Source organism: Lepus europaeus, chromosome 13 (genome assembly GCF_033115175.1).
Source record: "Lepus europaeus isolate LE1 chromosome 13, mLepTim1.pri, whole genome shotgun sequence".
NCBI classification, from domain to species: Eukaryota; Metazoa; Chordata; class Mammalia; order Lagomorpha; family Leporidae; genus Lepus; species Lepus europaeus.
Genome location: NC_084839.1, coordinates 24245362 through 25398794, shown reverse-complemented (window position 1 = coordinate 25398794; position 1153433 = coordinate 24245362). Strand labels below are relative to the sequence as shown.

Sequence of the window (1153433 nt, the reverse complement as noted above, 5' to 3'; positions counted from 1 at the left end):
GAAAAACAGTGTTTTGGAAAAACCAAAGCATAAAGTCTGGCTTTGACAGAAATAGATTCTTGGGTTAGAATGCAAATATAGGACCATAAGCTATTAGTGTATAATATATGGTGGGATATCATCAATGTAATTATTACAAGATCTTTAAGTACAGCAGAATTATTACAATATATTTATTTGAACAGCAGAGTTAGAGAGGGGGAAGAGAGTGAGTGAGCTTCCATCTGCTGGTTTATTCCCCCAAACAACTGCAATGGCTATGGCAGATCACACTGAAGCCAGGTGCCTGGACCTCCATCCTGGGTCTCCCATGTGGGTGCAGGGCCCAAGGACTTGGGCCATCTTCTGCTTTCCCAAGTGCGTTAATAGGGAGCTGGATTGGAAGTGGAGCACTGAGACTTGAACCAGCAGCAGTGAGGACTGGGCCAGGCCAAAACCAGGAGCCAGGAACTCGCCTCGGTCTCCCCCGTGGTGGCAGTTGAACTGTCACTTGCCACCCTCCTGGGTATGCATTAGCAGGAAGCTGGAATCGGGACTGGAGTCGGCACTCTAATTTGGGAGGGGATGTTCCACACAGCATCTGCCCCAAACTCATGCTTACAATCCATTTTCTGTGTACTTTTGGATGTCCCTCTCATATAATTCATAAATAAATGTCTATTGGGGCACCTGTGCTAATATTCTGTATTGGCACACATTCATAAAAAGCACCAGTCCCTATAGTGGACTGGGAAACCCTGAGAGGTGGGCCTGGTCTTCCCCCTTGGTGTTTCCCAGGGGTCTGCCCAGGGTCTGTGAGATGGACTCTCAGCTCTGCCTGCTGGTCGACTGAAGGAAAGGAGCCCCAGGATGGCACGGGGTGTCTGTCACAGGAGCAACATAGCAGCTCACGGGCGAAAAACACGGAATAAACAAAAGTCTGGCAGAGGCACAGAGCAATCAAATGCGATATAAAAACAGGCGCTTTGCAAGCTGTATGCCAATTGTAGATAAAGCTAGTGCTTGCTAGGTGCCAGGCAGTGCATAGTGAGGTCCCCACCCGGGCGCCATCCCCCCAAATGCACACGACAGCCTTACAAGGCCCGAGTCGGGTTGGGGTAGCCCCGGGTTGGTTCCTGAGTGTCTGTGACGCCTTCTGGAAGGAGGGTGCCCTGGGGATGTGGCTTTCCAGGGACTCTCAGACCCAGGGAGGTCCTCGCCCTGGGCCTCGCTGTGTGAAATGATTTACAAAAGTAGAATCAGAAAAGAGGCCAGAATCGAGCCTGCAAACATGACATTCTCGTCCATCTGCTGGTCCCAGGCGATGTGCTTGGAGCTGTTTTCCCAGCAGCTGGAAAAAACCAAACTGCCCTGCAGGTCCTTCCTGGACAGGCACCCTGACCTCTGCCCTGTGGCCCCTCCCTCTCTGGGTGAGCCTCCTTTTTCTTGCCCATGGAGGCCACAGATTTCTCTGGCACACAACGGTGTAGGCAGGGCTGGCTTCGTGGCTGAGGGCGTGGGGGTCACACAGCATCTCTGTCAGAAGGCGCCACGTGCTTGGTTTAATGCTCTGCTGTTGCTGCTTTAAAGTTCTCAGTGTTTGACAAAGGGCCCAGGGTTTTAATTTTCCCCTGGACCATTGCCAATTATGTAGCTAGTCCTGGGTGTAGGCAGGGGACCCCGGGTCCGTTGCCACCTTTGAAATCAAGGCTAGACCTAAACTTCAGGCCAGACTTTGGTGGTTTTATGAGGTACCCCGGCACAGAGGGCAGTGGCCTCCCTGGCTGATTTGGGGCTGGGCGTGAAAGGCTGCACTCCCTTTATTCCTGGGCCTGGACGTGCTGCCCAAGGTTAGGCCCATCCAAGTGCTAGTATGTTGAGGCTGCACTATCAGCATCTTCCATTGGCCTTGTGGGACAAAATAATTCAACAGTGAATTAATTTTTTAAAAAAAATTTATTTCAAAGGCAGAGTTAGAGGTCTTTCATGCGCTGGTTCACTCCCCAAGTGGTCACAATGGCTGCAGCTGGGCCAGGCCAAAGCCAAGAGCTTCTTCCAAGTCTGCCATGTGGGTACAGGGGCCCAAGGACTTGGACCATCTTCTGCTTTTCCAGGCCATAGCAGAGAGCTGGATCAGAAGTGGAGCAGCTGGGACTAGAACCGGCGCCCATGTGGGATGCAGGCACTGCAGGTAGCAGCTTTACTTCACCAAAATGCCGGCCCCCAGATTTAAGTTATTCTAATTATGGGGTATGGTGTGACAATTCAATATGGGTCAGTGTGTGAGGTTCACAACAACTAATCAGTTAGCATTTCCCTTTCTCTCTGAGAGGCCGAGAGGGCCCTCCCATCTCCTGGTTCACTCTCCAAATGCCCATAGCAGCCAGCACTGAGCCAGGAAGTATGGAACTCCATCTGGGTCTCCTGCGTTAGGGCAGGGACCCAAGGGCTTGAGCCATCACCTGCTGCCTCCTAGGGTATGCATTGGCAGGAAGTTGGAGTGGAGAGAAGAGCTGGAACTTGAACCTAGGCACTCTGATACAGGATGTGGGTGTCCCAAGTAGTGTCTGAACTTCTAGGCCACACACCAGTCCCAGCATTTCCACCTCTTCAGTGTTAAAGTTTTTGAATACTTAATAATTGTACAGTGTGATATTTCAATAAATGTCTATAATGTGCATTGATAAAATCAGCGTAGCTAATGTTTCCCTCTCCTTATCATTACTTGGGAGTTTCAAGTTTCCCTCTTCTGTGTATTCATAAAATATATAACAGCTTATCAGGTATTATATTCCCCATGGTGCTGGGGAAACCCGAACATATTCCTTTTGTCTGTGTTTTGGTACCCATTTCCCAAACTTCCTTCATTCTCCTTCCCAGCTTCCAGTACTCAATCTTCTTAGTTCAGATTTAAAAAAACAAAAAACAAAAAAACTTATTAGACAGGAATGGGTGGCGTTTGTCTTTCTGTGTCTGGCTTGTTTCGTGTAACACAGTGACCTCCAGTCACATTCATTTTTCTGCGGATGTCAGGATTTCATTCCTTTTTGTCGCTGAATCATAGCCCCTCGTGTGTGTGCGCCACATCCTCTTTATCTGTTGATGGACATCCGGGTCGAGTCCGTGCCTTGGCGGTTATGGGTAGTGCTGCCGTGAACGTGGAGTGCATGGAATTCTCACTTGCCGATTTCAGTTTCTTTGGCTAGGTACCCAGAAGTGGGATCAGTGGGTCGTGTGGTAGATCTAGTTTTAGTTTTCTGGGGGAGCCTCCATGCTGTTCTCCATAAGGGCTGTACTAATTTTCCACTACTATCAGTAGTGGAAAAATGTTCCCTTACTCCATATCTGTGCCAGCATTTTTTTTTTTCTCAGTGTAATAGCCATTCTGACTGACGATACTTCATCATGGTTTTGAATTGTATTTCCCTAAAGGCTGGTGATATTGAGCATTTTTGCATATTTTGTTGGCCATTTGTATCCCTTTTAAGAAATATCTATGTAGATCTTTGCCCATTTAACTGTATTGCTTTTTTTTTTTAAGATTTATTTATTTATTTGAAAGTCAGAGTTACACAGAGAAGGAGAAGCAGAGAGAGGCGGCGGCGGCAGCAGCAGCAGCGGAGGGAGGGGGTGGTGGTGGTGGTCTTCCATCTGCTGGTTCACTCCCCAGTTGGCTGCAATGGCCGGAGCTGTGCTGATCTGAAGCCAGGAGCTTGGGTTTCTTTGATATTCTGGTTGTTAATCCTTTGTCCTACAAATAGCATTCTGTCAGATGTCTTTTTCCTCTGTTGATGGCTTCTTTTGCTATGTGGAGGTTTCTTAGTTGGATGTAATCTCATGTCTGGTTGTTTGCTTTTGCTGCCTGTACTTTAGGGTCTTAACCAAAAGATTGTTGCCTATACCAATGTCTTGAGGAGTTTCTAGTAGGAAGCTCATTGTTCTCAGTATTCCATGTAGATCTCAAATGCATTTTGAGTTGGTTTTTGTGTAGGGTGAGAGGGAGCAAGTTTCAATCTTTCACACATGAATATGCAGTTTTCCTGTACTCCTTATTGAAGAGACTATCCTCTCTCAAGTGTGTGTTTTGGTGCCTTTGTCAAAGATCAGTTGGCTGTGGCTGCCTGGATTCCTTATTCTAAGGTCTCTGTTCCATTGATCTGTGTGTCTCTCTTTTTCTGATTTCAAAAAAAAAAAAAAAAAGTATTGGAAAGGCAGAGTTATACAGAGGGAGGAAGAGACAGATTGGTTTTTCCATCCACTGACTGACTACCCAGAAGGACACAATGGCCAGATCTGGGCCAGGCCAAAGCAGGGAACCTGGAACTCCATTCTTATCTCCCACATAGGTGGTAGGGGCCCAAGCCTGTAGGCTGTCTTCTGCCACTTTTGCCAAGCCCATTAGCAGGGAGTTGGCTTGGAAGTGGAGCAGCTGGGACTTGAACTCGTGCCTGTATGGAAGGCTGACATTGCAGGTGGCTGCCTAACTCTGTGCCACAATGCTGACCCCATGTGTTTGTTTTTATGCCAGTACCATGCTGCCTTGCTTAAATGGCTCTGTAATATGTCCTGAAATCTGGTATTGTGATGCCTCCAGCTATAGCCTTTTTGGTCAAGATTGCTTTGGCTATTCAGGGGCTTTTGTGCCTCCATATGAATTTTTGGGTTGTTCCTTCCAGTTCCGTAAAGAATGTCCTTGGCATTTTGGTGGGGATTGTATTGAGTCTGTAAATCACTTTGGGCAGTGTGCACATTTTAATATTTCATATTTGTGAATGAGGGGGTGCTTCCTTATTTGGTGCCTTCTTCCATTTCTTTCATTAATGTCTTTGTCTTTTTTTTACAGGCAGAGTTAGACAGTGAGAGAAAGGTCTTCCTTCCATTGGTTCACCCCCTTCAAATGGCCACTATGGCTCGTGCACTGCACCAATTTGAAGCCAGGAGCCAGGTGCTTCTCCTGGTCTCCCATGTAGGTGCAGGGCCCAAGCACTTGGGCCATCCTCCACTGCCTTCCTGGGCCATAGCAGAGAGCTAGACTAGAAGAGGAGCAACTGAAACAGAACTGGCGCCCCAACTGGGACTAGAACCTGGAGTGCTGCACCGCAGGCTGAGCATTAGCCTAGTGAACCATGGCGCTGGCCTCATTAATGTCTTGTAATTTACATTGTAGATATCTTCCGTATCTTTGTTTAAATTTATTCTAGAGTACTTTTTGTAGCTATTGTGCACGAGGTTGGTCTTATTTCTTGTGAGTTCATTCTTGGTGTGTAAAATTGCCACTGATGTTTGTATGTTGATTTGTGTGTGTGTGTGCTGTTTGTTTGTTTTTAGGAAGGCTTTTATTTAATGACTACAAATTTTATAGGTACAGCTCTTAGGAATATAGTGGTTCTTCTCCCCCATTCCCACCCTCCCACCCCCTCTCCCATCCCACCTCCTGCTCTTCTCCCATCCCATTTTCATTAATTTTTAATTATCTTTACATACAGAAGACCAACTCTATACTAAGATTTCATGTTTGCACCCACATAGACACACAAAGTATAAAGTACAGTTTGAGGACAAGTTTTACCATTAATTCTCATAGTACAATTCATTAAGGACAGAGGTTCTACATGGGGAGTAAGTGTCCAGTGACTCCTGTTGTTGATTTAACAATTGACACTCTTATTTATGATGTCTGTAATCACCCGAGGCTCTTGACATGAGCTGCCAGGGCTATGAAAGCCTTTTGAGTCCACAGACTCTGTCAGTATTTAGACAAGGCCACAAGCCAAGTGGAAGTTCTCTCCTCCCTTCAGAGAAAGGTACCTCCTTCTTTGATGGCCCCTTCATTCCACTGGGGTCTCACTCAGAGATTGTTCATGCAGATCATTTTTTTTTTTTTTTGCCACAGTGTCTTGGCTTTCCATGCCTGAAATGCTCTTATGGGCTTTTCAGCCAGATCCAAATGACTTAGGGGCTGATTCTGAGGCCAGAGAGCTATTTAGGATGTTTGTTGTTCTATGAGTCTGCTGTATGAACTGCTCTCCATGTTGGAACATTCTCTCCTTTTCAATTCAATCTATTATTACCAGATACTTGGTCTTATTTATGTGGCACTCCCCCATTTTTTTCCAGAATTTTTTCCCTAAATTTCATAGGTACAGCTTTAGGAATATAGTGGCTCTTCCCCCCAATACTTGCCTTCCACCCCCGCTCCTGTCCCACCTCCTACTTCCTCTCCCATCCCATTCTTCATTAAGATTCATTTATTATTATCTTTATATACAGAAAACCAACTCTATACTTAGTGCAAACTCTTGAAATCTTTACTAACACAGACACACAAAGTATAAAGTACTATTTGAAGACAATTTTACCATTAATTCTCATAGTACAACTCATTAAGGACAGAAGTCCTACATGGGGAGCAAGTGCCCAGTGACTCCTGTTGTTGATTTAACAACTGACACTTGTATTTATGACATTTGTGACCACCTGACGCTCTCGTCATGAGCTGCCAAGGCTATGGAAGCCTTTTGAGTCCACAGACTCTACCAGTATTTAGACAGGGCCATAAGCAAAGTGGAAGTTTTATCCTCCCTTCAGATAAGGAGCCATCAAAGAAGGAGGTACCTTTTCCTCTGGGGTTTTATTCACAGAGATCCTTCATGTAGGGGTCATTTTTGCTACAGTGTCTTGGCTTTCCATGCCTGAAATGCTCTCAAGGGCTTTTTAGCCAGATATGTGATTACTTTGACACTTAATCCTATCTATATGATCAATTCCACACTTAATATGATCACTTTATCATGTAAGATGGGATTAGTACCACCAAGCTTAATAGGATTTGGAGTCCCATGGCAAGTTTTTGGCTTTACCCTTAGGGGTAGATATATGGGAATGTGTGCTGAACTGTACAGCTCCTTCCTCTCTCATTCCCACTCTTATTTTTAACTGGGATCTGTTTTCAATTGACTTAATACACCTATGATTAATTCTATGTTCAGAGTAACCAATGGTATTATAAAAAAAGAAATGAAATAATAAACTGTTCCTCGACAGTAAAGACAAGGGCTGTTCAAGTCATTGCTTCTTGTAGTATCAGTTTCACTTCTACAGGTTACCTTTTAGGTGCTCTGTTAGCTATCACAGTTCAGGGAGAACATATGGTATTTGTCCCATTAGGACTGGCTTATTTCACTAAGTATGATGTTTTCCATATTCATCCATTTTGTTGCAAATGACCGGATTTCATTTTTTAAAACTGCTGTGTAGTATTCCATAGAGTACATATCCTAGTTTCCTTATCCAGTCGTCTTTGACAGGCATTTAAGTTGATTCCATGTCTTAGCTATTGTTAATTGAGCTGCAATAAACTTGGAGGTGCAAATAACTTTTATTTGCTGATTTCATTTCCCTTGGGTAAATTCTGAGGAGTGGGATGGCTGGGTCATATGGTAGGACTAGATTCAGATTTCTGAGGTATCTCCAAACTGTCTTCCGTAATGGTTTTACCAGTTTGCATTCCCATCAACAGTGGATTGGGGTACCTTTTCCCCCACATTTTCACCAGCATTTGTTTGTTGAGTTCTGTATGAAAGCCATTCTAACAGGGATGAGGTGAAACCTCTTTGTGGTTTTGATTTACATTTCCCTGACAGCTAGTGATCCTGAGCAATTTTCATGTGTCTGTTGGCCATTTGGATTTCCTCTTTTGAGAAAATTTCTGTTTAAGTCCTTTGTCCATTTCTTGACTGGGTTGTTTGTTTTGTTATTGAATTTCTTTTTTTTGTTTATTATTTGATAGGTAGAGTTATAGACAGTGAGAGAGAGACAGAGAAAGGTTTTCCTTCCGTTGGTTCACTCCCCAAATGGCCGCTACGGCTGGTGCTGCGCCGATCTGAAGCCAGGAGCCAGGTGCTTCCTCTTCCTCCTGGTCTCCCATGGGGTGCAGGTGCCCAAGCACTTGGGCCATCCTCCACTGCCCTCCCAGGCCACAGCAGAGAGCAACCAGGCCTAGAACCCAGTGCCCATAGGGGATGCTTGAGCTGCAGGCAGAGGATTAACCAAGTGAGCCACGGTGCCAGGCCCTATTGAATTTCTTGAGCTCTTCATATACTCTGGTTAGTAATCCTTTATCAGTTACATAGTTCTCAAATAATTTCTCCCAATATGTCGGTTGCCTCTTCACTTTCCTGTTTCTTTTGCAGTACAGAAGCTTCTCAATCTGATATAATCTCATTTGTTAATTTTCGCTTTAATACCTGTGCTTCTGGGGTCTTTTCCAGGAACTCTTTGCCCATGCCAATGTCTTGCAGGGTTTTCCAAATGCTCTCTAGTAATTTGACGGTATAGGATCATAGATTTAGGTCTTTAATCCATTTTGAATGGATTTTTGTGTAAGGTAGGGGTCCTGCTTCATACTTCTGCATGTGGAAATCCAGTTTTTCCAGCACCATTTGTTGAAGAGAGTGTCCTTGTTCCAGAGAATGGTTTTAGCTCCTTGGTCAAATATAAGTTGGTTGTAGATGTTTGGATTGATTTCTGGCATTTCTATTATGTTCTGTTGGTCTAGCCATCTGTTTTTGTATAAGTACCAGGCTGTTTTGATTATAACTGCCTTGTATTATGTCTTGAAATCTGGTATTATGATGCTTCCAGCTTTGTTTTTGTTGTATAAAATTGCTTTAGCTATTCATGGTCTCCTGTGTTTCCAAGTGAATTTAAGCAGCATCTTTTTCTAGATCTGAGAAGAATGTCTTTGGTATTTTGATACTGCATTGAATCTGTAAATTACTTTCAGAAGAATAGACATTTTGATGATAGTGATTCTTACAATCCATGAACATGGAAATTTTTTCTATTTTTTTGTGTCTTCTATTGCTTTAATGTTTTATAATTATCACAGTAGAGATCTTTGACATCCTTGGATAAATTTATTCCAAGTTTTTTGTTTTGTTTTGTTTTGCTATCGTGAATGGGATTGAGGTTAGAAATTCTTTCTCAGCTGTGGTATTGCCTGTGTGTATACAAAGGCTGTTGATTTTTGTGTATTGATTTTATATCCTGCTATTTTACCAAACTCTTCTATGAGTTTCAGTAGTCTCCTAGTAGAGTCTTTTGGGTTCTCTCTATATAGAATCATCATCTGCAGATAGGGATAATTTGACTTCATCTTTACCGATTTGAATCCCTTTTACTTCTGTTTCTTGCTTGATGGCTCTGGCTAAAACTTCTAGGACTATATTGAATAGCAGTGGTGAGAGTGGGCATCTTTGTCTGGTTCTGGATCTCAGTGGGAATGCTTCCAACTTTTCCCATTATTAGACACTGGCCATGGGTCTGTCGTATTGCCTTGATTGTGTTGAGGAATGTTCCTTCTAAACCCAGTTTGCTTAGAGTTTTCATCATGAAAGGGTGTTGTATTTTGTCAAATGGTTTCTCTGCATCTATTGAGATAACCATATGGTTTTTGTTCTTCAATTTGTTAATGTGACATTTCACATTGATTGCAAATGTTGACCCATCTCTGCATACCAGGGATAAATCTCACTTGATCTGGATGGAGGACCTTTCTGATCTGTTGTTGGATTATATTGGCCAGAATTTTGAGGATTTTTGTGTCTATGTTCATCAGGAAAATTGGTCTGTAGTTTTTTCTCTGTTGCATCTTTTCTGGATTTAGGGATTAAGGTGATGCTGGCTGTATAGAAAGAATTTGAGGGGATTCACTCCCTTTCAAATATTTTGAATAACTTGAAGAATTGGAGTTCTTATTTAAATGTCTGGTAGAACTCACCAGTGAGGCCATCCAGTCCTGGGCTTTTCTTTGTTGGGAGGGCATATCCTGATTCAATTTCTGTCTTGGTTATGGGTCTGTTTAGGCTTTCTATTTCTTCATGGCCCAGTTTAGTTAGGTTGCATGTGTCTCAGAATCTATCCAATCCTTCTAGGTTCCCAGTTTGCTGGCATACAGCTCTTTGTAGTAATTTCTGATGATTCTTTTTATTTCTGTGGTGTCTGTTTTATTTCCTTTTTCATCTCTAATTTTATTGGAGTCTTCTCTCTCCTCTTTTTGGTTAGTTGAGCCAATGGTGTGTCAATTTTGTTTATTTTTTCAAAAAACCCAGCTCTTCATTTTGCTGATCATTTGTATTTTTTTTTGTTTGTTTTGATTTTGTTTATTCTCTAATTTTAATTCTTTGCTCCTACTAGTTTTGGGTTTGGTTTGCTGCTGTTTTTCTAGGTCCTTGAGATGCTTTAATAGCTCATCTATTTGGTGCCTTTCCAATTTCTTGGTGAAGGCAACAATTGCTATTAACTTTCCTCTTAACACCACTTTTGCTATATCCCACAAATTTTGGTATGTTATGTTGTCTTCATTTGTTTCCAGAAATTTTTTGATTTTTTTTCTTCTATCACCCACTGTTCATTCAGGAACATGTTGCTCATTCTCCATGTGTTTACATATGATGTAGAGCTTCCTGAGTTGTTGATTTCCAGCTTCATTGGATTGTGGTCTGAGAAGATGCAAGGTATGATTTCAATTTTATGAATTTTCTGAGACTTGCTTTATGGCCTAACATGTGGCCAATCCTAAAGAAAGTTCCATGCACTGGAGAGAAAAATGTGTACTCTGTGGCTGTAGGGATGAAGGTTTTGTAGATATCTGGTCTATTTGGTCTACGGTGTTGATTAACTCTGTTTCCTGGCTGATTTTTCTGTTTAGTTGATCTGTCCATTGCTGGAAGTGGGATATTAAAATCCCCCATCATTATTGTATTTGAGTCTATATCTCCTTTTAGATTCCTTAACATTTCTTCTAGATAGCCAGGTGCCCTATAAATTGATACATATACATTTATAAAGTCACTTCTTATTCTTGAATTGATCCTTTTAATTATTTTGTAGTGTCCTTGTCTGTTTAACAGTTCTCGTGTTAAAGTCTATTTTGCCTGAGATTAGAATGGCCACACCGGCTCATTTTTCATTTGTTAGCATGAATTATCTTTTTCCATCCTTCACTGTAATTCTGCATGCATCTTTGTTGGTAAGACGTCTCCTGTAGGCAGCAAATAGATGAGTTTTCTTTATTAATCCATTCAGCCAGCCTGTCTCTTAACTGGGCAGATGAGACCATTTACATTTACTGTAACTATTGTCAAGTACTGACTTTGCCCTGCCATGTTTCCATAAATAGTCCTGTTGATGTATTTTGGATTTTATTTGTGCTTTTGCTGGGTTGTTTCCTGCATTCGTCTACTTTTGTGGTGATGTTCCTGTTTCTGTGTGTAGCACATCATCCTTGAGCATCTTTTGTAAGGCTGGGTGAGTAGTTACAATTTTTTTCAATTTGTTTGTTGTGAAAAATCCTTATTTCTCCTTCATTCATAAATGAGTTTTTCAGAGTACAGTATTCTGAGTTGACAGTTTTTTTCTCTTAGGACTTGGAATATGTCTCTCCATTCTCTCCTTGCCTGTAGAGTTTATGATGAGAAGTCTGGATTGAGTCTAAGTGGGTTTCCTCTGAATGTGATTTGTTGTTTCTCTCCTGCACATTTTAAGATCTTTTATTTATGTTTTACTGAGGAGAGTTTTGCTACAACATGTTGCGGTGAAGATCTTTTCTGGTCGTGCCTGGTGAGAATTCTGTGCACTTCCTATACTTGGATGTCTCTTTCTCCAGATTGGGGAAGTTCTCTGTTATTTCATTAAAAAGGCCTTCTAATCCTTTCTCTCTTTCCATACCTTCCAGAATTCCTAGGGTCCATATGTTTGCTGGTTGATAGAATCTTGTAGATCTCCAGCTGTGTATTTTAATTTTCTAATTTCTTCTTTTATTTGGTCTGACTGTATTTCCAGAAATTTGTCTTCTGGTTCTGATATTCTTTCTTCTGTCTCACTCTATTCTTTTGTTAAGGCTTTCCACTGCGTTTTTTATTTGATCTATTGAATTTTCATTTCTAGTATTTCATTCTTTTTTTTTTTAAAAAAAAGATTTATTTGAAAGTCAGAGTTACACAGAGAGAGGAGAGGCAGGGAGAGAGACAGACAGAGAAGTCTTCCATCCGATGGTTCACTCCCCAATTGGCCACAACAGCCAGAGCTGCGCCAATCCGAAGCCAGGAGCCAGGAGCTTCTTCCAGGTCTCCCACATGAAGATGACCCAAGTCCTTGGGCCCCTGCACCCTACTGCTTTCTCAGGCTATAGCAGAGAGCTGGATCAGAAGTGGAGCAGTCGAGCCTCAAACCCGCACCCGTATGGGATGCCGGCACTTCAGGCCAGGGCGTTAACCCACTGTGCCACAGCGCTGTCCCCTAGTATTTCATTCTGACTTCTCTTCAGTATCTTAATTTATTGGGAGCACTTTTCATTCATTCATTTTTTTTTTTCAAAGAAGACATCACAAGAATTTTTTTTTTTTTTTTTTTGACAGGCAGAGTGGATAGTGAGAGAGAGAGAGACAGAGAGAAAGGTCTTCCTTTTGCCGTTGGTTCACCCTCCAATGGCCGCTGTGGCCGGCTCATCGCGCTGATCTGAAGCCAGGAGCCAGGTGCTTCTCCTGGTCTCCCATGCGGGTGCAGGGCCCAAGGACTTGGGCCATCCTCCACTGCACTCCCAGGCCACAGCAGAGAGCTGGCCTGGAAGAGGGGCAACCGGGATAGAATCCGGCGCCCCAACCGGGATTAGAACCCGGTGTGCCGGCGCCGCAAGGCGGAGGATTAGCCTGTTAAGCCATGGCGCCGGCCCACAAGAATTTTTTTTAAAAAAACTTTTATTTAATAAATATAAATTTTGAAAGTACAACTTTTGGATTATAGCGGTTTTTTCCCCCCCATAACCACACTCCCACCCACAAACCATCCCATCTCCTACTCCCTCTCCCATCCCATTCTTTGTTAAAATTCATTTTTAATTATCTTTATATACAGAAGATCAACTTAATATATACTAAGTAAAGATTACAACAGATTACACCCACACAGACACTCAAAGTATAAAGTACTGTTTGAACACTAGTTATAGCATTAATTCACATTGTACAACACATTAAGGACAAAGATCCTACATGGGGAGTATGTGCACAGTGACTCCTGTTGATTTAACAATTGACACTCTTATTTATGACATAGGTAATCACCCGAGGCTCTTGCCATGAGATGCCAAGGCTATGGAAGCTTCTTGAGTTCACAAACTCCGACTTTATTTAGACAAGGCCATAGTCTAAGTGGAAGTTCTCTCCTCCCTTCAGAGAAAGGTACTTCCTTATTTGATGGCCCGTTCTTTCCATTGGGATCTCATTCACAGTTATCTTTCATTTAGGTCATTTTTTGCCACAGTGTCTTGGCTTTCCATGCCTGAGAAACTCTCATGGGCTTTTTAGCCAGATCTGAATGCCTTACGGGCTGATTCTGAGGCCAGAGTGCTGTTCAGGATATTTGCCATTCTATGAGTCTGCTGTGTATCCTGATTCCCATGTTGGATTATTCTCCTTTTTTAATTCTATTAATTATTATTAGCAGACACTGGTCTTATTTATGTGATCCCTTTGACACTTAATCCTATCTTTATGATCAATTATGAACTTAAACTGATCACTTTAACTAGTAAGATGGCATTGGTACATGCCAATTTAATGGGATTTGGAGTCCCATGGCACATTTCTAGCTCTACCATTAGGGGTAAGTCTGAGTGAGCATGTGCCAAACTGTATATCTCCTCCCTCTCTTATTTCCACTCTTATTTTTAACAGGGATCAATTTTCAGTTAAATTTATACACCTAAGACTAATTGTGTATTAAAGAGTTCAACCAATGTTATTAAATAGAAAAATAAAATCTAAAAAGAATAAAATAGTAAGCTGTTCCTTGATAGGACAGGGCTGATTAATTCATTGTTTCTCATAGTGTCAGTTTCACTTCTACAGTTTTCCTTTTAGGTGCTCAGTTAGTTGTCACAGATCAGGGAGAACATATGATATTTGTCCCTTTGGGACTGGCTTATTTCACTCAGCATGATGTTTTCCAGATTCCTCCATTTTGTTGCAAATGACCAGATTTCTTTTTTTTTTTTTTTTAAAAACCACTGTGTAGTATTCTATAGAGTACATATCCCATAATTTCTTTATCCAGTCTTCTGTTGATGGACATTTAGGTTGATTCCATGCCTTAGCTATTGTGAATTGAGCTGCAATAAACATGGAGGTGCAGATAGCTGTTTTATTTGCCAATTTAGTTTCTCTTGAGTAAATTCCAAGGAGTGGGATGGCTGGGTCGTGTGGTAGAGCTATATTCAGCTTTCTGAGGAATCTCCAGACTGACTTCCATAGTGGCTTTACCAGTTTGCATTCCCACCAACAGTGGATTAGTGTGCCTTTTCCCCCACATCCTTGCCAGCATTTGTTAGTTGATTTCTGTATGAGGGCCATTCTAACTGGGGTGAGGTGAAACTTCATTGTGGTTTTGATTTGCATTTCCCTGATTGCTAGTTATCCTGAGCATTTTTTCATGTTGTCAGCCATTTGATTTTCCTCTTTTGAAAAATGTCTATTGAGGTCCTTGGTCCATCTCTTAAGTGGGTTGTTTTGTTGTTGAGTTTCTTGATCTCTTTGTAGATTCTGGTTATTAATCCTTTATCAGTTGCATACTTTGCAAATATTTTTCTCCCATTCTGTCAGTTGCCTCTTCACTTTCCTGACTGTTTCTTTTGCAGTACAGAAACTTCTCAATTTAACGTCATCCCAATTGTTAATTTTGGCTTTGACTGCCTGTGCCTCTGGGGTCTTTTCCAAGAAGTCTTTGCCTGTGCCTATATCTTGCAGGGTTTCTCCGATGTCCTCTAATAATTTGATGGTGTCGGGTCACAGATTTAGATCTTTAATCCATGTTGAGTGGATTTTTGTGTAAGGTGTAAGGTAGGGTTCTTGTGTCATACTTCTGCATGTGGAAATCCAGTTTTCCCAGCACCATTTGTTGAATAGACTGTCCTTGCTCCAGGAATTGGTTTTAGCTGCTTGATCAAATATAAGTTGGTTGCACTTTTAATTTAGATCATGAATCTGATTATTAATTTTCTGAAATCCTTTTCTGGCATATCCTTGATCTCTTCTTCAGCTTCTATTATTGAAGAGTTGGTAGTGCTCCTTTGGTGGGCTCATAGTGTCTTCCTTATTCTTATTTAGGATTTTTCCTTTGCTTTCTGGCATTTCTGGTTGCTTTTCCTCTTTGTGTCTTTGTGCTTGTGGTGAGATTTCCCTGTGCTATGTGTCTGTGCATTGCAAGTGGAAGCCACAGCCCCACCTCCTGGAGTCCTGCTCACTTCTTGATGGTGATGGGGGTGGGTACGAGAGCTCTGGTGCACTAAGCCCCACCTACTGGGGCCAGGCTCCTTTCTTACTGGTGTGTGAAATGAGCTCAAGTTTTCTATATTTAGGACTTCTTCTTGTACAGCTCACGTGGTGGGGAGGAAATTACTCTGAAATGTTGTGATCCTCATTCCCTGGTGGGGGTTGTTGTGAAGTGGCCCCCACAATTGATGGGCATGTGCATGGGCGGCAAATGTGGTAGCCCCTTGCTTCCTTTCAAAAATGTGAACAATCAATATGGCTTCTCCCAGCCAGCTGCAGGTCCAGGTTGGGGAAGGAGGGAGATGTAGATGGACAGGGGTGTGCCCGACCTCTCCGTTTGTTCCCCTAAACCTTCTCTCTTCCAGTTGGAATTTCAAACGCAGTTCACCAGGCTCCCCTGCCTGTTGCTATCTGCAGCTCCATCTCACCTGGTCCTCTGGGGCGCGCGGGGGGGGGGGGTGCCAGTCTCCCTGTTGGCATCTCCACCGTGCCCCCGCCACTTTTCTGCTTCCTTAGCGTGGACCTGCCCAGTCTCTGTTGGACTTCTGGGCTTCTCTGCATGAATTTCTCATGGCTCTTTCACTGGCTTGTATCCCCTCTCCTTATTAACTATCTATTTTGCCCCATGTGACTTGGAATATCCTGTTGCTATACCACCATCTTGGCCCCTCAGAAATTTTAAATTGCTGATTTAATATCACTGCTCACTATTGGTCTGTTCAGGTTGCCTCTCTTCATGGTTCAATTTTGATTAGTTATATGGATCCAGAAATTTATCCAATTTGTTGACATGTAATTGTTCATGAAAGTCCCTACTTATCCTTTGTATTTTTTTAAGATTTATTTATTTATTTGAAAGAGAGAGAGAATTAGAGATGTCTTCCTTTTATTGGTTCACTCCCCAATTGGCTTCAACGGCTGGAGCTGCGCGGATCCAAAGTCAGGAGCCAGGAGTTTCTTCTGGGTCTCCCATGTGGGTGCAGGGGTTCAAGGACTTGGGCCATCTTCCACTGCTTTCCCAGGCCATAGCAGAGAGCTGGATCGGAAGTGGAGCAGCAGGGACTCAAGCTGGCACCCATACGGGATGCCAGCACTGCAGGTGGTGGCTTTACCTGCTACACCACTGTGCTGGCTCCTGTATTTGTTTTTTAAAACTTTGAGGGACAGAGAGTAGAGGCAGAGAGAGTAGAGGCAGAGAGAGTAGAGGCAGGGAGGGAGGGAGGGAGAGGGGGAGAAAAGGAGAGAGAGAGAGAATATGAGAATGAGAGTTCCTAAATGCTGGCAGTGGGACTGGGCTGGGCTGAAGCTGGGAACCAGGAACTCGCTGCAGATCTCCTGTGTGAGCAGTGGAAACCCCCTTACTTGAGCTGTCACCATTGTCTCCCAAGGTCTGCATTAGAGAGTTGGAGTCAGGAGCCAGACCTGGGCATTGAACCCAAGCACTCTGATAGGGATGATTGGATGTCCCAATGGTATCTCAACCACCAGGCAGAGGCTGGTACCTGTGGCCCCTTGTATGTTTATGATACCAATTCTATTTTTTTTTTTTTAATTTGACAGGTAGAGTTATAGATAGAGACAGAGAGAAAGGTCTTCCTTCCATTGGTTCACTCCCCAAATGGCCGCTATGGCCGGCGCTGTGCTGATCTGAAGCCAAGAGCCAGGCACTTCTTCCTGGTTTCCCACATGAGTGCAGGGGCCCAAGCACTTGGGCCATCTTCCACTGCCTTTCTGGGCCACAGCAGAGAGCTGGACTGGAAGAGAAGCAACCGGGACTAGAACCCAGTGCCCATGTGGGATGCTGGCGCCACAGGCGGAGGATTAACCAAGTGAGCCACAGCGTTGGCCCCGTATTCACTTCTTTTTATAATTTTGATTCCTCTGTTTTTCCCCAGAAATCTAGCTAAGGGTTTGTTGATTTTTCTCTTTTCAGAAAATTAACTCTTCATAGATGTGTGTGCGTGTGTGTGTGTTTAAAGTTTCTATTTCACTTATTTGTGCTCTGATCTTTTATTATTTCTATCCTCCTAATAACTTTGGGGCAGGTTTTTTCTTGTTTTTCTAGACCCTTGAGAGGTATTGTTTGATTACTTATTTGATATCTATTTTTGATACAGGTGCTTATTTCAGTAAACTTCTCTTCTAGAACTAAGTTTGCTGTATCCCATATATTTTTGAGTGTTTCCATTTTCATTAATTTCAAGGAATTTAAAATTCAAGGAATTTAAAAATTTTGATTTCTTCAATAACCCATTGTCCATTCAGGAGTCTCTATTTTCTTCAGCCTCATTGAGTCTGTTCTTAAAAGGCTTTCCATGGTATTTTTTTATTCTATTGAATTCTTCATTTCCAGCATTTCGATTTCTCTTTAAAATCTCAATTTCATGGGAAAAATTTTCATATCATGTATGAATTTTTTTTCTTTTTTTTTTTCTTTTTAAAATTTTTTTGACAGGCAGAGTTAGTGAGAGAGAGAGACAGAGAGAAAGGTCTTCCTTTTCCGTTGGTTCACCCCCCAAATGGCTGCCACGGCCGGCGCGCTGCACTGATCTGAAGTCAGGAGCCAGGTGCTTCCTCCTGGTCTCCCATGCAGGTGCAGGGCCCAAGCACTTGGGCCATCCTCCACTGCCTTTCTGGGCCACCGCAGAGAGCTGGACTGGAAGAAGAGCAACTGGGACAGAATCCGGAGCCCCAACCGGGACTAGAACCCGGAGTGCCAGTGCCACAGGCGGAGGATTAGCCTAGTGAGCCACAGTACTGGTCATGTATGAATTTCCTTGATGAATTTACTTCTGATTATTTCTAAGTAATCTTTTTTTTGAATTCTATTTCTGGCATTTCATTGATCTCTTCATCTTTCCATTCTAGTATTGAAGTATTTTATTTTTTTAAGATTTGTTTATTTGAAATCAGTTACAGAGAGAAGGGGAGGCAGGGGGAGGGAGAGAGATCTTCCATCCACTGGTTCACTCCCCAATTGGCCGCGATGGCTGCAGCTGCGCCAATTCGAAGCCAGGAGCTTCTCTGGGTCTTCCCAAGCAGGTTCAGGGGCCCAAGTACTTGGGCCATCTTCTGCTTTCCTAGGCCATAGCAGAGAGCTGGATCAGAAGTGGAACAGCTGGGTCTTGAACTGGTGCCCATGTGGGATGCCAGCACTGCAGGTGGCAGCTTTACCCACTATGCCAAAGCATCAGCTCCAAAGTGTTATGTTCTTTTGAGAGCATCATGTTGTCTTCTTTATTCTTGTTTCTTGAATTTTTGTTGCACTTATTATTAAGCATTTGTGGTGATACTTGTTTTTTTCCCCCTTGTGATGGCTTTTATCTTTGGACTACTCCTCTGTGGCTTAGTGGAGTGTCTGCTCTTTCAGTGAATACCCAGAAGCATGTGCTGGGAGTGTGGAAGGAGCTCTGCTCAGTGCTCCAGGGTGAAGGGAGTGTCCAAGGTGACACCCAAGTTGGGCATGCTAAATCTCCTCTTTAATTATTACTATTATTTATTTATTTTTTTTTTTGACAGGCAGAGTAGACAGTGAGAGAGAGAGACAGAGAGAAAGGTCTTCCTTTGCCATTGGTTCACCCTCCAATGGCCGGCACGCTGTGGCCGGCGCACCGCGCTGATCTGATGGCAGGAGCCAGGTGCCTATACTGGTCTCCCATGGGGTGCAGGGCCCAGAGACTTGGGCCATCCTCCACTGCACTCCCTGGCCACAGCAGAGAGCTGGACTGGAAGAGGGGCAACCGGGACAGAATCCGCTGCCCCGACTGGGACTAGAACCCGGTGTGCCGGCGCCGCAAGGCGGAGGATTAGCCTAGTGATTACTATTTCTTTTAAAGATTTATTTGAAAGTCAGAGTTAGAAGAGAGGCAGAGAGAGAGGTTTTCCATCCGATGGTTCACTCCCTAGGTGGCTGTAACAGCCAGAGCTGTGTCGATCCAGAGCCAGGAGCTTCTCTGGGTCTTCCAAAGTGGGTGTAGGGACCCAAGGACTTGGGCCATCTTCCACTGCTTTCCCAAGCTATAGCAGAGAGCTGGATTGGAAGTGCAGCAGCTGGGTCTTGAACCAGTGCCCATATAGGATGCTGGTGCTTCAGGCCAGGGCATAAACCTGCTGTACCACAGTACCAATCCCTTATTATTACTATTTTTTAATCAGAGGGGAGGTTTGTTCTGCTCTGTTGGCATATTCTCATGCTCACTTCCTCTCCTCAAAGGAGACCAATGCCTGACGCTAGCCCCAGTGGGTATAATTATCATCTGCACTGCCAGAAGAACCACACAAAAGATCTATGCAGTCCTCGGTGTGAATTCAGATCCTGCAGCAATGACCTTCACCAGGGAATCGGCGAGTCCTGAGCACGTGCAGCTGCCTGCAGTGACTGCCCAATGTCCCAGCCACATCCTGCGCCCTCCCACACAGCCACAGTATTTTCATAGTCCCAGCACACAAGGCTCCCACAGTCATGAGCTCCCAGCCCCCTGCCAATTCTCTCAGCCAGACTCGGGTGTCTCCTTTCAGCTGGTTGCTGGGCCTGCAGACAATATCCAAAATGGCGCCTGGCCTCTCTCATCTAGTTATAGATGCTGGTGCCACATGGTCGGGGAGAGAGAAATAGACCCCCTTTTTTCCCTCTAGGTTGGCAAGCGCACTTTCCCCCACAGAGCTCCAAGCTGGGCCCACGCCGGGCTCTTCTCTCAGCTTTACCACCAGGGTTTGGGCTGCTGCAGCCTGGTCTCGCCTCACTCCAAAGCAGAGGCTCTCGGCTGCTGGGGTCCTGAGCTGGGCACATCCATCCCCTCCACGTCGTTCTGCAGAGGTCCCCCCCCCCCCCAGTTTGTGTGGAGTTTCCTCTGCCATTCTCCCTAATCCTTCCCTGAGATTGCACTCTCCCACTCTTTAATCTTTCCTTCCCTAGACTAGAGCAGTAAGATGGTATGCCACCATCTTGAACTTCTTTATCCCTTTTAATGTATTTATTTATGTGAAAAAGTTAGAGAAAAGGAGAGACAGAGAAATCTTCCTGCTGGTTCACCCCCCAGATGGCTGCAAGGGCCCAGCACAAGTCAGGAGCTTCATCCAGGACTCCTATATGGGTCAGGGGCCCAATCATGTGGGCCATCTTCTGCTTTTCCTAGTCCACAGCTAGGAGCTGGATTGCAAATGGAGCATCCGGGACACAAACCAATGCCCATTCAGGATGGCAGCATCAAAGGTGGTGGCTTTATCTACTATGTCTCAGCGCTGGCCCCTTTAATTTTTAATTTTTTCTTTTTCGCTATCCTTCCTCGTATCCATAGATAGGACTCCCTTACCTATCTTTCTGGTAAGGCTGGTCTGGTGGTGGTGAATTCCCTGAGCTTTTGCTCGTCTTGGAAAACAGTCCTCTCTCATTTGTGAAAGACAACTTTCAAGGTTAAAGTAATCTTGGTTGGCAGGTTTTGCTCTATTTTTCCTTTCAGAACTTGGGATATATCATTCTATTCCCTCCTAACCGGTAAGGTTTCTGTTGGAAAATTGGCTGTTAATCTAGTGGGGTTGATTTCAAAGTGACGGCACTTCTTGCAGATCTTAGAATTCTTCCTTTGTGTTATACTTTTGAGTTTGACTGTAACGTGATATGGAAAGGCTCCGTTGTGGTCACATCCATGTGGGCTCTGTGGGACTTCTGTCCTTGGGTGTCTAGAAACTTCCTCAATCTGGAGAAAGATACAGATATCATTTCATTTGAATATGTTATCTATGGCCTTACCCTTTCCTTCTTTCTCTCAGGAGTTCCCAACTTTTGAATATTTAACAGTATCCCAAAGGTGTCAGGTGCTATACTGTCCTAATTTTTATGTCTATAATTTTTTATCTGGGATATTTCAATAGATATCTTCCAATTCAGATGTCCTTCCTTGGCATGATTTAGAATGTTGAGATTTTCAATGGTGTTTGTTTGACTTACTGAGTTCTTCATTTCTGAGGTTTCTTTTGGGTTCCTTTTCAAGATCTCTAATGAATTTCTCATTTATATCATACATTGATTCCCTAATTTCATTTATAATTCATTTATTATGCATCTCTGAGCATCCTTATAATCGCTTTTGTGAACCCTTTATCAGACACTTGCAGTCAGATACTACAGAGTTGTGGGGCTCCTGGGGGTGTCGTCCTGCCTTGCCCTTTCACACTTCTTGTGTCTCTAAGCTGATATTTGCACATCTGACGATCAGTGATTGCTATTGCTTTTTAAAAGGAGCTTTTGTGGATTGAAGGCTTTGTTTAGTTTGGTAAGCAACTTTGGTTTTAGTTCCACACTGAAGTGGGTTCTCCCCGCATCTTCTTCCACTGTGCCTGGTGGCAGCAGCAGCAGGAGTACGGGGGCCTCCTCTGGGGTCCAGCAGAGGTGTGTGGGACTTGGGGTAGCCGGAATCATGGCAATACTGGGCTCAAGTCCAGTACGGGTGGTCATGTGTCCCTGCCTGTGCCCACCAAATCTAATGTAGGCTCAGGCAGGGTGCCAAAGCAGGGTCTGGCATCTGAATCTGGTGTGTACCCCACATCTGCAGAGGCAAGTACCCCCACTTCTAAGGTCCTAGGAGCAGTTCCTACCTTGCTACGCTAACCCACTGGTCCTGTGTCATGCAGGCCACTACCTGGCGTCGCTGTTGCTGTTGGGTCAAGCTGGGCTTGTGAGGCTGCAGTCCCTTCTGCTGGTGGGGCAGTCTGTGGGGTCCCAAAGACAGGGACGTTTGGCTTCTGTCCCCTAGAGCAGGAGGGATTCCAACGGTGACCCTTTCCTCAAGGTGGCGGTGCACTGCTGCGGCCTGGGCTCCGGCGGAGACAAAGTAAGCTCCTTCTCCAACACAAAGCCGCCGTGGACGCCCCAGGACGCTCCCCTTCTGGGCTCCGAGCCCGTGATGGCCGTGGCTCCCCACTGAGTGCTGACGTCCAGCGTCCCTGGAGACAGGGTCTTCTGGGGCTCTCCTGTTCGCCCCTCCCCTGCAGCGGGGATTCTGCCTGACCATGGAGTTGGGGTCATTGCCACCGGTGCCCTTTGTCCCTCTCTTCATGCTGTCATCACGGGTCTCCAGCCCGTGAGGCCCCTGGGGCTCCCTTGCTGGGTCCCAGTGTTCTCCTGCCTCACAATGCTGGTAGTTACTTCCTGTTTGGGTTCTCCTCTGTTGAGGATGTGAACGCTGAGCACGTCTATCTGGCCATCAAAATGGATTTCAAAATGGAATTTTAATAATGCTCAAAGGTCGGCGCCGTGGCTCGCTAGGCTAATCCTCCGGGTTCTAGTCCCGGTCGGGGCGCTGGATTCTGTCCTGGTTGCTCCTCTTCCAGTCCAGCTCTCTGCTGTGGCCCGAGGAAGGCAGTGGAGGATGGCTCAAGTGCTTGGGCTCTGCACCCGCGTGGGAGACCAGGAGAAGCACCTGGCTCCTGGCTTCGGATCGGCACAGTGTACAGGCCTCAGCGCACCAGCCGTAGTGGCCATTTGGGGGGTGAACCAACGGAAGGAAGACCTTTCTCTCTGTCTCTCTCTCACTGTCTAAATCTGCCTGTTAAAAAAAAGGAAAAAAAGAAAAAGGAAAAAGAAAAAGAAAGAAAAAGAAAAAGAAAAAAACAAACAAACAAAAAAAGTTGGAGGCGTGCCCTGTGGCCACCCAGCCCACCCAGGGGGCTGCCTCTGTTGATCCACCCAATGGAGGGGCTTCCCTGAAGGGCACCAGGGTGAGGCTGGGCCTTTGCTAGAAACAGAGAAGTTGAAAATGGAGAGCCAGGCTGGGCCAAGTGGTATGGGGGGCAGGAGAGCAGGACAGACACACACCCAGGCTGCACTAGGGATGGGACTAAGTACATAGCACCTGCTCCGGGCCAGGCCCTGCAGACATTTTATCATTTAATCCACAAACAGCCTTTCTGGGTAGGGATTCCAGCATTCCATTGCAAAGAGATAAGATCAGAGATAAGGACACTCCTGACAACTCAGGATCAAAGTGGCTTTTTGCTCCTGTGGAATCCCCAGCCCCCTACTCCCTGGGGACTGTGGACTCCATCAGGGAGCCTGGTTGTGCTGAGGTTGCAAATGATCTTGAGGAATGGCATTCAGACGCCTAAAGCACTGTCGGTGTGGAATGTACTTAGGGGGCGCCTGCTCCTTCTCTGCTCTCCTCCTCGGGTACCCCCCTTTTCTGTGCCTGCTCCCCCGCATTGCTTGAAATTGCTCTGAGAGCAGCATGCTTGTTGCTGGATGACACAGCCATGCCCAATAGTGGTGGACTCTGGGCCGGTCCAGCAGGGCGAAGAGGCCCTGGTTCCGGGTTGGCTGCCATGCCAGCTGACAGAGCAATGGGGCAAGCTAGGGAGAGCCTTGGGAACATGGCACCAAGATGCAGCTGGTCCGCATTTGAGTGGCCTCCATTTGCTGAATCCTGGCACACTGAGCTGCTTTTGCTAATAGGTACAAAACTGGGAAATGTCCCATAGGCCATACAACGGTGACCTTGAGGTTATCTGCGTACAAATCCAGAAATCCACAGGTCAATATAGTCAATATAGTTACTTGGTGGAAATCAAATAATAAAAAAGCAAATCAAACAGGTGCATCCTAGGTAGTTATTTCTTAGATGAGCTTGCCAACAACATTGATGGGACATGGAGGCACAATTTGTGCAACTCTGGGATACTTGTCCTAAACAATACTGTGCATTTATAAGCTTGTGATGTGGGTCAAGTGAGAATGTGTTAAAGTGCTTTGTGAACTGTAAACTGCCAAATATATTTCAATTATTATTTTACAAAATCTCCAAACCACACATTGGAATCAATACTAACATGGGAAGGAGGGAGGGGGAGCTAAGTACTGATGACCTCTTTTTAAGCTACTGTTTTGATATCATTTAATTCATACAAAAAGACTGAAAAGGCAAACTCCACTTCAGGTCTTCTGTAAGCTCAGGCTGATAATCCTGTCTGCTTCACTGAGCTGTTGTTAATTTGGGAGTAATACACACTTGCTGCAACACTGCCTGGTACACAGCAAGACGTGTGGGTTCTCTAAGTGACCAACCTGCTGTTGGAACACACTTGTGGAAGCTTATTTTCTTTAATAAGAATGTTTCTCTTTCGAAAAAATATTTATGTATTTGAAAGGTAGAAAGAGACTGAGCGAGAGTGAGCAAGCGATATCTTCCATCTAATGGTCCACTCCCCGAAATGGCCACAATAGCCAGGTTTAGGTGAGTCTGAAACTAGGCTCCCGCCGTGGGTGCAGGGGCCTGAGTACTTGGGCCATCTTCTGCTGCCTTCCCAGATGCATTAGCAGGGAGCTGGACCAGAAGTGGAGTAGCTGGGACTTGAACTGGCACTGATAAGGGATGCCAGCATCACAAGTGGAAGCTTAGCCACAGTGCCAGCCCCCAATAATTCAGAATAGGTTTCATTTCTGGAAGTTCTACTTGGTTCACAGTTCTTTCAACCCCCCCCCCCCCTTTTAAATAATGTCTTGTTCTTGTCTCATGTTTTAAGTTCATCTTTAATCTTTCTAAACATATGCAGAGTCTTCAAAGAAAGTTCATAGAAATGCACATTGTAAGAAATCTACCCATGGATTTCAAAATGTTTTGGCACTGAAATCTTTTAATTCCAGTTCTCCACAAACCTTCTTGAAGTTCCGTTATTTTTACTTATGGTCTTTCTTCATTGCTGCCGTGCAGAATATTATGGGTCCAATTTTGCCAATAGAGATGTCTGATTCTCTGATTTTTTTAAATTAAAAGATTAACTGTAGTAACTTCACATATTTTCATATTAGCAAAATATCTTTGTCCTCCAGTTAACTTTAAAATCACGGATCACTGACTAGCCATGGGCCCACAGAAGCAGAGGGATGATGGGGCATCTCATCCGTGTGTGAAGATCATGTCCCTTCTCCAGATTTCAATTTCATGCCCCTGTTATATGCAATTTGGCCCACCTCATTGTTGGAATCAGTTGTTCGTTTATAATTTTTAGTTACTCCCTACCCTGATACTAGGGGTTATTTTGATCAACCTGCTGTTGTGTAATCAAAGTGTCACTCTGAGTCTTGGCGCCCCTCTTTGTGCAAAGGGGATGCCAGGGTGCCTGTCCTAGTGCAAGCCTTGTCAACTTGTATCAGTATTTTTCTTCATTCTAATCTTTTCCCAATAATATTTCCAAATCAAAGTAGCCTGAGATGACATCACAACCATCATAAGCATGGAATCACTGGTAACTCCTTGCCATTTCTGTAATGTGCCCCTAATGTCTGACCACCCGACTCCTCCATCCTCACTTTTTTCCCCTTTCTTGTTGTCCTTAGCCCCTACCATGGTCATTCCTCTGTGTATTTAGTTCCTTTCGACTTTGACCAAATCACCTCCCCATCTTTGGAGCTCAGAGAAAGTTCCATGTCCTTTCTGAAGGTGTTGGACCAAGTGCAATGCAGCCTCCACTGTTTCTGAATTTGAGCAAGTCCTTATGGGGCGTGGGGCTTCCTCAGGACTTGGTGGCTTCGTTCATGGCATGGCTGCGGCGCCACCCTCATTAGGCTGTTTCTCTAGAGGGAAAGAACGTGGCACATATCCAGGGCTGAGTATGCCGTATTTGAAATGCTTGAGATCAGAAGGGTTTTGGACTTCAGATTTTTGGAATGCTTGCATCTACACAATGAGATCTTAAGGATGGAACTCAAGTCAAACAATTCATTTGTTTCACATACAACTTATGAAGCTAGCCTTATGTCGTATGACACAAGAGATCTTCAAATATGGGAAATTCTGAAAAGAAAAATGCCAGGGTTTCAGCTTTTTGTACTTAAGTACATTTATCTTTTGATGTCATCAATCTTCCATGAGCTTTTGGAAGCACTTTGGGTTTTTTGTGCACCTGCATCTTGACAGGTGTAGATTTTTCCACTGTGTCTCCTGTCGGTGCTCATAAAGCTTCCGATTGGAGTTCGCAGATTCGGGGTGCTCAACATATATGACACCACCTGTCTCAAGTAGGCACGTCTCGGCGCTTTTAGCCCTTGGCTCTTTCGTGTTTATTTGGGATTTTGGGGCCTGGTCAGGGTCAGGTCCTTCCAGTGAGGATTTCTCTGTTTCTACCAAGTGGTCTTTGGTTCATTTCAGCCTGGATCACTCTGGTAGTTGTAAATTCCAACCCCCAGCCCAAGGGAGGGGAGGCTGTGGCTATGAACCCCAGGCAGGCGTATTTGAGATGGGAGCTATGGGAAGAATGGAAAGTTGCAGGAGTCGGGACAGGGGACAGGGTGTGGTTTAGAACTCTTGGATTTAGTGGGTTATCGTTGCGCTGCTGTAAACCAGGAGGCCGAGCTGGAATGTGACTTAGTCGCCATGTTTTTCAGCCCCCAGGAGGAAGTGGGAGAAGACATGCTGTGCTCATGGGACAGGAAACGAGTTTGAAGCCCCGAGGAACACTGGGTCCTCTGGGGAGTCTTCTCTTTGGCCAGAAAGATGTGATGATGAACCCCCATGAGAGGGGGCAGGCGGTCTTCACCCGAGAATTATGGTCGCATTTCTCCATACCCATCTTTGGGCTGTCTTCCTCCCCAACAGCCCGGGCTCTCTCCCAACTCTATTTTTAAAGGCTGATTTATTTGAAAGGTGGAGTTAGGAAGGGACAGAGAGAAAGGGAGATCTGTCCACTGGTTCACTCCCCAAATGGCTACAATGGCTAGGGCTGGGCCAAGCCGAAGCCAGGAGCCAGGAGCTCCATCCACCTGTCCCAAGTCTTCATGGAAGACACACACTCTCATTTGTGCAATATTTTAGAATCACAGAGCACTTATATGCACAACTTTTTTTTTTCCTTTTCTTTTTAATAGCAGTGCTGTAAGAATGGGTGCTCTCATTGCAATATTTTCAAATAGGGAATCTGAGAAAAGGACTCGGAGCAGGTGTGTGCTCCAGGGCCAAGCATGCCAGGGGTGCATGTGGGATTCAAACTCAAGCTCTTTGTCCTCCATGGTTTTGTGGTGGGAGAGATGCTAAGGGGCAGAGGCCCACGTTTGCCTCCTTGATGTGTCATTGAGGCCCCCGGCAGGGCCCCCAGGACGGGCAGCCTGTGTCCTTGGACCCTCTCCAGTTTCCCTTGGCAAGCCGGCGATGCAGAAATAGCTGCTCATTCCCAGACCTGGTGCCTTGACAGAAGCAGGTTGAGGATGCAGGAGGTACTTATGTCCCCACTGCTTTTTCCAAGTGACGATGTCCAAATTCTCCTCTTCCAGGAAACTCTGCCTAAGGAACCCCTGTTTTCTAAGGCAGTCAGACGTATTTAGCTACTGACTCCCAGCACATCATTCCACAGTCGTTCCAGCTGCACGGCTCCAGCCACCACCTGGCAGCCTTCCCAATCTCCCAGAAAGTGTGGTTTGGGTGAGTGTGGTGCTGAGATGGGCCTGGCAGGGCCAGGCTGGGTGCTGGCCCACCATCCCTGGACCTAACAGCCCCTCCTCCCACACATACACCTGCATGTGTAACCCAGAACATGAGTGTCACAGGCAGGCTCACTCAGGAATAGAACATGTTTGGTTTTTTATTTAAGTTTGCCAATCCCAGGAGCATCAGCCAGGAAGAAGCTGAGGCCCCAGGAAGTCCTGACTGTCCCTTTGGCTGCGGTGTCTCGGGTGTGGAAGCAGGCTCTGCCCGTGGTGGCCACAGGTGGCTGAGGTAGAAGGGCCAGGTTGGAGTGTGGCCGGGACCTTCGGGTGAGGACCACACACAGGGGCCTAGAGGCCTGTGGTCAGGCTCATCGGGGGGTCCTCCCTCGGGTGACGTCGCATGCCTCTCCATGCCACCATGGCAATGATGCCGATGAGAAGGCCGGCTCCTGCTGCCACCGGCACTGCCCAGTAGAGCACCGTGGGGTCTGCCTCAGCCTGGTCAGGGAGTAGCCGGCTGTTCCGGAGGGTGTAGAGGTACGGGCTCTCCTGGAGGGCACGAGAGGAGGGTCAGGGGCTCAGGGCCTCTGTCACTGCTCCCCTGCTGGTGCAGCTCCCTCTGTGCCAACCTCTGTGGGAAGACGGTGGCCCCAGCTGGGACTGCCCTTTGGTTTTTCACCAGCACCCCACCCTGAACTTGACCTTGACAGTGGCAGCTGACAGTGATCGCTGGAAGAGGGTCCTTGGGAAGCTGGCGGAGCTCCCAGCTGTTTCCTCCAGGTCACTGCTGGACAACACTGCCCATCCTCCCATCCCCCCATCCCCCCACTTCCCAGGGCTTCGGGAAAGGCGAAGCTAAAGAACTGACGATGACTCTGTGTCTGGCCCCCTCCTCTCTGGTGTCAGTGATCCCTACTGTGTGCCTGCTGCACCAGGCCCCAGGCTAGCTCTGATGAGGATCTTCTCTTTGCCCAGCAGGGAGATGAGACCACGTGCAGACACAATCGTGTTATAAGGGAGGATGGGGCCGTGGGTCGGAGAGGCTCAGACAGGAGAGAGCCACCCGGGTGTGTCTAAGAGCAGCCAGGACTGAGTCTGGGGCTGCAGGGAGGCGACCGTTTTCATTGGCAGAGGTGGGGAATGAGCCTCCAGGAGGGCGGGACCTGAGCAGTCATGGGGCATTCGAGGAACGTGACGTGAACAAGAGGGCAGTCAGCCTCCCTCCTGGACTCTGGCTAATGGGCAGTGGGGGCCAGGCCTGGACAAGACTGAGTCACTCCCAAGAGGGCTGAGTGGTATCTGGCAGTGAGTGTAAGAGTGATGGAGAGGAGGGGCCAGGAGGGTACTGGGCATGCAAGGGGTCATGGGCTCTGGGAACAGACCCCGCATCTCATTTCTCTCTGCCTCCCTATCCCCAGCTCCTGCTATCCTACTCAGAGTCCCCAGAAGTGATGGGTGCCTCAGGCCCTCCGGCCAGCACTTGCTGGTCTTGCCTCCCTAAGCCACTCACACCTGCGGGGAAGCTGTGGGATTCTCCCTGCGCCCTCTGCCTGCCCGCACCCCGAGCCGCCGGTGAGGAGCGGCGAGGGGTGATGAGGATGGGAGGGAGTGAAGGTGCCTGTGCTAACCCCACGGGACTCCCCTGTGCCTCCAGGTGGCAGACAGAGAGGGCATTTACTCACGGGGGAGGGGCACTTGAGTTTGGTCCGGCTGTAGGTGAAGTTGTTGGAGGTCGTCTTGTGGCCCACTGGCTCCAGCTAGAGAGAGAAAAGAACACCTTGGTTCTCACCAAAGCTGCAGGGTGGGGTGGGGGGGGGTGGGGGGGTGGGGGGGTGAGCAGTGAGACCCATGGTCCCAGGCTGGAACTCGCTTCAGAGCAGGACAGGACCCTGAATCTGTGGCCCTGGATTCACCCAGAAGGATGCCAAGGCCCAGGAGAGCCTGCCAGTCCCAAGTCCACAGGCTGTAGGAGGGCCGGGGCGGGGCCCGGGTGGGGATAGCTGTGGGTGCAGGCGCTGTGTTTCCAACTCTATAAAATGGTGATGATCATACTTACTGGCTCCTCCAAGTGCGTGGGCACAGCCAACCTCAAACAAACCTTGCAAACGCATGGGTCACTATGTCATCATCACTATGCGTGGCTTGGCAACCTTAAGAAATGGGAGTCTGCTTGCTTGGTGCTGCTTTGTGTGTTTTTCACACGGATAGAGCAATGTACTTGAACCCTGATTTGAGGTGCTGCCGAACGCTTTCCATCTTGGGACTGGCAGAGAATGAACTGGAAGCTGCTGCATCTTTAGCCAGTAGCCTGCCCTGGCCGTGGCCAGAGCCAAGAGGCAGGGGCCCCAGCACTTTGGTGAACATCCCAGCCAGCAGGGACCACCAGGAAGGGAAGTGGCTGCCCTGCCCCCCCCCGCCCCCCCCGGTCTCGCTTTGGTGTCGTGAGGTTTTTACACCCGTTTCTTAGGAACACCATGAGAGGAGGAAGGGTGGCCTTGGCCCTGCGAGGGACACCATGGTGACTGCCACACACGGCACAGCCTGGGCAGGTCGCCGGGGTCCCGGCTCTGCCTGTAATGACTGAGCGGTACTGAGCGGCCACTGAACTTCCCCAGGGCCGGGGGCTGGTGTTAAATCCACAGCTGGTTGTGGCGGGCGTCAAATGAGAGAACAGGAGGTGTGTAACACCCGGGGGTGCTTACACATGCGAGGTGAGGCATTCTGCCAGGTCAGAGCGGAGGAAACTCCAGCTGACAGGAAGGGAGCTCCCTAGTGGCAGAACAGGTGCCACAGGCCGGCGGACTCCCAGCGATGTTCCAGGAGCTAAGAGGCACAGGAGGGTCACGGCCACACGTCTGTCTGAAGCGCCTTCCCCCAGGCATGTAGCCTGCTGCTCGCTTGCTCTCCTGCCAGCCCCGGCTCTGCCTCCCCACAGCTTCCTGGGGTCGCCGGGGGTCATGGCTGCACTGCCCATCCCAGCCGATCTGCAGTTCCATCACTCAGTGGATGCTCTGGCCAAGAACACCCCTGGGCTCTGCATGGCCAGACCCAGCTGTCACTCTGTGTCCTGCCTTGCTTCTCTGCAGCGTTGGTCAAAGTCTTGTGCCTCTCTTGTGACCTGGGCTTCCCCTGGCTCCCCGGACACCACGCCCTTCTCCTTTGCTCGTTGCATGGCCTCAGAAGCTGAGATGAGGGCCCGGAGTGTGGCAGCTGACCGTCGGCTCTTTCCTTCCTACCTGCTCTTGTAGGAGCACTCGGGCTGCGGCGGGGAAGACCACAGCTGCCCTACTCGCATTTCCCGGGTCTCCAGCCTGACCTCTGACCTCACACTTCTATATTTAACTGGATTCCCCGAAGGCGGCTCATTCACGCTGAGCGTGTCCTAGAGAGAACTCTGGATTTTTCGCTGCCAGCCCCCCTTCCACCCAGTTTCTTAGACCCCAGATGGTGAGACCCTTCTCTTCCCTCTTTTCCCTTATCCATCAGCTGAGCCTGAACCCGTCCTAACTCCAACCACTTCTCTCCCCCGCTGCTTCATTTCTGCCCTGGATGCCAGCGGCCACCTCTGGTCTTTCCCATTCCACCCTGGCTTCCTTCCAGGCCACAGCAGGTCACTCCCCTGCTTACACCCCTCCAGGGACCTGGCCTCACCTGTCGCTTGGACCTGGTCACACTGACTTTTACTTTCCAACCCTTCAAGCTCCTTGACTGGGGCCGCTGTGGGTCTACTCCGTGCCTGGAGCACTCTGGCCCTGGACCTGTCTGACACTCGGTTCTCGAGCCACTGCTTTAGGGAGGCCATTACTCCCATAAGCCCTGAATGTGGACAGCCAGGCCCTTGTTGACTTATTTGTCTACTTCTTATCTACCTTTTCCCCACTCCGCTGAAATGCCACAAGAGCAGGGACAGCTTTCTCCCTGCTGGATCCGCGGCACCTGCACACGGACGGTTGATGATAAATGGGTGCACGGATCCGATGGCCAAGACCTAAGGGGAGAAGGCCCGGGGCTGGCACTGTGGATATCAATGAGGTAGCAAATGACAGGACCAGGCAGGGTGCAATGGAGCGTGGTGGCCCCTGCCTGCCTGGGCATTTGGAAGAGGCTCCTCCAGGAGCTGGAGCCTAGGCTAAGTGGTGAGGGGCAAAGAGGGCAGAGGGCCCTTGGAGATAAGGGGAAAAGCAAGAGCAAGTGCCAAAAACCACAGGACCTGCTCGCTGGATTGCAAAGTGCATGGCAGAGGCGGCCAGAGGGGCGACTGGAGGCCCAGTCCCTGCAGACCTCGTGTGCTATGCATGGGAGTGACAGGGGCATGTGCTTGTTTACGCACAGTATGTAGTGGCCCTGAGGCGAACATACCAAGGCAGCGGTTCCTAAAGCCTGCACACTGAAGTCATCTGAGAACTAAGAAAACCGCCTGAGTCCAAGTCCCACTCGAGACCCCTTACGTGAGGATCTGTGTGGATAAGCCAGCCAGGTACTAGCATTTTTTTTAAAGTAGACTTATTTTTAAAAGACTTCCTAGGACACTTCACTCCCCGAATGCCCACCATGGCCAGGGCTGGGCCAGGCTGCAGCTGGGAACTTATCCAGTTCTCCCACATGGATGGCAGAGACCTCATCATTTGAACCGGTGCTTGGGCCTCTGACTCTGAGCAGGAAGCTGGAATTGGGGGTGGAGCTGGGACTTGCATCCGGGCTCTCCAGTGTGGGATGTGGTGGCCCAGGCACCTCTTAAGTAAACTTAGTGAACACCTGGGGACAAGTCACAGCAGCTGATGGATCTTGATGACCACATACCCCATCCAGATAGAGAAATGGGGCACCACGCCCTTGAAGCCCCTTCCCACTTTTCCCAGTACCATCATGCTCCTATTGCTTGCTGTAGAAGTTGCTTTATTCTCACTGAGTAAGGCATACCTTGGAAAAAACATCCCACAGCTTATTCTTGCCACTATTGGTGGACATTGGCAGTGTCGATTTTGAGGCTATTAGGAATGCTGGTATGTGAGAGCGAGGGCGAGGTGTGTGTTGCCCCAGGGTAACCTGGGAACATTCACCAGGGCCTACAGACGCTGCGTCACAGGACTCCAAATATGAGACAGGAAGTCACCGCTTATACATGTGCTTATCAGGTTGGCAGCAGCAGGGGAAGGGTGAGGGTGTGGCCACCACAGCCGGGATGGGGATATGGAAAACGCGGGCTTTAGTTCCCACCGTGCTGCTAACCTGCTGGCTCTGGTTCTACCAGCAGCCTACTGTTTGTCACTGCAGGCTAAAACTCCAGTAAGATAATCTGAAACGTTAGCACGATGCCGGCTACAGCTTTAAGTCTGAAGCAGTGCTGGATGAAACGTTAATGATGTCCCCCAAGTTCCATGGAGCAGGATAAACTCTCAGTGATTTCCGCTTTGTTATTGGAAATCTGGGGGCGGCTGGGGAGCCGTGGACTGGCCGGCTCCGGCAGCGCTCACGCCCTTTGTTCCCCCATCTCTGCCCTTCCCTTGTCTTTATGAAGTAAAAGTCTCTCGCTTGGGTGAATGGGAAAAGCCACTGAGCTGTTTGGAAGAAAAGACCAGAACATTGTCAATTCACGCAGAAGGAGACCAACGGGGCGTGTCAGGTGTGAGTCACCCTCATCCCTGCAGGCGCCCGGGAGGTGCCCAGTGGGGAGAAAACACGGCCTGGGCTTGGCTTCCCCGGGAGTCTGGGGTGGGAGGTCGGGATGAGGAATGGCTACACAGTCCGGTAAAAGAAATGAAGGCAGGGGACAGTGACCTCTGCGGCCAAATCCATGACTTGCAGGAGTCACATGGCTCAAACTCTGATTTAAAAACTTCTGGCAGGGTTGGGGGCAGGGGGGTGCATGCACGCATGTGTTGGGGAGGGAGGAGCTCAAAGATGCCTTCAGTGCAGTCCAGAGTCTGGTGGGACGGAAGTGTTAGGAGTGGCCAGGTACGTGATGTCACTGGGAGGGAACACCCAGGACACCAAATGTACCGGAAGCCGAGTGAGTGTGCGAGTCAAGAGGCTGTGGGGAAAACCTGTCATGTAGGAGGAAATCAACGTTGAGGGAGGAAGGGGCTGGACACGTGGGGTGACTGACAGGCGTGGGGGTGTCTGTGCCACGGGCCTGGAACCGCACCCACACAAGGCAGCAGCTGCTGTGTGGGGAAGGCACACGTGCGCTCTGTGCAAGGGGACACAGCCCATGGCAGGTCAGGCTCTGATGGTTGGCGCCGAGTGGCGGGGCTCTGTGCTCATCTCCCTAAGACCCCTTGCCCTTCAGAAAGGGCTGGAATAGGTGGCAGCCTGGGAGAGCAGGCAGTTTACTTAGCTGTAAAGAATCAGCTGGGACGGCGCAGAAAACGGAGCGCTGGGGTGTTGAGGGCCAGTTATGTGCCTGGTGCTGTGCACACACTGATGCAAGTTCTGAAATCTGGGTCAGTTTCACTGGTTTGCAAACGATTTTTTTTTTTTTAAATGGCTAGTGAGATCATTTGCCCCAGGTCACACAGGAAGGGGTTGAAGCTGCCATTTGCATCCAGTCTGATCCCTTCGAAGCCCTTCGGAGCTGCTGGAGAACAAGGTGGGTGGATGGAGGAGGGTGCAGCAAGCAGCTTACAGAGAACAGCGATTAGAAGACAACCTCAGGGCTGGCGTTGGGCACGGTGGTTAAGATGCTGTTCAAGTTCTGGTTCTGCTCAAGTTTCATTGTCCTGCTAATGCTCACCTTGGGAGGCAGCAGCTGATGGCTCAAGTAGTTGGGTCCCTGCCATTTATGTGGGAGACTGGAATGGAGTCTCTCCTGGCCCCAGGAATTTGAGTGAATTAGCAAGTAGTGCTCTTAATTTTTTTTGATAGGCAGAGCGACAGAGAGGGAGAAAATGATCTTCATCTGCTGGCCACTCCCCCGGTGGCCCAGGCTGAAGCCAGGAGCCTGGAACTCCATCCTGGCCTCCCATAGGGGCGTCAGGGCCCTGAGCACTTGGGCCATGTGCTGCTGCTGTCTCAGGGGCATCAGCAGGAGATGGTACTCTAACATGGGAGGCTAGCATCACAGACATTGGCCTTAACCTGCCTCACCACAGTGTAAAGCCCCCAGGTGACTTTATTTGGCAAAAGCAGTTTTTTCAAATGATATCACATTTCTGTGAACTTTTTGGAGAGCCCTTATATACGCCTTTGTGTGCACAGGAAGAAGGTATGCTGCCATTTGGAACTTTGTCACCATGGGACTCGGCAGCCCTATCCTTGGATCGCCCCCTTGCCCCAGCCCACCAGGCTGTCGGCCACTCACCATGTTGTTCCAGAGGGCGATGGCCATCTCGGCGTGACCGCGCTCTGAGAAGTGGAAGCAGTCGTCAGAGAAGAAGGTGAGGTCAGTGTCTCCTCTCTGCAAACGAAGGCATGGGGCTCAGCACCCTGGGCCAAGGATGCAGCTACCTGCACCCGCCCCACCCCAGCAGGTGCACGGACTTTCTTCTCATCCTCCAACTCCCAGCACTGGTCCGTGGATTCCCTTCTATCCCCATGCAGCAGCTAGCAGGGCCATGCCCCGGGGGACTTGGTCACTGCTGAGTCCCTCCTTTTCTTTGCAAGTGCATCTAAGTTCCAATCATATTTTTGAAGAAAAAAAAAAAAAACACCCTGGGGAGCCCTTAGGAAAAAAAAAAGTAAAAGGCCATTTAGATAAGGAAGCCTCAAAATGTTCATGGAAAAACTGAATTAAAAGATAAGCTTATTTTAGTGCCAAAAATTGAAATCCAGGCATTTCTCCCCAGTATGCATCTTCCAACGGCTCCATTCCCTGAGGCATGCTCCCCCCACCCCCCGGCTCACCTCGTTCAATGGGACAAGAGTGTTCTGGAAGAAAGGCTGCACGACAACAGCGAAGTCCTCACGCTGCACGTACTGGTGTGAGTAGGAGAGCCTGGAGAGGCCGCTCTGGGGAGGGAAGGAGCTTGCTCAAGCATCCAGGCAGGGCGGGGGCCACTCCTGCCGGCTTGTGGGTTGAGATGGAGTCAAACCATTAACGAATGGTGACTGAAGAGGGCTGGCTTGCTAATGTGACCCATGTATGCCTTCGTGAGCAGCTGCATTTGGAGGCCCTGTGCTGGTTCTCAGGGGGCACGGCGGGGTTGGCCCCCGAGATCCTTGGTGGAAGCAACTCCCCACCTGCATGGCTCCTGGACCAGAGGGCTGCCCTGCTTCCTCACAGCATGAAGAGGTCAGGTCAAATCCAGGCTCCAGATCAGCTCCAATGAGGATGAATTCAACACACCCATGAACTTGGGGGGTGACAGTCCATGGTCATTGGATTAAATGCCAAAAACACAGGCTGTAAAGGGAACCCACTAGAAGTACTTGTCCTCAAGGGACCTGTCATCCACAGAGGAGGAGACGAGATGCAAACACCCGAGAACCATCTATGGCTCTGGAGTCCAGTGAGTCCAGACCAACTTTGAGCTGGGAGCTGTCTTGCTTTGTAAGTGAAGATAGGCTCATTTGCAGAGGGACTTGGGTGGATATGGCGGGATGTGAACAGCAGGGGGGTGGGGAGAGGAAGAAGAACTGGGCTAGAAGTGAGGACGAGGGGCTGAGCCTTAAAGAGGGAGGCAGAGCAGGGACTGCCACGCCTTTCCTGAGCTGGGGCCCATAACCCAGGGTCCTGGTTGGAGGATGGACCCCAGCCCGGAGAGTTTCCTCTGGGAGCTAAGTGCTGTTCAGGCTGGCCTGGGGCTGGAGGGGTGGGGTTCTCCTGGCTTCCTCTTTGGGATCTCTCGCTCCCCTCCCTGATCTCAAGTTGCCTGTATAACCATCCCAGCAGTGTGACCTGACTTTCAGGGGGGTGGTATGCTCTCGGCCAACCCCTGCTGCACGCATGACTTCCGAGTTCCCACCTGGGGCAGAGAAGGGAGGGCTACAGGGCGTACCTGGAGGTTCCAGTTCACTTTCTTCAGTTCTTGCATCTCCAGTGAGCTCTGAGAGTATTTGAAGCAGGTGCAGTGGCTCCTGTGAGACAAGAACTCATGCGTGAGCTTCAGTTCCCTGGGCTCGGCCCTCCCAGGAGGCTGACTCTGCCATACACAGGAAGTGGCCTCCCACAGTGCCCTGCAGCGTGACCCAGAGCATCAGACGGCAGGTGTGGGGTCTGCAAGGCACTTGTTCAGAGAGAAGGGGGGGGGGGGGAAATCAGTGGTGGATGCCCCTCCCCTCTGGCCTTTCTCCAGAGAAGGACTGGGTAGAGAGGAGGCCAGAGTTCTGGAAGGTGGCAACAATGGCTCTGTCCCCACACTACTTAAACCTCTGAGCTCTGCCAGTGGTTGAGCAGCCTCTCAGGGCTTTAACAAGAAGGAACACATCATCCATAGACCCAGTCCAAGCCCAGTCCTTGGCCGGGCCACCTGAGGGCCCAGCACCTAGCAAGAGGGGGAACCAGCTGGTCACCTGCACACCAAACCCATTCACTCCAAATTGGACTCCTCCCCTGGCAGCATCAGTCACACACACACTCCGAAAGCCCCTCTGGCCTTAGCAGGTGCCAATTTCTGGCCAGGGTCCCACTGAGGTTAAATGAGCTGGGGGTCCCAACAGGGCTTCCAGTCCCTCGGCACCTGGCCTCCAAGCCCAGAATAAAACTAGAGCTTCCTGGGAGGCTGTCCCAGGTGCCCTATGTGCGTTTCCTTTCAACCCCCTGTCTACCTTGCAAGAAAGGTGCAGGTGTTGTCCTCACGTTCCGGGACAGATGTCCTGCACAGTAGGATGGGAGGCTGGATGCAAGCCCACCCCCCTGGACTCCTTGACAGGGAGCAGCTCACTGAGGCCGGGCATCAGTGGAGCTAGGTCAGGGAGGCCTAAGGGGCCATTTGGTCCTGGTCTCCCTTTACAGGAAAACAAACAGGTGCAGAGCACTGCAGGGACTTGCGTGTAGTAGGGCTGCAAGGATGGACGGGTGCTTCCATGTCATTCTCTGGCCCAGTGCTTCCCTCTGCTCCGGTCTCCTCCTCGGGTGTCTGAGTCCTGCCCTCCCCAGGGTCCACACCCTTGGGACCCTGACCCGTCCACTTACTGAGCTGCCAGCAGTGTGGCACATCTCCCACCTTGGTCCTGGTGCAGGCCAGCCAGCTCCATGACCTCCACGACGTTGACAAAAGTCCTCGGAAGCTGCAGAGAGCCAGGAGGGGGCTGCGTGAGTCCCCTGGCACTTGGGTGGGAGATGTGGGCACTGCTGGAAGGGAGGGTGGGGGGATGTCTGCCCCAATTTTACCACTGAAGAAACTGAAGCCCAGGACCTCATGGCAGGGTGGTGACTTGTACGATTTCACTAAATTGTCTTCAGTGCCCCCCCACCCCACCCCGCACCATTCAGGTGCCACCCACGGAGCGGGGAGGTCTCTGCTCAGGGAGCAGCTCCTTGAACACAGCTTGTCTGGATGCACCCAGGGAGAGAGCCCCCAGCGCGTAATAGGCAGGCAGGTTGCCTGCAGGCCCCAATCTTTCCTACCTCCTCGTACAGGATATCCAGGGCCTGCTGGATGTGCCGGACGTACTCCCCCTCGGAGCTGGCCTCCTGAGAAGAGAAAAGCGGCTCTCTCCAGTCCCTGGAGTCCCCTGAGAGAGGAACCCACAGCACAGGAGGGCTCCTGGGGCCCAGGCTGAGAGGCGTGGCAGGGCTGGGAAGCCCAGTCCTGGTTGCTGGTTGGCACAGATTCACCCACAGGGAGCCCTGTCGGGACACCTGCCAGGCCCCAGGAGTGACCACACCCACCACACGGGTCACCATGGCACTCTGTCCTGCAGGCATGGGCACGACTTGGAGCTATTTGATTTCCACCATCCCTCATGACCCAGCCGGGGTGGGGGGGTTGAGGTACACAGCAGGTGCTCAGTGAATGCTTGCAGACCAAATCCCGTGTTTGGCTTTATACTATGAGGAAGGGACTTTGGGATAGGGCTTAGAAGGTACCAGAATAGGAGACTGATACAGAGGGTGGCAGTGACTCGAAGCACTCATACTAAACATGGAAGAACACATGTGTAGGTGGGGCTCACACTGAACATGGAAGCAGCATTCTCCCTTGGGCAGGAGTGGAGCTCTAGCAGTCTGTGACACCTGCATCCCATATGGACGCCGGTTCAAGTCCCGACTGCTCCAGCTCCCAGCTAATGGCCTGGGAAAAGCAGTGGAAGACAGCCCAAGTGCTTGGGCCCCTGTATGAGACCCAGATGGAGTTGCAGGCTCCTGGCTTTGGCCTGGACCAGCCCTGACTTGGCAACCATGTGGAATAGTGAACCTGTGGGTGGAAGATTTCTCTCCCTGCTTGTCAAATCTTTTCATAACTTTTAAAGTTAACAGAAAAGTTTTTAAAAGTAGTCATGGAAAATATTTTAGATTTTCTGCAAACCCTGATAAGACTTAGACCCTTGCTTGGGAATACAGGAGCCAATGCAGCTGTTCTCCCAGGGGCCTCTCTGAGCATGCGTGAGCAAGCAGCACCTGGGAGACCAGGCAAGTGTGACCCTCGAGAGGGTGGGGAGGCAGGCTCAGGGCCTGCACAAGGATACGACAGAGCTCAGCATCTCTCCCCTCCGGTCCCTGGAGGGTTGGGGGCCTACCGGATTCTCGCAGAAGTGACACAGGTCATTGCCCCCCACGAAGAGTGTGACCAGCTTCCAGTCCTTCTCCAGGTCGATCTCCTGAGGGCACAGACATCCCAGGTGAGGCACACCCTCTGCCTTTCACCCTCTGTATCACAGCTGAGCAAAGATGTCTTTGGGCCGCCCTCCAGGGGGACTGGCTGTGTCGGGGCATTTGCTCAGACGTAGGGGAGGGCCCACTTCCCCACTTCCTCGGGCCAGTGGAAGGCTGAGTGGATTAACACTCCGGAAATGTGAGCTGAGGGCCAAAGCTGCAGCTAGAAGCCAAGGCCCAGGGCTGCCCTGGGAAGAGCTCCTTGAGCCTCTCTCTGGGCAGGGGGCACTGGAGGAAGAGCCCAGTGTGGCCCGAGCAGTCAGGCAGGGGCTGGCAGGCCCTCAGAGGAGCTGCCCCCTGAGCCCCCACCCTAACAGGAATCCTGCCAGCCGCTGGATTCCAAGGCGAAGGTACGCAGTGTTGCAAGCAAAGTGGCGGTTTGAAGTTCTGATGGGGCCAGGGGAGCGAGGAGGAGGAAGAATTGGAATGAGAAGCCTATTTTTAGGACCTTGTGTTTGAATAGTGGGCTGGGGTAAGGTGGGAGCTGCCAGAGGCCAGGATCTCGGCCAGCTCTGGCCCTGGCCCTCCCGCAGCTGCTCCAGGCCGTGCCCGTGGGAAAGCCTGCTTCCGTGGATCCTGCGGCTCCTCTTAAGGGCAGGCCAGTAGCAGGAGCCACTGCGGTCCAGAGGGGGTCCTGGAGGGACTGCTGTAGCCTCCTCAGCTTTTCTGGCGTAGGCCAGCAGACTGTACTCACGGGGCTGTTTTTCATTCGCTCCACCAGGTCCCGGGCTTGGGCTGGCATGTCCCTAGGATGGAGAGGAGACGGTGGCATTAGAGTCGCTTAGGAGCAGGGTAGACCTAGGAAGACGAAGGCCAGCCCAGGTTACTGCTTCACAACGTAGGAAAAGCCTCCCATTCTTAACACATCTCAGCCTGGTTATAGTCCAAGAGTTGGCCATGGGCTTCGGAGCCTGCCGCTGGGGTGGCTTCTGGTCAACCTCCACCAGGGTTTCCTCTTACTGCACTGGGCTTTTTCATTGACTGTGGAGCCTGGTCATTTCGTATCGAGTTGCCTGTTTTAAAAATACCTTTCGTGTACTTAAAGTTGTCACTGCCCTGAGTGATGCCTCGGCTTCCTCCTTGCCTGGCTGAAGGACACCTTGACCTTGACTTCCAGGCCCCAGCCTCGCTCCTTCCACCCTTTATGCTTCCCTTCTCTGTGGGCGACTCCCTCGTCCCCTCGCAACAACCCAGGATGGGGGAGTTGAGTACAGGCACGATTATTCTCCTTCAGTCCTGTCTGCCATAAATAAAACGCCAAACGACAGGTATCTGGGTCCGCGGTATAGTAGCCAGCAACAAAACTGAGTAGATGCTTTGTAGACCCAACACTGTGGATGAAGCTCCTGGCTTTGGATCAGCGCACCAGCGCATGGCGGACCTATTTCTGTAACTCTGCCTTTCAAATAAACACACAAAAAGAGGATGTGCTCTGTACTCACAAAGTTCTAGAATATTCAAACGAACCTACACGATGGAAAGTAGGTTAGTGGTTACCTGGAGAGACAGGAAGGGGTGGGAGGCAGCTGAGGGGTTGAGCATGTTTGTCATCTTGACAGTGATGATGGCTTCACAGGTGAAGATGACAAAATTTATCAAATCCTATACTTTTAAGTTGTAAAGTTTATTGCATGTCAATTATACCTCAATAAAGCTGTTTCTCTCTATAGATACATAGCTAGCTATATATCTATATAGTGTATGTGTGTGTGTAAGAGGGCAGTAAAGGGCATGGAACCAAACTATTGTGCAAGAAGTCACAAAAGCAGTAGCTGGCACCGGCTGGGCCCCTTCCAATCTTTGCATGTCCACAGGCAGCTGGGCCCGTGGCCAAGCACACACAGTCCCACCCTGCCCTTGTACTCACTGAGGTGACTCTACACATCTCAGATCACATCTCTACCTTATAGCTAGTGATGGGCCCATCAGAACGCCAGGAGGAAAGCCTGCCTGGTTAAAGGTGACCACAGAAGTGCCCGTCACTTTCTATAGGCTCACGATGTGCCCCAGAGGATTCCTGGGTGGTAAGCCCTCGTGGGTCGCAGGGGAAGGAAGGCAGGCTGGCCCACAGCTGCCTCCCGCCTCGCTCCAGGCCTGAATCGAGTCCTGCTGCCCACAAAGCTTTCCTCTGAGCCCGTTCACATCCCCTCTACCTCCTTTTTAAGTCCTGGGACCAGGGCTTCCACCTGCAGCTCTGCTGTTACTTGCTGTGGGCGCTGCTTGCATGAGCGCCTGAATCCTGCTAGGGCCGACTCCATCTTTAAGGGAAGAGGTTGCACTGGAGGTTGACGGGGTCTGCCTCTGTGTTTAGAGGGCCCAGCTGCTACTCGATACTGCTCTGTTCTCTTAGCTGTGCTCTGTGACCAAGCACGGGTGGCTTCGGGCGGCGAGTCTTCACACACAATGCTGCCTTTTTTTCCAGAAGCGATTTCCCTGTGGCTCACTCTCCTCAACTAGACCGCGAGCTCTCCACGTGCAGGGAACTCGCCTCTTGGGGTCTGCCTCGGGCCCAGTCCTTGAATCCTTGTTCATCGATGAAGGTTAGACCTGGAATAAAACTTTGATTTTCTAATAACACCAGCACTTCTTCGTGCTTGCATATTCTGTGCTATGCTAAAAGGACTATTTAATCTCAATTTCTTCCATGCCTGTGCTGAGGGGGTACTTTTGTTATCTCCATTTACAGATGATATAACGAAGACTCAGGCCAGGAAACTTGCCCACATTCCCACAGCTGGCAAGCCTTAGAGCTGGGATGTAGACACAGCCGCTCTAAACCCCTAGACCTCATCATCTTAGGTGCCGGGATGTGCAGTTTATCTCTGTCCGCAGGTGAACTCGGTCTCGTCCACGGTGTTGTAAATGACAGTGGCGATAAAGTCCCCGAACAATTCCACAACCTTGCTTCAGTCAAGGGCTCGCTCTCCTTTCGCTAAGGCTGGACATCAGCTGCTGCAGTCCCCAGCTCCTCTGGCAGCGAGGCTCAGCAGCACAGGACAGACAAGGACAAAAGGGAGAGAGAAGGGGGGAGGGCTTCAGCGCCCGCAGACCGACTCACAAACCCCTGCTTCTCGAAGCCTGCGCTATGGAAATAACGACAGCAGTGATTCGACGTTGGCACCGTGGCTCCACAAAGCCCAGTATTTTTGCAGAAAAATAACTTCTTCCTGCTTGTGACGTTGAGGAACTGACAACGCTTCCTGTGGCTCAGAGACTTACAAACCGAGCCGAGGGCCCAGGTGAGGGCTGCTGCGTGGAGCAGGGAGCGTTCCCTGTAAACAGTGAGTCACGCAGCCGCGTTTCCCTGGTGACCTCAGCGCAGCAGTCCTCCTACAAAGCAAATACCCAGCACGCTCCCTGCAGAAAATCAATGAGCTGGGTCAGGCGCCTCGGCTTTCAGGATCTGGATTGTCGTCAACAACAAAAATCCCGGTGAAAACAAGCCCCAGGCTGTCGGAGGGGCCCTGACACCTACCCGCCCTGAGTCCAGGCACAAAGGCAGTTCTGAGGCCAGCGGGGAGGAGAGGCATGGGGGCCCCTACAGAGCCCGAGCTGAGCTCTGTTCTTGGGTGTGGAGATCCTCCCTGCAGGACTGACCTGAGGCCCTGCAGGGCCCTGGCCAGCAACGTGCGCTGCCTGCTGCCCTGCAGAGGCAGCGACAGCACCACGGGCAGTGCAAAGGCCCTAGATGTAGCCAGGATCTGATCCTGGCTCCTGGGTGGCTGTGGCTGCTCAGGAAGCTTTCTGAGCCCCTGTCCTCATGGTGCCCCTGTCCAAGGCTGGGAGGCGCACAGGAGACAACCCTCGCACAGGTTCACATGCAGAAAGTGCTCCGTGCACAGCTGTCAAGTCCACTTGGGCCCGGGCTCCCAGACACCATCCATCTCCCACCTCCATCTCTAGGCCCTGCCCACCCTTCTCCCTCCCTGGTGGCGTCTACTCACTGAGCTCTGGCCCCTTGCACTGCTACGTTGAGTCCCATGGTTCCCTCCAAGGTTCCAGTAGAAAACCCCAGGATGGAAGGGTTGAACTTCTTCAGAATGTCTGTGAAGAGAGACGGGGCAGAGCGCCCCCATGGCACCTGAGCACGGGGTTCAGGTCTTTCCAGAATCGGCTGACTTTCTCCCTTGCAGACAACCTCCCCTGCCCCAGGGGGAAGGCCATGGCCACAGGGTGGCTCTTCCCCTGCTCCTACTTACTGGGCAGTGTGGTGTGAGTCTCCAAGGCCCCGTCCCCGCCAATGCTGGGGAGGAGGAAGGATGTTTGTTAGAACCACTCAGACCTGCTGTTGTGTGTACTGTCACATGGACAGGTCGGAACCGGGAACTCTGAGCCCAGGGCATGGGGTCGGCACTGGGCCGTGGGGTGCAGACCTCATCCTTGTGAGGCGGCGTGGAGAAGCACAGCACGCACACCTCTTTCGGGGAGAGCTGGCAACAGAGTAAGTCAAGTGCATCCTCACCTCCAGGAGAGGCCCCTCCAGAACATGGGTGGGTCACTGGAGTTGCTTGGTCGAGCGCCCATGGCCAGCTGTGAAAGGCAAAGGGGAGGTTCCAGGCCCTGCTCCTCTGAGCGCATCTTTCTCCTCACCTCCCCTGGCTCTGACCCTTCAGCAAATCCAAGCCAAGCCCCTGCGCCAGGGTTCCAAGCATACCACACCTGGCTTCCACACCATCTGCACCTTCCAGCTATACCATCAGGTCTAAGCAAATGGATCCCTCTCCAGTGCCAGAGCACGAGGGTCTTGGGCCAGGCTGTCCCATTACCCACACCCTGCCCCTTCCTGGAACATTGAACTCCCTCCTTCCAAGTTGCTTAAACCCCCAATTCATTCTCCAAGGCCCATCAGTTCCCATCTCCTGTAAAAATTTTCTCTAATTTCCTGTCTTAAAACAGGGGGAGCACTGCCTGCAGGGCCAGCATCCCATAGGAGCACCAGTTCAAGTCTTGACTGCCCTGCTTCCACTCCAACTCCCTGTCAATGGCAGTAGAAGACGGCCCAAGTGCTTGGGGCCCTGGCACCCACATGGGGGACCCAGATGGAGCTCCTGGCTTTGGCCTGGCCCAGCCCTGCTCAGTGTGGTCACTGGGAGAGTGAACTTTTGGATGGAAGATCTTGAGCTCTCCTCCTGTCTGCCACTCTTTCAAATAAATGAAAATAAAAACTTTTTCAAAAAGAATTGTCTCTTTGAAATTTACAAAAGTAACGCATAGCTATCTCAACTGTTGAAATAACACAAGGACTTTAAACAATGAATCACCTACCCCCACCTTAGGAACCCTGGCCCCTGAGTCACATACACACAGCACCAAGGCTAACTCCTGCCTCTCGCCTGGTGTGTGCCCTTCCACAGATCTGCATTCAGACCAAGACGAAGACTCATCCGCACCCCCGGGGTGGTGGTGGCTTCTACAGAAGTGAGTACACTCTTTGGAAAGTCCTGGGAGTTGCCCGTACCCATCTCCTCCCACGGAACTTGTTTTCCTAGCTGCAGGGTCTCTGGAGGGCCAGGATGGGGTCTCACACTCTCTCTGACTCGGAACTGCCAGCAGAGCACGGAGCACATGGTGGTTGCTAAGCTGTTGGCTGATGCGGTTCATCTGGGGGCACTCTGCTATGTGCAGGGAGTTGGGTTCCCTCTGCCCCAAACAACAGGCCCTTCAGTGGGTGGAGAAGTCTTTCCTCTCCAGATCTGGGGGGACGGAGAGGAGCTCCCTGACCATGGAGGCAGACTTGGACAACGTGCCTGGGAACAGTGGGGAAAGGGGACTACTACTCCTTGACGCCGGAGGGGCAGCCGCAAGAAGAGGTAATGTCTGAGCCGGACTAAACGAGACGGAAGGCAGGGCGTATACGGCGCCTGATGTGGGCAGGCGGTCAGTCTGGGGCCCATGTCAAGGAGGACCCGATCCTGCACAGGCCCTGGCTGGGCATGAGGGGCCCCCCTGGCCCCCAGCTCAGTACTCACCGTCAGCGAGTCACCCAGGGCAGCCACTACTTTGATGTCTCCTGGTTGGAGCTCATGGACTAGGGGAGACGAGATGGTGGGGGTGAGGGGCATTGCCTCTTCAAGCAGAAGCATACCAGGGTCTGTGAGTCTGCCCTGGTCCCCTGGTCCCCAAGGCACTCATTTCCAGCCTCAGGCTTTAGCAATTTTGCCTCTTCCATTCATTTGGAGCAACCGAGGCACTGAAGGTTCCAGGCTTAGGGCCGTCGTCCACCCGAGAGGAGCCCAGTTCTCACGGGGTGGTCCAGCAAAGCCCCCATTACAGACATGCAGGACCCAGTTCTGGGCAGGGAGGCTGGAGGGGCTACCACTGGGACCACAAGGAGACTAGAAGTGTGATTCGGTGGAGGGGATTGTGCCCCTTCACCTCTGGGGGCCTCCCTGGGTCCTGCTCTGCATCGCACAGAACCGGCTAGACTGCAAGCTTCCAAGCTCGGGGCTCCGGGTGCATCTGCAGGGCCTCACCCCACCCTGCCCCACCCCACCCCACCCTGACCGAACACAACGCAAGGCTCCCTGCTGCAGCAGGGGGCGGCGTTTTCACTCACCTGAGTTCGGAACATCCCTGGAAGGATTCCACCCTGTGCACAGGAAGTCACTGCCCCAGTTCTAAATCAACCAGAGGAGAGACAATGCCAACACTCACTGTGCAGGAAGGTGAGCTTCAGCCCAGGAAGTTTTGGAGGGGGCTAGAGATCCAGGAGAGCATGGGAGGGTAGGGCTGCCAGCAATGGGTGGGCTGAGAGAGAACTCAGAGGGGAGGCTCAGTTGCCTGCCTGCACAACACACGGTGCACATGCACACGGCCCATGCACATGGCACGTCCCATCCCAACTTAGCCACACCCTCAAGCGGAGCCAGCAGCTGCCCCCAAGCAGGGGAGGCTACAAGAACCCATACAACAGGTGGTCTTCCTAAGGAACACAGATTCAGATCCTCACACCGGAGAGTATAGGTGTGTTTTGGTTGTGTTTAGCAGTGAGCCCAATTGACAGCAATGATAGCGCAAGAGCACAATCATCAAAACACTTTCAGGAAAACATGGAACTTTCAGAGTTGCAAAGCTCCCAGGTTTCCCGTGTCCTCCTCCTGCGTGATTTTTAGCATGTGCTGGTTAACTTCTGAGCTACCGCGTCCTCGCATGAGTACACACCAAAGCTTGCCACGTTGGGTTCTTTCAGTCACCTTTCCTTGTCTCTGGGGCACAGAGCACAGATTCCAGGTGGGGAGCAGAGGGCACAGAATGGACTGGTTCTAGAAAGCTGGGGAGGAGGACATCTCTTCCTACAGCCTCAGGTACCTGCCTGCCGGGGGCACAGCCAGGCTCCACCGACTGACTGCCTGGGCTCTGAAGGCCCACCTGCTCTGCCAGTCACATGACGAGGAAGTCAGATCTCGTCAAAACCTCCTTATAGTGACGGAGCTTCGGCCACACTTCCTCTAAGTAGCACTGCCTTAACCCAGGGGACTTGACTTGGCTCCAAGGGATTGCGTCATTCCTCACCCCGACGGAGTTCTGTCTGTCTGGAAGTTTTACTGCAATCAAGGACATGCTTGTATGCAGAGGACACAAGTCCTCGGGGGGAAATGCGATTTAATAACTATATTAAAAAACAGGATTAAAAACCTATGCAGCCCTCTGCAGATGACACAGCTCAGGCAGACCGTGCGCTGCAGGTGGCTCGTACGGGGTGCACCGACAGACACGGCCTGGGACTTGGACATGCTCATCTCTCACAAGGGAAGACCCACGTGCTGCATCCTACGCCGGGACACCGGAGCTCCTTAAACGCAGTCTGGGGTGGGGCCCAGGACTCTGCATTCTAAGCAAGCTTCCGGGGAGCGTTGATGTAGGCAGAGAGCTGTGGAAACACGCACTCTCCTAGCCCTGGGCTTTCTCAACTTTTCCAACAGCAGAAGCAAAGACTTGTAACCCAAGAGGGCAGGTGCATACCTCTGTCCACTGCCCCTGTTCCACCTGGGCATCCAATAAATACGTGGGAAGTCAATGAACAAATGCCTGATGGACAAGACGCAGCAGATATTTCTAATAGGATGCAACTTGGTCACCAGGTCAACAGGCACAGCTTCCATTGGGCTGCTGTGAGCTGAGAGAACCCAGAGTGGAGGGAAACCTGCAGCCCGGAAGTTCTCACCGCTCTTCAGAAATCCCATGGAGGTCTTTCCCCAACCACTCCCACTGGTCTCCACCCCCCCATCTGGGAGATCTTTTAAAGATCTGAGCCAGACCATGTCACCATGCCCTAAAACCACCAAGGCCTTTCCATCTGTCTCCACTTGAAATCCAGCCTTCTGACTCAGGGGTTCAGGCTTGGGGTGATCCGGCCCCCAGGAGCCCCTCGGACCTCGTCTTCCTTGCTCTCCACTGTTTATGTTCCCCAGCCACTCTGACGTCCTGTCTCTTCCTCCGATAACCATACCGCGGACTCAGCCCATGCCAGAGCCTTTGCACTCCCTGGGACTCTGTTTCTGGCTTCCTATGGGGCTAGCATCTTTCTGTCATGCGCATCTCAGTTCAGGCCTCAGAGAGGCCTGGCTTGGCCTGCACAGTATGCCTGAGCTCGCTGTCCCCCTCCCCCACCCCTGCACAGCACTGCAAGCTTCCAGAGGCCTGGGACTTCCCTGGTTTCCTCCCCCTCTCCTGGGGACAGTGCCTCGCATAGTAGATGCACAGCGAGCAGCTGGGAGTCTAAAACTGCCCCAGGTCAGAAGCTTGTCTGATACTTCTCAGGACCCCCTCTAGCTCCTAGCATAAGGCTGGACCCACCATAGATGTGAAGCTTAGCTGGGGGTTGAGCCCCTTCTTGGTGGCTTCCTGCAGGGTTTAACAAGGTCCCGGATTCCGCAGGCCATCTTTGGAGTGGCAGTCCCTAAAGCGATGGGCTGTGAATCCTCAGAGCTAGAATGGCTAACTCGAGCCCAGCAATGCCTAGGGGTCCACAGGGACAAGCTGCAGCTTCCTGTGGGGCCAGCCCCCAGGACTGAGGCTCCTTCACAGCTGGCTTCCACCTTCCAGGGAGCCCACGACACCTCATACCCACTGCTCCCCTCACTCCTTCCCAAAAGGCTGTGCGGCCCCATCAGTGCGGTGAGCACAGGACGCAAAGCTCAGAGAAAACTGGCCCAGGGCACTTCCCCCAACCTGAGAACGTGTTAAATGGCCCTGGGCTTCGTGCCTGCGCCTTACGTTCCCACTCCCTGTATGTCAGAAGGGGACATCCTGCTGGAGCCTGCACCACGCCCCGGGTCCCTGGCCGCTGCAGGTGGTGTGTGTCGGAGAGGCAGTTGGGAGCCAGGCGTTACCTCAACAGCTGGCCTGCTGGGGTACGTGTAGTCACTGTTCCGGAAGGTTCTCAGGAAGGGCTCGTTCTGAGAGAGAAAAGAAACCACACAAGGAGGTGAGCTGGCAGCCCAGAAGACATCGGTGCAGACTAGCTTGTGCTCCTGCATTTAAACCGGAGGATGGTCCAAACAGCATTTCCTTCATTCCCGAGGGTTTTTACATAACAGGATTGGCACTGGCTTAAAAGGGATTCCATACATTCTCCAGTCCCGCTCACTCCCTGCTTTTGTTTTCACCTTAGCAACGGGAACTCCGCCTCCCCAGTCCAGACCTACACATTCGCTTTGCTTTGCGATTTCTCTAGCAAGGGCTTCACGGTTCAGCACTTTTTTTCTCTTCCAAGAAATGTTCTGGTTCTGAACATATTTTAATATCTGCTATGTATTCTCTTCTCTCTCTTGAACATCCCCTTCAGTCTGCCTTCCTATATTTTGGTCCTTTGTGTGTTCTTGGGACAAGACCACCTCTACCTCACAACCAGGTTTGCTACAAGCCCAGCCAGGAATCCAAGTCCACTGATTGTCGGTGATGAGTTCATCGAAGGAGGAAGTAGACAAGGGAGAAACAGAGAAAAGCAAGTGAACAAGAAACTGAAAATGAAAACAAAACAAGACCAGTGAGTGAGATGCCAATCAGGACGCGAGCGGGCCCAGGGCTGGGAAGCCGCTCATAAAATGTGCTCATGGAGCAGAAAGGCCGTGGTCTGAGGACTTGGGAAAAGGGAATAAGGAAGGAAAACCATCATGCTGAAGAAGGGGAATTAAAGATTCTGGGGCCAGCACTGTGGCACACCGCCTATGATGCCGGCATCTCATATGGGTCATATGGGCACCGGTTCGAGTCCCAACTGCTCCACTTCTGATCCAGCTCCCTGCTAATGTGCCTGGGAAAGCAGGGGAAAACAGCCACATAGGAGACCTGGAAGCAGCTCCTGGTTCCCAGCTCCTGCCTGGCCCAGCTGCAGCCCCAGCCATGGCAGCCATCTGGGGAGTGAACCAACAGATGGGCGTTCTCTGCCACTCTTTTAAATAATGTTATTGTCTTTAAAGACCAGCTCCAGGGGTTGGAAATTGACTATGCACAGCCTGAATCCAGCCAGGAGACACTTTGTTTTGTTGTTCTTTATTTTGGCCCATCTGGTGGCCCAGGAAGGGGAGGAAGAGGATCTTCAGGCTCTCAGGAGGGCCGTACTCGGCTCAGTTCTGGCCGTAACCACTTCCTCTTGTCTCATACTAACCCTGTGCACACATTCAGGCTCCTGTCTGGCATTGCAGACATCTGACTCCGCAACCCCTAGACCCTCCCATTTTACAGATAGCCACGAGTAGGGAAAGGATGGGTTTCAGGTTAGAGAGCGAGTAAGCAGCTCAGAGCTGGGGCCAGACCCCACCTGACAAGTTCACACCAGGGTCCGGCCCACAAAAGACCCTGTTGGGAGGGCGAGGAGGAAGGGGCTCTCCAGAGGTCTAGGGGGCACAGCCTCACACGTAAACCTCTCAGCCCAGACCCTTTCTCCTGCATGCCAGTGTTCCTTGCACAGGAAGCAGGCCCTGCACTAACAGCACAAGATAGCGAGAGCTTGGGACGCCTGCCACCGTCGCCAACTGTGCTGGCTCCAACCACAATGGCTTAGCAGGGCCAGAAGGGTCACCTCCACCGAGGGCATGCTGGGAGCAGCTTGACAGTGACCGACCTGTGTCTGTTGAGCAGCCCTTGCCTGCATAGCACTGTTCAGGAGCCGGCATGAGGGGAGGGCTCCCAGGCTCACCCACAGCCTGGTAGGGGGCAGCTGACAACTGTCCTCCCCCGACCTTCAAAGGAGCCCTAACTGGACCTAGGGGTCTAGGGCTGAAGCAAGTCCCAGAGTGACGGGCACAGGAGGAAGCAAAGGACAAGGACTAACCCTACCCTTTCAGGAGCGCTGCCAGGAACTCCAGAGTCTATTGGGTCATAGCTGATCATGGAACCCATGGGGGAAACAGTGCTACAGGGGTCGGGGTCAAGGTCAAGGCCACCTGGAATGTGGTAGAGAGGGCAGGAGCAAGGAGAACAGGCCCCGGGCAATGAGCCGGGGTGCTCAGGCCTTGTTTTTGTTGACTGTGGCTCTTGTGTGAGTGGCAATGGTTTGAAGGCCTGGACTCAAACAGGTTTCACAAGAAGAGGAATTCGATCCAGTCCGATTGGCTCTCGGGGGCTGGGTTTGGAGCACCCAGAAAATCAGTCAAAAGTGAAGGCGGCTTGATGGCAGGTGGAGTGGGGTTCCCACCCGGGGCCTGCTGGGCAGGCAGAGCCCGGCCAAGCCCTGATGGGAGCCAGCATTGGGGCGAGTCTGCGGGGACTGGGGGCCGGCCTCCTGGCTGCGTGGCAAGGGTCAGACCTCCCTGGGAAGGAGCAGGGCCTTCCTCTGTGCTGGCTGCACCAAGCCAGAGGGTGCAGTTGCCGGCTGGAAGGTGACCCCGTTCCGAGAGAGGGAGCTCCAGGAGCCAGGCTTTGGGCGGCAAGGTGAAGAAGAGGGGGAGTAAAGAGGGGGGACATAGAAGCAGTCCTTGGAGAGCCCCGTCCTGTCCTGTCTTCTATCCCACCCCATTCCAGCATGCTGGTCCTTTACCACGCTGATGTCACAGCCTATAAAAGGGGGGCCACCTGGAGAGCACGCCTGGGGAGGACATAGGTGTTTCATCACAGGCTAAAGTGATGCCTGGGGGGAGACACGTGTCAGAATCCAGGGATGCCAGGAGAGCCTGCATTGGGAGGACTCCAAGGCCCTCCAGTGAGACCCAGGGCCATGGCGCCAGTCTCTGTGATTTGACAGGGCAGCAGGGTGAGCTGACCTCTCGCACACACACCGACCACGTCTGAGCCGGGTGGCTGTGGACATGCCGGGGCGGGGGGTGGGCAGGTGGCGGCACCAGAAGGATCCTATCCCCTAGGGTGCTCGACGACGTGTCCTGCCCACAGAGCTTGAAAATCCCCATAACAATGACAGAAACAGGGGTGTCTGGAGGAGCAGAGACTTCCGGAAAACAAATATCTCACTACTGTCTAGTCGCTCTTGGAGGAGGTGGTGGGCTGGGCGCAGGATGGGGTTTAGAAGCTCTGAGGATTCAGAAGATAACCGTGTCGCTCCTATGCAAGGCAGGATCGAGGCTCTGCTAAACAGGGAAGAGTGAGGGAATCCCACACACTTTTGCTTTTTCTCTTGATAAAAGGTGAAATAGATGACATTATTTCAGCTCCTCTCCCCTGCCTACCCTCCCTCTTCCCTGGCTTCTCTGGTCATATTGAGACAGGAGGCAGAGCTAGCAGTCAGCCACCTGGGTATAGTTCTTATCACTGCAACACCTATGGGATATGGATTTGTTTCCTCCTGTTCTGGAGATACACACCCCCCTGCCTGGACCACGCTCCTACCAGCTCAGGGGACCAAAGTGACCTACAGCTCATTATATTGGCATGCAAAACGACACACCTACCAGCCACCATGATAGGAGACATCAGACCATATAAGGAGCCAAAAGGGATGGCAGCTAGATTCCAGGAAGTCTCCACCTATTTCCAGAAAACTGTGACTATTCCTACCTTTTATTAGAATGCACCGCCCCCGTCATTAAACAACCCATACACTGTTACCCGCGGTCCAGATAACAGCAGGCCCCCTCCCAGCAGGCCTGTGGAGCATGCATCTTTGCTGCTCACTATTTGCTATTCTCCCGAATTCCTTCTGGAAGCAAAGACAAGGAACTGGATACAGGGCAGCCCTCGCTGTCCAGTGCCAATATATTTAGCCTGCCTTTTGGGTAACCTTACACCTTATAGGGCATCCAAGGGGAAAGCTATTTTAAGGGTTGGAAACATAGGATTGGAGTTTGAGAAAGAAGAAATGAAGACACTGAATGAGAGAATGAAGAATCCAGTGCAAAGACATCTACCAGGAAATCCTGGAGACAGAAAAGTCTCCAAGGGAGGGGATGTGCAGAGAGAGAGAGACTGGTGCATCAGAGTTGGAGAACGGTTGAGGTTGAGAAGGTCAATAGAAGAGATAAAAGGGGAAGAAAACTGAAAAATGGACAAATCAAGGTGCCTTAGCGTCCACACACCCAAAGGGCAGGTGGTTAACTTGGACGTGCACTTCAGAGAGGTCCCAAAAGAACAAAAGCTGAGGAAGCACACAGCTGCTCTTCTAGGAGTTTCAGCCAGCTGCCCCGGGGTTGGGGAAGGGGTGGGCACTGGCGCCCACCAAGGAAGGGAGGGAAGAAGAGACGCAGCCAGTCAAAGGTTGGCTGTCAGTAAGTTGTCCAAGCTGAGGACACAACGGATAACCTGTGAACTTGCGCCCCCTGGCCGTGCCAAATATCCCAGCAGCCCGACTGGGGCTGGGGGCGGGGAGTGGTGGAGGCCCAGAAACCAAGCCCGGAGGCTCCCACCCAGCTGAGTCTCCTCTCCCGGTGACCTGCCTGTCACCTGTGTTTGCCAGTGGTACAGCTGAGCTGGCTGACCGATGGACCCTTGGGGAACAGGCTCCAGGGGTGCCTAGCAGCAGCCTCTGGGCGTCCACTGGTTCCAGGAGGCTGGGTTTGCCCTCTGCTCAGCACCGGCTCTGTTGGCTCTGTCCAGCAGGGAGGAGCTGGAGCCGAGCCCGCTGAGCCTGAAGTGCTGGGAGGGGAGCGCACCAGACTTTGGGGCAGAGATGGGCAGAAGGTGCCTTGAACGCCCACAGTGACAGGGCTGCGTCTGGCCCGGCGCCCAGGCTTTGCACCAAGGGCAAGCGGTGGCTGCCTGGGTGAGGCTGGCAGCTTGGAGAGGGCCTTTGGGGACTGACAGTCACACCTTATGGCCAGGTGGGTTGTTTGAAACATTGAAATACTCACACTATTGGTTGATACCCATTGCTCCAAGTCCCCAAGTACCCTTTACCACCCAAGTTGCCTGATCACCCTCCTGTTACCCCTGGGGTGCGCTCGGGACCTAGCACTCAGATGATTATGGCTGGCACAGCAGAGGCCTGGCCCTGGCCCTCTGGCTGGCACTTGGCCCTTTTGCCCTGGAGGCATCTGTGCCACTACCTGCACTTCCCATCCCTCTTCCTGCTGGTCTCGCTCCCCTGGTGCAGCTGATGGTACACAAGGCAGAGCCAGGCCCGGGCAGGGGTGCCCACTCTCGGGAGCCCCAGCAGACACATGGGGGAGCTGCAGGTCCATCCCCGCTGCTGCTCAGCTGGAAGAGGGGGAGAGGGTTGTGCGGCCCCACCCAGGAGCAAGACCCAGCCTCCCAGACTGGGTCAGGCCGTCTGCTTTTATTGCCACTGCAAGCTCTCTGGCCTTGGCCTTATTTGGTTAAAAAGGCAAAAGACAGGCCCTGGAAAGTGGAACTGAAGGCAATGGCAACACAAACCTGCCCCCACCCGTAGCCTGAAATCAAGTTTAACAACCACTTACATATTCCTCCTTACAAGGAACCCAGGCTGCTCTCGCCAGCCCTCCCAGCCCCCTGCACACGGCCCCCGGCTCCCCTCTGATCCTCTCCTCGCTGGAAACTCCCAGTCCTGGCTCCACTCTCCAGCCATCACTCCTGAGCCCCCCTGGACCTCGCTTGGCCCCACAGCCTGCAGTCAGACCACAAGAACGCCCGGCCGCACACCAAGGACCCTTTCCCCTCTCTCTGCTTGGGCCCAGCCACGTCTCCCACTCCCAGAGCAAAAACTGCTCTGCGCTCTTGTCTGCCCTGTCCATCCTCAGCCTCCAGCTCAGACCCACCCCAGGCCAGGGGAAAGCGGGGCTGGTGGCAGCCAAGCGCCAGGCCCAGGCTGAGCTCTGGTTGCCGAGAGGAGCAAGGCCGGCCCTCTCTGGTTACCTGAGTGGGGCAGGTGAGGGTGATGGCCGCCGTCAGGTCCAGGGTGTCCGTTTTCCCCCCCAGGGGCTCCAGCTGATCAGGGAAGGAGAGAGACACAGGTGCACTAACCGAATTCTGCAGAAACAAACCCGCCCTGGCACCTCCTGCGGTGGGGAGAGCTCAGAAGTCAGTTTCAGGGGGCTTGGCTTCCACTCCAGCCCTGGCCAGCTGCTGGCGGTGGGATCCTGGGCAAGCGGCTTTGCTTCGCTGGGGTTCACTTCCTTAGAAACATCCTACTGCTTGGGCAGGGCCGCAGAGGGCTCAAACGGGCTGATGCGGCTTAAACTGCCCGGCATGGCTGCGGGCACGTGGAAAATGCCTCATCACAGTCGCCAGCGTGGGGGAGGGGGTGCGGCCATAGCTGGGCCACGCAGCCCTTTGAGGACCCTGATCTGCAATTTGATGGATTTCCACCGAGGCGCCCACCCTGCTCAGCTGTCCCTGGCCTGGAGGGAGCCCACGGTTTCAGGAGGTTGGTGCTTTGCCGTCTCCTGGAACCCAGGGCCCCAGGGACGCCCTGCTCTTCTTACCATATTGTGCCAGAGGGCTCTGGAGAGCTGGGAGTGGAACTTCTGACTTGGGTGGACGCAGTCTGGGGCAAAGAGGGACGTGTCCGGGCGCCCATCCTGGGGGAGATGAGAGACTTCCTCAGGCTCCTGCTGGCCGGCCCTGCCCCTGGGACTGACCGTGCCACCCGCCCCCTCTCTGGGTCACCATGAGAGGGAGAGCAGAGCACTCTCACAGGTGAATAGCTTTGGGTGACCGCAGACCCACCCCCACTTCTTGCCCCACAATTCCTTATTATTTAGTTTAAAAAATAAAGTGCTTTGTCTCTCTGTCTGTGGGCTCATTTGTCTATAACCTTAGCATCAGCGGGACCAAGCGCCCAGACTCAGAGGGAGTCGGGCCGCTCAGCTGGCAAATACCACCGCTGATCAGCCCCAGATGGGTTTTCGCAGTCCTGGTGGGGCGCGCAGAGCCCATGGGGCGGAGTGACTTGATGCTGGCTCCTCTGTCTCGGGGCAGCTGGGGTCACAAAGCTGCCCTCTAGTCAGGCCAGAGCCTCAGCACGGACACCCAGGTCCACTCGTTGGCCTCTGAGTGGCAGTGCCCAGCAGAAGCACGGGCAGAGTGGAAAGAGGTGACACCCAGAAGAGCCACGTGCTGGAGAGACCACACAGCGGGGACTTAGTGCTCTGGAGCGGGTGCCTTCAGATCTGCTGTGACAAGGACGACTGGGACCTCCCGTGGTGTCTGCAGAGCCGGCGGTGTGGGTCCTGCCTGGCGTACGTGCCGTAGAAGCACTTGCTGCTTCTCTCTCCAGCGGCCCCCCAGCTGGGTGCAGGGCAGCAGGGACCATACCTGCAGCACGGGGAGCTGGATGCTGTGGAAGAAGGGCTGTAGCACCACGGAGAAGTCCTCCCGCGTGTCGTAGCGGCCGGACTCCACCAGCTCCCGCAAGCTGCTCTGGGGACACACACACGGGACGTCAGCACAGGCCCAGCACTGCCAAGTGCTCAGTGGCAGGAGGGCCGAGGGCCAGCTGTGGGGCTGTGTCCCCGCCGCCTTCTCTCTGAGCGGGGGATGGTAAATTTGCAGACAGTTTGGAACGCCTTTGTTGGGGTTCTAAGTGGACTAAAACCTCTGCGTGCTGGGGAGTCACAGACGCCTCCTGGCCGCCCCCTTCCTTGTGGCTCGCCTGTGAGGGCAGGTGGGAGGGCGGGGCTTGAGGTTGTCCGCTGGGGTGGGGGTGCAGCTCTGCAGGGGGCTCAAGGCACCCAGGGCTAGTGGCCCAGACATGGGGGTAAGTCCCCTGGGGGCAGCTCAGCCAGCAACACTGAGTCCTCTCCAACCACCTGAGACACCCCAGCCAGGGAGAAGAAGGGCCCCAGGGTAGGTGATGGCTCCACTCAGGCCCTTAGCATTTCTTCCCTGTCCTGGGTGCCTGCCCTGGTGGGTCTGAGAGTGGGCGGGGAGAGAACGCGAGACGGTGGCCTTCTTGGTCTCACCTGGTAGGCTTGCGCGAGGGCCTCCAACCGGGCCAGCTCATAAGAGTTCTCCAGGGGGCTCAAGACGCAGTTACACAGGGCGCTGCACGGGGAAAAAACGACCCAGCGTGAACCCGAGCTCAGGCGTGGGTCCTTGAGGCCTGAGGTGCACTCAGGGGCAGTTTGAGGCCAGACATAGGTGATGGAAGAAATCCCCTGAGACCCTCTCATAAAACAGAGGACACAGAGTGGACAGCAGGTGCCGGGCCTGCCACAAATTATGCTGAGCAGAGGATACCAGGCAAAGAAAACGCCATGTGGGATTAACAAAACTAAAGGGCTTCCTTGCTGCCTCGGAGCTGGTACTTGGGGGCCTGATGCCACGGCCTCAGTCACCGCCTGTGATCCCATCAGGGCCTCACGTGGATCACTCGCCCACAGCGTGCACTGAGCGCTAAAGGGTTCTCTGCCCAGGGCCCAGAGCCGTGCCTGGTGCACAGTAAGTTCCCAGAGATGCGTGCAATAAATCAACCCTCGTGGCAGGTTTGCTGAACACAAAACCGCACCCCCACCACCACCACCCCACCCCCCCACCCCCACCCCCGCTTTCAGCAACAAAACACTCCCTCTGTGAACTTGCCCTGCGTCCCCTCCCGGTTTCCTTTGTCCCCATGAAGGTCACTGAATTCTGAGTCCTTCCCTTGCTACCTGTTAGCGATCTGGCCACGTGCACATTGAGAGGGCACTTCAAAAAGTTCGTGGAAAAATGGGGTCAAGAGATAAGTTTATTCTAGTGCAAACGTTTTTAAAAATCTATATAATTTTTTCTTGATAATAAGCGTTTTCCACAAACTTTCTGAAGGCCTGTCGTTCAAAGACCCTCCCCCCACACACACACACATGCTACCCCCTTCCCCGGTCAAGGTTACATTGTCATCAGGATTCTAGCCCTTGTGTTTCTCCAGGGTCACCAGCTTAGCAGCTTTTTAAAAAGAATTTTGTTTTCATTTCATTCAAAAGCCAGAGCCAGAGACAGAGGAAACCTTGGTTCACCTTCCAATGCCCACCACGGCCAGGGCTGAGCCAGGTCAAAACCCAGGAACTTGAAACTCAACCCAGGACTCTCACATGGGTGGCAGGGACCCAAGCACTCGAACCATCCTCTGCCGCCTCTTAGGGCGCACATCAGCAGGAGGCGGAGGCAAGACTCAAACCCAGGCTTTCCACCGTGTCCTTGGCCAGCCCGGGGTGAAGGTGTCTCCAGCCTGAGGGGAGTCAGCACCTGCCTACCTGGCCTGCTGCACTGGGCACTTGTCGGGGTTCCCCAGGAACACCTGTCGTGTGACACTTGGGTTCATGAAGTCCACGAGGTTGACCAGAGCTCTGGGCACCTAAGGGCAAGGCTGTAGGTGAGAGAGGCTCCAGAGGCTCCTTCCTGGGGGCCCCGAGAAGTGAGAATTGGCCAGATGGTCTCCTTAGAATTGCTGGGATGGCAACTGGCCAGACGGGATTGCCAGAGTCCCTTTAGAATTGCTCAAACGGCCCCTGGAGTGGCGTCTGGGGAGATCTCTCTACAGGGCAGGTGCACAGGGCCCCAGAGGCCATGCAGCTCACAACTCCTCCTGGGGTGGGGATGCCACCCACACAGGCTGTGGCACGAACGGCACCTCCTGGAGGCAGGGACAGCTCCGCTCAGCCATCATTTCATGAGCCCGAATAACTGGCCTCACATCTGGTGAGACTGGACACCTCCTTGCCAGGTCCTGAGCCCCGTCCAGTTCCCTCCAGCCTCATCTGCTAATTGCTGGGTGGGTAGGTAGGAGGCTGCAGCCACCCAGCAGGGCATCTGGGGCTCAGAGCACTCTCTCAGGAGCAGTCCATCTGTGCTGCCAACTCGGGCATGCGCCCTGCTGCGTGCGGGCCCTGACTTGCTCAAGGCACACCCTGTAGCTCAGCACACAGTCCTCAGCCTGGGGGCCACCTGGCTGCAGCCAACAAGAATGTCCCAGGTAGTGGTAAGAGGACAAACGGACAGCACATTGCCTTCCCTGCTTCAAACCCAAGACCCTCCAAGGCAGATTCCAAATGGAAAGACTTCCATGGGGATAGACCCCAACCTCTGGAGAGGGAAGGAGACCCTGCCCTTGACCCTGACCTTGAGAGGAGGGGCTATTCCAGCATTCTTTCCCCCAGCCCACCTGCACCCCAATCAGCTTGTGGCAGCCCCACCTACCTCTCTGTGGAGGGCGTCCAAGGCGTCGCGGAGATGGTCATAAAAGTTGGCTGCAGAATACAGGTTCTGGGGGAGGAGGAGCTGGGTAAGGTGGGGAGGCAGTGGGGGCACAGCGGAAGGGTCTCCTGCCGCTGCAGCCCCGAGGGCTTGTGCTCCCTCTGGCCTCGGCTATGACCAGCTCCTGGTGTCACAGTCTGAGATGAACAGCTGTCACAGGTAGGCCAGCGGGAACCCTGGAGCCTTCGGGCAGGGCTTGAGTCAGGAGTAGGCAATAAAAAGGGGTCTGCTTGGCCTCGGGCCCTGTGCACCAGCCCTGTCGAGAGACCTCCCCAGATGCCACTGCTTGGGGTCCACGGTCTCTGTTCTTTCTGAATTTTTAGGAGATACAAGTGAGAGGACTAGAACCACTATGTACCTGCCCCCTGCCGTCTCACCATCTTGGATGTGCAGATGGTGCCAGGAACCTGAGGGGCGCAGGGTCGTCAGTGAGGGAGGGAGAGAGCGAGAGCAGGGGACACGCCTGTGTGCACACATAGGTGGTATAGTCAGATAATCAGGGCTGACTCTAAGCACTGTTTTTAGGGAGGGTCCCCAAGGCCTACTGGTCAAGGTCAGGGGCCTGGGCCCCACCCCCATTACCGAATCCGTGCAGTAGTCACACAAGTCACTGGCTCCGATCTGCACCGTGATGACCTTCCAGTCTTCTTGGAAATTTACCCTCTACACGGAGGGAGGAAAATGCTTGATGATTTCCGAGAAACAAAAAGGCTACAGCTATGTAAACCCACATGACCCCCACAGCCTCCTTGCCTGCGGGTAAGGATCTCTGAGCAGAAGGAATCTTGGAGGTTTATTTATAGCCCACAGAGGTCAGGGTGACCAGCAACACATTTCTCTCTGTTCCCATAATCTCCTCGCCGGGCTGGGCCTCTGGCAGGGGGCTGTCCCAGCACTGCCTGCACGCCTCTAGGGATAGGGCGCTCGCTGCTTCCCTTGGAGACCGTACCATCTGGGGACAGCTATGCTAGGTTAGACAACGATGTTTATAAAGAACCATCAATCCGACTCACATGGTCGTCCTTCATCCTCTGAACCAGAGTCTGCACTTGGCTCATGAGATCCCTGAGAAAGAGAAAATCAGTCCTGGTGAGCCACAGCGCCCATACTTTTCCTCCTATAGGACCTGAACTAGAAGTTTCCATGGCCTCCCCGCCCCCTCCCCACTGCATGAGCTGCCGGAGACCCCGAGACTCGGAGTCAAGCAGCGGCTCGCCTCTCCTGGAGAGAGAGAGAGAGAACAGCCTTTGGAAATCTCACTATGTGCTTGTTCCAAAGCTGCCGTCCAAGGTCCCGCCCATTCCACTGCCTGCTCGCTCTACCCTCTCCAGGACTCATTCCGGATTCCATGCTAGGAAACCACTTGTCTCTTTTCAAGACGAGCACAGGTCCTGAAATTCGACCTGACTGCCAGGAAGCTGAAAGTGCGATACTCAAACAAGTGCCCTACACACGCTCACATACACACATCGACTCCACCTCGTTTCCCTCGGCGACCAAGCCTTTTCTCCATGGTGCACGTGTTATTCTTCCTAAGCTCGTCTGCACGCTTCTTTCAGAAGGCGGTGAGGAAGAAATTTGCCTTCTCTACCTGCCTGGGATAACTCACGGAGGATCGGAGCCTCCAGCACCCAAGCTCTCTGCTCACTCAGCCCCCGTCACGGGCCTGGGGGAGACGGATCCACAGCACGGTGCCCCCCTGACATGGGAGGGGGAGCAGCTGTCAGAGCGATGTCTGTTACCAGGAAGTGTCTTCCCTTTGCAGGCTGAGAGGCCTGGTCTGGGGCCACGCCCAGGAAGGGTGGGCATGAGGGTGTGGCCGAGCCTGGAGAGGACAGCATGGCAGAGGCTCAGGCTGTTGGGCCAGGCGCTGCATGGAGCAGGGTGAGTGCCCCCTTGGGCGACCACCCTGGGAGGCCGGGCAGTTCTGCTTCCACTGCTTCTGGGATTCTCCATTTCATTTCTTGTGGGCTCCATCTCAGAGCTGGGTGGCAGCAGGACTGGCTGCCCGCACGGCTCCAAGACTGGACGTTGTAACTCGTGCACCCACTTGGCTGGCGCCCCTCATCTGTTTGGGCATTGCCACATGTGACACTCTGGGGAAAGTGGATCCTTCCAGCACCCTTGTGCTAGGGTCAGTGTTAAGAGTTGGAGGAGGGGCCGGTGCTGTGGCATAGTGGGTAAAGCCGGTGCAAGTCCCGGCTGCTCCACTTCTAATCCAGCTCTCCGTTATGGCCTGGGAAAGCAGTAGAAGATGGCCCAAGTCCTTGGGCCCCTGTACCCACGTGGGAGTCCCAGAAGAAGCTCCTGGCTTTGGATCAGCCCAGCTCTGGCCATTGCAGCCATCTGGGGAGCGAACCAGTGGATGAAGACCTCTCTCCCTCTGCCTCTGCTTCTCTCTAACTATGCCTTTCAAATAAAAAAATAAATAAATCTTTTAAAAAAATGTTGGATGAAGGGGGTCAGTAGGTGCAGTTATGAGGACAAGCTGCACACAAGAGCAAGGTCCCGGGGCACTGGCGTGGGGACGTCGCTGCTCAATGAGGCCCTCCTCTCCCACCCTTCCCGGACCCCCACTACAGCCTCAGACATGGGGGCAGCCTGAGCCTGCCCGGTCACTGCTGCAGATGGAGAGTGCTGGCGCACACAGGGTCAGCACTGGGGTCTCCAAGGGGACTTTGTGCTCCCGTCCCCTACCCCACAGGCCCACGCACCCCCAGATGTCGTACCTCGCCTTTGCTCCGGGAACAGCCTGGTTGAGGAAAGCATTGGTGCCACTGGCGTCCCCGGTGCCCACGGCGAAGCCCGTGAGGTTGCTGTTGAACTGCCGGAGGATATCTGGAAGAGGAGGGGAGCGTGGTGGTGCGCTCGGGGCGAGGCCAGGCAGGGCGTCTGCTCTGGCACTGCGGGGCCTGGGTCCCCACACTTCCTGCACAGAGCCACGGGGTGTGCCCGCCATCACTGAATTCAGTGACCCCAGGACAGGCCGGGCCAGAGCAGCAAGAGGCTCTCACCTAACAAAAATATTTCGATGGACCTGGTGTTGTGGTGCAGCGAGCTAAGCTTCTGCCTACGACACCAGCAGCCTGTATCGGAACATGGGTTCGAGTCCCAGTTGCTGCTACTGATCTAGCTCCCTGCTAATGTGCCTGAGAGGCAGTGGGAAGATGGCCCAAGTGCTTGGGCCCCCGCCGCCCACATGGGAGTCCCAGATGGCGTTCCAGGTTCCTAGCCTCCTTCTAGCCCAGCCCCGGCCGCTGTGTCCACTTTGGGAGTGAACCAGTGGATGAAGATGTCTCTATCTCTCAGCTTCCCCCATCCCTCTGCCTTTCAAATAAATATAGAAACAATGAATACAATTTGCAGTGAATAGTCACCATCCAATCTGTCTCTGCACCCCCCAGGCCAGTTCAAAATACCAGAGGTTCAGACTGTTCCCTAACTTGTCCTAGGTCAGCCCACAAGCACAGAGAGAGGCAGGGCTCGAACTCAGGTTTCCAGGCTCCAAATCCAGCATTTAGGGCAGTCTTCGGCTGCCTGTCCACAGCCTCCACTCCTATCTTGGTGGTGATCGGGAAGGTTCCTCCGTTACCTGGGAGGCACTCTCAAGGGGCCTCGGGCTCAGAGGGAATGAGGGACACAGCCAAGTCCCCGAGGGTTACTTACTGGGCAAGGTGGTCACGTTGTCCAGGGAGCCGTCCCCTCCTGAACTGCATGGAGGGGGCAAGAGAGAGACTAAATCAGTACATACACCTGACACAGGGAGCCCACCCTTCTTCATGCACGTCGGCACCTGCCAGGTACACCAGACCCATCTCTGTGTTTGAGGAATCTGAGATGTGTTCAGTTCCCTGGTGGATCTGTTCCCTGCAAATCCAGGATTTGAAGACAGGAGGGAGCCATTTTCTTCACCAGATCCAGAGGGAGAGCACTGAGCTGGGTGCACACAGTGTGCCAGCTGCACTCCAGGTCTGTCACCTCATGTCTCCCACCACTCTTAGGAGGGCGCTGTGACAATCTCCCTCTCACCAAGTAGGACACAGAGGTACACAGAGGGAACTAAAACCTGGACTGAGCAGGAAACCTGTAGGAAATAGAGTGGCTTCTCTCTGCCCAGCAGGCAGGCGAGCTGCCCTGGTGGGTTAGGGGCAGCCTCTCACTGCCTTCCGGTGCTCCTATCGGATGTCATCCACTCCAACCTCAGGACACACAGGGGATGCCATGTGCTGAAACCGAGCATGGCTTCGGGAGGCAAGGAGAGAAGCGTCCCCACTTTCACAAAAGCTGTGCCTTGAACAGCATTGACCGCGACTGTCCCTCCATGCCCCTTCCCTCAATCCCAGCATGTTGGTCCTGGCTAAGAAATTTTAGTAACACATCCTCAGGAGCAGCGTCTGGCCCAGTGGGTGAGACTCTTGCTAAGATGCCCACGTTCCACAATGGAGTGCCTGGGTTTGATATCCGGCTCTGGCTCTGGCTCTGGCTCCTGGCTCCAGCTCCCTGCTAGTGCAGACCCTGGGAGGCAGCGTGATGGCTCAAGCAATTGGATACCTGCCACCCACAACGTGGTCTCTGGATTGAGCTCTTGGATTTGGCACAGCGCAGGGCTGTTCTGAGTACCTGCGGAGTGACCCAGCCTGTGGGAGCTTTCTCTCACTGCCTCTCAGATTTAAAAACAGAAACACAGACACCATGTAAACACACACACATGCTGCACTGTACTTTCTATGTTAAATGTATCTTTGTTCTAAAACCACCATGGCAATTGACCAACAACATATGGAAATCTCTCCCTGACATTTTGGAGCACACATTTCTGAGAGAAGAGGATTACACAGATACATATGGAGGAATGAAATTATGCGAGCCTTCATTCTGATCAGGCCAACATGAAGTACAGAGGACTTAGACCCCGGCCGGACAGCTGGTCTACCTTAGAGCCCTCAATGAATGAGATTTAGATTACATCAGGAGCTCAGTACTCGGGCTTTGTTCATCTGTTGTCATCCAGGTTATACAGATGCTGAATACCCTTGGTGGAAGGAGTTCCTGTGATAAGACATCAAACTCCTCCTAATTAATAAAGAAATGCATTTCTTGGTAAGCCAATTTTATTTGGGTCCTTTCAGTGATCCCAAACAAGCTTACTTCAGTGGAGGCAAGGGCTCTCGAGAGCTGGTTGAGCCGCCGAGGCCGGAACCTGCGTCCCACCTGTGACCTCACCGTCAGGGCCCTGGCAGTGCTCACAGCCAAAGCGGCTCAGCAACTCCTGCCCACGGTCACTGCCCCCCAAGAATTTGGGGCCCCTGTGCCCCCAACTCCATGAGGTTGTCTCCTGCAGGGGGAAGAACCTCAGGCTGCATTCTGAATTGACCTAGTCTCAGGAACTGCCCAGAACTTGCAACCTGGAGGCTTCCACGCCTCCAGAAAACTGCTCTGCTCTGATGGCGGTACTCCGTGTCACCTCCTAGGGGTGACAACTGGCATTACAAAGAGCTGTGGGAGGAAGGGAAGTGCTGGGTTGAACACAGTTTAAAGATTTCTGCACTGCACGGCTTCTCAGAGCCTTGCATATATTCACACGCGTGTCAAGTCCCCAGAGGAAGGACACAGGTGTTCACGTGGCCCCAGAAAGCACAAAGCACGCTCCCTTCTGCCAGAGCTCCTGCTCCAGGGTGCACCTGGAGCAGCTCAGGTGGGGGCAACCTGCCAGGTGTCCTGCGGGCTCCCTGACCCCGACCTGGAGCATCCTGTCTTGAACTCCTGAGCATTTAAGACTTGGGACAGACCAAGGGCATAAAGGGAGAGACGCCATGGGACGTGAAGCCCTGGAGCGTCCGACCACAGGGCCTAGCAGACTCTGCCTGGAGAAGACTCAGAGAACGGCTGTGTCTCCATCCACAGAGCCACGCTCTGGCCAGAGGTCGGCCCAGCTGTCAGTCCCTGGGGGGCTGGCCAGCTGAGGCACCTGGAAGCGGACATATCGCCCTGTGGACCCACGTGGCTCCAAAGGGCCACGCTGTGTGGCTTGTCACCTCTGTCCCTGCACCCTGCAGTGGGGGGATCACTGTGTCCCTTGGTGAAGGCCAGGGGCAGCCGTCTCCCCGTCCTGCATTTTCTCGCTCAGAGTAAGCTCTGCTGTTTCTCTCCCTCGGGACTTTCTCGCAGCCTCAGGGACAGAGTGGTGAGTTAGTGAGGCTCTGCTTCGTCCCACGCAGTCTGTTACAGACTGAGCACACGTGGAAACTTGGGGACCGCAGAACCGGGGGACATTTACCTCCGCTCGGGGAGGGGCTGTGTCCTCCCTGGAGGTGGAGACGCCTCTCTTGCATCCTTGGAAGGGACCCTGCAGGACCCTCCTGGGCCTGCCACAGTCCTGACCACCAGACCCTGTGCCCTCTCACTTTCTCAGTGCCGTCCAAGGAATTCTGAGTGACAGGCGGGCAGGGGGGGCGGGCAGGCAGGGAGCGGGTGGGCGGTTCTGGCGCTGCAGCGGCTCAGCAGCACTCTGCCCCCTCGTGGCTGCCTTCCTTCTGGTTGCTCTCCCAGGCAACACAGCCCCAGCTCCTTGCCAATCACTTGGAAGCGGAGCCAACCATGAGCTTTATTAGGAAAGAAACTTGAGAACACGCCCACCCAGCTACTCACGGGAGCTGTTCAAGGCTCAGCTGGGCACCCCCTGTCCGGGAAGCCCTCCCATCCCTGCCGATCGGGCCCTCCTCTCTACCCCGTAGCGCTCAGATGCCTGATGTTTAAACAGCATCGTCGGTTGAGCACGTGCTTCCCCTCTGCTGCCCTCATCTCCTAACACACAGGGAGAGCTGGGGGACGCCCGCCGGCTCGTGGTTTTGTGTCCATCGTCTCCTCCCAGGGTATGTGTTGGGTTTCCGAGCTGTCTGTAAACAGGTGTGTACACACACAGACGTGCAGGCAGAAGACACGAAGACACACAGATGGTAAACTGAGGCACAGGAGCACGGACAGGGCCCCGGGCCATGCAAGCGGGCAGGTGACGTCTTAGGGATTTGGTGCTTTTTGAGTGCATGACGTGTTGGATTTGCTGCCCTGGGAGTCTGAGGAGAACCTCGGTTTACCTTCTCTGCACAATTGAAAAAAAAAAAGGAGGTTAGCAGGAAGATATCCTGTCCACATGCTGCAGAAGCGGAGAGGGTTTCCTCCTGCCCCTTCCAGACCTCGTCCTTGCTCCTCAGGTTGGAAGCACTTGCAGGAGACGAGCCTCCAGCCTGTCTCTGGAGGTGAGCCTGTAGGTGACATTACCTATATGACAGTCCCCGATACTGAGTGGTGACATCTGAGAGGTCATTTGGTTTGGAGCCAATTCCATTGCCAGCCTGTGAAAACATCCGGTCCACAGGAAAATCAGCAAGTTGGAGAAAAGGGAGGCTGTGAACGCACAGGGCTTCCCCAGTGCCCTCGATTATGGAGACAGCGCAGGGGGCAGAGGGCAGAGCACGGGCCCAGGGCCAGGAGCTGCCTTCCCGGCTGGGTGTGTCTTCTCCGCCTCGACTGCCATCTCCTTGCTGTACCAAGCACAAGCCCTGCTCTTCTCTTAGGGGGTTGTGGGGGACCAACTTGGTCACAGTGGCAAAAACTGTTTCTGAAAACTCTCGAAGGGCTGGCATGGCGGTGCAGAGGGCTAAGCCGCCAGCTGCAATACTGGCATCCCATGTGGGTACCAGTTTGAATCCCAGCTGCTCTACTTGTACTTCAACTTGCTGCTAATGGCCTGGGAAAGCAGCGGAGGATGGCCCAAGAGCTTGAGCCCTTGCACCCATGTCAGAGATCTAGAAGAAGCTCCTGGCTCCAGCCTGGCCTAGCCATGGCTGTTGTAGCTGTTTGGAGGGTGAACCAGCAGATGGAAGACCTCTCTATCACTCTGTCTTCCAAGTAAATAAATCTCAAATAAAAAAGGGAACACTATGAAGTTTAAAAAAATCCAAATTCTCGAGTGCTCATGGATGAGAGACTGCTGATAACATCATGACCAGCATCATGCCCTCCATTCCTTATTTATTTTTATTTTTGACAGGCAGAGTGGACAGTGAGAGAGAGAGAGAGAGAGAGAAAGGTCTTCCTTTACCGTTGGTTCACCCTCCAATGGCCAGTGCGGCCGGCGCACCACACCAATCTGAAGCCAGGAGCCAGGTGCTTCTCCTGGTCTCCCATGTGGGTGCAGGGCCCAAGGACTTGGGCCATCCTCCACTGCACTCCTGGGCCACAGCAGAGAGCTGGACAGGAAGAGGAGCAACCGGGACAGAATCCGGTGCCCCGACCGGGACTAGAACCCGGTGTGCTGGCGCCGCAAGGCGGAGGATTAGCCTATTGAGCCACGGCGCCGGCCCATTCCTTATGCACACAAAGCAGCTCAGAGATCTGAGCGACTGTGGTGGACAGGGTCCTCACCAAATTCCCACCTCTCCTCTCTCCCTGCACAGCCTCCCATGAGGCATTCTGAAGGTCTTGGAGGTGTGGCCCGAGATTGGCGCTGGGGATAGCGAAATAGCCCCATTTCTTAGGGGTTAGGAGCAGAGCTTTATCCGCAACTAAGGAGCTTATGCCATGCAGGTGCAAAGAGGAAGCAGGTGTGAGGCTCTGAGCTGACTCTAAAGCTTCATCTAAAAGGAAGACAGCACCCACACTGACAGGCTTAGATTTTGAGTCAGATGGCAAAGCTTTGCACGCACTCGTTAAGTGCCACTGGGCAGCCACGATCTCCGTTATGTGAGACAGTTCAGTTTGCTCTGGGAAAAGAGTTCCTTGGCACACACCTGCTTGAGAACGTGCCGCAAAACCAAATCATTGCTGTGCTCTTGGGTTGGAGAGCTAGGATAGAGGGGCAAGAGAACACGAGGACAGAGGTGCAGGCCCGCGGGTCAGGATAGGGTCCTGGAATTAGCCTGGCTGTGCCCAACCCACCCGGGGCCCAGGGGTCCTTACAGTTAGAGAATCTCCCAGAGCAGCCACAACCTGGATATCTGCGGGTCTCAGGGCGTGCACTAGAAGACAAGCGGACGTGCTCAAGTCAGGTGGAGGAAGCGGCTGGCAGAACCTAGCGTTTCTTGCTTCCAGTGAGACCAGAATTAACATGCATGTGTGTTTGGGCCATGCAGGACTGGGAGTGCACAGTGCCACAGAGACACAGGTTATACGAGGAGACTTTAACAAACGCACAAACAGAAGAGATGTGTTTATTTCGATAGTAAACAAATTGTGAAATCCCTTCCTAGTGTTTGCATTGTCCATGAACTTGGTGAAGATCCCTTGCGTGAAGACACTTTCCCCATCAGAGGCACGGACGGCAGTCCCGGACTTACAGGGAGAGGAGCAGCAGCAGGAAATGGAGAGAGGGTAGGGGGATCCTGTCAGTCTAGCACAGTGGTCACCCAAGATGCCGTGGCCGGGGCCATCTGGGATGAGGTGCAGGGCCTGATGCTCAGCCCACTGAGAGCTGGGGTCTGGATTTCTTCCAAGGTCTGAGAAGTAATCTTCCTGGGTTTTTCCCTGCCCCCCAGGTCTTGTCTGAAGATCCCAGGGAAACTTCTAGGCCCTTCTACAGAGATTGCAGAGCCCAGGGCCACCAGGAGCCCTCCCCCCCCCCCCCCGCATACACACCCAGCAAGAGCCTCCTGGGGATCCCCTGGCCCACTCCCCACCTCTGGGCTCCCCAAGGGCTGTGCCACCCACGCAGGAGCCCACAGGTGCCTCCCCTTGGGCTCCCTCTAGACACTGAAGCAGGAGGTCCTGAAGCAAACAGTTCCTGGGCCCAGATGCCATGGGACCTGCTGGGCCTCACATCACCAGGAGCCAGGGCAGGTCAGAGCAGAGACTGATCCCAGGTAGCCGCCCAAGAGAGGAAGTAGCAGTGGTCAAAACCGTGGTGAGCTGTTGGCCTGAAAAGTCCTGGCAGGGTACTCCCTAGCCCGGAAATCCTTGTTGTGGGGTCGTGGGTTGGGGGCTTACCTGAGGTGGGGGGCGAGGCAGACGGGGATCTGTCTCTGCACGGCAGCCAGGTCCCCAAACCCTAAGGACATAGAATGAATCCCAAGATCTCAGGGCTGAAAGGGGCCCGAGAGGCTGGCTGGGCACCAGACTCGCCGGAGAGCTTTGAGAAACACAGGTTCCTGGGTCCTTCCCTGGGGCGGGGCCCCTAGAAGGCATTTGAGGGTGACTTCCCAGATGGTTGTATCAGCCAGGGGTGAGGTCTGTTCATTTCACACAGATCCCTCCTCCATCCAATACTGGACTAGGGGGTCAATAAAGTGGTCCCAACCTGTGCCCATCCCACCCCAACTCTGCTCCAGCCTCGTGAGGCTATTAGGTCTACACGGAGCTGTGTGATGCCACGGGATGGAGGGGTGCACAGCCAGCTGCTAGCCATGTGGTTTCCTCTGCCAGCTGCCTCGCCTGAAGGTGGGGACAGGCCGGTGATCTTCGTAAGAGCGTGAACCCCCTAGGCTGTCCATCCACGACATTTGCCCACCAGGCCAATCCCAGCCCAGAAGTCACCCCCCACACACACACCGCCTGGTGAGCCAAAAGGAAGCAGTAGGCAGATACCTGCATGCTGTTCTTGTAGGTGCTCAGAAACGGCCAGACCTGGGAGAAGATGGCATGAGCAATGGCAGCAACGTTGGCTCGCTTCTGTGCGGGCCAACCCCCAACAGGTACCCACCTGGGCACATGCACCTCTGGCCTCCCCTGCTCCTCCTTCCCTAGCCCAGCCCCTCCCTCACAGGAGTACCTGGGCCTTGGCTGCAACCCAAGCCCAGCACCAGAACGCCGGATCAACCCTGAAGGGGCTCCCAGGAGTGCGCACGTCCTCCCCCACCACCCACTCTGCTGGCCGCGGAAGGCCGTGTGGCCTCTCTCGCCACTCCAGCCCCTCTCGACAGCATACCTCTTCTCACTAGGAAGAGCCATGACTGCACCCCTAGGCTCCTCTGCCACCCATGCCCACCCCTGCAGCTCCCTGAGCGCCTTCCCTGCCCGGAGGAGAAGTCAGACCATTTTGGTCCTTGTAAGCCTGCACAGTGGCTCCCTTCAGTTCAGGGACAATGGCAGCAGCTGTGAGTTAAAACAGGGTCGTGCCCAGCTTTGCCTTGCTGGTGAACACCTGCTTCCCTCACTCCAGCTTCCGGTTTGCCACAGCATCCTCCACCCAACTCAACACCATCCTTGGTCTCAGTCCCTCACTCGGGAGGCTGCAGCTACGTGAAGACAGAGTCTCTGTCCGTCCCATCTGCCCTCGGGTTTCCCCCACCCCCGGGAGCTGGAGGCGGGCGCCATGCTTCTCTTGTTGGCCTGAAAGACCCGACAGGGCTCCCTGCTACTGCGGCGGGCAAGGAGTGTGCCAGGGCCTTGGGTCACTGGGGGTAGCTGTCCTATAGGCCAGCCCAATGGTTATGTGGTTAACCTGGCCTAAGGCATGGGGCGGGCAGGTGGTCAGGGGTGAAAAGAACCGAAATGCCTACTGAGGGGCGGAGCCTGGGACACAGGGCTTTAGACAGAGGCGTTGCAAGGACGGCCTTTTCACCCTACCTGGTTTGGACAGGTGATGTTGACCGCTTCTTCAAAATCATTGTGTGTTGTCTTCTGGCCAACAGGTTCCAGCTAAGCCAAGAAGCAGGAGAACGGGGAGTAAGGTGGCAGTGGGCAGGATGGGAAGGTTGGGGGGACAGGGAGGGCAGGACCAGGCCCCCGGGGGCACCCCACAGCCCTGGGGTGGCTTCCGAGGCCAGCGCGCATCTCTCACCACCAGGAGGAGGATGGTTCTCTCACCCCAGCCTCTCACCATGTTGTTCCAGAGGGCACTGGCTGCGCGCGCATGGGCCTTGCTGCTGAAGTGGAAGCAGTCAGGCGCGAAGAAAGAGTTGTCGGGTAGCCCGTCCTAGCCAGAGACCGGCATGCCCAGTTAGAGGGACGGCGCTCGCACGCACACCCCGAAACAGAAGCGTGCTATTGGCACCAGCCCTCCACCTGCCGCCAGCCGCTCGCTCTCCTCACCTGGGTCTTCGGCATGTTCACTTTTTCAAAGAACGGCTGCAAAACCACCGTGAAGTCGTCCCTCGTGTCGTATCGCCCGCTGTCAATCAGCTGCTGGGTCCTCTCCTGCAAGAGGACAAGGGCACAGGCGTCGGGTGGACCTGGTCCTCTGTACCTGCTCAGCCCAAGTTCCTTCCCATGCTCGGGCACGGGAGCAAGCAGGGTCTGACTGCTGAGCGAACTCGGGCTTCAGCAAAATTGCAGCTGGCCGGGAGCCAGCTGTCACTTCTCAGGTCAGCCGCAGTCTCAACAGCTGGCCCCAACCTCTGCTGCAACCACTTACGCTTGACCCAGGCTGTCACAGAGGGAAGGAAACACCTGACCCTGTCAGCTTGACCCCAGGGTAACGGAGCCATAGCCATCACAGCTTCTGCCATGTTCAGTTCCAGAAAAACCAGTTCCTCCGGATCTGGTGCCCACTCCGACCAGGCCGGACCACTTCACCACTCAACAGGGTCTCGAGCACTTGGGGCCAGCTTTCTGGCTACAAAGGGAAGTCAGGCGTACCCATCGGGGAGCATTAATTGGGTCAGTGCAGAGACACAGATATGGCTCTTCCCAGGGTCAGCCAGAAAGAGAGCCCTTCCACCTGGGATGCCTCGTGTGCGGCTGTCCTCGCTGGTCTCCTCCAGGCACAGAGGCCTGAGCAAGGCATGCAGGGTAGGGAGGGAGGCCAGGGCCTCTCCAGAGAGAAGAGGAAGGCACAACGCTATTAGCTCGCTGTGTGACCGCCAGCAAGCAGTGGCCCTCTCTGGGCAGGGCCTGCATCACGTTGCCAGCCCCTTCCAATGCTCCCAGTTACCTTGGGGTGGTGGGGAGCAGCCAGGAGGGCTCACGGTGGAACCACACACGGTTGGGAGGAGTGGCGAGTGAGGCTGCTGGCTCATGGTAAGTGCTACGTTAACGACTACAGTTATGAACGGTGGGAGCCACCTCTGGGAGAGCGAGGGGAGCCATGGCTTCTGCAGGAAGCAGATGATTCATTGGGGACATGATGGCTTCACGTGGCCACGAGCAAGGGAGTGTCTCCAGGACACCGGATCGGGGCCTCCGTGGTGAGCGAGATTGGGTCTGGGAACGGCTGGCGTGTCTACAGCGGTCCAGAAAGGCACTTGGGGGTTGGTGCCAGGACCCCCTGCGCATACCAGGGTCTGTGGGTGCTCGAGTCCCTGACACAAGATGGCATGGCGCCTGCACAGAACCTGCACACACTTCCTGTACACTTGCAGCCACCTCGCCACCGCCTATGACGCCCAGCACGGTGCAAATGCCACGGAGGCAGACGTGGCACTGCGGCGGGCGGGAAAAGTCTGCACGCGCTCACTACAGGTGCACCCTTTTCTTCCTGCATGTTCCTGACCTACGGATGCTCGCATCCATGAACTTGGAGGTGGACTGTGGCTTCCTTCTCCTTGGCTCCTCAGCCCCGGGATCCACTTCCTGTTTGAAGTCGCCCTATGTATGGGGAGCAGCCTGTTTTCCACGGGAGAAGCTGAGGAGGACGGAGGCTCCACCCCGGCTCGTTTGCTGCTAAGGGAGGGTCCCCGACTGAGGGACAGTCTCAGCGCAGAATCCCAGCTCCCAGCCGCAGTGGGACGGCAGTGTCCGTGATGGCTTGCCTGGACTTGGTCTGCAGCCTGGTATGTACTGATCCTTAGGGCATGGCCCACAGAACGCCATGAACACTGGTGGCTTGGCCTCTGACCTCAGCTCTACCAGAAATCCTGCTTAAAGACATCTTAAGTCTGCTTAGATTAGCCCAGGAGTGCCGGAGCTTTCGTTGTTGTACCCAAGAACCCTATGGGAAATAGGGCTGCTCTCTTGGCCATACCCTCCGTGCCTTCCCTGTCCTGGTGCGGGGCGTGCACAGACGCACTGCAGCCACTGGTGTCTGCTCATGACAGAGGTGCAGAGGGGGAGCCCTCTGGAGGACAGGCGGTGGTGACAGGGTCTGCCAAATGCAGCGGCCTCACTCTGAGCCCCCCACACGCCCAGCAGGCACGGCTGCCCCCGCGGAGTCTGCAGGAAGTGGTTCTACAGCTCTTTAAAGGCGTGTTCACGCTGCTGGCATCCACAGCCCACTCTGGAAGGAAGGCTACCATTGCCCTCAGGATGGGGGACACTGGGGACACTAGAGAGGGCCGAGGGAGGCAGCCGTCCTGGTCGAGGCTTGACGGAGAAAGGACTAAAATGAGCATCCCGTGCGAGAGAGGCCCACTGCTCACATTCTTTCTCCTCCTGCACCCCATGACACCTGTTGCCACGGGCAGGGAGGGTGGAGGAACACAAGTAAGGGAGGGGGCCTCAGCCTCTATATCTCACCCAGGAGTTGAGAGCTCAGACAAGTCTCATGGCCTACTGGCCCAAGGTCACACGACAGGTGTGCACTCGTTCTAGACACAGCCACCATGAAGCTTCTTGGCATGATATTCATGGTCAAAGGCCAGGGCTGGGCCAGGCTGAAGCCAGGAGCCAGGAGCTTCTTTTGGGTCTCCCCTGTGGGTGCAGGGGCCCTAGGACTTGGTCCATCCTCTGCTGCTTTCTCAGATGCATTACCAGGGAGCTGGATTGGAAGTAGAGCAGCCAGGACTCGAACTGATGCCTGTATGGATCCCAGCACTGTGGGCGGCATTTGCTCCTGTGTAAAGGCCAGGAACTGAGACTAGGTGAGGGCTTTAGGGACTTTGCTCTGTAGCTTGATTCAGATACATGAAGCCACACCCCTTGCTGCTTCCTTGGGGTGTCTTTAAATTGGTAACCTAGGGGTGGGCCTTTGGCACAGTGGATAAGCCACTTGGGATGCCCGCTTTCCACATCAGGGTGCCTGGCTAGAATCTGAGCTACTCTGCTTCTGATCCAGCTTCCTGTTGGGAGGCAGTGGGTGATGGTCCAAGTACTTAGGTCCCTGGCACCCATGTGGCAGAGCTGCATTGAGTTCAGGGCTCTTGGCTTCAGCCTGGTCCATGCCTGGGATGTGGACCAGAGATAGAAGCTCTCTCTTTCTCTGTGATGTTTAAATAAAATGAGAATAAATTAAAAATCAACTTTTTTTTTAAACTGGCAAACAATTCAGTGCTGATTGCCTGCCCAGTGGGGGTCAAAATTGCCTCAGTCTGCACACAGGGCAATCACTTCAGACAGCAGCCCCACATGGTCACAGAGCACAGGCCGGCTTACCTGATACTCCTTGATCATTTCCATGAGGGAGGCAATTTCTGTGGAGTTGTCATCGAACTTCAGGACACAGGGACACAGAGACCTGCGAACGACACCGGGAAGCCCCCGCCCCAAGTCCCCTCCTGAGCAAGCAGGGCAGAGGCTTTGGCCTCGGGATCTGGCCCTTCTAACTCGGAGGGACCCCGAATCTGCGCTGGGGCCAGTGTGGCAGTGCAGCGGGTTAGGCTGCCGCCTGCCTGTCAGCATCCCACATCAGAGCGTGGCTTCGAGTCCCGGCAGCTCCGCTTCCAATCCTGCTCCCTGCTACTGCTCCTGGGAAGGCAGTGGAAGATGGCCCAAGTGTTTGGGCCCCTGTGCCTGGATGGGAGACCCTCAATGAGGTTCCAGGCTCCTGGCTTCAGCCTCATCCAGCCCCTGCTGTTGCGGTCATTTGGGAAGTGAACCAGCAGATGGTCTCTGCTCCCTCTCTTACTCCGTCACTCTGCCTTTCAAATAAATAAATCTTTAATTTTTTAAAGATTTTTTTTAAAGATTTATTTATTTGAGAGGCAGAGGCAGAAAGAGAAGTCTTCCATTTGCTGGTTCACTCCCCGGATGGCCACAACAGCTGGAGCTGGGGCAGTCCGAAGCCAGGAGCTTCTTCTGGGTCTCCTACATGGGTGCAGAGGCCCAAGCACTTGGCCTATTTTCCACTGTTTTCCCAGGAGTAGTAACAGGGAGCAGGATTGGAAGTGGAGCAGTCAGGACTTGAACTGGTACCCACATGGGATGCTTGTACTGTAGGTAGTGGCTTTAGCTGCTATGCCACAGTGCTGGCCCTAATAAATAAATCCTAATAAACTAACATCTGTGCTAATGGAGGACCTGGCTGGCTAACCAGTTCACTGAACCAAATGAAACAGACAAGGTCGCAGGTCTGGATTTGCGCTTGGGAATGAAACAGGTGTTTCTCCTGACATCCGCAGGAGGGGCTTACTGAGCAGTCGCCTGAGGCTGTTGGAAGGCAGAGTGGTGCAGGTGGAGCACGGCTCCTTCTAAATCATAACCACAACCACCATGCCGCAAATGGCATTAATGTTACCTGTGCTGAGCGCCGGGACGAGGGCTTTCCAGGTATTAACCTGTGTGGCCCTCCCGGCCAGCCCAGAAGCTGTGTCATCACGACCTCTGTTTTATGATGAGAACACTGAGGCACTTTCTCAAGGCCACATGGAAGCTGAGTGCGGAGCCAGCGCCTACACCTGCTCCTGCGCAGCCTGTGGCTCCGAGCAGTTGGACATCTGGCAAATACGGGCTTCGGATGCAGGGGGTGAGGGGATAACAGTAGACGGCTCAGTGGGGACTCAGCACTGCCGTGGAGGGGGAGCGCAGAGCAGCGCAGGGGGCCAGGGCAGGGTGACCCTGACGTTCGGGCACTTGGCCACTTCAGATCCGTGAACGGACCTGGCAAATGCCTCTTCCACTTTAAAGGTCTAAGAACCCCTGCTGTGGTCAGCAGCAAAGCCTCTTTGGAGAGGGGCTCTGAGCTGCTGCAGCCTGCACAGCCCAGGACCTGGAGAAGGTGGGGATGAGGGGCGAGTCAGCGGTTGAAAATAGCACAGCTGGAAGTGGCTGCGTTGACAGACACCTGTCACCCGCAGCCATCCTGTCTGCTCACAGTGCCCCAAGGCCTTCTCCAGGGCACCTGGGCAGTCTGGACCCCTCCCCCAGGGAAGCTTGGGCGTGGATCTTCAGGGGGAGCAGCCAGTGTACCCCTTAATTTCCCAGAGCATGAGTTATTCATTCAGTCATTCTGCAGACAGCTGCTGAGTCCCTGCGCTGTGCCGGCCATGGCTCAGCACTTACTAGAGGGCAAGGTGGGCAGCAGCATGTGATGACCCTGTGATGTGCTCAGGGCAATGGAGGGGCCATTCAGAGCCACAGGGGTGGGGGCAGGGGGAGGGCAGCTGTGAGATGGGTCACAGCAGAGGGGCTCTGAGGGATGAAGCCACCTCTTGGGGTCTTCTCGGGACCTTCTGTCCTCTGGACTCTGCCGATCCCGATTTGCCATCTCTCCCTCTAGCAGGTGACTGTGGCCCTAGATTTGCGAATGCACAGCCTGGAGCCCCCATGCCAAGCTGGGCCTCCAGGCAGGGGTGGGGACGCTCTGGCAGCTGTCCAGGATGTCTCTGCGGTGGCCTGAGCAACCCTTGAGCCATCCTCTTCCCTCCCGGAGGACTGAAGGCATCCCATGGCTGCCATGGCAACAGTGGCATGCGGGGAGTAGGGGAGCAGTGGAGGTCCACACTGGGGTGGAAACCCTGGGATGTCCCCCTGTAGACCTTTTCAGGTTATAAAATGGGGTGGGGAGACTCCCAGTGCTCCTCACGGCCCTACCCTCTGGTTTCCTTCTTCTAGGAACGGGGGGCGGGGGGGGGCAGTTTCCATCTCACCTGAGGATCATCCTGGGGCAGCTCACTTTAGTCTCCTGGTACAGCTCTCTCAGCTTGGAGATCTCAAGCACCTTCACCAGGTTCACAAAGGCCCGGGGAATCTGTGGAAAGGCCAGGTCTGGGGCTTCTGCTCAGGGACCCCCAGCTGGCCCCAGGCACCTGCTTTGCTACTCTCTCCTCCCCACCCCACCCCCCGACACCTGTGCATTTGGGTTGCTCAGGAGCTGGTGAAGGTGCCCCGCCAGGGTAAGAGCTGGAGGAGCCAGTGTACCTCGGCGTGGAGGATGTCCAGGGCTGTCGCGATATTGTCTGTGAAGTTCTGGGGGGAATAGCGCACCTGCAGGGAGAAGGCCGTCTCTAGAGCACCACCCACCACCGCCGCCCAGCCGCTGCAGACCCGGCTGCGTCCCCCCCCCAGGTCAGAGCGGGTGATACCAAGATAGGCTTGACCTGGGGGCTCCAGATGCATCCCCTGGGCTTGTCACAGCTGTGACTCTCAGGAAAGTATGCTTCCTCTCCCCTGGGTCTGCTGGGGAGCAGCCAGATGCGTGCATCCCACTGCCACACGCTAAGCTCTCCTGCGACTTTATCATCTCCGCTCCCAGGGCCTCGTTGATCCTACTTGGGTCCTGAACTGTCTGGGGCGCCAGACCTTCCCCAACCCCTCAAGGAGGTAATGGCGGGGAGGGCCTTGTGAGGCCCAAGTGCACCCCAAGAGTAAACACATCTCCAGTTATTCCTCCAGATAATATTTTGGGTTTTTAAAGTTTTTTGTGTGTGTGAAGCCAGGAAACTCTTTCTCTGAGGGCAATGGAACCCGGATCCCTGCTCTACAACACAGAGCAGAGTGGCGTCACCGCGGGGAGCAGAGGGAGGCCCATGGCCCCAGCTCCTCCTCTGCTCCCAGTGGTCCCGAGGCCTCCTGTGGGTCCTTCCGATCCTAGCTCCAGGAGCCCTGACCTTTGGCAGGCCATGAAGGGTCCTGGGGACAGGTCACAACTCCAGCAAGGCCACTTCCTGCCCCTCACTCTGCTGGTCCCCTCCTCCTGACGAAGGCACTGGTGTTCAAGCCACAGGTAGGAAGTCTCCCGCTCCGCCCCCACCCGGCTGCACAGTGACTCTGACTTTAGGCTGGCTTCCCGGGGCAGCCCTGGTGCCTGGCCCACGCTGCAGCATCTGTGTCTTGGGGGGAGGGGGGCGTTCCTTGAGGACAGAGCCTGTGCCGCATCTGGGTGGGATACAAGGCAGCAGCCTATGGGCTCTTGTTTCAGCTCAGAGACCTGGGTGTTCCGGCGAAGCACAGCCCCCACAGAGCAGCAGCCTTGAACTTGTGCTTCCCCTCAGCCCATGGACGTGGCTCTGAACCTGGCCTAAATGCCGTCACAGGACATTCACTTCCCCACACAGGTGGGCCTGCAAAGGCCAGCGAATACCGGAGAAAGGAGAGACTCTTCTAGGTCACTGGGATACAACCAGGCTCCCTTCGTAGGAAACGCGGGATCAGTCCTGCTTGTCCTGTTCATGTCCCCCAGCACTGAACGTGCTCTTGGTCTCAGGGTTACTCCCAGGCTGGGTCCCAGCAGCCATGGAAAAATCCTTCCCCTGGGGAGGGTCTGGAGCGATGGCCCAGGAGGACATACCGGATCATTGCAGAAATCACAGAGGTCATTGCCTCCAATGAATACGGTTATTATCTTCCAATCCTCCTGAAAATTTATCCTCTGGAACAAATAGGAAACAAACAAGTAAGTGCCTGTCTCAGGGTCAAGTCCAGGAAAACAGTGTCGAGCGAAGGGCTGGGTCCCCGCACATCCTAGCAGGTGTCTGCGTTTTCCGCTCTTTGGTTCTAGGGTCCTGACTCCTAGGTACTATATGGCGCTCTTCTCTGGGGTGCAGTCACTGGATTTCCACTCAGCTGTGTCCACACACAGTCAACCACACCTCACACTTTTCATGTGTCCTGGGGAGCAGGCACAGAATTCTGAGCTTTGGTCCTACTTCTGTGTCTAGACAGTAGGCGGGGACTAGGGAAGCTGGCCCTGGCTGTGGGAAAGGAACGTTTGTTCTAGGATCTTCTAGAAATCCGGAATTCTAATGTCAAGTTAAGGGAGAAAAGACTGCCTTTCATCGAGCAGAAGTTCTCCAAACCCACATCGCTGCACAAGTCAAAGCTGCCCACGAACAAACTGAGCTGCTGAGGCTGGTTAGAGCCGGTGGCAGCCATCAGCTCAGGCTCTGGTAGGATTCTGTCTCCTCCAAGAGGGACTGGGAGACCCCCGGGCATTTGGGGTTGCAGGGCTGGGTGGGAGGGGGCAGCCACACACACAAGCTGTGGCCCCAGGACACCTGGAACCCTCATAGCCTTTTAAATTGTCCCAGGCCTACATAGCTTTGCTTCTCTGACCTGTGCTTTCAAAAGGCAGTGGATGGCCGGCGCCATGGCTCACTAGGCTAATCCTCCACCTGGGGCGCTGGCACCCCGGGTTCTAGTCCCGGTTGGGGTGCCAGATTCTGTCCCAGTTGCTCCTCTTCCAGTCCAGCTTTCTGCTGTGGCCCAGGAGTGCAGTGGAGGATGGCCCAAGTGCTTGGGTCCTGCACCCGCATGGGAGACCAGGAGGAAGCACCTGGCTCCTGGCTTCGGATCGGTGCAGTGCACCAGCCGTAGTGGCCATTGGGGGGTGAACCAATGGAAAAAGAAGACCTATCTCTTTGTCTCTCTCTCACTAACTCTGCCTGTCAGAAAAAACAAACAAACAAACAAAAAAACACAACAACAAAAGGGAGTGGAAGGTAGAAACAACAACTCAAAATCACCCTCTTGGCTATTATCCACCCAGAAACAGCTCCAAAAACACCCTCACCTCTGTCTTTCAGAAGGAGGCTCAGCCATCTGCTCACACCTGTCCCCAGCAGGTGGCCTGCTCCTTCCCCCAGACCCTACTTTCCCAGACTGACTGCGTTCCCAGCCCCAGGCCGGACTCAGGATAAAAGTGGAATTTGACAGCTGACTGACAGGACGATATGAATGAGCAGATGGACGGGAAGCCCCTGTTCAGAGGGGTGGAGCTTCAGGCCAGGCTCCCACCCACCATTTACCCTCCCCCTGCCCCCTGCCAGCCTCATCTGTGTCGGGATCTCTCTTGCCCACTTCCTGTGCCCGAGCCGCCGCCCCCACCCCGGCACTCACCGTGTCATTCTTCATCAGGGCCACCAGCCTCTGGGCCTGGGGAATTAACCCACTGTGGGAACACACAGGAGGGAGTCATGTGAGGAGCCGGGATGGGCGAACTTGGAACGGGAATCAGAATCATAACTGGGAGGGGCCCAGGGTGGGCCTCCTGCAGGAAAGTGGGGCTCACGGCCCTGGCCCGCCCCCCTGCCCTGTTCAGGCTCTGCTGGGTGCAAGGGTGGGGAGAGGGGTGGCGCGTGGGAAGGGCAGAGCCTGTCCACCCAAGGGGGTGCCCCATGGGCTGACTGTCCTCCAAGGCGTGTGTCTGGTGATGGACTTTTCTTTCTGTCCTGGGGTGGGCTGTGCGGGGCAGAGGGTTGCCTGCCTGTGAGTGTCTACGTCCTATGGGGCTCAGCGTACGCCCGTCTCGGCTCCCTCATTGTCTCACTGTCAAGGTGACCTGATTGAGTCAGGGGCACCTGGGCTGACACTTATGGCCTCTGCTTAATTGTGGGAACATGAAGTAAGTTCTCAGCTTAAAAGCCCTGCAAAATAGATACACCCCCATCACAGAGGGCCACTGGGAGCAGAGACCGAGGTGGGCAGAGCACCCCTGGGGCTACACAGCACGGGCTGACCCCTGCTCCTACCGCTTGGCTCTGGGACCTCAGCCAAGCACTTCACCCTTGCAAACCTCGTCTTTCCCTCTGTATAATGGGCACAGGGAGCAGCGCCTTCTTCACGCGGCTGTGGGAGACCTAACCAACGAGCCACACTGAGAACTTAGAACAGGGCATGGCCCACGACAAGTTACGGCCACTGAGTGTACCGTCACCCCCACTGTCACCATCAGCGAAGCCCCTGCCCTGGTGTCCAGTAGGAAATCGTAGCTGTCACCCTCTTCCCCTCTGCGCTGTCACTCTCGCTGGCCTGGTGTGGTCATCATGCACCCAGCCGGGACGAGCTCTCCTGGGTGGGGCTGGGTGGGGGCTGTGGGGAAGGCTCCCCCCCTCCCCCAGCCCGTTTTCTCATCTGCAAACCTGCAGCTGTCAGGGCAGGAGCGTTCCCGGCCCTCGGCTGTATCCATCTCAGGGTGATGCACGAGCATTGCACCCTGCTGCCCTGTGAGAGGAACGGAGACCCGGCTTGGAAGAAAGTGTGCAGGGCACAGCGGGCGCAGGCTGTGTGGTCAAGCCGCTGCTCTTGCCTGGGCCCTGCAGCTCCGTCATCCGTGACATGGGAATCGTTATCCATGGTACCCCCCTACCCCATCCCCTGGATCGTGCTGGGTTCGCTCGTGTCACAGAGCACCCAGGCCTCGGGCAAAGCAGAGACAGAAATCTGGGGCCAGATCAATCACACGCTTCTGGTCACTTTCATGCTTTCAATTCTCCGACTTCATTCTAGCTGTCCCCTGACCTGGTCATGCCTACAACTGCCTCTGAACACACACTGCCAGCCAGTGCATGCGTGGAAAAGGCAAAACCATGGTGCTACTGAACCACGCTGACCGGCCCACTCCCGGGGAGCAGCCAATCGGGGCGTATGGATGGAGACATGGTGGTCTCCGTGCTCACTGCAGTGGACCACAGGGACCCCCATCTGGACCCCACGTGTGTGTTTTCTTTAAAGCTCCCCTGAGCTTACACCCACCATGGTGTCTGCACCTCCCAGCCACCCCATGGGAGAGAGCTAAGGGGGAAGCTGGGACACATAGCCGGGACTCGCGGCACTGTAAGGATACAGAGCCCAGAGGCTGGGAAGGCCGCGCAAGGGAGGCGGCACCGTGGGACAGCAGCAGGCACCTGGGGGCCCCTCGCCCTGGCCCTGTCTCCCGTGGGCGTGAGATCCACACACAGGACTCCCAGGACTCACTCAAAGCGCCTGCCCAGCTTCAGAGTCACTGTGACTAGTTTCTGCCTGAGTGGGAACAGGACAAAGGACACCCGTGACAGAGCCCAGGCCAAGCTTCAGCCACAGGCCCTGGCCTGGGCCAGGCCCTCCTCTACTCACTCGGCTCGGGCGCCCGCCACTGCCTGGTTGAAGAAGGCTTGGGAAGTGGTCTCTTTCCCGGTGCCGACGGAGAAGCCCTGCAGGGAAGGGTTGAATTCCCGGAGGATGTCTGGCGAGACAAGAAAGGAGATGCTCCGTGACCACTCCGAGTGACAAGTGACGTTTCGGGGACCGAAGGGGGCCTGGGAAAGCAAAGTCGCCCCTGCCCCACTTCCTCACCCCCAGCCCAGAGGCAGGAGGTTGAAGTAGGCCGATGCTTGGCCACAGGTACAGCATGCACTAGCTGCTTAATGAGTGAAGTGTTTTTCTCCTGCATTTTCCTTTTTTCCAAATACACAAGCTGTCTTCAAAACGTTCATGGAAAATGCACATTACGAGAAATTACAAATGAATTTTAATTTTTTTTTGCACTAAAATAAACTTAGCTTCGAATTCCACTTTCCATGAACTTTTTGAAGTACCTTTGTACTTATCCTTCCATTCTGCTTCCTTGACAGATAATTCACATACCACACAAGTCGCCAAGGTACAGGTGTGTTCATGGCGTGAGGCAACTCTCACCACAATCAACTCAAACGTTCGCCCGGCCCCTCAGACCGTGCCTGTGCCCCTCAGCCATCCCCACCCCGCAAGCACAGCTCCGTCTCTGCAGGCTTCTGTATTCTAGATGCCTCACCTAAGTGAAATCATGCAACACTTTTGTGCCTGGCTTCTTTCACTTAGCGCAACTCCTCCCACATTCACCCACGTGGTGACGCACGTTAGAACTTCCCCCTTTTCCTCGCTGAATAGTATTCCAGCGTGTGGCTTTACCATACTTCATGTATCCGCTCTTCAGCTGTTGCATTGGGGTTGTTTCCACTTTTTGTCTATGGTAAATAATACTGCGGTGAACATTTGTGTACAAATATTTATGTGGATTTTTCTTGTATACAGTCTTAAGAATGGAATTTCTGGGGCTGGCACTGTGGTGTAGCAGGTTAAGCTGCCACTTGCGATGGCTGGCATCCCACAGGGGCCGTGGTTTGAGTCCCAGATGCTCCGTTTCCCATCCAGCTCCCTGCTAATGCACCTGGGAAATCAGGGTGCTTGGGCCCCTGCACCCACATGGGAGGCATGGAGGAAGCTCCTGGCTTTAGCTTCGCCCAGCCCCTGCCAGCCATAGTGGTCATTTGGGGAGTGAACCAGGGGATGGAAGACACCTCCCTTCCTCCTTCCTCCTCCTTCTGGAACTCTGCTTTTCAAATAAATAAAAATATGAAGAATTTTTTTTTTGACAGGCAGAGTGGATAGTGAGAGAGAGAGACAGAGAGAAAGGTCTTCCTTTTTGCCATTGGTTCACCCTCCAATGGCCGCTGTGGCCTGCACATCTCGTTGATCCGAAGCCAGGAGCCAGGTGCTTCTCCTGGTCTCCCATGCGGGTGCAGGGCCCAAGGACTTGGGCCATCCTCCACTGCCTTCCCGGGCCATAGCAGAGAGCTGGCCTGGAAGAGGGGCAACCGGGATAGAATCCAGCGCCCCGACCGGGACTAGAACCCAGTGTGCCGGCACCGCAAGGCGGAGGATTAGCCTGTTAAGCCACGGTGCTGGCGAAAATTTTTTAAAAGGTGGAATTTCTGTATCTGTATCGTATGGCAACTCTATTTAACTTTTTGAGGACGTGACAGGCCTCTTGCTCAAAAGTGCACCATTTACATTCCATGCCCAGCGGACTCAGAGCAAGGCTCAGCTCCCCACAGCCTCACCAGCGCTTGTGACCTCATCACCCTGAGGGTGACGGCGGTATCTCACTGTGGTTCTGACTGGCACCGAGAGTTACTGAAGTTGAGCCTTTTTTCTTATGGGCCATTTGTTTATCTTCAATGGAGAAATGACTGTTCACATCCTTTGTCCAGTTTTGTTTTTAATTATTGAGTTGTAGAAGTTCTTTCTAATTTCTAGATTCAAGTTTTTCATTACGTAAATCACTGGTACGTGTTTTCTCCTACCCTTTGGGTTGTCCTCACTTCCTTGCGAGCATTCTTTGAAACATAACTTTTTCTTTTTTCCCTTTTGCCACTTCTGTTTTTGGTAGCAAATCTAAGGAGACGTTAATAACCCCAGGTCATGGAGATTGCTCCTGTAGTTTCTCCTCAGCGTTAGGCTCGGCTCTTACACTTGGGTCGATGATCAGTGTTGGGTGACTCTCGGGAAAGGGTGCGAGGAACAAGTCCAGCTTCCACGCGATGGCCCCGGCACCATTTGTCGCAAAGATGGTTCTTTCCTTGCTGGATGGATGGCTTTGGAACCCTTGTTGAAAACGGGTTCAGCATAAATCGGAGGGTCTGATGCTCAGCGCCACTGTTCTCTGTGTCTGTCCTCACACCAGGACCACGCTGTCCTGATTGCTGGAACCTTCGCCGGAGTTTTGAAATTAAGGAGTAGGAGTCCTCTAAATGTGTCCGTCCTTGACAAGACTGCTTTGGCTATTTTGGGCCCTTAGGTTTCCACATGAGTTTTAGGATCTGCCTGCCACCTTCTGCCAAGAAGCCAGCTGGCATTTTGATAGGATTACACTGAATCTTTAGATTCATTTAGGAAAGTATTGCTATCCTAACAAAAGTAAATCAGAGCCACAAATATGGGATGTCTTCATTTTTTAAGCAGTGTTTGATGATCTTAAAAGTATGAGACACATTTACTTCAGTAAGTTCATTCAGTAAGTTTCATTCTTTTTGGTTCTGCTGTATTTAATTTCATTTTCAGATTAATTGCGTGTACAACATAAATACAATTGTTTTTTGTATATTAACTTTTACCCTGCAACTTGGCCACATCCATTTATTAATTGTAATAATTGTAATAGATTATTTAGGACTTTTTTTTTTAAAGGTTTATTTCAAAGGCAGAGTGATGGGGGGGTAGGAGAGGGAGAGGAAGATGTTCTACCTACTGGTTCACATCTCACATGGCCGCAATACCCAAGGTCAAAGCCAGGGTCCAGGAACTTCATCCGGGTCTCCCACGTGGGTGGCAGGGCCCCAAGAACTCTGGCCATCATTTGCTGCCTTCCCAGGTGCGCTAGCAGGGAGCTGGATCAGAAGCAGAGCGGCTGGAACTCAGACTGGTGCTCTGATACGCAACGCTGGCATGGCAAGCGGTAGCTTCAAGCACCGCGACCCAGTGCCAGCCCCCTTAGGGCTTTCTATGCACCAGGTCGTGTCATCTTCAGAGAAACAGTTTAATTTCATTTCCAATCTTGATGTGTTTTTTCTTTCATTTTCTCGTCCAGCTGCTAGGACTGGAATCTCTGGTATGATGCTGAACACCAGCGGCAGAGCATACAACCTTGTCTCAGCCCCAGGCCTGGGGGCAAGGCAGCAGCCATCTCTCTGTGAGCCGCCAGCTTGTAGGACACACCTTCATCAGGCCAGGCATCCTTCTCCCAGCTTGGTCTATGTTTTTGTGGGAAAGAGCTGTTGGATTTTGTGAAAACGCCTCTTCTCATCCATTTAGATGACTGTGTGGTTCTTGTACTTTATTGTATTGGTATGGTGTATTACATTAATTGATTTTAGAGGGTTTTAAATGTTGCTGGATTGGATTGCTAGTGCTCTGTTGGGAAGTTGTGTCCACATCCATGAGAGATATTGGGCGGCAGTTTTCTTGCCTTGTGATGTCTTTACCTTATTTTGGTATCGGAGTAAAACCCACCGAGCTCGTTGGGAAGTGTCCCCTCCGCTATTTTTGGGAGGAGTTTGTAAAGAATTGCTGGCCTCAGTTACTAATGTTTGACAGAATTCACCAGTGACAGTAGGAAAGCCCCGGCTTTTTGTTGGTGGAAAGTTTTTAAATTAAAATTTAAAAGCTAATTTATTTGCTTGTTATTAAACCTATTCTGATTTTCTATTATTCAGTTTCAGCTTGTGGCTTTCTAGGAATTTGTCCATTTCTTCTATAAGTCACCTGATTTACCGACATGTTCTCACAATCGTATTTTCACAAGGCCAGTGGCATCTCCTCTCTCTCCTGGTTCTGAGCCACCTCCCCTCACCCCATCCATCTGAGTTAAGACTTCGCTAGTTGGCTTGATTTTTCTTCCCGTCTCATATGTTTTCATGTCTTTCCTACACTGGATATACAGTTGACTTTTCACTTTCTACTTCCCCAAGTTAGCTACGAACTCCGGAGAGCAAAGTCTGTAGGTGCATCAGGGCCTCATAAAACGGTCAATGTTTATGGACTGAAAAAAACAAAGTTCAGACAGGTTAGGAAAACTGTTCACAGCCACACAGCCGCCGAGAACAGAAGCTCAGGCTAGAGCGCTGGGCGCGGAGCTCCAGCCCGGGGCCTCCCCCGTGCCTGTCTGCTGGGACCAGCGGGAGGAGAGAGCCGGGCGGCGGGCAGGACTGCAGGGGTCTCTGTCATCCATCAGCGCGTTCCCAGACCCCAGCACCGCAGCAGGTCTTCTCCATACAGCCGCCCTGGACATGCCCTGTGGCTCTGGGGGCACTGGGCCGATGGAATCACGCCACCCCAACAGCAGGAGGGGCTTTGAAATCGGCAGGGCTGCCTGCAAATGGGGTCTCTGGACCCGGGAGGTGGTGGGTGCCCGTTCCCGGCGGCTCCAGCATCAGCCCGCACCGGGGCTGGCCGAGAACTTGCTGGGCACCCGGCCATCTCTGCTGTAGCCACTCCATCCTGTTTCCTTGCCTGGTGTGGTCTGTTCTTTTCCGAGAGCAGAGTTGGCGGCCTTCTCGTTTCCCCCTAAACTTTGTGAGTGGCTGTAACGATCGGTTCTCACGTCTGCCTCTAAGGAGACAAATTCCCAAAGAGACGTGGTGGTGTCATTGGCACCTCGCTCTACTTCCATCGTGGAGGCTCTGTCCCAACCTTCTGTCCTAAGCTTTCTAACACATTTTCCTGTGGTTTTCCCCGCTGCATTATCCAGCCCTACAAACTGTTTTCACATCTTGCTAGGAAAAATCTGATCAAGCAACACCCATTTCCAGGAGCTACCCCCAGGACCCAGCCCCCCGCATGCCACAGGTGCCCCGATCCGGGCCTCCCAGACCCGGCTCTGCTTCGGGCAAGCAAAGCAGGTGGGCGCGTCCGCCTCCTCCCTTTGGACTTGGCTAGAATTTGGCCCAAGCTCTCTCTTCCTCTCTTCTGTCCTTGAACAAAAGGTAATTTCTTGCCGGCGCCCCTTGGCCCTGGCTGAGGCTTCCCAAGGCACGGCAGCCTTGGGACAGCAGCGCCCCCTGCCGCCCAGGGCTGAGCCCCACCGCCCGCTCCCCCGCCGCCTCCAGGGGGCGCTGCGGCAGCGCCCGCCGCGAGGCGTACTCACTGGCCAGGGTGGTGACGGTGCTGATGTTCTGGTCGCCCCCGACACTGCGTGGAAGGGAGAGACAGACAAGGTTTCAGAGGCCGGCAACCCTCCCGCGTCCACGAAGCAGCAGCCCCGGGGCTCGCAGCGAGCCCTTCCCCCTCGCAGACCCCTCCCCTCGCCCGCGCTCGGGATCACCCCCAGACTGGCACCAGCACCGATGATTTTGTTGCACTCCAGCTAAACTTGGAGCCCCACGTAGGGGCGGACACTGAAATGGACCCTGGCGCCGCCCAGGGAAGGCAGCCGCCCTGGGCGACCCCTGCAGCTGTGCATTGAACGTTATTACTCAAAACACAGAAAAAGAAAAAAAACCCTGCCCCATCTTTCCCTTCCTGTTGGCCGCAGTACTGTTTTTAAAAGGGGCGACCTGAGGAGCGTGAGCCCTCTCCCAAGCCAGTTCTAAAGAGCAGATCAAAGCGAGACGACATTCCAGAGCTGTCTGGACTCCCTGCTTTGCCAAGCACGCCTGCAATACCTAACAGGCTCTTGAAACCCTGGGCCCAACCGCGCAGCAACGCCAGGCTGGATGCCGGGGATTCGGCGCTTGGGCTGAAGCTGGGGTCAGATGCAGAGGCTGCGGCCAGGCTGCAGAACCCCCAGATGTGCCCCGCCCAGCCTCTCGGGGCCCGGAAGTAGGGTCGGAGCCTCGCTCCTGGAAGCCGGGATGATGCTGGCTTGGGGTCACAGAGCACCTGCTGCGATTCTGGCGCTCTTCCGGCCCTGGACTGGCTGTTGTCCCTGTTGTCCCTCTCCCCACCCCCAGCCTTGCTTCTCCCACTGTGAGGTGAAGGGCCCTTCTATGAGGCCAGTGCCGAGTGGTGAAATTCCCTCTCAGCCTCAAGGTGTTACTATTTCTGCATCCAAGGCAGGTGCCCCGCCCAGAGGGGACGCACAGAGCTGGCAGCTGGGCTCCAGGTCCAGCTGCAGGGCCTGACGAGGCCGCCTTCTCGGATGACATCACAGGGGACACGTGGAAGATGGAGAAGCATTTCCCACCCAGACCCTCATGTGAGCTTCTCCCCTGAGCCCTCCGCGCCTCGGATCCCGGCTCCTGTTTGGGAGAGCTGACAGATGCCTTCCTCAAACCGAACACAGAAATCTGTCTTGGAAAAGCACTAGCTGGCCCATCCCCTGCTGGAGCAATGGTTTTCTAGAATGTTCCTGGCCACGCCCCCTGCTCACCTCCAGGAGAGGCCTCGGTACTGAGTAAAGACATCCAGGATGTTCCCGGGCTGGGACCCGGCCCCGTTGCCTGCCTGGAAGGGACAAGAAGGGTGAGTTTTCCTGCTTTCCCCTCCCTGGCCCCCTGACTGCCCACTGCGGCAGGGTCTGTGCATTTATCCTGGCTGGGACCGCCGGGGGGTGAGGTCCCTAGAACCTGGAGTCCAGACAGTGCCAGCTCAGCACGCACCCCTCCTTTCCATGGGGGCACCCACAGTACTGCCTCCTTCCACAAAACCTGCCCTGGGGTCCAGTGAGGCCAGCACCAGTGCTCTGGGGCTAGCGTGCCGAGGACGTGTTTCAGGGTCCTGTCTTCCTGGTTTTGCTTTTTAAGTTGTGAAACGTACCCTAAAACAAAGCAACATAATCCTCTTGTTCCCATACATGTCACACATGTGCCTCTTAAACATGAGTAATGACATGAAATCCCACAGGCAAGGGCTACAGCTGGGTAGGAGCAATAATTTTTGTTCTGCAGCACAAAATAATAATTATGGTCAACAATAATTGACTATTTCACATGGGCTAGTAGAGAGGATTTTGAGTGTTCCCAACACGAGGAAGTAGTAAATCTCTTAGGCGATAAACACGCCAAATACCTCATTGTTACGGTATTCACATATTGACATGGGTGCCCTGTAATATGTACTAATACCACGTGTCCATTCAAATAAAAAGCAAAACAAAATGGCGCATGGACTCCCACTTACTACCAGCCAGCTGAAGAGGGAACGAGGGCTTTAAAACCACCACGTGCACGCACTCCACAGGTGCATGTTCGTGCCTTGCCTGAAGTGTGTTGTCTCTGGGCGGAGCTGCGCGCCGAGGGCAGGCTGGAGGCAGGCCCCCTGGCAGCCGGGCCAAGGCTGACCTCCAAGGGCTGCGGTCTCCATGCCCTGGGACCCAATTCCTCTGCCAGCTTTGTCAAAGTGCTGCCTCCCCCACGAAGTCCCGAGCTGCTGGGCTGATTCTTGATAGCTCCTTATCCTTAGGACATCTTCAGGCAGAACAGGAGGCTGGGAGAGGGGGTCTGAGAGCCCACCGGGCAGGAAGGGATTGGGACGAATGGTATGTGAAGGTGCTAAGGAGCGTCAGTCCCTGGACAGTTATGAGCAGCAGGGCTCTGGCGTTAGGAGCCACTGAAGCACCGTGGAGAGGGCCACCAGAGGACAGGGTCCCTGCATGGTGGTCCTGGCCCCGGCGCTTACAGCCTGTGTGGCCTGGGCACTCCCTTCTCCTCGCCTGGCCTCACCTTCCTCACAGGTTGCATTTAGGGAAAGCCACAGTGGCCAGGGTTTCATCACAGGGTTACTGAACAAAATACGTTGTAAGAGGCCCCAGACGTGCCAGGTGCCAGCTGGTCCCTGGGGGATGTTCAGCTGGAGACTAGGGACCAGCAGCTGAACTCCATTTGGGTCTGGGGACCTCCCAGGCTCCCAAGGGCCCGACCCTACTTGCCATGGGTATCTTTGCGGGGTCTGGGGCTTCACTGTGGGGCAGCTGCCGAGGCGTCACCTTTGGTACCCCTGCCTCCTCCACTGGCTCCCCTTTTCTCACCCCTCCACCCCTAGCACTTGTTCCCGTGTTATCCTCTCCACACCTCGCTCCTTGGTACTTGCCCTTGGCTTTCCTACTGGATCTCTGAAGGTGTTCTAGACCATGCCCAGGAGACCCGGCCCCCCCCAAGCTGCCCAGTGCTGACAGGCTGTGCGACCTCGGGACAGGTCACTTCTGTCATCCCTGCTCCCTCTGGGCCCCACCACTTCCTGCCATCTCCTTTACTCTAGCACTGGGAGAGAGCAGCAGGGAAGGAACGCTGGGTGGGAGTTGGGGGGGGGGGGGGGACGGGAGTTCAGGTCCAGCGCTGGGAGACCTTCTGCACCTACTTCCCCCTCCAGGTCTCAGGTTGGTCATCTCTCCTCTCCCACCCCTTCCTCCTACACCCAGGTAACTCACCGTGAGGGAGTCGCCCATGGCGCCTATGACCTTGATGTCGGCAGGCTTCAGCCTGTGAACTGAACAGACGAGCGAGAGTGAACAGACCAGGAGATTTTCCCAGAAGGCACGGGACCCATCACCCCTGCAGACAAATGAACGCTTTCCGGGAGCCAGGCGAGGAAGCCAGCTTCTGATCGTCACACCCACCCCTTGGACAAAGCATCGGACAAGCCTGGCCTCGAACATGGGGTCGGCAAGACCAGGCACAGAGCCCAGCGGGGGCAGGCACAGAAAGGGGCACCCGGATTTACAGGGGGATGCACCTGCGAGCATTTGGTGAGACCCTGATGCAACGGGGTGAGCAGGTGAGGGCGCAAGGAAGGAATGGTGGTGGGGACATAATTCACAGGCTACTCAAGGACCCCGGGGTTTTGGGACACAAAGTTCCTCCACAGGGAAGAGGGAAATACTGTTATACCACTGAATACTTTTTAAATTGGGGCAAAATTTGCATAATATAAACTTAACTGCCTGGAAATGAGCACTTTGGTGGCATTTAGTGCATTGCAATGTCTTGCCATCATCTTCTCCATCTGGTTCCAAAAGATTTTTAGTTCCTCAAAAGGAAGCTCTGTCCCCATTAAGTACCTGCCACTCCCCCACCGCCTGGGTCCCTGGTAACCAGTGATCAGCTTTCTGCCTCTGGATTTACTTCATCAGTGTGTTATATACATAGAGCCCTATGCTACGTGACCACACATCTCTAGTTTCTTCTGCTTTGCTTCCTGTTATCAAGGCTCAACCATGTTGTGGCATGGATCACTAATTCACTCCCTTTTTATGGTTGAATAACATTCTACCATGCGGAAATACCATAGTTTGTTTATCTACTCATCTGTTGATAGGCATTTGCTGCCATGAACATTTGTATGCATTTGATTGAAGGCTACCTCTTAGTTGGGTACATGCCTAGGAGTGGAACTGGGGGAGTCATCTGACAGCCCTATGACACCCCACCTTTAACTTCTTGAGACTCTTTTTTTAAAGTTCTTGAGTACAGGTGCAGGCTGTGGTGTGGGGAAGGAGCTACAAGCTCTTGTGACCAGCACACCGAACAGGCAGTGGCTGTTCAGAAATGGAGAATGCCTTCCTGAAGCCGCAGGGCCAAGGAGAAGATGGGAAGCAGCCTAAAGATAATCACTCATAAAGAGAAGTCATGGTGAGAAGTCTCAGATGATACAAAGGTGCATGGGTGCACGGCTGCACGAGGCTCCCCCCGTGGAGGTGTGGCGAGTGTGGGAGCAGGCTCCCTGGGGCAGGGGCATTTGGATTAAGCCCAGGAAGTGGAAAGATGAGGCAGGGCAGGGGAGAAAAACAAAGGCTGACCCATGCAGTGGGGAAGCCCTGACGTCTGTCCAGCAGAGCGAGTCCCACATTTGGCTTTCGGATACATGGAGGTGACTCTGGAGGTCCCACTGGAAAGGCAGGTTAGGGTGCAAGCCTTCCATGCCTGGCTAGCCAGCGAGGAGACTAACACGGACGGCTGCTTTCTGAGCTTAGCTCATTGCTTGCATACACACCCTGGCGCTGCACCCATCCCTTCCACACCTGGGAATCCATATGCCCTAGGCAGGAACTTCAAAAAATTGGAGGAAACATAATGAAAAGGTGAAATTATTTTGATGCAAAAATTTTCAACTCCATGCAGAGTTTTCCATATTATATACTTTTCCTGAACTTTTGGAAGCTCTCTCATATTCATGGATTTCATTTTTTTGTATCAAAATAAATTTTGTATTTTAATTCCATTTTACACCAGCTCTGTGAAGGACCCTTCCATGCAGCTCACCGCCCCCAATGATCTCATTCCCAAGGGCGCCCGGACTCGGCCAGGGCTCCAGCTGTGCTCCCAGATGTACCTGCTGTCGCCACAGGCAGGGCAATGCTGCCGCTGCACCGCATTGTGCAAACAGCCCTCATGGACCACAGAGAAGCCCCGCTCTTGCAGGCGGCCTTCTCGACAGCCTACAAACCCCGCAGTGAGAGGACGAGCTGCTTTCCACACAGCTGGACTACCTCTGATCTCCAGCACCCACCAGCACCCAAAGCCCGACCGTGTAAGGAGCCCCGTGCCAGAAGCTGTGGCAGCGCTCAGCAGGAGGATGCTCAGAGGGGTCACCTCTTCCACCTTCTCTGGCCCACCGACGGAGAACTGCCGCTCGCTCTGAGGATGCGCTCCCAACGGGAAAGTGCCTGCACCTTTCTACGACAGGGTGCAAACCAACGCATGCGCAGTTGTGAACATGTGTACAAAACATAAAAGGGACCAGTCATCAAGCTAGGGCTGGCCTCAGCTGGGGCACTTGCTAGCCCACGATGGCTGGGTGCCACCCTCTCATTCAGTAGACCTGGGGCGAGCCCAAGGACGGGCATTTTCAATGCATTCCCATGCAAAGCCGATACTGCCATGTGCCAGGGTTCCACTCTGAGAACTACTACCACACTTCTCTTGTACAATCTTGGCAGCCATCCCCTTCTGCATTTGCAGCTCAAAGGGAAGAACCACTTTTCCTGCACGTACGCAGAAACTTCCTCTTGGCCGGCACTGCTGTTGCAAAGCCGGAAGGCAGGTCTGCAGCTCTGCCTCTTAGTCTCCAGCTCCACTTCGGAGGCCCCCCTCTCCTTGCTCACCATGTCGGGAATGCCCCCTTCCACATGACCACAGCCCGCTCGGCCCTGCCCGTCCTTCCACAGCTATGCTATGCGGTTACAAGAACAATATCAAATCACAAAGCCAGCTGCACACATTAGCACATGTCCACAGGGCTGAGCGTGAGAACTTGAAAATGACCTCTTCTTAAAGAAATCAGGCTATGGGCAAAAAAGGCTACAGAACAGAAAATAAAACCCCCTCCCCTCAACTCTAGAGTGGTTTATTTTTTGCTCCTGCTAATGATCGCCAATCACTACATTCTTGCTGCCATAATGCATAATCGACTTGAATTCTATGAACACTCGTTAGCGTGCAAAGGTTAGGAGAAGTCTTTGAGGCTGGTAAAATGTGGAAGCATTATTACTACCGATTGCTAAAGACACAACTGAAATGGACTCCATCTTTGAAATGTGTCGTGGGCAGAAAGGAAACACACACGTACGTGTGTGTGTGTGTGTACGGATGGATAGAGGGGTGGATCGACTGACTGTTGGAGGAGGGAGTCCTCCAATTAATCTTCACAAGGATTCTTAGCAAGAGACAATAAACCAAATGAGTGCAGCAAGCCTCCGTGGGGAGAATTGACCTATCTGAGATTTGTTAAGATAGAGCCCAACTCACTTCACTGGTTTAATATTTTGCAGACCTCCATTTGAGGTTTGTTAATGTCATCATCTACAACAAAAACACAGCCTAGAAATACAGCAAAGCACTTGAGCAGTGGTTCTCCTTGGCAAAAAAAAAAAAATTAAGAGATAAGATTAAACTTGCGTGGGCCAATTGGCTAAGCATTATCTGGTACAGACTGTCCACCACCTTGAAAGAAATTGATAAACACATCATTAACTCATCACGATTTCTACAGAGCAGCCTCTTATCGAAGGCCATCCAAGCTCTGATTAAGTATCACGATTAGCAAGGAAACTGTCCACTATCCCCAGCAAACTGCACTCAGGAGAAAGGCCGGGCACACTGGTGCTTGCTCTTATGTAACCCAACAAACTAAACTGCCTGGGACCACAATCTGAACAAACTAGATTTCAGTTGTCAGCTAGGGCTTCGCTGCCCATGTGCTCTCTGATCTTAGGGACTGTGCAAACACTTCCACGGCTGGGGCACCCTGCTGGCACGAGACAGGAGCCATGCTTCTGCCCTTGGAGTCTTCGGTATGAATTTTTACGTGTACCTTGCACGCAGTAGGAGCTCAAGAAATGTGTGAACTTGAATGAAAACTAAATGACTCCAGGACAGCGACTTTATAGCTCTTAAAGCTTTAAAACATGAAGCCCCGTGGTCAGGGGAGCATTTACCCCCGTGTGTCGCAGCTGAACGTGAACGTGTTCCGTTCACTTGGTCATACCTGTAGCCAAGCAGGCCGTCACTCCCTGGGGGACCTCACTGCTTCAGGGTAACCATAGAAACAGCCTCAGGTCACCCAGTGCATGTTGGCTCATGATGAGGTAAAACCTCTGAGGAATATGGCATTGAGTGCTACAATCTGGGAATTTTTAAATATCAGCTTTTGAAGAACTCTTTTCAGCTAAATGGGCCAAACAGATGACGTCACAGGCTTTAAAGGAATCAGTGGCTCAGAATCAATGAATGGGCCATGTGGCTCACTCCCTCGGTGACAGCAGCACACAATTAGCTTTGTGGATCCCCATTTTCAGAGACTGTCCATGGATCTGCAAGCTTGACCTCAAGATGGCCAACCTCAACAGCCAGCCAAGTCACCCCCGCTGACTCCCGTCACCCCTCCATCTGCATCAACTCACTCCCTTTCTCACCGGGAAAACCTGAAGTCCGCTCCTAGGCCTGATACGTATTTCCTAGGGAGCGGGCCATGGCGTAGCAGACAATGACACGACCTGTCTGGTGCGGAGGTGGCAGCACACAGACTGCACGTGTGCACTGATGACCGCCAGCTTTTTATAGGGGCTACCAAATGCCAATTCCTTATCTCAGGCCAATTCCTTACCTCTTTTTTTTTTTTGTGTGTGTGGAAAAAAAAAAGATTTGAAAGGCAGAGATACATACAGAGAGACGGGGTGAAGGGGAGCTTCTGTCTACTGGTTCACTACACAAATGGCTGCAATGGCTGGGGCTGGGGCTGGGCCAGGCCAAAGGCAGGGGCCTGGAATATTCTCCAGGTCTCCCACGTGGGTTGGCAGAAACCCAAGCACTTGGGTCATCTTCAGCTGTGTTCCCAGGCGCATTAGCAGGGAGCTGGATCAGAAATGGAGCAGTCAGGACTCAAACCAGTGCTCATATGGGATGCCATGTCACAGCTCACCATGCTTGTATCTTTTCCCAAAGTTCCATAGATCCATGGGTGAGATTCACCAGCCGGGAGCTCCAAGTGCTGTGAGGACCACAGCCTGGTCGCATCAGGCAGTACTCGATTGTGAAACCTCACTCTTGGTGATGTTCACATGCATGCATCTTTGTGGACTGAGAGAAACACCGGGGAAGAAGACTACAACAAACATTTTTTTTAAATAACTCTGAAAGCAGAATAGTTAAGATAATTTTAGTGAATACTGTTTTTAGTGGAAGATGCTTTGGTCTGGTTAATTTAAAAAATCCTTTCCAACCCTGAGAACTGTTGATCTGCTGAGTTAGAAATACTCAATCATCTAGACTGGTTCAACATCCCTGGGCTGTCAGTGCTGCTCCACTTCCTAGCTAGCTTCCTGCTAACGCACCCTGGGAGGCAGCAAACACCGGGTAGCTCAAGTGCGCCAACCCCAGTGGAGTTCCAGGCTCCTGGCCTCAGCTTGGTCTAGAGTCCGCTGTTGCGGGGGCGGGGGGGGGGGGGGTGAGCCAGCAGATGGAAGATCTCTCTTTCTCTCTCTCTGCCTTTCACGTAGACGGAAAATAAATATTTAAAAAACAGTGTATCAAGGGGCCTTCATTTCCATTAGAAATTGCAAACATGACGTCCAGCATGAATGATCCTCCCCCAAGACACAATAATTACCAAGGGAAGGTCCAGTGTGGCTCTGAGCTGTGACACTGCCAGACGCGTGGCGAGGATGTGCAATCACCGCACAGTGGCACAATCACACATGCATTTTCATGACCGTGCAGTCACTTGTGGCCATTTTTCTCCATGACACGTTCCCGGCAGGACCCAGAAGTGCAGGCCAGCACTCACCTAGGCGGCCCCGGGGTGGAGAGAGTGAGAGGCTGGGTACAGGTCCCAGGCCTCTATCTATCTATCTGTTCATGCAAAGGACGCCTGTCACCACATTATCTCAGGTCGGGAGGGCTCCAGATTTCTTGCTTCTACATCTTCAAGCGCTGATAAGCACAGGGACAGGAACAAGCAGAGATCCACATTTTATCTGGCGCTTAGCTGTGTTCTAATGGAGGAGTCATCGTTGCCATGATAGCAATGTAATCTAGACAGATTACAAAATGCTTTCTAGGTCATTTTTTTTTTTTCTGAGTGATAAGATTAAAAAGAGATTTTTTTTTTCCTCTGAAGAGTATGACTATCAAAACATTCAGATTGATAGCATCTCTATCTAGACACACACATATCTGCACCTAAATCTTTGAGTAGGGGTTTTTGTTGCTTGGTTTTTTACTGGAGGAGGGCCTATATATGAAGCAGGTTACCACTCGCAGGGGAACAAGGGAGAGGCTAACGGTGTGAGTTGTCAGAGCCGCAGCGCTGCTCTGGTTTGATAAGGTTTATCCTGCAAAGGCTCCAGTGCTGGGGCCCGGGCCCCCATGCAATCGTGTTGAGGTGAGAGAACCTTTGCAAGGTGTGGCTCAGCCCGATGCTGCTGGGGTGCTGCCCCAGGAGGGGCTAATGGTGGTCTCAAGGAGCAAGTGAGTTCTCACGAGAACGGGTTGGTATAAAGCAAGGCTGCCCCACACACTTGCCCCTGTGCACACACAGCCAGTTCCCTTCCTGCTTTTCCACCACCCTGGGACCCAGCCAAGGAGGACCTCACCACAGCCTGAACAGAAATTAGACTTTCAGCTCCAAAACTGGGAGCTCCATAAACCTCTTTCCTGTGTAAGCCCCGAGCCGCAGGTACTTTGTTGTCACAACAGAAAAGGGACTATTACAATCACTGATTCCCATTGTTCTACAACTTAGAACAGGGATCTGTTCTATTTCCAGGTTGTGGCAAGAAGATTTTTAAATTGACGTTGGCCTCATTTGAGTGTGCAAAGCTCAGACAAGCATGGAAGGCAGACTAAGTCACAGTATTTATCTGCTCAACTAACGGAGAGAAAGAGAAAAATCTGACCACAAAGACTTGCATCTCTGGAAGATTCCTTCTAGGCCCTGTAACGGTTTCACTTAATGATAACCTTGAAGCCATGAGCAGATCAACTAGAACGTAAACTTCTGGAAGGCTCATGGGAGGCCTCGACAAGGCTCTAATCGATGGATGGACATATCCAGGCACCCTGCTGGACCAAACATGGGACCAACACAAGCACAGGTGGCCCTGGGTCACCACAGGGCCCTCCCAGAACTTCCCAAGTTCATGTGCACAAAGCTGTCACTCCCAGGCTGCCTCGCCCAGAAGCAGAAGTACAGTCCTTAGATTGCCCCCTTTTTTGGGCTGGCTGCTGACAACTGCCTAGAACATTCCATTCTCATTTTCAGGGCCCAGCAACAGATGTTTTAGAAGTGCCAAGAGACAGGGGAAAAGGTGCACGTGTGAGACGGCACGCTTCCCCATCCTGTGGTGCTCGAACGTAGTCCGCGTTACCCCACAGGGACCATGGACTGGCCACGTTTGCTTTCAGACTGAGGGCAGTTTTGCTTTTCTTTTTCTGCAGAACAAATTCACCCATCGAGGCTTCAGGGCAGGGACAGTGGCAGGACATCAACGTGCTCCGCTAACGCTGCGCTGTTTGCAGAACATGGGCCAGCAGCGGGCCGATGCTCACAAAAGGCTCTCTGACAGGATGCTATCCTGCTCCCAAAGACCACACACACACACACACACACACACAGCCGTCTGACACCCCTGCAACCGGCTCAGGGAAGCCCCTGTGTTCAGGAGGCCTCGAGGCCGTGTGAGCCCCACTGGCCTCACGCTGCGTACCTGAGGTGGGAACCGAGTCGGAGGGGTCCTTGTCGGGACAGTGGATTTCCGTCCCTTCTCTCACCTGCAACGAGACACACAGGGCAGTGAGAGGAAGTGGGTATTGCTGTGTGGGGAGGGAGGCTTCGCCTTGGGAACATCTCTCTTAAGGTAAAATAAAATCTTGGTGTCTTAGGATTTCTGTTTCCTTCAGCCTGGACATCCACCTGTCCACACACGATGTTCCCTGGTGCTAGCCAGGCTCCCTCCCTCAGCCTGAGGCCGGGCCTTTGTTTCTTGCAGGTGCATTGTGGCCCTGGCTCACTCCCCAGCCCCAGTCCGTTTCCCCAATCCCTTCCAGGCGCTCTTTCTCAACACCACCCAGCCCTATGACTCCCTGCGCCCCCATCTCAGGGAGGGCCTGGAGTTTGGTCCCCGTCATCCATTTACTGGGTCCCCGGAGCCTAGAACTGTGTGTGGTACCATAGATACTCAGCAAACACCTACTGCTTAGATACACAAAGTACCCCGCTGCCTTCAGTTCGGCTTGAGGGCCCTTCTCCCCAGCAGGCCAAACAGGCCTCGGACACCCTAAAGTTCCTGTCTTGGGAAAGTCTCTGTACTCTCCCAGGCTCCAAGTCCTTAAAAAAGTATTTATTTGAAAAGGTGGGTGGGAGAGATTGATTTCCTAGCCAGTGGTATACTTTCCAAATGCTTGTAACAGAATTCAAGCCAGGCCTCCCATGTAAGTGGCAGGAACCCAAGCATCGGGGCCATCATCTGCTGCCCCCTAGGGCACATCAGCAGGAGCTGGGTCAGACGCAGAGGCAGGGCTTGATCCCAGGGACTCCCATATGCCACATGGGCATCACAAGAGCCATTTAACTGCAGCACAGTGCACCTGCCCTGACTCCATGCCTTGCCTGAGCAGGTGCCTCTCCCCTCCTTGGCCCTGTCCTTCTTCAAGCTGGGGTTATGGGTGCTCTTTGGAAAGCCTTCTGGAACTTTCTCTCATCTAAGTGTCTCTTCCTCCACTTCAAAAAGTTCATGGGAAATGGAATGAAAAGATCTTGACACAAAACCTTTGAAATTCATGTTTTTTATAATACATATTTGTCATGAAAGTTTAAGATTCCCTCACATAGAAGGATTTCAAAATTATTGTATCAATAAACTCATATTTAATTCCATTTTCCATAAACTCTTTGAAGAACATTCATAGGTTTCTAGAACACCCCAGGAAAGCTTGACTTACCACACTTGCTGCATTGTGCTATAATTTCTGTTTAACTTACCTGTTTCTATACCAGACTGAGTCCCCTAGCATGATTTATTTATATTTGTAGATCCCATGCCTGGTCTCCATCTAGCCATCCATTTATTCATTCAACACGTAATTGTTGGGTACCCACCCTCAGTTCCTGCCTTCACTGAACTTGCATGTAGGGGTACACAGCAGGCATTCAATAAATGTATCCTGAAGGAATGTATTGCTGCCAGACTACAACAATAGCAACAATACAAAATCCAGCGTGCTACATCGTGTAGTGCTTTACACTTTTTAAGCGATTGTAGTTGAGTATGAGGCCAGACTATTACTGTCACTATTTCCCAGAATGAAAGCCAAGGCCCAAGGGGATAGTGTGATGGCTTGTGACACTGACATCAACGTCCCACATTGAGCGCCAACTGAAGTCCCAGACGCTCCATTTCTGATCCAGCTTCCTGCTTGTGTGCCTGGGAAAGCAGAATGTGGCCCGGGTACCCGGGTCCCTGCCACCCACATGGGCCACCTGGATGGAGTTCCTGCCTCCAGGTTTTGGCCTGGCACAGACCTGGCTGTGGAGGTCATTTGGGGAGGGAACCAGTAGATGGAAGAGGGTTTTCTTTCTCTTTGTCACTCTGCCTTTCAAATAAATCAATCTTAAGTAAATAGACAAAATAAGGTCTAGAGAGGTTAAGCACCTGCTCAATGACTTAGGCAGGGGTGGGGAACGCCCAGCCTACTGGCCACATAAGGTCCACAAAATCCTTTGGTCCGGCCCTGCCAGGGCAACCACAGGTGGGGCTTAAAATTCACTAACTCCATAGCAGGCTCACTTCGACGCTGATAACTGTGAATGGTCCGCAGTGCTAGAGATCCAAGTGGTCCTTGGTGGGAAAAAGGTCCGCACCCCTGCCTTGGAGTCAGTCTGAGCCCAGGACCGGCGTCTTCCCCCGCTGTGCAGGACGTGTGTGCGACAAGCGCGGAGGGGACGCCCACTCGCTGAGAACAAAGGCGTCACCCTGGGTGTTTCTCAGCTCCCCAGAGCAGCGCTGTGTCCCGTCTCACCTCCCGGGGAGCGTGGCAAAGGGACTGCAGAGGAGAGCCCTGGGCAGGGAGGTGGAGCCTGCGGTGGCCTCGCGGCTGGGTTTTGGACTTCGCCACTTTTCTCTGCATTTCCTCTTCGAAGAGGAGCGCAAGTTCAAGGGAAATTGCAACAGACTGAGAGCAGGCAGGGCCAGCGCCCCCACAAGGCTGGGGGAGACCTGCTTCGGGCACCACAAGAGCAGACGCACACATGATCCTTCTGCCTGCCCTGCCAGCCTTGCAGATGTTTGTGGCAGCCTCTGGCACCCAGCATCCCTCAGGGTACCCAGAGGCAGATGGAGTTCCAGGCCCTAAAGAACCACGCAGAAAGTTCCAAAGGCTCAGCAAGGGGCCCAGGTGCTGCCCTGTTGGCTTGTGGGCTGTCAGTCCCAGAAAACCTCCGCTTACCTCGAGCTTCCCCTGGGGTTGTGACACCCTGGTCAGCTGGCCGCTGTTCCTGTAGGTGAATAGGTAGGGGCTCTCCTGCAGAGAAAATACATTGTGACCATGACCCAGGGCTCATTGCCCAGCGATACCTTCGGCCAGTTTGGAACGCTATGGTCACCTTTTGGTGACGGCCAGAGCGTTCGCTGGCTCTTTTCTGGACTGCCCATTCATGCTCTGATAGGTCCAATTTGCAAGACCAAACATCTGCTCTCTATCCCAGAGGTCTGTGATACTGGGCTGAGTACACGCATCTCAAGGACAAGAGAATTTAAGCTTCCTGACAGCCAACGCAAAGAGGGAAATGGGATGAATGAAACGCTTCTCATTGCCTAGTAACAAAAACCCAACCCACTGAGAAAGTCAAACATTTCCACAGCACAGCGGGGAGGCTGTGGTTCTTAACAAGGGATTACAAACTGTCTAAGGACCCGGGAGAGAAGTACTGGCAGGCGCCAGACTGAAGGTGAGGTAAGGAAGTGGAAGGGCCAGTTGTCTGATTTGACTCATTTACGTGTGAATGGAAATATCGCACTGCATCCATAAAAACGCACGTTAACCACAAATTTTTAAAAATAGAAAAATTCTCAAAGTCCGTCAAAACGCTAACTAGCATCAAACGACAGAGGGGCTCTCATTCGTTTACCCACAGTATTTCTCACACACTGGCTCAGTAACCAGGTTCCTCTCAATTAGGCAAATGAGCAATAACCCTCGCGCAGGCGCTCCTCAGCCCTGCCTCCCCCTCCACTCCGGGGCAGAGGGAGGCCCAGGAAGAGGCGGGGGGCCCGAGAGCAGCGTCGCGGGTGTGCAGGAGCTCACTTCTGCCCAAAGCGCTCTCGTGGCCCCCAGGAGCTGGCCTCTGCACACCCACCTGACACGCTGTGCTCACGTCCAGGAGGACAGAGCCAAGACTCGGGACGGGGGCACGGACGGCTCAGTCAGGTAAGACCCCACGGCCCAGCGAAGCCCACCAGCCGCCCCTGCCTTCCCCGGGGTTCAGCAGGAGCCCCCTCCCCTCGTGTCGCCCTACCTGCGAGGGGCACCTCAGCGGCTTCCTCTCCTTCTCACTGAAGGGCTCTTCCTTCCGCCCTACGGGCTCCATCTGGAGAGGAAGAGCGCTTTAGAAGAGAACGGTCCAGCCCAGGGACCAGCCTCCGGGGCTCCTCCGAGGAACTCGGTGGACCAGCACCTCTCAGTGTCAGTTGCCCCAGGCCTCACCATCCACCCCCCGCCCCTCCGACCCCCTTGCAAAACACACACAAACTTCCAGGACCTGCTGACTCCGGAACTCTGGGTTGAGACAGCCGCCTGTGTGTCAGTGAGCCCTCCATCCACAGCCAGGTTTGGTTTGGGAGCTGCTGCCTGTGAGGACTCCCTACCATCCCAGCCCACCTGCTCCCTGACATTTCACGAGAGAAACCAAATGCCAGAGAGGCCAAGGCGGGTCCAGCTAGCCAGGGCAGCCCCAGGCTCCAGCAGGTGCCAGGCACCACGGGCACCTTTGTCCCTCACCTCCCCTTCCATGGACTCTGGTAAGGGATGCAGAAGACTGGTGGATGGGGCACCGGCCTAGCTCCGTCCCAGATTCTCAGTGCTATCTTATCCCAGGATCTGTGCCCCGAGAGGCAAGCAGCCAGGGGAGAACTTTACCCTTCTTGGGCTCTTAACCAAATGGCAGGAGAGCCTGATAAGCAGGTGCAATTTGCGTTTGGCAAAGGAATGGCGAGTCTTTAGCATAAGGGCTGGGGAGGAGTGGGCCCTCATGTCTCTTTCAGTTTTGTTCTCGCAGTGGCTGCTCCTAGGGATAGGAGGTCCCACCCTGGACATTCAGGGCTGCTCTCAAAGGCAGGTTCCTTGAGCCTGGGTGAGTGGCCAGGTGTGGATCCACTTTGCCTTCTTTCTCTTCCCCCATCTTTAAAGAAATTAATCCATAATAGAATCAGGAAAGAAACCTCGAGGGAGGTAAAGGATTCTGGGAGAATGGACAGCAGAGTCTATATTTTAAGGATCTCAGAGAATGACAATTCAGAGGTCTTCTCAATAATCCCATTGTCATGAAGAACTCTGTCCTAGGGGTGGGTGTCCGGCACATAGGTGCTGTGGGGTTCAAGTCCCAGTTCCACCCTGAATTCTGGCTTCCTAACGTGCACCCTGGAGGTAGCTGGCAATGGCTCAAGTGCCTCCGTCCCTGCCACCATGCAGGAGACCTGGATTGAGTTTCTGGCTCTAGGTTTCCATGGCCCTGGCCATTGCGGGCACTTGGGCATTGAACAGGTAGCTGGGAGATCTCGGTCTCTTAACAAAGTCTTTCTTTAAATTCTGGAAAAGAACTTTTGCCTGTCTCTTGTTGCCACCTGTCTCCTTCCAGCTGCTTCAAACCACACAGCCGAGAGCCCTGTTGTCCGCTGCCCCCGTGCTGGGCACAGAGGCACACACACTGCTGCTTTCCCCAGGGATGCGCAGTGCAGGGCCGTGGGTTTACTCCACTCTCTGATCCTTTCATTGCTTGCACGTCCTCAGCACTGCTTTCCCATCACCAGGAAACGAACTGAGTGTGGGAGGGATGGGGAATGGCTTTAAAAGCCCCATGAGTGATTCCTTGGTTCCTCGCAGGGCTTGACATAAGGAAGGGTTGGTACGTGGGATCAGTGATGGCTGAAGGGGTCTGGGACCCAAGTTCCCTAGATGTGGTCCCTTCAGCACTCACTCAGAGCATCACCAGCAGACCGGCCCTTTCCCTTCGCTGGCTCTGGGAGTCTGCACCCCGCCTTGGGCTTGGTCAGCAAGGGCAGGGATGGATGTGGTCCAGCACAGCACTTGCGGCTCTGTGGGCTACAAAGCAGAGTCCCCCTCTGCCTGCTGTGCCCTGGCTGTGGTCACAGTGGCGACTCTGCTCCACCATGGGAGGGCAGCCCTCATGTGGGCTGCATGTGGCTGTGACTGTGGGCGTAAGGCAGGCACAGCCAGCTTTTCCACTGGTGACACCCAGCACAGCAGACTTGGCCCTCTGTGGACCCCAGGGTGTGCAGGTGCCCGATTGCTTGCGAGCCCTCTGAGCTGTCTGAGGATCACCATGCCCCTTAGCAAGGTGGAGAAAATGTAGGCCCAGAGACCACAGGACCTGCCTTAGGTAACAACCGAGAGTGAGACTGGAGCCAGAGCCCGGGTGCTCCGATCCGGTGCCCTTTGCCTTGTGCTGTTGTTGCATTGCTAACGTCTCAGGATTGAGCCTGGTCTGTGGGCCCAGCCGAGCACATGGCCTCTTTGCGTGCCTGGGGATATCAGCACCCCAGGGAAGGTTAGCACCCTGCTGAAGCTGACACCAGGGACAATCAACAGCAAGCTGCAAGGAGCAAGAAAATCCCCCAGCCCTGCCCCCAGCCCTGCCCTCTCCACTGCTGTTCCAGGGCTCCCCTTGTCCCCAGGCTCCTTCCTGTCTCCAGGCCCTCTGCTCACAAAGGCCCTCACCTGCTTGGGAGCTCCTTCTCCAACTTCCTCCAACAGTGCTTCCAAGCCACTTCCAATCCTAGCCATGTGGCCTGTCTGGCCTTGTGCGTATCGTGTTTGGGGGCGCAGCCGGGCACACCCTCACTGCTCGGGTGCCTGTGTCCTCCTGTCCCTTTGCTCACCTGACCCTCCCCAGCCAGATCTCAATCCCCACAAAGACAGAGGCCACACTGGGCACAGAACGTGGCATGTGGTAGGGGTGCCCTCTTGTCAGTTGGGAGAGAGAGGGTGGCAGGAAGGGTCAGGTTCCATTCTCTGCCCCACGTGGGAGATCAGCAGCAAAGGGGTGTGGGGGGAGAGTCCCAACCAAGACCAGCCCTGTAAAGAAGTCAAAGGCCTTCTCTAAAGGAGAGTGAGACTCCACAGAGAGGGGCTGTCCCTCCTCGCCCCGCTCTGCCTTACACGAGCGGGCTAATTAACGTGAGGCCATGTGCAGCAGCTCGAGGCACTCGGCACAGCACATCAACCGAGGAGACGGAGAGAGGGTTTGCTAATCCAAAGCAGAGGAAAAGTTCATTTCTGGCACTGGGATTCTAAAAATAGGACTACAGACCACCTGGGTGGGAGAAGCAAATGACCAACAAAGTCCCTATTGCCCTGAAAAGGCTCCAAGGCTGGAGGTTGCATTCCAGCCACTGACCAACCCCTGCCCCCGACCCCCAGGGGAGTCCTGGGAGCTGGGGAGGGACTGTCATTATCATAGTGGAACGGACAGGTGTAGGCGGCCCTGTGGCCTGGGGTCAGCGGTTACCATCTGGGTTTGCAGAAAGGGAGTTGAGGCCCTGAATCCAGAGGGGTGAGAAGTGGGGCTAGGACTGGACCCCGACCTGAAGTTCATGTCGGTCCCAGGCACCACCCAGGACTGCAAACCTGCAGACGTCGCCTACATGTGAGCAGAGGCTGAGCAGGGATGGCCGGGAGCCGGGTGCTGCCTAGGGTCAGGAGGCAAGACTCCCAGTGGGAGGGGTGAGAAACATCTGTTCTCACCCCGGAGCCCCTCCTCGGCAGGCGCAGACCCCAGCACGCCACTCACCATTCTGTTCCAGAGACTCAGGGCCAGTGTGGTGGGGTCCTGGAATGGGGGCTCCACCTGGAAGAGAAGCCAGTAAGAAAAGAGCTGCTCTGTGCCCCTAAGGATGCAATGGCCCCACCACCGCCGCCGCCCTGGCATGGAGACAGCGGCCCTGATCCATCTGGACTCTCTCCGTCAGCCCCTGCCCCCTTCAGCAAGTGCAGGCATTTGCAGGCCTGCTGTCTGGGGTCAGGGCTCCGAGGTCAGGGTCAGTGTCTGGTCCTCCAGGTTGCCAGGGTTCCCCGTAACTGATCTGAGTGGCAGAGGGGCCAGTAACAGGGAAGCAACTTGGGTGCAGTCCGAGTAGGCGGAGCTAATACTCCCGCTCCTCTTAAATCATTGCTTTGAACATCGAGTCAGTCCTGGCTCTGCCATAAGGATGCCCACAGGCAGGAGCCGGGGCCCTAAGGGATTAACAGTGCCCAGGCCCTGCCCTGAAGCCTCAGGGGCTACAGAAACCTTGATCATCATGTGGGCTAGCCAACACCCCCCCACACACACACACACACAGTGCTGCCCATCTAGCTAGTCCTTTACTCAGTGACCTGGGGGAGGGGCAGCTCCGACTCCGCCCCCACGCACTCCAGGGATGGATATGGAGGAGCATGGGGGGGGGGGTGCAGAGCGATAGCTGGGGGCCTAGCAATTGTCTCCTGGATAAACACAGTGGCCAGGAGATACCACGGGCTTCCTAAGCCCTGCTCTGGTCTTACTGGGCACTCAGGGGCCACACGCCTTGCCCAGGTGGCACAGCTGGGGATCCCAGCTCTGCCCAATGAGGGGGGACCAGGTCCCCTGTGGGGAGGAGCGTGGAGCAGCTGTGCGGCCCTCACTCACCAACAGCGCCGACAGCGAGCTCTCGTAGAAGAAAGGCTGGAAGACCACCGCGAAGGACTCCCGCGTGTTGTACTTGCTGGATGCCAGGAGGCTGTCCCAGGCCTCCTGCAGGAGGGGGCAGAGGCGAGCACATCAGGCAGCAGCCCCCCCCCCAGGGAGTCCCCAGAGCCCCCAGTCACCGTCACCCATCGCCCTGAGCAAGCGCTCCTCACAAGCTCCTCCGTCTCCCACCCCAGGGCTCTCGGATGAACCCAGCCAAGGTCTGCTTCTCTTCCAAGGCCCCAGCGTCAGGGAACACCAGTGTAGGCCTCAAGCATACCCTTTGGAAGCCAGAGGTGCCAGCCAGCAAGCACACCACTGGGCCCCAGGTTCCCTCCCGGGCCACGTGCTGCAGAGGCACGTACATGCCATAAACCACGCAAGAAACATCCCGTGGGCAGGCGTGGGCCTAGGGGTTAGGACACCTACATCCCACTGGAGATTCGCTCCCCAGCTCTGGCTCCTGCCTCCAGCTTCCTGCGAACGCAGACCCTGGGAGGCAGCAGCAATGGCTCAAGCGATTGGGGTCCTGCCACCCACGTGGGAGACCCGGACTGACTTTCCAGCTTCTAGCTTCTCCTGGCCCAGCCCCGGCCGTTGTAGGCTCATGGGCAGTGAACCCATGGGTGGGAGCTCTCTCTGTGTCTGTTGATCTCTCTGTGCTGCTTTTATTTGTTTACACGCTGTCACTTCTTGAGTAAGAGGTGTGCCCTTCAACTTGAAAAACAGCTTTCTTCTTAGACACACAAGGGTGGAACTGTGTGCTGAGCTGTTGCCTGAGGAGTGTTACAGCTGTCACCAGGCCCCTCACACTTGCCCGCGGCCTCCTCTGGTCAGTAGAACACACGTCTGTAGGAGCCCTGGCTGACCGTGGGCTGCACTCTGAGGCACAGGCTGACCACAGACCTTCTAGAAGGAATTTGCAAAGTTCTTCACTATCTCCCCACCCACCCTGGCAGCACCCCCACGATCCCAGACTCCAACTCCCGCGGCCACCCTGCTGGTGTTGCTGACCCCAGGTCACACCCAGGCATGGGGCAGTGACCCAGGGTGTTGACTTTGGTCCTCACGGTGCTGAATACAGCCAGAGAAGTCCCAAGCCAGCAAATGTAACTTGTTCCTCCCATCCCAGCTCCTCCAAGACCACCCGCCCCCGGGGCCCAAAGCCCAGGCTCCCAAGTGGGCTCACCAGGTAGGACCACTGCGTCAGGACCTTGGTCAGCTGGGAGGTCTCCCTTAAGCAACTGCAGGGCTCGGCTGCTGGGCTGCAGGTAGCAACAAAGGGGAAATGAGAGCTGGAGTAGTGGGGGCGGGGCTGCTGCTGGGGCCTGGGGGTCACACAAGGGGGGGAAGGAGAAGCTGGAGTTTTAGAGGGTGCAGGAGAAGGGGAGAGGCAGAGTTAGGGGGAACAAAGGACAGGGTGCCCTACGGAGCCCCGGTCCCCAGCTGTCCCTTCTGGTGAGCAGTGAGAGGACACAGGGCTGCTCTTCCTCCCCCCTCCATCTCCACCCCCTTCGGTTCCTTTCACTTCCCACTCCTCCTCCCCCTGGCCTTCGCCCCTCTCCCCTCCCTTCCTCTCCCCCCACCCCCTGTCTCCTTTCTCTGATTCTCCTTGCCCCAACTCTTTCATGTGAACAACTTCTCTGGCTTCAAAGCCAGAATTCGTAGGATTTGGGTCCAAAAGGTTTAAATTCTCTGAAACTTTTCAGGAACACTTGGATACCAAGTTCCATGAAGTTAAATGTATTTCAACCCCATCCTCTTCTGGCCCCTTTGCAGAAGTCACGCGTCTCAGCTTAGCGATGCTTTGTCAAGCCTTTCTCATGACTCTCACGTCACCCTGGTGGGGTTAGCGCCTCTGGAGTGACATCGTCCACACTGACTGTTGCTGCACCCTATACGTCAGTCCCCAGAACAATAGCTGGTGGGGGGCCCGCTCCACCCGCGCGTGGGCTCAGACAAGCGCCTGGCCCCTCAGCCTTCATCTCTAGGCTCTCTCGTTGGGTTGATGCACCTGCAGTGCCCACCCAGCAGGTGTGGCTCCCTGCCCACCTCCCCTTTACCTGAGCTGAGCCCCCTGACGCCAGTGAGAGAATGCTGCCAACTCCGAGAGGTCCACCAGGTTGACGAACGCTTTGGGGACCTAGGGGGACACACAGGGGAAGAAGGTGAGTGTTGGCCGAGTCACTGTGGCTGCCCAGGGGGTCTCTCCAGGGGCCCAGGTTTGGGCCCACTGCAGGTCTAGAGGAGAGGGTGGGCTTGGTGAACACAGGCACAAGTCCTTCGGGGAGATGCTTGGGTGGGGTGGGTCCAAAGCTGTCAACCCAGAAACATACCCTTAGCCATCACTTGGTGGCCAGGGCACCTCGCCCCACAGGGTAAGCCGGGGAACTACTGCAGGGAGGTGAACGTCACCAGAGCCCCCCCAGGTCTTAGCACTGACCGTGTCATCACGCTCATGCTAGGGTCCCCCGCCCCTCTTGCCCACCATTGTCCAGACTCTGAAAGAGCAGGGCCTCCAAGTGGCCAGGGAGGAGCCGAGTGACTCTGAAAAGGGGGTGCTCTACCAGTACCTGTGCTGCCGGCTCTTGGGCAAGAACCCCAGCTCCTTGTCCCGAGGGTCTCACTCCTCCTCATCCTTGCAGGAGGCCACGCCCCCACCTTGGGGGTAAACCAGGACCCACCCCACAGGTCCTCAGCAGGGCGGCTTCCTGGAGCTATGGGAGACCCAGGCGAGGTCTCCCCAGGCCAGCAGCCCATCTTACCTCCTGCTGCAAGTAGTCCAGGGTCTTTTTCAGCTTGTCCATGACCCCTGGCACGAGCCCCTTCTGTGAGAAGACAGCTGCGCTAAGCAGGAGTGGGGGGGGGGGAGCCACGGGGCCAGGGCACCCAGACTTACATGGGCCAGCCCTGCTCCCCCTACCCCACCCCACCAGGCCAGATCACGGGCAAAGGACCCATCCAAACACCATCGCGGAAGTAAGCGTGAATACCCAGAGCACCCCCAACCCAACATCCCCCTGGGGATTCTCCCCCCCCACACACCAGAAGTTCTTTATGGAGGGGCAGACTCAGCTGCAGCAGAGTGAGTGAGACCCCCACGTGCACTGAGGCGCAGCCTGGGAGGCCGCTCCCTCCCCACAGCTGATGGACTCGCTCCCAGGTCTGCGGGGACACGACTGACCCTGGGCTTAAGGCTCCAGATGGCCTGGGGACTTCCACGTGGGGCCACACTAGCTCCAGGGAAGGGAGGGGCTCCCAGAGGAAGCAGAGAGGCCCCTGTCCCCCAAGGGTCCACGCATCTCCTACCTGGCACACACCCCACCCCTTCCTGCGGGGAGCGAAAACAAATCAAACATCGACCTTGGCCTACCCTTCCCAAGTGACGAATAAGATGTACAAGACAAGACCCTGCTCTGCCTGCAACTGGCTGTCCCCTGAGGGGACGTGGCTTAGACAGGAGGACAAGGCAGGCCGGGGGGCGGTTCTGTTTCCTGCGGCGACACAGGCAGCGACTCTGGAGACAGCTGCCAATCACGGGTGCCCGCCGTGGGAGGAATGGCATGGCTCCAGCTCTCCACTGCCTGTCCCTGCTTTGGCCCGGGCCTGCCCCTGGGAAGCTGGTTCAGCCCTGTCTGTGGCCAGGGCAGCAAGGGCTGCTCTCTGGTTTCCTTCCACGTCTCTTTGAGGTGGACGTTCAGCTCTGTCTGGAACTAGCCCGGCAGCCACCTGCACCACACTTAGGACATTCAATCCTGTAGGAAGCCGGGGGTTCTCGCTGGAGAGCAAACCCCGCTTTAGACACCCGAGCCGCTTGCTTGTAGCTGCCGACGAAACTGGGGCCACACCATCATTCCAGGCTCTGAATGGATGCCACTTGGGCCACCAGCTGGTCCTACTCCTTAGTGGATGCCTTCATGTTCCTGTAACAAGTTCCCCTTCTACACAACCTCCATGACAAACTCCTCCCTGAGCCCAAGCCAGGAACAACCTTGTTTGTCAAAGGGACGGGTGCTTTTCCATTGATATCTTGCCGCAAGATTCAGAAGAATGTGGTCAAACACGTGCCCGAGAGCAAACTTGACTTTTTCTACTAAGTTATTTAGGGTTATTCAATCAGAAGACAGGAACAATTTTGGGTCCCCTGAACCACGGTCACACTGCAGGTGCACCCTCCAAAATGCTGACACAGCTTTCTAATGGCATTGGCAATGAATAAATATGGATGAGGGACCCCCAAATGTCCAGGGAAAACTAGAACTAAGAGGCAAGTTTATTTTGGTGCAAAAATTTTAAGATCCATACAAACTTGTAAAAAATTCCACGTATGCTTTCTCCCTCCTTCTGATTCCTTTTTAAAGGCTTACTTGCTAATACAACTAGGCTTTAACTCGAGAGCAGCGAACAGCACGCAATTACTAAAAGTATTGTGCTCCTGGAAGAGCTGGGTACCATCAACCTCTGGAGCACCTGTCTTAGAACAGCTAATATCATCTTCGAACAGCTAAAAGGCCACATAACTGCCTAACAGACAGTTCCTGATTTTACTCTTTTGGCTTTGGTCTTAAACCACTGAAGAGCGAATGTGGACACAAGCTCTTGTCAGTTTCTCACTAAAGGAATCCAGGTAGTTTAACATCTCCTGTTAATACGGAGCATCTTTTGTAGGAATCTTGTGACACGACCAATAAAGGAAGAGCTGCTCTTTGAATCTGGGTGGGGCTTGGAGCCACCTTCTTAGTCTCTGTCCTCAGAGACACCCCAGCACCCCTAGTGCACTGTGACAACCACTGAGGGGAGATCTTACTGGGACGTGCTTTGAGCAATAGAAAAATGCTATAGAGGGCATTTGTAATGAATGAACGCATAGGGATTTCTCAATGGGGAGGTAGCTTAAAGAGGGAGGCACAGCTGGAGGTACCACCAGGTACCTGGTGGAGGTACCACCAGGAAGACTAGGGACGGAGTCCAGGTCTGGTTATAGAAGCGTAGAACGAGGAGCCAACAGAATGGTCCGAGGGGGCCAAGAGAGTCAGACATTGGGCTCATAAGGTCCTTGGGGGGTAAATGGGATGGAGTAGGGTTTGTTCTAGGATCCAAAGCCTTTGGTGTCTTTGTACAAAGGGAAAGTCAAGGGCGAGTGCTTGGCCTAGTGGTTGAGACAGGGTTTAGGACATCTGCTTCCTACATTGCAATGGCCCAGTCTGACATTCTGCTGCAGCTCCCGACTCCGGCTTCCTGCCAGTGCACACCCTGGGAGGCAGCGGGTGATGCTCAAATAGCTGGGTCCCTGCCACCCACATGGGAGACCCGGATTGAGGTCTAGCCCGGTCCCAGCCATTGTGGGCACTTGGAGAGTGAACTAGAGCATGGGAATATTCGCATGTGTGTTCTAACAAAAAAAAAAAAAAAAAAAAGAGAGAGAGAGAAGCTTAAAAAAGGAAAAGCAAAAAGAAAAATGCAATCAGAGGGTGTCTGGGCATCTGCTAGCAAGCATTGCTACACTGAGCTAAATTTATGGAGATTAAGTCAGTGGTTTGTAGCCATTTAAACTAAGAGTGAGGCATGGCTACTTTCGTCACATGTTTGCAACCAATTACAAGTGTGAGGTTCTAAGTGTGAAGAAACTTAATCCTTGGATATCAACATGACGAGATCTTGAGGGAGTTTCACATCTTAACGAAAATCATTGAGCTTGATGACAACCAATGTCGGAAGCACTATTCGAATAGGGGCTCTTGCCCACTGGTGGGATATAAATGAGTCCAGCTACTGCTGAGAGCAACTGGGCAAACTTTATTAAAAACTAAAGTACACATATCTGAGGCCCAGCAATTCTGTGTTTAAGAACCTGGTAGGCATTTTTCTTCACTATCCACAGAACAAGAACCAGACATTTTCAAGGGGGCCTGGGTTGTGGTGCAGTGGGTTAAGCTGAAGCCTGAGATGCCAGCGTCCCATACTGGAACTCTGGTTCAAGTTCTGGCTGCTCTGCACCTGCACCAAGAAGGCACCAGAAGATGGCCAGAGTGCCAGGGCCCCTGCTGTCTATGTGGAGAACCAGGATGGATTGCCTGGCTCCTGGCTTCGGTCTAGCCCAGCCTCATCTCTTGCAGCCATCTGGGGAGTGAACCAGTAATGAAAGCTCTTTCCTCTCCTTGCCCTTTGTTATTCTGTCTTTAAAATAAGCAAATAAAATTCTTAAAACAATTTTTGTCATGAACCACGTTTACTTAATTACATACATTTAACTCAAAAGCTTTGTCGTTTATTATATTCTATTCTAACTTTTGGTTAAGTGCTTCAAGGTGAATCTGTGCACACAGGAATGCATTGTGCATTGACAGCAGAATGCTTGGGAGTGAGCACTGATGCAGGGCTTGGGACGCCTGTATCCCATACTGAAGTCCAAACCTAGCTCTGCTTTTGATTCCGCCTTCCTGCTAATGCAGATCCTGGGAGGCAGCAGGTGATGGCTCAAGTACTTGGATCTCTACTACCTACATGGGAGACCAAACTGAGCTCCCAGCTCCTGGTTTCAGCCTGACCCAGCCCTGGCTATGTAGCCGTTTGTGGAGTGAACCAGCAGATGTAAGCCCTCTGTCTCAGTCTCTCTGCATTTCAAATAAAATAGATAAAAATTTTAAAAAATGCTTGAAGAAGTACCTGAAATAATACAAGAATTCATGTGGGAATTCTTGCATACAAGATAGGGTATATGTTGGCTGGCGCTGCGGCTCACTAGGCTAATCCTCCGCCTGTGGCGCCGGCACCCCGGTTCTAGTCCCGGTCAGAGCGCCGGATTCTGTCCCAGTTGCTCCTCTTCCAGTCCAGCTCTCTGCTGTGGCCCGGGAAGGCAGTGGAGGATGGCCCAGGTCCTTGGGCCCTGCACCCACATGGGAGACCAGGAGAAGCAACTGGCTCCTGGCTTCAGATCGGTGCAGCACACAAGCCGCAATGTGCCAGCCCTAGCGGCCACTTGGGGGGTGAACCAATGGAAAAAGGAAGACCTTTCTGTCTCTAACTCTGCCTGTCCCCAAAAAAAAAAAAAAAAAAGAAAAAAGATAGGGTATATGAAAGAAATCATGAAATCATGAATGAGTGTAAGGATCCATGAATGTATAACCATTATTTTAAAATCACAGGGTTGGCTTTGTCGCATAGCAGGTAAAGCCGCCACCTGCAACGCCAGCATCCCACGTGGGTGCCAATTTGTATCCCGGCTGCTCCACTTCCAATCCAGCTTCTTGCTGATGGCCTGGGAAAAGCAGTGGAAGATGGCCCAAGTACTTGGCCCTTGTCATCCATATAGGAAACCCAGATGAAAGTGCTGGCTTTGGCTTGGCCTAGCCCTGGTCGTTGGGGCCATCTGGGGAGTGAACCAGTGGATGGAGACTCTCCCTCTCTGTAACTCTTTCAGATAAATAAATAAATATTTAAAAATATATATCAAATGCTAGCATGAACAAACTCAGATACAACAGCATGTCTCTGTAGGTAAGAAGAGAGTGAATTTATACAGACTATGCTACTTTACAGATGGAGGACTCTGTGAGTGGTTATTTAGAGAAATGCAGCAGTGCCTAAGTGCTGGCATGCATGCATTCCTGAATTAATGTTTGTTTGCATGATGTCTAAAAAGAGGTATGTGGCCAAGAACAAACAGGCCACGTTAAATATCACTTGACCTTGAAGAAAAGAGTGAACTGGAATGGTAAATCATTTTCTATATGCTGTGGCCCAGCAGACCTGCAGGAATAGGGGTCTGTGGAGCTGGACAGGGAGGGGGTATTTCCACAAGCATCCTCGCAAGACCCAGCACCTCTATAGGATGGGGGGTTTTGGTGGTGGGCCAGGAGTCAGGTGGAGCATAGGGCATTTGAAGGCAGGCAGGAGCCAGGTTTTTGCAGAGGGACATAAAGGGGGGACATACAGAGGACAGAGCATCAAGAAACAGCCATGCCTATGCTGCAGCCTGGGGCAGTCCAGGGAGCAGACCACAGGGCTGCCCAAAGCGTCAAGACCAGCTTGACAGCAAGCAGGCTTCCCGCTGCTGAAGAGCCAGGCGCCACTTCTGTCACTGGGGCTGTCGTTGGCTGGACACTCCCTTCAACTTTCAACTGACCTTAACCTGGATGATCTTCAATAAAGCCTCCCATCACCACGTCCACGGTCAGCTACCTGCCTAAATGATAAAGGCAGCCACGTGCTTCGTGCTCGGTTCCCAGGAAAGCCGAGGAGCCTGGGACATGCTGTCCACAGTCCCTCAGCTCAGCAGCAACCTCTCCACTACCAGCAGGATGCAGGGGCAAAGGGGTGACCACAGGGCTTGCTTTATTTCCTAAGTTAGAGACTTGCGTGAAATCGAAATTAGAAGAGGCCAAATAAATTTTAACTAGGAAGCCGATTATCCCGGGTTGCATGTCAACCATTGGACTCCGCTTATCTACGCCTCTAGTTCTGTTTCCCGAGGTGAGGGATGGGCAGTGATAATCAGCCGCTGCCTGTGCCGGCTGACGCACGGCTCCGCGCACGCCATCGTGAGCATGTGTGTCACCACCGGGCTTACACGTACAATGCCGAGAAGACCAGCCTTGCGCCACGTGAACTTAACAACAGAAACAAACAGACTATACTAACACCTATCTGCGTTTAAGGGTACTTCAAAAAGCTCATGGAAAGTGGAGTTAAGATTTTTTAAAATTTAAATTCACACATAGCTTTCAAAATAATTTCCATGAACTTTTTGAAAACCCCTCATATGCCCAGATTTCAAATTTTTTGCACCAAAATAAACTTTTATTTCCATTTTCTATGAACTTTTTGAAATAGGCTGTTTCCTTGAGTATCCATCCATCCACCCACCCATCCATCCAATCATCCCCCACCCATCCATTCACCCACCCATGCACTCACCCCCACCCAGCCACCCATCCACTCACCCATCTACTCATCCACTATCCATCTACCCACTGGAATTCTGATGGGTGGCATCAGCCCCTGTCTGACAAGTGTGGATCTGGCAGGATTTGTTCACACCCCCACCCAAGCATTTTTAACCTTCCCAGCCTCCCAACGTCCAGTTTACCTGTTGAGCAGAGGGACATGGGAAACACTGGCTTATGTTACTGAAGAACACGTTGATGAGCTTCCAGTCATGTTCAAAGTCAAGTTGCTAAAGAAAAGGACAACAGCATGAAAGAGACAGCAGTAAGATCGGAAGCCAAAAGGACTTCCTCCTTGTCTCGTCTTTTAATCTCACACACCCACCCACTTAAAATCACATTTATGGTTTTTTTTTTTTTTTTTTTTTTGTCAAAAGAAGTATGTGGTAAGAGTTTAAAGTAGCAGAATTGCTCTAGGAAGCAATTTGGCAAACTACCCAAGAACCATTTTTTATAAAAGGGTTTACTTTTTAATTCAATAATTCTATTTCCCAAAAATGTAGTTTAAGCAAATCATGAAAGATTTAGCTACAGTGATGAAGCCTTGTGCATAAGAATGAAAAACTGGAAACATAAATGCTGAAAACATTAACGTGCACATCGTGGGACGCTCATGAGATGAGATACTACGCAGTTATTAAAATGAAGCTGAAGTTATTAAATTGTCACAGGAAGTAATATATCCCAAAAAGTGGGTTATCAAATTAGCTGTATCCAGGAACATGCCTGCTTTATAAAATAGACGCAGAGCCACGTGCTTAGAGAAAACACGGCAGAACCACACAAGCTGTTGGCAGTTATCACTGCACAGTGGGTTTAAGGATGCTTTACTATTTGTTCGTGTTGCCCGATTTTTCTATAAAAAACATGTGTTACCCATGTATCAAAAACCAAGTGTTTTTTTAAGGAGGCAGCAGGGGTAGCTGAGGAACTTTGCACTGCTAACGAGGCATTTCCGATTTTAGCTGTAAGCAGCCGTGTCGCCTTGGATGGGCCATTTGACTTCTTGGAACCTCAGTTGCCTCATCTGTAAGTCTGCTGGGCTGGATTCAGGACCTCCCAGCTATTTTGCAGAATCACATTATTCCTGTTGTTTCAGAAATTCTGGAAGTCCCCTGTTAGGGGGAACCAAGTGTTCCTGGAGCAGTTCCTGCGTTTGTCGGCCCCGGATGATGAGGAAGGACCATGCTTGCTTCGGTCAGCTATTTAACACCTGTAAGGTGGAGACAGCAGCGTCCCCAGGCTCCGCATGGTGGCCAGCTCGCCTTGGTGGGATGCTCGCCCGGAAGGACAGCACGAAAGGTCAGGGGACACGTCCGTGGCTCCTGAACTGCTAGGAGAGTGGGAGCAGGGCACCCAGCAGGTGCACTACAGCGGCCCCGCCGCGAGAGGGAAATCGCAGGTGGTAATCGCCAACAGCAGTCGTCACCACTCCAACCATAATGACTGCTTTGGTCTGTGAGCCTCGACTCTGCCAGGCAAATCCAATGCCTCATTTAATCCTGATTCCTACAGTTTGACTCTTATCACCCCAGTTCATGACCTGAAGCTTGGGGAGGTTCAGTATCCAACCCAGCATCACACAGCTAACAGGTGGAGGCTCAGGATTCAAACTCAAACCGCTCCTACTCGGGGACCCAAGCTCTCGGCCACCCATCTACATGAGATGGCCGACCCTCGGTAGAACCACATAGAAAGCCATACTGAACAAAAGGATTGGTCCTTTTTAAACATGACCTCCAGAGCAGCACCAGAGGAAGGGCACGGATGCAGGGCCCTGGCATTGCTAGTCACCATGTTCACGGCCACCCAACCCGGTACGTTTGGCCCTAGCCAATGCCGGCAGCCCAATCGCACCAGCATTACTTGACTTCTTACCGGGTTCTCTCTCATGCTTCTCACCAGCTCTGTAGCCTGCATCCACAAGTCTCTGCAAAAAGGAAAGGAAACAGAGAGAAAAATCAGCTCAATATTATTGTATTGAGGCCAGAAGCGTGGCCCTCAGCCCAGACCAGGAGCCTGGCTCTGAGCCTGAGGCTACACACGACCAGCCCTGGTTCTAGGGGCAGACAGTGACCTGGATTTTTAAAATTAGACCCATCAGACCAGCTGACATTAGCACGGGAGAGGCATCCTAATGTACACCTCTATTTTTAAGCCTCTGACTTTGCCAGCTCCGGCGAATCCTCCCACGTGCGTGCCCCAGGCCTGCAGGAACACACACCCGGAGGGAGACAGCAGAGGAACTTACTCAGCACCTCCACGAGGTACAAGTCTCGTCTCAGGACACAGCGGCATCAGAGCGGAAGGATTGAAACGGCCGATGATGTCTGAAAGGACTGGAGAGGGCACCAGGTTGAGGCCCTGGGCTCGGCATCTGGGCATCCCCTGGGGGGCGGGGGTGGAGACCCCCATTCCACGGCACGACCATCACACCCTGCCTTTGGCCGTGGGGTTAACCTCGAGCATCCATCAAGGGCTCGGCCAGGCCACACGTGGAGCGCTCTCCTTGCATTTCACTCACCTCACCCCCAGGAACGAGCCCCTGGCAGAATGACTTCCTATAACATTAGGGGAAACTGAGGCCGAGAGATGCCCTGTAGGCTGCCCCCATCACCCGAACGGCTCAACTTCTAACCGCTTGGGCTGCTTTCCCGCCCTCCTCTCTCCTCCTGAGAGCGACAGCAGGGCGGGACAGCTCCGGGGAACACACAGAGAACATGTCCCAGAGCTGACAGCCTGGGGACTGCTAAAAATAGTGCTGTCAGCAGCAGTTAAGTGGCATCCTGTTCCTGAGAGAGGAGAGGGCAGAGTGGGGAGGGGGTCACGGGAGGGAGATGCTGCCTCCCTCTCCACAGCCCCTCTTCCCTCCTGCCCCCACCCATCAGGGCCTCGGGGCCCCCGGGAGCGGGATCTAGAAGGTGGCCTCACACAGGCTCCCAGGGAAGGTTGCCAACACCGTGCAGAGGAAGCAGGCAGGAGAGCTGGGTACAAGCCAGGAGCTCATTACCTGGCTTTGTGATTTCCGACAGCCACCCAACACGTGTGTGACTCAGTTTCCCCCATCCTTAATCCAAAAGGGCGAGCTTCACTCTCTAACCCCTGACCAGCTGCAGAAGGAACCTGTCTCCCATACGTGATGGGCAAACAGGAAGCTCTGAGCCAAGTCAGAGGTGACAGGGACAGCATGTGTGCGTGCACTGCTGGAGGGGACGGGCCACTGTCCCTGTCACAGGAGCACAAAGCACAGCTCTCCGGTGCTGGGTAGCAGGAAGATATTTGCCTGCCAGGTTAAAGGTATCTGTATTCTAATGTTCCTTTACAATCAAAGAAGACCTCAGATCTTTGCACGTAAACTTGATTAACCCTGCGGTGTGCCTGGCTCTGTCCTCACACTGCCCATCTGGGATCCCTGGAGGCAGTGGGATCAGAACAAAGAGAGCAGGCTGTGGGCTGGACCACACAGGTTCTCACGGCCTCGGTCACTTACTGCCCAAGTGACCTCGGAGGTCTGTTTACCCCTCTAACACTCAGTTTTTCTATCTGCAAGCCGGCCACGAGCAAGGCACGGCTGGTGCCGGAGCTCACCACGGTCAGGTCCTGAAGGCCAGGAGGGCCAGGTCCACCCAGTCCCTGAGCCCCCAAAGGGGCCCGGGTATCCCAAGAACACTTTCCTGGGCACCTGCTGGGCACCCAGGTGTGGCACACACACTCCGCCCCCCTCTCTCTCCAGGCATGCTCACGTCATCAGCATCTGCTTCAAGTCCTGCCTCTGATTGGCCCTCCCACTGCCTTCTGCAGCCAGCTGGGGGCCCTGGCCATGCTGCACTCGAAGCCGGGTGGCCTGACTCGCTACAGGGCTGGGGAGGGAAGAACGAGGCACACGGAGAAGTCAGGCGAAAGGGCCGCTGCCACGCGGCTTCAGGACCCAGGCTGCACGGCTCTCCCCAGATGCCCCCAGTGTGTCGCTTCATTTTTCTTTTCCTACCTCTTAGAGGTAAACAGGCTCAGGCCCAGCGACCAAGCAGCGATGGGCTTCCTTGTGGCAAACGCATTGCCCACCCGTCCCCTCTCGCCTGTCAGTCAGATCCTGGAGGGCGGATCTTGAGTTCTGAAGGCGGCACCAGTCCTGTTCATCCCCGTCCTTCCTGGAGCCCAGTGCTCGCAGGCTCTTGGTGTCAACTCGCTGGCTGGATTGACAGGGCCCCAGCTGCCGCCCCGGGTGTCAGCTCTGCCGAGCGCTTGCCTCGCAGTCTAGGTCTGCTCGCCTTATGTGGAGCCCTAGGTGCTCCCCCGCCCTCCATCCGTGAGCACAGGCATAGGAGACTGCAGCTTTCCACGGGGCTACCTCGGCTGGGGTCTTAGGATAACTTAATGGAGGCACGGAGCACCTCCCACGGTAGACGTATTAGCTGCCCGAGTGACAGACGCACAGGCGCACGCGTGGACAGAAAGGCCAGAGCGTTAGCAACAATGACCTCCTAAGAGTGGGGTTACGCTTGACCTTTATTTTCTTCATTTCATTGCCCTGAACCCAAGTGACAGATTTATTTTACAAGCAAGAGAGAGATGGCCAAGTGAAGTGGGCTGGTCCAGCCCCGGGGACCTGACGGCCCAGCTGGCTCTGGACCCCTCTCCTATGTCCCTTAATTTTCACCCACAGCCTCCTGGCTTCTCTCTGCCCAGAAACCCTGGGAGGCGCTCCTCACACCCTCCAGTCACCCTGGCTCCTTTATAGGTCCCCTCAGAACACCTCCCCTTTTCCCAGGTAGCCGATCGGCAGCAATGTTGCTATGTCGGGAGGGATGGGGGCAACGTAGCATCTGGCCGTGAAACCCGGAAAGGCCCTACTCACCAGTCACCACGCCCATGCACGCCTGCTCTGGCCTCTTCTCCATCCTGCAAGAAGCAGAAAGCACGTGGGTGCCTCCCTGAGCCCGTCCTTGCCAACAGCCCTTTCCCTCGGCCGCTCTGGTCTGTTTCACAGAAGCTTTGTCCCTGCTTTGCTCTGGTCCTGGGAGGCATCCCTCAGATGGCAACAGGGTGGCTGGAATGGGGCTGACAGCTCCTTTTGGGTCTCCTCCCTTCCTTCCCAGCTCTCTGGTCTGGCCCAAAGCAGAGCAACCCTGGCCTTGCCTCTGTGTGAGCCCCTCCAAGCAGAGGCAGGAGCGCCAGCACTCCCTGTCTGCCTTCCCTCTCTGCTCGCTCTGGAGAGCCGCAGGGACTCATGGGCCCTGGGAGTGTCAGGCTGGGAGGCAGGAGGCTGGGTACCGGGCCCGCGGTGCCTTCAGCTCAGCTCTGAGGGTGCCTTGAGCCCACCCCTGTGTCCTTAGCCCTTGGTTTGCCCCGTCAATGAAGCAGGGCGCATCCCTGCTCCAGGATCCCGGGATGCTTACCTGTCTTGCTCCTCTAGGTCGTTCACCCCCGAGTCTGGAGCCTGGAAAAGACACAAGGGGTTGACACCAGCATCTCCTGGAGCCCCACACACCTATCACAGCAGCCCGTCTTCCCCAGGAGGAGGGAGTCTCTGGTCCCAGGGAAGGGCAGACCCTCCCACGTGTGCTTTCTGGGGAGGGAAGAGCATCAGCCAGACTGGAGCACCGGAGTGCAAGTGCTCTGCTCGGGGCTTCAGTGTTCCCTGGACTCCTAGCAGCTTCTGTGCAGGCACGAGAGCCTGCCGACTGTGGCCTTCTGGAAGCCAGAACATAGCTTCACCGATCGCTTCCCTGGCTGTAGTGTAGAGGCCATGAGGGAGGGGCTCCGACTGTTCTACCCTCGACTGTGTCACCCTCGACTGTGTTCCCTGGGCCTGCAACAGTGCCTGCCGTGTTGTCAATGCAATCGTCCCCTAGGGTCCACAGGGAGGTGGCCCTAGCACCCTCTACAGATACCTGGATGTGGGGGTGCTCTAGCTCCTTATATCAAACAGTGTAGTATTTGCACAGAACCTACCCTCATCCTCTTGTATTTAAAATTGCTTACAATACCTAACACAACATAGATGTTTCGTAAGTTGTGCTTGAAATGCATGTGTCATTTGTAATACATCAGCTTGGGAATAAGGAGAAAAAAGTCCATCCAATTATAGTGCACACACAATGTTTGGTGAATTTTTCAACAAATCCTGGCACAGAACTGACAGATGCAGGGGACTGACTGTAATCAACGAATATCTAGTTTTATCTAATATTTAATAATTATATTTATCTTGAAGGAACAAAATAAGCTTCCGAGTTTCCCCTTGGGACAATGCCAGATGACCCAGGTGCTTCCTGCGGGAGAAGTTCCCTAAGCTTGGCTACAGGTCAGACTTGGGAACCTCCCTTCGCCCAGCCCCGGCCTGGGAGTCACATCCTTGGCAGCTCCCAAGATGGCTGGACTCGTGCCCAGGGCCAGAACCTGCTCAGCAAGCCCAGCTGTGGCTGGCTGCATCGTCTCCAGTTTTCGACACCAGTTCTTCCCCTTAGGATCCCTAGAGGACAGTACGCCCAGGTCTGTGGTGATGGCGATGGCCCCACATCGCCGGCCCCCAGCCCACTGCCGCCTAGTGTTAAACAGCCAGGCTGGGAACCTCAGTGGGGCGGGCAGGCTGGCCACGAGAGCCCTCTGACCAGGGACATGCTCCTTTGTATCATGACACTAAACACAAAAGTCCCACCAAGACCCAAGTCAGGGACCATGAACAGTCTAGGCGATGAGGGAAACTGCAAAGGGGACAGAAACTCAAAGAAAAAGCAGGAGCATCTGGGGCTTTTTTTTTTCTTGTGTTCTCTGTCTCCCACTGTTTTTCTCTGCTCTGTTTCTATGATGCAGAAGCCGGGCTGAGTGGTCAGTGGCCCTGTCTGTCCAGGCAGGGGCTGGATAGCTACAGGGAGCTGTGATTTCAGGGCTGACCCTGAATGCCACGGTGCCCAGCGTAGGCTGGTAATGACTGTGGAGCTGGAGAGCAGCCTAGGCTGAGCTGTACCCAGTCTCAGGAGGCCATGGGCTCACCCAGGGAGATGGGCATCTTGGGGGGCAGCAGAACTGTCAGACCCAGAGATGGAACCAAAGGCAGAAGTCACAGGCAGGCTTTGCTTTATTTTTTCCAAACGTAGTTGGTCTATCAGCTAGAGAGACAGACATCTTCCATCTGATGGTTCATTCCCCAAATGCCTGCACCAGCTGAGGCTGGGCTGGGCCAGGAACTCAGTCCAGGTCTCCCACATGAGTGGCAGGAACCCAAGTACTCGAGCCAACACCTGCTGCCTCCCAGGGTGCACATCAGCAGGCAGCCGGGAGAGGAACTGGGGCCCACACCTAGCTACTCCAAGACGGGATGCAGCAGCTGTCCCAAGTAGCATCTTAACCACTGCATTAAACCCTAACAGGTTTAACTTTAGAATCCTGACTTTGGGTGGGCGAATCCTGCTCACAGTGGGCGAATCTGAGCCAGCCGTACCTCGCAGACCCTGGAGCATCAGGATCCCTCCGTGTGGATACAGACACTCAGCAGCGTCAGCTGCTATGGAGGATGCTAGACCTCATCTCTCATTTATTTCCATCTCCCCGGGGCAAACTCCTCCCTGACTCCTATCAACACGGGTATGGTCACACAGGCCTGGATGGAATCGGGCCAGGAGGGGAGGCCCTGCCTGCCAGGTTCCGCTGGGTCCCGATCAGCCTCCCAAGGCTACGGCTCTGTGCGGAGGTGCAGTAGGGCCCAGGGCATGGCAGAGACCTGGGAAGAAGTGCTCTATTCCAGGTTCGGTGGAGAGCAGGCAGGCGACGGGGAGAAAGGATGGAGCGGAGGCCTGCTGCTCTCCGCCTCTTCTCGCCAGGAGCCTCGTTCTCTGCTCACCCCTCTCTTTTCATGTTTTCCTTTTTATGGCTTTCTTTCTCCCTTACTCAAGGCACATACCCTTTGCGGTAGGGGCTTGGTGTAGCGATTAATGTGCTGAGGGGGACCACAGCCCGTACTGGAGTGCCCAGGCTCTGCTGCTGGCCCAGCTGCCTGCTGTGGAGCACCCCGGGAGGCAGCGGGCGAGGGCTCACACAGTGGGGTCCTTGCCGCCCGCATGGAGTCCTGCATGGAGTTCCTGGCTCCTGTCTTGGGCCCAGCCTGGCCTAGCCTTGGCCATTGCAGGCATTTGGGGAATAAGACGACAGATGGGACTTGTCTGTCTTTGTGTGCGTCTCTGCCTTTCAAGTAAAATAGATATTTTAAAAAATGATTAAGATACATTTTATGCTACAATTAAAAATAATTTTTATATTTGCAAAGCAGATAATTTCTCTTATGTAGAAAGTTTAGAAGATCTTTTAAGAATTTTATTGATTTATCAAGGGATTTAATTAAAACTAGGAGTTTTTTCACCCTGATGTACAGTTAGTCATGCATTTGGTTGGGGAAAAACAGGAAAGGGATGGGATGACCAGACCCTCAGAGATTTTAGAATTTCTTCAACTCCTATGATGTTGTCTCCTAAAATGAAGCATTGGCCTAGTGACCAGGAGCCCTGTCTCCTACCGCAGGTGACTTTAAATACTCACAGTTTCCACATTGCCAATGGCTGCCACAAATTTAATGTCAGAAGGCCTCAGAGAGTGAACTGTGAAGACAGGAAACCAGGTAGGAGGTCACATTTACATCCCCACAGTGCAGGCCAAGGTTGTCACATGGGGACAGACCCAAACCCCCCCGCCCTGGAGCAGCGGCTGAGGCCAAGACCGTTGGCTATGGGGAGCAGGAAGCTTAAGACCACGCTCGGCAGGAACTCTGGGAACCCTGCTCGAAAGAGGCTCGTTCTCGCTGGCACCATGGCTCACTAGGCAAATCCTCCGCCTGCAGCACCAGCACCCCAGGTTCTAGTCCCGGTTGGGGCGCTGGTTCTGTCCCGGTTGCCCCTCTTCCAGGCCAGCTCTCTGCTGTGGCCCGGGAGTGCAGTGGAGGATGGCCCAAGTGCTTGGGCTCTGCACCCACAGGGGAGACCAGGAGGAAGTACCTGGCTCCTGGCTTTGGATTGGCGCAACGCACCGGCCATAATGGCCATTTTGGGGGGTGAACCAACAGAAGGAAGACCTTTCTCTGTCTCTCTCTCTCACTGTCTAACTCTGCTTGGCAAAAACAAACAAAACAAAACAAAACAAAACAAAACAAAACAAAAGCCAGAGGCTCGTTCTCCTGGAGGCCCCCATGCTAGCTGGACTCAGGTGCCCCAAACGCATGTCCCATGGACAATCCCTTAGGGGCTGAATTTTCCCATCACACCTGGCCCTCTCTGCCTCTTACCCCCCCCCATCCCTTGGCTCCACGTTACTGGGCCACCATTAATAAGTAAGAGGGCAACACATTAAGTAAAAATCACTTGGGTACCCAAAGGATATCTTTAGCTTGGAGTTTGCCAGAGAACAGCAAAGTCTATGAATGCACACAAACATCTGATGCAAATTACATGCAAATGCCACACAGGGAAATCTCCCTAGAAACCATCGGCCTTGCTCTGCTGGTTATGGTGAAGAGGCCATTTCCTAACAAGTGCACCCATTTCTTTTTCTATCTAAATCCTTATCTAACAGAATTGGAAGCACAGCATGCTGACCTGGAAACCCTGATCAAGTTAGGACCACGCAAACACTAAACTATGAAACCCAGTTTATAGCACAGCCACTTGATACGAGAGAGCCAGGGAAGATGACCAGCTCAAGAGCAGCTTCATCACATTGGACAAACCCGGCTCGTTCATCAGAGGGGAAATGGGGTGCAGTGGCCCCTGTGGCTACATTACAGGAAGAAGGAAGGCACGGGAGCAGCCAGCCCCCAACCCACACCTCCCACAACACTGTCCACCCACAGGGAGGAGAGATGCTGGAGGTCACCCTTGTCCAGGGAAGCCACCTGGGGACAGATGGGTTTTATTACCAAGTGGTGTGTCAGGCTACGTCCCCTCCATATGAACCACTGAGGGGCGGAACAGGGCGGGTGTGAGGGCTGGAGGATGAGGAAGAGGGAGACCCAAATGGCCAAGAAGCCTGGGGGAGCAAGGCTGGAGGCTCTGCTCCAGAGAGAGGGTGCTGGGCTTTTCCTGTCCATGGCCTTGAACCGCATACCTGACTCAGAGGGCAGGCTCTCTGCTAACTTCTTTGGGTCGCATGGGAATGGAAAAGTCTTCAGGCTCTGGAATCAAAAGTAAACATCAGAAACATCCACTCCTCCTAGGAAAATATCACAGCCCCTGAAAACTTGGCATGGAAATGGCCGCATGCTTGTTCTTTCTGGGCTCTAAACCCTGGGGGCAGGGATTGTCCGGTCAAGGGCTCCCAACTTGGCTCCTGGTGAAGGGGCACGTGCCCGGGTGTCCATAGCAGGTGACGAAGCAAGAAGTCTCAGAACAGTGGGATGGAGCAGGGAAGATGGTGGAGGAGAATAAAAATCAATTATCTGGGGGCTGGGACTGTTGTGTAGCAGGCTAAGCCTCTGCCTGTGGCATCCCACATGGCTGCTGGTTTGTAATCTGGCTGCTCCACTTCCGATCCAGCTCTCTGCTATGGCCTGGGAAAGCAGTGGAAGATGGCCCAAGTGCTTGAGTCCTACACACACATGGGAGACCCGGAAGAAGCTCTTGGCTTCAGATCTGCCCAGCTCCAGCTGTTGCAGCCATCTGGGGAGTGAACCAGCAGATGGAAGACCTTTCTCTCTGTCTCTCCCTCTAACTGCAACTCTGCCTCTCAAATAGATAAATCATTAAAAAACAATTATCTGGATGAGAAAGTTCTGGGGATGGACAGTAGTGCAACTTCCACAGTATGAACATAATTAATTCCACTGAATACACATCGAGCAGCTAAAATGTTAACTCGTATGTTCTGTGTGTTTTACCACAATAAGAAAAGGAATCAAAGAGACCCAGTACCCTTAGCCTAAAAGAAGTTTAACTCCATGTTATTTTTAGTTGTGTTGGCTCTGTTCCTTTTCACAAGCGCAAGCACACGTGGGTACTACGTCTATTTGCTGCTGAAAACCAGGTTAACTTAAAAGTAGGAGACTCACATCTTCACCCGAGCCCAGATGGTCCGAGAGCAGACGAGGGACACACTGACCCCTGCTCAGGTGCCCAAGACCACTTGGGGCCCTCGGAGCAGCTTTCTCTGTGGATAGCATGGAAGACTGGGAAGAGAGAGGCCCCGTCTTCTCTCCAAAATTCAAAGTGGACGGGAAAATGCTACGTGCAGTCAGCAGGGCGCTTGACCACATCCTTGCTCGCAGGACGCAGGTTAATTTCTCTGGAATGTCCGATTACAGTAAGAGATCTGCGTTTACTCTCAACTCTTATCTCGTGGATGTTCTGGGAAGACCTCACCCGGATGTCTTCAGATAACTCCGAAGGGCTGCTTCAAGGGTCACGCAGATAACAAGTGCATTTGGAACCTGCTCGGACACTTCTGGGAAACACCCACTCAGTCTGCAGGGACCAAAGCCCCAAAGCCCTGGAGACATAGCTACGCTCTGACAGCCCGTTTCCCAGGGGGCCTCGGGGAGGGGCGTGCCAACCTCCAGCCATGCTTGGATTCACCCATTAGAAGACGCCCCCCCCCCCCCCTCGCTCCCCCTGCCACTCCCACTCTGCAAAGCCCTCACCTCTGGCCAGAGTTGCCCTTCCAACGTGTTCTTTCCAGAAGAGGTTTGGATCTGATCTGCCCCTAAAAAAAAAAAAAAAAAGGTCCTGATTATTTTGCTGGGATTAATTCCACCCTAAATTGCAGCCTCCACGGCCTCTCCACATGCCCCGCTCAGTCCTGTGCCTCGTGTTAGGAAAGCTCACATTCCGTTCCTCCAGCCTTCAGGACTCTGTGCTTCCATAGGGCAGAACCCCCAGGCTGAACACAGAAATGTTACCAGAGAGCTATCAGCAATCACGCTGCGCCGTGCACGCGTCTGTTATAGGGTTCACAAAGGGCAGAATCCGCCAGGAAGGGTGGGGGGGGTTGGTCGGTTGTTGTTGTTTGGGGACCATGACTAAGCAGGGAAGAAGGCAAAGGACATTCCAGAATAGTCTGAAGGGAGCATGACCTTAAGAAAGGTGGGCATGGGGCTCCTAGCAGCCATCACGGTACAAAGTACGGAGCGTGTCCAGAGGACTCGCCCAATAGGGGGAAAAGGCAGGGACAGAGAAGGCAAAGACACTCCCCTTGTTCCAATTTACTCTGGACCGGTCTTTTACATTTTTTTTTTTCAAGTTTTAGCAGTCAAGTGTTCCCATAAAACATCAAGTTAAAAAAATAGTAATAGCAGCAGCACTCTAATAAAGGAAGCAAGGCAACAATTACCCCCAAGGCTGCTTCTACCATCACATGCGATATCGTTGGCTCACATTCCAGCGCCCACAGTCAGGCTGACTGCCCGTTCTGTTGTAACCGTGTCCCCCATACGCGTGCGACTGGGTATCTACCCTCAGTGTCTCGCCATGAGCTTTCTTCATGCGTTATACAATCTGGATCCTTAATTCAGCAGCTACATGGAGATGTTCACAGACAATGGGATTAAACGGTGTTTATCTTGGTGCAAAATGTTTTAAGCCATGCCTTGTTTTTTTTCCCCTAATAAGCAGTTTTTTTCATGAACTGTCTTGTTTATGATAGTGGTATTTAATCAGAGACATAGGCTCCTTGCTTTCTCTGACTTCTCCCTACCTGGTTCTCTGCCCAGGGTACGCACTCCTGCTGAGAGCAGACAATGCGAGAAGCCCCAGAGAGCATGAGGTCACGCAAGGGGAAGCCTCACTCGAGGGCAAGGCCGCAGTCTCTCTGCCACCCCGGCCTTCCTCTGCAGCTTTCCTTTTGGATCCTGGAAATTGCTGCTCGAGATCCACAAGGAGCATCCGTGTCTCTCCACTTCCTGCCCACGGCGAGATCAGGCCCCAAATTCCATGGTGAGGAACAACAGCTGTAACTTGCCTCCCGATCTGTGACCCTTTCGAAGTTCCCAGAAGCAAGCTTTCTGGGCAGACAGTCACATGATGGGCAGGTGGAGAGGTGTGGACCAGCTAGCTCGGAGTGCCGGCGAAGGCTGGGGCACGGCATTTGGAACTAGTGGGCAGGGCAGAAGAGGCCACACGGACTGACAGGAGCCAGGCTGTGCAGCCGCACAGGCCGGGCGGTGGAGGGGTGGACGATGAGCAGGACAGGTTTAAGACTGCTTTGGCGGTGTTCACTCTAAGCGGGGATTAAAGTGGAAAGGGCAGTCAACAGCACTCACGGCTGTTCTCGGCACTTCCACAGAATGACTCATTCAGTCCTCGAAGCTCTGACATAAATCACATCATCCCCACTTTACAGATCGGAGAACGAGATAGACACACGGATGCTCCTTGTGAATCTCAAGGGTTGAGTGGCATTTTCAAGGTGACACAGCTAGCCAAGGGCGACGGCTGTACCCAAAGAAGGGTGCTCTGGCTCCTTGGCCTGTGCTTGTGCCAAACAAGCCGAGTGTGAGGTGAGCCACGTGCCAAAATCTAGACCAGGGCCAGTGGACTTCGCTTGCGAAAAGCCCAAAGACTCTGTATTTTAGGGTTTGCCGGCTAACGAAGCTCAGTTGTAACTGCTCAGTTCTGTGGCCGAGGTGTGAAAGTAGTTGCGGAGGAGATGTAAACAAGCTATCTTTATTGACACAGGCCAAAATTCGAATTCATGCGTTTTCCACGACAAAATATTCCTATTCTTTTGGTTCTCCTAACTGTCTAGCAATGTGGAAACCCTTGTGTTTATCAACAAGCAGATTCTAAAGTTTGCATGGAGATAAAGGACCCAGCATAATCAATACAGTCTCGGAGGAGAACAAAGTCAGAGGACTGGCCCTATCTGGCTCCAACTCATGACTAAGCTACAGTCCCCAGGACAGCGTGCTATTGGCAAAATGTAGACAAACAGATCAGTGGAACAGAAGAGAGGACCAGGAAATACGTCCACATACAGGAAGTCAGCTGATCTCTGACAAAGAAGCAAATGCAGGCAGTGGGGCTGGGCATTTGGTCTAGGGGTCAAGACGCCTGCATCCCATATCCAAGTGCCTGGGTTCAAGTCTCAGCTCCTCTCTCGGTTCCACTTTCCCACTAATGCACATCCCAGGAGGCAGCAGTTCTTGGGTCCCTGCCTCCCATGTCACAGACCCAGATTGAGCCCCTGGCTCCTGGCTCTGGCTTGGCCCAGCCTCAGCTGTCGTGGGCATCTGGGGGAGTGAACCCGTGGGTAGGTTCTCTGTTGCTCTCACATACTTGACTCTGTCCTCTGTCTCCCTGCCTTTCAAAACAACAATAAACAAAACAGGCAGCAGGCTGACTTTGGCCCACAGGCTCCAGTTTGCCAACTGACCCCCAGTCCAGACTAGTACTAAGAGACTGTCAAGGTGAATGGGAGAGGGCAGGCAGGGTGGGACAGAGCTGAAGGAGTAAGGAAAGTTAACCCAAAGGCGGCAAGCAAGGTGAGGGAGAGAGCATAGAACGGGTGTGTAAGAGTCAGCTGTCTCATTTTTTATTTATTTGACAGAGTTAGAGAGAGAGAGACAGAGAAAGGTCTTCCTTCCATTGGTTCACCCCCCAAATAGCTGCTATGGCCAGAGTTACGCTGATCCAAAGCCAGGAGCCAGGAGCTTCCTCCTGGTCTCCCATGCGGGTGCAGGGGCCCAAGCACTTGGGCCATCCTCCACTGCACTCCCGGGCCACAGCAGAGAGCTGGACTGGAAGAGGAGCAACCGGGACTGGAACCCGGTGCCCATATGGGATGCTGGTGCTGCAGGAGGAGGATTAACCAAGTGAGCCACGGCGCCAGCCCCAGCTGTCGCATTTAAGCACAGCGGGAAGACCAGTACAGAGGGCTTACGAGGACTTCCTTCACTATCAGAAGTGCTCGAGCCCAGGGCCGCTGGCCCTGTTCCATGTGACCTATACCCAAGACTAGAACAGGGGCAAGTCGGTGGCCCTTGGGAGAAGAGCTGGCACTACCTAACCAAGAATGGACTGCCCAGGGCACTGGTCCAAGCAAAGGCTGGGGGTCACGGTGGACTCACACCCACATGCCAAGCAGAAGTTGAGAGCTGGATCCCTTGGTCTGCCAGCCTCTCCAAGGCTCAGTGTCCTTGCAAGGTGAAGTTGCTAACGCCTGCCTCACACAGTTGCTCTGAGGATTAAATGCATATAAACCTGCAGCAAGGGCAGGTGCTCTGGCACAGCAGGTTAAGGTGCCACCCATGCTGTTGGCATCTGATAGTGGAGCGCTAGTTCGTGTCTTAGCTGCTCCACTTCTGCTCCAGCTCCCTACTTATGCACCTAGGAAAGCAGCAGATATATCGTACTCGAGCCTCTGTCACCCAAATAGGAGACCTGCATGGATAAAGATCCTGGCTCTGGCCTGGCCCAGCGCTGGCCAATGTGGCTATTTGGGGAGCAAATCAGTAGATGGATGGTCTCTATCTCACTTCTCTGTCACTCTGTTTTTCAAATAAATAAATAGATCTTTAAAAATAACAACCAGGGGATGGTGCTGTGGTATGGTAGGTTAAGCCTCTGCCTCTAGCACTGGCATCTTATATGGGTGCTGGTTCGAGTCCTGGCTGACCCACTTCCGATCCAGCTCCCTGCTGGTGGCCTGGGAAAGTAGAAGATGGCCCAAGTGCTTGGGCCCCTGTACCTGCATGAGAGACCCAGAAGGAGCTCCTGGCTTCAGATCGGCCCAGCTCTGTTCATTGCAGCCATTTGAGGAGTGAACTATTGGATGAAAGACCTCTATCCTACTTCTCAAATCTTTAAAAACAAACAAGGCCAGCGCTGCAGCTCACTAGGCTAATCCTCCGCCTTGCGGCGCCGGCACACGGGGTTCTAGTCCCAGTTGGGGCGCCGGATTCTGTCCCAGTTGCTCCTCTTCCAGGCCAGCTCTCTGCTGTGGCCAGGGAGGGCAGTGGAGGATGGCCCAAGTGCTTGGGCCCTGCACCCCATGGGAGACCAGGAAAAGCACCTGGCTCCTGCCATCGGATCGGCGCGGTGCGCCGGCCACAGTGCACCAGCCGCGGCAGCCATTGGAGGGTGAACCAACGGCAAAAGGAAGACCTTTCTCTCTCTCTCACTATCCACTCTGCCTGTCAAAAATAAAAAATAAAAAACAAACAAACAAAAAAACAACCAGAAATACAGCACAGTGTCTGATGCGTGGTCAGGGTGCAGGAACCACTGGTTACAATGACGACAGTTTTATTACCAGAGTGATAGATGGCACGGGCCCTCTTTCGGATACTTTCAGTTTCAGTACTCTGGGATTTCCATGTCTACCCAAACGCTTGAGAGTTTACGGTTTTAACTTGATGTGAGTTATTCATGCGCTCTGGGGTGTCACACCAAGGGCTGTGCCTGGAACCTAAACACTAAGTGTCCACACCTGAGAACCTGATGGACGCGTGAGGCCCTGCCATCCTTTGTCCCCAAGTCTTGGGGGTACCTGGGTCCCACTTCCTGTCTCTGCCTCCTACCAGGTACATAAAAGAAAAATCCTGGCCCTGTTCCTCCCCAAGGCCATGGAATAGTTACCAAAGTCCCTGTGACACTCCTGAACCCCAGTCACAGAATCCCCAGGGAACTTCCCAGTGGGAAAGTTGGTTGGACAATATCAAGCTCCTGGATCCTGAAAGGCTTTGAGCTCCCTGAAGACTCCCACTTCAGTAAGGTCAGCAAAGGAACAAAAACACGTATTTTTCCACCTTGATGAGACTGAAAGGGAAACAACTTTGCACGCTCACAGCAACAGATTTGGCCAAGATCAGTCAGCCAAGCTGGACACAGCCACAACCTCCGAGCTCCGGAGTGACGGGCTGTCAGCATACCAGCCCTCGGCTGGTTCAGTCCCAGGCTCCTGCCTTCTGGAATCACCTTCTGAAATGCAATCTGCTCTCTGCCCCTGGCCCCCACGTGCGGATTCATGTTGGACCTGCGTGGGTGGGACCAGGGGACACTGGGTGGCAGCACGTTTTAGAAGCCCCTTGGGTGGTACTCATGTCCTTCCAAGGTTAAGAGGTCAACTCTGCAAGGAAACCCCCAGCGTGTCAGCCCATCAGCTGGCCAGAGGCAGGTGGAGTGCTCCCCAAAGCAAAGATGAAACCACGCATGCTCTGAATGTACGGGTCTCTGAGACGCTTGTCCATTTACGTTGCATCTGGAGCAGAACGTGCCCCCTGTCCCCATCCCTTCTTCGAGGGAAAAACAGCCACTTGGTGGCCTTGATCAAATGTTTAATCTCTGAAACCCGACTTCCTCAACCATAAAATAGGAGTAAGACTCGCTTCCCTACCTCCTTCTTGGGGCTGTCATGCGGATCAAAGAACAGGAGGGGAGGGCGGGGCACTGGCAGACGCTGGTCTCCCTTACAAAAGGAAGGGGCCTCCTGGGCGTTGTCAGGGGCAACGCGCACGTGGATCTGAGGTCACGCCTGGGCTTGTGTTACTTCCTCAGGCCCTTTGAAGAGCTGTGTCCTCACAGGAACCCTGGAGGCATTTTTATGGGCTCGGAGAGGCCATAGCTCCTACAGAGCACATGGGCCAGGGGAGGACAGGCCTCGGGTCAGCACTGCCATCCAGCGAAATCTGTGCTGGAAGGCTGGGACGCAGCAGGGGTTGGAGCTGGCCGGCGCTGTCCCATGCACCATCTGGGGCTGTGGGCAGGTCTCCGAGCGGCTGTCAGCTGTCTTCCCAGGCAGCACGGAGTCCTGCTTGCACTCAGGGCTTGGCAGACACTGCTGTGCACCTGCACGCAGGCATGGTCTGTGGCTGGCTGCGAGAAGCGTCAGAGAACCGTGAGTCATGCCTGGCTGCTGCTCCAGGCGCTCAGAAGGGCACGGGTGTTAGCACGGTGTCCTCTGGCCAGCGTGATGCTCGCCACGGCCAGTGGAAGGTGACACCAAGCACCAGAGAACCTTCTGGCAGTAGCCAAGTTGGCCTCGGGATGTTTGTCGCAGAATTCTAGCATGGTTGAAATGAGACCACCTCATTTACTAGCCCAGGGGACGGAGACCCAGAGAGGTTAGAAACCCACCAAAGCGAGCTCGGCGAGTCCTAAGAGGGACGTGGAATTCGGGGCTCTATCATCAGGGCTGGCACGCTTTCCTGGGAGCAGAGTCTGTTTCGGAAGCCCATAATAAATCTGGGCCTGTGTACTGGCTCTGCCCTGAGCTCCCAGCTACGGAACTTTCTTTTGCTATAGCTACAAGACCAGTTGTTAGCGGACTTGACCCACAGGCCATTTAGGTACACCATGAGGACGGCCACAGGATGCTGTAGGAGGGGCAGATGAACCCCTATCTGACCAGGCTACAGAAGGCACTACAGATGGTTTGAAAAGTCTCAACCACCACTCCCTGATGGTCACGGGGGCACACCAGCAAGGGCAACAGACTGGTGCACCCTCCTGTCTCCAGGCCCTGATGTCTACCCAACACTCACGTCACATACTCTGTGCTGGAAGACAGAAGAGTTTCAGGGCCCAGCCCTGGCCATGTGGCCATTTGGGGAGAGAATCAGAGAGAACCAGATCTCACTCTCCCAGCTCCTGCCCCTCATCAATCTGTCTTTCACATAAAATAAATCTTTAAGAGAGAGAGAGAGAGAGATGATGCCCAAGTCAAGAGCAGGGCTCCCACCATACCCAGAGCCTTGCCCACCCTCTGCCCCAGCCAGGGGCCTCGGCCACCTCAGGACCTTTCACATCTGAAGCTGCAGGCTCATCGCACCTCCCGCCCTCCCCACTCCCAACAGCAAATCAGATTCTGGGCTTGCTGCGTGACCTTGAGCAAGGCCTTCAACTTGAGGGGCTCCGGTTTTGTAAACGTAAAAGTCAGAGATTTGGATTCCACACTTCAGAAGTCTCTTTAAGCCAAATGGCACCGAGATAATCAAAAAAATGGTTCTCCTTCTCCTGGGATTCCCAGGTCCTTTTGTATCCAGTTCTTCCTTCCCCTAACTCCCAGCCCACATCCCCGCTCAGCCCACCCTGCTCCCCGTTCCTGGTCCCACGGAGGAAGCCCCTGTCCCCCAGGGCCCTGCCATGCGGCCCTCTCTGCTTATCTCGGCCCCTCCCCCTCACAGCAGTCTAGAGCCTCATCTCCCACGGGAGGCGTCTGCAGCCCACGCCTCTCCAAGCTCTCCGAATCCTGGTATTACAGCTACTTGCACCTGTGCTGGTCCTTAATTCTTCCCCCCGATTTTATGCAGTCTCTCTCTCCCTGGAGGGTTCCTTACACTTGGTTTGGTGCCGCCAGCCAGAGTCAGCCCACCCTGGCTTCTTGGAAGGCTGCTCAGACAGTTAATTGACAGCAGCAAAAACCTGGGGAAAACGATGATTGACAATGAAGTCCTAAAAACCTGCAAGGCACAGACGACACTCCAAAAGAGCCGAACTCCTGAGCCCCCCCAGAGAAAATTCCCATACCTGAGCTCGCTGTTCCAAGCAGGCAGGCTGGGGACGAGTAGGAAACTGAGGCAGCGCTACGTGGAGGAGACAGTGCGACATCAGAGTCCCCGAGATGGCTGGGATCTGACCTGGTCCCCTCCAATCAGCAGCTGGAAGGACTGGGGCCCCCACATAAGTATTCTAATGTCCCTTTCCGCTTTCCCTTTGAAAGACAGCTTTTCCAGCAGGCTGGAAGGCACCTCCTCCAGGAAGGACCTGGGGTTCCTGTGAGCAAATGCTGAGCGGCTCTCCCCACTTCCACACCTCGTTCCTCTGCTCTCACCTTTGGCTTTGCACTGACAGACCTGTCATGGGTGTGTCACCAAGGCAACAGAGGTTTAAGTTCACGGGCATGACAGCCTCCTGGGGAATGTCTGACCCACTGGGAGAAACTGGAATTCCAGCAGAAATTGTATCTTATCCGCTACAGGGGTGTCTTGCTGGCTGGCTTTTGCGCATTGCGATTTTGAGATTGGGATATTTCAGGAGCCTGTCTCCATGTGCATCAAGCCCATTTCAAAGACCTAATCGGGTTTGGCTCCGGGCTCAGACTCGGGTCTGAATTCAGGTTCCTGACCTTATCACCTGGACGGCCTCGGCACATCATTTAACGTCCGTTTTCTCATCACTAAAATGCAAATGACGACACATGCACAGGCCGTCTTAAAGGCCAGCTGTTGTGTACAGTCAGCCCTCTGTGCCTGTACTTGGCTGGTGAGTTCAACCAACTGTGGAGACAAAATTTCTGAAAAAATTTTTACATCTATTAAAAAAAAAAAAAAAAAAAAAAAAAAAACAAAAAACAAACCTGTGCGTGTTCAGACATTTGAGTCCCAGCTCCACTCCCGATCTAGCTTCCTTCAAATGGGCGCCCTTGGGGGCAGCAGGTAATGGGTCAAGTACTTGGGTTCCTGCCACTCACATGGGAGATCAATTGGGGTGCTGGGTTCCTGGCTTTGGCCTGGTCTAGCCCCAGCTGATGTGGGCATTTGGGGAGTGAATCAGCAGATGGAAGATCTGTCTCTCTGACTTAAATTCAAGTGTAGGGGAGGTTCTACACAAATACCATGCCATTTTACGTAAGGGACGTGAGCACCTGCAGAGGTTGTATTCGCAGAGGGTGCTGTAACCCATGCATGGCTGTACAGACAGGGTTTAGCGGGGGGCTTGGCTCTTGTAGGGAGGCTCTCAGAATGAATTCAGTTGGAAGGGATCTTGGGTGGTGATGTCGCCAGTGCCTGCGAGAACAACACACACTTGTATCTTCTCTGAAGAAGTCACTTTCATCCTAGGCTTCAAACAATCAAGCTGTTCAAGGATGCAACCTCAAGAGTTTCAGCGCACAATAAAAAGATGACCAACTCCACGAGCGAGCAAGGTGCCATGGGCAAGAGTCAACAGAGCAGAGCAGAGCAAAAATGGGCCAGAAAAGCTGCATACCGAGACATCTGAGGGAATTACAGAGCTGCTATGTTTGGAAAATAAGACTGGAGGTTTTTGTAGGATCCCAAAGTTATTCTTTTAAAGTTGCAAATTTGGTAAAGAATAAAAAATTAATGCTTTTGTTTTGCAGATTTATAAAGTCCTCAGTGACTGGCTGTAACGGCAAAGTGGACACTACTGAAGGAGGATGGATAAAGCAGGAGATGTGTCATGATTTAGAGTGGTGCAGTACAGGAAGAAGACAAAAAGGTGGTAAAGTTGGGAGAGTGGCAGAGGGGTGAGAGATGAAGTGAGAACAGCAAACGAACATCTCATGGCCCTCCAGAAGAAGACAGAAATAACGGAGCAGAGGCAACATGGCAACGGACATTGGCTGAACTTTGATCAATTTAAAAATTATATCAAGAACAGACTCAGGACATGCTACAAATACCAAATCAGAGAAGTTCAGGGAAATCAATCAATGAGAAACCGAACACACAGCGTAGATGGTGGAGTACTCTTCCCAAAGACAGCCACGGCACGTCCTCCCATCCTGCAGGTTCTCCTAATTGACATTCGTCACTCCTCCCATCAAGATGGGAGTCTTTTTCCTTCCCCCTTGAATCTAGGCTGGTCCTGACGCCCGCATGGACCCACAGAAGCAGCAGAAACAACTTCCAGCCCTCGGCATTAGAAGGCCTGTGGCTTCTGCTTGTGTTTTGGCGACTTGAGTCATGAGGTCATCTCAACTGTTCCACTTCTCATCCAGCTCTCTGCTATGGCCTGGGAAAGTAGAAGATGGCCCAAGTCCTTGGGCCCCTGCACCCGTGTGGGAGACCCAGAAGAAGCTCCTGGCTCCGGATTGGTGCAGCTCTGGCCGTTGCAGCCAATTGAGGACTGAACCAGTGGATGGAAGACCACTGCCTCCCCTTCCCTCTCTGTGTAACTCTGACTTTCAAACAAATAGATCTTTAAAAAATTAAAATGGGATTAATCTGACTCTAGCTATAAACAATTTTCCTGAGTCCAAATTGATGTGTGCCTGCACGCGCAGTCACATGCGTGCCTGAGTATTTCAAGGACTCGAAATAAAAAGGCTAAAACTGCTCTAGATTAAAGCGACTGGAGAGACAGGACAAATAAACGCATCATGCCGTCTTCCATGAAGCCATGGAGTAATGACTGATCAAAGAACACATCAGCAGTTAATTCACTTCATCAGCAGATTAAAGGAATAAGTCATACAATCTCATCTCAATAAGGGCAGGAAAGCATTCAGTAAAATTCAACATTCACTCATGATTTTAGATAACCTTTTGGCAAATTAGGAATAAGTTAGAATTTTCTTAGTCTCACTATTAAAAAAAAAAAACACCTCTGTAGTAGCAAACACCATCCTTGGTGATCAAAACTTGAAACACTTTCCTTTTGATCTTGGGACTAAGGTAAATGTTTGTCCAGCCAGGTCTGTGAAAATTGCAGTACAAGCACCAGGTAGCCATCAGATGAGCAAATGTAGATTGGAAAGGAAGCAATAATGCTGTCACTATTGTTAGAACTGTGCATACATAGAAAATCCAAAGACTATACGGGTAAGTTACTAGTATTTATAAGAATTCAGTAGGATTTGACGTCAACACATAGAGATCAATTTTATTTCTATAAACTGATAAACATTTTCTAAATAAAAATTTTAGGAGCTACTCGCTATACAACAAAAATGTCATAACTAGAAATAGATTCAATAAAAACGTGTACGAGACCTCAAAGACCCAAGTTCATGGTCATGGTTTGGAAGACTCATCATTGCAAAGACATCCCATCCCCCCACTTGAGTGATAGAATTTAAATCTACCTCTATCAAAATAATGACATATTTTCTTCAGTGTAAATTAACAAGCTAATAACATTTGTAAGGAATTTCCAAGTCCAGAGTGGACAGTGAGAGAGAGAGACAGAGAGAAAGTCTTCCTTTTGCCGTTGGTTCACCCTCCAATGGCCGCCGTGGTTGGCGCACTGCGGCCGGCGCACCGCACTGATCCGATGGCAGGAGCCAGGTGCTTATCCTGGTCTCCCATGGGGTGCAGGGCCCAAGCACTTGGGCCATCCTCCACTGCCCTCCCTGGCCACAGCAGAGAGCTGGCCTGGAAGAGGGGCAACCGGGACAGAATCCGGCACCCCAACCGGGACTAGAACCCGGTGTGCCGGCGCTGCAAAGCGGAGGATTAGCCTAGTGAGCCGCGGCGCTGGCCCAGATGCTTCTTAAGAAAGCGTAAGAAAGCCGCCTGTGCAGCTATAGGATGAAGACAACGTGTTATTTGCACAATTAGTCACATGGACAGTGGAACCAAAGTGGGTTCTCTGGGGAAGACCATCCATGGATCCTCAGCACGTAGGCAGAAGTGGGTCTTCAGAGCCACGGGAAAACAGTTGACTTTCAAAAAAAAAAAAAAAATGGTGCTGAGCTCACTGGATATCTGCATACTACATGTAACTGGGTCCTCTCCTACACTAGTCACACAACTCAATTGTAGACGATTGGGATTGACCAAAATGAGAAAGCTTGGAGAAGGAAGTGCAGGTCTCTTCATGACCTCAGGGTTGGAGGGGGGTTCTTAAGGCACAAAGAACACAAGCCCTAAAGGAAAAGTGGAGGAACAGAGAACCCAGGTGCCCCCAGATCCATGGGGATACATCTCAAGACCCCCAGGGCATGCCCGGCACCATGGCTAGTGCCAAACTATTCATATATGGTGTCCTGTTTCCTCCTCTACCTAAATACCTCTGGTAAAGTTTAGTTCACAAATTCGGAAGAGTAAGAGATCAATACTAACTGATAAAATGCAAGTTACAAAGATATACCGTAATAAAAATTATTAAAACCTATAAGTTATTTGGTTCTAGACTTTTCCATGTAGTAATTTTGGAACTTGATCGACTGTGGAGAACTGAAACCACAGAAAGGGAAGTGGTAGATAAGGGGACTCCTGTACAGAGATGGACAGTGGCCAGCCCGCGTATGCTGAACTGTGACCCACCGTCCGCAGCGCCCAGCACTGGAAGCCCTACCGCAAGTGCAGTGGCACTCAGCCCAGCCTGGTCAGGAACAGGTTAACCACTATCTTCTCTATTTTATGCCCCTGCTTTCAACTCAGCAGCAACCTGAGAGAGCCAACCATGCTCCTCCAATGAATCACTGAAGATACCCCAGCCACCCCATGCCAAAAACCTCCAACCTGAGCCGACCCCAAACCTTCCCTTTTTCCTTATAAAGCCTCCCTCTCCCCGGCTGCCTTTGAGGCTCTGCTTGCCGTCCCCAGCTCTGAACACACAGCCTCCGTTTGCCTCATCTCGGGGGCTTTCACTTAGGGTGGGGTCTTCAAAAAGCTCACGAATACGAGTACTCCAGAAAAAGCATGCCTGATTTCAAGTTGTTTTGCCCCAAAATAAACTCACCTTTTAATTCTCTTTTCCATTCCTTTTTGAACTATCCCATATTTCTATGAAATTAAGAATTTTGTTAATCCAAAGTCTCCATAAAGACGAGCTTTGGAGTGAGGAAAGGTATTTGCCATGCATAGAAGGAGACGCAAAATAGCTCATGGAAGAGGAACGTAAAAGACAGGCTTATTGGCCGGCGCCGTGGCTCACTAGGCTAATCCTCCGCCTTGCGGTGCCGGCACACCGGGTTCTAGTCCCGGTTGCCCCTCTTCCAGGCCAGCTCTCTGCTATGGCCAGGAAGTGCAGTGGAGGATGGCCCAAGTGCTTGGGCCCTGCACCCCATGGGAGACCAGGATAAGCACCTGGCTCCTGCCATCGGATCAGTGCGGTGCGCTGGCCGCAGTGCGCCAACCGCGGCGGCCATTGGAGGGTGAACCAACGGCAAAAGGAAGACCTTTCTCTCTGTCTCTCTCTCACTGTCCACTCTGCCTGTCAAAAAAAAAAAAAAAAAAAAAAGATAGGCTTATTTTAGCACTAAAAAACCAACCAACCAGATGCAGAAAGTCATGAAGAGAGATCATCCACACATTCCTGAAAAACGTGATTAAAAAGCTATGCAGGCCAGTGCCGCGGCTCACTAGGCTAATCCTCTGCCTTGTGGCGCCGGCACACTGGGTTCTAGTCCCGGTCGGGGCGCCGGATTCTGTCCCGGTTGCTCCTCTTCCAGGCCAGCTCTCTGCTGTGGCCAGGGAGTGCAGTGGAGGATGGCCCAAGTGCTTGGGCCCTGCACCCCATGGGAGACCAGGATAAGCACCTGGCTCCTGCCATCGGATCAGTGCGGTGCGCTGGCCGCAGTGCGCCAACCGCGGCGGCCATTGGAGGGTGAACCAACGGCAAAAGGAAGACCTTTCTCTCTGTCTCTCTCTCTCACTGTCCACTCTGCCTGTCAAAAAAAAAAAAAAAAGATAGGCTTATTTTAGCACTAAAAAACCAACCAACCAGATGCAGAAAGTCATGAAGAGAGATCATCCACACATTCCTGAAAAACGTGATTAAAAAGCTATGCAGGCCAGTGCCGCGGCTCACTAGGCTAATCCTCTGCCTTGTGGCGCCGGCACACTGGGTTCTAGTCCCGGTCGGGGCGCCGGATTCTGTCCCGGTTGCTCCTCTTCCAGGCCAGCTCTCTGCTGTGGCCAGGGAGTGCAGTGGAGGATGGCCCAAGTGCTTGGGCCCTGCACCCCATGGGAGACCAGGAGAAGCACCTGGCTCCTGGCTTCGGATCAGCGAGATGCGCCGGCTGCAGCACACCAGCCGCAGTGGCCATTGGAGGGTGAACCAATGGAAAAAGGAAGACCTTTCTCTCCGTCTCTCTCACTGTCCACTCTGCTTGTCAAAATAAATTAAAAAAAAAAAAAAAAGAGCTATGCAGAGCATATACAGGCAACTCCTAAAAGCCAACAGGGAGAAACAAGCGCCTCACAAAACAGAACCTGAGCCATCTGGAGCCACGAAAACAACTCGGCCTTATTAGTAATCAAGAAAATGCAAATGCCCTGTGTGGCAGGCATAGCAGGTGTTGTCCGTGCCCGCCGTGGCTCAGCAGGTGATTGACCCCAGGTGAGCCAGGCGCCATCCCACCCCTCATTTCCCTGGGGAGACTCCAGGGTCAGCACCTGTGTGCCCCAGGCCCAAGCCCCCAAGCACCTGGAGAGAGTCTGCGTTCAGCTTTCGGGCCCCTTTCAGTCTAAAAGGTCCTGCTTTCCTAAACAAGGGCAGAATGGGGGTGAGGGGATCCGGAGCAGGGAGGGGCCGAGGCAGAGGCCCATCGCGGCCACGGCCATCAGCACCAGGGGACTGCAGAGCTGGCGCTGGAAGCCCACTCAGCCCATGTGGCTCAGCAAACAACACGCAGGCTTTGCAGATCCCTCAATCTGCCTCCCTCTGTCCTTGCAGCAAAAATCCAAAAACCCATAAATCGTCATAGCGACAGCCAGATGTGCTTAGCCGGAGTAGTATTTCCATCTGAAGGATGAGAAAGTCCAGGGTCCAGAGAGGCAGACAGACTTACCCAAGGCCACACGGCACAAAGAACCGGAATCCAGCTTTGGAGACTCTACTCCATGGCTTTCTTCCCCACCAAGGTGCTGCTGCCTGAGGACACCTTTCCCCTCTCCCAAGAGCGGCCTCAACCCTCAGCCAGGCTGTGGGCATCTTCTGCCGTCCAGCACGAGGCAGACCAGCCCTCCCATGTCTGAGCTGCACCTTCTGGGCTCCATCTCACCAAAAGGACACCTTCCTCTCCCGAGCACCTGGCCCCCGCAACACGGGCCGAGCCAGCGGTTGTCCTCCCAGCAGAGGCCACACTTACCTCGCGCCAGGAGCGGCAGCAGCCCCAGGAGGAAGACGCTGGGCCACAGAGCCATGCCCGGACGCTGCGGGAGCCTCGGGCCTCGGGACAACCGCCTGCGTAGACGATGGGCGAGCACGCTTTCTCCTGCTTTTATGCGCCTCTGGGCTGATAGCGCACCTGTCATAAATCTTGCCGTGTTCACCTTTGAAAGGGGGCCGTGGCTGGCTGTAAATGATAAATATTAACATTTAGGCAGAAGAGTTCTTTAGGCAGATGAGTCAACGATGGACAGCATGTCCCGGTCACAGACCCTGGAACACCAGGACCACACACAGCTGCCTTCTCACAGTCTTCCATGGCGGTGGGCGCCCAGAGACTCCAGCCTTCTGGGCAGAGAGCAGGCCTGGGAATCCCAGGTGCGGGGCTCAAATTGCAAACCCACCACAGCTGTGGGAACTTGGGCGCAGCCCTTCACTCAGCCTCAGTGCTCTCAGCTGGGGGCCAGGAGATTTAAAAAAAAAAAAATAGGAAGAAAAGTCATTTTGTAATAACTTTAAGCTATAAAGCCACCTACCCATGGGGGTTCTCTTCTTCGTAGCCTGAAAGGCGTCCCCCACCATGTCTCAGGAGCACCAAAGAGGTCCCTGGTGGGCCTGATACAGACAGGGTTGCTTCTGTCCCCCACCCCCCTCCAAGCCCATGGTGGCCACAGGTGGGGCTGGCGTGCCCACTGCACATTTTTGATCTTCATGTCAAATTGAGAGGTGTGAGGCAGAGAGGTGAGCTGGGGAACCAAATGTCTTGGGCAGGATCAGCAATTTCCTTTGGGCAAATGAAGTTGGCAATGCTGGACAAGGCCTCAGCAGGGCAGACAGAGCTGGGATTTAAAATCCAAGTGACAAAATACCCTTGAGGGTAATATTTACATTTTTCCTTCCAATATCAAAAAGCAATTGCCTTGGTTAATACACACATACTTCAAAAAGTTCGTGGAAAATGGAATTAAGTTTATTCTGGTGCCACAAAAATTTGAAATCTGCATATATGAGGGGTCTTTAAAAAGTCCATGTAATGGGGGCTGGCGCTGTAGCACGGGTTAAGCCAGCACCTGCAGTGCCAGCACCGCATATGGACAAAGTCCTGGCTGTTCCTCTTCCAATCCAGCTCCCTGCTAATGTGCTTGGGAAAGCAGCAGAGAATGGCCCAAGTGCTTGGGGCCCTGCACCCACATGGGAGACAGGAAGAAGCTCCTGGCTCCTGGCTTTGGGTTGTCCCAGCCCTGGCCATTGCTGCCATGTGGGGAATGACCCAGCAGAAGGAAGATCTCTTTCTCTTTCACTCCGCTTTTCTAATAAACAAATAAATAAATCTATTTTTTTAAAAAAGTTCATGTAAGTATATAAGAAAAAAAACCTGTTTGAATTTCAAATTCTTTTTGTACCAAAACAAACTCATCTTTCAATTCCACTTCCATGAGCTTTTTGAAATAGCCTCATTTGGACAAATAAATATATTGAAATGGTCCTAGAATTTAGCTACCCTTTGGACAGCAAAGCTGAGCGCCTGGAGCTCATTTTCACTATCCAGTCTCAGCTCTTGCTCTCCCGGCTGATCTGAACATTTTTCTCATATTTTTAACATCACATGGGACCAACACTGTGGCACAGCAGGTCAAGCTGTTGCTTGTGATGTGGACATCCCATATTGAGTCCTAACAGCTTCCTGCTAATGAGCCTAGGAAGGCAGCAAAGATGGCCCCAAGGGCTTGGGCCCCGGCCACCCTTGTGGGAGACAAGGATGGAGCTCCTGGCTCCTGGCCTTGGCCTGACCCAGCCCTGGCTGTTGCGGCCATGTGGGGACTGAACCAGCGATTGGCTCATGCTCTTGTTCTTTCTCTCTTTCTCCCTCCATCTCACTCTGCCTTTCAAATAAATGAATAAGTCCTTTTTTTAAAAATAAAATAAAATCATAGCTATAGCTTTGCAGTCTTGAGTCTAAAGTGAAGACTAAATAGGCTTTCCTTTGTTCCTGGCTCCCTAATTTTGGGGTGTGCCTTCTTTCTCAAAGGTTCAGAAAAATGTGACATGTGGATGACCCCGATTTAGCAATGCCAAAGGCTTAGCTCAGTGCCAGGACTGCACAGGGGCCTTAGGGCACACCTGAAGTGTACGGGCATTGACACACTCACCTCTCCACTGGCCAGAAGAGAGAGAACACACAGCAAAGGAAGGAGACGATATGCCCAAGGCCACGGCCTACAGGGCTGTTTGAGCATAGATGCCCCTGGACATTCATCATCCTCACTAAACTGCCCCCAAGTTCAATGAGGACCCCAAGGTGCTGGTCCACCGCTGAGGACAGCAGGAGGCCACTGCCCTGCTCTGAGCTCTCAGCATTGCAAAACCTGGTCCCTGCCATGCTCAGCCCAGCTAGAGGTGAGGCAGGAGGCCCGGGAGGCATGAGGGTGGCCTGGGTCTACTCTCCAGGTATTCACTCCCACCCTTGTATCTCTGCACAACCACCATGGCCCAGCTGGGCTGGCCCACACACCCTCCTCTGATGGCTTTTACGGTTAGAAACATTGATAAATGACTTTAAAAATCTCCAATCTCAGGGAGGAATTTCCTTGTAGACTGGAGATGAGTGAGCCCCATCCATGCATCACGGACTCCTCACAGCTACGAGGTGGAGGGGTTGCAACCTTTCCTGGGCACTCATACCAGCCACTGTGGTGCCCTCTTCACATGTGTTGGCTTAGCTGGCACCTGCTATCTGGGCACTGTCTGAACAGCTGTGAAAACAAGGGGGGAGCTCAGCATCTAAAGATCGAGACAAGCTCCACCGCCTGCTTTTAAACTTTGCTGTCCACTTGTGCAGACGGGACGTGTCTTGGAGGAGGAGAGATGCTCCACTTCAGATTTTAGCGACAATCAGCAGCTGTTCCTTTTGGGACAGGCACAGGCCCATATGTCATATCTGTTAGAGATGATAGCAACACCTTGCTCAGAAAGCTCAGCGACTGAAAAAGCTGAGCATTTGCTACTGTTCAAGAATCCACAAGGGGGTGCTAGACCAAGCCTCGGGCCCAGGGTCCGTGAGCACTAAAGCATTCTGGCCTAGTCCTCTGTAAGACCAAGGCATTTACATCCAAGGTGTCCTTCAATGCTTGCTAGTATGGCCAAAATAGGGATTTATTTTGGTCACTCTCACTGGCATGGGATAACCACTCCCTTTCTTGGGTTAGCTACTTCCTTTACTTCTCAAATTCTTTGAACACCTTGACTTTTTTTTTTTTTTTTTTTTTGACAGGCAGAGTGGATAGTGAGAGACAGACAGAGAGGAAGGTCTTCCTTTTTGCCGTTGGTTCACCCTCCAATGGCCGCTGCAGCCGGCGCATCTCGCTGATCTGAAGGCAGGAGCCAGGCGCTTCTCCTGGTCTCCCATGCGGGTGCAGGGCCCAAGGACCTGGGCCATCCTCCACTGCCTTCCCAGGCCATAGCAGAGAGCTGGCCTGGAAGAGGGGCAACCGGGACAGAATCCGGCGCCCCGACCGGGACTAGAACCCGGTATGCTGGCCCCGCAAGGCGGAGGATTAGCCTAGCGAGCCACGGTGCCGGCCAAACACCTTGACTTTTTAAAAAAAATGACTAACATGTAGCAACATTGCAATGGAAAAGAGAAAAGGAACTGCTTCTCAACCCCTTCCCCAGTACTTACAACCTTCATCCCCCACTGTCTTAATTTCTGGGCTGTAGTGTGGCCCCTGTGGATCTTAAACTCTTTGCCACCTCCACTGTCGCAGTAATCCAACTGTAACTGACAGCGGCTACCTTCTTTGGGCCACTGATCAAACTCATACGGTACTAATCCAGCCCAACCTGGGGAGACCAGGCCAGGTCTGCATGGAGCTGGTGAGCTAAGTTTAGCTTTTGTGTGTGTACATCAGTGATGCGTAACTTCTGCAATATTTATTCTAAATGCATGAAGAAATCCAAGTAAAGACTTCCTGAAACAAACAAAATGTATTCAGAAAGCGAGATCATAATTCATTATTATTACATGAACTTATTTGGTAAATAATCAGCCCATTTAAAAGAAAATTGAATATAAAATAATTAAAAGCATTGCATACAGTAATGGTAAGTATTGTACTGGGGAAACATGTTTCCATTATGTGTAGTGATGTAACATGTGTTTCCTAATGTGAGTCAGAGTTAGCAAAAATTGAGGGACAGATATTTGGTGCCAGGGATAAGGTGCAACTTGGGACATCTGCATCCCATATCAGAGTACCTGAGTTGGAGTCCTGGCTCTACTTCTGATTCCAGCTTCCTGCTAATGCACACCCTGGGAGGCAGCAGTTAATGGCTCAAGTACTTGGGTCCTGACCACCTACATGGAAGACCTGGATTAAGTTCTAGGCTCCTGGATTCAGCCTGGCCCGGTCACAGCTGTTAGAACATTTGGCAATTGAACCACCAGGCGGTAGATCTTTCTTCTCTTGTCTCTCACTCTCTACATTTCAAATAAAAATAATTTTTTTAAATTAAAAATCACTACATGGGAGAGGAGTAGATCCACAAGGAAACCCCTACACTTTGAGAAACATACAAGAAAGTTTTTATCTTCTGGTTAGAGAGACAGCTAGACCCGATTCTCTTGCTCTAGGGACTAGCTGGAAGCAATGCCTGGGACAGGCTCTGGGCCTTGGGAAGAAGGGTAAGTCAAGTCCAGCCCTTTAACGATTGTGAGCAGAGGGTAAGTCCAGTTGTCCTCTTCTTTCAACCAGGAGAACCCAGTCCCTGGCACCCAGAGGGCTCTGAGAGTATGACAGGAATTATGCACCAGTGGTAGCCTGTCTCCTTGGACAGGTGCCTACTGGCACCCAGCTGGAAGAGAGGGCATGTGCCAGGGCTAAGGGAGGGCTGGAGCCAGCGTGCTACCTGGGAGTTGTCTGCCCCAAGTTTCAGCGTTCCCCAAATACCCGCTGGCCCCTACCTTTTGTTGCTCTCTCAGTCTGCAGGTAGAGTCCTGTGCTCCTGATGGGCTTCCTGTGGGGGAGCCTGGGCCTTTCTCTTCCTGCCGTCTCGCTGCCCTCAAACTGCTCCCCCTGGAGCAACAGTCCCCGGGTGCTGCCCTGAGCAGCTGCTCAGGGAATCTCCTCGCATGGGCTGAGTGTCCCCCCAGGGGCACGGAGGCAAGCTGCACTCATCAGACCCGTGCATTCCAGGGCCCGTCCCAGCCACAGCAGTCAAAGAGGCTGGGATTGGGCCCTGCTGACCTGGTATGTCAGCCAGGTCAGCCAGGTCAGCCAGCTGCCAGCGCACCCCTGGGTTTCCAACCCCAGACTTGGATGCACCAGGAGGCAAATGACGCTCAGTGCAGGTAACTGGGCTGACTTAGCTCCCAGGGACAGAGGCTTTGTTTAAAATCGGGACACTGAAGACACAAAGAACTTAATTAGAGTGAAGAAGGAAGAGAGAAAGTGGAGACTAGGCCAGAAATCCATTCCTTGGCGGGGGGCGGGGGGCATAAAAACACTTTTCAAACGTCACCATCTTCTTAATAAAAGAGAAAGGTGGACAGGTGCACCCTGGCAGAACATGCACCCCATGCAGAGGGTCTGGCTTGCTTTGTCCTGGGCGAGAGCCCCAACAGTGGGCCAGCACAGGCAGAGCTGGCAGCTCTTACACATCAGGCAAAGGAAGAAGTGGACGAGAGTCAGAATGAGAGAGACCAAGACTACTGCAAAGAGATCAGCTCGATGGAAGAGAGTAGGAAAGACCAGAGGGACACAAGCCATGCCTGAGGACAGAGGACCGAGGTAAGCCCCCAGGCCCTGAAGCATGTTGGGAGAAGTGACTTTGAAGTTCAGGGCTCACGCCTCTTGCCCACGGTCGCACTGTTATTCTCTCCTGAACTGGTTCTCGACCCAGACTACACATGGAACCACCTGGGGAGTTCTTCCTCTAAGCCCCTGTGCCTGGGTTCAGCCGCTGAAATTCTGATGTAAGTGGTCGAGGGTGGGGCTGGGACGGGCCCTTGCTCAGGTTCACCAGATTATGACGAGCAGCGGGGGCTGAGAACTGCTGCTCCAGGGAACAGAGACCTCCGGGACCTGCTGGGCACCCCATGCCGCAACACCAGGACAAGCCATAGTCCTCTGGCTGTGGTCCAGCACCAGGATAGGCTCCTGCTGGCTGACCCGAGGCCTGTATGAAGAGGGAGCCTTGGGAATACGTGGGACGAGGTGTGAGGACTTATTTCTCAGAGGTCAAGGGGCGCATGGGGAAGGGACTTTATTCTGATACCTGGAGACGCCCGAGCGCCAGGCGCCAGGCTGTGCGGGCTGAAGTCCCAGGTGTGCCCTGACACCCCTCCCCACCTGCAGTCGCCTCCTCTTGCCCATGCCTGCTCTCCTCCAGTTCTCCTCCATGCAGTGAGCACCAAGAGCAGGGGAGAAGGGTGAGCAGAGCCTCCCCATACTAGTGCCAACCACTGGCTCAGAGCAGGGCACCCTCGCTGGCTGATCACCCTTTACAGAGGCAGGGGCAGGAGGTCCCCGCAGCTCGAGCCCTGCCTTCTCTGAGTCGCTCGGCCTCTCTGCCTGGGGGCGCCTCCTCTCTCCTGTCCCCACTTCTCCAGATTCTGAGGGCCCTTCAGACACCCCGGGAGCCCTGCTGGGGCTGACTGTGAGTTTTATTAGAGCTGTGCTTTCCAACCTGTCTTCCTGGCAGAACGCGAAGGTGGGGAGAACTGTGCGGCCTGGGGCGGGGCCAAGCAGAACAGGCTTACCTGAGGTGCTCAGCTGGAGGCTTTGCAGAACCCCCAGCCCGCCCCCCCCCCCCCGTGGCCCTGAAAGTACCCCAGGGGTGCACTTTTATCCAGGTTCAGATTCAAATTGCATTGATTGAGCACCTGCTAGGTGCCAGGTATCTTGCGTATTCGTATTTATTTACTACATTCCACACGAGGTTAAAAGTCTCCATAAGGTCACCCAACTGGTAAGCTTAAAGGAGGGTCTAGCTTCACATCCACTCACTTCTCCCCAGCATGACTCAGAGCTGTGCCTGGTGAGATGGCTTTAACCTGCCCTTCAGGAGGGAAACCCAGGGGTGCACTTGACTCTGAGCTGGTGGGAGGCAGCCCTCAGCTGCAGGGGGGCCTGGCAGGGGGACCTCCCCCTGGATGCTGAGTCTGAGTGGGCCATTTGGCACCGACACCACACAGCCATGGCACTGGGGCACTCACACAGCTGGGGAGGAGGCACCACTTCTGCTGGTATCCCAGAGGTGGATGTCTTCCTCGTTACCGTCTCACGAGGACCAGAGAACCAAACATAATCCTCTGATGCATGGCAGCTGGAGGGGTGCTCAACTCCATCCCCCTTCCCTCTTCTTGGGGAGAATCCCAGAAACCCAGTACCAGGAAAGCAGCAGAGGGGCTGGCGCTGTGGCGCAAGTGGGTTCAGCCACCATCTGCAGTGCTGGCATCCCTTGTGGGCGCCGGTTCACATCCCAGCTGCTCCACTTCCAATTCAGCTCCCTGCTAATGCACCTGGGAAAGCAGCGGAAGATGGCCCAAGTGCTTGGGCCCGTGCCACCCACGGGAGACCTCTGGCTTCAGCTTGGCCTAGCCCTGGCTGTTGTGGCAATTTGAGGAGTGGACCAATGGATGGAAGATCTCTTTCTCCCTCTCTCTCTGTAACTCTGACTTTCAAATTCATAAAATAAAAATTTTTGAAGCAATAGAGACTAGATCAGAACTGCTCAGAGAGCACCTGGACCTGAGCAGTCACCTGATCGATCCCCCTGCCCCCTGCCCCCTACGCCCTGCCCCCACTGAACGGGGTGGGGGAGGGGAATGGAGGCAAAGAACAAGGCAGGGCCAGTCCGTGACTCAGGGCCTGACCTGCTTTTGAACTCCCTTACCCAAGTCCAGTGTCTTTCCCCACTCACCACACAGGGCCAAGTCGCCATGGCCACTTGTAGTGATGGTATGTTTCAGTCCAGTTTTATAGAGAAGAAACTTAAAACTCAGAGAGGATTAGTAACTTACCCAAGGTTGCCTAGCTCCTGAGAGCAGAGCTCTTGCATCATCACAACCTAAGAACTGGAGATGAGCACGGGCTCTGGGCTAGCAGAGAGCACCCACCCCATCTCCGTCCCTGGGAGCCGGGCTGGTACGGCTGGGGGAAGCTCCTCCCTGGATCTCCCGGAGCGGAACTGCCCGGGCTGGGGAGGGCTCTGGGGCAGCAGGGATGAGATGTGAGTGCTCAGCCACCAGGGAGCCCTGCAGGAGCTCTGCTTGGAAGCACATTGTCCCCCCACTCATCTCTGTCTGGGAGCTAGGGCCCATCTTTCTGATCCAGCAGGCATAACCAAAGACCCCAGAATGCACTGGGAGGCTCTTGGCTCCCACAGCCCCAAGCACCCTGTCCTGATGCCGGCCTCCCTGGCCTCCTTGCACAGCTGAGCACCTGTCCAAGAAAGCACCTGCCTGGGATAGGCAGAGAAGCTCGCTGGCCCTGGCCGGGGCAGCTTACCCACCGGGACGTCCCTCCGCCTGCAGTGCACGGCTGCTTCTGAGCGTGGCCTCTGGGCCTTTGGCTGTAGGGTAGGTGATTTGTGTGGTATGATGTCATCAGTGTGGCACCAGGGCTGAGCTGCCAACGCCACGGGCGCAGTGGGTGTTAATAACCTTAGCGATGAGATGCGAGCTTGTTTGTGCAGCCAGCTCCTTTGCAGGCCCACTGTTTACCTTTGATGGCACAGACAGTGGGCGGGGAGAGGGTGAGGCTGGGCTCCTGTCCCCAGGGCCTTGATGTACAGTGGCCCTGGGACCTGGCCAGGCAGACACTGAGCTGCAGCCACTGGGACATCCCCACTGGAATGGACGCAACGCTGAGCACCTGGCCGCCCCTGGTCCCGTTTCTCAGGGAGAGACAGCCCACGCCCTCTGCCTCCAGGCCCTGCCGCTGACACCACCCCTTTCTTGTTCCCCATTCGCAAGGGGAAGGTTAGCACCAGAGGATGCCTGCAGTTTCCTGCCAGAACGTCTCTGGAAAGCAGAGAAACGCTACAGCCAGACAGACAATCCCGGCTTCTCTGCTCCAAGGGCCAGGTCTCTTAGCCCAACCCCCAATGCTTCCTCCCTTGTGATCACTTGGGTTGGCTCCTTAATCCACACTCGGGGCCTAGGAACACACAGACGGTAGCTGGAATCTCAGCGTGGCTTCTGCAGCAACCCTGGGAGCCTCCTTCTAACCCCGCTCGCTGCCTTCTGGGCTTCTGGGACGCAGCCACCCTTGGCCATCTCCAGCAGGTCCCCACTGCTGACACTGAGATCCGGGCTTGCTCGGCACGCTCCAGCCAGGCACGTTAATGCCCCACGCCTGGCTTTACTGCCCCAAAAGCCTGGCTTTCCCTAACTGCTCTCCCTTGGGCTCTTCCCCCCACCCCCCTACCTTTCACTCACTTGTCCCTGTCCTCAGTGTGCCTCCCCCTTCCACCACGCCACCAGAAGGGCTCTAAGATCCACAGCGTGTCCAACCCTCAGCCCTCGTCTTAGCCGACGTCTCAGCAGCAATCCAGCGCTGACCTCTCCCCCTGCCCCTGGCCCCCATGCCTCCGGCTTCCCGGTTTTTTCCTCGCTGGCTGTTCTATCTCAGCCTCCGCCGCCAGCTCCTCCTAGGCTGCTGGAATTTCTCAGGGACTCTGGCCTGGCTCCTCCCCTCTAGGCCCGCCTCTCACGGCTTCATTAACAATCCATGCGTCCACCCCAACCCCCAACCCCCACTTCTGCTTCCCCCGACCTCTGCTTGGAGCCGCACACCCCATAAACTCATTCACTGACTCAGCATCTCCACTTTGATGGTTCACGGGCACCGCAGTAGAGAGGGGGACGCCTTCCTTCACGCCTTTGGGTCCCTTTAAGGAAACTGCACGGCAGGTGCAGCCAAGGCCAGGAATGATCCTTGCCAATTCCCTTTGAGGGTTTCCCAGTGCCGTTTGGACAGAGCCCACAGGCTCAGGAGGGCTCACACAGTCTGGTGCCCACCTCTGCAGCCCCGAGCCTCGCTCTCCCCATCTCCTCCTGCCCCAGGCTCACTGGAGCTCCCTCTTGCCCCTGCCTATAGCGTCCATTCTGGCCTCTCTCGGAGCCTTAGCACATGCTGATCCCTCTGCCTGGAACTCTCAGGCCACACCAGTTCCCTCCCCACCCCTGGGTCTCCCGAATTCCCCCAGAGGCCCCAGTTGAAGTGCTTCCTCCCGTGATCGGCCTTCTGGGTCCGGTCAAGGAAAGGCTCTCTGTCGCATCGCACCCTCCAGGTCCCCCTCTGACCCTCGTTCTTGCCTCTTCAAGCTCCGTCCCGTCGGCCTCTGAGCTCCGGGAAAGGAAGGACCGTGTTGTTCCCTGCTGAGTCCCCAGCACCTAGTGCAGAGCACGGCCCCAGCCAGGGCTCCCTAACTGCTGCATCCGTGAGTAAAATCCACACGCACTCCGGGCACTCCAGGGTGTGGGAAACAGGATGTTCTGCCTCCCTCCTGCTCTCGCTGCCAGTTTGCTTAGCTCCATTGCATTTTGTTTGCCTCATCGGGGAGCCAAAAGATGGCTAACTGGGGCCAAACCCTTCGCTGGAAAGGCTGGAGCCCACATTTCATTCATCTTTGCAACTCCCTGTGGTGTCCCTAACACAGCAGCTCTGCACACAGTAGGGAACCATGCCCCAGGGACTATACTCTTGGGACTAAGAACAGCACCTTGCTGTACAAGGGAAGAGACCCCTCTTGGCTCCTGCCTGGCCCAAACAGCACCCTACTACCCCCAGCGTTAGGGAATCTCCTGGAGGCTGGTGCCGTGGCACCGCAGGTTAAGCCACCAGAGACGTCAGCATGCTATACGAGCACTGGTTCCAGTCCCAGCTGCTCCACTTCCTACCTAGCTCCTTGCTGATGCACCTGGGGAAGTAGCAGAAGATGGCCCAAGTGCATGGGCCCCGGCATCCATACAGGAGAACCAGATGGAGTCCAGTTTCAGTCTGTACCAGCCCAGCCATTGAGGCCATTTAGGGAGTGAACTAACAGAAGGAAGATAGATCTCTCTCTCTCTCTCTCTCTCTCTCTCTCTCTCTCTCCTTTTCCCTCCCTTTCTCTAACTCTGACTTTCAAACAAATAAATCTTTAAAAGCAATAAATGCACCTTTTCTTTAGGAAAATAAAACATTCTTCCTGAAAACAAGGAAACCAGAAGACTTCCCCAGGTATGCTGGGTGCTGAGCCAATCAGGAAAGCTAACTGTTCTCAAAGGTCAGCAAGGCCCCCCGCCCCTAAGCTCCTGCCCTCACCCCGGGCGTGCCAGCCAGAGCCAGCTCGGGTTTTCTCCTTTTCTTCCTCTGTCCTCAGACAGCTCTGAATCCCTGCTGGAACAGCAGTGCCTGCAGGTGGTTCCCTGGGAGCTACGGTGTATAAATAAACAGCTCTTGCTAATTTTGTCCTGGGTTTGGTTTTATTTTTGACTATAACCTTGGTGCTCTGACTCAAATCTGGCCTGACCTGCTTGTCACTTACGGACCCTGGCTCTTGACCAGGTGTGGAGGCCCCAGAGCCTTTGAGCCTCTCTGCTCATGGAACACCTGCCCATGTCAATAGCAATTCTGTGCGGGGCCCCAACCCCCACTCTCTTGGCATTGAGTCCTTGGCTATTTTATTTAGCTGTTAAATCTGGGTATTTCTATTCGGTTCTTCTAAATCTTGGTATCTCTGTGTCCTGGGTGATTTGCTTCCACCTGTCCCTTCCTTCTGCCTTGTGTCCTTAAGTGTTATTTTGCCATGAGGAGAAGGATCACGGAGTAGTGCACAGGCATGACCCCGGAAGTCGACTGCCTGCATGGGCCAGGGGACTGGAGAGCTGTCCAATCTCTCTTGGCCAGCACCCCCTGAGGACAAGCTTTGCTGGGGGTCACCCACCAAACCAGACGGGCTCGGCCCCTCCTCCTGGCACTTTGTCCTGACAGCAAGGTTTTGATCTGGAGGCACTGATCTGTCTGACAGAGTCCACCTGCTGGGGATTCTGCTGGCTGGGTCTATACTGGGAGGCAGCTGACCACCAGCAGCTAAGGAGCCCAGGACACAAAGCTACACAAGCACCTTCAACTGGCAGTAGCGGGAGCTTTCCCAGCGTAGCCTTCTCCCTGCGTCCTGCAGGCAGTCACATCCCCACTGGAACTCACCTCTCCCTGAACGGCAGGATTTCACAAGGATGCTTAGGCCTTCAAGGAAACACAATTCCCTGGAACTACCCTTGGAACGCAAACAGAAGAAAATTCTTTGGGCCCAGCGAGCAACATTTTTTGGATGAGTACATTAACAATTCTAAATGCAAACCTACTTCTAACATTACTTCTTTACAGAATTGCTCAGTCAAGGCGAACAAAGAATTTGATGAGTTGAAGTGTAAAGCTGTCTCTGATAAAAACTTCTTCCCCTGTTAAGTCTGCACCCACCAGGGCCCCTTCCTCTTAGTACATCCTGCTCTCCCACGTGAATCTGACCCCAACCCCTCTGTCTTCCACCTGTTTCTCTGCCTGTCTGGACCCCTCACCTTTCCATAAGATACTCCAGAGTATCAACTCCCTTTACAATGACACCATGTTCAATGGCCCTGAACAGCCATAACACTCTTGTATAAAGAAGAACAAAGCCAGAGAACTTGTACTTCCTTATTTCAAAACTTTCTACAAAGCTAACGTAGTCAAAACAGTGTGGCACTGGTATAAAGTCAGACCTATAGGTCAGTGGAATAGAATAGAGAGCCCAGAAACAGACCCTCACATATATGGTCAAATGGCTTTCAACAAGGGTATCAGGACCGTTCCATTAAATGGGGGGAAAGATGGGCTTTTTGACAAACAGTGCTGAGAATCTGGAAATCCACAGTGGTACCTAACACCACTGACAAACATGAACTGAAATCAATCCAAAGCCCGAATGTAAGGCCAAAAACTCTAACAGTTTTAGAAGAAAGAACATGGTAAAAGCTTTTTTTTTTTTTTTTTTTTTTTTTTGGACAGGCAGAGTGGACAGTGAGAGAGAGACAGAGAGAAAGGTCTTCCTTTGCCGTTGGTTCACCCTCCAATGGCTGCTGCGGTAGGCGCGCTGCGGCCAGCGCACCGCGCTGATCCGAAGCCAGGAGCCAGGTACTTCTCCTGGTCTCCCATGGGGTGCAGGGCCCAAGGACTTGGGCCATCCTCCACTGCACTCCGTGGCCACAGCAGAGAGCTGGCCTGGAAGAGGGGCAACCGGGACAGGATCGGTGCCCCAACCGGGACTAGAACCCGGTGTGCCGGCGCCGCAAGGCGGAGGATTAGCCTAGTGAGTGCCGGCTGGTAAAAGCTTTATGACATTAGATCTGGCTGTGATTTCTTGGCTATGACACCCAAGGCATAGCCAACAAGGGAAAATAGACAAATTGTTATCATTTAAACATGATGAACTCCAGAGTCCTAGGTTGATGGATTAAGGATGGAAGCTGGGTCCAATTATGGTATCTGCAGGTGGGAACCTGGGAAGTCACTGGGTTGGATTAGGTTGTTGGGTACAGCCCCATGACCATGGCTTTATAAGAGACCACACAGATGCAGAAAACAAGTGTGTTCCCTGCCTCTTCTTTCCTGGCCCAACATCTGATCCTCCTTCCCCAAATGTTTCACCATCCACTTCCCTCTTCAGACACTCCTCTAATGGGGCTGTCTAATCTTAGACTGTGAACTGCCAAAACTGTAAGCCCAAATCAACCTTCCTTCATAAGTTTGAGGTGTTTGTTACAACAATGCAAAACTAACCAATACATGGACTTCATGAGAATTAAAAAAATTTTTTTTGTGCATCAAGAGATACTATCAACAGAAAAGAAAAGCAACCCACAAAATGGGAGAAAATATTTGCAAATCATATATCTGATAAGAGGTTGATTTCCAGATTATATAGAGATCTCCTAAATCTCAACAACAACAAAAAATAAATAACCCAATTCAAAAATGGGCAAAGACTTGAATGGACACTTTTCCAAAGAAAATATACAAATGCCAATAAGCATATGCAAAGAAACTCCAACATCACTAATAACTAGAGAAATACATGTCAAATTGTAATAAGATATAATCTCATATCTATTAGGACAACTACTATCAAAAAGATGGAAAATGACAAATGTTGGTGAAAATATGGAGAGACTGGGACCCTTGTGCACTATTGGTAGGAAAGTAAATGGCATAGCTCCCATAACACAACACAGTGATTCCACAGAAAGTTAAAAATAGAATTATCATGTGATCTAGCAATTCCACTTTTTTGTATGTACCCCAAAGTATTAGAATCAGGGTCTTAAAGAGATATTTGTACCCCTATGTTCATAGCAGCCTTATTCACAATAGCTAAGAGGTGGAAGAAACCCAAGTGGCCATGGATAGATGAATGCATAAGAAAATGTGGTCCATACATACAATGGAAAATTATTCAGTCTTGGAAGGAAATTCTTGCATAGGCCACAATATGGATGAAACTTGATGACATTATGTTAAGTGAGACAAGGCAGTCATAAAAGGACAGAGACTGTATGATTCCACTTCCATGAAGTGCTTAGAGGAAGTAGGGCTATGGTTGCCAGGGGCTGGAGGGTGGAGGGACTGGGGGGGTGTTGTTTGGTGGAAGCAGAGTTTCAGTTTTACAGGATGAAAACCGTTATGAAGGTGGGTGATGGTGACACAACTGATACACGCATCTAATACCCCGAACTGCACACTTAAGATTCGCTAAGATGATAGAGCGCATATCGCTTGTATTTTTTTAAATTTTTTTTTAATTTTTGACAGGCAGAGTGGACAGTGAAAGAGAGACAGAGAGAAAGGTCTTCCTTTTGCCGTTGGTTCACCCTCCAATGGCCGCCACGGTAGGTGCACTGCAGCCGGCGCACCGCGCTGATCCGATGGCAGGAGCCAGGGGCTTATCCTGGTCTCCCATGGGGTGCAAGGCCCAAGCACTTGGGCCATCCTCCACTGCACTCCCTGGCCACAGCAGAGAGCTGGCCTGGAAGAGGGGCAACTGGGACAGAATCCAGCACCCCAACCGGGACTAGAACCCGGTGTGCCGGCGCCGCAAGGCGGAGGATTAGCCTAGCGAGCCGTGGCGCTGGCCATATTGCTTCTATTTTTAACACAACAACAATTTTTAAAATCCTATCTTCTTAGAGAATCAGACAAGCCTTCTGCCATAGAGTTTAAGCCCTGGTCCAAGAGTTACATATTGTTAAAGACGTCCCCAAGCCCTGACAAATCCCTCTTAAATTCAGATACCTCTTAAATTCAGAATCTCCCAGGGGCCTATCATCCAAGCTAGCCAGACTTCTCCCAATGAAATCACATGTTCACAGGAACACCAAGATGCTAAATTATCAAATTACCAATGGAAAAGCAGAATAGAGTAACCCAGAGTCAGATTTAAGGGATCCCAGCTTGACTAGAGCCCAGGAAATAGGTCAAAATTTATCAAAATTATTTTTTGAGGCCTTCTCTGTAAAACCGAATTGGACTTTGATTCACTTTTGTAAGCAAAGATGAACCAATAGGAGATTTTAGGGACAGACGTCACCTTCCAATTAGACGCAGGAGTCCATCTCAGCAACCAAGCAGAAGCCCTCCCATGTCACGCGGTAAATGGGGTTCAACCTGAAATTGAGCTCTGGTTGGCAAGCAGAATGTGGAATGGGAGACAACCCCGCGGTCTGAGCCACACCTACAGGAATCTGCACAGGATGTTGCCAAGCTGATTTGGATGCAAAACTCAAGATAAATGTCTGACTCGGCAGATAAAACAACATGGTGATCCTAATTCTGCCTATTGGCAAAGCTGCCTATAGATATTGTAAACAGAAGAGACCTTGGGACAAAGACTGGGTTTATGCCACCTTGTCTTGTTTGGGGACATCTCCTTCCTGGTAGCTAATGTGGCTGCCTAGGGGGCAACCTCTCCCCAAGTGACAGCTGCCTACCTTGGATTCTCTGCAGCTCAGCTCAGACGACCTGACCAGAATCTGCCACCTTCTCTTAACCTTCCCAGGGGCCAACTGTGGCCTAAATTATGAGGAGACACAGCACCCCCCGGAGGCTGGGCCTCACCAGCCCTGCCAATCTCCTGCCACTCTCTTCTGGGCTTGCTACACCCATGACCAGGGCCAAACCACTGTGCCTCCCCAGCTACCCTGCACTGTCCCAGGGAATCATCCTGTCTTGCACCTGAGCCCTTAGGCACACTCTACCTATAAAACCCCCTGCTCAGCATTGGTTGGCCAGTGGTCAGTATGGAAACAGGATGGTCACAAGGAAATTAGAATTACACAGAGCTTAGAGGATCTAGTCTTCTACCCAAAACATGCTTCAGGAGCAGCAACACTGGTAGCATCTGGCAGCTTGTTAGAAGTGTAGGGTCTCAGGGCTGGCACTGTGGCATCCCATAGGAGCACCAGTTTGATTCCCTGCTGCTCCACTTCTGGTCCAGCCCCCCTGCTAATGCACCTGTGAAAGCAGCAGAGAATGGTGCAAGAGCTTGGACCCCTGCATCCATGTGGGAGACCTGGAAGAAGCTCCTGGCTCCTGGCTATTGCAACCAGTTGTTTTGGGTGCACACCCAAGTTTGAGAAGTCCTAGCCTGCAACAGATCACACTAAAATTGCCTGGGGTGCTTTCAAACACTCCTGATCAAAGAGTCCCTATCCCAGCCCCTCTGAGTCAGAACCTCTAGGAGAGGGCCCAGGCCCTGGCTTGGTGGTGGCAATTTTTTCGTTTATTCAGAGCGCCCCGGGGGATTCAGATGAGCACTGGGACGAGAAGAACCAATGACCTCACAACCCCTTTTGCTTCAAAGAAAGAGAAACTGAGGCAAGCGGCTCAGTTTCTGCACCAGTCCACCCAGGGCCCCCCCCAACTTCTCGTGTGGAACCTGCCCCCCCACCTGACCCTGCCTCACTCACAGGTGCATCTCCCCAGAGACCCACTTCTACACCAGCCCCCGCCAGCGTAGAATCCCGCCACCCCTTTAAAAATGCATGTGTTGTCTGAAAAATTGGAAATAATTTAGTTGTTCACGCATAAGGCGTGGCTAAATAAGAATATCCACATGGTGGAAAACCATAGTAACGAAAAGGAATGCAGTGGATTTACACTTATTAACAAAGCTTTTCAGGGAATAAAGCTGAATGAAGACAGGTTTGTACAGTGAAATACCTTTTTTTGTAAAAAGAACAATGCAAATAGCAACAACAACAACAACAAAACCAGCCAATAAAACACTGATCTTTCTCACGGGAGACTACCTCTGCACAGCAGTCCCCTCTCACTTGTGGGAGAGATGTTAGGAGACCCCGAGCGGATGCCTGAAACCAGAGATAGTACTAAATCCTACAGCTGCTCTGCCTGTTCCCAAGTGGACATGCCTGTACTAAAGCATAATTCATAAACGAGGCAAGTAAGAGATGAACAATACTGATAATAAAATACAGCAATTATCACATCCACAGGTCAAGGTGTGACAGCAAAACAAGTACAAATATAGTTTTCCTTTCTCACAATTTCACAGATAGACAGTTGTCCTTACCACGGGTCTCAGGAACCTCAGCCTATGATTTTTTTTCTTTCTTTGGACAATCAAGAACTTTCTCCTTTTCACTTAGAGGGAGCACTTCACAGCTTCTCATGGGGATCTCCAAATTGAAGGATTCCTACTCTTCTGCTCTGGGGATACTGTTGAGTACAATAAGGGTGCACAAGTGCTGGGATACCGTGACAGCCCATCTGATAAACAAGACGGCTACTGGGGGCTAGCAACCCAGATGGCTACGAAGTGACAAGCAGGCGGGTAGCATTTACACCATGGACACGCTGGACAGAGGGATAGCTCACATCCTGGACGGGGTGGAGATTCCATCAGGCTACTCAGATCACCAAGCTACTCACAACTTATGAGTTGTTTCTACCTGAAAATTTTCCTTTAATGTTGTCAGACCACTGTTGAGCGTGGGTGACAAGCAAAACCACAGATAATGGGTGACTACTGTAGACATATATGTGAGTGTGGGCGTGTGTAATAAATACAGAGGAAAAGTCTTAACAAATCATGTGATGGTTAGCAGATTACCCTGCCTGGGGATTGGGGAGTTCCAGGAGTGTTCAGCCTTATCATTAACGTTTCTTATTTTTAATTGGGAGAACATATTCCAGTATTACTCGTGTAACTAAAGTTTTTTTTTTTTTTTTTTTTTTTTAAGGAGGAAAGAGAACCAGAAGGATCTGCTAGGCAGTGAGGTGATATGCTGATTGCCTTGGCTGATACCCAGTTCTGCCACTTATACTATGAGTCATCTGCCTTGGGGAGCTTCAGTTTTCTCCTCTCTAACACGGGACTAACACCCTCCCCCCAGCATTGTTGGAACACTCAAGGTGATGATGTGAGACCACCCTTCACAGGACCAAGGGGTCCTGTAAATACCTGGTCGGTGTCCTCTGGGGGGCTTCCATCCGTCCTCTTCCCGATTCTGCCTGCTCCCCAGTGCTCTGAATGCTGACCCTGGACTTGCCTTTCTGTCCGGCCCCATCTCTTCTACACATCCCTGTCTCCTGTGACATCCCCAAAACATCAGGATGACGGTACCTCTGGCTGTGTCTTGGCATCTGAGCAGAGCCCCCAGCGGCCTAAAGCAATCCCATAGTTGCCTCCTGCATTGGGGTGCTGGGTCCTGTGCTGTGAGAAGAAGTCCAGTAGCTAATTCTGCAAACTCAGCTAGGTCTCATGGGTCCATTGCCCACCTCCCATTCCTGGGGAGATGACAGTGGTACCTGTGAGGGTTTCTCTGAAGGGAAGCGGTTGGTGGACTGTAGGGGATCTCAGAGAATTTGATGGGTAGCCCCAGGAACCAGAGGAGCACGGGAACTGGTGTCCTTCCATCCCTTGCAAAGGAGCTGTGTGCAAGGGACCAGCTGGGTGAGGAGGCCTGTCTTGGGAGAGCTGTCCTGCCAGGGTCTGCTGGACCAAGGCTGGGTGTGAGGGCGGTTATGGAACCAGCAGAAGATGCTGGGGGTGAGCTGAGGACGGGTGGGAGCCTGACATCCTGCGAGGCCAGGCCCAGGAGGCACACACGTGTAAGGCGGTGGATCAAAGGACCTGAGATGAGAGAGGAGCCAGAGAAACTGCAGGAGCCCCCCCCCCCAGGGGGGGTAGAACCTCACTCTGTAATCTGCCACCCCGAGGGCACTAACGCCAGCAGCAGCAGCACTAAGTCCACCCAGGAGCTTTGATCTCCTGGCAGGGGGAAGGGGAGGTGAAGAGAGAGGTGAGAGAAGTCCACCTTTCTCCTCCCTGCCTGCAGCTGCCCCAGTCTGAACCGGGCAGGACGGGATGGGTGGGGGGATGCATTTTTCAGCAGGTGGAACTTGCAGTTCTGACCTCCCATGGCCCCGACCAGAAAAGCCACAGGGCTGCCTGGGGCTTCACTGCAGGTGAGAATGGACACAGACCGGGTTTGCTGGTGCTGCTGTCTGCTTGCGTCCTGTGTGTGGTTCCTTCGGGAGGGTGGTTACCTGTGTCTTCACCTGCATAGGTGGGTTAGCATCCTATGCTTGGACAGACATGAGGCGAGCCTCTGCCAGGTGCCGAGCCTGGGGCCTCTCTTTATCTCTCTCAGTTTCATGCTGCAGCCCAGCTTGTCTGATCTGGAACTTTCCCTTGCCCCACTAGAAGATTTCAGAACACAGGGATCACAAAAGCTTTTCCTCGGAGCCCCAAATCAGCCTGGTGCCAGCTCCCATGTGCCAGCCCCACCTAGGTTCCCGGCTAACCTGGAATACCAACAGGTGGCTAGAGACCTCCCTTGGGGGCTCAAAGATCTCCCACCCCAGCTATGCTGTACCTCATTGGTCCCTCTTGGCTTCTGCCAGCAAGACAGAATGGCTGTCAGAGAAGCTACGAGTCTCCCTGCTGTTGTCCCGGGAAGTGGGCATCTTGAAAAAGGTGGGGTCCCAAATGCATGGTAGTCACTTAAAGAGAATAGAAGGGCAGCTGGGGACAGAGCCCCAAGGGGCCTCTCCTGCCCCTCACACCCATCCTTTCTCATAGAACAGGAAATGAAACAGTTCTTCCCCCAGCACAAGGCTGGGTCCCCAACACATTGTCTCTCCCCCTGCCACCTTCTCCTCCTAGAGCCTCGTGCTCCAAGCCCTCCCAGGCCTCTGATGCTGCGCTCCAGGCTCTCTGATCTCACCCAGTGCGCGGGGACAGCCTGTACCTGCTCTGCACAGCTTTGGTGGCTGAACCCAAAGATGTCCTCCCCGAGAGGGAGGAGCCAGGTGTGGCCCCTGATCCCACGGAGCTTCTATCTAAGCGTTCATTAAACAGTTTCGTGAATGTAAAATGACAGTATGAAAATACATTGCCTCTCCTGGGCTCACTTCCCAGCCCCACGAGGAGCAGGGAAGTCTTGGGGAAAGGCCAGGGGAGATGCAGGCAGGGTGCCGAGAGGCTGAGGCAGGGAGGGCTGGCAGGGGCTCCCCCGGCTTTGGTAACAGCTGGGCCTAAGAGAAACAAGAAGGGGCCGGCGCTGTGGCACAGTAGGTAAAGCCACCGCCTGCAATGCAGGCATCTCATAAGGGCACTGGTTCGAGTCCCAGCTGCTCTGCTTCCAATCCAGCTCCCTGCTAATGGCCTGGAAAAAGCAGCAGAGGATGGCCCAAGTGCTTGGGTCCCTGCACCCACATGGGAGACCCGGATGAAGCTCCTGGCTTCAGGCTGGCCAGCCCTGGCCATTGCCGCCATTTGGAGAGTGAACTAGAAGATGGAAGATTCTCTCTCTCTACCTCTGCCTTTCAAATAATTGAGAGAGAGAGAGAGAAAGGCAAGTGGGCAAGGGGCAGGACCTGCTTCTTGTTTTTGAAAGCTGCCTGCTGGCTGAGTAGCATGGACGGTGGGGAGGGACGGACAGGAGCCAGGAGCCAGGCGCTGTTACCCACAAGCAAGCGGAGGGAAGAGGGCAGGAGATGTTCGGGAAGAAGACAGACGGATCGATTCTGTATGGAGGGAGAGGAAGGACTCTGGCCTGGGTGCCGGCACGGCTGGTGGCTCACGCCCTGAGGAGGGATCACTGAAATGGCAGGGGGTGGGGGGCAGAGTAGAAATTCAGGTTCGGACCCACTGAGTGGGCAGCACCGTTAGAGACACACTCAAGAGATGTCCCACAGGCATGTGGACACATGTGTCAGAAACTCCGGGAGGTTCTGGGCCAGAGCTCCTTGGGTGTTGGGAAGCTGTGGTGTGGATGCAACTGCCTAGGAAGAGGGAGAGGAGGAGGAGGAGAAAACTTCAACAATTGCAAAGAAACCCCCGACCAAGCAGGCAGCGGGGGAGGGGCGAGTGAAATCGGAGGTTTGTGCCCAGAGAAAGATGGCTTCCAAAAAGGGGCCACAGCTGAGAAGCCAAGATCTGAAGCCTGGGTTTTGGTGAAAGACGGCACTGCTGACCCAGGTGGGGCTCCCCAGCTCACCTGTTCCCCACCTAGGACTTCTGCTTGCCCTCCAGGCTGTCACCACAGCCCTGAGATCAAGGCAGAGATGTGTCCCAGCCTTTGAGTCGCCCCACACTCTGGGTGTGTCCCAGAGCATGGAGCCCATGGCGGGGTAGAAGGGAATCCCCTCTCATCCAACACTCTAGGAATGCTGGGCCTTCTGCAGGTGGAACCATTTTCAGATAGGAGACAAAGCAACATACAAGTCATGGTCCTGACCCCCAGAGACCTTGCCATCTGCCCACGGAGACAAGATAAACACGCACAGAAAATCAGAAAGCCAGAACGTGGACGCGCATCCAGGTCCAAGTGCAGAGCACCCGAGGGAAAGCTGCTGGGAGGAGGCGAACTCCGAGCCAAGTTTCCAGGCAGCGAGGTGTTCTGCTGGGAGGAGCGTGAGCAGACATGGGTTTCAGCCATGGCAGATAGATACGGGTTGACTTGGCAGGTCTGACCGGGTAGAGATGGAGACTCCCAGAGCTGGGGCGATGTGGGTGAGGCTGTCTCCTTCTATGCCCAAAGATGTGGGCCTAGGAGATGGCAAGCACCCAGGTCCATCGCCGTATGGGACGGAGATTACTCCGCAGAACTTGTGCCCCCAAGAGGGTCACCTGGGCCCTGGCCAAGACGCACCTGCGCCCACAGCCCGGCTGTGCCTCACAGCCTAGCGCGGGCCAGTTCTCAGCAGACCCTGTGCTCTGCATCTCCCCGTCCACGCCGATAGAGGGCTGCTCCTCACCTTGACCGGCCACGAGTCCCTCGCTTCCTCTTCCCCGAGACCTCTGAGCCGGCCTCGTGCTCTCTTCCTGGGGACCTGCCTGTTGCACCTGCAGCCCAGGACTGGCTTCTCTGGGCGGTTCTCCCTCTAGAACGCACCCACATGAGAGAGGCCCACATGAGAGAGGCCCCGCCCGCACCCTCCACCCATCCCCCCACCCCCACCACACTTCCCGCACCCTCTCCCTTGGCTTCTTCCCTTCTCTGGCATCCCTGCCACCTTGCTTCAGCTTGGGGCTTCTCCCCAGGGCTGCCAAGTGGGGCCTCTTCCCTCCTTCCATGATACCTGCAGCCCTGGAAGGGGCACAAGCCCCTCCCCCGACCCCCATGGCCTCCCACAGTGAGCCCCAACTTCCACTCCTGGCCTTGCCTTAGAAGACCCTCACTGAGCTAACCGCCCAGGTCTGGGACCACCCCATCTCTGCGTCTCCAGCTGCCCCTCCCTCCCGCCCTTCAGGTCACCCCCGCCCCTCACCTGTCTCAGGCAGCCACAAAGCAAGGTGAGGTCAAGGACTACTGCGGGCAGTCCCTGCCTGGCCTCTTTCCAGTGTGCACACCTGGACACATCACTTGCTGTCCGCTGAGCCTGTTTGCCGCGTAGAAAGGGGAGGTGAGGATAAACTGAGATCAGGCGTCTGGAGTGCTCAGCCTAGCTCTGGCTCCTGGTGGCCTCTGGAACTTCCTGGGGGCCGGGGAGGCGGGCACCGTGGGCCTTGTCTCCAGCCCCCTCTCACCAACAGGAGTAGGCGCTCCTTGGAAGCTTGGGGAAGAGTTGGACCTGGGGTGGCCCCGACATGGGCCATCTGTGAGGAGCAGCGGAGCCCGCCCAAGCAGGGACTGACTCTTTGTGCTCAAACGCTGGCCCTGCATGGAAGGTGCTTGTTGAATGGAAAGGAGGAGTGCCCTGTACCAGGAAGGACAGACACCTGCCCTGTGCCTGGAGATGCTCCCAAGCCAGCACCTGACGTCCGGCCGAGACCCGCTCAGTACCTCGCCCTGTCCTCGTGCCGCTGCGTTCCACCACTGTGACCTCTTTCCGGCTCCTCCTGCCCCTCTAGCACAATGCCCTTGGCGTGGATGCACCTGGCTGGACAGAGAGGACCCCTTAAAACGGCCAAAGCAGCAGCTGTGCGCCACACAACCAGCAAGTCAGGCCTCGCCGGCTCAGCCCCGCCACCTGCCCAAGCCCGTGTGCCGTGAACTTTAAATAGTGCCCGAAGCCCATGGGGCAGACGGACACACACGGCAACAGGCCAGGGAGCCTAAGGGTCCACGGCCGAGATCGTGAGCCTGTCTGTAAGTGATGAACAGCAAAACGAAACCCACCCAACCCAAGCGCTATCTGTATTTCTTCACCCACAGAGCAAAACCTCTGCAAGGCTCTCCTCCCACTGCTAAAGCAGCTATCCCCGGAAAGCAGAACGAGGAGAGCCAAGGGGGTACTTTTCTTGCTTTCTAGAATCCTGCGTTATTTACATTTTTTCAAAGGGATGTAATGTGTTTTGAAAAAATGTAAAGAAAAAAACCAGAGCCAATAAAGAAACCAATGGCTTTAGCTTAGACTCTCTAGGAATTTGTTCCTCCATGAACCCAGCCTCCCCCTTGGGACACAATATAAAGGGTCCACGGTCATCATCCCATATGGGCACCAGTTCGAGTCCCAGCTGCTCCACTTCCGATCCAGCTCTCTGCTGTGGCCTGGGATAGCAGTAGAAGATGGCCCAGGACCTTGGTCCCCTGCACCTGCATGGGAGACCAGGAGACCAGGAGAAAGCTCTTGGCTCCTGGCTTTGGATCGGCACAGCTCTGGCCATTGCGGCCATCTGGGGAGTGAACCAGCAGATGGAAGATCTCTCTCTCTCTCCTCCCAGCCCCGCCTCTGCTTCAGTGTAACTTTGCCTTTCAAATAAAAAATAAGTATAAAAAAAGAAAAAAGAACACTGGACAGTGGGCCCCTGGGAGAAGCTATGAAGTCAGACTCGGGGCCATCCCTGCTGCCTGCTGTCCTTGTGACCACACCTGCTGTCTGCCCGGCTGCCCCCCCTCCCCAGCAAAGACCAAGAAGGAAGAGGAGCCCCGGCCTCCAGCACACTCGGTCACCCTGAGCCTGGGCCACGCCAAGGGCCCTGCGTCAGCCCCTCCCACGCTCAGCTGCCTTCCCAGGGCCCCTGCCGTCCCCTCCCACCCACTGAGCTCAGATGCGGCTGCCTCCACCCATTCCACACGCTAGCATGCGTGGTTCCCTAGGAGCAGAACAGGGGCTCGGAGGCAGCTCAGGGACACCGTGCGGCTGTCAGCTCTGCCTACGAAGGCTCATATGAGGACGGTCCCCAGGTGGCCCGCCACACCTGTCCTTCCCCTATGAAAGCTAGGGACTATCACAGGTGTCCACACAACTCACAGCAAAAAGAAACTGCTCAGCGGGGTGAGCAGTTTCCCCGACCCAGGCCCTCCCTCTAGGTTGAGAGACTCCATGAGGGGAGTGACCAGGTGAAATCCACACACTGCGGTCAGGGTGAGCCACCCTCCCACAGGGCCCTCTTGGAAGCTCAGCGGCTGGGGGCAGGGGTGGGGTTACATTTGTCCAGCAGCCTCCACAAGCTAGAGGAGTCCCCAAAGCCCCAGGACAAATGCAAAGGACGTCCCAAGCCTCACCTGCCAGCCCCCTTGTGCCCATCACCCGCATGGCACCCCAGTGCTACCAAATACTCCAAGCGTTCTCATCTGTGAGCCTCTGTGTGGGATGTTGCCCCATCAGACACCACCCCCTTCCCCTCTCCTTCCCCACCTGGAAAATACCTCGTGGGATGTTTTCCCAGCAGACACCTGCCCCTCCTCCCTCCCTCCCCACCTGGGTGACACTGAGTAGGGTGTTCCCCCAGCAGACACCTGCCCCTCCTCCCTCCCTTCCCACCTGGGTAACACTGAGTGGGGTGTTCCCCCAGCAGACACCTGCCCCTCCTCCCTCCCTCCCCACCTGGGTAACACTGAGTGGGGTGTTCCCCCAGCAGACACCTGCCCCTCCTCCCTCCCTCCCCACCTGGGTAACACTGAGTGGGGTGTTCCCCCAGCAGACACCTGCCCCTCCTCCCTCCCTCCCCACCTGGGTAACACTGAGTGGGGTGTTTTCCCAGCAGACACCTGCCCCTCCTCCCTCCCTCCCTCCCTCCCCACCTGGGTAACACTGAGTGGGGTGTTTCCCCAGCAGACACCTGCCCCTCCTCCCTCCCTCCCTCCCCACCTGGGTAACACTGAGTGGGGTGTTCCCCCAGCAGACACCTGCCCCTCCTCCCTCCCTCCCCACCTGGGTAACACTGAGTGGGATGTTTTCCCAGCAGACACCTGCCCCTCCTCCCTCCCTCCCCACCTGGGTGACACTGAGTAGGGTGTTCCCCCAGCAGACACCTGCCCCTCCTCCCTCCCTCCCTCCCCACCTGGGTAACACTGAGTGGGGTGTTCCCCCAGCAGACACCTGCCCCTCCTCCCTCCCTCCCCACCTGGGTAACACTGAGTGGGGTGTTCCCCCAGCAGAACACCTGCCCCTCCTCCCTCCCTCCCCACCTGGGTAACACTGAGTGGGGTGTTCCCCCAGCAGACACCTGCCCCTCCTCCCTCCCTCCCCACCTGGGTAACACTGAGTGGGATGTTTCCCCAGCAGACACCTGCCCCTCCTCCCTCCCTCCCTCCCCACCTGGGTAACACTGAGTGGGGTGTTCCCCCAGCAGACACCTGCCCCTCCCTCCCTCCCCACCTGGGTAACACTGAGTGGGATGTTTTCCCAGCAGACACCTGCCCCTCCTCTCTCCCTCCCCACCTGGGTAACACTGAGTGGGATGTTTTCCCAGTAGACACCTGCCCCTCCTCCCTCCCTCCCCACCTGGGTGACACTGAGTAGGGTGTTCCCCCAGCAGACACCTGCCCCTCCTCCCTCCCTCCCTCCCCACCTGGGTAACACTGAGTAGGGTGTTCCCCCAGCAGACACCTGCCCCTCGTCCCTCCCTCCCCACCTGGGTAACACTGAGTGGGGTGTTCCCCCAGCAGACACCTGCCCCTCCTCCCTCCCTCCCCACCTGGGTAACACTGAGTGGGATGTTTTCCCAGCAGACACCTGCCCCTCCTCCCTCCCTCCCCACCTGGGTGACACTGAGTGGGGTGTTCCCCCAGCAGAACACCTGCCCCTCCTCCCTCCCTCCCTCCCCACCTGGGTAACACTGAGTGGGGTGTTCCCCCAGCAGACACCTGCCCCTCCTCCCTCCCTCCCCACCTGGGTAACACTGAGTGGGTGTTCCCCCAGCAGAACACCTGCCCCTCCTCCCTCCCTCCCTCCCCACCTGGGTAACACTGAGTGGGGTGTTCCCCCAGCAGACACCTGCCCCTCCTCCCTCCCTCCCCACCTGGGTAACACTGAGTGGGATGTTTCCCCAGCAGACACCTGCCCCTCCTCCCTCCCTCCCTCCCCACCTGGGTAACACTGAGTGGGGTGTTCCCCCAGCAGACACCTGCCCCTCGTCCCTCCCTCCCCACCTGGGTAACACTGAGTGGGGTGTTCCCCCAGCAGACACCTGCCCCTCCCTCCCTCCCCACCTGGGTAACACTGAGTGGGGTGTTCCCCCAGCAGACACCTGCCCCTCCTCCCTCCCTCCCTCCCTCCCCACCTGGGTAACACTGAGTGGGGTGTTTCCCCAGCAGACACCTGCCCCTCCTCCCTCCCTCCCTCCCCACCTGGGTAACACTGAGTGGGGTGTTCCCCCAGCAGACACCTGCCCCTCCTCCCTCCCTCCCCACCTGGGTAACACTGAGTGGGGTGTTTTCCCAGCAGACACCTGCCCCTCCTCCCTCCCTCCCTCCCTCCCCACCTGGGTAACACTGAGTGGGGTGTTCCCCCAGCAGACACCTGCCCCTCCTCCCTCCCTCCCCACCTGGGTGACACTGAGTGGGGTGTTTTCCCAGCAGACACCTGCCCCTCCTCCCTCCCTCCCTCCCTCCCCACCTGGGTAACACTGAGTGGGGTGTTCCCCCAGCAGACACCTGCCCCCTCCTCCCTCCCTCCCCACCTGGGTAACACTGAGTGGGGTGTTCCCCCAGCAGACACCTGCCCCTCCTCCCTCCCTCCCCACCTGGGTAACACTGAGTGGGGTGTTCCCCCAGCAGACACCTGCCCCTCCTCCCTCCCTCCCCACCTGGGTAACACTGAGTGGGGTGTTCCCCCAGCAGACGCCTCCCCCCACCTGCCTCACCCGGATAACGCTGCACCCCTGAGAAAGCACCTGCCACTTCCCTACCCTCCTGCACCCCTCACCCTCAGAACAGCCAGCACTCCTCTCTGGTCTTTGATCACAGGCCTGACTCAGCACAGACAGAGCTCACCAAGGTCTTTGCCCCGTGATGGCCCCATTGCCAGCACATCCTGGCACATAGTAGGTGCTCGGCAAGACTGTGTTGAAAGAAACAAAGCCATGGGCCGTCATTGGAATACGGTTTGGTCCCTACCACTCTGCCCCAAACTCATGGAACAGCTGGATCTTCAAAACCCTCTGGAGAGGCGTGAAGAGGGCGGAAAGTTGATGCCCCATGGCATTTAGAGGTGGGGCCGTGGGGAGTGATAAGGATCAGATGAAGTTGAATGGTGACTCCCAGTGGCTTTATAAGGTGGGAGAGAGAAACTACAGATACAGTCACATGTGCTCCCCTGTCCCTTGCCATGTGATGCTTGGGGCCACCACCTTAGGACTTTGCCCAGCAAAGGCCACAACCAGATGAGATCCTTGGCAGCTGCAGAGCTGTGCACCCAAACAAACCCCTTTGCTTTAAGGCAGCCCGCCCCAGGCACTTCATGATGGCGCTAGCAGACAAGTAAAATGTAGTCTGAGACCGAGAGCTGAGACTGCCCCTGGGGAGAGGAAGAAGGCAGCAGCTTCCTCTCCCAAATCCATCTGAGGGTCTCGGTTCTCATCTTCCAGGCCCCGCATCTCCATCGCCGGGCTCCTCCCCTTCCTGCCTTTCTCCTCCACAGAGCAGTTCTGAGCAGAAGGCCCTTACCGCCTGTGCCCTCCCCCCCTGCACTTGATCGGTCCTGCTTTAGGTCTCTCCAACCGGGACCATGCACTCCAAAAAGCAGCCCACCGGGGCCTGGCTCCCTTGCATCCAGCAAGGAAGAGGTGCAGGGTGTGGGTCGAAGTAAATGAGGAGGAGGAAGGAGGCGACTGACTGTGGCTTCACTTCCCAGCAGGGGTCTGTGGGCTCCAGGGGGCCCCTCGTGCCTCCTCCAGGCAGGTGGCACACGTCAGAGCCTCCCCTCTCCCTCAGCGTGCACTGGGCCCTGGTGCCCCACTTCCTCACGCCTTCCGAGCGCCCACGGCTCCCGCTCCAGGTACCCTTGTTTTTGTCACGTCCCCAGCGTAGGAGACAGAACTTAGGAGCTGAGTGTGGGAGCCCAATGTCACAACAGCTCTGGCGTCCACTTGCTGGGAGGCCTGGCTAAATACGCCCCGCCTGGCCGGCGCCGCGGCTCAATAGGCTAATCCTCCGCCTTGCGGCACCGGCACACCGGGTTCTAGTCCCGGTCGGGGCACCGATCCTGTCCCGGTTGCCCCTCTTCCAGGCCAGCTCTCTGCTGTGGCTAGGGAGTGCAGTGGAGGATGACCCAAGTCCTTGGGCCCTGCACCCCATGGGAGACCAGGAGAAGCACCTGGCTCCTGCCATCGGAACAACGCGGTGCGCCGGCCGCAGCGCGCTACCGCGGCGGCCATTGGAGGGTGAACCAACGGCAAAAGGAAGACCTTTCTCTCTGTCTCTCTCTCTCACTATCCACTCTGCCTGTCAAAAAAAATAAATAAATAAATAAATAAATAAATAAATAAATAAAAATAAATAAAAATAAATACGCCCCGCCTTTCTGTGCCGACGTGGTTTCTCCTTCTTCGTCCCCTTATCATTACCATAAAACACAGGTGTCTGCCCAGCATGTAAAAGGTGTTCTCTACTGTCTGCTTTCCCTCATAGTTACAAAATGGCTGCCAAGCACCCACTGTGATCTAACAGTGACAACAGTGTCCAAAATCAGGGAGAAAATACAGGGTCCCTCCCTCATACCCCCCCCCCATGGATATCTTTCTCTTTTTAGCAGAAAAGAAATCTTTCCTGGAAGTGGACTTCCCCTCAGATCTCATTGGGCAGAACTGAATCACATGACTACTCCTTAACCAATCACTGGCAAAGGAGGTGGGATTTCCTTCAGTCCCTTAGATGCCACTTGACTCAGCTCCTGGACGGGCCCCTCCTGAACGGCCCCTCCTGCCCGGAGCACACTGCTGAGTGACAGCTGAACACCCTTGGGATCTGCTTACCAGGCAGAAGGACGCAATGACTGATGGCAAGGCAGCCAGCCATGTCTCCCCCACGGCTCACCTCTCGTGCCAGACAGACTTCATCCAACTTGGAGGAGAATCAACCCTGCTCATGGGGACCAGGCGGCGTGAGAGATGCATTCTGTAAACCTTGCCCATTTTAAAGCGCCCATAAATGAAGATGACCCTGACAGTGCCTGATGGTGCTTTCTGATATACATCTGAGCTTGTATCGCCAAGCTCCAATAACGTGGACTGCTGGTAGCTCATCTGGCCTTCAAGATTTTAAATTATGCAATATGTAAAGAATTTCTACCACTTATGGGGACTTATGTTAGTTCACCTGGTGCCCATAATTGAGGCTTCATTCATATTTTGAAACAAAACCATATTTTAAAAATTATTAGTAGTTTATGGGAATCTTCTAATGTGCTCGTGGGTGAGTAGGGGGGAGGCGGTGAGGGGCAGCTGTGACTGATTTTGCCAACGCGCTGGGAAAATCACCTGAATTAGTAGAGAAGCCAGTGAAGCAGTGGAGAAAAATGCAAATTACCCTCTGCCTCAGTTTACCTCCTTTGTCCAGCTAGCTGGACTGGAGTCTGCAGTCACTCAGGGAGCCGGAGGCTGGGGAGAGACACAGCTTCCTCCTCCTCCTCCCAGCAGGTGGACTCCCTCCAGAGCCGACTCCCATGCAGTAGTCCAGGTCCAGTGGCTCTGTGTACCTGCCAGGAGGGCACAGTGTGAGATGCAGGCAGCATCCCCCTGGCTCTTCAGACAACGTAGCTGGTCCCCAGATTTGGCCCTGGCTGCCACAGTGATCAGACACCTGAGTAAAAGCAGGGCGCGCTGTCACAGGTGCCACCCACATGGGCCTCCCAGCTCCGCAGGGACAGAGCAGAGCCCTCCAAGGAGATCTCAGCGTCGCTGCATGTTCCTTTAGCCTGGACACTGGACCCACATGATGTTTCAAGAAAGCTGTGAATTAGTTGGCATTTTTTATTTCTTTGAAAGGCACAGTCACAGAGGAGAGGGAGAGACAGAGAGAAACAGAGATCCTGCATGTGCTAGTTCACTCCAGCAGCCAGGTCTGGGCAGGCCAAAAGCCTGGAACTCCATCCAAGTCGCCCATGTGGGTGGCAGGGGCCCCAGCACTTGCTGCTTTCTCAGGTGCATTAGCAGGGAGCTGGATCAGAAGTGGAGCAGTGGGACTAGAACTGTGCTCGTGTGGGACAGCGGCGTCGCAGGCGGCTTCATAAACCTGCTGCACCACACACAGCTCCTATGGCATTTCTAAATGGGATTATTCTGTATTTTAAAATGTAGGTTTCTGGCTTCTTTCAAAAATACGGACAAGCTAGAAAGAGCACTTGGCTGTGATTGGCTTGAGCAGAGTAAATGGTCCTGCCCTTAGGTGAGGCAGGTTCCCCAAGCCCGAGCCTGCCACAGGCCCCACCTCTCCCTCTTGGCTCCAGATAGAGACGCTGAGGGTTTCCCAGCCCCTGAAGCTCTTCACGTCTGAGACTCCCCAGTACAGCCAGGGGGTGCTCGGCTGCCTGCGCTCTCCCTCCTTCTGCAGGCCCGACTTCTTCCTAAAAGCGTGTAGAGTACCCCAGGGGAGCGCGGTCCGGAGTGGCAACCCTGCCACTGCCCCTTGCCTCCCTCTGCCTGCTCTGACATGGCCCATTCATAACCCCGGGCAGGGGTCTGAGCCGCCTGGCACCCAGCTCCTGGGGGGTGACAGTCTCCCCCTGCTTTGCTCTCACAGGCAGAGACTGGACACCACAGAGGCACAGCTAAGGGGGCAGTCCTGGCAAGCGATCCTTAGGCCTCACTCACCCATGACACGCCATGACCCAAAGAGCTGGGACGGAGTGTGGGTACAGGAGGTCAGGCAGGGTGCCCCACAGCGCCTGCCTGCTCCTCCCTGGGGACAGACGCCCTGCGATCCTCAGCTGTGGGTGAGGCTTCTGCAGCCCTCTGCTGCAGACCAACCCACTGGGGCTGATCGGCTTACCTGGAGAGAGTGAGGTTTTTCAAACGACAGGTTAGAACCCATTAGGGGGTGATGTCATCAGTTTACCTGGCTGTAACTACCATTAAAAAAAAAAAAGAAACTATCAGAGCACATCCCAGGTAATTAAAGCACAAACTGCTTCATTATGCTTTATATTGATGCGGTGTGGCTATAAAAAAGGTCATCAAAAGGTTCGCGAAAATGTGAATTATGAATGAACTGCGCATGCCTTTTGAAATTACTTTGCGCCAAAATCAGCTTATCTTTTCATTTTGTTTTTTCACAAACTTTTGCCAGGACCGTCACGTGCACTGTATTGGTGCGTGCACTGAGCCATGATGACATACTGGGGAAAAGAACGTTGGAAAGCCGCAGGATCAGAGCCGTGGTGGGAGGAGCCTGCTGTGTGGGTCAAGTCCTGGCCTGGGGCAGCCTCTGGTGGGCTCTGTTCCCAGGTGGAGGAGGCACAGGAAGATCCCATCGATCCTGGCTGGAATGTACAAGGCGTGTCCCTCGGGGCCACACCTTGGGGATGATGGCCACCACCCTGACCCCTTGGTACTGAGCACGCTCCTCACCAAGGTGAAGTTGAGGCTGCTGCGCGCCCAGGTCTGTCCCCTGGATCCTCTGCCTCAGCCCGAGGACCTCTCCCCGGGCCTCACCTGAGGGCCCGGGGAACGGCAGGAGAGGGGGCAGAGCCCCTCCAGACTCCTCAGCTCTGGCACAGGATCCTTGAGCAGGATCTGCCGACCACAGGGACTGACGGAATCGGCGCAGCAGCTGGGGTGAGGGAGGCGCTGAGGCTCCCTCTGTCCTGGGCTAAGCTCCTGGACTGCCCCCGTCCGTACTCCTCACTGGTTCTCCCTCAGGTGTCCCCTCCTCTGAAATACAGTGTAACTCCCCCAGTGTCAAAACCCAAGGTTTCTCTTGCCTTCCCATCTCTATCCAGCTCCAACCCTACTTTCCTACTCTTGTTGATGTTAAAATTCTTCAAGGGGCTAGCGCTGTGCTGCAGCAAGTAAAGCTGCTACCTGCAGTGCCAGCATCCCATGTGTGTGCTGGTTTGAGTCCCAGCTGCTCCTCTTCCCATCCAGCTCTCTGCTATGGCCTGAGAAAGCAGTGGAAGGTGGCCCAAGTCCTTGGGCCCCTGCACCTGCGTGGAAGACCCAGAAGAAGCTCCTGGCTCCTGGCTTTGGATCGGCACAGCTCGGGCCATTGCAGCCATCTGGGGAGTGAACCAGCAGATGGAAGACCGACCGATTGATCAATTGATCTATCTAAAATCTATCTATCTATCTATCTATGTATCTGCCTCTGTCTCTCTGTAACTCTGCCTTTTAAATAAATAAATAAATCTTTAAAATTCTTTGAAAGATTTCTCCATACTCCTGGACTCAATTCTACTCAGTTCTTTTTTTTTTTTTTTCATTTTCAATTCTCTTTATATACAGAAGACCAATTTAGTATAAAGATTTCAACAGTTTGCACCCACATAGAAACACAAAGTGAAACATACTGTTTGAGTACTAGTTATAGCATTAAATCAAAATGTACAGCACAATTCTACTCAGTTCTATGTCCAGGGCACCACAGCAAGCTCCTCTTTGTACAAACCCTGCAGATGACAGCTACAGACTCTGAACAAAACATGAAACTCCCGGAGGCCCTGGAGAGCGCAGGAGGAGACAGTCTCCAGGGGGGACTTACCGCTGGGACAAATGGAATGCATGGAATGAGCGCCTCATTTTTTAATGGCTGCTAGCCTGCAGGCAGGCCACCCTGGGGTCACCCGGGCAGATGCCATGAGGAGGGACACCTGCAGTCCCAGGCTGAAGGATCAAAAGACAAGCTCTGAGACAGACACAGCTATTGCCACGTAGGGGGTGGGGTTGGGAGTCCCTGAAAATCAAGACCCAGAGAAGAGGAACCACAGGTTCTGTGCATAGACGTGGCCCACGCTTGGGGCTGGTTCCCCAGGCCATGCTGATAAGAACAAACAAACTGAGCTGTGATGGGAGCTGTTACCTAAGAGACAGTTTAGTTTGATCCTACCAAGTTAATTGCCTGCTACCGCAAAACACAACAAGAAATTTTGGCAGCATTTTGAGGGCGCTGCCTCACAGCACCCAGAGTGACCGCAATGCGGATGCAGGCATGGTTTGAAGTGTGAACCATTCCCAAGAGAAAAGACAACCAGGAGAGAGTCCAGAGACAGTCCGGGAGTGGGAACGCGCGGCTCAGCATTTGAAAGAGGAGGGAGTCACACACTCTAGCAAATGGAAAGATAGGCAGACTCAGCGGGGAAACCAACTCCATCTGATAGAAAACGAAATAGAAGTTTAGAAAAAAATGTACGATTTGAAATTTAAAAAAATTCACCATATTGGCTTCAGAACAGAGGGAGGAAACGGCAGGAAGAGCCAGTGACCCTGGATTAGACCCATACAGAGGATTCCGTCTGGAGGAGAGAGGGAGAAAAGACAGAGAGAAACGGATTGGAGCCTGTCGAACACCTGCAATTGTAATCCCGGAAGAAAGGGGAGAAAGCTCAGGACAGGCAAAAAAGTATTTGGAGAAATAATGTTGAGAATGTTTTCTAATTTAATGAAAGACATACATTTACAGATTCAAGAAAGGTAGCAGGACTGGCACTATGGCATAGCAGGTTAAGCCGCCGCTGGCATCCCATACAGGTGCCAGTTCGAGTCCCGGCTGCTCTGCTTCTGATCCAGCTCTCTTCTATGGCCTGGGAAAGCAGTAGAAGATGACCCAAGTGCTTGGGCCCCTGCACCTGTGTGGGAGACCTGGAAGAAGCTCCTGGCTCAGCTCCAGCCATTGCAGTCATTTGAGGAGTGAACCAGTGGATGGAAGACTTTCTCTCTCTCTCTCTCTCTCTCTCTCCCTCCCTCCCTCCCTCCCTCCCCATAACTCTGCCTTCCAAATAAAGAAATAAATCTTAAAAAAAAAAAAAAAAAAAGAGGCCGGCACCGCGGCTCACTAGGCTAATCCTCTGCCTTGCGGCGCCGGCACACCGGGTTCTAGTCCCGGTCGGGGCACCGATCCTGTCCCGGTTGCCCCTCTTCCAGGCCAGCTCTCTGCTGTGGCCAGGGAGTGCAGTGGAGGATGGCCCAAGTCCTTGGGCCCTGCACCCCATGGGAGACCAGGAGAAGCACCTGGCTCCTGCCATCAGAACAGCGCGGTACGCCAGCTGCAGCGCGCCTACCGCGGCAGCCATTGGAGGGTGAACCGACGGCAAAAGAAGACCTTTCTCTCTCTCTCACTGTCCGCTCTGCCTGTCAAAAAGAAAAAAAGAAAAGAAAAAAAAAAAAAAGAAAGAAAAGAAATGTAGTATGCCCCAAGCAGGGTAAATTCAAAGAAAACTTTCCTTAGCCACATCAAAATCAAATTGGTGAGAAGCGAGGATGAAGATGGAGAGAGAAAACACATAGAATACAGGGGCGAGGCAGGTGAATCACAGGCCACTTCTCATCAGAAACAGTGCAGGCCGGAGCCAGGACCCAGGAATTTCAAAGAACGCAAGGTCCAGGGTCCTTCAGCCAGCAAAAATACCCCCAGAGACGAAGGCGAAATGAAGACACTTGGAGAGAAACAGGGGAACTGAAAGCAGAGCTCACTAAAGGAAAGCTAACGAAGATCCCTGGGCTGAGAGAGACTCGCGCAGGAGAACAGGATTGTAAAACCAAATAAAGAGCAGGGGAAACGGGAAATGGCGAAGTAAAAACAAAACCAAAACACTGATCGCCACCTACACCTGCTTTCCTCCTAGGCACGCTTATCTCCATGATGGAAACGCCGTCCTCACGTCGCCCACGCAGGGAGCCATGCATTCATTCGCCCCCTCTCACACCCAGCCAGGATCTTTGGCTCTGCCTTCACATCAAAACACTTCTATCTACCTCCACCTGCCTTCCTGGTGCACGCCCGGCTTCCTGTGATTGCCTATTAACCGATCGGCTTACCTCCACCGTGGATTTTCCACAGAGCTCAAAGGGAACTTCCACTAACCTGCGTGAGTCCTGTCACTCTCCTGCTCAATGTTACGCATCCCCTGTCTGGCTTTAGTTTCCTTCCTGACATTCACTGACTTTCTTTGAACTACATCTTTGTTGAATGAATGAATGACACCCGTATCTACAATGCAGTGCTCCAAGTTCAGGTAGCTGGAGGGAAGGAGTCTATTCCGTGATGGGCAGTCCGCATACCCCTGTGCGGTTGCTCATATCCTATTATTTCATCTGCATTTGCCATCCTGTTGAGTAATTCATTGCCATTTGTTATAAGGAGATGCTTTCGTCGTTTGCCAAGCTCACGTAACTAGTAAATGACGGCAGCATAATTCAGACATTGACTTAGCAGTTCCATGTCCATATTCATTGCATCACACTGCATCCAAGACTCCACCTGGCTCAGGTGAGGGATGAAAGGGGGGTATCTGGGAAGACATTCTGGAGAAGGTGGTGTTTTTAGTTCACGACAAATAAGATGTAAAGCTGGAGTCATTGTAATCTCTGACTTCAAAACATACTACAAAGCTATAGTCATCAAAACAGCATGAGGGAGTGGGGGCAGGGGGCTGATGCTATGGCACAGTGGGTTAAAGCCCTGGCCTGCAGCACCAGAGTCCCATACGGGCACTGGTTAGAGTCCCGGCTGCTCCACTTCCAATCCAGCTCCCTGCTAATGTGCCTGGGAAAGCAGCAGAGGGTGGCCCAAATCCTTGGGCCCCTGTGCCCATATAGGAGACACAGAAGAAGCTCCTGGCTCTGGATCAGCTCAGCTCTGGTTGTTACAGCCATTTGGGGACTAAACCAGTGGATGGAAGACCTCTTTCTTTGTCTCTACCTCTCTCTGTAACTCTGTCTTCCAAATAAATAAAATAAATATTTAAAAAAAAACAGCATTGGATTGACATAAAAACAGACATGTGGGCCAATGGGACAGAATAGCAAATCTAGAAACTGATTCATATATTTAAAATCAGCAGCTTTTTGATGAAGGCACCAAGAACCTGCATTGACAGTCTCTTCAACGAATGGTGCTGGAGAAACTGGGTACACACATGCAGAATGAGCCTAGAACCCTCCCACCACCAGCTCCTCTCACCATATATAAAAGCCAACTCAAAATGGATCAAGGGCCTAAATATAAGACCTGATAATATGGAACTACTAGAAGAAACCACAGGAGAAATACTCTCAGATATTAGGATATGGGCTGGCACTATGGCATACCAAGTAAAGCCCCTGCCTGAGATGCTAATATCCCATATGGGCGCCAGTTTTAGTACTGGCTGCCCTGGTTCTGATCCAGCTCCCTGCTAATGGCCTGGAAAAAGCAGAGGAAAATGGTCCAAGTGTTTGGGCCTCTGCCACCCACGAGGGGGACCTGGAAGAAGCTCTTGGCTCCGGGCTTCAGCCTGGCCCAGCCCCAGCTGTTGTGGCTATCTGTGGAGTAAACCAGCAGATGGAAGATCTCTCTCTCTCTCTCTCTCTCTCTCTCCCTAAATTTCATTTTCAAATAAATAAATAAATCTTTTTTAAAAACTATATTAAAGGGCCGGTACTGTGTTGCAGCAGATTAAAACGCCAGCATCCTATATGGGCTCCAGTTCGGGACTCAGCTGCTCTACTTCCAATCCAGCTCTCTGCTATGGCCTGGGAAAGCAGCAGAAGATGGCCCAAGTCCTTGGGTCCCTGCACCCGTGTGGGAGACCCAGAAGAAGCTCCTCGCTCTTGGCTTTGGATCGGTGCATCTCCGGCCGTTGCAGCCAATTGGGGAGTGAACCATCAGATGGAAAACCTCTCTCTCTCTCTCTGCCTCTCCTCTCTCTGTGTAACTCTGCCTTTCAAATAAATAAATAAATCTTTAAAAAATGATATTAAGACAACAAAAGCTAGACAAGTAGGATTACATCAAGCTAAGAAAATTCTGCTCAGCAAAGAAAACAATAAACACAAGAGACAACCTACAGGGTAGAAGAAAATTTTTGCAAACTATGCATCAGACAAGGGGTTAATATCAGGAACATAAAGGAACTCGAACAACTTAACAGCAAAAACTACAAATAATCCCATTTTAAAATGAACAAATGACCTGAATGGGCATTTCTCAAAAGAAGATATATAAATGGCCAACAGGTATATGAGATAATGTTGGCTGTCACTCATCGCCAGATAAATGCCAATCAAAACTACAATGAGGTATCATCTCATTCCAGTGAGAATGGCTGTTATCCTGACAGGAAATGGCAAAGATCCAGAGCTAGAGGGTCCTTTCTCATGGCTGGAGTGACGTCAGTTAGTACAGAGATTATGGAAAACAGTGTGAAGATTCCTCAAAAGGCTGGCAATAGAACTATCACATGATCCAGCAAGATGTACAAGATGTACAAGACGTCTCCAAAAAACTCATGGAAATGTGCTCCACTTCTGATCCATCTCCCTGCTAATGTCCTGGGAAGCCAATCAATGATGGCCCAAGTCCTTGGGCCTCTGCACCCACGTGGGAGACCCGGAAGAATCTCCTGGCTCCTGGCTTCGGATCGGCGCAGCTCCAGCCATTGCAGCCAATTGGGGAGTGAACCAGCAGATGGAAGACCTCTCTCTCTCTCTCTCTCTCTCTCTCTCTCTCTCTCTCTCTGCCTCTCCTCTCTGTGTAACTCTGACTTTCAAATAAATAAATTTAAAAATCTTTAAAAAATTTTAAAAAAGATCATCCTCTCTTAAAAAAGCCAGACACAGACGGACAAATGCAGTACATGGCCACTCATGTGCCACTAAAAACGCTGATCACAGGGAAGTCCAGGGTGGAACAGAGCTCGCCAGAGGCCTGGACAGAAGGAGCAGAACAAGAGACAGAGGGGGGTGGGTGATGGTTATCAACACGCAGCTGAAGGGGGCAAGCCGTTTTCAGGCTCTACAGCTCCACGGAGCGACTCTGGTCTGCAGCAATGGATCACACATTTGTGAAGTAGAAGGGAGAGTTGGGAGGTTCCAGGCAGATTAGAAGTGGTAACATCTGAGGAGATGGGAATGCTGATCTTGTACATTTCATCATTGCAGAGTATGCATGTATCAAATGACAATACGGTGCCCCATAAATATTTGGACTTCCAAATATTGTACGTCATGTTATAAACAGAAATGGGCAGGAGGTTAACACTGGCCAAGACAGCAAGGGGTTGGGATGAAGTATGGAGTTGCTAAAAGGAGAGGGACACACCAAAATATATGAGGGACTTCAAAAAAATCTGTGGAAAATGGCATTAAGTTACTTAATTGGCACAAAAAATTTGGAAACTCATCCATAGCATTTTCATAATAGGCATTTTTCATGACCTTTTAAGTTTATTTATTTGAGAGACAGAAAAAGAGAGAAACAAAGGACGTTATCTGACCCACCAGTTTACTCCCCAGATGCCCCCAGCAGCAGCCAAACCGAGACACCAGGAACTGCGTTCAGATCTCCCATGTGGGCGGTAGGAACCCAACCACCTGAGCCACTGCTGCTGGCTCTCAGGGTCAGGGTACACACTGGCAGGAGGCTGGAATCTGGAGTAGGACCTGGACTCGAACCCAGGCACCCAGACCAGGGGGCATGGGTGTGAGCCCCGTGAACTTGTAAGAGGAGAGATGACACCAAGAACAACCTTTGCCACAGTTCTGCCTGAACTTGTCAACAATGTGAGCTGGCCCCAAGTGGAGTGAATAACCTGGGGAGGCAACAAGAATGATAAACAGTGATGACCTCTTATCTGTGCTGTGTGTACAGGGTTTACACAGGGCTCTCACATGCTTATCTCATGGATAAGGTAATTGTTCTTCCCCCATTTTCCATATCAGTCATCAGGTGCCAAGACAGGTCAGTGTCCTTTCAAGGCATGAGCTCTCCATCCACGAAGGGCTCAGTGACAGCTCCAAAGCAGGCTGGTGGCAAGAGACAGCATGGCCTTAACCTTTTTAAAAATATTTTTATTGTAGTCAAATATACACACCATAAAACTTACTGTTTTAGCCATTAAATTTTTAAAATTTATGTATTTGTAGGAGAGATAGAGAGAGAGAGAGAGAGAGAGAGAGATGTGAGGGAGAGGGAGAGGCAGAGTGGGCTCCCACCCACTGGTTCCATCCCCAAATACCTGCAGTGGATGGGACTGGGCCAAGGCTAAAGCCAGGAGCCAGGTACTTGATCTAGGTCTCTCGTGTGGGTAGCAGGGACCGAGTTACCCAAGCCATCACCACGGCTTCCTGTTGTCTGCATTGGCAGGATGATGGTCAGCAGCTGGAATTGGGAGTCGAACCCAGGCACTTGACATGGGACAGGGGCGTATTAGCCACCAGGCTAAATACCATTTCTAAGAGGTGTGAAATGCCACAACACACAGAGTTGTACAACCATCACCACCACCCCCCCTCGGAACTTTCCCATCACTTCAAATGTTTCGATTTGGCGATGATGTGCCAGCAGTGCGGGTTCAGTGGAAACTGCCCTAGGAGTCTGGAGTGTTGGTCTTTTCCAGGGCTAGTGATGTGGAGTGTAATGCCCTCTGTGATGCTGGGTGGCAGTAGTGAGCCACAGCTCCGGGTTCTCAGGTCAGCCCCAGGAAAACCCCGGGCCGGGCAGGCGGATGGGGTGCACTTCTGACCTAGTCTGTTCTCAAGTTAGGATGAGTTTGTTAGGGGTCACCCCCAGGTAAGGTGAAGGCTATCTACAGTTTTGGTTTATATACACAAACTTGACATCCTAGGCTTTTCATATAATGGAGCCATATCATATTTGTCTTTTTGTGACTTGTTTATTTTCCACAGTAGAAGGTCCTCCAGGTGGATACATTGTAGCGTGTGTCAGAATATTATTCCTTTTTTAGGATGTATAATATTCCATTGTATGGATAGACCACATTGGTTTATCCATCTGTCACTATGGTTCAGTCCTTTTTTTTTTTAAAGATTTATTTATTCATTTGAGAGGTAGAATTACAGAGAGAGGGAGAGACAGAGAGAGAGGGAGGTCTTCCATCCTCTGGTTCACTCCCCAAATGGCCACAAACGGGGCCAATCCGAAGCCAGGAGCCAGGAGCTCCTTCCGGGTCTCCCACGTGGGTGCAGGGGCCCAAGCACTTGGGCCATCCTCTGCTGCTTTCCCAGAACATAGCAGAGAGCTGGATTGGAAGAGGAGCAGCCGGGATGGGGACCGGTGCCCATATGGGATGCAGGCGCCGCAGGTGGAGGCTTAGCCTACTGTACCACAGTGCCAGCCCTCTATGGTTCAGTCTCGCTGATAAAAGGCAACAGCCTCCTTTACCAGAGCCACGTCTCCCTTTAGGCCACCTGCCCCAGGGCCGGGACACCCAGCACCTTTCTCCTGTCTCCCTACTTGAGAGCAGCTTCCTCCTAGTCTTCTAGGGGACAACACCGTGGGAGAGGGGCCAGCGCTGCGGCACAGCAAGTAAAGCCACCGCTTGTGATGCCGGCGAGTCTTTGTCAATGTGAGTTCAAGTTTTGCATGCTCCACTTCTGATCCAGCTCCCTGCTAGTGCACCTGGGAAAGCAGCGGGAGATGACCCACATGCTTGAGCCCCTGCACCCACGTGTGAGATCTGGATGGAGTTCTGGTTCCTGATTTTGGCCTGGTCCAGCTCTAGCCATTGTGATCATTTGCAAAATAAACCAGTGGATGGAAGATCTCTCTCTCTCTCTCTCTCTCTCTCTCTCTCTCACACACACACACACACACACACACATCCTGTCTCTTAACTCTGCCTTTCAAATAAACAACTCTTTTAAAAACATATCATACCGTACATGAAAAATATGTACAATTATTTAAAAAACAAATCCTGTGTGAGAGCCAGGCCCTGGAGCTCCTCTTTGCTTGAAGAACAGGAATTATAAAGGTCCCCTCCCTTCCCCAAGCTGGAAAACATGGCTCAGCTGCCCTCATGGCTTGGGGGAAGGTGAGAGAGAAGAAGCCAGCCGGGAACAGCTCCACTTCCAGCTTCCTGTTCACAGTGCCCCAAGGGCCCCATGGGTCACCCAGCCAGGGCCTGTAAAAGCAGAACAAGGTGCTGTGGCCACCTGTTGGGAACCTGGGGTAGTGCAGCCTGAGGCCCACCACCAGCCAGCCACACCTGCCCCCTCCCCACCTTGGGAAACGAAGAGGCAGACAAGTGAGAGAAAAGCCCATCACTCCTCAGTCACTCAATCAATGAAAAGCGAAAGAAAACAAAAGGATCCTCTCTGCGTGGGCACTTGGTGCTACTCGGGACACCCACAACCCACGGCGGCTTGCCTGGGTCTGAGCCCCAGCTCTGCTCCCAACTCCGGGCTCCTGTTAATGCATGCCCTGGGAGGCAACCCATGATGGCTCAAGTGGTTGGGTCCCTGTCACCTATGATGGAGACCTGGATGGATTTCCTGGCTCCTGACTTTGGCCTGGGCCAGCCCTGTCTGTTGTGGGCAACCGGGGAGTAAACCAGAGGCACGTTTAACCTTTAACCTCTGTCCCTTTAACCTCCCCAATGAGAAGCAGCCCTACCCCTGAACTGTGGTTTGGATATGGTTTATTCCCCCACAGGCCCGTGTACTGGGACTGTCCCCAGGGTGGGGCTTTTAAGGGGTGTGGCTGGTGCAAGATGATTGAGGGGTTGGGGGTGCTGCCTTGCAAAGGAGCTCTAGGGGACCCCGCTGGTTCTCGTGAGAGCGGGATGTTCTAGAATGAGGCTGCTCCCTGCACAGCCCCTTCTGTGCACAGTCGGCTCGCTCCCGGCTTCTCCCCTGTGTTGTGAGGCAGCTGGGAGCCCTGGCCAGCAGAACATGAACCAAATCAACCTCTTTGCGAGGTCCCCAGCCTCGGGGGTGGTGTGAGAGGCCCAGAAAACAGACTGTGGCTCCCAGTGGAGTTTTAGATACGGCAGAACCTTGAGGGAAAGGAGCCAGCTGCAAAGACTATGCTTGTGGGCGTTCTGGAAAAGACAGCGCTATGGAGAGCAGGGTCGCCAGGGCCCAGGCGTGGGAGGGGTGAATGGACAGGGGACTGAGGATCTTTAGGGCAGTGAGACTCCTAACACCACCACAGTGGACACCAGTCACCACGCTTCTGTTAAACCCCATGGGCGGGCGGTGGCGGGGGCACCCCTCTGTGAACCTCAGACGCACCAGTACTGGCTCATTGGCTGTAACCAATGCACCACGCACGGGGCAGAAGCTGCACGGGGCCACAGCATTTGGTGCTTGATTTTGTTATGAAGCTAAAACTGCCCCTAAAAATAAAGAGGAATTCCTCATGCCTCACTTGGCTTTACAGCCGCCAAGGCCAGGGGAGACTGCGTGCTGGGGAGACTGGCCCTTAGAGGAGAGCCTCCCCCCAGACACCCCCAGAGAGCCCCTCCCCCAGCCCCTCCAGACAGCCCTCCTGCCCCCAGAAGGTCTGCCCCCCGAGGGCAGTGATCTCCTGCTCTGTCGCTTTCTGGAGCCCGGGTGACTAGAACAGTGCCTGGTGCACGGGAACCTCAATAAATAGCTACGGGGCGAGTTGGAAGAGCAGCGCATGCGCAGCGCTTGCACATGTGCGCATCCATTCTTGGCTAGGTGCCCCGTGGTGTGCAAACCGCGGTAATGACTCCTGCGCTGGGGAGCCCTGTGCAAGGTGTCTGTCCTTGCATCATCCCATCTGATGCTCATGACAACCCCATGAGATAAGTCCCATTAAGTGCTATTATCCCCAATTTACAGATGAGATAACCGGGGCTGCCCAAGGTCACAGAGCTGGGAAATGGCAGGGCCTCATCTCAAACCCAGGCCTTTCCCACCGCAGAGCTGGTGTGTGTGAGAGAGACAGAGACGGTTGTGGCTGTGCAGAGCTCTGAGCGTGAGCAGGAGCCTCAGGTTAGAGCCAGGGTCTATCGTGTATGACGGCGGCTCCCTGCGCTCGGGGCAGCAGGAGCTGAGTGAGAGGCCAAGCCAGATCCCCTCTGCCCCAGCCGTGCCCGGGTTGACCCCGCGGGAGGAGCCTCTGCAAGACCGCACGCACTCACGCAGGCGCCGCCCCCTCAGGCCCAGACACGCGCGGCCCCAAGCGGGTCCTTCACGGGGCACGGATGCCAAGGGTGTAGGCAAACTGGTTTGAGAAACACAAAGCGCCACTCACTCAAAGCCTTCTCCGCTTTCCTGGCCCGGGCGCGGGTCCTGCTACCATGGTGTGCGCCCGGCGCCCAAGACTCTCGTCACTCGTGTCCTCACCCACGCACGCAGATGCCCCCCCCCCCGACTCCTCCCCACGAGGGCCAGCCCTGCACCGCCCCCTGCAGGCTCCGCTTTCTGCACCCAGCGGCCTGTCCTGCGCCCTCCGCCCTGACTCTGGCCACTGCCCACTCCCGCCAGACCCATCTGCAGGTGGGCCGGCTCCCCCGCAGCTGCCACCTCTCCACGGATAGAGCTCAAGTCCCCGGGCCGGGCCCACCCGGAGCAGGCAGAGGTCACGGGCGCTGGCCACCTCGCAGGGACCAGGGCGGCAGAGAGCCCCAGGGGGTCAGCCGTAAGGGGGGGAAGGAAATGCAGGGCCGAGTGGGGGCGCAGACCAGGCAGGTGGCGGCCCCCGCACTCGCGTGTCAGGCACTGGGGCGCCAGCGGAGCCCGGGGCATCCCTGCAGAGTGTGCGGGGTCCCGGACAAAGGCACGGGGTCGGCACATTGGCGGTTGCCACCATGCGGAGCTAGCAGTGTCCTTGGCCATCTGCGCTCCCAGGCCCCTGCAGAGCCCATCCCGTGTGTTATCACATTCACCGCCCACGGTGAGGAGAGGTCGCGTCCTCATGGACAAGGGGGAACACGAACCCGGCTTCCCTGGGACAATCCCTGTAATGTCTGTGGTCCCTGCAGCATTGCCAGGAGCGCCCCCTGGTGCTCAGGTGTGTCCTGGTTTGTCCTGGCTCAGGGAGGGCCCCGGGAGGGCAATTGGGCTGTGAGATGCGGACACTAGAGGGCGCCAGTGAGCTGCACCTTGCTGACTCTGTGGCGGGGTAGTGCCCGTGGTACCAGCTGCAGCAGGAGGCAGGTGTAGACAGCAAGGGGGGAGGACCCACCCCACCCCTCACAGAACTCTGGCTGAGCCCCATCCCCACTGAGACTCGGCTCTGGCCACCTCCTCTCACCTGGCTCATCCACCCAGCACAGAGGGCCTGGCCAGGCATGGGTTGAGGGGGCCTGTCCAGCCCTTCCCTCTCCTACATGTCAGCCGTACCCAGCCCCTGCCAATCTCTGCCCTGGGCTCTCCAGTGGGGCACTGTGAGGCATGACCGTGGGCATTTACCTCTCAACGCTTCAGAGGGACTCATCTGGAAAAGGAGAGGATAATGAGTGTGGACATCACCAGGCCGCGTGAGGACCAACTGCCATGAAGCACAGCCCAGGCGAGCAGCTGTCAGGGAGCAGGGTCCCAGCCCCGCCTCTCCCTCCACGTGGGAGACCCTGTCTGCAAGACCTGAATACAGATGGAAGCTACAAGGCAACCTGGGCAGCACCAAAGGCACAGATGAGCCTTCTGCCTGGCAGTGACCCACAGATGCAGGAAGCCAGGGATGCCTCGGCACCACCACCCCAGCGGGTTAGGGAGCACGCATTCATTCATTTGTCCAGCGGTCCCCCGTGCCTAGGATGGGCAGCAGGGAGGGTTCCAGAGTACAGATGTGGTCCTCATGTCCTCACTCCCAGCCTCCCTACACATTGTGTGTCCCAGCTGGGATAGTAAAGTGTGCAGTTACCTCCCTCCTGGGCACCTACCACTGCCAGGCCCCACTGCAAGACAGATGTCACCCAGCCCTCCCCTCCAGCTCCCACCGTCCAGGGAGGGGATGGACAAGGGGATGGCTGGCATGCGGTGGGAGGAGGTGGGCTGGACACATCGCTGCGTGGCCCTCAAGTACCTCCGAGGGACACCCTTCGGTTGATCTGCCCTTCTGGGGTTTGTTGACTTGTATTTATTTGCAAAACAACTTTTCGGTGTGAGCACACCATGCATCCCCCTCCTGCTGCATCCTGCACTGGAACATTCTGGTTCCTGCCTCAGATGCTACCTTTTCTTCAGAGTGTGATATTTCTTCAGGAACCACTCACATCCCATCTGTTCTCATCACAATCTTAGAAATGTCCATTTTCCCAGAGGCAGCATCCCAATGTAGGTCTCTGTTCCCAGGGGAAAGTGCAGGGCATGAAATGGTACAGATGGAGAAACCCCTGTGGCCAGGCCAGGAGAGGAGGCACTTGGGGAGGGGACGCGGCGAGGGAGGCAGCGGTGCCTCTGGGGCCGGCTGGGCCATGGCAGTTAGGTTGGGAGAGGAAGGGGCCGTCCCAGGGGACAGCCAAGTTGGGACAGGAACCACCCTCCCCAACGAAGCCAGAAGCAGGGGTGCCTGGGAGGTGCAGGCTGGGAGAGACCGGGTCTTCACCACATCCCGCACCTGCTGTCCTTGGTCCAGGCCTCCTCCATCAAACACCTACCTCCTCCCTCAGCCGCATCCTGCCAGGTCCCGACTTGGTTAACTCAGAGCATCTGGGACAGCAGAGTCTGAGGTCCGACCCAAAAGGCCCCGTGGGAGTCCAAGCTGGGGACCCAGCTCCTGGTCCTGAGTCACCACGTGAGCCCCCAGCGCCCCCCAGCACGTGGGGACCTCGCCATACGTAGATGTGCAGCGGGGAGAAAAGGAGGGGGGGTTTAAGCAGAAGGCAGGGGCAAAAGGAGAAGGAAGAAGGAGGTTGGGGCGATTCTGAGAATCAGGGGTGACAATGACCTCATCAGGGCAGGGCTCCACGTGGGTCAGTGGGTGGGGGCGGGGCCAAGGCTCATTCTGGGAGCAGGGCCCTGCATCCAGGCACCCAGGAGGAGGCAGCCATTTAGTAAGCCAGCAATGGCCCCATCACTCGTGTATGTAGCTGCTATGTTCAGACCCCGGCCCAGGCCTCCTGGAGACCAAAACCACTGCCAGGGCTTGGGAGTTCCTGGCCCACGGCGAAAGATCGTGGCATTGTGGAGCGTGTGGGGGCAGGGGACAGAGAGGTGTGACAGAGGCCCACGCATGGTACACAGACAGGCAGGCTCGGTGGCGAGGGAGTGGCCAGGCGTGACTCCCCTGGGAGGGGCGGGCGAGAGCCAGAACTGGGTGGCGGTAAGGAGAGCTGAGCATGCCGGAGGGCACGGAGCTGGTAGGCAGCTTTGAGGAACTGGAAGTTGTCCCTGAGGCCGGGGGAAGGGGATGGGGGCAGTGAAAAGGGACGTGGAAGAGGCAAGGAGATCCCGGGGGAGGCGAGAGCTGTGCTCCATCCAACCCAAGCCTGCGCTGTATCCTGTCCCCCACAGATGGAACCCGAGTGAGGATGGGCAAGTTGGACACAGATGACAGGGCCAGGCTCGCCCCACGGGACGCAGGTCCGGCTTGTGCTGCCTGCCTCATCACACTTCACCTCATCTCACCCCACCCCACCCCCACCCACCCTCTCACCCATGCCCCGTCTGATCCTATCACAGCTCTCAAGTCAGGGGCTTGGGGGGGGGGGGGGCCGCCATGGGATCCCCACTCTCTTTACCTCTCCCAAACCTCCACGTCTCCAAAGAAGCTACTGGGCACCCTACTAGGACAGCTCCTGCTGGTCAGAGCAGCCCAGCATGGCGAGGGCTCTGCGAGGGACCCTCACCCCAGAATTCTCTTTTTCGAACAAGAGCTCCAAGTGACAATCAGGACGACGGGCACTGATGTTCAAGAGGTTGCTCCTGCATGGACAAGAGCGTGAGCATCACCCAGCCCCCCCCCCCCCCCCCCAGCGCACACGGACAAGGAGAGACCACTTCCACTTGGCCTCGGGGGCCCACATAGCCCGCACATCTTTGCTAGTGATAACTTCCCCGACGTATTTTGGCTTCTCCCTCTCACGTCTAACCTTGGGTCTATTTCAAGGGAAACGCGAGTCTGCCTGCTTCTGATTCATACCCGCTGAGCTCATCAAAACCAGAATGATTTGGTAATCGCTGCTGGGTTTACTGGATGCCCTCTGGGATCAGTAAAAATCTGTGTTCCGCAGAAACAGGAAGTTTCAACAAGAGGGAGGAGGCTGGTTGCAAAAATCAAAATTCAAATCTCCTCTGCCTATCTGAGAGTCCTTCCCAGGCACGTCCTTCCCTCAGCCAGCCAACGATTTGGATTCGACCCGGAGCGATTCTTACAGGGGACCTGTAGCCATTGCCTAGGGCTGGCATCACACAGTTCCATGCATGGGGTGGCTTCCACACAGCAATTTCTTTGCTGATAGTTCTGGAGGCTGGAAGGCTGAGAGGTGTCAGCAGGATGGCCACATCTCCCTACACCTGCACACGCCCCCACCCCCACCGCAGGTCTGTGTCCAGATTGCTCCCTTTTGCAAGGATGCCAGTCCCGTTGGTTCAGAACCCACCCCAGCAACCTCGAGTTAACTTAATCACCTCTCGAGCGGCCCTGTCTCCAAATGCAGTCACATTCTGAACTACTGTGGCTTGGGACCTCAACGTGCGAACTGGGGGGAAGGGCTAAAGGGGGCACCGTTCAGCCCATCGCACACAGCCTCTGGTCTCAGAAGTCATTGTCTCTGCCCTGCTTTGTCGTTGGTCACCACCTAGGCCAGCGCCTGGGATGAGATGGTCTAGGGAGCTTCTCCTGTGCTGTGGGAGACTCTCCAAGGCAGGGTGGATCCATGAAACTGACCGCCACACATCTCGGTCTGGATTCGCACTCCACTCCCTTCCCTCGCCAGCCTGGGGAAGCAGCCCAAGCCACACAGCCCCTGGAGCCTCAGCATCCTACACACCAACCACATTTGCCTCACAGGGAAGTTCTGTGAAGACCACAGACGCGCTTCGGGGCAGGCATGTGGTACAGCGGTGAAGTGGCTGCTGTCAGCGCCGGCATCCCATAATGCAGGGCCGGGTTCCGGTCCCAGCACCTCTGCTCCTGAGCCAGTTTCCAGCTGAGGCACCTTGGAGGCAGCAGGTGACCCTCAAGTGCTTGGGCCCCTGCCATCCATGTGGGAGACCTAGATGGAGTTCCGGGCTCCTGGCTGTCATGGCCCTTTGTGGGATGTGCCAGCAGGTGGAAGGTCTCTCTGTGTCCTCTCCCTCTTCCTGCCTTTCAAATAAACACTTGAAAATAAAAGAATTAAAAAGGGTTTAACCAGTAAAAATACAAGAATTAAAATTTTAAAAAGAAAAGAAAAAGGAAACCCGTGTCCAATGCACCACCTTGCTAGGCCCGGAGACATTTCCTGAGGTGGCGTGCCTCTCCCAGCTCTGCTCCCTGTGGGGCTTCCTTGTCCAGGGCACCAAGGATGCTCCCAGTGGGTCTCTGGGGAGGAGGGGACTGGGAGACAAGGGAAGGCTCCCAGTTAAGATGCCAGGGCCCTCGGCCAATCCACTGCTGCAATGCCTGACCCACTGGGCTTGGGCCGGCAGGATGGCTGGTCCCCGCTCTCGGTCCCCCACAGCCTCTCACCGCCTCCCCTCTGCTCACGGCCCTCCTGGCTTTGCCACCTCACCTCCCACTGCCTTGTCAAAGGGTCTGGCCTGAAGGCAGCCAGAGCTCCTGGGCAGGAGGAAGGGACAATGACCCAGCGCTGCCCCTGAGCCAGGGGTCCCTGCCGCGGAGACCCTGGGAGGGCACGCTGTGGGATAATTGCAGGGCCCGGCCTGAGCGCAGCTGTGGAACCTCATCTAGGGGAGAAAAGGAGACCAAGGGCCAGCCGCACCGGGCTTCCAGGGGCGCTCACGGCCCGGAGCTGCAGGTGCACTGTTTCCCGGTGAGGGGGCACCAGGGCACCAGCCACCCAGGCTACAAAGCTGAGACAGCACCTCTGACCTGCTCCCTGGCGGGATCAGCCAGGATCAGCTTCATTACAAGTCACAGTGGTGCCCCGTGGGCCTCCCTCCTCCGAGCCAGCCCAATTTCCCAACCACCTGTGGGTGAGTGATGGGAGGGCTCCTTGTTGCTTTGGCTTCCAATGTCCTTAAACTGCCAGCATCACATTCATACACACACACACACACACACTCACACACACTCATGCACACTCACACACACAACTCACACACACTCATACAGTCTCACATACACACACACACACACTCACATACACTCACACTCCTACCCACCACCACCCCCAGCCCCCAACTAGAATCCCCTCCCCCGCCCTCCCTGAATTAGTCACTCCTGGAAACGCGACTGATGACTTCGGGGTGAGTAAGAGGCCCGTGCGCGTCACAGCCCGACTGCCGAGGGTGACCGGGTTCAGGGCTCCTTGGAGCAAGGCCACGTGGGCCTGCACCAGGAGTTGAGGCCACAGGACCCAGCGGGGAGCGAGGCTTGGTTTTTGAAATGGATTGCAAGTTCTGACCTCTTCCTCCCAGCGCCCGCACCCCCCCAGGGGGGGAAGGTGGTTTTCCCAGGGAGGAGCCACAGCCCCCGCACCTGCCTCGGGGAACACGGGAGCTCACTGAGCTCTGGGGGGCTGTGCTCCTCTGACCCAGGCACCCCTGGCCTCAGCCCAGCCCAGCCTTGGCTGCTGTGGAAGGGCCCAGTCCTGGGGCTCACCCTGCAGAGTGTGTGTGCACAGTGGGGGGTGTTAATGCTCTCACAGACACCCCAGCCACAGCACCAGGCAGGCAAACATTTTGGGTCTGTTTTCCCTTTTCCGTGTGGCTGTGAGATCACAGCCCAGGAATATGTCATCGCAATGCATTGTGAAACGTCGCTCTTTTACATTCTTGGAGTTACGGTGCAGGCTGAACGTGCTAATCTAAGCAAAACAACGCGCACAAGAGACTTTCCTGGCACTTGACAAACAGGGCTGCAGCCTCAGCTTCCCCATACCTGGCATGGGCGTAGGCAGGACACGGCACAGCATGGAAAATAACCCCGGGACCGTGAACACGGGCAGCCCCACCCCCACGTTCTCTGCAGCGAGCACGAGCCTGTGTCAGCTATGGGAAATGGGGCTCACCCCACCCCCACCCCCCAGAGCTCTCCTCCTGAGGCGTCAGCTGCTCAGCACAGGGCAGCGTGTAGACTGGAAGGACTCCATTCAAGTAGTTCAGGACAGAGATACACGGAGTGAGGATGAGCGGTTTGCTAGTGTTTGCTATCCCACGCACAGGGCTGGAAGCTGTGTGAGGCAGGCAAGCCTGCTCCTGGGGTGGGGCTGTCCTGATTGCTCCCCTCCCATCAGAAGGCATGGGTGCTACACCGCATGCTAATACTCACCACGAGCATTAGCTTAATCACATAAATGTGGTTCCTTAGACGTTCTACATAAAATGAGGAGAAACCTTCAGCAACGGACAGGCGGTTCAGGAGAGATGACTTTCTTTCCAGTGCCGTGGCTCAGCTGTTGCACCTCGCTGCCCAACTGGTGGGAAGTTAAAGGGGCCACTCAGGAGCCCCTGTCCACTTTTCTGGTGTTAGCACAATTTTCTAGAAGGTTCGCAGAGAGCCTGGGCATCGGGTGACTTTCCTCAGCACTCCCTCCACGTAGGCTTCTGTTGGGATGGCCACTGTCCTGTCCATGGTCCTGTCAGGGCCATGCGGGGGCCCAGGATTCCTTCTCCTGGGCCCTCCACGGACAGCGGAGCTCTGCCAGCCTGCTCCAGCCCCTCCCTGGGGAACTGCTGCTTCCCGAGACCCCCAACCCAACATAAAGTGGGGTACAGCTGCTCTCCGGTTTCTCCCAGATCCTCTCTTGCTGCTCAGGTAGAAGGATTGTTGGCCAGAGGTGGGAGGGGCAGCTGCTCTCTACCACGCTGTCCCCCAAACTTCGCATCTCTGCTCCCCAAAGCACTTGGGCTTTCATAACCAAAGCCAGGAAGGCCCCCATTCTGTGCTCCCTGCATCCCACTGCCTGAGGGGAGGAAAGGACAGAGTGCACATGGTGGGCACAGAGTTGGGTTCAAAGGTACGTGACCTGTTGGAGGATTTGGGACTTGCTGCAAAGCTATCGAACCATGGCAACATGCTACTGGCGTAAGAAGAGACACTGGGATCCAGGTGACAGAACATTCTAGAAGTTGACCCAAACACATGCCCTCACTTGATCCTCATCAAAGGTACCAAGGTGTCTCAGCAGAGAAAGAAAATCTTGATGAAATTTAAATGGTGTTAGAACAACTGGGTATTTAAAAATGAACATGGGCCCTTACTCTACCTCATACTCAAAAGTTATTTGTAGGCCGGCGCCGCGGCTCTCTAGGCTAACCCTCCGCCTTGTGGCGCCGGCACACCGGGTTCTAGTCCCGGTCGGGGCACCGATCCTGTCCCGGTTGCCCCTCTTCCAGGCCAGCTCTCTGCTATGGCCCGGGAAGGCAGTGGAGGATGGCCCAAGTGCTTGGGCCCTGCACCCCATGGGAGACCAGGAGAAGCACCTGGCTCCTGCCATCGGATCAGCGCGGTGCGCCGGCCGCAGCGCGCTACCGCGGCAGCCATTGGAGGGTGAACCAACGGCAAAAGGAAGACCTTTCTCTCTGTCTCTCTCTCACTGTCCACTCTGCCTGTCAAAAAAAAAAAAAAAGTTATTTGTAGACAGATTAGAGACCTACACCATAAACCTGAAACTCTAAAGCTTCTACAGGCAATGCAGGGGAGAATCCTCATACTTTTGCTGAAGACAAAGGTTTTTTAAATAGGTCAGGAAAAAAGAAAATCACAAACCATTACAAAACAGAATTGATACATTGGATTTTGATGTTTTTCTTAATCAAATGGGATTGTTAAGAAAATAGGCAAGGGACCGGCACTATGGCATGTAGTGGGTTAAGCCACCACCTGCAATGCCAACATCCCACATGGGTGCTGCTTCAAGTCCTGGCCGCTCCACTTCTCATCCAGCTCCCTGCTAATGTGCCTGGGAAAAGCAGTGGAAGATGGCCCAAGTGCTTGGGCCCCTGTACCCACAAGGGAGACCAGAAGAAAACAGGCAAGACAGTTTGCAAATAATAATATTCACAACACACATATCTGGCAAGGTTCTCATATCTAGAATATATAGACACCAACAAAGTGATAATAAGAAAAAGCCCAGGGGCCGGCATTGTGGTGTGGCAGGTTAAGCTACCACCCGCAGCGCTGGAATCTCATATGGGCACTGGCTCAGGTCCTGGCTACTCCACTTCCAACCCAGCTCCCTGCTAATGCATCTGGGAAAAGCAGTGGAAGATGGCCCAGGTGCTTGGGCCTCTGAACCCACTTGTGAGACCTGAAAGAAGCTCCTGGCTCCTGGCTCCTGGCTTTAGCCTGGCCCAGCTCCAGCTGTTGCTGCCATTTGGGAAGTAAACCAGCAGATGGAAGACCTCTCTCTCTCTCTGTCTCTCCATCTCTCTCTCTGTAAGATCTACCTCTCAAATGATTAAAACAAATCTAATTAAAAAAAAAAAAAAGCCCAATGAACAAGAGAGCAAGAGACTTGAACAGACATGTCACAAAAGATTACAAATGGCCATAAACAAAAAAAAAGATTGCCCAACCTCATTGCGTTAATCAGCAGATGCAAATTAAAACCGCAGTGCAATAACATGTCACACCCACTAGAATGGCTAAACTTAAAAAGACTAACAATATCAACCGCTGGTGAGGACATGGAACAACTGTAACTCATCTGTTGCTGGTGGGGGTGTGACACAGGACAACCATTTTGGGAAACTGGCAATTTCTTCTACAGTTAAACAGATGTCTACCCCTTGATTCGCCGGTTCCACTCCTAAGTATTTATCCAAGAGAAACGAAAGCATGTTTTACAAAAAATTAACTGTTTAAAAAATCCATAGTATTTTTATTGGTAATAGCAAACTATTGGAAACAATTCGCCAGTAGATGAATACATTGTAGTATCTTCCTACTACAGAGTGAAACTAGCAATAAAAATAAAGAAGCAGCTGACAGATACAACAGGAACCCAATGTTACCTGGGAGCCAAGAAGCCAGCCCAGAAGAGCACCTAGGACACGATTCTGATTCTGTGAAATTCTGGAGCAGGCAAAACCCATCTGCGGTGATAGAAATCAGAACATTTCTTGCCTTGGAGTGGGCGCAGCAGGTTGACCGAGGGAGAAAGGCAACTTTGCAGGCTCGTGGGACTAGGCAAGGTCGCCTGGAGCCGTGGTTACACGGCGCGTGTACTGGCCAAAACTCACCGAATTTGGCACTCAAGGCCTTCATACCTCCCGGTGTGTAGATTAGACCTTAATAAAAAACAAAAACAGTTGCAGAGGGCTGGGGAGAGGGTAGAGCTTCGGTTATGCAAGAAGCTATACAAATTCGTGGGCGCTTATTGCACGACAATGTAAATACACTGAAGAGCGTCCATTTTATGTTATATGTATCTTACCACAATTTTCTAAAATGAGAAGAAACAAAATAGGCTACCACATAAAACCTAACAAATCTTCATGGCTATTCAAAACACAAGCAACTGGATTTCGTAATACAAGACTGACGTAGTTTCTGCAAAGAGGCAAGGCAAGTGTTATACTGTTCCATGATAAAGAAAAACAAAGGAAACCTGTGTTCCCACCTCTCTAGCACCTGTGCCCTGGCTCCATCCTGACTGCTGGCACTTAGGGTCCCCACACGGCACCATCACACGTTTTGTAGAGGGGCAGTGGCCCAATGCCTCCTCCTTGTGCTACTTAGTGGACGAAAGAAGTTGATCACTGGGGCTGGCACTGTGACACCGAGGGTTAGGCTGCAGTCCGCAGTGCTGACATCCCATATGGGCGCCAGTTTGAGTCCCTGCTGCTCTGCTTCCAATCCAGCTCCCCGCTAATGCACCTGGGAAAGCAGTGGAAGATGGCCCAAGTCCTTGGGCCCCTTCGCCCACTTGGGAGATTTGGAAGAAGCTCCTGGCCCAACCCTGGCTGTGCCGGCCATTTGGGGAACAAACCAGCAGATGGAAGATCTGCCTCTCCCTCTCTCTGTATAATTCTTTCAAATAAATAAATAAATACATATTTCTTAAAAAAAATGTTGATAATGAATCCTACCCCCTCCCCACCAAGAGCCCAGTTTCCTGTTTCTCCACATTGGCTTGTTTGCATCCTGGCCCACCCCTATTCCCAACCAATACACCCTGGGGCCCAAACACCAGCCTGGAGATAACAGGTGCTTACTGAGGTGATGGGGCCCTGGGCCCTGCTAAGTGACCCCTGAAGTAGTGTGGCCCTGCTTGCCCGGATACAAAGTCCTCAGGTGTGGACCATCTCCCTTGTGTCCCAGGCAGAGAACAAGGCCTACTGTGCACCAGCTACAGTGCCCAGCATCCTGCACATGGTGCAGCCCACTCAGAAGAAAGAGGAATCGAAGGAGGGACGGGGTAGGGTGGGGTGGAGGCGGCATGCACTCTCTACTTGAGTTGCTGCCTCCCTGTGCACTCAGCCTGCCCCTGCCCCACCCCGTAGCACCCCCAGCCACTGTCCCGGCAATGACTTATTAAGCAGCGGGGATGGAGGATGGTGTTGGTGGCGGTGGAGAAGTGAGAGCTGACATGGCCATGGCATAGCCCCAGCCTCTTCATAGGGCTGCCTGGTTCTTGGGGTGACAAACATCACGGTCTCTGTGAGCTTTCAACAGTCTCCACCCACCCTAGCCTTCCCGTAGAAGCTGGAAGCTTCGGGAGACCTCACCCATGAACCTGTGTTCTGAGAGCCTGGCCCCACGCAGCCCCGCAGTGCCCAGGAGGTGTGTAGCACAGGGAGGAGCCCTCCCTGCTGCCCCAGGGGCTCTGCCCAGGGTGGGCGCTGGACTTTGGGGAGGAGGGAGCAAGGGCAAGAAGCAGGGGAGGGGAGTGCAGTGAGCCCCAGCCCCGGAAGCCTCAGCCCACCAGCTGGACTCCCACAGGACCTGCTGTAGCCCTGGCCAAGCCTGTCATCCACTACACCGACACGGGGCTGGGGGAGCGGCCGGCTCAGGGTTCTCTCTGAGTGCCTCAGCTCTCCTTGTCCCGCTGGCTCTGCCCATCCAGGACCCACAAGTGGACCTCAAGGTGTGACCCGCAGCAGTGGGGTGATGTGGGCGGTGGGATGTGGGCGGCAGCTGATGGCCATGGTACTGATAGTTTATTAACACCAGTCTACACACACACACCCGGCCCCCACTGAGTCGTCCACCACCTCCCTGTGGGTCCCAGGAGTGCCCGAAGGAATTCAATGCTCGGGACACACACACTGCCTCACGGACAAGGGAAGAACAGTGACACGGATGAAGCACCTCCCGTGCATCCCGTCTTCCCGGTGCCCTGATAAGTGGGGCTCATAATTCCCATTTTGTAGACGGAGAAGTTAAGGTTTAGAATGGGGAGTGCAGGGACCGGCGTTGTGGTGCAGTGGGTTAAGCTGCCGCTTGCGACACCAGCATCCCCTAGGAGAGTGGCGGTTCAAGATGTGGCTGCTCCACCTCCCATCCAGCTCCCTGCTAATGCACCTGGAAAGGCAGTGGAAGATGGCCCAAGACCCGGATGGAGTTCCTGGCTGTTGGCTTCTGCCGGCCCCATCCAGCTGTTGTGACCACCTGGGGAGTGAAGCAACAGATCCCTCTGTCTCTCCTCTATCTGCTGCTCTGCCTTTCAAATATATCATCTTAAAAAGAATGGCGGGTGGACTTGCGCAAGTTCTCACAATGAGTGAGGCACAGTCTTGGCTCTCTTCTTTCACTGCCTCCATCACCACATGCCATCCGCTCACTTGCAAGTCCAAAACGATGTTTAGATTTGCTGCTCTGACCCCTGCCTTAACAACACTCCCTCCAGCTCCTTCCAACATCCCGGCACTGAGTCAGACTTTAAGGGCACGGCAGAAGAGTGTTCTCCGGAAGAGGGAAGGTAGGATTCCAATCGGCCTGGAATCCATTGGCGAAATGGGGACAAGACAGTGCACGGCAGAAGCAGCTGGAAGAAGGCCCGAGAGCATGGCGGGGGCTCTTGGGTCTGGGGTTTGGGGGGGGGGACAGTGAAGAGGTGCGCTTTTGCTCCCAGCATCTCTCCAGTAAGGAGGTGCTGGCACTGCTGCCCCGCAGACTGGACTGGGGGTGCCAGCTGGGCAGAGCCTGGGGCTCTGAGGAGAGATCTGGGAGTGGGAAGCTGCATGCACAAGAGATCCCCCAGCAGGCCTGGTCCTTAGCTACCCACTGCATCTCCCACAGGGAACTCAAGCCGGCGATGGAGGCAATGACCGCGTGGGTTTTAGCAGATGTCCGCCCTGTGGCCTGAGGGACGGTGACCAGCCCCAGCCCAGGTCCCTCTCCACGCTGCAGGCCCGCCCTCCCAAACCCTCACTCTACAGTGCTAGCCCTGACAGTGGGAATGCTTCCTCAACCTCAGATTCCCTCTCAGGCCTACCTGCCCACATCTGTCCCATCTCGGCCTCAGACGACCACAAGCCGACGTGTCTACACTGGCAGCCTCAGGCTGACCACAAGGCCCCAGGGGCACACGGCGCCGTACTGGGACTGGCTCACCCCCAGGTGCCAGCCACAGTAAGCTCTGCAGCAGGTCAGGAGACCAGCTACGGAGACACGGCCCGCCCAAGGTTCACCCGGCACACGCACAGTACCTGCAGTACGTGGACGACTACTCGGCTCCAAACTCCATGACTTCTGGAGACCTCGGATAACCTTGCTACGTGTAAAAACCACGCAGGCCGGAGCCCCAATCTCCGACCAACAAGCCCAGGAAAGAGCCCAGGTGGCTGAGCTGCAGTCATGTTTACCTGTAGCACACCTGTGAGAGAACGAGCGCGCAAGCAGGCAGCTCCTCCTCACCAGAAACAAGGCTTGGAGGGCCACTAAGGAGGCAGAGCCAGGTGCCCCCCGCCCCCCGAGAGACTGCAGAAGTTTTTTCCTTTGGCAGATCATGAGCCAGGGGTTAGCAGAGGCAGGAAGAAGGTGGCCATGTTTGGGGCATTGTGCCTTCTTGGTAACTGGTGGAAATCCTACAGACAGACATCAGCTTCCCGTATAGATGTGCGGCTCACAATACTGCCAACACACCTTTTAAATATTTAGAAATAGCTCCCCCCCTCCCCCGCCACCGAAGTTGAACATTTGTTTTTAAAAAACAAGCACAAGGTGAGCGTGCCCTCGTGCACAGGTGAGTGTTGTGCAAGCTGCCCGCCCACCCGCGGGGGTGGGACCTGCCCACAGCTGTCACCCCACTCCTAACGACTCCTCAGGACACACCCTGCTCGTTAGCCCCTGGCCACGCCCAGCCGCCCAGACTCCTGGTTTAGCCAGGATGCCAGGGGCGGGCGGCGGCACCTTGAACCCCAGAACAATGGGCTATGGAGGAGTTAACCCAGGCCCAGGGCCTCGGGCCCAGAGAGTTTGGGGCTAGCTCTGGAGAGCCTTGCTCAGCCTCACCAGGATGGGCCTGTGAGTCCCATAGAAGGCCTGGCTTCTGCCTGTGATCCAGGGGCCCCGGGATAGCAAGGAGCCCCAGAGGGAGTGGGGCGGAGCTCCGGGCAGTCAAAACAGAGTCTGTCTCCCTGGTGGAGGGCCGAGCAAGCGGGCAGACATGAGCTCACTCCTGCTCAATGTCCCCCCAGGCAGGGAAGGGACGGGACTCGTTCCTGCTTCACAGCTGGAGAGCACAAGCAGACAGAGAGGAGGCCCCGGGCACAGCCCCGCACCTGCGCCAACACCCGAGTGGCCTCTGCTGCTGGCCCCCCGCAAGGCGGCGCTGCCACTGCGGACCAGAGCGTGCCTGCCTGCGCCCCTCCCCACCCCTGAACATGCGGGCCGGGCTCCCCTCCCCGTTCCTGGGCCATCTGGGCAGGGGCCCTCCCCCGCCTCCCCCGTTTGCAGCACCACCACCCTCAGGGCACCCTGTGGCATGAGGCAAGTCAGCTTCCCGCCCAGCGGGGCCTCACCTGGGAGGGACCTCTCGGACGCTTCTGCTAACTCAGGATAAACCGGATTGGGGTGTGGTGGGCGGTGACATTTGCTATTTGTGGAGGCTCCTGGCCTTTCTGCTCCCGTGACACTGGAAGGGTGAGGGCAGCAGCCGTCTCCACCCAGCCAGGGGGCTGCGGCCGGTCCAGAGAGCTAAGATGGCGTCATGGGCTACGGGCTTGGGGGCCCCACCTACACAGAGAGCCACGGAGGGGCAGCCAGGAGCCTCCAGGGCAGCCAGCTGGGGCCAGCGCTGAGCCACAGTCCGTGAGACCTTCCCACGGCCAGTAGGCTGGGCCCCCCAATTCCAATCCCTTTGTGCTCCTCAATAAAATCCATTCTAACTAGAGGATTACAATGAACTTTGGTCTGATTTAAAAGCTGGGCAGAGAGTGGTGGTGGGCTGGGACCAGCAGAAGCTGCACTGGAGCAGCCATAGGGGTACAGACCTGAGGCCCCCCAAAAAGGAGAGGCCGCATCTTATACCTAGCACCCAGCCCCGTCCCCAGCCTGACCTTGTGAGCCTCGCCCCATTCTCCCAGGTTGCCAGAGCCAGAGCCAGAGCACTTGGGCCAGGGTCTCCTCCTGCAGACGTAGCCAAAGAGGCCCTGAAGGGGTCATGGGAGGGGGAGCTGGGAGCCCCAGGGTGCCAGGGAGCAGCCCTGGGGCTTCACGGGGAGTCCAAACCCTCTTCAAGCCAACTCTGCTAGTGGACGTTGAGCAGGAATAGGTTCAAGCTCCACGGCGCCTTTACGTACCATTTAGATTGGTTAATCATTGGTGGAGTGTGTTCAGCTTAACAAAGCGTTTCCCCACATGTGATGTCATTTGCTCCTCAAACAACACAATAAGTTATTTCCCCATTTCATAGCCGAGAAAACTAAAGCTCAGAGAGTTTGAGCAACTTGCTTAAGGGAACCCAAGCAGGAAGTGGTAAAGCTGGGCCTGGAAGCCTGGTGGTCACACCTCAAGGACAGCACACTCGTAAGGACAACACGTCCCTCTCGAGGGTCTAGAGACCCAGTCTCCCAGGACTGGACAGTGGCTTGAGGCCCTGCCAGCAAGGCTCTGTAGTCCGCTGTCAGGAGGACCCCAGGCTCCAGGCGTAGTGCGCCTCACACTCAGGGCAAAGCTTTGCTAGTGGGAGCAGTGCTCCTGGGACATCCGGGTACCTGGGGTCTGGAATTCCAGAGAAGAAACGTGCCTGTTGTGTGCCAGTGCTGTCCGTGGGGGCACTCCAAGCTGGGAAGGGTTGAAAGGACTGGGTTCCTCTTTGCAAAACCCTACAATGTTCCTGTACGGAGGAAGATAGCCATTAGCTGCTTCTAATCTGCAGAAACCGAGAGGAACAGGGTTAGACATGCCCAGAGTGGGAACCTGGCCGGAGTCAGGATGAACTCTCCAGCCACAAGAACTATCTTGAAATCAGAGCTCTTTCAGCTCCTATCCGGACTCCTGATGTCCCTCTACAGGTGCCATATTGGATCAAGATTGAGTTGTGACTGAACACCTACCTCTTGGTAGGGGACAAGAAGCAGGGTGTGTGTGTATGTGTGTGTGTGCGCACGCACGTGCACTGGACCACAGCAAGCCGGAGGTCTGACACAAGAAGACGTTTCTGGAGCTCCAAGCCCTGAGGCCCAAGTACTTTGAGGCCATAATCGCTATCATCCCTGAAAGGTAACCAGGGCATTGCCTCTGATGTGGTAGTCCCATGGGCAGCTGTCCCCTTTGCCACAGTAACCAAATTGAGTTGTCAGTCTGGGTGGAGGCAAGCCCTGCCTTGGCTGTGGGTGCCAGCCAGCCACCTGCGTCAGGAGACAGCTGGCCAAGTCACTGACCAGCCCTGCTCTGCAACTGACCTGGGCACAGCCTTCTTATTGGGACATCTGAGTCCCGGGAACCTGGAATTCTGGGGGAAGGATGTGACAATGGCACCCGGCACTGGCCGTGGGGCCCTCCGAGCTACAAAATTGTTGGTTAGGAGAAGGTGGACCAGATCAGATCATCTCAGAAGGCCCCTGGGGGGTGCTCAGGTGGTGCACAGAGGGTACAGTGCCCTTCCTCCCAGGTCTTCAACCGTGGGCAGCCCCCATCACAGCCAGCCCAGCCCGCTGTTCTTCCAGGAGAAGGAACCTCTTCCAGCCATTCCTTCAGTGAATTCTGGCTGAGAATCCATGCACCCTGCGCACCGGAAGGAACAGACAAGGGCCTCAAAGGACAGGAGCAGGCGATTCCCAGACCTGTCTGGGCCACAGCTTCCGCAATGGTGAGAAGATGGATTTCTGTTATGCCACCCAGACGTGGCGGCCTGAGCACTCCCAGGGCAGCCTCTGCGTGCAGTACGCAGCCAGCGTGCCAACTGCGACCGTGAGCACTGCTGTGTGTCTCAGCGCCGCGGCGTCGTGCAGGCTTCCTGCTGCCACATCTCACAGGCTTACGACAGCCAGCACACACTTACCCCTCACAGGCCTGTGGCCCACAGGTCCTCCACCCTCCCCAGGCTAGACATCGGGGGGCCACGAGGCCACGCTCCTTCTGCAGGCTCCAGGGAGAGTCCATGTCCCGGCCTTTTCCGGCTTCCAGAAGGTGCCTGCATTCCTTGGCACCCGGTCCTTCTTTCTTGTTCACCTCTCTCATCTGACACTACTGGCTCCCTTGTACACTGGGGGCGCACCTCTCACCTGGAGACCCCAGCAGGCTTTGGGGGGGAGGGGATGCTTCTGCTGACACCTCTCTCTCTCTCTCTCTCTCTCTCTCTCTCTCTCTCTGAGAGACAGCTCCCATCTGCTGGTTACTCCCTAAATGCCCACAACAGCTGGGGCTGAGCCCTAGAAGCCAGAAATTCAATCAAGATCTCCCATGTGTGTGGCAGGAACCCAATCAACTGGGCCCAAACTGCTGCCTCCCAGGGTGTGCATTGGCAAGAAGCTAGAGTCAGGAGCCAGAAGCGGGAACCAAACCCAGGCACGCGGGCGCCTTCACCAGGGTCTTAACAGCTACACCAAACACCCGCATCTCGGCTGAGTTCTCCGGGACAGAAGTTTCCCGGGCAGGGAGAAGGGGGAAGGTATTGCAGGTGACAAGAGGCCCAGAGCAGCCCCCTCTAACGGGTCACGTAGGTGCTGTGGAGTGCGGGCTGGGGACCAGAACAGCAGCGTGGCTGAGCCCCAAGGAGGGACGGCGGCGGGAGGGAGGGAAGCTCACACCTGTGGAGCCTGCCAGGCTTCTCCTCATCAGATGTAAGTGAACTGAGCTGGGTGTTTGCATGGCCAGAGAGAGGGCTGGCCTGGCTGAGAAAGGGCGTGAGAGAGGGGACCGGGGCTTGGACAGGATCACGCCTAGGGAGCAGCCGGTGCAGACAGGAAGAGGATGAGCCGAGGAAGGAAGCAGGATAGGCCAGAGTCCTGGGCAAACCTTGGGCTCTTGTGGCCCCATCTGTCAGTTCAGCCCCAGGGTGGGTCCAAGTGGCAAGAAGGACTCAGCCAGCCTGCTGGACGTAGGGCCCAGGGAGCGTCCAGGTAGCCTGACCCTAGACCTCGTGCCAAAGGGCTGACAAATAGTTGCCAAGGGCTGCCCGGGGCAGCTGGCCACAGCCCCTGTCCAGGTCATCCTGGCAGCAAGGTGAGGCCCCCAAACCTTGAAGAGTCCCCACGCCAGTGGGGCTGAGCCTGCAGGTGAACAGGGAAAGGATGTGAAGGGCACTTGAACCTGTGGCTGTCTGCCTCCCTGAGAAATAGAGGGAACAAATAGAACATAGCTGCAGACATAGCAGAAGGCACCTGTCAGTGGCAGAGGGAGGGCCGAGTGGGATGAGATTAGACGGTGGCAGCCCCACTGTTCAGTTTCATGCTGGTGCAGATGATGGACTCAACTCTCTGGCCTGCCACTTTATTTAAAAAAAAAATTATTTATTTATTTGAAAGTCAGAGTTACACAAAGAGAGAATGTGGGGAAGAGAGAGAGAGAGAAAGAAAGAGAGAGGTCTTCCATCTGCTGGCTCACTCCTCAATTGGCTGCAACAGCCGGATCTGTGCTGCTCTAAAGCCTGGAGCCAAGAACTTCTTCCAGGTCTCCCACATGGGTGCAGGGGCCCAAGCATGTGGGCCATCTTCTACTGCTTCCCAGGCCACAGCAGAGAGCTGGACCAGAAGTGGAGCAGCTGAACTCAAAACGGCGCCCATATGGGATGCCAGCACTGCAGGAGGCGGCCTTACCTGCTACACCACAGCGCCAGCCCCTGGCCTGCCACTTCCAAGCTGTGTGACCTTGGACAAATTGTGTGGCCTCTCTGTGTGTCTGGATGACGGCCTGGAAGGAAGGGGAGCAGAAGTGCCAAAGCAGGTGGATCTGCCCCAGGCTCAGAGAGCTGGGCACACCTTTGCTCGCTAAGTGCCTGGTGTGGGGCACCAGAGACTATTTTATGTGTGTGTGGAGGGGGGCGCAGAGCTCCTCGGCTCCGTGTCACAGTGCTGAGGTGTCTGTGTGATCTCAGGGGCTGTTGTGGACAGATCCGTGTCCCAGAGGAAGGGACAATTGCCGCAAAGTCAGAGAAAAACTGATGCTCTCAGGGAGGGAAGGCAGGAGGGTGCAGGACACGTGCACACTGATCCTGGCTGCTGGACAAGTGGCCCAGGTTCCTGGACATGGTCACACGGCTCATACAGAGGCAGAGGCAGGCTGCTCCGTCCAGCACAGCGACCTCCCACACGGAGGCCCCTCTCTCCCCCGTCAGACCCACCCAGTTTGCCTGCACAGGGCAGATGAGCTGCCCCGCTGGGGAAGAGTGGCAGCCATAGTTTTCTGGTGCAGTTGTGGAGGGTGTAGGGAGGCGGCTGACTGGGGTGTGCGGCCTAGGCTATCACCTCGTCTGATCTGTTAGAGGTTCTTAGAAACGGCCCCAGAGGAAACCCAGCCCTACCCACCACCAGCTGCGCTGCCTTGGACAAGCAGCTCCAGCAATCCGGGCTCCGCCTCCTTCACGTGTTGAGGAGCAGGAGTGGCCAGAGAGTGACAGCATTCACTATCATTCATCATCACGCAGCGTTTAGAACAGTGGAGCCACGTAACACGTCGTCTCACGTCATCCTCGTGAAAACCCCGCTAAGTAGACACAAGAGCCCTTATCCCACATGTGAGAAAACGGGAAGCTCAAGTTTTAGTCCAAGGTCCCCCAAGCAGGGATATATGCCTATCTGTCAGCTGCAAAGCGCTGGCTAGCTCTTGGCTGGCGTGCCCGGGTGCTGCTCTGCACCCTGTCCCCAGCAGGAAAAAATGGGCAGAGCTTCCTGGGTTCCCCTGTGTTCCATCTCTCTGCTGTTTGCACACCAGGCCATGAGCTACCTGTGCAGGTGGTGGGTGGCAATGCCTCCGGCCCACCACTAGGACCCTGATGTACATGGTGAGGTGAGGGCTCCGCCCACCACAGCACCATCCACGCCAACTGCTGCCCTCGCAGGCCTCAGCGGTCTTTGAGTTGCCTGAGAGAAGTTGCAACGTGGCCTATTTTTCTCCCGCCCCAGCTGGCCTCTTTGCAAGCAAGAGCAAAGAAACTCCCTAATTTTTCCATTCAATAAACCGTCACTTCCACGCAAACCTCCACCTGGGAGCTTCCCCCAGCCTCACTTAGAGCTCGGAAGCTATAGACAGGGGCTAGCACACAGCCAGCACTGACAGCAGAGAGGGGGCCGGGAGCTGCCCCTGCGGTCTCTGTGGCTCCTCCGCGGGCAGGGGGAGGCTGTTGATAAGTCGCCCATCCACGGGAGCCCGAGTTTTCTCATCCGCAACCTGAGGGCACCATGAGGATGAAGTGCGCAGTAGAGAGGAAGGCCTGGCACGGGCTGCAGCAGGGGTGCCCTCCAACTGGAGCTCTTGTTTTCAAATATTTCCCAGGTCCAGAATTTTAGTAGACATTATTATTATTATTATTATTTAATAGCAGTTTGGGGTTCACAGCAAAATTGAGCATGGTTTCAGGGACTTGTCATACAGTTGTGGAGGGGCAGGCATTGGGAGCAAAGGTTAGGACGCCCCCTTGGGGTGCCCACAGGTGCCCATAGGGAGGTGCCTGCCTGCGAGGCCTGGCTCCACTTCCACGTCCAGATCCTGCTACTGTGCAGCCTGGGAGGCGGCAGGTTGGCACCGCAAGTAGCTGGGTTCCTATCACCCACGGGGAGAGCCGGAGGGAGTCCCTAGTTCCTGGCTTCAGACTGACCCTGTCATGGCTGCGGTGGGCATTTAGAGAGTGAACTAGCAAAAAAGAAGGTGCCTGCCTATCTCTCTGCCTTTCAAATACATACATAAATACATATATAAAACTTAAAAAGGAATCGTGGGGTCCAGGCCTGGTGGCACAGCAGGCAAAGCCACTGCCTGTGATGTCGGTTTCCATGTATGCACTGGTTGGTGTCCTGGCTGCTTCACTTCCGATTCAGCTCCCTGCGAACAGCAGTGGAAGATGGCCCGAGTGCATGGTCCCTGCCACCCCCTTGGGAGACCTGGCTTCAGGTCTGGCCCAGCTCTGGCCATTGTAGTTATCTGCAGAGTGAACCGTGGATAGAGCATCTCTCTCTGTGTCTCTCCCTCCCTCCCTCTCTCTCTGTAACTCTGTAACTTCCAAATAAATAAATAAATAAATAAATCTTTTTAAAAAGGGGGTTTGTGGAAAATGGAATTACATAGTAAGTTTATCTTGGTAGAAAAAATTTTTTAAATCCATGTGTAGTTTTCTCTAATATACATTTTTCTGGAACTTTTTGAAGACTCATATGAGTATGGATTTTAAAACTTTTTGCAAAAAAACCATAAATTTATGTTTTCATTCATTTTCCTGAACTTGAAGTATCATCCTACTCCTGGCCCCCATCCGTGCGGAGTCTTCCACTGTCAACACCCCCGCCCAGACCAGGACATTTTTCAAAACTAGTGAGCCTAGATCGATGAACTTGACTCATTGTTACCACCCAAGTCCATAGTGCACATGTGGGCTCACGCCTGCAGCTGAGCGTTCCCTGGGCTTTGCCAAGCATCTAAGGACACATCTCCTCCAGGGCAGCACCATCCCCAGGGGTCGCCCCGCCCCGGAAGTCCTCCAAGCTCTCCCTCCGTCCCTCTCTCCCCTCGACCCTAGAAGCTGCTTGTCTCCTCTCTCCACAGATGGTTCCTTTTCCAGTGAGTCCTGTGGTTGTAACCATACAGCATGTACCCTTTCCAAATTGGCTTTGACTTCGTATATGCACGTAAGATTCCTCCATGGCTTTTCGTGGCTTGATAGCTAATTTTTAAGTTATTTTTATTTGGAAATATATAAAGCAGATAGAGACCTCTCACCTGCTGCTTCACGCCCCAAACGCCTGGGAGCCAGGAACCTAACCAGGTCTTCCACGTGGGGGTCAGGTCCTAAGTGCCTGAGCCATCAGCTGCCGCTCCCCAAGGCGAGCGCTGGCAGGAAGCAGCGTCAGGGCTTGGGTGCGGGAGCTGCAATACAGGGTGCAGGTGCGCTGAGCAACACCTTAACGGCCCGACCAAATGCCCACCCCGCTCCCTGCTGCTTGCTGAACGACACGGTATTTCTGGATGCATGCAGTTGATTTGCTCATTATCTCCTGAAGGGCATCTTGGTTGCTTCCAAGTTTGGGCTATGATGAATAAAGCTTCCGTAACATTTGTCTACAGGGTTTTCTGTGGACGTAAATTTTTCAGCTCCTTTGGGCACATACCAAGGAGTAGGATTTCTGGATCATACGTAAGAGGATGTTTAGTTTGATAAGAAAGTGGTTGTACCATTTTGCGTACTTACTAACAATGAATGAGATTTTAAATTTTCTTTTAAAATGAGATTTAAATTTTCTCTCACATAGAGAGAGATCTTCCATCTGGTAGTTACTCCCCAAATGGCTACAACAGCCAGGGCTGGGCCAAGCCAAATCCAAGAGGCAAGGACTTCATACAAGTGTCCTGCATGGGTGGCAGGGGCCCAGGTAGTTGGGCCATCATCTGCTGCTTTCCCAAGCACATTAGCTGGGAGCTGGATTGGAAGTGGAGCAGCCGGGATTTGAACAGGTGTTTTGATGAGAGATGCCAGCATTGCAAGCAATGGCTTAATCCATGGCACTACAATACTGGCCAAGAGATTTTTTTTAAAAAAGATTTGTTTATTTACTTGAAAAAGTTACAGAGAGAGAGATAGAGGGGGGCAGAGAGAGAGAGAGAGATCAATCTTCCGTCTGCTGGTTCACTCTCCAAATGGCCAAACATCCAGGGCTTGGCCACACTGGAGCCAGGAGCCAGGAGCTTCTTCCAGGTCTCCCACACGGGTGGCAGGGGCCCAAACACTTGGGCCATCCTCTGCTGCTTTTCCCATTAGTGGGGAACTGGCAGTTTTATCAGCTATACCACAATGCCAGCACCAAGAGAATTTATTTTTAATCAGAGATGCAAAATGTCTTGCTTAAAATCACACAGCTATTAGTTGGCGAAGCCAGGACCTACCGGTACCTTCTCTGGTTATAGACTTTGGGTGGGTTCTGCTTAACCACACTGCCCCCTCGGCGAGATAAGCCAGCTTCCTGCCCTCACAAACACATTCCTTATCCCCCACTTCGAGGGGGCCCTGCGAGGCCCTAACAGAGCAGACCCAGCCAGCCAGCCACAGTCCGATACTCACTGGGATGTCATCAGGGCTGGTGGAGGCAAAGGAAAGACCCTGTGACGCTCCCCTCTAGCCCCTTCTCCAACTCCACATTTGTTCATCCTTTCCGAAGTGAAATTCACGTGACATAGACTGAACCATTGTAAACAATTCAGCCGCATTTGGTATGTGAACAGTGCTGTGCACCTCCACCTCCAATTCCAAAATATTTCCATGATCCTGAAGCAATACCCTGTACCCATCGAGCAGTCACCACCTCTTCCCAGCCCATGGCAAGCACCCATCTGCCTTCTGTCTTTTGGGTTTACCTGTTCTGGTCATGGAATAAATGGAAACAGATAATAGGGGGCATTTTGTGTTCATTCCCAAGTACTTTTCTTGGACCAAACTTTCTGTGACTTCCTGAGGAGTGAGAGGGACAGAGACCCCTTCTGCCTCTGTCTGCTTCCCTCTCCCTAGTCCTGCTTGCTCTGGGCCCCCTGCCCAGGGCATCTGTGGCCTTGCTCATCGAGTCTAAGCCCTTTCCCTCTCAAAGGGAACTTTGAAAGTTCATAGATTCACTCACCAAACAGCACCCAGGCCGGCAACAGAGAGCCGGCTCATTAGACCTGTAGTAAGGCAACACAGTGGGTTTTACAGAGAGCCAGGGGAGCCCAGAGGAGAGGCACCTAAGTCGGCCTCCAGGGCAGGAAGGTCAGGGAGATGACGTGGGGGACCCGGGGGCTCACTCTGCTCAGCACCTAGCGTGGTTCCTGGCACCTAGGATGGGGATGCATGAACAAACCAAGCAAGCAGGCTGGCAACCCATCTCTCGGAGAAGAGCTGAAGACGAATCCGACCTGTCTCTACCTGAAAATAGGGTGAGCAAATCTGGGACTTCAGGCAAGAGGGTAGCCCCTTTAGTACTGAGAGATGTTTCAGTCTCCACGGAGGTCGGAGGAGGAGACGCACAGTCACACGGGGCCTTGGAAGCTACACAGAGGAGCTTGACTTGAACTTGAGCGAGAAGGGAATCGCTGCAGAGCTGCAAACAGGCTCACGTGTTAGAACTCCTCTTTCTAACCCACAGTAGAGATCAGGGTGACCTAAGAAAGCGCCGGAACAGACATTGGTCATGCGTTCCCGCAGGGGATGATCCACAGGGGGACACAGGTGCTTCGCACGGCGTTAGAAGGAATGAATTCCAGCTGGCGCCGTGGCTCAACAGGCTAATCCTCCGCCTTGCAGCGCTGGCACACCGGGCTCTAGTCCCGGTTGGGGCGCTGGAGTCTATTCTGGTTGCCCCTCTTCCAGGCCAGCTCTCTGCTATGGCCCGGGAAGGCAGTGGAGGATGGCCCAAGTCCTTGGGCCCTGCACCCGCATTGGAGACCAGGAAAAGCACCTGGCTCCTGGCTTCGGATCAGCGCGATGCGCCGCCAGCCGCAGCGGCCATTGGAGGGTGAACCAACGGCAAAAAGGAAGACCTTTCTCTCTGTCTCTCTCTCACTATCCACTCTGCCTGTCAAAAAAAAAAAAAAAAGATGGAATGAATTCCAAGATCACAGGGGTGCAAGGTGCTCCGAGGAATGTGCTGGGTTGGAGAAACCCTCCCCCAAGACAAGGAGTGAGCTTTAAATCAAAACCCAAGCAATGAATAGGAGTCGGTCGGTGGAAGAGATGGAGAGCTTTGCCAATTGCACCCAGGTTTTCAGGGAGGTTCTGAGTAAAGTGTATTGAAGGAAGTGAGAAGAGTCTGGGTGGTGGGGGCTGGGGGCTGGTTGTGAAAACCATGAGGCTGGGAGCTGGGGGGAGAAGCAGGGGTCAGGCCCAGAGGACACTCTTACACATCCTGGATTTACCCTAAGCAAAATGGGAAGTCCTTAATGATGTAAACAGGATCCCGTTTTGAAAAACAAGATTAATTGTCTTTCTCTTTTGAGTATCTGTCCATGTGACCTGGTTCCTGCTCAGCTCAAACACCTACCTGCCCGGGGAGTGGAGTTGGGATTATCAAAGACAAAAATGCAAAGACATAATTAATACCAGAGACATCCAAAAGAAGAGCTTTCAGTTAGACGCCAGTCTTGAAAGGCAGCCTTCGGTGGGAAAAAGATGCTCTGGGTGTCTGTGATACCCTCGCTGAGATAGGAAAGAAGAGGCCTGGCAGACTTGATGGAGGAACTTGGCCTTGAGAAGAGAACACAGGAAACCACCCTGGCCTTGGCCCAGAGGATGGTGGGGGGTGGGGGGGCAGGGAGGAAGCAGGTGAGAGGCAGGCAGGTGTGGCTCCTCTTCCCCCATCTCCCAGTCCTGGAGAGCAGAGCTGCACAGAGTGACGGTGGGCAGGAAGGCGACCCTCCCGGGACCCTGGGAGGAGAGTCCCTCGAGTCTCTCTCCGGAGAGCTTCACTTCCAAGCAAACACGGCGGTTTTGTGTGGCTGAGCACAGCGAGGACTTGAACTGAAGCTTCTCAAGCCACCATGGGTCCCTGTGGTGTTTAAATGACGTCTACAGCCAGATCTCTAACTGCGCTGGTCACGTAAGAAACTGACTAGAGTAGGTAGGTTGAAAGCCTACCGAGCTTTTCTGGAAAATATATTGGGGAAAAAAAAAAAGCGATGGCCGCAGCCTGAGTCTTCACAGGTAAATACTGAACAAGCCCCCGAGCCCCCGGCACACCAATGTCTGTTTGTGGAGCTTAGTGGGCCAGGAGGAACCTTGCAGAAGGAAAAATCCAGAGCCATAGACAATGAGCAGAGGGAATCGTCCCAGAGAGCAGTAGAGAGGTTGCCCTCACCCCCTGGCTCCAGACTTTCATAGCAGAGAATAAAGCCGTGTACCTTCAGGGTTCTACTTATTTGGGTTCTGCATCTTGGGCATAATCCCCACCGATGCCCCTCTACAATGGGCTCTAAGCGGGAAACGTAACAATCAGTTTGGTTTTAGGGACACAGAAACAGGTGTGACCTCCCATCATGGTGTTCTGGCTGCAGATGGGGACCGGAACAGCCCAGATGAGCGAGGAGCGAGGACAGGCTCTGTACCCGGGTGGCCTGTGCCAGCGTGGGACTGGAGGGAGCATTCACATTTGAAACAGCCAGGACTTGGTGGTGGAAGGTCCTGATGTGGGGACTGACAAGGAAGGAAGCGGAAAGCCAAAGAAGGTGGCATGTCCCAGGAGCGGTGCTCAGGAGTGGTGGCTGCTGTGCGTCGGTCAAGGCTGAGACGGGTGTGGGATTTGGTTGCAAGGAAGTAGGGTCTTGGGGGCAGTGGGTGGGGAAACCAGACTCGCGTGGGTGGAGAGCAGAGGGGGAGGTGAGGAAGTGGGCCCAGCAGGGAAGACAGCCCTTTTAAGAGTCACAGTGAGGTTCCCCTCCTTGCCCTCGGAGAGGTAGAGGCCAATGTCAGACAAATGGAAGAAGAAACCTATTGAAAAGGGTCCCAAAAAGAGGGAAGGTGGGGGACCCCAGGGAAGGAGGGAGGGCGCGAGGCCACCGATAGGTCTGCAGACTTGGTGATGGGAGGCCAAGATAGCCTCTGACACCCTCTGCCTTCTTCCACGTGGGAGCTGACATCACCCGTGGGAAGGGAGGGGACTTGGGGAGGGGGTTTGAGAAGGGCAGAGGCACCTTGTAGTTCCTTCTGGCGAACACATCGGGCGGAGGCCTGGGGCCAACAGGCACCGAGAATGGGTGGTGGTGCCCACTCCGTCAGGTGGTGTGACTTCTAGCTGGGTCTCTCGCCTGCCCTCGCTCCAGGCCGGCATTGCCCTGCAGGCCCAGGGAACCCTGTGAATCCTGCAACTCCTTGCAGAACCACGCCTAAAACGGAACTCAAGGTGAGGCCTCCCCACCCCCACCCAGCTCCTGCCTTGCCTCCCAGTTTCTATTCCTGGAACCAGACGGCTGGGACTCTGCCCCTGAGAATCCTGACGCCAGGCCACTGCTGACTCTCACATCCCTGCCTCCCCACACCCCACCCCCTCTGTCCTGTACACCTGCTGTTTCCATCTTTCAGGAGCCACTGTGGCTGTGGCACCCCCTACTCAGCTGCCCCCTTGGCATCTCCCAATTCCTAGAAATAAAGCTCTCATTTCTGCTTGTTTGGGGTCTCGGTTTCAATGCTTCTAGTTCTGGGAAGCCCTCCCCAGTCTCTCCCTCCACCGCCCCCCAGATTAGGGAAAGTCCCAGTGGTACCTGCGCCCACAACACTGGCACATTTGTGAGATTCTTGGTGAACTTGCAATTAGTTATCCTCCCCCAGGAGACTGGGGCTGGCAGGGATGGGGGGCGGGGGAGAGTCACCAAGTCTTCCGCATCCCCTCTGCCTCCCCAGTGCCAAGGACAGGGCCTGACACAAACAGGCTTTTAATACTCAACCTTGTCATTCCAGAACCTCAAGATCCCGGCTTAAATTCCCATCATGCCCCACATCCACCCATGCTCGGGGCCCCCAAGCCTCCTTCCCACCCCCCAAAACTATCCCACACTTTCACTCCTGCCTGCAGCCCCCCACGCCCCGCCATCTTTGCTCAGGTGGTTCCCTCCCTCTGAGCCCTAATTCTCCCAGCCACCCTCTCAGCTGCCCACTCAGGGCCCCTCCTCCACAGAGCCCTCTTTGAAGTCCCCCGTGTGTCACAGCCCCAAATGTCCGTGCCCCTGCCCTTTCTCGGTAAGCTGAGGGCAGTTTCCAGTTTGTAGTCTGTCGCTTGATTCCAAGGACAGCATTGGAGTGTGGAGCACCACCCCCCATATGACACCTGTGCAGCATCTCACACAACTGTGTCCCAGGGAGCACCTGCCGTGGTGTCACGCACTTAGTAGAGACGCAAGCACATTTCTCAGTATTTTCTCCCTCACACCTGTAAGAGTGACCGTGCTCACCTGAGTGCCGATCCTCCAGATGTGGGGAGGGAGGGCTGTTTTCATTCACCCGGGAACAAGTCTGCCTTTCCGGATTGAGCCCATCCTCTCTAGATCAAGGTCATGACAGCCTTGGCCAGGCCAGCAGACGTGCTTCCGCCCAAGAGAAGAGGAATTTCTCCTGGAGCGGACGGTTTGCCACACGTTCAGCCACCCTGCTCTTGGGCTGTGTATGTGATGACACACCAGAACGAATGGACGACCAGAATAAGCAGGACGCCGCGCCTCTAAGAGCTAGGGCCTGTTTTCCAGGCTAAGGTGTCAGGATGGGTTTTTTACTGCAGAAAACAGAATCGCGGGGACTTTCAAAAATACCTGCAGAGGCGCACAGGTGCGAGAGCAGACTGGTGCTGTTGGGGCTGGGGCGAGGGTCTCACGTCGATGCAAGCGTGTCGGAATGAGGAGAGGTGGTGGTTGTGCCGTGCTGAAGAGGGACTCACTGCCCCTGAATGGCTCACGTAAAGTGATTAATTTTATGTTAAATTCATGGCTCACTTGGCTAATTCTCCACCTGCGGCGCCAGCACCCCAGGTTCTAGTCCCAATTGGGGCACTGGATTCTGTCCCAGTTGCTCCTCTTCTAGTCCAGCTCTCTGCTGTGGCCTGGGAAGGCAGTGGAGGATGGCCCAAGTGCTCGGGCCCTGCACCTGCATGGGAGACCAGGAGAAGCACCTGGCTCCTGGCTTCGGGTCAGCGCAGCGCCGGCCGTGGTGGCCATTTGGGGAGTGAACTAACGGAAGGAAGACCTTTCTCTCTTTCTCTCTCTCTCACTAACTCTGCCTGTCAAAAAAAAAAAAAAATCCATCTCACCTAACAATGCAGTGTGGTGCTCCATAAAGCGCCAGCTCCCGCGTCCCCATAGGGCTCAGTTTGCCCCTGGGGAAGGTCTGGGGTCCCCAGCAGCGCAGCGTGCTCGCTCTCGGACACCCTGACAAACCACCCCCACCGCTGCGTTGCGGTCATTTTCCCCTTCAGCTTACGTAAGGACTAAGTCCGGTTCCACAGGTGGAGCCTGAAGCAGGGTTTTATTTATTTCTTTAAGTGGAACTTTCCAGAGACGCCAGCTCACAGACCATGGCTAGAACAGCATAGGCCTTACTGTGGCATCTGCAGAGTCCCTCTGCGCACCAGGGAGTGGAGGGAGGTGGCTCTTGCCCCAGGGGACCGGGTCACGAGCACAGTTCTCTCCCGACCAGCTCACATCCGACCAGCTCGCGGCTTCTCAGGAGCAGTCCTGCTGTGGTCTCATCAGGGACCACGGCGTCTCTGCCAGCAAGAGCAGGGGCAGGTGCGAGAGCAGCGCCCGGCTCGGGTGCACAGCCCGCCCCGCCTGGGAGGCCATCATGCTGGGGCCGGCTGTGTGGGGGCGCCGGCAGGGCCCTGCGACCCATGGGGCCTGGGCCAGAGGAAGATCATGGCCTCCATTTCAACCACGGCCCTGGAGCCCCGAGCCCAGCGCTGCGCCCTAATCGAGAAGCACCAATCCACCTGGTCAGCGAGGCCGGCAGGTTTTAATAACCGCAGTCTCCTCCATTCTGCAAATATTGGCTGCAGAAGAAATTCCTTCTCCCTCACACAGTGGCGAGTCTAATGGACAGACAAAGCCTAGAGACATTTGCCTGGAGGACTTGGGGTCCAGCAAAGGAGGACGGTCCACCTGGGCATCTTTCCTGGGTGGACCCTGGGCATCCCAACTCATCGGAAACCCATAATCACTCGGGTTCGCTCTCAGCCGGGGTCCCTGAGCTGGTTTGTACCAACACAGCCTCAGCCTGCGGGTGGCTGCCGCCCTCCTCCGCAGGCCCCTTGGGGTTGCTACCCCCCACTGCTCTCCTCAGGAACAGACTCTCAAAGGCTGTCTGGATGCTTTTAAGGCATTTACAGCCACACAAAGCTGTGCCTCCCAGGAGCAAGGGCCGCACCTGCGTTGAACCCTCCAATTGCCACATGGGTGAAGAGGTGGGAATGGAAGCACAGTGGATTTGGATGATGAAAGATAGGAAGCCCCCAGGCAGGAGAGGCAAGCCTGGGAATGTGATCACCTGTTTCTCTCCAGACAGACCAAGCCCCGCAGCCCAGAGAAGCAGGGGCTGGAGTGGGGCCCGAGCAGTCTGGCACCTGCCTCCTTGATATTTGCACCACAAGGAAACACTTCAAGAAAGGGCAGGTGCCATTGCAACACCAAAGGCTAAGAGGCCAGTCTGAGGCCCAACAGGGCCCACTCAGTAGGGAAGGGGGCACTATTGTTATCCCTCCCACGTGGGTGTTCTTGTGAGGCTCTCATCACACTGCCTCTTTACAGGGAAGGAAACCAGGGCTCAGAGCTTAAAATGCTTTTCCCAAACTTCAACAGCCAGTGAGTAGTGGAGGCAAGCCCAGAATTCAGGGCTCCTCTCACTCCCAAGCCAGTGCTCTTGGTTCCTCCAAAGAATGGGGCCTGCACCTGCGCTGACCTAAAACTCACTAGAGCAAGGGGTCTCATTTCCAGGACGAATCCTCACCCTGCAGGCATTCACTGACCCCCTCCCATTTACACTATGAGGAAAGGACACCCTGGGAGAGACGTCCCCCTGTCCCCCAGGCTTCCCGGTCTATAGGACAAGGGGGCCTGGGCCAACACTTCTGAGTGCCCCTCACCTAACAATCCCAGAAGTGTGGAGCTGCGACGCCCCTGCTCCCCTGCCTGCCTCAGTGCGTACAGAGCCCCCTCCTGACCACTATGGTGGCCTTCATGACCCATTTCATCATGGGTTCTTTGAAGATGTCTGGGTTTGTAAAGTCAACCTGTTCAAACAAAAGACAACCAGGAAGGCACAGCACCATCAACTTTTATAGCTCACGCCCTGGCATTAGTTGACAGCTGGCTGTGAATTAGGACCTGAGAAGTAGGGGACAGAGACAAAGAGGGAGGTGGGGGCAGGTGCGCCCCTGCACTGGCCACAGCCCTTGTCATAGTCATGCAGAAAGAGGTTCCAGGAAAGCCCTCCCCTGAATCTACCCCCATGTCCCAGCAGAAGAAACCAGCTGTACTCACCAAGACCAGATGGGAAGAAAGGATGGAATAAACCAACCATGAGAGACTCTTCCATCTTAATTCATTTTATTCTACAAAATGCTACTCAACAGAAAGTGGAAAAGCTAACAACAACAATAACAACAACAAACAAACAAAAAAAAACGCAAGGGGGAAAAAAAGTTTAATATGTTCTTTCTTCCATAGCAGCAAGCTTTTGCTAACAAGCTTTCTTTAGTGCAAATACTGTAGGCTTGTATTACATACAGTAAAACGACAGAACAACACAACAACGAAACACTGCGGAGATGCTTCCGAAAGAGCTACTCTTCAATTTTCAAAACTATACAAAGATTTTGATCTCATGTCCTCTCTGGAGAGCTCTGTTTAGGAGACTCCGCAATGGGACCATTTCACCATTACTTAAAAAAAAAAAAAAAATAGGAAAAAGGTGCCCAGAAAGGTAATTAAATTCCCCCCATAGAGTTATAGGAACCTTGTACAACTCGCTTGCCTCCAGGGTCTCATAGCAGACTTCACGTCATTGACATATCTCAAATACAGGTGCACAAAGCTTATCATTGTCCACTATATACCAAAATACTATATATACATCTCCCACTGCAGAAAACACCCTGATACCTAGTCTTTATACAATGTCAACTATTTTCTTCCTCAAACTCAACTGACTGCAAACTAAAATTAATGGAATAAACCTTGAATCACACAGAGAAAATCCACTTTGAGGAATAGAACAGGATCTTGCCTGGTGTTTGCTAACAATGTAGATTTCTCAGCGACCACTGTCCCCAGAGGAATGACAAACTTTCAAAACAGAACTTTTTTATACAGTTTATACAGCACAACTCACAAATCACTGTAGAAACAAAAAAGCATCATTATCCTAAATTAAAAAAAAAACAAGGAAGTGAAAGAGAGAGATAAGAATGGAGTATTTTAATGCTATATGTTTCTATTCAGGCTTGGAACAACATAAAGATGTAAACATTTAAAATAAATAATAAATGTCAATTTCTTCTTCCCTCCCTCTCCATGCCCCCCTCAAAATTTGACCCAGCCCCTCTTGAACATGTTGTCAGCGTTGGAAAGTTAAAACCCTTTGTTGATGTATGGCCAAAACACCAGACACACGAGAAGATGAGAGATTAGTAGTGGGATGACTGGGTTTCCTTTTAAAAAACTTCAGGAGATTGCAGGCACACCTGGAAATGTACACACACACGCGCGCGCGCGCACACACACACACACTCCACCTTGCCAATAAATAGTGAGATGCTGGCTTTTAAGATGAAGGCCAAGACGACTCAACAAGTGGAACGCAGCAAGACCCTTTACTTAAGTGTTAAGAAGAAAGTTACACAACACCACATATCCTATTGGTCCACAAAATCTCTAAGGACGCAGCGCACCCCTCCACCAGTCCAAGGGGTGCGGAGGAGCACGGCGGGGGGGGACAAGTTCGGAGGTGGCGGGGGGGGGGGGGGTGCCTTTGACAGCAAACATCAGACCGAAGGCAGTCTTACCTCGAACCTTGGAAGGAAGAGCTTCTTGCCTCCAAGTGCTTTGCTTTTCCATTGCTCGGGGGCCTAAGGGGTACCTCCTCCCTACCTCCCCTCCTGGGGTACATGTGTAGAAAAGTGCCTAACCTAGTGCCTGTGGGAGGTGCGTACTCTTCTCCTTCCTAGAGGGCCACGCACATCTGACCGGGAGAAAGGTGAGACTACAAGGGGCACTGCAGGCCATCAGAGGGAGAAGAGCTCAGCGTTCCAGTCAACCGCCTCGCCCTGCCCTCCCCGACCCCTGGAGTGCAGTGGGAGCTGAGACTCCTCCCCGCGAAGCCTGAGAAAGAGCAGCAGCCGCCCCATGGCTCTTGGCTTTGGGATGCTTGGGACTGGTCCTAGTAGACACACCTGGCCTCCCTCCCGCCCCGCCTGCCCCCAGCACAGCAGTGCCGGATTCAGCCTGAAAACCTCCCCCAGGGAGCTCCGCACTTGGAGGTGGCTCAGGCTTCACCTGGAATCGCCTGCCTCTCCTGTGCCAGAACTTGCCCGACTGCCGAGCCGGAGGTTCCAGGTGGCCCAGAGCACTGAGCCATCCACACTAGCCGGTCAAGGAGCCCTGCCCTATGCCGTCCCAGAGCTGCCCGCAGCCCATCGGGAGTCCGCACCAGCTGCTGCCGGGCTGGGGACACGGGGAAGCAGAGCAGTCCCTCGGCCCAGCACCCCAGAGTGGCAGCCCTGGAGGAGGGAGCGGCAGGCTGGGGCCTGGCGAGTGGCTGCGGGAGGGAGCAAGCCAGGAAGAAGGAAACTGAGGCGCTCTCTCTGAATACTCAGCCTTCCCCAAATAACCTCTTGCTTCGGGGAAGCCAAACAGCTTCCAGAGACAAAGCCAGAGGGTATTGAAAGGGAGCGCAGCTGGGAGGCCCCACAAAGCCTGTGGATTGGCCAGGTTTGGCCTCCTGCTGGTCCCTGTGCCGACACAGCCTGAGATCTGAACTCTCAGGAATGTCCCGCCTGACCCCGAGTCACAGACTGTAGCCCACACTGGGATCCGGGCGGCACCAAATGGGACATAAAGGGGCTTTTGGAAATGACAGACTAGGAAGCAGCTTCATTTAAGAAATATCTACATGCGCAAGAAAGCAAAGAGCTCGCACTTGGCTACAAGCAGCCCTGGAGAGGGGTAGGCCTCTTGGAGCCGAGTGCACCCCATTTTCTTTGCCTGTCTCCTGCTACTACCGGCTGCCTTGTGCTTCTTCGATTCATCTGAAGCCCATAACCCAATGGCCCAGTCTTTTTAGGAGCACCCCTTTGCAAAGCGGCTGGGAGACCCTGAGGGTGGTACCACCACCAAGGAATGCCACGCAGCACATTGTTAAGTATTCTGAACAAACTCCCTAATCATCTCTCCTATCTGCATGGCTGATCCTTGCAGACCCACTGGGCTGTGGGGCCAGGAGTTTGATTGTCCATGCTGTGTATCTGATGCATGGAAGCAGGCAATGGAATTAAACAGTGAACAGCACACGTGGCCTCAGTGTGCAAAAAAGGGAACAGGTGTGTGAAGGTGTCCCTGCCCGCTCCAGAAAACTGGGGGATCAACCCTGGCTGGGTTTGGTTTCCATGACATGGATGTCTCATTTTAGATGGCAGACACAGTCACCACGGGCAGAGTGCCCCCTCATAGCGTGGCCCTGCAGAGGCCACAGCTAACCAGAGCCACAGCCCAGGACATGTGTCACTGCCCTGACAGGATGCTCCCCGGGAGCCATGCCCTGGGGAGCAAAGGCTCAGGGGGGGGGGGGTGAGAAGACCCCACGGAGCTGTGCTCTTGCTAGAAGTCGGGGTGGGGACCCTCCCGGGCCTCCTACACCCATGGGAAGGGGCGGCTGTCCCCCAGTGGGAAGCTCCAACTGCAGCAGCCGGAAAGATCTGCCAGCCAACCAGGAACGGCACCTAAGCCATAACCCAGGCGATGGCTGCTCTCAGCTTGCTGCCTGGGCCAGAAGCATGCGCTGGGGTGGGGGGCAGGGGGTGTGCAGAGAGAAAGCACTTGGTCCATAGGTGACAGAAGACAGCAGAGGGCAGAAGAGGCCAATGCCTTGTTGAGGGGCCAAGCGGGCCAGGGGCTGCCACTGTAGGTGCACCCCAGTGGCGGCCTCCAGGCTCACCCGGTCTTTCCATCCACTGTGCCTGCAGGGGCTCCTCCTCCATGAGGCCTGGGGAGGAGCCGCCCAGCAGCAGTCTGGGGAGGGTCCAGGCCCACGCTCATTAAGTCTCCGTGGGTGGCGTCACCCTGAGGAGAAGGGCGGAGGCACGCAGGGACTTGGAGTGCTGTGCGGTGCCTAGGCAGGGACGAGGGTCTAGGGGCAGAGCAGCGAGACAGTAATTACAGGGGACACCCTGCTCAAGACACGGGGAGGGGAAGCTGGCTAGAACACCCGGGTGGCTTTGTTGGCACTATTCCTGGCCTGGTAATTAGGCGCTTGCCAAACCCAACCTGTGTCCGGGCTGTCTCTCTCACACCCTGTCTTCCGGCTGTGCCGCTGCTCCGAGGGCCAGGAGGTTGCCAGTGAAGGAAGGGGGCTCTCCCTCGCGAGCCCAGGGAGCCCCACCGCTGGTTCCAGAGATGCCGGCGTGCCTGGGAGCGTTGGGGGACCGAGGGTTCCGTATTGCACTTGACCGTCCCCTTCTGCACAGTCCGCCCCAGCGCAGGAGTCATTTGCTGCCCCATGTCCAGAAACAAGAGTCTCACTACTCAGACCACCCGGATGAAATGTCGTGGCAAACTCGATTAAAAAAAAAAAAACCAGGAGGGAGCGAAACTGACAAGGAGGTGAGGGGAGGAGGACCCAAAAGGCACTGCGCATGCTTGGCGGGGCGGGAAGCGCAGCGTGGTTTCCAGGCTCCTCGAAGCCGGCGTCGCCCAGTCCGCAGGCCAGGTGCTCCGAGGACTTTCAAGAAACAGGATTTGCTTGCAAGACGCAGGACAGGGAAGCCCCGTGGCCTCCCGGAGACTGACCACGTCCCCACCCCCGCCCCGTGCCGCCCCAGCCGGGGTCCCAGCTGTCCAGCAGAGCCGGGCAGCTCCCCAGCAGGGAGCTCTGGTCCTCGAGGGCCCCAGAGGCTTCAAGGTGCTGGTCCCTGGGGAGGCGGCGGTGCTGAGGGCCCCTCTGGAGCTGGCGGGAGAGGCGGCTGGGTTACAGGGCCAGCAGAGTCGGGGAGTTCAAGGAGTCCGAGGACTGGTCCCCGCTACTACTGCTCCTGCGGTGCGCCTTGGAGCAGGACTCGGAGGGCGATGCGGGCGACTCCTGCTCCAGGACGCTGGGGTAGGTGAAGACGAGGTTCGAGGTGCCCGGGGTGATGGCGGGAGTGGAGGTCACCACGATGGGGGTGTGCAGGGGCTCCTCCCCGTAGAAGCCCCCCGCGATGCTGATGGGCTTGATGACCGAGCGCTGGGCCTTGTCCAGCCCCGCTGCAGACGCCGAGGGGCTGTCCTCTTCCAGGGGCTCTTGCTTCACCACCACGGCGCCCACCGCGCCGCCCCCACTGCGCATGGGCGGCAGTGCGGTGGCCGGGGGCGAGCGGCGCTCCTCCGGGCTCACCTTGCACACCGGGCCGTGGGCCACCAACATGAACTCCAGCCTCTCTTTCTCCTTCTGCAGCTCGGCAATCTCTTTCTGCAGGCCCGACTTCTCCTCCTCCAACTCCTCTGTCTCCTGGGGGTGGGGGGAGGGAGAGAGGTGAGAGGCAGCACCCCAGGGCCCTGGGGGGGGGGCGGGCACGGAGGGAAAACCAGCCAGCTCACATCCCTGGCCACAGACCCCGCTGGTTCTGAGTCACGTGGAGGCTCAGATTCCCTTTATTTCCTCAGGAGCAAAGCCTGCTGGGAGGAGGGGTGAACCTACAATTGTGGCTGTTGTCACGGCATCAGGCACAGCCTTGCGCATTTCAGGGACTGTTTCACCCAGTGCTCCCCTAGTCTTTGTAAGTACATGTTATCATCAACCCATTTCACAGAGGGGGACACCGAGGCTCAGGGAGTTTTAGTGATCTACCCAAGGTCACACAGCTAGCAGGTAGGGCAGCCCAGATCTGAGTCCCAGTGTCTGAGCCCAGGGTCCATGCAGGAAGGAAGCCAGCATTCAGCCCTGCCTCTGTCTCCTCTACAGCTGCCTCGAGCCCATGCCCGCTCACCAGGGACACACTCAGCGGCATGAGGGAGGGGGCGTCATCCTGCCTACTCCTGTCCTCCAGAGCCTAGGCAGTGCCCGGCTTCTGAGAACCGCTCAGCTGGGGCCAGCATCGTGGCCCTGCAGGTTAAGCCACTGCCTGTGATGCCAGCATCCCCCACCAGAGCACTGGTCCAAGTCCCCGGTTGCTCTGCTTCCACTCTGGCTCCCTGCTAATGCGCCTGGGAAAGCAGTACAAGATGGCCCAAGTGCTTGGGCCCCTGCAGCCATGTGGGAGATCCAAATGGAGTTTCAGGCTCCTGGCTTTGGACTAGCGCAGCCCCAGCCACTGCGGCCACTTGGGGAATGAACCAGTGGATGGACGACCTCCATTTCTTCCAAATAAATAAGAAATTACAAAAGGAGGGGGCTCAGCCAGTGCCTGGGGGAATCTCTACAGCCCCTCCTCTATTTTTGCTGCAGCTTCCAACAGGCTTGGAGGGACTGTGAGGATGCCAGAGTCACGGCCAGGACTCCAGCCCCCTTCTTTCACACAAACCAGGGAAGCAGACGCCAGCCGGTGCACGTGGCGGGCGGCGGTGGGAGGGGAGCAGGTGTGTGTCCCCGGCCTCCTGCCCACTTTTTCCCTAGCATGGATTCCTGCTCACAGATGAGGCGGCGCGGGCAAGAGCTCCGTGAGCCCGAGCACAGCATATTCCGGAGTGAAAAAAAAGTTTCCATCGGTCTCGAGGGTCTGACAAATGTCATGTGCCGCTGTGAGGCTTCCTGTGGAGGATGTGGCTCAGGGGCCTGGGTGGCTGGGGCAGGGCGTGGGGGGGGGGGGGGGGACGTGGGAGGGTGTGTGTGTGGCTCCCAGGAGGAGGGGAGGGTGGGAGAGGGCCCTAGGCAGCGGAGGGGGCAGGACTCATCTGGGGCTGGTGGTCAGAAGAGCCCTCGCGGACACACGGGGCCGGGGGAAGGTCAGGGGCGTGGGGAGGGCTTCGTCCGTGCAGAGGTGCAGAGCGGATCCCAGGGCGGGGAGCAGACACCTGCCCTGGGGCCAGAGCACAGAGCTCACACAGCACACAGCCAACACCCAGGGGCCAGGCTGCAGGATGGACCGGGAAGTGCCGGCAGTGAGGGTCTCCCCGGCCCTATCCTGGCCGGTCACCGGGAGGGAGGACCACAGGCTGACTGCCTCTCTCGGCTCCTCCCCAGGTCCAGGCAGTTGGACAGCAGGGGACATTGACTCACAAGGGCAGAATGAGGTACCAAGGGCTTGGCTCCAGCTTCATTCGTGAAAGAGGCGGACATGGGAAAACCCTAAGAAAATACAACTCGGCCGCCACAGGTTCCATCAAGGGCCTCCACCCCCACCTAAACCAGAGGGCTCGAGCCGGCCTGCGCCACCCTTGCTGGCAGCAGGTACTGGGGTGGCTGGGGCCTCGGGAAGTAGCCCTGGAGGGGGCAGGCCTGGACTTGCCCTGGCTCCCAGGGACTGGTGATACCAGCACCCTCTGCCATCCCCCTCCCAGAAGCCCCTGCAGTTCTGAGAGCAGGAGACCTCAGGCCTCAGTGGAGAAGGTGTGAGCCCAAGAAGGCTGTCCAGTTCTCTTGAGGCCCGACCACTGGCCAAGACCAGATCTCTGTTCAGTCAGCCCAGCGCTGACCGTGTGCTCAAAGGAAGGAATGTTCTATCTCCAGTGAGTCATCCATGGGGCACTTGTGCGCAAGGAGAGGGCTGGGAGGCCGGCACCCTGGGGCTCCAGCCCACCCAAGGTGCTCCCACCCCACCCCCCAGAGCGCCTTACCGCCTGCAGCTTCTCCGTCAGCTCCCGGCGTCGGTTCCGGCACTTAGCTGCGGCCAACTTGTTCCTCTCCCTGCGGATCCGACGCTTCTCTTCCTCTTCAGGGGACAGCTAGAGGCCAAGGTCAAGGACCACGATTAGAGTGGGATAAATGTTCCATGGTATTAAAAAAAAAATAACCATACCTGGGTCTATTGTGGAAAAACCACACGTGGATTTCAGATTTATTTGCACCCAAACAAACCTATGTTTTCATTTCATTTTTCCATGAACTTTTTGAAACCCCCTTCTATTTTTAAGTCAGGCAAGAAGCCCTTCCAGAACTTCGGAGGGCAGAAAGAGGGTGCCAGGCTCACAGGTCCTGCGGCCTGGCTGCCTGGGGCTAGGGTGGGGGTGGGGAGGGGGTCCGTGACCGGAATCTGCCCAGGAGGGTGATGGGCCATGTTTTAAGGGGGGACAAGGCAGCAATGGGGGGAGGGTGGTCAGGGACTCACAGGCCCAGACACAATGGCAGCAGGTGTCACACCAGCCCTGATCCTGAGACTAGGAGCCAGAATGCTTCCCTGGGCCCCCTCCAGCTCTCCCAGCTGCCTCCCACCCCGCCCCAGCAGGCAGCTTTACCCAAACCCGGCTAATTACCCCTCCGCAGCACTCCGCCTGCTCTGGGAAGCCTCATTATCCCCATTTGGTTAAAGAGCTGGCCCCAGAGTCCCCACACAGGTAAGAGCTGCCCAGGGGGGTGGGGGTGGGGGGCGCACTGCTCCAACTCTGGACTTCCTCTGCCAGCCCTGGGGTGCCAGCCGCTCTCCATTCACCCTCGGGCCCCTCGGTGTACCTGGCACAGTGTTAGGCTGGACAGGATGTGCAAAAGAGGGAGGATTCCCCCAAGTGTTAAATTGTGCTGCCCACCACATCCATTCATTCAACAGACACAGCTCTAGGGGCTGGGAATTTATCTTTGAACCAAAAAGCAAGATTTGCAAACAGCACGAGGGCCAGCTCCTTGCCAGGAGGCCGGTTAGGGACTCCAAACTCAGCCCCCAAGGCAAGAGCTCAGGGGGCGCTTCTAGAGCTGTGACCCCAAAGTCGCCGGCAGGCAGAGGTGACACAAGGAGATGGCTGTGGGTCTAAGCAGAAAGCCAGGCCAAAGGAAAGAGCACCCCTTGTAGTCACCAGACACTGACCACACACCTACTTTGTGCTGTAGGGGGAGCTTAGATCCCAGGAGGAGTAAGACCTGGGTCCCACCTCAAGGGACACACGGGGGGAAAGCCAGAGGCACTGTCATGGCTGGGCCCAGGCCCGAGTCCCCACTCCCTGCAGCTCTGCAGTCTGTGGCTGCCATGCCCTGAACAGCAGAGCAGGGCACAGCATCAAAGAGGACCATCCCTCGTACGTCTGCCCCGACCCATGGCCCAGCTGAGGTCACGGGGCCACTTGGCCAGGCCCTGAACACTTGCTGAGCCTAAACCTGCCCAACGGGCGCCCACAGGAGTCACCGGCAGAGCCGAGTGGCCTTGCACAGGGCTGGGTGGGGGGCCCCCAAAGGCCCAGGCAGCCCTGCAGAGCCCTGACTCAGGAGCAGAAAAGAAGGGCCGGCCCTGGTCCACCTGCAGCCCTCCTTCCCCCAGGGCTGTGTCCAGACAGCCCTGCCCGCCCGCCACCCACCTGGCCTGGAGGTGTCTCCCCAGCAACATAGGAAGGGGGGGGGGGCAGCAAGATCAGCGTGGCTGCAGCCTGAGTGTGTCAGCACCACCGCAGACCCACCCACAAGCCACACACGCCCTCCTCTCCCAGCCCTGGGAGGCCCCGCCCCAGGGCGAGGTGGGGAAGGAGGAAGTTGCAGAGAAAGGACCTGAGGGCCAGGACCCGAGTCCCCAAGGCTCTGGGACGCCATGGCTAGGCGTCCTTAAAGCTTCCGGGTGATTGTCCCAACTCCTAGTGGATGGGCATAAAATGCTCCTTGCCCTCTCCCTCCCTCCCAAGAAAGGAAGGAAACTCTCCAGACAGATTGTATTAGGGCACGCCTCAGCGGTGTGGCAGGGAAACCACGGGGCTGGAAGACAGAAGAGGTGGATTCCAGTCCTGCCGGCTCACCGTGCCACTCTGGACAGGACCCTGCTCCTTCGGGGGCCTCAGTGTCCATATCTATACAATGGGTGCAGGGAGGAAAATTACAGGAGATGGGCTCCAAAGTCCTTTCCAAATCCAAATTTCCAAAGAGAAGACAGAGGGTTCGGGGCCTCCTGCTAGCTCACAAGAGGCCCTCAGAAGCCTGGCTCTACCTCCGTCGGGGTCACTAGAAAGCTTCGCACCTGGAGGAAGCATATTTATAAGGGCACCATGGTCACTGCTCCTGCAGTATTTGTCACTGTGATTTCAGAAGGCGACAGTGAGGGGGCTGCTGGACTCTCCCTGGGCAGGAACAGAGCAAGCCCACGTGCAGTGGACACAAGGCCCAGCTTAGTCCTGCGAGGAGCAGGGCTCTGACAGAGTGTCCGGTTCCTGGCAGCAGCCGTCCCTGTAATTCTAGGTTTCCTGGACACTACTGGCTCCGGCACTCCCATTATCCACCGGGAGCCCAGGGTGGAGATGGACAGGGGTTGAAACGGTGGGGGCTTCTCACACTGAACTACGGTGGTTCTCAAAGGCTGATCACATTTCGTTTCAAGGGGGATCTCCACTGCTAAAATATGTTCCCTTCCCTGAGCCCACGTGGTACGGCCTTGCAGGGAGAGCACTGCACAGGGAGTCCTGGGAACCAGCTTTCCTTCCAGACTCCCACACTCGTTGGCCAGCGGAGTGCAAGCAGCTACGGGCCTGAGCCTGGGCTGCATCGTTTGTGAAGGGGACAGCCAGGGGCCTTAAAGGCCTCGCTCCCTCCTTGGCGGAGTCACACACAAGGCTGGCTGCGGTTTCTGGGGCCCAGAGGCCCGGCTGCTGTGGCTCCCGGTGGAGACAGCCCATTGCCTTCTGAGTGATGGTGGATGCTGTCGAAAGCGCAGAGGCCCCGCCATGCTCTGGCTTTCCTCCCAGCCAGCTTAACTCCTTGTCCAAGCTAAGCCCCTCTGGAAAACCAAGAGCTGCCATCTGACCCCTCCCTCCCCTTCGCCTGCCAGCTAGAGTGGCTGGATGGATTCCTACGGCCCCAGCGGCGATGGATTTCAGTCCCTGAATTCCAGGCACTTGAAAGGGGCTCCTGCTTCAAGTCACAAGCGTGGGACCCTGAGGAAGAATATGGGAGCCTGGGAGCCTGGGAGCAGAACCAGCCCAGGGTCTGACCCAGTGAGTCTGTGGGGTGGCTTGCCTGCACCAGACACCGAAGGCAGCTGAGGGCCAATCCAGAAGGCCCACAGCCAGGGTTCACGGGCTGCTTCCAGCATGGCCCCTCTGCCAAGGATCAGCGACATTCTCACTGCGGGACACCTTACACGTGCATATGGTCACACGGGAGCGGCAGGGACCCTGAACCCACTTTTTCAGTTAAGGAAATGCAGACTCAGAGACTCCAAGGGACACAGGTGAGATGACAGGGCCTGGGCCTCCAGATCCAACTCCAAGGACGATCTTTATCCCCTGGGCTCCCCGGTGCTTCCAGAACATTCACCCCGCTGCCACCCATCTGCAGAAGAACATTCTGCATTCATGAGGCCCCCTCCTGCCTGCCGGCTAAGCTGTACCTGCTCATCTCTCCTCCTGCGGCCCACGGTGGTGCCAATGGTCTTGATCACACCAGGTCTCGGGAGGGCCATGTGTCCGGGAACCGAGGCCAAGCCCGGCAGGGGGCTGTAGGGGTGCGAGCGAGGGTAGGGGTTGGACATGGAGGTGATCACCGTGGGCTGCACCATCCACTGCAGGTCCTGGCTGGTGGTGATGGCGTTGATGGTGGGGATGAAGGCACTGCCCGAGCCAGGCATATCTACCCGGAACTTCTGCAACAGGAACAAAAAAATAGGATTGAGCCACCAGATACTGAGTAGGCCGGGAGAAGAAAAACCCACAGGAATCAGGGTCAGTGCTAAGCGGGCAAGGTTGGGAGCCCAGGAAGCTTCCCTGGACAAGTCCTGCACCGGTCTTGCACATCCACAAGTCAAGGGGACCTTAACGGTTCCTGGCGCCTCCTGTCCGATCCTCTCCCGGACCGTGGTCCTGCGGACGCTGTCGCCAGGTGGCTCAGTGAGGATGCCACCATACCACGGCTGACTTCTGGGACACATCGCTCCCTAGCCGCTCGCCCCCAACAGGCCCTCTTGAAGCCCGCCAGAATACACACCTGCAAAATGAGGCCCCTGGGCCTGAGTCACCTGCCCATTGGTCCCAGGACACTGGCTCAGGACACCTTGAGATTCTCACACCGGCTACTGTGGAGCAACCAAGTTCACCAAGGAGCAAACCATCTGCTTTTGTCCCCTTTGAAAGGGACAAGGAGGGGCTATGACCCCTTGTGGGCAAGGCCGAGTCTGTGACAAGGTACCCTCTATCCGACAAGACTAGAAGGTAGTGGCATTGGCAGGCTGGCCCTGTCCCTCCACTGGCACCTCGCCTGGGGCAGCCGGGCTGTGTCTGTCTCGCCACCTATGTGCAGATCTGTCTGTCTGCACTCCCAGATGTGGCTGTGGGAAACTGCGGTGCTGCGAGTCCAGAATTGTCTCCCTGTCCCTTAATTCCTGCTCAGACCACGCTGCAGAGCGCTGCGGAGCACACACATGGCAGGAAGCAATCTATTTAAAATATAAGATGATGACAGAGTACAAAAACTAAAACAGGCCATGTTCCTCGGCACTGGACTTGACCTTTCTCCGAGGCAGCTACCGGAAAGTGAGAGAAGGGGGCAGAAGGGAAGCCCCACCTCCCGCCCAGCTCTTCAGGGGGAAGCCCCCCTAGGAAGCCAGGTGGACCCCTCCTCCTCAGGTGATTCCTGTGTTACTGGCTAACCTGGATTATCTCACTAATTCTCCCTCTGAGGTAAGAACGATCACTATCTCCATTTTAGAGGCTGACACTGAGGCTTAGATTAAGTCACTTATCAAGGCCACACTGCGAAAAAGCACTGGGCTCAGAACTCAAGCCCAGTTCAGCCTGACAAAGGGCAAGCGCGGAGCGGCAGGTCGCCCCTGCCAAGGGGCCCCATGGGCTGCCCCCAGTGGAAGCCCCCGGTCATCGGCAGGAATGCCACTGTGCCCCTCCCCCATTGAGGTGTAGCAACCACAGCGCCGCTGCCACTGGCGTCACCCCGGTGACAACGTCTGTGTTCCTGCCGTGTGACTAAAGTGAACCCGGACCACCTCACGGAGGTGGACAGAGCTGGGGACCCTTCCCCACTCATCCCCTGCCTCCCACCTAACTCCACTCTGGGCGGTGGGATGTGGCTGCCTCACCTCCCAGAATGCCGTGGGGCCTCCAGTCAGGGGCATTCAGTGGAAAGAGCTGACAGGCACCATGAATTCTGGGACTCCAGGAGGAAAGTTATCCCGGGCAATAGATTCTGGGAATTCTGTGAGGAGAGCTGCCCAGAGCAATGGCTTCTGGGATTCTGTGAAGGAAGTTACCCAGGGCAATGGATTCTGGGATTCTATAGGGAGAGTTAGCTGCTCAGGGCAATGGACTGTTGGATTCCATGAGGAAGGTTACCTATTGCAATTGATTCTGAGATTCTGTGAAGGTCACCCAGGGCACTGGCTTCTTTCCATGAGCTCCCAGCGCAATGGATTCTGGGATTCCATGAGGAAGGTTAGCCAGGGCACTGGATTATGGGATTCTGCGAGGAGCACTGCCCCTCTGAATGCCAAGGCAGCTGGGCTTTTTCCCAGGAGCTGACTGAAAGGTGGCAGCCGGGTGTGGGCCTGAGCACGTGAAGGGGGGTAGGCTGCTACAGACAAGGAAGGGCCCGCACGGGAAACAATCTTCCCGGAGAAGCACAAGAGCGAGCCTGGGCAGTGAGGGGGCTGGGGCGCGCAGAGCAGCCAGGAGCCAGGTCTGAGCCTGGTCTGGCTTAGCCATCAACTGCTTTGCCCTGGGCAAACCACTGAAGACTCCATTTTGGGATGACAGGGGCGGTCCTAACTGGGAGCTGTCAGCACCGCCGAGGTGAGGATTAAATGAGCAGCTACTTGTAATCACAGGCCCGGGAGCGCACAGGTGGGTGTCAACCCTGGCAGTGCCCTAAACTGTTCCCAGGAGCTTGTAAAAAAAAAAAAAAACCACCACCAACAACAACAAAACACATGTTGGAGCTTTGCCATTACAATTCCAAGATAACCCATTTGGGACGGAGTTCGGATCAAGGTATTTTTAAAAACGCACGAGGAGGTTCTAATGGGCAGCCAGGGTGGAGAAGGCGGCACTGCCACCATCCTCGTCGCCGCCAGCAGCGGCCCAGCCTCTCATTACACAGCCTGCCTATGCAGTGTGGGTGGCACAGGGACACTTGCCAGCCTCCCACCCCTGGGACGCTCCCAGCTCCTTCACCCCGCTTCTCTCCAGCCCAAGCCAGGGTCTGATTTGGAGTACACCCCAGCTACCCAGCACAGTGGCATCGTGGGACCCCACCACCATGGGGCTGCTGGCAGCTGCACCAGGGAAATGCACCCCTCATTCCAACTAATAAACTGACAACTTCCCATGGCAGCTTGGAGAAGCAAGCAAAAAACCTGGAGCGAAGCTGGGACGTTGAAACCCTTTGGGGCTAAGTGGGTGCCCCTCGGCCCACAACGTGCCCCCGAACACACACCAGCCAGGTTCCTTGCAGCCATGGCTTGGTCTAGACAAAACAAGACAGCAATAAAAACAAGGCAGGAGGTAATGACTGCCTCGGGAACTTGCACGCAGGCACGCACACCTTGTTTCAGACAGGAGGTAAAGCCATCTGGATAAGGCAGCCACTCCAAGCTGCAAGGAAAACAATGGCCCAGCCGCAGAGGGGCCTGGGGCTCTGATAAAGGAAGCTTTTGTCTCTAAGAGGAGCCTGCCAAGTCCCAGTTACATCAGGTGGTGGGTCTTGCCGGCACCCAGAAGGGGTAGGAGAGAAGAGGTGGGGCTAGGAGTCTGGGGTCCCAGAAGTGAGCCTGGCCTCCTGCCACACCAACAGGCCCAGGAGCCAGCCACAGGTCCTCATTGCCTTTTTAGGAACCAGAGACCACCAAGCAGTACGCAAGAGACAGTGGCCCAGCTGCGGGCAGAAGGGCTGTGTGTTTTAACACCGCCGCTGCAGTGCCAGGGGTGTGTTGGGAGTGAGGGGGCATGCGGAGGTAACCCAGGACCTGCCTAGCTTTCCTCTGGCTTCTGGGTGGCCTTCCAGCCCTGCAGCTTCTGTGAGCTTTTGTTTCCCTGTGTCACCCTGGTGACTTCTGGGTGGGCAAGAATGCCTGTAAAAGGACAAAGTGGCCCCCACGGGCCTTCCAGAGCAGAGTTTGTCAAACATGTGCTAGAAAGGGCCAGACAGCAAATATTTTAGGCTCCGGGGGTCTCTGTCGCAACTCAGCTCTGCTGGTGGAATGTGAAAGTTGCCCCAGAGGGGAGGGAAACGGTGGGCGTGCCTGGGAGCTGTGACACACTCCAAAAAACGCCCCAGTCTGCTGACCCCTGACCTTAAGCATCAGTCAACTCCAGTGCTCAGGTTGCAGCGGAAGGGATCCGGAGAGAAAAGAAGAAAGGCAAAATTCAGACCGGAGACAGTGCTCTGTGCCAGGGCCAAGGGAAGCAGCTCTCACGCGTCAGCTTGGGTCTCCGGACCCCGAGCTGAAGGTCAAGCCCATGCGAGCCTTGCCGTGGGTCTTTGGGAACCCCGGGTCCCCCTAAGGTGCCATGAAGCTGCCCTGTCAGTGCCTGGCTGTTCTCCTCCGTGGCCCTGGAGACAGACGGCCAGGGACAGAGGACCAACTGCAGCACGCCAGCCAGAGCCCGCAGCCCAGCAGTTGCTGATGGCAGAAAAGATTCTTTCAAGACAAGTGCAGGGCCCTGGATTTAGAAATGAGGCTCTCGCCTGGGCTTCTGGCCACAGGGTATCAGACAGAGGGTCCGTGCCCCACTTCCCACAAGGCCGCAGGGCAGACAGCTGCTCCAGAGGCTGTTGAGCTGGGCAGAAACGACGTCTGAGACGGAAATGACAGCTGGCGGTCCCGGCCCGCCCCTCCGCCAGGCACATCTCCATCACAGAGACGCCTGCAAGCCACTCTGGGCCCCGCCTCATCAGTCAAGCAGGTCTGCCTGTGCGTGGCCAGGAAAGCACTGGCTGCTTTTTCAGAACCCCTGTTTTAGAGTCCCATGATGGAAAAAGGAAAATTCCAACAGCAACCCAGACGATGACCTTGGGGGAAGACACAAGGCCAGGGTCAAGGCTGCCTCCACCCATGACCTCCCCGCGGAGGTGCAGTGAGGGCTCCATTCGTCTGATGAACGGGGGCCACTGTGGCCCAAAGCCCTCATCACACAAGCCAACCAGTCCTCACGGACTGCCTCGGACGGCCCTCGGCTCCCCCTCCGCTCCTCTCCGAGGGAACGCCACTCCCGTCGGGGTGGGAATGTGGCTGCCTGCCCACCATTCGTTCCCCAGAGCTCACAGCATTACAAGCACCATGGCGGGTACCCTGCCTCCCCCAGCCTCTTCTCAACGACACCAGCCTCCCTCATTCGTGGGCTGGAGGAAAGCAGGAGAGAGACCCAGAAGAAGATTTTGTGTCTTCTCTCTGGGGCCCAGGGGGCCGGGGTGGGGGTGGGGCAGGCTCACACACAGGGCTGGGACAGGCAGCTTTGCTTCAGTATTTTGAAACGTGGTGGCCACCAAAGTTATCACACACAGCTTGGGAGAGACCTGTCCGCACTGCTTCTCCCTTTTTCTCGCGTTTCATAAACCAGGGTATGAGCGTTCTCAAAATCAGCATCATTATTTCTATTTAACAGACAGAGAAAGAATCCGAGGCATAGGTAGGTGCTGGCCCCGAAGGTGGCAGCCATGGGGCGCTCTGTCCCGGGGGACATTCCCCATGCAGACTCCAGGACTCCAAGTCACATGCTACCTTGGATCCAGCCTGACCACCCAGACTTTTTATGTCATGGCTTCCAAAGAGCTTTGGGTGAGGTCCAAATATCAAACTCACCCTTCAGAGGACAAAGCTTTCTCACGAGGAAGATTTTCAGAAGAAATTCTAGAAAGCCATTCCAAAACGAGGAGCCTCGCAGGGCCTCCCAGACCTGACCCATGGCCGTGGCCGTGCAGGCTTTGTCAGGGCCAGCAGTGATTTGGACGTGTCAGTTCCAGGGTGTTACTATGACAGTGGAGAGGAAGAAGCAGACACCCCAGCTTCCCAGCCAGTCGCCCTGAAGAATGAGACGGGCAGGAATACTCACACGGGAGTGGAAATGCACTCGGGGTCCAGCCTAGGGACAGTCAGCGGCCACTCAGACAATACTTGACTGCTGTTTCACCCCACTCACTTTGATGAAAAAGTGGAGCTGACTTCCACCACCAAGAATCAGCGGAACAGACAAATTCCTGGGATAACATTTTGTTTGATCCTAATCTACAACATCTGTCAGATCAAGGCAAAAGAAAAGAAAGCACCCAGACCCTTACTCTACACCCCCACCTCCCCTCCAGCTCTATAGGACACCCCCTCCCCAACACAAACACATCAAGAAAACAAGCCTTGGGAATTTGAAAACATCGTGCCGGCATCCTAGGGAACACACAGACACCAATAGAGGGAAAGAAAAAAAAAAAGCACTCCTGTTTCAATCTGGTTTTATTTAGAGCAAAACAAAACAAAACAAGAAACTCATTTTGGAGTCATGAAGTTCCTAGTTGGCCACTGTTCCATAGATGGCATTTATTTGTCCCTAATTGAAAAGAAAAAAAAAAATATCCTAAGAATTCTGAAAACGAACCAAGTGAACACTCTGGGGCTGGAAAAATACATCCCCGAGAGAGTTCTTCTGAAAACCTCCTGTAGGGGGCACTAGAGAGGTGTGAGTGAGGCTGGCTTGGGAATGGCAGTCATTTCTGGTAAAAGTTCTTTGATGTGAGGAATGTCCCAGCCTGGTACAGTTGGCAAAAGTTCACTCCGGGGAATTTTGTGTGTGTGTGCGTGTGTGTGTGCGTGTGTGTCTGTCTTGGGAAAGGGTGGTTAAGGAAGAAGAGAGTACTCTGTTATTCCTTGGTTCCAAAAAGGAAACAGCACCCTCTTTCCCCCTTGATTTATTTTCGCAAGTTATCTGAGAAACAGACAAATAGCAGCCTTGGAAAAGTTCTGGGTCTTGTTTTTGTTTTGCTTTTTCATTAAGAGGGGGCCCAGCTGATGAAAACACGTTATGAAATGACCTGTGTTTGTGTAACCGGCTGGATTGCGTAATGCCCAGGCCCTGACTCCACAACCGTCCGGCAGCTGAGCAGGGCATATATCTGGGAGGTGTTTTCCTAGGAAAGTTAGGAGTGAGACAACAACAACAAAAAGAAAAAGGCCGGGAGGGGGAAGGTGTGTGCCACCAGGACCGACAGAACAAAATCACCAATGACCACACTTTGAGATTAAAACTACAACTGGAACAGGAAATATTTTTCATGCTTTAAGTTCCTGCCATCTACAAGAACAGAAGCTTTAACAAAGAGTTGTCTGCCCCCTCCCACCCCGCCCCCACCCCCACCCCCACCGGCATTGGAAGTCACTGTGTGAAGATCCAGCCTTGGGTAGCTACGGGAGAGAGGGAAGCAACAGACTTATGGGGAAGACTGCAGCCCTCCCAGAGAGACACCTGGAGAAAAACAACATCCACTTGTTCAAGGAGAAAAACCAGAGCAGTGTCTTGGGCTGACTGGTCCCCGGCGATGCCATAAAGCAGCAAGGCCCATCTACTGCCAGAAATTCTCCCAGTAAAGGAAGCTGAGAGAAATAAAGTGATTATAGGTTTTATCTGGTGTATAATAAAGTTACCTGGAGCCTGGGATCGGGTGGGGTCATAGCACAGACTTGCAAAGTAACAAAGGCCTCTGAGGTCAGCCCTTGGGACCACAGGATTCTGTTCGAAGTGGGGCGACCATGGAAAAGTCCTCCCCTGCCCACAACCGCCAAGCGCCAAGGAGCGGCGGGCTGAGAAGCTCCCTTGCCAAGGCTCTGGTCTGAAACACGCCTCGCTCCCGCTGCCGGGCCCATCGGGCAGGCGTCTGAGAACCCCGTGCACTGGTTGTTGCTAATTGCAAAATCCTCATGTGTTACAGCATGCCAGGAATTAGCCAACAGCTGCTTTTTGCTTCGGTAATGAGGCCCCATTACACTGCTGGACCGACTTCTCTTCCTTCTTCCTAGCACTGGTTTCCTGTCTGATTTTCTTCCAAAACAGGGAATTGCCTCGGCTCACATCCTGGGCTCGAAGCCCTAGTGACACAGATTACTCAGTTGGGGCACTGATGTCCGGTCTGACTTCCCATCCAGGCCCCGGGGTCTGAGCGAGGCCAGGCAGCGGGACAGGCTGTAATATTTCAATGATTGCTGGCACCCATGTGTTGGCCAAAGGCACAGAGAAGCAACCTGAAGACCCCTTCCTGATTCGGGGAGCGGGAGGTGAGGAGGGGGCTGTTGGGGGTCCTGTTGACCGGGAGTGAGGGCGTGGACATATAAATGGCCCCAGTCCCTAATGATATTTGAACTCAACAACAACCCAGGGAGTTGGGAAGCAAACTTAACCAACAATTTTTCAGATAAAATGTTCCACGAATTACTTTGGTGTACCCTCAATGATTATGGGTGCTTATAGGGAACCTGGGAAGAACCCAGAAAAGCCATTTGGGGGACTCAGCAGGTCTGAGGAATTACTTTGGGACAAGGGAACCCTCCTCTGATCCAGAAGAGAGCCCTGTTCCCACTCCACCTTCCCTGCTCCGCTCCCCCCTCCCTGCACACCCACAGCAGCCCCTCCGGTCTGGCTGGCTTCGGAGGCGGAGGCCAATGCCCTGGCCTTACCCAGCGACTCCTGCTGCAGCCAACTTGGCTAGGGACTCCACAGACGCCGACCAAAGTGGCTTCAAGTGGCAGTGGGCCTGGGAGGGGGCGTTCACCCAGCTCCCCGAAGGGACAGAGGCTGGCGGGGGGGGGGGGGGGGGGCTGCTGCTGAGGGCAGGCTCCCCACAGGCACCCTTCTGGTATTTATAGGCACAGAACAGACACAAATCCTCCAGTGCAAACCAGTCCGGCTGCTTTAGAAACAAGTTGTTTTTCTGCTTTCCGAACCACCCAGGGTCCTAAGTGATGTCTCTTTCCCCCCATCCCTCTCCGTCCGCGGCCACCTGGCTCCAGGTACCCCCAGAACCTCAAGGTGCTCCTCCCTCCCCGACCCTTCCAGGGGACCGCGCGGGGCACACTTCCAATCAAAGGCGGCCTCTTCCTTCCTGATTCCCAATGCAACGCTCGCCTCTTGAAGGAACCCAACAACCATGTTTCTGAGTCCCCGACGTCTTGGAGAAAGAAGCTAAGTCGGATGCAGAACGGAAGACGGGAGGGAGAGGGGTTCCCCCCGGGCACCGGGAGCGGCCGGCGGGTGCCAAGATCTTTTCGTGGGTCCACCCCGGAGACAGAAGGGGGAAGGGGACCGGTATTCTTGGAAGGAGGTAACAGGTTCCCCGGGCGGGGGGGTTGCCATTCTAGGAGCCCGTCCGTCTGCATAGCATGTGCGGTGAATGAAAGCGTTTCAAGTCCAATCTCCGCTCCAGTTTAAAATGGGGGGGGGGGGGGGCGGCAGGACAGGACGAAAATCCAGAACTTACAACAGTGGCCCGCACAGGTTATTTTCTCACCAAGCCGAGAACGGGGAAAGCGAGCGACAAGGAGGCACTGGTGGTGAGAGGAGGGCAGGGGTCCGCCCGCGCCGCCAGGTGCACCCGGGGCCCGCACCTACCTGCTGGCCGCCACCGCCGCTGGAGTAGGACTCGGCGTGCGCAGGAGAGCCGCTGCTGCCCCGGGACGAGGTGTCAAAGTTCCCGGGATAATCCTGGTACATGATCCGCGGTGGGGGCCGGAGAGGAAACAGGGTGCTCGTCTTCCCCCGCCCTCGCCGCGGCCGCGCACCGGCTGCTGCGCGCTCGCTCGTCCGCCGGCCGCGCCGCGGGCTCCGCTCTCGGCTCCCGGGCTTTCAGCCCCGGCGGCGGGCGCGGACGGGGAGGCGGCGACACGCCGGGAACCGCGTCCCCCGAGCGCCTCGTCCCGCACTTCTTCCCTGCTCCGAGAGCGCCGCGAGACCAGTTGTCCACACGGTCCCTCCCTCTAAAAAGTCGGCGCCGCTCTCGGTCCCTCCCCTGCGCGCGCCCTCCCGCCCCCGCGCGCAGCCGGAGCCGGGTCGGGACCCACGGCTCGCGGCAGAATCGGAAACGAACAAAGACTCGGAGCCCGGCGAGCCTCGCCTGCGGGCTCTGGGGACCTCCCCCCGATGGCAGGCAGGGCCAAAAAGACGAAAAGAAAGGCTGCCCGCCTGGAGAAACTTCTATTTCCTCCTTTGAGAGAAGGGGCCCGAGAATAAACTTCCTGTGGCCCACTTGCCGCCCGAGTTCCCGAGCGGCTCGGACACTTGACTAGCAGGAGGCGGCGTGCGCCCGTCCTGCCGCCCCGAGCGCGCCCGCGGGACAGTGGCCCGCAGGGTTCCAGGTGAGCCCGGGCCGAGAGGGACGCGGCCCCGCTCCCCGGCGCAGCCGCTCCGGCGCCCGCACCCCTGCCCCGGCGCCCCGCTCCGGGACGGGCCCGCCTTGCCCGGCCGCGCCTCGCCCTCTCTCTGTCCCCGCCGAGGAGCGCCGCTCGCTCGCTCGCTGGTTCGCTCGGAGCCCCTGCGCTCTGCCCGAGATGAGTCACTACAATGGCACGAGTTCAACTCCACACTCTTTATTCTCCAGCCCCTGTACCATGTGGATTCACTCACGTCAACCTTGCAGGGAGGAGCGCGCGAGGAGGCGGGGTGGGGAGGAGGCCCCCGGAGGAGGAGGCGGCGCGGGAGGGGAGAGGAGGCGGGCGCAGCGCTCCCCTCCCTGCCCCGGCTCGCGGCCGCGCTGACGCCAGCCGCACGCCCCGCGCGAGGAAGGAAGACGGTGGCGAGCGTGGGTGCGGACGGCCCGCGCGGTCTGGGGGCGCGGGGCGGCCCTGGCCTTCCCCACCCACGCCCACCCCCGGGCCCAGCGCCCTTGGACTGTTCCATTGGCGCACGTTGCCAAAGATGGTCATTTGCGTTAGAGGACGCGAGTGCGGGGTTCCTCGCTTTCGGGTGACGTGGAGGGAGAGGGATTCCCTCGCCCGCTCCCGAGCGCGCCGCGGCCTCCCCCCCCACCACCACCACCGCCACACCGCCCGCCCCGGGAAGGGGCGCGGGGCGGGGCCCCGAGAGCGGCCGCGCGGGACTCGGCTTCGCGTTTTGGAAAATAATCACAGCCCTGAAGACGAGACGGGCGGCTCAGTGCGGCGCCACCGGAGGCCGGGAGCCGGGCGGGCGCGCAGAGCCGCTCGCAGGGAGGGCGCGGTCGCGCGCGGTCGCCCGCGCCCTCCGCGGCGCCGCCCGGTGCAGCGGCCGCCCCGGGCGCATGGGGTCCCCGCGCCGCCGGGCAGCCGGGCCTTGGCGGGGCGCGGCGCCGCCGGGCGGGGCTGGCCTGCCTGTTTTTCCCCTCGGTGGCGGGCTGCCCACTGCTTCCCTTTTTGTGCGTGTGTGCGTGTGCGTGTGTGTTTGTTGTTTTGGTCCTACAATGAATTTGTTAGGAGTACCCTTGAAGACGAAGTTAACCAGTCAAGACACTCCGGCCGCCTTCCGTGCCAGGCAATTAAAATACATCTGGCTGGAGCGATCGGTCGTTAGAGACAAACTCCAGACTGCTAGGAATTTAAAAAAAAAAAAAAAAGAAAGAAAGAAGAAAGAAAACAGGAGAAAAGGGAGTCCAGGGAGAGGGTGTGCCCCAACGTTGTCTTCAGCTGTTTTGGAGCGAAGTTCAGGGCGCGGGTGGCGGCGCTCCCGGGTCTTCCCGCCTCGCGGGGCGGGGCGGGGCGGGGCGCAGGGTAAAGAGCGCAGGCCTCGGAGCACGCACACCCGGGTGGTGCTAGTTACGAGCTGTGAGGTCCTGGGCGAGGCCTTAACCTCTGTGGGCCTCAGTTTCCCCCTGTGAAAGGAAGGGCTTGGGGCCGATGACCCCACCCCTACCCCCACCCCGAGCCCTGGGGTGCTGGGGAGCGCACAGCTTTCTGCGAAGACCATGCGGCGTCCCCGGAGGAGCACCGCGTTAGCCAAGAACCTGAGATTCCGGCCTAGGAAATCCACCTTTCCCTCGGTTTACCCAACTCACAAGTCAGCGCCATCTGCAACCCCCGGGGTCCTCATCAGAACCAAATGGGATTATACCGAGGGTCCACTGCGGGCTGGGAGTGGCGGCCCGGAGGCGGGCGGAGGGGAGGCCACGGCCCTTGCCTGCTGGGAAGCGCCCAGTACCGACAACAGCACGGCTCCAGTCCTCTGCGGCCTCTTCATCTTTAAAGTGGGAGTGGGCGAGAAAAACAGAGCCGGCTACGCCAAGCTTCCCCGGGGCTCTCTATATAAAGCGCCAGCGTTTCCGGGACGGCTGGCGGCATCTGGCCGCCCCAAGGGCCCCAAGATACGGTAATCCCGAACAATACTCGGGGTCATTGTTTACAGCTATAAGACACATTTTGTCCCGAGCTCCATCCCCAAGGACACGCGAGCGCGGCGAGGCGAGGCGGGCCTGAAGCCTCGCGCCCGGCTCAGTTCCCGAGCCCGCGAGTCCCGGAGAGGGGTGTGGGGCGGGCGGATATGCACCCCGGCCGTGGGTGCTTGCTTTTTTTTTTTTTTTTTTTTTTCATCCCTGCGTCCTGGCCTGCCGGGGTGTTTACGCGCCTCTCCCAGCAGGACTGAGTAAATGCCGTCCTTTGACGCAAAACGGATCAGCCCTTCCCCAGCGGCAGCGGCAAAACCCAGAAAACTGGGGGTGGGGACGGGAGCGGAGCGCAGAAGAAATCGTGACACTTTCGCAGCCGCCTCTCAGTCCCCTTCCCGCGCCACGCGGGCCCCGGGCCGCCAGAGCCAGGTCCTGGGGGCCTGCGGGGAGGGGGCGCGGCCGGGCCGCCCGCCCCCCACCCTGGGCAACCGCAGGTCGGCGCGGCGCGAACAGAAGCACTTTTGGTTTTCCTTTGGGCCACGGCTGCTGCCCGGCCCTCCCCCCCCCCAACCCTGAGCTCGAAAATCCGGGTGCTTCTGGGTCTCTCCCACACAGTCCTTCCAGTAACGCGGGGGGCGGGGGCGGGGCGAGGGGAGCGGGAGCTTCCCCCGCGGCCTCTGCCGTCCCGGGCGCGCCCAGCCCCGGGCAGGCGCCGCCGGAGCGCACTGGCAGGCGAGTGCACCCTAGCGCCCTGGGCCGCCCCCGCCCCGTCAGCTCCCCCGCTCCTTTCCTTTCTTGTGGGTTCCCGTAAAGCCCCGCAGCCCCCAGACGTCTGCAGAGCATCACGGAATCTGTGCTGATGCAAGTCGCAAGCCTCCCCTCGGTGCGCCCTGGCCTGCCTCCGAGCGCTTTGATCCCGGCCTCCCCCTGCTCCAGCACTCGTGCGGGCTCCCTCTGCCCGCCCGGAGGCCTGTGTGCCGCGGTGCGCCCTCACCTTTCCGTTCTCCCAGCGCCGGACGCCCAGACCTGCGCCCCCGGCGCTGCTCCCGCTGAACTCCCCGGAGCCGGCGGTGCCCTGGCCCCCACTGCGCCCAAGCCCAGTTCCGTGTCCCATCCGTGAAAACCATTCCCGGGTCACCCAGTTAGAAAAGGCCCTGTGGCTCGCCGGAAGGGAGGGGACCCTTTATTGTGCGCCCAACCAGACGGGGCTGTGCTGAGTGCCTGTGTGTCTCCTGGAAGCCTCAGCTCCAGCTGCAGATGAAACTTGAACTCGTGCGGGCTGGGGTGAGGGGATCACTGGGTGGGTTAGAGACCTGTTGGGAGTGCCCGCAGGGTTTCTTCCCCTGACACCCCCTGAGGCAGGAGTGGCAGCACGAGCTTGGTCTGGTGCTTCTGTATCCCACTCTCTGAAAGTCTGCAACTTCAGCACCATCACCCAGCTTAGGGGAAAGGCCACCCCAGACAGAGAGGGTGTGGGCTTGGGTACAGAAAAAAGTGGGGGTGGGATGATGCTGTCTTTTCATTCACTGCCCTCTGGGTCTCTGCCCCGCCTTTGCCAGATTGCTGGGTCATCCATCTTTCCCGATGGCCATCTCGGGAGAGGACTGGAATCTGAGAATGGCTGCTCGTCTGGGCTGCACTGTCGCACACACGTGAACACTGGCCATGTGTGAAGCCCTTGCACATACCTGGCCTCACTTGTCCTTGCACAGAGCACAGGGCAAGGGGTGTGGCCAGCAGCCACCACAGCACAGGAGGCTGAGCCACAGCCTCTCCAAGGTTTCCCAGCCCTTGGCTGCTGGAGCCTGGACTCAAAGCCATCTCCCTTGACCTTAACCCCAGGGCTCTGCTGGTTCCCACACTTCCAGCCTTGAAAAGTTAGGAGCAAACTCCATTGGGAATGAGAAGCCATCCGCTCTGCAGTGTGCCTGAACGAAGCTGCCAGGCACGAATGCAGCTCTGCACCATTGAGCACGATTTAACATGCAGGTGTTTCTGTTTGCCCAAGGAACTACGACTGCGTTAGGGGTCCACCAGCAAACAGACCGGAGGCCTCAAGGGGAACGCTCCTTAGAAAGGTGTGGGCAGGGCTGTGAGAGCAACACGGGGGCTGGACGCACCCGGAGCCCAAGACACAGCCAGGTGCTGTTGCAGCCTAGTGAGTGCTGGGATGAAGGCAGAGAATGTTCTAGAAAGGCGGGGAGGGGGTCAGGGAGGAAGAATGCAGACCCAGCTCCCCCTATCGCCTGCCCCATCTCTGGGCAGAGGGTGGGTCCTGATCAGTGCCAGCCCCTGAGACTGGGCTCTCAGGGCCCACACAGTGCATCTGGTGGGGGAGGGGCACTCACCCATTGGGGCAGTAACCAGCACAGGTGCTGCCAAGCCCTGGAAGTGTCTGACCGCGCGTGGCATTTCAGAACAGTGGAAACAACAGGTTAGGCTCCCCTTTAAACTGCATGGACGGACGTGCTGAGCCACTGATGCTACAGGCACGGATGGGGTGGGGGGAAGGAACTGAATGACCAAGGGTGACTTCCTTAGCCAGCTAAGATAGCTGAGAGCCCATCATTTACAAAGGAAAGAGGTCCAGTGTGGCTCAGGGTAGCCCATGGTGCTGGCAGGAGGTGAAAGGGTGAGAAGGAGCTAGAATGAACCCACTCCTAGGAGGCAGGTGTTGATCCCTCCTGCCAATCCAGCCCCTCTTAAAGGAGCCACCACCGTGGAACTCCGATTCCAACCTGAGATTCATCAGGGATCCTCCAGCTTTAAGTTTTCTGGGAGGTGACACATATGGCACATAGGCCACCACCCAACATGACTCCCATTTCACCTGTGGGTTACACACCTGTGAGAAGACACGTAGATAAAGAATTCAAGAGGCAGCACGGCAGTGACACTGGAATTGAATATTGCCCACCAGGCCTGGGCTACTTGGCTTACATCTGAAAGAAATTGGCAAGCTCCAGCTTTACGATTATGGCATTTTATTCACTTTATATTACCCTCAATTTAAAGAAAAAAAAAAGCAAGCAAACATCAACAGCACAATCTTTTTGTTGCCTCAGACCACATTTAGAGTTACCCTGAAGTTTGTGCAAGACTTTTCAGGAGGCCTATGCAAATGAGGCCTTCCAGCCACTCCCACAGGGCCGCTGGGAGCCGCCTAGGAGGGTGACAGCCCTGGAAGGCAGGAAGAGGGTACTTCCCCACCACCAGGTTTTTCTGTATTTTTTTTTAAAGCCGGATACATTCCAGAGATAAAATGACCAGTGCGGTCATTTAGAAATATCTTTATGAGTCAGGCAGAAGTCACCCTGAGGAATGTTGGTCAGGTCCAGAGAGGAAGAACAGAACCACTTGCCTCACCTTTCCGTCTGGTTCTGAGACCCGCGCAAGGAGGTGGCCCTGGGAGATGGGGCTCCGGGGACACCGCGGCCGTGGCCGGCTGTGTGACCTGGGCCAGGCCCCTGACCTCTCCAGCCCCTGGCCTCCTCATCTGCATTCGGGCCCTGCTGTGGGGCGGAGGCGGCGCCGAAGGCCTACAGGAGTCAGGCTCTGCCCACACCGGGTCTGGGCCATCTCTTGCCTCCTCCAGGCCCCTCCTGTTCTGAGAATCCGGAAGCCAACAGGGAAGGAGCTGTTCAGGCTCCACCCAGCTTTGCTGAACCCTCCCCATGCCCAGGCCACTGGCTCAGGCCAGCTCTGGCCACTTCTAACATGGTATGGGGCCCAGGACCCTGCAGGATCACAGCTGCCTACCAGCCCCGGTGCAGGCACCTACTGGGCCCTTACTGGGGAGGGGGCACAAGAGAAGCCGGAAGCCGGAGTCTCTCTGCCCTCAGGCAGCTGACAGCCTAGCTAAGAACAAAGAGTAACACACGAAATTGTGAGGATGTGAGGTGATAACAATGGTGACACCTGTAAAACCTTTTTATAGGGCTCATCTTGTCCCAGACATTACTGTAATTGGGTCATATATATTAACTCAGTTAATATTTGCAACAACCCCATGAAGTAGTTACAATTATTGTCCCCATTCAACAGTGAGGAAAACCAAAGTCAAGAGAGGTAAATTCCAACAGCAGCCATTTAGCCTCGTGGTTAAGATGCCGGCATCCCATGTCTGAGTGGCTGGATTTGAGTCCTGGCTCTGTTCTCAACCCCAGCTGCCTACCACACACACCTTGGGCAGCAGCAAGTGATGGCTCAAGCCACCCACAGAGGAGAGCAGCCTTGAGTTCCTGGCTCCCAACTTCCGACCCTGGCCTCACCTCTCTCCCCTCCCTCCTTCCCTCCCAAATAAATAAAATTTTAAAAGGGAGACAGGTAACCTCACCCAAGTTTCTAGAGCTAAAAAGCAGCAAAGCTGGGATTTCAGCACAGGTGCAGCGCTGTCCCCAGTGTTCGTGGACTCCCACATTCTCACAGCATTGGAGCATTCCAAAGAATCCATCTCTCCACACAGGCGGGTCACCTGTGATCTCTCAACAGCCTATGCAGTAGACAGGGCCCACCTTACTGACTCCTTTTTTTCAGATAAAGAAACTGAGGTTCAGTGAAGGTAGGTGTCCAGCTCCAGGAATACAAGAGAAACTCAGAGAAAGGCCTGGAGCAAGGGATCCAGCTGTCCCAGGCTCCTCCATTTCTGTTGAACTCTAGCAAAGACTGGGCCGACATCCACGTCTCCCTCCTCTGGTGGAAGCGCCTTGATTTTGCTTTGGGGAACCCCCACTTCCTCCTTCCATGTGTGTGGGTTTACCATACCTTGAGCTGTAGGGGGGGACGCATGGACCCTCGGTCCACTCCTGACCAGCCAGAACATCCCACTGCCCGGGCTACAGACACTGATTGCATCAGGGTTGCACACGACCCACGACCGGCGTATGAGAAGCAGACCTTTGAGCTTTGGCTGGAACCCTTGGAAAAGAAGCACACTCTTTTTGACTGGTCCTTGGGGACAAGCTGCCCAGAGGGAAGCGGAGCTGAGCAGTGGACATTGCTGGGGCACCTGAACCCCATCGCGCCTCTAGTCTTTGTCATCCTGGACTTACACGTTATGTGTTGAGACATTCCCTCTGGTGTGAAGCCAACGGAGCTGAGTGTCTACCACTTGGAACTGCAAGGGACCTACTATGGGCACCCACTGTTCACATAGAAATCTCCAGGAAAACAAAAGCGGGCCAGAAAGTGTCGATCTGCAGAGAACGTGGAATCTAAGGAGAGATGAGAAATATTCCCAAATAACTTCTCAACAAGTCAGAAACTGGCCGGCGCCACAAGGCTTCTCTGGTGAAGGCGGGGGGGAGAAGCTTCCAGAGGGAACTCATCAGAAAAGGCCTCCTGGAGGTGGGAGCAGTGAACGTGGCCTCTGGGATCAGACGACGTTGACAGCAGAAGGTGGGAGGGTGCTGGGCAGACAGCACCAGGAAGGACCCAGGTTCAAGAACGCACGCATACTGCAGGGCGAGAGTCTTAACAGAATTGCCTGAGGCCAGAGAAAGGGTCCCAATGCACAGTCTTGGGGAGCTGGGGTGGGGTGGGAAGCGGGGGGAATGCCCAGCCTGGCTGTGCTTTAGCCCAAGTTTTCCAAACAAATTGGAGTGCTACCCTCTGCGGTAGGGGTGGGGGCATTATTTTATTCATGGCCCAAGGGATACACGTAACAGGCGCAGTTGGAGGTCTAAAAACCCAGCTGTAAGTCAGTCCCCTTAGTGGCGGGCAGAGGTTGCAAGGGTGCAGGAAGAACCCAGAGAGGAGAGTGCAGTTCAGGAGAGATGCAGGGAGGGACCGCCACGGCGCCAGGTGATGGCAAGACAGGTACAGTCTAGAGGAAGGCCAAGTTCAGTGCCCCACCTGGGCAGGTCCCGCTTCTGCAGCTTTCTGGGTTATGGGCAGTACAGACTTACCCAGACTCAGCAAGACACTCTGCATACAACACACAGCAAGAGGGGGCAGCTACTGCTGGGGTCCCTACTGAGAGCCCCCACAGCCCTCGCTGGCAGCCCTGGGTCAGCTGCTATCAGGCCCTGGGCACATGCACTGGCATATGGGCCCGTGCCTCACCCCTCAGGGGACACACGGGGCCTGGCAAAGCAGTGGCTGTGTTATCTGCACTATGAGCACGTCACGCGGTTTCCTGTCTGGGACACGTGAGCACTTGAGAGGGGAGGGGACGTTCCTGGAAAGAAGGAAACGAGAGAGGAAGGAAGGAAGGAAGGAAGGAACCCCACTGGCTTTTCTCTTGAGGCAGCTGTGATGTGTCCAGAGACAGCCTAGGTCTGTAGGCACAAGATGCAGTTGGGGGAGGAGGGGGGCTCTGCCACCTGAGCTTGCGTAACCGTGACAACATCACTGCCTCGCTACACCCGAGTCAATCGTTTGCAGAGTGGGCTGCAGAGTGTGGGTTCTGTGCTTCGCCCAAAGCCACAGAGGGGTACGTGAGCGTAGGTCAAAGAAGCCTGTGTTGGAATCGCAGTCCTGCTGCCTGATGGCGGGGCGGGGGCGGGGGGAGGGTGCGCGGGGCAGCTACCAGACCCCTCTGAGCCTGCTCTGCTCCCCTTGGCATTCACTGAGCTGTCTGCCCTCGGCCCGCTTAGCCCCTAAGGGGTCTCTGTAGCTGTGAGGAGGGGGGAGTCCGTGAGACAGGCTGGGAAGGGGCTGGCATGCGGCTGGTGCCCATGGCCTTGCATTCCTTGCTCTGTGCATCTCTGACAGCATGTGGCCACGTGAGAAATTCCACACACAAGAGCACTGGAGATCGAGGGAAAGAAGGGGAGGGAAGCTGAGGCACAAAGGGATGCCCAGTCCCCTACAGAGAAAAAGACTGGGTGCTTGGAGCTCTGAGGTCTTCGCCCACCTGCTAAGGGCCCCTGTGCCATGGCACCAGGCGCGTACAGCAATGCCGGGTGGAGCCGGGTCTCCGGGGCCCTGTAGTATTAGAGCTGGAAGGAACCTGAGCGTTCATGAGAACAACTCTCCTCCTGTTACAAAACACGAAGACTGAGGCCTCAGGGGGAAATGGGCTTGCCTGAGGTCGCCCAGGGTGGCCAGGGCAGAGTGGGGAACCAAGAGCAGGTGCCACTTACCTGCCAGGTGCACCCAGGAGCCCGGGGCTCTCCCCTCACGCCAACCCGGAAGCAGGTATTACAGGAGCCTTGCTTCCCAGGGTGGATTCTGGGAGCTCACGGCAGAAAGTCTCGGCCCCATCCCGGTGGCCCGTGTGCCTGCAGCCCCACCCTGGTTGATGTGCCCAGGGGCTCCTGCATGGTGACTGTAACCCACAGCCAAGAGCAAACAGAGCTGTATTGTTAGGGACGCCGATTACTGCTTTCCGTGATGGGTTGGGCATTTATTTATTATCACGTCTATTTCTTTTCATTAACAGAAAGCAAACATTCTCTGCCCTGGAACGGAAGGTTCCTTACACCTGTCCCAGAGGCTGGGCGATGCTCCCCACCCCCACCCCACACCGAGGCTGGCTGGGGGGCAGATCCCATCAATGGACACTGTCCATCTATGGGATCCCACTCAGAGGAGGACAGAAGAGAGAGCCAGGCACATCTGGGGAGAATGTCACAGCCTGTGAGGATCCAGAGGCTCTGACGCTAAATGATGTGCAAAGTGGAGGTGTGAGCTCGGGAGCCGGACAGGTCTGACTGTGTTCCGCGCTGCGCCTCCCGAATTTTGAGAAGACACTAAACCTTGCTGAGCCTCAGTGCCTTTGTGCACTCTTAGAGGTTGCCAGGATCAAATGCTGGATGTGTGAAAGCAGTGTCTGAGCAGCGTTAAACAGTCCCAAAGCTGAGCTGGGCTCTGCAGATGAGCTAGCAGGCAGCAGGTGCTCCAAGATGGTGGCGCACCTTAAATAAGACAGGAAAGGTAGCAGCCCAGGGTGGTCTGCGTCTCTTCTCCTGGGTCAGCTTTCATTGCAGTGTTCCCAGCTCTCTTAGGCCCAGGGTTGGAGCCCCCAGTCCCTCCCACCCATCCCATCGTGAGCCTCTGCTTCCGACTGGTCCTCTGGATCCTTCTCTTCCCTCACCCATAGGCGGTCTAGGTGCTCTTGTTCCCATCTCACAAGATCCGGCTTCTTTGAGTCCCCCCCCCCCCCCCCCCCGCCGCCAGCAAAGGCTGGAGGGTTTGACTGAGATTTCCAACAGAAGCTTCCAGAAGACCCAGGGTCAGAGGCAGCACTCCCTAAGGAGGGAGGGCCGAGCGGCGCTGAGTGTGAGGCCGAGGTGAGGTCTGGGTCCCCAGGGGCAGGGCTGCGGAAATGCTGGCTTCCTCCCTGGCTTCCTCCCGCAGGACCTGTGTCCCTGCGGTGCCAGGCAGGGGCGGGAGAGGCCATGGCTCACAGCCTCACCCTGGCTGGCTGTGGCTTGGGGAAGGGGCTTCTGATGCTCCAGATACTTGAATCCCCTCTTCTGATGCGAAGTTTGTTGCCTCCAGCCAGAGGCTGAGCAGCAGTCCTGGGGAGGAAAACCAAGGACAGTGAACTCGACCACTGGGTTTGACCTGATCCAGTTGTGAAAGCTGGCAAAACCCCCAGGCAGCCCTGATGCCAGCGTTTCCCATGGTGGTGAGCTGATGGAAGCCGATAAAGGAATTTCTGTTTCACAAGGAATTTACCGAAGATACTGGACTTGATGGGTTTCCTCCCCCAGGACTGCTCAGCGCCTTCGACATGCATCGAGAACTGTGCCTCTCCGGGAGCCCTGTCCCAAGAGCAGCACATGCAACAGTGATTCAGATGCCCTGGGTTCCTGGCGAGGGAACGGAGGCCAACCGAGGTCCCAGAGGCGGAGCCACCTCGACGTCCTGGGCTGTGCACTTTCCCTGATGTCAAGGCTAAGCCCCTTCAGCCTTGTTCAGATTTCGTTTTCTCTTGGGGATCAGAGGCTGAGGTAGTGGGAGTGCAGGCTTCTTTCTTTAGGAGTCTGTTCTGAAGGGCGGAACCAGGGCCGGTGGGTAGAGGTACTGCTGAGTAGGATTTCACCTCCACTCAAGTGAGAACTTTCAAATAATCAGGCTGGTTTGGAGCCAGTGCATGAGGGGTCCAAGCTGTAGTGAGTGGCCACTGAGGGGGTGCAGCGGGCTGCATGGTGGTCCCCCCCAAAAGATCTGCTCACGTCTGATTTCCTGGAACCTGCGAATGTAGCTTTGGGAAAAGGCTGCACCTTCTTGGCAGATGTAACCACGTTAAGGACCTGGGGATCACCTGGGCGGACTCCCAGTCACTGGAAAATGAGGCCGAGGACGTTACACACAGAGGAGAACACAGAGACAGAAGCATCTACTAACTGTGGCTGCCTGCAGGCCCTGGCCTGGAGCTGGAAGGCCAGAAATGTGGCCCCCAGAGCCTGCAGAGGGAGTCCGGCCGGCTGATGCCTCGCTTTTGGACTTCAGGTCTCTAGAGCCATAAGGGAAGCCACTTCTGCTGGTTCAGCCCCCAAGTGTGTTTCCTGATTGTGGCCACAGGAGACAGAGAGAAGAGGGGTGCTGTCGGGGTGCGGGGGAGGGACAGGCCACGCTGAGCCTCCCTGGGGCCCTCCCAGCCTTCTGCCCTCTGTAGGACACCTTTACTCACTCCCTGGTTGTCCCAGAAAGGGGACACTCTAGGGGTATGGGAACCAGGAAAAGCAAGGGGACCCGCTGAGGGGCCAAGCTCCAGCTGCTGCTTCCACGGCTACAGCCACAGCACCCTCTTGGGCCTTCCTAGTAGGCAGTCCCCAAGAGGCAAAGGGCCTGCACCTGCTTCAACTATCTTCACTAAGTGGCCGTCCAGCCGGGGCAAAGAGTGGGCATGACAGCTGCTGTCAGGCCACTGACACCTGGAGGCCACTGAGCTCCACGGAGCCACACAGGGCCCTGCTGGGGCTGCTGTCTGCCTTGGACCCCTGCCTTGGAGCCAGAGTTAGCCCGATGACCCCTACCCAGATGGACACACACACATACACACACACAGAGAGAGGGGAGGAGGGCCGGGCACACCGCACCCCACCCCACCCCTGGCAGCCTGTTCCCTGCCCCTGCTCCACGCGTGCACTTTTACACGCACTCGGGAGCTCTGTTGCAACAGCCTGCGTGCCCGGAGACAAGCGATAACACGCCCGCCTGCCCGCCTCTTCTTGCCTTTAGTCCCTGGCAAATGAAGACCAAACCCAGGTTGCAGGGCAAATGAGGATCGGTTAGCAGGTGAGAGAGGAGGCTGTGGTCTGAGAGTCTCAGCAGCAGTGTGGGGAGACCTGGGGACAGGAGCCAGCCAGATGCCTGCCGCTGCTGGGACTACCAGTCTCGGTGGCTTCGTCCCTATAGCCAGGAGCCCGGCTCCTTGCTCCAACCACGGCTGGCTGCTGCCTTCCTCCCGGGGCTGCAGAGGAGCTTCGCTTACCAGGGAGAGCACAGCTGGGTGCCCTGGGCAGAGGCCCCGACCCTGGCACACCAATGTACTCCTGCCCGCCGTGCCTCCCAGCGCCAGTCACAGCAGGACCCGCACCAGAGCCCTGGAGACCTGGGAGCCCCTGTGCACGCTTCTGGGGGCGGGGAGGGGGGGGCAAACTTTGCTTCCTGGTCTCCCTCCCCCACCCTCTGAATTGTGCACAGGCGCCAGTGCCCACCCCAGACCTGAGCTGAACTTGGCCTTCTCCCCTTTCTAGGTCAGAAGTGTTTGGTGGCCAGGCCCTGGGGCTCTGTCAGTGCTTGCGGTGCTGTTTGGCTCAGCTGGGCAGGGCTGGGCCAAAGCCCCCCGTCCCCACCCCCTCCCCTCCTTTCACCACCCTAATTTCAGGCTCAACTGTGCGCGTTTGGGGCTTAATTAAACTCTTGTCTTGCTTTCAGAAGGACATTTTCTGCCCCAGGGAATTGCTACCGTGCTTTGTGGGGAGGGCAGGTCTGAGCAGGCTCTCCGGCGAGGAGCTGCTGGGAAGAGAACAGGAACATGCCTTCTGGAAGCTGCCAGAGCAGTGGCAGGAGGGGGCCAGCAGGGCAGGAGGCAGAGAGTCCCCCACCTAGGCCAGGGCCCCCCAGGCACAAAGGGGCCTCCCCACCGCCGCTGCCACTGTCACCATCACCACCACCACCACCACCACCGCGTGCGGTGCTCAGTGATCACAGGTCGTGCCGGTCAGGTCACTCTGTTCTCAGTGCCCCGCCCCGCCCCGCCCTGCCCAGCCAGCGAGCAGCAGCCTCCAGTGGCTCCCGCCCACTGCTGGCCGCACCCTGGCCTCCCCATCCAGAGAGTCCTCACCCCAGCAACCTCGCCCACCTGCGGGGACCCTCGAAGGGGAGGATGGGTGCATGGGGACCACAGTCCCAACCCCTAGAATGGGCTGGTTCCAGGAGGGACTTTGTGGTACAGAACTTTCTAGAAAAGCATGCCTCAGAGAGACCTGGGTTGGAGGTTTGGGGTTGCCCCGCACTGCCTGTGTGTCTTCCAGCAGGTGAGTTCACCCTCCTGAGCCCCAGTTTCCCTGTCTGTAGTATAATTCCCCTGCAGGTGTGGAGGGAGGTTGAGAGACAGAACATAGGTGAGGACACATTTAATTAGATTAAAGGCTACACAAATACTAGGGAATACTTGTTTCAAGGTGGACTAGGCTATGAGCAAAACTGCTAATGGAGATTTTAGCATTTTCCCTGAAAGATGCCCACCCTGTATCCCGCACCCCACCCCTTCTGTTAACGTCCATACTGAGCTCTCTGCACGCCCTCCACCCGGCCAGATGGAAGCAGATCTTGCCACTCCCTGCCTTTCCTTCCTGGTGTTCCCACTTCTGTTTTCACCAACAGGGAAATCGAGGCAAGAGCAGGAAAGCCCCTGTCCAAACCACACAGCATGTTTGGGAGGTGGCCAGGCCAGGGCCAGGTCTCCTGACACCCTGCCCAGGCCCCAGGGTCCTGCTGCTGCCCTTGGGATGAATCTGTTTTTGACAAGGTCTTTAAGCTCATGCAGGGGCAATCATTAGAAACACAGTGCATCCGGGAGACTGTGCCTCTAAGTTAGGGGGCTGGGGAGCTAGCCAGGACCTCAGGGGCCTCTTAGGACAACCCCCCCTGGAACACAAGGAGGTGAGTAGCTGCCCAGATCCACAGCCCTGGCCTCAGAGCCTCCCTGCCTGGTCCAGGTCCGGGAGGTGGCACTCACCCCTCCGTCCCAGGAACCCCGGTCCTCCCCAGAGGGGTCCTGAGGCAGCACACAGGACGCTGCCCTGGAGGCCTGGGGCAGAGGTGGCCCACAGAGCTGCCGCCCCAGGTGAGCCCCGGCCATCCCACTCTTCTGAGAACCTCCCTGTGGGCTGACTCCAAGCCCAGGACACAGGCGTCTCATCTATCCTGGGAGGACCCAAGCACTTCAAAGCCCTGCCTGCATGATCTTATGTGGCCTACCCACGTGGAGGGGTGGGGAGAGGTGCTTGAAAAGCCTCGAGCAGGCCAGGTTTTCTCTGTGTGCCTCGGTTTCTCCATCTCCATCACAGGGCCAGTAATACCTAACGCTACCTGGATGGCTTGTGGAGGCACGCATCTTGGTGACAATGACAGCAAAAAGCAAGCAGCTTGTTCCACGATGGTGAGAGTGAATGGTCCCCCATAAATGCTATTTCCCTCCCCAGATCACCAGCCAGACCAGCAAAGCACCCCCCTGCCTTGCCTGTGGGCCTCCTCCAAGTCTCCCACGTCTCTCCAGAGCTCAGCAGCCCAGACTCCCATTGGCAGCCCCTCCGGGGGTCCCCACAGGCCGGGTGGTGCCAACTGCTGGGCTGGGTGGAAACCTCCAGTCTGAGTCCTTCCCGGGGCCGGGGGCTGTGAGTTCCAACCCTCACGGGTCTGCCAACTGATTGTGTGGCCTCAAGCCAGTCTCCTGGCTTCTCTCAGTTTCCCCACCAGTAAAATGGGGCTAATGACCAGCAGCCTCCCGCACCGGGGTGTTGTGAGAATTAATTAAGGTTTGTAAAAGGCTTTGAGCGCCTTGGATGAAAGGCCTTGGAGAAGGACAGAGTGTCATTATCCATTATTAGTACTGTTATGTTCCAGCCGAGGATCTCAAAGCCTCTGACAGACAGTAATTAGTACCTTGCAGGGGTGTTTTGAGGGTGATTAGCTCCATTTCACACATGGGAAAACCAAGGCACAGAGAGAAGTTGTCAGGGCAGAGGGGTGAGAGCCTGCGCGGTGTTCCTAGAATTAATGCTGCCCAAACCCCGAGGGTATACTTGACGCAGTGTCGGACAGTCGGCTGGGGGCCACAGGGACTGGCTGGTGAGAGAGGCTCAGAGCAGACGCCTGGCCACCTGTGTCCCTGCTCTTCCCTGCCCTCCGGCCCAGGGTGCACTGGGAGAGCGGAAGCTGGTGCTGGGGGGCCCGCGGGTGGCTTCATGGCAGCCTGCCGTGTGGGTACCACGGTTTTTTTTTTAATTAATGTATGTTTATTTCTTTTTTAAAAAGATTTATTTATTTGAGTGGTGGAGTTACAGAGAGACAAGGAGAGAGCTTCCATCTGCTGGTTCATTCCCCAAATGGCTACAAAGCCAGGAGCCAGGAGTTCCATCTGGGTTTCCTATGTGGGTGCAGGGGCCCAAGCACTTGGGCCATCTTCCTCTGCTTTCCCAGGCTCCTTAGCAGGGAGCTGGATCAGAAGTGGAGCAGCCAGGACTCGAATCGCTGTTCGAATGGGATGCTGATGTTAGGGGCGGAGGCTTAGCCCGTAGTGCCATAACGCCCAACCCTCCAGCTCGTTTTAATAGTACAATTGCCGAGTATTCACACAGCACGCACACACACACACACACGATTCACAACAAGGAACATCCCGGTGGAATTTCAGAATGGGGACGGAGAGCAGCAGCTTGTACTTCCAGAGTAGACAGGAGCAGGAGGCAGAAACAAATTACGACTTCTCACAGCAAGCGTTGAAAACAGGAAAACAACAGAGTTATGTTTTTACAATTGTGACAGAAAAATGATCTTCCACCTATCCTCAGTCAGATAGCTAGGTGAGATAGGAAGACAGATGTGAAGTCTTCAGACACGAAAAATCCACAACCATTTACTGCCAATGCCTCCTTCCACTGGAAACTGCCCTTTGATGTGCCTCACCAAAATAAGGGAGAAGAGAGAAAGATCTAGAAAACCAGGAATCTGCACTGGGGAGTGGAGAAGGGAAGTCTTGGATGATAGCTGTGTCACACTCACAGAGAGCAACCCATTCGGCCTGCAGCCGGAAGGTGGGGGGTCCCCAGCAGGGTGGTCTGTGGGTTAAAGGTCATGCACCTGACCGGGAAGCAGTAGACCCAACTGAGCGGGACTCGCCCTCCCCCAAAGGTCAGATGGGATGAATCATCCTGCAGTGTTGGGAACAAATGCTCAGGATGGATGTGGGGCCACGTGGTGGGGTGGAGACTTCAGGGTGACCTCTACTTTCCCTGACCGCAAGGTGGGGAAGAGAGAGGCAGTGGGGGCCCAGAGGGAAGACTTTGGACATCCTGTCTCAGGAATGCAAAACGCAGCTGACCAGAAGTGAAAGGACTCCAGCCCAGTGCAGCTCTGGGCACCACACAGCCGCCGAGCTGTGAGAAAGCCATCTGCAGGTCCCCTGGGGTGCGAGGGTGACTCACTAGCAATTTATTCTGAAATAACTTCAAACGGACAGAAACATTTCAGGAACAGTACAGAAAACAGCACTTCTTCACCCTCTTCACCCAGCCTCTCTGGTGTGAACACTGGCCACTGCTGTGCCATCTGTCTGTCTCTCTCTGTCTGCTTATCTCTCTGTGTAATTGTACATAGTGGTATATGAAGGGTATTCAAAAAGTCCATGGAAAATGCATATTATGAAAAAAGTATGCATGGATTTCAAAAAAAATTTGCACCAAAATAAACATTTGAATTCCGTTTTCCATTAACTTTTTGAAGTCCAATTATATATGTATGTATATACACACATATGTATATGCACACACATATACACACCCTATATATATGCACACACACATAAATGTAGGGAGAGAGGGAGAGCAATACAGAGTTCTTTTTTCTGAGCCATTGAGAATTCAGAACAAGTTGTAGACACGAGGCACTATGACCTGTAATACTGAACATCCTCATTACTAATTCAGCCCTCCAAATTAGGAAGGCAAAATTAATGTAACACTATCATCCAATCCATGAGACCTGTATGAGGTCTGCCAACTGTCCCAACCATGCCGCATTGGCTATGAGGTCCAGGATCCAGATCAAGGTTCCGAGTTGCACTTAGCTGTCATGCCTGATCGGTTTCCTTCAGTCGGACCGTGACAGTCTTAAGGATTCATCCTGTAGGATTCCCCCAAGCCACACCTGTCCATTGTTCCCTCAAGTCCACTCTCGGGCTACGCATTCTTGGCAAGTTCGGCACAAATGGCTCTCCTTGTTGCTATCCCACCAAGGCCGACGCTCATCTCGACGCCAAGTCAAGCTGGCGCCTGCCAGGTTTCTCCATCAGACCTTTGTACCATTCTCTTTGCATCTGACGGCATGTGGTGGGAGATACTGCAAGACCACATCACTATTTGGTTCTCATCAACTCTCCGCCCACTCGTGGCATCGTCTGATGCCTCAGCCTTAGTCAGCCACCACTAGGGTAGCCGCGGAGGGGTGGCCATCTCCTCCCATCACAGTTAGGAGCTGACATCCTACTACCAGGAAGAGCTCCTTGCTCATTTCTTCACTCACTCACTCATTCACATCAAAATGACTAATGGATCCCTATTTTAGCCAAAGATAATTTGGCTCAATAATTATTCAAGTAGCTGCCCCAACTATCTCAGAGTTAGCCAACAGGAGCCCCTTCAGGCAGGGTCCTGGGTCATTGGGACATATCTCCATTATTCTTTGAGCATTTTCTCATTTTCTGGGACAAAAAGATGTGTCAGTCTCATCTTAAAGTTTCCGTGTTCCAGCCCTGGAATCAGCCATTTCTCCCAGGAGCTCTGGTTCCTGGTTTTGGAGAATGGCATTGAAAGCTGTAATCCGAGCACTTGGATGTATGTTGCTTCCAGGGTATCACAGCCTCAAGGCAGTCACCTGGAACCCAGGAGCGCAGTGGCTGTCAGCTCCAGGACAAAAGGAAACAGCACCAGCAAATCCTGGCGTGGGACTTGAAAGCAGTGTCCCCGGCGTTGGAGCACACACACGGCGCTGCCTATCCATGCGACAGAGAGATTTTTTTAATCACATTAAAGAAGCATCCTTCTATTTCAATTTCATTAAGAGATTAAAGAAATAGGTTTCTATATTGGATTTGATAAGTACATTCTGGGGCATCTATGTAGAGAGTCAAATTGCTTTTCGTCTTCTGACTTACTAATATGAACGACAGTACAAAGTTCAGGAGTGTTGGGCCGTACTCGACTTTCCCTGAATGAAGTCTACGTAAGCAGGATGTATTTTTAAATCAAATGCTTGGTTTGATGGGCATGCCCTCTTTCCTCTTGGTTAGATGCTAGGATTGTAGGGATAGATACATGCAGGGTGCAGCTGTGTGTACGTGTGTAAGGGGGCCTGTGCTACAGAGCGATGAAGGGAAGACACCAGGGGGTCCCTAAAGCCTAAGGGAGAGGCGCAGCGGGAAAGGGGTGAGGTCAGGGTCAGAGGCCAGCCAGGGACTGGCAGAGGTCAGGACGCCGTGAGGCAAGGGTGCTGGACGGCTCGCCCACCTGGGTGTCGAAACCTCCCCAGGTGGAGGAGAGCAGCCGGCTGAGTCAGTGGCAGGGTGAGAGGGGTCACAGCTGGAGGAGAAGGCGTCTCAGCTGGCCAAGCAATCGCCCAGGGGGCAGCGCAAGGGCAGGGCAGGGGTTCCTGTGGCCCAGGGTGAAGCAGTGTGACCCAGACCAGGGCACAGCTAGGAGGGGGCTTCTCTGTTCTCCCTTACTCGGGTGTGGACACAACTGCAGGGATGCTAAAAACCCTGGAGCTCCTGGGGGTGGGTGGGGACCAGCAAGATGGAAGCCATGGGGACACTGCCCTTGGGGTGGCCGGGACTGCTTCTGAGAGGGAGGCGGCAAGCCGGGTCAGATTCGATGCAATGAGTTCATAGACATGAAACACGGAGTGTCAGGCCCAGCGCCAGCTCCGTATAAGTGCCGTGGAAGTAATGAAGTGTTCCTACATTGACTTCGAACGGCAGTTCCAGACACAGCCCCAGGAAAGGACCGGCTCACTCTGCTCCCAGATGGGGCCTGGCATCATTTCTCCCTCCTTGCCTCTCGCTCGCCTTGTCCAGATCATCGGGCAACCCGTGGTCAGCAGCCCCCGGCTCCGCTCTGGGCAGCCCCACTGCACAGCTGCACGGGCAAGCTTGGGCCTCATCCGGAAAATGAGTAATGATGCCTCGTGGAGTTGGAAAGAGGCAGCAATGCTACGACCAGGGCTATCTGAGAGCTGCCAGGGCGTGGAGCCCAGGTCTACCCAGTGTCGCAGGGCAGGTGGCTGCTCAGAGGCCAAGCAGATCCCAGGGACAGAAAGCGGAAGAGACGGGACGCCAGCCTGGAGAGCCGGCATAGAAGAGGCCAGGGAGTGGGGCTCCCAGTCCACGCACGCGGAACCCTGGCGGTCGGCTGCGCCTTAATCCAGGAGCTGCTGGGAATTCTGAGCAGAGGCGCCCAGAGGGGCTGAGGCCCCTGCCTGTGGTCAGATGCGTGGTCTCTGCAGTTTCCCATTTTAACTGGGAACTAAGCAACCAGCCGCCACCACATGCCTCCATCCGACCCATTTCCGGCCATGGTCCTGGTCCCAAAGGCCCTCTCAGGGCGCTGTGTGGTCACCGGCCCTTCCCAGGGTCTCTGCTGGAGTTCCCCCTCCCCTGGGTAGGACCCTCAAGGTGAACTTGTCTCAGAGCTGGGGAAGGAGGGGCGGGGTGGGAAGGGTGCGGGACTCCCTCCACACAACCAGCCACGCCCCGGGGGGCTTCCATCCCGGGCTCTGGCCACTGAGTCACGCTGACCCTGTCTTGACATTCACGCAGCGTCTAGCATAGCCCCTTGGGCAGAAAGGAAACAGAGGCTCAGAGTTCAGCTTCCCTAGAGTGGCAGAGTTGGTGAGGGTCTGTGCAGGCTTTGAGGCCGTCTATGGAGCCCGTGCTGTGCTTCTCCATGTGCCAGGCACAAACATTCACTGAGGGTCTAGAGCGAGCCCGGTACTCACCAGGGGCCGAGGGCAAGACAGGCAGAAACAGGGGGGCAAGTACCCGGGGGCACAGACCAGGCTCTCCCACCCCAGCTCCACCCGAGCAGTGTGGGGCCTCGTGCCAGTCGCTTGCCGGCTCTGAGCAAATGGGGCGATGCGGAAGGGGGGAAGGGGACAGTGCTGGGTCCCTCAGGTGTCTGCAGGACCCCCAGCAAGATCAGCAGGAAACCCCACGCCTCTGCAGACACACACAGGCCCCAGGACTGCGGCAGGTGGGCCTGCGCCCTGGGGTCCGTTCCTCCACGCCTGGACGTGAGAGCCATGAGAGCAGGTGGAGTCCAGGCGAGGACAGGGAAGCCCTGCCCAGGGCATTATGCAGGCTCTCAGGTGCCTGCTGGGGAATTTCCACCTGCCTGCCCTTGCCCAGCCCCGCAGCTTCCGCCTCCCCCTGCCTCTCCTCTCCCCTCCTCACCCCTGCCTCGCTGTTGGACTCTCCCAGACCCCTCCCCTTCTGCCAGGGAACCCACCTGGTGTTCTTTAGACCTTCTCCTTTAGACCCTGCAGGTAACCCAGCCCGCTGCAGGCAGAGCAAAAGGCCTTGTGCGTGAGTGGCCTTGGTTATGAAAATGAGGTGCAGGGCCCCCGTGAAGTGACCTGTCCTCCCCCTCCACCAGCACCCCTGCCTGCTAGCGACCAACCCATCCTTAAGAAGTTCAAGGTTCTGTCGGCGGTGCAGCAAAACCAACCTGGTGCTGCATTTACCAACCACTGGTAAATAAGTCACAAAGACAATGGCTCTGCCGGGGCTCCATGTAAACTCAGAGGGGTGCAGGAGGGACAACAGGACAACTGACCTGGGCACCATCCCCACGGTCGGCTCCTGTGTGCCCTCTCGCCTCGGGCGCTCTGACTCCATTCACCTGCGCGGGCAGCACAGGGGTGGGGTGGGGTCCAGTGGTGCAGGTGAGGCTGCTGCTGCCTGCAGCACTTGGTGCGGGAGGCCTGGGAGGGGCGATGAGCCAAGTCACTGCCCTAACCCCGGAGGCGCTGGCAGACCTGTGTGGTGGAGGGGGAGCAGCCTGGGCACGAAGCCAAGTGCAGGCAGGGGTGCTGGGGCCCTCGTCAGGCAGAGGAGCCGGGCTCCCGCTGCAGGGCCGTGCTGCACCCAGGGGAGGCCGAGCAAGGAGAAGTGGGTCCTACTTCCTGGCTCAACCTCTGCACAGCCGGCTTCCTCTTTCTGAGTCTTGGTTTCTCAACTGATAAGAGGGTGTGCTGGGCTTCGGGTAGTGGTTGGCCTAGAGTCAGGACTGGCATAGACCCCCGGGCCCAGCCAGACTCGGAGGAACAGGCACAGGAGGCCCCTATTCGGGCCTGGGATGTGCAGGGGCACCAGAGCTGGTGGAAGAGCTGCCGGGGGAGGCAGAGGAGAGACTCAAGAAAGGAACTTGTGCAGGATTCGGCAGCCTCCGGACTCCACCCAACAGGCACAGACATCAACAAAAAAGGTAGCGGTGGAGAAAGCGCATGGCCCCAGGAGCCCATTTTTAAGGGAGGCATAGGGATGGTGGCCCACAGCCCCCTGGTCAGCTGCTGGCGTATTCAGCAAACACTCCCTGGCACCTGTCCGAGCAGGCATTGGGCAAGGTCACACCCCCACCCCGGGTCACTCTCAACCAGCCTGTGGAGGTGCTCCCCTCACACTCTGACCCAGGCCAGGCCACTGCTCCTGGAGGCCTCCATCATCTCGGACCTCCTGGCCCCCACCCACCATGGGCTTGAATGAATGAATGGATGAATGAATGACTGGTGTCCACGGTGCGTTTTGTTAGGTGTCAGGCTACGAGGTAAGCACCGGGTGTTGTGGCCACTGCCATGGCCTCCCAGGTCTCCCTTTGGTGAAGGACTCCTTGCCCCAGCTGCTGGGAGCATGGCCCCGGCTGTCTGCCCCTTCAGGGATAGCTCAGCAGGCCCTGGCGCTTGACTTTGCCCAGGGCCGCCCAGGTTCAAGGGTAACAGATGTGCAGGCAGAAAGGCCCGGTGACCTTGGGTCACCATGGGAGGACTCCACAGAGCAGGGCCGGCTCCAAGACTCAGGCCCAGCCCAGCTCCCCTCCCTCCTGTGTTCTTTCTCCCTTGTCCACAGGGGCTGATCCCAGGGCCTTTCCCCCTTAGAACCTGGTTCACACAGTCTAGCTGGGAACAAGTATAGCAACAATGGGCAAGAATGCTACCCACTCTTCATAGAGGGCTTTGTACGTGCCATACAGTCTAGGCCTCAAGCGTCAGGCCTGTCTCAGCTAGAACGGCTTAAGCGGTTCCATTAACAGAAGCCCGGCAGGGCTCTCGCTTTGTTGCTAGGGTGTCCAAGTGTTGTCACAGGGTCAGGCATCCCTGTCTCCCACTGGGCGGCTCTGGTTGCACAGGGCTGGCTTCCGTCTCAGACCCCGTCTCTGCTAGTTTCCCATGGCTGCTGCAACAGCTCATCCCAGACCTGGGTGGCCCGACACAACAGGACACTGTTCTCTGGTGCTTCCGACATCTGGGTGCTGGCAGGGACGGCTGCTTCTGGAGGCCCTGGGGCCACACCTCTGGGCCCGCCCCTGGGGACGCTTCCTTGGCAGTGTTGGGCTTTGCGACCGTGTCCCACTGCTCTGTGCTGCTGCTGTCACGTGGCCTTTCCCCGCTGTAGCCCTGCTGCGGCTGGCATGTCCACTCCACAGCTCCTGTTGAGCTTAATCACTGCGGTGCCCATGTTGGCAGGCGAGACCTTCGAGAGGTGACCAGGTGAAGTGGGCCACACCCTCCCCAGGGGTTAATGCTGCTATCTGGAGGCTGGGTCAGTTATCGCGGGAGTGGCTTTGTTATAAAAGTGAGCTCTCTCCCCGCAGTATGACACAGCAAGAAGGCCCTCACCTGACGCGAGCACCTAACGCTGGACCTCCCAGAACTGTCAATCAGATAAATGCCGGTTCTCCATGAATCACCTGGTCTGTAGCACTCTGTTACAGCAGCAGCACCGGCTCCGTGTCTGCGCCTCCAGAGAGACACCGGCCCAGCCCAGGAATCCAGGCTGGCTTTATCGTCACTTGCCTATGTCTGCAAAGATCCTTCTTCCAAATAGGTCACAGTCCAAGGAAGCTGGGGTCAGGTCTTGAGCAATTGAGGACACAATTCAACCCCAGCTCGTGCTAAAGGCTGCAGCGTTCCTTCTCTCGGCAAAAAGGGAGTCCCGGCAGCTCCAACTGGAGTCCCGGTTAGGATGCCCTGGCCTGATTTGAGGCCCCCGTCCATCCCTACAGACCCATCCCTGCGGCTAGGACAATGGGATATTCTCACTGACCTAGCCTGCGTCATTTGCTCACCAGGGAGTGAGGCCCTACACGGACCGCATACGCAACAGAATGCTCAGGTGGTATCAACCAAAAGAAAGGCTAAGGTCACAGGTACTGCCCACCCTCAGCAGTCCTGGGCACCCTGCTGGGTGGGCCTTATCCCCGTCTACTGAACAAAGCCCAGAAAAGTTTGGGGACTTGCTGCTGGTTAATGGGATTAGAACTGAGCCGAGACACCAACCCGGGTCTCTCAGGCTCCCAAACTGGGATCTTTCCGGAACCGAGGAGTGCCAAGAGTCCAGAGGATGCCTTCCCTTGCAGTGGGGTGGTCAGGGAGGAGGGACTTAGCATCAGCCCACCCTCAAGGGAGGAGGGGCCGGGCCACTGGTGTGAGGCAGAGGGTACTCCTGGAGGAGGGGCTAGAGGGAGGCACACTGTGCAAGGCTGTGGGGGTCTTCAGTTTCCCGTGGGCAGAGGGGAGTCACTGAAGACTTGGGAGCCAGGGTGAGGCGTGGTGGGGGATGTACTCACAGTGCAGCCTTAAGTGTCCTTCAAGGGCCACAGTGACTATGGCAGGGCGGATTGGGGGGCAGCGAGGCGGGCAGCAGAGAAGATAAATGGGCCTGGCAACTCTGCCCACCTGCGACCCCACAGGTCCCAGCCCCCTGCCCAGATCGAACCACACCCCAGCCCCCCTGATGCTGGTCTGAGGACAGCTGGGACTTCCCTGGCATGCCTGTCCAGTGCTGCCCCTCAAAAACCCCTCTGGGCAAATGATTCTCATGACTTGAGTATGAGCCAGCCTCGGTGCGGCACGTCATTGTGCCTGGCCAGTCGCATTTGCCACTCACCAAAAGGTGTTTCCCTAAGCCGGAGGGGGAGCCAGGCCGGCTGCTGGGCCAGCTTCCCTGGGGCCTGCGGCAGATTTGGGGAACAGGGAAGAGGGCTGGGATCCCGGGGGTTGGTGGCCCAGGAGGGGGCTCCTCTGCTTGCTGACTACAGAGGTGACTGCAATCAGGGGAAACATCCCAGGGTGTTTGGGGTCTGGGGAGGGGGGTGGGGTGGGGGCACCCCCATCTGAGCCTGGGTTGGAACCCCCAGCCAAGAAGCAGGTGGGAACTGGGGGCTTCATGGGTCTCTGTGGATGAGCAGAGACTCAGGGCAGGAAGGAGAAACCCCTATCCCCAAGAGCGCTTGTGCTCTGGGGTGTACGGGGGGCAGGGTGGGGCTCACGTATGGTGGGAGCGGGCTTCGAAGGCTCCCGTTTCTGATGACACCTGTGTCTATGGAATGGTCTCAGACCCCACACAGGAGCCCCCAGGCGCAGGGGTGCAGGAGAAGTGGCGCCCTCCCCCGCCGGGTCCCCATCTCCCATGACTCACTGTGGAGCCCCTTGCTCACCTTTCCCCTGCCCGCTGCCTTAGAGAGAAGGGGAAGCCCGGGAGGGAAGTGTGCGGGCAGCTCTGGCATTTCTCAGTGACCATTCCCTGTCCCCTGGCCCGGGGCACTTGCTGGTCTGGCCTCTGGGAAGCAGCGCCCAGGGAAGGGCTCCCCCTGCCTCCAAGGGAAGACCCTCCCGGTCCCAGGCCCTTGGCTTTTTCCCAGTAGTTTCCACCGCTGCCCAAAGCTCTCAGCTCTAGCGCCCTCCACCCCCCACCCCATCTCCCCAGCACCCTTCTCCTGGGATCCTCAAAGGCTCCCATTTGTGGGCAGCGGTTCTCAGCACTTCTCAGTTCCGCAGGCTTCCTTGGGGTCCAGAAGTGGGGAGTGGAACGAAGACACCTCAGGTTTCTCAGAGGGACTTGGGGGGGCATGGGGTGGGAGCAGGGGAGACTCAGCACATTGCATTGTTGACGTCACCCACGAAGCTCGGCCCAGAAAACCTTCTCCCCTTCTAGAAGCCGCCTGCTGCCTCCTCTGAGAAGCGGAATGCAATACCGACAGCCTTGACCTTTGGACGAGCCTGCAGGGTATTTTGCTCAGGAGCAAGAGCTTGCTCAGGTCCCAGGGTTCTGGGACAGCTCTCACCTCTTCAGTCCTACCTCGTGTTCTTTCAGCCTCCCTTTAAAGGCCTGTTATAGGGGCCGGCACTGTGGCACAGCAGGTAAAACTGCCAACTGCAGTGCTGGCATCCCATATGGGCACCAGTCCATGTCCCAGCTGCTCCACTGCCAATCCAGCTCCCTGCTAATGCACCTGGGAAAGCAGCAGAAGATGGCCCAAGTGCTTGGGCCCCTGCACCCACGTGGGAGACCTGGAAGAAGATCCTAGCTCCTGGCTTTGGATCAGCCCAGCTCTGGCCATTGCGGCCATTTGGGGAGTGAACCAGTGGATGGAAGGCCTCTCTCTCTTTCAAATAAATTTTTTAAGGCCTGTTATATCTGTGCTTCCATTGTGAGTCATCTCAAACCTTTTTGGAAAGAGGCAGGACAGAATAAATGAATGAACCAATGACAGCCTTCGCCCAGGGCTCCTGCGGCAGCCCCGTTCTGAGCACGGGGCAGGACTGACGTGTTTACGCCTCCCAACAGCCCCACGAGGGAGGTCCTGTTCATGTGCCCATCTCAAAGTGAGACTGAGGCTTACTTACCCGGGGCCACACAGCCGGGACGCGGTGGAGCAGGCCGCCTGGCTCCCGTGCCCGCCCTCTCGGCCCAGCGCGGCTGCTCTAGGGCGAAGAGTGGAGAGGAGGCGGCAGACACACTGCAGGTGCCGGACGGGCAGGGGCCCTGAAGTGGGCCGGAGAGGAGAGGCGTCCTCCACAGCCGGCCGCAGCCAGCTCTCTGCTAAGGGGGTCCTTTCCGGGAGCAAACAAGAGGCAGCTGAGGCCGTGGGCGGGGCTCCAACTCCCGCTCCCCGCCAGGCCCTTGGGCAGGCTCCTAGCCTTCTCCGGGCCTCGGCCTCGCTCCGCTCTCTGGGCGGGATTCAGAGAGCTAGGAAACTTTAGATCCCCCTGTGGCCCTCATTTCTTATCAAACGAAAGGCAGAGGCTGCGCTTGGGGTCAGAGAGGCAGGCTACAGCGCCAGCAGGAGGGGTGAGGGGTGGGGTGGCGGGGCATCTGGGAGAGGGTGCCCAGCCCACACCCACACTGAGATCAGCCGGGGTAGAACCTGGTCCTCAGAGCTGGGAAGAAGGCCAGACACCTGACCTAGCTCTCCTTGGGACACTGAGACATGGGAAGGGGAGATGGCCAGGCCCTAGGCTGGGGTCTGCCTCCTGGCCAGGCTTCCCATCATCCCTGCTCTTTTCTGAAGGCCCCAGCTGCCAGGCAAGGGGACGGGGACCACTCTTGGAGTCCTGGAGCATTGGCTGGGTCTGTGGGACCCTGGCTCACCGCCCCCACCCCCCAGGGCTATATGTCACCCTGGGTCACGCATCAGCAGAGCATCATGGAACATCAACCCAGAACGATGGCTTTTGGGGTCAGGCAGCACCTAAGGTGTGAGGTGGCACCGGGAAGGTGGCTAAAGAGCCCAGATCTTTCTGGGAGCCTCCCCTGGTCCCTGGTTCCCAGGGGACCCTCCCCTGGCTCCCCCACTCCCGTCGGCGCTCCTCTGCCTGCAGCTGGTGGCATCTTGGACAGAGACGGGGCGGGTGACTCTTTATGATGAGGCTGTGGCTCAGGAGGGTTTGTCTCCTCCACAACTCGTGTTGAAGTCTAGTCCCCATTAGGAGGCGTTAGGAGGTGGCTGGAGCTCTCCCCGTGGATCGATTTGTGGGATGGATGCATCAGTGGATGATCCGGTTCCTGGACTATCTCAGAGCAGGTCTGCTACACAAGCCAGTTTCGCCAGGTCTCGCGCCACGCCACGCCACGCCACGCCGTGCCACGCCACGCCATGCTACGCTCTGTGCCGCCAGGGTACTCTGCCAGTAGGAAAGCCCTTGCCACATGTGGCCCCTCCACCTTAGCCCGTGAGCCAAAATAAACCTGTTTTCTTTGTGGCTTACCCAGTGTGGGGTGTCGTGCCCTTGGCCGTGGGAGTTGGACTTCTACGGATGATACCAGCTGTGACGGGGAGGAGAACCCCACAGGGAAAGCCAGGAGCCCGGGGCTCCAGCTCCTGGCTGGCGTAGCCCACCGTGTGGTCCCACACAAGCCCTTTCCCTCTCCGGTCTCAGCTTCTTCCTCTGTAAAACAAGGAGCTTGGGCTGGGGTCGCGAGATCCTCCTGTGCTCTAACATTGGAGGGTTACAGGGGCCGGGACCCCAACGAAGACATGTGGAGTGCCCGCCCCAAGGAGGGCTGAGCCTGGGACTGCTGGCCCCTGCAGGCCCTCAGAGCAGCCGAGCTGTAGCTGTGGCCGACCCCAAGGTGTGGGCCGGCAGGGTGCGTGGCCAGGCCTGGCTGGGAGATAGATCCAGGTGGTCACCATGCCTGCCCCAAGGCTCCCACCCAGACACACACGGAGCTTCCTTTAGGCACCGCCCCCAGCTCCTCTCAAGCTGCCCATGCCCCTGCAACACAGAGGGTGCTCCCCGCCTCCACCCACTCCCACCAGGCAGAGCCCCTGCCCCAGCCAGCCCACCAGGGCCGGGGCCGGGGCCAGGGCCTACTCTTTGGAGCGGTTTATCCAGAGAAAGCTTGTCGAAGCACTGGCAAGAGGAACAAAACACCAAGGACAAGGAAGGGTCATCTCACGGAGCCTTCTGCCTCTGAGGCAGGGTGGCTGACATGCGAGGAAACCAAGATTTGCAGGGGCAGGGGCCTTCCCTGGGGTCACAGGGAGTGGGTGGGAGTCAGGGCTTGAGCCACGGAGCCGTACACAGCAGCCCGCCCAGCCAGCCGCCACCCGTGAGCTCGGGAAAGGCTGCAGGTACAGACTCAAGAGTGTGGGGTTCGTGCCCACCCCATGGGTCCCGCCCCGGGGGTCTTGTTGAGGAGGGGGTGTGGTACCAGAGAGACCAGGAAGTGCTCCATTCGTGTCACCCTCATTGTACCCGCCACACCCAAGACCGCAAGAGCAGCTGGCAGAGACGGCCCCGCCCAGCAGGTGAGCTCCCAGGTGAAGGCCGAGTGGGCACGGCAGCCAGGGGGCCGCCCGGCCAGCTCTGGCAGTCCTTGGCTTCTTGTGGCTCCAGGTTGAAATTCCCCCGTCTTCCCCGCCGGCCCCGGGCTCCCTGGCCCCGTGTGCACACATGAGTGACTTGCTGGAAAGCAGACATCACTGGGGCACCCGACTCGTGGCTCAGGGCTCTGTGGTTGACCTCATGACGTCACTTTCCTTCCTGCAGATAAACCTGCAGAGACTCGACAGCTCCAAGTGCCAGCAGTGCCCAGGGAAAGGGTACCCACCCGATGCCCTGAAGGTTCCAGAAGGTGATCCCACCGAGGGAGGGGTCCCCAGACTTGGCCGAATTTTGGGGAGAGCTGGGGTGGCTGCAGGGGGTTTGCTGGCACCAGGGCGTTGTTAGCATGGGGCCCTCTGAATGGAGGCATCAGGCACAGGCCAGGGGCTTCTAGAATTTCCCCCTCTCCTGCTAGCCCTGCCCACCCACCTGCTGGGCCCTGGTGGCAGAGAGCCAGAACCTGAGCTTGCGTCTCCAATGCCAGCCCAAGTCTGGGGAGACCCCCTTCCCTGGATGGGTGTTCCCCCGACCCCAGACCTTTTCTGCTGCCCTCCAGCTGAGGAACGGGGTGAGCAAGGACAGGGGCTCTCGGGGAGCACCCAGCTCACCCTGGCTGCGGCTTCATCGTCTTGCTGCCGGGCCAGCCCTCTGACGGAGCGCTCAGTTTCCCCAACCCAAGGAGGGCTTGCCTAAGGCCGCAGCTAGCAGTGGGCCTGGCATGCAGGTGGTGCCCGGAAAGGAAGCAGGACACCGACCTTCCCCCTCAGTCCTCATGAAACACACCTGTGAGCAGCCATGCGCAGTCCCGTTTTATAGATGTGATCCGGAGCTCCGGGCCCCCAGCCAGGGCGGGGCAGCGCTGCAGACTGCTGGAGTCCCGTAGCAGCGCACCAGGAACTAGGACCTGAGACCGAAGTTTGCATGTTCCAGAAAGACGTGCTGTCAGGGCCCCGGGGAAAGGCCTGGGCCTTGAGGGCAGGCAGGGTGTAGACTGTCAGGGAGGAGGTACAGGGCAGTCCCAGGCCAGCACGGTCCAGGGGCAGCCATCAGGGGCCCACGAAACACTTTGAAGGAGAGAGTGCCCAGGGCCTAGAGACGCAGATCAAGGCCAGACCAAGGCGGAGTGAGTGCCAGAGCCAGTCCCCCCACAGTCCCTGACCCCAGCTCAGCCCCAGCCTCCTCCCAGGGACCTGTGTCCTCAGGGCCAAAGGTCGGTCCAGGTGGGCACTGCCCTGACATGGTGCCATCCTCTTCCCCTCCAAGCCAACCTCCCACATCTCGCCTCGGGGCTCAGAGCTCAGTCATAGTCAGCTGCCCGGGCCTAGCAGACCCAGCAGGGAGAGCCCAAGCAGCTCCCAGACAGTCGGGCTTGAGGGCCGAGCTGAGATCTGGGGAATAATCCGGGCTGATAGGGTCCACGTGGGTGGTCTCTGGGAGCGCCTGGCAGGGAACCAGGCAGGGCCGACTCTGTCCCTGGCCGAGCTCGGGAGCTCAGCTGGGGACGGGCTCACCCATGCTGCAGGCTGGGCTGGCGGTGGGGCCTCCAGACACCCCCACCCCCAGCCCCGACATGGCCTCCCAGTCATCAGTCATTGTCAAGAGCCACACCTCGGCCTCCACAGCGCCCACACAGAGCCCTGGCATCCCTCTCGTGTCACCAGCCAGCCCCTGCTCCCCAACATCAGTGGAGGCGGGCAGGATCCTGAGTGGGCTGCCAGGCACAAGTATGACTTGGAGGTGGCGCGGAGGCATGGCCCAGGGCGCCGAGCCCTGAGCCAGAGGCGCTGGGGCTGGGATCTGAAGCGGCCCCCCTCGCTGTCCCCACAGCGGGGCGCAGGCTCAGATGCTGGCCCAGAGGCCTGAGACGCTGCCTCCTGGCCCTGCTCTGGGTGGGAGGGGCCTGGGAAAGCGACGCTGCTGGGCCTCTGCGGCTGCGTGGGGCCTGTCCCGGCTGTGGGAGGCTGACGGGGAGGCACGGAAAAGCCTTGTTCTGCATTAAGCCTCTGGGTGGAGGTGGCAGGAGGCCACAGCCCTGCCTTTCCCGTTATCCGGGCTTGGACTGGCAGCCGGGCTCTGGGGACGCAGGGTCCCTCCTGCCAGGAGACGAACCTGCTTTTAGACTGTTCTGCAAGGGAGGCGTTGGTGCTCTTCCTGCTGCCCAGCTGCCTCTCCCAGCTCTGGAACCTGAGGAGCCACTATCCCCCGGGAATCCCTGCCACCGCTGCCATGGGCTGGGCCCAGTCACAGGCCAACCTTGGGTGACACAGGGGCCAGAGATGCAGCTCCCAAAGACTCCTGGGCCGCCTGCTCTGCTGCGGCCCGGACAGTACGGGTCAGCCACCACTACCAGACCTTGACTGCCCGGCCGCCGCCCGGCCCAGTGCCAGGCTGCAGCCGCTCAAGGCCTGCTCTCTAGGCTCTCTGCTTCAGCACCCCGGCCTGGGAGCCCCAGGGGCCGGGGCTGCCCTGTTCACCCGGTCTACCCCAGAGTGGGCTCCCTGTCCATCTGTTGTCCTCTACGTCCCTGTGTGCTAAGTGTCCGCTCCACGGTGGACTAGAGCAAGGCCGGAAGTGCCTGATGACCGATGGAGCTGGGGTGGCCTGGGGCAGCCCCAGCGGCTGCTGGAGCCGTTGGAGTGAGAGACGAGACCAGGGCAGCGTGAACAAGGGGCCGGGCAGAGAGAAGGGGGCGAGGCGTGGATTTGAGGGACTGAGCACCGGTTGGGGGTGGGGACGGGAGAGTCAGACGTTCTCTTGTGAACAACCTGGGCCACCGTGGTCTAAGCCAGAGACCTGAGGCTCTGACCTGCTGTGCGGCCTGCCGTGACCTCCGGCCCCTGTGAGCCTGTCACCTACCGACTCCAGGGAACTCTGGAAACTCACAGGTTCCTGCTGTGTCTAAAATTGTGTGCAAGTTCAAACCCACGTGGAAGAGAACAGGGGACCCTCAGACTCGGCTTTTTCTCATGTCACAACCCGTCTGGTGCTTATGGTTTTAAGATTTATTATTTATTTGAAAGGTGGAGTTGCACACAGAAAGGGACACACACACACACACATACACACACACAGAGGGAGAGAGGAGAAAGGTCTTCCATCTGCTGGTTCATTCCCCAAATGGCCACAATGGCTGGGACTGGGCCAGGCCAAAGCCAGGAGCCAGAAGCTTCTTCTGGGTCTCCCACATGGGTGCAGGGGTCCAAGGGCTTGGACCATCTTCTGTTGCTTTCCCAGGCACATTAGCAGGGAGCTGGAATGGAAGTGGAGCAGCCAGGACTCGAACCAGCACTCACATGGGATGCTGGCATTGCAGGCAGTAGCTTAACCCACTATGCTACAACACCAGCCCTTGTTTTCTGGTGTTTCCAAAACAGTTCCAGGCATCATATTCTCTTATCCATAGATACTTGAGTCTTTATCTCCAACAGAATGAGGGGTTTTGGTGTTTCTTTTTTTAACAGAGTTGCAATACCAAATCTTAGCAATTGTTCATAAATCAGCATGACTTGACTGCTCAACGCCAAAGAAGACCCAGGTCAGGATCACATACCCCTGTGCTCGTCCTTCTGGGCACGGCAGTGGACTTGACAGTGCCAGTGATCCCCGGGGATCGACTCAGCTGTATCTTCTCGGAGGGTCTGGCCCTTGTCGGGGGCTGGGCTGAGCAGCTCCTGTCCACCCACACTGACACTGAAAGAGCTCAGGTCACAGCCGCTGCAAAGAAAGGGTTTTCCAGGACCAATAGGACGTCCAGGGAGACATAAAAGGTCCCCACCTTCCCCACGTCCTCAGGATGAGCTCCGTGGAGCTGTGAGGTCCTTTTCTGGGGGCCCACACCTATCCCAGTCCCTTTCTCCCCTTTCGCCCTCTCTCTGCCCCGTGCACCAGCCAGCTGGAGGGGACAGGCCTGGCCACTGGCCCGGGGCAGCCTTCCCTGCCCTGCCTCCCGGGTCCTGCTCAGAACCTCAAGTGCAAAGCCCGTGCTGAGTGGCCAGCGTGGCCGGCACACTCTCAGTGTGAGAGCAGTGACAACTGTGACGTGTGGCCAGGGGTGGGGTCCAAAGGCAGGACAGTGTCTGCTGCATCCCGGTGGCCCTAGCTCATCACAGTCCCCCATGGGAGGATGTGACACCTGGCAGATACTACATCAACACCCCCCATCCATCTCTAGACGGGCAAACAGGTGGAGCCAGTGCAAGTGTCGGGACCGCTTCTCCCCCGTGATGGAGATGATGCCTGCCCGTCCCAGGCCCTGTGTCCTGGGCTCCCTTCCCCACCGGCCTCTGTACCCCCATGGCAGTTCCATCCCGGGAGCAGACTGGGAACAGCACGGGGCCCCTAGCTCCGGCCCAGATCCTGTGCCTGCTAGTGGGGTCTGTTCGCACAGGGTCATCTGGTTTCAATCCAGTGAAATCTTAAAACTTTCCATGGGAACTTCTTCTATTTTGAGCTCCTCCCGGATGGGCTGGCCAGCTCAGCCCAAGCAGGCTGGGCTGCTCCTGGGGAGGGGGGAGGGGAGGCTTGCAGGCAGCAGCAGGCATGGCCTGGGGCTCCCGGACTTGTCCAACTCCACCTCGACTCCTGGAAGACCTGAGGCAAGTCCCTTCTCCTCTGCATGGGGTGGGGTGGGGGGCGGTAACCCATATCCGGGAACTGGACTTCCTGGTGTCAGTCGGGCAACACCCCTTAGTGAGCTATGCAGCCTCCGTCGGTTTCCTCACTGACCACGTGGGGATAGACCAAGTGGTTGGGGTGACGTGAGCTGACGCCTATGAAGCTCTCTGCCCAGGGCCTGGGATTTGGCCAGAGCTGTCCCACTCAGGGCTGGCGGCTACACAGCCACCGTTTCCGGTCAGAAACCCCCAGGCATATGTGCTTCTGAGGCATGGCTTTCTGGATTCTCGCACAGGTGATGTTAGACGCACCCCAGCGCCAGGTAGAACGCAGACAGCTTCCTGTGGCCACACACGGCGGTGTCCGCCCCATGGGACGGGCAACTACTCACCCCAAGTAGGAGCTGTGCCGCCCACAGAGTTGTCCTACGTAAGTCATGACAGAAAGCGCTGGCTTTGCAGAGCCTTGCGGAGCTCGGAGCGGGGGACTGTGTTGTCACAGTTATTCATGTGGGCAGGAGGGTGCTGTCCCCCAGCTCCCAGACAGCAATCTGTGTGCAGACATAGCCTCTGCTTCCTCCAGACAGGCAGCTCCATCCACAGCCACACCGCCCAACAGGGCAGCCCTGTTGTCACCCCTGCCCCCTGTACACCCCTGAACCGGGGGCCAGAGGTTACACAGCAGCTCCCTCCAGGCCGGCTGTCTAGGGCTCCCTGGGCCACGCTTTCTGATCCGTCTCTCCTTCCCCACTCCATCCTTGCCCTCCACTGGGGAGGAGGGGAGAGCTCCTCTCACTGTAGGTTCAGGATCAAGGGCACAGTCTGGGCTGGCTGTCCCCAGGGGGTCGCCTCTCTCCCCATCCACCCCTCCATCCCACAGAGCCTGCACAGAAGCACGGAGTTTTAGTGTTTGTGGGACACGCCCCAGACTCCGATTCCTCCCAGTAGCAAGCCCTCCTCCCGAGGCGAGCTGTAATGCAGAGGGGCTTGCAGGGGGTGAGCTTGGTCAGGGGGGGCGCAGCTGCACTTGGTGGCACCAGGCGTCCCACCTCCAGGCTTAGCGCTCTGCCCTCCACCCTTTGCAGCTCGTCCCAGGATGCCAAGGGTGCTGGCAGCCAAAGCCCGGCCAGAGGCGGGTTAGGGGTTGGGCGCAAGTGTGGGCTGGGAGCTGGTGCTCAGGTCCCAGCTGCTGGGGGCCGGAGGGTGAACCACAGCATCTGCACTACGACAGAACACGACGAGCAAACAGGAGAAGGCAGCGGATGCTTAGGAAAATGCTATGAGCCCCTGGGAGAAAGGAGGCACCAGACACAGGCTTCCGACGCTGGGCAGCCAGGACGGCGGTGGGCCTCCATGTAGAGGAGCGAGAGAACATGAGGAGGAGGAAGGAGGAGGAGCAGGCCTGGAATGAACAGTGGGGTCGACCATGAGTGATTCTAGGGTGGCCACGGTTCTCCCAGCTGCAGGAGGTCAAGGCCACCTGTTCCCCGCCCCAGCACTCAGAAAAATACTCCCCTCCCTGAGGGCCTTTTGGAGTCAGCCAAGGTGGTACAAGGCATGAGCTTGGCGTGGAGGCCACGCCCATGGCCTGAGGCAGGAAGGCTGTGGGGGTCAGGAGCCCTGGGTCACACAAGGTGGATGGCAGCCCTGGCTCTCCAGCCCTTGCTGGCCTCGGGCCTGGGGTGCACTGCACACACAGCGTGGGTGAGGAGGCCACCAGGCTGGCGTCTCCAGGAGCTGAGCCCTGGTCCACTGAGGCTGGACAGGTGTGGCAACCCGCCCCATCCAGGTTCAGGGCAGTCAGCGAGGCTCTGTGTGGGCCAAGGGCCGGGGCAGATGGAGAAGGAGCCAAGAGCAGGTGCCAGGGGCCCTCGCAGGAACAGGCACAATGCGAGGAAAGAGGCCTGGGGCCAAGGCAGCTTCTGGGAACAACAGAATCTCAGCAGGTCCCAGGGGGCCAGGGGCTCTACCGCAGTCCCCTGCCACCGCCAACCCGGCCAGCCACGGGCCTGTTCCAGGCTGAGGCAGGCGATGAGAGTCAGGGTGGCGGGCGGCCGCCACAGGCTTGTTAGGGAAAGGTGCGACCTGGGCAGCTGTGATCCAGCCCCGGCCCCCGCCACAGTCCAGGCCGAGCAGCTGAAAAAAGCCCTGAACTAGGAGACCTGGGTCTCAGTCGCCCCTCTGTGTCAGTGCTAGACCAGACCTGGAGGCTCCATCGGCGAGTGGGTCGCTGCTAAGTGCCAGACCAAGGGCTACCGGGCAGGGCCCTGTGCCTGCCTATCCCACGGAGGGGCGGGGCAGCCAGGAGGCAGGTGTTCATAAAGGGTCCCAGCCAGCGTAGCCGACACGCCGGCTCGTGGAGGTCTGACCCAGGCCTTCCTCAGCCTGCGGAGGGGTGCTGGGCCCCACACGCTGGGGGTTGCAACCGACAGACCTGAGGGCCAGGAGTGCCCTCGTGAACCATGTGGTTACTCCTTTGAGACCCTATGTCCTTGTCCATAAAGTGGAGATAAAAATTCTTACTTAGGGTCATGGTGAGTGCAAGAGATGATGTGGGTGAGGGTCTGAAGCTGTGGCTGGCACAGGCAGATAGTCAACAAAGAGCCATCTCCATCATCACCATCAACACCACCTTCATCCGTCCTCTGGGCCTGGCTACAGCCCTGCAGGTCCCTCCCCACTTCTGCTAATCAGAGCCCGTGGGTCTCTGGACACCCGGCGGCAGCTCTCCTGTCCCTTTTTCTGATCACCCACCTGGGATCTATCTCCAGAGCCAGCCCCTACCCACCCTTCTCTTCCAGAACTGTCCTGCCTAGAGCCTGCCCACAGAGCTTCTAGAATATAGCGTGGAAGGCCCCTCGGTCCTGTGCAGCAGGCACCTGCTGAGGCCTGCAGCTGGCTCCTTCCCAAGGGAGCATATAGCATCCCGGAGGGAGCCAGGCCGGCACCAGGGCCCCTGCAGCCTCCAAGCCTGGTCAGGATGGCTGGGCTGGAGTGGGCAGTGGGCTCCCACCCCCGGATGCCAATCACATCCCACGCAGGCTCTCTCCAAAACTCCCCTGTCAGCACAACCAGCCTATTAGGTCCGGGCCGCTACCCGTCCTGTTTTATCCACACAGTTATCAGGGGTGACCAGGTAGCTGGTGAGTGGTTTCGCGAGAATTTTCATCTCTCTGGCTGCAGACCTGGGCTGGTCACCATGCCTGCTTGCTGCCTTCCCTCCAGCCTGGGCTGGGGGCAGGGGGACTGTGCTGTGCTCAGGGGAGCACCCCCCACATCCTCCAAGGCTCTCCCCATCCACACTCCTGGCAGAGTCCCCTCCCCCTCCAAGGCTGACCCCCATGTCAAATCCCCAGGCTGCCCCCAGCCCCAGGGCTGGAAGTTAGAGGGCAAAGCTCAGAGCAGCTCAGGCTCCCTGTGCTGTGGGCATCCATTCCCCAGCAGAGCCAGCCCCACCCGGTGCTCCCTGCACCCCCAGGTCAAAGCTGGGAGGGGGTTCCAGAAGGCTCTATCGCCTCCTGCTCACGCCTCCCCCCCCCCCCCAACACCGCTCCCTGCCATGGTACTGACTGCCGGCCTCCCAGACCTTGCGGGCAGGGCCTCCTCTCTCCTTCCCAGCGGCCCCTGCAGCAGCGTGCTGACCACCGCCCTCAGAGGCCACTTTGGCCCTGCCCCTCCCCTGCTCACGAGCCTTCAGGGCTCCCCATTTGCTCCCGCGCGGGCCCCCTCAGCTGGCTGAGAGAGCCAGGAGCCGAGCTCCGGGGACGGGTGCCTCCCGGCCCTTCCTTCCCACCCCTGGCCCAGCCCGGAGGCTGAACACCCTCTTGTTCTCTCACCAAAGGCATCTAGCTCGGGGCTTCCTCCTCGTCCACCCCGCCAGAATCTTCCAGCACATTCTCGCACTTCCAGCTGCTCTGCAGTGTTTGAGCTGGGAACCGACGCCACCATCACGCTCCCTGTCCCATTGCTTGCGACCTGGTGGCCTTCGTCTGGCCCAAGTGCCTGTGCTACCATCAATTCCAGGTGTTTGTGGGCTATATTTTAGGAGGGAAAAGTCAAGGGAGAATTCGAATGGCCAGAGAGGGAAGGGAGTGGCCTGTGGGTGGTGGAGGAACGTGAGGTAGACCAGATACTCCAAAGCTGGTGCGCGGCCTGCAGCTGTGCCACATGGCACACACACAGGAAGCAACAGCCCCAACGCGGTGCTTGCTGGTTTAAACACGTAAGACGAGGAAAAGACTGTGAGGAGAGCGGGTAGTCCTCTGGCCTCTGCTGGGAGGTCGCGTCTTGCTCCCACGCAAGAATGAGCCATACGCTGAACCCACGGAGCACCTACACGCTGAACGTGGTTACGTCAGAGGATGGAGTTGTGGAGACTTCTGGCTCCTGTCTGCGTACTGGCGCTCTCGCTGGGCGGGGCATGAGAGGGCGGGAGGCACACAGACAGGAGCAGACACCAGACAGGAGTGACACCCAGGAGCCCCGCCCCCGGGCAGCACCCTTGCTGGTGGACGCATCCTGCGGCCCTGTCTGCCCCTCTCAGCCCACTCGGTCCTCCGGGGCTGAGCGAGAGAGGCGCGTGGCCAGCCGTGGGGGCACCTGCCACTCCTCCTTCTCCCCTGGGCCCTGCAGGTCAGTGCCAGGGCAAGCCAGGGCAGGCCAAAGTCTGCAGAGGCTCCCATTTCCTTTGCAGCTCAAGGTGCTTTCGGCGCCTGCCCAACCTGGCAGTATGGTCCCCAGAGCACACCGACCAGCGCAGCGGGCCCAGCGGTTCTCTGGACTGGAGGCTTGGAGCGGGCACGGTGGGTGGGGTTAGAGAGCGCCCAGCCAGGACGCAGTGCCATCCCCTGCCCGGCTGCCCTTCCTGGCCACTGCTGGGTGTTCTGGATGCAGGGGCAGCTCCGCTGGGTGGTTCCCAGAGGGGCCAAAACAAGGCCACCTCTCCCGTGCGCCTCGGCCACGCTGTCTCCCCGGGAGGGAAGGGAGGCCGCATGAGGGCAGGGCCTTCCGGCTTTGGTCATGGCCGTGTCTCCGACGACAGTGGCAGCACAGGGCGGCTGAGTGCAAAATGAGGTGCATCACGTGCCACTTAGCCCAGGGTTGCTCCCCAGGGAGCTGAACTACCACAGAGAGGCCAAGAGATGTGATGCTGCAGGCCAGCCGGGCGGTCCGAGGCTCTCCCCACTCGGCTGATCCCACGGGACCCCGCCCGTGGTCGTGGCAGGGGCGTGTACCTGCCATCTCTGCCTCCAGGTGTGGGGCTGGTCTTGTCGTCCAAGAGCCCAGTGCCAACAATGGAGGGGCTGCTTGGCAGCTGTCTGTCAGAGGGACCCTTGGGATTCAGTTCCTGCTTCTCCGGGGGAAGCTGCCCTCACTTCCGGCACAGGCACTTGGTGAGCATGTGTGGGATGGAAAGGTGGCAGCCTGGCCTGGCAGCTGGCGGCTGGGCCCGCCCCTGTCTTGTTAGTGCCTGTGTCCTGCTCACACCAGGCCCCTCTTGGTCAAGGCCATTTGGCTCCAGGGTGTCCCAGTACCTCTTCCTCCAGCCCCTGCAGGCCAGGCCACCCTGCCATGGGTATGGGAGATGCTCCAAGGTCTCGGGACAACCCCAGCCACCCACCCCAGCTCTGGGCTGCCTGCTGAGACCAGGACACTCACAGAGAGTGAGAGGGCACTGCTGGGGAGGGCGCCCCCTGTCCTCCAGCGGTGTTGCAGGCACCCCTGGCCCTGGGGCAGGATGGGCTTGGAGGCAGTAATGGCGGTGGGGGGGTTGCTTCAGGAAACCTAACGTGAGAGCAGCGAGAAGGAAGTCATGGCTGATGAAGTATTTCTCGATTTGACAGAAACATGGCACTCACTGGGACAAGGGCTGGGTGGCCGTGGGGGGGGGGATGCGGGGGGGGGGGGGCTAGCACTCCCTGGAACCCCAGCAGGCAAGTAGGAGTCGCCCGTTGGAAAGGGAAGAAATAAATGACCTCTTAACTGGAGCGTAATAAACTCACCTTTTGGGAACAGGGGTCCTAGGAGTTTGACCGGTGCAGAGCTGGGGCCTCCAGCACCAGGGGGCCCCCCGAGGACAGGAGAGGGCCATGTGGGTGCTAGGACAGCCCTGGGCAGGGGGTGGGGCCAGCTGGCAGCAGGTGAACCTGAGATGCTGGAGGAGGGAGTGGCGCCTCCGTGAGCATGAAAATCCGGAGAGGGAACAAGGACGCCTGGTTTCGGGTTTGGTTTTGAGGCTTCTTGGGGCTGGCTGGGTTTTGCCAGGTACGTTTCAGGGTCGTGATATGGAAATGAAGAGGCAATAAGGGGACAAGGTCATCTTGGGCAAAACCTAAAGGGCAACCACAGTGCAGCCATACAGGCCTTAAAAATAGGTACTTATTTGAAAGGCAGAGTTACACACACACACACACACACACGAGGGAGATCTTCCATCCCCTGGTTCTCTCTCCAAATGGTTCTCGGTGTCCAGGAGGATGTGCGTAGGCTCCGTGCAGACACCACGCCACGTTGCAGAAGGGATTTGAGTACCTGTGGGTTGTGGTATCCCGGGTGTCCTGGAAGCAGAGGGGTCGGGCATACTCCCTCAGCAAGCCTTTCCACGTTCCCCTCTCCCCCTCCCCCTCCCCCCCTCTCCCCTCCCCATTCCCCTCTGCAGAGGAAGGAAGGAATGGAGGTCAAGTGGCTTGCTCAAGTTCACGACTCAGCCAGGACTTGACTCAGGCAGACTGGCTCCACAGCCCACAGGCCTCCGTCCTAAGAGCGGGCCAATTAGCCAAGGGGCTGGTTTCCCTGAAGCGAGGCTGAAGCCTGCAGCTGGTTTCGTGAAGGGACCGATCCCTGGGAGCCGGCAGTCGGAGTGGGCAAGGCTGGAGGGTCCCGGGACCTGGATGGCTGCAGTGGAAGCAGGTGAGGCAGAGGAGGTGCCCCAGGGGCCAGGGGTGTGGGTGCGGGGGGAGAGGCAGGAGACAAGCAGAGGCCGCCGCCTGGGTTGGGCAATCCTCAGCGCCAAGAGCCCTGCCATGGAGTTGCGACGGGGAATCTTCCCCTCAGTGTGTGCTTGAGTCCCTGGAGGAGCCGCTGAAGCAGAGTCAGGGGGATCGGCCTCCTCTGAGGCCCCACTGTGTGTGTGTGCACGCGCGTGCAGGTGTGTGCACGTTCGCTGTGAAGCAGTGAGCCGGGGAGGTGCCTCTCCCGGGGCCGCCTGGCAGGGAGGCTGACCCTTGCCCCAGACCGCCTGTCAGCCCCCAGCTGTGCTATGAAACGAGTCCAGGTCAGATCCCTCCACAAACCTACTTGGACTTGTGCTGCCTGAATGACCGGCCGAGCTGACCTGGCTGAGTGACCTCACTTCCGTAAGCTCAGCTCATGCAAATGACTTTTGGCCTTTCCAGGGATTGCCGATGCCCTGTCTGGCTCTCGCTAGGGGTGTCCTGCCCCGTTTCTTCTGTAGGGTCAGAGGTTCAGGAAAGTGAGGAGTGCAGACCGCCTGCAACAGGGCCCGGCCTCCATGCACGGGGCTCGAGGGGAGCAGGCAGCTGTCACCGGCGACGCCCACCCACCACCTTATTGCTAGATGGCACTTGGCACCCTGCTAACTTCTGTTCTCTTGGCACCTGCGCAAGCCGCCAAAGGTCACAGAGAGCCGGGGAGTTTTGTTCTGGGACAGAAGCAAGAGCGTGGAGTGCACACGGACAGGCTTTCTTGGGTGATTCCTAAGGCGGCTCCAAGGCCAGGTTCCTAAGAGAACTGCTGGCGCGGAGACCTCCACGGTGGGCCCTGCTCCCTGGGGATCCTGAAGAGGGGGCGGTGGGCCGCCTTGGTCCTGGAGGAACATGTTTGCGACATCCTCCCGCTGGCCGAGGGCAGGGCGGGGGTTCTGCTCATTGCTGGCAGCTTGTGGGCTCCTTTTACTGCCGTGATTAGCCGTGACTTACCGTGACCCCAAGCATAACCTCTCGGGCTTGTAAAGTGTGGTTCTTTCAAAGAGATCAGAGAATGGGGAGGCGCACATGCCAGCACCCCAAGGGAGGAACCCTGTTGTTAGGCCTCCTGGAGGCCTACGTAATCTAGAATCAGTTCATGGGCCCTGCGGTCTTGGGCAATACTCGGCCGATGTTCCTTAATTAAACATTTTTAAAAATTTGCTTGAAAGGCAGGAGATATGGAGAGAGACAGATGGCGGGAAGGGAGGGAGAGAGACAGAGACAGAGAACACCCAGTCCCACCCATGGGTTCACCCCCCAAATACCCACAACGGCAGGAGTAGTGGCAGGAACCCAACGACTCCAAGCACCACCATTGCCCTCCGGAGTCTGCATTACAGGGAGGTGGGGTCAGGAGTGGGAGCCGGGTGTGGGACGCAGGCACCGCGCCATCATAACTGGCGTCTCAACCACTAGGCCAAATGGCTACCTCTTCCTTATCAGTTTTGGCAACTATTCATTTTCCTCTTTTTTCTTTCATCTGTTGGGTCATTATTGTGACCCAGTGTATTAGACTTGAACCTGAAAATGCAGCACGGACTTTGAAGTCTGATTTTTTTTTTTTTTTTTTCAAACTGCCTGGGCTTGATTCAACCACCTTAAAACAAGCTGGTGTTTATGTGTACGTAGGCCTAGGTACCTATCCACCTATACAAGGACCGCTTCAACGTTAACTTAGTGCTGGGTGCGTGTAGACACACAGCGCTCCCCGTGCTCGTCCGGCCTCGGGAGCAGCGCCCTGGGCCCGACCCCGGCTCCTGGCCATCACCCCAGGGCCCCTGCTCCAGCTGCTCTCCTCGTATAGGAAGCTTGTGCGCAGTGGCCGTGTAACAAAACCCGGGCCTCTGGGTTAGCTGGGTACCAGGAGTGGAAAGTGGGAGACGGGGTCCACTTCCTCGTATGATATGGAAGAGAGAGGGCGGTGGGAGAGGGCGGTGGGATGGAGGGAGAGGTGGGGAGGGGCAAGCACGTGTGGCAGGTGAACAGGCAAACACGGGCTTCAGGCCCTTGGGTGGGTTTCTGGACCTCAGCAAGGCTGATCTAGAACAGCTACCTCCTGTAGCTGTTTGGAGGGGTTAAAGGAGGCAGTGCACCCAGCAGTACCCCAGTGCCGGAGCGCAGCTGGGCCACTTCCCTAGCCTGCCCGTGGCTGACTGCACCTGGGCGCCAGAGACGCCAGAACAAAAGGTGATGCCGCTTGTTTTCATTTCCACAAACATGGCTGGATGAATTACGGTGCTCTGACTAGCGTGAGCGGGCAGCTTGCCATGCGGTGATGGAGCGCTGGGGCAGGCCTGTCCCCGCGAACTGGGGCACGTGCTATTTATAGGCCCCAGCGAGAGGCAAAGCAGGCAAGGCCGCGACTCCAGAACTCGAGCCCATGGCTGTCAGGAACCGAAACTGAGTCAGAGGCAGAGTCGAGCTGCACAGCGCTGATGCCCTCACCTGTGGGGAAGCCGGGGCCAGCGCGCAAAGCGGGTCACTGGGTCGCTGGTTCTCCAGGGCTGCGGCGACAGTGACGGGAGGACGGCAGAGTGGGAGCGACTCCCACAAACACTTCTCGAGGCGCCTTCGCGAGAATTCAACGTGACTCATCACTGTGTCTCCCTGGAGCGCTGACCCACCCCGGGGCCACCCTTCCAGACGCAGCACCTGCTAACAGGGGCACTCGGACTTTTTAGAAAAAGGCCAAAGTCAACATCATAAAGTCCCCTTTCTGGTTTGCAATAATAATAGCAGCTATTTATTGAACAGGACTGCATGCCAGGCACCATCCTTGGTGCTTTATCTGCTTCTCTTATTTAACTCTCACAATACTGGGACGCAGCTATGGTTCTCACCTTGCAGGTGAGGTAATTAGATTTTTTAAATATAAAGTTTATTTATTTGAAAGGCAGAGTTAGAGAGAGACATCATTGGCAACAGCTGAGGCTGGGCCAATCCAAAGCCAGGAGCCAGGAGCTTCCTCTGGGTCTCCCACGTGGGTGCAGGGGCCCAAGGACTTGAGCCATCCTCTGCTGCTTTCCCAGGCAAATTAACAGGAAGCTGGATCAGAAGTGGAGCAGCCGGCACTTGAACCAGCGCCCACATGAGGTGCCAGCATTGCAGGCAGCAGCTTTACCTGCTATGCCACAGCACCAGCCTCCAAACTCAGATTTTTTTTTAAAAAATATTTGTTTGAAAGGCAGAATGACAGAGGGAGGGAGCAAGAGAGGGAAGGAGAGAGACAGATATAGAGTGAGAGCGAGAGTGAGAGAGAGAGAGAATCTGAGATCTTACATCCGCTGGTTTGGTCCTCCAATGGCTGCAACAGCCAGGGCTGGACCAGGCTGAAGCCAGGAGCCAGGAACTCCATCCAGGTCTTACACATGGGTGTCAGGGGCCCAAGCCTGCTCGGCTCTGAGGACAATCAAGGAACACATCCAAGAGCGTCCACTTGGGTGACCGGAGCTGAGAAAGCTGCACACGGTCTTTCAGAGGCAACGATAAGATGCCCTCCTCTGTGGAGCTTCTCCTCCGCACACATTTCCCAGCTACTGGCGACTGAGCCCCGGGCCACAGTGCTCGCCGTTGACGGGCCGGCTGGGCTAGCCAGGGCTGCTGGCGACCTTTGCCTGCGTTCAAGTGCCACTGGCTTCTGCTGTAGGAGAAGACGTGGAATCAGGCGAACCCTGGTATTTGAGTCTCTGGCGTTAGAAGCACGAAGTGGCTGTCGTCACTTTCTGCTGTTTGGTTCACCCTAAGAAAAGCAGTCCAAAGCCTCCCTCGGTGGGAGCGAAAGCCTTCAAAAGCCCTACCGCCTCCATCCCACAACCCTGACCACGGCCCCGCATCCTTCCCTGGGGAAGGAGAACGGGTCTTAATCTGACCAGGGGCGCTGTGGGTGTCTATGAGAAGGGGTCCCGACCTTGGAGCCGGGTCAGCACAACTGGCTGGCGATTGCGGGAAATTCATTTAGCCTCTCTGGTCCGAGACTCGGGGGCAGCCCTGCTGCCTGGCTTACACCACAGTCGGCCGTAGGAGGAGCTGGGCTGCAGTGGGACTGCCTGCTTTGTTGACACGTGCTGGGCCTGAACACGTGTGGACTCCTTGTGGTTGGCAGGGCCAGGAGGGTGACAGCCCCACAGATCACACTGCCCGCCACTGGCCGCTGCCGCTGCTGGACGGCTGTAGGACCTCATCCCAGCCCCAGCGCCAGCCACTCTGGCTTGAACCGGAACTGGAAACCCTAGTGAGTCTGCAGCAAGCCATGGCCCCATCAGCTCCTGGCTCAGCGGGGAGCAGAACTTGGCAAACAGCTGCCCTGTGTTGCTGAGGGCGTGAGCTGGGCAGGCCAGAGAACCCACGTGGTCGGTGGGCTTGGTGGGTCACGACCCTCTGCGCATCAGAACCACCTAGGGACTTTCAGCAAAACCCAAGAGGCAAAGCCCCAGGAAGCGAGGCTCTGATTCAGCAGGACCCAAGCAGGAGTTCCTAAAAAAGGTTCCTGGGACTCTCGGGAGCTGAGCCCACCATCTGGCCCCCTGCGCCCAGAGTGACAGCCAGGGAGGGACTGACTCACGAGGCAGAGGGAGACGTGGACGTGGGACTCCGGGCTGTTTTCTTCCTGGGAATTCCCAAGGTTTCAGAGCAGGGGCCGGAGCGGCTGCCTGGTGCCCAGCCCAGCAGGGGGCAGCTCTCCCGCTCTTCCTGGACCCCCCGTGAAGGCTCCTTGCACATCACCCCGGGTACCCACCAGGCCCAGATGTGCCTCCCTTTCAGACTCCTGTGGTAAAAGCGGACTCCGGGAGCCAGCAGCAGAACTGAGGGCAGGAGGGAGAGGCCCCCTGGGCTGTGCGGGCCAGGTGGGAGGGCTGTGGCCTCACCTTGGGACAGGCGGTGGTGTGTATGCGACCCAGCGGGCACTGAAGTGGGGCCGGCCTGCCTTCCAGGCCGTGCTAACCCCACGGACCAGCTGTGGAGGGCCCGGCTGGTGCAGAGGCTCAGGGCTGCTGTGTGGCGGCAGGAGGAGGCCACGCCCTCAGCTCGTCTGCTGAGAGCGCTTCCTGGGCCCTGGTTCCCCTCTGTATGGGGGCGACAGGAGGTGACTTCGGAGGCCCCTTCAGCTCTGAACATTTCAGTGCGCACAGTCTCTCCCCTGGCTCCCATCCCGGCCGCAGAATGGCCAGGCCTGAGCCCACTCTCGAGGCACATGGGGGTAGGCTGTGACCCCCCCTCGGCTGCCAGGTAGCACCTGCGCAGTGCTGCACAACCCGAGGGCTCTTCCTCCCACCCACGGAGGGGGACAGGGAGAGAGGGCAGGACAGGGTTGCCGGGGTGCACAGACTTCTGTCGCTGCCCACTGTGTTGGGATGGGCTGTGCATGCTGAGCAGGGGGGGCGCTGCAGGGAGCGGGGTGCTAGGAGCGGCAGGTTCCTGAGCGCCAGCCTCGGGCCTGGGGGGCGGGCCGGGACCCTGTAGGCTGGGCGGCTTCCGTCGGGCAGCTCCTGTTCCCAGAGGACCGCACTGAGTGGGAGATGTTGGGGTGCCTCCCTCTTCCTCTCCCTCTCTCTCTCCCACTCACACACACGGGCATGACACTGCTTCTGGGAAAATACAAAGCCAAGGGGTGTTTAATCCTGAACTTCAATTAGTTTTAGAGACACAGGCTAGGACAAGGGTGTGTGCACCGGTGACGTCCTACTCTCCCTGGAACAGGACTGCACTGTGATTTGTGAGTTTATTTCTTCCAAAAAAGAAACAGAAGGAAGGAAAGGAAGGGGGAGCAACCCGAGTGAGGGGCTCAGGGCTCAGGTTGTCGCCAGCCGGCTCGAGGGCGGGTCCAGTGGAGTGGGGCTGTCTGGGGTGCGCAAAGCTGCTGCGCGAGCACAATGCTGCGTGAAGACATTCCCAGAGGCTCCCAGGGAGTGGCCATATGTGCTGACACGCGTGTGGACACAGCAGTCTGGCTGGCCGCCTCTCCAGACTGGTGTTTCCTAGAGCTTTCCATTGGCGAATGCTGCCTCCTGGAACTGAGGGACGAAGGTTTTGAAATAAGCCCTGGTGGGAAAGAAGAGGCAGAAAAAATGCAGTTAGCACAGACCGCTCCACAGAACGCGCCATGCAGAGCCTTCGCGCTAACACGGCGCAGCTGGGACTGCCTGTTCACGCATCCTGGGGTGGATTTCCCTTCTCTGCTGAGGCCAAGGCCTCTGGACTTTTCCAGGGGAGGGACACACAGCTCACTGCGTTGCAGCTCTCCCAGATAGCTGACGTGCAGGTGGGCAGAGCTTCCCGGCTGCCAGCTGCCACTGGGCGCCCGACTCGGGTCCTGCTGCCCTCTCAGGACCAGGACCAGGACCAGGACCAGGGCCAGATGCAAGCTGCAAGACAGTGACCCAGGGACGCGCCTGCGGTTTCGGTGACCTGAACTCTGGCACTGGCGGCTGCCTTTTCATGCAGTTGGACTTTTGCCTTCACCCAGGCAGGGAGGGTCTGACGGGGATTCCTAACTGGTTCAGAGTCTCCATTTGTTTCCAGACCTGCAGCCTGGTCCGTGGGAACAAAAGCCAGGTTGGGTATTAAGAGAAGCTTCCTGCCAGTCTGTGGGATCTGGGGCAGACCAGGTGGCCTTTGTGACACTTGGGTCCCTAATCTGTAGAAGCAGGGCCACATTCCTTGTAGGACAAGCAGGTGCCAAGCTGGGGAGGTGACCCAGCTGTGGCACCTGCCATGCAGGAGGTCCCAAATTAGAGGACACGGAGCCACACAAGCGACACCAGTCAGGTGGGAGAGGCACCGTGGACAGTGATGCGGCAGTCCGGGAGGAGGTAGGGAGTGGGCATCGAAGGCAGAGGAGGCAGCAGGAGCAGGGCCTGCTGTGAGCAGGCACTGATGTCCTGCCAGAACAGAGGGTGAGGTCCCAAGTGGTGGAGGCAGCGGGTGGGCACCCAGCCCTCGGTGGCCCACGCTGGCCTCCTGGTGCCTGCACTCCAACTCCCATGCAATCATATCAGGCCCGTGTATGCAGAAGTGGCTCACCAAGCAATTCCCCTCCCCACAACAGTGACAAGAACCAGGAAGGGCCGCCAATCAGCACCGCGCCCAGGGAGAGCCTCCCATGTCTGTTTTACTTAGGATATGGGACTAATAGGCTCTGGCTCCCAGGAGGTTACAAGTGGATGGGGCCAACCTCCGGGCAGGAGGCAGACTTGCCAAAGCCATGAAGAGTGATGACACACAACCCACCTGTCAGCAGAGAACGGAAAAACACGGTGGGCCATGGTAGCTCCAACCACAGCGTGAAGACCCCACATAGCCCAGAGCGCACACAATGACTGCCGGCACCTGACTGTTCCCCCTGGCCCAGCCAAGTCACCTGCGACCCTCTTTCCAAGGGGCCACTTGGAACGCGCCAGCTCCTTCTCCGCCCCAGCCTCTCGGCAGCATTTAGACGTGGGCTCCTCTGTCCAGAAGCATCTTTCCCTGTGGCTGCTGTGACATCACCGCCACGGGCCTCCGATCTCTCTCTTGCCCACTCCCAGAGGCAATCTTCGCTTCCTCTCTGCCTTCCTTTCCCCTCATGCATGGCAAGGTCAAGGTCATGGCTACTCTCAGGCTTGCATGGCCGAGAGCCGAGCACTCCCCAGGTCTGCAGCCCCTCCTTTCCCTCCCTGTAGCAGCACCACTGGGTCTCTCGGAGCACGGGGCTCTGGCGCCTCCGAGCCCGATGCTCCCCGAACTCAGCCTGGCACACAGCGACTCCCACTACCTGGTGCGGAGTCACTGCAGACACGCGTTCTTTCTCTCCATTAGGTTTCTTGGGATGGCGCAGCCTTTTGAGAGGCTATGAAGCTAAGGAGCCCGCCCCTAGAGACACCACAGACGAGACCCACCCCCCACCACGCACATGTCACACACAGCTGGGGGATGCCACAGACCGCTTTAGCCCATCCTGCAGAGTCCAAGTCCTGACCCGCCTTGCTCCGCCCCTTCCCCACTTAGCCCACCGGCTCCAGCCAGGCTTCATCTATGTTCAGGTTCAAAGCCCTCCTTTAGTCTGTTCTCAAACTTCAACCTCTGCCATGAATGAGTGAGAGAAGGTCCCCGTCCCTGACACTTCAGATTTCACGGCCCTGACCCACGATCGCACCAGGCTGCCCCTGGCCTTTGAGCACAAGGGGGACTGTGAGGCGCAGAGAGGGCGGTCCTGGATCTAAAGTGAGGCTGGGCGGGGTGTCTGTGAGTAGGGGTGAGAAGCCTACCCTGAGTGACGCCGGCACAGGGCAATGTGTCCTGTTTCCTCCCACTGTGGCCCTCCTTGGGAAGGTCAGAGGTGGACAGTTTGCTGCCCTGGCTTTACAGAGACCTGCAGGCCACCACAGCAGAGGTGAGGAAGAGAGGCTGCAGGCAATCTACAAGTGGGCCCAACAGTGCCTGCTGAGTGGGGCCGGCTGCTGGTGCACACAGCCAGGGCAGGGGCCAGGGGAGGGGCCCTCTCCACCAGCACCACCCCCCAGGCCAGGAGTAATGTGGGCCCTGAAGCTAATCGCACCAGCTAGGATTTGCTGGGAAACTCTGGGAGGAAGGAGCTGCAACAGTACGAGGTCCTGGCACGCAGGAGGGAGCAGGCTTTAAAGGCAACTCTTCCTGCAGAAAGTTCTGAAGTTCCCATCGTGCCCAGGCTTTCCCTGCCAGGGCAAACTGCCTGCTGTCACCGGCGAGCGTGGCGAGGGCTATTTAAAGGCACGACGCTCCCAGCTGTGTGCCGCAAGTGCTTCTCAACGCATGAAGTCAGCGCAGGCAGGGAGGGTGACAACTGGCTCTCACCCATGTATGGATTTTTTTTAAAAAGCAGTTTTCTTTATTTCAACTTTTTATCAGAGACAGTGGAGAGCTGTCTGGGAACAGCTTGCTCAGGGCACTCGTTATCTGTCAGTCATTTTTGAAAAAAAATCTCTGACCCAAAGACACAGTGCTTTGAGTGTTGGGGGGCGGGCTCCTCGCTTCTCCGTTAGCTGGCCTCGTGGGGCCTGCAGGAGCGGTCTGGCGTCAGCCAAGCTCATTGCACCCACACGGGAGAATTTATTTTTAGGCCAATTTCGAGCTCCATGCGCCTCAGGACAAAACGTCTCTGACTCTTCACTGACCTCGGTTCCTCGGACAGGGTTCAGTCAGCTCAGTTCAGTGCAGGTATCTCAGGTAGGAGAATAAAACGCAAAGATCAGGGCCTAGGCCAAGCCTGGGTGGGTCCTGCACAGACTGAGCGCACAGTGGTGCCGGCCTGGACCTCAGCTCCTGGCAGGCGCAGGCAAGCAGGCAGTCGCTGCACCCGCAGTCAGGGGACAGGAGTGCTCCATGGATTTACATTTCCAGACCTTGGGCCCAGGGCCGAGTCCTCTCCCTTGCGAAGCAGGAAGCTGAGCCTGCGCATCTCTAAGGCCAGGAAGGATGGGGAGCGGAGTGTAGAGTCCAAGGCACTTGGGTAACTGACTTTAGCCTTTCTCTTCGTCTATACAATGGGAATAATTTAAATGACATGGTCCAAGGAAGCACTTGGCATGGTCCCTGGCTTAACAGCTGACCAACATATGTCAACTATTATCCCGGGGACCAAGCTGGGTCTAAGGGGCACAGAGGCTCAGAGCCTAGACGCAGACTGCACAGACACCTGTGACTGCCCAGGAGGGAAGGGAGGTCCTAGGGTCCTTGCCCTCAGTTCCCCAGCTCGGGCCCTCCCTTCCCACTTATCATGTCGAGCTGCCAGCTGGAGACACAGCGATGGCCACCCTCAGAGCCAACACTCAGCCAAAGTCATCGGGATACTGTGCGTCGTTTGGAATTCAGCCCGGAGTTGCATGCGGCATCCACGGATGGACCCTGCAGCCGGAGGCACCTCCAGGGCGTTGCTTGTCTTCTGCTGAAACCCCTGGGTGCGCTGCTTGTGCAGTTTTGGTCAAAGGCTTGGTGAGGGAGGTGGCTGTGGCTGTTGGCTAGCGGGCTATGTAAGAATCATATGGCTCAGGGGCTGCTGGTTAGGATGCCCCCGTCCCCCAGCAGAGTACTTGGGTTTGGTGCTTCACTCTGGCTCCTGATCCAGCTTTCTGCCAATGCAGACCCCAGGAGGCAGCAGCAGTGATGGTGCAAGTAAGTGGGTTTGTTCCTCCTGGCTCCCTGCTCGGTTCAGCCCAGTCTCAGCTGTTGTGGGCATTTGGGGAGTGATCAATGACAGCAGCACTCTCACTCTCTCTACCTCTCAAAAAAAAGGAAAAAAAAAAAAAAAAAAAAAAGAATTACATGGGTGTGGCTGCCTACAATCAGAACACTGTCAGTTGGCCTGGTCTGTCCAGGACACCACAAGTTATAAAGGGGAGGCTGTGGTGGGAGCAGATGACTGAACCACAGGCAGCAGACACAGGTTCTAGTCCAGGCCCAGTTCCTGTCATCTGGACCTGGGACTCAGCGTCCTCACGTGGAACAGCAGGATTTGAACTTGATCACCTCGAAGTGCCACTCAGCTGTGGCCTGAGATGTCACCCTGTGACCTGTCTTGATTCTCCACCTGCTACCCTGGAACATGGGTGCTTACCCCAGGGAGGGGGAGGAGGCAGGCAGGAGGAATGCCCACGAAGCACCAGGTCTGGGGCTGGGCACACAGTGGATCTCAGGAGGAGGTCGTGGTGGCCGCCATCACCATTGTCGGTATCGGGGGAGTTGTTCACACATGAGGCAGCAGGGTGAGGGGCACACCACAGTGCTCTGAGCAGATCTGTGGGGCCACAGGCCATTCTGGGGAGGGTGGGAGGGTCCGTTCTCAGCCTTCCTCTGTCCTCTGCCCTCCCACTGGAAAGAGGACCAGTGAGCACCGAATAAACTGTCAGGGGAAACAGTGCCTAGAAAGTTCCATCATCGATGGGTTTGGGGCAGTGAACAGAGTTAAGACACAGAGCCGCCAGGGAGACGCCTGGAGGCCTTGATGGAGGCCCACAGGGACGAGGCCTCCTCAAAAGGGGCTTCCCTTCTGGAATTAGGGCTCTTTTATGGATCCCACAGATCCTTTCAAAAGGAAAAAAACCCATGGAAGTGCTATCTGACAATCTGATCAATGTGGCTTAAAAATAGTGAAAGGGAAAACAGACCAGACAGCCCAGAGAGGCTGGGGACTCTGGCGAGAGGGAGGGACCACATCACACAGGCTAGGCTTTGCAAAGTGGGTACTCACAACACCACAGTGGGGGTGGGGTCCAGCTCCCCATGTGGCAGGTAAGAAATTGGGAGCTGACCAAGTTCACTTCAGAACCCTAACCAGTGTCCCCCAGGCCCAGCACCAAGAGGGCACAGCCACATGGAGGCGGCCCTGGGTCTTGTTGCTTTTTGCCTCCTTCTCTCAGGCCTTTTGGTTTTGCAAGAGCCTCAACAACTGCCTTCTTCCAAAACAGGACTTGAGTTCTGGAATCCCAAATGCATTTCTTTGGGCAACTGTAAGATGAGCCTGATGATGTTTGCTAGAGTCAGGCCAACGTGGTGGTGGGGTGGAGATGCGGTTCAGGGACACAGCCCTCCTGGTCAGGAAATCAAGGACACATAAATCAAGCCGGAGGTCAGTTCTGCAAATGGAGGCAAGTTCCAGGCGTTTCAGTCCCACTGCTTCTCTGAGTTTTCTTCTGCAGCCATGACTTCAACTGGCACATGTTTTTAATCAGTCACATGAAAACTGATTGTGGTCTGAAAATCAAAGCAGCCCTGTAAATAGTGGAAGACGTCCCGCTAATCATGCCTCGTGGTCTCGCCTTGTCCTCATTGTCCCGAACCGCCACTGACTCACTGGGGGTCACTCTCCTCGTGTCAAAGGGTCATCCTCACAACAGCATCTCTACTAAGAGACCTGGCTCTGAGTCAGTGCCCTTCACCCGACACCCTGCAAAGGCCCCCAAGATGATGGCCGCTCCACCCCTTGCCTGGGTGAGCAAGTGGCTGGCACGCACAGGGCCTGTTTTGTGGTCACGCCCCAGGCGACGGCAGCCTGGCTCTCTGGTGCGGGCTTCAGGAACAAACAAGTGGCTGTAGCTGGTTTGCACACACAGTTGTGCTGAGGCCTGGTCTGCCTGCCGGGGACCCGACTGTAAAATGAGAACACCCACACACTGTGAAGGCGTGAGGGCACGGGGGAGCGCAGTATCACACGGCCGCAGCTGGTCGACCCGCCTGCCACCCCCCACCCTGGCCTTGGGCTCGTGATGTTGAGATTGGTGTCTAGACTCTGCCTCACACAGCTCGGCCTCCTCGCCCGTGAGAAAGGCTGACTGCTGCACTAGATGCTGAATTAAATGAAATCAAATGCTGTTTGCAGAGAGGACTTCAACAATAATCGACTGCAGCCCATCTCCGGACAGCAGAAAGCACTGGGGGGAATCTGCTCTGGCTGAATCACGGGGTATTTTTAACGCTTACAAAAGCCATCCCGACTACCTAGGGTGCGCTCTCCTGCAGAAGCCTTCGGGGGAGGCCTCCTGGAGCTTGGCTCGGTCCTTGAGGGACTACAGAGGCTTGCAGCAGGTTTCTGTCACCACAAGGGTGAGGAACCGGCCCCCAGGGGTGCAGGCGCCTCTCCTGCCTGGGCATCTCCTGGTGTAGGGTATGAAGAGGGCGAGGGGGAGGGACACAGCGCTCCTATCAGGTCCAGAGACTCCCGGGCCACGGGGCTGGCTTCCCCCACCCCCACCCCTCTCTCTCATCTACTACCTCCCACACTGACTGTAAGCTCCCTGAGGGTAAGACCCACTGTTCACACCCATCCATCTGGGTACCCGCAGCTTCCAGCACAGCTCGCGCCCGACCCCCAGCTGTATTTCTCAATAGAGATGGACTTTAGGATGGCAGGGTTTTGTAACAGAGGGAAGCCCAGAGGTGATGCAGTCCAGTCATTACCGAGAAGGGGAATCCGCAGGCTGGAGAAGCTACCCTGTCCTGATCCCTGACTTCGTGGTAGCACAGGCCCCTGCAAGCCCCTCAGGGCAGAAGTGGAGCCGGTTCATCTTCACTGCCCCCAGCGCTCAGTCCCTCAGGGCCCAGAGCAGGTGAAGGCCAGTCCGGAGCACAGATAAGTGGACGGCGCCTGAAGGGAGAGAGTGAGTCAGCCTCCCCAACTCTGCCCCACAGGCTGATGCCGTCTCCATCCTAACCTACCTGATGAGAGGCTAGGATGGCAGTGCGACCCCACGACCGCTGAGAAAGGCTGGGAAGCCGCAGTGCACCTGGCCAGGCAGGGGCCGGGGCCGGGGCTGGGGCTGATGTGGTCTCCATCCTAACCTACCTGATGAGAGGCTAGGATGGCAGTACGACCCCATGACCACTGAGAAAGGCTGGGAAGCCGCAGTGCACCTGGCCAGGCCGGGGCCGGGGCCGGGGCCTGGCAGAGGATGTGGGGGCTAAGGCACTGCCACTGCTCTCTGCATCTGCCTGCTGTGTCCAGACGGCAGCTCCTTTGCTTGCTCTGCCCAGGGCTGTATGAGCAGGGGCTCAGCAGAGGCCATGGTGTGACAAGGGCCAGGGCCAGGTGGACGCCCACAAAGGGGGCGGGGATCGCACCGCAGTTCTAGCCACCTGCTGGCCGCCTGTCTGACAGCGGTGAATCACCAAGGTCACAGATCGCTGTCTACTTCTTAGCCAGAAAAAGGGGAAAACCCACAAAGGCTGGTCCTCATAGGGGAAGTGCTGAGGGTGCCAGCACGGCAGACAGTGTGGAGTGTGGGTCCTGGCCAGTGTGGGGTCAGCCCCCAGTCGTGCTCCGGCTGGGACTGGGCCTCGAGGCTCCCGCTCAGCATGGCCAGGTTCAGCCTCCACTGGAAAGGACAGAGAGAACTCTCAGGAGGGCAGCTCTCTGGGAATGGAACACTCCCCATCGAGCCTCTCCGCTTGCCTGTGGCAGGTCTGGCTTCCCTGCCTAGGCCTCAGCGCCCGGGGCCACAGCCCACGTCTCTCCCGGCTGCCTGGGTGCTGCCTGCCGGCTGCTGGGCATGTCTTTGAGTCACCCCAGCACTCTGGGTCTTTGCCCTCCTGGCTGATCTCTCTGGAAGATCTGGAGGAGCAGCAAGATGGCCATGGCTGCTCCTCTTTACACCCTCGCTGTTTTGCCACACAGCTGACATACTGTCCCCAGACGCAGAAGAAGTGACCATTCAACAGCCTAGGATGCCCGGGTGCAGCCTCTCTGCTGTGGGGCGACAGCCTTCTAGGGACGGGGGTCTTTGGTGAAGGGGCGATTCTCCCAACAGGGCTCTGCTGGGGTGAGGTGTGTGGGGTTCCACACAGACCAGTGTGGGGCAGAGGCCTTCTGGGGCTCCCCGATCATGACAGGTGCACCAGAGAGGTTGGGGCAGAAGGGCAGAAGAAGGAGCCTCATCTACTCTGCGAGTCCACAGGGCTTGCTCCACTCTGCACCAGCCCAGGGTGCTGCCCGTACTGTCAACAGCACGTGGCCCCGGGTGCCACTCACAGAGAGGGGAGGGAGGGAAGAGCACCCACAGCACCCACAGCACCCACACATGACATAAAGCAGGCTTGTTCAAACAGTAGGCCGCAACCCATTAGTGGGTTGTGAAATGCATTTGGTGCACCCTGGCCGGCATGAACATACAGAGGAATAAAACCAGAGTGTATCCATGGCACGAGGGCACGTCTCACTTTGTGACTTTGTGGTTCCCGTTGTGTACCACACTGGCATACTGAGTTAGGATGTAAGATAGACACGGGGGGTGGGCTGTGCGGGAAAGCCAAGAAGCTGTAAGCGTCAGGTCAGGGAGGTGCCCACTGCACGCTACACACCCTGTGACTTGTGCGCAGCCACCTGACTGTACATGTGCTCCTCCTCACAGGCCTGCTACTGTGTGTGTGGGTGGGTGGGGGGTCTCTCTACTTTTTTGCCAATGAGCAAATGACGACTCAGAGTTGCAATGTAACTTCCCTACGATCACGCGGCTACCAGGTGGCACAGCTCCTCACGGATCCCGAGCCGCCTGACTCCACAGGGCACGTGTTTTCCATGCCACTGTGACTTCCAGTGGAAAGAGTGTTAGCAACTGAGCCGGGAGCACTGGGCCCACCACGGGCTGCGCCGCAGGTAATGAATCACTCTTCCGCTTCCTCATCCACGCGAGGCGTGTGAGAGATGATTTCTAAACTCTCTGGACTCGGTGGTCTCCCCCCTCCGCCCCCGAACAGCACTCTAGCTGCATCTGAGTCTCCTCCACTTACAATTTCACTGCAATTGCCAACAGCCAGGAACGACCTGCGAGAACAACTCACTGCCTACGTTTGCCCTGACAGAACCTCCTTCACGGCCCTCTCTCCTGCAGCTTTGTGCGTGCAGAGGGATTCGCTAGCTCCATCAGCTCTCACAGAGGGACCTACAGTGGGTGGCTTTGCAGGGGGATTGTGAGTGAGATAACCAGGGACAAGAGTGTTGAACTTGACCTCCCTCCTGCTTGCTAGTGCACCCTGATGAAGAGTGAGGGCTACTCCGAGGGCCTGGGAGATGAAAAACAAAGGACAAGAAGTCCACAGGCAGTCCATCCAGGCGAGCTGGGAGGTAACATCAAAGTTCTCTAAATTATGAGTCCCAGGGTTCCTTCAACACAGACATGGTCTGGCATCTTACCCTCACAAAGGCTGCTGAGAACTAACACTCTGGAGGCACTGGTACCCTGACATGACCGGCCCGGAGACGCCCCAGAGGCTGCCTCTGTGAAGCGGAGGCATGGCTGCTGAGGCCACTGTGGGCCTGACGTACCATTATCTATGATGATGGTGATGGTTATTATTACTGCTTTGGTGTCAATCCAACCTCTTTAGTCTGGGACTCCAGTGGAAGCAGTAATTTAATAAATGACCTGTCCTTGTGCTTTGCTACAGGGGTTCCCTCGAGAGCCTAACGAGCCTCATCAGAGGCACTGCACAGGTCTGAGGGTTCTATCTCCCCATCTCCAGATCTGACTCAGGACCCCTCGAAGGACAGCTGGTCCCCATCCTGGTCCTCTTCCTCCCACCCTCCAGACCCACCCAGAAGCACCACACACTCACGGACAGCTCCCGTGCTGGCAGGGGGCTGGCTCCTGCAGGGCTACAGGAGAGCTGCCGAGCAGAGCCCTGACCCTCAGGAGACGTAGACACAGGGACTGCATGCAAACCCTGGAAGGGAGCTGGGTGCTCTGGGCTCACGGTCAAGGGCCCAGCCCGTCCTGAGCTGCTCCTTCTTATGGCTCTTGAGCAAACTTTCTTCTTAGAGCTGTGCCACAGCATTATCTACATTATCCTGCAGGCCAGACGTCTAGCACCTTTAATGACAATAATAATAATTTGCATTTATACAAGGCCTTTCATCCGGGGATCTTAAAGTGTACCACAAACAGTAATTAACTCCCCTTTGCAGGTCTTTGAGCCAGCTCAGTCGGAGCCCCTTGGCTTTGCAGGTAAAGGTACTTTCCTGGACCGTGCAACACATGGGGGCCTTCCCACTCACCCAAAGCCTACACCCCTCAAGGCCTGGCCTCAGCTCAGGCCCTCATGGTGTCTACTGCTGCCACCCCAGGGCCCCACTCTTGGTCCCGTCTGAAGCTCTAGGGCGTGAACTGCAGTGCCCCTTGCTGCTCATCAACAGCAGCTCACAGGTGGAAGGGATCTCAGGACCGGGTCCGAGCCACTTCTGAGGGCGGTCCTCCTGACCGCCGAGCGGGAGTGGATGAGCACTTACAGGCTCGGCCAACAGCGACCGTGTTCTTCCTTCTCCTGAGCTGAAATCCGTCCCCTGAAGCTCCCCCCATGGTCCTTCTTCTACCCTCTGGAGCAAAGCAACCCTACAGAAGCTGGGGGGTGCTGGCTGGTGTCGCTAGTCTACTTCTGTGGCCACCCTTGGGTGCAGCTTGGTGGCTCATCCAGCACCATGGCTCAGCGAGGCCTCATGAAAGGAGTGGTGGGGGAAGCCAGGGACACTGTAGGCTCTGGGCCCCAAGGCCAGGCAGCCCTCTTGAGTGCTGGGTGTGGCCGGCTCTGACACTGTCTCTGTCCAGCTCTAACTGCAGCACTGTAGATGAGCCAGTCCCCTGCCCGGATGGCAGCAACTCTGCAGACTTCGGAGTTCATCTGCTCGCGGCTGCATCTCAGCCACACAGAAGTACCTGCGTTTTCTGTTGAATGACCGACTTACCGAGTCAGTGTTCTTTCTGAGAATCTATTCTTAAGTCAATTACAGGGACTGGTGTTTGGAAACCAAGCCAAGCAGTGGTAACTTTACATTTTTTGTTTATATTCTTTCTTTCTTCTTCTGTTTTTTTTTTTTTCTCCCTTATTTTATCAGAATAAATATTTGGTGCTAAACCTGAGACAATGCTACATCCACGCTGAGTGGGAACCGACACAAGGACATGGAACGCGAGGTCATCTCCCTCCCGAGAAGTCACAGGCAAGGGAGGCATCAAGACTGGGAGGGGGGGCAGAGAGCCAAATGAAATCGTTTGCTGAGTTCATTTTCAAAACCTAGATCTTGTGGGAAAACCAACTCCCTTGAGTGATTTCTGGGTCTTTGCTGATTTGCTCTGTGCTTCAAAAGACACCTGTCCTGCCTCCGTCCAGAGCTCCTTGTTTGAGTGAGATTTTTCTCGTTCGTGGTGAACATGATTCCACGCATGCGTGAAAGCAGGTGTTTCCTACAACCTGCGCCCACATGAACACAAGGTGTGGTGGTGACGCAGCCTCACGGTGCTTGATTTCACGCGATTGCTACTTCCTGGCCTGGAAGCAGGGGTGATCACTTGAATTGGCTTTGGCCACGCTCATTGATTTGAGAGAGTCTCAGCAGAAGACGACGACGGAAGCGCCTCGTGCCGTTCCTGCGCAAAGGCCCGCAGTCCTGCTCTGCCACGCTCAGCAGGGAGAACGTGCGTCTTGGAGTCAGAGAGAATGAATGCACCCTGCATCCATCATGCACTGCCCGTGGGCCTGGAAGAAGCCCGAGTTCCCATCTTCCCAGGCCACAGAGGGGAAGTGCTGCGTCCACAGGACCCAGCCGTTCCTTAGCACAACGCGCAGCCCATTTTCAGGGCTCAAGACAGTGAGGAACTGCATTCCTCCTTGTTCTCAAGACTTTTTTTTTATGATTTATGTATTTGAAAGGCAGAGGCAGAGAGAGAGAGAGAGAGAGAGAGAGAGAGAGCGCGAGCGAGCGAGTGGGATCTTCCATCTGCTAGTTCACTCCTTAAATGGCCACAAAAGCCAGGGCTGGGCCAGGCTGAAACCAGATGCCTTAAACTCCCACGTGGGTGCAGGGGCCCAAGGACTTGGGCCATCCTCCTCACTGCTTTCCCAGGCCATAGCAGGGAGCTGGATCAGAAGGGGAACAGCCGGACACAAACTGGCACCCACATGGGATGCTGGTGTTGCAGGCCGTGGTTTAACCTGCTGCACCACAATACTGCCCCTCCTCCCCCCAGCCCAGTACTTTTTAGAACTGAGAAATGTAACAGGAAGTAGCCATCAGGTCTATGGCTACTGTGAGCTTTTGGCTGCTCTTTCTTCCTACTCTGGCCTCTAAACAGCTGGGAGCCACTGATGGATGCAGAATGAAAAAGGTGGGAAGGATCTTTCAAAGTCTGTCCACAAGGCTTGCACCAACATTCTCTCCGGTGTGAATGGAGGGTGAGGTCAGATCTGGTCGCCATGCAGCAGCACCAGGGGAATGCATCAGAGCCTTCTCTAAAACCACGTGGACAATGACCTGCACAGGACGGTGTCCCGGCAGGTTCTCGCCACTGTGCACACTGTGCAGCCAGTAACCCAGTGCCCTGGGAGTGAGGTCAGTCCCCTGGACCACCAACCTGTCTACTCTGGGCCTCTAGGCACACTTCTATGTGCTGCTAGTATGTTGCCTCTGAGGGAAAACTGTGTGCGAAATCATGTGGACTCCTTAAGTGGAGCTCATTTTAGGTCAGAAGTTGGGAAGGAAGAGCCAGGGCTTAGGTTCTCCAAAACCAGCCCCTGAGCTAGCCCAGGGTCTACAGCGGCTCTGACAAGAGGAGCAGCCTCTGCCCTCAGGGGCAAGGCACAGGCACCATCCTCAGGTCTGAGCCTCACTGCCATCCTGGCACTGCAGGGGGCCAGGGCCAGCCCAGGCTGCTGTGATCTCAAAGATCAAGGCCAAGTAGAGTTAACCTCTTGCTGGCCAGCAAGGTCCCTAAGAGCAGCCCAGGTATGAGGAGGGGCCACTGCACTGGGGAGGGCAGCTTGTGTCCTGCACAAAGGCATCAGACCAAGGGAACAGGTACCAAGAGAAAAGTAGGGGCTGAAATGCAGGCTTGCAGAGCTGTGAGCCCAGGGATCTACGCCCAGAGAAGGCGCAGCTTTTTCTTTACTCCAAACTGTCGTCAAACACTGCGCCAACCCAAAGGGGGCACCTTTTTCAGCTTGCACAAAGAGGATCCTGCGATTTTGTTTCGGGATCTGCATTCGGCATCTGGTGCCAAACAGGGGAACAGACAACGTCACTGGGATGCAAACTCTAAAACTCACAACCTTGTTTGGCTTGGCTTTGGGGAAGATGGAGAAAAAGTTAGTTCCTTTCTAGTTTACATTTTTGAAGGCATCCTCAGAACTCATGCCTGCGTCCTTACCACAGGCCCTTACAGTTGTCTTTCCTACTCCATTGCTCAGCCTTGGAAACTAGGGCAAACACAGACTGATGTGGGTACGGTGGCGTTTAGGAAGCCAGACAGATTCCTGAGGACAGCACTGGGTTCCTTTTCCGGACGTGTCTATCATGTGGACAAACAGTACTTGAATAAGCATTCTCAAGCTTATGGGTCCACAGGGGTGGCCCACTTTGCACCAGGCCACTGAATACAGTCAGCCCTACACAGGTGGGAACCTCTTTTCCAAAACTAGTAGACACCCTGGGTGCCTGAGCCCTCAGACCCATAAACAAACACAGGCACACAGCAAAATAAACTCTGTGAAGCTGCCGGGCTGCCACCCTCTGCAATCTCGAAGCACATTTTGTACTGCTGGTACCACAGGGGAGAAGGAGGCCCCTTACTGCTTCTTCAGGGGCTCTGGCTGGAGAGGACCTGCTACAGTACAGAGGCACAGAATACTGGATTTGAACCCCCAGAGATCATTAGTCCAGCCTTGCAGGCCTTGCAGGCCAGAGTCTCCGCCCCAAGTGTCAACTCTGCACTTACAGACGTAACAGTCATAGACAATATGAAAATGAATGGGTATGGCTGTGTGCTAATAAAACTTTATTTATAAAAACAGGCAGCTGGCTAACTTTGGCCTCCAGCTGTCGTTTGCCAAGCCCTTACCCAGTCCCACCTCTTGGCGTGCAGAGGACGAGCGGTGAAATGACTCCTTCACTGTCACAGGGCCATCTGGTTGTCCGCTCAACACCGGGGCCTGACTGGCGCCGCTTGGGGACAGGAACAGAGGTCCAGCTGCAGGTGTGAGAGCCACCAATGCAGAGGCAAACACGGCCACTTGGGTAACTGGAGATTTTGACTAAGACATTTCACCAGGGAGCCAGGGGAAAACCTCAGGTGAAAAACTCCTCTCCAGCTTGCAGTGTAATGGGACTGGGAGGGACAACCGCCACGACAAGCTTGGCTCGTGGAGACGTCACCGCGGGTTCCAGCCTCGCGAGTGTTTGTTGTTCACGTGCATTGATCAGCTAGCCTCAGCACAATCTTCAAGTGTCTGGCAAAGGGCTGGGAAAAGAGGGAAACAGGAACTGGAAAGCCACTGGCACTTGTCTGTGAACAATGTGAGAAGAAAACAGCAAGTTCACTTTTTCCAGTTGGCAGCTGGTGTGGCCTGGAACAGGACACACGTGGTCAGAGAGCACGAACCCCCTCGCCCAGGGAGGAGAACAGGTTGTTTTGGCTGCCAAGCGTTTTCAAAACAAGTTTTCTTGGTCTCATGACAGGTTGTGGCAAGAACAAGAAAATAAAAAGAGTGGAAGATCCCACGATCACTGCTCTGGGCTTCCACATGGGCTGGCTCTGCCTGCACGGTCAGGCTTGCTCTCAGAGTGTACACAGAAAGCCGGTCTTACGGTTAATACCACCTTGCCAGTGACACCACTTAACAAAGCGATTCCCCTAAGAACTAGCTGGCAGCCGGATAACCATTCGAGCCTGGGAGGAACAGGTCAAAGTCACTCTTAAGCCCAAGGGTGCTATTCTCGAAACTACGCCCTGCTTTGTTGGAATTTTCACCTCATGTTCTGTGGGCAAGTGATCTCCCTGAAACCAAGGTTACAAGCTACCTGCCCCTCTCAACTGCACAACACCTGGTCAGGGTGGGGCACAGGGAGCGGGAGGGAGGCACTGACCGGGCGGACCAGGATCACTGGTCGGAGGAAGCGCCGTTAGCTCCCTGGTGGCGGTGGGCTCACTCTCTGGGGCTTCACAAACTCCCTGCAGGAGAGGCGGAGTCGGTGCACAGAGCTGAGCATGGCAGTGCCAAAGGACACAGAGACAAGCTGAGGTCTGGGGACCACCTGCCACATAATCCAAAGACAATATTCAGAAACCAACCCACGAGTATGCCAGGAATCCTCAAGACCCCGGAACGATGACTGAAGGACCAGGGTAGCAGACAGAAGACCTGGATCAGCGCAGACTCCAAGGCCACAGGGCTGTGTCTCATTTACATGGTGAGGCGGCCACACTGTCCTTCCTGCTCAAGACTCGTGATCCTCAGATTACCGGGGGCCTGTGCTTAGCCCGTAACCCTCATGCCTGGATCCACGCCTTCCTCCACGAGGGATGAAGAGGGTTCCCACTGTGGGAAGAGGACCCTCCCCACCGAGGCCTGCTGCTACTCCATGAGATAAGCTACCAGGCCACAGGGGCTGTCTTCGTTCTGTCAGCTGTGTGCAGGATGCTCTGAAGACAGAAAATTCTCTATGGGACCTTTAGGTGGGAGGAAGTAGAGGCTGATGCGTGTTCGGGCCTCGGAACAGAGAGGAGGGGAAGTGTGAGGTTGGTGCAAAGCCTTCTTCCTGCTTCACCCCAGTCCCACCCATCAGCACTTAAGGTCCCTACCCAAGAAGTGATTAAAGGCACTGTCCAAAGCCTGCTGGGCAGAGCCTGCATCACGTGAGAGAGAAGACGGGGGAGCGCCCCTCTCCAAACACGTGCACATTGTGCCGGCTGATTCCTGGGCTACCCCTCAATACAAGATGCCCAGTTAAACTCTAATTTGAAGTAGACAGAAAATAACTTTTTAGTATAAATAGGTTCAAAATACCACATGGGATGTATACCTAATAAATCATTTGGCCTTTATATAAATTCAACTAGACTCCCTGCATTTGTAATTGCCAACGCCAGCCATCCTAACTCCAGGATCTCTGCGGCTGGTGGCAAAGAGGGACGAAAGGGCTGCAGACAAACCTTCCTGTATGGTGCTCCTCGCGTGGCCCCAGGTCTCAGTTCTCACCGCCTTTATTGCTACTTCCACAGCCCATGTGGATCCACCCCAAAGCAGGCCACCGGCCCCACGTGCACTCTGTGAAGGAAACTCTCACTGCTCGCAAAACAAGAGACGGCGCGTCCCCACCTGGCAGTCAGCCACCAGGGCCACAGCAGCGCTGTGTGGGCATTCTACAGTCCTGGGCACATTCAGCACTCGCGAGCCCCTGTGAGGAAGGACCATTAGCCTCTCAGACAGATGAGAACACCAAAGCCCAGAGAAGTCAAAGGAAACAAAAGCCACCCCCAGGAAGGACCTGAGACCTGGGCGGCCCGACTCCACGGTGCACTCCCTCCCCTGGAGCACTCTGCTGCCGGCCTCATTCCTGCCTGCTCCCACCCCTGCCCACTGTGCCCTCGTCAATGCTCTCTGGCCCACCCAGGGCCCCTAGGCTGCCCTTCCTCTGGGGCTCTGGACACAGGGGTGTCCTCCTCCATCTCTGCATGTGGCACCCCACCCCGCCTCCACGGTCGGCCTCCCAGATCTCAGGACCCCGACCTCACATGCAGCCCCCTGAAACAGAGCTCTCTACGTGGAATCTGTACCCCTCCTCTGGGCTCGCAGAAAGCAGGCACTGGGCCTTACACATCACCGACATGTTGCCCCTCATACCTAAGCATGCCTAGTTTGAGTTAAAAAAAAACAAAAAACGCTAGTGAACTGGGCAAAATCTAATGAAAACGTTTGCCATGACAGATCCACCCTGGGACTGGCCACACCTGAGTGTCGGCCCAGCCAGAGGGCCCTGACACCCTACAGTCTTAAAAAGACAGCTGGGCTCAGTGCCTGGTGAACTGCGAGAACTCGGGCCACCAGAGCGAGGAGAGGAAGTACAGCACAGGAGCAGATGCCAGCCGAAAAGCCTGGGAACCAAGGCTTAGTCTCAGTCCCTGCACTAAGTTGCCTCTGTGAACTTGGTCAAGTCACTTCACATTGTAGGGCCTCAACTACACAATCGGTAAAATGGGCACAATAGTGGCATCACTCTCATAGGGTTCTTAGGAGAAGTGCAGGAGTTAAAATATACAAAGCAATATATAGAGCTCTGCTGGTACACTTTAAGTACTCAATACCTTCTCATTACTGGTAGTATTATGACCTAGAAGATGGGCAGGAGGGACTGGCTGGCCACTGGCATTCACTTAAGAGAAAAACCATGCAGTATTATCCTTCCAAGTTCATTAACACACATTTTACTTTCCTGGACAACTGCAACAATGACATTTTAAGGATTAGCCGACCCCCTAAATGATTACGGAAAACCTTGGTTTGTTAAGTACTGATTTTTAGTCTGGTTTTTGGAAGAACCACACAGCTTCTTCCTGCGCTGCAGTTCAGACCCATGTTCAGTCTACTGAGTAGTTAATGCTGTGGACAACCCTCCCATCGGAAGGGAATCTCAACCAAGACTGGGCCACTCTAGAAACTGGTCAGCAGGCTTTGTAGATGGGGCTTTTCAAAACACGTAAGGGAGAATTTTAGCACACGGAAAGGAGCCGCTGTGTGTGCGTGCGTGTGCATATGTGTGCGTGTGTGTGTTTTGCAAACCCAGAGCTTTGCACACACATAGCTCACATAGGTAGTGAGCTGCTGTATGTTCGCTGGGTGGACTCTGCAACAGACCACCGCAGCTGCACACAGAGGGCGTCAAGGCTTACGAGACGCTTGTTAGGGGAGCCTGGGAAGCCACCATCACGCCCTGCTTCTTACAGTCACAGCTGCTCTAACTGTCCCTGATGCCCACAGCACACCTAACTGGCAGCTCCGCCCTGCCCAACACGGCACATGAGGTGACAAACCACTGCCTTTTTTTTTTTTCCAGCTCAGAAGCGACGTTAGATTAAGAACTACCCCAGATCACCCCATCTTCACTTCTGCTTTCTTGGTTTCCATTTTCCATGAAGCATGACTAAGAGCCAGAGGTTCGATCTGGGAATACAGGAGTCACTGGGATTTCCTGGTCTCGCCTCAGCTGTGCGGCACCATCTTTTCCTTTGGCCTGCTCCACGACAATGCCCTTTTCCTCTTTAACCCACGGGCCCTCGTGATGAGCCTCACCACAGGAACGTTTTGCCTTCTTTTAAAGGTACTTTGGTGTCAGGTCTGTAGAATCTCTGAGGATCTATTTCTGCTCAAGAACACCTGGGTTTTCCCCATCGGCTTGGCCGTCTTCAGCCTCCTGGGTGAGCCATAGGAAGAAGGCCCTGGCACTCTGGCTAGGCAAGTGGGTGCAGGCCTTTAGGCAGGCTGCCTACAGCCCTTGCGTCCACTGTGCTGCTCCTGTGAGCAGGGGAACAGGAAAGAGGCCGAGTAAACACAGGAGGTCAGAGGTGATATGGGCTGGGCCCAGGGTTCTAACCTTGAACAAGTTCTTCCAGGAAACGAAGATGCTGAATTGAACGTCAACTCCATGCCAATCACAGTTCTAGGAGTTTTACACCAATTGTTTCATTTAATTTCTGCCACACTGGTTAATGCCTGCCACGCCTGGACCTTTGGAGCACTTCTGAAGTTTGTTCCCTATCCCATGTCCTGAGACTGCCCTACTGTGGACTTTACCTTCTTTGGATGCATTTCTGCTTGGCTACTGAACTCAGCTGTGCAGCTGGCTGTGAATTCTGCTGGCCACTAGAATCCGCGTAACTGCCCCCACACCTGGCTCCCCATGTTCACTCACCTCTGGAAGCCCTGCACTTTAATAAGGAGTGAATCTGGTTCGTGTTCACAGGTGGTTCTTACGCTGAAGGATCTGACAACAGACGAGACAGGATCTCATTTCTGCAGAAGCTAGGCCTCGGCTTGTCATTATGATCTGCACAGAATGGACAACCCTGATTGTTCTTTGATGCTCCACCCCCCCCCTTTTTTTTCTAGAATTCATGCCTTAATGAGAAGTGATAGAAACTAGCAGCTTGGCTCTCCTGCCTTGGCTGGACTCCACATCACATATGACAGCCCCGAGCAGCCCTGGCAGCACCTGTCAGAAGCCAACATGGACAACTGAACAGTCGAGCCTAATTCCCAAGAAGCTGTTTGAACTTGACATCTGAAAATGTACCGCAACTAGAATTACTGCACTGGGTGTGTGTTCAGGGTATGTGTGCACGTCCCACAACCGAAGTGTTCTATAAATATCAGATACGGGCTGTACAAAAAAGCATCACGTACAGGGTGTACTTAATTCCATTCAGTAATGTTTTCAGTTTGTATCTGACCTCTGGCAACAGAGATGGAAGTTTTTCAACACCAATGAAAAACTATGCTGAATTGCGTTAAATATAATTTTCATTTAAAGTCGCAGAAATACATCAGAGCTTAGCAGTCACCAGGTAGGTACCAGTGGTCTTCAAAAAGTTCATGGAAATATGCATTGTGAAAAGCTACATGTGTATTTCAAATGTTTTTGTACCAAAATAAACTTATCGCTTAATTCCACCTTTCCAAGGGTTTTCTGGAGGACCCCTGTACTTTCAGACAAGAGTACTGAAGCTCAGAAAGCACACCATCACACAGGAAATTGATAATGGTGTCCAGATGAGACCCACGTCTCCCAACTACCAGGCCAGTGCTCTCTGCATCTTTTCCACTTCCTGTATGTTTCTTCTCCCACCAGTTCAAAGGCAACTCTGCTTCCATGCAGAGGCGCAGCTTCCTACTTTGGTATATTATAGAAATCCCAAACGTGCTCCTCTGCCCATTCCTTTCTGAGCCTATAAGGCATCTGTATATTTTTCTAAAGAAGACAATCTATGACAAGCAGAAAAGCCGCTCTGCTGGCTGATCCCGGACAGGTTCCCAATGGCAGCGGTCGGTCGGCGGTGGGAAGCGGGGTGGGGTCACACCCAGAACCGGAGCCTGAGCACTCTGCAGACCGCCTAGGGGCACAGCTACGCTGCTTTCCCTGACAAAGAGGTGCTGACCTTCCAGCACAGACTCTCCTGGCACGCCACATTCAGCGCAGCTTCTGGCTTGTGTGGCTGAGGGGAGGAGGTAAGCCCCGGCCATTTCCACCGAAGAGAGCCGGATGAACAGGGGATGTGGTCCCTAGAACAGCCCTCGGAGGAACCCAAGGGGAGGGCCGTGGGGAGGGTGCCCTGCTCCCTAGTCCAGCAGGCCGAAGGAGGCAAGGCGGCGCCCTGCTGAGCGCTGGGCGAGCAGTAAGCACTGGCCAGCTTCTGCCTGGTGCAACACGCATCAGGACACGCCTTCTCTCTGACCTGGGCGACTTGGAGAGGAAGCCACGTGACAGGCACTTCTGGATTCAGCCCCCTCCCAGCTGCTCTCCTCCAAAAGGAAAACAAGCCAGAGACCTTGAAAGCACTTTTCAAAATGATGTGCTTCGAGAGCTCAGGCACCCAGCACTGTTCCATGGCCTGGACTGGGCCTCCCGCTCCCGTCACACCTTCTAGCTCTCTGAGCCCACCAGGATGCGCCCAGCCGGGGCAGGTGAGCTCGCTCATGCAGGGCCCACGCGACAGGCAGGGGTGGCCTCGGGGACCTCCGCCTTCGGTCTCTCTGGCTCCCAGCACTGCTTCGTTTACTGTCCCCTCAGGGTGATCTGATCGCCCAAGCTCTGCTGCTGTCCTGGGCCTGGAAAATTCCCCCTTCTCTCCCGAGGGGAGTTCAGCTGAGAGGAGGCTGGGATTTTTTAAAAGGAACTATTCCTAAGAAACGCAGGGCAAAACAAGAAAAAAAGAACACCCGTGAATCATCGCGGCAGTCGGGCTGGCAGGTTCTGGCGCCGAGGCCCCTGGGGCGGAGCCTCTGCCCGCCTGCACTGTGCCTTCTTCCTGGCCATCACTCTTCCTGCCCAGGGCTGCAGCCGCTCCCCGCTGCAGAGGGAGTGTGGGCAGTGAGCAGTTACAGCTGGCCGTGGCTCTTGCTTCCTGCTCACCCCCTCACCCTTGGGTGCCAGAGGGGAGGTCCAGGAATATGGACATGAAGGGGAGGTAAAGGCTGGGCGTGACTAGTGGGGCCACGAGAGTGTTAGGGACAAGAGAGTGTTGCAAAGCCCACACCTCGCTTTTCCTGGATTCTAAGCAGTGTCTGGAAGAGAAGGGGTGAGGACAAGGAGAAGCACAGTGTGACCATGTCTGAAGCTGGTCCAGCCTGGGACCAAGCACAGGCACTGTAGGGTGAGGCCTGGCACAGAAACAAAGCATCCTGAGAGCTGCCTTAGGGGCTCCCAAGAGGCAGGGAAGACACGAGTGATGAATTCCTGGGGAAGCACACAAACAGGCACACAGTAAACCAGTCACGATTCATGGGCACTCCTGCCCCAGCCTATCCTGCTCCCCTCCCCCACCCCAATTCTCAGGCCATGCCCTGAGGCACCCTGCTAAGACCAGGGTGTGTCCCATGGGGTCCCAGAGGGGCTTCGCCATGTCAGGGTGGAGACAGGGAGCAAGTGTGCGCAGACATCCATGCACCCCCTACACGTACCCCGCTGTATCAGGGGAGGAAATCTGTTTTCATCTGTTTTATGTGAAGGGCGAATGCACAAGCTTGGGTTGAAGCAACTGGCAGCGAGGAAGAAGTTCAGAGAAAAGAGTGTCTTGGGAATCACTGGGATAGTAACAATGAAAAAGAACTGAATCAGTCCAAAATGTACAATGAGGGGCCAGCGCTGTGGTGCAGCAGGTTAACGCCCTGGCCTGCAGCGCCAGCATGCCATATGAGCGCTGGTTCTAGTCCTGGCTGCTCCACTTCCAATCCAGCTCTGCTGTGGCCTGGGAAAGCAGCAGAAGATGGCCCAGGTCCTTGGGCCCCTGCACCCACGTGGGAGACCTGGAGGGAGCTCCTGGCTCCTGGCTTCATAACGGCGCAGCTCTGGCCGTTGTGGCCATCTGGGGAGTGAACCATCAGCTGGAAGACCTCTTTCTCTCTCTGCCTCTCCTCTCTCTGTGTAATTCTGACTTTCAAATAAATAAATAAATAAATCTTTTAAAAAATGTACAATTAAAATATTCTTGAAAAATAAAGTTATTCTGCAAAGACAACTAGATGACAAACAATAAAAGTGTGTTTGGGGCCAGGGCTGTGGTGTAGTGTGCTAAGGCTATGCCTGTGGCACCGGCACCCCATATGGGCACCAGTTCAAGTTCCAGCTGCTTCTCTTCCAGTCCAGCACTCTGCTATGGGCTGGGAAAGCAGCAGAAGATGGCCCAAGTGATTAGGCCCCTGCACCTGTGTGGGAGACCCAGAAGAAGCTCCTGGCTCCTGGCTTCGGATCAGTGTAACTCCAGCCATTGTGGCCATCTGGGGAGTGAACCAGCGGATAGAAGACCTTTCTCTATGTCTCTCCCTTTCTCTGTAACTCTACATCTCAAATAAATAAGATCTTAAAAAAAAAAGTGTGTTTGGCGACAAGCAGCATATGGGACATTATGGACCACTTGGGAAGGGTATGGACAGCTTCTCGCATAAGAAAATAACATCTTTTTCTGACCTTGAGGTGAGAAGAGAAATAAAAAAATTGTTATAGGAGGTCCACGATGAATTATTCCCATGTGTTGACTGAGAAGCTATTTTTTAAAAATATCCTTTAGTTATGCCTTTTATATTACGGATTTAATGTGTGACATGCCATTGCAGTAGGTGGTTTGGGGATTAAATTCTATCCTAAGGGGCTTGCGCTGTGGTGTAGAGGGTAAAGCTGCTGCCTGCAGTGCCAGCATCCCATATGGGTGCTGGATTGAGTCCTGGCTGCTCCACTTCTGATCCAGCTCTCTGCTATGGCCTGGGAAAGCAGAAGATGCACCCATGTGGGAGACCCGGAAGAAGCTCCTGGCTCCTGGCTTCAGATCGGCACAGCTCCATCCATTGTGGCCATCTGGGGAGTGAACCCATGGATGGAAGACCTCTCTCTCTCTGCCTCTCTGTAACTCTGCCTTCTTCTTCTTTTTTTTTTTTTTTTTTTTGACAGGCTGAGTTAAGACAGTGAGAGAGAGAGAGAGAGAGAGAAAGGTCTTCCTTCTGTTGGTTCACCCCCCTAAATGGCCACTATGGCCGGTGTGCTGCACCGATCCGAAGCCAGGAGCCAGGTGCTTCTCCTGGTCTCCCATGTGAGTGCAGGGACCAAGCACTTGGGCCATCCTCCACTGCCCTCCCGGGCCACAGTGGAGAGCTGGCCTGGAAGAGGAGCAATCGGGACAGAATCTGGTGCCCCAACCGGGACTAGAACCTGGCATGCTGGCGCTGCAGGCGGAGGATTAGCCTAGTGAGCTGCAGTGCCGGCTTGTAACTTTTTCAAATACATAAATAAACCTTTTTTAAAAATTCTTAAGATCTTATGCACGGCTCTAGGATCAACTTGATGCTTCATACAATGAAATTCATTGAAAAACCACTCCAGCTATTCACTGATTTCTTAGACTAGAAAGGATTCTACAACACCATGCATTGTTTTTCTATATTGGGTCTAAAGCCATACACAAGACGACAAGGTAACTAGTCTGCTTTTGTTTTTCTTTTTAATGTGCTGGTTGATTTTACAGATTAAACAACTAAAGGATGGACTTTTTCTACTTTTCTGACTGGTTATATTGGCATCAAGAAGACATTAGCATAGGGGATGGCAGCTCATGGATGGGACAGCCTAGAGCTTTAGATTCTCTGGCCAGGCCACTGTGGTCAAGAGACTGTTTCCTGAGTTATGTGTGAAGGTATCAAGGTTGACTCCACTGTCTTTGAAGTTAAAATCTCCTTTTTCTCTCCAGGGACAGTGATGCTGCCAGCTGACAGTTACTAAATGCTCATCACAGGCCAGACCTGTGCTGGACACTTCATCTCTACCACCTCACGAGTTCCACAATGACCCCCAAGATTCTCTACCCTCCGTAGAGCCCAGAGGACTGTGAGTAAGAGGGGCTTCATTCTGCTAATTACGTCTGACTAATGGCAGAGCTGACTGTGAGAATGGATAATAACAGACCCAATCCTATGGACCCTTTAAATCTGGCTCTAGGTCAGACAGTGACGTCAGAGGCTAGGACCAGGAGAAGCAGTGTGAGCGCTGACTTGAAGATGGAGGGGACCACGCGGCAGGAAATGCAGGCAGCCTCTAGCTGGGGACCAGCAGGGAACTAGGGGCCTCAGTCCCCCAGGAACGAACTGTCAGCAACCTGAAGGAGCTTGGAAGAGGCATCCGAGCCTTAGGTGGGATCATGGACCTAGCAAACACCTTGATTTTAGTTGTTTGGGACCCTGAACAGAGAATGTTGAACGGAACTCCTAGCCCACAGAAGCTGTGAGATAATGACTCACGGTGTTTCAAGATGGTAAGTTTATGGTAGCTTGTTGATCAGCAACACAGGAACATCACACACTCAATGAGATTCTCACAATAACCCACTAACCTAGGGTTTGCCATTCTATAGACAAGGAGATAAAGACGCAGGGAGATTGGGAATTCGCACACTATCATAGCTCGGAGTGGCACAGACAGGTTCAAAGGTAGCCATTCTGACTGTAGGGTCAGGACTCTCAGCGGCCACCTGCATTTCTTCTCTGTATGTACGTTACGCAAGTGCCAGGCCTCCGAGGAAGGAGGCCAAACCAACCTCAGAGTGGGGAACTGCATCTGTGTGCCCGGCTGTGGATGTGCAGAAAGATCCGAGGACCTGTACTGAACCCCCGCTCCACTACAGACTAGCTGTGTGCCTTTCGGGGAGCTGGTGATCACCCGGAGCCTGAGGCTTCTGTTTTCACTTTTTGTTTTTCTTAAATCTGCATGAAGGACAGTAAGAGTTTCTGTAGCGCATCGCTCTCAGAGCTATGGTGATGAGCCCAGGAATATGTGTGAGGGCGCATTGTAAAAAGTGTAGACCCCCGGGCAAGCAGAAGTGCCTAGATGCCAGAGGTTGAGTTTCTCGATGACCGCAAACCTCAATCTCTTCTGCATACAGGTTGGACACATCTTTCTTTCTTTCTTTCTTTCTTTCTTTTTTTTTTTTTAATTTTTGACAGGCAGAGTGGATAGTGAGAGAGAGAGACAGAGAGAAAGGTCTTCCTTTTGCCGTTGGTTCACCCTCCAATGGCCGCCGCGGTAGGCGCGCTGCGGCCGGCGCACCGCGCTGATCCGATGGCAGGAGCCAGGTGCTTCTCCTGGTCTCCCATGGGGTGCAGGGCCCAAGCACTTGGGCCATCCTCCACTGCACTCCCTGGCCACAGCAGAGAGCTGGCCTGGAAGAGGGGCAACCGGGACAGAATCCGGCGCCCCGACCGAGACTAGAACCCGGTGTGCTGGCACCGCAAGGCGGAGGATCAGCCTAGTGAGCCACTGCGCCGGCTGGACACATCTTTCTGATGCTTGATTTGAGGAAGACATTTAAAAATGACTGATGCTTTTGGAGAGGAAATGCTTTGCTTATTATATTTATTTTGAAATCAGAGAATAAGATGTAATGCAACTTTTCTTTCTTTACTCAGATTCTTTAAAAATCAGTTCATTGTTAAGAGCCAAAATAGGGTACAGCACTGTGGCATAGCAGGTCAGGCCACTGTCTGTGGTGCTGGCATCTCGTATGGGTGCTGGTTTGAGTCCAAGCTGCTTCACTCCCAATCCAGCTCCCTGCCAATGTGCCAGGGAAGGCTGCAGAAGATGGCCCAAGTGTCTGGCTCCCTGCACCCAAGTGGGAGACCAGGAAGAAGCTTCTGGCAGTTGTTGTAGTGATTTGGGAACTGAACTAGTAGATGGAAAATCTCTCTCTGTCTCTCTCTCCTTCCCCTCACTCTCTCTAACTCTGCCTTTCATATAAATAAATCTTTAAAAAAAAAAGCCAAAGTTACAACAATGTATTATGGAATTCACAAAAAATGTAGATGTATGACATGAGTATAGTAGTAGACAGGTTAAGCAAAGTACAAAGAGAATTATACTGCTGCAGGGTTTTAATACAAGTATTATAAGTAAATCATTACAACATTAATTCATGGTAGCTTGTGATAAGTCAAGAGTATAATTTTTGTGCATAAATACCTAAAAATGACACAAAAACCTATGGATAAAAGGCTAATAGAAGAATAGGATGGCACACTATAAAAAAAAAAAAACAAAAACCTTAAATCAATCAAAAGAACACATGAAGGGAAGAAAAATGAATAAAGAATAGGAGAACTTAAATAGCAGGGCCTGGGTTTGTGGCACAGCACATTAAGCCAATGCCTGAAATGCCAGCAGCCCAAATGGTGCCTGTTCGTGTTCCAGCTGCCCTACTTCCCATCTAGCTCCCTGCCAATGTGCCACACGGGAGACCTGGATGGAGTTCCAGGCTTTTGGCTTCTGCTTAGCTCAGCCTTGGCTGCTGCATTAATTTGGAGAGTGAACTACTGGGTGGAAGATCTTTCTCTCTCTCTCATCTCTCCTTCTTGCTCTATAACTATGCCTTTTATATAAATGAATTTAAAAAAATTAAAAAAGCAAGATGATAAGATTTAAACCCAATGATCTCACTAATTCTATTAAATGTAAATGATCCAAATACTCCAATTAGAAGACAAAGATTATCAGACTAGATTTTTTAAAAACCTCACAAAGTCTACAAAGGTTTCCTTGAATTATAAAGACACAGAAAGGATGAAATAAAAAGAGATGAAAAAAGATACACCACGCAAATTTAGGTGCAGAACAAAATTGGTGCGACTATGAATGTTTTAGTATCAAACAAAGTAGACTTCAAGTTAAGGAATATTAATTACCAGAGATAAAGAGAGCCATTTCATAATGACAGAAGGGTCACTTTATCAAGAAGATACAATTTTAAGTATGTATGTGTTTTATCAAAAGGTTATACAGATGGCTCCTTGACCCATGAGTTATGTTCTAACCAACTCATCATAAATTAAAAGTCAAGAATACATTTACCATAACTAAGCTATGGACAGCACTGCTTAGGACACGGCCCCTCACGGACATCAGCTGCTTATCCTGTGGTCGTGGGGCTGACTTAGCTGGGGCTCGCTGCTGCCGCCCAGCATGACGAGAGAGTTGTGACTAGCACTAGCCCAAGAAAAGATCAAAATTCAAAACCTCAAGTAGGTTTCTACTAAGTGTGTTATCACTTTGAGATCACCATAAAGCTGAATAGTTGTTAATTGAACCACTGTAAGTTGGGGATTACCTGTACTTAAAATCTGTCCAGCTCCATTGTAAATTAAACTGCAGTAAAAAAAAATAATATATATGGATATGTGGAAGCTCTTGCATTCAAAGAAATCATGATTTGGTTAGGTAAATGAGACACAGACAAAGATATGCAAAACTGAAAAGTAATACAAAAGAAATTCCAAAGCTGTATGGATCACAGTCAAACGAGAATGGGAAGAAGGGGGAACGAGCTGCCTGTGAGCTACAGTGGATGGGAAAACCCATATGGAAGAGGGCTGATGGGGAAGTAGATTTATGGGGACAGACAGAGGGTGGGAGGAAAGTGGTGGTGAAAGTACCGAGGGACAAGGCAGAAGCTGAACCCCAAGTCCGTCCACAGGTCACTCACTGATGGACCCTTCATAGCAAGTCCCTCCAATCCCGTTCTGCCGAATGAAGTGCAGAGATGTTAAACCCCCTGCCCAAGGCTATAGAACTTACGGGACTAGACTCTGTCACAGGAACTGGGGCCATGCACAACCCCAAAGGCTGAGCTGTTCCAGTAAAGGGTATTTCACATGTGAGACAGCATTTGCTGGATAGCCCTGAGCAAGCAGCTCTGTGGGTAGAAAAGCCCCAGTCAGTACCAAAAAAGTATCTTTTCTGAGTTCACATGCTTAGAATTTTGCTCTACAGGAGAGGATAAACAGCTGATTCCACTCAAAGGGCTCTACTGCTATTCATAAACCATGAGGGTGTTTATGTCATGGGCAGAGCTCCCCAAGTGAATTATAGCCTTTTACGCACTGTGTATGGTATTTTCAAAGGACAAAGAAACAGGGTGTGGAAGGAACGCTACATTGACCTACCTCTCTTTCCATCCTTCCTTTTCAACCTTCTCCGCTGGTCTGAAACCTCCACTGCAGGACAGTCCCTTGGTTCTGTTTACCTATTACCTGGCCTTCTGACACAGTCCAGAGCAGTTACTCAGTTCAGTTTAAGAGTGGAGCCCTTAAACTAGCATGAGCTGTCGGCCTTCTCTTTTATTATAATTAAATGGATCCATCTTAGCTACAGTTGAAAGCAGATTCTTTTAATGTTACTTCAGATGTTTTCTTTAGGCTGGTGTTAACATAAAGCAAATGTCTCTTGAGACTCTGAACCAATCTGTTATGATAAACAGGCTTCACTTACGATTTTCCTATACTGAAATCACAGGCTGTAGTCTGCAACTCCTTAAAGACTCAACTCCTAATGCAAAAATGTCTACTTAAGAAACACACACACACACACACACACCAAGATAGCTTTACCATGGAAACCCCAAAGCCATGTCTGGTTCAGACTCCAGAGCACATACCACAAATAACGGCCTATCTTCTAAGGGTAGATCCTATGTATACACAGGGAAAGCCCAGAAAATTACACAACTGCAATACTTCAAATATAAAACGTACTTTGATTCCTTTCTTCAATTGTATTTCAAGATAGGTAAGTCTTAATCACTAGATATATTTGCGTATATTTGGCTTTTTTTTTTCCCCTTAAATAGAATTTCAGACTTGGATAAAAAGGGAAAATATAAGGCAGGTGGGCAGAGTGAATCAGAAAATGACGACTCTGGAGTCCACGTTAAGTCTGGTGGGGTCTGGATTTCCACGGAACATCCCTCTGGCATTAGTTAAAAGAGTTCCAAGTCTGCTCTAAGAGAAGTCTTGTGTTACAGAAGTGCTGGAGATGCCAGGAGGCCCCCAGGGAAGGAAAGGGACCTTGGGGAGATGGAGGCAAGAGCTAGAAATCCTACTAATCAAGAATATTCTAGGTGTGGAAGGCCAGTTTTTGTTAGTTGGGACTTTAAACTGTCAGAAGGTTGCTATGATAAAGGCTTTATCTCCCCTGCTAAGTTACAAATTCCAAGAAGCCGTGGACAATTTCCAGTTTGTTTCTCATTATACCCCCCAGCATGGAGCACGATGCCTGGACATGGTAGATGCTTAATACACACTGGATGGATGGAGGGGTGGATGAAGAGGACGCTTAATAGACAAGTCTTCATTTGTGCAATTCTTTGGATCTGATCATCCTTCAGCTGGGATCACAGGTGTGAGCTTATGGTTGTTCAGGTGATAAAAGTAATAACCACATGCCACTCCATGATTTATTTTTGGAAACTATGATTTTGATCCCCTGCTGCTTCAATCTAGGAGGCCATGGTGCATGGAGCCTGATGATCCAGATACTAAAGTCTTACCTATGGAAAACACTCAGTTTATTTCTGTATTTAGCTATTCCATATGACTGCAGTGAGCCTTATACTCTGAGAGGTTTATGGGCAAGAGCTGTATCTGTAAACTCCAAACTCCAGCTAACTTCAACCTCCATCATATCACTACTTCCATGGTGATTTTAATAATTCTATGCAATTTGTATAGCAATGTATTCAGTTCAGGAACATGCAGGTCCTACTCTGGCATTGGCTATGGTTCACACTACAGAGATGCAATGAGATGCACAGTTTAAAGAGATTAAGTTCTCTGTGAAGAGATAACTACCAAATCCAATTATTGCCTAATAAGCAAGAAGTCCCATTTGTTTTCACCAACACCTGACATTTTCCAATTAAAAACAAATGAAAGGAGCTGGCTATGTTTTCATCATTGACACCATTTACCCATGAATTTAATTCCTATTTAATACTTCTTCTTTAATCTAAATAGAGAGGGAAGATTTTTGGCAAATCCCACAATCCATTTTTAAAAAGCAGTCGTGGCCAATTTTAAAGATCAGCAGTAATAGTAGGAAAACGGAAACACTTGCAGATGTAGGTCAGCTTCTTCCTGGTGAGGTCAGATAAGGGGATTGGCAAACTTCTTCTATAAAGGGCCAAGCAGGAAACATTTCTGGCTTTGCCAGCCAAACGGTCTTTGTTGCAGCCACTTTCTCGGTCACTGTAGCATGAAAGCAGCTATAGATGATAAGAAGTGGGCACTGCTGTGCTTCAATAAAACTTTACTGCAAAAACTGGCATGGGGCAGGATTTAGCCAGTGAGCAGTGGCTTGCCAGTCTCTGGAGTAAATATTAAAATGTTCCTACCTGTAGGAGATCATGACAGGTTCACTTACTTTGCTCTTTTGGCCATTTCATTTCCATCCCATCTAGGGCTGTATGGATAATTTTTTTGGGCTTGGGAGTAAAGCTGTCCACTGTTGGTGAAATGATAGACGGACTGAAACGTGAGCGTTGGCTGGTCTCGCGGGAAAAACAGGGGCAGGTCAACTGCAAAGACAGAAAAAAAGAGAGTCAGAGCTTAAGCACATCTTACGGCACTGTTTTTGCTAAATCAGAATGTTGAGTACAAGATTCTGTTTGAACCACAAATACTGGTTGAGGTCTAGACAAAAGGTATGGAAAAAAGGATCAAGAAATACAAGGTGACTTCCCTGCCCTTGTCAGTAAGTTGATATTCTAGAGAGGCAAATCACACGTGTGAGCAAGTGTAACCGACACGAGGCAGGTGTGCAGGTGCTGGGAGAACGCCACGATGCTCAGGACAGAAGTGGAACTGGCACCCCTGCCATCTGAACTTCTCCGGCACTTACTTTGTCCACTATTCCATAGCAGGGTATCATGTTTAAAGAGTCTGTGATACCAGGAAGTCCAAAGGGTGGGACGGTACCTTCCTCCACTATAATCTGACAGGGGAAGTGGGCTGGAGGCAGTTTTTCAAGAGTGGATTTGGAAAAGGGCAGGTGAGAGCACGTGAGAACTGTTCCACTTTACACAACGTGGCAACTGGATCACCAGAAAAGAAAGTTATCACTCTGCTTCCAATCAAGCTGTGAATTTGGATACTCAGCAGTTTCCATTTTTTCCCATCTGCGTTACCACGTGTATTTATATCTCCTAAATCAGTGGGAGCTCCTTAATGGGAGGCAACAACGACAAATCTGAGCACCAAATACGTCTCCTGTCACAGTGGAGGCCGATTCTAACCTTTGCTGTTAACATGTAGTACGTGTTTTACCTTTTCATTTTGGGGTTCCTTTAAATTCAATTCTTAAAAATAAAATGGCTTGCTATTTTTTAGTTGAGGTAAACCACATTAAAAAAAAACTGATTGTTTCAACAGCACATTCTTAAAGGGGTATGATGTGCATTCATGTGAATGTTATACACTTGCAGGACAAAGAACAAGTATATTATCAAAAGTAGTAAGCAAAGTGTATAGAGGATTTGCTAGCTTCAGAGAGTACTTTAGCTAATTTGTTACTTAAGATTCTGTGAAAGAGACATGATTTTTGCTATCTGTATTTAATAGATGAGCAAACTTGAGCCATAAAGAGGTTTATTAACTTGCTCATGTAATAGCTAGGCAGATCCAAACCTCAAATCTAGTCCCATGATTCCAATCCTAGGCACCTACCATGCTACATTCCTCCTCCTGGCACCAAAGCACAGGGGTGAGACATGCTACAGCTCACCTACTGTGTCACAAGCACAAGTTAGTAATCTAAAGGAAGTCTCCACTGTGAAGGAAGCACAGCTTGAGCTTGTTGGCTACATGAGGTGGGTATGTTTTAAAAATACATCCTAGATAGTTCTACATCTATCACCATCCCAGTCTGGGGTGACAGTCAACTTGGACTAGGCTATCTAAGTACCCAACATGATTTCTGTAAGGAAAAGGTTCACAGCAAGTTTTTAAAAAGAAAAACCAACCAAAAAATCCCAAGAAACAAAAAACTGTCCAGTTGGTAGGGCCTCCTAACCCTCTGAGTACACTTGACTCGGAGGATGTCTGACTCAGCCCTGCAGGGGGTTTCTACAGATGAATCACATTACAACCAAAGAAAGGAGGCAAGATCATGAATGTCCACTCTTTAGTCATATTTTTCAAGTGCCAAAATAAGACAATCTCAATATATCTATTTATGTCCAGTTTTCAGAACATATAGGAACAACAGAAAATATGAAACAGACTAATTCAAAGCATAAATAATTCAACTCAGAAATCCCCTTCTGAATCCTTTCATGTCACAAAGCATGATCCATAACATTTTCAATCTGATCAAATATTGTTTTATAACATTTTTATAACTTTTCAGTTAACTAATTCTCTGTCCTCTGATTAAGTTTAGAAAAAATGTCTACTCACATATAATCATTGTTCTATCACATAAAGTTTCCAAATACAAAACAAGATGCAGATTAAACTCAAAGCAATCATTAATAGCAGAAAAGTGTTCAACATGCGAGCTTCCCTATAAAAAAGCAATACTTGTAAATACCAGAATGCAATGGCAGTCATTTAGAAAGTTCAAGTAAACACAGTCATTGCTCAGGACCAAAGACAATGCAGGTCACATCACAGGCTACATGGTTCTCAAGCTACTGGCTTTTTGGGGGCTTTGGAATGCATTATTTTTTGATCTCATTGTTTAGTTTTGTAGAGAATGAGCTGCTGGTACTTGTATTTGATACACTGAAAAGTGATTTCTCTACCTGTTTCTGAACCATCTTCTTTTAACCCCAAATACCCAATTAGCATCAGAAATAATTCCAAATGTGAATGAAATTCATTCATGTGGCCAAGTAAGCTGTCTGATGTTTTAAAAATGCCAGCACGCTGGGTTCTAGTCCTGGTCACTTCTCTTCCAGTCCAGCTCTCTGTTGAGACCTGGGAGGGCAGTGGAAGATGGCCTAGGTGCTTGGGCCCCTGCACCCGCATGGGAGACCAGGAAGAAGCACCTGGCTCCTGGCTTCGGATCGGTGTAGTGGAGGCCACAGCGGCCATTTGGGGAGTGAACCAACGGAAGGAAGACCTTTCTCTCTCTCTCTCTCTCTCTGTCTATAACTCTACCTGTCAAAAAAAAAAAAAAAAAAAAAAAGCCAGCAAGCTATAGGCTGATAAGTGCTATCATCAGCTCCCAAAGACACTGATTACACAATTATTCCTCCATTTAGATTTGTCTAACTAAATAGTTAAAGCCAATACTAAAATCTGAATACTTTGGGGGCACTGGTATTGTAGTATAGCAGGTTAAGCTGTAGCCTATGATGCCAGCATTCCATATGGGCACTGGTTTGAGTCCCAGCCACTCTACTTCTGATCCAGCTCCCTGTTAATGAGCCTGGGAAAGCAGTGGAAAATGGCCAAAGTACCTGGGCCCTTGCCACCCACATGGGTGACCTGGATAGAGTTCCAGGCTCCTGGCTTTGGGCTGGCCCAGCTCTGGCTGTTGCGGATTATTTGGGGAGTGAACCAGCAGATGGAAGACCTTCCTCTTTCTTTCTGTCTCTAACTTTGCCTTTCAAATAAAGAAATGTGTGGGTTTTTAAAAATATTTTATTTATTTATTTGAGAGGTATAGTTACAGATGGAGAGAGGGAGAGACAGAGAAAAAACTCTTCCATCAACTGGCTTATTCCCCAAATGGCTGCAATGGCCAGAGCTGGGCCAATCCAATGCCAGGAGTCACGAGCTTCCTCTGGGTCTCCCATGCGAGTACAGGGGCCCAAGCATTTGGGTCATTTTTTTACTGCTTTCCCAGGCATTAGCAGAGAGCTGGATCAGAAGAGGAGCAGCTGAGACTAGAACTGGCACCCATATAGGAAGTTGGCGTCACAGGCAGAGTCTTAGCCCACTTTGCCACAGTGCCCGTCTCAGGAAACAAGTCTTAAAAAAATAAAATTTAAATACTTCCTCACACAGTAACTGGATTATTAAGCAAACAGAAATGGTCAGAGTATTTCATATATTAAATCAGTGACCTACATGTTAATTCATGTCTAAGAAGAAAAAATTTTGCTCAACCTAAGTTGTATTCTATCTATATTCTTCAACAGTCAACAAAACAGTGGCGTCCTTAAAAATGTTTTTTGCATGAGTTAGTAACCAAAATATTTGAGAAATATTTTAAATTTTTCTTCTAAGAATGATTTGAATGGTATAAATTAGTCAGAATTTTAAAAAGGAAAAATACGTTCTCCTTATCCCTAAATGTTTCTGTCTCTTAAATTTTGCTTATAGGTTAACATGATTTTATGATGCAAAGTTAAATAATTATCTTCGGCTTTCAAACAGCTAACTTGCTTTGATGGAATCACCAGGTTCTAAATAATCTGGGCTTAAAATTCTATCAAAATTGAACACCTGTATTTGCTTCCTTAGGACCCAGTGGCTCAAGTTCGATTCCCGGAGTAGGATCCTTCCCCTTGGTTCGGTATTATTTTGACAACTGCTTCCTACTTCCTTCTTTTTGCATGGACAGACTTTCGGTCCGCGCTCTGCCCCCAGGAGGGGTGGTTCTTGCTTATTCAGTAGCATTTCCACAACCATTTCTGAATCATGACTTTCTTCAAGGGCCTGTGGAAACAGATCCTACCAACCACCTCTGATTCTGCGCACACCAAGCAGTCCTCAGGACTCGCTCCCAGGGTTCCGAGGCCCAGAGAAGGCAGGAAGCATCAGGCGCTGCAGTTCGTATTATCCTGGACAGCTGCTGCAGGGGGGTCTGCTGGGCACCGTCTGGGAGCTGCTGGTCCTCGCTGGACAGTGACTGGCTGGACAGCTTTCCTGGGAAGCTGAAGGCATTGACAAACCTTGCTGCCTCTCTCTAAGTTCTGGGGGATGGAGAACTGTTTGCTCCGTGGCCCGGATATGGCCTGCAAAATCACGTGGTCTGACCCTGCCAAGCCAACCGCAGGTGGGACTTGAAATTCCATACATCTACAGCAGACTAATTTTTAATTTTGTATGGCCCACAGATGACGTTATAAATATCCACAAGGTCCTTAGCATAAAAACAAGTTCGCCACCCCTGCAGGGTGAGGCTCAGGTGGACGGCTGCAGTTTTAGCTTCTTTAGTAACAAGGCTCCCTGCCCCTAAGCACTCACCATCTCGTCATAACACACTCTGGTAAAGTGTGTCTGTATTCACAGACTATAAAAACTCGTCACCTCTCCAAAAACCTCGACTGAAAAATGACCTAGAAACAGCTAAAAGAAACGCGACACCATGCGTCTCATTCATACGACAGCCTGTCAGCTGCTCACATTTCAGGCACGGTTCTAACACGTTTGATTACATGATTTTTTCCAGAAAAATGGAACAAAAGAGAACATTCCTAAAGGCAAGACAAGGACAAGGCACTTCGACAGCAAGTAGTGAGAACTAACGGCCTTGCACAAAGACAGGGTCTAGTAAGTCAAAGCAAAATCAGAGCGGCAAGAAGAACCCCAGGCTGCATCCCCGCCCCGTCCCCATCATCACTCAGTTCAGTGGAGGCTGACATTGACCCTGAGTCTTGGCAACTGTGGCAGACAACCTTGGGTGCCTTTCTACCTGCCATCTCCAGAGTTTCAGAGTGCTGGGTGTTCAGTCTCTTAGACTTTCATAAACCAAGGCATGGAAATGTGATTCACTTCCGCCGAGGGGATGTGAGGGGAAGTGGGCAAGGGGTCTTTGGAGAGATATTTTCCTCTCTGATTAAAGACATGAGTAACAGGCAGCCCCTTAGCCACAGGTCTGATCACGTGAGGTCTTGAGGCGTGGAGCTGTGGCACCCATCTTGTGACCACGAGAGGAAGGTCAGCCTGGAGCCACTGAGCTCATGCATTTATAGTCCCTGGAACTGTCCAGCCCTGGGTTCCTTGTTGTGTGAGACAATTGCAAGTTTTTATTTAAATCTCTTTTAACCAGGCATTCCCACACTTGTAGTCAAAGGCACCTGAGGAAATGTTCCTTCTTACAGCTTCTGTCCAAGAAAGCTGGATAACTGTATAGTCTATTTCAGAAATATTTCCACCAAGGATGGTTAAAAAGCATTCAAGGCACACAAATAGGAAAGTTGTAGTTGTCCGGAAAATGCAGCTTTGTGGGACAGTTCAATCCGTGAAAATGCCAAACAAATGAGGGGTTAACCATAATTGCTTCCCTGGGAGTCACATCATCAAATACTTTCATCATTATTCACCAGCCAGCCATTATTCCAGTTCTTCAGACCTTCCAGATTCAGCATTCCTGTGCCCTTCCCTGCGGCCTTGGGTCGGCCCGGAGGGTCCTCCTGGACCTGCTTTGAGGTGGTCATGGCTCCTGTTTCTAGGCCCCTCCGGCTCCTCCCGCCTCATTCTGAGCTCTGAGTTTTAACTCCCTGCTGCCTTGCTACAAACTCCTCCTCCACTGATGAGCCCACTTGAGGCTGCTTCTTCCCAAGAGCAGTCAGTGCACATCTCACTGCCAGGCACATTCACAACCATGTGTGAAGACTGCCATGTATGTACTGACCACCCTCCAATATTACTAACTGCATACTAAACCTCTGAGACACATGGATCCCAACCACTAGGAAATTAGCCACCACACATCCAGAACATTCACCGCCAAGAAGTATAAAAGCATCCAGAAATATTCCAATTCAGAAATATCCCTGTTCCAAGAATTAAAAATCAAATGGTGTCTCCTTTTATCATCACTACACTTCATTTAAATGACAGGGGAGAGATAATATTAACCAGATTTTGTTAAACTTTTTTACTTAAGTTGGTTTCAAATTTTCACTAGTTTCTATGTGATCTGATCAAGGAAATAAGTTCTCTTTGGAATTTTAACGTGTGGGGTCTTTAAAAAGTTCATGGAAAATGTGTATAATGAAGAAACTATTTGCAGATTTCAAAAAAAAAATTCTTTGTACAAAAGCAACATACCTTTTGTTTTTTTACATCTAAAAATTTATTTATCTGAAAGGCAGAGAGAGAGAGAGAGAGATTTTCCAATTGCTGGTTCACTTCCCAGATGGCTACAATGGCCAGGTCTGGGCCAGGCTGAAGCCAGGAGCCAAGAGTTCTAGAGTTCTACCTATGTCTCCCATGTGGGTGAGGGGCTCAAGTTCTCGGGCCATCTTCTGCTGCTTTTCCTAGGCCATTAATAGGGAGCTGGATTGGAAGTGGAGCAGCCAGGGCATGAACTGGCACCCATACACTGCAGGTGGCAGCTTTACCTGCCAGGCCACAATGCTGGCCCATCTCCTTTATTTCTATTTCTCTTTGCTAGCCAGCTCCTCTACCCATTGCCACTTCTCACCGAGGCCAACCCTGTCTCAGCACAGCCTTTCTTGCTTGCCTCTAGGCTCTCTTTTATTGTCTTTATTCCATACACATCTCAGTTTCTGAAGCATAGGGCCAGGTTGGCTGCATAACCCTAGCCAGAACTGAGAGGCAGCAGGTGCTCCACTGATGGCAACCAATGTGGTGTGGACTCTGGATTGCTTTCCTCAGGCACAGTTCAGGGACTGTGTACTCCTCCTCCCCTTCCTCCTTATGTTGTCCGGTTCCCTCCTTCCAGGTTTACAGCTATCTTGGATAGGTCAAGTTTTAGGAAATCTGGTCTCTGCTTGTATTTTGCTTACCATTTTTCTGCTTTTGAGATATTTTATAGATACAAATCAATCATTCTCATACCCCAGGACACATTCTGCAAAGTTGTAAGGAGAATTTCAAGGTCAAAGGGATGCCCCAGTGTAAGCCAGTGACAGAGCCAAGGTTCTCTCCCCCTCCCCCATAATACTAGGCTTCCCTTCCTACAGGATCAGAGTTTCTCAACTGGAAGTCAGTATCCCCATCGCCAGGAAACTTAACACTGCCAATGCCTGGGCCCTCTCCCAGACCCCTGATTTCTGAAAAGCCATCCCAAGTGACTTTGTTATGCCTCCCCAGGCAGGAATCATTGCACTGTGAGCTCCTTAAATGCAGGACTGTGAATTAGTTATTTTAGTATTCCTAGTACTTAGCACACAGAATGACACACAAGAGACACTCACTAAATGCTTATTAAACTAAAGGAAGGGAACAGAAAAGGGAAATTAAAACCTCAGTGAGATCCCATTTTGTACCCATTATTCTGCCAACGTATAAGAAACAGTACTCAAGTACCATGAAGGTTGTGGAACACTAGTGATTCCCACTCACTGAGGACAAACTATAAAACGCTGTAGCCTCATGTACAGTAACAGTGAAGATTGCACACTTTGAGCAATCCATGCCTAAGCAACTTCCACATGTGCTTAAGATGGTGATGGGGGAAGCTTGCTGTGGCATAGTGTGCGACACTGCAAATCAGAACCACCTTAACTGTCCATCACCAGGACACTAGATGAATAGACTGTAATGTATTCTTTCAATGGAATACTTGACACCAGACGAGAAGAATAAGCCAGGGGCTGGTTTTTGTGACACAGCAGGTTAAGTCGCTGCTTGAGACACTGGCATTTGCATCAGAGCACTGGTTTGAGGTCCAGTTGCTCTACTTCCTACCCAGCTTCCTGCTGGGAAGATGTGGAAAGGCAGTGGGAAGATGGTCCAAGTACGTGGGCCCCTGCCACACTCACAGGAGACCAGGATGGAGCTCCTGGTTCCTGGTTTTGGTCTAGCCCAGCACTGGCTGTTATGGCCATCTGGGGAGTGAACCAACAGATGGAAGATCTTTCCCCCACCCCATCATTTGGCCTTTCAAATAAATAATAAAATAAATGACTTAATAAAAAGAGAGAATCTAGGATTATATGCACATATACAGGAGGACTCTCAAGGACATAATATTCAGTGAACAAAGCAAGTTACAGATGAAAGCTGTTCAAAATATACTTGTAAAGTTGAAAACCATGTAATATTATTGTAACTATTTATACATGTCTACGTAGTAAAAGTAAAGATACGTGTGGAAAGATACACATCACGTTCAGTCCGGTCTGGATTCCCTTGGATCTGGGAGTCGGGGAGGAGGAGGACGGGAATGCACGGGGACAGGCCCTCAGGCGCCTCTGACTGATCCGAGACTGTGCGGGGGCTTTCAAGAAGTCAGAAGCAATTACAGTAAACAGAAGGACTTGACTAAGGTGACTACACAGATTACGTTTTCATCTTCTTTATATCCTGGTGTAAGCTTTAAATAGTTATCATTTCAAAGAGTGTGAAAAATAAGCCAGGACATTAACATTCATAGTAGCAAAAATAATCAGTATGATTTCATTTATATAAAGTTCAAAAACAGAAAAAAAGGGATATATTGTATATGGATGGACACACACACACACACACACACACCAGGTGGTAAAGCTATTAGGAAAACCAAGAGAATGATTAACAAAAAGTTCAGGGTAGAGGTTACTTAGGAGAGCGATACACACACGGCTTCTAAGATAATGGGACTATTCCAGTGTTTTAAGTTAGGTGGTGTTCTATTAATCCTTAAAGTATGCAATTATGTTTTCTATGATCTTTGTACATACAAGGGTACTTCAAAATAGTTTGTGGAAAATGGATATAAAAGATATTTTTACTTTGGTGCAAACTTTTTGAAACCCATGCAACATTTTTTCATAACTTGGATCTTCCATAAACTTTTTGAAGTACTTCATATATATTCAAATAACTATAACTTTAACAAAATGAGAGCATTTATAAAACAGAGAGTCTGGAAAGCTGAATGATCTTCAGGAGAAAAACAAGCCAAAGCTGGTGGAGTCCCTGGAATAATGAGGGTGCCCATGGCCTTGAGCCTCTGGTCTGGAAGAAGAGACGGGCAAAGGTCAATGAGCTCCCAGCTGGGCAAGCCCAGGTGATGGTGGAGGCACGCACACGCTGCACGTGCAAAGGACTGGGAACCACACCCGAGGCTACAACTCTGCCCAGGAGACGGACTTTGAGTTGGTTCTAGAATGTTTAAGACTGAATCAGAATCAGAGGCTGGGGAACAATATTCCAGTGAAAGGGAAGAAGTCAATGAAGCATTTCATACAGAGTAGGTAGAGCAATTTTCCACTGTTCTTTTGCCTCTTTAGGGGTCCTCTCTGTTCAATGAAGAAAAGCTACAACCTGTTCTACGTTACTGGTCTTACTTTCTTCCCCGCTCCTCTCCTGACCTTTGTACACGTGGAGAGAAATGGGTGATGCAAAGCTGAAGCAAGCATCGTGGGAAGCTTGCAGGCCAACCCGCTCTCCTGACCTGGGAGGCTCTACTCGCTTTTCTGGGTTAACCTGGGTTCACGCTCAACAAGGCTGTTTGTCCAGAAATGCCTCTGTCCGAGAACTCTGCTCTCAAGTAGCACCTGCTGAGTGCTGGATGAAAGGAGATACCAACGGCTGAGGCTGGGACCCAGGGGTCCCGGTACAGGGACCTCTCCCTCGCCCTGAGTGCCTCTGTGACCCCTTGCTTCATCTGTCACACCCTTGGTCTAGGTTCCATGCTAGAACGGAGTGTCCATACCTGCTAGGGATGGGCTGAGCACTGAACTCTGCACCTCCTGCCTACCGGGCCGCTGGCTTCTGCGTCCTCTGAACATACGTCCCACTGGCTCCTGGCTCCCCCGCTGTGCGATGCTCTCACTTCCTCAGACCTGGCTCCTCGTGCAGGCCCTTCAACCATTACAGCTTCAGCCTGGCAATGCAGTCCAGGCCCCCTTTCTTCCAGGAAGCCTCCCTTGCATGCCTGATGATGTCTCCCTCATGCCTGTCCACATAACCCACTTCTCAGCTGGGCTGCTCACAATTCGGGAGTCACAGCTCTGTGTTGTATACTCCGTGTGTACCACTGTGCTGGACCCACACTAGGCAGTGTATACGTACGAATGACTAACTGGCATAGGTCACCAAAGTGAAGAAATGCCGACTGCACTAGACACGTAAGGAAGAAATACACTTTTATGAGATGCAGAAAGAATCTAGCAAGAGAGAGAACACCATAAATAGCATTCAGTACTGTTTTAACTTCTATTTTTAAAAGAATTTAGTCTCAATAAATAAATTCCTGGCCTGGAAGGATTAAAAAAGAAATCTGGCTAAATTAGGGAAGAGTTTGATTAAAAGAATCCTTAAACAAATTAAAATATATTCAAATACAAAAATCCCTGGCACTTAAAAACTGGGCACAGTTTTTAAAATAGTCATAATCTTTTAATTTGAAAACATTCTTGGACAATGTACCACACGCAGGTGATTAGAGGGCAAGGGACAAATATGGTTGCTTTGGTTAAAGTAGGGGGACTGATACTGGTCAATTTAAATTCCAGTCGTGAAAAACTAGAACCAGTTATATACAAAATGTGAAGGATGACTAATGAAGAAAAAATTCCACAGACTAATCTAGTTTTTGAAAAGATGATCTAGTCATGATCTTTATGCTCTAGAGAAAACATGTATCCAAGTTGACAAACACTCTCTGAGCGTCCAGCACGTGCCAGCCCTGGGGAAGGCAAGCTGACTAGGGCGGCTCCTCCTGACAAGGCTGGCATACACTTAATCCTCACTGTTCTCTGGAAGGGAGGCCAAGGTAAGGGTTGTAACAGAGGTATCCACAACAGGGTTTTGGGGTGGGAAGATGTTCCATCTAATGGCTTCTGGTAGGCTTATTGGGTTAGATGGCTTTCAGCAGCGTCTTGGAAGACAGCTAGAATTTTTTTTTTTAAAGATTTATTTATTGAAAGGTGGAGTTATGGGGGAAGAAGGGGAAGAGGTCTTCCATCCACTAGTTCACTCCCTAAATGGCCACACAATGGCCAGAGCTGGGCCTATCCGAAGCCAGGAGCCAGGAGCTTCTTTTGGGTCTCCAATGTGAGTGGAAGGGTCCAAGGACTTGGGCCATCTTCCACTGTTTTCCCAGGCATACTAGCAGGGACCTGGATTGGTAGTGGAGCAGCTGGGACTTGAAGAATCAGTGTCCACATGGAATGTTGGTGTCATAGGCAGTGGATTTACCTGCTATGCCACAGCACCAGCTCTGACAGCTCAGACTTTTTAAAACTTTTATTCACTTAATTTTCTTTACTTATTTGAGAGGCAGAGAGACAGACAAGAACTCTCATCTCCTTGTTCATCACCAAACGGCAGCAATGGCTGGGACTGGGCTAGGCCAAAGCCAGGAGCCAGTAATGCAATCCAGGTCTCTCACATGGGTTGCACGGACCCAGCTACTTGCAACCATCACTGCTGCCTTCAGGGTGTGCATCAGCAGGAATCTGTAACTGGGAGTGGGGTCAGGACTCTATCTAGGCACTCCAATATTGGATGCAGGTGTCTTACCGCTGGGACAATGCCTGCCCCAACACCCAGGATTTTGACAGGTGGGGCCAAGTGGGTGGCTTGTAACGGGGAAAGGAGTGGAAAGGCAAGGAAATCCAGGCAAGGGGAAAAGTACTGAGCAGAAGAGCCAAGGGTGTGGGGTGATGCAAGATGGAGGATAGAATGCTGGTACAGAGGGGTGCTGGATTTGTGTAGTAGTCTTTCTTTTTTTTTTTAAGATTTTATTTGAAAGGCAGAGACACAGAGAGAGGCAGAGAGAGAGAGAGAGAGAGAGAGAGAGAGAGAGAGAGGGGTCTTCCATCCACTGGTTCACTCCCTAATTGACCGCAATGGTCAGAGCTGCACCGATCTGAAACCAGGGGCCAGGAGATTCCTCTGGATCTCCCACAGAGGTGCAGGGGCCCAAGGACTTGGGACATCCTCTATTGCTTTCTCAGGCCATAGAGGAGAGCTGGATGGGAAGTGGAGCAGCTGATATTCGAACCAGCACCCACGTTGGATGCTGGCGCTGCAGACTGGGGCTTTAACCTGTTGTGCCACAGCACCAGCCCCATTGTGTAGTGTTATGAACACAAAGAAAGGGAGTGTGGACATTTTTTTATGAGCAATGTTACCCCAGAACATTTATAGAGATAAGACCCTGTGCCACTCATTCCAGTGGGTCAGATATTTTCCATATTTTCAACACCTCCAACATAGTATAAACCCTTCAGAATAGAGAATACCCTGAAAAATACAAAGCATGAATCAAAACAATGTGAGTATTATTAGAGGAGTACAGTCATTTACTTCTCAGGATAGGAGCCAATTCCTCTTTCTCAAATTCTGCTTATAACTTAGTTGTTCAGGAAATTCTGAGTAGGAAGTCTGACAGTGAGCAGTTCACAGGAGTCTTCCACTGTCTCGCAGGCAACTCTCATGTCCTGTGTAGACAATCCATACACTTGGGCCTAAGGGTTTAGCCAAATGTTTGGCAGAGTGATTTGATTTTGTGTTTCCTTGCAAGACAGGGTGAGAAGTTTGGGTCACCATCTTATTATCCTATGCAGAAAGCTTCATTAGTTTATATTTTTAAATTTGTGCAGTATACTTTTTTTAAGGATTTATTTTATTTATTTGAAAGGCAGAGTTACAGAGACATAGAGAAAGAAATCTTCCATCCACTGGTTCACTCTCCAAATGGCCACAATGACCAGGGCTGGGCAACACAGAAGCTAGGAGCTTCTGCCAGGTCTCCCATGTGAGTGCAAGGGCCCAAACACTTGGGCCATCCTCTGCTGCTTTCCCAGGTGCATTAGCAGGAAGCTGGATCAGAAGTGGAGCAGCCGGGACTCAAACCAACACTGACATGGGATACTGGAGTCACAGATGGCAGATCTACCTGCTACACCACAATGCCAGCCTCTGTGTATTATACTAAGCATTGTACATCCTGGATATATACTGCACAACAGTATTAAAAGCATTTGAAAATATCTGACCCAGCAGAATGGGTGGTGTGAGGTACTTTCTCCAGAAATGTCCAAAGAGAAAGCCACTTTGTTCTTTGGTTGCCTTAGGTTCAGTTCAGTCTGTGAGATGGACAGGACAGCTTATGTGGGGAAAGCTGAATGTTCAAGTGAATTGTGTGCCCTGAAGATGGGTGACCTCGGTTACTCTTAGCTGTACAGCTTTGGTAGCTGGATTGACCTCTCTGAGCATCTTTTCTCATCTGTAAAACTGGGAAAAAAACCCTAATGTCAGGAGCTGAAAACAAAACATGCCAAGTATGCCGTACAATGTCCAGAACACAGACAGCACTGCATAAATGAAGGGTGGAACCTAAAGCAATGCACGGACAGGAGCGCCTACTGGAAAGAATACGGTCTTTGGAATTCAGCAGATCTGGGCTTGATTCTTACTCTGCCAGTTACAACCTGGGTGAACCTCGGGCAATTCACTTAACTCTCTTGAGTCTAGGTTTTCTCATCTTTAAAATGGGATAATACCTACCCTGCAAGGCTGTTAGTTGGCTTACATGATATAATGAATATATGGGTAGAATACTTGGCATGCAGCAGGTATTCATAAATGATACCTATTATTATTCGCTTTTTCTCTTAGAAGCAATTAAAACAAGCAAACCAACCCAAGTCTATATAATTTCTTTTTTAAATCTGACTTCCAGCTGAAAATACAACCCCTGGATCAAAAGTAGCTATGTTCTTTCAACTGAGCTTTCAACTTAGGTTTCTTTTCTTTTTTCTTATTATTTTTTTTTTTTAGTTTTATTTATTTGAAAGGCAGAGTTACAGAGAGAGAGACAGAGAGACAGAGATCTTCCACCCATTAGTTCATTCTTCAAATGGCTGCAATGGCTGGGACAGTGCCAGGTCAGGAGCCAGGAGTTTCACCTGGTCTCCCACATGGGTGGCAGGGGCCCAAGCACTAGGGTCATCTTCTGCTGCTTTTCCCAGGTGTATCAGCAGGGAGCTGGATTGGAGTGGAGCAGCTGGGACTCAAACCAGCACCCATAGGGGATGCTGTTGTTGCCGGCGGCAGCTTAACCTGCTACCCCACAACACTGGCCCCTTCAGCTTAGTTTTGCCCACATTTTATTTCGGGCAAACTCAGGAGTCCTTAGGAATTCCTCACTCTGGGGGCCAGTGTTGTGGTACAGCGGATTAAGCCACTGCCTACGACACCAGCACTCCGTTTTGGAGCATTTGTTAGAGTCCTGGCTGCTCTGCTTCCGTTCCAGCGCCCTACTGATGTGCCTGGCAAGGTAGTGGATGATGGACCCCTGCTACCCATGTGGAAGACCCAGTTGGAATTCCAGGCTCCTGGCTTAGGACTGGTTCAGCCCTGGTTGTTAAAGCCATTTGGAAAGTGAACCTCTCGTTCTCTCTGTTCCTTAGCCATTCAAATAAATTAAATAAATCTTGACAAAAACATTCACTTTTAACTCTAAAATCTTATTTCCAATAAAAAGTCATAGCCTGAAGACTCTAAGATTAAAATGTGACAAAAGCTGAGCACAGAGCAGAAACACCTGCACAGAGAAGAAGCCCGATGAGAACTTGGTCACACAGCTCTCCACTGTGTTCTGCTGACCCAACATCCCCCGGTTCGTACAGGTGCTTCCACGAAGGTAAAGGCTTTTTATTTATTTTATTTTTTTCTTGCTAAATGACTTACTTGTGAGCGGTTTCACTGTTGAAGGGAAAAGACCAGAAATATAAGCATCCTTGTATATTTAAGGATTACCTAGTTGGCCTGTGACTTATCCAGGCATTTGACTTGCTTTGTTATTGTTTTATGGCCAGCATCTCTTTTATGAGAATGCTTGGGGGGTGCAGTGGGGGAATGAAAATTAATTAATGCTCTTTGCTGGCAAGTTCAATTAGAGACTTCATTTGAAATAAAGGTATGATTGCTGCCTCAAGTGATGTTTTCGAACTGTCACATCAGTCTCACCTCTAACTGGAAAGAAAGAGAAGAAACTGTGCAAACATAAGGTGACCGTGTTGAGGCATGCCCCTGACCTAAACGAGCTGCTTGACTTGTCCATCCAAGTGTAAGGAATAAGAACACTTGTGAGAGCAGGTAGTGGATCAGTGTTACCCTAAGAAAAGTATATTTGCACTCAGCAAATCATTCGGCGCCTGTGCTTTTCAGATAGTGGAGAGTTTGCTCTTGAGAACTCTAAAATCTTCTCTTTAACTGTTTTGATACAAAATCTTTCTAAAGTACACTTCATATGTACTTCTCCCATATCCCTTTCTGAATGACTCAAAATCAAAGCCAGGACTATGAGTTCTTACAGTGGGCCACACAGTGATGACTTCAAGGCCCGATAAGGCACTCCAGCCCTAAACTCCCAGTGCCTGCTCTTTGCACTTCCGTCGTTCCCTTCCAGAGACCTAGCTGCGACTGTCAGGTTATTCTTGAATTCTAATGGTTGCCACAGAGCTGTGGAGCACAGACCCCTTCTACGTGGTTAACTTAGGAACCGGCAGACCAGGTTTATTAGATGGTGTAGTCAGGCCTGGAGTGACACCTCTTAGTCTACTTCTTCTTGGATGCCTTTTGACATGTGCTTACAAGGTCCAGCCGAGTTATTTAAAATTCTCCGGGGTGGCAGTTTGGTTCAGCAATTAAGAGGCCGCCTGGGGCACCAGCAATGGCATCAGAGTGCCTGACTCCAGTCCCAGCTCTGTTTCCAATGCAGCTTCCTGCTAACGTGCGCCGTGGGAGGCAGCAGGCTGAAGTACGCAGTCTCTGACACCCACTGGGTGACCCTGACACTCACTGGGGAGACTCAGATTGAGACCCAAGCTCCTGAGGCCCACTCCTCGCAGGTGTGTGCATTTGGGGAGTACATAAGCAGCCGGGAAATGTCTCTCTGCTTTTCAAGTTAATAAAAAGGTTTTCAAAAGTGCAAGTTTCCATGTTTTGTCATGATGAAGGACGGACACGCTAGAGCACAGATGAGGAAGGAGCAGGCTATGGTGCAGCGTGGGGAGCTGCCTCAACTGCTTCAGCAGCCGCAGACAAAACACCAGCAAACATCCCTGCAGGACCCAAATAAACACGAGCACAACAGCTGTTTTCCCTGTCTGACTCTGGGCTCTTCATTAACCCACATCTGAAAAAGCTCTCCCAGCAGGCCATGGTTAGGCACGGCGGTTTCTTCCATTTGGTTTTGTTCTTCATTCTATTCAATACTTTTAAAAAATGCTACAAGAAAGAGAAAGGATAGAAATGGACACACATTGACTACCTACATGTACTGGGTGCTTTCTGCTATGGAATTCTCTCTTGTCCTTTCTACAGGGAGCTAAGCTTACCCGGGGGCAAGCCAGAGAACAGAGGCAAAGCTAGGGAGCGGAGGTGGGGCCAGGGTGAGACTCTGCTCCCCTGGGGCAAGCCCCTGCTCTTTCTTCCATAGGTGCTACCAATGTGACGTCCTGCTTGTGTCTCATATTCTGCAAGGAGCTCCTACTGGGGATTCTGGCTCTTCTACCCTCTCAGCAGGAATCTTCCACAAGCAAACAAATGCTCCGGCCATCGGCCATCCATCGGTCAAGGAAGCGCGAAAGGCGAGAGACAGAAGCAGTCATGATGACAGGAGGAACACGATGTGTTTGTTTTTCAGACCAAGTTAGGCTCAAAGGGCACAGTGGTCTCAGGCTTTTAAGAATTTTTACTTTTGACATTTCAGCTTCCTTCCTCTAGTTAGGGAAAATATTTTATGGCCGTATCAATGGGCTTTGAGTGGCATTTGACTGTGTTGCTCACTTCTCTCGTCTCCCACAGTTTCCATAACACTGTATTGATCTGTTATTTCTCTCCCTCTTGCAACTTTTCCTGCCTGCTTTCCTCCATCTGCTTAGCACCCCCCACTCCCAAAGCTCAGCTGAAGGGCTCGTTAGCTCTGAGGCGTGGCCCTTCGGCGGCTGCCTCCGAAAGCACATTCACAAGACCTGCTGCCGACTTCAGAGCTCCAGATCCTCCCGACTGCTCACCTGGAGGCCCGGCGAATGTCATAATCAAAGCTTTATGGTGTAAACACATTTTCACATGCACTGCCCGGTGGGCATACCGCCCCATTTACACATGAGAACACTGAAGCCCGGGAACAGAAGTCTGCTTGCCATTCATCACACATGGACCAGGACTCACTTTGCCAAGTGTGAACCCTCTGAGTGACCGCTGGCTCCCTTCCTTCTGCCGTCTGCCTCTCTGGAAGGGCAGCCACCCCCAAGAGGACTGCCCATAGGACCCTGACTTCTGGGAGAGCCTGGCTGGGGCTCACGCTCACTTCCACTGGGGATACACAGATGTGGGAAGGGATGATTTGAAAACCACTGCCCTACCTTACACAAGGTGAATACACTTTTGGTTAAACCTAAGAACAACTGGGAACCCCTGGCTACCTTGCCGGCCCCACCCCCCAGCTCAGATAACAAATCCATTCACTCCTGAAGTACTTCAGTAAGCTTCCTCAACCTCCAGGAATCGCCTTTCTATCTGTGCTACGCATTGACAATAGCTTAATGACCTTAATTCTACTCCTTGTTCTACAGGCCATGGGCCCCAGCCAAGGTATCCTGGGTCAAAACACACACATTTTTTTTTTTTTTTTTTTTTGACAGGCAGAGTTAGATGGTGAAAGAGAGAGAGAGAGACAGAGAGAAAGGTCTTCCTTCCATTGGGTCACCCCCCAAATGGCCACTATGGCTGGTGCGCTGCTGCTGGTGCACTGCCGCCGGCGCGCTGTGCCGATCCGAAGCCAGGAGCCAGGTGCTTCCTCCTGGTCTCCCATGCGGGTGCAGGACCCAAGCGCTTGGGCCATCCTCCACTGCCTTCCCGGGCCACAGCAGAGAGCTGGACTGGAAGAGGAGCAACCAGGACAGAATCCGGCGCCCCAACCGGGACTAGAACCCATGAGCTCAGGTGAAAAGACTGCAGTTGCAACACAGAAATGGAAGTTCATGAACAGATCGTACTATGGGCAGATGAAAAGAACCAGATTAGAAATTTAAAAAAGAAAAGCAAGTTCCAAAGGGCTTTAAAATGGAGTACTTTAAAGCTGGTCACACCTTGGCAGACTCCACGGTGAACTCCACAGCTAACCCTCTCACTTGGCCTGCCTGCTGCTCTTACAATAAAAAGCTATTCTCATCTGCCCCACCTTACCCATGACCCCTACCAACACTCTCTGGTGGAAAGCTCTTTGTTCCTAGAGGCCAGATGGTTCATTTCAGGTATGCTATTAATTGGTCCCATGGAAAAACAGGTTTGGTTCTTTAAATGTACAACTTGCTAAGTCATTGCTCAACCTTAGCTCACAGAAAAATTAAACAGAAATCTAGCAAGCAGTGTCTGAGCAGACACCAGCAGGGATCAGGAGAGGAGTAGTGATCCCTGTGTCCAAAAGAATTGGTGATCCAGGGATGCACACAGGCACAGAAACACCTGGATCTAGACACATGTCTGTGCATGTGTGTATATATCTGGTTTAAGAGAACAGGGCATTGTAAGATCTGCACAAAACAAAACAAAACAAAACACAGTTGCTTGTCTGAGACACAAAGAAGGCAGCCATGAGCATTCTTGACCACAGGACTGCTGACCAGTGGGAGCCAAAGCACCTTCTAGCACAGCATGGAATGCTCCATGGGATTTCAACTGTGCAAAAATCAGCTAGGATTTGGTTGAGAGGAGGACCAAAGGCATGATCACAAGTCAAAAAAAGAGCAAGTGAGCTTGTGCAAACATTTCAAAAGCCTTTGAGTGTTATCAGGTGTGCACTACGCTCTGTGTGAAGGGCAGGGGATGAACTCTGCCTTGAAGGCCTCCTCGCTGGGGGGGGGGGGGGCGGTCAGTAAATGAATCACAATGCAGTGTGAGAAGAAGCAGAACAAGAGGGTGCATCAACTGCTGCTGGGGTTCAGACACAAGAGGCTCACTGGCTACTACTGGGGTGGTTTTTCTTTTACCTGCTCCACATTGCACCCTTTTCATTTAATAGGCAAGGAACGTGGAGACCATACAAAGCAGATGGATGGCTGAGGGCCCTGCCCTGCCTCTGTGCCTGGCCCAACTGCCCTGAGGTTTCTGGCTAAGTGGCAGGCCAGGGACAACGCTACTCTTCTCTGGAGCTGTCCCTTCACCTGGTGGTGGCAGAGAAAGCAACGGCAAAATCTCCAGTGGCCCCAGCTGCAGATTTCATCTTCTCCATGTTTTGCTCGGGAGGGACTAACTCCAGGCCGGAAATTTCTACGTCTCCTCCGCTGGCTCCTTCCCCTGCTGCTGCGGATTCTCATACCCCCAAAACGCACGCCCTGCCCATCATCCCTTCACTCCTCCTGCCTCCTGCCAGTCACTCTTCCTTTAACTCACCAAACTCTAAGAGGTCTGACTCAGCTTCTTCACTTGAGTTAATCAGCAATCACGAACCCGTGGCTTCCCCTCTAACAATGGGTATTTTTTTGCTCTGTCCACGAGCACCAGGACCATTACTAAAGCAAGTGGTTTCACTTGCACCTCTCCTAGCCGTCTGCTGCTAATTCATCTCCATCCAAATTAATATTAATCTCCATCGCCCTCTCCTCCTACCAGCTGCTTGCCTTCCCCAGAGCTGTTTTCGGTCCCCTCACTGTAGATTCGTCCCTTGGGAAACCCACCAGTGCCATGGTCTCAACTGCCACCATGATGTGGGTCATGAAGCTTTAGTCTCACATTTTTAACAACCTACTGAATAATTCAACTTGTTTACCACATAAGCACCTCAAAACTCAATGCAAACTCATGCTCTTTCCTCCAAACTGTGGCCCTCTTCCTAAATGTGTGCTTTCCCCTCAGGTACCCTACCTACGAATCACACAGCCATGTGCAATTCCTTTCTCTCTCTAAACTCCCAAATCTGGGGCTGTCACTGTGGCACAGCAGGTAAAGCCACTGTCTGTGGGGTTGGCATTCCACATGGGTGCTGGTTCAAGTCCCAGCTGCTCCACTTCCCATCCATTTCTTTTCTAATGCCCTGGGAAAGCAGTAGAAGATAGCCCAAGTGCTTGGGCCCCTGCACCCACATGGGAGGCCAGTAAGAAGCTCCTGGCTCCTGGCTTTGGAATGGTCCAGGTCAGGCAGTTGCTGTCATTTGGGGAGTAAACTAGTGAACAGAAACTCTGTCTCTCCCTCTCCCTCTGTAACTCTGCCTTTCAAATAAATAAACAAATAAATAAGTCTTTAAAACAAACAAGCCCCAAATCTGAATGTTCACCATGTTTTCCTGATGCTACTCTGAAGAATGTCTAGAACCTGCCCTCTCCTTTGCCTCCCCACTCCCATTATCTTAGTTCCTCCTATTCTCCCGCCTGAACTAGCTGCCCATGTGTTTTTCTTCTGCCCCGGCTTCTTCCTACTTGAAGGTACCCTCCCCTCTGCCATGGGACTTACAGCGTACCTGGGACGATGCCACATCTCTGTTCAGAGGGCTTCAAAGCTCTCCAGCAGGATGGGGCACATGTGGAGTAACTTACAATGCTGTCCACAATCAGGCACGTTCCTTTCTTGCCTCCTCTCTTCGTTCCTTCCTTAGCTCGCCTATCCTAAGATTTCCATCCCGTGCAGATTCCCGACTTTCCGAATGTGCCACAGTAGTCCATGAGCACACTTCTCTCGGGACATTCTTTCTGCTTCATTTACCTGGAAAGTTTCTGTTTGCACTTAAAGACCAATCTCTCGGCCATTTCTGTAGAGCCTCGGATGGGGTTTTATGGACCTGTACGAGAGCACTGAGCACACAGTACTAGCATTTATGGCTTGCATTCCTGTCTCCCCAACGCGAGCACACACTCCTTCATGCTCTTATCCCTTGCTGGGACCACAGGGCCAAACACAGGGCTTGTGGCATGCCAGACCCTCACACGGGTGCAGAGCTGACCTGAACGCACACAGGGCTGTTCTCTTCAGCAGCAGGTCTCTGCTTTAACCTCTGCAAGGCCTGCCATTCTCAGTACCAGTGCTGCACATGCAGTAAGTGGCACAAGGTTAAAGGTGGCTGTCATAGGCAGGCATGGGGCAGGGTCCTCTTCCTTTCCACGGTACGTCTTTCTGGAGCGTTCGCTCTCGTAGCCACGTTCATGTTTCTTGGACAATCTCCTCACAGGGCTGTAAACTGCAAAGGACTGCTTTCTGCAAACACGGAAGCACAGTTCTGCTCCAAGGGCCTAACTCCCAGGAGGCTGTGTAATCAACGTGCACCTACGACAACGAGGGGCTGCACACTGGAGGGCTGCTTGGCCAGCACAGCCCTGTGCCCGGGACCAAAGCAGCGGCCCGCAGAGAGAACAGGCCCTCGCCTTGACAAGTCTGTGTACCTGTGAAGGTGGACACTGTTACGCGTGTGTGGCTGTGTGTGAGGAGTTCTAGGAAACTTAAGAAAAAATGGAAATATGATTTGATCCCTTCTAAACTCTGACATAGATCAAGTGTGGCGGGGAGCAAGCCTTTGAAAGCTACTTCTGCCCATTTACAGAAACTAGAACCGTTAATATTGCAGGCTGAGGATTTTCTCACACATTCTCTCTCTCTCTCTCTCTCTCTCTCTCTCTCTCTCTCTCTCTCTCTCTCTCACACACACACACACACACAGAGGCATGCTTGCCACAAGCAGCCCTTCATGCTGGGCATGTGTGCACAGAAGGGCGACGCTGTTGCTTCTCCTGAGGACAGTGGCGCCCTGGGGTCAGGAGGCAGGAAGGAGGAGGCTGTGCCACATGTGCAGCAGAGGTCGGGGGCAAGCCGCCCGCCGCGGATCACAGATTCGTCCAAGGGCCAGAGAAGGAGCTAAGTCAGTCCTTGCTAAGAACCATCCGACGGCTGCGTGGCACAAAGGCACAGATTGCTCTGCTGTGTAATTTCCGCAGCACTTACGGACAAAAGCGTATCAGAGCTGAATGCTGGTGCTCTTTCTAAATGGAGCTGAGTCACAGGTACCTCGCTGCTGTGTCTGCAGACTAAAGTGGATGACTCACGTCTGTAAAATTCTGAGAGAAAGTACCAAGCGACCCCTTGCTGAGTCATCTTTCGCATGGATGCTGGGTTCATGAGCTCTGTAAACTATAATGAGCGATCTAGCCTTTTGCCATCTCTTTATTCTTTTCTAAACAGTACAAATTACATCTCTAAAAATAACTTCATCTACGCCAGTGAGTCACTTGGACCTAACAAGCTTCCACAAGTAGTTACCCAGCTAAACTGCAATATTTACTTGTGAAGGTACAAATCTGGCTGTCATATTGCCCCCCTCCCCCCTTTTGAGGTCAAAATTTGGTAGATGTAGGGCGGGGAAGAGGGTTTCATTAAAGGCTTTAAAGGAAATACGGTTAACCCCTAACCTTTGACACAGGCGAGGTTTGGGATGGAGACAGAGGAAGGAATTCTTTGAAAACTACTTCCAATAGCTTCTGCAAAGTAGAATTTTAATATTTCAGGCTAAAGATTAATCAAAGACTCTATTATTCTTTCAGTGAAGGGTGCTTATTGGCTATTGAAAGAGAAGTATCAGTAATCCTATTTACTTTTAAAATCCTGAACTGTGAATTTATGACATTTTTGACAAAAGATCCAGCCACGCTAATAAATGGGTATGTGTTAAATATTAATCTCTGCTCTCCCAGGAGCTGATCCCTCACCACGCCCTGAACGCTCTGCACACACAGCTAAGCTTTGGTGCTCCACCCGTTTGCTGTGTAGCTTTCCACTCCAGGCCTGCCCCCTGGACTTCAGCTCGCATTAGCCCCACCCCAGGCCTGTCCCAGCTGGGCAACAGGAAGAGCGAACTCACCTGGAGGCAGGAGCAGGTTACCTGCATTGAGCTTATGCCTTCCTAAGCCAGGCACCAGCACTGAAATATCAAAGCATGGTGAGTCTACACTCCGGATTCAGTCAGAGGAGACTGGGAGGGTTTCTCATCCGTTTGGTGAGGAATGGAATTAGATACCACTAGATCTAGAGTACCCACGGCCAGTATTTCAGTTGCTCCTTTAAGAGGTCAGACCCCTTGGTTTCACGGAGGCAGTCAGCCGAACAACTCTCCCATTTCCAGGGGCAGGGCGAGCAGGGGTTTTGCCTTTAGAACAGAAGGATGAACTCACTGGCCCGTCTGAAAATTCCCCAGGAAGCAGGCTGCAAAGTCCACTGCCTGGCTCCAGCCAGGGCAGAAGCTGAGTCACTTACACCCCTCCTGGCTCCTATTCACTTGACTCGTACCAAGCAGGTTGGCTGGAGTCACGTGAATCCTGCTCTCCAGCCTTGAGGGCAGCAACCCCTGCAGTGGCGCCTCCTGTGCTGGGTGCGTCTGGCCACTTCTGCGAGGGCTTTGCTAATGCGGCCTCGGCTCTCTCCCAGCCTTGGGCATTACACCCAGGAGCTCTCCTTAAGTCCACCCTCGACCACAACACGCTCTGGCTCCCCTGTGGGATTCAGAGCCACCCTCTCACCCTTTCATGCCACATGTCTTCATTTTGTAATTTCTTTAAACTTTGCTTTTCTCATTGGAAAAATGGGCAGGATAACAGCATTTGCCTCTCGGGGTTGTGAGGAGGAGACCCTGTAGACTCAAGTGCTTTCCAGATTGCAAGGCGCTCTGACCACCCAGCTCTTGCACTTCAGCAGAGCAATCATTTGAAACATGACTTAGACTTAGTCTTGGGTCTTGGGGAGCAGACTAACCAGAATAATGAAGCACAGACACATGCCCAATAAAGAACCTTCCATGCTAACACGTGCTGAAGTCTTATCATTATGTTATTCAGACCAAATGTGATGGGGTGGGGGGTGCTCAGGTTAGAAAGCAAAATGGGAGACAGGTTTTAAGAAATGGTGCAAGAAAGATGAGTGGTAGGTCAGAGAGAGATAGCAAGAAGGGCTGACAACACAGCCCAGGGCTGAGTGGGCGAGCAAGCCTGACGGGCAGGGTGAGCCTGTTTACAGGGAGAGGCCATGGGACAACAGTGGTGTCTGCATGCATTACTGTGGCATGGGGCACAGAGCGAGAGGCACACCAGCTAGCCAGTGAACTAACCCTGGAATGCGTGATTGGTTCTAAGTTAAGGTGGAGACACGGAAGCGGCAAACCCAGCATGGCTTCCAATTTGCTTTCGTGGGATTTAGGTCTCACAAAAACTCTGTCAAGCATGCAGGATAAGCAGTCTTCCAGAAGACTGGCAGAGAGCAGTGTGGCCATGGGGACTTCCTATGATGAGGGGGGCTTGCACCTTCCCAGTTCCAAGTGAGGACGGGTGCTCCTGGGCCCCACTGGTCTCCCTGGGTGCTATGGCTCTCAGTTCCCCAGCTGCTCTTTCAGCCATGGCACCTCGGTTCAAAGGTCAACTCCAAGCCACTTTGCCCAGCTTCCTCAGGTAGAGGATGCCCACAGGACTCTGGAAGTCCCTGACCCACCACGGGCTTTCTCGGTCTCACAGGCTTCCCTGCTAGCTAATGAGTAACTTGACAGCAGGCACCACTGCAATCATGTACTCCTGACACACAGAGAGAGGCTCAGTAACCAGCTGTGTGTTCTGCATGGAGCCCTCCGAGTCTGCAGTCAAACGGGATAAATCCCAGTCCAATTCTGGGCCTTTGCTACACCTCCAGGGCCCTTTGGAGCAAATGCAGATTTCCATCAAACGAGGCCTTCATTTGACTGCTATGATTATACTGAGGTCTGAATCCTCGAGATGAGCCAAGTGTGTCTCCCTCTTATCTCTGAGCCTTTGCTAAGCCATTGTTGCCCCTTTTAAGATATGGGGGTTTCATCTTCCACTCCACCTCCCTCCCCAAAGCCACAGGTTGTAAAGGATTTGGCCTTAAGAACCATTTTCTCATGAGCTATTCTAATTTCTAATCCAGTTGATCCTGATTTCTAAACCCAAAACAAAAGACTTGACATTTCGTCAACTTTATCATGGAGATATGTTTGATTTCTACCAGGCTTTGGATAACAGTTCTGAACACAGAATGGCCACAGACTGACACTGCTGCTTTTGGGATTGGTAAAGTGGTCTAAATACTATAGGGAAGCTCTTACGTCCTGTACATCATATTATACCCCACCTGCAAAGTGGAATCCTAAAACCGCTTCCTCTTAGAAACTTCCCAATTCTTCCAACTCTCTACCAGCCAACACAAGCCTCCCTCCCTGCCCCTCTTAAAAGGTATTTATAACTATCATGTCTGTACTTTCTTTCAATCCACAGGATAACTCAAAGTCAATGTCCTTCATGGTAGGAACCACCCCTAAATTCTACCATGCGCCTATCATTTATTCAACAAACCCTGGACTCCCCTTTAAAACCAGGCATTTGCAGAGTCAGGCAACATCATATGGTACAGTTAACCTATCTGGTTGACCGCTCCCCTCTGAGCTAATGCTGCATCCTGACTTCTGTCTGTATCTACAATCTTTTTCAAAACCATGGGTTGCTTCTAGTTTGATGTCTCAATGGAATACATACCAAAAGGGGCAGGGATATTTAAAAATTTTGTTTCCTTCACAAGGTGTTAACAGGGTTGATCTCTCAAAATTTCTTTCTCTGAAAAACAAAACGGCAAACTCTTTGAAGACTGTGCCCAAGTCACATCAGTGCCTGTGGCAGCAGAGCCGACCCTGTGAGGGCCTGTGTCACGACGAGAGATCTCCCAGGTTGGGAGGAGTTGGCTCGCTGCCTAGGTGGGGAGACCTTGCAGGAACAATGTCCCTGATGCAGGAAGAAGTTGCTCTGGTAGCAGGTGGTGGCTCTGGTCCAGCTTGAGGCCCAACCAAATCAAACACATTCAACCACTTGCATTTACAAAACTCTCTCCTGGGGATGGCCGGAGACAATCCTGTGTTCTTCTGAAGAAACTCACGTGTGTGAAGCAGCTGCCCCCTCTTATCTCAAATAACTGCCAGACAAGTCAAGCACTCCACTGTAGTCTAGCTTTGTGTTTATGGACAGGTATCTTCTAAACAGGCAAAACCAACTGAGACACTCCATATCCTTCTTAACTCCTAAGGATCCGGGACATTCCTGTGCATGTCAACTCAGAGTGCCTGAATCCTTAGGAAACAGGGTAAGATAATAACACCGCAAGGATCAAGAAATAACAGCATTACATCATTGTGTGAATAAGATAAAGCAAGGCCAAACAGAAAGAGTGGAGTCTGAAACTAGAACTGGTTTAAGTCCAATTCTGCACCTGTGGGATTTTAGGCAACCTATTAAATCTCTCTGCTGTCTACCTCTCTAGTTGAAGAAGGGCACTCATGACTTTTTCCTTGCAGTGTTTCATAAATGACAACCATTGGCATGGTCTGAGTTGAAGGTCAAGACTCTCCCATAGAAAACATAGAAAATACCAACAGATTGAAGTGACAGCCTTGCCTTCTGGGTGAAGTGCAGGTTGACTTTTGGCTCAGGAAAGACAAAAGGGGTATGTGATTTAGGTGCAGATAAATGACCAAGAGCAGAAGCAGCCAGGACCCTCTCCAAAGCACAGAGACCACAGGTTATGCATGTAGGTGCCAGAGACCCAACATTTGAAGAACTTGTTTCTTACCCTTCTTTAAGAGATAAATATTATTTCCAAGAATGGCAATATATAAGGGTGATATATAAGGATGATTTTCTTATTTTAAGTGTCATGAGGGAGAAACTATATCTCATATGATATAGTGCCTGGCCCAAGACAAGCGCTCAACAAAGCAATTCCTAATTTAATCATAATAGTGGACTTACCCTGTGTCACCACACAGAGTAATGGAAAATAGCACACATGATGTAAATATCAGTAAGACAGCATCCTTTCCAGGACCCTTAGCCAAGGACCCCAAAGTACTAGTTGTCAAACACTATTAGACCCATATGTGGTCTGCAATGTTTAAAAAAAAAAAAAGACAATAAAAACAAACTCCCAAATATCTCCTGATTATTTTTACTGAATAACCTGGGTTTCTTTTTAATCTTTCCACAACTCATGTTCACATCTGTGGCCTCTCTTTTATGGGCTCTGCAGCTATAAATCTGAAAGAAGACAGATAAGGTAGGAACCTTGTTAAACAAAATCCCCACCAAAATGACAAACATTCAAACAGGAGTGGCTGGCCTTTATCTCGTCACCACCCAGTTTTGACGGAGTCTGTTTCCCTTTCACAAAGGGTTTGCTGTCTGAGAAGTGAGCATTTTCCCCAGGCGACCAAAAGTCACTCCCCAGAGAAGCTGGACTGGGTGTTCCAGAGCACAGTTCTGAGCTAACTAGCAGGGTGCTATAAAATGCCTTGATTTTTATCTACAGTCCGACAGATTGGGCTGTTTGATAACCTGAGTGCACTTCCCTGGAAGTGTGGATTTGCATCCACATGCTGACTCCCTCCGGGTGCAGAGAACACAGAACCCTCTGCAGAGGGTAGGGAAAGCAAAGGAGAGAGGAAGAGAAAGCTGCTGCCCCAGGACTGTTCCGGATTGATTATTTACAGACAATCCACCAGCAGCCAGATAAGGGATGCATCTGGGCAGGCAGCAATTACAGTGGTGGGTCTTTCAGGTCTTTCATTTTAAGATAAAAGGGATCTGACATGTTTATTAAGTAATTTGGTTACCCTGGAAATTGGGCATGGAGTTCTGGTGAGAACTGTAGAGCAATTACTCCTGTTTGTTTTAAGCCCCTGCTTTTGGTTGCTGGAATGCTGGATTTGGCTTCCTCTTTGTAGGTAAGAGGTACCCTAAAGGGACAATCTTTTTTTTTCAAATGAAAAATCTGTATGTAATTTTCTTATTTTTTTTTTCTTTCATTTATTAAAAAACCTTGCCTCTCACTGGAAAGGATCACAGAACAGCGTCACATGATTTCTCGGCAGGGAAATAACTGCCACAGCAGACAGCAAGACACAGTAGACGCCAAGATCCTGAAGATGACCAAGTCAACAGCCAAGTGGAGCTGCTGATGAAAACGTGGGAAAATATCAGAAAATCACAGGAGAACCAGACAGGATCAGGTCCAGGGCACTGGGGCCGATCAGAACAACAGGAGCCAGCATCTGTGATTGTAGGCCGGCCTCAGCCCCCGTGTGGCCACTGCCACAGTGTTAGGATCAGAATCACCTTTTCAAGTGATGGCTCTGCTTCTGGTTTCCTGGTTGCATTGTTCCAACTGCAAGGATTTGTTTTTATTACTACTCATTAGGGAGTTTCAGTTCATTCTTTAAGAAACTACTACCTGCTATCTGATACATACCAAGTGCTACTTTAACATTCACTTACATTCTGAAACATACCTTCAGGCTGCAATGACCTTCTTGGGGATCCCTTCCTCACACAGCCTCTCTCCCCAGGGAGGACCAGGGTCCTAAAAAAACGCCCTTTCAAAAAACCTGGCTCTGTTCCCAAGTAGTAGCCAACTGTCTGGCTTTGCTGGTTTTTGAGCTTTGTGTCTAAGAGTCTACCATGTTATATTTGTCCCGTAACTTGCTTTTTTCAATCAGCATTAGGTTTCTAAGATTTCATCTTTATCATGTGCAGATATAGTTTCTCATTTTCACAGTTGTACAAAGGTGTGAATTTAGCACTATTTATTTATCCATTCCCCTGGCAGGAAACAGTTGGGTTTCTTCTAGATTCTGCCACAACTAACAATGGCAACCAAGATACTCATCTGCTAATCAACTTTTTTTCCTTTTCTTCTGAGGCATAGTCAAGCAATTTTCCCAGCCTTCTGGAGGGAGAAATGCCACCTCCAGACATGACTCCTCCCACGCCTGGCATGGGGGCCTGAGGCAGAGGGTGCAGTGGAGACTGCTAAGGCCACAGGGAATGGGGGAGTTAAGGGTCAGAGAAGCCAGGTCCCAGAATGCCTATGGGAAGCAAGGGGCCTTCCTCCCACCCCTGACCTGACAGTGCGAGACACAAACCTTTACTGTGTTAGCCAGAGATGGGGGTGGCTTGTAAGAGCTGTTAGACTCATGTGTGGCCCAAACAATGACCTCTGTTTCTTAGGGACCTAAGCTAAATCTGAGTGTTTCAAAGCACTTTCTGGTTGTCAGAAGAACCAGACTTGAAAAGCTGAGATCAAGAAGCAGTTCTTCGACTGTGGGCCCTCAGCCTCTGGAATCATGGGAACAGCGGCTGGCCCTGGAGTAAACCATCGGCGGGCATCAGCGTGTTCACCCTCGGAGGCGTGCGCGGAGTCTGCACACTTGGGCTGCTCACCGCCAGAAGGACATGGCTCTTGAAGTATTCTGTCCCTCTGGTTAGAGGCCAACCGAGAACGCCTGCACCCTTTCGTGAACACAGTGCTCACGCAGCATGCCAGCCACATGGGCTCCATCTCATTGACTCGCTGTGGTGGGACATTCAGATTAAGGATTTGGCCTACTCTGCTCTTCCAACATAAAACACAGGCTGTACCATTTGGAGATGCTTCTGTTGAGACCACAATTCACTCCTGAGATCTCAGTTAAACAAGAGCTTAGGGATAAGCTTTGCAAATTCTTTTAATCCTTTGGATATCGAGACAGTGTACAATACATATGAAGTTTCCAAGCATACAGCCAAATAAAAAATGAGAATTATTAGCCTAGTCATAGAATTAAAAAAAAAAAAAAAGCCTCAGGGAGTCTGACTGTGAGTACATCTAGAAAAGTCCTGTTCATCCAGCTCTATGTCTTTTGTGGTCAGTCTGGTACCTGGCCCAAACAGTACGCTTCAGTGTTCATGGAATTAAACTCAGATCTCGCCCGCGAGCACACGAGAAGTACACCCCATCTCTACAAGGGTTAAGACCTACAAATCTCAAAAAGACTCCATGACTAACCTGAGACTAATTGGAAAAATGCATAGAAACTTGTATCTTTCTTGGGAAATAAGGCTGAGCAGAGGCAATGGGATAGGTCAGAGTGCTGGGCTATTGGCATTTAAACTGTGACTGTAACTGATAATTCTCTGGCCTCAACCACACGGATAGGATTCCTTTTGCAATGATCTTCACCGAGCTCACCTGTATGCAAAATCTGCTGATCACTGGCAGGTATTATGGTTTCCCTGGAGACGGTGAATCCTTAATCCACCTTTTCAACACTAGGGAGAGTTCAAAAGACTCACAGTACAAAGAGACAGCTTCGTAGCTGGCAGTATCAGAGGAAACTCTGGGTAGCACCCCATCTGCAGAAAGGAACTAGAAAATAGGTCCTGCTACCCACCCTCACACTGAGGCAGGGACTCTTCCGATCACAGACACGTCTAGGGTCCTCTCACTATCACGGAAGAGGCAGGGCAGCTGTGCTGTGCCCGCCAATGTCTTTCTTTTTTCTTTTCTTTTTTTAAAAATTTTTTGACAGGCAGAGCGGACAGTGAGAGAGAGAAAGAGACAGAGAGAAAGGTCTTCCTTTGCCATTGGTTCACCCTCCAATGGCCGCTGCGGCTGGCGTGCTGCGGCCAGCGCATCGCGCTGATCCAAAGGCAGAAGCCAGGTGCTTCTCCTGGTCTCCCATGGGGTGCAGGGCCCAAGCACTTGGGCCATCCTCCACTGCACTCCTGGGCCATCAATGTCTTTCAAATCATGGGACGTACCCAGAAGGTAGCACTATTGTATGGGATGCTCGGGAGAACGGGCGGTCGGCAGAGGTCATTGGCTGGGGGCTCCAGTTCCCCCCCGGACTGTCTGTGGCTGCCCCCTGAGCCAGCTGTATGTGGGAACACACTCACCAGCAAGCTTTAGAGAACGGCTAAGCACCTGAAGGTCTGTTCATAGCTGTGTGCTGTGAGTTCAACAGCTGGTGCCAAGTACTTCATCTCTAGTTGCTTTAGTTTCCTCTTCTGTGACATAGACATAGTAAGGACCCCAGCCTCATAGGCTGTTGGGAGATGTCCAATTATGAATGTAAGGTACTTATAGCGAAGTACTTTGCCTACCGTGAGCACTCAATAAATGACATTCTCTATACAGAACAATGATATTATTATCAACTAGAGGTCACTTCTTACCACCTCAGCAGCCTCTGGGAATGGATTTGATGGAGAAAAAAAAATACCAGGTTGATGGGGACTGAAGAAAAGGGTGCATGCCTACCAGTGGGGTAGGTTTTTATTTATTTTTTTATTTTAAAACTGTGGTAAAATAAGTTTTTATCATTTTAAATATTTTTAAATGTACAATTAGGTGGCATTAAGTGCATTCCCACTGTTGTGCAACCATCACCATCATCCACCTCCAAAACGTTTTCATCACTCCAAACCAAAACTCCAGACCCATTAAACATGGCTTCCCATCCCTCCGCCCCTCAATTCTTGGCTGTTCTACTTTCTAGTAAGTTACCTCATGTACGTGGAGCTACGCAGCTTCTGTCCTTTTGTGAGATGTCTACAAGCTTCACGCACCAGGAAGCAGGGGTTTCAGTTTAGCCCAGAAGTCACTCCCGAAAGTCTCTTTCCTATGTGTGGCCATCTCAAGAATTCAGATGACCTTTCTGGAGGAAAAGTGTTCCAACAGCATTTTGAGTTCCAAACCAGATCCTGTCCATGTATAGTATGACTGCACAGAAGGGTCTGGTCAGGCCAAAGAGTTCAGATTAGCAGGAGGACCAGGGATTTCTAGGTTGGAATGGGCTCCAGGTTACACTAGCGAGGGCCTCACAACACATCTGTTCCATGTGAACATTACTCATTCTTCCTTCACCTAGATGCCCACAAGCTGCTGAAACGCAACAGACCCTAAACTGGGCTCAACATCTCCAAACTGGCTCCTCCTGGCATCCCTGCTTCAGCTCATGGCATCATGAGCTACCCAGACGCCTAAAGAAGAAACCTGGGAACCATCTGAATTCGTCTTAGTCCCTCACTCTCTACTTGGGATCACATGTTTTGCTAATTTTACTTCCAAAATATTTCTCAAATCATCCCCCACCCCCTCCCCACTACTCTTCCTATGACTATTTTACTTTGGATCCAATCATCTTAGCCCAGATTGTCTTTTTAGGTCTCCTGGTCCATACTCTAAAGCATCTTCCACATAATGCCAGGGTAGTCTATTGTTAAAAAGCAAGAACAGGTAACTTCTCCAGTGAGCATTCTTCAGTAACTCCCTGCTACCCTTAGCATAAAGTCAACTTGTCAGACTGTTATATGAAGCGCTATCCGTGCTCTGGCCTCTGAACACCACATTAGCGCAACCTCTCACCCCTCCCTGAGACCCACTAAGCATTCAAGAAACTCTTAGCCATGTACAACAGTTTCTCACATACACTCTACTATCTCTTCCCACAGTGCCTTTCTTTATGGCAGCCCCTCTGCCTGGAATGCTTTTAACAGCCTTCCCACCCTGCTAGGTTAGGTGTCCCTTCTCTGTGTTCCCATAACATATGGTGTACACTTAGCATTGTTCTTTAAATAATGTTTTGTTACTATTTTTGTATGTTTATCTTCCCCACTAGACTGAGACATTTCAGAGCAGGTTTGTCCTGGCATCCTCTTAGAAATGACAGTGCCTGAGCCAGAGCAGGTGGCTCAATACATGGTGAAAGAAGGACTCAATCAACACACAAATGAATAAACTATTGCTCAGGTCGGGCTAGAGGCCACAGGAAGGCAGATGGAAAGGAGGCAGGGAAGAAGTAAAGCTGTATTTGCAGATGACATGATCATGGACACAGAAATCCTAATGACTCTAATAATATTCAATCAAAAATCAATTATATTTCTACATATTAACTATGAGCAATTAGAAAATGAAATTTAAAAAAACACCCTCCATTCATCTTAGCTTTAAAATATATGTTGGAGGGGCTGGTGCTATGGCGCAGCAGGTTAACACCCTGGCCTGAAGCACTGGCATCCCATATGGCACTGGTTCGAGACCCCGCTGCTCCACTTCCCATCCAGCTCTCTGCTATGGCCTGGGAAAGCAGAAGATGGCCCAAGTCCTTGGGCCCCTGAACCCGTGTGGGAGACCTGGAGGAAGTTACTGGCTCCTGGCTTCAGATCAGTGCAGCTCCAGCTGTGGCAGCCAATTGAGGAGTGAACCATAGGATGGAAGACCTCTCTCTCTCTCTCTCTCTCTCTTTCTCTCTCTCTCTCTCCCCCTCTCTCTGCCTCTCCTCTCTCTATGTAACTCTGACTTTCAAATAAATAAATCTTTACATATATATATGTTAGAATTAATTTAACAAAAAATGTATAAGACCTGTATACTGAAAACATTTCCATGAGAAATTAAAAATAAAAAATAAATGGAAACATATACCATGTTCATGAACTGGAAAACTCAATATTTCTAAGATGGAAATTCTCCCCTAATTGAGGAATGGATTAAATGAAATCTCAATCATGATTTTTGTGAAGAAATTGACAAGCTGATTCTAAAATTTAAATGGACATGCTAAAGACTTAAATAACTTTGGAAATAGAAATACAGTTTTAAAAGCTACACTGTCTGATTTTAAGACTTTACAGTGAAAGAATAGACACATAGATCAATGGAACAAAATAAAGAGTACAGAAACAGACCTACACTTATATGGCCAAGTGATCACTGCTAAAGGATTCAAGGTAATTTCACAGGAGGAAAGGATAGTTTTTTCAGCAAATGGTGCTGGGTCAGCTGGATATTAGTACAGGGGTGGAGGGGAATAATCACATCCCTTACCTTGTAATATACAAAAACGAACTTGAAATGGAACTCAGGCCAACATTTAAGAGCTCAGACTAGGGCCCGGCACTGTGGGGAAGCAGGTAAAGCCTCTGCCTGCAATGCTGGCATTCCATATGGGCGCCGGTTCAAGTCCCAGCTGCTCCACTTCCAAAAGAGCTCTCTGCTATGGCCTGAGAAAGCAGCAGAAGATGGCCTGAGTCCTTGGGCCCTTGCATCCGTGTGGGAGAGCTGGAAGAAGCTCCTGTTCCTGGCTCATGCTGTTGTGGCCATGTGGGAGAGTAAACCAATGGATGGAAGACTCCCCCCCACCCCGCCTTTCTCTGCCCCTCCTTCTCTCTCTGTGCAACTCTTATAAAGAAAAATAAAATAAATAATACATAAATAAATCTTTTTTAAAAAAGAGCTCAGACTATAAACTTTCTTAAAAAAACAACTTAGAAATTATTTGTGAGGGCCCGGCACCATGGCGCAGTAGGTTAATCCTCCAGCTGCGGCACCAGCATCCCATATGGGCAACAGTTCTAGTTCCAGCTGCTCCTCTTCCAATCCAGCTCCCCGCTGTGGCCTGGGGAAGCAGTAGAAGATGGCCCAAATACTTGGACCCCTGCACCCACATGGGAGACTCAGAAGAAGTTCCTGGCTCCTGGCTTCAGATCAGCGTAGCTCTGGCCATTGCAGCCATCTGGGGAGTGAACCAAAGGAAGGAAAACCTTTCTCTCTGTCTCTCCCTCTCACTGTCTGTAACTCTGCCTCTCAAATAAATAAATAAAATCTTTTTTTTTTTTTAAAAGAAATTATTTGTGAACTTAAAAGGTAAGAGTTTCTTAAGAAGGACACAAAAGGCATGGCCCATAAAACTGAGAACTGATAAAATGGACTGCATAAAAACTAAGGCTTTTCCCTTTGGGGAAGACACAGCGAAAAAAATGAAAAGACCCTGCAAATACTTGCAGAACATATAACTGACAAACGGCTTGTGTCCCAACGTGTAAAGAACTTATACCTCCAAAACAGACACTTGACAAATTACCTTACTTGGATGGCAAACACTTGAAAAGATGTTCAATGTTACTACACATTAGGGAACTGTAAATTAAAACCAAAATGAGATACTACTCTACAAGAGGATTCCAAAAGGTTCATGGGAAAATGGAATTAAAAGCTAAGCTTATGGTGGTGCAAAATTTTCAGAATCCATACACATTTTCTTTCATAATATGCATTTCCCACGAACTTTTAAAAGACCCCCTCATATGCCCTAAAATGGCTATTACTTAAAAAGACTGACACCACCAGGAATTGGAGAGGATGTGGAGAACTGAAATTCTCACGTATTAGTAGTGAGAATGTTAATTTACAGGCCTGTGAGAAACCAAATGGCAGTGTTTCGCTGAGTTACACACACATTCACCATATGACCACCCAGCATTCCCACTCCAGGGCTTCTCCCAGGAGCAGTAAAGATATATGTCCACACAAAGACTTGTTCAAGGAACACTGTTCTTAATGGCTGCAAACTGAAAACAACTAATATGCCCACCCACCATCTGGCAAATGGATAAACAATGAAATGGGAACAGGGACTACTACTCAGCAATAAACAAGAATCGAACATCAACATATACAACAACAAACAGATCTCAAAAAACACCATGCTAAGTAAAAGAAGTCAGATATGAAAGACTACCTACTGTATGATTCCATTTTTAAAGAACTGGAAACAGAATATACTAGAGTAACAGAAAGTGGTGAGTGGTTACGTGGGAATGGAAGTCCAGGTCGGGACCAGGTGCATGGCATGTGAGGAAATTTCTCCAGGTGAAGGAAGTGTTCTGTGGCATAATTGTGCTGCTGGATTTATGACTACATGTGGTTACCAAAATTCATTAAAATCCTTACTTAAAATGGGTGAATTTTACTATATGTAAATTATACCTCAAAAAGATGAGAAAAAATGTGTGTGCCCCATGGATTCACAAAAGCTGAAATTGGGCAACAGCATGTGTAATACTTGCAAATGGAAGATTCATTAAATCTGAGCACTATTTTCTAGTATATTGCTTCGGCTGAACATATGTCAGTTCTTCAGGCTAGCGCTGAGATGTCCACAGCGCAATAATGAACACGTGCTATTGTAAAACTGTTTACCTTTCTTGGTATCTTGGAACTGAGCCACTCAAACACAGGAAAACTACTTCACTGCACTGTAAGAAACCTAGTTTCTAGCCCTATTCTTTCTTAGCACGAGCATGCATGAACTCAGGGAGGAACTCAGCCATTCTCCCTAAGCAATCTGAGGTCCCTGGATCAGGATACCTGGGAATCTGGACAGGAGGAAGGTGATCTTTATTTGTACTAACTTCTAACTGAAATTTAGCATTTCCTCCAATTAAGATTATTTACAACAATCTGCAGTAGTATTAGCAGTACTTGGATTTTGTTACCTATAGAAATCACAGATATTTGTATGTCACATCATTGTTTATATCGCAAAATATTATTTATACTCATCACTATTTTGAAATTACAGTGGTTATTGGATTTGACACTGCATATTATTACTTAATTTGTTAATAAGGAAGTTCTTATATCCATATCATGACTTTAAAGATTTGATAACAGACTTCTCATATAATTGTTTTCTTTTGTCACATGATTTATTATGGATAGATATGATTCACCAAAGGGGTCCATGGCACAAAAAATGTTATAACTCATTATAGCTAGGTGAGCTCTATCCATTCTAGTGCTAAAAACCATATTAAAAGCTGACATCAAAGCTCATATTCTAAATGAAATAATTAAAAGCACTTTGAAACTGTAAGGTGGCATGCAGATATAAGAGGCTGCCTTATGTAGGCCCATGAATGAAATGATATTTTTAAGTTTATTAACTAGACGTATTTTTTAGAAAAGATTTCTTTGAAAGGCAGAGAGGAAGGAGGAGTAGGTGGTGGAGGAGGAGAAGAGAGAGCACTGGAGAGAACAGAATCTCTTCCATCTTCTGCTTCACTTCTGAAATGTCTACAAGAGCTGGGGCTGGGGCAGGGCTGAAGCCAGGAGCCAGGAACTCTACCAGGTCTCCCTGCTGGGAGGCAGGGTCTCAAGTACCTGAGCCATCATCTGCTACCTCCTGTGCACATTTGCTGGAAGCTGGATTGGAAGCGGAGTAGCTGGGGACTCAAAGCAGGGCACTTCCATATGGGACATGAGAGTCCAAAGTGGCAGCTTAACCTGCTACACCACAGTGCCCGCCACTAAATGTATTTTCTTTTTCCTTTTTTTTTTTTTTTTTTTTTTTTGACAGGCAGAGTGGACAGTGAGAGAGAGAGACAGAGAGAAAGGTCTTCCTTTTTGCCGTTGGTTCACCCTCCAATGGCCGCCGCGGTTGGCGCGCTGCAGCCGGCGCACCGCACTGATCCGATGGCAGGAGCCAGGTGTTTATCCTGGTCTCCCATGGGGTGCAGTGCCCAAGTACTTGGGCCATCCTCCACTGCACTCCCTGGCCACAGCAGAGAGCTGGCCTGGAAGAGGGGCAACCGGGACAGGATCGGTGCCCTGACCGGGACTAGAACCCAGTGTGCTGGCGCCGCAAGGCGGAGGATTAGCCTATTGAGCCGCGGCGCCGGCCTAAATGTATTTTCTTAACTAGACTATGGGGAAGAAAAATGGGAAGCAATATCCATTATTTGGGACCCCATCTCTCCTAAAACAAGGCTTTCAAAGTTTAGATCCTGACTTGTTTGGACCCTGATTTGAACAAACTGCAAAAAACAAAAACAACCCCAAAACATGTCTGAGATAAACAAGAAAATCTGAGGATTTAGCACATTAGATGATATAAAAGAATCAGCTATGTTATGGAGATAGATTTCTAAAAAATCTTTATCAGAGATACACACTAAAGTATAGGTAAAATGACATACTTTACTTTGCTCCAAAATATCCTGGAAAATTAAACAGAATAAATTTAAAAAACAGAGGGATCAAAGAAACAGGCACACAAAGCTGCAGTGTGGGTAACAGACATATGTGGTTGATATATTTGTCTGTTTACTTTTGTATTTTTTTTTTTTCATCTCATAGGCCCTCAGGACAGATCTAATCCCCAGAAATGTCTGAATTGTATTTAGGTAAGAAAAAAGAAATGAGATCATGTAAAGGAGCATGCAGTTTGCTATAGTTCCTTCCTCTCCCTCTTGGCTTAGCATCTGGTCCATTTCCAAGTCAAAATCACCTCTTTGGCTCCCAGAGCTATTTGACCTTGTAGGTTTGCATGGGCTTTGTATGATAAACTATTATCATTGACCACATGCGTTCATTATATTTAAACAGGTTAAATCAGGTTTTTGGTAACCAGTAGCTGGTTCATTTTTCAATTAAGCCATTTAGTTTTGCTTTTTCAATGGCACAGAGTGAACCAACACATCGAGTTACTAGGCAGGGAGCTGCAGCTGGACAACCTGTCACCACCACTGAGGAACCACTCCAGCGTCCTACCTTGCTGCCATCAGATAGCAATTATGCCTGTGGTGAGACATCCACTCAGGTCCCTGAGAGAGGGGCTCGTCTCCAATCTCTCTGATCTGTGCATGGTGGGACATCAGCCCTCTGCTCTTGTTCTTGGAGCTGACAGGTCCTCTGTGAAGTTCTGAAGGGTCTCTAAATTCATTTCACACTTGGGGATGCTGCTATGCAATGATCTGAAGCAGTACAGTAACACAGTTTAGCATATGGGATCTGGACTCAGTTGCTTGCTGTGTGGCACAATTTTATGATGTGTAAAGTGGAATGACACTTGTCACTATCTTCTGAAAAAATATTGTGAGCATTAATACCATGATATGCCAAGTACTGCGAACAGTGTTTGGTACATGGTGTATATTGAATACCTGGGAACTTTACCATCTTCAACAGCTCATGTTCTAAAGGAAAATAATAACCCATGATTCATCAATGTAAAGACACTTCCATATCATTTCTTAAAAGAAGGTTATAGTGAACTGGATCAACACAACAAGAGTTACCCTTGGTCAACAGTTGCTTTGTTTCCTTAAGAAAGATCCTTCAGTGGTTACCATTTGTTCATACAAAACTCACTTTGGCAATTACTTTAATCCAATAATCACAATTTAAAGGAAACATACAACATATATAAGAGGGTACAGGAAGAAAACATTGTGTGATTGACTGTGCATCAGATTCACAACCTCTTTCCTCATGAGAAGTCCTTTAAGAGCATTAAAAAGGTGGCATGTAAACCACAGGTACTACAATGAAGAGACTATTCCCAATGAAGGCTTATGAAACCAATTATTAAACTAGTGTCAGAAATTACAAAACAGACTTTTTGAAAGTAAACTCTCACAGTTGAAACAAGAGTTTCAATCTGAGTCAAGACAGTGATAGTGGTTGCTAGGGGACCACTGCTGCCGGAGTCATCCATGGGAAGTCTCAGGATACAAATTAACCAAAATGTTTCCAGTATCAAAAGGACCCAACAGTTCTCATAATTAAAGCAAAATAGACATTCAGAAGGATTCTTTCATCGTTTCTCATTTTAAATAATACACATAATTGATTGGTTACACTTTTTGTTCATAATCATTAAAGTTAGAAGTAATAAAATTAAACAGAACCTTTATGTTGGCCTAATAGGAGGCAAAACATGCTAATTGTAAATCATATTACACTTTTTATAGATTTGGTTTGAAACTAATTATTCCTACACTTGATCTTAGCCAAAAGGCCGAGAAGCGATGAAACTAATTCTTTCTAATTCTAACCACTTTACCAATTCTGATTTGCTTGTCAAAAATATTCATTTATATAAAAACGTGATTTGTACTCAAAGTACACAAGCTTTGAGAAACATCACAGATCTGGTTTTACTGAACTGCCTAGTAGCCATCTTGTCTGCTACTTGCTAAATATTCTACAACAAAAGCTTATTTCTGTGGCCAGGAGGTGCAAGTCTACACCACACTGCTCAGGAACTAAGCAGCTACAGATAGTTTCACCTCTCAGTGGCGAGACGATGGTGGGACACCAACGCAAATACTTTTCTGGGCTGTACTAGGAATCCTGTAGACTGACACAATCAGAGCTTGGAGGGGCAAGTGTATCAGCCTTTGATTTTCACAAGCTGTCCTGAGTTCTAATTTTGTAGCCTTAATTCAGGCCTATAAGGAAAGAATTATTTAAGTGACTAGTAGAATTAAAGTTATCAATTCCTCTGGCTTAAAAAAAAAAAGTTGTCAGAAATTTGACTCTGAAAAAATAACTTTTATGTACTTAATATAAGCTTAAGATCAATACAGAAAAAATATTCAGAAACCTGCATGGACATGAATCATTTAAAATAAATAAAGGTATCAGAATAAGAATTCATCATTCACAGACCACATAAAACCCCCTACTCCCACTCCTGTAGAGATGTGCTAGGAGTAGTAGACAGAACAAAATAGACAAGGATTTTCTCTTTCCTCCTTCAGAAAGTGCTGCATTGTTGTGGTTACATTGTAACTTATATCAACAGCACATATCTGACAATAGCACAAACAAGGGGGTGGAAAAGGAGCCACATTGTTCTATTTTATGAAGTTGTTATGTTTTACCAGAATGAAGTCACCATTAACCCAAAGTAGAGTGTGTTACGTTAAAGAGGCACATTGCAATGTCTAGAACAAATCACCAAAAGAAATTTTTTAAAAAATGTGGCTTGAAAAAAAAGGAAAAAACATCAACAAAGGCCTCTCCTTGCTCACTGTGCCCTAATCACAACCACTCAGGCCAAGCTTTCTGTTGCCTTAGGGCTTTTGCGTAAGCTCCTTCCCCTAAAACATCCTTCCCTGCTCGCCGATGGCGTTGTTAAGGTCTCAGCTGAAATGTCACCTCCTCGGAGCGGTCTTCCATAACCACCCTAACAACAGCCCCCTCTTAGTCTCTCCCAGCCCTCGGCTTTGGCCCAACAGGGTACTTTCACCATTATGTATGTGTTTGCTGAATTCTTTATTATCTGCCCCTCTTCATATATAACATATGAGAGTGTCTTTCCTTCATATATCATTTTGTGCCTTATAGTGCACATAGTAGGCAAGTCACAAAACATTTGCTTTTAAATCTGCATAGCATTGTACTCTACCTGCATCTGATCTCTTTCTCATCACCTAGACCATAGGCTGGCAAATGCCATCTCTAAAGGGTCAAGTAGTACACTGACTCTGTGGCAGAGTCCTCTCTTTCTGTTTTGTTTTTCTAACAACAGTTTAGAAATGCAGTTACACGTCCATTGCTTCTGCACCGGGGCTTCCGCCTACAGGATCATCAGCCCGTGGTGCAGACAAAAAAAAAGAGTAATCAGGAGAATGGCGTTGAAACAGGTTTCCAGCAGCAAGAGCTTTGGAGGATTCCAGAAAGTTTTTGAACATGACAGTGCTGAATTGAAATGCAAGATGGAATTTGCTGTCTACCTGCCACCAAAGGCAGAATCTGCAAAGTGCCCTGTATTGTATTTTCTATCTGGTTTGACTTGCACAGAACAAAATTTTATAACAAAATCTGGCTTTCAGCAAGCTGCCTCAGAACATGGCCTTATTGTCATCGCTCCAGATACCAGCCCTCGTGGCTGCAATATTAAAGGAGAAGATGACAGCTGGGACTTTGGCACTGGTGCTGGATTTTATGTGGATGCCACTGAAGATCCTTGGAAAACCAACTATAGGATGTACTCTTACGTAACAGAGGAGCTTCCCCAGCTCGTAAATGCCAATTTCCCAGTGGACCCCCAAAGGACATCTATTTTTGGCCACTCCATGGGAGGCCATGGAGCTCTGATTTGCACTTTGAAAAAATCCTGGAAAGTACAAATCTGTGTCAGCATTTGCTCCAATTTGCAACCCAATGCCCTGTGTTTGGAGCAAAAAAGCCTTTGGTGAATTTTTGGGACCAGACCAAAACAAATGGAAGGCTTATGATGCTACCCATCTTGTGAAATCCTACACAGGTTCTCAGCTGGACATACTAATTGATCAAGGAAAAGCGGATGAGTTTTATGACCAGTTACTCCCTGAGAACTTCATAGCTGCCTGTACAGAAAAGAAAATCCCTGTCGTTTTTAGATTACAAGAGGGTTATGATCATGGCTACTACTTCATTGCAACCTTTATTGCTGATCACATCAGACATCACGCCAAATGCCTGAATGTGTGAAAAGCTTCACATAAGGGAATCTTCTGGATTATGAAAGTTCTAATAAAGAATTGCTGAGAAAGATTTCAAAACATTGGATTTTACAGTGCGAAAATGGCTTCATTCTACAATTGAATCACCTTCTGAATAAACAAATCTACTTTTGACTTAAAGTTATTTCAGCATTGTTCACATTGAAAAGTACTACTTTATAGATTTTTCAATGTCACTTGGAAAGCCTTGTTGTATTAACCACAAATATTGTCCAGTCGTATGCACAGATTTAACTTGAAGTCACCAAGAAAAGTAATGTATTTTGTAAATACAAAATTGTATTCCTTTAAGAGATTAATAAATTTGGGGGCTGGCATTATGGCATAGCAGGTTAAGCCACTGCCTGCAGCACCTGCATCCCAAATGGGCACTGGTTTCAGTCCTGGCTGTTCCACTTCCAATCCAGCTCCCTGCTAATGTGCCTGGGAAAGCCGTGGAGGATGGTCTAAGTGCTTAGGCTGCTGCCCCTACGTAGGAGAACTGGATGAAGCTCCTGGCTTCAGCCTGCCCAGCCCCAGCCATTGTGGCCATTTGCGGGGTGAACTCGCAGATGGAAAACTTCCATCTCTATCTGTCCCTCTCTCTAACTTTGCCTTTCAAATAAATCTTTAAAAAAAAAAAGTTTGCAAGATGATTGGAAAGACTGGTTGCTTTAAAGTGTATATTTTTCTGTTGAGGAGCACAAAGAACACATTCTAAACACTGAATATGAATACATACTAAATGATAACCAAAGATGACGACAACAGGTTCTTAGAGTTCTAAGATTTATACTATTTAAATACAGACTGTGCTAAAAAGTAAACCAATAGTACCAAAAAATGAGTGATTTAAATACCACTAGTCAAAAATGAGCTTTAGAGCGAGTTACACACAAAATTTCTAAGGTTTCTAATCTGTAATAAAAATAATTAATATTTTTTGCAGATTTTAAGAAAAACAATTTCCTAAAATTGCTGTATTTGAGGTTTTAATAAGAGAAGAACTAGAAGACTTGGGGTTTTCTGTTTTAATAAGGAGCTGTCATATATGATGCTTGGAGGCCTGCGTTAGCAAGTCCAGAACCCATGGGGCAGCAGTCTGGAAGGGAAGACCACAGCCAGGATGGAACTCCACAGCAAGGGCGCGAGCTGCTGTCCACAGCGGGATTTCTGTTTCCCGGCAACTGCAGTCTGGCTTCGAGGCATTCTAACAGCTGAAGGTCCACCACATTCTCTCCCTTCTTTAGAGAGTTGATGAAATACCTAGAGTAGTACTAGACTGAATAACTAGGGACTGTAACCTAGCCAAGGTGGCACATCATTATAAGAAAAGTTCTCTGGGGCTGGCGCTGTGGCATAGCAGGAAAGGCCACTGCCTGCAGTGCCGGCATCTCAAGTCCTGGCTGCTCCACTTCCAATCCAACTCTTTGCTACGGCCTGGAAAAACAGTGGAGGATGGCCCAAGTGCTTGGGCCCTGCACCACCTAGGAGACCTGGAAGAAGCTCCTGGCTTCAGATTGTCCCAGCTCTGGCCATTGTGTCCATCTAGGGAGCGAACGAGCGGATGGAAGACCTCTCTCTCTATCTCTGCCTCTCTAACTCTGCCGTTCAAATAAATAAACTTTTTTTAAAAGTTAAAAAAAAAAAAAAAAGAAATGCAGTTACACATTCTCTCTACTGCCGTGGAAGTCACCGATCTCAACATTCTCCCCTTCCAAGCAGCAACTCTGCTACCTTAGGCAGCTGCCTCCTCTTGTGTCCCCTTCAGTGCAGCTGACCAGGGCCCAGGAAACACAGCAGAGGCCCCAGTGCCTGCTTCTGGTCTGTGCTATCTCACCTTGCTGTCTAGTCCTCCTGCCCACCCAGCTTCTGAAAAGACTGGCTTAAAGACCATATCTACCTCCAGAGGAAAGAACCAGTTGGAAAATGTGAAACCTTCTAGTCAACCACGATGAATGATTCTTAGATGATGGCCAGGGAACCTTCCTGAAGACAGTTTCTGGATGGGAACACGTTTCTGCTCCTGCTGCAAGGCCGAAACCTGAGACACACTGATAATGGATGAAGGAGGGAGGAAGGAGTGGTGGATGAGGAAGCTCCACAGGTATAATCAGGGCCACAATTGCCCTGGTGCTGTGGGAATGCTGGGGCACTGTAGGGTTTCCCAAGAGGTCCCAGCATCTGTACAATGTTTCCACTAAGGCACCCTGGCTTCTGCACAAGTCAGAGCCATATGCCTCATTCCTTTGGCATCCCAAAGGCTCAGAATGATTGCCAGACCTGCCCTGTGGACAGCTGTCTTCCCGGGCCTGAGGAGAACAGAGGGAGGGCACAGGAGTGCTGTCTTGTGTCCTGTTGAGTCTTCGATGGCCTCAAAGCAGCAGAAGTCTGGTTCTATCTCCAAGTTCTTTTTTACCTCTTGAGATCCTACAGTCATTCCTGGCAATGTTCTTTGTTATGTCTTTGCCACTCCGTATTCACCTCCTCATCACCATGGAAGGTAAAAAGGGAACAAACGGTCCCTTGGGCATTGTAACCAAGCAAGCAGATGCTTCCAAGGGAAGGTAAGTCAGAGGCTTAACTGCATGACTGAGGAAAACACATTACCTAACCAAGCCTCCCTTGGATGTAGCAAGTCCTATGTTTTAGATAAGAAAGAAGAAAGAGGGTGCAAATAATGTATATAAGGCATGCTGTGAGTTAGTGATGGAGTGGGAAACAGCATCAAAGTCCCCTGATTCATACCCAAAGCCTCATCTGCCACCAGGGCCAAGAGTGTGGGCAGTGACACTAAGAGACAAGGTGTCGGGGGAAGAAAGAAAGGACAGCTTGAGGGAGCGCTTTGGAAAGAGCTCATTCAACACATCCCAAGGTCTCCTGCAGCGGCTCCAAAGAATGTCTGGGGTCCTACGTTTCCCGAGACAGTAACTCAAAGCTAAGTTAAAATATGACAGTGGAACTTAATTTCGCATGTCTGACTTGGAGAAGCTAAGTAGTAGGATGGAAAAGGAGCTATAAGAAACACTGGACACATGGGACCAGGGTGAAAAACACTCTACAGAGAACAGACCTCCAAAAGCAATAACAATTGCTAAAAGCACTGAGTGCCCCAATAGGGCAGTCGGCAGGGTCCGAGAGGTGAATGTTTTTTTATATCTGATCAGTGTAACAATTCTTCTTGCTAGCGGCAAGGGTTTCGATGTTGTACATCCTCCAAGGGTTCATGTGCTGGAACGTGGTCCCAACGCCACAGTATTACGAGGCGGTGGAATCTCTAAGAGGCGAGGCTCAACTGAAGGTGGTTAGGGATTCATGTAGTTCTCTCAGGAACGGGCTGTTATAAAGCAAAGCCACTCCACAAACTCTGCCCCTTCTGCACGTGGCTGGTTCCCTTTCTGTTTCTCTCTCATGTTAAGTGGCCAATGGGGCCCTTACCAGAGGCTACACAGATGGGGTTGCCAGATCTTGAACTTCCAAGCTCCAAAACTGTGAACTATTAAATCTCTTTTCTTTATAAAGTACCCAGCCTTGGGTATTTTGTTATAGCAACTGAAGATGGACTAATACACTTGTAATCTACAGAACAGTCATTTTGGAGTTGCATGTGGAAAGCATAGGTTAGAGTTGAACAATGTCAAGAACGAATATTTTTCCTCTTATGTCTGACATGATCTAACATCAACTGAAAGTAGAACCACAGCTAGGAGACCAAAGGCAGTTACAGGAAAGAGATCTGAGATGTCATGTCACTCTGGGGTGAAGGGACTAGCTGAAGAACTGATCTAATTTACTATTTGCAACTGGCCAGTTGTGATGGGGCTGTCCATAGCCACTCTGGAGGCACCCAAAGGTCATCACTCTCACTTGAAACAGAATACAGGCCCCTCTTGCTGAACTAAGCTAGGAGGATCACACCACACAACTGCTTCAAGTCATCTGAAATCAACCACGGATTTAGCCAGGATCTGGGGTTAGGACAACAGGTGAGAAATACAACCACTGGGGGGGTGGGTGTCGTGGCACAATGGGTTAAGACACTGCTTGGGAGAGCCCATATCAGAGTGCCTAGGATCAAGTTCCAGATCCACTTCTGATCTAGCTCCATGCTAACGCACATGGGAGGCAGCAGATGATGGCCCAAGGGCTCAGGGTCCTACCACTTGGGCAACCCGGATGGAGTTCTTGCCTCTTGGCTTTATGGACATCAGGGAAATAAATCATGGAATGGAAGATCTTTCTCTCTCTGTGTGTGTCACTCTTTCAAATAAATAAACCTTTTCTAAAAAATACAAAACAAATAGAATCACTGAGACCAAGCTGATGAGGTGAAGTGAATGTGGCAAATAACAAGTGAGGTCTCACAAAAAATCTAAGAATGCAAAATCAAGGTAAAAAACACAAGGTCAAATAGAAAGAAAGTGGTGGTTGGAAGCACCAGTGTTCAGCTAACAGTAAGGCTGGAGAAGACAGAGAGCAGAGACTGCCAGAAGGCCTTAACGTGAGGCCTCCTCCTCCTCTGGCCCCATGTTGTGGGCAAGCTCCATATGCCACTGCTTGCATGAGACCTGACACTCAGGTCCCTTGAGCACATACAAGGAGACGAAAGCAGAGGGTGGCTTGTCTTAGTCATTTGAACAAGGTGCAGTGAGAGGTACCCACAAGATTAAAATCTTCACCTCTCCAACTTTGTTTATTTGTGCATGTAATTAATACAAACTGATACGTTCATACTTTCCAGATGCATTTGAAAAGCAGGCCCTAAGGTGTGACAAGCTACCAAGTAGGAGTCAGCACACAGTGCTGTGCAACAAAGTGGAGATGTCTAGGCAACACCTGAAGGGTACAGCTCACTCTCAGTTATCGCCCTGTGGAGCCAGGATAAGGTTTTACGAAGGCTCTCTGCCTTCTATCACTATGGACACTTTTGGGTTTCTTCCCTTACTATGTGTTGATGTGAGATTGAGTAAAAATAAAAAAAAATGGACTTAAAAAAAAAACTATTTTATCTCATCATTACACATTATGCCTGTGTATGTGCTTGTCACACTTGTTCCTCATAAATATGTACAATCATGTGTCAGTTAAAAATAAAAATGAAACCATTTTATTCATGTTATTTAATTGAAAGGTAGAGCAACAGAGGGCAGTAGGGAGAGAAAGATCTTCCAAACACTGGTTCACTCCCCAAATGACCACAACAGCTGGGTCTGTGCCAGGCTAAAGCCAGGAGCCACAAACTCCACCATGGTCTCTTCTATAGGGGTGGCAGGGACCCAAGTACTTGGGCTATCCTCATGGCCTTGTAGGTGCATTAGCAGGAAGCTGGATTGGAAAGAGAGCAGCTGGGATTCAAACTGGCACTCTGATATGGGATGCCAGCATAGAAAATGGTAATAAAACTATTTTATTAATCTAAGCAAATCACAACCCAGAATGTAAATCTGCTGAGAAAGATAATCTCCCAAAGTCTCTATACTGGCTGAAGCCTTGGCCAAATATGGCTGAAGTTTTTCTCTTTATTAAGGTCTAGGGCAAGTTTTATACACTGAGCAAAACCTAACTCAAACCTGAAGGAGCAGACATTGTGCACACTGAACTACTCAAGAATGAAGGTCTTGGGGCTGGAATCGTGGTGCAGTGTACCTGTGAAGCCAGCATCCCATGTGAGCATTAGTTTGAATCCTGGCTACTCTACTTCCTATCCAGCTCCCTGCTAATGCACCAGGGAAAGCAGCAGAAGGTGGTCGAGTGCTTGGGCCACTGCACCCACTTGGGAGACCTGAATGAACCTCCTGGCTCCTGGATTCAGCCTGGACCAGCCTTGGCTGTTACGGACATTTGGGAAGTGATCCAGTGGATGGCAGATCTCTCTCTCTCTCTCTCTCTCTGTAACTGTCTTTCAAATAAATAAATCTTAAAAAAAGAATTAAGGTCTTGGTTGACTTGCCATTTGAACCTGACACCATGGGTCACTGATGATTATATAACAAGGAAATGAACAAAAGTGACTTGAAATGATCAATCAACAGAAAGCTGGACAAAAGTGTATTGATTGCCTATCGTAATGCAACAGTCATTGAAGTGTGTCTACTATGTGGACAATAATGAGGCATGATGTTAGGGATACATTAAAGCATTGCCCCATCTTTAAGTTATGCAAGAACTATTTCAACAAGTCCATGGAAAAATGGAATTAGTAGATGAGACTTTTGATGCCAAAAAATGTAAAATCTATGCAAAATTTTCTCATAATGTGCATTTCCTATAGACTTTTTGAAGAGTCCTTAAATTACAGACTATCAAAGTTGTACACTTTTCACTTAGTATAGGGTGATAACGCAATGATCAAAGAAAGTATGTTTTGGCCGGCGCCGCGGCTCAACAGGCTTATCCTCCGCCTTGCGGCGCCGGCACACCGGGTTCTAGTCCCGGTCGGGGCACCGATCCTGTCCCGGTTGCCCCTCTTCCAGGCCAGCTCTCTGCTGTGGCCAGGGAGTGCAGTGGAGGATGGCCCAAGTGCTTGGGCCCTGCACCCCATGGGAGACCAGGAGAAGCACCTGGCTCCTGCCATTGGATCAGCGCGGTGCGCCGGCCGCAGCGCGCCTACCGCGGCGGCCATTGGAGGGTGAACCAACGGCAAAAGGAAGACCTTTCTCTCTGTCTCTCTCTCTCTCACTGTCCACTCTGCCTGTCAAAAATAAAAATAAAAAAAAAAAATAAAAAAAAAAAAAAAAAATAAAAAAAAAAAGAAAGTATGTTTTGAATACTCCTGAAAGTTTTGAGACTTCACAATAGCAAAACTTTTGAAAAAGAAATCTGTCTCGGATGGGGTTTCTCCAGCTTGGTAATACTGGTATTTTGGACTCTAGGATTTTTGGTTGTGAGGGGCTCCCCTGTGCATTGCAGGAGGTTTAGCTGCATTGCTGACCTCTACCCACTAGATGCCAGTAGCAAGCACCCCCTCCCCACCAAGACAACAAAAGATGTCTCCAGAAGTTGTCAAGTGTTGCCTGAGGAGCAAAGCCATCCCCGTGGTTGAGAACCTGGTCTAGAAATGTCTTCTTCATAAATACACATATGCATATGGTTTAGAACATTTTAAATGTATGCTGGAAAAAAAGTATACTCACTGTGTACAAGAAAACAAAAATCTTTCCACATCAGCAGCAGAGTGAGTTTTGTAAAGCCTTCTGCATCATATTCCACGACACCTCTAAGCAACAAAAACATACACAAACAGAAAACCCTAATAAAAATAGGGCATAAAAGGTATACAACCAAGAAAAGAATATATTCACGAAGTCAGGGTTATTGAATCTCAGATGGAGTTATGATGAGTGGGTATTATCACAGGCAAGTGTGGGCTCTGCACTGACAGCACCCAGGTTTAAGTCACGGCCTTGCCATTTAAGGTCTGTTATGGCCTTTGGATCCTAGTTTCCTCATCTGTCAAACAAGTGCAGTAAGATTCTCAACCTTCATTACAGGGTTATGAAACAAATAAGAGAAACCATAAAATGCAAATGTTTGTTAGCTACTAGCTATGAAGAAAAGGACAAGTTCAGCAATCAGGCCAGCATAATAGTGTCAAATGTCATCATATTATCATCTTTTCAGGGGTTGCTATGTATTATTTTCACTGAGCATTAAACAGTAATGAGTAATGACAATATTACTAAATTTGGGATTATATATTATCTTTCTCCCAAAGTACGTGGAATCCATTTGTTTTTGAGTCCTTCAGACTGAAGATAAGGTAGCAAGGTTAGATGGCTGGATGCTGAGTACAGATGGGAGATGCGTATGTCATGTGTCAAAGCAAATAGCTCCTGGCCACTGACGGGACCAGGCCGAATTCTGGGTGGCTCACCTCAGCCATGTCCCTCAAGAGCTGAGTGCGCCGTTAACCACACACTGAGGGCAGGCGGATTGCTCTCTCGTCCTTACAAGGAGACCTTGATGTTCTTGACAATGCCCTCTTCCTGACTGGATCAGGCCAGACCACTGATTCATGACACCCCCTCCCCCACTTTTTTTTTAAAAATATTTGTTTATTTATTTAAAAGGCAGAGTTACAGAGAGGCAGAGGCAGAGAGAGAGAGAGAGATCTTCCATCCACTGGTTCACTCTCTAGATGGCCAGAAACGGCTGGAGCTGGGCCGATTCGAAGCCAAGAGCCAGGAGCTTCCTCTGGGTCTCCCACGCGGGTGAAGGGGCCCATCACTTGGGTCATCTTCTACTGCTTTCCCAGGCCATAGGAGAGAGCTGGATGGGAAGTGGAGCAGCCAGGACTTGAACCAGCACCCATATGGGATGCCAGCACTGCAGGAGGCAGCTTTACTCCCTACTCCACAGTGCTGACCTCATGACCTCCCGCTTAAGCAAGAAGGGACAGTTGCACCCCTTATGAAGGCAAAGGAATAAAACAAGGCTGAGTGATCTGCTCAAAAGTGGTTTGTATTATCACTTAGAACTGCTGACTTAAGTCAATAACCCTCCATCAGTTTCTTCCTCCTATGAATCTATAATTAGCTCAATGTTGTAACATGGATATTTGTACATTTTAGATCCTGTATCCCATAGACATAAACAAGCACACAGTACCTTTCAGCATGCATTCGGTAAATAATACATGTTTATAATTTAGTAAGTGATTCTATAGAAGCCTGCACTATATGCATAAGAAAACATCCATAAAAATATACATAAAAAAGAGTAATTTTGAAAAACAAATGTAAATGCAATTTTCATATTCTCTTGCATCCCAGTGGAGAAGGCTGTGTAATTCCTGGGGAGTGCATGCCCACTTTGGAGGCCCCATGCTAGTTTCTTCATTTTCAATTATACAAACTAAAGAAAATCTTATTTGAACATTAGAAGATCAATGGGATCACTTATTAACTACTGTTTATATCAAAAGTATTAGTTCAAAACCTTTATAAATAAAGTTGAGAAAATCTCAAGTATTAAAGATTCAGATGAAAGACAGTCATATAGTTTGGACACTTCTGCTTTAGAATATAAAGAATTCTCTACAGATAATGAGAAAATTTCTTGACATTGTTTTGAGGAGTCAGAAATTTTTCTTTTAACTGAACTGTACCAGATTTTGAAAGTTTTATCTCAGGGGCAGGAGGAGGGGGAGGTTCTGTGGCACAGCTTGTGATTTCGGCATTCCCTTATAAGTGTGGCGTTCGTGTCTCAGATGCTCCACTTCTGATCCAGCTCCCTGCTAATGCTCCTGGTAAAGCAGCAGAAGATGACCCAAGAACCTGGGATCCTGCAGCCACTTGGGAGACCAGGATGAAGTTCCTGATCCTGGCTTCAAACTGGCCCAGCCCTAGCCATTGTGGCTATTTGGAGAATGAACCAATGGACAGAAGATCTCTCTCTCTCTCTCTCTCTTTCCCTCCCTCCCTCCCTTCTCCCCTCTCTATCTCTCTTACTATCCCTCTGTAACCCTGCCTTTCAAATAAATAAATCGAAAAAAAAAAGAAAGAAAAGAAAATTGTGTATCATGGCATGGTCAGCCTTATTTTTTGTTATCTTCTTTTTCCTACTTCCAATTTCCTTTTGTCCTAAGGTCTTCATTTACTTATTTAAAACTTTTATTTTGTGTCACTGTCTACATATTTGCATTATTTATCAAGCTCCTCTAGGATAAGGTGAGCTATAACCAGACCGCTGCCTTGTCCCACTCAGTGAGTAGAATGCTCGGCCTTTCAAAGAGCATGAGGAAAACGCATTGTGCACCTGCTGCACTAAGGCCCTGTAGAAGCCCAATGAGGTCTCTGATGGCATTTAGGGGGCAGGGCTGAAGGGCAGCACAGCCACTGGCAGCCAGAAGGCCATCTCACAGGACAGCAGCAGCAGGAGGCACCACTCGGACTGCAGTTACGAGTTCTCTCCCCTTTCCTTGCCACTGACCCTGGATCATCTCCTTCCCAAATCTGTGTGGCACCTGAGGCCTGAGCAGTTGGGGTCACTGACCTGGCTCCACCTCTTCTATGCATGTGACTTCCATCAGGTAACTGGACTTCGCAGTTTCAGGGCTGCCTTCAATAATACGTGTCAATAATGCCTGCCCGGCTCACCTCAGGACTACTGTGAGACAATGTAGGAGAAAGGCCTCCGCGGACCACAAAAAGCTCTGCAAGCAGTGGGCAGTGCCCCACCGTTACTGGGGTGTCTGGGGCTGGTCACGCTGCTGCTCCAGGGAAGCACTAGATTCTACGTTTGGATGAAGAATGCTACAAAAATGTCTCCCCAGGAGCCCTGGTGACAGCAGCACATCAAAGGTGATCCACTGAAGAGTGTCCTATGTAATACCAAAATGCTGTTTTCTTAATCAAGCGTCCATGTTAGGGTCATCAGCAAGCAAGGGCATGGTGCTGAATGGTTCAGAGAACTTACGTGCCAAAGTGACTGAGGAAAGCAGCAATGTACTCTCTTCTTTTGTGATAGCCTTGAATCACATACTGCACCTGGAAGAGGAACCCAAAGCTGAGAAGTGGTGTAGGACAATTTTAAAGGCTTCATTATGGAAAATTTCAGATTCACAGAAGTGGAAATAGTAAGATGAACACCAATATTCCCACCACCTATATTCAACAACTGAGAATATTTTGCCTTGTCACTTCATTCAGCCATCTATCTACCTACCCATTCTACCCATCAACCTATCAATCTTGCTGAAACATTTCAAAGGAAATTAGAGACATCATGACAGTTTGCCCTAAATACTTCATTGTGCATCTCCCAAAAATAAGACATTCTCTGACATAAGCACAATACCATTATCATACCCAATAAATTCAATGATCATTCTCTTAATTAATTCACTATTTCGTCCACTTTCAACATTTCTCATTGTCCCCAGGAAGTTTTTTAAAAATAGGTATACAATCAAGGATGTGACATTTTATCTGCTTTTTATGCCTTTATGCTTGAGTGTGTGTATGTGTGTGTGTGTAAATGAGTATATGGCTGCACATGCATACATGACACTGACTTTCCAAAGAGATGGGGATAATTTTCTTGTATTATATCCAAGTTCTCTGCTTCCTTCCTCTTTCCTCTGCCCTGTGCATTTCCTTCAAATTGGAAGTTAAAGCCAAAGGTATGATTAGACTCAGGTTAAATATTTTCGGCAAGGAAACTTGTAGGTAGCACTGGGCTTGATCACTTAGTTAAGGTGATGGTAGTCACTATAAAGGGATGGTTCCCTTTGCCACAGTCAGTACAAATCATATCTATCTACCTACCTACCTACGCATACATATGCATATATGTGATTACCATAGTGAGTAATCAATGAGTGTACTCCTCCAAGGCATGGGAAGATAGAATACCTAATGGTTTCAATATCAATTGGGAGATTCTTATCTGAACCAATTATGTCAGGGTACACAAAAAGGTGATTTTTGAATTCTATCATTCCTTTTGCACTTATCAGATGATATTCTGTAAAGAATAGCTTTCTCTCATCAAGTGAAATTTTCTGGTTATCTTGAACTCCTATTGAAAAGAGAATAATGCTTAATTATTTCTTTTTGAAATCTTAACATTCAGAATAAGGAGGGTTACAATAGGAGATTTTATTTTTCCTTTTTATATTTCCTTGTTATTATCAAATGACAGTTTTTATTTTAAAAAAAACACAAAACCTCTGAACTCATTAAGCTAGGCATCTTAAAGTTAGTGATCTACCCATCAGTTTCTAACATGAAAATACATTCCTTATAATGTCCTCATAATGGATGAAAGAAACAGTGGGAAAGAGAGACAACCCCCACCCACCCCAAATTGTTTATTTTGGTTGTAGCCACAACTGTGTTTCCATGGCTAAGGAAAGCTCAAGACAAAGCACTTGGAATAACTTTGACACAATCAGTAGTGATAGCCACGTTGTACCCTTTAAAAGTGAAACAATTCTATTTATATAATAGGGGTCTATGTCAATTTATAAAAACAGTGCTTACTTTGCAGGCTTAATGCAGGATCAGAAATGTTATTTGCGGAAAAGAAAAACAGATGATAAGTTTGCTTAAGTGGCTTTGTTTAAAACAGGGATGAAAACAGTTCTGTATACTTGATTTTAAAAACAGAAAACCATTTTAACAGAAACCCACAACAAAACTGGCTATAAAGATAGATTCCAACGTAATTATGGAAATTCATCTGAAGAGATTGTTTCTAAATGCAGCCTGCACTGTCCTCATTTGTAGCAAACAGTAGAACATCAATTTTAAAAGACAAGTAAAATTAATGAAAGGGAACCAAATAAGAAAAAATGGAGTGATTCTTATAGTTCTGGGAAAACAGTACTATATCTTTTTTTGGGGAAAATGTATGACTAGAAATTAATCTCAATTGGAGACCTTTAAAAATACTTTTCTTCTCAGTTCTGAAAGAGCAAATTTTCATTTTTCTCTATAATTCTGGGACACAGATTTGAAGGCAGTGCAAAGCCCTGGAATGTAAATAAGAATTCTGTCCTGGGATCAGTTTTGCACGAGGGAAGAGAGGGGGGAATTTGGCTTGACGAGAAGCAACCACTCCACAAGAGTTGAATGTTCTGGGCCGGTCCTGAGACTGCAGAGTTGCCAGATTTTAGTTTCTATGACATTTGGAAAATAATACTGAAGCCTTTGAAATATTATTGTACTTCTAGAATATTTTCTATACGGGGATTAGCCACATTTTGACTGAGAGAGACAAACAAAAGATCTACCCCAGGCCAATGTGAAAAAGTCAGCAGGAGCAAAGAACATAGCACTCTGACAATTACACAACTTGAGTCCCAGTGCCTGTGGGAGAGGAAAGAGAGTCAGTGGTGCTTCAGCTACTATGGCTGGGCATTAACATGTAGATTCTTAACACTTTTCAGAAATCTCTGACATCTATCACAGTAAATCCAGCTATTTGCCAATGTAATGGCTGATTAATGAAGCTAAGAGAAAGCTACAGATAATCTAGGTGCCTGGACAGAACACCAATTGATCTGGAATTCTTGCCCCTGGGAGCAGGAGTCTACTTCCAGAAGTGACAGGAAGAAACCAAGAACTAACTCAAACAGTAGGGTACTGGAAGGCAGAAAGAAACGAATGCAGTTTTAAGGAACTTTGCTGATATCAACTAATGGCCAACACACGCACAGCTGCATGTATTCCCTATGTGCAGGTGAAATGCAGGGGATCCAAAACTGAAAACCATAAGAAGGCACAGAGCAAAAACTTAGGGATAAAGAAAACTCAAAAAAGGAGTGACTTCAATCTCTGGATGTAAGAGATGAAGGTAAGCCTGGAACAGGCGGTCAGAGGCCTCAGGAAGGAAGGAGGAGGACAAGGAACAGAGCAGTCACCAGATGCCTTGTAACTCAGAGCAGGAAAGGCAGGTGTGAGCCGGGGGTTGAGACAGGAAGAGGATACGGGGAGGAGGATGGCACATGCACAGTGACTTGGGACCTGAGGTACTGGAAGAAGGAGTCTCCCAAGGTGGAGAGCTGGGGGGACTTGCTTTTTACCTTGTTGGTGAGCAGGTGGCATACTTGAGGAACATAATCAATGAGGCAGCCTCCTCCTGGAAAAGCTGGGATATGAAGAGCTGAGGAGCCTCCAAGCGCACTGAAAGGACAAGAGTACAATGGACAATTCTCTTAGGGCTCAAGCAACTCACCAAGCGATACCCCAGACAGATGTGGCTTCTCTCGGCAAAGTCTGGCCACCAGCTGCCTTGAATTAATGACGAAGGGAATACGGGCTTCCCTTTTATGATTAAATTACCAAATTCATTCTTTTAAATTAGTAATGTTCATGTTACTCCTCATTAATAACAATTACGGATGTTATCACACAATGGTACGACACAGAAAACGCTGGTTGGCACACACAAATGTCTTACTGACTTAAGTGGGTTAGATATGTTGTTGAAACACACTTTGATACTCTTCAATATGCTCAATTCAGTGTGGGGCAAAGATAAGTTATTCACTGAACACCTGAACTGAACCAAAATGGATTGACCCAACACTGTAATAATGCATTCAAGAGACCAGTTCTATGGCTCACCAGCTCTCTTACGTTGTGTGCTAACAGGTATACTAGAAGAAGGTATAGTCTAAACACAAAGGACAGTCAACAATCATCAATCCAAACACTAAGCTACAATACTGGTTCAGAAACAAGGTTCTAGAACTTCCATGGGGATTCCTCTTTCAATTTAAATTAATCAGCATACAGTTATCAAAATAAATTGTTCAGAACTGTATGGCAGGGGCCGGCACTGTGGTGTAATGGGTAAAGTTGCTGCCTGCAATGCTGGCATCCCATATGGGCACTGGTTTGAGTCACAGATGCTCCACTTCTGATCCAGCTCTCTTGCTGTGGCCAGGGAAAGCAGTGGAGGATGGCCCAAGTCCTTGAGCTCCTGCACCTGCGTGGGAGACCTGGAGGATGTTCCCGGCTCCTGGATTCAGATCGGCGTAGCTCTGGCAGTTGCAGACGTCTGGGGAGTGAGCCACTGAGATGGAAGACCTCTCTCTCTCTCTCTCTGCCTCTGCCCCTGCCTCTCTGTAACTCTACCTTTCAATTAAAATAAATAAATCTTTGAAGACAAAAAAGAACTGTATGGCAGGTACTTAATTTATCACCTTGGTCTTGATTTCATCTTCTTTCCTTATTTTGACTTTTCTTTTCTCTAGTTTGCTTTCCTTATTTTAATTTAATGTATATATTTCTATAAGCCTCTTAAGCCCTCTCTGCAATATGGTGAGATATTTTTTAAAAATATTAAAATCCTTTAATCCTGTGTTATTCATTACCCAAGTCTCCACAATTACAAGGTTGAAAAGAGAAGAAAAGGATGTCTTAAAAACTGCCCAGAAAATCATTCCTGAAAAGTTGAGGGCAGGCTGACCCAGTATACGAGGGTTTATGATACACAGAACACACACATAACTACTAAAAGGATTCCAGACCCATCCTGTTTTAACTAAATATTTCTGAAATTAATTTTTTAATAAAAATGGATTTGTTTGTTTGTGGGAATGAAGAATCTCAATAAACAAAAGCTCAGGCGATGTGAGGAAGTCAATCCAGAGTGGAAGTATCTGATATTGACCTTTCTCTCTCTGACAACCAATAAAATCCTAAGCCAGCATTGGACTAAGTTTGGCACTAACTGAATCAGCTGTACTCTGCAACTGCAAGGAACCTTTGCTGCTCAGAGCAGGTGCTGGGTTGGATCTGGCCTGAACCCTGAAGGAGCCGAGCAGAGTTGCTATGACTTCCTGTGAACTGCGGGGAGATTTCTGTCCCCTCCTTGAAGACACACATCTCACTGGAAGGTTCTGATGATTCCCTTCGATGGAAAACGGATTAGGAAGAAGATTCCAGCATTTACATCCTGCAGTTATTGGTTCAATATCTGTATAACATGGGGAATGCAAGGCCCAGGCTACTCATAGCTTACTCACAGGAACAACTCTTGGCATAATGAAATTCCAAGAAAGAAAATAATTTGGACAGTTCTTTGGATTTAATTGTAATGGGATTTCACTTGTATGAAAAATTACAGAATAAGTTCTTAATCATTCATTAAACTGCATCAAGGAGGGGAAATAGCGCATGGATAATTCCCTAAACTCAAAACTCCTTATATTTTTATTTTTATGTATTTTTTTGCTCTTTCACTGCTTGAATTGTGTCGTTCTGAAATATGGTCGTTAAATGAAAATCGCCTGTAATGATGGAACGCAGGGGTGTGAAGAAACTCAAAGACCAGCTGTTTTGCTGTCGGGCCCATGTTTCTGCACCCTACCTCTGCGATCGTCAAGAACTCACACTTTTAGTTAGGCTCTTTACCACATCATCTAATTTGATTCTCCCCATGATCCTGTGAGGCTGGAATTATCACTAGAATTTTAAAGGTGGAGAAATCAAGGCTCAGAGAGAAGTTGCCTCTGATTTACACAACTAGACAATGGCAGGACCACACCCTGAACACAGGTCTGTCTTTCCAGCCACCTCCTGAGAGGAGGGGGATGTGAACCAGAGAACACTACAGGGGCGGGACGGCACAGTAGGTCTGGCTCCCAGTCAGCTGCTCAGGATCCTGATAGGGTAATGGTTCCTAGAGGCACTCAAACCATCACTCCACGGACATGTGCAGTCTTCCACACAACAGCAAGACTCCAGCCACCAATCAGATACACTTGACCTCAGATGTCATGACCCAACCACTCTGCCATGTCTAATTCTCGAAGACTCAGTAGCTATGCAGAGTGAGCCTCAATACACGGAGCACTGCAGGTACTAGGAAGGATAGTTCGAACTCGGAGTTTATTTTTAAAAGGATGCTATTTCACTCTTTGGTTAACTCTGTAGTTGTCGGGCTGTAAAAGTCCAAAACCTAACATACAGTGTCACAAACTGATAAGTGCCGCTGATTCATGCATGGATATCCGCCTCATGAGTAAATATTTAACAGGCTTGCTAAAGCCTGAATGCTGCCCTGATCGTGCTGAACAAACAAAGTCAAGTGCCATGAAATAAAAGAGCTATTATAGTTTTAAAGGGTGGAAGATGGAGGTAAGGCCTTGTAATCCAATTATTTAATATCGATGAATCAAGAAATATTGAGCTGAGCATGTACATACAGCAGGAAGCTCACCCTATGCAGAAATTCCAAGGCCCCCTCAGATGTCCCTAGAAATCCAGGGCTGGCTGGAGAGAAGGCAGGGCCTGACTACCCGGAAGTGGCTGAGCTGGGGCTGGGGCTGAGGCAGGGGTGAGGAAGAGATGAAAGGGACACTTGGCATCGCTTCTTCTGATCTCCAGCTTGACGCAGTGAGGTAGCAGGGGTGAACTGGTGAGGACAGGAAATCAGCGTCACACCCCCAGACAGAACTTGGGGGAGATGAGAAAGTGCCATCTATGTCTTCATGCACTGAAGTTAGTTGACAGTTCTTAAAACTGAAACTAAATCTGTGGATATAAATTAGAAGAACGAGGCCAGCTTGAGTTTGAAAAAGCTTCCCCGCAGTGCAGTTCATTAAATAGACCAAAAGGTAACCAGAAAAGCATTTCCAAGACTGTCTGATGGCTCCAAATTTAAGCGAAATGTAAGAACTGTCTATAGGAAACGCATTAACGTGATCCTTTACCACACAAGCGACGCTAACAGAGCCCTTGGGGAGCCCTGCTCTGTCTGTAAATATTCAGAGTGTCTCTAACAGTGAAGACTTCCCTTGGCTGCAGACTGACAGCAGCAGGGAGTTCTTTCTGAGTATTTTGACGTGGAAAAATGCAGAGAGCCAGCCTGTCTGCAAGTCTGACTTGGAACAATGGGGTTTTGATGTGGGCTCACTGAGGAACAGCAACCCACGTCCAACGTGGGATTTCACCTGACTAGTCAAGTAAAATAAGCAAAACATAATAAAGTGGCCGGTGCCGTGGCTCACTAGGCTAATCCTCCGCCTGTGGCGCCGGCACCCAGGGTTCTAGTCCCGGCTGGGGCGCCAGTTCTGCCCTGGTTGCTCCTCTTCCAGTCCAGCTCTCTGCTGTGGCCCGGGAGGGCAGTGGAGGATGGCCCAAGTGCTTGGGCCCTGCACCCGCATGGGAGATCAGGAGGAAGCACCTGGCTCCTGGGTTCGGATCGGTGCAGCGCCGGCCGTAGTGGCCATTTGGGGGGTGAACCAAGGGAAGGAAGACCTTTCTCTCTGTCTCTCTCTCATTGTATAACTCTGCCTGTCAAAAAAAAAAAAAAAAAAACAAAATCAAACAAACAAACAAAAAAATATAATGACGCAATGGAGACAACTAGAAGGACCAGAGATTCAGTCTCACTGGCGGCATCTGTCACACTTTCCCTCCTTGGTTCCACCCAACTTCCTTATCAGCACAGTGGCGATGACGCTGCTCTCGGAAACACCCATCTCTCAGAGCATTAGAAGGTTTCTGGTAAGGATTAGAAGGACACCAATGGGAAATGGCACCAAGCACTCCAGGGGAGACACTATTCTGGAGTGTTTCGACTTTGAGTGTTTTTGTACCAGGGTCATGAGAAGGCACTGTCATAGACACTTGGGCAGCCTCAGTACCCTGTTCTTGCTGGTGAATTGGGTTCTGAGGGAGAGGACGTTGACCTGGCTGGCTCCTCCAGACTGTGATTCAGAGGAGCACTGGAGGTTGAAGCCAAGAAACTTCCAGGATGGCAGACAGACAAACTGCCTCTAGCCCCTAAGCAAAGGAATTCCTAAGCGAAAGATGCCTGCTTCCATCCAGTTCAACACACACCAACCATATGCTTAACTGTTTAAAGTCTTGAATTTCACATTCTGAATATGTGACTCGGACATATTCATATTGGAACTTTGGTAAGTTCTTCCGAGGCAGAAGAATGCCAAGGCCCTCAAGAACCTGATACTCGGTAGTAACAGAAGATGTTTCCCAGTGGCCTGCTGGGGGACAATACACTAAACAAGGCACTGTCACTGTTGAGTGCGCACCCTGGCCAGATGCTCCACTGGCACTCCGTGATCTCTGAACCTCACACACATCCTTTCAAGTTGACCTAAGGAGCCCAAGTTACAGGTGAGAAAAGTGAGGTTCTAAGAGTTTAGGTAACTTTTCCAAGTCAGTGTAGCAGTAAGTTGCAGAGATGGTCTGAAACCAGGCCTTATAGGTTCCAAAGCCCATTTCCTTTTTCATTAGGAATTCTTTCACAAAATGGTAGAAATCTTGAAAGTCTAATTTTCACCTACATACTCAAATAGGGGTATAAGCAACTGAAACTGTCTTCAAAGCTTAAAGATTTTTTAAAGATTTATTTATGTAGCTGAAACGCAGAGTTACAGAGAGAGAGAGGAGAAACAGAGATCCACCTTCCACACACTGGTTCACCCCCTAAATGGCTGCGAAGACGGGGTTGGGCCAGGCTGAAGCCAAGGAGCCAGGAGCCTTCTCCAGGTCTCCCACATGGGTGCAAGGGTCCAAGTTGGGCCATCCTCCTCTGTGTTCCTGGGTACATTACCAGGGAGCTGGATTGGAAGTGGAGCAGCTGGGACCTGAGCTGGCACCCCGTATGTGATGCTGGTGTTATAGGCCATGGCTTTAACCTGCCTTGCCATAGTGCTGGCTCCCCCAAATTTACTACTATTATTTATTTGAGAAAGAGAGAGAGAGAGAGAGAGAGAGAGAGATTCTCCCACTCACTGGTTCACTTCTCAAATGCCAGCAATGGCCAGGGCCACAGCCAAGAGTCAGGAAAGCATGCTAGATCTCCCGAATACATGGCAGGAACCCAACTACTTGCACCACTGCTTATCAGATTTGCATTGGTGGGGAACTAGAGTCAGGAGTTGGAGCCAGAAATTGAACCCAATCTGATGTGGGTGTTTTTAACTGCTAAGATAAATGCTTGCTCTATATCCTCAAAGCTTTTATCCTTAAAATTCATCACCTGATCATTTCATTTTTTAAGACATTTTTTATTTATTTGAAAGGCAGAGTTCCAAAGACAGAGGAAGAGGAAAGTTGGGGGAGAGAGAGAGAAGGAGAAAGAGATCTTCCATCTGTTGGTTCACTCTCCAAATGGCCACAATGGCCAGGGCTGGACCAGGCTGAAGCCAGGAACCCGGAACTCGATCCAAGTCTCCCATGTGGGTGGCAGAGGCCCAAGAACTTGGGCCATCTTCTGCTGCTTTCCCAGGCACGTTAGCAGGGAGCTGGGTCAGAAGTAGAGCAGCCAGAACTCGAACCAGCATCCACATGGGATGTCAGCATCTCAGGTGGCAGCTTAACTGGCCACACCAGCCCCTCTCACTTTTTCTTATCTTAAGCTACCACTTCATAGCAAGTTAATCTGGTCAAGTCTAAAAACAAATTTCATAGGGGAAGGCATTTGGCACAGCAGTTAAGATAGAGTCTGTCCAGCAAAATGAAAAACAAAAACAAAAAATGATTCTGAAAATCCAGAAGGACATCAATACCAAATATACAATGGTTTCTCTTTGCTTCCTAACTGGATTTTTTTCCCTGATTAACCACTCTCTGTACCTGTTGTTAGCCCTCATGTCATTCTATTGATCAATTCTGAGTCATCTCAAGAGTCTCTTAATCTTTTAGCTAAACACAATCAGGTGCAACTGAAAATGAAAAAGAATCTCAGTGTGTTCCCGGGGGGCGGGGGTAGGGGGAGAATACAGTCCACAGTGGAAGAAAACGTGGGCAGTCACACTGGCCCAGAGGCTCGCTGAGGCCTCAGGTCAATCCAGTGCTCCCATGAGCACACCTCACAGCATAAGTGAGGTCTTCTCTGGAGTACTATATCCCATTTCTTCTTTCCCAATCTCCGGGGAAAGATGAAGTGGAAATGTTCTGAGACACTGACAACTGTGAATGAACACTCAGAGAAAATGTTTATTTATGGAGGCAAGTCTAAATTAAGTTCAATTATTTACAAGGTTATAGAATTATTAAATCACTTTAAAGTGTGAAGACATGCTACATGGATCATTTTCATCGGCTGTTCCCTGCTTAGGTACAGTATTAACAACAAGTGTTTGGAAGGTAGTAAGGGGGCCTCGGTGGGCAAGCGAATTCTCCACAGAACAGAGTGGTAACAGTAACTCCATTTACTAAGCACTCAGAGTGCAGCAGGCCCTGTACACCAAGGGCTTTGCCTGTTTGATCCCTTCTGTTCCTCACCCTGACCTGTGAGCGAGGCGTTATGTTACAGAGGAGACGGCAGAGGTTAAAGAAGCTAAATAACATCTCTAAGGTCGCACGGAGGGCGAACGGCAAAGAGGCCCCTAACTGAGGTCTCAGTGTCCGCAACCTCTCCCATCCCCAGGTCTTCCATGATCACTTCCGGGCCTTCCAAACCCTCATCTGCAGACTTAACATTGCCCACCAGGCAGGCCCTTGAGCTATTTCCAGCTTCATTTACCGAACTTATTCAGGTACCTGAATTGAAGCCATGGGGAACAATTCCAAATGGAACTTTTGTTTTGTTTTTTAAAGATTTCTTTATTTAAGAGGCAGAGTTATAGACAGAGAGAGGGAGAGACAGAGAGAAAGGTCTTGCGTCCACTGGTTCACTCCCCAAATGGCTGCAACGGCCGGGGCCAGGCTGATCCGAAGCCAGGACCAAAAAAAAAAAAAAAAAAAAAAAAAAAAAAAAAAAAAAAAAAAACCTCTGGGAAACCTAGAAGAGCTCTGAGGGCCAGGGGGACTTGATGGACACTTCTCAGCAGAGACGAGGTGGAATGCCAGCAAGGGTACTGTGCATTTAAAGAAACATAAAAGATGGGAGTATGGTGATTACAAACAGCACACTGTCAAAAAACAAAAACAATACAGCATGCCTAGTAACACAATTACCAACCAAATCTGTGCTCAGGAAAATCTTCGTCATGTTTTTTTCATTTTTTATTTGACAGGCAGAGTCAGACAGTGAGAGAGAAAAGTCTTCCTTCCGTTTGTTCACCCCCCTCAAATGGCCGCTACGGCTAGAGCTGCACTGATCCGAAGCCAGGAGCCAGGTGCTTCCTCCTGGTCTCCCATGCAGGTGCAGGGCCCAAGCACTTGGGCCATTCTCCACTGCCTTCCCAGGCCACAGCAGAGAGCTGGACTGGAAGAGGAGCAGCCAGGACTAGAACCTGGTGCCCATATGGGATGCCGGCACCACAGGCAGAAGATTAACCAAGTGAGCCACGGCGCCGGCCCTTTTTCATGTTGTTAACATCTCACAAGAGCCTTTAAGGGGCAGCAATCTTTTTTTTTTTTTAAGATTTATTTATTTATTTGAAAGGCAGAGTTACAGAGAGGCAGAGAGAGAGAGAGAGAGAGAGAGAGAGAGGTATCTTCCATCCACTGGTTCACTCCCCAAATGGCAGCAACAGCTGAAGATGCGTGGATCTGAAGCCAGGGGCCAGGAGCCTCCTCCAGGTCTCCCACGTGGGTGCAGGAGCCCAAGGACTTGGGCCATCTCCTACTGTTTTCCCAGGCCATAGCAGAGAGCTGGACCAGAAGAGGAGCAGCCGGCACTGCAGGCAGTGACTTTACATGCTACGCCATAGTGTTGGCCCCAAGGGGCAGTAATCTTTACAGATGTCTACCGCCAGAGGTTTGTCAGCACGTGAAAAAGCATTTCATCTAAATCCCTTAAAACAGCTGTAGACTTAGCACATGCTGACACTTACAGGGTAAGAGGGAAGAAAAGCTTTTTCCCTCCTGTCACATCTCAATCCCAGACTAGATCATCTGCAGTTGATTGCATCACAGTTTGTTTTTTTTTTTTTTAAAGAAGTGAAACTGCTTTCAGATACTAGGGGTCAGGAATGAGTGCAGGTACTGTCAACTACTTATCAATTTCCAACTCTCGCGTTCCCATGATGGGCTTTCACTGCTCTGCTATTATGAAGAGTCCTCAAAAAGTTCATGGAACAATGCATGTTATAAAAAAAAAAAATACCCTGAGGGCCGGCGCTGTGGCACAGTGGGCTAAAGCCCTGGTCTGAAGTGCCGGCATCCAATATGGGCGCCAGTTCTAGTCCCGGCTGCCTTCTTCCAATCCAGCTCCCTGCTGTGGCCTAGGAAAGCAGTGGAGGATGGCCCAAGTGCTTGGGCCCTGCACCTGCATGGGAGACCAGGAGTAAGCACCTGGCTCCTGGCTTCGGATCGGCGCAGCGCGCCGGCTGTAGTGGCCATTTGAGGGGTGAACCAACGGAAGGAAGACCTTTCTCTCTGTCTCTCTCTCTCTCACTGTCTAACTCCACCTTTCCAAAAAAAAAAAAAAAAAAAAATCAATGCATACAATAGTTACCCTAAAGTAAATCTACCAATGTATTCCTAATGCCCTCCTTCCCACGGCACACAGATTTTAATGGTGGTCAAGGCAGATGCAGAGAAGGATAAAAACAAAGAATCCCTTCTGCCTTAGGAGGGCAGGCAGGGTAGCACCTGAGTGGTTACCACGGGCTGTTACATGAACACTTCACACACCCACTCCTGGGCTCTATGCTCAAATAAGTAGACTGCGGGGAGCTGCATCCTGGCTCGCAAACAAGCGTGAAAAGACAGCACAGGATGGCATTAGCCAGGGTACCGTAGTTTTGTTTTTGTTTTTTTTACAAGTTTACAGGTACTAGCACTTTACAAGTTGTTTCCCAAGTGCTCGTTGCTTGATTTTTTTTTTCCTCTCTTCATCAAACAGCTTTACAAACCAGAAAGCAGGCATTAATAGACTCATTGTAGAAAGGGGGAACCTGAGGCTTGAGGTGGATGACTTGTCCAAGCTAGAAACAGTGGAACTGGGACTGGAATCTTTCCCTGCACCAGTAATTTTCACGTTTGCTTAAGAATAATCTGAGGAACTGCTGTAAAGTCACAAACCCAGGCCCCACAGAGAGGTCAATTAATTTGCTTCAGCAGGCTAAGGCGGGGCCTGGGGATGTGCATTTTAACCCACTCCCTAGTGGATGCCAAGTGGTCCTCACATCACATCTCAGTACTGCTGTCCAACTGACTTGGATGATGTACAACTGGGCCTATGAACAGGGAGGAGTGTAGCAACGGCGAATTTGCCTCCCATCCCTGAGGCAGGAGGTCTCTGACTGTCTGAAAGGTACTGTGCATGACAGGAAGGGAAAGAAAACAAACACACTCTTAACAAAAAGATCTGTTTTATTTGAAAGGCAGAGTGATACAAGACACACACAGATACACACACATACAATCTTCTATCCAGTGGTTTACTCCCCAAATGGCTACCACAGCCAGGGCTGGGTCAAGCTGCAGCCAGGAGCTGGGAAGCTCCATCCTGGTCTCTCACATGGGTGGCAAGGGTCCAAGTACTTGGACCATTATCTGCTGCCTTCCCAAGCACATTGGTAAGAAGGTGCAGCAGAAGCAGAGTAGCCAGGACTCAGACCAGTGCCACGACATGGGATGCTGGTGTTGCAAGTGCTGCCTTTCCTGGATGCGCCACAACACTGGCCCCTAAACACACTCTTACGGTCTAGTGTAGGAGATAAAGCATTTATGGAAACAACTAGAATCAAGGTGATTTCTCCTAATTGTATACATGGACAAAATGAAGTATGGTTACCACCCACAGGTAATCAGGCAAGGGAGCAGTCAAATCCAATCAAGGGGTGGGAATAGGGGGGACACAGGTACTATTTAAGGAGGCAGGCTGTGGACCAAGGGCCAGGAACTCAGGGTGGACAGCAGACCCTGGGCCCAGGACCCGCTAAGCAGTGTTCTGTCCAGGACATCTACTGGCTGAGGGCCTCTGCCTGGACAGGAAGCAAGAAGAATAATGGCAAACCTTAGTGCAGCGCATATGGTGACATGGAAAGAAAGTATGAGGGCAAAAAAGAGTTTTGTTTGGTCACAGAGTGAGAGATGACTGGAAATAAGGAAACATCTGGGTTTTGAGACTGAATCTCAGTCTCATTTCTTAGAATTTCTCCTTTATGTAGAAAACTTCTGAATTTACATCTCTAGTTCAGAACTTTTCCTGCACTCAGGATACCTACAGCCAACTGCATATTCAGCATCTCCATTTGAATGTTGAAAATGTACCTCAAACTTGAACTTTTCACAAGCAAATTGCCTGCAAAAGCTACTGCTTCAGCACTCATCTCATCCAATTCTTTCTCTTGGTCTCAGACCAAAACCCCTAGTCATCCTTGCCTCCTCTCTGTCACTCCTCACGTTTCAGTCAGCCAGGTCCAAGCTACCATTGCTTCTCACCTGGACCACTGCCTCCACACACGAGCCAGGGCTGCTCCCACCTCCGGCACAGGCCCAAGTCTCCTGCTGTTCCCTCTGCCTGCCGCTCTCTTCCCAGCCATCTGTGGGGCTGATGAACAACCTCTTTCAAACAACCCACCTCCACCTCTTCTTGCGCCGTATTTCCGTGGCACGCACCTCTGTAAGACAGCCTCCCTAACATCTGCTAATTGTCTCCCTCATCATTTTCACTAGAATGGCAGCTGCTCCTCCATGGTGACCACTGCTCATTTTGTTCACTTCCATGACCCCAGTAAGAATATGCCAAGCTCATATTTAGGTACCCAATAAATATCTGTAGTATTAATGGTGAATAAACTTCAAGAAAGATATGGGAGTCAGATTTCCAAAATAGACAAGTCAGCAAATCTCTTCCTTTGTAGGTAGTAAACACTGCTGGTTTTACAGCCATATGCCTCTGTGGCTGCAGTGCAATAGCAGCTGTAGACAATACGTACCGGAATGAGCGAGCACGGCTGTGATCCAATACCAGTTTATTTATGGAAACTCAAATTTACATTTCATATCATACAATTTTTACAAGACAGAAAACATTATTCTTTAAATGTTTTCTAACCATTTAAGAACATGTAAAGATGATTCTTGGCTCACGGGCTGGGTTTGGTCAGAGGGCGTTAGTTGGCTGACCCTCCATCTAGGATTATAAGACTACTGGACAGTGCAACAGATGCCGCAAGTGGTGGGAAAATATTCAGGAAGAAATACAAAAAGTTCATGGAAAGATGGAATTAAAAGTTGATTTTTGTGAAAAAAATTGTTGAAGTTCATCTATAGTTTCTTCATAATGCACATTTTCCACGACCTTTACAGTGACTCCCTTGAATAGGCCAATAAAAAGAAAAAAAAGAAAGAGAGAAAGAGACCTAGACCGGGGTTATTAGCAAAAATGAAGAGCAGACCCTTTGGTCAGATCTCTCTCTCTCTCTCTCTCTTTTTTTTTTTTTTTTTTTTTGACAGGCAGAGTGGACAGTGAGAGAGAGAGAGACAGAGAGAAAGGTCCTCCTTTGCCGTTGGTTTACCCTCCAATGGCCGCTGCGGCCAGCGCATCGTGCTGATCCGAAGGCAGGAGCCAGGTGCTTCTCCTGGTCTCCCATGGGGTGCAGGGCCCAAGGACTTGGGCCATCCTCCACTGCCTTCCCGGGCCACAGCAGAGAGCTGGCCTGGAAGAGGGGCAACCGGGACCGAATCCGGTGTCCTGACCGGGACTAGAACCCGGTGTGCTGGCGCCGCTAGGCGGAGGATTAGCCTGTTGAGCCACGGTGCCGGCCTGGTCAGACCTCTTAAAAACCCTACCCCGACAGCAGGTAAACCCGAGGCAGCAGCCTTTTCCAGGCAGCTCGTGGGCCGTGGGAGTTCTCACAGTGATCCTGGAGCGTAACTGTGCAAGAGCAGCTATTTATACGACTGCGAATGAAGCCTGAGGCATATTCGGGTGCTTTTTACTTCTATGTTAGGTGAAAAAGCTGCCTACAAAAGCCTTCCTCCCACCCGAAATACTAGCTGTTAGTGACTGAGCCTCAGAAATATTAAGATGAATCATGTATGCTCTTTTCACCGTGCAAAAAGATAATTTTAACACTCAGAAAATGCTACTTTGGGTAGTCACAAACCACACAACAGAAAAGCTGTCCAGCCTAAAAATTGTAAATAAATAAATTCCTGCTCCTGCGTGGAAACCTGTTTCCTCATTTGGATTCTGGTGCTTCTTTAGGACTTGCCTCTGAGGTGAGCTGGTGTTAAAAGCGTGTTCAGTCGTGTCATCTGAGGCTGGGAGACAGCTTCGGCCCTGCATTCCTGTTTCCGGCACCCCTTGCTAAGCCGCCTGTTCTTGGTAACCTATGGCATTCAGCCTGGCCTTTCTTAAGGGCTGTCTTCTCACCTACAGGCAGCCTGCGCTCACTCGCTCGCTCTCCACCAAGCTCAATCAGGGTTGACCTGAAAGGCGCCGATGACAGCGGGGCTCAGCCTTTACCCATACGCAGGGGGAGGACTCCTGTGTCTCTTTCTTCTTCCTGCTTGGAAAAGCAGGTATTTTTGTCTTTGATCCCTAAGCTCTGTTTTCTTTCTCTTGTTACTAAACAGTTCCCTCCCCAGTCCCCTCCTTTTCTGCAACATCATCATTTTTCCACATTGCACCGTTTGGCACAGGAGAAGGAGGGAACCACATCAAATAAAGGAATGCAACCACAAAAGCTGCCTTGAGAAGCAAGGCCCAGAAATTTTTTTTCTTTTTTGTCAATTTACCGTTTTTGGACTTGTTCTCCCATAATCAAATCCTCCCTATCGTGTTAACAATGTGGTGGTGCGTCAAAACTTTGGAATTCTGCTTCAATCAGCAACCCAGAGCTTAATAGGAAAATGAAGCAATGAAATGTCGGTCTCACTGTTAACCTTAGGCGAGGCCTGTACTTAGGATGGCAATGTTTGCTTCTTGACGGTCCATGAGCCAAACCTTCAAAGTCCTGTGCGAGCTCCGGGCTGTCAGCAGAGGCCTAAGACTGTGATTTGAGCATCATTTAGGCATGCCTCTGAAGCAAGAGGGACAATCTCTCCAAGTACCACAAGACGAAGCACAAAGCAGCCTGAAGTCTAAGAAGCCAGAGAGGACTGCAGGCTGAAATCATTTGCAAAAATTGTAGACATACTCGTCTTCCTGGCAGCACTTCTCAGGTCTGGCTCCGTGACACTCATGATGTCTGCGGTGATCACAAAAGGGCTTGTGTCAAATGAACGTGGTTGGTTTTTTTTTTTTTTAATTAAAAACATGTGCCAACATGTAAACTGCTGAGGGACAACAATAAGGTGCTCCAATTCCAAACCCAAATGTTTACAAGTCACTTTTCTGCGTGCTCAGGATCTCTGCATTATAGTTAATGTTTAAAAACAGCTGGTAACATTCATCACCAGGGAAAACAGCAGGCAGAGGTGGAGCACCTTTGATTTAGTGATTTTTATCTTTTGTGACTAACTTGGTAAACGCAACCATTCACTGCATGAAGCTAAGTATTTGTGTTGTTTTCGTCTGGTTTACATGCATCTCGCTTGATGCTGAAATGGGCCTGTTCTTGAACATGGCCGGTCGAGTCTACCAGCAGTGAACAGAGGGGGCGGGGCAGGGACTCTCCACCTGCACCTGCCCTTGCACACCCAGATGACCCGAGCGCCCTCCTGAGATCCTGGGCAGAGGGAATGGTCGGGAGGAGAAATTTTTTTTCTTCCACCCTTGTTCTAGGGTAGCCTCTCAGAACCTCACCGTGGAGAAATGAGTTGTTTTGGAAAAAATGAAATAAAACCATATGGGCGTACAGGTTCTCACATGGACCCACAGGACAGAGTTTACAACTGCCCCTGGCCAGCATGAGGAACACTGTGCGACAGAGAAGGAGGAGCCTTCTACCCAGAGAAGTTAAGATCTTCCCAGGTAACCGGCACAATCACTGGGCTTCAGATTCTGGCAACATCCACCCTGGCCCTGGCTCCACCTTCAAGAGACAAGTCACGCATGGTGTTCTTGTTGCCCATCCATCTTCCTGGCCCTTCTTCACGCTCTCCCACTGCCCCGACCTAGCCCCCCACTATAGCTATCCAACAGGACAGAGTTTGGTAGAGCCAAGGCAGTGGAAAATGACAGAACGAAGGGCAAAGACAGGGAAGGGGGACTGCGAGCAAGAGCTTGTTTGGAAGGACCCTCTCTCAATTACCTCCTGTGACTGCAGCTGGGGTGCTGAGCCCAGGCACCTGGCCCTGGTGCCAGCTACCATCCCAGGGAACTGTCCACAAGGTGAATTCACAGTGTTTTTGTGCTGGTCAATCAGGGCAAGATCCTGGATGGGGACCCAGTCCCCTCCACAGACCCACCACCCCTCCAAGTAGAGGCCATTTTCTACAGCCGACTGGGGAGAAAGAATCAAGGAAAAAGATGATGAGAAAGGACACCTGGGAATCCGGGGCAGTGAGGGATGGGAGGCTCTCAGTGCAGGCAGGATTTTAACAAAATGAAGATGTATTCAGTAGATTCCTGTCATTTAAAAAAATTCTGATCTTACTAAATAAATTGTTTACTTATGAACAGAGGAAGTGGGAGCTCAGTTCTGCTAATAGCCATCTGTGCGAAACTGGGATTCTGATTCTGAATATTATAATTTATTTACCTGAAACCTTTATTTTTTAAAAAATAGCCATTGGTTTAAATACTATTTTTATCCAATTCTCTAAAACAAATTGTTCAAAACAGCTGCGACAATCAATAAGGCCTACACGGTCCCAGACAAAGGCTGCTGGGCAGGCCTGGAGGGAGCCGCAAGCGGCCCAGGAAGAACAGGATACAGGCACTCAGGCCCAGCAGAGCTCAGCCCGGCGGGCACGGTGACCCCAGAAGGTGGATGCAGTGACTTTCCTTAAACCAGTGGCCCAGGATGCAGCAGTAGGAGAAAGGTTAGTCAGGAAGAGAACGAGCTCTGGTAAATGCAGGCAGTGCCAGTGCCAGCACTTGGCCAGATAGCATTGAGCCTGCCTAATAACTTTTGGAAACCATTTTCTTGCTGCTTGCAAATTTTCATTACTATTATTTTCTTAAGCTTTCAAAGCCAAAACACTCGAGATTTATTAATAGAGCACTATCAACAGCATAAAGGGAACTGCAAACGCAATTTATCTTAAAAAGCTATATGGCTGACCCACGATTACTACCCCTCACATTGTTACTTCAGTGGCCTCAATGGTCCAAGGGGCAGAACAAGCTGAACGGACCTTGGGGGAAGAACTCAGCAGCAGGAGCCTTGGCACTTGCATGGATGCTTCCCAGGCACTGAGAGTCTTGGAGGAGACACACAAGGAGGGGCCATCACCTCTGGGTCACCCAGCCACTCTCAAGGGGCTAAAACACTAAATCTATGTACCTTGCATTTCTCCGTAACTTGTGTTTCCTCTCCCCCTTTCACTGAGGCCAAGACTTGAGGCTCACCATCCCCAAGAAGAGGGGAAGGGCAGTGCCCTCCAGGGCAGAGAGGGCCAAGCCAAGGAGCTGAATCTAGCACTGGATGACAATGTCCCCAGGTGAAAGGAAACACAGGGAGAAAGGGGAGAAATTCAGGCAACAGGAATAGCCTGGGTGTCTCGCAGATGTTTCTCAGGCCTCCTTGGGGAACTGGGGGCACAGGCGGTGAGAAGCTGGAAAGCTCTAGACTAACTTCAGGAAACCAGAATGGTGAGGCGTTTCTAGTCCGCTTCTCACCTGGGAATTGAGGAGGCCACTGTGCCAAGTAACCTCCAGAGTAAAGAGGGACTATGGGAGGACCCAGGGCTTACATGCTACCTTATGTACTTCGTTCTTTGGTGGTACTAGAAATTTATCCTGGCACATATCACCTTTGTAATACATGCATGGGGTCGGGGAAGAGACAGAGGCACCAAGGTATAAAAATACTGTTTTGGACCTATGGACTATTGACCTGGGACCTACTACTATTTGGAAGAAAAGTAATAGCTAGCACATATGAACACTTTCCATAAGGTAGGCTTTATACTGAGACCTTTCATTTACTGTCCCTATTTAATTCTTACAAAACCCCTGTATGGTTGATATATCTTATACATAGCAACAGGGCTTGGCAGGTTAAGTCAGAGACCCAGAAGAACTCAGGCAGTAGTAAATGATGGACACTGGGTTGGACCAGGCCATCCATGGTTACCAACTGTTAACCATTCTACCAGCTGGGCTTTAACAATCACTTAGCTTGTTTGGAGTCCAGTTTTCTCATCTGCACAATGAAGGTGGGGCTAATTCTCAGATACCTTCTAATTCTATCTTTGTACCCTGGTCTAACGCAGTGCTATGGACAGGTATATATCTGGATTCAGAAAGCTAGGTATATGGTTTATTATGCAAGCTTAAAAGGGGAGTGAGCATTTGTCTCAAGTTTAAGATGCCCACAACCCTTATCAGAATACCTGGGTTTGATTCCAGGTTCTGTATCTAGACTCCCTTCCTGTCAGGGCAGACCTTGGGAGGTGGCAGGTGATGGTTCAAGTGGTTGGGTCCTTGCCACCCACATAAGAGACCCAGACTGAAGTCCCAACTCCCAGCTTCAGCCTGGGCATTTGGGGAGCAAATGGAGCGGAGCTCTGTCTGTGTCTGTCTCTTTGCCTCTGAATTAAAAAAAAAAAAAAAAAAAAGGAAAGAAAAAATCCCTTAGTATGGAAAGATCTAATCAACATGCAAACTTCCTTGGCACAAAATGCAGAAACAGTGACTAGGTGGCGAAAGCACACTGGGAGAGGCAGGTTTACTAAGTGCTGTGAAACCTCAGGCACTAAATTCAGGAAACAGGATACAGAGCCACAAACTCAACCAACGTGATTCTTCTCATCCCTGTAGTCAGCAGGCACCATGGTTTCATTTTATAATGGGGACGGACACAAGCATGAAGCCCTAAGTGTATGCTCAGTTCCTTACAACTTGCCCAATCCTTCAATCACTGTTTTGGACCCTCTGTTACTACTGTGTATTCTTCTCAGCCTTCACTCCTGACTCCAAGACTATTGCTTTTTAACTAAACATGAAGCAGTTTTTCACTGACCAGGTCCCGTGCTTTTCCCCTGCCTGATGTTTTCTCAGATAAGTGGAAAGCTCCTAGCACAAGCTGTGAACACAGTAGGCATTTGTGGTAGGCAGAACAGTGGCTTCTAAGATGTCCAAGCCCGGGAGCTGTGACTATGTTACCCTATGTGGCAAAGGGCACTGTAGCCATTAAAGTACAGCTCTAGACATAAGGAAATCATCCTGGTTTATCTGGATGGGCTCAAACTAGTCACACAAGACCTTAAAAGTGGAAGAGAAAGAAGCAGCCGAAAAGGCTTGAAGAAGGATGAAGTAGGCCATGAGGCAAGAAAGGGAGGAAACCTCCAGAAGCTCACTGATCTCCACCAAAGACTTGTCTCAACCATCAAGAATACAGAGCTGGGGCCAGTGCTGTGGCCGCCTGCAGTGCTGGCATCCCATATGGGCACTGGTTTGAGTCCCGGCTGCTCCACTTCCAATCCAGCTCTCTTCTATGGCTTGGGAAAGCAGTAGAAGATGGCTCAAGTCCTTGGGCCCCTGCCCACATGGGAGACCTGGAGGAAGCTCCTGGCTCCTGGCTTTGGATCTTTGAAGTTCTAGACATTGTGGCCATCTGGAGAGTGAACCAGCGGATGGAAGACCTCCCCCGCCTCTCCCCCTCCCCCCCCCCCCCCCCGCCCCGCGCGCCTCTGCCTCTGCCTCTCTGTAACTCTACCTTTCAAATAAATAAATATTAAAAAAAAAAAGAATACAGAGCCTCTGGGGGGAACACAGTTCATTCTTATTAACATCTTGATTTTAGCCCAGTGAGAGCTATATACTAGGCTCTGACCTACAGAACTGTAAGATAGTAGGTCTGTGGTATTTTAAGTGCTAAATCTGTGCTAATTTACTACAGCAGAACTCTACACAGAATTCTAAACACAACTGTTTTTTGAAGGAGACATGATGAGATGAGGTTATCTGTTTATTTTGTTAAATACTATTTATCTAGTTGAAAGTCAGAGTTACAGGGAGAGAGGAAGAGACACAGAGAGAAAGATCTTCCATCTGCTGGATCACTCCCCAGATGGCCACAATGGCCAGGTCTAAATCAGACCAAAGCCAGGAGCCAGGAGCCAGGAGTCTTTCAGGTCTCCCATGTGATTTCAGGAGCCCAGGTACTTGGGTCATCTTCTACTGCTTTTCCTAGCCCATTAGCAGGTAGCTGGATCAGAAGTGGAGCAGCCGGGACACGAACTGATGCCCACATGAGATGCTGGAGTCTTAGGCAGCAGCTTAACCTGCTACACCACAATGCCAGCCCAAGATGAGGTAATTTTAATGCAATAAAATACATAATGATAGTAATGGTGTATGTCCCATTGAATCAATATGAATGGATAAATAAATAAATAAATAAATGAGAAAAGTTCTTCATAGCATCAAGCAAACTAATAAATCTAGAGTGAAAGATGAAGCTCAAGAATCATCAATGGGCATTAAAACCAGTAGCTGAGAATCTGGGAAGGGTACTTACAGTGTGAACACATTGTCCTACACATTTCTACTGAGTAACATTAGAGTACAAAAACCTTGTCGACACCATCTGAACCGAGTGATCAAAGGCAGCATCACCAACTGCGGGACAAATTGACATCATGTGTCTTTTGATATAGCTTAGTGTCTGTGGCATCGCTGGCAAAAATCTGTAATATGAATCTAATCACGGAGAAGCATCATCAGATGAACCCAAATTGAGGAACAAGATAACTGGTTTGTACTCTTCAAAAATGTCAAAGTCAAGCACGATAAAGACTGAGAAACTGTTGCAGACTGAAAAAGAAAGGAAGGAAGAAGAGGCAATGTGTGAGGCATGAAAAAATAGCAAAAGGGATATTATTGGATCAAATGATAGAATTAGAATATGGATTGTGATTTAGATAATAGTAGTGTGTCAATGATACACTTCATGACTTGATAACTACACTGTGATTATGTAAGAGAATGTCCATGTTCTTAGGAAATACATTCGCAGTATTTTAGGAGTGAAGTGCACCATGTCCTCAAGGTACTCTGACAGGGCTCAGAAAAAAAAAAAAAAGTGTAACATAAGAATATAAATACATAGAGAAAATGGTAAAGCAAAAGGAGCAAAAAGTAGACTACTGGTGAGTCATTATAAGGTACAGGGAAGTTTTTTGTGTGTTTTTTTTTTTAAGATTTATTTTATTTACTTGAAAGGCACAGTGACAAGGGAAAGAGAAAGAGAGAGAGATCTTCCATCTGCTGGTTCACTCTCTAAATGGTTATACTGACTAGGGGTGGGCCAGGCCAAAGCCAGGAGCCAGGAATCCCATCCAGGTCTCCCATGTAGATTGTAGGAGCCTAAGCACTTAGACAATCCTCTGCTGCTTTTCCAGGCACATCAGTGAGGGAGAGCAGCCACAATACAAACCAGCACGCCAATATGGGATGTTGGCATCAGAGGCAGTGGCTTAAGCCACTGTGCCACAATGCCAGCCCTATTCAGTCTGTTCTTGAAACTTGTAAGTTCAAAAATTCAACATCAAAAGTCACTCCCAAAACCCTGTAAATTATCCTTTCAACTCTTTTGCTTATATTGGATCCACTGTTATACAAATAGAGAATTTTAGGGAAAATATGAGTTCAAGGAGTTTAATTTTCTCTAAATGTAAGATACAACATATAAGTGTACTTCAAAATGTTTGTGGAAAAATGGAATTGAAAAATAAGTTTACTTTGATGCAAACAAATCTTGAAAGCAATGCAGAAGTTTCTCACAATATGCATTTCTCCACGATCACTTTGAAGACCCTTCATATGCTTAGATTTCAAAATGTTTTTATAACCAACATACACTTATTTTTTAATACCATTTTCCATAAACACTTTGAAGTACATCCATGAAACTGGCTAGGTGATTTTCCAATCATTGTTGCTAATATGGTACAATACCTTGTATGCAGCAGACAGGCAATAAATATCTATAAACTGAACATTTAGTAATTCACTTTTAGTAGGAATACCAGCATCCCAAGTATGCAGATAACATGATTGAAATAAAGACTTTAAAAATTAGCTTAAGGTATGAATGAGCTAGAAAAAATGAGACAATTAAGATCTCTTGATCTGAAAGTGGACTGGAAACCTGGATTTGAAATTCAATTTTGTTAGTTAATACACTGACCTCAGGGAAGTTGTTTTAAACTTCCCTAAGCTTCAGCTTGCACATCTATGAAATGATGATAATAAAAATTATGATCACAATGTTACCATGAAAACGGAAGAACCATGTAATTTAGCAAGTGGCTCACACATTGTTTGTTTGTTTGTTTGAAAGACAGAGTTACAGAGAGGTAGAGGCAGAAAGAGAGGTCCTCCATCTGCTGGCCCACTCCTCAGATGGCCACAACAGCCGGAGCTGAGCCGATCTGAAGCCAGGAGCAAGGAGCTTCTTCTGGGTCTCCCACATGGGTGCAGGGGCCCAAGGACTTGGGCCATCTTCTACTGCTTTCCCAGGCCATAGCAGAGAACTGAATTGGAAGAGGAGCAGCCGGGACTAGAACCGGCATCCATACAGGATGCTGGTGCCTCAGGCCAGGGCTTTAACTTGCTGCACCACATTGCCGGCCTCCACATATAGTTTTTAATGTCATTTATTATCATTATCAGGGTTTTTAAAAACAGTTCTGTACTTGTATGTTTCTTTTATCAAAAAGAGAACTGAGATTCAAACAAAACTTCTGAAAAATTTATTTTGTGGGTGTATACTATCAAATGCTTGAAAAATCACACTTTTAATCAATTTAAAAAACCAACTTGCCCTGGAGAAAAGTAGTGTTAAAAGGGTGTCTTTACATTTTCTCACTCACTAGCCTAATTGGTCACCTGACCTCCAGACCATCCCCATTCCCATCCCCAACACCATCCCCGTTCCCATGAGACTCTAGAGCTTTTACAGAATTGTTTAAGCATGTTAGACTTTTTAGTTTTCTGCTTTAGACACATTATCCTTCAAACAACAGCTCCCTACATCTCTCTGGCCAATTTGAACCATTTCCTTAACATTCTGAATCCCACTTATCTAGGCTCCTTCATGCTTACCCTCCAGTGGTACCTTCTCCTACAGTTCTAAAACAAGTTCTTATTGAACAAAGAAATGACTGCTGACCTCTACATAGCAGTTATTTGTATGGATCATTCCTCACACATAAAATGCCTTCATCGCTGTAGCCAAAACACTTTTGTAGGTGTCAATGAATGAGGCCTTTCTTGACAACTATGAAATTTGATCATTCTACTCCTGATTCATTCATTCAACAAGTATTAATAGGCAGGGCAGTGAACAAGACAAATAAAGTTCTTGCTCTCATAAAATTTACATTCTAATAGACAATAAAAAATAAAATGATCATAAAATAAGAAAATACACCATCACAATGTCAAAAAGGACAACTACATATGCGAGAGGTGGTGGTAGGAGGCAACTTCAGGGCCATCGGGGAATGAGTCTTTGAGAAAATGAATTCAAACTGAGGCCCAAATGACAAAGGGGAACCAAACATATAATCATCTGGGAAGAAGACTCTCTCTGGTAGCAGGAACAGGAAGTACAAAAGCCCTGAGGTGAAAATGATTCTGAAATGTTTGAAGCCTGGAAAGAGGCCAATGTGGCCGAGGCAGAGGGCACAAGGGAGGAGGGTAGAGGGAAGGAAAGGTCACGTGTGCAGGCTGGGGCCAGATGATGAAGGTGAGGGCAAGATGTCCATGAGAGGGTTTTATATTGTTTCTTCTTATTATGGATATTTCATGGACTATATAATAAGTGCTTAATAAATGCTTGACAGGTATACAAATTAGAAAAGAAGTTGGCAGGGAAATGCATCCCAAACCGTCTAAGATATTCGATGACGGCTTCTGTCACTGACAACAGACAAGAGCTCCATCAACCTTAACTTCAGATCAGCAGGCCTGGTTTACTGCAGGAAAACAGTTGTCATGGCAACTCTAATTGGATAGCTTTCCATCCAACAGGATGAACTGAACACTGCACTCGCAGGCTGGTTTGGTTCTCTGAAATACCTGCAAGGATTGCGATCTTCTACAAGGTGGAACATTCAGTACAGGGAGTGTCTAATTTACAAACAAAGTGGGTCCCCAAAGTTGCCTGGCTGAGTTTAGGGAATGCATTTTCTTTTAGGAATAATGCTGTAAAGGACATTAGACTCTTGGGCCAACCCAGAGAAGCTTTTTAAAAATTCATCCTTGCGGCGCCGGCACACCGGGTTCTAGTCCCAGTCGGGGCACCGGATTCTGTCCCGGTTGCCCCTCTTCCAGGCCAGCTCTCTGCTGTGGCCAGGGAGTGCAGTGGAGGATGGCCCGAGTGCTTGGGCCCTGCACCCCATGGGAGACCAGGAGAAGCACCTGGCTCCTGCCATTGGATCAGCACAGTGCGCCGGCCGCAGAACGCCGGCCACGGCGGCCGTTGGAGGGTGAACCAACGGCAAAGGAAGACCTTTCTCTCTGCCTCTCTCTCTCACTGTCCACTCTGCCTGTCAAAAAAAAAAAAATTTTCATAACATGGCAGAATTACTGTAAATTTACACTGAGAAAACAATAGAAATGAATTCTTTCAGAATGCAAGAAATAAAAAATAAGTTAAAGCTTTTAATTTTAATTTATTTTGTGGCTGTTATTTGAGGAAAAGAAAGTTTAACAGAAAATTAAGAGGAGTGAAGATTCTATCAAGGAATTCTGGGTACCATCAAGGCCCTTAGAGATTAATGTCACTACTTTTAAGAAATTACTGTTGTTACTTTGGATTCAGGAATCTCTCACGTGGCTTAGCGACCACTGTGGTCACTTTGGCTCAGAAACAAGAAAACAAAACCTGAGAAGGGGCTGTCATGAGGTTCCTGTAGGAAATGGAAGGGATTAAAGAGAAAGTTGGCCTAACATACAATAAGGGGAATGATATAAAATAGAAAAATTGAAAAAGGAAAATGAGGAAGAAAGGGAAAGAGGAAATTTCCCAAGATTCGGCAAGAATTATTGTTATTCAAAAAAGAGGGATGTAAGGAGAGAGGGAAAAGGGGTGAGGTGGGAGAAAAAGGGACAAAAGAAAGGAGTAGAAGGGTAAGGACCAAAGACTGACTCGTCTTGGTTGGGTAAAAGAGAAGAAAGCTCTCATTCATTTATTCAAACATATGGAATGTCCTAAATTAAATGCCATGTTCTTCTAAGACTGAATCTGTATTTTATATAACTGTGTTATCCCAAATGCCCACGATGCTTTGAATGGAAGAAAGTTTAACAATTTTTTGTTAAATATGAGTTCTACAACAGACAAAACTTATTAAATACCTGTTACATAAGATGCATTTTCAATGCATTATCTCATTGAATCTCACAAAATGAAATTGTCATTCATTCCATTTTACAGATGAGGAAACTGATAAAAGTTAAGGAGTTGGCTTAAGGTCCCACATAGTTATTAATTGATGAAGGCCATAGCCATGTGAGAACAAAGTCTCATTCCAAAGCACATGCTCTTAACCCTTTTGCTCTCTATTTGCCTCAACATATACTACAACAATGCTAAGCCAGGAGAGAACAGCAAAAGCCAGACTTCCAACAGGTGTCTAATCAAATCCTCCTGCCATTTCACAGTAACGTGAGTTCAGATCTCACAATGCTTTCTCTGGGATGTTTCACTTTTCAGACGACCCCTGAACACTAGAATACGGGGCCTACAATGAGTACTCAGGGAAGGCAGCAACTACAGCACAGCTGTCTGCTATCCCATCATACAAGCATTTCACAAAATCCAGCAACCACTCATGACAGAGAATTCCAGAAAACTAGGAACAGAGTGGAACTTCTTCAACTTGATAAAGGCTATTCACAAAAATCCTACAGAGGGCCAGCTTTGTGGCACAGTGATGCTGGTTCAAGTTCTGGTTACTCCACTTCCAGTCCACCTCCCTGCTAGTGTTCCTTGGGAAGCAGCAGATGATGGCTCACTTGAGCCCCTGCTACCCATGTGGGAGACTCAGATGGAGCTCCTGGCTCCTGGCTGTTGCAGCAGATTGAAGATCGATCTCTCTCTCTCTCTCTTTCTCTCATTCTGACTTTATAAAATAAATAAATAATTTTAAGAATCCTATAGTGAACATTATATTTAATGGCAACAGACATTGTTTCCCAACTTAGGATGGGGAACAAGGCAAGAATGCCTACTCTCACCATTCTTATTCAATATAATACAGAAAGCTTCAGCCAATGTAACAAGACAAAGGGAAAAGAAGGCATATCAATCAGAAAGAAAAAAATAAAACTGTCTTTACTGTGCATATGATATGACTGTCTACTCAGAAAATACCAAGGAATCTATAAAAAAAGCCATAGTACTAACATGAGTTCAGCAAAGTTGTGGGATCTAAGATCAATGCACAAAAGTTAACTGTATCACCATAAGCTAGTAATGAAGAAGCCAAAATTAAAAACACAACACTATTTCTAATTGCTCTCTAAAGAGGAAGGGAGGAAGGGAGGGAGGGAGGGAGGGAAGGAGGAAGGAGAAAGACAAAAAGACAGAGAACAGCACTGTGGCATTAGCATTAGCATCCCATAGCAGAGTGCCAGTTCAAGTCCTGGCTGTTCCATTTCTGATCCAGCTTCCTGCAACATGCCTGGGAAGGTAGTGGATGACGACTCAAGTACTTGGGCCTCTGCCATCTATGAGAAGAACCAGGCTCCTGGCTTTGGCCTGGCCTATTCCTAGCTGTTTGGGGTATCTGGGGAGTAGCCAGCAGATGGAACATTCCTCTCTCTCTCTCTCTCTCTCTCTCTCTGCCTTTCAAATAAATAAATAAATCTTTTTTAAAAAGAAAAGAAAAAGACAGCCCTAAACATAATATAAATATAAAAGGGTAGTGTCATGATTACAGTGGCAGTTACATGAATCCATATATCTGGTAAAATTGCACAGAGCTACACACACGCACAGGCACACCCACTCACACAAGTGAATGCAAGTTAAAAAGACAGAGAGTACTGAATACGATCTGTAGTCTGTGTAGTCACCAATAGTGTTCCAATGCCAACTTCCTGATTGTGGCACTGTTCTACATGTATCCCAGTATAAGATGTCACCACTGAGGAAGGTCAGGAGGACTCATGGGACTCTGCATTATTTTTGCTAATTTTATGAGTCTTTGTTTCAAAATAAAAAGTATTTTCTGTTTTTTTAAAGCAAATCATGGCCGGTGCCGTGGCTCGACAGGCTAATCCTCCACCTTGTGGTGCCGGCACACCGGGTTCTAGTCCCAGTCAGGGCGCCGGATTCGGTCCCGGTTGCCCCTCTTCCAGGCCAGCTCTCTGCTGTGGCTAGGGAGTGCAGTGGAGGATGGCCCAAGTCCTTGGGCCCTGCACCCCATGGGAGACCAGGAGAAGCACCTGGCTCCTGGCTTCGGATCAGCGAGATGCGCCAGCCGCAGCGGCCATTGGAGGGTGAACCAACGGCAAAAAGGAAGACCTTTCTCTCTCTGTCTCTCTCTCTCACTATCCACACTGCCTGTCAAAAAAAAAAAAAAGCAAATCAAAGTTCTCATAATGGATATTCTCTATTTTTAGAATACTGTTGGAAAGTACAGCGAACTAAGTAAACCTCCTCTGCCTGCTACCCTATACAGATAAAGAGGCTTTATACATGGGCAATCAGTGACAGAAAGAAGCTTGGGTTCTGAAAGAATAAGAAATAAACAACAAGAACATTGTAAAAGTGCTCACATGAGAAATACAAATAAAAAACAAATAAGCATTTTAATTTTGATGCCATCCATTTCTAATTTTTAAAATCCTATAATATATACCTTACTTAAGTTATCTCAAATATTTTTGAATAGTTATTTTTCTTAACTTTTATTTAATAAATATAAAATTCCAAAGTACAGTTTATGGATTACAATGGGTTACCCCCCCATAACTTCCCACCCACCTGCAACCCTCCCATCTCCCACTCCCTCTCTCCTTCCATTTGCATCAAGATTCATTTTCAATTATCTTTATATACAGAAGATCAATTTAGTATATATTAAGTAAAGATTTCAACAGTTTGCACCCACATAGGAACACAAAGTGTAAAGTACTGTTTGAGTACTAGTTATAGCATTAATTCACAATGTACAACACATTAAGGACAGAGATCCTACATGAGGAGTAAGTGCACAGTGACTTCTGTTGTTGATTTAACAACTGATACTTTTATTTATGGTGTCAGTAATCACCTGAGGCTCTTGTCATGAGTTGCCAAGGCTATGGAAGCCTCTTGAGTTCGCCGACTCCAATCTTTTTTAGACAAGGTCATAGTCAAAGTAGAAGTTCTCTCCTCCCTTCAGAGAAAGGTACCTCCTTGTTTGATGGTCCATTCTTTCCACTGGGATCTCACTCGCAGAGATCTTTCATTTAGCTTTTTTTTTTTTTTTTTTTTGCCAGAGTGTCTTGGCTTTCTATGCCTAAAATACTCTCAAGGACTTTTTAGCCAGATCTGAATGCCTTAAGGGCTGATTCTGAGGCCAGAGTGCTGTTTAGGACATCTGCCATTCTATGAGTCTGCTGTGTATCCCGCTTCCCATGTTGGATCGTTCTCTCCCTTTTTTATTCTATCAGTTAGTATTAGCAGACACTAGTCTTGTTTATGTGATCCCTTTGACTCTTAGAGCTATCAGTATGATCAATTGTGAACTGAAATTGATCACTTGGACTAGTGAGATGGCATTGGTACATGCCACCTTGATGGGATTGAATTGGAATCCCCTGGCACATTTCTAACTCTACTATTTGGGGCAAGTCAGATTGAGCATGTGCCAAATTGTACATCTCCTCCCTCTCTTATTCCCACTCTTATATTTAACAGAGATCACTTTTCAGTTAAATTTAAACACCTAAGAATAATTGTGTGTTAATTACAGAGTTCAACCAATAGTATTGAGTAGAACAAAAAAAAAAAATACTAAAAGGGATAAAGTATTAAGTTGTTCACAATAGTTATTTTAAATATATTTTGGGAAGATATAAGATATAAATATACTTCAATAAAGTAAAATAAAATTTAAATAAACAGAAGTTAATTAGGTCTGATGTGTAAGAAAATCAGTTATATTCTTTATCAATATTATATATTCTCCCATTTTTCAACATATACAGCTTTTTTTCCTTGTTTCATTAAATGCATTGCTCATACACATATCAAGTCATTGAAAAGTCATTTTTTCTGAGGATTGCACATCCATTTAAAAAATGGCAGGTCAACATCTCTATTTTTTTTTTTATTTTATTTGACAGGTAGAGTTATAGACAGTGAGAGACAGAGAGACAGAGAGAGGTCTTCCTTCCGTTGGTTCACTCCCCAAATGGCTGCAATGGCTGGAGCTGCACCAATTTGAAGCCAGGAGCCAGGTGCCTCTTCCTGGTCTCCCATGTGGGTGCAGGGGAGGGGTGCAAGCACTTGGGCCATCCTCCACTGCCCTCCCAGGCCACAGCAGAGAGCTGGACTGGAAGAGGAGCAACTGGGACTAGAACCCAAAGCCCATACGGGATGCCGGCGCCGGAGGATTAACCAAGTGAGCCACGACGCCAGCCCCAACATGTCTATTTCTCACACAAAAGACCTCCAAGGATCAAGAAGAGCTCCCATGGGGCAACCACAGAGCTCTCAGCAGCCTCTTTTAGCATTCAGTTTCTCCTCAGGTTATTACCAGACAACTCCACACAGAGCCTAGTGGCCGCCAAGTGCCTTCTGGGGACCTCACTGGCTGCAGCTCAAACAAAAAGTCACAAGGAAATACAATTCTGAGTAAGTTTTTATGTGTTTAGGAACTCTGCTCTACTAATACTTCTAATTTTAACAGTGTTGCCAATTATACTGTTGTCATGTGATACTGGGAAATTGTGTTCTATGATAGAAACCACTACTATCTAATCATTAAAAAGTAAACTATCATTATCTGCCTAGAAAGTGGATCAGTGAATAAGGAAGTGAATAACAAGTGGGGTAGGAACATTTAGTTGGTTTCAAGGACAAAAAGAAAAATTACTTTTAATGTGGATATTAAAGATAAACTGAAAATACTATATTTTTAAAACACACACTCATATTACCTTATAAATATAGAAAGAAATTTCCAAAAGATACAAGAAACTAAAAACACAATTATTTGGAATTTGGCCTGGTGAGTGATAAGAGTGAAAGACTTGACTGTTTCTGTTTTATAACTTTTTAAAAAAGATTTATTTATTTGAAAGGCAGAGTTACAGAGAGAGAAAGAGACAGAACGAGAAGGAGAGAGGAGAGAGCTTCCATCAGCTGGTTCACTCCCCAAATGGCTGCAATGGCAGGGGCTGAGCTAAGCCAAAGCCAGGAACCTGGAACTCCATCTGGATCACTCACATAGGTGGCAGGGGCCCAAGTACTTGGACCATCTTCTGCTATCCCAGGTGCACGCCCAGACAGCTGGATCTGAAGCAAAGCAGCTAGGACTACTCTAACAAATGGGGGTCCAACAGCTGGTGCTGGGCCAGGCCAAAAGCAAGACCCAGGAACTCAATTCAGGTCTCCCATGTGGGTGGCAGGGACCCAAATACTTGAGTCATCATCTGCTGCATCCCAGAGTGCTCATTAGCAGGAAGCTGGATCAGAAATGGGAGAGCAGGCCTCCCAGGCACACAGAACATAATCACTGTGCCAAATGCCTCTTCCTGTTTTACAATTTTTAAGTTTTGAATTATGATAATGTATTATGTAACACAATGTTAAGTTAAAAAATAAAAGTTCAGTTTTTCTAGAACAGTAAGTGCTAGGAAAATAAGGGATAACCCAATAAATCCAGTACCTAGAATAGTGGCTGACACATGGGAGGCACTCAAGTGTTTGTTGAATGAATGAATACAAAAGAAATTACATGGAGGGCAGGCGTTGTGGCATAACGGGCTAAGCTACCACCTATAAAGCCAGCATCCCATTTGGGCACCAGCTCAAGTCCCAGAGCTCCGCTTCCAACCCAGCTCCCTGCTAATGCACTGGGAAAGCAGTGGAAGGTGGCCTAAGTGCTTGGACCGCTGCCACATATGTGGGAGACCCGGATGGAACTCCTGGCTCCTGGCTTTGACCTGGTGCAGCACTGGTTTTTACAGCCATTTGGGGAATGAACCAATTAATGGAAGATCTCTCCCTCCCTCTCTAATGGTGCCTTTCAAATAAATAAATTAAAAAAAAAAATCTTTAAAAAAAAGGAAGTTATAAGACTGAAATTAAATTTATCTAATTTTAACATTTTTCTAAAATCCAGGTGAAATCATTTTCAAAACTCTCAAGCCATTCCAATTTACATGAAATGCATGGACAGAGAAAGAAGTTAAATGCCACCATGAGGAAGCAAGTGAACACCTCCAGGATACGGGACATTTTATGGGACAACTGGCCCAGTTTTCTTCAACAAATCAATTTGTGGGGGGAGTAAGGGACTGTTCTAGATTAAGAGACTTATGGGAAGAAAACAACAAAATGCTATAGACTGCTTGCACCCTGATTTGAACAAGCCAATTATTAAAAAAAGCATTTGACACGAATGTGGCAATCTAAATGTGGACTTAGTTTAAATGGCATTAAAGAATTATTGGAAACTGTTTTGTGCGATAATCGTATTGTTATGTAAATGTTCTTTACTTTTTACAGACACACATGGAAATATTTAAAGTGAAACGGCATGTCTGTGATTGGTTTTAATATACTATGAGCCCTATTTAGGAAGAAAGGGAGAAAGGAAATAAGGAAGAAAGGACAAATGGGTAAGCATGACCAAATGTTGCTAAATATGGAGAGTGACTCTCTGGGATCCATTACACGATGTCTTCTGGTTTTATGTATACTTGAAAATTTTCTTAATAAAAAATTATTTTTAACTTTCAACTAACTCACATGAAGAAAGCAGTTGAGTTTTTGGAGTTTCCTAAAGTTACCTGACTACTCTCTCTCTCTCTTGGTGGCCAATAGGAAATTAAAGTGAAATTCTGGGTCCCTCTGAGAGTTTTGGCCACTCTGCTCGGAGAATACCAACTCATTTTAACGTTGAGTCAAGAAAAGTATACGGTCTACTTGGAGCACCAAATCACACACACTTTATTCTGAACCCAGATTTAGAATATCTGAATCGTCTCTATCACTGTCTTCCATTTGCAAAAGGAATTAAGAATTATCAAGGGAATGAAATCACTCTATATCACTGCTCCAAAATTTCTGTTGAGTGTGCTGTTTAAATGTTTAATTTAGGAAAAATATCATCATTTCCACAAGTCTGCTCTGAGGAAGCACATTTCCCCGGGCTTTTGGAGCTTCATCTCCTAGGGAATGGCCAAAAGTATAGAACGACGATGCTTCTTCACTGGACGTCTGTCGCATGGACACCTAATCCACATCAGGAAGTGCGAGGCTTGCTTGCCCTTGGTTTTCCCTTCTTCTTGAATATATAACTCTTTCTCTCTCCTAAGTGGAGAAACGAAAAATGGAAATACGAAAAAAAAGTCGCTGGAGCATATGTTTTTGGCATCTTTCTCTTTTCTCGAGTTGTGAAGGTAAAATTCTATCTCCTGTGACCACCTCTGCCACCAGTCTCTCAAGACTTCTTATCCACCACAACTGCCATCGGACCGCAGTAGAAGCTCCCTCTCTAGCCTTTCAGGAAGCTACTAGCACTCTCTTCTACTCTTCTAGTGCACTGTGTTCATGACTTAAACCTAGCACTTCCAATGGTTTGGTTTAACAATTTTGTGTGCAGTTCTTCCTCCCTAGACTGCGCCAGAAAACACGGCTTTCTCATTTATCTTTGCATCTACAGGACCACAGTTCCACCCCAGGATGTAACAGATACGGCTACCTTGTAAATTAATACAAAGGCAGGAAAGCAGTGAGGAGACCAAGGGGGAGGAGGTGTGCTCTCCCCTAGCTCCTCGTGCACACTGTTCTTTTCCAAGAGATGAAGTCTGAGGGAAGCCACAGTGCCATCTACAAGCTCAGGGAGTCCACATTTATGAAAGGAAGTACAAAAAAAGAACGGACAATTTCTCTTTAAGACACTGGAAATGGAGCTGCAGGTTAACAGTCACAGGGGTATGTAAGGTACCTAATTATACATGGACCTTTGCTTTCTTTTAGATTTCCCTCTATATTGACCTCTTTAAAATATAAATATCTAGCTTTAGAGTTTAAGGTTATCTCAACTAAGTCATTTTATTTCCAAAAGAAAAACCATATTGGAATCTCCATCCTAGGAAAAACCCTGTCTATATTTCAATCCCTAGGGTTAGATTATGTAGGCCAGCCAACAAAATTATTGCTACCTACAGGCAGGAAACCCTAACTACGGGTCAAACGTCTGAACAACAAATAGTCCTCAGTGCTGGCCTCGAGGAAGAGAGCAGCCTCGGTGGCTGTCAAGTGTCTGACACACGAGTGCTCAGTTAATGTGTGTGGAATGAATCAGTGAGTAATGCAACAACAACAGTACAATTACTGCTGCCTGGACATCATATTCTACTAACATGACCAGCCAATCCTCCTCTCTCCCAGTTGACAATGCTGGTAATTCAGTGTCCAGAAACTTAAAATTTACTTGTATTCCTTATCAAGGGAACCCTTTTTCCCCAAGCCACACCTTCTCACCTTCTACAAGGAGTCTGAAGACCAGGCTATAGTCCAAAGTCTCTATTATTGACAAGGTCCCCACCTACAATTTGTGGGAGGCTAATCCTAGAAGATTGCTAATAAGTAATCACAAACTGCTCCACCCAATGCAGCTACTATAGAAAACAACATTACCTCAGAGATAAACAAAGCAATCATCACCCCAACTCCACCTGCACTCCAAGGAAGAATCAGAAGATTGTTGACTTCCTGCTATGGCCACACACACACCCAGCTCACCCACGATTAGCCAGGAAAGGACCTCTGAGATGTCACTCTGGGGAATGACAGCAATGGAGAACTGAGCCAGCCACAAATACAGCTAGCCCTCAAACATAATTTGTACATCTCAGGCAACTGAGGCCAAGACACACTGAAAGACTTGCGAGAAAACAGAGCCTGTGAAGGCAGAATTGTGACTAGAACTACCTGTGCATGCTCTGGTTTCTGGGAGAAACGGGACCCAAGGGCCAGGAAGAAAGAGGGGTGGAATTTAGAACTGCTGGAACAAGGACATGGGCTTCAGCCATTTTAGGTTCTTGTTACCCCTGCCTTCTTCCAAGAGATCAGTTCAATTTCACAGCATGTATTGTTCCCCACCCCCACCCCCACCCCGCATTCTTCCCTAGGTTTGGAAGCCTTGAAGAACAAGTATGGAGAAGCTCATCCCCGCCTGCTGCCCCCCACCTTCAACCCTAGCCCACCTGCTGGGGTCTGGCCCTCTGCTACATGTTCATTCGATGTACACGCTGGCAGTTGGTTGACCTCTCTGCGTTTATTTTCTTTGAATAAATTCGGTCTGGCTGCAAGTTCATACCCTGTCTCCTCTCTGTTCTGTGCCCCCCTTTTCCCTACATTTGGTGTCCCATGTGAGGAGGCACCAATCTGTATTCCTGTCCTTACAAGAACCAACTCTGCAAGAAGAGGCACAACCACACACAGTGTTAGTTGTCATCCCGTGAGGGCCAGCACTGCGGTGCAGCAGGTTACGCTGCCACCCTGCAATGCCAGCATTCCATATGTGCACTGGCTGCTCCACTTTTTTTTTTTTTTTTTTTAATTTGACAGGTAGAGTTACAGACAGTGAGAGACAGAGAGAGGTCTTCCTTCCGTTGGTTCACTCCCCAAATGGCCGCTATGGCCAGCGCTACACTGATCCGAAGCCAGGAGCCAGGTGCCTCTTCCTGGTCTCCCATGGGGGTGCAGGGCCCAAGCACTTGGGCCATCCTCCACTGCCCTCCCGGGCAACAGCAGAGAACTGGACTGGAAGAGGAGCAACCGGGACTAGAACCCGACGCCCATATGGGATGCTGGCGCCGCAGGCGGAGGATTAACCAAGTGAGCCACGGTGCCAGCCCGGCTGCTCTACTCTGATCCAGCTCCCAGCTGATGTGCTTGGGAAAGCAGTGGAGGATAGCCCAAGTGCTTGAGCCCCTGCACCTGCGTGGGAGACCCAGAAGAAGCTCCTGGCTTCAACCTGGCCCAGCCCTAGCCCCAGTCATTGTGGTCATTTGGGGAGTGAACCAGCAGATGGAAGATACCTCTCTGCCTCTGTGTCTCCTTCTCTCTCTGTAATTCAAAGACAAATCCTTAAAAACAAACAAACAAATAAAAAAGGCATCTCAGGGCCCCTGTTCACCCAGTAGGTCTTCCAAATGCTATGCAAATACTTAGAAGATAAAATTAATTACTAGTAGAATAGAACTATTCAGGAACTTACAAAATGGTCTAACAAATAGGAGAAAAAGCGGAGCACTCAAGTATGGAAGAGAAAGAAAGAAAAAAGAGACGGAAATTGTAGGAAAGACAGACGCAGCGCTGGAAGGCAGTGCCTCATGGGGCCCTCCCTCAACGTGGGGAGGGCTGTGCACGCGGTAGTCCAGCAGGCTGGGTTTTGACTGTAAACTGGGGCCAGCAACTTCCTGCTAATTGAAAGAGGAAACGTAAATTTCCTATCTGTACTGTATTGTCCTACAGTACTTAGAAATTAAACTCAGTAATGTTGCTGTTTTTCTTTGCTAGCAGCGTTGAGTGAGGAAACGTTTCATAACAAAAATGGCCTGCTCTAGACACAACACGTTGAGTGGGATCCCTCTGCCCTGCCCTTGTCTGTGCTAATGGCCGCCAGGCTGTTCTGGCCCCAGCACTGCAGGATCTTCCTATCTCAGTGTACTTGGACAATAATCCAATTCCCACAGGCGTGGGTGTGCACACACCTCTCCTTCCCTATCTCACTCACAGGTCTTGATAAAATGATGATATACTCAGGAAAAATGTATTTTCTCTTTGCCTATTTGTGAAGCAAAGAAACAAAACAAATAAAAAAAAAAAGAAAACAAAACCAGCAGAAATCAGAGTCCCAAATCATAGAGAAGCATACAAGTCATTTAGCAGTGAACTAGACAAACTTGTCTTAAGGAAAGAGGAGTGAAATTCAACTTGCTTATCCTATCGAATTTAAGATGCCTTAGAAGTATTCAGAAATAACAATCAGAATTTTCATAAAAATCTCCAACAATAAGCTCTGATTTCACTTTTTTTTCCTTCAAGCATTCAAAATACTCCTATGTACAAATAAATTAAACATTCAGCGAACACCTATCAAGACAGGGTACTAGATTAACACTATCCCTTGCTCAAATTTACTGACTTTAAACAATCTTTGTTACTGTTGTATTTGGCTTATACTCGTGTAGCAGTTTGTTCTCTCAGATATTTTAACCTTAAGTAGTCAGGGAGCAGAGGGTCTTAACTAGCAGCTACAATGCCCACATCCCACACGGGTGCACCTGTTTCCATTCCTGGCTCCTAACTTCAGCTTCCTGCCAACGCAGACCCTGGGAGGCAACAGCGATGGCTCACATGATTGGGTTCCTGCCATCCATATGGAGACCTGGATTGAGTTTCCAGCTCCCAGCTTCAGTCGCAGCCCAGTCCTAGATGAAGTCTGGCTGTTGTCAGCATTTGGGGAGTTGACCAGTGACTCAGAGCTCTTTCTGTCTCTACCTCTCTTTTCCAAATAAAAATTTTAAAAAGTATTCCAGGGAGATATTCATATAGTGGTTAAGTCCTCAGAGTTGCAGTCTGAAAGACTGGCTCCAATCCCTGCCCTACCACTTAGTGAGATAGCAACAGTATCTACCGCACAGCAAGACTGTGAAGATTAAATGAAATAATGCATGTAAATCACTGTCACACAGCGAGCACTCAAGGAATGTGAGCCGCTGTTCTCTCCCTCTTCCTTCACGGCAGCTGTAGTAGGAATGGGGGTGGTGGTTGTGACGGTAGTAAATGGTGGCCAAGAGTGTTGTGAAGGTGCATAATGGCAAAATCACACAGAATTTATGGCCAGGTAGGACTGGAGTCAAATCCTAGAACTGTCACTTAACAAGGGCTGCTGCAGGCACGCGAGGAATCTATGGAAATTATAAAAAGACGCTACGTCTGGAAGATGAATAATAAAAAGACAGCCCTTCTTCTGGACTGAGCAATGTGCCAAAGGGCCCCTGGCTTGGCCAGAGCAGCTGGACAGGTGGAGCACTGGTGGGGTTTCACCCCACTCACCCACCTCCTTGGTCAGTAGCATCACCATCAAGAACTCAGAGGGAAATCAAAGGTTCAGACAAGATGTCTACACTTCTGGATATTCTCCACTGCTGACTGTCCTAAAATTCCTGAATTCTATTTGTCTAATGGAGTCCTAGTCCACAGCCATGATCATGTCATCCATCTCTTCAGCAGTCTCCTAGTCCCCTACTTGTTGCTGAATGAAAGACAGATTCCTTAGGCTGGCATTTAAGGATCCCCAGGCCACCTATGACTTTACCTATGGGCTACCTTTGGGCTTTACTTCCTCCATTGCAACCTGGCAGCTTTGCAAATAACTGCCCTATTTTCTTTGCTAGAATCTCTGCACCAAAAGCTTTCTGTATTGTTCAAATATGTATCCCAAGCACTCAGAAGAGTGCCTGGGATATAACAAATACTGTTAAGATGATGGCTTGCTCACTGCAGGTCCTCTCACCTGGAAACATGTCCAGCCTTCAAAATTATATTGTGCCTTCAATGCTGTCCTACACGAAAGCTTTCCTGAACCCTATTTTATTTTTCCATGGAATAAACCAAACTGTCTGATTTGAAAAGAAAGTCAAAAATAGGATTTTTAGTATTTGAAAGTTGAAATGTTGTAAAAATATTTACTTCCCTGGAACTAGCCAAGTTATTCTCGTGTCCCTTAGGGGAAATACATTTTTTTCACCCGTTATTACTGTAAGTCGGACATATATTTATATAAACACCATCAATTGGTAATGTTTATTTAATAAAAAGAAGCAGTTACTTATCTTCACTCCACTCCCTACAAATGGTTTGTGACCTAACCTGGCTTAAATTTAAGATCACATTAATTTCTCAGGAAGAACTTCACTGAAGATAAGATGGTGGGTCCAGACTCACACTGGGAGGAATTTGGACAAGTTTGTCTCCTGATGCTTTCTTTTGTAAAGTATGAGCAATGCTAGTACTTGCTCCATTAGTTAGGCTAGGTTAGGCAATGCTACAGTAACCACCCCTTCCCCCATCAATGTCTTATCACTGAACAAACTTGTGGAAAATGCCTGTTGCACGCACCAGTGACCATCCCGGGCAGCTGTTGTCAACGATTCAATGCCATAGGTTAGCTGAAGAACAGTGACTGTAGAAAATAAGTTTGAAAAAAAGAGAGACTCCTCACCAACCCAACTCTGAAAGTGACAGTGTCAACTCTGCTCATGTATCACTGTTGAGAATTAGCTATATGCATGGACCAGGCCAATATCAGGGGTTGACAGATGTAGTTTTCTGTGTGCCCAGAGCAGAGAAATATGAAATGGGATTTGGTAAACTCAAAATACTACTTCTGTCATACCTACTTTATCAGGTTGATGCAGTGAGAACATAAATGTACATATAGACACAAAGTATATGCTCAGTAAAGGCTTACTAAAACTGTACATCATGGTTCCTATTATTATTGGAATACAAGACATTCATATTTTAAAAATTCCTTACTGAGTAAAAATTCAGAGTTAGAATTTCATGACTCATTTCTGCACTTACCTAGGTATTTGAATTGACTCCACTCCATGGGGCCGACGCTGTGGCACAGTAGGTTAACCTTCCACTTCTGCAGGCATCCCATATGGATGCCAGTTCTAGTCCTGGCTGTTCCTCTTCTGATCTAGCTCCCTGCTATGGCCTGGGAAAGCAGTAGAAGACAGCCCAAGTGCTTGAGCCCCTGCACATGTGTGGAAGACCTGGAAGAAGCTCCTGGCTCCTGGCTTCGGATTGGCTCAGCTCCAACCATTGTGGCTAATTGGGGAGTGAACCAGTGGATGGAAGACCTCTCTCAGCTTCTCCCTTTCACTGTCTGTTACTCTACCTCTCAAATAAATAAAATCTTTAAAGAGAGAGAGAGAGAGAGAGAGAGAGAGAAGAAAAAGAAATGACTCCACTCCTAAGCATGGTGAGCAAGGATATTCCAAAGCACCATCACAATTCCCACAGGTAAATAGTCCCAGTGAATGCACACTTCAGGTAACTGTTGAAGCCCACACGCTTATCCTCCCCTGAAGCCCTATGAAGTGCATTCTGCACACTGCTGTAGTTTCAGAGATCAGGTTGGCTCTGGAATTCTCTAATTCCTTGGTCTAAAAATCCTGTTTTCATAACATCTACTGCCAGCCTCTAGCTCAATGCAAACTCACGGCTATGTTTTTTTCTCCCCAGAAAGGTACAAAATTTAAGTAGGTTAAATAGTCAGGATTTCTGCTCAAAGATGTTATTACAGACAAAATGGATAGGTAACTTACAGGGAGAAGATAGACTAAATGAGAGATTGGTGTCAGCATATATAAGCTCCAGAAAATAAACAAGAAATAAATGCAAAGATGGGTAAAAATTGGGATTAGGCAATTCACAGAAGAGGAGACTTAAGGAGAAAAGGCAAAGAAAGCAATGAACAGCCTATTAGTAGTAATCAGAGAAATATAAATTAAAGCAAAACACCAACAAGATTGGTAAAAATTATAAATTCAGATAAAACAAAATATTGGCAAGAATGTAGGAAAATGAGCACCTTGAGCACTGCTGCTGAGAGTCCACACTGGTACAGCCTTTCTCAAAGGACATACTGACAGTGTGGTAGGATGCTCACCACAGAAAGCCAGGACAACTTTACTGTTTATCACCATGGGAGTAAAAAGAAGAATATGGTAGGTGCTAGCTGGGGAACTCCATGTGACAACCTCAGGGGAAGATTTTAGAAACACAAAGCCAGGGATGAGCACCTTAGTATATCACTTATGCAAATAAGAACACCTCTATGCAAAGTCCCCCAAACAATTCACTAGGAGTATATTTTGAAGAGCACATAAGTAACCAAGACATCACTAATGCAAATGGCAGCAGAGTGGAGATGGGGCATGCGGAAGTGAAAGAAAATGAAAGCAAAGGAAAGGCCTGGCACAAGTTGCCAGTAAGGATGATGTGCTACCTAGCCAAGGCCTCTGAGACACCTGGACCCCTACAAAAAAAGCAGGAAGTCATTTACAGTAATTAGTTGATTCTCATCCACAAAGCTCTTCCTAAAATTCCAGACTGTTGTAGGTAGATCAATGGAATGAAACAGGCTGTGTGAATGGTAATTGCAATGGTGTGAATCGAGGTTTTTTTTTTACTCTCTCAGTAACCATCAGAAGTGAGCCCCTGACGGAATCAATTGGTAAATGTGTTGAAACTGGAAACCCATATCTGAAAATATAAGGCAGCCCTAGCAGAACATAGTCACGGAGGCATAAAAGAACTAAATACATTACAAAGGGCAAAGTACAACCTGTCACCCTGGTTCACTGATGCTTCTTTTTGGCTTTCCTAACCCTAGTATGTGCTAATTTTGACACACCATTACCCTATGCATGAGACAGGATGTGCCCCACAGTGATTCAGCAGCAAGAAGGTATTCTCTCTGTGGGGGTGTAGAAAGACACAGGTGACATTAAGGGACAGAATACAAGCTGGCACCTTGTCATCATCACCTGCAGTAAAAAAAATGCAAGGAGTCTTTTCATGTGGTTGAAGTATTTTGAGGGTATTTATTTAAATATACAGTATGGGCAAGCCCAATAATGCTACTTCCTCCTCTATCTGTATGTACTCAATTAACAAGAGCCCCACTGAAATGTTCCCATCACATAAGCAAGAGCAACAGTACCAAGCCTGGCTTAGGTAAATCCAATCTACTTGCTGTTTCTGAAGCAATTACATACTGGCATCAAAGTAGATTTTTCTGTTCTTTGGGGATCACTGTACTCAATACTCTAAGACTATAAGCACTCCTTGAGGAAGCAACTGAGAGAAAGTTACACTGCTAATGGGAAGAGGAGAAAGGAGAGGAGAGGACAGGGTAGGAGTGGAAGGAGGAAAAAGGCCACTTGGAAGCTGGGAGAGGGCTGGAGGGTGGAAGTGGAGGGGAAAGGGTCAAAGTTGAGGCCTGCTAAGGAAAGTAGAGCAAGTCTAAAATCATTCAATATTAGGAACATAGTAGGTTATCCTGGTTACAAATTTTGCTCCATAAATCAGTATTTAACCCAATTTTTCTTCTATCTTCTCTAGGAGTTATTTTCATCCTCCCCATCAGTGGTGCTTGTCCAGCTAATTCCACACTCCTTATCAGAGTGGCGGTGTGAACTGTAGCGTCCTGAGATTCTTCTGGGACCTCTGAGCACTCCCAGTTCTAAAAACTTAACTTTCCCTGGCAAAGGATATCCTTGGCCTGCTGTTCCCAACTGTCCTCTGGTCAGCTGGGCCCTGTGGCTCAACCTACATGATTCCCCAAATAAGGAACACCTCGCCTCTGCATCTGCACTGTGACCACGGTGATCTTCCACTATTTGGGGTTTCATCTTCATTTTGTGGTCTGGCCTCTATTAATCCTCCTGTGTCTTGCCAGAGGCTCTGAATTCATTTTGCAACCTGTTCTGCTGATGCACTGCAATTTCTTGCCAGCGTCTTTGTTAAGTTTCAAGACTTAAGAAATCTCTGGCAAGAAGCTGTAGAGGATTAGTTGAGGCTACAAAATGGAGATGAAATTCCTGATAGAGCCTTATAGTAAGAGTTTGGCCAAACTTTTTTTTTTTTCCCTTACATATTAAAAATCCACCTAAACATAACAGAAGCTCTTTTAAGCACAATTAACAATGGTACCCTGGTGACAGCTAAAACCATGAACAAAAGGCTTCTCATTATGCATGCCGCATTTCAGCATACGCTGAAACACCTGGGTCAGCTTCAGAGTCTCTCTGAGTGGGTACCAACTTCTTCAAAAATATCATCTCTCTTATCATCCCACTTTAGGCTCCATATATGAAAAAAAGAAATATAAATGAAAATATGTGCATAAGACAGAAAACAAATGTTGAAGAGATTGGGTTCACATTAGCCATATGGTGTTTTTGCGTAAAAACAATCATTATGTGATATTAGAACCAAAATAAGAAATTAATTTTCATCTCCCAAATCTGCCAACTTGTTTATTTCTGTTATCATCTTATATACTAGGATTTCTTTCCTTATACAAAAATCCAAAAAAATAGAATGAAAAAAGAAAGATATTCTAATGCAAAACAATAGCATACTGTTTTTTTTTTTTAATGGAACATAGAACATGACGCCTTTGTTATTACTGAAATTTACTTCCCTCTCCTTTTCCAAGGGGAAAATACACAAAAAGTTAGTAGACTTATAAACAACTTAGAATTTGAAATAACAAAAGACAAAGCCTATAGTGTTAAGTCTATTTTTGGAAAGGTCAATGATGCTACCTGTTGTTTGAATTTGATTGGCTACTTCAGCCAAGTGAGCAAGAAGAGGAAGTTATTTAAACTATTATTTATAGATGATGAGGCAGATTAATTGCCCAGGCTTCCTCCCAATGCGCATTGCAGCCTCTGGCTAATTGAATGTGCGCACAGTATGGTTACAGAGGGGCAGCTCCTAGTCTTATCTTCCCTCTGAAATGACAGACTACGTTTATCAAGACGGAGTGAAGGAGAGTGTTAATAACTATCGATAGCATTATATCTCATCCACTTCTCTAAAATTAGCCTTGATAGCCTTTCAATAATAAAGGTTACTAAGAGACGAACATACTCAATGGAGAGAGACACTGGGATTTTAGCGAGATGTAAACGGTGATGATGATCTGTGAAAAACGAATACAAGAAGACCCAGCAATGACTAAGGAGGGAAAGGAGTTGAATAAAAAGATCCAATGTCCTGTCCTGCCTTCTTCTTTTAGTGCTGTTCTCTGTCAATAGATGGGCAAGGCTGTTTTGGAAAGTTGATTCTAAGCCAACTATGAAGATGACAAACAAGAATGAAAATGCACATTGTATTTCCCTAAAAGGCACAATTCACACATTTGGTAGAGATGATCCAAGTGTAAACTGTGATTAACAGTGTATTTTTATTAACACACACACAGAGTTGGGGCTTCCTAGTATTTACTTTACAAAACAACAGTGTCAACAACTGTCCACGTCCACTCATAGTCTGCTTTACTACCAATCTTGGACAAGGAACTCTTACTGAGGTCTTATGGTCTAAGGTATTTTGTTCCATACCTGCTGACAATGGATCTGAAATTCTGTACAGAGCCTCACTAGCCTGCAGGCTCTTCAAATGTCTAATTGCTGTCCACTGCTGCCTTAGAATCCAATCTGCTGATCCTGGCCCAGCACATGAGTTGGTTTCGTTCCCCACCAGTTTTACTGCAAATTAAAGGGACAACATGCTTTCTGAACTCCTCAAACTCAGCCAAGGATGCTAGTGCCCAGCCAACCTTATCTCCTCAGGTTAATGGCAAGTACTGATAACAGTCTTGGTATATCTTCTGAGCCCTAATTGCAGTCTATACAAAATTATCATACGCTCAAGAAATTTCTTGAATGCTTACTATTTGCCAAGCACAATTCAAGGAATTAGGTGTACGATAATGAACCAAGTCATTTGTGAATTTTTAAAATTTAGAAACAAAGACTAGGATCTTGCCAGAAAACCCCACAGCTGCTGAACAGCAAATACAGCCTGGGAACAGGAAGAGCTGGGTGGCACTGACTTGTACTAGCCTCGCCAAGAACATGCAAGAGAAACACACACCTTGCTTTAAGCATGTAATGAACCAGCAAAGGGCTGTGTGTCAGCCAAGAAGTCGACACGGCATGGCATACAGCATATACCACCTTGCTTCTGAGACTACACCAACCAGCACAATGCTTCTAGAATCGATTGTTTGCTTTCGATGCTGACCTAGCAAAGGGATTAGCACTACATTCCAAAAACAAATCCAAGAAATGCAAAAACAAGGCAGTTAAATACATACTGAGACAGAACCATGGTAACAGGTACACAACAAACCCAAAATTTTACATTTTAATAATCTTCTGTAAACAGCAGGCATTCCTAAACCTGCATTTCCAGAGTGGTAAGCGGGAGTAGCCCTGTGGGGACTTCAAGGCCAGTCACCTACTTTCTCCTCCTCTGGCTGCCCTCGGGGTTGTGTTGCCTTGGTGGAAATGCTCTCATCTCTCCTGCTAACCAAATACCCACATTCTTAATGCACACCCAGGGCTTTCCTCCCTAGAACTCAATGGGTTTTCTTTACATGTTTGTACTTTAGCGTGGTAGTGTTACCAACAGAATCAATTTTTTTTTTTTTTTTTTGACAGGCAGAGTGGACAGTGAGAGACAGAGAGACAGAGAGAAAGGTCTTCCTTCCGTTGGTTCATCCACCAAGTGGCTGCTGCGGCTGGCACGCTGAGGCCGGCGTGCTGCGCCAATCCGAAGCCAGGAGCCAGATGCTTCTCCTGGTCTTCCATGCGGGTGCAGGGCCCAAGCACTTGGGCCATCCTCCACTGCCCTCCCGGGCCACAGCAGAGAGCTGGACTGGAAGAGAAGCAACCGGGACAGAACCGGTGCCCTAACTGGGACTAGAACCCGGGGTGCCGGCGCCGCAGGCGGAGGATTAGCCTAGTGAGCCATGGTGCTGGCTCCAGAATCAATTTTGCATACAGTTAAGGCATTAAAAATATCTCGTTCCTTATTCTTTCTTTTTCTTTTTCCTTCCTTCCTCCTTCATTTCCTTCCTCTTTTTCCTTCTCTGTTCTTTTCCTCTCAATTGTTACCTGCAGGATGAGACCAAAGGTTTTGGATGTCATGGGGAGACTCTGTTTACCTGAAGGGCTGAAGAAGACTGATATTAACATATATTTCAGCCATTAGAAACTCCAGCACTGAGGTCAATACAGACCCAGTGTCAGGCTTCTCTGGTATTCAGTCACTGGAGTGAAACGCAAAGAGGGGAAGAAGGGGGCAAGTCCTTTGGATTTGGAGCAGGAAGGCACCTTAGGGCACCAATAATCCAAAACGACGCTAAAGAAATTTCTTTGGTTAAAAGTTTTCAGATCTCTCTGATGTAAATACAGGCTGTAAATTTGCTTAAAAGCTACACTATGGATGTGAAATATCAGCAGAATTTTCTTCTCTTTTCTACTCAACACCAAGGTCAAGATAAGCACATTTTATGCTGGACAGATTCCTTTCTAATTTGTCTTACGTGGAAGATACTGCAGTTTGGGGTCTCAATTTTATATAGAGTACTGTTACTGGACTCCCTGCCCCCAGCAAAACCTTGGATTTGGTGCCTGCCCCCTATACCCAACAGGTTATCAGAACTTAAGTATAGGCTGGCGCCACGGCTCACTCCGCCTGTGGCGCGGGCACACTGGGTTCTAGTTCCGGTTGGGATGCTGGATTCTGTCCCAGTTGCCCCTCTTCCAGGCCAGCTCTCTGCTATGGCCTGGGAAGGCAGTGGAGGATGGCCCAAGTGCTTGGGCGCCTGAACCCGCATGGCAGACCAGGAGAAAGCACCTGGCTCCTGGCTTCAGATCGGCGCAGCACTGGCTGTAGCGGCCATTTGGGGGGTGAACCAACGAAAGGAAGACCTTTCTCTCTGTCTCTCTCGCTCACTGTCTAACTCTGCCTGCCCCCCCCCCCCCAAAAAAAAAGAAGTATAAGGACATCCATGTTAGATAAATGTCTGGGTCTTCTGAACACTCCTGGATTCCTCTTAAATATTATTTCTATCCTATGATGTAATATTACTTTCCTTCAACTATTTTATCTTATCTTGCTCTTAGGATTGTCTGGGAGGGTAACAGGGATCCAACTACCTGAGCCATCCCCTGCTGCCTCCTAGGGTGTGCATGAGCAGCAAGCTGGAGTCAGATGTGGAGCTGGGACTCAGCCCCAAGCACTGGGGTCAGGAAGCAGGTGTCCAAAGTGGCGTCTTAAATACTACGCCAACACCCACCCTGACAAACATGTTCTTAATATATTCTTGCGGCTTGCAAAAAGTAGCACACCACACCAAGGTTGGTTTGTGTATTTTTAATGCCAATGTCGTCTTTGGGAAAAGGAAAACAGAAATCAACCATTCTACTGTTTTTTAGAAAAAAGCCTCATTGCATTTGACCTCAGAGTTTTCCCTTGTGTTCAAACCTTTCTGGTCTTCTCTGCTACAGGCCAGTTTTCCCTCCAGAATGGGATTCTCACTGAAATATCTACACTAGTATACAACAAACGTGAGGGAAACACCAAAAGTTACTGTTTCACTGATCAGTGTAAATAACAGTCACTGTTTATTCACAGAGGTTTTTGTTTTCTTGGCAGAAAACAACATAAACAAAGTCAACTTGGTCACCATAAACTAAGTTCTATCCAAGAAAATCTCGCCTAGACAGAGGTTGGCAACCTTCTCAATCCTAAGGACCACCAACAGGGTTTCACAGGGACTTGGGAGCTGCGAGCAGGAAGCCTTTCTGCATGGACAGTGAACTGGCAAGTGGATCATGTCAATTTCCTGCTTAAACCCCATGTGGCTTCCCGCCGCTCTTCCCATGGCTTAAAAGGCACAGCTGTCCGTGGAAAACCTCTGTAGTCTGCTCTCACTACCTGCCTTCACACGCAAGCTCCAGTGCACTAAGCTCCCGGCCATGCCTCCTGAACATGCTTTCTCCTCTCACCGAAACACTCTTTCCTATTCCTTGCCCCGCAGACCCTTACTTATCCTGGGTTTGCTGCCTGACTCCCCAGATCTGGGCTGGAGGTTCTCCCACCCAGGTGCTCTACCATCTCCCGTCAGCACGTGTCACTGCACCACAACTCCGCTGGAATGCCAACCTCTCAGCTGTCTTCCTCCTTCTTTTCTCCCTGGTGCCCAGGGCCCAGCACCTGGCAGGTGCCGAGCAGTATCTGTGGACTAAATGAACGAAGCAAGAAGCAGCAGCAAAGGAGGGAAGAAAAAAGGGATGAGGAGATGACTTTTGGAGGAGCAGGGTGGTGTGCTTGCGGCAACAGGGTCATAAGCTTCAGTGACATCACCTTGTTTCTACACAGAAGTTCTATCATAACCCTATTTTTCCTTCTTTTAAATTATAAAAATTATGCATCTTTGGTTTTCTTGAGAAACAAATAGACTCAGATCCCAAGCAGGATAACAAGAGAAACAATAATAATCTGTTCTGTTTTTATGCTACTTGGCAGCTTTTTAAAAATTGTCTTAAAGATTTATTGATTTATTTCAAAGGTAGAGTTACAGAGAGAAGGAGAGACAGAAAGAGAGAGGGAAAAAGAGGGAGAGGTCTTCTATCCACTGGCTCACTCCACAAACGGCCGCAATGGCCAGGGCTGGGCAATGCGGAAGCCAGGAGCCATGACACGAAAAGCATATGGGATGCCAGCATTGCAGGTGGCAGCCTAACCTGCTACGCCACTACGCCACAATGACGGTCCCTACTTGACGACTTTTAAAGAGTGGTTATGTGACTCTGATTTCAATTTTGGGGGGCAGGCAAGACAGATATCATCATTACTCTCAATTACATACAAGGAAACTGAAGCTCAGTGACATGTAATTTTCAAGGTCACATGTTCATTAAGTGTTAGCCAGAGCCCTAGATCCCTTGAGCGAGGACTGAATTGGGCTCACTTTAGCATAGCACCTAAGTTCAGCACCCTGCCTATCACCTGAGAAACAGGGGCTCAAGAACTCAGAAATACCAGTCTCCATCTCAAGCAAACTAAAATCTAATTTAAGTACAGTTTTATAATGTGTCTAATTGATTCTCCATTGGCACCATAAACAGAAGTATTGCTCACAAGAAATTTGCTTAAAACAAGTGCAAACCTAAGTTCTTCAAAAAAAAAAAAAAAGATTTGTTATATTTAGTTGAAAGGCAGAGTTACAGAGAAATAGGAGAGAGAGAGGAAGATATAGGCCTTCCATCTGCTGGTTCACTCCTCAAACAGCTGAAGCCAGAAGCCAGGAGCTTCTTCTGGGTCTCCCACGTGGGTGGCAGGGGCCCAAACACTTGGACCATTTTCTGCTGCTTTCCCAGGCACACCAGCTGAGAGCTAGATTGGAAGTGGAGCAGCCGGGACTTGAACTGGAGCACACATGGAATGCTGATGCTGCATGTGGAAGCTTAACCTGTTAAGCTGCAGCGCTGGCCCCACAAACCTAAGTTAAAACGAAGAGCCAAAAACCCTGTCAAATTAACAAAGACTCACAATTATGACTGCTTCAGCTTTCCTGTCTGGCTTAACATACAACCTCCTGTCAATGCCAACAGGCCATGGAGCTCATGTTGATTTCTGTCACCATGCAAAAAAGAAAAAAAGAAAAATGACCATTTAAGGCAACTGTTTTTTTTTTTCTTTTTGTCCAGCTTTGCGAAATAACTCATGTCTAGAACACTGCACATTTTCAAAATGTACCGTTTTAATGACTTTTGACATATGTACACACCCGAGAAACCACAATCAGAATAATGAGCATATCCAGCATCCCCCAAAATCTCCTCTTACTCTTTGTAATCTCTTTCCCACAACTACACCACTCCTGTCCCCAGGCAACCACTGCTCTGCTTTCTGTCAATACAGATTAGCTTATATTTTCTGTAATTTTATATAAATGGAATCATGCAGCATGAACTAACTCTTCTTGGTCTAGTTTCTCTCACTTAGCGTCATTATCTTGAGATTCATCCATTTTATTGTGTGCATCAATGATACATTCATTTTTCCTGTGAATAGTATTCCATTGTATGGCTATACCATAATTTATTTGAGAGATCCTCCATCCACTGGTTCACTCCCCAAACTGCCGCAACAGCTAGAGCTGGGCCAGTCTGAAACCAGGAGCCAGGAGCTTCTCCCAGGTCTCTAACATGGGTGCAGGGTCTCAAGGATTTAGACCATCTCCCATTGCTTTTCTAGGCACATTAGCATGGAGCTGGATGAGAAGTGAAGCATCTGGGACTCGAACCAGTACCCATATGGGATGCTAGCATTGCAGGTGGCAGCTTAATCTACTATGCCACAACTCTGGTCCCACAACAGGGCTACTGAAGAGCAAATATTTTTATTTTGATGAAGTCCAATTGATTAATTTTTCTTTTCTATTTTATTTTCTTTCATTTATCATATTTAAGAATGCTAAACTTAAAGTCATTAAGATTATTTCCCTATGTTTTCTTCTAGATGTTTGTTATGTCATGAAGGTTGGAGTCTCCCCAGAATTCATTATGTTGAAATCCTTCCTTCAAAATGATGGTATGAGTAATCAGGGCCTCTGGGAAGTGATTAGATCATGAGGGTTTTTGCTTTCTTCGGATTAGTGTCCTTTTAAAAGAAACCACAAAGAACTAGCTAACCTCTTCTGTGCATGAAGTTGTAGTGGGAAGATGCTCACCTATGAAGGAAGAGGGCCCTTTTCAGATACCCAATCTACCTGTGCCTTAATCTTGGATGTACCAATCTCTAGAACTGTTAAGAAATAAATTCCTGTTGTTTATAAGATGCAGTCTATGGTATTTTGTAATAACAGTCCAAATGAACTAAGACAATATTCTCTAATTTTAGCTCTTACATTTAGGCCTATTAAATCCATTTTGAGTTAATACTGTATGCATATGGAAGACTGAAGTTCAACTTTTTGGTGATGACTGTCCAATTGTTCCAGAGTCACTTGTTGGGATGATTACCCTATTGAATTACCTTGGCATTTTTGTCACTAATCAGTCATCCATATATATGTGGTTCTATTTCTGGACTCACTAGTCTGTTTACCTGTTTTTCTCTATTTATGCTAATACCATAAGGCTTTCATTATTGTAGCTTTATAGTAGTTTTGAAATCAGACAGTACAAGCCCTTCCTCCAACTTTACTGCTTTTAAAAATGGTTTTGGCTATCCTAGACCTTGGCATTTACATACACATTTTAGAATCAGCTTGTCAATTACCACCAAAAAGTTTGCTGAGATTCTTGATTACTTAATGTAAATATTAATGATTAACTTGGGAAGGACTGACATCTACTGAGCTTTCTGATCATGGACAATTTATTTCTCCACTTATTTTGGTCTTTAATTTCTCTCTTACGTAAGTTTTAAATAGGTAGGTTTTGTACATCTTTTGTCAAACTGATCCCTTAGTACTTCATATTTTTGTCAAATTTACCCCTGAGAACCTACTGTGTTTGACATTATTATAAGTAGTATTTAATTCAGTTTAACAAAACACTCCTTTTTCAAAGGAAGAATATAAACTTTTGTTATTCTGCCTGCTTGTAATTGAATGACCCTTATGGGGGAGAGGGACAAGAAACTAGGCCTGGGCAAATATCAGGGGCTTCTTAAGAGGTTAGATGTTCCCCAGAGTCTAGCGGGCAGGACATTCTCTGGGAAGGAAAAGTCAATCCCCTTCAGAGAACCTCTAGGCACGCCCAGAGCAGAACTGCCCCTCTCCTCCGGGAAACCTCTGGGCGCGCCCAGAGCAGAGCTGCCCCTCCCCTTCGGAGAGTCTCTAGGCACGCACTTATGATGTCACTGCGACCGGCCAATCCTGTAACACCTCAGCACTCTCCCTCAGCATTCTCCGGTATGCTAATTGTCCCTCCGAACCAGCCAATCCCGTGCCACCTCTGCATTTTCCACCAGCACTCTCCACCAGCATTCTTCGCCAGCATTCTCCCATATGCTAATGGTCCCTCTGAACTGACCAATCCTACGCATGCGCATTAGGAATATGCTAATTCGTTGCCTATATAACCTGTGTGAAACTGCCGCTCAGGGCTCCTCACTACCTGAGGTGGGGGCCCGTTTGCGCAAACGTTCAATAAAAACCTCGTGCTTTTTGCATCAACTGGTCTGGAGTCTGGATCTTTGGGCGTCCTCCCAAGCAAGTGGGCATCTCTGCAACTGAGAGGTCCAACATAATCTCTTTCCTTCTGTTCAACAAACATTTTTTGTGCAGCTTCCATGTGTCAGCAACTGAAGACTCTAGGCCATGTTCATGTTTTCCTTTGTGCCTTTACCACCTGTAACACTTAACACAGCATCATGTACCCTAGTTGCATCACACGGCTCAATGCTTTTTTTTTTTCATTACTTTGCTTTTTAAAAAAGATTCATTCATTTATTTGAAAGTCAGAGTTACACAGAGAGAGAAGGAGAGGCAGAGAGAGAGAGAGAGGGGTCTTCCATCTGCTGGTTCACTCCCCAGTTGGCCTCAATGGTCAGAACTGCACCAATCCAAAGCCAGGACCCAGAAGCTTCCTCTGGGTCTCCCACATGGGTGCAGTGGCCCAAGGACTTGGGCCATATTTCCCAGGCCATAGCAGAGAGCTGGATTGGAAGTGCAGCAGGTGCCCATATGGGATGCTGGCACTGCAGGCAGCAGCTTTACCCACAGCACTGGCCCCATCAATACTTTGTTATATGTGCCACTGTGTTTTTCAATCATTCCTTATTCAGGTCTTATCTGTCTAACTAAATTACAAGCCCCTTGGCAGTAAAAATTATAATTATACTTATTTTTAAATCCCTAATGCTTGAATGGTCATAGGCAAACAGAAGAGCAATTCTTTTTTAATGAGGGGACTGGTAAGTAAACAAAATTTTGTCTGAAACTCTAGTCTGTGTTCAATATTAATTTACAATTAAGCAGATAAAAAAACCAAACATTAAATACGTGTTTGTTGTGTTCCATTGTAGCCTAGAGACTAAGGGGTTCCGAGGAACTATGGATTTTCTTTCCCTTAGGGAGTTCCTAGGGAAGAGATCACTGAAGGAGCATCCCCTATGAATCTAGATGGCAGAACTCAAAGGACCCAGGGCCTGTTGTTGGGGAAGCCTAGTTCCATGATGGCTTCTGCCCGTTTTCCAGTTCAGACTCTGGCATGCACAATTCTGACAAACTGCTGTCAGCATCTGACTGAGCCTGTTTACAAGACACAGGCCAAATCTACCCTTCAATATCCAAGAATTATTTTTGGTAACTGAAGTCCATTATTGAATCTGAGCCCTACACACTTTTCAATAGAGTTTAAGAATATAATCAACTTGTTTGTAAGTCTCTACACCCTCCCATGGTAAATCAATTTCAAATTTGTTCACCACAAAGACTACAAGACAGTTTAAGAAGTTATATCACCAGTGTTCTTTAGCTGGTGAGCCAGTTAGAGCGTTATGATACCAATGTCACCTAAGTTGAATGGAAAAAGTAATATATCCCAGAAATGGCAGCCTGGGACACATCTGCTGCAAATATATGAGGCAGTTAGTGTGGTGTGGGTCATGCAGTGGCACGTATCTCAGTCTATCCAGTCACAGAGCAAAGTTTCAAACATGAGCACCTAGTAGAGCAAGATATAGACAACAAAGATTGTAAGCTAATAGCTGTCGCAGTCATATGAACACTGTATTTGACCAACAGCTGCTTAGCTCAACCTCAACCTCACCATAGACAGTGCTAGAGACAGTCTATCCAGTGCTGTGTTAAAAATGAAAACAGTGGGGTGAGTATTTGGTGCAAAGGTTAAGATGTCAGTTGAGATATCAGAGTGCCTGGGTTTGAGTTCTGGCTCAACTTCCAATTCCAGCTTCCTGCTAACGTACACTCTTAGAGGCAGCAGTGATGGCTCAAGTAGTTGGGTCTCTGCGATTCACATAGGGGACCTAGAAATTATTCCCACCTCTTGGCTTTGGCATGGCAAAGCTCCAGCTGATGCAGACATTTGGGTGGTGAACCACCAGAGGGAAGGTCTATTTCTGTCTCTGTCTCTCACTCTCTGCCTCTCAAATAAGATGAAAATAAAGAGATAGAAATTTAAAGAGGAAAATTAGGAATATTTAGTTACAGCTGTCATTATAGCATAGTTAAGAAAAATGAATTCAGGGGCTGGCATTGTGGTTTGGTGGGTAATGACACCTCCTACAATCCCAGCATCTCACATGAGTGTGGGTTTGAGTCCTGGCCACTCCACTTCCAATACAGCTCCCTGCTAATGCACCTGAGAAAGCAACAGTCCAACTACTTGGGTCCTTACCACCCATGTGGGAGACCCAGACGGAGTTCCAGGCTCCTGCCTTTTATGGCCTGGCATAGCACTGGCTGTTGTGGCCATTTGGGGAGTGAACTAGTGGATAGAAAATATTTCTGTCACTTCCTTTCTCTAACTCTGCTTTTCAAATAAATAAATAAATAAATATTTTTAAAAAAGAATTTGAAACCAGTCATACCTCCTTATAAATTTTGATATTTATGTACCCAATGATATGAACATTGACAGTAGATTGGTATTTTATTTCTGATACCAAGAAAACTTAAGGTTCAACCCCAAAGAATTCATACATTTCAGGGGCTGGTGCTGTGGCATAATGGGTAAAGCCACTACCTACAGTGCCGCCATCCGAAATGGGAGCCAGTTCAAGTCCCAGCTGCTCCACTTCCGATCTCTGCTATGGCCTGGGAAAGCAGTGGAAGATGGCCCAAGTCCTTGGGCCCCTGTACCCACGTTGGAGACCTGGAAGAAGCTCCTGGCTCCTGGCTTCAGATCGGCACAGCTCCGGCCATTACAGCCATCTGGGGTGTGAACCAGCAGATGGAAGACCTCTCTGTTTCTCTCTGCCTCTCCTTCTCTCTGTGTGTAACTCTGACTTTCAAATAAATAAATAAATCTTTTTTTAAAAAAGAAATCATACATTTCTACTGCTACATCCTTTTAAATTATAAAGGAGTAGAGAAATATCTTTAAAAATTAATTTGAAAGGTTCTGTTATGGAAGATTAGTAATGACCATACTGTTTGTGCGAGTGTGCTCTACTTCTCTTGGTAAAAGCCAGAGGTCATTACTGGGATAGTGTTTCAGACTTCAGATAGATAACTAGACAGATTTTACTCTAAAAGACACAGGCACAGAGAGTTCCACGGTCTGTTCCTGTGACTCTGCTTTGTCTTTCAAGTATTCCAGTGGGGAACTGTAGGTGAAAGGGCTTTACAACTCCTCCATTTACTCAAGTCAGAATTCTAGAGATGCAAGAATTTACTCACTCAACAAAAATGGGCCAGGTGCTGAACAAGCCATCCCAGTGCCACCCAAGATGCTCAGCCTCATGGCCATTCTCTAAAGTCCTCTCAGAGCTTGAAATTACCCTTCCTGTCACCTGCACAAGCAAGTCTCAGGCTGAGTACAGAGGTGCTCATGAGAGAGTGGTGAGTTCATGCAATAGAAAGTTGTCAGCAATCAAGGCTGTCAGACATGCACAATCAAAAACCAATTTCTCCATTATTAAAAATGTTGAGTTCCTTGTAATCCATGGTGTTAAATAGCACAGAATAATGGGATAGCGTACCACCTGTCCTCATTACTGTTTTCCATTTGCTTTGCTTCTCTTCTGTTTCTCCTTTTTTAGAATGTACTTATCTCCCTTTTGTTCTTATGTGTACAACAGTAATATCCTCAAAAATGTTCCCATAAATACAAACATTCTTACAACATTTTTTGATTTACTTCAATTCTGTGATTGGGACTGGGAAGTAACTGAGGTATAACACTGACCACAGATAAAATGTTAAAATAAAATAAACAGAGAAAACTTACCACTACATGTATTTCATGTTAATCCAAATTTTAAAAAAGAAATTTAAAAAAAGAAAAAAGTTACTACATCAACATTTTGCTCGGAGAATATGGTGTTAAGTTATAGCAAGAATTAGCCATGGACTTGCAAGCATGACAGAAATGCATTAATTTGCATTCATGAGCCACTCTCCTTTAAAATAAAGATACCATGTCTTCAAGTCTCTCTTATTCCTCTTGACCCTTTACCAAACTAAACCCTGCCTTGATACTTTATAAGTTGGGTATTCATACCAGCTTTTAAAGAAAGAAATCAGTGACATTACACATAAGAGTGACTCTTTCAGCAGGCACTTTAACCTGTCACATTTTAAAAATAACCTTTATGAACAAGATATATTTAAAGGAGTAAAATAAATAATACTTCAAATACTTATGAAATTTTTAAAAGTGTGGTGAAACAGGGGATTTGCTTTACTTTCTAAGTAGCTTGTTCCACTCTCCTTTCATAACAACCGGGAAGACCTCATACAGTGACCCTGCCAGGGATTACCAGTCCTCTGTGTGCACCCTAACAAAAGCCTCAGGGGAAAGGCTGGGGCCGAGACCTGCTCTCTTTTCAATATGATTAAAGTGTAGTGCCATAGGAATCCACGCCAGTTCCCAGTCTGCGCCCAGCCACGTTTCTGGCAGACGTGCATTCAGGATCATCCATGGAGCTATTTAGAATTGCTTGACATGTTACCACGACAGATTTTAAAGATCAAAACGCAGGTGTGTATCAGTGTTGCACAATTCTGTGGTAAGGGAGAACATGAGATCATCCCACCTAGAAACAGACCCAAACACAAACACCCACCTGGGGTTCAGGTGGATGGCTCTGTCTGCAGGCAGATGAGTTCACCTCTAGTATTTTGTTCTGGGATAAATGTGTCCTGATAAGAAACAGAGCTTTAATATATTGAAGTAACTCCATCCTGGGTGAGTCTTTAGCTGACAAGCATCTTATACACTTGCCTTTGGGTTATTTTTAACCTCTTCAAAGACCTATTTCTCAACACAAATGGATTACAGTCACCTACAATTTAAATAGCCTTATTTAGCCTTTTCAGCCTCAATACACATAGGAGAGTGGCACAAAAATTTCAAGATAGTAGAAATACCAATCTTCTCTACTTTTTTACAAACCAAGAGAGAAAGTTATCAAGATAAAATCTTAAGAAAATAAGTGACTTAATTAAAGCCATCTCACAAAGTAGTGTGTGCACTTCATCCAATGACTCATTTAGCATTAAAGATTTCCTATGTGTAAGGCATTACACAGTAATTGTTTCATGAGTGTGAAAACTTCTGGGCTGGGGGAGGGAGCGAGAGAGTGAGGCCTGAAAATGAAACAACAGAAGGCAGTCCTATAGCTCTTGAAGCCACAAGGGCCCTGGATCTTTGGTTAAAGTTTACACCATAAGTCAGAGGTTCATTTCACTTACAAAAGAAGGCAAAAAACTTAAATGTGTTACTGATCCAAGGGAGAAAGTGTACATTCATGTGAATCTTATGCCCAGCTGGAAATTTTATTGTTCAACAGACCGAGTTTTGTGAGCATGAAGGAAAGAGTTATATGTGTGTCTCTGTAACTACATTGTGATCCTCTAACATTAAGGCTTTTTAAGAGAAACAAACAGTTCCTTCAAACAAAACAAAACAAACTACGAATAGCAAGTGCGCACACACACACACACAGGAGATGCATTCTATACACCACTACCATTTGGTTAACAGATGCTAGTGTCTGCCCTCAGATCTCACAAACAAATTAATGGACTTCACTTTTGAGTAGCATCTTCTATCCAAAAGTACCATGAACTGCTGTGTAGTTGGTTTGACAGTGTAGCTGCAGATTCATAACGGAGCGAACACCTGTCAAGCCTGTTCAGATGCTGTCTGAGCTAGGGTTGCTTCCATGATGAGGTGGCTGCTAGTCTGGAGACAATGTTTAGTCTTTTGTAAAGGAAACCTGGGCGCCATCACTTGTCACATTGAGTAGCTATGACTTGGCTTACTTATGCTTCATTATATATAATCTTCAGTTACAGAGAGGGAAGAAATTTTGTGAATTTTCCAAATTTACAGGGATGTTTTGAATTAATGGGAATCATTAACATGATATACATAAGAAAAAAAGAACCACTTACTTTGGGATCCTAGAGAACCAAGATCCAGTTCTTACTCTATTACTAACAATCTTCCCAATTCTATGGCAGTAACTCCTCTGGATTTTAATCTCCCAGTCCATGAAATAAGCAGAGGGCTTGGACTAGATTTGTGCTCTACAATCTTTTTCAACATGAGGGAGATTTTAACACATCAAATCCTCTGACTGACTAATCACATGGCAGCAGTTATACTTTAAGAATCCATGCAATGAAAAACTCTAATGACAAAAAGATACTTTGGATGCAGTGACAGTTGAAAATAAAATTCCAATTTATTAATCACAGTGGAGTCAACATTCAATTTCAGAGTAATGGTGCACAGATGTTAGACATTATTTATTTAGTCTACAAACAACAGTTGGTGTACATATGAATCTGCAGTTCTTGCAAGAACTCTACAGTGGATCCACCATCCCACTTGGTCCTCTGTTTAAAGGCCAGGAGCCTGCACAACTTACAGATGCTCCAGAACTTTCTGGTGCTGACCCTCTATAATTCTAGTCCTCTCACTGACTTGGCCTTGTGACTCTGAATACAAGGCAGATGTCTCTGTTGCACAGTTTTCTACCTGTGGCCCTACTGATGTATCATCACGGACTGTGAGGCTGGGATTCTGTGTGACAGGCTTTGGCAGAAGCCTTGAGCTTCCCAGGAACAGCCCCACTAACATGTTGTGAAATCACCCCACTCTCCTCAGTGGCCTGGAAACATCTCTACACAGACCCTGCAGCGCCCTCTTCCAGAAAGAGAACCCCTGAGAGAGAGAGACAGAGATTGACTGATGGATTCCTGGGGAACAATCCTTGAACCTGAGGTAACACCTGGGATACCCATGCATAGGTTTTTTTTTTTTTTTCCAAAAACAAACAACAACAACAAAAAAAGTAGGCAATGTGGAAAAAGAAAAAGTTGACCAGAGGAAAGAGGGAGATTGCTATGTAACTCCCAAACAGGATTATAATGATTCTTTCCCCATAAGTTCGCAATAGGATCTGAAGTTTCAAGTATCACCGAATCAAAGTCCTAAAATAATGAGGCCACAAGTAGAAGCACAGATCAACTCCGTTAGTCTTCAGTGTCATTCACTGTAATTGAGAACTTTATTATTGGCACTGACATCCAGACACTATCATCTGATAGGTATTACTTAGAGAAATCAGTTATGCTAGAGCCATCTCAAAGGATTTTCTCAAAAATCAGAAAAGACAAGACTGCACAAATAGGCTCTATTTTTTTGAAGAATAGAAATCTTAATTCTTTGCCTCTGGCAAACTTTTACTATTCCAGTTTCCTGCTATGCCCTTGGGAGGCAGCATATAATGGCTCAAGTACTTGGGTTCCTGCCACCCATATGGGAGACCAGGATAGTTAATGGCTCCTGGCTTTGGCTTGGCCTAGCCCTGGCTGCTGTGGGCATCTGGAGAGTGAATAATGAATGGAAGATTTCTCTCTTGCTTGTTCTCTCTCTTTCTCTCTCTAATCTTCTCTCTCCCTCTCTATCACTCTTTCAAATAAATATATAAACCTTAAAAAATACTATTCAATATCTGTACCCATTATTCAAAAGTTCTTTAGACAGTTACAAGGATCCCCTATATATCAGTGATGAGTTTTTGGAAGCACTACTACTCCTGCCTGCTAAACCAACTTAAAAAAATACCAATTGTCAGATCATTACAATCCACAGCCAAAAGATACTCTGCACATACGTATGCTTTTGTTCTGAGACTGTAAAACGTACACATTACCCTCTAATTGTATAAATAACCTTTAAAAATAAAACAAAAAATTAACATCCTTTGGGATAGCTATCCCATGAACTACCTTGAATAAATTATTTAATGACCTTTTAAAAAATGTGTATTTTATTTATTTTTATCTACTTGAAAAGTAAAGAGAGAAAGAGGTAGATTGATCTTTGATCTGCTGGTTTACTTCCCAAATGCCTGCAACAGTAAGGTTTGACTAGGCCAAAGCCAGGAGGCAGGAACTCCTACTAGGTCTCCCAATGTAGGTGACAGGGGGCCCAAGCACTTGATCCATCATCCACTGCCTCCCAGGATGCAATAGCAGGAAGCTGGGTTGGAAGCAGAGGAGCTGGGATGCAAACTGGAATGGGTATCCCAAGTGGCAGCTTAACCGGCTGAGCCACAATGCCCATCCCTTATTTAATGATCATTACCATAAAATAAGTGTTACTTAAATGTAATCTAAATCTCTCTTGAGATTTTCGGGTAACCTCTGTTGATTATACATTGTTACATGTGCAGCAGTTTTTATGTAATTCTCTTCAGACCAGTGAATTTAAAAAATAAGCCACAGAACTTAAAGTATAGCTTTAAAACCTAGGGCTTTTTTTGGCTGAATCAGGTCAGACCAATTTAATAGTCAAGTCTAACAGTACAGCCTGGTTCTATTATATACTATGGCTGGCTAAACAAACGAGGCCCCAGAATGCAAGAAAGTCCCACAACCTAAGAAGGAAAGAAGAAGGAAAGTCCTGGCAAAAATACAAGTGCTGGAATGTACCAAGAGTTGATGGATTATGGCTTGTGGGCCAAACCTGTATAGGACTATTCCATATTTCCATAAAGTTTTAGTGGTCACAGCCATAGTCATTAAATTACATGTTATCAGAGGTTCGTGGTTGCTTCTGCACTACACTGGCAGAGATGGAGAGCTGGATTAAAAAGCAGAAACTATTTGCTATTTGGCCCTCTACAAAAGTTGTTTCCCGATCCCTGACTTAGATATTCACCTTGGCCTTGGGCTGGTTAATGCTGGAGCTTTAGGGCTCAAATTCTGTCTTCTTTCCTGTCTACTCTTCATGTGCAACATGTGCTCATTTAACTTCATGACTTTCAATGCCATCCATCTACCAACACCTCCCAAGCAGGTATCTGTAGGCCAGACCTCTCACCTGAGCTCCAATTCACATATCCAACTTCCAAATTTATATACTCATTTGGAGGTATAGTATTAAGGGACTCTCTTCTCATTTTTTAAAAATTTTATTAAAGTTACAGAAGTTTCATGTATTTAATATATGCAAATTTAGCAACAGAGTGACACGCCTCCCCCTACTTTCCCTCACCCAAGCTTTAACCCTTCTTCCTCCTCCCTCTCACATTCCCATTCTTAATTTTTACAAAGATCTATTTTCAATTTACTTAATGATCATACAATTAACCCTACACTAAGTAAAAGAGTTCAACAAATATTATGAAGAAAAAAAACCACTGTTCCTCAACAGAAGAGATAAAGGCTGTAAATAATAATCAAATCTCAAGATGTCCATTTCACTCCTAAACAGTATATTTTAGGTATTTTATTAATTACTTCGGATCAGGAAAAACATGATATTTGTCTTTTTTGGGACTGGTTTATTTCACTAAGTATAATAGTTTCCAGTTGCATCCATCTTGTTGCAAAAGACAGGATTTCATTTTTTTATTTTTATTTTTTTTTTTACAGCTGAGTAGTACTACACTATATATATATACAATGAGTTCTTTATCCAGTCAACAGTTGATGGATATATGGGTTTATTTCATATCTTAGCTGTTGGGAATTGTGCTGCAATGAACACAGGGGTGTATATAACTCTAACAGATGCTGATTTCATTTGGTTTGGGTAAATTACCAGGAGTGGGATGGCTGGGTCATATGGTAGGTCTATATTCAGATTTCTAAGGTATCTCTATACTGTCTTCCATAGTGGCTACGTCAGTTTACATTCCCAACAACAATTTAATTAATTGTTTGTTGCTTTCTATATGAGAGCCATTCTAACAGGAGTGAAGTGAAACCTCATTGTGGTTTTGATCTGCATTTCCCTGATAGCTAGTGATCCTGAGCATTTTTTGAAGTGTCTGTTGGCCATCTGAACTTCCTCTCCTGAAAAATGCCTGTTCAAGTCCTCTCATCATTTCTTAACTGAATTGTTTGTTTTGTTGTTGTTGAGTTTCTTGAGCTCTTTATAGATTCTGGATGTTAACTGTTTATCAGTTGCATAGTTTGCAAATATTTACTCCCATTCTGTTGGCTGCCTTTTCACTTTGCTGAGTGTTCCTTTTGCAGTGCAGAAAGCTTCTCAGCTTGATGTAATCCCATTTGTCAATTTTGGCTTTGATTGCCTGTGCTTCTGAGGCCTTTTCCAAGAAGTCTTTGCTGATGCCAATGTCTTGCAGAATTTTTCCAATGTTCTCTAGAAAGTTGATGGCATCAGGTCATAGATTTATGTCTGATCCATCTTGTGTGCATTTTTGTATAATGTGCAAGGTATGGGTCTAGTTTTATACTTTTGAACACAGAGATTCAGTTTCCTCAGCACCATTTGTTGAAAAAACTGTCCTTGCACCAGGGATTGATTTTAGCTCCTTTGTCAATGGTAAGTTTGCTGTTGATGTGTGCATTTATTTCTAGACTTTTTATTCTGTTCCATTGGTCTACACATCTGTTTTTGTGCCAGTTCTATAGGCAGATTATAACTGCCCTGTGGTATGTCTTGAAATCAGGTATTATGATGTCTCCAGCTTTGTTTTCGTTGTATAAGGTTGCTTTAGCTATTTGTGGTCTCTTGTGTTTTCATATGAATTTTAGTATCATTTTCTCTAGATTTGCAAAGAATGTCATTGGTATTTTGATTAGGATCACATTGAATGAATCTGTAAGCTGCTTTTGGTAGTATGGACATTTTGATGATATTGATTCTTCCAATCCATGAACATGGAAGATTTTCCCAGTTTTTAATGTCTTCTATTTCTTTCTTTAGTGTTTTGAATTTTTTGTAGAGATCTTTGACATCTTTGGTTAAATTTATTCCAAGGTATTTAATTCTTTTTGGACTATTGTGAATGGGACTGATGTTAAAAGTTCTTTCTCTCCCCTTGCATTGTCTGTATATAAAAAGGCTACTGATTTTTCTGTGTTGATTTTTATACTCTGCCACTTTTCCAAGCTCTTTTATGAGTTCCAACAGTCTCTCAGTGGAGTCTTTTGGATTCCCTATATAGAGAATGATGTCATCTGCACATAGGGATAGTCTATCTTCCTCCTACCCAATTTGTGTCCCTTTGATTTCTTTTTCTTGCTTAGTGGCTCTGGCTAAAAATTCCAGGACTATATAGAAAAGCAATGGTGAGAGTGGGCATCCTTGTCTGGTTCTGGATCTTAGTGGAAATGCTTTCAACTTTTCTTCATTCAATAGGATGCTGGCCATGGGTTTGTCATAAATTGCCTTGAGTCTATTGAGGAATGTTCCTTCTATACCCAAATTGCTTAGAGTTTTCATCATGAAAGTGTGTTGCATTTTATCAAACACTTTTTCTGCATCTATGGAGATAATCATATAGTTTTTGTTCTTCAGTTTGTTAATGTGATGTACCACATTTATTGATTTCTGAATGTTGAACCATCCCTGCATACCTGGGATAAATCCCGCTTGGTCCAGGTGAATGATCTTTCTGATACGTTGTTGGATTTGATTAGCTAATATTTTATTGAGGATTTCTACATCTATGTTCATCAGGAATATAGGTCTATAGTTTATGTTCTCTATAGTATCTTTTTCTAGTTTAGGAATTAAGGTGATGCTGGCTTTTTACTAGGAGTTTGAGAGAGGATTCCCTCTCTTCCAGTTGATTTGAATATCTTTAGAAGAATTGGAATTAGTCCTTTAACTGTCTGGTAGAATTTAGCAGTGAAGCCATCTGGTCTTGGGCTTTTCTTTGTTGGGATGGTCTTTATTACTGATTCAATTTTTGTCTTGGTTATTGGTCTGTTTATATTTTCTGTGTCTTCATGACTTAATTTTCGTAGACTGTATGTGTCCGGGAATCTATCCCTTTCTTCTAGTTTTCTCAATTTGTTGCCATACAGCTCTTTGTAGTAATTCCTGATGATTCTTTTTATTTCTGTGTTATTTGTTGTTAGCCTTTGTGTTATCCTTTTTCATCTCTGACTTTACTGAATCTTCTCCCTCTTCTTTTTTTTTTTAGTTGGGCCAGTGGTGTATCAATTTTGTTTATTTTTTCAAAAAAACAGCTCTTCACTTCACTGATCTTTTGTATTTTTTTGTTTTAATTTTGTTTATTTCTTCTCTAATTTTAATTATTTCTTTCTTCCTACTAATTTGGGGTTTGGTTTGTTGTTGTTTTACTAGGTCCTTGGGATGTACTGACAACTCATTTATTTGGTACCTTTCCAGTTTCTTCATGTAGGCACTGATTACTATAAACTTTTAACACTGTGTTTGCTGTATCCCATAAGTTTTGATATGATGTACTGTCATCTTCATTCATTTCCAGAAATTCTTTGATTTCTCTTCATTTCTTCTATGACCCACTGTTCATTCAGGAACATGTTGTTCAGTCTCCATATGTTTGTATATGATCTGGAGATTCTTGAGTTATTGATTTCCAGCTTTATTCCATTGTGGTCAGAGAAGACACATGGTATGATTTTGATTTTCCTGAATTTGCTGAGACTTGCTTTATGGCTTAACATATGATCAGTCATAGAGAAAATTCCATGCACTGATGAGGAGAATGTGTATTCTGCAGCACTGAAGTGAGAAGTTCTGTAGATATCAGTTAGGTCCATTTGGTCCACAGTGTAGATCAACTCTTGTTTCTTTGTCAATTTTCTATCTAGTTGATTGCTGAAAGTGAGGTACTGAAATCATGTCTCCTTTTTTTTTTTTTTTTTTTTTTTTTTTTGACAGGCAGAGTGGACAGAGAGAGAGAGAGAGAGAGAGAGACAAAGAGAAAGATCTTCCTTTTCCATTGGTTCACCCCCCAATGGCCGCTGCAGCCGGCACGCTATGGCCACACCGCGCTGATCCGAAGCCAGGAACCAGGTGCTTCTCCTGGTCTCCTATGCGGGTGCAGGGCCCAGGGACTTGAGCCATCCTCCACTGCACTCCCGGGCCACAGCAGAGAGCTGGCCTGGAAGAGGAGCAACCGGGACAGAATCCGGCGCCCTGACCGGGACTAGAACCTGGTGTGCCTGCGCTGGTGTGCCGGCGCCGCAGGCGGAGGATTAGCCTATTTAGCTATGGTGGTGCCAGCGAAATCATGTCTCCTTAAGAGACTCTTAAAAGTTCATGGGAAATTGGATTTAAAAGATAAATTAATTTTGATGTAAGAAAAAATTTAAAATTTTTCATAATATGTATTTCTCCTAAATTATATGGAGATCACAGTAGATATCTCAAACTTAATATATTCATAACCTAACTCCTGATCTTCCCCAATCATGGTTTTCCAGTCTTTTTTATTTCAGGAAAGGGCAACACCATTCTAGCTAAGAGAATACAAAAGCAACCAAAAAGTCCTAGAATTCCCCACTTACTCAGTATCCAATCTATGGGCAAATCCTTCACCATTTCAATATATAGATAGAAACCTGCCAATAACCAACAGGATCACCATCATATCTGCCACCATCACTATGCTCAAAGCTATCATGACCTCTAGCCTGGATTCTTGCAGGAGCCTCCTAATTGGTCTCCTGGCTTCCACCCTTGACCTTTTCACCTGTTCTCATGAGAACAGTCAGAATGTTCTTCTTCTTCTTTTTTTTTTTTTTTCTTTTTTAACAGGCAGAGTGGACAGTGAGAGAGACAGACACAGAGAAAGGTCTTCCTTTGCCGTTGGTTCACTCTCCAATGGCCACCGCGGCTAGCGCGCTGCGGCTGGCGCATCGCACTGATCCGAAGGCAGGAGCCAGGTGCTTCTCCTGGTCTCCCATGGGGTGCAGGGCCCAAGCACTTGAGCCATCCTCCGCTGCACTCCCTGGCCACAGCAGAGAGCTGGCCTGGAAGAGGGGCAACCGGGACAGAATCCGGTGCCCCGACCGGGACTAGAACCTGGTGTGCCGGCGCCGCAAGGCGGAGGATTAGCCTAGTGAGCCGCGGTGCCGGCCAGAATGTTCTTTTTATATGACAAATTACACTACTTTGCTACAGTGGGCCACTATGGCGAGCACTACTGCCACTCATTTTCCCTGCAGCCTCTCCAACACACAGGGACCCTTGCCCGTCATAGATCATTTCCAGCAAGCTCCCGGGTCAGGCCTTTGTGCTCACTGATTCCCCTCCCTGGAACACTCCTCCCCTAGAAACCCTCATGGTTGCTGTGGTACTTCCTTATGCCCCAATGTCACTTTCTCAGTGAAGCATTTCCCATCACCCTGTATAACATCAACTTCATCTTGTGCCCCACCCCATTCCTTAGCCCTCTTCCCTGCTTTCTCTTATTTGTTTTATTGTCTGCCCCTACACACTAGAATGGACTCTCCCCAAGGACAGGAGGTTTTGTCTGTTCTGTTCACTGCAATATTCCCTTTTGTCTAATGAATGAATGGCTTCCCCAAAGACTCAGAATACAGTCCTATAGAAAAACCTCATTTCTGATTTCATTATGAAGAGTACTGAGAAAATTGAAATGCTTTCAAGAAATGAGCTTCACAGACAAACTAGTTGGAAGACACCATTCTAGACTAAAGCAAGGGATTCTATCCATCAATTATGTTTTTGTGTTTCCCTTGGATACCTATATAAGTAGTAAATTTATTGTTTATCTTTGTCTTCATCCCCCTAATTCTCAACTTTTATAAATCCTATTTCTCAATATTATCTTCATTTGTGTTGTTGTTTTCTTCTGGATTAGATCCAAGGCTTGCAAACTCAAAGGTCATGTATCAACTTGTACTACAGAATGCTTTAAGCTGGCAAATTTTCATTGGCAATACAGTGCTGTCATTGATTTCTTGGCAGTACACTGTCAAATGATACACTGATAAATAAAACAGAAAAAAACAGTCTCACATCAATATAACATCTAGGCCTAGAATGAATTAGAAGTCTCAAAGTAGCAAGGAAACATCAGGGCTGCCGTCATCCCAGCACAAAGTTAGCCGCCTGTGTACATGAAAGCCACAATCGGCATGACCCACAATCTCGCTCCCTGCTGCACTTGATGTACTGGGAACAGACTGCAGGGTCACTGCAGTTGCTTTTAGTGACTACAAGTACACCTTTCAGGGCTCTGAACCCTAGGACACCTTAAGTACCCAGTTTTAAAAATTCCCTCCTTACTCCATCCCAAGGCTCTTTGAATTTGGAAGTTCTGGCAGCCTACCTGGTCCTGAATTGAAGTCTCATAAGAACTACAGCCTTAGACTACATAGTGCCTTATACAGGCCAAAGGTAGTACTTTTTCATAGATTATTCGTCAGTTTTCTCATAAAAATTAAATGGTAACCTGTACCAGAGCATGTGTCCCCCTATAACTCAAATGTTGAAGTCTCACCCCTCAGTGTGATGGTATTTGGAGATGGAGCCTTTGGGAAGTAATTCGGGTTGGATGAGGTCACAAGGGAAGCCCTGGTCTGATGGGATAAGTGCTCTTGTAAGAAGAGATGATCCAGCTCTCTCTGCTATGGCCTGGGAAAGAGTAGATGGCCCAAGTCCTTGGGCCCCTGCACAAACATGGGAGACACAGAGGAAGCTCCTGTCTCCTGGCTTCGGGGATCGGCGCAGCTCCGGCCGTTGTGGCCAAATGGGGAGTGAACCAGCAGATGGAAGATATATATCTCTCTCTCTCTGCCTCTCCTTCTCTCTCTAACTCTGATTTTGAAATAAATAAATAAATAAATCTTTAAAACACCTAGCCCAGTCGTTATAGAGTGCTCCTGTTGTCTGAAGGAGCCACAGAAGAATTAGGGAAGCAGATAACAGGGGCTACATGTGGGTAGATCAGGGCCATGATACACACATCCATCTACAGAGATCCTCAAACTGGTAAGGACTTGTTTTTGTCCTTTGATAAGAATTAATACAATGAATATGAAACAATAAAAAGCAAGGAGGACAAAACCACATATTATATTGTAGATATTGTTGTTCTTCAAAGTCCTGAAGAAGTACACTATCAGATCCAGAAACAAATGAACAGTCACTCTACTCAGGATAGCAAGTTTGATATATATATATATACACACACACACCACTCCTCACAATTGAAAAAAAAAATACACAAAGGAGGTAGCTAGGGTCCAGCACTGTGGTATAGTGGATGAAGCCATAACCTGCAGTGCTGGCATCCCATATGGGCACCAGTTTGAGTCCCAGCTCTCTGCTATGGCCTGGGAAAGCAGTAGATGATGATCCAACTCCTTGGGTCCCTGCACCCATGTGGGAGACTGGTAAGAAGCACATCACTCCTAGCTTCAGATCTGCATAGCTCCAGCCGTTGTGGCCATCTGGGGAGTAAACCAGAAGATGGACGACCTCTCTCTCTCTCTCTCTTTTTTTTTTTTTTTTTAAGATGTATTTATTTATTTGAAAGAGTTACACAGAAAGAGAGGAGAGTTGGAGAGAGAGAGAGGTCTGCCATCTGATGGCTCACTCCCCAGTTGGCCGCAACGGCCAGAGCTGCACCTATCCAAAGCCAGGAGTCAGGAGCCTCCTCTGGTCTCCCATGCGGGTGCAGGGGCCCAAGGACTTGGGCCATCTTCCACTGCTTTCCCAGGCCATAGCAGAGAGCTGGATTGGAAGTGGAGCAGCCAGGCCTCGAACCAGCACCCATATGGGATGCCGGAGCTTCAGGCCAGGGTGTTAACCCGCTGCGCCACACCGCCGGCCCCAAGACCTCTCTCTCTCTTTCTGCCCCTGCCTCTCTGTAATTCTACCTTTCAAGTAAATAAATAAATCTTAAAAAAAAAAAAAAAAGAGGTAGCTAATGCTTAGCAGGGTTATATTCTTGAGTTCCTCTGGCTACTATGCCCTTTTAATCATATCCTTGAACTAAATTCTGAAAAGCATTTAATATGTTAAGAAAGTCCTTTGTTCTTTTATTATACAGACAAAGAAATCAAGTAGCCATTGTTTCTAAGTTAGTTGAAGAAAATGAAATTAATTTTCATATCTGAAGAAAATAAGATCCCAAAGTATAATCTTCATTGACGGGTCTCTTAAAAATTGTTGACTGTTCTAGGTGCTACACATACTAAGAATAGTCAGGCCACATGTCAATGAAATAATTTATCAATTAATATGGAATTGGGGGGTGCTGCAAGCAAATGGTAAATGAAAATCCTAACTACAACATTCTGATTGAAAACAGCATAAGGCACTAAATATGAAAAACAACTAGAACACAAGATTTCCCCCCTTTCCCTTGTCTTCAGATAGTGAGAAAATCAACAGTTTTTTAAAAAATGCCTTCACCATGAGAAGAGCTATCAGACAGGAGAGCAGGAAAGGACCATCTTGCTCCTCTACTGCCTGGCCAAGACCCCTCTCTCAACCATTCAGGGATCGATCCTCCCTCCTAGCAACCTCACAAACGCACTCAACGGCCGACCAGCACCAGCAGTGAGAACCAACCATTTCCGAAGCCAGACTGCTTCAACGTAAGTCAGTCAACCAAGATAACACACGGGGAAGGGCTGTGAAAACTGTCAGAGTCTTGGAATACTATTTGAGAATCTATCACCATGCCTCAGTACTGGATAGATGTGACTGGCAGAATGGTAATCTTTAGCATATGTACAAAGATAATTCATTGATACTTGTAGGAAAAAAGGAAAGCCAAATGTCCATCAATAAGGATCTGGCTAAATAAATTGTGCTTTGGCTGTCCAGTGGTTCTATGAGGATTGATACAGAATAATCTCCAAAACATATCAGGTTTAAAAAAATGCAAGCTGCAGGCGAGTGTTTACAGGATGCGACTATACAAGCTACCGAAAGGACAGTTCATACACACTCACGTGTTGGTAGGAAAACAGAGAAGCACAGGGCCGGCGCCGTGGCTTAACAGGCTAATCCTCCGCCTTGCGGCGCCGGCACACCGGGTTCTAGTCTTGGTTGGGGCGCCGGATTCTGTCCCGGTTGCCCCTCTTCCAGGCCAGATCTCTGCTATGGCCCGGGAAGGCAGTGGAAGATGGCCCAAGTCCTTGGGCCCCGCACCGCATGGGAGACCAGGAGAAGCACCTAGCTCCTGGCTTCGGATCAGCACGATGCGCCGGCCGCAGCGGCCATTGGAGGGTGAATCAACGGCAAAAAGGAAGACCTTTCTCTCTCTCTCTCTCTCTCTCTCTCTCTCACTATCCACTCTGCCTGTCAAAAAATTAATTAATTAATTAATTAATTTAAAAAAAAAAAGAGAGGCACAGAACCAGCTGCCTCTGTGGCAGGCGAATGGAAGACTGAGGCTGGGGCTGGAGAAAATGTACTTTGCACTGCATAACTTTTTAAATGTTGTCTCTACTTTGGTATTTATTTTCTTAAAATGTGTACACTTTCATCCTGTTTGAGTTTTCTTTCTGTTAAAAATATTTTAAAATGTGGGGGAGAAACAGATTTCTTCCAAAGCTAAAATTCCTTGCAAAGCTAAAATTCCTTTCCTCTATATCTTCTACTAAAGAACATGTTTAATTTCTCAAAGTTAAAAGATACAAAACAACAACCATAAAAAAAACCTCTAATTCCCCCTCTACAGCTATTCACTTTCTACAATTCTGCTGTCATTCAGAAACATTTAGAAATAATGTTTAAAAATGTGATATAGTCTAGCATAGATTTTAGCTATTTTAGAGAGGAATATTTCTTAGGCTTTGATTGTTCTAATTACTAAACTAATTACTTTAATGGCAACTGGTAGATGGAGTTAATATTCCTGGCTTTTTTATTCACACTAATTGTGATACTTTTGGTAAGTCAAAACATTGGCTCTACTTTTTAAAGTATTTAAATAACATTTTTCTGACTAAAAAGCAGTACATGTTAATTGTGCAACATTTGAAACATAGAGAGAAACAAAGAGGAAAATTAAACAATAGTTCTATACCACCCAGCACAAACCACTATCAATGTTGATGTACAGGCTTCCTGTTTTATTTCCAATGTATACATTTGTGTATCACTTACAAAATAAGTACCAAACTGCACATACTGTCTTCAAAGTCGGCTGTCAGAAATGACCATCTATACTTCTGCTATTCAATTTTTGTATTTAAGAGTATAAAATAAACATTACTTACACAATTTCAAGCCTAAATTTTCAGTTTTATTTTTTAATTTTTCTGACAAATGTTAACCAAAGCAAAGAAAATTTAAAATTATGCAAAATACTAAGGAAAAAAGAAATTTAAATAAACTTTCAATAATGTTTTTTCAAAGTATGAACCATTTATACTTCTGAACTTTAAGACTAAAAATGTACTTTTAGAATGCCCTGTGTGATAAATATGTTCTCAGGGCAGAGTGGTTTTTTTTTTTTTTAAACAGCTGACAGAATCCTATTACACTGTTATTTCATAATATACTTGTCTAATCCCTTACTCCTGGATATTTAAATTATTTCTTTGTAGAGGTCATAAAGAACACAAAGATAGGTGAATAAATGCTTGTCAGTGAAAAACACCCTACCCAGGTTAGAATCATATTAACATATTCTGGAATAATAAGTATGTACCTTTTAACAGTTATTAAACACATATTATTTTCCAAATTAAACACATATTATTTTTCAAATTATTTTCCAAAATGGCTAAACAAGGAACAATGTCATCAATATCTGCTATGCTTAGAGCAAAATAAAAAGATCTTTAAAAAGAAAAGTGATTTTTTTTTCCTCTTAACCAAAGACACCTACAACAATAATTCAAGTAATATGTTTCAGGCTTATTTTGTTACCACAGCTTGAAATAAATTCCCATTATGTGGTTCAGAGGAACTCTTTTAAAAACTGACCCACAATCCTTATTGGAGTCTGAAAGAAGTTTTAAATAAGCCCACAATGAAAATATAGTTATCCCGGTCTTCAACATGAATGGTAAAATAATAAGAAGCCCACATACTGAAGCTAAGTTACATCTTTCATCAGGTTGCTCAGAGTTCTGCCACAGAAGGAAACAGGCCATTAGAGTGCAAGCAATCAATGACTGGGTAATCAGACTGAACCCTCAGCTGGTGCTACTGTCTCTGAAAGCATGGTTGAATTAACTGATTAGGGAGCAGAGGTGAGATCAAGTCCCCTGTTCCTGGTAGAAGTTGATGGATTTGTACGCAAAGGGCCTAGGAAGAAAATGTGAGGATACTAGTATCTTTCTGACTTTTTCAGGGCCGATTTGAAATCATTCAACTTCAGAGATTCAGAGATTCAGAAGTTGCTCAAGGGCCAGTGCTGTGGCAGAGCGGGTAAAGCCACTGCCTGCAGTGCCGGCATCCCATATGGGCACCGGTTCGAATCCCAGCTGCTCCACTTCTGATCCAGCTCTCTGCTATGACCTAGGAAAGCAGTAGAAGATGGCCCAAGTCCTTGGGTCCCTGCACTCATGTGGGAGATCCAGAAGAGGCTCCAGGCTCCTGGCTTTGGATGAGAACAGCACCATCTATTGTGGTCATCTGGGGAGTGAACCAGCAGATGGAGGATTTCTCTCTCTCTCTATAATTCCACTTTTCAAATAAATAAATAAATAAATAAACAAATAAATCTTTTTTTTAAAAGATTTATTTTTTATTTTTTTTAAAAGTTTATTTTATTTATTTGAAAGAGAGTTACAGAGAGAGGTAGAGACAGAGAGAAAGGTCTTCCATCCTCTGGTTCACTCCCCAGATGGCTGCAATGGCTGGAACTACGCAGATCCGAAGCCAGGAGTCAGGAGCTTCTTCCAGGTCTTCCACATCAGTGCAGGGGCCCGAGGACTTGAGCCATCTTCTACTGCTTTCCCAGGCCACAACAGAGAGCTGGATTGGAAGAGGAACAGCCAGGACTAGAACTGGCACCCATATGGGATGACAGCACTTCAGACCAGGGCTTTAACCCACTGCGTCACAGTGCTGCCCCCTTTTTTCCTTTTTCTTTTTTTTAACATTTATTTGACAGGTAGAGTTACAGACAGTGAGAGAAAGAAAGAAAGAGAGAAAGGTCTTCCTTCCGTTGGTTCACTCCCCAAATGGCCACCATGGCCGGTGCTGCGCCAATCTGAAGCCAGGAGCCAAGTGCTTCCTCCTGGTCTCCCATGTGGGTGCAGGGCCCAAGCACTTGGGCCATCCTCCACTGTCTTCCCAGGCCACAGCAGAGAGCTGGACTGGAAGAGGAGCAACTGGGACTAGAACCCAGTGCCCATAAGGGATGCTGGCGCTGCAGGCGAAGGATTAAGCAAGTGAGCCACGGTGCCGGCCCTTTATTTTATTTGAAAGTCAGAGTTACACAGAGAGAGGAGAGGCAGAGAGAAAGAAAGATCTTCCATCCGATGGCTCACTCCCCAACTGGCCGCTATGGCTGGAGCTGTGCTGATCCAAAGCCAGGAGCCAGGAGCTTCTTCTGGGTCTCCAACACAGATGCAGGAGCCCAGGGACTTGGGCCATTTTCTACTGCTTTCCCAGGCCATAGCAGAGAGCTGGATCGGAAGTGGAGTAGCCGGGTCCTGAACCAGCACCCATATGGGATGCCCGCACTTCAGGCCAGGGCATTAACCTGCTGCGCCACAACACCAGCCCCCCCCCCCTTTAAAGATTTATTTTTATTTTAAATAAATAAATCTTTAACAACAACAACAAAAAGAATTTGCTCAAAATTAAACTTCTTGTCCTCTGAGAATGATAAATATACTGGTAATTTTTAAAAATGCATCAGACAAAAAGATAAGACCTCTAGCCATAAACCATTTTATTTTTTCATGCGCCTTACCTCTCCAAACCTCAAAAGGGAAAGAGAATTTGGAATAAATGCATGGAAAAATTCATAGCCTCTAGGGGTGAGAGTGATCCTGTAAGCAGACTGAGCAACTCCACAGCAAGGCGAAGGCAGACTCACAGAAGCAGCAGGCCAGGACTTCAGGCTCAAGTACCAAGTGTACTCTGACTACATGACACAAGCCTTCCAAGAAAATCAGATTCCGGAGGATTACTCGATTTGGTACTAAGGATACAACTTTCATACTGGCAAAGAATGGGAAGAATATGTCTTATGCACCCTACACAGGCAATTCCACCCTTTCTGCTAAAATGGTTCAACTGTGTGCTAGACCTTCACTAATGGTAATCTTCTAAGTCTAGACCACAAGAACACCTGTTAGGTGGAAGTGCTTTGCATTGAGTTCTTTGAGTTCCGTAGCAAAAAGTCCTTGGACCTCTAGAGGTCCAAGAAAGTCACACTAAGTCTTAGTGAAAATTCACTGTTGTTCAGATAAGCAGAAGATTCTGGATTTGACATTTTCTAGCTGCTTGGTCTTCAGAAAATTACTGACTTCTCTTAGCACCTGCTTCATCACCAGTAATGAAGAAGATATTAATAGTAGCCATCTCATGGGGTAGAAATATAGACTAAATGGGACTGCAGAAAAAATACTTAGCATCTGAATATTATTATTTTCTTAAATTTATTGTAATACATGCTTATTACTCTGTAATATATAAAGTAACTAAACTTCAGCCATAAATGTGTTGCCTCCCAAGGGCAGGTACTCGGCCTGCCAGCTATGCTGCCAGTTGAGATGCCCACATACCACAGAGCAGGGCCTGTGTTCTAGCCCCAGCTCCCCTGTTGAATCTAACTTCCTGCTGAGGTGCATCCTGGGAGACAGCAGATGATGGCTCAAGTAACTGGGTACTTGCCTCTCATGTGGGAGACCCAGATCAAGTTATTGGCTTCCAGTTTTGTTTTTGCCCATACCAGCCCTGGCCATTGCATTCATTTGGAGAGTGATACCATGGATGGAAGAGCTCCGTCTGCCTATCTCTCTGTCTCTCAAATAAATAAAACGATTTTATAGCGTTGCCTTCCAAAAGGACTTAACAAACTGTTTTAACAAATATTTAAAACTAATCCACTGGGTCAGGTGTTTAGTAGCTAAACTGAGAGTTGAGACACTTGCATCCTGCATAGGAGTGCCTGGGTTCAAGTTCTAACTTGCCCAAGATTCCTGTTAATGCAGACTCTGAAGGCAGCAGGTGATGGCTCAACTACTTGGGTCCCTGCTAACCACATGGAAGACTTGGACTGAGGTTCTGGCTCCTGGCTTCAGCCTGGCCCAACCCTGGCTACTGCAGGTCTCTCTCTCCCTCTCCCTCTCCCTCTCCCTCTCCCTCTCCCTCCCTCCCTCCCTCTCTCCCTTCCTCTCCCTCTCCTTCTCCCCCTCAGAAATTTTCAAAAAACTAATGACCTGTCATTAAATAGATGGATTACTTATAAATATATTTCTGAAATCTTCAAGGATGCTTAAAAATCTTTTCCCTTGTTATGCTACTCTCTGAAAGTGTGTCATTACTCATTGGCCATCAAGTCACTTTAATACAAGGGCAAATTTAGTACCTTTATAACTAGTGATTAGGGAAAATATTCAGTCTGAATTACTCATTTGGAATTTTCATACAATCAGAACGAAGATCTGTGTAAATGAAATTTTATTTTTTGCAAAAAAAAAAAAAAAAAGACCAATCCCTGAAAAGTTTATTCCCTCCAGCATTCCACTCAAGATGCTTTATCTCTTTTCACACTGTATTACTGGCAGCTCACAGCTTCAACCCCCATCTACATGTTGATAATAAATCTATGTCCAGTCTCAATGTCCAGACTCTTACCAGTCTCTGATCCTAAGTCTCCAGCCACCTCTTAGAGATCCACACCTGGATGTCCAGGAAGTACTATATACTCATCATCATGTCAAGAAACAGCATGCTAAAGGGGAGACTAAAGACAGTCTAATGAAGGCATCCTTTATGGAATTGTAAACTGGTTAAGGAAAACTAAAAAAAATGACAGAGAAGCATCCTAGAGCTAGCAAGAGCAGAAAGACATTGCTTATATCTGGGCTTGATTCAGAGAAAACCGGTTCAAGAAACAGCCTCCCAACTGAGTGGCAGCAACAAGTAAACAAATGCAACCATGGCTATACCAGCACTAAGCAGGGAGTGTTGTGAGAAGTGAGAATTGTCCTCCTCATTCTCCCTCTTCCTAACCTCCTATTGCTGAACACAACCCAAAGCCAACTGGCAAGAAAGCTCATATTTAAGCAGTCAATACAGATCAGCCAAACAGGGCACAAACCAAAGTGAAGTGGTCCAAAACCGTAGTTACTATTTTGGCACCTACAACTCTCCTCCTCTCCCTGCAGTATTCACTATTATGTTCAATCGGATAATTCACAAGCAAGGTCCTTGGTCCCATTACTCTTGGATCACTACCTGGACCTCGTGCTGCTCTTCCTACCTCATCTCTAAGAAGGCGACCTCGCACAGCCAGTCACCCTTATGAAACATAAACCCGAGAGGTACTTACTTGCTAGAGCTACCACATCACAAAGCAGCACAGAGTGGCGGCTAAGCCACACACGTGTATTTTCTCACAGTTCTGGAGGCTACAGCTCTGCGACCAGGGTGTTGACAGGGCAGGTTTCTCGGGAGGCTCCCCTGGCTTGTAGTGCTGTCTTCTCCCTGGGTCCTTACATGGCCTTCCCTCTGTGCATCTATGTCCTAATCTTCCCTTTTTACTAGGACATCAGTCAGATTAAATTAGGGCCTACCCTAAAGGCCTCATCCTTCTTCTTCTTCTTCTTCTTTTTTTTTTAATGATTTATATATTTATTCAAAATGCAGACTTACAGAGAAAGGAGGGGAGACAGACAGAGAGAGAGAGAGAGAGAGAGAGAGAGCGAGCTTCTTTCCACTGGTTTACTCTCCAAATGGCAGCAATCACCAGGGCTGGGTCAGGCCAAAGCCAGGAGCCAGGAGCTTCTTCTAGAAGCCCAAGCATTTGGCCATCTTCTGCTGCTTTCTCAGGTGCGTTAGCAGGGAGCTGGATCAGAAGTGGAACGAACATCCATGTCTCGAACTGGCACCCATAAGGGATGCCAGCATCACAGGTGATGGCCTTACTCACTAAGCCACAGCGCTGGCCCCTAAAGCCTCATTCTAACACACTTAGTTCTTAAAGGCCTTATTTCCAAAGACAAAGGTACTTCAAAAAGTTTGTGGAAAATGCACAGTATCTTTTAACTCCATTTTCCATGAACTTTTTGAAGCATCCCTACACAGTTATACTGGGAGTTAAACTGACATATGGATCTTGAGAAAACACAATTCTGCTTCTAACAGCATACATTTCTCCTCTGCCTAAAAACCTGCCCTGGCCCTCCATTCACCAAATGACACACTTTAGACTTTTAAATCTGGCCTGCAAAATGATGTCAAAAACTAGCCACTCAACTTCTTTTCCAGCTTCCTCTCCTGTTCTTGCATCACAGATACCAATCCCACCGAACCAATGACCACTTTCCAAACCTTCTTTTACACTCTCCTGTCTCTCTATAAGCTGTTCTCTCTGTACCCTGTGAAACTGTTTCTGATGCCTGAGGCAGAGCCAATTACATCTTTCCCATTCCTCAAGAACCTCGAGTACCCTACTATTGCAGCATGTATCACCTGGAACAGCTCCTGATTCTGTCTTTCTCCCCACTGTACTGGCCATTCCTTGAAGGCAAAGACCAGGTCTGTTTTTGCTTATCATTGATTCCACAGCAGTACTTGGTGCATCGTAGGAGATAAAAAAAAGTGCTTATTGAATGAAGGAAATGAAAAAATAAGTGAAAACATGAACAAACCCCTGAAAGAAGAAAGAGTTTAATTTGCTTTCCAATACCCAATACGTGGGTATAGAACTCACCAAACTCAATAAATGCCTATCAAAGAAAATACTGGCCAGCGCCGTGGCTCACTAGGCTAATCCTCCACCTGTGGCGCTGGCACCCTGGGTTCTTGTCCCGGTTGGGGCGCTGGATTCTGTTCTGGTTGCTCCTCTTTCAGTCCAGCTCTCTGCTGTGGCCCAGGAGTACAGTGGAGGATGACCCAAGTGCTTGGGCCCTGCACCTGCATGGGAGACCAGGAAGAAGCGCCTGGCTCCTGGCTTTGGATCGGCGCAGCGCGCCGGCAGTAGCAGCCATTTAGGGGGTGAACCAACGGAAGGAAGACCTTTCTCTCTGTTTCTCTCTCTCTCACTGTCTAACTCTGCCTGTCTAAAAAAAAAAAAAATACTGACTGAACTGTAGGGGACAAGCTGAAGCAATGGAGGAATCTGTTATTATTTACTTTAAGAAAGGTTGTGGGTGCTCAGTATCTTTGGGGTAAAAAGGAAATGGATTTTTAAAAGCCTTTTTACTTCAAGGAAGACGCGCCGAGACACACGTGACGAGGCGATCTGAACTCTGCTTGGATCCAAGAACAAAGGGTTCCTGCCTTCAGCTATGGAAGGGTCTGTTCCAGAAAGCAGCTGGGCAGAATTTCCTCACACGAACAGTCCTTAATGTATGGGAAAAGAAACGAGCAAAACAAAACAAGCAAAGGCAGCAAAAGGGAATAATTAGTGTAAACAGTTTAGTTTTTTTTTTTTTTTTTTTTAATGCATTGGACAAACCCCAAGAAGAAAAAAATGTTGTGGGATAAACATCTGTTCGTTAGGAACATGACAGAGCCCTTGACAGGCTCTGTGGCCTGTGCGTGTCCTCATGTGCCCGGGGTTTATATTTGGGCTTCTACTGCTCAAACAGCCCTGAAAGTGGCCCAGAAAGAGGACTATCCCAGGCCAGGATGCACTGCACGAACTCCGTTGGGGGTGCTGGGGCAACTCTCAGTCAGTTGTATTTGACACAACAAAACACCACAGGGGAACGAGCGCTTGGTGTAGTGGTTAAGACACACAAGTTATGACATTTGGAGTGTCTGAATTCAGACAACGCCGGCTCCCAACTCTAGCTTCTTGCGAATGCAGACCCTAGCAGGCAGCAGGTGATCTCAAGTACTTGGACCATGCCGACCCTGCCACCCATGCGGGAGATCTGGATTGAGTTCCCAGATGCCGGCTTTAGCCCAGCCAGCCACTGTGGGCATCTGAGGAATGAAACAGTAGATGGGAGTGTTTTCTCCTAAGACACACACACACACACACACACACACCCTACAGAGAAGAGCAAATACCAACTGGCAAGCAGAACTGTTTTGCTCTTGTTGTTTAAGTTCCACCAATACTGTCTTACTGCTTGCATGGAAATGAGCAGGTATCACACATTTGGCGTTATCCCTACAATCCTTAGAATCAAGATATTTAGTACAAGTTGAAGGAGTATGTTTTCTTTTGCCAGAGGTGCCCCGTTGCGATCATGGAGTCCAGGCATTTCTGTTAAGAAAAGATCCCCATGAAAAAATTCTTTTCCGATTTTGAGTTTTACCTGTTGGTTTCCATCTTCCCAACTGAGCAGGGGTACACAGCTGTGGGGCTAGCGATGAGGCTAGATGGAAATGATCTAGCAATTTCCCATGGGGAGTGCCCTCACAGAAACACCCTTGGGGGTGGGTGGCTTCAATCCTCATCTGTGTGTTACTAGATCACATCACCTCCGAGCTGTGTGCCACCTGAGTCCACTTCGGAGGCTCTGACCAGCTCAGCCTATCCTACACAAGGTTCACTCTTAGATGGGGAGACTCTGCCTCAGCCTTTATCTTTCTGTCTAGCTGTGTTCACACTTTCTCGGGCTTGATCACCAACTTTCCTTCCTTCCCTTTTGTCTCTAAGGTCCCATGTTTGCCATCTTCCCTGGTCTCATGGCGGTCATGTGTAACACTGACATTTGGTTAAGTACCAGGCAGAGGTGAATGCTGTCTGCTTCTCCGACCTTCGTGCCTAGCAGAGTGCAAGCCACATGAGAACGTGAGTGGATACCTGTGGTGCCCTGGGTCTCTGTGGCATAGGTGAGTTTCTGGCAGAGAGCTATCTTCCGTGACTTGCCTCAAGTCCAGAACAATGTTCTTTTCTTTCCTCCACAGGCACGTCTCTGAAGCCACTGGAGACAGCCAGTGAGACTGATACCTCTTGTGTGATAGTGCTGGAGCCACATTTAACAGAATTATTTTGAGTGGCCAGTTGGGGCTGTTAAGAAAGCTAATTATAAAATGTATCCTGTCCACCTGCTGAGCTGGCGGAAGCAGCACTGGGACTCAGAGCTGCACACTCAGAAGAAGGTCATGGAGAAAGCAGAGTAGTTGCAGGCTGGGAGGTGACCAGGGAGAGCAGAGATTTCAGCCAGTGCCCCAGACAGACAATGCCAACACCTTTTCTGCATGGTACCCCGCCTCACCTGTCCACACACCGAAAAAGCAAAATAGATATAAAGGTTATTTGGTGCCAATTTTGATTTTCCACAAAACTGTAACCAAAAAAAGAATATATTCTTTCATGTAGGCATTGAATGGTTACTCCACAGTTTAATTTTATCTGAAGGGGGTGGGGGTAAGCTGACATCTAGCAGTTAAACAAGTCTCTGTCACCAGAGGCCTATGACACACATCTTGGTGGTATTTTAGGGGAGCATGTACAGTGCTTCTTCACTTGTGGCTATAATTGCTGCTGGAGAAGCCCCAACATGGAAAGGTTGATGCTTCTGAATGTGCTGAAAGATGCTGGAACCAAACCATGCAATGACAGCTATCAAAATGTCACCAATGCAGTGTCATATTCAGTCAAGATGCTTAAAAATTCCTCTGTTCTCACTGCGCAAAGAAGAGACTTACCTGGCTGGTTGAGGGTGGGGGCGTGGGTGGGGGAGGGGCGGGGATGAAACTAGGGAAGCTGCAAGGAGCTGGGGACACAGTGGACCAAGCTAGGAAGAGCTGCCATTCACTGGTGCTCACTCTGGGGAGTGGTATAAACCAGCTGCATTCCCAATTAATACATGCTTTAATCCTCACTAACATGAAGTAGGTACTATACCTACACCTGGTTTACAGATGACAACACTGAGGCTGAGAGCAGTTAAGGAGCTTGCCCGGGACCACCCAGCCACTAAGTATTAGATGAGGGAGTGAGACTCAGGTCTTTCTGACTCTGGAGTCCATGCTTTAACCACCAGGCTCTAGTTTCCCTGCAGAAGGTGCAGTCTATTTCAGGTGCCCTTTTGCCTTATCTCCCAAGTGTGAGTCAAGCACTTCAGAGCAGGGGAATCTCTTCATTTCGGCCTAAACATCTACTACTGGGAGCATCTTAACAGCCAAAGGATGACCCTTAAAGATTCTAAATTAATTTGTATTTCTTTTTTTTTTTAAAGATTTTATTTAGTTATTTATTTGACAGGTAGAGTTACAGTGAGAGAGAGAGAGAGAGAGAGAGAGAGAGAGAGAGAGAGGTCTTTCTCCCGTTGGTTCACTTTCCAAATAGTCACAACGGCCGGAGCTATGCCTATCCGAAGCCAGGAGCCAGGAGCTTCTTCCTGGTCTCCCATGCAGGTGCAGGGGCCCAAGCACTTGAGCCATCGTCCACTGCCCTCCGGGCCACAGCAGAGAGCTGGACTGGAAGAGGAGCCACTAGGACTAGAACCGGTGCCCATAATGGGATGCTGCACCACAGGCGGAGGATTAACCTAGTGTGCCACAGTGCCAGCCCCCAATTAATTTGTATTTCAACAATTACAATTCCTACCTACTTGGCCACAAATTCAAAAGATTTCATTTGATGTCATACCATACCCTATAAATACGTACAATTACTATGTGTCAGTTAAAAGGAAAAAATATATTTCAAAAAGGAGCATCATTTGAAATAACTGGTATTCATTCCAGGAATTAGGAATTAATTTGAAAAGATGGCTAAAATTTAAATTTATATTAATTGAGGGCACAGGAAACAGTATAATCTGGTGGCTTATGTTTGAAATGGAAAGCAAACAAAGGAGGTCCAAATGCTTAGATTCTTCAGAGACTATTGCTGGCTCAAAATCAGATAACTCAAGATCTGATCCCTCAGTTTACCCTAATTGCAAAATGGAAATAGTATTTCACTCAACAGATGAGTGGTTAAATTAGCTGCAGCTGTGCCAGCCTGGCATTCAGTATCAGCTAGCAAGACTCTGGCTGCAAAGAGCCAATTGCAGGGAGCAGGGCAAGTGCCCAAAAGGACACACCCACCCCTGTGTGCTCCCTTTGTGCTATGAATACAGGGCCTTGGCACTGCTCAGGGGTTTCAGGGAAAGACCTTGCCTGGGATTGCCCCAGAGCTTTGGGTAGCCCTTGATTGAAAAGAGAAAGGAGTGTTTGGGTTCTAAGTAGGGGTCTCTGCAATACTTTGGGAGGTTGAACCAAACCAGAGTCTCTGAAAATGGGGGAAATAAACTTGAGTTTCCTTAAGGGTCTAATCTAATTCCTGATTTACACCTACTCCCACCTCAACTCTTGCCCCTGTTCCCAAGCTCTGGAGTCATATGGGCTAGAAACTCTCATGCCCTGATTGGATCCTTGGTTGCCCTCAGCACCTAGACCCCTGAAGCCACCCCAGGAACCCTAGGGGCCACCAAGCAGGCCTGGGGTTCCGGTAACTCAAAAACAGGAATGTGCCAGCCAGTGCTCCTCCTTGCAAAGGGCACTGGCTGGGCATGCGCTCTCTGCTTCACCACGGCATTCTTCAGATGCTTCACAAGCCACTTGAAAAGAAAACTGCCTACCAGGAATTCTCTGAAGATGTCTGGCTGTTGAAACAATTTCTCAGTTATGTGCCTCTCCTCTCAAGGCAGTCTGTTGGAAAGCTGGCTCTGGACAATTGGAAAACTTGGCAATCATCAGAGCTGATCCTTAATAGATTCACAGAGAACCTCACTTCACAGGTTAACTTTATGGTAGTCTCCAGAAATGGGGCTAAATGATCCAAAATGTTTTTTTTAAAGCACAAATAGTTGAAATTTTTCTTGCATCGGATTCTAACAACTCTTATGCAGGCTACATGTTTCTGCACTTTCCAAATGCTCTCATTCATTCTACCACCTCTTTAAAGCATTTCCCAAAACACATCTTTTGCTCTTTTGCCCACACTCACTATTTCATGACCATGTATCAATTACCTCCTCTTTTAAAAGGAAAAATAGGGCTGGCACTGTGGTATAGCAAGCTAAGCCTTCGCCTATGGCACCGGCATCCCATGTGGAGGCTGGTTCGTGTCCCAGCTATCTGTTTGGGGGAAAGCAGTACAAGATGGCTCAAGTGCTTGGGCCCGTGCACCATGTGGGAGACCCAGAAGAAGCTCCTGGCTCCTGGCTTCGAATAGGTCCAGCTCCAGACAGTGCATCCATTTGGGAAGTGAACCAGCAGATGAAAGACCTTTCTCTCTGTATCCCTCTCTCTGTAACTCTACCTCTCAATTAAGTAAGTCTTTTTTTTTTTTTAAAGGAAAAATAAAAAACCAGCTTACGTGTCCCTTTCAAAGTCCATTTCATTCAGTCCTCTGGTCAATGTGTATTTTTTTTATTTTTTTTTAATTGTTTTTATTTTTCTATTTTATTTTTTGACAGGCAGAGTTAGACAGTGAGAGAGAGAGACAGAGAGAAAGGTCTTCCTTCCGTTGGTTCACCCCCCAAATGGCCGCCACGGCCGGCACGCTGCGCCTATCCGAAGCCAGGAGCCAGGTGCTTCCTCCTGGTCTCCCATGCGGGTGCAGGGGCCAAGCACTTGGGCCATCCTCCACTGCTCTCCCGGGCCACAGCAGAGAGCTGGACTGGAAGAGGAGCAGCCGGGACAGAATCCAGCACCCCAAGCAGGACAAGAGCCCGGGGTGCCGGCGCCGCAGACGGAGGATTAGCCTAGTGAACTGCGGTGCCGGCTCGATCAATGTGTATGTAATATTTGCATGGTTTGATACTAGTGCTTATGTCCCTAGAAAAGCCAACAAATATACAGAAAGTTCTTCCCATGGGCTCAACATTTTAGTAGGAATAAGATACATACACACACACAAGTCTATATGGGTGAGGTGTGCATTGCACGCGTATGAGAAGGTAGGGGGTGTTTATGCACAGCTGCATATGTGGGCTCCCTCAAATGACTGCTGCTACAGTCCAGCACTGTAGCTGAATGAAGAAGAGAAAAGGCTCCCACACAATGTGTGACAAAAGACACTACCATAGCTGGATAGGTGCATCAGTGACAAAGAGGCATCAGCTATTGCCCAGACATACCATACACAAATCCCTAAGTTCTGTGTACAAAGCCTAGCAAACAAAGAATAAACTAGCAACCAATGATTTTCTGGAATTTTTTGAGGATATAAAACTCTTCTAGATAATGCCTTTTGCTTAATTTTTCTAGCAATTGAGTTGCAACTAGGATCACTCACGATTAAACATTTACTCTGGCCCACTCCAGTGAACTGACAATGTCTCCATGCCTAGTTCACATGTTTCTCTTATCCAAAATGCCCATCCGCTCTTTTGTCACCTCCTGGTAAAACTGCGTTCCTCCTTTAAGGTCACCCCTTCTCCGAGGTCTTCATGGACTCCCTAGCAGATAGAGCTCAGAGCTCTCTCCACCGGGCACCTATGGGTCTGTGTGGACATCTTCATCACAGAAGTCAGCATACTATCCCAGTGAGTTACTGCTATGCTTGTATCTGACAACATTCTTCTTGAGGCTGGACATCTCCCTTATCCAACAGCCTCCCCCGCTAACCCAAACAGTGTCAGTGTGATGGGCACTCAATAAATAATAGATGAATGAATGAACAGCAACACTTTAAATTTTGTCTTGAAAAAAACAAACAGAAACTCCTGAGATGCCTTGACACAGATAAAGCTCCTGAGAATGTATGAATTTCAGATCAAATATTTTCTCCTCCAGCTCGCTAAGTAAAAGGAAAAACCTGTCGATAATGTTAAAGATCCAAAAGCTGCTCTGCCTCCCGTAAAATCTGAGGCCAGAGCAAGGCTGCCAGACAACTGAAGCCCTGGCTACAACTTCAGAGAAAGAGAAGACAAAGGCGGCCAGCTCCGCGGCTCACTAGGCTAATCCTCCGCCTTGCGGTGCCGGCACACTGGGTTCTAGTCCCGGTCGGGGCACCGATCCTGTCCCGGTTGCCCCTCTTCCAGGCCAGCTCTCTGCTGTGGCCAGGGAGTGCAGTGGAGGATGGCCCAAGTCCTTGGGCCCTGCACCCCATGGGAGACCAGGAGAAGCACCTGGCTCCTGCCATCGGATCAGTGCGGTGTGCCAGCTGCAGCGCGCTACCGCGGCGGCCATTGGAGGGTGAACCAACGGCAAAAGGAAGACCTTTCTCTCTGTCTCTCTCTCACTGTCCACTCTGCCTGTCAAAAATAAAAATATATATATAAAAAAAAAAGACAAAGGCATTAATGGGAGCGAACAAAAATTTCTAACTGCGCCAACTTTAAGTTGTTTTTCAATTTAAAATACCTCCCACAATTCCCATGTAAAAATCCAAAAATCTAACCATGTAATAATAAATAATGATAATGTAAGCAAAAGCTGCATTTGGCAATTGGAATCAATAAGTGAGGTAGAAGTCTCAAGCTAAATTATACTGCCTTTCTACAGGGCTGAGAGTACATACAGGACTTCCAAATAACATAAGAGAATGCAGAATGGTCCAAAAAAATGGAGAATCTAAGTTCAAGTGTGGATACTGCTAGTGCTGATAGACAAACACTTCTAGGGACTCTTATTGGGAGCAAAGCACAGAGATCCACAATGGCGGCACAGAGTCCATCTCCAAAAGCATCTTTTAGGGACGGCATGCGGCAGAAAGTGGGGAGTTTTCTTGCTTACAGAACAGTTTGTATAAAAATACTTTTCAACTTTCCTGTTGTGGTGAACATTATATGTAGAGACTTCAAAAAATTAGTAGAAAAATGGAATTAAAAGATTTATTTAGATGCAAAATCATTTTAAAATCCATGTGTATGTGGCCAGCACTGGGGTGTAGCAGATAAAGCTCCTGTCTGCAGTGCCAGCATCCCATACAGGTGCCAGTTTGAGTCCCAACTGCTCCTCTTCTGATCCAGCTCTTTGCTATGGCCTGGGAAAGCAGTGGAAGATGGTCCAACACCTTGGGCCCCTGTACCCACGTGGGAGACCCGTAAAAAGCTCCTGGTTCCTGGCTTTAGATCGGCCCAGCTTTGGCCTTTGTGGCCATTTGGGGAGTGAACCAGCAGATGGAAGACCCTTTTCTCTGTCTCTCCCCCTGTAACTCTGACTCTTAAATAAATAAATAAATAAATAAATCTTTTTTAAAAATTCATGTATAGTTTCCTCATAATACATATTTTTCCATAAACATTCTGGAAACTCCCTGTGTACAAAGCCACTTTTGTCTTTTTCCTTTGGATCTCTGACTTTTCCCCCTTCATTTAAAGTTTATTTGTATAGCTTTACTATCTTCCTGATTTAAAGCTGACGTAAGTATTTTGTTTTAATTTTGAATTTTTGGATCATCAGCTGAGGGTGAACACTGTTCCATATTCATTAGTTGTTGTGCTTCTTCCTTTGTAAGCTGAATGACATTATTTGTCCTTTTACAAATTGGGATTTTAAGTGTCATAATCAATCGATACAGAATGGTATTGACTTTTTGTTCTATTTGTGATAACTACCTTTCCAATTTAATTTTTTCTTAATTTCTTTCATATTATTTCTGAAATATAGAAGAAAAATTCAGCTTGAATGGTTGGATAAATTACATATGACTATACCACTAGCAGGTGGCATATGTGGGATTAGAACCCTACCTGATCCCACAGCTCACATCCTTAAAAAATTTGGTGAAAAGAATCAATTTGAGTACCAACTTTACTCATGACATAGGGCTATCCATGGGGATATCAGTCTATATATTTTATTTTTGGTTTTGTCACAGTAATCCTTGCTGCCACTATCAAAGCCTGTTTACCCACAACAGCTGGCTTGTCATTGATCTGTTGTTTCATATATGCCGTGGGTATAAAAATAAGCTAACCAAGTTAGCCAGAGCAGTTTCAAAGAAAATAGATGACTGCATTTTTTTTTTTTTTTTTTTTTTTTTGGACAGGCAGAGTGGATAGTGAGAGAGAGAGACAGAGAAGGGTCTTCCTTTTTGCCGTTGGTTCACCTTCCAATGGCCGCTGCAGCCGGCGCATCGTGCTGATCCAAAGCCAGGAGCCAGGTGCTTATCCTGGTCTCCCATGGGGTGCAGGGCCCAAGGACTTGGGCCATCCTCCACTGCTTTCCCAGGCCATAGCAGAGAGCTGGCCTGGAAGAGAGGCAACCGGGACAGAATCCGGCGCCCCGACAGGGACTAGAACCTAGTGCGCCGGCGCCGCAAGGCGGAGGATTAGCCTGTTAAGCCATGGCGCCGGCCAAGATAACTGCATTCTTAAAACAAGGTCTTTAGCTATTCAGACTCCCTTTCTCTGAGTCCAGGGATCAAGGTTCTTTGTCAGAAGTCTCACTTTTGGGTCAGTGGGATTTCCCCCTGGGGTTTATAACACACCTTCCCATAGTCTGTACTTGATAAATATTTGTTAAAGGAGATAAAACACTTTTCTTCAGTTTTCTGAATTGCTTAGAGGAAACTTTTCCAGTTACAATTAGAGAGATAGAAATTTTCCATCCACAGGAATAATTAGGATATTATTTTTATAAGCAAAATAAAAGTCTTGTACTTTTCTTTAAGTAAAAGAGATACTATTTTCATTCTCACAGAAGTCTAAAGTGCATAGACCAAAACATTTGTTTTTTTAAAGAGGAATAGATAATTTACTTTAGGAAAGGATTTATCTATCTGAAAGAACAACAGAGAGAGGGAGAGATAAAGAGATACAGATAGAGAAAATCTTCCATCTGCTGCTTCACACCCCAAATGGCCATAACAGCTAGGTCATGCCAGGCTTGTGCCAGGAGCCAGGAACTCCATCCTGATTGCCCACATGGGTGGCAGGAGTCCAAACACTTGGGTCATCTTCTGCTGCCTCCCCAGGTACATATCCGGGAAGCTGGATCAGAAGCAGAGCAGCTGGGACTGGAACTGGCACTCCAACCTGTGATGCTGGAGCTGTGAGCAGCAGTCTAACCCATCATGCCACAACACTGGCCCACATAATTCACTTTCAGGAAAAGCTGGCTATGAAACAGATTTCTTCCAATTGAACTGAATGGAGTGAATCATATTTTTCCATTAACTTCCATTTAACACTTTATAATATAGAATCAAAGTTGGTCTAGTACTCAAAGATGTTCCTAGACTACTTTAAACTCATTTTAGGAAAAAGTCTTTTTATCCAACTCAAACAAATGTTGTGTTCCAAATAAGTCAAAAAAATTTAAAAAAACAAATATGCCTTTAAATTTTCTATATCTGTTGCTTTGAGAGACCTGGAGTAAAAGATAAGCCTTGTGTGGTCCTTGCAATTAATACATGACCCTTTCCATCTTTTTTAAAATATTTATTTATTTATGTAAAAGTCAGAGTTACACAGAGAGAAGAGAGGCACAGAGAGAGAAAGAGAGAGAGGTCTTCCATCTGCTGGTTCACTCTCCAATTGGCCGCAATGGCCAGAGCTGCACCAATCTGATGCCAGGAGTCAGGAGCTACCTCTGAGTCTCCCACACAGGTGCAGGGCCCAGGGGCTTGGGCCATCTTTTACTGCTTTCCCAGACCATAGCAGAGAGCTAGATTGGAAGGGGAGCAGCCGGGACCAGAACCGGTGCCCATATGGGATGCGGGCACTTCAGGCCAGGGCGTTAACCCACTGCACCACAGTGCCAGCCCCTCTAAAAATTTTCTACAACCAGTCATTTTGTAGGATGACTCCTGATGGGTTTATTTATAATCCAGGGGAAGACTACTCAGGAGCTACTAAGAATGTAGTGCTCTTTAGCGTTGATAATTTTTTGGCATTCAGTGCTCTAATGTCATCCTCTCTTACAGGGAGCAACGATGGGGGTTCTAACATCCTGAATCCCTCTTACAAAGACTGGAGAATTATCACCTCTCCCACTCAAAAACCAGCAAAGTTAGTATTTTCACCGAAAAGAAAGACATGGAATTCAAGAGACTGGTGGACAATGAGGAGGGTTACACTCCGCAGGAAACAATGGGACCTTGCTAATGCAACAACACACTCTTCAGACCTTTTAACGTAAACAGAGTTGCAAGAGCTTCCAACGCACTCACAGATATTTGCTTACTGTGTAGGCCAATAGCTGTGAACTATGTGAGGTTTTCTTTTTTTTTTTTTTAATTAAAAGTTAAAATTTTTAGCATTACAGACACTAACCCTGTAACTTTTATGTTTTTCCTACTTTTCTTACCCTCTTACAATATTGCTGCATATGCCTTTAGACTCAATGCAGTGTTATCCTTGAAACAAGGCACAAAGCCACTTAGGAGCAGACTGCAGCATTGGTAGGAACTGAGGGTTCTTCCTCCTGCATCACTGAAACTGCTCGTCATCATTGGTAATCAGTCTAAACCAAAAAGCTGCTGGATAACACTTGTCATTCCTGTCCTTTGCAAGCACTACATACCAGCATTTTAGCACATTTGGGGTCATAAAGAGCAAGTAACAGTTACTGATAATCGACTTCTACTGGGGCCATGCTATATTTCTCATGAACTACAACATGATGATGATTTTCACCTTCTGATAATTTTCCTTATTTATCAAATAACTGTATTAAAAGATACTTTCATAATGTCAGCCAATGTGGTGGTCCAGGACTAACAAGCAGGTAGTAAAATACAAGGTGTTCAGAAAGCTAGTGCAATCTTAAGCTTTTGTGTGTGGGTAGGTCTGCTGGGCACTGCATCAGAGGTAGGCATGCTACAAACTTATACAGAACACCATGTGAAAGTTTAATTATATTTCTTTTAAACTTAGTTTTTTGTAAATTTGGAATGTTAAGCTTTTTTTTTTTTTTTTTTTTTTTTTTTTTTGGACAGGCAGAGTTAGACAGTGAGAGAGAGACAGAGAGAAAGGTCTTCCTTCCATTGGTTCACTCCCCAAATGGCTGCCACGGCCGGCGCTGTGCAGATCCGTAGCCAGGAGCCAGGTGCTTATTCTGGTCTCCCATGCGGGTGCAGGGCCCAAGCACTTTGGGCCATCCTCCACTGTACTCCTGGGCCACAGCAGAGAGCTGGACTGGAAGAGGAGCAACCGGGACCAGAACCCGGCGCCCCTATGGGATGCCGGCGCCGCAGGCGGAGATTAACCAAGTGAGCCATGCGCCGGCCCCCAGTACCTCCCTTCTTAAAGCAGTTCTTTGCAGAGCTGTACTGTCTCTGCTTGGATCACCTTTCTTTCCTCTAGATCTGGTAAAGGAAGATTATGAAGAGCAGTGCTAATGCACATGCGATCAACAACAAGGAACTGGACCCTAAATTGCTGCAGGTGATACAAATCGGTTGTTTAATCCCGCATGTTCACCTGGCTGGAAGTGCCCCATTTCAAGACCTGCTATTTAAGTGGGAACTTACATAAATCTTAGGAATTCTCCAGGCTTCAAAAGACAGGGAGTAGATAATATTAAGGGATTGGTAACAATATCACCCTAGATTTGAAATACTGAGAAAAAAATAAGTGTTTTCAACTATATGAAACCTGTTTCTCCTATCTTCTCAAGTATAATGCCAGGAATCTGACCCGTAAACAAAGCATTCTAGGCCAGGAATATTTTCTCTACACATAGCAACACTTTACATGATATTGAGTGTTATAGTCCCATCATTTTTAAAGGACAGAGACATAAATAATGGTAGATGAAATATTACAATCTACCACCTCAAAAAAAACCCACATCATTTATGGAGTTCAGAGCTTAGAGATTCAAGTGTTGACTGCAATTTTATTTTGAAAAGAATATTACAACTCACGTGATTTTTCTTTTGTTTATATTAAAAGGAAAGCTAATAAATTCTATTTTAATTTTAAAAAGAATTTAGTACTCTTTAAATAGTTTATAAAAAACTGTAAATCACAAATATTTACAACTTGCTTATGCTATAACCAATACCTCCCAGGTTTTGCAGTCAGCAGTTGGTATAGAAACGTAAATAACACATGGAAATAAGAATCTCCCAACCAGTGGCAGAGATAGTAAGTAGAAAAATAACTTTAATTCAATAAAATAACAGCTACTATTGAGCATAAATAGCCATGTAGGAGTACAAAAAAGGACATCATTAACTCCGGCTGTTAGGAGAATATGAAGAAAGGCTTCTGAGAGGAGCTGACATTTAAGATAAGTCTTGAAGGAGGAGCAGAAATGAAGGAAGAAGACTAGAAACAGAGGAAATAAAAAATAATCTTTCTCACACTGTCTCTTAATTCTGTGTACACATATGCAGAAAAATATATCTGTACTCACCCCCAAAATAGGCTTGCAAGCATCAGAAAAGTATTACTAATAACTAACACTATTTCATTAACAAAGGTAATCAAATTACTCTAATGAGGGGCTAGGTCTAAAATAGTAAAGTGGCATAGCTAATAAAAGTATTTTGCCTGGGGCTGGTGCTGTGGCATAGTAGACTAAGCCTCTGCCTGTGGTGCCAGCATCCCAAATGGACTTTGGTTCATGTCCCAGCTGCTCCTCTTCTGATCCAGCTCTCTGCTATGGTCTGGGAAAGCAGTATAAGATGGCCCAACTACTTGGGCCCTGCACCCATGTGGAAGACTAGGAAGAAGCTCCTGGTTCCTGGCTTTAGATAGGCCCAGCTCCAGTTGTTGCAGCCATCTGGGGAGTAACCCAGAGGATGGAAGACCTCTCTGTCTCTCCTTCTCTCTGTAACTGTACCTCTCAAATAAATAAAATCTTTTTGAAAAAGTATTTTTCCTAACATGCAGATACCCTGTGTTTTGAACCATCTATATATGCGACCTCTAATATCACACTTCCCTCACCTCTGGCAATCCCATGGGAAGCCCTGTGGAACAGCAACTGAACTGCCTGTGGTTGATAGCCCCATCTGGTGGCTGGTATGGAGAACACTGTAACACAGCATTTCTACCCTGAATATACCATTGTTTTCCTCACTGTCTCTACTTCCCCCCTTTGGTACACAGATATTTGTTTTTATATTCCCAGTAAACATTTACAAAACTGAGGTGTTCTGAAAAAGAAATCATCAACATAAAGCTTGTATAGGGCCCTTTCTTTCTCAAATTTTTTGTATTTTTTTTTTTTTGACAGGCAGAGTGGACAGTGAGAGAGAGAGACAGAGAGAAAGGTCTTCCTTTTGCCGTTGGTTCACCCTCCAATGGCCGCCGCGGTAGCGCGCTGCGGCCGGCGCACCGCGCTGATCCGATGGCAGGAGCCAGGTGCTTCTCCTGGTCTCCCATGGGGTGCAGGGCCCAAGCACTTGGGCCATCCTCCACTGCACTCCCTGGCCACAGCAGAGAGCTGGCCTGGAAGAGGGGCAACCGGGAAATTTTTTGTATTTATTATCTCAGTAACTTAGCCAGGTATCTTAGTATGAAGATGGGGAACAATGTTGCATACATCACCAGGATTCTCATCAGCTTGCATTAAAATAGGGCGCACTCTATAAGGAGATGATCGCTCCCTACCAATCGACCACTTGCTGATTAAATGAGTAAACTGCTACACATTTCTTTTCAAATTCCGAACCAGTTATCTTGGGAACTGCTCTTCATTTTGTAAGGCAAAAGCCAGCACAAATCACTCTGAAGAACAGTGCTAGTTATCCACAAGCTTGCTGCACGTGGGCAAATGGAGACTAAAGACTGTGATAATAAAGAAATCTCTATTTCTATAGATGTTAAAGTGGCTAAAAAACCCTCACATAACCCAGAAACCTCCAACTACTTTTTCTTTTTTGCTTATCCTTTAATTCAGCCTGTTTTTTCTAAAGTGTTAATCTTTAATACTTTAAAAAATGTATTCATATTCAATTTTCTTTTTCTGGAATATTTAATTACTTAGGTTGTAATAATATTAGTTGAAAAAGCAAAAGAGGGACAGGCATTGTGACATAGCAACTTAAGCCACCTCTTGGGGTGTCACATCGCATATTAGAGTGCCTAGAGAGAATCCTGGCTCTTGTGTTTACCATCAAGGTTCCTATTAATGCATCGTGGAGGTGGCAGATGATAGCCAAAGTGTTTGGATTCCTGCCACCCATGCAAGAGAACTGAATTGAGTTCCTGGCTCCTGGCTTTGGGATGGTCCAGCCCTTTCTGTCGTGTGCATCTGGGAAGCAAACCAGTAGATGGAAGATCTCTGTTTCTCTCTGTGTTTCCCTATCTCTGTTACCCTGCCTTTCAAATAAAAATAAATAAACAAATATTTTAAGAGACAGAAAGGAGAGGATAGGAAGAATAAAAACATAGCAAATGGGAAAAATTAAAAGATAAGAATAGAGTGGAAATATGATAAGGTCAAAAGCCTAGGCTTTAAAAAAGAAAGAGGGGCTGGTGCCATTGCGTAGCAGGTAGGGCTGCCGTCTGTAGTGCTGACATCTTATGCGGGCAATGGTTCAACTCCCGACTGCTCCATTTCCGATCTAGTTCTCAGCTGTGGCCTGGGAAAGCAGTACAAGATGGCCCAAGTCCTTGGGCCCCTGCACCCTAGCGGGAGACCCAGAGGAAGCTCCTGGCTCCTGGATTTGTATCGGTGCAGCTCTGACCGTTGAGACCAACCTGGGAGTGAACCAGCGGATGGAAGACCTCTCTCTCTCTCTGCCTCTCTGTAACTCTGCCTTTCAAATAAACAAATAAATCTTAAAAAAAAAAAGAATGAAAGAAAGAAAAATGGGACCAAAAAATGGCAAGAACTAAGCCAAAGTCTGCAAAAGACTTGAATTGATTCTCTGCTCTAAATTGTGTTCATCTAACATGTACTTGTTTGAGAAAAGACATAAGCACACAAATATAAGAACTCCGTTAAGGATTCTGCTGTTGGCATTACCTCCCATAGCATACATTCTGGACCATTTTGAATAAACCTTCTATTCAGTCTTTTACTAGTCTCAAATATCTAGTCATATACAACAAAGGGAACTGACTAGTTGATCTTTAAAGTTCCTTCTAACTGGAGGTCTATTATTGTTATCAACATCCTCTGAATCTACAAATGGTTTAAAAATAGGAAAAGGGGGCTTGCGCTGTGGCGTAGCAGGTAAAGCTGCCACCTGCAGTGCTGGCATCCCATATGGCCACTGGTTCGAGTCCTGGCTGCTCCACTTCTGATCCAGCTCTGTGCCATGGCCTGGGAAAGCAGTGAAGGATGGCCCAGGTCCTTGGGTCCCTGCACCCACGTGGGAGACCCAGAAGAAGCTCCTGGCTCCTGGCTTCAGATAGGTGCAGCTCTGGCCCTTGCAGGCATCTGGGGAGTGAACCAGAGGATGGAAGACCTTTTTCTCTCCCTCTCTGTAGCTCTGCCTTTCAAATAAATAAATAAATAATAAATCTAAAAAAATAGGTAAAGAAGGCCAAGAAAAAGAAAGGCAAATGAAAGAGCCAGAGGAATATGGGATTTAATACACAGAAATGCTAACAAGAAAAATGATGGTGTTGTTACCTGGTTATTAAAGGCATTAATTGAAGTAACTAAATATGGCTTTTTTCACTCAGGATATACCCTGTGATGCCAAAACAGCCACCCCCATCCCCACCACCATTCCCTCATCCCCCTCCAAGATCACAACTGTTTCCTTCGCAATATTCCTGTTCCTCCAAGCTGAAAGTGTCATTATCCTAAAAGAAGTGTTTTAGCTGAACTTCACATTCAGCTTGAGGTTTTGAATCTATAAAATGAGGAACTTAACACTGACCTCTCTTGCCAAGGTGTTGCATACTTTAATACGGCACTTTAAGGCCTTCAGTTTAAAGACACTTGAGAAGTACAAAGTATCATTATGTTAATTACTATTATTATCAGGCTCCAGAGCTTAAACTAGCTATATTCTAATGTCTAATGTACTAAGTAGTCATCTATGACCCAGAAGGGTGATTTCCAAGCCCCATGTGTAGGTCCATTGTCCTTGTCTACCTCCAAAGAGCTACACAGGATAGACCAAAGGGACTACTGTGACTTAGGCATTGGTAATCTCACTGAAGCCCAACTTTCTCTTAAATTCTGCTGGCTACCAAGGAAAGAATCACCCTACTGTTCCCTAGGAGTGCTCTTCACAGAATTCAAATCAAAGATAGACTATACAAAGGCCTATACTCAATCAGGTACATTTTGGAGAAAATTAAGTAATAACTCTAAAATAAGTAAGTATTGAGCCAACTTCAAGACAGAAGTTCTCAAAGTTCAGTGTGCATTAACCACCTATAAATCTGAAAATACAGATTTCTGAGCACACAAAATTCTGGTTTCATTGGTCTGAGATGTTAATAATAGATTCCTGGAATCTATTAACACATCCCAAGACTAATGCAGGTGGTCTATAGGTCAACCATTTGAGAAGCAGTGCTTTTAGGTTCTAGAAAGCCACCTAATAAAATAGCAAAATTCTAATTCAATATGTCCAAAAAGATTCAGAGGTCTAGAAGTCAGTGACACTGAGTAGAACATGTCAACTACTTGTTAACACAACTTAAACTAAACAGCAACTCAGGAGGCTAAGTTTGGTATACTTAAATCCAAAGTCTTGACCAAAAGCGAATTGAAATGAGATACCATTTCAAAAATGCAATATCAAGAAATCAACATGTATGTGAACAGAAGAAGGCCTTTTACATAGCATAAGTGCTTGTTACACATCTTATATTTTCAAATACACCAACTTGCAGCTTAGAAAACAGGTGTGACAAACAATGCACCAATTTGAAGCCCATGAAAGAAAATGTATGATTAAAAAAAAAAAAGCCATTTGTGAATAAGCCTCTGTAAGGAGGAGCATCCAAGGAACAGGATCCAAAATCTGAATATGTCTTTACATTCGTAAATGCTAAAGTCATGGGGAAAAAACAACTCCAAGTGAAATGTTACGAGGTGTTAATGTATCAAAGTGTTACCCACTAAGAATAACACACAAAACTGCTCAAGTGATTATTGCAAGATTTTATGACGACGACAACTAGGGATTTAAAAAATGTAGCTGAACACAGGACATGGACAGAACTGCAGAAATACAGTCACCCATCCTAGCCCCCAACTAAATCAAAGAATGAAATACTGGCAAGGAACAGCATATGACCTTTATGTAAAATGTAATATAAAATTCTGGAATAACCACTGGCTAAATGAACTAGGTCTGTGACTGGGGCTCAAAGCCTAGTGGCTGGTGACCATCCTGTAAGAATCAGCTGAAATCACGCCTCTTTCCTGAAGCCTTCCTTTCCTTAACTCAGCAAGACAATCTGGCTGGTGTCTATAACACTGGTTTGGTATTCTGGTGCAGTATTTTTACAAACCAAAATACCAGTATTTCCGTTGATGTAAAGGGGTCTGATGCACCAAGAAAGGTCTGGAAGCTCCGCTCTTCAGGAAAATATTTGACTTGGATTTTCTGTTTCGTGAAATCTGGCTGATCAGAGTTGGGGAGCAGTTTCATTCATCCTTGGCTTTCCACACATCTCCCCCACTACCCAGTCCTGTCTCCTCAGCTATTCACCTGACACCTTTATGGCAAGGCCTCTGAGACCCCCATGTTTTCGCTCCCCAATGGGTCCTGCAATCTCCATTCCCATGTCAAGACTAAAGAAGGCTGAGGCTAGGCTTGTGTGAAGGGAAGGTCCCTCCAAGTTGAGCGACCCTCGAGGGTAATCAAAGCTGGTGGGGAGGCCACTGGCCTGGGGTGTACAGCAGTGGATCTGAGAGCTCCACTGGGGAGGCAGTTTATCTACACCAAGAACATTCCAGGGCCTGCGAAGCTGGCATCCCTCATGGGCACTGGTTTGAGTCCCAGCTGCTCCACTTCTGATCCAACTTCCTGCTAATGGGAAAAGCAGCAAAAGATGGTCTAAGTACTTGGGGCCCTGAGCCCACGTGGGAGACCTGGATGAAGCTCTTGGCTCCTGGCTTTGGCCTGGCCTAGCCACAGGCATTGTGGCCATCTGGGTAGTGAACCAGCAGATGAAAGATTCTCTCTCTCTCTCTCTCTTTCTCCCTCCCTCCCTCTCTGTGGCTCTGACTTTCAAATAAATAAATAAGGAAATAAGGAAGTTAGTTCCAAAGCCCTGCTGTGTGCTCCCTGGCAATTCCACGGTCCAGGGCAGGGAAACTGGGGTCAGAGCCCTTGAGGGACCATGGCTCTTCACTCTTAAATGTGTCAAGGAAGAGGGAAACCTTGGACAGGTGGACTGCTGAGCTTAAAGTGTGATCACTGAGCACAGAGGAGAAGGGTTGTACCAGACTGTTACAGCCTAAAGGCCTCAGGATAACTTACCTACTCAGCAAGTTTACTCTTACAGATTCTTCACATAGATCCATTGAGATTATTCCTTTTAAGATAGCTTTTTTTTTTTTTTTTTAAGTAAAAACAGTCCTGGGCAGGATTAGTTTATCTCTTACTCGGGCACTGTGTAAACAAATGTGTTCACCACACCATATACCCCTGCCCCTCTCTAGAGGCTCAAAAAAGTGGGAGAATCCATTTGTGGAGACTAGACAGATAGCAAGGGTCTGGTGCACAAGAAAGGCCTGGGAGCTCTTCTCTCCAAGATGACATCTGAACTGAATTTTCTACTTAAGGAAATTCAGAGGTAGATTAGGTAGCAAGCGGTAGAATTTCAATGCATTGAAAAGAGGACTATGTTTCATCACAGTATTTCTATGTTGCTTTAAGTTATAGTTGTTCTCATGTTTATTACATAAACACTAGTAATTAGTGATCAGTTTTAGCCCACTAATCAAGAATGACGACAGAAGAACTTGACTGAGTAGTGGAAAAGGATGCCAGGATCCTTTCTTCCTAGGTACTCCATGCATCAAGAGCAGCGTGGCTGGCTGGAGAACAGAGGCATACACAAGGGACCACGAGGCATCCTGAGTCAGCAGAGAGCCGCAGACGGTGCCCCAGAGAAATTTCAAAACCTCACCTACTTTAGAACCTACAGAGGAATGTAAAAAAACCATAGGTGTCATTTCAGATCATGCACTGTTTACCCTAATCTTTAACTACTCTCTGTAACTGGCTTGTTCACAAATTTGATTAGAACACTGTCTCTTGTGGCTCCCTAATATTCTTAAAGGAGACAGTTCTCTGGGGGCCGTTGACCCTTGTTTTCTTCCATATCAAAAACTAATTGGCAGGGCCAGTGCTATGGTGAAGTAGGTAAAGTCGCCGCCTGCAATGTTGGTATCCCATATGGGTGCTGGTTTGAGTCCTGGCTGCTCCACTTCCAATTCAGCTCTCTGCTATGGCCTGGGAAAGCAGTACCAAGTCCTTAGGCCCCTGAACCCACGTGGGACATCTGGAAGAAGCTTGACTCCTGGTTTCAGATCAGCACAGCTCTGGGTGTTGTGGTCACCTGGGGAGTGATCCAGCGGATGGAAGACCTCTTTCTCTCTCTCTGCCTCTGCCTCTCTGTAACTCTGCTTTTCAAATAAATAAATTAAAAAAAAAAAAAACTAATTGGCAGGGCTGGTGCTGTGGCTCAGTGGGTTAAAGCCATGACCTGCAGGGCTGGCATACCATATGGGTGCCAGTTCAAGTCCTGGCTGCTCCACTTCCGATCCAGCTCCCAGCAAATGTGCCTGGGAAAACATCAGAGGATGGCCCAAGTGCTTGGAGCCTCTGCACCCATGTAGGAGACCCGTAAGAAGCTCCTGGTTCCTGGCTTTGGACTGGCCCAGCCGGTCCCCAAATGAGTGAACCAGAAGATGGAAGATATCTCTCTCTCGCTCTCTCCCTCACTCTCTGTAACTCTGCCTCTCAAATAAATAAATCTTTAAAAAAAAAAAAAATACTGGGGCCAGTGCTGTAGCACAGTGAGTTAATCCTCTGTCTGCAACACCGGCATACTATATGGGCAGTGATTCTATTCCTGGCTGCTCTTCTTCCAAACCAGCTCTCTGCTATGGCCTGGGAAAGCAGTAGAAGATGGCCCAAGTCTCTGGGCCCTGTACCCACGTGGGAGACCCAAACAAGCTCCTGGATCCTGGCTTCAGATTGGCCCAGCTCAGGCCGTTGTTGCCATTTGGGGTGTGAACCATCGGATGGAAGACATTTCTTCCTGTGTCTCTCCCTCTCACTGTCTATAACTCTCTCAAATAAATAAATAAATAAAAATCTTAAAAAAAAAAAAACCTAATTGGCTAGGACACTAAATAGTGAGAAGTTTTTCAATTGTTCTGACATTGCTTTTTAAAAAGACTAAATTCTTTATAGGTAAAGAATGAAACCACAATTGCAAGGAGATCATCCAGTTGGGTTCTCATGTCTCACAGGTGCAAGAACCCAGAGAGGTGAGGCACCTTGGGTCCCATGGCCACAGTTAGACAGGATGAGGACAGGGATCCAAATGCAGCAGTCCTGACTTCCCAGCGTCCCACTGCCTTTCGAGGAGGACAGCACAGCAACTCCCAGCATGTTCTCACTGCCCGGCAGCAGGTGACACCTGTGAGCATGCCCTTCTTTAACAGCCACTAAAACGCCTACAGGCTGTCCTGCTAGTTTACATTGCTTCAACTAAATTACAAGTTCAAACTCACATCAGAATACTTGTCAACAGTTCCCTGATCTTAAGTGAAGAGAAAAAGGAGTTTGCTGCTTTCTGGCTGCTGTCAGGAGAAAGAAATGGCAGTGCGCCAGCTCTCCCTCCCCTCATTTCACCACCCGTCCAAGGCATTCTTTGTTAACCATACAGCCAAGAGAAAGCCACATGGAATAGTAGACAGAACATGAGCCCCAGAATCAAAGACAGCTAGATCTTAAATTCCCTCAACTTTTCACTTGCAGTGTAAGTTACTTAGCTTGTCCAAACTACAGTCTCTTCACTTGTAAAATGTCAAAGGGCACATACTTCATAGGGTTCTTGCAAGGATGGTGTGAAATCATACATGTTAAGCACCTAGTACAGAGTCTGGTCCACATGAACACTGCAGAGCAACTAGCTCCCTTTCCCTCTCTTCTGCTGTTATTGTTAAGGTTTTAAACAAGTAGTTAAACAAGTAGTTAGTCTTCCCTATATAATGGAAGATAATATATGCTTCTGATGAAAAGACACTATATAAAACAAAATATGATTATTAACCATCAAGATGAATACCTGAAGGCATTAATTCACTTCATAAAATAGGCAAAGGCACCCATTCAGTCATATGCTATGGCAGGAGCTTAGGGTGCCAATTTGCTGAAGAGAGAGGTATGCCAGAGCCAAAGAACCAAGAACATGGACTAAAAGCTACCCGGAGGAGGAAGGTGTTCTCTACTTGAGATGTTTAGTACTAAAGTAAAAACCTAAAGAGGGCTGTCACCCAAACAGGAACAAGCAGAGTTAAAAGGCAGCAGCAACAGTAGGGGGTACTTCAAAAAGTTCAGGGAAGATGGAATTAAAAGCAATTTTGGTACCAAAAAACTTGAAATCCATGGAAATGAAGGATTCTCAAGGAGTTCATTAAAATATATATCATGAAGAAATAATGCAGGGATTTCACTTTTTGCACCAAAATAAACTAATCTTTTAATTCCATTTTCCACAAACTTTCGGAAGTGCCTTTGTATCTGAATATGGCACGTGGTGTGGTGGAAGAAGCACAGGAACACAGGGCCCTGAGCTTTGTTTGCCAAGACTGGTTGGGAGTATTGGTTTAAATCCTTGAAGGTATCTGAATATCAAATTTAACTGTGGGGGGCCGGCGCAGCGGCACAGTGGGTTAACGCCCTGGCCTGAAGCGCCGGCATCCCATGTGGGTGCTGATTCAGGATCTGACTGCTCTACTTCTGATCCAGCTCTCTGCTATGGCCCGGGAAAGCAGTAGAAAATGGCCCAGGTCCTTGGGCCCCTGCACTCACGTGGAAGACCAGGAAGAATTTCCTGGCTCCTGGCTTTGGATTGGCACAGCTCCAGCCGTTGTGGCCATCTGGGGAGTGAACCATCGGATGGAAGACCTCTCTCTCTCTCTCTCTCTCTCTCTCTCTCTCTCTGTGTGTGTATGTGTGTGTGTGTGTGTGTAAAACTCTTTCAAATGAATAAATAAATAATAAAATAAAATAAATTTAACTCTGGGAAACAGGATGGCCATACCTGACCCATCTGGTTTGCAAAGATAACAGTTGAGAATGCACTCTGTAACTTAAAGTGAAATTACTGTTACTGCCGGCGCCGCGGCTCACTAGGCTAATCCTCCGCCTTGTGGCGCTGGCACACCGGGTTCTAGTCCCAGTCGGGGCACCGATCCTGTCCCGGTTGCCCCTCTTCCAGGCCAGCTCTCTGCTGTGGCCAGGGAGTGCAGTGGAGGATGGCCCAAGTCCTTGGGCCCTGCACCCCATGGGAGACCAGGAGAAGCACCTGGCTCCTGGCTTCAGATCAGCGCAGTGCGCCGGCCGTAGCGCGCCTACCGCAGCGGCCATTGGAGGGTGAACCAACGGCAAAAAGGAAGACCTTTCTCTCTGTCTCTCTCTCACTGTCCACTCTGCCTGTCAAAAAAAAAAAGAAAAGAAATTACTGTTACTAGGCCAGCATACAAAGATAGAAAACAAAAGACTAAAACAAGGAAGCCCAAAGGTTGCTGACAGGATGGGATAACGCAAGCCATCACAAGAAAGACACGAGCTAAAGGTTCCAAGGCAGTAGCACGGAAGGACAGGCCATTACACCCAGGGAATAGGCAGGTTCTTGTTATCAACAGGTACAAGAAACATCTCAGTTCTACTCAGCTTAATTTCAAAAAAAAAGACCACAATAAAAATGTTGTTAACCATTTCCACTCACTGGCTTTAGAACAGTATGATGGGACTAAGTATTCTCTCAATGCCTATCTTTTCTGTGAAAAGGGACGTATTATGTAACAGGAATGCCTTGTTGTAAATACTCAAGAACCTGATCCTAGGGCAAGAAGCTTTGTGGATAGGCTTCACATCCAATGGGAGCTGTCAGCTTTCTCTGGGGACCGCTGGGTCCACACTGGAAATACAGGGGAGAGCGGAAAGCACTTCATGTGTACTGCACTCATCCTGATGCAAACGCTCCTAGCTCCAGGATGTGGGCTGGGTTTCATCAGGGAGAGATGCTTAGTGCTGTTCCACCTAACAATCCATAGCTGAGTGACAGGTCAACTTCACAAAGACCTGACTGGGCTTTTGGGACTCCTGGTGTATGGACACGTATTGAGCAAACTGCACAGGTCCACTGTGCTGCGCCTGGCCTCTCCCCAACAGAGTAAAGTGCCTAACTGACAGCCACCAAAGAGAAAGAAAAGAGGTTGAGTTCAGTCCTTCAAAATGTGGTTATATGTGCCAGGCACAATGGCTTGATGGATCCTTCAGTACATCTAGTTTCCTTGGAAACCTAACTATGTACTAAACGGTTTCCATGGCAAAACATGTTCCAGAAACCAAATAACCAACCTACACATACAATTTGGAATGTGACTTATTATTGGGGAGCAGGGGGAAATGGAAAGTGGGGAGGGAAATGGCTTCTCATGATGAAAAAACTTGAAAACCAGTCCCGGTAGCCTTGATGCGGCACCAAAGCACACCCCTCTGTGGAGCCCCTTCAAAGGGCTCTGTATTAGGAATGGGACCAGGGAAAAGGAGAGCCACACCTACAATGTGCCAGACTGTGCTGTGTGAGTGTCTCTGCCTTACGCATTCCAGGAGACATGATCTTGATCTGAAAAGTCATGGGCCAGACAACCACAGCATTAGAGCAAAAACACTTTTGGGATTCCTAGAAACCTCTTCTAAGAACAGAAATAAGATCCTCAAACAACCTAACAAGGTATTCAGTTAACAATCTGGGATTCAAACAAAAAGAAGTTACTAACTTCTTTCTCAACTGGGCTGATAACACCCCCTTGGGGGCTTATGCAAATGTAGGAAGACAGGTTCAATGGCCTCAATTCCTGCTAGGTTACAAACCCAGGCAAGGACCAAAGACACTAAATGCCCTGCACTGCCCAGGATGGACACAAAACAAAATGAACACAATATCCGTGTTGAAAAATGCATCTTTTTTATTAACAGAAGAATTTCTTAATGGGAAAAATTATAAATTTTTTTTTGACAGGCAGAGTGGACAGTGAGAGAGAGACAGAGAGAAAGGTCTTCCTTTTGCCATTGGTTCACCCTCCAATGGCCGCTGCGGTAGGCACGCTGCGGCCAGCGCACCACGCTGATCCGATGGCAGGAGCCAGGTGCTTCTCCTGGTCTCCCATGGGGTGCAGGGCCCAAGGACTTGGGCCATCCTCCACTGTACTCCGGGGCCACAGCAGAAAGCTGGCCTGGAAGAGGGGCAACTGGGACAGGATCGGTGCCCCGACTGGGACTAGAACCCGGTGTGCTGGCGCCGCAAGGCGGAGGATTAGCCTAGTCAGCCGCAGCACCGGCCCAGAAAAATTATAAATTTTTAAAATCATAATTAAATTTTAGTGTGTTTATTTGATTTGTCCTTTCTTCTCTAAAAACAAAAAATACGGGCTGGCATTGTAGCACAGTGGGAAAAGCTGAAGTTCCAGCACTTGCAATGCTGGAATCCCTTATGGGAGCAGGTTCGTGTCCCAGCTGCTCCACTTCTGATCCATTTCTCTTCTCTTTTCTTTTTTTAAATTAATTTATTTATTTGAAAATCAGAGTTGCACACAGAGAGAAGGAGAGGCAGAAAAAGAGAGAGGTCTTCTACCTGCTGGTTTACTCCCCAGTTGGCCACAATGGCTGGAGCTGTGCTGATCCAAAGCCAGGAGCCGGGAGCTTCTTCCAGGTCTCCCATGTTGGTGCTGGGCCGAAGGACTTGGGCCATTGTCCACTGCCCTCCCAGGCCATAGCAGAGAGCTGGATCAGAAGTGGAGTAGCCGGGATTCAAACTGGTGCTCATAAGGGATGCCAGTACTGCAGGTGGCAGCTTTACCCGCTATGCTACAGTGCCGGCCCCTCTGATCTATTTTGCTACCAGATTCCTTGCCATTTTCTTAACTTTAAAAAGTACTTTATTCTGAACATAAATGCCACATTAGTTTAAGTTAATAATTTATATTTTTAAATGATACTAAGAAATGGCAATTTGGATCTTCAATCAAGAACATAAATGATCTAATGGAGGGAATATTAAATATGCACATTAGAAAGCTTTAAAATGGTTACATATTAGCTAAAAGGAACTTCAAGAAGAAAGCTTAAGAGTAGTAGGCTGACTTAAAAGGGTAACATCAAGAAAACAAAAAGACAGTACAAAGACTGGGAGAAAATACTTGTGAATCACATAACTGATAATGGCCTAGTATCCAGGACACATAAAGAAATCTAAAACTCAGTAATAGGGGCCAGCACTGTGCCACAGCAGTTTAAGCCACTGTAGACAGTGCTGGCATCCCATATGAGCACCTGATCATATCCTGGCTGCTCCACTTCCAATCTAGTTCCCTGCTAATGCACTTGGGAAAGCAGCAAACAATGGCCCAAGTGCTCTGGTCCCTGTACCCTGGGAGACCAGGATGAAGCTCCTGACTCCTGGCTTCAGCCTGGACCAGTCCCAGCTGTTGTGGCCATTTAGGGAGTCAACCACTGGCTGGAACATCTCTCTTTGTCTCTCTGCAATTCTGACTTTCATGTCACATTAGAAAAACCTGGGATTCTAGTGTTTAGTGAGTAGAACAATCACCTGGGAAAAGCACAGAGTCCTCAACCCACTCCCCAGAACTTTAGATTCAGAATGTGGATGGCTCCAGGAATCTAATTTCAACCAAATCCCAAACTCAGGCTGATGCAGATGTTCTAAGGACCACACCCAAATGGTCTACCACCCAAATGGTCTAGAGACTTCCCTCTAGGCAAGCAGTAGTATATGAATGTGCTTCAAGAAGTTCATAGAAAATAAAATTAAAAGTATATCATGAGCCGGCGCCGCGGCTCACTAGGCTAATCCTCCACCTTGCGGTGCCGGCACACCGGGTTCTAGTCCCAGTCGGGGCACCGATCCTGTCCCGGTTGCCCCTCTTCCAAGCCAGCTCTCTGCTGTGGCCAGGGAGTGCAGTGGAGGATGGCCCAAGTCCTTGGGCCCTGCACCCCATGGGAGACCAGGAGAAGCACCTGGCTCCTACCATCGGATCAGCGCGGTGCGCCGGCCGCAGCGCGCTACCGCGGCAGCCATTGGAGGGTGAACGAACGGCAAAAGGAAGACCTTTCTCTCTGTCTCTCACTGTCCACTCTGCCTGTCAAAAAAAAAAAAAAAAAAAAAAAAAAAAAAGTATATCATGAAAAACCTATGCATGGGCTTCTAGATTCTTGCATCAAAATAAACTTACATTTTAATTTATTTTTCCATGCACTTTTTGAAATATTCTCATACATGGCCATAGGCTTTGGAAACTGCCAGATCTGGGCCCGACTCCTGTTGCTGCCACATACTCATTGACGACCTCTAACAGTTATTTAACACCTGTGTGTCAATATCCCTACAGGTAACTGAGAGCCGGTAAGTCCTACTGCACAAGTTTATGGTATAAAATGAATACTATAGGGGCCAGTGCTGTGGCTCAGCAGGTTAACGCCCTGGCCTGAAACACCGGCATCACCCATATGGGCGCTGGTTCTAGTCCCGCTGCTCCTCTTCCTTTCCAGCTCTCTGCTGTGGCCTCGGAAAGCAGCAGAGGATGGCCCAAGTCCTTGGGCCCATGCACCCACGTGGGAAACCCGGAAGAAGCTCCTGGCTCCTGGCTTCAGATCGGCGCAGTTCCAGCGCAGTTCTGGGGAGTGAACCATCAGATGGAAGACTTCTTTCTCTCTGCCTCTCCTCTCTCTCTGTAACTCTGACTTTCAAATAAATAAATAAATCTTTAAAAAAAAATGAATACTATAATGATTGTAAAGGGTTCGGCACAGTGTCTGCCACAGTTGGTGAACAGCTGTTGGACTGCTCTTTGTGACTCTTGTCCCTGGCCAGCTTCTCTACTGAAGTGGCCAATGGACATCTCACTGGTATCTCAGTGAGGAACTTGAAAAAGGGTTCTCAACTCAAGGTCGGTGGATCCCCAAAGGGTCTGTATTTGATACCTCGAAGTCTGAGTTGTGTGAAAAATATACAAAATTATCTGGGGCAGAGAAGGTCATGGGTGGTAATAGCTACCATAAGATTCTCAAGTTTGGAGTGAGGTTGTGACCCAAAAAAAGTCAAGAACTGCCCCTTACAGAAATCTGTAGCCTCTCACTTCTGTCTTCAATTTTTCCTACTAACTTACCCTAAATGACTTCAGGTGCAGTGTACAGTATTTGGAGAGAGTTCTAAAAACTGGGGTCCTTGACCATTTCAAGAGAAGGAAAAAGACGGTGATGCTGATGATAACAAGAACAGGAGTGGGCACTGTGGCACAGTGAGTTACACAGCTGCCTGGGAGACCTGCACCCTATACTGGAGGACTGGTCCAAATCCCAGTTCTACTTCTGATCAAAGTTCCTGCTAATGAGCCTGGGAAGGCAGCAGATAAAGACCCAAGTACTTGGGTTCCTGCCACCCACAGGAGAGACCCAGATGGAGTTCCTGGCCCATGGCATCAGCCATTTGGGGACTGAACTAGCAGATGGAAGAGTCTCTCTCAATCTCTCTCTCTCTCTCTCTGCTTTATGAGATGGAAAAAAAAAAAAACAGCAACTTATCATATATCAAGTTTTACAACATGCTAAGCACTGTGTTGAACTCTTTATACACATCCTCTCATTTAATCCTGACCAAAACCTCTGTGATGGTAAAGTTGAAGAAGCTATATGATTTACAGAGAGTAAAGTCACTGTACACACAACTAGACGGTGGCAGTCAGGGCTCAAACCCAAATCCGTCTTCTTTTTTTGACAGACAGAGTTAGCCAGTGAGAGAGAGACAGACAGACAGACAGACAGACAGAGAGAAAGGTCTTCCTTCCGTTGGTTCACCCCCCAAATGGCCACTACAGCCAGCGCACTGCGCCAATCCGAAGCCAGGAGCCAGGTGCTTCCTCCTGGTCTCCCACGTGGGGGCAGGGCCCAAGCACTTGGGCCATCCTCCACTGCCTTCCCGTGCCACAGCAGAGAGTTGAACTGGAAGAGGAGCAACCAGGACAGAATCCGGCGCCCCGACCGGGACTAGAACCTGGAGTGCCAGCACCGCAGGCAGAGGATTAGCCTAGTGAGCCGCGGCGCTGGCCCAAATCCGTCTTCTTCTAAAGCAGTGTCCTGAACCAGTGTTTGTCTCTGCACCTCACTAAGGATGTAGTCATGATGGGAGGCATGGGGGGATCAGGAGAGAGGCAAAGTGGCTGTTGAGGCTACAGAAAGATTCTACTTTTGGTTTAACTATGTTTGTCCTTGGAGGATTAAGAATTTGGGCAAAAGACAGAATTGTGCCCTGTTGTTCTCCAAGATATTTAGTCTTTAGGCCTAGAATGCATGCTGGGGGAGTGGGAAGTCCCTTCAAACAAGGCTATAATAAAGCAGCCCAAAAATGACAATGCACAAAACTGCTCTAATCAACAAAGTCTATAAGGAAACTTTGAGCTGACTAGTAAATAATCATTGTGGAATGGCAAGTAGCAAGGGATAAAAGACACCAATAGAGAAACTCTTTAAATATGTCACCAGGTAGAGAGCTACAAGTTCCTTCCTGGGATTAAGCAAAGACAAGAGAGGAGACTCTAAAACCAAGTTCGCTGCACAGCACATATGGCAGATGTACACACTGAAGGCTTTGCATTTAGAAGGAAGACAGGGATAACTGTAGAGTACTGAAGGGCCCAAGGTTTTATTTCAATATCTAATTTCTAATTTTATTTCTGACTTCTAAATGCTGGGGTGGCTTGCACTGTGGCACACACTGCCTGAAATGCCAGTATCCCATATGGGCACTGGTTCAAGTCCCAGTTGTTCCACTTCCAATCCAGCTCCCTGCTAAAGTGCCTGGGAAAGTAGTGGAAGATGGTCCATGTGCTTGGGCCCCTGCACCCACGTGGGAGACCCAGATGGAGTTCCAGACTCCTGGGTACAGCAAGGCCTAGCCTTGGGCATTACAGCCATTTGGGGAGTCAATCAGCAGATAGAAAATCTCTCTCTCTCTTTCCCTCTCTCCCTGTAACTCTTTCAAATAAATAAATAAGTACATCTTTTTCAAAAATTTCTAATTGCTGTGCATGACCTAGGCAAGATAATCTGTAAAGAAAAATTGTTCAATGTTGTAAAAGGCTTTCTAAAGCTTAGCACAGGTAAAAACAGGTTCTTCTATGTTTCTGAAGAATGACAGATTGCTGGCTCTCAACTGGAGATGACTTTGCCATGCCCCTCCACCCTCCTACCCACACCCACTGCCCAGTAGATACTACAAACACTGCTGATTGTAACGACTGGAGGGTTACTGGGGGCTACTGAAATCTAAAGCTCAGAGGTCAAGAATGCTGCTAAACATTTCCTTCCTTCCTTCCTCCCTTCCTCCCTCCCTCCCTCCTTCCTCCATCCTTCCTTCCTTCCTTTGATTTCTTTTTTTATTTGAGGGGTTAAGTTACAGAGAGAGAGAGGGAGAGACAGAGAGAAAGGTCTTCTATCCACTGGTTCATTCTCCAAATGGCTGCAATGGCCGGTGCTGAGCCCACCCAAAGCCACAAGCCAGGAGCTTCTTCCAGGTCTCCCATGCAGGTGCAGGGCCCAAGCTCTTGGGCCATCTTCTACTGCTTTCCCAGGTCAATAGAGAGCTGGATTAGAAGCGGAGCAGCTGAGACTCAGACCAGCACCCATATGGGATGTCAGCGCTGTAGGTGGAGGATTAACCTAATGTGCCACAGCACTGGCCCTAAACATCTTTTAATAAGCAAGAGAGCCCACAAAGAAAGAATTATCCAGCCCAAAATGTCAATGGTGCCAAGGTTGAGAGACGATGTAGTAAATGAAGGTATTATACCAGCACTTTAGACAATTATCAAATGTCAGCAGCCCCCAGAAAGAACATATTCATCACATGTGGAACACAGGGCCCAACAAAAGTGCCTAACTCAGCAATGACTTTGTAAATATCTAGTAAATTTCTTCCAGTCTGATTTGAAGATTCACCTATATTCACCCTGGAAAAAAATTAAAACATGATCAATAAGATTAAAGTCCCTTTGATCTCTACTGCCAATCCTGCTAGCATCAGATTGTCTAAGTCCAAATGGTGCTACACCACTTGCTATGTATGTGTCTTGGGTAAGTTTCTGACCGTCTCTGAATCTTAGTTTCTTCATTTACAAAATGGGGAAAATAGTAGTTATCAATATCACAGGATTGTTTTAAGGACTGAATGAGATAGTAAGTATGGAGCACTTAAAAGATGTGAGACCAATGTTATTAATATCCAGGATACACATATATACCCATACACATACATATTTACCTATAGAAATAGACACCATGGTTTTAATTTCAGTTTTTACTTTTATGTTTATTATAGTATACATTTAAGGTGTTCAACATGCTTTTGATATACATAGTGAAATGTTTACTGTAGTCAAATAAATTAATATATCCAACCCCTTCCGTAGCTGTTTGTGTGTGTTTATAAGAGTACCTAAAATTTACTGCCTTAGTACATTTAAATATATGATACAATATTAACTACAGTCTTCAAGACATACATTGGATCTCCAGATTCACTTATCCTATAAAACTGCAAATCTGTATTCTATGACCTACTTCTCCCCATTTCCTCCTTCTCCCTCGCCTGGTAACCACCATTCCACTCTCTGTTTCTGTGTACTTGAGTTTCTAAAAATTCTGCATATAAGTGAGATCATTTTTCTTTCTGTGTCTGGTTTATTTCATCTAGCATTATGTCCCCTAGGTTCTCCTTTTTGTAAGGCTGAATAATCTTCCATGGTGTTATACACAGCACAATGTCCCTATCTCTTCACCCACTGATGGGCAGTTAGGGTGTTTCCCCCTGAAGCAGGTCCAACCATTTCAGTTGTTTCTCCATCTGCACTCTTAACCTGGAGTTACAAGGCCAAGTTTACCTGTACTTTTAAGAGTTAGAAAAAAGTAACTGAACAGACTGATGAATAACCCTAACAGAGTGGGAACAATATAGACAAATCACCGAAGTAGCTAACATCTAAACACAAATATTCTGAGTTTTTACTCTATTAACAGAAAAATCAAGAACTTAAAATAATATGTTCTATAATTTTTTTTTGCAAGGAACCATTTATGATATTATAGTTAACAAATCATTAAAGGCTTTCAAAATCATTTTCTTAAGCTTTAAAACACAGTAAAATGGTCATGTTAAACTCTGACAAAGTTAGTTAGGAAAAACACACTAGGTCAGAGGAAGAAATGAAAACATGGAGTGTTATCACCATTTGGTCATAAACTTCTTTTCTCAGAGAAACATGCCTATAAAAATCTGTTCCAGGATGAAAACTTGGCACAAAGCAACCCAACCTTACATCATACTTTTTAAAGATTGGGGTGGAGTAGGGAGAGGAGGGATTAAAAAGCAAGAGGGGAAAATCTTTGCATGTAAGAAAAAAAAAACGTTGGTAAAATAAATTTTCCACTGATGTATATATAACTTCTTCAAATTAATGGCTTGGTTCAGCTGCAATTTGGCAAGGTAGCAGGTTTTAGTCTGTTTCAAGAGTGCCCTCTACTTTGTTGAAGTTGCCTATAAAGACCATGTTTGCAGACAAGATGCCCATTCCTTGTTATGGTCCTGTTGACGATGTTATGTTAACTCATCATTTGTTTTGATTTAAGCCAAAGGCTTCTCCATTCATTAAGTCATTAGCATTGCTAGTGAAAGACAGCGTGTCTGAATTTTAACAGGTACAGAAAAACTCTAATATAATCATTATTAGCCTTCTATTATGGGAATCAAAATCAGACATACCAGGATCAAATTACATACTCTTTAATAAAACTTCACACAGTAAAATCTGGCAACATTAGTGTTAGCCCTTTCCTGCATCAACAAAAGTTTAAGGAGTTCCACTTTATATATGAATTTTACAGTTAAGAGCCTTAGTCATTACCTACCTATACCAAACACTTGTAAACAGGAACCATACCATTACTTTAGGTACTAAATAATTACACTTTGAAACCATGCTGTGGTCATAATATAACCATATACTTTTTTTCAGGGAGAAGATGAATTAAAACAACTTTATATTTGAAACCCAACTGATATATCCACCCATCCACACCCACATCATGCTCTGAAAACTAAGTAAATGATACTTTTTAGCATAATAGACTGATTCACAGAGCAGTAGGTAGAAATACGCTGTATTTAGAAATCTGTAGATAGAAATACACTGATACGACAAGATGATGGAACAACTGTGAGCAAGGAGCCATAAGGAAAAGTGACATGAATCACATGTGCTTCACGGAGGTCAAGGCCCAAACAAGAGGAACATTCCAAAGGCTGACTTCAGTACCTGTAGCCTTGTCCCTTGAGGTTCTTCTATCTCCACTACGAATTAACAAAAGACACTTAAGTATTTGTGTTGGGCAAGGAGGCATGAGAGTGGCAGGGCTCTTCAAGAATCTGTCATTTAGGCTGGCGTGGGTAAAGCCACCGCCTACAGTGCAGGCCTCCCATATGGGCACTGGTTCAAGTCCCGGCTGCTCCACTTCCAATCCAGCTCTCTACTATGGCTTGGGAAATCAGTAAAAGATGTCCCAAGTCCTTGGGCCCCTGCACCCACGTGGGAGACTTGGAAGAAGCTCCTGGTTCCTGGCTTTAGATCGGTGCAGCTCCGGATGTTGTGGCCAATTGGGGTATGAACCAGCAGATGGAAGACATCTTGTCTGTCTGTCTGTCTCTCTCTCTCTCTTTGCCTCTCCTCTCTCTGTGTAAATCTGACTTTCAACTAAATAAAAAAATCTTAAAAAAAAAAGAATCTGTCATTTCACTCTGAGACAAAACAGTTAAAAAATGTTTCCTAATATAATAATTATGTTAGCTATTCTTTAAAAAAAAAAAAGGAAGTTAAATAGGCTCTTATTTAGGCAAACTCCAATAAATATGAACAGAATTTGTGGAGAAATGGCCATTCATTATACATTCCTTATAATAAATGTTTCTGAGGCTGGTGCTGTGACATAGAAGGTTAATCCTCAGCCTGCAGTGCCAGCATCCTATATAGGCACTGGTTTGAGTCCTGGCTGTTCCACTCCCAATCTAGCTCCCTTGCTAATGGGTCTGGGAAGGCAGTGGAAGATGGTCCAAGTGCTTGGGCTCCTGCAACCACACAGGAGACCCAAAAGAAGCTCCTGGCTCCTGGCTTCGGCCTGACCCAGCCCCGGCCATTGTGGTCATTTGGAGAATGGACCAGAGGATGGAAGATATATCTATTTATCTATCTATCTATCTATCCATCCATCCATCCATCTCCTTCTTTCTCTTATCTCTGGCCTTTCAAATGAATGAATGAACGAATGAATGAATGAATGAATAATTTTTTTTTTTAAATAAATGTTCCTAATCTGTTTGCTTCATGACACCTGGGGCCTTGGGGTTGGTTGATAGAATGGGCTTACTAATCTAGCGCACATTAAGCACTGGTAAAAGAGACAGAGACAGACAGACACATAGATGCATTATGGGCTGAATGGTTGTATTACCCCACATTTTCTATGTTGAATCCCTAATCCCAATGTGATGGTATTAAGTGGTGGGGCTTTGGGGAGGTAGGTTCAGATAAGGACATGGCGGTTGAGACCCCATGATAAGATCAACAGCCTCATAAGAAGAGGAGGGAAAGCCAGAGCTTCCTTTCTCTATCACATGAAGGGACAGCAAGAAGGCAGCCATTTGCCAATTGAGAAGAGGGTTCAGATCCAAATCTGCTGGCACTGTCATCTTCATCTTCGAGATTTTAGCCACAGCAACTATGAGAAATAAATTTCTGTTCTTTAAGTGACCCAGTCTATGGTATTTTGTCATGGCAGGCCAAGCTGACTAATGTAATATAAGACAATACATGTGTATCAGTGTGTGTATATGCATACATATATGTAGTTACTTGTACCATGTATAGGACGTGTGTTTATATCCACATACATATAGCACACACGTAAGGCATAAATGTGTACCCAAGTTTCAAATATATGCACATACTATTATGGTTACTTAAATACAAGTGTATTTAAAAGGCATCGTGAATTCATCATGTATTATCATGAAATGCTAAAAGTAATTATGTCTATGCCTAGAGATGTACACAATGCTTTTCCTATGTATTTTTTTATCCACAGCAAAACTCCCTCTCTGTGATGAGCAGCTGCAAGGGCTTTGACGAACAGAGGTGGATACCCACATGGACATCAGCATCACAGGTGGAGGCTTTACCCACTAGGCTGCAATGCCAGCCCCAATTCTGTATCCTTTCAATGTTTGGCATTCTGCAATTTCCGTATGATGTGTCGAAGTATCAAGTTCTTGCTTATCCTGTTTGAGATTCATTCTATTCCTCCAACAGAGGTTTGATATCTTCCATGAGTCCTAGCACATTCAAGGGCATTTTCTCTTCCACGTTCTAACTTCTCTGCTCCTATCTATAACATGGCGTACTATTAACTGCCACTTTGCATCTCAGACTTTTGACTGAGGAAGGTTTTCCTTCTTGCAAATAAATAAAATGAACAGAGACTGCAATAAAACAGTAGAGATCAGTGTTCAGAACTTTGGAGAGAGTTTTCAAGATGGTGGAATAGGGAGGGACAGAACTTTGCTGTTGAGAAATAGTGTTAAACTGAACATCATAAACGCCCCATCCCACTGCAGAAAAAAACTGCACAGAATGCTTCAGATGCTTAGGAAAAAGGTGAAAGGCATGAGGATTTAAATGAAGATACAGTGCATCTTATAGTTTCAGATGAATAACATTATGCTGTTGAGAAGAGAGACGCATTTGAGAAAAAGAAAGCATAGAACTGCCCCAAGACACAAATAAATCTAAGATGGACCTTAAGGGGCAAACAAGTCTAAGAAACATAGACTCTGAGATTTGAGTCATCACAGATTTATATACATCTTCTTCCTAAATGTATATTTTCTGCCTGCAAAGAAACCTAAATAAAAACACAGAGATATCAGTAACTGCAGCGGCTGGGGAGGTGGGAGTTCCACACAGAATGTTTCCAAAAATATGAGATTTGGGGGCTGATTGATTTTCTCCCCCAACTGAGTTCTGTTCTGGTTCTTTTTTTGTACTGTTTCAAAGCAAAGGCTGAGCTCTTGATCTTTCGGGAGGCACAGGGAAGACAAAAGGCCAAGCTCACTAATGAAAACTTGCTGAACTTACTTTTCAGAATTCCATTCTAAGTCACGAAGAACCCTTTTGGCCCTGCTCCCAGACTAGTAAAACGAACATCTCCAGTCCCTAGAGGCTAAGAAAGCTCTTTCCACTAAAACCAAGTACACATTTTCTCCTGACAGCTGGTTGTCTTAGCATACTCTGAACTGTGTATTCATCAAAGGAAAAAAATAACTTCAGGAGAACAATATTTATTATAGGATTATCAGAGTGACTCAAGTAAACATGAATAAGACAAAATTAAACCATGTTTACTATGATGTTCTGTAACTTAAACCCTGACACAAAATCACCCCAAGAGATTTGGGGGTCTCTTTTTGGAGACAACTGATAATGGATATTTTTAAAAGTAAGAATTATCTTTTCCTCATTTATCTATGCTTAGTTATATAATTTTGCCAATTATTCTAAACATCTTTTGAACATCTAAAATGAAAATGTTCCATTCTGCTAAGATGTTAAATTCAGCATTAAAGTGAAGTTAAATCACAATATAGTGAATTTGCTTATTGTTAACAAAAGAATTATTTTATCTGACTTATGTAATTCTAATATCTTTACCCATAATTGTAAGTAGTATCGCTTAAATTTTCAGCTTTCCTTACCCTTTGCCTGGACCTGGGGGTCAAGTTTCAGTTTATCCCTTCCTGGACCACGAGCTGTCATGCAGCTATATCAAGAGACCATGTATGTTGCCAGGCACACTGAGGGGCAAAGCCTGGGAGAAGGAGGCTGAAGAGGCCAAAGGAAGAATAGATGAAAGGTTGCAGGAGACCAAAATCTTATTCCCCAGCTCCAGGAGTCAGTGTATAAGTCATTCTTACAAAGCACAGCTCTATCTCTCACACAAGGACCAGGGGATCACAAAGGAAACTAGCCTACTGGCTCACCACAGGCACAGCAACAAGAAATTTCCATGGAGCACACTTGCCCTTCCAGGCTCAAGTTCAAGTGTCACAGCTTTCTAGCCTTCCAGCAAGTCCCATCAGTGGGGGCTGTGGGCTGAGCTCAGGAAGGATTCTGGGAAGGCTAGCTTGGCAGGAGACAGGCTGTAGTTCACCGGTCCTCGACTGATGGGGACAGAGGCCCAGACCTGGAGGAGTTTTTACTTCAGGCAGGAAATGGGCCAATAAAGGCACGGACACAGAAAGATACTTGTAGTCCTGTTGCGTAGGCAGACAGCAGTGGCCAAGAAAAGTTCCACAGAAGAGATGGTGATTACTTTATTAAATGTAAGAGGGAAAGAAACAGACAAGAGTGCCCCCATTCACTGGTTCACTTCCTATATATCACAATGGCTGGGACTGCATCAGGCCAAAGCCAGGAGCTAGGAACTCAATTCAGGTCTCCCATATGGACGGCAAGGACCCAACTACTTTGAGCCCGCCTCGCAGGGTGTACATCAGCAAGAAAGTGGGATTTGGAGCTGGGACTCTGATTTGGGACACGAGTGTCTCAAGCAGCATATTAACTGCTAAGCCACGCCCATGTCAGGGAGGTGGTAACTGAGAAGACTGACGAGGAGAGACAGAACTTCCGTGGCCTCCGTGGGGGAGGAAAAAGAAATTCAACGTTCTGGTACAGGAAGCAGCCTCCGCAAAGGCGCAGAAGACAGAGAAACGCAAGGTATGTTCAGAGGATCAAAAAACTCCAGTGTGGTTGATCAAGAGGATCCAGACATAGAGAATCCATGCTAGAAAGGGGAGCCGGCACCACGGCAACAGAATCCTCAGAATGCCAAATGGAGAGCTGTGCACCGAGTTCAGCTGGCGACAGAGAAGTGCTGATGGTTTTGGGCATCCATGACTGGAACTTACTTCAGGAAGACGGTAGCCTTGGCAACTCATGACAAGAGACTAGGGAGATTACTGACGCCATAAATAAGAGTGTCAATTTGTCAAGTCAACAACAGGAGTCACTGTGCACTTACTCCTCATGTAGGATCTCTGTCCCTAATGTGTTGTTCAATGTGAATTAATGCTATAACTAGTACTCAAACAGTATTTTACACTTTATGTTCTGTGTGGGTGCAAACTGTTGAAATCTTTACTTAATATATACTAAATTGATCTTCTATGTATAAAGATAATTGAAATTAATCTTGATGTGAATGGAATGGGAGAGGGAGTGGGAGTTGGGAGGGTTGTGGGTGGGAGGGAAGTTATGGGGGGGAGGGGGAAGCCATTGTAATCCATAAACTGTACTTTGGAAATTTATATTTACTAAATAAAAGTTTTAAAAAAAAGAGAGAGGGGGAAAAATTAAAAACTAAAACTGGGGAGTTAACTGGGAATTAGATAGGAAGAAGCTGAAGTTACAAGGCCCAGAGACGATGTGGTAACTGAGGGATGGAATCAGGTAATGACAGCTGGAATGACGACAATGACACACACTGTGGCGGCACGGCTTTCTAGTACAAAACAAGCAGCTAGCCAATGGGCAGAGGGTGTGGCATATGCCCTTGAGTTGTAGCACCCAGGCACTGAAGACAATGGTGTCACAAGGGGAAATGGCTTTGTGAAGAACCATTAGCTTACTGGGGGAATGACGAGTTTGGTTTTGGAATTTTGAGTTGTCACTGAAAACACACACAGATAGAAAAGCAGACCTGTGGGCATCAGGGAAGATGAGGTTAGAAATGGCAATGGGGGGGGGGGGGGTCATCCACAAAGAGAGAAAGCCATGAAAATGTTCTAGGCATGCAATCCCAGGAAACCTAACTTAGCAGAATTTAATGAGTGGGGAAAAGGGAGTAGAGGCAGTAACGGTAACCAGGGAGGGCCTAAGAACTTGAGCTTCCAGGGGAGAAAAAAGCTGCACCATCTGCTGGGAATATGACCATGAGGATCAGATGGGACAGTAAAGTGAAAAGCAGTTTCTGAACATTTTAAACTACTAAACAAATGCATTTTTATAATGGCTGCTGTGTTACATATTTATTCTCTGAATAAGCCTCAATCCACTGGAAAAGCCAGGCTTCCCCTAATCTTTCAAAGCCCCCTTTCCACCAGGTCAAGTGGAAATGCCATCTCTTCCTCCCTTGAACTCTTACAGTGCTGAGGAAGGCTTTTCTGTGGTGTTTTTGCAACTCAAGAAGCACTAACTGAACATCAAGGATGGGCCAAGGGCTGAAGTAGGTCCTTTCATGTCCACCCTGCTTGAAGTAGATGCACTGACACGTAGACTTGTCCCTCTTCACAGAAGATGCAATCAAAAAAGGAGAAGTAACTGGGCCAAGATTACCAGCCAATGAGGGAAGGAGCAGGGAGCTTCTGCTGCACTGAACCACAAGTTGCAACTTGCCATACTTACTCTCATCCTCCTTCCTGTATCACAGGCAAATTACGGGCATGGCCCTATTTCATTTCTCTTGCTGGCCTCTGAAGCAAGTAGCACAGGCTTTTACACTTGGCCAATTCTCACCAGGGTTTTGTTGCCTTAGAGGATGAATACATGCATGTTTGCAGGCACCAAGCCTCTCTAAGAGCGAGCATTTATGGGCTGGTAAGCTTTGAGAACTGATTTCTGAGGCGGCCTGTGGCTTAACAACAAAAGTTCTAAAAACAAATTCTGTACTTGTGAAACATGCCACCTGGTCTGCCTCAGGGGCTGAAGCCCTCTTTTTGTGCACCAAGTGGGAACAGCACAGGGAGTGACGAAGCTGGTTTTCTTGAAACCACTCCCACAAACTAGCTGGAGCCAAGAAAAGGGCCCACACCTTTTGGGGAAGAGGACTGTGCAGTCTCTGGTACCCATTTAACCTTTGGTTTTACTGCTGGAACTGCCAACAGTCTGGGAACGAAGGAAAGGTAGGGCATGTCGAGTGCCAGCTCTGATGATGTAACCCTAAAATTCACAGCTTTTCTGCCAGGAAAAAAAAAAAAGGCAATGGCTTAGAAACTATTTTTTTCCTTCTCTAATATTCAACCAAAATCTATTTTGCATCACTGACTACTAACTTTTTTATTTTTTCTTAACTCACTACTTCTTAAAAAATGAACAGAACTTAGTATCTAATTCAACTCATTGATTTTAGTTCCTGGAGAACCAAATATGTAGGGCCTGAAATGTGTTTATTTCATACATGTCCCTTGTGCAAGAAGAGCACAACAAAATTCTTCTTGGAAGCATTTACTTTCCAAGCCATATTCATGTGCAGTGAGAGACCAGGGAACGATCTGCATCTAAGTCCCATAAGGGCATGCGGCTGTGTGTGCCAGGGCTGCCAGAGACACTAGACAACCATTCCTGGACCCTGGGTTAACACACAGACTTCAGAAGTGGGATCACATTTCAGAGCTTCATCAAATTATAACACACTTGGGAGTTTTGTACCAATGTATCTGACAGATGTTCCCTTTTGTTGGGATTGTCTATTCTGGGGACATTTGGTATCCATGTTTTTGGAAACATTTAGGATCTAACAAATTGATCTCTTCTCCTACATGTGATGACAAGACCCAAAAAAGCCTTTTGCTTTTCCGATTTCTAGGTCTAGTTCACGTGATCACAATATCCTTGCCCACTTGATGGACATGCTGGGACAGAAAGATAATAGCTGGACTGGAAAGAGGTTTCTCCTGGGCTCCAGACTCTACCCATAAACTGGGACGGTGGGAATGCAAGGTTCTCTTCATGATTTGTACTGAATGTGACCCAAGCTTTTGGTTTCTCGAGGCTCTACCTGTGAAAGGGACTGCATGGGGTTTGGGACTTCCTAGAAAGAGCCATAGCAGAAGCCAAAAGAAGAACAAGCCTCAGCTAGGGCAAGAGTCTGGCATCAGCTTTGGGCGGGTCACACCACATGCTTTTCCCATGACTCCTGAAAGAACTCTCCAGCTCTGAGTCTATAATCAATGCTGGGATAGCGAAGAGTTGACAGAATAGTGCAAAACACAGGTAACAAATGACAGCTCACCACAATTAAAAATAGTACCAACCCCTATTCACTCACTTCTTAAAACCTGCCCTATGACCACAGCAGGTTCCTGGAATAGCATTACCACTGTTCTTTGCATTGAACTCTGCAAGAATTAACCAAAGATATTATAGTAAACTTCCTTTTTGTGTGAGAGATACAATCTAAGATCCTCAATGGATGTCTAAAACTCTGGCTAGTGCCAAACTCTAAATAGCCTATGTTTCTCCTACATATGCATACCTATGATAAAGTTGAATTTATAAGTTAGGCACAATAAGAAATTAACAATAACTAATAATGAAGTAGAACCATCATGACATGTACAGTTTGAAGTATAACAACAAAACCAGCAGAAATTTTTTTTTTGTTTTTCATAATTTCATGGATAGAAGATTCATTCTTACTATAGATCTTACCAACCTCAGTATTTGATTTCTTTTGTTATTTTGAGAATTTTCTCCTTTTTAACTTAAATGTAGCACTTTTCAGCTTCTCTGTGGCATATCTGAATTGCCAACATCACTACTCTTCCACTTTGGAGGCATTATCAGGAAAAATACAAGTTACTTTGACACAGGCACCATGATACCGTGACAACTGACCTCATATGTGAGATGACTACTAAATGACTGACAGGAAGGCAGCATTTACAGTGTGGATACATCTCATTCCAGCTGGGATGGATCCGGGTGGCAAGAGAGTTCATCATGCTACTTAGAAGGATATAATTTAAAACTTATAAACTGGTTATTTCTGGAATTTTCCATTTAATATTTTCAGACTACAGTTGACCACACATGAATAAAACCCTGCAAAACCGTGGATAAGGGGGGACTATTGTAATAAGTTTAGCAAATATATAAGTCCTTAAAAAGTCATACCTTAAAAAGTCATACCCCAAGTGTACTATTTTCCATTTTAAGCTTTCTCTAAAGCCTGATTTTTGAAAACCTTTACTTAGGATATAACAACTTTTGGTAGTATATTTTAGCTTTACATATATAGTTCCACCAAATGAATTTATATCAACCAAGAAAAATGCAAGACCTTCCAGTAGAGCATTTTCAAATATTTTTGTGAGATTTGCTTATCAACCTAGTAAGACTGCCCTTACACAACTATTTACTGCACACTGCATTTGTGCAATGCAATAAAGGAATGAAAAGACTTGTTCCTTACCCACTACTAGCTTACAAAGATTTAAATAAAACAATGCATTACCAACCAAAGCTATGGTGTATAGTTCATAAAATTAATACAATAGTTCAGTGTTGAAAAGAACTCCATGAAAGGACAGATTAATACGCAAAGGCAAATGGTTGGTAGAGATAGCATTTGAATAAAACCTTAGAAAATGTACAATATTTCAACAGGAAGAGGGGCTGGAGAAGGGTATTGTGCATGGAAGGAACAACTTTAGCAAAGGCACAAAGACAATAGAACAGATGTGAACTGAGAAAACTGGTCAGGTCTGGCTAAAGGACAGGCTATGTGAAGTCAAGTAATAGCAAACAGATCTGGAAAGAATGGCTGTGACCAGTTTTTAACATAAAGAGAGGGAGGAAATATGGAAAGCCAGAATTTGGGAATAAGAAAGATGTCTTTTAAATTATAGTCTTTCCAAATAAATTTTCATATCATATCTTTCATTTTTTATTTGTACATGTTCTTAGAGATTATTTTTACTAGCCAGTTTATTTGCAAACTTGGTATAATAACTTCAAAAAATGTTTTCCTAAGCTAGCAATGGTTTGCCTGCAGCTTAACTAATATATTCCTATTACTCCCATCTTGGGATTATTTACTGAGGTCTCTTTTCTCATCAGCAAAACATCTTCTTAATTTAACTCACTAAGCACGTACTGAGTAGCTACTCTTGAACTACTTACTCGCTCACTTATTTATACTTTCTGCCCAACTTGTCCCTGCTAACCACTGGCTCACCCATATCAGTAATCACAACACTACTAGGTAATACTTGCTGAGTTTTTGCTAAGTGCCAGACCCTACAATCCGTTTGTTATCAACGGTATTTAATATATTACTCAAAACAGCACTGTGAAATTAGTATTCCAACCCCTATTTTATAACTGAGCAAACAAGTTCAGAGATGTCAAATGCTGTGCCCACTGGCAGGCAGCCGAACCCAGGTTCAGATCTAGTCAGCTTGGTTCTACAGCCTTGCCTCTCAGCATTGCACTTACTGTCTCTAGCAACTTTTGATTCCTTACTAACATGGGTCAGGATTTTCAGTTTGAAATACTAAAACATGCACCGAGAAATACTAAAAACATTGAAATACTAAAACATTGCTACTCCAATGTAAAATCCTGTTCTAGGTGCTGTTGGACATAAAGTCAATACGTGAGAGAATGCCTATAGAACACTGGTGCCCAGAATCTCCCACACTGGAGTATAACTAGCTGTATTATATCAGTTTGCAAGATGATGTGTCCATGATTCATAAATTAGAACAACCAAAGCCGGAGGGGGTGAAAATGGATGGTGACCACATCTTCTCACAGACAGAAATCAGCCAGCCCTGATTAAACAGAGAATTTTAATAACACATTTCAATCAGTCTCTGTGAAAACTCTTAAATGCCGATGAAAAATCTGTCCTGTCCTAAGTTCCCAACCAAATCTGCTTACAATCCATTTTCAATGAACCTCAGCTTCCTCTGAAGTAGAACAAGCTACTAAAGCATTTAGCCAACAAGAAGCACATTGTGAAGCCAGTCCTTATTCATTACTGATGAGAAAAGTTATTTGGTTAGAACACAAGTGTGCTATCAAACTCCTTCCACCATATAGCTGGATGTTGTGTAAAATCATATATATTTATTTAGACACAGAAAACTAACTCCAACACCATGTTTAAAGCTATCTACTTTTTATATCACCTGCAGTCACTTCTGAATAAACGTCTGCTGAGTATGTTAAAGAGAATGCTTCTGTGGCACCATGGCTCAACAGGCTAATCCTCCGCCTTGTGGTGCCAGCACACCGGATTCTAGTCCCAGTTGGGGTGCCGGATTCTATCCCGGTTGCCCCTCTTCCAGGCCAGCTCTCTGCTATGGCCCAGGAAGGCAGTGGAGGATGGCCCAAGTCCTTGGGCCCTGCACCCGCCTGGGAGACCAGGAGAAGCACCTGGCTCCTGGCTTCGGATCAGCGCAGTGCCCCGGCCACAGCGGCCATTGGAGGGTGAACCAACAGCAAAAAGGAAGACCTTTCTCTCTGTCTCTCTCTCTCACTATCCACTCTGCCTGTCAAAAAAAAAAAAAAAAAAAAGAGAGAGAGAGAGAGAGAGAGAGAATGCTTCTGCTTTCGCAAGCAACTCCAAGAGTTACAAATACATAAGACATGGAGCCACACATTGCTCAGCAGTCTTCTTCGGGCTACTACCACTTGAACCCCAGGACACCCCTGAAGGACATCACAATTTCGGACCCACTCTGTCTACTCACCTCTCTTTATGCAGGGGCAGTCATAACCCAAGCTGCACAATAGACTTAGGAAAAGAATGCAGGGGCAAATCCAAACCGCATTTACTCTGTAGTCTAAACCTCTCATACATGGAATTTTTAAGGAAACAAACATGCATAAAAGGAAATAATTTTAGGAGTTCATAATGGCAAAAGAAAGAGTGAGACACATGAGCGAGTCTAAGCACCAGGCTATGTAACATTAGTGATGCTGACACTTACTGTTCAATTCGGGGTGACAAGTACAGCTTGGGGTACACTTGGGTGGCTTCAGTATCCTCAAAGCTGACAGAAAGGAGGGCCACATCTTCTCCAGGATCTTCATTTACATCCTTAGACAGGAAGTGAAAAGAAAACGATCAGCACCTGCTGCTGTGAGTGAGGAGCTCGCAGTCCACCGCTGCACTGATACTTGAGGGTTCCCCTTGCCAGCTGAACAGCTCAGCATGTCCTCTGCCACCAACATTATCACTCCACTCAGAAAGAATGGCTGCCAAACTTTCTGACCAAAAGTTACCATACTCGGGCAAAAGACCATCACATATCTCACTTGTGCCCCCATTCAGGGGTAGGGGGAGTGAATCTGTGATAACAAAGAATTAGACAAAAAATACAGCTGACAAATTGCAGTCAACATTGCTTTGAACATGATTTATATACTAAAAAAACAACAAAATGGTATAGTACCCAGTAATTCTATTATACCTACCTTGACATTATGTTGTTATTTAAATAACAAAAATTCCTAGGAAACAAATCACCATGAAGCATGTCACCACGCAAGCAAATGGCAGATGAGTTAGGTACACATCTGCTTTACGAAATGATTATGGGTGATTCACATGAGAACCACAAGACACATCCGGACATATCTTAGAAGTCCAATTATAAGAACATTGTAAGACAAAAACACTGTTGATCCAAGTGTATACCAATAAACACTATGAGGTTAACCAAACAACCCACAATAAACTAAACCTATTAACAGTAAAGTTGACCTTTCTGTGATTTATAATTAAGAATCAAGAATGAGGAGGGTATTTAGCCTCATGGTCAAGACGCTGGTTACAATGCCTGTGTCCCATACTGAAGTACTTATCTTTGATAACTGGTTCTAGCTCCTAGCTCCAGCTTCTTACTAATGCTGACCCTGGGAGGAGGCAATGGTGATGGCTCAAGTAATTGGGTTCATGTCACCCATGTGAAAGACCTTGATTGGATTTCTGGCTCCAGCCATTGCAGGTATTTGGGGAGTGAACAGGTAGATGGGAACGTTATACACTCTCACTGTTCCTCTCTCTCACACACAAACATAAACAAACAAACAAATAGATTTTTTTAAGCTTAAGAACAGCAGCAATTAAATGTCATAACAAACTCCAGCCAGCACTGATGACACACTGATGAAGTATCTAAAATCAAGATTGTGGAACTTACAACTACAAGCATGTACTTTATAATTATTGCCAAGCATCAAGTGCCTGCCAGACTTCTGAAAAAAACACTGAATTGAGATAAATCTAGTAGCATATTGATCTTAATTTGTAAGTATCCAATTTTAGTAAGCTTTAATAACTTATTTTTGGTTGGTGGTAGCTTCAAGTAAAATACAAAATTTTTTTTTATTTTAAAATTTCTTTATTAATATAAACAGAACAGATTTTATGTATTCCACAGGTACATTTCCAAGAAGACAACCATACTTCCCTCACTACCTTGGTCACCTCCAATCTCCCTCCCTCCCTACAGCAGTAAAAAAAAAAAATGAAACCCAGTCATTTGCAACAAAATGGAGGAATCTGGAAAACATCATGTTGAGTGAATTAAGCCAGTCCCAAAAGGACAAATATTATATGTTCTCCCTGATCGATGACAACTAACCAAGCACCTAAAAGGAAACCTGTAGAAGTGAAACTGACACTATGAGAAACAATGATTTGATCAGCCCTTGTCCTGACTGTCAAGGAACAACTTACTATTTTATTCCTTTTAGTATTTTTTGTTCTACGTAATACTATTGGTTGAACTCTTTAATTACACACAATTATTCTTAAGTGTTTAAATTTAACTGAAAAGTGATCCCTGTTAAAAATAAGAGTGGGAATAACAAAGGCAGGAGATGTACAATTCGGCACATGCTCAATTGGACTTACCCCTAATGGTAGAGCTAGAAATGTGCCAGGGGATTCCAATTCAATCCCATCAAGGTGGCATGTTCCAATGCCATCTCACTAGTCAAAGTGATCAGTTTACGTTCATAATTGATCATAATAATAGTATTAAGAGTCAAAGGGATCATATAAACAAGACTAGTGTCTGCTAATACTAACTGATAGAATAAACAAGGAAAGAATGATCCAACATAGTAAGTGGGATACACAGCAGACTTATAGAATGGCAGATGTCCTAAACAGCACTCTGGCCTCAGAATCAGCCCTTAAGGCATTCAGATCTGGCTAAAAAGCCCATGAGAGTATTTCAGGCATGGAAAGTCAAGAGACTCTGGCAAAAAACAAACAAACAAAACAAACAAATAAAAAACCTAAATCAAAGATCTCTGTGAGTGAGATCCCAATGGAAAGAACAGGTCATCAAAGAAGGAGATACCTTTCTCTGAAAGGAGGAGAGAATTTCCATTTTGACTATGACCTTGCCTAAATAAGATCAGAGCTGGCAAACTCAAGAGGCTTCCATAGCCTTGGCAACTCATGACAAGAGCCTGGGGTGATTACTGACATCATAAATAAGAGTGTCAATTGTTAAATCAACAACAGGAGCCACTGTGCACTTACTCCCCATGTAGGATCTCTGTCCTTAATGTGTTGTACAATGTGAATTAATGCTATAACTAGTACTCAAACAGTACTTTATACTTTGTGTGTCTGTATGGGTGCAAACTGTTGAAATCTTTACTTAGTATAAACTAAATTGATCTTATGTATATAAAGATAACTGAAAATGAATCGATGTGAATGGGATGGGAGAAAGAGTGGGAGATGGGATGGTTGCGGGTGGGAGGGAGGTTATGGGGGGAAAAAGCCGCTATAATCCAAAAGTTGTATTTTGGAAATTTATATTTATTAAATAAAAGTTAAAAAAATACACAATTTTAAAACACTTAACAGATTTGCTGATCTTTCATTTACAGGGACTAGAAAGACTTGACCTCTATTTCTGGATCAGTTCCTACGTCCTCAGGCGGGCTCAGGGGACTCCCAACTTGGACTTAAAGATTCACCATCCCTTGAGCACTGAGAATCTCCGATAAGAATCTTATCCTTCATCTGTCTCAAAGTAGCCCCATCCCTTCTTTTCCTGCAACCCAGGAAGCTGGTCATGATGCTCACCCCGCTCAGCTCTAATGCCTTCAGTCTCCTTGAGCTGCCTCCTGGGCCTGGAAGATGTGGAAGGATGACATACATTCGCAGCCACAAGGAACACTAGTCTCTCATGCTAAAAAAATTGGAATGTTAAAACCAAAGGAAAGAGTCTCGCTGGACTCTAACTATCTCCTGGCTTCTCTCTCATCTCTTTCCTCTACTTCACAAACAAACCCAAAGAATGGTCTACACTCCCTCTCTAACCCTTCCCTCCCACACATCCCTGAGTAGCCTCCTGCTGTGCTACTTCACCAAGACTGCTCCAACTGAGAGCAGCCAGCAAACACTTCTTTTTCCTTTTCTTACGTGCTGTCTAAATCTGACAAAGATGATCATTTGCCTCCAAAAATTCTCTTTCCTTGCTTCTAAGAAATCCCATTCTCCTGGTCTTCTGTTTCTTTGGCCAGTTCCTCTTCCACTTTCATTCTTTATTTTTAAATTTTTTGCTTTACATTACAATATTGGGCTTGCTCTAACAAGTCAAACTATATATAAGTTTATAAAGATAAAAATCTTCCACTTCCACTTTTAAGGTAACAAATATTAGCTGTGTGTATAACTTTAAACAGCTTTCTCTATGCTCATAAACACACAAACACATGGGCAAACACCCTTGCATATAAACAGCTCTTTAACCTTCTGTTGTTTCCCCTAATGGGATCATATTATATATATAACTCCACCAAATGCTTCTTAAATAGCCACATAATATTCCATGGCATGGATTTATTTTTTATTAAACCATTTCCCTAGCAACAGACTTTCAGGTTGTTTGCAATTCTTAGCCATTTGATAGCGCTGCAACAAATATTCTTGTGTGTGTGTGTATATATGTCTTTCAGTAGTGAGACTTCTATTTCATTTATTTATTTTGAAAGAGTTATGGGGTGGGGGAAAAGGGAGGGTGGGAGGGAGGGAGAGGGAGAGAAAGAGAGAAGAGAGGAAGAGAGAGAGAGAGTGAGAGAGAAAGAGAGAGAGAATCTTCCATCCACTGGTGCACTCCACAGATGACCTCAATGGCCAGTGCTGGGTCAGGCCAAAGCTGAGCCAGGAGTTCCATCTGGGTCTCCCACATGGGTGGCAGGGGCCCAAGTACTTAGGCCATCTTCCCTTGCTTTCCCAGGCCATTAGCAGGGAGCTGGATTGGAAGTGGAGCACCCCAAACATGAAATGGCACCCATCTTGGACACTGGTGTTCCAAGAGGCAGATTTATCCACTATGCCACAATGCCAGCCCTGGGACTTCTATTTCTTAATAAACAACTAAAATTGAGATTGCTGGGTTAAGGGTTATGAGCATTTTACATTTCAATAGAATTTAAGATTATTTTCCTGAAACTTGTACAGCTATTTACATTTGGGCCCACGAATTTGCATCAGCAGGAGAGAGCTAGCTTCCCCTCATCCTGAGTAATGGGTAACACTGGCTGTTATCACTCTTTTTGATATAATGCTGCCAATCTGACAGTTAGAAAATGTGATCTCCATGCAGTATGAAGCAAGACTCCTATCTTACACATTACTCAAAAATCGACTCAACATGGATTAAAGATCTAAATCTACGACCTCACACCATCAAATTATTAGAGAACATCAGAGAAACCCTGCAAGATACAGGCACAGGCAAAGATTTCCTGGAAAAGACCCCAGAAGCACAAGAGTCAAAGCCAGAATTAACAACTGGGATTATATCAAATTGAGGAGTTTCTGAACTGCAAAAGAAACAGTCAGGAAAGTGAAGAGGCAACCCAGAATGAGAAAAAATATTTGCAAATTATGCAACTGATAAAGGATTAATAACCAGAATCTACAGAGAGATCAGGACACTCCACAACAACAAATCAACCCACTTAAGAGATGGGCCAGGACCTAAATAGAAATTTTTCAAAAGAAGAAATCCAAACGGCCAACAGACACATGAAAAAATGCTCAGGATCACTAGCCATCAGGGAAATGCAAATCAAAACCACAATGAGGTTTCACCTCACCCATGGATAGAATGGCTTACATAAAGAAATCAACTAACAACATATACTGGCGAGGATGTGGGGAAAAAGGCACACTAATCCACTGTTGGTGGGAATGCAAACTGGTAAAGCCACTATGGAAGACAGTTTGGAGAGTCCTCAGAAACCTGAATATAGCCCTATCACATGACCCAGCCATCCCACTCCTTGGAATTTACCCAAAGGAAATTAAATTGGCAAACAAAAGAGCTATTTGCACCTCAATGTTTATTGCATCTCAATTCACAATAGCTAAGACATGGAATCAACCTAAATGCCCATCAACAGTATACTGGATAAAGAAATTATGGGAAATGTACTCTATAGAATACTATACAGTGGTTAAAAGAAAATGAAATCTAGTCATTTGCAACAAAATGGAGGAATTTGGAAAACATCATGCTGAGTGAATTAAGCCAGTCCCAAAGGGACAAATATCATATTTGTTCTCCCTGATCAGTGACAACTAATTGAGCACCTAAAAGGAAACCTGTAGAAGTGAAACTGACACTATGAGAAACAATGATTTGATCAGCCCTTGTCCTGACTGTCGAGGAACAGCTTACTATTTTATTCTTTCTAGTATTTTCTTGTTCTACTTAATACCATTGGTTGAACTCTTTAATTAACACATTAGGTGTTTAAATTTAACTGAAAATTGATTCCTGTTAAAATAAGAGTGGGAACAACAAAGGGAGGAGATATACAGTTTGGCATACACTCACTTGGACTTACCCCTAATGGTAGAGCTAGAAATGTGCCATGGAATTCCAAATCTCATTAAGCTGGCATGTACCAATGACATCTTACTAGTCAAAGTGATCAGTTTATATTCATAATTGATCATGATAGAATTAAGTGTGAAAGCAGACTGGTGTCTGCTAATACTAACTGATAGAATTAAAAAGGAGAGAATGATCCAACATGGAAAGCGGGATACACAGCAGACTCATAGAATGGCAGATGTCCTAAACAGCAGTCTGGCCTCAGAATCAGCCCTTAAGGCATTTGGATCCGGCTAAAAATGGAAAGCCAAGAGACTGTGGCAATAAAAATGACCTAAATGAAATATCTCTGTGAGTGAGACCCCAGTGGAAAGAATGGGCCATCAAAGAAGGAGGTACCTTTCTCTGAAGGGAGGAGAGAACTTCCACTTTGATTATGGCCTTGTCTAAATAAGGTCAGAGTTTGTGGACCCAAGAGGCTTCCATAGCCTTGGCAGCTCATGACAAGAGCCTTGGGTGATTACTGACACCATAAATAAGAGTGTCAATTGTTAAATCAACAACAGGAGCCACTGTGCACTTACTCCCCATGTAGGATCTCTGTCCTTAATGTGTTGTACTATGTGAATTAACAGTAAAACTAGTCTTCAAACAGTACTTTATACTTTGTGTGTCTGTGTGGGTGAAAACTGTTGAAATCTTTACTTAGTATATACTAAGTTGATCTTCTGTATATAAAGCTAATTAAAAATGAATCTTAATGAAGAATGGGATGGGAGAGGGAGTGGGAGATGGGATGGTTGCGGGTGGGAGGGTGGTTATGGGGGCGGGGAAGCCGCTAAAATCCAAAAATTGTACTTTCAAAATTTATATTTATTAAATAAAGGTTAAAAAATGTGATCTTAAGTGGCTAAACAACTTTTCACTTGATTATTGGTCAAGTAAAGTTCCTAATCAAATCTATTACCCACTTTGCTTTAAGGTTCTTGGTCATTTTGCTGTTTTTTTATTAGATTTGTTAACACTTCGCTATCACCTGTGTTATAAATTTCTTCTTACAGTCTAGCTTTTGACTTTTTACTTCTACCACCACAGAAAACTCAGATTTCTGCAGTTAAATCTGACCAATAATTCTGAGTCTACATAACTGCTTCTCTGGTTTTTCATCTAACACTACTATAAATTTATTTTACAGGGAGATTTGTAATACTTCTAGAATATATTTCTGGGAGACATGATATAAGACGTGTTGCTTTGTTTTTGTTTTCCTAAACTGGAGGGCAGTGGTGGTAGTATGTGGACGGTGGATTAAGAGGACTTGGCACAACTGAAGCTACTCAGTGTTTGCTGTCTAAATAAATCAGTGAACAAATGAGTGTTTTGTGTGTGTGTGTGTGTGTGTGTTGGCAGCAGGGGAAGGGGGAGTCTGGAGAGATTTTTTTTTTCTTCAAATGAATTTTAATTCTGAATCTTTACTCTCTAAATCTAGTGATTTTTCAGGAATCTACTTTACAAAGGTTTTGGTAACCAGTGATGTCTAGAAAATTGAGTGCTAACTCCTTGCTCACACATCCAATAACAGAGCAAGTTCTTTAGAGCTAGCTATTTTAGAAGGAGCACCCAAATTTGGAGTCTGACTTTCCTATCACTTGTTTTTTCCACATGATATTGAACCTTGAATTTTTACTGCCATAAAATGAGGATGGAAATTTTTAAGAACACTACGGTCCTCAAGAAGCAAAAACTATCTATCTAATTATATATACTTTAAAACCCATAAAATATCTAAAACTGAAGTTGGTGCTGACCTTGAAGAAATCATATTCATAGAGAAAAATTCATTTTATTACCTAAGTGTAGAAGCAGTTGTCTTGACAGCTATGTTCATCACCTTAAGAAAAAGACAAAATAACATTGTCTTTCAGATACCTGCCCCAACCACTGAGTTTCCTTGTGCAAGGCCAAGGCTGGAGACTATAAACACAAGTCACAAACACTTGAAAAACACACTGCAAGAAACTGCTGACCACTGACATGCTTTTTAATTAGCAACTTCATTCTTTATATCTAAGCATAAATTTCCACTCTTCCAGTAAAGAACAGAAATGCTCAAGAACAATCCTCTAAACAAATGGAATGACCCTGGTTTATATAATCTACATTTATCATCTGACATCCTGCAAAAAGTACACAAAACATTAGTCTGAATATGCACCTAGCTATTTCCATGAGTTTGTTTTATGAACGACTTTAATCTTTTATTCCTCTTGGAGTAGCACATGCGTTTTCCCTGAATTGTTATTTGATTCCTAATGGATACCTAAGTTTGATTTTGAGTGCTTAAATAAGCCCAAAAAGTTCCAAAAATACGAGTCCACACAGGGCTCTTTCCAGTTTCTGTAACTCTAACAGGCTTGTACATGTGTTCCCTCCCATCTGGGAAATTAGAAAAGAAGCTCTTGTACCATGGTTCTTAGAAGCTAACATTACAGATGATTAGTGTAACCACTAATGGCAGCATTTGGAAAACAGGGGGTGGTTATAGCATAGTAGGGGACATTTTAAACTGTACAAGTATACATTTTCAGGGCTTTCTATCTGCTCTATTTGAAACTGCAGCAGGATAAAATAGAGGAAAAGATGCCGAATCTGCTAAAACTCAAGAAGAATATTGCCTCTTCCCCTTATAAAAGTGGGTCAGGCACTAACATACAAATGGTGAGGCAATGATGGCCAGATATTGCTGAGAGTTAACAGTGGATCTGACTCAGCACTTGATGAGAGCAGCAAGGGGTTCCCCAAATTCACTATAGGTGAGTTTTTGGCAGCTTGGGAGATTGTCCTGCCTATTTTTGCATCTCCAGTGTCTGGAATATGGTCCATCCATCGCATACTGACAAAGAAAAAAGAAATACACTGAATTAACGCAGGAATGATGAGAAGAATGATTAAATGAGGAAGATAAACCATTGAACTTGCTTTTCTAAACAAAACTAATTGGGCTTCAGGATTCATAGCTGATAGAATTAAGTGGAAAATGTTTTCATTTAGAAAAATTTTTGAAATTTATCTCTTTAGTCCCTTATGTCTATTACATGGGATTTTATTAAGAAAAACTCAAATCTGATCCGCAGGGCTGGCGTTGTGGTGCAACAGGCTAAGCCACCACCTGAGATGCTGGCATCTCCATATCGATTGGAGTCCTGGCTGCTCCACTTCCAATCTAGCTCTCTGCTAATGAGCCTGAGAAAGCAGTGGAAGATGGCCCAATTGGTTGGCTCCCTGCCACCCACATGGGAGACCCAGTTGGAGTTCCTGGTTCCTGGCTTCAACTTGGCTAGATTCGGCCTTTGTAGCCATCTGGGGAACAAACCAGTGGATGGAAGATATTCTCTCTCTCTCTCTCTTTCTGTGTGTAAATGCCTTTCAAATAAATAAATCTTTAAAAACAATAATAAAAACAGATCCATGTGTCAGCCAAAGAAGGAAATATCTACTAATTAGGAATCAACATTTCTGGCTAGACCATAATGACTCACTTATAGCTATTCTCAATTAGGGCTCTTTGCAAATATCAACAGGGTACAGCAAAAAAATAAATAATTAGCCTTCAAAATGAAAGTAAATGAAAGTGCAATTTATCATTCCACTGTACTCTTTAAGTATGCTAATTATTCAAAGTAAAGATAATAGCCATTAAACAAGCCATTATATATTGACAACATTAGTATTGATACAGGCACAAACTGCTAATTAACTAATTATTGATAGGCAATAGCTGGACCATAAACATAACAAAGTACAGGTCTTATGGGAAGAGTGTAAAAAATTAACCGTTGCATTTCTCAATTCAAAAAAACTTACAACAAAGTTATAAGCATTACTAGCAAAAATAAACTGATGACATAAATGAGTATAAAGAAACCATTATATAGGCCAGCGCTGCGGCTCACTTGGCTAATCCTCCACCTGCAGCGCCAGCACCCCAGGTTCTTGTCCCAGTCGGGGCACCAGATTCTGTCCCAGTTGCTCCTCTTCCAGTCTAGCTCTCTGCTGTGGCCTAGGAAGGCAGTAGAGGATGGCCCAAGTGCTTGGCAGACCAGGAGGAAGCACTTGGCTCCTGGCTTTGGATCGGCGCAGCGCGCTGACCATAGACCATAGCGGCCATTTTGGGGGGTAAACCAAAGGAAGGAAGACCTTTCTCTCTATCTCTCACTGTCTAACTCTGCCTGTCAAAAAAAAAAAAATTATATAGGATATCAAAAACCAAGTACCATTTCAAGGTACATTTAAAATAGTATTGGGGGGCCAGCATTGTGGTACGATGGGTTAAGCAGCTGCTTGCAACATCAGCATCCCACATCAAAGCACCAGTTTGAACCCAGTTGCCTAGCTTCAGATCAAGCCCCCTGCTAATGTGCTTAGAAAGGCAGCAGAAGATGGTCCAGGTGCTTGAGCCTCCAACATTCATGTGGGAGATCTGGATGTAGTTCCAGGCTCCAGACTTTGGCCTGGCCCAGCCCTGACTATTGCTGTTGGGAAGAAACCAACAGCTGGAATATCTGTGTCTGTCTCTCTGCCTTTCAAGTAAATAAATAAAAATAAAAAATAAAGTGATATTAAGCTTGACTTGGAGTCAACATGATTCCTAGGGTGATACAAAACTAGGCCTGAATAAGAACCTAATTTTTATGAAAGCTATGAGTCTTTGAAAAGTTGTACACAAATCTAAAATTTCCAAGTCAGAATCTTATTTTAAAATATACTAAGTAAGGTTTATTCCCTAGGGGCATCAGTACTCTGATAATACAGATTCATCACAATCAATAAATTTAGAATTTTCTTTTGTTCTAAAGATTTATTTATTTATTTGAAAGGCAGAGTTACAGAGAGGCAAAGGAAGAGACAGACAGAGGTCTTCCACCCTCTGGTTCACTCCTGAGATGGCTGCAACAGCTGGAGCTGCACGGATCTGAAGCCAGGAGCCAGGAGCTTCCTCAGGTCTCCCACATAGGTGCAGGGGCCCAAGGACTTGGGCCATCTTCTATTGCTTTCCTAGATCATAGCAGTGAGCTAGATCAGAAGTGGAGCAGCCGGGACATGAACCAGTGCCCATATGGGATTCCAGCACTGCAGGTGGTGGCTTTACCCGCTACGCTATAGCGCTGGTCCTTAGATTTTTCAAATTAAGTTTTTATCAACTGGAAGAGAATTGAACTCTCTTCTGGTGCTACCATTCATTCATGCATTTAATAAAGTAAGTAAAAAGGCTTAATACTTTACCAAATAAGAAGTAATTTTAAAATACATTATCTCAAGAATCAAAAAAGGGGAGGTGAGAGAGGGAAAGAAGAAGGAAAGAACATATCAATATGTTTTTAGAACTGTATCTACAAACTACATCGAATCTGTTAAAAAGTAATTACAAATTAAAATTAAAAAGTAAAACATATGTTATAAACATTAAGAGAAAACCTGGGGATGGCACTGTGGTATAGCGGGTGGGGCTGCAGCCTGCAGTCCCATATGGGCACCTGTTTGAGATTCGGCTGCTCCACTTCCAATCCAGCTCTCTGCTGTGGCCTGGGAAAGCAGTAGAGGATGGCCCAACTTCTAGGGCCCCTGCACCCACATGGGAGACCCAGAAGAAGCTCCTGGATCCTAATCTGCTCAGCTCTGGCCATTGCAGCCATTTGGGGAGTGAACCAGCGGATAGAAGACCTCCCCCCCGCCCCCCTTGTAGCCCTGCCTTTCAAATAAACAAATAAATCTTAAGAGAGAGAGAGAACCTAAAGCAGGAAGAGGGGAAGAGAAAGAAGAGAGTGAAAGTTTTAAAAAAAAGTAATCAAGGAACCAGTGTTGTTGTACAGCGGCTTAAGCCACCTCCTACTGCGCTGGCACCCCATATGGGCACCGGTTTGAGTCCTAGCTGCTCCACTGCTAATGTGCCACTGAAAGCAGCAGAAGACTGCCCAAGTGCTTGGGCCCCTGCACCCAAGTAGAGACTGCGAAGAAGCTCCTGGCTCCTGGCTTCAGTCTGGCCCAGTCCTGGCTATTGCAGCCATTTGGGGAGTGAATCAGTGTATGAAAGATCTGTCTCTTTAACTCTGCCTTTCAAATAAATAAAAATAAATCTTTACCAAAAAAATGGTCAAAGACAGGCTCATGGAGAATCAGCTGTGGCTTCCATTACTCAAGACAGAGGAGATGTAGGATAAAAAGACCTCTTCACTCACTCAGTTGGCTATCAATATAAGCAGCCAAAATCAAAATTTGAATTTGAATTCAGTTGGCATTAAGACAAGATAATGCATATAACAGGAGTGGAATTAAATCTAAGCAGAAGAAATATTTAAGCACAAGGACAATTCCGTCTATAAGACTTTGTTCTCACTGCTAAGGTGTCTGTAACATAACGACACTGATTCTTTCCGAAATTAGATCATTTCCTCTTCATAAAACTGCTAGGAAATGTGTGCCAGGGAAAGTAGTATGGTCAGCAAAAACAATACAAAAATAAAGGAGTAAAGTTGAGCCAAGCAGATGAGGAAGAGCAATAAAGGGTCTCTTGTGGCTGGCTCTTCTGCTGTAGGTGTGACCCCAGCCTTTATTCTAGCACTGCAGGGTGCTGCCGCACTGTAACTCAGTCAGGTCGACAGCCTTACTCCAGCACCGCGAGGTCTTTTGTTATCTGGATATCCCTTAGGAAGGCAGCATTTACAAGGCTTACTTCTGATTGGATTTCTCCAAATGGAAATGGGAGAAAAAACTTTCTCCATGCCTAGCCCAGACAAATAGGGCCACTCCCCCTATATTTTACAGACGTTAGCTAACATCTTTCCATTTGGTCCTTCTCCTTATCAAGAAGTTCTTTCCTTCCTTAATTGGTGTGGTTTCATTCACTTTGGTTCACTGTAAATTCATTTACCTAGTAAGAGTCGTCCTCAACTGCAATTTGATCTATGTCCTCCTTCAGTAGCTTTTACTATGCTGCTTCACCAGTCTCCACGCTATATGAATAGTACATATTTGACATTATACACAGAGACTGCTAGTTTTTGAGGGCTACATAGAGATCTATCTCCTTATTATGCTTAGTAATAAGTTAGCATTTATTCAGTGTTTACTCAATAGTCCTTTTGCTCTAGGCTTTATATGAATTATCTCACATAATCCTTATAATCTCATACTTTCTGAACTATTATCATTCTCATTTGCAGATAAAGAACTTATAAAGAAACTGATGTTCACAGAGATTAAATGGTGAGGGTGAGTTTTGACTAAAAGGCTATAGAGGTCACTATGGCAAATCATCTGGTATCTTTACACAGACACACTTTGAGGAAGGACGATGGCCTCTATAAGGACACTGATGAGGACTGCAGAGTTCTAGGCCATAATATCAGCCTTCCTGCAATAATGTATGCTTAGGCACATTCTATGGTTAACTTACTACACTCAGTGACAAGAAGAAGCGCTGATTGTCAGGTCAGGAAAGGATAACAGCAGTGTTCTTGAAATAGCCACCCCTTTACAGGGTGAGGCCAGGACACCAGGACAGAACTGTTGCCACCTGCCCATCTTCCAAAAGTGACATCCTGAGTTCATTACCACCAGATGTCAAGATACAGCATAGGGTCAGGTTTTTAAAAAGTTTGTTTCTTGCTTATTTTCACAAATAAAGACCATTTCACAGCTTTCATTTATTCGGGAATCTGCTTGTGAAGCTGTACTTAGCCTTAATATGTTGGTTATAGCTGCTGTTTATAAAACTAAATTGAAACACATGCTGTACAAACAAACTTTGGGAGAAAAAATTTTGGCTCTTTTAAAATACTGATGATCAAGACTTTGTTGGTCAAATATTATCCCACCAGTTATTGTACCTAACAGACACAGCCCTGAGAATGCCAAATTTCTCTGCATAATCACAGCACTACTCTACAAGGTGTGTGAAATGGAGCCTCCTCTCTGGGAAGCTGGGAAGGCTGGGTGAGGAGCAGGCTCTGCACTACAGCCAGGGCCCTCACTTCCAGCAAGTGAGGTTTCCTGGCTTCTACCAACTTTACTCACCAAAGTGGTTTTGTTAAAAATCTGTATGAATATTGAATATACGGATTGTCCAGAACACACTCACAGTCACTTACCACAGGTGAGGGCACCTCCAAATTGTTGTGGAAAATAGAATTAAAAGGGGTATTCTTGCCAAAGTTATCAGAGAAAGAATTTGAGCATGGGGCTTCTCCTACTGCCTCAGCAATTGTGTTCTTAGTGAGTCTGATAAGAAGCCTCTTCTGGGTGTATTTAAAGCATACATTTTGGCAATTATTTTAAAAATCATATTGAATTACAGCGCAGAGTTCAAACACATTTACTGATACAAACCCTGTGCCAGCCTTTTATCCAAGAGCCCAATGAAACAAGTTAAAGCAACAGGGAGTTTTAACTTCTGTACATATGAAACAGCCATGAATGCCATTTACCTCATCTTTAACACGTCTCCATAACGAGTTACCTATATATAAATGCTATCTAAAGTTTTTACCGAGTCATTTATACTCTGGAGGGACAGAAAGACACAGATCTGAAGGGGCAGCTGATACAGTGCACACGTGTGAGGCTGCTTGCCAGACTCCCTCTGTTCTCTAGGGAAGCTCATCTTTTTCGTAGACCCCACCCCCAGCCCCATCCTCACACAGCCTGAAAGAGCTGCTTGTTCCTCATCCTTGGGAACAGCTGACGGATCTGAAGGAAAGCTGGCCCTTTCTTCAAGATTTGTGACTTCTTGTAGGCCAGTTCCTCTGCACAGGCAGGAGAAATCAGCAGCAGCCATATTTCCTAAACATGGAGGAGGCCAGGCTGCAGAAGTGAATGAGGCCAACCACAGAGAGCAGTGGGGGAAAGAGGCGAGAGTCCTGCCAGCCTCTAGTCCCTCAGTTCCCCTTAGCTCCATCCAGCTGTGGCCCTGCTCTCACTGTGGTTTGGCTGCTCAGTGTGCACCTGGCTTTAGAAAACTCATAAACTGCCCCATATGCCTAAGTTGGTTTGAAGTGGTTTTCCTTTTCTTACAACCAACATTTTCTCTAGTAAATTATTAAACTGCCTAACATACATGATACCATGGCAAATCAAAATCTACAGAATTACGGGCTGGAATGGACTTTCATCCCTGGGTTATTTGAATACGTTTCCATTTTATGACACACACAAGGCTGAGCTGCAGGCCTCCATACATGCCAGAAGAAAGCTCTGGTAGAGCAATCTGCCTGCAGCACCCCGCTCTGGCTGCACTTGGGCTATTTTTCCAGACTTGCAGTTTCTCATTGTGGTGGATGTGAACACATTGCACAATTGGCTTCTCCCCACCCACTGAGCAAAAGATATGAAGCGCCAATGCTAAAGGCAGAAAACCCATAGCAGCACATAATTTAAATACATAAAAGGTTTTGCAAGTTTGTCATGGAACTTAAGAACTGTCCAAATATGGTGATCTTTTTGCTATAGAAAAAAATATTTTCAAGGAGATTACAAGCTTCTGTTTTATCCATATGATTTGACAAATATGGACACCATGGTGACATAGGTAAGACAGCAGTCAGGAATCAGATAAAAAGTTGAAAAAAATATCAGTACTCCCCCTCCTGGGATTGCCTCCAAAGCTTCTCTCAGTTGCTGGGCAACCCAAAACTGATACTGCCATAAAACTACCACAAAGAACCAGCACCGACCAGAAAAGGACAATATGGTTGCCAACAATGGCCCTGCTATGATCTATAGTTCATTGTATAATTTTTTTTTGTTTTTGACAGGCAGAGTGGACAGTGAGAGAGAGAGACAGAAAGGTCTTCCTTTTGCCGTTGGTTCACCCTCCAATGGCCGCCGCGGCCGGCGCACTGCGGCCAGCGCACCGCGCTGATCCGATGGCAGAAGCCAGGTGCTTCTCCTGGTCTCCCATGGGGTGCAGGGCCCAAGCACTTGGGCCATCCTCCACTGCACTCCCTGGCCACAGCAGAGAGCTGGCCTGGAAGAGGGGCAACCGGAACAGAATCCAGCGCCCCGACCGAGACTAGAACCCGGTGTGCCGGCGCAGCAAGGCGGAGGATTAACCTAGTGAGCCGCGGCGCTGGCTCATTGTATAATATTATAATACAATTACTATGACCGACATTCCCACTCCCATCATGTATCTGATGCCACGGCACTGCCAAGACTTCCTTAAAAGGCCAGACTCATGAAATTCCTGGAAACCTCCACCCTTCACTGGAAAACTCCACCCAAAGTGCAACCCCTAAAGAATATTCCATTTTCCTCTTCCTACAGAATGATTTAAAAAGGACAGCCTCAAACCTCATCAGGCACAACTCACTCTTGAGCATGCCCATGCTCCCTCTTGAGTGTGTATTTTCACTTTACAAATCATTCCTCCAAAGGACCTTACTTGGGTCTCATCCTTGAATTCCTTTCTGCAAGGGAGACAAGAGCCTAGACATGGCCATCAGACAACAATGGAAAGCACCAGGCTTGCTGAACTTGTGTAAATATGTGTGGAAATGTCATGAAAAGGTGTCCAATAAAATTGAATTCCACTTCTCTTACTCCTTCCAGACTCTTGGCCTGACAGCCTTTCTATTACCACACTGTTTTTCCTGTTACTAAAGATATGCCCTGCCTTTCCTCTCCTCTCCAGGTTGCTTGGGGTTCTGGGGTTTAGGGAATCTTCACAAGTGATTCTGTGGGTGTGGACAGAAAGAAAAAGCACCCAGAAACTAATAACACCTTTGCACCAGCCCACCCATCCAGCAAGTCAGGTGGCTCAGACTACCTGGTTCCCATGGCAACTAGGCAATTGATTCTTTCCCAGTTATTCCAGCCACCTGGCACCACACCCTCATCAACTGAATACCTTCACAAGCCATGTGTGTTAAAACAGGGAATGGAAACGACTAGACTCTTCCCTCTAGGCCATCAGTGATCTTTTGATTTTGCATACTGATCTTACTTATAGAACCTAAAGGGTGCTTATTGTTCTGAAAAAAAGAGAGGCTTGGAGCCATATCCTTTGGAACTAGCTACAGAAAAAGGTCCTGTGTAGAAAATGAACTGTGAGAAGCAGGTAAACACTGAATGTTTTTCCAGCCTCAAAAGCCTTCTGTTGTTGCTATGACTGGACTATGATTTGGTCCTGAATTCATAAGAGTTTAAATTCTAATGTCATACATTAATGGTACCACAAGGGTGGAAACTTAATCCATTGCTGGTGGTTAGGGGTGCAGCCTTTATGGTGTAATTAAGGTTAGATTAGGTCATTAGGGTGGAGCCCCATTATTGACTCCTGGTGGCTTTACAAAGAGACAGGGAAGTAAGAGAATGAGAGACAGACACTGGACTGACAGACATACAGACAGACATGAACATTTTCTGACTCCTGCCAAATGATGCTCTGGGCCACCTCGAGCTGCCAGCAAGGAGGTTACCACATGAGGTCCTTCATTCTTGTACCTCCAGAACCAGGAGCCCAGACAAATCTCTTTTTACCACAGTTAGCCTGCCTTAACCATTTCATGAGAGCAAAGCAAAGCTGGCTAGTATACTAATCTACAGAGGCCTGGCATTAAAGCTCCGTCCAATCTTCTTGTTTCACTACCCTGGTTAACATTCCCGAACTGCAGCAGGTTCTCACACTCCTTCCTGTCCGTCCATCAGGACTGCCACTCAATCCCAAATGCCTTCTCCCCCATCCTCCAATCCCAAATGTCTTGAAAGTCCAATTCAGATGCCAAATCCTCTCATGAGACTTCCTTAGTCTTACCATCTGATGTAATGGGTTTTCCTCTGAAATACTACAGGTCTTTAGCTATAACTTTACAGGATAAAGTTTTCATACTTTTCTAATTTACATATATTCTCTTATTTATCTGATTGGAATTCTTAAGAGCAGTGATTATGTTTCATTCAGTTCTGTATTCCCAGTACTTACTATGATACCTACAACAAAAATAGGTACCCATCGAATTGGATGAACAAATCTAAGAACGTATGTATCAATGACTCCATAGGCATGCCAGCAAACTACTGATCCAAAAATAGGTTTCACAAGCAGGCCTTTCTCCCAGAAACAGCAAAGACCTTCGTAAATTATTAACTTTCCAATATAAACCAGTAGGTTTGGGCAGAATAAACTATTCCCCCTCCCAGATTCAGATCATACCCTAGAATATGAGGAAAACTGAGGTTCATACACTTAACTGAATGGTCAAACCCAGAAGTACAGAAAGCCAAGGGCATCTTTTTGACTCGTCTCCTCCCCTCCCCTCCCCTCCCCTCCCCTCCCCTCCCTTTCCCTTCCTTTCCCTTCCCTTCCCTTCCCTTCCTTTCTGAGAGGGAAAGAAATTTTATAGTACAAATTCAACCATTAGTTTGACAAAGATATAAAGTTTGATTAAAAATATATTTGCAGCAATATTGCACAGGCATTTCTACCCATAATCTGGTCTCTTAAAACTAAACTCCTAAATGATACCGATTTATGATTTACCAACCACATGCAAGACACTGTGATAAGCATAAGAAAGAAGAAAAAAAATAATTGCTGTAATCAGTTTTCCCCATAACAAAATAGATATAAACATATGAACGTAAGAACAGTCTTTTTTCTTCTTCTTTTTTAAATAAGAGATTCTATAGAACAACAGAGCTAACTGGCAAAAGTCCTATATGGAAAGGTTGAAAAACTTATCAGTTGCTTCTATGTATTGAGGACGGATTCATTAGGCTTTTTAGCATTAGGCTTTTACAAAAAATAACACAATCAAAGCAGAAGAGTAACGAGTATCTCAAGGAAAGAATGCAAAACTTCTAAAATGGTTTAAAAAGGTAATGAAAGGGCTCTGGTTTTCCCAACCTGCACGATGTTAAATAATAAGCTTTGGATATTTTCCAATGAAAATCATTCTGCCTCTTTCATATTTCAAGTTGTCTAGTTCATACAGAAGAACAGTACCAGTTTCAACATGAAGGTATGACCTAACCAACTAGCCTATATGTAGAGCAGGTAGCTAAGCATGTATGAATGAATAGGATAGAGTCTTGGTACTCAGATCAACAGCATTAGCTGTACATGGGAGATGTCTTCACAAGTTCCTAGGTGATATGGATGCACAGTAAAACTTGAGAAGCACTGACTTAGGGGACCAGCAGTTAAGGAAAAGAAAATGGGTCCAAAGATGAAGAGAGAGTGAAAAGCAATGGACTGAGATACCATCCTATGGTTAGCCAAGAAAAGAACACACCGAGATGCTCCAGAGGGCTGGCAGAGTGGGTGGAATATGAGACACATATCAGGAACTAGGAATAAGAATACCAGCAACTAAAGAAAAAACAGAAATATCAGAATCCAGGAAAATGAAAAAAAAATGTGCATCAAAAAATACTGATTAACAGAGTAGGAAGAGAAACCATAGAATGGGAGAAACTATTTGTAAATCATATATCTGATAAGGGATAGATATCCAAAATATATCAATAACTCCTAAAACGAAAATAAGTAACTTGATTCAAAAATGGTCAAATGACTTGAAAAGATATTTCTCCAGAGAAGATATACAAATGACCAATACCTACTTGAAATGATGCTCAACATTAAACAAAAGTATAATATAATGCCATCTCATATCCATTAGGATGACAACTATTGAAAAAAAAAACAAAAAAGCAAGTCTTAATGAGAATATAGAAACTGAAACATACTGTTGGTGAGACAACAAAATAGTACAAATGCTATGGAAAATAGTATGCTGGTTATTCTAAAAATTGAACAAAGAAATGACACATGATCTGGCGGTATCACTTCTGAGTGTATACCCAAAAGACCTCAAAGCAGGGTCTCAAAGAGATATCCACACATTCATATTCATAGAAGCGTTACTCATCATAGTTAACATGCAGAAACAACACAAGTGTAGATCAACAGATAAACGGATAAGCAAAACATGGAATAGAGACAGACAATGAAATTTTATTCAGCCATATAAGGAAAGAAAATTCTTTCTCTCACTGTAACTGATGAGCCTTAAGGACATTGTGGTAAATGAAACAAGCCAATCAAGTAAGAGAAATGCTGTATGATTCTACTCATATGAGGTGCGTAGAGCAGTCAACACTACAGTCAGAAAGCAGAATGGTGGTTGCCAGGAGAAGCGGGGGAGGTTGGCTGTTTAATAAAGACAGAGTTTCAGTTTCACAAAATGAAAAGAATTATTGGAATGGGTGGTGGTTGCGATGGTTTCATGATAGTATAAATGAAATAGAGGAAGAAACACAGAAGAATGATATTTCATAAATATTCTTCTTACTGGTCACATCCACACACTCTGCAGAGATAGGGGCCAGCTGGAGAAAGCTGTATTAACAAGACTATCCGCTTTAACTTGGTGTTATTAGTGAAGCTATGTCACTGGTTCTTACAAAGAAGAATGATAAAGAATACTAGAAAATGTTAAAGATAAAAAGGACGTTGGTGAGCTAGTCTAGTGGACAATAACCCATGTTCTGAGTGCTAGCAAGCATATGCACCTTAAGAGTACTTTTTTGAAGGGTGGCACATGGTCACTGGGCACAGAGGCTAAAATACCACTTAGAATGCCTGCATCCTTTATCATAGTGCTTGGGCAGAAGCCCTGGCATTGCTTCCAATTCCAGTTTCCTCCTAAGGCACACTCCAGAGAGGCAGTGGGGGATGGCTCAAATAGTTAGATCCCTGCCACCCACGTGGGATATTTGAACTAGGTTCCTGGCTTCTGGCTTCAATCTGGTGAAGTTTGAGCTGCTATGGGTACTTGGAAAATGAACCAGTAGACGGAAGATCTCTTCTTCTCTCTGTCTCTGCCTTTCAAATAAATAAAAATTAACAAAAAGAAATAATCATTTTTATTATTATTTTTTAAGAGAAAGAGAAGCTCAGGAGAACTCCAGGGGCAGACCTCCAGGTCGTTGGTCCTTACTTTGGCTGGAGTGGCTGTTATTCTCTTTTACAGAATAGGTGCTGGGAGAAAGACTTCCCTTGTGCAAAGGTTTCCAGATTATTAAAAATATATTGTAACCACTGATTTTGACATGCAAAGATTTTTAGATAGAGAAACTGAGATAATGGAAGTTTATTCAATGTCTAGATTTATTCAATGTCTAGAGCTAATTTAGTCACTCACAGGGCTGAAACCAAAACCTAGGACAGCTTATTCTGCAGCAATGCTTTTTGTTCACTACAGCATTCTGCTATATCCAAATATGCATTGAAAACTCTTTGTCACTTACTAAATGAGGTCTGTTGTGGATCAAAAAGGAAACACAAGATCCCAAAGAGGAAGAAAAGATCAAAAGTGTCTTTACAGCAAGTTACAAAGAGTAGAAATAGTCATATGAGGAAAAACACATTGTATTAATAGCTCCATACATTAAAAAAACTATAAATGTTGGACTTAGCATAACTATTGAGTAGGTGGCTTTGTTAGAACTTTACTAAATATAGAAGTGCTACAGTTAGATTTAGAAGAACTCAAATTGAGTTAGATGTTATCACTGGTTTAGGTTAGTTAAGAATATATTTTTTTCTATTTCTAAACTAATAGCAGATTTTAGAGAGATCGATTGACGAACATTTGCAGTTCTGTGTTTATGAAAAGAAATTGTGACATTTCACGATGCATAAATGATGATGAAAGTATGGAAGCATCCTAGCAAGTAGCAATTCTCCAAGGAAGCTATTAACAGCTTAACATTTTTAATTCACATTGGAATGTGGATTCAACTTAGTGAAAAAAGTTTATACCAAATAGGAATGAAAGAATGCAATTAAGATAACAGACTAGATTAGGCCCTTAAGCTGGGTTTCTTAGGTCTGTTACTGAAACAGATGTCAGTAAATGTACAAGAAAACCTGAAGAGTAATTCAAAGAAGCCTTCAAAAACTATGTTTTTAGACAAAACTATGCCAGAAAGCAACAAAAGAGCAAACAAGGCAAAAAAGAAAACAAATCCTTCCCAAAGTCTTAATAGAACAATTCAGATTTCCCCCTCCCAAGATAAGCCATGCTGAACCCACCATCACCCATGCAACCTAAGCGACATAAGTTGCAGATTTTTTTCTCCTTTTTTTGTCTTCAATTATTTCCATTCTCCTACTATACTAAGTACACCTTCAGGATATATTAATATGGGATCTGTTCATTCACGTATCCATTACACCAGCATGGATTAATGCACTACTATGTGCTGTGTAACACCAAGCAGGAATAAAGGGTCTAGACCCTCAAAACCTGTACAGTTGCCCAGGAAACATGAACAAGTGCTATGGTTTGGAGGTGGCAGGCATTGGGAAGCGTGATCCACAAGGTGGAAATGGTAAGAGATGGTATGGAACCTTCTAGAGGTGGAGTTTAGAGGGAAATCCTTAGGACACAGTGGCAGCTGTCCTCAGAGGAGATTAAAATAGCTTTCATGGGATTTTTGAGCTTCCATAGGAACAAGAGGTTAAGAGTAAACCCAATCCATGTCCCTCTCTGGCTTCCTGTTTTCAGTGAGATTCTCTCTCTCTCTCTTGCACACACTCCTGCCATGATGCCATCTTCCAGAGGTCAAATTGATGGGGCCACCCAATTTGGACTTCCAGCCCCAAAACTGAGATAAATACATTTTTCTTTATAAATTAGGCTGCTTCATGTATGTCATTATTGTACCCCCCAAAGATGGACTAATACAAAAAGTAAACTAACGATTTGGCAAAGCTGTTGTAATAAAGGTGTTCTATGAGATACTTGTGCACCTGTGGCAGGACAAAAAAGGAATGCTAAAGAGAGGCAAAATAAGAGTCACAGGAAGGTAATGTTCTCAGTTGGAAGGAATTCAAGTGATCTAATGGGATAAAAAGTATAAGGCAATGGAAGGAGGAGAGACCAGCCCATGGAAAGATGCTGAAGTATAGAGGCACACAGCATTCTGGGTACCAGTGAGGAGCAATAGAAGATGAAGTTGGACAAATTTAAGGGTCAGACCATAAACAACCTTGATGCATACTGGTTAGGTATTTTTATTAAAAGGGCAACATGAAAAGGGATTACAAAACGGGTAGTGACACAATCAGATCATTGGACAGTACTCTAAAAGCTTTCCACAGCTGGACTGAAGAAGGGCCAGGCTGCATATGCAGAGAGAAGGAGCTCTACAGTGGTCCTGGCCACAATGGAAAGGATGTCTGCACAGAAGGGTCGTTTGGTGAAGAACGTCAGAGACAAGCAGGGGGAGGAGGGGGCCCACAACGAGAGAGGAGGCAGCAGCAACTATGGGAAACTGTTACATATTGGGCAGGGATATGACATATATATTATATGTAACCTATACATTATAATAGTACTCTGATTTATCATTTTCACAGAAGAAGTTATGAATACACATAAAGGGAAAAACAGCATGCACCCAGGATTTTGACCTGGAATTGGAAGCATCAGTCTGCACAAGGTTGCTCAACATGTACAGATAGGTACAGAAGTAACATTGAGCATCAACACAAAAATAATGATAGTCACTGACTACAGTCCATTAGTAAATAGGAAATATTGAGTCTAATGAATTGAAAGCTTTATGAAAAGTGAGAAACTTTTGATGTTTCAAAGGACCTTTCCACAAACTACTTCCCACTGAAAAGCAGAAAAAACAAGTAAGTTTAGAGTTAAGAATCCTGACAGACACCCCCTAGGACAAGTCAAGGTAAACACAGCATCAATAATGAGTCAGGCAGATCTGGTGTGCATTTGAGAAAGCAGGTGGTAAATACACAGCATTTCTGTGATATTCCTGCCACAGATGTGGAAGTGGGAATCCAAATACAACAGAACATCAGACAAACTCAAACTGAGGGAGACTTTACAAAATAACTGGCCCATAATCTTAAAAAATACTGGAGATATCAAGGACAAACTAAGGAAGTATATTTTTAAGAGACATAACCAAATTTAACACATGATTCAATTTTAAAAGATTTATTTATTTATTTGAGAGGCAGAGTTACAGATAGAGAGAGGGACAGAGAGAGAGACAGAAGTGTTCCATCCATTGGTTCACTCCCCATGTGGCCGCAATGGCTGGAGATGGGCCAACCAGAAACCAGGAGCCAGGAGCTTCCTCTGAGTCCCCCATGTGGGTGCAGGGGCCCAAGCACTTGGGCCATCCTCCACTGCTTTCCCAGGTCATCAGCAGAGGGGCTGGATTGGAAGAGGAGCAGCTGAGACACTAACTGGTGCCCATATGGGATGCTGGCACCACAGGTGGAGGCTTAACATACTACTCCACAGGACCAGCCCCAATACATGATTCTAAACTAAAGTCTTCTCACTATTACAATAGTGAAATTTCAATGAGGTCTTAGAATTAGACAGTAGTAATACATTCATGTTAATTTCTGATTAGGAGAATGACTTTATTTATAACAAATACATGTTAAAGTATTTGGAACTAAAAATATTACTCAGCAACTTTCTCTCAAATGGTTTTAAAAAGTACTTTTACTGCTCTTACATTGCTATTGTAAATTTGAGTTTATTTCAAAATTTAAAAAAGGACTAAAAGGAAAGAGAGAAGACACAGCTTTAAATAAGAAACCATTACACATGCTTTAAAGTTTCATGGTAGAATTCCTATGCAATGGAATTATACACACACACACACACACACTTTCTCAGATCGTAACATGGGTTTCGTAATTGCCCCAAATATTACTGATTTCTCCAAATTAAAGAATCTCATCAGATTTGGTCACAGCAGTCTTCCTGGACAGGGGTTAAGCCATTGCTTGTGACGCTGGCATCCCATATGGAAGTGCCGGTTTGAGTCCCAGCTGCCCTGCTTCAGACCCAACTCCATGCTAATGTTCCTTAGAAAGCCGTGAAAGTCTGCCCAAGTACTTGGGCCCCTGCTACCCACAGTGGAGACCAGGATGGAATGCCTGGCTCTTGCTACTGTTTGGAGAGTGAACCAGCAGATGGAAAGATATCTCAGTCTCTCGTCTCTCAGTTCCCACCATAGGTGCTCTGCCTTTCAGATAAATCAATAAGTAATAATTTTTTTTTTCTAATATACCTGGAGTGGTTTGGACTTTTCCTGAATCTGGAGTTCAAGATCTGATGCACAAACTAGTCAAAGATGGCTAGCAGTGTTTCCTATAGAAACTGCTTATTTCTAGTAGGGTATTACACATCACATCACAACTTATACCACCAACAACCGCTTAAGGTAGATACTGTTATTTTTCCCTATTTTGCAGATTTAAAAATATCTCAGAGATTAAGCAAAATGTCCACACTCTTTAACTACGAAAACAGAACATCAGGAAACAAACTCAGGCTTCTAACACATAGCTCGTGTGTTTCTCATTGTAGTGTACCACCTCCCCAGTACAAGGCACCATTCTAGCCACTGTGGGAGACATGTTTTCAGGGTTCTGTTTTGTCCTTCACCTCTTTTTGCCACAATCAGACTTGGGCCTCTTTGCACTCGTTATGACACAACCACATGCCAGGGCCTCCAAATACAAAGGTTTAAACATGCATTCTTTTTTTTTTAATTAAACTTTTATTTAATGAATATAAATTTCCAAAGTACAGCTTATGGGTTACAATGGCTTCCCCCCTCCCAAAACTTCCCTCCCACCCACAACCCTCCCCTTTCCCGCTCCCTCTCCCCTTCCAATCACATCAAGATTCATTTTCGAGGAGCGGCAAGATGGCGGAATAGGAAGGGAGCACATTGATAGTTCAGCAAGACACACAGGTTAATAAAAGTGGAGATACTGCAGGGTCAAGGAAGAGTAGGGGAAGAAACAGCAGAGGAAACTCTTCCGGAACTAGTGATTCACAGTGGACCTGCGTGGAGAGCGTGGAAGCCCAAGTTTGGGAAACCAGCGGCAGACTCAACGCACCAGCGCTGGAACGCGAGGTGAGCCGAACCTCAATAGCCTGAGACACCAGCGGGCAAGCGGAAAGAGGAGGCTAGAGGGAACGAGGCTTGAAACTCTGTGGGGAAAAGTTCACCAGGCTAACTAGAAGAGAGAGAGGGAAAAAAAAAAAAAAGTGACCGATACGGACACGAGTTTCGCTCTCTCTGCTCACCCCTCAAAGGCGAGCAAGACAAAGAGCAGGCGCCATTTTGACATACGTCATAAGCAGGGCGACCTCAGGTCTGCACCGGCCCTGAGCCTAGCAGAAAAACCTGACTCTGTGGGGAGGGGTGAAATAACAGGAGATTAGGATCTAACTTGGCAACCCAGTGGGAGAATGCAGGAGAATTGGAGCCCACACCGAGGGCAGCAGAGATTCCCTGTGTGGTCCTTGGGAAAGAGCTTCCGATCTCTGGCTCCTGTGGGTATATCATTTGCCTGCTAACTACCTCCAATTACGTTCAGCTGTGCGGAATTACTTCCCTTTTGAATAAAAAAAAAAAAAAAAGAAAAAAAAGAAAGAGAGATTTACCACGCCTAACCTGGGAGTGTCATCTTTGACACACCCTCAACCCTGAGGAACCAAACACAGCTCTCAGTCCACACTTATCTCAAGCCTGTAAGGCTCCACCGAAAGCAGACAGTCCACTTAATATAGAGCCATAGTGTAACAAGAAAAAACACCACAGTGAAGAAACCAAATATCTCCAACATGCCATACAACAAACGCAAAAACCGAGGTAACAAGAGCAAGGAAGACACTATGACGTCCCCAAATGAAAAAGACACCCCAATTCAAGATTATGAAGATGATGAGATAGAAGAAATGCAAGAAGCGGATCTCAAAAAATTGGTAAGAACATTAAGAAGTTCTCAAAAACAAATTCTTGAACTACAGAAATCCTTACTGGACAAGATAGAAAATCTCTCTCATGAAAATGAGATATTAAGGAGGAATCAAAATGAAATGAAACAACTAGTAGAACATGAAACTGTGATAGTGACAAAAAACCACAATGAAATGAAGAACTCAATAGATCAAATGACAAACACATTAGAGAGCCTTAAAAACAGAATGGGCGAAGCAGAAGAGAGAATATCAGACTTAGAAGACAGAGAACAGGAAAGGAAACAGGCAAACCAAAGAAAAGAAGAAGAAATTAGAAATCTAAAAAATATTGTCGGGAATCTACAGGATACTATTAAAAAACCTAATATTCGGATTCTAGGAGTTCCTGAAGACATGGAGAGGAAGAAAGGATTAGAAGGCATTTTCAGTGAGATACTAGCAGAAAATTTCCCAGGTTTGGAGAAGGACAGAGGCATCTTAGTACAAGGAAGCTTATAGAACCCCTAATAAACATGACCAAAAGAGATCCTTACCACGACACATCGTAATTAAACTCACCACAGTGAAACATAAAGAAAAGATTCTAAAAGGTGCAAGAGAGAAACGTCAGATTACTCTCAGAGGATCTCCAATTAGACTCACAGCAGACTTCTCATCAGAAACCCTACAAGCTAGAAGGGAATGGCGAGACATAGCCCAGGTACTAAGAGAGAAAAACTGCCAGCCCAGAATATTATATCCTGCAAAGCTCTCATTTGTGAATGAAGGTGAAATTAAGACTTTTCATAGCAAACAGAAACTGAAAGAATTTGTTGCCACTCATCCTACCCTGCAAAAGATGCTTAAAGATGTGTTACACACAGAAACACAGAAACGTCACCAATATGAAAGAAGGTAAAGGAAGGAAACCTCACAGCAAAAGATCACAGGAAGCTCAATTTCTCTTTGACATAGAATTAAACTCTGATGCTCTGTTAAAGCAATGTGTTAAAGTAATCTAAAAACAAAAAGCAATGCAAATCAATTGGCAATCTACAAAAGAGTTAAAGATTTTAAAAGCTATTATTAAAATTGCTATATTGGTCTATCATGCTATGTTATATGTGTGTACATATTGTATGTCCACATAGGAAATTTTATTAAGAGTTTTATTTTAAATGGCTTATAGATAAGATTGTCCATAAATTTAAGCTGCTAAAATCAATCAAAGATACATTTCAATTTGTGTGACCTGAATCAGTGTATCATATGTTTTAAACTTGTTGGTAGAAAGAAACTAAAAACATTTTAGATGGTTGTGCTTAAGTTTACTGGTTAAACAAACTACACCATGTTAGATATTTAAGAGGTGTTTTCAAATACATGATTCTTAAAATTTCTAGAAGGCATTGGACCTTCTGGTAAATGTTTTCTTAAGTTGTTATCTAATGGTTGAAACGGTTTGCTAAGTATTCATGTAATATTGCTATTGTCAGCAAGCGATCTAGGACTTGCTCCCTCATTTCTCTATTCTAAGCCCAACTTATTCTTTCATTTCTCTATTCTCTTCAAGGTAGGAAACTAATTCTATTATGAAGGAATCTGTAGGACGCACAATTTAATCTTTAGACCTTATAAAAGAGATGGCTAACATTTTTCTGTAATAGCATAGCCAAAATAAGAACTTAAATAATAATCTCATAGCTAGATTCACTTCACCATCAGCAAAGTATACAGTAAGTAGAAAAAACCTCCCTTTCAGACCAAAGGGAAAGAAAGTTTTAAAGTGAGAACATAATTTTCCTCATGGGCATTGTCTACCTTAGAAAAACTACTACAGAACATGCCTGTGACTATAGACTTGTAGTTCAGGCCACCAAAGATTAGAGATGGGACTTGGGCACTCCCTTGACTTGCATCCTCTGGTCTGCTTTAACACAAACCAGGAGGAAAAGAAAGCTAGGCATCAGAAGCAATGGGTGGCAGGCCTATTAATGGCTGATCTGTACAGTGATCTGCCCTCAAGGAGACCCAACAGGCCAGTCCACTGCAGTGGCTTTCAATGTGGTAAGCATGGGCTTCAGCAGAAGTCAGCTTGTGAAGAGCCCTGGCAGCTCTGCCAAGAGTTGAATCTCTGGAAATGGACCTGCCCTGGAGTCGAAGGATGCCCAGGTCAGAGCCACAGATCTTATTGGCTCTAAGCTGAAAAGCCCTTCACTCAGCCCAACTTCCAAAGTGACCACTGCAGCTGAGGGGATGGTCAAGTAGGGTCAGCAACATTGCAGGCAGAACTGTAAATTTCTTGTTAGAGATGCCACCTGCCTTTACCTGGCCAGCTCTCCTCCCAGGCCAGCCAAGTAATGAAAGTCAACAGAGTGCCTTCCCCTAGGAGGTTCACACCTCCCTTAGGATATACCCCATGTGAAGAGATAGGTAGGTCTGGGCCTCTGAATTTACAAAGCCTAAAGCCCAACAGATTATTATCAAGCCCCTTCTATCAGGTTCCATTTGCATCTCAATCAGAAAACTTAATTGTAGCTTAGACAGCACCTTTCTTAGCACATCTAATAATGACTCTGTCCTTTGTTCTAGACCCTGTCTAGCACACTTGGGCCTCATTCCTTTATAATCATAACCTCTACTCTACCACCAATGGCTCTACTCCCAACCTGTGTGTACTGATGTATAATTTTCCTGTATAACTGTACCTGTATAATTGTTCAAACCTGGTAAATGCCACTCTTAGGATCATTGGTTACTATCCTCACTCTGTCTTTTATGACCTTGTCTAAATATGATCAGAGTCGGCAAACGTGGAAGGCTTCCATAGCCTTGGCAACTCATGACGACAGCCTAGGATGGTTACTGGCGCCATAAACTAGAGTGTCAATTTGTTGGGTCAACAACAGGAGCCACTGTGCAGTTGCTCCTCATGTGGGATCTCTGTCCTTAATGTGCTGTACATTTTGATTTAATGCTATAACTAGTACTCAAACAGTATGTTTCACTTTGTGTTTCTATGTGGGTGCAAACTGTTGAAATCTTTATACTAAATTGATCTTCTGTATATAAAGAGAATTGAAAATGAATCTTGATGCAAATGGAAGGGGAGAGGGCGCGGGAGAGGGGAGGGTTGCGGGTGGGAGGGAAGCTATGGGAGGGGAAAGCCATTGTAATCCATAAGCTGTACACTGGAAATTTATATTCATTAAATAAAAGTTAAAAAAAAAAGATTCATTTTCAATTCTCTTTATATACAGAAGATCAGTTTAGTATATATTAGGTAAAGATTTCAACAGTTTGCCCCCATATAGCAACACAAAGTGAAAAAAAAAATACTGTTGGAGTACTAGTTATAGCATTAAATAAGAGTGTACAGCACATTAAAGACAGAGATCCTACATAATATTTTTTTAAAAAAATTAATTTTCTATGCCATTTCCAATTTAACACCAGGTTTTGTTTTTTTTTCATTTCCAATTATCTTTATATACAGAAGATCGATTCAGTATATAAACGTGCATTCTTAATACACTGTGTTAAGTGAGTTTTTTTTAAATTTATGATGATCACTGAATCAGTTTAAAGTAGAAAAAACAAATGATACAGGAAGAGTGTAAAGATAAATAGTACTACTTGCATATCATCTGATGTTACATAAGAAAAGCCAAAGACCAACCCAGGAAATATTAGGAGTTCTAACTGGGAGTCAGCAGTTCACCAAAGACTTCTGCTACACTTGGAGAAGAGATCATCAAAGCTCTCATAAAGTGGAACCAGGCCCCTGCCTAGAAGAAAGGGGACCACTGCTCTCTGAAAAAACAAGAGGACTTTGAATCCCTGTCAGATAAAAGCAGAAACAGGGGAATAAGATGCCGTTTTGCTAAGTCAATGATGAATTGTCTCAATCAACCTCACAACAGAAAATAGACCACGCTTGATGCCACTTCTGTCATTCTGTAACTATAAGGCCCTGACAGAATTCTTAAAAGTTTATATACAATATATAATATTGTATATATAACATTTTATATATTTATATATAATAAATACATTATATAATTATATTATATATAAAGTAAATGTCCCCATAAGATAAATATTCTAAAATGGAAGATATCACAGAAGGACCATAAAATTACTTTCAAAATTCTAGGGTAAAAGGAAAAGGAAATCCATCTCATAAAGCAAAACAAAACAAAAGCTATAACTTGTTTATAGATTATTCAAATTGACATCATTTAGGAATGATTTCAACACAGAGATTCAGGAAAATGCAATGCCGTTAGGTTTCTTGTTGTTAGTTCTATGTCAGGGAGGGCAGTGGCTTTGGTTTGCCTCCAATGGTCTCTCTCAAAAACCCCAACTGACTGCGTCTATTCCTGGAACTGCTCTAACCTCCCCTAGCAGTTCATCCTGTCGCACACTGTAATGCACTGGAACAGTGGTAAAATGTGAAACAAGTTCAAAGATCCCAAAGTGGAAGACACTGTTTTCCTGCATCCTACCTACTGTAACTGAAAACTGGGAATTTACTGGAATTGAGGATTTATTATGAGTCAGATGGCTGATAGCCTTTCCAACCAAAACATCTGCTCCACAAAGGCACAACTGCTACAATCCATTTCCTCTTGGATCTGGAGAATTACCAAGTTGTACTTAGCCTTTTCCTTAAAGACACAGAGACACGAAACACAAGTGGATCTCAACATCATCTTCCAACTTCCAACTCATTCTTGAATGGTATTAAAAGTACAATAAAATGTGAGAACTAACGGAATTTTTGCACATTAAAAACTGCAGTCAGTTTAGAGGAATACCCAAAGACGTTATCAGATCATTCAAATTTGCTGCAGCACAGATGAAAATAATTCTTTCTTTGGTATTTCAAGAAAGAAGAGACACATATTACCGAGGCACAGTGGGAAAGGGGTTTCATTACTCATTCATTCACTCAACAAATATTTATTGAGCACTTTTAAGTGTCAGCTACTTACTATTTCAGGAGCACGTGGTGAGCAAACTAGAGAATGACCCGCTGGTGGAGTTTGCTTACCTTTCAACAGGAGACAATGAACAATGTCATGATTCACAAACAGCCATCAAAATACCGCAGAAGCTGGTGTCGTGTTTCCAATTATCTATTTGCAACAATTGGCACTCAAATTTTTTTCTAACTACAAAGTATTAGGATAGATTTTAGAGACTATATCGTACCTAACACAGTGGTTCAAATTCCAGTGCTTATTAAAAAAGACGCATTCCACAACCCTGGAGCTCCTGATTCAGTAAGTGTGGGTAGGCCAAGGAAATCTCACCCTTAAAAAACAGAACTCACCAAGGGATTGAACTGCCCAGCCAGGTTTGGGGTCCACTGCCCTAGAGTACTGACTTCCACACAATTGAAATCATGTTCATCAGTAAACATGTTTGAGCTTCACATAAATATTTTACATGTATTGATTTATATGCTGTGTACATGAACTGCCATATAAGTACATTGTAAACATCATAAAACATACACAAACAGTAGAAACTCTTAAGACAGTGAGACAAAAATAAATATAAATAAATATTGTCCCCCACAACCGGGTAGCCTGCCTACACCAGCTGCAGCTTACTGGTTGGGGCATGACAAGCTCCTCCCTTGGACCTCAGAGTAGGGCAACCTCAGGTCAGGCCCTTATTCTCACAGCCTGGAAACAAAGAATCTCAGCCCTCACTCTGCTCCACACATTTACACATATAACTCCTACCACAGGGACAAAGAAATAGGCAGAGGAACATTAGAATTATACTCATCTCAGTGACAGGAATTTGGGAGACTCTGCCTCACTCACCTGCCTGTTCTTGTTAACACACACTAAGCGTGGAAAAACCCAGATCTAAACAAAAGTCAACCTGTGTCCCAGGCTCAGCAGCCATAACCCTAGGGTGCCACTTGTCTCAATCATACATGAGTGTGTACGTGCATGTGAGATTCCAGGCAAGGTATTACAGCAGAAAGACTGTAGACTTTGGCAGACAGAGTAGTGACGAACAGGGCTCCGCTGCTTACTTCCTATGTCAGCTTGGCTGCATAAGTTATTTAAAACCGAGATAAGCCCGTTTCCTCAACTGTAAAATGGGAAGTGTTACACAGCTGTTGCATCAGTAAGAGTAGCCAGCACTATGGCCACTATCATCTTGGACTGTCTGACCCACCTGTTTCCTGCTACCTGCAGACACTGAGCCTGACCCATTTCCCTGGAAATCATCCCTGTCTGTTACCTCCTATATGCGTAAGTTCTGTTGGTAAATCCTGGCCTGTCTGTGCAGAATCAGGTTCTTGTTTTGCCCTTTAAGAGCATGATGAATAAGTAGCGCCACAAGTGCTGTCTCCTTAGAACCCGCACCCTCCTGGCCAGGCCTACACGCATCCTCTTGAAAGGCACAGTTACAGAGAGAGAGGGAGAGAGGGAGAGATCTTCCATCCACTGATTCACTCCCCAGATGGCTAAAACAGATGGGCCGGGATGAAGCCAGGAGCCAGGAGCTTCTTCTGAGTTTCTCACGTGGGTGCAGGGGCCCAAGCACTTGGGCCATCCTCTGCTGCTTCCCCAGGCCATTAGAAGGGAGCTGGATTGGAAGTGGAGCAGCCAGGACACGAACTGGCACCCATGTGAGATGCTGGCACCACAGGCAGCAGTTTTCCTGGCTACGTCACACTGTGGCTCCCATCCTCTTGACTGAATTCAGTGTCACACCTTACGGAACAGCCCTCACCTGCCCGTTCACTTAGCACCTAACTTCCCACCACTCATCCCTCTGCAGCTACAAAAGCTTCTCTCTTCTAGACATGGCTTGCTCACCACTGTCTCTTGTTTATGTCTCCTGCTATTAGTCAAATACTGACATGTTGTAAAATCACTTATTCAACTGTAGAAGGCAATACTCAAAAGGATCCACTCACACTGTAGAAACAGACACCCACAGCCATCCGGAGAGTAAGAGGATACTTCAACAAGTTTGTAGAAAATGGAATTAAGAGGTAAGTTTTGGCCGGCGCCGTGGCTCACTAGGCTAATCCTCCGCCTTGCGGCGCCAGCACACCAGGTTCTAGTCCCAGTCGGGGCGCCGGATTCTGTCCCGGTTGCCCCTCTTCCAGGCCAGCTCTCTGCTGTGGCCAGGGAGTGCAGTGGAGGATGGCCCATGTGCTTGGGCCCTGCACCCCATGGGAGATCAGCGCGGTGCGCTGGCCGCAGCGCGCCTACCGCGGCGGCCATTGGAGGGTGAACCAACGGCAAAAAGGAAGACCTTTCTCTCTGTCTCTCTCTCTCACTGTCCACTCTGCCTGTCAAAAAATAAAAAAAAATTAAAAAAAATTTAAAAAAAGAGGTAAGTTTTTATTTTGGTATAAAAATTTGAAATTAATGCATAATTTTTTCATAATGTTGATATTCCCATAAACGTTTTGAAGACCATTCTTTTTTTTTTTGTATTACATATTTATTCTTTTTTTTTTTGATTCTCATTTTTATTTTTTTTCCTTTTTTTTTCTATTAAACTTTTATTTAATGAATATAAATTTCCAAAGTACGGCTTATGGGTTACAATGGCTTCCCCCCTCCCATAACTTCCCTCCCACCCGCAATCCTCCCCTTTCCCGCTCCCTCTCCCCTTCCAATCACATCAAGATTCATTTTCAGACCATTCTTAACATCAACCAAGCAACTTTTAAAAATTGGGTAACTATCTTAAGGAAAAGCAGAACGCTTAAAGATAAAAGTTTCCAACTGCCTTTTTACTAAAAAAAAAAAAAAAAAGTAAGAATCCATCCAACAAAATCAAGAAAAAGAACAATGAATTAATACCAAGTTACAAATTTAAAAGGTAAAAAAAGAAAAGAGCAGAAAAAGATAAAAAAGTACATGCATATATCAATGCAAGACAGAAAATTCAAATTAAATCAAGACTATAAATTAGAAAACAAGTTTTTTCTCAAAAATCATGGTATTATAAAAATCTGGGTTGTATGTTGGAAATTGAGTAATTATTATGAAATGGATTAAGATTCAAAATTACAAGAGGATAAAAGAGAGATCAGAAACAGTAAGCCTGAATGGATGATTTGCAACAGAAAGAAATAATATTAGGAATTACTGTACTGTGCTTTAAAATGTCTATATTCAATTAATTTTTTGGAGAATGTTTCTAAATGTTTCAAATACAGGTAAGAATGTCATGCTTTTCAATCTACCTCATAATGCAAATATGGTTTTATTTTCCAAAAACAGACAAGATACAATGTGTTTTACAAATATTTTATAACAACTAAATAAAAATCCTTAATAAATAGGATAGAAGATTGTGGTAAAATAATTTGCCACTACAAAGAAGCAGAGTTTATATTCTCAGACTGCATGCCTGGACACAAAGAAGAGAATATGAGTAATAATTCTTCACATGAAGAGGGAAAGTATAGGAACCACATCATTAATGCAGTAAGTGCTCATAGAAAACTAGCATACTTAGTTCAAGTCCTTTGGCAATGAAAATGCATTGCCAGCAGGTTGTCAGGCTCTCCCTAAAAGGCCTCGGGGTAGTGCAGCTTATATTCTTTGTGGATTTAGAGTGGCCCAAACCTTCTGGGTCCAGAAACTCAATTCACACCAACTGCAGAGCCTGGCTCAAGGCTGGCAGGATGCAGACCCATAAGTTTACTATAGAAAATTAAGCAGGGACTGAAATACTCTAAGTTCACATGGTTATTGCCTTCATTCCCCAAATGTCAGTCTATTACTTTGTAAGGATAAACCACAGTCACAATGAAAGACTTAATGTGAGGTTGACTGAGCAAGAAACAGAACAAGGGAAGTGACAGAGACTGCATTTTAACGGAGCCTGAAACGCCCATCTCAGGGAAAAGCAAGTCAGTGGGCTCGATATGCATACCAACAACCTTAAAGTCTTCATCAATCTCCCTTTTCAGATTATTCAAAGCTCACTGGCAAAGCTATCCTTTATTTTGGACAATGCTAGAATTCTTACTACCAATTTTTGATGCCCCAACATTCTCTATTCCTAGCCTTTCCCTAGTTTTGGTTTGATAGATTCTTTCTTCAGATACATAAACACATTCAAACAGGTCCAATATTGGTCACCTAGGAACAATTTCATCTCCCAAGGCAAGTGTTACGTTTATAATTTAATTCACTTATGTGCTTGCTACAACTTTCACAGGGTAATCTGATTCCTTTATTTCTTAGTTCTTAGGGAAGCATAGTTGGGCAACTGATCAGGCAATTAGGAATTAGAGAGGAAAATTACTAAAAAGTGTAAGAAAAATAATTTTATATATGACATAGTTCTATACTATCAAGTTATAGTATATACAGAATTCAATAAGATAACTTAAAAATACATAACTTTAACATGACTTCAGCAAAGTTGCAGGATAAAAATCCAATTTAAATTACCACACGCCTATCTAGTATGGGCCAGAGCGAGCAAATGTAGTGGCAGAGGCTTAATGCTGACAAAAAATTCAATAAGTGGGTATTAATTTAAATCAGAAAATTAGAGGCTTATTCAAAGATGACATAAAGTCTGACAGCAGAATTAAAGAAGGATGGATAAATGGAGAAATATAATTTGCTCCATGCTGGGAAAACTAAATATAGTAAAGATGACAACATTCCCTAAATTATTATGTAGATTTAATAAAATACTGATTTTACAGAACTTGATATTGATACTAAAATATGTTCTGGGGAAGTAGGCAAAAATACCAAAAGAAAAACATTGAAGTTACGATGTTTTCAATCAAGTTTTAAAATGTTACAGAAGAAAAATTATTTTTAAAAACTATATCGTGTTAGTTGAAATAGAGAAAACTGAAAATAGAATTCTGAAATAACTATAAAGGGTAAAACATGACAAGCCAGAAGCAATCCTATTACAGAGGAAAAAAGTGCTAATGAGCAACTGGTGAGTGAACAGTAAGGCATAGAACTAAGTTAGACCTTCAGGCATCCCAGACATGCAGCCTGAAGAACAAAAGCATATGTAGGGCCAGCGCCGCGGCTCACTAGGCTAATCCTCCACCTTGCGGCGCCGGCATACCAGGTTCTAGTCCCAGTTGGGGCGCCGGTTCTGTCCCGGGTGCCCCTCTTCCAGACCAGCTCTCTGCTGTGGCCAGGGAGTGCAATGGAGGATGGCCCAACTGCTTGGGCCCTGCACCCCATGGGAGACCAGGAGAAGCACCTGGCTCCTGGCTTCAGATCAGCGCAGTGCGCCGGCCGTAGCGTGCCAGCCGCGGCGGCCATTGGAGGGTGAACCAACGGCAAAAAGGAAGACCTTTCTCTCTGTCTCTCTCTCTCTCACTGTCCACTCTGCCTGCCAAAAAATAAAATAAATAAATAAATAAAAAATAAAAATAAAAATATTTTAAAAAGCATATGTAGAAGAAAACAGAATAGCATATTTACCTCTGGAAGAGAGAATTTTTTAACTGCCACAAAAATCAGAATATGGTCAAACCATTTCAAGTCCTATAAAAAAAGAAAATTTCTATACCCCTAATATATAAAATATAATATAAAATATCAAAAGTACAAAGCATGCAGAAGAGCTAAACATGATTAATATAAAGGGTATATGGTTATTATCCATGCATTCAATTAAAAGGAGTCAATAACCAGATTTAATGAAAAAAAGGTCCAAGGAGATGTACCTGGAATAACGTGTAATTTGACAAGACAATGAAAGATAATTTTAAGGTATCATCTAGAACTATCAACTCAGCAAAAAATAAAGAAGAATGACAGAAACTCAATGAGTCCAGGGCTGGAGTACACAAAGCTTTACTCTGTAGCTCCACATCCCTATCTTCCAGGTAGCCCCAGATTTTGGTATTGGCTATATTTCCTTGGTCTTGTCTGCAACTCATGGTCAAGAACTCACTTTTTTTTTTTAAGAATTATTTATTTATATGAAAGTCAGAGTTACAGAAAGGGGGGAGAGACAAAGAGAATCTTCCATCCACTGGGTCAATCCTCAAGTGGCCACAATGGCCAGGACTGAGCCAGGCTGAATCCAGGGGCCAGGAGCTTCCTCTTGGTCTCTCATGTTGGTGGCAGGGCCCCAGGCACTTTGGCCATCCTCTCTTGCTTCTCCCAAGCCATTATGAGGGAGCTGGATCATAAATGGAGCAGTTAGGGCTTGAACCAGCACTCATATGGGAGGCCAGTGTCACAGGTGGCAGCTTTAATTCAAATAAATGAATCTCAGGCTTATTTTCCTGTAGCCATGCTTTTTGCTGCCATGCATTGCAGTTCCTCTACAACTTTTGCTCCACATGGCTCTTATCTATGCCCTCTGCCAAATTACTGTAGCCAGGTTCTCTTTCTGCTAGCTTGAACCTCCTTCTGGTTCTGCTGCCTTTCTGGGTTGACCAGCCTACCCAGTGGACTGATAATTTTCCAAGGCAGGGTGTTTGGCCTGAGCCATCCCACAGAAAACAGAGCTGTGATTAAGCACAGATATGCATTCTCACATTGTTGGGAATATTATAAATTGGTCAAATTTTTCTTGAATGCAACCTGGAAATATGTAACAAGCTGTCCTTATCCTTTTTTTTTTTTTTTTTTTTTTTACAGACTTATTTACGTGAAAGTCAGAGCTACACAGAGAGAGGAGAGACAGAGAGATAGAGAGAGGTCTTCCATCCGATGGTTCACTCCCCAATTGGCCACAATGGCTGAAGCTACGCCAATCCAAAGCCAGGAGCCAGGAGCCTCCTCTGGGTCTCCCATGCGGGTGCAGGGGCCCCAGGACTTGGGCCATCTTCTACTGCTTTTCCAGGCCATAGTAGAGAGCTGGATCGGAAATGGAGCAGCCGGGCCTCGAACCAGCACCCATATGGGATCCATATGGGATGCCGGCACTTCAGGCCAGGGCGTTAACCTGCTGTCCCACAGCACCAGCCCATGTCCTTATCCTTTAACCCAATAATTCTACTATGGAGGATTACAACAAGGAAATAATCTGAAGAAAAATAATAGAAATCAGTTCAAGACGTTCACTGCAGCAGTACTAGAAATAAGAGAAGTGAGGAAGGATGGAAGGAAGGGAGGGAGAGAGGGAGGGAAGAAAAGGAGGGGTTGAAGGGAAGGAGGGGAAAATTGAGAGAAAAGGAAGGAGAATGTAAATATCTGATGGTGTGGGAACGGATGATAAAACTACAAGATATTAACATAATGGGATGTCCTATAACTATATTTAAAATGTCAACTACATAAACCACAGATATATGGAGATGGTTAGGAAGAAAACTGGGGAGGTAGTTTAGTGATATTAGAAGAAAATGGATTCAGTATTATTGCTTCAACCTCTATACCCCAAGGCCTAGAATAGTGAACATGTTTTCTGTATCTTCCCCCAATCCCACCCTATCAGGGAAAGAAAGATATCCTTTACTATTTCTGCTATAGTTTAATTTTTTTCAAATCAACAGTAAATTCTTGTTATATTTCGTTTCTGAATGAGTATCTATATATAAATTGATAGAATTCCAAGCTTTGCACAACTCATTCACAGTTCATTTTTTTTTTTTTTAAAGATTTACTTATTTATTTGAACGTCAGAGTTACACAGAGAAAAAAAAAGGCAGAGAGAGGTCTTCCATCCACTGGTTCACTCCCCAATTGGCCGCAATGGCCAGAGCTACACTGATCCAAAGCCGGGAGCCAGGAGCCAGAAGCTTCTTCCGGGTCTCCCACACAGGTGCAGGGGCCCAAGGACTTGGGCCATCTTCTACTGCTTTCCCAGGCCATAGCAGAGAGCTGGATCAGAAGTGGAGCAGCCGAGATTCAAACCAGCGCCCACATGGGATGCCGACACTGCAGGCGGCGGCTTTACCCACTATGCCACAGAACCAGCCCCCACAGTTCAATTTTTAAAACAAAAGCATTTCTGAGGGTCAATCCCTACCTTGCCTGACTACTTTCCTGTTAGACCCCAGCTCTCCTTGCTCATTCAGATGTGACATCTGGCCCATGAGCCAACAGAAGCCTGGCCTGGCATCTGTGACCAGTGTAGGGAAAGACGATGGGTGCAGAAATTAAGAGGACAGACTGGTTTGAATCCAGTCTGGGTCTGAATGCAAACTTCATAGCTTAATGTGCAACTCTAAGAAGTGGTTTAAGTCCACTGAGCCTCAGATTTCTCATTTCTAAAATGAGGATACTAATATCTATTTCTTTGGACTACTGGAAGCATTAAGTACCTACCACATAGGAAATGCTCAATATGTCAGATTATATTTTAATCATCATTGTTCCTATTAGCATCCAGTATTCACTCTACATTTAGCCTTTCAACTATCTGCACAAGCATGAGACTATTCTTGTTCTATGCAGCCCGTAGGCCTGTAGCATATGTGGCCAAGTGTGTGGATAGTTCTCACGCTAGCTCCTTCCTGAAGCTCAAGTTCGGGTCTGAACCTCAGGTCACTTGCTAGGGTGCTGAATTACTCACTCACAGCATTCAACTATATTTCCAACATCTTTTGCATTTCCTCACAAATGTTTTCTTGACATTCCAACTCCCTGGAATGAGATCCATGGAAATTAGTACCATCATTATTCTAGTGGTATTTCTTGGAAAGGAGTTCTGTCTTTCAGAAGGGTAACAGACCTTCAATTAGCTTGGTTGATTCTCATCCTTCAATTCTCATGAAGGGAACCCAAAAAGCCAAATCACTTATGACATCGCACGGGCAGTGCATTTACTTTTGGACTCAATTACACTGAAATAAAATCTGCATTATCTTTAAGTGTAATAATTCCATTTCTCCCCCTCTGGAATGACAGAGAATACTCCTCTGTTCTGTATGAGGTCCTTTATGGTTCTAAAATCAGAATTTAAGTTGCCTCTTTTCAGGGTCGGCATAGCAGGCTAAACCTCCTCCTGCGGCACTGGCATCCCATGTGGGCACTGGTTCTAGTCCTGGCTGCTTCTCTTTTGAACCATCTCTCTGCTTATGGCCTAGGATAGCGGCAGAAGATGGCCCAAGTGCTTAGGCCCCTGCACCCACATGGGAGACCCAGAAGAAGCTCCTGACTCCTGGCTTCCAATCACTCCAGCTCCAGCAGTTGCAGCCATTTGGGGAGTGAATCAGTGGATGGACAACCTTTCTCTCTGTCTCTCCCTCTCTCTGTCTGTAACTCTACCTCCTCAAATAAATAAATAAAATCTTAAAAAAAGGAAGGAAGGAAGGAAGGAAGGAAAGAAAGGAAGGAAGGAAGGAAGGAAGGAAGGAAGGAAGGAAGGAAAAGAAAGAAAGAAAGAAAGAAAGAAAGAAAGAAAGAAAGAAAGAAAGAAAGAAAGAAAGAAAGAAAGAAAGAAAGAAAAAAGAAAGAAAGAAAGAGTCGCCTCTTTTCCCACATAAACAGCCTTGGTTCTTGAAAGGAACTTGGTAGAAATTCACATGGCTCATTAAGCTGATCATTCTCCATTGTGAGTCCTTTTTTAACCGACATGGCCCTTGGGATGCAGCACACGGGATTATATACCCGAAAGTTTCAGGGACAAGTGTCATAATTATCACTCCTTTTTTCTGGAAACACCACTTCCACTAAAGAAGCACTGTATGATATGATATTTTAGACAGAGGAAACTAAATACCTTGAATGTTTTTTTCCCACAAGAACAGCTTTCTTCGTTCCTTTCCTTCTTCCTTTCTATCTACCTGCCTATCCATCTATATTTCAGCAGAGCAGGTATTCATTAGAAGAGACCAAGCTTCTGGTTCCTATGCAGCCCTCCCCATACGTAGTTAACGGAAATGTAGCTGTCTAGGTAATCTCATCGAGACCTTACCTATTGCATAAATTGTGGTATCCTAGCCAACACTACAACAGGACTTGCTCTTCTCCAGATGTAGTCTAACAAAATGTAACACCTTGGTTCAATTCCAATCCCTGTATTTCACCTTAATGCTATTATTTGATTCTAAGGCACCTCTAACTCTTCATTTTGTCCTCAAGAAGGAAAGCAAAGCATAAATTCCTCATAAAACCAAAGGCTAACAACTTTCTAAAATGAAGAATCATCAAGGTCTCAGTTCAAGTTTAACAAAAATTACAAAGGTCAATGGGCTCATGCCTCACTACTGGTACATCATATAGATCATCAGATGGCCTGCCCCCCAACACAGCTCAGGTCACCCCTAACAAAGGGAAAAAGGCTGGACTCTCCAACCCCAGAAGGGAAGACTTTTCCTATAGCACACCACTTTTAGGCTGAATCCAAAGTCTTATATTTTAAGCATGAAAAGTAAGTAGAAAAGAAGGATTTTTTTCTTCTGATGGCACAGTGCAGCCCATCACTTAAATGGCCCAATGCTCACTTGCTCACTTTTGCTTAGAGAAATAGTCTTTGCTGTTTTTGGACATCAGGCTTGATGGTACCACTGCAAGCCTTTCAGCCAGCTGGGCACACTTCCCCAAGTTTGTCACTAAGCTGGAAGGCCTGAACTGGTCTGAGTCTCAGCCACACAGCAGCCAACAGGGAGGTTGTTTACAGTGATCTGTCAAAGGATACCCTTATCATCCATTCAGGCCCATGAATGAGATGCCCTCTTCAGTCTTTAAGACCTCCCATAATCCCAAGCAGCACAGCACTTGGGGCCTGCTACCAAGGGAACGTTCACGTGTCCCAGTCCTCCTTGTCTTTGGGTGTGTTGAACCAGGCAGGTGACAGAAATGAGAGTCCACAGAAGCACCAACCACTTGGCAGCTGAGTTTCTTAAATTCTTCTGCCCTACCACTGAAAGCAATGATCTCTGTGGAGCACACGAAAGTAAAGTCAAGAGTATAAAAGAAGAACACAATGTATTTTCCTTTGTAGTCAGATAGGCTGGTATTTTTGAACTGACCATCTGGCATAATAGCTGTGGCTTTGAAGTAGGGGCCGGGTGCCCAGTTCTGGCATTTCCTGAAAACGTTTTGCAGTTCCAGCACAGAAACTTGAAGAGACAGAAGACAGTGAAGTGAACCAGGAAAATGACCACATGAACAGTTCTAAGTGCAGGTCTGCATTTATTTGTATGGCTGATGTGACTTTTTACACTGAGTGTGAAGATATGAAATGGAATGTCACAGGCACTGTGAATCAAAGGACCTAATTTGTCTCAGCTCACTCATTTAACAAATACTGAATAAGCACTAACTCCGTTCTAAGCCCTAAGCTAGGTATCAAGTGATAACGATGAGCATGCAGACGTGGTCTCCATCCTTACTTGGAGAATTCACAGTCCAGCAGGAAGGTAGCCAAGTAAACCAAAAGCATAAAACATGTGATAAAAGCTCTGTCAGGGAGAGTGGACTAGTATGTGGACATGGAGGAAAGGCACTAATCCATACTTGGTCTGACGAGGGCTCCAGGAAGCATGTCCTCACTTAGCCAGTCCTAATGGCTGGCTTAATTCCCAATGTCTCAGTTACCCCATGTGTAAACTGAAGGGACTGCACTGCTAAGGAAGAAACTTGTCATCAAAATTGCAAATGGATTTACCCTTTGATCTGGCAACATTATTACTTGGAATCTGTCCCTCAACTATACCAGCATACATAGGAAATAATTGCACATACAAGGTTGTTCACCTGCAGCATTACTTAAAATAATGAGATTGAAAACCACCCAAATGGTTGACTAAAGAAACTATGATACAGTCATATAACAGACTGCTAGGCATCTGTGATACAATGAAAAAGAAAGAGGGAATTATAGAGTGGTGTGAAAAGATTGTCAGGATACATTGTTCAGAAAAGAAAACAAAACAAAGATGTAGAGTAGGATATAAGTATACCACGTTCTATGTAAGGAAGAGAATAAATAAAAACACACACTTGTGCTTGCATAAGGAAATCCTATAATGATATATAAGAATCTAATGAAAGAGACTATACACAGAGGACTGGAAGAGAGATGTAGTAGATGGAGACAGGATAGGGAGTGAGATTTTTTTCAACGATTACCTCTTTAATATTTTTAAGTCTTGTGTATGTATTATCAATTTGTTAATTTTAAGATTCAACTACACAATCTGTAAAGCTCTTCTATCACTAACAACCCTTGCCATTTCTCTATACTTAATTTTATAAAATCCCTCTAAATACACCAAAATTCAGTAAAGTTGTATTGAGCACTACCCTGGGCCTGGCACAGCCATAAATAAGACAAAAAAAAGTTCTCTGTTTCAAACAACTCTCTTTAAAAAATATTTTTTTATGCACTTATTCACATTTTCTACAGAATTAAAAAAACACATTTATTTATTCACTGAAAGGAAGAGGTACAGAGAGAGAGAGAGTGAGAGCTCTTCATCTGCTGGTTCAGTCTCTAAATGGCCTCAACAGCCAGAGCTGGGCCAATTTGAAGCCAGGAGCCAGGAGCTTCTTCCAGGTCTCCCACGTGGGTGCAGGGGCCCAAGCACTTGGGCCATCTCCTACTGCTTTCTCAGGTCATCAGCAGCAAATTGGATTGGAAGTAGCAACCGGGACTCGAACCTGTGCCTTTACAGGATGCAGGAGCCACAAGCAGATGCTTAGCCTACCTACTACACCACAGCACTGGCTCTTAAACAACTTTTTTAAAAATAGACTTATTTATTTATTTATTTATTTATTTATTTGAAAGGCAGAGTTATATAGAGAGAGGGAGAGTCACATGGAGAGAGATCTTCCATCTGCTGGTTCATTCTCCAAATGCCCACAACTGCCAGGGCTGAACCAGGCCACAAAAAAAAGCCAGAACTCAATCCAGGTCTCCCATGTGGGTGGCAGGGATCCAAATAGTTGAGCCATCACCCGTTATCTCCCAGTGTGAACATCACGAGAAAGCTGGAATCGTGGTAGAGTTAGGACTTAAACCTAGGCACTCTGCCATGGCATATAGGTGTCCCAAGTAATATTTTAACCACACAGTCAAATGTCTGTTCCAATAAATTGGTTTTTAAAAAAATAGAGAGGCCTTCCATCAGGCCTGGTTCACTCCCCAAATGACTGCAATGGCCAGAGCTGAGCTGATCCGAAGCCAGGAGCCAGGAGCTTCTTCCAGGTCTCCCATGCCAGTGCAGGAGTCCAAGACTTGGACCACCTTCTACTGCTTTCCCAGGCCATAGCAGAGAGCTGGATCGGAAGTGAAGCAGCTGGGACTCAAATCGGCGCCCATATGTGATATCAGCACTGCAGAACAGTCTTTAACTCACTGAGCCACAACACCAGCCCTCAAGAAATTGTTTTTAATATTAACCTTATATCTTGTACTCACTTTTCCTAAGTTCACAATTTGTTCTAATAGTCATTTTGTAGATTTCATTAGATTTCCAAAATATATAAATATATTTATTTTCTACAAACAAAGACAGTCTTAGTTTTTTTTAATTTATTTTCCTTTTATTAGAAAGGCAGAAAAAGAGAGAGAGGGGAAGAGAGAGAGAGAGAGAAAGAGAGAGAGAGAGAGAGATTGAGACCAAGATCTAGCATCCTAGGGCTCACTTCCCAAAGGCCTGCAACAGCCAGGGTGGCTCAGGCAAAAGTCAGGAGTCCGGAACTTCATTCAGGTTTTGCACTTGAGTAGCAGGGATCTGAGCACTTGAGCTATCACCCGCTGCCTCCCAGATGCACATTAGCAGGAAGCTGGATTGGAAGTGTAGGACCTAGGAATCAAAGAAGCCACTCCAGTATGTGAAATAGGCAGCTCCCGCCGTGAATTAACCACTGTACTGCATGCCCACCCCAACAAGGGCAGTTTTATTTCTTTCTTTCCAATATGAATTTTACTTATTTTTCTTACCATACTGCACTGGTTAGCGCATCCAGAACAATGATATGTGAAAGTGCCAAGAGCACAGAAGGGACTTCAAAAAGCTCATGAGACAGCGTATCAGTTTTATAAAACAGTTTAGGTATGGTGACTTAGCAGAACACAGGAAACCAAGAAAATGTGTCGCTCTTATACCAAATTAAGGATGTTGAGTTACGTTACTAATGTATGCAACTTTAATTTTGTTTAACACTATCTGCCAAAATAAACTTTATTCCCTATAACTTAAAATATGTATATATATAAAATAGATTATTATGTACAGTTAATTCTACTGTTTTGGCTGCAATAAAATCGATTTTGAAATAAGTGAAATGTTGAAAGTAAATTTTGCTAGCTGATTAGACACCTTAAATCCTACTTTTTCTTGAGGGGGAAAAAGTCTTAGCCTTGGAAATACATATAAAAAAATAAAAAAATTAAAAAAGCTCATGAGAAATGCACATTAACTTTTAATTCCTTGCCTTTTGCCTGATTTTAGGAAGCTGTTCAACGTTTCTTCATTAAGTATGATACAAATTCCTTACTATAGATGTATTTAATCAGATTGAGGATGTTCCTTCTACTCACAGTTTGCTGCAAGAATTTATTTTATTACAGATGGATACTGAATTTTTCCAAATGTGTTTCCTGTTTCTATGGAGGTGATCAGCTGATCTTTTTCTCCTTCATTTCATTAATGTAGTTAATAACAATGATTTTTTTAATGTCAACACAACTTTTGTATTCGAGGAAAAATTCTACTTGGTCATGATGTATCATTATCTTTTTTTTTTTTAAGATTTATTTTATTTATCTGAAAGAGTTACAGAGAGAAGTAGAGCGAGAGAGAGAAAGAGGGAGAGAGAAATTCTATCTGCTGGTTCGCTCCCCAAATGGCTGCAACAGCTAGAGCTGAGCTGATCCAAAGTCAAGAGCCAGGAGCTTCTTCCAGGTCTCCCATGCAGGTGCAGTGGCCCAAAGATTTGGGCCATCTTCTACTGCTTTCCCAGGACATAGCAGAGAGCTGGATCAGAAGTGGAGCAGCCAGGACTCAAACCAGTGCCCATATGGGATGCCGGCGCTGCAGGCCAGGGCTTTAACCCACGGAGCCACAAAGCTGGCTCCTCATTATCTTTAAAAGATAACATTCAATTTATTTTTTAATATTTTGTGAAATATTTCTGTATCTATGTTAAATTCTGACATATAATAGTTTTTAATGTTCTATTATTATAATGTCCTAGAAAGATTTTGGTATGAAAAGTTACCCTGACCTCATAACAACTACTTATGGGTTGAAACTAAAAGCTGATTTTAGCAACATGCAAAACCCAGAGAATGCTTGCTCAATTTTATATGTAAGACAAAACTGTTATTCTAAATGCATATTATATGAAAGTATTTATTGACAAAATATTATTTCTACAAGTTTGTATAATGCCCATGGTTCTAATCACTTATCAGAGACAAGGAAAAAAAGTTCATTAACATATAAACATTTTATACTTTTATATTTCTCTGTGTCTGAGAAAGAAAACTATTCTAAGCTTATTATTTCGCTCAGTTCAATTACAATTCTCTCAAACTGTGAGCCCATTCAACAAGTTTGGCACTTGGTGTAGCAGGTTAAGCTGCCAACAGTAGTGCTGGCATTCCATATGGGCTCCAGTTCGAGACCTGGCTGCTCCACTTCTGATCCAGCTCCCTGCTAATTTCCCTGGGAAAGCAGCAAGGATAGTCCAAGTGCTTAGGTCCCTGCACCAATGTGGGAGACTGGGAGCAAGCTTCTGACTCCTGGCTTTGGCCTCACCCAGCCCTGGCCATTGTGGCCATTTGGGGAGTGAACTAGTAGATGGAAGACCTCTTCCTTCTGTACCTCTCTCTTCTGTAACTCTTTCAAATAAATAAAATAAAGCTTAAAATAAAAAAAGGATTAAACAGGCCCAGAAATTAGAGAAATGAGTTCTCTAATATCATCCAGTCTTTGGGCTCCACAGGCAGTGATGAAATTGAGATCACTACTCCTCAACTCTATAATCCAAACACTACTCTCCCCACCCCCAGCTATCCCAATGCTATCCTTTCTTGAATTTCCAATGCCAAGAAATAAAACACCCTTTGAAACAATAAGCCAGTAACGTCTCAACATCAACTCTAGATTTGGTTAAAAGATTATTAAAAGAGCTAGTAAGTTTTCATATTTTAAATTAAAGCAGGGTCCTGATTGGCATAAGGCCCCATTTTAACTATTTTAGGGCTAGAAAACAAGAGGTTCTAAACAAGGTTTAAACAAGAGGTTTAAAGTTAATATGAAAATAAATTGACTCTTATGTAAAATCTGAAATTTAAAAATTCAATTTATAATTGTAGTATAACTGGAAAATATAAAAGCTCAGCAGTTAGGAAAGTAACATCATGATAGAAGGAAAAACAATGATTTACAATATTTATATAACATTTGGCAGTGGAGAAAATGTTTTTCAAATATCTCATCTGAATCTTCTAAAACTCAGAAAAATAGAAAGATAAATAATATTATCTTAATTTTCATGCTGAGAAAACAGGTTCAGAAAGTTAAGTAACTCATTCAAGTTTATACTAACAGGAAATGGCAAGTCTTGGGAACTGAATTGCCCTCTAATTCCAGAAACACAAATCAGTCTACTCAGTCAGGGACCCTTTGGTTACATATAAAAGTAATTTACATATAAATATGTCCAGAATTAAACCAGAAGGTAAGTCTACCTTAAAACACAGAGATTTTGGAGCAGGCATTTAGCCTAGTGGATATTGAATTTTTCCAAATGTGTTTCCTGTTTCTATGGAGGTGATCAGCTGATCTTTTTCCAGTAGCACATCAGAGAATCTGGATTCAGTTCCCAACTGCGGCTCTTGACTCCAGTTCCTGCTAACACAGACCCTGAGAGGCAGCTGTGATGCCCAGACGACTGGGTTCTTGCCATCCACACGGGAGACCTGAATTGAGCTTCTGGCTCTTGACTCTCACTCTTCCTCTCCCTTTCTCTGTATCTCTCTTTCTCTCCCTCTCCATCGCTCTGTATCTCTGTATCTCTCCTTCTCAATCTCTCTGTCTCTCTTTCAAATAAAAACAAACAAATAAATAATAATTTTTAAAAGAAAGAAATGTAATCCTTAGGAGTGATGCTGAGCTAGAACTGTAACTTCTATTTAAAGTCCAAAATTAAGTATTCTGATAGTTGATATCTACAGGAAAGACAGTAAGGACAGGAAAACAACAGCTAGAATAGAAACTCTAAGAGGTAATTTACTTTTCTCAAAGCCTTCAGGTCTTTGTGCCAGATATAAGCACTGTCATTTGGCCATCTCTTGATTACTATCTTTTACTCATGCCAAGAAAGTTGTAAGTATAATTCCTGTTAACAAAGACAGGTAAAAATTACTATATGGTTCTCTGAACACTGGATACTGAAAAATCCTACCTACTCTATCTGTGGCTCTGTCAACTCATCTGAGAACACAAAATTTCTATCAGAATATCATTTTGAATCCCAAAATCATTCTGTAAAATAATGCTAACATTAAACACAAAGAGAGAGGAGAAAGAGAAAGAAAGAGAGAGACCACAGAATTTAACAATAACTACTAGGTTAATTTTAAAACAAACATGAATAGCACTGAATTTTTAAATTTTTAGAGTGTTACCTTTAATGTACTAATTCTGGCTTTTCAGAGTCACTCTGCCATTACATAATGCGTGGCATATTAAGCTTTCTTACCCATAAGATTTGAAATCACAGGACCAGAAGTGAAGTTCCAATTGGGCTACTAGTGGTTTATGAACCTGATGAATTTATATAGAGTTAATTAAAAGTGTTATTTGGGACAGGACATTGTGGTGCAGAGGGTTGGTCCAAAATCTGATTGTGAAGAAAGGAATGAAAATCAGGCCCTAAAGCTGTATTTTAAGGTCACCTAGCAACATCAGAGAACTTGTTAAACTGGCCTCAGGACCTAAGCACAGTAGACAGTAGATAGATGTAACCAAGCCAATACTGTTCAATGGAAAAATGAATCTGGTTCACAGAGATTTGCCCTTTTCCTACAAGGATATTTGTTATTTATCTATTGGTTTGGCTCTCCTGATGACATTTATTTTATATCAGCCATCATAGCCTTCTGCAATCAGGAGGTACTCAATTCATGTATATCACAGGAATGAAAGAGAGGTCTTTCCTTCCTGAATTACAGATACCTGGACTGGTAGAGTTTCCACATCCATAGCTCCAGAGGAGTGCAAAATTAGGTGTAGATGTTAGACAGGTAATCCTAACAGAGTTTTGTTGTTATTGTTGTTTTTACTTTATTTAAATAATTTGAGAGGCAGAGAAACAGAGAGTGAGCTTCCATCTGCTGGGTCACTTCCCAGATCAAAGCAAACCAGGAGACTGGAACTCAGCTGAGGTACCCACGTGGGTGGTAGGGAAACAACTTGAGCCTGCTGCCTCCTCGAGTGTATATTAACAGGAAGCTGGAATGGGAACCAGAGCCAGGACTTTACCCAGACACTTCAATAAATGATGTGTGTATCCCAAGTGGTGTCTTAACTGATAAACCAAACACCTGCCCCAACACTAATGATTACAGGCACATATTTCTGTTTTCTCTGAGAATTCTCCTAAACACTGCTCTAGTGACAGCACTGTAAAAAAGACTAGTCAATGCAAGTATAAGAAAAACACTGTGCACAATCTATAACTTACAGGTATGTAGTTCATGCATTTCTTTCCTATGTGTAGATACTTAAACACAATAGATTTACATTGCATACTGTTTTTAATTGGCTATTTTCATTTAACAAGATGTTGTGGTGGACACTTCTGGTTAAGATGACAGACCGAACTACAGAAAGCATTATTGAGAAACAAAAAACTAGCAGAAGGTCCTAAAAGGTAAGACAGAGGTATTAAGTTCTTACTCAAAGTCTAAGTCTGAAAAGGGTAGGAACTCCTCATGTGAGCACAGGCCCCAGAAACTACATGTTCCCATTGGCCTCAGCCCCCAGCAGTTCCTCAAAATGCCTAGCTAAGGGGCCAGCATTGTGGCACAACAGGTTAAGCCACTACCTGAAATGCTGACATCCTCTGTTCAGTGTTAGTTTGAGACCTGGCTGCTGTGCTTCTGACCCAGTTCCCTGCTAATGTGCCTGGGAAGGCAGCAGAGGATGGCCCAAGTGCTTGGGCCCCTGCCACCCACATGCGAGTCCTGGATAGAGTTCCTGGATACTGGCTTCAGCTTGGCCCAGCACTGGCCCCTGAGCCACATAGGGAGTGAAACAATGGATGGAACAGTTCTCTTTCTGTCGCTCCTTCTTTCTCCTTGTTGCTCTGCTTTTCAAATAAATAAATAAATTTTTTTGTCTTCTTTTTTTCTTCATACTATTTGTTGAACCATTAACATAGAGTTAATCATATGAGTATAAAGTCAATTGAAAATATGTCTCAGCAAAAAATAAGAGTGGGAATAAGAGAGAGAGAGGAGAAAGTTTGTAATTGTAAAAACTGTATAGTTCTGCATACAATCCTACAGACTTACTTCTAAGGGTACAGTTTAAAAACTTGTCATGGGATTCCAAATCCCATTAAAATTGGTGATAAAAATGCCATCTTAATTGTTAAAATGATCATATAAATCAGATCAAGTGCCTGGTAATAATAATAGATAGAATTAAAAAGGAGAGAATGTCTAATATAGGAAGTAGTCCACACAGTAGACTTGTAGAATAACAATCGCTTTAAGTAACACTCTGACCTCAGAATCAGCTTTTAAGGATTCCTGGGCTGGCTGAAAGGCCCATGAGAGTATTTCAGGCACAGAAAGCCAAGACACTACGGCAAAAAATGTTCTACATGAAGGATCTATGTGAGTGAGATCCCAGTGGAAAGAAGTGGCCATCAAAGGATGTATTTTTCCCAAAAGGGACGGAAGAATTCCACTTTGCTTGTGGCCTTGTCTAAAAACTGATGGAGTGTGTGGACTCAGAAAGCTTCCATAGCCTAGGCAGCTCAGTTCAAGAGCCTCAGGTGGTCACTGAAGTCATATATGAGTGTTAATTGTTAACAACAAGAGTCACTGCGCACTAACTCCCCATGCAGGACCTCTGTCCTCAATGAGTTGTATTGAGAGTTAACTGTAAAACCAGTTCTCAAATAGTTTGTGTGTGTGTGTGTGCACGCACGATTTTTGAAATCTTTACATAGTAGAGAGTTGGTCATCTGTGTACTAAGTTAACTGAAAATGAATTTCAATGGAGAATGGGGCTGGCAAGGGGAGAGGGAGGATGAAGAGGAGGGGTGGGAGTGTGGGTAAAAGTGTGGGTGGGAGGGCAGGTTAGGTGGGAATAATAACTATATTCCTAAAGTTGTACTTAAAAATTTGTATTCCTTAATATATATATATATATATATATATATATATATATATATATATATATATAAAATAAAGATTTCCCTGGGGAAAAAAATAGAAAAATCTTCTAGTTAAATCTTCTAAAAACCATCCACAGCTTTCACCTCAGGTGAACAAATGCTTATGTCCAAAGTCTCATTAAAAGGTCTTGTCTCAAGGAAGATGGCCCCTGCCACCCACGTGGGAGCCCTGGATGGTGTTCCAGGCTCCTGGATTCAGCTTGGTCCAGGCCTAGCTATTGCAGCTATTTGGGGAGTGAACCAGTAGATGGAAGATCTTTCTCTGTCTCTTCCACTCTCTAACTCTGCCTTTCAAATAAATAATTTCTTTGTTAAAGGTTATTGTAGTAAGTACCCATGTAAACTAAATACTTCCAAAGGAAATGTAAAATGAAGAATATTCATTGTAGGAAGATTTCAATAAAAATTAAAAACAAAAACCAGCTCCTGCTTCTACCAAGCTTTTGGAACAGCTGTTTGCCCTGTGCTTTTACTGTTTTTACCACTCTCTCTCTCTCTTGAGTTCATGAAAATCTATCTGCTTAGTTTTTTTCTTGTGGTAAGAATGGGATTTATGCTGTGCAAACACTTTACTTCAAGGAGCTCAAGGAGAAATGCATTCTCAGGATGGAAATGGTCAGGCCTATATGATTATCCCACCTCCATCACCAGCAGGAGAGCAAATGTTAATTTTCTGGAGACACTGAAAACTCTTCTAGAAAAGACCTACCCATCCTGGCATTTGAGGTGCTCCAAAGGACTCCCAAGGAAGAAGACAGCTCACTGCCTAGTCTCCCCACAGTTACAGGCTATTTTTTGTTAACTAAAATTTACTTAAACTAGTATTAAAATAAATTTTGAATTTAATAAATAGATAACTAATGTATGGTGAAAGATTAGAGGAAAATCAAGATAAGACAAAAGTTTCTTTTTTCCTGAAGTTAGAAAATGGGTGATTCAAGAGTTGACTACAGAGGGGCAGGCACTATGGCATAGTAGGCTAAGTCTCCACCTGTAGTACCGGCAATCCATTGGGGCACTGGTTCAAGTCCTGCTGCTCCTCTTCTGATCCAGCTCTCTCTCTTTTTATAGTCTGGGAAAGCAATGAAGGATAGTCCAAGTGTTGGGCTCCAGCACCTGCATAGGAGACTCGGAAGAAGCTCCCTGGCTCCTGGCTTTCAATTGGCTCAACTCCAGCCATAGTGGCCATTTGGGGAGTAAACCAGCAAATGGAAGACTTTTTTCTTTGTCTATTCCCTCTCACTGCCTGTAACTCTAGCTCTCAAATAAATAAATAAAATCTTAAAAAAAAAAAAAAGAGTTGACCATACAAACAGTTTGAAGATACTATGAAACAAAGCAAAACAATTCAACAAACTACATTGGAATCAGGAAGATGTATTGGTAAATTTTAGGTGCATTTTCATGCTTTTCTTAAGAATTTCTGAAACTATTAACCTGAAGGGAAAGCAAGGTATGCCTTAAGTTCTTATATTGTTATTTCTATCTCAATGAAGTTCAATAGAAGAATCCTAGCACTACTAAAATAGATAGGACCCTTGAAAACATACTGCAGTATCTCCTTCCTTCAAGCAAAAGAATATTTTCAAACAGGCTATAAAATTAACTATATGGAATGTCAGACTTTAAAAAAATTTTTTTGACCACTAAATAGGTGTTCACAGGGACTTCATGAGTATTTATACATAACCCTGTCCATCCATAAAGTGAAAACTGAAATTACCTCGAAATGGAGGCATGTTTACTTTGGAGTTTAAATTAACTCACTGGGGTCAATAAACAAATAAAATAAATTTAATTCAGAAGCAAAAACTTGTTCTATCTATGAATAAAAGGGTATTATTTGTTTTTTAAAGCCCAAACCTAGTTTCCCCAATACTTGGGGAGTATGCAAATGTGTTAGTACACTGGGTCATGGGCAAATCAGCATTTTCTTGGCTCTGAGCTTCTTACGGATCTATTCAAATTCTTTTTTCTGTTTGGCTAAGCTCTAAATCATATTTCCCTGTACTTGGGCATATCTTGTCTATAATTTACAGATGGACAAGTTCATTTGAAAATTGACTAATTAAAATATAATGATCATAAAATATGTACTGTTATATTTTTCCTTTAACACATCCTAAAGCTAATCTTAGCTGAAAATGTATACGTTCTTATCCCTGTACAGCAAAAGACAAGAATATAATTCAATGAAACCTTTACAAAATGTCAGATTAATTACATTTTTTCAGTGCAGATGGATTTAAGGAAATCATCTCTGAAAACAGTACTTCATTTAAAGTAAAATACAGACAAAATCCTCTCTGATAAGTCAATGTGTAGGAGATGCCAAAATATTAAAACTGCCATGTATTAAAAATGCTTTGATATGAATTTTTAAAATAAATATAAGTAGTTTCTGACAATCCTGAGGTAATACCCTACAAACAGTAATGTTTTTATGGATGGCACAACAGGAGGGCTCAGTCACATGACTCCAGAAATAAACAGAGTCGTGTGTGGCTAAATCTTAAATCTTAAAGAGGTTATCAATATACTCATTCATTTCACAAGACTTGATTGAGTATCTGCAATACGTAGGCATTCAAATACATCTGTAATTGAGACGCAAATTTTACCTCTTCTTCAACACAGGTCAGCATGACATTTCTCTAAAATGACTTTTTTATGAGGTTTTGAAATTCAGTGCCATAAAAGTCAGATGCATAAATCCCTTCTGAAGAATACATTTATAATGTACCATCCATTGTGCAATGGCCTCATGTTTGGTGGACTTAAAAGATTTACTGTTACTTGAGTTAAACATTAACAGAGACAAAATATTTATCTCTTTGCCCAATAAGCTTGATATGGACCTTAAAACAATTTACATTTATGTAGTTGTTAACATAATACCAGTGATGTTCTATTCATCTTAAACTGAAATTTGGTATTTAAAACATTATCTACATTATTACTGACTATAAATGGCATTATAAAGCAGTATTCAAGTTAAGAAATGCACAAAATAGAGAAATGGAGAAAGTGTAAAATTATAAAGCTGGATTGGTAAGGCTTTCCTTTGACTGTTTCTACAACTGTTTCCCTTCATCCTATAAGAACTACTTTTTTTTAAGTCCAAATAAAAGAGAAGTGAGTTTTATTTGCCTCCAATACTACACTAAGTAAATGATACAGGGAGTAAGTGAATATGCATCCTGTCTTTTTAAATAAATTACACAGGACTGAGAAAGTAACAAAAAACGGGGACACTGAAAGTTAAGCTTTTCTCCATTTCATGGTTTCCTAACAGAATGAGAAAGAAGGGCTCCTCAGGTCAAGTTTCCATGGACAACAGACCTGACAGACCTGTCAGGGGCCCACCCCATCCCAGTTTCCTGGATTCCTTCAATGGATCAACTCTGCAGGATTCCTCTCTCCAGCAGCAGACGGCACTGCCAACAGCCTGTGTATAAGGCACTGACACCATCCCTTCAGGAAACCACACAAAAAGAAGACTCCCAAGGGCTTGATAAACATTTTTTCTTCTACATACCCCTTGGCTCCCTCAATGCCTATAATTCTTAGAAGCAAAGGAATTGAACTAGAGGTACCACCCAATTTCTACTTTCAAATACAATTCAACACAAAAGAAGCGATGAACAAATTCGCCCTCCACGTCTCCACAGTGGTTGCCCTTTACATTCTCCGGAGAGAAATCCCTGTGTGCCCTCATCTCCCATCAGAGTCAGAGCTGCTCCTAGGCTCTTCTGGCTGAAACTGCCACTCACCTCTCTGACAAGCTGAACACCCTCCTTGAACACCCCAAATGACACCTTTCCCACCCAAGCCTGGCTATGAGTTCCCTCTTAACACACTCTTCAGAGGCCTTTCAGGCCCAGTATTCTAACCAGTTTGGTAGCTCTTACTGCTTTTCCACCTTTAGATCATCTCTAAGTCTTCAGCATAGTATGTGTGCTGCATGTGTGCAACAGTGACCATCACAGCCTTGAAGCAAGAAGGGAAAGGCAGCCAGGCCACCCATTAAGTTGTATCCTACTCCACTTGCACCATAAGAAAGGGCAGGAGATACCGAAGACACCCCATCATGGTTAGAACCCAGAGTATCAGAATGGAGTTTTACTTCAGTTAGGTAGGGTTATCTCTCTCATTATCACTTCACAGAAAAGAAGCATGGGTTGTATGTTTCATTACTTTCTCTCTAGCTGTTCTTACTACATACCTAACCTAGGACACTGTTCTCAATAAAGGTAGACCACTAAATGACTCTAAGTATATACATCATTATATTCATTTAAATATTATATATTATTATATACATTATTATACATTTAAATATCATTTAAATACATATTAAATACATTTAAATATCATTTAAGTATATACATTAGTAATACATTCGTATCAATTTTTAAATTAAGTAAACAATAACATTTAAGTATATACATTATTATACATTTAAATATTATTTCAAAGATGGCCACTTTCTGGGACAAAGAGTTAGATACACTTTTTTTTTTTAAAGGGATTTATTTATTTTATTTGAAAGTCAGAGTTACACAGAGAGAAAGAGAGGTCTTCCATCTGCTGATTCACTCCCCAATTGGCTGCAATGGCCTGAGCTACACCAATCCAAAGCCAGGAGCCAGGAGTTTCTTCCGGGTCTCCTACGTGGGTGCAGAGGCCCAAAGACCTGGGCTATCTTCTACTGCTTTCCCAGGCCATAGCAGAGAGCTGGATCAGAAGTGGAGCAGCTGGGACTCAAACCAGCACCCATATGGGATGCTGGCACTGCAGGCATCTGCTTTACCCACTATGTCACAGCATCGGCCCCGATACAATTTACTTAAAAGCTGTATCAGACTTCAGGGACACCAAGCTGCTGCATAACATTGTGTTAATCCACCAGTCTCCCAACAACCATGCAAGTACAAACATAGCAGCAAAGATCAATAGGCCCAGGAGAGAAGGAAGATCATCTTTCAAGAGAAAAGGAAAGTCAGTTAGGACGGGAGGTACAGAAGGAATGGGAAATACTGAATATAGAATGCTAAAGACTGATAAATTATTAAGAAGCATAATAAGGGATTAAAATTAAATCAGAATCACAAATTCATAATGGGCCAAACCAGTATGGGTCTGAGGATTTCTTCCAAAACTCTCTACTATCAAATTGTAAAAAAAAAAAAAAAAGGGGGGGGGGGGACAAGTATCATGTTGGACAAAGGGTGTGGACAGGAGGACAGCAGTGTTGGTAGTGAAGTAGCAGGTCTTTCAAGACAAGGCTGAGCAGGGAATCGGTTGTGTCTGGGAGGGAAGGAGTGGCCAAAGGCACATATCTGGGGGGCCGGCGCTGTGGCAAAGCAGGTAAAGCCGCTGCCACCTGCAGTGCCGGCATCCCGTATGGGTGCTGGTTCGAGTCCTGGATGCTCCACTTCCGATTGCAGCTCTCCGCTATGGCCTGGAAAAGCAGTAGAAGATGGCCCAAGTCCTTGGGTCCAATAAAAATGGGAAGGTGGGGACAACAGACATAGGTGGAAAGACACTAGCTGGCTGAGGAACAGTGAGGGGATCATCTCCTGGTGCCAAAAGCAGTGACGGCAAAGTGCGAATGAGTTCTAGGTTTAACAAAGCTGTTATCATTAAATATTTCCCAATGAATCAGGAGAGGTCTCCATGGCAGCCGGAAGAATCAAGTTTCACTCAGGACAAGAGGGGCAGAAAAATGACACAAATTAGGGAACATGTCCCCAGAAAATAGAACACTTTTCCTAGTTTCTGTTATGCTGTCTAAATTAATCAAGCATATTGTCTACTAATAAAATACTCATAAAGTCTTTAAACTAAGGTGTCACCAAGAAATAAAAGCAAAAATAAATCATCAAATACCTCAAGTCTCATCACTGTCTGAGAACTTACATCCTAAGCACTACAGCAAGTGTTTTACGTGCATTATATAATTTCGTCCTTTTACCTAGAATATGAGATTAAAACTGGACTATGAGATAAGTATTATACTCATTTTAGAGAAGAGGATACAAAGGTATAAATAAGTTAGGTAACCTGTCCAAGGTCACTGTCAGTGACAAGGCTAGGACTGGAACTCAAAAGTAACTTGATAGCCCTTGCTATTCTTAGCCACTAGGAGAATTCACACGACACGAAGTGTTCTCTCGTCCAATACTCCTGCTCTTCATTCTTTATTCTTCACAACATTTCTTTTAAAGCTATGTAATACCAACTTTCAACCACATCAGAGAACCACCACCCCCTATCCACAAGTATTCACATTATACTGAGAATATGCTGTGATGTCTTCTTGGGAATGAAACACATTTAAATGAAAACTGGTAAATGCATTATTCTTAAAAAAAAAAAAAAAAACCTGCTCTTTACTTTCAAATCACTAATATGCAGATGAATAGTTTATTTTTGTTTGTTTTTATTTTCCCCTACAGCAATATCCAGTCACATCAAAAAATCTTAGGAAGTTATTATTTAGCCTTAATATGTTTCCTCACCTCCAAAAAAAAATACACATTTCTAGTTGGCCTCTATTTTGTTATAATTTTTATTACTAAAAAGCACAAAATGTGTTATGCATTATTACCTTCATTCTTATATATGCTACTTAATTGTTTTCAAAACATCAGCTGCATGTAAAAACATCTTAAAACATTTGCTGAAACACTCCTGTGCCTTCCAGGTGACTGAATCAAGTCCAAATCTGGAGAATGAGGCAAGCATGGTCTTCAGGAAGACAATTGGGTCTGGAAAAAAACTAAAGACACTGGAGGGCTCTTCTAGTTTGGGTTACAAAGGGATGTATGGTCACTTTTTTCTCATCATCAACCTAAATTCTTTTAGGATTGACATGAGGTAAACAATAGGAAAGGAAGTGGGGAGTGCCATAGCACTAAGAAAGGTGACAAGGGGCCACAGGAATTAGGCTGGCGGAAAGGTGGGCTCTTAAGACATGCTACAGTGTGCTAACCACTGCCAGCTGTTCTCAAATCTTACCTGATGGACATGGTTATAAGATCACCTTCTCATCCTTCCTACCATTTCAGAGGTGAACATGTGGTAGAAAGGGAGAAATGACCAGTGTGACCAGTGTGAGCAATCAGTGCAATCTTCCCTACCACAATGGTTAAGGGCATTTAGCTGTATACAAAAGTGTGCGTTTTCAAACAAGATAATCTTTTGGGGAGAGAATAGAGAGGGGGGGGGGGGGCTACAATGTTGAAGTTGCCAATGGATACACTAAGACCAGTATTTTCATTGCTGAATACTTAGCCTCACAGACAGCTGCCTTCTCAACACAGATCCTTGTCTGGCCTTAGCCACAGAGGAGGTATAAGACAGTGTGGCTCAGGTCTGGTGTTGTGGCAGAGTAGGTAAATTTGCCACCTATAATGCCAGCATCCTATATTGGCACTGGTTCAAGTCCCAGCTGCCCCACTTCCTACCCAACTCCTTGATAATGGCCTAGGAAAAGCAGCAAAAGATGGCAGAAGTGCCTGAGCCCCTGCCACCTATGTGGGAGACTCAGATGAATCTCTTGGCTCCTGGCTTTGGCCTGGCCAAGCACTGGCTCTTGCAGCCATCTGGGAAGTGAATCAGCAGATGGACTATCTCTCTGTCTCTCCCTCTCTCCCTCTGTAACTCTTCTAAAAATAAATAAATAAATCTCGAGAGAGAGAGAGAGAGAGGTGCTCTAGCCCACTTGCACCAATTATCTGCACTACAGACTGACAAGTTCCTCTCTTAGAAGAGAGGAAGTTTCCATTTGCCCTGCCTGGTTGTTTTCTTTTTCTTTTCCTTTTATTATTTTTTTAACTGACACATAAAAATTAAACATCCTTTTTGGGGTGCTGTGACATCTCAGTAGGGCCCTGCCTTTCAGGGCTGTAGAAGAAACACACACAGGTGCTCTGCCCCAGGTAGAGCTGCACAGGTTTGTTCACAGGCCCTGACCGGAAGCAGAAGCTCTGCCCAGCCTGATGCCTGTGGTCTCACTGCCTTTCCCTGTCCTCCTCTCCCTCCTATAGGAAGATTGTTTTGTAGGCTCATTATTGCTTCACCAACTGCTAGGAAGGAAATATTTCTATGCAATAAAAATTCTTTTGGTGTTTTTTACTCCCTTCTCCTCCATGCAAAACAGGAAAGCATGACACGTTGCCTTTTATGGTTACAAAAGATCCAGATGAAGGTTCTTAATGTTCCCAGACAATTGTGCTCACAATAGTACCACAACACTTTTCCTAACTTAAAACTGTTTGAAGACGGGGGAAAATGACTTATGGAGCCCAGGCTTAATATATCTTCAGGGAAGACATAATCTGACAAATGTTTACTAAATCAGATCACCGATTAATCAAATAGGGAATTCAGTGAAATAAAAACACTAAAATACTTGCTACTTAAAATGAGGATCACAAGGTAACTTTAAGTGGTTTAAAAACAATTTTCTTTTCTCTTTCAAATACTTATATATATTTTCAAGCTGGTACACCAAAATAAGCTTTTGATTCCATTTTCCCATAAACTTTTTTAAGTTCCTAATATTTGAGCCATTTTCTTATCAATGTGGACTATAGGGCACTGACAACCAAGGACACAGACTGGCCTCTTGTAACATGATTACCTGTTTGACCTACTGCTATTCAATAACCACTACCACAAAAAGTCATTGTCTGTATCTTGTCCAGAGCAGAGCTACATCTCTCCCAACATTTCTGGAGAGTGTTTTCCCATAAGTTGAGGCAGGAGGTCTACAGATTCTTCTGTCCTATCCAAGTAGCCAGTCCAACAAACAAATCCAGGTGCTGAGTTCAAACGCTCTTCCTCTCTCTCATTTTCAATGTTCAGATTGCTGTTCTCATTTAAGGATATACAAGTACTTAATGCTTTTTCTAAAATGCTTGATGGAACAGTTATTTTTAAAATGAACATCACAAAATTTTAAGCCTAAACCTCAGAGACTATGTAATCCAATTCTGAAATCAGCGATAAGAAGGTTTGAAGCTCAGAAATGTTTTTTTAACCTCCCCAGAGTCAGACCATTAAGAACAAACATGATAAAGAGTATCTAATTTAACTATTTTAAAAAGTTAATCTAACAATTTGAATTTACAAAACATTAATCATTCTGTAAGGTAATTGGCCATAGGGTTTCTTAAATAATGAACTCCTGTGGTTTTAAGAATTCACTACATGGCCGGCACAGCAGCTCACTAGGCTAATCCTCCACCTGCGGTGCCAGCACCTGGGATCTTGTCCCGGTCAGGGCGCCGGATTCTGTCCCAGTTGCTTTTCTTCCATTCCAGCTCTCTGCTGTGGCCCGGGAACGCAGTGGAGGATGGCCCAAGTCCTTGGCCCCGCACCCGCATGGGAGACCAGGAGGAAGAAGTACCTGGCTCCTGGCTTTGGATCGGCGCAGTGCGCTGGCCGTGGCGGCCATTTGGGGAGTGAACCAATGGAAGGAAGACCTTTCTCTCTGTCTCTCTCTCTCTCTGTCTAACTCTGCCTGTCAAAAAAAGAGAGAGAATTCACTACACAGGAGTGGGCATTTAGTCTAGCCCTCACTGGCATGCTTCGGGCCAATTCCTGGCTCTGGCTCCTGATTGCAGCTTTCTGCCACTGCATTCTCTGGGAAGCAGCATTCATGGCTCATGTAACTGAGTCTTGCCACCTGTGTGGGAGGCCTCGATTCAGTTCCAGCTCCAGCTCAGCTCCAGCCCAGCTCCAGCCCAGCTCCAGCCCAGCTCCAGCCATTGTGGATTTTTGGGAACCGAACCATTGTGTAGGAGTGTATGTACATTCTTTCTTTGCCTCTCAAATAAAAAAAGATGAATAATTCCTTACTCAAAATAATGCACACTATATCTGTAGAAAAAATATATAGTATAAAGTTAACTATGAGCGTAGATTTATGACTTTTTTTAGCTAACATGTTGAAAAATGGTATAAAATAAACTTATACTGGTAATACTGCTACCAATAAAACATTACAGGCATACAATATAATAATTCTGAGTTTTTAAAAATAGATCCATGTGAAAATATAAACATGAACCTTCTACTGTCTATGACATGGTTTTAATCAATAAAATGAAATCCACCCACCCTTACTTCAATTAAAGGTAGTGCTTACATTTACAGAGAATTACAATCCTTAATAAGCACTGTAAATTCAAACAGTGTAATTAGGCCCTGAACTTCCCATGAAAAGAATTATAAAGGTAGGATACATGACGAAAGCCATAGATTTCAAAATTTTATTTTTAAAAATATACTTTATCAGTAGTCAAACAATATGTTTACTTACTGTATACAAAAAGATTTACATACACAAAATAACATAATTCAATAATAAGTCATAAAAATTTTCTTTAGTAAGCCATACTTCCTAATAAAGGGTGCAAAAAGCTTTCATTTTACCTTTTTAAAATTCCTGATTACTTATCTTTCAACAAGAAGAACATGAATAAACATTGTCATTGGATTGTCAAATGCTAAATACTCTCTTTAAAAATATGTGCAAGAGTTTGACCATTTTTTTCCTTAAATGAAATAGTCCAGACAGTGATATAATAAAAGAAACACAACATTAAATACAAAGCAAGTGCCTGTGGAGCCCCTACCCCTTCACATCCTCTTCTCTATCATCCTCCCCAAGTATTCACATTCTGAAATTTGTTTTGAGGAAACTCTGGCATACTTGATGGCTTTTTGAGAACTGATTTTTATTGCTGTTCTTTTAATCTGCAAATTTCTCTATATTAAATGAAAGTTGCTGGAGAAGTTGAGATCAATGTTCCCCAACTTATTTGGGAACATATGTTAATTTGTGTGTTCAACTGACATGAATATAAAGGATGAAAAATTGGTTCATGTGTCAAATATGAATAACTGTAAAATGAACCTAATTCAGAATCACTTGCTTAATGATGAACTGACAAATGAACAAATGAGGGGCATGTGTTTGGCCTATCAGTTAAGATGCCACTTAGTATGTCCACATTCCATATCACCATATTGGGGTTCAAGCCCTGACCCCACTTGCAATTCCAGCTCCTGCTAACATGTACCTTGAGAGGCAGATGACAGCACAAGTACTTGGTCCCTGTAACCCACACGGGTCATCTGGATTCAGTTCTGGGCTGCTGGCTTTGGCCTCATATAACCCCAGCTGTTGTTGCCATTTAGAGAGTGAACCAGAGGACAGATGATCTCTGTCTACATCTCTCTGCCTTTCAAATAAAATGAAAATACATGAATAGATAATTTTTAAATGAATTAATGACTATAGAAGAAAAGGTGGCCACCATATCCTTTCTTTTCCTCTCCATGCTTGGCAGCATTAGATTCCACGGACCATGCCTTCTTCAGAACCATCTTTTCTCTGCTTCTGCAATGTGACTCTCCCTAGTTGTTCTACTATCCCATCAACTACCCTTATCAGTCTCCTTTGTTGACTTCTTCTCCTCTACTTAAGTCCAAAATATCCCTCAGGACTTAGGGCTCTTCATTCTATTTATCTTCTTCCCGGGTGACCACAGACATTCCAATGGAATAAGTAATGCCTTCATGCTGAACATTTCCAAGTTTATATGTCTACCTCAGCCTCTCTTCTGAACTCCAGACTTGCATGTCCTACATGTTGGGCATCTCTATCTAGCTGTCTAAAAGGCAGTTCCAAATTAACACATTCAAACCAGAATTCTTGATCAAACCCTCAACCTGCTTATCCTCCCATCCACCCCCCAACACACACACACACACACACTTGTATCCCACCCCAATCTCTACCCTTTCATCTAGGTAAATGGCACCACCATTCCCAGTTACTCAAACCAGAAACCCAGAGGTCATCCCTGATTCCTTTTCATGTGTATTTAATTTTCTTGGCATATAATGGATTTCATAGAAACCACACTTAACATTGTCCTTCCTTCCCAAGACCCTGGCACTCTAGAGAACTGAAGACAGGAAATCTAATAACATGATATAATACTTTCGTTCTGTTTCTTGAGCATTTTCTCTGGGGTAGGGCTGAAGAAATGGGAGGGAAGATAGGAAAGAAACTGAAGAGATATGACCAAAGAAGGTATTGCTGGACATTCTGGGTGTTCACAACAACCCAAGATCAAGAGTATCTGTTATACAAAATGAGAGATAATTGTCCTCAACAGTAACAACAAAAAATTTACTTCTGTCTTTCCCTGAAATAACATTTATTTAGCTTTAAATTACTTTAAAAAGGATAGCCTTATCTCTTAGAATGTAAGTTCTAGAATCTTATGTGAAATTCTTTCGTGAAATAAACAGCTCCACGGTATAATACCTTCTGAAGTCTATAATCAAGGATAATTATACTATGGAATAAAAGCCAAAAAGTTAATACAATTTTAATAGCATCTTATACATGCTATAAAAATATTTTAAATTCATAAAACATATAGGAACAAAGAGCAGCAGTCATCTCTTAAAACTTTAGTCCTTAAAGAGGAGAAACCTTACTTAAAAATTCTGTAAGAAGATATTCAAATATAGGAGGTTATGCTTTGTTATTATAAACATTTATGTCTTTATAACCAACTAGTCTCTTCATCCCCAGTAATTACTAATTATATTGCATTCTATTGTCAGTAAGTAGGCAAGGCTCTGGATAATTTTAGTATTTGTCTCTAAGACCCAAATGCTAAGAAAGTTGCAAGGACTTTTAGTATGAAAGACAACAGGATCTGAGAGAATATTTACAGATTTTCTAAATCACTTACTCCCACTACCAACTGCCAATTAATGAAAGAATATGTCAAGCTGATAAAACCTTGCTGATCACATAAAATTATGTATTGATGATACACAGATACATCAATGAATAAAGCATGGGATCTGTCCTTGGAATAGTTCATGGTATGGAAACACCTTCAACAGAAAAACTGAGATATTGAGTAATTACATAGAATTTAAATTATTTAAGTAAACTATGTTAAATTACTGAAATAGGAGTTATTCTCAAAAAAAAGCTTATAACCAATAAGTGTAAAAAAAGGTACTACTTTAAAATCTTCTAATTAAATCTAATAATCTATAATATGAAGTATATAAACAAAAGGAAAAATACATGAGATAATGTAGAAGTACAAAGTCATATTCAAATGATATAACCAATTCTATTAGCTTCAGGAATCATAAATTCCAAAAAAACCCTCCATTTGAATTAGCTGCATATTTGCAATGACTTCTGAAATATAAGTGGCAACTACTACATACTGTATTTGAAAATTCGTTTGAAAAAGGTTTCCATATCTATGAAAAGTAAAATACAAAAGTACAAAACTTGTTCAGAAAGCAAAACCAATCTATGTTCCCTAAGACACACTGCACATAGGTGCACACAAACACACACCCAGGGTCTTGTTTTATAGTGGCTATACAGGTTGAGCATCACAGCTGAACTCTACATTGCACAAGTCGGTGTTTGCTGCAGTAGCTAGGATGCCGCCCGGGACATGTGTATCTCACACTGAAGTATCTGGGTTTGAGTCCTAGCTTCCTGACAGTGCATACCCTTGCAAGACAGCAGATGATGGCTCCAGTAGTTGGGTCCCAATCATTCCTATGGGAGACAGGAGACCTGGGTTGGTTTTTGGCTCCTAGCTCTAGCCCAACCCAGGCCAGCCCCAGCTGTTGTGGGCATTTGGGGAGTGAACCAGCGCATCTGAGAGATCTCTTTCTAGCTCTCTGTTTTTTAAATAAAATCAACCAATTAATTAATAAAATTCAAAATCCAAACTCTGAATCTTTTCCAATATTGTCATGATGCTACAAGTGGAAAATTCTACACCTGATCTCACGTGACAGGTCACAGTAAAATCACAACTATACTAAAAAATTACTTTTGGGCAAGGTATACAAGGCATATATGAAACATGAGTAAATTTTGTGTCTAAACTTTTGTCCTATCCCCAAGAAATATCATTATGGAAATGTAAAGATTTAAAAATCTGAAAAAATCCAAATCCGTAGCACATCTAGCCCCAGGCATTTTGGATAAAGGATATAAAACCCATAATTTAAAATTTAACCTTTCATCCTTTTTGACCTAAGTAGAAATTTTCCTTGCCTAGAAGGGAAGCCATTATGTACCAGGGAGTCTCTGTTTACTATAGGGGTGGGGCCCCAAGGTCGTACAGTTCCAAGGCTATCTTGTTGGGAGCCTGAAGGCCTAGTCAGTCTACATTTTTAAAAAGCAACAATAGCAAAACAAAACATTAGCCTGCTCAGCTTTTAAAGAGAAGTGCAGTCTAATCAAGATAATTCTGTGTCCTGTACACTCTGTCAGATCCAAATAGTTCAGATTGTGATCAAGGGGAAAGCACGGCATGTTAGAACTCCCATAAGCTATATTTTGTGCGCTTTGTGTTAAAAATGGGAGCAGGCATGAGCAACAGTTGGCCTTGTAAGACTTTGTAGTATGGGACATCTTTAGGGTTCAATGTTTCCAAGGGTCCTTGAACTGAAAAAATCTGTGTAAGGAAGATTCGTAAGGAAGCGCACTCAAATATTGCCCTCATTCTTTCTAGTCTGTGTCAAACTTCCTATCCCCCAAAACTGCATGGACTATTTCACTACAAGTATAGATAAGAATTACTATTCTCAAGAAAAATTAATACCTCAAACAAGAGCTAGAAAACCCACATTCTCCCTAAAAAGCCCTCCCGAGGTGCTGAACAGGCCCCTTCCTCTGGCTCTTGTCTGTAGGAGGGACCACGCCCTCCCTTAGGTACTTCACACTGTTCATCTTCTCTCACCCCTACTAATGCCATGGAGGTCAGTAAGAAAAAAAGAATGAAGAAAAGCCCAGAGAAAGGGAAATTGGTCCCCTGAAGATTTACCACTACTAAATATGGCACAATTTCCCAGGTAGGGGCCAGGGGAGAATCCTGTTTTTTAAAAACACACACAAATCTACAAAAGGATACATTTATATTTTTCTTCTTAAATCCTAATCTGAGACCCATTCTCTCAGAATTCAGGTACTCTATCTGCAATGGCTTTCAACTAGGAGCAACCTTGTCCTCCAGGTGGCATTTAGCAACGTCTGAGATATTTTTTGCTGTCACAACAAAGGGCAAAAGAAGCGTTCTACCATCTAGTGGGTGGAGGCCAGGAACGCTGCTAACCATCCTGCAATGCAAGGGACAGACCCAACAATATAAAAAGGATTATGTGGCCAAAAATGTTAATAATGCTGAGACTGGAATACCTTGGGTAAGGTGTGCGTGTGTCTGTGTGTATCAATGTATTTATATTTGTGTATAAATTCTGGGATATTGGCCGATGCTGCGGCTCACTAGGCTAATCCTCCGCCTGCGGCGCCGGCACATCGGGTTCTAGTCCCAGTTGGGGCACCGGATTCTGTCTCGGTTGCTTCTCTTCCAGTCCAGCTCTCTGCTGTGGCCCAGGAAGGCAGTGGAGGATGGCCCAAGTGCTTGGGCCCTGCACCCGCATTGGAGACCAGGAAGAAGCACCTGGCTCCTGGCTTCAGATCAGCGCAATGCGCCGGCCGCAGCGGCCATTGGGGGGTGAACCAACGGAAGAAGGACGACCTTTATCTCTGTCTCTCTGTCTCTCTCTCTCACTATCTAACTCTGCCTGCCAAAAAAAAAAAAAAAAAAAAAAAAAAAAAAAAAAAAAAAAAAAAATTCTGGGATATTCCTCAACTCAGCAATACCATTTCTAAGACTTTAGCCTAAATTAACAATTAGATCCATATCATATTGCTCATGGATATTTACTGCAGCACTCCCCACAAAACAATGAAAACAATCTTAGTATCAGGTACTAAGGGCTCATTAGTTAAATTGTGACACATTCATTTAATGAAACCCTGCATCTGGGAGACCAGGAGGAAGCACCTGGCTCCTGGCTTCGGATCAGCGCAGTGCGCCAGCCGCAGCGCACCAGCCACGGCGGCCATTGGAGGGTGAACCAATGGCCAAGGAAGACCTTTCTCTCTGTCTCTCTCACTGTCCACTCTGCCTGTCAGAAAAAAAAAAAGAAACCCTGCATCCTATACAACCTCTTCTTTTTGTAAAGAATGAGGTAGGTCCACAATACACCAATGAAAAAAACTAGCAGAAAAGTCAGAATTGACAAATAACATATTATTAATATTATAATATTTTTTTTGACAGGCAGAGTGGACAGTGAGAGAGAGGGAGAGAAAGGTCTTCCTTTGCCGTTGGTTCACCCTCCAATGACCGCTGCAGCTGGCGCGCTGCGGCCGGTGCACCACACTGATCCGAAGGCAAGAGCCAGGTGCTTGGGCCATCCTCCACTGCACTCCCGGGCCATAGCAGAGAGCTGGCCTGGAAGAGGGGCAACCGGGACAAAATCCGGTGCCCCAACCGGGACTAGAACCCAGTGTGCTGGCGCTGCAAGGCGGAGGATTAGCCTGCTGAGCCGCGGCGCCGGCAATATTATAATATTATTAATATTAATAATTCTCACTTTGAGGGGTGGTATTTTATGGGTTTTTACATCTCTATTTTACATTTTATCATTCAGGAAACTGGGGCTTAGGGGATTGGAGTAACTTGTTAAGATTATAAAGTAACATGGGCAGTCTGACTGCAAGCTTGAGCTATTACCCAGGGCTTAACTATGACTTAGCACTTTTTTGTGTATCTTACAAAAACAAAAATGCACAACACATTTTAAAAATGTATTTTCTTCCTTTGAGAGGCAGAAAGACAGAGATGGAGTGACAGTCAGCCAGAGCTCCCACCTGATTGTTCCCTTCCCAAATGCCAGCCAACAAACTGGGGCCGGGTTAGGCCAAAGTGCAGAGTCAGGAACTCAGTCAAGGTCTCCCACCTGTTCCATCACTGTTGTCTCCCCAGGCACACGTTAACAGGAAGCTAGAACTGGGAGCAGAGTTGGAACCTGAACCCCAAGTATTCTTACTACAGGGACACAGGCACCCCAACTGCGAGGCCAAAGACTTGCCGTTATTTTTAAAAATATTTATTTCTTTTTATTTTAGAGGCAAAGAGACAGATCCACAAATCTTGAATGTAATTTTACTTGAGAACAAAGTTCAATGAACTTTACATATGAAACACTGCTTTGTTCTGATGGGTTTAAATGCCCATATATAGAAAGAAATATATACCCAACCTTTTAAAGAAAATATCTTTTAGCACAAAGCCACGTTGTTGACAATTTAAGATTGATATGGAAAGAAAGTACTTCAAAGACTGTAGTTACAAGTAAGCTTTCCTGGCTAGGACAGTCAGAAATGATTTTTTTTTAAAAACAGAATAAAAGAAACACTTCCCTGGGGTTTTTTGAGGAGAGCCAAGGTACTGGAAATGGGACAGAGAAAAAGAAACATGCACGGAGCATTAGAGCAGGCGCTCATGGATAGAAACTTGTCAGATTAGCTACCAAAGGGGACAGCTTTCATAGCACCCCAGAGCAGGCAGAAACAGACACCAGAAAGCTGTTGTGTGAAATTTAAAAAAAATTTCCTGGAGCAATAAGGAAAACTAGAGTGAAAAAGTAATTTGATTATAGTTGGGTTAATGAAGCTATTTGGTATAGTGCTTAAGAATAGGTCTAACTCTTAACTTTATTCCCTGTGACAGCTAAAGTTGGATTTGTTGTGTATATCTTAGTAACCTGAAATAGCACTTAGTAAATATTTGTTCTGTCATTTTAAGAGTTTTTGTAACAATCAAAGTAACTGGAATAATAATAGAGAACAGCTATGGAGGGCTCTATGGTACTCACTGAACTAACTGGTTTTAACTCATTTAGTCTTCAAGCCACTCTTCGAAGTAGGTAGTTGCATCCTCATTTTTTTTCTTTTAGATGAGGAAACCAAGGCCACCGTTAGTAAGCAGCACAGCTGGAATGCTGGCATTTCAGTGTGCTTGCATTTATCCATGGTTCCCAGTTACTTAACAGCCAATGTTCCTGTTGGGCTGATGCTGCTCTAATTTATCACCATAATTTCCATGCTGTTGGGAATTTAGGAAGAAAGAAGCTCACCAGAAGGAATGCCACTCTGAATCGGTTCCATTTCAAGGAAGGAAAGGTTGCAAGTAGATTTGACTGTGAGCATAACTGGCTATAACTCTGTAACCTATTATATTCCAAAGATATCTGAAAATACATCAGACATGATTTGCCCTGTAAGTTATAGATTTCTCTAGTGTAGTGCTTGCCACATAGTAGGTACTCAATAAATACTGAATGAAAGAAAAAATAGGTATATAGGATAATAATCACAGACTTTCAGATATATTGTATAATCTGCCTAATACCAAGAAAATAAATCAGATGATCTATAATCACCCCTTTCTTTTTTTAAATACTCACTGCAACACTTAAAAAAGAGAAGGAATTGCAGAGAATAGAAAAGAAGAAAAGAGGCCGGCGCCGCGGCTCACTAGGCTAACCCTCCGCCTTGCGGCGCCAGCACACCGGGTTTAGTCCCTGTCGGGGCGCCGGATTCTGTCCCGGTTGCCCCTCTTCCAGGCCACCTCTCTGCTGTGGCCAGGGAGTGCAGTAGAGGATGGCCCAAGTGCTTGGGTCCTGTACCTACATGGGAGACCAGGAGAAGCACTTGGCTCCTGCCATCGGATCAGCGCAGTGTGCCGGCCGCAGCGTGCCAGCCACAGCGGCCATTGGAGGGTGAACCAACGGCAAAAGGAAGACCTTTCTCTCTGTCTCTCTCACTGTCCACTCTGCCTGTCAAAAAAAAAAAAAAAAAAAAAAGGGGAGAAAAGAATAAATGCAGGGAGTAAGTATACAGCCAGCTGATTCAATAATGAAGATAATAGGTGATGGGGGATTTTCCTCATATCTGTATTAATTTACACAGATAGATGTCTTTATTTTCAGTGTGCTAAGAATCGATTATTCTGAAAGGTAAAAATGTAATTAAGAAATACCCCTTCACCATTCTCTTAGACATATTTGTTATTCTCCATTACAACACCCTGTGAAATAAAAATGAAAAAAAAATCAAAGCAGAAGTTTTAAAATTCATGCACTTGCTTTTTTAGTTTTCATCAATCCAGTTATTTTAAGTTGCTATTCACTAAAAACTATAAGATATGTCAGTGTTGGGGCCATATGTTGAAAGTCAATGAGATTCTTTTTCTTCTAGCACTCTCTATCTTTCACTGGCAGATTTTCTTAGTAAGATCTGTCATCTGAAGAGCTCATTCTGTACAGTTGATGACTTTCCATAGGTTATGTTTTCAGGCTGAATCATAATCTTTTGTAGCCATATCTGCTGAAAAATTCTCATCACACTCATATAATATATAAAACATTGTTTTTTTTTTTCAAAATGTGATTAGTTTTTTTTGTGTGTGTGGTTGTTTTTTTTTTTTTTTTACCATATTCACAATTAAATCAATGTCAAATTGTCTTGGCAGAATCTTTAATGATGGGGTGGAGGTAATCAGGTTTTAGAACTTACACATAAAATCCCAAATCTACCACAAAGCTGTAACTTGATATTTTATATATTCTGAACAAAGGTTGTCTGCATTAGCCAAAGGATTTCACAAATGTTACATTGCGTGACTTGGTTCTGATTTACAGTTAAGATTGTTCAAACTTGTATTTTTATGCCCTTGCTACACATGTACACTGTAAATATTGCATAAGAAGATCGGAATGAAATAGCCATAAAAATAATTGCAGGCTATTACATAATCACAAGTCTGTTTCTATTCTTTATTAGGCTGGTCTCATCATACCAAGTAAAATATATATTCTGAACAAAAATAGAATGAGTTCCAGAATTATATCTCCTTTAACGTTTCCCTAAGATTTAAATTCTAATTATTATTATGTGGATCATGATATTTTTTTAAAAAAGAAACAGTAGAAAAAGTAGAGTCTACTCAAATAATATGAGAACTCATCTACATTATCATTAAATCATTTCACATATTACATATGTATGTAAATATATACATACTTATTTTTTAAAAGGCATTCTTACTGGGTATATACAATCAGCTTTCCATTTCTCTAAATTCTGCATTCATGGATTCCACCAATCCAACCAACAGCAGATCAAAATTTAATTATACCTGTGCTGAACATACACATAATTTTTTTCTTACCATTATTCTTTAAACACTCCTGGCTCCTGTCTTCAGCCTGGCCCAGCCTTGTCTGTTGCGGCCATCTGGGAAGTGAACCAGCGGATGGAAGATCTCTCTCTATGTATCTCTCTCTCTCCCTCTCTCTTTCAAATAAATAAATAAATCTTTTTTAAAAAATCTAGTCCATTTCTGTCTCTCCAACTATCTACCTACCTAATACCTCATGTGGTGGTTCTAAAAATACATCTATGGACCCTTTGATATTCTTATCTTGAAGATGCAGAGATTCATTCCATTTCCCTTAAATATGGTCTGCATTTAACTAACTTCCCATGAAGTGAACAGAAAGAAGCGCCGGTGACAGATTCAGACATGAGGTCACAAGGTCCAAGCTGTTGGACCGCTTGCTCTGGAAGAAGCCAGGTGCCACGTCGTGAGGACACTCAAGCGGCCTATAGAGAGGCCCACATGTTGAGGAACTGGGCCTTCCTGCCAGCAGCCACATGAGTGAGCCACCTTAGAAATGAGTCCTCCAGGCCCAGTTAACCCTTCAGATGACTACAGCCACTGTCAGCATACTGACCACTGCCACCTGAGGGCCACTGAGCCAGAACATCCCAGCTAAGCCATCGCCCAATTTTTACCCAGAAAAACAGGGAGATAATGAAGATTTGCTGTTTTAAGCCACTATGTTTTGGAATAGTTTATTCCACAGTAATACATAACTGATATATTACCTATTTGTTTTAATGTTTATTTATCTGAAAGGCAGAATGACAGAAAAAGAGAAAGAAACAGAGATCTTCCACCTACTGGTTCATCACCCAAATGCCCACAACAGCCAGAGCTGGGCTAAGCTGAAGCCAGGAGTCTATAGAGTTCTGTCCAGGACTCTCAAACGGGTAGCAGGGACTCAGGTACTTGAGCTACCCTCCTCCCCCTCCCAGGATACACAGTAGCAAGAAGCTGTACTGGGGGTCAGCACCATGGCTCTCTAGGCTAATCCTCTGCCTGCAGCGCCGGCACACCAGGTTCTAGTCCCGGTTAGGGCGTCAGATTCTGTCCTGGTTGCTCCTCTTCCAGTCTAGCTCTCTGCTATGGCCCGGGAAGGCAGTGGAGGAGGGCCCAAATCCTTGGGCCCTGCGCTGGCATGGGAAACCAGGAGAAGCACCTGGCTCATGGTTTCGGATCAGCGCGATGCGACAGCTGCAGCACACTGGCTGCAGTACACCGGCTACAGCGGCCATTGAGGGGTGAACCAACGGCAAAAGGAAGACCTTTCTCTCTGTCTCTCTCTCTCACTGTCCACTCTGCCTGTCCAAAAAAAAAAAAAAAAAAAGCTGTACTGGAAGCCAAGTAGCCCACATTAGAACTAAGCACCCCAATATGTGACACAGGAGTCCCAGGTAGTGGGTTAACCCATTGTGTCACAACATCCACCCTTTATATGCTACCTATTAATAAATGTCTACCAAGAAGAATGTCAATGGCTTCAGATATAAATCATTAAGATAATAGTCCCAAACAGTATACCAAAGAATAAACAGACTTTGAAATTGTATTATTGATATGACTAATAAAGCATGGTGAAGACTCGGACTATGTTTATCATATTTACTACCATCTATATCTTCAGCATCAAAGACAAGGCCAGACTCATACAACAATAATAATTCAATATATATTTTTTGAATGGAAGTAGGGATCCCTTTCCAAGGGTGACTCTGAAGGAGATTTTCTTACAATAGTATAAATTTCACGGCCCTGGGTTTCTAAATAAAAGGTAATAGGCAGGGCAAATGAAGAGAAAATGTAATTCCTCAAAACTCTCTTATTCAATGTCTTGCTTTTTAAAAAAGTATCTTACCTTTTTAGCGCAAAATAAAATGCAAATACAGAAAATACACATAACACATCAATAGCCTAGTGAATGAGTCAAAGAAAACATCCTTGAAAAGAACCACACAGTCAAGAAATTCTTTGTCGGCTCCTCCAGAAGTCACTCCACGCTGTGCGAGTGTGTGTGCACATGCACATGCAGTTTCCCTTCCTTCACTTAGGCAAAGAAAGGACCAGACTATTTAAGCTTAAAAATACAGAGAGGCAATTACAGAAGAACCAGACCAAGGGAGGGGCTCCTGTCATGGCTGGGATCTGATGCACAGAGTTGCTAGGGCACTGAGATTTGGCTGCCAGCTGCAGAGCCTGTAGATGAAAAGCATGAACAGTCTGACAAGATTATGAACAGGGAGAAGCTCAATGCAAATCCAGCATTTTTTTTTTCAGATTTTTAATACGTGGCGTAAAGGAGGCAGGGATGGAATTTTCAAGTGAGAAAATGTGATGGTGATAACAAGTTCAGAGCTCACACTTAGAAACCAGTCAGCACTCTTGCTATGTAGATTTTAATTTGGGCACGTTTTATGTCACACTGCCTACTAAAGTTTTAAACTGCCTTAATTTTTTATGTTATTGTCTAACAATGAAACTGCTGGTAGTGTGTTAATGGGATAAATACATTAAGCTAAATGTTTAGCTATGTTCCATCCAAGTACAGTGTTTTTTTACTATAATTATCTCCCTAGCATAAAGTCAGCCTTATTCGTGCTAACTCTCAAGCTTATGGGTCTTTTGCAATTTTCTAGAATGGATTGGCTTTCTAATGAACTTTAGTAGTGTGGAATCATTTGAAAGAATGACTGAAAGACAAAAAAATATAAAAAATAGGTTCATGCCGATATCTGTTTTTTTGCAACACCAGTTATGACATCTAGAAAAGACTGAATCATTTTAAAATTATTATGAGAAATTGCTTAACTTTATTCAGGTTGGAAAACAGATCTTACACTGCCTTAACAAGGCTCGTAAGTCTCGCTCTTTAGTGGCATAATTGTTTAGAGGTGCTAATAAAGTTTCCTGGACAGGCTCTCATGAGACAAGACCAGATTACGTCACCAGTGTGCAGAACAGCAGACAAGCACGGAACCACAAGATATGCAGTGCCGAGCGAGGTTCCATTCACTGCCAAGTGACTGGCTCATGTCATTGTTTGATAAAGAGAAGATGAAATAAGTTGACAGGGCTACCAGATCTCCACCAAAAAACCTGTTGTCAAAAACAAAACAAAACCCCAGTGTTTTCATAACTGCATTGTATTAAAGGCTGGAAAGACTCATGTGGGGCACGGACATTCCAACTCTTCATTCAGAGACAGGACCTGCTCTACAAGAGCCTGCCGTGGCAATCTCCTGTGGTAGAAAGAGCATGGACCAAAGGAGACCAACCAGGGTTGAATGAAATCCATGCATTAACCCTGAATAACCCATATGATTTCTCTCAGCTTAAGTTTCCTTAACAAAGAATAGGGGCCATATTCTGGCAAGACACTGACTTCCCATATCAGTACCTGGTTAGAGTTCCAGCTGCTCCACTTCCAATCCAGCTCCCTGCTAATACACCTGTGAAGGCAGCAGAAGTTGGCCCAAGTACTTGAGTCCCTGCAAATGGGAGACCCAGATGGAGTTCCAGGCTCCTGGATTCATCTTGACCCAGTCCCACTTGTTGCAGCCATTTGGGAAATGAATCAGCAGATGAAAGACCTCCCTCTTTCTCTCTCGCACTTCTTTCTGTGTCAATCTGCTTTTCACATAAATAAATAAATCTTAAAATAAAAAAGGATGCCTGACTGTATGTCAAGATTCTTTTGATTACAATCAACAGAACCCAAATCATACTCAAGCAAAAGAAGTTATTTACTGGAAAACTATGGGGCGAGCTCAAAGACCCTAAGAAAGAGCTGGTTACAAGAGCTAGAGCCAAAAAAGTTACTCAAACTTCAAGGACTGACCCCTAAAACCTCAGCACTCTCTCATCTTTGCCTCTTTTTCCATGTTAGCTTCTTTCATGTCCACTGTATAAAGCTGTGCTGTCTAATATGGCAGCTCCTAAGCCAAGGTGGCCATTGAGCAATTGAAATGTGACTATTCTGAATTGAGCGGTGGTAAAATACACACCAGATTTCAGACTCAGCAGAAAACATAGGCACGAGGGTGCTTCAAAAAGTTCATGAAAAATCAGAATTAAAAGGTAAGTTGACTGGGAGCATAAAGAAAAAGGCTTACATAATACCCTGTGTGTATTATGAGTATCATAATATGCATTTTCCATGAAACTTTCGAAGTAGCCTCACATATATACTTATTAATAATTTTATTCTGGGGACCGGCACCATGGCTCACTTGGTTAATCCTCTGCCTGTGGTGCCAGCATCCCATATGGGCGCTGAGTTCTAGTCCCGGTTGCTCCTCTTCCAGTCCAGCTCTCCACTGTGGCCCGGGAGGGCAGTGGAGGATGGCCTAAGTGCTTGGGCCTCTGTACCCGCATGGGAGACCAGGAAGAAGCACCTGGCTCCTGGCTTCAGATGGGTGCAGTGCTGGCCGTGGCGGCCATTTGGGGAGTGACCCAACGGGAAGGAAGACCTTTCTCTCTGTCTCTCTCTCTCTCACTGTCTATAACTCTACCTGTCAAATAAAAAAATAATAATAATTTTATTCTGATTACATGTTGACATATTTTGAGTGTAACAGGTTAAATAATGCACATAATCAAAACTAATTTCACTTCTTTCCTTTTAGGTATTTTCATGTGGCTACTAGAAAATGTTAAATTACATATGTGACTTGTACAAGTATTATAGTGTACTGGACAGTGCTGTCTAGAGGTTTTCTCCTATGATGAGAAACACAGCCACTGTACGGCTCGATTCAATTTATCTAGCTTATTATACACATTATAGAAAAAAACAAGTTTCCCTTCCTACTTCAGTTTTTTGTTTTGTTTTCTCACCTTTTTTGTTTTTTACAGATTTATTTTATTTATTTGAATGGTAGAGTTACAGAGAGAGGGGAGGAGACAGAGAGATCTGCCATCTACTGCTTCACTCCCCAAATGGCTGCAATGGCCAGGAGCTGGGAGCTTCACCAGGTCTCTCACGATGGTGTAGAAGCCCAAGCATGTGGGCCACCTTCCACTGCTTTCCCAGGTACATAGCAGGGAGCTGCATCAAAAGTGAAATAGCTGGTTCTCGAACCCGTGCCATGAAGGATGCCAGCATTGCAGGTAGCAACAACACCAGCCCCTCTCTCCCTTTTATTTGTATTTCAGAGGCAAGAAGCAGAGGGTTTTTCACATGGGAGGCAAGAACCTAACTACTTGAGCCGTCATTGCTGCCTCCCAGAATCCACATTAGCAGGAAGCCAGAATCAAGAGCCAGAACTGGGGATCAAATCCAGATACTCAGCTACAGGACACAAGTATCCTAATAAGTCTTAATGGCTATACCAAATGCCACACCCTCTTCAATTTTTAAATGTCTAGGAAGAACTCAGACTGGTGCATGCTTGGATCATGTAGTCTAGGTCCTAAACTAACCCACACCAGGTAGAATGGTAACCATGATGAATAACATGACCAGAATCACATGGATGGGATAGGGTTGAATAACAGGGGCATGAGACACTATAAAAAGAAGGGGCAGAGAAATCCAGGCAGACAAAAACAGCTGACATCCACTGTGTCAATTTATAGGGTGCCTGGGAGGGTTAAAAATATATATATATGCAGCATTGCCCACTCTAACAATGGCAAGATTCTGATCCACGACCCTCTCTAAATACTAGTGATGACATAAAACCACTTTAAATATTTCAGTGACTGTGACTCATAGCACAGAGTGGCAGACATTAGAAACCCAAGGGTTAAGCCTTTCACATTTCTACCCTTGGGCAGAGATGTGCCTAAACCAATGATGTTTTTGCTAAACCCTAGATGCTGGCAGCCTGTAAGTAGGATTGATTCTAAAGAAATAGTTCATGAAGATCTCAGCTTTACTCTACATTCATACAAACTGAAAAAGACAAAAATCTTTTGATACTTTTTATCACTGTTGATCATGCAGAAGTTTTATTAAGCATGTAACAATTGTGGAAATGCTTATTTTTTTTGTTTGTTTGTTTTGAATTCCACTAGGAAATAGTAAAGGCTATAAAATCTACAGTAGTCATTCTCGAATCACTCAGGACTCCTTTTCAGAAGCACTGAAAACCCCAAAGAGCTCTTATTTAGGTGTGCTATCTCTGTTGATATTTAGTGCACTCCAAATTAAGACACAATAATAATTTTAAAAAAAAACAGTTTTTATGAGGTTTCATCATATGTTTTCTTCAGGAAGCTTTGTAGTTTTAGGTTTTATATTTAGGTCTATGATCCATTTTCAGATAAATTTTACATGGTTCAAGGTGTGGAGTGAATTTTTTTTTTCTGCATTGATATCCAATTGTTCCAGTACCATTTGTTGAAAAGATTATTCATTCTTCTCTGAATGGTCTTTGCACCTTTGTCAAAAATTGCTTGCCCGTGTATGTATAGGTCTATTTTTGGATGCTGTATTCTGATCTATATTGATTTACTTTTCTCTGTAAATCATTACCACACAGTCTTGATTACTGTAGTTGTACAATAAGCTTTGAAATTGGGGAATGCGAGTCCTCTAATTTTGTTCTTTTTCAAAGTTGTTCTGGCTATTCTAGGTCCTTGGTATTTCAAAATGCATTTTAGAATCAGACTGCTGATTTCTATAAAAAAATAAAAATAAAAAAGCCTGCTGAGATTTTGACTTGCTAGGATTGTGTTGGATCTCTGTATCAATTTAGAAAGAAATGATATGTTATAATATTAAGTCTTCTAACATATGAGCATGGCATATTTACTTGCTTTAAGTCATTGCTTTATTTCAGCAATATTCTTTAGTTTTCAGCATAAATGTAATTAGAGGAACTACAGAGAAAAATTGAAATTGTAAGTTACAGTGAAACATAGGATACCATCATTGGAAATCACAGTGGACACCGAGACAAAAAGAAAATAAATGGTGTCTAATCATATTTTCTTTTGTCCCTCAACATCCCCTGTAATTTCGGATGATGACTTCCTACACCCTGATGCTGCTGATCAACCTGAGAAGCAGGCTGACACCAAGCACTGCTCCCTGGTGTCTCTTGCTTATACAACAGGAACTACTCAGTATTCATTTGAACAAAAATAAAAAATAACAACAACAAAAACAAACAAACAAAAACTCTGTGGCCCAGAAAAATAAGTAAAATGCATTTACAGAGAGAGAGAGAGAGAAGTTACAGTGGAGATACAGATTAACAGAATAATGCCAGTTGTGTGTAGAGTGTGGACATTGTGTGCAGTACAGTGCACGTCCACAGTCTGCTCTATGCATCCGTATCATTTCCCTTTGTGTTTAGCTGCTGTTATGTATCAGTGAGGATCATGAAGAGGGTCCAGGAAAATTAACTGTAAGGGAAGGTGTTGTGGTGCTGCAGATGAAGCTGCCACTTGCAATGCTGCCATCCCTTATGGGAGTGATGGTTCAAGTCCCAGCTGTTCTGCTTCTGATCCAGCCCCTTGCTAACGTATTCTAAAAGCAGCAAATGATAGCCCTAATACTCGGGCCCTTGTCACCACGTGGCCCAGCCCTGGCTGCTGTGCTCATCTGGGGAGTGAACCTGCAGATGGAAGATCTCTGTCTCTCTCTGTTGTTCTATCACTCTGCCTTTCAAATAAATAAAATAAATCTTAAAAAATCAACTGTAAACCAGGGCAACTTGTATATTATAACAACATCCCGTATTATTTACCATTCATGTATGAACTAACTCATGTCACTATAGCACGTTCTACAGCCAAATAGACTGTACTTGAGGGACTACCCCTCCATCTGGGGACAGGGTAGCAGAGCAGGTAAACTGACAATCATTTGAGAAACAGCTACATTTCGAAACTGTAATCTTAAAAACAAAAATAAAAATACACCATAGAGATAAAAGAAAAATAAACTGTAAAACAATACAATAAAACCAGAAGACCAAACATTCACAGGAGATACAGGTATGGCTGACTGCTCTCCGCCTCACACAGGAAAACAGTGTTGTCAGAATTATCATGAGTTATATCTGGATACCCGGGGCAAGGAAAAGTCTGAGCTTTGCATTTTAGACGGAGGAAATTAGGAGAGAGGAAAGTGAGACAGCCAATATAAATCTATGTTCACTTCAATGAAATTCATTCTTCCTAGTCCACAATAAAATCTATACTTTGAAATACAAATTAAATTAATACTATCAAAATCATTTCTACTTTGTACCCACAGCAAGCTCAGAAGTATGTTTTAAATATTATATTTGTTAACTCATTGATAGTCCCAAAAATTCCCGGGTAGCATGCGCAGCTGTATTGGTCAGTTCTGGTTGGTATAACAAATATTACAATCTGAGTGTTTTATATACAACAGACGATGATTTCTTGCAATTCTGGAGGTTGGGAAGACCATGAACAAGGCAGTGGCAGGTTCAGTCTGGTGCAGCTTCACCTGGTTAATGGATGGTCCCTCTCACAGTAGGAGGGGCTGGCTAGTCTCTGGGACCTCTTTTATAAGGGCACTAAGCCAATTCATGAGGGTTCTGCCTTCATGACCTAATCACTTACCAAAGGTTCCACCACCTGTTACCATCATCTTGGGAGCCAGGACTCAATGTGAATTTTGGGGGGACACAAACATTCAGATCACAGAAACAGCTAACTTTATTGTTTTTTTTTTAAAAAAAAGGAATTATTTATTTATTTGAAAGGTAGAGTAGATAGTAGAGAAGCAGAGAGAGAGAGAAAGAGAGTGATCTTCCATCTACTCATTCACTATCCACAGTACACAACAGCCAGGGCTTGGCTAAGCCTAAGCCAGGGGTGAGAAACTCCATCCAGTCTCCCATATACCTGCAGTGAACCAGCAGAGGGAAGAACTCTCTCTCTCTCTCTCTCTCTCTCTCTCTCTCTCTGTGCCTCTGTGTCTGCAGCCCCGCCTATCAAAAAAAAAAAAAAAAAAAAAGAACTTAGAGAGGGTATGGAAGGGAGGAAGTGAGGAAGGAGGGGAGGGAGAGAACTTTGAGAGAGTTGAAGGTGCTATAAAATATAAACAAAGAGAAGATGGTATAAAAACCACTCACACTCATGGAACCAAATCCTTGTCCATCTATGAAGCTCCAGGACCTTTGTGAAGAGACTCCCTTCTGTAATCTAAAGGGATCACCAAAATACTGCTTGTAGGCCAAATTGAGCCCAATGCTTGTTTTTGAAAATAAAGTTTTATTGGAACTGAGCCACACTCATTCATTTACATATTTTCTGTAGCTGCTTTCGTGCTATGACAGCGGAGCTGAGAAGTTGTGACAGAGACCATATGGCACACAAGCCTAGGATTTTACTATCTTGCTCTTTAGAGAAGCTTGCTGGCCCCTGATCTAAAGAGTACTGCTCTCGAAGTCCTGCTTCTCTCCCAACAGAAGGGAAGTGGGACAAGGACAATTAACTAAAAGCAGGAATGGGTCCCCCACTAATTGAACAGAGGTCACTTCCCCACAGAGTTAAGTATCCAGACCATCTTACCACTTTCTTTGTGATTACATCTCAAATGTAAATTATGGCTCAAACTTAGCAGCAATAAATCAGACTTATACAGGAATAAACAGCACCTACTTTTATGGCACTTTCTTCCAGGTACATACACATTCTTACTTTTATAAAAGCATGCCCACTCCTATTTGATTAGACAGAAACTATTTCCTTGAAGATAAGAAAATGAGGGTTCCCTGTGAATTCTTTATGCTCTTTCAAGTACCAGACAACTGTTTTGCTTTAAAGCCAGATTGCACAAGAATGAGTTAAAGCATTCTCCCAAAAGCTGCTTAGAGTCACTTTACTGGATTTAAAAAAAAAAAAAAAAATCTGAACTAAAAGTTCTCAAATTCTGAGGCATCATTTAATTTTTGCTTTAGAGAAAAATCTTTGTAAGGGCAACTTCTGAATATATACTCATTTAATAGAGTAAGAGGGCTTTTTAGTGTTTGCTGTCAGGGCTGCTAAGAAATAACTATAGTCAACACATATCACCCTAAGAAGCTTGCTGGAAATTAAATAAATAGAGTAGTTGGGGGAGATTAACAATCTCCTTCCTAGGAAACAGGTAAAACCAAAGGGGCTTTCAAACAATTCCAAATAATACAGGACAATGCAAGATTTCATTCCACCCATCCATCCCGCCATGTCCGTAAAATCTTCCATAGACTTTAATCAGTCTAATTCTATTCTGGGTGCAAAGAATGCAAAACCCTCCTCTCTCCTTGGTCCCCTATTCTAAGGGAATATGAGAAGAATGAGAAATTTCAACTCTGCCAATTTACTGAGACTCAATTCTTGATAATAAGTAACCAACTGTGACTGTCTCATACACACACACACACACACACTTTTGTAATGCTTATGCCATTACCAGTTTTTCCTAGCTATGTGAAAAAATGACAGCATCACTTGAAATGGGTGTTCATAAGAAGAGCCTTCTATGCCCCACATGGTTATGAGACTATTGGGCACTAGAGCAAGCGTGCGATGAACCCCTTGGCCATGGCAGAGGCATTCTATTCAGTCTGTACAATGTTTTTAAACAGTATTTATCTACCATCACTCATAATGCAGGCCATTTCATATTAAAAAAACAAAAACCTGAGATTCTGGCCTCCATTTAATAACAGCTGTATGTCTGGCAACAAGAGGCCCACAGGCTACAAATGGGCAACAACTGTGTAGCTGGACAGCAGCTCTGCCTTTGTATGAAGCACACGCTGGCTAGCTCACTATAGCTCTCATCACACCCTACTAGGTTACATCAAGGCAGTTTCACTTTTCCTAGTATCTGCCTGGCCCCATGAGCACCTACATCTGCTAACCTAGCTTTGATTGAAAGTAGACTGAGTATAAAGCAGATAACCTGCTAGGTTGTGTCATGCTGAGGAGGCAGCCGCTATACCAAGCAGATAATCTCAGCACATAGGGACCTCAGATGCTCTCCTCATGTAAACAACCCATCTGGACCATAACTGTTTACAGACCAGATACCCACTACAATTCTGACTGTCCAGGCTCCTGAACATCTCTTGACAACATGACTTTAATTCCTGCTTTCTGCCTCTGCCTGGCAAACTGACCCGTGTTCTGAGTCTGCCTTGATGGATCAGTAGAGTCACAGTCGCCTAAGACAGATGACACTCTCATCTCTTAAGACAGATGACCGATGTTAGCTTTTTCACTCTCATTTCCATACAGGGTCATGATTCAGATTCTGTAGTGGAATTGTAATTCATGAAGCAATTCACCAGGATGAATGGTCTCACTTTGTGATATTAAATGATGCCAGTAAGATTACTATAGAAACTATAAGTACAAATACTTCCACTGTAATGAATTGGTTACAGCTCTGCTTCTGGCCTGGACTGGAGCTCAATCACGCCTAGTTTAGAGACACTCGAGGAACTAGTAGACTACATAAATAACATGGTTTTTCTTATGGAACAAAAAAAAGTTACCACTAATTTATTGCAAAGATAATATTAATATCCCATATATTAATATTGATTATTTTACATAGTTATTTATATATTACTAATAATATTTATTATTAGCAGGAAAAACTTGCATTTAACTTTCTAACCCAATGGTTCCAGAAATTTCCCTAAATATTTCTGTGTGATACTAATAGGCTCCTAACTCTATAGGATTTTAAATTTGCTATATTCTATATAAAACTGACTTACTGGGGCCAGTGCCATGGCATAGTGGGTAAAGCCAATGCCTGCAATGTCAGCATCCCATATGGGCATTGGTTCAAGTTCCAGCTGTTCTACTTCTTTTTTTCTTCTTTAAAGATTTATTTATTTGAAAGGCAGAATTACAGAGAGGCAGAAGCAGAGGCGGAGACAGACAGACAGACAGACAGGGAGAGAGAGAGAGAGAGAGAGAGAGAGAGGTCTTCCATCCGCTGGTTCACTCCACAGATGGCCGCAATGGCCAGAGCTGGGCTGATTCGAAGCCAGGAACCAGGAGATCCTTCCCGGTCTCCCATGTGGGTACAGGGGCACAAGGATTTGGGCCATCTTACTGCTTTCCCAGGCCACAGCAGAGAGCTGGATTGGAAGTAGAACAGCTGGGACTCGAAGTCGGCGCCCATGTGGGATGCCGGCACTGCAGCCGATGGCTTTACCTGCTTCACCACAGCACCAGCCCCTGCTCCACTTCTGATCCAGCTCCCTGCTAATGCGCCTGGGAAAGCAGTAGAAGATGGCCCAATTCCCTGGGCCCCTGCACCCATGTGGGAGACTCAGAAAAATCTCCTGGCTCCTGGCTTTGATCTGGCCCAGAACAGGCTGTTGTGGCCATTTGGTGAGTGAACCAGAGAATGGAAGATTCCTCTTCCTCTGTCTCTCCCTCTCTGTAACTCTGTCTTTCAAATAAATAAATCTTTAAAAATAAAACCTGACTTATTAAGACATAAATTCAAGCACATATCACTGTTTTCAAATTTTCCCTTTTAACAAAATACTGCATTATTACTTTTTGAGTACTTCATGTTCAGATGTTTAAAATGTTTAGCATAAAATTACAACCTTTTTTAGTAACCTAATCGTGGATAAGTTTCTTCCAAAGTCCCCTGCCCCCCCCCCAAAAAAAAAGAAATAGAAAAAATGCTTTGTCAGCATCATATTGCTAGGTTCAATAATTCCCTAGACAAAAGCAAAGATGGGAATATACATATGTCAGTTTTCACCATATCCCAAGAAAATTAAGAACAGTATTTTCTAATTACCAGCTCTGGCATACAAAAAAGTACAGTCATCCCCCAATGTCCATGGGGATTGGTTCCAGAAGCCTCCATCCCCATGGATGCCAAAGTTGATGGATGCTTAGTCCCTTATCTGGCACAGTATTTGCATATAACCTAAACACGTCCCCCTATATACTTTAAATCATCTCTAGATTACTTACAATACCTACTGTAACATAAATGCTATATAAATAGTTGCTACACTGTGTTGTTTATGAAATAATTACAAGGAAAAAAGTCTGTATATTTTCAGTTCAGGGCAATTTTTTTCCCCCAAATAACTTTAAGTGGCAATGGGTTGAATTCATGGATATGGAACCTAGGAATACAGAGGGCTGACTGTATACAATTCTAAAACTTTTCTTTGGTTTAGCATTGTAGCAAATATTTACTTCAGTAATCTCTCCTTTACTGCAGGACACAATTTCTCCCCAAAAACAGCAGTCAAGAAGTTCAAGGTGTGCAACTGATTCCAAGCAGAACAGGCATGGGAAGGCTGGTCTAAGCCTGACCTGCAGGCTAGCAACCTTAGGCCACCTTCCAGCTGCCTGGACCACTGAAGAGGATTTGTACATTTCCCCATTTGTTTAAAGAAGTACATGTGGAATTCCTACCACCCACAAATTCTAATGAATACTGAAATATTTTTCTACTGACTTAAGCTTTTACATAAATCATTTATCTAATCCTTTGAGTTGGCTCAACAAGATATAAAATCCAAATACTAAAGTCAGGCTTCATTTTCAGAATAAAGTCACTCTCCTATATATTCTTGGGGCCGGGGCTGTAGCATAGTGGGCAAAACTGCCACCTGCAATGATGGCATCTCACAGGGTACCGGATCAAGATCCAACTGTTCCACTTCCGATCCAGCTCTCTGCTATGGCCTGGGAAGGCAGTAGAAGATGGCCCAAGTGCTTGGGCGCCTATACCCACATGAGAGTCATGAAAAAGCTGCTGGCTTGGCTCCTGGCTTTGGATTGGCCTAGCTCCAGCCATTGCAGCCATTTGAGGAGTGAACCAGCAGATGGAAGATTTCTCTCTTTCTTTCTCTGCCTCAGCCTCTCTATAACTCTGCCTTTCAAATAAGTAAGTCTTTAAAAAAAAAAAGAATCATGCATTCTTAAAGAAAAGTAAGCAAAAACATATCATTTAATACTTAATGGCCTTTTCATCCTAACATCAAAGAAGTCTATGCATGGGGAAAATAGCTATACTTGCTAACAGAGACTTATGGGGGCTGGCACTGTGGCAGGCATAACAGGTAAAATCGCCACTTTCAATGCAGGCATCCCATATAGGCGCCGGTTCAAATCCCTGCTGCTCAACTTCCAATCCAGCTCTCTGCTATGGCCTGGGAAAGCAGTAGAAGATGGCCCAATTCCTTGGGTTCCTGCACCTGCGTGGGAGACCTGGAGGAAGCTCCTGGTTCCTGCTTTCGGATAGGATCAGCTCTGGCCACTGCAGCCATTTGGGGAGTGAACCAGCAGATGGAAGACCTCTCTCTTCCTCTTTCTCTGCCTCTCTGTAACTCTGCCTTTCAAATAAAGAAATAAATATTTTAAAGAAAAAAAAAAAACCAGAAACTTATGAGTGAATGATGGCTTCATCCTCACATAATAAAACATCACTGTAAAAAATGAATGGGCTATGTAGTCAAACTTTACGCAATCTCTTTCAGGCATGGAAAGTCAAGACACTGTGGCAAAAAATGATCTACATGAAAGATCTCTGTGAGTGAGTTCCTGGTGGAAAGAAGGGGCCATCAAAGAAGGAGGTACCTTTCTCTGAAGGGAGGAGAGAACTTCCACTTTGATTATGGCCCTGTCTAAATACTGACAGAGTTTGTGAACTCAAGAGGCTTCCATATCCTTGGCAGCTCACGGCAAGAGCCTCGTGTGATTACCAACATCATAAATAAGAATGTCAATTGTTAAATCAACAACAGGAATCACTGTGCACTTGCTCCCCATCTTGGACCTCTGTCCTTAATGTGTTGAACTATGAGAATTAACAGTGAAACTAGTCTTCAAACAGTACTTTATACTGTGTGCCTGTCTGTGTGGGTGCAAACTGTTGAAATCTTTATGTTAGTATAAAGCAGATCTTCTGTATATAAAGATAATTAAAAATAAATCTTGGGGTTGGCGCCGTGGAATAGTGGGTAAAGCCACCACCTGCAGTGCTGGCATCCCATCTAGACGCCAGTTCGAGACCCGGCTGCTCCACTTCCAATCCAGCTCTCTGCTGTGGCCTGAGAAAGCAGCAGAAAATGGCCCAAGTCCTTGGGTCCCTGCAACCACGTGGGAGACCTGGAGGAAGCTCCTGGCTTCTGATCAGGCAGCTCCAGCTGTTGTGGCTAATTGGGGAGTGAACCATCGGATGGAAGACCCCTCTCGCTCTCTCACTCTCTCTCTCTCTCTGCCTCTCCTTCTCTCTTTGTGTAACTCTTACTTTCAAAGTAAATAAATAAGTCTTTAAAAAAAATGAATCTTAACGAAGAATTGGATGGGAGAGGGAGTAGGAAGTGGGATGGTTTGGAGGTGGGAGGACAGGTATGGGGGGAAAGAACCGCTATAATCCAAAAGTTGTACTTAAGAAATTTATATTTATTAAATAAAAGCTTTCTATTAAAAAAAAAAAAAACAGAAAATCTCAGAATAAAACTGCACATAAAATAAACTTTATGCTATCTCATTTTTAAAAGATTTATTTTATTAATGAAAGGCAAAGTTACAGAAAGGCAGAGAGAGCTAGAGAGAAAGAGGTCTTCCATTGGCTGGTTCACTCCCCAAATGGCCACAACAGCCGTAGCTGTGCCAATCCGAAGCCAGGAGCCAGGAGCTTCTTCCAGATACGGGATGCTGGCACTGCAGGTGCCAGCTTTACTCACTACACCAAAGCGCCAGCCCCACTATCTTAATATTTTTAAATTCTACTTTCCTTTTACCTGTTCAGCTGGTGAAATAACACTACCTTGATGATGGGGAAGAGCACCCCATACCTAGGAATTGGAGGAGTTTATTTTATTTTTAGACTTAGACTATCAACTGCAGGCCTAGGATCATTAACATGCAAATAATTTGTAAAGTAGTTTCTAATGCAAACTCTTTCTGAAGAGCATGGCCAAATAGTTCCAAGCTTGTAATATAACAACTTTATCAACTGTGGAAAACCTTTTAGATTGTTGCTGGTATGCTGGTTGGTTTTTTATTATTTTTTAACTTGTTTTGTGTTATAAAGATCATTTGTACTTTTTTGTGCTTCTTGTTTTACTGTCTGAATGAACTAAAGGTCTAGAAATTTATTAATGTTGTAACTGAGGCATTCCATCTACAGGCGATAAGTCATCTTACAGTAGTGCAAGCGGTGGTGCTACGCAGGCAGTGGGGGGAGGCAGGACTTTATCATGTCAGCAAATAGGTTTCACCTTTCATCCACTCGTGAAGAAACTAAGGACATAAGATAAAGCGAAGTTCTTAAGATAGAAAGGAATAGAAGAGAAACAAATTAGGTAACGTGAGCCAACAAGCATGTTCTCCCCTTTGATCCTCAAGAACATGAACAGAGGCAACATCAATTTCAAATAAACAGGAAGACCACTCAAACCGATAAGGCTCAACAAGTCAAAACAAAGATACTCTAACTGTAAACTGTGGATTAAGATGATTATATGAATAATGCATTCTCATTTACTATTGAATTCCATTTTAAATGAACTGATGGTTTTAACTGGAATATATGGAGGAGATCACTGGACATGCGTTACAAGGATTCCTAAGGAGACTACTAACTATTCTAATAGAATACAGCAGTTACTGAAACCAAATTAATTAGGGTTGATAATCACAGATCTAATATGTATATTTCCCACAGCAGAGATGAGAAAAAACTGATGGAAATTGCTGACCTCCATTCTTACTGGGACTTCACAACTGCTGGGAGCAGAGTGGAAAACTAGTCAACTGGAAACCAAAAATCAAAGTTTAGTGACGCACAAAAATTCCATGCTTTACTTAAGGAAAAAGAGAGTAATTTTCTCTCTTAGATGAAATTTTAAAAAAATCTACCCCACGGGTATAGCTTATACTCTACCAAACCATACTTCGAACCATTACCAAGATTATCATCTAATATCAGTTACTGGCTACTCCACTATGCAGGGAAACTTGCACCAGGATTCTGTCTGCTCTCTAGCTAGTTATACATACTACAAGCTCTATGAAAAACATCAAATGAAGAAGGCAGAAATTCTTCTTACATTACAATGAAGTTAAATGACCACAGGTTGAAACAGAAGCTGAGGTAGGACACATCTTAAGTCATAATCAAAATCCTTATCTATGATGCACTTGGGCCTCTGTCTTAGGCTTCCTCTTCAGACTCTGTTCCCTGGTCCACATCGTTTCTCTCCCAGTAACCATAACCTAGTCACTAGGAGTCCACTTCTCAGCTGCAAAGCATTTACAGAGTCTCCTCAGAAGAGCTGCTCAGTAGGAGATACTTTGCCTGGATCACATTTTAAAGAATGCTATAACATTCTGATCAAATGGATTCTGGGTCTCTCCAGAAAAGTTCAGCTCTGATGTTGCCTGAGTGCCAACTTTAGCACAGCATGGCTAACACACAATCCTATTAAAAGGACTCATACAAGGGGCTGGCACTGTGTTGTAGTAAGTCAAACATCTGCCTGCCGAGCTAGCATCCCACATGGGCACTGGTTCAAGTCCTGGCTGCTCTACTTCCGATCCAGCTCTCTGCTATGGCCTGGGGAAGCAGTAGAAGATGGCCCAAATCCTTGGGCCTCTGCACTCGCATGGGAGACTTGGAAGAAGCTCCAGGCTCCTGATTCTGGATCAGCCCAGCTCTGGCCATTGTGGGGAGTAAACCAATGGACAGAAGATCTCTCTCTCTCTCTCTCTCTCTCCCTCTCCTTCTCTCTCTCTCCCCCTCCCTCCCTCCCTCTGTCTCTCTGTAATTCTGCCTTTCAAATAAATAAATAAATCTTAAAAAAAAAAAAAACTTCTATGAGAGTCTTTCATCCTGATAATATTAAGGGATTTCCCCCCAAAGTTTAATTTTCTTAAACTAATTTTATCTTATATGAAAAACTCACTTCTACATGACTTTACTGACGCCATAAACAAGAGTGTCAAATTGTTAAGTCAACAACAGGAGTCACTGTGTACTTACATCTCAGGTGGGATCTGTCCTTAATGTGTTGTCTAATGTGAAGTGATGCTATAACTAGTACTAAAACAGTATTTTTACACTTTGTGTTTCTGTATGGGTGCAAACTGATGAAATCTTTACTTAGTATATACTGAATCGATCTTCTGTATATAAAGATAATTGAAAATGAAAAAAAAAAAAAACCTGGTGTTAAATTGGAAATTGCATCGAAAATTAATTAATTTTTTAAAAATATCATGTAGGATCTCTGTCTTTAATGTGCTGTACACTGTTATTTAATGCTGTAACTAGTACTCCAACAGTATTTTTTCACTTTGTGTTGCTATGTGGGGGCAAACTGTTGAAATCTTTGCTTAATATATACTAAACTGATCTTCTGTATATAAAGAGAATTGAAAATGAATCTTGATATGAATGGAAGGGGAGAGGGAGCAGGAAAGGGGAGGGTTGCGGGTGGGAGGGAAGTTATGGGGGGGAAAGCCATTGTAATCCATAAGCTGTACTTTGGAAATTTGTATTCATTAAATCAAAGTTAAAAAATAAATAAATGCTACTATTTTAGCTTTTAGGTAAATTACTCTATAGATCTCCATTCAATGACTAATTTAATTGAATTCATCGTCTCAACAAAATGCTGACAAACCAGTCATACAAATATTAAGCAAAATAAATGCTTGGAAAGTTCATTTGCATTCGCATACTAATAATCATATATTTCTACCTTGAGAAGGTATGTGGGAATATTGCTGAAATCCACTGGCAACTTCAAAAGGAAACGAGCCGAAAATTCACCAGTCTGTGGGAAGAAAGGTATAATAATAAGATTAAAATCAAAAATAGATTTGAGAAGTGACAATTATAGCCAAGGCCACAAGTTCAACCTGTTCAAAATGCAAGCATCTTCAATTTGAGTTTCTTACTATGAGGCAAGAAAAGAAGGTTAGAAAAGTAGGGGAGGATAAAAAGAATTATTAAATTATTAGTTACTAAAAGCATAATTTAAATTTTGTAAAATCTGCATTTTAAATGTACAATAAAATTATAACTCAGTAGTATTACCTTTTTGACTTCCTAAAAGTATGAAAAGAACATATGAATGTATGATTATTATTTTTCAAAAACCCAAACAATAGGGACAGACCTACCCTTTCTATTCATTTGTTTTTACTAAAGCATTCAAACTACCACAGTAATATTTACAACTCACAAAGCTGAAGACATGTAACACCATCCCTTATGTTTGTTTGGAAGTACACACAAAGGTCAAATTTTACCCATATGAAGCAGTACATAACTGGATACTCCAAACAGGATTCCAATTTCCTGACAATCCATAACATCATTATCTTCAAACCATATTTTCCAGTAATTCCCTCCATGAACTAAATTCTACAGGGAAGTTGCTATATAGAAGCTTGGCAATTTAAAGCATTTAACTAGGTTATAATAGCTCTTATTTTTTTTTTTTTTTATTTGACAGGTAGAGTTACAGACAGTGAGAAAGGTCTTCCTTCCGTTGGTTCACTCCCTAAATGGCTGCCATGGCCGGTGCTGCGCCAATCCGAAGCCAGGTGCCAGGAGCCAGGAGCCTCTTCCTGGTCTCCCATGCGGGTGCAGGGGCCCAAGCACTTGGGCCATCTTCCACTGCCCTCCCAGGCCACAGCAGAGAACTGGACTGGAAGAGGAACAACCGGGACTAGAATATGGTGCCCATGTGGGATGCCAGCGCCGCAGACAGAGGATTTACCAAGTGAGCCACTGTGCTGGCCCTCTTAATTTGTTTTAAAGATTAATTTTATTTACCTGAAAGTCAGAGTTACAGAGAGAGGTAGAGATGGTTGGGGGGGAGGGGATCTTCCATCTGCTGGTTCACTCCCCAAATGGCCGTAATGGCTGAAGCTGGGCCAATCCAAAGCCAGGAGCCAGGAGCTTCTTCTGGGTCTCCCATGTGGGTGCAGGGGCCCAAGCACTTGGGCCATATTCCACTGCTTTCCCAAACACATAAGCAGGAAGCTGGACTGAAAGTGAGACAGCCAGGACTTGAAACGATGCCCATATGGGATGCCAGCACTGAAGGCCAAGGCTTTAACCCACTGTGCCACAGTGCTGACCCCAGCTTATAATTTTTAAAAAAGAAAACAAGTTTTTCTCTTAATTTTTCATGTATACTTTTTTCTTTTTCCCCTGAAACCTTTTATTTGAGGTATATAAAATTCATGTATTTCATAAATGCAACTTTAGGAACACAGTGATAGTCATGCTTCCCATGGGTAGCCACCCTCCCATCCTCACTCCCACCCTTTTTTCCTCCCCCTTCCCCTAATCCCATTCTTATTTTTTACTAAGATCTATTTTCAATTAACTTCACACACAGATTAACTCTATACTAACAAAAGAGTTCAACAAATAATATGGGGGGAAAAAACCCATTTCTCGACAGTTTTTTTATTTCTCTTTTGATTGCTTCTACGACCCACTGTTCATTCACAAGCATGCTGTTCAGTCTCCATGTGTTTGCACATGTTCTAGAGATTCCTGAGCTGTTGGTTTCTAGCTTCATTCCATTGTGGTCAGAGAAGATGCATGGTATGATTTTTATTTTTTTGAATTTGCTGAGACTTGCTTTATGACCTTGCATGTGGTCTATCCTAGAGAAAGTCCCATGCACTGGTGAGAAGAATGAGTATGCTGTAACTGTAGGATGGTAAGCTCTATAGATATCTGTTAGATCCATTTGGTCTATCGTGTCAATTGACTGTTGCTCCCTTGCTGATTTTATTTCTAGCTGATCTGTCCATTGCTGAAAGTGGGGTACTAAAGTCCCCCATTACTACTGTATGGGAGTCCATATCTCCCTTTAGATCCATTAACATTTCTTTTAAATAACCAGGTGCCCTATAATTAGGTTTATATATATTTATTATACTCATATCTTCTGTTGAACTGATCCCTTAATCACTACATGTGCCCTTCTTTGTATCTTGTTTTAAATATATTTATTTGACAGGTATTTTGACAGTGAGAGAGAGAGGCAGAGAGAAAGGTCTTCTTTCCGTTGGTTCACTCCCCAAATGGCAGCTACGGCTGGCACTGCACAGATCCAAAGCCAGGAGCCAGGTGCCTCCTCCCGGTCTCCCATGCGGGTGCAGGGGCTCAAGCACTTGGGCCATCCTCCACTTCCCTCCCAGGCCACAGCAGAGAGCTGGACTGGAAGAAGAGCAACCGGGACTAGAACCCGGTGCTCAAATGGGATGCCGATGCCACAGGCGGAGGATTAACCAAGTGAGCCACGGCGCCGGCCCCCTTGTCTCTTTTAACAGTTTTTGTGTTAAAGTCTATTTTGTCTGATATTAGGATGACTACACCAGCTCTTTATTGGTTTCTATTAGCATAGAATATTTTTTTCCATCCTTTCACTTTCAGTCTGTGTACATCTTTTTGGTGAGATGTGTTTCTTATAGACAGCAAATAGATGGGTCTTGTTTTTTAATCCATTTAGCCAGTCTTGTATCTTTTAACTGGAGAGTTGAGGCCATTTACAGTCAAGGTGACTATTGGATAAATAACAACTTGGCCTTGACATTTTTCCATAAATTTCCTATTGTTTACTTTAGATTTCCTTTGTATTTTTATTGGGAGATTTTCTGCCTTCACTCTGTTTCACAGGATGATCATGTTTCTATGTTTCTCCTTGTAGCATTAAGCATCTTTTCTAAGGCTGGATGAGTAGTGACACATTCTTCAATTTCTGTTAGTAATGGAATGTCTTTATTTCACCTTCATTCATAAATGAGAGCTTTGCAGGGTACAGTATTCTGGGTTGACAGGTTTTTTTCTCTTAAGATTCAGAATATATCTCACTATTCTCTCCTAGCCTGTAGAGCTTCTGATAAGAAGTCAGCTGTGAGTCTAATTGGAGATCCTCTGAAAGTAATCTGGTGTTTATCTCATGCACATTTTAGAATCTGTTCTTTATGTTTTATTGTGGAGAGTTTGACTATGATGTATTTTGGTGAAGAACTTTTCTGGTTATGTCTGTTAGGAGTTCTACATGCTTCCTATACTTGGACATCCCTTTCTTTCTCCAACTGGTGAAGCTTTCTGTAATTATTTCACTAAAAAGGCCTTCTAATCCATTTCTCTTTCCACACCTTCAGGAACTCTTAAGACATGTATGTTGGGTTGTTTGATAGTATCCCATGTTTCTCCAACATGGTTTTTTAGTTTCTTAATTTCTTCTTTTCTTTGTTCTGACTGTAAAATTTCCAGAGATTTGCCTTCTAACTCAGATACACTGTTGTTAAGGCATTCCATCACATTTTTATTCTATTGAATTCTTCAATTCCAATATTTCATTTTGATTTCTCTTTAAAATATCAATTTCATGAGAATAATTTTCTTTCATGTAATGTATGGATTCTTTAGTTTGTGGATTTGCTTCTGATTACTTCTAAGTAAACCTACAATCAATTCTTGAATTCCACTTTTGGCATTTCTTCAATCTCTTCATTTTCACATTCTAGTACTGAAGTGTTGTGTTCCTTTGGGGGCATCATGTTATCTTCCTTATTCTTATTTCTTGAACTGCTGTGTCAATTTTTAGGCTTTGTGGGATACTTGTTGGTTTATTTATTTTTTCCCCCTGCAATGGCTTTTATCTTTGAACTATGCCTCTGTGGATTAGTGGAGTGTCTGCTCTTTCAGTGAATACTCTGAGGCACATGCTGGGTGTGGCCAGGGAGCTCTGTTGAGTGCCCCAGGGTGACGGGTATCCAAGGTAACTCCCAAATTGAGCCTGAGGTTTGTTCTGTTCTGTTGGCATAGTCTCATGCTCACCTCCATTCCTCCAAGGAGATCAATGCCTGGGCGCTAGCCCCAGTGGGTACAATATTCATCCACACTGCCATAAGAACCACACAATGGATCCGGCAGTCCTTGGTATGAGCATGGATCTCATAGCAATGACCCTCACCGGGGAATCAGGGAGCCCTGGGCATGTGGAGCCACCCACAGTGACTGCCCAAAGTCCCAGCCACACCCTGTGCCCTCACATGCAGCCACAGTGTTTTGACAGTCCCAGCACACAAGGCTCAAACAGTTATGAGCACCCAGCCCCTTGTCAAACCTCCCAGCCAGGTGTCTCGTCTCAACTAGTTGCTGGGTGCACAGATACAAGCTGGCACAGCTGTTACATATGTCCAAAATGGCGCCTGCCCAGTCTTGGTTAGTTACAGGAGACCAGTGCCAGGTAGTCAGGGAGAGAGAAATGTGCCCTCTTTTTCCCCCCCACATTGGCAGGTACAGTGTCCCCCACAGGGCTCCAAGCCAGACTCACACCAGGATCTTCCCACAGCTTTATCACCAGCGGCTTGGGCTGCTGCAATCTGGTCTCTCCTCACTCTAGGCTCTTGGCTGCTGGGGACTGGAGCTGTGCACCTCCACACCCTCCATGTAGATCCACAGTGTCCCTCTAATTTGCATGGAGTTTCCTCTGCTGCTTTTTCCCTAACTCCCAAGATTTCACTCTTTCCTCATTTTTTAAAGTATTTTTCCCTAGACTAGAGCAGTAAGCTCCCTCCCGATTCTGCCATCTTAGTGCCTCTCCTTTCTCTTAATTTTTATGACAGACAGGCTAGGGAGTCACATTAAAAAAGGAAAAAAAAGTTTGTTACGTCTAGAGGAAGGGTTTTCCAATGTGGCTCTGCAGAGATGTGGGGGATCCTGGGAACCTGTGCAAAGGGAACAAAGTTGCATGCTGAGCTGGTGGGTCCTGGGTTGTCCCTCTTTCTCACTGTAACTGTGGATTCAGACATGGTGATGAGCTAAACCAGAGCCCGAGGCACTTCAAAAAATTTGTGGGAAAACAGGATTTAAAACAAAGTTTATTTGGGTGCGAAAAATTTTGAAATCCCTGTATATTTCTCCCCCATTACATGTATTTTCCATGATCTTTCAGAATATGATTTCAAAATTTGGGGCTCTGCAATAAACTTACAATCCCATTTCTACAAACTCTGTGAAGTACCCTTGTGCATCATTATTGTTTGTATAGTGTGACCACTGAAGAGCACCCAATATCTTCATTACCTTCCCCCTTATAAATGAGTAGCACAAACTCCCCCCAAAACACAACTTTCAATACAGCAAGCACCGGACAAGCATTTTCATCGAGCACACACATACACATACACATGTATCTCACAACAGCTTATCTTCACAGCCCTTACCATGCCTTACTACAAATGCCCTGGAACTGGCTACAAAGGACTGGGCCCAAATTTTAGAACTCAGGCCTAAAATCCTGGACTTGCAGACAGAAGCAGTAACCTCGAGCTCAGAAGATAATAATAACTGACATCTGCCTAGCGATTTTTTGGTTGGTTTTACAACTTGCATATTTTAACTGACATCAGCCCTTGGCTAAAGAAAGAGCACTTCTTCATCACCACAAGCCTAACCCTGTGACTGAAAAGGCAAAAATGAGAACTGCATTTTCAGAATCAGAGCTGATGTGAGTGACACAGTTACAGCAATGCCAGCACTCTGAAGGGCTGAGCAGCTATTCCCAGTATTGGAGGTCTCTATGTTGAGACTATTCACAACATAGCACTTGGGAAAACACTTCAGAGCTGCCTAAAGAATTACAAATAGTACATCATGGTGGGTGGCAGAAGGTTTAAACGATTCTAATACAATTCTTGCCTTCTGGTTATAGTCTAAGATTACCAGAAATTGTGGTTGTATGTTAGCCTCCTTGAGGACTCGAAGACTAACATACTGGATTATATGTGTTTCTTTGGATCAAAACTAGACCATAGAGGCCGGCGCTGTGGCACAGCAGGTTAACGCCCTGGTCTGAAGTGCCCGCATCCCATATGGGCACAGGTTCGAGTCCCGGCTGCTCCACTTCCGATTCAGCTCTCTGCTATGGCCTGGGAAAGCAGTAAAAATTGGCCAAAGTCCTTGGGCCCCTGCACCCACGTGGAAGACCCAGAAGAAGCTCCTGGCTCCTGGCTTTGGATTGGTGCAGCTCCAGCCACTGCAGCCAACTGGGGAGTGAACCACCAGATGGAAGATCTCTCTTTCTCTGCCTCTCCTCTCTGTGTAACTCTGACTTTCAAATACATAAATAAATCTTTAAAAAAAAAAAAAACTAGACCTAAAAGACTGTTTTTCAGTACCAGGAGCCATACTCTGAAAGGGGTAAGTATAGAAACATATAGCAGTATGTATGGAGTGAAATGGAGCTCGTAAGGGGACACCAGCCCCATGGGAGTTTGAGGGTATAGAAAAGAAAACAGAGAAGTCTTTGGTGTGTTGAACAGTACTACAAAGAAGGAACACTCACCAAAGAATCCATGTTCCCAACAACTGTTTCCATTCTTTTCCACCTATAGAATCAATTGTTTACTCATTCTTGTTAGCATGCAAACATCGGCTCCCATCTCATTTCCCTGTTCTACCTTACAAAACTATCTCCTTAAAAAACTACTCTGATTTGATGTCTACACTTCCTCTTTTACTCTCTTACACTCTCTTTAGCAAGGCTTTCTTCTCTACTGCTCCAGAACAGCTCATCAAGATCACCAATGACCTGTTCACTGAAAAATCTGATGGTCCTTAGTCTTCATCTTAGCGTTCTCTCTGCAGCATTTGACACAGCTGGTCACTCCTTTTCTGGAACATTCTTTACTGGGTATCCAGGGTTTTACTCCACTGGCCCTCTTTCTAGCCTTCTCAACCTCTACAGTGCCCCTAGGCTCACCTCCCAGACCTCTTTATCTACACTCCTGAGTAATCTCATCCTGGCTCATGGCCAAATTTCCCTTGTCCTAATTTAAATTTCACTCATGCAACTACCATGAACAATGCCAAATCCCCGAGGGGTCGGCATTGCGGTGCAGGCAGAGTGCAGGTTCTGGTCCCAGCTTCTCAGTTTCCAATCCATATCCCTGTTAATACACTTGGGAAGGCAGCAAAAGATGGCCCAAGTACCTGAGCCCTTGCCATCCACTTGCAAAATCCAAAAAGAGTTCCTGGCTCCTGCCTTGGCCTGGCTTGGCCCTGGCCATTGTAGTCATCTGAGGAATGAATCAGCAGAGGGAAGATACTCTCACTCCTCCCCACTCTTTCAAATAAATAAATCTATAAAAATAAATAAATAAATACCATACCCTGAGCCCAAACACTTCTCACCAGCTCCAGCACCATCTGGTCTGAGCCACCACTATTTTGAAGCCAAGGAACTGTAATTGCCACTCAATGCTTCAGCCCTTGTTCACCTGCAGTTTATTCTCACCACAAAAAGTAAACTCTCACATGGTGGGGATTTTTCTCACTTAAACAGTCATCTGACAAGGTAACAATTGAGCAAAGATGATAGAGAGGTGAAAAAGCAAAATAGTGCAGGCAAAGGAAAAGCAAGTGTAAAAAGTGTCTGCAGGAGGAGTCCTACATGTTCAGGAAACAGCAAGCAGGTCAGTGTTACTGGAGCAAATAAGCACCAATAACTGATCCAAGGTCACCCTAGAAACTCTCTTCTCCACATTTCTGAACCGCTCTAGGGCATACAACAAGCATTCATCAAATTAGGTAACATAATAGTGACTACTACAAGAATTCAGAATGTTTGTTAAATCATTCTTGGGGGATGTTGAGGGAGGACTTTAAAAAGTTCCATGGGATTTAAAGAGGTTGGGGAAAGGAATTAAAGAGATAATGATAAATCGAACTCAATTCATTTCTTCTTTATTTTCAACTTACGGAGGGAAACCATTTACCAACAGAGAAACAGCCATTGCTACATAATAATGTGCAATGTCAAGATGAAGGTTAAATTTGTAATTTCAAAACTTTCAGCTTATTATACTCAATAGGTCTTGTATATACTCGTATAGACTGGAAACAACAAAATGGGAGAAATGTAGAATTTTAAAAATTAAAAGAAGTCTTGTGCAAATAAGGTAACAGGACAGATAATTACATATTTTGCACTTGGACTCATTTGAACTGCTACTTATTTTAGCCCACGCACTGCATTTTAGCTCTTTTGCCCTATTTTAGTTTGCACAATATATTTTTATTCTACCAGCTATTTTGGACCAACATTCTTTTAAAACTCTCCAATGATCCCTACTTTATCCCTTCTCAAAATGTTGATCCTAAAACTAACATAAATGTGTGTTTATTGGCAACAGGCTGATTTATACAACTAACGTCATAATAAAAGAAATGTTGGTCCCAGGACTAATAATAATGTGTGTTTATCAGCAACAGGCTGATTGACACAACTAAAGTCATCATAAAAGAAACTTAAGAGTATGAAGGGAATTTCTTCTACTGGAATCCAGAAGCAGCACTTGATTTCCAGCTTTCCAGCCTACCATATATTCTTTATTTTGCCGTTGAAAGAATAAAGAAAACTCAGCACTAGTTCCTAATGGCACTGGAAATGTTGGAAACTCAGACTCCAGAGTTCAGTTGTCAGTTCTGTTGCTGACTTTCCATAGGACCCATAAGCCAGGCTTCCCTCGTGAAATTGCTAATTTAAAACATATCGTAATGTAAAATTCAAGTTAGAAACATTATATGAAGAGCAAAACACCAGAGAAAAATCCTTGTTCATCCTCAGATAATGACTTTTATGGGCTTTTATATCTTAAGTTCCAACAGTTATCCAGGCAATTTACAGTCACTCTGTTGTAACATCAAAGAGTGCTTCCACAGCACTCTTTCCTGTAAGCTGAAAATGAGACATTAAATGCAGCCAAGTGAACAGAATTATGTGATTTTTTTTTTATCAGTCTTTGGTCAGATCTTCTCTTGGACAGATGTAGAACTTATCTGACCTATGACTGTTAAAATGTCAGCCTTCCTGCCAACTGCCTTCATGGCAATTTCTCCAGCATTAGCAATAAACGTGTGAATCCTTCCGCTGTTCAAGTTATAGAACACTGGCAGTAACACAAACTAACAAGACTCTGGGTGTTGGCAATTTATTTGGTCTAAGCTCTTCTTCGGGTAACAGCGGCTGTCAGTTTGCTTCTCCTTTTGAAAGTTATAGGTAGACATCTTGTACAAACTCAGGCTATTCTGAAAGGGGAAATTGTACTTCCTATCTGAGAGACACATTGCTGGTCAACAAACAAGCTCTTGTCTGAAACTGTTCTTACCACTTAGATGGCTAAAAGCTTAAAACAAACAAACAAAGAAAAAAAACCTCTCAAGAGTGACAGTAACTTTAGCTGGGTGACACTCTGGTAAAGGTGGTTGTTCAAATGGACCCTAACAACCAATAAGCCTAAATTTGGAGATTATTCCTTAGCAAACACATGTGCCACTTGTGGAAGGAAAAGTAAAAATAATCAAGTTAAAATTTTATGCTTTACAAAATGTTTTCTATTATTCAATTGTCCCAAAAACACTGTCCAGTAGTTATAACTCATTCATACTTTTTTTTTTTAAGATTTATTTTATTTATTTGAAAGTCACAGTTACAGAGAGAGGTAGAGACAAAGAGGTCTTCCATCTACTGGTTCACACCCAAACAGCTGCAATGGCCAGAGCTGGGCCGATCTGAAGCCAGGAGCCAGGAGCTTCCTCCAGGTCTCCCATGTGGGTACAGGGACCCTAGTACATAGGCCATCCTCCACTGCTTTCCCAGGCATTTGCAGGGAGTGGGATCAAAAGTGGAGCAGCCAGGAATCAAACCGGCATCCATATGGGATGCCGGTGCTGCAGGTCGGGGCTTTAATGCATTGCACCACAGCACCGGCCCCATTCACATCTATTTTAGAAATGAGAACATTGAGACTTAGAACAGTTAAGAATCTTGCCTACAGTCATTGAGAGTAATAAAAACTCATAAAGCAAAACTCTAAGATTCAAAATGCATCCACCCATCCATGACTATGTATTAACAGCCTCAAATGTGTCAGGTATTATATTAGGCACTGCAAATACAACAAGTAAAAGACATAGGACTGCTGCCCTTAAGGAGCTTATGGTCTACTAGGTAGATCAAACATTAATCAAAGTTATCACTCCTATAAATAACAATCTGTGATAAATGCTATCAAAAGGCAAAGCATTCCATGACCTGTCTGGAAAAACATTTATTTATTTCAATACAGAGAGACAGAGATAGAAGAGATTTGGCCGGCGCCGCGGCTCACTTGGCTAATCCTCCACCTGCGGTGCCGGCACCCCAGGTTCTAGTCCCGGTTGGGGCGCCAGATTCTGTCCCGGTTGCTCCTCTTCCAGTCCAGCTCTATGCTGTGGCCCGGGAAGGCAGTGGAGGATGGCCTGAGCCCTGCACCCACATGGGAGATGAGGAAGAAGCACCAGGCTCCTGGCTTCGGATCGGTGCAGCGTGTCAGCCGCAGCGCGTAAGCCGTAGCAGCCATTTGGGAGGGTGAACCAACAGATAGGAAGACCTTTCTCTCTGTCTCTCTCTCTCTCTCACTCTAAATCTGCCTGTCAAAAAAAAAAAAAAAAAAGAAAAGAAAAAAAGAAAGAAAGAAAGAAAAAGAGAAAGAAAAAAAAGAAGAAGAGATCTTCTATCTGCTGGCTCAATTCTCAAATGCCTTCATCAGTTGGAGCTGATGTCAGGATCCCAGAACTCAATGCAGGTCTCAAACACATTGGCAGGGACCCAAGCACTGAGCCCCATATGCTGTCTCCCCATATTCACATTAGCAGGAAGCTGGAATCAGGAGCCAGGCAAGGACTCTAACTCAGACACCTTTGATATGGATGCTAATGTCCCAAGAGGCATCTTAACCACTGCACCAAATGCTCACCACTATCGAAACTTTAAAGAGCTAGGTCAGGAGGTCGGCATTGTGGCTTAGTGGGGAAAGCCACAGCATGAAATGCCAGCATCCTACATGGGCACTGGCTTGTGCCCTGGCTGCTCCATATCTGATCTTGGGAAAGCAGCAGCAGATGGCTCAAGTTCTTGGCCCCTGTCACTCACATGGGAGACTCAGATGAAATTCCTGGCTCCTGGGTTTTGGCCTGGCTCAGCCCTGGCTGTTGCAGCCACTTGGAGATGGAAGATTGATCTCTCTCTGACTTTCCCTCTATAACTCTGACTTTCAAATAAATAAATAAATCTTTGAAGGAAAAAAAAGGGCTAAGTCAAAAGACAATGTGAGGGCTGGCGCTGTGTCGCAGCGAGTTAACACCTTGGCCTGAAGCGCTGGCATCTCATATGGGCGCCAATTCTAGTCCCAACTGCTGCACTTCAGATCCAGCTCTCTGCTGTGGCCTGGGAAAGCAGTAGAAGATGGCCCAAGTGCTTGGACTCCTGCACCTGTGTGGGAGACCCAGAAGAAGCTCCTGGCTCCTGGCTTCGGATCAGCACAGCTCCAGCCATTACGGCCTTCTGGGGAGTGAACCATTAGATGAAAGACCTCTCTCTCTCTCTCTCTCTCTCTCTGCCTCTCCTTTCTCTGTGTAACTCTGACTTTCGAATAAATAAATAAATCTTCCAAAAAAAAAAAAAAAAAGACTATGTGAGAGAAAAAAAAAAAAAAAGAATTAATACCAGATGGGACAAGCCTGACAAAGAAGAACAGTGAGAGGGAACAATCTATACCAGATAGTAAAAGATATTGTAAAATACAACAATTATAGCAAGGTAGGCGAGGTGTTAAATCAACAGACTAGAGGGAGAAAAAATAGTTAAGTCCAGAAATAAGTCCAAATACATTTAATGTATGACTGATGGTGTTGAGACAATTAGGTAGTCACCTAGGGAAAAAACAACGTAAAACTTAGATCCATATTTCACATCAGAAATCAGAAGAAAGTCAAATGGATTAAAGATTTTGATTTCAATATAAAACAGAAATCATAAAGAACACACTGAGAAATGTCTTTCTAACCTTGCAGCAGAGAATGCCTTTTTGATATGATTTCAAATTCAGAATCCACAAAGGAACAGACTATCAAACTACCTGAATATAAATAGTGTTTGAATGGCAAAGAAAACCATCACCAATGGCAAAAGACAACTGACCAACTGAGGAAAATGTAACAAGTCCATCACGAAGAGTTGATGTCCTTAATGGGAGAGCTGAAAAAACCTAAGAAAAAACAGGCCAAGGGTATGCAGCTCCAGCTGTTGCAGCAATCTGGGGAGTGAAGCAGTGGATGGAAGACCTCTCTCTCTGTCTCTACCTCTCTCTGTAACTCTGTCTTTCAAATAAATCTTTAGCTAATCCTCCGCCTTGTGGTGCCGGCACACCGGGTTCTAGTCCCGGTTGGGGCGCCGGATTCTGTCCCGGTTGCCCCTCTTCCAGGCCAGCTCTCTGCTATGGCCCGGGAAGGCAGTGGAGGACGGCCCAAGTGCTTGGGCCCTGCACCCGCATGGGAGACCAGGAGAAGCACCTGGCTCCTGGCTTCGGATCAGAGAGATGCGCTGGCCGCAGCAGCCATTGGAGGGTGAACCAACGGCAAAAAGGAAGACCTTCCTCTCTGTCTCTCTCTCTCACTATCCACTCTGCCTGTCAAATAAATAAATAAATAAATAAAATAAAATAAAATAAATATTTTAAAAAAAAGTTAGGATATTATCCTGCAGTATCAAGACTCTACTTTCTCTTTTTCCAAGCATCAACCCCATCCAGGATCTGTCTGCTTTGATCATCTTCTGGGGCTTTTGGACAGATGGCTTTACATTTTATTCAGAACTCTTAGCTACTGGTGGAAGGGTTATGTCAACAGGAGCTCCTTGGCCATTACAAGAAGTAAAGTTTGACAGAAATTTACAAATACATTAATACACTGTTGACAACACTATGGAGAAACAAACACTTTCCTATAATGCTGCTGGATTAATAAACTGATACAAATTTTACGGATGGCATTTTGATGATAAAATTATAAACATACAAACTCTTTGAGCCAGCAATTCTACTTCTAATTATTTATCTCACAGACATAATTAAATACTTGCAAATGACACATTTACAAGATACAGTATTAGTTGTAATAGGAGAAGATTAGAAATAAACTTTATGTCTAACACCAGAGTTCATATTTAATAAATTATGTTTATACAATGTTATATACAACTGTAAAGAAAGAATGAGAGCATTCGATGTGCACTTACATGGGTAGAAAATCTGAGCTATAAGCCAAAAGCAAGGTACAAAACAATGTATAATTTATATTAACATTTGGATAAAAAGGAGGAATATATATTTGTATATATTTGTATATATATATGGATATATATATATATATTCATAAAGAAACTCTGAAGAACTCTACTAGGAAAAAAGCTGTGTTCGTGTCCACCTGGGGTAGGAGAGAGACAGGAAAGTGGTGGCCATAGAACAATGGGAGGAAGACTTTTTACCATAAAACTTTTCATAAAGTTTGATTTTTGAACAACATATTAGTCATCAAAAGTGTATGGGGCCAGCGCCGTGGCTCATTTGGTTAATCCTCTGCCTGCAGCGCCGGCATCCCATATGGGCACCGGGTTCTAGTCCCAGTTGCTCCTCTTCCAGTCCAGCTCTCTGCTGTGGCCCAGGAGGGCAGTGGAAGATGGCTCAAGTGCTTGGGAGACCAAGAAAAAGCACCTGGCTCCTGGCTTCAGATCGGCACAGCGCCGGCCGTGGCGACCATTTTGGGGGTGAACCAACGGAAAAAGGAAGACCTTTCTCTCTCTCTCTCTAACTCTATCTGTCAAATAAATAATATATAAATTTTTTAAAGTGTATAAGGTATTTAAAAGCTCTAAGTGTGTATAGTGAAGAGCTCACAATTCATTCATTCACTCATTTATTCACTTAACAAACATTTACTGAGCACATGACGGTACTTCAAAAAGTTCACAGAAAATGGAATTAAATGATAAGTTGGGGTGGGTGTTTTTAACAGTGGTTAGACACAGCTTGGGATACCTATATCACACACCAGAAGAGTGCCTGGGCTCAAGTGCTGCCTTTGCTCCTGATTTCAGCTTCCTGCCAATGTGCACCCTGGGAGGCAGAGGTGATGGCTCGAATACTTGGGTCCCTGTCACCCATGTGGGAGACCCAAAAAGAACTCTGGGTTCCTGGCTTCAGCATGGTCCAGTCCCAGCTATCCTGGGAATTTGAGGAGTAAGCCAGTAGATAGAAGATCTTGATTTCTCTCTCTCTCTCTCTTCCTCTTTCTCTCTGCCTTTCAAATAAATTTTTTTAAAGATGTTTATTTTGGTACAAAATAAGTTTTAACTTGCCATGAAACTCCAAATCCCATTAAGTAGGTGGGTACCACTGCCATCTTACTAGTTAAAATGATCCGTTTAAGTTCATAACTTATCAAAAAGATAGGATTAAGTATCAAAGGGATCACATACATAAGACCAGTGTCTGCTAATAATTGATAGAATTCAAAAAGGAGAGAATGATCCAACATGGGAAGCAGAATACACAGCAGACTCATAGAATGACAAATGCCCTAAATAGCACTCTAGCCTCAGAATTAGCCCTTAAGGCATTCGAATCTGGCTGAAGAGCCCATGAGAATATTTTAGGCATGCAAAGCCAAGACACTGTGGCAAAAATGACCTGAATGAAAGATCTCTGTGAGTGAGATCCCAGTGTAAAGAAGGGGCCATCAAATAAGGAGGTACCTTTCTCTGAAGAGAGGAGAGAACTTGCACTTTGATTATGGCCTTGTCTAAATAAGGTCAGAGTTTCTGGACCCAAGAGGCTTCCATAGCCTTGGCAGCTCATGACAAGAGTCTCAGGTGATTACTGACATCATAAATAGGAGTGTCAATTGTTAAATCAACAACAGGAGTCACTGTGCACTTACTCCCCATGTAGGATCTCTGTCCCTAATGTGTTATACTATGCAAATTAATGGTAAAACTAGTCTTCAAACAGTACTTTATACTTTCTGTGTCTTTGTCAGTGTAATCTGTTGATATCTTTACTTGGTATATACTAAGCTGATCTTCTGTATATAAAGATAATTAAAAATGAATCTTAATAAAGAATGGGATGGGAGAGGGAGTAGGAGATGGGATGGTTAGTGGGTGGGAGGGTGGTTATGGGGGGGGAAGAACCGCTATAATCCAAAAGTTGTACTTTCGAGATTTATATTTATTAAATAAAAGTTTTCTATTAAGAGGCCAACACTGTGGCGCAGTGGGTTAATGCCCTGGCCTGAAGTGCCAACATCCCATATGGGCACTGGTTCGAGACCCAGCTGCTCCACTTCCAATCCAGCTCTCTACTGTAGCCTGGGAAAGCAGTAGAAGATGGTCCAAGTCCAAGTCCTTGGGCTCCTGCACTCACGTGGGAGACCCAGAAGAAGCTCCTGGCTCATGGTTTCGGATCAGCACAGCTCTGGCCATTGCAGCCAATTAGGAAGTGAACCATTGGATGGAAGAGCTCTCTCTCTCTCTCTGCCTCACCTCTCCTTTCCTCTCTCTGTGTAACTCTGACTTTCAAATAAATTAATAAATAAAAAAATGCTTTCTATTAAAAAAAATAAGTTTTAAAATCCAAGCATAGTTTCTTTTCACAAAATGCAATTTCTATGAACTTTTCTGACGACCCCTTACACTGTGTCAACTACTAGACTAGGTAAAGGAGATTGTAAGATACAGTCTGTGTCCTTAGGGAGCTTCAAGTCTATTGGATAAGACAGATGCTTAAACAAACACTATAGTGCAGGCAGATGTTCACAGGAGGCTTTAGAAAGAATTTATAAGACTCTTGGTTTCAGGTGACAGAATTCCAATTCAAACTAACTTGACAAAATAAAAGATAATCTCTAAAAGGATATGAAGTATCTTATTGAAACTCAGGGTAAAAATACAGCCCAGCTTCAGTTCCAAGTTCAGAGTTTTCTCCTTGTCTCTTACCTCTGCTGTCTCTGTGCTTCATTTCAATTTCTATTTGCCAGTTGCTGATTCTTTTACTAAGCTTTATGAGAAAAGGACTTACATGTTACAGACCCATTCCTCATACATACCAATCTCACTCTCACAACATTAACTCCGAACTCTCAGGCAAGAATACTGCTTGGCTTCTGTGCCTCCCTGATCTAAACAATGCTATCTCCACAATCCTCTGCAGTAGATAAGTTAGTGATGCATACAGATTCATTGACATGAATTGAAAAACTAGGAAAAGTTTTCGAGGTGAAGTCATTTTGCCCATTTACACAAGCAAAAAGAACTAAAGGGGTTTTTTTGTTTGTTTGTTTTTACAGAACGCTTTGAATATAGGCTTTTTTGTCTTTTGCCTTTTACTGCATGAAGAGAAGCTTTAAAACCCTGACACGGCCAGGTCTTCAACAACACTTGCCCTTCATGTCAGGAACATTGTGGAAGAAGTGCACCTTATATCTAGACAGCCATGGGGGCAATGGGACAAAAGATCTGAGGACAAAAAGTGGCCTGAGAAACACAAGTGGGTGGCACAATTCTAGTCCATCCTCTTATGCTCTTCTCTATGTGTAAGGAAAAGGAAATTGAAAGGATTTCCTCTGGGTTTCATACACTTCCGTAAAACAAGGTCTTTTCCACCTGATGCATCCGGCTGCTGAAAGAAACAAATTCTCTACTGATACCGCTACTATTTAACAAACAATAATAATGTTCCTTTTAAATGTCAGCAAGATTGAAAAACTTACCAACTTTATTTTTCATGTCCTAAGGTATTAATTAATGTAAGTACACACACTGATTTTTATGAACAAGGTGAAACTCTCAGATACAAACTTCTAAGAGCCAAAGTACTTCCTCTGACATACAGGTCAAAATTGAGTGTAACAAATTCCAGTACAAAAATAACAAAAACAGGAGCTTCTGCCACAGGTTCGCTTATTTTAAATAATGTTAACTACTAATAGTTCCATGTGGGTAAAAACAAACAAGTGTGGTCCATTCCTAGGACCACACTACACCCTTTCAGAAGAGCAACCACATGTTTACTCCCAGGTCGGTTGCCATCAGGGCCTAACTCCAAGCAGCATAAACTAAGGGAATGCGAGAAGGCCTTTGCATGCCCAGTTACACGTGGCCACCTGGCATCCACCACAGCACCCACCACTTCCTCATGGGCAGCAGAGAGAAGGCTTGCATTTCCAGACTCTCCAGATATTCTGATCTTTCTCTTAGCACTCTCATCATCCTCTCTGATCATTCTAGATCAGCATTGTCCATCAACAATGCAAGGCATAAAACGGGAACTTAAATATATAACTTAAGTTTGTTTTTAACATTTTCTAGTAGTCACTCTTAAAAGATAAAAGCAGGTGAAATTAACTGTCAATAAAATATCCCAATATATCTAAAATATTAGCATTTCTACCTATAATCAAAACTAAATTATTGACACTTTTTTCATATTCACTCTTCAAATTCCATTGTGTATCTGACATGTGCATACATCTCAGTTTGGACTAGCCACATTTCTTTTTTTTTTTTTTTACAGGCAGAGTGGACAGTGAGAGAGACAGAGAGAAAGGTCTTCCTTTTCCATTGGTTCACCCCTCAATGGCCGCTGTGGCTGGTGCGCTGTGGCCGGCGCACCACCCTGATCCGAATCCAGGAATCAGGTGCTTCTCCTGGTCTCCCACATGGGTGCAGGGCCCAAGGACTTGGGCCATCCTCCACTGCACTCCCGGGCCACAGCAGAGAGCTGGACAGGAAGAGGAACAACTGGAACAGAACCCAGCCCCCCCCCGACTGGGACTAGAACCCGGTGTGCCGGTGCCGCAGGCGGAGGATTAGCCTATTGAGCCGTGGTGCCGGCCCTAGCCACATTTCAAGTGCTCAATGGTCACATGTATGGATAGTGGCTTCTACAGTAGACAGCAGAGTTTTAGATATTTTTCCACTAACAGTCTCCACATTAGACACTCCCTGCCACAAATACAAACTGACCTACTTAAGCTACCAAATACCATGAACAAGAAACATTCCCCAGAGGCAGACTGATAAATGTTACCAGGTTAGTAAGATAGATCATGGGACCCCACTGTCTCTTCTTCTCCAACTACTGTAACTGCTCTGAACATTTTCTTCCTTAAAAATAAAGCGTCTACTTTCACTTTCTATTCCATACTTTTCCCACACCTTTCAGATAACATCTACTGGTCCACATGTGGTGACTCTATGATTAACAGCTTTTGAGAGAAAATACTGGAACAATCATTGAGTTGGCATTTATCTGAGTACCCACTACAGGCTGGGCATCTCTAACCTTAAAATACAAAATCCAGAACTCTCCAAGTCCTAAACTGGGAAATTCCACATCTGACTTCATGAAATAGGTCACAGTCAAAAATGCAGGTACATTACAAATGTCACATAAAAATTACCTTCAGATTATGTGTATAAGACATATATGAAATGTAAATGAATTCTGTGTTTATACTGGGGTGCTATCCCCAAGATAGCTTATTATGTATATGCAAGTAGTCCAACCCGCCCCCACCCCCCGCAAAATCCAAAACACTCTGGTACAAGCATTTTTAGATAAGAGATACTTTACTTCAAGGATATACCAAAAACAAAAAGAGCTAATAATACCAGTACCTGCAATTACTTAACTCATTGTTTGTTTAACTCTATGCTTCCCACACCCAAGAACTATTTTAATCACTGTGTCAAGGTTGGGGTAATGACGTAGTTATACCCATGAAAGTGATGCAAGGAAAATCTGCAGTCACAAAAAAACTAATAACAGAATTAGAATCCAAAGGGATCTCGTCTCAGGTCACTCTGTCTCCAACACATGTGTGAATGACCTCCGACAGGAGCTCACACTCCCCAGGCTCAGCTACCTCCCTTTAAACACAGGCACAGCAAGAAGAGGGCAACGGCATCAGACATTACTGCTCAGCAGCTCCCACGACACGGGTCCTTTCCTCTCTGCACAATACTAGTAGATGTTGCTAGAGTCCAACACATGAGCCATTGATTCTTAAAATCTTACTACAATTTGAGCCAAATACAACAAAAAAGGTAAGTGCTTCACATTCCATTATATAAGCGTAAATCACAAGTAAGGAAATATCCATAAAAGAAAAAGAATACATTGCTTAAAAAGCTTTGTGTTACCTCACAGATCACTACTGGTGATGTATAGTATGCAAAATACATGATTTTAGAATATCTCAAAAACTTAACTTTCATACCAGAATGTGATCAAAACAACACGAAAACAAAATAAAAATACACAAATTTCCGTGTTGTACTTTGTTACAGTTAACAAACTTTGGTTCTTCAGATACAACAAAGCCTGGCAGGAAATGCTAACAAGGCAGCTGATGTATACAATATAAAATAACACCTTAGGCTTTGTCTGTTGCTAAAATGTACAATATATTTTTGTTTTGATATAGTATATCAAAACAGGGTAGGAGATTTTAATAGTGGCTGCTTACATTTACAATATTGCAATTCATCACTTTTATATTAGTTTCTGGTTACTATAATGAAATACCTTGAACCAGGCTACTTTATGAAAAAAGAAATTCATAATTCCAGAGGTGGAAGGTCAAGCAGTTGTACCTGGTAATGACATTCTTGAAAGTCCCAAGGTGGCCCAGGGCATCATAGGGCATCACGTGACAAGAGAAAAGGCGTACACTCATAGATCTCTCTCCCTCTTCTGATAAAACCACCAGAATTCAATTAGAGAGGCTTCATCCTAATGACCTTAACCAATCCTATCCACTTCCCAAAAGCCCTACCTCAAATACCATAGTCAGATTAAGTTTCTACCATGTGAATATCATCCCATGGGGATTAAATTTCAACATGTGACGCTTTGGGGGGCATTCAAAATATACCCAAACCACAGCAATTTTTAAGATTCTGACCTTAAAAATCACTCTGCTCAGTAGTAGGAAGGAGTTCTGTGTGGAGATTTTGATGACAAAAGTGTTTAGAGGAAATTACCAATGTGATATTTGTATCAGTGTCCTTTTCCTTGCTTCCATATTTTACTATAATTATATAAAATGTAACCACTGGGGAACAATGGATAAAGAATGCATAGCATCTCTCTTCTATTTTACAACTTGTCTCAAAAGGTTTTACAAAATAAAAATTAAGTGCATTAAAAAACAACTCTGGCTATGCGGCACACAGTAACTATTCTTCAATCTGAACATATCAGTTTCCATTCCAATGTATCTCCTGTATGTGTTTTAAAAATGTCTACTAAAAACTATAAAACCAATATAGACAAGGAAGACAATGTTAAGAACTCATTAAAGGAGATGGGCAAAGAAATATGGAGAAATGACTTCATAAATAAAAAGACAAAGGCAAAGAATTAACACAGAGTAGGGCCTTTTGTGTGTCTAATATTTACTTTCAAATGTGCACTTGCTAAAAGTCTCAATGGAAGTTTTTGGGAAAGAGAAGAGTGCCTGTGCAGAGGGTGGGTATGCTGCCAATCAGCAGGCTTGTCAGAGAGCTGACAACAGATCAGAGTCCTTTTCTTCTTTGTGTATTTGAAATTTTCCTCTGTCAGCTGATAGTAAAAGAGGTATCTCAGGCTTTTAAAAGCCTCATAATTTTGGAGCAGAATATAAACATGTGGCAAAAAAATCCATTGATGGCAACAGTGGAGGCCATCCTCTGTAATAGATATAAATACATGCAATGCAAAGATATTAAATAATTACACACAGTCTTGTGTTCATTTCTCAGACCAGAAAAAACAAAATACACATGGATTTACATTTAGGCCAAAAGAACATACTGATTTTTTTAGTGTTTGGACAGTATATAAATCTTGTTTTAATTAATAAACATCAATTTATTTCATATAAAAAGTCTTCAATGTTTCAGTTGCCACTAAGACATAATAGATGTGATTAACTGACAACAAACTGTTTATAGATGTGCTTACAATTCCTGTTCCCCAATCTCCTTGCCCTCGAATTTCCCCAACCATGTAACCCACCGATTCCCTCTATGTCAGTACTATGTCTACTTTCCTTCTAGTTCATCAAAAAGGCTGTCCTTTGTTGCTCCATTTCTCACTGTTTGGTTCTTCCACTGAATGCTTAGAAAGAATATATGTTCCAGCTGAGATAGAATCAAGTCAATACCGCTATTTAATTTTTTATGAAAATGGACTGAGTCTTCTCAACTGAATTTTAACACTCTCGGGAAAAAGAGCTATATCTGAAATACTTATTTATTTACTCAAAATCCAGTACAGTAAACTTCCCATAAATGAACATTAGTCTTACCATGTGTTAGCCTCACTGGATTGTATTTTGCTGGTTTGGTGCAGCATTCTAGTACATACAAACAATTTTTAGTATTGATTTTGTAATCTTTCATAATAGCTGTCTTTTCAAGCTCGGTGCTATCAGACAAACTGAAGCACATGAACTGTATAACTTCAATCAAGTCCCTAATAAAACAGTAAATAGGGCAAGGTCAAAAGAAAAGCCCTGGGATGTTATATAAGACCTCTGAAAGCTGACAAGTTACACCCTATCAGTTAGGTGTAGCTCCTCACTGAGTCAAATAAGTAAGAAAGGAACACAGTCAGTGGAATACTAAGAGAGAAAGAGCAAACGCTGTACCAGCATATATCTAAATCTATGAAATTCACCTTCCTTCAAAGAGTAAAATAAATTCATCATGACCGTTTCTTGGTTACCCAACTGTTGTTTCAACTGACTACTGCCTTCTTATTTAAATGTTCGTAATGCTTAAAGATCTGAGTATAATTTATTTTTCAATCTCCAGAATGTTTCTACTTACTACAGACTTCCAGGATCAAGCTGCTTCTCACAGACTTCTCAAAAAATAATGCCTCTGACAGCACATCTCTCAGTTTCTCCAGCTCCCTGAAACAGTATCTTCTAGAGCATCCAGAAGGCACACAGCCATGCCAACTCCTTGATCTTAGCACAGAGAGACCTATTCTGGACTTCTGACCTCCAGAACTATAACATAACAAATCTTGTCTTAAATCAAGTATGTGGTAAATTTTTAGAGCAGCAATAGGAAACTAATACAGTCCACCATTTAAAAAAAAAAAAATCTAGGCCCCAAATCAAGTTTCTCTCTTTCTGCCAGGGTCCTGTGTTCATGATCCAGATTCTTGGTCTGTTTTGGATTACATTCACAGGCAGTCCTTTAATGTTTTCTGGAACTGTGATGCCAAGTTCTAAAGTTTTTTAAAGAATTATTTATTTATTATAAAGACAGGGTTGAAAGAGAGAGAGAGAGAGAGAGAGAGAGAGATCTTCCATCCAATGATTCTATTCCCAAATGGCTGCCACTGCCCAGGATGGCCCAGGACAAAGCCAGAAGCCCAGAACTCCAGGTTCCCCACTTGGGTGGCAGGGGCTCAAGCACTTGAGACATCTTCCACTGTTTTCTCAGGTGTGTGAGCAGGGAGCTGGATCAGAAGAGGAGCAGCTGGGACTAGAACTGGCACTCATATGGGATGCTGGCAATGCACCACCCCCTCCCAGAAGCTCTAATTTGTTCATTCCCAAAGACTCGTCTTTATATCCTATTTCCTCACCTACTCCCTGATTCTACCTCATGTGCTCCCATATCTCCTAAACCCTCCTTAGGCCTGGATTGTTGTTTACAGTCTGTCTACCATGCCATTTTATGAGATTCTCAGTTTCTTTATTTCTTCTGAATCCATAACCATCACCCTAATGTTTACAAATTACTCCATATCAAATCAATATAAACTGGGATAATTATGGTAGTAATAGGCTTTGTAAATCAACAAAGGAAGATCAACAACATTAAACACAAAGTTTTAAAAATATAAACTGTTTTAAGTGAATTTCAACTTCCATATTTAAATGAATTATTAGCTAAACTTCTAAATATAATTTCAAAAATTCTTAGAGCCCAAAGGTACCACAAAATTGGATTATATTAAAAAGTCAGTGTTGACATTAAAAAGGGAAATGAGGTGGGAGGGCAAATCCTAAAAAACTAAAGACAAATAACTTGGAAAATGATTCCTATTTTCAAATGAGCCTACAAACACTATTGATAACAAAGCTCAACAAGGAGAATCATTCCAAATGAATCTCACATCCATTTCTGAGAGGACAATTTAGCTGATTATTTAATAGAGAGAATGCTGGGAACAGAGGATAAACTAAGTTCAACAAAATTGAACAAATTAAAGTTTCAAAATAATAATTTATAACCTTGAACTTGAACTATTGGTAGGTATGTAAAAATGGTATAGCTATTATGGAAAACAGCATGAAAAGTCCTTAGAAATTAAAAATAGAATTACCATAAGAACTATCAATCTCACTTTTATGTATGTGTATGTATATATACATATATAATTCAAAATAGGATTACAAAGACATATTTACACACTTATGTTCACTGAAGCATTATTTACAAGGCAAAGAGTCCAAAATGCTGAAGGAGTAGATAAACAAGATGTGGTGTTTATGTATGTGTGTGTGTGTGTGTGTGAGTGTGAGAGAGAGAGAGAGAGAGAGAGAGAGAGTGAGAGTGAGTGTGAGAGAAAGAGAGATGGAATATTATGCAACCTTAAAAAGGGAGAAAATCCATCACATGCTACAACATAGATGAGCATCAAAAATATACGATGCTGAGCTGGTATTGTGGCACAGTGGGTTAAGCCACCACTTGCAATGCTGACAGGACATATCAGAGTGTTGATTTGAGTCCAGACTGCTTCACTTCCTATCCAGCTTCCTGCTAATGTGACTGGGCAGCAGATAACCAAAGTACTTGGGCCCCTACCACCCATGTGGGAGACCAGGATGGAGTTCCTAGCTCCTGGCTTTGGCCTGTCCCACCCTCTCAACCTCTCTTCCTTTCTCTCTCCCTCTCGCAATCTATGACCCTCTGCCTTTCAAACAGTATTTAAAAGAAAAAAAAGAGAGATGATAGTAAGTTAAATAAACCAGTCACAACAGGACAAATACTGTATGATTCCACTCACATTAAGTATCTAGAAGAGTCAAAAGCATAGAAACAGAAAGCAGAAAGGTGTCAAAGATTAGGGGAAACAGGAATCAGTGTTTAATGAGTTTTCCTAGATGAACAAGCTCCAAAAGTTCCATTGCACAACTCATGTGAATAAAGTTAACCCTAGTGAGTTGTGCACTTAAAAATGGTAAAGGTGGTAATTTAATGTTATGTGCCTTTTTGCAGACTATAAATAAATTAACAAAAGAAAAAATATTGAACTAAACATGCTGATTTGCAGCAAGAATAAATTTTAGTCATGCTGATTCAGAGGCACTGGCCCTAACACAGAGAATGAACTTATTCTTTGCTTACCTAGAATTCATTCATTCATCCAAATGCTTCTAAAAACACTGATGAGGTATGTGGCAGGCCCAGATGTGTGGATTTATCAGTGAACAAAACAAAGATCCCTGCCTTTGAAACATTACACTCTGACGGGAACAGGTAAATGAGCAATAAACAGAATAAGTAAGTAAGTGTGGTGGGCTTCCGCTAAGTGGCTTCCAATGGTCGCTGGTATTCGTAAGCTGTAAAACCTCCCCTGTGTGTTAGACCTAACAAACAGAATACAGCAGAAGTGATGGATGGCATGCCCCTATAGAAGGTGGTGACTTCTGCCTTGCTCACTCTGGTGAAGCCAGCTGTCAAGTTATGGGCTGTCCTGTGGACAGGCCCTGCAGAGAGGCAAGGAACCGAGGCAACCTCCAGACAGCAGCCAGCACTGAAAGACAGGCCCTCAGTTCAACAGCTCACAAAGGACCTGGATGTTGCCAACAACCACATGAACAGACTTCTGAATCCGTTTCCAGTCAAGCCTTGAGATGACGGTAGCCCTGGCCAACACCGTGAGTGCAGCCTGGGAAAGACCCCGAAGCAGACATAAACTATGACAATAAAAATTCTTCTTTTAAGCCACTGAGTTCTGGAATGATTATTTCACACAGCAACATCATTTAGGTTATTATATGGTATGCTGAAAAGGGATGCCAGTGGGCCAGCGTTGTGGCACAGAGGGTTAAGCTGTGGCTTGTGACACTGCATCCCATGTTGTAGCACCAGATTGGCAGAGCACCAGCTGGAGTCCCAGCTGCCCTGCTTCCCATCCAGCTCCCTGCAAATGTACCAGGGAAGGCAGCAGAGGATGGCCCAAGTGCTTGGCCTCTGTCACCCACATAGGATACCTGGACAGATTTCCTGGCTCCTGGTTTCGGGCTAGCCCAGCCTCAGTTATTACAGCCATTTCGGAATTGAACCAGTGGACGGCAGATATTTCTCTCCTCTCTTTCTTGCTATCTCTCTGACACTCTGCCTTGCAAATAAATAAATAAATCTTTTAAAAATGGGGCAGGGAGATGATTAAAAAAAATGTAGAGCAGGGTAAAAGTCAGGGGAGAGAGAGTAGGTTGAGTGACAATTTTAAAAGAGGGGATTAAAAGACTTGCATATAAATGTTTCTTTAAAAAAAAAAAAAAGATTTGTTTTATTTATATGAAAGGCAGAGTTACAGACAGAGAGAGAGTCTTCCAGGAGCCAGGAGCTTCTTTTGGGTCTCCCAAGTGGGTGCAGGGGCCCAAGCACTTGACCCATCCTCTTTGCTTTCCCAAACCATTAGCAGGGAGCTGTACTAGAAGTGGATCACCTGAGACTCAAACCAGCACCCATATGGGATGTTGGCGCCGCAGATGGCTCATGGCCTGGGAAAAGCAGTGGACAATGGACCAAGTATTTGGGCCCCTGCTGCCCAAGTGGGAGACCCAAACAAAGCTCCTGGCTTCAGCCTAGCTCAGCCCTGGCTATTATAGCCATCTGGGGAGTGAACCAGTGGATGGAAGATCTCTCTCTCTCTCTGTAACTCTATCAAATAAATAAGTAAATCCTAAAATATATATGAATATATCATCTTCCGCTACTTTCCCAGACCCATTAGCAGAGAGCTGGATTAGAAGTGGAACAGCTGGGACTTGAAATAGTCCTCATATGGGATACCAAAATTGGTAGTAGCCAGGACACGAACCAGGATGCTGGCATTGCAGGTGGTGGCTTTACCCACTATACTACCATGCCAGCCCCACTATGCTCATTTAAAGAAATGACTAGGTTTACTACATATGGACATCAAAATTGATTATGTAACTTAATACTAGATAGAGATACTTTTATTCCCAGTATCTAAAAACCTTACCCAGTTGTTTTTTTTCCCAGCATAAATTTCCATGTTCTCTCCATATTGTGGTTCTTCCAGTAATGTCTGGTATTCAAACATGAGGCGAGAGCTCTCTCGGAGGCGGCTGCATTGAAACTGGTGATACTGTTGTACAAGTTCTTTCACCACCAGTAAGAGACATTCAGGATTTGAAGGATTCCAGGAGGCAAGGTTCTGCAAAAGTCATAAATGAAAGATCAATTTATAAGGAATCTTCATACAAATCCAGTGGCACATTCACCCATACATATAGAGAGGAATGATACAAATCTAAAGTGAACAGACTATACCTAACTAGCCATGAACCCAGAGATGAAGTTAGAAGAGTCTTTTGATCTTGGTGATTTCTCCTGCCTTCTAAAATTCCTTGCAGAAAATTCAAGGAGAAATTCTATCATGAATAAGCAGAAACAGTAAAGTGTAAAGCAAGGTAGTAACAAAATAAGAAACCTAAATATTCTAGAAGACCATAATTTTAGCCCTGGAAGACTTAATTTGTTTCTTATTCTTTTACAATTTTGATTTTTTTCAGTCTGTATATAAATTCAGCATTATCTGTGAAAGCAATTCAACTAAGTTTCCCAAACCATCTGCATCTGTAATACCAGATATAAATAGATGCTCCACAACACTGAAGCCTCACAGAACTACAGGCACAGTGATGACAATTAGGCCTGAAAAAAAAAAAAAAAAACAAGAATGGAGTAGAGATGAGGGAAAATACAGTTAGGAAATGCAAGGTTCAGATAAAAAGAGGAAGGAAGTAACCATGAAGTCTTACGAGCAGGAAAGCTTTTAGGACTAAGGAATAAGAGTCAGTAGGCTCACATTCATTCATTCAACAAATATTTACCCATTACCCATGCCGACTGTACCCCAGCCAATGCTCTAGGCAGTGGAAAAAAAAAGGGGGGGGAGAAAGGCTTTGCTTTCAAGAGCTTAGATTTTAATGGATCAAAATAAAAAAAATTAAATATATCAGATGAGATAAATGCTGCTAAGAAAAATATAGTAGCACCCCCCATCTGCAGCTTTACATTTTGAGGTTTTGGTTGCCTCAAAGTCAACCATTGAGAAAAGTTAGCAATAAGGAACTAGACGAACTTGTTGAGCCATCCACAGAGTAAGAGGAAGAAAAAGAAACTGAAGTAGAATCTATAAAGTGGTATCACTAAAATTTGCCAGTGTTTCAAATTACACAGAAATTTAAGAACAAAATTATAGAATATAATCGTCAATTGAATGCAGCATTCAAGTCACCTGAACGATCACTAAAGGATTCCAACCTCTGCAGCAACACTTCAATGGGTTAAAAAGAAAGAGACCACAACCTCCAATTGCAATGTTCTTCCAAAAAGTTTCAGCAAAAAAAAAAAAAAAAAAAAAAACCCTTAACCTTGAGGATCTCCAACCACCAACATTGTCTGTTCCTGACATCAAACCACTGATACCATTATGACTCCATGGACCAGGATCACTCACAGCTGGCTGATCCTCCTCTGAGAGTGTTTACTCAGATTAAATGACAATGAAGAAAACATTGATAGGAAGATACTTCTTATGGGATGTTCAAATAAAGATAAGGGAAAAAAGGTAAGCACTTCAACAACATACAATGAATGAAATAAGTTCCCTGATATGAAAATGATCTGATAGAAAGAGTACCAAGTCCTCCCTGGCAAATCTCTCCACCTCAAAAGCCTGAAATTCCTTTTGAACATATTCAAAGTATCAAGAGGGTATAACAACATAGACAGAACTTTAAAAATTCATTACATAACTTGTAATGCATTTCCTTTAGAGATCATCAATAAACAATTATAAATAGAAAAAAAATACAATATTCCATTTCTTGATTTCTAGTCCTTTTGCCAGTACTTGAACAAAAAGAAAAAGCTTTCAAGATGCCTCAATTTTTAATTTTACCGTTTCTCTTTAGCTGCTTGGCAAGCTATAAGCCTATAACCACACATTAAAAAAATAAATTCTGAAACTATGTAAGCTGGCAAACATCTTTTACCAATATGAATTCATTTCAAGTCATTCAGCCTAATTGTTAAATGCATAGTAAAGATGTGCCACCCAGCCCTTTTCCATTAGATTAAAATCTCTCAAAACAGTGCAATGCATTTGACCTTCTTGGCCATTCAAGGCACACTTAACTGGAAAATACCCGCATCAAGGGAGGCTTAGAAATGCTACACGAGACAAAAATTCCTCTAGTACTGCTACATGAACGTTTCAACTCATTAGGTAATTTGTGATTTAAACCACTTTGTCTAGAAGGGAGGGGTACAGAAAATACACAAGGCTTAAAACAGGTTACTCCCTAAGACAAGGGCATTGCTTTAAAAACCAATTTAATAATACAGGATGTTTGAACTTTCCACCATCTTGAATAGGAGATACATGAAAATGTCCAAAGCTCCTTCAGAGAAAGACGATGGGGCAGAAGGCATAAATTAGTGAGCCTCTTTATAAAGAAGGGAAAACTAAGTCTCTCTCTCTCTCTACTCACAAAGTTCTTATCCTTCTTAACTTCGGTACTACATGAAGAAAGAAATCTGAAATGAGGATAAACAAAAAGTAGGCATAGGGCCTATAACATATTACCACAGAGAATAGAAATGGGATTCTATGAAGAGGAGTGAATGCTCCAATGTGAGAAGCAGTCCATCCAGCAGACTCAATAGAATGGCAACTGCTGTAAGTAAAGCTCAGTGACCTCAGAGGCAGCCCTAAAGGCATTCTGGTCTGGCTGAAAAGCCCAAGAGAGCATTTCACACCTGGAAAGCCAGGATACTCATGCAAAAAGTGTCCCTACAGGCAGGACCTCCATGGTGAGACTCCAGTGGAAAAGAAGTAGTCATCAAAGAAGGATGTATTTTTTTCTCGGAAGGGAGGAAAGAATTTCCACTTTGCTTATGGCCTTGTCTGAATGATGATGGAGTTTGTGTACTCAAAAGGCTTCTATAGCCTAGGAGGGTCATGTCAAGAGCCTCGGGTGATCACATATCATATCTAAGATCATATCTAAGAGTGTTAATTGTTAAATTAACAACAGGAGTCACTGTGTGCTAACTTCCTATGCAGGACCTCTGTCCTCAAAGAGCTACAGTATTAGCATTAATGATAAAACTTGTTAGCAAAGATTTCCCTTGTTCTGGTTTGTTATATTCTTACACATCGTAAGTTCTAGTTATGTCTAAGTGTCCAACTCTCCACTGCCTGTATTCTCAGGTGTTTCTTTAAAGTTTATTAAGTGTCTCAAACATGAACTCTTGGATACATGTCTCTGATATTCCTACCTCATATGCTTTAACATAAGGTCAAATACAGAGTACAGAATGGGTAAAGGCCTCAAGATTACTGAGACAGTTGTTTCAATGCATCTTATTGTGTGCTAAACCTTTGCCTAAGGGACACTTTCTTCTGCATCCCACTACACTCAAAATCTGGGAATAGTGAAGATAAAAACTTCCCAAACAAAGCTCAGGCTTTTACACCAGAGGTAGATTACCTGGGATATGTTCTAACTCCAAAACGTGTGTTCTCTCAGTCAAGAGAAAGGAAGCTATTCTATACTTAAAAGACAGCTAAGGATATTTCTGGGAACAGCAATATTCTGTGGAATTTGGATTCCAAGATTTGGATTCCAAGCTTTCATATGGAACTTTAAAAGGCCCTGTTACAGACATTGGGCTGGAAAAGGTAGCCACAAAAGGTGTTTCAAAGAATTAAGGAGCTTTTCACAGAAGCTCCAACATTGGGAATGGCTGATGGCAGGATTCTATGGAACGTGGATTCCAGGACTTGGATTCTAAGCCTTTGTATGTGCTTTAAGAGGCTCTGATATAGACACACTGTGATGGACAGGGGAGCCACAAAAGGTGTTCCAAGAAATTAAAGAGTATTTAACAGAAGCTCCAACAGTAGAAATTCCTGAGCAAGCCATTCGTAGAAGATCCTCTTCAAATCATAAATTAGCTTAAATGGAAGGGACTTTACCAGGTGCTACTGGAACACGACTACATCAGTGAAATTAGGATTAAACTTCTACCTCTTAAGTCTTCACAGGTAAACTCAAAAGATACGTATGATTTTTCTGTAAGCCAATCAGAGATCTTAAGCAAAAAGATAAGTAAAACCTTTACTTTCATTACTTCAAATCTGCTACACCTTAAGGCAGACATGCTGTACCTGCCTCTTCTTTTGAAGAAGTTTCTCTCTGGAAACTGCTACTGATAATAAAACTCCTAATGGGCTCTTCTATTACAATTTTCTATGTTCAAGCTAAATGGATTTTATAATCTACATAAGGGTAACCTTTCCACCTTAAGGAGCACACCATTCACTATTGGTTTTGCTCCAATTTTGCTTATGCTAATTAACAAACATGTTTCAGAACTCAATGACTTCTGGGAATAACTGACTATACAGGGGACACAGCCATTGGCGCTGACTGAGACTGCTCCAATTCATAAAGTGAATCTGTTCAGTGAGATAGGTGGAGACTTCCAGACCCAGGAAAGGCAGGGCCTGCACTATGCCCCTCATAAGCGGGAAGCAGCTAGAGAAGATATGATGATTCTACGCCCTTCAACAGCCCTTAGGATTCAGGACTCGAAAGTCTTTGAGGGAGGAATGATGGAAGCAGGTAGATGGGTGAGCTGGAAGACCATGCCCTCACCACGCCCCTGTGTGATCTCATCCCCCTACCTGATCCCACCTGTATGCCCACCTACCAAGCACTTCCCTTTGGAAGTGCATAAAAGACCTGGCACACGGTGAGCCCAGCCCTATTGTCCTCGCTGCCCTGGATGTCCTTGCTGCCCTGCGCCTTTGGGGCACATGGTCTTCAGGCCACCAGCTCCATGCTTTCCGGCCTGCACGCTCTTCCATGTGGCTCTCAGCCTGCTCTCTGCTCGGTATGGACCCCAACTTAATTTCTGGACTTTTCCTTCTCTCCTAAAGCCCTCACTCCCCTATGCATTTCTCTCATTAAATAAAAAGTTAGAAACTTTAAAAAATGGGATTTTAAACATGAGGAATAAAAAAATACATTAGGATTATTTGATAAAATAATAAAAACATGAAAATGCAAAAGAATTTACTGATTTACAGTAAAAAAAAAAAAACACCAACTTCATTCATTCTCACTAAAACACTGAAAAGAATTTAGGGAAGGTATTACACTAATTGTTTTTAAGGACTGGTTACCTAAAGAGGTTGACTAACTGTTGATAATCAAGTATAGATTATTATAACTGAAACACTGTAGAATGTAAATCTGGCAAACCTCTCCCACTTTAGTTCAATGAAATATCAGTTTAAACCACAGAATTGGCACCTGCCTCTCTGTAGGCATAATCAACCCCATGTGCAATGGGTAATTTAGGATTCTCTATTTTGGCTTACCCTATCCCAGGGTGCCTGATCTGACAGATACTTCAAATTCATGTGACCCTCCATCTCCCCACAATACTTCTCACAAATACATTCATCATGCACTTTATATTCCCAAATCAATGGGCTCATGGACTTGAACAAGTCCAACTGATCCTTAGTTCCTCAGTTTTCTCATATCAGAAAGAGAGGGATAGAAACAAGCATTTGGCACAGCAGTTAAGACACTTGCATCCTATGTCTGAATGCCTGGGTTCAACAATCACCTGTAGCTCCGGACTCCAACCTCCTGCTAATACAGGCCCTGGGAGACAGCAGCCACATGTCAAGTAATTGGCTGCTGCCATTAATGTGGGAAACCTATATTGAGTTATTGGCTTCCTGTTTCAGCCTAGGTCTAGCACCATTGGTTGCCAGTGTTTGATGAGTGAATCAGTTAATATGAAATTTCTCTCTTTCTCTCTCTCTCTCTCCTCCCACCCCCCTCCTATCAAATAAATATTTTTTAAAGTGGGAGATAACATTTTCCTTAATTCAAGTTTCACTTATTCAAAATCACAGTTTTTCAGTCAAAGTGAAGCAAATTTAAACATATATAAAGAATCAATAAATGGACAAAATAGAGAAACAATGAAATGGGTTCATGTTTTTGGAGAGATTAATGAAGAAAGCAAGCAACTAAGACCTGGGACCACCAATGCCTAATATTGATGGGGATGGGGAGAATCTTCTAAGTGAAAAACTTTTTTGTCTATCAATCTTACAATAAAAATTTTCAATCAATAAAAGAATAAAGTACAGGAATAAATTTAAAATTTAACACAAAAATTAGATGAACTCTCTTCCCATAAAATTCTGCCCAACTGCCTAGCACATCAATAAAATAAAATCAAAACTGATTAACAATATTAAAATATGTAACTTCATTAGTAATCAAAGAAATGTCATTTTCTTCATTCTCCTTTTAACAAACTAATTTTTCATTGAAAAATATATGCACATGGTAAAAGAAACTTTTTCAAGTAGCTGGAAAGAGCACACAAACAATACTAGCAGGTCTCCTTCCCAACCTACATTAGCAGGCCCCTCCCCATGGAAAACTATTCCTACTCACTCAGGGTGGCACACAACACCAGGGTATGCCCTTCTTGGATATTCCTACAGATCACTGGATTTGCCCAATGTGCTTCCTCCCCCACTCTTTGAAGCTCCACACCCTGCCCCTGGGGTTCACCTAGTGCCCCCTGGATCAGTGTCGCACTTTGAGCTCATTAGCCTGACTTCTATTCCAAGACAGAGTTTCAGTTCCACAAAGTGCTTCTTGTTCCAATGGGACTCACTGATCTGACCTGTCCTAACCTAGCACTCTTCACAGGCAATATGATGAAAAACAAAGTTTGTATCTTAGTGGTTCTTTTTTTCTTTAAAGATTTACTTTATTTATTTGAAAGGCAGAGTTACACACACACACACACACACACATCTTCCACCTGCTGGTTCATTCCCCAAACAGCCGCAAAAGCCGGGGCTGGGCCAGGCTGAAGACAGGAGCCAGGAGCTTCTTCTGGGTCTCCCATGTGGGTACAGATTCCCTAACACTTGGGCCATCTTCTGCTGCTTTCCCAGGAACATTAGCAGGGAGTTGGACTGGAAGTGGAGCAGCTGGGACTTGAACCGGTGCCCATATGGAATGCCAATGTTGCAGGTGTTGGCTTAACTCATTATGCCACAATGCTGACCCAAAATTAGTGGTCCTTTGTTTCAGCAAAAAGCTAATGTTGGTGAGAATGTGGTTTAACAGCACTTGTACATTTGTACAATTTATGAGAGTATAAATTGGTACAGTTTAAATACATATACATATAAAGAATCTTAAAAATGGTCTTTCTCAAGACCCCTAGAAATCCCATTCCTGAGACTCTTGCTAAGAAAAAAACTAAAAATAAGGAAGGGAAAGCTTTATAAACAAAAATGTACACTGAGTCATTTATAATATCATGAAACTGCAAATAATCTAAATGCCAGATAAGAAGTATCTTAAAGACTGTGAAAGTCATTCAAAAGAATAATGCACAACCAGTATTTTAGAAAATTTCATTAAAATAATAATCAATGAAGACAGATATAAATATATTTACATTATTATTACATGTTATCCTCATTCCCTCCAAATCCTCCATGGAAAAAAAATCTATGCCTAGAAAAATTACTGGAAGAAATATTAATAACTGATGCCCATACTCAGAAACTATTTAAAAGAATTTTTCCCTTGTTTTTCCAAATTTCCAAGTTTTCTGAGTGTATATTACACATGTATGTATATTCATATGTATATGTATATATAAAACACATGTGCATACCTTTCTGATAGACAAATAATAAAACTTTAAAATAGAGTAGTACACTTCATATATTTCATTTCACACTATGTTTCAATCTCAAAGCTTAAAAATTATACTTGCCCTTCCTTCATTTTATAAGGTCAGACTTCAATTGTATCTTCTAACAAACTATAAAAAAGTTAGCCAGTTCTATAACCTTCTGGAGAACAAATCTTGCATCATTTAACTCTAAATACATATGCTTCAAATAGCCTTGACCTTACTATTTCTTAAATTCTAACCCTCATAGAACGTTTCCCACAAGCTAATGCAATATGTTAGAACATAGTGGTAACAGCTGTAGTAATTTATTATGCTTCTCTCAACTAAAATGCTTTTGTGTTATGCTCATGTGAATGAGAAATCTTTGAAAATGACCAGTGACATTTTACATTTCTAACACAACTGTAACTGAACACATATGGATTTTTAAAATATCACTTCATCCAGAGAATACAAAAGATAACAAAAATAAATTTGCTATTTCTCTATTGGTAAGAGGACTAAGTATTATCAGCAAAGAACAGGTTATATGTTTAAGTCCTATAATATATCATCTAAATACATAACTTAAATGGGATTATTTTAAACATGTTTTTCATAATTTCTTCAAATACAGCAACTTCCTAGTTTTCTAAAATTGAATTATAACATGAATTTAGGGGTGGGAGAAAGGGAAGCTGGCTAACTTTAGGACTACAAATTGCAAATCTACTCCCTCCCCATGTAACTACCATCCAAATATTTATAGTCATCTGGCTAACATAAACAACAGCACAGCACTCCCAACCCTTACAGTGAGAGTTTTACCTTGCAGTTAATATTTTGAGATTTTATTCTTGAGAAGATTCACCCATTAACAAAGTGCAGTAGACACAAAGGAGACAGGACATCATGTACTCCTAAAGAACACTCACAAAAATAAATAATGGCAATGCAAAAAAATGAAAGAAGAGTTTTGCAATCCTCAATGACTTTATTTTTAAATATTCTAATAATTCTTTTTACTTTTGTAAGCAGAGTGTATTGAGTCTGAGATTTGAGTTTGTTGCAATGATATTTGAAGTTGTTGTAGATTATAGTCTTTAAAAACCCAGTGGATTCTGGGAAGCACAAAAGCTAATTAGAAATGCAAATCACTGATATCCAAACAAACAGCTAAATAGGCATCAATATAAAACAACTTCTGGGATTAATATGGGGTGGTGGAAGTAATCCTAGATATAATTCAGATCTCTCACCTACTAAGGAAGTGTGTCTGACAAGCAAACTGAACATATGCTTGGAAAATGTGATTTAGGACCTGTGTTCAGAGACTACTGCTGGAGTCAGGATTAGGGAGAGTGGAAGCCCTGCAAGACCTGAACTCTGCTTCAGCCAGACCATCTCTGCCGTGCTAGTACTTTTTGGTTTGGTTTGGTTTGGCTTGGTTGAAGTTTTACCTAAGATGTTGTTTGAGGAAAAAAAATGGAAAAACTGACAATCTAATATATGGGAATGCTTCCATGAAACCCTGTGATCTCGCTCCCCTTCCTGGTTATGACACTCTTCTTCTCAGTACCACAAACCCTGCTGGGAGGAATTCAGAATCACAAAATGAGGCGCAGGATCTTCAAGGCATGCATTTTCTCTAGTTTTTAAGATTTTTAGCTGCAAAACACCGAATTAGTTGATAAATACAGAGATCTTGAATAAAATAAAAGGGATTTGTCCCCTTAAATCACAAACAACTTGACAATAAGCAAAGTGGAGTGGGCATCTGCTCAAAAACTTTAGCCTGGCACCAGCCACAGAAGCTTCTAGCTGTGGTTCTGCTCGTGCATTATCTAGAGCTCTCCAAGGTTCTGATCAGCCTTTCGACCAATAGCCAACTTCCTTGGTTGTGTGGTTGTGTTGCGGGGTTAAGGGTTGGGAGTTGGGGGGGCCAGTCTTTGTCCTAGGCACCTTCTGAAAGGGCCTATTTTTAAAAAACCAATTGATATGTAGGATAAAATCCAGCAATCTATCCCCTTGCTTAAAATCATTAACGCAGGGTCAGCATTGTGGCACAGTGGGTTAAGCTGCTGCCAGAGATGCTGGCATCTCGTATGGCACCAGTTTGAGTCCTGGCTGCTCCACTTCCGATCCAGCTCCCTGCTAATGCACCTGGGAAAGCAGCAGAAGCTGGTCCAAGTGCTTGGGACTCTGCACCTACATGGGAGACCAGGATGAAGTTCCACGCTCCTAGCTTCAGGCAGCCCCAGCCCTGGCCATTGCAGTCATCTGGGGAGTAAATCAGCAGATGGAAGATTCTCTGTGTGTGTGTATCTCTCTCTGTGCTTCTCTCTGTCTCTTCTCTCTCTGTAATTCCGCCTTTCAAATAAATAAATATTTTTTTAAAAATCAGTAACTCCTCTGGCTACTAGTAGTAATATGATCCTGACTGTCATATCAATACAGAACATAACAGTGACATATTCTCAACAAAAAACTAATATCTTGAACAAAATATACAAATACTTTAGCAGCTCTAAAAAAAATCACTTGTCCACAAGTTTTTGTAATAGTACTGACAAGACTCAGAGAAAAAACAAAACAAAGCATTTTTCTAAGTCTGAACTTTTCAAAATGCTATTTGGTGGGCAGCCTCACACAGTTGCTAGGTAAGCAAAACTTCCAACAGAGGGGCTCTGGAGGTATCTTCACATATCTGCCAAGAGATGACCTACTGGTGCATCCCACCAGAATTTTTGCTATCATCCTAATTTTGTGCTAGGGTGTCAGAATCCTAGAATTGGCATACATTATTTGTTTAGTTCCTTCCATAGGCAAGCATGCTTTAAACCTACAATGTGTAAAAGTATAACAAAATTAGGCCTGCAGCTCCATTTGAAAGATGTGAAAACCTATAATCCTGCTGTTTGCCCATCAGAAGATGCTCTATAGACTACCTTTCAGCTGTGCTTGGAGAAGGTGACCAGCACCCAGACTCCCTCCATGTTGAAATCACATTTCAAATAAGTTTGTAGGATCACTCAGCTCATTTCCAGGTTGTGTTTCTTTCTTTAGAATTGGAGATAGATAAATGGGAGGAAACAAGGGTGGGAGAGAAGATGGAGTAAAATCTTCAACCACATGTCCTGACCGAGATTTACTTGTGTATTAAGGAGGAAAAACAGAAGGAGATTTCTTTCTGTCTTGGAAATGCTCGCAAATCAGATGGCAATGAAAAGAAAGAGTAGTCTCGAAAGGAAAAGAATCTTCATTACCTTTCTTCTTCTCAACATTACAGACACTTAGAGAATAAAAACAGCACCTTTTCCACAACATAAATAAGAGACTAAGGCTAGGAACACTGAAATTATTGGCTATAATCACCTTGAGGAGTATCAGACTTAAAAATGACTTAATTTCTCTATTTTTTTTCTGTAAGTATTATCTGTATCCATATAATTTTCAGGTGATAACTTTTAAACACAAAACCAAATGTGTTTGGAGTGAAAAATGCTCAAGTTCTGTACCCATTTTCTCCAAAAACATATGAGCAACTATTAAGTTCAATGTAGAACAAAATGCCAGTGTAGACTGAAATTTGACTAAAGATCCCTAAATAGTAAAAGTCCTTTGTGGCCCCAGACTGACTGTGGCCCCTACACAAATGTTCCTGTTACCTGAGCCACTGATGCCACACACCTTCTCCATCAGTGTTACTCACCATGGGTGAGTAACTTACCATGGGTGGCAACATTGCAATGGCAGAAAGGAAATTAGCAAATATGATTTCTATCTTAATTCAAATTGTTTTTCCTGTGGATGTATTTAAATTTTCCAGGTTGCTCGAATATCATCCAGGGATGTGATTTTTGAAGGAGACAGCTTGTTACTGTTTTTCCTGGCTGTACTACAAGAAACAACAGTGTGAGCTTATTTTAAGTTAATGTGTGCTTCTGTGTTTCTTTACAAGAAATTAACTGCAATCATTTAGTTAAAGCAAACACTTTGTTAGTAGTTCACTTTTCATTAGAAAATGTCTTTAGGGGACTTTCAGCCTTAGAAAGTCAAGAATCCCAATTCTGCCCATAGATTTCAAACTTGGAGCAAATTATGTACATCACATTGAAAGACCATTCAAGCTGAGTGGTCCTTTCCTGGCACTGAGTGTTCTTACAGCCAAAGGTGGATCAGAACATCACAGGACTCCTATCTGCTATAGCAAAAGAGTGACTGTTTTCTTGTCTCTGGACCAGATCTCATGAAGAGTCTTATTTCCTTCTAACTACAATAATCACAAGAAAACCCCCTAGGTATGGGCAGTGTTGAAAAAGACAGAACAAAAAGGCCGGCGCTGTGGCACACTAGGTTAATCCTATGCCTGCGGCACTTGCATCCCATATGGGTGCCAGTTCTAGTCCCGGTTGCTCCTCTTCCAGTCCTGCTCTCCACTGTGGCCTGGGAGGGCAGTGGAGGATGGCCCAAGTGCTTGGACCCCTGCACCCCGATGGGAGACCTGGAGGAAGTCTTGGCTCCTGGCTTCAGATCAGCACAGTGCCAGCCATTGCGGCCATTTGGGGAGTGAACCAACGGAAGGAAGACCTTTCTCTTTGTCTGTCTCACTGTCTGTAACTCTACTTGTCAAATAAATAAATAAAAATCTTAAAAAAAATTGTTAAAAGAAGAAGAACAGTTTCAACCAAGTTGTTACTTGTAACTACAGAAACATCTGCACGCTGACTCCTGGTTTCTGACCACTGCCCTAGAGGAAGTCCCTAGCTAAAAGGTCCCTGGGCTACAATGATTCACATTATAGAATTGTTTCTCCTCTCCTCAGCTAGGAGCTCCCTTGACTTCATTCTAGAACTGCAGAATTTGCCAGATCCTTTTCCTCTTAGTGAAAAATCTCAGTTCTGGGCCTTTCTGGCCAGTGGCTTTAAAGCCATCAATGTTCCAGTAACATAATCTGTATATAAATGGATAAGGAATATTCAAACTGAAAAGGAGGCTACCTCAAGCTCTTACTGTTACCACAGCCACAAGCAGCTCCAAGAACAAGAAAGGAAAAAAAAAAAAAAAAAAGCAATGTAAAGTAGTCAACTAAGGGAAAAGATAGACACAAAGTACAACATGTGGGATAGTAAAAGCTCCCAGCATGCTTACCTTTCCCAATAAAAACTCCATCTCTTGACCCCTGGTCATATTTCATTCTTGGCCTAAAAGCCCCATTGAATACACATCCAGTGTCCGATGTCCAACATCCAGTTTCCCTCCTTCTGTTTACAGCAACCCAAATTTCCCTGTGAAAGCACCCCTCTTCATTCTCAGATACAGGTTTTGAGTAAGAACCTCCAAATCAGGGCCAGTGCTGTGGTATAGTAGGTTAAGCCTTGGCCTGTGATACTGGCATTCCATAAGGGTACCAGCTCAAGACCTGGCTGCTCCACTTTGGATCCAACTCCCCACTAATGCACCTGGGAAAGCAGCGGAAGATGGTCCAAGTCCTTGGGTCCTTGCATCCATATGGAAGATCCGGAAGAACCTCTGTGCTCCTGGCTTTGGTCTGGCCCAGCCCTGGCTGTTGTGGCCATTTGAGGAGTGAACCAGTGGATGGAAGACCTCCCTCTCCCTCTCCCTCTTCCTCTCTCTTTCTCTTCCCCTCTCCCTCCTCCTCCTCCTCCTCCTGCTTCTCCTTCTCCTCCTCTCTCTGTAACTCTGCCTTTCAAATAAATAAAAAATAAAATCTTCAAAGAAAAAAAACCCTCCAAATAAAGTTCCATAAATTCTGACTGCTTAACCCCATCTAACCCCATCAACATTTTTCACACACCTAGTATCAATAACTGATTCAGGCATAGGCACATACCAAATCAACCCAAATGAGATAAATGAAGACATCAGTTGGGACTACTATTGAGAAATGAAGGCTTTCTTTCTTGTTGTGGTAAGACAATATAGAGTGTGGACCTGAGTAAAATTTTGTCTTCATAAGAGAAGGGACTTGAGCAACTGTGTGGCTATGCAGATTAAGCCAACAAAATGGAAGGCGGAGGAGAGAAGATAGGAAATGGAAAGAAACCAGGTCTTTAAATGGCATTTTGGCCACTGTACCAAGCCTTATCTGAAGCCCAACTTTTAAGTTGTAAACCCAATAAATTTTCTTTACTGTTTAAGTCAGTTTGAATAAGACTTCTATTATTTATAAGAGAAAATAAAAGTGCTGATATTTATAATGTATCACCATTTTACCTTCTTGAGGGGAAAGAAGAGAGATCTGTAAACTCCTAGTAGGTCACATTATTCAAGTGTCCTTTAATTGAAAACTTAAACTTGGTTTAGGTACTTCTGTCCTACCAGAGACAGAAGTTGAGTAGCGTCTTAAATTTACTGGCAGGAAAATCTACATGAAGAGTTAACCCATTTCCACTAATTCAACAGTAACTATAATCATTTTTCTTAAGGAAAAAAAATAACAAAGGAAAAGTAGAAGACTATAGTATAATACAGTTCACTCAATGAATTTAAATTAAAACAAATCTGAAAAAGGAATCTGAGAAGTTTTGCATCCCAGAGCTTTTCAAACACCAAGGTTTTTCGATTCAGTGGATAATAACGTGAGACTTCAGAAGTAGCCATAGACTCAATGAAGGACTCAAGACCAGATTCCTGACACATGTCTTGGGGCCATAACAACAAACAGCCCCCAAGCCCCTTCACAGCACTCAGTTTGGAGAGTAGGTCTTCTGTGGCTTCACAGTCCCTTACCAAGCAGATGTCTTCACCTTTCCTCCACTTGATCGGAACATATTCAACACATATTAACCATCCCAGGGCATCAGATGGATGCTGGTTCCGTGCCAGGCTTGGATGTGTGCCTCGCACCAATAAACCTTCACATCTCTTGCACACATTCTTTCTCCAGAGTGACATAAGGGCCCCCCTCAAAGCAGCCCCAGTGACTGATTCAGGCCATTATCAACTGAGCAACACGTGGCAGTGACTGTTCCATCAAGTTTCACTTCCTTAAATCAGCCATCCCTCTCCAGCCCCCAAACTCATTCCTCACCAATTCTTTAAAAACTGTGCTGCTTCTCACGATCAACTAAAGGAAAGCATCTGATCCAAATGATAGCACCCAAGCAACCTTCCTTGGGTGCAAGTACTCTTTCCAATGCAATGTTTCATAAACCTTAACAAAGCCCTAACACCCTAAGCTACCTATTTCTATTACCATCAACTCACTATCATCAAATAAAATGGGGTCTTTGTATCAATAAATATCACTTTTAAAAAAAACCCTTAACAGAAGTCCTAGGAAGCTCGATCTCTCGCCACAAGGGTATGAATCTTTTCTACCTACAGCCCTAGATATCACACTGGCATTATCAGAATACGTGTGGAAGCATCATAAAGAGACAGATTCTCAGATTTCACCTTCTGATTCAGTAAGCCTGGGGTGCAACATACTCTTTAACCCTAGAGAATCTGCTTAGTGATTTATATATTCAGATAGCAAAGCAGAAGCCGGAAATTTAATTATCTTCCTGATGATTTTTCTCGTGTTGATTAATAGCTCAAAAAATTGCACAAAACTCATCAGACCTTCACAGGATGATCCACTGACTGCTCAGGAGGCCTGCAAACGCTACCTCCTAGACATTTCCACGAGCTGCCCCACTCATTTCCCAAGAGGTGAGAGATCTACTTCCAGGATCTCTGACCCATTCTTTTTTAAGATTTTTTATTTATTTATTTGAGATTAAGAGTTACAGGCAGTGGGAGGGAGAGACAGAGAGAAAAGTCTTCCTTTCGTTGGTTCACTCCCCAAATGGCTGCAACAGTCAGAGCTGTGCCGGAGCCGTGCCAATCCGAAGCCAGGAGCCAGGTGCTTCTTCCTGGTCTCCCACATGGGTGCAGGGGCCCAAGCACTTGGGTCATCCTCCACTGCTGTCCCAGGCCACAGCAGAGAGCTGGACTGGAAGAGAAGCAGCCGGGACTAGAACCGGCACCCATATGGGATGCTGGTGCCACAGGCGGAGGATTAACCTACTGTGCCACGTCGCCGGCCCCCTCTGACCCATTCTAACAATAATAAATACCTTGAATTCAGAGCTGTCATTAAATTGGCTGGGGGGAAAGGGGGTGGGTGAATGTGGGATTTGGAAATCACCAAAAATGGAGAGCCAACATCATTCTTGCTAATTTCTGCTTGTCCTACAGTAGCAAATTTTTACTAAACTTGACCACCTCAGCTGCCTGGATCTGTAATATCCTCAGGTTCTTCTTGGGATCCCATCATTCCTGGTTTAATGTCATCCATGCCCCAGAAAAAAAAAAGCACCAAATAGCTTACTAAATGGTGTGATCATTTTTAAATTGAACATTTATTTGCATTGAATTTTAAATCATCATTTTTACCTCAAAAGTTTTTGTGACGGCTCCATTAATATTAAGGAGTTTTGAAGCATCTGTAAATTGGCAGCGTCAGGCTGCAGACATGCTTTTTTTGACCCACACAAAATTTTTATTTCAAAATCTTTAGACAAAGTATACACACTTTAGTAGGTCACAATCCTTACCAACTCCAACTGTTTAACATTTAGCTTTTACACTCACTTGTGTTACTTGCCTGGCTCCTTCAGACATACAAGCTTGCAACCTCTGAATTAAGACTTTAGGGGGGCTGGCACTGTGGCGTAGTGGGTAAAGCTGCTGCCTGTAGTGCCGGCATCCCATATAGGCACCAGTTCGAGTCCCGGCTGCTCCACTTCCAATTCAGCTCTCTGCAATGGCCTGGGAAAGCAGTAGAAGATGGCCCAAGGACTTGGGCCCCTGCACAAGTGTGGGAGACCTGGAGAAGGCTCCTGGCTCCTGGCTGCAGATCAGCATAGCTCCAGCCATTGTGGCCAATTGGGGAGTGAACCAGCGGATAGAAGACCTCTCTCTCTGCCTCTCCTTCTCTCTGTGTAACTCTTTCAAATAAATAAATAAATCTTAAAAAAAATAATAAAATAAAATAGGCCAGCGCCACAGCTCAATAGGCTAATCCTCCGCCTGCGGTGCCGGCACCCCAGGTTCTAGTCCTGGTCAGGGCGCCAGATTCTGTCCCGGTTGCTCCTCTTCCAGGCCAGCTCTCTGCTGTGGCCTGGGAGTGCAGTGGAGGATGGTCCAGGTCCTTGGGCCCTGCACCCGCTTGGGAGACCAGGAGAAGCACCTGGCTCCTGGCTTCGGATCAGCGCAGTGCGCCGGTCGCAGGGTGCTGGCTGCAGTGGCCATTGGAGGGTAAACCAACGGAAAAGGAGAACTTTCTCCCTTCTCTGTCTCGAGAGATCTCACTGTCCACTCTGCCTGTCAAAAAAAATAAAAATAAAATAAAATAAAAATAAAATAAAAAACAAAGACTTTAGGGCATTTCCTAAAGAGACTGTTTAGTTTCTTCCATGGTTCCTTCACGTATGACACATGCATTAGGTGTTTATTGGTCTCATGTAAGCAAACAGCAGGAAACTTATTCACCTTTGTTCAAGTATCTGGCTCAATGTTAGGGGCTACTCAACATGGAAACTCAAATTATTTTTCTCGTGAATTAAATTAGTTATATTAAAGGATCTAAATATTTTCCAGGGTCAATAATGATACTGGCTACTGGGAGCCAAATTAATCTGTGGTTACGAGTAGTAGACAAAAGAAAACTGGACAACAATTCTGAAAATACAATATTGCAATATGATTAATCATCAGAAGTTTGAACTGTCTAAAAGATAATATCTTACCAGCATTCTAAGATACAGTTTCTTTCTGAAGGCTAGCAAATTTGAATTAAAGAATGTGGAAAAAATCCAATTTAAAAACAAAATGAAATTATCATGGAAATAGACAAGGTCTATGGGGGTACAAAATGGCACATTTAAATCAGTTCCCAGTTCAAAAAACCTACATGAGATGTTGATCTTCCTGTTTTTCATAAACCTTATAATTGTGCTTCCAGAAAACTACCAAGCATCTGCCTCTATGTAGCTAATTCTTTTAATCTTGGAGCTCTCACAAGGAAATAGAGAGTATTCTGTGCCAGGATCACTATCTTCTCCAGCCAAAATCGCTAAGTCTTAGAGCCAATTTCCTCTTAGTAAATTTTGATCAAATTCCTCCCATTTGCAGCTTCCTTAGTACTGGTAATGGTTGCACATGTCACAAGCTGATACAAATGTGTACATGTTTAACAATATGTATTAGGAAGTTAACAGTAATATGCATACCTATGCACATAGGTAAGCATAAGTCTATGCAGGTAATCATACATACATATGCGTCCAAACTCGTTTCTATAAGTCTCTTTATGTGACTTTCTGTGACTACCAGTCAGGCTTTCTCAATCTGAATTTGCCAGTGACTAATAGAACATTGGAACTCTGATATAATGAACTCTGCTATGAAGCTACAATACAATGATAATCAAGATTAATGACAATGATTCTGATGCTACAAGCCATCGAAGAAAGATCAAATTATGTTCTACATTTTGTGTAAATGATATTTTTATCAAAATTTAATTATTTTAAAATAACAAATAGCTTCTTAAATAAATTTTTATGAGTCTGATGACTTAATTAATCAGTATATCTTATTTCCCAGTTATTTTTATAAAGTTAGAAAAATTTTACATGACCCCTTCTTTAATATTTACACATTACAAATATTAACAGGGACTACAGATTAACCAGAGCATCATATTTTTCAACCAAAATATGTAATGTGCCAATCTTCTAAGCACCAAACTGTTGAATTCCTAATTGCTGTTATTATTGTCTAAAATAAACTATATTTACCATGATTTACCTTTCCTGATAAATCAAGGGCATTGTAAAGAGAACATATTGTATTGCCACTTTTTAAAAACAGCAATATCTTTGGGGGTGGGGGAGGGTTAAGAGAATAAAACTAGCTTCTTTCCAATAAATGACTCCAGTATACCTTTATTTTCGGTAATTATTTTCTGCATCATATATACATATATATGTACAATAATGTACTATACTAATTACTACACTAATTTACTTTAACTAATGTCATTGTAAAGTCTAATCTTCACTCATGTATTACACACAATTATCTAAATAAAGACTAAAGATGCCTCTGTATCTTATGTATAAAGGATACACTCTTTATGACACCTATTTCAGAATCCTTAAAACAGTTATTTCAGCTATAATTTGGAATCTCCTTTTTAGGGAGTAAAGGGTATTTTTGGTTTGTGACTATGTGTCAAGTAACTGAAAGCGTAAGAATCTTGGACATACATCTACCTACCCCTCCTCACTAAACGCCGAGGAACAAACAGGTTAAACAATGCCACGGAGAAGCAATCAGTAAAATCTAGCCTATAGGGATTATTCTACAGGATAAATGGTCCTGCTTCTTTAACCATGAAATACAAAGGCAGAAATTAATTAATTAATTTAAATTTAAATTTAAAAACACAGAAAATCCCTAACTGAAAAGAAACTTCAAAGACAGAACAAATATCACAACATGCAGATGTTAACTTGAACAATTAGATATTTGAACAAAGACTGAGTATTTGATGATGCTAAGGAATTACTGATAATTTTTCTAGGGGAGATAATAATATTTTGATGATACTTTAAAAAATATCCCTTATCTTTCTGCGTAACATACTGATGTATTTATATAAAAAATGGTATAATATATGGGATTTTCTTCAAAATAATATGCTAGGCAGTAAGTGGATAAAACCAGATGAAACAAAATTCTGAGCTAACAATTACTGAAGCCTCATGACAGAACCATGGAGATTCATCACACAGTACTTCGTATTTCTATATATATTTGAAATCTCTAAATAGAACATTTTCCTCAAAAGAGGAATTTCCGTATTTGTTACTTTGTTTGCTTTGATTTCTAAAAATTTTATTTTTAAAAAGTATATCAAAGAATTATGCACTGATTTTTAAAAATGGTTAGTTACAAATTTACAGTTATGACATGATGCTAAAAAATTAAAGAAGCTACATTACTAAACTGATCTGCATTTGTTAATCTGGTTAAACAACCAATTTCTCCATTTTCAAAACCTTCATTAATTCTTTATTCTAATTGTTATAAATGCCTTAATTATTTTTTTAGAAAACAGAAATTTTCACAGGACATGCTGTGAAACAGCATAAAAGTTTAGAACTCATTATCAATAGCTATAAATAAAAAGTCCAAAATAAACACTACCAAAAAATAAGAAATGTTTCCTAAGCTCTCATCATGAAGACTAAGTCACTGAGCACAGAGTACTCATATTTTCAATTATTTACTTTAGTCTTGAAAGTCTGAAAATTACTCTTACAGATTTTCTTATTCAGTAAAATATTATAAAGGTTGCTTGTAACTAATTCACTATGAACTAGAAAAGATACATATGTAACATAAATCTGTAGCTAATCTCAAAATTATTTCTATTCAGTTCTACTAATATGTCAGTATAAACAAATTCAAATTCTTAAAAATGGCTACTGCACCTTTTCCTGACTATAAAATGCTTTTAATTTAATCTGAGTGAATTTAATAATTAGGGCTTAGAGATTTAGTACCTAGATAGAGGCTATAAGTAAAATAAATGGCTAACTTGCACTTTCAGTATAGTATATCAGTTTTAAGTTAAAATCAAACCTCAGTGGGATAAATTTTGCTTTTCTGAAATAATTCCCATAAAGACTAACTTATATCAATCACTATTTTGATAAATCATTATTTTTAATCTCCCAAAGGATGCTTTGATTTTGAAAAGTACCTGATGATCTCTGGTAGACTGTTATAGATGACATAATAAATTAGATGCCCTTCCTTTAAAAATTCTGAAATAATCCAGACTTTTTCCTTTTCAATCTGGCTTCTTCATAAATGTTCTTGAAACATATTCAACAAATTGCATTAAATGTGTTGAATGTTTTGCTTATAATAATATTGTACTTCTATGGCATTTTCATAATCCCAACAACTTAAAAACATTTTTCAAACGTATACAAGGTCTACTGAGTCACTGTCAACTCAAAGCTACAAACCATTCTGTGGTTAAAGGATTGCATCAGACCAGTGTTAGGGTTGAGCTGGCACTTTATTTCACAGGTTTAAATATCTTGGCTTGCCAAAGCTTGTGTGGGGGCTGCAGTTTGGCATAAAATTCTCAGCCGGATGCAGATAATTTTTCTGGAAAATGTTTTTTAATGGCTAAGGTTTCTTTTTATTTCGTTTCCTTATTCTTCTTTTTTTTTTTAAATGTTGGTGAAAGCATATATTAGAACCAGGTTCAAAATTGCTAAGATCTTTTCCAATTTCATGTGCCTATCCCTATAGCTGACACAAGTATAGCAAAATAATTCCAAACATAAAGACATTCAGACTTCTATATGAGTTTAAATATAAGCTCAAAAAATCAAAATAAACTGTTTCAATTACAAGGGGAAGCTAGAAGACTTCTCTGAAAATATAGCCATTTGCTGAGCTCTCTCTGGATATGATTATATGTTGCCCTTGGTCATTTTGGCTTCCACAGCTCTGGTCTTATTTCTGTTTTTACACTCAAGCATTACTTTCTTTATTCTGCACAACAGCTTTGTGAAATAGACTCTAATATTATCCATTTTATCAATAAGCATATACACTGATGCTACGTATCTTAACCAGCATAATTCACCTACAATTAATAGAACTGAGACTAAAATGAAGATTTGCCTTAGGGCCAGCGCTGTGGTGTAGCAGGCTAAGCCTCACCTGCAGTGTCGGCATCCCATGTGGGCAGTGGTACGTATCCCAGCTGCTCCTCTTCCAATCCAGCTCTCTCCTATGGCCTGGGAAAGCAGCAGATGATGGCCCAACTGCTTGGAGCCCTGCACCCATGAGGGAGACCCAGAGGAAGCTCCTGGCTCCTGACTTCAGATTGGCCCAGCTCTGGCCATTGCAGCCCTTTGGGGAGTGAAACAGTGTATGGCAGCTCTTTCTGTCTCTCCCTCTCTGTTTGTACTCTCTCTCTCAAATAAATAAATCTTTTTTAAAAAAGGAAAATTTCAGCCTCTTTTAAAAGAAAATCTGCCTCACCCATATTTGATTTCATTTCCCATAGTCCTCAGCTCTGGTTGTACAGTAGAATTGGCTTTCTAGAAACACTGATGCCCAGGCTCTACACTGCAGTAGTAACTAAATTTGTATCTTGGGAGACAGGAAGGACCCAGTCACTGATACACTACAGAAGTCCTTCTGAAAGAATCACAGCACTTGACACAGCAACACAAGAGTAGAAAAGAACATGGCGGACTGGGCCAATGTTGAGTTATCTACTTACAAAGCCAAGTTGTACCGTAGTTTTCTTTTTTCACCCTAGACCTACGGTCACTCAGTTCCCAAATTCCAAATTGATAGACACCAAGAAAAAGTCATTTACCTTTAATACATGTCTACATGAGGCGTATTTGGAATGTGAATCCTGATACCCACCATTTATAATGAAAATATCCGCTAGATCAGGGGTGGGGAATGTCCAGCCCATGGGCCATATAAGTATAGCCTGCAAAATCACTCAGTCTGGCCTTGCCAAGGCAACTGCAGGCAGGAATTGAAATTCAGTAAGTCTGCAGCAGGCTAATTTTTAAGTTGATATATATATATTTTTTTTTTGACAGGCAGAGTTAGACAGTGAGAGAAAGAGACAGAGACAGAGAGAAAGATCTTCCTTTTTCTGTTGGTTTACCCCCGAAATGGCCACTACAGCTGGTGCGTAGCGGCGAGCGCACTTCGCTGATCCAAAGCCAGGAGCCAGGTGCTTCTCCTGGTCTCCCATGCGGGTGCAGGGCCCAAGCACTTGGGCCACCCTCCACTGCCTTCCCGGGCCACAGCAGAGAGCTGGCCTGGAAGAGGGGCAACCGGGACAGAATCCGGCGCCCCAACCGGGACTAGAACCCGGGTGCCGGCGCCGCAGGCAGAGGATTAGCCAAGTGAGCCGTGGCGCTGGCCTCACAAATGGGATCTTAAAATAATCCTTCTCAGGACTGGCGCTGTGGTGTAGCAGGTAAAGCCATGGCCTACAGTGCCTGCAACCATATGGGCACTGGTTTTAGTCCTGGCTGCTCCACTTCCCAAGCAGTTCTCTGCTATGGCCTTGGAAAGCAGTAGAAGATGGCCCAAGTCCTTGGGCCTCTGCACCCGTGTGGGCGACCTGGAAGAAGCTCCTGACTTTGGATTGGCGCAGCTCCAGTTGTTGCGGCCATCTGAGGAGTGAAACAGTGCATGGACGATATCTCTCTCTCTCTCTCTCTCTCTCTCTCTCTCTCTCTCTCTGCCTCTGCCTTTGCCTCTCTGTAACTCTGCCTTTCAAATAAATAAATCTTTAAAAAAAGTAATAATCCTTCTTGGAGGCTAGAATGATCCATGTCATAGTACATTAGAATTAGAGAAATCAATACAAAATCACAATTTGCTTAATATAGATGGCTATTATTAGATATATAAATATAATTTATAACTAGATGTATGTCTTTGCTGTGTTAGCTGAGAGGACCGCAAGTAAGGACACTCTAGTAGCAACAAACACACCCAGGCTCAGATCGTAGTTTCTCATAACTTTCTCCAATAAAAAAGAACCACGACTCCTTGGACAAATGACTGACTCTACAAATGGAACAGGAAATATATGAGTCGAGAGCATAGCATAGCCAAAAAGTTAGGAAGCACTCCAAAATCAAATAAATAAACACAAACGGTTACAATAATGGGGACTTGTCAAAGGAACAGAGGTGCCAAAAGAATAGAGATGCCAACTGAAAGAACTTTCAATGGCCAAAGCTGAACCATTTAAGTTAAAAAATAAATAAATAGGCCGGCGCCACGGCTCACTAGGCTAATCCTCCGCCTTGCGGCGCCGGCACACCAGGTTCTAGTCCCGGTCGGGGCACCGATCCTGTCCCGGTTGCCCCTCTTCCAGGCCAGCTCTCTGCTGTGGCCAGGGAGTGCAGTGGAGGATGGCCCAAGTGCTTGGGCCCTGCACCCCATGGGAGACCAGGAGAAGCACCTGGCTCCTGCCATCGGATCGGCGCGCTGTGCCGGCCGCAGCGCGCCTACCGCGGCGGCCATTAGAGGGTGAACCAACGGCAAAGGAAGACCTTTCTCTCTGTCTCTCTCTCACTGTCCACTCTGCCTGTCAAAAATAAAAAAAATAAATAAATAAATAAATAAATAAATAAATAAATAAATTGGGGCTGGCACTGTGGTGTAGCTGGTAAAGCCATCACCTGCAGTGCCAGCATCCCATATGGGCTCAGGTTTGAGTCTTGGCTGCTCCACTTCTCATCCAGCTCTCTGATATGGCCTGGGAAAGCAGTAGAAGATGGCCCAAGTGCTTGGGCCCTGTACCTGTGTGGGAGATGTGGAAGAAGCTCCTGGCTCCTGGCTTCAGATTGGCACAACTCCAGCCACTGCAGCCATTTGGGGAGTGAACTAGCAGATGGAAGACCTCTCTCTCTCTCTGCCTCTGCCTCTCTGTAACTCTGCCTTTCAAATAAACTAAAATAAAAATTTATAAAAATAAATAAGTAGATAAGGGGGTATTTGATTGGAACCCAAAATATAAAATAAGTCCATACTGATATAATAAATAGATGATCACATGAACAGCTAAATGGGAGGAAATGAAAAAAACTCCCATTCACAAGAAGTCATAACAATTTACAAAGATGGCCTACCCTCTAAAAGGGACAGCATAATGTCCTACTTATTAAGTGTGAGTTGCACGTTGACTCCCTTCCTGAGAGTTTAGAAGGAAAGGGGAGGACGGGAGGAAGTAACTTTACTTCTTCAAATCAAACGGTTCAGTTACTAACAAAAAAGAAAAAATCATTTAATAGTATGTACTCCAAACACAATAAAACAGCATTGCACCTCTGAGGTCTTCCTACCAAAAGCCTACAACCACAGTCCATAAGAAAAACATTAGACAAATTCCAACTGAAGGATGGTCTATAAAATATCTGACCAGTTACTCTCTAAAACCATTAAAGTCATCAGAAACAAGGAAAGTCTGAGAAACTATCACAATCAAGAGAAGCCTACAGACATGGGGTCTAAATGTAATGTGCTATCCTGGATGGGATTCTGCAAGAGAAAAAGAACATCATGGAAAAACTAAGGAAACAGGAATAAAATATGGACTTTTGGTAATAATAATATATCAATATTGGCTCATTAATTGCCACAAATGTACCACAGGAACGTAAGATACTGGCAACAGAGGAAAATGTGTGGGGTACACAGAACTCTTTAGATCTAAAAGTTCTAAAATCGAAAGTTTATTTATAGGGCTGGCATCGTGGCATAGCCGGTTAAGCTGCCGCCTGCAACACCAGCATCCCAGATGGCATCTGGTTTGAGTCTAGCAGGTCCACCTCCACTTCCAATCCAGCTCCCTGCTAATGGCCTGGGAAAGCAGTCAAAGATGGCCCAAGTGCTTGGGCCCCTGCACCCTTGTGGGAGACCTGGAAGAAGCTCCTGGCTCCTGGCTTCAGACTGGACCAGCTCTAGCCATTGCAGCCATCTGAGGAGTGAATCAGAGGATGGAAGACCTCTCTCCCTCTCCCTCTATATATATAAAACCCTAACTTTCAAATCAATAAATCTTTTTTTAAAAGTTTATTTAAAGATAGGATGATCTGAGATCTGACGATTTACAGACGAGGATAGATTTTAGCTGGGTCTTCCCTCATAATACCCTGCCTATCACAGTAAGCTGGTTGGAAGACCAGCCTTTGAAACAAGTGTGAAGCAGTACAGAGATTCTAAGAGAACACAATCAAAAATCAACTGCACATTTTTAAAAATGTAGAATAAAATATTGATTCCCATGAAAAATGAATGTGTACACATGAACTTCATGACTATTTCTAGAAGTATACTTAACACCAGATGGCTACAAAAGTAAAAGTATCAACATTTCTGGAATCCTCAATGCCACAAAGGAAAAAAATCATGTACGCAGATCTGACCATCTCGCAAAAGCTTCAGTGTGTTGATAAATCATATCAGTAACAAAAAAGAAAACCTAACCCTTGTGGTAGTTTCTTAAAATCAGGGTATAAATTAGCATGAATAATCTTTAGACTTGTTTTCTAAATCATTCAGTTTTGTCTTAACTTCTCTGTATTCTCTACCATTTGTCTACATGAGCTCTATTGGAAGCAAACTAGTTTGCTCCATGCTTCCAATGTGCCATCCTTGGTATATGATGCTTCTCTGTAGCTTTGTCCCTCTGCTAATAGTACCATAACATCATCATATTCTAAATCTTCTTCTAAATGCATTCCCGCCTGAAGACCCAGCTAAGACCTATCCTTTTCCACAGTCTCAGATTCAATAATCACTACTTAATCAAAATTCGCTTAAGACATTGGTAGAGTTGATGACTTCTTGGATAAGACCCCAAAGCAAAGGCAACAAAAAGAAAACTAGACAATTAAGACTCGAAGCTTCTGCACAACAAAGGAAACAATCAATAGAATGAACAGACATCTGACAGAATGTGAGAAAATATCTGCAAGCTACTTATTCAACAAAGGATCAATATCTAGAATATAACATATAAGAAACTGAAATCTCAACCAAAACAACCAATCCAGTTAAGAAATGGCCAAAGGGCCTGAATAGACAGTTCTCAAAAGAAAAAACTCAAATGACCAACAAAAATATGGAAAAAATGCTCAATATCCTTAGCCATCAGGGAAACGTAAATGAAAACCACAATGAGATATCACTTCATTCCTATCAGAATGGCTATTATCCAAAAGACAAAGAATGACAAAGCAGAAATCTTATGTACCGTTGTTGGGAATGCAAATTAGGGCAGCCACTGTGGGAAAACAGTACAAAGATTTTTTTTTTTCGTTTTAAATTTATTTATTTATTTATTTATTTATTTTTGACAGGCAGAGCGGACAGTGAGAGAGAGAGAGAGACAGAGAGAAAGGTCCTCCCTTTTCCGCTGGTTCACCCCCCAATGGCTGCTGCGGCTGGCGCACTGCGCTGATCCGAAGCCAGGAGCCAGGTGCTTCTCCTGGTCTCCCATGTGGGTGCAGGGCCCAAGGACTTGGGCCATCCTCCACTGCACTCCAGGGGCACAGCAGAGAGCTGGCCTGGAAGAGGAGCAACCGGGACAGAACCGGTGCCCCAACCGGGACTAGAACCCAGGGTGCCGGCACCGCAGGCAGAGGATTAGCCTATTGAGCCGTGGCGCCAGCCACAAAGATTTCTTTAAGAGCTTACCATAGGATCCCATAATCCTCCTAAAGGGTCTATACCCAAAACATATGAACTCATTTTATCAAAGAGATATCTGCTCCACCATGTTATTGCAGCACTGTTCACAATAGCCAAAACTTGGAATCAACCAAGGTATTTATCACCAGATGAATGGATAAAGAAAATGTTATGTATTTATATACAACAGAATATTATTCAGCTATTTAAAAGAATGAAATTCTACCATTTGCAGCAAAATGGCTGGAACTGGAGTACATAACATTGAGTGAAATAAGCCAGTCACAGAAAAACAAATACCATATATTATCCCTTACATGTAGGAGTGAAAATTAAATTTTAAAAAATCCTGGGGCCAGCGCTGTGGCGCAGTGGGTTAAAGCCCTGGCCTGAAGTGCCGACGTCCCATATGGGCGATGGTTTGAGACCCGGCTGCTCCACTTCCAATTCAGCTCTCTGTTGTGGCCTGGGAGGGCAGTGGAGGATGGCCCAAGTCCTTGGGCCCCCGCACCCAGGTGGGAGACCCAGAAGAAGCTCCAGACTCCTAGCTTTGGATCGGTGCAGCTCTGGCCATTGTGGCCAATTGGGAAGTGAACCATCAGATGGAGGACCTCTCTCTCTCTCTGCCTCTCCTTCTCTCTTTATGTAACTCTGAATTTCAAATAAATAAATAAATTTTTAAAATTAAAAAAAAAGAAACAGATAAGAAAATAAGAGCTATATTTTTTAAAAATCCTGTACCATTTTTTTAAAAAATATTTATTTATTTGAAAAGAGGAGTTAGAGAGAGGCAGAGGCAGAGAGAGAGAGAGAGAGAGAGAGAGAGAGAATCTTCCATCCACTGGTTCACTCCCCAAATGGCTGCAAACCAGAGCTGGGCTGATCCGAAGCCAGGAGCCAGGAGCTACTTCTGGGTCTCCCATGCAGGTGCAGGGGCCCAAGGACTTGGGCTATCTTCTACTGCTTTCCCAGGCCATAGCTGAGAGCTGGATCGAAAGCAGACCAGCCAGGACTTGAACCAGCGCCCATATGAGATGCCAGCATTACAGACGGAGGTTTTACCTGCAACACAACAGCACCAGCCCCAATCCTGTACCATTCATGTGATACTAAGCATATTCATTCATTAAAAAACAAAATGAAATCTCAATGTGTATTTACTAGTTAATACAAACAGACCTGAGAGGAACTAGAGATGAATAAGATAATAAGAATAGTCTCTGCCACCAAGGTGCTCTTGAAATTGTAGAGAAGACAAAAAAGTAAGCAAAGGATTACTGGACAGAACAGAAATGTTACAGAGGTGAGTGTGTATAATGTGCTATGACTATGTACTGTAACTTGCTATGCTATTTCTCTTTTAATGTGTAAGTCCTGTCTCTCCAGTAAAACCAAAGCCCTTCTTAAAGGTTCTTCCATCTCCTATCTAGTGCTGTACACATGCCAGGCAAAAAAAAAAAAAAAATTGTTGCTGTTTATTAAGACCTTCATTTCTCCCTCATCTTCTTCTTTTTTTTATTAGAGAATACTTTATTAGTTCTGTAATCAAACCCACATAGATAAGATCTTACATATTTAATACAGTGCATTACCCCTGTACAAATGGAAAAAAAAATTAAGTTTAACGTTTCTAGACCAATATGGCTGTTAATTTCTGTACAATGCCAACTCTACACGGTAAACTGGGATACTTTTCTCAAAGTTGACAGCACAGCTAAAGTTTCCAAAAATTCAATTATATATATATGTGTATATATATATATATATATATATATATATATATATATAAAGACCAGTAATAGCAGTATGTTATGTATCAATAGCAGCAACAGCTTTTCCAGGTTCTGCATCATTTGAACAAAATTATAGAGACATCTAGCACACTCCATTAAAAAAAGAAAAAAGGTAAAAAAAACAAAACCCCGAAAACAGCAAAGTTTTGTTACTGTTGTGGTACCTGGCACCATTTTTTTTTAATTAGCTTCTCAATCATCTGGAAAGAAAACATTCTAGATAACATCATTAAAAACAGCTCTGATAAAGCACAGTCATTACTACGTATCATGAAGCAGGTACAAGATATTTTACATTCATAGAGATGATACAGTACTGTCCTACATCTAAATACTAGAGGATACAATTAAAAGGCATTATTTGAGACTTGATTCTACTTTCCCAGCAGAGGGCCCAAAGGATGGTATGACACATCTCTGTAAAGAAATGTACCTTCTTTGATGAGATTTCCTTTCATTAGTGGCACAGTTCTAGGTACTCACTGCTCTCCACGAACATCAGCTAAAAAACCGTTTTAAAAAAAGGTGGGGGGGGGGGACGAAAATTCGATTCATTCAAAGATGACAGAGTGGAGGAGAGCAAGATTCAACCTAACTAGTATTTTACCAGATCTGTCACATTTGAATGGTGAGAGCTCCATAGAAGAAAGGAGATGCCAAACAGTGCTTTGAAGCTTTGGACCACAACCAAAACACAGGTAGAATTTCTGTTAATAGATAATAGACTTTAAGCGCTGAATCAGCAGATTTTTTTAAAGTAACTTATTGACTATAACCAACTTTTAGTTTTTCATGTTAAGGAAAATAGGGTTAAAGAATTCACAAGTAATCATCATTTCACTTAGTCAACAGTGTTAAGTGGGGTTCACTGTTTTCTATGAGTGACCAACTTAAGAATTAAGAAGGGGCTGGCGCTGTGGCACAGGTTAATCCTCCGCCACTGGCACACGGCATCCCATATCGTGACTGCTCTTCTTCCGATCCAGCTCTCTGCTATGGCCTGGGAAAGCAGTAGAAGATGGCCCAAGTCCTTGGGCCCCTGTACCCACATGCGATACCTGGAAGAAGCTCCTGGCTCCTGGCTTCAGATTGGCTCAGCTCCAGCCATTGTAGCCATCTGGGAGTGAACCAGCAGATGGAAGTCCTTTCTCTGTCTCTCCCTCTCACTGTCTGTAACTCTACCTCTCAAATAAATAAATAAAATCTTTTAAAAAATTAATAAAAGGAGGATGGATTGGCCTAGTAGTTAAGCCACCAGTTAGAATGCCCACCTGCATCCCATATCACAGTGCCTTGGTTCCAGTCCTACCACCAGTCCCCAGTTCCAGATTCCTGAAACTACATACCCTGGGGTAACAGCTGATACCTCAAGCAGTTAGATTCCCGCCACCCACTACACCAGAGACCCACACTGAGTTTCTAGCTCCTGGCTTCAGCCTAGCCTACCTCCAACCATTGTGGACTTTTGAGAGTGAACCAGAACATGAAAGCACATATTCTCTCCTATTCTCATTCTCTCTCTCTCTCTCTCCCTCCCCCCCTTCCTTTCCCTCTCCCTCTCCCCTTTTCATCTTTCCTTCTCTTTCTCCCTTTTTCCTTTCTCCTCCCTCCCTCCCTCTAACTCTTTCTTTCTCTCTCCTTCCCTCCTCCTTTCTCTTTCTTTCTCCCTTTCTTTCCTTCTCTCTCCCTCTAACTCTCTCCCTTCTCTCTCCTGCCCTCTCTTCTCTCCTTCTCTATCTCTCCCTCCCTCTTTCTCTCTCTTTCCTTCTCTCTCCCTCCCTCCTTCCTTCTCTCTCCCCCTCAATCCCCTCACATAAATAAATTGTTTTTTAAGAAATACACTAGAGAGATCCTAAGATGGTGGATTAGGGAACAACATACTGCACTAGGCTAGAGATAAACAGTCAAAAAAAAAAAAAAAAGTGTAGGAAGTACACTCCCAGGGGGAATTGGAGAGAAAAACCACACTGGAAATCCTACAAGAGGAAGAATGCCATGGACCTGTGCGGATGGAACAGACATATAGCACGAACAGGAACATGGCACACAACTGCAGCCGCTGAGACCCAAAGTGGGTGGCAGCTTGCACACAGAGGTGAGACCAGACTGCAGCAACCCAAGGTGATATAACCGGAGGGAGAGCATGGCGTGAGTCCAGACTGGAGCCCTGGGGGCTAATGGCAGCTAGCAGTGCCTGCAGACCCAGTGGAACTAGAGCAGACATGTTTATCTCACCCAAACTTCCCCACAACAGCGCCTGCTGCTGGACTGAGAGAGGGCGGGCACCATTTTGGGTTTGGCATGAGCTGTGTAAGACTTTGTGTGTGCATGCGCACAGCAACCGACTCAGACAGGAAGCTATTTTCTTGGCAATACCAGCAGCAGAGGCATAGAGAGAGCAACATTCAGTCAGTGGCTCTTGTGTACACATGTGATCCAGATTCTAGAGGAGGGAACATTCTATAGTCCCCATTGACTTTGAGCCTGGCTGGCAGGTGGCTGGGCAACCACATAGGATGGTGAGGTGCCCGTAGCCTCCCAAGATCCAGAAGCCTAGGTGGAGCTGTCTTGGGGAACACCTGCCTCTCTGTTGACTAGACAGGCTGGCAGGGCAGAGAGAAACCTCTGCACCCTGCAACTGTGGGAGCCTTATGTGCTGAGACTTGGTGGTTACATGAGAAGGTGCAGGGTGTAGCTGGGTCTCAGGGAAATCATTCAGTGCAACTCCACACACTCAGAGCTCCTTGGCTGCCTAGAGCAGGTCATTGCAGGAGGAGCTATGCTCATAGCGAGCACAGCACGGATCATTTGTGCAATTCACACGGTGTAGAATACACTGGGGGCTAACACCCAGGCACTGAGATCTACCACACCCAACTTGGGTGTGACCCTTGATACTCACCCAACCCTGGAGCACTGACCAGAGCTCCCTGGCCACACCCACCACAGACCTCTTGGTATTCACTGAAAGTGCAGACATTCCACTTAGCCACAGAGGCACAGTTCAAAGGTACAAGCCATCATAGGAAAAAAAACAAAAATCAACTTCACAAATGCCTAAAAACAAATGCAGAAAATCAAGAAACAAGAATAAGGAAAACAACATGATGATCCCAAAGGAACACAACAACATCTCAATATCAGAATGCAAAGATGAAGAGTTGGAGGAAATGCCGGAAATGGAATTCAAAAAATTAACCATAATTCAAAAACAATCAGAAGCAAATCCACAAACTAAAGAAAACCATACATGACATGAATGAAAACTTTTCCCATGAAATTGAGATTCTGAAGATAAATCAAACTGAAACATTAGAAATGAAGAATTCAGGGACTGGCACTGTGGCACAATGGGTTAACGTCCTGGCCTGAAGCGCTGGCATCCCATATGGGTGCCGGTTCAAGTCCCAGCTGCTCCACTTCCAATCCAGCTCTCTGCTGTGGCCTGAGAAAACAGTAGAAGATGGCTCATGTCCTTGGGCCCCTGCACCTGCATGGAAGACCCAGAAGAAGCTCCTGGCTCCTAGCTTCGGATTGGTGTAGCTCTGGCCGTTGCAGCCAATTGGGGCAAGAACCATTGGATTGAAGACCTCTCTCTTTCTCTCTCTCTCTCTCTCTCTCTGCCTCTCCTCTCTCTGTGTAACTCTGACTTTCAAATAAATAAATAAATCTTTAAAAAAAAAGAAATGAAGAATTCAATAGATCAAATAAAAATGTGGTGGAAAGAATTAACGGCAGATTTGGTGAGGCAGAAGAAAGATTATCCAAACTAGCAGACAAATCTTTAGAAATCTTAGATCAAAAAAAAAAAAAGAAGAAGAAGAAGAAGAAGAAATTAGAAAACTTAAAAACAGTATTGGAGAATTACGGGATAATATCAAATGACCAAACATACAGGTCTTAGGAGTTCCTGAAGGTGTGGAAAAGAAAATGGAGTAGAAGGCCAATTTAGTTAATAATTACAGAAAACTTCCCCAATTTGGAGAAAGAAAGAGACATTCAAGTAGAGGAATCACACAGAATTCCTAACAGACATGACCAAAAAAGATCTTCACCATGTCACATTGTAGTTACACTCTCCACAGTAAAACATAAAGGACAGAATCTAAAATGTACGTGAAAGAAACACCAAATTACTTACAGAGGATCTCCAAATAGGCTTAACAGCTGACTTCTCATCAGAAACCCTACAGGCTGGGTGAGAATAGTGAGATATATTCCAAATCTTAAGAGAAAAAAACTGTCAACCCAGAATACTATACCCTGCAAAGCTCTCATTTATGAATGAAGGTGAAATAAATACCTTCCATAAGTAGCATAAATTGAAGAATGTGTCACCACTCATCCAGCCTTAGAAAAGATGCTCAAGAATGTGCTACACACAGAAACACAGAAAGATAGCCATCATTATGAACAAATGTAAATCTACAAAAGAAATCCAAAGCAAACAACAGAAATATTTATGGAACAATGGGGCCAAGTTTTTACTTATCAATAGTCACCTTGAATGTAAATAGCCTCACCTCTCCAATTAAAAGATGCAGACTGGCTGAATGAATTAAAAAATAAGACCCATGTATTTGCTGCCTACAAGAAATACATCTCACCAACAAAAATACACACAGATAGGAGGGAAAAAGATATTCCATGCTAGTGGAAAGCAAAAAAGGCAGGTACTGCCATCCTAATATAAGACAGACTTTAACATAAAAACTTTTAAAAGAGACAAAGAAGAATGCTATGTAATGATTAAGGGATCAATTCAACAGAAATATGTGACTATAATAAATGTAGATGCACCCAATTACAGGGCACCTGGCTATTTAACAGAAATGTTAATGGATCTACAGGGAGACACAGACTCCAATACAATAGTCCTGGGGGATTTCAACACCCCATTTTCATCAATGAACACAACTAGACAGAAAATCAACAAAGAAGCAACAGAGCTAATTGAGACTATGGACCAAATGGATGGAGCTGATAATTACAGAACTTTTCAACTCACAGTGCCAGAATACACATTCTTCTCATCAGTGCATGGAACTTTTTCTAGGATAGTCTGTATGCTAGGATATATAGCAAGTCTCAGCAAAACCCAAAAAACTGAAATCATAACATGCATGTTCTCTGACCATAATGGAATGAAGCTGGAAATAAACAGCTCAAGAATCTCTAGGACATACACAAACACATGGAGACTGAACAACATGCTCCTGAACGAACACTGGGTAACAGAAGAAAACAAAATAGAAATAAAAACTTCCTGGAAATGAACGAAAACAACAATACATCATATCAAAACTTATGGGCTACAGCAAAAGCAGTACTAACAGGAAAGCTTATCGCAATTGGTGCCTACATGAAGAAATTGGCAAGGTGCCAAATAAATGAGCTATCAATGCACTCAAAGACCTAGAAAAACAACAGTAAACCAAACCCCAAATAGCAGGAGGAAAGAAATAATTAAAATTAGAGAAGAAAAAATTGAAACAAAAACACAATACAAAAATCAGTGAAGTGGAAAGCTGTTTTTGATAAGCTAAACAAAATAGATACACCATTGGCCCAACTAACAAAAAAAGGTGGGGGAAGACCAAATCAATAGAAACAGAGATGAAAAAGGAAATGTAACAACAGATTCCACAGAAATAAAAAGAATCATCAGGAATTACTACAAAGGGCTGTATGGCAACAAATTGGAAAAATTAGAAGAAATGGATAGATTCCTGGACACATACAATCTACCAGAATTGAGCATGAAGACAAAGAAAATCTAAAGAGACCAATAACCAAGATGGAAACTGAATCAATGATAAAGACCCTCCCAACAAAGAAAATCCCGGGACTGGGTGGCTTCTCTGCTGAACTCTACCAGGTATTTAAAGAAGTAATTCCAATTCTTCTCAAGCTATTCAAAAAAATTAAAAGGGCAGGACTCTTCCTAAACTCCCTCGATGAAGCCTGCATCACCTTATATTCCTAAGCCAGAACAAGATACAACAGATAAAGAGAACTGTTGCAGTTGATTTCTCAACAATGTTACAGTGGATTCATTTCTGAGAGGAGGAGCATGGTGGGGACAAGAGGCGCGGAGTCACCACACAGACCCTGGGAGTCGGGTGAAAGTGGGCTTGAGGCAAGCAGCCCGCAGACTCGTTTATTTCAGTTAGTACAACAGCTTATATAGCCAAGACCAGCCAATCTGGTCAAGGGGCGGTCTATGCCTCAACCAATCACAGCCTGTTGCCAGGCAGTTTCCAAAGCCATCCAATCACAGCCTGTTGCTAGGCAGGCTCCGTTGCCAGATGGGTTTCAAAGCCATTCCTGAGTAACTGACGCTTGCTTGCCAGTGGCCATCTTGGCATGGCCACCTCAGTGGTTAACATCCAGAATCTATAAAGAACTCAGAAACCCAATAACAAAATAAACAATCCAGTTAAGAAATGGGCAAAGGGGGGACTGGCGCTGTGGTGTAGCAGGTAGAGAGCCAACACCTGCAGTGCCAGCATCACATATGGGCACTGGTTTGAATTCCAACTGTTCTACTTTAGATCCATCTCTCTGTTGTGACCTGGGAAAGCAGTGGAAGATGGCCCATGTCCTTGGGCCCCTGCACCCATGTGGGAGACCTAGAAGAAGCTCCTCATTCCTGGCTTTGGATTAGCCCAGCTCCGGCTGTTGCCGGCCATTTGGGGAGTGAACCAGTGAATGGAACACCTCTCTCTTTCTCTCTCTGCCTCTGCCTCTCTGTAACTCTGCCTTTCAAATAAATATTTTTAAAAAAAGAAATGGGCAAAGGGCTTGAACAGACATTTTTCAAGACAGGAAATTCAAATGGCCAACAGACACTTCAGAAAATGCTCAGGGATCACTAGTCATCGGGGAAATGCAAATCAAAATCACAATAAGGCTTCACCTCACTCCAGTTAGAATGTCTCTAGTACAGACATCAACAAACAACAAATGCTGGCAAGGATGAGGGGGAAAAGGTACGCTGGTCCACTGTTGGTGGGAATGTAAACTGGTGCAGCCACTGTGGAAGACAGTATAGAGATACCTCAGAAATCTGAGTATAGATCTACCATATGATCCAGCCATCCCACTCCTGGAAATTCACCCAAACCAAAAGAAATCAGCATCTGAAAGAATTATCAGTACCCCCGTGTTCATTGAAGCACAATTCACAATAGTTAAGATGTGGAATCAACCCATATGTCCATCAACTGTTGACTGGATAAAGAAATTGTGGTATATATACACTATACAGTACTACTCAGCTATAAAAAACAAAAATGAAATCCTGTTTTTTGCAACAAGATGGATGCAATTGGAAACCATTATACTTAGTGAAATACACCAGTCCCAAAAAGACAGATATCATATGTTTTCCCTGATCCGAGGTAACTAATAGAGTACCTGAAATGTAATGTATTAGAGTGAAATAGACAAGTTGAGATTTGATGATTGCATACAACCCTTTTCTCTTCCACTGAGGAATAGTGTTTCTGTTTGTTCATTTTCTTTCTTCATACTATTTGTTGAACTATTATACTTAGTGCAGGGTTAATTATACAATCATGAAGTAAAATGAAAATAGATCTTTGTGAAAATTAAGAGGGGCTGGTGCTGTGGTGTAGTGGATAAAGCCACCACCTGCCATGCCAGCATCCCACATCTGTGCCAGTTCAAGTCCCAGCTGCTCCACTTCCAATCCAGCTCTCTGCTATGGCCTGGGAAAGCAGTTGAAGATGGCCCAAGTCCTTGGGCCCCTACACCCACATGGAAGACCTAAAAGAAGCTCCTGGCTCCTGGCTTTGCATCAGCTCTGCTCCAGCCATTGCAGCCGTTTGGGGAGTGAACCACTGGGTGGAAGACTTGTCTCTCTTTCTGCCTCTGCCTCTCTGTAACTCTGCCTTTCAAACAAAATAAATAAATCTTTTAAAAAAATTAAGAGTGGGAATGTGAGAGGGAGGAAGAGGAAGGGTTGCAGCATGAGCTGGAAGACGGGTCAGGGGCAAGTGTCACTATATTCCTAAATCTGTACATATGAAATACATAAAATTTATATAACTTAAAAAAAGAAATACTCTAAAATGAGCTGCCAAGGTTATGGAAGCCTCTTGGGTTCACAAACTCTATCAGTATTTAGACAGGGCCATAATCAAAGTGGAAGTTCTCTCCTCCCTTCAGAGAAAGGTACCTCCTTGTTTGATGGCCCCTTCTTTCCACCGAGATTTCACTCACAGAGATCTTTCATTTAGGTCATTTTTGCCATAGTGTCTTGGCTTTCCATGCCTGAGATACAATGAACATATTCCGAAACTGCAATGGTTTCCACCCAATTCAATACCTCATTTCCCCAAAAACATTTTTACAAATTCAGTGGAGTACGTCAAAACTAGCAACATCTGCTAAGTGTTATATTTGCCATTGGATTTCAAAAAACAACTTGGTTTGCCTTTTTTTTTTTCATTTGCTTTATGAGAGTGAACATTTTAAATGTACCTTATTTGTAATTTCAAGATGTTCTGTTTTCTAAAACTATGCTTCTAAAGCCTGATTTATAACACATGCTTCAAAACTATATGGATGCATCTATGTGTATATAGTCGTACTCCTTAGTCCTCCACTGGCTATAGTAGCAACATCTTTGAAAAAATAAACAAAATCACAAAGCATGATTTTCAAACCAGGAGCCTTCTACTATCTCCCTTTAGGAAGTTCATTTTTTAAAAATGTCAATATCGACTTTCTTCACATCTAAATGAAATGCTTCCATGACTGATAAGTTAATATTGATGATGATAGAAATACAAGTTTTTAATTCCTCAGCTTCTAAGCCATCTTGCCATCAAAATTTCTAGTATCTCTCTCACATTCATTTGAGTCATTTATGATACAGCTTTTGATTACAAGCTGTTTTCTACTTCAAAGAACCAGAGATGACAAATAATCCATCACTAAATAGTGTTCTTATTCTATAGCAGGAAGACTTCCGGGGACTTGGAATCTCTGTTTTCATAATAAAGGGAGAAATGTACTATGTGGAACACTTTATTAACTTTTATTAATTACTGTTAATGAGATTTTCTGTTAACATCAAACATTTAATAATTATTGAGCTTGATTAAGTATATTTTAAAGACTTATTTATACATTCGAAAGGCAGAATTACAGAGAGAGAGAGGGAGAGAGAATCTTCCATCCGCTGGTTCACTCCTCAAATGGCTGCAACAGTCAGAGTTGGGCCAGTCCAAAGCCAGGAGTCAGGAGCTTCCTCCAGGTTTCCCACAGGGGTGCAAGCACCCAGACTCCTGGGCCATCCTCTGCTGCCTTTCCCAGGTGCGTTAGCAGGAAGCTGGATCAGAAGTGGAACAGCCAGGACTTAAACTGGCACTCACAGGGGATGCCAGCATCACAGGCAATGGCTTTACCTGCTATGCCACAATGCCAGCCCCTAGTCTGTATTTTTACCAACAAGATACTTGGTATTTTGTAGTACAATAATATTTCATATGCTTGTAAAGAGTAAAACTATATGTTCTCAAATCACAATGCAACTGATTTATGCTTCCAGGTGGGATGTGGTAGCTTTGCACAGACCAAGTATTCCCAGCGGGAACAACCAGAAAGCCAGATAAAATAGAGATATTTATTTGAAGGCATTTGCTACCTGTAGCAAATGAGAACTGGAGAGGCAGCACGTCCAGAAAAGAGAGACCCTCAAACTAAGGAGCTGACTCCTGCAGGGGTTTTAGCCACAAGGACATTTGCAAACCCCAGCACAGGAGGAAAGCTGAGACTCTAGTCTGTGCATAGGCACAGAGCTACTCCTGAGGCTCAGAAGAACCACGGGAATTTCTGGCAGAAACCTCAAATAAGCCACTAGTTCCCCCAGACAGATGTATTCTGGCCTAGCCCAGGGCAAGGAGTGAAAAACTAAGAAAAGGCCTCTGAAAAGCAGAGTTATCAGCAGTCTTGCAGGACAAAGTCTATCATTTGGATTCCATGAGGGAAAAGATCCACACTGTTTATGTGTTTAAATATTTGACAAATGACATAGAATTCTATTTTAAAATATGTTATGAGCCAAGACACTTATAATTGGGTGGAACATTGACAGCTCCAGGCTCACAGATTTAACCCTGAAGAACTCTACTTCAGGAACAGGGGTTACCCAGAAGTAGAGAGACTCATACCAAAGTTATAAATAGGTCAGTCCCGATTCAGCAAAGTCTCTGCCTAAAGTGACCCTCCTATCTGTATATCAGAGGGGACAACAAGCCCTCCATCTGGAAGAACATAGCATCGTCTGGAGCCTCTTCTATTTTTTAACCGGACTATCTGACATTCACTTAAAGCTATGACAAACACCAAATACAGAGCCACATGACTGATAACCAAGAAAAAAGCAGGCAAAGCAAACAGACCCAAGGATATTCCAGATATTAGAATTAACTTCCAAGGACTTGAAAATGAATATGATTAATATGTGCAAGAAAACAGAGAAAACTATGTAGAACATAAACAAAAAGGTTACCAAAACTTACAAGAGAACTGAAATCATAGAAAAGACTTAAACAGGATGCTAGAAGTGAAGAATCATTACGCAAAGTAAGCAACTCATTAAATGGGTTTAACAGCAGAAAATAATAAACTGGAAGAGAAGTTTGGCATTATCTAGTTGTGCTACTGATTCGTTTATTGCCTTTCATCTCCCAAATCCACCCTTCTTTATCCTGTTTGTGAAACTGTGGATGGGCCCAGCAAACCTTTCTCCTTGGCCAGCTGATGCAATGTTCAGCTGGTCAATAGAGTGACGGAGGACAGTACAAGACATAGCCGAGGGCGGAGCTTCCTGTCTCCTGGCTCTGGTGTACTTTGCTTCTCACTCCTATGCTGTGAAGATCCAGCAGTGCTCACCTCTAGCCTGATTCACTGAACCCAGCCCATGTCTAGCCCGTGTCTACCAGCATCCACTGGCCACCAGCACCAGTCCAGCCTGCAGCATGCCCAGAGTCTCCATATTCCAGTGGGCTGCAGTCATACTCTCTCCAAGAAGAAGGCAGGCATATCAGCCCTTGGGGTAGGGGAGCATGGTGGGGAAATGTAGGAACGGTCTTCCAAGTTCCTTCTTTCTTTGTTACTCTTCCTTTGGTCCAAAGCAGCTAGTCTTTACAGCTGCTACTCTTGTATTCTTTAGAGTTCTTTTACTTTTTTAAGTAGTTAATAATCCTCCATATTGTATTTGCCATATTTAAATCATTTGTATGGTTTTCTGTCTCCTCACTGGGACCTGACTGATAAACTAATAAAGTTGAGGGACCTCAAATTGATCTATCTTCCTATGCCATGTGACCCAGCAAGTTAATTCTTCAATATACACCCATCAGGAATACCTACAAATATTCAATGAGGTATATACAAAAAGGATGATAGCATTATTCACAACAGCAAAAACATGAAAAGAATCCAACTGTCAATCAATATTAGAATGGATAAACTGGAATACGATCTGCAATGAGCAGGAATAACAACTATCAAAAAATTACATGGGAGAAGTTCACAGATAAATGTTTAGGGACAGAACCCACACACACACAAGTTCATATGGGTTGATATGATTTGACTGAAGAACAAAAAGAGGCAAAATTAATAGTGGTGATGTAAGTCAGCATAGCATTTACTCCTCCTACAAAAGGTGGTCATAGTGACAGAGGGAACATGAGTGGGTTTTGGGATGCTAGAAACATTGTTTCTTTATCTGCGTGCTAGCAACATAGGTTTACTTTCCCAGAAATTCAGCACACACTTAAGATTCATACATGATAGAGTATGTATGTCACTCATCAAAAATAGTTACATTAGGGCCGGCGCCGTGGCTCAACAGGCTAATCCTCTGCCTAGCAACGCTGGCACCCCGGGTTCTAGTCCCGGTCGGGGCGTCGGATTCTGTCCCGGTTGCCCCTCTTCCAGGCCAGGGAGTGCAATGGAGGATGGCCCAAGTGCTTGGGCCCTGCACCCCATGGGAGACCAGGAGGAGCACCTGGCTCCTGCCTTCGATCAGCGCGGTGCGCCGGCTGCAGCGCGCCAGCCGCGGCAGCCATTGGAGGGTGAACCAACGGCAAAAGGAAGACCTTTCTCTCTCTCTCTCTCTCACTGTCCACTCTGCCTGTCAAAAAAAAAATAGTTACATAAAATATATACTTACAAATAATCAAATAAAATATTTCTAAGTCCCTGGCACTGACTACACATACATGGATCTGGTCAAGTGTTCCTCTCTACATCTCGAAAATACCCGTGAATATACCTCTTATCCTACAGTTATCACCTTTGTTGCAATTCTGCTTACTTATCTGTCTTGAGCACTATGCCCAACTTGAGGCTAAAGACGAGTCTTTTCTTGAGTCTCAAATGAGACATTAAATAGACATTTGAAAAGTAAAATAGCATTCTATTTTAAAATATGTTGCAGTCTAGGCACTTGGAAATAGGAACACCATACATCTGGATGGCATTTTTGTATAGTGTGACACACAGTCCTATTCAGCTCAGTACATTCTTAGCATATATTTTATATACACAGGGAGGGGATGATATCTTGTCAGAACACACTCAGAAGGTATCTTAGAGCAGACATTTAGATACCACATCCTACATCACAGGACCTGGATTCAAATCCCCAGCTATGACCCCTAACTCCAGCTTCCTGCCAATGAAGACCTTGGAAGGCAGTAGTGATGCTCATGCAAGTGGTTTCAAAAATATAAAACATGCTTTTCTCGGCTGGCGCCGCGGCTCACTAGGCTAATCCTCCGCCTTGCGGCGCCGGCACACCGGGTTCTAGTCCCGGTCGGGGCACCGATCCTGTCCCGGTTGCCCCTCTTCCAGGCCAGCTCTCTGCTGTGGTCAGGGAGTGCAGTGGAGGATGGCCCAAGTACTTGGGCCCTGCACCCCATGGGAGACCAGGATAAGTACCTGGCTTCTGCCATCGGATCAGCGCGGTGCGCCGGCCGCAGCGCGCTACCGCGGCAGCCATTGGAGGGTGAACCAACGGCAAAAGGAAGACCTTTCTCTCTGTCTCTCTCTCACTGTCCACTCTGCCTGTCAAAAATAAAAAAAATTTAAAAAAAAAACATGCTTTTCTCATTTAAATTTATAATATATCTTCCTCCTTTGTCCAACTTTATTTTAAATTGCAATGAATTACCATTAGTACTTTGGGGAAAAGAATTTCACAATACCCTTTGAGATAGCTGAACATACCACAGGGTGTTGCAAAACACAGGCTGAAAAATAGCTTTAGAGGTTCTGTTGACAGTTTTCTCTACTAAGTTTCTATAAAACTAATTTTTCTATTATTTTTAAATTTTAATCTAAAGCAATTTTTCTAGTCTTGAAAATCTGCAAGTCCCTTAAGTACTACCATACTTTAAAGGAAACCTGCTCTTCCGATAAGCATGTTCTACATACCAAATACTCTTCTAGGCACTAGTACTCAGTAAACTGATTCCAAATTCCACTGAAGTTTCCACTGCAGCAAAGGACAATGATAACCCACTATCCCAGTCTGCTGAGATGGCACGGATTTTTGTTCGGTTGTCGTTGCTGCCTTTGTAATAAACATCCCACGTACCACAAAACCCTCAGTCTCAGGTAAATCAGGGTGGCTGGTCATCCTAGCATAGACAGACACCAAACAAAAAATCAACGGGAAATTATCAAATGGTGACACGTGCAATGAAGAAAAGACAGCAAGGTAAAGAGTAGAGAGTACAAGGGAAGCTGTTGCTATTTGTTTTTAGGGAAATCTCTCACAGAATGTCATCCGAGGAGGGGAGCAAGCCACTCAGAAACTGGGGGGAAGTGGGAGGAGCCAGCGCTGTGGCCTAGTGGATAAAGCTGCCACCTGCAGTGCAGGCATCCCATATGGGTACCAGCTGCTCCACTTCCTAGTCAGCTCTCTGGGAAATCAGCAGAGAAGGGCCCAAGGACTTGGGCCCCTGCACCTGTGAGGGAGACCTGGAAGAAGCTCCTGGTTCCTCACTTCGAATCAGCCCAGTTCCAGCCACTGCAGCCATTTTGGGAATGAACCAGTGGATGGAAGACCTCCCTCTCCCCCTCCCCCTCCCCCTCTCTCTTTCCCTCCTTCTCCTTCTCCCTCTCTCTGCCTCTCTCTGGCTCTGCCTTTCAAATAAATAACTAAATCTTAAAAAAAAAAAAAAAAAAGAAAAGAAAAGAAAGAAAGAAACCAGGGGAAGAGTTACAGGCAGAGTGAGTGAAAATGGAGAATAGCAGATGGAAAGGCCTGTTTTGCTGGAGAGTGAGCAAGGAATAGAACAGAAGGTTAGAGAAGCAATCAGGTGACATCGATTCATCAGTGAGGGTACCCAGCACAAGTTCCAACTCCTTTATGACTTTAATCCCACAATTCCAACCTACAATAATATTCCTTTCTCATTTATAATAGAGCCTCTGTCTTCTTTATTGATCATCTTTTCATCTCACATTATACAATGTAAAAACATTACTTAACTATCCCAAAGCACTCCTTTACATTAGGTATTGCAACATTTAATTCTGTACTACCTACATCTATTTGTTTTCATGTATCTGTCTTTCCTTCCTGAAATTCAACCTCCTTGAGATACAGTTCCATATTACACACTGTTGAATACATGGTGTGAAACCAATAAATACCAATGGGTAAGATTTTCCTCAATTTGGCTTTATTGACTCTTTTGCTTTTTCATTAGCAAAACAGGGCGCCAGTAAGTTAACACACATGAAATGGCACATGAAACAGTATGATGAACAGATAGAACAGAACACAGTAAAAGAATAGCTACTGATAAACTGCACTGCAAGAATGGTTCTTTAATCAGCAAATGCTTAGGATTTGAGGCTCTGAGAAAAAGTGCTAACAACAAAAAGCTCTAGAAATAACCACCTCTCAAATCAAGAATCAACTCTAAGTGTCCCCCAAAAATACTTCTGAATTCCGATTATCAAGATGATTTTCCCAAAACCAAATTAACCACTTCTCGGCTACATAATCTATGTTGTAAATGGCTCATCTTTTCATGCTATCAAATAAAAAACCGTGTATCTATCTGCCTGACTAGCCAGGAATACATCTAAAGCATAGAGGTCCACTGCCCAGGACCTAAGTCATAATATTAATTAATGTAAAGTTAAATGGTCTGATGGTTGAAGTATTAGAATATATAACAGGAAGCAATAGAGCAAATTCTCAACAAATCTGCTAGAATTTATGATGATTTACCTTAAAAGTAGATCTGCGAAATAATACAAGCTTACTGCAATGCTGCTTCCATTTCTATCTTAGGAACTATTCTAAACTCAGTTTATGAGCTCAAGAAAAAAAAAAAAAAAGCAATGTCACTATTTCATAAAGACATCTCAATAAATTGATTTACCTCAAAAAAAAAAAAGAGATAAATAACTATAAAGAGATTTTTTCCCCCATTAAGAAGAAAAGTTTTATAGGAAAAGTTAACGTTAGAAGATTTTGGATACAAGATCAATGTACACAAATAAACTGTGATTCTTTATAGTAATAATGTAAAACTAAAAATGATATTAAGAAATAATTCTGGGGCTGACATAGTGGCACAGTGGCTTAAGTTGCTGCCTGTGACACTAGTATCCCATGTGAGTACCAATTCAAGTTCTGCCTGCTCCACTTCCAGTCCAACTCCTTGATAATGAACCTGGGAAATCAGTAGAAGATAGCCCAAGATCTTGGGACCCTGCCACCCACATGAGAGACAAGGGCGGAGTTCTAGGCTCTTGGCTTTGTCCTGGCCCAGTCCCAGCCACTGCAACCATTTGGGAGTAAACTAGCAGATCAAACATCTCTCTCTCTTTTCCACTCTCTTCTCTCTCTCTTTCACTCCTTTCTCTTTCTGCCTCTCAAACCCCCCATCACTGCCTTTCAAATAAATCAATATTTTTAGAAAGAGAAAAAGAATTGCATTTACAATAGCATCAAAAAATAACATTCTTAGGAATAAATGGGCAACAGTACAAAACTTAGACTTAAAAAACTACAAAAATATTATTCATGGGGCCAGCACTGTGGTGCAGTAGGTTGATCCTCCGCTGGCGGGGTTGGCATCCCATATGGGTACCGGTTCTAGTCCTGGCTACTCCACTTCAAGTCCAGCTCTCTGCTATAACCTGGGAAAGTAGAAGATGGCCCAAGTCCTTGGGCCTCTGCACCCATGTGGGAGACCAGGAAGAAATCGCCTGGCTCCTGGCTTTGCATCGGCGCAGCTCCGGCCGTTGTGGCCATTTGGGGAGTGAACCAACGGAAGGAAGACCTTTCTCCCTGTCTCTCCCTCTCACTGTCTGTAACTCTAACTCTCAAATAAAATAAATTTTAAAAAATCTTTAAAAAATATTATTCAAAGAAATTAAGGAAGGCCTTAAATAATTATTCAAAGGGGTCAAAGAAGGCCTTAAATAAGGACATATTTTTTCAGAAGAATAAATATTGTTAAAACAGCAATAATCTCTAAGTAAATTTATAGATTCAATATAAGCCCTAACAAAATCCTAGATGACTTCTACACAGAAATTCACAAGCTGATCCTAAGATTCATATAGAAAAGCAAGGGACTCATAATAAGCGAAGAAATCTTGAAAAAAAATAAGATTCAATTGGGAAAAACTTACATTTTCTGATTTTAAAACTTATAATAAACCATGGTAATCAAGACATTATAGAACTGGAATAACAGAAATACAGGTCAGGGAAATAGAATTGAGAGTCTGAAAATAAACTCTCACATTTATATTCAGTTGAGTCTTAACAAGAATGCCAAGATAATTCAATAAAGGAAAAACAGTCTTTCTAATAAAGATATCTGGTTATCAACTTGGAAAACAATGAAGCGGGACACCAAACTCACACCATAAATAAACTATCAAACTCTTCAAGGAAAACATAAGAGTAAATCTTTCCAACACTGTATTAGGTAATAGTTTCTTAGATATAAAACTAAAGCAGGCCAGCACCGTGGCTCAACAGGCTAATCCTCCGCCTTGCGGCGCCGGCACACCGGGTTCTAGTCCCGGTTGGGGCGCCGGATTCTATCCCGGTTGCCCCTTTTCCAGGCCAGCTCTATGCTATGGCCCAGGAAGGCAGTGGAGGATGGCCCAAGTGCTTGGGCCCTGCACCTGCATGGGAGACCAGGAGAAGCACCTGGCTCCTGGTTTCGGATCAGCGCGATGCGCCAGCCGCAGCGGCCATTGGAGGGTGAACCAACGGCAAAAAGGAAGACCTTTCTCTCTGTCTCTCTCACTATCCACTCTGCCTGTCAAAAAAAAAAAACTAAAGCACAAGCAACAACACAATAAAAATGGATAAACCAGACTTCACCAAAAACTTTTGTCTTTCAAATGTCTTTACCTAGAAAGTAAAAAAACAACCCACAGAATAAGAGAAAATTTGGCAAATCATACATCTGATAAAGGACTCATATCCAGAATACATAAAGAACTCTTAGAACTCAAAAACAAAGAATCCAATAACCCAATCAAAAATGGGCAAAAGGTCTATATAGACATTTCTCCAATGAACATATATAAATGGCTAATAAACACACAAAAAGATGTTCAACATCATTAGTTACCAGGGAAACACAAATCAAAACCACAACAACATACCACTTCACACCGACTAGAAAGGCTACTATCAAAAGACAGATAATAAATGTTGGTAAGGATGTAGAGAGAGCGGAATCCTTATGCATTGCTGGTGGGGATGCAAATGGTTTAGTCACTTTTGAAAACAGTCTGGTAGTTTCTCAAAAAGTGAAATGTTGAGTCACCATTTGGACCTGCAATTCAATTTCTTAAGGATATATCCAAGAAAAAAAAATATGTCCATACAACAGTAGTAGTTATAGAGCCAAAAAATGGAAACAACCCAAATGCCCATCAAGTAACAAATGGATAAATAAAATGAGGCATGGACGATGAAATATTACTTGGCATTAAAAATGAAAGCAATGTATATGATATGAAAACATCATGCTAAGTGTCAGAAGATCCATATAATATATGATTTCATTTATATGAAATATCCAGAGTAGGCAAAGCCAGAAAGAATGCATGGTCAGGGGCTAGGGTTCCTTTTTAGGGTGAAGACTGTTCTAACTTTGTGATGATAGTTATACAATTCTGCAAACACACAAAAAATCATGGAATTATACACTTTACATAGGTGAATTATATGGCAAATAAATTATATCTCAATGAAGCCATTATTTTAAAAAATTAAAGCTCTCTTCAAAATGGAAAATGATAGCTCACTGAAAATAATATTATAGCCTTCAGTTGGAGGAGACTGTACTGTAAAAGATGATTCAATCAGTGGTTCCTGATAGCGATTGATAGCCTAATACATAAAAATAAACTAATACCAGAAAATGTACCAGTCTTTGAGGTCCCCAAAGCATCTAATTCATTAAGTTTAGTGGAGGCCCCGACATACGCATTTTTAAAGGCTTCCAAAATTATCCTAATGTATAGTCACACTTGGTAGCCACTGGGCCACTGAAGTAGCTTTCTCAATGATTTTTAAGATTCTCTGGTATCGCTGAGCTAGCCACTTCTAGATCTGGTATCTATCTAGCATTTGACATTCACCTGAAACTATCAAGTTCCTTAACAGAACTCAACTCCCTGAATGAATAATCTGGCCTAGAAAGGGCAGTTTCATCTGATAGATTAGAACACCTCACATACTTCTATTAGCCTATATTTCAGCCACCTATACTTCAGCCACCTCAAATCTTTTTTTTTTTTTCAAAAGGAGTAGTGTAAACAAATAAGGTTTTATATATATATATATACACACACACACACACATATATATTCTCTAAAATTGTATTTCTCAAACTGGGTCACATTGAAAAGTCCATTTTTCTTAAATATTTAATATTTCTTTATGTTTAAAAATACAGGTATATTATAGAATCAAATGTAAATTTTAAGATAGATCAAAAACTTCAAAGGAACTCTTTATTTGCCACACAGACTACTTTGGACTACACACCAATGGTGCAATGAGTAGTACTTCATCCAATTGCAGGTATTCCATCTTCCACTCCATGGGTGATGAACTGTATAACCCCCCTTCATTCAGAGCCATATGTAGGGTAGTCACGTGATTAGTGACTGTGCTCTGAGGATTTCAAATAAGGGGCAGGGCAGGGGTTTGAACTAAAACCAAAAACTAAACCATAACCTGCTAACAGCTGAATAAAAAGTCCTTCACAGACAAGATAAGCTGAGGGAAATGTCTGACAAGGGTCAAGCCTTCTCATTTATCCCCATTCTAATGTTTTAACCAGGTAAAAATCAAGCACAACTTTCTCTTTTTTTTAAGATTTTATTTATTTATTTGAGAGGTAGAGTTACAGAGAGAAAGGTCTTCCATCCACTGGTTCACTCTCTAGATGGCCACAATGACCAAACCTGAGTTGATCCAAAACCAGGAATCAGGAGCTTCTTCCAGGTCTCTCATGCCAGTACAGGGGCCCAAGCACTCGGTCCATCTTCCACTGCCTTCCCAGGCCATAAACTACAGCGAGATCAGAAGAGGAGCAGCCAGGACACAAACCAACACTCATATGGGACTCAGGTGCCACAGGCAGAGGCACAGCCCACAATATCACAGCACCAGCCGCTTGAGCAACAACTTTTAGGACTAATGGCCATCACCCAGCTAATGGAGGGTGCACTCTGGTTGTTTATCTGGGCTTGCCCAGCTTACTGGTCCATGAAGAAGCCCTGGTTGAGCCACCTGAGACCTTAGATTAACTATCACTGAAGAGGAGTTCCCCTAGATTTGCAATTTTCTCTTAGGTTGAGTGCTTTGATTTCCTGGCTGTACTTTTTCAGCTAATTTCTCAAAAACATTTGTGGTAACTTTACTCAAAAGCTAAATATCTTGTGTGAGGGAATGATGTAAGCAAATTTGAAGAAGCTCTGGTGTGTATGGGTATATTGCAGAAGAGAGTATTGACAGATTTCTGAAATGTAAGTTAATATAAGAAAGGGCTAGAAAAGGTTAGAAAAGTGAATTGGGACAAGATTGGGTAGTACATTTAAGGCAGGACTAGGAGCCACTATGGAAATGATGAAAGGAGTGACAATATGTTCAGTGCAATAGACTAAGGAGAGACTGAAGACCAGAAATGAGGATGGCTGAGAGAAGGGGCTTTGAGCTAGCGTTATACAACAAGGAACGCTGCCATACTTCCTTCCCACTTTTGTGCCATTCTTCAAGAGTGAGCACAAATCTCACTTCTACTGTAAAATTTTTTTTCTGGTAGCTTTCTGTGAATTCCTGGGGCACTTAGCCTATAACACATCTTCAATGTCTAATGTACACAACCCTTCACTGCCTAATTCAATACAAGAAAGGCCTATAGTGACACTTCTGCCTCATTTTCTCCAGGCAAGCACCTCAGATTTAAGAAGGGGTAAAGAGATAACCCATGGCATCTGAAGGAGTCATGTTTAACTTACAATATTTAAGAATTAAATAAAACAACAGCTTGTGTACAATTACTGCAAACTTCACAACAAACCTATTCTACTCTTGCCAACAGTATTTTTAACAGATATGGTCCAAAATTTAAGCTAGTTCTTTAACTGGGTAAATACTCCCCTTTAAAAAGGGAGAGGTTCAGGGTCAACTTCAAAGTATTCTTAAGCCATCAAAATTTTAATTACAAACTGTAACAAGACAAAAAATTTCCAAAAAACAAAACTAAGAACAGAGTGTTAGGGGGCCAGCAGTTGTGGCACAGTGGGTTAACACCCTGGCCTGAAGTGCCAGCATCCCATATGGGCGCTGGTTCGAGACCTGGCTGCTCCAATTCCAATCCAGCTCTCTGCTATGGCCTGGGAAAACAGTAGAAGATGGCCCAGGTCGTTGGGCCCCTGCACCCACATGGGAGACCTGGAAGAAGCTCCTGGCTCCTGGCTTTGGATCAGCACAGCTCCAGCTATTGCAGCCAATTGAGGAGTGAACCAGCAAATGGAAGATCTCCCTCTCTCTCTCTCTCTCTCTCTCTCTCTCTCTCTCTCTCTCTTTCTCTGCCTCTCCTCTCTCTGTAACTCTGACTTTCGAATAAATAAATAAATCTTTTAAAAAAATAGAGTGTTAAACAATAATTAAATCTCTTACCACATATATCACAGTAAACTCTAATATGAGAAAGAAGAGAAACAAGTCTTTTTGTCTGATTAGAACCATTTAAACAAAATGGCACATGTTTTTCTCCAGCAGCCATGCAAACCATACAACTTTTAAATAAACCGCATGTGTTCGGACAAGTACCAGCGCTCACGTCCCTAGTGGTAAGTATTCCTGCTTTACTTCCAGGAACATTTTATTTCATCTACAAAGATTGTGGTCTTGTTTCATAAGGAACACTTAATCTAGTGCTCACTCATCTGATAATCATACTGAGATAATGCGGGGACAAGGCCAAATTTGCCACTTTCACTTCTATGTAAAACAGCTCTTGAAGAGCCAGGAAATACTCTCCTAACAAGCTTGATGATGAAGTGTTGGTAAACATTAGAAAACTGACTGCAGGCAAGAAATATGAAGTTGAAACAAAGAAAATGTTTTCAACATGTCTCTGTAAACTGGAGTATAATCATAATCATTTCAACCAATATGTTAGAGACTTTCGTTAATTCAAAAGAGTCTGAAAGTAAAAGTCTAATAAAAAATTTCTTGTTCAATTCTTAGTACATCAGAAGTTGTGCTTACTTGCAGTACAAAGAAAATAAGGGCAGAAAAACATCACATGTTTGACAAATTTATCCATTAAGCAGTTGTCAAAAGCAAATTTTGTTTTCTTTTCAACAACTGAAGAGCATCCAAACAAGCCTGTGCTACTCACGCGCAGCGCACAGGGGTCTGGCAGGAACTCAGCATCCTCTCCAAAGATAAAGTCAGGGGGCAGCTCTGGGTACTGGGCATTGAAGATGATGTCCCCTGAAAGAAAAGAAAACCACAGGCCCTCCTTATCTTTTCTTGCTAATGCATGAATGGGCTGAAGAATGCATCAGAAAAATTTCCTAAATAAATTTATATTAGTTTAAGAAAAAAAGGTGAAAAACATTTACTGAAAGATTAATACTTAAATAAAAGAACTGGCATTCTCTTTTAAATAAACATATACAAGTAACCCAAGAAAAGTTCTATCTGCTAATGCACTATGAATACAAATACCCAAACAGAAACAAGCAGCCACATCCAAAGCACATGCTGATGATTTTTTAGAAAACATTATTGTCTAAGAACTGCCTGCTAATTATCAAGTTCTGACATCTTTAGATTTGTTTCTTCCTAAGTGAAAGGGAGTACTACAGGACTTTTGTATCATAGATTTATTGAAGGAAGAAAAGGAAACACACACCAAGCACTGTGCCTGTCCCCCATAAGCACTCAACAGAGCACTCCTGTCATCAGGAGGAGGAAGCTTTTGAAACATAAGATAAATTTCAAAGTCACATAGATAAATCTGTGTTATAAGTTCTCCTACCTCTATTTTTTTTTCTAGCTCCTCCTTAGTTCCCTTTTTTTCCTTTGCTCCCCCCAGAATGTCTTCACTATTCTGCTAATTGTAACAAGCAGATTCATTTATCAATAATCTCAAAGTGGGTTTGTAGTACAGGAAGGGGTGTGTATTTGTGTACATGAACACACCTCTGCACACATGCACACAATACAGATTTATCAGTCCAATATTTTTACTGTGGAAACAATAATCTACATAATGATATCCAAAATTAAACATTCAGACTTCAGTTCTAATTTGAGCCCTTAAATCCCTATGTACTAGGCATTTCAATGCCAAACTCAGCAAATCTAAAAACACAATGATGACTCTCCCCTTTCCCCTAGATGACTTCCTGTTTCTTGGCTAACACTGAAACTCATGCTAAAACTTTAATGTCACCTTCAACCTTAGACACCCTTCATACTCTTAGAAAACAAATTATCTCGATTTTTCCTCTAAAATGTCTCTAATATGGACCTTTCCTACTGCCAACATCTCTATACAGACATGGACCACCACGTTCAAACATTCACAGACACTGAATAATAGTTGAACTTTGTTCTAGGCACCATGTTAGGTATTCATGATCAAACAAAGAACTGACAGGGAGCAGGCATTTAGCCTAGTGGTTTACATTCACATGCCTCATCAGAATACCTGGGTTTGACTACAAACCCCAGCTCCTCAGTCCAGCTTCCTGTCAGTGCAGAACCTAGAATGCAGCGGTGATGGCTCAAATAACTGAGTTCCTGCAGCTAACGTGGGAAACCTGAATTGTGCGGTCAGCTGCCATCTCCAGCCCTGGACCACTCTTGCCCATTGTGAGCACTCAGGAGTGACCCAGCAGATGGGAGCTTCTCTCTCTCTCTCTCTCTCTCTATCTCTATCTCTATCTCTATCTCTATCTCTATCTCTCTCCACTTCTCAAATAAATAAAAAATTAATAAGTCAAAAGATTGAAAGAACTCAGTCGTTACAATGTCCTTTTCAGTCGTGTTGCAGTAACAGAACCAGTTGCCTCCAGTCCATAATGTAAATTTTTTAAAGATTTTTTACGTATTTATTTGACAGGTAGAGTTACAGAGAGAGAGGGAGAGAGAGAGAGAGAAAGGTCTTCCCTCCATTGGTTCACTCTCCAAATGGCCACAATGGCTGGAGCTGCACCGATCCGAAGCCAAGAGCCACGTGTTCCCTCCCGGTCCCCCATGAGTGTGCAGGGGCCCAAGCATCTGGGCCATTCTCTACTGCTATCCCAGGCCACAGCAGAGAGCTGGACTAGAAGAGGAGCAACTGAGACTAGAACCGGCGCCCACATGGGATGCCGGCGCCGCTGGTGGAGGATTAACCTAGTGTGCCACGGTGCCAGCCCCACAACTAAAAAATTTTAAAGCACTATTTTCCCCAAAACTTTGGAACTCAGAAAACTTCAATGATTCCTTAAGCCAAATGGAATAAGGGTAAACTTTTCCAACTTTTATTTAAGGCCTCTAAAATATAATGTTCCTACCTATTTATCTACCCTTCTCCCCTATCTACAAACCAAAGTCAATCTTTTGTTCCAGTCAATGTGATCTGCCCAGCTAAAATGTTCTTTCCCCTTGATCAGCTCTCACCATCCTATATAAGCCCATTCATATTACTCTCTTGCAATGAAGGCATAATAAATCTGGAAAACAATGATCACTGTTATCTGAAATTCAACAGTACTAATTAGCTATGACATTCACTTGAGTATTTAATTATATACAGTCTTCTATTGTTTTATCGCTCTATTAATTTAAAACTTTCACAGTAAGCACAACATAGCAGTGAGGAACCATAAGACATTATATCAATTTAAAGATTTTTGTCCTCCACAGCTTACATTTAGTGAGGAAGATATATACACAGAACCACAAGGTAAGTACATACAAGAGTTCATAAAGTTCACAGAAAAATGTAATTAAAAGATAATGTAGGGGCAGGTTTTGTGGCACAGTGGTGAAATTGCCACTTGGGATACATGCATCTCATATCAGAGCACCTGCCTTCCAGCCTATGCTTCCTATCCCTAGCCAGCTTCCTGCTAATGCACACCCTGGGAGACAGCAGATGATGGCTCAGGTACCAGGGTCCCTACCACCCAAGTGGGAGACCCAGATGGAGCTCCAGGCTAATTTAGAAAATTCATGGAAATAAAATTAAAAGATAAGTTTATTTTGTGGAGAAAATCTTTTGAAATTCAGTGACTTTTTCATATGTATTTCCCATGAATATCCCTATATATGGATCTCAAAATTTTTTCTACCAAAATAAACTTATCTTTTATTCCATTTTCCACAAAATTTCTGAAGCACTCTCCTGTGTGTGTGTTGTGTGCCATGTGTCTTCTTTATCAAACTAAAACTCAGCAAAAAAGGAAGATAAATTAGACTTCATCAAAATTAAAAACTTGGGGCTAGAGCTGTGGTGCAGCAGGTTAAAGCCCCAGCCTGCAATGCTAGCATCCCATATGGGCGCTGGTTCTAGTCCTGACTGCTCCACTACTGATCCAGCTCCCTACTATGGCCTGGAAAAGCAGTAGAAGATGGTCCAAGTCCTTGGGCCCCTGCACCCACGTGGGAGACCTGGAAGAAGCTCCAGGCTCCTGGCTTCAGGCTGGCCCAGCCCTGGTCATTGTGGCCATTTGGAGAGTGAAACAGAGGATGGAAGACCTCTCTCTCTCTGTCTTTACCTCTCTCTATAATTTATCTTTTAAAATAAATAAAATAAATCTTTAAAAAAATGAAAAACTTGTGTTGTTCAAAGATCACTGCCTAGAAAGTTGAAAGATAACTCACAAAATGGGGGAGGGGAGGTTCTGACAAATCATACATAAAGGACTTGTATCCAGAATATATAAGGAATTTGTACAACTCAACTTTAAAAATGCAAATAATCCCATTTAAAAATGGGTAAATGTCTGAACAAACTTTTTTTCTTGCAAAAAAGATACATGTATGGCCAATAAGCACATGAAAAAATGCTCAACATCATTAACCTTCAAGGAAATACAATAAAAATCACAGAGATATCACTTCAGACCCACTAGGATGGCTACAATCAAAAAGACAGATAAGAACAAGTACTAGTGAGAATTACAGAACCTGGAACACTTATATACTATCGGGGATGGCAGTTCCTCAAAATGTTAAACAGAGAGTTACCATCTGACTCTGCAATTCCACTCCTAGGTATATACCCAAGAAAACTGAATATGCATGTTTGTAGCAGTATTATTCCCAACAGCCAGGGGCGGGGAGGGGGAAGGGGGGATGATCTACAGATAAATAAAATGTAGTATAAACATGCAATTCAACTATAAAGAATAGATTACTGATAAATGCTACAGCATAGATGAAGTTCTATTTTAATTTATTTATTTCCTTTTTATCTGAAAGATAGAAGAAAGAAAGATCGAGGGAGACAGAGAGAGAGATCTTCCATCCTACTGCTTGGTTCATTCTCCAAATGCCAGCAACAGCCAGAGACAGACCAGGCAGAAGTCAGGAAGACAGGAACTCAACCCAGATCTCCCCCATGGGTAGCAGGGACTCAAGTACTTGAGCTATCATTTGTTGACTCCTGGAATGCACAATATGGATGGATTTTGAAAACACGCTAAGGGGCGCGCACCATGGCGTAGGAGGTAAAGCCACCATCTGCAGTGCTGGAATTCCATGTGGACACCAGTTCCAGTCCCAGCTGCTCCACTTTCAATCCAGCTCTCTGCTATTGCCTGGGAAAGCAGTGGAGGATGGCCCAAGTCCTTGGGCCCCTGAACCCACATAGGAGACCCAACTCCTGGCTCCTGGCTTCAGATCAGCTCAGCTCTGGTCATTGCAGCCATCTGGGAAGAGAACCAGCAGATCAAAGATCTCTCTGTCTACCTCTGCCTCTCTGTAACTCTGCCTTTCAAATAAATAAATAAATCTTAAAAAAATACTAAGTGAAAAAACTCAGATACAAAAGGCCATTTATTCTATTATTATTGCAGGATTCCATTTATATGAAATGTCTAGAATATGTAAATTCATAAAGACAGAAAGATTAATGATTGCCAGGAGCTGGGGGTGGAGGACCAGGGACTGAATGCTAACGGGTATTAGGTTTCTTTTTGTGATGATGAAAATGTTCTGGAATTAGTGTTGATAGTTGCATAACCTTGTGACTGTACTAAAAACCACTGAATTATATACTTTAAGGGAAAATTGCCTGGTATGTGAATTATATCCAATAAAGCTGTTATTGTTTTTAATCTGATGCAAAAATTTGTCCCTCTCTAAAGAAATTTGATCTTAAACACAAATAAATTAAAAAGTGTTTACTGAATGGCTATGGATAAATTTATTTTTTATAAATAAAATCATCTTGAAAATGCAATTTGAGGAGTTCTACATTTAAAGGAACTCTGCAACAAGCTTTTGGAAAGAGCAAGAGGTGAGTATTTGGACTAGCAGTTATAGGTCTACCTCCTGGATCAGAGTACCTGCATTCAAGTCCCAGGTCCAGTTGCTAATGCTGATGCTGGAAGGCAGTGGTGGTGGCTCAAGCAATGAGTTTCTGCTATCCAGATACCTCCCAGCTTCAGGCTTGCTTAGCCACTCCCCTTCCCTCCCCCAACCTGAGACGGCATTTGAAAAGTGAACAGCACTTCTGACACTCATGGTCTCGCTTACTTTCTCTCTCTCTCTCAGTTTCTCAAAAGGGAAAAAAAAAAAAGTAGAAAAATTTTACAAAGATTTTTATTTTTCACAGTTTCTCAAATAGGTTCTTTCTAAATTTATTTATTTACTTATTTATTTGAGAGATTCAGAGAGAGACAGATCTCATCTGCTGGTTCATTTCCCCAAATTCCTGCAACAGCAGAGGACTACACTAGGCTGAAGCTGAGAGTTCAATTCAAGTCTCCCATGTGGGTGGCAAGAACCCAATCACTGGAGCTATCACCAGTACCTCCCCGGGGTCTGCACTAGCAGGCAGCAGGAGTCAAGAGCAGAGCCAGCCAATTCAGGCACTCCACTGTAAGACAAGGGGGTGTCAGCCGGCACCACAGCTCACTAGGCTAATCCTCTGCCTGCGGTGCCAGCACCTCGGGTTCTAGTCCTAGTTGGGGCACCGGATTCTGTCCCGGTTGCTCCTCTTCCAGTCCAGCTCTCTGCTGTGGCCTGGGAAGGCAGTGGAGGATGGTCCAGGTCCTTGGGCCCTGCACCGGCATGGGAGACCAGGAGGAAGCACCTGGTAGTGGCCATTTGGGGGGTGAACCAACAGAAGGAAGATCTTTCTCTCTGTCTCTCTCTCTCCCTGTAAATAAATAAATAATTTTTAAAAAATTTAAAAAAGACAAGGGGGTATCAAATGGCATCTTTACTAACATCTGAACCACCAGGTTAAACACCCACCCCACCAGATGTATCCTTTTAAAGGACATTATTAGAGAATAGTAAACGCATATTTTAAAATTTTAGTTGATTTAAAAAAAAATCTGCAAGCAGCAAAAAGTATTTGAATACATAAAGAAGCTTAAACAGAAAAAAAAAAGGAAACATCTTTTATCAATTATCACACCCTTAACTAAAAGGAACTTTGGGGGTGGTGGATTACTATATTTTAAATTTAGTAAATGCATTATTTGAGTATTTCTGGAAACAAAGATGTGAATTTATCTTTCAGAATCCCACACTCTAATCTTTCCAAAATTTCTCAAACTCTTCAACCTCAAAGAACTCCTGAAACATTTGCCTCAATACCCTATGGCCTCTTTGGAATAAACTGTGGCATTGTTTTCTTGCTATGGATAACAGTCAGTAAATCAGTCAAGAGCATTTATTAAAAACCCACCTTGCACAGAGGCACACACTGGACACCTGGGGAGTGATATAGGAAGTAGAAAACATAGTACCTGACCTCAAGGCCAAGATGGTGGTGAAAAGATCAACACAAATCATACAGAAGAGCAATAACATTGCATTTCCTTTATCTCACCCTAGAGAAGATGATATGAACACAGAGTACAGATTACTTGGATACTGCTTACTTCAACTTTTCATAGGAAGGAAGAGTAGGCAGGAGAACAAAGAAATAAAAATAGGATTCAAGGTGAAATAAGGTAAGGTTTAAAAAAAGAAGAAAGAAACAAAGCACCTGGAATTTCTAGAAGTGTACAACCACCTAACAACAAAATGCTAGGTTCAAGTCTTATTTTTCATTAGTCCCTGAAACTGCAAGGCTATCATTGTGGAACCACTGGAAAAGAAATTCCTTTTTTTTTTTTTTTTTCCCCCAAATGCCCACCTACAGTGCTTCCCAGCTATGAAATAGTTTTCATTTGCATGTGTGTGAGGGTGTCAGAAAGGCCTAGTCACCAGATCTGTAGAGTGGGCCCTATGTCCTTCTTGACAATTCCAGAAGAAACACAGCCTGTCATAGGCTACGTTCCTTATTCTTCACCATGAAGTAACCGTTACAGGGGCTGGCACTGAGGCATAGCAGGTTGGGCCAAGGCCTGCAACACCGGCATCCCATATGCAAACACCAGTTCTAATCCTAGTTGCTCCACTTTCAATCCTGGCGCAGAAGAAGATGGCCATGTGCCTGGGCCCCTAACACCCATGTGGCAGACCCAAATAGAGTTCCCAGATCCTGGCATTGGCTCTAGCCATTGCGGCCATTTGGGAAGTGAACCAGTGGATGAAAGATTTCTTTCTTGGGGCTGGCATTCTGGTGTAGTGGGTAAAGCCATCGCCTGCAGTGCCAGGACCCCACATGGGTGCTGGTTCAAGTCCCAGCTGCTTCACTTCTGATCCAGCTCTCTGCTGTGGCCTGGGAAAGCAGTAGAAGATGGTCCAAGTCCTTGGGCCCCTGCACCTGTATGGGAAGACCCACAAGAAGCTCCTGGCTCCTGGCTTCAAATCAGTGCAGCTTGGGCTGCTGTGGCCATCTGGGGAATGAACCAGCAGATGGAAGAAACCCCCTACCCCACCCCACCTCTCTATAACTCTCCCGATCAAGTAAATAATTAAATCTTTTTTAAAAAAAAAGAATAAATAACTGTCAGGTAAACATACTTTCAAACAACAATTCAAACATACCATTCAAACAGTAAATAATGAGAATTTTGCCAAAGATAGAAGAATTACTCTTATCAGTTGCTTCATGTAACAATTGCTTAGGGAAACTCTAAGAATGAGGAGGGGGGTCCGACTAGAATCTTGCAGAAATATCAGGCTGAAGGAGATTCTCAAGTAGAAAGGCAAGTTTAAGCAACAGTTTTACAGAAGGCTCTCTAGAGGCAACTCAGTTCTTTTTTTTTTTTTTTTTTTTTTAAACAGGCAGAGTTAGACAGTGAGAGAGAGACAGAGAGAAAGGTCTTCCTTCCATTGGTTCACCCCCCAAACGGCCACTATGGCTGGCGCGCTGACCGATCCAAAGCCAGGAGTCAGGTGCTTCCTCCTGGTCTCCTATGCGGGTGCAGGGCCCAAGCACTTGGGCCATCCTCCACTGCCTTCCTGGGCCACAGCAGAGAGCTGGACTGGAAGGGGAGCAACCGGGACAGAATCCAGCGCCCCGCCCAGGATTAGAACCTGGGATGCTGGCGCCGCAGGTAGAGGATTGGCCAAGTGAGCCACGGTGCCGGCCGAGGCAACTCATTTCTAAGAGTTAACTCTAACTCTTTAATATTAAGAATTTAAGTTCTCTCTCTCTCTCTCTCTCTTTGAAAGTTCTGCTCACTGGTTCTTTAGGCTTTATGAACCACATTTAATTTCTCTTTAATATCATAGTCCTTCAATTATTTGGAGGCAGTTCTCATAAACTCCCAATCCCGTCATGAGTCATCTCTTGGCCAAGCTAAATATCCCAGTTTCTTTCACTATTCCTCATCTAGCTTGGCCTTCGTTTCCTTTATTATCCTGCTCTTTACACTTTAAATGTGTACCAGCAGTTTGTCCCCAGCGCTCTTACAGGATAATATCCAGTACTAAACATAGGATTCCAAGTGTGCTCTAAAGAGCACACAGAAACAAATAAAATCCTTGCCTTCATTTTAGATACTAAGCTTCCATTGATAAATACCACTGTAAGTTGAAATAGCTTTTGGCAGCCACATCAGCAATGATTCATGGTATGCTTCTATCAACTGAAAAGTCCCACGATTTTTATATATGTACTATTGCTAAGCTATATATCCCTTATTCTTGATCAGGGAAGCTGATTTCAAAATCCATTTCAGAATTTTAACTTTATCCCCATAATATTGCAACCCTGTATGAGTTACCTATTTACAGCCCACCATAATATTCTTAAATTCTACTCCCATTTGAGTTGGCACTCTGAATTTCAAGTCATAAAGAGATTGGCTAAGCATGTTCCTGGCAACCTCCCTTTTTGGAAGCCACAATTCAATTAATCTGTATCTCTTGGGCATAAATATTTAAACAATACATTCTACCAAATAATACCATAAACCTGAACATTCATCACAGGACATCATCACAAGTTTGTGGAGAAATCTGTCAAATGCCTCAATGATATCCTTACTCTGTTTTGCCTATAAATTCAAATCATTAATGATTCAATTGCACTGCATGCTTTTTGTCTTAAACTTGAGGTTGGATTTCAATTCCAATATCAAAGGGAAAGACTATAGGGAATGATCATATCTGAGACTTGACATAATCTAAACTACAAATTAGGCTCTCAAAACACACCTGTATTAGAAAGGATGGAATTAGGGGCAGCTAAAGTTAGGCCATTTGTCTCTTCTTTGTAAGACTTCCTTCTCCTTGATCCATAACTCTAGATTACAGACCTCACCTAATCCTTCTGCTGCATTTCTAATATCTGAAAGTGTGGTGTGTACTAGAAATGATAATGCAAGCCACATACATAGTTTAATTTAGTAGCCATCTTCAATGACTAAAAAAAATGAAATTGTTAACTATTTTAAAATTTTTATATGTAGTAAAACTCACCTTTTTGAGACACTGAGTTGAATCACATACAGAGATTTGTTTACATACAGTGTCAACACAATTATGATACAGAATAATTCTATCACTCTCTAAAATATTCTCCTACTATTGCTTTGTATTTGAACTCCCCCCATTCTTTATCCCTGCCAACCTCTGATCTTTTGTCTCACTGGCTCGTATTTCCAAAATGTCATACATCTAGAATCATATATGCAACCTTTTGAGACTGGCTTCTTTTAGTAATTTTTACTAATATAAAGGGAACAAATTTCATGTATTTCATAAGTAGAATTCTAAGAAGATAACCATACTTCCCTTCCTCCTTCTCGCCCTCCCTCAATCCCCCTTCCTTCCTTGCTTTCTTTTATTTTTTTGCAAAAACATAATTTCAATCCATTCTATAATCACAGGCTTAATGCAGCACTACTCATAAAATTCAACAAGTAGAAAGGCCACAGTTACACCAGAGTATAAACAAGAACTAAAAACAACAAATCACAAGGTGTCCATCTACTTCATTCCTATACATTTTTTATATTCCATATTAACTGCCACATATCAGAAAAAATATAAGATATTTGTCTTTTTGGGGATGGCTTATTTCACTAAACATAATGGTTTCCAGTTGCACCCATTTTGTTGTAAAAGACAGGATTTCATTCTTTTTTATGGCTATCTTTCCTCAGCTTAAGGCATTTGAGACTCTGCCAAACTACTGCAAATATCAACAGACTGTTCCTTTACAGAGTCCTCACACAACTGTATATATTCTTTAGGTATTCTAGGGTTTTTAATTATAACCATAAAAGAGAGGATAGGGGCCGGTGCTGTGGACTAGTAGGCTAAGCCTCCACCTCCAGCAGAACATCGCATAGGGTGCTGATTCAAGTCCCAGCTGCTCCTCTTCTGATCCAACTCTCTGCTTACAGCCTGGGAAAGCGGTGGAAGATGGCCCAAGAGCTTGGGCCCCTGCACCAGTGTGGGAGACCCGGAAGAAGAGCCAGGCACCTGGCTTCGGATCTTCCTAGCTCCAGCCACTGCAGCCATTTGGCAAATGAACCAGCAGATGAAGTTCCTTCTTTCTGTCTCTCCCTCACTCTGTCTGTAACTCTACCTCCTAAAGAAATAAGTAAAATCTTGAAAAGAGAGAGAGAATAGAAGCGTATTCAATCTTTCTTTCCCACTGATAGCTAAACTTAATAATAAAGTTAAGAAATTAAAATTAAATAACCCCAATAATATTATTTTATTTAGCTAATAATATGGGGCAGGTGTTTGGCTTAGCAGTGAATATGCTACCCATATCTCACCTTAAAGTACCTGGGTTTAATTCCCAACTCGCTCCTGGTTCCTGCTAATACAGATTCTAGGAGACAGCACTAATGGACCCAAGTAATTGGATTACTGCCACCCATGTAGAAGAAGACCTGGACTGAGTTCCTAGCTCCCTGCTTCAGCTCAGGCCAGGGGGCTATTGTGGGTCTTTGATGAGTGAACTAGCAAACAAAATCTCTTGTTCTCTGTCTCTTGTTCATTCGTGTTCTCTCTCTCTCTCTTTTTTTTTTTTTTTTTTTTTTTTGACAGGCAGAGTGGATAGTGAGAGAGAGAGAGATGGAGAGAAAGGTCTTCTTTTTCCGTTGGTTCACCCTCCAATGGCCACCGCGGCTGGTGCGCTGCGGCCGGCGCATCGCGCTGATCCGAAGGCAGGAGTCAGGTGCTTCTCCTGGTCTCCCATGGGGTGCAGGGCCCAAGCACTTGGGCCATCCTCCACTGCCTTCCCGGGCCATAGCAGAGAGCTGGCCTGGAAGAGGTGCAACCAGAACAGAATCCGGCGCCCCGACTGGGACTAGAACCCGGTGTGCCGGCGCCGCAGGCGGAGGATTAGCATAGGTGAACCGCGGCGCCGGCCTCTCTCGTTCTCTCTCTCTCTCTCTCTCGCCTCTTCCAGTAAGAAAACAAATATGTAATCAATATAAAAGCTATCAGTGAGATAGTCTACATTCTTTTTAATATAACACTTCAGAATCAGATGTGTTATGTCACACTTACAGCACATCTCCATTCAGACAAGCCACAACGGAAAGACTCCATGGCCACATGTGACCAGTAGCAACTATACTGCACAATCTAGCAAAACTGATTAGGAAAAAAGAGAATGAAGAGAAGGGAATGAAGAAGTCATCCAATTTTCCATGGCCACCTGCAGACAAAATGCTCTCACTACTGTATTAGGTAGCACATCATATTGCTAGGTAGTTATCAGTTGCTGGAAAATGTTCCTTCTCTCATCGATTATGAAATCTTTATCCATTGGGAAAACTCTAAGCATTACTCTACATGGTAGTCCCTAAATGATCAACAGATAACTACTACGTCTTCTTCTACTATTGTGCAGGTTAAACTTGCTCCATTCTTTTGGCAGTTTATAGTAAAACAATTTTCAAAAAAGAAAGCTATATGATTCTTATATATATATATGTATATATATATACATATACACTATATATTTTGTTTATATATATATATATATGTACAAAGGAATGTGTTATATTACTGATCCTGCAGAAACTTCGGATAATAAGGAAAGGGGTAAAATTTCCCATCTTCAGAAGTTATAATGAGTTTTAAATGAACTTTGGACCTTGTAGTTTTACAGATTTATGTCAGTGCATAAAATAACAATATTTTAAGCCAAAAGCTATAAATTTGCATTACTTTATTAAGCAATAAATATTCTACTACAGAAAAAATTTAGTCTTGGTAATCTCTTAATGCGTATTCACAATCTGTTTCATTAGTGCAATTTATTAGCAATTCTTATTTAATGACTACAATGCATCCGATATCATAAAAAGAAAGTTTTCTCAACCTTTCTCTGATTGTCATAGTTTTAAAAAGCAGTTAGGGGAGGGGGCCGGCGCTGTGGAATAGCAGGGGAAGCCAGTTCGAGAATCTGCTGCTCCATTTCCGATCCAGCTCCCTGCTGTGGCCTGGAAAACAATGGAAGATGGCCCAAGTGCTTGGGCCCCTGCACCCACATCAGAGACCTGGAAGAAGCTCCTGGCTCCTGGCTTGGGATCAGTGCAGCTCCAGCCATTGCGGCCAACTGGGGAGTGAACCAGCAGATGGAAGACCTCTCTCTCTTTCTCTCTCTTTCTTTCTCTGCCTCTCCTTCTCTTTGTGTGTAACTCCAAATTTCAAATAAGTAAATAAATCTTTTTAAAAAAAAATGTAGTTAGGAGGGCCAGTGCAGTGGTGTAGCAGGTAAAGTTGCTGCCTATGGCACTGGCATCCCATATGGGCATTGGTTTGATTCCCAGCTGCTCTGCTTCTGAGCCAGCTCCCTGCTAATAATGCACCTGGAAAAGCAGAAGCTATGGCCCAAACACCTGGACCTCTGCACCCATGTGGAAAACCCCAAAGAAGCTCCTGGCTCCTGGTGTCAGACTGCCAAAGTCCCAGCCATTGCAGCCATTTGGAGAACCAGCAGATGGATGGAAGATATCTCTCTCTCTCTCTCTCTCTCTCTCTCTTTCTCTCTCTCTCTGACTCTGCCTTTCAAATAAAATACATAAATTTTTAAAAATATAATTTAAAAACAAAAGGTAGTTAAGAACTAAATGTAATGTTGATTGATTTATTTTTTATTTGAAAGACAGAGACAGAGACAGAAAGAGAGACAGCTTCCATCTGCTAGTCCACTCCGTAAATGGTTGCAACAGCTGGAGCTGGACCAAACAGAAGCCAGGAGTCCAGAACTCAATCCAGCTCTCCCACATGGGTGGCAGGAACCAAAGTGTTTGAGCCATCATCTGCTGCCTACCAGAGTACACATTAGCAGACAGCTGGATTCTGAAGCGGAAGCAGGACTCAAACTCAGGCATTCAGATATAGACGTGTGCATCCCAAGAGACACCTTTTTTTTTTTTTTTTTTAAGATTTTATTTGTTTACTTGAAAGTCAGAGTTACAGAGAGGCAGAGGCAAAGAGAGAGAGGTCTTCCATCTGCTGGTTCACTCCCCAACTGGCCACAACGGCCGGAGCTGTGCTGATCTGAAGCCAGGCGCCAGGAGCTTCTTCAGGGTCTCCCATGTGGGTGCAGGGCCCCAAGAACTTGGGCGATCTTCTACTGCTTTCCCAGGCTATGGCAGAGAGCTGGATTGGAAGAGGAGCAGCCAGGACATGACCAAGAGACATCTTAACCACTGCACCAAATACCTACCCCTAGATATAATTTTAAAACAGCTCATGGGGCTGGTGCTGTGGCGTAGTGGGTAAAGTTGCCACCTGCAGTGCTGGCGTCCCATATGGGCGCCGGTTCAAGACCCAGCTGCTCCACTTCCGATCCAGCTCTCTGCTATGGCCTGGGAAAGCAGTAGAAGATGGCCCAAGGTCTTGGGCCCCTTAGCTATGTGGGAGACCTTGAAGAAGCCCCTGGCTCCTGGCTTCAGATCAGCACAGCTCCGGCCATTGTGGCCATCTGGAGGAGTGAACCAACAGATGGAAGACCTATCTCTCTCTCTCTGGCTCTCCTTCTCTCTGTGTGTGTAACTGTGACTTTCAAGTAAAATAAATAAATCTTTAAAAAAAAAAAAAAGCTCAATAAAGACCACTATCACGAAACAGTAAAAACTTGGGAAAATAAAAATAAATGAAGATTTAGCAAATATGCTTAATTTTTATATACACACATATTCATACATTCTTGATGTAGGTATAACCACAAGAATACAGATTATTTACATCTCATTTTCTGTATGCTACAACTGTATCATGGTAAGATACACAAAAAGGTTCACTTAAATGCACAAAGTAGAGACTTTTGCCTTTATAGGGAAGAAAAAGTTACACTGTCATTTGGAGGACACTATGAAAAAATTCTGAGAAGTGAAGCAATAGGAAAAAAGCATAATTATACTGTACTTAAGGGGAAGAAAGATATGACTTCTGTGAAGATTCAGAGTAAGTAGACAAGATAAATGAAGAGGGCTTTTTCTCATTTTCTATGATCTTCAAATATTAACTCATTCAATCTCTCAAAAAATATTAAGCATAAATACCATGGTAATAAGTATCAATGACAGAAAAAGAGTTAAGAGATTCTGTTCCAATAAAATTTGCAATCTAAGAGATGACCTTAGAGATAAGACATCTATAAAAACAACTACAAACATTAAGAAATAATCACTTCAGGAGAGAATCACCAAAAAACTGTTACACAAAATGCTGTTAAGGGGCCTGATACAGTCTCAAAGTTCCACTCCATTGGTTACTAATTGATCATAATGGAGTAAAGTATCTTTGTAATGGGACAACATGGCAGGTGCCACCTTAACCTAATCAAGTGTTTGAATGTAGCAGGGTCAACAATAGAACAAATCAATATCACAGACCTTGTGATAACTGCCATTAGAAAGATCCAACATCATCTACTTAGAAAACTTGACAAAAATGTTTAACCTGAATATAATCATGAAGAAAATAGTAACATAAACCAAATTGTTGGACATTCTACAAAACAATAAGCCTGGCTGAAATCATTGGAAGCTGGGAAGCTTGAGAAAAAGGGTCAATTAAAGATGGTGAATTAAAGAATAAAAATAAACAAACAATAAGCCTGACTCTTAAAACCATGAATGACATGAATGAAAAGGAGGGTGGGGGGAGGCAGGTGGTGCAGCAGATGAAGCCACCGCTTAGCATGCCCATATCCCATGTCAGAGTGCCTGCTTTGAGTTCCAGCTATTCCACACTTCCCATCCAGCTTCCTGCTAATAACACCTGGGAGGCTACAAATGACAGTCCAATTACTTCGGTTTCTGCCACCCATGTGGGAGATTCAGATGGAGTTCCGAGCTCCTAGCTGCAGTCTGACCTGGCCCCAGCAGTTGCTGGAATTTGGGGTGTGAATCAGCAAATGGAAGATATCTCATTCTGTCTGTCTCCCCTCTTTCTGTTACTCTTTCGAATAAACAAATAAATCTTTGAACAAAAAAGAAAGGCAAGAGAAATGCTTCAAAGGAAGTTAAATGGGGCTTGTGCTGTGGCATAGCAGGTAAGCTATTGCCTACTGTGCCGGCAACCCATATGGGCGCTGATTCAAGTCCTGGCTGCTCTACTTCCAATCCAGCTCCTTGCTATGGCCTGGGAAAGCAGAGGCAGATGGCCCAAGTGCTTGGGTCCCTGCACCCAGATGGGAGATCCAGAAGAAACTCCAGGCTCCTAGCTTCAGATAGGCCCAGCTCTGGCCATTGCAGCCATTTGGGGAGTGAACCAGCAATGGAAGACCTCTTTCTCTCTCTCTCTGCCTCTGCCTCTCTGTAACTCGGTCCTTCAAATAAATAAATAAATCTTTAAAAGGAAATAAAAGGGGCTGGCAATGTGGCATAGTGGGTAAAGCCGCCGTTGCCTGCAGTGCTGGCATCCCATATGGGCACTGGTTCGAGACTCGGCTTCTCCACTTCTGATCCAGCTCTCTGCTATAGCCTGGGAAAGCAGCAGAAGATGATCCAAGGCCTTGGGCCCCTGCACCAGCATGGGAGACCCAGAAGAAGTTCCTGGCTCCTGGCTTCGGATTGGCACAGTTCCGGCCATTGTGGCCAACTGGGGAGTGAACCAGCAGATGGAAGACCTCTCTTTCTCTCTCTCTCTCTCTGCCTCTCCTCTCTCTGTGTAATTCTTTCAAATAAATAAATAAGTCTTAAAAAAAAAAAGTTAGAGATATGAGTAGTAAACACAGTGCGTGAGCTTTCACTGGGTCACAGACTTGGGCAAGGAGAGCTAAAGGGACAGTAGTGAACAACTGGGAAAACACGAACATGGATCATGCACTAGAAACTTCCGTCACTGTCAAATTTCTTGAGTGTGATAATGGAATTGAGATTCTGTACAAGGAAAGTGTCCTTTTCTCAGAAGACATGCGTAGACATGAAAATATTATGGCTGGAGTATGAAAATATGTGCAACTTATTACTTCTAAATGGTTCAGCAAAAAGATTTAAATAGAATAACTATGACTTCATATGTGCATACTCATGCACACGTGAAGAGATTTCATAGAGAGATTTTTTTAATAGCAAAATGTTAACAACTGATAAATTAGATAAAGTTATTTCCAGATGTTCTTTTAAAAATTTATAGGTAGGGACCAAATCTGTGGTGGAGCGGGTAACGCTGCCGCCTGCAATGCCGGCATCCATGTCTCAGCATGCTCCACTTCCAACCAGCTCTCTGCTATGGCCTGGGAAAGCAGTAGAAGATGGCCCAAGTCCTTGAGCTCCTGCACCCAGGTGGGAGACCCAGAAGAAGCTCCTGGCTTTTGGGTTTGGATTATCACAGCTCCAGCCATTGTGGCCATCTGGGGAATGAAGCAGCGGATGGAAAATCTCTCTCTGCCTCTGCCTCTGCCTCTCTGTAACTCTGCCTTTTAAATAAATAAATAAATAAATCTTTTTTAAAAATTTACAGGTAGATGTTATTTTCTTTTTTTTTTTTTTTAATAGGTAGAGTTATAGACAGTGAGAGAGAGAGAGACAGAGAGAGAGACAGAGAGAAAGGTCTTCCTTCCGTTGGGTCACTCCCCAAATGGCCACTACGGCCAGCGCTGCGCCAATCTGAAGCCAGAAGCCAGGTGCTTCTCCCTGGTCTCCCATGCGGGTGCAGGGGCCCAAGCACTCAGGCCACCCTCCACTGCCCTCCCGGGCCACAGCAGAGAGCTGGACTGGAAGAGGAGCAACCAGGACTAGAACCCAGTGCCCATATGGGATGCTGGCACCACAGGTGGAATATTAACCAAGTGAGCCATGGCACCGGCCCCGGTAGATGTTATTTTCTAAAATAACAATTTGAGAGGGGAAAATGGTACATGGTAAAAATTCATTCGTGTCATAAGAACTGACAAACAGTATGCTAAGGAAATTCTGAAAATGAAATAAATGTAACATATGCTTCAATGATGAAGTGGCACTTGAGGGTGTAAGACAGCAAAAATGACTCTACAAGGAAAAAAGTTACAAAATGCATTAAGATAGTCCTCCTTTGTAAAAGGTGAAACAATGCAGAGAATACAGTAAAAAGTTGAAGAATAAAAAGGATTTAGAAATAAGAAGATGAAGGTAACAACACGAGATAGAGCAAAGCACAAGGGGACCTAGTGCCTATCTTAGGAAGTATGGCAGATGCCACAGGTGTCCCACCACATCCTCTAGGTTTTCTCACTCCAGAGGTCACCTGCCACTCTGAATTTTTTTATAAAGATTTACTTGTTCGTTTGAAAGAGTTACAGAGAAGGAGAGGCAGAGGCACAGAGAAAGACAGATCCTCCATCTCCCGGTTTGCTCCCCAAATGGCCACAACAGTCAGGGCTGGGCCAGGCTGAAGCCAGGAATCAGGAGCTTCTTCTAAGTCTCCCATATGGGAGTGGGGGCTCAAGAACTTGGGCCACCTTCCACTGCTGTCCCAGGCACATTTACAAGGAGCTGGATCAAAACTGGAGCAGACAGAATTCAAACCAGCACCTCTCTGGATGGGATGCCAGCCCTGCAGGTGGTAGCTTTACTTGCTACACCATGGCGCCTGCCCCCATTATGAATTTCTTAATCTCCACAGTACTGACAATTTTGGATGGATAATTCTTTATTGTAGGGGTTGTCTATGAATTGTAGTAGGTTTAGCAGCATTCCTGGTTCCCACTTACTAAGTGCTAGCCAGCAGTAGTCTTGCCCTCTTCCAGCTGTGGACAACCAAAACTATCTCTAGCCATTGTCAAATGGTCTATGGGGAGCAAAATAACCTCCTCCCCTCTCAAAGCGGCTATCTGAGAAGGAATCACTGCTATAAACCAACAGTCACCTGGCTCAAGTAACTGCATCGGTCCAAGCGCATTCAGTGGTCTGGAGAGCGTTTGGCCAGTACAGAAGGCTGTATTTCATGGAAGTGAATTAGACCAAGTAAAGAGGATGAAAGTACATATAGAAAAACTTTGCCACTTCTTTCGATAATATTGAATTGAGTTCTACACAGCTGGAAGACTGCTAATGGTATTTAACCCCAACTGCACACAGCAACAACCTGCTCATTAATGTACCTTATTTTGATTTTTTATTTTTACTTATTCATTCTTTTTTTGTTTTTTTTTGTTTGTTTGTTTTTTTACTTTTTGACAGGCAGAGTGGACAGTGAGAGAGAGAGACAGAGAGAAAGGTCTTCCTTTTGCCATTGGTTCACCCTCCAATGGCCGCCACGGCTGGCACACTGCGGCCAGCGCACCGCGCTGATCCGAAGGCAGGAGCCAGTTGCTTATCCTGGTCTCCCATGGGGTGCAAGACCCAACCACTTGGGCCATCCTCCACTGTACTCCCTAGCCACAGCAGAGAGCTGGCCTGGAAGAGGGGCAACCGGGACAGAATCCGGCGCCCCGACCGGGACTAGAACCCGGTGTGCCGGCGCCACTAGGTGGAGGATTAGCCTGTTGAGCCACGGCGCCGGCCCATTCATTTTTTATTTATTTTTTTTTAAATGAAGAGAGACAGACAGATATACAAAGATCTTCCATCCGCTGGTTCACTCACCAAATGCTCACAACAGCCAGGACTAGGCCAGGCTAAAGCCAAGAGCCCAGAATTCAACCAGGTCTCCCACATAGGTGGCAGGGACCCAATCACTTGAGTCATCACCTGCTGCCTCCCATGGTACACATTAGCAAGAAGCTAGAATTGGGGAGCAAAGCAAGGACTCAAACTCAGGCATTTTGATATGGACTACAAGTTTCCCAAGTGGCAGCTTAACTGCTGCACCAAACAGTAAGCCCCTATTTTAATTTCTCTTCCTCGTAACTCTTCCCCATTCATTTACTTGCTTCCAGGAAGCACCTCCCAAATGTACAATAATCAAATCCTCATCTCAGGATCTGCTGTTTTCAGGAATCCAAACTAAGGCAGAAGTTTCACTGCTCAGAGAAGAAATGTGTGTTCCTCCTGGAGAAATGAAATGTCTACTGTCTACCAGTGGTTACATGTGATCAACCACATTCACATCTCTGACAGTTCTGGTCACTCAATGACAAGTCCACAAGAAGGCAGTACTCAGTCTGGGCCACTGAAGATCAGTGCCATGAGACAGGACTCCAGTACTCCTCCCTCCACACTACAGCTACTAACGGAAGGCAGCATGTGCATACCCAACAGGCAACAAAAGGAACAAAAAACTGAACCAAAAGAGCAGCTTAAAATAAGAGAATGGTTCAAGCTACTGAAGGCACCTGCTATGGCAACTTCATCAAACCAAAGGCTATGTCCTGGGAGAGTCCAGTTCAGAAACTCACTACAGATAGACCTTTTTGCAAAGAACAGCAATTTCTTACAAGAGTTATAGCCTGTGTGGAACATGGCAAAAAAAGAGTGAAAAGGTTAGCCTGAGGCTCAGAGTTAAAAAAAAAAAAAAAAAAACTACAAGTAAAACATGAAACTGAATAATGTGGTCATGGCAGAAGTCAAGAATGCTATGGTCATATCAACAAGACCTCAGGAACAGTCTTGAAGAGACTCACACTGGCCACAGATTGGTCAACTTAAGTATCAACACCATGAGTAAGTGTGAAGGTTTGAAACATACCAAATGACTTTAAGCCCATGAGTTAATGACACTTTTCAAAAAATCAACGGTTATCTCTGAAAGATACAAATAATCTACTCATTATTTTGAAAACCAGAAAATAAAGGAAAAGAATTGGGAATTTATCACATCCTTCCTAAAAGAACTATACTCAGGATCACTAAATAGTTGATCAGCTGATATTCTTCATAGAAGTATTCCAGTTAATAAATGAAAAAGAGATGGATGTTCAATTAAGAAAAATGTGTTCCTCCTGAAGAAACAAAATGTCTAATATTGAACTATAGTCATGTGTGATTTTCAAAACTCACTTCTCTGACAGTGCTGCCATTTTACAACTCTTAACAAATTAGGCAAAGGCCATTAATGGTTGTTCCATCATAAGACAACAGATAGTACAGGCCTGCTAACAGAAAAATGCATCACTCTGAAATATGCTTGACCAAAAAATAAACCTAACCCTCAGTAAGTCTCTAAATCAAATCACACATAGAAGCAAAGAATCATGCTAAATGATATCACAAGAGTAAAATCATCAGATTATAACCATGGGAAACTCTGGTCTACTTTCTTCAGAAATACATTGAAAACAAAAAAGAAAAAATAGGAAAGGACAGAAAAAATGAGAACAGGAGAAAGAATATCAAGAGGCAAAGAAAAGAAAAAGGAAAAAAGGGGGAAAGAGAGACAAAATGATTGTAAATAAGAGACCTAAATGGCATACCAACGTACAGCAATGTTATACAGTATCAGTAATCAAACTAAAATTCTCACACATTTTACATACTGCTATGATTTGCGTTTGATTTGGCTCCTGAATTCATGCAAACATTTAAACTTCAAAATCATAAATTACTGGCATTATCAGGGTAGAAATTTAATCCAATTATGTTGTTTAGGAGGTAGGCCTAGTGGGATGTCCAAAGGTCACTGAGAGCATGACCTAAAGAGACAATTCTCCAGAGAGCTGGTTTAGGCGTCTGAGTCAGGCCCAGCCATTCTCTGCTTGCTTGCTCAACAGATTATCTGTATTCTACAAATGCTCCACCATAGCTATCCACTGTGTTCACAGGACGCAAAACCGATGGAGCCAGCAGGTCTTAGACCTGAACCTCTAAATAAATAACCTTTTCTCTTTACAAAGTTAGTTGCCTCAGGGCCGGCGCTGTGGCGTAGTGGGTAAAGCCGCTGCCTGCAGTGCCAGCAACTCATATGGGCACTGGTTCGAGTCCCGGCTACTCCACTTCTAATCCATCTCTCTGCTATGGCCTGGAAAAGCAGTGGAGGATGGCCCAAGGACTTGGGCCCCTGCACCAGCATGGGAGGCCCAGAAGAAGCTCCTGGCTTTGGATCGGCCCAGCTCTGGCCGTTGCGGCCAACTGGGGAGTGAACCAGTGGATGGAAGGACCCCCCCACTCCCGCCTCTCCTCTCTCTGTGTAACTCTGACTTTCAAATAAATGAATAAATCTTTAAAAAAAATAAATAAAATTAGTTGCCTCAGGTATTTCTCTATAGTAACAAAAGCTGATTGACACACACAATGTTTTCTTACATATGTATGTATGTATATGTATACATGTGTCAACTAAGAAAATCTGAATATGAATTAGTAATGAGAAATTTCAGAATTAATAGTTTTTTATTTCTACATATGTATTTTTAAAAATTTATTTATTTATTTATTTGAAAAGCAGAGTGACAGAGAGAGAGACATCCACTGATTTATTTCCCCAATGGCAACAACAGCTTGGACTGATCCATGCTAAAGCCAGGAGCCTGGAACTCCATCTGAGTTTCCCATCTGGGTGGCAGGGGCCCAAATACACCTGCTATCCTCTATCATTTTCTCAGGTACATTAGCAAGGAGTTGGATTGGAAGTGGAGCAGCCAAGACTCAAATCAGTGCTCAAATGGGATGCCAGTATCACACAGACAGAGGCTTAACCCACTGTGCCACAATAGCAGCCCCAACATTGATTTTTTTAATGTAATAATGATATTACAGTTATATTTAAAACAAGAGTCCTTATTAAGATACATACTGAGCATTTTTTTAAAGATTGATTTATTTGAAAGGCAGTTAGAGAGATACAGAAAAAGAGAGAGAGAGGTCTTCCATCTGCTGGTTCACTCCTCAAACAGCCACAATGGCCGGAGCTAGACAATCCTAAGCCAGGAGGCAGGAGCTCCTCCAGGCCTCCCACAAGGGTGCAGTGGCCCAAGCACTGGGGTCAACTTCTGCTTTCCCAGGCCACAGCAGAGAGCTGGATCAGAAGTGGAGCAGCCGGAAGATGAACCGGCACCCACATGGTATGCCAGCACGGCAGGCAGTGGCTTTACCTGCTATGCCACAGCACTGGCCCCATACTGAGTATTCTTACATAAGATGACACTATGAATTTGCTCCAAAATTATCTGAGATGAAGTTGATGAGGTATACATGAAACACAATTAATCTTGAGTTGATAATTATGAAGCTGAAAGAGAGGTATGTAAGAGTTCATTATATCATTCTATTTACTTTTTTAAGTGTCTGAAATTCTCAATTGAAAAAAGAATTTAAGTGATTCATTTTCTAAAGGCTCTCTATATTGTTATTAATATTTGATCTCATACATTAAACTGGTATGATTTGCACTGAAATAATTTTCATTCGGTAGACTTACAGATTTAGAAAAGACTTTCTCAGCCAGCGCCGCGGCTTAATAGGCTAATCCTCCGCCTTGCGGCGTCAGCACACCGGGTTCTAGTCCCGGTAGGGGTGCCAGATTCTGTCCCGGTTGCCCCTCTTCCAGGCCAGCTCTCTGCTGTGGCCCAGAAGTGCAGTGGAGGATGGCCCAAGTGCTTGGGCCCTGCACCCGCATGGGAGACCGGGAGAAGCACCTGGCTCCTGGCTTCGGATTGGCGCGGTGCGCCAGCCACAGCACGCCGGCCGCAGTGCCCATTGGAGGGTGAACCAAAGGTAAAGGAAGACCTTTCTCTCTGTCTCTCTCTCTCACTGTCCACTTTGCCTGTCAAAAAAAAAAAAAAAGATTTCTCTCTCTCTCTCTCTCTCTCTCTCTACCTCTCCTTCTCTCTGTGTATAATTCTGACTTTCAAATAAATAAATCTTAAAAATGGGGGCGAGGGGCAACGCTGTGGCATAGCAAGTAAAGCCACTGCCTGCAGTGCTGGCATCCCATATGGACACCGGTTTGAGTCCTGGCTGCTTCACTTCCGATTCAGCTCTCTGCTATGGCCTGGGAAAACTGTAGAAGATGGCCCAATTCCTTGGGCCCCTGTACTTGCATGGGAGATCCGGAAGAAGCTCCTGGTTCCTGTTTCAGATCAGCGCAGCTCTGGCTACTGTGGCCAACTGGAGAGTGAAACAGCGGATGGAAGACCTCTATCTCTCCCTCTGCCTCTCCTTCTCTCTCTGTGTAACTCTGAGTTTCAAATAAATAAAATAAATCTTTTTTTAAAAAAAAAAAGAAAGAAAAGAAAAAAGAAAGAAAGAAAGAAAAAAGACCTTATAAAGAAGATAACCAACTATATGTAATTTATCATCCAAAATGGAACACCCAGAGTGGATAACAAATGTAAAGAGGGATATGGTCAATTGCCCACAAATATATCAGTTAACTGTCTGACATAACTCTGAATTATCCATTTAAATATACAGTATCATCAGTAAAGAAGTTACATGATACCTATTTCAATTCCTGTAGTAACAAAAATCTCATTTTTCATGACAGTTTGTTATATTAGAGGACATCAGCAATTATTAAAACCTCGTATGCAGAGTCAAAATCTGCTCATTTCTACCTGGTAGTACTGGTTTTACTTTCTGAAAAAACCAGAATGTGATGAGGAGAAAGACCTAATTAAGAGTAGAGAACTGGTTATAACATTAACTAAGGAAATCATCTTGTACAATTTACCTAACCTCTCTGAGCCTGTTTCCAACCCTTTCCATTTTAAAAAACTAGACTCCTCTTTTTTCCTCCAGCATTGTCTAAAGTTTATGACTTCTGTCGAGCACATACTAGTTTAATAATGTTGCTCCTACAATATTATTAACACACTATGGGGACCAATTGTCAACAGAATACTTAATGCACAGTCTAACATGTCATCAGCATTGCACAACCACCTCATACCATGCTGGCAACCCAATGTTTCTAGGAATCCAGAACAAGTCTATGTTAGCTTTATCAGTAGGCATATCAAATTATTAGTTCACTGATTCATGTATCCCAGATCTTATTTTATCTAACTGCTTTCTTCTATCTTTGTAACTAATTGTTGAAACCTAAATAATGGAATTTATACTTATGACATCCTACTGTTTCTGATTCAGCATAATAACCTACTGAAGTAAATTTAAATTTTGTCATACATGATAGTAGCTGTCTCTTATGAGTCCTCTATAAATTGAACAAGTATATCCATATCAATCACAAAAAGTTTTGAACATATTCAGAAATACAACCTATTGTATTTCATTAGAGACTTCTCAATAATTGTTCAATTTACTGAACATCTATTTAACAAGTTTTTGGTATATTATTCTATATGTCCACAAAGAAATCACAGACAAATTGTTAAATTTTCTGTTGCCATGACTTGCTATGCCAGCTAATCTACTATGAAAAAAGAATGAGATTGGTTTGGTAAAACTTGATTCTAAGTAAAATCATGTCTGCTACTACAGATCTAACATGTTTAAATACTTTTAAACAATTTGTTTAATAATCAAATATGAAATCTTACCCATTTCAATAGGAAAGTTAAACAGTAATGTGAAGACTATATCCCTCTTTCCTTTTCTTTTTAAATATTAGGACCATAATTTGTTTCATCTATAGTCGGTTGTCATTATTCACAATTTTTCATCAGATGATTATGGTGGTAATTCTAATAATTCCATTTGTCAAAAAGATCACTGCTATAAAAGGAAATCTGGCATGGTTAATTAATTCAAATACAAAGTCTGCTGACAGCTCCTTTGAGTACCCTGAAACTGTCATGCAGGTAAGGAAATAAAGCTGTTCTGTCCCAAGGACAAAACTGTTTTTTGAATGAGTATTGTAATGTTGTCTCGTGGATAATAAGATACCTAGTACTGATAGTAGCTATATATCTACTTACCAAGGACGCTACTAAAGAAATTGCTACAATAGGTAGTAAATTAGATGACATCAAAAGGACTTTAGCTCAAAAAATATAGCTCTTTCAATTGAGTTAATTATTAGGATGACGTAAGTTCTGACAAAAATCCATGTCTCTTAAGTGGTATTGTAGCAAGACTAGTAGGTTGAGGGGAGAAATTTTATTTCAACTAAATTTGCTTTTGATCATATCTAAGTTCTTTCAGACCCCTTCCTGTTTTAAAAAACTGGATACTTAAAGCATATGATAGTTAATTTTTTTCCATAATTTCAGTTCTAAATAAATTTTAAGTATTTTTAATTAAAACAATTTTTTCATTCATAAATGTTTAGAGTACATCTATAAATATCTGGTCCATCTTATTACCTTGATTCTTTTCTTCCCTCATTTTTCCAACATTAAAAAAATCAAAATGGTTTTAGAAAGTAGTTCATAACTACGTTTTAATTTATGTATTAAAAGGACATAATTAAGATAATTAGAAATGCATCAGGCCAGATAATAAATCTGAATCACAAATCCACGTCACTGGGTTATATCTTCAGGCCTAGGATATAAGATCACATGCTAACTAATCTCAACAGACATAGCAAAATACAGCATTTAAGAGTATTCTCTACATCTTAAGGCTGAAACTGAGCCTTTATCTTTCAGAAATCTGATGAAATTTTCAACCTATTTTTATCAACTTCTGCTTGTGATTTCTGTCCTCAGAAACAAAAACAACCTCCCACACATAGTTACTCCTCAAGTGTCTAAGTGATATCCACACAATAACCAAAGGTTTTTGGCTAACTCCTAGTCAGACTCTAGCCAACCACCTTTCCCAGTTGACATATGACAGAAGGCACTAGCATTTGATGATGTATTTATTTCCTACTCAGTAGTGCCACTAATTCTTATTTGCTGCATAATGTTCTCACCATGAGCAGTTGATTATTCATGGTGATTTGCTCTTATGTACTTCTATTGAGAAATTAATTATTATTGTATTACTACAGAAGATAATTATTTCTTAACATGGAAAAAGCAGTGGACTTAGACTCAAAGTCCTGGATTTCAGTTCTAGGTAATTAACTTCCTAGTTATATGACCTCAGCCTAGTTAGGTTCTTTGATTCCTGTCTTGTATGTAAAACAGCCAGTCATCAGAAAGCTGTTAGATTATGAGATCATCTGAGTAAAACTACTTTGGAAAATATGGAATGTGATATTATCTGTAAATACTTCCTCCTGATGCCTGGCTGAATTAAGTAAAGCAGAAAAATCACGACGATGTGGCACAGCTTAACAAAGACTACCAACACTTGCCAAAAAATCAGGAGAAATAACCACAGAATGCGAGAAGGGGCGGGAGGGAGAACCACACCAATCTTTCTCTCAAGTCTGAGTTCATTGTTTAACAATGAGTCTTTTGCTGACTACAAACACATGCACAAACCAGAGTACTAGCACCAGAGTCAGACTTGCACACAAAGGATAATCCTGCATGAGGCCTTGCACTTTAGCCCCACAAAACAGTGCTTCTAAGAGTGTGCACATTCAAAAGCTTTGTAAAAACCGAGCACTAGCCTGTGGAATTCATGAAAAACTGAATCATACTCTCTACTGCCAAATAACTCTGAAATGCCCAGTAACTGGATCAAGATAGAAAAAAAAAGATGTAAAGGAAAGAAAGAAAGAGAGAAAGAAAGGAGAAACCCAAAATGGTATGAGGGTCCCTTTGAATCACACACAACTGATCTAAACTCTAACAATGAACAAAAGTAAATGTGGCAATCAACAGAAACTGAAGTTGGGAAAATCTACTGTGATAGATAAAAAATTAGGCGGCTAAAAAATAAGGATGAATAAAAAAAAAACTCTTCAAAAGTAGACATAATAAAATGCTTTTCAGAAGCATTGAATCAAGAAGTAAAAACAAAACTACAACCAGAACAGAAACAGTTAAGGGCACACAATCTGTAGCCAAGTTTCACTAAAAGTATGAGGGGAAAAAAAGCAAAAAAAAAAAAAAAAAAAAAAAAAAGAGTAACTTATAAAGAGCAATGGCATAACAATGGTAATTTTTTTGCTAACTTAAGTTTCAGTTGATGATAACAAAAGACAAACACAGTCATGCTTCTGCTGGGAAAATTACGCAAGGAAGGAAGAAATCAGGGCAGGGTCTGCAAGAGCAAGCTATCTCCATGTACCTCAATTTTCAGGGAAGAGCTGGAGAAAGAAACAAAACACAGGTCACAATATCTCAAGTGCCAAGGTTACTCCAACGCAGTAGAAAAAATTAACAAATATGAAACAGAAACATCTGAAAGAGATCAAAACTAACATACATTAAACCCTTTTATAACACAGAGGCAAATTGTCTTCTGACTACAACATATGATAGAAAGGTGTGGGGAGGGAGTTGGGCATCAATTTTTTTTTTACTTTTATAAGATGAATGAATATCATGTATTTAATACAAACAGACTTACAGATTTAGGAGCACAGTGATACTTCCCACTGTTCCCTCCATCTCGCTCATGTTCCTACCCTCATTCCTCCTTCCTTTCTTATTCTTTCTTTTAATTTTTACAATGACATATTTTCAGTTTATTTTATAATCATAAGCTTAACCCTCCATTAGGTATTCCACAACCTGTAAGAAAGAAACAGCACTGTTCCTCAACACTAGAGACAATGGCTGTAAACAACAATCAAATCTCAAAATGTCAATTTCACTCATATACATTACATTTTTTGTACACTATTAAGTTAGCAGAGATCGGGGGGAAACATGATAATTATCTTTTTGGGACAAGTTTATCTCACTAAATATAATGGTTTCTAGTTGTACTCATTTTGTTGGAAAAGACAGGATTTCATTTTTTATGGCAGAGTAATATTCCATAAGATACTGCATTTTCTTTATCCAGTCATTGGTTGATGGACATCTGGGTTGATCCTATACCTTAGCTATTGTGAACTGAGCTGCAATAAACATGGAGGTATAGATTACTCTTTAATATGCTTATTTCATTTTGTTTAGGTAAATTCCCAGGAATGGGATGGCTGGGTCACATAGTAGATCGGTTTTCAAATTTCTGAGGAATCTCCATACTGTCTTCCACAATGGCTGTATATGTTTACATTCTCATAACAGTGGATTAGGGTACCTTTTTCCCTACATCCTTGCCAGCATTTATTATGTTTTGATTTCTGAATGAGAGCAGTTCTAACTGGGGTGAGGAGAAAACTCATTGTGGTTTTGATCTGCATTTCCCTGATGGCTAGTGATCCTGAGTATCTTTTCATGTCTGTTGGCCACTTGAATTTCATCTTTTGAAAAATGCCTGTTCAAGTCCTTTGCCCATTTCTTTTATTTTTTTTTTAAGATTTATTTATTTGAAAGGCAGAGTTACAGGGAGGCAGAGGCAAAGAGAGAGAAAAGTCTTCCATCCACAGGTTCACTCCCCAAATGGCCTGCAACAGCCAGAACTGGGCCATTGTTTGCATAGTTTGCATGGTTTGAAAATATTGTCTCCTGTTCTGTCAGTTGCCTCTTCACTTTGTTGAGTAATCTCATGGTAGTGCAGAGGCTTCTTGGCTTGATGTAATCCTATTTGTCTATTTTTGCTTTTATTGCCTGTGCTTCCAATTCACAAGCATGGAAAATTCTTCCATATTGTGTGTTTCTTCTTTTATTTCTTTCTTTAATGTAATATTCATTGCTTTCCACCTACCTGATTAAATTTACTCCAAAGTATTTAAAATTTACTTATAGATATTGTGAATGGGGACTTATCTTACAAGCTCTTTCTCAGCCAAGGAATTATCTGTGTATACAAAAGCTATTCATTTTTGTGTGTTGATTTTATATCTTGTAAATTTACTATATCTCTAATGAGTTCCAATAATCCCCTACTGAAGTTTTTTGTACCCCTATATATATAATCATGTCATTTGCAAATAGGGATAATCTGACTTCCTCTTTTCCAATTTATATCCCTTTGATTTATTTTTCTTGCTTAATGGCTCTGGCTAAACTTCCAGAACTATACTGAATAGCAGTGGTGAACGTGAGCATCCTTGTCTGGATCCATATTTTAGTGATAATGCTTCCAACTTTTCCCCATTCAATATGATGTTGGTTGTGGGTTTGCCATATATTGCCTAGACTATGTTGAGGAATGTTGCTTCTATACACAATTTGCTTAAGGTTTTTTATTTTTTTATTTTTTATTTATTTTTTTTTATTTTATTCTTTTTGACAGGCAGAGTGGACAGTGAGAGAGAGAGACAGAGACAAAGGTCTTCCTTTACCGTTGGTTCACCCTCCAATGGTCGCCGCGGTAGGCACGCTGCGGCTGGCGCACCGCGCTGATCCGATGGCAGGAGCCAGGTGCTTCTCCTGGTCTCCCATGGGGTGCAGGGCCCAAGGACTTGGGCCATCCTCCACTGCACTCCCTGGCCACAGCAGAGAGCTGGCCTGGAAGAGGGGCAACCAGGACAGGATCGGTGCCCCGACCGGGACTAGAACCCGGTGTGCCGGCGCCACAAGACAGAGGATTAGCCTAGTGAGACGCGGCGCCGGCCTTGCGTAAGGTTTTTATCATGAAAGGATGCTGTATTTTATAAAATGTTTTCTCTGTATCTATTGCGATAACTGTATGGTTTTATTCTTCAGTTTGTTAATGTGATATATCACATTTATTAATTTATGTATGTTGAACTATCCCTGCACATCAGAAACAAATCTCACTTGGTCAGGGTGAATGATGTGTTGCTGGATACAACCTTTGGTTGAGGATTTTTACATCTCTGTTCTTCGGTGATATTGGTCTGTAGTTTTTCTCTGTTGTTTCTTTTTCTTGTTTAGGAATTAGGGAGATGCAGGTCTCGTAGAAGAAACTTATGAAGATTCCCTCCCTTTCAATTGTTTCGAATTGTTTGAGAAGAATTGGAATTATTTTTTCTTTAAAAATCTGGTAGAGGGGCCGGTGCCACGGCTCACTAGGCTAATCCTCTGCCTTGCGGCACCGGCACACCGGGTTCTAGTCCTGGTCGGGGCACCGATCCTGTCCCCGGTTGCCCCTCTTCCAGGTCAGCTCTCTGCTGTGGCCAGGGAGTGCAGTGGAGGATGGCCCAAGTCCTTGGGCCCTGCACCCCATGGGAGACCAGGAGAAGCACCTGGCTCCTGCCATCGGATCAGCGCGGTGCGCCAGCCGCAGCGCGCCTACCGCGGCGACCATTGGAGGGTGAACCAATGGCAAAGGAAGACCTTTCTCTCTGTCTCTCTCTCACTGTCCACTCTGCCTGTCAAAAATAAAAAAAATAAATAAAATAAATAAAAAATCTGGTAGAGGGACCAGCGCTGTGGCAGAGCAGGTTAAAGCCCTGGCCAGAGGGGCCAGCTTCCTATATGGGTGCCAGTTCTAGTCCCGGCTGCTCCTCTTTTGATCTAGCCCTCTGCTATGGCCTGGGATAGCAGTAGAAGATGGCCCAAGTCCTTGGGCCCTGCACCCATGTGGGAGACCCGGAAGAAGCTCCTGGCTCTGAACCAGTACAGCTCCGGCTGTTGCAGCTATCTGGGGAGCGTACCATCAGATGGAAGACCTCTCTCTCTCTCTCTCTCGCTCTCTCTCTCTCTCTCTCTGTAACTCTGTCTTTCAAATAAATAAAACAGGGGCCGACTCTATAGCACAGCGGGTTAACACCCTGACCTGAAGCGGCGGCATCCCATATGGGTGCCAGTTCAAGACCTGGCTGCTCCACTTCCGATCCAGCTCTCTGCTGTGGCTTGGGAAAGCAGTAGAAGATGGCCCAAGTCCTTGGGCCCCTGCACCCACGTGGGAAACTCGGCTCCTGGCTTTGTATCGGTACAGCTCAAGCCTTTGTGGCCAATTGGGGAATGAACCATCAGATGGAAGTCCTCTCTCTCTCTCTGCCTCTCCTCTTTCCATGTAACTCTTTCAAATAAATAGGTCTTCTTTTTAAAAAAGAAATCGTTAGGCCGGCGCCATGGCTTAACAGGCTAATCCTCCGCCTTGTGGCGCCGGCACACCAGGTTCTAGTCCCGGTTGGGGCGCTGGATTCTATCCCAGTTGCCCCTCTTCCAGGCCAGCTCTCTGCTATAGCCCGGGAAGGCAGTGGAGGATGGCCCAAGCCCTTGGGCCCTGCACCCACATGGGAGACCAGGAGAAGCACCTGGCTCCTGGCTTTGGATCAGCGCGATGTGCCAGCCGCAGTGGCCAATGGAGGGTGAACCAGCGGCAAAAAGGAAGACCTTTCTCTCTGTCTCTCTCTCTCACTATCCACTCTGCCTCTCAAAAAAAAAAAAAAATCTTTAAAAAAAAAAATCTGGTAGAATTCAGCAGTGAAACCATCTGGTCCTGGGCTTTTCTTTGTTGGGAGGGTCTTTATTTCTGATTGAATCGGTGTCTTGGCTATTGGTCTATTTAGGTTTTCTATTTGTTCATGATTAAATTTTGGTGGCTTGTATGTGTTCAGGAATCTATCCATTTCTTCTAGATTTTCCAGTTTGTTGGCATATAGCTGTAGCAATTCCTAATGATTACTTTTATCTTTGTGGTATTCATTGTTACAGCTGCTCCTTTTTCATCTCTAATTTTATTGATTTGGGTTTTCTGCCTTTTTTAAGTTAAGCCAATGATATATCAATTTTATTTTTTTCAAAAAAAAACAGCTCTTCATTTTACTAATCTTTTGTGTTTTTTCTTTCAATTTTGTTTATTTCTTTTTTCTTTTTTTTTTAAAGCTTTATTTATTTATTTGAAAGTCAGAGTGACACAGAGAGAGGAGAGGCAGATAAGAGAGAGAGAGGTCTTCCATCCACTCGTTCACTCCCCAGATGACCGCAATGACCAGAGCTGAGCCGATCCGAAGCCAGGAGCTTCCTCCGGGTCTCCCACATGGGTACAGGGGCCCAAGGACTTGGGCCATCCTCCACTGCTTTCCCAGGCCATAACAGAGAGCTAGATCAGAAGTGGAGCAGCCAGGACTTGAACTGGTCCCTATATGGGATGCCAGCAATGTAGGTGGTGGTTTTACCCCTTACATCATAGTGCTGGCTCCTCAATTTCGTTTATTTCTTCTCTAATTTTATTTATTTATTTCCTCAAGCTAATTTTTGGTTTGGTTTGTTGTTTTTCTAGGTCCTTGAGATGCAATGATAGCTCATTTATTTCATGTCTTTCCAATTTCTTGATGTAGGCGTTAACTGCTATAAATTTATCTTTTAATATTGCTTTTGCTATATCCCATAAGTTTTGATATGTTGTACTGTCATCTTTATTTGTTTCCAGGAATCTCTTTTTATTTTCCCTTTGATTTCTTCTATGACCCAATGTTCATTCAGGAGTGTATTGTTCAGTCTCCATATGTTTGCATACTTTCAAGAGATTCTTAAGTTGTTAATTTCTAGCTTCATTCCATTGTGAAGATACACAGTACGATTTCAATTTTTTTTTAATTTGTTTAGACTTGCTTTATGGCCCAGTTTGTTGTCTATCCTAGAAAAAGTTACATATATTGATGACAAGAATGTGTATTCTCCAGTTGTGGGATGAAATGTTCTGGAGATATCAGTTAGGTCCATTTGGTCCTTAGTGTAGATTAGCTCTGCTGTTTATTTATTGATTTTCTGTATAGTTGATCTGTCCACTGGTGAAAGCAGGGTGTTGAAGTCCCCCATCGACTATCATATTGGTGTCTATGTCTCCCTTTAGATCCATTAACATTTGGTTTAAATAACCAGGTGCCCTGGCATTGGGTGCATAAACATTTATTATAGTCAATCTTAATGCCCACTTTGTCTCCTTTAACAGTTTTGTGTTAAAGTCTATTTTGCTGTTATTAGGACCGCTATGCCTGCCAGCTTTTGCTTTCTGTTAGTGAGGAATACATTTTTCTGTCCTTTCACTTTCAGTCTTTCTGTATCTTTACTGGTAAGGTGTGTTTCTTGAAGGAAAAATCTGATATATTATGCTTATCCTCTAGTGAAAACTGCTCCTTTATCTGTTAACAGTATTATAATGAGGCCCCATTGTGTGTCTCTGTCTTTTCATAAAACATTAATTAAAATATTTCAAAAACAAATTAGATATCTCATTCCACTACAACTTCCAAGATCCCCAGGCTCTTTGGACTACATTTAAATATGGAGCATGGAACTGCTTCATAGAAACAATAAGTGACTTGAATATGGCTGGTGTCCAAATCACTGGATGCTACACAAAACAATTCTTACTTTTAAAGAAGCATTTCTGCCATTCAATTAACAACACTTGCTGAGTCTTCAATTTGAACAAAAGCACTCTGAAGCCTCCTAACCACAGCTGTAGATTTGTTTCTCTCTCCTCTCAAGAAAGCTGCTATTTAAAATCAAAGTCCCCACTCTAAAGGTAGGGACTTTTTTTTTTTTTCATAAAATCACAAGTAGCTGGATTATTCAAAATCCTCAAGTCACCCTGAAGTTCAAAACTCATAAACAGAGCCTCTGTGGATCAAGGCACTACTCTGGCAAGAACCATCTCTGCTTCCTGAGAAGGCTCCAGTGCTTCACACTGACAGCATCCTGAGGACGACAGGACACATCTCACATGATGATAAAACACCATGCCTCTATGTCTTTCCTCTTAAGCATGTTTGTTAAAACCAGGCCAGTAATTGGTACAGTCTCCACCACTCAGAGGGCTCCCTTGTATGCCTTCCATCTAACTCCAACTTCATCCAAATATATGTCTATATATATATATATAATTAATAGTAACAGGTCATCAGACATGAATTCTTCACCTTTTTCCTCAAAATGCACCCATTTCTTTAATAATATTTTAACCTTTTCCTCCTCCCTTGGGATATTTAACCTTTGTATTTCTGCTCCTGTTCCCATATCTTCTACCTTCCTGCAGGTCCTTTTTCCACTTCTATTCATCATTTTCTATGTTAAAGCAATCATTTGATTATATTCACAGATGCTAGGGGCTAGAAATAAAAGCAGAATTCAGCTGGGTGATTGTTTTGGTTTGCACAGTATTGAGATCACTCAGTGGTACTCACCTGGTAAAATCTAGCTAGTTTGAAGGGTTCAACACAATTTCTCTCACGTCTGGTGCCTGGGTTGCGGTAACTCCAAGACAATTACCAAAAACTGTGGCACCTACATGTGGCCTCTTTATGTGGTTTGGCTACCTGACAGCATAGCAACTTCAAAATAGTCAGACTCTTTATGCAGTGGCACAGGACTCCAAACACAAGTGTCCTGCCAGGAAGACAAAAGCTGCACACTGCCTTTTATAACCAACCTCAGAAGTCATACAGCATCAGCTGCATCATCCTATACTGGTCAAAGCAGTCACAAGCCCAGTCAGATTTAAGGGGAGTGAAATTATACTCTAAGCACTAAAGAAGGAGGGCAAAGTAAAGATGGAGAAAAGCACATGGACAGGAAATACTGTTGTAGCTGTCCTTGGGAAACACAATCTGTGATGATCTCCTACTTCATGACTACTTTCTCCATCTAAAATCATGCTCAGTCTACTCAGTTCTTTGCAATTTGCTGAACATGAAAAGGACCAAACTGTCTGATTTCAACATTAAGTAGCATTCATTCTCTAGTCATAACAGATCTTAGGCATACTGTCAAGCAACACATTTTAAGTCTAACCAAACATTTTAAGATCTGCTTATCAGATCACCCCAAAGACAGAATTAAAAGTTCTGCTACACTTGGGATACACTCAATTTATCCTTTTCTTCCCAAAGAACTGTACTCGTCATTCTGTAGTAACAGATCAATTTATTAAGAATTGTTCTCCAAAAAGTAAAATTGGATAGCCCTATTCTAGTAAATATTGGCAAACTTCTTTTGTGATTCTTCTTGCGAGTTCTTTGTAAATATGCATGTCAATCTGGTACATCTAATAGTCTTCATAATTTTCTTTCCCTTTCTTCAATACAGTAACTACGCTTCTCCTTTTCAAATCTTTAAGTATCCCCTTGTCCCACTGATAGGTCTGCAAAATTAGCACCTTTCCAATTAAGATTTTCACATAAGACAAAATCTTTTAATGCCCTTGTTTCACTCAGTCAACAAACATTTTTGATTGTCTACCATGTAGGTCAGATACTGCAACAGACCTTAGAGCTCACTGGAGGGCTGGGAGAAGGATGTCTTGCCTTAGAGTTGAACAATATCTTATTTTGGGGACTACAAATTTGGTTTGATATAATCTTTATATCAAATTCTCCCATGTCTCAAATTTAAATTTCTTCCTTGTTGCCATCCTTAGTATATTATCAGGTTTTGGACTATTTATCCATAAATCTGACACAAAAATCTACCTTCAGAAAGTATATTTTTTTTTCTCTGTAAAAAAGCACAACTTATTTTCCCTATCCCTTCACTTATATTGGAAACCAGAACATGAAAGAACCCAAAAGCTATACCAATGATGCTTTTGAATCCTATAGAAGATGGGGTTTTCATAAAGATGAAAAGAATTAGGAGAACAGATCTGTGCCATAATAGATTGCTAAGGATACCTCTCAATTCATATGTGAGCTTGTATTCTTTTATAAATAGGTTCTCCTCTTACATGAACTAGGCTAAAGATAATTACCATCCTACACAAAGAAATTCAAGTTGCCAAAATGCAACCTCTAAGTCAAAAAGGGAAGGATATCACTCATATCTCTAAACTGCACAATATTCACCAACCACTATAGCATGGAAATACTTTTTATTTTAATATTAAATAGCAAAAAAATGTTTTAAACATCACTGTGTTCCACAGAATTTGAAATATAATGCAGAGGGGCTGGCACTGTGGCGCAGCAGGTTAACGCCTTGGCCTGAAGCACCAGCATCCCATATGGGCGCCAGTTCAAGACCCAGCTGCTCCACTTCCTATCCAGCTCTCTGCTATGGCCTGGGAAAGCAGTAGAAGATGGCCCCTGCACCCACCTGGGAGACCCAGAAGAAACTCCTGGCTCCTGGCTTCAGATCGGCACAAATCCGGCCGTTGCGGCTATTTGGGGAGTGAACCATCGGATGGAAGACCTCTCTCTCTGTCTCTCTCTCTGCCTATCCTCTCTCTGTGTAACTCTTTCAAATAAATAAATAAATCTTTAAAAAGAGAGAGAGAGAAAAGAAATATAATGCAGAGAGGGTTGACATTGTGACATAACAGGTAAAGCCACCACCTGAAACACCAGCATCCCATATGGGTGCTGGTTTGTGTCCCTGCTGCTCCACTTCACATCCAGCTCCCTGCCAGCAGCCTGGGAAAAGCAGTGAAAGATGGCCCAAGTGCTTAGGCAGCTCCTACCCATGTGGAAGACCTGTTAGAAACACCTGGCTCCTGGCTCCTGGCTCTTGGCTTCCACCTGACCCAGGGCAGGCTGTTGCGGCCATCTGAGGAACAAACCAGCAGATGGAAGATCCTTCTCTCTGTCTCTCCCTCTCTCTCTAACTCTGACATTCAAATAAAGAAATAAATCTTTAAAAAACAAACAAAAAAAAGAAATATAATGCATAGAACAGTCTTAATGAATGTTTGAAAAAGGAACAGAAAAAATCCCACAAACACAAAAAATAAATGCCTGCAACAACATGTCCTAAGTACTTTGATTTCCCTCGACAATCAAAGCCTCGAACACACAGCAATCTGGTGACTCAGAAGGCTTCAGCACTTCGTTTGTGATGGAAGGGAAACTTGCACTAATGCACAGATCTGACAAGACTTACAACTGATGCGAAGGGCCACTCAAGTTCTGCCCTAGGCAGGGTAATTTCAAATTGCTACCAGCACCTTAGAATCTGCCAGAGCTGGAGGTTTTTTGTTCTTAAAAGGAAGCAAGCAACAAGTAACAATGGTGTGCTTCCTGACCTGGGCAAGCCTGCGACAGCAGTTTGCAGCTGCACTTCCTAGAGAAGCGCGCCAGAGGCCTCCTGCAAACAGACCAGATCGCCAGGACTCCACAGCACAGCGGTGCTGATGGCTGACCTACAATACTGATTTGTCTCCGAGGGGATGCAGCCACCAAACCACACAGGATGACAGGAAATCAGCCCTCGGGCTGGCACTTACACATTCAATAAGGCTAGGGAATCCTGGACCTCTGACTACCAAATTTCATCATCTTCCCTTGCAGGAAGACTCTTCCTTCTGGGGGAGCAGTCAGAAAAATCTTGTACAAAATTCGTGGTATCCATTTCTGTTTAACAACCCCACCCCTGCCTGAATCAAGGGTTTCCTCACATATTAAAAAACTATGGAAGGTCCTGGACCACTACTTGACCAAAATCACATGTTTGTTGGCCCATACCCCCATTCTCTCAGCCATAAACTCACTTAACGCCATAAATGATTCACAAGCTATGATGATGAGAAGAAATTAATATTTGGAGTTCACCAAATAATGAGTCATACTTCTGGAAGAAAAAAAAATCCTTACAATTGGCAACCCTTTGGTATGAATTTTTTTACACTGCTTTTTTTTACACAGTTTTTAACATTAATATTAATTCCATGGAAGTTGGCAAAAAGAAAATGATTGAGAAATGTGATATTTGGTTGGCATATGCCATATAGAAGTCCAGTTCATGCTCCAAGAAAAAGAATGAGTAGGATATCTATTACCTATTCCTAGACTTGCCTTCTGCACTCACTGCTGCCAAGTTACTCATTCTCCCACACAACACTTTCCATACTAATTCTGACCCTTAAGAAGCAAAAAGAAGTCTTGCCTTCTTTGCACTCAAATGCCAAAATGGAATCTTTTAGTATTTCACCTTTCTAAAGGGAATGTTTGAAAACAGGCTTCTTTGGCTGTGACATCAGTGAGTTGCTGAGGCCTCCAAGGGCCGGAGGAAACATTCCCAGTCCCTCGCAATGCTGCTACACTCCTACGGTGCAATCTGGCAATGGCCAGGGACCAAATCTTTAAAGCTGTTTTATGGTATTTAACATATGGTCATAAATTGCTCAGTGCTCTAAAGAGGGGCTAAATTTGCCGCCCCTATTGATGAGAAATGTTCTTATTTATTTAAATTTAGTGGCAAACTGGCATTTCTCCAGATGGAGAGGTTTAGGCATAAGCACAAAGGAAAAACTAACTAGAAATGAGCTGCAACTTTTCTATACATTAAGTGCAACCACACAAACATGGACTTGTGTACCTAAGTTGTCGCACCAGTTTCAGGCAGGGTTTACCATTCAGCAAGACAATAATATGAAGAATCTAGAGTCTAACCTCTAAAGACAAGGAGGGGAAAAATACAAGTTTTATTCAGACTACAAAACAAGGTGTTTTTTTTAAAAAAAAAAAAAGATTTATTTTACTTATTTGAGAGGTAGAGCTACAGACAGTGAGAGGCAGAGACAGACAGAAAGGTCTTCCATCTGCTGGTTCACTCCCCAAATGGTTGGAATGGCCGGAGCTGCACCCATCTGAGCCAGGAGCCAGGTGCTTCTTCCCAGTCTCCCATTCGGGTGCAGGGGCCCAAGGACTTGGGCAATCTTCTACTGCTATCCCACGACACACCAGAGAGCTGGATTGGAAGAGAAGCAGCCAGGACTAGAACCAGTGCCCATATGGGATGCTAGCGCCGCAGGCGGAAAATTAACCAACTGCATCATAGCGCCGGCCCCCAAAACAATGTTTTTTAAAAATCCCTTTCTTTCTCCTCTAGCTAGCTCTGTTCCCATCCATCTCTTTCTCCATCCCCATTACTTTATTCTCCTCACAAATCAGATATATTTGATCTTCATCTGAAATCCTGTATCTATAAAACTCCTTGGAACTTCCTAATGCCTATAGCATCCATCTTCCTAGCTAGCCATATTTTTGGTGGGTTTTTGTTTGTTTGTTTTTTAATGGCTTTCCCTAACTAAAGTTCTTCCTAACTAAAGGCAGGAGCCTACCATTTTTTTTCCCATTCCTTCTACAAGCTAGCCCTATAGCCAAAGGCATAAGAAAAACAAGAAAATGTTTGGTGGGGTAATTACTACTATTAAATGAGAGTGGCACTGAAAGAGAAATATGAGGAAAAAAGCCACAAATGGGTTTCTTTTTCATGAGCTGATATAGAAGTGGCAGAACAATCAAAATATGATTATATTGTCTGACTTGGAAAGGTGAAGGTAGATTTCAATTAAAGGTTTTAAAGCAGCATAGGACAGTATAATTTTTTAAAGATTTATTGAGTGATTTGAAAGGCAGACTTACAGAAAGAGAGAGAGAGAGATCTTTCATCCCCTAGTACACTTATCAAATAGCCACAACAGCTGGGCCAGGTCATGCTGAAGACAGGAGCCAAGAGCTTCATCCAATCTATGACATAGGTGGCAGGGGTCCAAGTACTCAAGCCATCCTCCATTGCCTTCCTTGGCACATTAGCAGGAGTAGAGGAGCCAGGATTCAAACTTTGCTGCAGGCGGCAGCTTTACCCACTGTGCCACGATGCTGGTCCCACATGATAGTATAATAAGAACTGTTCTACAAAGAATTAGGCTGTTTATAAAAACAGAAGTCTCACTTCTTTTTTTTTTTTTTTTTTAATTTTTGACAGGCAGAGTGGACAGTGAGAGAGAGAGAGACAGAGAGAAAGGTCTTCCTTTGCCGTTGGTTCACCCTCCAATGGCCGCCGCGGTAGCGCGCTGCGACCGGCGCACCGCGCTGATCCGATGGCAGGAGCCAGGTGCTTCTCCTGGTCTCCCATGGGGTGCAGGGCCCAACCACTTTGGGCCATCCTCCACTGCACTCCCTGGCCACAGCAGAGAGCTGGCCTGGAAGAGGAGCAACCGGGACAGGATCGGTGCCCTGACCGGGACTAGAACCCGGTGGGCCGGCGCCGCAAGGCGGAGGATTAGCCTAGTGAGCCGCGGCCCTGGCCGGAAGTCTCACTTCTTAATTTCACTATATCTGACATATGAATAAGTATCTGCATGTAAACAAATACAGAATGATATTTATTAAACATCTATATATATTAATATGAGTGATATCAAATACTAGAAATTAAGGCATGGTTCATATTCATTGGGAAAATAAAATATGAAATCTGGGAAAAAGGCATTTGTCAGCAGAATAAACCTGCATTTGTCATGTCCACATCCTAGCCTGGATGCCTAGGTAAAAGTCCCAGCTCCACTTCCAATTCCAATTTCCAGCAAATGCATATGCTGGGAGGTAGCAACTGATGGCTCAAGTATCTGGGTCCCTGTCTCTGACCTGGGAGATATGGATCAAGTTCTGTTTCCCTGGCTTCAGCTTGGTCCAACTCCAGCTATTGTAGGCATTAGGGAGTGAACACACAGATGACATATCTCAATCTCTTTTTCCCCCTATCTTGGCCTTTCAAATAAATTTAATTTTTTTTCTAAATGCAAAATATGAATTAGTTCCCTTAAGGCAGACTAATGACTCAGTGTAAATAAAGCGATATTGGGAATAAATAACGTAAAGCCTGCCATGCAACCTGAACTGATCTAGAGTGACTGAACCATTTGGGGTGGCCAGAAAATGTCCCAATGTGCCTTCTTCTGGCTAAAATATCCTAAAAACATGACAGTTCAATAACAAGGGCCGGCACCATGGTGCAGTAGGTTAATCCTCCACCTGCACACCAGCATCCCATATGGACGCAGTTCAAGTCCCGGCTGCTCCTCTTCCAGTCCAGCTCTCTACTGTGGCCCAGGAAGGCAGTGGAGGATGGTCCAGTTCCTTGGGCCCTGCACCCGCATGGGAGACCCAGAAGAAGCATCTGGCTCCTGGCTTTAGATCGGTGCAGCTCCAGCCATTGTGGCCATCTGGGGAGTGAACCAACAGAAGGAAGACTTTTCTCTCTGTCTTTCCCTCTCACTGTCTGTAACTCTACCTTTCAAATAAATAAATTTTAAAAATCTTAAAAAAAAAAGAACTAGAATAAAGAAAAAGGACTAGTTCTAAATAAGCAGAAGCACAGTGTAGCCCTCCAAGACATCCAGTAAGGACCTAGTTTCCTGAACACCTTCATTCTGAGATCAGATTAGAAATTAAAAATCTCTGCTTTAACTAATCTTATAAAAATATGAGTGTTCTCTTTTTTGACCTTGCAAAGCAAGGAATCACTCTGAAATACAAAGTAACAGAAATGTAGGCATTTGTTGATACTAACTATACACCCTCAAAAGATGCTATACTTAACTGATTCACTGATCAACCCAACAAGAATCACATTAACTGTAATTGGTCTAAACAATCCAGTCACAAAGCAAAGAATGACAGATTTTAAAATCAATTATATGCTGCTTACAAGAAACCTATTTTAAGTATAAAGATACAAATTGGGTAAAATTATCTCCCTACTAATGTACCTGGGAAAGCAGCAGAAGATGTCCCAAATGCTTGGGCCTCTGCAACCCTGTGGGAGACCCAAAGAAGCTACTGGCTCCTGGCTTCAGCTTGGCCCAGCCCCAGCTATTGCAGCCATTTGGAGAGTGAATCAGAGGATGGAGGACCTCTCTCTCTCTCTTTCTCTCTCTCTCTCTCTTTCTCTACCTTTCAGAGAGAATAAATCTTTTTAAAAATTGGTTAAAATTAAAAGAACAGAAGTGTTATATTAACAACCACTGAAGTTAATCCTGAGCAAGCCATATTTCCAAGGGCTAAGAGTATCAGTTTAAGAGGACAGTAACATTGCTAAATGGTTATATATTCAATAATAGACCTTCAAAATATTTGAAGCAAAAACTGATAGAACACAAAGAATAAATACCCATAGACAAATTCACAATTATGGTCTGCAAGTTACAAATTCTTCTCTCAATAGCTGCTATAATAACTAGATAGAAAACCAACAACAGCATATGAGACAATACATTGATCAACTGCATCAACCAACTTAACATTATTGTTATTTATAGACCACTCCAACAAAGAACTGAACAGTCATTGTTTTAGTACATATGGAACATTCATATACTATATCTCAATAAAATTGCTATAAAAAAGAGGGGCAAATATTTGGCCTAGCAGTTGAGACACCACCTGGGCCTGCATTCCGTATCATGGTGCCTGGATTCAAGTCGTAGTTTCATTAGCTTCCTACTAATTGTATCCTAGGAGTCAGCAAGTGATAACACGTCTCTATCATCCAAGAGGGAGACCAGGATTAAGTTCCTGGCTCCCAGCTTTGGCTTGGCCCAAACCTGGCTGTTGTGGGCACGTAGGGAATTTACCAGTGGATGTGTGCTCTCTTTTTCTCTCTCTTTTCCTCTCTGCCTCTCAAATAAATAAAAATAAATCATTGTAAAGAAAGAATGGAATATAAATTAATACCTTATAAATATCATATTATATAAAATAATGTATATAAATAAGCCTATCTCTGAAATAAACACTGTTAGTTTAACAATTATGTCTCAGTTGTTTTTCAAACTATATCAGCATCAAAGCCAGATATTAGCTCAACTGACTTTATGAATTCACATTAATAATATTAATGGCCCTTCCTAAGATACTTCTAATAGTCCATGAATTCCAAGAAAATGCAATACTCTGAAACACCAAGACAAAGGAATCCTGAAAATCCAAAGGAGAGATAATGTGTAATCCACAAAATTAGCACTTCTTACTTGCCTTCCAATGAGCATTTCTCAGAACATTCACTAAATCAAAGGTGACCTGCCTCCCTAATTAGCCTCTAAAAATACCTTGAATGCTAGATAATAATAATCTTTAAGTTAATGAATCTTTTTAGAAGATAAAAATAAAGTAAAATGGACTGTGCTACCAAGGAAGACTATAATGCCTCTCAGCGTGATGCAAAACACTAAGTCCCTGGACCCAGCGTCCTGCTTTTTACTCAGCTCAGCTACTGCAAGTCATAGCAGAAATGGTGAACTCCCACTCTCCTTGAAAGTGATACCTGAGACTAGAAGAGCTGGCCTAAGCCTCCTGCATAGAGAGCACATCCATTCGGGTGGCAGATTAGTGAATGCAAATGAAAAACTGAATATATGTCACTCATCAGGCAATTTTATTATTTCTACGGCTTGTCCCACTCATGCAAAAACACTAAGGACAAAAGCAGAACCAGGAAAAGCAGGGCGTTTGGGAAGTACAATGAGCAAATCAGCTGGGTCAACTTTTGACTGGACTGCTGTTAGCTGGGTTCCAGCTGGAGCAAACTGGGAAGCGAGAATGTCAGAGAGCAACTGGCCTTGAACACCAGCCTAAGGGATTCCAGTCCATGAAAATACAGAACATGTCAAAGCAGAAAGATTATTCATTGAACATTTTCCAAACCAATTATTTACTTTAAACAGTACAAGAAACTTTTCATAAAACAATATTGTCAACCCAGCGAAAATGCCAACAGCCACACCCACAGCAGCCAACTTTTGCACCTGGTGGTCCAAGTTCAAAATGTAAGGTTACCCTCTCTGCCTTCTGGCTCCTCCACACCTCTCCTCTACCACCCCGTCAAGCCTCCACCAGAAGCCAGGCTAATGAGGTCACCCAATCTAGAACCAGGAATCTCCACATTTTCAATCTGCAAGCCCCCAAGAAGAAAACTAAAAGGACAGAGGAAAAGTTTTTCCTCTCCAGCACATGACTCCAACACGATTGAATCTGATGGCAGAACACAAACACAGATGCAAAGAGAGGGAGAAGTGAACCCCACGTCAGGCCAGGTGTTAGACATGGCAGGGTGGGGATGAAATCCTCAGGCCACGCTGGTTTATAACTGCAACAATTGCAAAGGACAAAGTGTCATTAACTAGGTAGAGTCACACACACACACACACACACACACAGAGAGAGAGAGAGAGACACCTTCCACCCACTGGTTAACTCCCCAAATGTCTGCAAAAGCCAGGACTGGGCTAGGTTGAAGCCAGGAGCCCAGAACTTCTGCCCCATATCTTATGTGGATGCCAAGGGCCCTAGTACTTGAGCCATCACCTGCTGCCACTCAGGATGCACCTCAGGAGGAAGGTGTACTGGAAGCAGAGTAACAGGCATTCCGATATGGGATGCTGGCATTCTAAGCAGGGGCCTAACCCACTGCCTACATCAACTGCTCCACAGCAGTGAATTTTGACCTTGATGCCCAAAGATGTAAGACTGGAACTAATTTTGAGAAACACTTCATCTAACATGGTACCACGATACTCTCACACTCAGAGGGAGGAAACTCACTGGCTTTTGAGGACACCCCTGTCATTCTCCACCCCACGGAGCCCTTACTAGCTTCTCCTGGCCTGCACGGTCTGCCCCTGAGAACTCAGCTGGGAGTTTTGGGCTTCCCTACCTGTTGCCAGGTCCAAATTATTACACAGATTTTTTTTTTCAATCTAAGGTATAACAAAGCAAACAAAGTACAGAATTCTTATGGGTGAGAATAACTCAGTGAAGATTAGTATCTCAGTTGAAGCAACCAACTTCCTCACAACACTACTGGGTACTTAAGGTGCCATCAATTTCTGTTTGACAACTACCAGTACCAAGTCCCTGTGAGTTTCTTTCTTTTTTTCTTTTTAATTTTTTTTTTTTTTTTGACAGGCAGAGTTAGACAGTAAGAGAGACAGGGAGAAAGGTCTTCCTTTCATTGGTTCACCCCCCAAATGGCCACTACAGGCGGCGTGCTGCACTGATCCGAAGCCAGGAGCCAGGTGCTTCTCCGGGTCTCCCATGCGGGTGCAGGGCCCAAGCACTTGGGCCATCCTCCACTGCACTCCCGGGCCACAGCAGAGAGCTGGACTGGAAGAGGAGCAAGCGGGACAGAAGCCGGTGCCCCAACTGGGACTAGAACCCGGGGTGGCGGCGCCACAGGCGGAGGATTAGCCAAGTGAGCCGCAGCGCCAGCCCCTGTGAGTTTCTACACTGCATGAGCAAGTTTTTAGAGGACAATGGGCAGGGTGAAGGAAGAGCATGCTAAGCTTACTGTGCTGTCAGACTAGAACTAATTAATATCTAATAGATCTGAGACACAAGAAGTATTGTATTGGGACACAAATGCATAAGCACACACACAAAAGCAGCGGTCAAACCACTCAAGGAGGTATGGATCAAAATGAAGTTGAATTTTGAGTAGATTCAGTAAAGCAACATTATTTGCATCCTGTGTGTCAAACTCTTTGCATATGCTTGTCCACTGTTTAATTATATAATACATTCTATTTGATAGCAGTTTTGAGATGGGTTACATTTTTGTAGTTATCATTTGTAAGGTATATACATATATGAAAATTTAGTAATGTGATAATAAATCCTCAGAAATGAACAGTAATTTGACATTGTTCCTCTGAGGACATGGGAGAGATCTATTTTCTAAATCATAATCTACTTTTCTCACATCTTCCTCTAAAGGGAAAGTATTTCAACTTCAAAACATTTAGAGATAATTTTTTTGGCATGACTTATATACTATGTCACAAATGGCTTTGAAATATTCATCATTCCTCTCAAATGATAAACAACAGTATTGCTCTATTGTTAAAGACAAAGGGAAAATGTCTATTGTTTCATTTGGAAACCCTTTAGAAAGCATTCCTAAAAGAGGATAAGACACATCCCTCTTGGGTACCTGCTCAGCCCATGCTTGCCATATGTTAACGCTGGCCTCCAATAACACTGGCCTCCAGTACCCGGGCTGATCATACATAACCTAGAACTCCTGGCCATATGACTGGACCACAAATGGACACTCAGCCCAAACCACCAATCAGACTCTCCCAGAAATTCATGCTTAGTAACTTCCTCTCTGGTGACCCTAAATTCAATCACCAGGTAGGGGGCTCAGGCAATCATTTTCCCTCTATGTGAACAGAAATAGAGAAATCTGGAGATACATAAAGAATGAAGTGAAGAATGTGCTACAGGAGAAAGACTACCAGGGACAAAAGCTGACGGCTACTACAGTGTCTCTGGTTCCAGTCTTGCGAAGCCTGGCTATCCTTCCTGCCCTTGGGTAGCATGAAATTCATTTGATTCCTTACAAAACAGGTAAACAAACTCTTTAATTTATGTTAATTCCAATGGTTTTCCAAAACCAAACAGTCCCTGATTAAAATAAATTGTTGGGATAAAATACAGAAATTTTAAACACAAGATAATTTCAAATTTGAAATCAATGTTAGCAAACTGATTTACTGGCCACAGACTTGCTCAATATAACTTACAATATTTCAATAATCTTGCTTCATAATTGCATAAATAATGTTATTCAAAGAACTGGCAGAATTAAGTTGTGTCACTTCCTCATCAAACCACATCATTGCCAGATCCAAAGAATGAACACGGTTCATTCATTCCACAAATACTGATTAAGCATCTCTAAATGTCAAGCACTAAGCTACAGACCGAAAATAAAATATGAGGAAAACAGTCTCACTCCTTGCCCCACTTGAAGAGTACATGCAAAAAAACAAACATAACAATTTCTTTTAGAATTAAATTCTACAAAATATGACAAGAGTGACTAATTTTGCAAATATGCATTTGTATGAAGCTCATGGCTCTCCCTCTGTGAATTCTGCTATCGCTTGTGCAGTTTCACCACTTCAGTGGCACCATATCAGACGCACACATGTCCTTTATTCAGTCAGTCACATTTCCAATCCTGTTGGAGTACGTATGAGACATGTCTTCTACAGTTGTGAGGCCCAAAGACTTCTCTTTATTTTAAGATATCCTTTGACATTTCTCAGTAGAATCGGACACACACTGGGAACTGTTTCACAGAACAGTTGTCCCTTCCCTTTAAAAGAGCTGAGGAAACAGTAACATCATTCCTATGTACTGCAATCTTCTGGTCATCTCTATTTCAATTATTCAACGTTGAATGTGAATAGTTCTTTAGGAATAAATTCTAGAAACCATGGGCAGAAATATGCCCTCTCTCTTGCGTTTTATTCTCATGGTCACTAGCTGCACAAAGTTTCTTTTAGTCACAGATGAAACAGATTTTTAGAAGTAACTATTTTCAAATACATAAAACATTCTGAAATATAAATTTTAGTTACAAGCTATTCTCATTCATCTTCTTTCAGGGGGCAGAGTAAAATATATAAAGACAAAATTGATTCAGACTCCAAATCGGGAAAGTACTGTATGTCCTTCCTGTTTTCTGAACTGTTGAGAGCAATGTTCCAATTACAAATTCCTTGTACAATAAATAGCTTCTAAACGGTGAATTCTGTTGGCAAAAGGCTGATGCAAATAACAGAATGTCACATTCTTTATAACACTATAACTCAACCACCAAAAATCTCAACACTGATTCATTAATTCATGTACATATATATTCATTCCATTCTTTCAACAAATATCTAGTTGACTATCTCTTCTTGCGCAATGAACTGAAGATATAATTTAATAGACAAAACAGCCTTCATCTCTAACTTCACTGAGCTTAAAGTTATGAACCAAAATTACTACAAATTCCAAATATTTTGAATACTTTTAATTCAGCCCTGGTTAAAAATTATAGTTGAAAACATACATAAGGGGCTGGCTCTGTGGCACAGCGGGTTAATGCCCTGGCCTGAAGTGCCGGCAACCCATATGGATGCCAGTTCGAGTCCCGGCTCCACTTCTGATCCAGCTCTCTGTTATGGCCTGGGAGAGCAGTAGAAGATGGCCCAAGCTCTTGGGACCCTGCACCCGTGTGGGGACCCGGTAGAAGCTCCTGGCTCCTAGCTTCGGATCGGTGTAGCTCCAGCCATTGCAGCCAATTGAGGAGTGAACCAGCAGATGGAAGAACTCTCTCTCTCTCTCTCTCTCTCTCTCTCTCTCTCTGCCTCTCCTCTCTCTGTGTAACTCTGACTTTCAAATAAATAAATAAATAAATCTTTTTTAAAAAATACATCAGAAGTTTTGAATGCGATTGAATGACAAATTTTAAATAAAGAAGTCATTTACATAAGTTTTAAGAACACAAAAGCACTGATTTAACCATTACCTTCTGCTTGGGAAGAAAAATAAGAAATAAAACATTTATTCACTATTTACCATGGAATATAATTTATGTCTACATTTATTCATTTTTCTCATATGGTTTCATTCTAGGTCTGTTCTTTAACAAGGCAACAAGATTTTCTGTTTGCTGTGATAGTTACCTTCTAAGAACTATAAAACTATATATACTTGCAGTTATGTATATTTTAGAACACTACATATTAAAATGTTTTTGAGAAACGTGTTTGTTTATATTTAAAGATAAATATTTTATTGGCTGTAGAAGTTTGAATTGAATTACAGATCTTGTGGTAATTAACCCCGGAATTCAATCACAAATTTTATGATCACTAACCACTCAGACTTTATTGATTTTGGACATACAGATTTAAGGCTATAAAAATTGATGGGGTAGAGGCTGGCACTGTGACACAGTGGGTTAAAGTCCTGGACTACAGAGCCAGCGTCCCATCAGGGCACCAGTTCAAGTCCCAGCTGCTCCACTTCCAATCCAGCTCCCTGTTAATGAGCCTGGCAAAGCGGGGAATGAATGGCCCAAGTCCTTGGGCCCCTGTAACCACGTGGGAGACCCAGAAGAAGATCCTGGCTCCTGGCTTCGGATCAGCTAAGCTCCAGCAGTTGCGGCCACTTAGGGAATGAACCATCAGATGGAAGATCTCTCTCTCGCTGCCTCTACCTCTCTCCATAACTCTTTCAAATAAATAAAGTAAATCTTTTAAAATAATAATAATAAATTGATGGAATCAGAACACAAATAAGTCTTTACCCTTGAAAGATTTTTTCTAAGTAAGATAAAAGAATGAGTTTAAAGAAAGAAAAGGAGTAGACCAAAGCTGTGGTGTAGCAGATAAAGTTCCTCCCTGCAACAGTGGCATCCCCTATGGGCATCAGTTCGATCCTAAAGGCTGCTCCATTTCGGATACAACTCCCTGGGATAGTAGTGGAGGATGGCCCAGGTCCTTGGGCCCCTACACCCACACGGGAAGACCTGGAGGGAGCTCTTGGCTTCAGATCGGCGCAGCTCTGGCCATTGTGGCCAACTGGGGAGTGGGCCATCAGATGGAAGACCTCTCTCTCTGCCTCTCCTCTCTCTGTGTGGCTCTTTCAAATGAATGGATAAATCTTCAAAAAAAATTATACCAAATGCCTGTCCGAGCAATGGAATCTAAACAAGTTATCTGAGGCTGTGCTTCAGAAACTAGGCAACCTATTTACCAAGAAATTACTCTATAACATATAGACTCTTTAATATATAGATTCTACAAAATAAGTTCAAATCCAAGACAGTAATAAAGACAAAGACCACTGTGATAATTACACAGGAGCAAGATTACACACCAGTCTTACAACAATTTATAGACAAAGCACAAAAGACAATGATAGATTTAGAATAGTGATTAATCTTAGAAATGCAAAAGAAAAACAACAGAAGATGAAAGTTAGGAAGGGCATGGGTTAGTATCTCCATATTAGAAAGTGAAGAGCTGGGGCCGGCCCTGTGGCGCAGAGGGTTAATGCCCTGGCCTGAAGCACTGGCATCCCATATGGGCGCCGGTTCTGGTCCTGGCTGCTCCTCTTCCAATCCAGCTCTCTCCTATGGCCTTGGAAAGCAGTAGAAGATGGTTCAAGTCCTTGGGTCCCTGCATCTGCGTGGGAGACCCGGAAGAAGCTCCTGGCTCCTGGTTCCGGATCAGCGCAGCTCCGCCGTTGCAGCCATCTGGTTAGCGAACCAGCAGATGGAAAAACTCTTTCTTTGTTTCTACCTCTCTCTGTAACTCTGTCTTTCAAATAAATAAAATAAGCCTTTAAAAAAAAAAAAAGTGAAGAGCAAAAAAACACTATCTTTGGCTAATGGGAAACTAAATAAACGTGTACTAAGTGCTTATCATTATTATTTAGAGACTATCCTTAAGTAATAACAGTGCTGTGTGCCAGGTACTTACTCACAATTGTTAGGTTTGTTTGTTTCTTTGTTGTTTTGTTTTGTTTTGTTTTTAACAGGCAGAGTAGACAGTGAGAGAGAGAGACAGAGAGAAAGGTCTTCCTTTGCCATTGGTTCACCCTCCAATGGCCGCCGCAGCCGGCGTACCACGCTGATCCGAAGGCAGGAGCCAGGTGCTTCTCCTGGTCTCCATGGGGTGCAGGGCCCAAGCACTTGGGCCGTCCTCCACTGCCTTCCCGGGCCATAGCAGAGAGCTGGCCTGGAAGAGGGGCAACCGGGACAGAATCTGGCGCCCCGACCGGGACTAGAACCCGGTGTGAGGGGTTATTCATTTAACTGTAGAAAGCACCCAAAGAATCCTTTGAAAAGGTAAAAAAAAATTTAAACTACGGACTAAGCAACACAGGAACCAATAACAGTGATCTAATTATATTAAAGAGGAAGACGAGAGAGAGATAACGGGTACAGTGAAAACTGGCTGATGCTTCAGTATCAGAGTAGGAAGTCAAAGATAACATCTAAAACTGGCAAGTCAAGAAACACGAGCAACAGCATATTATTCAAAGATACAGATCATCCTCAAAAGAAATAAATGAAATGGTTTTTAAAAATTGTAAGTGGCTTCTTCCAAAAACTGGCCTGGGACAGAGAAGAAATGAAACAAAGACTCCTGCTTTCAGCTAAAAAATTTCAATACTATTTCCATTTCAACAGAGTGCATGATTTACCTTGATCATTTCTCTTCAGTTTAATTTTTTTGAGAAAAAAAGTGGTTAACTAATATGTCTTACTACCTCAGAAAGGTGATTTTTTTTTTTTTTTTGCATTTTAATGGTTTCCGAAGAATGGTCTAATAATGTGAGATTAGTAAATCATCATGTCCTAAATTTGTCATTTAATCCTGCATTTAAAAAATGCATATAGAAGCCAGCGCTGTGGCGCAGTGGGTTAAAACCCTGGCCTGAAGCACTGGTATCCCATTTGGGCACTGGTTCTATTCCTGGCTGCTCCTCCTCCAATCCAGCTCTCTGCTGTGGCCTAGGAAATCAGTAGAAGATGACCCAAGTTCTTGGGCCCCTGCACCCAAGTGGGAGACCCAGAAGAATCTCTTGGCTCCTGGCTTCAGATCAGCGCAACTCCAGCCATTGTGGCCATCTGGGGAGTGAACGAGTAGATGGAAGACCTCTCTTTCTGTCTCTACCTCTCTCTGAAACTTTCAAATAAATCTTTTAAAAAAATGAATATAAAATGATTCTATAAAATACTGAGGATGCAGTCTCTCCTGATATGCAATAGTAACATGGTCTATTGTCCAAAAAGCGCCCTCTTTCAAATTCATGTACTTTGTTCCCCTTTTTTGAAGACACAGAGACTTTGACACCCTGTTTACCACAAGTACAGATTCATGAGAGAAAATTCCCAGTGAGATTACACCCAGCCAAAGCTACTCTGAAGAGCAGATGCAGCCCACATAGATGCTGGAGACGGTGGCTAACCCAGGGGGAGAGCATGCATACCATCCCCATGAGGTGACACAACCACAGTCCCAGGTGCTCCAGCCAGCCCTGGGTGAAGCTTGCATAATGCTGGCCTGCACCATTTATTTAATTTTGAAAACAAAGTCAATATCAAAAAACGACATAATTTATATAAAAGTCAGACTTCACTCTCTCAATAAATCAGTAAAGGCAGGATGTCCTCATTTGCTTTATCTAGCCTGCTTCCCTCATTTATGTTACCAGTCTGTCCCACTTTATTATGTTACCAGACTGTCCCCCCAGTCTGTAGGCCATTTGCAAGTCTCACCCTTGGTATTCAAGAGACAACAAACTGGCCCCCGTTAACACATGCCATGAGTCTCTAAGGTAGGCAACTAGGAAGACCTCAGTGGCAATGGTCCCTAGCAGTAGTGGTTCCAGAGGGAGACAGCAATAGTGGGGACAGCACTTATCCCTACCTAAAAACTTTCTAAAAATAGTCAGGTATTTCAAAGCACTGGATTTTTTTTTTTTTTTCCAGAGAGTGTATTGCACAAGAGCTGCCTATGGAGAAAATAAATACAAGAATTATCATGCATGCCTAAAAATTAAGTATTTCTATGCATTTCTACTTCACTGCAACTTATTCCCTGCCAACTGCCTTACTTTTAATAAAACTAGCAGCAAAGGACAGATAAGAAAAGTGGTAACCGCTAGTAATCAGTATCTTAGGAGATAACACCTAACTGTCCAACATAAAACCTAAAGCTTAAAGCCCAGTAATTAACATGGTGATCTATAATTTGAGTAAAATAGTCATCGTTTACTTACATTTTAATGTCTCTCCAGCATAAGGTATGTGCAGTTTAAACCGGTCACAGTTGGGACCAGGTGTCAATGATGTGCAGCTTTAAAAAAAGAGAAAGAAAAAAAGAATTTTTGAAAAAACAAACTTTTAAAACCCTAATATAAAGTGATCTTTATGGATAAGCATTAAAACATTGGCTTACAAAGCAAAATATAAGCCTTTAGTGCTTATGGACACCAAGACAATAAGACTTACCCTAAAACAATCATTCATTAATCTCACATTAAAGCTTAAATGCCTTTTTTTTTTTTTAAGATTTATTTATTTACTTGAAAGTCAGAGTTACACAGAGAGGAGAGGCAGAAAGAGAGAGGTCTTCCATTTCTGGTTCACTCCTCAATTGGCTGCAACAGCCGGAGCTGCGCCAATCAGAAGCCAAGAGCCAGGAGCTTCCTCCAGGTCTTCCCACGAGGGTGCAGGGGCCCAAGGGCTTGGGCCATCTTCTACCGCTTTCCCAAGACATAGCAGAGAGCTGGATCAGAAGTGGAGCAGCTGGGTTTTGAACCGGTGCCCACTGGGATGCCAGCACTACAGGTGGTGGCTTACCCTATACGCCAAAGGGCCAACACCAGCTTAAATGCCTCTTAACACACATATCAACAGTCCCTCAACTACTTCTCTCAAGAACATGTACTTCAGAGTGGGTGTCTGGCCTGGCAGTTAAGATAACAGTTTGGGGGGCTGGCGCTGTGGCAAAGTGGGCTAATCCTTGGCCTGCAGTGCCAGCATCCCATATGGGTGCTGGTTTGTGTCCTGGTTGCTCCTCTTCCAATCCAGCTCTCTGCTATGGCCTGGGAAAGCAGTGGAAGATGGCCCAAGTGCTTGGGCCCCTGAACCTGCATGGGATACCCAGAAGAAGCTCCTGGCTCCTGGCTTCAGATTGGCCCAGCTCCGGCCATTACAGCCATTTGAGGATTGAACCAGCAAATGGTTCTTTCTCTTTCTGTCTCTCCCTCTCTGTCTGTAACTCTACCTCTTAAATAAATAAAATCTTAAAAAAAAAAAAATGCCAGTTTTGATGCCTGTATCCCACACTGGAGTGCGCTGGCTTCACAATGAACCCCCGACCCCCAGCTTTTCCAGCTAATGCAGACCCTGAAGGGCAGTGATGGTGTCTCAAGGTGTTGGGTTCTTGACACCCATGTGTGACCTGGATCAAGTTCCTACCTCCCAGCTTCAGTACTATCTGTTGTAGGCATTTGGGGAGTGAATCAGTGGATAAGAACACGTTCTTTCTCTCTCCCTCTCTGTCTCTCTTAGATAAATAAATGTTTAAAAAAATTTACATGTATTTTGACTTTTTTCATATTCTTTTAATTGACACATAAAAATTGTACATATTTATGGGGTACCATGTGATGTTTCAATGTTTCAATGTTTCAATGTGCAATGCTCCAATCATGGAAAGCATATGAAGACTCTTCAAACAGGTGATGGGAAATATACACTATGAAAAAAGCTATGCATGAATTTTAAACATATTTTACATCATATATAACTTGCCATTTAATTTCATTTTTCCACAAACATTTTGAAGTATCCCAATTATCTATCTCCTCAAATATTTAACATTTCTTTATGGTGAAAACATTCAAAACCCTGTATTCCAGCTATTTGGAAATATGTATTTTTGCACAGTGTATTACAATTATCCAGTCAGCCTACCATGCAACAGAACACCAGAACTTATTTCTCCTATTTAGTAACCCTACCTGTAGGGTTAGCAGTAGCTGTGGACGAGTCTTTCCCTATCCTGTCCCTCCTGCCTACCCTCCCCAGCCTCTGGTTACTACTATTCTACTTTCAACTTGTTTAAGTGTACCTCAACTTTGAAAGCCAGGTATATCATCTGAAAGAGGCCTCTAGTATTTAATGCCAAGAATTGTAAAAGAAGAGTAATTTCATGGCCATATTTTAAGCATAGATTTTCTTTCACTGTTAGTACAAAAAAGAGCCCACTTTTGGCCTTTTTCTGGTACCAGATGGTTTTCTTTCTTTCCACAAAGGTACGGTGCCTCCTCTAGAATTGGCAACCCGTAACTTTCAGCGGCAGGAGAGCACATGCGCTGTGCTCAATTCCAGATAAGATGCAAATTTAAAAGGAGAAGAGTTAGTCACCCAGGTCTCAACATCCACTACTTCACAAAGTTATACAATGTTATACAATGTTCCTTACTTTTTTGTAGAAAGATTTATTTATCTGAAAGGCAGAGTTACAAGAGGCAGAGAGAGAGAAAGAGAGGTCTTCCATCTGCTGGTTCACCCCCCAAATAGCCACAACAGCCAGAGCTGCGCCAATCCAAAGCCAGGAGCCAGGTGCTTCTTCCAGTCTTTCACACGGGTGCAGGGTCCCAAGGACTTGGGCCATATTCTACTGTTTTCCCAGGCCATAAAAGAGAGTTGGACCAGAAGCAGAGCAGCCAGGACTCAAACCAGCGCTCATATGGGATGCCGGCACTGCAGGCCGTGGCTTTACTTGCTACACCACAGTGCCGGCCCCTGTTCTTTACTTTTTACACATATTTACAACATATTTTAAGAACTTAGTAATTAGAACTTCAACTGCATAACAGCAGTATTGGCCTTAGAAGTTAGTAAAATGCTAATATGAAATCAACTGAGGAAGTTCCATGTTTTTATCGTTTTTTAAATGAGGTTTGTAATATATAAAGTACAGCAAGGAAGCGGTTTTCTTTCATAATCCCAAAACTGCTCTGAAGCAATTCTGCAGAACCACCTGCCAAAGTAGTTTGGTGGATGGAAGCATAACTGCAATAAATGCACAACTTCCCAGATGGCCAAGAAGGGCAAGAATCATTTGAAGGGCAAGAATCATTTGGAAATAAATTCGAGAAATGCTGGCTTAAAATATACTAGCTCAGACTTCACATTAGATTGACTATTACTGTTTCCCAAAACTATGCTAACATGACAGAGAAAAAAATCAAGCAGAAACTTTAACTCAGATTTATTTAGCATAAATCACTAGATGGTTATTTATCTTCAGAGGCCAATAAAGACACTAGTTTATAAGCGAAACAATAAACTTGTGCTACCAATTGAATAGTAAACTTTTTACTTTTCATAAATTTTAAGAATACATTCTCCTTTTCCTTTTTTTTTTTTTTTTTTTTGACAGGCAGAGTGGATAGTGAGAGAGAGAGACAGAGAGAAAGGTCTTCCTTTTTGCCATTGGTTCACCCTGCAATGGCCGCTGCGGCCGGTGCATCGTGCTGATCCGAAGCCAGGAGCCAGGTGCTTTTCCTGGTCTCCCATACAGGTGCAGGGCCCAAGGACTTGGGCCATCTTCCACTGCCTTCCCAGACCATAGCAGAGAGCTGGCCTGGAAGAGGGGCAACTGGGATAGAATCCAGCGCCCCAACCGGGACTAGAACCCGGTGTGCTGGCGCCGCAAGGCGGAGGATTAGCCTGTTGAGCCATGGCACCGGCCTCCTTTTCCTTTCAACATAAAAAACTTCTGGGGGTATATTTTATAAAAGATATTTAAATATGGCCCATATACAGGTAGAATATCTCTTATTTGAAACTCCAGGACCAGAAGTATTTCAGATTTTGGAACACTAACATATACATAAAATATCCTGGGATGGAGCCCATCTAAACACAAAATTAATTTATGTTTCAGAGCCTGAAGATAATTATATATAATGTTTTAGCAGTAGTAATAAAAGTCAATTAAAATACCTTTGTAATTTTGTGCATTTTGACTGTGTGAGGTGGGTGTGGAATTTTCGACCTGTGGCATAATGTCAACACTCAAAAAGTTTCATATTTTGGAGAATTTCAGATTTTGGATTTTCAATTTAGGGATATTCAAGCACAGTAGTTATATGAAAAGACTCATGGAAAATACAGAAATGACAGCATGATAAAATATAAAGTAGAATCCAGTGACAGCAATGACCCTATACTCAACAATAAGGATATTCAAATTGTGATGCCTTAAAATGATGAGAAACACCATTCACCCAAGGTCTGTTTTGAGTTTCAAGACTGAAGTTAGCACAGGAAATCCTCAGGATTTAATCTGATTCTAGTTTGTGTGAATAACTCCCTCTTTCTTCAATGTGGAATTATTTTGTTTTGGAAAGGTTACATTCACCATTGGTCATCCTTTGTGTTGTGTACCTTATACTTTCACCAGGTCTGGGAAAATGTTTTTGCATACCTTCCTCTCTTATCACAGCAATGGCCAGTTCTAGAACCTCAAAGATGTTAAAAGTACACTTCTCCATCTGAGTGACTGAGTACTGTATTTTTTTTTTAATTTAAATAAGATTTATTGAGTACTATTCAAGGTGATAGGTGGTCAAAAGAGACAAGATCTACAGTCTCATGGTACTTAAACTCTAGAAAAGAAACTTTAAGCAAATATATACAGATGGTTTAAGATTGCTGAATTCCATGAAGCAACAAAAACAAGGTGCTGCCATAAAAGCGGAGCCACTTTATAGTGGAAAATCAGGGAAGACCTGTGGAGGAAGTGAAATCCCAAACTTGAATCACAAGAAGGGGCCAACCAGGCAAAGTTCTGAAAAGAGCATTCCAGGCCGAGGAAACAGCTGGTGCAAAGGCGTGAAAGCAGAAACAAGCTTGATATCTCTGGGGAAGAACTCTTGATTTATCTGGGCAATGCAGCTGGGGAAGAGAGAAGGGGGGAGAGCATAGGAAGGGATTGGACAAGGGGTAAGCACGGGATACATCATGCAAGGGCCTTGTAGGCGGTGGCAATTAATTCAGCTTCTGTGCCCAGCTCAAAGGAGGGTTTGAAGCAGAAGAGTAATATCCGAGTGTATGTTTTTGAAAGATCACTTGATCTACTGTCAAGAGAAAGAGACTGTAAGGAAATGTGGAAGCAACTAGACCAGAGGAGAGCATTGTAGGCAAGAATGATGATGGATACTGGGACTAGGATATCAACACTGGGGAGCAAGACAAAGGGATCTACTAACTAGGAACTAACAGGAGAGGAGCAAATTTAGACAGAAGGGAAATCAAGAGTATGAAATATGAAATTGGGGCCAGTGCTGCAGTGTAGTGGGTAAAGCCGCCATCTGTAGCGCCGGCACCCTATATGGGCGTCAGTTCAAGTCCCAGCTGCTCCACTTCCGAATCACCCCTCTGTTATGTCCTGGGAAAGCAGGGGAGGATGGCCCAAGTCCTTGGGCCCCCTGCACCCACATGCAGGAACCGAAAGAAGCTCCTAGCTCCTGGCTTTGGGTTGGCACAGCTCCAGCCATTGCAGCCAATTGAGGAGTGAACCAGTGTATGGAAGACTCTCTCTCCCCCTCTCTTCTCTTTCTGTAACTCTGACTTTCAAATAAATAAATAAATCTTAAAAAAAAAAAAAAAAAGAAATATGAGATGACGGCCAAATCTCCTATGGAAACAAAGCTGGGTTATTGAGTGGGCTAGTCAACCAATAAGGACCACTAAAAGCTAACAGAAAAGGTAAAAGAAAAATTTACCAAAACTCATCTTACAGGGAATGCTGTATTATCTTGGAAAGATCACTTACTTTTTCTAAAGATGTGTTTGTTTGTTTGTTTGTTTGAGAGGAAGGGCACAGAGACAGAAAGTTATTCCATCTGCTGGTTTACTCCCCAAAAGCCTGCAACCAATGCAGCTGGGCCAGGTCAAAACCAGGAGCCAGAAACTCCACCAGGTTCTCCCACAGGTGGCAGGGACCCAAGTTCTTGAGCTATCATCTGCTGCTTTCTAAGAGCACTAGTAGGAAGCTTGATAGGAAGCAGAGCAGCTAGGACTCAAATCAGGCACTCTGAAACGAGATGTGGATGTTCCAAGCAGCAGCTTAATCACAACACCCAGATCACTTATTTAAAGTAGGGATGGGGTGGGCAGGCAGGGGGAGCAATGCAGGGGAGAAGGAGAGTAATACTTCCCAAGAGTATGCACAACGAATGAGAATGGATAATTTCCAGCTCGCTGCGGGGTATGTTTTGTTGAGAAGACTACACAAATTTGGGCCCAACAGCTAAACTGTTCAACAGAGGAAACCTTCCATTAGCTTCTCTCTTTCTCCTAAGCATCAGACTTGCCCCCAATGACATGTTGAACAAATTATTTAAAATACCTGTTACAGAGGTGGGCATTTAGCCTAGTGGTTAAAGCAACTGTATCCCACAATAGAATGCCTGGATTTGATTCCTGGCTCTAGCTTCTGACTCTAGCTTCCTGCTAATACAGACACTGAGACACTGGGAGGCAATAAGCCTTGGTTCCCAGCTTCAAGCTAAGCCAGTCCTTGCTGTTGCAGGCATTTGGGAAGCAAGCCAGCAGATGTGTGGCCCCCCACTCCCGTCTCTCTCTCTCTCTCTCTCTCTCTCTCTCTCTCTCTCTCCCTCTAGCACGCGCACTCACTCTCTCTGCCTATCAAGTAAATAAACAATTTTTTTAAAAAATATGTTATGTTTGGAGCCAGCATTATGGCATAATGGGTTAAGCCACTGCCTGTAACCCTGTCATCCCATATGGGCAGCAGTTCAAGTCCTAGCTGCTCCACTTCTGATCCACAGCTCCCTGCTAACTCACCTAGGAAAATGGCAGAAGATGGCCCGAGTCCTCTGACCCCTTCACCTAACCAGATGAAGTTCCTGACTCCTAGCTTTGGCCTGGACCAGCTGGGGTTGTTTCGGCCATCTGGGCAGTGAATTAGCAGAAGGAATATCTCTTTCTTTCTATCTTTCCCTCTCTGTCTGTAATTTTGCTTTTCAAAGGAATAAAATAAACCTTTTTAAAAAGACGTTCTGCTCTATCTTCCATATTATGAAGGATAAATAGGATTATGGGAAACAAATCAAAGTAATATGCTTAAGGGTTTCTTTAAGAATAAACAAAACATTTCATCTTCATAAATTACCTGTGTCTAAAACTGGTTTTGGTTACGTATGTTACTTTAAATACTGAATTTGCATTTGAAGATGCCCTTAATTTTTCTGTGGATGGGCTGAAATAGGTTAAAAAATTGAAGACATTTATGGACAAAGTGTATATCTATGCACATAAACAAATGTCAGGAGAATCATCAAAATACGGCAGGATTTAGGATGACTTTCACAACTTTCTTCTGATTACCTTTCTGCATTAATTTAACTTTTATAATGAACATGAATTATTTTACAATTACTGGCCGGCGCCGTGGCTCAACAGGCTAATCCTCCGCCTTGCGGCGCCGGCACACCGGGTTCTAGTCCCGGTCGGGGCACCGATCCTGTCCCGGTTGCCCCTCTTCCAGGCCAGCTCTCTGCTGTGGCCAGGGAGTGCAGTGGAGGATGGCCCAAGTGTTTGGGCTCTGCACCCCATGGGAGACCAGGAGAAGCACCTGGCTCCTGCCATAGGAACAGTGCGGTGCGCCGGCCGCAGCGCGCTACCGCGGCGGCCATTGGAGGGTGAACCAACGGCAAAAGGAAGACCTTTCTCTCTGTCTCTCTCTCACTGTCCACTCTGCCTGTCAAAAATTAAAAAAAAAAAAAATAAAATAAAAAAAAAATAAAAAAATAAAAAAAAACAATTATAGAAATACTTTTAGGCTAACTATATTCCTTTTACATTTGGCTGGGGACACTTGGTAATGATGGCCTGATTTATCTTTTTCTACTACTGCACTGCACTCCTTTTCAGAAGGAAAAAAGGCAGGGTGATTTATTGATGCACAATCTTCCAAGCAAGTATACAAAAGCCTTTACACTGTGATAGTACAAAACTTCACATTTCTAACCTTCTCCAGCACAATTTCCCTGTGTCAGAGTTTGGGGGATGGCTTGGCCGGGCAGTTCTGGCCAAAGATCTCCTACAAGGTTGCAGTAGGAAATCAGGTAACCCACGTAGAAGGGAAACACTCTCATCCAGAGAGCTACCTCCTCTCCCAAGGCTGGGAAAGTTACTGGCTGCACTAAAACTGTATTTGCAGAACAGCAGCTGTCCTCACACATGGTGACAGCCGAGGTCTAAAAGGCCAACATTTCAAACTGAATAACTGCTAACCAAAAAAATTGTTTTCAGATGATTTAAAAATTGCTGACAGTTAAAATGTACCTTCCAATGTGTGTAGTTCTATTTCCTGAAGGCTTCCTGTGTGTTGGGCACTGTGCTGAGTGCTGGGAACACAGCAATGACAAGAACAGAAAACACATCCTGGCATTAGGGTGTAAAAGAGGTTTCTGGATAAAGAACTGTATTTAACTATGTATTTTTTTTTTTTTACAGGCAGAGTGGACAGTGAGAGAGAGAGACAGAGAGAAAGGTCTTCCTTGGCCGTTGGTTCACCCTCCAATGGCCGCCGCGGTTGGCGCGCTGCGGCCGGCGCACCGCGCTGATCTGATGGCAGGAGCCAGGTGCTTATCCTGGTCTCCCATGGGGTGCAGGGCCCAAACACTTGGGCCATCCTCCACTGCACTCCCTGGCCACAGCAGAGAGCTGTCCTGGAAGAGGGGCATCCGGGACAGGACCAGTGCCCCGACCGGGACTAGAACCCGGTGTGCCAGCGCCACAAGGCAGAGGATTAGCCTAGTGAGCCGCGGCGCCGGCTAACTATGTATTTTTTTTTACCAAGTTCAAATTACTTCAATACACTGGGAATACCATTTTAAAGTTTAACATGTAGTGTGGGGAAGGAGTTAAAATAATCTGCAGATTTTGCAAGTGGGAATTAACAAGTAGGAATTCTTGATAGCATCACAGGAGGTAGTTTACGCTAGCACTTTATTACAGAAATTACAGCTAACCACTGATACAATAAAATGCCAACCATAATAACCCTCTCATATCCTCACCCCTACAGTCTCTTATTTGATATTTAACCCTATGACTCCCAGTACTATCATTTATCTACTTTTCTAATTGTGGTTTGTTTTCCCAATAAGATAATAATGTTCTTGGTGCCAAAAACTACTTTCATACTCTGAAAGAAAAAAAAAAAATGCTGGGGTGGAGAGCAGGCATTTAGCCTACCAGTTAAAATGCCAGTTAAGACATCCCACACCAGACTCTGGCTCCTGAATTCCAACTTCCTGCTAAAGCAGCAATGATGGCTCAAGTAATTGGGTTCATGTCACCTATATGCAAGACTGCAAAATGGGGACCTATGGTGGCTGGTGGCTGGTGGCTTAAGCCTGGCCCAGCCCCCAACTGCTGTCAGGCATTTGAGGAGTAAATTAGTGAATGGGAGCTCTATTTCTCTCTTTGTCTCTCTGCCTCTCAAATTAAATAAATATTTAAAGATAGTTCTGGCACAATACCTATCACAATGCTAAGCACCCAGCCCTGATGAAATTTTAGCATGTGATAATAATTATAAACTACAATGAAAAAGTGCCATTTTATTGAGGATAACCCTGAAACCCCTAGAGTGTCACGGGCATTCAGCTGAAGTGCTGGGATTGCAAACCACGCCCAGGGCGCTCAGGCTTCCTCTCAGTCTCCTGAGACAGATATCTTTACGTCATCTTAAATCTCCCACACCTGGCACTGGGGTCCAAGAGGCAGACACTCCAACAACTACATACTGCAATGATGGCTTGTTGAAGAATGAATACAGAAACCTTGATTCTCAACCTGAAATATCTTCATGACAAAAACTGCTGAATTAACTGGAATTGGGCTGATGCTCTCATCATCACACCTGAGAAAGGTGAATGTGAGGAGCTGTGGACGAGCCTCCATTTGGAGAGCTGTGCATATAACTGGAACTTAAATTTTTAGTCACTACCAAGAATTATCCTATTTTCACAACAAATAACAACAGCAGCTAGTACTCGTCAGGCATTTACTATCTGGCAGGCGTTATTCTAAGTTCTTCAGTCAGATAAACTAGTAAACTCATAGCAACCTTCAACAAAACAGGTATCTCCATTTTACAGATGAAAAAACAGGCAGACAGGCAGACAGATGCAATGTAACTTGCTAGTAAATGACAGAGCTGGGATCCAAACTGGGGAGGCCTGGCTCCAAGGCCTATTTCCTTTCCTCCCTTCCTCCCTCCCTCCCTCCCTTTCTTTCTTTCTTTCTGTTGTTGTTAAGATTTTATTTATTTATTTGAGAGGCAAAGTTACACACAGAGAGAGGCAGAGACAGAAAAGTCCTCCATTCATTGGTTCACTCTCCAAATGGCCACAAGGCCTGGAGCTGAACCAGTCCGAAGCCAGGAACCCCCTCAGGGTCTCCCACATGGGTGCAGGGGCCCAAGCACTTGGGCCATTCTCCATTGCCTTCCCAGGCCATAAGCAGAGAGCTGGATGTGGGATGCCAGCATCACAGGCAAAGGCTTAGCCTAGTACTTCACAGCACCAGCTCCAAGGCCTATTTTCTTAAACACTATACTAAATCATCTCTCAATAATTAGAGGGAAGACCATCAAAATTAGTTAAAAATTTATAATTTTTTCATAAAATGGTATTTTATTAACTTAAGTACCTCCAATAAGAAGTTAAAAACTGACAAACCAGTGCCAAAAAGAAGTTCAACAACATGTGCTTTAATGAAAAGAAAGTTACTGATCAATAATAAGGACAAGAACTACAGATGCAATAAATCAATGATGTAAAAGAAAGAACCAGGCCCTCATAAATTGATTACTTGGGCTCTACAATGTTGACACAATTGACTGATTTAGCAAACTCTTTAAATAAAGAAACTCTAAATAAACAGTGAAAGGTAAATTGGCTTTGACTTTTCTTTACTAGTTATTTCTGGTTTCTGATGTTGGACAAATTAAGATTTCACTATAAAAAGGAAAAGTTGGCAATTTCACTACATTTCATTGGATTTTAGTGACAGCCAAGAATTAATCTGCATTAAACCTATACGAAGGTAATCTAACTTTTAAAACACTAACATTTTTAAGATAATGTAAAAATAGAAGAAACTATATTCTCTCTGGCTCAATGTTAAACCTGTTACTTGATTGCCTGGAAAAAACGGTGATGTGGGCCATTTCTATTCTTCAAGACATCTAAAAAGAACAAAATTCATGAACCCAGGGTTCCTTCCCTGAGTCTACGTCAGTTTCCTTTACTCTGCCTATTAATTGACCATTTGGCATGTTCTGCTACATAGCTTCCTGTTTTCTCGACAGTGACGTGTGTGCCTAAACCAACAATATTTAACATCAGCTGAGAAGGAAGTTTACAGCTTTGGCAATCTAAAATAACAGGTGATTGTTAAACTAAAAAGGCTTAGAGACCAATAATTGCCTTTTATATAACTATTAGTCATTAATCACAGTGATTTAGTGTTCATTGATATTCACATTTAAATTTTACAGAATTTATTTTTCTGAATTAAACCTAACATCAGTATCTCCAAAGTAAATCTGTTACAGACTTATCACAGTGTCTATACTGACGTAGCAGTAAAGAAGCTAAAAGACTGATGTGGTATACTAACATCTACCTCCATAATATAAAAAATGGACATTTTATATACAAAGGCATTCAAATGTCTGATTCACAGAATCTTACATATTCAGCCTTAGAAGGGAATTAGAGCCCATCTAGTTGCCTAGATCACAACCCATAAGGTCATGTCTTAGGCCCTTCCACAAGGAAACACATGAATTAAAATTGGTAACAGAAGGCAATAAAATTGCATTGAGGTTGTTTTTCTTAACATTGTTATCCAGCGCAATGGGATTGTCCTACTTATCACATGTGATATTCCTGATATGCCAAGTATATCCTCTATATCTCTAAAGCCTAAAAATGATTTCAAGATCCTACTAGAAAATGACATATTTAATTCTTAGCATAGGATTCTAAAATGTCATTACCAAAATAAGTGACTCATCCTAGAATGTTTTAAAAATTACAAAATTAAAATATTCAAGAAAATGTGTTTGCCAGTTCATGTGGCGTCAACTGTTATTCCCAGCTTATAAGCCATATCACCATTTATAAATGATAAACTTTAACTCTACTTTAGGGAGTATTTTTAAATGTTGGTAGGTGTTCCTATAACAAATATGGCGTTTAAATTACAATATGACTTCTGGAGGAATGACGGGCTCAAATACTATTTTTAACAGCAAACTAAGAGGGAGAAAGCTCTCTAAGTTTTTCAGATAGACACTCAGCTCATTAATTTTCACCCTTTCTTCCTTCTAGTATGTTAACAGAATAAAAGGAGTAGGATTTTCTTAAAACATGCAGAATAAGTGACAAAATTAAATATCCATTCAAGATGTTTTAAAATCTCTGTAAACTAGGCTAAAAGGACCTTCCTTAATCTGATAAACACTATCTACAAAGAACCTATAGCAACATCATACTTAATAATAAAATGCTAAATTTCTCCCTTTGAGATAGGGAACAGCCAAGGACATCAGTTCTCTTTTTGCTTTTAAAGATTTATTTGTTTGTTTGTTTGAAAGGCAGAGTTACAGAGAGGCAAAGGCAGAGGCAGAGAGAGAGAGAGAGATCTTTAATCTGCTGGTTCACTACCCAGATGGCCCCAACAGCCAGAGCTGAGCCGATCTGAAGCAAGGAGTCAAGAGCCTCCTCTAGGTCTCCCATGTAGGCACAGGGGCCTAAGGACTCGGGCCATCCTCCACTGCTTTCCCAGGCCATAGCAGAGAGCTGGATTGGAAGCGGAGCAGCCGGGACTCGAACCGACGCCTATATGCAATGTCAGAGCTGCAGGCAGCAGCTTTACCCACTATGCCACAGTGCAGGCCCCCGGCCCCAAATTCTTAAAACTTATATTCAACACTGTAGTAGACACAAGAACATGGATAAATAAAGGGTATAAAGACTGAAAAAGAAAAACTAAAAGTATACTTTTTTGCATAAAACATGATTCTGTATATAGAAAATGTTTTAATTGCCATGTGTATCATTTGGATTAATGTGTGAGTTTAGCAAAGTTGATGGACAAAGAACATGTAAAAAAATTAAGTGCATTGGCCGGCGCCGCGGCTCACTAGGCTAATCCTCCACCTTGCGGCGCCGGCACACCGGGTTCTAGTCCCAGTCGGGGCACCAATCCTGTCCCGGTTGCCCCTCTTCCAGGCCAGCTCTCTGCTGTGGCCAGGGAGTGCAGTGGAGGATGGCCCAAGTCCTTGGACCCTGCACCCCATGGGAGACCAGGATAAGCACCTGGCTCCTGCCATCGGATCAGCGCGGTGCGCCGGCCACAGCGCGCTACCGCGGCGGCCATTGGAGGGTGAACCAACGGCAAAAGGAAGACCTTTCTCTCTGTCTCTCTCTCACTGTCCACTCTGCCTGTCAAAAAAAAAAAAAAATTAAGTGCATTTCTATAACTCTCAACAATCAGAAAACAATTTTAAAAAGATAACTAACATCAGGGGCTAAAGCTGTGGCTTAGCGGGTAAAGCCTCCACCTGCAGTGCCGCCACTCCATATGGCCACCGGTTCGAGTCCCAGCTGCTCCACTTCCAATCCAGCTCTCTGCTATGGCCTGGGAAAGTAGTGGAAAGCGGCCCAACGCCTTGGGCCCCTGCACCCATATGGGAGACATGGAGGAAGTTCCTGGCTCCTGGCTTCAGATCAGCATAGCTACAGCCGTTGCGGCCGACTAGGGAGTGAACTAACAGATGGAGGACCTCTCTCTCTCTGCCTCTCCTCTCTCTCTGTGTTAACTCCGACTTTCAGGTAAATAATTAAATATTTTTAAAAAAGATAAATAACATCAAATGATGAAATACTTCCATATACTGCATCATAAAAGATGTGCAAGATCTCTGTGGAAAGCTATTACTGTATTAAGAATAAAATAACAAATGAGCAGATTTATTGTATTCATGGATTAAAAGACTTAATGGGAAAAAAGGGTCAGTTTTCCCTGAAGTGACCAGAATCTGAAAAGCAAGTAAGCAGGTACATGTCCTGACTGCTCCACTTCAGATCCAGCTCGCTGCTGATGGCCTGGGAGAGGCAGGAGAGGATGGCCCAGGTGCCTGGGCCCCGGCTATCACGTAGGAGACCTGGAGGAAGCTTCTGACTCTGGCCTGGCCCAGCCCTGGCTGTGGCAGCCATATCAGGAGTGAGCCAGTGAGTGAAGATCTTTCTTTGTCTCCCTCTCTCTCTTTCAAATAAAGAAATAAATCTTAAAAATAAATAAATAAAAAGATTCTGAAATAGACATAGAATGCCAAGAGCCAGTAACCAGTCTCTCTCAAAAAAGAAAAACAGTAGGATTACACAACAGCCTAACAAGAGAAAGCAAGACTAATGTCCATTCCATGGACAAATGCATAAAGAAAATGCGGCATATACATGCGATGGAACATTACAGAGCCCTAAAAAGAAAGATATTTTGGCACACACAACAACATGCATAAACTTTGAGGATGTTACGCTGCATGAATTGATTCAGTCACAAAAGAACAAATACTACATGATCCACCTACATGAGGTACCTAGACTAGTCAAATTCATAGACACAAAAAGTAGAATGGTGGAATGAGTGTTGTGGAACAGTGAGTTAAGCTGCCACATGTTTTACCTGCAACCCATACTGGAGTGCCTAGTTCAAGTCCCAGCTACTCAACTTCTGATCCAGCTATTGGAAAGAGCAGTGAAAGATGGCCCAAATGTTTGGGCCTCTGCCTCCCACGTGGGAGACCCAGATGGAGCTCTTGGCTCTTGGCTTCGGCCTGGCCCAGTTCTGGCCATTGTGGCCATCTAGGTAGTGAACCAGCAGACAGAAGATATCTCTCTCTCTCTCTCTCCAACTCTCTCAAATAAAAAGTAAATAAATCTTAAAAAAAAAAAATTAAAAGAACAAAAGAAAAGCCACAGATTAGGAGATGATATTTGCAACACAAACATTTGATAAAGGATTCATATCCAGAATAAAGAATTTTTTTTTATTTGACAGGTAGAGTTATAGACAGAGACAGAGAGAAAGGTCTTCCTTCCAATCGTTCACTCCCCAAATGGCTGCCACGGCTGGCACTGCGCCAATCCAAAGCAAGGAGCCAGGTGCTTCCTCCTAGTCATCCAGGCGGGTACAGGGCCCAAGCACTTGGGCCATCCTCCACTGCCCTCCCGGGCCACAGCAGAGAGTTGGACTGGAAGAGGAGCAACTGGGACTAAAACCCGGCGCCCATAAGAATGAAGAACTCTTAACAAATCAGTAAGACAAATACAACTAAGTTAATATACCTGTAGGTGCACTTTATAGAAGGGCTCCAAATGGCCAATAAACACCAGAATAAGCCTGATCTAATTAGTCATCAAGGAAATCCAATTTAAATCTATGATGAGGTAAACAATACATCCCTCAGGATGGTTAAAATGGAACTAATAATATCAAGTATTGACAAGGATTCAGGGGCCTAGTTCAAGTATAAATTGGTACAATCATTTTAGAAGATTGTGCAGTACTTATGAGGGGTGAATATTTGCTTATCTATGACTTAGCAATTTTAATTCTAAAATAACATTCAGTAATATGTGTATATAGGCTCACCAAAGATACATACAAAAACATACACAGCAGCAGAAATTGCTGAAATAAGCCCAAATTGAATAATTAAAATGTAATTTCAAACTGAATATCCAAATGTCTACCAGCTTTAGAACAGAGAAATAAATTGCATTGTAAAGCAATATTAAATATTGCATAGCAATGAAATAAACTATACAACACTCAACAATATGGATGAATCTCACAAATACACTATTGAATGAAAGCACACAGCATTATGCCATTAATTAAAGTTCAAAACCAGAAAAACAGTGTTTTGTGTACCGAGTGATAATCTTAGAGAAACAAAGTGATTTCTAAACAGGGATGGTGACTAGGATGAGGTACCCTGGACAGAGGATGGGGCGGTGAGAGGGGGTGGCTCCTGAAGTGTTGCCAACATTTTATTTCTTCACCTAATAGTACTAACACAAACCTTCATGTTTTCACACTTACTAGGATAGAATATATATGGTATACCTGTTTTAACAAGCCCTCCAGATGACTTGATGCACACTTGAATTTGAGAACCAGGGCTTTAAATGTGCACCCTGTCTGGATTTAGCAAGAGTCACAGTATGGAGTTGGATTTTCTATGATACTGTAATAACACAGCCACCTGCATATTCAAATTAACATATTCAAGTTAACATTTTCTTTCCAGGGATAGTAAATCATTTTGAATCAACTTGTTTTGATGCTCTTCATTTCTTTTTCTTAGAATTCTGTTTAGGCCAGTGTTGTGGCACAGAAGGTCAAGCCTCCACCTGCAGTGTCAGCATCCCATATGGGCGCCAATTTGAGTCCCAGCTGTTCCACTTCCAATCCAGCACCCTGCTAAAGCACCTGGGAAAGCAGCAGAGAATGACCCAAGTGCTTGGGCCCCTGCACAGACACAGGAGATCTGGAAGCTCTAGCATGGCCCAGCCCCAGCTGTTACAGCCATTTGGGAAGTGAACCAGCAGATGAAAGATACCTATCTATCTCTTTCTCTCTCCTTCTCTCTCTCTCTCTCTTTCAAATAAATAAAATAAATCTTAAAATAATAACACTAATAGAATTATTTTTAACTCTTGGTAAGCTACAGAGTTTTCCAGGAATCTGAGGCTGGGGATACACATTCATTTTCTCCAACTGAAACTTGCAAATATGAGAGTACTTCAAAACTTTTGTGGAAATAAAGGAATTGGTGGAAAAAAAATTTAATCTATACATGGTTTTTTCCATAATATGCACTTTCTGCTTATTTTGGAAAAAAAATATGCACCAAAATAAGCTCATACTTCTAATTCCATTTTTTCCCAAAACTTTTTGAAGTTCTCTCATGTTTGTTGAGCATTACTATGATGGATATAAAAGTATTACATATCAGTAATCCATCAGTATGTAAAATAATCCTCTGAAGTACAGAGAAAGATCATCTTATAGGGTGATAAACATACACTTGAAAGACCATATCCAGGAATTCCCCTCTTCTTGCTGCCCTCTACCCCCACCCCAGCCCTAGCCCTCCTAAAATAGGAGGTCGGAGCCTTCTGCCATGTGTTCTATCAATGTGCACGCAGGCAGTTGGTCACCCACCTCTACAAATTTATTTTCTCTGAATAAATTTGGTCTGGCTGTAAATTCGTACACTGCCTCCTCTCTACTCTGCACCTCTTTTCCTAACATTTACGAGTGTATGAGTACACCCCGCATATGAAAGAAATTAATCCACACCATATGTAGCATACAGATTGACCTTGAAAAGCTCAATTAGTTCACACACGGTTATTCAAGTGTCCCGAGGCCAGGGCAGGAGTTCCATAATCCAGCTTGACAGTGACACTCTCAGCCACGCTGATATGCTTCATGGATAGAATCCATTTTCTGCACTAAAGCCCTTGAGAAATGGACCCTCTGGCTTAAAATGATTCTTGACAAGAATCTGTGGCTAGAAAAAATATCCACAAGGCAATCACAGGTAAATTTTCAACAAAATATTTCACAAAACTCATGAGTGGGACTGAGAAATAGTCTCACAGCACAGTGCAGGCATCCAGTCTCCTATCTCTCCCATTAGTAGCTACATATTTTTTTTTTTTTCAGATTTGCCAGGTAAGAATACCATAAGTGATATAAATTGTTTACAGATATCATTTTTTGAGGTATATTTCCAAATGTTTAATCATATATTTTTGTAATTAAACAAATACACATGCATTGAGGGTTCACAGTCAAATAATTTGGGTGTGCTATACTCTGAACATTTGTACCTCCAACACTTATGTGTTAAAACCCAATTCCCAAAGTGTTGGCATTGAGAGATGGGCTCTGGGGCTGGCGCTGTGGTGTAATGGGAAAAGGCGCCATCTGAAGTGTTGGCATCCCATGTGGGCACTGGTTCAAGTCCCGGCTGCTTCACTTCCGATCCAGCTCTCTGCTGTGGCCTGGGACAGCAGTGGAAGATGGCCCAAGTCCTTGGGCACCTGCACCTGTGTGGGAAACCCAGAGGAAGTTCCTGGCTCCTGGCTTCGGATCAGCGCAGCTCTGGCCGTTGCAGTCATTTGGGGAGTGAATGAGCAGATGGAGGACCTCTCTCTCTCTCTCTCTCTCTGCCTCTCCTTCTCTCTCTGTGTAACTCTGACTTTTGGGTAAATAAATAAATATTTTTTTAAAAAAAATAGAGGTGGGGCTTTGGGAGCTGACTAGGTCAGGAGGGCAGGTCCCTTGAGGATGCCAACTGTGACCTTATAAATGAGGCCTGATTGAGGCTGGCACTGTGTCATAGCAGGTAAAGCCACCGTCTACGGTGCTGGCATTCCATATTGGCACCGGTCCGAGTTCTGGCTGTTCTACCTCTGATCCAGCTCTCTGTAGTGGCCTGGAAAAGCAGTGGAAGATGGCCCAAGCGCTTGGGCCCCTGCACCCATGTGGGAGACCCAGAAGAAGCTCCTGGCTCCTGGCTTTGGATCAGCTCAGCTCCAGCCGTTGTGGCCAACTGGGGAGTGAACCAGCGGGTGGAAGACCTTTCTCTCTCTCTCTCTGCCTCTCCTTCTCTCTCTGTGTAACTCTGACTTTCAAGTAAATAAATAAATCTTTTTAAAAAATTCTAAAAAGAAAAACCAATGAGGACTGACAGAGCTTGTTCACCCCTTTGTCCTTCTACCACAGGAGGACACACAGAAGGTGTCACCTTCAGGAAACAGGCCTCTACCAGACACTGAATTCAGACTCCACAGCCTCCAAAACAGTGCATAATAAATTCCTGTTGTTTACTAACTACCCTGTGTAAGGTGTTTTCTTAGAGCAGCCCAAATGGACTAAGACAAGGTAAATAATCAGAAAAATTTGGAGAGGTCAGCATTGTGGCACAGCAGTTTGCCAACATCTTGTGTAGGAAAACTGTTAAGATGAGTCCAGGTTCATGTCCTGATTTCAATTACAATTTACAATACAACAATGAGACTAGAAGTGAAGTTTTACTTAAGTAAGCAGAAGAAAGACTGAACAAACACGGAGGGACTAATAGGTGTCTAGAGGTATTTGTATGTCCTTAACAAATTAGCTCCAGGGAACAAAGGTAGTGGCTATGCATAAGTAACTGTGAAGGCCAGGGGCAGTCCTACTAGAGTTTTTATCGAAACCTAGATCTTGTCATGGTTGGCAAGTATTTGTTACAAGGGCCTCCAACCTGATCTGTTTAGTGCACACGTGCTGGCAAGGAGCTGTGGGATGGCGTTAGTCTGGACTGCTGTTAGTCCCAAACGCCCTCAGTCTCACACAGGAATGCCTGGTTTGAGTCCCAGCTCTTCAGCTTCCAATATACTTTCCTGGTAATGCACCTGGGAGGCAACAGATAATGGCCCAAGTACTTGGTTCCTGCTACCCATGTAAGGGCCTGGCCCAGTCCTTGCTGTTGGGAGTAAATCAGCAGATGGGTAATCTCTCTCTCTCGCTCGCTCTCTCTCTCTCTCTCTCTCTCTCTTTCTCTGTGTGTATATGTGTGTGTGTCTCCAACCCCACGCTGTCACTCTGCCTTTCAAATAAATAAATAAACTTTAAAAGTTTGGAGATGACTTGCAGTAAGAGTTACAGAAAAGGCTCTCTATTCTCAAGGAACTTGCAATGTAATAAGAAGACAAAAATCAAACCAATCCTTAGAGACAAACAACACCCAGTTTAAATAGCAATTCAAACAATAGATACAAGTCACAAAGCAATTAACATGATAAATTGCCAAATCAGTAGTTAAAGAATATAAGCACAATTGGAGTTGAGAAAGCAGAGAAACCACTTTTAGCTGGGGCAATCAAGGAAGGTTCATGGAACATGACCGGTCTCTAAGAATGAGTTGAATCTGGTTAAATGAAGGAAGAGAAATAATTACTGACATTTGCCTCAAGTAGGGACAAAACCTAACAGACAGACACTCTTGTTAGATCGAAAGCTCTACAAAAGGAATACAGTGTTTTAAACCTGGAGTCCCTTAGTGTGGAGCAGTGCATCTGCTGGCACACAGAGGCTCGTGACAACTGTCTCACGGACAGCAACAGGTGACAAGGTGGCTTCAGAGGCTAAGTACACTCCCAGATCACGAAGAGTCAAACAAATCCCACATATGCCGGGATTCACTCCCACTGCAACTGTGAGGGACACTAGTAGTTCTCACTCAAACTAATAAGTGTTACAATGTAGAAGCCGACATACACACTATTTTTAGACACTTATGTAAAATGTCACTTGATAAAGGCAACTTTTATACTAAACATTTTTTTCAATAAAAGTATTCCTACAACCTTTTTAGGGCACCAATTTCATCCCTTAAGCCAAGACATGTCCTAACTGGATGTAGTCCATATTTCCTAAACTCTGGTGGCTTTATATTCTAACATTTGCACACTATTTAAATCCCTCTAAGTTCCTGAGCAAACAGGGAAGGCCTAGAGAGTATTTATCTTGACGTGTTCCCATAGCTCAGATTCACAAGGGAATGAACTAGCCAAGCTTTGATCGCTTCCCTTATTAGCTTTCAGGCATATACTCTATTTGTGTTGGCATCTCTATGGTGTCTCACATTTACTAGGTGCCCAATAGAGGCTTTTTCTCAAAAAAAAAAAAAAAAAAAAGTGGAGTGAAAATGGATAGTAAAAAGGCAGAGTAAGGAAAAAAAAACAGATGGAAAACTGACAGGAAGAAGAAAAACACAAGAAAAGTGGAGTGAGAATTGTAATAGGAAACCAATGACAAAAGTGGATAGAAAAATGAAGAGACAGAATGGAAGAGTAAGGGCGAGGGGCTGGTGCCATGGCTCACTTAGTTAATCCTCCGACTGTGGTGACAGCATCCCATATGGGCGCCAGTTCTAGTCCCAGTTGCTCCTCTTCCAGTCCAGCTCTCTGCTGTCGCCTGGGAGTGTGGTGGAGGATGGCCTAAGTGCTTGGGCCCCTGCACCCGCATGGGAGACCAGGAGGAAGCACCTGGCTCCTGGCTTCGGATCGGCGCAGCGCCAGCCATGGCAGCCATTTGGGGGGTGAATCAATGGAAGGAAGAATTTACTTTACTCTCTGTCCCTCTCTCTCACTGTCTATAACTCTATCTGCCAAATAAATAAATTTTAAAAAAAAAAAGAGAGAGAGAGAAAGGGGGAAAGGAGAAGGAAGAATTAATAGATTCTGAAGCGCCACCAAAGGATTCCCTTTCCTGTTAGTGAAAAGTGCTTTCTAACGATGGAAGAAAAAAGTACTCGAAATCTTAGAATTCTTATATTTAAATAATCATGAAAAGACTAGGCAGCTGCTTCATGAGCATGTCTGGAACCAGAGGGTAACCAGATAAGTATGATCCACTTATTTCTGGTTAATTTTGGAAGATTTTTTCTTAGATTCTTTTTCTTAGATGTCTGAGATTGCTGCTGATATACTACTCTTATACACTATGAATTTTAGACTTGTGCAAATAATCTCTCTCTTCCTTGGGATAATAGATTTGTTACGAGGATCCATCAACTTAAAACATATAAAATATTTACAACACGGCATGGCACACAGTGAAAGCATGTAATGTTATGAGCATTGAAAAAGAATAATGGCAAAACAAAAAACGAGAAGGAGGAGGACAGATGATCTGAAACACTATCTTCATTAGACCCTTAATTTCACTTGGGCAATAACTTTCAGAATAAAAATAATTCAACTGACTTCCTCACTGTGCTAGTTCCCTTTTTCATTCTATAGACAAAAATTCTCCCAGGAGGTCCAAACATACAGAGACTGAATCAGAGCACTAAAATAATTTTCCAACATCCTCAAGCAAATCTAATGGAGCCCATCTTGCCCTTCACGTCACAGAGCAGGACATGCACAGGGAAACAAAGAGAAGAGAATCAACATGGGATATCTAAGTGCTCGGCAGAACAAGACTGGAAGGAGCTGCTAAAGAGAAAGAAGAGGGAGGAAGCATCAGTCCAGGCCAGAGACTTTTAAACTTTTCAACACACATTAAGAAACTTCTGTATCGGCCGGCGCCGTGGCTCACTAGGCTAATCCTCCGCCTTGCAGCGCCGGCACACGGGGTTCTAGTCCCAGTCGGGGCGCCGGATTCTGTCCCAGTTGCCCCTCTTCCAGGCCAGCTCTCTGCTGTGGCCAGGGAGTGCAGTGGAGGATGGCCCAAGTGTTTGGGCCCTGCACCCCATGGGAGACCAGGAGAAGCATCTGGCTCCTGCCATTGGATTAGCGCGGTGCACCAGCCACAGCGCGCCAGCCGCAGCAGCCATTGGAGGGTGAACCAACGGCAAAGGAAAACCTTTCTCTCTGTCTCTCTCACTGTCCACTCTGCCTGTCAAAAACATTAAAAAAAAAAAAAAAAGAAAGAAACTTCTGTATCAATACTTCCTATCACCATCAATACAGATTACACACTGAGTAATATGTAATACATTCATATTTGTGTATGTGTGTACATACGCACATACAAATCAAAAGTTTTATGAAGTACTTAGCACTAGGGGCCAGGACAATGGCATAAAATTTTAAGCTTCCACCTGCAGTGCCCGCATCCCATATGGGCGCCAGTTCAAGTCCCAGCTACTCTACTTCAGGTCCAGCTCCCTGCTAACGCACCTGGTAAGGCAGCGGAAGATTACCCAAGCAAGTACTTGGGCCCCTGCACCCAAGTGGGAGACCTGGAAGAAGCTCCAGGCTCTTGGCTTCAGATTAGCCCAGCTCTGGCCACTGAAGCCATTTGGTGAGTGAGCCAGCGGATGGAAGACCTCTCTCTCTCCTCTCTAGGTGAAGCCAGGACCCAGAAGCTTCCTCCAGGTCTCCCATGGGGGTGCAGGGGCCCAAGGAATTGGGCCATCTTCCACTGCTTTCTCAGGTCATAGCAAAGAGCTGGATCAGAAGTGGAGTAGCTAAGACTTGAACCAGTGCCAATATGGGATGTCAGCACTGCAGGCATTGGCTTTACCTGCTACACCACAGCGCCAGCCCCTAAATAAATCTTAAAAAAAAAAAAAAAAAAAAAAAAACACTTATCTCTATTATATGAAACACCTGATTTTTCATTCAATTCAATTTCATTTTTTTAAAATATTTATTTATTTGAAAGGCAGAGTTACAGAGATCAGAGGCAGACAGAGAGAGAGAGAGAGAGAGAGGTCTCCCATCTTCTGGTTCACTCCCCAAATGGCTGCAACATCCTGAACTGGGCAGATCTGAAGCCAGGAGCCAGAAGCTTCTTCCCAAGGACTTGGGCCGTCTTCTTGGAGAGCTGGATTGGAAGAGGAGCAGCTGGGACTTGAACTGGCACCCATATGGGATGCCAGCACAGCAGGCGGCAGCTTTACCTGCTACACCACTGGCCCCTCTATTTCATTTTTTAATGTGAATCAACACTCATTAAAATGATTTCATAACAAAGGGTCACAAGCTGGCAATGGTTTATAACCCATAGCTCTATCCAGTGTAACCTCAGAGAATGTAGCTTCCAAGAAAATGAAGGTGACAGTACTCTATTCCATGGTGATTAAAACCATTCCTTGGGGGCCGGCACTGTGGTGCAGCGGGTTATCGCCCTGGCCTGAAGCACCAGCATGCCGAATGGGTGCCGGTGGTAGTCCCGGCTGCTCCTCTTCCTATCCAGCTCTCTGCTATGGCCTGGGAAAGCAGTAGAAGATGGCCCAAGTCCCACCAGTGCAGCAGGAGCTGTGCCGATCTGAAGCCGGGAGCCAGGAGCTTCTTCCAGGTCTCCCATACAGATGCAGGGAACCAAGGAATTGGGCCACCTTCCACTGCTTTCTCAGGCCATAGCAGACAGCTGGATCAGAAGTGGAGCAGGCAGGACTCGAACTGACACCTGTATGGGATGCCAGCACTACAGGCGGTAGCTTTACCTGCTATGCCACAGCGCCAGCACCTACCTAAATTGTTTTACAGTAAACTTGGAGCTCAGAAAGGTGGAATCACCATTCCCTTGCTATTTTCATGATAAGATTGGAAGCTCTCAAGGAGTTGGGCAGGAACTTTGACCTTGCTAAAGATAACTTTTGGGGAAAGCAAGCGTTTTGCACCCTAAATTTCCACTGAGGCCAACCTGACTGCTTATTAACCCATCTGACTCCTCACAAAAGGACACAAATCACAGAATATAGGCCAGGGCTATGTGTTAGCTGAGGTGTTTTCACATGAAAGATTAATTATGTTTTTTTCTTTTTAAATATTTTAAGGTTTTGTTTTTTTTTAATTTGAAAGACTTACATACAGGGGTGGGGGAGGGAGAGAAACATCTTCCATCTGCTGTTTCATTCCCTAAATGACTGCAATGGCCAGGGCTATGTCAGGCCAAAGGCAGAGACCTGGAACTCCAACATGGGTGGCAGGAGCCCCAGCACTTGGGCCATCTTCTGTTGCTTTCCCAGGTGCATTAGTAGGGAGCTGGATAGGAAGTGGAGCAGCATGGACTTGAAGCAGTACCCATATGGAATGCCAGCATCACTCATGGCAGCTTTACCTGCTACACCACAACACTGGCCCCCAATTAAGTTTCGTCTATATTGTGTGAAGAGGTAGAAGTGCCAGGAGAAAGTTTCAGGATACCATAGCAAAGCACTAACAGCATTGGCTGACCAGTGAGCTGCCCTGGGACTCACGGAGCTTCCCCGTGACTGGATACTCAGGCACAGCCTGGGTGGATAGTCACTTGGCAGGGAAGCATTCCAAGGGATTCATGTATCATACGGTGGTCATTAGTGTAATGACTTCCAATCTTGAAACTATGTAACTCTAGAGTAGATTAAGACAATATTATACTTTAAAATAATTTCTAAAGTCAATGTTGCACTAAAATGACTACTAAAATGATTTCATTAAGTTTTTGTTTTGTTTTTGTTTTTGTTTTTTTGGACAGGCAGAGTGGACAGTGAGAGAGAGAGACAGAGAAAAAGGTCTTCCTTTTGCCGTTGGTTCACCCTCCAATGGCCGGCGTGCTGCGGCCAGCGCGCCGCGCTGATCCGATGGCAGGAGCCAGGTGCTTCTCCTGGTTTCCCATGGGGTGCAGGGCCCAAGCACTTGGGCCATCCTCCACTGCACTCCCTGGCCACAGCAGAGAGCTGGCCTGGAAGAGGGGCAACCGGGACAGGATCGGTGCCCTGACCGGGACTAGAACCCGGTGTGCCGGCACCACAAGGCGGAGGATTAGCCTATTGAGCTGCGGCACCGGCCTCATTAAGTTTTTAAAAAGAAATGTATTCTACCACGAACCACAGAAAATAGAAAGACAAATGATATTTTTCTGTTAACAAGAAACAATGCAACAAAAATTGACTTAATGTGCCTATCACAGTTGTTAAAAATCTTCATGAGGGTAGGCATTTCCCATAGTGGTTAAGACACTGCTTAGGACACCCACATCACATGGGCCTAGATTTGAGCCCTGGCTCTGATCCAGATTCCAGCTCCTACTAATATATACTCTGGGAGGCAGTAGGTGACTCTCAAGTGTTTGGGTCCCTGACACCCATGTAGAAGACCCAGATTGAGTTCCTGCCTCCCAGGTTCGACCTGGCTCAGCCCAGATATGTAGGCATTTGAGGAAAGAACCAGCAAATAGGAAACCTCTCTCTCTCTCTTACTCTCTCTAATATGAATTAGGACCGTAGGAATTACTTATCACAAATGTACTACTGTATCATCTCTGAGACAGAATTCTAAAACATGTCCAGCTCCTGGACTGCAAAAGTGCAGAGACCTTTCTAGAACAATGTTCCTGAAAGTGGAGTCAATGGACTAGTTCTTACATAAACTCTAATCCATAATGAGGAAGGTACAGAAATTGGGAGTAAGAATTTTACTCCTTTTATAGTAATATGTAAAATTAATACTGAATCTAAAGAATGTAATAATGAAAGTCAAGACATATTTCATGTCTTTTTCATTTCATTTTATTGATACTTTACAAATTATCCTTTGGTGACTGTAAACTGTTTAAAATTCTGGTCTTTCATCAAAGACAGTGTGAGAAATACTTCTCCAATGATTCTTTAGAAACTGAAGTCCTTGGATATGAAGATAAACTGCTTTACTTTGATGTCCTTCAATCTCCCTATTCATCTCGGTTTTCCCACAACAGTAACAAATGCTACTAATTTCTTTCTTTCCAATTGTTCCTTTGATATCCCTACTAAGTTGACAACAATATCAATATAGTTCAGTGCTTCAAATATATCATCAGGTCATCTGTCTGACCACTCAGAACTCATAATGCTATTTTATTTGCAACCAGCTATAGCTCCAACATATTCTTGGATTCATTCCTTGTAAGAGGATATTAGCTAACTAGACAATCCAGTTTGAAGGAGCCACACAGTCTTACAACATGACTGCTGGCACAGTCCGTGGCAGTCATTAATACTTTTAAGAAATTTTAAAGATGCTATAGCTCAACTTTAAATCCCAGGCCTCCAAAGTAACGACCTGCTAGATCCTGAACTTAGCTTAAAGACCTATCATCTTTTCAAATCTGCCAGTCTACCTAAACTTCCAAATCCCCCACTTGAACTATATTGGTTCCCAGAATTCTTTTGCGACTTACACATTCTCCTAGTTTCTTACATAGACGTGTACAAAGATAGATGTAATAAATACATTTATAAAAACTTTCCAATGACAAGTCCAAAAGATATTTTTACTACATAAAGTATGATTAACACTATTTGAAGGAAAAATTAAATACACATGCTGTGCTGTAAGAAATTATTTCACAATGCCAATAATTATGTCATCTTTTAGTTAAGATCTGCAAAGTCATTCAAGCCTCCAACTCTTGAATAACTTGAATAATAGGAAAATCAAAAAAAGAACAAATGAGTCTTAGAATTTAGGTCAAAAAGCAAATCAATGACAGATTTAAAATAACCGCATATATTTAATTTCTGTCCCACTTCTAACAATGAAATGTATTTTTCCTCTAAATATTTAAAAGTTGCAAAAAAAAAGAAATGTATTTTTCCTCATAGTCTTTAATTTGTAGACATTTACATAATCTTGTCAAATTATCTGTTATTCTGAGATCTAACCCATTTGTAGTAAAGTATTGTTCAGAAAACATTTCTATAACTACTTTATCTGGCTTGCTTCTTATACTGAGTTCTCTTATCTCTAAGTTTCAGTCTTAGTCTCCTCTAACAAATTCTGATCTGAATTCTACTTAGTAATTTTTAAGTGTTTATATCCAAAGATCTCTTCTAAACATAGATGGCTAGGAAACCCATTCTACAGTGTGCTACAGTAATAAGTAATCCCTTTCATAGACAATGTTTCCTTTAAAATAATAGGATGTTTGGCAAAAAAGACTTGGGATGCAGTCCAGGCCCCCACTATTTATCAGCTAAGTAACCCTGAATTGAGTTGCATAACTTTTCTGAAAGCTGTCCTTGTGTTAAAAAATAAAATAAAATAAAGGGGGGATTATAAAAAACTTTCCTTACAGATCTACTGAGGGGAAAAAAAATGGCTATAAAAAAGCTTTATACTATTCACAAATGCTAAGTACTCTTATGGTTTATTTCTTTATAGAAAAATATAAATAATAGACACTAAGTCTATTTACAGCTGTGACTCTACTGTTGCCCTTGGTCAGTATCCACTACCCAATTCACAGTGAAATCAATTTTATATTCTTTCCAATAATGTTATTAAAAGTTTTAAAATTATATAATTATATACTCACAAAATCATGATGATATACCTACACTGGGAAGAGCATTAAGTAACAAAGATGCTTTCCTTTGAATTTTTTTTTTTAAAGATTTATTCACAGAGAGAGAAGGAGAGGCAGAGAGAGGTCTTCCATCCACTGGTTCATTCCCTAATTGGCCACATGGCCAGAGCTGTGTCAATCTGAAGCCAGGAGCCAGAGCTTCTTCCGGGTCTCCCACATGGGTACAGGGGCCCAAGGACTTGGGCCATCTTCTACTGCTTTCTCAGGCCATAGCAGAGAGCTGGATCGGAAGAGGAGCAACCAGGACTTGAACCGGAGCCCATATGGGATGCCGGCACTGCAGGCAGCAGCTTTACCCGCTACGCCGAAGAGCCAGCCCCTCCTTTGAATTTCATTCCTCCTCTGATCCATTTTTATCTTTGAATGTTAAGTCTATATTTCCTCCTAATGCCAAATCAAATTTGTGGGGGACCTACAGCAGAAACTGGTTTTAAGCAATATTCATACTTTTTTTTACTACAGGAAAAATTTTCATTGTAAAAAATTCTAATACTAGCAAAATTAAAATACTACCAATTATCCCTTTAATATTCATATTCCTTTCCTCACCCAAGTTAACCACAGTATAAGATTGTTAAATATCCTTTTGGGGGGCCCTTTGGTTTAGCCATTAATTTGCAACCTGGGATGCCTGCCTGGGATGCCTGGGTTTGGGTCCTGGCTCTATCTCTTGATTTCAGCTTCCTACTAATGTGTTTCCTGGAAACACAGCAGGTGATGGCTCAAATACTTGGGTCCCTGCCACCTACATGGGTGAGTTGGACTGAGTTCTGAGCTCCTAGCTTCAGCATGGCCTAGTCCCAACTGCTATGGGTATCTGAGTGAATCAGCAGATTAGAGTTTTCTGTCTGATTCGCCATGTGTGTGTTGGCAGGGGTCAGGGATTGCCTTTCAAATAAATTAAATATTTTTACAAGATTCACCCAAATCTCAGTTCATTTAGATGCTGGATACACATACATATATCAAAGAGAACATTTTTCCCACAACTACAATCATATACCTGTTATTCTTCATACTACACACTTGTCATTCAATCCTGGTCAATACGACTCCAGCATGACACTTGGGAAACCCAGACAATACTTCCAAGTGCTGGGCCAATGAGATTACTCCATTCATGGTTTCTGAAAGTCTCAACAAATATTTACTAAATGCCAAATTTGTGTACAGTTTTGAATAAACCAGGCATGCTGCTTGCCCTCAGGGAGCTAAAAGAATACCAGAAGGCAGAGTGTGAAATAAATACACTCACCCCTCCTTATCCACAGGAGGAGTATTCCAAAACCCCCAGTGGATGCCGAAACCACAGACAGTATTGAACCCTACACAGCATTTTTTCCTACACAGCTATATACATATCTGTGATAAAGTTAGCTTATAAATTAGACAGTTCTAAGATGAACAATAATAATAAAACAATTATAACCATATATTATAATAAAAGTCCTAGGAATGCAACCTCTTAAAGACAAGTATTAACATTTCAGACTGTAGTTAAGCACAGTTACTGAAACCACAGAAAGTGAAATTATGATGAAGGGGGACTACTGTATAAAGACAACATGTGACAGCATCTCTCAAAGCATGTCGATTACAATTGTAACATTATTAATGATAATGACAATAGCTATTATTTTATCATTGTCCTCACTGCTGAAATGCAGCCATGTGAGTGAACCAATGTGTATGCATCACTACCACCATAATCATAACATATTATTCATATTCCATGGGTCACTAATTCTCCATCAAAAGGCTCTTACTCTGGGAGAAGCAGGTGTTTTAGTAGATGGCTCTCCTCTTCCTAGGAGTGGGATGCTAGATCTCAGTGCATCCTTCTCCTGTTTGTAACAAGGAGAAAGTGCAAAGAGAGGGGAAGCTAGAGGAGTGATTTTAGCTTCTCAGACATCAAGCTGACTGAATGAACAGTATAAAAACACCTTGAACTTTCTCAAAGAGAAAATTCTGTCTACCAAAGGACACCACCAACACAGTAAGAAAGTAACCCGTGGAGTGGGAGAAGATATTTTTAAATCATATATCAAACTAAGAGATTGACATTCAGAATCTATAAAGAAATCTTGTACTTCAAAAACCAAAACAAAAATTATAAATAGACACAGGATTTGAATAGATATTTCTCCAAAAAAGATAAACAAATCGCCAAAAAGCAAATGAAGAAATATTCAAGTCACTATTCATCAGAGGAAACCAAAATCACTATGAGATAATCACTATTAGGGTGGAAATTATCACATACACACACACACATGCACACACACACAAATAGCAAACAAAACACAGAAAATAACTGTTGGTGTTGGTGAGAATATGTAGAAATTAGAACCCTTATGCATTGTTGGTGAGAATGTAAAAAGGTACCACACTGTAGAAAAACAGTTTGACTAATCCTCAGAAAGTAAACAGAGGGGCCAACTTTGTGGCATACCAGGTTAAGCCACTGCCTGCAACGCCGGCATCCCATCTGGGTGCCAGTTCATATCCCAGCTGTTCTGCCAATCCAGCTCCCTGATAATGTACCTGGGAAAGCAGCGGAGGATGGCCCAAGTCCTTGGGCCCCTGCACCCAAGTGGGAGACCTGGAAGAAGCTCCTAGATCCTGGCTTCAGACTGGCCCAGCTTTGACTGTTGTGGCCATCTGGAGAGTAAACCAGTGGATGAAAGGTCTCCTTCTGTAACTCTGCCTTTCAAATAAATAAATAAATCTTTAAAAAAAAAAAAAAAAGAGGAAACAGAATTACCATATGATCCAGCAATTCCACTTCTGGGTATAAATCTGAAAGAACTGAAAAGCAGAGCTAAAACAAATATTTATATACCCAGACTAATAGTGTAATATTCACAAAGTCAAAGGTAGATGGCAACCCAAGTGTTCATCAACAGAAGAATGTATAAACAAAACATGATACACATATACAATGGAATATTACTCAGCCTTACAAAGGAAGGATATTCTGACATGCTACATGGATGAACCTTGAAAACATGCTAAGTGAATTAAGCCAATCACAAAATGACAAATACTACATGATTCCAATCACACATAAGTACCTAGAGTAGTCAAATTCACAGAAACAGAAAGGAGAATGGTGGCTATCAACAGATAGGGGGTATTGTTTAATAGATACAGAGTTACAGTTCTGCAAGAAGAAAAAGTTTTAGACTTGGACATCATCTCTGCATGCCACATCTGTGAATGTGCTTAGTGTCACAGAACCATATACTTAAAAATGGTTAAAATGGGGACCAGTGCCATTTCACAGCAGGTTAAGCCCCCACATACAACACTGGCATCTCTATTGCAGCACTGGTTAGAGTCCCAGCTGCTCTCCTTCTGATCCAGCTCCCTGCTGATACCTGAGAAGGCAGTGGAAGATGGCGCAAAGTGCTTGAGCCCCTATACCCACATGGGAGACCTAGATGGATTTCCTGGCTCCTAGCTTCAGCCTGGCCCAGTCCCAGCAATTGCTGCCGTTTGAGAAGTAAGCCAGAGAATGGAAAATCTCTCTCTCTCTCTCTTTCTCTCTCTAACTCAAACTCAAACTCTCGCCCTCTCAAGCCCTCTGTAACTGTCCTTCAAATAAGTAAATAAATCTTTTTTTAAAAAAATGGTTAAAACGGGGGTCTGCACTGTGGCTTAGAAGGTTGAACCTCTACTTACAGTGCCAGCATCCCATATAAGAGCCAGTTCGAGTCCTGGGTGCTCCACTTCTGATCCAGCTCCTAGCTATGGCCTGGGGCCCCTACACCCACGTGGCACACCTGGAAGAAGCTCCTGACTCCTGACTTTGGCCTAGCCCAACTCCAACACTGCAGCCATTTGGGGAGTAAACCAGCAGATGGAAGATCTCACTCACTCACTCACTCTCTCTCTCCTTCTCACTCTGTATCTCTGCCTTTCAAATAAATACAAAAAATGATTAAAATGGTGATTTGTTAGGTATATTTTCCTATATTAAAAAAGTATGTGCTAAGTCCAAAACTGAACCTACATGTCAATAACCTAATTCCCAAAATTACAAAATAATGTGTATTAAATGAAAAGTCTCAGCAATTCATAAAAGAAAAAAAGTCATTCCGAAGACATTAGATTTACTTAAAAGTAGAACATCAAAATATTCTCCAAAAGTACTTGATTCAAAATTTCTTATCCATGAGTTGGCAGGAGCAAAGGTTGAGATAAAAATCTTCTCAGAAAACAGAAGAAAGGATACATTTTTCAAAGTCAAGAGAAGCAAGGTCAATAGGATAAACTTAACTTTCATGACATGCCATGAGAAAGATAACTAAATCACTGAGGAAATGTGGCCTTGAGAAAGAAGGTAACAAAACACTTTCTAAAGCAACATGGCACCAAAGAGCAAAATTACTCAAGCAATATGGAAGCTAAAAGGGGGTTCAGTCCACATTAGTAGTAAGAGTCTTTTCAAATATAAGTGATGGCACAGTGATAATCTAGAGTCTTAAAACAAATTTACATTAACATGTACCTCTTCTAAATCAAGGAACCAGCATATTTATCATACAATGAAACAAAAACTAGTCAAAAAATGCTGCCTTAAAATTATACAGAATATATGGCACAAAACACAAAAGTAGGAGTGATCTTCTTTTATTCCCTTAGATAGTGTATAACAGAGCTAGGAATAGACAGATGTTCAGCCCCCTTTCTTTTAGAAATCTCACTGGCCACTAGCTTTCACCTCTTCCTCTACCTCAAACTAGTGAAGCTGTCCTGAGATGAGGTCACTCCGGGGCATGAAAAGCCCAAAACTCATAACCACGTAAAATCCCAGACTCCGATTCCTCCTGGACTCACTCTGCAGTCCTAGCAGAAGTTCTCAAACTCAGTTATTTCAGGGTTCCCTGGGTTAAAACCAACCCTACCACTTAAAATATAAAGTATCAATATAAAAAAGACCAGAAAAAAGCTTATGTGTTGGCACTTTAAAATATGAAAAGTCCTGGGGCCAGCGCTGTGACATAATACAGGCACCGGTTCGAGTCCCAGTTTCTCCACTTCCAATCCAGCTTCCTGCGAATGCACCTGGGAAAGCAGTGGAAGATGGCCCAAGTCCTTGGGCCCCTGCACCCACGTGGGATACCCAGAAGAAGCTCCTGGCTCCTGGCTTTGGATTGGCCCAGTTCCAGCAGTTGCAAACATTTGGGGAATGAACCAGTGGATGGAAGACCTCTCTCTCTCTCTCTCTCTCTTTCTCTCTTTCTCTCTCTCTCTGCCTCTGCCTTTTTGTAACTCTGCCTTTCAAATAAATAAACGTTTTTTAAAAATATGAAGTCCTATAAATAGATTAAAATTATAAATATTGGGATTTTATACTACTATCAGCTAGTATAACACAGAAGAAAGCTAGACAGGTAGCTCTAGGGTAAAGATCAAAGAGGATAGACTGGGACAGGAGGAGCAGAGGGAACTAGATACCTCCTGAAGCATGTCCTAAACTCAATAATATCACACTATCAACACCACTCACTGTTCGCCAAGTTTCCAGATGCTGTGGTACTTAGAGAAGCGCCCTGGGCTCTAGCCAGAATTCTGACTTATTAACATCTTATAACTCCACCCACTGCCCACAGGAGCATAGTTCAACAGCCCACCACTGATGCCCCTCATGCTCTGAGAGAACTCCCCAGTCTGGTCTGCACACTTTTTAAAATATTTATTTATTTATTTGAAAGGCAGAGTTAGAGAGGCAGAGGCAGAAGCAGAGAGACAGAAAGAGAGGTCTTCCATCTGCTGGTTCACTCCCCAGATGGCCGCAACGGTCAGAGCTGCGCCAATCTGAAGCCAGGAGCCAGGAGTTTCTTCTGGGTCTCCCATGCGGGTACAGAGGCCCAAGGACTTGGGCCATCTTCTTCTCTTTCCCAGGCCATAGTAGAGAGCTGGATTGGAAGTGGAGCAGCCAGGGCCCTGCACACTCTCTTAAGAGGCGTTGACAGACTTCTGCAACTTTCTATTAAGAAGCATTGTGGGGTGGGCGCTGTGGCACAGTTGGTTAATCCTCCACCTGTGGCGCTGGTATCCCATATAGACGGGGTTCTAGTCCTGGCTGCTCCTCTTCCAATCCAGCTCTCAGCAGCTCCATTCTCATTCATTCTTCAACCTAAACAAATATTCTAAATTACATCCATCCGCAGACTCTAAGTTAACCATACTGATATTTTTTCCTGCTTTCCCGGATCTCCAAAAAAGCAAATGACAAGATAAAAAGTTACCCAAGAAACAAAAATCTTCAGATCTCCTGTCCTTTTCTGCTTGCTCATTTCTCTTTTTGTACATCATGTGAGCTCCTACTTTGCTCCACTTATCTGGGTCTTATTAGCCAGCTCCTACTACACTGCTTGCATGGACACATACACACTGTTATATGGTCTCTGCCTCTGAAACAACAATGAGATTCTGCAAACTGCTAACAACAACAATAATAAAGTGGAAATAATAAGGATGCATATATTATACATAATAATATAATAATAGCAGCTACCATTATTGAAGAATATGACCAGGTATTCTTTTTTTTTTTTTTTTTTTTTTTTTTTTTTTTTTTTTTTTGGACAGGCAGAGTTAGACAGTGAGAGAGACAGAGAGAAAGGTCTTCCTTTTCCGTTGGTTCACCTCCCAAATGGCTGCCACAGCCGGCGCGCTGCGCCAATCTGAAGCCAGGAGCCAGGTGCTTCTCCTGGTCTCCCATGCAGGTGCAGTGCCCAAGCACCTGGGCCATCCTCTACTGCCTTCCCGGGCTACAGCAGAGAGATGGACTGGAAGAGGAGCAACCGGGACAGAATCTGGCACCCTAACCGGGACTAGAACCCGGGGTGCTGGTGCCGCAGAAGGGGAATCAGCCAAGAGAGCCACGGCGCCGGCCCAGGTATTGTTCTAAGTACTTAACATGAGTTATCTCACTTCTTCCCTACTCAATAAGGTAATTAATATCCATTTTATTTTTGACTGGCACACAAAAATTATACATATTTATGAGACACCATATTATGTACTTATATATATATATACATTGTATAATATCCAATCAGTTTAAACATATTTATCTCCTCAAGCATTTAACATTTCCTTAAGGTAAAAACATTCAAAATCCTTTCTTCTAGTTTTTTTTTTTTTTTTAAGAACTATACAGTACATTGTCATTAGCTATAGTTACCCTACTGCACAATAAAAAATACTGGAACTTCTTACTCCTATCTAACTAGAGCCCATTAGTCAACCTCTCTTCATCCCTCCCTATCCTTCTACCCTCCTCAGCCTCTGGTAACCACCATTATACTCTCAACTTTTTTTTTTAATTTATTTATTTATTTGAAAATCAGGGTTATAGAGAGAGAGAAACAGAAGGAGAGACAGAGACACAGAGATCTTCCATCCACTGGTTCACTCCACAAATGGCCACAATGACCAGAGATAGGGTGATCCAAAGCCAGGAACCAGGAGCTTCTTTCGGGTCTCCCACGTGGACTGCAGGAGTCCAAGCACATGGGCCATCTTCTGTTGTTTTTCCCAGACCATTAGCAGGGAGCTGGATCAGAATTGAAGCAGACAGGACTCGAATCGGCACCCATTTGGGATGCTGGTGACGCAGGCAGCGGCTGTACCTGCTATGGCACAGCGCCGGCCCCCTATACTCTCAACCTCTAAGAGATCAACTTTTTTAGATTCCACATGCGAGTGAGACCATGTAGTCCTTGCCTTTCTGTGCTTGATTAATTTCAAGTAACATAATGACCTCTAATTCTATCCATGTTATTACATAAGGTTATTATTATCATTCCTGTTCAGAAGAAAAGTGAAGCACAGAGAGGCTATCAAAGGTCACTATGCTACTCACTGGTAGAATCGAGACTAAACTCAGACCTCACTGACTGAGACCCCCATGCTCACCATTAAATTATACTGAAACAGATTACCTCTAAGGATGGCTCCCAGTGTTCCTGGCCCTGTCCAACCTCACTTCTGGCTTGCGCCAACCCCTTCCCTCCCCCAAATCTTGCTTTAGCTCTCCTGGTCCTGAATTTTTTTTTTCTTTGCCCCAAACTCACCTTAAGTAGCTTTAATTGTTCTGATAAAAGATTATCGAACTATGGAATTATTAGATTTTCTAAAAGCTTCTGATTCAACCTTAATACAGCTTCTTCTGTGTTAGCTTTCAGATATGGAAATAAACAATTGAGAATTTTTACACAACAACAGCCAAAGAATAAACACTAGTAATGAAGTTAATAATAAACATGCAGAAGCAAAATGAAGAAATACAAACCTTTATTTACAGTCATAACAGGAGACATAAAAAGGAGAGACTGGCCATACTCTGGAAGAGACTACCTGACATTATAAAACAAGTCTGTTCCATATGGTGAAACTACCACCCACAGGCTAATCACCCATTTTTAAGTAAAGTTTTGTTGGGAGACAGTCACAGTCATCCATATGTGCTGTCACATATTTCATGCTACCATGACAGACCTGAATAGCTGCAATATAGACCATAAGACTAACACACCTAGAATATTTACTGACTCTGCAATTTGTTGGCCCCTGTAGTAAAGATTCCATTTTCTGCAAACAAATATAAAAGTCTTATCCCATGCCAACCAAACTCCCAAGAAGGTGAGCTCACAAATATTCAAATATATTATAAAGCCACAATAATTGAAATGCTGTGTTAATTGCACAAGGCAAATACAGACAGATCATAGGGAAAATAAATATAAGAATTCAGCATATAGGACAGCACTTCAAAATTGTTAATGAATAAGTTTATTTTATGAATGATGCTGGGACAACTAGAAGATTATTTTTAAAAATAGCAAAAATCCCATTTCTGTGTCATATCATTTGCAAAAACTCCAGATCAATTAATTTCAGATAAAAATGAAAGAATAATAGAATTTAAGTGGTCTCTCAAACTAAGAAAGGCATTAATTCAGCAAAATGTTAAAAGAATCCATGAAGGAAACAGATTCAGCAACAGAAAAAATAAAAGTTTTGGCATATCAAAAGTAAATTGAGAAACTGGCATTGTGGTGTAGTGGGATAAGCCACCACCTGCGATGAGCATCCCATATGTTCATTTCCCAGCTGCTCCACTTCCAACCCAGCTCTCTGCTAATGTGCCTGCAAGGCAGCAAAGATGCCCTGAGTGCTCGGCCCCTGCACCCACACGGGAGAACTGGGTGAAGCTCCTGGCTTCGGTCTGGTGTTGCGGCCATTTGGGGAATGAAACAGCAGATGGGAGATCTCTATCTCTCTCTGCAATTCTGACTTTCAAATAAATAAATAAATCTTAAAAAAATAAAAAGCAAATGGAAAAGGAAAGTCTTTACCATCCCATAGTATGGCAAAAGATAGGACACAATAATGACCCAATATAATATATTCATCTAATGATATTATACAAGCATAAAAATAGAGGTAACAGCTCTATATGTACTAATGTATAACAATCTTCAAAATATAATATGAATATATCATACTCTACTATAATTAACTGAATACATCTATCCCACTATAATCAACTAGCTACTGTTGCCTAACAAAACACCCCACAATTCAGTGGCTTAAGAAAACTCATTATTTCCCATCACTCTGTGGGTTAGCTGATCTCTTCCGCTATTTTATTCTGACTTTCCCATGCAGCTGCTTTCAGCTGGCTGGTCAACTGGCTGTGGGACTTGAGCACATCTGGGGTGTATGGGCCATTCTCTCTCAAGCCAACCAGACCAGGAGAATCTGGACATGGTGATGGTGGTATTCCAAGACGTGAAAATGGAACTACAAGGCCTCTTAAGGCCTGAACTCAGAAGTCACACTACCCAGGCCGGCACTGTGGTGTAGCAGATAAAGCCCCCACCTGAAGTGCCACCTTCCCATATGGGTCCCATTCAAGTCCTGGCTGCTCCACTTCGATCCAGCTCCCTACTGAAGTGCCTGGGAAAGCAGTACAAGACAGCCCAAGTCCTTGGGCCCACGCACTCACATGGGAGACCCCAAAGAAGCTCCTGGCTCCTGGCTTCAGATCAGTCTAGCTCTTTAGGGAGTGAACCAGTGGATGTAAGGTCTCTCTATCTCTCCCTCTCTCTTTCTGTAAGCTTACCTTTCAAATACATAAATTAATCTTTTTTAAAAAAGAAGTCACACAGTATCATTTTCATCATATCCTATTGATAAAAGCAAGTCACAAAGCCAGCATATATTCTTTTTTTTTTAAAGAATTATTTTATTTATTTGAAAGACAGAGTTACAGAGAGAGGCAGAGGCAGAGAGAGAGGTCTTCCATCCACTAGTTCACTCCCCAAATTACTGCAATGACCAGAGCTAAGCCGATCAGAAGACAGGAGCTTCTTCCAGGTCTTCCACGCAGGTGCAGGGGCCCAAGGAGTTGAGCCATCTTCTACTGCCTTCCCAGGCCATAGCAGAGAGCTGGATCGGAAGTGTAGTGGCCAGGACTCAAACCAGCACCCATATGGGATGCCGGTGCTGCAGGCTGGGGCTTTAACCTGCTGCACCACAGCACCAGCCCCAAAGCCAGCACAGATTCTAGGTCTAAGAGTGTAGACTCAGGTGCTGGCATTGTGGCATGGTGGGTAAAGCCACCACCCATAACACTGGCATCCATATTGAGTCCATTCTGATCCAGCTCCCTGCTGATGTCCTAGGAAAAGCAGCAGACAATGGTCCCAGTGCTTGGGCCCCTGCTACTCTTGTGGGAGACCCAGAAGAATCCCCTGGTTCCTGGCTTCAGCCTGGCCCAGCAGGGCTGTTGTGGGAGGGAAAAAAAAAGAGTGCAGACTCAACTTTCTGACAAAAGGACATCGAAGTTCAATTCAAAGAAGAATAGATAAAGGCAGCATGATTTATTGGGGGCCACTTTTACAACAAGATACCATGGCAACCATTTAATATATAAAAGGAAAAAGAGGATTTACATAAACAAATGCTACCACTGGAGTTGCCTCCACAAAGGAAAACTAGGGGAAAGGAGCAAACATGAGATTTACTGTCTACCCACCACTCATTTGTATCTTCCTTTTTATATGCTGTATATTTATTACTGCCCCCAACTGAAAAATACTTAAGAGCTTCTGCATGTTAAATAAATTCAATTAATTTAAAGAATATAACAAAGGGCAAGTTTTACAAATAATAAGAAAAATAAATGTTCCACCAGAAAAATGGACAAATAGCATGAATTGCTAATTCACACTCACATGCACTCCAATAAAGCAAAATAAAAGAGTAATTAAATACCATTATCAACTATGAAATTACATCTTACAAGATTTAAAAAAATTGATATTATCAAGATTATAAGTAATCTTATAAGATTTAAAAAATTGATATCATCAGGCCGGCGCCATGGCTCAACAGGCTAATCCTCCGCCTTGAGGAGCCGGCACACCGGGTTCTAGTCCCGGTCGGGGCTCCGGATTCTGTCTCGGTTGCACCTCTTCCAGGCCAGTTCTCTGCTGTGGCCAGGGAGTGCAGAGGAGGATGGCCCAAGTCCTTGGGCCCTGCACCCCATGGGAGACCAGGATAAGTACCTGGCTCCTGCCATCAGATCAGCACGGTGCGCCGGCCGCAGCGAGGCAGCTGCGGCGGCCATTGGAGGGTGAACCAACGGCAAAAGGAAGACCTTTCTCTCTCTCTCTCTCACTGTCCACTCTGCCTGTCTAAAAGAAAAAAAAAAAATTGATATCATCAAGATTACAGAGGAACTGATATCTTCATATATTGCTAGTGGAAGTTGAAACTGGAAGTTGAAACTTCTTGAGAAAAATACAGTAAGATGTATGTTTATATATCCTTATGTATAATATACTAAATATATAGTATATACTGTACTATATATACTATATATATAATATACTATATATACTAAAATATGTTAAATATATCAAAAGCCTTAAAATGTGTATACTCTTTGGCCCAATATTTAGAATTTTGCTAATCCAAAGGAACACATGTGTCTCTACTGGCACATTTCATTTTATAGCCACCAAGAAAGAGCTCCAGCTAATGAGCCTGCAGCCACATAATGAAAAGGCCAGGTTGTTGCCTGACCACAGCACAGTGAAGCTGAGGAGTTGATGACCTCACTCATGTACAAAGAGCTTCAAATTTGCATTTCAGAGCCTCAAAATTTAATAAACATAAACATCCAAGAATCCTCAGTTCCAGGAAAGCCATGAACATGAAAGACAGAGATAAAAACAGAGATAATGCAAGGGATAGAAGCATTTTTTAAAACTTAGTTAATATCCTTACAGCAATAACAGAAGATACATGCACGAAACTATAACGATAACAATGTGTGTGCTGGGGTGTCCTCAAGATTACAGATCAAGGCCTCCAAAATTCCAACAGAAAACCATTTTCAACCTAGGCTTCTCTATCTGCCCAAATTATCATTACATTTAAAACTAAAAAAAGACAGTCAGACTTACAAGAACCTCAAAAATGTTATTTTCTCGTCTTCCTTTCTTAGAATGTTGATGGAGTTTATGCTCCAACAAAGCAAGAGATTAAAACAAAAAAATAAAATATGAGATTCAACACAGGAACCAGGCAAAGGGAAGACCTAGAATGATGACCACATGGGAGACACAGAAAGCAACTGATCCACATTAAAGCAGTTCCTCCACCAATCTTCCCCATCTCAGCAAACAGCATAACCATCTGCCCACTGACCCAAGCTAAGAAACAGGAAGTTGGCCGGCGCTGCAGCTCACTGGGCTAATCCTCCACCTGCAGCGCTGGCACCCCGGGTTCTAGTCCCGGTTGGGGCGCCAGTTCTGTCCGGTTGCTCCTCTTCCTGTCCAGCTCTCTGCTGAGGCCCGGGAGGGCAGTGGAGGATGACCCAAGTGCTTGGGCCCTGCACCCGCATGGGAAACCAGGAGGAAGCACCTGGCTCCCGGCTTCAAATCGGCACAGCGTGCCGGCCACAGCAGACCACAGAGAGACCTTTCTCTCTGTCTCTCTCTCTCTCTCTCTCACTGTCTAACTCTGCCTGGCAAAAAAAGAAAAAGAAAAAGAAACAGGAAGTCATTCTCAATTCCCTCTCGAAAGCCAAATTCAACACCCTCATGATTTTACCTTGTAGATAGCACCGGCCAGTTAACTAGTATAGCTTACCCTGCACAGGCCATTTATATATAACAACCAGTGGCTTTAAATCATGCAATAGCTTTTTATCCAATTCAAAATGAAATGTGATCTTCCAAATACCCATATGATATACTCCACCAGGTTCTGCATAACCCAGCCCCTGACTACCGCAGTCTCCTCTCAGTTCCACCTCATACTCTCTCACTACATCTGAACCACAGTGGCCTCACGGATCCCTGCACATTCAATTCCTTCTCCTGCCTTTTTACGTCAAATCTCCCAACTCTTCTCACTGAATTATTCTCATCTCTGCATAGTCCCACTTAAATGCCATTTCCTCAGAGAGAGCTTTCTTGACCTTAAATGCTCAGTTAGACCCTCACCAGGCCAGTTTCCTTCATTTCCTTTTCCCAATGAATTAAAAAGAGGGCTTTTTTTGTTGTTGATGTTAACTGAATTACAGTATGTTTCCTGTTATAACTATTTAAATGAGGTTATTTAATGCATATATTTAAAATATATGGCTTGGGGCTGGTACTGTGGCACGGCAGGTAAAGCCACCACCCCCAGTGCCGGCATCCCGTATGGGCGCCAGTTCGAGTTCCAGCTGCTTCACTTCCGATCCAGCTCTCTGCTATGGCCTGGGAAAGCAGTAGAAGATGGCCCAAGTCCTTGGGCCCCTGCACCCACATGGGAGACCCAGAAGAAGCTCCTGGCTCCTGGCTTTGGATTGGCGCAGCTCCAGCCATTGTGGCCAATTGGGGAGTGAACCAGCAGATAGAAGACCTCTCTCTCTGTCTATACCTCTCTCTCTCTCTCTCTCTCTCTCTGCCTCTCCTTCTCTCTCTGTGTAACTCTTTCAAGTAAATAAATATTTTTTAAAAATTTAAAAAATAAAGTAAGATATATGGCTAGGGATGGGCATTTGGCACAGCAGTTAAGATGCCGCTTGGGACACCTGCATCCCATATCACAGTGCCTGGGTTCGAGTCTCAGCTCTGCTTTCAATCCCGACCCTGAGATATAGCAGGTGGTAGCTCAAGTAGTTGGGTCCCTGCCATTTACATGGGAGATCCAGACTGAGTTCTGGACTTCTGGATTTGGCCTGGCCCAGCCCAAGTTGTTTGAGGGCATTTGAGGAGTGAATCAGCAGTTGCAAAAGACATCTCTGTCTCTCTCTCTCCTCTCTGCCTTTCAAATGAATAAATTTTTTAGATTAATTAATTACATAATTAAGCAAGACAATATTTAAGTACTGGATCAAGACAGATGGGGAGAATTTGTCCAATTAGTTATTATTGCATTCTATAAAGCTGTAATAGCTAAGACTATGCAATTGGCATAGACTGCTACACTGGAACAGAGAAACTAGAAAGAGGTCAACATGTGATATAAATCTGACAGGATGACAGAGACAACAGCATTGCAGATCCATGGGCAAAGGATGGCCTTCTCAATAAATAATGCTGATTGGTCAACCAATAATCCACATTGGGAAAAAGAAAAAAACCTTATCTCACCATCTATTTCATAGGAACAATATATTTCTATTTAAAGCCTCAAAAAGGAAAACTTTAACATTTTTAGATGAAGATGTATGATTTTTGGGTAGGCCACAATTTCTTAAAATTCTGCCTCTTTGTGTATGTATGTGTGTGTGTCTGTGTGTGTATATATATATGACCCAGAAAGAAAAATATTGGTGAGACTGACTTCACTAAAACTAAAACTCCTGGTCCTAAGTAATATCAAATAAAAATAAAAGTCACAGACCACATGCAAATCTTTATAATACATGTAACTCAAGATATTAAGATAAAAAATATATAAAATTACTTTTTAAATCTAAAAAAACATACCAACCACCCACTTAAAAGATAAAAACAGGATATCCCCAAACAAAAAATCTACATTACCAGTAAGTATATGAGAAGATTCTTCACCACACTAGTAACCAGAAAAATGTGCATTAAAATCATAATGAGACAACATTTCACATCCATCAGCTTGGCAAAAATTTAAGTCTGACAATACCAAGAAATGGTAAAGCTACAGAATAATGGGAACTTTCATTTCTGATAGAAGGAAACTGATAAAATCTGGCAATGTCTTAGAAAATGGAAGATGCACACACCCTAAGAGCCAGTGATTCTTTTCTTAGAAATATACCCTCAAGAGTAGCTTTTGAACTCTTTCAATCATCACACACATGTTTTTTAATTGTGATCTAGTACATACACACTTATTTACCTGAAAAAAAAAATCACAAAACACTGCTTATTCTTACTACGCATGACACATTCTGAGAGTTTCCATTCTATTCTTACTCATTTTTCAAATGTTGCAGTGACTCACTCATTTGATTTTATAACCACTAATGGGTAAATATAACCAATTCAAAGAACTTCACCCCAGAAAATAGTCTCATATATATTTTCTTGCACACATGTGAGAATAAATGTGGCATTCTTTCTCAAAAAAATGTTGTTAATATAAAAATCTACCATAAGAAGAATAAATTTGGCCGGCACCGTGGCTTAACAGGCTAATCCTCCGCCTTGCGGTGCCGGCACACCGGGTTCTAGTCCCGGTTGGGGCGCCGGATTCTATCCCGGTTGCCCCTCTTCCAGGCCAGCTCTCTGCTGTGCCCCTGGAGTGCAGTGGAGGATGGCCCAAGTCCTTGGGCCCTGCACCCGCATGGGAGACCAGGAGAAGCACCTGGCTCCTGGCTTTGGATCAGCGAGATGCGCCGGCCGCAGCAGCCATTGGAGGGTAAACCAACAACAAAAAGGAAAACCTTTCTCTCTGTCTCTCTCTCTCACTATCCACTCTGCCTGTCAAAAAAAAAAAAAAGAATAAATTTGGGGTCTGGTGTTATGGCACAGTGGGTTAAGCTGCCACCTACAAACTGGCAAAATGGGTGCCAGTTCAAGTCTCAGCTGCTCCACTTCTAATCCAGTTCCCTATTAACATGCCTGGGAAAGCAGTCAAAGATGGCCCAAATCCTTGGACCACTACACAAATGTGAGGAGACCTGGATGGAGTTCCAAGTTATTGGCTTCAGCCTGGTCAAACCCCAGCCATTTGGGGAGTGAGCCAGTGGATGAAAGATATCTCTGCCGGCGCCGCGGCTCACTAGGCTAATCCTCCGCCTGAGGCACCGGCACACCAGGTTCTAGTCCCAGTCGGGGTGCCGGATTCTGTCCCGGTTGCCCCTCTTCCAGGCCAGCTCTCTGCTATGGCCCGGGAGTGCAGCGGAGGATGGCCCAAGTGCTTGGGCCCTGCACCCCATGGGAGACCAGGAGAAGCACCTGGCTCCTGCCTTCGGATCAGCGTGGTGCGCCAGCCGCAGTGCGCTGGCTGCAGCGGCCATTGGAGGGTGAACCAACAGCAAAAGGAAGACCTTTCTCCCTGTCTCTCTCTCTCACTGTCTACTCTGCCTGTCAAGAAAAAAAAAAAAAAAAAGATATCTCTCTCTCACTCGCTCTCTCTCTCTCTCCATAACTCTACCTTTCAAATACATTATTTTTTTTAAAATGAGTTAAAATGGAGAGGGAGCATATGCAAACAAGGTAATACAATATCGCAGTGTAAATGAAAAGAACTAGAGCCATAAGGATTAACACAGATAAATCTCATTAACTTACAACAAAGCAAAACAAGCAAGTTACAGACAAACAGATATAGTACACTATCATTTATTTTTTGTTGTTGTTTCTAAGATCCATTGTTGCTGTTATTTCTAAGATCCATTTATTTCTTTGAAAGTCAGAGTTACACAGAGAGAGGAGAGGCAGAGAGAGAGAGAGAGAGAGAGAGAGAGGTCTTCCATCTGCTGGTTCACTTCCCAACTGGCCACAAGGGCTGGAACCATGGCAATCTGAAGCCAGAAGCCAGGAGCTTCTTCCGGGTCTCCCACATGGGTTCAGGGGCCCAAGGACTTGAACCATCTTTTACTGCTTTCTCAGGCCATAGCAGAGAGCTGGATTGGAAGAGGGGCAACCAGAACACAAACCAGCACCCATATGGAATGCCAGTGCTCAGGCCAGGGCGTTAACCCACTGAGCCACGGCACTGACCTCAGTACACTATCATTTGTATAAACATGTATAAACATTTTTAAACATGCAAAATATCAGAACACATTCATTAGGATACATTTATATATAATGAATACCTAAAGTAAGAAGATATGTACAGGGAAAAAAAGGGATGAGATCTCAGAGCAGTAAAGAAAAGTGACATGGAAAAGCCAAGTGAAAAACTACAAGTAAATTATTGAAAACTGCCCATCTTCAATATCAAATCAATGCCTCCCAGGGCAGCAGCTTCCTTCCAGACACAAGGTTCAGCCTGCCAGGCAGAGACTAATGCAGCCAAACTCCGATTCGCCTTCAAAGCTTACAGCACTCATCTTTTATAACTGTCCTATCTAGTTAGTAATCAAGTACTTACACGGCGTATCTATTTTTAACTAAGTAATGAAATTCAGAACATGGACAAAAAAAATGCAACAGGTAGTTGTGGGTGGATGAGATGTCACAGCAGATGCCCCAAACACAGCCATGTGCCAGTAAGGTTGAGTCACTGCAATATGCTGAGAAAAGATATTAAGGCTCAGCTGCTACAGGTTGCAATGAGCCGTCTCTGCTTTCTTCCCTGTTATGTTTGCCAGGCATCATTCCAGAAGGATCACAGACACTCAGATATCTTTAAGATTAGAAAAATCACTAAAAATGACAAAATATGGCATCTTACAAACAGCACATGCTTGTGATCAAATTAACATGGAGCACAGAACTCATAAACATTCAGTAAGCTCATGGAATAATTCCCTAAAACTAATAATTTGGCCCTTCAAGATCTCAGTATACATTTTACCTAGAAGAGTAAACCCAGTAGTGTAATATATGTTATGATTATCTCAGAAATGCTAATTCACTTGTTAGTGAATGTCATTAAAACGAAGTATGTCTAACAATTTAAGCAATGCAGTACCAGGCCAATAAGCATCCTTCCAAGCCACAAGTAGAAATCACTCTGATCCCCAAACCAAGCAACCTCTCTAAGAAAACATCAAACCCATTCATTCATTCATTCATTCATTCCCTCCTTACTACATTACATGTGAAAAGTACCATAACAGATCTTAAGAAGGCATAAAAATAAATAAGAATGCACCATCCTTAAGTAGCAGCCTAGCAATGGAGTTAGGAAACATAATCTTAAATAAGGTAGAAAGATCTAGGTGCCACAGGAGAAGAAAAAAATGAATTACTATTTTTAAAAAGTTATTTCTGATTAAATTCTTGTCCCTTAGATTCCTGGCCTCTATGAGCCAGATCTAGAATGTAGATTCTCAGACCTCATCTCTTCAAGTGCAGGTGGCACAAATGTGTGCAGATAGTAACAAGACTAGGTTTTGTGATCTCCAAAATTCACTCTCCTCACTTTACCCAGTCCACGCACGTTGTGCCCCATGGCAAGTACACTCCTCCCAGCTAACAGGAATTAGAAATGTAGATCCCAGCCCTCATAACGCAGTCCTGCAGATCTAGAAGAAAAAGGGAAATGCCAAAAGCGACATCAAAAAGAAACCATTCTTTCCCTAACTCTGCCACTGTTTTGCTATGGAAACTTGAGGAATTCACACTGTGGCTGACAGAAGGACTGAAGAAAGAATTGTTAATAAGCTTCCAAAGAACTTCCACGAATCTTTCTGACAAGTACTACATAAAAGACATCAATAATACTCTAGGTTAACAAGGCTTTTCACATCATTTTATGCACAGCAACTCTGTTAATGTCGATAGAAGTACTTTTATTTTAAAGCTACAGAAAATAAATTCCATGAATACTAAAGGTCATTAATGTTACTTCAAATATTTTTCAGGCAGAGTTAGCCATGTGGGAACCTTTTTCCTACCAAGGACCATTTGGATATTTATAACATCATTTACATGCCCTACAAAATTACCAAATTAAAACTTAGCCTGGCTGGCGCCGCAGCTCAATAGGCTAATCCTCCACCTGCAGTGCCGGCACACCGGGTTCTAGTCCCAGTCGGGGCACCAGATTCTGTCCCAGTTGCCCCTCTTCCAGGCCAGCTCTCTGCTGTGGCCTGGGAGTGCAGTGGAGGATGGCCCAAGTCCTTGGGCCCTGCACCCGCATGGGAGACCAGGAGAAGCACCTGGCTCCTGGCTTCGGATCAGCACGGTGCGTCGGTCGCAGCACGCCGGCCGCGGCACGCCGGCCGCAGCAGCCATTGGAGGGTGAACCAACGGTAAAGGAAGACCTTTCTCCCTGTCTGTCTCTCTCACTGTCCACTCTGCCTGTCAAAAAAAAAAACACCTTGGCCTGGGGTCTGCGCTGTGGCATAGTGGATAAAGCCACTGCCTGCAGTGCTGGCATCCCATATGGGTGCCAGTTTGAGTCCTGGCTGCTCCACTTCCAATCCAGCTCTCTGCTATGGCCTGGGAAAGCAGTAGAAGATGGCCCAAGTCCTTGGGCCCCTGCACTCACATGGGCGACCTGGAAGAAGCTGCTGGCTCCACATCGGCACAGCTCTAGCTGTTGCAGCCAACTGGGGAGTGAACCAGTGGATAGAAGACTCTCTCTCTCTCTGCCTCTACTTCTCTCTCTGTCTACTTCTCTCTCTGTGTGTAACTCTGACTTTCAAATAAATAAATAAATAAATCTTTAAAAAAAAAAAAAAAAAACTTGGCCTGTTACAGATTTACTGAATTTCAAGTCCTGCGTGTGGTTGCCTTGGCAGGCCCAGACCAAATGGTTTCATGGGTTTTACTCAGCCCTCGGGCCCGACATTTCCCACCCTTAGCAGAGCCAAGACGAGTGGATTCATTTCTTTTTTTTAATTTTTTTAAAGATTTACTTATTTGAAAGGCAGAGTTAGAGAGAGGAAGAGGCAGAGAGAGAGAGAGAAAGAGAGGTCTTCCATCCACTGGTTCACTCCTCATATGGCCACAATGACTGGAGCTGCGCAGATCCAAAGCCAGGAGCCTGCAGTTTCCTTCAAGGTCTCCCACGCTTCTTGGGTACAGGGGCCCTAGGACCTGGGCCATCTCCCACTGCTTTCCCAGGCCATCAGCAGGGAGCTGGATCAGAAGTGGAGCAGCCAGGACACAAACTGGCGCCCATATGGGATGCCAGTACTGCAGGCGGCGGCTTTACCCGCTAAGCCACAACACTGGCCCCTTTTTCTAACTTGTTATCAGATCCACTATTTTACTCACACATTCAATTAAACATTCAGGCATTTGGATGCACCAAATGCATCCAAAGGAAATGTGCAACAAAAAACCCAAAGTGACCTGGTGTTGATAAAATCCATCAGTCTCTCAGGATACTGATATAAGAAATAAGAAATTCAAGTTCACATCATCTTACAAAAACCAATCACCAGTGCACTGGCCATCAGATACCTATCAACTCCTTAATGCCTCTGAAAAGAATGTTTATGACAAGCTAAAGAAGCAAAACGTATGTTTTGGTCCTATCCATTCAGGTCGGTAAACATCCCTGGTTTACAAGTTGTTTTTCAGTGATAGCTTTATTGAGGTATACTTCACATATCACAAAATGCACTCTAAGGTATACAATTCATTTCTAGTATATCACAGCATTATGCAACCATCACCATTATCTAATTTTTAGAACATTTTTGGCACCCAAAAGAGAAATCTCATCCATATTACCAGACACTTCTCACTCTCCTAGCCCATGGCAACCACTGCTTTACTTTGTCTCTGTGGATTTGCTTATGCTGGATATTTCATATAAATGGAATCATACAATGTGTGACCTTTTGTGATAAGCTTCTTTCATTTAGCATAACGTTTCCCGAGTTTATCCATGTTGTAGCATGAATCAGTGCTTCATTCCTTCATATGGTTGAATAATATTTGATCTTTTTGATATACTACATTTGTTCATTCATTAGCTGATGGGTATTTGGGTGTTTTCATAGGACTTTTCATGGGTTAAAACCCTAATCATCCCATACGCTGACTTTATGGATAAAGAAATTCAGGCCTAGTGAGAAAACGAGAGCCACCTCTGGCTACACAGACTTAAGACTCACACACCCAAAATGCCAAGTAAGAGAATCCCTAACGTGTGTGAGTCCAACAGTAAAATGCGAGATAGGCTAGGAGAGGATCTGGTGAAAGCAGGAGAAAAAGATATCCCTAAAAATCTCATTCAGCCAATGAATTTAAGATCAACAGTTTTAAACCCTCGAAAATATACAGAGAAAAAGAGAAATGAGCACAATGCAGAAGTAAAAACTTAACAAAGAAAATCAAAGAAGGAAAGAAACACGGAAAATCTGGCAAAACCTCCAGCCTAAAAGCCAAGGAAGCACTTGGCCTGCTGCTTGACTAAATGGCATAAAATATTAATCCAGTAAAAGAAACATCAATTTCCGACCCCTGACTATTTTCAGAATGACAGTTTATTTATAAATCCCCTAATGTGTATGGGTAATTTTTAGATTCAAAGCAACAAAAAGGAACATTAAAGCCTTCTTCCTATCAACTCCACAGGAGTTCTATCTACCACTTTCTTTTTCCTCAACAATAACAAAAAAGAGAGCCTGACACTAACAAACAGTAAATGCTCAACCAGCATTTGATTAATGAAGTTGAAAACAAAAACAGATCTTTTTTATGATTTACTTATTTGAAAGGCAGAGAGTCAGAGAGAGACAGAGAGAGAGGGATATTCCATCTGCTGGTTCACTTCCCAAACGGCCGCAACAGCATGAAATGGGCTAGGCCAAAGTCAGGAGCCAGGAACTATCTGGATCTCCCACATGAGTGACAGGGGCCCAAACACTTGGGCCATCACCTGCTGCCTTCCCAGGTACATTAGCAGGAAGCTGAATTAGAAACAAGCAGATGAGACTTGAACTGGCACTTTCTGATAACAGATGCCAGCATCACAGTGGTAACTTAACCCACTGTGCCACAACAACGACCCCTAACAGCAGATCTTTTAAAAAGCATACCTCTGGGGCCGGCGCCGCGGCTCACTAGGCTAATCCTCCACCTTGCGGCACCGGCACACCAGGTTCTAGTCCTGGTTAGGGCACCGGATTCTGTCCCGGTTGCCCCTCTTCCAGGCCAGCTCTCTGCTGTGGCCAGGGAGTGCAGTGGAGGATGGCCCAAGTCCTTGGGCCCTGCACCCCATGGGAGACCAGGATAAGTACCTGGCTCCTGCCTTCGGATCAGCGCAGTGCGCTGGCCGCAGCACGCCTACCACGGCAGCCATTGGAGGGTGAACCAACGGCAAAAGGAAGACCTTTCTCTCTGTCTCTCTCTCTCACTGTCCACTCTGCCTGACAAAAAATAATAAAAATTAAAAAAAAAAAATTTAAAAAAGCATACCTCTGGGCCAGCACCGCAGCTCACTAGGCTAATCCTCCGCCTTGCGGCACTGGCACACTGGGTTCTAGTCCCAGTTGGAGTGCCGGATTCTGTCCCGGTTGCCCCTCTTCCAGGCCAGCTCTCTGCTGTGGCCAGGGAGTGCAGTGGAGGATGGCCCAAGTCCTTGGGCCCTGCACCCCATGGGAGACCAGGAGAAACACCTGGCTCCTGCCTTCGGATCAGCGCAGCGCGCCAGCAGCAGCGCGCCTACCGCAGCGGCCATTGGAGGGTGAACCAACGGCAAAAAGGAAGACCTTTCTCTCTGTCTCTCTCTCTCACTGTCCACTCTGCCTGTCCAAAAAAAAAAAAGCATACCTCTGGCCGGTGCCATGGCTCACTTGGCTAATCCTCCACCTGTGGCGCCGGCACCCCAGGTTCTAGTCCTGGTTGGGGTGCCAGGTACTAGTCCCGGTTGCTCCTCTTCCGGTCCAGCTCTCTGCTGTGGCCTGGAAGGGCAGCAAAGGATGGCCCAAGTGCTTGGGTCCCTGCACCCGCATGGGAGACCGGGAAGAAGTACCCAGCTCCTGGCTTCGGGTCATTTGGGGGGGTGAACCAACGGAAGGAAGGCCTTTCTCTCTCTCTCTCTCATTGTCTAACTCTGCCTGGCACAAAAAAAAAAAAAAAAAAAAAAAAAAAAAAAAAGCATACCTCTTCCAAAGAGGTACTTAACTTAGTCTTTATCTTACTAGTAACATAAATCTAAGTCCTTATATCCAAATCTACAGCTCTGTCAAAAAAACAGCAAGATTAGAAAGGTGAAAGGCAATAGAACCTAACAAGGAAAGTTAAAAGAAAGTCAAGAAAGCAACATTTCTGGTAAGAAAGTGCTCAAAAAAATATGAGGATATACCAAAATCACCTGACAGATCTTCCAATGACAAAACCTGGAACAACTAAGGGAGAAAATAAATGATAAAACAGGTGCTCCTTGATTTATTGATGGGATTACATCCCCCTAAGCCCATCGTAAATTCAAAATATCAGTAAGTCGAAAATACATTTAATCCACCAAAGCCACCGCGCAGCACACCTCAGCAACACTGCACAGGATGTCGCTTCCTCACGATCCCACGACTGACCAGGGCCTGGGGTACACCGCTGCCAGCCAGCAGCACAAAAGTAGCTACCGTAGATCATTGGCCAGCAAGGGGACGAATTCAAAACTGAAGCAGTTCCTACGGAATGCCTTATTACTGCTGCATCTTCGTAAGGTCAAAAAGTCATCAAGCCAAACCAGGATAAATCAAAGACTGCCTTTGAATTATAACCCATAGAATGAAATAAATACCTAAAATTTCATAATGACAAATAATTGAATAAAAAATAATTGGAGGAGAAGGGACAGTGCTTTGTTGTAGTAGGATTCAAATTAATAAATGTGGGAGGAATGAGGGAAATAGAAGATCACGCTTACACAAGAATACTAGAATAATAACTATTGTAGGCAAGAGGCATCAGTGAATGCTGAAGATGGTGGACAAAAGTATGATGAGAAGCAGGATCTCTGAGCATCATTCTGTAAGAGTCTCACAAATCGCAAAGGGAAAGTCAGTTCACTTGACAGTGGGGAAATTCGGTAGACAAAAATCTTAATAAGGTGATGAAAGTTACTCCTTGATCTGATGCAATGAAAATGGTACTACACGTCATGGCGTTCTGAGGAAAAAATGCACTTTTCACACAAGTAGAAAGAAAATACAAGCACAAGAAGAATTCAGAAAGTCTGTGGGAAATGGAATTAAATGATAAGTTTGTTTTTCCATTAACTTTCAGAAGTACTGTCATATTAAGCAAAGTCAGAGCTCCGTTTTATACAATAATCAGCCAGTGCTCTTTAAAACTGTCAAGGTCATGAAATACAAAAACCGAGGAACTGCCAGACTGGGGAGATTAAGGAGACTTGACTGCTAAACACAGTTTGTATTCCAGATTGGCTCCAAGATCAAAAAACAGACATGAATGGGAAAACCGGCACTATTCACATCAGACCTATAGAACAATTAACAATATTGTGTTAATTTCCTGTAGTATTTTTTTTTAGATTTATTTATTTATTTGAAAGGTAGAGGTACAGATAGGCAGAGGCAGAGAAAGACAGAGAGAGAGAGAGAAAGAGAGAGAGAGAGAAATTCTTCCATCCACTGGTTCACTCCCCAAATGGCCGCAATAGCCAGAGCTAGGCCAATCTGAAACCAGGAACCTGGAACTTCTTCTGGGTCTCTCACATGGGTGCAGGGACTCAAGGACTTGAGCCATCTTCCACTGTTTTCCCAGTCCATAGCAGAGAGCTGGATTGGAAGTGGAGCAGCCAGGACTTGAACTGGTGCCTATATGGGACGCCAGCACTGCAGGCAGCAGCTTTATCCACTACACCAGAGCACCAGCCCCCTCCTGTAGTATTTTTCTAATTTTTCAGTAAGTGTAAATTTATTTCGAAATAAAATGCTGGGTTTTTTTTTTTAATACAACATTTCTAGGTGTGACATCTTGCTGTTTCAACCCCATTAAGAGGAATGATTCATGTTGGCTATCTATTATAATATCTGTATTAAAAGATCATCAAATGATGTTAAATTCAGAATCACTAAATTCAATTTTTAAAGTGTATGCTAGGGGCCAGTGCTGTGGCACAATGGGTTAACACCCTGGCCTGAAGCACCAGCACCCTATATGGGCGCCAGTTCGAGACAGCTGCTCTATTTCTGATCCAGCTCTCTGCTGTGGCCTGGGAAAGCAGTAGAAGATGGCCCAAGTCCTTGGGCCCCTGCACCCACATGGGAGACCCAGAAAAAGCTCCTGGATTCAGATTGGCGCAGCTCCAGCCGTTGTGGCCAATTGGGGAGTGAACCAGCGTATGGAAGACCTCTCTCTCTCTCTCTCTCTCTCTCTCTGCCTCTCCTCTGTGTCACTCTTTCAAGTAAATAAATAAATCTTTTTAAAAAATAAATAAATAAAGTGTATGCTGGACAGCAAACATACAAGAAAACAAGCAAGTGAATGAAAACCATACTTGCTAAAACCCACATGGTGCACTGTTCACAGAGATAAGCCAGAAAAAAGACATGAACATTTTGACCATAAAGTAAGGACCCACAACACAAATAAAATAACTTGAAACATAAAATGTCAAGAATTAAACAAAACCAAGTTAACCAACACGTGATGACATCGTGACTTCACGAATTTCTATGGTATTCAACTTTTATGAGTCTGGTTAGAACGGTTTATTATTAGGGAAAGGTTGAACTGGTTCTGGGAAATTCACTGAATTAGTTCTGATACATACCCAGATTTCAAGTCAGTTATCCTCAAACAGTTTGTAGCATCCAGTCCCACTTTCCCATTCCGGACCACACTGGATATGAATGGAGACAGCATTGGAGAAATTCGGTTCAAGGCCACTTCCGGGGACATTGTAACTTGATTTGTCAATCACCACTAAAAACAAAGGGAGGAAAATGGTGATCAGAGCTTACAAGCTTCCTGAAGACGGCACAGCACTCAGAATTTTCTCCAGCATGAATAAATGTCACTTCCTCTCCAGAGCAAACTACCTCAGTGATCTTCCAGAAGAATTCATCTCTGTGCTGCTCAGCTTCTCAGGAGATGGACTGCACCACTGACTTTCTTTTTTTTTTTTTTTTTTGACAGGCAGAGTGGATAGTGAGAGAGAGACAGAGAGAAAGGTCTTCCTTTTTGCCGTTGGTTCACCCTCCAATGGCCGCTGCGGCTGGCGCATCGCGCTGATCCGAAGCTTGGAGCCAGGTGCTTCTCCTGGTCTCCCATGCGGGCGCAGGGCCCAAGCACTTGGGCCATCCTCCACTGCCTTCCCGGGCCATAGCAGAGAGCTGGACTGGAAGAGGGGCAACCGGGATAGAATCCAGTGCCCCAACCGGGACTAGAACCTGGTGTGCCAGCGCCGCAAGGCGGAGGATTAGCCTGTTGAGCCATGGCACCGGCCATCCACTGACTTTCAAGAACAAAAACACACCCTCCTCCTCTCCGATGCTGATTTCTTTACTGTCACCCTCTACTTAAAGCCATCCCACTGCATCCTACAACTGGCTTACTCTACCTTAGTCAAGGTTAAGAAGCCTTTGCCAACAACCCTCTTCCATAACACACACACACACACACACACTGGGAATCCTCTGTGTCCCCACAAGGAGTAAGAACTTGATTGACAATACCATCCGAAGCTCTATGACAAGCTTAACTTGCTTGTAACTGCTGCCTACTAGGAATTACTAATGGCTGACAGACCTCTCTTGCTATCTCCCCTTTCACAGTGTATGTAACTACCTGCTTATGGGCTCGCTCTCCTGCAGGAATTTCTAGTATTTAACAGAAGTACAAGGCACTCACTAAACATTCAACAAACTTCTTTAAATAAATAGATGAATAAAGGGACAAAAGCTAGAGAAATACTTAAGTACAAAGGAAAGATAATATGCCCTCAAATAATTTGGCAAGGGAACAGACATAGAACAATTGAGAAACAGATGTGGCAAATTGTACTTAATTGACAAAAACATACAACTACCCCGATATTAAGCAACGCAGACTAACACTGATCTTAAAGTCTGACTTTAAGGCACAAAAGAAATCCTCACACATGAAAATACAGAAGTAAAACCAATAAATCATATCTAAACTACGTGGAAACCCAGGGGGCTGAGAAAGGAGTACACGAATTCCTCTGAACAGATTTCTAAATGAAAGCCTCTACTTTCAGAGGTGAATAAGTCAATTCAAATGAACATTTTCTTCCTCAATCTGAAAGGATAATCCCACATCAAAAGCAAATTAATTTCCAGCAAGTTACAATTATAAGTAACTGATGTTCTGGTTCTAACTTGCATATATTAAACCACACGAGAACTTACAAGTTCCTGCGAAAAACAAATGTCAAAAACTAGACTCTGTTTGAATTCATGTTTTCAGATAATAACAAAAGACTGCAGTCATCGCTCAAAAAGGAGTAAAACTGCGACCCTATACAGTGACCCCAGAAAAACCTTTGAGGCAGAAAAACCTTTATACTTCACACCTTAGTTCCAAAATCAGCCCTGCTGCCAATAGAAAACAAGCGCATCTTCTGATCCCTTAACATATAATTTCTACAGTGTCATCTCAAAGAGTAAACATCTAATGCGCTCTGCCATCCATCATCAAAGTCACATACATATCTGTGACACTATCACTGACAAAGAGCTTCCATACACATCCCTGCAGTTGATACTCACAACGTGGGTTTAAGGCAAGTGTTTTAATTCTCATTTTGCTGATCATAAGGGTAACTGCTATAATCTGTCTTGGAACAGTATACTAATCCATGCTGTCATTTTGAAGCCCTTTTTTTTTTTTACTATTCTGCCACATTTCCACCTTTATGTCTATGTACTGATGTCACAGTTCTTGAAGTGATGCTTATCTAAACCACATGCAAAACACAGAAATAATTCATCTTGGAAAAAAAAAAACAAAAAACAAAAGATTTCATCTACATGACAAAATCAGCCTTCTGGTTTTTTTACCCCATCACCTATTTTCTGACCTCTCATTTCTACAAAAAGGGAAACAGGCCCAACACATTCTAAACATCTACTCAGTATCAGCACTTTATTTATTACTCAGCTCTCTGTCATTTCATTTACTTCTTCTCTCCACCACCAACAACCCCTTTCCCTAGCTAATATTAACATTACAAATATACATATGATATATAGTAAAATGTAAACAAAAAAGTATGAATCCAAACAAATGAGGGCTTTACAACTAGACACAACCTAGACTACTATTGGCCTACTGCTGTGATGCACCCGCTTAAACGCTGAAGAGAACAGACTCGCCCCAGAAACCAACCCATGCTCCAGGGACAACAACCCATTCGATCCAGCAACTGCCGTAACTTTGGGGCCACACTTGGGAGAATGAATTTGTCTTTATTTCCAGAACGGCCATCGTATTATTTTTTGGCAGTACAAGACTCCATGCAGCATTAAAATGTTTCCACTACGAGGAAAGAGGACTTCATTCAGAAAGATTTTGTTAAAATCGGAGGTCACCGAAAAGCCAAAATATGATGGCCTTTTGTTGCGCTGAGCCGGGGACATGCGGATGAGGGGAGGGTCACCCTTAATTTTTTTAAATGGCAGCACTACACTAGATGCCAGACTGGGGAAAATATTCGGGGCCAGGCTCCCTGGAATGCTAGTTCTCCGGTTTGTATTTCCTGACTGTGAGGGGTTGCTGAAGGAAAACGAAAAAATGCAATTTTTTTACAAGTGTCTGCCGCCCCAAAGATCACATAAGGTCACCTGATGGGCGGCTAGGGGAATACAAAGACGTCTAAAGCGCAGTCCAGGTTCTCGCAATTAAGAAAGGGATGACAAACACGGAAACATGTGCCCCGCTGACGTCATGGAACGGAAAGGGGTGGCGTCCTGCTGCGTCACGTCCACGTCATACGGCGCACGCGGGAAGTTACACGGGGGAAGCGATTTTTCCAGGGGGCAACACGCAGGGACCTCTTGCCACCTCAGACCCACAGAACGCCCACCCCTTTCCAGGGGGCATCTAGAAGGGGACACGTCTGTCTCCCAAAGCGTGCGATGCCCTCAGCGAGCTGGGAGGAGGAATTAACCCCGCGGGCTCAGTCAGGGGCCGGGGGGCTGGCTAGGTCTGAAGGAAGAGAAGGCAGGCTCTGGCCTCGGGGGCTCGTCCGTGAGGGGGCCGGCACGACAGGGGCGAGCGGGCGTCTTTGGAAGCGGGCCTTCTCAACAGGAAAAGGGGGCGAGCCCGCTAGCCACAGTCAAACCACGACTCTCGGCGCCACCTGTGCGACTCGGGATCCAACCTCCCCGCACCAGCCCCAGTCCAGGTACCTGGAACTTAGTCCGATGGGGAACCGGCGACTACGCGGGGTACAGGTTACCCGAGCGCGCCCCCGACCGACGCACCAACCTGCGCGCGCACCGCGGGCCGGATGCGTGCGCGCCCCCACGACGTCCCGCCCCGCCCCCTCTGCGGCCCAGAAGCCGGGAGGCGTGCGCGTGCCCGCGCGGCGCGTGTCCGGGCGCTCGGGAAGGCGTCCCGGGAGCGCCTGAAAGTTCCGCCCCAAAGGCCTGCTCCTCGAGTGGCGAGCGGCTCAGTGTATCGCGGCGATCTGGAGGGCGCCGTCACGGGGAGCAGAGGCGGAAGGCGCTTCCCGGGAAGACGGGGGGCAACTAGCGGACGGGGAGATGTCGGGCATTCGGGTGGGCGACCCGCGTAGGCGGCGGCGAGGCCCGCGCGCGGGGCAAGCGGGGCAGGAGCGGCGTCTCGGGTTACGGGGTCGGGCAAAGGGTAAAGGTCAGCGTCCCGCCTGCACCTTTTAGCAATGGCGGCGTCTGGGGAGCCCGGGAGTCGGTGCCCCGAGGAGGCGGCCGCGGTGGTGGTGGTGGGCTCCTGCATGACCGACCTGGTCAGGTTAGTGCGGGGCCGGCGCCCCGGGTCTGCGGCTCGGGGGAGGGGGCGGTAGTGCTCTGAGCACCGCCGACCCGGGGGGAGACTGTGGTAGCTTGGGTGATGAGCTGGCCTGCCGCCTGCCTTTTGGACAGTCTGAGTTTGTAAGGGTAAATGGGAGGGAAGGGGACGCGGAGGCGAGTGTAGAGACACAGCTGATGTTTCTGGCTGGAAGCACCGCCCAAGACCTGCTCCTGTGACCTCGGCCAGGCTGCCGGGCCTCTCCCCGCACCGTCCCCGGCTCATTCGGAGGACATGCCCTGCCTCGCAGGGTTGTGGGGCTGAAGGGGGTGATTGTCAACCGTAGCTTGACCCGATGTGGGTGTTAGTGGTCCGAGCCTGTGTAAAATAGTAAGTGGAGCAAGGGTCGGAAAGATGACCGCTCACCTCTGTCCCCATATTGATTCTTGGCATTCCTACCTTGTGGTATATGGACGCCCTGTTTTTCGGTATTACGGCAACGGTGGCTTACCTTATAGCAAGCCCTGTGAGTCCAGATAAAAACCCATCAACACGATGTTTATAACCTTCGGAAAGCTCCGATCAAAGAGAGATAGAACATAATGCTAAATGAAAATAGTTGAGTTAGGTCAGATAGGCGGCAAGATGGTAGGGGGAAAAGACATAGTCCAAGAAAATCCTACCATTCCAGTAGTTGTCACTTTGATACGTTGGTGAATAGCTTTTCATCTCTACTGCCGTTTTAATTGTAAATAAGTGGAGGCCAGTGGTGTGTCACAGCCCATGAAGCCAGCATCCCACATGAGCGCCCAATTTCCTGCTGTTGCACATAGTAAGACAGGGGACGATGGCCAAACCACATGGCCCTGCCACCTGGAGTCCCTGGCATCTGGCTTCAGCGTGGCCCAGTGCTGTGGGCTGTTGTGGCCGTTTGGGGAGTGCACCATCAGATGGAAAAATACTCTTTCACTCAGCTTTTCAAATAAACTTTTAAAAATGATAGTAATAAACGATGAGGTATACCACAGTAAGATCTCTCTGGAAACTGCTTTGCCAGAGGATAGAAGAGAACTTAGGAATACATGGGGGAGGGGGCAGTCAGGGACCCAAAATAAATCCCCAAAGCCCTGCAACACCCACCAGTTTCTGCCCAGAAAACAGTTGTAGGAACTTCATATAAGCAGGCTCAGGTTCCCTTGCTTCAAAACGTTCATAAGCTGTGTTACCAACTTTCCTAAACAAGATTAGAAAGGAAAAGAGACTGCTGGGATCAGCATAGGGGTTGACAGCAGTCTGAGAGTGAACTGGATAATGTGCCGATGAGCAACAGAACAGTCTCAAGTACCAGCCCCCTTTACTTTCCTACAAATATTTGAGCTGCTACCGGGTGAGACACAGCGCCAAGGCAGGAACACTTCTTTAGCGACAGCATGAAGTTCAGTCTGACTGTGGACATTTGGGGAAGAGGCCTGTACGACTGTTTTTAGAGCCAGAATCAGCAAACCTTTCTCCAAAGGGCTACTTATTTTAGGGTTTTTAGGCTGTCCATGGTCTAGTCGCATTTGTTAATTTTTCAAAATGTAAATCATTGTTACCTCCCAAGTCTTATGAAAATCACCTGTAGGCTATGGTGGCAGCCACCAATCTTAGAGCCCAGTACAGTAATTCATGGTAGTGGTGACAGAAAAGGTACTGTGGGACTCACTGAGTTTTAGAAAAGAAGCGGGCGTGTGTTTCATAGTTCCATCAAAATAAAGTTTGTTACAGAAGGAATAAACCTTCAGATGTGTAAAATAACCAACTCCCTGGGAATTTGTACCATTTTTTGGTACTAAATTTGTGCCGTCCTTTTATAAATGAAGGGGCAGAGCATAAAACAGCTTACCAATTTTCCCCTGCACCCCACCTGAATTAAAGTGTCAGGATTAAAACTGAGAGCCACTTTCTTGTTGGCAGGCAGAGCCTTCTGTAAGGCTTACCCAGCAGATCCTCGAGAACTAGAGAGTGCTCTCCAAAGGGCCTGCTTGTCCAGTGGTAGGGGAGGAGGGCGGGGTGGTGTAACAGGCCCGAATAGCATCCGTTCGGGTTTTTAAATCATTTCAGAGCTAGAGAAATTTCGAGGTTATTTATCTCAGCCCTTTGTTGAGTTTACAGGTAAGCAGGCTGAGGCTCAGAGACGTAAGAACTCTTACGTTTGGATAACCTTTCTAATTTCTCTTCTAGAATTGCCATTTTCGTTCCTTCAGAAATTATCCAAGTTTCTACTCTTCACATGAATCCCCGATGATTATTTGTTTTCCGGTAGACTGCTAATCCCCACAGCTTTTCTACAAACTTTTTGTGCTCTCCTGTTACCTTCAGCTCTGAAGATCTTTACAGAATATCTAAGGATAGCATTTATATTTAAAACCTTGCATCTGTGACAACCTTGGGTCCAACTTTTTGCTAGTTGTGCTATATTATCATAATTGTATTAGCTTGCTTTTGCTGCTTTACAAATTACTGCAAATCTGTTGACTTCAGCAACACAAATTTGTTTAGTCCCAGAGGTCAGAAGACTGACAAGTCAGGTTGTCAGGTGTCAGATGGTCCAGGCTCCTTTCTGGAGTCCCCAGGAGAGAATCTGTTTTCTTTCTTTCCTGTTGCAGCTTCTGCACTGTAGATTGCCCATATTCCTTGTACTTCCATGGGCCTTTCCTTCCTCCATCTTCAAAGCCATCAGTGGTCCTTCAGGTCTCTCTGACTCTTCTGCCTCGTTCCTCCTTGAGAATTCTTTAAGATGATGTTGGACCCAAACAGATAATCTCTTTATTTTGTGATAGCCTATTAACAACCTTAATTCTCCCATGCCATGTTACAACATTCACAGCCCCAGGGACTAGGATACAGATACACTTTCATGTGGGGATGCATTATTCCGCCAACCATAGCGATTAATCTTGAAGTCAGAAAAAAATCTGGGAGCACAATTCAGCCTGGCAGGGGAGATAGCCACCTCTCACACTAGAGCGCCTGTGTTTGATTCCGGCCTCTGTTCAAGCTCCAGTTTCCTGCTAGTGTGGACCCTAGGAGGCAGTGGTCATAGCTCAAGTAAGTGGATTCCTGTCATTCATGTGGGAGACTTGGGTTGCATTGCTGACTCCTGGCTTTGGCCTCTGTAGAAGAAGTTAACCAAGAGTTTCTCTCTCTCTCTCTCTCTCTCTCTCTCTCTGTTTCCAAGTTTCAGCCTCTCAAATTAAGGGGGAAAAAAAAAAAAAAAAAAAACCTGTGCTACTTAGTGCTCAGAGAACCGTTGAAGCCCATAAGTCCATCCTCACGTTTTATAGGTGAGGTAACTAAGCTCCAATGACTCACCCAGTCAGCACAGCCAGTCAGTGGCAAGATGAAGCCTGGAAGCCAGATCTCCCAAACCTTATCGTTCCATTCTATCATTCTACCGCTAATTGGCTCGTATTTATTGCCCTTTTTTTATCTGAAGTTCCTATGAGAACTTGGAGTCTATGTGTTCCTTGTTTACCTTATAAACTGATAAGAAATAACTAAGGCTTTGTATTATCAGGTCTAAAGATACCATCCTAATTACTCTTTTTTATATTCCTAGGTTTAACTGTAACCAACCTAGACCCCATGCCTATACTGTAGAATCACTTTAGAAGTGAAACCACTTCAGTAACTAAGCCCTTCTGGATGGCATCCAAGTGCAGCTTAGTTTATATATTACATTACTGTAGGCCACACTGCTGATTCAATCAATGAGTGACTTATTTCTAATTTTGGTACTCTATGAATAGTAAGCCCTATGTAGTAATAATTTTTAAAAATCATTAGCTCATCTGACATGGCAAACACTGGACATTATTTAATGCCCGTCTATATTTTGTCATTATCCTCTTCCTTCTTGAACATTGATCTCTAAAGCCCTGCATTGCAAAGATAAGAGAAAGTGAGCCTGTTTGTATAAAAAAAAAGAGTTCCGGGGTTAGCGCCGTGGCACAGTAGGTTAATCCTCCGCCTGTGGCGCCAGCATCCCATATGGGTTCCGGTTCTAGTCCTGGCTACTCGTCTTCCAACCCAGCTTTCTGGTATGGACCGGGAAAGCAGTAGAAGATGGCCCAAGTGCTTGGGCCCTGCACCCACATGGGAGACCCAGAAGAAGCTCCTGGCTGCGGATCAGCGCAGCTCCGGCCATTGCAGCTATTTGGGTAATGGACCAACAGAAGGAAGACCTTTCTCTCTCTCTCTCTCTCTCTATCTCTATCTCATTGTCTGTAAGTCTACCTGTCAAATAAATAAATAAAATCTAAAAAAAAAAAAAAAAGAGTTCCTCTGAAGGTTTCCATGAAAACTTAGCACCATATGAACATTTTAGCTATTGGTTCATAGACTTTCGTTAAGCACACTTTTATCAGTAATCATTTCTTCTTCTGACATTTATCACCCCTTTTTAAAATTATTCATCCAGCTAATTTATTGAGTTTCATGCTAAGTGCTGGGCATGTTATAGGTGCAAAAGAAACAGCAAGAACAAACATCCCCATTTCACGGAGCTCACATTCTTGATTACTGTCGATCACATTAACCCAGGTAGGAAATGGTGGTAGCTTGAAAGCAGTGCAAGTGGGGAGAACCAACATGTTTTGAGTCTATCTTGAAGGTAGAGCTGACAAGATTTCCTGGGAAGTTAGAGATAAGGTTATGCCAAAGCCTGTGTCCGCTAAACTGGAAGGAGAGGTTGACCTTAGCTGAGATGCAGAGGAAGTTGGGTGGGCAGAGGGCTGTCTCAGGAGCTCAGGGTGGATGTGTGAGGGCTGAGGTACCAGTTAGATGTGCAATTCAAGAAGTCATGAAAGCAGTTAGATAAATAGGTTGGGAGTTCAGAGGCGAGGTGCAGCCTGGAGAGAGTAAATCTGAGCGTCATCAGTGTATTCATGGTATTTAAAGCCATGGGGCAGGATGAGCTCACTGAGGGTCTGAGCTTCAGGGGCACTAACATTTACAGGCTACATTTTTCACCTAATTTATTTCCTGTTTCCCTCTTAGTCTCTTTACCCTCTACAACTTGCTGTGAGACAAGCTTAATACAAACACCTATTTATATTTCCATGGCAATAGACTGATGTCAGCTAAAGCCCTGTTAACCTTTCACGTGCTGCCAACTTAAAGTGATAGCTGGAGAGCTAAGGCTCCTATTCACCCAAGCATCTAAATTTAATCATTGGCAAGTCAGGAAATAATTGCTTACTTCTCAAAAGATTTTAATTCGATAATACAAATAAATGATTTTGGAAGCCTTTAGACCCAAAGAGGATGAAGCATTGAATCTAGATTGCTTTTTTTTTTAAGATTTATTTATTTCAAAGTCAGTTGCAGAGAGAGGGAGAGACAGATCTTCCATCTGCTGGTTTACTCCCCAAATGGCTGTAAAAGCCAGGACTGGGCCAGGCTGCAGCCAGGAGCCAGGAGCTTCTTCCTGGTCTCCCACATGGGTAGCAGAGTCTCAAGTACTTGGGCCATTCCACTACTTTCCCAGGCCATTAGTAGGGAGCTGAATCAGAAGTGGAGCAGCCAGAAATGCTCCTGAGGGTTATCGCATGGGATGCCACTATAGCAAGTGGCAGCCTTTCCCACTATTCCACAATGCCCACCTCATCTTTTTTAAATGTATATGATACCTAATAGAAGTTACATATATCTAACTTATTATAGTATGCTCTAACCTGCATCCCACCAGAAGCCTTTTGACTTGTCATATTTGGAACAAAAGGGTGGGCGTTTGGCACAGTGGTTAGGAAGCCATTTGGGATGCTCTCATCCCCGTTGGAGTGCCTGCATTCAAGTCCCAGCTCCACCTCCAGATTCTTTTTTGTGCTAACCCGTACCCTGGGAGGCAGCAGAGCAAGGCTCAAGTGCTTGGCGTACTGCTGCTCACGTGGGAAACCCACATGGTGTTCCAGGCTACTAGCTTTGACCTGCCCAGCTCCAACTGATACAGGCATTTGGGGAGTGAATCAGTAAATGGAATGCTGTCTTTCTGTACCTTTTGAATGAATTCCAATAAACAAAAATTGGGACAGAAAAAGTATATTTACAGTCACTTTTTCAGGAAAATAGAAGCCAAAGGAATATTTGTCCAAAAAGTATCATGCTTTCCCAATATTACAGGAGTACAGTAGCATCCTTCATTATTTCTGCTCCTTAAATTGGTCTTCACAGTTTGAGTTCTCAATCAATAGCAAATTAATATTTTGCTAAACCTGTTTCTATCAACTGTATTCCCTATTAGCAGGAGAAATCATTCCTGGGAAATTTGCAAATTTTGATTCCTTTAATGAAAATAGTCAAGACTTTTTTTTTTTTAATTTATTTGACAGATAGACAATGAGAGAAACAGATCTTCCTTCCGTTGGTTCACCCCCAAAATGGCCGCCACGGCCGGCGCTGCACCAATCCAAAGCCAGGAGCCAGGTGCTTCCTCCTGGTCTCCCACACAGGTGCAGGGCCCAAGGACCTGGGCCATCCTCCACTGCCTTCCCAGGCCACAGCAGAGAGCTAGACTGGAAGAGGAGCAACCGGGACCAGAACCTGGCCCCCATATAGGATGCTGGCACCGCAGGCGGAAGATTAACCAAGTGAACCACGGTGCCAGCCCCAATAGTCAGACTTTTTAAAAGTAAATTACATATGTCAGAGTACCTATTGCATGCTATTACTCAGCAGTTTAGCAATCCATTCCTTTGCCAGGTTTTCATGACCTGGGCTCTTCATGTCTATATTTTAGGGAGAGCAAAGTTAGATGGACTTTGGGGTACATTTTGCCCCATTTTGATGACTTATAGAAATATTGAAATGTCGTAAGCTGTGGGATGCTGCAGTGGGCAAAACCTGGTCCCTATCTTGAGAAGCTCAGAATCCAAGGAAGAAGGCTGACATGGGGAGAACTTCCCCAGCCAAGTCTTGAAAAGGAAGCAGGTACTAACCCAGCAAAAGGGAGGCCCCACATTCCACCACTGGGACAGCCATCAGGAGCAAAGTCCTGGGTGTGGATCTGTGCAATGTGTGCTGAGGCGGCAGCTGTAGGGTCTGTAGAGCATTCGAGGCGCGGTGGCCATGAAAGGGTGCAGCCGGCATTCTAAAGTGTCTGCCCAGGTTTATTCTGGAGGCCCTGGGAGCCAGCCACTCACGGGCTCCAGGTTCTGAAGTGACAATCAGATTTGTATTTCATGTAGCTCACTCATTGCCAAAGGCACATTTAGAGGAAGGCAATGTGTTGTGAAGGCTTTCAGAGGCCTTGAAGACAGGGAGGCCCATCAGAAAGGCAAAGCGAGAGTCTTCATGGGAGCTGATGGGGCCTGAAGTAGGACAGCTGGGAAGGGATAAAGCAAAGGGAAACAGTCTTAAAGGAATACGCAGCAGATAGAGTTGGAAACATCTGTTAAGGAAAATGGACTTGCATCAGACTTTCACTGCCTGGTCTTATTAACAAACAAGGTTGCACGGTTCACCTTCCCACATTGACAGGACCTGGAAAGTGGAGTCCTTGGAAAGAATCCCATCTCATGGAACTAAAGAATCTTATGCTTAGTGCTTTTTAGTGCAGAAAATGTTACATTCCATAAAAATCTGAATAAACAAATGATGTCATGTAATTAAGAGATCAAATCCCTTCTAGAAAAAAAAAATTCCTAAATTTGGTTTTGGAATTTAAGAAAAGCTGTTAATATGCCTTTGTAATTACAATGGGAAGACTAATGATGCTTTAGCTCAAAAAAGCCACAAACTGTTTACTGGAGACAAATTACAATTAAAATGTATAAAGCAGAATATTCACAATCAGAAGCTTGCATATACCAGCACTCTTTAAAAAATAAAATCTCTGGGGGCGGGTGCTGTGGCAGAGCGGGTAAAGCCGCCACCTGCAGTGCCGGCATCTCATATGGGCGCCAGTTCATATCCCAGCTGCTCCTCTTCCAATCCAGCTCTCTGCTGTGGCCTGGGAAAGCAGTGAAAGATGGCCCAAGTCCTTGGGCCCCTGCACCCTAATGGGAGACCTGAAGGAGGCTCCTGGCTCCTGGGTCCAGACTTCGGATCCATGCAGTTCCTGCCATTGTGGCCAATTGAGGAGTGAACCAGCAGATGGAGGACCTTTCTTTCTCTCTCTCTCTCTCTCTCTCTCTCTCTCTCTCTGCTTCTTTGTGTAACTCTTTCAAATAAATAAATAAACCTTAAAAGAAAAAAAAAAACTGCAGGCTGGCATTGTGGCATAGTAGATAAAGCCACTGCCTATAATTCCAGCATGGGCACCAGTTTCAGTTCTGGCTGTTCCACTTACAATCCAGCTCCTTGCTAATGACCTGGGAAAGCAGCAGAAGATGGCCAGAGTGCTTGGGTCCCTGCACCCACATGGGAAACCCAGATGAAGCTCCTGGCTCCAGCCCTACCCACTTTGGCCACTTGGGGAATGGAACCAGCAGATCTAAGATTTCTGTCTTTCCCTCTCTGTAACTCTGACTTTCAAACAAATAAATAAATAAATCTTTAAAAAAATACACAGAACTCAACCATTGTGTAACAAAGATACATAGAATGCAGTAAAGTTGGGGAACTTAGTACTGTGAAACCAGAGAGTTTTAGAGTAGGAAAGAACCTTACATTCACTTTTGTATTGCACCCTGGCCATTTTAAGTATAGGAAGCACAAGTGGGAAGAATTAGGTGATCTCCTCCCAGAGTATATGAGGGTACTTCAGGATGTCTGTGGAAATGTAATTTGGGTGCAAAAACAATTTTGAAGGGGTCGGCATTGTAGTGTAGCAGGTAAAGCCACCACCTACTATGCTGGCATCCCATATGGATGCTGGTTCATATCCACTTCCATCCAGCTCCCTGCTAATGGCCTGGGAAAAGCAGCAGAAGGTGCCTGTTACCCTCATGGGAGACCTGGAAGAAGTTCCTGGCTCCTGACTTCTGCCTGACCCAACACGAGCCATTGCAACACCTGGGGAGTGAACCAGCGGATGAATGATCTCTCTCTCTCTCTCTCTGCCTCCCTTCTCTGTAACTCTTACCAAAAAAAAAAAAAAACCTTTAAGAAAATTTTTTTGAAACACATGCATAGGAGGGGTCTTCAAAAAAGTTTATGAAAAGATGCTTAGACTATGCCTGAATTTCAAAGACTGCAGTAAAACTCACACCTTCTTCAGTAGTGCCAACTGCAGCAGCAGCATTTTTGTGGCTTCCTAATCCTCTCACTTGGAGATACCAAAGTTAATTGATTCATTACTGTAAGTTTACACCTTTAAGTTGTTCCTATTTGCCATGATCAATGTCTTTGAACACTTACCTTTTGGACACATACTTTCCTTAGGGAAACTCATTGAGCTGGAGTTTCCAGGTTAAGGAAATAACTTTTTAAACCTTTTGAAATATATTGCAATTTGCCTTTATAAAAATTGTTCTGAAAAACTATCTGCAGTGTATGAAAAGGCCTATATTGGGCCAGTGCTGTGGCATAGGTTAAGCCTCCACCTACAGTGTCATCATCCCATATGGGCACCAGTTCGAGTCCAGGCCCGACTGTTCCACTTCCGATCCAGCTCCCTGCTATTGCACCTGAGATAGCAGTGGAAGATGGCCCAAGTGCTTGGGGCCCTGCACCCAAGTGGGAGACCCAGAAGAAGCTCCTGGCTTCCGCCTGGCCCAGCCCCAGCCATTGCAGCCATTTGGGGAGTGAACCAGCAAATAGAAGACCTCCCTCTGTCTCTCCCTCTCTTTCTCTGTAACTCTGCCTTTCAAATAAATAAAATAAATCTTAGAAAAAAGGCGGGGAGGAGCCTATATCCTAGACCCTAACCAACACATTGCTAGTGGAGAGGTGGTAAATGTTACTTCCTATTTAATTACAAGTAGGTTGAATATTTTTCAGGTATTGGTTGGTTATTTGTATTTTGTGAATGCCTATTCACGAGTCTTTTGTACATTTTTAGTTGGACACCCTTCAATATTTTAAATGAGATATTTGGAGACAAAAATTGCAAAGAGGCTGACTTTTAAAAGCAATGAGGTCTGCAGCAAAGGACTGATAGTGGAAGGGTGACAGAGTGTTAAGGCTGCAGCTAGCATAAAATACTGTGGAAGTGAGCAAGGGAGAAATTCTCAACCCTGGTTGCCAGTTAGGAGCAATTAAACTAGATTCGCTGGGGACAGGGCCCAAATAGCAATTTTTGGTTTTAAATTCCCTTCATAGGGGTGGGTGTTTGGCACATTGGATTAAAGACACTGCTTGGGACACATGCATCCTATTTCAGAGCACTGTTTAGAGTCCCAGTGACTTCGCTTCCTATGCAGCTTCCTACTAATATGTCTGGGAGGTAGCAGGTGATGGCTCAAGTACTTTCCACTTGGGAAATCCAGATAGAGTTCCAGGTGTCTTCAGCCTACCCCAGCTCTAGCTGTTGGTATTTGGGGCATGTACTAGAGAATCAAAGATATCTTGGATATCTGTCTTCCAGTTGCTCTGCAACAGGAATAAATAAATAAATACTGTTTTTTAAATAAATTCAATTGCCCCCATAAATTCTAATGTGCCACCATAGTGGAACAATGATTTCTCAGTTTAAAAAAAAAAAGCAAACAATACAGCAAAATGCTGTAGTAGCAATTTGGAGAAATGAATCTTCAGGAGAAGAGGGGACAGGTTTCTTCTTGGCCACAGAGAATCATGGTTGGCACAGGGGAACACTTCAGTTTGTAAGGGACATTGTGCCTGGTTCTGTCATTTCTCAGCTGTGAAAATACAGTCTTCAGGCTTGTCAAATGTGTCACATGACACTGCCCAGTAGATGCCAGTTCTTGCGTCACATGAAGACATTTGCCTCCTAGTTAAGTGGCTGAATCTTCTTCCATTAGACCCTGTTTGAACAGCATGCACACTTAGACTGTACACCTCACACAGACCTTGCATGTAGTAAGTGTAATGTATGTGCTAATGATGGCCTGAGAACCTCAAAAAGGATCCGAGATACTTCCAGTGTATTTCTTCTGCAGCAATCATACTAAATCAAAAGATGCCTCATTGAGTACAATTTTAGTCTCTTTTTAGTGTTTCCTACATAGCAGTGAATTACGGGTTTTTTATATGCTCTTTGAGGGCAAGTTTCTTTGAATTGTGTAAGGCCCTCTTGGAACCACTAATTGCAGACACTTTGAGATTTGATAATCTTAATGTGAGGGGCAGGCAGGTGGCCTTGTAAAGACACCAGTTGGGAAGCCCAGATGCCATACTGAAGCGCCTGGGTTCAAGTCCCAGCTCCACTCCTATTTCCGGCTTCCTGGTAACGAAGTAGGCAAGCATACAGGTTAAAATTATTAGGTTTGTGCGCTGGAAGACCACGCCTTTGCCACGCCCCTGTGTGGCCTCTTGCCCCTACTTGGCCACACCTGAGCACCCACTGGCCAATCAGGTTAATTAACCACTCCCCTTTGAAAGTGGATTAAAAGCTTGGGACAGGGTGTGTCTGGCCCTTTCCTCCTTTTTCCTCACCCTGGCCTCTTGCCTGGCCTTAGGGCCAACCCCCATTGTCACAGCCTGGTACTTGATATGAACCCAGATCTATCTCTCTCCTATAGGTAAAGCCCTCACTTTCCTATGCATCTCTCGCACTGAATAAAAGCTTAAAATGTACCATGCTGCCTCGTTCTTTTATGCCAGTATTTGAAATTCTCTAAATATTAGGCAAGAATGCACTTGGGCTTATTAATATGGGGAACTTATTATTAATAAGCATATGGTGATATCATATGGCACCCCAAATTCCGATAACATGTGGCACCCCAGATGGGACTTCTGGGGAACTTTAAGAGCCACACCCAGGGAGGAAGCAGGTGATGGCTACAGTGATTGGATCCCTGCCACTCACATGGGAGACCTGGATTGCATTCCCCTTGCCAGCTTGCAGACGTGTAGGGACTGAACCAGTGAAATGTGAGGTGCTCTCGTTCTCTCTCATTTCTCTGTTTCTCAATTTAAAAAAAAAAAAAAAAACTTCATATGAGCATTTAAAACATTTCCATCTGCCTGCTTTACTTCATGATTTTATTACTAGTTTGACTTGGGGCATTTCTTGTATATCTGCAGAAGGAAGCTATAAGTTATCTTTGTATGCATATGATTGGCTTGTTTTCTCAATAAAACCTGATGCTTTTGTTTGGTTTTATTTTGGGTTTGAGTTGGGTTTTTTTGTTTGTTTGTTTTTTGGTTGGGGGTGTTTTATTTTGGTTTGGTTTTTGGTTTGTTTCCCAAATACATCACAGATTAGGTATCAGCTTTTCCCCTGCAGCTGAAAGATTTTCAAATGCAGTTCTGGCATGGCCATTGTTTTTGAAGTGTCCTGTATATATTATATTTTACATCTGGATTTCTACCACTGTTTTAAGAAATTATGATCCAGACAATTGTGCTAGCTGTAATAATGGATTTTTTCCTGAATAAGAAGTCTTCATTTTGAAGTGAGATATATAGATCTAAATCATCAGTCACCTAAGTTTTCAACCCAAGACTCTACCAAAAGTCTTAGAAACTCAATTTCCAAGTCCTTTGAGATGTCTTTATTAAAACTATAAGCAGTTCTTTGGTATTATGTCAAGACCATGAGGAAAATAGACAGGATATTTGTTATCTAAAACAGTTAAGGGTAACTAGAAAATTACTGTCTTGTTTACTTACCAAAGTTAAACGTATTTATTTAAAGCTTTTCAAAATATCGCAGTAGCTTGCTCAAGGGAGTTAAGAGGTGACCCTTCGTGGGGTGAATGGAGGAATGTTTGCTGCCCGCCAGGCCTCTGTGGAGGCCCCGGTTCCCGCAGGACTGCGACCCGCTGACGGCGGCGGCCTCATCTCGCCAGTTAGCGCTTTGGGTTGTAATGCCCAGAGAAACGTGCAGGGGCTCCGGGAGTGGGTACGTTTTGTAAGGTGGGTGGTTTTCTGTAATTCACCGAACAGCCAGGTCTCAGCAAGAGCGGGAACCGGAAAAGCCTCCTGAGGACAGGATCCTTGCTGGATGTCCCTCCGGTGTCCCCTGCTCTCCTGGCGCTGCCCGAGGCGCCTGCCTCCTCCCCACTGCCCTGTCGGGCCTCCTTCACACCCCTGCCGGCTACCAGCCCCAGCTGCCACCAACACTGCCTCGCTCCCGCCTCGGATTTCGTGGGTGTTAAACTGTGGTGTTTTGCAGCCGCTCATTAGGCTGGGCTGACTTCCTGTCCGCTTCATCTGTCAATTACTTAGGAAACTGGCAAAGACACCCGCTATGCTGATGTGCTTGTCAATTTCTTCTCCTAGTTATGTTTGGCTTTGTTTAGAAGCTATTTTATTAGCTGTATTCGGTCCAAAATCATTACTTTTTCCTGCTGAATTTAACCTTTTGGTGGAAGGTAGGTAGTTGACATCTTTATCTTTGTCCTAAGCTTTTTTTTGAGGGGGGGCGGGGTGCTGATATGAATAAAACTATCTAGGAGTATTATCGCATTTTTATTTATTTTAACCCCTTAGATGTCCCATAAGTAGCACATAGCTGGATTTTAGTCTTTTTGTTGGTCACTTTTACTTGTTTTCTTTTTAAATAACTGTTCTTTTTTGTTTACACTGGAAAATGTACCCATTCACATTTTTTATGAGTTCTGAAGTATTCGGATTCACTTCAAATGTGTTCTTTTACAGTAAATTTCTTTGTAGGGCACTGTTTTTCAGATTTGCTAAGGCTGTAGAGCACAAGTCAGTCCCGTGTTTTGTTGAGCTTGAGCTCACTGTGCTCTTATTCCCGGTGAAGCTGCCTTCTCTCTTCTGTTAGGTTGGGATGTACACAAAGGGTGGTACACCCAGGGGTTTAAGAAAAAAGCTTAAATTAGAGAATGTTTATTAACGCATTCCTTCTGACGTTTAGAAAGGGAGCACAATGTATTCAACCTTTCCATCTTACTGAAATAAAAATAGGTCCGAATGGCTTTTTAATTTCTCTAATCTTTAATCTCTGTGTCAGTGAAATAAGGTAAAAATAACTTTCTCTGGTATTATTGTAATGATCAAGTGAATTGGTGTTCATAAAGTGCTTAGCACCATATTTATTGGATAAAGTGCATTCAAGAACTAGCAGCCACGGTGAACATACTGTGTTACCATCCGCTGACTGGACCCATGATGTGTACAGGCACAGCTGAGGGCCAGCTAATGCAGAAGTGCGTGTGACACATCCCCTGGTAGGAACACAGAGACACTGCCAGAGAGCAGAGGCCACACACCTGCAACGCGCTGGGCTGCCAACAGTAGGACTCCTGTAGGAGGTGATAGCACAGTGGAATTTTGGTGTTAGGAGAGGCTTTTTTTTTTTTTAATTAACACATATCACTCGTACATTTTTATAGGGTATGGTATGAGAATTCAGTGCATATATACAATCTAATGATCAAATCAGTGTAATTCCTGTTTCCATCCCCAAACATTACTCATGTCTAGGTTTGGGATACTTTTTCTAGTTATTTTGAAATATATAACAGATTGTGACAGGCTTCAGTTACTTCGCTGCTGTGGAACACCAGAGCTGCCTCCTCCTGTCTAAGTGATATTTTTGTACCCAGATGTGAATGGATTTCTTCAGCTAAGCAGTAGGGGAAGGAACTTTCAGGCATGGGGAACAGGATAACGAAAGAGATCTGGAAAACAGATAAAATTTTAAGGATAAATGCTATTACGAGATTGTGGTGGAAGCCACTACTCTCAGTCCTGCAATATCATTCAGTCAAAAGACAAGGCGACTGGAAGGAACTAAAGGTCTAATAGGGCTGTTGTAGTATAGGACGTGGTTTTCAGTGCTCTTATAGAAACGATTTACACATATTTGCCTGTTACAGCTACTAAATACTCAATATTACAGTCAAAATGGAGAGAATGCTGGTTGCCCAAGCAAGTGCATAGTGTGGTTCAAAGACTGTAGCAGTGGAGTCAGAGACCTGAATGAAAAGTTAGGTTCAACCCCTAACAGCTGTGTGTTCTTGATGAGACAGTGCTTGTTTTGTTTGCATTGTCACTTTCTCCCTAAAATGGTGGTAATGGTAATGCCCACCCTAACCCATCTTAAAAAAGATATTGTTGAGCTCAAACAATATAATCAGTTCTTGATTATTCATGATGTTGGGAATATGAAAGAAGCATGCTCACCAAAAACAAAAATAGTAGATAAATTAAACTTTAATAATTGATTCCAGAATACATTATTTTTTCTTATGCTGATTTATCCTTCTAATTATATTTTGCTTAGGATAAAATTAAAATCCATTTTTATTTCTTTAAACTACACCAGCAGATGGCAGGAAGATGTAGCCCAGATAATTATAATGTGGTGACAGAAGTCATTTTGGAATTAAAATTTACTGTAATTAATTGCAAGATAGAAAATATAACATTGGTTTTGTAGGTGTTTGTCACAATCATTTTTGTTACATACATTCATACTTTCCTTATCTTTAATGAATTTATTACTCATCAAAACTTTCACAGATGTGTCTCACCAGTCCCCTTTCATCCTGATCCTCCCACTTTCCAGCACCTTCACATATACCTTTTGCCATCTTGCAGTTGTCCAATCCCCACTTCCTAAATCCCCATGCACACATATTCATGTTTCCCCTCCTCTCTTGCAGTCTGTAGTTCCAAAGTTGACTCATTCCATACTTCCCTATCCAAGCTTCTATTTCTTTCTGTTCTATTCTGCTCTCAGCTGGGAGGAAGGAGATATAGATATAGATATAGATATAGATATAGATATACAGATATTCCAAAATGATTTGACATTAGGTGATATTTTATTTTAAATGTACTTTTAATATTTTGAGCTCCATGCCTTTCCTGGTGTCTTGTATATGCAGTCTTCTATACCCAATTGGTAGAATGAAAAGGATTTAAAAAGATGTGCCCCTTTTGGTTCTCATTATTCTGAGCATATTCCTGTACTAACGTTATAAGCATTCTCATCACATAACTACTGGCCCATCTTAGGAATTAATAACTAGTTCACCTTTCTCCTTGGGCTCCAGTCATGCACAGCTCCTTTGCCCTGTTCTCATCCTAGTGTATTATTTACTGTGTACATGAGCATCTGTCATCCCAATTGTATTTTATTTGAAAGGCAGAGAGACAGAGATCTTCTATCCCCTACTTCATTTTTCAAATGCTTCCAACAGCTAGGACTGGGCCAGGCCAAAGCCGAGAACCAAGAATTCCATGCAGGTCTCTCACATGAAGGGCAGGAGCCCTATCAGTTTGAACCATCACCCCTGCCTCCCAGAATGCACATTAGTAGGAAGTTGGAATCAGAAAAAGAGCTGGGTCTCAAGCCCGGGCACTCCAATGTAGGATGCAGGTGCCTCGTGCCATGACTTAACCTCTGCACCAAATGCCCATGCCCCAACTTTGTATATACATGTAAGCCCATTCAAAAGTACTTACTTCTGACCAAGTTGGTAAACTAGTACCAGACTTACCCTCCCACCATAAACAACTAGAAAATGAGAGACAATGGGCAGCACAGGAGTGTTGTGAAGAAGAGAAAGGAAACAAACAAGGTGAGTCCTGGAGGCACATGCCTGACTCTCAACACAGAGAGGAGAAACGGGTGGGAAGTACGGCAATAATCAGGGAGTTGAGAAAACAGTTTATAGCTTAGGGAGACAGGGAAGCTGGAAGTTGCGGCAAAGTGTACTGGAGAAGGAGAAGCCGATCAGGGAGAGCTCCAGAATCTGCATAATAGCCCCCTTGAGTCTGCTGCTCAGTACTCAGTGGGCATGCAGAGAACTGCACAAAGCCAGCAACTACTCAAGGGCAGTAAGTGTAACATTGCCCAGAAATGATACAGGCATGGGAGGTGTCGAGGTCCAGAGGTGCCAGAGATGCTGCCGAACCTCTGCAACATTGAGAGGAGGTCCAGAAGGACCACAGCTTCCTGAGATGGGTACCCTTCCCCTCCAGAAAGTCTTCTGGAGGGGCTGGTGTGTGGCACAGTGGGTTAAGCCACCTCCTACAACACTGGTATCCTCTATGGGTTCTGGTTTGACTCTCCACTGTTCCACTTCCAATCTAGCTCCCTGCTAATGCACCTGGGAAAGCAGCAGAAAATGACTCAAGTCCTTGCACCCCACCCCCACCCCCACCCATGTGGGAGACCCAGATGGAGTTCCAGGCTCCTGGCATTGGCCTAGCCAGGCCCTGGCCATTGCAGCCACTTGGGGAGTGAACCAGCAGTTGAAAGATTTCTCTCTCCGTATCTCTGTAACTCTGCCTTTCAAATAGAATTTTTTAAAAAAAATAAAAGGGGACTACTCTAAACGCATCATAACAGATCTCAAAAATAATCCCTAAAGGGGCCAGCATCATCCCATATAGGAGCACTGGTTTGAGTCCTAGCTTCTCTGCTTCCAGTCGAGCTGCCTGCTAATATGCCTGGGAAAGCAGCAGCAGATGGCCCAAGTACTTGGACCCCTATCACCCAGGTCGGAGACTTGGATGGAGTTCTAGGCTCCTGCCTTTGGCCCAGCCCAGCCCTGACTGTTGTGGCCATTTTGGGGGTGAACCAGCAAATGGAAGATCTCTTTCTCCCTCTGTCTCCATCTCTCTCTGCCACTCTGTCTTCCAAGTAAATAATATCTTTTAAAAAAAATCCTGAAAAAGATTAAGCTGCTCCACAATGTACTTAACTGCTAGAAAAACACAACAAGAAGACACTCAACAATCTATCATTTGCAATGTCAGTATCTAAATCAGAAATCACTAGATAGGGGCCGGCACTGTGGCATAGTGAGCTAAGCCTCTGCCTGCGGTGCCAGCTCTGGCCATTGAGGACATTTGGAGAGTGAACCAGCAGATGAAAGACCCCTCTCTCTCTCCTTCTCTGCCTCTGCCTCTCTATAACTCTGCTTTTCAAATAAATAAATAAATAAATCATTTTTAAAAAGTCACTAGATCTGCAAAGAATTAAAAAAAAAATGTGATGCATAACCAAAATGGTAAACACTAGTCAATCAAAAGAGACAAAGAAACAGCAGCAATGGTGGAATTAGTATAAAGGGACTTTAAAGGAGCTACTATGAATATGCTCAGCGGGGGCTGCATTGTGGTACAGCAGGTTAAGCCACTGCTTGGGACATGGGATCCCATATCAGAGTGGAAGTTCAAGGCCTGGCTACTCTGCTTCTGATCCAGCTCCCTAATGCACCTGGGGAGGCAGCAGAGGGTGGCTCAAGAACTTGAGACCCTGCCATACATGTGGGAGACTTGGGTGGAGTCCCTGGCTCCTGGCTTCAGCCTGGTCCAGCCCCAGCAGTTACAGCCATTTGGGGAGTAAACAAGCAGATGGAAAATTCTCTGTCTCCCTGTCTTCCTCTCTCACTCTTTCTTTCAAATAAATAAATCTTTTATTTTTTTTAAAAAAAAAAAGCTTTCATCCAGAAGCCCAGTGTTCTTCTCAGAATCAATAAATGAATACTTAACATTCATCAAAAAAGGAATTATGTCCCACAGGGTGCCTGGGAAGGCCCCTCAGAGGAGGTAACATTGGAGCTGACCTTGTGAGATACAAGTTGGGAGAAGACCATAACGCTCTCATCTTTATTGTGTCTCCCATTGCCTCGGATACTTTTTCACACATAAACCAGCATTACATACGTAGAGGCCCAGGATATGACACTGAAAGGCTGTCTCCTTCTGCTAGAGTATGGCCTGCTCTGTAAATTTGAGAGTAGCTCCATCTTGAGACAAAATGACATTTCAGTCACAGACTTTTTAGCTAGGAAAAAATGCAGATTGAAAAAATCTGTTCAAAAAAAAAGAAAACCAGTTTATAACTGCTTAAAATATAATTCATTTTTAAATTCCTTAAATAAATCATATACACAGCTGCATATTTAGGGTTTGAGACCATAGAATGAATTTCCAGATGGGAAATAAAGTTCTTTTTACATAGGTCGAAATGGTTATCACTACTTTGCTTTTTTTAAAAAAATTATCAACAAAGAATTGTACCTGTGTGCAGGCACAATGTGATGTTTCAATATATGTATCCATTTTATAATGCTTAGATCAGAATAGTTAGCATATTTGTCACCTCAAACACCATTTCTTCAATACATGCTTTTCACGATATTCTGTTTCAAATATTAGCTACAGTCACCCCACTGTGCAACAGAACACCAGCAATTACTTCTGTGTTGACCAGCATCACCCCTTTCCCCATCCACCTCTCTCTTCCAGCCTCTGGTAACTACCAATGCTACTCTGTTTCTGAGTTCAACTTTTTCAGATTCCACATACCGGTGAGATCATACGGTGTTTGTGTCTCTGTGCCTGGCTTATTTCACCTAACATAATGTCCTCCAGGTTCATCCATGTTGTTGCAAATCACAACTTGATTCTGAAATTACTTCTGCCTTTTAAATGTTACATACACAAGTGTTGAGATGAACAGATAGAACTAGAGAATCCAGGCATTGGGAATAATAAATTAGTGTAATGAATTTTAATTGAGTAATAGCTAATAGTATTATCTCCTGTTAGAGAGGTTTGCAGTATGTCAGAATCTTGCAGCCAGAAGAAAGGATCCAAGTCAGAAAGGAACATTGTGACGTTTAGCTGAAACCAGTCTTGCTGTGACCACTTCGAAAGACTTCCTATCCCATGGCCCTAAGCCATTCCTCCCTTTGGTTTGAATAATCTTTTGAGAATCTTTAACAACCACATCATTGTCAAGAAGTTAAAAGCAGCTGCTAAGTTGTTCTAGTAACACCTGTCAATGAATTAACTCAGAGCACAAAACCCAGGCATTTAAGTAGTTGACAAGTATTATTAAACCTGTTGTGCAAGGGAAGAAGCTGGTTCAAAGAGGGGGAAGCTGGCAAGGGCACTGCAATCGGTCGGTGGCTCAGGCCTCCTGCCTCACCCACCCCGGTTGTGTGGTGCTTGCTCACAGGGAAGACTGTAGGGCCGTCCACAGCATTTATCAGTGCTCTCTGTCCAGCTAAAATTCAAAACTATGAATTTGTTTTAATTTCAGGTATGTTTCTTATGCATAGTTTTCTCTGATTGGCCTTTCTCCCTCATTCAAAAATTTACAAACATACTTCAATAGAACAAAGGCCCTATATGACAAGGCAATAGCTGGCATACTGAACAGGGAAATGCTGAAGGCTTTCTCTCTTGAGATCTTTAATAAGACGAAGATGCCCACCATCACCTCTCTGGTTCAGCCTACTACTGGAAGTCCTAGCCAGAGCAGTTAGACAAAAGAAAGATGAAAGGGCATCCCAAGTGGATAGGAGAAAGTCTAATTGTCTGACATATGGGAAACCCCAAAGACTCCTCCAGAGGCTTTTAGAATAAATGAATACAGCAAAGGTGCAGGATATAAAGCCAACATACGAAACTTGGTAGCACTGTTACATACCATTAGCAGATTATCTGGAAGAGAAATCAAGGGACCAGCATTGTGGTGCAGCAGGTTAAGCTGCTGCTTGCAATGCCAGCATCTGATGTCAGTGCTGGTTCAAGTCCCGGCTGCTCTGCTTCTGATCCAGCTTCCTGCTGATGCACCTGGGAAGGCAGCAGAAAATGGCCCAAGTACTTGGGCCCCTGCCACCTATGTGGGAGACCAGGATGGAGCTCCTGGCTGCAGCCTGGTCCACCAACAGCTGTTGTGAACATTTGGGTATAAACCAGGGAATGGAATCAATCTCTCGCTCTCGCTTGCTTGCTCACTCTGGATTTCCAATAAATAACTCTTCAAGAAAAGAATCAAGAAAGCAATCCCATTCCCAATAGCTACAAAAATAAAATACCTGGGAATAGGGACTATTGTGGTGCAGTGGATTAAACTGCCAAGATGCTGGCATCCCATTTGAGCAATGGTTCAAGTCTTGGCTGTTCCACTTCCAATCCAACTCCCTGCTAATACACCTGAGAAAGCAGCGGACAATGTCCCAGGTACTTGGACCCTTGCCACACAAATGGGAGACTTGGATGGAGTTCCAGGCTTCTAGCTTCAGCCTGACCCAGCCCTGGCAGTTGCAGCCATTTAGGGAGTGAACCAGTGGATGGAAGATTTCCATCTGTCTCTCACTCCACCCCACCCCCACCCAAGGCCTCTGTAACGCTGCCTTTCAAATGAATAAATAACTTTTAAAAAGAAAAGAATAAAGGGGCCAGTGCTGTGGCACAATGAGTTAAAGCCAAGGCCTGCAGCACTGCCATCCCATATGACATTGGTTCAAATCCCACTGCTCCACTTCCAATCCAGCTCCCTATTGGTGCATCTGGGAAAGCAGCGGAAGATGGCCCAGGTGCTTGGACTCCTGCACCCACATGTGAGACCTAGAAGAAGCTTCTAGCACCTGGATTCAGCCAGCCCAGCCCTAGCTGTTGTGGCCGTTTGAGGAGTGAACCAGTGAACCTGCCTGGCAACAGGCTGTGATTGGTTAGGGCATAGACCCTAACCAAGTGAATGAATGGAAGATCTCTCTCTATCTCTCTGTCTCTCTGTCTCTCCTCTCTCTCTTCGTAACTCTATGTTTCAAATAAACAATTATTTTAGAAGAAGAAACAAAAAACCTAGGAATAAATTTAACTAAAGAGGTAAAATAGCTCTACAATGTAAACTATAAAATATTGATGAAAGAAATTGGGAAGGAAACAAAGAAATGGAAAGACATCCTGTGTTCCTGTACTGGGAGAATCAAAAATATCATTAAAATGTTCATACCACCTTAAACCATGTATATGTAGATCCAATACAATTCCACCAAATACCAATGATGTATTCCTCAGAACCACAAAAACAATGCTAAAATTTGTGTGGAACCACCAAAAAACCCCAATAAGCCAAAGCAACCTTAAGCAAAAGAACAAAGCAGGAGGTATTGACTGCTCTTTGACAAAGCTACTAAGTGTACACACTGGAGAAAGGACAGTCTTCCATAGATGGTGCTGGGGCGATTGGATATCTATATGCAGAAGAATGAAACTAGACCCTAATCCTCCACCATATACAAAAATTCGGTATGAACAAAAGACCTGAAACCACTAGAGGAAAGCATAGGAGAAATGTCTCAGGTCATTGGAATAGGCAAGGATTTTTTTAATTAGACCCCGAAAGCACAGGGGGGAAAAAAAAGGAGAAAAAAGAATTTTCAACTAACTAAAAAGCTGTCCTGTTGTGGTTAATTTCTTCTGAGAGGAGGAGCGTGGTGGGGGCAAGAGGTGCGGAGTCACCACACAGACCCCAGGAGTCGGGTGAAAGCAGGCCTGAGGCGAGCAGCCCACAGACTCGTTTAGTTCAGTTGCTACAGCTGCTTATATAGTCAAGGCAGCCAATCCGGTCAAGGAGCAAATATGCCCTAACCAATCACAGCCTGTTGCCAGGCAGGCTCTTGTTGCCAGGCAGTTTCTGAAACCATCCAATCACTGCCTGCTGTCAGTCAGGCTCTGTTGTCATGTAGTTTCCAAAGCCATCCAATCACGGCCTGTTGCCAGGCAGTTTCTGTTGTCAGTGGCCATCTTGGCATGACCTTTTCACCTCCTCATTCCACCACACTGTCCAGTAAACAAAACTGTGTAGAAAGTGAACCGAAGGCCAGCGCCGTGGCTCAACAGGCTAATCCTCCGCCTTGCGGCGCCGGCACACCGGGTTCTAGTCCCGGTCGGGGCACCGATCCTGTCCCGGTTGCCCCTCTTCCAGGCCAGCTCTCTGCTGTGGCCAGGGAGTGCAGTGGAGGATGGCCCAAGTGTTTGGGCTCTGCACCCCATGGGAGACCAGGATAAGCACCTGGCTCCTGGCTTCGGATCAGCGCGGTGCGCCGGCCGCAGCGCGCTACCGCGGCGGCCATTAGAGGGTGAACCAACGGCAAAGGAAGACCTTTCTCTCTGTCTCTCTCTCTCTCACTGTCCACTCTGCCTGTCAAAAAATAAAAAAAATAAAAAATAAAAAAAATAAAAAAAAAAGAAAGTCAACCGAGTGGCAGAATGGTAGAAAATATTTGCAAGCTGTACATCTGCCAGGGGATTAATAACCAGAATGTATAAGGAGTTCAACTCGAACGCAAAGACATAAATAATCCAACTGAAATGGGAAGGAGATCAAAACAGACATTTTTCAAAGGAAGACATACAAATGGTCTACATTTGAGGTTTTCTGTGTGTAAGATCTTGTCATCTGGGGCCTGCCCTGTGGCATAGTGGATAAAGCTGCCTACAGTGCCAGCATCCCATATGGGTGCCAGTTCTAGTCCTGGCTGCTCCTCTTCTGATCCAGCTCTCTGCTGTGGCCTGGGATGGCAGAAGAAGAAGATGGCCGGAATGCTTGGGCCTTTGCACCCACGTGAGAAACCTGGAAAACAGCCAAGCTCCGGCCATTTCAGCCATGTGGGGAGTGAACCAGTGGATGAAAGAGCTCTCTCTCTGTCTCTCACTCTCACTGTCTGACACTCTACCTGTCAAATAAATAAATAAATCTTTTTTTAAAAGGAAAAAAAGGTTATTATATATATATATGTATATATAAATAAAGGATCTTATTATATGCAGTGATAATTTGACTTCTTCCTTTATAATTTGGATGCCCCTTCTTTCTTTTCTCAACTGTTTCAAGAAAATGCTCAGTGTCATTAATCATTAGAGAAGTGCAAATCAAAACCACAATGAGGAGTGTATTACCTCACTCTGGGTAGATGGGCTATTATGAAAAGATACAAGGTCTATAGCTCTGCCTTCCAAATAAATAAATAAATCTTAAAAAAAAAAAAAAGTCTAGTGAGGATGTGAAGAAAAGGACCCATGCGCATTGTAGGTGGAGATGGAAAACAGTTACAGGAGGCTCCTCAAATCATTAAAAATAGAACTGTCATGTATGTGATCCAGCAGTCCTGCTGAGTGCATTTCTAAAGGAAATTAAATCACTCTGTCAAAGAGGTGTCTGCACCCCAGATCTCTGCATCACTGTTCATGATAGCCAAGAAGTAGAGACAACGTGACTGCCCATCATCAGATGAATGGACATGTCTGTAATGGAATGCTAGCCAGCAAAGCAGGAAATGTGGAGGTCATTGCCGTAAGTGAAATAAGCCCAACACAGAAGGCCAAGGACTGTGTGATCTCACTCATAAATGGAGCTACAGAAGTTGATCTAGAAGTTCCCAGAGTCTGGGGAGGGGAAGGAGAGGGATGCATGGGGAAAGGTTGATTAATGGCCACCAAATTACACTCAGATAAGGGTAGAAAGTTCTTGTGTTCTGCTGCAAAGTATGGCAAGTGTAGATGATGATAATGTACTGTATATTTCTCTAATAAAAAGTAGAACCAAGGATTTTGAATGTTTTCACAATGAAATGACAGATGGTTGAGGAGACAAACGTTTACCCTTATTTGAACATTACTTGGTAGATACATCAGTGTATACGAGGTATATTAAAACAACACACAGTACCCCATAAATATGTAGTTTTTATATGTCAGCTTAAAAAATCTAAATATGCTTATTTTTAAAAGTCAGCAACAGTTTATTTCTATTAGTACTGCTTCCTTGTTTTTTCCTTTGAGTACTTTGTCTTTGGCACTCATGTTTGAATTAGAGCAAAAAATTATAAAGCTTTTGTCCAGGGGATGGTGCTTTCGGTGCTTTCTGCATGTCCCTTATTGAACCTGAACATAATTTCATGATTCCAATGAGGAAAAAGGAAAGTCCAAATCAAAGTGAGGATTTGTAGTTCAGAAATGCTTCTGGTCATTTGTGAGAAGAATTTCCCTTGTCTTCTGACTCTTCAGTTTTCTAAAAAAAAAAAAGAAAAGAAAAGAAAAAGAAAAAGGCAGGCAGGGGCCAGCATTGTGGCATAGCAAGCAAAGCCACCGCCAGCGACACCAGCTTCCCATATGGGCGCCAATTTGAGACCTGGCCGCTCCACTTCCAATCCAGGTCCCTGCTAGTGCACCTGGGAAAGCAGCAGAAGATGACCCAAGTCCTTGGGCCTCAGCACTCATGTGAGAGACCCAGAAGAAGCTCTTGGCTCCTGGCTTTGGCCTGGCCCAGCACTGTCCATTGTGGCCATTTGGGAATGAACCAGCGGATTTAAGATCTCTCTCTGCCTCTCTGTCTCTTCCTTTCTGTAACTTTCAAATAACTAAATAAATCTTTAAAAAAAAAAAAAACAGCACAGTCAACTGTCTTAGTCTGGGTTCAACAGAAAGCAGAGCGTAAGAGCTTATGTGTGCAAATTTTACCCAGTCCTATAATCCGGGAAGCAAGAGCAAGGGACAGGGAAGTTCAACAGGGAAGGAGGAAGAGCCTATACAAAGAGGCTTCACAGAGTTGGTGACTCTGGCAGGCAAGCGGTTGCTCAATTCTTCCAGCACAGCCTTAAGAAATCTCACTGGGAAACAAGCTGTGGAGTGGGAGAAGTGCAGCCTTGGGTGGGGCCCTATTGGGTTGCACCTGCAAGAAGCCAGCTGGCACCCACAAAGCACTAATGGCTGGAAAATGATCCCAGGTGGCAAAATACGAAGTAATGACAAGTATTAGCCCATAGTATCCCACCCAGAGTATCCTTGCTGTATACACTTACATGCTAAGGATACAGAGCAAAACATGAAATTCTGCTCCCTACCCTTCCCTGTGTACACTTGTTATTAACAATACACTTTGCACACATTTACCTATCCTATGAGAACAGAAACATAAATATTCTTCCTTTTAAAAGACATGAATCAGATCATAATAATCTCCTTGTTCAGTAACATTCTTTTTTCACTCATCTATTAATTGTTTCAGGGCTGGTTGATTTCGCCCTGTAGGAGGAACATTGGAAAACACTGAATCAACATTTTGTTGAGTTAATGCATGAGTGAAGGAATGATGATATGAGTGGTACTCACTGTCACAGTTCTGTGGCAAAGGAATGCTGCTAATATTTGGAATGCAGTGAGCAAGACCTGGTCAAACATGCACTTGCTTTTGGTGGACAACTGCACAGTCAGAATCACCATGGCCCTAATTAACCCCCCTACCTCCTCACGTAGAAGAGTGGACGCTGTGCAGTGGAGGCATGGAAGAGACAAAGAGAGACTCTTGGAAAGATTCATTCAGTCAGCAAGTATCTATTCATCTCATGCCATGCGACAGGCACTTTAGCTACAATGGAGAACAGAACACACTTGGCCCCTGACTTCATGCAGAGAAGGTCTACTACAGCTGAGGGAAGAAAAGAGATAAAAGAAAAGATGCCGAAGGAAAAGGAAACAAAATAGTAAAATACAAAAGGGGTGATGAATGCCAGTGATGGCTGAATTAATACAGTGCTCGTGTTAATATAAGTTATTTAGAAATGAGTTGAAATCGCAGCCATCTGCTTGCACATCACACACACACACACACACACGTACATTGTGTAACCCTGATTTCACCCTCCCCCACATATATACACATCCCCTGAATAATCTGGTGACATATTTTTCATGATATCCCACATTGATAATAAAAAATAAATTTGACTCGAACCAGTGAATTGTGACCCAGATTTAGGTTTAAAAATAATGGAAGTCATAAGTTTTCTTTAGTGACAGTCTTGCTAATTAAGTTATTTGGCCTGTTTTTAGCCATATTAGATTATTTTTCCCTTTTTGAGGTTGTTATGAGTGTTGTTTGTAGCAGCATCAATAAGCCAAGAATTCACATAGTTACTCAATCACACAGATTACTCATCATTGCCTGTTCATAACAGAATCCTAAAATGTTTAAGATTTCTGATGCAAATCAAAATCTCATCATCACTTGTCATTGCTAAATTAAATGACAGGATAATAACATTACATTAAAACCATTTTTCTCTTGATTGAGTACCTTTTTCAGAAGTGAACCTTCTAGATGTATATTTTTTTCATCAGAACCATAAATGCATTTAGAATCCAAGATAAAAATAGAATTGAAAAGGGGAGGAGTGGGATGTTTTCAAATTATTGATGAGTCTTTTGAATGTCAAATATCCATATTTGACAGTGCACTGCTAGGAAATGGGGTAGTTCAGCCCAGTTTATTGACTCTTCCAGAACTGCATGGAGAAGGTTCACAAGTTGAACTTGGCCTTTCCTGAAACAGCCACGTGTTCTTAGTATGAGTTATGTGTCATGGCAAATGGCTGTGAAATTGGCATTGTTCTGTTACTCTAAGATGTTGGCATCAGATGGATGACAGCCTATGTATCAAATTAATATGAATTTTTAATCTGCTACAGTGTCGTTCTCAATTTACCACCGCAGATTTATCTCCTGGCCTTTCTTATCTAAAGCTAGTTAATCTTTTTGGTCACACCTGCCCTCTCTCTGCCCTACTCCACCTGGCCTTTGTTTCCTCCACTTCTTTGTGGCAGTAAAGCCAGTGTTTTGTGGCCCGAGCCAGTCTTCACTTGACCCTGTACCCAGGACTCCTCTTGCATTTTAAAGCCAGTCATTTCCTTCCAGCCTTCAAAGATCTTGGTTCCTGGAGCAGGCATTTGGCTTAGTGGTTAAGACACGGCTTGGGAAGCCCATATCCCAAGCCAGCATGCCTGAGTTCAATTGCCAGCTCTGCTTCCACGTCAGCTTCCTGCTAGTGCAACTCTGACAGGCAGCAGGTGATGGCTCAAGAAATTGGGTCCCTGCCTCTCATGTGAGAGGCTCAGATTGTGTTCTAGGCTCCTGGCTTCAGCCTGGCCCAACCCTGGCTGTTGGAGGCATTTGGGGAGTGAACCAGCAGATGAAAGATGGTCTCTCAATCGCTGTCTCTCTCATCTCTGTCTCTCTGCCTTTCAAATAAAATGAAACTTTTTTTTTCAACGATTTTGTTTCCTTACATCTTGCATCTTTAATGTCATGAGAGACCCAGGATGACACTTTTCCTTTACCTCATGCCTCATTTGACACTGTAGCATCATAGTAAGAATCTTTAGTTCTTGGAGAAGTTGATGAAGGTGCAGATGGAACAAGATTAGCTCTAAGCTCATGATTATTGAATCTGGTCATTGGGTCCGTAGGGGTAGAGGAAATCAATACGCCACCATCAATAAGCCACCAAATATGTTTGTTTGTTTAGAAACTTATATCAGGCCGGCACTGTAGCACAGCAGGTTAACGCCCTGTCCTGAAGCACCGGCATCTCATATGGGCATCGGTTCGAGGCCCAGCTGCTCCACTTCCAATCCAGCTCTCTGCTATGGCCTGGGAAAGCAGTAGACGATGGCCCAAGTGCTTGGGCCCCTGCACCCACGTGGGAGACCCGGAGGGACTGTGTTGGCTGGATGCTGAAATCAGGAGCCAGAGCTGGCTATCAAACCCAGGCTCTCAGACATGGAATACTGGCATCTTAACCACAGGGCCAGACATCCACCTGCAGGGAGATGCATTCTTGATAATTATGCAGACTCCTGCCTGTCGCCTTAAAGGGAAAGGTCATCTTTCCTGCCTTTGCTTCCTATCCTAACTGTTAAGACTAGGTACAGCTCCATCAGACAACCCCGCCTCTTAAAGAACTTAAATTGACTGCATTTACCAATGTTCTTCCCTTCTTCTCTTCTTAAATTATAACAGTCTTACTTCTCGTTTGCCAAAAATCGGAGAAACCATCCACGGACATAAGTTTTTTGTTGGCTTTGGAGGGAAAGGTGCCAACCAGTGTGTCCAAGCTGCTAGACTTGGAGCAAAGACATCGATGGTGTGCAAGGTAAGTGCAATATATGGAGAGGATGCCAGAGGCAAGAATCGATTTTCAAGACTTGAGTTTAATGTTTTGACTTTGTTTGGTATTTTAAAGTGAACATTTCAGTGGCATTTAGTACATTCGCACTGCCACGCAGCCACGTTTCTATCCAGTCTCAGAACGCTGCCAACGTTCCAGAGTAAAACCCTCTGCTGTCTCTAGATTTATCTGTTGTGCATATTTCATGTAAATGAGACAGGTGACATTTTCAGCCAAGCTTCTTTGACTTGGCATGCTGGTTCTGAGGTCCATCCCCTGGTGTCATGTGTTGGAACTCCCAATGGCTGCATTCCCTTGTCTGGGAGTACCACAGTTTCTTTATCTGTGTGTGAATGGATTGATGGACACCCGGGCCGTGTCCACCTTTTCAGTGTTGTGATCAGTGGCTGTGAACCTGTGTCTGCATGTTCTTGTTTGAGTCCCTGTTTTCAACTATTTTGGAAACTCATTGTTTGGAAAGATCTAAATATCAGAGGGTAATCGTCCTTGTCCTTGATATCAGTGCACCTCGCTGAATCTTGTGAGAAGCAGCAGTCCTCAAATAACTTAATGCTGCGTTCCCTGAATGTCATGCATTTGTAACTGGAGTGTGAGAAGCGAGGGCAGCTCACTTCCTTCGATGGGTTTCTGTAGTCCAGCCTCTAAACAACCACGTGAGTCACTGTAGCAGGTTTCACGGCAGCAACACAGCTTTTGCAAACTTAGTCTAACAAGAGAGGTTTATTCATCTCTCAGTCATTTTCTTTCTTTTTTTTTTTTTTCTAATGCTGTACCCTAGATCAGAGAGGAATTCGGGCCTCAGTAAACAACACATAACTAGTCTTACAGCATAGTTGCTATGTAACACCCAGGATTGCTACTGCTGTCCATCCTACTAAAATAAAGGGGAAATAAAGCAAATGATATTGGCTGCCAAAGGTTCCATTTCACATCTTTCATGAAATTTTAGCATTGGTGTGTAACTGAAAAGGTAGATTTTTGTTGTTTTTGTCTGCGGTTTGTTTTTTATTTTTTAGGGAAACTGACAGGGGCTACTCAGTAAAGGCTAACAAAAAACAAGAAACTTACAAAGAATGAGCTCTCTCCTGTAAACTGTGTAAACCTTGCCAAAAGGCCCCTGAAATGCCATTTCCCACTGCATACAGCACTCTTTTCTCAGCAGGAGTCTAAAAATGATGGATAATCTGCCCAGTTGTCGCTTTTTCTGCTCATGAACTGTGGCTTATTTCTAACCTGTGTTTAACATGATATAATTCTCCTATGGCTATTTGGTCAAAAACATCACATGAAACTCAGCATTCATTGTCTAAGTTGAGCTCTTGATTTAAAACATCAAAAAATTTAGCAATTTATTGTGTTCTAGGGCTGTGGGAGGGGGCTGATAAAAACTCCTCCGAGCCTGACCCATCTCATACTTGATTAGATATGAAGGGTTTGCGGAATAATGAGATGGTGCCGACTTAAAGGGACTTGGGAATTGGAAAGAGGATGATACAGTTTCCTGGCTAGGAAAACCTGGACATTGAATTGATGTTAGAAGGTGGGTACTCCAGGGGCCGGCGCCGTGGCTCACTTGGTTAATCCTCCGCCTGTAGCACCAGCATCCCATATGGGCGACGGGTTCTGGTCCCGGTTGCTCCTCTTCCAGTCCAGCTCTCTGCTGTGGCCCGGGAAGGCAGTGGAGGATGGCCCAAGTGCTTGGGCCCCTGCACCCACGTGGGAGACCAGGAAGGAGCACCTGGCTCCTGGCTTCGGATCGGCGCGGCACCAGCCATATGGCGGCCATTTGGGGGATGAACCAATGGAAGGAAGAAGTCTTTCTCTGTCTCTATCTGTCAAATAAAAAAAAAAAAAAAGAAGAAGAAGCTGGGTACTCCAAATAGCTATTCTGAGAAAAGCAGAGTTCTCTAGAGCTGGAGACATGGAAGGAGAAGAGTAGAGAACCTTCCTTCTCGAAGCTGTATGGAAGCTATTCATGGAGCCATTGTTGTCAAGATTGGCTGTCCCCTGGGACATCATCCAAGTTCAAGATTTGGAGATGGGTTGTATTTTTGGTCTGTTGAATTTGAGGCAAAGAGAGTCACACAACATAGAAATATTTGGATTATGGAAATGAACTTGGGAAATGAATCATGAAACTATACAAGTAGAAGAGGAACAGAAGGCAGAAGGCTGTATTTTGAGAAAGGTTCCATTTAGGGGGCTGATGAAGTAAGGTGGTATCTTTTTGTTCTGGGCTATGTGTGATAGTTTCTGTGAGCAGCTGTACAATTCTACACATCTGCTGTGCTCCTGATGTATGCATCTAATGCTTAGTCCCTCCATGGGACGTAGCATGGGGTGCAGAGGAGAGGATGAGAAAACATGACTTCAGCTAAAACCTGTCCAGGATAACTTGCCTTACATAACCTAGGCCCTTTAGACATGGATGTATTTAAAAACTGAAGCAGGGCCGGCGCTGCGGCTCACTAGGCTAATCCTCCGCCTGCAGCGCCGGCACACTGGGTTCTAGTCCCGGTCGGGGCACTGGATTCTGTCCCGGTTGCCCCTCTTCCAGGCCAGCTCTCTGCTATGGCCCAAGTGCTTGGGCCCTGCACCCCATGGGAGACCAGGAGAAGCACCTGGCTCCTGGCTTCGGATCAGCTCAGTGCACCGGCCGCAGCGGTCATTGGAGGGTGAACCAATGGGAAAGGAAGACCTTTCTCTCTGTCTCTCTCTCTCTCTCACTGTCCACTCTGCCTGTCAAAAAGAAAAAAAGAAAAAAAAAGTGCATAATATTCTTTTTTTTTTTTTTAAGATCTACTTATTTATTGGAAAGGCAGAGTTACAGAGAGACAGAGGCAGAGAGTTTTCCATCCACTGGTTCACTCCCCAAATGGCCACAACACCTGGAGCTGGGCTGATCTGGAGCCAGGAGCCAGAAGCCAGGAGCTTTTTCCAGGTCTCTCACACTGGTTCAGGGGCCAAAGCACTTGGGCCATCTTCCACTGCTTTCCCAGGCCATAGCAGAGAGCTGAATTGGAAGTGGAGCAGTCAGGACTCGAACCAGCCCCCATATGGGATGCTGGCACTGCAGGCAGTGACTTTACCTACTTACCACAGCACTGAGTCCTTAGACTTATTAAAAAGAAAAGTAATACAGGTTTGTAAAGTTATCTATCCATTGATCATATTTTTCCATCGTGAAGTATATATATATTGGCCAAACTTGCTCTATAGCAGTTTTTTAAAGATGACAACTTCTAAGTAGAAACCAAAATCATGAAATTACTTGAGATAAAACTGAACAGATGGAACAAATGAAAGACAGGTAGAAAATTCCCCATGGTTTTCTTAGCAACAGTATTGTACCTACTGCTGCCCCATAGCAAACTAGAATTCAAGCTCTGATGAAGTAGGATTGTTTGATGGCACAGGGAAAACATCTCATGTTGAGCTAGGGAGAAACATTTGATAAGACAGTTTGACAAAGAATATTAGGCAAGAGTTACATCAGTATTTATACAGCAACACATGTATAATGAAACACTTCAAGTAGCTAAGAATTATGTAGTCAGTATTCAACTGAATCATGGGCCAAGGATATGGTCCAGTAATAACTGGAGACAAAATTTTCAGATAAAAAATTCAGGCATATATTGTAGAAAATGAAAGTCTTAGTCCCACAGCAAGTCGCCTATTAGGACATCTTTCACAAGAATTCACCTGATTTAAGTGTTTCCTTTTCCTCCACTCCATTAGGTCAAATCTTAGACAGGAGGGAGTTATTTCTATACTTCAAAAACTGGCAGCTGGCAGGGAAGGGGCATTTAGCTGCGCCTTGGGACACCTGCACCCCACATTAGAGTGTCTGGATTCGAGTGCTGGCTCTGCTTCTCATTCTAGCTTCCTACTGATGCACACCTAAGGAGGCAGCAGGTGATAGCTCAAGTTCTTGGATCCTTGCCACCAATGGGGGAATGAGTTCCAGGCTCCTTGTTTAGCCCTGGACATTTTGATCATTTGGGAAGTGAATCAATTGTTGGAAGATTTCTCTATCTTTCTCATTCTGGATCTCTGCCTTTCAAATAAATAATAGTTGTTTTTTGTTTTTTTTTTAAACTGGCACCGAAGGGGACCAGGTTGAATACAGATATCAAGGTGCAGTGGCCCAGGATGAGCCCAGAGTCCTTGCTTTCTGTGCAAGTGAACAGAAGCCACAAAGGCATGGACCAAGATGACCAGAACAGGAATCAGTAAAGTGAGAGGACTTTCAACAATTCCACGTTCTTTCTTCCTTCGAACATGAGGCTGTCTGAACTCTCTAGTACCCACGGCCATCTCTTCTCCCTTCAGAAAGGTCAGGCATTGGGTTGTGTAACAGAGGCAGCATTTTAGGCCAGGGCTACATGAATTCCTAACCTCAGGCTGGTGCCAGGCTGCAAGTTGCCACTGTTCAGGACAATAAGAAAAGGAAAATAAGCCATTAGAATTATTTGTTTAGCAGTTTACTAACAGTTGAATGTAATAGTGACAATAAATTGAGTTTTTATTTTATATGACTTTTGGTCTTATTTGTTATTGTATTTTACAAAATTATTAGCTCAGAAAGAATTGAAAACAAGAAAAAAAGGGGGAGGTAGACCTTTGCCTCAGATAGCTTAAAAAGAAGGATTTGAGAGCACCCATCATCTTAACCAAAAAGGTAACTTCTGTGCTAGATCACTGTGGGAGAATCAGCTGATCACATGTTCAATTTTCATTTTCAAAGATCAAAAATGAGTCACCAGGTCTTTCTAGGTACTACATAATGAAGTGAAATCTGTCCTTCCTGAACCTGATTGAAGACAGCTGGCCTGGATCTCCTTGTCAGTAGTGATTGGCACCTCTGGCCGGATATCCTAACATAGGGGAAGGAGCCAATGACTCTACCGAGAACTGTACACTTTCCACAGCAAGAAATGGTAGAAAGGAAAGAAAATAAGTAGATGACCACCATCTTCTGTTAGCCAGGCCTGATAACTGTCATCGCATTCACTTTGTAAATTAAAGGCCATTGTTAAGGTAAATATCCCTTTATCTGGGATGGAAATAACCAGCAGGAGTTTTCTGTATTCTTGTATCTCTATGATGAAGCCACAAATGACAAGTTGAACAGTGAATAAGAAGTTCTCTAGAAGAGTGGCTGCCAGCTTTGGTTGTATGACAACAAATACAACTTACTCTTCTCAACAAGCTGTTCATTAGAGCCCACAAGAACTGGAGAGTCACAAAATGGCTTGAAATGCTCTTGTTCCTCATAAACCCAGCCCTCTTGTTTTTTGTTTTTTATTTTATTTTATTTTTTGACAGGCAGAGTTAGACAGTGAGAGAGAGACAGAGAGAAAGGTCTTCCTTTTTCCATTGGTTCACCCCCCAAATGGCAGCTACGGCCGGTGCACTGCACCAATCGGAAGCCAGGAGCCAGGTGCTTCCTCCTGGTCTCCCATGCGGGCGCAGGGCCCAAGCACTTGGGCCATCCTCCACTGCCTTCCTGGGCCACAGCAGAGAGCTGGACTGGAAGAGGAGCAACCAGGACAGAACCCGGCGCCCCAACCAGGACTAGAACCTGGGGTGCCGGCACCGCAGGCGGAGGACTAGCCTAGTGAGCCGCAGCGCCGGCCAAAGCCCTCTTGTTTTTCATGAGCCTTGCTGCACTGTCAGACCCAGTAGCCACCAGCCACACGTGGATATTTCGGTCTAAATGTAATTAAAATAAAATTTTAAATGGAATGCCTCAGTCATACAGGCTGTATAATGCGTCTTTTTTGATTTCTGTGTTGGACAGCATAGATGTGGAACATTTCATCATTACTGAAAGTTCTAGTGCCAAGGAAAATGTACAAAAGGACAACTAAGATGATCTGATCCTATGGAACACTCTTAACTGGGGAGGGATTAATATATTCCAAGCTACAATCTCTAGTAAACTGTTAGGAAAACTAGGCTAACAAATATGCAATGGCAAACAGTTTAAGATGGGGCTTAATTCTGGTATTGATTCGGAATGCTGTAGGAGGCCTATAAATGAAATTACTAATAAGAGCCACAGAGTAGGAAAGGTCGACCTTAAGTTGATGCTTGAAAACCAGGTAAGGGGCCCGCTATGTGGGCAGTAGGTTAGTCCTCCACCTGTGACGCCAGCACCCCATGTGGGCGCCAGTTCTAGTCCTGGCTGCTCCACTTCCAATCTAGTTCTCTGCTGTGGCCTGGGGAAGCAGAAGATGGCCCAAGTGCTTGGGCCCCTGCACCCACGTGGGAGACCTGGAGGAAGCTCCTGGCTTTGGATCCGCTCGGCTCCAGCTGTCACGGCCAACTGGGGGGTGAACCAGTGGATGGAAGCCCTTTCTCTCTCTCTCTCTCTCTCTCTAACTCTACCTCTCAAATAAATAAATAAAATCTTAAAAAAAAAAAAAAAAGATAAGGTTTGAGTAGATGGAGAGAAGAAAGGACTTCAGAGAAGTGAGGGAAAGGAACAGCCATGAACATGCACTCACGTTATGTTTTAACACAGTCAAGTGAGGATATGAGTTTAATAACGCCTTTCCACCGACCACTCTGGAAAGAGAAATCTAATTACTCTCAACAAAAAGGAGTTTTAGAAAGATAGAGGTAAAGAAGCAAAGGGGAGGGGGCATTTGACACAGCAGTCAAGACACCACTTAGGACAGCCATATCACAGTACTGGATCCTGTTTCCAGTTCCAACTTCTTGCCAATGCACACCCCAGGAGGAGCAGGTGATGGCCCCAGGACTTTGGTTCCTGCCACCTACATGGGAGGCCCAAAATGAATTCTGAGCTCCTGGCTTCAACCAGCCCCAGCCCAAGCTGTTGTAGACGTTTGGGAAATAAACTCAAAGGTGGATGGAAAAATCTGTCTCTCTGCCTTTCAAGTAATTAAATAATTAAAAAAAAAAAAAAAAAGCAAAGGGCAGGAAGCTGGGCCACTTACTTTGAGATGGAGGTCAGCAAACAGGAGCCAAGGAAATCCTTCCAGCTGTGCAGCATCTTGATGCCCACGTTGGGGCCTAACCGCTCCTCAGACTCTGCCCGCCACACTTCCCCTTGGCCTACTTCCGTGCTTTACTGCGTAACACCAACCGGGACTGCGCGCCTGCCTTCACCTCTCCCTCACAGACAAGCTGACAGACCTCAGCCCTTCGATCCTGCAATCCAGTGGTCCCTGCCCTGGGCCGCACACTGGAATCACCTGAGGAGCCTGCCACAGTCGCACCTGCACAAAGCCAGCAGGGGTTTATAAGCTCCCCCAGGAGATGCTAATATGCGGCCAAGGTTGAGAACCATTGGTTTTCTGCCAGAGAGAACTCACACCAGTCCCCCCCTACAGCCTGTCTCAGATGGAACAATTTGAGGCAAAATGTAAGGAATTTTAATTAGCGTGATAATGGCAGAACTGAAATTAGATTCCAAGTTTCCTGACTCCCATATGCACCATTTGCCTCGTGGCCAAGATGCTTACATTTAAAGTTTCCCTATCAATTTGATAACCAAAGCATGACCGGGAAAAGGGAGAAGGCTCAGAGCTACCTGGGAGCCTGCCTTTGCCAGGGCCCTTCTTACTGCAGGCACCTCCCATGTTTCCAAGGTCCTCACTCAGTGGCAGGAAGTAAGTGAACCTTTGCGTGGATTCTACTCCATTTGCTGGCTATCAGTTCCCAACAACAGGGAAAGAAGCTTAGGCCAGCGCCGCGGCTCACTAGGCTAATCCTCTGCCTGCGGCGCCAGCACCCTGGGTTCTAGTCCCAGTTGGGGCACCGGATTCTGTCCTAGTTGCTCCTCTTCCTTTCCAGCTCTCTGCTGTGGCCAGGGAGGGCAGTGCAGGATGGCCCCAGTGCTTGGGCTCTGCACCTGGCTGCTGGCTTTGGATCGGCGCAGCACACTGGCCATAGTGGCCATTAGGGGGGTGAACCAACGGAAGGAAGACCTTTCTCTCTGTCTCTCTCTCTCACTAACTCTGCCTGTCCAAAAAAAAAGCTTAAATTTGAGTCAGAAATAAGCAGTTTAGGGACCAGTATTGTGGTGCAGCTGGTTAAGCTGATGCCTGCAACACCAGCATCCCCTATGAGCACTGGTTTGAGCCCCGTCTGTTCCACTTCTGAGGCAGCTCCCTATTACTGCACTTGGGAAAGCAGCAGAAGATGGCCCCCCTGCTTGGGCTCCTACATCCACATGGGAGACTCGGATGGAGTTCCAAACTCCTGCTTGGCCTGGCGTAGCAATCACTGCAACCATTTGGGGAGTGAACCCGCAGATAGAATTTATCTCTCTCCCTCTGCCTCCCTCCCTCCCTCCCTCTCTCTTTCTCTCTCTCTCTCTCTCTCTCTCCCCCCTCTCCCCCTCCCTCCCTCCCTTCCCCTCTTCCCCCACTCTCTGTAACTCTGCCTTTCAAATAAATAAATAAATCTTTTAAAAATTAATGAAAAAGAAGTAAGCATTTCTCTAAACTTTTTTTTAAGGTAAATCCAGGATAAATAAATGTGTGAAATGTTTTGAGGATGGGGATATAGGGAATACGGCATTTGTATAGTGTAACATTACAGGTTTGATTTGTGCAACCCTGCAGCACAGAATGAAAGAGAAGACCCTCTAAACAAGGTCTGGATCTCCATGGCTTTTTGTCTGTATTCTGATATGTGAGGGAGATCCATTTAAAACTTAAAGATTATTCCCAAGGCACAGATATACTCCCAATTGGTGGTTATTCTCATGAAAGTAGAGGGTTAATGGTAGCACTAAACAGTATTAAATACACAAGTCCCTAATGGAGATATTAGGATAATAATAGTGATGCAGTCTATTTTAAAGTAATGTAATGTACCCACATGCTTGCATCCGTGATCAGTGCCCTTCTGTTGGCAAAGAGGAGCACCAGGAGGACTGGACCCAGATGGGCAGGAAGGCAGCTTCAAAGATTGAGGCCCAGCAGCAGTAGCTCTGCCCCATTTCCCAGGAGCGGAAGCCAAGTCACAGCCCGGTGCCGTGATGACGGTGACAGCACTGAAACCTTGCTTAATCCTTTACAGGTTTTGTTTTTAATTTCTACTGATCAAAAACAGAGCTCCCATACGCCAGTTCACCCCTCCAAATGCCCACGATAACTATGGCTAGGCCAGGGAAAAGCCAGGAGCCAGAAACTCAATGCAAGTCTCCTACATGGTCGGCAGGAACTCAACTCCTAGGGCCATCACCACTGCTCCCCAGAGTCAGCGTTAGCAGGGGTGAGGACAGCAGGCAAACCCAGGCACTCCAGTATGGGACACCGGCATTCTTAATTGCTAGGGCCAGTGCCCCACCCCCTCCCTGACACTTTATATGTGCCTTCGTGGACATTACTTTGTCCTCACCACACACACGCTGTGTGACTCTCCAGATAAGGAAGCTGAGGTCTAGAGAAAATGAAAGTGTCTTGCCCAAAATCACGCAGCTGGTGAGAGGGGACTCCTGGCTTCCATTACGTGAGTGAAAACATCATCTCCCTATTCTCGGGCTTTGTATCCCTGCTTTTATTTCCTAATGTATCACTAAGACTGAAATGCAAAATTAATGGAGAATCCTCAGCAGTGTCATTACTTTTCCATTGTTTTTTAAGTTACCAGATTTTTCTTTTTAACAGGGACTATCAAAGCAAAAGAAAAGTATTTTGTCAGGAAATCCCTATTGGAGTAAATCAAACCATAGTCATCACTAAGAGATGTCGCAAATCGGGTACTTCCCTAAGCGCAAAGAAGACAAGCAGCTGTTGCAGCCTCTGAACACAAGCGCAGCCAGCCTGCAAAATGGGGTTACCCTGGGCACGAAGCCCTTGCTAAGTAGGCCACTGGTGCTGTGCTGTCTCTCTGTGTCTTCTTAGCCTTTGATATTTATCAGCTTCTTGAAGGCGAAGCTGGTGGTTTTTTGGTTTCTCCTCCCCACGACAATTCCTCCTAATCTCTGTACTTCCTCATGTTTTATATTATCACCTCCATTTATCAAGGCTGCCCTTGGTGTTCACCTTTAACCAATTTTGCCTGGGTAAAACTGTGCAAAGAAAAGCAAGGCAATAGTCTCTGTTATAATTTGTATCAGGCCCCCATGACTTTTCCTAATCCCTACAGCATTCTCTCCCAGCTACGTAACATCTTTAAATAATATAAAAGAAGATGAGAGAACAAAGAATTTGTTTCTGGTGTGAATCTTTGGCCTATGTAATTGGGTACTTTTGCACTTAAGCAGATAAATGGCCAGCCTTCCCTGTGGAAAGCCTTTGGTAAAGGAGCTCCTTCCAACCAGGAACTCTCCCAGTAACAGCACTCTGTTGCACACTCCTCATCATATAGACAGAAATGCTGCTAGTAAGAAATTATGGGGCCAGCGCCGTGGCTCACTTGGTTAATCCTCTGCCTGTGGCTCCAGCATCCCATATGGGCACCGGTTCTAGTCCCAGTTGCTCCTCTTTCAGTCCAGCTCCCTGCTGTGGCCCAAGAAGGCAGTGGAGGACGGGCCAGGTGCTTGAGCCCCTGTACCCGCATAGGAGACCAGGAGGAGGCACCTGGCTCCTGGCTTCAGATCGGCACATCACTGGCCATATTGGCCATTTGGGGAGTGAACCAACAGAAGAAAGACTTTTCTCTCTGTCTCTCTCTCTCTCTCTCTCTCTCTCTCTCTCTCTCTCTCTCTCACTCTCACTGTCTATAACTCTACCTGTCAAAAAAAAAAAAAAAGAAATTATTATATGGTATTTGAGATTATTACCTGATCAGCATTTTGGCCAGACATGGGGAGAGTTGTTCTTTGAGGACAGAATGTCTCATATATGGCATTGAAATCGGGGGTCAGCACACTAAAGCCCAAGGGGCAAATGCTGCCTGCTGCCTATTTTTGTAAATAAGATTTTATTGGAAAACAAGCACACTCATTGGCGTACAGATTGTCTTTGGCTGCTTTCATACTACAATGGCAGAACTGAATAATTGCACAAGAGACCATACAGCACAAAAACCTAAAATACTCACTCTGTGGCCCTTTACAAAACAAGCTTTCCAACGCCTGCTCTAGACAGTCCAAAAGCAAGGCACTCTCATCTTCACTCGTTGGGCTTCTTGACCAAGTAAATCTCTCAGTTCCTTTCTCTTAAATATCCAGAAAGATCCACTTTTCTGCAGAGCAGAACACACCACACCAGGAGTGGCTGAGATCCGGACAGGGACAGTGCTTTCCTGTAGGAAACAGAAGTACGCATTAGAGGGGCCAAGCCTCGAGGTCTGCAGTGGCCACACAGGCGATGGCACCTGCAGGAGGCCAGCTGGGGGCCATGATGAACGGGGGAGCCTGTGCCATCCTTGGGACAGTCTCCTCTCAGTTCCAACTGGGTGACCTCGTAGGAACATGGACCCAGTGTTACCAGAACCCCAGATTTTCAAGTTCCTCTCGAAACCTGTGTGTTTTTATGTTGTCGCCTAATATTCAATATTGACAGCTGGTTAAAATTAAGAATAAAAATAGAAGAGCATTCACATAAGCACCTGCTCACGGCTGTTCATGGTACCCTTGGGCATAATTGCCAAAACTTGGAAGCCACCAAGACGCTCTTCCTTAGGTGAGTGGATGGATAAACTGTGCTACATCCAGACAATGGAATATTATTCTGCACTAAAAAGAAATGAGCTACCAAGGCACAAAAAGACATGAGGAATGTTGGGAGCATTTTGCTATAAGCTGTCTGATTCCAGCTCTGTGACATTCTGCAAAGTCAAAACTATGGACACCGTGAAAAGTGAGGGATTAGGGAGAGAGAGGGATGAATAGGTGAAATGCAGGATGTTTAGGGCAGTGAAACTCTTCTGTAGGATACGAGGACGGTAAATACATGACCATACATGTCATACATGTGTCAGAACTCAGAATGTGTAGCACCAATGTAAACTATGGAACTTGGGTAATGTTGTGTTTATGTAGGTTCACTGATCGTTAAAAATGTACCACCCTGGCTGGAACCGCAGCTCAATAGGCTAATCCTCCGCCTGCGGCGCCAGCACCCTGGATTCTAGTCCTGGTCGGGGCACCAGATTCTGTCCCGGTTGCTCCTCTTCCAGGCCAGCTCTCTGCTGTGGCCCGGGGGTGCAGTGGAGGATGGCCCAAGTCCTTGGGCCCTGCACCCACATGGGAGACCAGGAGAAGCACCTGGCTCCTGGCTTCGGATCAGCGCGGTGCGCCGGCTGCAGCGCACCAGCTGCGGCGGCCACTGGAGGGTGAACCAACGGAAAAGGAAGACCTTTGTCTCTGTCTCTCTCTCTCACTGTCCACTCTGCCTGTCAAAAAAAAAAAAAAGTACCACCCTGTGTAGGATGTTGATAGCAGGGGAGGCTCGGGGTAGGGTATAAGAGGTATAGGGGAATTTACACTCTCGTCACTTTTAATGAGAATCTAAAACTACTTTTAAAAATTAAGTGTTTTTTTTTTTTTTTAAGCAGTAAACAGAATACAACCAGGGTTCAGATTGGATTCTCAGCCTATCAGTGTACAGTCTCTGCCGGAGGCTGAACCACAGAGGTCAGGCTGACCAGTGGTTAGTGTCAGAGAGGTATGACAGAAGGCACAGGGGTCGTCCTGACTGGGACAGTGGTCACAGCACCAGAGTGGCCTGGAATGGGCAGCAGGAGGGCCAGGTGCTCATGCCGGCAGTTGGTATCGAAAGCCTGGCAATCATGGCCTTCTAGATTTCAGACACAGACCTGAAGTCCTGGCAGCTGGGGATGGCTGGCCAGGCTGTTCTCAGAGAACTATGGGAATAACTAAATCATTAGGATACACACAATTCTGCCAAAAATAGAGAATGATCCAGTGACCAGCATGGACCACAAAGCAAGAACTTGGATCCAGCCAGAAGCACAACTACATGAATTATGGTTCAGGATTTGACCAGGCTGATCAGCTTTTGAGGCTAACCAGGACATATTTGGGTAACATGCCATAGATACCCAATTCAAAATAGTTAAGAAAAAAAAAAAAAAAAACAAGAATGTTTTGGTTCCTGTAACTGTGAAACCATTGGTAGAGCTGACTGCAGGCAGCTCAGGAGTGCGTGAGGTTATCAAGAGTCTACGTGCGTCTCTGTCACTCTCCTGCTTTATGTTTGTTTTTATTCAGGCTGTTTAAACAGGGTGATCCCCGTGGGACCTTCTCTTACAAGTAGCAGTCTCACTGGGACAAAGGCCTGTTTCCCCCAGTTATCTCAATAAAATTCCCAGGATTGAATCTTACAGGGTTGATTTGGGTCACATACCCATTCGTGAACCCATCACTGTGACCGAGGTGATGGAACATGCTTTTACATCAGGCCTAGGTTCCCTAGCCAGTCCAGTCATGTTGTCTGTACATGAAAAGGAATGGGTATCCGAAGGAAAACTTGAAGTACCACTAGCAGAACGGATGCTAGGATGCAAACACAACAGAGTCCCACCATACTAAGTTACTCAAGTTAGCAAGGTCTTTGAAAATTCCCTCCTCTTTGTCCCCATGCAAAAGTCAAGGGAAAAGGTCAGAAGATTCTAGAACACTGGACAAATCATTACAGAAGTGCCCCATTTATAAGTGAAGTACCAACAGCTGAGACTTGTTATAAGCTAGTTCTCAGTGGAAATTGTCACATGAAGCAGTCAAATTGAAGCTATAGAACTCATGGCAGTCATTAAATGCTTCATATTTTAGTAGGATTTAAGGAAAACATTGATATATAACAATTCTTTGGGCTGAAGTCAAGTCTAACATCTTACATTAAGAAAATTAATTAGTTAATGTTTATAAAGTACTGTGCAGATATGCCCTTTTAAAATGCTAAGTATTCTAAAAACTACATTGTAGCATTTTAGTAAATGTAAAAGTTCTAATGTTCATCATTTCTTTGGTACAGGTTGGCAAAGATTCTTTTGGCAATGATTATATAGAAAACTTAAAACAGAATGGTATTTCTACAGGTAAAATTTCATCTTTTTTAAAGTTGGTGTTTATAACTTTCTTCTGTGATCTTGTTACAGGAAAAAATGAGTATAGAATAGAATTATTAGATCATCCCCTGGTGGCCAGGGAATTTTTATGCACGGCTTTGTCTTGTCTTGCTTAAATGTCTTTTGGTTAATTCTTTCATGTACATTCCTCCAGATGGAAATAAAATGATAGGAGTTTATAAACCTTCATCTCATAGATATATGACAAGCGACAAAAGAAAACAGGTGCTGCCTTCACAAAAGATATTTTGAGAAAAGTCATTGAATGTTTTAGCATAGAAACCATCAAGGCTGAGAATATCGTCACAGAAGAGAACACGGAAGGCCAGAGAGGTTCTTCGACTTTTTTAACAGCACACAGCTCATTGAAGCCAGAGCCAGGGCTAGAATGCAGGTCTTCTGCCTCCGGTGCAGGTTTCTTTGCTGCTGCCCAAGGCTGGCTGATCAACACTTTTTTTAATGTATGCCAAGCCATGATTCTTGAAGACACACAAAGCTTATGGGAATGAAGAAAATCAAACAAGTTCATTTCATATGTTTGACCTTTTGTTGTTGTTTTTTTAATCTCAAGTCTGTCATTTCTTTCAGTGAAGAAAATAAATGTGTTGGCCTCGAAAAATGCATATGTATACAACCATGAATAACTTAGGGAAATTGGTGGCTTGGGCTTTGTTACTAACTAATGTAGAGAAAAGGTGTAACGAAATGTAAAGACATCTATTTTCCTCATTGTATAGGTGATGGGTATAAATTAGCACTACTTATTTTTTTTTTATCATTCCAGATGGTTAAAGGTTAAAAAGTTTTTCCAAGGATTAGTGTTGCATTGGAATTGTTAAATTATCCATGCCAAGCTGCATGTACATGATTATAATTTTCTTTTTTTCTTTTAGAATTTACATACCAGACTAAAGATGCTGCTACAGGAACTGCTTCTATAATTGTCAATAATGAAGGTACGGGTTTCACATATTGGAGTATCATTTCATAAAACAGTTGATTTCCAGACCAGATCAGAAGCATCCATTTTTGTCCTAGTCCTGGGACTTCTTGGCACATCCAGCACTCCAACACCATGATTTAGCATGGTTTTTCCAATCCAAATGTAAATAAGTTTCCCTTTGTACTTCCCATGTTGATCATTCAAATATAAAATTGTCCATGCAGCATTGTAGTCACTTCCAGGTCTTATTTATATCCTGGATAAGTCCTTCATGTGAACTCTGAATTGATATTTGTATCTCAAAGCCATCAAACATTCATCTGTCATTTCTATTACACGAGGTAAATAAATGTAAATAGGTGCAAAAGAGTGTTGGATGAATACTATTTATAGAATATTTACTGTGCATATGGCAGCTACTAATTGCTTAGAATTTATCCCTAGTGTTCAGTTTGTCAGCTCTTTAAACAGCAATCAGATCTCAAAAGTCTATACATAAAGCTAAGTCTACCACCAAGCTTTGCTGTAATTGAAACATTTACCTTTAAAAACAATAACAACTGTCAAGTTTTCATAATTTCTGCCAAATCTTTAAGTATGAAAACACCTACATAGGATTTTTTTTAAATCAGAATTAATGTTCAGAAGGAGTAACCCCTTCTGGAGGTACCTAGGACAGAACCTTGGCACTGTGTGCATTGTGTTAAATGAGGATTTATCACAACATATCTTTTATTTATACAATAATTCCCCGTTATCCTCAGGGGAAGGTTCCAAAACCTCCCAAAACTATCTAAAATCACAGATAGTATGGAGCTCTATCTGTCCTATGTTTTTTCTTATATATGCATACCTATGATGAAGTTTAATTTACAAATTAGGCACAGTACAAGATTAACAACAATAAGAATACAATAGAGCAATTATAACAACATACTATATAAAAGTTATGTTGATATAGCGTCTCTCTTGTTCTCTCTGTCTCTCAGTATCCTGTACTGTACTCACCCTTCTGCTCACGCTGTGAGATGATACAGGACCTACATAGTGAGATGAAGTAAGGTGAACCACAGAGGCACTGCGACATAGCATTAGATTACTACATAACGGTTACATGAGCACAAGCACTGCATTATCCCAGCAGTCAATCTGGTAAAGCCAAGACAGCCAAGTGACTAATGGGTGGGTAAGCATGGGGTCTACAGTGTGGATATGGCTGGACAAAGGGATGATTCATGTTCTGGGTTAGATGAACCAGGATGGTGCAAGATTTCATCATGCCACTCAGAATGTGCATAATTTAAAACTTATGCATTATTTCTGGAATTTTCCATGTAATGTTTTTGGAGCACAGTTGACCACAGGTAGCTAAAACCACAGGAAGCAAATCCATGGATGATGGGTGACTACTGTAATGAAATTTTGTAAGTTCATTTCACATAAAAGATATGGTATTTTTATCTAGACTTTAATGATTCTAAAGTTGCAATGATTAAAAAAAAGTTCCACTTAAAAGCAGTAGATAAATGTTTTCATTCTAACAATAGAAAGTCTGTGTTCATTACGTTAAGCTATATTCTAAGTAATTATTGCTGTCAACAGTAGCTCACTCCTTGTCTTAAGCCTCTTATTTTATTCCAAGGGTATCTTCAAGTTCTCTTTCTTCCTTATCTGTGAGACAAAATCTGCATTTTCCATTCAAGGATTAATTTAACATTATGTGTTTAGTGTGTATTGTGGCAGACTCTGCCTGAGTTGTAGCGGATGGTAATGGCCTTCAGAATATGGCTTGTGGCAGAAGCACTAAGGCAGACACAGAGAGGAGGCAGTCAGCTCCTTGACATGAAGAAGTAATGCAGGAGTGAGTGTGCAAGGCACAATGATGAGCTCTGACGAGTCACGTCTGCAGCATGAATGACCCCGCCGTGTGACACTGGCCACCAGACGTCCGTAGTCCCGGGCTTCTTGCTCAGCATCCAAGGCCAGGCCAGCGAGGCAGACTTGGATGTCAGCCACATAGACGCTACGGTTGACCCCAACAAGAGAGCGAGGTCACTGAGGGAGAAAAAGAAGGCGATGCTGTCCTTCAGTGCGTGGGTATTTTGAATTTTTCCAGGCCTGGGGTTGGGTTTCTGTTGAACTATCCCTACTTACGAAGTCCTCCTCGTGGCCAACAAACAGGTCTGTGGTAAGATGATCGGCTAGCATTTGGTGTTCAGAGGTAGTTTTAGGAGATGTCTATACAGGATCAGCACAAGCAGCTTGGGGCATAAAAATGTCTGCCGTAACTCATTCCTCGATCAGTGCTGTCCAGTGGAAATAAAACGCAGAATTCTAAATCGTCCAGGAACCACATTTTAAAAATACAAAGAAATGGGTAAATGCTATTTTCACAATATATTTAGTTCAGTATATCCAAAATATTATTTCAACTTGTAATAAAAAATTTACTTATGGTTTTTAAAATTGAGAGATATTTAACATTTTTTCTTTGTCCTATCTTTGAATCCACTGGAATTTTATTTTTTAATTTTTACAGGTTTATTATTTTTTTTGAAAAGCAGAGTTACAGAGAGGGAGAGAAAGGACAGGGGGAGAGAGAGAGAGAGAGAAAGAGAGGAAGGTCTTCCATCTGCTGGTTCATTCCCCAAATGGCCACAATAGCCAGGGCTGGGCCAGGCCAAAGCCAGGAGCCAGGAGCTTCTTCTGGGTCTCCAAATTGGATGGCAGGGGCCCAGAAACTTGGGCCGTCTTCCACTGACTTCCCAGGTGCATTAGCAGGGAACTGGATTGGAAGTGGAGCATCTGGGACCAGAACCAGCACCCATATGAGATGCCAGCACTGCAGGTGGCAGCTTTACCTGCTGTGCCACAGCTCTGGCCCCTCCACTGGCGTTTTATACTCCAAAGCACATCTCAGTTTGGACAAGCCATGTTTCAAGTGTTCAGTACTCATATATGGCTTGTGCCCATGGCAAACATATTGAGCAGCACAGTTCTTTTCTTTTTTTTAATATTCTGTTTATCTGAGAGGTAGAGTTAAAGACAGAGAGGAGAGACAGAGAGAAAGGTCTTCCACCTGCTGGTTCACTTCCCAGATGGCTGCAACAGCCAGAGCTGAGCCAATCCAAAGCCAGGAAACAGAAGCTTCCTCTGAGTCTCCAGACATAGCCACAGAGGCCCAAGCACCTGGGCCACCGTCCACTGCTCTCCCAGGCCATAGCAGAAAGCTGGATAGGAAGTGGAGCAGCCTGGACTTGAACCAGTGCCCACATGATATTCTGGCTTCACAGAAGGAGGCCCAGCCCACTACACCACAGCACCAGCCCCAAAGCAGCATAGTTCTTGAGAGTTCACCTGTCATAGGGCAGGCATTTAGCACAGTGCTTGACATGCCACTTGGGATGTCTACATCCCATATCAAACTGTCTGGGTCCAAGTTCCAGACTCTGCTCCCAACTCCTGCTAATTTATACCCCAGGAGGCAGCAGCTGATAGCACAAATAGTTGGGTTGCCGCCACCCATGTGGAAGAGTGCAACTGAATTCCTGGCTCTTGCTGGTGGGACTTAGCCATGCTACTGCAGGCATTTGGGGAATGAACCAGCAGATGGGGACAGGGAAAACTCTCTTTCTCTCTCCCTGTTCCCCTCTTCCCTCTCCCCTCTTCCCTCCCCCCTTTCAGATTAACAAAAATAAATATTAAAGTTTTTAGCAAAAGTAGCAGATAGAACATGCCTCTCCCCTAGGTAGGTGGGATTGTAGAGCGTGGGTCCATGTGATGAGAATATATCAGATTCCTTCATCCTGTTTCTCTCTGTTTGATCCAGTACAGGATAGGCCACACATCCCTCTCTGTCTGATACAATTTTCCATCTGTTACATATTATAAAGTGTATTTTAATTGACAGAATCACTTTTAGAAAACCATAGGATATACTCATGAACTGCTTGCAAACGACAGAGCATTAGTTTCGAGCATCCTACAAATGCACTCCTATTTATACTCATCTACAAGGCATCTGTCGTTTAGAATTCAGAATCTGTACCATATACACAGTACCTATTCCCTGTAAAAGAAAATTTTAAAGTGTACTGTGTATCATTTCTGAACTAATATTCTCTGTGTATAACAAAACTGATAGGAGAAACCTTTTATGATATCGCTCACAATGATCCCAATAATATAAATCTTACAAAGATATTGAAAAAGGTGTATTTGGAACACAAAATCTAACCTGAATGGCCTAGAAATATTAAAATTAATACTCATTTTGTATAGTGACTTTATCAGAATGATTATAACATTACAAAATATCATTTCTTGGCTTTGTATGGCTTTAATAAAAATATGCAGAATTTCTTTATAGGCCAGAATATCATCGTCATAGTGGCTGGAGCAAATTTACTTTTGAATACTGAAGACCTGAGGGAAGCAGCCAATGTCATTAGCAGAGCCAAAGTGATGATCTGCCAGCTAGAAATAACTCCAGCTACTTCTTTGGAAGCCCTGACAATGGCCCGCAGCAGTGGCGGTAATTTTACATATTTGTCATTCTTTCCGTAAAAGCTTTTATCGCTGTCTTAATTAAAGTTAACCTTTTAAGTTAAGCAAAGCAATACTTTTTCTGTGGTAAAATATTCTTTCCTCCATCTGTGAGATTCTCTGTCTTCTTGTAGTTCTTGATAATGTTAGAAAAACTTACAAATAGAGTAAAAATAACTCAAGTAGCATTTCCGACATCCTTCAATATTAATCTCCAGTCTACTTAGCAGAGATTATACCGGTGGTAATTCGACTCTCTAAAGCAGCCCGCGGTCCATGAATCCCTCTCGGCGGTGGAGGAGTGTGTTCCCTGAAAGGCAGGGGTCCAGCTGCGTGTCCCGTGTGATCCCTGACCACTTCCTTTTTGTAAATGAGTCTGAGATATCAGTTCTTTCTCCTTTTTGTAAAACTTGACCATCTTTTCAATGAACAACAAGAGATTACTGATGTGTCATACATTCTATGTTGTCTGTGTCCATTGAACAGCTCTTTTGTTTGACCTTTGATTTTGGAAATTTTCGAACCAACAAAAGCAAACAGGGTTGTATAATTAAAGCCATCACCCACTTCAACAATTGTTCAACCCATGGCTAATCTTGATGCATCTGTTCTCCCGCCCACGCCCCATCTCGCACTCCCACCAAGTTACAGATAAACAGATTTTTAAAATCCAGAGAGTTTCTATTTGCTTCTTTTTCACCATTGACTAGTTGGGAAAGCATCTGCTGAGCGGGAATCCCATTCCTGTCCCTTGGTAGTTTGGTAGGCTTAGCATAAGTATCTGATTTCTGTGCACTTTGTCTGCAAAATTCAGACGTAGGGAGTTGTTCTAAGAATGGAATGATGCCAAGCATGATACGGTACACTTCAGAAAATCCTAATTTTCTTCCCTCTCATCCACTTCTCTCTAAATTAAAATCAGAATAATATCCTGATCTAGCACCATTTGGTCACAAAAATGAAAATAAAGTAGCCACTCTTGAGACAATGGCTTCTTTTTGATAGTGTGGCAGTAGCTTTGTGAATTATGTGAAGAAGAGAATAGAGAGAGAACCACCTTGACTTTTCCAGATAAAACTTTCTCATCAAGATACAAAACTGAAAAAGAAGAAAAGGAACTGTGGGGTGTGTGTGTTTACAGAAGTGATTTCTCCCAGCATGCATAGCGTTCTCCATAGCCATAAATGCAGTGTAAGTCGCTGAAATGATTTCATGGAGAATTTTAAAATGTATGTCCTGATTTCACAAATTTCCCTCTTGGCAAAACAACATGCTATGGCAAATTCTCACTGACATTTAATGTATTTTTAATGGACTCGAAGCTGTCAGAAAGAATTGTAAGCCAAACCCCATGCAGTTCCATTTTCTCAGAGTGTCACAGAGAGCCTGATGCCTGTAGTAAGCAGTGTCTGCACCACGCTCATCTCAGCTAGGTGACGTGAACGCAGCGTGCCGCTCCTGCTCCCGTCTTTCTTTGTACGGATCAAAGCACATTCTCATGTCACTTCTCTTTTTCACCATTGTCCCTTGCTTCTCAGGAATCACTGCTTCCTCTTAGTCTAGTTTCCTGTTCTCTGCCCACCTGGTAGAGGAGAGAAAGGTTCAGCAACCACAGTTGAGGAGCTACCCATCCACAGGTGTGGCTGGAGGAATCCGGAGAGGCGGGCAGCCCAGGCTCTGCTGTCATTTGGGTGGGGTTTGGAAACACTTCCTCTATCATCTGCTGCACAGCTCTTCCCGCTGAACTGGAGGACTTGGGGTCCTCCTGGAAGGGAGTGATGGGGCCACGGGTCCCCTCTTCTCCTTGACACTGTTAACTAAGAGCCAGTGTGCCTTAGTAATAATGCTGCAGGATTTTCTTGTATGGTAATATTATGAGTAGTAATGCCTTGCATTTATATGTACCTTACAGCTTATAGAAAGTATTTCCTGTCCATTTCATTCTCAGAAAAGTCTCGTGACAAAGATGTAGCAGGCATTGTTGTCTCAGATTGAAGGTCAGGAGACAGAGACTCAGAGAGCTGTTAACTAATTTGCTCAGCCAACATCGCACTTTGAAGAAGTGTGGAAGCCAGGATTTCAGACTCCAGGACCCACATTCTGTCTCCCAGACCACACTTTAAAAAAAGAAGTGTCTCTAGAAAAGTAAAACCCATCCGTTTTAACCCTGTCCAACATGCGGCCCACGCTTTGAGTGTTTTCAGTGCTTGGAGAAAAAGAGGGTCTGGAATATTTTCCGTGATGTTACCTACACACACACATGTGCACACTCACGCACACACACATTTCTCTGTCCAGAACCCCTACAGCCAGGCAGCTTTCTCTGTTCAAGTCAGCTGGTCCTTATCTGGTTGGTACTGGGCAGATATAGCTTAGGTTCCATACCACAATCAGCGTGTGTGTGTGAATGTGTGTGTGTGCGTGTGTGTGTGCTCACAACATCTTCATTCTCGCATGAGAGAAGAGTGATAATGGAAGGAAAGGATAGCTCCAGTTTGGGAATCATGAGGTTTGGCTTTGAATCCAGAATCAATCACTTACCTTGGTCACGTCCGTCAGTTCCTTGCTATGGGCTCCATTTCTTCTGTAAAGCAAGAGAACTGGTCCAAGAGCTCTCACGTGCCTCTTACGTCACCATGGACTGATCACAAAGCAGGGAGACCAAAGTAAATGATTTGCTGAGTGCTGAGTGCCTTACCCTGTGCCCACAAGGTGGCCTGGTGCCGACCAGAATTATGCCACCTCTGGGAGAAATGGTAAAGCCCTCTGCGTGCTCACTGCCTGCAGGCTTATGGCCTGGATCCCTTATCTTTATGGCTCATAAGAAACTTAAATTAACTAGGTTACTTTATCAGTTATTAAAATACAGAGGAAAAGATCCTCCGTCTTTGAATATACTGTCTTAAAACTCTCTCTTCCTGTCTTTACCAAAGTGAAAGTATTGCAATTTAAACTTTTTTTTTTTTTTTTTTTTTGGACAGGCAGAGTGGACAGTGAGAGAGAGAGAGACAGAGAGAAAGGTCTTCCTTTGCCGTTGGTTCACCCTCCAATGGCTGCCGCGGCCAGCGCACTGCAACCGGTGCACCGCGCTGATCCGAGGGCAAGAGCCAGGTGCTTCTCCTGGCCTCCCATGGGGTGCAGGGCCCAAGGACTTGGGCCATCCTCCACTGCACTCCCTGGCCACAGCAGAGAGCTGGCCTGGAAGAGGGGCAACCGGGATAGAATCCAGAGCCCCGACTGGGACTAGAACCCAGTGTGCCGGCGCCGCAAGGCAGAGGATTAGCCTGTTGAGCCGCGGCGCCGGCCCCACCTGTGTTTTTAATGTGACATACTCTGTATGTTTTAAGAATGATGTCTTTGCATGATGGCCAGCACTTAATCTGTAGCTAGGTTTATTCCCATCAACCCTTTATAGCTAATCACTTGTTAGTCTAATGAAACATCTCTCGGACTTTTTTCTCTTCTCTATGAGTAAATAATAAATGCCTATATAGTTGTGCTTTTTTTTTTTTTTAAGATTTATTTATTTACTTGAAAGAGTTACACAGTGAGAGAAGAAGAGGCAGAGAGAGAGAGAGGTCTTCCAACTACTGGTTCACTCCCCAGATGGCCACAACGGCCAGAGCTGAGCCAATCCAGAGCCAGGAGCTTCTTCTGGGTCCCCCATGAAGGTGCAGGGGCCCAAGGACTTGGACCATCTTGCACTGCTTTCCAGGCCATAGCAGAGAGCTGAATCGGAAGAGGAGTAGCCAGGGCTCAAACTGGCGCCCATTTGGGATGCCAGCGCTGTAGACTGCAGCTTTAGCTGCTACGCTATAGCACTGGTCCCAATTTGCTTTCTTTATTTTGTTAAAAAGGGGTGAGGATAGTGAACTACCTTTTTCACTTATAAATTATAAAAGCCTTTCTCACAAAACAGAGATAGACTTCATACTTTTATGTTTATTTCTTTATTTTCATCTACTTAAAGAGCAGAGCAAGAGAGAGAGATCAAGATCTTCCATCCACAGATTCACTCCCCAGATGCAATAGCCGGAGCTGGATCAAGCCAAAGCCAGTAGCCTGGAACTCTACTGTTCCAGGTTTCCCATGTGGGTGGTGGGGGTGCTTCCCAAGAGCATTTGCAGGAAGCTGGATTGGAAGCCAAGTAGCTAGAGCTCAGCTGGCGCTCAGATCTGGGATGCCGGCATCCCAAGCAGCAGGTTAACCCCTGCACCACAGTGCCAGCCCCACTTCTTTCCTTTTAACAGCTGCACAGTGTTGTATCAGATGTCTTTAGACAATTTTTTTTTAGCCAGTCTCCTCTGATGTGTTGGTTTCGCTTTGTTTTTTTCTGTTAGAAACGGAACTGCACAAACATCATCTCTGCGTGCTGGTAGATTTCTGTAGGATAGGTTTAGAAAAGAAATTGCTAGATCAGGGATCTTTTGATTAAAAAAGAAAAAAGAAAGAAAGAAAGGAAAAGGAACTTTTGTGAGAATGGTTCTACCCTGCCATCCCACTCTAGATGAGCCAAGGTGTTTCAGTTGAATACTTTGGGAAAACAGGGAACAGTATATTCTAAAAACCTCCAAGGTGGGTGTGTTAAAATGCTGGGCAATGAGGACCTTATCCAAGACCCTGCAGAAGTGGGACAACCAATGAGACAGAGACGGTTGCCTGGCAACGAACTCCAACAGAAAGCAGAAAGGAAGGGTGGACAGGCGGGTGTGGTGGGCTGTGTATAAAGGACAGCGTAATGGCAGTAATAATCCGTTATGTTCAAGTAACACTTCGGATTTTGCACAGGGCTTTCATGTCCACTTTCCAATTCAAGCTGCACAGTGGCCCTGCACAAAAAGTCTAAGCAGCCAAAACTATTCCATTGACTTTCTGTGAGTGGACATCATGGATTCTAACATTGCAAAAATGTGGGGAGAGTGATAGCCTCTACTGGACAAGACCCACTGACTGAACCGCAATCTTAAGCCCAAGGAAGCTATGGAAGTAGATTAGGGAGCCTCCCCAGGCCAAAGTGGTGGGTGGCTTCCACTCACCACATGCTGGTCAGCATCTCCCGAGAATGGAGAGTGGATCAGCGCCAGGCTGGAATTGTGAGAGCTCCAGGAGAACTTGTGAGTGTGCGGATTCCCTGACCTTAGCCCCTCCCCGCCAGGTTCGGATTCCTTGGGTTTGAGGTGTGGCCAGAAATCATGCATTTTAACAAGCTCTCCTAGCAATGCAATGTGCAGCCAGTCTGTGAGCCACTGTTCTTTCTGAGTCTCTGAGAACTGCAGCTACAGGACTTTACAGGTCTGTGGTTAAGAGGGATGTAACACATAAGTCGGTGGGCCTGGGTTGAGGAAAAGCAGACGAATCTGTCTAGTTGAGTCCTCTAGTGGATCTCTGTTTTGACAGAGAACTTCCCGTACAGTGATTTCTAAGACTTTAATGTACATATATATTTACTTACATATTTACACACCAAAGTCTGTTTAAGATATTAGGGCTGGGATTAGAGGCGTGTTTTGCCATGAACAGAGGCCTGGCCTAGAGCAGCTAGTCTTTCAGAGAGGACCAAACCCTGACGTTAAAGCCAGAGGACCCATGTCCCCAGGGACGACCTTACACACGAGCCTCACTTTCCTCCTCCGAGAAGCTCACGCCTCCTGACTCCACAGTGGCTGTGGCATCCCTGGTTCCCCAGTTTTGCTCTGCCTGTCCTTCTCTCGCAGCCTGCTAGCCCATGCTAACATGCAGCCTCTGACTGAATTTCTCCTCCTCTGTCAATCTTTTTTTTTTTCAATATTCCAAGATTGTTCACAGAAGCCAGGAATATAAGCTTTTGTGTAAGAGTGTTTGTTTACATAAGCAATTATTGTTTGTTTGCATAAGCAATTATTGTTTGTTTACATAAGCAAATATATTTGAGAGGCACATGCACATGAGCTTTCTCCTTATTTTTTTAAAATATATTGATTTATTTGAAAAGCAGAGTGACAGGGCTGGCGCTGTGGCATAGCAGATAAGGTCACTGCCTGCAGTGCCGACATCCCATATGGGTGCTGGTTCAAGTCCCGGCTGCTCCACTTCTGATCCAGCTCTCTGCTGTGGCCTGGAAAAGCAGTGGAAGATAGCCCAAGTCCTTGGGCCTCTGTACCCCCATGGAGACCCGCAAAAAGCTCCTGGCTCCTGGCTTCGGATTGGCCCAGCTCCAGCTGTTGCTGCCATTGGGGGAGTGAACATCTCTCTCTCTGCCTCTGCCTCTCTGTAATTCTACCTTTCAAATAAATAAGTCTTAATTTAAAAAAAAAAAAAAAGGCAGAGTGACAAAGAGAAGGATAGATAGAGAGAGTTATCTTCCATCTGCTGGTTCACTCCCCCAAATGCCTGCAACAGCCAGGTATGGGCCAAGTGAAGACAGGAAGCAGGAACTCCTACTGGGTTTACCACATGAGTGTCAAGAACCCAAGCGCTTAAACCATCATTCACTATCTCCCCAGTGCATTAGCAGGATGCTGGATCAGAAGTGCAGAGTAGGGGCCCATGCTGTGGCATAGTGAACTAAGCCTTTGCCTGCTTCACCAGAATCCCATATGGGTGCCGGTTTGTGTCCTGGCTGCTCCTATTCCAATCCAGCTTTGTGCTATGGCCTGGGAAGGCAGTGGAGGATGACCCAAGTGCTTGGGCCCCTGCACCCACATGGAAGACCCAGAAGAAACTCCTGGCTCCTGACTTCAGATTGGCTCAGCTGAAGCCATTGAGGCCATCTGGGGAGTGAACCAGCAGATGGAAGACCTCTCCCTCTCTCTGCCTCTGCCTCTCTCTGTAACTCTATCTATCAAATAAATAAATAAAATCTTAAAAAAAAAAAAAAGAAGACGAAGAAGTGCAAAGTAGCAATGATTCAAACCAGCCACTCTAATATGGGCTACAGGCATCCTGGGTAGTAGCTTAGCCCACTGTGGCACAACACCTGCCCCTTACTTCTCCTTCTTACCAGGAAAATTTTGAACTGTTTTTGGTTTTTTTTTCTATCATCTTATTTCTTCATTAGAAAATGGATTTATGAGCTGGGCTTGCAAGTAAGCACTTAGAGTGAACCCAGAAGTGTTCACCAGCTTAGCCACACTCACGGTGTCCTTTCGTGCCACAGTGTTTTTATTTTCTTTAATGTTCTTGTAGTCCCCACCTTCGCTATGCAATCAGGTTGATTGTAAATATTGATGCTTGCCCTTGAAGCTGAAATGTAGTAAAGTGAAATGTAAAGAAATTAAAATAAGATGGAGTTGGTACTAGGCTATCATGGAAGTTGAGACTTTAGAATTCTCTACATCTGTAACTAAATAATTACAGCAAAAATGACGGACCTTGGAGATTTCTCCCTAATGAATATTAGGAGCAACAACCACTGAATCCCTCTTCCATTCTTCCACAGTGAAAACACTGTTCAACCCAGCCCCTGCCCTGGCTGACCTGGACCCCCGCTTCTACACCCTCTCCAGTGTGTTCTGCTGCAATGAGAGTGAGGTAAGGGTGGATTCTTCCAGTCGTTCAGCGAGTCGATAAAGCAAGGAGGCGGAGCTAACAACTCCATTTGATAACATGAATTCCTGGGCACAGTGAAAGTGATTCTTCACTTTACTGGGAAATGGGGAGAAAAGGACATTTTTAAGTCCCAGCAGCAGAGATGATGATTCTCTGAGTCCCTGCCATCACCTGCCACTTACCAAACCAGAGCTGACGCTAGTCTCCCCCCCCCCCCCCGCGCCCTCACACAGTTGGTCTTGTATTTTCTTTTCTAATTATTCCATCTTCTACAGACTAATTAGTATTGGAGTTGCCAACTTTAGCAGATAAAATACAGACTGCCTAGCTAAACCTGACTTTCAGATAGACAATACCATCCTAATACACTTATACTGTAAAACTTGTTTACTGACACTCAAATCTGACTGAGCGCCCTCTGTTTTACCTGGGCTCTCTAAGCAGAGCATCTGCTGCCTACAGCTGTACAGACCCCATGACAGCACTGGGGACCAACTGAGGTTCTCCACTGATGCCATGGAAAAGGCCTCTGAGGCAGTTCCAATAGGGCAGCAACCTCTGAGTCCACCTGAGGACCATAATGTATGCATCTCACAAAGTACCTTTCAGTGTACTGATACTGGATCGCTCTTAAGTATTTTTAGGAAGAACATTTCACTATCTCTCCCTTTTCATAGGTCCTACAGCACTAGAGCATCATTCTTTCCCACCAGGGCATATTATCCACACCCGTGAATGCAGCATGCAGAGAGTAACCGGTGAACTACAATAGTTAACCTTCCATTTGGGTCAAAGGCTAAATGAAGGTTTATAGAATTTCTTGAGCTGTATTTGTGAAAATTTCATCTTTCAGTACATGGAGGATACAAAAAGAAGACTGTGACAAGGAAACTAATTTTAACAAACCACAGTGGTTATGCAATATTGCTGAACAGCCACCACGGCCAGGCATTGTGCTAGGAAAAAGGACTTGTGGGAGATAGTGACCATTTCATAACAAGAACTTGGATCACCCCTCAGTTGCCAAACTGGCTTAGATTTCCCTGCTACATACTTAACGAGTACTGGATCTGCTCCCCCGACACTCATCACACCTCCTATTACTTATTCGTTCCTTCTGTCTTCTGCATTAATTGCAGGTTTCATGAGGACAAGAGCATCTTGTCTTATTTACTAGGCTATCCCAAATGACCTTCCCTGTGCACGTAGCTATCTACTGCTGTGTAATAAATTGTCCCGCAATGTGGTAGATTACAGCAGTTACTCCTCGTCTCGTTATAGTCATTTCTGAGCACCAGGAATTCAGATAGGGCCCAGCATGCATTGTCTGTGCTTCGCAGTGCTTGGGGCCTTAGTTGGAAAAACTCAAAAGGCTGGGATCTCTTGAAGTCCCCTTTACTCACACGCTCGGTGTTGGTTGGTGCCTGAGGCATCATGGGACTTCTGGCCAGGACACTGTGAGCTCTCCTGTGGCCCGGGCCTCCTCACATGGTGGTATAGCTGGGTTCTGGGATCCAGCCTCACAGGCTGGAGCACCAGGCGGAAGTCATGTTGGCTTTTAAAACTAGTCACACAACATCACTTCTTTCTGCCCCATCCTGCGTTTCTTTGTTGCTTTTTTTTTCTTCTTCTTCTTTTCTGAGAGTCAGAGAGACAGCTGCCATCCACTGGTTTACTTCCCAAATGCCTGTGATGGCTAAGGCTGGGCCAAGGCCAAATCCAGGAGCCAGAAACTCAATCCAGATCTCCCACATATATGGCAGGAAAGTCAATGACTTGGGCCATCACCGCTGCCTCCTAGGGTCCGTGTTAGCAGGATCCAGAGGCAGGAGTCGAACACAGCCACTCCATGCAGGATGCAGGCCCCTTAACTGCTGGTCCAAATGCCTGCCCCAACCCTATTCTACTGACTAAAGCAGGAAGGTCGCCTTTGGCACCCCATCTGTGCAGATTGTCATTATCGTGGTATAAAAATAGTTTGTATGAAATACTATATATTACATAATTATAACTATGTAATTTATACAGTTATTAATACTATAATTAATAATGTGTAATGTTATAAAATACATAAGAAATGTTACACTATCATAAATATGTAAATATATTATACTAGTATATAATTATTAATAATTAATATACATTAACACAATTATCTTTGGGAAATAACACTGCTGTAGTGTACCTGCATATAGTTGGCACATAGTAATTACTTATTAAGTGAACAAACTCTGATATTTAAGGAAATTGACCTCAAAAACTTAATGGAGGGGCTGGCACTGTGGCGTAGTAGGTTAAGCCTCCGCCTGCAGCGCCAGCATCCTATATGGCACCAGTTCCTGTCCCAGCTGCTCCTCTTCTGACCCAGCTCTCTGCTTATGGCCTGGGAAAGCAGTGGAAGATGGCCCAAGTGCTTGGGCCCCTGCACCCACATGGGAGACCTGGAAGAAACAGCTCCTGGCATCAGATCAGCTCAGCTCTGGCCGTTGTGGCCATTTGGGGAGTGAACTAGCAGATAGAAGACCTCTTTTCTCTGTCTCTCCCTCTCTCTGTCTGTAACTCTTCCTCTCAAATAAATAAATAAACAAATCTTTAAAAAAAAAAAAAAACTTAATGGAAAAAAGCAGGGGCCAGCATTGTAGTCACTATGTTAAACTGTTGCTTGCAATGCTGGCATCCTATACCACAGCACTGGTTCAAGTCCCAACTGTTCCACTTCTGATCCAGCTCCCTGCTAAAGTACCTGGGAAGGCACAAGAAGATGGCCCAAGTACTTGGGCCCTGTCAACCATGTGGGAGAGCTGGATGGAGTTCAACTACTGGTTTTGGCCTGGCCCAGCCCCATTGCAGCCATTCAGGGAGTGAACCAGCGGATGGAAGATTTCTTTCTCTCTCTGTCCCTCCCTTTCTCTCTGTCACTCTGCCTGTCAAATAAGTAAAGTGGATCTTTTTTGAAAAAAGAAAAACATTAAAAGCTTTAAGGTTCTATGGATGAGTTCTCATCACAGTAGTGTAAAGTTATACATAAGACACTCTCTCTCTGCTCCACACACACAAACCACTGATACATAAATGTTAAGAGGCCGGCGCCGCGGCTCAACAGGCTAATCCTCCGCCTTGCGGCGCCGGCACACCGGGTTCTAGTCCCGGTCAGGGCACCGATCCTGTCCCGGTTGCCCCTCTTCCAGGCCAGCTCTCTGCTGTGGCCAGGGAGTGCAGTGGAGGATGGCCCAAGTCCTTGGGCCCTGCACCCCATGGGAGACCAGGAGAAGCACCTGGCTCCTGCCACCGGAACAGCGCGGTGCGCCGGCCGCAGCGCGCTACCGCGGCGGCCATTGGAGGGTGAACCAACGGCAAAAGGAAGACCTTTCTCTCTGTCTCTCTCTCTCACTGTCCACTCTGCCTGTCAAAAAAAAAAAAATTAAAAAAAAAATAATAAATGTTAAGAGATCATTTAAAAATAGTCACAAGCCCAAAAACAAGATAAATAACTCCACCTATGTAGTCTGGGTGATGTGCCATACACCAGCCCCACAGCAGGCAGAGTGTGGTAGGAGCTCACCTCCTGTGGGTAAGAGACACAGAAGCGAACCACTCATGGAGACTGGAGCAGTGCCCAGTCTGGGCAGGGCTCCCCTGCTAACAATACCAGGAAGAGGAAGCTGCTGCCCCTGCTGCCAGAGGCTACAGCGTGAGGAGATAAGGGGACAAAGACAGCTGCCTCTGACAAGTAGGGAAGCCAAGCTAACCACACGTAGAGACTGGACTGGCAATAGAAAAGGAAGCCCACATTGCCAGTATAAAACCTGGCTCCGATTTAGAGACCCTCAGGGGCCTGGTGGATGTTAACTATAAATCTCGTAGGGATAAGCCTTGTGGGAGCTGAAGTGTGAAGATGACTTTCCAACTCTCAGTGAGCAGAGTGACTCTGCAAATGAAGAAGTAATACTATGAAGTTTACCCAGAAAATCAGGGTAAAGATGAATTTGTCCAAGGTAAAATTAAAGTAATAAACAAGGCAACAAAAAACTTTTAAAAAGTATGATGAGCCAGCGCTGTGGCACAGCAGGCTAACGCCCTGGCCTGAAGCACCAGCATCCCATATGGGCACCAGTTCGAGACCCAGCTGCTCCACTTCTGATCCAGTTGTCTTCTGTGGCCTGGGAAAGCAATAGAAGATGGCCCAAATTCTTGGGCCCCTGCATCTGCGTGGGAGACGTAGAAGAAGCTCCTGGCTCCTGGCTCCTGGCTCCTGGCTCCTGGCTTCAGATCAGCGCAGCTCCGGCCATTGCGGCCAGTTGGGGAGTGAACCAGCGGATGGAAGACCTCCATGAAAGCAATGGTGTATGAATATGAAAAACAACTAATTAAAAGTCTTGAAAATGAAAGTTACGCTAGAAATTTTTTAAAATCACTCATTTAAAAAATAAATATTAGATTGGAATTGGTTAATTGAAAGAGTTTTGAAGTTTCGTTTTGAGAGGTAGAGAGAGACAAAGTACTCCTATCTACCAGCCCACTCCTCAAACACCCCTAATGGCCTTGGGCAGGGCCAGACCCAACCAGACCATATTGGGGAGCTGGGAATGCAATCCAGTTCTCCCATGTGAGTGACAGAAACCCAACCACTTGTGAAATCACCACTGCCTCCCAGGGTCCATTTCACAGGATGCTGGAGTCAGGAGCCACAGCCAGGCATTGGACCCAGGTACTTGGATATGGGACGCAGGTATCTTGTCAGGCTAAATGCCTGCCCCAAGAGAGAATCGCGATCAATTCACTTAGAGTAGCAAGCTCGATTCAGCTAGAAAGCAACACATAAAGAAAGATCTCTTTATATATTACAGAAGAATTTAGAGAATGATAGCCTGAGAGACACCAATACGTGGTCTATTGAAGAGAATAGAGGGAGCTAAAGACGAAGATTAGAGGGAAAATTGCAGGGTATTTTCTAGAATTTAAAAAAGACATAAGTCCTCAGGTCAAAAGTATATAAAAGAGACACATAAGATAAATAAATAAACTCCCTATTTGTGAACATTCTAATAGAACCACATAAAATCAAGAATGAAGGCAAAAATATTTTTAAATAGCCAGAGGGGGAAAAAACCAGATTACCTATAAATGATGAGAACATCCAAGATTTTCCTGCTTGTAAAAGAGGAAAATGGATACAAATCAAAATGTCCATCAAAAGAATAGATTTTATTGAAACTGGGATGTTTACAGTATGAAATACTGGGTGCTAAAAAGAAACAAAGAAATAGAACCACATGTGTCAACTCTAATTAAATGTTAAGGAGAAAAAAGCACATTGCTAAATAATTTGTATCATTTAGCTTCTGTAAAGAAAGAGATCTGGAACAAATGAAGTAAAATGTGAAGACTTGTTAAAGGTGGATTGTGGGTGCATGGACGTTTGTAGCATTATTTGTTAGGTTAAAGATTTTGTCATGGAAGAATACTTTTATAAGAGGTTTTGAGGAGACACGTCAGTGTTTCTGAAGTAGACCATTCAACTCGACAGACGTAAGTGGTCCCAGTATTGAAGAGCAAAGCAAAACTTATTTTTTTGAAAAAAGTGACCTCACAGTATAACCAACTCAGAAAGGATCTGTACAGAAGGTGGAAACCTGAGGCACAGGGTCAAGTTCACGAAGCCTGTGCAACTGAGAACATGGAAGCCTAGAACAAGCAGACACTTGTGAGATGATTTATATACAACAAAAAGGGTTCCTTTGGGCACATTCAGAGCAAACATAAGGGAGGCAGTCTTAGGAAGAAAGAGCATATGGGTAAGTTGTAACACAGAAAAGACAGAATTTGGTTATACACTTTTTGAGTCAAAAATCATCACGTAGGGGTGATTGGTGCAGCGAGTAAGCTTAGGTCCCTGCCACTCACATGAGAGACCTGGACTAAATTTCCATCTCTTGGCTTTGGCCTGGCACAGTCCCAACTGTTACAGGCATTTGGAGAGTGAACTGGTAGAACTGGAGATCTCTCGATCTCTCTCTCTCTCTCTCTCTCTCTCTCCCCTTCTCTCCTGTCTTTTTGCCTTTCAAGTAGAAAAGAAATTTACATATCATATCATTCACATGGTTCAGTGATTTTTTAACTGCCTATTTCAGAGCCACAGAGTTTTCCCAGAGATGCTAGCAGGGTCCCTAAGGAACAAGGAATCCAGGCTGAAGGCCCTAATCCCCACTTCAGCCAAAGAGCTTGTTAGATTCTGGTGAAGAAGTACTGGCTCTCTCCAAGGCTCTCATCTTGCAGGTTTCAGGTGGTCTGGGGAAAGTCACCAAGTTGCTGAGTAGTGGGAGTCTCCTGGATGCCAGGGCATGGCTTCTTTCGCTTCAGATCAGCGCCTCCCCTACCCTGCTTCCGTCTTCTCCAGCAGAAGCAAACACAACAGAAATGCACAGTCTGCAGACATGCGTAGCTACAGCCAGCAATAAGAGCCAGGCATCATGGGCCAAGACAAGCCTGGAAGTTACATCCGTAGGTGCCCAAATTTACAATTTATACCAGTCAGTGCAGTGGCCTTTCCTTCCTCCCCCATCCTCCTTTCTTTATTTTGTAGAATTCTTTTTGATCCCCCAACTATTACAAAAATTATCATACAGGCAGAACAGCTGAAAGAACAATGAAGCAACCAACTCCCTACCTTCCACCTGAACAGTTAGCATTTGCTCTATTTGCTCCCCATGGGTGCAGGTGCACAAGGTCTTGGGCCATCTTCTGCTGCTGTCCCAGGTGCACTAGCAGGGAGCCGAATCAGAAGTGGAGCAGCCAGGACTCCAACTGGGGCCCATTTGGGATGCCGTGTTGCAGGCGGCGACCTAACCACCACACCACAATGCCAGACTCCCCATTTTGTTGAAAAATAAGTAAAGGGGCTGGCATTGTGGAGTTCCGGCTGCTCCACTTCCAATCCAGCTTCCTGCTGATGCACCTGGGAAAAGCAGCGGAGGTTGGCCCAAATCCTTGGGCCCCTGCACCCACGTGGGAGACCTGGCTTCTGCCTGACCCAACCCTGGCCATTGTAGGCATCTGGGGGGAGTAAAATAGCAGATGGAAAATAGAGCTCTCTCTCCCTCTCTCTCTCTCTCTCTCTCTCTCTCTCTCTGTATAACTCTGCCTTCAAATAAATAAAATAAATCTCAAAAAAATAAATACAAATATTTGTTGAAAGTAAGTTACAGACCTGATCATTCATCCCTTAATATGTCAGCATTTTATAAAAGGAACCACACCTAAGAAAATTATTATTTTTTTAAAGATTTATTTATTTATTTGAAAGGCAGAATTACACAGAGGCAGAGAGAGAGAGAAGGAAGAGAAAGAGAGAAAGGTCTTCCATCTGCTGGTTCACTCCCCAAATGGCCACAACAGCCAGGGCTGGGCCAGGCCAAATCCAGGAGCCTGGAACTCCATCCCGGTCTCCCACATGGATGGCAAAGGCCAAGCACTTGGGACATCTTGTGCTGCCTTCCCAGGTGCATTAGCAGGGAGCTGGATCATGAATAGAGCAGCGGGGACTTGAACTGGCACTCATATGGGACGCTGGCATTGTAGGCTGCAGCTTAACCTGCTTTAGCACAACGCCAACCCCCCAGAATGCCCTTCATAGCTAGTTTTTGTTGTTTTATTTATTTTCTTGTATCAGCATCCCTCAGGATTCCCATTACACTGGTTGTCACAAAAACAAAACAAAACAAAAGACACTTTCTAGAAAAGCAAATCTGATCTGGAAGTGGATCTGGGTTACTTTTCACTTCTGTGTATTGCAGGCTGAAATTTTAACTGGCCTCACAGTGGGCAGCCCTGCGGACGCCGGGAAGGCTGCCTCCGTGCTCCTGGAGCGGGGCTGCCAGGTTGTGATCATCACCCTAGGGGCTGAAGGATGTGTGATGCTGTCGCAGACAGAGCGTGTCCCGAAGCACATTCCCACTGAGAAAGTCAAGGCTGTGGATACCACGGTAGGTTTTAAAACTGAAGAATCCTTTTAGTCCTTGGAAATCATTATCTACTTAGTAACTAAGACACTAAACCGAGCTATTGGCCATGCGCAGGCCTGGGAAGCATTATAGTGAAAGAAAACCAACCAGACAGGAGAGGTGTCTTAACCCTGCCCTAACTAACACACAGTCGCCTAACCACGTCGCACCTCAGTTTCCTCATCCATGATCAAAATCTGAAATTCAGTAACATTATACCTGTGCTCACAACCTGCATTCAGTAGATACTTGTTGAACATCTATTATGTGCCCGTCATAGATTAGGTGCTGAGGACAGTGATGAACAAGGGAAGGTCCCTGCCTTCCTGGGGCTTACAGTCTATGGACAGTAAACAAGCCTCCTGGGAAATGAATAGCAAGAAGTACTGGTTAGCAGAGGTCATTCTTGTAGCCAGCTGATAATAACAGCACTCACTGCATGCCTGCTGTGTCTTTTTTGTATGTAACTCATTTAAACACCACAGCAATTTTAGGAGGCCAGTACTGTTACTACCCTTATTTTACTCATTGGTCACATTGCCAATAAGTAACAGGGCTAGGGTTTCAAAAGGAGGTGTATGAAGTCTACACAGATGTTTTTGTGTAAGGTACTCGGTTAAGGACAGTGTGGGAAGTGGACTAGAGTTGGATGAAAGAGAAACAAGTCTGACACAAGGTTCCCCTAAAGCTAGGGGAATAAAAATGGTTATTTTATTGTTAAAACTCAGAAGAACTGACTAGAAAAGTAAGTAAACTTTAGGGACAAAAAACTATTGTTGAGGAAGAATACAAGTTTTAGAATTTTTGTAGATTTTAAAAAGTGATTTATGATTTATTACTTGCAGAAATGTTTTGGTTTGTTTTTCTGTTAAAAATAACTTTAAAATGTGATCATTTATCAAAAACCAAGCCTGAGGGGATCTGATGAAGTTGTAGATACTAATGTGCTTTGAAAAATGCATAAATGCAAGGATACTTGTACAGCATGAGGTTAACATCCTGGTTAACATATTTCAAAATGCGCTTTATCCGTAGTTGAGAACACCTGCACGGTGGTGTTGCTCTCTTCGTAGTAAGTCATTTCTGAACCCATTGAGGTTTTTTCTGATTTGTCAAGAAGCACAGGAACCTGAATGTGAGCGATTGCTTTTTAGACAAAAGCTATTCTAAGACCTAAAGAGAGTCGAGTTGATTCTCTTGCAAAAGGAAACACAAGCGGTCCGCGAAGACGTCAGACCTGCGTGGACCTGGACAGGCAGAGGCGGCTCGGCCTGCATCTCAGTGCCTGTGTTAGTCACCACTCCTCTTGGTTGTGAGCCTCACACGGGCCTTCGCAGGACAGGGGGTTGGGTGGTGCACCTAACCAGAAGTGCAGATACAGCAGGTGTGGAAATTCAGCCACGTCCTCACGGCTGGCTGGCGTGCTCTCTCCCTGCCAGCTCTGCCCCCCGGAGTGGGCTTTGAGTGCAGACAGGTCTTCTGCTTGCATAGGTCGCTGGCAGCTCCATGCCCACACCGTGCCCCGTGGCATGTCCCTGTCACTGGTGTCAAATAAAACTCAAAGTCTCATCAGAGGATGGCAGAGTGGTAGTGGTCAGACAAAACCACACGTGCCCACCATAAAACAGTAATGTGGAAACTCACTGCTTGGGCGTGGAACTAGAGGACAAGAGTAGCCCCGGAAATATGGAAATGGAAATTAGTGGCAGTGACCCTCCGAGGGATGTCGTGTAGAAGGATAGACTTCATAGAGCCTGACTGATGACAGCATCGACAGTGCTGATTTCTGCTTTGTGAGGATAAAGTCCACATCCCATAGAGGACAGGTGACCTTTGTTGTCTGTGGAAGTGACTTAACAGAGAAGAGGGGCTCTGAGACCAGAGACTGGAGTCCAGTCCCTGCTCCTGAAAGCTTGCCGTCACTTAGTAGGTCAGCTAACCCCTCAAGGCATCAGATAGCTCACCCCTAAACCGAGCTCTCTGGGTCAGCCTCTGGGAGCATGCCATGTCAGGGTGCCTGGGGTCAAGGCCAGTTTCCCTTCTCATCCAGCCTCCTGATAATGTGCACCCCAGGAAGCAGCAGGTGGTGGCCTAGTACTTGAGTCCCTGCCACCCACATGGGACACCCAGATGAAGTTCTAAGCTCCTAGCTTCAGCCTGGCCCACCCTGGCTTTTGCAGGCATTTAGGAAGTGAATCAGCAGTTGGAAAGTCTCTGTCTCTCTATCCTTGTCTCTCCTTTTAAAATAAAATTGTAAAAGTATTTTTCAATAAATCAAATGAGCTCATTACATTCACACTGTGAACTGAGAAGTGGTTGAGATAGTTAGGAAGTAGTCTGTAAGGTTCCCTCTGACTCTAGATTTTTGGTTCTGTGGTTAGATGTTTTCATTCATTCATTCAACAAATACTAATTGAGATATGACTGCATGCCAAATGCGAGAAAGAAGAAATAGAATATCCCATATGTTTGAATTTTTCTAGAGATTTTTAGTTTTCCTACAGAATTTGAAGATGAATTTAGTAATTGCTATGTAGAAAGCTGCAGAAGGCTGATGTGGTGGTGTATCAGGTTAAACTCTCACTGGCAACACCTGCATTGCAATGGGTGCTGGTTCGAGTCCCGGCTGCTCCACTTCAGATCCACCTCCCTGCTCATTTGCCTAGGAAAGCAGCAGTGGATGACCCAGGTCATTGGGCCCCTGGCACCCATGTGGGAGACCCAGATGGAGTTCCTGGCTCCTGGCTTTGGCCTGGCCTCCTCCAATTGTGGCGACCATTTGGGGAGTGAACTAGCAGATGGAAGATCTCTCTCACTCTCTTGTTCTCTCTCTCTCTCTGACTCTCTCTCTCTTTCTCTCTCTCTCTGTTTCTCCTTCTGTCTCTATCTCTCTGCCTTTCAAAATTAAAAGAAGAAACCACATTTTAAAAAAACCTACATAAATTGAAAAAAATGAAGCAAAATTTTCCCTCTAGGTCATCTGGAATCTAGGGGAGGAAAAGTATGATTGAGTAAATATAATCTCTGTGCATCACGTGGCTGTAAATGCATAGTCATAACAATGCAAGTGCCAATTACTGATTTGACCAAAAATGGAGCTGTAATCATACTGTGAAGATGGAAGGATAAAATGAGTGTCTGCTTGGATGCATGAGGGAGCAGAGAAGAGAACTAAGTGTTCATCTTCCATAGTTGGAAGTCAAGAGATAGTATCTAAAACTGATTTAAAAATAGCAGTATAAGCACGTTACCAGGAATATAAGATAAATACCAGAAGAAACCACTAAGAATTTAAAGTATTTGCCTCATGGAAATGGGAGTGGAAAAGAATGGAGCATTTACACTGTAAGGCTTGTCTTTTGAAACTATGTACAGAAATGGATTTGACTTTAAAACAAACAAAAAAATAACAACACACAATGAGACCACTTCATACTCACTGGGGTGGCCATAATCAAAACCAGATGTTGACAAGTGGTATTGAGGATGTAGGTAAATTAGACCTCTCATACGTAGCTGGTAAAAATGTAAAATGGGGTAGCCGCTTTGGTAAGCAGTCCTAAAGTGCCTTGGAAGCTAATCATGAGTTACTCTATGTCTCAGCAACTCTACTTTCAGGAATATACCAAGATAAATTAAAACATGCTTCCACACAAAAAGTCATATGCAAATGTTTGTATCAGTATTATTCATAATAGCCAAAAGCAGAAAACAACCCAGTGTCCCTCAGCAGATGAATGGATAAATAAGTTGTAGTATAGCCACACAATGAAATACTATTCAGCCATTAAAAGGAATACTGATACTTGCTATGACACGGGTGGATCATCAAAGCATTATACAAGGTGAGAGAATCCAGATGAGGCTGGCGCTGTGGCGTAGCAGGTAAAGCCACCACCTGTGACACCAGCATCCATGTGGGCGCCAGTTCAAGTTCTGGCTGCTTCACTTCGGATCCAGCTCTCTGCTATGGCCTGGGAAAGCAGCAGAAGATGGCCCAAGTGCTTGGGCTCCTGAACCCACCTGAGAGACCCAGAAGAAGCTCCTGGCTCCTGGCTTCAGATCTGCCCTGCTCTGGCCATTGTGGCCATTTGGGGCGTGAACCAGCAGATGGTTCTGTGTGTGTGTGTGTGTCCTTCTCTTTCTCTCTGTAACTCTGTCTTTCAAATAAATGAATCTTTTAAGAAAGAGAAAGAGAACCCAGATACAAAAGGTCACACACATGATTCCATTTATATAAAATATCCAGAATAGGTAAATCCATAGACACAGATCATGGATTGGGGCTCCCAGAGGCTCCAAGAGAGAACAGGGAGAAACTGATTACTGGGGAAGGAGTTTTGCTTTAGAACGGGGAAGTGTTTTGACACGATACAACGATGATGGTTGCACATTGTGATCTAGTAAATCCAACTGAATTACACTTTAAAATGATCAAATTATTAAATAAGTGTTTTTTCAAGGAATGAAAGCGGCATGACTCAGCCTTGGAAACATTATACTAGGTAAAAGAAGCAACATGGGAGCCCGCATAGTGTGGGATTCATTTATATGAAGTATCCAGAGTAGGTCAGTCCACAGAGATAGGAAGTAAACTGTCAGTTGCTGGGGACGTGGGTACTTCATTCCTTTGGAGGATGATGCAAATGTTCTGGAATTAGCGGTGATCATTGGACAACCTTGCACATAAACTAAAACTCACTAATAAGTGTACATTTTAAAGATTGATGTATTTATTTGAAAACAATGAGAAAGAGAGAGAGAGATCTTCCGTCTGTAGGTTTATTCTCCAAATATATGACCGCAATGGCTGGGACTGGGCCAAATGGAAGCCATGAGCTTTATTTGGGTCTCCCGCATGAGTGACAGAGGCCCAAGCACTTGGACCATCTTCTGCTGCTTTCCCAGGCACATCGGCAGGGAGCTGGATCAGAAGTGGAGCATCAGGACTCGAACCCGGCACCCAGCAACAAGCAGCAGCTCAACCCACTATACCACAACCTGGCTCCTAAAGTGTTCCTCTTAAGGAGTGAGTTTTATGATACTAAATTATATCCCAACTTAGAAAATTGCAAATCAGGCCAAACAACAACCACAAAGCTGCATCTGGGAACGTGCCCAGTGAGTGGGTCTCCTGAATGGCCCTGCTGGGTCTACACAGTGGGCTCTTGGCAACCTCCCCGTACCTGCTCCCCTGGGCAGGACAGAGTTAATACTATCTGATAGGAAACAGGGTGGTAACTTTCCGGATCAGGGTCTCCTTTTATGCTCTCTTTATCCTCTCGTCTAGCACTCATTTTAAAAGTCTCCCCTGTTCCGCACACAACTGCTCAGCCTCTTACGCCTAACGGAGAGGAGCTAATGTACATGGCGAGGTGCGGACTCCTGGGGAGGCGCTCTCTCCTTGCAGCCGGGCTCCCTGGCTGCTATGGCAGGGGGGCATTACTTGCTCTCGGTCGGGCTGCAACCTTCCCACTGCTCACTGCCTCATAACCCCCTACTGAGAAGTCAGGGCTGACACAGATGGAGGAAGCATCACTGGTCAGTCGGCGTGCTGTCCTCCTGCCCTGGACGAGGCCAGGTCCCGTTCTGAGCTGGTGCTGCTGCAGACTGCTATATTCAGTTTTGCCTCAGCGCTAATAGCTGAGCGTATCGCTTCTATTTTTGCACCTGTTTTTCCTGTTGTACTAGCCTGGGATGGCGGCAGTAGCTGCAGATGTCCTCGGCTAGGTTTGGAAGACGTAACAGATGCGTCTCTTTCCCATTTCTGTGTTCCTGAATGTCAGCCGCCAAGTGACAGGTGCTCGTGTCCTCACTCTGTCCCTTCCAACCTGAAGGTGAGGAGCTTTGCTTCTTGTGTTCAGCCTTGCACCCAATACCCTCTTCCTAGTCAGGGTCACCCCCGGGTAAGCACGGTAATATTTTCGGATTAGCACATTCATGTGGTATAATGTAACGTGAGCTAGCCCTTGCCTGTACACCCCGCACAATCCTTGATAGATGGGTTCCAGAAACAGATCAGCACTCTCATCTCGAGATTCAGCCCATGGGCTAACTCTTACCTTCTGAAAACTCACCACTGTAGAGTAACGCGTCCCACCTCAGAGGATAGCAGGAGCTGAGAGCAAACAGTCCACGCAGGGGGATGCATCAGGCCCGCTCTGTGCGTCCTTGTTTCCGCTCCTTACGTTTGACTCCTGTAATGCTCAGAGCTGCTCGAAGGCACGAGGCAGCATCGGCCTGGGTGCATGGATGCCCCGGGAGGACTCTGGGTTTGGGAGTCCGCTCTGATCCTGAGACGGCACCCGGACTGATGGGGATCATTTCTGCTCCGGTTCACATGGAAGCATTCTCTTCAGAGGAGAGGTTGTTAGAGCTGTCCAGTTACCCACAGGTTCCCGTGGTGGCCTCCTCTTGCTGTATCCCCCTCATCCAGGGCCCTGGCCTTCAGAAATCCAGGCTGCTCTCAAAGATGGTTTCCCATGAATCCACCTCGTTGGTACCATCCAGAATGACAGTTCAGTCTTTGAAAACCCAGCACTTGGGGGGCCATTATTCCCATCTTAGCGTGACCTTTGCTCTACCCATAACCCCCCTTGCCACTACCACCATTAGAAAGCCAAACTGATTTTGCCAGAAGTAATTAGAACCAGGGACTTAGGTGACCTTAAGAGGTGTTTCTCAACTCAGGAACCTGAAGCACTGTTTCCTGCCCCGCCATTGTCCTGCTGGGGGGGGCTGGGAGTACTCAGCAGCACGTGGGCACTGCCTGGTGTTACCTGCGACACTCCTTCAGCTTCCCCAGCACACCACACCACCTCTCCTCTCCTTTCTGATCAACCCACTTTGCATTTGTTAAGAATCATAAGGTGGGGCCAGTGTTTCGGCATAGTGGGCTAAGCCTCTGCCTGTGGCACCAGCATCCCATATGGGTACCAGTTTGTGTCCCAGCTGCTCCTTTTTCTGATCCAGCTCTCTGCTATGGCCTGGGAAAGCAGTGGAAGATGGCCCAAGTGCTTAAGCCCCTGCACCCACATGGGAGATCCAGAAGAAGCTCCTGGCTCCTGGCTTTGGACCAGCTCAGCTCTGGCTGTTGCAGCTATTTGGAGAGTGAACCAGCAGATGGAAGACCTTCCTCTCTGTCTCTCCCTCTCTCTGCTTATGACTCTGCCTCTCAAATAAATAATTTTTTTTCAAACATGAAATTACTGAGGAGCCTGACGGAGCTGTGTGGCCATTTTATCAGTCTTCACACACTTCTCTCCCAAAACTTCTGGTACAGGAAAGATACTTGAGTGTCCCTCTCTGTTGACTGCCAATTCTTGAGAAAAGGTTGGGAGATTAAAATACTGTGGGCAAATGATAAAATCCTGGGTGTTGAAGTATAACTATAAAGTAACAAGGCTGGTTTTCTAACTGCCATATTAATTTTTTAATCACTGGCTGACTCCTGTTTCCTTCAAATTTTGACCTTTGGAGACTCACTTTTTTTTATTTAAAGATTTATTTTATTTATTTGAAAGGCAGAGTTACAGAGAGAGATAGAGACAGAGAGAGAGATCTGATTCACTCCCCAAATGACCCAAATGGCCACAACCACCAGGACTGGGCCAGAGTGAAGCCAGGAGCCATGTGTGTCTCCCATGTGGGTACAGGGGCCCAAGCACTTGGGCCATCTTCCATCGCTTTCCTAGGAGCATTAGCAGGGAGGTGAATGGGAAGTGGAGCAGCCAAGACTCGAACTGATGCCCATATGGAATACCAGCACTTCAGGCAGAGGCTTTACCTGCTGTGCCACAGCACCGGCCCCAGGAGACTCACTTTATTGACAGTGCCGTGACCTTTGGAAATCCTCTTTTAGAACTGAATTGAGAGCCTTTTCCTCTCTTTTACCCTTGCAGTCACTTCACTGGAGGTTTTTCCTACTTAGGAAATAATATACATGGTTCCCGACTTATAGTAATTCAACTTAATCTTCCATCTTTTTTTTTTAAAGATTTATTTTTAAATTTATTTTTAAAGATTTATTGTATTTATTTGAAAGACAGAGTTACAGAGAGAGGTAGAGACAGAGAGAGGTCTTCCATCCGCTGGTTCACTCCCCAGATGGCCACAACGGCTGGAGCTGCGCTGATCCAAAGCCAGGAGCCAGGAACGTCTTCATGGTCTCCCATGCAGGTGCAGGGGCCCAAGGACTTGGGCCATCTTCTACTGCCTTCCCAGGCCACAGCAGAGAGCTGGATCGGAAGAGGAGCAGCCGGGCCCAGCGCTGGCCCATTAATCTTCCATCTTTATGATGGTATGAAAATGATGAGCATTCAGTAGCGCTGCACTTCAGGTTTTGAATTTTGATCTTTTCCCAGGCTGGCAGCAGTGCAGTAAGATCCTACTATGCAGTGCTGGGCTCTCAGCCCCACAGTCACACTCACAAGAGTGACCAGCGGTGCTCTCCAGCGTCCCTGTTGCTGAGTGCTGGCATTCAGTGGGTTAGGGGTTGACTGCATTTTTTACGGAATGATATTTTCAACTTCAGGTGGATTTGTTGAAACAACCCCATGATGAGTTGAGGAACACCTGTGTACGCATAACATTCACGGTGGGGTGGGGTGGGGTGGAGTGGGCTGGAGGACAGGGCAGATAGCGCAGGAACTACCAAGAAAGTCAGGTGCCCAGGGATCTACCACTGAGCTGTAGCCACTGTAACCTTTTGGCGGAAATCCCTCCGGAATTTTTGCTATGCACATTCATACAGTTTTAAGTATCTACTAAATCAATTTGAATATTTGCAACACTGAGGATTAATATGTGTAATTATGAGAAGCCTCATTAACCAGAAAAAAAACTACAACAAATGTTCCTCTAGATTAATATAAATAGGTAATTTTCTGAAGAAATATGAGAGAGAGAAGGAGGGAGAGAGGGATGGAGGAAGGGAGAGAGAGAGAGAATGTTCAGCCTCATTAGAAATCAGGAATGTACAAATTAAAATAACAGTGAGGTACCCTTGATTGCCCATAACGTTGGCAAAAGATTAATTTTGTCAAAGTCCAGAGATTTAAAAAAATACTCTCCTGTAATTATGGGGGAATGGAAATTTCTACACGTTTTCAGAGATCAAATTAACTGCATCAAAATTTTTAAACCTACTTTCAATTTGAACTAGTAAATCTTAGACTATACGCTACATAAATGCTCACATATAAACAAAGACTTGTACAAGAATTTTTTCAACTCTATTTGCAGTAACCACGATTTGAGAAGATGAATCTACCTAATAACCAATAGGAGGCTAGATAATAATAATGGGGTGCCATTTGCCTAAAAGTGACAGTGTTGTGGCACAGCATTGTGGGTAAAGCCACTGCCTGCCACGCTGGCATCCGTAAGGACGCCGGTTTGTGTCCATCTTCTCCACTTCCAGTTCCCTGCTAATGGCCTGGGAAAAGCAGCAGCAGATGACCCAGTACTTGGGCCCCTGCACCCACGTGGGGGACCTGGATGAAGCTTCTGGCTCCTGGCTTTGGTCTGGCCCAGCATTGCGGCCATCTGGGGAGTAAGCCAGAGGATGGAAGCTCTCTTTCTCTCCCTTCTCTCTGTAACTCTGACTTTCAAAATAAATAAATGAATCTTAAAAAAAAAAAAAAAAGTAACTCTCTAGGGGCTGATGTTGTGCAGGGGTAAAGCCACCAGCTGTGATGCCAGCACCCATATGGGTGCCAGGTTGGGTCCTGGCTGCTCCACTTCGCACTAGCCATTGCAGCCATCTGGGGAGTAAACCAGCAGACGTAGGATCTCTCTCTCTCTCTCTCTCTCTCTCTCTCTCTCTCTCTCTCTCTCCTCTCTCTCTCTCCCTCTCCCTCTCCCTCTCCCTCTCTCTCTCTCCTTCTGTCTCTTAACTATGACTTTCAAATAAATAAATGAATCTTAAAAAAAAAAAAAAGTCAGTATCTAGCCATCTATCTGTGAGTGAAGTCCTATTTTAAAATCTGGAGCAAACCTCCCCAAACTGTTAGGATCCACATTCATGGGAGGGGAGTAAGAGGGAGGAAGGTACAGAGAGGAGGATTTCCACTTTCTCCTCCCTCTTCTTCTGAATTGTTTGAGTTCTGCCATAGTCTGTATTTGTCATGTATAACTGCAATTTGGAGTCACTGTGACTTTGAGACATGGCCAACAGCTACTTGAAGCCACATCCAGTTCATCAAATGGGTGATGGCGCTTCTCCGAGGGTGCACTGGGCATGATCGTCCCTTGGGAGCTGGTGACTGGGCTCCCAGAGAGCCTCACAGCCAGTGCATAACTGCACTGAGCAGCCCTGGACTTAAGGTGGTCCTGAGCGGATGGACCCTGAGGCTAAACAGACCCACACCACCTTCGTCATCCCAGCGCTCACGCTTTCAGGCTAGATATCTCACTGCATGCTTGGACAGGTTGTTGGGTTTTTTCTTTAATCTTTCTAAAGAAACAATTTTCCTCCAAAAGATGTTATTTTATACAGTCCCCCTTGGAAATACCGGAAGAAATGTCCAAGCCCCAGTGTTTCTGCTCATCATTCAAACGCACGGCGGATCTTCAGGGAAACTTGTCTGAATGAATCCGCTTGGATGTCTCAGTTTAACTCTTCAGCCCTCCACCTAACATACTGGGTGATCTGAACTTGGATTTTTGCCACATTTCTTGATCTTAGGTTAGCGTATTTCCTGGAGCTGTGAAAGAGACTGGGCAATCGGTGACACCTACTTAAGTACTTTATAGTTCACAGGCCTCATCACTTGTGAACCTCCTATGTGGAATCGTCCAGAATGAAGGCTCAGGAGGGACGGAGGAGCACGGAAAAGGTGCTGAGGACTGAATTTGTCCCTGCCCACATTCCTGTGTGGAAGCCCTAAACCCCAGCATGCCCACAGGGCCTGTGAGGGGTGATTATAGCTATTGAGGTCATAGGGTGGAGCTCTGATCTGATAGGATTAGTGTCCTAATAAGAAGAGACACCAGAGAGCTCGCTTCCTCTCTGCGTGCACAGGAAGAAGAGGCCATGTGAGCACAGAGCAAGACGGCAGCCACCTGTGAGCCAGCAGCAGAGGCCTCCCAACAGAACCTGTTTTGCTGGTGCCTTGAACTTGAACTTCCCAGCCTCTGGAATTTTGAGAAACACATTTCTGTTGCTTGAGCCACTGAGTCCATGGTGTTTCGTTCCAGCAGCCCTGGCAGACTGACATGCAGGGAAGCACGTGGTTGTGTCAGAAGTGACCTGAAGCGAAGGCTGAGACTCCGCTGCTCCGTAAGGAGAAAGTCAGATCACCAGGAGCAGGTTCATCACCTTCTCAGGGAAATACCTCAAGGGCTTTGCATATGACTCAGCTGTCATCATCCGCCCCGTGGCTAAGGGCAGGTGCCGTCTTGAGCTATAATCCCTTTCAGCCATTAACCAGCCATGCTGCTTTGGGCAAATGACTTTCTGTGGGGTTGGGATCGTGCATCCACACACAGCGTAGATGGAACAGGTGATGTCTGCGGCCCCTTTGACCTCTGCAGTTCTCTGATCCCTTGACCTGAAATTCGACTCTTGGGAATATGAGAATTCTTTGGGCTTATAATAAAAGCTGGGCACAGCCCTGTGCCAGGCAGCGTGCTGGACTCTATTACGCGCATTCTCAGAACTACCCTACAACGTGGCGTTTTGCCTGCTTTAGAGAGGAAGAAACTGGTTGCCAGGGGATGCAGGACCTGCCCAGGGGCATACAGCTGGTGAACCGCCAGAGCCGAGCTTGAGTCTAGGTCTGTCTGTGCCAACCCAACACCCCTGAACTCTGTACCCTCCCACTGTGCCTCTGGATTTGGTGATCGTCTGCCTAGCCTCACTCTGTCTGACATCCAGCACTGACGCTCTGTCACCTGTCAGCATACAGGCTCCTGTAATTGCTCCTTTTCTCGAGATTTGCAGAAGTTGCCAGATCTTTCGAAGGCCTTGCTTACTTTGTACAGAGCACTGCAGTCTCACTTAGATGAAACAGTCCATGTCTACCCCGAGAAGGGGCCTGGCACATGGGGGCGCTTACTGCGTGTTAGCTCTCGTTAGCACATCCCAACACGTTTGGTTTTCTACTTTACCTGGATTACTTGGGGGTACCAGACAGCAGGTACCAGGAACTTATTACCCACTGTTACCTGGGCTAGACCTGAACTTGGCTCTGAACATTGCTGACCAGAAAACAGTCCCACTGCCATTCAACTCTACCTTCTTCCTGTCCAGGGCAAGGAGCTGGACTACACAGATAGTGGGTGCTGGGACTGTGCTCAGTCCAGATAGCAAAGGTTCTGGCACAACCCACGTTCCTTTATTCTTGTCATCAAATGGCCAAACCTGGAGGAGAGCTGTAGCAGTCTGAGAGACTACAACCAGATTATTTCACTGAACTTCTTTAAATAGGAGCCTGAATTGCTGAACTGTAAGGGTTAGTAGAAATGTGATTCTTTTTTTTTTTTTTTTTTTTTTAGTTTTTAGAAATTATTTAAGAGACAAATTTCCCATCTGGTGATTCACTCCCAAATGCCCACAATAACCAGGACTGCCCCCAGCTGAGGCCAAAGCTGGGAGCCAAGAACTCAATCCAGGTCTCCCACATGAGTAGCGGGGACCCAAGTACTTTAGTGATCACCACTGTCTACCAGGTTCTGCATTAGCAGGAAGCTGGAGGCAGGTGCTGGAGCCAGGAACTGAACTCGGGTACCCTGACGTGGGATGCAGGACACCTCACTGACATCTTAAATTTGTTTTATTTATTTGAAAGAGAGGCAGAGACATACACAGAGAGAGAGATCTTCCATATACTGGCTCACTCTCCAAATGCCCACAACAGCCTAGGCCAGGCCAAATCCAAGAGCTTGGAACTCAGTCCAGGTCTCCCACATGAGTGGCTGGGATCCATGTGCTGAGCCACACCCACTGCCTCCCAGGATACACATTGCCAGGAACACGGGATCAGAGGTGGAGCCCATACTCAGACCCAGGTACTCTGACTTGGGATGTGGATCCCAAGTGACCCCTTACCCTCTGTGCCAAATGCATGTCCTGATTCCTATTTCCCTGCCTAGCAAACCCTCACATCCTAATGTCCAGCTCAGTGAGTTCTTTCTGGGCCACTTCAGGGCTACCACAGTGCTTGGCCTGTAATAGAGACCTTCAGCAATGAAAGAGTCCTACTTCCTTCTGGGAGAGTAACTTGTAGAAGGATTAAGAATCCCTTAGCCTCCCTGAGCCTGGGTTTTCCCAGGGGACTAGGAATCTACAGGATTGTTTACATTCCTCACATTCCACATTTAAGATGCCCAGGGAAAACATAAATCTTAAATACAAATACTCTTTTTATTTACTTATTTTTATATAAGTTATACAAGTTTCATGTATTTCATATATACAGATTTATTTTAATTCAAGAGGCACAAAGAGGCAGCAAAAGCTCTGCTGGTTACTCCCCAAATGCCTTGCAGTCGCTAGGATTGGGTCACACTGAGGCCGGGATCCAGGAACTCAATCCAGGTCTTTCTCGTGGGGGCGGAGACCCAGGTGTTTGACCCACGTGCTGCCTCCCAGGGTCTGCACCTGCTGCCTCCAGGGTCCGCACTGGCAGGAAGCTATAATTGGGAGCCTGAGCTTGGAATCAAAGCAGTCACTTTGATACAAGACACAGGCATCTAGACCAGCTATTAACTTCTAGGTCAAACTTCGGCCCCAAAATGCCCTTTTTTAAGTGATTTGTAAACAAAATAGTCACCCAGATTTCCCTTGTAAAATCTGCAGTCACATTAAGGCCAGGCCAAAAACACAGAGTTGTGGAGTGTGAATAGCATCTCTGAAACTGGCATCATAGAACGAAGAAAACTCCGAGGAGGCCCTGAAATAGCCCCAGCCTTGGTGACACCAGTGAAAGGCTGCGGCAGCTCTGCCAGCTCCAGCTGCCGGAGAAGATGGAGTTCACTGACTACAAAGAAAGGAGACTGATGAACGACTCGCACGACATCTGTCACACCCAGGGGATCAGATCAGCTCTCTGAGGGCCAACTGTGAGGCAGTTTTCCAGTTTTCCCATGGTACAGTCTGACGGTGCAAACTGGACACGCCTGTACAAGTGCCCAGCGCCTGACATCTCAGTCGATTTCCAACTCCGATTGGCCTGAGGGCGTGGGTGCTTGGCGGATGAGGATGTCCGAGTCCCACACTGCGGTGCCTGGGTTCAATTCCAAGCTCTGGCTGCTGACTCCAGCTTCCTGTTAATGAAGACCCCGGGAGAGATAAAGCAATGGCAGTTCACGTATCAAGTCCTGCCACCCGTGTGAGAGACCTGAATTGCGTTTCCAGCTTTGGCCTGGCCCAGACCCAGTGCTCGCTCGCTCTTCCACCCACCCCCCTTATGTGTGTGTATGTGTGTGTGTGCATGTGTGAAATAATAAGCAAAACTGTTAAAATAGGTGTGGTCCGGGGTAGAGTATGACACTGAAGAAGAAGGGCATGGAGGCTGTAGAGAAAATTATTTCGGCCGGCGCCGCAGCTCACTAGACTAATCCCCCGCCTGCGGCGCCAGCTCCCTGGGTTCTAGTCCCAGTCGGGGCGGCGGTTTTGTCCCGGTTGCTCCTCTTCCAGGCCAGCTCTCTGCTGTGGCCTGGGAGTGCAGTGGAGGATGGCCCAAGTGCTTGGGCCCTGCACCCCATGGGAGACCAGGAGAAAGCACCTGGCTCCTGCCTTCAGATCAGCACAGTGCACCGGCTATGGTGCACCGACCGCAGCGGCCATTGGGGGGTGAACCAACGGAAAAGGAAGACCTTTCTCTCTGTCTCTCTCTCTCTCACTGTCCACTCTGCCTGTCAAAAAAAAAAAATTATTTCAGCCTTAGAAAAAGTCAAGAAAGAAAGGTCTCAATCTCTATTCAGGGTGAACCGTGGCAGACAGGGAATAGTCCCTGTGCCCAGCAAGAAGGAATGGTCTAAGGTTGTGGAGAACTAGCTTTTTGTTCCTACAACACAATACCTACTTTGCCCGCTATGCCATGGCGCCGGCCCCTTCTAGCCCATTTTTAAAATACAGATGTGTCTGTAATATGCCACGCCCCCTGAAAAAGCTTCATGACTTGGGAGTATAATGTGTCCAGAGATTAGGCGACATACTTCTCCCCCTAAAAATCTAAGAATCAAACGTCTTATATCCTTTTCTCTCCTTGGTCAACACAAATGAAACGTGGGAAAGCACAGCTCACGCTTACGGCCGGGTGACGTGCCCACGCTATCACGTTCCCAGTCAAGGAAACCTGTCCCTTCACTGAGCCTCCTCTGTAACCGCCAGGGTTCGTAGGCAGCAATCCATGGTTCCCATCACTTTGTAAGTGACTATGGTGTGTGCCAGCTGTGTACACTTAGGGCTTCCTCAGTAGTCCCAGGCCAGTCAGACTGCTTTGTTCCCTTCGTTTCTTCCCTAAATTGTGAAACAATTTCAGTTACACTCAATATACTACTCATGGACCCATTGCCCATCTTTATTAATTCTTAGCATTTTGCTTCAGATCTTTCTTTATTTGAGGCAAAGAAACAGAGAGCTGCCATCCACTGGTTCTGTCCCAATGCCCACAATACCTAGAACTGGCCTGGGCCGAAGCTGGGAGCTGGAAACTCAAGCTATGTTTGTCACGTGGGTAGCAGGAACTCAAGTATTGAGCCATCAACCACTGCCTTCCAGGGTCTTCACAGAAGGAAGCTAGAGGCAGAAGCCAGAGCTGAGCGTAGAACCCTGGTACTTCAGTCTGAGATGTGGGACTCTTAACCAGCATCTTATTTTAAATAGATTTGAAAAGAAAGTTAGAGAGAGGGAGAGACAGAGAATCTTCCATCTTCTGATTCACCCCCCAGACGGCTGCAACTGCTGGGACCTGAGCCAGACCAAAGCCGGGAGCCAGGAGCTTCTCCCAGGTCTCCCACGTGGGTAGCAGGGGCTCAAGCACTGAGGACATTTTCTGCTGCTTTTCCCAGGCCTTTAGCAGGCAGCTGGATCAGAAGCGGAGAAGCTGAAACTCTAGCCAGCACTCAGATGTAGGATGCTGGTGTCGCGAGCACTGGCTGAACCCACCACACCACCATGCCAGCACAAATGAGCCTATCTTCAGTGGTGCTTTATCTCTGAGAGTCCTGTGAGTTCTAGCTTGAATGTGTTTGTTGCTGGACAACGTTTGCCTTTGCTTCTGCCAGCTGGCCCCAAAAATATACTTAACTGAGAAATCTTTTCTTTTAATCTCTTGGCTTGTGAATTTCTGACCATAGATAGCATAAATTTCAAAACCCAGTCTGTGGGCTGGTGCTGTGGCATAGCAGGTAAAGCCGCTGCCTGAGTGGCAGCATCCCACATGGGGACCGATTAGAGTCCTGGCTGCTCCACTTCCGATCCAGCTCTCTGCTGTGGCCTGGGAAAGCAGTAGAAGATGGCCCAAGTCCTCGGGCCCCTGCACCCACGTGGGAGACTGGGAAGAAGCTCCTGGCTCTTGGCTTTGGATTGGCGCAGCTCCAGCTGTTGCGGCCACTTGGGGAATGAACCAATAGATGGAAGCCCTCTCATCTCTGTCTCCCTCTCTCTCTCTCTGCCTCTGCCTCTCTGTAACTCTGCTTTTTGAATAAGTAAATCTTAAAAAAAAAAAACACTAAACTGCATAAGGACAGGATCAAAATGAGAGAATCCGAGGGGAGTAACAACTCCTTGCTGCTTCCCCAAGGTGGGAGCTGTTCTTTACTGACCCGTGCCTTCTGTGGCAGTCTTAGTTTCAGCACCTAACTTTGTTAGAAACTCACCTCTTATCCAGGCATGGGTGTAAAACCCAAGACCCGAGACCAGCAAACCCCCCGGTGGCCACAGGCTACACACTTCCACGGACACTGAGTTCCCTCTTTGCTTTCAGCCTGGAAAAGCCCTCTTTCTGCTTTTCAGGTGCATTTATAGTGGTGGGGCTGCTCTTCTATCCCGGTGTTCCGCGCATTGTGAGGGAGGGTCTTCAGTTCTCCAGGCCACAGAATCGCCAGGAAGAAAGCCCAAGGAGGGTTCCCCCCCAGCCTTCCCAAGATGCCTCTATCTAAGTCTCGGGCATCCTGGGAGTTCCGGGACTCACGGAGCCAAGTGGCCTCTAGAACTGAAAACAGCTGTGTGAGAAATGGAACACGCCCCGAGAGGACAGCGTGGCACTGCGGGGGGAGGAGCAGCATCCCGTGCACCCGTACACTCAGCACACTGTGTTAGCGTGGGCCACTTGCCACGCCGCCAGCACGCGCTGCTGTAAGGGGGTCGCGCTGCCATAAGACAGCCCCTGGCCACAAAGACTGGAATCTGTGCAGCCACGTGGGAATGCCCTGGGTGCTGTGCAGTGCTTGCCTGCGGGTGGGGACAGGAGGTGAGCTGGAAGACCGGTGAAGGGGGACCCTGCAGAAGCAGAGCACAGCAGGGGAAGAGATCGGGGGCAAGGAAGAGTGGAGAAGGGAGGGTGGGTTACACACGGGCCTCCCTCGCACTTCTGGGAATGTGCACTTTCTTCTGAGGACAGCGGGGAACCAGTAAGGAATTTGCACAGGGGCTGGATGTGGTCAGCTTTCATACTTTATAAAACGATGGATGTGGCCGCCGTGTGAAGAATTAATTAGAGGTTGCCCGGCTAGAGGCAGGGAGAACAGGCTGGAGACTGCGTATTGATCTGGGTGAGCGACAGCGGCTGCAGGACGGGAGGTGGCACTGGGCATGCTGGGAAGTGGCTCTGACTGTTGGTGAGCGTTCAGAGGACCTAACAGGAGGTCATTTCCTTTCACAAAACTAAGAAGGAGACAGCTAAGCAAGACGATGATGTCGTGGTGAAAACACCGATCATTCTGCCAGTCTCCCTGGACTTCAGCATTGTTTTGACTCCTGAAGGTTAAAAGGTACTCCCGTTTAGAACAAGTCTGTATCGACAGTGGTTCTCTGCAGATTGCACGGGGAGATACGAACTACTTAATTTACCAAAACAGAGAAGAGAAATCCCCGGTGATCCCTGAGTGCCGCTCCACTGTGCATGCCCACCTGCCCGTCACCCCCACTTTCCAGAGGCACCGCTCTGTGCACCAGACAAGCACTGTCTGTCCTTGATGTAAGTGCATAGCATCTGAAGGCAACGCCTTTGCAGCATAGCACTGGTTCAGACATTCTGCCCTGTGGCCTGCCCTCAGACAGCAGCTCGTTCCTCCTGGACACGCAGGCTTCACACTCTGCGTCCCTCCCTGCTGACGTGACAAGTCAGCCAGCGTGTGATGAAGTGGGGTTGTGTAGACAGAAATATCAGGGATGCCAGCCCGGGCGGAGCCACAGCAGCTCCCAGCACAGTTGGAGTCACAGCCCAAATGCTCAGCACCTTCCTTCATTGTCACAGGGTAGACCTGGCTGCAGACCCCGCAGCCAGGCAGCAACTGCAAGGAAGCAGAGATATTATAAATAACCCAGAGAACTCTTTCTGACAGCAACTGCCTGCTGATTTTGTGGCCTAACAGCTCAAGCAAAAAAAGGATCTAAATGCAAGATTGTGCAATGACTAATTACTCAACACTGTGCGCATCAGCAGAAGTGGAACCTGTGGTGGGGGCTGATAGTATCAGCTGCCTTTGCTGTTTAATAATCTAGTGGCTCTGCGTTATTTAACACACAGTCTTCACGGAGAACAATGATTTTATTTCAAGTATCTCTCACTGCAATACAAAAGCAGCTGTTAGGAGATGACCATTTGGCAGAAAATGTGGTAGCAGATCTTCTGTACAATACGAACTCTTACTGGATTAAGTGGCTTCTGTCTGGAGTAGTGGAGTCACAAGGAATAAAAGATTGCTGACCACAAAAGTCAAGGCCACTCTTTAGAATCCAGTGACTCACTAACAGACATTTTAGTTTTAAGTGCCATTGTTCACCAATATATAAAGTTATTTATATACAAAGCTTTCATTAACATGGCCTGAAGAATGGGCCCTTTTAAATTCCATTTTTAGCTTGCACTCAGGATTCCACTTCTCTTTCATTAATATGGAATTCTGTAAATTATGGAACAAATTAGTCCACCACAGACATCTGGGCAGAGTGGGGTTTGAGGCCAGTTTTACGTCTCCACAGGCCATTCTTTTCTGGCCGGTCAGCCAGCCAGCGGAGCAGGGAGCGCTGTTGCTGAGAGCGGCGCCAGCCCAGCACAGCACAGCACATGCAGGCCCTGAAACTGGACTGAAGACAGGCTAGCACAGCCCACTGGGCTCCCGGCCCTGGGCAGTGTCCCTCCCTCACAGGCTCTCCAGGCTGGGGTAAGTTATGCTGCTTACAAGTGAAGCATAAACTGCTCTTCCTTTTAAATTGTCAAGTCATGTGCAGACTGAACAGCTTCCCCTCAGCTCCGGTTCCCACTCTGGGTGGAGTGGGCAGTGGGTAAAGATTGAAAACGGGAAGAGTTCTCAGGGATGGCTGCGGACAGCCCACGCTGAGACTGACTTGGGCTGCGGGTGGAAGGAGATGCAGAAAACAGGGTAAAGTCAGGGATGTCTTCTCTGTGCGTTCTTTGTGTTTTGATTTTTAAAGATTTGTTTATTTACAGGAAGAGCCGAGGACAGAGAAAGAGAAAGGGAAGGGTATCTCCCCTGCCTACAACAGCCAGGTCTGGACAGGCTGAGCCGGGAGCCCCGCACTCTCATCCATTGGGTGGCAGGGATCCTAGTACTGGAGTCACCACCTGTGCCTGCCAGGTGCATTAACAGGAAGCTGGGTTAGAAATAAAGGAACCAGGACTTGAGAGCGGCACTCCGACTGGGCATGCAGGCATCCCACGCAGCAGCTTAACCTGCTCTGCCACAATGCCCACTCATGTTATTTACAGATAAAAGACAGTGTGTCTACATTCTTAAAAAATTTTGTTTTTAATTTCCGAGCTAGACAGTATCCATATACAGGTTCACTCCCCAAATGCCCACAACAATCAGGGCTGGGTGGGGACCAAGGCCAGGAACATGGAATTCCATATAGGTCTCCCAGATGGGTGACAGGGACTCAGGCAATTGAGCCATTACCTCCTTCCTTGCAGGGTGCACATTAGCAGGAAGTTACTATAAGAGTAGAACTGGGACTTGAACCCAACCAAACAGCAGGGGATATGGCATACACACAGTTTCTCTAACCACTAGGCCAAAACACTTGCCCTTATCTACATATCCTACATGGTCATTTTTATGTAAATATTATTTCAAAATGCCCCACTTTAGTACCAGTGTAACTGGCCAGCCCAGAGCCCATCACACACTGGTGAAGCCAAGAGTGGACCCTGAGACACAGACCCAGGATGGAGTTAGGAAATGGCCTCTGCCAGTAAGAACCATTGGCCGGCTTGGACCAGGTGCCACCGGTCACCGACCGTGTCCCTTCACCTGTGAAGGGGGAGATCTCAGCCGGCACACACTGCAGTGGGCAGGGGGGTGCTTTTGTCCAATCCAATTCTAGATCAAATCCAAGTGATGCAGTCATGATCATCTGTACTCTTACCAGTGGTTACTAAAAACTTAGAGGGTACCTATAAATGAAGAATCTAGCAGTTCCAGGACAAACATTGACACAGCTTTCCTTGTTCTGTAGTACCTGAAATTTAATCAATATGTTGAAAATGGAAAGAGAGTGTCATTTTTTATACCACTTCTGTCTCCTGGGACAGTGAATATCTTGGCCCCAGCTAACTTTGGTTTTTCACCAGGCACATCAGCAGGGAGCTGGATCAGAAGTAGAGCAGCTGGGACTCAAACTAGTGCCCATAGGGGATGGTGGCATGACAGGCAGCGGCTTTACCCGCTATGCCACAAAGCAGGGCCTACATCCTTCTTTTTCTAAAGCTGAGAAATATAAGGTTGATCATGAACAGCTCACAAGGTAACGAGGTGCAAGGTGTCCTGGGACACTCCTGAGACGTCTCGGGCACACAGGCAGCAGCGTCTCCCCCTAACGGGCTCCCACGGGGATGCCTGCATTCAGCCTTGTCTAACTGCCGTACTCAGAACCCACCTGGAGCTCTTTATTCGGATCTCTGCCACAGCTTGTCATGTTCTTTACAGCTGCCCAGTGTTTTTGGCCAAAGGGGGAATTCCATAGCTCGCTGTGCCACCTTAATCCCTAGACTTGGTTTTAAACGACTCCCTTTTTCCAGAAACAAATTCCTTAGCACAGTGGTCCTCAAAGCGTGGCACTGGGCCAGCAGCAGCCGTGTCACCTGGGGACACAGTAGAAACGCAGATCCCAGGCCCCACCTCAGATTGAAAGGAAAAGATTGGCTGGCGCTGCGGCTCAATAGGCTAATCCTCCGCCTGCGGCGCCGGCACACCAGGTTCTAGTCCTGGTTGGGGCACCAGATTCTGTCCCGGTTGCCCCTCTTCCAGGCCAGCTCTCTGATGTGGCCCAAGGGTACAGTGGAGGATGGCCCAAGTCCTTGGGCCCTGCACCCGCATGGGAGACCAGGAGAAGCACCTGGCTTCAGATCAGCATGGTGTGCCGGCCGCAGCACACTGGCCATAGCGGCCATTGGAGGGTGAACCAACGGTAAAGGAAGACCTTTCTCTCTGTCTCTCTCTCTCACTGTCCACTCTGCCTGTCAAAAAAAAAAAAAAAAGAAAGAAAGAAAGGAAAGGATCAGAAACCGAGAGCAGACCCAGACCATGGTGTTCCCATGAAGCCCTGCGGGCAGGCGGGTACAGGTTGAGAACCACGCGGTTAGAAAGTAAATGTTGCCTGACCTGAGGATATTCACCGAAGATGTGCTATAGATTTTGAAGGCATTCCGAAAAAGAAGTTTCAAATCACTTTTGTTTATGTTTACTCATTTGAAAGGCAAGGTGACAGAAATAGAGAGAAATCTTCCATCCATTGACTCACTCTCCAAATGCCCACAACAACCGGGTCTGGACCAGGTACCAAGAGCTCCATCTGCTCTCCCACTTGGGTGGCAAGGACCCAAGTCCTTGAGCCAACCCTACTGTCTCCCTGGGTGCATTAGCACAAGGCTGGGTTAGAAGTGGAACAGGAACTCAAACCCAAGCATTATGGGATATGGGATGCAGGTATCCCGAGCAGTGTCTTAACCGCTGTGCCACAACACCCACCCCTCAAGATATCTTTGAGCAAAGCTGGCATCTCTGTGTGGACTCCCCAGAGCGGAAGTATTCCAGTTCAGCCACGCAGCCGTTTGACCTGGAGCAGCTTCCAACACTCTGGAACATGCAGGGCCCCCACCCTACCTGCCTCACAGGGTTGTGATGAGATTCCAGTGGAATCGCACCATGCACACACTCCCTGAGCTAGGGAGTACTGGGGGAAAGGAAGGTCGTGTCGCAGGCAGGGTTCTGACAGGCTGAGCGTGTGGCAGAGAACTGAGTGGGCACTGGCCTGTGCTGATCACCTCCCTGGCTGGATCCACCTTTTTATCTCTCAGGTGACCACATTCTGCTGTTTCAGGCTAATTTATCCTGAGTTAAGAGAGGGAAACCATTGCCTGATGAGTGGTTCCAAGAGGCTAGACAGAGAAATCCATCGCAGACCTGCTGTTTTCTGTGGCAGTCCCAGGAAAGCTGAGTGATGGCCTTTAGGGTGGGCTGTGTTGCGTGGAACCTGATGGTCCTATGCCCAGAACTGCCTACACCAGAAGTGCCCAGGTCTGTCTGAAACCTTCATTTCAGCCCCGTGCAAGGGAGTGTTGACCTTCAAGAAGGAAGCTAAGCGTCCATAAAGAAAATTCTTCAGGAAAACCAAACCTTGTAGAAGCTGAGATTTCCAACCCAGACCAGCTGATGGGTGTCTGGGAAGAACGTGGATGGATTGCTACCTTAGATGTCAGCCTTGACAAACCATCTCACCACGGAATTCTCCAACAGCAAGCTCCTGATGCATTTATCATTTAATCTGAAAACTTCAGACTCTTCTGGGCAGGAAGGAAGCTAAACCCATGGGCTCAGTGCTCGCTGGGGTTGCAGTCTTAGCAACACAGAACCTCCCCCTAGGGGAGGGTGCTTCCCCTAGCATCCACACCACTTTAATAAGTGCCCTCCAAAATCAAGGGACTAGGTATGAATAGAACTGGTTTCTTTCGGTGAATTGTATAATGATGAGTTATTAACTATAGAATTAGAGTATTGAATTATTTTGCTCTCTAACAAATCTACAGAGAGCAGGAAGTAGCTTTGTGGTTCCTCGGCCTGGGAATAGTGGGGAGAAATGGAATGACTGCTTATGGCATGCAGTGGGGGAAGAAACACTCCGAAATAAGATGGTGGTGATGGTTGTTCTACTCTGTGACTGTTCCAAAGAACACTGAATTGTACCCTTTAAATTGTACAGGACATGAATTCTGTTTCAAAGCTCTTTTTTTAATGGGCACAGAACTGTACATAATTACAGGATATGGTGTGATAATTTGATCCATGTGTACAGTGTGTAATGGGTAACTAACATTTCCCTCTCCTTAAACATGTCACTTTCCTTTGTGTTGGGAGCCTTTACACCCCTCTTTTTGAGTTCTTTATAAAACATCTAATTGTTGTGAACTCTATAGTCACTCTACTACCCTGACATCACTAGAATTTCTGCCTCCTATCTAACTGTATTTTGGTACCTGGTACCCAACCTCCCCCACCCCTCCCTTCCCTTCCAAGTCTCTGGTAACCACCTTTCTACCCCTACTTTAGCTGGTATATGTGAGAATGTACAGTATTTGTCTTTCTCTGTCTGGCTTAATTCACTTAACATAACGTCCTCAAGATCCATCCTCGTCGCTGCAAAAGGCAGGATTTCACCCCTTTTCGTGTCTGCACAATATCCCATTGTGTATATTTGCCACATTTTCTTTGTCCATTCATCTGCCATCATTGCTCTTTGTTTTTAAAGTTCTATTTTGGGGTGGGGGGTGGAGACCAGAAGCCCACTGCAGCCTTTGTTCATTACCACCCAGCCCTACCACAAGGAACATGCTTGTTCCCTAATCATCCTCTGTCTGCCCCCATGAAATTTTTTTAAAGATTTATTTATTTGAGATGTAGAGTTACAGAGAGAGGGTGAGACAGAAAAGTCTTCCATCTACTGGTTCACTCCCCAAATGGCCACAACGGCCAGAGCTGAGCTGATCCAAAGCCAGGAGTCAGGAGCTTCTTCCAGGTCTCCCATGCAGGTGCAGGGGCCCAAGGACTTGGGCCGTCTTCTACTGCTTTCCCAGGCCATAGCAGAGAGCTGGATCAGTAGAGCAGCAACTGGGATATGAACTGGTGCCCATGTGGCATGCTGGTGCTGCAGGCAGAGGCTCAGCCCACTATGCCACAGCGCTGCCCACACCTTAAAATTTTGATGTCAGGTAGTATGTGTGAGCATGCATGGGCACTCATATACAATGGCCATTCGGAAAGCCACAAACCAGAATTATATAGAGAGAGGGAGCTACAGAGAGAGAGAGGGCACTTCCATAAGCTGGTTCCCACCCCAGCCCCACCAATGCCTAAATGACAGGGGCTGGACCAGGCCAAAGCCAGGCGCCTGGAACTCTCTGAGTCTCCCACGCGGGTGCAGGGGCCCAAGCTCGTGGGCCATCATCTCTGCTTTCCCAGGCCACATTAGCAGGGACCTGGATCGGAAGTGGAGCAGCCAGGAAGCCAGGATTCGAACAAGCGCGCATGTGGGAGGCCAGCTTCACAGGCAGCAGCTTAACCTGCTGAGGTCCCGTCAAAGCGCTTTTTTAAAAAAGCCAAGTAGCTAATAAACTGCATAGCCAAGAAACAGGAACATGCCTATGTGAGAGAAGTAAAAAGAATTCCAGAACTTTACTGTTTGCAGTTTTATACTCGATTAATGTGAAATAATGATCGTTGGAAATACAGGCCAGACAATATTTTCTGTCTTTTAATCACAGAGTATTATAAATGCAGACTATCTCAGTCTGATAATTGCAATGTGAATGTCATAAATTAAGGTGGCTTACAGCGTTGGGCTTGTTCCAGGCTCTCGTCTCCAAGCATGAAAGGATTCAAGGAAGAGATGTAGAGGTGTCCAGGAAAGCAGGATTTAAAGGGACCGTTCATGAGAAAGAAAGGGCAGCTACCCCCACCAAAGTTGAGTTGTCCCTTTGTGGGGTAGGTGGTGACGCCCTAACTGAACACTCAGCAGGCAGTTTGGGCAAGGCCCCCACGCACGCGGTGGCCTCCAGGAAGGCGTCATGGCATCTGCACGCGGGGCTGCAGCACACACCAGTCAGCATGGCGTCTTGTGCGTGATGGAAAGAGAGGCTCCGGTGCGTGAGGGGGGTGGGTGTGCCCAGCCTGCAGTCACGCTGATGCGGGGCTGCGGCACAGAGGCTGCGGGCAGTCTCGGTTCTCTTTGCTCTCCAGCTCCCTGCAGGCCCACGTCAATGGTAGACGGCAAAGTCATGGACAGTTGCAGCACAATGATTTGTTATGTTCCCTACAGATTTATTTAGAATAAACATCAGCAGTGCTTGCACAACAGTGATAAGCAAAGTGGATTGTCACTGTTCATCACAGTGCCCCAGGCTGATGTGGTCTGGGAAAGTGGGAGGGTGGAGGGAGGGAAAGGATGTGAGCTCAGCCTGTGCTGTAGGAGACACAAGACACCTTCAGAGCCGAGGGGTGTGAACAGCTTCCTGTCCCATGCCGGGTTACACTGGTTCTGATCTTCTTGCTAAATTCCTCACTCCAGGGTGTGGGGCTTACCAGGGCTCACTGGTGGCCAGGCAGACCGTGGGTTGAAGTAAACAGGAGAGAAACTGGCAGGAGACACAAGAAACTGTGCCTCAATGGAAAGAAACCAGAGGGCTACCAGTACCACCTGGTGCGCCTGGCGGTGGAGTTTGCTGGCTAGGGCTCTACACGGCACCAGCGGACCAGAAACCCACTGCAGCCTTTCTCCGCCCTTGTTCATTACCACCCCAGCCCTACCACAGGGAGCCTTTTAACTAGCTTGTTCCTTAATCGCCACAAAGTTTCCGTATCACAGATACACACTCGGTATGTGTGTGTGCATGTGCGCCTGTGTGCACTCGTGCTGTGGCCGTGTGGAAGGCCGCAGACTGTTGTAATAGCTAGGATTTTTTCCACACAGCCGCACTCGCTAAGATCAGACTCAGGCCATGGGGGAGACAGCCGCTCAGTTGAGAAGCACGTCCTGGGTGAGATGGCGGCTGCACGCAGGGTCTCTCTGCCTCCCTGAGAGAGTCACGTGGAAAAGGTGGACCGGGTGGCCTGGTGTCTACCAGTAACCAGGACAGGCCACCGCCTCACGGTCCAGCACTGCAAGAGGAATGTCCTCCAAAATCACACTGTCCCAGCGCCACTTGTCCACCGCCCCAGCTCTGCCAGCACCTCCTGTGCCAGGCAGCCACTGTGCCCGGAGGCCAGCTGGCGTGGTGGAAGGCAGGGTGCTCCTTCAACACCCCAGGGCAGTGGCGGTGCTGGGCTGCCGCTGCTGGGGGAGGCCCCGGGTCCTGCTGTCCTCCAGCCCCATCCGCCCGCTGTCTGCCCAGCCCGGGCCTCCCATACTGTTTCCCTCTGCTCCTTGGCTTCCCCGGTCCTGCACTGACTGGAGGGACCTCTGTGCCTTTGACCTCACACGGCGCTGATCTCCCGTTCACAGCCTCCTCCAAGGTCTCCCAGAGTATCTGCCCCGCTCCCAAAGGGGAATGGATTTCCGAGAGCCCAACAGGCACAGATGACCGCTGCTAGAACTCGCTGAAGCCTGGCCTCCCGCGCTCGAGGGCTGCAGGTGCCTGCCTGGCCTTTCTCATGGGAGCAGAACGCCAGGTCACAGCAGAAGCCCCTGCCCGAGGGTCCTGGGGATGGCGCCCTGCATTGTTCCTCAGACCCCTTCTGCGACCCCTCTGCCCTCACTGATGGGCTTTCCCTTCCCAAACCTTGAACAAAGTAAGGGGCCAGACTCTGTTGAACGCCCCTCTGTGTCAGGCACTGTGCAGGCCTCTTGATCTACATGACCTAATTCAGTATCTGCAGTGACCCCATGAGGTAGGTTCCCCTTGTACCGATAAATAAACTGATGTAGAAAAGTTGAGGGGCCAGTGCTGCGGGGTAGCGGGTAAAGGCACCACCTGCAGCGAAAGCGTCCCCTATGGGCACTGGTTCAAGTCCTGGTTGCTCCTCTTCTGATCCAGCTGCCTGCTCATGCACCTGGGAAAGCAGCAGAAGATGGCCCAGAGCCTTGGGTCCCTGCACCCATGTGGGAGACCAAGAGGAAGCTCCTGGCTCCTGGCTTTGGTATGGCCTAGCCCTGGCCACTTGTTCACTCAAAAGGAGTGAACCAGCAGCTAGAAGACCTCTGTCTCTCCTTCTCTCTCTCTAACCCTGCCTTTCAAATACATAAACCTTACAAATGAATGAAAAGTTGAGTAGTATGCCAAAGGACACACGGCTAGTAGGTGGTGAGATCCTGACTGACCTGACTCTGAATAGAAATCAGAAAGACAGAGGGGCCTCACCGCACGTGAAAGGCAGTGGATTAATTCCTATTCTTACAAGGTGATGGAGGGACACGTGTCTCTCCTGGTGGGTAAGAAGCCCACGTCCTATATCAGAGCGCCTGGGTTCAGTATCCAGCTCTGGCTCCTGACTCCAGCTTCCTGTCAGCGAGCCCCTGGGAGGCAGCAGTGACGGCTCAAGTCATTGGGCCCCTGCGACCCAGGTGGGAGACCCGGATGAGTTCCTGGCTGCCAGCTTTGGCCTCAGCCCCAGTTCAGGACCTGTGCAGACATCTGAGGAGCGAACCAATAGGTGGGCACTCATTAGCTCTTTCTCTCATTCATTCTGCCTCTCAAATAAATTAATTAATTAAAAAGATGATAGAGCTAACAACAAAGGGTGGGGCAGGATTTAAAACCCGGCTTGTTTGCCCTTTCTGCACTATTCCTCCAAGATTGGTGACACCCGTATCTCCTGTCCATGGGTCATAAATCTTTTGAAGACAAGGAATGGCTTATTCCCTCCCAGGCCTAATCAGATACTCAGGGCTCGCCCTCCTGCAGACAGGAACAAGGAGGAAGCCCTTAGAACTTGGGAAGAGAGCAGAGCAGGACTGGCCAGCAGGCTGGCCTAGGAGAGCCATCACAGGCCCTGGAGTAGCCCTCCTTGGACACTCTTCCCTGAAGAAATGCTGACTCAAGCCCAGTGTAGACAGCGCGGCTGACCCTCCAAGTGGCGTCCGTGGTCTCACAACATGTGGAAGGTGGTTTACGTTTGCTGGCTCTCCCTTTCCTGATGCCTTACAGCGCTCCTCAGTAGTGGGTGCAAGCATTTGGCCTAGTGGGCCGTTAGGACACCCGCATCCACACCAGCATGCTTGGGTTCAAGTACTGCAAGTAAGGTGCTGCTCAGGACACCTGCGTCCCAAATTAGAATGACAGGGTTTGAGTCTCAGCTCCACTTTTTTTTTTTTTTTAAAAGATTTATTTTATTCATTTGAAAGGCAGAGTTACAGAGAAACAGGGAAAGACAGGGAGAGAGAGAGAGAGATTTTCCATCTGCCGGTTCACATCCCAAAAGGCCACAATGGTCAGGGCTTCTTCCAGGTCTCCCACGAGGGTGCAGGGGCCCAAGCACTTGAACCATCCTCTGCTGCTTTCCCAGGCACGTTAGCAGGGAGCTGGATCAAAAGCCAAGTAGCCAGGACTCGAACCGGCGTCCATATAGGATGCCAGTGCTGCAGGCAGTGGCTCAGTCAGCTATGCCACAATGCCAGCCCCCAGCTCCACTCTTGATTCCAGCTTCTTGCTAACGCACACTCCGGGAAACAGCAGATGATAGCTTGAGTGGCTGGGTCCTTGCCACCCATGTCCATGTGAGAGACCTGGAGTGAGTTTCAAGCTCCCAGCTTCAACTCAACACAGCCCCAGCTGGTGTGGACATTTGGGGGAGCAAACCAGCAGATGGAAGACCTGTGTGTGTGTGTGTGTGTATGCGCGCATGCATGTGCCTGCCTTTCAACAATAAACATTTAAAACATAAAGTACAAGAGTGGTGCACTGACCTGTGATTTAGTCAAGTTTCATCCCCTTTGCTTTTCTCTGACTTCAAAACCCACAAGGAATTCCTGTCCGTGCACAGGCTCTGTATAGCTTTGTGTAGGGCGAGGTTTTGAAGAGAAAAGAAAGTGGTATGTACTTGTCCAATGGAATGCGTTAGGACATCCAGGAGGAATGCGAGGGCTTTAACTGTTAGGGTCCCTGGGCACTTGGGGAATGAATCATCCAGCGTGGGTACAGATTCCTAACAAGTGAAGCCGTGGTGCTGACATCATTCCCGCACCATCATCTGGGGCCTGCTGCAGCTGCCTGGCGAGTTCCCACCTTGGGAATTTTCATCACTTGGGGTTTTTCTAGCCACACTTCACACCCATCATTCCTTCCAATTCGTCCACTTTTCTATCAGCTGGGATTTCACAAGTCTGGTGCTTTGTGACCCCTCCTACAGGGCGTCCTTGGGACAGTGTGTGCTTCTCGCCTGATCACTCAGCACCTGTCCTGACAACATTCAGTTCCATCAGCACTTACTTCAGCTGTGGACTGGGCGCTGCACCAGGCCTCAGGATACAGGGGTGATGAAGACAGAGCTCCTGCCCTCGTGGAGGAGGGCAGGGAGTGCCTGGGAGGTGCCTACTCTAGACTGGTAGGCAGGGGAAGCACAGTGCTTTGAACATAGTGCCAGGTGACAAGAATGTGAGGACTAAGGTATAACGTGAGTTGAGTGTTAGAAAATGAAGTAGGAGGTTGTCCAAGGCAGAGTCCCAGTTGCAGTGTCTCCATGAACAAAGACCCCTCAGTGACTAAGAATAAGAGGTGACACTGGAAGACTGGCTTGGGAAGCCTCACCTGCCATGTTAGGGAGTTCAGTTCCACGGAAGGGCCTGTCCAGAGGCCGGGGAACAGCGAGGAGGGGGATGTGTCCTCTAGAGGTGACGTGACATGACATAGGGCAGCGGGGATAGAGATGAGGCAAGATGCTGGATTTGAGAAATAGATAGTACTTAACTTTGGCAACTGGTGATTAAATAAGTGTATGGAATGTAAGGAGGGAGACAACCAGAAGGTCACGAGGTGTACAGGAAGCAGGTGCCACAAACGGAGAAGGTAAGAAGAGGCCCATGTTTGGGGCAGAGAGGAGTTGATTCAGTCATGTTGAGTTAGAGTGGCCTGGAGAGAGATGCGCCTCATTAACAGGACACACAGGTAGTTAGAGATACAAATCTGATGACTGGTGAGAGACTGGGCCACAGATACTGATTTAGGATCCATTATATTCAGTTGTTGAGACACTTGGGAAATGGTGGGGAATGGGAAGGGCAGTGTGCCCAGGACAGAACCCAAGAAAAACCACTGTCAGCGGTGTGGGAGCAGGAGGAGGGACCCATGATGGAGACAGAGAAGGAAGAGGCAGAGAGATGCACAGGACTCGGGAGTCCTGTCTTCCTGAACCTTCCAGCGCTTCTCTCCCTCCTAAACCTCCTGTCTGAGCCCTCTGGCTGTCCTATTCCCCCATAAATAAACTCTTTTTACATCCATAACATGCCACGCAGCCAATTCACTGAGGCTTCCAGCCTCCTGTTAGGTTTCCTGCATCCTTAAGACTCCTGGAGTTCATTTGCAGCCCTGGCCTTCTCTCTGAGCAATCTGTTTGATCTAAGACTTGGCATCTAATCATCACTGGTCCCCCTACCTCCGTGCCACATCAGATGGGGTGACTTCCGGATCATGAGGATGAAACATTAGTATGTCTCATAGTTCGTAGGTGCCCCCAACTCTTCAGCCCCACTCTGCTTCCACCTCCCAGTCCTCGACATGGCCCAGGCCAGGGCGCTGCCTCTCAAAGTGCGGTGGTGAACGTCCCTTCCTGCTCTGAGCAGAGCCAGCCTCGCGTCTCCTCTGCTGTCCTCATGTTCCAAGGGCCCTGCACCTTCTCCTGGCCTGCTGGCCTCTCTGCCCTCCTTACACAGGTTCACCCTAAGTGCTCTGCCCGGAAACCTTTGATTCCTTCACGCCCCAACTCCTCCCCTACACCTGCCGAGGATGACCCCGGTTCACATCTGCTTCTCTGCTCCTGCCCCGAGCACACAGAGGAAAATGGAACCCACCCCAAGGAGCATCACTGGAGATTCGTGGTCTTCATTCTTTCAGCCCTGTCATTCCTCCTCGCCACAGAGAACACAGCCCTCTGCAGGCGGAAGTGGAGGCATCTGAGCAGCAGCCAAAAGCCCAGTCTTTCCCCCCAAAATAGTTCCTCCATCTGCTCTGTCGCTGGGTCCCACATGACCTTGCTGTTGACCACCTTGTTGACACTGAGCATCTTTTCTAACCTTGAAACCCAGAGGCCTTGGCTTTAAAATAAGGATCATTGGGGCTCTCTGCACTCTGTGCAAATCAGAAGTTGCACCCCTGGACAGGCAAGCAGCTGGGTGAGCTGAGCATGGCTTGCAGGTCCACGCTCACCCCTCGCCTGGGTGCCACTTTAATAGCCATGCGCAGCCTGAGATGCCTGCTTCCACAGGGCCTTGGGGAACATGCAGAGCGCCCAGCAGAGAGCCTGACCCTAAACAGAGCCTCCAGAAAAAGAACTAATGCAGACCCAGGGGCCTCAGTTGCCCCATAAGCGTGCCCTGCTGGGGCGGCCCGTGCCACCCTCCCCCTGCATTTCCTGCATTTATTACTGTGCTCCTACTGTCCCCACAGAGCAGAGCTCTGGGAACCTGGAGTGTGAGCTGGGTACAGACCCAGGGTCATAGGGCAAGCAAGGGACCACAGGAGGAAAAGGGGAGGGGGACAGTTGGACGGAGAGGATGGTTTGAAAGACAGGAGCAGGGGCGATCCGAAGCCAGCCCCCCCATGACAGCATCGCCCCTGGTTCTAGGTTCTGCAGCCCTACCCCGCAGCCCTGGGGCTGCTGTCTGTAGGTGCTCCAGCATCTCGGGTCACCTCACGGCTGCCCAGAGTATCATCCCCGCCCCCTCAACCCTGCACTCACCCCCTAGGAGGCCGAGCTGTTCTTCTCTGATGCCCCAGAGCTTCCCAGAGCCCAGGGTTGCAAAGGCCCTCTAGGGAAGAAGGGGTTTCAGAAGGCCACGCCCATCCTGTGGGAGTAGCCCTTCCTTAAGAGGAAATCACCGTGAGAAGACAGTGAACTCTAGCCGCATGGGTATCCTTGTTGAAGGAGGATGAATTATGCCATCGCCCTTTTTGGCACAAAAATAATGCTCAGTAAAAGGTTAAATCCATCATGGTGTGTCAATGAGAACTATGCCATTATTCCAAGAATGATTGATTGGAAAGCACTTTACTTACAGGAAAATCACGGTGATACAATACAGCCTCCACTTTCAAAGTACTTTCCATTAAAAAAAATCATACCAACGTATAAAAATAGTTACACTGGAGATGTGAATCAACAGGCAAGTAATTTATTGGCACTTGAAAGCCTTGTGGTATAAACAGATTCAACAATGAAGCTGTCGGGTAACTCTGGTCCGTGACAACCCCGCTTCCATTTTCAGGGCAACTCAGAGAGCACTGGGCAAGGCAGTAGGACAGACGGGGACAGAGGGGAGGCCTCTGCCCTAAGGAGTTCCAAATTGTCCCAAATGTAGGCCTGCACACAAAATACTAGGAGCAGTGTACTCGGGCCTAAAAGAAAAGAGGATTATAAGGGAGAGAGATTCTTCTCAGCGTGGATTTCCTTGTTTCCTTCCTCCCCACAAACGTGACTGGGGGGAATCTGCTGGGCCTGCATACACAACTGTAGCTCTGCCATTGACTAGTGGCGCTGGACAAATAATCTCATGGGTCCAGCACTCAATGGCCTCACAGTGTGTTTCCCCCTCCCTCCCGCCTCTGGAGGGTCACTGTGAAGATGAATGAGGTCAGCATGGGCGGCCCTCACTATCCACAGGTTCCACGTCCACAGAACCCACCACCTACGGGGGAGCCCTCTCGGGTCCCCACTTCAAAAATGACAAAAGGCACAAGGCCATGCCCAAAAAGGCCGCAGCAAACTGCGATGGATGTGTGTCTCAAGGACAAGGTCACTAAGAAGCTCAGCATTCAGGCCGGCGCCACAGCTCACTAGGCTAATCCTCCGCTTTGCGGCGCCGGCACACCGGGTTCTAGTCCCGGTGGATTCTGTCCCAGTTGCCCTTCTTCCAGGCCAGCTCTCTGCTGTGGCCCAGGAGTGCAGTGGAGGATGGCCCAAGTGCAAAAACCAGAAGCTCAGCATTCAAAATACAGTGGAGGCCACAGCCCCCAGGGGCATTTCCAAAGCAGGCGTCTTCCACGCCTACATGCTCCCGACGACGTGGGTGAAGCCACATTGTTGTGTGAGTTGGGACACTCGAAGCAAGATGGCTAGCAGTGGGACTTGGGAAGCCTGGAAGCACTCAGCACGCCCCCCCCCCCCCCACCGCCATTCAGACCTGCTGGTACTGCCCCATATCCTCTGCCAGAGACTGGGTGAAGAGTCGAGTCCTTAAAGACTGAAAAGAAATTACACTTTGAAAGTACCGAAGGGAAAAAATCCCAGAGTTCCAAAAAGCAAAAATTGAATTAGCCAGGTACTGAGCACCATGCTGGATCTAGATGCAAGGAAAAGAATTAGAGCATAGATTTCTAGAGAACTGACAGTTGCTGAATTGGTTTTTATTCTTCACAAGATCCCTGTTGGGGGATGTTAATAGTTTCATTTCCTTTATAAGAAAACAAGCCACAAAGGGTTTACATTAATTTTCCCAGGTCATAAAGCTAGCAAGTGGTAGAGCCAAGGTTCAGATGCAGGGGATTTGACTTCAAAGTCCACAGTGCTGGAAGAAGTAAATCTTTACATCGGAAGAACACAGAATTAGAGCTCTCAACGTAAGGACAAATAAGTTCCGACATGGCAATCAAAACGCTTAATTAACCCTGGTCCACAGAAAGTCCCCATAATTATCCCAGCCATGTACTTGGGAGTGAATCAGTAAGTAGGCCCAGGAAATAACTGTCAAGGTTTTCAAACTCTAATGTTCCCATATAACTCAACACACACACATCCTTAAAAACGTCAGCTGGGGTTGGGCATTTGACAAGTGGTTAAGACGCTGCTTGGGAGGCCCGCATTCCATAACAAAGTGCCTAGGTTCAAGTCACAGCTCCTTTCCTGCTAATGCACACCTAGGAGGCTCAAGTGGTTGGGTCCCTACCATCCAAGTGGCAGACCTGGCTCCTGGATTTGGCCTGGCCCGACCCTGTATGTTATGGCCATTTAGGGAGTGAACCAACACTTTGCTTGCTCTCTGATGCACTTTAGGCTGACTGGCTGGCTCGCTCGCTCTCTCTCTCCCCCCTGCCTTCAATTAAATATTTCTTGTTCAAAAATCAGCTGCATTTAGACATTGTCACACAGTAAGATTTGCCCATTTTAAGTACAGAATTCAGTGAGTTTTGACAAATGTGCAGTCATCTAACGACCATTGGAATCAATACAGATTTTTCTGTCACCCCAAAAAGCTGCTGAACAGCAACCATCAGTATTCTCCAGCCCTGACCTCCTTACTGTTATACATTTGCTTTTTCTAGTATTTCATTTAAGTGAAATTATCTTAATCAGGGTTCACCAGAGAAACAGAATCAATAGGATAAAAATAGGAGGGTACTTTGAAAAGTTTGTGGAAAATGGAATTAAGATAAAATTCATTTTGGTGCAAAAAATTTTTGAAGTCCATGCATTTTTTGATAATATTTATTCATGAACTTTCTTGCAACTCCTCATTTGTGTGTATATACACACTATACACATGTATGTGTGTGTATATCTATATACACACACATATATATATATGAGACTTATTGGCTCATACAATTATGAAGTTCAAGAAGTCCCACAAATGCCATCTGCAAGCTGCAGAACCAGGAAAGCCCAATGGTATGATTCAGTTCAAGGTCAGAGGACTGAGAACCGACTGGCAGGTTGAGGGGGAGCAGAAGATGGATGTCCCAGCTGGTAGAGAGAAAGAATTTGCATATCCTCCTCCTGTTGCTTGTCTCTGGGCCCTGGATTGCCAGATGTCCACTTGTATTGGTGAGGGTGGATCTCCATCACTCTACTGACTTAAATGGTAGTCATTACCAGACACACCCAGAAAGAATGTTTTACCAGCTCTCTGGCTAGCCCTCACCCAGTCACGTCAACACACAAAATTAGCCATCACAGAAACCACTCACTATGACGTACAGTCTCCTGTGCCTCACTTCTTTCACTTAGCACAATGCTCTTGAGACTCGTCTATATTGTTGTATCAGCAGTTGCTCCCTTTGTATTGCTAAGCTGTGCTGTATATACCAGTTTGTGTACCCATTCCTCACGTCAAGAATGTTTGGCTTGTTTCCAGTTTGGACTAATTATAAATAATTTTGCTATGAATATTCACATACAGGTCTTTATATAGATACGTTTTTTAAAGAATTATTTATTTATTTATTTATTTGAAAGAGTTACAGAGAGGGAGAGACAGAGAGAGGTCTTCCATCTGCTGGTTCACTCCCCAAATGGCCACAAGCCAGGAGCCAAGAGCTTCATCAGCGTCTCCTAAGTGGGTGGCAGGGGCCCAAGCATTTAGGCCATCCTCTGCCATTAGCAGAGGCCATTAGCAGGATGCTGGATTAGAAGTGGAGCAGCCGGGACTTGAACCAGCACCCATATGGGATGCTGGCATCGTAAGCAGCTTTACCTGCTCTGCCACAATGCCGGCCCCGGTGCGTGCATGTATTCATTTCTCTTGGATAAATACCTAGGAGTAGAGCTGACTGCTGGGCTCTATAAGCTTATATTTAACACTACACAGAAATGCCAAACTACTTTCCAAAGTTCTGAATCATTTTATATTTACATAAGTAGTATTTAGGAGTTCAGTTGCTCCACAACTATGTTAAATACTTAGACTTTTTTTTTTTTTTAATTTTAGTCTCTATAGTAGGTATGTATGTAATGGCGTCTCTTTGTGTGTTCTGAGTTTGTGTTTCTATAGTTTCTAATCATGTTGACCATATTTTTATATACTTACCATCTGGTTATCTTCTTTAATTAAGTCTGTTAAAATCTTTTGCCCATTTTTACCGGATTGTTTGTCTTATTGGATTGTATTATAAGAGTCCTTTATCCACTATGCTTTGCAAATATTTTCTCCCAGTACATGGATCTTGTCTTTTGATAATCTTTTGAAGTGCAAAAGTTTTTTTTTTTTAATTTCGATAAAGTTCAATTTATCAGTTTTTAAATGTTTTGTGCTTTTAATTCTAGAACTTTTGTGTTAATTTATATTGAGATTGGCCCATTCTGAGTTGTCCTGTATGCTGTGCGGTGAAGGCTCATGTGTTTGTGTGTGAATAGCCATTCTCTGGAAAGACCGGCTTCTCTGCTGAATTACCTCGGCACCCTTCACTGAAAACAGACTGACCGCAGCAGGCATTCGGCCTCACAAGATGCCTACCTCCCACACTGGAGTGCCTAGGTTCAATTCCTGGCTCTCCCTTCCAGTTCCAGCACCCTGCCGACGCAGACTCCGGGAGGCAGTGATGGTAGCTGAAGTACTTGGGTGCCTGCCACCCATGTGGAACACTTAGATTGAGTTCCAGGATCCCAATTTCAGCCCAGCCCAGTCCTAGCATTGCAGGCATTTGGGGATTGTGAGCCAGTTGACGGGAAGTCTATCTCTGCCTCTCATATAAAATTTTTTAAATGTTTTACTAAAAATAAAGACATTTACCTTACATATGTGGGTCTGTGTCCAAACTCTGTTCAAGTGATCTACTCGTCCGTCTAACATGGATATCTCACTGATGAATGTAGTTACGACGAGCCTTGAGATCAGAGTTTACCTCCTCCAACTTTGTTCTTTTTTTTTTTTTTTTTTTTTTTTTTGACAGGCAGAGTGGATAGTGAGAGAGACAGAGAGAAGGGTCTTCCTTTTTGCCGTTGGTTCACCCTCCAATGGCCGCTGTGGCCGGCACACCGTGCTGATCCGAAGCCAGGAGCCAGGTGCTTCTCCTGGTCTCCCATGGGGTGCAGGGCCCAAGCACTTGGGCCATCCTCCACTGCCCTCCAGGGCCACAGCAGAGAGCTGGCCTGGAAGAGGGGCAACCGGGACAGAATCCGGTGCCCCAACCGGGACTAGAACCCGGTGTGCAGGCGCTGCAGGCAGAGGATTAGCCTATTGAGCCGCAGCGCCAGCATAACTTTGTTCTTTTTAAAAAGGTATTCTGCTCTCCTGGGTCCTCTGAAATTTCATATATGTTGTAAAATCAGTGTGCCCATTTTAAAAAAAGATTTATTGTTTTTTTTGTTTGAAAGGCAGAGTGACAGAGAGCCAGAGGGAGAGACAGAGACACAGAAATCTCCCATCCACTGGTTCACTCCTTAAATGGCCACAACAGCCAAGGCTGGCTGAGGCTGAAGACAGGAGCGAGGAACTCCATCCTTGTCTCCCATGTGGGTGGCAGGGACCCAAGCACTTGAGCCATCTTCTGCTGCTTTCCCAGGTGCATTAGCAGAGAGCTGGATCAGAAGCAGAGGAGCCAGGACTCAAACTCCAAATATGGGATGCCAGAGCCACAAGAGCCTTAACCCACTGTGCCACAACACCAGCCCCCCGTGTGCCAATTTTTAACAATTACCATGTGGGAATTTTATTGGAATTGACATTGAATCTATAGAATTATATCTTACCTCTTATTTTTTTCTTAAAGATTTGTATATTTATTTGAAAGTTAGAGAGAGAAGGGCGGGGGCTGGGAGTGGAGATTGATTTTTCATCCGCTGGTTCACTCCCCAAATAGCCACAACAGCCAGGGCTGGGCCAGGCGGAAGCCAGGAGCCAGGTTCTTCCAGGGCTCCCATATGGCTGCAGGGGCCCAAGCACTTGGGCCGTCCTCTACTGCTTTCCCAGGCACATTAGCAGGAAGCTGGATTGGGAGAGGGGCAGCTGGCACTCCAACCAAAGCCTGTATGGGAGACCAGCATCGCAGGCTGTGGCTCCACCTGCTACCCTACGGTTCCAGCCCCTTACCTCTTATTTTTAACTTCTCTTACTTCCCAGTGGTGAGTGTGTACAGATCTTGCAAATATCCAGTTAAAGTTGGCCCTGGGCCGGCGCCGCGGCTCACTAGGCTAATCCTCTGCCTTGCAGCGCCAGCACACCGGGTTCTAGTCCTGGTCAGGGCACCAGATTCTGTCCCGGTTGCCCCTCTTCCAGGCCAACTCTCTGCTGTGGCCAGGGAGTGCAGTGGAGGATGGCCCAAGTCCTTGGGCCCTGCACCCCACGGGAGACCAGGAAAAGCACCTGGCTCCTGCCTTCGGATCAGCGCGGTGCACCGGCTGCAGTGCGCCAGCCGCGGCAGCCATTGGAGGGTGAACCAACGGCAAAAAGGAAGACCTTTCTCTCTGTCTCTCTCTCTCTCACTGTCCACTCTGCCTGTCAAAAAAACAAAAAAACAAAAAACAAACAAACAAAAAAAAACACTAAACATTTTTGCCTGTCCAAAAAAAAAAAAAAAAAGTTGGCCCTAAATATTTCATATTTTTATGTTATTGTATATGACAGTCTTGTATCCTGTTACTTTGCTGTAATTCACTCTTTCTATAGGTTTTTTGCTGGATTTCTTAGGATTTTCTACAGAGGTTATTGTGATCTCTATGAAGAAAGAGATTGTTTCTTCTTTTCCAATCCATATGCCTTTTCTTTGTTTTTGCATTGGCTAAACAATCGAGTACAAAGTTGAATGAAAGTAGTGAGAACAGACATCCTTGATTTGTCCCCAGTGTTAGTGGGGAAGCATTCAGTCTTTCTCACTGACTATGATTTAGCTGTAAATTTTTTCATAAATTCTCATTACCAAGTTATACCTTCTGTTCCAGATATCCTGAATTTTTATCATGAGTGAGTGAAGAATTTTATCAAATCTTTTTCTGTTCCTTTTGCTATTAGCATAAGGTCAGTAGTGTACGGTATTACATTAATTTTTTAAAATGTTAAACCGATGTTGCATTCCTGGGACAATTCTATTTGGTCATGATATATTATCATATATATGTTTATAATGTATGTACACACACATAAATAATATATATCCAGTTTGCTACAAAAATTATAGGATTTTTGTATCCACATTCATGAGGGATTTTTTTTTAAGATTTTTATTTATTTATTTATTTGACAGGTAGAGTTATAGACAGTAAGAGAGAGAGAGAAAGGTCTTCCTTCCGTTGGTTCACCCCCAAAATGGTCGCCACAGCCGGCGCTGTGCCGATCCGAAGCCAGGAACCAGGTGCTTCTTCCTGGTCTCCCACGCAGGTACAGGGGCCCAAGCACTTGGGCCATCCTCCACTGCCTTCCCGGGCCACAGCAGAGAGCTGGACTGGAAGAGGAGCAACTGAGACTAGAACCTGGCGCCCATATGGGATGCCGGCGCCACAGGCGGAGGATTAACCAAGTGAGCCACGGCGCTGGGCCCCTATGAGGGATTTTTTTTTTTTTAAAGATTCACTTCATTTATTTGAAAAGCGGAGTTACAGAGAGAGGGAGAGAGAGAAAAAAAGGGCTCTTCCATCCTCTGGTTCACTCAAAATGGCTGCAACAGCCAGGGCTGGACCAAGACAAAGCCAGGAGCCAAGACCTTCTTTGGGTCTCACACTTGGGTTCAGGGGCCCAAGGACTTGGGCCATCTTCTCCTGCTTTCCCAGATGCATTTGCTGGGAACTAGATTGGAAGTGGAGCAGCTGGGACTCGAACCAGCACCCATATGGCTTAACCTGTTATGCCACAGTGCTGGCCCGTTTTTTCTTTTCTTGTAATGTCATTCTCTGGTTTTGGTGTCCAGGTAACACTGGCCTTAGCAAATGATTGGGAAGTGTTACTTTGGCTCTTCTCCTTTCTAAAAGAATTTGTGTAGAATTAATGTTATTTCTCTTAAATGTTTGCAAGAATTCTCCAATAAAACCATCTAGACTAGAGTTTTCTCTGTGGGGAAACCCCCCATTTTAATACAGAGAGGACTTGGTCTCATCACCAGAGGATATACCACTGAGAATGAAGGAAAATCAAGTGCAAGTCACTGGTGCCTAAACAGTGCTCCCAGTGTACAGTTCTACCAAACACTGTGTTTCCTGCTTTGCCAAAAGAGGAAAAATAATTTAAATGATTTCAATAGAGTGTTTTCACATATAGGTATGATATTTTTTAAACTTTATTAAAGATACTGTCTGTAGCCAAAAAATACGCCCCCAGCTAACAGGAATATGCACATCTGACTTCCGTCAATGATGCTAGAACGGCTCCCCTCAGTCCTCTGCCCCTGCCCTGCCAGGCACAGGGGAAGGTGAGGGAGGCACAGAGGTGGGGCTTACCTACTCATTAACTGTTTTCATTATCTGGGACAAGACGTGTGGTACAGCAGTTAAGTCACCTCTACAGAGCCCACATCCCATATCAGAGTGTCTAGGTTAGAGTCCCACGTCTGCTCTGACCCAGCTTCCGGTTAATGTGCACCCTGGGAGGCAACTACACAGGTCCCTGCCACTCACATGGGAAACCTGGATGGAGTTCTGGACTCGTGGCTTTGACCTGACCCAGCCCCTGCTCCTGCAAACATTTGGGTGTTGAACTAGCAGATGGAAGACACCTGTCTCTCTCTGCATTTCAAATAAAATGAAAACTAAAATATTTTTAAATGTTTTATTTTTAAAAATTTTGAAAAGTATTACCAGCGTTTAACAAAGCAAACCATAGAAAAATACATTAAAAAAATAACATTGCCTCCGTACCTTGCAAATAGAAAAACATTTCCTCATTTGTGGAAAATGCAATTAAAAGAGGTTTATTTTGGTGCAAAAAAATTGAAATCCACACGTAATTCTCTCATAACGTGCATTTCCATGCGCCTTCTGAAGACCCCTCACACATTAGCAGGGATCTGGATTGGAAGTGGAGGAGCCGGGGCTCAAACCAGCACCCACGTGCCAGCATCACCGGTGGTGGCTTCACTCACTGTGCCACAACAGCAGCCCCCGCTTTCCATGAGTTCATGGTACGGGTTCCACTCACTCATGGCTCCTCTGGTTTCAGGCCTTTGCCATCTGGTACGGCTAAGCTATAACCTCGGGTGGGGCAGCAGCCTGGTCTCTCTCTCTCTTCATCCCATCCTCCAGAAAGACCAGCAGCCACAGCAGAGCACCCAGGCACTCAGAACACCGTTGTGGAAGGAAAGTGTTCAGTTCACACTTGCGGTACTAAGACTCCTCGGTGAGTCTGATACTGCCTGTCCATCTGTGCAGACAAGGGGAACGCCCATCTCCTTACAGCCACTCGCTGTCTCTTAGCTCGCCGTGGCCCCTCCTCCTGGGTCTGGCCTCGGAGACCTGCCTTCTCTGCAAGTCTGGCTCATACTATGAGCGCTCCCTTCTTCAGGGATCCCTTTCTTCAAACCCTTCCCTTAAACCCAGCAGCACTTAGGAACTTTGCCACACTACTCGGCGTTTCACCCACAGTGGATTTCACTTTTCCAGTGCCCATCACCATCAATATTTCAAGTGCAGCCACAGCAGTCTTGCGTGCCAAGGCTCTCTATAAACGCTGAAGAATTCCCCCAAGATTTGCTAGGAAAGCTCTGGGACCTAAGGAACCTGCAAACTGGGAAAACTAGAATACAGTCTGGGAAGCTGCTTATCAGAATGGTCTCCTAGTAATCACACATTGGCTTCTAAACGTATTTGTTAACACATGATGAGGTCTTGCCCCATCTGAAGGCAGAGGCCAACAGGCTTCCTTAGGGTGTTTTCTGTTTCTGTGGTTCCTGTGTGGCCTTCACCAGCTTGAACCTTTGGTGCCTCAGCAAAAATGGGAACTCCATGATTCTATATTTGGTTTGGAAATAACATCTGCGTGGCTCTCATCACTCTCTGCATGCATTTTTAATGGAGAAAAAGCTAATTATAGGGTCAGGGCAGGGATAAACAGGATAAGCCTGGAGGGGCTAGCATTGTGGTGAAGCAGGTAAAGCCACCGCCTGCGGTGCTGGCATCCCATATGGGTACTGGTTCATGATGTACCTGGGAAAGCAGCAGAGGATGGCCCAAGTGCTTGGGCCCGGCACCCACATGGGAGACAATGGCTCTTGGCTTCTGCCCAGCCTACCCCCAGTCATTGCAGCCATTTGGGGAGTGAGCCAGCAGATGGAAGATCTCTTTGTATCTCGCTCTCTCTGTAACTCTTTCAAATAAACAAATGAATCCTTAAAAAAAAAAAAAAAAAAAAAAAAAAGTGAGCTGGAGCATCTTTTAATTCCAAAAAGGAAGCACTCAAAACAAAATGATGGGGGTATGTCAAAGGGACATAGAGTCTAGTGGAAAAGCCTCCAGTGGCCAAAGCTGGAACAGTTTGAGCAAAAAATAATGGAGTTTCAGGTATAGCCTAAAAGAATAAAATAAATACCCAGGAGTTCATACTGATATAAATAAACTGATTGAATAAATAACCAGGGGAGAAGAGACAAATATCCCATACGGAAGATCTCCATATAATTTATGGAGATACTTCACCCCAAGGAGATAGAACACAGCTTCCAAGCTTAACTCCCTACCCCTGAAAAATACGCTTTGTGCCTTGCTTCTAACATGTGTAACATAAAAAGAGAACAACGTACCTTTACAGTGAAGAAAGCGGGCAAAAACCACCTTAGCCAAGTGATGAAGGATGACAGTGGAAAGATGTTGGTACCATGTACCCCTGATGTGATGATACGTGACGCTTCACCTCCATGGCTGCCTCCCAAAAGCTACAAGCACAGTCTAACCATGACAAAAACAGACATATCCCAATTGAGGCACATTGTACAAAATACCAGTCCTCCTCAGAACTAGCAGTCATTAAAAAAAAAAAAAAAAAAAAAAGTCTAGGAAACTGTCGTAAGGGCCAGTGCTATGGCCCCAGCCGGCAGCAGCTGCTCCACTTCTGATCCAGCTCCCAGCTCATGTGCCTGGGAAAGCAGCAGCAGATGGTGCTTGGGCCCCTGCCCCACATGGGAGACCCAGAAGAAGCTCTTGCCTCCTAGCTTCGGATTAGCCCAGCTCCAGTCATTGCAGCTATCTGGGGAGTGAACCAACAGATGGAAGACCTCTCTCATTATCTGTACCTCTCTCTGTACCTCTTCAAATAAATAAAAAGAAACTGTCAGCCTACAAGAGTCTAAGGAGACACTGACAACTGAATGTAACTGGGAATTCTAGATAGGATTCTGGGATAGAAAATGACACTAAGAAAAACTAGTAAAATCCAAATAAAGTGTGGGCTTCAGTTGCTACCAGGGATTTTACTTATTGTGATAGATGTACCCCACATGGTAAGATGTGAACAGTACTGGATGTGGGATATCTGGAAATTCATACTATCCTTGTACCTTTTCTAAAAGTCTAGAATTATTCAAAATTGTTTTTTATGTAAATATTTTTCAATGGGTAGCTTGGACAAGAGATTGACTGACTACCTATCTCCACAACTGTGCTTTTAATTGCAGGGTGCTGGTGACAGTTTCGTGGGAGCGCTGGCCTTCTACCTGGCTTACTACCCAAACCTGTCCTGGGAAGAAATGCTCAAGAGATCCAATTTCGTCGCAGCAGTCAGCGTCCAGGCTACAGGAACACAGTCATCTTATCCATACAAAAAAGACCTTCCACTTACCCTGTTCTGATTGCTATTAACCCCCAAATAAAACAACTTGGGGACGGCCACTCATAGCTAAGACTTACTAGAAAATGGCCTCTTCTCCTATCTTTACTTGCAAATGTTCATTTACTAAAAGCCACCTTCATTTATGTCTCACATTTCCTTTACTACTCATGCATTTGCAAGAGCCAACCAGAATTTAAAATTCCACAATTAGGATCTGCACAATGACCACTCTTCAGGGACCAGCAAACTCTCCTGCCAACAGATCTCTAATGCTGTGTGTTCACCAGACAGCAAGGGTTGTGGCCAACAATGCCTGGAGCCACAGCAGAAAATGCTGAGCAAAGGGGGCAGCTGATACTCAACTTTAGCTTAGCATTGTCAAAGCTTCTGGTTTTGGAAGTGAAGCCAGAACTTTGGGTATTTATTGAAACCTTTCAGTTTATGGGCCAGCAACTGAGTTTACAAATGTAAACACCACCTTTGGGCCACACTCAGTCTGTAGGCTGAATAGACCAAGTCATTTAAGCCAGATGGTAGGTTTTAAAAAAAAAAAAAAAAATGACCCAGCATATCCCATATCCTTTCTACTGGCTTAGCTAGGATCAGTTGGAAGATTTTTCTTGTAACCCAAGACCATTGTGTATACTTTGAGCCTAAAAATAGAGAAGATCTGATTATTGCTTTGAATCACAGCGCTGACAAGATGCCATAAAAGAGCTGCCTGACTATGCCACAAGCTCCTAGGACTCGCCAACTGTCTACATCGAATTCTATTTCTAGAGAGCTGCTCTTGCATTTCCTCTGGAGATACGGATTGGGCCATGAGGATGGAACACCTGTTATTTGGGGACAGCACTGGTTTCTTAGTGCTTATGGCAGGATGGTCACTCTCCCTTACAAATGCTTTAAGTGTGAACCAGTAGAGGTTAAAAAAAAAAAACAAAAACCTCTCTTCATTTCCACCGGCAATTTGAAAAATAAAGAAAATTGGACAATTATGAAAAAGCATGAGAAACACTAGCCTGAGAAAGAACGCGAGCTGGGGAGAGCAGCGGTCCTAATCTGAACATTTTCTGGAGAGCTGTGTGATCCTACCACGCCTCAGAAGCCCTCGCAGGGGCTTTTTAATATTTACTTGAAAGGCAGAGTTAGAGAGAGAGAGGGAGACAGAAAGATCTTCCATCTACTGGTTCACCCCCAAAATGGCCACAACAGCTGAGCCAGGCCAGGCCAAATTCAGGAGCCTGGAACTCCATCCAGGTCTCCCACACTGGGGACAGGCATATCAGGGGAACTGAATTGGAAGTGGAGCAGCCGGGACACAAACGGGCACCCATAAAGAATGCCAGCGTCGCAAGCCGTGGCTTAACCTGCTGTGCCACAGCGCCGGCCCCTCACCTCACAGGGCTTTTATACACAGCAGTTCCCCTTCACCTGAAACACGAATCCCGAGGATAAAGGAGTCCAAGCTGTCCTAGAAAACCCCAGGTTCTGCTTTGGCGACCTGGCTCTGAGAGTAAGGACTACTGGCATCTTTTCTCATTAGGCAAGCACAGGTCAGAACGAAATGTTCTCCTGGTTCCTTCTGTGTCGTGAGGCCTCCCGGGTACCATTCGTGCCCACCCTCGCCATCTTCAGTTATTACCCGGGACTCTGTCCAACCTCACTCCTGCGTGTGACTCCGCCTTTTCTAAGAAGTACAAGGAAGAGCACACTGGAAACTCTTACACAGTTTTCATTATGGAAAAATATCTTTTATTACATGAAACAATGGTTATTTTTTGGTAATGCGGTTGGGTTTTTTTAATTCCAAATTGTGGGGGAAAACATCATTGAAAGACAATAGCACAGGCTATTTTAACATTTTTTATTAAGGGCTATAAAAATATCCAGAAAGATAAATAAATATGAGGCAATAATATGTGTCCTAATATGAAGAACTTTCTTTCACTGCATTGTTTCCTTTCACAATGGCCTTCAAATCACAGGAGGCAGCGATTCCGTGCCATTTCCTCTTCTTTATTACACACTGCAGATTTCTGAATCAGTATCCCGCCCTTAGTCTTCTCATTTAGAAATCAAGTACATTTTCAGTCCATTATTTAGAGTGAGCGTATTTTTTTCTGTTCCACGAAGAGGACTCTTTTGTTCACTGTGGGGGAGAGAAAAGGATTGTAGCAGAAAACTGGAAAGGCGTCATCACAGTGTTTATTAAGAACATGCACCAGACCATGGGCCCTTCCCTTCTCCTATTTTGCTATTCCTCTGACATGAGGACGTGGCTGATTTGCAAACTCAGCTCCTCAATCCCAGGAGCCAGAGAAAACTGGGGAAAATGGTTAAGAAAACAGGGTAGGGTCGCCAGCCAATCAGCAGCATCCTTGGTAACCCACAAGGTCCTATTTCAACCAATGTGAAGTGTGCATGTTAAACACAGAACTAGGGCAAAAGCAGCAAACACAGAAGGCCGTCACCCGTGTAAGCAGCGGGGAAGCAGAGCCCGAGAGCTGGATTCCAGACACACAGCAGACCACGGACAAGGAGGCCAGGCTGGAAAAGTAAACACGCACACAACCTCGTCCCCAGAGATGGCTGAATACACCCAAATGTGAACTTTTTAGTTTGGTAATAGGCTATTAGAGCCAGTCTCATTACTGTAAATAATATCAAATACAGTTCTCAGAAACAGGACCAGAACAGAGGCTACCTGCCTGGATGAAACGCCAGCGGCTAGAAAACGGCTCTCACGGTTCCTGTAAGGCCTGCAACGCTCCATTACCCCAGTAACTCCAGCACATCGTCACCTCCTCCCCCCTTAGCCCCCTAGCTTGTATGGGCACTCACACACATTCACATACCCTAACCTGATGGACTCCATATATGAGATTCCCAAACTGTCCAAGACAAAGAATTAGCTAGGAAACTTACTTAAAACATTCCTGGGGCTGTGCTGTGGCACCGTGGGTAAAGCCAACATCCCATATGGGTGCCAGTTTGAGCCCCGGCTGCTCCACTTCTGATCCAGCTCTCTGCTATGGCCTAGGAAATCAGTATAATATGGCCCAAGTCCTTGGGCCCCTGTGCCCATGTGGGAGACCCGGAAAAAGCTCCTGGCTTCGGACTGGCTCAGCTCCGGCCGTTGCAGCCATCTGGGGAGTGAACCAGTGGATGGAAGACCTCTCTCTCTCTCTCTCTCTCTCTCTCTGCCTCCCTGTAACTCTGCCTTTCAAATAAATAAATCCTAGAAAAAAAACCCATTCCTCCTTCTCAGCTCCACCCGTACCCTATTTCTGGTTTGCTAGCAGAGCTAGAGTAAAACTGGAAATCTGGTTTTTGTATAACAAATTTTTGTGTTTTCTTTTTTCTTTTCAATTTGAAAGGCAGAGACAGAGACAGACATAAAGAGCTCTTGCATTCGCTGGTTCGCTCCCTAAATACCTAAACAGCCATAGCTGGGCCAAGCCAAAGCCAGGATCCTGGAATTCACTCCCAGTTTCCCACGTGGGCTGCAGAAATCCAGGTATTTGAGCCATCACCTCTGGTCTCCCCGGGTATGCTTTAGAAGGAAGCTGGCTCAGAAGCAGACCCGGGCACTCCGAAATGGGACAAGGGCGTCCCTACACCTTAGCCACTGTACCTAACACTCACCCTAGAAGTCTGCAGTACAACTTCTCAGACAACTGTGATGGGCAGCTGGATTTAGGAACCATTAACCAGTCACCAGAATGTTATCTATAATATTAACAAAAATAAAAATAAAATGGGACATAAGGGGTTTTTTTTGTTTGTTTTTTGTTTTTTTACAGGCAGAGTGGATAGTGAGAGAGAGAGAGAGAGAGAGAGAAAGGTCTTCCTTTGCCGTTGGTTCACCCTCCAATGGCCGCCGCGGCTGGCGCACTGCGGCCTGCACACCGCGCTGATCCGACGACGGCAGGAGCCAGGTGCTTATCCTGGTCTCCCATGGGATGCAGGACCCAAGCACTTGGGCCATCCTCCACTGCACCCCCGGGCCACAGCAGAGAGCTGGCCTGGAAGAGGGGCAACCGGGACAGAATCCGGCACCCCAACCAGGACTAGAACCCGGTGTGCCGGTGCCGCAAGGCGGAGGATTAGCCTAGTGAGCCGCGGCGCCGGTGTAAGGGGTATTTCTAACACACATTGAATCATCTAAAATGGAAGCAGGATTGATCCTTCCAAGACCCCAAGGAAGACAGAATCACAAGATGGTAGTGAAGAACCAAAATAGGTGCCCGTCCATATTACTACAACAAATATTTTCCCAGTGTTCTTCTACATGAAGGTAAAAACAAAAAAGAGTGAAAAAGGGAATTGTTGCAATGACCATGATAAAGAGTAACTGATTAAGATTAGTAGCAGTGGGCTGGCGCCGTGGCTCAACAGGCTAATCCTCTGCCTAGCGGCGCCGGCACCCCAGGTTCTAGTTCCGGTCGGAGCGCCGGATTCTGTCCCGGTTGCTCCTCTTCCAGGCCAGCTCCCTGCTATGGCCCGGGAGTGCAGTGGAGGATGGCCCAAGTGCTTGGGCCCTGCACCCCATGGGAGACCAGGAGAAGCACCTGGCTCCTGCCATCGGATCAGGGCGGTGTGCCGGCCACAGCTCACCGGCCATGGCGGCGGCCATTGGAGGGTGAACCAATGGCAAAGGAAGACCTTTCTCTGTCTCTCTCTCTCACTGTCCCCTCTGCCTGTCAAAAAATAAATAAATAAATAAATAAAAATAAAATAAGATTAGTAGCAGAGAAAGACTTTATTGAGGAAAATTCTTTGATACATTCACCGTATTCAAAGAATGTTTAAGTCCACAGAACTGTGTTAAGCAATGTGGAGTCCACCAAAGTCTGAGTGGCTGACCTAACACATCAGCACAGCATTAAGGGGCCTGATGAATGTCCAGTAAACCCCTTGGGAACTTGAGGGTCAGAGGGGACAGGAAATGGTGGTGAAGGCCTCACAGAGAGGGTGAAGCTGGCCCCGGGGAGGGGCAGCATTTGGAAGAACTGGAATAGGAAAAGGCTTGTGATAGAGGCGAACTGTAGCAGGAAGCAGGAATGGCAGTGGGCACCTGTGGCCTCGAACACTAGGCTGACCAGAGGGGATGGTCCTAATTTTAAGAAGAATAGAAGTTTTAGGAAGATTAAGTTGGCTCCACATATCAGACAGAACAGGGACTAAGAGCCAGAAAGGCCGGGTTCAAATCTCGGCTCTACTATTTGTCAACTGTGCGTCCCTGGGTACATTTCTCAAAGTACTGAGAACACCACCTCCCTTACAGGGTTGTTGCAGACCACAGCGAGCACTCAGGACATGTCAGCTGAGTCGAAATGACACAGTGCTATCTACAATCATAAACATAAATTTTCTGTCAAAATATTTGCTGCTTAATTCATAGAAGAATGCATCTGTCAAGTTCTTTCCCTACATCAAACCTAAATCTATTCTGTTTTAATTAAAGTCTATATTGTCTTGTTTAGTCATGCAAGGAATTAAAACTGACACGTGTTCATTCTCTTTATGATAAACCTTCATGTCTTGAACCGAGTTCATTAAGCATATGCCTCAGCCTTTAATCCTTCCTCTGGAAATGAGCATCTAGTTACGTACGGGAGAAAGGAGGCTCAAAGGGCAGAGCAGCTGGCTCTTCACGGCGGACTAGCAAATGCTCAAATAACTGGGAATTTGTCCATGCTTCCTTACCTGTTTCCTTCATGAAGGACTAAGAAGACATCCTCAAACTAACTTAACGCATCGCAGGGAAATATGCCGGGAGCACTGCCAAGCTACTCCGGGCAGTGGTGCGAGCCCCAAGGCAAACACCTTCGTCACAGAAGTCTGCAGGGCATTCAACAGACGGGCAGAAAGCCGGGCAGGCCGCCATCTAAGAACTTCCTCTTCTTCACGTCGGTCAAGACAAGCGTGTGCTGTCAAGGCTCAGGCCATTCTTTATCAGAATGCTTCGGTCTGCTGCTTAATTTATTTACCCATTTACTCATTCATTCACTTACAGGGTAGAGGGGTAAAGTGGCAAGTGGCAGTGACCCAACTACTTGAAATGTAGATATGAATATTTTTAATTAATCTCTCTTACTTATTTGAAAGGGAAAGAAAGAACTTCCATCCATTGGTTCACTTCCAAAGTGCCCAGGCTAGGGCTGCACCAGGCTGAACCAAGGGGCCCAGAACTCAAACTAGGTCTCCTTTGTGGGTATCAGGGACCCAAACACTCAAGTCATCACTTGCTGCCTCCCAGCATGTGCATTAGCAAGAACCTAGAACAGTTAGTGGAGCTGGAAGCTGAACCCAGGTACTCCAGTAAGAGATAGACATCTCAAGCAGAGGCTTAACCACTGCACCAAACACCTGCCCTCTATATGAATCTTTTCTCCCACATGAACTTAAGCTCAGAGCTGTTTATGGTTGTGTCCTTTCTGAATTTCAAAACAAAATCAGGGCTGGCGCTGTGGCATGGCGGGTAAAGCCTCCGCCTGTGGCACCAGCATCCCATATGCACACCGGTACTAGTCCCAGCTGCTCCTCTTCCGATCCAGCTCTCTGCTGTGGCCTGGGAAAGCAGTGGAGAATGGCCCAAATCCTTGGGTTCCTGCACCGATGTGGGAGACCCAGAAGAAGCTCCTGGCTCTTGGCTTTGGATCGGCCCAGCTCTAGCTGTTGCAGCCATTTGGGGAATGAACCAGCGGATGGAAGATGTTTCTCTCTGTCTCTCCCTCTCTCTGTAACTCTACCTCTCAAATAAATAAAATCTTTAAAAAAAAAAACTTAAAATCAATCTATTACACTCCTACCAAAACCACACTAAAGATAACATTTTCAACACATTTCTGTACTTAAATTATCAACAAAGGTTATTAAATAAGCATTAGTGTTGCACAAGTTTCAAAAAACAAATTCTAGAGGAGTTTAAATGGTAGAAAAAGATTATTATAAAGTTCATCACTTTGCATTTTTTTCATTAGCTAACACCCAAGTCAGAGGAAGAAAAATACCACAATAACCCCAAATCAAGCTTTATCCTTCCAACAATTTTTCTACTATATAAGGAATCGGCCTCAAACTCAGACTTCCAATCACCAGGTACAAACCTAAAATTCCCGTTATAATGGAATGACCAGATATATGATATCATAAGAACTTCTGGGCATTTTATTTCTATTAAAAATGGAACTCAAGCCTTCTGAACTGACAACTGTGCTTCTGGGAGCCTTTTCTAAATGCCTCCCGGCACCAATGCAGCCCTGACCGTATTAAGAAGCAAGTATAAAGAGCACAAAAATGAAATGAAGCAAGCTTGAAAACAATAATTAGTTTGCTAGCTTATTTTGCATACATTTGCACATGAACCAGAGAAATGAGCCAGGCTTCCACCCCACCAACAACAATCAGGAGCAAACAATCTGGCCTTGTCTCTGTCATATGCTTCTCTCTGCTGAGGCCATCTAAAATGACCATTACAGCATTTGTAATGGCACAAAATGGAAAATCAAACTTCCCAGCCTTCTGCACTAATTTAGAGACACCACACTCCTTTAACCCACAATGGACCCAGTAACTTGCCAATGCTGTAGCAGACGAACACAGGAGACCAAACCGCCCCTTTCGAGACACTTGTTTCCAGAACAGTACCTCCTCATCTCTACATCACTAGTTTCTTACCTTCAGGTCTTCACTTAACTATCGCCTCCTAGAAAGATGTTCCCCGCTCTATCCCATCTGTAAGTGCCAAGAGTCGGGACGGCATCTGTCTCTGTCCTGCTGTATCCCAGACCCCGGGACAGTAACGAGTACCAAAATAAACACTCTACACATATTTGCTGAGTGAATGCTACCCTATCAAAGGTGCCACAAAACTACCAGAGATGTGCAGCCTGGAAAGGAGGCGACGGGCCTGGAAAGCACTTCATCTATGACAGACGAGCCTCCCTGAAGCTTACCCACTGGATCGTAATGCATTAGAGTCAGCTTCTCCCGCAGCCGGCTCCTCTTGGTGTTGAAGGAGAAGCCCGTGCCCGCCTGGCTGATCATTCTCACCAGAATGGTTCTGAGATTAAAGAGTAAGCTGTTAGAAGCTAAGGAAGAGACTAAACTCAGTCATGACAGCATGGCACATTTTTTAACCCTGAAAATAGTATTACGTGGGGCACATCACGTGGCCCTGAGAAGGTTCAGTTCTGAGACAGCCTACGTTTTCCATGGATCACAATCCCAAGGTTTGTCCCTCTACGGAGTGACTTGGTAACAACCCAACCAAAACAGTAAGAACAACCGAGCCATACTGCGGCACTGGCCTCAGACGCCCACCCTTCTTGAGGTACAGGGAGGAGGAAACACAGAAAGCCTGGGAGCCATGGCTGGTTAGATGGCAACTGTAAAGCCGGTAAAGGCTGTCTCAGAAAAGCCGTCTCTTCCAAGCACAAGAGTGGTCAGGAAAGGACAAAAGGAAGGGATTCAAAGTTCCAGACTGTTGATGTGCGAGCCTTGGGTCCCTTCATGTGAGTCATCCGAAGCATGAAGTCCACGCTGGCCTCACTGGACTTTTTCATACCTGCATCGAGTGTACTTTTTCAGGTATCGTGCCCTGTACCCGCGCCATCTAGAGCAAGCTAGTTTATTTCTCATCTAATTACATAACAAATTTGAAACATCAGTGACTATATGACACATCAGCACATCACTTTTGATGTTCAGCACAGTGGTTCATAAAAGGCATATGTTTGCTGATAGGACAAGTGATAATCAGTCATTCAAACAACAAAGATTCAACAAGTATCTATGGCCGGCGCCGTGGCTTAACAGGCTAATCCTCCGCCTTCCGGTGCCGGCACGCCGGGTTCTAGTCCCGGTTGCCCCTCTTCCAGGCCAGCTCTCTGCTATGGCCCGGGAAGGCAGTGGAGGATGGCCCAAGTGCTTGGGCCCTGCACCCGCATGGGAGACCAGGAGAAGCTCCTGGCTCCGGATCAGCACGATGCGCCAGCCACAGCGGCCATTGGAGGGTGAACCAACGGCAAAAAGGAAGACCTCTCTCTCTCTCTCACTATCCACTCTGCCTGTCAAAAAAATAAAAACAAGTATCTATTAGTTGCTTACTCTCTGGAAAGCACTATGGGAAAGATAAAGCTTTGCAAGGTTGTGTTTGTGTCCTTAGGGGCTGACAGGGTAGTATGGAAGGTGAGCTGGCACACAAGGCCTAAAATGCAAGGCAGACATGAAAAATATCACAAGTGGGGCTGGCGCTGTGGAGTAGCAGGCAAAGCCATGGCCTGCAGTGCTGGCATCCTGTATGGGCACTGGTTCAAGTTCTGGCTGCTCCACTTCCGATCCAGCTCCCTGATAATACACCTGGGAAAGCAGCAGAAGATGGCCCAAGTGCTTGGGCTCCCTGCACCCACAATGGGATACCTAGAAGAAGCTCCTGGCTTTGGACCAGCCCAGCTCCGGTCGTTGTGGTCATTTGAGGGGTAAACCAGAGGATGGAAGCTAGTGTTAGCAAACTCGCTCTCTTGCTCTCTTTCTCCCTCTCTGTAACTTTGCCTTTCAAATAAAGAAATACACCTTAAAAAAAAAATCACAAGAGTAAAAACCACATGGGAGGCAGGGAATATCTGCAGAAACCAAACCCAGGGAATTCCTACAGAACCTGGAGTAAGGAATCATGTATGATTTTCTTCTTAAGATTTATTTATTTGAAAGGCAGAGCAGCAGAGAGTCCAAGAAAGATCTTTCATCTGCTACTTCACTCCCCAAATGGCGTAAACAGTCAGGTCTGGGCCAGGCCAAAGCCAGAAACTCCATTCTGATCTCCCATATGATGGCAGGGACCAAATTCTTGCAACATCATCTGTTGCCTTTCCAGGAGCATTAGTAGGATGCTGGATCAGAAGTGGTACAGTTGGGACTGGAATCAGCATTCTGATACGGCATACCAGTGTCACAAGTGACAGCTTAACCCCTGTACAACAGTGGCCAGCCCTGTTCTTTTTAGGATTTATTTCCAAGGTAGAATGACAGAGATGGGGACACACACAGACTTTCCATCTGCTGGTTCACTCCCCAACTGCCTACAACAGCTGGCACTAGGCCAGGCTGAAGCCAGTAACCATGAACTCCAACTGGGATTCCCATGTTGGTGGCAGGAACCGAAGTATCTGGGCCTCTCAGATGCATTAACAGGCTGCTGAATCAGAAGTGGAGGCAGACCTCAAACCCAGGCAGTCTGCTATGGGATGCAGGCACCCCAAGTAGAGACTTAAACTGCTGCACCACACTGCCTGCCCAGGAGGTGAAGAAGTCTGACAATAAGGGTTGGCATTGTGGCACAGTGGGTTAAGCTGCCACCCACAATGCCAACATCCCATATCATCGCTGGTTCAAGTCTCAGCTGCTCCACTTCTGATCCAACTCCCTGCTACTGCGCCTGGGAAAGCAGAGGAAGATAGGCCAAGGACTTGAGCCCCAGCCACCCATGTGGGAGGCCTGGGTGAAGCTCCTGGCTTCTGGCTTTAGCCTGGCCCAATCCTGGCCAGTAAGGCCATTTGAGGAGTGAAGCAACCGATGAAAGATCTCTTTCACCTTCTCTGTCTCTAATAAAAACAAACAGAGCCAGCACTGTGGCATAGTAGGTAAAGCCACTGCATGCAGCACCCACATCCCATATGGGCGCTGGTTCAGGTCCTGGCTGCTCCACTTCCAATCCAGCTCCCTGCTAATGTGCCTTGGAAGGCAGTGGAGAATGGTTCAAATGCTTGGGCCCCTGCACCCACATGGGAGACCCAGAAGAAACTCCTGGCTCCTGGCTTCAGACTGACCCAGCTCTAGCTGTTGCAGTCTTTTGGGGAGTGAACCAGTGGATAGCTCTCTCTGTCTCTCCTCATCTCTCTTTAATTCTGCCTTTCAAATAAAATAAACAAATCTTTGAAAAGAAAAAGAAATCTGGGGCCAGCGCTGTGGTGCAGTGGGTTAACAACCTGGCCTGAAACGCCAGCATCCCATAAGGGTGCCGGTTCTAGTCCTGGCTGCTCCTCTTCCAATCCAGCTCTCTGCTATGGCCTGGGAAAGCAGTGGAAGATGGCCCAAGTCCTTGGGCCCCTGCACCCACATGGGAGACCCGGAGAAGCTCCTGGTTCCTGGCTTTGGATCGGCACAGCTCCGGCCATTGCGGCCATTTGGGGAGTGAGCCATCGGACAGAAGACTTCTCTCTCTCTGCCTCTCCTCTCTCTGTGTAACTCTTTCAAATAAATAAATAAATCTTTAAAAAAAAAAGAAATCTTAAAAAAAAGAATTTTGATGTAAACAACTGGATGGAAGGAAAAGCTATCTGAATCCCTGTATCTTTTATTAGCAGGAAAACATTAATATGTTTTCTTTAAATTTAATAGAAAAAAAGGATTTTTGATATCCTATGTTCTAAGCAAACAGTGCTTTAGAATTATACTATTTTTAATGTACATAAAATCTTCAGTTGTTGCCTACAATATATATTCTGAAATACCAGTTTAGTGTCTCTAGTCTTTCTATACACATGGAATCCTTAATTTACTTTGCTACTTTTGAGATGGTTATACCATTAATGCAAAGGATTACAAAATTCATTAAAACAGACTACATGATTTCATCAAGTCAGTTTGTTCGCTGGATTCCTATAGTGTGCTCCAAACAAATGACTCCTGACCCTCAATTTCTAGAAACAGAAAACAATCGTGGTAGTCCAAACACTGAACAACAAAACAGTTTATTTAGGAACAAAACAGTGAGCTAATAAATCTGGGACTGGAAAAGATACCAAGAAGTCTTCTAACCCAAGTAATGAGGTCTTCTAACTCACTCACTCTGATGGTTCTGAATCCCAAAGTTTATTCCACTGTACAAAATGACTTGGTCACTCTGTGTTGGACAGCCACTGACTCAGGACTTGGTCACTCCAACTGACTGGGGACTTTTGGACTTCATGATGGTGTGAAAGTGATGTGGATTCAGCAGAAGCCAGATTTCAAGTTCTGACCTTTTCCTGGGCTAGCGACATGCAACCCTCTCTCAAGATGCTGCGTGGGAACAGCCAGAGCACAACACCTGGTCAGCTATGCGATCACAGAGGGGAAACAACCGATGCCCTATAGTGCACTCTGTGTGAAGCTGTGATGTTCAGCAGGCACAGAGAATGCATTCTCTCTCTCTCTTTTTTTTTTTTAAAGATTTATTTGACAGAGTTACACAGAGAGAAGGAGAGGCAGTGAGAGAGAGAGAGAGAGAGGAGAGAGAGAGAGGTCTTCTACCTGTGCTTCACTCCCCAAAAGGCCACCAACAGCTGGAGCTGCACCAATGCAGAACCAGCCACCAGGAGCTTCCCCCAGGTCTCCCACGTGGGTGCAGGAGCCCAAGCACTTGGGCCATCTTCTACTGCTTTCCCAGGCCATAGCAGAGCATTGGATAGGAAGTGGAGCAGCCAGGACTAGAACCGGCGCCCATATGGGATGCTGACACTGCAGGCAGAGGCTTTACCTGCTATGCCACAGCACCGGCCCCTGCATTTTCAGTTTATGATGGGTTTATCAAGACCCATGCTAAACTGAGGAGCATCTAAACCTACTGAGAAGCATTCCTACATACAAAATAATCAACTACATAACCCTCAAACCAACTCTTAGGATACCAAGGCCAAATGCTTAGCTTAATATAAGGATGCACTGGTAGCAGCTGAACTAAAAGTTTAACATAAACAAGTTTTTAAAAAAGAAAAATCTTTACTTACTTTGACTTGCTCTTGGCAACTGTTTTGTAGAGAGAAAAGGTTGGAAAGGAAAATAAAAATTAAATTGATTATCATTCTTAAGCAAAGTTCATATAAATGTCAGTACTAACCAAAAATATTCAACTTATGGAATAAGTAACGGGAAGGGACTTCAAAGGCTCATGGAAAATGGAATTTAAACTTTTTTTGTGCGAGGCCAGCACTGTGGCACAGTGGGTCAAAGCCACCACCTGCAATGCCAGCATCCCACAGGGGCGCCAGTTCAAGTCACGTTTGCTATACCCAATCTAGTCCCCTGCTAATGTGCCTGGGAAAGCAGTGGAAGATGGCTCAAGTCTTTGGGACCCTGCACCCATGTGGGAGACCCAGAAGAAGCTCTTGGCTTCCCACTGTCTCCGGCAGTTGTGGCCATTTGGGGAGTAAACCAGCGAACAGAAGGCCTCTCACACTCTCTATAACTCTTTTTTAATCCCAAAGAAATCTTTTACTTACTGAGTACAAATTTTATAAGTACAACTTTAGGAATATGGTGATTCTTCCCAACATACTCGCCTTCCCACTCTCTGTAACTCTTTCAAATAAATAAAATAAATATTAAAAAAAATTTTCAGGGCCGGCGCTGTGGTACAGTAGGTTAATCCTCCACTTGCACCGCCAGCATCCTGTATGGGCGCCGGTTCTAGTCCCGGCCACTCCGCTTCCAATCCAGCTCTCTGCTATGGACCAGGAAAGTAGCAGAAGATGGCCCAAGTGTTTGGGGCCCTGCACCCACATAGGAGACCTGGAAGAAGCTCCTGGCTCCTGGCTTCGAATCGCCACAGTTCCAGTCGTTGCGGACATCTGGGGAGTGAACCAGCGGATGGAAGACCTCTCTCTCCCTCTCACTGTCTGTGACTCTACTTCTCAAATAAGTTAATACAATCTTTTTAAAAAATTCTTTTCGTGCAAAAATTTTTGGAATCTATGCAGTTTTTTCCGTAATACACATTTTTCATGAAATGTGTGAAGCCTCCTCGAATTCCCTGGATATTGGGACGCGGCCATCATTTTATAGACGGAAGATGCAAAGATCCGATCAGGCCCTTCTGTCGTACTTCACACAATCTCCTTTTCAGCCGGGCCAGCACCTTGACTTCTACAGTTAGTATCTGCTCCACTGTTCCCTCTTCTGAGGTTCAAGTAAGTAACCTGCCGTGGAACAGGTCTCTGGTTTGGTAAGCCACCTTTGCAGGCTGCACCCAGCCCATCGGGTGGAGGAGGGCACCAAGCCTACTTGGGAAGTCAGCTGGGCGCCTGGAGGAGCAGACAACCGAGCCAGAGGGCGGCTTCCCCGGCCTGCTGCGCGGCGCTGGGCAGCCCGCTGCCCTCTGGGAGAACGTTTCCTTATCGTTAAGAGTTCGGAAGGAGCGGACTAGGAAATCTGGGGTCCCTCCCTGTTGGGACGCCCAGTGAGTCTGCGGACAAATCCCTACGGAGACGGGTGGAAAACGCCCACTCCTCGTAAACAGACGCCGCCGCGCCCAGCGGACCGCGCGCGAATCCCGGCGGCACCGCACACGGCCGCAGCCCGCCCGCCCCGGCAGCCAGCGCGCGCGGAGCACGCCGGGCTCGTGTCCCGAAGGCCGGGGAACTCCGCAGCGGCGGCTTCCCGGCCGGTTTGCACAATCATGCTGGAGCGGGAATGTCACGGCCCCCCGCCCTCGCCGCCGCCTCCAGCCCACTTACAGGAGACCGCTGAGAGGAACATGGCGGCAGCTCCCGGGCAGACTCCGTACCGGCCCGAAGGCCCGCTACTGACAACTGCTTCCGGGGCACGGGGCGGCCCCGGAAGTGTATTCCGGGACGTGTCTAAGCCACGCCCCCAGCCCGCAAGTTATCTGGGCCTGTTGTCTGTTTTTCCCACTCTGTTTTGATTTTGTTGTTAGGGTGGTTGGACTCCCTTTCCCTTCTGGAAAAGGACTTAAAAGTTTTATCTTGAAAGGCAGAGAGACAGAGAAGTCTTCTACCCGCTTATTCACTTCGCAAACGCCCACAACCGGAGCTGGAGCCTCCAACTCAGGACCCGTCTCCCACACGGGTACCAGCGACCCAAGTGCTTCAGGCATCTCCTGCCTCCTTTCAGGGTGTTCATTAAGAGGGAGCTGGAGTGGGAAGCGGAGCTGGGATTTAGTCATGGGATGCAGGCGTCCCTAGCAGTGTCTTCACACGCCCCAGCCCCTGGAAGAAGACCCTGTTAGTGTCCGGGGGTCATGCCACAGGCCCTCGCTTATTCTCCTGGGCCAAAGTTAGGTGCGTCCCATATTTGCTTCACTAAATAATGGCAAGCACCTGCATTAGAGCACAGGAACCGTGTTGACTCAACTGTTCAGGATGACTGGACCCCATAGCTCCTTAAAATGGTGCCTGCTTTTGGAAAACCTCTGTTAACAAGCGCCATCCCCCTAGTTAAGGCCTACCCTCAGTCCCTCCCGAGTTAGTCCCTCCCCTTGGGTAGCCCCCATTCCTTAATTATCTGTTAGAACTCTAGGAAGGCATGAAAGTAGGCATCTCCTACCTGCTGTATCCAAACGCCTAGCAGTGCCTGACAACAGGGTTGGAATAACAGACTGGCAGCACTCACATCACTTGTCTAATACTCCAAAACTAGTAAGCAGCAAAGTCAAAATAAGACCCATGCCTTTGTTGCTGGACATTGGGATCTATCATTTTGCCATCATTAATTCTTTTTTTTTTTTAAGATTTTATTTACTTATTAGAGAGGTAGAGTTACAGAGAGAGAAAAAGGTCTTCCACCCACTGGTTCCCTCCCCCAAAAGGCCACAGCAGCCGGAGCTGGTCTGACCTGAAGGCAAGAGCCAGGAGCTTCTTCCAGGTCTCCCATGCAGGTGCAGGGCCCCAAGCATTTGAGCCATCTTCCACTGCTTTCCCAAGCCATAACAAAGAGCTGGATTGGAAGAGGAGCAACCAGGATACAAACCAGTACCCATGTGGAATGCCAGCACTGCAGGCGGATGCTTAACCCACTACACCACATTGCCAGCCCCCATCATTAATTCTTCATCTCTCTGCAAGAAAATTGAGCTCTTCCAATACCAGAGGCCTCATCAAAAGCCTAATTAACCAACTGTAATTTTTTTCTAGGCTGTCATTTTTATCTATGAATTACATCTTATGGGTATGTGAAATAAGATTCAATCTCATGGATTATCTCACTGAAAGTAATAAAATTTAAAAGAATTCAGCTCTCCAATATGTTTCTAAATGTTTATTAATTTGAGAGAGAGAAAGTCTACTTCCCAATCATTGTTCACTCTCTCAAATGACTGCAGTAGCCCCTGAGCCAGGAACTGGGCGAGCCAGGTCCCCCAGGTGGGTGACAGGGGCTCAAGTACTTTATTACCACTGATTCTTAGGGAAACTGGAATCAGGAAGCCAAGCCCTCCAACATCTTAATTGCCAGGCCAAATACCCACCCCACAATTCAATTTTTAAATTTGGACTGTCCTCGCCCTTGGTACCAGTATAGCATTTTTCTCCCTCTAGTACTTCTTGATATTCACCTCCCCAAAAACTGAGCACCTTCCAGGTACCCAAATCCTTCCTTATCATGTACAGGTCAGTTACTGACAAAAAAGAGCTTTAGGTGTTCGAGAGGATAAGGTTACTTATCTGAGAAATCCCTTTACAGGATTTACAGGAAAAGAGCACAGGACTGGAAGCCAAAGAATATGAATTCTGGAATTCATTTCTCTGTTGGAAAACCACTTTCAAGCTTCACCCACTAGGTCAATGACTCTCAGCCCTGCCTGCACACAAGAGTCACCTGTGATCTTTTTAAAGCCACAGATACCAGCGCAAGCAGTGTGGTGCGGCGAGCTAAGCTGCTACTTGCAATGTTGGCATCCCATATCGGAGCAACACTTCGAATCCCAGCTGCTCTGCCTCTACTCCAGCTCCCTAATTTGGGGAGTAAGTCAACAAATGGACGATATCTCTGTAAATAAATAAATAAATCTCAAAAACAATGAAGATACAGATACAAACTGAGGCCCAAATCTGTACAGTATTCTCCCCATACACTAATTTTTTATGAAAAAAAAAAATCAAAATGTTGAGGGCCGGCACCGTGACTCACTTCATTAATCCTCCGCCTGCGGCACCAGCATCCCATATGGGTGCCGGTTCTAGTCCTGCTCTCTGCTGTGGCCCAGGAAGGCAGTGGAGGATGGCCCAAGTGCTTGGGCCCCTGCACCCTCATGGAAGACCAGGAGGAGGCACCTGGCTCCTGGCTTCGGATCAGTACAGCGCTGGCCATGGCAGCCATTTGGAGAGTGAACCAACAGAAGGAAGACCTTCCTCTCTGTCTCACTCTCTCACTGTCTGTAACTCTACCTGTCAAATAAATAAAAAATTTTAAAATATAAAAAAGTTGAAAAGGCAGTACAATGAATAAACCATGATCATATATCCAATTCAGCAAATATATTCTATGTATATTGATGTGAGTGTGCAATAGAGTGCTGGGTTTTGCTGAGCTATGTGCAAGTAAATTGCAGACACCATGACTCTTCACCCCTAATACATTAGCAAGTATCTCTTAAGAATAGGATCATTATAGCTGTAACATTATTTCCATTCCTGTAAAAATCAATACTGGTCACATTCAAAGTATCTTAGTAGCTGGTTTCTTGAAAACAGTACCTAATCAGGCTCATACGGTACCTTTAGTTGTCATAAATCTTTAATCTTTTCCAGTCTAAAACAAAAGCCCTCATTTACTTTTCTTCATGACACTGGATTTTTCCAGAGGCTGACCTCATTACTTGTGGAGTGTCTCATATTCTGGATTTGTCTCATTGTTTTCCTATAGACTCATTTCATTTGTTCTCCTAACCCCTGCATTTCTTGTAAATTGGAAGGTAGATTTAAAGGCTGGAGTAGGTACCACATAAGACATTTTTGACAAGAGGATTTCATGAGTGACGCTCTAAACTCCGTGTTGCTACATATCAAGAGCCCCAGGATGTTGGGTTGTCTGTTGCCAGTGCTTAGTTGGATGGTCTCTAGATCTCGCCACTGTAAAGGTACACTTGTTTTCTCTTTCCAGTTTTCTCTAGGATGCTTCTTTGGGATATGAATTATCCTATTTCACAGCGCGAACAGCAGAGACTCAAGCCAGCACTCACACAGGATGCCAGTGTTGCAGGCAGTGGCGTTACCTGTTAGGCCACACGCTGGCCCCGAAAATTTTTTTTTTTTTTTTTTTTGACAGGCAGAGTGGACAGTGAGAGAGAGACAGAGAGAAAGGTCTTCCTTTACCGTTGGTTCACCCTCCAATGGCCACCGCAGCTGGCGTGCTGCGACCTGCGCATCGCGCTGATCCGATGGCAGGAGCCAGGTGCCTATCCTGGTCTCCCATGGGGTACAGGGCCCAAGGACTTGGGCCATCCTCCACTGCACTCCCTGGCCACAGCAGAGAGCTGGCCTGGAAGAGGGGCAACCGGGACAGAATCCGGTGCCCCGACCGGGACTAGAACCTGGTGTGCCGGCGCCGCAAGGCAGAGGATTAGCCTATTGAGCCACGGCGCCGGCCCAAATAAATTAATTTTTAAAAAATATATGTATTTTACTTATTTGAAAGGCAGAGGGACAAAGAGAAAGAGATAGAAAGGTATCTCCCATTCACTGGTTCACTCCCCACACGGCTGCAATGGCCAGGCCTAAGTCAGGAGCCTGGAGCTCCATACTGGTCTCCCACATGGGTGGCAGGGGCCCAAGTACATGGGCCATCTTTGGCTGCCTCCTCCCAGGCGCATTAGCAGGGAGCTGGATCTGAAGCAGAGCAGCTGGGAATCAAACAGGCAATCGCCTGTGGGACGCTGATGTCACAGGGGCAGCTTGACCCACTGCTCCACAGTGCCTACCCCAGAACTGCACTTCTTAAAAAGACATCTTCAGAATCCTGGACGCCATGGATGATCACAGCTCTGGACTGCAGGCGGCCGTGTCCCCTCCTAACCCTACCCCTCTGGACTGCAGACAGCCGTGTTCCCTCCTAACCCTACCCCTCTGCACTCCAGTTAAAGACTGTAAACCCTACCCACAGTGCCCTGGGGCCCCATCATGAGTTTTTATATGTAGCCGTAAAAATAGCTAGATATGAAATTCACAGAGGTTTCTCATGATGCATATTTTCCATAAACATATATACGATCTCCATTTTTTTGCATCAGATACCTTTTAATTTCATTTTTCCATGAACTTTTGATGTATTTCCTACCACTGGCAGCTCCCTGCACACACCGCCCGACTGTGCAGAGGCCTCATCCAGGAGAGAGCTCTGTTGTCCCTGTCTCAGCTGCTGCAGGGACCGTCTGGAGCAGCAGGCCGCTCAGGACTGGGCTGCCTCCGAGACGGCGAACGGCACTTCAGAAATAATTCACGACCAAGGGACCCATGTTGTGGCATAGTGCATTAAGCTACTGCCTGTGACACCAGCATCCCATATGGGCACTGGTTCCAGTCCCAGCTGCTCCACTTCTGATCCAGCTTTCTGTTAATGGCCTGGGATAGCAGTAGAAGATGGCCCAAGTCCTTGGGCCCCTGCACCCACATGGGAGACCTGGAAGAAGCTCCTGGCTCCTGGCTTAGGCCTGGCCCAGCCCCAGTCATTGCAGCCATGTGGGGAGTCAACCAGCGGGTGGAAGATATCTGGGGTCTCTGTGTAACTCTGACTTTGAAATAAATAAATTTGTGAACGTCACTTTACACAGAGCCCACTTTCCTCCCAGAATGCGTTCCTGACCTGGTGTGTGGGCATCAGCTGCCCAGGCCTCCACCTTCCCCAGCCACAGTTCTTCCTCCACTGACTCCCGCCTCTCCCCTCTCAGTGGACGCATGCCCAGGGCTGAGTCTTGGGGCCTCTTTCCTTCTCGGTCAGCACTCAGTGGTCCTCAGGGATCCCAGCCAGCCTCCTCGTTTTAAAAAGTCCCCAGGAGATATCTCCACGTTTATATCTCCAGTCACGACTTCTCCTCTGAATTCCAGATTGGTGTGTTTCACTGTCTACGGACATCACACATCCAAAAGCAATTTCCCAAACCTGCTGTGCACCTTCCCCGCCCAAGCTTCTCTCAGCTCAGTATGTGCCAACCTCATTTTTGCCAGGTGTTCAAGGCAAAAACGCCACAGCCAGTTTGCCACCTTTGTCTCGCCCCCATCAGTAAACCCTGTCACTCAGATCCTGCAACACTATGTGAAATAAGCCCTCAAACTCCACCCTCAACTGCCCATTCCACTACTCTGCCTAGAGCACTTGTTGCCATTTAAGTTTCTTATCCACTTGACTTCCCTATTGCCTGTCTTTGGTCACCAGAACTTAATGTCTCTAGATCAGGACCTTTGTCTTATTCAGACACTGCTGTAACCCTAGTGCCAGCAACAAGACCTGCGGCATCTCTCAGACAGATGGGTGAAGGAATGAATCTGAGAGAAGCAGCACCAATCACAGGTTAAGCTATTAATAAATATGGACAGTCAAATGCCAAACAATAGTATTTTGTATTGCCAATAGTTTCAAGGTTCAGGAGGATGTATAAGTTTGTTTTTAGGAAGAGTGTATGAACTCTCTCTTTTTTAAAAAAAATAAAAGATTTAGTTATTTATTTGAAAGGCGGATTTACAAAAAGGCAGAGGCATAGAGAGAGAGAGGGAGGGAGGTCTTTCATCAGCTGGTTCACTCCCCAAATGGCCACACCTGCTGGAGCTGCACCGATCCAAAGCCAGGAGCAAGCTTCTTCTGGGTCTCCCACGTGGGTGCAGGGGCCCAAGGACTTGAGCCATCTTCTACTGCTTTCCCAAGCCACAGCAGCGAGCTGGATTGGAAGTAGAGCATCCAGGACTCTAACCAGCGCCCATGCGGTATGATGGCACTATAAGCAGTGGCTTTACCCGCTACACCACAGCACCGACCCCCATGAACTGTTTCTTGAAATTCTTGAGTGCAGTGGGAAGGAAGCACTGGCTTTTTAAGTCTCCAGTTCACGCTGCATCCACCTGTCATTTAGACCTAACACATTGCTGGCAAGTGTTAATTAAAAGGTTTATTAATACAGATGTAATTCATGGTTGGGGGCGTCCACCTGGTTTTACATAATGAGCCCTCTGTGCCTTATTAGGGTGCAGAGTACCCTTGCAGTCCCCATGGGAAAGTTGTACCCTTAGAAGAGGAGTGGATTCTTTGGAAGCTGAGAATACTGACAGAGGAGAAGATCCAGCTCTCTAGGCTGGAGCTCCGCCCAGAGAAGTAGGAGGAAGAGAACATCCACTGTGGGCCAGGGTTTCTTACCCAGCAGTCACCTTGTGGTCGTGGACACTGTATCCCACACTTAGCACTGGGATTCAAACCCGAGTGTCTGCAGGCTGGGCCTCTTCCTTGGGGCTGAGCTGAGAGGCCCCAGCCACTGTCACACCCACGTCCTGCCTGATTTGTGCCTGAGGAGTGCAGCCACTGTTCTTGTCCCCAGGGTCAGTGACTCTGCCTCTCTGAGCCACCCCCAAGGGCCTGGGGACCTGGGCAGTGGCAGGTGGGAGACGCTACAAGAGAAGGCTGGAGCTCCCTGCCAGGAGCCAGGACCCTTACACCAGACACCACTAGGCTGGTGAGCTGGGGCATCTTCAAAACCAGGGCCCCTGCTTTGAGAGCTTCGTGACACAGCAAAGACATGCTGCGTCAGCAAGGCTGGAAGCCGGGGGCACCGGCCAGGTCTGGGATGTGTGTGGTGGGTGTCCTCAGGTTGGCCTCTGTTCTCTGGCCTCGCTCTCCTAAATCAGCTCCAACTCTCTCCACTGGGACCTGCCAGGTGCCGGTTCTTTCCAGGTTGAAAACTTTCCTGACCATGTATGTCTCATCCCCGCCCCCATACCTACGCCCCATTGCCCCGGATTCCTCTCCGAGGGCCTGCCTGACTTCCCAGCATCCTCAGATGAGAGGGCCTCCTCCCTCTCTGGAATCTACCTTCCCTGAGGGCCAGGGCTTCTGAAGCTCTCTATTACCCTTGCTCCCACACACAGGAGATTCTAATGCAAGGCTGTCATCCCACTCACATTTCTGACAAATAGGACTGAGCACCTGCCGCCTCGAGATGGCTGCTCTCTGCAATCCTACCAACCCTCCCAGGTGCAGCCGAGCCAGGCAGCGCAGCAAGAACTGGGGGGAGGACGGAGCAATGGGCAGTGAACACAATCCTAGAGCTAGAGAGTGAGAGGTGGGGAGGAGAGCTAGAAAGCCAGGCAATGGAAGAGTCCAGATGGCACAGCTGGCAGCAAGGCCTGTGTCCCGTGGGCAGCTGTGTGATGTGATGGGTGGCCTGCAGTGGCAGCACCTGAAATCTGGTGTCTTCCCAGCTGAGAGGGCCAGCGATGCTGCCATCCCACCCAAACACAACACCCAAAGGACCCCCTTCACTTTCCCTACCCTGCATGTTAACGCCTATTGCTGTAGTTTGCACACTTACTTGGTGTTTCCTTAACAATTGGTGGGGTCTTCTTGAGAATCTGTTAAAAAGCTATGGCTTAGGAGCCAATGTTGTAGCACAGCCGGTAAAGCCACCACCTGCAACGCCAGCATCCCAAATGGGCACCAGTTCAAGACTCAACTGCTCCACTTCCAAGCTCCCTGCAAGTACACCTGGGAAAGCAGCAGAGGAGGGCCCAAGAACTTGGGCCCCTGCACTCATGTGGGAGACCTGGAAGAAGCAGCCTGGCTCAGCCCTGGCCATTACAGCCATTTGGGGAATGAACCAGTGGATGAAAGATATCTCTCTCTCTCTCTCTCTCTCTCTCTCTCTCTCTCTCTCTCTCTCTCTGCCTCTCCCTCTCTGTAGCAGCCTTTCAAATAAATAAAATAAATTAATCTTTAAAAAAATAAATAAATCTTTTTGAAAAAAGTGGGCGGCTAGCTCTGTGGCGCACTAAGCTAAGCCTCTGCTTGTGGCGCTGGCATCCCGTACCAGCACCAGTTTCTGTCCCTGCTGCTCCTCTTCCAATCTAGCTCTCTGGTACGTATGGCCCGCAAAAACAATGGAAGATGGCCCAAGTGCTTGGGCCCCTGCACCTGCATGGGAGACCCAGAAGAAGCTCCTGGCTCTGGATTGGCTCAGCTCTGGCCGTTGCAGCCATCTGGGGAGTGAACCAGCAGATGGAAGACTTTTCTTTCTGTCTCTCCCTCACTGTCTGTAACTCTGCCTCTCAAATAAATAAATCTATTTTTTAAAAAGCTATGGCTTAGTTTTGCCCACAAAAATGCATGCATACGCACCCACGAACAATTTTACTGTACTTCCCAAGAGGCCTTCCACCTGGCTGCACCATGGAATCAGTTGGGGAGCTTGGTACACATCAATGTCTGCCTGCCTGCCTCCCAGAGGGCCTGATGTCATTGACCTGGGTGCAGTTGGGACATGGGATCTTTGAAGCTCCCAGGAGGTTCGACGGTACAGTCAGCATTGACAAGGGCTGGGCTAGGACTCGTGGACTCTGGATTAAGCCCCCTGTGACACACTCTCTGGATTAAGCCCCCTGTGACACACTCTCGAAGTGCCAAGTGTGTCCTTTGAACTCACTTTGTCCAGGGAGCAGTGCCTGCCTGGGGAGGGAGGGGAGGAGAGAAAGTGGCCGGTGGAAGGAATGAGGAAGTCCTGAGCAAGGCCGCAGGCTAAGGGCGGTGTGCTCACAGCCTGCCAGAAGACTGCCAGCACAGCGAAAGAAAGAAAAGGCTCTGACAGCCGGGCCTGCGAGTCAGCAGACAGCACCCGTCCCACCCACGCCCTTCCCCTGCCCCGGAGGAGCCGCAAATGGCCCGCTGCTGAATCGCAGCAGGGCGGGGGGGATGGGCTGGAACTCAAGCCTGCAGGAGGAAGGGCTCTGGGTCACAGTCAAGGAGAGGCAGTCCTGCGGGAGGGGGGGACCAGGCAGCCCGGGCGGGCGGGGAGAGCTGCGCATGTGCCCAAGGCCTGACCCTCAGCCGTTCCCTGGTCTTCGGTTTCTTACCTGGATTTCTGGGATGGTCGCTTCAGAAGCGCTCATAACCTCAGATGATTTTCATCAAGTCATTTCTAAGGCTTGCTCCTTTGTGATGTCCCTTGGTCCGAGGTAGTGGTCAGGCCCACCTAGGTGGCCGTGGCCAGATAAAATGGTCCAGTGGGCAGAGGATGGGGGGCCCCAGGCTCATCCCCTGGAGCTTCCATGTTGAAGATGGTTTGGGAAGCGTGTTTCTCAACACCTGGGGATCTTGTTAGAGGACAGATTCTGAACAGGTGGGTGTGAAGTGAGGCCTAAGAGCCTGGAGCTCTAACGATCTCACAGTGTCGCCAGCTGTGCAAGCCTTATATTCAGGCTGCAATCCAGGCAGGCTCCCCGGCAGCAACATCGGTCACATTTGGGAGCTTGCTGGGAATGTAGAATTTCAGTTCCCACCTAGACCTACTAAATCAGAATCTACGTCTTAACAAGACCCCCAGATGCGACTGCAATGCTCATTGAAGTTTGAGGTTCAGTTTGATTCAAGTGTAAAGCAATCAGCGCTTCTTCCAGAACACGGTTTCTCAAACTTTAATGTGCACAGAAATCATCTGGCGATGGACAAGCTCACAGTTCAGGTCCTGAAGCCACAGGACGAGGCCAGCCACCACCCTGACGTGATGCTAACCAGTAGCTGCCTGCCCAGGAAAGGACTGGTCCTAAATGCCGGCATAGAGCAGAACTCACGGGCAACATGGGGCAGGAGCTTGTTGAGTTGTCTTGTCCGAGAAGAGTACAGGCCTACTTGGAAATGCAGCCCAGAGGATACACTGACCCTCTCACATGGTCTCCTGTAAGGAGCAAGGGCTCAGACAACCAGGGAGGAGGCAGGTGGCCAGAGAAGCCCCAGGCCCAGAAGGGACTCATCTCGTTTATAGGGGGGCTCCCACAAAGCTGCCTCGAACGTCCTCACCATGGATAGCCTCTAACAGCACCCAGCATCAACTCCTGCACTCCCCTCTTGGCTCCATTCAAAACAGATGTCAGTGTGACACCTCCCAGCGTCAAAGGCAACCAGCGTGGCTGTTGTGGGTTAAGTCCGAATTCCAAGTGATAGGGGCGGGTTGGGCAAATAAAACAAAGCACGTTTGTTGTGAGCCAGCCTTGGAGGAGTGGATCAATGACTCGCTTTTGAAGTGATCAGTTTTCCTAGGCTTCAGGGGTGCCAGCCTAGAAAAGAAAGCATTTCTGTTTGTTTTTCCTTTATGTAGCATCTTCCAGGCTTTCTGGGGGATCCCTGACAGAAGCTAGGATTTCAGCCGAAATACAGCCATTTTCACCATGCCCTGGGATCAGACTGGACTGAGGATTCCGACAGATTCGTCAAAATGCCAGGCCCCTTTTCCTAACGCTTGTTTTAAATATATCGTGAACAGGAGCGAGTGTTTTCGAATGCGGTGCTGTTTCCTGTTCGGGCAGCTTCCTTGTCTCAATTCCCTCTGTGGACTGAGTAAAGAGCACTTGTGCCTTCGCGAGGGTTCATCCACCTCCACCTTGGCCTGGACCCATGTTTAAGGGGAGATGGAATGACCACGTTAAGGCCCACACCAGCCATGGCAAAGTTGCCCCAAAATAACCACTTTCAAAATAATAATCATTTTCCACTACTTTTTCCACCTTCCTGGCCCACAACCTCATTTCCAACAGCCCCAGAGAGCCAGACCCCACAGAGGGACAATCCTGCAGGTGGCCCTGCAACTTTGCCTGGAAAGATGGTTGCCTCGGGGCCAGCGCTGTGGCACAGTGGTTTAAATCACGACCTGAGACACTGGTGTCCCGTATAAGCACCGCTTCAAATGCCAGCTGCTCCACTTCCGATCCAGCTCCCTGCTAATACACCTGGGAAAGCAGTGGAAGATGGGCCAAGGACTTGGGCCCCTGCCACCCACATGGAAGACATGAATGCAGTTCCTGCTCCTACTTGTCCCAGCCCAGCCCCAGCCATTGTGGCCATTTGAGGAGTGAACCAATAGATGGAAGGTCTATCTCTGTCTCTCCCTCTCTCTGTAACTCTGCCTTTCAAATACATAAAAAAATAAATGTTTGGGGGAAAAAAAAGGATTTCCCTCCCAGCATGCATTCCCTCCGAGTTGCCAGGGGCATGTGAATAGGGAACCAGGAATCTGACCATGTATTCCTGGGCTATTGGACATGCGATGTAGACTCTTTCTAGCCAGCTGCCCTGCTGCAGAACAGAGTGAGTGTCCCCTAGCACCACTGCTGGCTGTGGGAAGGAAGGGTTAACTAACTTCCTCCACTGCTTTGGAACAGCATTCCAAGGCCAGCCACCCCAGCCAGGCAAGCTCGCACTCTTTCAAAGCCACTTTCCTAGGGACCTGTGTTTCCTTTTGTTGACCCAGAGAGACAGCAGTTGTCATGTTCACAAGGATGACCTAACTGGAGCTTCTGTGGTTTGGGATCCTGCCCGCCTGGGCTTCACCCTGTTTAGCCTCCAAGGCAGGAGCCTGGCCTCGCAGCCGGGAGATTGTGGTTAGTTTCCTGGCCTCCGCCCGAGGTGCAGGCACACCTGCGCCCCTGAGGGAGGGACAGCCTGTGGAGGGTCTGGGAGGCCAGGGCTGAGTCACTTCGGGAGCCAGAACCCACACAGAAATTCCCGTGGGTGTTAACCATCTGTCCGTTTTCACAGGGAAAAAATTAAAGTTGGGTGTCCCCCTGACTCCTGCGTCGGGGTCCGCTCTTCATGTGGGGTCGCTCCCCAGAAACCCTCGGCTTCACCTGCAAGTCCAGGGGAGGGGAATGGCCCCCACCTCATAAAAATGCCTGTGCAGGCCTTTCTCTTCTACTCCTTATACTTTACTCTTCTAAAACAGTGGGACTTCAGAAAACCCCACTGTCAAGTCATTGCTTTAAGTGCTTCTACTAACACCAGCGTCTTGAAGAAGCGATGGCCGTTTTCCCCACCTGAAGTGCCGCCCAGCTCCAGCACACAGCCCATTCTCAGTCCAAGGACAGCTCCCTGCCTGTCTTATGTGAAGTCCTTTGGCAGTTACCTTTTTTTTTTTTTTTTGACAGGCAGAGTGGACAGTGAGAGAGAGAGACAGAGAGAAAGGTCTTCCTTTTTCCGTTGGTTCACCCTCCAATGGCCGCCGTGGCCGGCGCACCGCGCTGATCCGAAGCCAGGAGCCAGCTGCTTCTCCTAGTCTCCCATGTGGGTGCAGGGCCCAAAGACTTGGGCCATCCTCCACTGCACTCCTGGGCCACACTGGAAGAGAAGCAACCGGGACAGAATTTGGCGCCCCGACCGGGACTAGAACCCGGGGTGCCGGCGCCGCAGGTGGAGGATTAGCCTAAGTGAGCAGCGGCACCAGCCCTGGCAGTTGCATTTCTAACAGCATGCTGGCCCCAGTCATCCACCTTAACCCAGCCACAAGAAATGGGGAGGAGCCAGGCCGCTCAGAACCCTCCCCTAGAAGGCTTGGGAGAGATGAAAAGGCTGCATCTACGCATGCCTGAGACTTGGTCCCTGGCCGTGGCATCCTGAGGGTTTGTGTCCCAAAAATGAGAATGGGGGGGGGGGGGGGGAGGCGAGGGAAGAAACACAAGGATGCCTACAGTCTGATAGTACTCAAGGGACCGACTGACCTCGCGATGGCAGCCTCAGCGCTGGTGCTGTGGTACAGGGGGAAGCTGCCACCTGGCACGCTGGCATCCCATACCGGAGCCAGTGAGAGAGCCGGCTGCTCCACTTCCTCTCCAGTTCCTCGTTACTGGGCCAGGGAAACCAGCAGAAGATGGATGGAGTGCTTGGGTCACTTCCACCCACGTGGGAGACCTGGATGGAGTTCCAGGCTGCTGACTTCAGCCGGTCCCAGCCCCAGCCATATAGGAAATGAACCAGCAGGTGGAGGATTTTCCTCTCTCTCTCCCTCTCTCCCTCTCCCTCTCTCCCTCTCTCCCTCTTTCCCTCTCTCCCTCTCTCCCTCTCTCTCATACATAAAATAAATATTAATGGCAGCGTCCTGAGCAGACGGGTCCCCATGGTGGCTGCTCTGATCCCCAGCTGCAGACAGGAGGCAGCGCCCTCCACAGGTCCTGAGACAACTCTGACCCAACAAGGGGACGCACACACCTGCTTTCATTTCCCTGTGAAGCAAGAGTTTGGGGAGGCTTCAGGTGGTTGTGATGCCGTGTGGCGGGCAGCCAGAAGGAAAGGGCAAGTCCCCGTCACGTCTGGTTTTGGGACATTGAGCCATTTGAAATGAAGGAGGCCAAGGCTTTCACAAGATGTCTTCTCTGACTTGGAATAATTGGGCCTGGTTTAATTTGGTGCACGGTGAAGTTACAGAGCTACGTGATCCTTCAGTGTGCTTTGCAGTTCCCAGAGTCGCTAATTAGTTCTATGACTTAAAGGTTAATGAGATAAAACATCTATAAATCAAGTTGATGGCTGATGCAAGGAGAAAGCCCCAGACTCTGGCTCTATCACACTAACGCTTTACGATCTCATTCTTTCCCGTGGTCAAATTTGATTATGTATGAATGTATACGAACAAATGTACAGCCATCAAATTCATGCTTCAATTATGAACTACCTTGCCCAAGTCGCCCTTCTGAATTTATTCAACACTGAGAAGAAAGTTGATCGTTAATTAATTATTAACAAAAGTAATCCCACCAGTATGAACTGATGTGGTGAAAGGTTTAGGCGAGAACCTTCCTGCAGAGCAAACATCTATCTGGTACATTCAAACAACACGTTTCTGAAAATCTACACATAAAGTTGTACTCACTGAAACGACTGGGGAACCTGGGGCTTAGAGACTTGGGGTGACCACTATGATGCGCAGGACTCTGTCCCGTCTCCATGCCGCACCTGTGTCAGGCCAGTCTCCCTGTGGTTACGAGGACAGGCCCACAATACCTTGGCTCGACCACTTTTCTAGCTCTGCCTCCTTGGGCATTTAAAGGCTCCATGCCTCCATTTCTGCCTCTCTAAAGTGTGGATAAGACAGACTCTTATCTCCTACAGCTTTTCTGAGAACGAAGCGTGGTAACTTGGCTAACAAGGCCAGGCACAGTTAGTGCTCCATGATTGCAATGGTGACAGGTGAAGTGGCATCTTCTGCTCAGACTTGCCTCCCCGAGTCTTCTGCAGAGAATGTGCAGTTTTGAAATATGGTGTAGCAACACCAAGACCTTTTTTTAAACTTTTATATATATATAAATATATATATATTATATAATATATATAAATATAAATATATATAAATATATATAAATTTCCAAAGTACAGCTTATGGATTACAATGGCTTTTTCCCCCGATAACTTCCCTCCCACCCGCAACCCTCCCCTCTCCCGCTCCCTTTCCCCTTCCATGCACATCAAGATTCATTTTTTTTTTCTTTTTTGACGGGCAGAGTGGACAGTGAGAGAGAGAGAGACAAAGAGAAAGGTCTTCCTTTACTGTTGGTTCACCCTCCAATGGCTGCTGCGGCCGGCGCACCGCACTGATCCAAAGCCAGGAGCCGGGTGCTTCTCCTCATCTCCCATGGGTGCAGGGCCCAAGCACTTGGGCCATCCTTCTCTGCACTCCCAGGCCACAGCAGAGAGCTGGCCTGGAAGAGGGGCAACCGGGACAGAATCCTGTGCCCCGACCGGGACTAGAACCCGGTGTGCTGGCGCCGCAAGGCGGAGGATTAGCCTATTGAGCCGCAGCACCGGCAAGATTCATTTTCAATTATCTTTATATACAGAAGATCAATTTAGCATACATTAAGTAAAGATTTCAACAGTTTGCACCCACACAGAAACACAAAGTGTAAAATACTGTTTGAGTACTAGTTATAGCATTAAATCACAATGTACAGCAGATTTAGGACAGAGATCCTACATGAGGAGTAAGTGCACAGTGACTCCTGTTATTGACTTAACAAACTGACACTCTTGTTTATGGTGTCAGTAATCACCCTAGGCTCTTGTCATGAGCTGCCAAGGCTATGGAGGCCTTTTGAGTTCGCCGACTCCGATCTTATTTAGACAAGGTCATAGTCAAAGTGGAAGTTCTCTCCTCCCTTCAGAGAAAGGTATCTCCTTCTTTGATGACCTGTTCTTTCCACTGGGATCTCACTTGCAGAGATCTTTCATATAGAAAACCAAGACCTTTGCCATCTGCAATGGGGATATAGTTGTGTATCATCAAGCTAGGCCTTTTGGAGTGCACTGCTCCTTTTGGCAAAAGTTGGATACAACTTCTCTTTCCTCCCTCACAGAATCTTTTTTTTTTTTTTTTTTTTAAGTTAGAAGAGTAAAAGATCCCTGCTGGGGCTGGTGCTGTGGCGTAGCGGGTTAAGCTGCCACCTGTGACATGGCATTCTATATGGACGCTGGTTCATGTCCTGGCTGCTCCACTTCTTATCCAGCTCCCTGCTGATATGCTAGGGAGGCAGCAGAGGATGGCCCAAGTGCTTGGGCCCCTGCACTCACATGGGAGACCTGGATAAAGCTCCTGACTCCTGGCTTCAGCCTGGCCCAGCTCTGGTTATTGCAACCATTCTGGGAGTGACCAGCAGATGGAAGACCTCTCTTTCTCTCTCTCTCTCTCTCTCTCTCTCTCTCTCTCTCTCTCTCTCTCTCTCCCCTTCCTTGTGACTTCCAAAAGAAATACACAAATCTCAAAAAGGAAGGAAAAAAGCAAGCAAGCAAAGGCAGTCGTCCGGTCCTAGTTGGCAGCTTTGGTGGCACAGAGGAAATGTCCAGATCTTCCGACACTCTGATCCTTCCGGCTGGCCCCATTTCCTCCTAGAACAGCGTGTGGGAAGCATGAGCTGGTGGAGGCAGAATCTCAGAACAGCCATCCCCCTTCCGGGTGCCCGCTCCGTGAGAATTCCCAGCAGGCAAGTGCAGGTCACAGGGCACAAGACAGTAGCTGAGGGTGAGCGATCACTCTCAGACCTGCTGCTCAGAGCTCTGATGCTCCTAGAGTCAAAAGCAGAAAGGGTCAAGGAAAGAAGAGGAAGTGGAAACTCTACAAAGAGCAGGGCCTTGCAGCTGCAGTCCAAGTTGGCCCAGCCCTACTGACCTTGCCTTTGTCCTCGAAGAACAAGACAAGCTTTGGACTGCCGATTGCATCAGTTGTTACCCACCTGCCCCTCCCTCCTCCACCCCCGGAAGTGGTTAGGAGGATTAAGTAACGGCTTCTGAGGCAATCAGGCAGGGAGGTGGGAGGCGCGGAGACTATCTCACTCCTTCCACCCAGGCCCCACCCATAGACTCTGCTCAAATTCAAGTCCATGAAGGGCAAGTAGGCCTCTGCTCCAGGGTCATCCCCATGGTCCTGAGACGGCCAGTAATCCCTTCTATCCCTACCTGGGCATGGGTGGGGCGATGTGTAGGACTTTTGAATCTTCTGTTTTGGCCAAGGTGAGCCCCAGAACCTCAGATTGTTAGAGACAACAAGCCAATGTTATATTTGACAAACTGGAGACCCAGAGAAGTGAAGTGACTTGTTGGAGGGCCCATAGCTCAAGTGCATCCGTGTGCCCAGACCACAGCTCTCATCTGTTCTCCTGGACAGTGAACAACCAAAGGAGCAGAGTGTTCAGACTTCCAATCCTTGGATGGAAGACAGCACCAGAAAGGAGCGTTCAGTGGTTAATGAGGTCACATGTAGGCTGGGCAGTAGGATGCACAGGAGATTCTCAGAAGTGAGGCTTAGAGCACAGCCATATGGAGGCTCCTCAAAGAACTCGGTGTAGGTCTAACGTCTGACCCAGCCACCCTACTTCTGGGCATCTCTCTGAAGGAGCAGGAAAGAGATCTCTGTACTATGGAATTCATTGCAGCAGCCAAGATAGGGAGTCAGCTAGATGCCCATCAATGGACGAATGGATAAGGGAGACCTGGGATGGACACACAATGGAACGTGATTCAGTCATTAAAAAGAAATCCAGACATTTGCAGCAAACTGGCTAGAACTGACATCATTATAGCCAGACCCAGAAGGATAAGCACCGTGTATTATCCATCATATGTGGACGTCTTCAGTCCAAGTCTTGATGGAAAGCAGGCCGGTTGCAGGCTGAGGTGAGAGAGGAGCCGACTGCGAGGGAGGAGCACGATGGAAACCCAACAGGCCTACACCTTGCCCAGGCCTCTAGGGCTGCTGAAGCAGAGAAGCAGGGGTTTCAGGCTACGCTGAACTAGTAGGACCAATTACGGGGGCCAGGCGACAGGCAGTAGTAGTATGGATGTCCAGAGTACTGGGTTGAGACCAGAAAGTACTCATGGTGTATACTGATTTAAAGAGAGTATTAGAAGCTAGATGTGAACACAGATTCACACAGATACTACTCGGCAATGTGCACCCCAGTGTGCAGTTCCACTGGTAATCCATGGAGTGGCCCGCTTCCCTGGGTCTGTAGCCATTGAGAAATGCGCCTCCGCGAGCCTCAGCGGATGACGGGTCTGAGCTGGCTCCTCCTCTTCCCATGGCGCTTGTCTAAAAACCACCGTCTTGGCCCCTAACCTAAGAGCTGCTGGTGCCTCCTGGTGTCCTGCAGGTTTGGGCTTCTTCTGAGCCCTGGAAACCTGGTGCTGAAAGTATGGCATGGACTTGATGGACACTTGGGCCGTTTGGCACCTGCCATTTTGCTGAAGGTGATGTGTTCTTTGAGCGACGTCGGGGACTACCCACGGTCTCATAGCCATTCTGAACGCGAGCTGCTCATGTTCTCACGCTGCCACCCAGTTCCTGGGAGATCAAAAATTTCCTGTCCATGGTGGGGATCTGGCACCACAGTTAAGCTGCCAATTAAGATATCCATGTGTGGCCAGCGCCTCGGCTCAATAGGCTAATCTTCCGCCTGCGGCGCTGGCACAACAGGTTCTAGTCCTGGTCGAGGCACCGGATTCTGTCCCGGTTGCCCCTCTTCCTGTCCAGCTCTCTGATGTGGCCCGGGAGTGCAGTGGAGGATGGCCCAAGTGCTTGGGCCCTGCACCGCACGGGAGACCAGGAGAAGCACCTGGCTCCTGGCTTCAGATCAGCGCGGTACGCCCACCGCTTCACGCCGGCTGCAGCAGCCATTGGAGGGTGAACCAACGGAAAAGGAAGACCTTTCTCTCTGTCTCTCTCTCTCTCTCACTATCCACTCTGCCTGTCAAAAAAAAAAAAAAAAAGATGTCCATGTCTTGTTCCAGAGGACGTGAGTTCCAGTGCTGGCTCTGGCTCCCCATTCCAGCTCCCTACCTGCACCCTGAGAGGCAGCAGGTGATGGCTCAACTGGCTGGGTTCCTGCCCCCCATGTAGCACACCTGGATTGAGTTCCCAGCTCCTGGCTTTGACCTTGCCCAGCCCCGATGTTGATAGCTTTTGGGGTGAAACAGTGAATGGGAGTGCTCTTTCTCTTTCTATCTCTGCAGCTTATATTTTTTAAAAAATATATTCTAATCACCTCTCTGATTAAAGTTTAACTTTAAAAAAAAGTTTATTTGCTTGTTTATTTGAAAGGCAGAGTGACAGACAGATCCTCTAGCTGCTCATTCACTCCCCCAAATGCCCACAACAGCTGGGGCGGGCCAGGTGGAAGCCAGAAGCCAGGAACTCCATCGAGGTCTCCTATGTGGGTGTCAGGAACCCTAGTACTTGGGTCATCATTTGCTGCCTCCCCAGTGCATTAACAGGAAGCTGGATCAGAAGTGAGGGCAGGACTCGATCCCAAGCGCTCTGATATGGGATGTGGGCAACCCGAGCAGTGACAACCCCACCGCACCAAAATGCCCACCTTGATGGCTCAACTTTTATTTTGGAATTGCTTTTTTGATTGTCCATAATCATCTCATGGGAGCGAGAAGACTCCTTTCAGCTCAGTGTAGACCTGAGTTTTTCCAGCTGGCCCCACCAGTGCCCTGTGCACCCAGATCCACCCTCTGTGGGATGGACTCCAGGAAGGACCCCTCGGGTCCACCCGAAACCAGCAGAAACAGGCTTCAGTGCCCAAAGGGCTCCCCTCTTAGGTCACCAAGCCCCTCGGGAACCTGACAGATCACCCCAACGCCCCCACTCCCCTACCCTTGTGCAGAGGATGGGGAATAAGTAAGAGCGTGCCACTGCACAAGGGAAGTGCTCAAGCGTGCAGAGGGGACAGGGAGCTAGAAGACGGTCTGGTAGAGCCCCAGGGGGAGGCAGCTGCCAGGGGAGGGGTCCTGAGGAGGCCCGGGTGAGGGGCCCCAGACAATGCGGGAGGGTCCACACCAGCATGAAGCACTGTTGTTTTTCCTAATGAAGCCTCATGAGTCCGCTCAGATATCTGCGTTCACTTTCTGCCCCTGATGAATGAGGCTGAAGATAGCTGGTCCAGGGACTAGGAACGCAGGGCATCCATCTCCAAGTAGGAGCAAATCCACTGAAAACGAGCAGCCCCACGCTGTCCGCATTGCGTTCCTGGCACAGACGATCTGTTATTCCAAAGGAGGAGAGTTGAATCACGGGACACGTAGTCAACATGCTCATCTCACAGATGAGAAGACTGAGGCTCAGAGAGGTGAAGTGTTCAATAATATGCCCCAAGTCACTCCACCAGTACCTGCAGAAATCATGGGACTAGAACTCCGGCTCTTAAAGTCTCAGTCCATGCACTTCCTCACCTTCTCCCCTGCCCGCCTGGGGTTCCCATCCTGGCTGCCAGGCCTGTTCTGGGTGAAAGTTTGCCTTAGAGTGCCCTCCCCTGGCCCTGGGCAGCCATTGGAGCAGCTCTGGTGACAGAATCATGCACAGAGCTGGTTAAAACTCTAGGCTGGTGTTGTGGTGTAGGAGGTAAAGCCGCTGCCTGCGATGCTGGCATCTCATATTGGCTCCAGTTCATGTCCTGGCTGCTCTACTTCCAATCCAGCTCCCTGCTAATGGCCTGGGAAAATAGCAGAAGATGGTCCAAGTGCTTGGGCCCCTGCATTCACATGGGAGACCAGGATGAAGCTCCTGGCTCCTGACTTCAGCCTGGCCCAGTCCTGGCCATTGCAGCCATCTGTTGAGTGGATCAACAGAAAATAGCTATGTATCACTCTCTATCTCTCCCTGCACTCCATAACTTTCTTTCAAATAAGAGATAAAGCTTAAAAAAAAAAAAAAAAAAGCAAGTTCCTGGGCCCCACTTCTACCAAATCAAAAACTTGGGAGTTGGGTCCAGAAATCTATTTATCTATCTATCTATTTATTTATTTATTTATGTATTTTTAAAGGTTTATTTTATTTATTTGAAAGGCAAAGTTACACAGAGGCAGAGAGAGAGAATAAAAGAAGTCTTCAATCTGCTGGTTCACTCCCCAAATGGCTGCAGCAGCTGGAGCTGTGGCAACCTGAAGCCAGGAGCCAGGAGCTTCATCCAGGTCTCCCACATGGGTACAAGGGCTCAAGAACTTGGGCCATCTTCTACTGCTTTCCCAGGCTATAGCAGAGGGATGGATCAGAAGTGGAGCAGCCAGGAATCAAACTGGCGTCCATATGTAATGCCGGCACAGCAGGTGGCAAGTTTACCCATATGCCACAGCACCCTTTTTTTTTTTAATTTTAAGATTTTTTAATGCAATCTTTTTTTTTTTTTTTTTTTTTTTTTTTACAGGCAGAGTGGATAGTGAGAGAGAGAGACAGAGAGAAAGGTCTTCCTTTTCCATTGGTTCACCCACAAATGGCTGCTGCGGCCTGTGCACCGCACTGATCTGAAGCCAGGAGCCAGGTGCTTCTCCTGGTCTTCCATGCGGGTGCAGGGCCCAAGGACTTGGGCCATCCTCCACTGCCTTCCTGGGCCATAGCAGAGAGCTGGACAGGAAGAGGAGCAACCGGGACAGAATCCGGCGTCCCGACCAGGACTAGAACCTGGTGTGCCGGCGCTGCAAGGCGGAGGATTAGCCTAGTGAGTCACGGTGCCAGCCAAATTTTAAGATTTTTTAAATTTGAAAATAAGAGGCTGGCGTTGTGGCTTAACAGGCTAATCCTCCGCCTTGCGGCGCCGGCACACCGGGTTCTAGTCCCGGTCGGGGCGCCGGATTCTATCCCGGTGGCCCCTCTTCCAGGCCAGCTCTCTGCTATGGCCCGGGAAGGCAGTGGAGGATGGCCCAAGTGCTTGGGCCCTGCACCCGCATGGGAGACCAGGAGAAGCACCTGGCTCCTGCCTTTGGATCAGCACGATGCGCTGGCCGCAGCGGCCATTGGAGGGTGAACCAACGGCAAAAAGGAAGACCTTTCTCTCTGTCTCTCTCTCTCTCACTGTCCACTCTGCCTGTCAAAAAAAATAAGAAAATAAGAGTTATGGGTTGGGGGGGGATGGAGATAAAGAGGTCTTCTATTTGCTGGTTCACTCCCCAGATGGCTGCAATGGGCAGGGCTGGGCCAGACTAAAGCCAGGAGCCTGGAACTCCACCCAGGACTCCTACATGGAGGACAGAGGCCCAAACATCTCGGCCATCTTTCTATGCTTTCCAAGGTGAATAAGCAGGAAACTGGATTGGGAAGTGGAGCAGTCGAGACTCGAACCAGTGGTTCTATGGAATGCCAGTGTCACAGTCGGGTTTAACCCACTGCCCTACAATGCCGGCCCCAGAACTTGTGTTTCTAACAAGTTTCCAGGTGATGCTGATCAGCTAAGTCAAATAGCACTTACTGAGCATCTTCGGTGTAGGCCAGAATACCCGGTCCAAGTCCCAGCCCAAGTCCCAGCCCTGTCACTGGTGAGCTGTTTCTGAGCGTGACACTTAACCTCTTAGCCTCTGTCTTCTCACTTTATGATGGTAACAACAGCCACCACCCATGGGGTTAACGTGTAAAATGGATAAGTCAGGCAGAGAACCACCCGGGGGATGCAACCCTGATGGTACGGGAATGCATAGGGCTCTTGCCAGGAAAGACAGTCCATGGGGACAGGTGCATCCTCTGAATGCTACGCAAACCCACCACAAATCCAGAAGAAATGTTTGAGTCCTTCCACGATTACTGCCTGAGGAATTATTAGAGCCTGGCACTGGGCTGTGCATCAGGTTTGCAAAGGCGAATGACACAGTCTCTGCCCTGGAGGAGCACCTAGAAGGAAGATAAACATGCAAATCCTAACAATTACCCTAATGGGTGATGAGCCAGGAGAGGAACCCTGTGCCTTGAAGCAGCGAGCAGCCAACCCTGTCTGAGGGATCAAGCAGGACTTTGAAGAGGAATCTTTCAAGTAGGGGTTTTGAAGGATGAATAGGAGTTCTTTAAGAAGAGCCATGGCAGGGGGCACTTCAGGCAGAAGGAACAGCATATGCGAAGCAGTCACAGAAGCATGAAAATGCATGACACGTCCAGGGAAACAGAAGGGAAACCTGCATGGTTACAGCTCAGTGGGGACGGGAAGAGGACTGGTGAGGGAGGCTGGGCAGGACTGGGCAGAATCCTGGCTGCTGTGCTCCATAGTTCGGGCCCGATTACAAGTCTGGAGGCAAACCACTGGAAGACACCCAACCCCTCGCTGGAGGATTCCTTGGAAAAAATTCCTAGTAGATTCCCAAAATGAAGATTTATGAAGCGAGGACCGACATCACCAGCCCGCTCAGTGCCCACAGCCTTGCCTGCCAGGAAGCCAAGCCCAGAGCCGCCTCATGGATGCGGGGGCAGCCCTTGGGAACAGGCTCCCCTGGAAGGCACACGGGGAGTCTCTTACCTCTGACCTTCATCAGATACACTTGGCACCTTCCCGGTAGGCTTCCTCCTTCCCAGCCCCCAAGGCTGTGGAGTCATAGGCAGAACAAAAGGACGTTATCTAGAACTAATAAGTTCTGGGAGGTGGAGGGAGGCGGAGCCGGTGGGGGTGGGAGAATGAGTCCTCCAGCAGTGCTGATGCAATCCAGGAAGAGGCAGGTGGAGAGGACACCTGGGGAGCCAGGTGCTGAAGCTGGAAGAGGCCCGGGCACCCCCCACCCCCAACCTGCCCCTGACCTCACAGCTAGCTGACTCCCAGCCCTCAATCCCCACGTCCAAGTCCAAGAAGGAAAGCCCCAGGGAACTGGCGATTTCTGTCTCCAGTGACCTCACCCCCTCCTCCTGCCCACCCCCCCTTCAGTCTCAGGAGGTCTTCAAAAAGTCCACCGTAAGTCCTATTAGGGAAAGACTATGCAAGTATTTACATATGCTGGAACAAGGACATTGGCCTCTGCCATTTTAGGCTCTTGGTACCCCTGCCCCTTCCAAGAGACCAGTTCTGCCTTACACCCCACATTCCTCCCCAGGTTTGGAAGCCGGTGCACCAGACTTGAAGCACCTTAATGGGGACGCTCACCTCCTCCTACTGCCCCCACCCCCACTCCTAGCCCACCTAACTATAAAAAGGCCCAGCCTGCCAGGGTCTGGGCCCCTGCCACGTGTTCAGTCTGTGTGCACACAGGCAGTGGGTCGACCTCTATGCGTTTATTGTCTTTACACTTTCACTTATTGTCCATCAATTCGGCCTGGCTGCGAGTTCGTATTCTGTCTCCTCTCCGTTCTGCGCCCTTTCTCTTACATTTGGTGCCCTGTGTGAGGAGGCACCAATCTGCACCCCTTTTCTTCTTACAATACACATTTTTTTAAAAAACACCTTTTTGAACTAAAAATAAAGTTACCTTTTAATTCACTTCTTCATGACCTTTTTGAAGTACCCTGGTGCACTTGGTGTAATGGGGTGTACAGCAAGTGCCATTTTTGAAGAAAGCAGTAGGGAGGAAAGGGGCCAAGCTGATCTTCCACGCTGCATGGTGTGTGGTTTTACTCCAATTCCTCTGTCTCCTGGAGAGGGGGAAGCAACTTGTACTGATCCCTTTTATTTTTATTTATTTATTTATTTATTTATTTATTTTTGACAGGCAGAGTGGATACTGAGAGAGAGAGACAGAGAGAAAGGTCTTCCTTTTTGCCGTTGGTTCACCCTCCAATGGCCGCTGCGGCCGGCGCTGCGCCGATCCAAAGCCAGGAGCCAGGTGCTTCTCCTGGTCTCCCAAGCGGGTGCAGGGCCCAAGCACTTGGGCCATCCTCCACTGCCTTCCCGGGCCACAGCAGAGAGCTGGCCTGGAAGAGGGGCCACCGGGACAGAATCCAGCGCCCCGACCGGGACTAGAACCCGGAGTGCCGGCGCCGCAAGGCGGAGGATTAGCCTGTTGAGCCACGGCACCGGCTGATCCCTTTTATTTTAAGGGAAATACTGTAATAGGTCTTCGGGTTAGACTAGAACAAAACCTGCTCTCCTAGAAAGGAGACAGTGCAACGCGGGACCACATGACGCTGCGAGCCGTAAGGGAGGCTCCCAGCAGGGCTCACTGGGAGAGCTGTTTCCACTGGGCTAGGAGTGGAGGGAGGGCCTGTTCCACAGTGGGAGCCAGCAGGAGTGTGTGGGAACTCGCAGGAGTCCTCAAACCCTGGGACATGGGACTAGATGAGGGTTGGGGGAAACTCTTCATGTTTGGTGACAAATGGAAACATGGCTGGGGTTGTGTTCTGTCTGTCTCGCTGGCAGGGCTACCAAGAGTATCCCACGCCAGCCCAAGAACCCATGGAGCTCGTTCTCCAAAGACAACTCAGGCAAAGGGGGAACAGCCACAGCCCACCAGGAGGAGCCCCACTGCCCACCCCAGGGCAGGGTCTCGCCCATCTTCTGCTCTGTTAAGTGCAGGGCCTGGGGTCTGATGGGAAATGGACCACACTCTACTACCTCTCTTAGTTCCTAAATGTTTTACCTTGAATTGCAAAAAATCACAGTATCTACTGCTTATATCATAAACACAAATACATAATAAATATATTATTCTTATAAAATAGTCACTATATAGTCTATATATTTATAGCAATACATTTTATAAAATATTATTAAACATGTAAATGATTTATATCAAACCTATTTAAATATACATATAATAAACCACTCTATAAAATGTAAATAATATGTAAATTATGGAAAACGTAAATATCAATTATCTTACTGCCAAAAATCAATCGGGGCTAACATTTCCTTCAGTCTTACTCTATGCATATCAACAAAAAATGCAAACAGACAAATAGATACAGACAGCCCCTGGCTTATGAGGACCAAATGCCAAATGGATTCAGTGGAAGCCACTGAGTGGAACGTTGGTCTTTTGTCATTGTGACTGATGACTGTGTCACAAGGCTGGGCAGCGGCAGCCAGCACCAGGGGCAGCTCCCGGTACTGGCTAAGCTACCATGTTCCGTAGGGTAGGTGCATTAAATACATTTTCCACTTAATAATTTCAACTTACAGTGATGAGAATGCAACCCCACCATAGGCTGAGGGGCCTCTGTACATTGCATACCCACTCACACTTACTTCACAAAGCCAGCGGGGATGCGACCTGCTTCTCGGACAGTGAAAGTCCCAGGGCCGACTCTCATTGGTCCAGCCTGGGGCACCTGCCTACCCCTGAGTAGGTCTCTCTGCTGAATGGTCAGGCTAGGGGAGGCATACACCCAGACCCACCCAAATCATGTGGACGAAAGCTGGCATGAACATGTGGCTTCCCCATGGAAAGCCAGGGTATTGATACCCAAAGAAATAGCCGCACCAACTTGCACGCCCACCACGGGGAAGCCACTCTGAGTCTATCTACGGAATTTTGCACTGCACCTTCTCTGGTTTGTCCCTGACGCTCTCTGCGCAAAATGCCCCCACCCCCTGCCTTCCCTACTGGACAGACTCCAGGGCACAGGCCTCTCTTCTGTGAACTCTTCCCTGGCATGGCCCCAGCGGTGCCCAGTGCTCTCTGCTTGGACCCGCACCCTGTGCCCTGTGGGCATCCAATTGCTTGCCCCTTGCCCTGCACCTCAGCCATCAGCACCAGCACACCAGGCATAAACTGCCTCGTTGGCACAGTCCTGCACCTCCACTCGGTCTCTGTTTCCAGTTACAAGTCATTACGTGAAACTCGGAGCCAGTGCCTCCAAACCAAAGCTGCTGATGATAATTGAGTTTTAGAACCCACGAAAGCCTATTTAACCTGTATGATAGTTTAAGTGATCTAAATGTACTCCTTTTGAGTTGTTATACTTAATGAGTAAATGAGACCAAGCATGTGCAAGTTATTTGCAAATGCAAGTCATTATTATCATCACTAATTATAAACCTTATTATTAATATTATCACCACCCTTTCCCTATTACCCTCCTTCCTCTCCCCTGCTTGCTTTGTCTATTTTATGCTTTCTCTCCTTCCCACGAGTCTCCATCATGTCTGGGTCGACCAGGCTGTGGTAGGCTGTTGAGGAGCCCAAGTCCTAATTATAGCAGCGTTCCCTTGGGCAATGTGGTGTGTGGTGAGGTGGGGACGGTGCTTCTATCTCTCACTGCAGCCAAAGTGGCTTCTGAGAACTCTGTCCACAGTGAGGAAGAAGGTGGAGAACACTCCTCTGTCCCCCCCGAGGCCAGCTCTGCCTTTGACACTGCCTGGTCAAGTATTGAAGGCATAGACCTTGGTGGAAGAGGAGTCTGTCACTCAGGGACTGCTGTGGACGGGTGCGAGGCGGGCTGATGGCACAGTGGTCAAGATGCTGCTTGGGAGGCCCATGTTCCACACCTGGAGTCCTGGCTCCACTTAGCTTCCTGCTAATCTGCACTCCAGGAGGCAGCAGGTGGGGGCTCAAGTGCTTGGGTCCCTGCTACCCACGCGGGAGACCTGGATGAATGCTGGGCTCCTGGCTTCAGCCTGGCCTAGCCCCAGGTATTGTAGGCCTTTGGGAAGTGAACCAATCAATGGAAAATCTCTGTCTTTGTCTCTCTGCATTTCAAATAAAATAAAAATAAACTTTTAAATTTTTAAAAATTGCCCAGGGTGTTTCTTGTCCATGGATCTCCAGGAAAACATTTCTACTGGAGAGAAGTAACAGATGGATCCTAGGCCTTCATCGTCTTTCCCTCCAAAGACCCTACCGATGGAGACATCAGCGGAGGAGGGTCCAGCAAACCTGCAGACGATAGAAGTGGCTGCAGGAGCCGTAACTGAACCAGCAGAGAGGAGAAAACAGATTCCAAAGGGCCTGAAGGGGGCGCTGGTGGTGAGGTCTGAGCAGGTTGTCCCCCGCAGAGCCCCAAGAGGCTGGGAGCTCAGAGGCAGCTGGGTTTGAGAGCAAGAGCTGAACCCTAGGGACCTGCCTGAAAGAGGCACATGGAGAAATTACCCCTCCCAGCTCCACACAGGCAACTACGTCCCCACTGGAGACTGGAGAGTTTTTCTAGAGAAGCAGAACCAGAGCACCACCCAGTTCAAGGGTCCCAGCCACAGTCAGAGGCAGGTGTCTGGCTGAGAACAGGGGGATCCAGGTGAGTCCCTACGTAACTGGTGGGGTCCTGTGCCAGGCCTCACCCCCTACCCCAGTCCTAGAAGGGCCGATCAGCTATCTGCCCGCTGGTAGACGACGGGAGGAGCCCTCACAGAACAGTTTCCTAGCCCTGAGAACACTCCCCTGCACTTTGACTTTTCACGGTCACTCAATGACATGGCCAGAGAGCGAAGACCCCCAAATTCCACCCCCACCCAACCCCACAGAGCGGCCTGTTTCATATGGTTGGATAACCCAGGACCACCAAGAATTTGCCAAGTATCCCACATGAAAAGAGAGAGACCAAAACAAACTATTTAAAAGTTTTCATGTTTCCATTTAATTTTTCTAAATGTTTATATATTTCTTTGAGGGAGGGAGAGACAGAAATCTTCCTTCTGCCGGTTCACTCCCCAGGTGGTGACAATGACCAGGGCTGGTCCAGGACGAAGCCTGGGGCTGGGAGCTCCATGGTCTCTCACATGCGTGGCAGAGGCCCAGGCACTTAGGCCATCTCCTGGTGCTTTCCCAGGCACATCAGCAGGGAGCTGGACTGGAAGCAGAGCAGCTGGGACTTGAACTCACACTCCTATACGGAATGCTGGCATTGCAGGCGGCAGCTTCGCCTACTGTGCTACAACACCGACCCCAATGTTTACATTCAATTAATAGCCTCTGAGATCTTAAAAAAAAAAAAATGCATGTCCATGAAAAAGAAAAGAATGGTGTGGAAAAGGAACAATCAGGATGGCAGGAAGCTCTTAGAAATAAAAAAAAAAAAATATGGCCGGCGCCGTGGCTTAACAGGCTCCAGGTTCTAGTTCTGGTCGGGGCACCGGATTCTATCCCGGTTGCCCCTCTTCCAGTCCAGCTCTCTGCTATGGCCCAGGAAGGCAGTGGAGGATGGCCCAAGTCCTTGGGCCCTGCACCCCATGGGAGACCAGGAGAAGCACCTGGCTCCTGGCTTCGGATCAGTGAGATGCGCGCCGGTCGCAGCGGCCATTGGAGGGTGAACCAACAGCAAAAAAAAAAAAAAGGAAGACCTTTCTCTCTGTCTCTCTCTCTCTCACTGTCCACTCTGCCTGTCAAAAAAAGAAAAAGAAAGAAAGAAAAAAAGAAAAAAAAATGTGATAGCTAAAACAAAGGATTCAATAAAAAGTAGGAAAAGAAAGTTGAAAACATTTCCCAGAATGTAGAATTTAAAAAAGAATAGGGGGGTGGAATTTGGCCTATGGTTAGGATGCCTGCACCCCTCCCATCTTGGAGCATCTGGGTTCAAGTCCCAGCTCCACTCCCATTCCAGCTTCCTGCTAATGCACACTCTGGGAGATGGCAGGTGATGGCTCAGGACTTGGGTCCCTGCCACCCACATGGGAGATGTGGGCTGAGTTCCTATCTCCCAACTTCAGCCTTGCAGGCATCTGGGGAGTGAACCAGCAGTTGAGAGCTCTCTGTCCCCCTGTCTCTCCAAAAAAAATAAGTAAACAAAAAATTTTAAAGATAAAGAAATGAAAACTACATGAGAGAAAAGAGTGTTAGTATTCAAGGACTTTCAATATCTATAATAAACTTCAGAAAACAAAAGGTAGGAGATTATATATATCTACATATATATATATATATATGGATAATAATAATGTAAGATAATTTCCCAGAAGTGAAGACATGAATCTCCAAATTGAAAGTGGCTACTGCATGTCCAGTGCAGGGGGAGAGACTACCAAGGTAACATTTTGAATTTCAGAATGTCGGGATAATGAGAATAACCTAGAAGCTTGGGAAGGGAAACATCTTGCCACATATGAAGGAGTGAGGATCTGTGTGGCCCTGGACATCACGGTGGCAAGATGCTCCAGAGAGTGGTGTCGCACACCCTCAGTTCTGGGTGAAAATTACTTTTATCCTCGTATTCTATACTTAGCCAAATGAAGGATAAGTGTGGAATAAAGATATTTTCAGAAATGTAGCAACTCAAAATTTTTACCTCCCACACACCTTCTCTTAGGAAGATAGTGGAAGATATGATTCAGTGAAATGAAAGACTAAGCCAAGAACAAAGAACAAAGGGACTTCAGAAAACAGGGGAGCAGTCTAAGGGGAAGACTGACGGAGCAGAAGTCCTGAGCTGACACCTGAGTGCAGGTGTAGAGAGTGCGCCATCCAAGCTGGACCACAGAGGGAGGAGGCCCTGGAGTGGGGGCAGGGGGGCTGGGATAGATTGTTTCACATGCTTGGTTTTGGGGGGGAAAATACTAGATATTTAACAGATACACTTTGGAGGAACATTTGGGAAATATTAACAATAACAATTTTTAAAACTAAGCAAAAGAAAAATTATGGCAATTGTTAACAAGAGAAACACAAAGTTGGAGAGAATGCAATTTTGTAATATCATTATTCCACAGTGAGCAGTATTTACAGTTGTAATATAAAAATTAACTATAGATTTCATATTTAGAAATCATAAACACTTTCACGGGGAATATGTAGAAGGGAAAATGTAAGAAAACAAAAACATCCACTATCATGCAGAACATCAATGGATGGTATCTCAGACTCCCACGTCTTAATACAAAGCCAAGAGCTTACCGAAGCCAGCGAAGATGCAGCAAACCCCTTTTATATGTAGCCAGCTTGTTATCTATGTGGGAGAAAAATTTGAATAAGCGAAAGTACCAGCTCTTTTTGACCCTTTCTCCACACACCAAAACGGACGCCACTGAAACAGCAGGGACCCCCATCTCTGAGCAGCCTGCTCTACACCGCGGCTGAGCCGTTCTGTGCGTGCTCTTCGGCTCGGTTCTAAGGCACGGGGCTTCAGAGACTTGCAAAATCCAAATGAGGAAGTCACCTAGGTCATAGCTAGAAAAAGAAGAGATAGGATGGAAGGGAAGTGCAGGATTCCTAGCATGTGAATCCTGGAGAAAGTGGAGGGGATGGCACAACGTGACGTTCACGGAGCTCACGGCAGACAATTCTCCAGAAAGGAGGAACTGTAAAACGTTACAGTGGTGGGGCAGCCACTCGGCCTGGCAGTGAAGAAGCCACTTGGGATGCCCACGTCCCACGTTGGAGAAGCTGGGTTCAAGCCCTGACTCTACTTCCAAAGCCAGCTTCATGCTAAAGCACACCCTGGGAGGCAGCAGGTGACAACTCAATGACATGGGTCTTTGCCACCCCCCATCCAGTTTCTGGATCCTGGCTTCAGCCTGGCCCAGCTCAGGTTGTTGCAGGCATTTGGAGAGAGAACCAGAAGATAGGAGCTCTGTCTGTCTGTCTGTCTGTCTCTGACTATCAAATAAATAAATAAATAAATAAATATTTATTTATTTATTTTTTGACAGGCAGAATGGATAGTGAGAGAGAGACAGAGAGAAAGGTCTTCCTTTTTGCCGTTCGTTCACCCTCCAATGGCTGCTGCGGCCGGTGCGCATCTCGCTGATCCGAAGCCAGGAGCCAGGTGCTTCTCCTGGTCTCCCATGCGGGTGCAGGGCCCAAGCACTTGGGCCATCCTCCACTGCCTTCCCGGGCCATAGCAGAGAGCTGGCCTGGAAGAGGGGCAACCGGGATAGAATCCGGCGCCCCGACCAGAACTAGAACCCGGAGTGCCGGCGCCGCAAGGCGGAGGATTAGCCTGTTAAGCCATGGCGCTGGCCTAAATAAATAATTTTAAAAGTATATTTTCTTAGAAACCTTCAATTATACAATACACTGATATTAGCGGGAAGCTGGAGTCAGGAGCAGGAGTCAGGCATCAGACCCAAGCACAGTAATGTGTGGGTGCAGGCATTTTAACTGGTATCCTAACTGCCAGGCCAAACACCTGCCCCTTCTGCTTTTTAATGTACATGCAAGCATACCCATGGATGAACACTTCTTTGTCTTAAACAGTAGCATACAATACATATTTTATCCACCCTGTTTTTCCATGCCAGTGATACATACTGCAACTCATTTGGTAGCAGCATAAAGAGAGATGTCTCTTTTTTTTTCACAGCCACATATATTCCATGGGGTAGATGTATGGTAGCTTGTTGAACCAGTCCTCCACCGATGGGCAAAAGCAATGAATTTGGAAAGGGTGTTTAGCCTATCAGTTAAAATGCCTGCGTTCCACAGCAGAGTGCCTGAGTTGTTTCCAGCTCTGGGCCCTGACTCCAGCTTCCTTTCAATACAGAGCTTTGGGAAGCAGCAGTGATGGCTCAAGTAATTGCATTTCTGCCACCCACGTGGGAGACCTGGAGTGAGTTCCCAGCTCCTGGCCCAGCCCCAAGCCCACCCTAGCCAATGAGGGCATTTAGGGGAGGATATAGCAAATGTGAGCTCTTGCAAGTGCTCACTTGCTCTCTCTCTCTCTCTCTGCCTCTCAAATAAATAAGTAAAAAATTTTAAGACAAATAAATAAAAGAGAATTTAAGGTTAAAAGCATTACGAGGGTCAAAATGGGATACTTCCTACTGTTCAAAGCAACAAGACATAATAACCAAGAATTTAAATGTACTTAACAACACAGCCTTGAAATACGTAAAGCAAGATCTAACAGAGTTCCCGAGGAGAGGGAGACCTGCTGTACTCTGGCCTCCTCCCACCACCTTTAGACTGAGTTCCTGGAAGGCCAGACTCGTGGCCCTGTTTTCCCACTGTACCTACAGTACCTAGTACATGCCTGGCATACGGAAAGGCTCAAGAAATGCTTATTAAATAAATGAATCAGGGGTGAGCTAGGAATGATATGGTCTTTATATTGTTAGTAAAGAACAGAAGTCCAAAGATGACAAAGAAACAAATCCATGTCAGACAGAGGTAGACCCCAAACCTCCGGCCTCTTAGGGCTTCGGCCTCCAGGTCTCATGAACCCATAGCGAACCATCAAAAACAAAACTGACCATGTCCCTCACATGCAAAAAGCAGGTGCTCTCTGAGATTTGCTTTTTTTTCTTTTCTTTTCTTTTCTTTTTTTTTTTTTTTTTTAAGATTTGTTTATTCACTTGAAAGTCAGAGAGAGAAGGAGAGGCAGAGAGAGAGGTCTTCCATCTGCTGGTTCACTCCCCAAATGGCTGCAATGGCCGAAGCTGGGCCGATCTGAAGCCAGGAGCCAGGAGCTTCTTCTGGTCTCCCACACGGGTGCAGGGGCCCAAGGACGTGGGCCATCTTCTGCTGCTTTCCAATCAGCAAAGCAGTGCGAATGGGGAGCGGCTGCCCGGAGTTCCTCGGCTGGGCGTGGCCAGCCCAGGCTGGGTGGCCAAGTGTGCAGGATGGGGGAAGATGAGTGGCCCTGGCACCAGCCGTTGCCCTCTGGGCTCCCACCCAACATCTCCACACCCAGCTGCGCTTCCCAGCCCGCAGCACAGTGCCCTGCAGCACAAAGTCCCATCCCCACAGGAAGGCGGGGAAAGGAAGGAGGGCGTTGGGGGAGGGGACGATGCAGAGGGCAGGGGGATAACAGATGAGGCTAAATTAATTTTGGAAACCATTAAATCTTTGAAAAGAGAGTGTGTTTTCAGCAGGGACAGTGAATCACTGTGATTTGCAGAAACAGGCACAAAGCAATTAGCCATCTGGGTGCTGCGGCTTCCAGCCCCTCAGCGGAAACTCCAAGTGAGCGGAAGGCTGGTCATTACACAGCCCAGGCCCCGCACTCCAGGCCCCGCACAGAACTCTGCACCTCCAGCCGGCTGGGAGCCCCGAGGCCTAGGGCAAAGGGCCACGTCACGTGGCGGAGAACTGTGCAGGAAAGGGCCCACCAGCCACGCGGAGCCAGTGCCACTGCCTCCTTCCTGTGAGCGCCCCTCGGAACCCTGCGTGCTGAGTGAGCACTTCGCTCATTGCAGAAGCACTGGTTACTCACCTGCTGTCTCAGGCCTGGTGCTAGTGCATGAGTTATGTCATTTAATCCGCATGACACACGCTCCAGGGGTTCTGGCCACTGCACAATTCCAAGGTGACCCCTTTCTCTGGGAGTAACACAGCATGGTAGCCTTGCTCCAGAGAGATCACCTCTTTTTGTTTGTTTTTTAATCAATGAGATCATGGAAGCTGAAAAAGAGGAAGTGAATTTGTTCCAGGTGAGGAGCAGGACTGAGGGTGGAACTTAAGAACTCTTGCCCTGTCCTGTATGATCCTTTTGCAAACTTCTCCTCTGCTCACTTCATAAAGAGAGCATGGACGGGAAAGGGTTTTGTAAACCGTAGGTGCCATCTACAGCTGAGTCGTTATGAAGCAGGCAACACCTTGTGACCCTAAGGTGCCACCCTTTGGTTTATTTCTAGAAACTGCTAGGGAGCCGGGGACAAGCCCATCCAGGGAGAGGGTTGGCAAGCGAGGAGAACGCACAACCAGAGAGTGAGCGTTCCCCGGGGGAAGCCTGACTGGAGCACGCTGGGCTGTGACTTACAGACTGACAGGGACTTGGCACTGTTCTCCACCAGTGTCCACCACGTGGGGCACGGAGAGCACACTGCTGGAGGGGTGTACTTCCAGGGAGGAGGGAGAAGCCAGGAAGGGAGACCACGACCCAGACTGCCAAGGGATCAGTGCCCCACGTGGAGGCTGCCCGAGTTTGCTGTGGGACCCCTGATGGGCCCTCCTCACCCCCTGCTTTGGTAAAGTGCCTCCCCAGCACCTCCCAGGAGTTTATAAGCCTAGCCCAAGACTCTGCAGGGGCCTACAGGGCCTCAGCCTTGGCTGGCCAAGCAGTTTTCATTTGCCATCCATATCTACAGTCCAACCAGCTGCTGCTAGGGACCCAGACCTCCAACCACGACCAAGCAGAGACGAGCGCAGAGCATGGACGGTGCAGGCAGAAATGCTGGGGAGAATCCCAGCCCAGCTCCTCCGTGGCCGTGACTTTGGGCAAGGTGGGGGACTTCTCTTTTTTCCACCTGTATAAAATAGGGCGAATGTTCCCAGCTCCTTCTCCTTCCTGAGGTGGTATGGAGCACATGGGCACCCTTGGGAAACAGGCAGACAAAGGCGCTAACACAGAGTTTTATAGTAAGGAGGCGTGGGGGAGGTACTGTGGTGTAGCGGGTTAAGCTGCTGCCTCCAATGCTGACACCTCATATGGGCGCCAGTTCGAGTCCTGGCTGCTTCACTTCCAATCCAGCTCCCTGCTAATGTGCCTGGGAAAGCAACAGAAGATGGCCCAAGTATTTGGGCCCTGGACCCTCGTGAGAAACCAGGATGGAGTTACAGGTTTCTGCCTTCAGCCTGGCATAGCCCCAGCCATTGTAGCCATTTAGGAAATGAACCAGTGGATGGAAGATCTGTATATGTGCGTGTGTGTGTGCGCATCCCCTCTCTCTGTAACTCTTTCAGATAAATAATAAAATAAATCTTAAAAATAAGGAAGGTGGGAACTGGGGTTATCGCCAGGTCCAGGCAGGTTTCCGGACTCAGCCGCGGTGGCCACGTGGAATGAAAGCCTGGTGTTGACAGATCTCTTTATCTGTCAAGAAAATCAGAAGTCATTTATTCATTTTCATTTTATTTGAAAGGCAGAGAGACACAGAGAGACAGAGAGAGAAAGATCTATCTTCCATCTGCAAGTTCACTCCCCTATAGGATGCTTGCAACAGCTAGGGCTGGGCCAGGCAGAAGCCAGGGGCCAGGAACTCAATTCCAGTCTCCCGCACGAGCGTAGGGGGTCCAGGTAGCTGAACCAGCCCCTTCTGCCTCCCTGGAGGGCACATCAGCAGGCCGGAGGAGCTGGGACTGGAATTCAGGCCCTGTGATACGGGATGTGGGGACCCCATGCAGCCTCTTTAAGACCACCCCCCACACCCCTCCCCTGGAAACCTGGGTCCTTGCCTGAACTTTTCCCACCCTGAAAGACTGGTGAGGACAGAAGACAGCTGCCGGCTGTCACGGTGTGACCTCACAGGGCCACCACTGTCCGGTCTCCTGTGCTCCTGTGCTGCATCTCCCCGCTGACCCCCGAGGCTCTGTCTTTGCCCTGGTGGTCTGTCCCCCACGTTGTTACAGAGCGCTGAGGGGGACAGGTGCTCCCAGCACAAGCAGGCTGGGACCTGGACTGCGAGAGAGACAGGGAGGGGTGAGATGCAGAGACCTTCAACCCCGAAAGAACGAATGAATGAGCGAATGAAAGCAGAACTTGGCAGCCGTCAGAGCTCTCCTTCGGACACGCTGAGGGAGCACCCAGAGCCCTAGACCGGGAGCAGCCGGCCCCTGGCCAAGCGAAGCTGCCCCCCGCCCCATCTCCACCTCGAGCCTCGGGGCAGAATCAGCGCAGCCACGTCCCGAGCCCGCCCCGCGCCCTCCGCCCTCCGGAGCAGAGGGCGGGCTGGGCGGACTCGCATCCAGGCCCTTCCCAGCAGGGGCAGCGCCTTCCTCGCGCGGGGCCGCGGGGCTCCCCCGCCTGCGCTTCCCGGACGTGGCGACGCCTCCTGCCGCGGCCCTTCCCGGGCCGGCCTCAGCCTGGAGCCCCGGGCGTCCGCAGGGAGGCGACGGGAAGCGCCCGCCGCGGCGCCGGGCCCGGGGCACGCCCCTCGCCCTCTAGGTCGCCGGGATGTTCCCGGGAAAGGGCGGGAAGGAGGCCCGCCACCGCCGCCTCCACTCCTCCTCCAGGTGAGGAATTTTCCACAGCCCGTGCGCCCTCCCGGTCAAGGGCTGCGATCGGTCCCTCGGCCCCTCCCGGGCTAGCCGGGGCCAGGGCTGGTGCCAAGCGCCGGACTGGACCTCGGTGCCCACGCAGAGGACAAGGCTTGAACCTCATCCATCCAAACAACAGAGGTGAGGAACTGTTCCAGACCGGAGACCAGAGAGACAGGCCAAGGAAATGCAATGAGAGCCTGGTTCCTGGCCTGCATCTTGGATGGGGCGGGGGCTGCCATAAAGGGCATAATTGGCAACATTTGAATATGGACCGGATACTACACAGAAAGCTTGCATCAGTGTTGAATTTCCTGAATCTGATCACCGAAATGTGGTTATGAAAAAGAACGCCCTTGGTTCTTTTTCTCTCAAGTTGTTCAGGGATAAAGGACACGCCTGCAACTGACTCTCAAATGGGTTCGGTGCAGTAATAATGGGCACATTCCTAGTCCTCCAAGAGTCCGACAGTTAAGCATCTGGTTCTCGTATGACCCAGCAACTCTGCTCCCAGGTAGATGCCCAAGAGGAACAAAAGCCTGCCTTGGGTGTTCATAGCAGCCTGGCTCACAACAGCCACATACAGACACAACCCCTGGGGGCCTACACAGTGGCACAGGTTAGACCTCCACCTGCAGTGCCTGCATCCCACATGCCCTCCAGTTTGAGTCCAGGCTGCTCCACTTCCCATCCAGCTCTCTGCTGTGGCCTGGGAAAGCAGCAGAAGATGGCCCAAGTGCTTTGTCCCCTGCACCCACCAGGGAGATCCGGATGAAGCTCCCAGCTCCTGGCTTCAGATCAGCCCAGCTCTGGCTGTTGTTGCCATTTGGGGAGTGAACCAGTAGATGGAAGATATCTCTCTCTCTCTCTCTCTCTCTCTGTCTCGCCCTCTGTCTGTAACTCTGCCTTTCAAATAAATACATCTTTAAAGAGAAAAAAGAAAAAAAAAAATGAAGCAGCAGCAGCAGCCCCTGTGTCCGTCAGCTGAGGGCTGCATCACTCACATGTGACATCTCCACACGCCGTGCTGGGTTTCCACGGGAAGAAGAGTGAAGCACTGGCACATGCCACAGACTGGATGAATCTTGAAAACCTTACGCTAAATGGCAGAAGTGAGTCACAGAAGACCGCGTGTGATCCTAGGAAGGTACTTCAAAAAGTTAGTGGAAATGTCGTTAAAAGACAAGGTGCCGAACCATCTTTGAAGCCCATGCGTAGTTTTTGCACGGGTCACATCCTCATGAATGTTTTGAAGACCCTCACATTTCACGCAGCACCCAGAAAGCAGATCAGGGGTTGCCTGGAGGCTGAGACTGCGGGTAGCTGAAGAGAACAGGGCTTCTTTTTAAGGTGATGGAAGTACTTGAAAACTGGAGGTAGTGATGGCTGCACGAGTCTGCGAACACACTAAAGACCACGGACTAGTTAGTACCCTTTAAGTGGGCAGGGTGTATGGTATGAAACTGATAACTCAATAAAGCTATCATTAGAAATAGGGTACATGGGCGCCGGCACACCGGGTTCTAGTCCCGGTCGGGGCACCGATCCTGTCCCGGTTGCCCCTCTTCCAGGCCAGCTCTCTGCTGTGGCCAGGGAGTGCAGTGGAGGATGGCCCAAGTTCTTGGGTCCTGCACCCCATGGGAGACCAGGATAAGCCCCTGGCTCCTGCCATCGGATCAGCGCGGTGCGCCGGCCGCAGCGCGCCAACCACGGAGGCCATTGGAGGGTGAACCAACGGCAAAGGAAGACCTTTCTCTCTGTCTCTCTCTCACTGTCCACTCTGCCTGTCAAAAAATAAAAAAATAAAAAAAAATAAAAAAAAAAAGAAATAGGGTACATGGGCGCCGGCACACCGGGTTCTAGTCCCGGTCGGGGCACCGATCCTGTCCCGGTTGCCCCTCTTCCAGGCCAGCTCTCTGCTGTGGCCAGGGAGTGCAGTGGAGGATGGCCCAGGTTCTTGGGCCCTGCACCCCATGGGAGACCAGGATAAGCACCTGGCTCCTGCCATTGGATCAGCGCGGAGCGCCGGCCGCAGCGCGCCTACCGCGCGGCCATTGGAGGGTGAACCAATGGAAAAGGAAGACCTTTCTCTCTGTCTCCCTCTGCTGTCCACTCTGCCTGTCAAAAAAATAAAAATAAAATAAAATAAAAAAGAAAAAGAAAAAGAAAAAAAATTCTTCAACTTTCTTAAATAAAAAATAAAAAAAAAAAAGAAAGAAATAGGGTACATGGAGCTGGTGCTGTGGTGTAGTGAGCTAAGCCTCCGCCTGTGGCGCTGACATCCCATGTGGGCGCTGGTTTGCGTCCCAGATGCTCCTCTTCCAATCAAGCTCTCTGCGAAAGCAGTGGAAGATGGCCCAAGTGCTTGAGCCCTTGCACCTGTATAGGAGACTTGGAAGAAGCCCCTGGTCCCTGGCTTCAGATCGGATCAGCTCCGGCTGTTGCAGCCGTCTGGGGAGTGAACCAGTGGGTGGAAGACCTTTCTCTCTGTCTCTCCCTCTGTCTGTAACTCTGCCTCTCAAGTAAATAAATCAATCTTTAAAAACCAATAATAATACAGAGAGAGAAAGTGAGTGACAATGCAAATAGGACAGAATTAATTACTGGCAGAGGGAGGTTCAGAAGCTCATAACACTATTGTATCAGTCCTGAGTTTGAAATGATTTCAACATTTAAAAGCTGGCTTTTCTTTTTCTTCCTTTCTTCTTTCTTTCTTTCTTTCTTTTTTTTTTTTTTTTGACGGGCAGTTAGACAGCGAAAGAGAGAGAGAGAAAGGTCTTCCTTCCGTTGGTTCACCCCTCAAATGGCCTCTAAGACCAGCGCGCTGCGAAGCCAGGAGCCAGGTGCTTCTCCTGGTCCATGCGGGTGCAGGGCCCAAGGACTTGGGCCATCCTCCACTGCACTCCCAGGCCACACCAGAGAGCTGGACTGGAAGAGGAGCAACCGGGACAGAATCTGGCGCCTCGACTGGGACTAGAACCCAGTGTGCCGGCGCCACAGGCGGAGGATTGGCCTATTGAGCCATGGTACCAGCCCTAAAAGCTGGCTTTTTAAAAGCATAAGCCTCATAGACCACCATCTTCTGTTTAGAGGCTGTGGAGTCCAACAAGCAGGGCTCCGTGCTCAGTGCCGCTGCTTGTGGACTGTGTCCCCTGTCGCAAGCTGCTTGGTCTTTCTTGGCCTCATCTGTAAAATGGTAATGAAGCCGGAAGCACTTCTCAGGAAGCTTTTGTGGGGATGAGACAGCACACACTGAGCTCTTAATCGTGTTAGCAGATGATGCTCCAAGAACTTGGGTCCCTGCTACCCACATGGGAGACCCGGATGGAGTTTTTAGCTCCAGTCTTTAGCCTGGCCCAGCCCTGGCTATTGTGGGCATTTGGAGAGTGCTCAATCAATGTTATCTGTCATTATTCATTCAAAAGCAATGTTTGAATAATTTACTACTTCCTTTTAAAGCTTTATTTATGTATATGAGAGTCAGAGTTACACAGAGAAATCTTCCATCTGGTGGTTCACTCCCCACATGGCCCTAAATGGCAGAAGCCAGCAGCAAGGAACTTCATCCAAGTCTCCCATCTGGGTGGCAGGGCCCCGAGTACTTGGGCCATCCTCCGCTGCTTTCAACAGGTGCACTTGCAGGGACACGAACCAGAAGTGGAGCGGCCGGGACTTGAACCAGTGCCCATATGGGAGGCTGGTGTAGTAGGCAGCAGCTTAACTAACTGCTCGTGCCACAGCACCAGCCCTTCCTTTTTTACTACAAAAGTAATACATGTCCATTACAGAAATTTTGGAAAATGTAGATAGATAAACAAGGAAATAAAAATCACCTGTACTCCTTAAGTTCTGTGAAATTCACTGCTAACACTTGAGACAAACCTACTAGACTATATTCACAGAACACTTACCAGAGCATCTTGCATGTTATACACATTATTTTGTAAGATGCGCTGTTCACTGTACAAAACATCTACGGATTATTCAGCATACATCAGGTACAGGGCTTAGTGCTAAGGACTCTGACATGAATCAGACAGACACACCCATGGGTGGGCATTGTGGCACAGTGGGTTAAGCCACCACTTGGGACACTCATATCCTATCTCATGCTTGGGGGATCCAGTCCTATCTCTGCTTCAGGTCCAGTTTCCTGCCAATGCACCTGGGAGGTAGCAGATGATGATCCAAGCAAGTACTTGGGTCCCTGCTACCCACGTGGGAGACCTGGGTGGAGTTGCTGGCTCCTGTCTTTAGCCTGGCCCAGCCCTGGCTATTTAGGGAATCTGGGGAGTGAACCAGCAGATGGAAGTGATTTCTATGTATGTATGTGTGTGTGAGAGAGACTCTCCCTTTCAAATAAATATAAATAAATAAATAAATACACTTAAAATAAAAGATACCCAGACCTTGGGACTGAGGGCAACCCAGAAGTGAGGGAGACTTCTTAGCTAATAATCCGAGGGGACAATGTGATGAAAGCGACCCTGGGGCAGGGGGGGAGACAGGGCCTGACCACCTCAGCCTAGAGCTGTCAGAAGGACTTTCCAGAGGTCCTCAGGAGATAGAGAGACCCAGAGTGAGTTCCTGGCTCCTGGCTTTGGCCTGGCCCAGCCCCCACCATTTGGGTACATTTAGGAGTGAACCAGCAGATGGAAGATCTCTATCCACCTCTGTCTTTCAAGCTTCCGAGAAGCGGGGAAGGGCTACGTGGGCAGAGGGGCTGGCGCGCAGGCGGCTGGAGTTGTTCAAGTGCTTGCGTGCAGTATTTCTGAAGCATTGCCCAGCCTTCGGGTTAGAACAGACTTCCTCCCCTCCCCCACACAGCCGGCAGAGTCCTAGACTTTGCAGCCAGAATGGCCGAGTTCAAATCCTCTCTGTGCCCCATCAGCTGATTGATTTGGGCAAGTTACTTAACCTCTCTGAATCTTGATCCCTTATGGGGACGATATGTAACCAGACTCTCGGGGATGTGGAGAGGGTTAAATGGAGTTATGGCACGCATGACATTCCTGCAGCAATGTCTGGCACACAGTAAGCTAGCAGGAAGCATTTATCATTACCCCATGGCCTTCGTCCTCTCTTCTAATGCTTGCTTTTCAGCCCTGTCACCCCAGGAAAGTGTAACAAAGAGCAAAATGGGGTGCCCCGGGGGCAGAGGAGCAGGCTGCCGGGGCTGGAGAAGCCCCTCCCCCAGGCAAGCCCAGGTGTGAGGCAAGGTCAGGAAACGAGCCTCTTTGCTGACCACTCCCGGGGGACCTAACATCTGGTCCCCCACCCCCGCTGCTGTCAGGAAGTCACCCCCCAGGGCTGTGGCTGGGCACACACAGCTGCCTCCTCTCCGAACAGAAAGCTGTGTTGGGAACCCTTTTCTCTAGGGAGGAAATGGGCAGGGAATGACATTTGTGTCCCCACCAGTATGCAAATCATCTTAGGAGACAAATGATTTTGCAGGAAAACACATCCTGTTCCTTCCAGAACGTTTCCCTTGACGTCTGGGGGGAAGAAGTTGGGGTAATCAGGATCAGGGCAACTGTTCAGGGAGCTCCCGGCCTCCAGCCCCCCACGCCCGAGGAGCCAGAGGGGTGACAGAGAAGGGAGGCCACAGGCTTGGCAGCCTCAGACTTGGCAGCTGGAGACGGTACAGGGCCCAGAGCACACGGGCTCCCCAGCCAGCATCTCCCAGCCAACCAGCAAGGCAGAGGGCCTGGTGGAGCAATGGGGATCCAGGCGCTGCGGCTTCTGGGCTAGCGGAGGACCTGCCCGCAGTGTGACCTTGGGCCAATCATTCTTCTCCGTAGGCCAGCGTTTCCAGATCTGCACAATCGAGGCTCCAACCAAATCAAGTGTTTGCGACTTGGAGGATGTAGACCCTTAAATCATAAATAAGCTTCAAGGGATTAGAGCCACCCTTCAATTTTTTAAAAATATTTTGTTTGTTTGAGAGGTAGAGTTACAGACAGAAAGAAGGACAGAGAGAGAGGTCTTCCATCCGCTGGTTCAATCCCCAAATGGCTGCAATGGCTGGAGCTGTGCCGATCCAAAGCCAGGACCCAGAAACTTCTTCCAGATCTCCCACGTGGGTGCAGAGGCCCAAGCACTTGGGCCATCTTCTACTGCTTTCTCAGGCCATTAGCACAGAGCTGGATCAGAGGAGGAGCAGCTGGGACTAGAACTGGCGCCCGTATGGGATGCCAGCGCCGCAGGCAGAGGCTTGGCTTACCATGCCACAGTGCCGGCCCCCACCCTTCAATTCTATGCAGAATTCTGTACTTGTGCAAAGCTGTCATCAGAGGGATCTGTGGACTGATGTGAATCAGACGAAAACTCGGGCCGTGCCTGTGGCCCCTTGAGCTGAGTGCCGAGTGGCTGGGAACTCCTTGCGAACAAGAATGTGTCTTACAAAGTCAGACCTGTATCCTTAATGAACACAGCTACAAAGATTCTCAACAAAATACTAGCAAATCGAATCTAAAACCGCCTCAGAAAGATCACACGTCACAATCAAGTGGGACTTAGGCCAGAAATGCAAGGGTGGCTCCACATTTGCGAATCAATAAACGTCATAAATCACACCAACAGAAGGAAGAACCAAAACCATATGGTCATCCCAGTAGATGCAGAGAACGCTTCTGGTGAGATTCAACACCCCTTCATGGTATCAGCCCTTTACAAATTAGGTACAAAAGGAACACTCCTCAAAATCATAAAGGCTATAACAATCCAACAGCCAGTATCACACTGAGTGGGGGAAAGCTGGAAGCATTGCCCCTCGGTTCTGGAACAAGACAAGGACGTCCACCTTCGCCACTCTTAGTCAATATAGCACTGGGAGTTTCAGTGAGGGCAATTAGGGAGGAGAAAGAAAGGGCACCAAACAGGAAAAGAGGAAGCAGAGGACATGATCTTGTACATGGAAAAACCTAAACTCACCACCAAAAAGCTGTTAGAATTGATAAGCCAATTCAGTAAAGTCACAGGTTACAAAATAAACATCCAAGAAACAGTAGCTTTTTGGTATACTAATGATCAACTCACAGATAGAGAAATCAAGAAATCAATCCCATTCACAATAGTCACAAAAAACCCCCAAATATTTAGCAATAAATTTAATCAAACAAGTGAAAAATCTCTACAATGAAAATTAGCAAACACTGATGAAAGAAGTCAAGGACACTGGGGCCAGCACCATGGTACGGGGGTAAAGCCACTGCCTGCAGTGCTGGTGGCCCATATGGGTGCTGGTTCGAGTTCTGGTTGCTCCACTTCTAATCCAGCTCTCTGCTATGGCCTAGGAAAGCAGTAGAAGATGGCCAAAGTCCTAGGGCCCCCACGTGGGAGACCTGGAAGAAGTGCCTGGCTTCAGATCAGCGCAACGCTGTCCATTGTGGCCATCTGGGGAGTAAACCAGCAGATAGAAGACTTCTGTCTCTCTCTCTCTCTCTCTCTCTCTCTATTTCTATCTCTCTCTATTTCTATCTCTCTCTCTGCCTCTCTGTAACTCTGACTTTCAAATAAATAAATAAATATTTAAAAAAAAATAAAGAAATCTAGGACACAAAAAAAATGGGAAGATATTTCTTGCTCATGGATCAAAAGAATCAATATCATTAAAATGTCTATGCTATCTAAAGCAATCTACAAATCCAATGCAATCCTTATCAAAATATCAATGACATTCTCTACAGATTAGAAAACGCAATCCTAAAGTTCATATGGAATCACAAAAGACCCAGAATATGCAAAGCCATTCTGAACAAGAAAAATCAAGCTGGAAGCATCACAATACTTGACTTCAAAGCATACTACAAAGCTACAGCAATTAAAACAGCACAGCACTGGCATAAAAACTGATACACAGATCAGCGGAGCAGAATAGAGCCCAGAAATTAATCCACATACACACTATCAACTGATTTCTGATAACAGTGCTCAGACCCTACAGTGGAGTAAGGATGATCTCTTTAACAAATGGTGCTAGAAAAACTGGATGTATATATGTAGAAGGATGAAGTTAGATCCATACCTCTCACCATATGCAAAAATCAACTCAAGGTGGATTAGACCTCAATTTAAGGCCTGACTCTATGAAGCTGCTGGAAGAACTGGGCGGAGGGATGGAAAGAGGAAGGAGAGGGAGAGAGGGAGAAGAAGAAAGAATGAAAGAACAAAGGAAAGAGATGTCCACATGCATCAGTATTGCTGCAATGGTTACCATTGCTTTGGACACAAATGTCATCGCACCGGTCAAACCAGTGGTCAACAATGTTATACTACTATAGTTTTAACGATCTGTGATCACTTTAAAATTTACAGTATGTGGGTGAAATGATCACTTTTCCATTCAATTATTGATGATAGTAATCATCTATATTCCCACTAGGGTCTTTTTGCTTTTTTACTTATTATATTCCTTATTTAGTGAAGTGTTAAGCCTTTTTATTGTAATGTAAATTTAAAATATATTATTTCAAAAACAACAACAAAAAAGACAGAAAGGGAGAAGGAAAGAGGGAGAGACAGGGAGGAAGGGAATGTAATTATTATGTTCTTAGAACTGGACAAACCACATCGAATCTGTTAAAAACTAATTAAAAAAAAAAGGTAGGGCCTAGTGGGCGGGCCACGGGCCACTTGCGGGTGTGCCCTCAGAAGGAAATGTGGGCTTCCATGCCTCCCTGGCTTCCTGCCTTTGCGTGTGGTCTCTCACTACTTCACGTGTTCCTGCCATGACACCCTCCTGCACTGGATCCTCACCAGGGGCTGAACCATGGGGCCACCCAGTGTTGGCCTCAGCCTCCCACACTGCGAGTTCAGTAAGTCTCTAGTCTTCATAAACAGCCTGCTTCAGGTATTTCATCATAGGACCGAAAAACAGGCTAATTTACTGTTACTGGCCTGGGATCTCAATCTTTAATCCAGGTTCTGGTCCCCAGATTTAAGAATTTAGAGCAGAAACGTAAGTGCGGTGCACAAGTGAGGGCAGGATGTATGTAAGAGAGATGATGAGAATACACATTCACACGTGGTGTGGGCCACCCCCACGGAGAGATGCCCATCATGGGCGGGCCACAGAGTCACCTATGAGGCCAGAGAGGGGGAGGAGGCCACAGAGGGATGCCCTAAGCATGGTCAGAGCAGAAAAGGGCCCCTCCCACGTCATCAGTCTCTTTTCTAAGCTAAGGAGTGGTGCCTTCACCGAATATACAAATGAGCTCAAGTTTCAGAGTGTGTGAGGCTTCTGAAGATTTTCATGGTGCCTCCACATGGAGTTTAACTTCCACGTGGCCATCACGGAGTCTCCTCCTTCCTGGTCCCGGATGAGACACAGGTACACCCTCAGAAGGCAGGTGTGTTAGACTGAGAGGTGAGGGGTGGAGTTACAGAAATTCCTGCTCACTTACTCCTACCTACTCTTCCCGCCTGGTCTCCACCCACATCAATACCACTCCACGTGTAACTGTAGGAGCGGATGATCGTGCGCATCACTCTGTTCACAGGGGTGAATGTATACTGCAGGTTGGCCCAGAGAGCTCTCTCACAGTGTGTGATCTAGGAACAGTCACAGCGTCACAGCACCCAAGTTAAGCCAATCATAACGCTTCCATAGCCTTTTCCTTTTAAATCATACATCATGGTATAAGCCCTCTACAAATTAGGTATAATTCACAGGTTATTGAAAAAATTCAAACCTGAAAGTCTTCTTCAATCTCAACGTCTAGTCTTAGTCCTTCGCGGGAGGTAACCAAGGTAATTTATTGTGAATCCAGACCTTGTTCTATGCACTTATTAATGTGTATTATATGCATATATATGGACATATAGATTGTTATTTCAAGATTTTGCTTTTGCTTATATTTCAGTGATTTCATATTGTTTGTATCATTCTGCAAATTCCTTTTTCATTTACCAAGATCTTTTAGGGATGGGGCTAGCGTTGTGGTACAGTGGGGTTAAACTACTGCTTGCAATGCCAGAATCCTTATCAGAGTGCCAGCTTGAGTTCCAGCTGCTCCACTTGTGATGGGAAGGCAGTACATGATAGCCCGAGTACTTAGGCTCCGACACCCATGTGGAAGCCCAGGCTCCTGGCTCCGGCTTGCCCTAGACCTGGCTGAGGTGGCCATTTGGGGGTGAACCAAAAGATCTCTCTCTCTCTCATATCTCCCTCCCTGCAGCTCTACCTTTCAAATAAATGAAATAAATAAATGTTTTTTTTTTTTTTAAAAAGCATGCTTTCAGAGAATAAAACATACCATGGCTTAAAGGTGGACATTTAGTTTTGCACGCTAAATAATACTTCAGATAACATCCTTGCAATGTGTGAGATTAGCTGGTCTGGATTTTTTTTTTTTTTTTTTTTTTTTTTTGTAGCTAGTCCGGATTTTAGAAGTAGCGCCATTATAATATTTTTTACAGATTTATTTATTAAGAAGTAGCTTCATTAGATCAATCGTATCCACATTTAAAATCATAATAGATGCTGTGAATTTCCCTCCAGATTAGCTGGGACAATTTATCAGAGCACTAGGGTCTCCACTTCCCTCCTGTTTCCCCAGTACCTGAGAGGAACAAAGTTTAAATTTCTGAAATCAGATGACTCAGGAATGGTCGGCTGCTGCTTGCGGACGAGCTGGTGGGGAAGAGTTCTCGCTGGCCACGGGGCTGTGAGGCTGGGGGGTACAGCGCCTCCCAGCCCTGCGAGCTGGTAGACGAACAACACCCAGGGGCAGGGGGAGTCCTGGGGGTGTGCACTCCCTGCACCAGCTGTCCCACCCCTGGTGGCCACAGCACCTTTCCTGTGGGGGCTGAACTGACTGGACGTAGACGTGATCCCTGTTTCTATCACCCTTGCCCGAGTTCGACCTTGATTCTCTAATAGTTCTCACGGTTCCTCCTCTCTTCCCGTCAGATCTCTTTGCTTACGCTCTCCATTCACACATTTCCTCATCCCAGGCACCATATTCGCGGGGGTTCAGATCACCGCTGAGGCCCTCTTCAGGGAGTGGAGGGCAGGGCAGGAGACGAAGCCCCTGGGAAGAGCTGCAGCAGCCTGTGCCTCACTCCCTGAGGGAATCTCCCCAGAGCGAACACAGACATTTTTAGATCTCTGCTCTCTGGCCTTTGCCTAGTCAGAGATGGCCTCAGACCGGTCAATGTCTTTGTTTAAGTGAGTGGTGGGGGCCGGCGCTGTGGCACAGCAGGTTCAACAGTCACTTGGGATACCCACCGGCATATCAGGGGCCTGGTTCAAGCAGTCCTGGCTATTCCATTGCCAGTCCAGCACCCTGCTAATGCACGCCGTGGGAGGAGCAGACAGTGGCTCAAGTACTTGAGTCCCTATTACCCATGTGGGAGATCTGGATGGAGTTCCTAGCTCCTGGCTTTGGCCTGAGACAGGCTCAGGTGTTGCAGGTATTTGGGGAGTAAACCAGTGGATGGAAGATCTCTCTCTGCCTTTTGATAAATAAAAATAATAAATAAGCATTCAAAAACGAGAGAGGAAAAAATAAAGAGAGCAGAGATGAACAGACATATTGTAAGAATCTGCCCTCCCTTTTTGCTTTTAATTATCATCCCCCCAGCACTGAGTGCAAACTCATTTTGTGAGAAATCTACATGTACTTGCAGCTTCTTCGAGACAGATACAACATCAACACATAAACACAGGCTGTCAGTGTTCTTTGGACTGTGGTGTGTGTTTATTGTTTAATTTTATTAACAAAAGAGTGAGAAGGAGGTGCTAAATTACATCCAGTCCAGAATAAAAGGGGAGCAGCTCCCCATCACTCCCACCCTGCCATCACCTCCCCTGCTTCTGAACCAGCGGCTGGGTCTTCTGGTTGATCTAACTTGGACAGCAAGATCAGCCCTCTGTATCCTCGTGTTCGGCGGGAAAGGACTTTATCCTAGAAGCCAGTAAAGGGGCTGAGTTTTGTATTAGATTGGCTGTGGTCAAATAGTCAACTGGCAAGCAAGAGAGCATCTGCTCGTGTGCCGCTTACTCACTGCTGTCCCCTCGGTATGGAGACAGTGTCCTGGCGTTCGTGGGTGCTCAGACAGTATCTGGGGTAAACACATACAACCCTCTACCCCTGCAACTTCCGTGGCACACACCTGTGTCTCCCTTCTTCAAAGTCTGCTCTAATGTTCACACGGACTCTGCTGTGGTTGACCCACTCTTGAGCCGGCCGCTAAAAGCCTGGGCTCCCAGGGCCCCAGGGCCTTTCTCATAGTTCCTCCCGGTTCTACTCGCAGCACCTGTTTTGTGCTCCAGGCAGGTCCTCAGCAAGATTGCGCCGCCCATTCCATGCCTGGGACTGGATGGAGGCGCCACCTGTGCAAGCCCCCTGAGCACTACCAGGGAGAGCAGCCTTTGTCTTTTGCCTGTGGTCAGCAGGCAGACTTTTGAGCCTGTTTTTTTTTTTTTTTTATTTGAAAGGCAGAGTCATAGAGAGAGAGAGGGAGAGGATGAGGAGAGAGGAGAGATCTTCCAGCCGCTGGTTCACTCCCTAAATGGCCACAACAGCCAGGGCTGGGCCAGTCCAAAGCCAGGAGCCAAGAGCTTCATCGCATGTCCCACGTGGGGGCAGAGGCCCAAGCACTTGAGCCATCCTCTGCTGCTTTCCCAAGCGCATTAGCAGGGAGCTGGATCAGAAGTGGAGCAGCCGGGGACTCGAGCTGGTATCGCAGGTGGCGGCTTAACACATTACACCACAGGCCCTGAGCCTGGTTCTAAAGCAAGGCTTGAGGGCCTGCCCCCACCCAGGGCATCAACTGCGGCTCCCTGAACTTCCACATTGGCCATCACCTTTCTCTGAGCCAGGGGTTTGTGTTAGGAAATAAGACGACGGGCAAAGACTTACCCTCCCTCAGCCTCAGTTTGTTCCCCATGAAGGCAGCAGGGGACAACAGAATTCCAGCTCTGCTCACCCAACCACCACGTGGTGAGGTCCAAGTCAGACACAGGAGGGCTCCCTGGGCCCCGGGCAGCGCGGGCAAGCCGTGGTGTGGTGGTTTCCCAACAGCAGGCTTCTGACCAAACACGGGCTCCGCCACCTTCCTTGCCTTCACCCAGGGCAGAGCATCTAGTGCAGGGCCCTCAGTGCCCGCTCTGGCTGATGGATGGCTGCGGGCTCCTGGGCTACCACGTGTCTGGATGTGACACCGTGGCAGACGCTGCTGGCCGCAGGAGGACAGCCCTGGCCCCCTTCTTGTGAGGCCACACTAGCAGAAGCAGCAGCTGTATCCTTCCATGCACTGCATGTGGAGGCCCCAGTAGCTTGGGTTTGATGCCCCCTGTTCTGAGCCAGCAACTGGGAGGCCATCATGGACAGGGCTGGTCTCACCTGGGGACTCTGAGCTCCCCATGTGGTCCCAGGGCAGGCGTGGGATGCAGAGGCTGGTGCTCACCACAGCCTCCAAGGAAGCCCCAAGGCCCTGGTCTGCATGCATAGCGAGACAGCCCCTCTGGATTGCCAAGTGTGGCAAATAAAAATATATGGCAGACACCTGGTTACGTGTGCATTTCAGGTAAGAACAAATACTTTTTAAATAAAAGTACCTCCCATGGAATATTTGGGACATACTTATACAAAATTATCCATTGTTTACTTGAAATTCAAATTTAACTGGAAGCGGCTCTTGTATTTTTATTTTATCGGATCTGGGAAGCCTCCCGCCTTGGCAATCCTCCAGGGCTGAAAGGGCTCAAAGGGGCCCAGCCCCTTGCCCAAGCTCGCAGCCATATCCCTCTGCAAGTTCCAGGAACTCTCCCGAGAGGCCCCTTCCTGGCTGCCTACCAAGGCTGTGTCCTGGGTTCCAGGGTGATGACCCACCCAGCCTAGCGCCTCTGCACAGGACAAGTGCCTTAAAACACCTCTCCCTGGGGAGGGCATCATCACAGGGCTGTGGCTGCTTCTGCTCAGGTCTTCAGAGCCGGTGTCCTTAGCGACCATCCCTAGTCCCTGAATCAGCTCACCCTCCGCCTGGCTCCAGTCAGCTGTATGCAGATGCAGCCCACTCAGCACTGCGGCCCCCTTGACAAAGGAGTCAATCCAGGCCATTTATCCAGGGGCCACAGCCTCAGACGCCTACGTTCTTTCTTCTGTTCGCCAGATCCTGTTCGCACCATCCCAGGGGTCTCCTGTCCCTCCTCCTGAATAGCTCTGGGTGCTGCCCCTTCCTCTCCCACCCCCTCTGCCACTGCCTAGGTACCTGCAACAGCCTTTATCTGGGCTATGGACACAGCTCCCCGATCATACCACAGTCAGCGGTGCGTTTCTAAAATTCTAATCTGACCTCGTCACTCCCCAGTTTAAGAGCCTCAGTGGCTTCCTCCTGGTGCTGGGATGAAGTCAAACACCCTGCCTGTCTCTGCTCCCTTCAGCCACATTTCTTGTCACATCAGAAGCTGGCCCCTTCCCCAGCCCTCTGTCCAACCGGACACCCTGCAGTGCCCCGAGCAGCCCTGTCCTTTCAGCGACAAGCCCTTGGCCCTCAGTGCCCCACACTAACCCCTGTGCCTCCTGAAGCTGCCAGGTCCTTCCCTGCAGAATGGTGATGTTCACTGCTCTGCCAGGCTTCCCAGGGTCTCAGAGAGAATCAAATGGGAAAAGGGATGCAGGATTATTTTGTAATGCAAACGAGTTTGGTGAGAGGAGAAGAATAGAATGATAAGTAGTCTGGGGGAGCCTTAAGAGGCTCTGTTATGAGCTGACCTCAGACGTCCACAAGAAGCACAGGAGACCATCAAGTGAGGGGACCAGGGAACTGTGGGTGGGGAGCAATCCCTTGGTGACGTGGGGCCATTACTGGGGCAACCATAACCTACTCATGAGGTCTGAGAACACTTGGGGAGGTAGGGGTGGTGATGTGGGGGTGCAGGATAGTGGGGCCTTGGCCTCTTCCTTCCAGCTCAGCCAGGTGAGTCATCCGGAGGGGCCGGCCCGAACCTCAGCCTCCCCCACTGGAGGCTGAGGGTGGAAACACAACGCACTGCATGAGTCACGGAGCTGAGTCACAGCCCCCAGCCCCTTTCAGGGCTCTGACGAAGGCTGTGCCAGCACAGTGGCGTCCTGCCAGCCCTGCCGCTCCCCTGCACACACACACTCTCTCTCTCTCCAGATCAATGACCTCACAACAGCTTCTCCTGAGTGCTAGCCTGGCCTCACAGAGTTGGTGAAATCCCATTGGCTCTCCCGTGTGATGGACAGTCTTCTTCTCCCAGTCAGCCACTCCCCCACGCCTTTGTTCACTCATCATTCAGGTACCTGTCCTTGCCTCCGAGGAACCTTCCACACGGCTCCCATCCATGCCTAATCAGTGCAGAGCAGTGAGTGAGAGATGGCCATGGGAGAAAGACAGCCTCACACCGTCAGCATCCCAGCAGGAGAGGGAAGGAAGGAACCAGCCCGGATGGACTGGGGATGAGAGGAGACGTGGGAGACGCTGCTGGTCCCCGGACTCCCAAGCCCGCGGAGCCGCTACTTCCCAGGGGGACGCTGAGACTACAGGCTGTGACTGCAAACACTTTCTGTTTTCCTCTGGGAATGAACATGGCTGCTTTGACACACATGGGCAGAGCCTGAACTACTGGTCACAGAACAGATTCTAGGCCAACGTATTTTCGGTGTGACAACTGAGTTTTCACTTTGAGTCAATAACAAAAAGAGCCACTGGACTGAATCGGAAAAAAATAACCCCAGTGCTGGGATGACTGAAGTCACTGAACTCTCGTCTACCTGCTTATAGAAGTAGACATCTCAACCCAGAGAGCGGGAAGGAGGCAGAGCCCTCGGACAATTTCCTTCTCTTTTCTGGTGTTCAAACGAGTGCAATTTGACTATGAAAACAAACCACATTACAGAAAGAATAGAGAAGAAAAACTGCATTAGTCCCAACACACTAACATAGACATTGATATCATTTTGTTACTAGTTTTTATAATTTCTTCTTATACACATTTTAATCATACAGCATGAATAATTTTGTGTATTTGACTTTATATTCTAAGAATTTTTTACTAGAGTCTTCATAATTGTCATTTTAATGTCTGTATAATATTCCAACAAGGATGTGGGGTTTTCCTCATGATTCATTAAACCATTCTCTTATTGAAAGACATTTAAGTTATGCCCAAGTTATGGACATTTAAGATACTACATATTACTTTTTCATTTACTTATCCTTGGGGATATATCTATTTCCATAAATGGAACCATTACAAGGTAACAGGCGTGGACATCTTTAAGTCTCTCAATGTACTATAACAGATTGCTTTAAGATTGCACTAACTGAACTGTCACCAGCAATACAAGAGTCTATTTCCTCTTTTTTTTTTTTTTTTTTTGACAGGCAGAGTGGATAGTGAGAGAGAGAGACAGAGAGAAAGGTCTTCCTTTTTGCCATTGGTTTACCCTCCAATGGCCGCTGCGGCCGGTGCATCGTGCTGATCCGAAGCCAGGAGCCAGGTGCTTCTCCTGGTCTCCCATGTGGGTGCAGGGCCCAAGGACTTGGGCCATCCTCCACTGCCTTCCCGGGCCATAGCAGAGAGCTGGCCTGGAAGAGGGGCAACCGGGATAGAATCCGGCGCCCCAACCGGGACTAGAACCCAGTGTGCCGGCGCCGCAAGGCGGAGGATTAGCCTGTTAAGCCACAACGCCGGCCGAGTCTATTTCCTCTTTACCCTTACCTTTCATTGTAGCCTGTGGCTTAAATAATAAACTGTCCATTTCCACATGGGGCCACTTGTAACTGTGGATATCTCCTGACCCACCAATGCCATTGCTAGAATCATAGGAAGAACCATCTGATGTGCACTTACATTGCCAGGATGTCCACTGAAGAACATGATGGTATGAAACCAGGTATTTTAAAATGTATGTGTTAAAGCTTCTGGAAAGGGGCATTTGACGTAGTGGTTATGATGCTCCTTGGGGTGCCTGCATCCCATATAGGAGCCTGGGTTCGAGTCACCGTTGTGCTCCCAATTCCAGCTTTCTACTAACTTGCCTCCCTGGGAGACAGCGGTGATGGCTCAAGTAGTTGGGTTCCTGCCACCTAGGTTGAGTCCTGGGCTCCCAGCTCAGGCCTTGCCCAGCCTGGTCATTATGAGCATTTAGGGAGTGAACCAGTGAATGGGAGATTTCTATCTCTCTCTGCTTTAAGAAAAGAAAAAAAAAAAAAGTCTATGAAGAGGGGGGTTATGGGGAAGGACTTTGGTTTTATTTATTTTTATTTTATTTTATTTTATTTTTTTATTTTTTGGCAGGCAGAGTGGACAGTGAGAGAGAGAGACAGAGAGAAAGGTCTTCCTTTGCCGTTGGTTCACCCTCCAATGGCCGCCGCAGCTGGCGCCCTGCAGCCTGCGCACCGCGCTGATCTGATGGCAGGAGCCAGGTGCTTCTGCTGGTCTCCCATGAGGGTGCAGAGCCCAAGGACCTGGGCCATCCTCCACTGCACTCCCGGGCCATAGCAGAGAGCTGGCCTGGAAGAGGGGCAACCGGGATAGAATCCGGTGCCCCAACCGGGACTAGAACCCAGTGTGCCGGCGCCGCAAGGCGGAGGATTAGCCTAGTAAGCCGCGGTGCCGGCGGTTTTATTTTTCTTAATACATTTTGTTGTCTTTCTAATTCTCACAATGAGCATGTATTACTTTCTTTAAAAAAAAAAAAAACTTATTTATTTGAAAGGCAGAGAGACAGAAAAAAGAGTGACAGAAAGACCTCTTACCTACTGGTTCACTCACTCCCCAAATAGCCACCATGGCTGGGACCAGGCCAGCCTGAGCAGGAGCTGGGAAGTTAACCCAGGTCTCCCGTGGGCGTGGCAGGGACCCAGCTACTTCAGCATCATCTGCTGCCTCTCAGGTTCCACATTAGCAAGAGGCTGGGAGAGCAGGGCCAGGAACTGAACCCGGGCACTCCAGTATGGGAGGTGGGTGTTCAAAGTGGCAGCTTAACTACCACCCACCAGGAGGCTTATAATTAGCAAAATGACAAAGATATTTCCCTTTTGGAAACCAGAGAGCAGCACCCATTTTTATTTGCAGTTAGTGTGCTGGTCACTGCACGGGAGCCCCAGCTCTAAGCCTTATAGGACCTTGAGCTTTCTGTCAAGTGGCGAAGATACTTGTGACAATGTCACAGGGTTACTGTGTCATTCACATGAGATGATTCCCGTAAAACATGTAGCAAACAGTCCTGGGTTTAGCAGGTATTAATACGTGGTAACTGTGTATCTTTTAACCTAAGGTTTCTTTTACTCTGTGGAGGTCTCCACAATCTTAGCTACTATTTCTTGCCATTTATCCCAGCAACATCCAGCCTTCAGGGAACAAAGCCTGTGTGATGCTACATTAGCCACATCCCTCTAGGATTGTTTGGCAAAGCATAAGCCATTAACCCCAGAGCCACACAGGCGCGAGGCAGGAGGGAGCTGGTGGAGCACATATGTGTGTGGGCAGTGCACTTGAGCGCAAATGAAGGCCCATTCCATTGCAGATGGTAATGAGGACGCAGCAGTTGAAACCAGCAGCGTCGGAAGAGCTTGTTTTCAGAAGAGCAACAGCTGGGGGGAAAAACACCCAGAGAAGTAAAAATAAGAATATGGGATTTTTTTTAAAACTGAAATTTCCAAGCATATGTAATGTTTCATACTTGTTTTCGGGGGGGGGGGGGTAGGCAAAAATCACTTTTTAGAAAGAAAATTCAAGTAGCAAAGCATTAAGCTAAGAGCTTAGTGCAGGCTCAAGTGCAGGCTCCAGAGCATCAAGCTGAGTGGCCTGGTCAGGCCCAGTAACAGCAAGGGCACTGCTGTCAGGCTGCCTGCGCCCAAATCTGGGCTCTCCCACAACTCACTGTAGGAACATGCTCAGAGTTCATTCGTCCTTTTGCATCTCAGTTTTGTCATACGTAAAATGGGGATAATAGAAGTACTGAGCCTTAGAGTGTGAGGGTGAAATGCAAGGAACGGTCTGGGAGGGCCTGGCTCTTCCATGGGTTGCTGTGTGAGTAGCAGACTGGCCGCCCCTGGCCAGGCAAAGCTCACAGCCAGTCTGGGGCACTCAGGCTGAGGGTCGTCCCTGCCAGTGAGGTGGTGGCCGGGGGCTACCCAGTCAAAGGAATCCCTGCCCTGCTGGTCTGCCCTCCGACACCAGGCTCTTTGAGGCTCACAGAGGGGTGGTGGAGGGGTTACTGCAGTCAGGCCTGGGGCTGACCTTGGGGGAATGACCTTGGGCACCAAGGACCTCCGGAGAGCTTACAGCAGAGGGAGCAGGCCTCTGGAGTGGAGGGGCGGGTGCCGAAGGGGAGGAGGTGGCGCTGTAGGAAAGGCAGGGAGGGAGGGAGAAGGGGAGAGAAAAGGGGGAGACGTGGTGGTACAATAGGGAAGGAGGTGGCCGCCGGGACCAGCCCCCTCCCGCAGCCCCGACCTTTCCTGCCTTTCCTGCCGGGTTCGGGAGGCGGCCGCTGGGGAGCACGGGCAGGAGTCTTGCATGACACCCACTCCCCTGCCTCTCTCCCAGTTGATGCTGCTATTTTAGGCCCCACATTATTTCCTGCTGAGATTTTTTTTTCAGCTTCTAAATCGGGCTCTGAGGTAAGCCGTGACATCCGCCGCGCGCCCGCAGGCCCCCGCGCCGCCCCGCGCTCCGGGGCGAGGGCACCCTGGGGCCGCGCTGCGCTTGGCGCCTGCGGGGACACGCGCGGCCCCGCCCGCCTTGAAGAAAGCTGTTAGGAGGGAATCCCGCCACCCTTCCCCCAACCCCGTGCGGGGTGAAAGGGCCTGGCAAGGCCGGTTTCTAGGCAAGGATTTAGAAATAGTGCCGGAGACCCCGTAAACATTGTACCGTTGTTGCGGATCCTGGAGGCTTTCACAGCCTTGGTTTTCAACATCTTCCAGCCAAGGGCCCCTCTGCGAATCTGATGGAGGTTATGCACCTTGTCCCGAGAAAGTGTCCACAACACAGCCACGCGCGCACACAACTGAAATTCTGCTTTTAATTTCAGGTTTGTGCACCTGCTAAAGTTACACCTTTAACCCTAGAGGTCAGAGGACCCCATGCGTCTCCTCTTGCCAGCTTCATCCCAACCAGATTCACTGCTCCCTTCTTTCTCCCCTCCCCCCTTATCTGGCCCTCATTATACTCTTATTAATCAATGTTGTGTTTTCAAACTGTCTTTGTATGTGCAAGGATTTCAACCAAACGGGCAGAAGGAGATGAGGCTGCAAACTGCCTCCCAAGGGTTGTGTGTGTGCCCCTTAGGTCTGCATTCTGGCTCCTGTTGGCATCTGAATACTTGGATTCCAGGAGACTTGAGTTCAAATTCAACACAGCAGCTTTCTCACCTTGACCTTCCTGAGTTTCCACTTCATTTGTTCAATGGGAGTGCCAATCATAAAGCCCCACCCACCCCCACTTGACTAAAAGTGCCTGTGGGGGGGAGGGCAGCTTTCAAATGTACTTCTCAGAGGGGAGAGGGGCTGAGGTTACTTTGGTAGCACTCACTCACACCTTGTCTGTTGTTCCTCACAGCATCCGAAAGAGCTCTGTTTTGTTCTGTGCTTTTTAAAAACTAACGATTGTGCTTTGGCTCTAATGCTGGTGCCACCCCCCCCCCCCACACACACACACACAACCCACAGTCTGACAACCTTCAGGGCAGTTGTATTAAGAAGTGGGGCTTTTAGGACATGATCTGGAATAGGACTAGTGCCCTTACAAAGGAAGCTCAAGGGAGCCCAGCTGCACCTTCTGCCCTACAGGGACACATACAAGGCACCACTCGTGGGCACTGGCTCCTGAGCAGACCTGGAGTCTCTGCTGCCTTGGCCTTGGACTTCCCAGCCTCCACAGCTATGAGAAATAAAGTTCTGGGGTTTGTAAATGATGTCTAAGGCATTTTGCTGAAGCAGCTGGAGCAGATCAAGACAGACAAACTGGAGCCGGCACTGTGGCATACTGGGTAAAGCCACCACCTGCAGTGCCGGCATCCCGTATGGGTGCCAGTTCGAGTCCTGGCTGCTCCACTTCTGATCCAGCTCCCTGCTATGGCCTGGGAAAGCAGTAGAAGATGGCCCAAGTCCTTGGGCCCCTGCATCCACGCAGGAGTCCCACAAGAAGCTCCTGGCTTCGGATCTGCGTGGCTCTGGCCATTGCAGCCATCTGGGGAGTGAACCAGCAGATGGAGGACCTCTTTTTGTGTCTGCCTCTCTCTCTCGCTGTGACTCTGCCTTTCAAATAAATAAATAAATAAGTAAATAAATACATAAATCTTTTTTTTTAAATGACAAACTGAGTCTGAAGTAAGAAGTAATGTGAGAAGAGATCTCTCTAGAAGAAGAAGTGGGGAGCCCATTCCCAGGCAAAGAGAGAGTAGATAACACAAGAATCAGCCTTTGAAGTCTGTCTGATCTTGATTCAGGAGCTCTCCTTCTCCCGCAGGTGTTCAGAGAGGTCCTGCTCTCACCGCCCTGACTCTTCCCTTCCATGTACAGCATGCCTCACTCCCATCCTTATCAGGTTTTCCATTTTCTCGAGGGCACCCTCTGGTTACTGATCTAGTTCTCTTTCCCTGTCATGTGAGATGCCGCCTACAGTGATCCCAACTTGGTCCTCCTCCTGCCTCTGGGACTAGTGCTTGTCTCTTGCCCGCTCCTCTTCCGCTTCGGTGCTCCTCTCAGGGGTGGCCGCCTTCCAGCATCCAGCATGCTGCCCTAGTACCTCGTTCGCAGCCCCTGCCTTTTGGGAGGACCTCACTGGTTTTGGGGGGGTGGTTTCAGCTATCTCCTCCTCTGTTACCAGCCCTCATCTCTCCTGACCTCTACTCCCAGCTTCAGCTGCCCTTTGGAGAACTCTAAATGTAAGCTCTGCTGGCATCTCAAACTCTACACACCGGAGCTCCTCGTCCTCTGCCCTCACACCCAACATAATACGCACACCAGCTCTCCCCTCTGGCTTCTCTTTTCCGTTTGGGACATGATCACTCCCGTTGGTCACCCAGGAATGAAGTTCCCATCAACTTTGGCTCTTCTGGTTCCCTCTTCTTCAACTGCCTTGCAAGCACCAAACCTTGTCCACACCTGGGCTCTCTGTGGCATGCCTCTCTTCCTTCCATTTCCCACCTCTGTTCACCTCGCCTTGATCCTCAGCTCTGATGGCTGCAGTAGCTTCGTGGCTAGTTCTGCCCACAGGAAAGCCCACCTTTTAAAAATAGGTTTAACTTCTGAGTCAAGATCACTTCCAGGGCCCACTCTGTGGCACAGTGGGTAGGGCTACCGCCTGCAGTGCCGGCATCCAATTGGGGCACCAGTTCAAATCCCAGCTGCTTTACTTCCGATCCAGCTCTCTGGCATGGCCTGGGAAAGCAGTGCAAGATGGTCCAACTCCTTGGGCCCCTGCATCCATGTGGGAGGCCTGGTGGAAGCTCCTGGCTCCTGACTTCAGATTGGCGCAGCTCCAGCCATTGTGGCCAATTGGGGAGTGAACCAGCAGATGAAAGACTTCTCTCTCTGCCTCTCCTTCTCTCTGTGTAACTCTTTCAAATAAATAAATAAAATATTTAAAAAAAATATTATGCAGGCCAAATAAAACCCAGCAGCAGGCCATGTTCAGCCTGTAGGTAAGCTTGGACATAAAGGCTGCCTGCTTTGTAATAATTTTTCCAAAAAATGTGGCAGAAAGCACTTTGAATTGGGGGTTTCTGGTTCTGGTTATGCCAGCAATGAGCTGTGTAACCCTGAGTAAGTTATATCCCCTCTCTGGGCCTGTTTCCTTACCTGTACAATGCAAGATCCTACTAAATGATCTCTTTTTAACTTGATAACACTGTGGTTCAATGGCCTATACTAAATGGTGGGGAAATCCTGTCTAATGGAATTGTCTGGTGAATAATGACCATAAATACACACCATACATGGATTACCACATTTCAAAGAAACAGAAAACAATACTAAGCCTTGGTTAACTGAAATTCTCCAGGGTTAACTGGAAAATCCCTTCTAATCAAGGTTATTGTTGAAAGACTTTCTAAAATATCAGAGCTCAGTTTCCTGCCTTTCTAAGCAGAGGAGATACAGCAGTGCCCAGCAAAAGGAACTGATGAGTCAGTGTCTGGGGTGGGCTCTGCCACCTGGGCTGGAGAGGGCAGCAGCCGGGAGATGCCCAGGCCGCTCCCCGCCAGGGGCTGCTCCCACAGCGGCGCTGCATGTAAATCGAGGCCTTAAGATGACGACCCTGAGGACCTCCAGATCCAACGTCCACTCCTAGAGCACTCCCTGCTCCCAGGCTGAGAAGCAGCAACTACGTGATGCCATCTTCTGTGGGGTCTCACTACAGCCATGGAGAAGCCTGCCCCCTGCTCTTAACCCTGGAGTTCTGAACCTCTTTTCCTTACAAATCACCCACTTTGAGGTATTTTGTTGCAGAAATGGAAGTCAATACTGTCCCCTTCCATCTCAACAGACATTTGAGAAACCAGCAGAATTAGAGTTCCTGTTCCCTCCTCCCTTCTGTCCTAACCTGTCTTCCTGGAATAGGCACCAGCCTGAAAAGCAGAACCAAGATCTCAATTCTGCAACTGTCATACTAACAACTGATTCAGTCAAGAAATCATCAATGGATGCAAAAGTCTGATGAGGTCAGGGTATTTACAGCCTTAATTATCCTCCCCACTCCAATGACCAAGTATCAGGGTAAAAGATAGTAATTTCGGGCAAACCTGACAGACACATCCTTAGTCAAGGGATCAAAGTGAATTACCATCAGGGCTGGGACACTCATCATGTGGCTCCTGACACGATGCCCCGGGAACACAGCATCACTTCTGTGCACTTCCTACCAGCATTTGCTTAACCTGAATGCCATCCGGAGTACACAACCGCATTCTACAACCACTGGCCTGCGTTCTTGACAAATATCAATGTCATGAAAGACAAAGAAAGGCTGGGGAACTGTTCTAAGTTAAGCCCTAGGGTGATATGACAACCAAATGGAATGCGTAATCTGGATTGGACACTGGGCCAGAAAAAAAATCATTAAGGCCATTTTTGGAGAGCTGCATATGTCTTACCATGATTGCTTATTAAATAGTAATTTATATCCATGTAAAATTCTGATTTATGTAAGAGAACTTACTTTTTAAGAAATACACACTGGGCCAACATTGTAATATAGCAGGTTAAGCCTCTGCCTGTGATGCCAACATCCCATATGGGTGCCGGTTCGTGTCCCTGCTGCTCCATTTCCGATCCAGCTCTCTGCTAATGTGCCTGCAAAAGCACCAGAAGATGGCCCAAGCCACCTGGGCCATGTGCACCCATGTGGGAAGTCTGGAGGAAGCTCCTTGCTCCTGGCATCAGCTCAGCATTGTGACCTTTTGGGAGGTGAACCAGATGATGGAAGATCTCTCTCTCCCTCTCCTTCTCTCTCCCCTGCCCTGCCCCATAACTCTGCCTTTCAAATAAATAAATAATCTTTGAAAAAAAAAATACATTCTGAAAAGTGGTAAAGAGGTGCAGTGCCCGTGGCCTCCTCTCAGTGACTCAGGGAAAGAGAGCACGCATGAGCGTGCACACAAGCATGCAGAACGGGAGAACGTTAAAGCCAACGTAAGGCATTTTGATGAAGCAGCTGGAGCAGATCAAGACAGACAAACTGGGCCAGCACCATGGCTCAACAGGCTAATCCTCCACCTTGCGGCACCGGCACTCCGGGTTCTAGTCCCGGTTGGGGCGCCGGATTCTATCCTGGTTGCCCCTCTTCCAGGCCAGCTCTCTGCTATGGCCCGGGAAGGCAGTGGAGGATGGTCCAAGTGCTTGGGCCCTGCACCCCATGGGAGACCAGGAGAAGCACCTGGCTCCTGGCTTCGGATCAGCGCGGTGCGCCAGCCGCAGCGGCCATTGGAGGGTGAATGAACGGCAAAAAGGAAGACCTTTCTTTCTCTCTCTGTCACTATCCACTCTACCTGTCAAAAAAAAAAAAAAAAAAAAAAAAAACCAACGTAGAAGATGTTAACATTTGCTGAACCTGAGAGAAGAGCACACAGGAGTTCTTCGCACTTGCAAAGAGTCTTGCAGCTTTTTGGCAAATTAAAAGTATTTCAAAATAAAAAGTAAAAAAAGAAAAAATAAAGCCGGATGCCATGCTCGGAGCCTCCTGTCATCCGCCCCTACAGTGGGTGACGCTGGAAAGAGCCCTGAAAAGATACTTCCAGCCCTAGTCGCCTGTCTCCTCGCTCTAAAATGCACATGTAACATCTTGCCTCTCTAGGGCCGTTGAGAGGATTAAGCACGTTAGTAAAAAGTCTGGCATGGGCCAAAAACAAGTACATGCTGCGAATGCCCCAGAAGTGGTAAGTACAAAAGAATCTGACTCCCACTGAGTTTATACTCTGGTCAGAAAGATGGGGAAGGCATGACTAAAGACCCTGGCAGAAACACCATTCCAAGCGGCCGTAAGTTCTGTGAGGGTGATGCAGCGTGGTGGGAGACAGGGGAGATCTGGAGGACCCTATGGAAATCCTTCCCAGGGAAATGACATTTACACTGAGCCTAAAGAACAAAGAGGAGGGGGATTGGCAATCTGGGTGGTAAGAGCAGGAACAAAGGCCCTGGGGTGGGCAAGAGCTTGGAGAATGCAAGGAACTGTGACAAATCTTGTCTGCTAGACCACCTGGATGCTCCTTAGGGAAGGGCAGATCCACACTCAGTGTCTGATGAGCGAACACATAAAGGGCTGAGCTCTGGCTTCAGGGTCTGCCTGCAATGTTTGCTGCCCCTCCCCGGCTCTTAGCATCACTGTGCAGTGGAAAAGCAGAGCTTCCATGCAGGCGACCCCGACGTCTTCCCCTCTGTGTGAACTTCTTAGATCACAGAGCTGGAAGGGACCCCAAAAATCCCACGCTCCCTGTTAGGAAGATTCGGGGCAGATTTGCGGCAGCCCGTGGACCTGGCTGGGGACGCGTGCCCAGTGCTCTCCCTGCCCCTGCAGTCTGCCTTGTTTATTTGTTCAGCAGGTTTGTTTCAGCCATGGCACAGCCTGTTCTGACTCTGGAACATTTACGAGATGAGCCAATTTTTAAAAATCATAGAAAATAAATGCTTCGCTCTTGCAGCTAAGGGGTGGGGCAGCCAGGGTGGGAGACATGTCTCAGGCCAGCTCTGCGGCAGGACTTTGGCTTATCCTTTGCCGAGTTCTTTTCCCCTCCTGCTCTTGGGAACCAATGGGACTCCAGTGGGATTTTCTGCCTCCATTTCTCCGGGACTGTAATGTGAAAAGCCTGGAATACTCAGCCAAAGAGTTCCAGTTCTCATCCCCGCCTTCATAAGTTACATTCCAAACCCTGGCTCCTAGCCAGTGGCTTCAAGCCACAGCCTGACCCAGTTGATCGGCCCTGGGATGGAGGTGTCAGGACTAGCACCTGGCTCACTCTGGTCCTCTGCCTACAGTGTACTGCTCACTGCCTATGAACTCACTTGAAAGGACTTCAGGAAGTTCAAGGAAAATACATATTATGTAGAAACTACAAATAGATCTCAGACTTTTGCACCAAAATACTTTATTTCCCCTTTTGCACAAACTTATCCTTTAAAACCCTGCTGTTCCATCACCACCTCTAACACCTTGAACCGACTCCCCAGGCATTCTGCCAGCTACTTTTCACATTTTGGAAAGCCTAGCCAGGATATAGCAGGATAGCTAAAATGTTCAATTTCTTTGCTTTTGTCCTGACTGGATACTAAGGCAGTGTAGCAATGTTAGTTTTTTATCTTGTGTTGATCATAAGCACTTATTGCAGCCATGGAAATCTGATTACCGAAAACTTGGAAATGAATAATGAATAAATTCAATTTGTTTTGGCCAACAAGATAATTTAGTTAAGCCTTAATTAAGTCCAGGGTGGTAGCAGGGGTGGGATAAGGATGACAAAAGGAATCCTGGAGTTAAAAAACTTGGACCCTGGGGTCCCCGGAGGCTCTGTCACTCCCAGCTGGCTGAGCCCTGGGGACCAGGCGAAGGACCAGTTCAGGAGCTGTCCTAGCCTTAGGCTCTTTCTCCCCGTCTAGGCAACATCCCCTTTCTTAGCATTCACACAGGCAGCAGCACTGGGATTGGTGAGACTCAGGAGTAGAGCCTGTGTTCCGGAGCCCCTCCAGGAAGCAGCGCTGGGTTCTGATGCCCAGTTCAGCCCCCTCCACCCCTTTGTTCAAGGCAGCTCTCCGAGGAGCAGTCTGCTCAGCTGTGGGAGGTGCTGTTCTCCAACTCCAAGATGAGCTCAGACCTTAAAAATCACAGCCTACTGCCTGCCCTGCTCAAGCCAAGGAAAACAGTAGACGTCAGAAGCCTCCCTAGGTATCTGGACGAGAGCAACTCCTCCTGCTCCCTCCCTTCCTCGTATGAGGTCATTGGATCAGGATGACAAAGCAAACAGTGACATGAGTTGGGACTTGTTCCCAGACTGATCCCAGGGATTCTCCAGCCCTCCCCTGGGCAAACCCAGGTGTGGATGGCAAGATGAACTGGACTCAGTCCTTGGGCTCCTGGGATGTACAGGCATTCCCTAAGGCAGTAAAGAGGAGGTCCTGGGGAGAGGGAACTGGGATACCAGCACCAGCAGAGGTGGGCACAGTGCCTTCCAGGCTAACAAGCTCTCACATATTCTGATTGAGCTAAGGAGGGCAGACATTCCTTTCCAATTTCACTGATGAGGAAATAGCCTCATTTAAGGCCAGCAGCCTAATCAGTTACATGACTTAAATGTGACACACTTGAAATTAGTTTTGTGACTAATTAGCTTTGTTAGATCTTCCCACCTCACCACAGTTCCTTAAACTTGTTATTGCTACACCTGTTTCATGCTTTTTGCTTTGTGGCATACTACCAGCCTATTATATGCTTAATGTTTTTCTTAAATAAACTCACGTCAAAAATTGGACCCACTCTAAGCAACAGTACATATGTGTGTACACATAACACATTAACATATACTTAACATACATTACATATATAATGCTTGCATGCATTCATGTGCAGCTACGAAAATTAAGCACTTCCACCCTCCTCATCTGAAGTCCGGTCTCACAACACGAGGGATGCTGTGCACACTTCAGAAGTCAGAGGAGGCATTCGGTCTACGGTCAAGACACCTCCATCCCACATCAGAGTGCCTAGGTCTGAGGCTCAGCTCTGCTCCCAATTCCAGCTTCCTGCTAGTGCAAACCCTGGGAGGTAGCTAGGTTAGGACCTGCCTCCGACTCCACGTGCTTCTATCCTCTTACTTGTCTATCAAACCACCCCCTTCCCGGGGTGGATCTCCTCACTTGGGAGGGGGTTGGGGGCGGGGTGGCACTCCCCTCCTGAGCCACACAAGAGGCTAAAACAGGGAAAGGCACCCCTTTCACCTCCGACAAGACAGGAGCAGGTCCTGAGGTGCTGTCTATTTTCCCTCCTCCTCCTCCTTCTCTCTTCTGGCCCACTTCCCACATATGCTCAAGAGCACGTATGTTCAATTCTCACCTTCTGAATAAAATTTACTTTATATATGCCAGCATTAAGGGTTCCTCTCTTTATTCGAAGCAAAATCCTGGAATAAAAATTAAACCCCACTTCCCCCACTTCAACGTGGGAGACCTGGATTCCGCTCCTGGCTTTGACCTAGTCCTTTCCCAGTCATTGCAGAAATTTGGGGCTCTTTTCCAATCTCCCTCTCAAAAAAATTTTAAAAAAAGAAAGAAAAGAAAAACATTTTAGACCTTCCCTCTATTACTGAGCACGGACCGTGAGCTGGCAGCCAAGCGGCTCCCTTGTTCAAAGGCTCAGCCAGCAGGACCACTCGGGGCCACTACTTTCTTTGTTGGGCTGTGCCTTAAAATCACAGAATGATTGGCTCGTGGAGGATAAGAGATCACGGAATCCAACTCCCAAGGGACAGACTTTATCTATAACACAGCCATAGCCCTAAATATTAAAGGGTGCCACTCACGGGTAAAAAAGTGAATCAGATGAAGTCCTTGCTTTCATAAACACAAACAGCTGAAAGCTAGAAGGAATCAGAAACTCGGCTTGACACTCGGTTGCACCACAAACTCAGTATGCTTTTAAGCAAGTCACTTCATGCTTCCAGTCTGTTTCCTTAAACAGCGATGAAGACAGTATCTCCTTTCTACCTTTTACAGACAGGAGATTCAGGTGTTAAAAAAAAAAAAAAAAAAAAGATGTGAAAATTTCCTGCAAACTGCAAAGCTGTAACACGGTATGCATGCAGTACCTATGCAATGGTCAAATTCCTCCATAGACGATTTACATTTTAAATGGAGAATGACATTTTCAACGTGAAGCCAAGCATCAGAAACAACAGTCCGGGAAGAGATCTGGGGAGCAGCATTTGGGCCTCACCGTCGTCCCTGGCTGACTTGTTGCTTCCAAGTGTTAGGCTGGGAAGATGCAGCAGAGCTGACTAGCGAGCTGCCCTGCCTTTTTTCTGCTCTGAAACATTGATCGTCCAGTGTTCATCCCCTTGTGCATGCTGACTGTGGATCAACAGGTCTTTACTGCCCTCTCGCGGCCACTTCCAGCTATGGCAGCGCTGACTTCCGAAGGGATGTGCGTGACAAAGGCAGACCTAAGGCAGCCAGAGCCAACCCTCAAGATCAGGATTTTCCAGGGCCAACAGAGGACTTAAAACCCAAATTAAAGCCAGCTGCTGCAATCCAAAGCCTCTTGACGGGAAGGGGTAGTTCCTGCTTGGTTTTGCCCCAAGTAGGACAGGAATTCAGACCTCCTTATTTTTATTCTTTTTGGAAAGGCAGGGGGAGGGAGGGAGGGAGGGAAAGAAAGAGAGAGACAGAAAAGAATGAACCACCATCAGCTGCTTGCTCCCCAAATGCCCAAACAGGTTAGAACCCCACCAGGCTGAAGCAGGGAGCTGAGAGCTCAGTCCAAGTCTCCTCTGTGGGTGGCAGAGACCTAAGGACTCAAGCCATCACTTGTGGCTTCTCAGGGTCTACATTAGCAGGACGCTGGAACTGGGAGCTGGAACCAGGAACTGAACCCAGGCAGGTGGGATGCAGGTGTCCCAACTGGCAACTCAACTGCTAGGTCACGCTTTTACTCCCTCTATCTGTACTAACTGTGCTAACATAGTAACTTCCTAGACTGTCCAGCTTGTCTTGAATGAGGTCCTGGAATTGAAAGCAGCTGTGAGGTATCTTTTCCCTGCCAGGAAAACCCAAGAGTAGGTAGGACCAGTTCTAGAACCTGTTCTCCAACCCTACACCCATTGAAACCAACAGTTAATGGAACACCTATTTTGTGAACTGCTGGATGCCATGGAAGAGGATACAGAATAAGACGCATAGTTCCTGTCCTCAAGAACTTAAAGCTGGGGCAGGTGTTGAGGTATACCGGGCTTCCTGCATCCTAGAGCAGAGTGTCTGGGATTGAGTCCCACCTTGGCTTCCAATCCAGCTTCCTGCCTGTGCATATGCCACCCAAGTGGGAGACCCTGATGGAGTTCCTGGCTCCTAGCTTTGGCCTGGCCAAGTTCTGCAGTTCTGGCTGTTGTGGGCATTTGGGGAATGAACAAGCAGATGGAAGATCTCTCTCTCTTTCCCTCTTCAAATGAACAAAAATGAATAAATAAACATGAAAAAAAGAACTTGGGGCCAGCACTGTAGCACAGCAGGTTAAACTGCTACTTGCAAAGCAGGCATCCCATACCAGAGTGCTGGTTGAGTCCTGGCTGCTCTGCTTCCAACCCAGCTTCCTGCTAACGCACCTGGGAAGGCAGTGGAGGATGGCCTCTGCCACCCACGTAGGAGACAAGATGGAGTTCCTGGATCCAGGCCTCATCTGGCCTAGCTCTGGCTGTTGCAGGGATTAGGGGAGTAAACCAGTAGGTGGAGGAAATCACTCTCTGCCCTGACACTCTACATTTAAAATAATTAAAAATAAACAGATCTTTGGAAAAAAGAGGAACTCGTAAGGCTTACACACAGAAATAACCCAAGCACACATAGAATTAACAGCCATTGGTATAAGGGCTATAAGAAAAATAGAGGACGGTGCTGTGGTGCAGTGTAATAAGTCTGCCTGCAGTGCTGGCATCCCATATGGGTGCTGGTTCTGGTCTCGGCGGCTGCTCCTCTTCCAATCCACCTCTCTGCTATGGCTGGGAAAGCAGTAGAAGATGGCCCAAGTCCTTGGGCCCCTGCATCATGTGGGAGACTGGGAAGAAGCTCCTGGCTTTGGATAGGCGAAGCAACAGCCATTTGGGGAGTGAAACAGTGGATGGAAGATCTTTCTCTCTCTCTCTCCCTCTCACTGTCTGTAACTCTCTCTCTCAAATAAATAAAAAAAATCCTTCTAAAAAGAAAGAAAGAAAATGCTATAGGACTGATGGGGAGAGAGGAACTAATGACAACCACAGGGAACGGGTGCTTCGCGAACACAGTGAGAAGGGTCTGAGGGAAGGAGGGATGAATGGGTGGAAGAGGGGATTTTAAGGGCAATGAAGCTCCAGCTGTGCTATCATACATCTGTTCAAACTCACAGAAGTACAACACCAACAGTGTACCCTGCTGTAAACTAGGGACAATGATGTGTCAGTAAGTTCAATTACAACAGTGACTGCTGTGGGGCGTTGACAATGGGGAGGCTATGCATTTGTCGGGCAGGGGGTTTATGGGAAATCTCTGTATATTCTGCTCAATTTTACTGTGAACCTAAAACTGCTCCAAAAAGGAAAGTCTATTTAAAAAATGAGCAGGACCTTAGCCAACAAACACGAGCAAGGAGGATCACAATGATGCTAATGATAACTGCAGTTCAGGGAGGGGTCGATTGTATGGAGCATGCCTAGAGGTTTTAGATATTTGAGTGCTCTTCAGAACAATACTACTGGGTAGTGCTACCTTCTCTATTTAACAGACAACTGAGGCTCAAGGTCTCTAGAGTCAGGCTTGATAGAAAATACAGGGAGAAGAAAAACCAGAAGGTGTGTTTGGGACAAATCTTACCAGCGTGTGCCTCACCAGGTGGCACAGGGGCATGTGTAAGGTGTGAAGACTGGAAGCCACAGGAAACTTAGCATAGGACATTCTTAAGCCTTACAGCAGCGTGGGTCTCACCCTTTGGATGAGCACCTTCCAAGATGTCAGTGAGGGATTCTGCTCAGGGATGTAAATGAGATGAGTGCAGGAGAACTGGTAAGGCAGAGACAAGAGGAAGGGAGGCCCCTGAGGAGTCAAGAGGTGAGGGGGTCTTGATGAGAACAGTGGGCAATACAGAGGGATAAACCCTAAAACCCCTACATGAAGAAATTAAACAACTTGGCAGGGGGCAGGCACTCAGCACAATGGTTAAGAAGTCAACATCCCATTTCACAGTGTCTGGGTTCAAGTCCTGACTGCTCCCAATCCCAGCTTCCTGCTAATGCACACCCTGGGAGGCAGCAGGTGATGGCTCAAGGAGTTGGGTCCCTGCCAGGTAGAGACCCAGAATGAGATCCTGGCCCCTGGCTGTGGTCTGACACAGCCCTAACTGTTGTGGGCATTTGAGGAGTGAATCAGCAGATAGAAGATGCCTGTTTGTTGTTTTGTTTTTTGTTTTTGTTTGTTTTGTATCTCTGCCTTTTAAACAAATAAACAAAACAAACTTGGGGATGAAGAAGGCAACCATTAGTGGGAAGCACTGTCCCCTCACACAGTTAGCCCCCCAACCTCTCTCATCAAAGAAAAATTTGTGGTCTCCCATGGAAAAGTCATGCCAAATCTCCAAAGCCAGAGCAGGGCAAAGTCTGCTCGGAGACCAGAAAAGTTGTTTGTTTGTTTTTTAAATATTTATTTGAAAGGCAGAGTTACAGAGAGGCAGAGGCAGAGAGGTCCTCCATCCGCTGGTTCACTCCCCAGATGGGTGCAACGGCCAGAGCTGTACCAATCTGAAGCCAGGAGCCAGGAGCTTCCTCAGGGTCTCCCACGTGGGTGCAGGGGCCCAAGGACTTGGGCCATCCTCTACTGCTTTCCCAGGCCATAGCAGAGAGCTGCATTGGAAGTGGAGCAGCCGGGACTCGAACCAGCACCCTTTCAGGATGCCAGCACTATAGGCAGTGACCATACTCGCTATACCACAGCACTGGCCCCTAGAAAAGTCTTTAAGTGAGGAGTCTTAGGATCAGAGAGTGTCCGGTCTCACAAAGAGCCCATATCAGTGTGTGCTGTGACCCACTCCCTAAAGGGAAAGGAGTGAGATGTCACTCCCCTGCAGTCCAGCATCTGGCTGGCCCAAACCCTGGACGGGAACTCAGCCCTGCTCCTTTGCAGAGGCTCGGATTCCTGCTTTTGACTGCTGCAGGGTTGGCAGGTCTGCTGGCGCTCTCGGGAAGCCACCCACAGCTGCGGCCACTTGTCACACCCTATCTGGGAGGTGGCAGGATTTCAACGCTAAAGCAAGAGCTCCTCAGGCTGTGGCTAACGGTTTCGAAGTGTGTTGGGAATTGTGTCATATTTCTGCAAAGGGCTAACTCCAACGAGGAGTTACGGGCTTGAACTTCAGTATGATAGCTGGGTTTCATATTTCGTATTTCCTATTCTGGATTGGGACAACTCCAGGGAAAATATTTACAGCAGTCACTCAACGTTAACTCAGTGTGCCAGGCACTTGCAAACCTTAGCAGCAACAGTGTCTGTTCTCAGAGAGTTCTGATTCCTGGAGGGGAGGAGTCTTGAGCCGGGATCTCTTTATCTCTGAGCTTTTGTTCCCAAAGTTTTGGTGATGCTTGCTCATTTCAGTGTTTTGTTGCTTTGTCACTGGATATTATTGTTGTGACCACCTAGTCACTCCAGCTGATAAGGAGTTCAGTGTCCAAGACAAAACAAAATTTAAGTGTGAGAAAAAACAAGAGCACAAAATAGCGACATTTTTAAAGGGACTATAGGACTGAATTATACCCCAAATGAATACCAGATAAGAAGCACATTTTCAGGCTGGCACTGTGGCATAGTGGGTTAAGCCGCCACCTGTAGCACCAGCATCTCATATGAGTACCAGTTAGAGGCCTGGCTGCTGCATTCTTAATTTAGTTTTTCCTCCCCAAGAAATCTTTTGTTTAAGGAATATAGACTTCATGCATTTCATAAGTACAACTTTAGGAATATAGTGGTTCTTCCCACCCCTCTTTCCTCCTCCCTCTTCCTTTCCCAGTTCCATTCCCCACTAAAATCCATTGCTGATTAACTTCATACACAGAAGGCCAACTCTATACTAAGAGTCCAGCAATTTACACAGTAAAAAAAAAATTTTTGAAAAAACAAAAGATACAACAAAACAAAAAACCTGTTACTCAACATGCTCCACTTTCAATCCTGCTCCTTGGTAATGTGCCAGAAGAAATTCCTGGCTCCTAGCTTTGGCCTGGCCCAGCCCAAGTCCTTGCGGCCATTTGGGGACTGAACCAGAGGATGGAAGACCTCTCTCTCTCTGTCTTTCCCTTGTTCTCTCTGAAATTCTGCCTTTCAAGTAAATAAAATAAAGGAAGTACATCTTCTATCTCTAAAAAACCTCTGAAAATACAGCCTAGTCAGGAGCCAACCCATACACTGCAACTCCAAGACAGACTTGTGGGATGCCCACAGTAATCCCGTCTCCATACTTGGAGGGGAGGGGCTGCAGATGGCATTGGGAAAATCACTCAGGCTCTCAAGGAAATGGAAGGGATGGGGAGAGGGATGGAGGGAGAGAGGCCACAGGAAACAGGAAACACTTTAGTGTACAGCACATTATGGCATTCAGGGTTTCTTTCTTTCTTTCTTTTTTTTTTTTTTTTTTTTTTGACAGGCAGAGTGGATAGTGAGAGAGAGAGACAGAGAGAAAGGTCTTCCTTTTTGCCGTTGGTTCACCCTCCAATGGCCGCTGCGGACAGCGCATCTCGCTGATCCGAAGCCAGGAGCCAGGTGCTTCTCCTGGTCTCCCATGCGGGTGCAGGGCCCATGCCCTTGGGCCATCCTCCACCGCACTCCCTGGCCACAGCAGAGAGCTGGCCTGGAAGAAGGGCAACCGGGATAGAATCCGGCACCCTGACCGGGACTAGAACCTGGTGTGCCGGCGCCGCAAGGCGGAGGATTAGCCTGTTAAGCCACGGTGCCGGCTGCATTCAGGGTTTCTTCACGTATATTATCTGACCCTCTCAACATCCTTGGTGACACTTGGGGCATATAGTTTTATCATGATTTTCCAGTTGAGAGAAAGCCTGCTGTGTACCTGGCTAACTGAGGCATCAGAGAGTTAAGTGGTGACTGGAATTCTGAGCGAGCCACAATTTCTCTGAGCCTTGGTTTCCTCCCTGCAGACCAAAGAGGAGTTAGGCTGAGCAACCCTGAAGAACATGCTCAAATCACTCTAGTCTTCTCGGGCTTCGCTTGGGTAACCAGGTACTGCATGGAAGAGCCACACAGTGTAAGTCTCCGAATCTGGGGCCAGTGTCTTTTCCTTCACAACGCAACAATAAAGTCTGTTTATGATAATGATTAGACTTCAGCAGATGCATTTCCAAAACAAAGTTCCAATGCTCATCTGAAATAAACTGAATCAAAACGGGCATGTTACAGGGAAGCTAAACTCCTTGTACATTTAATTTTGTGTTGTTGTTCATGCTTCATTTCTTCCCTCTTCTTAAATGATGATACTGCTTTGCATATTTTCTCTTCTCTTAGTTTTGGGAATAAAAACATTTTTTATTGGATTTTACTTACTTATTTGAGAGGAAGAGTTACAGACAGAGGGGGAGACTGAGAGACAGAGGGCCAGACTGTGGTGTAGTGGTCTAAAACCTCCGCCTACGGCGCCAGCATCCCATATGGGTGCCGGTATCCTGCTGCTCCTCTTCCAATGCAGCTCTCTGCTATGGCCTGGGACAGTAGTAGAAGATGGCCCAAGTGCTTGAGCCTCTGTACTCACGTGGGAGACCCGGAAGAAGCTCCTGGCTCCTGGCTTCGGATCTGCTCAGCTCTGGCCATTGAGGCCATTTAGGGAGTGAACCAGCAGATGGGAGACCTTTCTCTCTTGTCTCTCCCTCTCTGTCTGTAACTCTACATCTCAAATAAATTAAAAAAAAAAAAAAAGTTTCATCCTCCTGGGCCTCAGTGTCTTCAACTATGTACTGAAGGAAATTACAGTATTTACCTCAATAACTCAAGATTAAACGAAAATGCACATCAACCAGTTAGTGCACTGCCTGGCACACTGGGGGAACTAAATAAATTTAGCTTTATTACTGGTAATTTTTAATTAAACAAAATAGTTAAGAAAGCACAGTTTTGCCTTTCTACATAAGATTTAGACCCCTGGAAAACTACAAGAGTGAACAGAGAGACTTAATGTTAAATACCCTGACCTTTTCTCTCCAAAATGCTGCCCACTGTGGCACACATACTACCCACCCCCACCCTACTCTTGCCCAAGAAATGAGAACCCATAACCAGGAAATTTTTCCCAGGAGACCAGCCTTCTAAGACTGAGTGGTGCCCGCACAGTTCTTGTGTCACCTGGTCTGTAACCTCACCTGCTGGTACCCCTCAGTCTGACTCTTAGGTTCATTTGGTGGAAACCACAACCATCCTCCAGGTTTCTCTACCAAGATCCAAAATGTCTAACTGCTTCCTTGACACTTTCACTTAAGTGTGTCTAAAGGGCAACAAGCTTAACTTGTCCAAAATTGAACTTAAAATTTCTGCATTTCAATGTTTCTTTTCTTTTTCTTTTTAAGATTTATTTATTTATTTGAAAGGCAGAGTTGCAGAAAGGCAAAATGGGGGGAGGTCTTCCATCCTCTGGTTCATTCCCTAGATGGCCACAAAGGCCAGAGCCGCACCGACCCGAAGCCAGGATCCTGGGACACAGGGGCCCAAGCACTTGGGCCCACAGGAGAGAGCTAGATCAGAAGTGGAGCAGCCAGGACTCAAACCAACACCCATACAGGATACTGGCATTGCAGGTGATGGCTTTTCCCACTACGCCACAGTGCTGGCCCTTCAATGTTTCTCTGACCTCACTATGAGCCACCATCCACTCAGATGTAGTAGCTGGCAATCTGGGAGTCCTAGATACCTTCTCTCTCATCCCCAGAGAATCCCATCACCCATCCTATTATTTAAAATATTTAAAAAAATACTCTTTCCAGCTCAACCCCCACTTAGGTCAAGCCCTCATAATCCCTCACCTGGCCTCCCGACATCCTCTTGCCCTCTTCCATCCCTTCTCCACACTGCAGCCTGACTATTCTTTTTCACCGTCACTAAGACCCCAGTGGCTTCCTATTGCTTGTTACACAGAGGCAGATGCGACACAGAACTCTGGGGAGGCCAGGACACTGACCAGGGCATCGTGCGCACAGTTGTCTGTTGTGTTCCTGCTCTAACAGAATTCAGCTTTCCTTCTTTCTTTTTAAAGATGTGTTTATGGGGCCCATGCTGTGGTGCAGTAGGTTAATCCTCTGCCCATGGCGTCAGCATCCCACGTGGGCGCTGGTTCTAATCCTGGCTGCTCCTCTTCCAATCCAGCCCTCTGCTGTGGCCTGGGATAGCAGTAGAAGATGTCTCAGGTGCGTGGGAGACTGGAAAGAAGCACCTGGCTCCTGGCTTCGGATCAGCGCAGCTCTGGCTGTTGAGGCCATTTGGGGAGTGAACCAACGGAAGGAGAACCTTTCTCTCTGTCTCTCCCTCTCACTGTCTGTAACTCTACCTCTCAAATAAATAAAATCTAAAAAAAAAAAAAAAAAGTGTTTATTTTATTTGAAATGCAGAGTTACACACACACAAACACACACACACACAGAGAGAGAGAGAGAGAGAGAGAGAGAGAGAGAGGTAGAGGTCTTCCATCCGCTGATTCACACCCCAAACGGCTGCATTGGCCAGAGCTGGGCCACTTTGAAGCCAGGAGCCAGGAGCTTCTTCCAAGTCTCCCACATGGATGGAGGGGCCCAGGCACTTGAACCATCCTCTGCTGCTTTCCCAGCTGCATTAGCAGGGAGCTAGAACAGAAATGGAGCAGCCAGGACTTGAACCGATGCCCATAAGGGATGCTGGTGCTTACCTACTATGCCATAGTACCAGCCCCAGAATTTATTTTTCAAGACTAATTACTGTTCTTTCTGAGAAAAGAGATTGGATTACCCTGATTTCTGGTAACCATAAAACTGCAACCCATACAGTTCAGGAGGGGATAATTAGCCTTTTGAATACAGTTTTTAAATATCCATGCACTAGGGCATACCTTATTTTGTAAAGATGGTATGAAGAACATCTTGAGCCATATAAGACTTGAAGATGAATCAGTTTAGAGCAGTGGTTAGCCAACTATGTAGTCTGTGGGCCAAATCTGGCCTGCACTGTTTTTATAAATACACACACTCACTCATTTATGTTTGCACTACAACAGCAGAGCTGAGCAGTTGTGACAGATTGTATGGTTTGCAAAGCCTAAAGCATCTGGCCCTAAACAGAAAAGGTTTGCTACACAATAAAGAGCTCTAGGGGTTCTCCAACACGGCCTGTACATTTAGGGTCACCTGGAGCACTTTTAAGAGGGGTTGCCTCAGGGACTCTGATTACACTGGTCTGAGGTCCAATCCAAGTGTCAGAATTAAAAATCTAAAATTTTTCTCCAGGTGATTCTAACATGCAGCGAGGTCCTGAGGGATTGTTCTAATCCTTCCTCCTCTTCAGAGATGAGGCAAGTCAGGCCCAGATGTGAGGATCCACATACCCTTTTTGTGGTAACCATTCCCATATCTTGAAAGCCCGGAGAGTCCCTCCACCTACATCACCTCCTTTGGGCCTGAGAACAAGTCTGAAGTGCCGGGCGCAGGAAGCACTGCTGTCCCGCTGCTGTCCCTGCTTCACAGACGACAGAACTCGGACTCGGAGTTTCACACATCTGGTCAGCCCCCCGTTTAGTAAAAGGGAGCTAAGCGTCATGTCCAGTCCTCCCAACCACCACGGGTACATCACGTCCACCAACTACTGATCCTCGCTTGTAAGTTACCTCACCCATTTAGATTTTATTTTTGGAATATGGAGTCCCATTTGCTTTCAGCATCTCTAGACACAGGACCATATCTACCATCCCCAGAACATGTAGTTATACGTCTTCTTCTTCTTCTTTTTTTTTTTTTAAAGATTTATTTATTTGTTTGACAGAGTTACAGAGAGAGGTCTTTCATCTGCTGGTTCATTGCCCAAATGGCTGCAACTACTGAATTTGATCAGGGCCAGTGCCTGCCTGCATGAGGTGGTGCTACAGTTAACCATGTCCTGGTAAGTCAGGGGCTGTGCTCAAACCTGGCAGGATGATCACCACTGGAGGCAGCAGGGAGCCCCCATGGTGAATCTGTGTTTATTCCAGTGGTAAGTGGAACATCCGCGTCGCACTCAAAACAATCTCTTATTTCAACTGTTAGGAGGAGGAGTTACCAGTGAATCCTACAACCTAACTGCCAGATACACTCTACTGCTTAGGAAAAGCATAGTCCCCAAATCTTAACTAAAGACACTGTAACCGTAAATCCACATTAGGACACCTTTGCCTTATCATTTTAATAGGGTCATGTTTTTCACTACTAATTCTCAAAGTATATGCTTTTCTTTTTACATATATACACAAACACTTTTAAACATAAATACCAAATTCAGGAGGATTAAATGAGCAGATAAAATTCAGAAAACCAAGCGCATGGGCAAAAAGGCCAGTCACGAGGTTTTACCATCATTTGAACTTCTCTGCCTATTAAGTGTGAAACATATCCCAGATGTACCAGGCTGCATGTCCACGGGTCTTCCTTTGGGATTCTGAAGCAATCAGTAGCCATACTTGTCATTGAGATGGGTTCTGCCATCTCCACTTTGCCCTGGATCGCAGCACATGAAAAGAAAGAGATTAATTTACTCTTCCAGAGTCAGGAGGGAAAAAATATCCAGATAACCAGAAGGCCAAAAGTAAAACATAGAGAGTTTTCTTCTGATAGAAATTTTAGTTTCTATGTGTAATTTCTTATATACACTATTATATTTTCACTTTTACTCTTATTAGCAGACAAGAAAGCAAACACTGCTGTCAAATTTCATTAATTAATAGTGTGCTCGAGGGGTGGGCATTTGGCACTCAGTTAAGACTTCCTTATTGGGATACTTTTTTTTTTTTTTGACAAGCAGAGTGGATAGTGAGAGAGACAGAGAGAAAGGTCTTCCTTTTTGCCGTTGGTTCACCCTCCAATGGCTGCTGTGGCCAGCTCATCGCGCTGATCCGAAGCCAGGAGCCAAGTGCTTCTCCTGGTCTCCCATGCGGCTGCAGGGCCCAAGCACTTGGGCCATCCTCCACTGCCTTCCTGGGCCATAGCAGAGAGCTGGCCTGGAAGAGGGGCAACGGGGATAGAATCCGGCGCCCCAACCGGGACTAGAACCTGGTGTGCCGGCGCCGCAAGGCGGAGGATTAGCCTGTTAAGCCACGGCGCCGGCTATTGGGATACTTAGGCTCAAGTCCTGGCTCACTACCAATTCTGGCTTTGTGCCAGTGGGCACTCTGGGAGGCAGCAGGTAATGGCTCAAGTACTTGGGTAACTGCCACCCATGTGGGAGACCTGCATTGAGTTCCCATTTCCCAGCTCATGGCACTGGCCTGGCCCAGGCCCAGCTATTCTGGGAGTCTGGGGAGTAGATCAGCAGATGGAAAAATTTCTTTGCCTCTGTCTCTCTCCCTTTCAAATAAGTAAAAATAAATTAATTTAAAAATTTCTAAATAGTGTATTAGAAACACCACTCAGAAGAAAAGCAACATGTAGAGGCTGGTGCTGTGGTGCAGTAGGTTAATCCTCTGCCTGCAGTGCTGGCATCCCATACGGGCACCAGTTCTAGTCCTGGCTGCTCCTTTTCCAATAAAGCTCTCTGCTGAGGCCAGGGAAAGCAGTGGAAGATGGCCCAAGGACTTAGGCCCCTATACCCACATGGGAGACTGGGAAGAAGCTACTGGTTCCTAGCTTCGGATCTGCTCAGCTCCAGCTATTGTGGCTATCTGGGGAGTGAACCAGCAGATGGAGACCTTTCTCACTATCTCTCCATCTCACTGTCTGTAACTCTACCCCTCAAATAAATAAACTCTTTAAACATGCTGATATGCATATGGGGAAACACCCATCTCACGCATTCCTTAAGGGTATATATATGATTACAAAACTGATACACTGGCCAGCGCTGTGGCTTAACAGGCTAATCCTCCGCCTTGCGGTGCCGGCACACCGGGTTCTAGTCCCGGTTGGGGCGCCGGATTCTATCCCGGTTGCCCCTCTTCCAGGCCAGCTCTCTGCTATGGCCCGGGAAGGCAGTGGAGGATGGCCCAAGTCTTTGGGCCCTGCACCCCATGGGAGACCAGGAGAAGCACCTGGCTCCTGGCTTCGGATCAGCGAGATGCGCTGGCCACAGCGGCCATTGGAGGGTGAGCCAACGGCAAAAAGGAAGACTTTTCTCTCTGTCTCTCTCTCTCTCTCACTATCCACTCTCCCTGTCAAAAAAACAAAAACAAAAACAAAAAAACCGGATACACTTTCTATAGAATGCAATTTATAACAATTTAAAAATTTCATGCCTTTGATTTAGCATGTTAACATTTATGAATTTTTTAATCAATGCACCTCTATGCTTTATACAAGGAATCGCCAAAAAATTTATGGGAAATGCATTCTATGAAAAAACTATGCATAATTTCAAAATTTTTTACACCAAAATAAGCATATTTTAACTCAATTTTCTATAAACTTTTTGAAGAACCTTGTATATTATAAATATATATATTAAAACTATAAATGTTATAAGTTACTTATTGAAAGATTATTTATAATGGCAAAAGACTGGAAACAGTAAATATTCACTGGGAGAACTGTTTAAGGAAAAGTACAGGCCAGCGCCGTGGCTCACTAGGCTAATCCTCCGCCTGCAGCGCCAGCACACTGGGTTCTAGTTCTGGTCGGGGCACCAGATTCTGTCCCAGTCGCTCCTCTTCCAGGCCAGCTCTCTGCTGTGGCCAGGGAGTGCAGTGGAGGATGGCCCAAGTGCTTGGGCCCTGCACCCCATGAGAGACCAGAAGCACCTGGCTCCTGCCTTTGGATCAGCGCAGTGCGCCGGCCGCAGCGCATCGGCCACGGCGGCCATTGGAGGGTGAACCAACGGCAAAGGAAGACCTTTCTCTCTGTCTCTCTCTCACTGTCCACTCTGCCTGTCAAAAAAAAAAAAGGAAAAGTATAGCCATACCATAAAAAGGAACTATGGTGCGATTAAAAAACAAACAAAAAAAACCAAGAAATCTGTAACTAGCTATGGAAGGATTTCCATAAAGTGCTAAGTGTGGGGCCAGTGTTCTGGCATAGCAGGTAAAACTGAAATGGTCCCCTGCACCCACGTGACTCCTGGTTTCGGCCTGGTCCAGCCCAGGCCCCTGAGGCCATCTGAAGAGTGAACTAGCAGATGGAAGATCTTTCTATTTCTCTCCCTCTCTCTGTAACTCTTTCAAAATAAATAAATAAGTCTTTAAAAAAAAAACAAAACAATGGCCCTGTGCCTGTAACTCTGCATTTCAGATAAATAAATCTTACATCTTTTTAAGATTTATTTATTGATTTGAAAAGTAGAGTTACAGAGAGGGAAAGGCAGAAGCAGAGGCAGAGAGACAAATCTTCCATTCGCTGGTTCACTCCCCAAATGGCAGCAGTTGCCAGGGCTGGGCCAGGCCAAAGCCAGGAGCCAGGAGCTTCAGCCATGTCTCCTACATGGGTGCAGGGGCCCAAGTGCTTTCCCAGGCACATTAGCAGGGAGCTGGATTGGAAATGGAGCATCCAGGACTCGAACTGGCATCCATGTGGGATCTGGTGCTGCAGATGGTGGCTTAATTCACTATGCCACACTGCTTGCCCCAAATAAATAAATCTTAAAAAGAAAAAAAATAGTGCTAAATGCAAAATAGCAAGGTGCAGACTATACTTCCATTTGTGTAAAAAAAAAAAGTGGTGAAATATTATGTACTTTATCGCACATAGTTATCTTATATAATAAACACAAAAACTACTAAGAAACTGATAATATTTGAATGTCTTTAGAGAAAAAAATTGGGTTGGTGATGCATACCCAGAACTTTTTTCTTTCAACTGTACAGAGGAAATTTAAAATACATGAAAAGTAAATAGAAAAACAGAATGAACTTCCAAGTACTTATCACCCAGCTTTAACAATTATCACTCCTATTTCATCTACTATCCCTCTTCCACCTTCCCTCATCTTTCACCACTGGATTATTTCACCGTAAATACAGAAATCATCCTATCTCTGAACACTTACACATATGTTACTAGAAACTCAGGATTAAAAAAAAAAAAATTTAACATCATTCACACTTTCAAAAAAAAGTGACCATAATTTCTTAGTATCATCAAATATTCAGCTAATACTCAGAATTCTCTGAGTGACCCATAATTTTTTAACAGTTGTTTGCTTGAGCAAGTGTCAAAACAGGTGCCAAAATATACTGGCTTGACATTTCTTTCTCTTTAGATCTTCTAATCTACCTATTCCACCAGAAGGGATACTTTCCAGTAAATACTCTTACAGCTTTTCTATTTGGAACCTTAAATATACATCACAATATAGTTTTTCCCTTCCTTTATGTTTTGTGTTGTTATTGTCATGCATGTTTTATATATATATATATGATATATACATATTTAAAATTATAATCTCACTGACTTTTATAATCATAGCTTTTTGCTGTGAATAAAACAAAACAATATTTACAATGCCAAAAACTATATATATACATATATCACCTATTCAACAATATAAATAAATCAGTCTCAGAGGATAAGGCAAGCAGAAACAATCTACCTTCAGGTGGGACCCACACACAGTAGTCTGGGTCATCATCAGGATATTTGGAAGAAAGTATTGGTGGGAGCTGCAAAGAAAAGATGGATTATTTTATTCAGAAGAATTCATTTATGAGGCCAGTGTTGTGATGTAGTGAGTTAGGCCTGCCTGCAGCTCTAGCATCCCATACAGGTGATAGTTTATCTCAGCTGCTCTACTTCCAATCCAGCTCCCTGCTAATGCACCTGGGAAGCAGTGGAAGATGGAAGATCTTTCTCTGTCTCTCCCTCTCTCTGTAACTCTTTCAAAATAAATAAATAAATCTTTAAAAAAAATTGTCCCTGTGCCTGTAAGCAAACAAAAACTGAAACAGAACAGTTTCTATTAATGATATTAAGTAATCTATTTGGGGAAACATTCTGTGAATTGATTTTTTTTTCTCCATAAAGCCTCAAGAAGTTGATTTCCAGCCAGTGAGAGGGATGTGATGCTTCTTAAAGGGATAACTATAATTAGGTCATAGCATTTGGTGCAGTGGTTAAGAAGCTGCCTGGAAACACCACATCTCACACGGGAGTGTCTGGGTTTGAGTTCTGGCACCACTTCCCATTCCAGCTTTCTGGGAGGAGCAGGTGATGGCTCAACTAGTTGAGTTCCTGGCTCCTGGATTTGGCCTGTGCCAGTCCTGGCTGTTGTAGGCATTTGGGGAGTGGACCAGCAGGTTAAAGATCTGTCGTTCTTTCTCTCTTTTAAATAAATTAAGATTTAAGAAAAAAAGCCGGACACTTAACACGAGGACATCAGTGCTAAACGGTACCTCCAGAGAAAGAAATTGGCATTTATATTTTGATCTAGGTATAGAAGAGTTAAATGAGCAAATCTGAATGCTACCCCCTGGAATCCTGCTTACAAGGTTGGCCTTTGGTTGGTGTTTGAGAATCTGGATTTTGGGAGAGTTACCACTACTTTAACTGATAAGAGTGGCTCATTGTGTCTAAAATGCTTGTACAAACAATGTGGTTGATACCAAACACAAAATCCTTGTGGGAGTCTGAAACTTGAGTACATGCCAAGCAAGGAATACCTGTGTGATTGGAGCTTATTAAAATTCCCAGGCATTGATAATAAGCTTCCCTAGGCAGCAGTATTTCACATGTGCTGTCACAAGTCACTGTTAGGAAGATTAGGCTTGTCCAGTGTGATGCCACTGGGAGGGACACTTGCCCAGATTTCGTCCTATGTGCCTTTTCCATTGGCTGCAGTAAATCATGGCTGCAAGTACAACCACATGCTGAGTCCTGTGAGTCCTCTTATGAATTTCCTAACCTGAAGGCGGCCTTGGGGGCCTCCCAATACAATCCAGAAATCCCATTACTGTAAACTTACCATTTTCTTCTTTCTTCTCTTAAAAAGATTGAGTTATTTGAAAGGCAGAGTTACGGAGGGGGGAAGAGGGAGAGGTAGAGAGGGAGAAAGGGAGAGAGTGAGGGGGAGAAAGGGAGAGGGAGAGGGACAGGGAGTGAGTGAGGGAGAGGGAGAGGGGGAGGTGAAGGGGGGAGGGAGGGAGAGGCAGGGAGAGAGAGCGAGAGAGCGAGCTTCCATCTGCTGGCTCACTCCCCAAATGACTAAAACAGCCATGACTGGGCTAGACCCAAGGCAGGAGCCAGGAGCATCATCTGGGTCCTCCATATGAGAGCAGGAGCCCATGTATTTGGGCCATCTTCTGCTGCTTTCCCAGGTGCAATAGCAAGGAGCTGGATAAGTGGAGCAGCCCCAAAACTTACCATATAATAGCACTGCTATAATAAACTAAAACAATCCAAACATCCCTCTATAGTGAACTAATTAGGTTATATTCATGTAGCAGGAAGCTCTCAATATACTGATAAACAATGATTTCCATGATAGGCTAAAAAATGTACAATGAATTATATTTTGCATTTGGTGTAATAAAAGGAGGAAATTAAGAATACATTATTTAAAGGTTTTTGCATGGCATACTAGGAAATGAAGAAATAATCACAAATTAATAAAAGAAGTAGCTTCTAGAAGAATGGCTAGAGAGAACAGGCTAGATGGAGACAAGAATAGAGAATACAAAAATAAAAATAAAAGAGAGCCTAGATCTCTAGAGAGGGGGATAAGGCTGTTGGGAAGTCTGTTAAGTCAATCTTCAAAAATTCCCTGTCCTAGATGTGGTCCATCACAAGGAATTTTTTTTTTTTTTTTTTTTAATTTGAGAGAGAGAAAGGGTGAGCCCATCTGCTGGTTTACTCTTGAAATGCCTGAGGCCCAGGAACTCAATCCACGTCTCCCACATGGATAGCAAGGACCGAAGTACTTGAGCTATCACATGCCTCCCAGGGTACACATTAGCAGAGCCAGGAATTGAACCCAGGCTTTTTTTTTTTTTTTTTTTTTTTGACAGGCAGAGTTAGACAGTGAGAGAGAGAGAGAGAGACAGAGAGAAAGGTCTTCCTTTTCCGTTGGTTCACCCCCCAAGTGGGCCCTACAGCAGGCTCGTGTGCTAATCCAAAGCCAGGAGCCAGGTGCTTCCTCCTGGTCTCCCACGCGGGTGCAGGAGCCCAAGGACTTGGGCCATCCTCCACTGCCCTCCAGGGCCACAGTAGAGAGCTGGACTGGAAGAGGAGCAACTGGGACAGAATCTGGCACCCCAATCGGAACTAGAACCCGGGTTGCTGGCACCGCAGGCGGAGGATTAATCAAGTGAGCTGCGGCGCTGGCCCCCCAGGCATCTTGATTTGAGATGAGGGTATCCAAGTAGAAGCTGAACTGCTGAGCCAACCACATACCCTGGGAATTCATATTTATTTCCAGAGAAGTCAAGTACTTACTTTGCCTGGATCAGTGTTCTTTTTCTTCAATTCACCTCTGTTTTCCTCATGTTCATTACATGATGCTAATTTAAGGGAGAAAAAAGGCAGTAATCACTATAGAATAAGTAAAATAGAAAAGAAAAATTCCAAAGAAAATATGTCAATGACCACCCAATTCTCAAAAATTCCTTCTACTACTATAAAAACTGTATTAAGAAGAGAGATATCTTCCTTCACTGGTAATCCTAGTTTTTAAATTCTAAGGATATTCTACAAGCTTGCATATAATTATACCATGTGAAAAAGTAACAGAAAACGGAGCTGCTTTTACTTTTCAGAGTCTACCCATTACAGGTAAAATCTTTTAATGGGTCAACCTTTCCTTTTTTCTTTTTTTTTTTTAAAGATTAATTTATTTATTTGAAAGTCAGAGTTACACAGAGAGAGGAGAGGCAGGCAGAGAGGCAGAGAGAGAGAGAGAGAGCGAGAGCGAGCTCTTCCATCCACTGGTTCACTCCCCAATTGGCCGCAATGGACAGAGCTATGCTGATTCGAAGCCAGGAGCCAGGAGCTTCTTCCAGGTCTCCCACATGGGTGCAGGGGCCCAACGACTTGGGCCATCTTCTGCTTTCCCAGGCCATAGCAGAGAGCTGGATGGGACTCAAACCAGCACCCATAGGGGATGCTGGCATTGCAGGTGACGGCTTCACCTGCAACGCCACAGCACTAGCCCCATGGGTCAACCTTTCAATCAATTTCTTTTAGTAGTTCTGGAATCACTCCCACAATAGGCACATATTCAACTCTGGGAGATGTAAAATTACAGAGGACTTTGTATGGGCAGAGGGAAGTATCAAGGTATTAGGTGCTCTGTGGGGCATGGATAGGAAATCCCAAAAGGCAGAAGAAAAGTTTTTTCAAAAAAGCAAATAGCAGGGCCAGCATTGTGGTGCAGCAGGTTAAAACCCTAGCCTGTGGCGCCAGCATCCCATATGGTCACCGGTTCAAGCCCTGGCTGTTCCATGTCCAATCCAGCATCCCTTATTCTGGCCTGGGAAAATAGCAGAGGATGGCCCAAGTACTTAGGCCCCTGCACATACATGAGAGACCTGGAAGAAGCTCCTGGCTTCTGGCTTAAGATCAGCTCAGCTCTGGCCATTGCAGCCATGTGGGGAGTAAACCAGCGGATAGAAGATTTCTCTCTCTCTCTCTCTCTTTCTCTCTCTCTGTTTCTACCTCTCTCTGTAACTCTGTCTTTCAAATAAATAAAAGGGCCGGTATTGTGGTGTAGTGGGTAAAGCTGCCATCTGCAGTGCCCGCATCCCATGTTGGCGCCGGTTCAAGAGCCGGCTGTTCCACTTCCGATCCGGCTCTCTGCTGTGGCCTGGGAAAGCAGTGGAAGATGGCCCAAGTGCTTGGGCCCCTGCACCCATGTGGGAGACCTAGAGGAAGATTCTGGTTCCTGGCTTTGGATCGGCACAGCTCTGGCCATTGCAGCCATCTGGGGAGTGAACCAGCAGATGGAAAACCTCTCTCTCTCTTGATCTCTCTGCCTCTCCATCTCTCTCTGTGTAACTGTGACTTTCAAAGAAAAATAAATAAATAAATCTTTAAAAATGTATATATTTTTTTATAGAGGCAAATGGAATGGCACCAAACAGAAACCTCTCGTATATTCCAGTTCTGTCTAGGGTCCTGATGACAGCACCTACCTAGTGATTGTAAGTTCTTCTCCCTGCTGCCGTACAGGTCAGCTGCCAAGCCCTCCCCTATGAAGCCAGGTGGCTGCCTGTGTGCCGAGCAGCAAAGGAGCTGCTGTCTGACGTACCTGAGGGTTCCTCAACAGAGGAAGCTGTTTCACTGAGCTCTTGATACTCTTGATTCTGCTCCTCGTGGCTGAGGTGAGACATGATTTCTACAAAAAGCAGTACCAAGGCTTATTGTTAATATTGAATTCATGGTGGAAAGCCAAAGAAAACAAAAGCAAGAGAAGCTAAGTATACACCTAATCATGCAGTTTTGCTATCATGAGCTTCAATTAACCTTCCTAAGGTCTTCAATAAATCTGCCTCCAAGTGTGCAACAGAGAACACTTGTTTTCCACTTAAAAAATTTTAGGGCCAGCATCATCACAGAATGAGTTAAGCTGCCACTTATGACACTGGCATCCTATATTGGAGGGCTGGGTTGAGTCCCAGCTACTTTGTTTCCAACTCGGCTTCCTGTTAATGCCCCTAGGAAGGCAGCAGAAGATGCCCAAGTGCTTGGGGCCCTGACACCCATGTGGGAGACCCGGATGAAGCTCTGGGCTCCTGGCTTCATCCTGGCTCAGCCCCAGCTGTTGAAGCCACTTGGGAAGTGAACCATCCAAAGGAAATCTTTCTCACCCTCTGTATGTATGGATGTGTTTCTCTCCCTCTTTCTGATGTTCTTTCAAATAAATAAATCTTTAAAAAATAATAAAATAACTAGCCAACTTTAAGGTAAAACTTTTGGCAATACTTACCAAAAATCTTAAAAAAAATGTATCTACTTCTTGGCCTAAAACTTGTATTTCTAGGAATACATTTTTTAAAATCACAGTTGAAGAGTGAGACTTATTATAGATAAGTACATTTATAATAAAAATTACAACATAAAACCTATAAATTTAATAATTAGTAGTTAAATAAATTATGGCATATGTATGTTATATGCCCCTTATTAAAAATTATATTTTAAATAATATTTTGGGGCCGGTGCTGTAGCGCTGTAGGTTAATCCTCCGCTTGTGGCACTGGCATCCCATATGGGCACCGGTTCGAGACGTGGCTGCTCCTCTTCCAACCCAGCTCTCTGCAATGGCCTGGGAAAGCAGTAGAAGATGGCCCAAGAACTTGGGCCCCTGCACCCACATGGGAGACCCAGAAGAAGCTCCTGGTTCCTGGCTTCAGATTGGTGCAGCTCCAGCCATTGTGGCCATCTGGGGAGTGAACCCGCAGTTGGAAGACCTTTCTCCGTCTCTCCCTCTCACTGTAACTCTGCCTCTCAAATAAATAAATAACCTTTAAAAAATAATAATAATATTTTAAGATATAAGAATAGGGGCCGGAGCTGTGGCATAGCGGGTAAAGCTGCCAACTGCAGTGCCCGCATCCCATATGGGCGCTGGTTCATGTCCCGGCTGCTGCACTTCCTATCCAGCTCTCTGCTATGACCTGGGAAAGCAGTAGAAGACGGATCAAGCCCTCGGGCCCTTGCACCCATGTGGGAGACCCGGAAGAAGCTCCTGGTTCTTGGCTTCAGATCGGCACAGCTCCGGCTGTTGAGGCCAACCGGGGAGTCAACCAGTGGATGGAAGATCTCTCTCTATCTGCTCTCCTTCTCTCTCTGTGTAACTCTGACTTTCAAGTAAAATAAATAAATCTTAAAAAAAAAAAAAAACTTGGACAGCAATTCTCAAACTTTAAAAAAAAGATACAAGAATAAACCAACTCATAAAACAGAATGAAGAATACAATCCCAATGCTGTTAAATACATACATACGAACAAAATAGGGAAAAAAGCTAAAGTAATTCCTCAAATGCTGCAGATTTATTATTACTTGGTCTTTTTTTTTTTTTTAAAGATTTATTTTATTTATTTGAAAGAGTTATAGAGAGAGAGAGGGAGAGACAGAGAGAGGTCTTCAATCCACTGATTCACTCCCCAAATGGCTGCAGGGGCGGGGCTACACCAGGCAGAAGCCAGGAGCCAGGAGCTTCTTCTGGGTCTCCCATGTAGGTTCAGGGGCCCAAGCACTTGGATCATCCTTCACTGTTTTCCCAGGTGCATTAGCAGGGAGTTAGGTCAAAAGTGGAGCAGCAGGAACTTGAACCGGTGCCCATATGGGATGCTGGCACTACAGGTAGCAATTTAACCCACCATGCTATAATGCCAGTCCTTATTACTTTATCTTATAAAGTAAGTTTTAAAATCTGTTATTTTTACACACACATGTTTATTTTGGTCCCTTAAGAGAACAAAAAATACTAAAATGTTGATTGCTCCCTTTTCTGCTAATATGGATCAAAGACCAGACTGGGTAAACAAAGTACTCATACATTTCTTAAAAGGCCAGGCATTTTGCAATAACTGAACAAAAGATAATGCAATACAAAAGCCTTACTTCTCACAGATGAGGAAACAATAACCTTTCTGTTTCTCAGACAACTCATACCAGGCCTCTGTACCAGGTTTCTGTAGCCAAACCATTGTTTTGGAAATAGATGTGCATGCATTCCTACATACATTTAATGCCAATTTTATTGTTTTTCATATTATGCTTCCTACTTTCTTTGAGATTTTAATCTTGTTAAGAAGTCTGGCGAACCTACAGGAAAATAACTCCTGCAGCTGACAAAGGAAAGGGGGCACTAAAAAGATAAACAATAATTTTTAGGGGTAGGATTGCAGATTTCTTTTTTCCATCTTTGGACTTTAATGTATAGTCAAAGATTTTAATTTATGATCTACAATTTCTTTCTTTTTTAAGATTTATTTACTTATTTGAAAGTCAGAGTTACACACAGAGAGAAGGAGAGGCACAGAGAGAGAGAGAGAAAGTGGGAGAGAGGGAGAGAGGTCTTCCATCCTCTGGTTCACTCCCTGATTGGCTGCAATGGTCAGAGCTGTGCCAATCTGAAGCCAGGAGCCAGGAGCTTCCTCCAGGTCTCCCATGTGGGTGTGGGGGCCCAAGTACTTGGGCCATCTTCTACTGCTTTCCCAGGCCACAGCAGAGAGCTGGATCAGAAGCGGAGCAGCCAGGACTCGAACCGGCGTCCATACAGGATGCTGGTGCCGCAGGCAGCGGCTTTACCCACTATGCCACAGCGCTGGCCCCTATTATCTAAAATTTCTAAAATGAACACACATTCCTGGGGCCAGTGCTGTGGCACAGTAGGTTAATCCTCCGCCTGCAGTGCCGGCATCCCATACGGGCGCCGGTTCATGCCCCAGTTGCTCCTCTTCCAAACTACCTCTCTGCTATGGCCTGGGAAAGCAGTAGAAGATGGCCCAAGTGCTTGGGTTCCTGCACTCACATGGGAGACCCAGAGGAAGATCCTGGCTCCTGGCTTCAGACTGGACCAGGTCTGGCCATTGCGGCCATTTGAGGAGTGAACCAGCGGATGCAATACTTTCTGTCTCTCCCTCTCACTGTCTGTAATTCTACTTCTCAAATAAATAAATAAAATCTTAAAAAATAAATAAATGAAATGAACCCATATTCCTTTCACAATCAGAAAAAAATACATTTAAAATCAATCAATTCCTTCTTTAAACATTTTTATTAAATCTTTGCCAAAGTGTGGGAATACCATATGCTAGGTTGTTCACTAGGTAGTATAAATAAAAATAGGAATGAAGTTTGATCCTTCTTGAGAACCTTAGTCCAGTAGGTACAATTATGGATGCAGGAAAAATGAGTAAGGGGAGACTTAAGAGTGAGACCAACTTGATTAGGCTCTACTGTCTGCCCTACTCGAAATCATAAAGTGGCCACAGCTCAGGATTATTCCACAGCAGCTATGGCTTCAGATTCCACAGCTTTCAATTTTCTGTATTTCTGGAACAAATTGGCAATGTTTGCTCTTAATTTGCAACAGAGATAAGTAATGACTGGCAATCAAAGGAAGACAACCAAGAAGTGCATCTCCACTGCAGGGTCAATGTAAACAGACAAGAACTGGCTTTGCTTTTTCAGTCCTATCGTATTAGCATAACTGCCCCACTGAACAGCACAGGAAGAAGAGACATTACCAGGGGTTTTTGTTTCTTTAGAACTTGTGAGTTCTTGGAGAGGATTTGTTTCCTGCACTGTTTCTGGCTCGGTCTCCTGCTGTAGCCTACTGTCATCCTCCAAGTTTTGCTTTTTATGATCTTCCTTTTCTTTCTCTTCTTCTTCTTCTTCCTCTTCCTCTTCCTCTTCTACTTCAGGCTCATCCTTCATTCTCATTAGAGTTGGAGGGAGTTCTGGGCGTTTGGGGGGTAACCTCTAGGGGGGAAACAAAACCATGATGATAAAAAGAGACAAATTTCCTCAAGGAAGTGAAGCCAAACTTGTGGAATGTCTCTTATCTACACTAATAAACCCCACAGAAGATTCCTGGAAGCAGGACTTTGACATGAGAATGTCCATCTATGGACCCTTAACAAGTATCTTTATTAGTTTCTAGGGTCAAAAGATTATTAGGTCTGGCACTGTGGTGTAGGAGTAAAGCCGCCCCTGTGACTTCAGCATCTCAGATAGGCACCAGTTTAAGTCCCAGCTACTCTACTCTTTTTATGGCCGCAATGGCCGGACCTGGTCCAATCCAAAGCCAGGAGCCTGGAGCTTCTTATGGGTCTCCCGTGCGGGTGCAGGGGACCAAGCACTTGTACCATCTTCTACTGCTTTCCCAGGCCATAGCAGAGAGCTGGAATGGAAGAGGAGGAGCCGGGACATGAAACAACACCCACAGGGGATGCCAGCACCACAGGTAGAAGCTTAACCTACTACAACACTGCACCTGCCCCTACTCTACTTTTGATCTAGCTCCCTGCTAATGGCCTGAGAAAGCGGCGGAAGATGGTCCAAATACTTGGTCCTCTGCCACCCATGTGGGAGACCTGGATGAAGTTCCTGGCTCCTGGCTTTGGCCTGGCTCAGCCCTGGCTGTTGCAGCAATCTGGGGAGTAAACCAGTGGATGGAACAGCTTGTAGGAAACTAACATTTATATCCAGTGAGTAATAACTACAAGAATTCTGTCCTCTTACACCTCTTGATTTTAATTTATTTTAAAATCTTCTAGGGAGTAAACCAAACATTCCTAAGAAAGAAATCTGAACTGTTTTTTCAAGGAAACAAGATAAGTAAATCAGTAAAACATATCCTAAAGAAAGGAAGAAATTTCTCAAAAAATAAGTCCAAATATTCTAATCAAGGCCTTTCAGGGCTGGTGTTGTGCTGTAGTGAGTAAAGCCACTGCCTGCAATACCACATCCCATGTGGACTCTGGTTCAAGTCCTGGCTGCTCTATTTCTGATCCAGCTCCCTGCTAATGTGCCTGGGAAAGCAGTGGAGGCTGGCCCAAGTGTTTGGGCCCCTGTACCTATGTGAGAGACCTGGAAGAAGCTTCTGGTTCCTGGCTTCGGCCTGGCCCAGCTCTGGCCATTGTGGCCATTTTGGGAGTAAACCAGCATTTAGAAGATCACTCTGTCTCTTTCTCTCTCTCTAACTCTTTTTTTCAAATAAATAAATAAATCTTTTTTTAAAAAAAAGTCCTTTCAACAAAAGTGCTTACTAGAAAAAAATTGATCATGGTTATATAATATGGAGAAGGTACCAAAATATATCTTGATTACATAATTTTCTAAAATAGGATTTAGTTCAGTAATCATTTAAGGAAAGCAGTTTAGGAAAGTATTTTATTTCAAACATAAATACCCTCTTCAACCTTCATCACTTCCTCTCTCCACAGAAAAGCCTCCATCTAAGGTAAACTATGGACTTGTGCAGAATATGTTCATTTCAAAACAGTTGTTTTTTGTTTGTTTGTTTTAAAGGCAGAGTTACAAAGGCAGGGGAGAGAAAGAGAGAGAGACATCTTCCATTCATTGGTTCACACCCCCAAACAGCCACATCAGCAGATGCTGGGCTAGGCCAAAGCCAGGAACTGGGAATTCCATCTGGGAATACATTTGTATAGCTGGGACCTCAAACCTCTGCCACCATAGGGAAGTTTAACCTTCTTGAAGATGTTAGGGCTAAACTATGTCCCTCCAAAATTCATGATCGAAGTCCCAACCCCCAGTACCTCCAAACGTGACTTCATTTGCAGATGGGTTCTTTATAAACTGATCAAGTTAAAACCAAACCTTTAGGGTAGGGCCCTACGCCAATATGACTGGTGTCACTGTAAGAGGAGACACATGGGCCTGCCTGCCAAGGGATAACCATGTGAGGAGGCAGCCAGAAGGCAGCCCCTGCAGGTCCAGGAGGAAGGCCTTCCTGGAAACCACTCCTGCTAACATCTCGATCGTGCAGCTCCAGCCTCTAAGACTGCAAGACACAGATTTTGTGTGTAAGCCACCCAGTCTGTGGTATCAGTCCTACCAAACTAATAAAGGTTCAGCTCTTCGGGGGTGATGAAAACCTTGTAAAAACTGAACCTATGAATAGGAATGTACATAAAGCAAAAACATACACCAGTGAGGTATTACAGGAGGACAGAAAGACCATAAAATTCAAGAGGCAGAGAGCTGGATCTGACTGTTACACAATGATGGTGTGATCTGGTGTTTAACCACTCTTTCATCATCTGTAAGAGGTAGTAATTCCCACATGCCGTAAGGTGTTGAGAGGATTAAATGAAGTGAGGAAAATCATATGGCAGAGGCAGGTGTACTCACTGTGTTGTTACAAGTGTTGGTTCAGTCTGAATATTAAATCTATCCTCCAGGGAAAAGCATTTAATGCAAGAGACCCTCCTTTAAAAATGTGATTGTAAAATTTATTGGAAAGGCAGAGAAGACAGAGAGACTTTTCAGTTCACTGATTAACCACCCAGCTGCCTGGAATAGCCAGGACTGAGCCAGGCCAAAGCCAGGAACCTGGAACTCCTCAGTCTCCCACATAGGTGACAGGGACCCAGGGATACAAGCTATCACCTGCTGCCTCCCAGGGTGTGTATCAGCAGGAACCTGGAATCAGCAGTAGTGCCTGGACTCAAACCCAGGCGCTCTGGGGGCAGGCATTCTGTGCAGTGGTTAAATAGCTACTAGGGACATCCACATCCCCTATCAGACTGCCTGTCCAGTCTTGGCTCCTCCTCTTCCAATCCAGCTTCCTGTAGTTGTGCATCCTGGAAGGCAGAGGATGATGGCTCAAGTATTTGGGATTTTGCCACCCACATACAAGACCCAGATTGAGCTCCAGGCTCCTGGCTTAAGCCTGGCCCAGTCCTGGCTGTTAGAGACATTTGGAGAGTGAACCAGTGGATGGGAGATTTGTCTGTATTTCAAGTAAAATGAAAAACAAAAAGCCCACAACCCAAGCATTTTGATATGAGATTCAGTCTTGCTAATTACCAAATGCCCAAACCAGGAGACCAATTCTTAAATAGAACATTCACTAGAGATTAATAAACTGGCATCCTAACTTACAAATCAATTACTTGCAAATCTATTGGCATGAATCCATTTACCAAGTTTTGATCCTCTAAGCTGAACAAAAACCCCAAGAACCAAGTCCTGGAAAACATGTGATCACACCAGCCCATGGTCATTCTTCACATCACTCTAGAATGAGTCATTCTTACTTTTTTGAAAGAAAAATTTGCTCAGTATTAACTCAAGAGCTAAAAATTTAACACTGCTTCACAACTTACCCCTACAGTTCCAGTTTTTAATTTGAATTTGCTTCCTCCTTTCATGGCACCAAAGAGAGGCAATGTAAGCTTTTTAGCTTTGTTTTCTGCACCTGTAGTCTGACTCTCAGTCCTAGAAAGAAAAATTATACATGTCTATTCCAATGACTCCAAGGTTTTATCTAAAAATACCATGACATTGACAAATTTCTGGCAAAACAAAAACTACCATAAAACAAGTATCTCTAAGCATATAATAATTAGAAAGAGGCATTCAAGCCAGCAGAGCTTGAATGGACAATGACAGTGCTGATCGTCATAGACAGAGCTATTAAGGGCAAGATGAGGTTGTTCCTTGAGTCTAGTCACTTGCAATGTGCTAGGTGACTTCATATTCATCAATGATAACCACAGTACAAAGGTCACTGGTGCAGGGAAATGTCTAAGCACGACCCTATCTTCACTAATCAGCAGGAGATGGATCCATGGTATCAAGTCCTATTGCCCACCAGCCTCCAAAGAACGCCTTACAATGTATAACAATTCTGTGCTCGCTTCGGCAGCACATATACTAAAATTGGAACGATACAGAGAAGATTAGCATGGCCCCTGCGCAAGGATGACACGCAAATTCGTGAAGCGTTCCATAAAAAAAAAAAAAAAAACAATGTATAACAATTCTGAGCACAGAAATAATTTTAAAAAAGTGTGGCAGGCATTTGTCACAGCAGCTTAATTCCCCACTTGGGATACTCACACCCCATTTTGGAGTGCTTGGTTCAAGTCTCAGCTACTCCATTTCTGATACAGCTTCCTGTTAACGGACACCCTGAGAGACAGCAGATGGTTGGTTAAGTACTTAAGTGCCTGCCACTTAAGTGGTAAACCAGGACAAAGTTCCAGGATCCTGGTTTCAGTCTATCCCAGCCCTGACTGTCACAGGCATTTGGGGAGTGAACCAGCAGATGGAAGAGCTCTATTTCTCACTCTGCCTTTCAGAAAAAATGGGGAAAAAAAAAAGTGTGTGTACAGGTGGAGAGGATATCCCATATGGTGAATAACAACAAAGAAACAGGGAGAGACATTGCAACCGGTGAACCTGTCAACACTCTCATTGGCTGGAGATAGTTACAAATGCTAAGCCTACTAGAGTAATGCAGAAGAACAAAAAGGAGAGAGAGTAAGTAGAAAATACGAAAGGGTGCAGAGAACAGAACAAAAACCAAAGGGATGGCAGTTGTGCTGACAAAATACTGAGTAGTTAGAGGTGACAATGAGAAGACAGCATGAGGAAACAGAGGAAAACTTCTATTTTTTATTTATTTGAGAAGCACTACTGGTTCACTCCCCAAATGCCCACAATGGTTGGGGCTGGGCTAGGCTGAAGCAGGACACAAGAATGCATCCACTAAGTACTTGAGCCATCACTGCTGGCTCACAGGGTCTGTATTAGCAGGAGGCCAGAGTCAATGTAAGAACCAAGCATCGGCTGGCGCCGTGGCTCAACAGGCTAATCCTCCACCTTGCGGCGCCGGCACACCGGGTTCTAGTCCCGGTCGGGGCACCGGATTCTGTCCCGGTTGCCCCTCTTCCAGGCCAGCTCTCTGCTATGGCCCGGGAAGGCAGTGGAGGATGACTCAAGTCCTTGGGCCATGCACCTGCATGGGAGACCAGGAGAAGCACCTGGCTCCTGGCTTTGGATCAATGCAGTGCGCCAGCCGCGGCGGCCATTGGAAGGTGAACCAACGGCAAAAGGAAGACCTTTTTCTCTGTCTCTCTCACTGTCCACTCTGCCTGTCAAAAAAAAAAAAAAGAACCAAGCATTAAGCTCAGGCACTCTGATGTGGGACATGGGCATCCTAACCGGTGTCTTAACCAGCAGAAATCCCAAAGGAGGAAAACTTAGAACAACTACCTTAGACCAAGGAAGAAAGCCCTATGCTTTCTTCACTTGGACCTTGGGACAGCCATGCAAAGTGCAGAGTAAGGACAGTACTGACTCTGCTGACACACAGTGACCCCTGTCAGAAACTGACCGCCCTGCCCCATCATGAAGCCTCACTTGCCACTTCTTTTCCCAAGTCTTGTCCCATACTGGAGTGCCTGGGTTCAATACCTGGCTCTGGCTTCTGAATCTAGCTTCCTGCCAATATAGACTCTGGAGGTGGTAGGTGAAAGGCTCAAGTAGTTGGGTCCCTACCATCCACTTGAGAGATCTGGATTGAGTTCCTGGTTCTTGAGGCTCCAGCCTCTGGTCTGATTATTGTCAGCATTTTGGGGAGGGAACCAGTGGATGGGAGCTCTGCCTCTCAAACAAATACACTTTTGGGGCTAGAGCTGTGGCGCATCAGGTTAATGCCCTGGCCTGAAGTGCCGGCATACCATATGGGCTCGGGTTCGAGACCCAGCTGCTCCTCTTCCAATCCAGCTCTCTGCTGTAGCCTGGGAGGGCGGTAGAGGATAGTCTAAGTCCTTGGGCCCCTGCACCCGCTTGGGGGACCTGGAAGAAGCTCCTGGTTCCTGGATTCGGATCAGCACAGCTCCAGCCATTGCGGCCAATTGGGGAGTGAACCATCGGATGGAAGACCTCTCTCTCTGCCTCTTCTCTCTCTGTGTAACTCTGATTTTCAAATAAATAAATAAATATTTTTAAAAATATATTTTTGAAAAACACAGAAAATGGAATTAAAAGATGAGGTTTTTTTTGTTTTTTTTTTTTTGACAGGTAGAGTTATATAGAGTGAGAGAGAGAGAGACAGAAAGAAAGGTCTTCCTTCCATTGGTTCACGCCCCAGATGGCTGCTACAGCCGGTGCTGCGCCAATCCAAAGCCAGGAGCCAGGTGCTTCTTCCTGGTCTCCCATACGGGTGCAGGAGCCCAAGCACTTGGGCCATCCTCCACTGCCCTCCTGGGCCACAGCAGAGAGCTGGACTAGAAGAGGAGCAACTGGGACTAGAACCCAGCACCCATATGGGACGCCAGCGCCGGCCCCTAAAAGATGAGTTTATTATGGTGCAAAAATATTTTAAGCTCAAGCATAGTTTTTCAGCATACACATTTACACAAATCTTTTGAAGACCCATCACAGACAGCATCTAAGCCAGTATCCAAAGAGAGGAAAAACCAGGAAACACACAGACTGACAGGAGTGGAAACTCTAAAGGATGTGGACTAATATCATCTAGTGTAGAACATGCGGAGGGACTCATTATCAAGTTAAAGGATTACAAAATTGGGGATGGTGCTGTGGTGTAGCAGATAAAGCTGTTACCTGCAGTGCCAGTGTCCCATATGGGTGCCGGCATCTGCCATTCGGGGAGTGAATCAGTGGATGGAAGATCTCTGTCTTTCCCTCTTTCTCTCTCTATAATGCTGTCTTTCAAATAAATAAAATAAATCTTTTACAAAAAAAAAACTTAAAAAAAATATTTATTTTATTTATTTGAAAGACAGTCACAGAGAGAGGCAGAGACAGAGAGAGGTCTTCCATCCACTGGTTCACTCCCTAAATGGTCACAACAGCTGGATTGTGCCAATCTGAAGCCAGGAGCCAGGAGCTTCCTCCAGGCCCCACACGCAGGTGCAGGGCCCAAGAATTTGGGCCATCTTCCACTGCCTTACCAGGCCATAGCAGAGAGCTGGATCGGAAGTGTAGCATCCAGGACTCTGGCACCCATATGAGATGCTGGCACTTGAGGTGGCAGCTTTACCCACTGCGCCACAGCGCTGGACCCTAAAGCCACATCTTTACCCAGTTTCTTCCCCCTGCTCTATCCTGCTTCTCCCACTCCCATTTAGATTTCCAATGAAAGCATTCTCTCAATAAATCATCTGTAGTAGGATCCTTATCTCACAGTCAGGTTTTAGGGACTCTGACCTAAACAGATCCAATGTATTCACAGGCAGTAGTCCACTTACCCACCTATTTTTCACCTACCACCATTTTTTTTTTTTTAAGATTTACATATTTATTTGAAAGGCAGAGTTACAGAGAGGCAGAGGCACAGAGAGAAAGAGAGGTCTTCCATCCACTAGTTCACTCCCCAAATGATCACAACAGCCAGGGCTGGACTGATCTGAAGCCAGGAGCCCAGAGCTTCTTTCAGGTCTCACACATGGGTGCAAGGGCCCAAGGACTTGGGCCATCTTCTACTGATTTCCCAGGTCACAGCAGAGAGCTGGATCGGAAGTATAGCAGCCAGGACTTGAACTGGTGTCCATTTGGGATGCCAGCACTGCAGGCAGTGGCTTTACCTGCTACACAACAGTGCCAGTTCCTATCACCATTTTTTTTTTTTTTTTGACAGCACCTGTTATACATACTGTTCTGCACCTGGCTTTTAGTATATCTTGACAATGGTTCCACCTAAATAGTTGCCTCATTTTTTCTTTTAGGTTTTTTTTTTTTTTTTTGACAGGCAGAGTGGATAGTGAGAGAGAGAGAGAGAAAGGTCTTCCTTTTGCCGTTGGTTCACCCTCCAATGGCCGCTGCGGCCGGCGCATCTCGCTGATCCGAAGCCAGGAGCCAGGTGCTTCTCGTGGTCTCCCATGCCGGTGCAGGGCCCAAGAACTTGGGCCATCCTCCACTGCATTCCCAGGCCACAGCAGAGAGCTGGACTGAAAGAGGGGCAACTGGGACAGAAACCGGCGCCCTGACCAGGACTAGAACCCAGGGTGCCCGCGCCGCAGGCGGAGGATTAGCCTATTGAGCCGCGGCGCCGGCCGCCTCATTTTTTCTTTTACAGTATTAAAAAAGTTCTACCATATATCTAGATACATAATACATATATACATGCATTATTATATATTACATTATAATTTATTTTTTTAAGTTGTATTTATTTATTTATTTATTTGAAAGAGAGAGAGAGAAAGAGAGAGACATTGTCTGTGCTGGCTCATTCCCCAAATGCCCACAATAGCCAGGGTTGGGCCAGGCCAAAGGAGCCAGGAATCCCATCCAGGTCTTCCAAGCAGTTGGGCCGTCATCTGCTGTTTCCCAGGCCCATCATCAGGGATGAGAAGAATGGAATAGCAAGGATTCAACCAGGGATTCTTATATGGGATGCAGGTATCCCAAGTGGTGGCTTAACCTGCTGTGTGTGCCACATGCCTGCTCCTATTATAACTTATTTAACCCATTTCTTTTGATAAACATGAGTGATTTCTAATCTTTTACTACAAACAATGCTGCAATATATTTTCATTTCTTGAGAATATGAGGGACAGATTCCTAGAAATGAAACAGTTCAAAGGGCATTTGCATTTGTAATCAGGATAGACACTGTCAGTTTGTCCAGTACAGGGAACGCATTAATTTGCTCTTCAACAATGTTAGAAAATGTCTTTTCAGAGCTGGTGCTATGGTGTAGCAGGTAAAGCTGCCGCCTGCAGTGCCGGCATTCCATATGGGCGCCAGTTCATGTCCCAGTTGCTCCTCTTCCGATCCAGCTCTCTGCTATGGCTTGGGAAAGCAGTAGAAGATGGCCCAAATCCTTGGGCCCCTGCACCCACGTGGGAAATCCAGAGGAGGCTCCTGGCTCCTGGCTACAGATCAGTGCGCTCTGGGCATTGCAGCCAGTTGGGGAGTGAACCAGTGGATGGAAGACCTCTCTCTCTTTCTCTCTCTGCCTCTCCTCTCTGTAACTCTTTCAAACAAATAAATAAATCTTAAAAAAAAAAAAAAAAAAGAAAATGCCTTTTCATCCCAGCCTCATCAGTGTACTATCACACATAATGAATCTGTCAATTTCATAGATAAAAATGGTATTACATTGTAGGAATTGTATTTGTCTTTTGACTGAGGTGGATCAATTTTTATATAGTTAAAAGTCATTCGCATTTCTTTTTCTGTGGCCTGTCAGTTGATACCCTTTTCCTATTTTTCTCTTGAGTGGGTGATTATATCTACTTATTATTTATAGGTCTTTCTATATGAGAAAAATTAGCCTTTTGAGCATATTGTTATTTAAAGAAGTTTATTATGTACTTAAAAGACTTAAGTAAAAATCTTTGGAGCCTTCCAACAAACCAGGAATCAATGCAGTTTTCCCTGAAAATCTACCAGCAGTCTGTATTTCACAAACGAAATAGGTTTTTAGCAACTGTATGAAACCACTGCCTTCTGTGCTGGCAGGGTGGGGCATGTCTGGCCTGTGAAGTAAGGCCTATGAAACATTCGGTCTGGCGCTGCCAAGGCAACCACAGGGAAATTCGATAAATCTAAACCAGGCTAATTTTTAAATTAATAATTTTATATGGCCCATGAATAATGCTATAAATATCCACATGGCCTGTGGCAGGAAAAACCACCCCCTCCCTTGCTTTAAGGGTTGCTTTTGTTATTGTTCTATTACACAGTTATTAAAGGACAATTCAAAATGTTCTCTTTGCTATCATGCTTATGTAAAATTCCAAACATAGCTAAGACTTACTTTTTTAGTTCTGGAATCTCTGCTGGCTTTACGATTTTTATTAGCCCTTTAAGTCTCTGTTGTTCTTTCCTCAGTTCAAAAGTTCTCAGGTGAAGTTTCTTCCGGGACACACCATCTAATGAACTTCCTGATTTCATTTCTGACATGAATGCATCCAAAGAATCCTGAGACGGTGACTCTGATAGAGCTACACAAGAGAGGGGTAACACGTTTAGAAAGATGGTCCAGTCAGCGTCCACACAGAGCTCACTAACATAACGGAATACAAAACAGGTTAAAGCTGGGAGAGCTTGGGAAAATATTTTGTCTCTGTGGTCTTCATTTGCCTTATCTACTACATAAAAAGGTTAAATGAAATGATTTATAATGCTCTTTCTAGATCTAAAATGCTATATGGTCCCTTAGAAAGTCTCCATATTGTGTAGGACATATCCTACTAACCAATGTAGCCAGGGTCCAGTTCAGGGCACTGTATAACACACGTGCTCAATAAACGATGATGAACGCCTTACCTCTGCTCGAGGCTTTCAGCCTCTCAGAAATTTCAGAGAGTTCCCTTTCAGCATCATTTAACTTTGCAACCTGTAACACCCAAACCAACAGGGTTAACAAATGTTAAATCTTTCACACTATATCAGCTTCTTATGGAGTTAACACTTTCATTTGTTTATTCAATTTGAATTGAATCAATTTCTGAGTTAACAAACTCAGAATTAAACAGAATGAATCACTCTATTTTACGCAAAAGAAAGAGTTCAAGGCATTTGTCTTCATTGATCAATAGAAAGGATAGGGGCTGGCTCTGTGGCAGAGTAGGCTAAGCCTCTGCCTGTGGTGTTGGCATTCCTTGTGGGCACCAGTTCAAGTCCCGGCTGCTCCATTTCCAATCCAGCTCCCTGCTGAAGGCCTGGGAAAGCAGTGGAAGATGGCTCAAGTACTTGTGCCCCAGCATCCACATGGGAGACCTGGAAGAAGCTCCTGGCTTCAGATTGGCCCAGCTCCGGCTACTGTGGCTGTTTGGGTTGTGAACCAGTGGATGGAAAACCTTTCTCTCTGTCTCTCCCTCTCTCTGTAACTCTGCCTCTCAAATAAATAAAAGAAATCTTTGGGAAAAAAAAAAAAAAGAAAGGATAGATATTGGGTAATGTTTTAAGCTCTGAACATACTAAATACAGTTTTAATTCATGCCACCTTACAGTAATTTCATGAAGGACATTCTGTTTGATTATTATCACACCATACTCCTAACAATTCCTTTGATTCTTCTTGACTAGTCAATTTTACCTCAGATGCCTTAACTTGGAAATTTTACTTCTTTTTTTTAGGGGTGAAATCATACCCAAAAAACTTTTATTAATAGATCAGTACCAGCATGGAGGAAAGTCTCTAGGAGCAACAACTTGGATAAGACTAGTTGTTTATTACCATCAAATATACAGAGCATTAAAAACTACACCTCAGTACCAATTTCAATGCTTATGCTTCAACAGTTAAAAGATTTAAATACAGTATTATTTTATTTAAAAATATAAACTCCAGGGGCCGGCGCCATGGCGTAGCAGGCTAAGCCCGGAGCTGGCATCCAATATGGGCACCGGTTCAAGTCCTGACTGCTCTTCTTCTGATCCAGCTCTCTGCTATGGCCTGGGAAAGCAATGGAAGATGGCCCAAGTCCTTGGGCCCCTGCACCCCTGTGGGAGACCTAGAAGAAGCTCCTGGCTTCAGATCGGCCCAGCTCCAGACATTGCAGCTATTTGGGGAGTGAACCAGAAGATGGAAGACCTTTCTCTCTGTCTCTCCCTCTCTCTGTCTGTAAGTCTACCTCTCAAATACACAAAGTCTTTTTAATAAAAAAAAAAAAAATAAGTACTTCTATAAATAAAACTTGCCAGTGATTCAAAGGTCTCTGGTTTCTCATCAATTTTCCCAGCTTTCTTCATTCGATTTAGTCGCTTCTTCTCAACCAGACCAGTACGATCAAGGAATGTATCATCATCACTATCATAAAAGTCTTCATCCTCCCAGTTCTTGGCTTTCCTTTTTCGAGATACTAGGATAGATAAAATAATTGATAATAAAGTAAGTTTTATAAAAAGTTTTAAAAAAAGGCAAGTAGATTAAGATATCACAATCAACTACTGAAGTTACTATTCTACAAACTGCCAAACTACATACAAACACAAAGGGCTGGAGTTGACTTGTGGCACAGTGGGTTAAGCCTCTGCCTGTGATACCAGAATCCTAAATGAACACTAGTTCAAGTCCCAGCTGCTCCACTTCACATTCAGCTCCCTGGTACTTCACCTGGAAGGCAGCAGAAGATGACTTAAGTGATTGGGCCTTGGTCACCCATGTGGGAGACCCAGATGGAGTTCCAGGTTTCTAGATTTCACCTGGCCCGGCCCTGGCCATTCAGGCCATTTGGGGAATGATCCAGCGGATGGGAGTTAGCATGCACTTGCTCTTGCTCTCTTTCTCTTCCTCCAACTTTACATTTCAAGTAAATAATTTTTTTTTTTTTTTAGATTTTTATCTATTTATTTGAGAGGTAGAGTTACAGATAGAGAGAAAGGTCTTTCATCTGCTGGTTCATTCCCCAAATGGTCACAACACCTGGAGCTGAGCCAATCTGAAGCCAGGAATCAGGAACATTTTCCAAGTCTTCTACGAAGGTCAAGCACTCAGGCCATCTTCTACTGCTTTCCCAGGTCATAGCAGAGAGCTGGATCGGAAGAGGAGCACCCAGGGCAGGAACCAGCGCCCATATGGGATGCCAGTGCTGCAGGTTTAGTAGTAGCTTAGCTTAGCCTACTACACTACAGTACCGGTCCTATAAACACATCTTTAAAAATAAAACCATAAAAGGCTGAGGTGGGCATCTGGCTGGGCAGTTAAACCATCAATTAGGACACTCACATCTCATGCATTTCTTTCTCATATAAGAGGCAGCAAACTACACGCATGCTAACAAGATATCCTGAAAATCACTATTTTGATTTATAGAGCTCTTCCACATTACTTTTTTTAGTATATGTGCTGCCAAAGCGAGCACCCTCATTACTTTTTATCTTTGTGTGTATTCCTATATATCCAATAGTTTACCCAGGCAATCAGCTATGTAGAGTTTTTAAGTTTCTTCTAATATTTTGCTATTACCAATAATGATGCAATGAATATGCATATATTTTTATAATGTTAGAAGTATTAGCTTTGGGGTAAATTCCTAAAAGTATTAGAGCTGAGCCAAAGGGTAAATACAAGGGGTCATCAAAAAATTCATGGGAAATGCATATCATGAAAAACTATGTGGGTGAGCTTTGGGCCTAGAAGTTAAGGTTCTGGTTGGGGTGTCCATCCCCACAGGGAACTGCCTGGGTTTGAGTCTGGCTGCATTCCTGATTCCTGCTGTCACACACCTTGAGAGGCAACAGGTGATGATAACTCAGAGTAGTTGAGCTCCTGAATTCAGATTCTAGCTATTGGCTTCAGCCCCAGCCATGGTGGGTCTCTGAGGGGAAACCAGGGGATGGGAGTGTGCACATTCTCTGTCTCTCAAATGGAAACATAATAATAAAAAGGGGGCTGGTGTAAACGTGTGCTCTCGCAGTTAAACACCAACTAAGAGATGCCCACATCCTGGATCACAGGGTCTTCGTCCTAGCTCCACTCATGACTCCAGCTTCCTGCTAATTCAGACACAAGGCAGCAGGGATGATGATAGGAGACAGAATGAGTTCCTGGATCCCATCTTTGGCCTTAGTTGTGGGCCACTGCAGGTATCTGCAGAGTGAACCAGCATATATGGGAACTCAGTCTGTCTCTCAAATAAATAAATTTAAAAAGTAACCATTTAGGTGCCAGCACTATGGTGTAGTGGGTTAATGCCCGGCCTGAAGTGCCAGCATCCCATATGGGCGCCGGTTTGAGACCTGGCTGCACCTCTTCCAGGCCAGCTCTCTGCTATGGCCTGGGAAAGCAGTAGAAGATGGGCCAAGAACTTGGGCCTCTGCATCCACACGGGAGACCCAGAGGAAGCTCCTGGCTCCTGGCTTCGGACTGGCGCAGCTCCAGCCATTGTGGCCATCTGGGGAGTGAACCATCAGATGGAAGACCCCCCCCCCCCTCTCTCTACCTCTCTGTGTAACTCTTTCAAATAAATAAAGACAAAAAAAAATTAACCATTTATCTGATATTTGGTACTTAAGTTATAAAAAACCAAAAACAAAATCCTACATTTAAAGACATGGTGCTAAGAGAAATAAGCCAAACATAAAAGGATACTTGTCACATGCTTCCACTTATATGAAGAGCCTAAAGCAATCAAATTTATAACAAGAGAAAAAATGGTGGTTGCCAGGGTCTGAGGAGTAGGGAGAATGGAGTTAATGTTTAATGTGAACAGAACTATAGAAAAATTCTGAGATGGACAGTATACAACAATATGAATGTACTTAATGCTGCTAAATTATATATTTAAAATGCATGAAATGAGGAATTTTATGTTACATATATTTTACAAGAAAAAAAAATTAAAACGACCATAATCAGCAAAAGTCTCTTAAGAACCAACAAATAGGCCGCCACCACGGCTCAACAGGCTAATCCTCTGCCTGCGGCGCTGGCACCGGGTTCTAGTCCCGGTCGGGGCGCCGGATTCTGTCCTGGTCGCTCCTCTTCCTGTCCAGCTCTCTGCTATGGCCCGGGAGTGCAGTGGAGGATGGCCCAAGCGCTTGGGCCCTGCACCCGCATGGGAGACCAGGAGAAGCACCTGGCTCCTGGCTTCGGATCAGCGTGGTACGCCGGCCGCAGCGCACAGGCCACAGCGGCCATTTGGGGGTGAACCAACGGAAAAAGGAAGACCTTTTTCTCTGTCTCTCTCTCACTGACCACTCTGTCAAAAAAAAAAAAAAAAAAAAAAAAGAAGAAGAAGAAGAATCAACAAATAGTAGCTGGTACTGTGGCATAGCAGGTAAACTCACCACCTACAGTGCCAGCATTTCATATGGATGCTGTTTCAAGTCCTGGTTGCTCCACTTCCGATCCAGCTCTCTGCTAATGTGCCTGGGAAGGCAGTGGAGGGTGGCCCAAGTCCTTGGGCTCCTGCACCCGTGTGGGAGACCTGGAAGAAGCTCCTGGCTCCTGTCTTTGGATCGGCCCAACTCTGGACACTGTGGCCATTTGGGGAGTAAATCAATGGATGGAGGATCTTTATCTTTCTCTTTCTCTCTCTCTCTCTCTCTCCCTCTCCCTCTTTCTGTAACTCTACCTTACAAATAAAATAAACAAATCTTTTAAGAAAAATAACAAGAAGTAAGGAGCCAGCGTTGTGGCGTAGCAGGTTAAGCCGCCAGCTGCCATGCCAGCAGCTCAAATGCTTGTTGGACTCCCAGCTGCTTCACTTCTGATCCAGCTCCCTGCTGATCCACCTGTAAAAGCAGCAGAAGATGGCCAAATCCCTGGGCCCCTGTCAGCCACGTAGGAGACCTGAATGAAGCTCTGGCTCCTGGCTCTGGCCTGGTCTGGCCCAGCCTGGGTGTTGTGGCCATTTGGGGAGTGAGTGAGCAGATGGAAAATAGCTCTCTCTCTCTCTCTCTCTCTCTCTCTCTCTCTCTCTATCTCTCTCTGCAATTCTACCCTTCAAATAAAAGAAATCTTTAAAAAAAAAAAATGATATAACACTTGAGAAAAACTAGGATGCAGACCAAACAAAAAGTAACCTTGAGAAACAGATATTTACAATTATGAAACAAGATATTATGTTTTTAAAAGGATCATTCAAAGAACAAAAATGAAGCTATACAAGTTAACTTTTTTTAATAAAAGATTTATTTATTTATTTGAAAGTCAGAGTTAGAGAGAGGAACACAGAGAGACCTTATCCGCTGGTTCACTCCCCAGATGGCCACAATGACCAGTGTTCAGCCAGGCAGAAGCCAGTAGCCAGAAGCTTCTTCCAGGTCTCCCATGTATGTAGCAGGGGCTCAAGCATTTGGGCCATCTTCCACTGCTTTTCCCAAGCCATTAGCAGGGAGCTGGATCAGAAATGGAGCAGCCAGGATATGAAGCAGGACTCATATTGGATTCCAGTATCTTTTTTTTTTTTAATAAAGATTTATTTATTTGAAAGTCCGAATTACACAGAGAGAGAAGGAGAGGCAGAGAGAGAGAGTGAGAGAAAGGTCTTCCATCCACTGGTTCACTCCCCAACTGGCTGCAACGGCCAGAGCAGCCAATCCGAAGCCAGGAGCTTCTTCCAGGTCTCCCACATGGGTGCAGGGGTCCAAGGACTTGGGCCATCTTCCATTGCTTTCCCAGGCCATAGCAGAGAGCTGGATCGGAAGTGCAGCAGCCGGAACATGAACTGGCACCCATAAGGGATGTCGGCACTGCAGGCGGTGGCTTTATCTGCTACACCACAGCGCCGGTCCCAGATTCCAGTTTCGTAGGTAGCAGCTTTACCTGCTATGCCACAGTGCTGGCATCAGGAATTAACTTTCTAGAAATGAACTTTTAGAAATTCCAGAGAGAACAGAAGGATAAAACAGAAATGATCCTAACTTGGCAAGATTTCCAGTAAAATGAGCTCAACAAGTACCTCCAAAAATGGACAAAAACAGACCCACAGAAAAGTACATTGTAGTTAAGTTTCAGAACTTTTAGAACACAGGAAATTCATAAAAACTTCCAGCAAGAAGGAAAAAGTGACAGACAACAGGTCAGAACCTGAACAGTTAGAGTTCTCAATAGAAACCCTGGATATAGGATTGTAAGAGCAATGCTTTCAAAGTGGCGACGGAAAATACAACCAAGTTAGAATTCTATCCCTGGGGCCGGCACAGTGGCCTGGCAGGGAAAGCCACCGCCTGCAGTGCCAGCATCCTATGTGGATGCCAGTTCAACTCCCGGCTGCTCCAGTTCCATTCCAGCTCTCTGCTATGGCCTAGGAAAGCAGTAGAGGACGGCCCAAGGCCTTGGGCCCCTATACCCACATGGGAGACCTGGAAGAAGCTCATAGCTCCTGGCTTCAGATCGGTGCAGCTCCAGCCGTTGAGGCCAACTGGGGAGTGATGGGAGCAGATGGAAGACCCCCTCTCTGCCTCTCCTTCTCTCTGTGTAACTCTGACTTTCAAATAAATAAATAAATAAATCTTAAAAAAAAAAAAAAGAATTCTATCCCCAGAAACCAGTGTTGTGGTGTAGCAGGTTAGGCCACTACCTGTGATGGCAGCTTCCCAAATGGGTGCCAGTTCAAGTCCAAGCTACTCCAATTCTGATCCATCTCCCTGCTAATGCAACTGGGAAAGCAGTGGAGGATGGCCCCATGTCCCTGGGCCCCAGCATCCAAGTGGGAGACCCTGATGGAGCTCTTGGTTCCTGGTTTTGGCCTGGCCTAGCCCCAGCTATTGCGGCCATTTGGTGAGTCAATTAATGGCTGTAAGAACTCTCCCTTTCTCTCTCTAACTCTGCCTTTCAAATACAATAAATCTTGGTGGGGGGTAGATTTTATCAGGCCAGCAACGTGGCTCACCGGCATTCCATATGGGCGCCGGGTTCTAATCTCAGCTGTTCCTCTTCCAGTCCAGCTCTCTGCTGTGGCCCTGGAGGGCAGTGGAGGATGGCCCAAGTGCTTGGGCCCCTGTATCCGCGTGGGAGACCAGGAGGAAGCATCTGGCTCCTGGCTTCGGATCGGCGAGGTTCACCGGGTGAACCAACGGAAGAAAGACCTTTCTGTCTCTCTCTGTCTATAACTCTACCTGTGAAAGGAAGGAAGGAAGGCAGGAAGTACTAATTAAGAGTGAAGCTAAGGCCGGCGCCATGGCTCAACAGACTAATCCTTCACCTAGCGGCTCCGGCACTCCGGATTCTAGTCCCGGTCGGGGCACCGGATTCTGTTCCGGTTGCCCCTTCTCCAGGCCAGCTCTCTGCTATGGCCCGGGAGTGCAGTGGAGGATGGCCCAAGTGCTTGGGCCCTGCACCCCATGGGAGACCAGGATAAGTACCTGGCTCCTGCCTTCGGATCAGCGCGGTGCAGTGGTGCCGAAACCCGGGAACTCGAACCAGACGCGTAACATTGCACGACTGGAGAGGTAAGATCCAGAACTTCACACGGGAGACGGGTCGACGTCGAGGAAGGGTATGTTAGAAGAATTTCTCCTGGTTATTATCATTTTTTGCCTTCTCTCTTATTATTGTTTTAATACTCGCTGTTATAGTTCTAAAGTTGTGTGCGGCCCAGAGTAAAAGGAAACAGTGCCTTTTAGAATCATAGATATGGGTACTACCAATAGTCATGAAAGTGAAAATTTCATGGATCCCATACAAGCATTATTAAAAGAAAGGGGATTAAAAGTTTCCACAAAAACAATAAAGACAATTTTAGAAGATATAGACAGGAAAGCCCCTTGGTTTGTTTACACTGGAGATATTAATTTAAAATGTTGGGAAAAATTAGGAAAGGATTTGGAGCAGGCTAAAGAAAAGAGGTCGCTTAGGGCAGGAACCCTTCCGTTTTGGAAATTGGTACATTCCTGCTTACAAACTGGTAAAAATGTGGAAATTATCAAACAAGGGAGAAGAGCACTAGCTGACCAGCAGGATAGTTGGTCGGAACAAAGTATTACAGAGGAGAGGGAACATACCAAAAGAAAAGGCAAGGTAAAAGATGAGAGATCTCGCAAGGAAATGAAGAAAATTTTGAGCTCAGAAAAAGAAAAACCTTCAGCACCTTTGTACCCCGCCTTAAGTGAGTTTGAGGATCTTAGATTGGCAGAAGAGGAGCAGTATGAAAAAGATTTGGATGATGATTTCACTGAGACTGAGGAACAGGGCGCAGATAATAAAGTTCAGGCTGCTAGCGTGCGCCCTCCCCCTTATGTTAAGCACAGTAAAGGCAGCCATTTTATTAAAAGGGAAACGTGGGCCCAGTTGGCATCAGCCTTCCCGGTATTTGAGGAACAACAGACTCAACGCCGATTTCATGAGCCTATACCATATAAACAGTTAAAAGATCTAGTGGAGGCCGCTCGCCAATTTGGTCCCAATGCCGCCTATACTTTAACTTTGTTAGGACGATTAACCACTAATGCTATGACACCTTCAGATTGGTTTGAGATTGCACGAGGCAGCCTCAGCACGGGACAATATCTCGATTACAGATCCATTGTTACCGATGCTGCGCATACACAGGCTAGACAAAATGTGCGGGATGGTCAGCCGCATTGGACAGCAGATATGCTTTTAGGACAAGGACAATGGGCGGTTGATCAAATTCGCTACCCCCTTGAAGTATACAGACAGATTAATGACATATATCTCAGGGCTTGGAAGACTTTACCCAAAAGAGGTGAGGTCTCGGGGAATTTAACAAAAATTATTCAAGGGCCCAATGAGCCTTTTTCAGAGTTTGTGGGTAGAATGATGGAAGCAGCGGGAAAAATTTTTGGGGACGTGGAGAGTTCAATGCCCTTAATTCAGCAGCTTATATATGAGCAAGCTACTAAAGATTGCAAACGAGCCATAACTCCATGGAAAGGAAAAGGGCTAGAAGCCTGGTTGAAGGCATGTAGGGAAATTGGGGGGCCATTAACTAATGCTGGGCTTGCTGCTGCTATTTTAACTGCAACAAAACGTAATAACAATAATGGTGCATGTTTCAAGTGTGGGAAAATTGGTCATTTTAAGAAAAATTGTAAAGAACAAAAGGAGCATAACAATCCTGTGCGACAAATACCTGGCACTTGTCCCAGATGCAAAAAGGGGAAGCATTGGGCTAATGAATGTAGGTCAGTAAAAGACATTAACGGACAACCCCTCGAGACGATAGAAAAGGAGTCAAAAAACGGATATCGGGGCCCCCGTCCCCAGGGCCCGAAAGCATATGGGGCACTACAGGAACCTTCCATGCAGCCACCCCCAAAGTCCGCAGAGCAACCGCGGGCTCCGCAGGGCTGGACCTCCGTGCCACCTCCGGCTTGGTATTAACACAGAGCATGGGAGTACAGATAATAGATACAGACATGCAGGGCCCATTAGAAAAGAATACCGCAGGATTAATCATTGGACGATCATCATCAACGCTACGAGGGTTAATTGTTTTACCAGGAGTAATTGATCCTGACTATGAGGGTGTTATTAAAGTAATGTGCTACTCCCCTTTTGGAATAATTTCCATTTCCCCTGGCGATCGCGTAGCACAACTTCTGATACTGCAATCAGGTCATGAAAAATACCCCGCCCGGTCACATGACCGCGGCGCATCTGGTTTTGGATCTACAGGAATCGATCTCGCATGTCTAAGCATGGAATTAGATGACCGACCAATGTTACAGATAGAGGTGGAGGGTAAACATTTTTCAGGCTTAGTGGATACAGGAGCAGATCGTAGCGTTATGAGTAAACAATTTTGGCCAAAGGGATGGCCTTTGCAGCATGCCTCTCAAGACTTGGTAGGATTGGGATATCGACAGGCTCCAGAAATAAGTTCTAAGGAACTCCACTGGACAGTCGATAAACAGCAAGGCACCTTTCGTCCCTTTGTGGTAGATTTACCTATAAATTTATGGGGTAGGGATATACAAACCCAGATGAAACTCATATTGACTAATGAGTATTCGCAGACTAGCAAAAATATCATGGCAAGACAAGGATATATGCCCAATAAAGGGTTAGGGAAAAATCTTCAGGGTATATCAGAACCGGTGGAGTTAGTTCAAAAAACAGACCGCAAAGGCGTGGGTTTTTCCTAGGGGCCACTGAGGAAAAGCTATTACGTATTCCCTGGAATACGAATAAGGCAGTGTGGGTGCCCCAGTGGCCCCTCAGTCGTGAAAAACTCGCCGCCGCTAGAGAACTTGTGCAAGAGCAGCTGATGTTAGAACATATAGAGCCCTCAGTATCGCCCTGGAATACTCCAATTTTTGTCATAAAGAAAAAATCAGGCAAATGGAGGCTTTTGCATGATCTGCGAGCAGTCAATAGACAGATGCAATTGATGGGACCAGTACAGAGAGGACTGCCTCTTCTGTCTTCCCTTCCAAAGGGCTGGCCTATGCTAGTGGTAGACATTAAGGATTGTTTCTTTTCCATACCTTTACATTCTTTAGATCGAGAGCGATTTGCTTTTACTCTCCCTTCAGAGAATCATGAAATGCCTGATGCAAGGTATCAATGGAAAGTGTTGCCTCAAGGCATGGCTAATAGCCCTACTCTTTGCCAATTATATGTTAATCAGGCTATCGCACCAGTACGAAAACAGTTTTCACAAGTCCGTATCATTCATTATATGGACGACATTCTTATCACAGCTCATTCACAGCAATTAGTAGATAAGGCCTTTGCATTGCTCTCCTCCTGCCTTAACGCATATGGTCTTTCTATTGCCCCAGAAAAAATACAACAATCTGATGTGGTGCAATTTTTAGGAGCAAAAATTACTACAACTTCCATTCGGCCACAGAAGCTCTGCATTAGCACTCAAAACCTATGCACACTGAATGATTTTCAAAAACTGCTAGGGGACATAAATTGGCTACGTGGATATTTACCGCTGACCCGAAACAACCTGCAACCTTTGTTCTCTATTCTGGAGGGCAATCCAGATATTGCCTCTCCTCGTCAACTTACTCCTGAGGGCGTTAAAGCTTTGCAACTCTTAGAAAAGGCCATTAGTAAAGCCCAACTATGTAGGTTCGATCCGTCTAAAAAATTACTACTATGCATTCTTGCTACGCCCACTACACCTACTGGAGTGGTGTGGCAAAATGCTCCTTTATGGTGGATACATGGTAATTCAGCGGGTGTAAGAACATTGCGGTATTATCCTGAATTAGTAGCTCATTATGCTCTTCTGGGTCTCAAGTTTTGCACAATGCATTTTGGTAAACATCCTGATGAGCTGATTGTGCCTTATACTCAGATGCAGATTGAGACTCTTGCCACTAATGTTTGGCCTATTGTTCTAACTGCCTTCTCAGGTGTAATTGATAATCACTTGCCAGCGGACAAATTATTAACTTTTGTGCAGCAAAATTTAGTCTACTTTCCTAAACTTACAAAGAGCAAACCCATTCCCGCTGCGACAACTATTTATACTGATGGTTCCAAGACTGGTCGTGGAGCGTATGCTACAACTGATTCGGAGCCTGTGATTCTTCATTTTCGCCCTAACGCCCCTCAAGTGGTAGAGTGCTTAGTGGTATTGGCAGTATTTCGCACATTTTCAGATAAACCCATTAATATTATCTCAGATTCCCAATATGTGGTAAATGCTGTCCGTTCACTAGAAGTTGTAGCTCATATACAGTCGCATAGCACGGTAGCCCCGATATTTCGACAAATCCAACAAGCTATCCTGGTTAGACGTATGCCCTTTTTCATTGGCCATATAAGAGCTCATTCTGGCCTCCCTGGACCTATGAGTAAAACTAATGCCAAGGTAGATATTGCAACCCGTAATAGTGTCTTTGTATCTCTGACTTCTGTTGACCTAGCAAAAAACTTTCATGCCTCTTATCATGTTCCAGCTAATACGCTGCGCTTGCGCTTTCATATCTCCAGAGAACAAGCTCGGCAAATTGTAAAGGCCTGTCCAGATTGTACAATATTCCTCCATCCGCCACATTCTGGTGTTAATCCTAGGGGACTAAAACCTTTATCCTTATGGCAAATGGATGTTACACACATCCCAGAATTCGGTAGGCAAAAATACGTACATGTCTCAGTGGACACATATTCTGGTGTCATTCATGCCACTTCCTTGTCTGGGGAACGTGTAGCACAGGTGAAACTTCATTGTCTTGAGGCTTGGGCAGCTTGGGGAAAGCCTGCCCTCATAAAAACTGACAATGGGCCCGCTTATACTTCAAAAGGCTTCGCTACCTTTATGTCACAAATGCAAGTAGCTCATAAAACTGGCCTACCGTATAATCCTCAAGGCCAAGGCATTGTGGAGCGCGCTAATCGCTCCCTAAAAGAAACATTACAAAAACAAAAAAGGGGAATTGCACTCCATGCAACCCCCAGAGAACGCCTCGCTATTGCATTATACACTCTCAATTTCTTACATTTTAATACAGAGAACGAATCAGCGGCTATGAGGCATACAAAAAATCCTGTACAAACTAGCCAAAAGGTCATGTGGAAAGATGTACTAGATAACAAATGGTATGGCCCGGATCCTGTGATACAGAGATCCAGGGGAGCAATTTGTGTTTTTCCGCAGGAACGACCAGACCCGATCTGGATTCCAGAAAGACTGACAAGGAGAGTGACAGATAAGAAAGAAGAGGAACGACAAGAGAACACGAGGCATGATAATGAAACGTCTGACATGGATACTGATGGGACTATGGTTGACATTTCCCATGACGATATCAAAGAATGTGACCCTGTGGGCCATTGCGAGAACATGGCCAATACCTAAGCCAGTGTTCTCTAGTGATAAGATGTTTCCTCAATTGTATAATAGAGACTGTCAGTTAGAAATACCGTGCAAAACACCACAAAATATGCAACAAATGCGATATAATGCCACTAATGTTACCCTCTATAATAGCTTGTGTTTTTCTATGAACTCGCAGAGTCCCTGTATACAGATTCTTTCATATAACCTTAGTTGGATATATGATCCCTTTAAATATCTAAATCCTGACCTCTCGATCCCAATGTTGCTCGAGGCCCTTACAAAGATTGCTCTAGGGAGCACAAATGGAACAGGAGGAGGAGGTAATAGCACTGTGGCTAATGTCACTACACTCCTGATCACAGCCAACATAACAGTCCCTTTTTTAATACAGACAGAAACCAATTCCAGTGCTTCATGGAACATATCTAGACCTGTACCAAAGTGCATCACTCGGGAATTCAGCTATCCCCCGCGATTTGGTGATTGCACAGAAAATGTAGAAACCCAAGAACCGTATAAATTTTCTCCTAAATTCAAATTATATCAGAAACCCAAAGCGGGCAATCCTTTAGCCTCCTGGGTATTGTGGAATAGACGTGGAGCTAGTATGGATTTGTCCCCTTTGGCAAGGCTTGATTCTATTAATATAAGCCTCTATAATGCTAGTGGCAGTTATAACATAACTAGTCACATACTCAGTAACTTTACATCGCATTCTTTGCATAATATGAGCCTCCTGTCTAGTCATGTTTGTGTCGATCCTCCCTTTATTTTTCTTTTGACAGATAAACAAGATAATGGGACGATAATAGAATGTGCAGGAAATGATACATGCTATTTAACCCAGTGTTGGAATGGAACTCAGAAAACTATGGTAGTAATGCGTGTACCTACCTATGTTCCTATACCAGTAGTGACTGACCCAGAGGAATTTCCTCTAGCAGTCTTGTTTCGACAGCCACGGGACTTTGGGATTATAGCCATTGTAACGGCAATTGTCGCCTCTGCCGCAGCGGCTGTTACGGCGGGAGTGGCCATGGCTTCCACTGTCCAAACTGTGCAGACTATTAATGACGTCGTAAAAAGATCATCAGACGCTCTATTTGTCCAGGAACGCATAAATGATCATCTGGCTTCGGGGGTGCTACTATTAAATAAACGCATGGACTTGCTGCAAGCAGCTATGGAAGATCTTTTTGAAGTTACCAGCCTAGGTTGCGTTCAGAGACTGCACCATATGTGTGTTACGCCATATCCAGCCTCTCTAAATGAGTCAAGAAAACTTGGGTCTTATCTATCAGGGAACTGGTCTATGGAATTTGGGGAACTTCAGCAAAATCTTACTATCATGATTTTGCAGCTGAATGAAACTAGAGCATCTGTTGTCACTCTGAAAGGGTTTTCTGATTATATATTACAGGGGTTACAATGGTTCAAAGAATGGGTGGGGGTTGGATTGTTCGGAGCTGTATTACTATTAGGGCTATTGTGTACTCTTTTTGTTCTTTTCCGATTAGTACGGAGCCGCAAGTGCGAAAAAATTGCTCTCCTGCAAGCAATGGCCACAATTGAGGCAGGCAGTTCCCCCGCGGTTTGGCTCAGCATGTTTAAAGAAGCTTAAAAGAATGTCCTTGCACTCAGGGGCCATAGTGCCATTGCACCTGATAGGAATTCTTTTCATCTGGGATATTGCCTTAGCACTCCGAGAGCTTTTGCTCATTGCACCGGAATAGGAGTATCCCTGAGCACAGGCGCCCCTTGATCGGCCAGCACATCATGAGGTGAAGGCCTGATCGGGGATAAGACCTCATTTGCTGTAAACAAACAAAAAGGGGGAACTGTGGCAGGGTGCCTACGTGCTGGAGTAAAGGTTGCTTGCATGCCTACGTGCTGGAGTAAAGGTTGCTTGTGTACTCTCCCAACAGCCTTAGATAAGTGTCTATGCATAGGCACTAATGTTTAACAAGGCCAGTTTCTGCATCCCTGGTAAGGCATGTTTGTTCTGAAGATTCCTGCTTTTATGGGTTTGTATTGTGCTGCTCTTTCGCCATGTTTAGACTTAAGATAATGTTTAACTATGTACTGGGACAGGGAATGGGTACATAAGCAGTGGAAGGAATGTGTTTAGCGCCTCTCCGCCTACATCTGTATTGACAACCGAGTGGCGTCTCAATAAACCGTGATCGAAGAAGGATCTTCGTGCCGTTAATTCTGTGCCTTGCTGGTCAAGGCTCGCCGCAGTGCAGCAGCCGCAGCATGGCGGCCATTGGAGGGTGAACCAACGGCAAAGGAAGACCTTTCTCTCTGTCTCTCTCTCTCATTATCCACTCTGCCTATCAAAAATTAAAAAAAAAAAAAAAAAAAAAAAAGTGAAGCTAGAGCAGTTATATTTTCAGGATGGAATGTTTAATAAAGTTGACTTCCTATGCATCCCTTCTCAGAAATCTACTCGAGGGGCCAGCGCCGCGGCTCAATAGGCTAATCCTCCCCCTACGGCGCCGGCACTCCAGGTTCTAGTCCCAGTTGGGGCACCGAATTCTGTCCCGGTTGCTCCTCTTCCTGTCCAGCTCTCTGCTATGGCCCAGGAGTGCAATGGAGGATGGCCCAAGTCCTTCAACCCTGCACCTGCATGGGAGACCAGGAGAAGCACCTAGCTCTTGGCTTCAGATCAGCGCAGTGTGCTGGCCACAGCGCACCAGCTGCAGTGGCCATTGGAGGGTGAACCAACGGTAAAGGAAGACCTTTCTCTCTCTCTCTGTCTACTCTGCCTGTCAAAAAAAAAAAAAAAAAAAATCTACTTGAGGATGTTCACCAAAACAAGAGAGCAGTCAGAGAAAGATGTAAAATGCATTGAAGACCATAATCACACAAGTTCTCTAGTGTAGCACCAGCTTTTTCACGTGCTAAAACTACAGAAGTGTGTGCTTTACTAAAACAACGGAATAAACTAAGAAATATTAGAATATGAAAATCTGGAACCAGAAACCCAGCCTGGAGAAAGGCCAAGGAAATCTCAAGGATGACAGCAAAGTCAAGTCCCAGGTGACAGCTCTGTGGTAGTCCTGGAGAAAAAAACCCTAAAAGGGCGCCGACGCTGTGGCATAGTAGGTTAAAGCCCCAGCCTACAGCACCAGCATCCCTATGGACACCAGTTTGAGTCCTAGCTGCTCCACTTTTGATCCAGCTCCCTACTAATGCACCTGAGAAAGCAGTGGAGGATGGCCCAAGTGCTTGGGACCTTACATCCACATGAGAGACCTAGAAGAAGCTCCTGGCCCTTGGCTTCGGGTGGGCCCAGCTCCAGCCATTGTGGCCATTTGGAGAGTGAACCAGCAGATGGAAGATCTCTCTCTCTCTCTCTGTCTCTACCTTTCTCTGTAACTCTTTCAAATAAATAAAATAGATCTTAAGAAAAAAAAAAGCCCTAGAAGAACAGACCTCTTCAGTAGAAATGGCTCTAAAAAAATCAGAACTGGTAAGCCACTTAACATGACAAAACCTACTGCAGGGCTATTGAAAGGTATGGGATGGGGAAGCAAAAAAAAAAGAAAAGAAAGATATGGGAAGAATGAGAAAGAAAACCCAAACACATGAAAACTATAGATTTTACCTTTAGGTAAAACAAAAAGAAAACCACTCAGCTATAACTAATATTTGCATAGCATAATTATATAAATATTAAATACTAATTTAAAAGAGTTAACAGGTAATATTTAAAATAAATGACTCAAAACACCATAGTATACTCATGTGTCTTACAAATATGAGTGGTTTTTTTTTTTTTTTTTTTTTTTGACAGGCAGAGTGGACAGTGAAAGAGAGAGACAGAGAGAAAGGTCTTCCTTTTGCCGTTGGTTCACCCTCCAATGGCCGCCGCAGTTGGCGCGCTGCGGCCGGCACACCGCGCTGATCTGATGGCAGGAGCCAGGTGCTTCTCCTGGTCTCCCATGGGGTGCAGGGCCCAAGCACTTGGGCCATCCTTCACTGCACTCCCTGGCCACAGCAGAGAGCTGGCCTGGAAGAGGGGCAACCGGGACAGGATCGGTGCCCCGACCGGGACTAGAACCCGGTGTGCCGGCGCCGCAAGGCAGAGGATTAGCCTATTGAGCCGCGGCGCCGGCTAATATGAGTGTTTTTAAATATCAAAAGGAGGACTGGAACCGTGATGTAGTGGGTAAAGTTAATTTTAATAGACATAATAATATAAGGTAGGCCTTATTAACAAATGATGGTATAGTCAGGCTTTTGTTTGTTTCCTTATTTAAAGATTTATTTATTTATTTTAAAGTCAGAGTTACACAGAGAAAGGGAGAGATAGAGAGATCTACCATCTGCTGGTTCACACCCCAGATGGCTGAAATGGCTAGAGCTGAGTCAAGCCAAAGCCAGGAGCCAGGAGCTTCTTTAGTGCTCCAACATGAGCGGCAGGTGCCCAAGTATTTGGGCTGTCTTTCCTAGGCTGTTAACAGGGAACTGGATCAGAAGGATCAGAAGTGGAGCAGCCAGAACATGAATCAACACCCATATGGGATGCCAGTATCACAGGTGGAGACTTAACCAGTAACGCCTGCCCCAGGTGTTTTTTTTTTTTTTTTTAAACAAAGTAAATGTATTGTATTGATATGGATAGTATCTATGATATATTCTTACGTTTTAAAAAAAGAACTAGGGCCAGTGCTGTGGCATAGTGGGTAAAGGTGCCGCCTTTAGTGCCAGCATCCTATCTGGGCACCGATTCAAGTCCCATCTGCTTCACTTCTGATCCGGCTCTCTGCTATGGCCTGGGAAAGCAGTATAAGATGGCCCAAGTCCATGGGCTCCAGCATCTGTGTGGGAGACCCAGAAGAAGCTCCTGGCTCCTGGCTTCCGATTGGTGCAGCTCTGGCCATTGCAGCCAACTGGGGAGTGAACCAGTGGATGCAAGACCTCTCTCTCTCTCTGCCTCTCCTTCTCTGTGTGTAACTCTGACTTTCAAATAAATAAATAAATCTTTTTTTAAAAAGTATTTATTAAAAATAAAAAATAAAAAGAACTGGGGTCAGCATAGCGGGTTAAGCCATAGCCTGTAATGCTAGCATACCATGGGCTGTGGTTTGAGTCCCGGCTGCTCTACTTCCGATCCAGCTCCCTATCAATGTGCCTGAGAAAGCAGTGGAAGATGGCCTAAGTGATTGCACCCCTGCAACCCCTGAAGGAGACCAGGGTGGAGTTCCAGGCTCCTGACTTCAGCTTGGCCCAGCCTCAGTCACTGCAGCCATTTGGGGAGTAAACCAGTGGATGGAAGATATCTGTTTCTGTCTCTTCCTCTCTCTCGAACTCTACCTTTCAAATAAAGAAATAAATCTTAAAAAAAAAAAAAATCACGGAAGAACATAAGTAATATGACTACTTTTGTGTATGAGTCTTTGTTTTTTGTTAAATCTAATTCTAAACATGTTTGTAAATGCACTGAAAATGAATGGTACCTCAAAGTACTGAAATAGGTTATTTTTCATTTCACTTAAAAAAATTTTGTATAATTTACATCTTCCTCCTAGAAAGAGGTTTTATTATTTCTGTGTTCAATTTTCCTTCCTTAGTCTTCTTTTGCAAAAGAAAAAAGCACTCCCTTAAACAGACCTGCTTCCTGCCGCAGCAATCCCAAAGTATCAAGGATCCGACAAGCTTCCAGCGAGCACTGGATCATTGCTTCTTTCTTCTTTCCTGAGTGAATGGCTTCAGCCACCAGTTGTTTTCCAGTTGAATCATCCACAGGTAATCTGCATTGGTTTGGAGAAAATTAGTATAGAACTAAACTCTAATTATGAAAACAAACAAGGGGCCAGCCCTGTGGTGCAGTGGGTTAATGCCCCTGCCTGCAGCATCCCATGTAGGTGTCAGGCCAAGCCCTGGCTGTTCCACTTCCAATTCTGCTCTCTGCTGTGGCCAGGGAATACAGTGGAGGATGGCCCAGGTCCTTGGGCCCCTGCACCCATGTGGGAGACCCAGAGGAGGCTCCTGGCTCCCGGTTTCAGGTCAACCCAGCTCTGGCCACTGGGGCTGTTTGGGGAGTGAACCAGTGGATGGAAGATCTCTCTCTCTCTCTCTCTCTGCCTCTTCCTCTCTGTAACTCAGCCTTTCAAATAAATTTTTTAAAAAATGCTGTAACAATAGTCATGTTTTCTTAAATGGCTCCCTCTTTTTTTTTTTTTTGAGGATTTATTTATTAATTTGAAAGCAGAGTTACATAGAGAGAGGGAGAGGAGAGGAGAGAGAGAGATCGCTTCCACCTGCTGGTTTAGTCCCCAAATGGCCACAACGGCCAGGGCCAAAGCCAGGAGTCGAGAATTTCATCCAGGTCTCCCACATGGGTGCAGGGGCCCAAGCATCTGGGCCATCTTCTGCTGCCTTCCCAGGCATATTAGCAGGGAGCTGAATCAGAAGTAGAACAGTTGGGGGGCTGGCACTGTGGTGCAGTGGGTTAACACCCTGGCCTGAAGCACCAGCATCCCATATAGGCTCCGGTTTGAGACCCTGCAGCTCCACTTCTGATCCAGCTCTCTGCTATGGCCTGGGAAAGCAGCAGAAGATGGCCCAAGTCCTTGGGCCCCTGCACCCACGTGGAAGACCCAGAAGAAGCTCCTGGCTCCTGGCTTTGAATTGGCGCAGTTCCAGCCATTGCGGCCAATGGGAAGTGAACCAGCAGATGGAATACCTCTGTCTCTCTCTCTCTCTGTGTAACTCTGACTTTCAAATAAATAAATAAATCTTTAAAAAAAAAATAAAGAAAAAAAGAAGTAGAACAGTCGGGACTCAAAGTGGTGCCCATATGGGATGCCAGCACTGCAGGCAGTGGCTTAACCTGCTGCACCACAGCACTGACCCCTAGATGGTTCTTCTCTCAATTCATTTTGTTCTATTTTTCGAACATTAGATTTCAAATCTTTTCCTTCTACCTTTTACCCATCCTACCCACTCCCTCAACAATGTAAGTGTTGTAAAACTACCAAGGTCCAAATTAGGAATAATCTAAATAGACTAAAGTTACTCTTTGGGTTGTTGTCTACAACCATAAATTAATCTTGAATTGACCACTTTTCAGAAAATGGACATTAAGAAGAACATACCTCACCCTGCAGAGCCAAGTACTATGCCCTTGTTCATCAAATTCATACTCTAATTCTTCTCCTATGGGAGAAAGAAAGACAAAATTTTAGTAGGATATGCAAATTACTAATTGCTACAATGAGAAAAAGAACAAAGGTTAAATAAGATCAAATTTTCATACCATAATGAATACTGCTTCAATGCATTTCTTTCTTTTTTTTTTTTTTTTTTTTGGACAGGCAGAGTGGACAGTGAGAGAGAGAGAGAGAGAGAGAAAGGTCTTCCTTTTTGCCGTTGGTTCACCCTCCAATGGCCGTTGCAGCCGGCGCATCACGCTGATCCGAAGGCAGGAGACAGGTGCTTCTCCTGGTCTCCCATGGGGTGCAGGGCCCAAGCACTGGGTCATCTTCCACTGCACTCCTGGGCTATAGCAGAGAGCTGGCCTGGAAGAGGGGCAACCGGGACAGAATCCGGCGCCCCAACCGGGACTAGAACCCAGTGTGCCGGCGCCACAAGGCGGAGGATTAGCCTGTTGAGCCACGGCGCCAGCCTCAATGCATTTCATTTCTCATTCTTAGGGATTACATTTGATAATAAGGATGAATTTGAGGTAAAGATATGCAAACTCAAATCAAAATAATCAACTTGCCAAGTATACATAGCTTTCTTTACTATAAAGATTTCATTTTTTATAATTTGAAGACTTATTTGAAGTACTTATTTTGTCACAGTTGGTTTTTAGAAGCACAAATCTCAAATGCAGAGAGTGATATATCTGTTTCTTATATCTATATATCTATATCTGTATATCTTCTGATCTAGCTCCTTGCTAATGCACCTGGGAAAGCAGTGGAAGATGGCCCAAGTACTTACACCCGTGTGCTCAAATAAGAGTTTTTGGCTCCTGACTTTGGCCTGACCCAGCTCCAACTGTTGTGGCCATTTTGGGAGTGAACCAAACTGATGGAAGATCTCTTTCTTGCTGTCTTTGCCTCTCTCTGTTACTGTGCCTTTCAAATAGATATTTATATATTTATTCATACACAGTTAGCCCTCCACCTCCACAGGCTCTACATTCTGAGATTCTAGCAATCTCAGAAAGTATCTGGAGAAAAAAGCTGTTTTGAACATATACAGACTTTTTTCTTTATCACTATTTGTTAACAATATGGCATAACAACTATTTAAATATCAGCTACATTGTATGAGCATCAGAAATTATAATCTAGAGATGATTTAAAGTATACAGGTATTTAAAGTATACAGGAAGTTATAAGCAGATACTACTTTTTTTTAAGATTTATTTGAAAGGCAGAGTTAGAGAGAGAGACAGAGAGACACAGAGAGAGGTCCTCCACCCACTGGTTCACTCCCCAAATGGTCGCCAACGGCTGGAGCTGGGCTGATCTGAAGCCAAGAGCCAGGAGCTTCTTCAGGGTCTCCCACGTGAGTGCAGGGGCCCAAGCATTCAGGCTGTCCTCTGTTGTCTTCCCAGGCTATCAGCAGAGAGCTGGATTGGAAGTGGAGCAGCTGAGACTCAAACTGGCATCCATATGGGATGGCGGCACTACAGGCAGAGGCCGACCCTACTCTGCCACAGTGCAGGCCCCGGTATACCATTTCATGTGAGCACTTGAGCAGCCTCAGCTTTTGGTGTCCTGGGGGGAAGGGGTTCTGGAGCCAATTCTCTGGGAAAGCCAAGGGATGAGTATATATACATATATTCATACATATATGCCAACACACATGTACAAACACACATAGATGTTCTTTTAAAGCATCTCTACTGAAATACTTTGTAAAAATGCTTTTAATCATATAAAGTTAAAATTCATGTTAAGAATTATGAAAAATCAAGTGAATTAGGAATAAATTATCTTTTTTATTTTAAAGATTTTTTATTTATTTGAGAGGTAGAGTTACAGACAGTGAGAGGCAGAGACAGAGAGAAAAGTCTTCCTTCCATTGGTTCACTCCCCAAATGACTGCAACGGCCGAAGCTGCGCCGATCTGAAGCCAGGAGCCAGGAGCCAGGAGCTTCTTCCAGGTCTCCCATGTGGGTGCAAGGGCCCAAGCACTTAGGCCATCTTCTACTGCTTTCCCAGGCCACAGCAGAGAGCTGGATTGGAAGAGGAGCAGCCGGCTAGAACCAGCGCCCATATGGGATGCTGGCGCCGCAGGCGGAGGATTAACCTACTGTGCCATAGCGCCAGCCCCAGGAACAAGATATCTTAAGAAAGTAGCTCAATTTTCCTAACCAAAGATCCAGTATCTTTTGAGAAGGATGAGATGAGTCAGGAAAATTAGTACTTTCAGGGGCTGGTGTTGTAGTAAGTGGGTTAAGCTGCTGCCTGCATCCCATACGAGCAACAGTGGAGTTCCAGGCCCCAGGCTTTGGCCTGGCCCAGCCCTGGCTATTGCAGCCATTTGGAGAGCAAACTAGCAGATGAAAGATTCTTTTTGTCTCTCCATCTATCTCTCTTACTCTGCCTTTAAAATAAATAAATAAATAAATAAATCTTAAAAACATATACAAAAAAGTATTTCCTTTTTTCCAAGATGAAAGAAAGATCAATAAGATTTTTACTATTTTCAAAATAAACCTTGAAGCAATTGAACAATGGGCAAGAAATGAACAAGGAAAGCAACATATAAAATGCAGCATTTCTAAGTATCAACCTCAATCTGAAGCTCTAGAAAACAACACTGCTGTAGATACATTTTATCAGCAGGGTCACATCTGTTGACGTACCTTCTCGGTCAAAAAAGCCTTGGAGAGCTTTTTTCGGATCCTTTATATAGAAGGCCTCTCTTTCCTGCTGAAACTCTAAGACAATGGGGTTCTCTTCAGCCTCATCCTCCACAGCATCTTCTCCTGTAGAACACGGGAGAGAAAGAAAGACAATCAGAACTAAGAAGACATCGCCTGCATAGCCTTCATTATCTGTTCAGGCTGCAAAATGCTACAGTTACATGTGACGGAAAGAAACATACTCGGGCAGAGAGGCATGAAACTTACAAAGAGAGGCATGAAACTTACAAAGCCACTGCCATAACCATCTTCAAGTTTTCCCAATTACATGGCAGTCAAAACTTGTTTTTATGACACCTTAATTTTTTCCCCCTCCATCACTATATGTCAAAAGCAAAATCACCTATCACATTGTGGAGAAAAACCTGAGCTCTTCAGTCTAGCTTTCTCATTCTCTCACACTTAGGTCTAATACTTTGTCTCCAATATAATTTCCTAATACTTCTCCTATTATTGCAGGAATTTCAAGTCAGTTCTTGTTTCAAGGTAACTAAGAATGATGACGCGGACAATGTGAGTAGTGAGCAAAAGTGAAAGTTAATTTTATTGAGAGAGACTTCTGCTAACCAAGAGGGACATAAGGGAAGGTTCCAGCAAGGTCTAGATATGGGAGCTTATATAAGGAGTGCATATCAATTGACTGAATCTCTACACAGTTTTGATACATTAGGGGTCTCTCTTTTTTTTTTCTTTTTAATTAAAAAAAAAAAGGATTTATTTATTTGAAAGGCAGAGTTACACAAAGGCAGAGGCAGAAAGAGAGAGAGGTCCTCCATCACTCCCCAGATGGCCACAACGGCTGGAGCTGCGCTGATCTAAAGCCAGGAGCCAGAAGCCTCTTCCAGGTCTCCCATGTGGGTGCAGGGGCCCAAAGACTTGGACCATCTTCCACGGCCTTTCCAGGCCACAGAAGAGAGCTGGACTGGAAGAGCAACCGGGACTTGAACTGGTGCCTGTGTGGGATGCAGGTACTGTAGGTGGCGGCTTTACCTGCTATGCCACAGTGCAAGCCCCATAGGGTCTGCTTTTTTCCCCCTATGTCTCTCAGGAAGTGGTCATGGTTATTGACCAAGAATAAATGTTACCTTGCTGACCACCTGAGAAATGTGACCATTGAGAAATATTGCTGACCTAACCAGTTAAGGAATGTTATCTTGCTGCACACTTGAGACATGCTGCTTTGTGGTATGGTCTGGTCCAGTGCTAAAGCCTGGCTCCTTATAATTATTTATGAGACCCACTGTTTCCTAATTATCAATTTTTCCATCTCCTTGGGTAATATCTTTTGTCTAATCAGTGTATGGCAGGCTTTATTACATAGGTTATTTTATAAACCCTGGGTCCTAACTGCCCTTTTGTTCCCACAGGGGCCTTTCCTAACTGCCTACTACCCCTCCTAATTCCTCATGGTATCCTCCAAACAGACTGGTATATACATTACTCCCTTAAAATGATCAATGCCTGCCCTGAATAGTAATCTCAATGATCAGCTTTCTATGGGCTCCATTGCCTTTGTTCAAGTTCCAGCTCAACACCTTTCTGACAGGAAAGGCATGTAGCCTGGGGACCTCTATTGGAGTACCTGGCTCTGGCTCCTGACAACAGCTTCCTGCCAAAGTAGATGTTCAAGTAACTGAGTTCCTGCCACCCGTGTGGAAGGCCTAAATTGTGCTTCCACCTCCCAGCTTCAGCTGGGCCCATTCCCCACTACTGGGGGCATTTGAGGAATAAACCAGTAGATGGGAGGTTTCTTTGGTTCTGTTTTTCTGCCTCTAAAATAAAAAAAAAAATTAAAAAAAAAAAAAACAAAAAAACCTACAATGCTTCTGTTTATAAACTTAAGTTTTCCAGGGGCTGGCGCTATGGCATAGCAGGTAAAGCCACAGCCTGCAGTGGCAGCATCCCATATGGGTGCCGGTTGGAGTCCCAGCTGCTCCATTTCTGATCCAGCTCTCTGTTATGGCCTGGGAAAGCAGTAGAAGATGAACCAAGTCCTTGTGCCCCTGCACCCACGTGGGAGACCTGGAAGAAGCTCTTGGCTCCTGGTTTTGGATTGGCCCAGCTCTGGCTGCTGTGGTCATTTGGGGAATGAGCCAACAGATGGAAGACCTCTCTCTCTCTGCCTGTGCCTCTCTATAACTCTGCCTTCCAAATAAATAGATCTTAAAAAAAAAAAATGTTTTCAGCCAGTGCCGCGGCTCACTAGGCTAATCCTCTGCCTTGCAGCGCCGGCACACCGGGTTCTAGTCCCGGTTGGGGCACTGGATTCTGTCCCGGTTGCCCCTCTTCCAGGCCAGCTCTCTGCTGTGGCCAGGGAGTGCAGTGGAGGATGGCCCAAGTGCTTGGGCCCTGCACCCCATGGGAGACCAGGAGAAGCACCTGGCTCCTGGCTTCGGATCAGCGCGCTGCGCTGGCTGCAGCACGCGGGCCGCAGCGGCCATTGGAGGGTGAATCAATGGCAAAAGGAAGACCTTTCTCTCTCTCTGTCCACTCTGTCAAAAAAATAAAATAAAATAAAAATGTTTTCCATAGGACAGGTGTTGTGGCACAGGAGACTGGCACACTTGCATCCTATATTGGACTGCTGGCTCAATTTCTGACTGCTCCACTTCTAATCCAGCTCCCTGCTAATATACTCAGGAAGCAGCAGATGATGGCTCAAGTGCTTGGGTTCCTGCCACCTGCATAGGAGGCCCGGAGAGAGTTACTGGTTCCTGGCTTGGCCCAGCCCTGGCTATTTCAGTCATTGGTGGAGTGAACCAGAGAGGACAAAAGATTGATTCTCTCTCTCACTCTACCTTTCAAATAAATAAATATATCTTTAAAAAATGGAAGCAGAAATATTTATTTCTGGGAAAAAAAAAAAGTTTCCCAAAGGGCTAAGCCAGTACAGTCCGACAAAAACAGATTGAAAGGGGCCAGAATTGTGGCACAGTGCAATACTGCAACACTGGCATGCCATGTGGGTGCCAGTTCGTGTTCTGGCTGCTCCACTTCTGATCCAGCTTCCTGCTAATGGCCTGCAAAAAGCAGCAGAAGATGGCCCAAGTGTTTGGGTCCCTGCACCCACGTGGGAGACCTCGATAAAGCTTCTGGCTCCTGGCTTCAACGTGGTTCAGCCCTGGTCACTGCAGCCATCTAGGGAGTAAACCAGGGGATGTGAGATCTTTCTCTGTCTCTTCCCCCCTCTCTCTGTAGCTCTTTCAAATACATAAATAAATATTCTTTTTTAAAAAGAATGAAAACCATATATGTAATCTTAAATTTTCTATTAGCCATGTTAAAAAGGCAAACATAGGGGCTGCCTTTGAGGCTCAGAGGTTAAGCTTCCACTTGTGACACTGGCATCCCACACTGGAGTTCCAGTTTGAGTCCTGGCCACTCTGCTTCCAATTCAGCTCCCTGCTAATGTGCCTGGGAAAGCAGTACAAGATGGTCCAAGTACTTGGGCCCCTGCCACCCATGTAGGAGACCAGGATAGAACGCCTGGCTGCCTTTGGTCTGGTCCAGACCTCACTGTTGCAGCCATTTGGAGAGTGAACCAGCAGACATAAGATATGTTTCTCCCTGTCACTCTGCCTTTCAAACAAATAATTGGAAAAAAAAAAAAGACAAAAAGAAAACAGATGGAATTATTATTTCAACATGTAATCAATGACCAAAATATCAAAAATATTTTACATTCTTTTTGTCCTTACAGCAAATGTCAATTTGGACTAGCCACACTGTAGCGTTCAGTCGCCACTGTAGCTAGTGACTACCTTGGGCAGCAGAGATTTAAGTGTTCAATGATTTCTCCCTTCACGGAACCACTGCCCTAGCACACTTACAGTTTCTAGCATTTTTTGGCACTTAACACAAGTTAATTTCATACTATCGATCCTGACTTCTTGACTACATATGAAGGCTATCTTCTTTTTTTTTTTTTTTAAAGATTTATTTATTTATTTGAAAGTCAGAGTTACACACAGAAGGTGAGTCAGAGAGAGAGAGAGAGAAAGAGAGAGAGAGAGAAAGAAGTCTTCCATCCACTGGTTCACTCCCCAATTGGTAGCAACAGCCAGAGCTGCACTGATCCAAAGCCAGGAGCCAGGAGCTTCTTTCTGGTCTCCCACGTGGGTGCGGGGGTGCAAGGACTTCAGCCATCTTCCACTGGTTTCCCAGGCTGTAGCAGAGAGCTGGATGGGAAGTGGAGCAACTGGGACTCAAACCGGCACCCAAATGGGATGCTGGCTCTGCAGGCGGCAGCTTTAGCCATAGCGCTGGCCCCTATTTTCTATCTTTTTAAAGTTCTATCCCCTGACCACCTACTCTTCAATGTGACTGTAGTATAGAAAATTTAATTTATTCCTTTGGCTTAGAGACGAGTTTTTTCTTTTTAGATATTCCATGTTTCAGGATATTTAACAAAAAATTCAAGAGGCTACCTTATGTTGAATAACACTCCATTTTATTTGCCTGAATGTAGTTCCACCACCTTCAGTAATAATCACACACCACAAAGTGAGTAGTCAATAAAAAATATATTTTAATAATGAAAATTAAGTTAGCTGTATGCTGAGGGAGACAGTGTGTTAAAAACCCATTCAAAGGGGTCAGCACTGCAGTGCACTGGTTAAGCCTGTAATCCAGGCCTCCCACACTGGAGTGGTTCCAGTCTTGGCCATGTCTCTGATCCAGGTCCTGGCTAATATGTCTGGGAAGGCAGACAGTGGCCTAAATATTGGTCCCCTGCCACCCCCGCGGGGGACCCAGATGGAGTTTCTAGCTTCTGCCTTCTGCCTGGCACAGCTCTGCTCCTCCTGGCCATTTGGGGAGTGAACCAATGGATGGAACATTTCTTTCTCTCTGGCTCTCTCCCTCTCTCTCTCTGTCACTCTGCCTTTCAGATAAGCAAAACACATACACACACATTAAAAGAAATCTAGAGTGCCTGGCATTCAATATTTTCACATCAGTAAAGTAATCAATCTCTCTGGTTTTTGGTCAATGGCAAAATGTATTAGCCCTATCTATCTCAAAGAGTCATGAAATACTATATGATACAAAAAAAAAAAAAAAATCACCTAAGGGTATCACCAGCGATGATCTCAGAGTAACCCCTGGTAGTAACTTTAATCTCTTACCCATCCCCCAAGTGCAGCCCATGTCGTCATCCTGGCTGCTGGTGTGTTTCTTCCTTTCGGTGACGTCTGTTTCCTCTTCTTCATCCGAGTCTTCTCCCAGCATCTTCTTCTCTAGCAGTAGTTGTTGCTGCTTGCGCAACTCCTTCAACTGCGTTACTGTCAATTCAGATTCTGCCTCTCTGTCTTCCTCTGGCCCCTGATGAACCAAGCAAAAGAAATGTTGTTAGAATTCAGGACCTGCCGGCGCCGCGGCTCACTAGGCTAATCCTCTGCCTTGTGGTGCCGGCACACCGGGTTCTAGTCCCGGTCGGGGCACCGATCCTGTCCCGGTTGCCCCTCTTCCAGGCCAGCTCTCTGCTGTGGCCAGGGAGTGCAGTGGAGGATGGCCCAAGTGCTTGGGCCCTGCACCCCATGGGAGACCAGGAGAAGCACCTGGCTCCTGCCATCGGATCAGCGCGGTGCGGCGGCCATTGGAGGGTGAACCAACGGCAAAAGGAAGACCTTTCTCTCTGTCTCTCTCTCACTGTCCACTCTGCCTGTCAAAAAAAAATCACTGTCCACTCTGCCTGTCAAAAAAAGAAAAGAAAAGAATTCAGGACCGTGCAGAAACACAGCAATGTGAACAGAGGTAGGGGGGCGTGTCCACTGTTGTAATTGTGGACTGGTAGAACATCTTCCTCCACGAAAGCTTCCAAGGAGCTCAGGATCCCAGCCCGGTTATGCTCCTGAGGTTTTAATTCTCGGGTTTTTTTGCCCCGGTACTTACCTGCAGGATAAAGAGCCGAGTGCTGCCTCCAAAGCGAAGAACGTGCCCGACATGGACGCGACAATAGGTGCGGGGCGGGACGCGGGTCTTGTTAAGAAACGTGCCGTGGGTACTTCCCAGATCGTAGAGGTAGAAGCCCGGCCGGTGGCCCTCGCTGTCCCCGTCGGGGCCCGAGGCCCTGTGCTGCAGCACGGCGTGGTACCGCGACACCGACGGATGCTCCAGGCACACGTCGCAGCTGGGCAGCCTCCCGAAAAGGCAGCAACTGGTCCCCGTCAACGTTCGCGTGCCGAGGATGGCGCCGCCCTTCAGCGTCTCCAGGCTGTAGGGGGCCGTGGCCGGGCCGCCCCACGGCGGCTCTCGGTAGGGAGGAGCCCGGGTCGGGCCGCCAGCTGAGGAGGCCGCCACCGCCGGCCGCGGCTGCTCGCCTTGGGGGCTGCGAGTTTCCCCGCTGTCCGGCCGAGGCGGCGGGGCGGCGGGCTCCTCGGATCCGCGGTCCTCCTCCTCCTCCTCCTCCTCGGTGTTCGAGGGGCTGGCGGCCGAGGCCTTGCCCCGCACTGCTGGGGGCACCGGCAGGGCGGGCTTCTTGAAGTCGTCATTCAGATCTGCAGAGGCCAGAGGCTCGGACTGGGAAGAGAGATTGTCAGCCATTCTCGGCCCGGTGCACCCTCGAAAGCTGTCCCTAGGACGCGTCACCCGTTGGGCTTTCGTTCCTACCCGTGTTTTCCTTGCCCCAGCTCCCGGCGGCTTCTCTGGACCCTGATGGTCGAGTTGTACGTCCACGGCCCAGAGCGTTGGGACGTGGTGCGTTACGCGGGTTGGTCATAACTATAGGAAAGCAGAAAAAGGCTGTTGAGAAAAACAGAGAGAGAATGGGGACATATTTAGGAGTTGCAACAGAATTGTAGTGACTTCCTGTGGCATAGCTTGATCGAGAAGCAGCGCTTCCGGCAGTTTAGGACCACTAACTAGCCAGCCAGCCTTTCGGGCCTGACGGGACCCGCGGCTCGGGCCTCGCGGAGTCCAGCTTCGGCGTCGCGGCGAGGACAGCGGCCCCGCTTCAGTGCCGACCTTCCCATCTCCCGGCTGCGCTGGGCATCAGGCGACCTCAGGACCCTGTGATTGGCGCCTGTGGACCGTGACCAGGGAGCGCCTTGGCAGTCCCGGGACTCGGCACCTGTCCGTCTTACTCCTCTCGGTGAAGTTATGGGGAAGAGGGCGGCTTGTAATTGTCGCTGTTGGAGTGTTCATTCATTGATTCTTTCTGAAGCTACTAAGGCTGTGTAGTTGAGTGGTTAGTAGTGCTCCGTTTGTGGCATAGGGCAAGACATAGGGCCTCAGCTTACACACCTGAAAAATGGGACTAATAACAGTGTTGATTTGGTAGGGTCGTTGGGAAAACGGGATTAAACCATAAAGATGAAGACTGGCATATGAGTAGAGTAAGCATTCAGTAAATGAGACAAGAGGTAAATGGCCCAAAAAGATAGATGGGAGAATAATGTTGACAGACAGAAGTGCTAGTTAAAATCCAGGGATAAATGCTGTGCTGTGCAAAGTGCTGTGAGAACATAGGTAGAGCGGTGTCCTGGGGAAGTGGTGAGGGTGCTGACTCAGAATGAATGCAAGGCTGCCAGGGTTGTGGGGACGGAAGGGCATCTCTGGCATCGGTCACAGCTCAAAGGGTCGACTGTAGAAGCATGGCCTTCTCTAGAAAGTAAGTAGGGTAATATCGCGGGAACTAAGCTGATCATTTTATCCAGGAGCTCCTTTCTGCCTCCACTGCACTGAGAACAGCACTTCCATGTGCTTTTATATTCAAATATTGTGTCTCCCTCCCTCAGGACGGAGATCTTGCATTACTCGTTCTTCCTCTCCTCGCGTAATGCCTGGCATTCGATAAATGTTTGTTGGACTTGAAGAGATACATGGGCGATGAATCCGGAAAGGTAGGTTGAAGCCAGATTGTGAATTTTGTTGAATGGTAAGCCAAAGAATTCTGATTTTTTTTTTTCCATTTGGTAATGGGAAGCCATTAGATATGAGCTTTTTAAATTGTTTTAAAAGATTTATTTGTAAAGCAGAGGGGGGCCGGCACTGTGGCGTAGTGGGTAAAGCCGTGCCTACATGCTGGCATCCCATATAGGTGCTGGTTCGAGTCCAGGCTGCTCCACTTCTGATCCAGCTCTCTGCTAAAGCCTGGGAAAGCAGTAGAAGATGGCCCAAGTCCTTAGGCACCTGCATGGGAGACCAGGAAGAAGCGCCTGGCTCCTGGCTTCAGATTGGCCCAGCTCCAGCCGTTGCAGCCATTTGGGGAGTGAACCAGAAGATGGAAGATCCCTCTCTGTCTCTCTGCCTCAGCCTCTCTATAACTCTGCCTTTAAAATAAATAATCTTTTTTTAAAAAAAGCTGCTACATTTAAAAAAATAAAACAAAAAAGAAAAGAAAACCAGAGGAACAGAGAGAGAAAGAAAGAGAGAGAGAGACACAGAGAGATTTTCCATCTACTGGTTCACTCCCCAAATGCCTGCAGCGGCTCTGGCTGAGCCAGACCAAAGCCAGGAGCCTGGAACTCTGTCTGGGTCTCCCAAGTGGGTGGCAGGGGCCCAAGCATTTGGGCCATGTTTTGCTGGTTTCCCAGGCATGTTAACAGGGAGCTGGATGAGAAGTAGAGTGACATCAGCACTCTGATGTGGGATGCCAGTGTAGGCAGCAGTGCCTTAACCCACTGCACCACAACACAGACCCCTACATTTGCATTTTTAAAAGATTGTCTAGGGTCCAGCACTGTGGCACAGCAGGTTAATCTGCTGCTTGGGATGCAGCACCCCATATTAGAGTGCTGATTTGAGTCCCTACTACCTCACTCTGATTCAGCTTCCTGTGCCTGGGAAGGTAACAGAAATGGCCCAAATGTCTGGGCCCCTACCACCCATGTGGGAGACCAGGATGGAGTTCCTGGCTCCCTGCCTTTGGCCTGGCTCAGACTCAGCTGTTGCAGCCATTTGGGGAGTGAACCAGTGGATGAAAAATCTCTCTGTCTGTCTGTCTGTCTCTCTCTCTCTCTCTGTCTCACTCTGCTTTTCAAATAAATAAATAAATCTTTAAGAAAGATTATCTAGCAGCAGCCTGAAGAATAGATTAGATCCAAGAGAGACTAGAAGAAGGGATACCACTTAGAAGGCAATAGAATCTCCTTTCTAGATGTGTCAGAATTTGAAAGCATAAGATTGTGTAGATCAATAGTTCATAAATTTTTCCACCAGCAGCAGTTAAAACATTCCCATGCTTGACAGACACATATCTCTTTGATTCTACTCCCTTTTTTCCTATTGACCTGGCATAGATGTGTCAAGATGCTCTGAGAAGGGGCCATTGCTGTGGTGCAGCGGGTTAAGCTGCCACCTGTGACACTGACATCCCATATGAGCACCAGTTCAAGTCCTGGCTGCTCCTGTTCCAGTCCAGCTCCCTACTAATGCATCTGGGAAGAGCAGCGGAAGATGGCCTAAGCACTTGGGCCTCAGCCACCCACCTTGGAGACCTGAATGAAGTTCCAGGCTCCTGGCTTCAGCCTGGCCCAACCCTCATCTTTGTTCATTCATTTGGGGAATGGACCAGTCAATGGAAGATCTCTTTCTGTTTCTCCCTCTCTGTGACTCTACCTTTCAAATAAACAAAAAATTCTTTTAAAAAAAGATGCACAATACTTGAGGCCTGATATTTAAGTGTCATGCATGATGGTGGTTCTGGTAATGAGTTAGTAAGGTGAGATGGAAAACACGGACAGTAGAGCCCCAGATACTGTTGCAGCTATTAGTTTGCTATGACTCAGCTTCTACCTTGTGGTTGTCTGGTAGGAATTATCATGGTGTGATAATGGCTAGCATCTAACAGCTAAATTTCTCCCAATTTTTTCAGGGAGAACATCTTTGGTCCTGCATTTGTCTGACACATTTTTATGTAAATAACTGGCTGGACTTCATATTTTTCACTACAGAAGCCTAGAATCTACAGTTGCCAGAGATCTAAGCACATTACTTTTGGGATATCATCTACATTGAACCTGAGAACTCTCCCCTTATTCCAAAATGCTGAGGTACTGGGGAGAAATCCCAATGTCATCAAACCAGGCCAACAGAAGTTCCTTTGATTTGCTCCCCCGGGAGTTCCGTCTGGTGGAAGTCCATGACCCACCCCTGCACCAGCCCTCTGCCAACAAGCCCAAGCCCCCCACCATGCTGGACGTCCCCTCAGAGCCGTGCAGCCTCACCATTCACACCATTCAGCTGATCCAGCACAACCGACGTCTTCGAAACCTTATTGCCACAGCTCAGGCCCAGAATCAGCAGCAGACGGAAGGTGTAAAGACTGAGGAGAGTGAGCCTCTTCCCTCCTGCCCAGGGTCACCTCCTCTCCCCGATGACCTCCTGCCTTTGGACTGTAAGAACCCCAATGCACCATTCCAGATCCGACACAGCGACCCAGAGAGTGACTTTTATCGGTAAGACAAGATTTTGCCCTATCTTTCCTTTCTCGAATTATCTTTCCAATAACCCTGTTATTCCTGTAATAGCATTTTTATTTCCCCATGAGGAAACAAAGGATAAGAGGAATTGACTTGGACAGGGTTGCTCAGGATATTGTGGGAAATCCAAGCCTTGAACCCCAATCTTCCAAACCCTGAATATATTTTTTCATTTTCTGATGCCTCACATATTTATTGAGTGCCTGTTTTGTGCCAAGCAGTTCACTAGGGGCACTGATACGTAGATAAGGCCATGGCTTCATAGTCCTCAGAGTCTAGTCTTTGTATTTAGTATAAAATGAGTGTTACGGGCTTAGCTCAGGGTCTTCAAATGTGATTCATGGGCTTACACAGGTATTATTAGGAAACCACAAGTCTATGCAGGAATTTTTTAAACTGTGTATTTTCATTCTGCTAATAGAGTTTAAAAAATAATAATGTAAAAAAAGTCCTTGATTCTTGCTACCCAAATCTGGCCCAAGACCGGCAGCATTAACATCACGTGTGCGCTTGTGAGAAATGCAGAATCTCAGGTCTTGCCAGACCTGCGGAGTTAGAGCCTGCGTTTTAACGAGATCTCCAGATCTCCAGTGTGAGAGGCCCTGCTCCACATGCCCTGAATGACTTCCTGGTGGACTAGCACTACTGCTACACTTCTGTATGTAAGTTTGTATTTAATGCCAAATAATTACTTTGTTTTCCTTTCCATCTGAAATTTGTCAGACCTACAGAAAAGTTTTAATCGGTAGTACAATGAACATTCAAATACCTGTCATCTGAGTTCACCAGTGGCTAACAGTTTTCCACATTTACTTTCTTAGACATGTATGTGACAGTCTATATATACACACAGACACACACACTTTTTTTTGCCAAACAGTTTAAAGTAATTTGCATACATCTCAATATTTCATCCATTTATTCAGTGTGCATCTATCTTCCTACAGGATCACTGTACTGTTATCTCACCAAAGTAAATGAACATTAATTAAATGATACCATTTAACAAATCCATATTCAGACTCCTCCAGTTGCTACCAATGTATCTTTTACAAGCATATTTTCCCCTAACAAAGATTCATGCATGCATCTAGCTGTTATTCTTCTATAGTGTCTCTGTGAGCGCGGGTCCTTGGGCCTACAGAATGTCTCACCCACTGTATGTGTATTATTTCCTCAAGATTAAGTTCAGGCTAAAGATGTTTGGCAAGAATACTTTAGAAGTGATACTGTGTATCAATTATTATATTGGCCTATTGATGATAATAGTTATTACTTTAGTTATCCCAAACTGTTGAGAAAAAAATCAGAAATAGACGCACTATGTAACAGTCACAGTTGGGCCAGATGATGTCAAGGTACAATGTATAGTTCCAACAAAATTCTGTCTGTCATATTAAATTGATGGTTTGTTTATAGTTTTGTGTCAGATTTCTATTTTAATTGTCTCCCATCCAAGTACTAACCAGCCCGGCCCTGCTTAGCTTCTGAGATCAGATGAGTTTGGTGGAGTGGCTGTAGACATTTCTATTTTAATTATAAGAGCTTTGGTCTTCAAAAGTTTTACCTAGTTTTGTTCTATACATATTTAAGAGACTATAACAAAAATAATTTGGAGCAGCCATTGGGGTGCCAAAAAATTATTTTCCAAGTGGCCTATAAATTGCTCAAAGTGATACTAGTTTAGATCTGTTTCTTAAGCACTTCTGAAGCCTTTAGTGTTTGGCCCAATTATGATGGAAATATTAAAAAGTTATGGGGCAGGTGTTGTAGCGCCGCATCAACACCAGCATCCAATATCAGAATGTTGGTTTGAGTCCTGGCTGCTCCTCTTCCTATCCAACTCCCTGCTAATATGCCTGGAAAGGCAATAAATGAAGGCTCAAATGCTTGGGTGTCTGCTACCCATGTGGGAGATCAATATGGAGTTCCTGGCTCCTGGCATCCGCCTGGTCCAGCCCTGGCTGTTGTGGCCTTTTAGGGAGTGATTCAGCAGATGGAAGATCTTTTTCTGTTTCTCCTCTCTGTCACTATGCCTTTCAAATAAATAAATCTTTCCAAAAAAGGTTACTTAGCAACTGGTTGTTTCACAGACAGTATTTGCTACAATCAGATAATAGAGTGGGTGGATAGTGCCCCAGGCACTCTTGCACAGCACATGGCAACACATTCCATGTACAGACCAAGCAACAGTGATTTTCTATTCTCTCTCTCTCTCTCTTTTTTTTTTTTTTTTTTTAAGACTTATTATTTGAAAGGCAGAGTTACAACGAGAGAGGGAGAGAGAGAGGTCTTCTATCTGCTGGTTTACTCCCCAAATGGCCACAATGGCCAGGGCTGGGCCAGGCCAAAGCCGGGAGCCAGGAACTTCATCCAGGTCTCCCATGTGGATGACACGATCCCAACACTTGAACCATAATCTGCTGCCTCTACATGCACATTAGCAGGAATCAGAATCAGGAACGGAGCTAGGATTTTTTTTTAAAGATTTATTTATTCATTTGAAAATCAGAGTTACACAGAGAGAGAAGGAGAAGCAGAGAGAAAGAGAGAGAGGTGTCATCCATCTGCTGGTTCACTCCCCAATTGGCGGCATTGGCTGGAGCTGTGCCAATCCGAAGCCAGGAGCCAGGAGCTTCTTCCGAGTCTCCCAGGTGGGCGCAGGGGCCCAAAGACTTGAGCCATCTTCTACTGCTTTCCCAGGCCATAGCAGAGAGCTAGATTGGAAGTGCAAGCAGCCAGGACTTGAACTGGCACCCATATGGGATGCCAGCACTGGAGGCGATGGCTTTACCTGCTATGCCACAGTGCTGGCCCCGAAGCTGGGATTTGAATCCAGGCACTTTGATACAGGATGTGGGCATCTCAAGTGGCAACGTAACTGCTGTGCCAAACACTTGTCCCTATTACTTTTTTCAGAAAAAGTCAGATAGGAAATTTCAGGAGAGAGGTAAATTATTAAAGACTTAATATGGCCGGCGCCGTGGCTCAACAGGCTAATCCTCCGCCTTGCGGCGCCGGCACACCGGGTTCTAGTCCCGGTCGGGGCACCGATCCTGTCCCGGTTGCCCCTCTTCCAGGCCAGCTCTCTGCTGTGGCCAGGGAGTGCAGTGGAGGATGGCCCAAGTGTTTGGGCTCTGCACCCCATGGGAGACCAGGAGAAGCACCTGGCTCCTGCCATCGGAACAGCGCGGTGCGCCGGCCGCAGTGCGCTACCGCGGCGGCCATTAGAGGGTGAACCAACGGCAAAGGAAGACCTTTCTCTCTGTCTCTCTCTCTCTCACTGTCCACTCTGCCTGTCAAAAAAAAAAAAAAAAAAAAGACTTAATAAAAGTTATTTTTTAGGCGTGAGCACTTGGCACAATGGTTAAGATGCCACTCGGGATCCCTGCATCCCATATCGGAGTGCCTGGGATCCAGTCTCAGCTCTGCTTCTGAGTCCATATTTCACCCTGGGAGGCAGAAGCCATGGCTCAAACACTTGTGTCCCTGCCACCCATGTGGGAAACCCAGAATGAGCCCTGACTTCTGGATTCAGCTGGTCTGCCTCCGGCATTGCAGTTATTTGGGCAATGAACAGCAGAGGAAAGTGCTCTCTGTCTCTGTGACCTTCAAATAAATAAAAATGTAAAAACTTACTATTTCTGGGAGATCAGGCAGTTTTTGAAGTATTTTCTTAGATGAGGATTCTTTTTTTTTTTTTTTTTTTTTATTTATTTTTGACAGGCAGAGTGGATAGTGAGAGAGAGAGACAGAGAGAAAGGTCTTCCTTTTTGCCGTTCGTTCACCCTCCAATGGCCGCTGTGGCCGGCGCATCTCACTGATCCGAAGCCAGGAGCCAGGTGCCTCTCCTGGTCTCCTATGCGGGTGCAGGGCCCAAGGACTTGGGCCATCCTCCACTGCCTTCCCGGGCCATAGCAGAGAGCTGGCCTGGAAGAGGGGCAACCGGGATAGAATCCGGTGCCCCAACCGGGACTAGAACCCGGTGTGCCAGCACCGCAAGGCGGAGGATTAGCCTGTTAAGCCACGGCGCCGGCCTCTTAGATGAGGATTCTACAGTAATGATTAGGGGGCAAAATGTTGAATTATGAAGAGTATGGAAACTGGAGTCTGAAGCTCCACTGTTAGTAACTAAACAACCTTTTGCAAGTCAGGCCCTGTGAACTTCAGTTTCCTTACCTGGCAAATAGAAGAATAACAATATGGACTCTAGCTATTTCACAGCCTAGGGTAGGATGAAAATATCTTATAAGCTATGTATGTTTTAAATTGCCATTGTAAAATTGTCTTCCTGGCTTTAACATTGTCCCTTGTAGTTGCTTAAGAAAGTCTTGGGGTGGGTGTTGTATAGCGGGTTAAGCTGCTTGGGACACCCATAACCCATACTGGAGTTCTAGTTCGACGAGTCTTGGCTGTTTTGCTTCTGGTCCAGCTTCTGCTAATGTATCCTGGGAGCAGATGGTGGCTCAAGTACTTGGGCCCCTGCAACCCATGTGGGAGAACCCATGGAGTTCTGGGCTCCTGGCTTCTGTTTGGCCCAGCCTCAGCCATTGTGGGCCTTTGGGGAGTGAACCAGTAGATGGATGATATTCTCTCTTTCTCTTTCTCTATCTGCCTTTCAAGTAGATGAAAATAAACATTAAAAAAATAAAAATTATGGGGCTGGCACTGTGGCATAGCAGGTAAAGCCAGTGCCCACAGAGCCCTCGTCCCATATGGGCACCAGTTCAAGACCCAGCTGCTCCACTTCTGATCCAGCTCTCTGCTATGGCCTAGGAAAGCAGTGGAAGATAGCCCAAGCCCTTGGGCCCCTGCACCTGCTTGGGAGACCTGGAAGAAACTCCTGGCTCCTGGCTTTAGATCGGCACAGCTCTGGCCATTGTGGCCAGTTGGGGAGTAAACCAGTGGATGGAAGACCTCTCTCTCTCTCTTTCTCTCTGCTTCTTCTCTCTCTGTGTAACTCTGACTTTCAAATAAATAAATAAATCTTTAGAAAATATTTATAAAAAATAATGTCCTAATTGGAACTGTGAATTTCTTAAAGTCCATATTTTGTCCAGCATGTGTGGAAGTATATTGCAGTAAAATAATTATTTTTATAAAAATTGTTTTATTTATTCAAAAGACAGAGTCAAAGAGAGGAAGATCTTCCATCTACTGGTTTACTCCCCAAATGGCCACAACAGCCAGGAGCCAAGAACTCCATTTGGGTCTTCTTTGTGGGTAATAAGAACCCAAACACTTGGGCCATCCTCTGCTGCTTTCCCAGGTGCATTAGAAGGGAGCTAGATCAGAAGTGGAGCAGCTGGGACTCAACCAGCACTCATAGGGGATGCCAGCATTGCAGGCTGTGGCTTACCCCACTGCACCATAATGCTGGCCCCAGTAGTGAAATACTTAGAACATCGTTGAGCAATATCTGAGTTATACTGTGAAACTTAATCCTAAAAGTGATCAAAATTGAGCAGCTGCTAGAAAGAGAAGGAAACTTCCTTTTCCCTCTACTTTTCTACTGCCTATCGTAGACATGCATTGCCTAGTCACACGATGTAACTGGAGGAACTCAGAGACATGACTTGACATAGCAGCAAGATGAAAGGGAGCTATGTGACCTAGAAAGAATATTCCTGGGAAACAGGGCCAGTGATTTGACTGGAATCATTAAACTAGAGAGACAGAACAGGTCACCCCTTTGCAAGAGCACTAATAACACTGCAGTGTCTCCACTTTCAGGGGAAAAGGGGAACCTGTGACTGAACTCAGCTGGCATTCCTGCCGGCAGCTCCTCTACCAGGCAGTGGCCACGATCCTGGCCCACGCGGGCTTCGAGTGTGCTAATGAAAGTGTCTTGGAGACCCTCACCGATGTGGCGCACGAGTATTGCCTTAAGTTCACCAAGCTGCTGCGCTTCGCTGTGGATCGGGAGGCCCGCCTGGGACAGACTCCTTTCCCGGATGTGATGGAGCAGGTGTTCCACGAGGTGGGCATTGGCAGCGTGCTCTCCCTCCAGAAGTTCTGGCAGCACCGCATCAAGGACTATCACACTTACATGCTGCAGGTGAGATGACCCTGTGAAGACCTGGGCGAAGGTGTTCAACCTAGGGGTGTTCACCAGGATCCCACACTTGCTGTAGAGTGCAAAGTGAACTTGACAGTCGGCCTCAGCGCTGTCCTGGCCAGACGTCAGGGGCCTCCTTCAGTCAGTAAGCAACCCCACTCATTGATACTTCCTGTGGAAGGCACTATGCACAGCATACGGAGTCTGAGAGAATGTGGTTGGCATGCTTTTACTCAACAGATGTTTGTCTGAGTGACTGTTACCAGTCAGGCATTGTGGGATATAGCAATTAAGTGTCTTAAACCTCCATTCCTGTTGAGAGGAAACACAAATAAGCAAATAACTAACGATCAAAACAATTTCAGATAGTGTTAGGTTCTGTGAAAAACAAAACAGAGTGAGGTAATTTTGCCAGGAGGATGGGGGTGGGTATGGGGTAGGGGTCTGGGGACACCATTTTTTGTTAGAACCACAAGTTCTAATTTCTTCAGCCCTTGTGACCTTAAGCAAGCTATTTGTTCCCTGTTTGAGTTTTCCAAAATCTAAATATGATTTGTAATGTTTAACACCCAGCAAAAGAGTCTTTGCTGAGCCATTTAGGCTGCTCACAGCATGGATTATCCACTTAGGGCATACATATCAACTGTTCTATTTTATAGCCAAAAATGTAACTTTCTGTTGCAGTTTTATCTTTGATATAGTCTAACTATACTTGTTACATTTATGTAACTTTAACTAATGACAACCACATTCTCTGCAAAACACATTTCTTTGACATGGCTCCATCACATGTAAATGCCAACTCAAGGGACTGACATGGTGGCACAGTAGGTTTAGCTGCTGCTTACAGCACCAGCATCCCACATGAGCACTTGTTCGAGTCCTAGCTGCTCCACTTCTTAGATTTATTGATTGATTTGAAAGTCAGAGGTGCACAAAGAGAGGGAGAGACAGATAGATTTTCCATCTGCTCACTCACTCCCCAAATGGCTACAAGAGCCAGGGCTAGGCCAGGCAGAACCAGGAGCAAGGAGCTTCATCCAGGTCTCCCATGTGGGTGGCAGGGGCCCAAGCATTTGGGCCCTCCTCCACTGCCTTCCCAGGTGCATTAGCAAGGAGCTGGATCAAAAGTGGAGCAGCCAGGAATCAAACCAGCACCCACAAAGGATCTCTGCATTGCAGGGGGCAGTTTCACTGCTGCTGTGCTTCTGATCCAGGTCTCTGCTGTGGCCTGGGAAAGCAGGGCAAGAGGGCCCAAATCCTTGGGCATTGCAACCCACATGGGAGACTCTGATGGAGTTCTGGACTCCTGGCTACAGCTTGGCCCAGACCCAGCTGTTGTAGCCACTTGTGGAGTGAACTAGTGAATGGAAGACTTCCTCCCTCCCTCCCTACCTTCCCTTTCTTTCTCTCTCTCTCTCCTCCCTTTTCTGTAACTACTTTTTCAAATAAATAAAAAAAAAATTTTTTTTGACAGGCAGAGTGGACAGTGAGAGAGAGACAGAGAGAAAGGTCTTCCTTTTTGCCGTTGGTTCACCCTCCAATGGCCGCTGCGGCCGGCATACCGCGCTGATCTGAAGCCAGGAGCCAGGTGCTTCTCCTGGTCTCCCATGGGGTGCAGGGCCCAAGGACTTGGGCCATCCTCCACTGCACTCCTGGGCTATAGCAGAGAGCTGGCCTGGAAGAGGGGCAACCGGGACAGAATCCGGTGCCCCGACTGGGACTAGAACCCGGTATGCCGGTGCTGCTAGGCAGAGGATTAGCCTATTGAGCCGCGGCACCGGCCAAATAAATAAATATTTTATAAAAATAAATGCAAACTCAGTACCTTAAAGAAACCGCCTCCATTGGCAGTGGATGTTTCAAAACTTGTCCGTCATTCCTCTGTTAGCTTTCCTATGGGATGCCAACGCTGACTGTCCAACTGGCTTTTAACATTTTTTTGGAAAATTGACTTTTGCTTGCCAACAGATTAGTAAGCAGCTCTCCGAAGAATATGAGAGGATTGTCAATCCCGAGAAGGCCACTGAGGACACCAAACCTGTGAAGATCAAGGAGGAGCCCGTGAGCGACATCCCCTTTCCTGTCAGTGAGGAGCTGGAGGCTGACCTGGCTGCAGGGGACCAGTCCCTGCCCATGGGAGTCCTCGGAGCTCAGAGCGAGCGCTTCCCGTCCAACCTAGAGGTTGAAGCTTCGCCTCAGGCTTCCAGTAAGAGCAATCCGCTGACTCGCTCGATTCCGGGAGATCTGCCAATCTCAGCGCTTGGCACTTTTTTGAATCAAACTCTGGAGGTGGGAGAACAAAAGTGGGAGTGAGCAGAGTGGGAAGTCCTAAAGCGAGCAAACTGACGAGAGACCAGCATTCTCCTCTCTCCAATTAGAGAAAACAAGACTTCTACAGTTTTGAAGGCTGTCTTTAAAATAATCCCCAGGCCAGGGATGGGGACACATCTTTGGCACAATAGTTAAGATACTACTAGGACAAGCCCCAACGCTACTTCTAATTCCAGTTTCTTGCTAATGTGTCCCCTGGCAGGCAGCAGGTGCTGGGCTCAACAACTTGGGTCCCTACCCCCTACATGAGAGACCCAGATTGAGTTCCAGGCTCTTGGCTTTGGCCTGGCCCAGCCCCAGCTGTTGTGGGCATCTGGGGAGTGAACTGGCATCTGGGAGATCTCTGTCTCTCTTTCAAATTAATCAAAAATAAAAAATCTCCAGGGGCAGGTGTTGACTTCATGGTTAAAATACCAATTAAGGGGGCCAGAACTGTGGTACAGTGGGTGAAGCCACCATCTGCATCTCATATGGGTGCTGTTTTGAGTTCTAGCTGCTCCACTTCTGATCCAGCTCCCTGCCAATGTGCCTGGGAAAGCAGTGGAAGATGGCCCAAGTGATTGGGTCCCTGCGCCCATGTGGGAGACCCAGATGAGTTCTGGGCTCCTGGCTTCTGCTTGGCCCAGCCCTGGCTGTTGTTGCCATTGTGGGGGTGAAACAGCAGACGGAAGATCTTTCTCCCTCTGTCTCTCCTCTCTCTCTGTAATTCTTCCAAATAAGTAAATAACTAAATCTTTTAAAAAAAATACCAGCCAAGACACTTGAGTCCCATATTGGAGTACCTGGCTTCAATACCTAGTTCTGCACCTGATTCCATCTTCCTGGGTGGTAGCAGTCTGGGGCTAATAGTTGGGTCCCTGCCACCCACAGAGGAGACCTGGTTTGACCTCCCAGCTGTTGGCTGACCCCTGCAAGCATGTGAAGAGTGAACCAGCACATAGGAATGCTGTCTCTTAAATGAAAATTTTTAAGAATTTAAATAATCTCAGGATATAGATGCAATATGATGACTAACAGCATTGCCTCCACTGATTAGCTGGTTGGGCAGTTATCTTCTTCAGTTCTTGTATTGTATTGGTCCTTAAGATGGCTGCCAGATACATGGAAGAGTGTGTATTGCTTAAAGTCGTTTAAATAGTGGGGTTTCCTTGCTAGAGTATGCAACAAATTAGAAATGAAAAGGATTGAGATAGGGCTACCCAGTTAGAGGAACCTGGCCTGTTGATAGGATGTCCTTAGTTTTATTTATTTATAATTTTTTTTAATTTGAAATCAAATAGCCAGAGAGAGAAAGAGACAGAGAGATCAATCTTCCATCACAGGCTCACTCCCCAGATGCCCACAACAGCCAAGCCTGGGCCAGGTGGAAGCCAGGAGCCCAGAACTCCATCCAGGTCTCTCACCTGTGTGGCAGGGACCCAAGTACTTGAGCCATCACCTGCTGCCTTCCAGTGTGAACATTAGCAGGAAGCTGAAATTGACAGCAGAGCCGGAACTCACACCCAGGCACTCCAATATGGGATTATGGGACGTGGGGGTCCCAAGCAGCATCTGAACCACTTCACCAAATACCTGCCCTCTGTGGTAACCCTGGGGTGCTTAGGACAACTGACTGTAAAAGTGAATCAGTTAACTGCAAATGAGTCTGGGCACTGATTAGCTCACAAACGTAAATTTCATTTTATTAATGCACAGTGACTCAAATAGCAAATTCTCAAATGTAGCCTAAGTGGAATGAGGCAAGAACCTTTCACCATGAGAAGGAACAGCATTGCTGGAACACATAGAGGTGAGACCGCCCAAGTCACAGGGACCATGTGCTCTTTTCAGTGGTGACAGGCAGGAAACTGCTCTTGGCTTTAGATAGTGACCATTGGACCACAGACCCAAACAAAAGGCAGGAAAATTAGACAGCCCCATGAAAGTAAGGAAAGAAGGTCAGGGGAGTGGGCCATGCTCATGATAGTGCCGCCTTCAGGCCGTGAGACAGGGAACCCTGCCACTTCATAGTTTCGCTCCCCTCACTTAGGGAATATGGGGGTGAGGTGGAGGAAGGAGAAAAGTGGAAAGGAAGATATTCAGAGTTATTAATTTTTTTAAAAAATATTTGTTTTATTTGAAAGAGTTACACAGAGAGAGAAAGAGAGGCAGAGAGAGAGAGGTCTTCCATCTGATGGTTCATTCCCCAGATGGCCGCAATGGCCGGAGCTGCGTCAATCCAAAGCCAGGGGCCAGGAGCTTCTTCCAGGTCTCCCACGCAGGTGCAGGGGTCCAAGTACTTGGACCTTCTTCTGCTGCTTTCCCAGGTCACAACAGAGAGCTGGGTCGGAAGTATAGCAGCCAGAACTCAAACTGGAGCCCACATGGGATGCTGGCACTGCAGGCGGTGGCTTTACCTGCTACACCATAGCGCATTAGTAATTTTTTAATAAAAAAATTATTTAAGAGAGAGAGAGAGAGAGAGATCCTCGCTCTGCTGGTTTACTCCCCAGATGGCCACAACAGCTGGGGCTGGGCCATGCTGAAAGTAGGAGCCAGGAGCTTCATCCAGGTCTCCCATGTGGTTGCAGGGGTCCCAGTAGTAGGCCCATCTTCTGCTGTTTTTCCAAGGCCATTAGCAGGGAACTGGATGTGGGCGTTGGTTTACTACCCGGCTGCTCCACTTCCAGTCCAGCTCCCTGCTATGGCCTGGGAAAGCAGTAGAAGATGGCCCAAGTCTTAGGGGCCCCTGCACCTGCATGGGAGACCTGGAAGAAGCTCCTGGCTCCTGGCTTCGGATCGACACAGCTCCAGCTGTTGCGGCCAACTGGGGAGTGAGACAGTGAATGGAGGACCTCTCTCTCTCTCTGCCTCTCCTCTCTCTGTGTAACTCTTTCAAGTAAAAATAAATAAATCTTAAAAAAAAAAAAAAAAAAAGAAGTAGAGCAGCCAGGACTCAAACTGTAACCCATGTGGGGTAGCTGCAGGCGGCAGTTTTATCCACTACGCCACATCACCAGCCCTCAGAGTTAGTAATTTTTTGATGATAACTTTTTGAGGCAGAGAGTAACAACACATTCTGGTCAGACCTGGGGGACTCGTGCATTCTACTGTGTTCTCCACGTGGCTCGTCACTGTTCTTCCCTGTTTCTAGGTGCAGAGGTAAATGCTTCTCCTCTTTGGAACCTGGCCCATGTGAAAATGGAGCCTCAAGAGAGCGAAGAAGGCAACGTCTCCGGGCATGGCGTGCTGGGCAGCGATGTCTTCGAGGAGCCCATGTCAGGCATGAGCGAAGCCGGGATCCCCCAGAGCCCCGACGACTCAGACAGCAGCTATGGTTCCCACTCCACGGACAGCCTCATGGGGTCCTCCCCTGTTTTCAACCAGCGCTGCAAGAAGAAGATGAGGAAAATGTGACAGGAAAGAGGAGATTTTTCTCTGCAGACCGACAGCGCCCAAATGAAAACCTTGATGTACTGGTTTGTTTCCACGAACAATGATTTCACTCTTAAACTCAGTGGGCTTAATTTCAGAGGAACTGAACTTAACCGAACAAGGTTGCATTTGACTTTGCACCCAGTTTTTGTGGTTTTCTACAACATTTGTTCACAAATAGAAGACGATGCTGGCACAGTCATCAGGAGACCAAAGCCCTGTCCTGACTGTCGTCTCCACTGGGTGATGAGACATCTTACCCAACTTCTCTACAGCTACTGTTCTTGCATAACTCAGACGAATCATCCCACTTTGACCTACCTTGCAGACATCTGAAATTGAGATGTTTGTTACACTTTAAAGCTATGATTGAAAACTCTCAACAATTAAATGTATGCTGACATCAGATGTCAAATTTTCTTTTAACTTGATACATTTTTGGTTCATGTCTTTGGAAATCCAGTACCATCCTAATGGAATAGCTAACCACAATACAACTTTATCCATGTCATCTTTTTAGAACTTTTTTGTTAAGATTGGGGGCTGGAATCTGTGGTGTAGCAGGCTAAGCTTCCACCTGTGGTGCTAGCATCCCATATGGGCGTGGGTTCGTGTTCCAGCTGCTCCTCTTCTGATCCAGGCCTCTGCTAATGGCCTGGGAAAGCAGTGGAAGATGGCCCAAGTGCTTGGGCCTATGTACCCATGTGGGAGACCTGGAAGAAGCTCCTGGCTCCCAGCTTCCAATTGGCCCAGCTCTGGCCTTTGCGGCCATTTGAGTGAACCAGAGGATGAAAGACCTTTCTCTGTGTCTTCCACTATCTGTAAGTCTGCCTCTCAAATAAATGTCTTTGAAAAAATTATTTTATTTGAAAGGCATAGAGGAGAGAGATCTTCCATCCACTGGTTCATTCCCCAGATGGCCGCAATGGCCAGAGCTGCACAGATCCAAAGCCAGAAGCCAGAAGCTTCATCCCCATCTCCGACGTGGGTGCAGGGGCCCAAGGCCATCTTCTGCTGCTTTCCCAGGTGCATCAGCAAGAAGCTAGATTGGAACAGCCAGGTCTCAAAACCAGCACCCATACTGGATGCTGGCACTGCAGGCAGAGGCTTAACCTTCTATGCTACAGCGCCGGCCCCGACAACTGTTTCTGCTGCCATTGAATTCTCTTGTAAAATCAGAGGTCTGTGGTGGCATCACCTCTTTGCTTATTCAGCCTTTTCCTATCTCACCCACACATTTTCTTCTTCCTTCTCTAGATTTACTCCACCTATCCTCTCCCCTCTGTTGTGTTTATTTCTACTTACTCAGACTTTTAAATATTTTACCACGTCCTTTTTCAGTTGTTTGGGAGGACAGGATTGTGCTTGTACCTGCTTGGCCATCCAAGAGCGCTCCATTGCTGTCAGAGGTCCACCCATGTATTGTGCCTCCTCTGGACGGGCAGCCTTTGAAAGGCTAATACACGCCTTTCAACTCTACACTGTGTCTGCAGCAGCTTTACTGCTGTTACTTGTCCATCACAGTGCCTGCCCTGCTTGGCATCTGATAGCCTCAATCAGTATTCATTAAGTAAACTATGTAGCAATACAGAGATTAGGAGCAATTAGCAAATGTAAGCTTTATACCTTGATACTGGATGCCAGCATGTTAAATTAACTGTTCAAGTTTGGTTTTCTATTGTAGAATACAGGTCTTGTGAAGTTAAACTTTTTTTTTTTTTTTTTTTTTTTTGACAGGCAGAGTGGACAGTGAGAGAGAGAGAGACAGAGAGAAAGGTCTTCCTTTTGCCGTTGGTTCACCCCCAAATGGCCGCCGCAGCCGGTGCGCTGTGGCCGGGGCACTGCGCTGATCCGAAGGCAGGAGCCAGGTGCTTCTCCTGGTCTCCCATGGGGTGCAGGGCCCAAGCACTTGGGCCATCCTCCACTGCACTCCCTGGCCACAGCAGAGAGCTGGCCTGGAAGAGTGACAACCAGGACAGAATCCAGTGCCCTGACTGGGACTAGAACCCGGTGTGCCGGCGCTGCACGTGGAGGATTAGCCTACTGAGCCGCGGCGCTGGCCGTGAAGTTAAACTCTTTTAATAAAAGAGACCAAAAATAAGACAGTTTTAATTAGTACATTACTGTATAAAGCATCCCAAGCATTGAGAATAAAGATGAATGTGATAGCAAAATAAGGTTATACTTTAACAAGTAACAACTGTTCTAGTCTTCATTTTCCCATATTAATGTGATGGTCATTTGGCAGTTTCCATAAGTAACCATTCAATTAGCAAATATTTACTGAGTATATATTATGTGCTAGATCCTCTACAAGGACACAAAGATGACCTAAGACTTAGTCCTTACCTCTAGGGAACTTTTCAGCATAGGGAAACAAAGGCACTACGGAGGAAAAGCAAGATGTCGAGTCTGGCTTTGCATGTGATTTCCTCTTAATTTCACATTTTTAGACCAGTGGTTCCCCCTAGTTATGGAATATTGAAATCAATACATCATGGTAGAACAAAAACACTTTTATTGCTTTAGAATAAATTGGGAAACAGTCACCAGATGGTCAAGATTAGAGCCCTTTAATAAGGCAAATCATGTGAGGATTGGTACCCAAGATTCCCCTGGCCTGGTGTTGCGTCACAGGCTGAGTTGGGACAGTGGTTCTGACTAGTGTGCGCCAGCATTACATGGAGAACTTTGTAAATATCGCTGGGCTCCAGCCCAGAGTTTCTGATTCAGGTTTTGAGAGATGTGTTTAACAATTTCCCAGGTGACACCAAAGCTTCTCGTACAGAAGCCACACTCTGAACCACCAAGTTGGAGGGTAGATTAGGCAGGGGTAAAATTCCTTGAGAGAACTATGCTGTGTTTTAAGATCCTGTGAAGACTGTGGAGGTGGGGCAAACCTTTATAATGACTGCTGCATATGAAACAGCACCTGGCTCAATTCCATGGTCTTTGAATAAATCACTAGAGATATTTTACATTAAGTTCAATACAAACAGGACTGTCTCTGTGCCTGGTTACCAGCTTATGTGTACACAGGAAACTTTATTTCAGTAAACATCACCTCTGTATTGAGACAGGCTTGGACATGTGGCTTTAAGCCTCATTGTTGAGCAGGAGAATTGAATCTAATTGTGATTAAATAGTTTTCTAATATGAAATCATGACAGACAGCTTACAATAAAATTAAAGTCTTTATCCGAGCCACCATTGTGATAGAATTCTTCATCAATCATGTTTTCCCCACTTTCCCCCCCAAACCTGTGCTATAATGAGCTTTTCAGTGTGAGGCACAGTCTGTACTAACACTGAATGGTTGCCAAGAAGACTCCGCTGCCACTGTGGCCAAGCTCACGCCTCCCTCCTGCATTCCTGCTGAAAGAACAGCAGCTCATGGGGTAGTCAAGGGCAGGCAAGATGCTGGGGAAGCACAGGCTCCGGCTCCAGCTCCGGCTCCGAAACGGAGATCTGAAGTGGTCGCGAGCAAAGCCGTTCCTTCCCATCCATCAGCAAGAGTACTGGAGTTCAAAGGACAAAACCTGAACTTCTAGGCATGAAGGCAATCAGCTCCCAAGAACAATCTGTTAATCCTCCCTTGCCAAGGGAGAAGCAGCATTTAGCTGCCCGGTCCAAGGGGCTTCTACCCCTGACTGCACTTGAGCCATAAGATTTCCTTACTAAGAGAAACTGCGAGTCTGAAGAAAAGTGTCCTTCATAGTCCTCTCCAACTGGAGTTCCAAAATCCTGGACTTCTAGAAGCAAATGGGAGTTTCCCAAAGTCTCCTATTTGTCGTTTCTCTTCCAGTACTGTGCCATTGATTCTTGCATAAAATTCTGGAATGCTGGCTCTTCATGACTTTCTTCTGTAACTGTAAGAAAAAAAGAAGAGCAATTCTTTTTAAACTGCTGTTACGGGACAAATGGATTAGACTCCTGTCACAGCAACAAGATACATTATTTTTATGAAACTAAGTATCACTTCTCCCAATAAGGAAATGTCGTCCAGAAGCGTGCTATTATTTATCATGCTGCCCAAAATGTTTGTTTGTAAGTAGAGAGACTACCTCTCTCATAACGTAGTAATTAAAAGGTCTCATTTGTAGGTATTTTTAACAAAGAGAAATAAAAATACAACAAAGATCTATTTGTGAATGTTTATGGCAGTTTTGTTCATTTTTTAAATTTTATTTTAAATTTAATCGAGAGAGAGAATCAATCCTCCATTTGCTCATTCACTCCCCAAATGCCTTCAACAGCCAGGACTGGGCCAAGTCAAAGCTAGGAGCCAGGAACCTTTTCTAGCTGTTCCCATGTAGGTGGCAGGGACCCAGAGACTTGATCTGTGTCTGTTAACTCCCAGCATGCACAATAGCTGGAATCTGGAATCAGAAATGGAGTCAGGACTCAAACCCAGCCACTGATATGGGATGTGGGCATCCTAGGAAGGGTCTTAACTACTGCACCAATTGCCCATCCTAGCAGTTTTATTCCTAACATTTAAAATCAACCCAAATGTTAATCAGCTAGGAAAGCAGAACAAACCATCGTACGTCCATGTGACAATACTACTTGGCAGTAAAAAAAAACTACTCCTACATGCAAAAATATCAAGTGAAAGAAATCCAGTGCAAGAAGCTAAATACTGTGACTTCCATGTATGTGACATTCTGCAAAAGGCATAATTGTAGGGACAGACATGTCAGTGGCTGCTAGGAACTCTGTGTCTGGGGAGGGGACTGAATAAAAGGGATCATGAGGGAACTTACAGGGGTGATGAGTGTTGTGTATTCTGATTGTGATGGTGTTATCATCAGACTGGATACATCTGTTAAACTCATCACACCAAGGAGGGTTTGTGGAAAAATGGAGTTAAAAGTTAAGTTTATTTTAATGTAAAAATATTTTGAAATCTATGGATAGTTTTTCCTAATTCACATTTCTCATGGATTTTCTGAAGATCCCTTATGTGCATGGGTTTAAAAAATTTACACTGAAATAAATTTCTCTTTTAATTTCACCTTCCACAAACTTTTTGAAGTACCCTCATATATTTAAAAGGGGGGGAGTTTTACTGTTTATAAATCAAATCTCAATTTTTTATTATCAGATTTATTATCTGATTAAATGAGATAATTTACAAATTAGCACCCAATGAAAGAATCAAGCGAAATTTGCTCTTGTTCATAGCTAAGAACTAAATCCCCTCAGAGTCCATAGTTCTACGCTATGTGGAAGGAGGTTTCCAGAGCTATTCTGTCTGCACTGTTAAGTCCTTTCTGATTGGTTTTGATCTCTGCTAAAACTCCTTGAGTATGGTTAAAAACTAATAACAAACAAAAATCCTAGGTTCCTCTCACTGGTTAGCACCCAAAGATGAGAAGACACGTGAGCAACCAAAGGCGTGTAAGCAGCTCGACATTAACGCTTCCACAGGAAGGCCAGGCACGCTCAATGCGGAAACGTCCCCGATGCTGCCCCTTCACCACCTCCTCTCTCCCCTGTCGCCTGCTGCACGCTTAAGGTCTTCTCTCACAGTGAGAAACTCCTGAGCAAACGATGCAAGGATAAGTGCTGCTCTGCTTCCCAGCCGCCGCAGCCAGCTCTCACCTCGGTGGTCAATGTCATCAGTGTCACTGTCAGCTTCCTCGTCCTCTTCATCCAAGGTTCCTCGAGTCAGAATCAAGTCAGAAGGCTCCAGCACAGGAGACAGACTGTCTACGGTGGAAACACCTATCAGTACCTATGCCTCCTCAAAAACACGAGTCAGAAACAGTGACTCTGATTCCAAACTGGCAGGATGCAAGTGCTCATGATAAACTACACACATAAGATCTTACTTCTTCTGTCTTGTTAGCAGCTATCACTGAACATTTAAAAAAAATATTATTTATTTGAAAGGCAGTTACACAGAGAGGAGGAGAAACAGAGATCTTCCATCTGCTGGTTCACTCCCCAAATGGCCACACGGGCAGGGCTGGGCCAGGCCAAAGCCAGGAACCTGCAGCTGCTTCTGGGTCTCCCATGTGAGTGCAGGGGCTCAAGCGCTCGGACCATCTTCCACTCCTTTTCCTAGGTGCATTTTCAGGGAGCTGGATCGGAAGTGGAGCAGCCGGGGCTCAAACTGGTACCCCATACGACATGCCGGCGCTGCAAGTGCAGCTTAACCCACTATACCATAGCACTGGCCCCCACTGAACATTTCCATAGATGTTTAGTTCACCAAGTACTTTCATGATCCCCATAGCTCATGGAATCATATTTAAGATCCTGGGTAGGAAACGGGGGCGGGGGGTGAGACTCGATCCCAGGCATTCAGATATGGGGTGTGGGTGTCCCAAGCAGCAGCTTAACCCACAGTGACATAACACCCACCCTGTGACTTACTTTTAAATGACTCATAAAAATATACATTTATATAATAAATGGTGTTTTACACACACACACACGAGAAAAGAATACAGCAGAGTCACCAGGGATGGCTGAGCATGAGGACAGAGCAGGTGTCCGGGCTGTGCTAGAGGCTGAACAGTCCTGGGACGCTCAGGCCTCAGCAGGGAGCTGCCTGGCAGCCCCGGATCACAGAAGGGAAAGCGCTACAGGTTTTTGTTTTGAATCAAACGATCCACGACCCAGAAAAGCCCAACACTTTGGAAGAATGGAAGTGGTGTGGAGGTTCAACAGACAAATGAAGAGGACTATGTGGTTGTTATCAGGTTCACGTGAACAGTACCTCATTGCTCTTTGGCAACTCTTATTGGGCTGTGCTTAAGAGTAAAACTTCAGTGGTGTTTCCCACTTAAACATAAGTTGGAGATCTACATTTTTTTGTTGTTGTTGACAGAGTGGATAGTGAGAGAGAGAGAGACAGAGAGGAAGGTCTTCCTTTTTGCCGTTCGTTCACCCTCCAATGGCCGCTGCGGCTGGCACATCTCGCTGATCCGAAGCCAGGAGCCAGGTGCTTCTCCTGGTCTCCCATGCGGGTGCAGGGCCCAAGCACTTGGGCCATCCTCCACTGCCTTCCCGGGCCATAGCAGAGAGCTGGCCTGGAAGAGGGGCAACCGGGACAGAAGCCGGTGCCCCAACCGGGACTAGAACCCGGTGTGCCGGCGCCACAAGGCGGAGATTAGCCTGTTAAGCCACGGCGCTGGCCGGAGATCTACATTTCTGAAAGAACTCACTCAACAGAAGACATCAACAAGTCCATCAATAACAAAGAGTGAGAGGCAGCTGCAATGGAGAATCCCAACTTAACGGGAAATTGTGGAACAGTGTGTCCTTGAACCTGACTAATAGCTGTTTTAAGAGCCACTGAACTGTAACTGTTTGCTGTATTTGTTTAAACTCTTTGGAAAATATAAAAGACTCATGCTTAATACATAGGTGATTTGTACCTCAAAGTCTTTTTTAAGGGATTACCTCCTAAGCAAAATTTAATTATAAGGTAGGACCTAAATTGTTCAGTGCGGAACATTCTCGGGATCTGTAACACTTAAGTGATCGGACAGAAAAAATATTTTCTAGTTACTTTGTGTAAGATGAATTGCTATTTTTCTGATGCCTATTCTGATACAACTACTTTTCATATCAAATATCTACTGTGCCTGAATGTGTTCAATTTAAATTACTTTGTAAGATAAAAAAGATGATTTTTGTAATAAAAAAAGGAATAAGTAAATGTGGTAGAGCACGAACATTTTGGGACTATGCTCAAACAATATTTGGCCATGGCCATTCTATGTACCACTGTGCAACTTTTGAAGGAAATCTGAAATGAGAACAAAATAAAGAAAAGGGAGTAGGGGGTGAGGGTGTTAAAAATGTTAAGACAGCAGACATCAAGTATCTTGATGTAGCAGAAACTACCTGAAGGAGGAACTCAAAGTGGTATAGTTGTGTACAGTTTTTCTAGAGGTTTGTATCCTTAAGTAAATATGTGTGTATATAAAACCACATTTCCTTTATCCTTTCTCTCACAGATAAACATACTCCAGCTAAGTGGAAATAAGTGTATTTATCCCCCTCTTAGTTCCAACACCAAAACACCTTCCAATACCTTTGGCAGCTCCTGTGTCCAAGGCCACAGAGCCCATATCTTTTCGAAGGCGTTCCAGCTGTTCCTTTTGCTGCTGGCTCTGTGCACTGGCCTATAGAGAAAAATGTCATGTATTCCAAAAAGAAGACCCAAATTGGATGCTGGACTTCTAAGTAGAGATGAGGAATTGCACAAATATTATAGGTTACTTAAACATCAAGGAAGATAAAGAATGGCTGACAAGGGGACACAAATGCTGTGCAGCGTGGGCCCAGATTACAGCAGAAGCCCAGACTGAAGGGCTCTGCAGCCCGAGTTAGAGAACTCAGAAATCGCACACAGAAACGTGTAAGAACACCAAGTAGACATGGCAGTGTGCCTTGGCCTGCAGGATCCAGCAAAGGCTCTGTGGGCAGGACATCTGATTATCTGGTAAGAATTCTTTAACAAAATTCTGTATCTCACTTTTATAAGTTGACCTTGGATTAAAAGTGGAGTTGGAACATAAGAAGGGCTTAGCACATATAATAGGAAAATCTGAACTTTGAAAATTCTAATACAAAGAGAATAAAAATAATTAAGGAGCCTTACTGCATCCAGATAAAAACACACAAATTTAAATTAACAAGTATTTGAGATAAAATGACATTTTGTCCGTAAGACCTCAATAAAGATGGGAAAAATTTAAAAATACATATAAGATATACTGATAATCAAAACAAAAGCATCAGTGTTCACAGAATTAAAGTTGTTTTCCTAATGGCTCTAAAGTATACAAACTGTACCCTTTCTTACCAAGGATTTCTTCAGACGCTCATATTCAGGACGATACTCCCTGGAAAGAGAAACACTTCCTAAATTCCTTTGTCTAATAATCTATCCCGCCCACCCCATCAGTTCTGTTTTCCTAAGATCTTACTTCACTGGACATCAAATCTAACAAGTCTTAGTCACTGGGAGTCTTCCCCTATGGAATCTAAAGCCAGTGCCTGCCCCACCCTGAAACCAGGCAGGGGACCAAATCCCCACTGCTGGGCTGAAAAGATAAGAAGTGGAGAGGCCATGACAGATGAGTTTGAAACCTTGATGCAGCTGTTAGGATCTTACAAAATAGGAAGTCAAGTGTATGCTAATAAGCAGCCGTCAGGCCGTGCCCTTCAAGTAAAAGGAATGCAGTGCTAATAATGGCTAGGTTACAGCCGCTTACTGGGAAATGTGCTTACTGTGTGTCAGCAATCCTGCTGAGTCCCTTGTACGTATTTTCACAAATAGCCCTCACAGGGACCTCACACCAAGTCCAGCCCACTGCCTGTCTTGTAAGTCATGTTTTACTGGAACACAGTCACGATCATTTGTTTGTGAACTGTCTGTGGATGCTTCTGCCCTATAATGGCAGGAGTAAGCAGGTAGCCACAAAGCCTAACATCTATTATCTGGCTCTGTACAGTAAGATCCCTGTTCTCTAACATTATATACTTCCACTTCTTTTTCTGTGTTTTTTTTTTTTTTTTTTTTTTTTAAAGTTACTAGGGACTTGTTACCCTAAGTGTGGTCAGATCCAGTATACATAAGAAAACAGTGCAAGCCTAAATGCTTTGCCTGGCAAAACTGCTCTCATATCAGCACTAAGGGTCACTATGAATGTCATTGGTGGACTTTTCCTTTGTCCTCACCTCTCATACTCCTCAGCAGCACTGGTGACGTGCACAAAGAGTTCATCCAAGCCAGTGCCCAGGACAGAGGAGACGCCCACCACCTGCCAAAAAGCATCACAGATGCCACAGAAGACGCTGTTATTTTTAAATGGTGTACATTTTGTTCAAATATCATAATATCTTCATAAAAGGGGTTTAGATACATTAAGAAATCTCCAGCAAAAAGTCAAGCTAAAGCACAGCAAAACAGCATACCTACTCAAAAAGTCAAAAAGAGAGATATAACTAGAACCAAACAAGTCACGGGACTTACTATCTAGTCCCTAACAAACCAGACCAAATCATATTCTGTTCTCTCAACACCTCTGCTTTGACAATAAACATACTCCCTGCAACCCACACCCATTTTTGTTTAGGGAAATCTTTGATCCTTCTCGAAAAGATACCTCTAACACTATGCTCTCCAAATCCCCTCCTTTTGATCTGTTCCCTCACAACCATCAGTCTCAACTCCCAATCTTTCTTAAGGTACTCACCACTATGCTTCTATCATGTTTCAATCCTGCATGCAACCTTCTCTAACTGGACCCTACCTTATTTATCTTGTAAATTTCTACAGTTTTTCTGTTATTATTATCATTGATTTGAAAGACAAAGAGACAAAGAGACAGACAGATCTCTCATTCCAAACACTGCCACCAACTGGGGGCTGGGCCAGGCTGAAGCTGGGACCTGGGAACTCAATCTGGGTCTCCCATGTGGGTGGCAGGGATGGAAATACTTAGGCGATCATCCGTTGCTTCCCAGGGTGCACACCAGCAGGAAGCTCGAATCAGTAGTGCAGCAGGGACCTGAACCCAGACACTCTGATATATGATACAGGCAACCCTAACAGCATCTTAACCACTAAGCCAAACACCTACCCCACCTCCACAGTTTTAATAAGCAATGCTTTAAAAGTTACTTTTCAGAAAGTAATGAAGTTCCTTCCCAAGCCAGAGTCAAAGCCAGTCCTGTGGACAATGTGAGCAGGAGAAAGAGCTTACCCGGAGTGAGCTGTAGAACTCATCTAGCACCAGGCTCATGGAACGAGTCAGGTTACTGACATATGTAGTCTCTTGATTCAAGGCATCTTGGAAAGCCTCAAAATCCTGCATCCACTCCACTGCAAAGCTGTGATCAATGATGTCAGTCTGCATCAGAGAAAACTCAACTATCAGCAGTCAGAGAGGAGGTCAAGTATTTAACAATGGCAGAGAATTAATTTTTCAATTCAGTGGGAATAGCAAAGAGCATATCCTCCACGTGCTTTCTCTCTGCTTCCCCTATTTCATTCTCCATTTCAATAACCCACGAGGAAGTTCTAGTTTTGTTTTTATGAACTGCCACCTCCAATAGCCTGTACATGACACTTGAGGGGCTACTCTGTGCCAAAATTCGTTGCTTAAATCCGTTTCCTGGAAGTGTCCATGATTTCTGACCAAACTACTCTGCAGCACCTGACATGATCACTCTCACACCAACACTTCCCGACAGCCACTCCGTTCTGATTAACACAATGCTGAGTAACAACAGAAGAGTCCACTTACTTTATTCATGACCACAATGAATGGCAGCTTGGTTTTGTATAGGATGCTGAAAACCAAACACCAAACATTATTAGTCAAAACTCTGTCTTGCCCAATGGCAGCCTACTGAGTAAGTAAAGAGAAGGCAAGGGCTTCAGACTGTAAAAGAATTAGGTATCCATTTTCACATGGCACTCACGTGTTCTCTCCCAAGAGAATAACTACCACCATCACCACGCAAACAACACACGCTCTCACCACGTTGGGGTAATAGTGCTTTGACACCGATCCTGTTTTTCGTTTGCTTCTTAAAAATAACTGCCTTTTGGCCGGCAAAAAAAAAAAAAACAAAAAACAAAAAAACCTACCTTTTTCAGGGGCAAATTGAATATTTAATGAATACTGATAACAGTCTGGGTACTGTGCCAATTACTTTTATACGTATTATCTCCTTAATCTTTTTTTTTTTTTTTTTTTTTTTTTTTTTGGACAGGCAGAGTGGATATAGAGAGAGAGAGAGAGACAGAGAGAAAGGTCTTCCTTTTTGCCATTGGTTCACCCTTCAATGGCCGCTGCGGCCGGCACATTGCGCTGATCCGAAGGCAGGAGCCAGGTGCTTCTCCTGGTCTCCCATGCGGGTGCAGGGCCCAAAGACTTGGGCCATCCTCCACTGCCTTCCTGGGCCATAGCAGAGAGCTGGCCTGGAAGAGGGGCAACCGGGATGGAATCCGGCGCCCCAACCGGGACTAGAACCCAGTGTGCCGGCGCTGCAAGGCAGAGGATTAGGCTGTTAAGCCACGGCACCGGCCATCCTTTAATCCTTCTTTTAAAAAAAAAAAAAAAATTATTCTTGAGGCTGGCACCGTGGCTCACTTGGTTAATCCTCCACCTTGTGGCACTGGCATCCCATATGGGCGCCAGGTTTTAGTCCCGGTTGCTCCTCTTCCAGTCCAGCTCTCTGCTGTGGCCCAGGAGTGCAGTGGAGGATGGCCCAAGTGCTTGGGCCCTGCACCTACATGGGAGACCAGGAGGAAACACCTGGCTCCTGGCTTCGGATCGGTGAAACGCCGGCCGTAGCAGCCATTTGGGGAGTGAACCAACGTAAGGAAGACCTTTCTCTCTGTTTTTTTCTCTCCCTCTCACTGTCTATAACTCTACCTGTCAAATAAATAAGTAAAAAAAATTTTTAAAAAAGAATTATTCTATTTATTTGAAAGGCAAGAGTTATAAGACAGAGGGCCCATACGGGATGCCGGCACTGCAGGCAGCAGCTTTACCCGCTATGCCACAGCGCCAGGCCCTGTTCCTTAGTCCTAATGCACCAACACTGTCTAGTGAGACACATCCTTCCTCTTCTAATGGCACCGTATTTGGGGTAAACCTGTGCGTTTTATAATTATGTATAAATCTTTTTATTCATAGTTTATTTATTCATAATTTATCTCACTAAATTTCATTCTATCATAACACACACAGATAGTATTTAGGCTAGAGGGTTCTCTTTTATTCAGACTTGGATTTCATTCAACTGGTTCATTCAACTACCACAGGTTCATACTCATAACCACCTTTTTTTTTTTTTTTTTTTTTGACAGGCAGAGTGGACAGTGAGAGAGAGACAGAGAAAAAGGTCTTCCTTTGCCGTTGGTTCACCCTCCAATGGCCGGCGCGCTGCGGCCGGCGCACCGCGCTGATCCGAAGGCAGGAGCCAGGTGCTTCTCCTGGTCTCCCATGCGGGTGCAGGGCCCAAGCACTTGGGCCATCCTCCACTGCACTCCCAGGCCATAGCAGAGAGCTGGACTGGAAGAGGGGCAACCGGGACAGAATCCGGCGCCCCGACCGGGACTAGAACCCGGTGTGCCGGCGCCGCAGGCAGAGGATTAGCCTAGTGAGCCGCGGCGCCAGCATAACCACCTATTTCTTGTAACAGCAAGAAAAGAGTATGAGAAGGTGCTGGGAGAATGCCAACAGCTCCTGGGCCTCTTTTCTCCTCTGACTTCCCCCAACACATAGCCACTGAAGAGATGGCAAACCTGAATAAGCACAAATCCAGGGGTAAACTACCAGGTCTCAAAAGCAATAGGGAAGAAAAGCAAGAACGAGGCCTCATACCTTGATGGAATACCATGTCCACCAAGAATCAATTACCTGCAGGCATAGAGCATATTGGACATGAAGGTCACTGGGTTAGTGCTTCGCGATGTGTCCATCACGTAGATGACAACTGTTGGAAATGAGGATGCCTAAAGCCACAAAATAACCAAAGCTTTGGTCAGAGGACTCACACCTTGTCCAAACTCTTCTCCAATCTTCTTTATCAAGAGAAAACCACTTCAGGAAGAGTGTGCGGAGCGTCTACAACTCCCTCCCATGCTAACATGACAATAAAAAAGAAGCAAAGCCAGTCTAGCCCTCTAGCTACACTAAGAAACAAGTTCAAGAATACTGACCAGGGCCTCAGTAATGATTGTTCCAGAGGCTGACCAGGTGAATACTTCAATCTGTCCAGGTGTGTCAATCAAGACATATCTGTCAAGAAAGACCATGAAACAAGTGTTACTCTTACACCATGCTAAAAGATATTCCATCACTGAAAACACTAAATATCTGTTTATGCAAGGCTCAGATAACCGCTGCGCACTGCCAAGTCTAACCTCTCCCATCGCCCTTACACTAGCCTTTGTTCAACGTTCAAAATTTGTGCTAATAGGCAAGAACAGCAGACCAGGAATTGTGCAGACAGTCACAGGGAAAGCGGTAATAACTGTAGAGACACACTGCATTAAAAATGAAAGCCAAGCAAACGCAGACTGTAAATCTCTTGGGAAACCATCTCATTGCTTAGGGTTGGGGAAGGGGAAAGTTAACAGAGGGATACGGGTGTGCTAAGCTGAGAAATATGGGATTTCTTCTTGAGGGGATGAAAATGTTCTAAAACTAACTATAGCGACGGTTGCACAATTCTTGGAATACATTAAAAGCCGCTGTACACTTTATATGGGTAACTTTTATGGTGAATGAATTATATTCCAATAATACTATCTGTTAAAATGGGCAAAGAATTTTAAGACTTTTTCCAAAATAACACCAGTAACCCATAAATACATGCAAAGATGCTCAACCTCATGAGTCACTAAGGAACTATAAATGAAAACCACGACATGCTGCTTCACGCCCACTGCAACGGCCATCGTCAAAAACAAGGACAGTAGCAAGCACTGGTAACGCTGTGGAGAAATCTGTTGTTGGTAGCAATGTCAAATGGGGTAATCACTAAGGGCTGGAGGGAAGGGAAATCAACGAAAATGACTAACGAATATGGAATTTCTTCTGGAGTTAATGAAAAATATTCTGAAATTAGATAGTGGTGATCAATACACAACCCTGTGAATATACTGGTCCTTCAGTGTCCTTGGGAGACTGAGTCCAGAAACTACCCTCTAAGACATCAGAATCCGGCAATACTCAAGTTCCTTATATATAAAGTGGCACTTCTCTGCAAATAACCTATACGCATTCTATTGTACACTTTAAGTCATCTCTAGATTAGTTACAACTCCTATTAGAAGGTAAATGCTATATAAATAATTGTTGTATTGTTTAGGGAATAAAAAAAAGGTCTATAAATATTCAGTACAGAAGCAATTTTCTATTAGAAATTTCTGATGCCACAGTTGGTTGAATCCACAAAGAACCCACAGGTATGGCAGGCCAACTGCATACCAAAACCCAAGTTGTACAATTAAGAGTGAACTTTATGGCAAGTGAATTATAACTCAATAAAGCTATTATCTTTTAAAAAACACCTGTAGTGGCCGGCACCACGGCTCAATAGGCTAATCCTCTGCCTGCGGCGCCGGCATGCCGGGTTCTAGTCCCAGTCAGGGCACGGGATTCTGTCCCGGTTGCTCCTCTTCCAGTCTAGCTCTCTACTGTGGCCTGGGAGAGTAGTGGAGGATGGCCCAAGCCCTTGGGTCCTGCACCCACATGGGAGACCAGAAGCACCTGGCTCCTGGCTTCAGATCAGCACAGTGTGCCGACTGCAGCAGCCATTGGAGGGTGAACCAACAGAAAAGGAAGACCTTTCTCTCTGTCTCTCTCTCTCACTGTCCACTCTGCCTGCCAAAAAATAAAAAAATAAATAAAAACCCTGTAGTATAATCTTACTTTTATAAAATATATATGGAATGCTAGTCACTGAATAATAATAGTTGTCCCTAGTAGGAGTCAGAGTGAGCGTTTCATCTCTTAATTATGCCTGGTTTGAGTTCTTTAATCAGCATACACCTCTTATTATAAAACAGTAAAATTATTTTTTTTAAAAAAAGAATACCTATTAACAACAGTTAACTATGCATAATGTATGAAGAATAAATATTTTGTTGTATTTCAGTACTTTTTAAATTAGAAAATTACTTCTCTGAATCATGTATTTAAACAAGGGCTAGAAAAGTCTTACAAATGCTTAAATGACAACAAACATGGCTTCCTAGAAGAAGGCAGGCAGGCAAAGTCTCAAAGCACCTCCCAAAAAAACTTAGGGGGTGGGGAGGGGTGATAACAGCAAATTCACTTCTACAGTGTACAGCACCCAAATGATATTCTTGGCCATCTCATTTCTATGTGGTGGAATGAGAAGGCCATGCCAAGATGGCCGCTGGTAACAAACTGCCTGGCAACAGGCTGTGACTGGATGGTTTCGGAAACCACATGAAAACGGAGCCTGACTGGCAACAGGCTGTGATTGGATGGCTTTGGAAACTGCCTGGCAACAGACTGTGATTGGTTAGGGCATAGACCACCCCTTGACAGGATTGGCTGCCTTGGCTACATAAGCTGCTGTACCAACTGAAATAAACAAATCTACAGGCTGCTTGCCTCAGGCCTGCTTTCACCCGACTCCTGGGGTCTGTATGGTGACTCCGCGCCTCTTGCCCCCACCACACTCCTCCGCTCAGAACGAATCCACAGCAACACTTCTAGTGATTTCATCTCAATCTACAAGCTTTCAGAGCTTGCTGTTATTCCAAATCCTCCAAAAAGCCTAGAAATGTGCAACTACAGAGTAATAGAGAGGGGTGGACCTGAAGGCACTTACTTAGACATGTTCTGGGCCTTCTCGATAAATTTCATCACCTTAAAGAAAAAGATGCCAATTACAACAGGATCTGATTTCAACACAAAATCACAGGGCCCTCTCTAGGGTAGCACGCCTCACAGAAACCATCACCTGCTCAATCTATGTCCTCAATCTTAAGAACTTAAGCAGCGGGGCCGGCACCATGGCACAGTACGTTAATCTTTCGCCTGTGGCGCCGGCATCCCGTATGGGCACTGGTTCTAGTCATGACTGCTCCTCTTCCAATCCAGCTCTCTGCTCTGGTCTGGGAAAGCAGTAGAAGATGGCCCAAGTGCTTGGGCCCCTGTACCCACGTGAGAGACTAGGTAGAAGCACCTGGCTCCTAGCTTCAGATCGGCACAGCTCCAGCTGTGGCGGCCATTCAGGGAGTGAACCAACCAATGGAAGGAAGACCTTTCTCTCTGTCTCTCCCTCAAACTGTCTGTAACTCTACCTCTCAAATAAATAGATAAAATCTTTAAAAAAAAAAAAAAAAAAAAACTTAAGCAGCACAGCCACATCAGCAGCACCACAGCTTCCTGGGGGCAGCACACATACCTGAAAAGCTTGGGATTTGATCTATCACTCTCAAGTCACACATTCTGATGCTTTGGTCAAATATTAACAGCCTGTCTCATGGACTGATACCAGAGTCAAAAACTAATTATTAGGCTGGCAACGTTGCTTAACAGGCTAATCCTCTGCCTTGCGGCGCCGGCACACTGGGTTCTAGTCCCGGTTGGGGCTCCAGATTCTATCCCGGTTGCCCCTCTTCCAGGCCAGCTCTCTGCTATGGCCCGGGAAGGCGGTGGAGGATGGCCTAAGTCTTTGGGCCCTGCACCCGCATGGGAGACCAGGAGAAGCACCTGGCTCCTGGCTTCGGATCAGCGAGATGTGCCGGCCACAGCTGCCATTGGAGGGTGAACCAACGGCAAAAAGGAAGACCTTTCTCTCTGTGTCTCTCTCACTATCCACTCTGCCTGTCAAAAAAAACAAAAACAAAAAACAAAAACAAAAAAAACCAACTAATTATTATCCAACAATCTTATGGACACAGATAACAGAAAACCTAAAGGATGGCAAGCATTTATCACAAGTAAAAAGCCCCATTATTTTCCATTCCAGGCCTTCTAGGCCATCCCACTCACCTGTCCCCCATCCCATCTTCAGGATAACACAGCATTAGACAAGCCAGTTATAGGTCAATGCCTATTTCCTATATTTATGCTCAGCTTGCTCCCTTCTTTACCAATATTTAAGTTAAGGCATGTAACAGTCACAGGTTTTTACACAGCCCTGTATACATACGTAAAGACAAACATACCTGATCAAATCTGGTAGCAAAGAGATTAAGTGAGGTCACTATGCCGCCGTTGGGCCCAAGTCCGTATCTAGACATTAAGCTGAGGACTTAAACTGCTTACAGGTTATATTACAAGACTCATATCTAGAGCATCACTCACACAAACAGCACCATGTTGTCAGTATTCCACTAACGGATTTTGGCAACCTAGTTCTTGACAGGGAAACAGTCACTATGAAGGTCTTCATTCATTTCCCTTTCTAGGGATGACTAGGCAGAGAGAGAAGCAAAGTAACCCAAATACAACAGAGATGCATCAGGCAGCGGCAGGCTGCCGGCATTAGCCAGCAAGATAATCTACATAACCCCTTCTGGCTCTGATCCTCAGTCATCAAGCAAGCTGCTGACCATGTAAGTTCTCCTACCTTGACTCATACACAGGGAGAGCGCACATTTCACACAGCAATGTACTAACAATGAATCCAGCTACACACACTCATGTCTGAGCTTCCTGATCTGAAGAGGTGGTATTCAATGGATGCAGCCTGGAAGGCAATGCTACCTTGAGCACCCAGGCAGCTGCCATCTCACCTTTCACTCTGTCTAGTCTCTACAGCCACCTGCAGTCTGTGGAGATGGTAAGAAAGCTGAAACCAGAAGTGGAAACAGTGTTTCCAATAACCTACAGCATCTCTTCCACATTCACCTTGCACACTCCTAATAAAAAAAATTATGAAATTTATAATGAAAATTATTCAAGGCACAATCTATGTTTTTGTGTCTTTCACAAGGAAAGGCAAGAACACCACACAGACAGAAGCCAGCCAGCGCGAGACAACACTGACGCGGTTGCAGCAAAGGATACTGTTTCATGACTTCTTTATACTTCACGGTGTCACGAATGTCTGGGGGGGCAAAAGAATTGCATTTAATACATAACATTATGATTTGACACCCCCCCACCCCCTAACGTCCTAAGCCAACAGCCTCCTCAAGCCATCTCTGCTTCCACTGAGGGAAAAAGTAAGTTTCTCTCTTGGTATCTGAGTTACTGCTTTTCACACTGTTCTCTGAAGTTTGCAGCTAAGATCACTGGATTTCTATAGAAGAAAGAAGCAAGACTGTGAGGGGGAAAAAAATTAGAAGGGCAAAAGGTAGCTGGCGCCGTGGCTCACTAGGCTAATCCTCCACCTTGCGGCGCCGGCACACCGGGTTCTAGTCCCGGTCGGGGCACCAATCCTGTCCCGGTTGCCCCTCTTCCAGGCCAGCTCTCTGCTGTGGCCAGGGAGTGCAGTGGAGGATGGCCCAAGTGCTTGGGCCCTGCACCCGCATGGGAGACCAGGATAAGCTCCTGGCTCCTGCCATCGGATCAGCGTGGTGCGCCGGCTGCAGCGCGCTACCGCAGCGGCCACTGGAGGGAGAACCAACGGCAAAAGGAAGACCTTTCTCTCTGTCTCTTGCTCACTGTCCACTCTGCCTGTCAAAAAAAAAATAAATAAATAAATAAATAAAAAAAAAAAAGAAGGGCAAAAGGTTTCCCATCAGCACCTTCCTTACCAGCAAGAAACGAAAATCAGCCTTGAAGAATGAGAGCTAGGAGCTCTCAAGTCATGGGAGGAATGGTCTGAGACAAGGCGAAGTTCTACACAACTTAAATCATCAGTGACTATACAGAAAAAGAGGGCTAAAATTTTAAAGCTTGTATCTTATTATTGCACACTGATGAAAAATGTGACACAGAGAAGGTTTTTAAAAAGGAATTAAGGGGTGGATGCTTGGCCTAGTGATTAGGCCACCACTTGGGACACCTGTGTCCTACGTCGGAGTGCTGGCGTTTAGACCCTTGCTCCACGCCCGATTCCAGCTTCCTGCTGGTAGGCGCTCTGGGAGGTAACGGTGTTGGCCTTGCCATCAGGTGGGAGACCTGGACTGAGTTCCTGGGTCCTGGTGTTGGCACCTGATCCTACGCCCCTGCAGGCTTTTACTTAAAAAAAAATTTATTGAAAGGTGGAGTTACAGAGAAAGAGGGAGAGAGAGAAAGCGAGAGAAGTTCCATCTGCTGGGTCACTCCCCCCTTGCAGTCTTTTAAAAGTGAGCTGGTAGATGGGAGCTCTGTCTCTGTCTCTCACATTAAAAAAGGGGTGGGGGGGGAAACGGTGCAGGGCCCAAGCACTTGGGCCATCCTCCTCTGCACTCCCGGGCCACAGCAGAGAGCTGGCCTGGAAGAGGGGCAACCGGGACAGAATCCGGTGCCCCACCAGGACTAGAACTCGGTGTGCCGGCGCCGCAAGGTGGAGGATTAGCCTAGTGAGCCATGGCGCCAGGAGAAGCACCTGGCTCCTGCCTTTGGATCAGTGCGGTGCGCCGGCCGCGGCAGCCATTGGAGGGTGAACCAACAGCAAAGGAAGACCTTTCTCTCTGTCTCTCTCTCTCACTGTCCACTCTGCCTGTCAAAAAATAAAAAATAAAGGGGGGGGGGATTAATTTGTCTAGTAATATTTACTTAAACCTATCCATCAGTCTGTAGACTTCTGCCATCAACTATTAAAATTCCATCCTTTCAGTGAGAAGATGGGAAATGTTCTCTCACTCTTCCCCAAGTGATCTCTGCCTTTTTTTTTTTTTTTTTACAGATAGAGTTAGACAGTGAGAGAGAGAGAGAGAGAGAGAGAGAGAGAGAGAGATCTTCCCTCTGTTGATTCACTCCCCAAATGGCCACCACGGCCAGAGCTATGCCCATCCGAAGCCAGGAGCCAGGTGCTTCCTCCTGGTCTCCCACACGGGTGCAGGGCCCAAGCACTCGCCATCCTCCACTGCCTTCCCGGGCCACAGCAGAGAGCTAGACTGGAAGAGGAGCAACCGGGACTAGAACCTGGTACCCAAATGGGATGCCGGCGCTCCAGCCCCATGATCTCTGCCTCTTAATATGTGGTCTTTTATTGTGTTTAGGGTATAAAAAGCTTGGGGGTGGGGGACACAGGCACTGTGGGACAGCAGGTCAAGGGACTGTGCCACATATGGAAGTACACCCCATACGGAAGGGCCTGGGATCAAGTCCCACCTCTACCTCCAATCCAGTTTCCTGCTAATGAGCAACCTAAAAGGTAGCATTTAGTTCAAGCATTTAGGTCCCTGCCACCACATGGGAGGCCCGCATGGAGTTCCTGGCTCTTAGCTTTAGCCTGGGCGTTAGATAAAGGCCGGTGTTTAAAAAGGAGAATGATTTATAAAGAAGCCTGTTTAGGGACTGAAGAATATCCAAGGGAGACAAAAGTACGAAGTTCAGAAAATAAAAAAGGTCCCTGAAGACTGGCAGGCTGGAGGCGTTCCCCTCTCTGTGTTAGGGCACAGTGTACTCACCAATGTTGGCAGGAAAGGGGACTTCGTGCACAGCTGGGTCCAGATTGATCACATAGGGCGGAGAACCTTGGCTGTGCAGGTGCCCTGTGAGCCGCTGCAGACAGGAAGATGGGAGGGGGAGGGAGAGGAAGAGGGGGTGATCAGGGAGGGCATTTCCACTCCTTCACCCACCGCCCTCCAGCCACCCGAAATATCCACCCTGCTTCCAACATCAACTCTCAGCTCAAACGCTACTTTTCCTTATCACTCACCTAACAGAGCCTCCCCTACTCTTGCCCACTTATTTACTTGGATTGCAAACCCATATGGGGAGCATTTTCCTATCTCCACCATGAAAGTATAAACCTTGTCAACCGCATTTTCGCAGTATCCCCCGTGCCTGGAACATGAGAGTGGCCTCAGAAATAACTTTTTTCGCAAATCTTCACCGAAACCCAATGTGTTAGCACCGAATCTATCTACTCCATGCCTTGTGAGTCCGCCTTTAGAGGCTGGCAACTTCCCCAGCAAACAGTTCCAATACAACGTGGTAAGTCGAACCACGAGTGCACAGAAGAGGGCTTCAACGAACACAGCGCGGGTCCGCTATGCCTCAGCCCATGAAGGAGTCGGAGTTCGGTGAAGTCCCTGAAAACCACGCGCCGGTGTCCTCCAACTCCCCACCGACTTCCCTCGCTTTCTCCCTGGCCTTCTGCCCGCCACAACTTCTCGCGCCGCCCTACCCCGCCCGCGCAGTGTGCGTCACCTGGACAAAGGTGGTTTTCCCGGATCCCGCCATCCCCAACACCAAGAGGCACACGGGGGGCCTCGGACCCCCGGACGCCTGGGGCTCCCCTGCAACCGCGAGCGCCGCCATCTTGGCCCAAGCCCCGCCCCTCACTACAGAGACGCGGCGTGGCTAGAGAGGCCTCCGCGACGTTCTAGACTGGGCGGGAGAATAGAGTCGAACGCCGCCGAGAGGCGACGGCCAGCGGGCGCCGAGCTCCGGCTGCGGGCGGGCTGGTGACGCTGGGGGAGAAGTGAGGGGAGCAGAGAAGCGAGAGGAGAGGGCCAGCGGAAGGCAGGGAAAGGAGCACTGCCTGTCGCTGGCTCCTCGGAGCGGGAGACGAGATGGGCTCCCAAGGGCCGAGCCCCCACCGCACGAAAAAGAGGGGCGTACGTCTCATTTTGGGGTCCCAAAGGGCGAGGACCCAAGACGCTGGTCCGCCGCCTGCTAGAGCTTGTTTGGCCCCCGAGGAGATTAAACAGCTCAGGGCCGGGCTGACCGGGGCCGGGGCTAAATGGGACGCCGGGGGGTGCTGGGCGGCGCGGAGACCCGTCGAGCCGCAGACCGAGCAGCTGCAAGACCTTTCCGCCTTCACGACCCCCGACGTGAGCGCGCGCTCCTCGGCGACCACCCTGCGCAGCTCCCGCCGTCCACAGCTGGATCCCAGGAGCAAGTGAGTGCGGCCGCCGAAAGAGGCTGAAGGAGCCGGAGCAGTATCCCCGCTCGCCATCGCCGCCCCCCCGTCCGACGATCTGGGCGCTGCCACTGGTCAGCCGTCTGGTTTCTCGTTCTTAAGACGGACACTGCGCCGGGGGGTTGCAGTGAATGCCTGTTGTAAATTGTCGGCGGTACCCCCCCCCCAACCCTCGCCAATCTTCACCCCTGGTTGTATTTCCCATGGCTTGCAGAGTGTTTGGAACATAGTAGGTCTCCAGAATACTTGTTGAGCTGCCACTTGGGACACCAGCATTCCGTATCTGAATGCCTGGGGGGATCAAGTTCGAACTCCACGTCCAGTCTAGCTTCCTGCAATGCGCCTGGGAGGCAGCAGTTGGTGGCCCAGATACTTGGGTCCCTGCCACCCACATGGGAGACGCGGATGGAGCCCCAGCTGTGGCGGGTGTTTGGGAAGTGAACCAGCAGATGGGAAATCTGTCTGCCTTTCAAATAAGTAAATAGTCGTTGTATTAATAAAGGACAATTGTGCATCTTTTATGATTGCTTACATTTGCAATAAGAACTGACAGAGGCACGTCTCGTTGGCTCTCCCTTCAGGTTTGCCGAAGGTCCCAGGAGTTCCCCTCCGTCGTACCTCAGTCTAATAAATAATCTGCTCCAGCCCCAGAAGCTAACAAGTGCGGAGATGCGCATCCGACGAAGAATGGCAAAGGTGCGGGAGCTGGACACGCAGATTAAAGCAGCCCGAGTCCAGCAGCAGCTGTTACTGGAGGACACCAGGCAGCTGCACGAGGAAGAGCTGCACTTCCAGGCGGAGAACAGGTTCTTTCTGGAGTACCTGACCAAGAAAACGGAAGAGCTGGCGAAGGAGCCTGTAAAGCTGTGGATGGAGTACATACAAGAAAGTCGAGAGATTAAAAGGGGGAGACAGAAGTTAGCCTCCAGATACGCCAAGAAGTCTTCAGTGCTTAAAGCAGAGCTCATGCAGAAGAAAAAGATACAAGCCGATTTGAAGCAGCAGTTGCAAGATCTGAGAGACATTTCGCTGTTAAAGGAGAAACAGGACATACAAATCCAGAAATTACAGGAAGAGAAAAGCAAGATCGAAGCGCAGATCGCCGCCGAGAAACACGCCCAGTTCCTCAAGGAAAAGGCCTTGTTGGAGGAGCAGCTGAATGAGCCAGACGTGAGGCACTTGGGAAGGCAAGAAAGGAGGGAGCTCAGGGAGAAGACGCTGGCCTTGAGGTCGGCAGCAAAGCAGGCTGATGTGAAGTTCTGCCACAGCATCCACGCAGAGAACCAGCGGCTACGCAGGGAATGCTGGCAGCTAATGCAGCGATCCCAGAAATTAGAGGCTACCCAGAGCCAGTTAAGGAGCCAGAAGCAGCAGCTGGAGCACGAACAGTGGCTTGTGCAGAGCATGCTCCGTGGGAGGAAACGGCTGCAAGAAAGACGCCAGGGATGCCCGAAAGGACAGGGTGTCCCCCAGGCACCACTGAGGCCTCCCCTGGGCACCGCGTCAAGGATAAACCCCACGTAGTTCCTCAAATACATACCCAGCCAACCTGTTAGGAAAGGCTTTTGAATTCTAGATTGCAGTAAAATACCATACGTGTTGGTACAAAAGACTAGGTGCAGTCATGTAAGGTGACCAGCTTCCTCTAAGCAGTATTTTAAAAAACTACCTTATGTTGATAAACACAATTTTCAGACTTCAGTTAACCTAATACCTGATAGCCTAACCTATTTCACCATCTGCAAAACACCCCATACATCCAGCAAGTTCAGAAACACCCACTTGGGGTGTGTGATTTCATCTAGCCAAGTTAAGATTTCTTTATAGAGAAAATACCTGTAAGGACAGCATTTCACTGAATAGAGCTTTCTGCTCTATAAATAACAGGGATCAGTTTATTTGTATTCCTTTTGGCCAACTCAGCAGACAAAGATGAAGTGTTTCTAAGTTCTTTTTTAAGTTTAGGCCAGTGGGTGGGTAGCTCCTTTTACAGATTCCTCACCAGTTGAGAAAGTACTCTGATAACAGCAAGCCCACTAAGTGCTAGGTTGAATGACCTTTGAAATCTGATGATGAACCCCTACAATGTTAGCTTTGAATACATTAAGGGGATAAGAGGAGTTGAGTGGTGACATTTATTAAGTCCCCTCTTTTTTGTGAAATGTTCTTTGAAGAAACACTTTTAGCATTAAAGAAGTGATTGAATGCCTGTTTCAGGAAAACCTATCAAAAAAGTTTTAAAATATTTGGACTTAAGAATCTTTGCAACCCCTTTCTATATCAACATTCTAAGTTTTAAGATGATAAAATGACTTAGTTATTTACAGTAAGGACTTTCACTTTAGGTCATTTCTTACATGTGCACTCCATACTATACCAAACGCCTTTGGCAATGTGTGCCATCTATTTAATAGGCCATTTAACAGAAATAGGAATAGTTTTTAGTTAGTATAGACTTTAGGGTAGTTTTTTCTATTTCATGACATATTGAGGTTTCACCAGTAACATATTTGAATGCTGACTCCTAAGATGACCCATATTTTAACATTGCTCTTCTACGGGAAAATACAATCAATTTTGTTTTCCAGAAATTGCTAGTGATGGAAAATGTCAAAGTTTCCTAGATTTTCATTTCTTATTTATAAATAAATTCACTTAAAATTAGACTTAAAAAAGGATCCTCTGGCAATGTGCCTTTAATGATTTTTGTTAAATATGTAGCTTATTCATTAAAAAATAAACATGATTATAACTTATCCATTGATTTTATTACTGTTCCAATGTAATTAATCTTCTGCTTCATCACTCTTAATAACACTTCAGCATGTCTTATTCATACTAGTGTGCAAATATAGTTTTAATGCAAAAATTGGGACTTTAGAGATAGCAGGTATGGACCTTAACCTATTCTTAGCCTCAGTTTATGAGCTGGAAATGTATTAGACGAAACTTGGAAAGCATGGCATCCGACACAATCTGATGCTCTATTCTCCACGGGTGCAAAACCTAGGAAAATTCACACCCAAGGCTGCTAAGCAGTCGGAAAGTGGGAAGAATCTTAACCTCTTGCAATTCTGCTTGTTCCCTCCCTGCCTTTGCTGTCTGATAATCTAACTCAGGAGTGGGTAACTTCCATCTGATCGCAGTTCATTTACTTGTTAGCATCCCAGGTGATGGCTACAGATAGGTATTGCTTGCACCTTTCTATCCTTTTCAGAATGAAGGCTTAAAGACCGTGAAGGGTGAACCATAGCTGATGAAAACTTTGACATCCATACCTCCAATTGAGCAGTTGGTTGGCTCAACTAAGATCTCAATCTACTCTTGGCTTGCTTGGCTATGAAGAAAATTAAAGATGTTACAGAAAGTGAGAGTAGATGGAAAAAAACCTCTGAGGTGGATTTCAGGCTAAGATCTGAATGATGAAATAAAGCTGAGGATGGCCCAAGGACTGGACCCCTGCCATCCACACAGGAGATCCAGATGGAGCTCTGGGCTCTTGCCATTGGCCTGGCCCAGCCTCAGTTGTTGCAATCATTTGGAGGGTAAGTCAGTGGACAGAAGATGTCTGTCACTCTGCTTTCAAATATATAAATACATCTTTAAATGCAATGAGAAACCATTAGGCAAAACTGATTATGGTTTGGATTGGCACAACTGAAGCAGAGTGAACAGATTAGATTTGATGGTGGACATCAGGAGGGGGAAAATGACACTCTTGGCCCCAGCATCTGAATGTACAGTGGTGCAGTCTATTCAAGCAGAGAAGGGACTCTAGGGGGAGGGAAAATATAAGGTTAAGATGAAACAGAAAATTCCAAAAGGTTCCTTATAAGAGGGAGGTGAACAGAAGAGATTTTTTTTTTTTTTGGTGTACTCTTTAAAAAAGTATTTCAGACATACCAAAAACACAGTTGCTACAACAAATTCATATCTACCTTAATCAGTCAGAAATTGTAATTTCAGTTGAAGTCTATATGGATTCTAGAAACACTATTCTAAATTTGATGTCCATCCATCCTATGCATATCTTGTTTATAGACATCCATCAACAAAGCATGGTTTTACATATCTGCAAGTCGTACATAAATGGTACACCTGATGTATTCTGTAACTTGCTTTTCCCAGACATTGAGATTTATTCATGACACAAGAAGCCCTAGTTAATTCCACAACTTTTATAGTATTTCACTGTATGACGACCACAATTCATCTTTTTTTATAGAAGATCTCAGTCTTTATTCCCATTTTTTAGGATTTATTTACTTGAAAGGCATTTACAGAGAGGCAAAGGCAGAGAGAGAGAGGTCTTCCATTCACTGGTTCAGTCCCCAAACGGCCGCAATGGCCAAAGCTGAGTTGATCCGAAGCCAGGAACCAGGACCTTCTTCTAGGTCTCCCACACGGGCACAGGAGCCCAAGGCCATTTTCTACTGCTTTCCCAAGCCATAGCAGAGAGCTGGATCGGAAGTGGAGCATCTGGGACTCAAACTAGCAACCATATGGATGCCGGTACTGCAGGCGGCAGCTTTACCCGCTACGCCACAGTGCTGGTCCCCAATTCATCTATTCTTACGATGGATAATCAGGCTGTGTGTTAGAGTAGGTTGGGCCCCATCTCCCTCTGCATCTAGCCAGAGAAAGGGAAATGAAAGCATGGAGGTGCACACTCACCCTTAAAGGCTCTAGCCTGCCAGTGACACACAGCACTCCCACTCACATTCTAGGGAAGGGACGTGAGCTCACTGCTTCATTATTACAGAGGAGGGGAGCAGGGGCACAGCTGGGGAATGCAGTCTGGCCATCTGTCCTGGAGTCCCCGGAAGGCAGCAGCAGATTGTGGCAGACGGCTAGCAGTCTTTCACAAAGCTTCCGGTGAGTATTAACTGTACTGCGACAATCATCCTTGTTTACAAGTCTTGGTGTACCTGGCCAAGGGGAGCTTCTCTGTATGTACCACAGACTCAAACTGCCCAGAGGGTGCACCATCAACTTCAGTAAATATGGCCAAATTGTTTTCAAAGTGACCGTTAACATTCCACACCATGCAGCAATTTACTTTGCTCCAAAACCTAGATATACCTCATAAACTTAGTTTATGTTATTCAAATGAGTTTCTTTTTAAAAACTTTTTCAAAAAGTTTAACTCAGTGTGATTAGGATTATCCATATTGAATTCTGCTGATTTCTGGCCTCAGGAAGTAACAAAGGAGTGCTAGAAAAGATCCTGGTTGGGACTAGGCAAGTTTTCTATACCAATTTATTTGATTCTCAACCTGTTCATTTTAACTAGCAGATCTCAGGAGTGAAAGAATTATTGCGACAACTGTCTGTGGAACTCAGTTCGAACTCCTGCCCATCTCTGCTCATCTTCAACCCCCATAGAGCTTCGGCAAGAAGTCAAAGAACTGGAAACAGCATTCTAACCAAGAGTCCTTTATTTCTTTTGTCATTGCCAAACATTCCCCACGTCTTACTCACCAGAAATTAACATAGCTTCTTCATCTCTCCTCCCTGACAACCCTCATCTGCGGAAAGGGCTTTTCGGGGGCAACTGCCAATGAAAATGTGGAGTGGATACACCATTCCCTTCACTTGTTTCCAAGTTCCCTATGCTGGCGGTATCAAATGCGGGTTTGGATGCTCCCTTGTTTGCAAGTGGTCTTCACAAAAGCCCACATTTTAAAGCTATTTGGAGGAGCACAGAGAACAGAGAGCCAAAGAGTGGTACTAGCCTTTCAGAATTTGGAAAGGTTGTACTCGTCAGTATCAGGGTTAATTTTTTATATGGCATGTGCCACAAAGTAGGCAAGAATATTTACGTAAAAGGGGAAGAGAATCCAGAAACACGACAACAAAGCTGCTCTAACCAATGCTCCAGAGAAAGCCACCCTCAAGCGGAAACAGCCCACTGAACATGACGAGGCCTGCGGTACAGACAGAATGACTTCCCGCTCCAGTGTCATCCGGTGTCAGTCTCAGGACATAAAGAGGAGAGAACTCCACATATAAAAGAGGACAGAAGGGTAATACTCTCAGAAAAATTCGGACACAGAAGTTGGCTAACGGATGGATGAGGAGTTAGTGGGGTACAGCCTAGCAAGTGAGGTCAAGTCCAGGGGAGAAGGTAGGAACACGCACCTTCATTTCCAACCTTGGTGGCATTATCAGGAGCACTAGGACACTGTGCCCAAACATTGGGGGCAATATTAAATTTCTCAATGCTTCAAACCAAGGGAACAAAAGCAAGTTTCAGGAGGGCACTGAACATAGCAACAGGAAAGTTGGGGCAGTATTTATTGCTTCTTCTAATTTTTCTTTCATTTTAATTGAGGACATGTTACTCCTAACGCTGCTTTCCATCGCCCAGTTTAACCAGCGTAGAGAAGTCCTAGCTTTTTCGTCCTACATCTATTTTCTTACTTTCAATCCTAAAACCATATTGAATTCAAACAACCTCCATAAAGTCTGTTTTCCAAGGAGACAAGATGACCTTATTACATGAGTGGCAACGGTTCTAGCTTCTAGGCATATTGTATCACAAACACAAAATGATAAATCAGTTATGGTTTTTAAAAATTAGCTTGGAATTGTTTTATAAGCTAGATGACGGAGCGGCTACTAAATCAATGGATCTTCCAAGAACATTCTATACCCCAGGAAGGAAAGGACAACAAAACAGGTTTCTTAGTCTTGTACAGGGCAAGAGAGGCCTATACTTTGGCCTTAAGAGGGAGTTCTTTGGGCAAGATAAGAGAAAAACAAGAGGACTCCAACGAGGAATAGCAGGAAAACCTACTAAAATGGGAGGAGGGAATGAAAAGTGAATGAGTAGGGAAGACAGTGAAATTTACACAGGAGGAGGAGCTGAGAGGTAACAGCCTTACACAAACAGCTGCAAGCATCTTCCCTCAGCCCCATGACTCGGTCCTCCCCACACAGGTCCCCATGACAACAGCATCCCATCACTCTCCTGGGAGCGCTCCACACCCACTGCCTACTTCCTTCCTCGTTTATGGTTAGTCTTTGGGACCTTGACTTTCTGGAACTGCGCTGGCACTGGCTCCTGCTCTGGTTCCTTACAGGAGGTTGACACTACCAGGTCCTCATTGCTCCTCCTCTGATCCTTGCCTACTCTAGCACTCAGCTCGGAGTCGGGAAGCTCGACGCCAGGCTGCTGTCGCCTCCTCAGGGACCTTCTGCTACTGTGCTGCTGCCTCCGCTTTTCTTCTTCTTGCTGCCGCTGCTTTATCTTCATCAGCTTCTCAAAGCTTTTGGTTGTTGTTGGGTTTACAACGAACCAGTCCTGGAGAGGCAAAATGGAAACGCCGTCTGGTCAACATAAGGAAAAGCATGCACAAGGCGGAGAGGCAGAATTCTGTATCATAAGGCGTGACCAGGGTGGAATCCAGAGAAGAAACAGATATGGCACGATACCTTAGAACTCTGTACTTTTTACTGGATAAACCCAATACAGAACAGTTCTCAAAAGCTAATATTGTGTAAGACGTAGATCATTTACTAAAGTGATCTACATGAGCCACATGAGATTTTTTTATTTCATGATAGTGTAAGGGTCAGGAGCACGAATTTTGTTGCCAGACCTCCTGGGTGAAAATCCCAACTCTGTAGCTATGTGCCCACGGGTAAATGATAACTTCTTTGAGCCTCAATTTTAAAAGTTAAGGGGAGAAGACAGGAAAATCCATTATGATGTCTTATTGTCTAAAAGAAAAACCAAAAGGAACTTGAATTTAATCAGGTGATCTGCTCAGTCTTCTAGATCTATTAATTTAGAGGATATAGCCAGGACAGAACATCGGATACAATCAGGAGGATCCAGAATGTGGATAAATGTGACAAGTGACAACAGGTTTTTTTTCCATAAAAAAATGGCAAAGGCAAAAAAATCTAAGGATTCTAGATCTGCATTATACAATGACTTAGCCACCAGACACACGTGGCTAATGAGCTCTTGATACATGGTTAGTCTGCAGTGAGATAAACTTCCAGTGTAAAATAGACACCAAATTTCAAAGTCTTGATATGGCAAAAATGTAGAATATCTCATTATTTTTAACACGTTAAAATAATGTTTTAAATCTATTGTGTTGAATACATAAAAAGTATTAAATTTCATTTTACCTGTTTTCTCTCTGTATTTCTTTAAACACAGCTAGTAGAAAATGTTTAGGTATATACATGGCTTAGATTACATTTCCACTGGCTAGTGCTATTCTGGATAAAAACAGATAAATGCTGTAGATTGGCCTTTTCTTAAGTGCTGATTTGGACAAATCAACTCTAAAAAAATTTATGAGACAATCAGGAAAATTTACATAATGACTGGATAAATACAATAACATTAAAGAATCACTGTTAATTTTTTAGATGTAACGACTGCAGTTACGTGGTTTTAAAAGTCCTACAGATACATATTTAAAGAAGTGTTTACAGCTGAAATGATGAGGACTCTGCTTTAAAAGTGAGGGAGATTGTAACTAAAACAAACTGGCCGTGCACTGATGACTGCTGGAGCTGGGTGACAGGGCATCGGGTTTACTATTCTATTGCCATGTGTCTGAAACGTTGCAGTAAAAAACAAAGAGAGACACTGATCAAAATTCATAAATATAGGCATAAATCAATGAGCCAATAAATGCCTGGGAGCGAATCCCAAACTAATGAAATTGTTTTGTTTCAACTCTGTTGGTTCCAGCTTCCTAAAAGGAAGAAACTGGAGAAACCAGTTAACTACACAAGGGGCAGATTTTGTACATGTATTTACTTATTTTCATTTTATTTGAAAGGCAAAGAAACAGAAAGAGAAAGAATTTCTATCTGCTGGTTTACTCCTCACTGTGTACAACAGCCAGGGCTGGGCCAGGCCAAAGTCTGGAGCCCAGATCTCAGTCTCCGTCTCCCATGGGGATGGAAGGGAACCAAGCTAACTGAGCCATCACCTGCTGCCTCCCTTGGTGCGGGAAGCTGAAGGAGAAGCAGAGACGCGAACCAGGCGTGCTGACACAGGACGCAAGCATCCCAAATGGGAACTCAACCACTGAGTCTGTCAGGAGGCAGTTAGCTTTCGAATACTACTACTGTAAAAATTCATCAGTGCCTTTCAGAAGAAATCTCAGATTTTAGATGGGAATTCCCAAAGCTTAAATAAAGAAATCAACAAAAACCACATTTGATGAAATTCATTAAGGTTCGCACTGTTAAACTATGAAATCTGAGGGCAAAAAACAGCAGAAGGTGCTCACTATGTACCTTCCTCACCAGGTAGCAATAGTTTCTGCAGGAAGATATTCCAAGGGCCAGCACACAGCTGTCGAAACAGGGTTTGGAGTATTTAATACACAATTTCTCTGTTTATGTGCGTTATTAAGAAACCTTTCTCAAGGGGCTGGCACTGTGGCGTGGTGCACTGGGCCTCTGCCTGCAGCACTGACATACCATGTGGGCACCAATTTGTGTCCCAGCTGCTCCTATAACAATTCAGCTCTCTGTTTGTGGCCTGGAAAGGCAGTGGAAGGTGGTTCAAGTGCTTGGAGGAGGCTCTTGGCTCCTGGCTGTGGATCAGCCCAGCTCTAACCATTGCAGCCATTTGAGGAGTGAACCAGCAGATGGACGACCTCCCTCTCTCACTCTTCTCTGTCTCTGACTCTACTTCTCAAATAAAATCTTAAAAAAAAAAAAAAAAAAGAAAGAAACTTTCCAAAAAAGAACACTTTTATCCTTCTGAACTTGGAAGCATTTTATGCAAATTTTAATTTTATTTATTTATTTATTGGAAAATCAGAGCTACAGAGAGAGGGAGAGTGAGAAAGAGACAGAGAGATGTCTTCTATCTGCTGGTTCACTCTCCAGATGGCCACAATGGCCAGGGCTGGGAAAGGCTAAAGCCAACAGTCAGGAGCTTCTTCTAGGTCTCCCACGTTGGTGCAGGGGCAGCACTTGGGCCATCTCCGCTGCTTTCCCAGGCCATTAGCAGGGAGCTGGACTGGAGCTGGAGCAGCAGGACACAAACCGGTGTCCATATGGATGCTGGTGTCACAGGCAGAGGCTTTACCTGCCACTCCACAACACCGGCTTACAATTTTTTATCTTTTAATTTTGAAAAATCACAGACCTTCAGAAAAGTTGTAAAGTCAGAAGATTTACAATAGTTCAATGACAACCTAGGTTTACCATTGTTAACCTCTTTCCTTTCTTCATTCTCTGCTTTCTTCCTTCCCTCTTTTGCTGAACCATTTGCAAGTAATTTGGAGACATCGTGACAGTTCACCCCTAAATGCTTCAGCATGTATGTGCCTAAGAACAAGGCTGCTCTCCTGCATAGCCACAGTACAATGATCACATTTGGGAATGTCAACAAGGATACGATACTATTATTTAACACAGTCTATGGTCGATTTCCCCCAGTAGTTGTTCTTTTATTTATTTATTTATTTTTAAGATTTATTTATTTATTTGAAAGTCAGAGTTACACAGAGAGAGGAGAAAGAGAGAGAGAGAGAGAGAGAGAGAGAGAGAGGTGTCTTCCATCCAATGGTTCACTCCCCAATTGGCCACAACGGCCGGAGCTGTGCCGATCCAAAGCCAGGAGCCAGGAGCTTCTTCCTGGTCTCCCACGTGAGTGAAGGGGCCCAAGGACTTGGGCCATCTTCTACTGCTTTTCCTGGGCCATAGCAGAGAGCTGGACAGGAAGTGGAGCAGGCGGGTCTCGAACCAGCACCCATATGGGATGCCGATGCTTCAGGCCAGGGTGTTAACCTGCTGTGCCACAGCGCTAGCCCAAGTAGTTGTTTTAAACAGGATTTCAAACAGCATTAAAAAAGGTTACTGGGGGCAGGCATTTGGCGTAGCACTTAAGATCCCATGTGGAAAGCCCACATTCCACACCCGAGTGCCTGGGTTCGAGTCCTGGCTCTGTTCCTGATTGATTCCAGCTTCCTGCTAATGTGCACCCTGGGAAGCAGGGATGATGGCTCAAGGTACTGGGTCCATGCAGGCCACATGGGGGACCTAAACCGAGTTCACAGCTCACAGCTTCAGCCTGGCACAGCCCCAGCTGTGGTGGAAATCTGGGGAATGAACCACGGATGGCAGATCACTACCGCTCCACCTTTAAATGAATACATTAAAAATAAATTTAAGGTTGCTTTTAAAAAGTTACTGGAAAATATTAGATACTAGAAAGTACAGAAGAAAGAGATTGCTGTGAAATAATTTTTAAGACACGAAATCAACCTGGTTCCCAAATATCTAATTTGAGCAGATTTCAGAGAATTAAGAGTTGAAGGATGTTCGCAACACAGTGATTTCAAATACGAGGGAACTTCAAGTTGTTTATGGAGGAGTAAGCACTTAGCTCAGTAGTTAGGACACCAGTTAAGAAACTGGTATGGGGGGCCAGCGCTGTGGCTCACTTGGTTAATCCTCCACCTATGGCACCAGCATCCCATATGGGTGCCGAGTTCTAGTCTCAGTTGCTCCTCTTCCAGTCCAGCTCTGCTGTGGCCCGGGAAGGCAGTGGAGGATGGCCCAAGTGCTTGGGCTCCTGCACCCGCATGGGAGACCAGGGGGAGGCACCTGGCTCCTGGCTTCGGATCAGCGCAGTGCGCCGGCCGTACTGGCCATTTGGGGGGGTGAACCAACGGAAGGAAGACCTTTTTCTCTGTCTCTCTCTCACTGTCTAACTCTATCTGTCAAATAAAAAAAAGAAAGAAAGAAAGAAAGAGACCGGTAGTCATACTGAAGTATCCAAGTCTGAAACTCAGCTCCAGCTTCCTGCTAATGGAGAGCTTGGAAGGTAGCAGTCTCAAGTAGTCGGGTTCCTGCCGCTCAGGTGAGAGAGCTGGACTGAGTACCTGGCTCCCAGCTTCAGCCCCATCCAACCCTGAGTACTGTGGGCATTTGGGGAGCGAACCACAGATGGAAGCGCTGCACCCCATCCCCTGCCTCTCAAATAAAGTAATTTTTACAAAAGGTTTGTGGAAAAACAGAATGAAAGGTAAGTTTATTTTAGCAAAAAACTTTTTTTTTTTAAGGATTTTTTTTTGTTGTTGTTGACAGGCAGAGTGGATAATGAGAGAGAGACAGAGAGAAAGGTCTTCCTTTTGCCGCTGGTTCACCCCTCAATGGCCGCTGCGGCCGGTGCATCGCGCTGATCCGAAGGCAGGAGCCAGGTGCTTCTCCTGGTCTCCCATGCGGGTGCAGGGCCCAAGCACTTGGGCCGTCCTCCACTGCCTTCCCGGGCCATAGCAGAGAGCTGGCCTGGAAGAGGGGCAACCAGGATAGAATCCGGTGCCCCGACCGGGACTAGAACCCAGTGTGCCGGCGCTGCAAGGCAGAGGATTAGCCTGTTAAGCCACGGCGCCGGCCGCAAAAAACTTTTTCAAGTCCATGCATAGTTCTTTCATAATATTCATCTCCTCCTTAAATTTTTCTTATTAAAGTTTTATTTATTTTTATTTTTTTACTTGAAAGGCAGAATAAGAGAAAAACAGAGATTTTCCATCCCTCTCTACTACTTCACTCCCCGGATACCTGCAATAGCAAAGGCTGGGTCAGGCTGAAGCCAGGAGCCATTACCTTCTACTTCCCAGAATGCATATTAGTGGGCAACTGGACTGGAAGCAGAATGGGGACTCGAACCCAGGCACTTCAATATGGGACACAGCAGCCCAATTGGCATCTAAACCCCCTGTGCCAAACATCCACCACTGTAGTAGCATGTTTCATGAACTTTCTGAAGATCCCTCATATGCATGGCTTTTAACACTTTTTTGCACAAAAATAAATTTATCTTTTGAATCATTTCCCACAAACTTCTTGAAGCACCCTTCATACAATTACACATCGAATTCAACAGAGAATTTTAACTGCAGGGCCTGTGCTCTCTACTTTGAGAGTTCTTCCCTTAACTTCACGTGGCTCACATATCAGGCCCACAGCACTGCAAGAACATCGTGAGAAAGTGGAGACCTCACCTCGGCATGGACAGAGTTGATGTGATACTTGACACCACTCTCTGACACAAATTCCTTCTGACATAGAAGACACCTGTATTTTCCGGCCACAAAGTTTCCCTATTTCCAAGAGAAAAAAAAAAAAAAAGAGAGAGAGAGAGAGAAAGAGAGAGTTAATGGTAAAACAAGAATACAGACCTGGTCTCTGTGTAAGGACCATTAGATGAAAAGAGGAGATTCTACTTCAGCAAAGGTAAGAAGGAAAAAGAGCAATGTATTTAGGAAAACGAGCTTGGATAGACTATCACCCATGTAAACCCTAACGCGATTCTTACCAGACACCCACCACACCTCCAACACAACCTGGCATCCTCCTGCTTTTACTATGTAAGAGGCACGTTTCTCTGACTTCCTATGTTCCTTTCACTTCCAGGTTCTCTTGGTTTCTGCCCCAGAATGATCAAAATCCCCAAATTCTCCAGAGGGACCACCAGGCCATTCTTCCCACTATGCTCCGCTGCTGCAAAGCGTGCCTCAGTGATCCAGAATTAGAAGAGTACCATCCATAATACCTAGTTTAAAGACTCAGAAACTAGGATCAAGATGACAAACTCCTAAGCGTGCCTGGACAGATCTGGTTTGGATGCCTCTAACTCCCTTGTTGCCTTGAACTGAGACTTCTCTCCCCTCCTGAAGCTTCAGGTTTCCATGGTGCTCATTTTGTGGGAGGAGGCACTTCTGAATGGGATTGGAAAGTGGCAGCAGTTCCCATGGCTGGTGGGTTGTAGGACACCTGGGTCAACATGGAAAAGATTCAGTGAGGTGAATGGCTATTAGCCTGACACCCTTTCCCACCACCCATCCCCAGAGGCCAGGACAGTTAAGATGGATTTAAAGGACCTTCATCAATTCAGAGAAATCCTTGTAGGTTGAGTTTCAAAAGTGTAAGGCCCAATAAGACAGAGCAGGCTCAGGGTGGCAGACGCTCCACTGGAAGGTATTAAATCCCTGGTAGGGACTCAAAACTCATATATTTTTGTCCAAATTCTATTACTGATAAACCTTACAGGATGTGTTGGCTTTTCCAGGGTCTTGGACATATCCCAGCATCCCACCCAATAACACACCAAGAATCTGTGGGACATAAAAAATTAAGGCAGCCTCTGAAGATCACAGTAACCAGGACGACCAGCTGTTCACCGAAACTGAATCCTCTTCCATGTCAGACTATTTTAAAGGATACGTGAACATATTAAGTTTAAAAAGTTACAAACCAATGTACAAGAGCCCAGGTGAGCTTTAAGGCCAGATACACTACTGTAGACAGCCTCACAACCCTGAAAAAGAGAAAAAAGTGTGTGAAGACCACAGCAAACAGCATCCTTCTCATAGCAACCATCTGTATCATTTACACTGGTCAACCACACTTCTGGAGGAAAGAAACAATAAATAGTTACACAAACCAAACAGAAAAAGAATCCACATGTAAGTCACACACACACACACACACACACAAAGGAAGGGTAAAAGAAAAAAGAAAAAGAAGGTGAACAAGCTATTTAGAAATGATTGTATCACTCACTTCCCTAGCACTCTCTCTAATACTCAAGAGAAATACAGGAAAACTGAACTTTTTTTTTTTTTTTTTTTTTTTTTTGACAGGCAGAGTGGATAGTGAGAGAGACACAGAGAGAAAGGTCTTCCTTTTTGTCATTGGTTCACCCACCAATGGCCGCTGCGGCCGGTGCATCGCACTGATCCGAAGCCAGGAGCCAGGTGCTTCTCCTGGTCTCCCATGCGGGTGCAGGGCCCAAGCACTTGGGCCATCCTCCACTGCACTCCCGGGCCATAGCAGAGAGCTAGCCTGGAAGAGGGGCAACCAGGATAGAATCTGGTGCCCCGACCGGGACTAGAACCCGGTGTGCCGGCGCCGCAAGGCGGAGGATTAGCCTGTTAAGCCACGGCACCGGCCTAGAACATTTTTTTTTAAAGTCTGCCTTAATTAGTACAATTGTGCCTCCTATTTCTTTTATATTCACTCCTCCCCTAAGTGCTGCGTACACAGCCATGGCGGTATAGATGGCTGCGAAGTCTCTGCCACTCTTCCCGTCCAGAAGGGCGTTTGCCCTCCCTCACAAGCTGCCTTTGCCCTTTGATCAATACAATGGGCGATCCTCTACAAAGTCGGCCGTAAAAGAGAAGATCTGCAGCTTCTGCTTTCATGTTCTTAGAATATTCGGTCTGAGGAGTCAGTCACTGTGTCGCCGGCTGGTAGTCCAAGAACCCTGCCAGAGAGAGAGGCCACAGGGAAAAGCAAGCTCCCAGCTGGAGGAAGCTGCACGGAAGCCATCTTGGACGTTTCAGCCCCAGCCAAGCTTTCAGCTGAACACACCCTCTGAGTGTCCCTAGCTGATGCCACACACAACAGAACCGTCCTGCGGGGCTCCGGCAGAATTACTCGGACACATAAAATAATGACTGTTTTAAGGCACTAAGGTTTGGGTTTTTCATCTCAAAGGAATAAATAACTGAAAAGAGCAGAAGCTTGCTAACATCTACTGAGTAAATGAAGAAGAAAGAACCACCTGGTTAGGACACTGAATGCGATGATACTTCTTGATATCTGACTTCCACTTGTGCAGGACCTCCTGGCTGAAGGTAGGTAGCCCAGGGCGGGTGTATTTTAACTACAAGACAAGACAACATTTTATTAAAGGAATTCAACTCCCAACCAGAATACCACAAAATTCTCACATTCAACTTTTCAGGTTATATAATTCTAGAATCTACAAGTATAATTTCATATACGACTAAACCAAAGATACAAAGACCCTTTCTTTTTCAAGATTTGTTTTAATTACTTAAAAAGCAGAGATAGTGACAGAGGAGGAGAGACAGAGATCTTCCATGTGCTGATTCACTCCCCAAATGGCCACAACATCCAGAGTTAGGCCTTGCCAAAGCCAGGAACCAGAAGCTTCTTCTGGGTCTCCCACATTGAGTGCAAGGATTCAGGGACTTTGGGCCGTCTTCCACTACCTTCCCAGCAGGGAACTGGATTGGAAATGGAGCAGCTGGGACTTGAACCAGCACCTTTGTGGGATGTTAGTGTTTCGGGAGGCAGCTTAACCTTCTACATCACAGCCATGGCCCCGATATAAGACCTTTTAAAGTTCCTGAATAACTGAATATGTATAACTGACCATTCTTTAGTCACAGAAAAGCTTGATTTAACAGAAGATAGGAGACTTTCAGATATAACAATCTAGTTTAAAGAGGAAGAAAAAATCAGAGCAGTGCACAGAGTGAAAATTTTTTTGTCAAAAAATAGTTTGAACAAATTTTCCCTGCTTATTTGAATTTCCGATTTTTCCTTAATGATTATAAACTAATTTTACTATTTCTAATTTTTTATTTTTATTTTTTTTAAGATTTATTTGAAAGGCAGAGTGGTAGAGAGAAAGGAATAGACAAAGAGAGATCTTCCATCCACTGGTTCACTCTCCAAATAGCCACAATACCAAGGTGTGGGCCAGGCTGAAGCCAGCAGTCAGGAATTCCATACTGGTCTCCTGCATGTTTGGCAGGGTCCCAAGTAATGGGTCACCATCCCACCGCTTTCCCAGGTGTGGTACATTAAGCAGGAAGCTGGATCAGAAGCAGGGCAGCCAGGACTTGAACTGGCGCCCTGATATGGATGCTGGCATCACAAGTGGCAGCTTACCCTACTGTACCACTACACTGGTCCCAATTTCCAGTATTTTCTAAATTCTAAAACAAACAAACAAAAAAAAAAGGTTTGACCTAAAACAAAGATTCAGAGAAACCAGGTAACAAAAAACATAATCCTTGTTTATACTAGAAAAGCAGAATTCTTCCTAGCACTTCTTCTTACATAACCTCTCCTTCTAACAATTACTGGAGTTTCCGGCGAAGAGACAGCAGCTGCAGAGAAAGCTGGCAAAGCCTCCCAAGGGTAAAGCGGGACCACCTCTGGTAAGTAAACAATCTTCCAGCTTCAAGTACCTGAAAAGAACCTGATTCTCTGAGACAGAAAAACAAACCAAAGGCCATACAGGCAATGATATTAGTAAGAAAGATAGCTCAAGAGACCCTCTAATAAATCTAGAGAAGAAATCAGAACATGGAGCTGGCTTCACTCACATGCATTTATGCATTTCGGCAGCTAGTACAAATGAACCCATCTAGAATCCTTTTACAAATAGGAGAATTTGGCCGGCGCCGCGGCTCACTAGGCTAATCCTCCGCCTTGCGGCGCTGGCACACCGGGTTCTAGTCCCGGTCGGGGCACCTACCCTGTCCCGGTTGCCCCTCTTCCAGGCCAGCTCTCTGCTGTGGCCAGGGAGTGCAGTGGAGGATGGCCCAAGTGCTTGGGCCCTGCACCCCATGGGAGACCAGGAGAAGCACCTGGCTCCTGCCATTGGATCAGCGCGGTGCGCCGGCCACAGCGCGCCTACCGCGGCGGCCATTGGAGGGTGAACCAACGGCAAAAGGAAGACCTTTCTCTCTGTCTCTCTCTCTCACTGTCCACTCTGCCTGTCCAAAAAAAAAAAAAAAAAAAGGAGAATTTAAATAAGCTATTATTTTTATATAATAAACTATCATTTAAACTATGTACGATGCAGCAATGAAAACAAAAGAATGAGGGAGTGGGAATTCGATGTAATGGGAAAGATACCGCTTATGATCCCCATGTTCCATGTCAGAATGCCTGGGTTCAAGTCCCAGTTCAGCTTCCAATTCCAGCTTTCTGCTAATGTGTTCCCAGGAGGTAGAGGTGATGGCTCAAGTAGTTTGGTCCTTGCCACTCACATGGAACACCCAGACTGAATTCTTGTCTCCTGGCTTCATTCCTGGCTCAGCCCTGGCCGTTGGGGACTTTTGGGGAGTGAACCAGTAGGTGGGAGATGCCTATGTCTGTCTCGCAAATAAATAAAATTAAAATATTTTAAAAAAAAAATTTAAAAGAATAAGGATGACCTCTATGAACAGACTAGGAGTGATTTCTAAGATATATTCTTTAAAAAAAAAAAAAAGATTTATTTTATCTACTTAGAAGACAGAGTTACAGAGAAAGAGAGAGATAGAGAGGTCTTCCATCTGCTGGTTCACTCTCCAAATGGTTACAATAGCCACAACTGAGCCGATCTGAAGCCAGGAGCCAGGCAGGAGCTTGGGCCATCCTCTGCTGCCTTCCAAGGCACACTAGCAAGGAGCTGGATCAGAAGTGGAGCAGCTGGGACTTGAACTGGTGCACCACAGCACCAGCCCCCAGGATATATTCTTAAATAAAATAAAGTAGTATGCAAAAAAGTATGTATGGTAAGAAAGAACAGGCTGTAAGAAAATAACCTCTACATGTAATCTGCTCTCCCAGCCCTTAAAAATGCAAGAAGGGTAAAACAGAAACAAATGGATCTGGTTACCTTTGGGAGTGGGTGGGACAGGGAAGGAAGAAAAAGGGAATGGGAATGGAAAGCGGAGATGAAGTACACTGACTCCCTTTAAGTAATCTTTTCTGTACAGATCTGATTTAGAACCACAATAACATTTCACCTATCTTCAAAATAAATGAGTAGTTTAAATTAAATAGGATGATTAAAATGCAATCTATATGTGAACTTATTACAAATGGGTGACATAATGAAGGAAGCAGGGAAGGAAAAATAAGTAACTTTGCAAGATAGTATTTTGACCTTATTTCAATAAGAACTCTATAATACAGGGGCCAGTGCTCTGGCATAGTAGGTTGAGTCTCTGCCTGTGGCGCCAGCATCCCATACAGGCACTAGTTCGTGTCCCAGCTGCTCCTCTTCCAATCTAGCTCCCTGCTAGTGGCCTGTGAAAGTAGTAAAAGAAGCTGCACCCACGTGAGAGACCCAGAAGAAGATCCTGGCTCCTGGCTTCAGATTGGCTCAGCTTCAGCCATCGCAGCCATTTGGGGATGAACTAGTGGATGGAAGACCTCTCTTTCTGTCTCTCTCTCTCTCTCTTTGTCTGCAACTCTGCCCTCTCAAATAAATAAATTTAAAGAGAAAAAGAACTACAATACAAATATTACTCTTTAATTAGCAAATTCATTTTCTACATGGGAATGAGCAATTCTAAAACTACTTTGTTATACTAGAATTGAATAAATAAGTAAATCTATTGTGGATAATGAGAGATTTCTTACTATTGGAGAAAGAAGTTACAAATAAACAGGAAGAATGCAACTTTTGGTGTTGGATTGGAATTGAAGGTATCATGGCCTTTTTTTAAAGATTTATTTATCTATCTATCTGTCTGTCTATCTGAAAGGCAGAGTTACAGAGAGGGAAAGATAGAGATCTTCCACCTACTGGCTCACACCCCAGATGGCCACCAAAATCTGGGGCTGGACCAGGCTGAAGCCAGGAGGCTGGAGCTCCATCTAGGTCTCCCACATGGGTGGGCAGGGCCCAAGCACTTGCATCATCTCCTGCTGCTTTCCCAGGTGCTTTAGCAGGGAGCTGGATGGAAAGTGGAGCAGCTGGGACTAGAATTGGTGCTCACGTGGGATGCTGGCGCTTCAGGTGGCATCTTAATCCTGCTGAGCCACAATACCAGCTCCCAATAAAGAGCTTGAAAGATCTCTCAATGGCCAAATCTGGGACAATTTGAGCAACAAAATTAATAATAATCACATTGAATTATAACTCACAGAATAAAATATCCATGAGTCTATGCTGATAAAAATAAATTAATAGCGGGAAAGGACAGCTTTTCCTCACAGAATTGCTATCAATGATTGTAGAAGAGGGATGGACGTTTGGTACAGCAATTAAAGACACCCTCTGGATGTCTGCATCTCCTATCAGTGCTTGGGATTGAGTCCTGGCTCCACTTCTGACTCCAGCTTTCTGCTAATGCATGCTTTGGGAGGCAGGAGGTTACAGATTAAGTAGTGAGTTCTTGCTACCCATGTGGGAGACTTGGATGGAGTTCCGGGCTCCTGGATTTGGCCTGACACAGTCCTGGCTGTTGCAGGCATTTGGGAATTGAACTAGCAGATGGAAGATTTCTCTTACTCTGCCTTTCAAATAAAAAAAATTTTTTAAGATTTATTTATTTACTTGAGAGGCATAGTTATCGACAGAGAGAGGAAGAGACAGAGAGATCTTTCATCCACTGGCTCACTCCCCCAAATGGCCAAAACTGCAGGAGCTGCGCTGATCTGGAGCCAGGAGCCAGGAGCTTCTTCCAGGTCTCCCAAGCACTTGGGCCATCTTCCAGTGTTTTCCCAGGCTATCAGCAGAGAACTAGCTTGGAAGTGAAGCAGCCAAGACTCAAACTGGAGCCCATATGGGATGCTGGCAGCACAGGCGAATGCCTAACCTGCTATGCCAAAGCTCTGGGTCCTCAAATAAAATTTTTAAAAATTAATTTTAAAAAACTGTAAAAGACTTGTGGAAAAAAAAATCATAAGATAAACACCAAAGTAATACTGCAGACAACAATTGTCAATGAATGATGATGTAAGTGGTAGAAGTATCACATGAAGCAGGATATTTGCATAATCTCAGTACCCTCCACAAAATACTAATTACAAAGGCAACACTATAATTTTACTAGGAGACAGCTGCAAGACACATGCTAAACAACTGATCAAAGTAATTGCCAGAAGTAAAAAAATACATATCAATACCATATACCTCTGACATGCTAGATTTAGAACAGACATTACTTCCTTGTTATTCTTGATGAAAAATAAAACCCTCAACTTATCCATATTGGGGATACTCTACAAAATAACCAGCGGTTCCTTTCCAAAGGTTTCAAGGACACAAGAAACAAAGCCAGGGAAGCTGTAACAGATTGGAGAAGACTATGGGAGATACAGTAACAAATACAACGTGGCATCTTGATGGGATCCCATCAAGATGGTTATAAAAGCTGTGTGGGCTGGCGCCACAGCTCAATAGGGTAATCCTCCACCTGCGGCGCTGGTACCCCATAACACGGGTTCTAGTCCCGGTCAGGGCGCCTGATTCTGTCCCAGTTGCCCCTCTTCCAGGCCAGCTCTCTGCTGTGGCCTGGGAGTGCAGTGGAGGATGGCCCAAGTGCTTGGGCCCTGCACCCGCATGGGAGACCAGGAGAAGCACCTGGCTTCTGGCTTCGGAGCGGCATGATGTGCCAGCCGCGGCAGCCATTGGAGGGTAAAACCAACGGTAAAGGAAGACTTTTCTCTCTGTCTCACTCTCTCTCACTGTCCACTCTGCCTGTCCAAAAAAAAAAAAAAAAAAAAAAAAAAGCTGTGTGAAGAGTACAAGGAATCTCTACTAATTCTGCAACCGTTCCGGAAGTCTAAAACTACTTCAAAATAAAATTTTTTTAAAAAATCTATTGTTTATATGTATATCAAAGAAACCCTGGAAAGATGCCTAAGAAGCCAGTAAGAATTGCTAACACTGGGATAGGACTGGGGAGAATGGGGTAGCTCCATGATCACCATTTTGACTTCTGAACCATGAGAACAGACTATCCAAAAAAACTAAATTCTTGTGTTTAAATAATAAAATAATAAACTTGATCTCTGGTATCTGTCTCCAATTCCCTACCATATACCATGTAGAGATCCTAGGCTGCAAGGTCCCAAGATACATATCACTGCACAAAGTCCATACTTAAATAGAATTAGATAGCCTGTAACACAAAAGAAGTGTAGAAGGAAATCTGAAACAAGAAAGGATACTCTGATATTCAAAAGCAATTCCTACTGGATAATCAGTAGGGCTGATTTTCAAACATGAGAACAGTGTTAGATTCTAGGATTTGACCTTATTTTCTTCTAATATAACATTCCTCTCTAACAGGTCAGAGCCCTAGGCTAAACTATTCTGCTAGCCTGGAGAGTAATGGGTACTTAGTTCTATCTTAGTCCTTATTGTATATCCCCTTCAAATCCTCCCCATGGCTACCACATTGTCATATACCCAGTCTCCTCTTGGCTTAATTAATGTTCCTCCCCTCTAAGATCTATTCTTATCCAGTGGGTTCTGTACCCCTCAGAAGCAGGATAGAAGCCATGTAGTGGAATGATAAAAGATTCAAGGAGATAGCTAAGTAGATAAGGCTTTGGGCTTACCACCCCCAGTTATTCAGAGCAAATATGTTTTTAGTTATTACATATATTGGTGTTTTACATAGACTTTAATTTTGAAAAAAGGAAGGAGAACAGTGCTATTGCTCTAAAAACAAACTAAAAGCACTTCACTAAATATAAACTATTACGTATGAACTAACAAATGGAAACACATTGGACAAAGACTAAGCAAAAATATCTAAGCTGGGAATTTGAGTTTTCTCTGGAAGCAGTCTAGAATTTAAGAGGACTCCTTAAAAAACTTCCGAAACAGAATGTCATTCTAGGACCTACCTGAATCCAAACATTGAAGCTGGATCAGACATATGCCATCTCCAAGGAAAAAGAAGCAAATATTGCTTATGATATACTCATTCAAGTAAATTTACTTTTCTATAAATAGTGAAGTATAATATTTGACAAAATAGTTCCAAAACTGTACAGATTTACCTTTACCTTCCTATCATCAGGTACCAGATCCTGAAGCACCTTCCTCTTAGGCCATTCCTTGGCCAGCTCAGCAGAGGCCAACTCCTGTAGGTGGTACACAGCTATTTTGGCAGAACGTCTCTGAACTCGGCCCCCACTCTTTGGCTCCAGGCTCATCTCCTTTAAGCACTCTGCCTGTCCTGATTCTGGAAAGAAGGAGATCTGCAAGAATGAGACACAGCAAAACAGGGCTTGATAAGTGACTTCCATCAGTGATTAAAGACTGCTCTGAGTATCAAAAGAGCCATTTAGAAGCTTCCTGATCACTACCATCAAGCTCTACCACAGTGATGCATATCTTATTGGTTAAAAACAGCACATTAGCAGGATAAAATCAGCTATGTTGTAATAAGCAAAAGCAATTATAAGTCCAGACACACTCTTATTCAAAGAAGTGAACCTCAATCCATAATTTATACTATATTAAAAAATCAACTCAAAAGAGACCATAGTCCTAAATACATAACATAAAAGCATAAGTTTCTAGACGGAACCATGGGAAAACATTTTTTGTTATCCTGGATGTGATGGTAAGCAGGTACTTCAAAAAGATTGTGGAAAATAAAATTTTAAAAGATTAAGTAATTTTGGTGAAAATTTTTAAAATCCATGCACACACATATTTACTCAAGAATTTAAAAAATTATTTTCACACAAAATACTTTCTGTAAATGTCTATACCAGCTTTAGTCATAACTGCCAAAAACTGGTTATAACCCAAATGTTCTACAACTGGCCAAGGCATAAACAACAAACTCACAACAGGAAAACAATGGACTCCTCATTAGAAATAAGAAGGAATAAACTAGTGACACATGCAGCACGTGAATGACTCTCAGCTGCTTCGTGCTAAGTAGAAGAAGTCAGACTCAAAAGGCCACATATCATATAAAAAAAGACAAAGCGATAGGGACAGAAAAGATCAGTGGTTTCCGGGAGCTGCAAGTGAAGGGAAGAACTGAATACAAAGGGACACAAGGTACTTTATCTTAAAGACTTATTTATTTGAAGGAGAATTATAGACAGAGATGAAGAGTCAGAAAGAGAGAGAGAGACAGACAGATCTTCTGTCTGCTGATTCACTCCCCAGATGGAGCCAAGACCTGGGGCTGGGCCAGGCCAAAGCCAGGAACCTAGAACTCTATTATGTTTCCCACTTGGGTGCAGGGGACCTGGACCATCTTCTGCTGGTTTCCCAGGGCATTAGCAGTGAGTTGGATCAGAAGTGGAGCAACCGGGACTTGAACCGGTGCTCATATGGGGATGCTAGTGTCATAAGTGGTGGCTTAAACTGTTTCACTACAACGCCAGCCCCAACACAAGGGAATCTGAAAGGTGACAGAATTGTTCTCTGTCTTGATGGTAGTGGTGGTTACCTGACTATAATCATGTATCAAAACACTACTGTGACCCTCAGGGGAGACCAGGAGAAGCACCTGGCTCCTGGCTTTGGATCGGCGTGGTGCGCCGGCCGCAGCGGCCATTGGAGGGTGAACCAATGGCAAAAAGGAAGACATTTCTCTCTCTCTCTATCCACTCTGCCTGTCAAAAAACAAACAAACAAACAAAAACACTACTGTGGGCAGTGCTGTGGTGAGTAGGTTAATCCTCTGCCTACAGTGCCGGCATCCCATTTGGACGCCGGTTCTAATCCCGGCTGCTCCTTTTCCGATCCAGCTCTCTGCCGTGGCCCAGGAAGACAGTAGAAGGTGGCGCAAGCACTTGGGTCCCGTATATACCTGCATGGGAGGCCCAGAAGAATATCCTGGCTCTTGGCTTCGGATTGGCTCAGCTCCAGCCATTGTGGCCATTTGGGGAGTGAAGCAGCAGATGGAAGACCATTCTGTCTCTCCCTCTCATTGTATGTAACTCTACCTCTCAAATAAATAAATAAAATCTTAAAAAAAAAAAAAAAAAAAAAAAAACCAGCCGGCACCGCGGCTCACTAGGCTAATCCTCCGCCTTGCGGCGCCAGCACACCGGGTTCTAGTCCCGGTCGGGGCACCGATCCTGTCCCGGCTGCCCCTCTTCCAGGCCAGCTCTCTGCTGTGGCCAGGAGTGCAGTGGAGGATGGCCCAAGTCCTTGGGCCCTGCATCCGCATGGGAGACCAGGAGAAGCACCTGGCCTGGCTTCAGATTGGCACGGTGTGCCGGCCGTAGTGGCCATTTGTGGGGTGAACCAACGGAAAAGGAAGACCTTTCTGTCTCTCTCTCTCACCATCCACTCTGCCTGTCAAAACAACAACAACAACAACAAAAAAAACAAAAAACAGAAAAGAGAACTAAAGGCTCGGGACCGACGCTGTGGTGCAGCAGGTTAAAGCCTTGGCCTGAAGCACCGGCATCCCATCTGGGTGCTGATTCTAGTCCCAGCTGCTTCTCTTTCAATCCAGCTCTCTGCTATGGCCTGGGAAAGCAGTAGAAGATGGCCCAAGTCCTTGGGCCCCTGCACCCGTGTAGGAGACCCAGAGGAAGCTCCTGGCTCCTGGCTTCGGATTGGCGCAGCTCTGGCCGTTGCGGCCATTTGGGGAGTGAGCCATTGGATGGAAGACCTCTCTCTCTCTGCCTCTCCTCCCTCTGTGTAACTCTGATTTTCAAATAAATAAATAAATCTTAAATAAAAAACTAAAGGCTTCCCTTTTAGCCAAAAATTTTGTGGGAACCTTTCCAGCTGGTTCATCTATTCCAATTTTTTGTCCCTCCCCCTCTACCCCCCATTACATTTCCTAACTTCCCTGTACTGTGTATATGGTTTTTTTATGGTCAGTTTTGTTAAGTGTAATTTACATGTGGTAGTATTTACCTTTTTAGAGCACAGCAGAGATTTGGACTGGAAGAGGAGCAACCGGGACAGAATCCGGCGCCCCAACCAGGACTAGAACCTGGGGTGCCGGTACTGCAGGCGGAGGATTAGTCAAGTGAGCCGTGGCGTCAGCCAGCCTTTAGTTTTAAATATATAATAATAAATTTTCTTCTCCCTGAAAATACTTTGAAATTTCACTTTTCTAATCTAATAACATTCAAAAGGCAGAAATAAAAGAATAAAGAATAAGGAAGAGAGAACAAAGGCATTTGATGATTAAAAGGGGATATATGTATTGAAATATCGCACAGTAGTTATTAAATATAAATATATACAATTATTGAAGATAAAGGATGTTTAAAAAAAAAGTGGTGGGAGATACAAATAAGGAACCAAGACCATACGGGAAGATACAGGCATAAGTACTCACCATAAAATGCATTTCCAAATAGGGTCTAGAAAGAAATCAGTACTCACAGGCCCATGCTCTGACCTCAGGTGATACGCAAGCCCCGCCTTTGATCTATACGGTTTTCCACAGTGGTGACATTTCAGGGTCATCTTCTCCAGCTCTGCAGCCTCTTTGCCACATTTTCTAACATGGTACAGATATCCCATGATGCTGGTAAAGCTACTGGAACAACTCTGAACACAAGAAAAAACCTAAAGTACAATCTTATATCTTCAGACATGATCAGTAATTTTTGTTTTTGTTTTTTTTTTTTAAAGATTTATTTTTATTTATTTGAAAGGCAGAGTTACAGAAAGAGAGGGAAAGACAAAAAGTAAGAGATCTTCCATCTGCTGGTTCACTCTCCCAATTGGCTATAATGGTCAGGACTGGGTCAGATTGGAGCCAGGAGCCAGGAGCTTCATCTAGGTCTCCCAAATACTTGGGCCATCTTCCACTGCTTTCCCAGGCACATTAGCTGGGAGTTAGATTGGAAGTGGTGCAGCTGGGACTCAAATCAATGGGATGCTGGTGTTACAGGCAACGGCCTAACCCACTATGCCACAATGCCAGCCCTTTTTATTTGAAAGGCAGAGTGACAGAGACACAGAGGAAGAGACAGAGACCTTCTTCTGGTTCAGTCCCCAAATGGCATCAACAGATGGAGCTGGTCCAGGACAAACCAGGCACTTAGAACTCTATCGAGGTCACCCACCCATGTGGGTGGCAGGGGCCCAAGCACTTGGGCTATCTTCAACGGCTTTACCATGCACACGAGTAGGGAGCTGGATCGGAAGCAGAGTAGTTGGGACTTAAATCAGCACTCTGACATGGGATGCCAGCATCAAAAGCAGTGGCTTTAACCCAGTGGGCTGCAATGTTGGCCCATCATCTGTAAATTTGTAACCCGCCACAAAGCACTCACCACCATAAAATACTAGAAGACCTTGTGATATCACAAGACCCTCTCTAACATTTCCCGTTGGTACAACCCTTTCTTGTCCTGGCTGTCCTGTCTATGACCAAGCATGATATTCCATCAGTGTAGTGAGCATCCGATAAACTGTAACTGTGCACCCACTCTGGGTAAAGAGCTTCTTTTTGGTTTGTGATCCAACCCCATCCTATATCAAATACCCAGCAACATCAAAGTTCATCATTACTGGGATCCTCGTCATCACACTAAAGGAAGGATGGTAAAGGAACCCCTTTGAACAAAGGTAAAATAAATTTTTGGAGGTGAGAAAAAAAAAAAATTAAGAACCACTGGTGAGTCTGAGAGACCTGAAGAACAGGAGCCACCCTCATGCCATGAGATGGCACACACATAGGAGTTCTACGAGGGATGAAGAGAAGAAATGAAAAAGAACAAAAAGACATTGGCCTGAGACTCCAGAGCTTTTATCCTTGGGCTCTTACCTCACGCATGCATCTGAGCTTTCCCAGTCTCTTGAGAACTGTTCGGAGCCGTTCCCTTTCACTCGGCTCATCTATTTCATCACCGGCCTTCAAAATGGGCTAGAAATCAAAAGAAAAGCAGATCATCCATAGAAAAGACAGATACAGGGAAAAAAAATCATGGAGAGTCACCAGGACTGTTCTGCCAGTTAAGCTGATGCCCGTGAGGTCACGGCACCTGGCTCCTGGCTTACCCCATCTCTTCTGGAGAGGCAAAGTCAATCTAAAGGTACTAAGAGTTCTGAGTCCCCACTTCCCAGGATATGGACCTCTGGGACTAACCTAAACCTATGGATCCAGCACAAAGTTGTCATGGTGTCATTTTCTATCAAAAGGATCTTCTAACACACCTTAGTAAGATAACGGAGCCTCAGCCATCTGCACTGAAATATCTACACTCGGCTAAGAAACAGACATCCGGGACCAGCACTAAGGCACAGCGGGTAATGCAGCTGTCTGTGGTGCCAACGTCCCATATGCGTGCTGGTTCTAGTCCTGGCTGCTCCACTTCCAATCCAGCTCTCTCTATGGCCTGGGAAAGCAGTGGAAGATGGCCTAAGTCCTTGGGCCCCTGAGCCTGCATGGGAGACCTGGAGGAGGCGCCTGGCTTCAGATCAGCTCAACTCTGGCCATTGCAGCCATTTGGGAAGTGAACTAGTGGATGGAAGACCTGTCTCTCTCTCTCTCTCTCTCCCTCTTTCTCTCTCTCTCTGCTCTGCCTCTCTCCAACACAGCCTTCCTAATAAATAAATATAACTTAAAAAAAAAGATACCCAATGCTGCAAAGCCTCACAAAGAACAGAAGACATTCTTACCAAACTATTATGATTTGCCATGACATGATACTTCATCCCTGCCAGTGACCGCAGTTGTTTCCCACAATGATGACAAGTAAACATTTCCTAAAAGAAAACACACTGCTCAATGTCAGGCTATTCAACAGAAAACCAGAATGCCCATACCCACCAAGGAACGGGCCGGGCACTCAGCGCGTGTTACTGCTCTCTCATCCTCTCATGTACTACACAAGGTCATTGTATTTTTCTTCTCCATTTCACAACTGAGGATGCCAAGGTCCACACACAGAAAACTCAATGTCACAGCTAGTAGGTAGCTAAGTGAGAATCCATGCCCAAGTCTGTAAGATCCCAAGCCTATTTCTCTATAGCATGAAGCTGCCTCTTACCCATGGTAACCAGCATGTCCAACAGAATACAGTTCTGAAATGCAACAAAATATCTAACCTGTTTACAGTTCTCCATGTGTTTCTTTAAACCCTCAATGGTCTTCCTGCCGACTGCCTGGCAGGTAGGACAGGAGACGCTGCCTTTATCCACAATTTCCAAGTACCACTGCTCTTCCAAACTGCCTGCAAAGGAGAGAAAGGAACTCAGTTACCAGCAGTATCCTCCAGACACAAAAAGCATAATCCTACTTAGGAAAAGTATCAGAGAAAACATTGGCCCTTCCTTAGTAAGCAATAATGAAGAGACTTATTGTGTGTAACTTCTAAAAGTAATTTTTTTTCAGACATTGAGGCGTTTCTGAAATTCCCACTCATCTCCTCCCGATAAATACCATCTGAGAACCACTGCAAAGCTCACTGGCTTCAAAGCCCCAGCTGCATTTTTCACAGCAGCATATAACAACGGGATACATAACAGCCAGTTTGCTAAATGCTTACCATGTGCCCCACACCATGCTAAATGTGTTTATCCCACTTAATTTTCACAATAGTTCTGATGGCCTGTATTATCCCTATGTATAGGCAGGAAAACGGAGACTCGCAGTAGATCAATCAACTGTGGCAGGCCAGAAAGTGAATGAAGAACCAAAACTGAAACAAAAGTCTGTGACCTCCAAACTCAGGTCTCCTTATAGAAATTCTTTAGGACATCATGCCTTCCAGACGACAACAAACCAGAGCAGGAGAATGAGGGCCCACAGGGTGTCCCACAGCATACCTGCCGCATAAACTGGTGGTTCCTTCCGAATACGACGAGGCTGGGATTTGGGAGTGGGCTGAGTTTTAGGCCGTTGCTTCCTCCCTGACGCGAGACAGAAACTTGAAGCTCAACATATCACCTTGGCCAACCCCTCTCTAGCACCACCATCTCCTCCCTCCCCTTCTCCTTAGCACTCGATGCCCCACTCCCCTAAGTCACGACAAGATGAAAGTGTAAGACAAGGCAGAATGGAGGCCATTCCCTCGCCCAGCCGGATTCAAAGGGCTCAAAAGCCTTTCAGGGGCTGCTGAAGTCTCCCTGCTTTATCCTCCAAGAATAAAGCACAGTCACTCATTCACAAAAAGAAACAGCAGTCACTCCCTTACCATAAAGTTTATGCTTCTTCTGAGGAAATTCTCGATAGTCTTCATCTTCCTCCTGCCTGGGTTTCCTTTTTCCTTTGGTTGCTGCGGCACCTGATCCTGAAACACCACACAAAAGGAAAACAAACTCAGTAGGCTCTGCGCTTCACCTGAGCCAAAAGGCTGGGAAGCGGTACACAGCACATCTGGAGAGGAACCCCGGGAAGCGATACACAGCACACTCTGGAGAAGAACCCCGGGAAGCGGTACACAGCACACTCTGGAGAAGAACCCCGGGAAGCGGTACACAGCACACTCTGGAGAGGAACCCCGGGAAGCGGTACACAGCACACTCTGGAGAAGAACCCCGGGAAGCGATACACAGCACACTCTGGAGAGGAACCCCGGGAAGCGGTACACAGCACACTCTGGAGAGGAACCCCGGGCCTGCCTTCAGAAGAGCATTCACAAGATCACCACAGGGAAGGACCGCCAGTGAGCACAAGACCCACAGGAAGCGCCTGTGACATCTGTGGGGAAGGCAGTGAGACTTCTCGCTCACTGCCCCAACCTTCCCATTTTCTTTTGTATGGTTTCCCAACCCACAAATAAAAAGGTCCTTGGAACACATGTTTTACTCGAGCATGATCCTGACTGGAAGCTAACACTAAAGCAGAATTCCTCAAGTTAGAGGACTACCAAAGACCTTCTAGAACATTCTACCCTGACTAATCCTTGCACTGGCACTAAATCCTCCAACAGAGGGTCCAACCAGAAGAACGACAGGAAAGAAGTTCAGGTGCTCTGAAGAGGAGAGGCTGAAACCAACCCCTAGAGGAGTAAGAGCAACAGAATCTCACTGATACAGGACAGTTCATGAAACTAACAGTGTGTGACACTTTAACACCTTAAAACTGTTCAATGAAATCATGACTGGGACACACATATATGGCATTTAATACTTGCACCAGTGACTTCCAAATGTCACTTTAGAGAATGCACTGTGTGTGGAATCAGACAGACGCCGATACCTTCAACGTGAGGAGCTGCAGCTGGCTTGATCCTTCTCATCTTCATCCAGTAGGTAGATTTTCGGAAGGAGGCTGGAAAATCACTCACAGGTTCACACGAAGAGGCAGACGACGAGCCACTTAAGGAGTCATCGTGAGGGATAGTATACTGGAAACTATTGTCCTTTATGGAGCACTGGGTCCTGCTACTAATATGACAAAGATGTATAGTACAAAGGAGGGTCTAGAGTAACATTTTCTATTAAGTTTTTTCACAAGAGGATAACCAAGTTAGTTAGCTATGTAAAAAGCCTAAGAAGCCTGAAATAAAAACAGAATATAGGTCATAGTCTACCAATTACAATGGTCGATCTAACCCAACAAGTACAAGTATTATTATTATTATGTATTCTTTCTTGGTAATCAAAGAGTAACCAATGCACATCAATGATCACTTTGTAGCCCCGCTGGGCAGCCCTTGCTAAATTTGGCTAAGAAAAGAGGCAAGTAGCAGGCTGTTCCGTGACTCTTCAGCAGAATCCCTGGATCTGTAACCAGGCATGCCCGATATTCCCATCTCTCTGACAGAGGGACGGGAACTAAGGGCGTCCCTGAGATCACAGAGGAAAACACTTTGCAGACCCAAATCTGATCCATCTGCCTTTTCTCTCGGCTTCCTCCTTAAACCCTGATGCTAGGGCTGCTCTGCCTAATGAGGCAACACCATACTTAGCTCAGAGCTAGAGGAAGGATGCTATCTTGTCTGAGGTAAGCAGGCCAGAGAATTCTGGAATAGTGCATAGTGGGGTCCAGACCGCCAACTCTAAGACAGGTCAGTGTGTCAGACAGCAGACATCACTGCAAAGGACCACACACTCTTCTTGGCTCAGGACGCTGCAGAGCAGGACCCCCCGGTCTTCCCATTTCCAGCTACATCCTGCTTGAGATTCAGAGTTTAGAATGAGTGCTCTGACTGCTGAAGGGAAGATGCTCCATGGGGCAAAGAGTAAACAGCGGGAGAGGAGGCAGCTCACTGCCATGGTGTAGACAAGAAGTGAGGTGGGCTATCAGTATGGTTTTGTAGTAGAGAAGACAAGTTCGCAGAGTCAAGATACCACTCTAGAGGTACATCTGCCCAGAACTACACACGGAGGTAGGTTTGTAACAGCAGGAAGCTGGAAGTAACACAGGTGACCACCCTTGGCAAAATGCATAAATAACCTGTAGTAGATGCCTACAATGGAATTCTAGGCAGCTGTTAAGAAACGATAAACCAATTCTACACTTGAAGACACCAACATAATTAAAAGGCATACTGATGAATGAAAAAGCAGGACAAGATCTCTAGTACAATGCCATGTTAGCACATTAAAAACAAACGAACGTGGAGAGCCGTGTTATGTTAAAAGGATTCATAAATATTTGAGGACAAACCTCTCACTTGCCAACCTGGTTTCCTCTGGCAGGGATGGGAATGGAAGCGGAGCAAACATAACGGAGACTGATGGTGTCAGTAAGCCACGAATAGAGAAGAAGGATTTTCAGCTCTCTGCACGTGAGGTCCAGAGAAGTCCTGGTTCTGGTGTGGTGCATAAGCCCACTACAGCCCATCCCTATTGCTGATTACAACTAAAAGCTTGGGACTCTGAGAAGCAAACCAAACAAGTGGATTGTGAGTGCATCCCTGGGGAAATGACACACATAGGGTGAGTTTCCCACTTGTATTTTTGCAATGGGGTGGGCCCCACTTGCAGAGCAACATGGGCAGCTTAAAGCCCAGTAACAAAAAATCTTTCTGGTCAGAGAAAACAGGAAAAGGCGTCCCTGTGGGCCAGAGTGTAGCAGGATGTGAAGGAATCCTGAAAAAGAGACAGGAAAAGAAGGCCATCTCATAATTCCTAGCAAAGACTAGTGAAGATTTTCAAAGCGGAAATAAAATTTGAACTAGCATGACCCAAACCAATGTAACAAAAGCTCAGAGAACTGAAACATGATTTGAAACACCTGAGGAAGTCTCAGACTACCCCTTGACCTATCCATGCTTTGGACAACCCAATTCATCTTAGCAAAGACTAAAGCAAAACAGCTGAGATTTTAAAAAGTGCCCTCAGAAAGCAAGACAGAATTTATACTCTGAACCTAAATTAGTTGCCTACTAAAACAAAATCAGCAACATCCCCCAAAATTATAAGAGGACCCAAAGTCTACATAAATATTTACAATGTTGGGGGTAAATTACAAAATTATGCAACATGCAAAGAGCATGGGGCCTGCGTTGTGGTACAGCGGGAAATGTCACTGCCTGAGATGCCAGCATCCTATATGGGCACCAGTTCGTGTCCCAGCTACTCCACTTCTGATCCAGCTTCCTGCTAATGGCCTGGGAAAATCAGCGGAAGATGGCCCAAGTGTTTGAGCCCCTGCTACCCACATGGGAGACTGGATTAAACTCCTAGCCCCTGGCTTCAGCCTGGCTCAACCCTGGCCTTAGCTGCCATCTAGGGAGTGAAACAGCATATGGAAGATCTCTATTTATAACTCTTTCAAATAAATAAATAAATCTTAAAAATAAAAAGGAAAATACATATGAAATGAAGGAAAAGGTAAGAATTATCAATGAAGAATCAGAAATCATAAAAAAGATTTAAATGAAACTTTAGGACTGAAAAATATCTGAAATAAAGTTCAATAGCAGAATGGATGACAGAGGAAAGAGTCTGAATTTCAACAGAAATTATCCAATCTGAAGAATCATGAGGGGGAGCAAAGAGTGGAAAATAGTCAATAGAGCCCTGACAACCCGAGGGTCAATATTTAAGGTTCAACTCAGGGGTGGGCATTTGGTGCAGTGGTTAAGTTGCCATTTGGGGTGCCCAGCATCCCTTATGAGTATACATGGTTGGGGCTGGCACTGTAGCATAGTAGTTAAGGCTGCCCACGACACTGGCATCCCATATGGTTGCCACTTCGTGTCCTGGCTGCTCCTTTCTGAAGCAATTCCCTGCTAACAGCTTGGGGAAAGCAGCAGAAGATGGCACAAGTGTTTGAGCTCCTGCTACCCATGTGGGAGACCCAGATGAAACTCCTGGCTCTTGGTTTCGGCCTGACCCAGTGCTGGCTGTTGCAGTTATCTGGGAAGTGAACTAGTGAATGGAAGATTTCTCTCCCTCTCCCTCTGCTTTTCATAATAAATAAACCTTTAGAAAAATATATATGCTTGGGTTTGAGTCCTGGCTACTCCTCTTCCAGTTGAGCTTCCTGCTATTGTGCATCCTGGGAGGCAGCAGGTGATGGGTAAGTACTTAAGTCCCTATGACCTACATGGGAGACCCAGACTGAGTTCCAGGCTTGGCCCAGCCATGGCCGCTGTGGCCATTTGGAGAATGAACTGGAGAATAGGAGATCTCTGTCTCTCTTTTTTTTTTTTTTAATATTTTATTTATCTGAGAGGTAGAACTACCCAGAAAGAGAGACAGAGACAGAGGTCTTCTGTCCACTGGTTCACTCCCTATATGGCTGCAACAGCTGTAGTTGGGCTCATCTGACGCCAGGAACTTCTTTCAGGTCTCCTACATGGGTGCAGGGGCCCAAGCACTTAGGCCATTTTCCTCTGCTTTCCCAAGCACATTAGCAGGAAGCTGGATTGGAAGTAGAGCAGCTGGAACTTGAACTGGTGCCTTCTTCCTTTCTTTTTACAAAGAGATTCATTCATTCATTCATTCATTCATTTACTTATTTACTTACTTGAAAGGCAGAGCAACAGAAAGAGAGGGAGAAACAGAGAGACGAAGAGATCTTCCATCTGCTGTTTCACTCCCCCAAATGACAACAGACCAGGCTGGGCCAAGCTGAAGCCAGGAACCTAGAATTCCATCGGGGTCTCCCACATGGGTGGAAGGGACCCAAGTACTTGGGCCATCATTCACTGCCTTCCCAAGGACATTAGCAGGAAGCTGGATTGGAAGAACAGCAGCCAGGACCTGAACAAGTGCTCTGATACAGAGTGCTAGTACTGCAAGCAGTGGCTTAACCCACTGAGCCTCAACACTGCCTCCTCTGCCTTTCAAATATGATGAAAATAAAAATTTTAAACATGTGGGATGCAACTAAGCAGTACTTAGAAGTAAACATAAAACTCTAAATGCTTTTATTAGAAAATATCTAAAACCTGTGACTTCAGATTTCATTTTAAGATACCTTAAAAAGAAGGAGCGGCATTGTGGAGCAGTGAATTAAACCTCCACTTAGGATGCTGGCATCCCAGACCAGACAGAGGGCCTGCGCTCAAGTCCTGGCTCTGCTTCTGATTCCAACTCCCCGTTAATGCGCACTCAGGGAGGCAGCAGGTGAAGGCTCAAATGCTTGGGTCTCTGCCACTCAGGTGGGAGAACCAGACTGAGAAAAGCTCCTGACTTCAGCCTGGCCCAGCCTAAGCTGTTGTGGGTGTTTGGAAGTGAATCAGTGAATGGAAAACCTTTCTCTTCCTGTCTCTGTCTCTCAAATAAAATGAAACCTATAGATTAAATATAAATTAAAATGTAAAAAAAAAAAAAACACAAAAACAATTTTTCAAAAAAAGAAAACCCATGAGCTAGTAAACAGACCAAAAAAATCTGGTGAGTTAGAATGAGCACAGAACTGACAACTTCATAACTAAAATGATCACAGGAATACCACAAGTAACTAACTGGGAATGCAGCGGAGGATGGCCCAAGTCCTTGGGCCCTGCACCCGCTTGGGAGACTGGGAGGGGGCACCTGGCTCCTGATCAGCGCAGCGCACCGGCCGCAACACACAGGCTGTAGCGGCCACTTAGGGGGTGAACCAACAGAAAAAGTAAGACCTTTCTGTCTCTAACTCTGCCTGTCAAAAAAAAAAAAAAAAAAAGGGAGGGGAGGGCAGCTCTACAGCTTATCGGGTAAAGCCACTGCCTGCAGTACTGGCATCACATATGGGTGCCTGTTTGAGTCCCAGCTGCCTCTCTTCCAATCTAGCTCTCTGCCACAGCCTGGGAAAGCAGAAGATGGCCCAAGTCCTTGGCCCCTGCACCTACATGGGAGACCCAGAAGAAGCTCTTGGCTCCTGGCTTCAGATCCGCGCAGCTCCAGCCGTTGTGGCTATCTGGGGAGTGAACCAGTGGATGGAAGACCTCTCTCTCTCTCTGCCTCTCCTCTCTCTGTGTAACTCTGACTTTCAAGTAAATAAATAAATCTTAAAAAGAGAGAGAGAGAGAGAAATGAGGGTATGGGGCTAGTGCTGTGGCGTAGCAGGTAAGGCTGCTGCCTGCAGTGCTGGTGGCCCATATGGGTGCCGGTTTGAGTCCTGGCTGCTCCAATTCTGATCCAGCTCTCTGCTATAGCCTGGGAAAGCAGTAGAAGACGGCCCAAGTGCTTGGGCCCCTGCAACGGCATGGGAGAGCAAGAAGCTCCTCCTGGCTCCCAGTTTCAGATCAGTGCTATTCTGGCCATTGCGGCCATTTGGGGAATAAACCAGCAGATGGAAGACATCTTTCTGCCTCTGCCTTTCTGTAACTCTGTCTTTCAAATAAGTAAACAAATCTTTAAAAAAAAGAAAAGAAAAAAAGAAATGAGGGGCCAGTGCTCTAGCACAGAGGGCTTAAGCCCCAGCCTGCAGCATCAGTATGCCATACAGGCTCTGGTTCAAGTTCCAGCTGCTCCACTTCTGATCTAGCTCCCTGCTAATGCACCTGTGAAAGCAGCAAAAGATGGGCCAAGTCCTTGGGCCCCTAGACCCATGTGGGAGACCCAGAAGAAGCTCTTGGCTCCTGGCTTCGGATCTACTCGGCTCCGGTCATTACAGCCACTGGGGGAGTGAAACAGCAGATCGAAGACCCCTCTAACTGTAACCTCTCTGTGCCTCTGTAACTCTGCCTTTCAAATAAACAAACCTTTTAAAAAATGAAAGGAGTTATTATTGGATATAATAGAAATATTAAAATGAGAATATTGGGATAACTTTATGCCAAGAAATTGATAATTCAAGATGAGTACATTTCTGGTTTTTTTTCTGTTTTAATACAACTTAGCAAATCTGACACATGAAGAAACTGGAGGAGCAGGCATTCAGCCTAGTGGCTAGTGGTTAAGATGTCCACATCCCATATTGGATTACCCAGATCTGATTCTGAGCTCCAGCTCCTGACACAGCTTCCTGCTGATACAGAGCCTGAGAGACAGCCATAATGGCTCAAGCAGTTGGGTTCCTGCCACCAGTGTGGGGAAACCAGGATTAAGTTCTTTGCTCTTGGCTTCAGCCTGGCCCAGTCCTGACCATTGCGGGCATCAGGGAAGTGAACCAGTGAATGGGAGCTCACTCTTCTCTGCTTCTATGACTCTCAGTTTTTTAAAAAAAAAAAAATTTAAAAGAAGAACTAAAAGGGCCAGTGGTAAAGCTGCTGCCTCCAATGCCAGCATCCCATATCGGTGCCAATTCAAGTCCAGCTGCTCCACTTCCAATCCAGTTCCCTGATAATGCACCTAGGAAAGCAGTGGAGAATGGCCAATGTTCTTGGACCCCTATACCCACTTCTAGGTCTCTCCCACGTAGGAGATCTAGAAGCTCCTGGCTTCTGGCTTTAGTTTGGCCTAGCCCAAGCCATTGCAGCCATTTGGGGAGTAAACCAGTGGATAATAGACTTCTCTGTCTCTTCCTCTCTATCTCTAATTCTGCCTTTCAAATAAATAAAGCCAATCTTTTAAATTAATTAAGAATTAGGGGCCGGTACCGTGGCTCACTTGGTTAATCCTCCGCCTGTGGCGCCGGCATCCCATATGGGCACCAGGTTCTAGTCCCGGTTGCTCCTCTTCCAGTCCAGCTCTCTGCTGTGGCCCGGGAGGGCAGTGGAGGATGGTCCAAGTGCTTGGGCCCTGCACCCACATGGGAGACCTGGAGGAAGCATCTGGCTCCTGGCTTTGGATCAACGTAGCTCCAGCCGTAGCGGCCATTTGGAGTGAACCAACGGAAGGAAGACCTTTCTCTCTGTCTCTCTCCCTCACTATCTAATTCTATCTGTAAAATTAAAAAAATTTTTTTTAATTAATTAAGAATTAATTAAGAAACTGGAAATCTAAATAGCCCTAGGCAAGTATCTATTAAAGAAATGTAGACAGAGAAAAGCAGACAGAGATATAATATAATATCAGCATCTTAAGTCATTTAGGTGTAACCGCTAATTTAAATTGGGTAAAGGCAAATGAGCAGAAATGTATCAAGTCCTTTGTCCCTAAAAGACTCCAAACCCAGATAGTTTCATGCTGAATGTCATTGTAATAATGTTTAAAAAAAGAAAAGAAAGAAGGACAGGCAGTTGGCCTTGCAGGTAATACACCTGTGTCCCATTAGAGTTGAGTTCGATTCCTGTCCCTGGCTCCAGATTCCAGCGAGACAGGACAGAAACAGGACTCACTAAATCACGCCCTTCCCTGCCTTACTGTATGCATCTCCAGCTGCACACTTGTCAGGAGTGCCCAGACTCTAACTGCAAAAGACCCTTCCTACCCTGTTAGAGAGTTCCCCAATCTACAGGCATGCTCCCAACAGCCCAATGTGGCTGACAAGTGACCCTCCTGGGGTGGCAGTAGTGAGCAACACCACCTTTCTGAGCAGGGAATGTGCAAACACCAACAATGCCCTTGCAGAATCAAACCAGTGTCCTGTGCCAAAGGGGATGAGCCAGAAATCCAGGCTGGGTGCAGATGCTGGTGCCAAGTGGAAACCACCACACTCGCCTCAACCCCATAAAAGCATCTGACTGGCTCCCACTGGAGACCCAGTCAGCAGGACCTCTTCCCACCATGCTACCTCCCTTGTGTTTGAGCATTAAGCCCCAATAAACCTTGTCTGAGCTACATGTTGGCTTCTAAACTTCTATTTGCAAGGGAGCCAAAGAACCTAGGGTTGGTAACATTTGTGACAACTCTGGTGGAACCTGCAAAAGGTTTCCCCTCGGGGAAGACCAGGATCAACCGGAGGGACAGAGCCCCTCTCACAGTGGACAAGCAGCCCCTGAATCTTTGTTTCAGCGTCTCTGCAACTGGTGAGTTCTCTTCTGCTCTCCCGGTTCCCCATCCATCCCACTCAGACAATGTTTCTATCTCTCTTCTCTGCTTGGCTCTATCCTGGTTTCCCTTTACCCTCTCTGGCTCAGTCTTTGGTTTGGTTTCTGTTTGGGTGGTCTGTAAACATGTGGGAGAGGTTGAAATGCCAGGCTTCTGGGCCTTGGTGTGAGCAGTCTAATAGATCTATCCCTAAGGGCTCCCAGGACTAATCACTCTAGCAGGTATCAGATAGGTTGCATCTCAGTCCCAGTCTCGGGTTTTAAGTCTCCAGGAGCTACAATTTTTGATTTTGGCTTCATTCTTTCTGAATACTCCTACCACTCCACATCTTTTTACTCTACAATCTTGCCTCCCAGCACATCACCTCATACCTCTCCGTCAGCAGCATTTGGCTGGAGGGGTGGGTGGAGCCTGGCCCCACAGTGTAGATTCAAAAGAGCTTGCAGGGAACAATCCCATGCTGTGTAGATGTCCAAAGAGGCATCTTTGAGGTCTTTCCTCCTTTGAACAACCCTGGCACCCCTGCCTTTTCCCTCTCTGATCTCTCGGTTCTCCTTCCTCCCTGCTGCTTCTATCTGCAGATAGGGTCAGAACCAATAGCACTTGTATTGACACGTAGCTGCATGGTGCATGGTTGTGGAGATTACATCCAGCTCCTGGCCCTTTCATAATAGACCACAATCTCCACTAAAAGGCCCAAATGGGAAAACCCCAAGTATCCTCAGGGACTCTCCCCTGGGTTTCATTTTAAGCAACTGGGAAAAATTTAGGTTGGATGGCTTAACAAGGAAAAAGGTATTTATTTAAATACTATTTGGCTTCTATACAAGGATAAGGAGATGTGGCCCATGAATGGGTCACCAAATTATAATACTGTTCTCCAACTGGATTTGTTTTGCAAATATGAAGGAAAATGAGGAGAGACCCTCTATGTTCTGTCAGGACAGCAAGCTTCATGATTCCTGTGGAGTTTGCATGGCTAGCATTCCTCAGCCGCCACAGCGTACAGACGCTAACCCTGACCTTCTTATTGATCCTACCTTTAAAACCCTGCCCCTCAACCCTCATGGGCTTCTATCCCTCATGCTCACTGGCATCCCGGATGCCAACCCCAGTATCCTCCCCACCCAACCATCCACTCTATCCTAACTACCAAGTTTAAGGCCAAGGGTGGACCATATATGGAAGAGACAGTACCCCCATAAAACCAGAGGACTTAAAGAAATCCAACCCTTGTTCCAGAAGTTCTTGGAGCATGGGTTGATTAAAGCTGGTCAATATCCCTGCAACACCCTGATTCTCCCAATCAAGAAGCCAAACAAGGAGTATTGATTATACCAAACCATGGCCAGTATACGAGACAGTTATCCCCATCCAACCCATGGTTCCAAACCAATAGACTCTACTTACTCAAATACCTGGAGATGCCTAATACTATATCGTCCTAGACTTAAAAGATTTTTTTCTGTATTCCCCTTCACCCAGCATCCCAATACCTTTTTGCCTTTGAGTGAAGAGACCATATTACTCATGAAGCCACACAATACACATGGACCATGCTCCTTCAGGGTTTCAGATAGTCCTCAGCAATTTGGAAATGCCCTAGCAAGAGAATCAAGAACTGACCCTACACTGGTTCAAGTCCTGGCTGCTCCACCTCTGGTCCAGCTCTCTGCTATGGCCTGAGGAAGCAGTAGAAGGTGGTCTAAGTCTTTGGGCACTTGCACCTGGATGGGAGACCTGAAGAAGCTCCTGGCATCAGATCGGCCCAGTTCTGGCTGTTGCAGCCATTTGGGGAGTGAACCAGTGGATGGAAGACTTCTCTCTCTTTCTCTCTGCCTCTGCTTCTCTGTAACTCTTTCAAATAAATAAATCTTTAAAAATATTAAAAAAAAAAAACTGACCCTAAAAAATGGCACACTTTTACTACAATATGAAGATGACTTGTTGATCCAGCTCCTCTTGGTGAAACTCTGATTACATACTAATAATATAAAAACTTTAAATTTCAGGTGAGACATGGCACAGAGAGTAAAGCCAAAATCTGTGATGCCAGCATCCCATACAGGCACTGGTTCACATCATGGCTGCTCCACTTCCTATCCAGCTCCCTGCTGGCCTGGGAAAAGCAGCAAAGACAGCTCAAGTGTTTAGGCCCCTGCCACCCACATGGGAGACCTGGATGAAACTCCTGGCTCTTGGCTTCAGCCTGGCTTAACGCTGGCCATTGAGGCCAACTGGGGAGTGACCAGTGGATGGAAGATCTGTCTCTCATTCTCTATAACTCTGAATTTCAAATAAATAAACCTTAAAAAGGACTTTAAATTTCATAGGTATTTAAAAAAAGAATATAAAGTCTTCCCCTCAAAAGCCCATATTTAATTACAAAGGGTCCAATACCTGGGTTTTTATTTTGTCCCGAGAATCCCATTTCCTAGCTGCTGACTGCAAACAACCTATTATTTCTCTACTAGTCCCTAAAACCAGAAAACATCTTCAGGGATTTCTGGGAATGGAAGGTTCCTGCTGTATCTGGATCCCAAATTATGAGCTCATGACAGAACCCCTAAATGAAGCACTAAGGGGCGAAGAGTGAGAACCTCTGTACAGGGGCCCAGAACACCAGTGGGTGAGGCCCATCTTAGAAAAACCACTTACTCTTCATGGCTGTGAAAGGTTGGGAATTGCCTCAGGAGTTCTGACTCAAAGGTAGGGTCTATCCAGAGACCGACGGGCCTTTCCGTAAGAGCTGGACTGTGTGGCTCAGGGAAGGCCGGGTAGCCTGAGAGCACAGTTGCCACTGCACTGTCAGTCAACAAGGCCTCTAAATTAATGCCAGGACAATCCACAGAGGTGCAAACAGTTAACCAGGTGCAGACACTGTTAGAGATTAAAGGGGTGGGGAAGAAGAAAGATAAAAGGAAAAAAGCAAGTGTCCCTATTTACAGATTATCATGATTGTTTACTAAGAAAGTACCAGATAATCCAGGGGCCTGCGCCCTGGATTAACGCTCTGGGTTAACGCCCTGGCCTGAAGCGCCGGTATCCCATATGGGCAACAGTTCTAGTCCCGGCTGCTCCTCTTCCTATCCCGCTCTCTGCTGTGGCCTGGGAAAGCAATAGAAGATGGCCCAAATCCTTGGGCCCCTGCACTCATGTGGCAGACTGGGAAGAAGCACCTGGTTCCTGGCTTCGGATCAGTGCAACTCTGGCCATTGCGGCCATTTGGGGAGTGAACCAACGGAAAGAAGACCTTTCTCTTTGTCTCTCCCTCTCACTGTCTAACTCTACCTCTCAAATAAATAAATTTAATTTAATTTTAAAAATTTAAAAAAATACCAATCAATATTCAGCATACTTCTTTTTATAGATACTGGCAATTATTTTATGTAAGAAATCAAAGAACTTAGAATAGCCACAATTCTGGTAAAAAACACCAAAGTTACAGGACTTACCCTATCTGATTTTAAGACTCTAAACATCAGAGAAAAAGAATAAGGGAAGTTCAGAAAGAGATTATATATTGATTTTTTTGTTTTGTTTTGTTTTCTGTTTTTTTTGACAGGCAGAGTGGATAGTGAGAGAGAGAGAGACAGAGAGAAAGGTCTTCCTTTTTGCCGTTGGTTCATCCTCCAATGGCCGCTGTGACCGGCGCATCTCACTGATCCGAAGCCAGGAGCCAGGTGCTTCTCCTGGTCTCCCATGGGGTGCAGGGCCCAAGCACTTGGGCCATCCTCCACTGCCTTCCCGGGCCATAGCAGAGAGCTGGCCTGGAAGAGGGGCAACCGGGATAGAATCCGGCGCCCCGACCGGGACTAGAACCCGGTGTGCCGGCGCTGCAAGGTGGAAGATTAACCTGTTAAGCCATGGAGCCAGCCGAGATTATATATTGATTTATATCAATATATAAATCAATTAAGTTAACTGATTTATTTTCATTTTTAATTTTTTATTTGAAAATCAGAGAAAGAAATAGAGAGTGATTTTCCATCACTGGTTCACCCCCCAAATGCTGTGATCCAACTACTTGAACCAACACCAGTTGCCTCCCAGGGTCTGCGTAAGTATGACACTGGGTTGGAAGTAAGCCAGGACTCCAACTCAGGAGCTCAAGCCACATGAATTGTAGGCATCACAAACAGTGCCTTAACTGCTACACCAAATGCCTACCCTGTTCAACAGATTTTTAAAAAATATTTATTTATTTGAAAGGCAGAGTTATAGAGAGAGGAAGACACAGAGAGAGAGAGACATCTTGCATCTCCTGGTTCACTCCCCAAACGGCTGTAACAGCTGGGGTTGGGGGAGGCCACAGCTTGGAACTACATCCAGGTTTCCCACATGGGTAGCAGGGATCCAAGGTCTTAGGCCATCTTCTGCTGCTTTCCTAGGTGCATTAGCAAAGAGCTGGATCAGAAGTGGAGCAGATGGGACTTGAACAGGCGCTCACACGGGATGCCAGTCTCACAGGAGGCAGCTCAACCCACCACACCACAGTGCCCGCCCCTCAACTGATTTTTGACAAAAGTACCAAGGCAACTCAATGAGGAAAAGAAAGTCTTTTCAACAACTGGATTTATAAACTAAAAAATAAATTTAAGAGAATTAACAATGAACCTTACCATATACCACTCACAAAAATTAACTCTAAATGAGTCACAACCTAAATCTAAAACCTATAAAACTTCTAGAAGATAGGAAAAAAAATCTTTGTAGAGGAGGCAAAGTGTTCTTAAATAGGACGTTAAAAACACAAATATAAAAGGAAAAAATGGCAAAATTTGTATATTTTTAATATAAATTTTAAAACTGTCCTTCAAAAACACCATTAAGAAAATGAACAGCAGAGTCAGCACTGTGGCGTGGCAAGTAAAGCCACCACCTGCAACATCTGCGTCCCATTCAGGCACCAGCTCACATCACGGCTGCTCCACTTCTGATCCAGCTCCCTGCTAATGGCCTGAGAAAAGCAGTGAAGAAGGCCCTAGTGTTTGGGCCCCTGCCACCCAGGCGGGAGACCCCGAGGGGGCTCCTGGCTCCTGGCCCAGTCCTGGCCACTGAGGCCTCCTGGGAAATGAACCAGCAGATGGAAGGAAGACTGATCTACCTCTCGCGCTCTCTCACTCCCTCTCTGTAACTCTTTCAAATAAATACATGTACCCCCCCCCCAAAAAAAAAAAAAGAAAAACAAACCATATACTGGGAAGAAACACCCAAGACACATATAACAAAGGAATTGCTCTCAGAATAGGGTTTTAAATACTACATTTTGGTAAGATAGCACAATATTTTTTTAAACAGGCCAAAGATATAAACATGCACTTCTAAAAGAAGATACATGAATGGGCCGATACACACATGAAGAGACGCTCAACATCGTTAATTATAAAATTATAAAAACTACAATGAAACATGAACACATACTCATTAAATCAGCTAAAATTAAAAAAACTGATTCATCTACATATGTAGAATGAATACCACTTTGGAAACCACCTTCTTAAAAAGTTAAATGTAACTCTTGCTATATGATCCAACTAATCTAGGATAATAAATTCTATCTTAGGTATTTATGAAATGAAAAAATGTGTCCACAAAAGACTTGTAAATGAATGTTCACAGCAGCCTTATTGCAATATCCCAAAACTGAAAACCACCTAACTATCCATCGTAGCTACACAAATTACAGCATATTCTACTCAGCATTAAAAACTCCTTTTCATCTCCAAATTATTACTCTGAGTGAAAGAAATCATGCAAAAAAGAGAACAGATTGTGTGATTCCACTTAGATAAAGCCTAGAGTGTGCAAACTGCTGTACAATGACAGAAACAGATCTGTAGTGCCTGGGGCAAGAGAAGGAAGAATGGTTTGCAAAAGGGACATGAAAAAACTTTTGGGACAGATGGAAATGTTTGCTATCTTGACTGTGGTAATGACTTCACAGGTGCACTGATATGACAAAGCTGATCACAGTGCACACTGTAAGTGTGTACAGTCTATTATACTTTAATTAATTATATCTCAATAAAGGTATAAAAATTTTAACGGGAACTGACAGTTCTCTAGGGCCAAAATCGACCATCTCAAACAATAGACACAATCTCTACTGAAGGAAGACTTGATAGTACTAAGACACCATCATTAAGAGTCAAGTTCCAGGACCAGCATTGTGGTATAGTGGGTAAAGCCACCACCTGCAATGTTCGCATCCAACATGGGTGCCAATTCAAGACCTGGCTTCTCTGCTTCCTATCCGGCTCCCTGCTGATGGACTGGGAAAAGCAGCAGAAGATGGTCCAAGGGCTTGGGCCCCTGTCACCCAGGTGGGAAACCCAGAGGAAGCTCCTGGCTTCAGTTGGCCCAGCCCTAGCTGTTGCAACCATCTGGGGAGTGAACCAGCAATGGAGGGTCTCTCTCTCTCTCTCTCTAACTCTGCCTTTCAATAAATAAATAAATCTTAAAAAAAAAAAAAAAAAAGTCAAGTTCCATGTGACTCCTCTTAGGAAACTCTCTACATAGATATTTCTTTACTATCAGGGTAGAACTCAGAGATACCTACTCACAAGCATAGCAAAAAATCAACAGTACCTATGATTAACATGACCAGTAACTTAAAATTGACAGGGGCCTGCGCTGTGGCGTGGCAGGTGAAGCTGCCCTGCAGTGCCAGCATTCCTATATGGACTCCAGTTCAAGTCCCAGCTGCTCCACTTCTGATCCAGCTCTCTGCTATGGCTGGGAAAACAGTAGAAGATGGCCCAAGTCCTTGGGCCCTTGCACCAGCATGGAAGATCCAGAAGCTGGATCCAGCCCTGGTCATTGTGGCCATTTGGGGAGTGAACCAGCAGATGGAAGATCTCTCTGCCTCTGCCTCTCTGTAACTCTGCTTTTCAAATAAAATATATATATCTTTAAAAATAAAAAGATTGGCCAGCACCGCGGCTCACTAGGCTAATCCTCTGCCTGCAGTGCTGGCACCCCAGGTTCTAGTCCCGGTTGGAGCGCTGGATTCTGTCCCAGTTGCTCCTCTTCCAGGCCAGCTCTCTGCTGTGGCCCGGGAGGGCAGTGGAGGATGGTCCACGTGCTTGGGCCCTGCACCCGCATGGGAGACCAGGAGGAAGTGCCTGGCTCCTGGCTTCAGATCAGTGCAGCGCGCCAGCCGTAGCGGCCATTTCGGGGGTAAACCAACGAAAGGAAGACCTTTCTCTCTGTCTCTCTCTCTCTAACTCTGTCAAAAAGAAAAAAGAAAAGAAAAAAAAAAAGAGTAAGATTAAATTCACTGGATTTAGGAATCCCTTTCTCTAGGTCTCTTATTTTTAATAAGTGCTTTAACCACTTTCCCTAGAAGATCTTATGAAGCTTTATTTATTTGGAAGTCAGATAGGCTCAATGGCCAGGGCTGTGCAAGGCTAAAGTCGAGAGCCAGGAGCTTCTTCCAGGTTTTCCATGTGGATGGCAGGGGCCCAAGTACTCGGGCCCATCTTCTGCTTTCCCAGAACATTAGCAGGGAGCTGGACCAGAAGTGGAGCAGCTGGGGCACAAATCAGTGCCCACATGGGATGCCAGTGCTGCAGGTGGTGGCTTTACCCACTACAACACTGGTCCCTCTTTTTTTTTAAAGGACTCAACAAAAACAATTTAAGTATTTCGTGCTATCTACTTATCAACTCATGGCATATTATTATTTGTGAAGAAACAGATTGATCACAAGTTCCCTTCCCATTAATGTAACAAGAAAACACTCTGTTTTGATAGGATGACTATCAGAGTGACTTTAAAATTAGCCTCTAGTTTTTTTTCTAGGTGCAAAAATTCAGATTTCATTAGAAAAGGATTTCAGTTCCCTTCAGTATCCTTCATAGACTTTTCTAATTCTGCTTAATATTTTAAGTTCTCCATGATTTCTTCTTCTTTTTTTTATTTTATTTTTTATTTTTTTTATTTTTGACAGGCAGAGTGGACAGTGAGAGAGAGACAGAGAGAAAGGTCTTCCTTTTTGCCGTTGGTTTACCCTCCAATGGCCGCCGCGGCTGGCGTGCTGCGGCCGGCGCACCGCACCGATCCGATGGCAGGAGCCAGGTACTTATCCTGGTCTCCCATGGGGTGCAGGGCCCAAGCACTTGGGCCATCCTCCACTGCCTTCCCGGGCCACAGCAGAGAGCTGGCCTGGAAGAGGGGCAACCGGGACAGGATCGGCGCCCCGACTGGGACTAGAACCCGGTGTGCTGGCGCCGCAAGGCGGAGGATTAGCCTAGTGAGCCGCGGCGCCGGCCTCCATGATTTCTTCTACTTTACTCTTTCCCAATATCACTTTTCTCACCATTGGTGTATGTCGAGAAATAGTGCTTTAACCACTTTCCACAGAAGACCTTATGAAGACATTAGAGAGGAAAATATCATATTCCTATTACTTTCTATAGCTAATGATTCCCAATTCTGTATTTCAGATCAGCTCCTCTGAGGTTCAAGCCCATTTATGTTTGTTCTATAAACTGCTCCTCATTCAGAGACTTCTAGTTCAGTGAATGACTCCAACATGGATTTGGTGGCCAAAGTCAGAAACCCACAGACAATTCAACCTCCCTCTTCTTACGCACCTCTAGCTATCACAACCTGAACAAGTATATCGGGAATATCCGTACTGTTACCTCCACGAGCCGCACTTTCTTCATTTCTCTCTCAGTTTTCTAAAAATCCATCCTTCATAATGCCGCCAGAGTGAACTTTCTAAGACCAACATCTGGCCATGTCATCCCCTCATTTAAAACCCTCCCAGGGAGCACCCTTGTCATCTCTTGCTAGGTGACACCACAGGATGCATCTGGAAGTGCCTCACCAACTGCCAGCTCCATGGTCCTGATTTCTCAGACTCTAGAACTCCATGGCCCACTAATCTGCAGGTGTGCATTTCCCCTTGTGTTTCTTCTATATGTTGTGTTGTAGCCAGAGGGCCCTCACAAGACACCAGCACCATGCTGCTTGGATTTTCCAGCCACCAGAATCATGTGCCAAATATACCTCTTTTATTTATAGAGAACAGTTTTTCAAAAAGTTCTTGGAAAGATGGAATTTAAAAACAAATTTATTGGGGAGTGAACCAATGGAAGGAAGACTTTCTCTCTCTCTCTGTCTATAACTGTCAAATAAAAAAAATTTATTTTAGCACAAAAAAATAAAATAAAACCCTCTCAGGGAGCCAGTATTCTGGCCCTTTAAATTAGTGAATCTTAAAACAACAACGATAAGAAAATCTCTTCAGGATAAAATCTAAGCACCTTAGCATACTATTAAAGGCCATTTAGGATCTGGCCCCTGCTAACCTGGCAATGATTTCCCTGCACTCACTCCATCCTCCATGCCAGTCATACAGAACTACTTGCTAATCCATTAACTTCTTTCACCTGCTCACAAGCTGTTCGGAAAAATCCTTTCTCCTTCAGGTTAACTGTATTATCCTTGACTTTGACTTAGGAGTGACCTGCTCACTCTCACTCCCCTTCCCAAAGCTTATTAAATTCTCATTTTAAAATATTTACATAGCACACTGTATTATGTTGATCTACTTGCCTGTCTCCTCCTTTAGACTGCTTGTTCTGTTTTTCATGTTTGTACCACACAGCTGGTACACGGCAGGCATTTAATAAATGTTATCTGAATGAAAGAGTCCATCTGAGAATTTCTAGTCAATGAGAATCTTTTCTTTTGGAATCAGCCATGGAAAAACTTACCACAGTCGGTATACAAAATTATTAACCAGAATTGCAGTCAAGTAATTTGAAAATACAAGGATTTCTTGCAGCCATTTTTATTGCCTTTCCCAAGTTCATCAACGTATTTATGAACACAAATTGGAGGTCTGGAAAAACACAGGGCTACCATTGAGTCATACGTTCCGTTTTTATTATAATCCGTTCGTGTTTTCCTTTTTCTCCCCCACACTAGGTTTAGGCCTGCACTGTCCAATCCAGTAGCCACCGGCCACAGGTGGCTACTTAAAGTTAATTAAAATTACATTAAAAATTCAGTCCCTCAGCCGCACCAGCCACACATTTCCAGGGCTCAAAAGCTAATACGTGGCTAGTGGTTATGACCCTGGAGAGCGTAGAAACACATTTTCTCCAGTTCCACTGGACAGCGCGGGCGACACGATTATCAAAGGACCTGAGAAAACCTCACTTACTTCTTGGCGCCCACGCTCCTCGCGCTCCTCTGCTGCTTAAAAGATGTGGGTCCCGGCGTCTAGCAAATCACAAGCACACCAGTGAGCGCCAGGGACGTCGGAACCTCGGCCACACAAAAAGACAAACTCCCCCCACCCGGTGCCCCGAAGAAACGACGCTCTCCCCCGGGGCCGCGATCGCTCACGGAGGAAGCCAGCACTCTTCAGCGAAAGTGTGCCGCCCTACCTCCCAGCACCGCAGCCCTCCTCTTCCTCCATTCTCAAAGCCTCGTCCCAGAGACGGGCTCCGAAGGGGGCGGGGGGCGGAGAAAACAAGACAACGGATGTGCGCGGCTTCGGGGATAGAACACGGATGGACACTAACGGCAATCTGGCGGGAAACTGAGTCCAAGGACATGGGGGCCAGGCAGCAAAAAAAAGTGGGGGGAAAAAAGAGGGGGAAAGGTGGATCCGATCTAGAAGGGTGGGGCCTACGATGGGCTCTGAGCAAACCAACTCTGAGCGTGGGACAAAAGCCAGGGGCCGCGTGTTCCGGGCTCCACAGCGCTACCTCTAAAGCATAACGGTCAAACCGAGAAACTCACGGCGGGTACTGCACCGAGTCTGGAAGACATCACTGCCTCTCCACGCCTAACAATTTCACCCAAGGGCTCCGGCCAGACCAACGCCACTTCCGCTCTCCTCGCCTCTCCCGGATGTGGACTTGGCGCCGCCTAGCCGGGTTCTGCACGTCTACTTCCGCCTAGCAGCTTCCGAGGGGGGCTGCGGCCGGAGTGAGTCACGTGACAAATCACCCTCCGAGTCCTCCGAGACCCCGCCCCCCAGGAGGCTGGGCCCGGGGAACGTGTGGGAGGGGCGAAGGGGCGGAGTTTGGGGTTCTCAACCGGCCCGCGGGACCCGTCTCTCTCCTGTTGCATCCGTTTGCGCGCCACCTTGGGACCGTCCCTTCTGCACCCACCCCACGAGTGGTCTTCTACAGGCACATAGATTTCAAGTTTGGCCCCTTTATTGATTTTAGAGAAATTGCAGACCCCTTCTCACCCCCCCTCCCCTCAGGTAGAGCGAGCAGAAGCCCTTCCACCGCGGAGGGGCCAGGAAGGAAGCCAGGAAAAGGCAGGTCAGCGAAACTCGAGGGAGACAGTGAGCAGTAGGGGCGATCTCTCCTCAGCGACTCGTTTCAGGCCTCCAAACTTGCCCTGCTTTGAGGTTTTTCCGTGTGGCTCCTAGGAGACGTGTTTGAGCAACTCTTGACCTCTTTGGACAGACTGCGCCTGGGCCTCTCCTTAGGGGAACCGTGCTGGGGTCTCTCCTTCGGGGGGCTCGGAGGGATGTTCTCCGCGTGGCTGCGCCCGCTCCTCTCGGAGTGGCTGCGCCGGCTCCTGTCCGAGTGGCTGTGGCGGCTCCTCTCGGTGGGGCTGGGATGCGTTCTCTCCGACTGACTGCGCCGGCTTCTCTCACAGGGCCTGAGCTGCCTCATCGCAGCGGGAGCGTGCCGGTTCCTCCCACAGTAGCTGAATCCTCTCCTCTCCGAGGGGCTGCCAAGGCTCCCCTCGGAGGGGCAGCGGGGGCTCCTGTCCGAGGGAGCGTGGCGCCTCCTGTCCAGGGGACCGAGGCGGCTGCTATCTGAGGGGCAGCGGGAGCTCCTATCCGAGGGACCATGGCGCCGCCTGTCCAGGGGTCCGAGGCGGCTGCTATCTGAGGGGCAGCGGGAGCTCCTGTCCGAGGGACCATGGCGCCGCCTGTCCAGGGGACCGAGGCGGCTGCTGTCTGAGGGGCAGCGGGAGCTCCTATCCGAGGGACCATGGCGCCGCCTGTCCAGGGGTCCGAGGCGGCTGCTGTCTGAGGGGCAGCGGGGGCTCCTGTCCGAGGGACCATGGCGCCGCCTGTCCAGGGGTCCGAGGCGGCTGCTGTCTGAGGGGCAGCGGGGGCTCCTGTCCGAGGGACCATGGCGGACCCCCTCTCGGGGACCGCGATGTCTCCTCTCGGAGGGGCTGCCTCGGCTTCTCTCCGAAAGGCTGTGATGGCGCCTGTCCGGGGGACTGTGGTGTCGTCTCTCGGAGAGACTTTGCAGGGTTCTCTCGGAAGGACTGCGATGGTTTCTCCGACAGCGACTGCGGTGGCTGCGCTCCGAGAGACTGCGAAGGGTCCTCTCCGAGGGGCTGCGCTGGCTCCTCTCGGAGGGACTGCCCCGGCTCTTCTCGAAGGGGCTGTGTAAGTGCCCCTCGGAGGAATGTCGGGAGAGCCTCTCCCTAAAGCAGCCGCGGGGGTTGCGCTCCTGGGCTGTGAGCTTCTCCTCACAGGGTAAGACTCTCTTCCTAGGGGGACCAGGTAGGGCCCTCCCTCGAGCCTGAACCCTGCTTCCCGGTTGGGGCAAGTCCTTTGACCCTTGCCTGGTTTCGTTTCTGCAGAACGTTTGCTTTGCCCTGCTGCTACTGTCGTTTTGAAGTGTATCCAGAGGCTGGATGACTGCTGTAGCCTGGAGAGTGAGATCTCTTTGGGAAACTCTGGGCTCAGGCAGCTGGAGAGGGCTGGATTGGAGAGCTCTCGCTCCTTTTGGCCTTTCAGGTGAACCGCATGGATCTGTTCCTCCTGACGGCGTGGGGTCCTGCCCAGTGGCAGCACCTGTTGGCTTTTGCGTGCCAACTGGCACCTTGTCTCTTTTGTTAGCTCTCAGTAAGTGATGGGCCCTGGCTTTTTGTTTTGGATGGCAGTTTTTGCTTGATGGCAAACTGTCTGGCCTTGTCCTGTCTCCGGGCTTCTGTCCAACAAACGCTACAATTCGGTGTGCTGTTTGGAATGCCTGCTTTAGGCCCTGAAACAACAATTGCATGAACCTGGGTTGGGAAGATTTCTTAGATTGTCTTTTCAGAGAGGCAGAGCTTGTATGAACTGTTCTGGTCCTCTTCCTCCTTGGAGGGGCTGGTAATTCTGCACAGGGACTTTCTGTTGTGGTTCTGCTGTTTGTGTTTTGTGTTCTAAGTCTCTTAGTGAGTCTTTTCTTGGGATACTTTGAAACAGAGGTCTTTTTGGTTCTCACTCTAACCCATTTTTCATCCTGATCACTTTCAGAGTCACTGTCTAGTAGAGAGTGAACTTGAGTGAAGTCATAGTGCCCAGGGTCTCCAATGTTTCTCTTTTTTACCAGCTCTGGACTATCACGTTGCCTTCGCCTGATGTGGACTTGTACAGGAGCAGGAGAATGGGAAGACCCGGATTGAAAATCTATTGTGGGAGCAGGACTCTTGGAAGCTTGAGTATCAATTTTACCATTCCTTTGTGATGCTGATACAGGATTCTTTTGTGCGACAGGTCTTTCTCTTCCACAATACTTTGAGACTTGGGATCTTTTTCCAGTTCGCAACCTAAAGCCAAGATGCAACCGAATCTCTCCATGGCCTTCTGGAGTGCTTACAAGGTGGAGTTGTGGATAGATAAGCAGATAAGGCCCAAAAGTGGTCTGTAATTTATGACAGCAATTAAATCCCAAACATCGGCCACACTGTAGGCAGATAGGGTATTTTAGGATTAGACCTGAAGCTAGAGGAGGCACATTGGGGGGTATTTGACTCCTTAAGAGTTTTGCTGCTATTTTTAGCTGCAGATCTTGTAGTAACTGGAACTGCTCTGAGAAGTCAGTCTTGGCCTGGGGAAGATAACTTGGCTTTAGAGAGTGTTGAGACTCAAAAGTCCTTGTCTCTGAGTCACTCTGTGAGTTCTCGCTCTCTTCCACAGGGACAGGATCTTCCCTTTTATAAAATATCCTGAGGGAAGACTCTGACTTTACTGGGTCAGGAGGCTGGCCCTCTGCACATGAGACAGGCATGTGCTGAATGACTTCCTGGGATGTATCACTGGGCCTTGAGTTTGTTTTCTTTATTCCAAATCTAGTCCCAGAGTATTGTTGTATTATGGAAGATGTGGAGCCACGTGTCCACATCCTTAAGGTCATTCTTTTCTCATGACCAGGGCATAAAGTGTGCCTCTGAATGTAGGTTTTGACCACTGAAGACTGAGAAACAGCACCAGGACCCTTCTCTAGGAGACTCTGAGAAAATTCCATCAGTTCAGCTGGAACCCCAAATAAATTCTGAACAGATTGACAGGTGTCTGCAGTGACTCTTTCTGCTAAGCATGTTCGAGAACAAAGCTTCTTTTCCATAGTGGTCCCCAAGACATTCCCTAGCATTAGCATAGTGGAAAGATATTTTCTAGGTAGTCGCTGCATACGGGCATGATTCTCCCAGACATTCTGTCGTCTGCCCAGGAAAGACGAGGTAGGGCCTTTTTGACCCCCTGGTCCCCCTAGAAATGTCCTAGGTGGTGACCTCCAGCTTTGTGGTAGATGTCGGGAGAGATTCTGTAGTGAGTTCTCTAACTCCTCTAGTTGCTTCCTTTTAATTCTCTCCTTGGATATTACATCCTCTCCTGGGATCTCAGGACATGGAGTTTTCATAGAACTAGCTGTCTTATCATAGGGTTGCTTATGAAAGGCCAAGGGGAGGATAGGAGACTGTATCACTGTAGGATCTGTACAGGACTCTTCAGGCTGCAAAATATCTGTCCTGAAGTTTTTTATATCCAAAGCTGTTGGTACATCTAGCATCCCAGATTGCTGAAGACTTCCTAATTCAGATGTTCTGACAGAGCTTGAAATAAGTGATGTTGAAGAGCTGTGTGGGAAATTACTGAAATAATTCCCTATTTGCAACTCTTTCTCGGACATTAATTCCTCAGAGTCGCTATTCTGACACATCTGTCTTCCATCCAAATCTTCAGATTCCATGACTTTCGGATACTCAATTTTTATTCCCATAGATTTCACAGCTTGAAGCTTTTGTTCATGAGTCATTACTGTAAGCTTCTCAAGTGGAGATGTTTGCTGTGAGGTTAATTCTTCAGATTTCACTTGAATATTTGACCTTGGAGTTAATTCTACAGGTTTTACCAGTTCTTGAAAATATGGCCTTGGGAGTAAATCCAAACAATCTATTACATCAAGCCCTGATCTTAGGGCTACTGTTGGTTCTACAACCTGAGGAATTGGGCCAGGTGATAATTTCTCAGATTTCACAGTTTGAAGTAATGGCCCTGGTGTTAATACAGACTTTACGATTTGAAACCCTGTGCACTCCATTGTTTCCAAAATTTGGTGTGTTGGCTCTGTGATTAATTTCTTAGATCTCATGTTTTGTAACCATAGCCTTGAGATAAACTCTGAAGTTCTCACATTTTGAAGCTTTGGGGTCAACTTAACATTTTCTGCCATTTGAAGGGTTGTTTCCGGTGTTGTCACAGATTTTACAACTTGCACTGGTGGTCCATGGATCGCTTTCACAGATACAACAATTGGTGGGGGAGGAACTGATATTGTTCCTACTGATTGAGCAACTTGCTGTGCCCTTGCCGATTCTGTGACTTGATATAGTGGCTTTGGACTAACCTTTACAAATTTTATAATTTGATCCAATGGTCCTGAATGTTTCATATTTTGATTCTGTGACTGTCTTAGGCTCATTGATACCTCTCCTTGCTGCCATGTATCAGAGGTGAGCTCTATGGATTCTGCACGTCCCATAGCTTGACTTTCTTGCTTTGGGGGCAACTCTAAGGATTTCTCCATTTGCAGCTTCTGCTTAGAGGTCAAACTTAGAGATTCTGATACTTGATGTCCTAATCCTAATGTTAGCCTTGAAGAGCCCAAATAATGCTGTGACCTTGGGATAAATTCTTTAGGTCCCTTTACTTGCAGCCCTGTCTCAGAAGTTAACTCTACAGATTTAACAGCGTGATATCCTAGCCCTGGTGTCATCCATGAAGTAGAATCTGGGGTATGATGAAATGACTTTGGAATCAATACTACAGATTCTTCATTTTGCCATCTTTTCTCAGATATTACCCCAACAGGTTCTAAATCTTGAGGATAGGGCCTTGGAGCTCTCTCTGCACAATCAGTGGTTTGATTGATTGGTTTTGGAGTCATTCCAAGGAATTCTTTCCCTTGCAACCTTGCTATAGAGGTCAACCCCATAGCTTCTGGAATGTGATGTTTGCATTCTGGAGTCATCCTTTCAGATTTTACAACTTGCTGCAGTGGTCTTTTATAAAACTTCTCCAAATCCTTAACCTGAGGACATGACTGAGAGAGCAACGCCAGAGTTTCTGGAATTTGGTAGCTTTTCCCTGGGGTTAAGTCCAAGGATTTTGAGCCTTGACCCCTTAGCATCAGAGTAAGATCACCAAATTCTGGCACTTGAAGATCTAATTGTAGAGGCACCCCTGAAGATTCCATGGCTTTGCCTGTTGGCTTTGGGGTCAACCTCATAGTTTTATCTATAGTTTCTAATCCTGTATGTGCCAACCCTTTTGCCATTTCTGAAGACTCTGTGGTCTCATTAATTGGTACTGAAGTCAAATTCACAGATTTAAGGACTTGATGCCTTGGCTTTTGGATCATCTCTACATATTCTACAAACTGATGTTGTGGTTTAGGGATTATTTCAGAGGATTCTGTGACTTGACAATTTTTTCTTTGAGTTTGCTCCTCAGATTTCACTCTCTGAATTGGTGGCTGTGCTAACTGCACAGACTTCACAGTTTGCTGCAGGGATACTGAAGACAATTTTACATGTGTTATGCTTTGTACTTTTGGCTCTGGAGTACACTCCGAAGACTTCGCTCCCTGCCGCTGTGATTCTGCAGGCAAATCTGAGAATTTAACACTAGTCAATATTGGTCCTGGTAAGAACTTGCTGCTTGACTCTGGTGCCATTGTCTCTGATTTAACACCTTGCTGACCTGAAATCAATTCTTGGTAATTTATACCTGGCTGATGGGACCCTGGACTCAGCTCCACAGGTTTTACATTTTGAAAACATGACTTTGGTGTGACAACCACAGATTTAATACATTGTGACCTGAGGCATGATGTCAACCCTAAAGAATTCACATTTTGAGATTGTGGCCATAGGTTTGACTTCACATCTTGAGAACGTGGCTTTGATACAAACACTGTAGATTTCTCACTGATACAAGAAATCAGCTTCTTAGCGTTCATATCTTGAGGCTGTGGCCTTAGTTTCAATTCTAGAGATGTCAAATCTTGAAAACATGGCTTGGGTACAAACACCATAGATCCCATATTCTGCTGCCTGAGGTGCGAAGGCAGTTCCTCAGAATTCACACCTGGAGGATGTGGGTCTGTATTTAACTCCACAGATTTTAGTTTCTTAAAATATGGCTCTAGTACAAACAGCTCACATTTCAAGTCCTGAAGCCTAGAGCCTGGAATCAGTTTCACAGAATTTTCCCCACAAAGCAATGGCTGTTTGTTCATCTCTGCAGACTTTACGTCTTCAAGCAGTGGCTCTGGTAAAAACAGCACAGATTTCACATTCAACCGAGGACCCAAAGTGAACATAGGTTGCGTAACTTGCTGCTGTGACCCAAGGTGGTTCTCTATAGATTGGACTCCTTGAAACTTTGTCCCCGGAGTTAACTCAGAGGGTTTCACACCTTGCAAGTGTGGTCTACAGTTGAATAGAATGGATTTTTTATTTTGAGATTCGGACCCCAGGTTCAATTCAGAGGGTTTTATCCCTTGTATTTGTGGAGCTGGATTAAGCTTTATAGAATGCATGCACTGAAGTTTTGACTCTGAATTCAACTCAGAAGAATTTTTTCCTTGCTTCCGTGGGCCACATTTGAACTCCATTGGCATTGTACCTTCAGACTTTGTCCCTGGAGTCAATACACATTTTACATCTTGTAAATGATGCACAGGGTTGAACACAACTGATTCTGTGCCTTGAAGCTCTGGCCCTGGACGCAACTCAGAAGATCTCATACCTTGACATTTTGTCCATGAAGTCGGTTCCAAAGAATGTACACCTTGCAAGTGTGACTCAGGTTTACATCCCATGGAATTTATACAGTGTGATTTTGGCCTTAGATTTAACTCAGAGGAACTCACATACTGCCTTGGTGGCCCAGAGTTACATCCCATAGGTTCTACATCTAGAAACTTTGGCTCTTGAGTCTGCTCAGAGCATTTCACACCATGCAACTGTGGCCCAGGGTGGCACCCGGTAGAATTTACACACGGATGTTGTAGCCCTGGGCTGTACGCAGAAGAATTCATATCTTGCAAATGTGGCTCAGGGTGGCACCCACTAGAGTTGCCACACTGATGTTGTGGCACCGGACTACATGCAGAAAATTTCACACCTTGCAACTGTGGCCCAGGGTGGCACCCGGTAGAATTTACACACTGATGTTGTGACCCTGGGCTACATGCAGAAGAATTCGTATCTTGTAAATGTGGTCCAGGGTGGCATCCACTAGAGTTGCCACACTGATGTTGTGGCCCTGGACTGCATGCGGAAGATTTCACATCTTGCAAATGTGGCCCAGGGTGGCACCCAGTAGAATTTACACACTGATGTTGTAGCCCTGGATTGCATGTGGAGGAGATTATGCCTTGCAAGTGTGGTCCAGGGTGGCACCCACTAGAGTTGCCACATTGAAGTTGTGGCCCTGGAGTACATGCCAAAGAATTCATGCCTTGAAAATGTGGCCTGGAGTTACAACCAGTAGAATTTACACACTGATGTTGTGCCCCTGGAGTGAATGCAGAAGATTTCATGCTTTGTACACATGGCCCAGGGTTGCACCCACTTGAGTTTACACACTGAAGCTCTAGGCCAGGGATGGATGCAGAAGAATTAACATCTTGCAAATAGGGTCTAGGGTTGCACCCAGTAGAGTTTACACACTGACACTGTGGCCCTGGATTGGATGCAGCAGAATTCACACCTTGCAAATGTGGTCCAAGGCAGAACACTTCAGGTTTTATTCCTTGATCTGACTTAGGGTTCAACTCAAAAGATTTTACATCTTGTAACTGTGACCCAGTGTTGAATGTCATAAAGTTTTTACACTGATTCTGTGGCCTTGGATTTAGTTCAGATGATTTCTCAGCTTGCAATTTAGGCACATGCTCGAATTTCAGAGGTTGATCAGGAAGCTGTGTCTTTGTGCACAATTCATATTTTGTCCCTGGAAGCTTTGGCCCAGGGTGAAAGTCTAAACACCCCGTACCTTGAAGCTTTGTTCCCAGGCATGACTCAAGAGATTTCACTTCTTTTTGCTGTTGTTCAGAATTGAAGTCCATAGCTTTAACATCTTGGAACTTTGTTCCTTCACATAATTCAGAAGATTTCTTTTGTTGTAAATGTGGCCCTCGATTAAACACCATACATTTTTCACTTTGAAACTCTGGACATTGAATACATTTACAAGATTTCTCATCTTGCTGCTGCTTTCCAGCATTGAATTCAGAAGGTAGCCTACCATGAATCTTTGATTCCAAGGCCAAATTAGAGAGTTTTGCAACCTGAGATTCTGTGTTAAGGTTGACCTCATTAAAATCCCTTGTTTGAAGGTTTGTTGACTCAGATTTGATACTATGTAACTTTGTCCCAGGATCAAATCCCATGAATTTCATTTCTTGTTGAGGGTGGCTCTCTGGTGTCCACATAGATTTCCTATCTGGTAATTGTAGAGCTGAGTTGGACCCCAAATATTTCTTATCTTGTACCTTACTTAATGTCAACGCTAAAGATGTCATGTTGTGCCACAGTGGCCCCAGCATGAATCCCAGAGGTTTTGCTTTTTGCATCTCTGACCCTGAGACCACTTCAGAAGATTTCACACTGTGCAAGGATGGTCCAGAACTGAACTCCATAGATTTTGCATCCTGAATCTTTGTACCCGGAATCAACTTGGAATATTTAACATCTTGCAACTGTGGGCCTGAGCGAAACTCTACACACTCCCCACTTGGAAGCTTTATTTCTGGTGTTAATTCTGAGGATGTCACACTTTGTAACATTGGGCCACGGTTGAACTCTACAGATTTCACATCTTGAAGCTTTGTCCCTTGAATAAACTCAGAAGATTTTTCACTTTGTGGTTCAGAGTTGAAGTCCACTGATTTCATATCTTGAGGTTTTGTCTTTTGTATTGCCTCAGAGGATTTCATACCTTTAAGGTGTGCTTGAGAACTGAAATCCATAAATTTTACACCTTGGAGCTTTATGTTCATTATCTGCTTGGGAGATTTTCTATCTTGTAACTGTGGGCTTGAATTCAGTTTCACAGATTTCATATCTGGAAGCTTCCTCCTCAGAGTCAAATCACCTTGTAACTTTGGTCTAAGTTTGAATTCTACAAAATTTCTCCTTCGAAGTTTTCTCCCTGGAATCGCTGGAGAAGATCTCACACTTTGTAATTGTGGTCCAGAAGAGAAAGCCATACATTTTTCATCTTTAAGCTCTATACCCATGATCAGCCTAGAAGATTTCACATCTTGCAGCTGTGGACCTGCGGTGGATTCCACCAATCTCACTTCTTGAAGCTTTGTGCTTGGCATTGACTCACAAGATTTCACATCTTGTAACCATGGCCCAGGTTTGAAGTCTGTAGATGTGACACCTCGAACCTTGGTCCCCTTGATCAAATCAGGAAATGGTATACTCTTCAACTGCGAGCTGGAGCTTAGCTCTGCAAATTTTGTTTCTTGATGTGTTGTCTCAGGAGTCAACTTAAAAGATCTTACACCTTGCTGCTGGAGCCCAGAGTTAAGTTCTTCAGATTTCACACCTTGAGGCTTCGTCTGAAGAGCCAACTCAAGTGCTCTTATACCTTCCAAGTATAGTGGGGAGTTCAATTCTACAGCTTTATCACTGTGTAATTGTGATCCTTTGTTGAATACCCCACATTCCACTTCTGGAAGCTTTGGCCCCTGTGTAAACCCTAAAGACTTCATTCCTTGAAGCTGTGTTCCGGGGGATGACTCTAGAGGTTTCATTTCTTGCAACTGTAGTCCAGGGGTCAACTCAGGAGATGTCATATCTTGCAAAGGTAGCCCAGGTTTGAATTTCATAGATTTTATATTACAGAACTTTGATCTTGAAGCCGGGTCACCTGATTTCATACTTCTCAACTGTAGCCTAGGTTTCAAATCAATTAGTTTGAATCCTTGAGGTTGATGTTCCCAGAATGATGTCAAAGGTGTAATATCTTGGAGCTTTGGCCTTGGAATCAACTCAGATGACTTCATATCTCTTAACTGTGTTGAAGGTTTCAATTGTACAGTTCTGAGACTTTGAGATTCTGAACCAAGATTTAGCACAGTTTTTGTAGCTGGGAACTCTGGCATACCCTGCACAGATTTCATACTTCCAAGTTGTGGCCCTTGGTTTAATTCCCCAGTTTCTGTACATTGAAGCTGTGGTTCTGAGGTCGATGCCACAATTTTTCTCTTTTGCAGCTCTGGTGCTGGGAACAACTCGGGGATTTTCACATGCTGCAATTGTGGTCTACAGTTACACTCTATAAATTTTGCAGCTTGAAATTTGGGCCCCGTAGTCAATTTAGATGACTTCACACTTTCCAATGCTATCAACTGCTTCAAATCTGCAGATCTGACACCTACAGATTGTGACCCAAGATTTAACCCTACAGATTTCATACCCTGGAACTCAGATCCTGGTATCCACTGAATGCATTTCATACTTCCAAGCTGTGGCCCTTGGTTTAATCCCCAAGTTTTCATACATTGAAGCTGTGGCTCTGAAGTTGATGCCAAAATTTTCCCTTTTTGCAGCTCTGGTGCTGGGCACAACTCAGAGATTTTCACACACTGCAACTGTGGCCCACAGTTGCATTTCATAGATTTTACATCTTTAAGTTTGGACCCTACAGTTGATTCAGCTGACTTCACACTTTCTAACTGTGTTGAACACTTCAAATCTGCAGGCTTGACACTGAGAGACTGTGTCCCGGTATTGAACCCTACAGATTTTATACCTTGGAACTCAGGTCCTGTTATCCACTGGACAAATTTCGTACTTCCAAGCTGTGGCCTTTGGTTTAATTCCATAGTTTCTGTACGTTGAAGCTGTGGTTCTGAGGTCAATGCCAAAACTTTATCTTTTTTCAGCTCTGATCCCAGAGACAACTCAGGGGTTTTCACACATGGCGTCTGTGGCCCACAGTTACCCTCCACGGATTTTACACCTTGAAGTTTGGACCCTACAGTCAATTCAGCTGACTTCACACTTTCTAACTGTGTTGAACACTTCAGATCTGCAGGCTTGACACTGAGAGACTGTGTCCCGGTATTGAACCCTACAGATTTTATACCTTGGAACTCAGGTCCTGTTATCCACTGGACACATTTCGTACTTCCAAGCTGTGGCCTTTGGTTTAATTCCACAGTTTCTGTACATTGAAGCTGTGGCTCTGAGGCTGATGCCAAGCTTTTACCTTTTCGCAGCTCTAGCGCTGAGGACAACTCAGGAGTTTTCACACACTGGAACTGTGGCCAACACTTACACTCCACAGGTTTTACACCTTGAAGTTTGGACCCTACAGTGAATTCAGGTGATATCACACTTTCTGACTGTATAGTATGTTTCAGCTCTGCAGGTTTGACACATAAAGTTTGTGACCTAAGATTTGATCCTACAGATTTCACATCTTGGAACTCAAGGCCTGGTATCCACTGAGTAGACTTTGTACTTCCAAGGTGCGGCTCTTGATTTAACCCTGCAGTTTTCACACCTCGAAGCTGTGGCTCTGAATTTGATGTCAACATTTTCTCTTTTTGCAGCTGTGATCGTGGGGTCGTCTCAGGGGTTTTCACACCCTGCAATCCTGGCCCACAGTTAAACTCCATAGATTGTACATCTTGAAGTTTGTGCCCTACAGTCAATTCAGATGGCTGCACACCTCCCAACTTCGTGGAAGGTTTAAACTCTGCAGGTTTGATGACTAGAGATTGCGACCCAAGATCTAAGCCTACAGATTTCACCCGCTGGAACTCAGGCCCTGGTATCCACTTAATAGATCTCCTACTTCCACTGTGTGGCTCCTCATTTGATTGCATGGTTTTCATACCTTCAGTCTGTGGCTCTGAAATTAATACCAGGGGTTTCACTTGGTGCAACCGTGGTCCCAGGGTCAACTTGGGGGATTTCATAGTTTGTAACTGTGGTTCACGTTCAAACTCTTTAGCTTTTAAATCCTGGATATTTGGTTCTGGAGCCAACTCCAGTGATTGTAGTTCTCTCGATTGTAGTTCACAGCTGAGATCTACAGCTTTTACATCTTTAGATTTTGGCTCCGGAATTAACTCCAAAGACATTGTCCCTTCTGACTGAGACCCTCTATTCAATTGCTCTGAATTCACACATTTCCACTCTGGTGAGTTTGCAGATATCTGACCGTACTGTTCAGACCCAGGAGTTAAATCCATAGGTGTCCTCTCTTGAAATGGTTGCATTGGGGTTAAATCCACAGATGTGGCTCCTTGAAACCCTTGATTTCTGGTTACATTCACAGACTTCACTACTTGCTTCCTTAGCCTTGAGGTCACCATCACAGATTTTTCACATTGCAGCTGTGGATCTGGAGTGTTCTTTACAGATTTTAAACTTTGGAGCTTTAAACTTGGAGTCACCTCCACAACTTTTACATCGTGCATTTGTGACTCTGAAATCAATTCCTTAGGTTTTGTGGCTTGCACTTGGGACTTAACCCCTGGAAGTAATGGCTCTGGTGCAAATGCTGTGTAATTCTCACTTTGCATCTCTGGCCCAAGTTTCAATTCCACAGCTTTTGCATCTTGCAGTTGTGTACCTGGGACCAACTCCATAGTTTTCAAATCTAGAATTCTTGAACCTGGAGTCAATTCCATAGATTTCACACCTTCAAGCTTGTAATCAGGGCTAGTTTCTACAGATTTGACATCTATGTGTGATCCCAAGATTATCTCCACAGATTTGAGACCTTCTGGCTGTGGACTCAAGGTTTTCTCCTTAGATGTTGTGCTTTCCAGACATGGCCCTAGAGTTAAGCTCACAGATTTCACATCTTCCAATGGTAATGCTGATGTCAGCAAATCAGATTTTAAATCTTGATGCTCTGAGCCTGGGATCAGCTCCCCAGGTTTCACACCTCCTGCCTGTGGCCCTGGGGTTAACATCATAGAGTTGATGTCACCTAGCTTTGGCTTTGGTGTTAACTGCATAGATTTTATACCTCCTAACTTTGGTCCTGGACTTAGCACCACAGATTTCTTATTTGTTAACTGTGATTCTGAGGTAAGCTTCTCAGGTTTTAAACCTTGACATTTTGAGACTAGGGTTATCTCTACAGATTTTGTATTATCTACCTGTGGCTCTACAGTCACCTTCTCAGATTTTAAACTTTGCAGTTTTGAGACCAGGGTCTGCTCCACAAGTTTTATAACTTTCATCTTTGATCCTTGGATCAATTCAGATTTCTTGTCTTGTAACTTTTGTCTTCTGGTCAACTCGGAATGGTTTACCTTTGGCAACTGTGGTGCAGGAATCAACTCAATAGATTCTATACCTGTTTTCCGTGGCTCTGAGATGAGTTTATAAGAAATTTTACCCGCAAAGTTTGGCACTTGGTTCACCATTACAAGTTTTATACCTTTTAACAGTGACTCTGGTTCTAACAATTCCAATTTAATCCCTTGCTTCTCTGGTCTTGGGGTTGATTCAGCAGATGTTACCCCTTGCCTCTCAGGCTCTGAAGCCAACTCCAAAAATTTCACACCTTGGAGCTGTGGCCCTGAGCTTAACTCAGAAGATTTCACACATTGAGGTTGAGTTCCTGGAGGTGTCAAATCAAAAAATTTGACATCTTGTAAGCATGGCCCTGAGTTAAGCCCAGCCTGTTTCATATCTTGAAACCCTGGAGACATCTTCACTAATTTGGAATCATGCAGGCCTAACTCTGGAGTCCCCTGCACAGAATTCACATCACAAACTATTAATCTTGGGATGTCCTCCCCAAACTTGACACCTTGAAGCTTTGGCCCTGAAGTCAATTCAGAAGATTTGATGTCTTGCAAGCCTGGTCCTGGGCTTAGTTCCACAAATCTCATACCTTCGGGTTGTGATTCTGGAATCAGCTGCTCAAATTTGATACTTTGGTGCTTTGACCCTGACAATTCACTTTCTTGCATTGAGGAATCTGGGATCAATTCATCCGATTTCATGTCATGATGGGTGGGCCCTGAGATTAAATCTACAGGTTTTTCTCCTTTTAAAAGTGGCCCTGGAGATAGCTTTGAAAATCTGACACTTTGCAACTGTGGCCCTGGAGTCAGTTCACAAGATGTGAGAGTCGGCTGCCATGGGCTTAGATTTTGGAACTGTGCCCCCTTGTTCAATTCCTCCGGTAACTCACTTTGCTGTACTGACTCTGGTGTCAGTTTCTCAGATCCTACCACTCCTACTGTTGATTGTTTGATTAAATTAACATATTTTGCTTCTTGTGGCTGTGACTCTGGATCCAATTGACCAGACTTGACTCCCTGGATCTGTGCCTCTGGGGTCAAGTCCATAACATGTGGTTTTGGTTCTGTACTTAACTTTTCATAGCCTGCCATGAGTGGGGATGACTCAGAGCTTGTTTCCACAGGTTTTAAATTTTGCTGTAGTGACTCTGAATTCTCATATCCCATCCCTAGTCCTAGAGTCAACTCCAGAGATCTTGTTTCTGAATATGGTGGTTCTAGAATGGTCCCCAAGCCTTTATCAACTTGAGGCAATTCCAACTCCACAGTTTCTGTGTCATTATAGTCTGACTGGAGGGGTATCTCTGACAAATCAGTACCTTTTGAACATGGTCCTAGTTTCAAATGAACAACCATACCCTGCGACTGTGGCTGTGGGGCCAACACCTCTAATCTCACACTCTGCATCTCTAATCCTGGTATCAAATCCAGAGATTCTTTTTTTGTGTGTTGTGACTCTAAAGTCTCTCCCATCGCTTTTACAAGTTGGGGCATTTTTTCTGAAGTGCCTTGGAATGACATTGAGCTCATCTCCATAGATTCTGAAGTTTGACTTAATGGCCCTGGGGTAATTCCTAAAGACAGCTGTGTCAACCCAATGGATTCTTTCACTTGGTGATGATTGTCAGAGGTCAAATTTGCTTTTGTCCCTTGATATTCTGGCTCTGAAATCATCGCTGAATATTCTGAAGCCCGATGCCATGGGGTCAGTCCTTCACGTTCTGTAACTTGATGATTTGATTTTGAATTCATGTCTACAGGTTTTACTGCTTCAAAGTGTATCCCTGAGATCTGTTCCCCATGTCTCATCCCTTGCACCTGTGTCTCAGGAATTGCATTCCCATATTTTCCCATCTGAGGAATGTTTACATCTTCAAACAGTAGTCCTGGGACTCCCTTCTCAGATCTCATATTTTGTAACCATGGCTTTGGGGCCAACTCTACAGATTTTCTGTCTTCCGATAGAGGTCTTAGCGTCAACTCCATAGCATTTAGACCTTGAAACTCCGATGGTAGGGCCAAATGTACATATTCCATACCTTGAATCTGTGAACTGGTGGTCAAGTCTATAGATGTCCTACTCTGCAACTGTGGTGCTGAAGCTAACCCAGCGGATTTTACGGTTTTCAGTTGTGGTCCTAGGGTCAGTTGGATAGATTTCACACCTTGAAACTGAGACGTTGGGGCTGACTGCACATATTTCCCACTTTGTAGTTGTAATGTGGGAGCTAATTCCTCCAATTTTGCACTCTCCTGTTGAGGTTCTGGGGCAAAATCTACAGTTTCCACAGTTGGGATCATCTGTCTATGTTTTACCATTTGTGAATCTAAACCTGTGGTTATGTCTGTAGATTTCATACTTTGCAACTTTGGTTCCAAGGCCACGCTCTCAGATTTTACATTTTGCAATTCTGGAGATAGCTTCAAACAATCCATAACCTCAAGTTGTGGCATTGGCTTCACCCCCATATGTTTCACACCTTGAAACAGGGATGTAGTAGTCAGTACTGGAGATTCTGTGACTTGATGTGGTAGATTTTGTCGTATTCCTATAGATTCTGTACCTTGACTTGGTGACCCTGGGATTGTCCCTGAAGATTCTATTATTTGGTGCTGTGAATCTGTCAACTGTATAAATTTCCCCATGTGTAGCCATGTGTCAGAGGTCAACTCTATATTTTCTATAACTTTATGCCTTAACCTTGGGCTCCTCTCTGAATATTCTAGGATTTGATGCTGTGGGATCAAGCTGGAAGGATCTATGACCTGATGAAGTTCTGGGGCTAATGCTGCAGACTCAGTGGCTTGGTGATAGGGTTGTGGAGTCACTGCCACAGAGTTTAGTTCTTGAATCTGTAACCATGGAGTCAATTCCTTAGATTCCTTGACTTGAGATATTGGCCCTGGGGTCAAACCTTGAGATTCTACAACTTGTGACTGTGGTGCTGTAATCATTTCCATGGGTGCCCACGGTGCTGTTGGAGTTGTCTTTAGAGAATGTGTGGATTGATGTGATTGTGTTATAATCATCCTTGCTGATTCCATGACTTTAGATGGTAACTTTGGAGGTAAACCTCCAGATTCAACAGTTCCTAGTGGGGCAATAGAAGCAGGAAAGCCAGAGTAACAAGTTAAAACATCTGGTTGAGTTGGCATTGGGGTCAGATTTTCAATTTGTGGCTGTGAAAATAGAGTCAAATCCCCAGATTCTATAGCATGTGCCTCTGCTGGTGGAGTTATCCCCATGATGTCCATGGCTTGTAATAATGCCACTGGAGTTATTTTGTAATCCATGACTTCATGTGGTGGTGTTGAAATCATTTCCAACAATTTTTTGTTCTGATATATTAGCCCTGGATTTATCTTTACTTGTTCCATTGCTTGACTATGTGACCCTAAGGTCATGTTCATTGGTTCCATGACTTTATGCTGTGGCCCTGGAGACATTCCAACAGTTTCCAAGACTGAATGTGGTAGCCTTGGACTCAGCTGTTCTGGTTTTATGGCTTGATGGTCCAACAATGTGTCCATCTTCTCTGACTCCATTACATGACATTGTGGTGTCCGTGGGGTCATTCCCACTGTTTCTGTGATATGTGGATGTGATTTGTTAATCCCCATAGATCCCATGACTTGAAGCAATGCTACAGGAGTTATCTTCACATTATCTGTGACTTGATTCAACACTCCTGAGGCCTTCCTCTTTGACTCCATAACTCGGTGCTGAGGATTTGAGGTTACCTCAACGGATTCAGTGATTTGATTTGGTGGTTTTGGGGTTATGCTCACTGTTTCCATGGCTTCTGATGGTTTCACAACTTGATCTGATTTGGTTGCTTCTGGGTGTGATTCTGGAATCATCCCCATTGAATTCATGACCTGTAGCAATGCCAGTGGAGTTACCCTTAAGTTATCTGTGACTTGATATGGTAGCTTTTGGGTCAACTCCACATTAGTCACTTGTGTCTTATGCTGCTGTAGCTTTTCTTCTATAAGATCTATGACCTTCTGCTCTATACTAAGCTCTAGCATGTGTTTTGGGTCCTTGTTTAATACAGTGTTTTCCTCTTCAATTATGTTCACTCCTAAACTTCTGGGAGGTGGAGTGGCCATGGACATAAATGAAGTCTTGGATTCAACAATTTGGGAGCCACCCCCATGTTGTGACTGCTTCCCTGAGATAAAGGATTGTGAAATTTTTGTTTCTGTCCTATTTAATCCAGATTCCACTCCAATGTTCACATGGAGCTGAAATGATGAAAGGTCTGGGGATTTATTGTTGGTATTTTGCTCTGTGCTTTGATGAATGGGCATAGATAACTTGGCTTGAGATTTTGCTGTTTCAGGAACTCCTTCTTGTACTTCAGTTAGGTAATTCAGTATTGCCCATGATTCCTTCACAGGCAGAGGTACTGTTTGTTCCCGCAAAGTACAAACTTTCCAAGACATATGTCCTTCTAGCTCCCCTCTAGCCAAAGAGGAGAGCCGGATTGGAGCCTCTCCAGGGACTTGTGGTTTCTCCTTGGAAACTGAATTTGACCCATGGTCTGATGCCAAATGCCTCGTGCTCCTTCTTGCATGTTTTATATTTTCTTGATGGCAGAGATTTAAAGGTTCAAAAATAGAGTTGATAAAAGAACTTTGAGATTGTAAGGATGAAAGAGTTGCCAAATTCTGTAAAAGTTTTGATTTTTCAGGTTCTGACAACTGAAAAGGAGGCAGGGATGTGCCTTTGTTCTTGAACATTGATGGTTGCTTTTTGGGGGAAACAGGCAAACTGTTGCTCCGGAATTGCCAGGTTTTTCCTTCAGAAAAGGCAGGAAAGTGAGAATGTCTGGAGTTGATGCCTGATGATCCAGAGGAGATGCTGTGGGTGGTGGAACATTTTGCCCTCCTGCAGTCACAATAGGGTAGAACAGCCTCCTGAGCCACAAGAACGGAGGAAGTGGTAGAAGAAATCGCATCTGGTGGTTCAGGCAAACTCAGTTGCATAAGACTTGATCTGAAAAATAAAAGGAAAAAAGTTTCCATTTGCTTTAAAGTAGGAAAAGAAAAAGGAGAGTAGCCATTTTTTAAAAAGATGTATTTATTTATTTATTTGAATGTCAGAGTTATATATAGAGAGAGGGAGAGATACAGAGAGAGTAATCGTCTGTCTACTGTCTCACTCTCCTAATGACCATTACAGCCAGGGCTGGGCTGGGCCGAAGCCAGGAGCCTGAAACTCCATGTAGGTCTTCCATGCGTGTGGCAGAAGCACTTGAGCCCTTTCCTGCTGCCTTCCTAGGCACATTAGCAGGGAGATGGATTGGAGGCAAAGCAGCCACATGGGGACTCAAACCAGGATGGTGCTCATATGGGATGCCATGTTGTAGGCTTAACCCTCTGTGCCACAATGCAGGGCCTCCGGAAAGTGGCCATTTCAAATGCAAAATATTTTTGGCCTGAGGGAGAGTTGGGGAAAAAAGGTTGATTTCCCCATCATCAATTACTTATTGAAAGAATTCCTCCTAGGGACCACATTGTGGTGTAGCAGGTTAAGCCACCTGTGACACCAGCGGTTCAGGTCCTAGATGCTCCACTTCCAATCCAGCTCCCTACTATTGTGTCTGAGAAAGCAGTAGAAGATGACCCAAGTGCTTGAGCCCCTGCTACCCATGTGCAAGATCTGGATGGAGTTCCAGGCTCCTGGCTTAAGCCTGGCCCAGCCCTGGCCATTGTGGCCCTTGGGGAGTGAACCAGCAGACAGAAGATACCTCTCCCCACCCCCTCTGTAACTCTGCCTTTCAAATCAATAAATATTTAAAAAAAAAAAAGAATTCCTTCACCAGAACAAAGGGAGGCAAACTGTTTCCATTCCACTCAGAAATTATCTTTACTACTTTGAACCTAGAACTTCTCCCACTGCCAAAACTAACTCTCTTTTCACCTTCTCTCTCTCTCTCTCTCTCTCTCTCTCTCTCTCTCTCTCTCTCTCTCTCTCTAAGATTTTTATTTATTTGAGAGGCAGAGATACAGAGAGGGAGTCGCCTTCTCTCTCTTCCTCGTTTGCTCCCTCCCTCTCTCCTTTCTTCCCTCTTGAAAGCTCTATCATTTTTAATCCACCAGCCGGAAACTACATCCCCAGACCTTGCATTTTCCAGGTGTTGGAAGATCTGTTGAAGACTTCTGTCCATTGACCAGAGTATATATTCTTGGGTCCAGCCCACAGGGAATCCTGAAACACTGGATGCAACAGAATTTGTCAGTCAGTGTAATTGAAATGATGTTAAAGTACAAGTAAGGACAGCAGTAAGATGAGAGATTTGACTTAGAAAGGAGACACCTAGGGGAAGTAAAATAGAGTATTAGGCATTGTAACCCTAACTTTTACAGTTAGGATAGGCTGTCCCAGAATAGGATCAAGGCAGACTTTACTCACCACGTCATGTGAGCTTCAATGCAATCCGTCATATTTTCTTCTAACTGTGGAACTGAGAGTAGGAGTAAAGAATCTATTAGCATCATGACTATTGAGATCATGTGGTCCAACCCCCTCATTTTGCAAATAAGGAAACAAACATGGAGTCATGCTCAAGATCATAAAACTGGTTAGCGGTAGAGCTCAGACTTAACCCAGGTTTCAAGTTTTTTAAAAAAAATACATGTGGGGCTGGCACTGTGGCGTAGCTGGTGGGGCCACTGCCTACAGTGCCGGCATCCCATGTGGGCTCTGGTTCAAGTCTCCACTTCTGATCCGGCTCCCTGCTGTGCCCTGAGAGGGCCCCTGCACCCGTATGGGGAACACGGAGGAGGCTCCTGGCTCCTGGCTTCAGATCAGCACAGCTGTGGTTGTTGCACAACCACTCCCCCAGTAGGGGAGTGAACCAGCAGATGAAAGACCTCTCTCTCTCTCTCTCTCTCTCTCTCTGCCTTTCCTTATTTCTCTGTGTAACTCTGACTTTCAAATAAATAAATCTTCGAAAAAAAATAATTGTTATGCTGCTTTCATCGGGTGGTAAATGTCAGCCTTTGGGAAGAACAGAGGTAATCGTGGGGAAAAGGAGTCGGAGTGGGGAAAACAGAAGTCCTGATACATATCTTTTCCTCCAAAGGAGTGTATCTGGTACCCATGGTGGAGAAATAAAGGTACTTGAACTTCCTTCACCAAATTCTTGGTAGTTAACCTTTGTCTATTCTCCAGTCTCACCAGGTTTCTTATCTAATACTTTGGGCTTTGTACAAAAATAACTAAATGAGGAAAGGAACCGTGGAAAGAATTACTAAACTGTTTTATTTATTTGAAAGTCAGAGTTACATAGAGAGAGAGGTTTTCCATCTGCTGGTTCACTCCCCAAATGGCCACAATGGCCAGAGCTGTGCTGATCTGAAGCCAGGAGTCAGAAGCTTCCTCCAGGTCTCCCATGTGGGTGCCTGGACCCAAGGACTTAGACCATCTTCTACTGCTTTCCCAGGCCACAGCAGAGAGCTAGATCAGAAGTGGAAAAGCCGGGATTCAAACCAGCACCCATATGGGATGCCAGCACTGCAGGTGGCAGCTTTACCTGCTACGCCACAGTGCTGACCCCCTCTTTTTTTTTTTTTTTTAACTGTTTACATCTCTCAGGATGTGGAGATTCTAGGAGGAAGAGGTACTATATTTATACCCTCTTTTTCAACCTTTGTCCACTTGCTTTTTAGGGCTGGAGACTTAAAGCATATCCACTGTTGATTGCCATTAGCCTTGAGCTAAAGAGTAAAGGATAGGATCTTTCTGACCTGTGAGTTTCTGGGCCTTTTTCAATTTATCCTGCTTTGAAGTCTAGAAAAAGACAAAAAGGAAAAAAATCAGATTATGTTCTAGGTTAATGGTTTTATTTACAACATTTCATAAATATCATTTATTGTTACATCTTGCATATCAGAAACTGATAAAGCTGGTATCTAGAACCACATCATTAATTACCACCTCATTCATTCATTCATGATACATTTATTGAATACTTACTAAGTTCTACGAATTGTGTGGGATGCTGGGACTACAAAGATAAGTATGATTCCTATATTCTAAGAATTTAGGAAACAGTTGGCTAAGTGAATAAGTTAAAATATCATGTGATAGGCTGGCGCCACGGCTCACTTGGCTAATCCTCCACCTGAGGCACCGGCACCCTGGGTTCTAGTCCCAGTGGGGGGACTGGTTGTGTCCCGGTTGTTCCTCTTCCAGGCCAGCTCTCTGCTGTGGTCTGGGAAGGCAGTGGAGGATGGCCCAAGTGCTTGGGCCCTGCACCTGCATGGGAGACCAGGAGAAGCACCTGGCTCCTGGCTTCGGGCCAGCACAGCGCGCTGGCCATAGCAGCCATTTGAGGGGTGAACCAACGGAAGGAAGACCTTTCTCTCTGTCTCTCTCTCTCACTAACTATGCCTGGCAAAAAAAAAAAAAAAAAAAAGGAGGCTGGCGCTGTGGCTTCACAGGCTAATCCTCCACCTTGCGGCGCCGGCACACCGGGTTCTAGTCCCGGTCAGGGCGCCGGATTCTGTCCCGCATTGTAGGCGGTGGTTTAACCCATTAGGCTACAACACTGACCCCAAGACAAACATTTTTAAAATTTTTTTTTAAGATTTATTTATTTGGCCGGCGCCGTGGCTCAATAGGCTAATCCTCTACCTTCGGCGCTGGCACACCAGGTTCTAGTCCCGGTCGGGGCACCAGATTCTGTCCCGGTTGCCCCTCTTCCAGGCCAGCTCTCTGCTGTGGCCAGGGAATGCAGTGGAGGATGGCCCAAGTGCTTGGGCCCTGCACCCGCATAGGAGACCAGGAGAAGCACCTGGCTCCTGCCTTCGGATCAGCGTGGTGCGCTAGTCGCAGTGTGCCGGCCGTGGCGGCCATTGGAGGGTGAACCAATGGCACAAGGAAGACCTTTCTCTCTCTCTCTCTCACTGTCCACTCTGCCTGTCAAAAAGAAAAAAAAAAAAAAAAAGAAAAGAAAACTATCAAACCCTAAAGGACATGGAAAGTGATGTGACTACATGGAAATAGATTCTAAGGCTCTTGGTGGGGATAATTAAGAATTATAAAGATGTCATTATTTCCCAAATTAAATTATACTTGAAAGCACTCCCAACCTGTACTTCAGTTGGAATGTTTTTCAAGACCTTGTTAAACCCTAAGATTTACATAGGAAAATAAAGATCTGCTAATATCTAAGCCAACCTTAAAAAGCAGAGCAAAAGAGAGACTTGTAACAAACATTAAGACATACTATAAAACTCTAGGTAATAAAAACAGGAACAAATAGATCAATAGAACAGAATGGAAAGTTCAGACTCATGTAAATATGACAATTAGCACAATAAAGAGAAAATAATTCTTTATTAAGTGGCGATGGAAAAACTGGCTCACTCTAAAGAGAAAAATAAAATTGAATCACTAGTTAATAATACATATAGAGGTGGACTCCTAGTGGATTAAAAACTAAAATGTGAAAAGTAAGACTGGAATATAAACAAAATGTTAAGAGAAAGCCTTTGTGACTTAGGGAAGATAACTGTTTTTGTTGTTGTTTTTAAAAAAGATTTATTTATTTATTTGAGAGGCAGAGTTACAGAGAGAGAGAGAGAGAGGGAGGGAGTGGCAGAGAGGTCTTCCATCTGCTGGTTCACTCCCCAAATGGCCACAATGGCTGGAGCTGGGCTGGTCTGAAGCTTCCAGGCCTCCCACATGCGTGTAGGGGCCCAAGCACTTGGGTCATCTTCTACTGCTTTCCCAGGCCATCAGCATAGAGCCGAATTGCAAGTGGAGAAGCCAGGACATGAACTTGTGCCCACATGAGATGCTAGACTCGCAGGCCAGAGTTTTAACCCACTGTGCCATAGCATTGGCCCCTGGAGAAGAACTTTTTAAAAAAATTCTTCATAAAAAGACAAACTATAAGGCATATTTGTTAAAATTTTTAAAAATGTTAAATTGTGGATGCGTTAATTAGCTTCAGTTAATGTAATGTAAGTACAAGTAGAAACAGCATAGTATGCCCCATAAAAATATACGATTAATATTGTCAGTTAAAAGATTATTTAAAGTACAAGTACCAGTGTTGTGAGGCAGCAGGTAAAGCTGGCATCCCATCCCATGTGGGTGCTGGTTCATGTCCAGCTGCTCCACTTTTTTTTTTTTTTTTTTGTAAGATTTGTTTTATTTAGTTGAAAGAGAGGTAGAGACGGGGCGGGGGGGGTGTCTTCCATGTGCTGGTTCACTCCCCAGTGGTTGCAACAGCTGGAGCTGAGGTGATCTGAAGCCAGGAGCCACGAGCTTCCTCTGGGTCTCCCATGTGGTTGGCAAGGACTCAAGGACTTGGCCCATCTTCCACTGTTTTCCCAAGTGCATTAGCAGGGAGCTGGATTGAAAGTGGAGCAGCCAGGACTCGAACCAGCACCCATATAGGATGCTCGCACTGCAGGCTGGGGCTTTAACCCACTGCACCACAGCACCAGCCCCTGTTCTACTTCTGATCCAGCTCCCTGCTAATAGCATATGAAAGTACTGGAAGATGGCCCAAGTGTTTGGGTTCCTGCCACCCACGTGGGAGACCCAGATGAATCTTCTGGTTCCTGTCTGCAGCCTGGGTCAGCCTTGGCCATTGCAGCCATCTGAGGAGTGAACTAGTGGATGAAAGATCTCTCTCAATCTCTGTCGCTGCCTGCCTGTTTTTTCCATGTCTCTCTGTAACTCTTTTTTTTTTTTTTTTTTGACAGGCAGAGTGGATAGTGAGAGAGAGAGACAGAGAGAAAGGTCTTCCTTTGCTGTTGGTTCACCCTCCAATGGCTGCCGTGGCTGGCACACTGCGGCTGGTGCACCGCGCTGATCTGAAGGCAGGAGCCAGGTGCTTCTCCTGGTCTCCCATGGGGTGCAGGGCCCAAGGACTTGGGCCATCCTCCACTGCCTTCCCGGGCCATAGCAGAGAGCTGGCCTGGAAGAGGGGCAACCGGGACAGAATTCGGTGCCCCAATGGGACTAGAATCCGGTGTGCCGGCGCCGCAAGGCGGAGGATTAGCCTGTTGAGCCACGGCGCCGGCCTCTCTGTAACTCTTGCTTTCAGATAACTCTATAAGATCTTATTTATTTATTTATTTATTTTATTTATTTATTTTTTTGACAGGCAGAGTGGATAGTGAGAGAGAGAGAAAGGTCTTCCTTTTTGCCGTTGGTTCACACTCCAATGGCCGCTGTGGCCGGCGCATCTCGCTGATCCGAAGCCAGGAGCCAGGTGCTTCTCCTGGTCTCCCATGCGAGTGCAGGGCCCAAGGACTTGGGCCATCCTCCACTGCCTTCCCGGGCCATAGCAGAGAGCTGGCCTGGAAGAGGGGCAACCGGGACAGAATTCGGTGCCCCAATGGGACTAGAATCCGGTGTGCCGGCGCCGCAAGGCGGAGGATTAGCCTGTTAAGCCACGGCGCCGGCCTATAAGATCTTTAAAATAAAATAAAATACAGTTGTAGAACCTCCCACATTCAGCTGGAATCTCAAAATGACAAATCTGCCACTCATTCCTAACCCCAGGGGACTTCAAAAAGTTGCCTTTACACTGAGAGGTTAAGCATTAAACACTAGGGAGGTCCTTGGGAAACTGTAACCGCAGGTTGACTTCAGAGGTCAAATTCATATCGTTTGTATTTAATAGTCCCAAAAGACCCTCAAATGATGAATTTAAAGTGGTCCTGCGTTGATGGTGCCATAGTCAAAAGCAAACAAGATACTCTCAGAGTATCTTGCATTTTATATTTAAAGAAGTAAAATAGAAGCCTAAATATATTTGTAAGGAACAGAAAACCATAAAAAGTGATCTGACACATTTAGAACACTAATCAAATATCCCTTTTAGAAATTAAGAGTGCAGGGTATTAAATATTAAAACTTAAATGGATGGGGCTTGCTACTAAGTAGAGAACTGGCTAAGAGTATAAACTGAAATCCTCAGAGTAACTACTAAAAGAATAGAAATATGGTGCATAACTTCCAAGCAAGTAGATGGAAAAAATGGAGAAATAAAAAATGAGTTCAGGGTTTCTATCTACAGTAATGACTTGAATACCTCAAGTGAAAAACAATAAAATCTGCACAATATATATATTTTTAAATTTCTGCTTGAAGTCACTGGAGAGCTATCAATCACTGATGCAAAGAAAGCATCTGACAAAATCCATCACCTGCTCATGATGAAAAATCAACAAATCGGGAATAGAAAGGAACTTCCTCAACATGATGTAAGATATTACATTGATGTCTGTTCCTATAAAAGAATTTCCAGGGGCTACCGCTGTGGCGTAGCAGATAAAGTCTCCACCTGCAGCGCCAGCATCCCATATGAGGGCCAGTTCAAGTCCCGGCTACTTGTCTTCTGATCCAGCTCTCTGCTATGGCCTGGGAAAGCAGTGGAGGATGGCCCAAGCACTTGGGCTCCTGCACCCACGTGGGAGACCCAGAAGAAGCTCCTGGCTCCTGGCTTCTGATCAGCTTAGCTCTGGCCATTACAGCCATTAGGGGAGTGAACCAGCAGATGGAAGACCTCTCTCTCTCTCTCCCTCTCACTGACTGTAACTCTGCCTCTCACATAAATAAATAAATTTAAATTTTTTTTTTTTTTTTTTTTTTTTTTGGCCAGGCAGAGTTAGACAGTGAGAGAGAGACAGAGAGAGAAGTTGTCCTTCCATTGGTTCACTCCCCTAATGGCCACTACAGCCAGCACTGCGCCCATCTGAAGCCAGGAGCCGTGTGCTTCCTCCTGGGCCACAGCAGAGAGCTGGACTGGAAGAGGAGCAACCGGGACAGAACTGGTGCCCCAACCCGGGTTAGAACCTGGGGTGCCGGCGCTGAAGGCGGAGTATTAGCCTATTGAGCCGGGGCGCCGGCCTAATATTTTTTTTAAAAAAAGAATCTCCATGGGGCTGGCACTGTGGCACAGCGGGTTAATGCTCTGGCCTGAAGCGCGGGCATCCCATATGGGCACCGGTTTGAGACCCGGCTGCTTCACTTCTGATCCAGCTCTCTGCTATGGCCTGGGAAAGCAGTGGAGAATGGCCCAAGTGCTTGGGGCCCTACACCCACATTGGGGACCTGGAGGAAGCTCCTGGCTCCTGGCTTCAGATCGGCGCAGCTCTGGCCATTGCGGCCAGTTGGGGAGTGAACCATCGGATGGAGGACCTCTCTCTCTCTGCCTCTCCTCTCTCTGTGTAACTCTGACTTTCAAATAAATAAATCTTTAAAAAAAAAAAAAAAGAAAAGAAAAGAAAAAGAAAAGAATCTGCGGTGATATCCATCACTCTTTCTACCATGTAAGAGAGTGAGAAGTCAGCTGTCAGCATCCCAGAAAAGAGCCCTCAGAAGAATCTGGCCACGCTGGCACCCTAATCCTAGACTTTCTATCCTCCAGAACTGTGACAACTATATTTATTTATTTATTTATTTTAAGTTTGAGAGGTAGTAATATATATGTAGAGAGAGATCTTCCATCCACTGGTTCATTCCCCAAATGGCTGCAACGGCTGGAGCTGGGCTGATCTGAAGCCAGGAGCCAAGAGCTGCTTCCGGGTCTCCCACGTGGGTGCAGGGGCCCAAGCCCTTGGATCACCTTCCACTGCTGTCCCAGGCCATAAACAGAGAGCCTGACCAGAAGAGGAGCAGCGGGACACAAACTGGTGCCCCATGGGGTGCCGGCGCCACAAGCAGAGGTTTAGCCTACTATGTCACAGTGCCAGTGTCAAAAAATAAATTTCTGTTGTTTATAAAAAACCCAGTATTTTGTTATAGGAGCTCAAATAAACTCAAATAAAGATATTGGTGTCAAGAATTGGAGAGTGTTGCTATAACTCCTAAAAATGTGTAATGGGTAAAGCCTGGAAGAGTTCTTTTTTTTTTTTTTTTAAGGTTTCTTTATTTACTTGAAAGAGTTACACACAGAGAGAAGGAAAGGCAGAGAGAGAGTGAGAGAGAGAGAGGGAGAGAGACAGAGACAGAGAGAGTGAGCACTGGTTCACTCCCCAATTGGCCACAATGGCCAGAGCTGTGCCGATCCAGAGCCAGGAGCCAGGAGCTTCTTCCAGGTCTCCCATGTGGGTGCAGGGGCCCAAGCACTTGGGCCATCTTCCACTGCTTTCCCAGGGCAAAGGAGAGAGATGGATCAGAAGTGGAGCTGCCGGGACTTGAACTGGAACCCATATGGGATGCCAGCGCTGGCCCCTAAATAAAAAATTTTGTTTTCTTATTTCATAAATTTACTTAAGAAACAGAGGAATAAAGACAGACAGAAGCTCCCATCCACTGATTCACTCCCCAGATGCCTACAACAGCAAGGGCTGGACTGGGCCAAGGATGGAAACTCAATCCAGGTCTCCCATGTGAGTGGCAGGAACCCAGTCTCTCGAGCCATCACCACTGCCTGCCAGGGTCCACATTAGCAGGACTTCTCTCTCTCTCTCTGTCTAACTCTGACTTTTAAGTAAATAAACAAATCTCTGAAAAAAGAAGAAGAAGAGAAACAGAAGAAAGAAACTACTTGAAGGCAGAATAGTAAGCAAAAAAGGAACTAGAATGTAAAGTTTTAGAGAATTATCAACTCATTCATATTGCAGAAAATGAGAAAATATGTTCAAAGAAAACGCTAAGGATGTGGCTAAACTACCCCTTTGGTAAGGAGGTTAGTATGAGTGTGAACCATGAACTTATTCAGCCGCCTCAGCAGGAAAATTGCCAGGCTGAACTGAAGGAAAAAGAAACAGGAAGGAATGAAGGAAGCTGTTGTGATATTGCACCGGAAGTTCTGGCCAGAAAACCAGGCAAGAAAAAGAAATAAAAGCCATCCAAATTGCAAAGGAAGACATCAAACCATCTATGTTCACAGGTAACATACCCTACCTATAGAAATTCCTAAAGAATACACAATTTCATTTTATCATCAAAGAGATTTACATCAAAAAGAATAAACTATCCAAGAATAACTTTTATTCATTTATTTTTATTTCAAAGGCATAGAGACTGTGACAGACAGAAATCTTCCATCCATTTTACTCCCTAAATGCCTACAACAGTCAGGAATGGGCCAGGCTGAAGCCAGGAGTTTGGAACTCAAGCAGTGTTTCTCACATGGATGGCAAGGACCCAAATACTTGATCTGTCACCTGCTGCCCCCCAAAGTATGTGTTAGCAGGAAACTGTAGCTGGGAGTGGAATCAGGACTCACACCTACACAGTCCAACATAGAATGAGAGCTGCATCCCTCCCCAACAATAAACTGAACCCAAGAGAGACACTGAAAACTACAAAGTATTTTTGAAGAAATTAAATACTAAACAAATGCAAAGACATTCTTTGTTCATGACTGGATGATTTAATATTGTTAAAATAGCAACATTCCCCAAAACAGTGTACAGAATCAGTGTCATGAATCCCCATCAAAATCCCAATGACTTTTTAATAAAAATAAAAATAAAAAGTTCATCCTAAAATTCATGTGAAATTACAAGGGTTCCTGAATGGTCAAAACAATCTCGAGAAAGAACAAAACTGAAGGATTCATACTTCCTGATTTTAAAACTTTTTTTTTTTTTTTTGGACAGGCAGAGTTAGACAGTGAGAGAGAGAGACAGAGAGAAAGGTCTTCCTTCCGTTGGTTCACCCCCCCCAAATGGCTGCTATGGCCAGCGCGCTGCGCCGATCCAAAGACAGGAGCCAGGTGCTTCCTCCCATGCAGGTGCAGGGCCCAAACACTTGGGCCATCCTCCACTGCCTTCCCGGGCCACAGCAGAGAGCTGGACTGGAAGAGGAGCAACTGGGACTAGAACCCGGTGCCCACATGGGATGCTGGCGCCGCAGGCAGAGGATTAACCTAGTGAGCCACGAAGCCAGCCCTGATTTTAAAACTTTTTACAACACAGTTTGGTACTGTTATAAGGATAGTCACATAGATCAGTAGAGGAGAATTGAGAGTCTAGAAATACATCCTTATACTTACTATCAAATAATTATCTGCAAGGATACTATGACCAATTGGGATAAGAAAGTCTGTTCAACAAATGATGATGTGACAACTGAATATAAATGAATTTGAACCTTTATTTAATATCTGTACAAAAATTAACTCGAAATGGAGCAAAGTTCTGAATCTAACAGCTAAACTATAAAATTCTTAGAAGAAAACATCAGATGGTGATAGTTAATTTTATGTCAATTTAGCCTTGTAAAATGTCTAACTTTACGGTTGTGTGAGTCAGTTTCTTGAAAATCTGTCTCACTGTGTCATAGTGGGCTAAGCCTCTGCCTGCTGAGCTGGCATCCCATATGGGCACCAGTTTGTATACCGGCTGCTCCTCTTCCAATCCAGCTCTCTACTATGGCCCGGAAAAGCAACAGAAGATGGCCCAAGTGTTTGGGCCCTGCACCCATGTGGGACACCTGGAAAAAGCTCCTTGCTTCGGATAGGTCCAGCAGCCATTTCGGGAGAGAACCAGCAGATGGAAGACCTTTCTCTCACTCTCTCTCTCTCTATGTAACTCTCTCACTCAAGTAAATAAATAAAAATTTTAAAAAAACTTAAAAGGGGAGGGTGGTGCTGTGGCATAGTGGTAAAGCCACCACCTGCAGTGCCAGCATCCCATATGAGCGCCAGTTCAGGTCCCAGCTGCTCCACTTCTGATCCAGCTCTCTGCTATGGCCTGGGAAAGCAGTAGAAGATGGCCCAAGTCCTCGGGCCCCAGAACCCACATGGGAGACCCGGAGAAGCTCCTGGCTTCAGATCAGCAGAGCTCCAGCCATTGTGGCCAATTGGGGAGTGAACCAGCAGATGGAAGACATTCTCTCCCTCTCTCTCTCCCTGTCTCTCTGTCTCTGCCTCTCCTCTCTCTGTGTAACTCTTTCAACTAAATAAATAATTTTTTTTTTTTTGGGCAGGCAGAGTGGACAGTGAGAGAGAGAGAGAGACAGAGAGAAAGGTCTTCCTTTGCCGTTGGTTCAACTTCCAATGGCCACCGCGGCCGGCGTGCTGCAGCTGGCGCGCTGCGGCTGGCGCACCGTGCTGATCCGAAGGCAGGAGCCAGGTGCTTATCCTGGTCTCCCATGGGGTGCAGGGCCCAAGGACTTGGGCCATCCTCCACTGCACTCCCGGGCCACAGCAGAGAGCTGGCCTGAAAGAGGGGCAACCGGGACAGAATCCGGTGCCCCAACCGGGACTAGAACCCGATGTGCCAGCGCCGCAAGGTGGAGGATTAGCCTATTGAGCCACAGTGCCGGCCAAATAAATAAATCTTAAAAAAATTTTTTTAAAATGTTTGTCTTGCGGTCAGTGTTGTAGCCTAATGGGTTAAACCACCGCCTACAATGCAGGCATCCCTTTATGAGTGCTGGTTTTTTCTCCACTTCCAATCCAGCTCCCTGCTAATGTGTCTGGGAAAGCAACAGAGGATGGCTCAAGTGCTTGGACCCTCCCACCCAGCTCCAGCCATTGCAGCCATTTGGAGAGTGAACCAGCGATGAAAGATCTCTCTCTGAATGTAACTCAAATAAATAAATATGAATATATGTTCCTATAAAAATAAAATATAAATCTATGTATGTTCTTTTTTAAAAAAGATTTATTGTATTTATTTGAAAGACAGTGCTACAGAGAGAGGTAGAGACAGAGAGAGGTCTTCCATCCACTGGTTCACTCCCCAAATGGCTGCAATGGCTGGAGCTGAGCCGATCCGAAGCCAGGAGCCAGGAGCTTCCTCCAGGTCTCCCCTGTGGGTGCAGGGACCCAAGGACTTGGGCCATTCTCCACTGCCTTCCCGGACCATTAGCAGGGAACTGGATCGGAAGTGAAGAAGCTGTGACTCAAGCTGGCACCCATTTGGGATTCTGGTGCCGCAGGCCAGTGCTTTTAACCCACTGTGCCATAGCACTGGCCCCTATATATGTTCTAAAGCACAGATCTAAATACATCTCTACCTGGCTTTAAAATTTTTTGATGTTTCAGTTGCATACAGAATCATATTTATATTAAGTATTCAGCCTGATATTTAAAACCCTTCCCAAGGCAACCTCTGTCAACTTTCCAGCCTGTTGTCTGAGTAGGTTCCCTACACATCTATACAGCATCCAGACTGGTGCCCACACCTGTCCTCACACATATCCCATGCTTTTCCTCTTCCTATGCTTTTCCCCAGTCTATTATCTTTCACTACCTGACTCCCCAACCTATCCACCTTCAAAATCCCACCCTCGTTTGAAGCACATCTCAAACCTGAACTGTCGCAGAAGGCATTTTATAGATACGCCTGGTTCAAAATACCTCCCATGTCTTTAACAACATTTATTTATTTATTTTTAAAGGTTTTATTTATTTATTCAACAGGTAGAGTTACAGACAGTTAGAGAGAGACTAGAGAAAGGTCTTCCTTCTGTTGGTTCACCCCCAAAATGGCCGCCACGGCCAGTGTTGCGCCGATCCGAAGCCAGGAGTCAGGTGCTTCCTCCTGGTCTCCCATGTGGGTACAGGAGCGCAAGCACTCGGGCCATCCTCCATTTTGCCCTCCCGGGCCACAGCGGAGAGCTGGACTGGAAGAGGAGTAACCGGGACTAGAATCCGGCACCCATATGGGATGCTGGCGCCACAGGCAGAGGATTAACCAAGTGAGCCATGGGGCTGGCCCCCTTTAACAACATTTAAACTTCTATTAACTCATGGCCGGCGCTGTGGCTTAACAGGCTAATCCTCCGCCTTGTGGCGCCGGCACACCAGGTTCTAGTCCCGGTCTGGGCGCAGGATTCTATCCCGGTTGCCCCTCTTCCAGGCCAGCTCTCTGCTGTGGCCCGGGAAGGCAGTGGAGGATGGCCCAAGTGCTTGGGCCCTGCACCCTCATGGGAGACCAGGAGAAGCTCCTGGCTTCGGATCAGCGAGATGCACCGGCCGCAGCGGCCATTGGAGGGTGAACCAACGGAAAAAGAAGACTTTCCTCTCTGTCTCTCTCTCTCACTGTCCACTCTGCCTGTCAAAAAAAAAAAAAAATTTCTATGAACTCTTGTCACATCCTATTTCCTCAAAGATATACATATATACACACACACATAGTTATACATAACTTTCCTCATATATATAACTCTCTATATAACATACGTATAACTTTCCTCAAATATATGCACAGGTTTGTTGAAATGGGGTTAAAGGACACTGTCAAAACCCCACTCTCCCTTCAATGCAGTTCTCCCCATGCCCCAGAGAGCAAGGATATTGGTAGTTTCAGGGGCAGGGAGCAGTGAATTACAAGAAAAAAAATTGCATCACATACCTCTGTCTTGGCTGCCACCTGCTTCAAATGCTGATACCTAAAAAACAGCACCCAAAATCCACAAACAAGAAGACCAAATAATAGTGAAAGGCTGAGGGAAGATGGCAGTGGGATGGCCAGCCCCCAGATTAGCGCCATCACTCAACCCCATGCCCCTCTCAGCCAGAGTTTTCTGCCTCAAGGCTATGACTCCATATGACATCACAATGGACATTCCAAGAAAAACCTGACAGGATCCAGCCAATGTGCATGCTGCTTGAGTCTGAGCCATACCCAGAGCACCACCTGCTGCTCCCTCCTGTGGCCGCCCATGGCCTTGCCCTGACAGCCAAAGCTCAGAGAAGAGCTCTCCATCACTCTTCTAGGATTGAGCTGAACACTTGTCATCAAGTAGGCAGGGTAAAGATAGGGTTTCGGAGGAGTAGGCCTTCCTAATGGCCTGTTCTGCCAGTCACCCCCTAGAGGCCTGAGTTAGAGTGTCGTATGTTCCAGACACAAACTAGAAAACAAGATCAAGTACATTTAAGAAAACCAGGATGGTTTAACTAATACTCAGAAAGTTTGAGAAAGGTGGCTTCACAAGTCTGATACGTGACATATTTCCTAGTTGCTGCTGCATTGAGACAGAGATGTCAAGAGGGAAATTCAATGATCTTGAAGGACCACTCCATCCAGAATCTATGGTCTCATTTTCCAAATCTAAATCATACATTCTGTCATTCATCCAGATTTGGATGAATTCTCTAAGGTTAATATACTACAAACAGAATTTACAAGGAATCAGTTTATACTAAATCAAAGTTTAATAAAATTGGCTGGAATATTTTTTATTTATTTATTTATTTATTTTTTACAGGCAGAGTGGACAGTGAGAGAGAGAGACAGAGAGAAAGGTCTTCCTTTGCCGTTGGTTCACCCTCCAACGGCCGCCGTGGCCGGCGTGCTGCGGCCAGTGCACCGCACTGATCCGAAGCCAGGAGCAAGGTGCTTCCTCCTGGTCTCCCATGGGGTGCAGGACCCAAGCACTTGGGCCATCCTCCACTGCACTCCTGGGCCATAGCAGAGAGCTGACCTGGAAGAGGGGCAACTGGGACAGAATCCGGTGCCCCAACCGGGACTAGAACCTGGTGTGCCAGTGCCGCTAGGTGGAGGATTAGCCTGTTGAGCCACGGCGCCTGCCGGAATATTTTTTCTTATAAGAAAGTTCAACTCTGGGACTAGCATGTGGTACAGCTAGTTAAATTGTCACTTGCAATGCCAGCATATGGCACCAGTTTGATTCTTGTCTTCTCCACTTCTGATCCAGTTCCCTGCTAATGTGCCTGGGAAAGCTGCAGAAGATGGCTGAAGTGCTTGGGCCTCTGACAGCAGTGTGGGAGACCTGGATGGAGTTCTAGGCTCCTGACTTCCAGGTCCTGTGGCCATTTGGGAGTGAACCAGCTGATGGAAGATCTCTCTGTATTTCTCTCTCTCTCTCTCCCTGTTACTCTTTCAAATAAAAATAAATAAATCTTTTTTTAAAAAAGTTAAACTGGAAAATTGATTCAATGAACTATTGAGTAGCAGTCACTATTTAAAGACAGACATGTGGTCTCTCACCTCATAGAATTTTTAGTTCAGGGGCAGCCTAAATATTGTTCTTAGAACACCCATTAAGAAAGAAGTAGTTAAACAAATATTATATATCCATATTATTAAGTACTCTGTGGTTACTATGAAGATTATAATGATAAAGAGCAAGAGGGGGCCAGCGCCGTGGCTCAATAGGTTAATCCTCTGCCTGCGGTGCCAGCATCCCATATGGGCACCGGATTCTAGTCCCGGTTGTTCCTTTTCTAGTCCAGCTCTCTGCTGTGGCCCGGGAGGGCAGTGGAGGATGGCCCAAGTGCCTGGGCCCCTGCACCCGCATAGGAGACCAGGAAGAAGCACCTGGCTCCTGGCTTCGGATCAGCACAGCACTGGTCGTGGCGGCCATTTGGGGGATGAACCAACGAAAGGAAGACCTTTCTCTCTGTCTCTCTCTCTCACTGTCTATAACTACCTGTCAAATAAAAAAAAAATTTAAAAATATAAAAATAGAGCGAGAGAATTCTTTTTTAAAAATGATTTTATTTATTTATTTGAAGGTCAGAATTACACAGAGGGAGAGAGAGCAACGAGAGGGAGATCTTCCATCCACTGGTTCACTCCTCAGATGACAGCAACAGCCAGGGCTGGGCCAGACCGAAGCCAGGAGCTAGGATCTTCATCTGGGTCTCCCATGTGGGTGGCAGGAGCCCAAACACTTGGACCTTCTTCAGCTGCTTTTCCCAGGCCACCAGCAGGGAGCTGGATTGGAAGTAGAGCAACTGGGTCATGAACCAGTGCTCATATGGTATACCAGTGTTGTAGGCAGTGGCTTTGCCTGCTGGGTGCAATGCTGGCCCCAATAGTGAGAGAATTCTATACACTGAGGGCATGCTATGCGGCAAATGCTAGTTATATTCCAGCCTGGATTTCTTTTTTTTTTTTTTCAGACTTATTTATTTGTTTATTTGAAAGGCAGAATTACAGAGAAACAGGGAGAGACAGAGAAATCTTCCACCTGCTGGTTTACTCACCAAATGGCTGCAATGGCCAGAACTGAGCCAGGCCAAAGCTGGGTGCCAAGGGCTTCATCTGGGTCTCCCACGTGGGTTCAGGGGCCCAAACACTTGATCCATCTTCTGTGCTTTCCCAGGCATGTTAGCAGGGAGCTGGATCAGAAATGGAACACCCAGGACCCAAACTGGTGCCCATATGGGATGCCAGCGTTATAGGCAGTGGCCCAACCAGCACCTGCTCCTCCAGCCTGGAGTTCTAAGAAAAGATTAGGACTGAAGGTAGTTTTAGGTTCTTAAACCCTATACGTACACTGTGACAAGAGCCTTTCTTTATATTTATATAACTTTTTTGTTTATTAAATATCAACTCACCATTATGTTTAAGAGAGTCATCCACGCTATTTTGTATAGCTTTGACTCACTCATGTTTATTGTATCGTAACTATTCCATAATATCTTTATCCATTAGGATACTGATGGACATTTTGCTTGCTTCCAGTATTTAGATATTATAAGCCATATTGTTAAAAACACCCTTGTCCAGGTATCCTGTTGGATATATACTCTTATTTTCTTAGGTGGTTGTTCTCAAATTGTACTTTATTTTTTGAAAGATTTTATTTTCTTTACTTGAAAGGCAGAGTTAGACAACAGGCAAAACTGAGAGAAAGAGATCTTCTATTTGCTGGTTTACTCCCCAAATGGCTGCAACTTCTGGGGCTGGGCCATGCCAAAGCCAAGAGCCCAGAACTCCACCCTGATTTCCCACATGGGTGGCAGGAGTCCAAGCACTTGGCCATCTTCTGCTGTTTTTCCAAGCACATTAGCAGGGAGCTGACTCAGAAGCGGAGCAGCTGGGACCTGAACCAGCACTCTGATACAGGATGCCAGCCTTGCAGGTGGCAGCTTAGCCTGCTGCACCACAGTGCCAGCCCCTGGTTCTCAAATGCCAGCATGCATTAGAAGCAGGTGGAGTATTTGCTAAAACACAGATTGCTACTGGTTGAGTAGTTTCAGGATAAAACTTGTGAATCTGGCATTTCTAGTAAGTTGCTAGGTGATGCTGAATGGAACGGCTATGTTACAGGGTATGTGTAACTTCAACTTCAGCAGACAGTACCAAACTGTTTTCCAAAGTGCTTATATTAATTTATACTAACACCAGTGGTGAATGGCAGTTCTCCTTGCTCCATTTTCATGACAACATGTAGTTCTATCAGGATGTTTAATTTTAGCCTGTCTGGTGTGTGTGATGGTAGTGTTGCATTGTAGTTGTTGTTGTTTTTTGATAGACAGGTTTAATGACACACTGAGTTTCACAGAGATGACTACAGAGACTTTTAAGCTATAATTTAGGAAAATACAACCATGCAGCACAGATCAACCAACCAGATCTAAAATAAACTGGCTTCTTACCGCAACTACCCTGTAAACACTCAACCCTTCTCTCCCAGATGACCTTAACTGCACAAGAAAACAGTACCTATGGGGAGCCAGAAATCTAGCTTTGTGGCCAAAAGGAAGAATCAAAGGAAGAATAGCAGTTGGGGGGTGAGTTGGTGGAAACAGGAAAGTCAGTGCCTCTCACTGTGCTGCTTTGCTCTTCTTACGCTTGCCCTTTCCATCTCTCTTCTTGAATCCATCCGTGGTAGCTCTCTCAGGCTTGACTGGGCCACCTGAAACTTTGGAGCTCCTCTCCCTGCTGCTCTTAGCAGACACTTGCTGCCTGATGGCTCAGAGCCCTCCACAGAGCCTTTCCTTGGCATGGGCTTCGTCGGGCCAGCGTAGTTCTTCAAGGTGATGAACCGGCACAGTGGTAGAGCCTGGGGAGCTCCGTTAGGAGCTCTCACTGTCCAGCTGCACCCTCCCAAGGCTGACAGCTCCTCTCCATCAGCAGAAGCCCCAGTCTGTTGCGGCTGGAAGTTCCACCTTGCACTATAGTTTTAACTTGACTTTCTTTGTAAACCAACAGATGGAACACATTTTCAAAAGTGAATTGGTCATTTGACCTTCAAATAAATTGCTTTGACAGTTGCTAATATTTTGTTTAGGATTTTTGCCTATTTTCATGAATGAGGCCAGATTATAATTTTCTCCTTTTGTTTTATCTTTGGCAGGTTTGAGATGTCAAGGTTATATTAGATTCAGGAGTTAGGGAATGTTTCTTTTTTTTTTTTTGACAGGCAGAGTGGACAGTGAGAGAGAGACAGACAGAAAGGTCTTCCTTTTGCCGTTGGTTCACCCTCCAATGGCCGCCGCGGTAGGCGCGCTGCGGCCGGCGCACCGCGCTGATCCGATGGCAGGAGCCAGGTGCTTCTCCTGGTCTCCCATGGGGTGCAGGGCCCAAGCACTTGGGCCATCCTCCACTGCACTCCCTGGCCACAGCAGAGAGCTGGCCTGGAAGAGGGGCAACTGGGACAGGATTGGTGCCCCGACCGGGACTAGAACCTGGTGTGCCGGTGCCACAAGGCGGAGGATTAGCCTAGTGAGCCACGGCGCCGGCCAAGGAATGTTTCTTTTTTTAATGTCCTGAAACATTTTGGGTAAGATTGGGATCCTTCAGTGTTTAGTAGAACTGGTCAGCGAATCCATATAAGCCTGGAATTGTCTTAAGCAGGGATTTTTTTGTTTTACTAAAGAGTCCATCTAAATGAGGATTAACACTACTGACAAATTTTTTTATTCCATTCTCCATGAACTTTTTATTTAAAAAAAGATTTATTTATTTGAAAGTCAGGGTTACAAAGAGAGAGGGAGATCTTCCATCTGCTGTTTTACTTCCCAGATGGTGGCAACAGTCAGGGCTGGGTCAGGCTGCAGGCAGGAGCCAGGAGCTCCATCCCAGTCTCCCACGTGAGTGCAGGGGCTCAAGTACTTGGGCCATCTTCTGCTGCTTTTCTCAAACCATTAACAGGGAACTGGGTCTGAGTTGGAGCAGTTGGGACTCAAACCAGTGCCTATTTTGGATGCCGGCATTTTATTTTATTTTATTTTATTTTATTTATTTATTTTTGACAGAGTGGACAGTGAGAGAGAGAGACAGAGGGAAAGGTCTTCCTTTAGCCATTGGTTCACCCCTCAATGGCCGCTGTGGGCAGCGCGCTGCGGCCAGCGCACCGCGCTGATCCGAAGCCAGGAGCCAGGTGCTTCTCCTGGTCTCCCATGCGGGTGCAGGGCCCAAGCACTTGGGCCATCCTCCACTGCCTTCCTGGGCCACAGCAGAGAGCTGGCCTGGAAGAGGGGCAACCAGGACAGAATCCGGCGCCCCGACCGGGACTAGAACCCGGGGTGCCGGCCCCGCAGGCGGAGGATTAGCCTATTAAGCCGTGACATCAGCCGATGCTGGCATTTTAGAGAGTGGCTTTACCCACTATGCCACAACGCCAGCCATTTTTGTTGTTGTTGTTTTTTCTTTTTTTTCTAAGTCAGCTTTGGGAGATATATTTTCTAGTAAATTTTCCACTCAATCTATGTTTTCACATGTATTGCTCTAAAGTTATTGAAGTGTTCTAATGTCTCCTTTGCTTTTATGGTATTTGGCTATTGTGTCTTCTCTTTTTTCCCCCTTTCCTTGATATTTCTAAAGATTTGTCAATTGTATTAGTCCTTTCAAAGAACTAATTTTTGTATGCTTGTTTTGTATTTCAACAATTTCTTACTTTACCTTTATTATTTTTCTTACTTCTACATTCTTTGGATTTATTTTGCTGCCAGTTTTCTAACTTATTTCTTAAGATGAATGCTTAGAATGCCCATCTTCAATCTTTTCCCCTAATATATGCATTTGAGGATATAAATTTCCTCCTACGTACTACATTAGCTGCATTCCACAGTTATGACATGTAGCCTTGTTGTTATCATTCAGTTCCAACTTTTTGAATTTCCATAACGATTTCTTCTTTGATGCATGGATTATTGAGAATTTCATTTTAAAAGTTCTAGTTATCTGTCAAAAGTACATTATGGTCAGAATACCTACTTTACATAATTTTGATGCTTTGAAATATTTCTAGACTTTATTCTCAATTTCTGGTCTTTTTATTTATTTATTTATTTATTTATTTTTTGACAGGCAGAGTCAGACAGTGAGAGAGAGAGAGAGAGAGAGACAGAGAGAAAGGTCTTCCTTCTGTTGGTTCACCCCCCAAATGGCTGCTACGGCTGGCGCGCTGCGCTGATCCAAAGCCAGGAGCCAGGTGCTTCCTCCTGGTCTTCCTTGCGGGTGCAGGGCCCAAGCACTTGGGCCATCCTCCACTGCCTTCCCAGGCCACAGCAGAGAGCTGGACTGGAAGAGGAGCAACCAGGACAGAATCCAGTGCCCCAACTGGTACTAGAACCCGGGGTACCGGCACTGAAGGCAGAGGATTAGCCTACTGAGCCATGGCGCTGGCCTCTGATCTATTTTTAAAAATTTTATGCATATTTAAAAACAGAATGTATTCAGCATGTGATAGAAATGGTATCTCTATATGTCCATTTAATCTGTTTTGCTTATCTTAATGTTAAAATCTATAGTATCTTAAGTTTTTGTCTGATTTTCCACCAATTACTAAGACAAGTATGTGGGGCTGGCACTGTGGTGCAGCAGGTTAATGCTATGGCCTGAAGTGCCAGCATCCCATGTGGGCGCCGGTTCGAGACCCAGATGCTCTACTTCTGATCCAGCTCTCTGCTATGGCCTAGGAAAGCAGTAGAAAATGACCCAAGTCCGTGGGCCCCTGCACCTGCATGGGAGGCCCAGAAGAAGCTCCTGGCTCCTGCTTTTGGCTCGGCGCAGCTCCAGCCACTGTGGCCAATTAGAGAGTGAACCAACGGATGGAAGACCTCTCTCTCTCTCTCTCTCTCTCCCTCTCCTCTCTCTGTGTAACTCTGACTTTCAAATAAATAAATAAATCTTAAAAAAAAAGACAAGTATGTACAATTTTCTACTCTAATTGTGTATTTCTCCTTTGAGGTCTGTGGATTTTTTAAAAAATATTCTAAATTGTGCTGCGTGGTTTGGTAGCAAAAGGCTTCTTTGGGTTGGGAGGACTTTCTTTCCCGAGACTGCAGCTGCCTTCTGGAAATACACCCTTTCCTCTGGCCAGCACTCAGCTGTGGCAAATTAAAGCTGTGAGCATCAGGAGCAGGATTATTGTCTGGAAACAACATTGGTGAGCTAGCCCAGAAGTCTGCAAGGTCCCTGCAACCTAAGGAATGTCTCCTTCTCATCATCTTCCTGAGAAAGACTCAAGTATACACTGACTGGAGAGGAGGTAGAGAAGATAATGTATGCAGTGCTGGGTCAGAATCCACAGCAACGTTCAAACTGATGCTGCAAGCCTTGCTGGACTCATGGATATGTGTGAGATGGAGCAAACGTCAGCATCGAGCTGACAGGATGTTGCAAAGCAACTAAAGAGGGGTCAGCATTGTGGCATTGCAGGTTAAGCTACCGCCTATGATGCTGGCATCCCGTATGGGTTACACTTCGAGTCCTGGTTGCTTCACTCTGATCCAGCCCCCTGCTAATGCACCTGGGAAAGCAGCAGAGGATGACGGCCCAAGTGTCTGTGCTCCTGTACCCACTTGGGAGAACTTGAATTATGACCATATTGCCTGGCTTCAGCCTGGCTTAGCTTTGGTCATTGTGTGCCTTTGGAGTGTGAACCAACAGAAGAAATCAATCTCTCTATTCTCCTTTCTGGAATTCTGCCTTCAAATAAATAGATACATCTTTAAAAAGGAAAAAAAATATTCTAAATTATTTAAGATAGATATCTGGTGAATTCACTCTCAAGATTTTTTTTTTTTTTTTTTTTTTTTTTTACAAAATGCTCATTTCCATCCACCTGAAAGGCAGAGTGACAGAGAGAGAGAAAGAGAGAGAGAGAGAGAGATCTTCCATTGGCTGATTTTCTTCCTAAATGCCCACAATAGCTAGGGCTGGGCCAGGGTGAAGCCAGGAGGCCAGAACGCCATCCAGATTTCCCATGTGGGTGGCAGGGGCCCAAGAAGTTGGGCCACCACCTGCTGTCTCCAAGGATGCATCAGCAGGAAGCTGAATTGGAAGTTGGCAGCTGGGACTCACACCAGCACTCGCACATGGGTTGCGGATCCAAGCAGCAACCTGACCCTCTGCACCACAGTGCCCAACCCCGTGAAGAGCCTCTTAATCTCCGAAGACTTTATGTCTTGACTTATTTTGTCTGATACTAACATTACCATAGCAATTTTCTTTTGGTAAGTATAAGAATACTTCAAAAAGCTGATGAAAAAATACAATTAAAAGGTCGGAGTTTGTGAACTCAAGAGGCTTCCATAGCCTTGGCAGCTCATGACCAGAGTCTTGGGTGATTACTGATGTTATAAATAAGCATGTCAATTGTTAAATCAACAATAGGAGTCACTGTGCACTTACTCCCCAGTATAGGCTCTTTGTCCTTAATATGTTGTTCTATGCAAATTAACGGTAAAACTAGTATTCAAACAGTACTTTATACTTTGTGTGTCTGTGTGGGTGCAATCTGTTGAAATCTTTACTTAGTACATACTAAGTTGATCTTCTGTATATAAAGATAATTAAAAATGAATCTTAATGAAGAATGGGATGGGAGAGGGAGTAGGAGATAGGATGGTTTGCGGGTGGGAGGGTGGTTATGTGGGGGAAAACCACTATAATCCAAAAGTTGTACTTTCAAAATTTATATTTATTAAATAAAATTTTTCTTAAAAAAAAGTAGAATTAAGGCCGGCGCCGCGGCTCACTAGGCTAATCCTCCGCCTTGCGGCGCCGGCACACTGGGTTCTAGTCCCGATCAGGGCACCGATCCTGTCCCAGTTGCCCCTCTTCCAGGCCAGCTCTCTGCTGTGGCCAGGGAGTGCAGTGGAGGATGGCCCAAGTCCTTGGGCCCTGCACCCCATGGGAGACCAGGAGAAGCACCTGGCTCCTGCCATCGGATCAGCGCGGTGCGCCGGCCGCAGCGCGCCTACTGCGGCGGCCATTGGAGGGTGAACCAACGGCAAAAGGAAGACCTTTCTCTCTGTCTCTCTCTCACTGTCCACTCTGCCTGTCAAATAAATAAATAAATAAATAAATAAAAATTTTTAAAAAAAAGTAGAATTAAAAGGTAAGTTTAGGGGCCAGCATTGTGGTGTAGTGGTTTAAATTTCTGCCTGCAGTGCCACATCCCATATGAGTGAGTGCCAGTTCAAATCCTGGCTCCTCTGCTTCTGATCCAGCTCCCTGCTAAGGTGCCTAGGAAACCAGTGAAAGATGACCCAAGTGCTTAGGTCCCTGTAGGAGACCTGGAAGAGGCTCCTGGATCCTGGCTTCAGACTGGTCCAGCTCTGGCTGTTGTGGCCATTTGGAGAGTAAACCAACAGATGGAAGACTCTCTCTCTCTCTCTCTCTCTCTCTCTCTCTCTGTGTGTCTTCCTCTCTCTCTCTCTAACACTGCCTTTCAAAAACAAATAAATAAATCTTTTTTAATCCTCCGCCTGCGGTGCTGGCACCCCAGGTTCTAGTCCCAGTTGGGGCGCTGGGTTCTAGTCCCGGTTGCCCCTCTTCCAGGCCAGCTCTCTGCTGTGGCCAGGGAGTGCAGTGGAGGATGGCCCAAGTGCTTGGGCCCTGCACCTGCATGGGAGACCAGGAGAAGCACCTGGTTCCTGGCTTCGGATCAGCGCGGTGCGCCGGCCGCAGCTGCCATTGGGGGGTGAACCAACAGAAGGAAGACCTTTCTCTCTGTCTCTCTCTCTCTCACTGTCCACTCTGCCTGTAAAAAAAAAAACAAAAAAACAAAAAAACAAAAAAAAAAAACCAACACCTTATTTTGGTGCAATGTTTTTTGAAATCCATGCATAGTTTTTTTTTGTTTGTTTGTTTTTTGTTTTTTAAGATTTATCTATTTATTTGAAAGGCAGAGTTACCGAGTGGGAGAGACCCAGAGAGAGAGAAACAGAAAAATCTTCCATCTGATGGTTCACTCCCCAGATGATCAGAATAATCGGGCCTGGGCCAGGCCAGAGACAGGAGCCTTGAACTCCATCCAGGTCTTTCTTTCATGTGGGTAATATGTAGGCCATCAGGGAGCTGGATCAGAAGGAGAGTAGCCAGGGCTTGATCGGGTGCTCATATGGGATGCAGGAGTTGCATGGGGCAGACTAACCCACTGCTCCACAATGCTGGTCCCATTGCATAGTATTTTCATACTATATGTTTTCCATGATTTTTTGAAGATTCCTTGTGCATATGAGATTCAAATTTGTTTGTATCAGAATTAACTTTAAATTCCATTTTCCATGAACTTTTTGAGGCCCCTTGTTCTTTTCCTCTTTCTGTACTCCATTCTTTGAAAGTGAGCCGGTGAAGCCAGCCCACATAAGAGGTGTTAGGTGATTAAGCTCCATTTCCTGGAGGGGAGTATTAACATATGTTACTTGTAATTTCTGTGTACAGAAAACTCATCTCCCCTCACCCTGCTTTGTGTATTCAATCATTTATTTATATTGGTAGAACTCATATGTTTGCTTTGTGCCTTGTGTTTTAGCCCGATATCATATTATTTCCTTTGTTATTCAATTGTTCCAGCTCTGGCCATTAGGAGCTGTTTCATTTTGGCTCCTGTGTCCCTTTGACACCCCCCCCCCCCACCATTGTTGAATTCTTGAACGACTCCTCACTTTTTGGCACTTTAAGATGTTCCAGGAATCCTCCTTCTGCTCCCACCCCACAGAACCTAGGCACTAATTTAAATGTGACCCAGTTCATCCTTCTCCCATGAAGGAAGCATTTGTACCATCTAGATGCAGTGCCTGTCCTCTCAACCTCTGCGATGTGACCCACCTGTTGAAGCCCTGCTTGCGTTTAGATGGGATCTTAGGGTTTTGTTGTGTTTGTGGAGCTCATGCCTGGAACCAGGCTGAGGCCCCTCCTTCTTCTACCTGATATCAGCGTCTTCCTTCAAAC

The 1153433-nt window shown here is 47.0% G+C and overlaps 12 protein-coding genes, 1 non-coding gene and 2 pseudogenes across 22 annotated transcripts; 5 read left to right on the top strand and 10 right to left on the bottom strand.

Annotated features, from left to right (window-relative positions):
* Window positions 1-27868: 27868 nt before the first annotated feature.
* Window positions 27869-142108, bottom strand: PLB1 (phospholipase B1). The gene is made up of 58 exons (XM_062208826.1): window positions 142054-142108; window positions 126977-127038; window positions 125449-125515; window positions 123892-123950; window positions 120756-120796; window positions 120215-120258; window positions 117611-117698; window positions 117238-117289; window positions 115503-115589; window positions 109180-109242; window positions 108478-108557; window positions 107604-107679; window positions 106376-106480; window positions 105500-105556; window positions 101990-102061; window positions 100921-100995; window positions 98184-98247; window positions 90411-90469; window positions 88416-88489; window positions 87192-87235; window positions 81866-81974; window positions 79871-79922; window positions 78324-78404; window positions 76955-77020; window positions 76684-76784; window positions 74252-74333; window positions 71036-71140; window positions 70824-70919; window positions 70571-70642; window positions 69590-69628; window positions 68993-69053; window positions 67970-68028; window positions 66290-66363; window positions 62678-62721; window positions 61741-61849; window positions 60025-60076; window positions 59594-59674; window positions 58955-59020; window positions 58012-58112; window positions 56743-56824; window positions 56096-56200; window positions 55264-55359; window positions 54695-54766; window positions 48805-48870; window positions 46029-46089; window positions 45442-45500; window positions 43935-44002; window positions 43672-43715; window positions 43417-43516; window positions 40167-40218; window positions 39337-39417; window positions 38225-38290; window positions 37790-37884; window positions 36654-36732; window positions 35560-35664; window positions 35018-35113; window positions 29400-29474; window positions 27869-28266 (listed from the first exon to the last, which is right to left on the bottom strand). Exons 1-58 carry the CDS (start codon window positions 142106-142108, stop codon window positions 28066-28068), a joined length of 4377 nt encoding a protein of 1458 aa, XP_062064810.1. The 3' UTR covers window positions 27869-28065.
* Window positions 142109-217352: 75244 nt separating this feature from the next.
* On the bottom strand, window positions 217353-237876 carry FOSL2 (FOS like 2, AP-1 transcription factor subunit). The gene is made up of 4 exons (XM_062209186.1): window positions 237679-237876; window positions 228477-228728; window positions 224800-224907; window positions 217353-222535 (listed from the first exon to the last, which is right to left on the bottom strand). The coding sequence occupies exons 1-4, from the start codon at window positions 237778-237780 to the stop codon at window positions 222017-222019; spliced, it is 981 nt and encodes a 326-aa protein (XP_062065170.1). The 5' UTR covers window positions 237781-237876; the 3' UTR covers window positions 217353-222016.
* A 46361-nt stretch (window positions 237877-284237) lies between these two features.
* On the bottom strand, window positions 284238-815308 carry BABAM2 (BRISC and BRCA1 A complex member 2). Of its 2 annotated transcripts, XM_062209180.1 has the most exons (13): window positions 815180-815308; window positions 810238-810441; window positions 766225-766376; window positions 712581-712657; window positions 659941-660035; window positions 609106-609300; window positions 582657-582731; window positions 491800-491909; window positions 371151-371250; window positions 368039-368109; window positions 364756-364838; window positions 315280-315433; window positions 284238-284612 (listed from the first exon to the last, which is right to left on the bottom strand). In XM_062209180.1, the coding sequence occupies exons 3-13, from the start codon at window positions 766350-766352 to the stop codon at window positions 284549-284551; spliced, it is 1152 nt and encodes a 383-aa protein (XP_062065164.1). In that variant the 5' UTR covers window positions 766353-766376; window positions 810238-810441; window positions 815180-815308; the 3' UTR covers window positions 284238-284548. The 2 variants fall into 2 exon arrangements, with proteins under 2 accessions (XP_062065164.1, XP_062065162.1); XM_062209178.1 differs by lacking the exons at window positions 810238-810441; window positions 815180-815308 and adding an exon at window positions 769826-769927.
* LOC133773116 (U2 spliceosomal RNA) lies at window positions 355024-355161 on the bottom strand (annotated as a pseudogene).
* Window positions 356694-357968, top strand: LOC133773032 (S-formylglutathione hydrolase-like). Its single transcript, XM_062210169.1, is given in 2 exon segments — window positions 356694-357247; window positions 357249-357968. Coding segments are annotated over 2 exon segments (843 nt in total). The 5' UTR covers window positions 356694-356767; the 3' UTR covers window positions 357612-357968.
* On the bottom strand, window positions 533894-534932 carry LOC133772940 (peroxiredoxin-1-like; annotated as a pseudogene).
* On the top strand, window positions 770297-878981 carry RBKS (ribokinase). Of its 3 annotated transcripts, none has more exons than XM_062209181.1 (8): window positions 770297-770408; window positions 799038-799170; window positions 813135-813198; window positions 814122-814184; window positions 818541-818705; window positions 826134-826225; window positions 834037-834225; window positions 877881-878981. In XM_062209181.1, the coding sequence occupies exons 1-8, from the start codon at window positions 770320-770322 to the stop codon at window positions 878052-878054; spliced, it is 969 nt and encodes a 322-aa protein (XP_062065165.1). In that variant the 5' UTR covers window positions 770297-770319; the 3' UTR covers window positions 878055-878981. The 3 variants fall into 3 exon arrangements, with proteins under 3 accessions (XP_062065165.1, XP_062065167.1, XP_062065166.1); XM_062209183.1 differs by lacking the exon at window positions 877881-878981 and adding an exon at window positions 870616-871027; XM_062209182.1 differs by lacking the exon at window positions 877881-878981 and adding an exon at window positions 844931-845812.
* Window positions 878982-879887: 906 nt separating this feature from the next.
* Window positions 879888-892590, bottom strand: LOC133772566 (large ribosomal subunit protein bL33m). The gene is made up of 4 exons (XM_062209185.1): window positions 892537-892590; window positions 890812-890830; window positions 886000-886106; window positions 879888-880187 (listed from the first exon to the last, which is right to left on the bottom strand). The coding sequence occupies exons 1-4, from the start codon at window positions 892556-892558 to the stop codon at window positions 880138-880140; spliced, it is 198 nt and encodes a 65-aa protein (XP_062065169.1). The 5' UTR covers window positions 892559-892590; the 3' UTR covers window positions 879888-880137.
* Window positions 892591-967950: 75360 nt separating this feature from the next.
* On the bottom strand, window positions 967951-1021246 carry SLC4A1AP (solute carrier family 4 member 1 adaptor protein). Of its 2 annotated transcripts, XM_062209171.1 has the most exons (14): window positions 1020507-1021197; window positions 1019741-1019936; window positions 1014555-1014677; window positions 1011823-1011883; window positions 1010336-1010475; window positions 993204-993364; window positions 991827-991896; window positions 991315-991501; window positions 984902-985013; window positions 981293-981527; window positions 977342-977428; window positions 975532-975596; window positions 972695-972764; window positions 967952-968679 (listed from the first exon to the last, which is right to left on the bottom strand). In XM_062209171.1, exons 1-14 carry the CDS (start codon window positions 1021155-1021157, stop codon window positions 968630-968632), a joined length of 2208 nt encoding a protein of 735 aa, XP_062065155.1. In that variant the 5' UTR covers window positions 1021158-1021197; the 3' UTR covers window positions 967952-968629. The 2 variants fall into 2 exon arrangements, with proteins under 2 accessions (XP_062065156.1, XP_062065155.1); XM_062209172.1 differs by lacking the exon at window positions 977342-977428 and having other exon boundaries at window positions 967951-968679; window positions 1020507-1021246.
* On the top strand, window positions 985428-985534 carry LOC133773128 (U6 spliceosomal RNA). Its single transcript, XR_009867902.1, has one exon. It is a non-coding gene; the product is annotated as a U6 spliceosomal RNA (small nuclear RNA).
* SUPT7L (SPT7 like, STAGA complex subunit gamma) lies at window positions 1021239-1038573 on the top strand. 3 transcript variants are annotated; one of them, XM_062209174.1, is made up of 6 exons: window positions 1021239-1021685; window positions 1022351-1022455; window positions 1024429-1025011; window positions 1030754-1031093; window positions 1033065-1033302; window positions 1036561-1038573. In XM_062209174.1, exons 3-6 carry the CDS (start codon window positions 1024599-1024601, stop codon window positions 1036821-1036823), a joined length of 1254 nt encoding a protein of 417 aa, XP_062065158.1. In that variant the 5' UTR covers window positions 1021239-1021685; window positions 1022351-1022455; window positions 1024429-1024598; the 3' UTR covers window positions 1036824-1038573. The 3 variants fall into 3 exon arrangements, with proteins under 3 accessions (XP_062065158.1, XP_062065157.1, XP_062065159.1); XM_062209173.1 differs by having other exon boundaries at window positions 1021239-1021704; XM_062209175.1 differs by having other exon boundaries at window positions 1021244-1021704; window positions 1030769-1031093.
* A 763-nt stretch (window positions 1038574-1039336) lies between these two features.
* GPN1 (GPN-loop GTPase 1) lies at window positions 1039337-1058744 on the bottom strand. Of its 2 annotated transcripts, XM_062209176.1 has the most exons (14): window positions 1058624-1058744; window positions 1057879-1057972; window positions 1055384-1055423; window positions 1054540-1054606; window positions 1053195-1053232; window positions 1050547-1050625; window positions 1050245-1050339; window positions 1048118-1048163; window positions 1047575-1047721; window positions 1046547-1046629; window positions 1045669-1045708; window positions 1044895-1044985; window positions 1042449-1042556; window positions 1039337-1040710 (listed from the first exon to the last, which is right to left on the bottom strand). In XM_062209176.1, exons 1-14 carry the CDS (start codon window positions 1058732-1058734, stop codon window positions 1040625-1040627), a joined length of 1125 nt encoding a protein of 374 aa, XP_062065160.1. In that variant the 5' UTR covers window positions 1058735-1058744; the 3' UTR covers window positions 1039337-1040624. The 2 variants fall into 2 exon arrangements, with proteins under 2 accessions (XP_062065160.1, XP_062065161.1); XM_062209177.1 differs by lacking the exons at window positions 1054540-1054606; window positions 1058624-1058744 and adding an exon at window positions 1054364-1054458 and having other exon boundaries at window positions 1057879-1057928.
* An 82-nt stretch (window positions 1058745-1058826) lies between these two features.
* CCDC121 (coiled-coil domain containing 121) lies at window positions 1058827-1062050 on the top strand. Its single transcript, XM_062209169.1, has 2 exons — window positions 1058827-1059317; window positions 1059920-1062050. Exons 1-2 carry the CDS (start codon window positions 1058989-1058991, stop codon window positions 1060860-1060862), a joined length of 1272 nt encoding a protein of 423 aa, XP_062065153.1. The 5' UTR covers window positions 1058827-1058988; the 3' UTR covers window positions 1060863-1062050.
* Window positions 1062051-1063748: 1698 nt separating this feature from the next.
* On the bottom strand, window positions 1063749-1108945 carry ZNF512 (zinc finger protein 512). Of its 3 annotated transcripts, none has more exons than XM_062209166.1 (14): window positions 1108804-1108945; window positions 1108220-1108278; window positions 1089980-1090167; window positions 1088973-1089068; window positions 1088605-1088688; window positions 1087885-1088009; window positions 1087456-1087542; window positions 1086602-1086700; window positions 1085209-1085376; window positions 1081890-1082090; window positions 1074901-1075002; window positions 1073590-1073652; window positions 1072337-1072435; window positions 1063749-1066644 (listed from the first exon to the last, which is right to left on the bottom strand). In XM_062209166.1, exons 1-14 carry the CDS (start codon window positions 1108831-1108833, stop codon window positions 1066336-1066338), a joined length of 1710 nt encoding a protein of 569 aa, XP_062065150.1. In that variant the 5' UTR covers window positions 1108834-1108945; the 3' UTR covers window positions 1063749-1066335. The 3 variants fall into 3 exon arrangements, with proteins under 3 accessions (XP_062065150.1, XP_062065152.1, XP_062065151.1); XM_062209168.1 differs by having other exon boundaries at window positions 1081896-1082090; XM_062209167.1 differs by having other exon boundaries at window positions 1089980-1090164.
* A 451-nt stretch (window positions 1108946-1109396) lies between these two features.
* On the bottom strand, window positions 1109397-1142042 carry SPATA31H1 (SPATA31 subfamily H member 1). Its single transcript, XM_062208825.1, has 13 exons — window positions 1141905-1142042; window positions 1130334-1130412; window positions 1129033-1129084; window positions 1128741-1128836; window positions 1125803-1127613; window positions 1122534-1124668; window positions 1121068-1122461; window positions 1119752-1120731; window positions 1117270-1119421; window positions 1116737-1117107; window positions 1115897-1116358; window positions 1115312-1115398; window positions 1109397-1115203 (listed from the first exon to the last, which is right to left on the bottom strand). The coding sequence occupies exons 1-13, from the start codon at window positions 1142040-1142042 to the stop codon at window positions 1109397-1109399; spliced, it is 15564 nt and encodes a 5187-aa protein (XP_062064809.1).
* Between the last annotated feature and the right edge of the window lie 11391 nt (window positions 1142043-1153433).

What these genes read in the sequence shown, in the direction of transcription:
- ZNF512 (XM_062209166.1), bottom strand. Translation starts at nt 1,108,833, where the DNA reads ATGTCTTCCAGACTCGGTGCAGTACCCGCC. An exon ending in TGGCAAATCATAATAGTTTG is followed by an intron (nt 1,086,701 to 1,087,455) that starts GTAAGAATGTCT and finishes TTTGATTTCTAG; the next exon opens with CCCATTTTGAAGGCCGGTGA. An exon ending in ACCTGGGCTCTTGTACATTG is followed by an intron (nt 1,072,436 to 1,073,589) that starts GTTTGTAACTTT and finishes TCTTGGAAATAG; the next exon opens with GGAAACTTTGTGGCCGGAAA.
- PLB1 (XM_062208826.1), bottom strand. Translation starts at nt 142,108, where the DNA reads ATGGCTCTGTGGCCCAGCGTCTTCCTCCTGGGGCTGCTGCCGCTCCTG. An exon ending in GCTGCCGCTCCTGGCGCGAG is followed by an intron (nt 127,039 to 142,053) that starts GTAAGTGTGGCC and finishes TTTTTTTTTTAG; the next exon opens with GGGCAGATCAGATCCAAACC. An exon ending in TGGACTACTTGCAGCAGGAG is followed by an intron (nt 108,558 to 109,179) that starts GTAAGATGGGCT and finishes GTGTCCCCCTAG; the next exon opens with GTCCCCAAAGCGTTCGTCAA.
- GPN1 (XM_062209176.1), bottom strand. Translation starts at nt 1,058,734, where the DNA reads ATGGCGGCGCTCGCGGTTGCAGGGGAGCCCCAGGCGTCCGGGGGTCCG. An exon ending in GGAAAACCACCTTTGTCCAG is followed by an intron (nt 1,057,973 to 1,058,623) that starts GTGACGCACACT and finishes TCCTGTCTGCAG; the next exon opens with CGGCTCACAGGGCACCTGCA. An exon ending in AATATGCTCTATGCCTGCAG is followed by an intron (nt 1,048,164 to 1,050,244) that starts GTAATTGATTCT and finishes TTTGGTTTTCAG; the next exon opens with CATCCTATACAAAACCAAGC.
- SUPT7L (XM_062209174.1), top strand. Translation starts at nt 1,024,599, where the DNA reads ATGCTGAGGTACTGGGGAGAAATCCCAATGTCATCAAACCAGGCCAAC. An exon ending in CCAGAGAGTGACTTTTATCG is followed by an intron (nt 1,025,012 to 1,030,753) that starts GTAAGACAAGAT and finishes ATAACACTGCAG; the next exon opens with TGTCTCCACTTTCAGGGGAA. An exon ending in AGCTTCGCCTCAGGCTTCCA is followed by an intron (nt 1,033,303 to 1,036,560) that starts GTAAGAGCAATC and finishes CCCTGTTTCTAG; the next exon opens with GTGCAGAGGTAAATGCTTCT.
- BABAM2 (XM_062209180.1), bottom strand. Translation starts at nt 766,352, where the DNA reads ATGTCCCCGGAAGTGGCCTTGAACCGAATTTCTCCAATGCTGTCTCCA. An exon ending in TGCTGGAGAGACATTAAAAT is followed by an intron (nt 660,036 to 712,580) that starts GTAAGTAAACGA and finishes CTTTTCTTTCAG; the next exon opens with GGGACATCATCTTCAATGCC. An exon ending in GAAATGGCCAAAAGAGCAAA is followed by an intron (nt 284,613 to 315,279) that starts GTAAGTGAACCT and finishes CTTTCCCACCAG; the next exon opens with GGCTTATTTCAAAACCTTCG.
- FOSL2 (XM_062209186.1), bottom strand. Translation starts at nt 237,780, where the DNA reads ATGTACCAGGATTATCCCGGGAACTTTGACACCTCGTCCCGGGGCAGC. An exon ending in GCGGCGGTGGCGGCCAGCAG is followed by an intron (nt 228,729 to 237,678) that starts GTAGGTGCGGGC and finishes TTCCTGTTGCAG; the next exon opens with AAGTTCCGGGTAGATATGCC. An exon ending in GCAGGAGGAGAGATGAGCAG is followed by an intron (nt 224,908 to 228,476) that starts GTACAGCTTAGC and finishes CTTGGCCTCTAG; the next exon opens with CTGTCCCCTGAAGAGGAAGA.
- SLC4A1AP (XM_062209171.1), bottom strand. Translation starts at nt 1,021,157, where the DNA reads ATGGCTGACAATCTCTCTTCCCAGTCCGAGCCTCTGGCCTCTGCAGAT. An exon ending in TAAAAACTGGAACTGTAGGG is followed by an intron (nt 981,528 to 984,901) that starts GTAAGTTGTGAA and finishes TTTCCCCCCTAG; the next exon opens with AGGTTACCCCCCAAACGCCC. An exon ending in TAAAGAAACAAAAACCCCTG is followed by an intron (nt 977,429 to 981,292) that starts GTAATGTCTCTT and finishes TGCTTTTTGTAG; the next exon opens with AAATCATGTCTCACCTCAGC.
- LOC133772566 (XM_062209185.1), bottom strand. Translation starts at nt 892,558, where the DNA reads ATGTTCCTCTCAGCGGTCTCCT. An exon ending in AATGCATTACGATCCAGTGG is followed by an intron (nt 880,188 to 885,999) that starts GTAAGCTTCAGG and finishes TCTCCCCCACAG; the next exon opens with TGAACAAAAGAGTCCTCTTC.
- RBKS (XM_062209181.1), top strand. Translation starts at nt 770,320, where the DNA reads ATGGCGGCGTCTGGGGAGCCCGGGAGTCGGTGCCCCGAGGAGGCGGCC. An exon ending in AGACATCGATGGTGTGCAAG is followed by an intron (nt 799,171 to 813,134) that starts GTAAGTGCAATA and finishes TCTTTGGTACAG; the next exon opens with GTTGGCAAAGATTCTTTTGG. An exon ending in TCTGCTGCAATGAGAGTGAG is followed by an intron (nt 826,226 to 834,036) that starts GTAAGGGTGGAT and finishes TGTGTATTGCAG; the next exon opens with GCTGAAATTTTAACTGGCCT.
- CCDC121 (XM_062209169.1), top strand. Translation starts at nt 1,058,989, where the DNA reads ATGGGCTCCCAAGGGCCGAGCCCCCACCGCACGAAAAAGAGGGGCGTA. An exon ending in CAGCTGGATCCCAGGAGCAA is followed by an intron (nt 1,059,318 to 1,059,919) that starts GTGAGTGCGGCC and finishes CTCTCCCTTCAG; the next exon opens with GTTTGCCGAAGGTCCCAGGA.
- SPATA31H1 (XM_062208825.1), bottom strand. Translation starts at nt 1,142,042, where the DNA reads ATGGCGCTAATCTGGGGGCTGGCCATCCCACTGCCATCTTCCCTCAGC. An exon ending in AGGTGGCAGCCAAGACAGAG is followed by an intron (nt 1,130,413 to 1,141,904) that starts GTATGTGATGCA and finishes GTCTTTTTCTAG; the next exon opens with ACTTCAAAGCAGGATAAATT. An exon ending in TCCAAGGATCAAAGATGAAA is followed by an intron (nt 1,122,462 to 1,122,533) that starts GTTATAAAACTT and finishes GTGACTGTAGAG; the next exon opens with CCACAGGTAGATAATACAAA.